General features: G+C 40.6%; 8 protein-coding genes, 2 long non-coding RNA genes, 1 other non-coding gene and 3 pseudogenes across 41 annotated transcripts; 7 read left to right on the top strand and 7 right to left on the bottom strand.

The window, feature by feature from the left end:
• The first annotated feature begins 79,611 nt into the window (after positions 1-79,611).
• Positions 79,612-249,776, top strand: TLK1 (tousled like kinase 1). 9 transcript variants are annotated; one of them, XM_019022664.4, is made up of 21 exons: positions 79,612-80,226; positions 122,560-122,678; positions 157,570-157,641; positions 179,431-179,506; positions 182,389-182,435; positions 184,011-184,106; positions 185,405-185,494; positions 186,723-186,815; positions 190,423-190,533; positions 190,648-190,784; positions 194,237-194,425; positions 212,129-212,195; positions 225,585-225,682; positions 229,118-229,199; positions 233,560-233,651; positions 233,734-233,823; positions 233,979-234,148; positions 234,338-234,473; positions 242,785-242,896; positions 243,855-243,962; positions 247,882-249,776. In XM_019022664.4, exons 1-21 carry the CDS (start codon positions 80,088-80,090, stop codon positions 248,056-248,058), a joined length of 2,301 nt encoding a protein of 766 aa, XP_018878209.1. In that variant the 5' UTR covers positions 79,612-80,087; the 3' UTR covers positions 248,059-249,776. The 9 variants fall into 9 exon arrangements, with proteins under 9 accessions (XP_018878209.1, XP_055235128.1, XP_055235130.1 ...); XM_063694980.1 differs by lacking the exon at positions 79,612-80,226 and adding an exon at positions 84,885-84,905; XM_055379153.2 differs by lacking the exon at positions 194,237-194,425.
• LOC115933903 (uncharacterized) lies at positions 93,998-94,095 on the bottom strand (annotated as a pseudogene).
• LOC129531903 (uncharacterized) lies at positions 110,596-119,852 on the top strand. Its single transcript, XM_055379169.2, has one exon. The coding sequence runs from the start codon at positions 116,442-116,444 to the stop codon at positions 116,937-116,939; it is 498 nt and encodes a 165-aa protein (XP_055235144.1). The 5' UTR covers positions 110,596-116,441; the 3' UTR covers positions 116,940-119,852.
• A 24,967-nt stretch (positions 249,777-274,743) lies between the features above and the next one.
• On the bottom strand, positions 274,744-312,848 carry GORASP2 (golgi reassembly stacking protein 2). 3 transcript variants are annotated; one of them, XM_055379163.2, is made up of 11 exons: positions 312,461-312,657; positions 305,150-305,253; positions 293,442-293,522; positions 292,136-292,339; positions 291,589-291,675; positions 290,418-290,548; positions 287,090-287,222; positions 285,319-285,442; positions 280,093-280,179; positions 278,900-279,007; positions 274,744-276,093 (listed from the first exon to the last, which is right to left on the bottom strand). In XM_055379163.2, exons 2-11 carry the CDS (start codon positions 305,246-305,248, stop codon positions 275,753-275,755), a joined length of 1,395 nt encoding a protein of 464 aa, XP_055235138.1. In that variant the 5' UTR covers positions 305,249-305,253; positions 312,461-312,657; the 3' UTR covers positions 274,744-275,752. The 3 variants fall into 3 exon arrangements, with proteins under 3 accessions (XP_055235138.1, XP_004032819.2, XP_018877923.2); XM_004032771.5 differs by lacking the exon at positions 305,150-305,253 and having other exon boundaries at positions 312,461-312,848; XM_019022378.3 differs by lacking the exons at positions 305,150-305,253; positions 312,461-312,657 and adding an exon at positions 311,923-311,941.
• Positions 312,849-380,481: 67,633 nt separating this feature from the next.
• On the bottom strand, positions 380,482-425,712 carry GAD1 (glutamate decarboxylase 1). 2 transcript variants are annotated; one of them, XM_019022482.4, is made up of 17 exons: positions 424,634-424,949; positions 423,018-423,162; positions 419,530-419,592; positions 412,028-412,186; positions 410,469-410,711; positions 404,761-404,851; positions 397,491-397,603; positions 396,022-396,137; positions 395,858-395,937; positions 395,580-395,634; positions 393,863-393,979; positions 392,308-392,372; positions 388,862-388,940; positions 387,629-387,778; positions 384,507-384,614; positions 382,739-382,828; positions 380,482-381,923 (listed from the first exon to the last, which is right to left on the bottom strand). In XM_019022482.4, the coding sequence occupies exons 2-17, from the start codon at positions 423,097-423,099 to the stop codon at positions 381,750-381,752; spliced, it is 1,785 nt and encodes a 594-aa protein (XP_018878027.1). In that variant the 5' UTR covers positions 423,100-423,162; positions 424,634-424,949; the 3' UTR covers positions 380,482-381,749. The 2 variants fall into 2 exon arrangements, with proteins under 2 accessions (XP_018878027.1, XP_055235127.1); XM_055379152.2 differs by lacking the exons at positions 380,482-381,923; positions 382,739-382,828; positions 384,507-384,614; ... (6 more) ...; positions 396,022-396,137; positions 397,491-397,603 and adding an exon at positions 397,611-399,066 and having other exon boundaries at positions 424,634-425,712.
• Positions 425,713-442,711: 16,999 nt separating this feature from the next.
• ERICH2 (glutamate rich 2) lies at positions 442,712-471,247 on the bottom strand. Of its 13 annotated transcripts, none has more exons than XM_055380269.2 (10): positions 471,178-471,247; positions 464,495-464,525; positions 464,256-464,304; positions 464,001-464,037; positions 461,789-461,884; positions 459,289-459,437; positions 456,847-457,034; positions 448,751-448,808; positions 443,567-443,638; positions 442,712-442,910 (listed from the first exon to the last, which is right to left on the bottom strand). In XM_055380269.2, the coding sequence occupies exons 3-10, from the start codon at positions 464,269-464,271 to the stop codon at positions 442,786-442,788; spliced, it is 741 nt and encodes a 246-aa protein (XP_055236244.1). In that variant the 5' UTR covers positions 464,272-464,304; positions 464,495-464,525; positions 471,178-471,247; the 3' UTR covers positions 442,712-442,785. The 13 variants fall into 13 exon arrangements, with proteins under 13 accessions (XP_055236244.1, XP_030864626.2, XP_055236240.1 ...); XM_031008766.3 differs by lacking the exon at positions 471,178-471,247 and adding an exon at positions 470,498-471,156; XM_055380265.2 differs by lacking the exons at positions 464,495-464,525; positions 471,178-471,247 and adding exons at positions 470,258-470,456; positions 470,983-471,134.
• Positions 470,895-517,069, top strand: LOC109025985 (uncharacterized). Of its 3 annotated transcripts, none has more exons than XR_010129613.1 (7): positions 470,895-471,010; positions 500,383-501,038; positions 511,645-511,946; positions 512,813-513,111; positions 513,902-514,031; positions 514,362-514,405; positions 515,604-517,069. It is a non-coding gene; the product is annotated as an uncharacterized lncRNA (long non-coding RNA). The 3 variants fall into 3 exon arrangements; XR_010129614.1 differs by having other exon boundaries at positions 470,936-471,018; positions 511,653-511,946; XR_010129612.1 differs by having other exon boundaries at positions 470,936-471,018.
• Positions 488,585-489,976, bottom strand: LOC101138541 (eukaryotic translation initiation factor 2 subunit 2-like). The gene has a single exon (XM_055380274.2). It carries the CDS (start codon positions 489,884-489,886, stop codon positions 488,885-488,887), a length of 1,002 nt encoding a protein of 333 aa, XP_055236249.1. The 5' UTR covers positions 489,887-489,976; the 3' UTR covers positions 488,585-488,884.
• Positions 517,070-521,971: 4,902 nt separating the features above from the next.
• SP5 (Sp5 transcription factor) lies at positions 521,972-526,654 on the bottom strand. 2 transcript variants are annotated; one of them, XM_031008767.3, is made up of 2 exons: positions 526,101-526,654; positions 521,972-525,405 (listed from the first exon to the last, which is right to left on the bottom strand). In XM_031008767.3, exons 1-2 carry the CDS (start codon positions 526,149-526,151, stop codon positions 524,260-524,262), a joined length of 1,197 nt encoding a protein of 398 aa, XP_030864627.2. In that variant the 5' UTR covers positions 526,152-526,654; the 3' UTR covers positions 521,972-524,259. The 2 variants fall into 2 exon arrangements, with proteins under 2 accessions (XP_030864627.2, XP_055236237.1); XM_055380262.2 differs by lacking the exon at positions 526,101-526,654 and adding an exon at positions 525,596-526,080.
• A 454-nt stretch (positions 526,655-527,108) lies between these two features.
• On the top strand, positions 527,109-529,327 carry LOC101137796 (uncharacterized; annotated as a pseudogene).
• Positions 529,328-529,650: 323 nt separating this feature from the next.
• On the top strand, positions 529,651-624,883 carry LOC134756653 (uncharacterized). Of its 5 annotated transcripts, none has more exons than XR_010129609.1 (11): positions 529,651-529,794; positions 557,141-557,304; positions 557,710-557,805; positions 590,626-590,679; positions 592,543-592,652; positions 596,669-596,895; positions 599,145-599,178; positions 599,442-599,566; positions 601,568-601,989; positions 602,120-602,243; positions 621,058-624,883. It is a non-coding gene; the product is annotated as an uncharacterized lncRNA (long non-coding RNA). The 5 variants fall into 5 exon arrangements; XR_010129610.1 differs by lacking the exon at positions 601,568-601,989 and adding an exon at positions 571,766-571,926; XR_010129607.1 differs by lacking the exon at positions 601,568-601,989.
• On the bottom strand, positions 585,421-1,031,426 carry MYO3B (myosin IIIB). Its single transcript, XM_055379151.2, has 33 exons — positions 1,031,172-1,031,426; positions 1,030,060-1,030,164; positions 1,029,715-1,029,814; positions 1,027,099-1,027,175; positions 1,008,867-1,009,012; positions 908,063-908,128; positions 874,446-874,601; positions 861,745-861,841; positions 860,667-860,783; positions 860,042-860,146; positions 857,584-857,667; positions 856,545-856,747; positions 852,235-852,333; positions 851,363-851,477; positions 843,519-843,645; positions 842,131-842,341; positions 840,821-840,968; positions 839,417-839,570; positions 838,179-838,267; positions 835,960-836,089; positions 797,350-797,429; positions 777,931-778,008; positions 774,656-774,861; positions 742,826-742,937; positions 741,721-741,883; positions 739,708-739,788; positions 726,645-726,746; positions 721,435-721,537; positions 697,871-697,931; positions 696,849-696,945; positions 588,853-588,959; positions 588,434-588,480; positions 585,421-587,604 (listed from the first exon to the last, which is right to left on the bottom strand). The coding sequence occupies exons 2-33, from the start codon at positions 1,030,090-1,030,092 to the stop codon at positions 587,466-587,468; spliced, it is 3,633 nt and encodes a 1,210-aa protein (XP_055235126.1). The 5' UTR covers positions 1,030,093-1,030,164; positions 1,031,172-1,031,426; the 3' UTR covers positions 585,421-587,465.
• On the top strand, positions 638,673-639,295 carry LOC101137063 (high mobility group protein B1-like; annotated as a pseudogene).
• A 90,615-nt stretch (positions 1,031,427-1,122,041) lies between the features above and the next one.
• On the top strand, positions 1,122,042-1,122,143 carry LOC115933816 (U6 spliceosomal RNA). The gene has a single exon (XR_004069670.1). It is a non-coding gene; the product is annotated as a U6 spliceosomal RNA (small nuclear RNA).
• Positions 1,122,144-1,153,433: the final 31,290 nt, after the last annotated feature.

The raw sequence follows: 1,153,433 nt of genomic DNA, 5'->3' as shown, positions 1-1,153,433 counted from the left end.
GAGGACCTTTTGCAAATTTTTGTCTAGGGTCAGGACAGAGGGCATAATTTAAACTGGCACAATGACTGTTCACTTTATCAATCATCTGTTACATAATACAATCAAAACAGAGCTTCTCTCTCCTCCGAGAAAGTGCCAGCTGAAGAGGATACAGACTCCTCTTGCCATTGACCTAGACTTTCACTATGGAAATCAAATAATGTTAGATTCTTTAGTCAAGTAGAGCCTAATCTGGAGCATGGGAAAATAGAGCAGAAATGGGCTACTTGTTCACTGAGGGACTGAGAAAACACTTGAATGGGGCTCATAGTCAATCTCTCTTCTTTCTCTCACCTCTTTTTTTTTTGAAATGGAGTCTTGCTCTGTCACCCAGGCTGGAGGGCAGTGGTGCAATCTTGGTTCACTGCAACCTCCACCTCCCGGGTTCAAGCAATTCTCCTGCCTCAGCCTCTCGAGTAGCTGGGACTACAGGCACTTGCCACCATGCCTGGCTAATTTTTGTATTTTTAGTAGAGATGGGGTTTCACCATGTAGGCCAGGCTGGTCTCGAACTCCTGACCTTGTGATCTGCCCACCTCAGCCTCCCAAAGTGCTGGGATTATGGGTGTGAGCCACTGCGCCTGGCCTCCTCTCTTCTCTTTTCTTCTCTTCCTTTCTCTCTCTCTCTCTTCATTTTACTCAGAAGAGATCTGCTGGTAGAGAAAAGTATCGAGAATTAGAGCACATGAATGGCTGGGCCCGGTGGCTCACGCCTGTAATCCCAGCACTTTGGGAGGCTGAGGCAGGAAGATCCTGGAGCCAAGGAGTTCAAGACCACCCTGGGCAAGATAGAGAGATCTTGTCTCTACAAAAAATAAAATTAAAAAAAATCAACTGGGTATGGTGGCATGCTCCTTTAGTCCCAGCTATTTAGGAAGCTAAGGTGGAAGGATCGCTTGAGCCCAGGAGGTCAAGGCTGCAGTGAGCCCTGATTGTCCCACTGCACTCCAGCCTGGGTGACAAGAGTGAAAACATGTTGAAAGCAAAGGAAGGAAGGAAGGCAAGCGGGCAGGCAGAGAGAGAGAAAAAGAGAGAGAAAGAGCTATCATTGGGGAACAGGCTATTATTATTCTGTTCAAAAATGAAAAAAATAGGGAAGGAAATGGTAGATGGTAAGTGGCCAAATGAAACCTCAGACTCAGATTATACAACTCCAGTAGCTGCACATTGCCCATCAATATTCTCTTCCCTGTAAAGCAGTCGTCCCCAACATTTTGACCCCAGGGACCGGTTTCATGAAAGACAATTTTTCCATGGACAGTGGGGGCGATGGTTTCAGGATGAAATTCTTCCACCTCAGATCATCAGACATTAGATCCTCATAAGGAGTGTGCAACCCTCACACGTGTAGTTCACAATAGGGTTTGTGCTCCAGTGCGAAATCAAATGCCACCATTGATCTGAGAGGAGGCAGTGCTCAGGTGGTAATGCTCACTCACCGGCAGCTCACCTCCTGCCATGTGGCCCAGTTCCTAACTGGTACCAGTCTGTGGCCTGCAGGTTGGGGAACCCTGCTGTAAAGGAGAATTGTTTTCTAAGCCCTAGCCTTACAAAGTTACCAAATGATTATGACAAATTGTACAACATTTCATGGCAAGGGATAAGATATGTAGGATATCCAACTTGAGCTTTGCTATGACAGAATCTTCTACTGGAGTTCAGTTTGTTTATGAAACAACCATGACCCTGGTCGAGTATTTTTGTTTGCTGAAAGAAATTGCTTGAGGAATAGTTATCCTGAAATAACATTTCTAAAGTTGTATGTTTCTTTGAGGTCAAGTAAAGCAGATTTTATTTTACCCCAGACTCAACACATTATGAGGTTCTCAAGACACTCCAATAATGTGCTTTTGCAAGTTCTCCATTTATTGCCTCATAGCTCCAAATTCACTCTTCATTGCCTGCTCTGCAAAAACGGAACTGGGCCCTTTAAATATTTTTCCTTTTCCAACTGGTAAATGTTAAGTTTTGTCACTGAGTCTTTGGTTAGATATTGCAAGATGAACGGGGTTTCCTTCCTGGTTCCTGTGTGTCTGTGTCTTGTAGCCGTCTCCTGCAGCGTAAGTGGCTTCTCTGACAACTGCTAATGCGTGTGGTTTCTCCATCACTGGGCTCCTGCTGTGCACAGGGGTGGTCAGCAGTACCAGAAGCCAGCAACTTCCCCTGGCACCCCTCTTGTATGGTTTTGTAGTAGTACATGTCCAGCAAGACACCTCCTCCTTAACAGCTTTCCTTGGCAGGGTGAATTTCCAGCAAGTTACACTAACCTGGCACCACACTGACTTCTCCGTTCAGGGAGTCACGTGCCCATGCCCTCCCTAACAAGGTCTGACTCTCAGACTAGAAGGGCAGGGGGACTCTTCCTCAGTGACTTTATCTCAGCCCTAGAGGTAATGGCTGCTACTTCTATCTAATATTCCTATATTATTTAGAACTTTTTTTTACTTCTTACTAGACTTCTCTAATTACTCCAGTCTTCTGTTATGGTTACTAATTCTTTATATTAAACTTCACCTGTTTGAGGCCAGGTGCAATGGCTCACACCTGTAATCCCAGCACTTTAGGAGACCAAGGCACTCGGATCACCTGAGGTCAGGAGTTTGAGACCAGCCTGGCCAACCATGGCCAACATAGTGAAACCCTGCCTCTACTAAAAACATAAAAATTAGCTGGGCGTGGTGCCAGGCACCTGTAATCCCAGCTACTCGGGAGGCTGAGGCAGGAGAACCGCCTCTGAACCCGGGAGGCAGAGGTTGCAGTGAGCCGAGATCATACCACTGCACTCTAGCCTGGGTGACAGAGTGAGATTCTGTCTCAAAAAATAAATAAATAAATAAATAAATAAACTTCACCTGTTTGCGTTACTGTGTGGTTTCTGCCTCAAGACTGACCTTGACTTAAATAATACCTGTAGTGTACAATTTAAATGTTGGCCCTCCTCAACTATGTAGTTTAAATTATTGAAATACTCTGTTTAGTGAGGACTCTTCTTGCTGCAATTAAGAGTAATCCAATACATATTAGCTTAAACAAAAAGTACTTTATTGGTTAAAAGCACAAAAGGACAGGAATGGTGGGTTCAGAGAATCAAACACTATCATATCTATGTCTCTGCCTTTCTTTTCTCTCTGCTTTCTCTGTTATTGCCTCTGTGTTTCACATCTGTTTTTTTTGTTTGTTTGTTTTTTGTTTTTTTTCTGTGTGTGGCTTCATTGTCTCAGGTCTTCTATAACTGTGCAGCTAGAATCGTGGCCACATTTGTGTCCAGGCTTTATAATTCTATGCTTGGGAGGAAAACCTCATCCCATTTCTCTAAAAAAAAAAAAAAAAGTATCATTTCCCTTCATCTCCAGTTAGAAAAGTCTTCAGAAAGACTTGACTTGAGTCATGTGCTTATCTATAGAATAATCAGCATGGCCAAAGAGGTAGGAAAAATTGGCCCATCCTGGGCTACATGCTCACCTTTATTGCCAGAGGAGTGGGTACAGTAATTAGCAGTGCCCAAAAGATTCACTTGTGTAGAATGGTGAAACTTCTGATTTTCCAAAAACATGAGGGATGCTGTTCTAGGCAAACAAAGTATAGTCTTTAAAGATGTAGGCTCAAGCTTCACGTACTGAAAAAATTAAGTTTTTCTGGTAAAGACAATGGTCATTCATAGCAGTTTGATGGTTAAATAACGATAGTAGGTCCCCCTTCTTTAACCAATTGATCAAGGTAATAATTTTTAGCATATTTCCTCAGTCCAACAGGACTTAAGTGTGGCGGATATTGTTGACCGCCTGTCAGCAGCCAGTTCTTCCCATGTTGCTTATCAACAGAATCCCGATTTGGTGTGCCCTCACCATGGCCACGTGCTCAGTGAAGGAGCCCCTCCTCAGCATCAAAGGGTGAGTCTCTGTTAGCAGAGCCTATAGTGGCAATTCCATTTTTATTGCCATTGATTTTTTTTTTTTTTTTTTTTTTTTTGAGATAGGGTCTTGCTCTGTCACCCAGGCTGGAGTACGGTGGCATGATCTCAGCTCACTGCAACCTCCGCCTCCTAAGCTCAAGCCACCCTCCCACCTCAGCCTCTCAAGTAGCTGGGACTACAGGTGCTCAACACCACACCTGGCTAATTTTTGTATTTTCAGTAGAGATGGGGTTTCACCATGTTGGCCAGGCTGGTCTCGAACTCCTGACCTGAAGTGATCCACTCGCCTCAGCCTCTCAAAGTGCTGGTATTACAGGCGTGAGCCACCGTGCCCAGCTGCCATTGATTCTTTAGAATGAGCACGTGAATTAATTCTAGAGAATGAGACTTGAAAGAAATTTTTCTGGGATAAGTAGTAGCTTCTGGAAAAAGTTTTCCTCCAATTGGGAGGGCAAACTGCCCTGTTGGGATGTTTCAACATTGCTGTATGAGAAGAAGATGCCTGGAGATGGGGCAGCCAGCCTGCAACCATGATGAGATAACCTGGGGACAAAACCCAGCACACTGCGGATAGGAGCAAGAAAACATGGCGGGAGACAGAATCCCTGATGGCGCTGTCGAGCTTGCTGGGGCTCAGAGCACGATAGCCCAAAGTATGGCAACTTGGCGTGCTGAGTACTTTCAACTGAGGGACATTGTAAAGGCCCCAGAAGCAAGGTGTCCCTGACTGTCTCCTGTCCTCCTATCTCCTGCACAGAAGCCAAATTCCTCTTTCCTAAGGTGAGTCATAGAAACTAGAACCCTTCTGCCTCAAAGCAAGCTATGAAGCCTAGAAAGGTCACTCTCTCCATTTTCCCTTGAAACCCTCATTCCAGAGGGTTCTGCCCCATGCCCGGGAGGAAAGAATACTACACAGACAGGCCGAGAAGAATCTGAACAGACAGGCTTTGCTGGGCTTCCCCTATCAGTCTGTTACCATTAGATTGTCCAGCCACATTTCTACATGTGTCTATTCTTCATGGAACCTAAGTGTAAAAACAGACAGTTTCCTCTGAGTCTTTGGGTCTTCATTTCCGAAGGTTCCTATGCCACATAAACCTTTGGTTAAACAAATTGGCTATGCTTTTTTGTTAACCAGTCTTTTGCTATCAGAGTGTCAGCTATGACCCTCACGGTGGGTGAGGAAAAATAGCTCACCTTCCTGCCCCTACAATTTCTTAAATTAACTGACCTGGAAATCACTCTGTCTCCAGAATTCCTGAGTGGAAAAATAAATTCCTTACTGTTTAACCCATTTTTAGCTGGGTTTTCTGTTATAAACAATGAAAAGAGTTAGAATTGAAATCTGGGACCTCATTTATCATCAGATTTACATCAGGAAATAGCATATTTATTTGGAAAATCAGATTTCTTTATCTGAGGAATAAATGAAGAATGGGAATATTAGCAATTCTAAAATCAGCTAGAGCACCTCTAACCTCAGAATCACCCAATATTGTTAGGTCAGCTGCCACCCATAATCTGATATCAACATAGATTTAGATCAAATACAGACAAGGCAGATGTGCATCTCTTTGTACATGGATATAGCCTTGAAAATATATTTCTACCTTTTCAAAGCAATGTCACTTGCCAGAGACAGACATAGACATTTGAAATGCATTATAGCCTTCACAGTCCATGTGGGCATCTCTCATTTGGAATGCCATCTGCTGAGCTCTTCCAAAACTGTGCTCGACAGGTAATTCTATCTGTGAGGAACACATTCAACTGACAAGCAGCTATTTGGTTTCCCTCTACGGGAATGAAGACACACACACACACACACACACACACACTCTCTCTCTCTCTCTCTCTCTCTCTCTCTCTCTCCACATTGATAGCTTCCTTTTATAGTTTTTTCATTTTGGTCCTTAAATATACTCTGATTCTTTCATTTTACCTTTTTAAAATGTCTCTTCTTGTTACAATTTTCAACGAGGTCACATGGTAGAGAAAATATGTGCTTTGAGACCTCAGAATCAGCCTAAAATCTTGGTTTTGCCACTTAATGCTTTGCAACTTTGGGCAAGTTCCTTTGCTTCTGAGCCTCAGTTTCTCATCTATAAAATGTGAATACTAAAGTGTCTTCTCACACTGCCATCACTCACTTTTATATAACATTTTAATCTATAAGTTGTCACATTTTAAAATCACACTGATCTTAAGTCACACAGGGATTTTGGCTGGAAGAGAATGTTATTCCTTGATTCTTAGTGCTAGGGTTCTCCGTGGAAAGCAGTTGGCTCTTCATTTCTTCTTCATGATCTCACAGAAGAGTAAAGAGGATTCAGGACCTTCTGATTCATCACTATGGAGGACAGAGCTGACAAAGAACCTCTTCCCAATATAAACACATACAAATGCTAGATAAAATATTACTACATCATTTTTTAAGTGGAAGAAATGAAGAAAGAAAAAGGTAAGAAAAATAAAGCAATCCATTCTAGCAATGAAGCAAAAACTCACAGCCAAAGTAGTAAGATTCAGGAGTTACCAACAGCTCAGGGGAAGACCAAACCAGGATGTCAGCCCTATGAGATGGGTGCTGAGTGGCAGCCTCCACACAGCCCTGGGACTCTACAAGAATCTCAAGTCCAGGGTCAATAAATACAGATCTACCTAGAACATCATAATGAATAATGTAACATTAAAGATAAGGGGAAAAAAATGTTAAAACAAACAAGAGAAAGGCAGATTGTCTACACTGGATCAACAGGCAACAAAATAGAAGTGAGGCACAAAAGCAATAAACATCTTAAAAGTACTAGGAAAAAATCACTGTCATCCTTCTATATGCCTAATAAGTAAACATTAAAATATAGAAAGCAAAAGCAAATGGGAACATGAGAAAATTTTAGAAATCCAGAGTCATAGTAGAAGATTTTAGTGCCTCTATCCAAAACTGATAGATTAAAGGGTCAAAAAATCAGTAAACTTCTAGAGAATTCGAACCACACAATTATCAATTTCATATATAAATAGTACCCTACCACCAATAATATAATATGCAATATTATGTTCACTTTTTAAGCATGCATGAATTTTTTAAAAAATGAATTACATACTGGGCCATAAAAGAAGAGAAATACCAAAAATTGGTATATTATCTCTGAAAAAAATGTAATATAATTAAAAATGAATTATTAAAAAGATGCTAAATAAAACCTTAATGTTTATAAAAACTAAAAAGTACACTTTTAAATAATTTACTTTTCAAATAAAATAAGATAGAAATAAAAACATGTTGAACTAAATGACAGTAAAATGACTACTTATTAAAATTTGGATACAGCTAGGAGAGTTAAAGCCTTAAATGTAGGTACATCAGCATTTAAAAGTATTAAAAATCTATAAGATCAATATTCAGCTAAAGAAGTTAGAAAAGGAGCAACAGAGTGCATTCAAAAATGGTAGCAGGAAGAAGAAAGAAAAACAAAAGTAGAAATTAATAAAATAAAAAATAAACAATAAAGATAAATCTTATGTTTTGAAAGACTAATAAAATAGAGAAGTGTCTGGTGACAAACCAAAATATACAGGAGGCACAATTAATCATATTAGGAATGAAAGAAGCTCATAGTTACAGATGAAGGGAAATTTAAACCACAGAAATTATTATGTTGAGTAACATTAAATTGCTGATATTCAACCTTTTGACTTTGCAAAACTGCAATTTGATGTTAATATGAACAATCATAGTCCTAACATTTGAAAATATAAAGTGAATAATTTTTCAGATAAATGACAAACATTTACTAAAGAGGAAATTTTAAAACTTTAATATAATTATTAAAGAAATTGAATTATAGTAAAAAAAAAGTTTCCCCAAACAGCATCACTCAATTTACAACCCAGTGTTAGCAAACCTCAAGAAATAACAGTTTATACCTACCTTATTGTCTTCCAAAGAATAGAAAGATAGAGAAAAGAAATTATTGGTTCATTTCAAAGTATCAATCTTAGAGAAATTCTCACACATGTATATAATGATAGGAAGATAACATCCAAGGATGTTCATAATCAGAAAGTTTATAATATCCAAAATCATAAATCATTAAATGTCTTTCAATAAAGAAACATATAAGTAAATTATGGGATATTCATACCATAGTCAAAATAAATAAATCAGAGGTATATGTATCAGCACAGAAAAATCTTTTTTCTTTTTTTTTTTTTTTCTTTTTTTTTGGAGTCTTGCTCTTGTTGCCCAGGCTGGAGGGCAATGGCACCATCTCGGCTCACCGCAACCTCCACCTCCCGGGTTCAAGTGATTCTCCTACCTCAGCCTCCCAAGTAGCTGGGATTACAGGTATGTACCACCATGCCCAGCTAATTTTGTATTTTCACTAGAGACAGGGTTTCTCCCTGTTGTCAGGCTGGTCTCAAACTCCTGACCTCAGGCGATCCGCCCGCCTCGGCCTCCTAAAGTGCTGGGATTACAGGCGTGAGCCACCACACCCAGCCTGAAAAATCTTTAACTATTAAAGATCAGTTAAAAAACAAGTTGCAAAAGAAAATGTACAAGGTGATATCATTTATAAAAATATTTTCATCTTATAAAGGTGGTATTTGTATAAAAATAACTACAAGTTCCTTGTGGATATAGAGGTAGTAAAAGTATGAAACATACATGACAGTGACACTGAGGATAGTTACTATATCTGGGGATGAAGGGAAGTAGATGGGAGGGGCTTAAGGAGGGAATTTCAATATCTGTCACTGTTTATTTGTGAGGGTTAAAGTAAATACTTGTAGTGGGTGGAATGGTGGTCCTCCAAAAGCTATGTCCACCAAAAGCCTGCGAATATGACCCTATTTGGAAAAAGGGTCTTTGCAGATATAATTAAGTTAAGGGTTTTGAGATGAGATCATACTGGGTTAGGGCGGGCTCTCAATGCAACGATCAGTGTCCTAGAAGAGAAGAGAGGGAGAAGGCACACTGAGGAATGCCAAGGACTGCCAGCATCACCAGAAGCTAGGAGAGAGGCACAGAACAGACTCTCCCTCTGAGCCTCCAGGAAGAACCGATCCCGGTGACATCTTGATTTTGGACTTCTGGCATCAGAACTGTGAGAGAATAAATTTCTGTTATTTTTAAGCCATCAAATTTGGGGTAATTTGCAATATTGTATTTCTTTCCTAGAGCTGCTGTAACAAAAGTTAATATATATCAAACCTGGGAGGTTTATGTGTATTTTCTGTATTTCTCTCCATATTTTAAATACCCGAGGAGGAGGTTTGCAGGTGTAAACCTTCAGTAAAATGCCCTTTAATGTCTCTCAGCTGCTTTTGGCTCCAGGTATACGAGTACACTTGATAGTGGAAAGTGAAGTCAGTTCTCTGTTCCATTTTCTCCTTTGCCTAACTCTGGCCATTTACCAAAGAGTTGCTAGTGTCTTGGCTTTTGGTGTTCTCTATAGCATGTTCAAAAGTTCTGACATCAAGCCCAGAATCAACATTTTCCAGAATGATTATGTAACTGTAGTAGGTCTGTTGCCTGATGAATGGGGCAGGTCAATACGCCAAGACACCAGGTTGCAGAAAAGAAAGCAGTTTAATTGTACAGCTGCTGAACAAGGAGACGGGAGGAAATCTCAAATCTATCTCCCTGAGGAGTCTGGGGCTAGGGTGTTTAAGGGTTTTAGAGTAGTCCAAAGTGTGGAGATTGTTGATTGGTGGAAGAGTGCAGGGTGGTGTCGGGACAGGGGGATGAAGAAACTGTATTCTCTTGCGGATTCCATTCCTCTATAGGGGCCTTCAAACTGGGTGGTGTCAGCTATTTCACTGGAATTCGGAATTTGGAAAACATCTTAAGCAAGTCTTAAAAGTCTTATGACTCTAATGTCACAGATCTTATCTTTGGGGACAGCAGGGATGCAAATGGGCAGTATCTGGAGCTACATAGCTTTTGGTTGCAAGGAAGTGGGTCAAAGTATAGTCTGACTAATGCTTAATTATAACTATATTTCTGCCCAGGGTTCTTGTTAACTCTGTGAGGATGGCTTCAATTGCAAAGTCTTTTATTATTTCTTTGTTATTTGTGCAAAGCAATGAAGTGTCATTTAATGTATTTTGTAGCAGTTAATGGATAAAAAGAGTTAGATGGTGGGCTTCTGGAAATAAGTACTAGCTTTTCAAATGAATAATTATGGAAGTAATCACTTTTTATTAGTCTTTTTTTTTTTACTGTAATTTGCATTTTCCTGGAATATAAATTTGACTTGCAATGGGAACTCCTACTAAACAGAGGTAGTACCTTACTAACATGGGTGGAACCTAAGGAAGGGCAAGAACAGCAAGGCCTTGTGCATGGTAGAACCTGGAGCTTTGTGCAAAATCAGAAATTCTTTCCTTCAGTCAGCTTCCTCTGCTAACTCGCCATGCCAATGACCCAAGATGGCACAGCATGCCTAGTGAGGTACGATTTTTAAAAATTGATTGCGAGGTGTCTGTGTTCTTAGGTGGAGACAATACCTAAGCCAGGAGGAAGGATTTGTTTTCATGAGAGGGCTCTCTTGAATGCTCCTACTTAGTTGTGCAAATGCAAAGTTTGCACCCTTTCTCTTGAGGAAAGGACTTCCTAGGACTGAAGAACAGAGATTCTATCCATTTTTCCTTAGAATTGAAGTCCAGTAGCTCATCAGGGTCAACCAAAGTGGTTCTGTCCTCTGGCAGAACAGGATACCACAGCTTCCAAAAGGGATGGCACCCAGAGGGAAGAGTGAGTTTAAGCTGGCAGCTAGAACTAAACACAAAATGGCAACAGTTGGATTCTCTGAGGCCCAGCTCTCCTGGCATTGAGTTGAATATGTGAATGCAAGTCAAAAAAGTTCTGATCTTGGAGGCCAAGCATTAGACTCTGGGCTGAGGAAGACAGGCAAATATCCATTAGCCTGCACAAGACTGGCACTGAATGTTGAGGCTGTGTGGCAGGGATCAGACTCATACTGCTGTGAGCTCATGAGATTTCCAGTTCCTTCCTTTTTGAGGTTTGATAGGGTCAATTCTTTTGCACCAAGAAAGCCCCTGAGAGCTTTGGACAATTAAGTGGGAAGGCCTCACTGGGCAGGTCCTGGAAAAGAACATGTGACGACTTGAGTAAAATATTGGAAAACAAAAGATGTAAGACCATATTGTTCCCTGAGGTGGAGAGGTGTGTCTTATAGGACACGCATATGCCCTTTCAGTTCAAGAATCTACCACTGAGTGGAAATTCCCAGGTGCATGAATCTAATTAGCTTGACCAGGTCAGATGCCCAATTCTGTTCCATGCAGCTGGGACCTCCTAAGCAGGGAGGCCAATTGGCAGAGTTGAGTAGGCAGGCATTGACAGAAAGGTTATCCTACATGCAACACAGAATTTTTGTTTTAATTACAGTTCAACCACTAGCTTAGCAAAATATATCTCCAGAGTACAAAATGCTACCTTCACAGATTCAAACAACCATTATCTAATAACATAGGCTAAAAAAGAGACAGTCAGTGTTGCTCACAACAACACAGACAACTCCAGAAAGACATGAGTCTAAATGCTGTCAACTGAACTGAATCACTTGGGAAAAATTAATCAATCGGAACCTCAACTCTCCCATCTGTAAAGTGACCACAATAATACCTACTTAATAAAAGAGTTCTAAATATTATTTATCTTTGGGTTTTTTTAGAGACAAGGTCTTACTCTGTCGTCCAAGCTGGAATGCGGTAGCACAACCATAGCTCACTGCAGCCTCGAACTCCTGGGCTCAAGCAGTCCTCCCACCTCAGCCTCCCAAGTAACTGGGGCTATAGGTGTGCACCATGCTTAGCTGATTTAAAAAATTATTTCAGAGATGAGCTCTTTCAGTGTTGCTCAGGCTGGTCTCTAATTCCTAGCCTTAGGTGATCCTCCCGCCTCAGACTCCAGAGTAGCTGGGATTACAGGCATGCCTAACAGGTTGTGAATATTAAATACAGTAACATCTACAAAATGCCTTGTCCCTGGCCTACAGCCTATTCTCAGGAAAAGGTCAATGTTCTTTTATTTGTTTGTTTATTTTTTGAGATGGAGTCTTGCTCTGTCACCCAGGCTAGAGTGCAGTGGCACAATCTCAGCTCACTGCAACCTCTGCCTCCTGGGTTCAAGTGATTCTCTTGTCTCAGCCTCCCAAGTAGCTGGGATAACAGGTGTGTGCCACCACACCTGGCTAATTTTTGTATTTTTAGTAGAGATGGGGTTTCTCCATGTTGGCCAGGTTGGTCTTGAACTCCTGACCTCAAGTGATCCACCTGCCTCAGCTTCCCAAAGTGCTGGGATTACAGGTGTGAGCCACCGCGTCTGGACTTCAGTGCTATTTTTAACTATACTAACAAGAGTTAGCAGTGTTCTTCCAAGGTGTCTAATATACTCCAGGGTATTGTTCTCTGAAATTTGTAAGCGCTTTCAGATTCTTTGGGAAAATGTACTATACTGGAAAGAAATTTTATTTGTGTTGTGTTTCTGGTTTACTGACTAAGTTGTAGAGGTAAGACAAGGGAGGGCTATAATATTTTTCTGGCTGTTCTACTGTTCTAAAATGGGGAGTGAATTAGTCAGAACTTTTACAGTTGCAAGTGAAAGAAATCCAACTGGCTTAAACAAAAAAAAAAAAAAAAAAAAAAAAGGAGATTTACTAACTCATGACTAACTCATGTAAATGAAAAAGCCCAGGGGTATGGTGACTCCCAGATTATTTGGACTCAGGTACACATAAGTCAAAACCAGAAAGCTTTTGGTCATGCTTTCTCCTGCATGGATGCATTGTTAGACAAGCTCTCCTGCAGTTGTAGCAAATATTCCAGAAGGAACTCCAGGCTCTCATTCTATTCACTGAAAAGAGATCATCTCTTTCTTAATAGTTTCAGCAAAAAACTGGAGGAAGTTTCTCATTGGCCCAAGTTGAGTCACATGCCCATCTCTGAACCAATCATGAGGTCAGGAGATAAATTAGCCAGGGCTGGGTCATGTATTTATCATTAGAGCTTGGGGCTGGGGTAAGGGTCAGCTCCACCTCAACTACATGGAGGGGTAGTAGGGAGTCTCAAAGCTTGATTGGGACACTTTTACCAATAGAAAGAGGGTGGGGATGGTATGCCAGAGAGGCATTAAACAAACAAACAGTCCCTGCAGAAGGAACTGCAGCTGTAGGAGAAAAGTTAAAACAAAATGACTATTCTCTGATTGTTTTGCTGCTACAAAATGATTTTGTATCTACCTCATGGTAGCCACTGAAATTTATTTTCTAATTCCATTTTAAAAAATTATGTAAATCTGTTTGAGAATGTATTCTAGGATGACAAAAATGAGGCCAACTACATGAAGATTAACTTATCAGAAGCTGCAAATAAATTGATTATTTTACATAAGAGTAGTTTCATTCTAGCTGGATGATTTTTGTATGCATGACCACTACCCTAACCATCCTATTATAACAAAGGAAATTGCCATCTGCCACTTTGCTTGTATGAAATATTTCTGGAGGTGGCTTGCCAACTTCAGCCAGAATTATAAAACTAATGAGTTTTTAGCTACCATATGCACAGAGTGTAATAATAGCAGGTTCTAGGCAAATGTTGTCTACTTGCTTCTGGAAGTGCTTTCCCTCCATGATAGGAGCAGATGCCCAAGCCTCTATTAAGAATTCTGTTTTCTTCATAAATCTGTACAGTGACATGGAGTCCTCATATTCTCATGAAGTGAGTTTTATGTGGAAAACATGGCCCTCATTACCCTGTTTCTTATGGGGTTTTCAGCCTCTGTTTTGTGGAGACTGGCCCTTATTATGTCAGGATTGAGTACCAGATGCCTTTTAGGAAATTTGGCCAGTTTGAAAATTCCAGTAGGTCTTCTGCTCTTTTGATGCTTTACTGATTTATGTGAAGGCAAACAAGATTTTAATTTCCTAATACTACTTGCTATTTATATTAAAATGTCTATTTGTACCACATCAGTGCTTTATGGTATAACAGTCAGAATAGGTTAGATTATGTGGTTGTAACAAAGGCCCCTGAATGTCAGTGGTTTACAATAAAGCCTTATTTCTCATTCTCACTACATGTTTCACCATTTTCCATAGATTAACATGCAATTTGTTCCCTTGGGGCTCTAGTACATGGGACTCTACCAAGGGAAATCCATTAATACTCACAGGAGAATATTAGGGGGGTGGTGAGAGAGTATTATATCAATTTATAATTTAGGGTGCTTAAAAAAAAACAAACCTAATACCAGAAAATCTAGCTCTGTCTACTGATAGTTCCTAGAAGCAACTACAGCCCATGACAATAAGCACACCTAGATGTTGGTTTCTAAATTCCATTCAGCAGTGATGAAAGAAATCAGGGCTCCTTGGAAAAATGGCTGATTCTCAGTTTAGGTCAGGGAAAGATTGTTTCAGAAAATAAAGACACATTAAGGAACTGAAAATGATGTGTGTATGCACTCAACAATTGATGGACATTTGGATTGTTTTCACTTTTTTTGCTATTATAAGTAATAATGTATGAACATCCATTCATAAATAATGTATAAACATTAGGGGTTTTTTTTGTGGACATACATTTTCAGTTCTCTTGTATGTATAGAGTGGAAAATCTGGGTCGCAGTAACTCAGTGTTTAAGTTTTTAAAGAACTACAAGACTGTTTTCCAAAGCAGTCATGCCATTGCACCTTCCTACCAGCAGTGTACAAAGGTTCCAACTTCTCCACATCCTTGCTGACACTTGCCTTTTTCCTTTTTTTTCCCCTTATAGTCATCCTGGTGGGTGGCTATCTCATTGTGGTTTTGAGTCCCTAATGACTAATGATGTTAGGCATCTTTAGTATGCTTATTGGCCATTTGTGTGTCTTCTTTGGGGAAATGTTTGTGCAGATCCTTTGCCTGTTTTTAAATTGGGTTTTCTTTACATTGTTGAATTGTAAGAGTTATTATATATTCTGCATACAAGACCCTTATTATACATATGATTTGCAAGTATTTTCTCCCAATTTGTGGGTTGCTTCTCACTTTCTCACTGATGTCCTTTGAAGCAGAAAAGTTTTTAATTGTGATGATATCCAGTGTATTTTTTTCTCATTACGTGTGCTTTTAGGGTCATATTTAGTGCCTGCCTTGAGATATTTGATTCATTTTGAGTTAATTTTTATATATGATGTGAGCTAGGGGTCTATAATAAATTCATTCCTTTATATATGAATATCCAGTTGTTCCAGAAACATTTTTTAAAGACTATTCTTTCCTCATTGAATTGTCATGAAACCCTTGTTGAAAAATCAATTAACTGTAAATGTGAGGATTTATTTCTGAATTATCAATTATATTTCATTGATATACACATGTCTATCACTAAGCCAGTATCACTGTCTTGATTGCTATAGCTTTATAGTGAGTTTTGAAATTGAGAAATGTGACTCTTCCACAGTTTTGTTCTTTAAGATTGTTTTGGCTCTTCTGGGTCTCTTGCATTTCCATATAAATTTTAGGATGAGTTTGTCAAATTTTGCAAAAATTAAAAAAGTAGCTGGGATTTTTATAGGGATTTTGTTGAATCTGTAGATCAACTTGGGGAATATTGCCACCTTAATGATATTAAAACTTCAGATCCATGAACATGGGATATCTGTCCATTTATTTAGTAGTTTAATATAATAGAAGGATAAGGTTTAAGAATTAGGACTATACAAAGCAGTCTAAACTTTCAATGCAATCCCTATCAAAATACCAGTGGCATTTTTCTTGGAGGAAAAAAAAATTCTAAAATTTAAAGACCCAGAATAATCAAAGCAACCCTGAGCAAAAAGAACAAAACTTTAGGCATCACATTACCTGACTTAAATTATACTACAAAGCTATAGTAACACAAACAGCACAGGGCTGACATAAAAACATCAACCAATGGAACAGAATAGATAACCCAGAAATAAGTCTACACATGTATTGCCAATTGATTTTTTACAACAGTGCCAAGATCATATATTGAGGAAAAGACAGTCTGTTCAAAAAATGGTGCTAGAAAAACTGGATAGCCATATGTGGAAGAATGAAACCAAGTCCCTATCTCTCATATATACAAAAATCAAATCAAAGTGGAGTAAAGACTTAAATCTAAGACCTCAAAGTATAAAACTACTAGAAAAAAATGGGGAAATGCTCCATAGCATTGGTCTGGGCAAAGACTTCTTGAGCAAGACCTCAAAAGCACAGGCAACAAAAGCAAAAATAGACAGATAGGATCACATCAAACTAAAAAGCTTTTGGACAGCAAAGAAAAAAATCAACAAAGTGAAGAGACAACACAGAATGGGAAAACATATAACTACCCATCTAACAAGCGATGAATAACCAGAATATACAAGGAGCTCAAACAACTCAATAGCAAAAAAAAAAAAAAAAAATTGATTTTAAAATGTGCACTGCTGGGAGTGGTGGCTCATGCCTGTAATCCCAGCACTTTGGGAGGCTAAGGCAAGCGGATCACCTGAGGTCAGAAGTTCAAGACCACCCTGGCCAACATGGCAAAACCCCGTCTCTACTAAAAATACAAAAATTAGCTGGGTATGGTGGTGAGCACCTATAATCCCAGCTACTCAGGAGGCTGAGGCAGGAGAATCGCTTGAACTCAGGAAGTGGAGGTTGCAGCTAGCTGAGATCTTGCCACTGCACTCCAGCCTGGACAACAGAGTAAGAGTCCTTCCAAAAAAAAAAAAAAAAGTGCAAAATATCCAAATAGACATTTATCAAAAGAAGACATAAAATGGCCAACAGGTATGTGAAAGAAAAATGCTCAGCCTCAGTAATCATCAGATAAATGCAAATCAAAACTACGATGAGATATCATCTCACCCCAGTTAAAATGGCTTTTAGCAAAAAGACAAAAAATAATGGAAGCTGGTGAGGATTAAGAGAAAGAGGAATCCTTGTACACTGTTGGTGGGAATGTAAATTAGTACAATCACTATGGCAAACAGTATGGAGGTTCCTCTAAAAACTAAAAATAGAACTACCATATGATCCAGCAATCCCACTTCTGGGTATATAGCCAAAAGAAAGTAAATCAGAATATCAAAGAGATATCTTAGGCTGGGCACAGTGGCTCATGCCTGTAATTTCAGCACTTTGGGAGGCAAAGGCGGGCAGATCATTTGAGGTCAGGAGTTCGAAATGAGCCTGGCTAATATGGTGAAACCCCGTCTCTACTAAAAATACAAAAATTAGTTGGGCATGGTGGTGTATGCCTGTAATCCCAGTTACTCAGGAGGCTGAGGCAAGAGAATCACTTGAACCTGGGAAGCGGAGGTTGCAGTGAGCCGAGATTGCACCACCGTACTCCAGCCTGGGCGACAGAGCGAGACTCCATCTCAAATAAATAAATAAATAAATAGACTATAGTTAATAATTTATATTGTATATCTCAAAATGACTAGAAGAGTAGAATTGGAATGTTTCTAACACAAAGAAATGATAAATGCTTGAGGTGATGGATATCCAATTATCTTCATTTGATCATTACACATTATATGGTTGTATCAAAATTTCACATGTCCCCCATAAATATGTAAACTATTATGTAGCCATAAAAATTTAAAAAGACCACTTTGGGAGGCAGAGGGGGGTGGATCACTTGAGCCCAGGCATTCAAGACTAGCCTCAGCAACATGGCAAAACCCTGTCTCTACAAAATACAAAAAAAAATTAGGCAGGCATGGTGATGTGCGCCTTTGGTTCCAGCTACTGGGCAGGCTGAGATGGGAGGATGGCTTGAGCCTGGGGATGTCAACGCTGCAGGGAGCTGTGATCGTCCCACTCCAGCCTAGGCAACAGAGCAAGACCCTGTCTCAAAAATAAATAAATAAAAAAGAATTAGGAAATAGTAGGTTTTGCTTAATTACAAATTTACCCTGAAATCCCAAAGACTTAACACCACAAAGGTTTCTTTCTAATTTGTGATGCATGTCTAGTGGGACTGGGGTTGTGTTCCCACATAGCCATTCACAGACCCAGGATAAGGGAGTCTACAGCATTTTATAGCTGGCTTGTAGGTTGCCATGAGAAAAGAAGGGAGAATTGAAGGATCATGCATCAGCATTTAAAAGCTTCACTCAGAAGGGACGTATGTATTTTTTGTCAACAGCTAATTGGCCAGAACCAGTCACATAATCCTGACTGACTATAAGAGGCCTGGGAAATGTTGAGGAACGCATGGGTATTTGGTGAGCAGTAAATGTGTCCTCCAAAAAATTCATATGCTGACGCCCTAACCCCCCATGTGACTGTATTTGGATATGGTGACTTTAAGGAGGTAATAATGGTTAAATAAGGCCCAATAAGGATAGGGCCCTAACCGGACAGGACTAGTGCTCTTATGAAAAGAGACAGAGACCCCAGAAATGTTTTTTTCCATGTGTACAGAGGAAAGGTCATGTGAGGACACAGTGAGAAGGTGGCCGTCTCCAAATCAGGAGGAAAGGTCCTAACAAAAACCAACCCTACTGGCACTTTGATCTTTGTTTCCAGCCCCTAGAACTGTGAGAAAATAAATGTGTGTTGTTTAAGTCACTCGTTAAGGCAGCCTGAGCTGAGAAATATGCATCAGCCACGAAGAGGAAGGGAAGACTAGAAAAATAGATCGGACCATATTGTAGAATGCTTTAAATTAATCCATGTTTAATTTTTAGGCAATGGAAAGCTTTGGATTTTTAAAAAACAGCTTATAAAGCAATGCATCATCTTCTTTCCTCCAAGGTGTTCATGAAGTTTCGGTGAGGTGCAGGGCGGTACCACAATAGGCACTCCTTTAAATGTTTGATTCATAAGGATTATTGAAATCATACGCTGAGCATCCAGCTCTGACCCCAAATCTAGTTCTTTTTCATTTTTTTGTTCCTTAAGCTGTCCTTTCAGGGTAGTTCCCCAGATGAAAAGTGGGCCACTGTTACCAGAAGAAAAGCAAATGGACAGTGTCTAAGTAATGATAACAGATATTCATTACACTTCCTGGTAAAAGAAAATAAAGGGTAACTATGACAAAACCAGAAATGTGCTCTCTGCTCCCAGAAATGGGGAATGCTGTGTGCCACTCAAGTCCATTACTTATTCCTAGAGATTATTAACATATAAGCCCCAATTTTTCTCTGTGGAAATTTGTTTCTTAAATTTTTTTGTAGAGACAGGGACTCACCATCTTGCCCAACCTGGTCTCAAACTCCTGGGCTCAAGTGATCCTCCCACCTTGGCTTCCCAAAGTGCTGGGATTACAGACGTGAGCCTGGCCTCTCTGTGGAAATTTAAAAAATATATAATTTTATTTAAATATGTGGGTAGGATGAGGAGGTTTTGTTTATTTGTTTAGGATAGGGTTTTTAGGGGGTGAGAGGGGCAATGAAGGAGGCTTGGTTTCTCCTTCTCCCACATCACTACCTGTATTACAAATCACCTTCCCAACTTAATGACTCAAAACAAAAACAAACACTATCTTCATAGTTGTATGGGTGAGAGGAAACTTGGCTGGCTAGTTGAGCAGTTCTAAGTCTGCAGTCCTCTAAAGGCTTGCTTGACGATCAAGGATCTACTTCCAAGGTGTCATACTCACATAATTGGCAAGTTGGTGCTGGTTGTTGGTGGGAGGTGATAGTCCTCCCCATGTGGGTCTCTCTGTGAGGCTGCTTGAGTGTCCCCACGTGATGGCTTACTCTCAGAGCAAGCTACCAAAGACAGCAAGGCAGAAACCGTAACATCCTTTATGACTTTGTCTGGAAATCATACACTGTCACTTCTGCCATATTATGTTTGTCACACAGACAGCTCTCATTCATTTTGGGAGCTGACTTCGAAAAGGCATGAATATCAAGAGGCAAATCACCAGGGCTCATCTTGAAGGCTGGCTGCCATGCTGCTCTCTTCATATTGTTGATGTAGTACACATCTTTGGGAGGCTGAAGAATGGTCCCTAAAAGATAGCAGGGCCTAATTCCCAGAACCTGTAAATGTTATCTTACATGGAAATGTTATCTTATATGGAAAAAGGGTCTTTGCAGATTTAACTAAATTAAGGATATTGAAATGGAAATATTATTCTGAGTTGTCCAGGTATACACTAAATGCAATCAGAGTCTTTCAAAAAGAGTACAATGGACAGAATGTTTGTGTCCTCCCAAAATTCCTATGTTGAAACCCTAACCCCCAAAGTGATAATGTTGGGAGCTAGAGACTTTGGGAAGTAATTAGGTCATGAGGTTAGAGCACTCATGAATTAAATTAGTGCCCTTAAAAAAGGACCCCAGAGGCCAGGAGTGGTGGCTCACACCTGTAATCCCAGCACTTTGGGAAGCCGAGGTGGGCAGATCACTTGAGGTCAGGAGTTTGAGAGTAGCCTGGCCAACATGGCAAAACCCTATTTCTACTAAAAATACAAAAATTAGCCAGATGTGGTGGCACGTGCCTGTAATTCCAGCTACTCAGGAGGCTGAGGCATGAGAATTTCTTGAACCCAGGAGATGGAGGTTGCAGGAAGCCAAGATGGCACCACTGCACTCCAGCCTGGGTGATAAAGCAAGACCCTGTCTCAAAAAAAAAAAAAAAAAAAAAGGTGGGGGGAGGGACCCCAGAAAGCTCTCTTCACTCTTTCTGCCATGTGAAAATACAAGACATTGGCAGTCTGCAACCCAAAAGAGGGCCCTCACCAGAATGTGACCATGCTGTCACCCTAATGCTGGACTCCCAGCCTCCAGAACTATGAGAAATACATTTCTGTGGCTTATAAGCCACCCAGCCTATGGTATTTTGTTATAGCAGCCTGAACTAAGACAGAGAGAGACAGAGGGAGACTCGATTCACACAGAAGAGAAGGCAATGTGACCACAGAGGCAGAGATTAGAGTGATGCAGCCACAAGCCATGGAATGCCAGCAGCCTCCATAATTTGAAAGAGGCAAGGAATGAACTCTCCTGGAGACTACAGAGGGAGTGCAGCCCTGCCAACACCTTGCTTTTGGCCTAGCGAAGCTGATTTCAAACTTCTGGTCTCCAGAACTGAAAGAAAACAATTTTATGGGGTTTTGTTTTGTTTTAATAATTGGAGACTGTTTATTTTACTTTTGATATGGTTAGGAGCAAGGCCTTTAGAGTCAAATCGTCCTGATTTTAATCTATTACTGTGATCTTGGGCATATTCTTGCACCTTATTTTTCTCCAAAATGGGGCTAGAAAACAATACCTACCTCAAAGGTAAAGCTTTAAAAAATTGTGGGTTTTTTGGCAAAATACACAAAATATAAAATTTACTATGTGCTATGGTTTGAATGTTTGTGTTCCCTCCAAAATTTAGGTTGAAACTTAATGTCTAATGCAAGGGTATTAAGAGGTAGGGCCTTTAGGAGGTGATTAGTTAATGAGGACTCCTCTGTCATGAATGGGATTAAGGCTCCTACAAAAGAACTTCACACAGTATTTGCCCCCTTTTTGCACTTTTGCCTCTCCACATGAGGACACTAACATGAGGGTTAGTTCCCCCCAGAGGATGCAGCAACAAGGTGCCATCTTGGAAGCGGAGAGCAGCCCTTGCCAGACATCAAACCTGCTGGCACCTTGATCTTGGACTTCCCAGCCCCCAAAACTGCGAGAAATAAATTTCCATTGTTTATAAATTACCCAGTCTCAGGTATTGTGTTATAGCAGCATAAATGAACTAAGACACCACCTTTTTAAGTGTATAGTACAGTAGTGTTAAGTACATTTTCATTGTTGTACAGCCAGTCTCTTCCAGAACTCTTTTCATCTGGCAAAACTGAAACTTTATACCCATTAAACGACATTCTATTCCCCTCCATCTCTAGCCCATGGGCAACCACCATTCTACTTTCCGTCTCTATGAATTTGACTACTCTGTTTTTTTGTTGTTGTTGTTATTTGTTGTTGTTGTTGTTTGTTTGTTTGTTATGCGATGGAGTCTCCCGCTGTCACCAGGCTGGAGTGCAGTGACGCAATCTCAGCTCACTGCAACCTCTGCCTCTGGGTTTAAGCAATTCTCCTGCCTCAACCTCCCGAGTAGCTGGAACTACAGGCGTGTGCCACCACACCTGGCTAATTTTTTTTGTATTTTTAGTATAGACAGGGTTTTACCATGTTAGCCAGGATGGTCTTGATCTCCTGACCTTGTGATTTGCCCGCCTCCGCCTCCCAAAGTGCTGGGATTACAGGCATGAACCACCATGCCCGGCCTTACTCTGTTGTTTTAATACACCAAGTTTGTAGCAATTTGTTATAGCAGCCATAGGAAACTAATATGGTATTCTTCCCCATCTTTGTCCATGTTCATACAACTTTAAATATTCATAAATGTACACAAACAATTTTAGTCACACATATATATGCAGAAATTTTTGTTATTGCTTTATAAAAATAAGACCATATTACATATACTCTTCTTTGTTCTCTCTTTTCACTCAACATGTTTATTGAATTTTGTTCAGAATAATCATTTCACTCTTTGACTTTGGGCAAACCTGTTTCAAAGTACCTTTATAAGCTTTCATTAGATGTTAATGTCTGAAGCATGTTCAGAGTGCTTTCTCTGCCATCTGACAGTGGTGTCCTCTCAATTATCCAAGCCCTCATGATCAGCTTTGGGAGTTGTGTTCCTCCCTCCTGCTGTCTGCTTTTCATACCCTTCTCCATTCATTAGCGCCTCCACCAGAGGGGGGCAAGGAAATGGAAAAGAGGTGAAATACGACTCCAAAACTGACAAAGAGATCAATGGAACAGGAGGGTCCAGAAACCAGTTCTTAAAATGGTCATTTTTCCTTATGTTAGGGATGCTGGAAGAAACTTCAGTAATAATACCTACCAAGTTATCTGTGGATTTGAGAGGGAGAATGGTATCTACTGTCTACTCTTGATTTGTAAGTTTGTTTGTCCCATTTTTATATAATCATTGCAAAAAGCAATCCCTTCATAAATGTTGGAAGAATTCATTCAATCAACAAACACTTGTTAAGCATCTATAATGTGGCAGCAATTATGCCAGGCTCTGAATGAATGAACAACTCAGGTTTTTGTTTCTTTCCCTAACAAGTGGGACTCCTGTTCTGTGGCACTGCTGTTGGAAGGTAGGAGGTAACAGTGAAAAAGTAGGGAGGATAAATGCATCAGTTTGGTATCAGTTACCTAGGGCTGCCGTAAAAAAGTGCTACACACTGAGTGGCTTAAAATAACAGAAATGTGTCACCTTATACTTCTGTGGGTTAGAAGTCTGAAATCAAGGCAGGGCCGCATTCCCTCTGAATCTTATAGGAAAATTCTTCCTTGGCTCTTCCAGCTTCTGATGGATCGCTGGCTGTCTTTGGCATGCCTTGTCTTGCAACTGCATAACTCCAATCTCTGCCTTTGTTGTTACATGACGTTTTCCCTGTGTATCTTTGTCTTTACATGGCTGTCTTTTAAGAACATCAGTTATATTGGATTGGGGGCCCACAGTACTCCAGTATAAGCTCATCTTAACTAATTACAACTGTAATGACCCTACTTCTAAATAAGGTCATGTTCTGAGGTACTAGGGGTTAGGACTCCAACATATGTTTTAGGGGGTGAGGAGGGACACAATTCAACCCATAATAGTTTCTACTTGTCAAATAGACAAGTCAAATAAGACCTTGGAATTCTGGATTTCATTAATCTAGTAAGTTGTTGTTCTCTGTTTTTTTGTTTTGTTTTGTTTTGTTTTGTTTTTGAGACGGAGTCTTGCTCTGTCGCCCAGGTGGAGTGCAGTGGCGTGATCTCGGCTCACTGCAAGCTCCACCTCCCGGGTTCATGCCATTCTCCTGCCTCAGCCTCCCGAGTAGCTGGGACTACAGGCGCCCGCCACCACACCCGACTAATTTTTTGTATTTTTAGTAGAGACAGGGTTTCACCGTATTAGCCAGGATGGTCTCAATCTCCTGACCTCGTGATCTGCCTGCCTCGGCCTCCCAAAGTGCTGGGATTACAGGCGTGAGCCACTGCACCCGGCCCTTGTTTTTTTAAGGCAACATAGTGGTTAGTGTGCAACTCTGGAGCCAGAATTAGTTTGAATACTATCTTTACCTCTTATTAACTGGTATGACCTTGGGCAAGTTAACTAATTCCTAGTGCCTCAGTTTGCTGTCTGTAAAATGGAGATAATAACAGAATTTACGGAATTGTTATAAGGATTAAGTGAATTAATGCCAGGAAAGTCCTTAGAACAACGCCTGGCACAAAGAGAATCTTGATATGTGTTAGCTAATTTTATTAAAAATGAGGAACCATGAGTTGATTATTCTTGTAATCAATTCCCACTAGAAAGGGGTGGTGGTGCGCATATTGTTAAAGGGAATAACGCGTTCCACTGCGTGCATGTACCCACTGGGGCCTCCTTCTAAGAGGAACCGGACTTCCAAGGAGTGGGCAGCTGCTCACTGCCTATGCTACTAAATTGCCTTTCTTGGCCTCTGACAGACTATAAAGTCAAGAGACTTCCAAAGCCCCCAGAGAAATATTTCTTCTTTTGGACAACCAACCTCTGAAAAACAATTGATTGAAATGTTTTCACGGAAAATATATCACTATTAGGGAAGCCTATATATATAATTTAAATTTCCTTTGGTTCCTTTTGGATTTCAACTTAAAATGACCTGTAGGCTCTATCAGAGTAAGAGCAATACATCACCGTGCCTGTCTTGGACATTCTTAAAGCAGATTTGCTCTGCCTAGTGTGACCTAACTCCAGCCACAGCAGAGCCTGAATGCAGACTTGATTCCCTCAGATCGCTGAGGAAAAAGAGCATCACAACTGACAAGACTTGGAGAAGAGCACTCTGTTCTGTATTTGTGTTGGAAACTAAACACAATAAGCCATCCTCGTTTCCTATGAAACTGAATGTTAGTGTTTTTATGTAGGTGGAGTGGAAGGTGAGGTGGAGAGGATACTGAAAGAGTTGAGAGAGAGAGTGGGCACGGCGGCTCACGCCTGTAATCCCAGCATTTTGGGAGGCTGAGGTGGGCAGATCACTTGAGCCCAGGCATTTGAGACTAGCCTGGGCAACGTAGCAAGTGCCCGCCTCTACAAAAAATACAAAAATTAGCCAGGTGTGGTGTTGCCAACCTGTAGTCCCAGCTACTCGGGAGACTAAGGTGGGAGGATTGCTTGAACCCAGGAGTTAGAGGTTACAATGGGCCACGATCATATGACTGTACACCAGCCTGGGAGACAGAGCAAGGCCCTGTCTCAAAAAAAAGGAAAAGATTTGAAAGAGAACATGATTGCAGGCGGAGTCAGGCTTCAGTTGCTGAATCAAGGCCCATTGTCTTGACTCACTTAAACATCAAAGAATTCTTTAGCTGGAAGACCTTGAGGGGTTACTAATTCAGGAGTTGAACCAAAGTATAGAAAGTAATTTGTTAGAAATAATAAAAGTGCAGCTTATGACTGATTGATTAATTACTAAATTCCAGGGGATTCTAAGTTCTTATCACACATTGGTCCTCAAAGTATGGTTCTTCCAAGACCAGCAACTTCGCATCACCTGGGAACTTAATAGAAATGCAAATTTTTCAGCCTCACTGCAAACTTAACTGAAACAGAAATTGTAGGGTGGGGCCTGGCAACCACTGATTAACAAGCCCTCAAGGCGACTCTGATGCCCACTCCAGTTTGAGAACCACTGTTAAAATTGTATCAATTTAACACACCTGGCATTCAGGTGTGCTTTATCAAGGGAGTATGAATGGGTGAAGTTGTATACAACTGGTGCCTGGGGACTGGGGCACAGAGAGCCATGCATGCGCACATGTCATTCTCAGATGTCCCATTAGGATAAAGACAGACAGTTAGTGACCTTATCTGGACCCCATTGTAGAGATTAAGAAGCTGAGGTACAGAAGGGTTATGTGACTCACCCAAGCCGCATGGATACTAAGAGGCAGAGAAGACACTAGGTCCCACCTTGCCCAGCTCAGAATTTTCTTTTGTCTTTTTTCTTGAGACAGGATCTCACTCTGTTGCCCAGGCTGGAGTGCAGTGACTTGATAAAGCTCACTGCAGCCTTGAGCTCCTGGGCTCAAGCAATCTTCCTTCCTCAGCCTCCCGAGTAGCTGAAACTACAGGCATGTGCCACCACGCCCGGCTAATTTTTTTTTTCATTAAAAATTTTCTAAAACTATTCACCAGGGTCTGAAAGAAGATGATGGCTGCTACAGGTGAGCTCCAAACTCCTCAAGAAAGATATGGCTGGAGTTTGAGACCAGCCTGGTCAACATAACAAGACCCCTTCTCTAAAAAAAAAATTTTTTTTAAATTGCTGGGCATGGTGGCACATGCCTGTAGTCCCAGCTACTTGGGAGGCTGAGGTGGGAGGATCATTTGAGCCCAGGAGTTTGAGGCTACAGTGAGCCATGATCATGCCATAGCATTCTAGCATGGGTGACAGAACTAGACCTTGTCTCTAAAAAAATATAAGCCTCAAACTCCAGGGGTCAAGTGATCCTCCCACCTCAGCCTCCCAACTAACTGCGACTACAGGTGCGTGCCATCATGCCCAGCTAATGTTTTTTACACGTTTTTGTAGAAAGTAACTCTTACTATGTTGCCCTTCCGCCTCAGCCTCCCAAAGTGTTGGGATTATAGGAATGAGCCGCTGGGCCCAACCTAAAATAATTTTTTTTTTTTAAATATATAGGCCTGGCATGGTGGCTTATAGCTGTAATCCTGGCACTTTGGGAGGTCGAGGTGAGAGGACTGCTTGAGCCCAGGAATTCAAGATCCACCTGGGCAATACCGTGAAACACTGTCTCGACAAAAAATACATAAATTAGCTGGGCACGGTGGTGCATGCCTGTAGTCCCAGCTAACTGGCAGGCTGAGGTTGGGAGGATCACCTGAGCCCAGGAGGTCGAGGCTGCAGTGAGCCATGATTGTCATGCCACTGTACTCCAGCCTGGGCAAAAGACCCTGTCTCAAAAAAAAAAAAAAAAAAGAAAAGAAAAGAAAAGGAAAGATATGGCCTGATATAGAGCCCTGTAGTCTAGCAGAGCCAGACTTGGAATTCACCCATTAGCAAAACCTTTTGGAGGTAAAAATATTTTTTCTAAAAAAAAATTTTTCTAGAAAAGGCTTTATAACTTTTCACTTTGGTAAGAAGGACAATTTTGCAAAGTAATGTCTACTCTGGCCATAATTTCATAAAGGAGATGACTTTTTTAATAGCAAAGATGTAGGCCGGGCGCGGTGGCTCACGCCTGTAATCCCAGCACTTTGGGAGGCCGAGGCGGGCGGATCACGAGGTCAGGAGATCGAGACCATCCTGGCTAACACGGTGAAACCCCGTCTCTACTAAAAATACAAAAAATTAGCCGGGCGTGGTAGTGGGCGCCTGTAGTCCCAGCTACTCGGGAGGCTGAGGCAAGAGAATGGCGTGAACCCGGGAGGTGGAGCTTGCAGTGAGCCGAGATCGCGCCACTGCACTCCAGCCTGGGCGACAAAGCAAGACTCCGTCTCAAAAAAAAAACAAAAAAAAAAACAAAGATGTAGATCAGATATGAAATTAGGATAAAACACAATTTTTTTATGTTAAATACATTTTGCTTTTTTTTTTAAAAAAAAAACAAAACGCTTTTTGCTGTTTTCCTCTTATTTCTTCATGTGCACAGAGCACTAAAACTAAAATGCTGTGTACAATCATAGGAAGCTCAAATGTCTTGCTAAAGACCCCTGATTAACAGGGGCGCTGACTGCCTGCCTTACCCCAAATGCAAGCTCTCATCACTAAGTAGGCATTTAATAAATGTCCTTTGATGATAAAAATTATGAGGACAGAGTGGGTTTATAATTTTTTTTACAGTTAAGAAATTACATGCTAGAGGTAGAGAGGACTTAAATTTCTTTTCCGAAGTCACACAACCAGTTTTAAAAGGAGCCGGTGCTGGAACTGAAGTCTTCTATCTCCTGGTTCCAAATCCTTTTCCCTTAGACTCCACTGACATTGATAAAGGACGTCTAAAATGATGTCTCTTATTTCCTTAGGGGGAACATGTTTATTTACCCAGGCAAAGGTATAATGAAATCAAACGTCAAGGACCTATTACCAGATATAAAGATAACATCAACTGAACAGATGTTGGGAAAATTGGGGGTGTCAGGTTAAAGTTGCAAAAAGGCAGCATAACAGGGAGTGAAGCTTGGGAGCGGTGGGGGAGGTGAAGGAGGGGGCGGCAAGGGGTGAGGGTGGGGGCAGGGGAGCCAGGAATGTTTCTCTATAATAAAACAACTGCTGGAGTGGCCAGGCTGAGCTTATGCAGATGTTAATTGATTTCTGGAGGTCCAGAAAGGCTTGTTAGACAAGCTTTAAAATGAGAGGAGGCCAGGCATGGTGGCTCACGCCTGTAATCCCAGCACTTTGGGAGGTAGGTGGATCACCTGAAGTCAGGAGTTTGAGACCAGCCTGGCCAAAATGGTGAAACCCTGTCTCTACCAAAATACAAAAAATTAGCTGGGCGTAGTGGTGCATGCCTGTAATTCCAGCTACTCGGGTGACTGAGGCAGGAGAATCGCTTGAACCCGGGAGGCAGCGGTTGCAGTGAGCCGAGATTGCGCCACTGCACTCCAGCCTGGGTGACAGAGTGAGACTCTGTCTTCAAAAAAAAAAAAAGAGGCCGGGCGCAGTGGCTCACGCCTGTAATCCCAGCACTTTGGGAGGCCGAAGCGGGTGGATCACGAGGTCAGGAGTTCGAGACCAGTCTGACCAACATGGTGAAACTCCATCTCTACTAAAAATACAAAAATTAGCCTGGCGTGGTGGGGTGCGCCTGTAATCCCAGCTATTCAAGGGGCTGAGGCAGGAGAACCACTTGAACCCGGGAGGCGGATGTTGCAGTGAACCAACATCGCGCCATTGCACTACAGCCTGGGCGACAGCGCAAGACTCTATCTCAAAAAAAAAGCATCCATTTAACTCAGATATCACTAGATACATTTGTGACTGAGTGTAGTCTGTGCAAAATAGCATTGAACAATTAAACTTTTGTGTGCACCTCAATGAAGTATCTTTGTATATTATATTTCTGGTGTATTAAATAAGTATAGGGTAAGCCATGCGTCTTAGGTGAGTTCAACTACACAAGAAAAGAAAGAGGAAGTGAACTTACCGTGACAAACGGTTTGATATAATTCGTGGTGAAAACCAAAAGGCTTCCTACAACCCAAACCGGTTATAGAAAGGGAGCCAGTAAAAGTAAGTAATAAAACAATGCTTGTTTAAATTTTTGTCGCACGAAAGGCTCTACAGCAATGTAAACTGTGTTACAGGCACTAACAATCTTGTAGGATTCGAGGTCTCTGAATTGTTGAGCATCTGTCTTCGGAGTGCTTTTTAGTATCTAAGAATGTAACATGGGGCAGGAAGCAGAGAAATCAACCAAAAGTAAGGTTTTCATGTGCCCAAAGGATGTCACCGCAAAGATCATAGGAGATAATGTGGACATATCTGAAGAAGTGCCTTCTGGGCTGGCTGCTTATGACTGCTGTCCCTGGCACATCCGGCTGTATATACCTGCTGGCTGAAGTTACTCTCTCAGCCTCCTGCATATATTCAGCTTCAAATGCAGCTTCCCTTCTCCCTCCTGGTAACAGTCAGAGAAGCCTAGATCCTGTTATCAGTTCCTAGATTTCTTCTCAACATTTCACGGCACTCTCTCAATGAATTAACCTTGCCCTAATTTAATTAGCCGGCAAATTCTCCCTTGTAAATTGTCCTAGTTTAGTTTAGTCTCTAGATGGTTCAGATATAAGGATGTTGCAATACAATGCAAAAAAGTCAGAGTCCGAAGTGTCCGTGAACATTAAGACTGGGTGTTTGTTTGTGTGTTTGTTTTGTTTGACTTTGTTTTTGCACAGGGCATTGTTTTTGTTTACTGTGGTGCTTAGCCCATTGGATGTATTAATTGGATATACTAGTCACAGATTTTTCTGATTACGTCTGAAATTGAAATTCTTTTCTTTCGCAAATACTTGCCTAGATGTGGTCTTGGTGGGGAGCAGCCCCAGCCAGGGCTATTACACTTAAAGGGAAGATACTGACCATGGCTGGGTGTGGTGGTATGTGCCTGTAGTCCCAGCTACTCAGGAGGATTGCTTGAGCCCAGGAGTTCATTCTCTCCTATAGCCGCATTCTAGCCTAGGCAACATAGTGAAACCCTTGTCTCCTATAAAAAAAAAAATAATAAAAAAAGACTGTGAAGGTGTGAGTGGCATTATAACCTTATTTCTCTTTCAGAGGGGCCGCTATAATACACACCTTGGTTGCCACATTCCAGTTCAGCTCTATTCATCTAAAAATAATCAGTTGCTTGGCTGATCATGGTACTATAATGACATTCAAATTCAGAACAGTAATACAACTTTTTAACATAAGGAAAATGTAAATAAACATAAATGAAGACATGACACTGTATTTTGATTTACCTAATTAGCTAATAGGAGGTACAAAACAGGCATTCCCATACACTGCCTGTGCCTACAAGCTCCTGGAAATTTTGAGAATGTGTATCAGTATTGTCATTAGTTTGCTAGGGCTGTGGTAACAAAGTTTCATGGATTGGGTAGCTGAAATGACAAAAATTTATTTTCTTTCAATTCTGGAGGCTAGAAGTCCAAGACCAAGGTGTAGGCAAGGTTAGTTTCTTTCAAGATCTCTCTTCTTGGCTTGTAGATGACCGTTTTCTCTCTGTCTTCATATGGTCTTCACTTCGTACATATCTGTGTCCAAATTTCCTCTTCTTATAAGGACTCCAGGCATATTGGATTAGGGCTCACCTAATGACCTCACTGTAACTCATTATAATTACCTCCTTAAAGATCATATCTTCAAATACAGTCACATTATGAGATATGGGAATTAGGACGTCAACAAATAGACTTACAAAAGGACACATTACTGAGTCAGATTTTGTAAACTATACTAAAGAAATAAATATAATTTCTTAGGTTATAGGAGTATATATTACTTTCTTATAACCTGCTTTTCTTACCCAATATATATTTGAACATTTCTGTGTATATTTAAACACTTACAATATAAATTTTCATCGCTATCTAGCATTCTATCACATAGATACCTAATAATTTATTTAGCAGTCCTAACTTAAACTTAATTTTTTGAATAAGAAAAACATTCATATGGTTCAAAATCAAAACAATATAAAAAGATAAATACTTCCATCCCACCCCTGTTCCATATAAGTAACCCCTTTTATTAGTTTCTTGTGTATTCTTCCAATGTTTCCTTATGCAAATAAAAGCAAATGCAAATACATGCTCTTATTTCCCCTACTTTCTTACACAAAGGGAACACACTATTTACACTGTGCTGCACCTTACTTTTTCTAAAAAGCAACATATTTCTGAAGCTTCTCCATTATCAGTACATAAAGAGCTTCCCCATTCTCTCCTATAGCCAGAAAATATACAATTGTGTAGCTGAACCATGGTTTACTTAACCAGTGTCTTCTATACAAGGTTGTCTCTAATTTTTCTTCTGTTGCAAACAGAGGGGCAAAGAATAAACTCATACATGTCATTTCCTACAAGTACAGATGTATTGCTAAGATAAATTCCTAGAAGTGGAATTCTTGAGTCAAAGTGCATTTATTATTTTGATAGACACTGCTAAAATGCTCTGCACTGGGCTTGCATCATTTTGCAGTCCCACCTGCAGGGAACAGTAACTAATTTTTCACAGCTTCCCCAAGAGAATGAGTTGTAAACTTTGGGATAGTTGTCAATATCAAATGCCTCATTTTTGAATGTTTAAGTTGCTTCTACTTTTGTTACATTTAGCAGCACTAGGATTAATATCCTTAGAGCTACACCTTTGCTCATTTTAATTATAGCCTTAAAATAAATTTCTTAAAGTCGATTATGTTGTTCTGGGAGTACATGCATTTTTAGGGCTTTTGATCTGTACTATTTTGAGGATTCTTGAAGTCTCAGGGGTCTTTAAGCACGGAGAGGAGAACTCTCCACTCTTATAATGTAATTAATGCTCTAAGTTTATATAGCTAATAAATAAAACTCAGAAAATCAGTTTCCTTGAGCATTTAAACATTGTTTCTAAACATAAATAATTAAAATCCCTTCAATGATTTAAAATTTAATTACAAATTTAATTTGAAGGATTATTTAGAATTCTTCAAATGCCTTAAACAACAGTGAGAATAAAACTTATACTTACAATTTAAAAATAGCAACACCATGAATTCAATTTATTTTATAAAAAGTCTATTCTTATACCTTCCTAAGGTTGCAGTAATACTAATTTCTATACTTTCCCAGGGTTACATTAATTTTACTAAAGCCAAAATTAAAAAAAGAAAAAGAAAAAAGAAGACTAAATCAGACTAATTTAGGTTAGAGAGCCTGGGTTGTTAATTTAGTTGAAATAGGCTTGTATCTTTGAAAGTGATTCAAACCTGGCTGGGCGCAGTGACTCACACCTGTAATCTCAGCACTTTGGGAGGCTGAGGCAGGCAGATCACTTGAGGTCAGGAGTTCGAGACCAGCCTGCCCAACATGGCGAAACTCCATCTCTACTAAAAATACAAAAAATTAGTTGGCCGTGGTGGCAGACAGCTGTAATCCCAGCTACTTGGGAGGCTGAGGTCCGAGAAGAGAATCACTTGGACCTGGGAGGTGGAGGTTGTAGTGAGCCGAGATCATGCCACTGTACTCCAGCCTGGGTGACAAAAATAAAGTGATTCAATCCTGTATCATTGACTAGTCTAGACCCCCCTCCCTTTTAAAAATAGATTTTATTTTTAGAGCCCTTTTAGGATCACAGCAAAATCAAACAGAAAGTACAAAGAGTTCCTATATCCCCCCATCTCCAAACATGCCCAACCTCCCCTACTGTCAACATCCCACACCACAGTGGTACATCTGTTACAACAGATGAGCCAACATTGATGTATCATGATCACCCAAAGTCCATTGTTTGTATTAGGGTTCCTTCTTGGTGTTGTACATTCTATGGGTTTGAACAAATTTATGGTGACATATATCCACTGTTATACTGCCCTAAAAATTCTCTGTGATCTGCTTAATCATCCCTCCTTCCCGCTAATGCACTTACTGATCTTTTAAATGTCTCCCTCGTTTTGACTTTTCCAGAATGTCGTGTAGTTGGAATCATACAGTGTGTAGCCTTTTCAGTTTGCCTTCTTTCACTTAGTAATATGTATTTTAGTTTCATCCATGTCTTTTCATGGCTTGATAACTCATTTATTTTTAGTTCTGAAGAATATTCCCTTGCAGGATGTCCCACTATTTATCCATTCATCTACTGAAGGACATCTTGGTTGCTTCCAAATTTGGGCAATTATGAATAAAGTTTCTATAAACATCCATGTGCAGGTTTTTTGTAGACATAGATTTCAATTCATTTGGGTAAATACCAAGGAGCATGATTGCTAGACTGTATGGTAAGAGTGTGTTTAATTTTATAAGAAACTGCCAAACTGTTTCAAAGTAGTTGTACCATTTTGCCTTCCCACCAGCAATGAATGAACATTCCTGTTGCTCCACATCCTTGTCAGCACTTGGTGTTGTCAGTGTCTTGAATTTTGCCCATTCTAATAGGTGTGTAGTGGTATCTCATTGTTGTTTCAGTTTGCAATTCCCTAATGACATATGATATTGAACATCTTTTCATATGCTTATTTACCATCTGTAGATCTTCTTTGGTGAGATAGGTCCCTTTTTATAGTTAGGTTTTCCTCACGTCAAGGGGACTTTTCATGTCCAGTCCACACTTTTACATAGATTTTAGTTTCTAGCAAGCTGGTCTCTTTTCCTAAAATAATGCATTCTTTTTATTTGCTTGGTCAGCATTACATAAACCAGTATCATGTCCCCATTAAATATTGACCTGGTCTTCTAGCACTGTTGGAACCCGTATATGCCTTACTAGGCCCTAGAAGTGATAGGCCCCTTAAAGGTTTCATCTCCATGCAGACAAGGGGTAGAGATTGTATTGCCCAGCCTCCCTCTTTAGAGCATTTGGCTAATCCATCACCTTTCTACCTCTCCTCTGTCATCCATCCTAAAGTTGGTAGGGTTCTTACTGTTTTTTATTATAATTTGGCTATCTCACCATTTCACAACTTTCTCTTTTCTTTCTTAATCAAATAGAGACAAACGCATACCATATTTTATTAAATGTAAGATGCTATTGATTGTCAGCTGCTTCATTATTTTATGTGCCTCTAGGAAAGAACAAAAACTAATTAAACTATGACACAATGTCTTACTGATAATCTTACATAGTTGAGGAATCAGTTAAAATAGCCTCTCATTGCTCTGAAATTTCTTTCTATGAGGGATTTGGCCATTTTTCCCATCTTCAGTTGTATTTCTTGACATGTAATAAGAATCTTTTTGCATGTATCTCAGTAACAAAATATAACATAGTTTCATTTACTGCAGTAGCTTTCTTTCTCAGGTCCCATAAAGCACTTAGTTGTTGCATTGGAAAGAAATATGGGAGATATGTTGACACTCCTCTAAAGATGAAGATTTGCTTCACTAATAGCAAATGTACATTCCACTTCTCTGTTTTATTGCCTTTCTGTGTATATAATATTTCATTTCAATCCCAAAGTTACAGAGGAAACCTTTATTTTTAGACATTTCAAATAGTGGTTTAACTCAATCTGTAAAATAACAAACAACAAAGCAGATTACTCAGCTTAAGTGAAGAGAATGGACAGCTGTTACCAAGTGTGAACATGCCGCTCTCCACCCAACAGCAATAAAAAGGCCATCTACTGTAGAACCACCTGAATTTCAGAGGTGTTAAAATATGAAAAACAGCTGTCTTGGCCTGGTGCCGTGGCTCACACCTGTAATCCCAACACTTTGGAAGGCCAAGGTGGGAGGATCGCTTGAGCCCAGGAGTTGGAGACCAGCTTGGGCAACATGGCAAAACCTCATTTGTACAAAAAAATACAAAAATTAGATGGGTGTAGTGGCATGCACCTGTAGTCCCAGCTATTCAGAAGGTTGAAGTGAGAGGATCGCTTGAGCCTGGGTAGTCAAGGCTGCAGTAAGCTCAGATTGTGCCACTGCACTCCAGCCCTGGTAACAGAGCAAGACCCTGTTGGGGGGGGAAAAGAAAAAGCTGTCTTAGAATCAATAAGTGTGTACCTTATCATTTCTATAATTTAACTGTCATATATTTAATAGACGATAGATGGAACACCTATGAATGTCAACATTCTCCTATTTTTAGAGACAGGGTCTTACTCTGTCTCCCAGGCTGGTGTGCAGTCATATGATCATGGCCCACTGTGACCTCTAACTCCTGGGCTCAAGCAATCCTCTCACCTCAGCCTCCCAAAGTGCTGGTATTACAGGCATGAGCCACCACACCTGCCTATTAAAAATACATTTAAAGAATATAGCATATTCCATTGCACTCACCCTTATTTAACATCATAATTTCCTTTTGTTTTTTATTTACTTAAAATCTTTTTTTTTTCTTTTTTTTATTGAGACGGAGTCTCACTCTATCACCCAGGCTGGGGTGCAGTGGCACACTCTGACCGCAACCTCCGAATCCCAGGTTCAAGTGATTCTCCTGCCTCAGCCTCCCGAGTAGCTGGGATTAGAGGCACCGGCCACCACGCCCAACTAATTTTTGTATTTTAGTAGAAATGGGGTTTCACCATGTTGGCCAGGCTGGTCTCAAACTCCTGACCTCAACTGATCTACCCACCTCAGCCTCCCAAAGTGTTGGGATTACAGGCGTGAACCACCATGCCCAGCCCATAATTTCCTTTTTATATAAAATACATAGATTTTTCCTTTTTGGAGTGGCTTACAGACTCACAGATTTTCAGATATATATATCATTTCAATTAGCCATAACTACCTTTTTTTTTTTTTTTGGATGCTCAAATGACACAAAATGACACAAGTTGACCAGGCCTGCCTTTAAGCTGGCTCTTTTGTCCTTTCAACATTACTCTGACATTTTAAAAACATCTTTGCTTCCTGAAAACATTAAGATATTCTAAGTCTATCTTTATTTTTCTCCCTATCATAGGACATGGCATTAGCTACTTTTAGTGGTTACTAGAATTTAAGACCAAATCTGGGCACGCACTGGGGTTCCAACTTAGATCATTCCATTTTAGTATCAGTGTAGCCAGGACGATAGCACTGCTAGGTGCCAATTTAATGGCAGAGCTGGAAAAGGCATTTCTCTTGAAAATCTTGAGTTCATGTCAATTTCTCCATGTGTAATGGAGAAATACTCTAATCGATCTCTAAATCCCTTTAAATTCTGATCTAATCACAAGTTTTAAATTTGTTTTCTATACAGAATGCTTACTTAAATGTTTAACCTTTCACTTATCCATAATTTTATCATCTTTTCTTTTTTTTTTCTGAGACAGAGTCTCGCTGTGTTACCCAGGCTGGAGTACAGTGGCGTGATCTCAGCTCACTGCAACCTCTGCCCCCCCGGTTCAAGCGATTCTCCTGCCTCAGCCTCCCAAGTAGCTGGGACTACAGGTGTGCGCCACCACACCTGGCAAATTTTTGTATTTTTTTAGTAGAGACAGGGTTTCGCCATGTTGGCCAGGCTGGTCTTGAAATCCTGACCTCAGGTGATCCACCAGCTACAGCCTCCCAAAGTGCTGAGATTACAGTCATGAGCCACTGCACACAGCCCATCTTTTCTTTTATAATTCTTATATGTCTCATTGATTACCAACCTGTAGTAACTTTAATAACACTGTCAAATTTCCTCCGATATATTTTGTATAAATTAACATTCTCAATGCTCATGCTCCTAGCAGCATTATTTACAGTAGCCAAAATGTGTGAGCCACCCAAGTGCCCATCAATGCATGAACGGATAAACAAAATGAGGTTTATACATGTAATGGAATATTATCCAGCCTTAAAAAGCAAGGAAATTTTGACGTATTCTACAATGCGGATGAATCTGAAGGACATGATACATTACATAAGCCAGTCACAAAAAGACAAATACAATGCTATTCCACTTACATAGAGTGCCTAGAGTAGTCAAATTCATACAGACAAAAAGTAGATGGTGGTTGCTAGGGGCTGGGGATAAAGGGTATGGAGAGCTGTTGTTTAATGAGTATAGAGTTTTAGTTTTACAAGATGAATTGGGAAGACTATTTACACAAAATATGAATATACTTAACACTACTGAACTGTACATTTTGTATACCATAAAAATGGCTAAGATGGTAAATTTTATATTGTGGGGTTTTTTTTAAACCACAATTAAACATTTTTTAAAAATTATGCTCTCACCAAGAGGGCATGGGGATACTTATTTCTCCTAAAATTACATTTGCAGTAGAAAAAACAACTAGCTTTATTTTTTTTTATTTTAAAGAAATTAATTGGAAGAATTAACAATACTTAACAATATATTAATATAGTGTATGTTCCCCCACCACTGAGAGAGAATCCATTGTTTACATCAAATTTCCAAAAACATATCGACCCTAAAAGATGCTAAAAACCATTCTTCTACAGAAATGGAAATTTTCAAAAAGGACTTTGGAAATTAGATCAATATTTTGTCCAATAAAACTATGAGAATGATATTTATATGTGCCAGAATTAAGATTTGAAATAACTTAAAATATTGTTAAGTAGTCCAGATCTAACAATTTAACAGATAAATATAAAGTTCTGTTTTTTTGTTTTGTTTTGTTTGAGATGGAGTCTTGCTCTGTCACTCAGGCTGGAGTGCAGTGGTGCAATCTCGGCTCACTGCAACTTCTGCCTCCCTGATTCAAGCCATTATCCTACCTCAGCCTCCCAAGTAGCTGGGACTACCGGCGCACACCACCATGCCCGGCGAATTTTTGCGTTTTTAGTAGACACAGGGTTTTGCTGTATTGGCCAGGCTGGTCTTGAACTCCTGACCTCGTGATCTGCCCGCCTCAGCCTCCCAGAGTGCTGGGATTACAGGAATGAGCCACTGCTGTGCCTGGCCAGGAAATTCCTTTTTTTTTTTTTGAGTCGGAATTTCACTCTTGTTGCCCAGGCTGGAGTGCAATGGCACGATCTCGGCTCACCGCAACCTCCACCTCCCAGGTTCAAGCAATTCTCCTGCCTCAGCCTCCCGAGTAGCTGGGATTACAGGCATGCACCACCACGCCCGGCTAATTTTGTATTTTTAATAGAGACGGGGTTTCTCCATGTTGAGGCTGATCTCGAACTGCTGACCTCAGGTGATCCTCCCTCCTTGGCCTCTGAAAGTGCTGGGATTACAGGCATGAGCCACCGCGCCTGGCCTGAGCCGGGAAATTCTTATACCCAAAAATTATTTGTTGTTTGTCTGAAATTCAAATTTAACTTGGCATCCTGTATTTCATCTGTCAACTGTGTGTTTTAGGCATAGTAAGAACTCAATAAACATTAACAAAATCCAATAACAGTCCCCAACTCCAGTTTCTACATGAGCCCCTCTTCCCTGTGCAAGGCAAATTGCCTAGATAGATAGATAGATAATAGATATGATTGATGATAGATAGATAGATAGATAGATAGATGATAGCTGATAAATGGTCTTAGGCTAAGTTCATAGTCATAGTGGTGTCTAGACCCACAGAGCTGAGGTTCTCACTGCCCTCTCCAGTTGGTCACATCGAGCTGTAGTAAAGACCTGCAGAGACCGTGCGTGAAGAGATATGACTTCAGGGTGATGGAACAGCTCCCTTTAAAGAACAGAAAACTTTAAGTGAAAGAATCCCTGAGATTTCTTCAGAGTTGTACCAGAGCATTAGATGGGAACCAGGTGGAACAGTTCCTTAGAAGCAGCTTTCAGCACAATATGAGGAAAATTCTCAATGGTTAGAGCAGTCTATAGAGCCAGTAAATGAAAACCTAAATAGTAGTGAGCTTCTTGCCAATTGAGGCTGGATGATCACCTATCAAATGTGTCATGAATGGGATTTCCTAGTTGAGTGGCTGGATACATGACCCAGCTGTCCTCAAAAATGCTCTGAAGTGAGGTCAGGCAGGGTTCATGTTGATAGTATGGCTCTTAATAAATGGCAGCTCTCTAGTAATTTCAAAGATGCTTCATAACAATTGATGACAAAATATTAAGTGTAAATCTGTAAATAATGAGATGGCATTTCAATAGTAATTAATTAACAAGCATTGATAAAATGAATTTAAAATTAATCTCAAACATACTCTATGAATGTAAAAACTTTTGTGATGAACTTAGGGTAAGGAAGACAGATAATATAAAAATGGGATTTGAGGCTGGGTGCGGTGGCTCATGTCTGTAATCCCAGCACTTTGGGAGGCCGAGGTGGGTGGATCACGAGGTCAGGAGATCGAGACCATCCTGGCTAACATGGTAAAACCCCCTCTCTACTAAAAATACAAAAAACTTAGCTGGGCATGTTGGCATGCACCTGAAGTCCCAGCTACTCAGGAGGCTGAGGCAGGAGAATGGTTTGAACCTGGGAGGTGGAGGTTGCAGTGAGCTGAGATTGCGCCACTGCACTCCAGCCTGGGCTACAGAGAGAGACTCTGTCTCAAAAAAAAAAAAAAAAAAAAAAAAAAAGAAGGGATCTGAGCCAAGTGCCTAATTTGACTTGTCAGGAGCAATTTTTAAATGATTTAGATTAACAGAAATAATACAAACTAAAATCTGATTGATTCTAATATATTTCTGATGCTAATTAAGACTTAAAAAGACCTGATATGAATCTCCCAAATAATTTGTAAAAACACAGATGGGGTCTCACTATATTGCCCAGTGTAGTGCTATTCACAAGTACTATCATGGCACACTGTAGCCTTGAACTCCTGGGCTTGATCCTCCCACATCCTTCTCATGAGCAAATGGGATTACAGGCACCACCATCCCCAGATTCCAAATAATTTTGATTTTGATCCAATTTTATTTAGCTTGCCTGAATTTTAAATTCCTAAGCTTAGGCCTACCTTAATGGATCCCAATACATTGCGGCAAGACTGTAAAATGTGGGCTGCGCAAGTCATTCTAACAGTTCAAAGAAAGGAACCATGGCTTCCAGATAGTCATATGATAAAGATAATTCCAAACCATTGTTGTTGCACAGACCAAAATTTTAAACTCCTTTAAGTAATAATATCACGCAACTGAAATTTAACAACACAGGATTGGGGGGTGGGGGTAGGAAAAACAAGCACTTGAAGGATGAAGCAAAGCACACTTTAAATAATGTAATATAACTGTGGAATGCTGACAAATAGTATCTTGATGGGAGGGGAAAGTGGAAACCCCACAATTTCTATTTCTACCGTGTTTTCCAAAGACACAATTTGCTTATGTTTATATGTAAACAGGGCTTTATTTTCTAATAGTATTGGTTATGATTTAATCAGGGGGAAAAACTCTTGCTTGGCCTCACCATCCAGTCTCTCACATTTATGCTAGAGGTTCCCTGTTTTCCAGAAAAGGGAATTCTTGAGTCATTGGCCATTATTGTAAGCCATGTCAAAGGTGTGCCCTCTGCTCAGCAGTTACTAATGATCTATTGTGGGAAAGCTTCTTTTTTTACCTTACACTTGCTCTGTTGAAAATATCAACAAAATCTGAGTTTATTTGCTCACCAGTATTCCGTATGACAAAGACATGAAAACATCAAACATCATATTCCTTGATTTCTACCTTGCAGAAACTTCTCAGTAAATTAGGCTCTGAAATTTTCAGATTCTATTTTGAATTTGTGATATGACCCTCCTCCATAATTGAAAAGTTTTTCCCCAGCAAAAGGGACCACTGGATTTACTACTTTGACTGTGCCCCATCCCAAACACACACTTATAGGAAGATCCACTGGCTGAGGGAGCCCTCGAACTTCAGACTGATTCTGGGCTTTAGGACTCAAGGCTCAGAGGCTCAGACAGACTCAGCACTTTGTGGTTTGTTTCTGATTTTTTTTTTTTTTTAACCAGGTCTCACTCTGTCACCCGGGACAGAGTGCGGTGATGTGATCACGGCTCACTGCAGCCTCCATCTCCCAGGCTTAGGTGATCCTCTTGCCTCAGCTTCCCCAAAAGTGCTGGGATTACAGGTGCATGCCACCATACCCAGCTAATTTTTAAATTATTTGTAGAGATAGGGTCTCCATATGTTTCCCAGGCTGGTCTGTAATTCCTGGGCTCAAGCAATCCTTTCACCTTGGCCTTGCAAAGTGCTGGGATTATAGGCATGAGCCACTGCACCTGATGCTTTTGGGGAGTTTTGAGTTCAGAATGACCTTGGCATGATTTTATGGGCTAGCCTAGAAAACTGATCTGGCAGATACACATGCACATTCCTAATATAACACTACTTTTAAAATAAATTACTTCCAAGCCGCAAACAACTTAGTTACAGATGGCTCTTTGGAAAACAATCCTTTCCCTTTTTTGAAAAACAAATTTTGGGTACATGGTTCTTTCATTAGAAACTTATTGGATGGACAGGACTTGAATTTTACTTTTAATAATTCATGTTATATATTAACAAAAATGTGATTCTGGTGATGTCAAAGTCATGCTTTGTTCATTTGAATCTATTAAATAAAGTACTTATACGGGAAATAAAACTTACTTTAAAATTGATCAACAGGTAAATAGATAGGAAAGGTCTTAAATAATCATCAGTAAAGAACTAAAACAAGCAAACATTTGCTTTTCTAGATTGGAGGATAAATTTATCAGAGTCAGAATTTCCTCACCATGCAGAGTTTAAAGGCCGTTTATAATTATTCCTCATCTCCATCCTTTAGTCAATCAGGCCTCTTTTCTAACACATCTTTGGATGCTTGTCTAACTTCCCACTCTCATCACTGCCAACCCAACCACCAACTCTATCTAGTCCCAGCTGCTCTTACAACCTGCTAATTGAATAGTTTTAATGGCTCTTTTATACATCTATCCAAATCCACTCCAATCCTCTACTTTGTTCCATTCATTCCTGGATTTTTTTCCTTGCAGTTTTGAATGGGCTAATATTTCTATTGAAAATTATTCTACTCATCCATAAGACGCAAATATTTTACATTATTTTTCCAATTGAGATATAGTGGCCATGTTGAACCACTGCTGTTTCTTAAATGATGCCTCTGAGCAGAAAAGCTTCATGCTATAATTAATTGAGCTGACACATTTATAGAATATTAAATGCGCTTACACATTTATATCACACATTAAATATGCATGTCAAATACATTTATAATGTATTTCCAGCTGGCCAGCCCATGTTTCTTTGCCTTTATCATTTTTTTTCTCTGTTCTTGCTTACCTCCGGTAACTATAGAACGTAGATGAATACTTTCCTTAGTAAATGCTTGGATTTAAACTATGATTAAGAGGAGAAAGACCATCTCCCCTATGCAAGTTGTTCATGTAAACATTTATTGACCATCTACTCTAGGCCAGAAACCAGGGTAGGTACTGAGGATACAAAAATGGACACATCATGTCTATCCACAAGAAACTTTGTCTGGTGCAGTTGTTTCATAATTTAGTGTTCTTATAAGAATCATATAAGGGTACTAGCCAAAAATGCAGATTCTGGAACCCCTAGTTACCCCACATTTTAATTTTAGAAGTTTGGAGTAGAGCCCAAGCATCTGCATTTTAGCAAGTCCTCCAAGTGATTCTTTATTGTCTTTTGTTTGTTTGGTTTTGTTTTTGAGACAGAGTCTCACTCTGTCACCCCAGCTGGAGTGCAGTGGTATGATCTTGGCTCCCTACAACCTCTGCCTCCCGGGTTCAAGTCATTCTCTTGCCTCGGCCTCCTGAGTAGCTGGGATTACAAACGTGCACTACCACGCCCAGCTAATTTTTGTACTTTTAGTAGATACAGGGTTTCACCATGTTGGCCAGGCTGGTCTCGAACTCCTGACCTCAAGTGATCTGCCCACCTCCGCCTCTCATAGTGCTGGGATTGCAGGCGTGAGCCACTGTGCCTGACCTGATGCTCCAAGTGATTCTGATGCAGGTAGTCCCTTGATAACACTTTGAAAACATCACATTGAATACTATTGAATGTTTTATATTTGTGCCTATAGTTCTGTACTGTTATGTTTTGGGGGGTATTTTCGGGGTTTTTTTTGTAAAAAGCTATATAAAAGAAAATATTATTTAACCAGTTTCCTTTTCCTCAAATGCTTTTTTTCTCCTTCATTTTTAAATAAGAAATCTTTTCATATTCAGAGATTATCTGTCAAGTATAAGAAAATTTAATGTATGAGCGCTTTTCTAAAAACCTAGAAGTTTATCATATATTTTCCTTATTTTTTTTAGCACCATTAGACCATAACACAAAACATAACACTGTTGCAATAATATTATTACTTTACAAAAGTTTAGATTTCAAAGTTTGCTACTGAGTATTTTTTTTCTTTGTACGTTCCCCACACTTAGGGTTCTCCTGCTTCCAGGAGGAAAGAAACATTTCGTTTTTCTAGTCCAACTAAAGGCCCAAATTATGACTTACGTGAAATGTAGCTTCTAGCTATATGCTCATTACTTTGAAAAAGACTATGAAAGTTAGTTTAAGCAAAGCAAAACATAAAATAACCTTACTAAGTTTTTAGAGCTATATTCATATAGGCATAGTTACTTTTCTAACTAATGCTTAAGTTTGATGGAATAGTCCTCCCAATCTGTCTTCAACTTTCTTTGCTAACTCACTGTGAAGTCTCTCATAGAACCAGGCTGACAATGGCCTCCAGACTGCTGCCTTCAGATACCATACCATTTTTTTGTATTTCCCTTGCAAACGGCTTAGTTTTTAGAGCCCATTGAAGGGATGCCCAAGCTCACCATTCTTCTGCACTGACTTCTCTGTAACCTCTGTCCATGTAGCTGGGAAGGGGTTGCGAGAGCGGACATAGAAAAAACATATAGATATATGGCAAACCAACTAACCATGTCAATTTTTTGAGAACATTTTTTAAAAATCCCCATGAGTTTGATGTTTTCTAATCACCAGGAGACAATTATCCACATTACACTTAAATAAAATGAAAAGATCTCACCATCTCTGGCTACAAGTCCTGGTGTGGTGGCTCACGCCTGTAATCCCAACACTTTGGGAGGCTGAGGCGGGCGGATCACCTGAGGTCAGGAGTTTGAGACCAGCCTGGCCAACCTGGTGAAACTCCATCTCTATTAAAAATACAAAACTGTGCTGGGCATGGTGGTGGGCACCTACAGTCTAAGCTACTCAGGAGGCTGAGGCAGGAGAATCACTTGAACCCGGGAGGTAGAGGTTGCAGTGAGCCGAGATCATACCACTGCACTCCAGCCTGGTAGGCAGAGTGAGACTCCATCTCAAAAAAAAAACCAAAAAACAAAAAACAAACAAACAAAAAAAACCAGCTACAATGTCCCTCCCTTCCTTCCTTCCTTCCTTTCTTCCTTCCTTCCTTCCTTCCTTCCTTTCTTCCTTCTTCTTTCTTTCTTTCTTTCTTTTTTTTTTGATACAGAGTCTCACTCTGTTACTCAGGCGGAGTGCACTGGTGCAATCTCAGCCCACTGCAGCCTCCACCTTCCAGGTTCAAGTGAGTCTCCCACCTCCCAAGTGAGTCCCAGCCTCCCAAGTAGCTGGGACTACAGGCACACACGAACATGGCAAGACGGGGTTTTGCCATGTTGGCCAGGCTGGCCTCGAACTCCTGACCTCAGGTGATCTGCCAGCCTCCACCTCCCAAAGTGTTGGGATTACAGACGTGAGCCACTGCTTCTGGCCTACAATGCCTTTTAGCTCATTGGGATCTCAACAGAAAATCTTATAAATGTAATCATTTTAGGTGTTTATCCACATGCTCCACCAAAATGAGACGTAACAAGACAATATTTTACAAAATGAACAGTGTTGATTATTTAGTAACAATATACTTAATTTCAGGAACAAAAGACAAGGACATACTTCATTATTTCCCAGTAGAAAATAATATATATTCAAATATAGAGCTTATCCATGGTGGATTATGTTTTTGTTTTTTTTTCTTGAGACAGAGTCTTGCTCTGTCACCTAGCTGGAGTGCAGTGGCGTGATCTGGGCTCACTGCAAGCTCCGCCTCCCGGGTTCACGCCATTCTCCTGCCTCAGCCTCCCGAGTAGCTGGGACTACAGGCGCCCACCACCATGCCCGGCTAATTTTTTTGTATTTTTAGTAGAAACGGGGTTTCACCGTGTTAGCCAGGATGGTCTCAATCTCCTGACCTCGTGATCCGCCCGCCTCCGCCTTCCAAATTGCTAGGATTACAGGCGTGAGCCACCGCTCCCGGCCGGATTATGTTTTATACAAGTACTGTATTCTTCTTAGTGTCTGACATCTTGTCAGGAAAAGGGTGTTTTCAGTTGTGAAGAGTGTTTCACATCTTTAAGGTTGAGGGCTTGAAGGATTTCACTAGTTGAATCTTTACTGACAGCAAGTATACGAAAATGCATATCAGAGAAATTTTGCTGCTGACTTCAACTTGCCAGCCACAGACATTCTGCATTTTGAACTGATTGAGGAAAGGGCTGTGTTAGAAAAGGAGCAGTGAATGAGCAGAGCAGTGATTCGTGTAGTGATTGCCAAGAACCTTGTGTTTCAATCCTCCCTCTTTTTTCTAATATAACCAAATGAATTTTTCTCTTAATGAAAAATAATTACAATGGCTTTTACTTTTTTTTTTTTTTTTCTGAGACGGAGTCCCGCTCTGTCGCCCAGGCTGGAGTGCAGTGGCGCGATCTGGGCTCACTGCAAGCTCCGCCTCCTGGGTTCACGCCATTCTCCCGCCTCAGCTTCCCGAGTAGCTGGGACTACAGGCGCCCACCACCATGCCCGGCTAATTTTTTGCATTTTTAGTAGAGATGGGGTTTCACCATGTTAGCCAGGAGGGTCTCGATCTCCTGACCTCGTAATCCGCCCGCCTCGGCCTCCCAAAGTGCTGGGATTACAGGCGTGAGCCACCGCGCCCAGCCCACAGTGGCTTTTACTTTTAATTTTTATTCAAATTTTATTTCAGTGAACTTTTTCTCAACCCCAAAACTTTACTTTGTTTCATAATAAATGGTGGGGAAGTTAAAGATACATAATAAATGATCAACCTTGCTCATGTATGGGAAAAAACATCACAGGATTTCCTAAGATTTCTTTACATTCCTCTCTTCTTCAGTCAATTTATTTCTGAAGGTGTGGAAGATGGAATTACAGGCCCCATTGAAGACTGTTTATAGTTATTTGGGTTGTACAGTCCACAAATGGCACAATTATATGTAGCAACCCTGATTGCTGAGGCTCATTTTTCTACACTTCCTAAGTGTTGTGTTCACAGATTAATGTGAATAAGGATTAAAGAAATATATTTCTTCAATGGCGAGCCCCAACTATGCCCTTCATGTACTGGTGTGTAAGCCATTTGCTTTTAGCCTAAAAGGGAAAAATTTTTTGAACTAGGCATGCTAAGACAAGGGCAATCCCATTATTAAAACAAAAATGACCGGGTGTGGTGGCTCACACCTGTAATCCCAGCACTTTGGGAGGCCAAGGCAGGTGATCACCTGAGGTCAGGAGTTTGAGATCAGCCTGGCCAACGTGGTGAAACCCTGTCTTTACTATAAATACAAAAATTAGCTGGGCATGAGGTGGCGGGTGCCTGTAATCCCAAGCTACTTGGGAGGCTGAGGCATGAGAATCGCTTGAACTCAGGAGGCAGAGGTTGGCAATGAGCCGTGATTGTGCCACTGCATTCCAGCCTGGGCAACAAGAGCGAAACCCTGTCTCAAAAAAAAAAAAAAAAAAAAAAAATGCCAGGCACTGTGGCTCACGCCTATAATCCCAGCATTTTGGGAGGCTGAGGCGGGCGGATCACGAGGTCAGGAGATCGAGGCCATCCTGGCTAACATGGTGAAACCCCATCTCTACTAAAGAAAAAATACAAAAAATTAGCAGGGCATGGTGGCGGGCGCCTGTAGTCCCAGCTACTCGGGAGGCTGAGGCAGGAGAATGGCGTGAACCTGGGAGGCAGAGCTTGCAGTGAGCCCAGATCGCGCCACTGCACTCCAGCCCGGGCTACAGAACGGGACTCCATCTCAAAAAAAAAAAAAACAAAAAACTAAGTGATAACAGAAAACAAACAAACAAAATTAACAGTCACTATGGAGACATATTTATGTCATCTAAGAAACAACGGCTTTGGTGAGGTTTATGAAGTCCTAGGAGGAGTGATTTTCACTCCTCCTAAAGTAGACTTTCATTCTCTCCCAGTATTGATATTTCTAAGTGTGGCTGTTGGCCTCATGTATTTGATTTATGTCAGCATATGGTTGAGCTCACAGACTGCTTTCTTTTACCAAATGTGTGGTTACCAATACTGTATAAGTCTGTACCTGAGCAGAAGGTTTTAAAGAGCTAATTTCAACAAGATTTCTTGCAGTGATTTACACCAGCTTTATTGTTAACCAAGGAAAATTAGCAGGTTTTACACCATAATCATTTAATAGATTCTGTAACTAAAAACTAAAATGTACATATGTTAAAGTATATTGATCTATTAGGCAGATAATTCCAAATCTGAGAATAATAGCATGGAAACATGATCAAGTAACAACATTTTCCAGAATAATCCTCTCTTGTGAACAGGTTCAAGACCCTTCTTATGAATGACTAGAACAGTCATCAAGATGTTGGAATTTGAAGCATGTACAGATGGCCCCAACTCTTAAACTATCTCTAACCTTTTGGCCATGACACCTTAAAGTCCATTGGTTCAGACTGATTTCTTTTGTTACCAATACTTCTTCTTTATTTTTTTTATTTTTTATTTTTTTGGATGGAGTCTCGCTCTGTCACCCAGGCTGGAGTGCAGTGGCACGATCTCAGCTCACTGCAACCTCCGCCTTCCAGGTTCAAGCCATTCTCCTGTCTCAGCCTCCCAAGTAGCTGGGACTACAGGCACGTGCCACCGTGCCCGGCTAATTTTTTTTTTATTTTTAGTGGAGATGGGGTTTCACTGTGTTAACCAGGATGGTCTTGATCTCCTGACCTCGTGATCCGCCCATCTCGGCCTCCCAAAGTGCTGGGATTACAGGCGTGAGCCACCGCGCCTGGCTCTGTTACCAATAACTTCTAAATCCAAATGCCCTTTGGAGGGTTGCCACTTGTATTATGAAAATAATAATCGTCAGTCCCGGTGGCTCACGCCAGTAATTCCACCTCTTTAGGAGGCCAAGGCCTGTGGATCACTTGAGCCCAGGAGTTCAAGACCAGCTTGGGCAACATGGCAAAACCCTGTCTGACAAAAAGTACAAAAAAATTAGCCAACATGGTGGTGTGCACCTGTAGTCTCAGTTACCCCAGTGGCTGAGGTAGGAGGATCACCTGGGCCCGGGAGGTCAAAGCTGCAGCGAGCCAAGATTGCACTACTGTACTCTAGCCTAGGCAACAGAGTGAGACTGTTTCTCCAAAATAATAAATGTGTGTTCATCTATTTAGGGCAAAAATTTTCAAAATGTATTCTGAGGTAAAAAGGATTCTGTGGTCAAATTAGATTGGGAAATGCTGAATTAAATCTGGACCTCTCGAAGCCGTGAAGATGCTACTATGCATCTTCCAGGAGATGCATAGTAGCATCTCCTCAATTTATTACATCAAAGAATCAGAGTTTTTAAGCTGATCACAGTTTACAGGACACATTTAGGAAAGTATATTGGCCTTGCTGGGTAAACCCTTTCTTATGCCTTGGTAGAAAGACTGCTAATATAGGTCAATGACAAAAAGAGGAGTTCTTAGGAAGACAGTGGGACCAGGGATTTTAGTTTTCAGTGGCAGAAGTAAGATGATTTAAAACTCAATTTCCCTTTGCTTCCTCCCAAGGCCCTCTCCTGGCTGATGTGAGATGCCTGAAAATGGCCTTCATTGAGGAAGAAAATGAATTCAGGGTGTGGTTCAGGAGAAAGGGGTGGGTATCTCTGGCCAGTTCTGATTCTGACTTGAGAGAGACTCCTGGGTGCAACCAATCCTGCTGCCCCAGTCCCTGTAGTAGCTGGGACTGTAGGCACACACTACCATGCCTGGCTAATTTTATTTTCATTTTTTTAGAGATGTGGGGGGGGGAGGGGGGCGGGTCTCACCATGTTGCCCAGGTTGGTCTTGAACTCTTGGCCTCAAGTGAAACTTCCACCTTGGCCTCTCAAAGTGTTGGGATTAAAGGCATGAGCCACCACTCCTGGCTAAGATTGCTTCTTAGTAGGGTTCTTGAGCCATAAGGGCAGATCCTGATTTTATGGGACTTGAAAGTTACCCAATTTGGAGTTAGGGGGAACTTGTTGAAAAGAAGAACATAATTTTTTTTTTTTTTTTTTTTGAGATAGAGTCTCAGTGTGTCACCCAGGCTAGAGTGCAGTGGCGTGATCTCGACTCATTGCAACCTCCACCTCCTGGGTTCAAGCGATTCTCCTGCCTCAGCCTCCCTAGTAGCTGGAATTATAGGCCCGCACCACCATGCCCAGCTAATTTTTGTATTTTAGTAGAGACGGGGTTTCACCATATTGGCCAGGCTAGTCTTGAACTCCTGACCTCAAGTGATCCACCTGCCTCTACCCCACAAAGTACTGGGATTACAGGTGTGAGCCACCACGCCCAGCCAGAAGAACACAAAATTAAGGGCAAAAGTGACTATTTAAAATAAGGAAAGAAATCACAATAAATTAGATTTTAAAAACTGATAAATACCATTAAAAATCACAAAGAAAAACAGTATAAATTTTATAAACTGCCTGACATGTTCCTAAATTTTTAAAACTATTTTTTGCTGCATGCTTTTTGTTTGCCTCTTTATAAAGATTTCACATTTTGAAAGAACATTTTACATAGAATAGAAAGATAATCCAGGCTTTCCTCTAGCAAGTTTGTTTGAAATTTGTTTTTTTTTTTTAAATTGGTAATTTGGAAAAGTTTCTTTCAGCGTCATAAGTTGGAAATGTCATGTAAAATTTTAGGATTATTGTCAAACTTTGGAAAACTTTTACCTAGATTCTCTCATGTATCTGATTTGAGAGCATTTCAGATTTTCTTGTGAGTGACTAATGCAACTCCTTCTTGAATTGAAGACACTCATTTAACAGTTTGTCAACAACGTCCTAGTGTAGTGGCTTGACAGTAAGCTTTATGTTGAGGCCTGTACCCTCACATCATGGTGCCAGGTGAGTTAGCACCATGGGCAGCAGGAGTTTTCCTGAAAATGATTCTTATACCTCCATGGTTGGCACTAACTCAACTATAAACAAAAGTGACTGTGTACCTCCTAAACAGATCCCACTGAATTTCCCCTTAGCTTCATCTCCCAAAAACCCTTGCCGCTCCAGCAACACTCACTTTATATTGTGAGGGTGGAGGAGTTTGAATGGAAAAGAAAAGTCATATTAATTATTGCAGCTAAAAGATCTCAATTGTGCAAATTTGACAAAAATATATGACCTTGTGAACATATTGCCAGGGTCTCTTCCCCATTGAATGGAGATGTCTGATAGATCTCTTTCCATGTTTTAGCTGGCACATGGCTTCTGCCCTTTTTTTTTTTCTTTTCTTTTCTTTTGAGACAGGGTCTCGCTCTGTCGCCCAGGCTGGAGTGCAGTGGCATGATCTTGGCTCACTGCTTTCTGACCTTTTGATTTTCTTCCTGCTTGGAATTCAAATACAATGCTGGAGGTGGAGCAGCCATCTTGTGACCACAAAATGACAACATGAGGGCAAAAACCATATACAAAGGGAAAGGCAGAGAAAGATGGAAGGCTCCCAGCTGATGTCACGGCCTATCTTCAGACTTCTTGGTACATGAAAAATGTCTGTCATATTTCCTGTTATTTGCTAATGAATGCAATCACAAATTGAAATGCTTCCCATGATAGTGATTTTGAATTAATGATATAGGTAACAGAATTTCTTTTGCCACCCTGTGGGACTTTGAACATTTTAACAATTGGTTGGCCTATGCAATAAAAAATGCGTGTTGTTTTCTCAAGTCTTTCCCATACTTCTTATGAACATTTTAAAATCAGGAAATATTTGAAATATTAAAATTGTACTATCATAATCCCAGCACTTTGGCAGGCCAAGGAGGGCAGATCACGAGGTCAGGAGTTCGAGACCAGCCTGGCCAACACAGTGAAACCCGTCTCTACTAAAAGTATAAAAACTTAACAGGGCATGGTGGTGGGCGCCTGTAATCCCAGCTATTCAGGAGGCTGAGGCAGGAGAATCGCTTGAATCCAGGAGGTGGAGCCTGCAGTGAGCCGAGATTGCGTCATTGCACTCTAGTCTGGGCGACAGAGCAAGACTCCATCTCAAAAAAAAAAAAAAAATTGTACTATCAATATTTGAGTTGATCTTTCAATGTTATTTAAATTCCCTCTCTATATTCTGGTTACATGGATATTTCACTTCAGATGTGATATTGATTTAAGATGATTTTCATGGTTGACTTATAATTCTTATATGTTTACTTTGTCCTTTTGTAAAATGAAAATAATTATTGGTTCTTATTAAGCACAAAGGATGTAAATGAGTCTGTTATAATGTCTTTGTATGCCATGGATAATGTATCAAACGATTCTCCTATGAGGTATTTTGCTTGAATCTTTTTTTTTTTTTTTGAGACAGAATCTTGCTTTGTTGCCTAGGCTGGAGTGCAGTGGCCTGATCTCGGCTCACTGCAAACTCCACCTCCCTGGGTTCAAGTGATTCTCCTGCCTCAGCCTCCCAAGTAGTTGGGACCATGTGCCACCACGTCCTACTAATTTTTTTTTTTTTTTTTTTTTTTGAGACAGAGTCTTGCACTGTTGCTGGGCTGGAGTGCAATGGCACAATCTTGGCTCACTGCAACCTCTGCCTCCCCAGGTTCACATGATTCTCCTGCCTCAGCCTCCCAAGTAGCTGGGAATACAGGTGCACACCACCACACCCGTCTAATTTTTTTGTATTTTTAGTAGAGACAGGGTTTCACTATGTTGGCCAGACTTGTCTTGAACTCCTGACCTTGTGATCCACCCGCCTTGGCCTCCCAAAGTGCTGGGATTACAGGCGTGAACCACCGTGCTTGGCCTAGTTTTTGTATTTTTAGTAGAGATGGGGTTTCACCATGTTGGCCAGGCTGGTCTTGAACTGCTGACCTTAGGCCATCCACCCGCCTTGGCCTCCCAAAGTGCTGGGATTACAGACATGAGCCACTGTGCCCAGCCTGCTTAGGTCTCAATGCCCATATTAGGATCCTGTAAAATAAGATTTTAAGTGTGTACAGGATTATTGCTTAAGCTAAAAGACTTTGGATTGTTTTCAGGGTACTACTTTAGAATTGGTCATATTTTTGCTAAAAGCTTACCAGGTATTCTTCACCTAGATCTGACATAAGGGATGAGTGAACTTCACTTGACCCTTGAACCATGCTCATGTGTTCCTTACAATTTAGTTATATCTATTTTTATATTTCATGTTATGCATGTGGATTCCTGCTCCTTGCCCCTCCCATGACTTTGCAATTCAGTCCAGAGTTCATAATCTGTCATACAATCTCCCTTCCCTCAACATGAAGTTTCTTTTTATTGTAGAATATACCACTCTGTTCTTTTATTGGTATATAATTAAATCTCTACTTATAGTAAGTTACTTATTCATCCATTCATTCAACAAATATTTAATGAATGCCTCTATATAACAAATAGAGTTCTAGGCAGTGGAGGTGTAGTATAAATAAGGGTAACAAAGTTCTTTTTCTCATGAAGCTGACATTCTAGCAGACGCAGGCAGACAATAAACAATATTTTAAAACTAGTAATGGATCTAGGGAATGGTGGAGAGCTGGCTTCCTAAAAAATCATGTTTGGAGGAACTCAAAAGCCAGTAGCTCAAAAACTATCTCACACTTGACTGAAGTGATTTTGTGCCCCCTTCTTAAAATTCTGTCTAACACTTCAGCTCATGGCATCTGACATTCTTCCCTTAAAGACTATAAGTGCTCATTAATAGCTAGAGTTAGAAGTAAGTTTAGGAAGGACTTGTGAAACTGTCATAGACTTTTAATGGTATTGAGTCATAGAATGTTAAAACTGGAAGGCAGATAGTTTAGAAATATTCTTTGGGAGTCACCTGAGTTATCAGGCCAAACAGTTAAGACCTTGGACCCTGAAGGAGTGAAGCATCAGGTGTATGTATTCCAGCGAGGACGTCTACTTCCTAGGATAATGCTAAATTGAGGAAGCTCCTAGGAGTGGGTGCCAAAATGCAAGGGAGACTCCTAGAGATGGGTGGATTGATGGAAGAAAGTAACGAAGATGAACTTTGCTGTTTCTACTAGAATTACTCTTACCTGGACCAACCAAAAAAAATAAAAAGAAGTGCCTGGATTTAAAGACTCTATTCTTTTCTTTTTCTTTTTCTTTTTTTTTTTTTTTTTTGAGACAGAGTCTCACCCTGTCACCCAGGCTGGAGTGCAATGGCGTGATCTCTGCTCACTGCAGCCTCCGCCTCCCAGGTTCAAACGATTCTTCTGCCTCAGCCTCCCGAGTAGCTGGGATTACAGGCACTCACCACCACGCCCAGCCAATTTTTGTATTTTTAGTAGAGACGGGGTTTCACCATGTTGGCCAGGCTGGCCTCAAACTCCTGACCTCGTGATCCACCCGTCTCGGCCTCCCAAAGTACTGAGATTACAGGGATGAGCCACCGTGCCCAGCCTAAAGAGTATTCTTTTATCATTCATCTTTCATCAATTATATAAGAGACTAATATGGAAGTTACTATGAAAAGTGATTACAAAGTGATTATTTAAGCCCACACAACTTACAAAGTATGATGAGGTGTTCTGCCCACATTCCTTTGCAGTTTCAGTTCAGAGTGACTTTTAGTGCTGGGCTTCTCCTAGCCAATGGGAAATGGATGAGAAATAAAGTCCACTTCTTAATTGAGTCACTGTGGGCATTATGGGCAGGATAATTATTGGTCAGATAGGACTGTCCCACACATTGTAGGATATTTAGCATCTCTGGCTCCTAGACATTAAATGACAAGGGCATTTACTCCCATCATTGTGACGAAAATTTCCCCAAACATCCCTCCAAGGGAGGGGACTGTCTCATCTCCCTGACTGAGAATCACTGGTAATCAGGAAGAGATTCTTAAATGTGTCGCTTCCATGTGGCATGGTGTGTGTGAGGCTAGATGTTTGTGTTCATTGCTATAGGAGCACAGAGGGAGAGGTATCTCACTGAATCTGGTGTTTCCTAAAGGCATTTCGATGAGGATTATTCCTATCAAAATAATCCAACAATGCCATTCCTACTCAAAATATTTTAAAGCCTCCCCTCTGGGTTTACTTTTAGAGCCTGAGTCATATTCTTTTGAATTTGTTCAAAGGAGGAAAGTTTCTTCCTTTGGAAGCATCCCAAAGTCACTTGTAGCCAAGCCTTGTGAGTAAGATGAGTGAACAAGCTGGACAATATTATTTTTAGTTAAAAACAGTTTCACAGAACATAAAATTATGAGCCAGCACTTAGTAGTTAGTGAATTATGAAAAGCACTTAGTTCAGGTTTTAATAAGATATACCACTTCGTTCATTATTTTTCAAACTCTTATTATCACGAGATTGTTAGCACTGTGTTAGGTACTGCAGATATAGAAATGAAAAACAATTTCTGCCATTAAGGAATTCACTATCTAGGGAGAGAGCAAGACAGAAAGATAAGTAAACAAATAAGTGCAATAAAAATGTAAAAGTGTATGCTAGAAGGGGTATATTTGTGCTGCTATGGGAGTACAAAGGAAGGACACTAGCCCAATCTAACAGCAAAGAATGTGGACAGTTTGCCGCAGGAAGTTGGTGCTTTATCTGAGTTTTGAATGTACAGTGCTAATTGGCTTGAAGGAGGAATGGAAGATATTCTAGGCAGAAGCAGCAGCATATCCAAAGATACAAAGGATTGAAAGTGTGGTGCACTCTGCAAGCTTCAAGTTCTTTTTTGTCTGGAGCAGATGGTATCTAGTAGGAGATGACACTGGTGAGATAGGCAGTGTCATATGTCAATACCCTTTTTATTTGCCATACCAAAGAATTTGGACTCTGTATTGAAGATGAAGGGTAGCCATGAAGGACTCAAAGGGTAGAAATCTGATGATACTTGCATTTTTACATCATCCTAGGAACAGAGTGGAAAATGAACTGGAGGAGGATAAAACCAGAGACAGCAGTTAAGATGCTAGGAAACATGGGAGAAATGATGAGGTCCCAAATAAAGAGGTAAGGATGGGGATTAAATGGAGAGGGATGATTCAAGACATTTAAAAACATAAAGTAACAGTGATTAAAACATAGTTATAGGCCGGGTGCAGTGGCTCACACCTGTAATCCCAGCACTTTGGGAGGCCGAGGCGGGCAGATCATGAGGTCAGGAGATCGAGACCATCCTGGCTAACATGGTGAAATTCCGTCTCTACTAAAAAATGCAAAAAATTAGCTGGGCATGGTGGCGGGCACCTGTAGTTCCAGCTTCTTGGGAGTCTGAGGCAGGAGAATGGCCTGATCCTGGGAGGCGGAGCTTGCAGTGAGCCGAGATCGTGCCACTGCACTCCAGCCTGGGTGACAGAGCAACACTCCATCTCAAAAAAACAAACAAACAAAAAAACATAATTATAAATGGTGAAAAGAGATCCTTTCTGATAAATGGATCAGGATAGAGTTCAGAAACCAACATTGAATAGGAATTATACATACAGTAAGGATGACATTTTAATTTAGTAGGAAATGAATCGAATTTTTTTTAGAGATGTTGGTTAGAAAGATATACTAGTTTTCTTTTCTTTTTTTTTTTTTTTTTGAGACGGAGTTTTGCCCTTGTTGCCCAGGCTGGAGTGCAATGGCGTGATCTCTGCTCACCGCAACCTCCGCCTCCCAGGTTCAAGTGATTCTCCTGCCTCAGCCTCCCTAGTAGCTGGGACTACAGGCATGAGCCACCACACCCAGCTAATTTTGTATTTTTAGTAGAGACGGGGTTTCTCCATGTTGGTCAGGCTGGTCTTGAACTCCCGACTTCAGGTGATCTGCCTGCCTTGGCCTCCCAAAATGCTGGGATCACAGGCGTGAGCCATCACGCCTGGCACTAGTTTTCTAATTATCAAATTATCCAAAACTTGATGGCTTAAACAATATAAATTTATTTTCTTATTGTTCAGTAGGTCAAAAACCTGACATAGGTTTTACTGGGCTAAAATCAAGGTGTCAGCAGGGCTTTCTGCTTTTTGGATTCTCTAGGTGAGAACCTAGTTCCCTGCCTTTTCTAGCTTCTAGAAGCCACCCTCGTTCCTTGGCTTTTGGCCCTTTCTTCAGTCTCCAAAGCCTGTAACATCGCACGTCTCTGACCATTCTTCTGTAGTCACATCGCCCTCTGACCACAGCTAGGAAAGTTTCTCCACTTTGAAGGACCCGTGTGATTAGATTGGACCCACCCAGACAATCTGGGATAATCTTCTCATCTCTACAATCCTAACCATATCTGGAAAATCTCTTATGCTATGTAAGGTAACATATCCACAGGTCTTTGGTTTATGGCATGGACAACTCTGTGGAGCCATTAGTCTGCCTACTACAGGTGAAAAAAATGTTAATTTAGAGTCCTACTTCATGACATAAATGAAGAATAAATTACTGATGGATTAAAGATCTAAACATCAAAACTAACAAAGTATGAAAAAATGTAGTAGGATATCTTTAAATAAGGAAGACTTTCCTGGATAGGATAAGAAACCCAATGGTCATCAATTAAACTATTGACAGACTTGGCCCAATATTTAAATTATTTAAAGCATCCATACAATGAAAGACAAGCAAAAAGTTACAAAGTTAACAGGCAAGCACCAGACTAGAAGACAATATTTGCAACATATATGTATATAATAGACAAAGATAATATCCATAGTATATAAAGAGTATCAAAAAATCAATGAAGAATAAAACCAACCAGATAGGAAAGTAGACAAAGGATAAAACAGATGATTTAGAAAAGAAAAAATAAAAGTAACTAATAAACAGAGAGTAAGAAAGCTAAACCTCTTTCACTATCAGGGAGTATTAGGAATTTCTACATATGTGGTAAATCTTTAAAGAAAAGCAAGGAAATGATAAGATATATTCAGGATATATCTTATCCAGTTTAGAGTTATCTGTGGGTGGAGAGGAACACACTGGGAGCTTTAACATTATTGACAAATTTTCTGTTTCTCAAACTTAGTAGTAAATTCATAGATGTTCATTTTTATTTTTAAATGTCATTAATGTACCTATATTACACTTATTCTTTTTTGTATATGTAATGTATCATGATTTTTAATATGTAAAAATAGGTTTTTAAACTTCATTTTCAGACAACTTATTTGAAACAACTTCAAACTTGCAGAAAAATTGTAAGAATTGTACAAATAACCCCCATAAACTGTTTGTCCTGAGACCCTATTCAAATTTGTCCAGTGTCACAATAATGTTCTTTCTTTCTTTCTTTCTTTCTTTTTTTTTTTTTTTTGAGACAGGGTTTTGACCTGTCACCCAGGCTGGAGTACAGTGGCATAATCATAGCTCTCTGCATCCTTGACCTCCTGGGCTCGAGCAAACCTTCCTGACTCAACCTCTGGATGAGCTGGGACTACAGGGATGTCCCCACCATACCTGGCTAATTTTTTAATTTTTTGTTGTGATAGGGTCTCACTATGTTGTCCAGGCTAGTCTCATACTCCTGGGCTCAAGCAATCTTCCCACCTCAGCCCCTCAAAGTGTTGGGATTACTGGTGTGAGCTACTGTGCCTGGCCTCAGTATATTCTTTTTGCTATAAAGCAAAAGGATACATTCCATGTTTTGTACCCAGTTATCATGTCTCTCTAGTCTCCCACCTTGAAATAGTTCTTCAGTATTTCCTTGTTTTCCATGGCCTTGTAGAATGTCTCTCAGTTTAGACTTATCTGAAGTGTCCTTTTGATTTGACTTAGATCCTGCTGGAACATCATAGAAGTGAAGCTAATTTCTTACTGCATTCTAATAAGTAGCCCACAATGTCAGTATGTCCCATTTCTGGTGGTATTAATTTGATCAGTTGATTAAGATGGTATATGCCAGGTTTCTGAGAAATTATTCTTCTATTCCTTTGTAATTAATAAGAATTTGGGGGAAAGTACTTTGAGACCGTGTAAAATTCTCTTCCTCATTCTACTTTCACCCACTAAATTAGCATCCATTGAGGCTTTTTCTGAATTTTTATTATGCTGATTGCCAAAAAGTGATTTTCTAATTCCATCTACATTTGTTAGCACAGACAGTGTGATTTCCATATGGCCCTATTCCCAGAGATAGTCATCACTAGCTTTCCTTTTTGATAGTCTGATGGGGATTTTTCTCTACATGCTCAGGTATAGGAGTGAAAAGCCAGTGGTTGGATCGACCCAGAGTAGGTTCAGTAAGTGATCTTTCAAAGGAGTAAACAAGTTAATTGTCTTGGCAAGAGTAGGGTCGAAGAGATGGATTGTGGGGCGTAGCTGGATAAGGAAGGAAGTAAAGCCAGAGGCAGCTGACAGATTAGGAGGAGATGGAGAGAGACGAGGACTGCCATAGTTTGAATGCTCTACCCCTTCGAATCTCACATTGAAATTTGATCCCTAATGTTGGAGGTGGGGCCTAGTGGGAGGTGTTTGGGTCATGAGAGTGGATCCCTCATGAAGAGATTAATGTTTAGAGAGGAATAGGTTATTGCTCTATTAGGTCCCTTAAGAGCTGGCTATTAAAAAGAGCCAGGTGCCTCTCCCTCTCCTTGCTTCCTTTCTTGCCACGTGATCTCTGCACACAACAGTTCCCTTTCGCTTTCCACCACGAGTGGAAGCAGCCTGAGGCCCTCATCAGAAGCAGATGCTGACACCATGCTTCTTGTATGGACTGCAGAACCAGGAGCCAAATAAACCTCTTTTCTTTATAAATTACCCACCCTCAGGCATTCCTTTAGAGCAACACAAAATGGACTGAGATGAGGACGTAGAAACTCTTTGATGCTAATATGTTAGAAGAGAAGCTTTAGGATGTACAAAAAAATTAGATCACTTAGGTCCTGGCTTGGTTTTTTACTTTGGATTTCTCAGATGCTTCAGAGTCTTTATATGGACACCTCATTGATGAAGCACATGGAATGATTCATACCAATTGAAGTTAAGAAACAAGTTTCACTGTTTCACTTGTGAGTGTGACAATTTTGGGGTTTTGGTGATGGTGTTTTACAACTACCAACTTTGAAGTTTTGTTTCAAGATCATTAAAGAAACATTGAATTTTGTTTCAGCTACTGTTTCTCTCAATGAGACATTAATTCTTCCACCTTCTGTTGAAAGATCAGAACAAATGGCAAACCTTTATTGTTTTTGTTCATTATACAAACAAACTTTCTTGTGCTCAAAGCTTTTTACAGAATGAATCTGTTCTAACTTTAACTCCTCAACCATTATTATCAGAGTTAATCATGTTTTAAAGCCCCAAGTCTCTGAACTTTTTAACATTTGCATTAGACCTATAGTTTTACTTCTCATGAAGAGTCATCTTCTCCAGCTTTGAACATTATGCTAAAGTAAAAAAAAAAAAAAAAAAAGCATCCTCCTTAAATGCTAAAAATCTTAACATTATTTGTATGCCCATATAGTCCTAACATGTCAAGTGACTCATTTGCAGAATTTACATGACTGAAAATGTAGTCTCAAATCAGTGTCTCAGTAACAGTCACTCATTTTAAAGCCAATGCAGAAAAACCTCCTGGACTACTGAAACTTTGTAACACCAGCACAAAGCTTCAAACAGAGCAAATACAAACTACTTCAGAACTCTGGAAAGAGTCATTCTGACCTATGGCACTGAATTATCCAATGCAATAAAAAGTATATATAAAATTTAATAGTCATCAGTGTAAAAGGCCATAATACTCGAAGTAGTTAAAATATGTTGTAGTCTTCTCGGTTCTGACAGTTCCTCTTTTGTTTCCAGGAATCATAAGGAGAAAACAATTGGTCTCCTTACTTTGTAGCACTCCCATGTTGCTAATCTGTGATTTCAATTATCCATACTCAAGAAGAGAGATATCAATATGGGTAAAACAACTGATAATATGCTAAGTCTTCCCTTCCTATCAGCTTAGGACCTGAATTTTGATGACAAATACTGCCTATTGAGACACAGGGACCTAGGGGGCAATTTTTTTTTTTTAGACAAAGTCTCGCTCTCGCTCTGTCATCCAGGCCAGAGCCAGAGTGCAGTGGCCCTGAGTAGCTGGGATTATAGACGTCCACCCCCATGCCTGGCTAATTTTTTTTTTTTTTTTTTGAGACAGAGTCTCACTCTATCACCCAGGCTGGAGTGCAGTCGTGAGATCTCAGCTCACTGCAACCTCTGGCTCCCAGGTTCCAGTGATTCTCCTGCTTCAGCCTCCAGAGTAGCTGGGATTACAGCCACTCGCCACCACACCCAGCTAGTTTTTTTTATTTTTAGTAGAAATGGGGTTTCACCATGTTGGCCAGGCTTGTCTTGAACTCCTGACCTCAGGTGATCCACCAGCCTCGGCCTCTCAAAGTGTTGGGACTGCAGGTGTGAGCCACCATGCCTGGCCTAATTTTTGTGTTTTTAGTAGAGACGGGGTTTTATCATGTTGGCCAGGCTGGTCTTGAACCCCTGACCTCAAGTGATCACCCGGCCTTGGCCTCCCAAAGTGCTGGGATTACAGGTATGAGCCACTGCACCCGGCTGCTCCTGCTCCTTAATGTCTCCTTTACTTACTCCTTATTTGTGAATAATGAAATTGATAAATAGAACAAATACTGTCTGCTTGATTGTCAGACCAAAAACTACTTCCTTTTTCTCTTCTTCGCTTACTCCTTCTCTTCTCATAAAAGGAATAGAAGGAGCTAACTGCTTAAGTGTCAGACTCATAGCAATAAAGAGCCTATCATGTTTCAAAACCTCTGAAAGCTCTCTAGAGGACAAATAGGGGGCACTGGGGAATCCACACCTTCTCTTAACTTTTTTCTTCTCTTAGCCAAGATTCCAATTCATGTCTGTCTGATTCTCTTAACTGCTAGATTATGAAAAATTAGGTCTTTGAAATGAGAATGAGAAAGAAAAAAATGTCATCATGTATATTTATTTCATTTGGGAATAAAAGGGTGCCCTGTAATTTAGAATAAGAGACAGGGATGACTCATTACAACTATGAGGATTATTAAGGAAATGAATAAATCAATCACACCACTCCAACTGTACTTGTCATCACAGTAGCATTGCCAATTTCCCTATACAGTTGGTAATTGTTATTCCATATCTTCTTACATGGAATATAAGGTCCATTCTGGTGTAACAAGAAATATTAGAATAGTCTTCAAACCCATCATTAGATGAGGCTATAAAAAGCACTAACTAGAGCAGGTGCAAGCTACCTCAGAACCCTGGAAAGAGTCATTCAAAATTATAGCACCAAAAATGCACTGAATTATCCAATGTAATAAAAAGTATATATAAAATTTAATAGTCATCTGTGTAAGAGGCCATATACTTGAAAATTAAGACTGTTTTGATAATGTTAAGTTAAATTGATATCCCAAACCAGGAAAATGGTAGAATGCCTAAACTAACATTTAAATTTCTTCTGTTTAATAAGTCTATAACTGCTTAACAAAAAGAATAAGAGCAATATATATTACAGCAGCTTTGTTTGACTCTATTTAGACAAGTAAAATCTTAAGCTTCCCTGTAGTTTTCCTTATAAAGCTGACTGATTCTCAGTTCATTTCAGCTAATGTTTTGCTTGATATGTCTTCGTTGCTTTGGTTGTCAGGCTTGGAGTTACTTTTCCACTGCTGTTTTTGCCTGCTCTCTAGCTGAGGTTACCATTGTTGTTACGAGGTGTCTTCACCCCAGCCTATCTGTCTTATACTGAGTCAATGAAGAGAGAAGATGGAGGAGAAGAAAGGGTGAGAAGCCAAAGAGCTTCCCTTAAGCTCCTGTCTGTAACTGAAAGTTTCATGACATTCCATCCAGAAATCAAGAAGCATATCTGTGGAAACTGAAAGGAATAAAGGCCTATGCAGAACAGTTGAGAGCACAGACTTGGCCTCAAGCAGACCTGGGTTCCAATCCTGGTTTCTTCCCTTAATATCTGCATGACCTTGGACAAGCTCCCTAATCCCTCTAAACCTGAGTTTTACTGCTTAAAAAAATGAGAAGAACAATATTATCTATCTTATAGAGTTTACTGACAGGAGCATATTAGATAATGCATTTAAACACTCTGTATAGAACCTAGCATATAGTAAGCATTCAAAAATGCAAGGCTGGGTGCAGTGGCTCATGCCTGTAATCCCAGCACTTTGGGAGGCCAAGGCGGGTGGATCACCTGAGGTCGGGAGATCTCAGGGGAGCAGCCTGGCCAACATGGAGAAACCCCGTCTCTACTAAAAAATACAAAATTAGCCAGGTGTGGTGGTGCATGCCTGTAATCCCAGCTACCTGGGAGGCTGAGGTAGGAGAATCGCTTAAACCCGGGAGGCAGAGGTTGCGGTGAGCCAAGATCACGCCATTTCACTCCAGCCTGGGCAACAAGAGCGAAACTCCATCTCAAAAGAAAAAAAAATGCTAGTTAGTAAAATATGGATGCTATTAATATAAAAGCTTTTTGTTCAAAAATGCACTATAGTCTTGGTAGGACATGCTCCCATATCCTTTTGGGGGCCTTATTCAGTAAGGACCTTGAGTCTAAAAATTGCTGTACTTCTATCACTTTGTTAGTTGAAAAGAGACAGGTTCTAAACAAAATGGTAAAGTATATCTTTGATGACCAGTTCTGTTCCTAATTTGGTTTCTCTTTCCAATAACCATGCCCTTCCCTCCTCTCAAGACACTTAGGATTCTGTATGCCGAGGTCTCTCACAAGGGCTTTCTGTCTTAAGGTAGCAGTACTTGTTCTGTTTGAGGAACAGCTTTAAGAAGCCCAATGAGGTGGCTAAGGCCTGTAATCCCAGCACTTTGGGAGGCTGAAGCAGGTGGATCCCTTGAGCCTAGGAGTTTGAGACCAGCCTGGCCAATGTGGCAAAAAAAACCATCTCTACAAAAAATTTAAAAATTAGCCAGGCATGGTGGTGTGTGCCTGTAGTACCAGCTACTCTGGAGACTGATATGGGAGGATCCTTTGAGCCTAGGAGGTCAAGGCTGCAGTGAGCTGTGATCGGGCCATGGCACTCCAGCCTGGGTGACAGATTGAGACCCTGTCTCAAAAAAGAAAAGAAAAAAGAAAAGAGGAGTCAGGCATACTGGCTCATGCCTGTAATCCCAGCACTTTGGGAGGCAGAGGCAGACACATCGCTTGAGGTCAGGAGTTCAAGACCAGCCTGGCCAACATGGCAAAACCCCATCTCTACCAAAAATGCAAAAATTAACTGGGCATGGTGGCAGGCACCTGTAATCCCAGCCACTCAGGAGGGTGAGGCAGGAAAATTGCTTGAACCCGGGAGGTGGAAGTTGCAGTGAGCCGAGATTGTGCCACTGCACTCCAGCCTGGGTGACAGAGGGAGACTGTTTAAAAAAAAAAAATTAAAAAAAAAATAGGCCGATGAGGTGAAGCAGAGAGTGAGCAAGGCAGAGAATGCTCAGAGAGGAGGCTGAAGATCTAGAACAGAGGCCAAGTCATTGTGGACGCTGAGGGCAATGTAGGGCAGGAATGCAGGAGTGGAAGCAGGGAGACTATGAAGTTATTGTTTTAGCTCAGTAAGAGATGATGGTAGCCTAGACTAGAGTGGTAGCCATGAAGAAAAGGAGAAATGGTAATATTAGAATATGCTTTTAATGCGTAGCAGATCAGAACTTAATTATGTGGATGTGGGAAGTGTGGAATCAGACAATTCCTAGGATTTCAGCCTCAGCAACTACTAACTAATGGGGCCATTTACAGAGATGGGAAAACTGGGGAAAGAACAGGTTTGGGGGCAAAAATCAAGAGTTCCGTTTTGGATATGTGAGTTATTAGACAGCCCAAGAGAAGCTGTGCTAGCCGAGGTTGGAGCTCAGAGAGTGGTCAGGGCTGGAGACATGTATTCTGAACTAATCTGCATAGAGATGGTTTTTAAACTCACACAGTGTGCTGCTCAACACTGGTCCCAATTAGAATCACCTGGACTGCTTTAAAACCCTTGATATCCCGGCCGGGCACAGTGGCTCACACCTGTGATCCCAACACTTTGGGAGGCTGAGGTGGCCGGATCACCTGAGGTTGTGAGTTCAAGACCAGCCTGACCAACATGGAGAAACCCTGTGTCTACTAAAAATACAAAAAAAATTAGCAGGGCATGGTGACCCATGCTTGTAATCCCAGCTACTCAGGAGGCTGAGGCAGGAGAATCTCTTGAACCCAGGAGGTGGAGGTTGCAGTGAGCAGAGGTTGCGCCATTGCACTCTAGCCTGGGCAACAAGAGTGAACCTCCGTCTCAAAAACAAAAACAAAAAGACCCCTGATATCCTGACTCCAGCCCCAAAGATTCTGATACAAAAGGGGCCTGGATTTGGTATTTCTTTTTAAAAAGTTTCTCAGGTGATTCTAATGTGCAGTCAAGGTTGAGAACCAGGGTCCATGGGAGGTAGTTGTGGCCATCAAGGTGGGAGGATAGTGTCCCAGAGGTCAAATAAAGACAGAGGTTTAAGAAGAAGGGAGCAATCAGCTGAATCAAATACTCCTAGGAGGGCTAGTTAGATAAAGACTGAGAGGTAACTGTTAATTAGGAATGATGAAGTGTGTTACAGATAGAATGGGAGATAACAAATGGTGCTCCAGTTTTTCTTCATTGTGTATGTACAGTTGTCCCTTGGTATCCCTAGGGGATTGGTTTAAGGACCACCTTCCCATACCAAAATTCATGGATACTCAAGTCCCTTCTATAAAATGATGTCATATTTACACACTTAAAAACTTTAAATCATCTCTAGATTACTTATGATACCTAGTACAATGTAAATGCTCTGTAAATAGTTGCTATACAGTATTGTTTAGGGAATAATGACAAAAAAGAAAAGTTTGTACGTGTTCAGTATAGAATGCAACCACTACTATTTCTTTTTTTTCAAATGTTTTTAATCTTTAGTTGATTAAATCCATGGATATAGATACCATGAATACGGAGGGCTGAGTGTACTTTTTTTGAAACAATCTCACTCTGTAGTTCAGGCTGGAGTGCAGTGGCACAATCATAGCTCACTGCAGCCTTAACCTCCTGGGCTCAAGCAATCCTCTCACATCAGCCTCCCAAGTAGATGGGACTACAGGCTTGCACCACCGCACCTGGGGCTGATTTTATCCATTTTGTACAGAGACGGGGCCTTGCCGTGTTGCCCAGGCTGGTCTCAAACTCCTAGCCTCAAGCAATCCTCCCAACATGTTGGGATTATAGGCATGAGCTACTTCACCCAGCCTTGATTGTACTTACTGAGTGAAGTTGGGAGTCATGAGGCATTTTATAAATAAAAATCATTTAAAATGTTAAGGGTAATATTACTAAAAGTTATATTCTAAATCTTCTCCTTTAAAAAAAAAAAGATGGTGAATCTAAATAATAAGTAGCTACAGAAAATTTGGGGAATTGAGAAAAGGAAAAAAATGTTACCCAAAAGACTATTGTGTGAACACAATCACCATTACTTAGTCATTGACTAGCTTTCATTTAGTGAATTCCTACTTTGCAGCAGGCTCTGTGCTAAGGATATAGAAATGAATATGACAAAAGTATTTGCCCTCAAGGAACTCAGGGCCTAGTGGAGGAGGAGGACATGCAAAAAATAATTACAAAACAAAGTGATAAGTGATATAATAAAGATTATACTAGTATGCCATGGGAGCAAGGAGATAGAGAGCTTAATATTGCATGTTAAATAATAATTATGAAGAGTACCTTGGCAAATTAAAAAATTGCTCCGTTTTAATGTTAGTGATAAAAACAAGAAGGAGAATTAGTGTACCCCATGATTACAATCATATAACAATGTGATTCCCCAAAGGTTCTCTAGCCAAGGAGAGGCTTGAGCTGCGTCTTGAATGGTGAGTCAAGCAAATAAGATTAGGAAAAGGGTGGGGGAAAGAATAGGTAGGAGAAGGAAATTCCAAGCTGGAGGAAGGCAAAGGAAGTGAAACAGAGTGTATAACCTGTTTGGTCACTGTAATAACTTTGGTGTGGCTGCAGTGTGGGATTCCCATGAGAGAGTAACCAGATCTAAAACTGGGAAAACAGGCAGGTGACAACAAGATTAAAAAGATGAAAAAGAATCACATAGTGCTAGAAAGACTAGTTGGAAAGCTTTTGGAATAATCCAGGAGGAAAAATAATAAAAGTTTGAACTAAGGCAATGGAAGAAGGACGGATGGATGGACAGATGAATGAATGGGAGGAGATGGATTCAACTGGCTGTTTAAGAGACACTGTAGTCTTAGGGAGTGGCAAGCGATGGAGGTATGGGAAATGGGGAGCTGGGGGTGACAAGAATGACTCTCAGTTCTCTTGTTTGGATAACTAACTGGGTTCTTGTCTTGGTTCTTATTCCTGGTCATTTCTACCCAAGATAGTGAATATAGGATGAAGACATTTGAGAAAACTGTGGAACATCCAAGGGGAGATGCATAGGGTCAATTCTGAACCTCCTGGAGCTCAGGAGAAAGATGTGGGCTGAAGAAACAAATTAAAGAGTCATCATTGGGCCAGATGTGATGGCTCACACCTATAATACCAGGCTTTGGGAAGCCTAGCGGGGAGGATGCCTTGAGTCCAGGAGTTTGAGAACAGCCTGGGCAACATAGTGAGACCCTGCCTCTGCCAAAAAAAGAAAAAAAAATTAGCTGGGCATGCTGGTGCACACCTGTAGTCCTAGCTACTCTGGAAGCTGAGGTGGGAGGATCCCTGGAGCCCAGGAGTTTCGGGCTGCAGTCAGATGTGATGAAACCACTGCACTACAGCCTGGGCAACAGGAGTTTGGGGCTGCACTGAGATGTGATGACACCACTGCACTACAGCCTGGGCAACAGAGTGAGATCCTGTCTAGCTCTGTACATATGTGATCCGTATGAGTCACAAGAGTAGATGAGATTGGGCAAGAAAGTTGCATATATATCATTTGTGTGTTGTCCTTTTTAGTTATGTTATTCTAACTGGTATATTTCCTTAGTTATAATAATAGTGAGCATACAAGTTTCTGTTTCCTTTTTCACCCTACATCATACCAAAAGCTTTTGTCATGTTGCACCAGAGTTTTCAAAGTAGTCACAACTGGCTGAATAAAACTATACTAACAGGATATGCTATAGTTATAATTGACTTTGACTCTGTGATAAACATTTTTATTCATAGTATTTCTCCATATTTTGGATTTTTTTCTTAGGAAAGATTCTCAGAAATAGGAATATATGTATGTTATACAGTTAAAGTGGACTATACATATATCCAAATCACTTTCCAAAATGTTTGTACCAGTTTATCAACAAGGTATGAGAATACTAGAGTATTAGTCTGTTTTCTCACTGCTATAAAGAAATACCTGAGACTGGGTAATTTATACAGAAAAGAGGTTTAATTGGCCCACAGTTCTGCAGGCTGTACAGGAAGCATGATGCTGACATCTGCGTGGCTTCTGGGGACGCCTCAGGTAACTTTTAGTTATGGTGGAAGGCGAAGGGGAAGTAGGCACATCTTACATGGCCAGAATAAGAGCAAGAGAGAGAAATGGGGAAGGTGGCACTTTTAAACAACCAGGTCTCATGAGAACCCACTCACTATCACAAGAACAGCACGGAGGAGGAAATTCACCCCCATGATCCAATCACCTCCCACCAGGCCCTACCTCCAATACTGAGGATTACAATCCTACATGAGATTTGGGTGGGGACACAGATTCAAACCATATCAACTAGTTTAACTAGATACTTCCCATAATTTTCTATTGTGTGTGTGGTGTGTCTATATTTTTATTGTATATGTTAAACATTTTATTGAAGTATAACATACATGTACCAAAGTGTACAAATCTAAATGTATATAGCTTGATGAATTTCCACAAAGTAAACGTACTGTGTAACCTGAACCTAAACTAAGAAACAGAACATTACCAGTCACTCAGAAGCCTCCCTCCTATCCTCTCAAGGGTAACCACTGTCCTGATTTTTAACCTACAGAATGATTTGCCTGTTTTTAAACTTTATATAAATGGAATCACATAGTATGTAATCTTTCATGTCTATCTTCCTTTGCCCAACATTATTTTTGTACAGTTCATCTACATCATTGTGTTTAGTTGTGATTTGTTAATTCTCATTTCTGCATAGTATTGTATTATGTGAATATTCCACAATTTATTTATTCTAATGAGTACTTAGATAGTTTCTAGGTTGGGGCTATTACAAACAGTGCTGCTTTATGAACATTCTTGTACATGTGCTTTTGATGAATATATGTAACGCATTTTTGTTGGGTATATACCTAGGAATGAAATTGATGGATCACAGATATGGACATTTCAGGTTTAGTGGTTACTGCTACCAGGTACCAATATCCACTTCCACCAGTGTGTGGGAGTTCCCAGTGTTGCACATATTTACTGACATTTCATATTTTTCATTTTAGCCTGTCTGTTGAGTGGTATCTCATTTGCCTTAATTGCTTTGCTGTTGTTGACTAAAGATATTTAGCATTTTTTTTTGCATTTGGTTATTCTCTTTTGTGAAGCAACTGTTCAAGTTTTTGTTTGTTTCTACTATATTATCTATCTTTTCCTTAAAGGTTTTATTTTGCTTTTTACATATTCTGAATACAAGTCCTTTGTCAAATATATGTATTGCAACTATCTTTTTCCACTCTGTGTTTGCCTTCACTGTCTTTTTTTTTTTTTTTTTTTGGAGATGAGGGCAGTGTAAGAGTCTCCTATTTTGCCCAGACTGATCTTGAACTTTCAATCTTCCTGCCTCAGCCTCCTCAGTAGCTAGGACTACCTACAGGTGCATACCACTGCACCCAGCATCCTTTCACTGTCTTTTCTTTTTTTTTTCCAGACAGGGTCTCGCTGTGTCATCCAGGCTGAAGTGCAGTGGCGTGATCTCAGTTCACTGTAGCTTTGACCTCCCCCCACCTGCCTTGGCCTCCCAAAGTGCTGGGATTACAGGCATGAGCCACTGCACCCGGTCTCTTCACTGTCTTAAAACAAGTTTTTTGATGATCAGAAGTTCTTTATCTTAATATTGTTTAACCTATCAAAAATATCCCATATGGTTAGCACATTTCATGTCCTGTATAAGAAACCTTTGCCTAACTTAAGATCATAAAAATATTTTTATATTTTTAAGAGCTTTGTTTTAATTTTCATATTTACAGCTACAATTCATTTGGAATATATTTTTGTGTTTGGTGTGAGGTAAGGGTCAAAGTATGTATTTTCCCCTCTGGATATCCATTTGACCCAGCCTCATTTATTGAAAAGATTATTCTTTACCCCACTTCACTGAGTATTAATATTCTAAGTTTTTCTTTTTAGTTTAATTGATGAAAAGTAGTACTTCATTGTTTAATTTAAATTTCTTGACTATTTGGGTGGTTTGACATTTGTCCATTGTGTTAATCAAGACAGGATAGGCTATGCTGTAATAGCAAATAAAGCACCAAACAACGTAGGTTTATTTCTCTACATGCAAAGTCTGGTGCCAACTTATGGGGCAGCTACGCTCCCTGCAGTGATTGGAAGATCCAGGGCACTTTCGCCTTGTGACTTCGCATCATTATCTGGTCTCTATAGTACCTACCAGAGGAGAAGACAGAGTGTGATGGTGGCGCAATGACTCTTAAGTCTTTTGTCTGGAAGAGACACACCAGATGTCTGCTTACATTCCACTGTCTATACCCAATAACGTGGCCCCATCTCACTGAAAGGGGACTTGAAGGTATACTTTACCCATGTGCCCAGGAAGAAGAGGAAAACTGATACAGTGAGGTAGTGGTTCTGCAACACTCCCATAGTTAGCTAATTTATTTTCAATTTGGTGAATTGTTGTATCTATTGACATTTATCTTTTTGTGTATCTCATGTTTATATTAAATCAAAATAACCTTTAAGCTTTGAATTCTATTTTAATCTAATAATGCTTTTTCTAATTTATTACAAGCTTGCTTACTACATATTTACCTATCCTTTTCTTTGTAGTCTTTTTGTCTTATTTTATTTAGAAGTATTTTTTTATAAGCAGTAAAGTATTGGATTTTAATTTTTAACACAATCTGGGAGGCTTTTTCCATTAATAGGGAATCTACATTTAATAACTAAACTTATCATGGTTAGTCTCACTGCTGCCATGTTTTTATGCCTTTCTTTTCATGTGTGCATGCTGTTTCTTTTCAGTTTTGTCATTTGCTCTGCAGACTTAGTTTTGTTTGCTCTTATTTTCTACTGCGATTTTCAAAGATGGCCATTCCTCTGATTCTGCTAGTGGGTTCCTGAAAGCTTTCCACAAATACTTTTAAAATCTACCTTTGCTTAATTGAATCAATAAAAAGCCAAACAATAGCTTTTAACTATCTGTGGAAAAGAAGGCACCAAACGTTTTGTTTTTCTTCTAGCCCCTGTTAATCCTTCTTTTTCTTGGTCTCCATTAATTTAATCTGGGGTAATAAACTCAGTCATTTGAAAAAATACAGCGTTTTTTTTCCCATAAAGTACTTGCTATTCCTATAAAACGTTTGGAAAATATTGAAAAGTACAAAGGCCAACAACAAAAATCTGCCATTATTTTACCACAGAAAGACAACCACTCTTAATACTTTGGTATATTTTCAACTAGGCCTGGTGGTGCATGCCTGTAATTCCAATTATGTGGAAGAATCCTTGACCCAGGAGTTCAAGGCCAGCCTGGGAAAGATAGTGAGAACCGGTAATAAAAATATTTTGATATATTTCCTTTCATTCTTTTTGTTATACACATTTTATATGATTGAGACTATATTGTATATATATATTTTATGCTGCTTTATTCACTGAGATGCTCTTATAAGCAAACTATTGCTTTTGGTTATTATAAAATCTTCACAAACATTTTAATGGCCTTATGATATTCTATAAGATAGATGAGCCATAATTTATTACCATATGCTTAATATTGTACATTTAGGTTATTTTCAATTTTATTGTTACTATAAATAATGTTGAATAGAATTATCTTTGTGTACAAAGTGAAAAAGCACAGACACATTTTTTCTAATTTAAGATTGTTTCTTCCAGATAGATTCCCAGAATGAAATTAGTGGATCAAAAAACAAATTTTTTTTTTTTTTTTTGAGAAAGGGTCTCACTCTGTTGCCCAGGCTGGAGTGCAGTGGCGAGATCTCGGCTCACTGCAACCTCTGCCTCCCAGGTTCGAGCGATTCTCCTGCCTCAGCCTCCCAAGTAGCTGGGATTACAGGCACGCGCCACCACACCCGGCTTTTTGTATTTGTTGCAGAGATGAGGTTTCACCATGTTGGCCAGGCTGGTCTCAAACTCCTTACCTCAAGTGATCCACCTGCCTCTGCTTCCCAAAGTGCTAGGATTACAGGCATGAGCCACTGCGCCTTGAGCACACACTTCCAGAATAACTCTCATCATTATAAATAACATCTCAATGTAACTATATTGTTGTGATAGTTCTATTAACATTTTAGACTTAGCATCATCTTATCTCCCATTATTGGTGTTTATATTATCTTTTATCTATAGCTAAAGTCTGTTTTAGACACCAGTTCTTTCCAACCCCTATCTTCCAAACTATGAATTCTTTTTATGATTCAGTGATTCATGGTTCATTGAATTATGTCAAATCCATGGGAGAATGTTCCTGATTTGCCCCCCAAAGTCCTGGGATTACAGGCATGAGCCACAGCGCCCTGAATACACACTTCTAATCAGCACCTGGATCATGGAACAAAAAAATCACTTGCAGCTCAGAATCCCCGCTCTTACTTCATGGTGGCATTTTGACTGTTTATTTTTTTATTTTTTTTATTTTTTTTGGAAGAGGAGGAAGAAATTCTCATCAATATTTTACATTCCCATATTGTTTCAAAGTTTCTAAATACATATGAGGTTATATATGTCTCCTTTGCCATGTATCGAATTAAGAAAGATTTGGCATTTAGTTTTTATTTTCTGGGAATGCATTAAGTAATTCTGAAAATCTTTAAACTATGGAGTGGGAAAGATATTGTCAAAGATCAAAGACATTTGATATTTTTTACGAAAAGAAACTTCCATTTCTTTTGCCTACAAAAAAATTTATGCTGCAGAAACAATGTCCAGGGTAAGATTTTGGGCATTTTTGTTTTTCCCTCTAATGTGATAAATTTATATTTTGGTTTAATCCGTAAAATTTAGGATGAGTAAAGTGTAACACTAGATTATAATTATAAATTATAATTTATATATTTTTAAATTACTTTTCAAAGTTGCCTGCTTTGTTAAGAGGTACACTGTTGATTCAAAATTTGTAATATGAGCACTGCTTGTTGTACTTTGTTTTTGTAAACATTTCATAATACCATGTCCTTGGAGGATAGCTTCTAGTGCACTTTGGGGGAGGGGATATTATTGTTCTGAAGTTGGTTACAATTATTTAACCTCAGGTGAAATAAATCTAGTAATTCCAGTTTTTGTTTGAGAATCTAGTAATTCCAGTTTTTGTTGTGTATGGACCAAGGGTTTTCTTTTTTTTCAAATGGATTGACAAATCTGAGAGAGAACATTTCCATCACTGGAGGGAGCAGAGGAAGTGTAATCTAGCCTATTATATACAAAAGCTTGGAACTATCTCTTCAGGATTTGGAAACCAAAACTTTCAAGCAGTGGTTTTGTGAATTGTGCAATGAAGATAGAACCAACTTAATGAAATGAGAATTCTTCATAATCTAATGTAATGGAGCCATTTGTCTAAGCAACTAATCAAAAAAACTATTGAGGGGGCGTGTTGAGATTGCAGGGTAGGCATCTTAAGAGCTCTGATCTATATTCATACCTTTGGACAAAGAAGGAAACAAAAATTTGGAGGTGAGTCCAGGCAGAGGAGGCCTTGTTGACATTTCAATTCACTCTGATAAGAAGGAAGAAGGCCCAATACTCCTAATTTCAACATTTGTAATGTAATAATTCATACATGTAAGAGTAGATCTAATATATACATGTAGTTTAAAGAGAAAGAATAAGACAAACATACCTCCGTACTCCCACCCAGCTTAACAAGTGGTGCTTTTAGCAGTGTTTTTGAAGTCCCTCTGAGTTCCCATGATCACATGTGCCCTTTTCCTTGAAGGAGGTAACCACTCTGATCTTAGCTTCTCATTTCCATTTTTTTCCTTGTAGTTTAATATATTCCTGAACAATATATGATTTAGTTTTGAATGATTTTGAATATTTGAGAAGGAATCAAACTGACTTTGTTCTTCTGTAACTTGCTCTTTTTAATGAGTATTATATTTGTGAGCATTTTAATTGTTGTGTAGTATCCCACTGTACAAATATACATATCTCTAATTTATCCATTCTCTTGTTGACAGACATTTAGGTAATTTCCAGGTTTTGACTACTACAAACAGTAGTGCCGCGGACATTCTTGTTCTTATCTCCTGGTGCATAGCAGCAAGAATTCCTCTAGGATACATTCTTTGGAATGGAACTGCCAGGTCACAGAATCTTCGTCTTTCACAGATACTACCTTACGAAATATCTTTTTGCTTACTTCAAAAGGGCTTGGGTTGCCAGATTTAGCAAATTAAAATGCAGGATGCTCAGATAATTTCAATTTCAAATCAATAAAAAACATTTCAGGATAAATATGGCCTACACAATATTCATAGTTTAATCTGAAAACCCTAACAAGGTCAGTGAACTTTATCAAACCACAAACATTGGGCAATGAAGGATGAGTGTGAAGGGGTGGTGGGGCATTTGGCCTATTCTTCCCCTGCTAGATGGCCAGCCCAGATGTTTATGACCAGGTTAGCTCAGGGGACTCCAGTGCTTATTAACCAGCTGTGTAGGTAGTTGGTTGGCTCCACAACTGTATGCCAGGCAGGTGCTAGATGTTGGGTATTAACACAACTGTAACCATTACAGAGAAGGGTCCTTGCTCTCTCTAGGCTTTCAGCCAAGAGGGGGAAATAGAGAACAGAGAACAGTACAGCAATGACAAATGTACGATGGGAGCAGTGGTGTGCTGGTGAATGCTTAATAACTGGCTCTGATGGGGAGAAGCAGCTCTAACTTGTAGCTTTTGCTGACCTAGGAGTTATAACTACTCTCACCATGGCTGACTTCAGGCTACAATTGTAACATGTAACATTACTGAATGTGGAGTTGGGAAGCCATGTACATAATCTTCTCCCAGGACATTATGAACAGGCTCCAGTATCCCACTGTATGGGAGTACTCAGAAAGTATACCTCATCCAGTCTCCGGACTCATTTCTTTTTTTTGAGATGGGGTCTCCCTCTGTTGCCCAGGCTGGAGTGCAGTGGTGCAATCTCGGCTCACTGCAACCTCCGCCTCCTGGGTTCAAGCAATTCTCCTGCCTCAGCCTCCTGAGTAGCTGGGATTACAGGCGTGCGCCACCATGCCCGGCTAATTTTTGTATTTTTAGTAGAGACGGGGCTTCACCGTGTTGGTCAGGCTGGTCTCGAACTCCTGACCTTGTGATCCACCCGCCTCGGCCTCCCAAAATGCTGGGATTACAGGTGTGAGCCACAGCGCCCAGCCTCTGGGCTAATTTCTTGTTGGTTTGGGGGAAAGGGGCTTAGGTGGCTCAGACATTAATTTTTTTCCTTGAATTTAGAAGTAATCAAATGTTGAGTATAAAATGCATTTTAGTATGTCTATAATATTGGATGCTTTGTAAATATTTTTACTATGGTATGGAAATAGAAGAGTCTATTAAACATAGTTATAAATTATGATCATCCTATAGATCGGGGCTCAGACCTTCACCTTTTGCATCTGACCTTCCATCAGGAGACCCTTGAAGACTTCTCCTGCATTGCCCTATGACCTGAAACCCAGCTCATTGATCGTCATCATTCATTAATTCCACAACATTGACAGAGCCCGTGGTCTGTGCTAGAGGCTTAAGGCCCTGTCCTCATGGAGCACTCAGAACGTTCTCTCTAGTCTCTTCCTGATTCTTTCTAGGCAGGTTTACTACCTTTTACTTGCTCAGTTCATTTCTGTGTTCTCAAGCTGGCTTTCCCTCTGGGAATATTCCTCCATGGAAGATTGCCAGAAAGCTTCCAATGATCTCTTCTTGCTCTTGAGATTTCTTCTTCCCTACAGAGTGGCAGATGTCTCTTTCTGTCTGAATCTGAACTCTTCTGACTTTTCTATATTTTTTCCTATTGTGTAATCTATCACTCTAGCCATCTAATCTTTTTCTTTTTTTTAAATAGGGATGGGGTCTCACTCTGTTGCCCAGGCTAGTCTATAACTCCTAGGCTCAAGTGATCCTCCTGCCTTAACCTCCCAAAGTGCTGGGATTACAGGCGTGAGGCACCGTGCCCAGTCTTGATCTATTTTTTTATCGGACATTTTTTGAATGCCCACATACTAGCAAATTTCAAGGTGTGGAGGAGCTTCTCCTTGCCATTTAAAAGTTTTCATTTATTTGACATAATCATTTTATAAAATTATGTATTTGCACAACTTATGTCCAGAGGACTTCTTTATGCTTCAATTACTTCAATTACTTAAAACATATTTATTGAACTTTTTCTGAATATAAAAAGAAATACATGATTTGTTTTACAAAATTTGGAAAAGCATACATAAAGAAATAATAACTATGTAATCTCACAGCCCAAGGCTAGTTATTATTAACTTTTTGGGGCACATCCTTCCAGTTTTTTTTTTTTTTTTTAAGAGATGGGGTCTCATCATGTCGCCCAGGCTAGTCTTGAACTCTTGTGTTCAAGTGATCCTCCCACCTTGGCCTCCTGAGTACTTCCAGTGTTTTTGATGCATACTTAGGAATAAATCCAGATCATATCCATTTTTTCACTTACTATAGTGTGAAAATGTTATCTTCTTTGGTATTCTTTGAAGACATGATTTTAAATAATGGCATGACATTCCATTTTCAGGCTAAGCTGCAGTTTGTTTAAATAACTCCCCATTGCCAGTAAAAGCCTTTTTTTTTTAAGGTTGGTGAGTGCTGTCTTATCAAAAACCACATGAAGACAGGAATCAAACATTTAATTGTCCTTCTAAGGAAGTATCCACAACAAAAATATAACTAAAGTAACTTGATCATGTATATGCTGTAATCCTCTAGTTATCATTAAAAATAAACATAGCCAATCTGCATTAAATATAACATGAGTTAGGCCAGACGTGGTGGCTCATGCCTGTAACCCTAGCACTTTAAGAGGCCAAGGCAGGTGTACTGCCTGAGCTCAGGAGTTTGAGAGCACCCTGGGCAACATGGTGAAACCCCATCTCTACTAAAATACAAAAAATTAGCCGGGCATTGTGATAGGCATCTGCAGTCCCACCTACTCAGGAGGCTGAGGCATGAGACTTGCTTGAATCTGGGAAGCAGAGGCTGCAGTGAGCCAAGATTGCACCACTGCACTCCAGCCTGGGTGACAATTAAAAAAAAAAAAGTGCTATGAATTGGTATAAGGGTAACTTAAAAACTTGAAGCTCTGGAGAAGGTTGGGAGAAAGATAACCTACCATCATCAAACCTTTTTGGTTGGGCTTTGTTTACCATTTTTGAGAGGAACTGAGCTCTGTATAGTCTCAGAATTGGTAGGAGCTTTAAAAATCACTCAGTGACTCTAACCTCTTTCTCACAGATGAGGAAATTGAATCAAGTTACCTGCTGAGACTAATACTCAGGTCTCTTAACTTCCTTCCTGTCCCATGTTCTTTTCACCGCAATCTGCTGACTAAGCTTACTCTTAAAAATACAGAAAGAGCATACATTTATCAACATGTCATTACAGAAACTCTGTTCCTCTTATAGTGCATGTATTTAGGTATAAAAATCGAATGGCAAGATCCTGGGTATGTATCCAAGGGAAAGGAAAGCCTACGTCCACAGAAAGACTTGTACATGAATGTTCTTAGCAGCATTATTCGTAACAGCCAAAAAGTGAAAACAATGCAAATGTCCATCAATAGTTTAATGGATAAACAAGTGTGCTACACTCATTCAGTGTAATACTACTTAAAAATAAAAACAAACTATTGATAATGCAACAATGTGGACGAATCTCTCAAAATAATAATGTTGAGTGAAAGAAGCCAGACAAGGCCTGGCACGGTGGCTCAGGCCTGTAATCCCAGCACTTTGGGAGGCCAAGGTGGGCGGATCACCCGAGGTCAGGAGATCGAGACCAGCCTGGCCAACATGGTGAAATCCCATCTCTACTAAAAATACAAAGTTAGCTGGATGTAGTGGCACGTGCCTGTAATTCCAGCTACTCAGGAGGTTGAGGCAGGAGAATCATTTGAACCCGGGACGCGGAGGCTGCAGTGAGCCGAGATGGCACTCCAGCCTGGGCAAAACAGAGCAAGACTCTGTCTCAAAAAAAAACAAAAAACAAAGCCAGACAGGAGTACAAATTGACTGTATGGCCTGCATTTATCTAAAATTCTATGAAATGGAAAGCTACCCATATGACAGAAAGATCTGTGGTTGGAGAGAATGGAAGTAGAGTGGAGGAGGAACCACAAAAGGATAGAGGAAACTTTGGAGGGTGATAGATACATTCACCATCTTCCTTGTAGAAGTGGTTTCAGGGATGTATACACATCAAAACTTATCAAATTGTACACTTTATTTTTATCTTTTTGAGACAGAGTCTAGGAGTCTCGCTCTGTCGCCCAGGCTGGAGTGCAATGTTGCGATCTCGGCTTACCGCAACTTCTGCCTCCCGGGTTCAAGCGATTCTCCTGCCTCAGCCTCCCGAGTAGCTGGGACTCCAGGCGCGTGCCGCTACACCCGGCTAATTTTTGTATTTTAAGTAGAGACGGGGTTTCACCATGTTGGCCAGGCTGGTCTCAAACTCCTGACCTCGTGCTCCGCCCACCTTGGCCTCCCAAAGTGCTGGGGTTACAGGCGTGAGCCACCGCACCTGGCCAATAATTGTACACTTTAAATATGTGCAGTTTATTTTGTCAATTATACCTCAATAAAGTTGTTTGTGAGATGTCCCTCAAGTTTGAAAAGCAGACAAGACTAAAAACTCACTGAAGTATCTAAAGCACAAGGCAACTACAATTACTTCTGGAGATAACTGACAATCAAGGTTCTTTTCTAGTATGATAGTTTATCTGAACAAAACATTACTATGAGAAATGCGAAGTCATAAAAAATAGAAACGACATTTTTGTCCCCCTGGTAATCATGCCATTTCCTCTTGTCTGTGCAGTAGCGCTATATCATAATCTTTTTAGTGCTCTATTCAATTTGGTTTTCTAAAGAGAGAAATAACCTTGTTGTACTTTTCCTGAACTAGACTGCTCTTTTATGTACAAGAAGCCCAATCCCTGGTGTGAGTGTACTTGTGTGGGTCTGTAGAAAGCTACACTCTATCTATAAATTTTAGCAAATGCTGTTATTTATTTTGGGATTTTTGTAGTCGGGACTCAGCGGAGACACTAGAAACAAATTAGAAGTTTCTAGAAACCATACCTTCTGCAAGATGAACGCTGTATAGTTTTCCTAAATATGTGAGGTCAGTAATCACATTTTTCATTTAGATTTTCCACTTACTGTTTTAAAACAAAGAATTGCTATACCATACAGTCTACAAAACTGGTAATTTTCAATTTCCTTATTAAAGATTCTTCACTGTTTTTTAGAAAACACGAGAAAGTTTTATTTCCCAACTCTCCCACTACCCATGTTTATTTTCATAGCTCTTTTATTCGGTCATTATTCCCATTCTGCAGACGGGGAGGCGCACAGACGTTTTTCTGCACAGTACAGAGGGGCAAGAAGGAAGGAACTCTCAACTTTTCAGTTCCATTTTGAGAAACGATCACATTGAACTCCCGAGAAGCGGCAGCTGAGCGAGAGCAGCAGCATTTCTCCCCGGGTTGGGTGTGGGTCAGGAGCCAGGCGCGCTTCCGCGGGAGACAGGGGGAGTCAGGTGGCAGCGGCGCTGGAGCCTGAGCGGCGCGGCGGGGGCGCGCCTCCCTCCGGCCGGCGCGGGGACGCTGCCCCCGCGCACGCGAGTCCGGCAACCCCGGGCTCCCGCGCCGCGCGGCGATCCGCGGGTGCGGCACGGGCGCCCCGGCGCTCTAGTCTCTTCCCTCGCGCGCTCGCTCCTTCCCCATGCCCCCACCCCCCAGCCCCTGGCAGGTCCCTCCCCCAAGCCTGCTCCCGCGGCCGCCGCTGCCGCCGCCGCCGCCGCTACCGGAGGCGCAGGAGCCTCGCGATAGTGTTTGCACAGGCGGCGCGTGACGCCGCCGCCGCCTGTAACTGATGCAGAGGTTACCCCACCGCCTCAGCCGCCACCCACAGCCCGCCGCCGCCGCCTCCCGGGCGACGCCGGGGGCCGACGCACTGCAGAGGTGCCGGCAGGTTCCGCCCGCGGAAGTGTCCTCGGCCGGCGCAGCCCGCGCTCCGCCCGCGCTCCGACCCCGGCACCGGCGGGCACCCCCTCGACGCCTCCGCCGCCGCGCTCCTTTCCTCCTCCTCTTCTCTGGCGCGCCCGCCCGCTCCCTCGCTTCTCCCCCTTTCCCTCCTCCCTGTCCCCTCTCCTTCCCTCACCTCTTTCCTCCCCACCTCCCCTCTTCTCGGTTTCCTTCCCCCATCCCCTTGAATCTCCCCTCCCAGCCCTCGCTCTCTCGCTCGCCCTCAGCGCGGCCCCCGCCATGACGGAGGCGGGTGCCGGTGCCGTTGCCGCCGCTGCCGTCGCAGGGGGGGAGTCGGGTTCCCAGAAAGTAGCTTGATGAGTGTCCAAAGTAGCAGTGGAAGTTTGGAGGGGCCGCCATCTTGGTCCCAGCTCTCCACGTCTCCAACCCCGGGCTCGGCGGCGGCGGCCAGGTCCCTGCTGAATCACACGCCGCCATCCGGGAGGCCCAGGGAAGGTAAGCACCGCCGCGCCCGCTCCCGCTCGCGGGCCTCCTCTCCCACGCCGCGGACCCCCGCGCCCCCCGCCCCCCGGGGCTCCTCCGCCAGACCCTGGGGTGGGGGATGGTGGCGAGGTGGACGCGAGGCCGCCCCGCTCCCCGGCTCTGGGGAGGTAGTGCCCTGGCTGTGGGTGGTGGTTCGCGGGTGGCGGAGGAGACGGACGAGGGGGTGCGCGCTGGTGGGGACGGGGCGAGGCGCACAGACTCGCCTGGGGTTCCTGGGAGCCAGTCCTGCGACGGTGGGAAGCCTCCCCCCAGACGCGAGCCCCTTTCTGCTCCATTTGCCAGTACACTCAGTACTCTTAACCTCCTGGCCTCCGGTCTCTGGTGGGTTTTCCCTCCCGCTGGAGCCTTCGTCCTCGAGCCCCCTCCCCTTCTCCCGCGCACTCCTCCCATAGAGGCGGTCCCCACTCTGCGAGCTTTGCTGCCCGGGACCTGGAGGATGCCCCTCGCTTGCTGGGTTTCTCCTTTGGGGAGAGACGCTGAAATTATCTGGGCAGACTTTGATCCCCTGTGTGGCCCCCTAGAGCAATTTAAACGACAGACTGACTCGTGGGCAGGCTTTTAAAACCGCCCCTCCAGATGGTTGCAACTTTCTCTCCTTCGCCGTTGCTTCCTGCGTGTTTGTGCGTTATATTCTCTGCTGCAAGTAGGCTACTGTTCTTCTGTGACAGGGTCGTGGGTTTTGTGGGAAATATCTGCGTAAAGGTTACTGCAAACACGCACCAAATCGGTTACAATTGTTTTCTAAGTTTTCTGGCTTCTTGCAAGCAAGTGGGCTGCCACCAGATGTAGCAGTTACACAGCTTGTAAGGCACCGGCGTGCTTTTGACTAAAATTTCAACTTGCTGTATTTAAGTATACAACATAAAATGAAATTTGGGAGAAAACACATTTATGGGGAATGAATAAATGTGCATGGAATGTCTTTTAACGCTCTTTTGTCTGGAAAAAGCTTAGCGGTATTCATTCGCAATTGGTAGACGGGCTGTTCACTCCTAGTTGTCGCACACGAGGAGATTCTAGGCACATTTTCAAATGTCTGGAAGTTCAGCAGTCTAGTGAATGTTTTAAAGAAATCAAGAGCTTCGATTTATGTAGGAATCGGTGCGAGTACTTTATTTTGAAAATATCTGTCGATATTTGCTAGTCAGAGCCTTGACAATTGTTAATCAAGTGTTTTGTGCCCTGAATCCAGTGGTTCAGGCATAGCATTCTTTGTCATTTTGTTCCTGTGAGCATGTGTGAAAGTGACAATAGGCTTAAAGATTGGCATGAATATGCTCTAGAAAATTCACGGAAAGCTTTGATTTATGGGATCCATTAAACATGCGGAATACATTGACAGACGTTTCCCCCTTTCATCTTATCCCAACGCTGAGCTTTCATTATTAGAATATAGAAGTTTATTTATTAAATGACTAGAAATTTAGTATATCTGGTGATTCTTTTGCACTTGAAAATTTCTAAATGAACGGTTTAAAATGTATTTCATAAATAGAGAAGTTGATGCTTGCTTTTAGCATGCTTTTACTTTTGTTTGTAGTTTCATTAAGATGTTTAATGTTAGTGTTATGAGTTTAAAAAGACCACTTTATTGTTTCTTGTTTAAGGCTATATCATCATTCATTCATTCATTCATTCGTTTCTCGAATATTTATTGAGCCATTACTGTGAGCCAGGCCGTGAACTAGATACTGAGGACATAGTGTTGAATTATTTGTTGACATCTGTTATCAGTATTGGGAATTTGGGAGACAAAACATCTAGATTGTGAGTTTCTGAGGTTACTTCAACTTAAAAACATTCTGCACTTTTCCTGATGTTTGAAAATTTGGAGGGGTTGGAATCATTTAGCTTGAACTTCCAAATAACCATAATTTTTTCCGGCAGTTTAGATTACAGTGGGTTTTTATGTAACCTAAAGTAGTGAGTTTCTGTTAATTCATGAAATCATAGGACAGGCTTTTGTGAAAGTTACACTTCACACCGAGTACCTGTATAGCTACAGGGGGATATTTCTTTTTGACCAACCAGCATGCAAGTTAAAACTATTAATCCTCTCTAGGGTTATATTCATTTTGAAGCTTGGCGATGTGTTCTCAGATTTCACTAACGGTAACAGGAATATGAAGCCCTGAGTGTCAAAATGGAGATGATTTCTATTGAGCGAAATCTCAGTTTTTATTTTAAGTGTTTAGCACCTTTTCCAGGTATACATGTTAGTACATTATATAAATTGATGAAGTTTTAGAAAGCTTTTTAACTGCTAGTTATAAGAACCGTTAATATTAATGGAACTTGAATGTATTGTATGTATCACGGTGAAAACTAACTTTGTTTCTTGAAAAATTGAGTCAGTTTAACATATGGTAATAGAATAATTGAAACTTAAAAGAGATACACATGTATGTGAACTTACATAAATATTTTATGTGATGAACTCCTTTTAGGCAAACTTAACTTTGAAAATGGGTTATTTTTAAAGATATGCCGTAAGCATCTGTAAAAGTTACTTATTTTGAAGTTTTGACATTTGAAACCAAAAACCTGATTATGATCTGATTATTTTTGATGCTGTATGTTGTGGTTTTGTTTCTTTTTACCTTATTACCATTATCATATTCACATAGTTTTATCACAAATAAAATACAGCTCTATAAGATTTGGGAATCTATTAGAATTTAGGAAATTATATGATAAATATAGTATAGATTTCTTTCCCTTGGGTCCCAAAGCTTTTCGCTTGTCAATCTTGTGGTTCTGTTAGAGGAGTTCAGCGATGTAGCTCTAGATTTTCTGTTGAATCTTTTAAACCTATAATCTCCATCCCATTTTGTCTTCTATAATCCTGTGATTAAGGGAGTGAGGAGTTAAAAAGGTTTTCAAGTAAAGGCCAGTTTTGCTTTGTTGAAGTCTAGGAACCTAGTGTCATATTGGCTAGATAAGTAGTTGGGTTTTTTTGCATATCAGTGCATGGGTACTTTTGAATGGGTTATTGCTGAGAATCAAATGATTGATTATACAGAACACTTGCATTTTCTTTCCTGCTCCAACCTGCCAGTTATAAATAATTTGCTTTACTTTTTTGTAAATAGTGAAAGCTTGGTCAAAAAGAGTGTATGGGCCAGGAGTGGTGGCTCAAGCCTGTAATCCCAGCACTTTGGGAGGCCTAGGCGGGTGGATTGCTTGAGCTCAGGAGTTCAAGACCAGCCTGGACAACATGGTGAAACCCTGTCTCTACAAAAAATAGAAAAATTAGCTGGGCATGGTTCAGGAGACTGAGTTGGGAGGATTGCTTGAGCCTGGGAGGTGGAGGCTGCGGTAAGCCTAGATAGCTTCATTGCATTCCAGCCTGGGTGACAGGGTGAGATACTTTCTCAAAAAAAAGATGGCATGATAGTTCGATTAAACTGTAAACTTCTGTTTCCATATTTAAAGACTGCATTCCTTAGAAGAATTAAAGTATTTGACTTCAGATGATTTAGTAATGAGATGTTAAAAACGAAGGTGTACCAGATGGCCCTGTAGGCCTTTAATTTTTTGAAATCACTAGCTGGAGGAGGACAGGGTTATGTGTTTAAGGATTCTAGCTCATGAATAGATATGTGACAGATGTCTCCTTTACAATGGCACATTTACATATTAGAGGAGAGAGAAAAGAGAGAAACCAGAATGGAGGTTTGAAAATCTTATGAGAAATAGACTATGCTTTAGCCTTTTGGCCTCAGGGCCTCTTTACTCTCTTAACAATTATTGAGGACCCCAAGAGATTTAGGTTTATGTAGATTATATCTGCTAATATTTGCTCTTTTAGAAATTAAATGACAATTTCAAATATATTTATTAATTTAAACTGTGTTGTAAATAGAATTTTTTATGAAGAATAAATATGTCCTAAAACCAAAGAAACTAGACCAGTGGCATTGTTTTATATTTTTGCAAATCACCTTGATTTCTGGCTTACTTGGAGAAGACAGCTGGATTTTTTGTCTGCCTTCAGTCTGTTGTGATGTTTTAGTTGAGATATGTGAAGAGAATCCAGCTTCATGTAGATATATGGTTGGAAAAGGAAAGAGTGAGTATTATTCTTTGGTATTACATCAAAATTCAACAAGTGGCAGTTTTTTGTTTTTTGTTTTTTAAGTTACTGACAATGTGAAAGCATATTGTATTCCAAAAATGTCTCTAGGACCTACAGGAAGTCTATGGAAGATACATTTAAAGGAGAGACTAACGGGTGGGAGACGTGATAGCTGTCTCCAGGTATTTAAGAAACTTGGATTTCAGTAAATAGGATTTAAAAACCTGTTAATTTTAATAAATAGGAGGGAGAATAGATCCATTCTCCTGCTTTAGAAGGCAGACCAACAGGTGAAAATTAGGAAGACATTGAGGTCAGTCTAATTTTTTTACCAGAATGTAAGAACTGTATGACAACTAGACTTGGAACAGTGGAACAGTGGAGCAACAATGGAACTCGCAACAACTAACAACAATGGAAAGAAGTAGTTAGTTTTGAGAATTTAAAGTGGACTACAGGGACATATTTTTTGGGGAGGTGGAGATAAATTCTGTAGATTCTTACGATGAGTGCTGTTGGATTAGTGACTTAAGGCTTCATCCAATTTAAAAATGTAAACATTCTGTGATTCTTTAAAAATCCCTATAAACTATACTTATATATATTCATTAACGTTTTTGAATGTTCTTGCAAGTCAGTAGTATGAAACTACTGTTGTTGTTGACTTTATTACTATTTTGCATTTTTATTGTGCTTTTCCTCTGAGGATTTTTCTGTCTTTTCTTGTGTCAGCAAGATCAGTCTTCATGAAATCTTGCTAAATTCCCTGTGAAATATAATAAGCTTAAGACATTTTAGAGAACCAAATGCTGTTTATGATACAGTTTAGTAGAGTTGTAATATATTTCAGCACAGAATTTTAGAATACTATGGGGGCTGATTTTCAATTTTGTAAGAGAAATTTTGAGCATAGTTTATATTGTCTTTTATTTGTAATTGTTTACGTGATTTCAGAAGTAATACGCTTAAGTTATTCTAATGTTTTTAAAGCTAGAGAGTCTGAAAAGAGGGAAGAAGAAAGAAAAGTGTTTAAATTGATCTCTTTTGAATTTAAAATGCATATTAAATATAACTGGAACATAAAGTGAAGAATTTAAATTCTCATCTTATTCCTAGAATTATACCTATAATATGTATCATTACTTATAACAGTTCATACTTTAATTTTGCATGGCACATAATCTCTTCTGTGAGTTGGATTTTTAGGTGGTGGGAATTTAAGCGTAAATTCTCATAACTTTCTTGGGGTCAATTTAATATTAATAAGTGTAGTAAGTAATAATACCCAGCTTGAGACCTCATGTACTTGTTGCATTTGGATTTAAAGCTCATTTCCTATAGAAGAGCTGTAGAAATCAGTCATTTAGTTTCATAAACTCCGTCATGCTTGTTAATAATTTTCAAGAATCTTAAATTACAGGAATATTGTTATGAAGTAGTAGAAGCAGTATGGTATAGGTGAGAAAGTGATTGTAGTTGGGATCTGAGGATAGTCTTTACTTTGCTATTAACTAGCTGTGTGACCTTGGGCAAGTTGCTTATCTCTGCTTCAGTTCCATAAACTAAGAATTACAGAGCTGAACCGGATCTTGGAAGCAATCTAGTACAAACCTCTCATTTTACAGATGAGGAAGCAGATAATTTGCACAGGCTTTCACTGTAAGACAGTAGGGCCCAAAATTCAGTTTTCTGACTCTCAGGTTGGTTTTTTTTTTCCATTATACTTTACAGCCTCTTTTCATCTGTAAAATGAGAGCATTGGATTAGAGGCTCTCAAAGGTCTCTTCCAGCTCAAAAATATTGTCATTCCTGTGACATTAGTCATAATATAATTTATTAGGGGAAAGTTTGTAGCTTTTATTTATTGGTGAAAGAAATGTTTCTTGAAGAGGCAGTATAACCTTTGCAAGGTTATATTTTGTTTTTTTAAGAGAATATCATCAGGCGAGGTGCTGTGTCTCAGGCCTGTAATCCCAGCTTTGGGAGACCAAGGCGAGAGGATTGCTTGAGTCCAGGAGTTTGAGACTAGCCTGATCCTGTCTCAAAAAAAAAAAAAAAAAAAAGTTAGCTGGGTATGGTGGCATATGTCTGTAGTCCTAGCTACTGGGGAGGCTGAGGTGGGAGGATCCCACCTTGATCCCAGCAGTTCAAGACTGCAGTTGATGCAGTGAGCTATGATCATGCCACTGCACTCCAGCCTGGGCAACACAGTGACACCCTGTCTCAAAAAAGAAAAAAGAAAATATCTTCATTAATACCAAAGGGTATTTAAGTTTATGAGCATGGTAAGTAGTGTGATAGGTAGTCTTGTTTTTTGTAAAACACTTATTAATATATTAACAATATAAATTGCATAAATAACAGTGTGATACCCGGAAGTGAAGTAAGTAGGTGATTGTTCCTCAGAAAATATTGCTGGAGTTTATTTTATCTGGGACCCCTGTGTTTGCGCCTAGTTAAGTGCCTGTGTTGTTTAGTGTCTCACAGGATTGTCTGTTTCCGTAGCATCTGCATCATGCTACTTTTATTATAGTTTTATTTATATTGTCTACTAGACAGAAAGGTCTTGAATTCAGAGACTATATTTTGTTCATTTTCGTATTTTCAGTGCACAGGAGGACATCCTCTACAGAGTTGGCACTCAACTAAAAGTTTTGTCAAAGGACTGTTTCACATACATCATCTCTCTATATATCATGGTATGCACATATTTCAGACCCAGGAAGATGCTTATTTTAGTAATTATTAAGTGAACTATATTTTAGAGGGTGATATGGATAACAGTAACAGTAATAGCTAAAGTTTATTGTGTTCGCACATGTTAATTCTTGTATCTCATAACTCTTGAGTTACATACAGTTGTTATTCCCATCTTCAGATGAGAAAACTGAAGCACAGAGAAGTAAAGTGACTTACCAGTGTGACCTAGAGTAGTACATGATGGGGATTTGAACCAAGTTGGTGTATTTTAATCACTAGGATATATTGCCTAAAATATGAAAATTTGGTTTTTAGTATTTTAGTAGTTTTTCCTAAGCAAATTTTAACTTACTAATCAGACTTCCAGGCTTATTCAGTTTACTTCTAAACTTTTGTTAACTTTTTTTTGCATGAGTTTTTATACACGTGTGAAGATAAGATTAAAAAAAAATACAAAAACCCCAACCAAACAACCCAATTTAGAAAGCTGTACCAGCTGTGCAAATCCTACACTTCATTTTTTTAAGATAAGTTTTGTCCATTCATGGAAAATGTTAGAGATACATCAATGAAAAATTTTATTTCCATGTTAGATAATCTAATTTCTAATTCCATGTATCTTGATAGTTTGGCCTCGTAAACCCACTGGAGCCATAACAAGTAAATACTAGAATTTGAACAAAAAACTTACCACTGTCAGTATCGGAGCAGTCTATTTATTGTGGAGGCTTTATAACCGGATGGACAAGGCTTTAAACTAAATTATAGTGGTTTAGTGGCAGATCTTTGACTCTGTTAATAGTATTCAATATGGGCAAGGGGAAGAGGATGTGCAGTCTAGCTAATCTGTAAAAAAGTATTTTAAAAAAATAGTTTTAATTCTTTTATTGCTAACAACAACAACAACAATAACAAAACGTTTGGTAGCATGTATTATATAGCAAACCTAATTGAGAGGCAGGATTTGAATGGATTGATAGGAATTTATCAGTCATGGAGTGGAAAGATATGCAGAGCAGAGCAGATCCAGGTGGTAGGTTGTCAAACTTGAATTAAATTTTTCCAATGTGGCTTCATCATTAGGTCTCAAATTTAATGAATTTCAAGAAGGCAATTTAACCTGTATTTAAATAAAAGTGATTATATTCTACATAGATTCATTAGCCAAATATAAGTGTTTTGGGGGGATGACTTAAAATATTTTTTCCTCTTCATCTATATGGATTGTTAAGAATTGGTTATACTCATAAATTTGTGCTTTTCCTTGAAAACTAATTAGCTGGAGGAAATAAACTACTAGGTTTAAATTCTTGCTGTTAATATGATACGTTGTGTGACTTCATGATTCCCCACTGGACACTTAGGTAAGTGCTTCCTATCTGAGGATGAATGTAGTTCCTCTGGGGAAGGTCAGAGGGGTTTGTGTGAGGCTAATCATACTCATCCTGTCTCCTGAGACCAGAGACATGTTTTAGTTTTTTCCTTTTTTGATACTGTATATTTGCCTCATAAAAAATATAAAATTTCCCTTTTCCTTGCCGATTTCTTTTAAACATCTGTGTAAATATATAGTTTAACTCAACTTTGTATACTACTCTGTTACTTATTTCATTTACTTAAAGATACACATGGCTGGGCTGGTGGCTCACGCCTGTAATCCCAGCACTTTGGGAGGCCGAGGCGGGCGGATCACGAGGTCAGGAGATCGAGACCATCCTGGCTAACACGGTGAAACCCCGTCTCTACTAAAAATACAAAAAAATTAGCTGGGCGTGGTGGTGGGCGCCTGTAGTCCCAGCTACTCAGGAGGCTGAGGCGGGAGAATGGCATGAACCCGGGAGGCAGAGCTTGCAGTGAGCTGAGATGGCGCCACTGCACTCCAGCCTGGGTGACAGAGCAAGACTCCGTCTCAAAAAAAAAAAAAAAAAAAAGATACACATATTTATTAATGCTGGACACTATTCCCGGCATTTGTAAATAGTAATTCATTTGCTTCTCCTAACAATCACATGAAGTCCTATTATTATCCCTACTTTATAGATGAGGAAATCGAGGCATAGAGAAGTTAAGTAATGTATCCAAGGGCCAGGCACAGTGGCTCATGCCTGTAATCCCAGCATTTAGGGAGGCTGAGGTGGGCAGATGGCTTGAGCGCAGGAGTTCGAGACCAGCCTGGACAACATGGTGAAACCCTGTCTCTACAAAAATATACAAAAATTAGCCGGGCGTTGTGGTGCACGCCTGTAGTTGCAGCTAGTTGGGAGGCTGAGGTGGATTGCCTGAGCCCAGGAGGTTGAGGCTGCAGTGAGCCGTGATTACGCCACTACACTCCAGCCAGGGCAACAGAGCGAGGTCTTGTCTAAAAAAAAAAAAAAAAAAAAAAAAAAAGGAATGTACCCAGGCACACATAGAGAATATTTAGCAGAGCCAGGATTCAGACTGGGCTGAGTACATGCTCTTAACAGTTACACTATTCTGTCAATGTTATTTCCTTGAATGGATGCACTATAATTGGTTAACTACTCTTCTTTAGGTAGAATGTTAGTCTTGAATCCTTTGGTTACACGTAATAACAACACGACTTTGTTAAGTTAAAAAATGAGTGTATTGGTTCACATACTGGGTATTGTATGTGGAGGGTGATGGAACGGCTTTGGAAACAGCCAGATCCAAGGTTGCAAGTAATGTCATTGGGTTTCTTTGTCTGCTTTCTGGGTTTTTCTAGCCTCTTGCTTCTGGAGCCCCAGACATATACCTTTAGCTTAGCAACCACACTTGAAAGACAGCTTCTCTTTCCTGATGTCCACATGTCAGTTCTGTTGTTGGTAATCAGTTCTGATTGTCAGTTCCTTAACCAATCATTGGAACCTGGGAGATGAGCTACAGCAAGGGCAGCCACTGTGGTGGCTGTGGTTAGGGTGAGTTGGGGAACCCACAGAAAGCCATGATTGACAGTCCCCTTGAGATGACATGAATTGGATGAGGTGTAGTTTTCCTGAGGAAGGGATGATGATGAGCAAAAAACAACTATAGCAAATCATTTAGGTTATGTCTTTTTAATTTTAACTTTATAACTGTCATAGATAATGATACAGTAACTGAGTAAAAGCCTCTTTTTTTTTAAATACTAGATTTTCAGTCATGGAATTACCAGAGCAGAGTATAAAACAATTTTAGGGCTTTCGATAAATGTTGCCAGATTATTTTTTTGAAGGATACATGTACTTAGCTCATATACCAACAGCATGCATGAGGTGAGCATTTACTTTTGAACCAGGTAGGGTTCAACTCATCTTAGAAATACTGTACTGGGCTTAAATATTAACACATGCCTTGCACTTAATCACAGGGTTGCAGACTTGACACTGAGCAAATATCTAATGCAGTTTATCAAATGTTTCATTATATTTTATCTGGCTATTTTTTATTTTCATTTAAAAATTTTTATTATACAGTCTTTCTTTCGTTCGTTCGTTCTTTCTTTCTTTCTTTTTCTTTTTCCTTTTTCTTGAAACAAGGTCTCACTTTGTCACCCAGGCTGGAGCACAGTGACATGATCACGGCTCACTGCAGCCTCCAACTCCTGGGCTCAAGCACACTTCTTCATCTCAGCCTCCCAAGTAGCTGGGACTACAGGTGCACGCCACCATATCCTGCTGATTTTTTAACTTTTTGTAGAGACATGGTCTCCCTATGTTGCCCAGGCTGGTCTTGAACCCCTGGGCTCAACCAGTCCTCCTGCCTCTGCCTCCCAGAGTGTTGGGATTACAGGCTTGAGCCATTGTGCCCAGTCTATTGTATAGTTTTAAACCACAAAACCAAAAGGCTAATAAATGGCACCCCTTTGCAAGCTCTTCCGCCTCCTTTCTTTTTCCTCCCAGTGTCTCCTACTTCTCTGACCTAGTTGACAGCATTATACTTTTGGATGTTGGTAGCATGTATAAAGTACATTATTACATAACAAGTTAATATAACATAATAGTTTCAAGGGTTTTGCCACTTAATTATACTAAGTTACTTAACCTCTCAATGCCTTATCTGTAGATTTTGTTTTTGATAGAGTGGGATAGTAATAGTAACTACAAGGTTTCACAAGGTTGTGAAATTGAATGAGAAATACATGGCACTTTAACAAGTCACTATGGATTTTTTCATTTCTTCTTCTGCTGCTGCTTCTCCCTGCCCGCCCCTACCCTTTTTTTTAGAGACAGGGTCTTGCTCTGTTGTCCAGGCTAGAGAGAAATATAATTTATTTACTCCCAGTAAGGAAAATCTTAGAAATTTAAAAAAAAAAAAAAAGTAATTCAAAGGATGAAAAATGACTATTTGCATAATATTTACCACAGTATTATATAGTGAGAAGAAATGAGACCAACAACTAGATTAAGTTTTGGTATACATATCAACGAAATCAACTAAATCAACGTGATATATGTATCATGATATATATATATCGCACACACACACACACACACACACGTATATATATTTTAAGACAGAGTCTCACCCTGTTACCCAGGCTGGAGTGTAGTGGCACGATCTCGGCTCACTGCATCCTCTGCCTCCAGGGTTCAAATGATTCTCACATCTCAGCCTCCTGAGTAGCTGGGACTACTATGCATCACCACGCCCGGCTAATTTTTGTATTTTTGGTAGAGAGGGGGTGTCACCATGTTGGCTAGGCTGGTCTCGAACGCCTGACCTCAGGTGATCTGCCCTTCTGGGCCTCCTAAAGTGCTGGGATTCCAGGTGTGAGCCACTGTGCCCAGCCTTGTATACATTCACTTAAAAAATAATTAGGAAAACTGTGCAATATGGAAACATGTACAAATGATGGAACATTGCCTAAAAGTTACTTTGCAATGACTCCATAATATTAGCTTGTTTTTTGTCTCGCCTTTCTCTCAAAAGAAAAAATACACCACCAAGAACAACAATGACAAACAACATGCCCAAAGTCACGCAGATGAGAAGTGATTGAAAAAAGGATGCCAACCCAAGTCCACACTTCTAATCCCTATACCACACTGCCTATGTTCCCACTAATAGTAATACACACATTATTAGGCACCTAGTGCACATAAAGCACTCTTTCTCCTTGGTACTAATAAGAACACACAAAAAAAACACAATATAGGCCCCTTTCAAAATTTGCAATATAGTGCTTTAAAGTATGCAGCTGCTGCTGGGTGTGGTGGCTCATGCCTGTAATAGCAGCACTTTGGGAGTCCGAGGTGGGCGGATCATGAGGTCAGGAGATCAAGACCATCCAGGCTAACACGGTGAAACCCCATCTCAAATAAAAATACAAAAAATTAGCCGGGCATGGTGGCACACGCCTGAAATCCCAGCTACTCGGGAGGCTGAGGCAGGAGAATCGCTTGAACCTGGGAGGCGGATGTTGCAGTGAGCCGAGATTGCACCATTGCACTCCAGCCTGGGAGACAGAGTGAGACTCTGTCTCAAAAAAAAAAAAGGAATGACTGCATACCAATACAAAGTATAAACACTGCTAATCCAAATCTAGTGCTTGATGCTTAAATGGTATAACCGTGTCTCATACATGTGATCAATTCTAAAGCCACAGAAAATTACAGGCACTAAGATGATGAAAGCAGCAATTTAGGATATCATTCGAAATCTACATCTGTGAGCTACAGTTCTTCAACAGGCTGGAGAAACAGACCATCTAAGTCAAGCATGCTGTGGCTATAAGGAACATTTATTCAGATAGTATTTGGTCCCTATTCTTTGCCACATAAACAGAGAGGAAAACATTTAAATTCTAAAGTATCATTATATCCACACATAATAGTGATAGTTAAAACATAAGCCAGGTGCAGTGGAGCATGCCTGTAGTCCCAGCTACTTGGGAGGCTGAGGCAGGAGGATCATTTGAGCCCAGAAGTTGAAAGGCTGTACTGTGCTATGATCACAACTGTGAATTACTTTTTGTTTTTTACGTTTCAAAGATTTGGCTTACTGGGCAAAGGGGGCGAGTATTTTTATGTCGTTTAATCTCTGTTGTCACTGTTGTTTTCTTAGTGGGATAACTGGGATTTTAGTCTATTGTTCTCTGAGATGAATCAGTTGTCAGAGCTATAGAGTTTTATAGAAAACTTATTGGCATAGTTTGTTCATTCAGCAAGTATTTTTGGACCTGAAGCCTAGTAATGAGGAAACAAAGATAAATACGATGAAGTTAGTCCTTGCTTTCTAGGAGCTTGGTCACAGTCTAGTGAGGAAGGATAATTTCTAACATTTAACTTATACTTTTGAAGAACACCTTGTGGGTTAGATAAAACAACCCGAATTGCCAGTTTTCAGCTTCTGAGATAAGCTATATCAAGGTGTTATATTCATTGGCCATTTGGTTGCTAGAAATTAACTTAAGCAAAACAGATTTATTAGTAGTAGAAGGTTATAGAGCTGGGTATCCCTTAGACCCCAGTTAGGCCTTAAGGAGGCCTACTGAAGTAGAAACTGGAAATTCAGGAATCACAGTAGCATTGTTCTCTTGTGGATCATTGAGCAACTGTTTCCAGTGCTGTGAAATAAAGTTTTCTAAAAAGGAGAAGTGGGAAGGAAGGAAATTGTATTTCTGCCACAGAGGTTGTGAACAAAGTACTCCCTACAGAAGGGAGTTACAGAGTTTTCCTCCAGTTTAACTGCTGTTAAAATGGTATCTTGTTTCAGTTGGTATGTCTTGATTGGTAGTGAGATTGAACTTAATATTTTTATCAAGAGCCCAAAGCCAATTTTTCTTGACGTCTGTATCTTAGACATGAGAATATATGGTAGTGATGTTAATTCTTGTTACATTTGATGAAACTATTTCCACCATCATATTTTTTCTTTTATATATTTGAATATTTTCCATTGTATAAAGTTTTATGCTTTTATTGAATTCAATACCAGTTGTTCTTTATATTTTATTTATTTTCTTGTCGTATGGGTCACATGCCGATGTCATAACAAGGTTTGAGAGAGGCACCTCTTGTGTGTGAGCACCCAGTCATCACACTTAAGAACTACAAAAGAATCACATTCTTACAGAGTCTCACTCTGTCGTCCCGGCTGGAGTATAGTGGCGCAATCATAGCTCACTGCAGCCTGGAACTCCTGGGCTTAAGTGATCTTCCCACCTCTGCCTCCTAAATGGCTAGGACTACAGGCACACTTCAGCATGACTGGCTCTTTATGATACTTTAATGAGTATAAGTCTTTAAAAGTTACTGCTTTCTGAAGTTCAAGTACTCTAATTTTAGTGTGATTCAACTGATTTTATTTCTAAATTTTATATTTTATCTTTCATATTGAAGCATAACACATACAGAAAAGGCACACAAAGTAGTGCTCAGTAAGTTATTATAAACTCTGACCTGTGTAACGACCACTGAGACAAGAAATAGAATATTGCCAGCACTTCAAACACTCTCCTTCCCCATCAGTCACTACCTTCTCCATGCTCCCCAAAGTAACCATTATTCTGATTTAGTTATGCCTGTTTTTGAGTTTTATATAAATGGAGCCACGCAGTATATATTTTGTATCTAGATATTTTTGCCCCACGTATTATTTGTAAGATTCATCCACATTATTTTCTGAAACTGTAATTTTAATTGCACTGTAATATTACTTTGTGTGAATGTACTACATTTTATATTTTGTTGATTGACATTTGGATTGTTTCCACTTGACAAAATATTAATAATGGTATTATGAACATGTTTATACCTGTCTCTTCATACATTATATTTGTTTTTTTTTTTTTTTTTTTTGAGACAGAGTCTCACCCTGTTGCCCAGTCTGGAGTGCTATGGCACAATCTCGGCTCACTGCAGCCTCCGCTTCCCGGGTTCAAATGATTCTCCTGCCTCAGCCTCCCGAGTAGCCGGGATTACAGGTGCCCGCCATCATGCCCAGCTAATTTTTGTATTTTTAGTAGAGACAGGGTTTCACCATGTTGACCAGGCTGGCCTCGAACTCCTGACCTTGTGATCCACCCGCCTTGGCCTCCCAAAGTGCTGGGATTACAGGTGTGAACCACTGTGCCCGGCCTTTTTTTGTTTGTTTGTTTGTAGTCTGTGTCTTGCTCTGTCGCAGTGGTGCAATCTCGGCTCACTGCAACCTCTGCCTCTTGGATTCAAACGATTCTCCTGCCTCAGCCTTTCCAGTAGCTAGGACTACATGCGTGCATCTCCACGCCTGGCTAATTTTTGTGTTTTTGTTAGAGACGGGTTTCACCATGTTGGCCAGGCTGGTCTCGAACTCCTGGCCTCAAGTGATCTGCCCATCTTGGCTTCCTAAAGTGCTGGGATTATAGGTGTGAGCCACCATGCCTGGCTGTAAGGTGGTATCTGTGTGGTTTTAATTTTTCATTTCCCTGATGACTAAGGATGTTTACCACTTTTTCATAAAGTTTTTTGGCCTTTTCGTTATCCTTTGTGAAGTGCTTGTTCAAATCTTTTGTTCATTTGTCTTTTGTGTTTGTCTTTTAAAAAATCATACTTGAAGGCATTCTTTTTGTATTTTGGATGAGAAGTCTTATTTTTTATGAAAACTTTCCCCCCCCTATTCTGTGGCCTGCTTTTGTCTTCTCTTTATGGTATTTAAGAAGCCTTTTCTTATCTCAAGTTCATAAAAATGTTTTCCCATATTTTCTGTTTTTAATATAGGCATTATAGCTGTAAATTTCCCTCTAAGCACTGATTTAGTTCATTCCATAAGTTTTGGTATGTTGCCTTTTTGTTTTTATTCATCTCAAGTATTTTCTAATTTTTCTTTTTATTTCATTTGACCCATTATTTATTTAGGAATATGTTAATTTCTGTATATTTGTGAATTTCTCGATTTTTTTTCTGTTACTGAGTTCTAATTTAATTCTATTGTGATCAGAGAATGTACTTTGTATCCTTTTTATCCTTTTCAGTTTGTTGATGCTGGTTTTATGGTCTAGCATAGATCATCTATCCTGGAGAATGTTCCATGTGTGCTTTTTTAGAAAAATGTGTATTGTGTTGTTGGGCAGAACATTCTCTAGCTGTCTTTTCCATCTAGTTGATTATAGTGTTTGTTTTCTGTTTCCTTATTGATCTTCTGCCTGGTTCTATTCATTATTGAAAGTGGGCCATTTAATTCTTCCAACTATTGTTCTTGGCTTGTCTATTTCTCCCTTTAATTCTGTCAGTTTTGCTTCATGTAATTTGGGGCTCTGTCATAAAGTGCAAGTGATTAGAATTGTTATATCTTCCTAATAAATTGACCCTTAATTGTTTTAAAATGTTTCTCTTGACGTCTCAAAACACCAGTTTTTAAAAGTTTGTCTGATACTAGTATATTCATGCCAGCTCTTTTGCATGGTATGTTTTTTCCCATCCATTTACTCTTATCCTGTCCCGTTTGTATTTTTGAATCTAAAATATGTCTTAAGTAGACAGCGTTTAATTGGATCTTATTCTTTTAAAACCCAATCTGGTAATCTCTGCCTCTTGAGTGTATTATTTAATCCATTCACATTTAGTGTTACTGATAGGGTTAAATTTGTCTGCCACTTTGTTTTGTTTTCTATAGGTCTCATTTCTCTTTTGTCCTCTTTCCCTCCTCTACTGCTGTCTTTTGCATTACATGAGTATTTCCCAGTGTAACATTTTAATTTCTTTAATCATTTTAAAATTATATTTGAATTACTAGTGATTACTGTAGGGTTTACATTTATATATCTTAGCTTATCAGAGTCTACTTCATAGCTACATTAATTCTTGCAATATATAGAAACTTTAGTCCTGTATAGCTCTACTATTCCACCTCCCCAACCTTTTTTTTTTTTTTTTTTTTTTTTTGGAGATAGAGTCCCACTCTTCTGCCCAGTCTGGAGTGCAGTGGTGTGATCTTGGCTCACTGCAACCTCTGCCTCCTGGGTTCAAACAATTCTCATGCCTCAGCCTCCCGAGTAGGTGGGATTACAGGCATGTGCCACCACACCCAGCTAACTTTTTGTATTTTAGTAGAGATGGGGTTTCACTGTGTTGACTGGGCTGGTCTTGAATTCCTGACCTCCAGTGATCCTCCCACCTTGGCCTCCCAAATATATCTTTTGATGAAACTGAGATAAGGAAAATACATTTTATAGTTTTTGTACTAACCTTACTTGTCTATTCATTTACCATTTGATATCATTTCCTTACTTTGAGTAAAGTTTGTTACTACTGACCCCTTTGTCCATTCGTGCATTCATTCATTCATTCCTTCATTCATTCATTTATTTAGAGACGGAGTCTCGATTTGTCGCCCAGGCTGGAGTAGTGGCATGATCTTGGCTCAATGCAACTTCTGTCTCTGAGTTCAAGTGATTCTGGGTTCAAGTGAATCCCTCCCGAGTAGCTGGGATTACAGGTGTGAGCCACCATGCTCAGCCCTGATTTCTGATTTGACTCCATTCTAGTAAGATTTAAATCCCTAAGACTTAAGTTCTTGGAAATTTGAGACTTGCTTTATGGTTCAACATATGGTCTTTTTGGGTAAACATTCCTTGTGTACAACAACAAAATATTTATAGACTACAGTTGTTAGATGTGGTGTAATATGTTCTATCAAGTTTGTTTCTGTTTCAGATTTTTACTGCTTTTGCATTTGTTTGCTCCTATTCAGACAAAGGTTTGTTAAAATATCCCCAAATGATTATAACATTTGTCTCTCTGTTTAATTTGTCAGTTTTTGTTTTATATATTTTGATTATGTTAAAGTGCTGACAAGTCAAGGTTTTTTTAAATCTACCTGGTGAATCAAACTTTTTATTATTGTGACGTGTCCCTCTTTATCTCAGTATTGCATTTTACCTTGTAGTGTTCTTAATCTAGTGTTAAGGCAGATACACTAACTTTCATTTGGTGTTTGCATGCTACAGCTTTTTCCATTCTTTCAGCTTTCGCGTTTTAGCCATATCTTTTAAGTTGCATATATTAGTTTAAAAAAACTAGTTTGACCATGTTTGTTCTTTAATTGGAACATGTAGTACATTTACATTTAATATACTTGCTGATATGTTTAAATTGATATTCCTAATAAATGATTTCTGTTTATCCTGTTTGAACTTTCTCTTATTCTCCTTTTCTGCTGCTTTTGGGATTATTATTATTTTTTGTTCCAAATACCCCCCACCCCCCAACTTGGCTTAATAGTTAGACCATCTTTTTTTAAATTTGTTTTTAATATTTATCCTAGAGATTACAATATGCCTCCTTTCTGTGTTAAAGTGTGATATAAGTTAGCACTTTTTTCTCTTTCTGGTCAGTGCAGCAACGTTAGAAAACATTAATTGTACATTTCCCTCTCCAGAATTACATACTATTGCCAGATAGTTTAGTTCTCTGATATTTTAAATCCCCACAAGATATTACCATTAGTGTTTTATTCAGTAATTATACATTTAAATTTGTTTATATACTCAGTTTTTTTCTTCAATCTTTAGTGCATTTCCAGGCTTCTAGCTGGGTTGATTTTCTCTCTGAAAATACTCTTTTTTTTTCTCTATTTGGGCCTATCTGTTGAGGAATTCTTTTTTACTTATCTGATAATGCCTTTTTTTCATTTTTATTCTTGAAGGGATTTTTTTGGGGGGAGGGAGCTGGATAGAGAAATCTTGGTTGGCAGTTTTTTTCATTTGTCATGTTGCAGCTATGCGCAGTGCCCTTGAGACCTGGTTTCCAGAGTTTCTGTTGAGAAGTCAACTTCAGTCTTACTGTTGCTCCTTTGACTGTAATCTAGCTTGTAGATCTCTGGTCACTTTTTGTTTTTGTTGGAGTGGGGGTGTTTATATTTTGTTTTCAGCAGTTTTACTGTGATATGTCTAGGTGTGATCTTTTATTTGTTCAGCTTGGTGTTTATAGGACTTCTTATATCTGTGACGTAGGACTGCACTGCCCAGTGCCAGCCACTAGCTGCATGTAACTATTGATACCAATTAACATTTAAAAACTTAAAAATTCAATTCCTCACATTTTAAGTTCTCACTAGCCAAATGTTTCTATTAGTTACTGTATTGGCAGATGGAGAACATTTCCATCATTCTATCAATAGAATAGAAAGTTCTGTTGCACAGGACTGATGAGCTCGTTCGTCAGTTTTGGAAAATTCTCAGACTATATCACTTCAGATAGTGCTTCTGTCTTGTCATCTTCTTTCCTCCTGGTACTCCAGTTATACATGTATTAAACATTCTTAAATTTGCCCTATGTTTCTTACATCCTTTTTTGTATGTTTTATCTTTTTATTCCTGTGTGCTTTTTTAAAGATATATTTTTCTGACCAATCTTCCATTTCATTAATTCTCTTAGGCTGTGTCTAATATGCCATCAGACTCATACACTGAGTTCTTTAATTTAGTTTATTTGACTTTTTGGTTCTAGAATTTCAATTTTATTCTCTTTAGTTTCAGGTTTTCTGCTAAAGTTCTCAGTGTTAACTACTCGGCATACTTATTCGAGAGTCTGTGTCTGATAACTTAATTATCTAGATCCCTTTCGGTCTTGTTCCATGTTTCATTTGCATTTTATTTGCGTTATTTTCTTGGATTTCTGGTTAATTTTTATTGTGTATGAGACATTTGATGTGAAAAACTGTAGAAATAATTTGAGGCCTAGAATAATGGTAGTCTTCCATGACATAAAATTTACATTTAATTTTGACAGAAACATAGGGGCCCTATAAATCTGCTTTTCTTAATTCACTTTTAAGGATTGAGATTATTTGAAGCTGGGCTTTAATTGTAATTCTTTTCCTCTGAGGTTGAGATCCCAACCCAGAGTTTGGGGGAGGCTCAGGGTCTCATTTTTGTCTGGCTAACCCAGTGAAGCTTTCAGATGTTTTGCTTAGCTTTCCAGCCTCACAGTCACTACTTAAATCAGCAGATGCCTGTAGGGGAGAAGAAACCTGGTATACCAGACTCACTTCTGGGAACTTAGTGAATTCTGGCCCCATTTCTTTACTGCCTGATCTCTAGAAGTAGAGTTTTCTTTTTTTAAACTTAGTTCAACTTTTCAAGTTTCTTCAGCCAGAAGATTGGTTTGATGACCTGATCACCATTACTGGAAGGAGAAAGTCCTTGTTTGCTTTTATTTTTAATTCTTTAATTGGCTTTGAAATTTTGGGTGAATCTGAATCTTTTTCTCCTCTTAACCACGCTCTTCTTCTCTCACTCTCTTTATCTTCCTTTTGTTTAAATGTTCAATTGGTTATATCGGGTCCACAACACCAGGGCTGCATACCTGTACTGGTCGCTGGCCTGTGAGGAATGAGCCACACAGCGGGAGGTGAGCAGCAGGCCAGTGAGCATTCCCGCCTGAGCTCCACCTCCTGTGAGATCATCCGTGGCATTAGATTCTCAGAGGAGCGTGGACCCTGTTGTGAACTGCACATGCGAGGGATCTAGGTCGCTTGCTCCTTATGAGAATCTAACTAATGCCTGATGATTTGAGGTGTAACAGTTTCATCTGAAATCATCTCCACTCCACCCCACCCCACCCCACCCCACCCCACCCCACCCCTGGTCCATGGAAAAATTGTCTTCCATGAAACTGGCCACTGGTGCCAAAAAGGTTGGGGACCACTGGGTTATATACAGAGTTTGAATAGGACCAACTTGTGGAGCAGTTAGCCATCTGGAATTGTAGGTTTAATTGGAAGCAGAACTATTTTTGCCTTTGATGCCTTGAAGATAACCGATTTTGTTGTTATTGTTGTTGTTTGTTTGTTTGTTTTTGAGACAGAGTCTCACTCTGTTGCCCAGGCTGGAGTGCAGTGGTGGGATCTTGGTTCACTGCAACCTCTGCCTCCCAGATTCAAGCGATTCTCCTGCCTCAGCCTCCCGAGTTAGCTGGGACTCGTGTGCCACCATGCCCAGCTAATTTTTGAATCTTTAGTAAAGACAGGGTTTCGCCTTGTTGTCCAGGCTGGTCTCAAACCCCTGACCTCTGGAGATCTGCCCGTCCCTGCCTCCCAAAGTGCTGGGATTACAGGCGTGAGCCACCATGCCCAGCCAGATTACTGTTATTTTAAAAGTTTTTTTGGCAACGGTCTAGTACCAATGTAAGTTAAGTTTGGATTCAAATAAAATCTTCAGAGCATTACAATATATTTTTAAAAGACAGCTCTTCGCGAAATAACATTATATATAATATGTGTGTGTGTATATATATATCCTATTCCTTTAATGCTGGGTATTTTCTCAGCTCTGTACTCAATTCTTTGTCCTGTAAGTAAAAATGTGATACACGTCTTAGTCACTTTGCTTCTTTTAAATTATAACCCTTTGAGCAGTAGTTTAATATAAAAAATGTTTTAGCTTTCGAAACAGACTTTTAGAGTTGCTCATACAGTATAACACCCTTTATGCCTTTGGAAAATTTCATCTTATGTATTGTAGTTACTGTTTCAATTTATTGATTATTTAGTCAAAAAATATGAATGTCTTTATGGATGTTACTGTATTGTACGAGTTGTAACTTTAGAGTGCCACTAGCAACATACGTATGAACCAGTTTAATGGAAACATTACTGCTCTCAGAGTATTTTTAGGAAGTGTTTGGCTTGTTAAGTAGGGGTGGTATTACATGTTATTTTACTTACTACATATATTTGATTACCAAGAGATTAAGCAGTTTTCCACGTGTTTATTAGTGTTTCTATTTGTGACTTGTTTTAAAAATTAAAACAGTCTTAAATCTCATCTTGGACTTGTTACTCCTGCTCATTACTGCCAAGGCTTACTATAGTATTTACAAACTACAAGGAGTGTGATAGTTTTTATGTTAAGATTACTTAAATTTCTTTGGACTAATTTTCTTCTCTAGCTTGAGAAAAAAATGATTGGGATTTTTAAGAGGGATTACGTTATTTCATACTGTCCTCCAAATGCTGCCATCTGAAATTTGAAGGTTTGCAGTATTTTTTAGATAAGTATACCTTGGTATGGGAGCCTCTTTGTTAGGACCAATTTATAGTAGTTCTCTACTCTCTATTTGCTATTATAAAGCCAAAATAAATATATTAAATATGTCGTTTTAAGTATATTAGTATTTAGCAAATTCTATTCTTCTTTAAATTTTATGTTAATAAGTTAACTGGCTAAAACAAATGTGTACATGGCCAGTTAGAACACTGTCTAAAACTTCTTGATATAAGCAAACATTTTAGTTATCTTTGAAAGCTCACACGATAAATTACAACCCCTATCTCTACCCCCTTGAGCTTGGTTTTAAGAAAGTGATAAAAGTGATGCAAACTTTTTATCATTAGTTCTCAATAATTTTATTGTATAATTTAACTTTTGTAGGATGCCTTTTCTAAATTTGTATGAAGTAAAAATAACTTTCAGTCCAGTTATTTGAGAAGACAAAGCTGTATAACTGAATAGTTATATAAATCCTGTTTATTAAGAGTGCTCAAAGAGCTTAATAACTAATGAAAGTTTTTTTTTTTTTTTTTTTTTTTTTTTGAGACAGAGTCTCACTCTGTCACCCGGGCTGTAGTGCAGTGGCGCGATCTCAGCTCACTGCAACCTTCACCTCCTGGGTTCAAGCATTTCTCCTGCCTCAGCCTCCCGAGTAGCTGGGACTACAGGCACACGCTGCCACACCTGGCTAATTTTTTGTATTTTAGTAGAGACGGGGTTTCACCACGTTGCCCAGGTTGGTCGCGAACTCCTGAGCTCAGGCAATCCGCCCGCGTTAGCCTCCCAAAGTGTTAGGATTACAGACGTGAGCCACTGCGCCTGGCTGAAAGTTTATCTTAAAACTGAGGCTTATTCCGGATACTAAAGATATTAAACAAGGCATATGTGCATGTGCCTGGGTGTATATGTAGATGGCTTGGGGGTAGAAATAAAATAAAAAGCCACAGAAAAGGCTATGGCTTTTTATTTTTTAAAAAATCACTTCATTGAATCAACATTTTAATTTGTTGATATTCTTTTTTGAATTTACTTCGTTTTATTTCTGCTCTGCATCTAATTCCTTATTTTGGGATAAGATATAGAGCATGAGTCAGCAAACTTTTTTTTTTTTGAGACAGGGTCTCACTCTGTCACCCAGCCTGGAGTACAGTGGCATGATCTCAGCTCACTGCAGCCTTGACCTCCAAGCCTCGAGCAATCCTCTCACCTTGCCTGGCTAATTTTTATATTTTTTGTAGAGATGGGTTTCACCATGTTACTCAGACTGTTTTTGAATTCCTGAGCTCAAGCAATCCACCAGTCTTGGCTTCCCAAAGTGCTGGGATTACAAGTGTGAGCCACCACACCTGGCCTAAACTGTTTTAAAAGAGTTGTCACAACTACGACAGGTGCTTGTGTTTGTGTGGTAAAGTGCAGCCATAGACAATATGCTAACAAGTGGGGTGACTGTGTTCATGAAAACCTTACTATGGACACTGATATTTGAATTTCATATTGATTTTACTAATCTCATATTGATTTTACTAATCACAAAGTAGTCTTGATTTTTTTACCTTATAATATTTAACAGGGTAGTCACTGCTGCCCGTCCTTGTATAGAGTAACTTTCCTTGAGGAAGTTCAACCCTTCTAGTTACCCAGCTATCCAGGTAGTTTTTGAAAGTTTTAAGTTAAAGAGCAGATGTTTCTCTGACTTTTCATAGATCAAGAAAAGTCAGGGACCAAAATTGTTAGCTCTGTACATATGCAAACATTTTAACCATTTTTTTTTTCAAAATTGTAATTGTGGTTAAAAAACACACGACATAAAATGTACCATCTTAGCCTTTTCTTTTCCTTTCCTGTCCTGTCTTGTCCTGTCTTTTTTGAGACAGCGTCTCACTCTGTCACCCAGGCTGGAGTGCAGTGGTGCAACCTCCGCCTCCCAGGTTCACTTGCCTCAGCCTCTGGAGGCTGCCACCCTGCCTGGCTACCTCTTAGCCATTTCTAAGTCGGTAGTGTTAAGTGTATTCCTGTTGTTGTGCAGCTAATCTCCAGAATGTTTTCATTTTGTCAAACTGTAACTTTACACCCATTAAACAACTTTCTAATTCCCCTCTGCCCCTAGGCCCCAGCAACCACTATTCTACTTTCTGTCTCTGTAAGTTTCACTACTCTAGATACCTCACAGAACTGGAATCATATAGTATTTGTCATTTTGTGTCTGACTTATTTCCCTCAACATAACGTCTTCAAGGTTCATCCATATTGTGTCATGTTTCAGTGTTTCCTTCCTTTTTAAGGCTGAATAATATTCCATAGTACGTGTGTACCACATTTTGTTTATCCATTCATCTTTTGATTGGACACGGGTTGCTTCCACTTCTTGGGTATCGTGAGTAGTGCTGCTATGAACATGGGTGTGCAGCAATGTCTTTGAGATCCTGCTTTCTATTTTCTATCTAGCTGTACCATTTTACATTCCTACTGACAGTACACAAGGGTTCCCATTTTTCCACAATCCTTGACAACACTTTTTTTCAGTGTTTTTGATGGTAGCCATTCTAATAGGTGTGAGGTGATATCTTATTGTATTTTTTTATTTACATTTTGCTAATAATTAGTGGTGTTGAGCATCTTTTTCTTTTTTTCTTGTCGCCCACGTTGGAGTGCAGTGGCGCGACCTCAGCTCACTGCAGCCTCTGCCTCCCGGGTTCAAGCGATTCTCCTGCCTCAACCTCTGGAGTAGCTGGGATTACAGGTGCCCACCACCACTCCCGGCTAATTTTTTACATTTTTAGTAGAGATGGGGTTTTACCATGTTGGCCAGGATGGTCTCGAACTCCTGACCTCAGGTGATCCACCCTCCTCGGCCTCCCAAAGTGCTGGGATTATAGGCATGAACGACCGTGCCTGGCCATCTTTTTCTTTTTTAAGAGATAGGATCTTGTTACATTGCCCAGGCTGGCCCCAAACTCCTGAGCTCAAATGATCCTCCCACCTCAGCCTCCAGACACTATGCCTAGCTCAATTAATATTTTTAATTGGCAAATCATAATTGTATACATTTATGGGGTACAGTGTCATGTTTTGATACATATATATACACACACACATAATGTGGAATGATTAAACCAAGCTAATTAACATCGGTCACCTCCTTTAATTTTTCCAGCAAGACATTTGAAATTTATTCTTTTAGCTATTTTGAAATACATGTCATATATCATTATTAACTATAGTCACCCTGCTGTGCGATGGATCTCAAAAACTTATTTTTTCTGTCTAACTCAAACTTTGTGTCCTTTGACCAACATTTCCTCATTTCTCCCAGCCCCTGGTAACCACTATTCTTTCTGCTTTTGTGAGTTCAAATTTTTTAGATTCCACATGTAAGTGAGATTATGTGGTATTTGTCTTTCTGTGCCTGGCTTATTTTACTTTGTCCTCTAAGTTCATCCATGTTGTTTCAAATGACAGGATTTCCTTCTTTTTTAAGGCTGAATAGGTCCGGCTCAGTGGCACATGCCTGTAATCCTAGCACTTTGGGAGGCTTAGGTGGAAGGATTGCTTGAGCTCCACCTCAAGCACCCCTTGAGGTGTGAGCTGTGATGGCACTACTGCTCGCCAGCCTGGGCGACAGAGCAAGACCCTGTCTCAAAAAAAAAAAAAAAAAAGGCCAAATAGTATTACATTGTATATATACCACATTTTTTTTTTTTCCTATTCATCTGTTGATGGACATTTAGGTTGATTCTGTGTCTTGGCTATTGTGAATAGTGCTGCAGTGAACATGGGAGTGCAGATATCTCCTTAACATAATGATTTCAGTTTCTTTGGATATATAGAAATGGGATTGCTGGATGTGAGCATCTTTTCATTTGTTGGCCATTTATATATCATCTCTGGAGAAATGTCTGTTCAGATTCTTTGCCCAATCGTTAGTCAAGTTGTTAACCAACTATATTTTAATAATACTTTCTTTTCTCTCTTGCAGTGTGTCACAAGTACAATTAAATAAGAAATTAACATAATTTAATCCTTACTTACAAAGGTAATATATTGCAAGAATGAGGGGAACAGTAAGGGGAATTTCTGATTTGCTAAATGCCAGTCTAATAGAGAAGCTGACCATTCCATAATTGTTTTTAAAGTACATGAACAGCAATCTGAGAGGATGAAATATATATATAATGTGACTAAAAAAGATATGGGATTGATTTTTATGTGTCATATAGAATTAATCATACCTTGCCTGTATATTATAATCAAATTGTCTGTTAAGCAGATAAATTTAGAGAACTGTTATGCTGCATGGCATTTAGGTTTACATGCTGAGGAAGAAAAAAACTTGAAATGATTTTGGCTGGGCACATAACAATGAATTTTATGGATAAAAAAAATCAGCCAGGTATGGTGGCACATCTCTGTAGTCCTCAGCTACTTGGGAGAAGGTGGGAGGATTGCTTGAGCCGGAGATTGAGGCTGCAGTTAGCTGCGATCATGCCACTGCACTCCAGCCTGGGCAACACCCTGACACCATCACAATGTATATGAAACATAAATAAATGTTATGTTTAGACTTGGGTCCCATCCCCCAGATACCTCATTATGTACACGCAAATATTAAAAAAAAAAAAATCAGAAGTCTGAAACATGTTGCTCCTGGGCATTTTGGATAAGAGGTACTCAACCTGTATTCATCATTGTTCATAGTTAGACACTATGAACTATCAGTGTCTAAAGCCAGAAAGAAACCATTCCCTTTTCTTTTTTTAAAAAAGCTTATTTTATATTATTTTAGACAGGGTCTCACTCTGTCTCCCAGGCTGAAGTGCCGTGGTACAGTTTCAGCTCACTGCAGCCTCTGCCTCCTAGATTCAGGTGGTTCTCGTGCCTCAGCCTTCCGAATAGCTGGGATTACAGGCACCTGCCACCACGCCTGGCTAATATTTTTGTATTTTTAGTAGAGACAGGGTTTCCCCATGTTGGCCAGGCTGGTCTGGAACTCCTGACCTCAAGTGATCCACCCTCCTCAGCCTTCCAAAGTGCTGGGATTACAGACATGAGCCTGCGCCTGAATTCAGTCTGTCACCAAATCTTGTTGTTTTTTGTCTCTTAGATACTTTTCTTATCTGTCACTGTTCTAGTTAGACTCCTATTTTCTCTTAACCTGGATGGCTGCCTAACATGTCTCCATGTTTCCCCTCTGGAATCTACTGTTAGGCAAAAAGGCAGAAGCTATAGTACTTGACAGGTAACAATGTTTAATTTTCAACTTGACTAAAGTAGCTCAGCTTGTGTCCCTTTTATTTTTATTATTATATAGTTTTACATATTGAGCTCCAAGAAGTTATAGTTCCTTGGTTTTTAAATAAGATCTGTAAGAGGAGTTTAATCCATATTTAGTGTTGTGTTTATCTTCAAGCCAGTAAGTTAGACATTTATTCTCATTTTACAAATAAAGAAATCATTGCTGAGAGTTAACTGTGTGGTGGTTGAGATTTAGATATAGTGTTTTGTTATGTTTTTTGAGACAGTGTCTCACTTTGTTCCCTAGGCTGGAATGCAGTGGCGTGTTCATAACTCACTGCAGCCTTGATCTCTGGGGTCAAGGGATTCTCCCACCTCAATCTCTTGAGTAGTTGGGATCACCACACCCAGCTAATTTTTTGATGTTTTGTTGAGATGAGGTCTTACTATGTGGCCCAAGCTGATCTTGAACTCGGAAGCCGTAGCACCTGGCTAACAGCCATCAGTATTAAACACAGAAGTTTAAGTGTCCCTTTTAGGCTTTTAATTATCTTAGAAAACAGCTATTTGTAAAGAAATTTTAAAAACTTTTACTAAAATACCGCTACGCTGTATTATTAGAGTACTAACATTAATATGCAGTGAACTTATACAAATACATAAGTTTATAATTTATCTGAAACTCGTGTTGGGGGGGTAAGTGTAACTTTATGAGTTTCTGGATATATGACTACTGTTGATATGGTTTAGCTGTGTCCCCATCCAAATCTCATCTTGAATTGTAGTTCCCATAATCTCCATGTGTCCTGGAAGGGACTCGGTGGGAAGTGACTGGATCATGGGGGCACTTTCCCACATGCTGGGTCTCCTCCCGATAGTGAGTTCTCACAAGATGTAATGGTTTTGTAAGTGTGTGGCATTTCTCCTGCTTGCACTCATTCTCTCTTCTGCTGCTCTGTGAAGAGGTGCCTTTGGCCATGATTGTAAGTTTCCTGAGGCTTCCTCAGCCATGAAGAACTGTGAGTCAATTAAACCTCTTTTCTTCATAATTACCCAGTCTCAGGTATTTCTTCATAGCAGTGTGAGAACGGACTAATACAATGGTAAAGAAAAACAAACCCAAACTGAGAATTGGATGGATGGAGATTTTATGTAAGATCTTTCATTTAGCAATACGTCAGCTAGTGATAAATATATCATGTGATGAACTTTCAGGATTTTGTACACATTTTCATAATTGTAAAAGCATCTTTGAATGCCAGGGGCTACCACTGTATAAAATGTAATCTCAGTTGTTGGAAAAAAAAAAAGTATGTGGAAAAAAAGACTGGAAGAAAATAAGCCATTGTTGACATTGGTTATCTTTGGGTGGTAGGACTATGAGTGGGATTTTTTTGGCTCTAATTTTTTGCATTTTTCCATTTTCCTTTACCATGCGTTCATGACTACGGGTAAAAAGGGAAAGAAGTGAAATTGCTTCTTTGCTGACAGTTTTTTAGGAAAATATCCTTTTGTTCATAAGGCAAATAAATTGTCTTGGGGAAGAAATATGAAGAAATATGAAGTCAAATATAATAATTGAAAGAAGTCTTGGTATAAGTCAGTATTTTTAAGTGACTGTTTGCTGGAAAACTATGGTGTTAATCTGAGGCCAACCAGGCATATGACTATAGAACTTTGCATCTGCCACTCTGTTTTGGCAGCTTTTAGAGTAATACAAAAAAGGTACGAGAATGATGTGACCCACAATTTATTTGAATCACTAAATACTGTCCAAAAATGGCAGTTACAGTAATTTGTGAGGACACTAGGGGATCTGATTATATCATAGGCCATTTTGGTCATTGAGTATTAGGTTGAACCATATGAACCTATTTTATAGATTAAAAATGGTTGAGTGTCTGTAACTTCCTGTGATTTAACCTGTTAAAAATAGTACTTTTTCATCCTTCATTCAAATTTGATTTGCATAGCTTGTATTATATACATATCTCTGTATCTATATATCTCTGTATCTCTCTCTATATATAGATATATAGATCTCTGCATCTATCTATGTATATAGATACAAAGATATATAGGTATCTATCTAAGTTTACAGGTTGGTGTGTCCGTTAAGGTTGCAGATAAAAAAAATTATTATTAGAATCTTAAAATTTTGTTTTTGGGGTGATTTGGTCATTGGAAATACGTCTTTCTAGAGGACCATTATGACCTTAATGTGGATTATGTGCTAATTTATGTATCTGGATCCCAAAGTTGGCATTCCCTGGAGTCTTGATAGCATGTTAGAGTTGGAAGTGATGGCTAAAGATTGTTTTAGTTTTCATCAAGCAGGATAACTCAACATGTCTACGTGGACATGTAGAGCAGGTAGGAGCCCTATCCTACGTAGGCTAGCCTGTTTTATTGGAAATCTGGTGGATAAAATTTATTTATTTTTGTTCCTTATTTGAAGGTTTAGGCTAGGTGAGTAGAAAGTAAGTGAGTAGATTGGAATGCTAATAGGTTCCTTCTGTTGCTTTCTCTTCTCACGTGATTTACTTTGCATGTATTTTTGGGCAAGTTGCTTATTTTTCTGGGACTTAGTAAGTAAACATCATTTAGGCTATATGGTCCAGGAACCTGCCAAAACCTTACATGTATTATCTCATTTAACTCACCTTATGAATTAACGCTGTGTCCTGCCTGTGAACAACCCTGTGATGGCATAGTCATTACCAAGATTTTTTTTTTTCCCTGAGATAGAGTTGCTATGTTGCCCAGGCTAGAGTGCAGTGGTGCGATCTTGGCTCACCGCAGCCTCCGCCTCCTGGGTTCAAGCAATTCTCCTGCCTCAGCCTCCTGAGTAGCTGAGACTACAGGAACGTGCCACCACGCCCAGCTAATTTTTGTATTTCTAGTAGAGATGGGGTTTCACCATGTTGGCCAGGCTGGTCTTGAACCCCTGACCTTGTGATCTGCCCGCCTCAGCCTCCCAAAGTGCTGGGATTACAGGCATGATCCACTGTACCCAGCCGTTATTACCAAGATTTTATAATAATCGGGTCACTACGTGGCAAAGCTGGGATTTGAACTCAGGCAGTCTGGCCACAGAGCCCATGTTCTTAACCTTACAGCTGGCTGTATTGTTAAAGTAAATGTCCACAGAAGTCCATTTTAGGAATCTTACCAGGATATGGTAAAGATGATGTTGATGAAATAATAGGTTGAAATCACTGTATGAATATTTAGAATATTTAGAATTTTACCCATATTATGTTATGTTATGTTGTGTTATGTTATGTTATGTTGTTATGTTATGTTATGTTATGTTATGTTATGTTATGTTATGTTATGTTATGTTATTTAGTAACCTATCTATAGCCCAGGCTGGAGTGCGGTGGCAGCATCTCACAGCTTACCACGGCCTCTACTTCCTGGGCTCAAGTGATCTTCCCACCTCAGCCTGAGACTATAGGTGCGGACTACCATGCCTGGATAATTTTTTAAGTTTTTTTGTAGAGATGGGGTCTCTTCAGGTTGCCCAGGCTGGTCTCGAACTCCTGGGCACAAAGGACCTGCCTGCCTTGGCCTTCAAAGTGCTGGGATTACAGATGTGAGACACCACTCCTGGCCCCTTGTTGATTTTCATTCATTGTTTTCAGTTGTGCTTTAGTATGTAGCTCGTATTCAACTTGGACTTACAAAAAGTACTTGCAGCCTCGTTTTTGGTCAGGGATTTACTTACCTGCTGTAAAGGGACTTTAAGAAAGAAAAACTGTTCTGTGGCCCTTCTTTCACCCTGTATTATTGGGATAGAAGAAGAGGCCAAGAAGGAGTACTGTGGAGCAGTAAATCATCACTGTCGTTTTTAAGGTTCATAACAATTGGTTACCTCTCAGGAGTGGGATTTTAGGAGACAAGGAAGTATTGGGACTTTTTACTTTTATATTTTTGTATTTATTTCAAGAAGCACCTATTACTTAGTAATGGGGGAAAGGGATGAAACCAAAAAAGAGTCTTGAGTACTTAGGTTAGAGACAAGATACCAGTCTACTTTCTGGTAGTGAGGAGAGGGTAATTACCAGCTCAAGTTTTACCAGATTCCTGTTTTGGAGTTTTCTTAGAGAACATTCCTTCTTACTGCAGGATCAAGTACATGCTCTGTTTTTCTCTGTGTCTTTGTCTGTCTCTGACATGGACACGTGCACACACACATACACACACGCACATACTCTTCCTCTGGACCCTTCTTTTGGGACAGAGATGCTTAGTTGAGTGGATATAAACTGTAACAAAAGGCAGTATAACTTAACCTGTCAGTGTCTCAATTTCTCTATTTTTAAAATCAGGACTATATGTTAATACAGAAATGCAGTCTAGTATAAAATACATCTATATGTGAGTATGTGTATATACATTTGTATGTATGTGTATATATATATATATACATGTACATGTATATACACAATGTGAGAGATTGATTTTAAAAATAGCAGATTGTCACAAGTTTGAGGCTAGAGGAAGAGGAACTTGGTTAGTTGTGTTACTACTATATTAGCATAAAGAAATTAGGCATGGAAGTATATGTAATCTTATTATACTTAGCAGGAACTTCGTACCCCAGGAAGAAAGCTAGAAGGGGGCTTATTACATTATATATGCTAATATTTATTGAGCACTTATATTTTAGCATACATATATGTTCACATTTATTGAATGCTTTCTAAGTGACAGATTTAGTTCAAAACTATTCGTATAAACTTATTTTACTTTAACAACTCTATAAGGTATGTACTTTTATTATCTCCATTTTCTATATAAGGAAGCTAAAATAGAGATTAAAGAACTTGACCAAACTTTACACAACTTATCGACCTATGTATGTTTTTGATGAAAGAAAAATTAGTTGTCAGATTTTTTTATTAGTAAGAATAAAATTGAAATTTAAATTATTTTCATTTTTTAAGGTCATGGCAGTAGAGAGAAGCAGAAACCCTATGCTTTAGTAACTCTGATGCAAGCCATATCTCCTTACATGAATTATTTGGTCTCAGAGTATTTGAATTCTTTGCTGTAAGGGTTGCAACAAAAGTGTTTAAAAAGACCAATTATATTAAAAAAGATTAGGTGAAGCATTACTCTGACTTGGAATGATTCTAGATTAGACCTGTCTTCTCTACCACAGGCTTATATAATTGAACATGTATACCTAGATTCAGGGACCTGACTTTCTATACTTACTGTTGTCAGACATTTGGGTGAAATCTTCGGGAAGTGTGTGTCTGTGTTTATGTGTGTATGTGCAGTACATATATATCTATATGTGTAGATAGATGGATAGATAATATGACTCAGACAGATAAATAGTTTAGTGAAACTATTTAGTGAATAAAGTACAAAACAGACCGATGTTTATGGAATGTGATAACCAGAGAGGTATTTTAAATTAGTGGGAAACGTTTGAATTAGTGAGAAATTGGGACATTTTCCTTTGGAAAAAATTAGATATATTATATATCTATATATAATTCTAAATGGATTAATGTTCTAAATATTAATATTTCAAATCATTAGAAAAAAATGTAGGAAATGGGTTTATTGAATTCATGTGAGGGAAGGGTTAGAAAAAGAAATTGGGCTGGTTTTGTGATAGCTCATTTAACTAACGTGTTCATTTAACTGCCAAAAAATTATACTATTTGGTTTTAAAGTAGGGAATCAAACTGTGGAATAAATAATGCAACATAGTATAGCCAACAAAAGTTATAGCTAAATATGATACAAAATATTGTCAATGAAAATAGTTATGTTCTATTTATTAACCATGTTAAAATGGATGTTTCAAGACAAGATTCAGAAGTAATTCCAGTGTTATACAATATAGACTTCTTGAATTTTTTCTTTTTTTTTTTTTTGAGATGGGAGTCTCACTCTGTTGGCCAGGCTGGAGTGCAGTGACATGATCTCAGCTCACTGCAGCCTCCACCTCCCGGGTTCAAGTGATTCTCGTGCCTCAGCCTCCTGAGTAGCTGGGATCACAGGTGTGCACCACCATGCCTGGCTAATTTTTGTATTTTTTAGTAGAATTGGGGTTTCACCATGTTGACCAGGCTGGTCTTGATCTCCTGACCTCAGGTGATCCACTCACCTCAGCCTCCCAAAGTGCTGGGATTACAGGCGTGAGCCACTGTGCCCAGCCCAGACTTTTGAATTCTTTTGCTTTCGATACTTTCGAGTGCATTAAAAAAACTAATGAAAAGGAATTATTTAAGTGGAATATTTTATCTTGGAGAAATAATTTCGTTGTCATAATGTTTATTTTTAATAAAAGGAACCTCTGCCTTATCTAGTATAATATGGAAAGTATTAATAGAAGAAAAGCTTTAACTGTTCTGTATAAATCAGCTTATCAAATGTAATATGAAAAGTAGCAGGTAAAATCGCGAGTGAATTAAAATTTTTAGACTTCAGGAAGTTTTAAATTTAAAACTAAGGTCATGGCTCAGCAGCAGTTGAATCTACTGTTAGAAAGCTCTTAGTGAAAAAACTCTTTTTCACCTTTTTGGTAACTGGTATTAACCTTTTAAAAACCTGCATTCTAGGCATTTGATTTTATTATGACTGTCGTCAAGGAAGATTAAGACTTAAGGTAACTAAAAAATTATATAATGAAAAAATGATTCCTTGTCATAAATACAGGTGATATAACTATCATATAAAGTGATGTTGACTAACCAGAACTAGTAATATGTTCTAATATATCACCCTTGGATCCTTGGGAGCCCATACTTCTACAGTAATCAACATTTATTGAGTTTATGAGTGTGTGTATTTAAAGACACAGGGAGAGAGAGAAAACATGTTTATTAAAATGAAACATGACAAACTAATAGGTCAGATTGTGTTCTTTATGTTCCCTAAAATTTTTCTTCATCATATTGAATGTGATTGATCTCTTAATTTGGGTAGTGACATTCCTTGTTATATGTTTTATGTGATGTTTTGGATTTACATTTGTAAATTTTGGGAAACAGGATAGTAAGAAGAGTAGCATAATTAAAAGACAGGTGGTTGTGCTTTGAAATGGGCTATTCTTTAAGAATGGTATGATCTTTATAGTGGCTTTTGTAATTTCTTCTTTTTCAAAGTTATAAACATTTATTGTAATAAAGAATTTGATGGATTATAGTGAATTTACTTTTTTTCCAGAAAATTTCCCTCTTGAGGACAGAATTTTTTGTTAAGGGTCAAAAATGACAGTTTGAGTCCATAAAAGATTGAAATCTTTGAAGTGTGTTTTCTAGAACAGGAGTAAACAAACTTACCTATTTTTACATGGCTAAAAACATCAAAAAAGAATAATTCTTTCAGGTGATGGGTGCACCAAAATCTCAGAAATCACCACTAAAGAACTTATTCATGTAACCAATCACTACCTGTTCCCCCAAAACCTGTTGAAATAAAAACTAAATAATTCTTTGTGACATGTGAAATTTGAATTTCATTTTCTATTTATAAATAAAGTCTTATTGGAACACAGCTGCTTTTGCTTTATAATGGCAGAGCTGAGGAGTTTTGACAGAAACTGTATATGGCATTCTCATTACTTCAAGTTACTGTTTGGTGTACCACAAATTTCAGTGCTGCCATTATTGCTTGACAGTGTTTTGAGTGCCACATCTGTGACCAGATTGCAATTTTTTATTTTATTTATTTATTTATTACCACTGTGTATCCATCATGTCAAAAAAAGGAAAGAAGAGAAAAATATAGACGTGCTTTTAAGGCACATTGGAGTGTGGGTTATTTTGTTATTGAATTTAATAGCAAAACATTGCTCTTATTATGAAGTGACACTAGAGCTGCAATAGAGGAATACAGTATACATGAAAGTAACTAGACTAATCATATACTACACTATGTCCAACTCTCAGGAAAGCAATAGAAAAATTACAAAACTTAAAAATGGAATATCTCATCACAGCATAATTTCTTCATAAAAATGAAAATGAGGCTGCCACCAAAATAAGTTTCCAGGTGGCTTATTTGTTTGCCAAGCAAGGAAAGCCATTTGCTGATGTTGAGTTAATTAAATTGTATTTTATTGAAGCAGTCAAAAAAATTATGTCCAGAGAAAATAAACTTGTTTTAGGCTATTAGCTTTTTGGCAAGCACAGTTGATTTAAGAGTTGAGGACATTTGAAGCAACATCACTAGTCAATTAAAAAACAAGGCAAATGATTTGGTGTGGTTTTTCTCGGCTCTTGATGAGCCGGCAGATGTTATTGATACAGTTCAGTTGTTCTTTATTCAAGGAGTCAATTCCAGGTTTGAAGTGGCAGAAAAGTTGGCCTCTGAATAGTCTGTGCAGAACAACTACAGGCAAGAATATTTTCAAAGCTGAGAAAACACTAAGTACAATCTGAAGTGGAATCTGCTAGGATGTGCTGCAAGCGGTGGTGATAGAATACAAACGGAGCAGAAAAAGGCTTAGTTGGACTAATTTACAAAGCTTGTAAAACTGAGGAGTTCATAGTTTATGGTTATTCGTTGTTATTCATTGGCACATACCTTGCAGAAAATATTTCCATCTATCCATGTGTGTTACTGAATCAGTACTGTCAACTGTGAAGTCAGTTTGCTCTTTTGGACTTAACTAGCATCAGCTGCATTAATTTTTGTTAGAAACAGAGGACAAATATCCTGACTGGCTTAGAAGTGGTAAAGTATATTTTCGCAATTGTTTGAGCTAAAGGCTGAGATTGAAATTTTTTTAACAAAGAGAACTGCCCTCAACTGCTATTAAATACTAATTAGCTTTGGAAATTAGCTTTTTGTGAAGATTGAGTAATGTTTTTAAAATGAATTTAACCTAAGATTTCAAGGCAAAATAGTGCCTATATTTGAAAGAATGTGGTAAAGTCATTTCAGTGGCAACTGATATTCAAATCCCAAATAATTTCAGGCTGCTTTATATATTTCTCAAGCTGTCAAAGAAGTTAGATCGTCATTCCCACATAAATATGAGTGGACGTATTTTCTAGTCTCAAACTATAGTTCCCACAGCATTTTTCAGAAGTTGACACACATGCACAGGAAGTTCCATATTTCAAAAATTTGTTTAATTTTGCAGTGGAGAAACTTTCTACCTAACCTTGAATTGGAAGTAATTAATCTGCACTGTGATGACATACTGAAAGGCAAATATCAAATGAAGAACCAATGGATAACTGCCTTCCCAGTAATGAATATGCTCAATTAAAATCATGCTTGTGGGTTAATATCAATATTCGGCAATATCTGTTTCTGTTAAAAGACATTTTCAAAGACAAATACATACAGTCTCATTACAGATCAGTGTTTTTTTGTTTGTTTGTTTTTAAGCAAAAGTGCTCTCATTCTGCGCCCAGGCTGGAGTACAGTGGCACAATCATGACTCACTGCAAGCCTGTATCTGCTGGGCCCAAGCGCTTCTCCTACCTCAGCCTCCTGAGTAGCTGGGACCATAGGTGCATACCACCACACCTTAGGTTTTATTTTTTTAATTTTTGTAGAGACAGGGTCTCCCTATGTTGCCCAGGCTGGTCTCGGACTCTTGGGCTCAAACAATCCACCTGTCTTGGCCTCCCAAAGTGTTGTGATTACAGACGTGAGCCACTGCGTTTAGCCCGCAGATCAGTATTAACAGATGAGGCCAGGCGTGGTGGCTCATGCCTGTAATCCCAGCACTTTAGGAGGCACAGGTGGGCTGATCACTTGAGATCAGGAGTTCAAAAACAGCTTGGCCAACATGGTGAAACCCTGTTTCTACTAAAAAAAAAATTATAAAATTAGCCAGGCATGGTGGCATGTGCCTGTAATCCCGGCTACTTGGGAGGCTGAGGTGGGAGAATCTCTTGAACCTGGGCGGTGGAGGTTGTAGTGAGCCGAGATCGTGCCACTGCACTCTAGGCTGGGCAACAGAGCAAGACTCCATCTCAAAACAAAATTTAACAGATGAGTATTTGTAATAGATTTTGATGATAGGAAACCCCAATTAAGTGAGGTGCTATCTTCTCAAAAAGAATTTCATTCTTTTCATTAGCAAACTTTTATTAAAAAAAGAAGTGTGTGTGTGCGTGTGTGTGTGTATTTATTTATTTATTTTATCATATAGGGTCTTCTCTTGTCACCCAGGCTGGAGTGAAGTGGTGTGATCTCGGCTCACTGCAACCTCTGCCTCCTGGGTTCAAGTGATTCTTGTGCCTCAGCGTCATAAGTAGCTGCGATTACAGGCATCTGCCACCACGCCTGGCTAATTTTTGTATTTTTAGTAGAGATGGGGTTTCACCATGTTGGCCAGGCTGGTCTTGAACTCCTGACCTCAAGTGATCCACCCTCCTCAGTCTCCCAACGTGCTGGGATTATAGATGTGAGCCACTGCACCTGGCCTATTATAAAATATTATACTCATTATTGTATCTTGGATTTTGTCAATAAAAAGTTTTTGGAAATTGTTTCTGTATCCAGCCTGGGCGACAGAGTGTCTCCAAAAAAAAAAAAAAAAATTGTTTCTGGCTTGTTATGTAAGTATCTATATGATTTTGCCTATTGGCCAGCAAAGACTAAAATATTTGTGACTGGGCCCTTTACAGAAAAAATTACAGATCCGTGTTCTACAGAAGTACTTCTGAAACATGAATGTATATAGTAATTACTGGGGATCTTGTTAAGATGCATATTCTGGTGTGGTCGGTTTGTGGAGGAACCCATGATTTTGCATTTCTTATAAGCATCTTGGTGATACAGTTGCTGCTGGGCTCATGCACTGTAGTTTAAGTAGCAAGGCTCTACTGTTTAGGATTAACATTTGCTAAGCACCTATTATGTGCCAGGAATTACACCAGGGGCTCTTGAGTATATTGCCTCTTTAAAATATCTTATTAGGGCCGGGTGCGGTGGCTCACGCCTGTAATCCCAGCACTTTGGGAGGCTGAGGTGTGTAATTCACGAGGTCAAGAGATCGAGACCATCCTGGCCAACATGGTGCATCCTGGCCAACATGGTGAAACCCCGTCTTTACTAAAAATACAAAAATTAGCTGGGTGTGGTGGTGAGCACCTGTAGTCCCAGCCACTTAGGAGTCTGAGGCAGGAGAATCGCTTGAACCCAGGAGGTGGAGGTTGCAGTGAGCCAAGATTGCATCACTACACTCCAGCCTGGTGACAGAGTGAGACTCCGTCTCAAAAAACAAACAAACAAAACAAAAAGTAATTAGAAGGTGTTAAGAATTAAGGAGAGATTGTGCTTTTAAGAGTTTTTGGTTAGAAACCCATTTGTTCTTGGGTGCCTAATTTCCTGTAAGACCTCATGAAGAGAGTTGAGGTCCTAGAGGAAGCTATATATCTGGGAAAAACAATAGGAAACAAAATATATTATTATTTTCTGATCTAGGTCAAAGGAGGGCCCCATGCCCTCATCTTCCATGGTAAATTTCAGTGTGCCATCAACCAGTTATCAAGTCAAAGAGTAGGCATAGTATATAGCACATATATGCTTTATAAATGTTTTCTTCCAATCTGTTGTTTACCTTTTCATTTTGTAACCATGTTCTTTTGAACTAGCACCATTTTAAATTTTTGATGAAGTCCAATTTATTGAATTAAGAACTTGTAAGTATTATTTGAGACAGGTTCTCGCTGTGTCACCCAGCCTGGAGTGCAGTGGTGCAATCTTGGCTCACTGCAGCCTCGACTTCCTGGGCTCAAGCAGTCCTCCCACCTCAGCTCCTTAGTAGCTGGAACTACAGATGCTCACTGCCACACCCAGCTAATTTTTGTATTTTTTGTAGAGACAGGGTTTTGCCATGGTGCTCAGGCTGATCTTGAACTCCTGGACTCAAGTGATTCTCTTTGCCTTGGGCTCCCAAAGTGCTGGTATTATAGGCAGGCGCCATGACACCTAATGATTTTTTTTTTAAATTGTGGCAAAATATAAAATTTACCATGTTAACTATTTTTAAATGTAAAGTTCAGTGGTATTAAGTACGTTCATACTGTGCTACCATCACCACTATTCATCTGTAGAAATTTTCCGTCTTCCTCAGCTGAAACTCTGTACCCATTAAATACTAACTTCCCATTCCACCACACCCCCAGCCCCTGGCAACCACCTTTTGTGACTGGCTTATTTTACTTTGCATATCTTCAGAGATCTCCCTGTTGTAGCATGCACCCATATTTTCTTCATTTTTCAGGCTGAATAATATTCCATTGTGTGTAGATACCACATTTTGTTTATCCATTCATCTGTTGATGGCCACTTGGATTGCTTCTACCTTTAGGCTAATGTGAATAATGCTGCTGTAAATGTGTTTGTACAAATACCTGTTTGAGCCATTGCTTTCGCTTGTATTGGTTATATACTCAGAAGTGAAATTGCTGGATCATATGGTAATTCAGTGTTTCATTTTTTGAGGAGCCGCTATACTGTTTTGCACAGTGGCCGCACCATTTTATGTTCCCACCAGCGATGCACAAGGATTCCAATTTCTCCACATCCTCACTAGCACTTGTATATTTGGGGTTTTAGTTTTTGATAACAGCCATCCTAATGGGTATGAAGTGGTATCTCACCGTGATTTTGATTTGCATTTCCCTCATGATTAATGTTGAGCATCTTTTCATGTGCTTATTGATCATTTGCATATCTTCTTTGGAATAATTTGTATTCCAGTCTTTTGCCCATTTTTTTATATGGGTTTTTTTTTTGTTATTGAGTTGTAGAAGTTCTTTATATATTCTGGATATCAATCCTTTATCAGATATATAATTTTCAGATATTTTTTCCATTCTGTGGGTTGCCGTCTCACTCTGTTGATTGTGTCCTTTTAGGCACAAAAGTTTTTAATTTTGATGAAGTCCAACTTACCTATTTTCCTTCCTTCCTTTTTTTTTTTTTTTTTTTTTTTTTCTGACGGAGTCCCACTCTGTCGCCCAGGCTGGAGTGCAGTGGTACGACCTCGGTTCACTGCAGCCTTTGCCTCCTGGGTTCAGGTGATTCTCTTGCCTCAGCCTCCTGAGTAGCTGAGATTACAGGCACACACCACCATGCTTGGCTAATTTTTTTGTATTTTTAGTAGAGATGTTGGCCAGGCTAGTCTCGAACTGCTGACCTCAAGTGATCTGCTGGCCTTGGCCTCCCAAAGTGCTGGGATTTCAGGCATGAGCCACTGCACCTGGCCCTATTTTTTCTTTAGTTGCCTGTGCTTTTGGTGTTAGATCAAAGAAACCATTGCTAAATTCAGTGCCACGAAGCTTTATCCATATGTTTTCTTCTAAGAGTTAGAAAGTTTTAGGTCTTATATTCAGGCATTTGATCCATTTTGAGTTAAATTTTTTTATATGGTTAAAGTAAGGATCCAACTCAATTTATTTGCATGTGGATATCCAGTTTTCCCTGCACCATTTGTTGAAAAGACTGATCTTTCTCCACTGAATGGTGTTGGTGTTCTTACTGAAAATCATTTCACGTGAGGGTTTATTTTCTGGTCTCCCTGTTTTATCCCATTGCTCTATATATATGTCTGTCTTTATGCCAGTACCATATTCTTATTTTAAAAATGTGATTTAATGTTTTCAAAATAGTCCTGTGCCAGGGAAGGATTGATAGTTTTTTATAAAGCAAAACTTCAGTAGATTGTAAGTTTCAGTGCCAAGCTTAAGACTTGGCAGACCTGGCATATAATAGGTGTGTGATTTGAGAATCGTGTTTGAAGCCAAAGGAGATCTGAAAAGAAAACAGAAGGCCATGGGGAATATTAGCAGTTAAGAGAGAACAAGAAGGTGGTGGGGGGAACAGGTGTGGCTGAATTATGAAAACTAGAACTGTTTATGTTTTTGCTTTGGTTTTTCCTCTCAATAAAGGAATAATATACAGTTTCTGATGTAATAGGAAGAGAAAAAAATGGAAGCATTGATGATACTAAGGATGATATGGTTATAAACCAGTTTAAGGGAAGAATTAAATGGTAGTACAGTAAAATTGAGGCCAAGGTAGACTTCTAAAAAGACATAAGTGAGGGCAGAAGGAGACAAGTAGTGAGTAGATGCCAGAGAGGTAGGGTACTTGTGAATACAAGATTTCTTGGATGTCAAGAAGGAGTGAGGTCAAAAGCAAGTGTTAAAGGCTTTAGCTTTTTAGAGGGATTTACCTCTTTTTTTGAGCTAGAAGAAGTAGACAGAGGAAGGTGTATTTTCAGGTACAGGGATCCAAATAAGCGTGAAAGAGTGGCCACCATCCATCTAGTCCTCTGTCCAGGTGAGGATAAAAAGTAAGAAAGGGAATTTCAGAAGATAAGATCTATAGGAGTAGTTGTTAACCTTTAGGAGAGGAATGTCAGGATGTGTGGAAGGGGCTAGTATAGTTCAAAAATGTTCCCCAAGTCATTCTGGATTCTGGTAATATCCTTACCTGCTCCCTTTGAGAGCCATTCATTTATGTCACTTCTGGGGTTTTTGTTAGAAGAGAATTAGCAGACATAGATAAAGTAATTTTTAAGAATTTGTTTGAACTTCATCTAGAATTTGGAGTGCTTTAGTCTGCATAATAACAATAACATCAGGGTGTTAAATTTTTCCCCTTAATTTTCAAGGTGGTTTAATAATAGTAAGTGTTACTTCAGTCATCTGTGTGTGTGGTAAACGTGTTTGTGTTTCATTTACCTGAAGGAAACTTAAAACTATGAACCGTACAAAAGATCTTAAGGATTGTGACAATAATAAAACATTTCTTTATAGTTTAAAATGTAGTTAGTTATATAAGATATACATAAACAAAATAATTAAGTGGTAATGTCGCATAGTTACAATTCTGGGTATGCTTAGAATAGGGAGATTACATTAGGAGAGTAGTATTTTTTAAACTATGGACCCATGGTCCATTGTTGGTTTATGAAATCAATTTAATTGCTATTTACTAGTGTCACCTCACTCTTTTTTAAGTGGACTAGGATAGGCTAGAAAATAGATGTTGTACAGGACTCTTACTACTGCATTGCAGTAAGATTTGGTATTCTGTGAAACTTTTAAATATATGAATGTTTGTAACTGTGTACTAAATTAGATGGAAAATATATTTCTTCTGTGAGTTGCAGCCAAAAGTGTTGGAAATCCATTGTAGGATGTTTTGATAAGTTGATGTGTACATTTAAAAATAAAGTCTCTCAATTTCGTCTGCTTGTAGCATTCATTCCTAAATTTTTAACGTCTTAACTAATCACATATATATATTTGTGTGTGTAAGTATAAAGTATACACACATACATGTATATGTGTACATATATATTTTTTTTTCTTAATAGGTGCAATGGATGAGCTTCATAGTCTGGATCCAAGAAGGCAAGAGTTATTGGAAGCTAGATTTACTGGAGTTGCAAGTGGGAGCACTGGAAGTACGGGCAGTTGCAGTGTTGGAGCTAAAGTGAGCAAAATTCTCATCTTTATTTGACAGTCTTTCTTTCTATTAAATGATCTAAAATAGTATGTAAAGGATTCCTACATACGTGCTTAACAGCAAATGTAACTTTTATAACGTGTAGAATAAGATCAGTGTTCATAAACGCGTTTTTAATGTAGTATACCGTATTTCAGGGGCATTATAATACAGCGTAATATGTTTCAGGGATAAAAAGGAGTTTGGTAGATTGTACTGCCTGTCTCCCACTATGTACTTTCTTATCCTTCCTGCCCTTATTATCCATGGTCCTATCTGTACATCTAATCCACGGTTTCTAACTGCTGCATAAAACTTTAATAGTGTATATCTTTTAGGCCAGGAGTCCTCAACCCCTGGGCCAAGGACCAGTACCAGTCCTGTTAGTAACCGGCCACACAGCAGGAGGTGAGCGGCAGGAGAGTGAGCATTACTGCCTGAGCTCCACCTGTTAGATTTGGCAGCGTTAGATTCTCATAGGAGCATGAACTCTATTGTGAACTGTGCACATGCGAGGGATCCAGGTTGTGCACTCCTTATGAGAATCTAATGCCTGATATGAGGTAGAACAGTTTCATCTCTAAACTATTCCCCACCCAACCTCCACCTTCCCTCTTTTTTCATGGAAAAATTGTCTTCCATGAAACTGATCCTGGGTGCCAAAAAGGTTAGGTATTGCTGTGTTCAGCCTTTCAGTGATAGACCCAGATTGTCTACCTCAAACTGTGATGAGTTTTCATGTACTTGGGCTCTTACGGACCTTTGTGACCATTTATTTAGGATGTTTTCCCAAGAGCACAATTGCTAGATCATAGGGTATGTATAGACTGAAATTGGATAAATACAAGGTTGCTATTCAGAACAGTTGTACTAATCTGCATTTTCAGTGGAGTGCATGAGTATTTCTGTATTTCCATATCGCAGAAACACTTGACACCATCCACATTCCTCATTTAAGTATAAAATATCTTCTTGTTTTACTTGTACCATCAATTATTTTGAGCATTTCTTCTTTTTTTTTTTTTTGAGGGAGTTTCACTTTGTCGCCCAGGCTGGAGTGCAGTGGCATGATCTTGGCTCACTGCAACCTCTGCCTCCCAGGTTCAAGCGATTCTCCTGCCTCAGCCTCCCAAGTAGCTGGGATTACAGGTGCTCACCACCACGCCTGGCTAATTTTTGTATTTTTAGTAGAGACGGGGTTTCACCATGCTGGCCAGGCTGGTCTCAAACTCCTGACCTTAGGTGATCCACCCACCTCGGCCTCCCAAAGTGCTGGGATTACAGGCATGAGCCACCATGCTCGGCATATTTTGAGCATTTCTTTGTATGCTTGTTAGGTTGTTGGGAGTCTTAGAAATTATTTTAATTCTTTGTTTTTATATTAGTATTACTTTCTTTTTTGAACTGATTTTCTCATGTTCTGTGTATATTCTACATGTTGATTTCTTGTTGACTTCATACATCGTAAGTAACTTCTCCCACTTTGTCATACATCTCTTACTTTGTTCATGGTCTCTATTGAACTGGAGTTGTGTGAATTCATAGCACATTGAACTCTCTAAATTTGTTGTAATCAGTCTCACCAATTTTTTGCCTTACGGTTTGTATCTCCAAAGTTTTGACTAACTCTTGGTATTTAACAGAAATAAGCATCACCATTAACCATTTGGGTCAAATAGACCTTTTTGTATTTTTATATTTATAAGTTATTTTACTACTAATTTATAGACACAGGAATAAAAGTATTATGAAAAACAATTTTATTAGATATTTTAATAAGAATTACCTTGTACATCTCTTTGTATCAGGTAAATTTTGGCTCACAAACATAAAAGATGAAAGAGTACTGTGATGTGTCCTTTGAGCATAATGAGGTGGTCCAGAATATGGTTGCAGAATATTATATGATGCAGTCCTTACTGTTTTCTTTTTTTCCTTAGAAATATATTGTTCAATTCATTGATTCTTGAATTTGAGAAAATTCATCTAGCATTATGTTACCTGATTATGTGAGATTTTACAAATAGTCAATATCACCACCATCAGCTTCAGAGTCTAGACATGCTACTGTTGGTGTTTATATTTTCTGATTCATCTAATAATTGTAAGATGTATTCCTCTGTCATTTTCTTCTCTTGGCCATCGTGGGTGGAAAATGAAAATTTTTGAATTCTTAGGTGGAGTCAGTGAAAGCTAACATTAGACTACAAAGATGGTATTCTAGTCTTTCAAAAATATTCTTAAAAGGCCGGGCGCGGTTGCTCACGCCTGTAATCCCAGCACTTTGGGAGGCTGAGGTGGGCGGGTCACCTGAGGTCAGGAGTTCAAGACCAGCCTCAACATGGAGAAACCCCGTCTCTACTAAAAATACAAAAAAAAATTAGCCAGGCATGGTGGTGCATGCCTGTAATCCTAGCTACTCGGGAGGCTGAGGCAGGAGAATTGCTTGAACCTGGGAGACGGAGGTTGCAGTGAGCCGAGATCGCGCCATTGCACTCCAGCCTGGGCAACAAGAGCGAAACTCAGTCTCAAAAAAAAAAAAAAAAAAAAAATCTTAAAAGATGAAGCAAGATGAAAGATGATGCAGTACTTGAAAGATAATGGAAGGCAAGAAGAAAACTGAAAGATGATTTATTTTACTATTGCACCATCCTTTTAGGTTATTAAATCTGTATTTTTCTATTGTTTCCATAACTAAGTAAACTTAGGAGTTTAAGACAACACAAATTTATTATAGTTTTGTAGGTTAGAAGTCTGTTACTAGTTTTATGGGCTAAAATCAAGGTGTTTATAGGACTGTAATCCTTTTTGGAGGCTCAAGGGGAGGATCAGTTTCCTTGCCTTTTTTGGTTTCTTCTTTTCTTTTCCCTCTGAGACAGGATCTCACTCTGGCACTCAGGCTGGAGTGCAGTGGCATGATCTCGGCTCACTGCACCTTCTGTCTCCTGGGGTCAGGTGATGCTCCCACCTTAGCCTCCCCAGTAGCTGGCAGTACAGGTGCGTGCCACCGTGCCCGGCTAATTTTTGTATTTTTAGTAGTGAAGAGGTTTCACCTTGTTGCCCAGGCTGGTCTTGAACACCTGGGCTCAGGTGATTTGCCCACCTCAGCCTCCCAAAGTGTTGGAATACAGGTGTGAGCCACTCCACCAGGCCACCTTTTTTAGTTTCTAGAGGCTGCTATGTTCTTTGGCTTGGCTATTCCTCCAGTTTCAAAGCCAGCAACAGCCCATCTCCTTGACCATTCTTCCAAAGTCACGTCTCCCTCTGACAACAGTCTGGAAAGGTTGGGCCTCTACTTTTATGTACTCACGTGATTAGATTAGACCAACCCAAATAATCTGGGATAATCTCCCCAATTCAAAAGCCTTACCCTTAATCACTTCTGCAAAGTCCTTTTTTTGGCCATGTAAGGTAACATAGTCACAGGCTCTGGAGTCTAGGGCGTGTGTATCATTGGGGAAATTATTCTGCCTACCATACACCATCATTCTTCATTTTTTTCTTTGATTTTTTATTTTGTTTTTTAGTATAGTTGGGAATAATTGATGAAAATAATAAGTAATGATGAAGTAATTGCTAGTATGTGATAAATTCAAAATATAGGAAAAATAAGATATGTAAGATTCCATAATATATTTTAGATTTATGAAAGGGTCCATTTGACATCTGGTAATTGCAAGATGGAATGAGTTTTATTCTATTAACAATAAATATAATTTTTGTTTTTTTGGATGATCCCTAAGAAAGAATAAAAGTCCTCAAATATCAGTCTTTACAAATAGTTAGAATGGCTCAAACAAGAAATTCAAAAACTAGAATTTGATCTCATAGACCTTGATGGTATTCTAATTAAGTACTGCTTCTGCATCCCTGGACCATAAAGATATTCTATAGTTTCTGTTATTAATTTTATAGGTTTACTATCATACTTGCTCTTTAATCCATCTAGGGTCCATCTTTTATATAATATTGGTAGTGATCCAGTTTTATTTTTCTCCATCTAGTGAACAAGTTTTCTCCACAGTGCTTCTTAAATCATCTTTTTAAAAATTGATTTGTGATGCCATCTTTATCATACATATGACTTACATAATTAACACATATATGATTTACATATATATATGATAAGTATATGTGGGCCGGGTGTGGTGGCTCACGCTTGTAATCCCAGCACTTTGGGAGGCCGAGGCTGGTGGATCACTTGAGATCAGGAGTTCAAGACTAGCCTGGTGAACATGGTGGAACCCCATCTCTACTAAAAAATATAAAAAATTAGCTGGGCATGGTGGCGGGTGCCTGTAATCCCAGCTACTTGGGAGGCTGAGGCAGGAGAATTGCTTGAACCCAGGAGATGGAGGTTGCAGTGAGCGGAGATTGTGCCATTGCACTCCAGCCTGGGTGACAAGAGTGAGACACTGTCTCAAAAAAGAAAAAAAAAAAAAAGGATATGTATGTGGTTGCCATGTATGTATAGTATGTAGGTTTGTCTCTGAAATGTCTCTGATGTTTCAGTGATCTGTGTTCTTGTGCTCCAGTATCGCATTAAAAATACTATCATATTTTGGTATGTCTTTTTTATATGGTAGAGTAAAATCTCTTGTTTACTCTTTTTCTAGGGTTGACTTTGTTCTTTATGGATCTTTAGTCCTTCATAAAATTTAAGCATCTCTATATTCTTGATAGCATTTGGGAATTCTTCTATTATAGCTTTTTTTGTGTCTTTTTCCTTAAAATATTCAAATGTAATTTTAATTTTGAATGCATTCAATTTGTAGATTAGGGACTACTAGCATCTTTGTAAGGTTAGGTTATCCTATTTAAGTACATGAAATGTCTCCCTGTTTATTCAGTTCTCCCCATGGACTTCTTAGGAATTTTCGGCTGTTAGATCCTTTAAAGTTTCTTGTTAATCTTTTTTTAATTATATTTTCTAGTTGATTTTTGCTGGCTTAGGTTGCTTTTAATTTTTATAGTTTGGTCTTGTATCTGGCAGTCTTGCTGTTCTCTTTTATTGGTTGTAATGGTTTGTTGGTTCTGTAGATTTATTTAAGGGAAATAATTATCTTCCAAAAATGATAGTTTAATCTCTTATACCTTAAATACATATTTTTTCCTTATCTTGGTCATGACCTTGAATGCTGTGTCTTGTTCTTGCTCTAAAAGAGGAATTGTCTAAAGTTTCTTCATTAAGTGTAATGTTTGCTCTAGGTTTCAAGTATATAACTGCCCAAATTAAAGAAGAGCCTTTCTATTCCTGGTTAGTTAAGGAGATTTTGTTTGTTTTAAAAATTATAAATAGTTTTGAACTTATGAAAGTCTTTTTTCAGTGTTGATTAAAAGACTCAGATTTTTCTCCTTTGGATTATTAATACAATAATTTAATAGATTCTTAAAATGTTGAACCTTGTTTGTATTTCTGGGATAAACCATACTTGATATGATATACTATTTAAAAAACATTTATCAGGCCAGGCGTGGTGGCTCACACCTGTAATCCCAGCACTTTGGGAGGCCAAAGTGGGCGGATCACGAGGTAAGGAGTTTGAGACCAGCCTGGCCAATATGGTGAAACCCTGTCTCTAGTAAAAATACAACAGTTAGCTGGGCATGGTGGTGTTTGCCTGTAGTCCCAGCTACTTGGGAGGCTGAGGCAGGAGAATTGCTTGAACTCGGCAGGCAGAGGTTGCAGTGCGCCAAGGTCATGCCACTGCACTCCAGCCTGGGCCACAGAGCAAGACTCTCTCAAAAAAACCAAAAACAAACAAACAAACAAAAAACCCTACCATTTATTGGATTTAATACATGATTAATTATTTAGGATTTTTACATATATGCTTTAAGAGAAATGAATGTGCCAACTGGAAGAATGTAGTTCAGTGAGTTTTGACAAATGTATATACACTGATGTAATCTACATTCCTCTTAAGATACAGAACATTTTCATTACCCTACCATATCTGTTTTATAATTCACTATCACATTAGCCTCACAAAATGAACTGGGCCCCTTTCACTATTTTTAGTTTTTTCAGCATCCTGTATATGATAGGAAATGTTCATGAGAATATGAGTAGACATGTAAAACTGTCTTGGCCTGGCCTGGAGCTTGTTTAGAATAGTGGCTTTTTTTTTTTTTTTTTTGAATACAGGGTCTCACTTTGTCGCCCAGGCTGGAGTGCAGGGGTGTGATCTCGGCTCACTGCAACCTATGCCTCCCAGGCTCAAGCAGTCCCTCTATCTCAGCCTCCCAAGTAGCTGGGACTATAGGCGCTTGCACCATGACATTCGGCTAGTTTTTTGTTGTTGCTGGACTTTTTTTGTGGAGACCAGGTTTTACCATGTACCCAGACTGGTCTCAAACTCTTGACTCAAGTGATCCACCTGTCTTGGCCTCCCAAAGTGCTGGAATTACAGGTGTGAGCCACTGTGCTCAGCCGGGGAGATCTTTTACTGTGATTTTAATTTAATATTTAGTTCATTAGTTCATTTCATGTAAGCTTTTAAACTTATTAGTATATAGTTATAATACTTTAAAAACCTCGTTTGTTATTTTCTTTTTTCATATTCTCCTTTTCTGTTCATTCTTGCCAGAGCTTTGTTTAATGAATATTTCAAATAAACAAATTTTTGTTTTAATTTTTTTCACTGTTTTTTTCTTCTCCCTTTTCTGCAGTGATTTCTGCCTTCATAATTTACTTGTTATTTTGGATTTGCTTCTGTGGCTTTTCTTCCAGCTATCGAGTTGAATGTTTAGTTTATTTACTTGTATATAGAAATAATTAACGCACAGTAAAATGCGTAGCTGTTATGTGTTCGGTTATGGGACTTTCTCCCCATGGTTTTTATTAAGGTATAATTATCAATTAGTAAAATTACCCTTTTTTACTATATAGTTCTGTTGTAAGATTTGAGAGATGTATATAATTGTGTAACCACCATCACAATTAAGGTATTAAATAGTTTATTTTGCCGAAATATTTTCCCATACCCCTTTGTAGTCAACTCCTCTAGGTTGCCTCTGGCAACCACTGATCTGTTTTCTGTTCTTTTAGTTTAGGTTTTTAAGAAATGCTATATAAATGGATACATATTGCAATATGTACCTTTTTGAGTCTGGCTTCTTTTAACTTATCATAATGCATTCATTTGAGATTGATCCATGTTGTTGGATGTTTGACCCTTTTGAATGCTAAATAGTATTCTGCTCTATGAAGATAACCACTTCTTTTTAGACCATTTTGTGTTTATTTATTTTTTTGAGACAGTCTTGCTCTGTCGCCCAGCTGGAGTGCAGTGGCACAACCTTGGCTCACTGTAACCTCCACTTCCTAGGTTCAAGCGATTCTTCTGCCTCAGCCTCCCGAGTAGCTGGGATTACAGGCATGTGCCACCATGCCCAGCTAATTTTTGTATTTTTAGTAGTGAAGGGGTTTCACCCTGTTGGTCAGGCTGGTCTGAACTCCTGACTTCAAGTAATCCACCTGCCTTGGCTTCCCAAAGTGCTGACATTACAGGCATGAGCCACCACACCTGGCCTTTTTAGTCCATTTTCTAGATGAGGAACATTTGTGTTGTTTCCAGTGTTTTGATAATTAGGAATAAAGGTATTATAACCATTCACGTATTCCCCCCTCTTAGATTTGGAAATTGTTCAGTGTAAATACCACACAAAACAAAATATAGAACACTTCCATCCCTCCAGAGAGTTCTCTTCTGCCCCTTTCCAGTCAGTTCCCTCTTGTCAAACACTTTCCCCCAACCCTTATCTAATTTCTGTCACTACAGATTAGTTCTGCCTGTACTTGGATTCCATATACAGTAAATGAAAGTATGCAGTATATTCTTTTGTATCTGGCATCCTTTATTTAACGTAGTGTTTTTGAGATTTATCCAGGTTGTTGCTGTTTTAGTAGTTAATTCTTTTTGTTGCTGAATAGAATTCCACTGTATGGATATACCACAGTTATGCATTTAGTAGAGTGGTATTTGGATGTTTTCATTTTGCCTGTTAGGAGTAAGGTTACAATAAACATTTTGGTACAAATGTTTTGGTAACATGTTTTAATTTCTCTTGGGAAGACACTTAGCTGGATAGGTGTTTATTTTACTTGATAAGAAACTGCCAGATTTCCAAAGTGTTTGTACCTGTATAAGAACTTTGATTGTTCTGCATCCCCCCTGACATTTTGTTGTGATTCTTTTTCATTTTAGTGTAGTGGGTGTGAAGTAATATCAGCTCGTTTATTTTAACTTTTCTTGTTTCTTGATTAATGCTGTCCCTCCAAGAACTGCTGTAACTGTTCCATAAGTTTTGATGGGTGCTGTTTTAATTAATGTTCAGATCTGTATATTTCATAATTACCTTTGTTTCCTTTTTAACACAAGGGTTATTAATATAGGATATTTTGAGCTATCTTTTTGTTGTGGATTTTCAATCTGTTGCATTACAGTTGGAAAGTAGTTTGTATGACATCAGTCCCTGACATCAGTCCCTGAATGTGCCTTATTTTAGAAACATTTCATATCTAATAGCTGTTAATTGTATTTGTTCAGATCTTAGATATCTCCTTGCATTGTCAACTTGGTGTATCTTTTTCTGAGAGAGATGTATTAAAATATTTAACTGATGATTTATGTATTTCTACTTGCTGTTCATTTGTTTTTGCTTGATATATTTTGAGGCAGTATTTTTACATGTGTATCTCTTGTTCTATTCTTTTTGTGACTGTATACTACTTACTGTTAATTTTAGCTTTCTTTTGGTTTATGTTTGTTTTAGGTATATGGTTTTCTATTTTATTTTTGCTCTTTTTAAATGTGTTTCTTGGGGCTGGGAGTAGTGGCTCATGCCTGTAATCCCAGCACTTTGGGAGGCCGGGGCAGGTGGATCACTTGAGCCCAGGAGTTCGAGACCAGCCTGGGCAACATGATGAAACCCTATCTGTACAAAACATTAGCTGGGCGTGGTGGTACCCACCTGTGGTCCCAGCTTCTTGGGAGGCTGAGTTGGGAGGATTACTTGAGCTCAGGAGGTTGAGGCTGCAGTGAGCTGAGATCATGCTACTTCACTCCAGCCTGGACGACAGAGTGAGACCCTGTCTCATTTAAAAAAAAAAAAAATTAAATGCATTTCTTGTAGACAGCATATGTTTTTTGATACAATAGGAGCATTCGACTCTCTTAAATGGTGAGTTTTGTTTATTACATTTTTTGTAATTATTGTTATTTTCTGACTCGGTTCTGCCATCTATTGCTTAATGTCTTCTTGTACTTTACGTGTTTTCCATTGGACAAATGAATTTTTTTCCTGATGTTTTAAAGTTACATATTCTATTGTTGTGTTATAATGACAGTATACTCAGTGTAGTGTATAGTATATGAGTATAGAGTGTCATTATAACAGTAAAAATGCTCTCTCAAACTGCATTCCTGTGGGTTTGTTCCCCTTAAAATTTTCATTACTTTTTACTTTGAAAATAATCTATACCTATAGATAAGTTGGAAATGTAGTATAAAGAATGCCATCATATTCTTCATCTAGATTTAAAAGGTGTAAACAGTTTTGCTTAATTTGTGTTCATGTACATCTTTACCATGTCTCTCTGGTATTGCTGTGGTCTCCTGGCTCCTATTTTTTTTTTTTGTTGTTGTTGTTTTGAGAGAGGGGTCTCACTCGTCACCCAGGCTGGAGTGCGGTGACGCAATCTCGGCTCACTGCAGCCTCTGCCTCCTAGGCTCAAGTGATCCTCATGCGTAAGCCTCCTGAGTAGCTTAGATAGGCAAGTGCCACCATGCCTGGCTAAGTTTTTTGTATTTTTTTTAGAGATGAGTCTCACCATGTTGCCCAGGCTGGCATTTAACTCCTGGGCTCAAGCAGTTCGCCCACGTCGGCCTCCCAGAATGGTGGAATTACAGGCCTGAGCCACTGCGCCTGGCCAGCTCCTTTTTTTATTCCGTGGTTATAATTCATTATTGTCTTTGAAATTCAAATTGTCCCAAATTTGGCCAGTGGAAACTCCTTCGCATGGTCACTTTAGAGATCTTTTATCAGTCTTTGGTTTTCAGACACAAGACATTTCTGGCTTACCTTGTCCTTTTCTTCATTGAATATGAGCAGACATTCTCCAAGGATTCCTGGTTCATTTTAATGAAGAATGGTACTTAGGAACCAACATCTAGGTGCTAGTTATGCTTGTTGTTATAATACATAATAGTCTCTTAGAAGAATGCCAGCTAATGTAGAATCAGAACACTCGCCATTTGACATCCCCAATATAATTATTGATTAAGGCAAGGATCATATGTTTTCCATTGGACATTTACATTTAGTAAAATGTTTTCAAGAGCAGTATACTTACAGAGTCCTAATGTTTTACCCCATAGATTAGTTATTACAAAAGAGAAATGTGTTTAAAATGGACACCATTTCTCACCACCATAATAAGCAAGATCAGACTTTTCATTGGAATATTATCTCAGAGAATCTGACATTGTATGTGCCTCCTAAGGTGGTGCAGTAGGAGTTACACAAATCACCTCTGTTTTTAATGCTGGAAATATTTGATTTGAATTTAGTCATGAGACAATACTCCTGGGACACTGCTAGACAACTGGCCTGGACTCATCAAAGTATTCAGTGTCTTGAAGAACAAAGAGAGGTAAATGGAATTGTTGTAGATTGGATGAGGCTAAAGAGACAAGACATAGCAATCAGATGTAGTGTGTGAATTTGAATCCTGATTTGCACCTGGACTGGAGGAAAACAGTTATAAAGGACATTTTTGTGACAATAGGGAAAATTCAAGTATAGGTATATGTTGGATGAAGATACTGAATTAATGTTGGTTTTACTCTTTTGTCTTTTAAGTTGTGATTTTAAAAATTCATTTAAGAACAAATATAGGTGAAGCTACAGAATGTATGACAGTTGTGACCAATGACTCCTGTAATGTTTAGAGTGATGATGATAATGTGCTTGTGAGATGCAGTATTAATAGGTAGGCAAATTTTAATGATAGTAGCATCAAGAGTTTGTAATTTGGAAGTAAAAACATTCTAAGGATCAAATTGCTGGTAGCAACGGTGCTCTAGCAGAGAGGATCGGGGAGAAAGGTAAATACATTATCTAGGAGTATTGATTTATTTCTAGAGAAAAATAGAGCAGTATATTTGCCAGCAGCAGGGAAGTAAGCACAAGCAACAGATACTGTACATACAACCTTCATTTTTTGTTTTTCTGCTTTTATTGTTTTTAATTGATAGAGTAATTGTACATATTTATGGAGTACAGTGTGATATTACATGTAGAGACAATGCATAATGATCAGATCAGGGTAACTAGCATATTTGTCACCTCAAACATTTATCATTTCTTTGTGATAGGAACATTTGAAATCTGCTCTTCCGGCTATTTGAAGATATACAATAAATTGTTGTTAATTATAGTCTTCCTATAGTGCTATAGAACACTAGGACTTACTCTTCCTATGCAGCTGTACTTCTATATTCATTAATCAACTGTTGGCTGTCCCCTCCCGCCTACTCTTCCCTGCCTCTATTCTGCTCTCTACTTACAAGATCAGCCTTTTTGGTTTCTGCATATGAGTGAGAACATGCAGTATTTATCTTTCTGTGCCTGGCTAATTTCACTTAACAATGTCCTCCAAGCTCATCAGTGTTGCTGTGAATGAGAGAAATTTTTTTAATGGTGAAATAGTATTCCATTGTGTATGTATACCACATTTTCTTTATCCATTTGTCTGTTGATGGACACTTAGATTGATTCCATACTTCAGCTATTATGAATCATGTTACAGTAAACATGGGAATGCAGATATCTCTTCAGCATACTGATTTTCTTTCCTTTGTGTATACCCAGTAGTAGGATTGCTGGATCATATGGTAGTTCTATCTGTTTTTTTAAGGAGCCTCCATATTTTTTTCCGTAATGGCTATACTAATTCGCATTTCCACCAACAGTGTAGGAGGGTTTCCCTTTCTCTGCATCCTTGCTAGTATTTGTTATTTTTTGTCTTTTTTTTTTTTTTTTTTGAGACGGAGTCTCGCTCTGTCACCAGGCTGGAGTGCAGTGGCGCAGTCTTGGGGCTCACTGCAACCTCTGCCTCCTGGTTTCAAGCGATTCTCCTGCCTCAGCCTCCTGAGTAGCTGGGACTACAGGCGCACGCCACCATACTCATCTCATTTTTGTATTTTTAGTAGAGATGGCGTTTCACCATGTTGGCCAGGCTGGTCTCAAACTCCTGACCTCAAGTGATCTGCCCGCCTCAGCCTCCCAAAGTGCTGGGATTACAGGCGTGAGCCACTGCGCCCAGCCAAGCATTTTTTAAATATACCTGTTAAAATTTGTATGGTTTTTGTATGGTTACTTCTTTCAAGAGATGTCTTTGCCCATTTTTAGATTGGATTATTTATTGTTTTGCTGTTGAGTTGTTTGAGTTCCTTGTAAATTCTGGATATTAATCCCTTCTCAGATGAATAGTTTACAAATCACTTTCTTGCATTCTGCAGGTTGTATCTTCACTGTATGATTGTTTCCTTTGCTGTGAAGAAGCTTTTTAGTTTGAGAAAATAGTTTGTCTATTTTTGCTTTTATTGCCTGTGCTTTTGAGATCTTCTTCATAAAATCTTAACCTAGACCAATGCCCTGAAGTGTTTCCTCTAAGGTTTTTTCTAGTAGTTTCATAGTTTGGGATCTTACATTTAAATCTTTAACCCATTTTGAGTTGATTTTTGTATACAGTGAGAGATAGGGGCTAGTTTCATTTTTCTGCGTATGGATATCCAGTTTTTAATGTTCCCAGTGCCTTTGTCGAAGATTAGTTGGCCATAAATGCATAGATTTATTTCTGAGTTCTATTCTGTTCCATTGATCTGTGTCTGTTACACAAAATCAACATACAAAAAGTAGTAGTATTTCTATACACCAACAATGAACTAGCAGAAAAAGAAATCAAGAAAGCAATCCCTGGCTGGGAGCAGTGGCTTATGTCTGTAATCCCAGCACTTTGGGAGGATCACTTGAGGCCGGGAGTTTGAGACCAGCCTGGCCAACATGGTGAACACTGTAGTATATTTTGAAGTCCAGTATTGTGATGCCTCCAGTTTTATTCTTTTAGCTCTGTATTGCTTTGGCTATTCAGAGCCTTCTGTGGTTTCATATGAATTTTAGGATGTTTTTTCTCTTTCTGTGAGGAATGTCATTGGTATTTTGACAGGAATTGCGTTGACTCTGTAGATCACTTTTGGTAGTATGTCATTTTCACAGTATTCTTCCAATTCATGAACATGGGGTGTCTTTCTATTTTTTTATGTCCTCTTTAATTTTTTTCTTCAGTGTTTTATAATTTTCCTTGTGGAAATCCTTCACCTCATTGGTTACGTTTATTTCTACTTTTGTTTGTTTGTTCTTAGTTCTTGTAAATGGAATTTTTTTTTTTTTTTTTGAGACAGAATCTCAACTCTGTTGCCCAGGCTGGAGTGCAGTGGTGCAATCTCGGCTCACTGCAACCTCTGCCTCCCAGGTTCAAGCAATTCTCATGCCTCAGCCTCCCAAGTAGCTGGGATTACAGGCGCCCACCACCATGCCCAACTAATTTTTGTATTTTTAGTAGAGACGGCATTTCACCATGTTGGCCAGGCTGGTCTCAAACTCCTGGCCTCAAGTGATCCTCCCAAAGTGTTGGGATTACAGGCGTGAGCCACTGCTCCCAGCCAGAGATTGCTTTCTTGATTTCTTTTTCTGCTAGTTCATTGTTGGTGTATAGAAATGCTACTAATTTTTGTGTGTTGATTTTGTATTCTGCACCTTTACTGAATTTATCAGTTCTAACAGCTTTTTGGTGAAGCTTTTAGGGTTTTCTATATATGAATTTGTGTCATCTGCTATACATAGAACTTTTAAATTACTGGAATAGAATGTAGAAGGAGGAATATAAAGAAATGTAATTCAACAAAAGAGAAGGAGAAAGAGAAAAAAAGAAAATATTTCATTTTTATCTGCTGTTATATAAGATGGAAGCAATAAAGCCAGGCATGTATTAACACAGTAAATGAGACTCCATCTACAGGCTGTTAACAAGAAACATTCCTTAAAAAATGATGAACATTGGAAATATGTGGAAAGAAAGTATCTCAGATAATCACGAAGAAAAATGAAGTGCAATTAAATATAAATTTGAGGCCAAGAGTGGTGGCTCATGCCTGTAATCCCACCACTTTGGGAGGCTGAGGCAGGCGGATCACTTGAGGCCAGGAGTTCAACCCCATCTCAAAAAATTAGCTGGACATGGTGGGACGTGCCTGTAATCCCATCTACTCAGGAATCCGAGGCAGGAGAATTGCTTGAACCCAGGAGGCGGCGGAAATTGCAGTGAGCCAGGATTGCACCACTGCACTCCAGCCTCAGTGACAGCGTGACTTATGTCTCAAAAAAAAATTATATATATATATATAAATAAATTTGAGATCAATTTTTTTCTTAACTCAGAACCTTCCCCAAACTTCCCATTGCATTTCAAATAAAATTCAGTGTCTTCACTGTGCCCCACACAGATCAGAAGGCCTTCCTCTAAATCAGAAGGCCTTTTGATCTAGCGTTAGGCTAACAACTGCCCCACCACGGCAGTTATTATTTGCTGTCTTATTTGCCACTTGCCTCAAACACACTTCATTCTGACTTCATTCAAATTTCCCCTCTTCAAAGAGGCCTTATCTCACCGCTGTATGTAAGGTAATACCTTTGTCACTGCCCCTTAGTTTCTCCACTTCTTTTTTTTAATACTACAACTTATTGATTCTGTAGGTAATACTAAAATTTATGTGTTTGTTTATATTCTCTTTCCCTTCTCGTAATGGAAACTCCATGAGCACTGGACTTGAGTCTGTTTTTTTCACTGCTGTATCCCTAGCATCTACAACAGAACCAAGGCCCTCAATGAATATTTTTGAATGCATGAATGAATAGCAAATAAAGCATTCTTCAAAGGCAAAAACTTTGAATGGTATAATGATAGACGTTTTTTAAGGACTAAGTCTCCACAAAGAAGATAAGGCAGTTAAAATTTTTATATATCAAACCGTTTTAGAAATAACGTAGTGAATTTATTAAAACACAGTTAGAATGAGGGATTTTAAATAATTCTTTTAGATTTTGACTATTGTTTTACCCTAAGCCTGTTTCACCTGTTTATTTGCTTGCCAGACCCTGATAGCATATGAATTTGTGACTCTCAGATAGAAAGAAGGGTAAATGTTATAAACTGTAATTATGTAAACTTATTGTGTAGTTGTCATGTTGGGAGAAGTTAAGGATATATTTTCTTATTTTACATAATGAGGAGTCATTACACACAGTTTGAACTTAAAGAAAATATTATATTTAAGGTAAGGCAACCATTTGAAGAATTAAAAATAAAAATATAACTAAATGTGTCAGAAAGAAGGAGAAACTGTGATGCTAGATAAATTCTTCATCTTCCATGGCAGGGTCAATTGAGGATTTACTAGAATCTGATACGTACTCACCTGTTTGAAAGAAACGAAGTAAAGAAAAAAAGGAATGAAGAAGCTATCTGTGTTTTGATTTGGAAATGTCTCCAAGATACATTAAGAGAAAAATATGCAATGCAGTCTGTATAATGTTATCTTTGAGTGAGAAGGGAGGAACCAAAGAATATATATTTAATTTGCTTGTATAGAAATAGAGACTCTAGGAAGACAGTAAGAAAGAAACCAAAGTAGCCTGTTTACATTGCCTATTCAAAAATTAATTAAAAACATTTTTTAAATAAGTCATTGCCTCTCAATAGTGGGACTGATGTGGGAAGGAGAAATTATCTTTCTGTAATGATTGAAATTCCTCTTATGTGCCTGTGTTGCTTTTATATTTTTTAAAACAATGTCTCATGGGTGTTTTTTAAAAAAACCTATTCTTTTGAAGGCTTCATGTCTGTGTATGTGTGCTTGCAGTGGAACATACTATATGAGTGTTTGCATGAATGATTATATACTGTATTTTGTTGAGCTTTTTTCCTTCTGATTTCCCTCCACTAATGTGAACTTTTAGAACCACTTTTATTGAGATATAATTAACATACCATCAAAATGACTCATTTAACATATTCAATGGTTTTTAGTGTATTCACTTTTTTATGCAACCATTACCACTGTCGAACTCAAACATTTTTATTACCCCAAAACTGAAACACACAAACATTAGCAGCAACTTTCCTTCTTCCCTAGCCTACACTGCATTGCCTGGCAACCACCAGTCTACTTTCTGTATCTCTGGATTTGCTTGTTCTGGACATTTTATATCAATGGAGTGATACAATATGAGCTATTTTGTGCCTGGCTTTTTTTTTTTTTGAGACGGAGTTTCGCTCTTGTTGTCCAGGCTGGAGTGCAATGGCGCTATCTTGGCTCACTGCAACCTCCACCTCCTGGGTTCAAGTGATTCTCCTGCCTCAGCCTCCTCAGTAGCTGGGATTACAGGCACGTACCACCACTTCTGGCTAATTTTTGTATTTTTAGTAGAGATGAGGTCTCACCATGTTGGTCAGGCTGGTCTCAAACTCCTGATCTCGTGATCCACCCTCCTTGGCCTCCCAAAGTGCTGGGATTACAGGTGTGAGCCACTGCGCCTGGCCTGTGCCTGGCTTTTAAAACCTAGCATAATGTTTTCATGTTCACAGATGTTATAGTATGTATTGTACTCATTCCATTATATGACAGACTGTTCTATTATATGGATGTGCCACATTTTGTTTGTTCTTTTTGTGAGTTGTTGGACATTGGGTGGTTGTTTCCGTTTTTTGATGCAAATGTTATGAACTGTTAGGGACACTCTTAGAAATTTTTTGTAGACATATGTTTTAGTTCTTTTAGGTATATAGATAGGAGTGAAAATGCTGATTCTATGTTAACTCTGTGTTTAATGTTTTGAGGAACTGCCAAACTCCTTTTCAAAATAGCCACACCATTTTATATTCCTACCAGCAATGCATGAGAGTTCCACTTTCTCCACATCCCTGTCAACACTTATTATTGTCTTTTTAAATTATAGCCTGTATTCATCTGCTTGTGTTACCATAACAGAATGCCAGAGACTGGGCAGTTTATAAAGAAAGAGGTTTCTTTAGCTCTTGGCTCTGCAGGCTGAGAGGTTCAAGGACATGGCCTTGGCTTCTGGTGAGGAGTTTTATACTTCCTCATGTTACAGAAGGTCAAAGGGGAAGTGGATATGTGTGAAGAGGGACTGGGGAGGGGGAACCTTGCTTTATAACAACGTGCTCTTGCTGGAACTAAATCCAGTCTTGCCAGAGTAAGAACTCACTCATTACTGCAAGAGTCGCACCAGGCCATTCATGAGGGAGATATAACACAAGCACCTTTCACTAGACCTTACTTCCCACACCGCCACACTTTGGACCAAATTTCAGCATGAGTTTTGGTGGAGATGAACAGACCATATTCAATCCATAGCATAACCATTCTGGGTGATGTGTGAAGTGGGATCTCATTGTGTTTTTGGTATGTATTTCCCTAATGACTGATGAGCATCTTTTCATGTGCTTATTTTCCATTCATGTATCTTCTCTGGTGAAGTGTTTGTTAAAATCCTTTTCCCATTTTAAAATTGGGATATTTCTTAAATCTTGAGTTATAAGAATTCTTTATACTTACTGGGTACTAGACTCTTATCAGATACACGATTTACAGATTTTTGTCTCGTTCTGTAGGTGTCATATCTAAGAAATCATTGCTTAATCCAGAATCACATATTTATATACCTATGCTTTCTTCTAGGGAGTTTATAATTATAAATAATTCTTACATTGAGGTCTTTGATCCATTTTGAGTTAATTTGCATATATGGTATGAGGTAGGGAATCCAAAATAATTTTTTTGCGTTGGACTATTCAGTTGTCTCAGCAACATTTGTTGAAAAGACTATTCTTTCTCCCATTGAATTGTCCTGGAACCTTTGTCAAAAGTTAATTGATTGTAAATATATGGGTTTATTTCTGAACTCTTAATTCTGTTCTGCTGATCTGTATGTCTGTCTTTTCGCCATACCACACTGTGTTGGTTAATATAGCTTTGTAGTAGGTTTTGAAACTGGCAGTGTGTATCCTCCAACTCTGTTCTTTTTTCAAGATTATTTTGGCTGTTCTGGGTCCCTTGCATTTCAATATGACTTTTATGATCAATTTGTCAATTTCAACAAAAGGCCAACTGGGATTTTGTTAGGAATTTCGGTGAATGTCTAGGTTGATTTGGGAAGTATTGCCATCCTAATAACATTAAGTCTTCTAGCACATGAACACAACTGTCGGTATATTCATTTAGGTCTTCTTTATTTTCTTTCAATGATGTTTTTTAGTTTATATTGTGTAAGTCTTGCATTTGTTTTGTTAAATTTATTCCTAAGTATTTTATTTTTTTGATAGTATTGTAAATGAAGTTTTCTTAATTTGTTTTTCACATTGCTCATTGCTGTTGTATAGATATACATTTGGTTTTTGTGTGTTAGTCTTGTGTCTTGCAACTTTTCTGAACTTATTAGCTTTAATAGTTTTGCTGTTATTACTGTATTTACCTTTAGTATTTACCTTTTATTTTTTTTCTTGCCTAATTTTCATTGACTAGAACATCCAATACAATGTTGAACTGAAGTGGTGAGAGCACATGTATTGTCATCTTAGGAAAGCTGTGAGTGCTTCATAAATGTCCTTTCTCAGGTTGAGGAAGTTTCCTTTTATTTCTAGATTGCTGAGTGGCTCTTTTTTGTTCCTTTTAAATCAGAAACAGGGTGTTGGGTTTTGGCAGATATTTTTTCTATGTCTGTTGATGATTAGTGGTTTTTATTTTTTGTTCTGTTAATATAGCTGGTGTATGTTGAACTAACCTTGCATTCCTGGAATGAATACTGTTTGCTCAAAGTGTATAATCCTTTTTATATGTTGCTGGATTTGGTTTGCTAGTATTTTGTTGAGGATTTTTGCATCCATAGTTGTAAGGGATATTGATCTATAATTTTCTTGTGATGTTTTTATCTGGTTTCACTATCAGGTAATATTGTTTTTCCAGAATGATTTGGTAAGTGTTCCCTCCCTTCTGTTCTTTGGAAGAGTTTGTGAAGAGTTAGCATTAGTTCTGCTTTACATATTTGGTGGAGTTTACCAGTGAAACCATCCAGGCCTGGGCTTTTCTTCGAGGGTAGATATTTATTCGTTTTCTTGTTTTAATTATACTGCTACTATTTCTTTACTTGTAAGGACTATTCAGATTATTTATTTCTACCTTTCTACCCCAGCTTTATTGAGGTATGATTGACAATAGAAATTATATATATGTGAGGTGTATATGTGATGTTTTGATATACATATATATTGTGACATGATTAACACTATTAAGATAATTAACATGTTCATCACCTCATGTAGTTTTTTTTGTGTGGAAAACATGTAAGATCTATTCTCTTAGCAAATTTCAAGTGTACAGTACTATATTATTAACTGTAATCACCATACTGTACATTAGAGCTTCAGAACTTATTCAGTGTAGCTGAACCTTTGTACCCTTTTACCAAAATCTCCCCATTTCCCCTACCCCCTAGTTCCTGGCAACCATCGTTGTACTCTCTGCTTCATTGCTTCATGAGATTCCACATGTGAGATCATGCAGTATTTAACTGGCTTATTTTTCTTTCTCTTTCTTTCTCTCTCTTTCTCTCTCTCTCTCTCTGTCTCTCTCCCCACCCCACCCCTTTCCCCTTTCCCTTTCTTTCCTTTCCTAGTGGAGTCTTGCTCTGTCACCCAAGCTGAAATGCAGTAACGCGATCTTGGCTCACTGCAGCCTCCGCCTCCCAGGTTTAAGCGATTCTCCTGCCTGAGCCTCCCGAGTAGCAGGGATTACGGGCACCCGCCGTCAACACCCAGCTAATTTTGTTATTTTTAGTAGAGATGTCATTTCACCATGTTGGCCAGGCTGGTCTCAATTCCTGACCTCATATGATCCGCCTGCCTCAGCCTCCCAAAGTACTGGGATTACAGATGTGAGCCACCACACCCGGCCGCCTATTCTTAAATTAGGTTGTTTTCTTGCTCTTGAGTTACAATATTTTGGATATTAAGCTCTTATCAGATAACATGGTTTGCAAATATTTTGTCCCATTATGTAGATTGTCTCTTTACTGTGTTGATTGGTTCTTCTCCTGTGCATAAGCTTTTTAGTTTGATGTAATATCATTTGTTTATTTATGCTTATGTTGCCTATATTTTTGGGATCATTTTCAAAAATCATTGCCCAGACCAATGTCAACAAGCCTTTTTTCCTGTGTTTTCTTCTAATATTTTAAAAATTTCATATCTTATGTCTTTAATTCATTTTGAGTTGATTTTTGTATATAGTATGAGATAAGGGTCCAGTTTCCAACTTCTGGATGTGAATTACCAGTTTTCCCAAGGCCGTTTATTGAAGAAACTATCCTTTCCCCATTGTGTGTTCTCGGCACTTTTGCCAAAGATCAGTTCACCCTACATGTGTGGATTCGTTTCTGGGCTCTCTATTGTGTTCCATTGGTTTATATGTCTATTTTTATGCCAGTACTGTACTGTTTTGATTATTATTACTTTGTAGTATATTTTGAAATCAGGTACTGTGATGCCTCCAGCTTTGTGCTTACTCAGTTTTGCTTTGGCTCTTTGGGTTCTTTTGAGGTTACACGTAAATTTAGGGTTGTTTTTTCTATTGCTGTGAAAAATGCCATTGGAGTTTTATTAGGATTACACTGAATCTGTAGATCACTTTGGGTGGCATGGACAGTTAAACAATATTAATTCTTTCAATTCATGAAAACAGGATATCTTTCCATTTGTATTGTCTTCAATTTCTTTTGACAGTTTTATAGTTTTTATTTTATAGATCTTTCACCTCCTTGGTTAATTTTTTTTTTTTTTTTTTTTTTTTTTGAGACAGGGTCTTGCTCTGTCACCCAGGCTGGAGTGCAGTGGTGCCATCTTGGTTCACTGCATCCTCTGCCTCTTGAGTTCAAGTGATTCTCCTGCTTCAGTCTCCTGAGTAGCTGGGACTATAGGCGCCTGCCACCATGCCTGGCTAATTTTTGTATTTTTTGGTAGAGATGGAGTTTCACTGTGTTGGCCAGGCTGATCTCGAACTCCTGGCCTCAAATGATCCACCTGCCTTGGCCTCCCAATGTGCTGGGATTACAGGCATCAGCTACTGTGCCTGGGCTGATTAAATTTATTCTTAAAAATTTTTTTATGGTATTGTAAATGGAAGTGTTTTATTAATTTCTTTTTCAGATCATTAGTATATAGAAATGCAACTGATTTTTTGTGTGGGATTTTAAAAAAAGTTTATTTTATTTTTTATAGAGATGGCGTCTCGCTATGTTGATCAGGCTGGTCTTGAACTCCTGGCTTGAAGCATTCCTCCCATCTTGGCCTCCCAAAATGCTGGAATTACAGGCATGAGCCACCATGCCCTTCCACAACTGATTTTTATATGTTGATTTTGTTATCTTGCAACTTTACTGAATTAGTTTAACTGACTCTAATATTTTCTTGGTGGAATCTTCAGGGTTATCCATATATACAATTATGTCATCTGCAAATAGAGATAATTTTATTTATTCTTTTCTGACATGGATGGCTTGTATTCTTTTTTTTTTTTTTTCCTTTAGCCTGATTGCTCTGGGTAGGATTTCCGGTACTATATTGAATAGCAGTGGTGAGAATGGGCTTACTTGTCTTGTTCCTGATCTTAGAGGAAAAGCTGCCAGCTTTTCATCCTAGAGTATGAAATTAGCTGTGGGCTTATCATTTATTGCCTTTATTATGTTGGGTACATTTCTTCTATACCTAGTTTATTGAGAGTTTAATCACAAAAGGATGTTGAAAGTTTTTTTTTTTAATCATGAAAGGATGTTGAATTTTGTCAGATGCATTTTCTGTATCTATTGAGATGATCATAAGATTTTTATTCTTCATTCTATTAATGTCGTGTATCATATTTATTGACTATGTATGTTGAACCACCCTTGCATTTCAGGAATAAGTTTCAGTTGATCTTGGTGTATGATGATCCTGTTAATGTGGTGTTGAATTTGGTTTGCTAGTGTTTTGTTGAGGATATTTATGTCTTCTAGAATCATTTTTGGTAGCTTGTGTCTTTCTAGGAATTTGTCCATATCATCTTGGTTATCTGATTTGTTGGCATAAAACTTTTCATTATATTTTCTTGTAATTCTTAGTTCTGTAAGTCAGTAATAATGAGCTCTTTCATTTCTGATTGTAGTAATTTGAGCCTTCCTTCTTTTGGTCTTGGTAGGACTTGCTAAAGATTTGTCAATTTTGTTTTCAAGGATCCAACTTTTGGTTTCATTGATTTTTTTTTTTCTATTGTTTTTCTATTCTCTATTTCATTTGTTTCTGCTGTGATATATATTTTTTCCCCCTGCTTGCTTTGGTTTTAGTTTGCTTTTCTTTTTTCTAGTGTTTTTTGGGTGGACGGTTGGGTTATGATTCAAGATCTCTTTTTAAATGTAAACATTTACAGTTACAGTTTTCCCTGTAAGCACTGCTTTAACTTTATCTCATATGTTTTGATATGCAGTGTTTTTGTTTTCATTCATCTCAAAGTTTTTTTCTAATTTCCTTTGAGATTTATCCTTTGACCTATTGGTTATTTAGGAGTGTGTTGTTTAATTTCTACATGTTTGTGATTTATAACAAATCTTTATGGCAGTCATACATAAACCTGTATCTGCTACCCTCTTCTCCCCCTTTAGAAAATTTAGTTTGAGGCCAGGCACAGTGGCTCACACCTGTAATCCCAGCATTTTGGGAGGCTGAGGTGGGCAGATCACCTGAGGTCAGGAGTTCGAGACCAGCCTGACCAACATGGTGAAACCCTGTCTCTACTAAAAATACAAAATTAGCCAGGCATGGTGGCGCATGCCTGTAATCGCAGCTACTCGGGAGGCTGAGGCAGGAGAATTGCTTGAACCCGGGAGGTGGAGGTTGCAGTGAGCCGAGATCGCGCCATTGCACTCCAGCCTGGGCAACAAGAGCAAAACTCTGTCTCGAAAAAAAAGAAAATTTAGTTTGAGGGTATTGCTTGCCCTTACAGTGTTGATCTTTTAAGCATTCTTGAATACATGCTGCCATGTTTTGAGTTTGCGTGTCTGAAAATGTCTTTCTTTTGCTTTCTCATAGTATCTCAGTAGTTTATAGATACTATTTTTGATGTCTTCTAGTTTTTAATTTTTCTTCAGCTCAGGGAAGTTTTCTTTTTAATATTTGATTTTTTTTCTTAATTTATTTCCTCCCTTCTGAAAACCAGTTATTTTCATAGTAGATCCCCTAGATATGTCCTTTGTATCTGTTGTTTTAACTCATGATTTTAATTTCTTCATACTTTGATGTTAACGGGATGATTATACTTCATTTTCTAGACTACTAATTTCATTTCTAGCAGTGTTTCTGCCCCTACTCTTTACTGAATTTAGATTTTTGCAATTGTGTTTCACTGTCAACTCTTTCATTTCTAAGTATATTTACTTTAAAATTCAAATAATATACTTGTAAAAGACCTATTTCTGCTCTGACCTTAATTTCTCCTCCAGTTGAGCCACCTATTCTGTGTTTGACTAGGGCTCTCCCTTGCAAGCTAATTAGGCTCCTTAAATTACCTGTAAGATTTTCTTGCCACAGCATCCATTCTGGTTAGGCTGGTGATCTTCTGAGTAGTGATAGATTGGTTGGTGGTGAGGTTTACAGGTATTCCCTTCTCTTACTCCTGGTGTTGGCTACAATCAGGTGGCGTCTAGAGCAGCATGGGACAGGTGGGTAAGGGGAGTCTTCTCATTATGCAGAAGTGATCAACTTAAGTCTCTGTCAGATCTACCTTTATGTAGCCCTGCGGACATTCTTCACCGTAGATTTGACCAGAAAAGCAGGCCTGATCTTACTTACCTATTCTAAATTATTGATTCTCCTAGCTTTCTTAACAGTGGCATTAAGAAGGTGTTGCTTGGAATTTTTTTTTTTTAATGGTTTCACATAGTTTTTAAGTTGAAGTTCAAATTACCTGACATTTTTCGGATTCCTGCCTTACCACTGTAGCCCAGTTTCATGCCCCACTTTCCATCTTTTCTTCACATTGTACTTTGCTCATAACAGCCTATTTGTGGTTCCCTAAATGGATATGGTTTTTCACATCTTTCCTTTGAACATACAGTTCACTTTGTTTCAGATGCCCATATGCCCTTTCTTTTCATCAGATGCATCAGTCTTTGAATGTCAAGGTCAGATCAGGTATCACTTTAAGGATGTTTCTCTGATTACCTCATTCCATCTAATTGCCCAAATCCAAATCTGGTGGACCTCCTGTGTCCCTCTTCAACACCTGTGTGTACCTAGACAAAATTTTTCCCATCACATTTTAATTATTTGTTTCTTACTAGACTACTAAGTGCTTGAGGACAAAGGACTGTGTGGCATATTTTAATGGTCTCAGCACTTAGCTCAGTGTCTACTCTTTAGTTATGTCCTCAATTTGGGGGGAATGAAATCCTTTTATTATAAGAAATCAAAACAGTGTATCCTGATTCAGAAACTTTGGAGACTTAGGCAGTAGGAGGCTAATTTTGAGACTGGCATATATTTTTAAGAGTACTGGGGGAAAATTTTGAATTGCATTTGGAGTTTACATGGAGTCATGTGGTCCTTCCGGACTTGCTTTAATATTATGTTCTTAGCACTGCCCAGTATCAGCAAGCTCTTTGGAACTGAAAATAAGGCCAGTGTCTGTTTATTTTACTAATTTTCCTAACTTCTAACCTGTTAACATCACATAAAAAAAAAGTACCCATCTAGTTGCTTCATTTCCTCAGCATATACTTTAAAGTACTCATGTGTAAGGTTCCATTTAGTGTCCTTGGTTTGTAGACAGAGGACAAAATCCTTGCCCTCAGATGCTTTTAGTCTGTTCTAGTAGTAACCACAGCAGAGCAAGCATAGTTTGGTAACTTCCAGGTGGACATATTCATCATTTTGTCCATGGGGGTAGGAGGGTCGTCTTAACAGTTTGCAGGTTGAACCCACATTTCAAAAAACATGTTAAAATATGAAGCGTTCTAATTAAATCTATTGGCACAGTAAATAGATAGTTTGGGATATTAGTGAACTAAAGAGATATTTGGGGAGATGGCAGCTACAAGCTAAAAGCTAAACACTTTGATTAATATTTAGAATTAATTGACAACTACAGAGAGCCAGTAGTGGTGGTGCTGATAAGAATGTGGATGGTAACCAAAACTTAGTCTGTTTTACAGTTTTGCCTACAGCTGGTCATAGTGAAAATATGTAGTGTGAAAGTGAATGTCATTGATGGACAAGTCTTCTTTAAGACATTTGACTTCGTTTTCTACTTTTGTCCACTCCAGATTTTTTGCCAAAACAATATGGATTTTTTTTCTTTAGCAGAAATAAACCCCAGCTCTCTAGCTACCTTGAGCAAAGAAGGGAAGTTATTGATCGAATATCAGTCAATTCACAGAATGATTTGGAAGCCTGGAAGACCAGAGTTGCACAGGAACCAGGGCAACCTTGGGTGACGAAGCAACAGAAACTGCTCATCCTTTTGATTGTGGGATCTCCAGTGGATTAAAAAAAAAAAGACGGCCGGGCGCAGTGGCTCACGCCTGTAATCCCAGCACTTTGGGAGGCTGAGGCTGGCGGATCACGAGGTCAGGAGATTGAGACCATGGTGAAACCCCGTCTCTACTAAAAATACAAAAAATTAGCTGGGCGCGGTGGCAGGAGCCTGTAGTCCCAGCTACTCGGGAGGCTGAGATAGGAGAATGGCGTGAACCCAGGAGGCGGAGCTTGCAGTTAGCCGGGATCATGCCACTGTACTCCAGCCTGGGAGACAGAGTGAGACTCCGTCTAAAAAAAAACCAACAACAACAACAAAAAAAAGACAGCCCCCCGCCATCCCATGCTTATTATATCATTCCTTTGAGATTCAAACTTCTGGGGAAGAGAGTTGATTAATTTTCCCCTTTGTTTCTCGATTATAGGTATGGGTAAAGATTATGTATGGGAGAAGGACCCTCCTTAGAATTTCTATAATTGCTGGGCAGGGTGATTTCCAGTCCTACCAAAAATACAAGGACAGGATGGTTTTCTAAAAAGAAACTATGTTGCTGTCATGAAATTGGAATGGAGGTTGAATACCTAAAATGGGAAATGTTTACTGTGTTCTGAATCATAAGACTTGACTTTCAAACCCCAAATTTAAGACAGTTAATGCTTTTTAGGGATGCAAGGAATGTTTATACTAGATTATGTCTGGTTAGATGGGGGCATCTATTGTTGAAATATAATATTCCCTCTTAACCCATTTAGCTCCTCTCGAGCATTGAACTCAAGCACTGATTTTTGTGATTTTCGTATGTCTGTAGCAGAGGTCGGCAAACTTTTTCGGTAAAGTGCCAGGTAACTAAATATCTGTAGGTCATGTGGTCTCTATCAAAACTACTCAACTGTGCCATTTTAGTACTAAAGCAGACATATACCATATGTAATCAAATGAGTATGGCTTTGTTCCAGTAAAACTTTATATAAAAACCAGGCAGAGGGCCATAGTTTGCTGATCCCCTATCTTATAGCAACTCTGTCCAATAGAGTTTCTGATATGATGGCCATCTTTTGTATCTGTATGGCCTAATAGTAGCCACTGGCCACATGTGGCTACTGAGGATTTAAAATGTGGCTAGTGCGACTGAGGAAATTAATTTTCAATTTAATTTTAATAGTTTCTTAGTAAAAAACTATTGTGTCTGCTAGTTTAAATATTGTTCTTTTTACTAAACTTTTGGCAACATTACCAATAAAAAGCCTTATAAAGTGGAGTTATAGTGGAGCTAGGAAAGATATTTTTATTGATAGAGAATGAATTCTGGTATAAAAAGCGTTAAGAATAAATGAGTGCTTATCTGTGGGGAAATATTACCAGCTTTAGTCTCCAAAGAATTAATACTGGAATTTAACCTTTTTAAATACATGATTTTAGAAAGTGAATACCTAGGAAAATCCCAAGGATTTGATGACTTTGTAGCAAAAAACCATTCAAATAAATAGCATAGGCGGTAAGTAGTTCTCTTCCTCACTACATTTAGAATAATGCACAAATCATAAGTACACTCAATGAATGTTCACAAACTGAACACAGTGATGTAAGCAGCACTCATATCAAGAAATAAAGATTATCCCCATAACATGATTATGACCTAGGGAAAAATCACAAGGAATCTACAAATAATTAAAACTAATAAGTAAATTAGTTAAGGTCATTGATTATAAATCATATATTAAAACCAGTTATATTTTCTGCACATCAACAACAAATAAGTAGAAAGTAGAAAATGAAGTTTTAGAAAGGTACCATATACAGTATTAAAAATTGTTAATATAAATATGTTATTAAATCTTTATAATAAAAATATAAGTTGAAATAAATCTGACAAAAGACACTCAGGACATCTTCACTGAAAACTGTAAAACAGTGAAATCAAAAAAGGCCTTAATAAATGAGATGCAATATTCAAATATTGGAAGACTCAATGTTATAAAGCTATCAGTTCTTACTAAATCGATTTGTAGCTTCAGTGCAATACCAATTAAAATCCCAGCAGGATTTTGGGGAGGGTGGAAAGTAACAAGCTGATTCCAAAATTATATAAAAATGTAAAGACCAAGAATGGTCCAGGCAGCCTTAAAGGACAATAACAGAGCTGGGAGAATTATACTACTAGATATCAAGAATATTTTTTGGTATTATTGATAAAATTAAACCAGGCACGGTGGCTCGTGCCCGTAATCCCAGCTACTTAAGAGGCTGAACGGGAGGATCACGTGAGCCCCAGGAGTTCGAGGGTGCAGTGAGCTATGATCATGCCACTGCACTGCACTCCAGCCTGAGTGACAGAGCAAGACCTGGTCTCTTAAAAAATAAAGAGAAAGTTAGGTATTAAGTCAGTCTGATATTGACATGGATAGAAAAATAGACCAATGAAAGAGAATAAAGTCCAGCAGTAGACCCATCTGTAAATAGTAACTTGATCTATGACAAAGGTGATATTGCAGTGCAGTGGGAAAGAGTTGATCGTTAAAATAGATGTGCTGTATCAATTGGATATCTATAAGGGAAAATAAATAACTCTTCACTTTGAACTCTTATCATGATAGAAAAATCAGTTTCAAGTAAATTGTAGATTTAAATGGGAAAGGTAAAGCAATAAAACTTTAATAAAACGAATAGACTATCTTCATTACTTTAGATTGGCAGAGATTTCATAAATAGGTTCCAAAAGGCAGTAGCCAAGAAGAAAAACATTTGATAAATGTAACTACGTTGAAATGACACAGTAAGATGTGAAAAGGCAAACCATAGATTCATGTCCTGAATATGGAAAGAATTCCTACAAATCGAAAAGGAAAAGACACACAATTCATGTTCATAATTTCAAAGCCAGGCCAAATGTGGTGTCTTACTTCTGTAATCCCAGCACTTTGGGAGGCTAGGAGTTCGAGATCAGCCTGGCCAACATGGCGAAACCTTGTGTCTACCAAAAATACAAAAAGTAGCCGGGCATGGTGGCACATGTCTGTAATCCCAGCTACTCAGAAGGCTGAGGCAGAATCACTTGAGCCCGGAGAGTGGAGTTTGCAGTGAGCCAAGATCATCATAGGATCAGGGAGACTTTTGTGTCTGTCCTGTGTTTGAGCTATTTCATGTATCCCATATCTTCTCTTTCTTGCTTTATTTCTTTGTTTTTGGTGGAGCAGATTCTCTGGTTGCTTCTTGAGGAAAGATATATGGGTAGTGAAATTTTTGAGACCTTGCATATTTTCCTCCTCCCACTTTGTTTTTAATGTATCTGACGGGTAGAATTCTAGGTTGGAAATCATTTTCTCAGAATTTTGAAGGCATTGTTCCATTGTCTTCTAGCTTCCAGTGTTACTGTTGCACACTCCAATGCCATTCTGATTCCTGATTCTTTGTAAATACTCTTTGTTCTTCCCTCGAAGCTTTTATTTAGGAGCTTGTGTTTGTCTCTAGAATTTGAAATTATTTATTCTGGTGTATCTTGGTTTGGTTTTCTTTAAGCCATTGTGCTTGATTTTTTAAAAATGTGTCTTTCCAATCCAGAAACATGCTTTCCAGTTGTGGAAGAATTTTTTGAGTGATATTGGACTTTGTTCATATCTATGCATTAGGCACTTAAACACTTACTGGAAACTGTGTAACTGGGCAGGGTTTACTGACTGATGGATGGGTTTTGTTTTTTGGTGTGTTTTTGATACACGGTCTCAGTCACCCAGGGTGGAGCGCAGTGGCACTATCACAGCTCACTGCAGCCTCTATCTCCTGGGCTCAAGTGATCCTCCTACCTTAGCCTCCTGAGTAGCTGGGACTGCTGGTACATGCTACCACATCTGGCTAATTTTTTTTTCCTCTGTAGGGACAGGGTTTCACCATGTTGCCCAGGCTGGTCTCAAACTCCTGGGCTCAAGCCATCCGTCTACTTCAGCCCCCCAAAGTGCTGGGATTATAGGTGTGAGCCACCATACCCAGCCATGGATGGGTTTTGCAGTAGGATGATCTAGTTAAGTCATTTCTCTGAGGGACTTATAGAATCTCCCAGAGAGAGATTTTTATCATCTCATACCTGTGGAGTAAAAGCTTGGCTGCTAACTTTTTAGAATTGAGAACAAGAAAGGGCCTAAGGGTCTCTTTAGTGTAGACTTTCTACTTAACCTTCTCTGTTTTCTCAGCTGTGCCTTATGCATCTTAGTACAGAGTTCTCCTAGCTCACTGTTTCCAGAGAGTGAAGTTGGCCTCCAGCATTTATGATGACAAGTCAGCAGTTACTTTTATCCTTTTTTGTTCTCATGTGTACTTTCTCCAGCTGCTTTCAAGATTGTTTTCTTTATCTTTGGTTTTTCAGCAGTTTGACTATGATGTGCGTAGGTGTGGTTTTCTTTGTACTTATCCTGCTTGGGAGATTGAGTGAGCTTCAATCTGTAAATTAATGTCTTTGCCAAATTTTGGGATTTTTCTGGCTGTCATTTTTTCAAATATTTTTTTCTGCGTATTTTTCTCATTTTATGACCCCAGTTACATGTATCTTAGACTGCTTCATGGTGTCCAACAGACACTATTTTTCAATATTTTTTTCTCTGTTCTTTAGTTTGAGTAATTTCTCTTGACCTATCTTCAGTACTGTCTTTTTCCATTCTTCTGTTAAGCCCATTCAGTAAGTTTTCTATTTTAGAGAGTGAAATTTTCAGTTGTAGAATTTACGTTCAGCTCTTTTTACGGTTTTTATTTGTCTGCTGAAATTTCCAATCTTGTCGTTTGAGCTACTTATATTAGCTGCTTTATGTTATTTATTTGCTGATTCCAAATCTGTGTTACTTCATGATTAGTATCTATTGATTGTCTTTCCTCTTGAGTATGGGTCACTTTTTCTTATTTCTTCATATGATTACAAATTTTTATTGTATCCTGCACACTGTGAATGACACATTACAGTGACTTTGGAGACTGTTTTTTGTTTGTTTTTCTTTGTTTTAGGAGGCAGTTAACTTGGCTAGACTGAAATTTAAGCTGTCTTCCTGCAGAGGGCAGCACTGACATCCCTGCTAGTTGTTTTAGTCTTATCTAGGCTGCTTATCGTCTGCTCCGTTTTTGCATAGATCACTGACCAGCCAAAGAAGTAGGCAGAGTTAATATGCAGAATTTGGGACTCTCCCTTTGTGGATCTTTATTTTCCAGCATATCCCTCCTTACTTTGCAGCCTCTTTGGAAGCTTGAAACTCTTGTTTTTCAAGCCAGTAAGACTAAAGATTTTGATCTAGGTTTCAACTGCTGTTTGTGCAGCTCTGATCTCCGGGACCTTCCCCTCAGCAAAAGCTGTAAAAACAGGAAACCTACCCAGATCTATTCCCTTCTTCTCCTCTTCCTCTTCTTTTTTTTTTTTTTTTTTTTTTTTGAGACGGAGTCTTGCTCTGTTGCCCAGGCTGGCATATAGTGGTGAGATCTCCGCTCACTGCAACATCTGTCTCCCAGATTCAAGCAATTCTCCTGCCTCAGACTCTCTAGTAGCTGGGATTACAGGCATGCGCCATGACGCCTGGCTATTTTTTGTATTTTTAGTAGAGACGGGGTTTCACTATGTTGGCCAGGCTGGTTTTGAACTTGTGACCTCAAGAAGTCTGCCCGTCTAGGCCTCCCAAAGTGCTGGGATTACAGGCGCGAGCCACTGCACCCAGCCTCTGTTCTCTTCTTCTAAGTGTTGTCTTGTACTTAGATTCTGCCTACTTTTGGTTCAGGTAGTGGCTTTTTAAAATCTTTTTTTTTCCAGAATTTATATATAGTTATCTGTAGAAAATAAGGTATTCTGTTTTTACTGGTGGTGGAATCTTATTCATCTACCTACCTACTTATATTTTTATTGTTTGTTTTAAAAGATAAAAATATTTCATGAATTTTTATTGATATTTCCAATTCAAACTCAGGATTATAAGGTTTTTTTCATATGCATCTTTATACTGTGAATTATGAAATTTGAAGATACGAAGCAGAGGATAGAATTGGATATCCCTTAATTATTTTACTTTATTCTGTATTTCACACACATAGCTGTCTCAAAATAACATTAGCACAGTGAACAAAGTGGGTACTGAAAACAATTATTTTGTATATGCTTTCCATCCCCTAGATTTAAAAATACTGTACTATTAACTTTGCATGCATTTAGTCATTAAATATTATATCCTCTCCCTTGTCATTATCATTTAATCTTGATCAACAATAAGTCATATTATTGCTTGCCTTCAGTTCTTAGACTGGTAAACTATTCATTTTGGTTGTCTTAAGCTTGTTCTGTAGTAGATTCTTTAGGAAGGGCTCATGGGAGCAGGGTTCCCTAATTGCTTGCATTTTTGGTAACCGTTTATGTTTTCCATGTGTTTAAAATGGATTTTACTGAATATAAAACACTTTGCTTTTATTTTCTTTCCTTGAATAGCTTATGTCACTCCATTTTTGTCTGGCATAAAGTGTTTGCCTTTGATGTTCGCTTTCTGGGTTGTTATTCTTACGTGTGCATGGTGCTCTGTCAGTAATTTCAATTTTTTTAATTGAACATTTAAAAAACAACAACTGACAACAAGAGACTGACAATTGAAAATGTCAGAGACATTTTTTTTTCTTTTTTTTTTTTGAGATGGAGTTTTGTTCTTGTTGCCCAGGCTGGAGTGCAATGGTGTGATCTTGGCTCGCTGCAACCTCTGCCTCCCAGATTCAAGTGATTCTCCTGCCTCAGCCTCCCAAGTAGCTGGGAATTACAGGTGTGCACCATCACGCCTGGCTAATTTTGTATTTTTAGTAGAGACAGGGTTTCCCCATGTTGGTCAGGCTGGTCTCGAACTCCTGACCTCAGGTGATCTGCCCGCCTCCGCCTCCCAAAGTGCTGGGATTACAGGCATGAGCCACTGTGCCCAGCCATCAGAGACATTTTCTTGAATTACAGTTTTTACTATTTTCTGGCTTTAGTAGTTTTTAGGGTCTTCTGTTATCTGTATATTGATCTTTGTTGCTTCATCAGCTGTTGCTTACTCTCAAATCCTTTTCATCTCTTCATTTCTTTTGATTTCAAAAATGTTCCTGTTTTTTGCCTTCTAGTTATCTTAAAGCATTATCTACTGTATATATTTGCTCTTGGGTTCATTCAGATATACTTTTTATTTCTGAAACTTTTTCTTTTATTTTTAATGCTTTCTTGAGTTCTGTTACCTTATTTCCGAGTTTTTTGAAATCTGATTTATATAGTTGTTTCATGTCTTGAGTCCTTTTTGTAATATCTTTTAGTTCATTTTAAAATAGTAGGTTACAATTTTTACCTATTTTGTGGATGTGTGTTCCTGGTATGCTTTTATTATCTGGATGTTATTCTGTATCTTACTTTATTTTTTCTTATACCTTTATGACCTGCATAATTTTCTTTTGCCTACTTTCATGTGAAATTGGATTTCCTGAACACTTAAATAGTTGGTGTGGTTCAGGATGGCTTTTCTTACACGGCTTTCTCTACTGCTGTTTTTAGGCATGCTTCAAAACTGTGGCATTTGCTTTCTGAGATTGCTAGGCTGCGTTCCCTCCCTGCTTTATCTGAATATTCTCTTTCCATTATTGTAATTGTACCTATATAGTACTCAATTTTCATTCCACACCCAGTAATTTGTACTCATTGTACCACCCTGTTATGTAAAGATCCGTTTCAAGGATTCGTAGAGGCTAGACTGCTCTCACTTCTTAGATGTAACCGTGGACTCCTCCCACTTAGTCACTAATTGAAAGTGCAAAACCCTTCTGTTCTTAAGTTAACCTAGCTTCTGTACCTAACTTGTTGGCTGTTTTAGGTGTCTTTTGTTCTCGGTTATCAGACATCTGTTTCTTTCTGTTTCCTCCCATATTGATAATGATACCATACATTATCTATGGTTGTTGTTGGCTTGTTTCCATCTGATGTTTTGAGGGGGATTCATGGAGATTCTTGTCACCTAGTTTTGTTGTAAATATTGTCTGTGGGTTTTTGGTTTACTATTTAGTTTTATACATTTTTTTGGTGGGTATTTACAGATGCTCAAACACTTTGCCACTGCCCTTATTGTCCCAGAATCTTTCTAATGTATTACTTCTTAATTGCTGCTGTTTCACGTTTGATAATCTTGCCATAATTAGATTATAACTTATTCCAAGTACTACTTGAATTGTAATTAGTTCAAGTGCTATCCTTTGTTGACAGCAGCTTTTACAGTGTCCAGCATAGTACTGGGCATGTATGCAATGGCTCAGAGTTGTCACTTTGGAAATTAATCTAATTTCAATTATATAATTATAGTCTAACTTGCAACCTGTTAATAGTAGGATTAGCAGCCACTCCTGTTACAAGTGAGGTGAGACATGAGGATATCAATTGGCTTGCCTGTATGTAATGTTAATTCTTGCATCATCTTTGACATATATGCCATAATCTGTCAGCCACCTGGTCTAAGCATTTCTGGAAGACTTTGATCTGATGTACTGATGGTACAAAAAAGTGCACAAGATAATAAGTATCATAGAAGCGTACTGGAAACAAAGCAGACATCATTCTACAGAATGTTAGCTCTTTTTTCTTTGTTACAGTTCAAAAATATTGTCAAGGAAATGGAGAAATTCTTGAGCAAAGCAATTAATTAAAATGGTCAAGATGGTCAAAGATGTTTTTGAAGAGATCGAGTTAAAACAAATTTTAAAAAAAAGAAAAACCGGACAGTTTGTTAATACAGAGAAAGGCAAAGAGGTGTGTTTCAGACATGATGGAATTTGATAATTGTGAAGGGACCTGAAGAGCCCAAATAATACTTTCAGCCAAAGGTAGCATTAGTTTTTAATACATTGAGTAATAATTTTAGGGATCTTGTCATCCTAACAATGGCCCAGTTCCTTTGCTTTTGAACTGGGATTTAAAAAACAGCTAATAGAAGTCAGTTCCTAAAACACAGCAGAACTTTATTGACTTGATAAAACTTTTCAAAGTATATAGTGTTAAGAATTTAGTATTTCTTATTTTTACCTCATTTGGCTTCCTTGTTTTAAGGAATTATACTTTATTTATTTATGAAGATAATCTACTTTGTAATATGTTTGTTTAAACTTATTCCCACTGCTTTAAAAAAATTACCCCTAATTTTTACCTTTTAAAAAATCTTTAACAGGCCTCAACAAATAACGAAAGCTCTAATCACAGTTTTGGAAGCTTGGGATCTTTAAGTGACAAAGAATCAGAGGTAAGTAATTTCATTTTAAATATGGTGCTATTAAAGTAAAAGCTGGAATCACTGTTTTAATTAGTATTTTGTTTCTTCATCAGTTCTTTTGCTAAAGGTTAATGCTTTTAAAGTTTCTTATAGGAATGTTTTGTTCTGCCTTATGAAGCACAACATTCAGATTGAAGACTGCATTTGGCATTAGAAAGAAAATATAGTTTCTTTGGTTATGTAGCTGAACTTGTAAATGAATGATATGTATATATTCTTACTGGAGACAGTTATTAGCCATTCATAGTTCTGTGAGAGGAAGGAGGTTCTTAAGTATGTTGAGTTTCCCAGTTTTCTATTATTTCTCTTTATTCTTTCCTTTTAGTTTGATCCTTAGTAAGAGTTTGTGTGCTTTCTGAGATATAGATACACATTTTTTCCCTCTTTTTAGAATTTCTTATGGAATCATGCTGCTGGTTTTCATTTTTCGTATTTTAAAAAATCTGAAGAATTCCCTCCCCTCTTAATCCCTCCCCCTTTTACCCACTTACTGATCCCACCAAGAAGATATCTGGGATTTTACAAGCAGGCATTTGGATCCATGGTATAATTTACTCTGAGCATGATATACTTGATGACATCTTTTAAAAATGGGTAGACAGGAAGTTCCGTGGGTTTTAGCATTCATTTGTTGATGTTACAGCTTGACTCTTGTGGGTATAGCCTTTTCTCTCCTTGGATGATACAGGTCTGTCACTTGTGTGTGTGTGTGTGTGTATTTTTCCCATCAATCTTATTTCTACTTGATCCATTTTTGTCTTTTTTCTACTTGGTTAGTATAGACCTATCAACTTGATAATACCAGTAGTTCATTAGCACTCAGAAACTCTTAGGCATTTTGTTTCACTGTTCAGAGGAAAGGGAACTTCAAAGGTGGCATCTTTTTAGCTCTGTGTTATTGAAAGCATCTAGAAATCTCTAGGTAGACAGCTTCGTGCAGTTCTGTGCAGGCACCCTGACACTGCAAAGGAGTATGGCATAGGGCTCTCACTCATCAGGCTTTCCCTTCCACAGAAACAACTGGCAGGCAGCTGAAAGGACTGTGCAAGTGACGGGACTTTATCTGCAGTAGGTTCCCTTGAGGTAAGCGTTAGTAGCCCCTGTAGCATCAGATTATCAGTTTAGTTTTTTAAAAATTAACATACTTATACTAAGCCTTTGAAAATTGTAGGTTTAGCTCTAGTCAAAGTTTTTTAAAAAGTGTATCAAGAATGTTCTCACTTTATATTTCCTGGACTTTGGAACATTTCTTGATATTTTCCCAGAATTGGGAATATTTAGTAATTTCACCTGCCTCCTGTTTCATAGACATTTGTGTTATGAAGAGCAATAAAATAATTTTAGATATTTCTCTTTTCTGTTCACTAAATGTGATATTTTTGATAGATTTTTTTAAAAAGCAAAACATGGTGAAAGTTAATCACTTATCACAGTTATACGTTCTTTATAGGTACCCATATTCCAAATATAAGTTATAGATTTAGTATTTGGATTTTTTCAGAGGAATTAGTCTATAAGAGAATTCAGCTTCCCTTTAAAGATCCCAAGGATCACTTTTGGCTATATTTTTAGTTAAAACATGTTTTTGTTTCTTAAAAGACCATACTGGCATTTGCAATGAAACACAATTTGGTTAATCATTAGATATACTTAGCTTTATCTGTATTGAAGTTTTGACATTTGGGGCAGCGGTAGAAAATCTTGAAAAATCTTTTGGGCCATGTACGGGGGCTCACGCTTGTAATCCCAGCATGTTGGGAGGCCTAGGCAGGATTGCTTGAGACCAGGAGTTCGAGACCAGCCTGGGCAACATGGCAAAGCCCCATTTCTACAAGAAACACAAAAAATTAGCCGGGTATGGTGCCACGTGGCTGTAGTCCCATCTACTCGAGAGGCTCAGGTGGGACAATAACTTGAGCCAAGGAAGTCGAAGCCGCAATGAGCCATGGCTCATTGTGCCACTGCACTCCAGCCTGGGCAACAGAGTGAGACCCTGTCTTAAGAAAAAAAAAAAAAGAAAAATCTTTTGACTTTTGCTGTTCTGCGTACTCTGTCTTGGAGTTTTACAAATTAATGGTTAAGTCTAGTGGCACAGAAATGACTACGGGTTATACATTGTCCTTAAGATTCAAAGAAATAATTACTATTACCATTATTATTATTATTATTATTATTATTATTTTAGTGTATCTTTCCATTTAAGGAGTTGCTTATCTGGAAAATGATTCCCAGGTTTTATCTGTATAGTTGATACCTTAATTAATGAATTCCTTTGGGGTGAAATTTTATATATATCAAAATACAGATATTTATAGATCATTAAGTAAACATGAGAAGAAACAGTTGCAGGATAGAAGTACTTTTGTTTTTCCTAGTACTCCTAGTAGTAAAATTTATGAAGTATTTCATTGTCTTCTGATGTCACTATTCTTTTGGTAATCTATTCTCCGATTTACTACAGTTGTTAAAATAGTAGTTTTTGGTTTTGGGAGCAAATAGTACTGGAAGGTTTATTACTTTTTTTTTTTTTTTTTTTTTTTGAGATGGAGTCTCACTCTTTTGCCCGGGCTGGAGTGTAGTGGTGCGATCTCGTCTCAGTGCAAACTCCGCCTCCCAGGTTCAAGCAATTTTCCTGCCTCAACCTCCTGAGTAGCTGGGATTATAGGCGTAAGCCACTGTGTCCAGCCAGTTTATTACCTTTTGTTTAAAAAAATTGCTTTCTCCTACCACCCTTACCCCACCCTGGATTCCTGAAATTTATATCCATATTTTAATATAATTAATATGCATACCCTATTGTAGTTCACCAGTTGGACATTTTCTGTTGAATCCCTCTTAGGATTTGTGATGGTTTTAACTCACCACAATCCCTTTTCTGTACTTTGTTTTCTCCTACCCAGTACTCTTTTTCAGACATCCAGAATCCTCTTGTTTTCTTCTACCCTTACTATTAAAACTGGAAAGCATCCAATTGTCATTGTTAAGTTGATTAATCTACTTCAAGTGAAATTTTTATTTCAGTTTGTATGCGGTTTATTTTATATATGAATCTGACTTTTTTTCTAAATGTGAAATTAAATAGAATGAAAAAGTTTTTCCTCTTGTAAATAAAAGAAGATGGTAGGTAAGAAGGTACTGTTTTGATTTTGTTTTATTTTACATCACTCCTGGTCCATTCAGCAGGCTCCAAAAAATTCAGGATATTTTCAGTAAACATGTATTGCATATCTATTAACTTTTAGTCTCTGCCCAATCACAGAGAATACAAAGATGAATAGGATACAATCCCTGCCTTCAAATGAAATCAGTGTTTAGTAGAACAAACATTTAGACAGTCTGCCTCATGACAGTGTAGGCTGTGCTGTAACAGATAGAAGCACAAGATACTATGGAAGCAAAGTGCAAGAAACCACCAATTCCATTTGCCTGTAGGGGAAAGGAAGCAAAGAGGTTCTTCCTTCAAACAAGAGATGATAGTCGAGTTTTTAAGAGAGGCTGTGAATTCATCCCATAAGACAGAGCAAAGTATGAAAAGAAGGTATACAGAGGGACTAGGATATGTGTTTGCTTTTATGTGGGAGTATGACAAGTAGTTTGGTTTAAGAGAGGACAGTGATTCTCAGCCACTACTGCTCTTTAGATCTCCGGAAAAGCTTTAAAAAATACCCAGCTGCTTCAGTGATTCCACTGGTTTTCAAACTTCTGGTAGAGGGACTATATGCAGGAATGGTGAAAGGTAGGCAGGGGTCAGGTTTTGAAGACCCTTGTATTTCATAGTAAAGAATTTGGACTTCAGGTAGAGAGCCATTGAAACGGGAAACAAAAGACAAAGTAGAGGTGAAAGGCTCCCACAGATGGAATGTAGAGGATTGCGTTGGAGGGACATGAAACCCAAGTTAGGAAGATCACTTAGTTAAGGAATACAGCCTTCTTTATAAAACTAAAACCTTGAAGGTTTAATATTAGGAGGAAAAACTTGAGATAAGAGGACTTCTAACTAGTATTTTCAAGTTTGCTGTTTGGGCTCTGCCTTCTTCGGATTCTCTAACTTTGGTTACTGAGACTGTCACCACCCAAGGCTGTGGTTCTCAAACTGTTCTGTGCGAATGAATCACTTAATGTTTATGACGGTAGGTCTGGGGTAGAATTTTGCATTTCCAACAAGCTTCTAGATTTCATTAGATTTTTTTTTTTCTTTTTGAGATGGAGTCTCGCCTGCTGCCCAGGCTGGAGTGCAGTGGCGTGATCTCAGCTCACCACAACCTCCACCTCCCAGGTTCAAGCGATTCTCCTGCCTCAGCCTCCCAAGTAGCTGAGACTACAGGTGTGCGCCACCATGCCCAGCTAATTTTTGTATTTTTAGTAGAGATGGGGTTTCACTATGTTGACCAGGCTGGTCTCAAACTCCTGACCTCATGATCTGCCTGCCTTGGCCTTCGAAAGTGCTGGTATTACAGGTGTGAGCCACCAAGCCCAGCAGATTTCATTAGATTTTTAAAAAGTAGAATCAGTAGGGTTTGATGACTTGGAATTAGCATAAAGAAGGAAAGGGAGGAGCCTAAGATGATTTAAAGGGATCTAGCTAGAGTGCCTTTGATTGAGATGGGCATCACAGAAGGAAGATAACAAGTGTAGATGGCACAGTAGAAGATATCTGGAATTCAGGAAAGAGGTCAGGCTAGATAAGAAGACCTAGGGGTCTTTGGCATAGGTGTTAATTAAAAAGGCTTTGTTGTAGATAAGCAGATCTCAGAGTATGGTTTGAGGATTCCTAGGGGTCCCCTGCGATTCTTCCAAGGAGTCCACAAAGTCAAGTGTTTTTTATAAAAGCGCTAACACATTATTTGACTTAACTTTCATTAGGTCATGAATTCACAATGAAAATTTCCAGAAGCTGTATAACATGTGATATCATCACTCTGATTTATTCATTTTTATTCTTTTACACTTGTATATTCTATTGTTATAATGTTTTTGTTTAAAATCCTAAAATAGTAAATATCGATAGTTATACACATGTAAATAAAAGCTCTTTGGGGTCCTTAACAATTTTTTAAAAGTTATAGAGGGATCCTGAGACCCAAAAGTGATAGTAAGTGGAATTAAATGTCATAGAAGTCAGTTAAGATAGGGACTGTAAAAAGTGACTAAGAATTTGACACTTAGACTTAATTTTAGTAGATTAATGGGAACAAAATGCCAGATTGTAGTTAATTGAGGAGAAATTAGAAAGCGAGGAAATAGCGACAGCAAATATTGACTGCTTTTGGCAGAACCTTGACTATGAAGGAAAGGCGACAGTATCTAGAGTCAGACAGGCTTGACATATCATGTGCTAAGGAAAGAGTCATAGCAGAGCTGTGATGGAGACAAAGTGCTGAAGAGAGAGGGAAAAGAGAAACAAAACCACACATCTTTCCCTGGAGGAGGAATGAATGGGTGAAATCCAGACCCTGGTTGGGCAGGGTTATTCATAGACAGGACTAGGAACATCTTTCCCCTGAATTGGGGTAGATGAACTTGCGTATCTGATAACCTTTTCTCTTACTTCACAGTGAAAATAGGTTATCAGCTGAAAGGAAAGAAGCGTGAGTGGGTTGTGGATTTGAGGACTGATAAAAATTTTATGGGAGGACCAGAGAAGAGAGTTTACCAGGGCCACTCATCCTTTATTTAAATTTTTTAGAATACCTGAAGGAGTTAGAAATATGGTCATGTACCTGACCTGCTGGCTAACAGCCCACATTATTTTATGAAGATAAGAGCCCATGTTTCTTGAGTACCAGTGTTTCTTTTTTCTTTCTTTGTTTCTTTTTTTTTTTTTTTTTTTTTTTTGAGACAGAGTCTCGCTCGTTGCCCAGGCTGGAGTGCAGTGGCGCCATCTTGGCTCACTGCAAGCTCTGCCTTCCGGGTTCACGCCATTCTCCTGCCTCAGCCTCCTGAGTAGCTGGGACCACAGGCGCCCGCCACCACGCCTGGCTAATTTTTTTGTATTTTTTTTTTTTTTTTTTTTTAGTAGAGATGGAGTTTCACCTTGTTAGTCAGGATGCTCTTGATCTCCTGACCTTATGATCCGCCCGCCTCGGCCTCCCAAAGTGCTGAGGTTACAGGTGTGAGCCACCACGTCCTGCTCAGTGTTTTCTAAGTTTAAAAACCTGCCTTGATCCACCCATTTGCAGTTCTTCTTGTAGCACTTTCACTATCTAAACACAATGATCTTGTGTCTCAGTTCATTTTCTGCTGCTCTAACAGAATATCACAGACTGGGCAATTTATAATGAACAGAAGTTTAGTTGGCTCTTGGGTCCAGAGGCTAGGAAGTCCAAGAGCATGGTGTCAAGCATCAGATGAGGATCATCACCCCGTGGTAGAAGATGGAAGGCAGAAGTGAGCGTGTGAGACAGAGAGGGAGAATTGGACTCAACTCATCCTTTTAATCAGGAACCCACTCTGTCAGTAACGAACCCATCCCCACAATAATGGCATTAATCCATTCATGAGGCCCCTACCTCTTTTTCTCCCCCCCGCCCCCGAGATGGAGTTTTGCTCTGTTGCTCAGGCTGGAGTGCAGTGGCATGATCTTGGCTCACCGCAACTTCCCCCTCCTGGGTTCAAGTGAGTCTCCTCCTTCAGCCTCCTGAGTAGCTGGGATTACAGGCACCCGCCACCATGGCTGGCTAAGTTTTATATTTTTAGTGGAGACAGGGTTTCACCATGTTAGCCAGGCTGGTCTTGAACTCCTGACCTCAAATGACCCGCCCACTTCATCCTCCCAAAGTGCTGGGATTACAGGCAAGAGCCACCACACCTGCCTCCCTCCCACCTCTTAATATTCTTACTACAGGGAGTAAATTTCTACATGAACTTCAGGGCACATAGTCAAACCATAGCACCTTCAGATTCTGTACAGTTGCTGTCTATACCTAAGCCCAAGATGCTAAGTTAGATTATGTATCTTCTAGCTCATTTGGAATTCTTAATGATTATTAAAAGCATAACCATTTTTCCTCTTCTCGTTTTGGATGCCCTAGGATACATTTATCTGCTTTATTTATTTCTTACTGAAGTTGGGATATTTGTGACTGAACATATCATTTAATTACATCATTTTTAATAGTTAATGTTGGAGAAGCACAGTTATGTCTGTTTATACGTGTGCTTATATACAATATACTCCATAATATTCATGTTTATAAAGCAGACATATATCAAATTATTCTGTTTTTCTCAATTTAATCCTTAATATTCATCTTTCAGAAAACTTTTGTATAATCTCAATCAGATTTGAACAAGTTAAAATATATACTATCTCTATAACCAAAGTAGTTTTCCACCGTTTTTCCTGGGTAACTACCAAGTCTTAAGCCTTTATCCACTGACCTTAAATTACAGTGTATTTTTCATCAAAGTATATTTTGGGATTTTCGAGTTATGAATTTTAAATTATATGGATATGTGGAAGCTGGGACAGTTGTTGCATCTAGAGCATTTCCTGATTTAACCTTGTTTTATATACATACCCACCTCTACTTTCTCATACCTTCTTTTTTGCCCTCTTAATAATGCTTAGTGCTTAGCTAGTGATTAGTGTAGTCTACGCACTAGTGCTTAGTGTAGTCTACGCACTAGTGCTTAGTGTAGTCTACGCACTAGTGCTTAGTGTAGTCTACGCACTAGTGCTTAGTGTAGTCTACGCACTAGTGCTTAGCTATGATTCTATTTGAAAACAGAGGTAATACTGGCCTTAAGTTTTGTTAACATTTTCATTAAATTTTAATTTATCTATATTTATTTGCTGTGACCTGGAGAAATCTTTTTTTTTTTAATGCCTTACTCTGAGTACCTAGTAAGAAAGAAGAGAGACTTTAAAAATCGATTTACTGTTGAATGGGATAAGTATCACTGAAAGTTACATTTTTAGGCCTTTTACTCCTGAATAAATTACCTTGCTTTTGACTTACTCTCTTTAAATCTGTTCTCCTCCTTAAGATGTTAGGCACCTATCATCAATTTTAAGACATATTCTATCTTGCTGCCTAAATTATTTTCTAAAATATGTTAGTGTGATAAATGATGTTTGTGGTGTTCTACTTGTTGACCTCCTCTGTCTTTTATTTATCTTCCTGCTAGTATGTTCTCACTTTGTTCTTACCAGAAATCTTACTATTTTTATGTCATTGGTTTTTTCTTCTTTCTTTCTTTCTTCTTTTTTTTTTTTTTTTTGAGGCAGAGTCTCGCTATGTCACCCAGGCTGGAGTGCAATGGCACGATCTCTGCTCCCTGCAACCACTGCCTTCTGGGCTCAGCAATTCTCTGGCCTCAGCCTCCCAAGTAGCTGGGATTGTAGGCACCCACCAGCTTGCCTGGTTAGTTTTTGTATTTTCAATAGAGACAAGGTTTCACCACGTTGGCCAGGCTGATTTCAAACTCCTGACCTCAAGTGATCTGTCTGCGTCGGCCTCCCAAAGTGCTGGGATTACAGGCATGAGCCACTACACCTCCACCTCCGGCCTATGTCATTGTTTTTACTGAGGCATGATATGCAACAATGTTGCTATATACAATGAACAATATGTACAGTAATGATGTCTTGAAAGCAAGTACTCTTTGTATGCATGGAAAATGGTATTAGTTTGTAACATAAAAAATGGGGAATGTGGCCGGGAGGGGCGGCTCATGCCTGTAATCCCAGCAGTTTGGAAGACTGGGGCAAGCAGATCACTTGAGGTCAGGAGTTCGAGACCAGCCTGGCCAACAGGGTGGAACCCCATCTCTACTAAAAATACAAAAGTTAGCTGGTCGTGGTGGCACATGCCTGTAATACCAGCTACTCAGGAGGCTGAGACAGAATCGCTTGAACCTAGGAGGCCAAGGTTGCAGTGAGCCGAGATTGCACCACTGCACTCCAGCCTGGGTGACACAGCAAGACTCCATCTCAAAAAAAAGAAAGAAAAAAAAAGGAGTGGGGGGGAATGTTAAATTTATTCTCTTCTCTGTTATTAAGACAAATAATCATGAATTATTAGACTTAAAAGTTCCTGTGAAACACCTGAAATTACTTTGTAACTTTTTTTTTTTTTTAAAGAGAAAACAGTATTTAATTCACCACTATATATTGAAGGACGCAGTCTTTTGGAGACCTATATTCAGGCAGAAATTAGAGTATCTGACACTAAAATATATTGTATTAACCGGGTTCGTAGCAAAGGAAGTGAGTCCTGCTTGAATATGTTCATGTTTATTAGTCTCTTGGAAGGAAAAGTGAACTGGAAACCAAATGTGAGTCTCATCCTGGCTGTATACATCTGTTTCCATAAAGGTAGAAGAATGTGTATATCAGAATTCTTCAGGAAGCTTTTTTTAATGTTTAAGTAGCCAGGCTCCCTGCTTGGAAATTCTGATATATTCTGTCTAGTTGAGTTCTTGTAGGTCATGAAATCATGAAATGGTTCTGTAAGCTATTTAGCAAGCAAACAAACAGCTGTTAAATGTTACCCTTTAAAAAAGTATATTCGATGTGGTTCAGTGGTTGTTTGTTACAGCAAGAAATTTCTAAGGGAACGCAACAAGAGTGCCCACCTTCACCACTTATTCAGTATAGAATGGGAAGTCCTCACTAGAGCAGTCAGACAAGAGAAAGAAGTAAAGGGCATCCAAATTGGAAAGGAAGAAGTCAAGTTATCCTTGTTTGCAGATGATAAAATCTTATATTTGGAAAAACCTAAAGACTGTACCAAAAAATTATTAGAACTGATAGAGTCAGTAAAGTTGCAGGATACAAAATCAATATTAAAAAAGTAGCATTTCTATATGCTAACAGTGAACAATCTGAAAAAGAAACCAAGAAAGTAATCTCATTTACAATAGCTATAAATACTATGAAATATGTAGACAGTAATCTTTTTTTTTTTTTTTTTTCGAGACAGAGTCTTGCTCTGTTGCCCAGGCTGGAGTACAGTGGCACAATCTCAGCTCACTGCAGCCACCACCTCCCCGGTTCAAGCAATTCTCCTGCCTCAGCCTTCTGAGTAGCTGGGATTACAGGAGCAAACCACTGCACCCAACATTTTTTTTTCTTTGAGATGGAGTTTTTGTTCTGTTGCCCAGGCTGGAGTGTAATGGAGTCATCTCAGCTCACTGCACCCTCCGCCTCCTGAGCTCAAGTGATTCTCCTGCCTCAGCCTCCCCAGTAGCTGGGATTACAGGCGCCCACCACCACGCTTGGCTAATATTTTTTTTTTAATGTATTTTTAGTAGAAATGGGGTTTCACCATGTTGGCCAGGCTGGCCTCAAACTCTTGACCTCAGGTGATCCACCAGCCTTGGCCTCCCAAAGTGCTAGAATTACAGGTGTGAGCCACTGCACCCGGCCTACCCAGCTAATTTTTTTGTACTTTTAGTAGAGATGGGGTTTCACCATGTTGGCCAGGCTGGTCGAACTTCTGACCTCAAGTGATCTGCCCCCCTGGGCCTCTCAAAGTGCTGAGATTATGGGCGTGAGCCACCGCACCCGGCTTTTAGACATTACTCAAAGTAGTAAAATATCTCTACAATAAAAACTATAAAACATTGATGCAAGAAATTGAAGAGTATGCAAAAAAATGGAAGGAATGGAAGCATCAATACTGTTAAAATGTCCATTGTACCCAGAGCAATCTATAGGTTTAATGTAATCCCTGTCAAAATACCAATGGCATTCTTCACAGAAATGGAAAAAATAATTCTAAAATTTGTATAGAACCACAAAAGACCCAGAATAACCAGAGCTATCCTGAGCAAAGAACAAAACCAGACGAATCACATTACCTGACTTCAAATTATACTACAAAGCTATAGTAATCAAAACAGCATTGTACTGGCATAAAAACAGACACATAGATCAGTGAAATACATAGACCAGTGGAACAGAACAGTGAACCCAGATAGAAATCTGTATATCTACAGTGAAGTTGTTTTTGACAAAGGTGCCAAGAACAAACATTGGGGAAAGGACAGTCTGTTCAATAAATGGTTCAGGGAAAACTGGATATTCATATGCAGAAGAATGAAACTAGATCCCCTATCTCTCACCATATACAAAAATCAAATCAAAATGGGTTGAAGACTGAAATCTAAAAAGACCTCAAACTATGAAACTACCATAAGAAAACACTGGGGAAACTCTCCAGGACATTGATCTGGGCAAAGATTTCTTAAGTAATACCCAACAAGCACAGGCAACCAAAGCTAAAAATGGACAAATGGGGCCAGGCGTGGTGGCTCACACCTGTAATCCCAGCACTGTGGGAGGCAGAGGCAGGCAGATCACTATGTCAGGAGATCGAGACCATCCTGGCTAACACAGTGAAACCCCGTCTCTACTAAAAATACAAAAAATTAGCTGGACATGGTGGCAGGTGCCTGTAGTCCCAGCTACTCGGGAGGCTGAGGCGGGAGAATGGCGTGAACCTGGGAGGCAGAGCTTGCAGTGAGCTGAGATCACGCCACTGCACTCCAGCCTGGGCGACAGAGCGAGACTCCATGTCAAAAAAAAAAAAAAGGACAAATGGGATCACATCAAATTAAAAAGCTTCTGCACAGCAAAGAAAACAATCAACAAAGCGAGGAGATAACCCACAGAGTGGGAGAAAATATTTGCAAACTATCCATCTGACAAGGAATAAATAACTAGAATATATGAGGAGCTCAAACAACTCTGTAGGAAAACATGATAATCCAATCTAAAAATGGGCAAAAGATTTGAAGAGACATTTCTCAAAAGACATACAAGTGTCAAACAACTTGATGAAAAGGTGCCCAATATTATTGTTTATCAGAGACATGCAAATCAAAACTACAATGAGATATCATCTCACCCCAGTTAAAATGGCTTTTATCCAGAAGGCAGGCAATGACAAATGCTGACAAGGATGTGGAGAAAAGGGAAACCTCATACACTGTTGGTAGAAGTGAAGATTAGTACAACCACTATGGAGAACAGTTCGGAGGTTCCTCAAAAGGCTGAAAATAGAGCTACCGTGCGATCCAGCAATTCCACTGCTGGATATATACCCAAAATAAAAGAAATTGATATATCAAAGAGATACCTGCACTCCCATTTTGCAGCACTATTCACAATAGCCAAGATTTGTAAGCAACCCAAGTATCCATCAACAGATGAATGGATAAAGAAAATGTGGTACATACACACAGTGGAGTACTATTCAGCCATAAGAAAGAATGCGATCTGTCATTTGCAACAACATGGATGGAACTGGAGGTCATATTGTTAAGTGAAATAAGCCAGGCACAGAAAGACAAACTTCACATGTTCTCACTTATTTGTGGGAGCTAAAAATTAAGACAATGCAACTTATGGGGATAGAGGGTAGAAAGATGGTTACTAGAGTCTGCGAAGAGTGGTGGTGGTGGGGAGGGGGAATGGTTAATGGGTACAAAAATAGAAAGACTTAGTAAGACCTAGTATTTGCTAGCACAACAGAGTGTGTATAGTCAAAAATAATTTAATCGTATATTTTTAAAAAAACTATAAGTATAAGTGGATTGTTTGTAACACCTTTGTGTTACAGTTGTTTGTAACAACTGTATCAAAATATGTACCCCATAAGTATATACACCTACTGTGTACCCACAATGATTAAAAAAAAAAAAATTAAAAAGGAACCTTCTAAGCTGAACCTTCCAATCTTGGAAACAAGATTGGAAGAGAAAAATGGCCTATTACTGTAAGAGAGTGAAGACATTTTTTTTAAAGTGGAACCCAGTATAGTTCTTTACCATAATAGGTGCTCAGTAAATAGCTGTTGTCTACCCACCTCGTTAATAGGCTACTACTTATTCTGTAGCATACTCATCTCACTTGCTAGCATTTCCTAGTATATGATCAGGATGAGTGTATCTACAAAAGCAGTTTTCAAATTTTGGGTCTCAGGGACTGCTCTTTAACTTTAAAAATTGAAGGACCCTAAAGAGCTTTTGTTTATGTTGGTTACAACTATTTAGTATTTACCATTTTAGGATTTCAAACAAAATGTTGTAACCCTAGAATTCACGAATACATAATCCATAAATCATCCAGTGAGATGTCATCACATGTCATATAGCCTCTGGTAATTTTCACTGTAAACTCAGAATGAAAGTAAAAAAGCACACCGTACAGTTAGTTTTATGTACCAACTACAAATGATTCTTAATGTATTCATCAAAGCAAGGTTTCTCACCCTTAACGTTATTGACATTTTGCACTGGATAAATTTTGAGGGGTGGGGTTCCTGTCCTATGCAATGTAGGATGTTTAGCAGCATCTCTGCCTCTGTACATTAGATATCTACAGCCTTGTTACCCCCATCCTCAGTGTGTCAACCAAAAATGCCTCTAGGTATTGCCAAATACCATCTCTCCTGGTTGAGAACCAACTCATTACTGGAAGGAGAAAAAAGAAAGTTTTTAGCATGTTACCAATGGAGCTAGATTGCGACTTCTTAAGTTTTACATGTCTAAATTTAGAAACCGGTGCTCAGAGTAAATAATTTGTCCATAGTCACACAGATACAAGGAAACCGGTGCTCAGAGTAAATAATTTGTCCATAGTCACACAGATACAAGTTAACAGAGTCAGAATTTGAATCCCAAAGTATGCCTTATTTCAAAGTGATGCTCTCAACTACTGTGCTATTATAATCTTGCCATATAACTAAGATAGTATATAACTTGTTATATAAATTACCCTGGTAAGTCTTGGACAAAAATGGTACTCTTTGGAAATATTTAGATTTCAGATAACTTACAGTAATTATCAAATTTGCCAATCTAAGATATACCTGAGCTAACAGCACTTCACAAATGTTTAATCTGATAAATGTTGCTTTTAGACTGGATTTTTAAAGCATTGAGCACAAGTTGACATTACTGACAAATTTTGTTTCAGAATTTTATTCTTTAGTTTAAAAAATATTAGAAAGATGTATTTTTATGTCAGTAGAACACAGTGAATTTTCTTTAACGTTCTCATTTTTCTAAAATAACCGAGTAACCATGACAACCCATTTGACTTTCTATAACCTAGTTTTCTGCTATATGTAATAATTTTGATCTTTAATATGGAAGACTTTAAGGAATAACATTCTTAATTTTAGAGATACTGTAAGGTGGAGTATGTGGGAACTATACAACTTACTATTTTATATATAAACCTAGATAGACAGACTGTTCCTAATCCTGATGATACATAACATCACTTCTGGACCTTTTTAAAATTAATGATTCCTTTGGTCTTTTTCCAGAGATGGTTAAATTTGGACTGGAGATTCCAGCATAAGCTTTAAATAAAAGCTTTATAAATGATTGATGTATAGTCAGCATTGAGAATCAATGCTAATAAAGATATGATAGAGCAATTTAAAAGAAGAACAAAGAAGCTGGGTATGGTCACATGTCCGTAGTCCCAGGTACTTGGGAGCCTGAGGCAGGAGGATCACTTGAACCTAGGAGTTACAGTCCAGCCTGGACAATGAAGCGAGACCCCATCTTTCTTTTTTTTGTTTGTTTTTGTTTTTGAGGCGGAGTTTTGCTCTTGTTGCCCAGGCTGGAGTGCAGTGGCGCGATCTTGGCTCACTGCAACCTCTGCCTCCCAGATAAAAGCGATTTTCCCGCCTCAACCTCCCGAGTAGTTGGGACTACAGGCGATCACCACCAGATCCAGCTAATTTTTTTGTGTTTTTAGTAGAGGTGGGGTTTTGCCATGTTGGCCAGGCTGGTCTCGAACTGCTGACCTCAGGTGACCCACCCACCTTGGCCTCCCAAAGTGCTGGAATTACGGGCTTGAGCCACCATGCCTGGCTGATCCCATCTCTTGGAAAAAAAAGATCACTTTTTTTCTGATTAAAAGTGTTGTATTGGCACCATGGAATACTATGCAGCCATAAAAAAGGATGGGTTCATGTCCTTTGCAGGGACGTGGATGAAGCTGGAAACCATCATTCTCAGCAAACTAACACAAGAACAGAAAAGCAAACACCATATGTTCTTACTCTTAAGTGGGAGTTGAACAGTGAGAACACATGGACACGGGGCGGGGCGGTTGGGGGGACTTCACATAACAGGGCCTGTTTTGAGGTGGGGGCTGAGGGAGGGATAGCATTAGGAGAAATACCTAATGTAGATGACAGGTTGATGGTTATAGCAAACCACCTTGGCACGTGTATACCTATGTAACAAACCTGTACGTTCTGCACATGTACCTCAGAACTTAAAGTATAATAATAAAAAAAAATGTTGTATTGGTATAGAGAAAAATAGTAACACTTTTTTACCCATCAGATCTCAAAGGATTGGTGAGTAGTCTTATACAGTGTTAATGTAAACATATCAATTGATACTGGCTTTGAATGTGCAATTTGGCATTATCTTTAAAAATGTAAGTGTGTGGCCGGGCGTGGTGGCTCATGCCTGTAATCCCAGCACTTTGGGAGGCCGAGGCAGGTGGATCACAAGGTCAAGAGATCGAGACCATCCTGGCCAACATGGAGAAACCCCATCTCTACCAAAAATACAAAAAAAACAAGCCGGGTGTGGTGGCGGGTGCCTGTAGTCCCAGCTACTCGGGAGGCTGAGGCAGGAGAATGGCATGAACCCAGGAGACAGAGCTTGCAGTAAGCCGAGATCGTGTCACTGCACTCCAGCCTGGGTGACAGTGTGAGACTCTGTCTCAAAAAAAAAACAAAACTAAGTGTACATATTCTGTGATACAGCATATACATTTAAAAGTATGTATACCAGAGAAATAATTGTACAGACCTAGGGATTCATGTTCAAAGGAATGTTTGTAGGGGTATGATACAGGAGTATGTTACTCCATTGTGAGTGTCACAATGGGTCAAAAGTTGTGAGACCACATTTCTGAATTTGACTATTACAAGCACTTTCAAAATGCCAACATTTCCAGAATAAATTATCTGAAAATGTTACTTCCCAACCCCCACCCTTCAGCAGTTGTTCTAAATGGCTGTTTTATTCTTGTATGATTTGAAAACTACTGGCAAGGTAATTTGAGTAGGGGAGAAAGTTCAACTTTATTCTAATTTTATAGTATACACTGTTTAACAAATAAAGCCTTAAAGGGATAGCCAGAGAAGGGAAAATGCCAGGAAATAAACTACGTAAGTGATAAGAAAATAACAGACAAAATCATTTTCATCAATATTAAAAACTTAGTGTACTCCTTTAAACATGTGTGAATGCAGTGGGTCCAAGTGATAGGCGTTTAAGAAGTCACAATGTGAGGATGTCAAATTAGGTAGTTGTTAAAAATTGAGCATAAAATAATTGTTTTAATATTACATTTCTTTGGAGTACTGATACGGTTGTGAATGCTGTGCATGTGTGAATAGAGAGAGTCCTTCAGCCTTTACAGAAATATATGAGGTGGCATACTTTAAGTATACCTGTAAGACAGCACATATTTTAGTTGGGTGGTTACCCAATTTCTTCTTACTGGTGTTCTACCATCTTTTATATTACACGTTATTAAACAATAAAGGCAGTACAGCAGAAAATATACTACACTCCAAATTGCTAATATGATGATTTTGATTTACTTAGAACTGCAAGGAAATACTTTTGTTTGATGATAGCATTCCAAAATTTTACATACAGAAATTTTTTATACTAAATATTAAAATCAGCATTATAATAGAGATCTTCTTTTAGAGGTCAAAGGTTCAAGTAAATATTTACAGATAATAGTTATCAATATTAAAGTTTTAACTCTTGGGCAGAGACAGACTATGTGAATTTCAGGTCATACCAGCTCAAAATCATCCTTGAATTCGGATGTGCATATTTCATGGTAACGTTTAAATGTAAATAGGATACAAAGCAGCAAACATTTTCCTGTCTCACATCTAGTTCAACAAGTTTTGCCTAGAAATGTGGATAAAAATTGAACATTGTTTTACCAGCTGCCAGCAAAAAGGTTTGTCATGCCATTTGTTCAAATTATAGTACCCTTGAATTTGGTACCCAAGTATGAATCATTAGAATAGCCAGTGAGGGCTGGGCACGGTGGCTCACGCCTGTAATCCCAGCACTTTGGGAGGCCGAGGCAGGTGGATCACTAGGTCAGGAGATCGAGACCATCCTGCCTAACATGGTGAAACCCCCTCTCTACTAAAAATACAAAAAAATTAGCCGGGCTTAGTGGCGGGCGCCGTGGCAGGCGCCTGTAGTCCCAGCTACTTGGGAGGCTGAGGCAGGAGAATGGTGTGAACCCAGGAGGCAGAGCTTGCAGTGAGCTGAGATCGCGCCGCTGCCCTCCAGCCTGGGCGACAGAGCGAGACTCCGTCTCAAAAAAAAAAAAAAAAAAAAAAAAGAAAGAAAGAATAGCCAGTGAGTTGCAGTTTTGAAACCAGTCTTTGGCTGAATGGATCTATCAGAAAAAAATTCATTCTGTCAGGTTTGAAGATTGAATATTTTGTAAGGTTACTATTTAATATTAGAGTAACTTTTGTTTCTGTTTTAAAGTATTTTCTTGTTTAACAAAAAGAAATGAAACATTCTATGTCTATTAACTATAGTGATTTTATTAGAGATGATGGTACCTGATTTTTGTTGTCTATTCAGTCAGGCCCAATGAAGAACAAACCTTAATATCCACTCCCTCTTTTTTTGTTGCTATTAAAATATTTTTTTGTATACTGTAAAATTTTCTGTAATGCATTTATTTCCATAATTTTAAATCTCTCTCTAGTTTGAGGCTTATACAGGTGGTTATCTGTTTTCATAGAATAATTCATGTTGATTTCTGTCCCTCATACTGTAACAGCATTGAGATTCATGTGTTCTTATGTTTGGTCTTATTTACATTGAGGAAAGACTCCTTTATATTTTATTATAAGATAAAACCAGCAGGCTACATGATTAGATATAAAAACCTTGATTAATAATCACTGACCTAAGTTCCAAGTAAAATTGGAGGATTAGTTAAATTATATCACTACACTTCTTGAGTCCTTTAAATTGTCTTTGTGTTTTTTCAACAAACTTTTCAACTGGTAAAAAATACTGTGTAAATTCACACTAATATCTTGGAATCTCTAAATGCCAGAGTAGTCATTCAGGTTTTGGTATGATTACAAATCTAACATTTACACAGCTAACTTGGTTTAAAGTGTACTAGTCTCTCCTTTCTTCATTTTCTCCTAATGACTGTTTCACTGTATATTGGAGCTCTTTGGCCTTTTCTAATTACTGAATACTTTTCATCTTTACTTCAAAGCCAAATCCTATTATTTTGCCTTCCATATTAATCTTTTCTTTAGTGGTCTATTTATAGTAGGATAGTTAAGAAAAAATAGAGAATAAAATAAAGAAATGACAGTATTATTAGCAAGAGCAGTCTTGAAAATGTTCTATATAAAATGTTTAATACGTGCACGTTGTATACCTTAGCAAATACATAGGTGGCCTGGTTGATGTCCTTTGGATTTCCTCAAGGAAATCATTGGTCATGATCAGTAGTTTTTTTTAAAAGCTGCGGAATTATTTTTTCAAAGGAAATCTCATCTGGAATCTCAGTATTAAAATAGGAGATGCTGTGTTTGCAGATTCAGGGTAGAGGTAACATAGGATATGTCTCTGGTAGGCTAGAGCCTTAACTCAGCCACACACTTCCTTCCCTTCTCCTTCCCCTTTAATAACTTCTGGGGCACAACAGTCTTAAAATTAATTTTAGTCCTGTTACCCTTTTTCTTCTCCATCTGTAAATTCTTCTCTGGTTTAAAGGAGATAAACTTGTTGCCTTCTTTACTATAATTATAATGCATTCGTTTGCTTTTTGGTTGGTTTAATGAAAAGACATTTTTGCCAATGGACTGTCCCATACCTCCACACTGGGAAATTCTGCCTCAGAGGAAAAAGCCTTCACGAAGTAATCTATATGTTAAACAACAAAACTAAGTAATCTATATGTTAAACAACAAAACAACCTTAAATATCCTGAAGTGCATATCCAGTGAAGTATTTAACGAATGTTGTCTCAAATAAGTTTTGAAAATTTATTGTATCTTCCCACCTCATCCCTCTTTTGGAGATAGCCAGTGCATGTTAGCATTTTGATGGTTCTGAGAAGCCTTGCAGTAAAGAAATCTAATTTTGTTTACCCCATTTGAACTCACCCCTTTTCACCCTCATTAACATAGTCTTCTCAACCTACCATTGAACACTAGTTCCTTAGGATATACTTTAGAAAATGGTACAGAACCATTTTGAACTTTACATTTTATTTTGTTTTCTAGCTAGAAAATGCTGTTTCCAATACAACTGTTTCAGAATTATAACATTTTGTATGGGTTTTTCCCCGCTATTTTTGCCTGTTCAAGAGTACCTAGTCAGGATTTAAGATGGAATTTGAATAGGATCCTGCCATGCTTAAAAAATTAGTATAACATTAAAGGATTCTGAAAAATTATGTTTTCTTCACTTTTTTATATATAAATTAAGTTAGGAAGGATATGAATAAATTATTATTTGGGGATCTTTTATTTTAACGTAGACTTGGGGTTCTTTTGTTTTTGAGATGGAGTCTCGCTGTGTCACCCAAACTGGAGTGCAGTGGTGTGATCTTGGCTCACTGCAACCCCTACCTCCTGTGTTCAAGCGATTCTTGTGCTTCAGCCTCCCGAGTAGCTGGCACTACAGACACGCACCACCATGCCCGGCTAATTTTTATATTTTTAGTAGAGTCAGGGTTTCACCATTTTGGCCAGGCTGGTCTAGAACTCCTGACCTCATATGATCTGCCCGCCTCGGCCTCCCAAAGTGCTGAGATTGCAGGCATGAGTCACTGCACCCGGCCGATTTAGGGTTCTTTAATAAATGTTAAAAGAATTTTTAATGTAGTTATATTTTTATTTCTAGGAAAACAGAAGATTGATTATTGTTTGAGTTTGGTAATTTTGACAATGAAACAAAAGTAGTAAACTACCTACCCAAAATTGCTGGTACATCAGTCTACCTCCTGAGTAGATGGCCAGTTAGGGTGGATTTCTTTAAGACTTCTGGTTTGTGAAATGAAAACATACTGGCATTTCATGGGACATATTGAGTTTTATTTATAAACACTAAAATTCTGAAATATTTTTGTATAGTAGATTCATTTAGTTAGTTCTTGATGTAGGATATCATAGAAAAAATAAAGAGCATTTAGGTCTTAGAATTATACAGAACTGAATTTAATTTGAATTCTGGCTCTGCCACACTGGTAGTGTTACCTTGAGTAGGTTACTTAATATTCATTCATGTATTTAGCAAGTAATAACTGTATGCTAGGGGTGGGGTAAGAGGGTGAGATAGGGAGAAGATGTAACATCTGTTTTTAAAGAATTCAGATGCTATGAACATTTGGTCCAATTTCTCTGCATCTGTTATCTTGTTGGCAAAATGGAGGTGGGAGAACTTTAAATACTCAAGATGGTACTTAGAGGAACAATATGTGTTCAATAAGAATTAGGCTATGTATTGTTATTCATATATTTAATTGTAGGCCCACTCAGAGACATAAAAATACGGATTAAATCCGTTCCTTGTTGGGGGACCATGATGCTTTTAAGAGATTTATTTTAAGTTGTTTAGTAAGATTCATTCATTCATTCAGTCAAATATTAATGGAGCTCTTGTGAAGTTCAGGAATTTTTCTGGCACCAGAGGTGCTTACCACGTTTCTAGAATTTGAGGGCCTGGTGCCATTGCCTGTGCTTTTGCTCTTGGTTTTAATTTTTGACTAAGCAGGAAAGTTTGTCAAACTCCAGAAAAATTACTTGTATTAGTCTAATGAAGATACTTTCTATCTGTTATAGGAACACACATGTCATTTGGAACCAGAGCCACCATCTAGAGCAGGGATCTGTTAACTTTTTTTGTAAAAGGCCAGATGTTTGCGACTTTATGGGCCATTCCAACTCTGTTGCAGCTACTCAGCTCTGCCATTGTAATGTAAAAGCAGCTATGGACAATACCTAAATGAAAGAGTGTGGCTGTGTTCCAATAAAATTTTATTACGAATACTGAAACTTGAATTTCTTGTAATTCTCACACCACAAAATATTCTTTTTGTTTTGAATTTTTAAAATTTCAAACATTTAAAAGTGTGAAAGCTATGGTTCGATCATACAGAACAGGTGACCAAACTGATTAGGCCCATAGGCCGTAGTTTACTGATCCGTTATCTGGGGCATAATCTGTGAATTAGCTATAATTGTTGGATAATAATTGCCAGGCATTTACGTGAATGGTCCTTTTTAGTAGGGATTGTGTATATCAGGGTTTGTGTTCTGCCCCTTTTTTCTCATCCAAGTTTACTTTTATACACTAAGTATGTTTGAGGAGTAGGAAACTAAGGAAAAACTTAATAGGAAAAAACTCATGGGAAACACTAAGGTGATTTTTTCCCCGTCATCCAGTTAAGCATTTGAAGGTCATCTTTTAAAGGCTAATTACTCTTAGGATTTTTCATCCACTTCATGTCAAATTCTGTAACTGAATATCAGATAATATGTACAAGATCTTCTCTACTTGGAATTTTAAAATGTATACAATAGGAAATTTTATCTTTTAAATAAATTGTGTGTAAATAACAGTATATTAACATCTCTTGAGCACTACTGAATGCTATTTTTTTGGTCTCGAAACATGGTTTTATGTTGACTGTGATAATTTTGTATATTAAAACTGTCATTTAAAAATCTGTTATCTTGTTTTCTGTAGACACCGGAGAAGAAACAATCGGAATCATCCAGGGGAAGAAAGAGAAAAGCAGAAAACCAGAATGAAAGTAGTCAGGGTAAGCACATAACATCTTCCTTCAGAGCCTAGTGGACACTTAAAATTAATTGTTTTAATTTTTAAGCAATTAATATTTTAATTGTAAAATAATATGAAGTTGTAAATTTTGGTGTGTGCACAGGTAGTTAGTGTATAATGATTGCTTTTAGGCTTTTCAATGTTGCCCTTATTGTTTTCATTTGGGTCCTAGAAAGACAAGTATCATGTCCAAATCTGGCAAGCATTAACTTACGACTTTTCATTTTTCATTCTTTATATGTATTGTATTGAAATGGCTTGTTTTTGAATTAAAAACTTCAATCTCACTTTAACGGAACTACTCAAACTTTTCCCATTTATTTAAAAAAAAGGCTATCAAAATAATTATGAGAGACTCAAAGTATTATCTGTTTTTCTTTCCATCCTTTCTTGCATACCTACTTTTTGTGATATGAACTAAGAAAATTATTTTCATTTAACTAAATATCTTATAATGAATAGAAAAATAGTGTTGTCATTTAATTTGAGCACTCAAAATTAAATATAATAAATTGGGCTCTTAAATCGTGTATAATGATGACTTTATACATAATGTTACATGTGTTGGAGCCAATCTTTAGCCATAAGATCTATGGCTGTGAACCCATGACTTACTGGTGTATATAGGGCACTGGAAGCAAGGAATATATTTGCAGCAACTGTCTTTATGGAAGGAAGGGTAAGTCATTTTAGTGCCTTTTCTGAGGTGTATTGTATTTTGTATCTCAGTTTACACTGAGCTCCTTTTTGGTCTTAGTGTAGCCTCCCCCAAGTTGTAGTTAGTGGACTTGGAGCTTTATTTATTGTAAAGATATAAACTCAAAAACAAGCTCCCAAATAAGATGAGCCTTCTGGATTGGTTGAACCATGTTTTTTTCCTTTGTGGTCTGCCATCTACAGAATTGTCTGATAATCTTTGTTTTTAGGATGGTTGCCTAAATTGTTTTTTCTTGTTTCACCTTCCTCGCTTATATTGCTTTAATCTGGCTTTCAGTGTTTTTTCCCCCCTTCCTTTGGAGTAAACCTGACTTCAAGTCCAAAGCAGACCTCTCCTCTCATCTTCTGCAGGGTTCCCCAACCTCCCAGTCTTCCAGTCCTTGGCCTATTGGGAACTGGGTCGTACAGCAGGAGGTGAGCAGCGGGCCAGTGAGCATTACCGCCTGAGCTCTGCTTCCTGTCAGATCAGCGGCAGCGTTAGATTCTCATAGGAGTGTGAACCCTATTGTGAACTGCACATGCAAGGGATCCAGGTTATGCACTCCCTTATGAGAATCTAATGCCTGATGATCTGAGGTGGAACAGTTTCATCCCAAAACCATCTTCCCTACTCCCCGCAGTCTGTGGATAAATTGTCTTCCACAAAACTGGTCCCTGGTGCCAAAAAGGTGGGGAACTACTGATCTTATGGACTAGATTGGTCGTATGTCCATTCCAAAACTAGTTATGACCAACAGAGGTACTATTGCCTTAAAAAAAATCAGGCCATCTGTAGGTGGATAGTGTCAGAAACTTAAAAAAAGAAAAAAATCAGGGCCATCTTTGAACCTGGAAGTGGAGTTAAGTTCTTAAACATACAGCCTGTATGGAGAAGGGATGATACTTGAACAAAATTGGATTTCTAATAAGAAGGTGAGAAGGGGACCTGGAAGTGGAAATTGTATAGGAGTCAGCTTCCTCTGAAGTTACATGTGCCCATGTAGGGTGAAGGGTGTTAACAGAACAAAATTTCCATTCAGTTAAGGAAAGAGAATTGGGGAAATAGCTTCTGGAGTAGGCAACCAAAACCATCTGTCTTCATTAAAATATAGTACCTCTTTAGAATCTACAGAGAAATTATTATGGACAGAAGGGAAGTCCCTTTAGTATAAGACCTTTACAGTCATCTCTGACCTCTAAATAAATCTGTGCAGAACTAATGTTCAAAATTTCTAGGTAGCATTGGTAGTCCTGAATACTTGTTTAGTTTTTAAAAATTCCCCCCACCTTGTTCCAAGAAGGAATTTAAAGTTGTTAAACTTTTAAGAATACTGTTTTTCATCTTAATAATGCCTGGCACATAGTAACCACTTAAGAAATATTTGTTAAATAAAATAAATGAATCATGAAATAAGTCAGCATTGAATTAATAAATATATATATGTTTATATTAAGCAAAGCTTTTGACTTTGTGATATCACTAGTTGTAACTTGAAGAAGTCATGTATTCTGTATAGTTCCAGTGAAGGATGGTTACTTCTCCCCCAAGAAAGCATCTCTAAACATTGTATTTCTTAGCAAGTTCTTAATTTAAAACTTATAGGACTGATGAAGAATCCATTTTAGAGCAAAATATTTAAAAAATAGCGTGATCTCTAATGAGCTGGTTCAAGTACTTTGTCAGTGTGGTCATATATGAGCAATATTTACAATCTAGTTTTTAAAAAACATTGTATTTAATTTGGGAATGCTTTTTAGAAAATCAAAATACATTTTACAAAATAACATTCCTATTGAAGTGTGTTACTGTCAGTTTGACAGGAATCATGTTATGGTTTGTATAACTAAAGCTGTTTTATTATTATTTACAAGTAAAGGTTAGTTTGTCAGTGATGCAGTCGCTACTTTTTTATTTACTGATTTGCTTTTCTGAAATTAGTAGTTATTAAGCAGTATTAATAATGTAGTTTTAAAACAGGACATCACTTACATCATTTATTTGTATGATTCTCCAATAACTGGAACTTTTAAAAATTGGCATGTCTCTATTGAAATGTCATTTGATTTTCATATTTGTGAAATTGATAGCTGATGTCCTGCGGACTCTTAATATTTTTTTGATGCCCATCACTACCCTACTAACATCATGCGCTTCTTATATTTTAGGAAAAAGTATTGGGGGACGTGGCCACAAAATTAGCGACTATTTTGAAGTAAGTTCATTGAGGATTGTCTCCAGTTCCTAATTCAGTACTATTCTGCTGTGAGCTAGAAATAATTTCTTAGAAGCACAAGGTCAGCTTTTGATTACTTACTTGATTAGAGCAGAGCTTTATTACTATGTAATATCTTTCTAGGAAAATTAGATTTACATTTACATTGGGATGCCATATCATTTTTTTCTAAATACTTTCTCACATAGTTGTTTATAATAACCTGTAAGATAGGCAAAATATATATTAGTGTTTCAGTTTACAGATGATGAAACTGAAGACTAGAAATGTAAAGTAGCCTACACTGTAATTTTTTGAATTTTTGCAGTCAGACCGTGGCAGCAGTGACCTTGAGCAATAATAGAACACTAGGCATAAATGGGTTAACCCATTTAAGGCAAAGTCTGAATTGAAGAGTAAAGAATAGAAGTTAAAGTTCACTGGCTCTCTAGTTCAGAATTCTTTCTACTATCAAGTGTAATTATTAAAACAACAAACATGGTCTACTCAATTGAAAAATATTTATGTTTACTTGAGAGAGCAGAATTGGCTGATTAAGGGAAGCGCTGATTTTTTTTTCCACCACTGCTTTCTTTCTTGGGTTCGTAAAATCTAAAGTCAAGCAGTTGCTGACCATGAGATACCTGATGCTCTTTGGTTGAGGTCAGTCACTTACTGATATCATTAATTAAGAACCTTTGCCAAAGGTACGATGAATTCAAATCAACAAATGTCTCTTGAATGCCTACTATGTGCTAAATTTTATGCTAGGCTCTATCGATAAAATAAATAAGGCAAAATCCCTAGGTTGCAGGAAGTTGTTTAATGAACATGCTAGGAAGTTCCTATCTGTGCTGTTCATGTAAGTAAAGTAATTAAACAAGAAATGATGAAATGGACAATAATCTACACCCCCAGAGGAACTTTGCTGCAGCAAGTTATTTTCCCATCCTTCGTATGTAAACTTGAAATAGGAGAAAAGATAGCTATGGAATAGATCAGTTGGCTTCTCTTCATATGCAGCTAAGTCATGCACTTTGTACAGAAGAATTGATTTTTTAAAGATTTTGTGCTGTTAGAGGGAAGGGACCTATTATAATTCTTTTTATATAGTGCCATGAACACCTGGGTATCTTGAGAATGATATTCTGTTTAAAATAGTTGATTATGTTCACTAAGGTCTATGGGTAAACATTTTGAAATTTCTTGGGATTAGGGACTATATGGCTCAATAAACATTTGTAGGGGACCTGTGCTAAGATTTGGGGGGAAAACAAAATATGTTTATTGCTTTGGAGGAATTTATTTGTCTTTGAGTTGACCAAAATAACAGATTATAGTCAGAATATAGAGTAATAAGGATCTTTATAAAACAGTCTCGTCATGTTCTTGTGATCAGTAGTCTCTCAGTCTTTTAGGACTTGGCTGACCTTGTGTTTTTTTTGTTCTGGACTCATTTAAATGACTACTTATTTTAAAATTAGGTATATTTAGATTAATTCTTAATGTCATATCTGAAATAACTGTCTGAGCCTGCTTTAGTAAATAATAATGCTTCCTTTTTCTTTTACTCAGTACCAGGGTGGAAATGGCTCAAGTCCAGTAAGAGGCATACCTCCTGCAATCCGTTCTCCTCAAAATTCACATTCACATTCCACTCCTTCCTCATCTGTAAGTCATCTTTCAAGTTTTTCATGCGTAGTCTTTGGGAGGGTTATGTACACTGAATAAGTTTTATAATTCATTGTTTTTTATTGAGAACTTCTATATAAATAAGTTAGCATTTATCTTTTAATACATTATTTCTGTGACATGAATTAAATCCTTTTAAATTATCTGGTGCTATTGGAATTTTATTTCTGGAAGTGAGCCTCTTAAAGATTTTCTGAATTAATTATATCCAAGAAGCATTGTTTATGTTAAAAGAATGCCTGTTGAGTCTGTGGGACTAACATGAGTACTCTTGTATCAGTCTGTATTCAGTTGTTGATTCCTAATTTATAACTTTCTTAACAATTGAATTTCTTAACCACTAAAGTGATAGCATAATTCCTTTCTGGGAATCCTTAAGAAAAAGGCAGGGTATGTAGTTCAGTATAGGAAAAGAATCATGGACTTAAAATTATCTTAAACTTTTTGGTTTTTTCATAACATTTTAGATATAGTTCTTTTATATGCGTTGTTTTGCATATTGGATTTCATTTTTAAATTTACTTTCATTGTGTGAAAGTTCAATATCTAATTAGAAAAACAATATTGGTTTTCAGTAATTTAAAGAAGAATTAAAGATTTTTAAAAATCAGAGTTTCACTTATTTATTCAAACACATTGTTTTTATTTCTTGTGTCCCCTTCTTGTCCTTTGTCTTTAGACATACTTGGTTTTGTTTTACTCATTTTGTACCTTTCAGAATATCACATTGCCGTGTATAAAGTAAGGCATAAGATTCAATAGTAACTAAGAGTTGTAGTGATAGCGTTGATACAATGTTATAATCTGCTTTCAGTGAGTGTCTTTTTGATCTAGTGACCAGATAAACTATGAAATTCATTAATAAATTGATATTAAACTACATATGGGCATATATTATTGTCCCTAGTAAGTTTGTTTTTTCAACTATTATAATCATTGTTTAATATTTTTCAGAATAATTTATTTGGCCTTATTTTTTTTTTAACTGTATGAAAGCATTAAGATTTCTTTTATGGCACTAGAATGTAAGCTCTATGAGGGCAGGGAATATATTGTTGTATTTCTCACTGGGTCTTATGTAGGAGGTACTTAATGAATGCTTGTTGAATAATGGTAATTAAAGGTTTTAAAAGTCAATTATGTTTCAATTTAGGTATTATTCTGATAGAAACTTCTTCAGAAATGTTAAGTAATTGTTGCTAATTAGAAACCTGTTTTGTTTTGTGGTTTTTTTTTTTTTTTTTTTGCTAATATAAAAATTTTAATAATTTCTTTAGGTTCGACCAAATAGCCCTTCTCCTACTGCATTAGCATTTGGGGACCACCCTATTGTACAACCAAAGCAGTTATGCTTTAAAATTATTCAGGTAAATGATAATTAAAATGTTTTTTTCTATGGCTTCTAAGAAACCATTGACTAACTTACTAACAACTAAGATGTCTGTTTGTTTTATATGTAGTCATAAAGCAGAATTACACATCAAGAAAGATAACTTACTAAACAAAAACAACAGAATTTGTAGGAAGGAGTGAGAAACTGAAACACACAATTTACTATCAGCTTTTTAAACAACCGTAACATGTCAGTTCTGTTTACTGATTCTTTCTGAACTTAATTTCCAAGTATACGTAATTGATATTTTGTGAAACTGCTGTATTTTTTATAAGTGGACATTAAAGCCTCTCATTTGACTGTATTTATTAAATACATATATGTGACAAATTATAAACATTATTTGAATTATTTGTATATTTTCTATACTTACTTAGTTTCATGAATTTTGAGCACTAAGTTTTTCATTTTAATTTTTTACATGTGACAGTTTCTGAGTGGTACTTTCTCAGACTGGGGTTTGGGAGAGTAGATCTTACTCTTCAACCTCAGCTTGACAGTTTATTTCTATTAGACTTTATTTGTGAGGTCATATCCAAACTGTTGTGCATGTATCAAAACCTCTTTCTTTGGATGATCCTGAGGCTAGGATTACAAGTACATTCCTTTCAGCCACTGAGTAGATCATGAAAGGTTTTGCTGCATGAGATGTTGGTCAAAGGACATAAAATTTTAGTTGGAAAGTAAGTTCAAGGGAACTATTATACATCATAGGGGCTACAGTTAAAAACAATATTTTGTGTATATGAAAATTGCTAAGAGAGTAGATTTTATTCACACCAAAAAAAAAGATATGTGTTAAATAACTTGATTTTGCCATTCCACAATGTATATACATATATCAAAACATCGTGTTGTGTACTGTAAATAGATAGGTTTTTACTTATCAATTTAAAAAAGGTCTTGCAAAATTCAAAAAAAATCAACTAGAGGAACGTATAGCACAAAGCAGCGGATATATTGAATGATAATGAGGAACATAGTATTCTAAGTAATTGGCCTTTCTAGATGTTTCTTGGTAAGTCTGTAGTATTTATACACTTGAAGTTATTAAAACTGCACTAAAACTTTTTGAGATTCACTTTACATATACACATAAATATATTTTTCTTTACCTTTTGAATTTGGAGTAAAACCTAGTTTTATGTTTGCTTGAAACAACATATATAGTGGAGATAATAAAATAACTTTTTTTCATTTAGACTGATCTCACAATGCTGAAATTAGCAGCATTAGAAAGTAATAAAATCCAGGACCTGGAAAAGAAGGAGGGACGTATAGATGATTTGCTCAGGGTAAGTAATGAGTCATAGAGGGGAAAAAAATTGAATAAATTATTTGGCAACAGTCAAACTGTTCAGAAAATACTTAGCATTGTAAAAAAATCTGTAGCTAGGCCAGGCGCAGTGGCTCATGCCTGTAATCCCAGCACTTTGGGAGGTCGAGGTGGGCGGATGACAAGGTCGAGAGATCAAGAGCATCCTGGCCAACATGGTGAAACCCCGTTTCTACTAAAAATACAAAAATTGGCTGGGCATGGTGGTGTGTGCCTGTAGTCCCAGCTACTTGGGAGGCTGAGGCAGCAGAAATGCTTGAACCCGGGAGGCGGAGATTGCAGTGAGCTGAGATCGTGCCACTGTACTCCAGCCTGGCGACAGAGTGAGACTCTGTCTCAGAAAAAAAAAAAATTTTGTAGCTAGAACTCAATAAGCTTTTTCTGTTAGTTTAAGTACATGATTGAAAATACCAATTTTATAGTGAAATATTTTATTAGATCTTCAATAAATTGGGAATTGAGAAACTGTTGGAGAACTGGAAGTTAATAACATTTATATGACCAACTACAATAACACAAATAGCCATTTCATGTTAAAGTTTATTGATTTTGTTATATGCCTGACATCTGATACCTATACGATGAAGTAACTGCTGCAGTTCTGTAGGATTTTTAATGGAAGCTTTATTTAAAAATACATCTAGAAGTACACTTAAGAATGTAAGGGTTTAAAGCAGCAGTTCTTACCCCTTGATGCTCCTTAGACTCACCAGTTGGGAAGGGTGAAAGTACTAATGCCTGAACTCTACCCTGAGGGGTTCTGATCAAGCTGATGACGATGTAGGTCTTGGACATTGGTAGTTTTAAAGGCTCTCCCAGATAATTCTAATTTAAGACAGCATTGAGAACTACTGGTATAGAAACTCGATAAAACCAACACCTGTGATCCTACTGTATTTGACAGTGTCTTTAAAACATCCAGTGTGTCTTTTTCCTGATCCTGTCATATTTACTTTCTCACACCCATTTACCATTTAACCACTATTTTAAATTTTGTATTTGTGATGCCTTGGTGTTTCTTTATGGTTGTATTAAATATGTGCTTACATTCTTAACAACATATTATTTCAGTTGGTTTTTGAACGTTAAGTGAAATTTTCCAGTATGGACCCTTTTGCCCAGCTTGTTTTCAATGAATGTTATATATCAGAGAGTCATCCACTTTGATGAGTATAACTGTAGTTTGTTCATTTCATTGCAATATTGTAAGGTGTTACAAGTATACCATAATTTCTTTATTTTTTCTGCTTTTAGTTGACATTTTATTTCTACTTTTTCTAGTATAAACAGTTCTAAGAACATTCTTTGTACATGTCTTCAGGGCAAATATGAAAGAATTTTTCTGTGGTATATGTTTAGGAAAGACATAGCCAGAGTACAGGGCATACACATTTTCCATTTTACTGTATAATACCAGTTATTTCTCAAGGTTTTTTGGTCTGGTCTTTTTTTTTCCCCCGCTAAGTGACAGGGTCTCACTCTGTCGCCCGGGCTAGAGCACAATGGGGGATCATAGCTCACTGTAGCCTCAAACTCCCGGGTTTAAGCAATATTTCTACCTCAGGCTCCCAAGTAGCTAGGACTACAGGCTCATGCCATCACTCCGGGCTGATTTTTTTTTATTTTTTGTAGAGCTGGGAGTCTACAGGCTGGTATTGAACTCCTGGCCTCAAGTGATCCTCCCACCTTGGTCTCCCAAAGTGCTGGGGCTATAGGCATGAGCCACCATGCCCAGCTGATCTTTCAATATAAATTATTAGTCTTACTGAAATTGGTTTTGGGTATGGCATGATGTAGGGTTTCATTTCAATTTCTTTCTATATGGATAACCAGTTGTTCATCCCCATTTAATTAAAAGCTCATTCTTATACTGCCAGCTCTATCATCATAAAATCTTGTTTCCAGTATACAAGTGGATCTGTTTCTGTGTTCTGTATCATGTTTCCTTGTTCTGTTTGTATCTCTACACAAGTACTGCAGCATCTTTTTATCATTGTTGATAAAACAATTTTTATCAGTTGTTTTTGGCTGTTAGTAACAGTGAACATAAATAACAGTACTTCAGATGAGATAGAAACTTATTTTTCAAGAGAAGAACAGAAGTGGGCAGCTCAGATATTATTACTCCTCAGTATCATAAGGGACTTTATTAATAACAATTGTCATTGTTAGTTCATGGCTTATATCTCAAAGGTCACATCAAGGTTCAGTATATCTATTAGGGTCACAATTATATCTGCGTTCTAAGCAGATAACAGGAGGGAGGATGGGAGCAGAGAACACAAAGCACAATTCTGTGTGCAGCCTTCTTGGATATCTCATTGAACAACTTCTGCTTGCATCTCATTAACCATCCTTTGCTGCAAGGGAAGCTGGGAACTGTAGTCATTTGGCTAGGCAGATAGCAATCCAGGATAAAACATTGAATTTCCCTTATTAAGAAAGGAGGAGGCTTGGGTGATCATAGTTATGTAGCTTTATGTTAAGTCATGATACATGGTTAAACAGATGTCCTCTTCTTCATTTTGGCTATTTTTGGCCCTTCACAGTCTTAGAGAAATTTTAGAATCAGGTTTCAAGTTGCATATGCATCATACACACACAGTGTTGAGATTTTCTTTGAATTGCTGAGGGTCTATTGGTGCTAAATTCTGTTTCCTCTTCCTTGAAAAACAATTGTGTTGGGTATCTAATTTTAGGTTGGCAATTGTTTTCTCTCAGCACTTTTAAGATATTGTGCGCTTGTCTTGTGGATTCCACCATGGTTGGCCTAGACTTTTGATTCTCAAAAGTGTGATCTTCAGACCAGGAGCATCAGTATTACTGGAGAACTTATTAGAAACGGAAATTTTCAGGTCCTTCCTGAGACCTGATTCAGAAGCTCTGGGAATGGTTCCCAGTAATCTGTTGTAACAAGCCCTATAGGTTATTCTCTTGCCACTGTACTAATCAGACTCATCTTTTGATGTTAGAGGGAAGCCTCTTCTCTGAGCATATGGCCACCTACAAAGTGAACAGAATTAGTATCCTATTGCTAAGGAAGAATGGTGAGGACAATTGTTGGGTAGGCAACTTGTGTATGTCATTTATAAGTTCAGTGGAGAAAATATTTTGTTAGTTATAAGAGATAGAGGAAAACCAACATTTAATTAGTTAATTATAAGAGATAGAGGAAAAAAACTCATATTTATTTTTAAGTGATAGACACTTTATATACCATATTTTAGTTATTTTTAACAAAGTGAGGTAGATTGTGTTGCTTCTATTTAGAAATAAGAAAGCTGAACTAACGTTCTTATAACTTAGCCAAAGTTAACCTTAGAGTATGGATTTGAATGTATGGATATGGATACAAATTTCCCTGTATGTACTTTCCACTACACACTTAAGTAACATTTAACAGTATTATCTCATGGTTAAGTAGGCTTTTTTTTTTCTCGTATCATACTCAGATATTTAATATTATTAGTCCTATCTGTATATAATTTATTTAGAACATTAAAACTGTTTCTAAGCTTTTCATATTCCCCAGTCTAGACCTCTTGCATTTTCTACTTATGTCATAGGCTAACTGTGATCTCAGACGGCAAATAGATGAACAACAAAAATTACTTGAAAAATACAAAGAACGATTAAATAAGTGCATATCAATGAGCAAGAAACTTCTTATTGAAAAGGTAGGCTAAAAGTTGAGTAAATTTTCGCTTTCCCTTCATTAGCCCCTTTTGCTTTGTATGCTTTTATAAATTAATGAATAAAATTGAGTGATGATTTTTTTTTCTCCTTTTCAGAGTACACAAGAAAAACTGTCAAGCAGAGAGAAGAGTATGCAAGATCGATTACGCCTCGGGCACTTTACAACAGTTAGACATGGCGCTTCATTTACTGAACAATGGACAGATGGTTTTGCATTTCAGAATCTTGTGAAGTTAGTCATTCTTAACATTTAAAAGTTTTTAGTATTCGTTTGGGTTTTCATTACTTTAAAAGATTATAGATTTGTAATTATGCTCTCCAGTTCCTCACTACTCTGAAATCATAGAATTTAGTACATTTGAAAGGGATATGAAACCAAGAGTATTACAGTTTTAGCTTAGTAATTTCTTGATTAATTAGCAGTCATCTATAGAATGTAATATATTATTCTAATTCTGACTTTCCGAAATATTAATTGAACCTTTAGCTTTACAGATGATGTTTTGAGAGGGAAATTGTTGAAAATTTAATTTTCACTGGAAGATTTGTGTGTGTGTTTATTTCCTAGGATTTTCCTACTTAGTTTTTTCCCATTCCCCAATCCTTACATGTTAATATTCAGCACTTGCCTGCTCTCTATTCCTAAGGAAAAAAACTTCTCTTTTGCCCCAGATATAATAACTGATTTATCAGTTAAACTGAACATGTGGCTTTAGCGTTTCTGAGGTAAACTCTATTTATTATTTTTTTATTTTAATTTCAACTTTTATTTTAGTTTCAGGGAATATATGTGCAGGTTGTTACAGGGGTATATTGCATGATACTGAGGTTCAGGGTACAATTGAACCCACCACTCAGGTAGTGAGCATAGTACCCAGTAGTTTTTCAATCCTTGCCACTGTCTCTGCCTCCTTCATCTTTGTAGCCCCCAGTTTCTATCATTCTCATCTTTATGTCCATGTGTCTCCAATGTTTAGCTCCCACTTATACATGAGAACATGCGATGTTTGGTTTTCTGTTACTTTTCAGATCAAACTTTTAAACAGAAATTATAGTTACCATATTTTCTTGAGTTCAGATGGTGGTAGATAAGGATTTATTGGCTGTTTATGTGTTAAGGAGTGCTAAATATGCTACTCCGTTTTTGGTGGAAAATTTTTTTAAACCTGAAAATGGGGAGTAATGCCAGCATGAACATCAGCTTTTCCAGAGTATCCAGTTATTTGAAATAGAGGCGGAACTTTCTTTCACGTGGTATCACACCAACATTGCTGTTCAAACACTGCCTCCTAGGACTTGCCACAGAATGGCCTTCTCTCTCAGCAGATTTATTCAACTTTTCTTCAACATATCTGTGCTAGTTATACCACAGTGAAACAAAGGATAATGTCCTTGTGATATTAGAGAGTTTGGGTTTCAATTCTGCAGATAATGGGACTTGTTAAAGGTTTACATAGAGTGTACATGATCGGAATGATATCTACAGTGATAGTTGTAGAATAATAACTGATGGTAATGTGAAAATATTATTAGAAAGAGGATGAATGTTATTGGTAGTTAAGATGGAGGGGTATCCAGATGAAAGGTGATTAAAGCATGAACTAACATATCAACAGTAAAGTGGAAAGCAGGAGAAGATAATTTTTTAGTGTTTATGAGCAAGAGGCTCTGCTACTAAACCCACACCGGCAATTGTCCTGCAATGAATAAAAGAGACAGTTATATAATTAATATGAATGTTCTAAAATATAAATTCTACTAGTAGTTCCAATTTCTCCACTTAACTGTCAAAAAAGAGGCCACAGGTGCAGTGGCTCACGCCTGTAATCCCAGCACTTTGGGAGGCCGAGTTGGGAGGATCACCTGAGGTTGAGAGTTTGATACCAGCCTGGCCAGCAGGGTGAAACCCTGTCTCTACTGAAAATACAAAAATTAGCCAGGCGTGGTGGTGGGCGCCTGTAATCCCAGCTACTCGGGAGGCTGAGGCACGAGAATTGCTTGAACCTGGGAGGTGGAGGCTGCAGTGAGCCGAGATCATGCCACTGCACTCCAGCCTGGGCGACAGAGTGAGACTCTGTCTCAAAAAATAACGTCAAAAAAGAAAATAATTACTTGTATGTCCTGACTTTCACTAATAAGCATTTATTGAGGACCTACTGTGTGTATATCAAGCCGTTTATAATCGGTGATATAACCCAGAGTGGTTAGAAGATGAGAAGAGAAATAAATAAAAGTAATAATATTAATCTCTAAACTGTATAGTCATCCCTGAGTAATCAGCTATTAATATCTATTCCAGTAATTCTTTACTTTCCATTAATATTTTAATCATTAGGATTATTATTGCTTGTTTGCATTTATACCATCTTGATTGTGCCCTAAAATAGCCTTAAGATTTACTTATTAAAAATTGAAATTTATTCCTGCTTCTAAATGAAAACCGGATTAAAGTCTTGTTCTCACTTTGCTATTCTTGAGATTTTTCTCTACCCTTTCAATCTTCTACCTAGGTTCTTCTTGATTTTTTTCACTCCTATCATATTCTGCTACTTTATCACTAAAACCATAGGGAAGGGGATGTGTGCAAGGTCAATTCTGCATTAGCAAAGTAGGAGCCCTTTAGTTGATGTCAGTGGTTGGGGAGAGGAGGGCATGAAATATTTGACTTGCTCTAAGTATTGTAACCATGTAGGATTTGAAAATTTTTTATTGGCATAGTGAGGTGACCTGAAAGAGAACATGGTTACTGTTAGAATAAGCTTAAGGTGTTGTATGATAAGTTGGTTTTAAAAAGCTTCACTGTTAACTACTTTATGCTCTGCTCAAACTGCTAAAATATCTAATCTACATTTTAATAATAGACATGGTATCTATTAGTTTTTAGAATTAGGGAGCTATTTGCAAAATTGTTTCAGTTTCTTGAATGGGAAGCATTGATTTTATTTTTGTTACTTTCCCATTTTTCAGAGCCATGCTCATTTTTCTTGCTATTTTCTTGTCTTTTTCCCCTTAAATTATCAAAAAAATTTTTTCATAAATTTCTTATATTAAGGTTAATTTGTTTCATTTCAAAACACCAACTTCCCATTACCAATTTTTTTTAACAAAAGTAGATTTAGAAAATAACTCTCTTCATATTAAATTCATATTTGCCTTTTGTAAATTTGTTTGCAAATACTGTGGTGAGATGCATGTGTAACATATACCCCATACTTTAATAGTTTGGGGTCTTGTTTTATCTCATTTCATTCAAGAAACATTTACTGAGCAAAGGTAAGTGATGATCACTACACTAGGTACTAGGGATACAACAGTATAAATACTGTATAAATAGACACCATCTCTGTTCTTAGGGAGTGATGTCATCTAACCGGACACTTTCTGATAAAGTATCTATAGGAATGATATTTATTAGAAAGAGTGAGGTGGGGAGATAGAAGATCCCATGAAATTATATATGGCAACACATCTTTCCCTAATCTAGGGGTTTAGAGAACACCTCACTTAAAAAAATTCTTTCAAATGAGACCTGAAGGATAAGTACAAGTTGGTTCACAAGAGTGGAACCAAAAGTTTACGAATGTATATTATATGGTTTTTCATGTTTTTTGTGCATTTTTTCCAAGTTTAGCCTTGAAAAGTAATGGAAGGTTAATATGGTTTTATTTGTTTATTTTTACACAGGCAACAAGAATGGGTGAATCAGCAAAGGGAAGATATTGAAAGGCAAAGGAAACTTCTAGCCAAACGCAAACCTCCCACAGCTAATAATTCTCAGGCACCCTCTACCAATTCTGAACCAAAACAAAGGAAAAACAAAGCAGTCAATGGAGCAGAGAATGATCCCTTTGTTAGACCAAATTTACCACAACTGTAAGCCTCCATTTAAAATTTTGCTTTTTTAAAATTGTTGCCAGTGAGCGTGAATGTTACTAATGGATGTTATTTATAATTAATACTTAGATAGCAAAAATGATTAAGACCAGGAAGGAAAGCAGTATTGAAAATTTAGCTCTAAATTAATAGCCCCAAATATCTGAATTCTACCTTTTTAAGCAGAGATTTAACAATTCTCTTTTAAAACAGAGACTTAGGTAGCTAAGAGGTTACCAGAATTCACCCTTTCTTCTGTGTCTGAATCAGGAATCAATTAAAAGTTTTGGATTATTCTAATTCAACGTTTCCATTCACATTTGAGAGAATGAAGTAATGTAACTACCATTTACATGTTTTCTCAACCTGTGAAAGCCGTTCATTAGTGGGTTATAGGTATTGTTTTTCCCTTTCTGCTTTTCTTTGTTTTCTGGATTTTCTTTGTTAATGAATTATTCTTTATAATTTAAAGGACAAAGACATTTTTTAAAAGAAAATTTGGAAAATAGGACAAGAATAATAAAATAATATAGACCATGATCCCATTTCACAGAGAACACCATTGTTAAAATTTCAATATACAGATGTATCCAAACTTATATAAATTTTCTGTTCTAGAAGAACTTACGTAAACTCACGTGAGTAGAAAATACATAGACCGGGCACAGTGGCTCATGCCTGTAATCCCAGCACTTTGGGAGGCCCAAGTGGGTGGATCACGTGAGGTCAGGAATTCGAGACCAGCCTGGCCGACGTGGTGAAACCCCATCTCTACTGAAAATACAAAAATTAGCCAGGCATGGTGTCAGGCACTTGTAATTCCGGCTACGCAGGAGGCTGAGGCAGGAGAATTGCTTGAACTTGAGAGGCGGAGGTTGCAGTGAGCCAAGATCGTGCCATTGCACTTTAGCCTGGGGGACAAGAGTGAGACTGTCTCAAAAAAAAAAGAGAAAATACGTGTACCCTCTAATGTCTTGTATGTCATGTATTCTTTTCTCCTCTATTGAAAGATTGTCTGTCATCCGTGCTTTGAATCCCATCCACAACTGTATCAGGAACCTCTTCTGTTGATACCTCCTTTGTGCTCTGCTTGTTACTTCCCTTCCAAAAACATGTAAGCAAAACCATTAAAAAACTCTCCCTCAATTACAAATCCCTTTAGTCTCTATATTCTGTATGTCCTCTTCATAACTAGGCTTCTTCAAAGAGTTGCCTGTCCTTGTAGTCTCTTCTGCCTTGTCTTCCAGTCACCCTTTCTTAACTGAAAATTTTCTTAAGATTATCTTCCTGATGCTAAATGCTGTAACATTTGGGTCTTTAACTTACGTGACAGCGCTGAATATTGTTGACTTATTTTTTTCCAAAAAGACTCTTTTAGTTTTGAAGATACTGAAGTTTCCATTTTAACTCATCCGGCTGCATCTTCTCAGTCTCTTTCTATGGGCATCATTTACTTACCAGTCTGTAAAATGTAGATGACTTTCAGGGATATGTCCTAGGCCATCACATTTCTCACTCTGCGTATTCTCCTTGAGTAGTATCTACTCTTAGGGTTTCGGTTACCATAGACATCCTGCTGACATCAAAATTACCATCTCCAGCCCACTTTTCTCTTGAGTATCGGATACTTCTGTCTCAATCTTGAATATCACATCCTGCTTAGTTGCTATCAGTACTTAAATGTCTCACAGGAACTTCTAATGCAGCCTGTTCAAAACTATATTTACTAAAAACAAAACCTTGTATATACTGTTATCTTTCCCATTCAGTCTGTCTTTACACACACATACCTTGCCCCTTTTCTGTGTTCTCTTAGTGAGTGGCACTACCATCCTCTCACATGTGAGAATTCTAGTTGTCACCTTTAACATTTTAAGTACAGATTTTATTTATTTTTATTTTTTATTGTTTTGAAGAGATGGAGTCTCCCCATGTTGTCCAGGCTTGTCTTGAACTCCTGGGCTCAAGCTGTTCTCTTTGCCTTGGTTTCCCAAAGTGCTGGGATCACAGGCATGAGCCACTGCACCTGGCCAGATTTTGTGGATTTTTTCTTAATCCATTAGTGATTAGATGGTGATAGTATTAATCTTTCAAAGTCCATCTCAAAATGTACTTTCTTCTTAAAGCCTTTCTTAATTTTCTTGAGCTGTTGTAAGTTACAATTAAAACATTTTGACTATATTAATTTTTTTAAAAGAACTGTAGTTTTTGTAAGTTAGTAAATTTGTTTAAGAAAAAACCAAAACCCAGGTGAATGACTGGCTTCGTGGGTGATTGTATTAAAAGAAAGTGTGGGCTGGGTGGATGTCTCACACTATAATCCCAGTGCTTTGGAAGGCTGCGGTGGGAGGATCACTTGAGTCCAGGAGTTTGAGACCAGCCTGGCCAACATAGTGAGATCTTGTCTCTATTTCTTTAAAAGAAAAAAAAAAAAAGCAAAGTATGTGTTAGCTTTAACTCTACCCTGTAGATACCCAGTCCTGCTAGATACCAGATATGTCCACTCATCCTTTATGCAAGTTCCCACTAACACCATTCATTCTAACTCAAGTTAATGCTGTCTTTTACTTGGGTGATGTTCATAATCTCTCCCTCTTCCCGCTTCAATTTTGGTCTCTTCCTGCAGTCTATTTTCATGTCGTAGAGTCATTTTTCTGAAATAAAAATGTGATCCTTTCATTCTCTTCCCTATAACCCTAACAAAGCTCTCCAGTACTTGAATGATCTAACCCAAAAGTCCTAATATGGCTTATAAAGCACTTTTGATCTGGCTCCTTCTTCGTTATCTAGCCTCATCGTTGCCACCACTCAGTACTTCTACTTCACTGCCAACATTCAGACTCTCACCCATTGTCTTAATTTCTGTTAATCTTTTAAGTCCCACAGTAGTTATCGCTTCCTCCTGGAAGCTTTTCTTTAATATATGAAAGATGGGAGTTATTTATTACTTTGAGGTATCACCGTAGTAAGTACCCTCTATCTCTTCAGTCACAGCATCAGTGTTCACTCAGGTAATGACACTAGGAATCTGCCTGTCATCTTAATGTTTCCCTTTCCCTCATTCTCTGGGTCTGTTTCCATAACATTTTCATGTTTGCTCCATTCTTCATTTTCACGGTCACTGTCTTAGTGTAGGACCTTGGTTTTTTTTTAACCTAGTACTATTTTTCATGTCTCACCATGTTTAACCTCTGTCAGTGGCTTTCTAGATAAAATTCACCCACATGAAGACCCTTTATGTAAACCTTATTTCTCACTTTATCCTCATTCTCCAGCATTTGCCCTACGTATATCTTAAGTTAAACTTTTTCAATTCTCTAAATGGACTGTGCTTTCTTGCTTCTGTGACTTTATCTTGTTCCTTACCTTTCTTCATTTGTCTCATTTCCTGTTTATCCTTTAAGACTTGGCTTAAATGCTATCTTCAAAAGGAAGCTCTCTCTAACCTTTTTTTTTTAACCAGTTTCTCCTATTGCCTCTCACACTAGGTGCCATGATATTTTGTGCATACTTGTATGTATTGTAGCATTTATTTCACTGTTTTATCTCTGTAGTCCCAATGCCTAGCACAGTGTTTGGTGTATGGAAAGTGGTCAATACTAAATTACAATACACAAGCATTTAGGCTGGGTGCAGTGACTCATGCCTGTAATCCACTGTTTTGGAAGGCCAAGGTGGAAAGATCACTGAGGTCAGGAATTTGAAACTAGCCTGGGCAACAGAGCAAGACCCTATCCCTACAAAAATAAAAAAAAAATTAGCCAAGTGTGGTGGCATGTCCCTGTAGTCCCACCTACTCAGGAGGCTGAGGCAGGAGGATCTCTTGAGCCCAGGAGTTTGATTACAGTGAGCTATGATCAGTCCACTGCACTCCAGCCTGGGTGACAGTGAGACCCGGCCTCAAAGGGAAAAAAATTAAAAAAACACATTTGATCGAATTTCATTTTCTTTTTGATAGATCATCTTTCTGGTTTGTCACAGGTATTTTGTTTACTAGTTGTTTTCCAAGATGCTAACAGCTTTAATTATAGTCTAATAGTCATAGTCTTCTCTCGTTTCTATCCCATTTTATTCCATATGTTGACCTAAAACTAACTCTGTGGCAAATGAAGTGATGGGTACTACATGGCAATTTCATTGCATTCTTAAACAAATTATGGGTTTAAATAGGGCAAAAGGCCACAGAAGCACTTTGATTCATATATACTGCAGTTTGAATAATGCTTCTTTAACACAAAATGTCACATCTCTACTTGGCAAACTATCTCTTAAAACTTCTTTTGAATCATTGTTTAATGAAAATGGCTTTGGCTTGTGTGCAGAATATCTAGTATAATTAGGGGACAAGTTGTGAATCTAGTTATCAATTGTCTATCAAGAAATTAACATAGAAAAAGAAGTTACTATCATGTAGTACAGTAGTCCCCAACCTTTTGGCACCAGGGACCAGCTTTGAGGAAGACAGTGTTTTCATGGACTGGGGTGGGGCTGGGGGATGGCTTTGGGATGAAACTGTTCCACCTCAGATAATCAGGCATTGGATTTTCATAAGGAGCACACAACCTAGATCCCTTGCGTGCGCAGTTCACAATAGGGTTTGTGCTCTGTGAGAATCTAATGCCACTGCTGGTCTGACAGGAGGTGGATGGAGTTCAGGTGGTAATGCCTGCTGGCCCGCTGCTCACCACCTGTTGTGCAGCCTAACAGGCCATGGACGGTACAGGTCTGTGGCCCAGGGGTGGGGAATCCAGATGTGGTGGGTAGGACTTTAGGTTCTGTAGTCAGACAGATGTGGATTCCAAACTTAACTCTCCCAGATTATTTTTAGTAAGTTATTTTACTTCTTTGAATTTCCATTTTCTTGTGAAAGTATCTACATTATACTGTTGAAAAGATGGTAGGAGGTAATGCATGTACTTGGCGTGGTTTTTAGTTCATAATTTATTTTTAACTATTAGCAAGAGTCAGTTTTTTAGGTAATAACTTGTAATTTTAGTTACAAAGACTTTTTATTCAGAGTAAATAGTTTGGGTAGTTAATACTATCTCTAAAGTCTGAGGACACTTACATTGATTTTCCTTTACTAATACATTTTAACCAAGATTTTTACTTAAAATATATTTCAAATTAAGCTTTGGTTGTATCTATTAGACTTACATGTTGCATGTTTCACAGAGGGTGACTGCAAAGTTAAGAGTAAGTAATATTTTACCTCATATATTATTGAAGTTTGACAGGTCATTGCTTTTCCATTATAGCTTTAATTTTAAATTAAGAATGTATTTTAGGCTGGGCATGGTGGCTCAGGCCTGTAATCCCAGCACTTTGGGAGGCTGAGACGGGAGGATCACTTGAGCCAAGGAGTTTGAGACAAGCCTGGGCAACATAGCAGGACCCCATGTTTACCAAAAAATAAAAAATTAGCCAGACATGGTGGTATGTACCTATAGTCCCAGCTTCTCAGGAGGCTGAGGTGGGAGAATTGCTTGAGCTGGGGAGGTCAAGGCTGCAGTGAGCTGTGATTGCATTACTGCACTCCACTCCAGCCTCAGCAACAGAGGAAGACCCTGTCTCAAAAAAAAAAAAAAAAGGAATATATTTTGTATAACATTATTAGTAGACTACTTATCTCTTTTTAAAATTAATGAACTTATTTTTTAGAGGAGGAGGAGGAGGAGGGCAGTAGTACAGCAGAATTGAGCAGAAAGTACAGAGTTCCTATATACCTAACTCCTGTCCCCACACGGATACATTCTCTTCTACTGTCAACATCCCACACCACAGTGGCACATATGTTACCTGCATAGACACATTGTTATCATCCAAAGTTACATTAGAGTTCACTGTTGATGTTGTACATTCTATGGGTTTTGACAAATGTATAACTGATTTTTCTAAAATCCTGTCTGAAAAATCTTCCTTTCATTGGAGAATTTAATCTGTTTTTCAATTCATGCAATTACTTATTGAGGCTTAAATTTGGTCTTTCTTTATGCTTCTGTTTATCCTACCTAGTCTCCCCCTTTTTCTTTTTTTTTCTCACCTTTTATTGCATTGACCAGTTTTTGTTTATTTTATTCTTTTTCTCTATTACAGTATGAGCATGCTTCTATACACAGACTCACATATATACACACGTCTACCTATAGGACATCATTATTGTCTTGCATAGTCAGTGTTCATATGGACTTTATCCACATATTTATTTATTTTTTGCTCTTTACTTATTTCTACACCTCTCACAAGATTTTTCTGCCAAGAATACCCTTTACAAATTTTCCTTTGTAAAGGAAAATTACAAAAGGGTCTGTTGGTAGTGATCAGTTTTTGTTTGTCTGAAAATTATTTTGCCTTCATTCTTTGGATATCTTTACTGGTTTTAGAATTTTGGGTTGGTAGTTACTTGAAGAGATGATTTTTATTGTCTTCTGATTTACATTATTACTATTGACAAGGTAGCTGATAGCCTTTAGAGAAACAATCCTGAATGCAGCATAAGCAGTATTTGGAGATGAGATAACTAAGAGTGTTTCAAAAACAGATGAACAAGATCAGTCTACAGGTTCATGAAGGCCAGCAAATTCCAGGGGATATGAATAAAAAGAAACACTCATTGAGGTTGGGTGCGGTGGCTCACACCTGTAATCCTGCCACTTTAGGAGGCCGAGGTGGGTGGATCGCTTGAGCTCAGGAGTTGAAGACCAGCCTTGACAACATGGCAAAAACCCATCTCTACTAAAAATGCAAAAATTAGCCAGGCATGGGCTTGTACTCCCAGCTACTTGAGGGGCTGAGGTGGGAGGATCGCTTGAGCCTGGGAGGCCAAGGCTGCAGTGAGCCATGTGCGTGCCATTGCACTCCAGCCTGGGTGACAGAGCGAGATCTCTGTCTCAAAAAACAAAACAACAAAACAAAACAAAGCTCATCTATACACATCATAGTGAAATTTCAGAAAATTAAGGCAAAGAGAAAAAAATTCTTAAGCAGCCAGAGGGGAAAAAAGGCATATTGAAATAACAGTTTAGAAAAGACAGGCAAACACCACCCAAAAGAAAGCTATATTAAATCAGACACAGTAAAATTTAAGACAAAAAAAATTATTAGAAATGAAGTGGTTGTTATAAAAGTTTGAAATCACTAGGAAGCTATAATAATTCTAAATTTATATAAATATGATAACATGGTGTCAAGATAAATAAAAAACTAATAATAATAGGCAGATCCACAAATCATAGTGGGAGATTTAAACACATTTCTTAGAAATAGAACATGTAGATAAAAATAAAGCATTACAAAACAAAACACACATTGCATGCAAAATTAATGGAATTGGCAAACTTGAACCAATAGACATATATAGAATACCTCCCAACATCTGCAGAATACATGTTCTTTTAAAAATATTGACTATAAAAAAATTGGTTATAAAGCAAGCCTCGGCAAATTTCACAGGATTGAAAGTTTATGTAAGAGTGGTATTCTTTCTCCCTTAGTCATTGGTAGAACTCCAGGATGAAAATGATTGAAATCATTATATATGTTCCCTGACCACAATGCAATTAGCTAGAAATCTGTAACTAAAAGGTAGTGGAAAAGTGCCAATGGAAATGAGAGAAAATTCTGAAATGAAAGATTTCAAAATATTTTGAAATGAATGTTAGTGAAAGTGCTACATAACAAAATTGGTAAAATGTATCTGAAAGAGTATCTAGAGAGAAAATTATAGCTTTAGTTATGTATGTAAGAAAAGAAGAAAAACTAAAACTTTAGAAACTAAGCATCTATTTCAATAAGTTAGAAAGAAAATGAGCAAGAGAATTAACCAAAGAAGGAAGAGGGAAAAGATAGCAGAAATTAATATAGGAAACACACATACAATACAGAGAATAAATTAGTTTTTTAAAAATAGCGTTAAAATTTTTGTAGGGGAAAAAACCTGATACAATTGATATGACTGATTTTTAAAAACCACAGCCATCCCCAGGAATGAAAAAAGGAATATTACTACTGTGTCTAGATATTTAAAGGAAACAACAGATTATAAATTGCTTAAATTTGAAATCTTTGTGAAATTGACAAATTTAAAGAAAAATACAGTGGAACCAAAACTGACAGTAGAAGAAGCAAAATCCACATAGTTCTGTAACTATTAAATAAAGTGAATCTGTAATTTAAACATTTATTCAGAGAAAAACTGCAGGTCCAAATAACCGCATCTAAGAATTCTATCAGCCATTTAAGGATGAAATAGTGCCAGTCTTTTACAAACTTTTTTGAAGAACAGAAAAGGTAGATATGCTTCCCACTTACTTTCTGAGGCCAACATAATCTTGATGTCAAAACTCAACAAAGATTGTACAAGAATGACAGTTACAGGCAAATCTCACTTGTGAAAATAAATGCACAAATCTTAAATAAAATAGGAACACAAACACAACATGTAATATATAAAAATGCTAATTTATGAAGACCAAGTTGGGTTTATGTTGGATGTGCAAGGTTGGTTATAGATCAGAAAAATATATATAACTTTTCACATAAATAGAAAAATCATATGACTATCTTAATAGATACGAAAAATTTTAAAAAATTAGATAAAATTCAACATTGATCTGTGACTAAAACTCTTAGCAAACAAGCAGAAGATACTTCCTTAATCTGCAGTTTGCATTCCTTTTTACTTTTGCTTGAATATCTCCATGCTGTACTCTTGGGTCATCATGCCTCTGTTTTTTTTTTTTTTTTTTTTTGAGACGGAGTTTCACTCTTGTTGCCCAGGCTGGAGTACAATGGCATGACCTTGGCTCACTGCAACCTCCGCCTCCTGGGTTCAAGTGATTCTCCTGCCTCAGCCTCCCGAGTAGCTGGGACTACAGCCATGCGCCACTATGCCTGGCTAATTTTGTATTTTTAGTAGAGATGGGGTTTCTCCATGTTGTTCAGGCTGGTCTTGAACTCCCGACCTCAGGTGATCCGCCCACCTCAGCCTCCCAAAGTGCTTGGATTACAAGCGTGAGCCAACGTGCCAGGCCCATCATGCCTCTTTAATACCCCATTTCTTCTTCCTGGCCTCCTGCTGTTGCTTCTTTTTAATTTAGTTCAGATATTACCTTTTCTGTGACTTTTACTAGTTTCCTGCAGATAGAATGTATTTTTTTCTTTGCTCCGTGTATTCATAGCTGTATTATAAAAATTAATTATCTTAAAATCAGCCGATGAGCAACCTTGATCCCATTTAAATCTAGCCTTTTTTAAAGACTAGGATATGGCATTTTGGGAAAACCATTATTCTGTTTACTGACCCCCAAAGATTCACATCCTTTCCACATGCAGAGTACATTCACCCTATCTCAACATCCCCATTACAGTGTCAGCACAAAGTCTAACATCACATCTAAATCCCATAAGCTCAAAGTTCCAATTCTCATCAAATAAATGAGATATGAGTGAGACTTGGGGTACAATCCACCCTGAGACACAGTTTTTCTTCATCTGTGAAACTGAAACTCGAGAAGCAAGTTACCTCCTCCCACAGTACGATGGAGGAACAGGTATCTGATGACAGTTTAGAGACATTTCTGTTCAAAACAAAAAGCAGTGGAAGGAAATTCCTGCAGAATTTCAAAATCCATTCAAACTCCATTTGGATTCAAGGTCTGGGAATAATCTTTTATGATGATCTTCTGTGCTTCTGCCTTTTGGGCACAGGGTTCTGTTCTCAAAAAGAAAGGTTATCCTTTCTTTTTGATGAAGTTTAGCCTGCTAACAATCTGTTTAAACTTTTTAGAAATTATGCTTTTTTTGTGGGGGGGAGACAGAGTCTCGCTCTGGGTTCAAGTGATTCTCCTGCCTCAGCCTCCCAAATAGCTGGGGTTTACAGGCGCCCACCACCATGCCAGGCTAATTTTTGTATTTTTTAATAGAAACAGGGTTTCACCATGCTGGTCAGGCTGGTCTCGAACTCCTGACCTCAAGCAGTTCACCCGCCTTGGCCTCCCAAAGTGCTGGGATTACAGGCGTGAGCCACTGCGTCCAGCCTTTAGAAATTATGCTTCTTAAAATTCTAGCCTCTGTACCCTGCCCAGTTCCAAAGCCACTTCCGTGTTTTTAGGTATTTATTAAAGGCGCATTCTACTTCCAGGTAAGAAGATCTGCAGTAATTTCTTAGGCTGCTGTAACAAATCACACAAACCTAGCTTTAACCAACACAAATATTACCTTGCCGTTTTAGCGATCACAGACCTGAAATGGGTTTCATTTGGGCTAAAATCAAATTGTTAACAGGGCTATGTTACTTCTAGAGACTCTAGAAGAGAATCCATTTCCTTGCCTTTTCCAGCTTCTAGAAGTTGCCCACATTTTTTGGTTTATGATCCCCTTCCATCTTCATAGCCAGCAGCGGCCAGTCAAGTGTCTCACCTGTCACATTACTCTGATTCTGACACTGCCTCCCCTTCCCTCTGGGCACACATGGGTAATGCAGAATAACTCCCTGTTTTACTGTCAGCTGATAAGCAACCTTAATTTTACCTCCTACCCTTAATTTTCCTTTTCTTTATAACCTAACATATTGACGTGTCTCAAGGATTAGGATATGGAAGTCTTTGGCCATTATTTTGCATATCACAGTAGTACTTGGTATGTAAGTCATTGTATTAGTTCGCTTTCACGCTGCTGATAAAGACATACCCGAGACTGGGCAAGTTACAAAAGAAAGAGGTTTAATGGGCTTAACAGTTCCGCGTGGTTGGGGAGGCCTCACAATCATTGCAGAAGGTGAAAGGCACGTCTCACATGGTGGCAGACAAGAGAAGAGTGCTTGTGTAGGGGAACTCCCCCAACCCCCCCTTTTATTTTTTTGAGACGGAGTTTTGCTCTTGTGCCCAGGCTGGAGTACAGTGTCAAGATCTCGGCTCACCGCAACCTCCGCCTCCTGGGTTCAAGCAGTTCTCCTGCCAGCCTCCTGAGTAGCTGGGATTACAGGTGCCTGCCACCACGCCTGGCTAATTTTTTGTATTTTTAGTAGAGACGAGGTTTCACCATGTTGGGCAGGTTGGTCTGGAACTCCTGACCTCAGGTGATCCGCCCTCCTCGGCTTCTCAAAGTGCTGGGATTACGGGCATGAGCCACCAAGCCCAGCTGGAAACTCCCCTTTTTAAAGCCATCAGATCTTTTGAGACTTACTCACTATCATGAGAACAGCATGGGAAAGACCTGCCCCCATGATTTAGTTACCTCCCACCAGGTCCCTCCCACAACACGTGGGAATTCAAGATGAGTTTTGGGTGGGGACACAGCCAAACCATATCAGCCATTATACTTATACTAAGTATAAGTAATTGCACTTCAATTTCTATTACATTGTGAACATTTGGACTCTTCAAAGGAAGACTAGTTTCATCCCTCCCACAATCACCTATTTTTTTTTCCTAGTGATAACATTTTTTAATTGAGGTTAAATTCATGTAACATACGAATAACCATTTAAAGATGTACAGTTCAGTGGCTTTTAGTCCATTCACAGTGTTATGTACCATCACTTCTCTCTGGTTTCAAAACTGTTTCCTTAACCCAGAGGAACACTGTGCACATTAAGTAATCACTCCCTAGCCCTTTCTCTTCTCACCTCCAGTAGCAAATAATCTGTTTTCTTTCTCTGTGTATTTGCTTCTTCTGAATATTGTATATAAAATGACTCATACCTTATATGACCTTTTGTGTCTGGCTTTTACTTAGTATAAGTTTTCAAGATATATTCATGTTGTAGCATGTATCAGTACTTCATTCTTTTTATGGCTGAACAATATTTCATTGTGTGATTATGCACAATTTGTTCATTCATTCATTGATGGACATTTAGGTTGTTTCCACCCTTTGGTTATTATAAATAGTTCTGCTATAAACACCTGTCTACAAGTTTCTGTGTGGGCTTGTTTTGTTTTCTTTATCTGTTTAGTACTGAGTATTATGGTAATTCTGTGTCTTAACTTGTTCAAGAACTGCTTATTTTCCAGTCTGCACCGTTTTACATTCCCACCAGCATGACAATTATCCCTATTTTTCTACATCCTTGACAATACTTTTTACTTTCCCATTTTAAAAATCATAACCATCCTAGTGGGTGTAAAGTGATATCTCACGGTAATTTTGATTTGCATTTCCCTAATGACTTAATGTTGTTGAACAGCTTTTAATGTGTTTGCTGGTCTTTATATATCTTGTTTGGAGAAATGTCTATTCAAGTCTTTTGCTCATTTTTTCACCAGACTATTTGTTGTTTTGTTGTTGTGGGAGGTTTTTTTTTTTTTTAATGTATTCTGGATACTAAACCCTTAACATATATGATTTGCAGATATTTTCTGCTATTCTGTAAGTTATCTTTTACTTTTTGATAATATCCTTTGATGTACAGAAGTTTTTTATTTTTATGGGTACATAGTATTAGGTTGGTGCAAAAGTAATTGTGTTTGCCTACTTTCAATGGCAAAAACTGCAATTACTTTTGCACCAACCAATGTACGGGGTACATGATATATTATGATACAGGCATACAATGTGTAATAATCACATCAGGGTAAATAGGGTATCCATGACCTCAAGCATTTATCATTTCTTTGTTATAAACATTCCAATTATACTCTTGGTTATTTTAAATGTACAATATATTTTTGTTGACTGTTGTCATCCTCTTGTGTTACCAAATACTAGATCTTATTCATTCTATGTTTTTGCACCCATTAACCAACCCCACCTTTTGCCCCCTTCCCCACTGTCCTTCCCAGCCTCTAGTAACCATCATCCTACTCTCTATCTCCATGAATTCAATTGTTTTAATTTTTAATGTTTTTAATTTTTATGAAATGTATTTTGTTGATTTTTGTTACTGTTGTTGTTTATGCTTTTGGTGACAAATCTAAGAATTTATTGCCAAATTTATAGTCATGAAGATTTACCCCTGTGTTATCTTCCCTTTGTTTTGTTTTGTTTTGAGACAGGGTCTCGCTCTGTCACCCAGGCTGAAGTGCAGTGGTGCGATCTCAGCTCACTGCAACCTCTGCCTCCCAGGTTTAAGCGATTCTCCCGTCTCAACCTCCCTAGTATCTGGGATTGCAGGTGCCCATCACCACGCCTGGCTAATTTTTGTATTTTTAGTAGACAGAGTTTCACCATGTTGCCCAGGCTGGTTTTGAACTCCTGGCCTCAAGTGATCCACCTGCCTCAGCTTCCGAAAGTGCTGGCATTACAGGCATGAGTCACCGTACCCAGCCTCCTGTATTGTCTTCTAATAGTTTTAGTTCCTATATTTAGGTCATTCATTCATTTTTAGTTAATTTTTGTACATAGAGTGAGGTAGGGGTCCTACTTCATTATTTTGCATGTGGTTCCCTAGTTGTCCCAGCATCATTTGTTGAAGAGATTATTCTTTCCTCATTGAGTGGTCTTGGTACTCTTGTCAAAAATCAACTGGCCATAGATTTTTGGGTTTATTTCTGAATTCAGATCTATTTCATAGGTATATATGTGTATTCTTATGGCAGTACCATACTTTTTTTGAAAGTCTCCAATCTGTGGACATAGGATATCTTTTCATTTAATTAACTCTTTTTGAACTCCTTAGCAATGTTTTGTAGTTTTTAGTAGGCAAGTCTTTCACCTCCTGGGTTAAATTTATTCCTAGGTATTATATTCTTTTGGATGCTATTGTAAATGTAATAGCTTCCTTAATATCCTTTTCAGGTTGTTCATTGCTGGTGTATAGAAGTAACTGATTTTTGTGCATTGCTCTCATACCCTGCAGCTTTGCCAAATTTATTTATTGTTCTAGTGATTTTTTTCTTGTGCATTTTTTGGGGGTTTTCTAAATATAGAGGCATGTCATCTGCAAATATAGATAGTTTTATTTCTTAGCTTACAATTTAGATGCATTTTATTTCTTTTCCTTACCTGACTGCTCTGGTAGGACTTCCAGTGCAATACTGATTAGCACTCATGAAAGTAGACGTCCTTGTCTTTTTCCTGATATTAGGAGAAAATCTTTCCATTTTCACCATTAACTATGATGTTAGTTTGCCTGGGTGGTGGTGGTGGTTGTTGTTGTTGTTGTTGTTGTTGTTCTTTTCTTTTCTTGCTCTGTTGCCCAGGCTGGAGTGCAGTGGCACAGTCTCAGCTCACTGCAACCTCTGCCTCCCAGGTTGAAGTGATTCTCATGCCTCGGCCTCCTGAGTAGCTGGGACTACAGGCGTGCACCACCACATCTGGCTAATTTTTGTTTAAGTGCCTCTAACAGTCTATTTACCATAGCTTGTGTTCTTTAAGCCTTCATGTTAATTCTCTGCTTAAAGAGAATGTCTTTAAGACATTGAATACCAAATTTGTTTAAAATGAATATTCCCTGTTTTTGTTATTTCTACTAACTTTTTAAAATACTGTCACCCCATATTTCTGTTAAACTATTTTAGAACGCTTTTAAAATTAAAATTTTCATTTACTCAGACTTAGTGTGGAAGATTATCAGGAGTCAAGTCTTATGTTTGGGGTTTAAATTTGTTAACTTTTTAAATATTATGTGTGCATAATAAAAATAATACATTGTTATGTGTGCATAATAAAATATTTTTATGTTTGTGTAATAAAAATATTAATTTAGCTATCATCAGATATGAGTCTATGGGAAGAGATGGATTATATCTTTGCCTTATCTATGAATAAAAGATTTGCTAAGTAATTTAACCGACTGAATTGTTTGAGAGGGCAGGTTCTTTTAAAAGCATCTTACACACATAAAAGTATTGATAATTAAAAGCCACTGATGTGAACATTATCCTAGCTTAGCTCTTTTCATTCTGTGTCTAAAATCCTGTTTCTCTAAAGAAGATTGTTCCCAATTTCTTTTATCTAAATACATAGATTTCTTAAAAACGTTTTTGATTAATACAAATGGACAACAGAGGTTATTGAAGAAGCTACCATGTGTCAGGTATTAATAATCCCTAATACTTCCTAGTAGGAAGATGGAGAGAAAATGTAAGAAATGGCTCTTTTGTCATTTGGGGGTTTGCATTCTAATCGGCAAGACAAGACCCAGGCAGAGGAACTCTTACTGAGATTTGTGAATCCCAAAATTATATATATGTAAAATTTTCTGGGGAGAGTATTTATAACTTCCTTCAGATTTTTTTTTTTTTATGATTGTAAAATGGTAAGAATCACTGCCCTGAAAAGTGAGTAGCCTAACAACACACAACAACAAAATAGCCTTTCTCCTAAATTGCACAGTCTAGCCGTGTGCATGTGTAGGAGCTTTGCAGTTATACATGATAGCCAAACCTCTTGGTAGGACAAAAATTTCAAGTAACTCAAGTCATGTACTAATTTTGGCTTAAGATATGCCAAATTTTAGCTGTTTTGTAATTCAGTAAAAATCAAAGTACAGAATTTCTATATAGAAACAAAACAAATTTAAATATCTTTTAAAAATTAGTTATGAGCCCATCCTATGGCCTACTGGTGGACCTTAAACCATACTTTAAGAATATGAATTTATGATACTGTTATATAATAACAGTATCATAGGCAAACTTCCACCAGTGGCATAAACCTGTACCCATATCCAGAAGCTTTTTGCTAACATTCCTACATCTTTTCTTTTCTAGATTAGTTGAGATATTATACATTTTAGTTTTCAAATCTCATTTTGTTTAGTATCACATTCCTCCTCCTCCCTCTCTCACTTCATCTACATTCACACTCCAACATTTAATTCTCTAAATTTACTATAAGCAACTGCTACAGCTATCAACTATTGCTATATTCAGTGTAATAAAATCCAGTAGTTGTGTCACCCTAAGACTGGGTAGAGAGGTTTAATTTAAAATGTTAATTTTTTTGGCTCTTAAGATGTTGCAGGTGGAATACTAACTGAATTTCTTGTTTTTGTTTATTTCCTTTGAATACTCCTTTTTTAGAATTAGTTAATTTAATTAGCATCTAGCTAAAGGGAAATGGCATTTATACTAAATGTTGCTGAGGGACTGAAACCAAACAGATCACACCTGAGTTAGGAGCTTAATGAAATAACCTCAGAACACATAAGTAAATTAACAAACAAGGGCTTGAATATGATAGATAAGAGCTATTCTTTTAAAGTTGGGGTATGGGCCGGTTGTGGTGGCTCACACTTGTAATCCCAGCACTTTGGGAGGCTGAGGTCGGTGGATCACTTGAAGCCAGGCATTCAAGACCAGCCTGGCCAACATGGCAAAACTCCGTCTCTACTAAAAATGCAAAACTTAGCTAGGCATGGTGGCATATGCCTGAGTCGCAGCTACTCTGGAGGCTGAGGTAGGAGAATCACTTGAATTTGGGAGGTGGAGGTGCAGTGAGCTGAGATCGTGGCCACTGCACTCCAGCCTGGGCAACAGAGCGAGACCCTAATAAGTCTTGTTATAGTTCTGCATATATTAAACTGATTATTTTTCAAAGTCAGGTAATAATATTTGAAATAATAAGATAACCATGAAGCACTTTCAAGACTTAAAGTCCTGTATCTATTTTTATTAAGATTTTGAAGTAGCTAGGCATGGTGGCGTACACCTGTACTCCCAGCTACTTGGAACACTGAGGCAGGAGAGTCACCTGAGCCCAGGAGTTCAAATTCCACCTGGACACTAAAGCAAGACCCTATGTCTATATTTGGAGTATAAGAATTTAGTGCTTTTTTGGGGGTGAGGGAGATTGAGACGGGGTTTTGCTATGTTGCCCAGGCTGGTCTGGAATTCCTGGGCTCCAGTGATCCACCTGCCTCAGCCTCCCAGAGTGCTGGGATTATAGGCGTGAGCCACTGTACCTGGCCAGAATTTAGTACTTTGACTAAAGTTTTAGCATTTTTTTATCTTGCTTATTTACTCCCAACACACTGAAGCAGGGAAAGGAAAAATGTCTTTGTTTTTTTCCTCTTTTTAAAAACTGCCCAAACTGGACTGACTCCCTTTGCAGTGATTTCCCATTACTCTTAGAGTAAAACTGAAATTCTTTACTTTGCCTGCAAATCTATACATAGTATGTCTCCCCAGCTTGCTTCTCCTACTACTCACAACCCTTTTGACTACATCTGATTTACTCCCATTTTTTTCTCTTCTATTTATATGCCAAGACTATTTTCATCTTAGAGTTTTGAACTTTCTATAACTCATGTCTAGAATATACTCCCCAGAGTCCTCTCATGGTTGTCTTTTTGTTATTTAGATGAAGGTCACCTCTCTAACACCCAGTCCAAATTAACATAATGCAATTAGTCATTACCATACCATCCTTTTTTGCCTTCTTTATGACACTTACTGTTACTTAAACTTATTTATTTCATCACGTGGTTTTTTTTATGCTTGCTTACTTCCACTATAGAGTGTACGCTCAAACTAATATGTAAGGAGAAATTGTCTTCTTTTTCACTGCATCCTTAGAATATAAATTCTAGAACATCACTTGATAAATGGTACTCATTAAAGCATCGTAGAATTAGTTAACTGTTTCATCTAAAAGTATTAAATATATTCTGAAGAATATCTCAAAGGATTTTTGGCTCATACATTTTGGGCTTAAAGTTGTCCACATTTTAGTATTGCCACTTGATTTTTATATTTTGCTAGTTGTTAATAAACTAAGTATTAATCTCAATATGTAGAATTAAAATTTCATTTTTGACAGGTTGACTTTGGCAGAATATCATGAACAGGAAGAAATTTTCAAACTTAGACTAGGACATCTCAAAAAGGTATGTGAAACATATGCTGCATTTTTAGTTCAATTTGCTACCAGAATTTGTGGGAAGTTGTGTTATAAGTCACTTATTTTAAAAGCCAAAATTTAAGAGAGTAAGATTTCAAATTAAAAATTTCAGATTAAAAAGAGATGCATTAAAGTTACTTTATTTTATTTATTATTATTTTTATTTTTTGAAACAGTCTCGTCACTCAGGCTGGAGTGCAGCAGCACAATCTAAGCTCAGTGCAACCTCCACCTCCCTGGTTCAAGCAATTTTCGTGCTTCAGCCTCCTGAGTAGCTGGGATTACAGGCATGCGCCACCACACCTGGCTAATTTTTGTATTTTTAGTAGAGTGAGGGTTTCGCCATGTTCGCCAGGCTGGTCTCAAACTCCTGGCTTCGTGTGATCCACCCGCCTTGGCCTCCCAAAGTGCTGGGATTACAGGCATGAGCTGTCGCGCCCGGCCAAAATTACATTTTTATGTTGAGTATATTAAAATAACATTCCTTTATCTTATGTCAACTTAAAAATCTTGAGATGGTGATACACCATGTCCCTATAGTGGAGGAATGATTCTTGGACAGACTTCCAAGGTCTTTAGATGATTCTATTTAAGTACTACCTTTTGGTAAAAAATACTTCATTTTAAAGATGAAATCTAAAATTCCATATTGTTTATGTTCATTTCATAATAGCAATTGTAAATAAATAGCAAACTTATTTGGCTTATCTTTTAATTTGTTGCATGTGTGATGTTTCGATTAGAAGATGTACATAGGAAAAAGCACTTAGTGATAGTATAAAGGGATAAAACTGAGAAAAAATGTTGCTATGTGTTATTGTCGTAAACTTTTAAATAATGTGTATCTTTCTACTTGTTTGTAAACTCTGAAATTGTAACCAGTTTATTGTTTTTACAGGTCATAATTTTAGTTCAAATGATTCCAGAGAAGTAGTAATAATAGAGTAGGTTTTTTTCCCTCAAAATTAAGTTACTGACAGACATAAAATTCTTTTCCTTTGACCCAATTTTTTGTGCTTTCTGCTTGTCAGGTTCTTTAAATTTTTTAAATAGGCTGAATTATAGGTAAAATTGAAGGAATGAACTAATTGGAGATAGTATCTGTGAAGTTGTCTCCATGGGATAGGGTGAGGTAGGATGGAGAAACCCATTCTGGTAGCAGCTACTATTACACTGCATACTAATTTGTTTTGGAAATGTTATTAATATGCTGGGGATTCCTACCATTTATAGGGAATAGAAAATTATTATATATAATTTGCATTAGTATCCTTTAATATGCTATATCTGTCTATGCCAACTGCCCAGAAAGCTTCAACCTAAACTACTTGAACAGTGAATTAAAAAATGATTTATTTTGGTTTTGTTATTTAAGTAGTTCTATTCTGTTCTATTGTAATTATTGACTACTTTTCCTGCGCTTTGAGACTTAGTTGACAACTTCAGTCTATTCTCTCTAATAGATGGAGCTATATAACTATCATAATAGTTCTATAATAATGATAGAACCATATAAAGGAACTATGGAAGCGAAAAGGGAATTTTTACTACAGGATGATTCATAAGTACCTGTGTGCCCACTTAAACTGTTTTGATAATGAGTTCATAAGGGCCTATGCTTTATGTCTCATATAGAGATTTACCAGTTATTTTCTAACCAGCCTGTGGTGATAAAGGAATACTTATTTACTTAGTTATAGTGATTCCAAGGTGTACTTGAGAGTTTTACTGAAGGGTTATTATTTTCACGTGTAATACCAAATTTCAGATTACTCTTTCTAAATGATGACATTTTACATATGCACCTTATTTTATGAAAATCTGTTATAAAATCTGAAATTGTAGAGCAGTTAAATTAGGAATTGGCTATTTGTATTACAAAAAGTACACTTTGAAAAGGCTTCAAAGGAGGGTTTGTTTTTGTTTTTGGTTGGTTGGTTTTAAAGCTTTCCTGGTACTTTGAAAATACTGGTTTCTGTGAAAAACACTTTTATAAAGTAAGGTATACTTAGTGTCCAAATATTATATAGACATTTGTAAAATGTTGTAGAACACTAAACCTTCTAACCTTCGTATTTTCCTCTTTCCCAGTGTTTGACTTCTATATTTTTCGTATTTACTTACTCTTTCCAATAATTATCCCTTCCATAATCTTTTTCCTGCTTTTTTTTCTAGCTTTTATCAAATTTACTGAGCAGTCTTAGATTTCTAACTTTATCTTTTTTTTAACTAATTTACAACATAACTTTTCTTTTCTTTGACCTTCATCATGGAATATTTTGGGGAAATGGATTAACAATAATGCTGAAACATACTCTCATGTCATGAATGCCCGTATTTTCTTCTGAGAGACTATTTTGGGTGAGAAGAATGAGTGTATTATAAAGAAAGTGGCCAGTAGTACATACAGGGAACAAAATTAAGCAAGTAATGTCACCTTAGAGCATAAATAGCAGTTGCCTGCTTAGAACCGAGTATTAATTTTTGAGTTATACAGTTAAAAAATAATAAGCAATAAGTTACATGTGTAAAAATAAGTTATTTGGCATTCTGAAGCACAGTTGGAAAATAGGTCATTCTGTTTTCTAAAAAAGATTAAACAGACTTTTAAAACACAGGACAGGCTTGAGTCAAAAGAAAAGATGTTATCACTTCTGTCTTATCAGCTCCCTATGCTCCTGGGTTTATTAAGCAGACATGAACCCCAACTTGTAAATATACAGCTTCTACCATAGGCTGGATCGGAGTATTTGACGCCCCTTGTATCCTGCACAGGAAATATAACCAGTCAGTTTACGGTTTAGATTTGGAGCCTGGCATACTCTCTCATTAGCATGGGTGACTCTCTTGCCCTTTCTCCCTTCAATAAATTCTTAACATTAAGCAGAACTAATTATTAGACTAACTTTCTTAGCACTGAAGGACCAAAGTTCATCGAGGAAGCCCATGGCATATGGACATAGGAGAATAGAAAGACCTGTTTACTTTTTCTTGAAGTGGATAATTTATGACATGCTTTGTGTTTCATAATGATAATCACTATAATTGAAAAGCTAAACTAAAATATGAAAAAGTATATTTACCTTTGAATAAATCATGAAGTTTAGTTCATATTTTATGCTGTTCTTCAGGGTTAGAAAAATAATAAATCCAAAGATAGCCTTACTCTATTATCCAATGTGTGATAGAGTAAGGAATGACAGTCAGGCAGAAACCTCCAAAAGTAAATACATGGCTAAAATAAATAGGTGTTTCTAGTTACTACCAAAAAGTAAATGTAAACTTACTTATGGACTTACTAGTTTTCTCTTCTGAGATAAGGAAAATCACAGCAGAGCGTCACTTTTTTTCCCCTCAACTGTATCAAGAATTCTTTTATCTAATATTTATTGTTATAGTTGTTCCCAAGTTTAAGCAGTCATTGCTCACCCATTTATTAAGTGACTTATTGCCATACTCTGCCTGACACAGGCATAATTCAAATTCCCATTTTAACAGAATTACATAATATTACTTTTTATAGACTTTGAAGCTTTCACCATTTTTGAGTGAACATTAATTACACCTTTTTGAATGCCCAGATCTATATATACTTCCTCTGGAGTAATAGCACCAGTAAGTGACAAAGCCAAAACTTGAACCATTCCCACTCCTGTTTCAATGACTGTACCCATGTAGTTAATTCCTAGAATTATTTTGTTGTAGATTAATAGTAAGTTGATTCTTTGTATTCAGAAAAATTAATTCATTTGTGGCTTTCCTTGCATCTCTATTAAGTACTGGACTGTTTGCTTTTCCTTAAGTTTTCTTTTGGTGTGTGGCGGGATGAACGTGCTATTTCATTTTCATTACAGATAAAGGAGAACAGTTTTAAGTTAATTATTTTTCATACACATTCTTTTTCATTCTCTTTCACATACTTTCTTCCTTGGGCATTATGTTAGTGACTGTTGAATCAACTACAATATTTCTTTATTATTAACTAATATATTGATTTTCACTCGATTTATTTTTAAAGGTCAACGAAGACCTTTTTAAAAAGCACATTTTTAAATAAAAACTCAAATAATTTTAAAATAAATCTTAAGGAATTCTTAGAATAGAACTATATAATAAAATATATGGAGACTATACAAATTATTCCTGAAACTATTTCAAAAGGAACAAGTAACTTTTTTGGTTATCATTAATTATATACAAACTTCCCCAGTTATTACTTAATAAAAGCTTGTAGTTGCAAAGAGATTAATTTCCTATCTTTAAAAAGTTGTTAATTTGAGGCAAAGCTTCTAAATGATCCTATTTTATCTACCTGTGCCCATGTGGAATCGTGGGTTCAAGGAAACCAACCAAAAACCACTTTGCTCTTATAGTTGATCAGGTTTTGATACCTGTCTCTGATAAGTTCTAATTATGGGAAAACAATTTATCTTTGTGATTCAGAAGCTCTGCTAGGTTGATTATATAGTCAGATCTTTATTCTGGAGTTGAAGAAGATGGTGTGGATTTGCTTTCAAGGATTGTCACTAAATTAACACATAAAACTAAAAACACAATCCCTGCAAAATCAACTTCCTTGAAATGTCTATATTTTTAAAAAGATATAAGTTATTAGTCATAATACCCCAAACTGATGAGTAAATGAGAATTTTGAAAGTTATTAGGTCCAGTAACTATGTCTTGAGACTGCTGTTACTCAAGTTTGTGATATGAACAGCATGTGGGTATGTTACTCTTTATTTTCTTGTCTTCAAATTTTTTTGTCTTCTTGATTTAAAATATTTGATTAGTTGGAGAGAATGTGTTTAGAAAGTGTGACATCTCAGTATGGAGTATTAAATAGTGTAGTAGGGATTGGCTTTAATGTGTGTGTTTTGGGGTGTGTGTGTGTGTGTGCGTGTGAGTGCATTTGACTTATGAGCCCTGAATATAAGTGCCAGAAGTTTTATTTGAAAAACATAACCAATTTGTAATTGAAACAGGATTAGTCAAGAATCATCAGCACCAACACAAATGTATCTTTGCAGACCGAAGGAATCAGCTAAACAATTTACAGTCATCTCAGTCTCTACTAAAACAAAAATCACATCCAACATGCCACCTGACACCATTTCTTTCTCTCTCTCTCCTTTGCTCCTTGCGATGTGGCATTCATCTCTCCTTGTGCCTCCGTTCTGAAGAGATAACAGTATAGCAACAACTCTGCCACTGAAATCCTGTTCTCTGACCGATATTGGCACCTGCAAAGAGAAACAACCAGTAACAGGCAGCAGCAGCATCAGTATTAATCTTCCATGATGAAATCTTTACAGGTCAAGAACAAGTACACAGCTCTTTTCTCACTCCTTCACAGTGGACCATGCAACTAGTTGAAATGGAAGACAATGGATTGTCTACAAGCCTTTTGAACAGTGGAGAATGCAGGGCGTTGGCTTTAGGTGAATTGACCCCCAAATATTCTTGAAGTTTGATGTCCCCTTTGGTCTTTTTTTCTGGAACACCATTGTCATCTGACTTATCAAACCCTTAGTATGACCACAAAGAATAAGTTTGCATATGTGACATTTTTTGTCACTTTAGGTTTGAATGAAAATATGAAAATAATGAGCATTATAATGCTAGAGGGCTTAATCTTTAAACCTGTTGTTCATCTTTATATTTATAGCCATGACTGGAAGAAATCTTCTAGGAATTCTCTCAATTAAAGCCAACTACATTGTACATGACGTTTCTGTAGAACCCAACACAAGATGCTGCTTGTGTAGGCAGTAGTTTTCAGTGGAATTCTGGGAAAAGTACACTATACTGGAAAAAGTCGTGATTAAGCCCATGAAGAATGTTAAAAGATTCCTGATTTCTTGGAGGGTGTGTGTGTGTGTGTGTGTGTGTGCAAGAAAGGTGCCAAGAAGAGTGCTGGAATTGTAACTTTACAATTTGTGCTTACTACGATTTTCCATTTAAAAATGAGTAGTTGTCCCAAAAAGATGACTGTGGTGAGAGAACATGGAACTAGCTGTAGATGGGAAAACTCAGTGTTCACGTTCTTATCTCTTACTCACATATGGACCTGCAAACTATCCTGGCTCTATTTTTCCATATTTATAATCACACAACCTTAACTTGGTAGTAGATAATGTTCAGCTACCAAAATGAAAATGTAGAGGTAAAAGGTGTTTTACTTCGTGTGTGTGTGTGTGTGTGTGTGTGTGTGTAATGTTCAGCTACCAAAATGAAAATGTAGAGGTAAAAGGTGTTTTACTTCGTGTTTGTGTGTGTGTGTGTGTGTGTGTGTGTTTGTTTTCGCACAGGCTGGAGTGTGGTGGCATGATCCCGGCTCACTGCAGCCTCCGCTTCCCAGGTTCAATCGATTCTCCTGCCTCAGCCTCCTGAGTAGCTGGGATTACAGGCGTGTGCCACCATGCCTGGCTAATTTTTAGTAGAAACGGGGTTTCACCATGTTGGTCAGGCTGGTGTCGAACTCCTGACCTTGTGATCCACCCACCTCAGCCTCCCAAAGTGCTGGAATTACAGGCGTGAGCCACCATGCTTGATCCACAGTGTTTAATATTAATCCTGTTGTTATACAGGCAATGGAATTTAAAACATTTTGGGAAGAATCTTAGAAGTCATGTTAGCCATCAGCAGGGTTTGTAACTAATTCAGATTTGTAAATTCAGTTCAGAGATAACTTTCACAAAAAAGAGAAAACAGTTGCTTGGCTACCAGCCCTTCCCAATCATAACTGTAAATCCATGCCATATGCATAATGAGCATGTAGAAGACTAGGTTTAAAAGGAAGCAGAGGCCAGGCATGGTGACTCATGCCTGTAATCCCAGCACTTTGGGAGGCAGAGGCCAGAGGATCGCTTCAGCCCAGGAGTTGGAAATCTTGTCTCTACCAAAAAAAAAAAAAAAAAAAAAAAAGTCGGGGCGGGAAAGCAGGAAAGAAAACTGGGAGAAGGACTGCAGTACACTACACGAAGGCATCGCACCTGTGTGTGATCAGGCTTGGTGTCAGCCCCTTGGTTAGTGTTGAACGTTAATTTCACTCCTATAATACAGCAGCTGTAAATATTTTTAAGACAAGTGTGCCAGATATTTAAATTTTGCCAATCAGTTGAGTTCTTAAACATTTATTTGATGCTGGGGAGGTAGTTTTTGTTTTGTTTTGTTATAATAAAGTAGAGGAACTGACAGAATTAAAACCTGCCTGTTTTAACAGTCATTCCAAATTACAGGTATTAATGTATGTATTTATGCATTTGAAGGGAGAATAAACCATTACCCCTCCACACACCCCCAGAAAAACAGGAAATGAAGTGTGTAGAGAGCAAAACATTGAGTAAAGGTACTAAGTTAATTATCTAAGCTAGTTGAACACACCTGAGGTGATACAGTATGCTCTCATCAGTAATAAGCCACTTTAGTAATTGGGGATAGGGGTGGAAGGAACATTTATATAATTAGGAAAGAAAGCCCCCAATATTTAATGATTTTTATCTTTTCTCCTTCTCCTACCCTTCTCCCCAATCTACACAATTATTCTCAAGCAAAAATATGATTATGGTGCAATCGTTTCAAAAGTCAGACCTGCTTTGTCTAGGTTGTAATTTTGGTTGGTTGGTTGGTTGGTTGGTTGGTTGGTTGGCTGGCTTTTATTTTGGTTGGTTCATATCTCACATATTCCTATTTAGGATATGGGAAAGCATATAATATGGTGACATAATAAGGATAAATTCGAAATAAATTAGTAATTTTCTCCTTAATTGTTTTTTTGCACTGCCCTTCCTTTTAATTAGCTTTTTTTTTCTTTTTTTCTTTTTTTTTTTTTTAGACAGTCGCGCTGTATCACCAAGGCTGGAGTGCAGTGGCGCAATCTGGGCTCACTGCAACCTCTGACTCCTGGGTTCAAGCGATTCACCTGCCTCAGCCTCTCAAGTAGCTGGGACTACAGGCTCCTGCCACCATGCCCGGCTAATTTATATATTTTTAGTAGAGACGGGGTTTCACTATGTTGGCCAGGCTGGTCTCAAACTCCTGACCTCATGATCCGCCCACCTCAGCCTCCCGAAGTGCTGGGATTATAGGCATGAGCCACCGCACCTGGCCCTTAATTAGATTTTAATAGTGCCTTTTGTTAATTTCACCTTTCCCTTCCTTGGTGGTAAACTTTCAGAATGGCATTATAAATCGTTTGTGAAATTAAAATTTAATTTTTTTAGGACTTAGAGATGTTAACTTTTAAGGGATTGATATTATTCACATTACTAAAGTGAATTTGGTGTTAAATTTTTTTTTTTTTCTGAGACGGAGTCTCACTCTGTCACCCAGGCTGGCTAGAGTGCAGGGGTGTGATCTTGGCTCGCTGCAACCTCAGTTTCCTGGGTTCAAGTGATTCTCGTGCCTCATCCTCCCGAGTAGCTGGGGTTATAGGCGAGCACCACCACGTCTGGTTTATCTTTGTATTTTTAGTAGATAAAGGATTTTGCCATGTTGGCCAGCCTGGTCTCGAACTCCTGACCTCAGGTGATCCACCGGCCTTGGCTTCCCAAAGTGCTGGGATTATAAGTGTGAGCCACCTTACCTGGCTGGTGTTAAAACCTCATTCTGAACCGGTTTTCTTAATCAAGTAGTGTTGTTACGGTGAATAGACTGTTCCAAGCTATATTCTTCTACCAACTCCCATAGGTTATAGGCACGCTGAGAATAATACATCAAAATACTTCCTGTTTTATCTTGCCTTTATGCGAAGGCAGTTCTTAGAAATTGAGTTTTTTGATAGAGAGAATATGTAACATATATTCAGGATTTGCTAAATAACTTTAAACTAGCAAGTTTAATTTTTTCAGGAAATGTATTGGTTTTACATATAAAAATGTATTTTATAACTTTTTAAGCCTTATAGTTTTAATGCCTACCATATTTCACCTTTTAATAATTGCCTTTTGAAAAAAATGCCATTATGAGAAATGCTCCAAAATACTCCAGATTCACCTACCATTTTCTTTTCTTTTTAAAAAACATCTCCTTCACATGGGAACCACCTATCATTTTTAACCTGGAATTTTACAGAAATTCTACATTGCTACAGCCTACATTTGGCTTATAGACTTGAGCCAAAGGAATATTATGTTGCCATAAGAGACTTTGATTACAAATAGAAAGCATTTCTATGCTGAAGATCTGGTGAGGGACAAAGTCTTTTAGTGAAGTTGCTGTGGGAGTTATCCATACACATTTTTTTTTTTAATTTTAACTGTTAGAAGGTAGTGTTTTTTCCAAGTTACTTAAACAATGAGACAGTGTTGAGATCTGTTGTATACCTGTCTGACTTGGCTTTTTATGTGAGTATTAGATTTTATTTTAAAATACTGTTAAAATAGCTATAGTGTGTATTGTTAAATTTTCCATTGTAGTTTTTGTTGGAACAGAAAAGAGCCATGTCCTTTTATTGTGTATTTAATTGCCAAACTTACCTCTCTCTTTAATACAGTCTGTTCTTATTTATGTCTCTTCTTCATTGTAATAGCCTACAGAGACCAGTTCATTTCTGGAGATGCTATTTGTCTCTTTGTTTCTTCTAGATTTTCTCTGCTTTCATTAACTGCTCAGCTAGTGTATGAATTCAGGACTGAAACTTGGTCTTACTAAGCACAACTTAGCTGATTGGATTGTCTCCTTTCAGTGTACTCGTCTGGCCTAGTTTTGCTATGAGTTTGAGGATTCTATTCTGTGATGAATTCAGATCAATTGTGAGCCTAGTTAATCCTGTCTTCTCCTGAACCCTTGGAAAAAGATTAATTCTGAGGATGGCCCACAGGTTAATGTCAGTCTCAGGCAAGGAGAATGTAGCCTACTGGATAGATCTTTGGAAATGATCTGTAGCAAAGATAAGTTGTTCAAACTATTGTACCCTGGGCCAAACCAAAACTGGGCCTTGCCCCATTCTCTGAGGACAAGGTGCTAGACAGTATTGCCCTAGCATTTATCTACAAGTGTGTGTGTGTTGGCCGTAACAAAATATCAGACTGGGCACCTAAACAACAGAAATTTATTCTAGAAGTCCATGACAAGATCAGGCAGAGTTTAATTTTGGGTAAGGGCTCTCTTGCTGGCTTGCAGATAGCCACCCTCTCACTTTGTCCTAACATGGCCTTTTCTCTGTGCTCCTTGGAGGGAGGGGTGGGGGAACCTTTCTTCTCATAAGGCCACTAATCCCATCATAAAGGCTCCATAACCTAATCCAACCCTAAGTACCTCCCAAAGGCCTCATCTTCAAATGCTGCCATATTAGGGAATAAGGGCTTCAATATATGAATTTTGAGGGAACACAGACATTCAGCCCATCACAATATATGTACTTTTTCTTAGCGGAATTTTTAGAGTAGCAGAGTTACCTTTCCCCCAGAAGTGTGTCAATTTGCTTGAAGTCCAAGATACTGTGAAATACTAACTTACAAGATGAAAGACAAATATATTTCACTGAGTATGGTGGGTTTATATCTATCTATTTAAGACATAGTTTCTTCCCTTGACATTTCCTTCTAAATACCCAGAATCCATCTTTTTTTCTCTAGTGCTACTGACATTTTGTTTTTCTTCCAGTAAACTTAACAATTCAAATGGAATGAAACTTGCTTATGCTTTTATTTTGTAAGATTTTTATGGGACATATTTGTCATGTTTTTAGAGGCAAAATAAAAAAAGCTTGCTTTAATTTGCTGATACATATTTTACTTTCTTTAACAAGTATTTATTTTGTAATATTGATTACTACCATTGTATAGACATCTGAAGATTATAAAACAAATGTAATTATGTTCATCAACAACCTATTTGAATCTTATATATTTATGACTCAGTAAAAATTAGCTTTTATAAATTCACTGTTGAAATAGTCTCCCCATGCCACAATTTCAAATAAAAGTTAAAACAAGTATTTATTCTAATAGGCTTTTCACAATTTTATCAGATTATTTAAACTTTCACCAGCCTACCAAATGTTGAGTAGCTTCCTACACGTGTGACAGTCAAATTAAGTTTTTAAGCAGCAAACATTAGTAACATGAAGGGAAAGAGTCATTGCTTTCTAGATTCTAGTCTAGATTAGAATTGAATCTAGATTCTACATTTCTAGTGTAAATTAATCTAAATTCTTTCATACTCCTGGGTAAACCTGTATGGCAAGTTTCTTATCTGTTTTACATGGCTAACTATGATAACTAAGCTATGTTTTGAGTTTTTTGCCTCAAAGCTTTAAAATTTACTTCCTGTTTTTATAATGAAACTTTGATTATTGAATCTCCTAGGATATCACTTTACTTTTTAAAATTAAAATTAAAAATATATGTGACCGAAGCTGTTAATGAGGAAATTTCAGTTAAATTAAGAGAATCTATGTAGTGTACCTATTGTAGAAAATCTCCCAATACTTGTAGATAGATTTATCTTCATTTGAATTTATTTTGAAATTTTCTATTTGCCATGTAATATCAAATCTGCATTAAATATCTCTGCAACAAGTCGTGGTTGAATTTCATTTTAAAATAATAACCTTAGGAGTAATGTGAAGTACAAACAACATAATCTTTAGAGATATAATTTGTTTTTTCTCATAATGCTTAAAATATTCCTCTGAATTTCTGTCTTAGGTACTGGTGTAATAAGCTTTATACCTCTGTTTTCTGTCTTTGAATGAAATGATAATATTTATATTTTCAAAGTAAATTTCAGAGTTATATTTTTAGGTAAATAATTTTTTATATCAAAAGATAAGTTACTAAAAAGAAGCAAAGGAGCTGATGAAATATTTAAATGCATTATTCAGAAAAAACTTCTGTTCTATGTGGTCTAGATTTATAATTCTAGTGGGTACACATTAGGCCAAGGTGATCTGTATTTCTTTCCTTCAAAATTATGTACTAAAAATATTCTAAGCCAGGCATGGTGGCTCACACCTATAATCCTAACACTTTGAGAGGCTGAAGCAGGAGGATCCCTTGAGCTCAGGAGTTCAGGACTAGCCTGGGCAACACAGTGAGACCCCATCTCTACAAAAAAATAGCCAGGTGTGGTGGCACATGCCTGTAGTCCTAGCTACTGGGAAGGCTGAGGCAGGAGGATTGCTTGAGCTTGGGGGGTCGAGGCTGCAGTGAACTGTGATCATGCCACTGCGCTCCAGCCTGAGTGACAGAGTGAAAAAAGAAATTGGGCTAGAAATTTTCACTGAAACCTGGCACAGGCTTATCCTTTTTTTTTTATTGACGGCGGGTGGTAGTGGGCTGGAGAGTGGGGATGGAGTTTCCCTCTTGTTGCCCAGGCTGAAGTGCAGTGGCACGATCTCAGCTCGCTGCAACTTCTACTTCCCAGGTTCAGGCAATTCTCCTGCCTCAGCCTCCCAAGTAGCTGGGATTACAGGCATGCGCCACCACGCCTGGCTAATTTTGTATTTTTAGTAGAGACGGGGTTTCTCCATGTTGGTCAGGCTGGTCTCGAACTCCCGACCTCAGGTGATCCGCCCGCCACAGCCTCCCAAAGTCCAAAGTGCTGGGATTACAGGTGTGAGCCACTGCACCCAGCCCTAGTCTTATCCATTTTTTAAGTAGTAGTCAAATTTGTATTGTCAAAAAAGGGGTGTGGGGGTGTGTGTGTGTGTGTATGTGTATGTGTGTGTATGAATGAATGACATGAATGACATGAGTGATATGTGTACTTACTTGTTTTGGTGGCTAGCCTAAAAGTTGTATATTCTAAGACAAAAATGTATTTATATTGATTATTACATTTCTTTAAGATTTATTTACATCTGCTCTGATACCTTAGAGTCTGCTACAGCAATCTATAAATTTTTTGTTGTACTGTATCTTTAGGATTGCAAGTGAGTGGTCAGTTTGTGTGTGTGTGTGTGTTTGTACTCCAAATGCTGTAAGGCGTAGGAAGAATCATTCTGCTTTTTTCTTTCTTCCTCTTTTAACTATTATAAAATATTTTCATTTTATTTGTTTTCTACTAGTAAATTATTCCTTCTTAAATTAAAATTTGCATGGACTAGAAATAGCTCATTTTATGTTATGTCAGTTTTCAACTACCTTTCAGTATATACATTATAAAAATAGACTCCTTGTAGTACAGAATAAAACCCAGCATCTCATTAGGTATAGATTTTCATGTGGAGGATGGTTTCTTGAAATAGGTTTTTGCCTTATCTCTTTCCATCTTTTGGGCATTGAAAAGAGCACTTTGATCTTTTAACTCAGTGGTACTTTATAATATACTATTCTTCCCATCACTGTAAAAAATTGATGCATGGGTAAAAGTATCTTTTTTATATCGCAAATAAATTGAGCTTGTTATAGTCCCCTCTCTTCATTTTCAGGAAGAGGCAGAAATCCAGGCAGAACTTGAACGTTTGGAAAGAGTCAGAAATCTTCACATACGTGAGCTGAAAAGAATAAACAATGAAGATAATTCACAGTAAGTCATTATTTGCATTTCACAGTTTCATATTATTAAAACTACCCCCACCCCCCATAGAGCATAAACACAATATTTCCTTCTTGGGTTGTCTCATCGTACTTAGAAAAGATCCAAAGTCCTTCCCATGGCTTGGAAGGCCTTTTATGATCTGGTCCCTGGCCACCTCACGGTCCTCACTTCTCTTAAACATGTCAAGAGCGTTCCTATCTCAGTGGGCTTTTGTGCTTACCATTTCCTCTGCCTGGATGTTCCTCCTCTAAACACCTAATTGGCTTAATTACTTATCTCACTCCAAATGTTCTTTAGAAAGGCCATTCTTAGATCATCCTATTTAAAATAGTAGTCCCTAGCCAGGCCCAGTGGTGCTCACCTGTAGTTCCAGCTACTCAAGAGGGTAAGGTAGGAGGATTGCTTTGGCCAGGAGTTCAAAACCAGCCTTGTCAACATAGTGAGACCCCCATTTCTTTAAAAAAAAAAAAAAAAAAAAAGTCTCTGCTTCTTCCTCTTTTAATATCGTTACCTTGCTTTATATTTTCTGGATGTTCATCACTATCTGGAATTATAAATTTATTTTTTAGTTATTATTTGTCTCCTCCCTCTAGAATGTAAGCTTCATGAGTGCAAGGACTTGGTTTTGTTCTTGCTGTATCCGTAAAGCCTAGACCAGTGCCTGACATATGGCAGGCACTTAATAAATATTTGAATACCAAAGTTAATGTTGTAGTAGTGAAGGAGAAATTATTTCAACCAAAAGTATTTCAGTAAGCCATGTATCCCACATTATGCAAGAATTGGGAGAGAAATGGAAAAGTACAGCTTACAGTCTGTGTTCTTAATCAGTTGTCAGAATGAGTGCCATAGATAGTATATGTTGAAGCAATTGAAAGAAAAGAAAATATCTGTGGGCTTGTGGGAGCTTCATGAAAAAGATAGAAATTGAGCAAGACATAGAAGTAGAAATTAAGCAAGGTACTACTTGGATTTAGTTGATGTAAAAGAGAGGAAAGGTTTCTGTTTACACTTCATCTTTGGTCATGTAGTTTAAAGCTTCATGAGTTAATGTAAGTATCAGAATAGGAAGTGGCCAATTTCTGTGTGAAATATGAAAATCTTGCTTAGAAAGGCCTTCTTGTGATGTCTATGTATGTATAATTCATAAATACACAGATCATTCCATTATGTGAAGAGAAAGAAATAATATAGTTATGGAATAACCTAAATTATGTCAGATTAAAATTCTAGTGAAAGCCAGGTGTGCTGGCTTATGCCTGTAATCCTTGCACTTTGGGAGGCCAGTGCAAGCAAATCAGTTGAGCCCAGGAGTCAAAAACGAGCCTCAGCAAGGTGGAAAAACCCTGTCTCTACAAAAAATACAAAACTTAGCAGGGAATGGTGGCATGCACCTGTAGTTGCAGCTACTTGGGGGACTGAGGAGGGAGGATCGCCTGAGCCTGGGATGTTGAGCCTGCAGTGAGCCTAGGTCGCACTCCAGCCTGATTGACAAAGTGAGACTTTGTCTCCAAAAAAAAAAAAAAAGTGAGGGGCCAGGTGTGGTGGCTCATGCCTGTAATCCCAGCACTTTGGGAGGCTGAGGTGGGCGGATCACTTGAGGTTAGGAGTTCGAGACCAACCTGGCCAACATGGTGAAACCCCATCTCTACTAAAAATAAAAACACTAGCCCAGCGTTGTGGTGGGCGCCTGTAATCCCAGCTACTTGGGAGGCTGAGGCAGGAGAATCACTTGAACCCGGGAGGCGGAGGTTGCACCACTGCACTCCAGCCTGGGCAACAGAGCAAGACTGTCTTAAAAAAAAAGCGAGACTCTGTCTCCAAAAAAAAAAAAATCTAATAGAGCATATGGTACAAAACTAATTTAAGACTAACTGTTCCGAAAATTACATTTCAAATTTTGTGGATCTGACTTACATTGATGAAAATAAAATCAACTGTTACAGCTTTACAGTGTGGCTTGAAACTAAGCAGAAATTTCTTATATCTACAAGTTTCTCAAGAAAAAGCTTAAATTACTAAATCTAGAGTCAACTGATCTTGAAAAAAATAATAAAATACAATGTATTTTGGCCAGGCGTTGTGGCTCACACCTGAAATCGCAGTACTTTGGGAGGCCGAGGCAGGTGGATCACAAGGCCAGGAGTTCGAGACCAGCCTGGCCAATAAGGTGAAACCAGCCTGGCCAATATGGTGAAACCCCGTCTTTATTAAAAATACAAAAATTAGCTGGGCGTGGTGGCACGTGCCTGTAGTCTTAGCTAATCGGGAGACTGAGGCAGAAGAATTGCTTTAACCCGGTAGGAAGAGGCTGCAGTGAGCCAAGATCGTGCCACTGCACTCCAGCCAGAGTGAGACTCTGTCTCCAAAAAATAAAATAAAAAAATAAAAATACAGTGTATTAGCATTGCAAAGCTGACTTTTTTTTTTTTTTTTGAAAGTGTACATTTTGGAACCACATTTTTCTGCTAAGTCCTGCCTTTTATTAGCTGTTAAGCAAGTTACTTTTCTGTGCATCAGTACCTTCATTTATGAAACAGACATAGTTACAGGACCTACCTGATAGGGTGGGTTGAAAACTAAATGAGTTAATACAGGTAAGAGCATAAAACGCACAAGTTGAACATCATAATGTTGGAAATCTGAAATGTAAACTGCTCTAAAATCTGAAAATTTTTGAGCACTGACATGACATTCAAAGGTCATGCACAAAGGAAATGCTCATTGGAGCATTTCAGATTTTGGATTTTCAGATTAGGGATGCTCAGTCGGCAATATTCTAAAAAACAAACAAACAAAAAAAAACCTCCCAAATCAGAAACACTTCTGGTTTCAGGTATTTCAATAAGGGATACTCAGCCTATATATGGCAAGTACGGTAAATTCTAAGTAGTAATAGTAGTAGTAGTACCTATGAGTGATTTTTTTTTTTAATTTTAAAAAATCTTTTTAAAATTGGTGGTTAATTTATTTTACAAAAGTCCAAAGACAGTAAAATTTAATGATGAAGTCCAGTTTATAATTATGTTTAATCATATGTCAATACTGTAAAAGCTTGATTATAACTCCCAATATAAAAGTCTGTTTTTTCCAGAGAAGTGATTCTTGCTGAGTACATAAAGGATTTTATGAAGCTCTTGGCAATGCAGTAATTATTAGGTCTTTGTGAGAGTGCTGTAATTGGTCATTGCTCCTGAATATTGAGCTATAAAAGTTTTGTGAGCGCCAAAGCCTTAAGATGGGTGGTAGTCATGCAGATAGACTGGTAGAGAATGAAAAGAAATATTGAATGAAATTTGAAATTAGCAGTGGAGTAACTGAGAAATAAATAGCTAGGAATAGAATAAGAGAGTAGAACTTCAGTGTAGAAGGAATTTGTGTGTGTGTGTTTTAATATGTCTGTTTTTTGCCCCCACCTCTAAGGTTCAAAGATCACCCAACATTAAATGAAAGATATTTATTACTTCATCTGCTTGGTAGAGGTGGCTTTAGTGAAGTATATAAGGTAATGTATGTTTTATTCTGTTTTTTTACACTAATGTAGCAAGGATATAGGAGTATGTGGTTAAGAAGTACTTACGTTGTCTGGGCATGGTGGCTCACACATGTAACCCCAGGGCTTTGGGAGATGGGAGGGTGCCTGAGGCCAGGAGTTTGAGACCAACCTGGGCAACATAGTGAGACCTTGTCTCTACTTAAAAAAAAGTCAGCCAGGTGTGGTGGCGCACACACGTAGCCCCAGCTACTCAGGAGGCTGAGGTGGGAGTATTGCAGAGTCCAGGAATTCATGGTTGTAATAAGCTGTGATTGCACCACTGCACTCTAGTCTGGGTGACAGAGCAAGACCCTGTCTCAAAAACAAAAAAAAGAAGTACTTGTCTTTTGTTTATTGATTATATGTCCTCATTATAAAAAAGGGTTTGTTGTGGCTTCTGTTGTCTTATTTCCAGAATCCAAAGACTGTCCTTGCCACCTGCACAGTCCCTGTGATATTTGATACCTAGTCACCATTAACCAGTCCAATACAAAGAGTAACAGCTATTTAAATCAAGATAGGCAGGTAGCCATTTAATACAGTACACTTATAGAAAGATTGTACCCCTTAATTTAAAAATGTCTGAAGTATTAACATGTCCTGAATTTATCCAAATTTCTACCTATGTCAAGTCTGTTTCTCAAATGCATATGTATAAATGTAGTATTTTTACTCCCCGTGTTCACTATTTTATGCCTTTCTTTTTTTTTTTTTTTTTTTTGTACTTTATGTTGTATCTTTTAGCCTAACCTTTAAATATTGGATTCCTAAGGTCCCTTTTATCATTCTGTATTCTCCCTTAAGAAGGTTTTTATCCTCTCTCATTCACTGGGTTATCTATTTGGTGTCACCCCTGGGTAATATCTAGCTCACACTTTCTTTCTGAGTTCAGTACCTCAAAGTGTGTTTGTATACATGATTTACCTCATGTGGGTGCTTCATAGGTACTGGAAACTCACATTTGAAATAGAAGTTATCTTCCTCTCCTCTAAAATGCCTTTTAACACTGCTTCTGACTTCCCTGACCTCAGTATATAACATTGCCATTCATCTGCCTGGTCCCTCAAGTGAAAAAACACAAAAACCATCATATGCTCTTCCTTTCCCTTTGTTCCCCTCCCCTCACATATTATAAGCCCCTAGTTCCTGCTATTATTAATGCCATTAAGTTCTCCTAAATTCAGCCATGACCCTTCCCTTCTGTCTCTTAGCTCAAGGCTTCTTCCGGAACCTCATAGCTGATTGTCTTCTTTTGGGCATTGCTTTTCTCAAGTCATTTTGTACACTGCAACTAGAGTGAACTTTTTATAAAAGGCAACCTGATCATCTGTCCTACTTGAAAGCCACAGTAGCTTACCATTTGCTCTTGGGATGAAGTCCTAGTGAAGGGTTATATGCTCATCTTTAGTTCCTCTAAACAGCTTCCCTGACCCTCTGCATCTTCTCTGGTAGATTTGGTGTGCCTTTTTATAAGCTCCTTTGTGCTTCATTACGTACTGGCATAGTTGGTTAAAAGCTTTGGTTCTGAAGCCAGACAGCTAGGTTTAAATCCTGACTGCTATTTACTAATTTTATTAATTTGGGCTTCTTATTTAAATCTCTGTCTGACTCATTGGCTCCTTCTGAGAATAATAACAATACCTACATTATAGGGTTGTTGCAGTGATTAACTGAGTTATCACATGTAAATCATATAGAACATAGGTGCTGAGATAAGCTGATAAGATTATTAGAAATCCTGCTTGTTGGCCATGGCTCACACCTGTAATCCTCGCACTTGGTGGGGCCAAGGCAGGCAGATTGCCTGAACTCAGGAGTTCAAGACCAGTCTGGGCAACATGGCGAACCCGTTTCTACTAAAAATACAAAAAAAAAATTAGCTAGGCATGATGGCACATGCCTGTAGTTCCAGCTACTCGGAGGCTGAGGCATGATAATCGCTTGAACCTTGGAGGTGGGAGGTTGCAGTGAGCCAAGATTGTGCTACTGCACTCCACCCTGGGGGACAGAGGGAGACACTTTCTCTCAAAAAAAAAAAAAAAAAAAAAAAAAGAAAGAAAGAAAGAAATCCTGACTGTTGCACGGGACAAAGACTACGCCCTTCTCGTTTCTGCTTCTGACTTGGAAAAATTATGGGATTTGAGTTAAGAGAACTTCAGTTCTGGTATCAGTTTAACCATGCACTATTTTTTGTTAACTTAGATAAGCATTACACGTCAGGGTCCTCACCTTCCTCATTCATCAAAAGTGATCTTTGGGCTCTCTTCCAATTCCTGTTTCTCTCATTCTAATAATAGTTTATCCTTAAGCACTTAATGGGTGAAGTAGGCTTACCATAAGGTAGAAAAGATTATCATGATAGTTTAGCTGGGATCTAAAAGTCACTAAAAGTGCAGTTAGCATTAGCGTGGCCTAAAAGTTGTTGAGCTTATGAACTTACCATGAGCCTTCATAACAACCCTCTGCTACTGCCTGGTTGTATTTTAAATAACTATTTTAGCCTCATAGGTAGGACTTTTGTAGAAGAGGCTTACATAGAGATTAGAAAGTGCAGATTGGGGCCCAGTGACTTGAACTTTCTATACTGACCTAAATACTAGTGACATCATTCTCTAAGCCCTTTAAAGCCCTTTCATGATTGCCAGGTCTGTTGGGAAGCAACTAGACAAAAAGCAGATTGTAAGTCAAGAAGTAAAGAGTTGTATTTTATACCAGGATGGGAGATGTTGAGTCAGTTGCTGAGTGATTGCCATATTAACCTTATGGAAAGGTATACTTCTACTCACTTGAAATTTTGGGAGGAAGATGTGTTATATATATAATTTATATAATAAATTATATAAATTTATTATATATAATCAGTTATATATAATCAGTATACTCTGATAATAACTTTTTATTGCTTGCTTAGTTTTTTCTTCAATTATCCTTTACTATGATTGCCTTGAATTCTTTATAGATTTGTTCCGCCTTGTCCCTTACATAAACTTACTTTATTTTTATTCTTCTCAGTTTCTTTACACTTAACCCTTAATAATAATATGTAATTAGCTAATGTTTCTTGGCTGTACCATGTATTATTCTAAACACCTCGTATGTTTTACCCCCATTTAATCCTCTCAATAACCCTAACTTTTGGGGCTCAGAGAGGGTATTAGCACAGAGTCACTCAGCTAATAGGCTAATCTGATTGCAAAGAGAATATTCTTAACAACTGTGTGCTATATTGTATGTGATCTCATACTTTTATAGTTTTGTACCAAAGTAGTCACTTTACTGCTTATCCCCTCCTTCTTATTTTTAGGTTAAATTGATGGGAGGAAATGGGGACCTTCTTTCTAATAAATACGTAAGCTTTTAAGTGAAAGGGGCACCTTTGTGTGTAAATCACAATGGAACCAAAATTATTAAATGTCTCTTTAATAGTATTCATTGTTTTTTAAAAAAACATAAGTCATGTAAAGCTGTTAAAACACTGATCATTCTGTGTTTTTAATTTAAGAAATAGGCTGGTGATTTGAACAAATCAAGTATAAATTCTTTTTGAGACAACCAGGGAAAATTGAAGACAGGTTAGGTATTAGATGAGATGAAGGAATTATTACTGATGTAGTTAGGTGTGATAATGGTATGTGGTTATTTTTATTTAAATACTGATGTGTTTACTGGGAGAAATAATGTATTTCTTTTAATAATACTCTGGTTGGGAAGGGTGGGATGCAAGGGTACTAGGGAATAGATGAAACAAGAATGGCAACATATTGGTAATTTTTGAAACTGGATGGTAGGGGCATAAGGGCACATTATAGTAGTCTACTTGTGTATATGTTTGAACAGTTTTATAATAACGAATTTTTTTCAACAGTTGGAAAAATAACTGTTAGGAACTTTTTAATTTTTCTAAAAAGTGAGAAAGAAATAGGGGGTTGCTAGGAAAAGATAGATTTAAAAGGTTTTATCCAACCTACAAAAAAAGTGGTACAGTCATCTGTTTTTCTGGCTGCTTACTACTACTAGTATAGAGGAATAAGTCCATATTAAAAACAAATAATAGCTTTATTGTTTTATTTTTATTCAGTATATTGGCATTTATAAAATTTAATGTGAAAATTCACGTTAAGGTTTTATCTGATTTATTACCATGGAATTTCTGTCTTCTGATAATAAAAGTGTCATTGAACTATATATAGTCTTAGCAGAGAAGATCATTAATAATTGTAGGGTTTGTCCTAATTCCATATTATTGCAAAAATTATCACCAAAGTAAAAAACATCTCTTCAGCTATTCAATTGGTCTTTCATCTTAATTGTTTTTGACTTGAAATCCTAGGCTTTTGACCTTTATGAACAAAGATATGCTGCTGTGAAGATACATCAGCTTAATAAAAGCTGGAGAGATGAGAAGAAAGAAAACTACCACAAGTAAATACTAATACTTTATGGTTTTTTAAAATTGAATATTTTTTGAATGATCATGGAGAATTAATACACTGTCTTCTCATAGACATGCCTGCAGAGAGTATAGAATACACAAAGAACTGGATCACCCCAGAATAGTTAAACTCTATGATTATTTCTCCTTGGATACAGATACGTAAGTGAATATTAAGGTTCAATTTTTAAGGAAAGATATGCTTGCTTTCTCTTTCCCCATCCTGTGTGATGATATAAATACTCTCCATTTCCCCATTGTGATTCTGAATTCTTGGATATTACTTATGTCTAATTTTTTTCTCTTCTCTGTTGTAGGTTTTGTACAGTGTTAGAATACTGTGAAGGCAATGACTTGGATTTCTATCTGAAGCAACACAAGTTAATGTCAGAGAAAGAAGCTCGGTCTATTGTAATGCAGATTGTAAATGCACTAAGATATCTCAATGAGATCAAACCTCCTATTATACATTATGATCTTAAGCCAGGTAATTATGAAATTTGTCTAATATTTTTTAAACAAGTATAGTTTTTAAAAGTCATTCATTAAGTTATCTGAAAACAAGTTTTTTGGTTTCGCTTGTAAGACATCAGTAAAATACTAGTAAAATTAAAAGTTATTAAAGTTATGTTTTTCATGTATGTATCATTAAAAGAATCTTATATTTTATTCTTAGGAAACATCCTACTGGTAGATGGAACAGCATGTGGTGAAATCAAAATCACTGATTTTGGTCTGTCCAAGATTATGGATGATGATAGCTATGGTGTAGATGGAATGGATCTAACTTCCCAGGGGGCAGGCACTTACTGGTAAGTGTATTACTAAAAACATCAGAATGTCTAGATTAGTGCCCAGTGCTTTTATAATAATTTAGTGTTTTTTTATTTCCATGTAGCCATTAAGATTACTGTGGTAAAGGTGCTGATATTAAGCTCTCAGTTGAGAGGGAGACTTCTGTGGTCATTCCTCTTTTCTCATCTGTTCTTAACTGCAAATAACAGCATACTGGAGAGAGAGTGACCTGGCATTAACAAGTGACTTCAGTACCTGCCAGTCAGAAACTCCTAACAGGAAGAATTCATTCATGGGTTTTCTTCTACAATGTTAGGGTGATGTTTATCATAAATGTAAATAGTTATGTTAATATAATATTTTAACTATTGCAAGCAAAAACTGCAACCATCAAGCCCTCTCTGTGGAGGTTATATGGTTGCAGGGATTTTCGTTTTATTTTGAGACTGGGTCTTGCCCTGTGCAGTGGTGTAATCTTAGTTCACTGCAGCCTCAAACTCCTAGGCTCAAGCGATCTGCCCACTTACTCTTGAGTAACTGAGACCACAGGTACGCACCACTATGCCCAGCTAATCTAAATTTTTTGTAGAGACCAGGTCTTAATTTGTTGCCCAGGCTGGTCTTGAACTCCTGGTATCAAGTGATCTGCCTCTCCCAAAGTGCTTGGATTACAGGCATGAGCCACTGCACCTGGCTGGTGGTTTTTGTGGAAGATGGATGTTTTGTTGGTTGTGAATGGGAGATAAATTTGGCATATTCTTTGGACTTGACTTTCAGAAATCCCTTTTAAAGACTTGATATGTATAGATTTAAATTTAGATATAATCACAGATTCATAGATATAAATCTAAATGACTGTCATCCCCTCAGTATACCTATGTGTTCACAAAAACTACTTCATTGTGAATTTTCGAACTTGTTAAATTCACCAAAGTGGAGAACATAAACTATAACATTTCAAAACAAACTTAGTTCTCAGAGAAAATTAGTTTAGCATAAAGAGTGACATTTTAATGGAAGAAAGATAACTGTGTTCAACTTCATTGAAACAGGATTGTGACTACAAACATAAATGTGACTTCAGGTTTTCCAGAACAGTGTTCACACAACCTGAGCACATCATAACCAGTTACACACGATGCCACTTCTGTATAGATTTCACTTTTAATGAGCAGGGATTAGTCATATTCGTGTATTCTTTTAAAGCCACTTTAAAATTTTAAATTTGGCTTGTGGCATTTCCTAGGAAGATGGATAAGATAATAATGTCATGAATTTTTTCTTCATATTTTAAGAAAACTATTCAAACTGGTAACCCCCTGAAAGTCAATATTCTTAAAGTCTTTGGACTTTTTTCTTTTAGCAACAAGGCTCATTTTTTTTTTAACAACAAAATCTTATTCTAATAAAACCAACAAAAACAAAGCATCTTGGTAGAATCTTAGATTCCATGGAAGATAGCTTGAAAACCATGTTCTAAACAATAAATTATTCTTCCTCTGCAGGACATTCTCATTATTTATTTCTCTCTCACTCTGGCTTCACTAGTATAGGGAAGGACAAGGAAATTTCCCTTTTACAGATGGTCGAGGGACAAAGAGCTTATGTTTCAGGGGCTGTACTGGAAGGAGATACAATAATGGCATTGTTCTATAGGAACATGGAATGTATTTCTCATGGAAATCTGTGGTCCAAAAATTGGTTTATGTCTACAGTCATATTAGTTGTTTAGCTATGTACAGCTGACCTTGAATAATATGGGTTTGAAATGCATGGGTCCACTTTTATGTGGCTTTTTTTTTTTCCGATAAATACATTGGAAAATTTTTTGGAGATTTGCAACGATTTGAAAAATCTCACTGATGAACCATGTAGCCTAGAAATATTGAAAAAATTGGCTGGACGCGGTGGCTCATGCCTGTAATCCAAGCATTCTGGGAGGCTGAGGCGGGCGGATCACTTGAGGTCAGGAGTTCGAGACCAGCCTGGCCAACATGGTGAAACCTCGTCTCTACTAAAAATACTAAAAGTACAAAAAGTTAGCTGGGCATGGTGGCCATGCCTGGAATCCCAGCTACTTGGGAGGCTGAGGCAGGAGAATTGTTTGAATCCAGGAGGCAGAGGTTGCGGTGAGCTGAGGTCACGCCACTGCACTCCTGTCTGGGCGACAGAGCAAGACTCCGTCTTGAAAAAAAAAAAAAACAAAAAATTAAGAAAAAGGTATGTCACGAAGACATGAAATATATGTAGATACTCGTCTGTTTTACCATTTACTGCCATAAAATGTACACAGATCTATTATAAGAAGTTAAAATTTATCAAAACATGTATACAAACACAGACTGTACCTGGTGCTATTTGCAGTTGAGAGAAATGTAAACAAATGTAAAGATGCCGAATTAAATAATAACTTCATAAAATTAACTGTACCACATACTGTGTACTGTAATAATTTTGTAGCTACATCTTGTTGCTATTGTAAGGAGCTCAACTGTTTTGAGTATCTGTTTAAAACACTGTGATGCTAATCTCCTCCACGTGAGCCATTAATCTCTACAGTAAAAGGCCTATCGCAGTAAAAAGTAATCTCTCGTGATTCTCAAATATTTTTCATCATGTTTAGTGCAATATTGTCAACCTTGAATAACATCAGTAATGATGGAAGTGCTCTCAAGGAGCAGAGAAAAATCATGACATTACAAGAAAAAGTTGAATTGCTTGATATGTAGCATAGATTGAGGTCTGCAGCTGCAATTGCCCACCATTCCAAGATAAATGAATTCAACAAAAAGATCATTGCTAAAAAAAAAGAAATTTGTAAAGCTGTCACTGCAGCTATGTCAGCAGGCACAGAAACCTTGTACTTTTTTTTTTTTTTTTTTTTTTTTTTGAGACAGAGTCTTGCTGTGTCGCCCAGGCTGGAGTGCAGTGGTGCGATCTCGGCTCACTGCAAGCTCCGCCTCCTGGGTCCACACCCTTTTCCTGCCTCAGCCTCCTGAGCAGCCGGGACCACAGGTACCCGCCACCACACCTGGCCAATTTTTTGTATTTTTAGTAGAGACGGGGTTTCACCGTGTTAGCCAGGATGGTCTTGATCTCCTGACCTCATGATCCACCCACCTCGGCCTCCCAAAGTGCTGGGATTACAGGCATGAGCCACCGCGCCCGGCAAAACCTTGTACTTTTTGCAAAATACCCTTTTATCTCTAATTGAAAATGGAAGCTGTGCATCGTGGCTCATGCCTGTAATCCCAGCACTTTTGGGAGGCTGAGGCAGGCAGATCAGATCACTTGAGCCTGAGAGATGAAGATCAGCCTGAGCAACATGGCAAAACCCCATCTCTGCATAAAAATACAAAAATTAGCCAAATGTGGTGGCACACACCTGTAGTCCCAGCTACACAGGAGGCTGAGACAAGAGGATCATCGCTTGAGCCTGGGATGTGGAGATTGCAGTAAGCCCAGATTGCACCACAGCACTTCAGCCTGGGTAACAGAGTGAGAACATGTCTCAAAAGAAAAGGACAAAGAAAATGCAGCTTTCTAGGTGCATGATACCCACAGACTGTAATGTGATTTTAGAAAAAGCAGGCCGGGCGCGGTGGCTCACACCTGTAATCCCAGCACTTTGGGAGGCCGAGGCAGATGGATCACGAGGTCAAGAGATTGAGACCATCCTGGCTAACACGGTGAAACCCCGTCTCTACTAAAAATACAAAAAATTAGCCGGGCATGGTGGCAGGTGCCTGTAGTCCCAGCTGCTCGTAGTCCTAGCTACTTGGGAGGCTGAGGCAGGAGAATGGCATGAACCCGGGAGGCGGAGCTTGCAGTGAGCCGAGATTGTGCCACTGCACTCCAGCCTGGGTGACAGAGCCAGACTCTGTCTCAAAAGTAAAAAAAAAAGAAAAGAAAAAGATGATATGACCATTTTAAAGCAAAAGGAAGGTGAAGGATCTAAAGCTGGAGAATTTCATGCCAGTAAAGGATGGTTTAATAATTTCAGAAAAAGGGTTGGCTTTTAAAATGTTGAGATAACAGGAGAAGCAGCTCCCACGAACCAAGAGTTCCCAGATGCTATTAAGAAAATAATTGAGGCCAGGCGTGGTGGCTCATGCCTGTAATCTCAGCACTTTGTGAGGCCGAGGCGGGCGGATCATGAGGTCAAGAGATCGAGACCATCCTGGCCAACGGTGAAACCCCATCTCTATCAAAAATACAAAAATTAGCTGGGTGTGGTGGTGCATGCCTGTAGTCTCAGCTACTAGGGAGGCTGAGGCAGGAGAATTGCTTGAACCCAGTAGGCAGAGGTTGCAGTGAGCGAGATCACACCACTGCACTCCAGCCTGGGCAACAGCAAGATTCGGTCTCATTCATGAATGAATGAATGAATGAATGAATGAATGAAAAAGAAAAAATAATTGAGGAGAAAGGATAGCTGCCTGAACAGATAATTTAATGCAGACAGAAGTGCCCTATTCTGGAAAATAAAAATGCCATGGAGGACATTTATTTGTAAGGAAGAGAAGTGAGCACCAGGATTTGATGTAGGAAGGGACAGGGTAACTCTACTGTTTTATGCAAATGCAATTGGGTTTATGATCAGGACTGCCCTTAGCTATAAAGCTGCTAACTCTGGAGCCTCAAACAGAGAAGATAAATACCAGCTTCCAGTCTTTTGCCTGTACAACAAGGAGGCGTGGACAATTAGAACCCTTTTTTTGGATTGGTTCCATCAGTGCTTTATCCCTGAAGTCAGGAAGTACCTTGCCAATAAGGGATCACCTTTTAAGGTTCTTTTGATACTGGACAATGCCTCTGGCCACCTAGGAGCCCATGAGTCCCCAAACACAACAATATCTGTAATTCAGCCTCTAGATCAAGAGGTCTTAAGGAACTTTAAGGCTCATTACACATGATACTCTATGGAAAGGATTGTCAGTGCTGTTAAAGAGGACACCAGTAGACAGAACATCATGAAAGTCTGGAAGGATTACACCACTGAAGATGTCATCATTGTTTTAGAAAAAGCCATGAAAGCCATCAAACCTGAAAGAGTACATTCCTGCAAGAGAAAACCATGTCCAGATGTTGCATATGACTTCGCAGGATTTATGACAGAGGCAGTCAAGGAAATCATGAAAGAGACTGTGGATATGGCAAAGAAGGTGGGGTGAAGGGTTTCAAGATATGGATCTTGGAGAAATTCAAGAGCTAAAAGACACCCCTCCAGAGGAATTAAGGTGACTTGATGGAGATGAGTGTTTCCAAACTGGTGCCAGATGAGAAAGTAGTAGTAGAAGAGGCACTGCCAGAAAACAGGTTGACATTAGACAGCCTGGCAGAAGGGTTTCTATTAGTCAAGACATTGCTTTTGGCTTTTATGACATGGACCCTTCTATAATACAGGCACTGAAACTAAAGCAAGTGGTGGCAGAAAGATTGATACTATATGAAAAAGCAAAACAAATTATGTCTGTAAAGTTGCCCTGAGTGTGTCTGCCTCCCCTTTCATCTCTTCCCCTGTCACCCCTGAGACAGCAAAACTAACCCCTCCTCAGTCTACTCAACCTAAAGATGACAAGGATGAAAACTTTTGTCATAATCCACTTTCACTTAATGAATAGTGATTTTCCCTTACGATTTTTCTTAATAGCAATTTTTTTCTTCTAGCTTACTATAAGAATTTAGTATATAATATAGCATATAAAATATGTATTAATTAACTGTTCATGTTATCAGTAAGTCAACTTCCAGTCAACAGTGGGCTATTAGCAGTTAACTTTTTTTTTTTTTTTTGACAGAGTTTCGCTCTGTCACCCAGGCTGCAGTGCAATGGCACGGTCTTGGTTCACTGCAACCTCTGCCTCCCAGGTTCAAGCGATTTCTTCTGCCTCAGCCTCCCAAGTAGTTGGGATTACAGGTGCCCGCCACCATGCCTGGCTAATTTTTTTGTATTTTTAGTAGAGACAGGGTTTCACCATTTTGGCCAGGCAGGTCTCGAACTGCTGACCTCGTGTTCTACCCGTCTCGGCCTCCCAAAGTGCTGGGATTACAGGCATGAGCCACCATGCTCAGCCTAGTAGTTAACTTTTTAACTTTTTAGGGAGAGTCAAAAGTTAGACGTGTGGCCAGGCACGGGGGCTCAGTCATGCCTCTGATCTCAGCAGGAAGACCACTTGAGCCCAGGAGTTGAAGACCAACCTGGGCAACATAGCAAGACCCTGTCTGTATAGATTTTTTTTAAAAATTAGCCAGGCATGGTGGTGTGTGCCTGTGGTCCCAGCTAATTGGGAGGCTAAAGTGGGAGAATCGCTTGAGGCTTGGAGATCGAGGCTGCAGTGAGCTGTGATCGCACCACTGCACTCCAGCCTGGGCAACACAGTGAGACCCGGTCTCAAAATAAATAAATAAATAAAAATCATACATGGATTCTCAACTGCATGGGTCAGTGCCTCCAACCCCTATATTGTTCAAGGGTCAACTGTATTTGATATCTTTGGATAGCACTATAAATACTCGTATATTTTAGAATACACATATAATATTGCTCTTATAGATTACCTTTCATCCTCAGAAACTTAAAATATTTAGTTTTTTCTCTCTGGTCTCAAATTCACTAAATCCTGATGGATATCTTTTCCCAAGTTACTTTGACGTCAATTTCTGTGGTTGCTCTCCTTGCATACGTACACCTTGTGCCTGGAGAGAGTATAGCTTAATCTTTACAAGCCATTCCTGTTTCAGTTACACACATAGACACCTGCGTAAAATACACACTTTTATTGATAAATCCAGCTTTTTACTGCATTACAAATGAGTTATTGGTTATCTTTGGTGGTTTTACTTCACGGAAGTTTCATGTGTTTTTTAAGAGATCTGTCAACATCCTGCTGAAATCTTAATGATTTTAGCATAGTGAATACAAAACTGCATTTTTTTTAAAAGAAAGAGTAAATTCCCATTTAGCAGCATTATTCGTTTTGATAATTTTATCTAAATTTTTGAGGTGTGAGATGCTTGCATCCTTGTGATGGATCTTTTACTTATAACTGGAGATGACAAATTGATTTTTACCCTTCATCTATTAAAAATTATGAACTGGCTTAGTGTGGTGGCTCATGCCTGTAATCCTAGCACTTTGCGAGGCCAAGGTGGGAGGATCACGTAAGGCCAGTAGAGACCAGCTTGGTCAACAGCGCAAGACTATCACTACAAAGAAGAAAGTATTAGCTGGGTGTGCTGATGCACCTCTGTAGTCCCATCTATTTGGGAGGCTAAGGTGCGAGGGTCACATGAGCCCAGGAGTGTGAGGCTGCAGTTAGCTGTGATCGTACCACTGTACTCCAGCCTGGGTGACAGAGTTGGACCCTGTATCCAAAAAAATTATGAACTTATAAATAGGACTTACATATTTTTAAAATAGTAATTTTGAATACCCATTGTGTTTCAGACACTGCTAGTGCTTGAAACTGCACAGTGAATAAGAGTTCCTTGAGCTGCTCACGGTCTGGTGTGATTGTAGTTTAATGCCATAATAGAGGCATTGCACCATTCTGCAGTAACACAGAGAAAAGCAGAGCCACTGGGGAGAAGCAAAAGATGGCTTATGGGGGTTGGGTGGGTCTTGAAGAAGAAAAGATGCTAAGTAATTGGAGTGATTAGGGAAGGCAGTAGTGATTGTCATATTCAAGAGCTCAGAGGATAAAGGAGAGCCGAGTGGAGATGCAAGTGAATTGGTTTTGACTAGCCAATTTGGCGGGTTAGGGTGGGGGAAAACAGTGTGTGCAGATTTTGAAAATGTATGTTGTTGCCAGATTAGCATGGGTCTTGTGTTACAAGCAAGAGATACAAGGTCTTGTTGGCAGTAAGTGCTGTCGAAGTTGTTTGAACAAAAGAACCATGTGATCAGGTGTATATTTTAGGGAGAGAAGTGCCTACAGTTTGAACAGTGGTTAAAGAGGATGGGAGAGGGTTTCTTCTACTATTATTAGATACTGCAAATAAGACCATTGTAATCTCTTTAAGTTTTTGTTTCGGTAGGTAGGTGGTAGGTAGGTAGGTAGGTAGGTAGGTAGGTAGGTAGGTAGATAGATAGACAGACAGATTAGATAGATAGAGATGAACTTTATCACAATGTTGTGTATGTTGGCTCTAGAGTTAAATGATAAAAGAATGTAAATGCTCCAGAAGTTCAGTTGATGATTTTCACTGATGGGAGTCCTAGAGTTTATATATGAATAAAATTCGTGTTCTAAGATTTTACACTTAGAAGATTTTAAGTTACAGATTGTCAGTAGTAACCTTTTTTCTCTCCCACAAAACTTACAGGTATTTACCTCCTGAGTGTTTTGTAGTTGGAAAAGAGCCACCAAAGATTTCCAACAAGGTTGATGTATGGTCGGTTGGAGTCATCTTCTTTCAGTGTCTTTATGGTAGAAAGGTAAATTGAATTCTACCAGCCTTCAGCTATACAGAGATAAATTAAGTTGAATTTTTCCTTCTTAAAAGCAAAATTTCACTAACTTAAAGTCAATTTAGATCCTTCTAAAGAAAGCCAGGCTTCTCCTCTATTTCTTCCTAAAATTTCCATGGATCAGAATTATTTTAATGTCACACCAGTTTACTTGACCTACTTTTTGCTTTCTTTCCTTTTTTTAAGAAAAGAAGTAACTATCTGTTAACATGCTAATATTTGGGATTGGGAATACTGGAGTCAATACTTTTCATTATCCACCATTCACTTGACCTCCTCTTACACCCCCCACCCCACCCACACACACAGTTTGGCCTGGGTGGGCAGTTTCCCCCTGTTGCTCATCAGGGAAATACCATCAAACTTAGTCTTATTTCCCAACTTCTTTTTATATTGAAGTTGGAAGTGCAGGTTACCATAGATATTATCTAGCCCACATCCCACCCCATCCCTTCATCAATAGGGGAAGGAGAGGTTAAGGGATTTGTGTGGGATCTCCTCACTCCAAATCCAGAGCTCCTTCATTTAAATTCGCCTGTGATGCACACAGTATTTTATTCTTTGGAAATTGTCATAGACATTTTCATTACTACTTCATCTCTTCTCTAACTGAACTTCATTGTTTATTCAGAATAAAGTTTTAAATGTATTTTTATGTTTTTATCTTATGTTGCAGCAGCATTATTTTCTTCTTCTTACAGTGTTTAATCTATGTTGAAGATCTGTTAGGTAGGCTCTCTTGGCCTGCTATCAATTATAGCTTGTTTGTATGAGAATTCATCTCAGGTTTCGAATAACTAAGGAAGATTTTAGAACACAAGATATTTGGATTTTGGGTTTTGGGAATTCGCTTAAACAGAAATGATATCTGTGTTTAAATATTTTGTGAGAAAAGTATCTCAACATTTAATTTTTTTTTTTTAAGCCATTTGGTCACAATCAATCTCAACAAGACATTCTTCAAGAAAATACAATATTAAAAGCCACAGAAGTCCAGTTCCCTGTAAAACCGGTTGTAAGCAGTGAAGCCAAGGTATTAAATTTTTATAAATGAGTTTTGTGAAGTAACTTTTCTTTCATCAGTTGTGCTGACAACAAGGTAAGTACTTTCCAGTAAGTAAAGTCACAAGACTCGCTGCTGCAGGGGATCTGTCCAGCAGGGGCTGGTGATTTACTTTCAGAGAAGGAGTTGCATCAGCCTCTGGTTGCTATAGTTTTTATCTTTTAAGCTATGGTCTCTGATTGTTTATGTTCATCAGCTGCTACTTTGAAAATTAGGGAAAAATCACAAGATCTGGGCTCATCATTACCTTTTATGTATTATTTTATCTGCTTATGTTAATACTGAGATATATAAGTATATAAGAAATATTAAAAGTAATAATAAGGCTGGGCATGGTGGCTCACACCTGTAATCCCAGCACTTTGGGAGGCCAAGGCGGGCAGATCATCTGAGGTCAGGAGTTTGAGGCCAGCCTGACCAACGTGGTGAAACTCCGTCTCTACTAAAAATACAAAAATTAGCCAGGCGTGGTGGCACAGGCCTGTAATCCCAGCTACTTGGGAGGCTGAGGCAGGAGGATCACTTGAACCTGGGAGGTGAGGGTTGCAGTGAGCCGAGATCACGCCATTGCACTCCAGCCTGGGTGACAGAGCAAGACTCGGTCTCAAAAAAAAAATAAATAAATATAAATAAATAAATAAATAAATAAATAAATACCATTTATTTAGTGCTTTTATATACATTATCTTGTAACAGCCTTATGAGGTATAGGTACTTTTGTTATTCCCATTTTATAAAAGAGAACAGCCATGCCATGGCAAAAGGACCTGTTCAGGATCATACCAGCTAGTAGGCAGCAGAGCTGCGGCTCACAAATATCTACTCCTCCAGGCTCCAAAGTCCATAGCCTTGACCTCTATGCTGGTCTGTATTAGCTCTTGAGAGCTAATCCAGTATAATCCATATGTCTGTATAATAAAATTACAGGAAATAGCTGTTTCTAATTAGTAGCAAAACTTTTTTGGTGTTCAATATCTTCCTGCCTTCATTCTATCGGCCTTTTCTGTTTGTGTTTGTATTACTCCTCTGTCACACTTACCACAAGGCTCTTTTCTCTGTGGCTTGCTGTTGTAGTCTTCTCTTTTTTAAACCTGGTCAAATTCATAAGACACATGAAGCTCCTATTTTTTTCCGGTGTGAATAGTTCAGGCCATAAGAATAATTCATAAACAGACACTGTATAGTTTCTATATTCTGTTATTCTTAGTGCAGATAAATACTGCGAGATGTTTGGGGTCATAGTAACCTACCTAATTGAAAATATGCTGGGTTTTGTGTAATCTCACTGATTGTGTTTATTAGAACTGTCCAGCATTCCATTTTGTCTCTTATATCTTTATTGGTTTTTTGTAAATTATATGAATGGTGGTTAAAACATTTTGACAATTAAAAAGATAAATATAGGCCAGGCATGGTGGCTTACATTTGTAATCCCAGCACTTTGGGAGGCCAAGGCAAGATGATCACTTGAGGCCAAGAGTTCAGGAACAGCCTGGGCTGTAACACAATGAGACCCCATCTCTTAAAAAAAAAAAAAAAAAAAAAAAAAGAGGCTAGGCTTAATAGCTTATGCATATAATCTCAACACTTTGCAGGGCAGAGGTGGTTGCTTGAGCCTTGGGGTTCAAGACCAGCCTGACCAATATGGCAAAACCTGGTCTCTACCAAAAATACAAAAATTAGCCAGGCATTGTGGCACACATCTCGAGTCTCAGCTGCTTGGGAGTCTGAGGTGGGAGGATCACCTGAGCTCAGGGAGGTCAAGGCTGCAGTGAGCCATGACGATACCGCTGCACTCAAACCTGGGGGACAGAGTGAGACCCTGTCTCAAAAAAACCAAATAGGCCATGCGCGGTGGCTCACACCTGTAATCTAGCAATTTGGGAGGCCCAGGCAGGCAGATTGCCTGAGCCCAGGAGTTCGAGACCAGCCTGGGCAACATGGTGAAACCCCATCTCTACTAAAAATACAAAAATTAGCCCGGTTTAGGGGCCCGTGCCTTTAGTTTCAGCTTCTCAGGATGCTGAGCTGGGAGGATCGCTTGAGACCAAGAGGTAGAGGTTGCAGTGAGGTGAGATCGCACCACTGCACTCCTGCATGGGCGACATAGCAAGCAAGACCCGTTCTCAAAAAAACAAAAGAGATAAATATTCTTATTCGAAAGCAAAATGAATTATTTTTGTAAGATAAATATGACTCCTTTAAAAATATTTTAACTGTGCTAACATCTAAATCTTGTCTTATTTTCTGTCTATAGCCTCATTGAGAACAGAAATTAAATGAATTTAGTTGACGCATGATCTGTTTTTTTAATACTGACTGAAAAGACCAGGAGGAGTGGAGTTGCCAAAGGCAAAGTCTCATTTAGCCATTCCTGGTTCTCTCCTTAGGCTCTTAATAGGCGCCACAGTCACCTTTTTGAGATCTGGAATCCAGGAAGGGTTAAGGGGTTGTTGGGGGGATATAATATTAATATGATACAATTATATGATATAATTTTAATATTTTAATGTAATATATAATATCTCTATATTCTGTATCCCTACAGAAGATACCTTTGCCAAGTACTTTCCCTGACTTGGTGTGGGCATCTTTAAGTACATTATTTGTTGCAGACTTAACCTTAACCTTGCTATCGATAGCCTTTCCACTCCTCAAACTCTAACATATCAGTCTTGATGTTTTTTTCCCTGTTAATCATTTTTCAAAGTGATCTCTGAAACTTTGTTAAAGATAAAAAAGATCAGTCCTCTAAGGGATCAGATCGACTTCCAATAAACAGTAAGCTATGGTAAAATGAGAATAGCTAGGTATATTTTTAGAGAAAAATATACTTCTAATGAATTTCAAAGCAAAGAAAGTACAAAATAGTTACCTTTTAATGTGATTATACTTCTGTTTAATGGTATATATTAATTTCTAGTGTCAGCAATAAGAAAGGGAAACAATTACCAGTTACCTCCTGAGAATATTTTATCTGTTCCCTCCCCCCAAAAAAAAGGATGAACCTCAAAATTTAATATTGGGTGAAAGAGGCCTGGCAAAGGAGAACATAATTTATAATTCTATTTATATAAAATTCAAACAATCAAAACTCAACTATGGTTTTAGAAGTCAAGATAAAGGTGACCCAGGTTCGACTGGGGACAGAGCCAGTGCCTGGAACTGGGCATGAGGGGGATTCAGAGGTTCTTTTTCTTGATCTGGTTGCCAGTTACATAGATGTATTTACTTTGTGCTATGCACTTAACGATTTGTGTGCATTTCTAAAAATGTGTTACACTTCAGGAAAGGTTTTTTTTTTTTTTTTTTGTAAGAGGCTATTCTCAAAGAAAAACTAAGTAAAATTGGTTTGAGAAGAAAAAAAATAGTGATTATATTCTGTTTATTTAGCTTTTCCAGGAGTGTAATGATGCATAGAGTTAACCTGGGAAACAATGTCCCTAATGAAAGTGTCACTTCAGTGATCTCTTCATCTAAAGAAAGTCTTTATGTCAGTAGGAAAAAAAAATAATGGTTGAAAATAGCATCTTACCCTTTGCTAAACTGAAGTGATAACAAAATGGGATGAGGGTGGGAGGACTGTTTAGCAGAAGAAAAATGCTAGAAAAAAGTCTTCAGAATTTCGTAAGCAGAAACAACTTTCCAGTATAAGTTCAAATGGTTGCAATAGTAATTTAGACTGTAAAGTGAACCACTGCAGGGGCTTCAAGCAGTGAGTTGCATTTGGAGTGAGAATTTTCTAGCCACATAATTTTTTTTAAGGTTTGAACTTCCAATAAAATGAGATCTACTTATGTCTTAAATGTGTCCATCCTTCTGTTGATTCAGTTGATTGATATTTAGAAGGGAAAAAGATCATTAATTGCTGACATTTTCTCTTTTTGAGGCATTTATAAGACGCTGTTTGGCATATCGAAAAGAAGATCGATTTGATGTGCACCAGCTGGCAAATGACCCATACCTTCTCCCACACATGAGAAGATCAAATTCTTCAGGAAACCTACACATGGCTGGGCTGACAGCATCCCCTACACCCCCTTCTTCAAGCATAATTACTTACTGACTTTCCTCCAAGATTGGCATGATATCTTTGAATTGCTTCCAGATGCACACTTAAGTTTGAGAGCATTTGAGTGTTTTTTTGTTTTTTGTTTTTTGTTTTTTTTACACAAGACGTGGTTAAGAACTGTTTGTGAACTGAAGTTCCTCATAGTGTCATTTGTATGAGAGTGGATCATGGACAATGAATAAATGCACACTTCTGACTGTAATTTTGAGCAGTGAAGGATGACTGCCTGTTACACAGAAACAGTTACACAGAAACAGGAATACCATGTTAAGATAGAAGAAAAAAATTTTGTTTATTTCGGGGAACACTGTAAATAACGTTTATAATACTTAAATACATTTGGTTGTTACTAGAGAGTTCTAATATGAAGGGTAGTTTTTCATTATTTAAAAACACATGGAAAAATATGAGACATATTTCTAACATACGAACTATAGTGCCTGGATACATTCTTCAGCATTTGGCAGTTAATCTGCTGAAACCAAAGTAAGAACTGAATGACAGTGACAGTTGTGTTTTATAGTAATAGAATGTGAGAGTTAGAATCTTTGGACAAAGTTAGGCTTTGTCATTTGCCTATTCAGACTTTTACCAAGTTGTACCTCGAGATCACATGTCCGTTTTCTTTCACTGGTTATATTAAAGGGAGAGCTATTATTTCTGAATACTTTACACCTTTGACAAAATGAGCTGCTTGTTTTGAAATCAGCTGAATTCACTAAATTATAATATTGCCAGTGTTTTCAACATGTTAGAATTGATAACAGGTATTTTTCTTTTGTTACCAGGCCTTGTTCATCAACAGGTGACAGTGTGTAACCAAATGCAGACCAGTTCTATGCAGGATAATGATAAATTCCCTTCTAGCTCTATTGTAAATTGTTGTACAGATGTCATATTTCAATTACTAAGTTTCAGCAGCTTATTCTTGTACAAATGTTTAAAATATGGCTTTTCTAATTGGATATTGTATTTTTTTTTAAGTCTTCTTGAAGGCACTCTAATTGCTGCTAAATGATGTTGCTTCTTTGCTAAAAAATTAAATGACCTAGAAGGTGCAAGTTGACTGTACATCATAGATATTAAAAAGCAGACAGTCATTAACAATCAAGATGTAAAAGTGATCCATGTTGGACATAATTGAGTTTTTTAAATCAGTTTATTGGGTTCTAGGGCTGTAGAACACATAGATACTAGATTTTTAATTTGTTCATGGTTATTCTACATTTCTAGAAAGTTCTTATCAGCAAGATGGTCCCATAAGCAAATTTCTTGTGGTTTGTACAGATTTGTTAAAATGTGAACGTTTTCTAACTGCCTCGTAGGGTAGAAACCAATATTTTTCAGGATGCTGTATTTCACTCCTGTAAGGACTTTTTCTTTATTGTCACATTCATAATGCTGATACTTACATGTAAGTTGTTCATGTTGCAGGAAAAGGTTATACGTACCACGGATTCTCTTTAATATTGTACAGTTAAACTGTATTTCTGATGTTGCAAGCCATTTTGTTTTTTCATTGTACATAGACACATTGTCTCTTTAAAATGCTGCTGAAATTGTAGAGAATATAGCCAAAACAGTAATAAACAATGACAGTTAAAATGTAAAGACTATGAAAATTACATTGGAAGGGAGCTTTCAAGATGGTAGGGTATTGACTAACTGAGCTCCTTCACTTAAAAATCAGCTGAATAAATTCCGTAAGTATACTTCAAGACAAGTGTAAATTGTTTCAAGCTGTTAAAGTTAAACCTAATAACCATTATCAAGGCAACTCCTGGGTAAGTAACGCTTAGAACCATCAAGAGTGGTTTAAGGGGCTGGCTATACCCATTCCTCTGTAGAGCAGAGAGAAATCCTATTAAAAAAAAATACTACATGGTAATGAAATCTTAGCATTGATTGAGTGCTTTACGTGCCGCCTGCAAGTTTTCAGTTTTGTTGTTAGAGTTTTTGTCTTTATGAATGATAAAGTACTATGTTCATAAAGTAACATTTAAATTCCTGAACTAAAAGGAAATGCCCATTGTGCTTAAAATTTTGGGGAGATACGAAGTGAATGTGTAAATCTAACTTTGAGGTTCAGTAAGTTAAGTAGTATAGACCTAGAGATCACTGCTTTACCATTTTACTTTCAAATGAATGAGAGCGACTGCTAGTGGCAAAACGCAGAAAAGGGGAAAAACAAGCCATGAAATGAAGTTACTTTCTTGACCTGGGTTTAGGTCATCATTTTAAAATCAAAGATGTGTAGGAGATGAATCAACTTATAGACCCATATTTTCCTTCTAAAAGTTTCCCAAAGAAATGTTATAGATTTTGAATAACATGCCAGTGACCCAGCAGGTCCAAGATGGCTAACCAAGATGGCTAATTTAGCCACATTGAATAACTTACTTTTACCCTCACATGGAAAGTTGGTATCTATTGCTAAATGATTTCAAGGTCACTCTGACAGTCTTTGACACTGTTTTTTTTAGGGTTTTATTGTTTTCTGGTCTCCTGGTGTCTGTCCTCAGAATTAAAGCATGTCCTGCATCCCTAAGATGATAGCCAAGGCCTCTCTTTTATTAAGAGTCAGCACTGATGTAGGGTAAAATCAGCAGTTTTTGCATATGATTTTAAAATCTTTCTTTGATTTGAATTTGCTTTAGTATGTGCATGTTGAGAGGAAGTAAGTGTAGAAACCACCCTAATTTGTAAGTTGGGAGTTGGAGATACTTGGTGGTTTTTCAAAAATAAAGACTCAATCTTTTTTTTTTTTAAACACTCACTACCATCTCCTTCTAAAACAACTCTGTCAGTTTAAATGGCATACAAAATGTTAACAAACACCTCATTACGTGAAGAAGTCAAAATGGTGAAGAGCTTCAGTGAAACATTTTTTAAAGAGTATATTGTGTGTTGTTTTGCTGTTCATCATTACTTATTAAATGCAGTAATGTTGATTGCCCTCATGCTGTTAGCTGTGTTTTAGTTGTATAGTACAGTTCACCTAGATTAATTTACTCTTAAAATTTAATTACATTGCTGTTTGATTTTTGTGTGAATGTTATAACCTTACTTACACATTTAGAAGCCCATTGACAGGTCTTTCTTTAATTCTGCCTTAAGTTTTGACCTGTTAACTGATGATTTTTCTTCTACATATACTAAATTTCAATGTTCTGAAGATTTAATCTAATTCAAAAAGTGATTTTAGGCTGGCAGTGATGGCTCATACCTGTAATCCCAGCTCTTTGGGAGGCCAAGGCAGGTAAATCATTTGAGGTCAGGAGTTGGAGACCACCAGCCTGACCAACATGGTGAAACCCCATCTCTACTAAAAGTACAAAAAAATTAGCTGGGCATGGTGGTGCATACCTGTAATCTCAGCTACTCAGGAGGCTGAGGAAGGATAGTCACTTGAACCCCAGAGGCACAGGTTGCAGTGAGCTGAGATCATACCACTGCACTCCAGCCTGGAAGACAGGGTGAGACTCCATCTCAGAAATAAATAAATAAATAAGTGCTTTTAGCAGCTAGTTTTAGAATTAAATTGGAATTCTAGTTCCTGTGTTTCAGTTCATTCTTCGGCAGTTTTAGAATTTATATAACTTGTTTTTCAATTTAAATTAGATGTATTTCCTACAACATAAACATCTCCATTTACCTTCCCCTACTTTCCCTTCATTTCTCTTTTTTGAGGATTCCTCCCCCCCCCCCCCCCCCCCGCCCCGGGAATTCTATAATTTTTGAAAAGGAAAGATTTGAGTAAATGTGTTTAAATCAACTTTTAAAGTTATTTGCGGAGAGCCAGAGAATGGGGTAGAAGAGTTATTCATAGTTAGGACAAAAATGCATGGCTTTCACCTGGAAATCTTCATTTGTCTAAAGTAATAGAGATGTGGATTATCTACACACATATGACTGGTTTTGTTTTTGTTTGAGACGGGGTTTCACTCTGTCACCCAGGCTGGAGTGCAGTGGTGTGATCTCAGCTCACTGCAACCTCTGCCTCCCGGGCTCAAGCTGGGACTACAGGCGTATGCCACCACTCCCATCTACTTTTGTACTTTTTGTAGAGACGGGGTTTCACCATGTTGCACAGGCTGATCTCGAACTCCTGGGCTCAGGCGACCTACCTGCCTGGGCCTCCTAAAGTGCTGGGATTACAGGTGTGAGCCACAGTGCCTGGCCTATATGACTGTTTTAAGAAGGGCAATAAAATAGGTTAAGATCTCAATTTTTTTGAACCAGAGTTTTTGGATTAAAATGTTGACTAACATTTACTACCTGTGTTTCTGGTTCCTCATCTGAAAATTAGGGTGACAACTACCCATCATGCAGAGTGGCTGCAAGGAATGAATAAGTGAATTCACATATGTAACGCACTCAACCTTTACTTATATGCCCAGCTCATAAGTAGGTACTGTATATAATAAGCTGCTATTGTCATCATCCCTTTTTAAAACTCAAAAGATTATTCTATTAGCCCTATTTATAAAATTCAGTCTGCTTTGCTTCCTGTGGTAATTTTAATTATTTTAAGAAACACTTTCACAGTGCTTGCCTCAGGTTTCAAACAAGTGATGATTAGATTGTCTGGAAATGGAAGGTGAGGAAATGTAGCAATTTGAAACAAAAAGTAGTAGCTGTGTGTGTGAACTAATTGCCAAAAGGATCATGCCCTATTGATGCTGTTTCATCACAGATATCTGTCATATTTTCCAGAGTTTCCTTGCTAGTAACAACTGATTGAGGTAGGACAGATGACAGTATCCGTGTTCTACAAAGGAGGAAACAGATTTGGAGGGGGGAATAACTTGGTAAAGCCACAGAACTGGTAAGCACAGCTTTTGGAGTCGTGGAGCAAGGTTCTTAACTATGTTAACATCTTGGTATATAGTAAACATGGCTTAGTGAGTTAAATCTCATCATGACTCTTCAAAGGTGACAGCCAAATAGCTACAAACATGATTGTCATCTTTTTAAAAGAGCAAATCTAAAGATTTTTTTTTTTTTTTTTTGGAAACAGGGTCTCTCTGTCACTCAGGCTGGAGTGCAGTGGTGCAGCCTCAGCTCACTGCAGCCTTGACCTCCCGTGCTCAAGCAATCCTCCCACCTCAGCCTCTCAAGTAGCTGGGGCTACAGGTGCATGCCACCATACCCGGCTACTTTTTTTGTATTTTTTGCAGGGGCTCACCATGTTGTCCAGGCTGGTCTCGAACTCCTGGGCCAAGTGATCCACCCACTTCAGTCTCCCAAAGTGCTAGAATTACAGATGTGACCCACACCACGCCTGACCTAAGAATTTTTCAAGTGTTAGATGAAGAATGCCATCCGAGCTGAGTCTTGTTGGCTGTGAGTCACTAGAGAGCAGAGCCCTGCCACAGACCCATTCTAGGTAAGATGGAGAGTGGGCTGCGCCTTTTTCTGTTCTTACATCTTTTTCCGTTGCCTTTTTAAGTCAAAGATCAGGTCCATCGATGAGCCACCCCATTCTACCTGTCTTACAGAAAGCACCTCATAGAGGTCTTCCTCTGCCCACTGTCACAGGCACAGAAAGTACTCCTGGTTCCTCTCCCTGCAGTGGTACCAGTTGGTCTTTTTTTTTTTTTTTTTTTTTTTAAAAGGCTGGGCGCAGTGGCTCATGCCTGTAATCCCAGCACTTTGGGAGGCTGAGGCGGGTGGATCACCAGAGGTCGGGAGTTTCAGACCAGCCTGACCAGCATGCAGAAACCCTGTCTCTACTAAAAATACAAAATTAGCCGGGTGTGGTGGCGCATGCCTGTAGTCCCAGCTACTCAGGAGGCTGAGGCAGGAGAAACGCTTGAACCCAGGAGGCAGAGGTTACAGTGAGCCGAGATTGTGGCATTGCACTCCAGCCTGGGCAACAAGAGCAAAACTCCATCCCTCCCCCCACCCCCCCAAAAAAAGTTTAAAACTGACTCTAGTAAGTCAGTAACTCCTCTAAAGGAAGCCCTGGAACTTTGGAGAGATTTCACTAATTACCAATTCACCAATATATGGCCCCTGAACATTGTATCTCGAAGTCTTCTAAATCTGATAAATTACCTATGTGTGGTGTTCTACCACCAAGATCACAAATGGGTACTTCTGATTGCATCAAGTGACTCTACTGGGGTTTAAAATTGCTGTATGTAATTATGTTTAAGATTCTCTGCGTGATCCATTTTCACCTGAAGGACCTCAGATTGTTCCCAAAACTATATGCCTTGGGCCAAACAGTATATGTGCATGACCAGCATCCTACCTGTTCTTGATTGGGTGTGTGGTATGTCACAGGGATACTAAGGTCTTATTTCCATTATATGACAGACATCAAACTCAGATACTAAAATTACCTGATCCAAAGAATGAGCATGGCTGATTTGTTACTAATATTAGCCATGTTTTTGGTGTTTCAAATGATCTTACGTCATACTGCATCCTAAGAGCATCTCTTTATGTCCGCTACTTGCCAAATTCATGGCTTCCTTTTAAGGAGATATTTAGAAGGATGAAAGTGGAAGAAGGCGTGGGTTTGGAAGTCTGACCTGGCTTTGCCTCCCAGCTTTGCTACTTAATAGCATATGACCTTACAGAAATCACTAACCTTTCTGGGGTCTTATTTTCCTTGTCTGTAAACTATTTCTAATAGCACCTGCCTCATGGGAACCTAGCATCAAGAGTGGGGTTCAGAAGTTTTCCCAACTGATAATGGCATGGGCTGCGACAAAATGGAACAAATGCCACAAATGCAGAAGACAGATGATTCAAGAGGCCCCTATCAGAGGGTCATTATGTGTTTTGTATTTTTTGGGGGGGTGTGCCTGAGAATGGTTGGGAGATGTGAGGAGGAGTTGCTCAGGAGACCTGGCAGCAGTCTCCTACCTACTGGCTTGGAAGTTTTCTGTATTTAACCCATATCTGTGCATAACTGCTTAGTCTGAGCCCTGCATGCCTTCTTGACGGTGGCACGCTCTTTACTACCTCCTTTTCCCACTCCAGTACACACAGCTATTGTGGAAGTGTGTGCGTCCACCGAGGGGGAACAGGACTGCTGCAGGTTGGAGTACCAACTGGTCTGTGTTTTCATCATTTTTGGGATGCTGTTTAGATCTCAAGAGTGTTTATGTTGAAACCACTGTGAACATTAACACTATTGTGGTTTCTGAACTAATGTAACAAAATTTATTGATATTTCACTTTGACAATGAATTTTAACTTCATTAGTAGGAATGAATGAATATATATATATATATATATATATATATATATATATATATATATATATTTTAAGATGGAGTTTTGCTGGAGTGCAGTGCCATGATCTCAGCTCACTGCAACCTTCGCCTCCTGGGTTCAAGTGATTCTTCTGCCTCAGCCTCCCAAGTAGCTGGATTACAGATGTGCGCCACCACACCCAGCTAATTTTTGTATTTTTAGTAGAGATTGGGGTTTCACCATCTTGGCCAGGCTGGTCTTGAACTTCTGACCTCGTGATCCACCCACCTCGGCCTCCCAAAGTGCTGGAATTACAGGCGTGAGCCACTGCATCCGGCCATAGTAGAAATATTTTTAAAGTTTAATTTCTGTGAGCTTCCTTCCCAGAAGTAAAGACTACGTGTGTATATAGCTTTTAGTGAAAAAGCTTTAAAAGAAATTCAGCTTGAAAGAATGAGATCATGCATTATTCTAGATGCAGAATTAGCCATATAGCAACAAAGTTTGTGTAAGATGAGAAACTTTAAGTACACTTAAGCAACATGAGTAGGGTTATTTGTCGTATGTCGATAGCATTTTAGTATTCAAACATACCCTTACATTTGACTAAAAGATTATGTGCTTTGTAGTTTGGGGGAACGAAATAACCTTTAGGGGACTGAAGCTATGCTAAAGTGCAGTTTAAGATGTTTCTTTGCTGATTTTTAAAAAATTACACAATAAGGAAAGTAGTAACCCTTAATTGTAAATTGGCATATCTGTGACCAAGACTTAGAAAAAGTGATAGACTTTCCAGTGGCAGATATGGAAGATATTCATTCCACTAATGACCATGGAAATTGCTTAAGCCAAGTTTCATGTTCTGCAGCAAGGGTCCCCAAACCCCAAGCCACAGACTGGTACTGGTCTGTGGCTTGTTAGCAAACTGGCTGCACAGCAAGAGGTGATGGGCTGTTGAGTAAGCATTACTGCCTGAGCTTCATCGCCTGTCAGATCAGAGGCGGCATTACGTTCTCAGGAGCACAAACCCTACTGTGAACTGCTCATTCAAGGGATCTAAGGCTGGGCGCTCCTTTTAAGAATCTAATGCCTGATGATCTGAGGTGGAACAGTTTCATCCTGAAACCATGCCCTCAACTCCCATCCGAGGAAAAATTGTCTTCCACAAATTGTCTTCCATGAAACCAGTCCCTGGTGCCACAAAGGTTGGGGACCGCTGTTCCACCGCCCAAATTCATTGTATAAAGTTTACTCCTCCCCACATCTCTGTAAAAAACTATATTCAGAGATAAAATTTGGAAAAGCAGAGTTCTCACTGCCACGTTAGTTAGAAGGAACAACATTCCCCCATTTATTGGCCTGGCACTGCAAAATAAAAGTGGCAAAGTGACTTATTTTGAACTTGTAATATAAACACTTCAGAAAGCTCTTTCCTCTCACAAATCAACCATCTTGGCACTAGAACTGTTTCCTTCACTGGGTCACTGAGCTGAATAAGATCATGTTGGAAACATTGACAGCTGTAGTAGTTTGCCATTACCACACAATTTAAAATTAAAGCCTGATCCTGGTCTCTACAAGAAATACACGTAGGTTACAATTACTCTTCTGGCCTGGGCAAGGTGGCTCACGTGCCTGCAATCCCAGCACTTTGGAAGGCTGGTGGGAGGATCACTTGAGCCCAGGAGTTTAACACAGCCTGGGCAATACAGGGAGACTGTGTCTCTACAAAAAATGACTATTCTGTGTCCGTTTACCCTTTTCTGATAGACTAATATTGTACCATATACAAGTTATTTAATAAATTTTAGTAAATACTGTTTAATTGACAAAAAGCCAAACATGGGAGCTTTCTCTCCATGTACCTTTGTCAGCTACTTCCCTAGAGTGCATCATGAACGTGTTGTTAGGTGTTCTTGTTTGTTTTTTCCAAAACTATGAAATCTTCATGGTCCCCGCCCCCCACACCCCACATCTTAGTGTGAAATGAAAACAGGATAAGCTATAGTAACAAATTAACCCCCCCAAAGGTTTGTTTCTCAATTATGCAAAATCCACACTGAGCTTGGTAACTCCTAGGCAACTTTACAAGACAGCTCTTCTCCAGGTGGTGGCTGGGGCATCCAGGCTGCTTGCATCTTATGGTTCTATTCACATCAATCTGTAGTTACAGGAGAGGAAGGCAGGAAAGGAGGGGACATCCTAGTTCTTAAATGCCTTGGACCAGAAGTATTGTCTTTCCTTGCTAGAATTGAGTCGTGGCCTCAAATCAGCTGCACAGGAGGTACTATAGCTCTGTCACCATCAAGAATTTGCATGACAATCCAGGTTTACATGTAACCTGCTTGTACCTTTTAAAGGGAATCTCCACTTCAAATACATACATAGTTAGTCTGTGATTCATGACTTTTGCCAGATTTTGGGAGCTGTGTGGAGCAGGAACCTGAAGAGCTTAGCTGAAAACCTCTCATCAGTAGGAATCCACTCAGGTAGTTACAGATGCCTGAGGCTCAGATGGGAAGCCCTGGAGGACCATACCCAAGAATAGGAGCAAACCAGCTCAACGCCATGCCCTCTGCCTGGTGGTTCATTGTGATTGGTTTATTGTGTAGATGAAGAAAAAGAGAATATTTTAGGTTGACATTTTTAAGCCAAAAAAAAAAAAAAAAGATTCTAGAAAAAAGCCAGGATTATTTTAGACCCAGTTAATTATTTGAGATTCTCTTCCAACAACTCTACCATATACTTTGACTTGGAATTACAAAGATGGAGAAAATAAACATTTCACTTGAGCAGGGGTTTGTGTTTAAGGAAAGAGTAACAAGGACAATTTGTCGAGCACTTATGGTATACCAGTCACTGTAACCTACATTTCCTAGAATCCCCAAAAACAGCCATATGATTATGCCATTTTGTAGGTGGAAGAGGGGAGGGGTGCATTGGAGACAGATTAAGTTGTTTGCTCAAATAGTGAAGTAGCAGGGATGGGATTTAACTCGAGACTGGCTGACTCCAAAACTCAACTGGATTAGACATCACTAATTCTATAATCCATCAACATCTTTTAAAAAATAAAAGTAACAAAGTGAGGCTTAATAAGTTTTAAATGTCAAATTTTCTTACAATGTTCTTGTGTTTTGAGAGTGAAATCCCCAACCCACTATTCAGAAACTGTCAGGCCTCTGAGTCCAAGCTATGCCATCATATCCCCTGTGACCTGCACGTACACATCCAGGTGGCTGGTACCTGCCTTAACTGATGACATTCCACCACAAAAGAAGTGAAAATGGCCTGTTCCTGCCTTTACTGATGACATTGTCTTGTGAAATTCCTTCTCCTTGCTCATCCTGGCTCAAAAGCTCCCCCACTGAGTACCTTGTGACCCCCCACTCCTGCCCGCCCGAGAGCAACCCCCATTTTTCCTTTACCTACCCAAATCCTATAAAACGGCCCCACCCCTATCTATCTCCCTTTGCTGACTCTTTTCGGACTCAGCCCACCTGCACCCAGGTGATTAAAAGCTTTATTGCTCACACAAAGCCTGTTTGGTGGTCTCTTCACACGGACACGAATGAAATTTGGTGCCATGACTCGGATCAGGGTACCTCCCTTGGGAGATCAATCCCCTGTCCTCCAGCAATTTGCTCCGTGAGAAAGATCCACCTACAACCTCAGGTCCTCAGACCGACCAGCCCAAGAAACACCTCACCAGTTTCAAATCCGGTAAGCAGCCTCTTTTTACTCTCTTCTCCAACCTCTCTAACTATCCCTCAACCTCTTTCTCCTTTCAATCTTGGCGCCACACTTCAATCTCTCCCTTCTCTTAATTTCAATTCCTTTCATTTTCTGGTAGAGACAAAGGAGACACGTTTTATCCATGAACCCAAACTCCAGCGCCGGTCACGGACTGGGAAGGCAGGCTTTCCTTGGTGTTTAATCATTGCAGGGACACCTGTCTGATTATTCACCCACGTTTCAGAGGTGTCAGACCATGCAAGGATGCCTGCCTTGGTCCTTCGCCCTTAGCAGCAAGTCCCACTTTTCTGGGGGAGGAGCAAGTACCCCAACCCCTTCTCTCCGTGTCTCTACCCCTTCTCTGCTTTTCTAGGGGAGAGGCAAGAACCCCTCAATCCCTTCTCCTTCACCCTTAGCGGCAAGTCCCACTTTTCTAAGGGGCAAGAACCCCCAATCCCTTATTTCCATGCCCCGACCTCTTATCTCTGTGTCCCAATCCCTTATTTCTGCACCCCGACCTCTTATTTCTGTGCCCCATCCCTTATTTCCGCACCCCGACCTCTTATCTCTGCACCCCAACCCCTTATTTCCATGCCCTGACCCCTTTCACGCTTTTCTGGAAGGTAAGAACCCCTGAACCCCTTTCCTCCGTGTCTCTACTCTCTCTTTTCTCTAGGCTTGCCTCCTTCACTATGGGCAACATTCCACCCTCCATTCCTCTGTCTCCCTTAGCCTGTGCTCTCAAGAACTTCAAACCTCTTCAACTCACGCTGGACCTAAAACCTAAATGTCTTATTTTCTTCTGCAATGCTGCTTGACCGCAATATAAACTTGACAGTAGTTCCAAATAGCCAGAAAACGGCACTTTCAATTTTTCCATCCTGCAAGATCTAAATAATTCTTGTCGTAAAATAGGCAAACGGTCTGAGGTGCCTGATATCCAGGCATTCTTTTACACATCAGTCCCTCCCTAGTCTGTGCCCAATGCAACTCGTCCCAAATCTTCCTTCTTTCCCTCCCGCCTGTCCCCTCAGTCCCAACCCCAAGTGTCGCTGAGTCTTTCTAATCTTCCTTTTCTACAGACCCATTTGACCTCTCCCCTCCTCCCCAGGCTGCTCCTCACCAGGCCGAGCTAGGTCCCAATTCTTCCTCAGCTTCTGCTCCTCCACCCTATAATCCTTTTATCACCTCCCCTCCTCACACCGGGTCTGGCTTACAGTTTCATTCCATGACTAACCCTCCCCCACCTGCCCAGCAATTTACTCTTAAAAAGGTGGCTGGAGCTAAAGGCATAGTCAAGGTTAATGCTCCTTTTTCTTTATCCCAAGTCAGATAGCATTTAGGCTCTTTTTCATCAAATATAAAAATCCAGCCCAGTTCATGGCTCATTTGGCAGCAACCCTGAGACGCTTTACAGCCCTAGACCCTAAAAAGTCAAAAGGCCGTCTTATTCTCAATATGCATTTTATTACCCAATCTGCTCCTGACATTAAATAAAAATCCAAAAATTAAATTCCGGCCCTCAAACCCCACAATAGGACTTAATTAACCTCGCCTTCAAGGTGTACAATAATAGAGGCAGCCAAATAGCAACATATTTCTGAGTTGCAATTCCTTGCCTCCACTGTGAGACAAACCCCAGCCACATCTCCAGCACACAAGAACTTCCCAACGCCTAAACCGCAGTGGCCAGGCATTCCTCCAGGCCCGCCTCCCCCAGAAGCTTGCTACAAATGCCAGAAATCTGGCCACCAGGCCAAGGAATGCCCACAGCCCAGAATTCCTCCTAAGCCATGTCCCATCTGTGCAGGACCCCACTGGAAATCAGACTGTTCAACTCACCTGGCAGCCACTCCCAGAGCCCCTGGAACTCTGGCCGAAGGCTCTCTGACTCCTTCCCAGATCTTCTTGGCTTAGCGGCTGAAGACTGACACTGCCCGATCGCCTCGGAAGCCCCGTAGACCATCACGGACGCCGAACTTTAAGTAACTTTCACAGTGGAGGCTAAGTCCGTCCCCTTCTTAATCAATACGGAGGCTACCCACTCCACATTGCCTTCTTTTCAAGGGCCTGTTTCCCTTGTCTCCATAACTGTTGGAGGTACTGACAACCAGGCTTCTAAACCTCTTAAAACTCCCCAACTCTGATACCAACTTAGACAATACTCTTTTAAGCACTCCTTTTAGTTATCCCCACCTGCCCAGTTCCCTTATTAGGCTGAGACACTTTAAATTATCTGCTTCCCTGACTATTCCTGGATTACAGCTACATCTCATAGCCGCCCTTCTTCCCAATCCAAAGCCTCCTTTGTGTCCTCCTCTTGTATTCCCCCACCTTAACCCACAAATATAAGATCTCTACTCCCTCCTTGGTGACTGATCATGCACCCCTTACCATCTCATTAAAACCTAATCACCCTTACCCCGCTCAGTGCCAATATCCCATCCCACAGCATGCTTTGAAAAGATTAAAGCCTGTTATCACTCGCCTGCTACAGCATGGCTTTTTAAAGCCTATAAACTCTCCTTACAATTCCCCCATTTTACCTGTCCTAAAACCAGACAAGCCTTACAAGTTAGTTCAGGATCTATGCCTTATCAACCCAATTGTTTTGCCTATCCACCCCATGGTGCCAAACCCGTATACTCTCCTATCCTCAATACCTCCCTCCACAATCCATTATTCTGTTCTGGATCTCAAACATGCTTTCTTTACTATTCCTTTGCACCCGTCATCCCAGCCTCTCTTCGCTTTCACTTGGCCTGACCCTGACACCCATCAGGCTCAGTAAATTACCTGGGCTGTACTGCCGCAAAGCTTCACAGACAGCCCCCATTACTTCAGTCAAGCCCAAATTTCTTCCTTATCTGTTACCTATCTCAGCATAATTCTCATAAAAACACACATGCTCTCCCTGCCGATCGTGTCCGACTAATCTCTCACACCCCAACCCCTTCTACAAAACAACAACTCCTTTCCTTCCTAGGCATGGTTAGATACTTTCGCCTTTAGATACCTGGTTTTGCCATCCTAACAAAACCATTATATAAACTCACAAAAGGAAACCTAGCTGACCCCATAGATCCTAACTCCTTTCCCCACTCCTCTTTTCATTCCTTGAAGACAGCTTTAGAGACTGCCCCTACTCTAGCTCTCCCTGACTCATCCCAATCCTTTTCATTACACACAGCTGAAGTGCAGGGTTGTGCAGTCAGAATTCTTACACAAGGACCAGGATCACGTCCTGTAGCCTTTTTGTGCAAACAACTTGACATTACTGTTTTAGGCTGGCCATTATGTTTCCGTGCAGTGGCTGCTGCCACCCTAATACTTTTAGAGGCCCTTAAAATCACAAACTACGCTCAACTCACTCTCTACGGCTCTCATAATTTCCAAAATCTATTTTCTTCCTCACACCTGACATATATACTTTCTGCTCCCCGGCTCCTTCAGCTGTACTCACTCTTTGTTGAGTCTCCCACAATTACCATTGTTCCTGGCCCGGACTTCAATCCGGCCTCCCACATTATTCCTGATACCACACCTGACCCTCATGACTGCATCTCTCTGATCCACCTGACGTTCACCCCATTTCCCCACATTTCCTTCTTCCGTGTTTCTCACCCTGATCACACTTAGTTTATTGATGGCAGTTCCACCAGGCCTAATGACAACACACCAGCAAAGGCAGGCTATGCTATAGTACAAGCCACTGGCCTGCCTCTTAGAACCTCTCATTTCCTTTCCATCGTAGAAATCTATCCCCAAGGAAATAACTTCTCAGTGTTCCATCTGCTATTCTACTACTCCTGAAGGATTATTCAGGCCCCCTCCCTTCCCTACACATCAAGCTCAAGGATTTGCCCCCGCCCAGGACTGGCAAATTAGCTTTACTCAACATGCCCCAAGTCACAAAAACTAAAATACCTCTTAGTCGAAGTAGACACTTTCACTAGATAGGTAGAGGCCTTTCCTACAGGGTCTGAGAAGGCCACTACAGTCATTTCTTCCCTTCTGTCAGACATAATTCCTCAGTTTAGCCTTCCCACCTCTATACAGTCTGATAACAGACCAGCCTTTATTAGTCAAATCAGCCAAGCAGTTTTTCAAGCTCTTAGTTTTCAGTGAAACCTTTATATCCCTTACAGTCCTCAGTCTTCAGGAAAAGTAGAACAGACTAAAGGTTTTTTAAAAACACACCTCACCAAGCTCAGCCACCAACTTAAAAAGGAATAGACAATACTTTTACCACTTTCCCTTCTCAGAATTCAGACCTGTCCTCAGAATGCTACAAAGTACAGCCCATTTAAGCTCCCGTATAGATGCTCCTTTTTATTAGGCCCCAGTCTCATTCCAGACACCAGACCCACTTGGACTGTGCCCCAAAAAACTTGTCATCCCTACTACTGTCTTCTGTCTGGTCATACTCCTATTCACCGTTCTCAACTACTCATACATGCCCTGCTCTTGTTTACACTGCCAGTTTACACTGTTTCTCCAAGCCATCACAGCTGATATCTCCTGGTGCTATCCCCAAACCGCCACTCTTAACTCTTAAAGTAAATAAATAATCTTTGCTGGCAGGGCTATGCTGAACCTCCTTGGGCACTCTCTAATTAGATGTCCTGGGTCCTCCCAATTCTTAGTCCTTTAATACCTGTTTTTCTCTTTCTCTTATTCCATTTAGTTTTTCAATTCATACAAAACCGTATCCAGGCCATCACCAATAATTCTACACGACAAATGTTTCTTCTAACAACCCCACAATATCACCCCTTACCACAAAATCTTCCTTCAGCTTAAGCTCTCCCACTCTAGATTCCCACGCCGGCCCTAATCCCGCTTGAAGCAGCCCTGAGATACATTGCCCATTATCTCTCCATACCATCCCCCAAAAACTGTCGCCGTCCCAACACTTTACCACTATTTTATTTTATTTTTCTTATTAATATAAGAAGACAGGAATGTCAGGCCTCTGAGCCCAAGCTAAGCCATCATATCCCCTGTGACCTGCATGTACACATCCAGATGGCTGGTTCCTGCCTTAACTGATGACATTCCACCACAAAAGAACTGAAAATGGCCTGTTCCTGCCTAACTGATGACATTGTCTTGTGAAATTCCTTCTCCTGGCTCATCCTGGCTCAAAAGCTGCCCCACTGAGTACCTTGTGACCCCCACTCCTGCCTGCCAGAGAACAACTCCCTTTACCTACCCAAATCCTATAAAACGGCCCCACCCCTATCTCCCTTCACTGACTCTCTTTTCGGACTCAGCCCACCTGCACCCAGGTGATTAAAAGCTTTATTGCTCACATAAAGCCTGTTTGGTGGTCTCTTCACACGGATGTGCATAAAAGAAACCTTTGAAGTGATCAAAGTAATGCCAGGGGAGAGTATTCGGTCAATTCATGGTGCAGTATCTTTTTTTTTTTTTTTTTTTTTTTTTGAGACGGAGTCTCACTCTGTGTTTCCCAGGCTGGAGTGCAGTGACACCATCTCAGCTCACTGCAACCTCCACCTCCCAGATTCAAGTGATCCTCCTGCCTCAGCTTCCCAAGTAGCTGGGATCACAGGTCGGCACCACCACGCCTGGCCAATTTTTTTGTATTTTTAGTAGAGATGAGGTTTCGCCATGTTGGTTGGCCTGGCCCATGGTGCAATGTCTAATAAATTACATTTAACTTCCATGGATCATGTTTGATACAGCTTTTTGAGATTTTAAAGTTATTTAATGAGATATTTAATTTTCTTAACAGAAAAACAATTGTATTGGGGAATTTTGAAAAGTTTTTTGCTTAAACACTGGATCCAAGACCCACCTGGGGAAAAACATAAATAGTGTTCTCTAGTTCTGAGTGAAGTCTGTAAATGTAGTCAGGGTGCAAGACAGCTCTGTTCTTCCCCACACCCGCATTTTTTTTGTTTTTTGTTTTTTGGAGATAGAGTTTCACTCTTGTTGCCCAGATTGGAGTGCAGTGGCGTGATCTCGGCTCACTGCAACGTCTGCCTCCCGGGTTCAAGAGATTCTCCTGTCTCAGCCTCCCGAGTTGCTGGGATTACAGGCGCATGCCACCACGCCCGGCTAATTTTTGTATTTTTAGTAGAGACGGGGTTTCATCATATTGGTCAGGCTGGTCTTGAACTCCTGACCTCAGGTGATCCACCCGCCTCGGCCTCCCAAAGTGCTGGGATTACAGGCGTGAGCCACCGCGTCTGGCCGACAGCTCTGTTCTTTAAGGATCAAATGATATATGTGTGTGTATATATGTATGTATATATATTTTTTCTTTTTCTTTTTTGAGACAGGGTCTCACTCTGTCACCCAGGCTGGAGTTCAGTGGTGCAAGCACAGCTCACTGCAGCCTCAACTTCCTGGGCTCAAGCAATCCTCCCAGCTCAGCCTTCTAAGTACTACAGGCTCAAACCGCCACATTCAGCTGATTTTGTTCATTTTTTGTAGAGACAGAGATCTCACTATGTTGCTCAGGCTGGTCTCCAACCCCTGGGCTCAAGTGATCCTCCCAAAATGCTGTGATTACAGGCATAAGCCACCACACCCAGCCTAAATTTGTATCTTTTAAACAACTTCGTGGGTTTTTTTAAACAACTTTGTGGTTTTGGATGGCAAATTCAAGAATACAAAACCTCGGACCTGGGTGTTAGAGGCCGAGTAGCCCTTGCCTTTCGGTCACACTGACCCATGCACAGCATACCTCCAGAGATAGCCCATGCCCCCCAGGGGGCGGTGGGAAATGGTTTGAAACGTCTTCCCCTCCCCACCCTGCTCCATTCTGTAACTTCCTCCCAGGAAGGCAGGCCCCTCCCCACTCAAATCCCTGTCCAGGGTCCAGGGTCCAGAGAAGGGAGTGGCCCAGGCAGAGAACCCCAGTGAGTGCCCACCACACTCACTGCCAGGCACTGCCACCCCTTCGACTCTAACCTAGCACCCAGCACATGGAGCTACACTCATCGCCTGTGCCTTCATGCGGCATATGGTGAGTGCCTGCTGGGAGCTAGGTGCTGGAGAGAACTTTAAGTCAGACTTTGTCCCCAACACCAAGGCTTGAAGACAGGTATAACCCCTGAGGCCACCTCCCCTCCTCACAGGTCGCATTGTAGCACTTTCTCACCCTAGTCGTCCACTTTGCCTCTGCTGCTCTGCCAGTCTGCAGGGGCAGAAGGATGCCCGTGCCCAGGAAGAATGCTGAAGCCAGGTGCGTGGCCCCTGCAGTGGTGGAAGCTCCCCCAGTAGCGGGCGGCCATTTGACTAGGCTGAATCGAGTTGACTTCACAACTGAGGTCTGATCACTGACTACACCATCTCCTTGTTGGGAAAAACAAACAAACCAACCCACAAACCACTGTTATTTTAAATTGTGATCAAAATGAAGATACTAAAAGCCCTGGGGGCTGGTTCTGAGAATCCCCCACGAGTCCCCCGAGGACCTTGCACCCAGGTCCTCCATGCAGCCCTGCAGTTGCAGCCTGGTCTGTTTCTGCTCCACCGGCCCCGCCCCACACCTGCCCGGGTCTCAGCCTTGCTGAGAGAATCCCTGGATCCGATTTCCACCTGGGTACTAGGTATAGACCCAGCTCTACCACCCCCTAGCCGTATGCTTGTCGGAGAGACATTTAACCTTTCTGGATTTCACTGTTTTCATCTATAAAATGAAGGAATTGAGAGGGAGGATCTCCACAATGCTGTCCCTGATCCATAGGCATCAGTGTTTTTCAAAGCCACCAGGGTTGAGAAGTGCTGGTCCATGGTTGCTTTTCCGAGCTCAGGATTGAAAGAGTCCTTTGGCTAAAGAGCTGAAGAAGAAAGAGGATGCTCTCACCCTATCCAGATTTTGGTTCTTCCCAGTCTGCTACAAGACCAGGGAAAATGTGAGTTACTCCTCCAGCCACAACTACAGCAGGCAGGTGGAGGGTGGGGGATGAGGTGTGGCATAGCACTTTGCTGGACTTTAGTTTTTGGGGATAATGGACTCCTGAGATTTCTCCCACGCCATCCGGCTGGGATGACTTTCTCAGGGATGCCCCGCCTTTCCCTCCTGCTCACAGGGAAACTGCCGGCAGCTCCACATTGGCCTGGCTTTTGAATCTATGTTCCATATGATTTTTTTTTCTTTCACGAAAGGCCCCTGCTTGCTAAAAAGGTTTTTCAGACCACTGTCCTATGTAAGGGGCAAGCTCCCTGGGTACTTCACTGCCAAGAACAAAAAACACCCCCCTTATAAACTCCCCAGGGCAGTGCAGTCTAAGCCCCTGAGCATGGCATTCAAGGCCTTTGGCGATCTGGCCCCGCTCCCCCTTCTGTGGCAACTGCTACCACTCCGTACTTGACTTTTCACATTCCAGCAACCAGAGCTGTTTGTAGTTCCGGGACACACCACGTGCCACATTCCTGTGTGTCCTTGCAGACGCTGTTCCCTCTGCCTAAGAGAACCTCTTCCTTCCACTTTGACCACCTAAGAGAACCTCTATGCATTCTTCAAAGCCCTAATAGTAGCTGCCCACGAACGCCTTCCTTAATCCCGCACATGTTAGTTACCCGGCCTCTGGGCTATTCTGTCCCCTCTGCTCATCACTAGATCCGAAATCGCTAATTTACAGGCAGCGCAGTGGGATGCTTTTGGATTCGGGACACCTGGGCCCAGACCCAGCCGCCCCACCCCGGCGCCCCGGGCTTGTGCACAGCAGGAGCCTCCGACCCGCGGGTGTGGGTTGGACGAGGCCAAGGGCAGCAGCCGGCCAGGGGCCAGGCCAGAGTCCAGCACTGCCCTCGGAGGAAGCCGGGTGGGGGCGGCGCTCCTGAAGGCTCCAGCCCCGGGTAGGGAAGCCGGCCCCGCACCTCCCGCACTGGGCGCTCAGACCACTGGTGCTTCCACGGCGTCTGAGGGTTTCTCAGCCACCGAAGGGTGTCTCCGCCGCACCCAACGGGTCCCCCGGTGGAGAGATTTGCCTTCACATCAGATTAAAGGGGGTTCCGTTTGGTGAAGGCGCCCAGGCTCATCCCCCACGCTTCCGCACTGGGTCTGAGATGGAAAGAAAGCGGAGGACCAGAGTCCTTCTTCCAAAGAACGGAAAGCGCCCCACCGCGACGCCCCGGCCCCGCCCAGGGGCCCTGCGAGGGCGTCCCGGAGACCCCGCGGCCGCTGGCGGGGCGCGGCTTTCCCAGGCTCCCGGCGCCACCTGGTGGCCCGTGGCGCGCACTGCGGTCCCCGCTCGGGAGGCCCCCTTGGCTCGGATCCCACTCCACGTGGGCGGCGGTAAGACCGGAGTTCCTGAATAAAGGTGAATGTCGTTCCAGGAACCTGCCGCGTGGGGACAGAACTGAGGCGTGGGACCGGGCAGACCTACGTGGATTCAGCTCCTACCCCAAAGCCCGCCCGCCTGTGAAGCAGGGGCCTCGGTTTGAGCTCTCCAGGCGCACCTGCTTCCCCTGAGGGAATTAACTCCAGAACTCACCCAGCACTTCTCTTTAAAACCATTCCCTTTTTTCACTGAAGTTAATTTGTAAAATTAGCCATATCCAATGCAACTATTATTTTTTCCCCAATACGTGCTAAAATAAAATATATAGGTATTAAAGGAGGAAAGACAGTTTTCTTCACTCTGGGTAACACCAGTCCAGGGGATCAAGTTCAGAACCTGAGCCTGGCCTGAGGCCTGCCCGTTGGCTCGTCCCTGCTTCTTCTGTCTCCTTCCGATTCAGCCACACTGAACCCTCACCTGTCCCCTCCTGGAATATGGCAGCGTCACGGTGCCAAAGATCCCAGAGGGTTGTCCTCTTCTCTCAGGTTGTACTGCTTACCTAAGAGAGATCTGAATTTGGGGAAATGAATTAGTCTCTCAAGTTTCATGCCCTTTAAAAACAAAACCTTGACAGAGACCAAGGCAAGTAACTGTTTATTGAAATCGGAATGAGCTTTGAGCTCCTGGACTCATACAACAGGCATCTGTTTCTTCTTGATTTTATGAGGCTCCTCTAGCAGTTCTGTTCCTCACCACCGGGAAGCACACAGGTTGTTTAGCCACTGATCTCGAGTGAACGTGTTGGAACCATGCATACTTCATTACCTGACGCTAACACTGTTTCCAGAGCTCTAGAGGCCAAAGCAGCGCCTGGGTACAACATGGATTCTTGCCATTGAGTTTCTGGGCTCTTTCAGCATAGCTGTCTGAGCTACACGGTTCTGGCCAAACTGATTTACAAACACAACACAGCATTGCAAATCAGTCACAGTGCAAGTCTATTCAGGGAAATTTCATGGATAATTCTAATCTAGGGACAGTGTTGGGGGTTGTTAGCAGAGAGCTCCCTTAGTCTGACCAGTCATGACGCTGCTTGGGGAAAACGCTTCCCCGGCCCTGCAGCAGCGGCCGTCCTGGACAGACTGAAATGAAACGCTTCAGAAGAGATGGAACAAGGCTTTTTTTTTTTTGATACAGAGACTTGCTCTGTCGCCAGGCTGGAGTACGGTGGCATGATGTCGGCTCACTGCAACCTCCACCTCCCAGGTTCAAGCCATTCTCCTGCCTCAGCCTCCCAAGTAGCTGGGACTACAGGCACCTGCCACCGCGCCCAATTTTTGTATTGTTAGTAGACGGGGTTTCACCGTGTTGACCAGGATGGTCTCGATTTCCCGACCTCGTGATCCGCCTGCCTCGGCCTCCCAAAGTGCTGGGACTACAGGCGTGAGCCACCGCGCCTGGCCCGGAACAGGTCTTTTTCTGGCTCTGTAAGTCTCCCATTCATCCACACCCCCTAGATCAAAATAACCCTATTGTTTTTAGTGATTAAAAAGTAATTCAGGCCAGGTGCGGTGGCTCACGCCTGTAATCCCAGCACTTTGGCAGGCCAAAGCGGATGGATCACGAGGTCAGGAGATCGGGACCATCCTGGCTAACACGATGAAACCCCCGTCTCTACTAAAAATACAAAAAATTAGACGGGCGTGGTGGCGGGCGCCTGTAGTCCCAGCTACTTGGGAGGCTGAGGCAGCAGAATGGCATCAACCCAGCAGGCAGCACTTGCAGTGAGCAGAGATAGTGCCACTGTACTCCAGCCTGGGCGACAGAGCAAGACTCCGTCTGAAAAAAAAAAAAAAAAGAAAAGAAAAGGCAATTCGAAGCCTGGCGCGGTGGCTCACGCCTGTAATGCCAGCACTTTGGGAGGCCGAGGCAGGTGAATCACCTGAGGTCAGGGGTTCAAGACCAGCTTGACCAACATGGTGAAACCCCATCTCTACTAAAAATACAAAAATTAGCCGGGCGTGGTGGCACGTGCCTGTAAGCCCAGCTACTCAGGAGGCTGAGACAGGAGAATTGCTTGAACCTGGGAGGTTGCAGTGAGCCGAGATTGCGCCACTGCACTCCAGCGTGGGTGACAGAGCAAGACTCCATCTCAAAAAAAAAAAAAAAGTAAAATAAAATAATAAAAAGTAGTTGTGGTTTTTAAAATTCTGGCAATATGCAAGTTTATGAGAAGAAATGAGAAGTTCCTGTAACCCCACCCCCAGCCACCATAATGCAAGTGCTTCTGGAAGAGGCTTGCCCTGAACCTCAGGCAGACTTCTTAGTATGGGTCTCAAACCAGGCCAGCCTGGGCAGAGCTGGGCAAACAGGCCCCTCCCTAGGAAGCAAGGCCATGGAGAGTGGACGGCAAGAAAGCCAGTCAGGGATTCATGAACTCTTATTCACAACCCTTGGTCTCTGGAAAAGAGAACTGATGATCAATTCCAATAGAGTTGGTTGTTAAGGTAAATGATCAATGGGTTGGGGACCCAGAATATGGCTTTAGGAAAAGAGACTAGTGAAACTCAAATTGCTGTTACCGTCCCAGTCATTGTCCAGGGACATTTTCTCCCTCAGGTTTACAGTCTAAGCAACTACTTCAAATTTTGCTAACCTTAGTGCCCATTCCACACGATTCATTGGATCCTAAATAATGAAATCCGTGAAGGACCTTGTTTCCTAATCCTGGGTCCCCACGGGTTCTGGCCCCGCTGACTGTAAGGAAACCTCGGTTTCCCAGCTATCCCTCCCTTCTCCCCAGACTCAGCTGTGTTACTACCAGGATAACACAGGGGTCTGCAAACTCAGACACCTGCGGGTGGTGGGAGGGGGGCTGGAGCACGCAGGTGGGGCTGTGGGAATTGGACACTGGAGGACAGAGACTCCAAAGGGCATTCATTTCCCTGTAGGACTGATCTGTTGCCAGATCTTGTGACTTTGAGAAACCAGAAATCTGGATTTATGTGAAACCTTCTGATTTTTAAATGTTGGCAATTAATTCACATTTTAATATATACAGGGGAGTTCAAAGGAAACATGCCTAGGGGGAACCTGTTTGCTTCTCTTGTCTGCTGGGCAGAGCACTGTCTTATCTCATTATTCACCCCATGTACAGGAAACACTTAATACATGCTGGCTACTGTTATCATCCCAAACCCCAGCGGCCTTCATGGAGCATGGGCTTGTATCTATTTCTTGCCAGGAAATACAGTGTAACCTCAACTCTGGTAACACTGAAAGTCCGAGGCCCACCTCCATCAATGGCTGCAGTGTGGCGTTTTCTCTAAACTGTCAGTGACCAGAGTACCCACGTTTGTGTAACTCCCTGGAGAGGCAGTGGGGCGGCATCTGCACCTGTCTGCACTCCTTACTCCTCTGCTCTTTTGCTGCGCATTCTCACTCTCCTCACCCCTCCCCATCCCCCTCACCTGCAGCCCCCAGCTGGGAGTGGGGCCCACTTGCCCTTCCACGTCTTCTTGTTCTAGTGCTTGAATAACTGGCTATGGCATTAATTCCCCATTTTATCAATTGGCTCGATATGCAAAAGGCCTATAAAGGAACACTTTGGTTAGCCAAGTCGGAAATTGTTCTTCCTAGATCTAATGCAAAAAAAAAAAAAAAAAAAAAAAAAAAAAAAAAATATATATATATATATATATATATTAGTGACAAAAGGATCCCTCCTCTAACCTGTGCACTTTGCTTAGTGGTAAAAGTAAACACCTAGCAAGAACGATGACATTCCTATGCCCCTGTTACCTCCCACAGTTACAGGTCCACCCTCCCTGGGGAAGTTTTTAAAAACTCCAAGAGCCCAGGAATTAATATTCTAATTGAGGCGATTCTAATCTGAAGACAGGGTTGAAACCTTGCTGGGTAGTCAGATAATTAAAGAAGACCTTCATCTTCAGGGTCACAGGGAGAAGACCCAACCTTCCTTCACAAGTTACTGATAAAAAAAAAATCGGGCCACTCTCTGGAAGAAAAAACTTTTCACAAATAAATCCTTTAAATAAGATGTATTTAATTTTCTAATAAAATGCACCTGTAGCCAACTGCTGCTGGAGGCTTTAACACCCATGGCTTTCCTACTGTGAGCTCCCTTAGGGCTCCTGCTTGGATTTTTTAACTCCTTCTACACCTGCTAAAATGTAGGTCTGGCTAAGCCTTCTTCAGGTGCCAGAGATGTTCCCTTCACCCAGACTCTCCAGGTCTCTGTTCAGCTCCCTTCACCCAGACTCTCCAGGTTTCTGCTCAGCTGAGACTCTTCACTTGCTGCAGTTTGCATGAAGTTGCCTCATGTTCCCGCCTAAACCATAGGTTCCTTAAAGGTGGGATCAGGGCTTCCATGTCACTACCGTAGCTCCAGCAGCTCACCGGTCTCATCTTCACTATAGTCAAAAGCAGAAATGTTTGGACATCCAAGGCAGAGCCATCTTTGAGCTTTAGTAGGTGCCTTTCAGGTGAGGAAGAGGCCACAAGGCCATTTCTAGGTCTCCAGAATTTTCAGAAAATGAGCTAAGTTAAGCTGCTCCCAGGTAAGCACAATTAGTAATGGACTAAAAATAAAACAGGAACAAAAATCAGAGGGGAAAAGGTAAAGTCACTGATATAGTTTGGCTGTGTCCCACCCAAATCTCTTCTTGTAGTTCCCATAATCCCCACGTGTGGAGGAAGGGATCCGGTGGGAAGTGATTGGAGTATGGAGGTGGTTTCCCCACTGCTGTTCTCGTGAGAGTGAGTTCTCACGAGATCTGATGGTTTCGTAAGCCTCTGGCATTTCCCCTGCTTGCGCTTCTCTTCTGCTGCCATGATTGTAAGTTTCCTGAGGCCTGCCCAGCCACGTGAAACTGTCAATTAAACCTCTTTCCTTTATAAAATTACCCAGTCTTGGGTATTTCTTTCTAGCAGTGTCAGAACAGAGTAACACAGTCGTCATCCTAGACTCAAAGTAGAGTCTTAGGAAAGGGGGTTCAGGTAAGCGTCCCTCCTGAAGCTGGTCCCCCACTGCGCTGCCCCTCCAGCCTTCATGACTGCCGTATTTAAGCCAAAGCTCAAACTCCCTAGTCCAGCACACAGGCCCCAGCCCCATGCACACAAACACTCAAGACTTTTCCTAACCTTGCATGGTTTCCTCACAGTTCACTGCAGCCTTGACTTCCTGCGCTCAAGGGATCCTCCCACCTCAGCCTCCTGAGTAGCTGGGACTCCAGGCACGTGCCACCACGCCCAGCTAATTTTTAAATTTTTTGTAGAGACAGGGTCTATGTTGCCCAGGCTGGTCTTGAACTCCTGGGCTCAGGCTCAAGCAATCCTTCTGCCTTGGCCCTAAGGACTGACTCCCTGGTCTGTCTCCCTACAAGGCCACGGAGAGTGGCCCACTGTCAGGGAAACTATCTCTTACATTGTGTTTCTGAAACCTGGTACCAAATCTACCACTGTTAAAGACTGAAACTGGCTTTTCTGAAGACAGCAGAAAATAATGAAGTATTTTCCACCTCAGGGAAGATCCAACGAGCCAATCTAGCCTGAGTCTGTGTCCATTCGTCGAGTGAGTGTCGAGTCCCTCACTGTCATGGTGGCACACACCTGTGGTCCCAGCTACGCGGAATGCTGAGGTGGGGGTATCGCTTGAGCCCAGGAGGCCAAGGCTGCAGTGAGCCAAGATCAAGCCACTGCACTCCAGCCAGGGTGACAGAACGAGACCCTGTCTCAAAAAAAAAAAAAAAAAAAAAGGGTCCCTCAATCTCCCTAGAGATTAGTGTTTCATTTATGTTACAGATACCTGCCCAGGAAGAGAGCCCAGCCTGTCGTCATTCCCAAATGAGAGCTGTGACTGCACCAGCGTTTACAAGCATTGCCTTGGAAGAACTGTTTTAAAAAAAAAAAATCATTTTGTAAAACTTAAAAATTACTTACTTGCTTTCCACTAAGGGATCTCCTCAATATGTGTTTTTTAACGTAAAAACAACAAATATTAAGGAGATCTTAATATTTAAGAAATCTTTTAGAAAGTAGTAACTTTCTCAACTTTTCCTATCCTGGAAAGTCAAAAATCATAACATTTAAATGTGCTTGTGAATACTTTCCTCACCTGTTATAAGCTTCTTTTAAAAAAATGGGATTAACTGAAATATTCTAGAAACATTTACACAGTGTAAACAGAAGCAGCTATGATTAGGGCTGGAGCCTTCTTTCATCATTCAGTTTTAAGTACAAACCTGGCCCCAGAAACAGATCTACTCCCAAAACTGGCTGGTACTGGGCCTCCTGGGAGGGTGCTGGGCTGGCGTTGACCTCGAGTGTCCAGCAGGGCGGCCAGGGGTGAGTGACATGAGGGTGATGTGAGGGTGCTGCCACCTCAGCCACGTCCTCCCTGCAGGGGATGAGCATCTTCAGACTCACACCAGGGCAATAACTGAGGAACCACTTTTGTCTTATTTCAAAAACAGGGATATCTGCATTTAATTTCATTCAGTAAATCAATTCCAGTTAACTTACCATCTCTTAAAAACGGGAGAAAGCAAACATAGGACGTGAAAAGTTAAAGATGCGTGACATACTGGAGAGTAATAAGACATACTGGAGAGTAGTAAGTGCACACGTGGCAATTAAGGGTTGTAATTTAGATGTAACACAAGAAAAAAAGTAAAATTACTGTACTTTATTGCTGTATCTATGCTTTCCCAGTATAGCTATAATACTACAAGCAGCCACAGAGTGCCACCTTCTGGTTTAAAACTGTGGCACCTTCTTTATTTCTTTTGAAATGTCACTTTATAAGGTGTACGTAGAAAGCAACAGCAGCAGTTACAAAATGTTGTCTGAGTGATTCTGAGAGCTCAAAACAAGGATCCGTGTATAGGCTGAAGAAAAAGACGTTCAGTTAACAGTGCGCGCTGTAGAACTTTAACACAAGTCTTCAGGTGGAATTCCTGTGTAAACCTTAGTAGAGATGCGACTCACGGAGACCGAAAGTAAAAATCTCTTTACCGTTTACAGTTTAGTGAGGTGGTCTGCATTCTCGCAAACGACTTACAAAGTACAAGAAATGTTGCGTGTGAGTATTAGGCATAGAATATTTCATTTTCTTACGGAAGGAGCAGCAGGGGACAGGAAACCTAGTGGACGCCCCGCTACCACCTTTCCCGAAGATGCACACCCCCAGGAACAGCAGTGCAAGCCTGGCAGCAAGCCACCCTTACAATTCTTTTTGGTTGTTTAAAATACAAGCGCTTTCTGACATCTCACCCTAGCGTGTGAGCCCCACTCAACCTGGCAGGATACAACCCACGTCCTCGTTTAGTTTTCCCCCTGGAATTATTTACAGGATGCCTACAGATACGGTACAAACTAGTATGAAATTAATGATAGTTTGCGTTTCCAGACACGCTCCCGTGGTTAAATATACCATGCCAATTCCAAAGAATGGTTCAAAGTTAAGGTGACTCAGAAGCATTGGCATCCACAGCCGCAGAAACAGGCTTCTCGCTGACTGGAGTGGAGTCGCCGACTCTGTCCTCAACGGTGGTGGGGGCCTTGGCAGTGGGGGGCGTCACATCCACAGTGAGTGAGGAGGCAGCGTCTGCCTTTGCAGTAGTTGTGGCAGGGTTGGAGGGTGCGTTGCTGGTGGGCGGGAGGGAAGACAGCAGCTCTCCTGAGCTTGCTGCAGAAGAGCTCTCTGGAACCAAGGGGAATGACGGGAGGAACTCGGATGGCAGGGGGAGAGGTGCAATGCCAGGTAAGTTTCGGGGAGGCATGGAAGGAAGAGGTGGCAGACCTAGGACAAAAACGGCATAGATCATACATCCTCCCAGCACTGAAAGGACAGCAGGCATTGTCAAAGGGCTATTTTTATTTACATTTCATTAAGGAAACTGAAGTTGAGGAGGTAACACAAATCACAACCTTGGCTGATTTCCAGATAGAGGCCCTGGCAGGGTTAACTATTCCCTACAATCGCAGCTGCCTGGAGGAATAGGTTCTCAACTTCTAGGCTCCATGTGACCTGGCCCAGCACTGGGGAAAACTGGCTCAGGGAAGAAAGATAGGATCCTTCCAGTCAGAAGAGATAGCAGCCCACCAGCTACACTGGATGTCAGACAGGGGGACTCATGCTCACCCATGCCAGCTTCAAGCTGAGTTACAGCTGCATTCTTGACAGACAACAGGGAGAGGTAGGCCGCAATCCTCCTGCGAAGGCAGCAGAAGGGAGGGGCCTGGATTCTCGCCCTTTCCACTGTCCTCACCAGGAGTACTCAGCATTTGCTTAAAACCTGTGATTGATAACTATTTATATTACACTCAGTGGGCTCATTATGATGATTTTAAAATGCAAGGCCAGGCGTGGTGGCTCACGCCTGTAACCCCAGCACTTTGGGAGGCCAAGGTGGGAGGATCGCTTGAGCCCAGGAGTTGGAGACCAGCCTGGGCAACATGGCAAAACCTCGTCTCTACTAAAAAAAATTACAAAAATTAGCCGGGCGTGGTGGCACACACCTGTGGTCCCAGCTACTAGAGACTACAAGGCCACTGAGGTGGGAGGACTGCTTGAACCCAGGAGGCAGAGGTTGCAGTGAGATGAGATTACACCACTGCACTCCAGCCTGAATGACAAAGTGAGACTCTGTCTCAAAAAAAAAAAAAAAAGAGAAAAAAATTAAAATGCATAATGAAGGAAAGGAGAATTATTTCAAGAAACAAAGGAAAGGCAGGGTGTAAAGCACAGGTTCAGGGCAACCACCAGCTGGTGAAATCCTCACTACTTAGAGCCTGTCAAATTTAGGGAAAGGGCAGAGGAGGAGCCAAGAATACAGGGCACAAAAGGTGGGGTGAGCGCTGCGACAGTAAATGGTAGTTTGACTACTACTAGTACTTCATTTTTATTTTTTTTTGAGACTGAGTCTCATTCTGTCACCCAGGCTGGAGTGCAGCGGTGCGACCTCAGCTCACTAAAACCTCCGCCTCCCAGGTTCAAGCGATTCTCCTGCCTCACCTTCCCGAGTAGCTGGGATTACAGGCACCTGCCACCATGCCCAGCTACTTTTTCTATTTTTAATAGAGACAGGGTTTCACCATGTTGGTCAGGCTGGTCTCAAACTTCTGACCTCAGGTGATCCACCCACCTTGGCTTCCCAAAGTGCTGGCATTATAGGCGTGAGCCACTGTGCCTGGCCTAGTACTTCATTTTTAAACCTTTGGCCTGAAAACTAAGTAGGTTAAGGAATATACACAGATGGTGAGTGTTACAAGAGGGACAATTATCATCTAGACAGAAACAAGATGGTGACGATGCACACCATGGTGCTGTAAGATCATTCACTGACATCACTGACGGGCCTATTAAACTACTGAGATGACCTATTAAAAGTCAGCCCTCCCAAAGGTTAAGGTATGCTGATCATTAACTGTATGGACTTGTAGGACGCTGCTGCTTCATTTTCAGACAGAAAATCTGAGTGCAGACACTTGGAATATCTGCTACCTTAGACATCTCCAGCTAAAATTTCCCATAGTTTTGAGTATAAAAGCATTTGTAAATAATGGAGAATATTCACGTTTGTTTTTTTATATATTTTTTTTTACAAAAGAATAATACTAGCTGGGTGAGATGGCTCATGCCTGTAATCCCAGCACACTGGGAGGCCAAAGCAGGAAGATTGCTTGAGCCCAGGAGTTCAAGACCAGCCTGGGCAACATGGTGAAACCCCTTCTCTACAAAAAATACAAAAAAATTAGCCAGGTGTGGTGGTATGTGCATGTAGTCCCAGCTACCTGGGAGGATGAGGTGAGAGGATGGCTTGATCCTGGGAGGTAGAGATTGCAGTGAGCCAAGATCGGTGCCACTGCACTCCAGCCTGGGTGATAAAGCAAGACTCTGTCTCAAAAAAACTAAACAAAACAAAAAATACAAGCCCAGCCAGCTGAGCAGGGGTGATGAGAATGGTGGGGAATTCATTCGCCTCCACTAGGCAGCCTGTACACTTTCATTAAAGTCAGTGCAGCAGGGCCACTCCACTGTGCTTTACTGCTACTCTGGTGGGGGGCGGGGGGGGGGGGAGGGGAGGAGGGGGAGGGGCAGCGGCAGCAGCAGCAGCAGCAGCAGCAGCGACTGAGAGACATTCTTCTTTCCTCTTAAGCTTTTTTTTTTTTTCTTTTGAGATGAAGTCTTGCTCTGTCGCCCAGGCTGGAGTGCAGTAGTGTGATCTCAGCTCATTGCAACCTCCACCTCCTGGGTTCAAGCGATTCTTCTGTCTCAGCCTCCTGCGTAGCTGGGACTACAGGCACCTGCCACCATGCCTGGCTAATGTTTATATTTTTTCAGTGGAGATGGGGTTTTGCCATGTTGGCCAGGCTGGTCTTGAACTCCTAACCTCAGGTGATCCACCCACTTCGGCCTCCCAAAGTGCTGGGATTACAGGCGTGATCCTCTTAAGCTTTTTAAACAAAAAAGATGAATATTTATTTGAAGTAGCTGAAATCTGTTAAACTGATTTGCTCTCTCCAGAAAAAACTGAAGAGGATGGGCATTCCTGAATAAAACTTTTATTAGAGAGAGTCCTAGGAGGGTGAGATCTGCAACATACCTGGGTTTACAAGTTCTGGTAAGCCAACCCCTGGCATGATGTGTGGTGCTGGGAGGTTGAGGTTGAGGTTGGGGAGGTTGGGCAGTCCTGCTGGTAAAGGCATCAGACCTGAAGAGAAGGCAGAAAAGAAAAAAAGAGAAATCACTTGACCTGGGGAAGAAATAAATCCTCGTGTATTAAAAACAATCCCAGCCGCTTCTAAGTGACAGTACCAGAAGTCCACCTAATGTGTGGCAGTTGTGTATCATAACAATATTAATAACAAAATTTCACTTAATTGAAATATATTTATCTACCTAAGTGATTAGATAGATTAGGTGGCTAACTGGGTGAAGATGAAAATAAATAACTAATAGTCTTAACACTCTGGAATAAGAATGATGATGGCCCGAGTGCCTTGGAGAAAAGGCTGATTTGTTTTAGTAGATATGGCAGATAATGAAACTGAATTTTTCTTTGATGGTTGAGGTTTACAGTCTCTATGACTTTTAAAATTTCTTATTCTGAAAAATAATTGCAGACTTACAGTTGCAAAAGTAGTAAAAAGAATCCACCTTTCACCCAAATTCCCAAATGTCCACATATCAGCACACTTGCTTCATCATTCTGTGTGTGCACACATTTGGTTCATGGCTTAATATGCTTGGATAATGACATTTTTAGCCATACATTAAAAGCCCTCACAATGAAAGTATATTTGATCACTAAAATAGTATTTGATTATTATTGGCTGGATAAAGGGACTTGGTCTTCACTGGGAATATGAAGAGAAAAACACAAAAATTTAATTTAATGTTAGAGCTACTGAAGACTAAATAAGAAGCCTTCTCTTCAGGCTCACACAAATGACTGTCAGGAAGTCCTCACTAAGGAGACAGTGGAGAATGGACTTCTGCAGATTCCTTATTCCTGGCCGATGCTGCACTGTAGAGCTGCAGGGGCAGTAGGTGGCCGCTGGCTGGGGGTAAGGAGCACTAGGCTCGGCAGCTAACTAGCTGGTAAATGACATCTCTGGTTCCTTGTTTACTAAGGAGAGTTGCCCTAGCTCTCATTTATCACAAACTTATTGCAGAGATAAACTGAGATTAAAAGACATAAAAAGTTCCACATGGGTATAATATTTTTCATTGTTTTTAAGATGCAAATATTAGTAATGCTGTTATTATTAGCCACATCTCTAGTCCCCTGGTTACCTGGTAATGTAGTAGCTGGATTCATTGGTGGCACAGAAGTGAGGGACTGGTTTACTTGTGGTGGCAATAACGGTACTGTTGGTACACCTAAAAAGAAAGCACAATCTTTTCATTTCTAACAAATTTAGTCGACAAGAAATGAACAGAACACATTAGGACAATCTGCAGTCCCTCCTTGCCCCGTGGTCAGGTCTTCATTTGGTCCCGATTTCCAGCTGCAACTGACTGTCCATCACCCTTTACGGCAGATTCACTAACTCTGCCCACAGCTCTCAACAAAGGCTGTTACCAGAGCCTGTGACAAGAGGGCAGGAGGCCATGCAGTCCCACCCCAGCCCAGCTCACTGGACAAGAGGTTTACACCTGACCCAAGCAGGGCTAGATTAGAAAACTGTCTTAGAAATTTGTATATGGGACACAAGGATTCTAGTCAATCTCAACTGGGCTCCTAAACTAAGATGCCACGTAAGCCAGGGGTTGCAGGGGGACCATGTGCCCTGTGAAACAGTGAATGCTAGTCTGTGAAAGAAAAGAATGACATAGATGGCCTGAAAGAGACAAAAGAGCAGATGAACCTCTAGGATGGAGAGAATGACTTGGCTTCCTGAATGTCCATTTCCTTTTGACCTTAGGTTCTGTGACAGTCCTTTGAAGTCTAACACAAATGTGTACTAACATTAGCTTGAGGAGGTTACGTTCCTCATGTACAAGTAAGCCTCAGGATACCACCTAATCACGTTTACCACCTACCCCAGTGGGACGTTTTGCTCATGTCCAAACAATAAATGAAAGCACACCTTTCACTTATTTAGCACTCATTTTCATTTATCTAGCATACAGATTCCAGATTTTGTCTTACAGATCTGCTTACATATGGTAGCGGGAATAAATTGTGCCTAAAAGTATGAACCAACCATGCAGGCAGTCTATTATTTATTCATTTATCTACTTTTCTGAGGAATTCAGAGGCAAGCAAAAATAAGAAAAGTCTAACTGAAGCACTGGCAAATGCTCTACTGGATCCCAGACTGCATAATTTCACTGAAATAAAAGAAGCTGTTCTCTACTCTGTACCAAAATGTTAGTGAGTGTGTGCTTTGTTAATGGTCACACACAATAGCAATGCTATATTTTTTTTATATTTGTTTTGAAATCTCGGTTTTAAGAAAACAAAAGCAGCTTGGATTGGTTAAGCCAATTTCTTCTCTTTCCCAATAAAGTCTTTCACATAAGTTTCTTTTCATTCTTAAAGGATAGATACATTCACAAGTTTCAAAAATAACTGACTAAATCTAACCCAGGAAGACTCAATCTAAGCCAGGAATTCTAAATCTAGGGCCCACAAGTGGGCTTCAGGGGGTCTGTGAAGCTCCTAAAATTGCATACAACAATTTTTGGAAGGCAGGTTCTTTGCTTTCATCAGATTCTCAATGGAGTTGAATGGACAGTTGAGTGTGGTCATTCATTCAAGTTTTTTGGGGGGCACCTACTGTATGTTACACATTGTTCTAGGCACTGAGGCACTTTACAACATGAAGAAATCAGAACCTTTAGGAAATGTACGTTCTAATGAGGGGCAGGAAAAAGGAGAAAGATCAAATAAGTAAAATACATAGCATGTAAAATGGTGATACACTTGGGCCAGGCACGGTGGCTCATGCCTGTAATCCCAGCACTTTGGGAAGCTGAGGCAGGTGGATCACCTGAGGTCAGGGGTTCAAGACCAGCTTGGAAAACATGGTGAAACCCTGTCTCTACTAAAAATACAAAATTAACTGGGCATGGTGGTGAGCACCTATAATCCCAGCTACTTAGGAGGCTGAGGCAGGAGAATCACTTGAACCCAGGAGGTGGAGGTTACAGTGAGCCAGGATCACACCACTGCACTCCAGCCTGAGCGACAGAGCAAGACTCCGTCTCAAAAAAAAAAAAAAAAAAAAAAAAAAAGAAAAAGGTGATACACTGCAGAAAAATCAAGCAGGTCACAATGATCGATGCCACTTCAAAATCTTTTCTAAAAATTTTATAATCCAAAAATCTTCAAATCCACAAAAAAGCTTAAAAATATATATACTTTTATTTCTCTACAGTTACTTTTATGTCTCTACAGTTACATTATATAGGCTACTATATTACACTGTTACAATGTATAGGCTACTTTGCAAGCAATATAATGAAAAGTGAAGACTGAAAAATGCCCATCAAAAAGTTGTTTCTCACGTGTTGTGATGCTAGAACATTTTAGTCTTTTTAAATTTATTTACTCAAAGGTAATGATGTCAATTTCTTTCAGTCTCTTTTGAGCAATTAGTGCTTTATTTACATTTGTCTTTAACAGTCAAGAAGCCATTTCTCTGCAGTGCCATAAGCCAGGGAGCTCCTTGCATGTGTTTATCAGACAATACAAGTATAACTACAACGTAATGAGGAAAGATTTAAAATGTCGAAGAGAAACTGGGGCTTGAAGAGACATGTCAACTATCGCCTAAAATCAGAAGTGCATCTGGGGCCGGGCACGATGGCTCATGCCTGTAATCCCAGCACTTTGGGAGGCTGAGGCGGGTGAATCACCTGAGGTCAGGAGTTTGAGACCAGCCTGGCCAACATGGTGAAACCCCATCTCTACTAAAAATACAAACAATTAGCCGGGCATGGTGGCGTGTGCCTGTAGTCCCAGCTACTCGGGAGGCTGGGGCAGGAAAATCGCTTGAACCCAGGAGGCGGAGGTTGCAGTGAGCTGAGATCGCGCCACTGCACTCCAGCCTGGGCAACAAGAGCGAAACTCTGCCTCAAAAAAAAGGGCCGGGCACAGCGGCTCACGCCTGTAATCCCAGCACTTGGGGCGGCAGAGGCGGGCGGGTCACTTGAGTTCAGGAGTTTGAGACCAGCCTGGCCAACGTGGCAAAACCCCATCTCTGCTAAAAATACAAAAATTAGCTGGGTGTGGTGGCATGTGCCTGTAATCAATCACAGCTACTTGGTTAGGCTGAGGCAGGAGAACTGCTTGAACCCGGGAGCCAGAGGTTGCAGTGGGCAGAGATAGTGCCACTGTACTCTAGCCTTCCTGGGCAACAGAGTGAGACTCTGTTTTTTTTTTTTTTTTTTTTTAAAAAAAAAAAAAAAAAAAGAAGACCATCTGGAAACACGCTTACTCTAAAACAAATATGAACAATTCAGACTCAAATGGGCTGCTGCCTTGGGAAGTACACTACCCTACCCTTACTAAGTCTATTCAGGAATAAACTAGAGAATTATGTGATGAGATGTAGGCAAAAAATCGTAATATCATAAAAAGGACTCATACCGCTTGAATGAAATAAACTTTAAGTTCCCTTCCAACTCTATGATTAGAGACTGATGACATTAATACTTAATTTCATCTAGGAAGCATTCTAAAACTGGATTGTGGTGATGACTGCACAATTCTATGAATCTACTAAAAATCATTTAGTTGTTTACTTATTGTGAGTTAATTTATGGTAGGCAAATTATTTATCGATAAAGCTGGAAAAAAAGAAAACCAGCAAAGAAGGCAAATGGAAATATATCCCAATATTGATAATTGATAAAGTTGGGTGATGGGGTTCATTATACAATTCCAGCTCTTTTGTGTATGTTTGAAATTTTAAATTTCATCTAGAGAAATAAAACCAGGACTAAAGAGCTGGGATGAGAACCTAGGAGACCAATTCTAGACACCAAACTGTCAACCTTACTACTGCATCTTGGTAGGCTGTTTTAAGTCCATTACAGAACAAAGTGGGATATAAACAAATTGTGAATATAAATATTTAAGACAGCCCAGAAATAAAAGGTATTAATGAGGCTAGGAGCCATGACTCGCACCTGTAATCCCAACAATTTGGGAGGCCAAGGCACGATGATCACTTGAGGCCAGGAGTTAGGGACCAGCCTGGGCAACAGAGAGACCCCAGACCTACAAAAACATAAAAACTAAAACTTCAGAAAAACTGATAATGGGTACAGGGTTTCTTTTGGTGTGATAAAATATTCTGAAATTGGTTGAGGTTATTGGTTGTACAACCCTACAAATACACTTAAAAAACACTGGATTGTATACTTTAAGCAGGTGAATTGTATGGTAATATGCATTTTATCTTGAGAAAGCTTTAAAATAAATAAATAAAACCCAAAACAAACAAAAAGGACTATATCAGGTAGAACAAGGGATGAAGAAAAGGAAGGAGGCTGGGTGCAGTGGCTCACGCCTATAATCCCAGCACTTTGGAAGGCCGAGGAGGGCAGATCACCTGAGGTCAGGAGTTCAAGACCAGCCTGGCCAACATGGCGAAACCCTGTCTCTACTAAAAATACAAAAATTGGCTGCCATACGGTGGCACGTGCCTGTAATCCCTGCCACTTGGGAGGCTGAGGCATGAGAATCACTTGAACCCGGGAGGCAGAGGTTGCAGTGAGCCAAGACCATGCCATTGTACTCCGGCCTGGGCAAAAAGAGTGAAACTCTGTTTCAAAAAAAAAAAAAAGAAAAGGAAGGAGACAGGCACATGTCCCCTAAGCAAGACTGAGCTCCTCAGAAAGGAGTTCCTACTCACTTTTGCATCCTCAGTGCCTACTACTTCAGAAACACGCAAACATGTTGAGTAACCAGAGCAGTTAAACAGAATTTCAACTCAGAGTCCTGGCTTTACAAGTTGTAGAATCTAAGGAAAGCTCAGGGTCTAAAATATGCAGGGAAGAAGTTTAAACCCCGTGTGTATCCACATGGTGATTTAGAACAAGCTTTCGCAGCCAGGATCTGTCAACACAGAGTACATATGCAGTTTTCAAGGTACACTGGCATTAATTTTTTAAATTCTTTTTAAAAAATTTTTTTAAATAATTTTTTAAAATTCTTTAAATTTTTCACTCTGTCGACCAGGCTGGAATGCAGTGGCACAATCACGGCTCACTGCTGCCACAACCTCCAAGGCTCAAGCAATCCTCCCATCTCAGGCTCTCGAGGAGCTGGGACTACAGGTGCACACCACCACACCTGGCTAATTAAAAAAATTTTTTTTTTTTAGAGACGTGGTTCCACTATATTGCCCATGCTGGTCTAGAACTCCTGAGCTCAAGCAATCCTGCCTTGGCCTCCCAAAGTGCTGGGATTACAGGTGTTAGCCACTGTGTCTGGTCAATTTTTAAAATTCTATGCAATAATATTACATAAAATAGACTGAAAACAGAATATATTTTTCTGCACACCTGTACTGAGAACACTACTGACAGCTGGTGGAGTTGAGCTAATAGAAAGTCCAGCCAGACTCTGTTCAATTCCTGTAGTTCCTGATGGTGACAAAGACGGGGGATTAACTGAGGACAGCTGGACCTTCCAAAAAAAGAAAAAAAAAACACAAAGATTACTTAAGTTTATTTAAAAGAAAATATAAATACTGGCTCTTACTTGCCCTGCAGATACATATTTGGTTCACACATGAGCTGTCTGTCACAAGCTTCATCTGGCACGTCTGCCTCCAGACACTCCCTCCTAATTTTGGTACATGTCACGGACCATGCACTGTAAGCATCTCTCTGTCCTGTCACTTCTAGTCTTGAGACACATGGCTTCTACCCCAAGTTGCACATGCTGTTCTTCATACTTCCACACTAGAAGAGATTCTACTCTCTCCTCTTTCCTCACCACCTGGAAATCATTTTATTCAACCTTTAAACCACCACTGCTTTCCTGAATTCCCAGCTGGTTTATTTGTTTTAACTTTCATTGCTCAGGAAAGAAATCAGCTGGAAGTCTTAATACATGATAGACTTCTCAAGATTTCCAACCTCATGAGTGCATTTAATATTTTCTCATCAGTGAATAAATGTGGCAGCCAGATCTCCACTTTTCAGGAGAAGAAAAAAAGGAGTCTATATGGACTCTACAGATGGGTGGTTTCATTTCTGAATAACCCACCTTCTGCAGCTCCAGTGCCCTTCAGTACATTCCGAGACAACCTGTATTCTGGCCCTTTGCCTAGCTGCTAGTCACTGTCATCTTCTCAGACTACCCAAAGAGGTTCAACTGGGAAAGCCCTGATTAGGGCCAGTGGATATGGTGGTTGGGGTCTGAACATGTAACTATATTGGCTCTGGCCATGAGCCAATGTTGGAGGCGAAACTTCCCAGCAGCTCTTCTTTCCTTCCTCTAGAACTGAAGATGGCCAAACTGTGTAGACAAAACCACAGTGGCAGCACCCTTGTCTCTACAACAGCAGCATTTTCTTTTTGGGTATTTGGTTTTTATTTAGTTGTGCAGACAAGAGTTAACTGCCCTGAGATACCTCCTTAAGAAACATTCAAAAGCCCTATAAGCCTGCTCAAATATCTCTTATTCCTTAAAAAGTCTTACTTTGATCCTGTAATAGCCCCTTCACTCCCCTCATGACCCCCACACACATAGCTCTCCTTGTTTTCTCAATCATTTCTTGAAACAATAAGCAACAGCTAGCAGCACCTTTTCACCTATTCACTCTGCTGACCTGCAATTTGTGTTTGTCCCCTGGCAAGTCTCTGAAATTGCTCTCGCCCAGGACATGGTTTTTTTCACTCCTTTCACCTGACTTCTCTGCACTACCTGACATGGCTGACTGTGTTCGATTTCTTGAAGCTTGGTTTTCCCTCTGGCCCCCTGCTGAGCTTCCTTTGCTAGATCTCTGCCCATCCAGATTTTCAAGATGGCGACCCACCCAGACCCAATCCCTAGCAGTACAGGTTTCCTAACAACCATTGGGTTACATTACCCTCTCTTTGCTGATGATTCCCAAATCTGCATCTCTAGCCCTGTCCTTTTTCCTAAAATCCAGACTCACATATCTAACCTCTATCTAGGTATTTTACAGGAACCTCAAATGTAACACAATCAATACTTAACTCATCGTCTACCCTATTTTCATAGTGCTACTGCCATATACACTGAAACACGTGACTTGTTTTGGTAAAAACTTTATGATATACTTAGGTAGGAACATCATCTTACCTCTGTAAACCCATCTTTAAGAGGTGTAATAGGTGTACCAGCCATTTGTCCTGGAAGAGAAATTTTCTTTCCTTCCTCAAATGGGCGTGTAGGTATTCGATGCAAATAACCATATCCAATGCCACATCCTAGGCTATAAAAACATTTTTTTCTTAACATTGTTATCTATCACAGCTTGTATTTCTTTGAGGTGTTTTTTTTTGGGGGCGGGGGGTAACCCAAGAGCATAGATTCAAGTTGCCCTGAACATGCACTCCCTTCTTTGAGATTTTAAAAGATAAAAACAAACAAATTTCTATTCTTTTAGATAATGTCATCTAAGCAGAGGTCTCCCAGACCACCCCACAGAAAACAGCACCCTGCCCTCCACTGTGGATATCACCCTTACTCCTTTATTTTTCAAGCATTCATCACCATCCAACGCACTGCATATTTATTTACTATCTATCTCCCCCAACAAAATGTTAAGGTCCTGAAGGGCAGAGACCTTGTCTGTTTACTGCCTTCATAGCTGCCGGCACATGGCAGACATTTGATGATTATTTGCTAAACAAATGACATCGATACAGCCTTTCCACTGAAGCGCTCTAAGCACATCTGTATAATGACATCATTTACACATTCCATAGTTCTCTTTCAGAACCTGACACAAATCAGTCATGTATGTTCAACCCAGATCTCTTCTATTTCATCCTCCCACTGCCACCAGAGGCATTTTTCTAGTAAGATGTGATCACATTGCTTCTTTCTAGTCTGATGTCTTCTCAACATTCCTTTCTCTTTCCTCCCTTTGGGGAATTACTTCTCTGCTGTTGTGTGCAGTGCTGGTAGGACTGTCAATCAGAGTGTCTGCCCTGCTCAAACCAAGGGCATGGCTCATGGTCAAAGCCAGGCCAATTTCTCTTGCCCATGGCTGCAAACCTTGGGAGTCAGAGAAAAAACAAAAATGGGTTTAGTAGAATGAATGCTGATGACATTGCCAAATACTTCTTCCTATCTAAATCCCTAGAGGTTTTCTGAGTCCTGTCCTTTCTACATCTGGTTCTTCAGCTGTTTCCTTGATTATATGAGCTAATCCATATCATTAAGTATGTTATCTGCTTATGATGGTGACAGCTAGTTTTTACCATTTGAACCCAAAACCCCTTACTGATACAATTATCACAGCCTCAACTGCTCAAAATATATCAGAAGTCCTGACCGTGGTATTTAAGGCTCTCCATAATCAGGTTCCAACTTATGTTTCCATCATGATGTCTTTTATTTCCCAAACAACTTGACAATTTCAGAGTAGGCCATGCATGAATACCTCTGTGCCTTTCTCCTGCCACATCATCTATTATCTCCACTGCCACCAAAAGCTGGGTAAGCAGGCAGTGGCCAACTTCAGCCTTTTAAATTTTATTTATTTATTTATTAAGACAATTTATTATTCTGTTGCCCAGGCTGTAGTGCAGTGGCATGATCTTGGCTCACTGCGACCTCTGCCTCCTGGGCTCAAGCAATCCTCCCGCCTAAGCCTCCTGAGTAGCTGGGACTATAGGTGCATACCACCACATCCGGCTAATTTTTGTATTTTTTGTAGAGACAACGGTTCTTCAGGTTGCCCAGGCTGGTACTGAACTCCTGAGTTCAAGTGATCCACCCGCCTCAGCCTCCCAAAGCGGTAGTACTACAGGCGTGAGCCACCATGCCAGGCCTAGCTCCTCCTTTACCAGTCTGATATGCACAATGATGCTTCATCTCACAATTATTTGTTCCTTCTTCCCTTCTTCCCTTCTTCCCTCACAATCAAAACTGCAATTCAGCCAGGCATGGAAGATCACACCTATAATCTCAGGACTTTGGGAGGCCAAGGTGGGAAGATTGTTTGAAGCAAAGAGTTCAAGACTAGCCTGGGAAACAAAGCAAGGCCCCATCTCTAAAAAAGAGTTTCTAAATTAGCCGAGTACAGTGTGTACACCTGTAGTCCCAGGTACTCAGGAAGCTGAGGCGGGAGGACAGCTTGAGCCCAGGAGTTAAAGGCTGCAGTGAACTATGATTGTGCTCCAGCCCAGAGAGCAAGACGCTGTCTCCAAACAAACAAACAAAACCCTGCAATTCTCACTGGACTGGGATTTAGAGAAATAAAGATTAAATAATTTATATTGATCAATTATGGCCTTTCAGAGGTAGCTACATTTGAAAACAAGGTGCTTATTGATCAAAGTAATTAAGTGGTAATAGACAATGCACTTGAGGCAACAGCAAGACCCTGGGCAAACTTAAAGACAGCCTAAGAATGAAATTAAGAGAAATAAGATTTAATAAATGAAATGTGGTCAGCCTCTGAGGAAGGAATAAAAACAGAAGCACAAAAAGACCAAATGCATGGTCAGAGGCAGACTGAGGAAAATGTTCTGTATGGGCCTAGCTAATGCAATGGCCAACTGACAGTATTAAACACATCAAAAGAAAAAATGTCTTCCAAAGAATGTAGCCAAATTTAGTTAACATAATTAAAAATGAAAGAATATGTGATGTTCTTTGCTGTTGGTCTTCACTGTCCACAGAATCTCTTCCCCCAGTTTGATTCCATGCTCAGCAGGCACTCTTGTGGTACTAATCTGACCTGAGTATTCTTCTAACTAGAGAGGGGGTATTTTTCTATTGCAAACTGAAAATTTGTCATTCAAATAAATATAGCAGCTTCTCTGCAAACGTAGTTTATATGAGGAAGTCCCTCTTGTAATGAATAAATTTTGAATGCCTCGAATAGATCCTATTTCTGGGCATTTACAAACCTGGGCAATGGACAATGATAATTTGATCAAGTTATTGCCCCAGATAGGCCAGACTCTTGGATGACACATCTATCTTACTTTTCTCAAACTGCAACAAGTTAGAATACTTGTGGCGAAACATTCAGCTGGAGAATCTCAGGTAGTGTGGGTAAAGATACTGTGAGCAAAGGGAGGCTTTTCCTGCCTGCAGCAACTAAGTTATCCTTTTCCCAGCATGGGATTAGAACTTTTGAAAACATGTGGAAAGTTTCCAAATTCTAGGCTTTTCTATAATTATGGCTTATGCGCAATAATTTCTCAAATTAAAAAGAAATGCTGTTAGCTCTTAGGTTAGTAAAGAAAAGGACTATAGTATATATACTATGTTCCCTAGACATGTACTTTAAAAAAATTGGTTTCAATATTCTAGACTAGCTCTTCCCTTTTTTAAGAGGAGTCTTATAATAAACCAGTAACTTCTTTCAAAATAAAAACAATCAATGTCTGCAACATATCTGACTGGTATGCTTAAGCAGTCATAACTTAAGTCTAAAAAATGACCTTACCTGCCTTCTCCACCCCATGCAGAATTTGGTGTAATAATCACTTCTCGACAGTTATCAGTGTCTGTGTTGTACACATACAGTTTCAATGGTTTTGCTTCATGTGTTTCGATAAGGCTGAATAGATCTTCAGACTGCAAAAGTGTCACAGGAGAAAATGTTTCACGTTACCATACTTTGGAACAGTGTGTCTCAAACCTGGCTACTATCAGAATCACCTGAGAAATCTAAGAAAAAAATACAGATTCTGGGCCCTGCCCCAGACATAAAAATCACAAGCAGGTTTAATTCAATATATTAATTCAAGCAAAGCCTACTTACTACATACAAGGCTTTATGACCAGTTCCTTAAGATCTAGTTGGCACTCTTAGTACAATTCTTTTACACCCGAGTTCTACATATTCTGCTTTTACTTCCCATTATTAAGACCTGGTTGTCTGGGCACCTCATTTCTCACTCTTTTTCTTTTCTTCTTTTTTTGAGACAGGGTCTCTCTAACTGTTGCCTGGGCTAGAGTGCAGTGGCATGATTTTGCCTCACTGCAGCCTCAACCTCTCAGGCTCAAGTGATCCTGCCACCTCAGCCTCCCAGGTAGCTGGGACTATAGGCATGCACCACCATGCCTGGCTAATTTTTGTATTTGTTGTAGAGACAAGGTCTCACTATGCTGCCCAGACTGGTCTCGAACTCCTGAGCTCAAGCAATTCTCCCATCTCGGCCTCCCAAAGTGCTGAGATTATGGGCATGAGCCACTGTGCCCAGCCTTTTCTCTCATTTTTGATTTAGCAATGTATACTTCCGCTAGCTAAGAGACAAGGAAAAGGATGTAATATAGCTGAGCTAATGCTGTCACTGAACAAAAAGGGGAAGAGAAAATGAAATCAATGAACAATTGAAAATGAGAATTTGATTTAGACTTGAGGTATGCAAAGATTTCTGTATATTACATACAAAATCTGTGCAATTGCCGCACAGTATGTGTTTTTCCTCACAGCTATACCTAATAAGACACCTACCAGATGTTCCATTTAACACCCTGAGGCATAAGTTATTCTTGATCAGCAAAGACTGAAATTTTAACTCTAAATGCAAAGCATGCAAATATCTTTCTCAACTCAAACCTCAATGAGAAAATTTTATATAGTTCTCACTATGAATAAACACACGAATTACCTCATTCATGACTGTATCTGCTCCAATTATATAATCACTGTGTGGTCTAAGACCTGCCAGTGCTGCAGGAGAATTTGATTCCACCTCCTAGAATGACATAAACACACACCCTAAAATTAATATATATAAAATAATCTTCCAAGGTTTATAGTCCAATTTTTAATTATGTTGATTTTTAAAATCTGTATACTTCTGTCTTGCTAGAGATGTGTCAGATGTCGGAAACTACAGAATATATTTTAAACTTCTGAGCATAAAAATTACATAATATTTAACAAATATTTAAAATATTTTTGTAGCTATCTACTCTAACACATCTTATAATGAATAAATCATTAGAAAAAGTTCTTAAACTTGTACATTTGCTTCTCTTCCTCAACTTAAAAAAAACTGATCCATATTTAAAAAGCAATGAATGCTGATTTTTGGCAAAAATTGCCTATTAATAATATCCTTACAATCTTATTAAGCCAGAAACAACCATTGTTAAAACATCTTTCCACACTGCTTCATGAACCTCCAGTAACAGTTCACAGTTGATACGTACCAGCACATGCCAAACATTTTCATTTGCCCCATCAAAGCTGCAGAAACGAATGCTCACTCCCAATAAGCCCTGGCCGCCCCACAGGTTACTTGGTGTGACTGAGGTCTCTCGCAGTTCCAATGTTTTGCTGCTATAGATAAGCATCTTTACAGGCTTTTCAACGTTTGCTTTCAGCAGATCCTTAAGAGTGTCATTGTCTTTATTCTGTGAACACATAGAAATCACATTCCTTAGTAAATAAAAATTTAATGTTAGCTTAAGCATCCTATGGCCCTATAAGAGTAATATTAATAATCAACATAAATAAAACATTCAACAAAGGTTTCACCAACATTTAAATTTTCTTCTATGTAAAAGAATGTCAAGAAATTAAGAACAACTCTTACGTTAGCAACAACTTGAAACTGACTTTTTTCTAATAGCTCATTATGGATTATGGAATTTGCAACCTAACATTATTTAGAATGATCTAGGGCTTCAATGTGTAAAAACAAATATGCCATAAGAAGTCACATTACTAACGAAGTTGTGATGACTTTGATTATAAAAATCTAAAACATTTACTGGGGTTAACGTTTAATTTTGGACTCTATTTCTAAATACGTGCTTTATTAAGAGTTGGATAGAAAAGAAAGTAGAAACAGCATATTAAATATTTCATTTCATAAACAAATAAAGGCCAGATATTGGCCTTTATTTATATGTCAGAGACGTTGTAAGTAATGAACAAAAACTTAAGACTGTTACGAAAAATTAAACCAAGTGGCTACTGTCCTAAGAATTTGCTGAGATCATATAATTTCTTTATCTTAGAACTTTATTATGGGTAAACTCTAAACAAGGTATAAAAAGTGGTTTTAATTTGGTACTTTGGAGCACATCTCCCTGTCTGGTTCTAGTAACATTATTCATATATTGTGAAACTTAGCACCAAGAAAACTGACAAGTTTGAGAGAATGAGATGAGAGAATGAATCTTTCTAGTAATCCATTTGTCAACAACCAACAGAAGTCTGACATCTTTAAAAAGCAATCTTTTACATCTTAATTATTTCTGCTTATAAAAATTAAATATTTAACATATAAAAGACTCCACTGATTCTAGAGACTTCCCTAAGATAATCAGTGGAGCATAAGGTATAATATTCTAGATATTTCAATGTTTATTAATACATGATTATTTCTATAAATTGGCATACTACACATAATGATTGTAACTAATAAATACCCATCTCAGGTCATCTGAAAAATTCCATTTTTGAGAGATTACAAATACTATAGACAAAACTACAAAAAGTTGAACTTACTAATCTTGAACCATTAATAGAAACAATAAAATCAAAGAAAGGCTCCAAACCAGCTCTGTGTCCTGGGGAATTTTCTTGTACCTGCGGAAACAAAAACGACAAAAATAAAAAATGTAAAGCTTAGGTGAAAATTGTAAGCCGAATCTCTCTTTTCAGTAAAAATAGACCAATTTCACTGATAATGAAATACAGTACACGCTAGTTCTCTCATTTCTCTTCATCTCTCCCAGATAATGCCCGTCCAGCTCCCTAAACTCTACCCATTCTTTAAGTTAATCTTCTATTTATATTTTTATTTTATTTCTTTGAGACAGACTCCACCTCTGTTGCCCAGGCTGGAATGCAGTGGCACAATCTCGGTTCACTGCAACCTCTGCCTCCCTGATTCAAGCGATTCTTGCGCCTCAGCCTCCTGAGTACCTGGGAGGACTATAGGTGCGTACCACCATGTCCGACTAATTTTTGTATTTTTTGTAGAGACAGGGTTTTGCCTTGTTGCCCAGGCTGGTCCTGAACTCCTGGGCTCAAGGGATCCACCCACCTCAACCTCCCAAAGTGCTGGGATTACAGGTGTGAGCCACTGCACCGGGCCTAGTTCATCTTCTATATGAGGTTTTCCCTCTGTGGTTCTATTTCCGCACCACTTTCTCCTTTTTTGGGAGAAAGGGGCTAATCCTCTCAGCAATTAGCAGGGGACACAGCAGACAGTTAGTCACTACAATTAAGTGACAAATTCAAGCAATTATTCCTTGACTACTACTAGCAAGGCACCACTCAGTTACAAAGCAAATACAGGCACATAGTCACCTATGTCAAGACATTTATAATCTGTTGAGGAACAGGTGAGAAGAGGAAGGGGCAATGGATACACAGCCCTCTAATCACTATAATGTAAAACCAAACAGGCTAAAGGCTATTTGGTATAAGGTTCTAAGGGAAAGATTAATTCTGACTGAAGAAGCTTCAGACATAAAAAGTGATAAGGAATTGTGGTTTAAAAAGAGGGTAGAACATTCAAAGGTAAAGATGGTCAAGGGGGTAGGAAGGACATCTGAAAATGGACAAAACAGTATGAGTAAACACCCGAAGCAGGAGTCTGAAGAATGAGGATCACAGCATGTGTAGCTAGACAACAGAGTAGTGTGGACAGAAATAGAGAATTACAGACTTTGAAAACTAGGATTAACCCAGAAATCCTCTAATCCACGGATCTTAAATTGAGGTCTGTGGATGGCTTCAGAGAATACTACAGCTCCTGAAATTACACACTATCTTTTATATGAATAGGCAGTTTTCAGGGTGTAAATATTGGTGGCTTTCATCAGATTCTCAAAGGGTTTCTCCATAACTCCAAGAAGGTTTAAAAACCAGGGATTTTGTGCAATTCTTTCATTTGATAGGTTAAAAAAAATTACCGTGTCTTGCTTATGATTCCATAGCTGCCTAATGGTGGAAGTTAAACTCAAACATTCATCTTTTTTATTTTTATTTTTTGAGACAAGAGTCTTGCTCTGTTGCCTAGGCTGGAGTGCAGTGACACAATCTCGGCTTACTGCAACCTCCACCTCCCGGGTTCAAGCGATTCTTGTGCCTCAGCCTCCCAAGTAGCTGGGATTACAGGTGTGCACCACCACCACACCGCCTAATTTTTTTTTTTTTTTTGTAGAGGCATGGTTTCACCATGTTGGCCAGGCTGGTCTCAAACTCCTGGCCTCAAATGATCTGCCCGCCTCGGCCTCCCAATGTGTTGGGATTACAGGTGTGAGCCACTGCATCCGGCCAAAAGTCCATCTTGAAACTATTAGTCTAACAAAAGGCTGGAAAGAAGGGGTAGAGCTACATTTACTGGCCTTTAAATGAAAGAATGAGATTACTTTTAATATAATTCATAGGTTCATAGAATAAAAAAGATTACTTAGCTTCTCAACAACTCAAATGTTTATCATCCCATATTTGATAATGGACTGTCAAATTTTCAAAATTTACAGTAGTAAAATGTTAGTAGCTAGTAACAGAAATATGACAAAAAAGTAAAAAATATAATCCACTCCACATTTTTTTTCCAAAATATTTTCCTAAGGAATTTTTATTCTGCTTGATATTATTAAGTGCTGTCAAAACTATTCCATGGCCAGGTGCAGTGGCTCATGCCTGTAATCCCAGAACTTTAGGAGGACAAGGCAGGAGGATTGGAGTCCAGGAGTTTGAGACCAGCCTGGGCAATATAGGGAGACCCCTGTTTCTACAAAAAAATTAGCCAGGTATGGGGGGTATGCTTCTGTAGTCCCAGCTACTTGGAAGGCTGAGCTGGAAGGATCACTTGCACCCAGGAGATTGAGGCTGCAATGAGTCCAGGTCGCACCACTGCACTCCGGCATAGGCGACAGGGCGAGACCCTGTCTCAAAATAAAACAAAACAAAAAAAATCTATTCCACAAGGACAAAAGTTTGCAATGATATTTATAGGTTGACTTTCTATAATAGTCCAAATAGTTCTATAGTCAGTTTTGCAAATAACAGCAGCAAATGACAGATACACTTTCAACCATATACAAAGCTACAACTATTTATACAGTAACAAGTCATTTTAATACTTTCAAAATGGAACCCAGATTGTTCCTAAAATACATCCCTCTAATACCAGTGTCAATCAGAATTGTTCATTACCTCTTAATGTTACCTTTTATTTAAGCCAAATTATAGTATTGTCTCAGAAGAAGTAAAACTTGATATTCTTCTTTTGATACAGTAAAGAATAGTTGCCCTATATAGACGGTTCAATGTCTAACTCCCTAAAACTGTTTGATCATGTTTTTTATGTTTCCCTGCAAATTTGGGACCAAATCATTTTGTAAATTAAATAAGTTAAATATCAAAGGGATCTATTAAAGGTGTTCAGTTTCTTCTTCTTCTTTTTTTTTTTTTTTGAGACAAGGTCCCACTCTGTCACTCAGGCTGTAGTGTAGTGGGGTGCATTCATAGCTTACTCCTGGCCTCCCAAGCAGCTGGGACTACATGTGTGCACCACCATGCCCAGCTAATTTTTAAATTTTTTCTAGCGCACCGCCACGCGCAGCTAATTTTTAAATTTTTTCTAGTGCACCACCATGCTCAGCTAATTTTTAAATTTTTTATAGAGATGGGGGTCTTGCTATGTTGCCAATGCAGGTCTCGAACTCCTAGTCTCAAGTGATCCTCCCATCTCAGCCTCCCAAAGCACTAGGATTACAGGGGCACGTCACCATACCCAGCTTTTAGTTTCTGTATACTCAGTTTTCTATGGGGGTTATTTCATATTCTGTATGTTATCAAATAAAATGTCTAGGACTCAAAATAGCATATTTATTCTCAAATGACAACTCTGAAAGGTAAAGTAGTGGCTGCCTGGAGTCACAAGAAAAGTGAGGTCAAGTCACAGCTATTGGGGACAAAGTCAGATCAACTAGATGTGAAATGCCTATTAGGTGGTTATCAATTAGATGTGAAAGGCCTCAGGCGTGAAAGGGAATGAACAGCACAGATCCTTAGGCGCCTCCTCAGAGTGGAGTTTCTCATCTAATAAAGCCCACATCTAATCATCTAATTCTCTGCATCTGAATGTTTCTAAAAAACTATTAATAGCATTTTATCTGGAACTCAACTAGGTCACTGATCAATTTCAGACTTTGCCACTGAGACTGCCAGAAGTTTACCTTTTAGTTAAAAACGGCTAAAGACAGCACTTTTATAAGGTAATCACTCATGCAGAAAGCTGACCCTGCATACTGATTCGTACTAGGCCACCCTTATAAAGTTTAAAGTATAAACTTTAGAGTATAAAGTTTAAACTATAAACTTTAGAGTATAAAGTTTAAACTATTTGTCTGAAATGGAAGTTTTCCAATATCAGAAGTATTTTTCCTATAATTCAAAAATGATTCAATAGCTAAATTTGAATTCTAAAATAAACTTGATCCTTTCCCTAGCTCTATTTTTCTATTTCATTTGTTACTAACATCGATTTCCTCTCTGTTTCTAATGGCCCTTGAAATTAACTTCTTTCCTAAATTTATTTACATCATTAGTATCTGCACAATTACATAGGTAGGTATCTTAATTACTGCTAGGAAGTCAGCAGAGAGTGCCCTAGAAAAATCCTCTCTTTGACCCTCATATACCTAAAGGAAATTTCCTATATTTTGTAGCATGGAAAATATGATCTACAACATAGCAAACCAAACAATGACACAGGTAAGTTTCTCTTGCAATGTTATCCACTGACAAGAATCTCCTGGCACGTAATCTCTCAAGCATCAGATTACCACTTCAATACTTTCTATCCCCTATGAGATCTCCTGATTATTAATTTATCTTCGCTTTCTTCAAGTCATCTTAACTAAAAGTCTATATATACTTGGCTCCACAGACCATTTAACATTTATTACTGGGCCAAATATCAAAGCAATTTACAATGAACAGGTTAAATCTGTAAATTTAATAATTAAGGCCAGGCACGGTGGCTCACACTTGTTATCCCAGCACTTTGGGAGGCAGAGGTGAGAGGATCTCCTGAGGCTAGGAGTTCAAGACCAGCTTGGGCAACAAAGTGAGACTCCATCTCTACAAAATTTTTTTAAAAAATTAGCCAGGCATAGTGGCAAGTGCCTGTAGTCCCAGCAACTCAGGAAGCTAAGGTGGGAGGATTGCTCGAGCCCAGGAGGTCGAGACTACAGAGAGTCAGGATCACGCCACTGCACTTCAGCCTGGGCGACAGAGCAAGGCTCCATCTCACAAATAAATAAATAAATAAGATTTTAAAAGATTATATACAGTGAAAAAATAATAGACTTTTAGAGCCAGACTGAGTTGGTTTTAAGCCATGATTTTGTCCAGTTATTAGCTGTGTGAGCTTGGTAAAGTTTATTTACCACGCTGGGCCTCAATTTTCTCATTTGCAAGTAAGGGATAACGCCATCTTCTTCACAAGAATGTTGTAAAGATTCGATGAGTTAAGTTTATGAAATGCCTAGCTAAGTCTCAAGCCTATGATAGAAGGCCAAGAAATCTTAAGCTCATCCTCCTAACTCTGCAATCACCATCTGAGGGTAAATCTTTATAGCTAACCAATTCCTGGACACAACATTATTTTTACAACCATATTAAATACCTTTTACTCTTAAAAAGAAAAAATAAAACTTGTAAAGTGTTAGCAGGAAAGAGAGACAAACCATTTTTTCAAATGTTGCCTCCCACAAATCAATTCCAGATGGATGGTAGCTCTAAAAGGTCAAGGGTAAAACAATAAACGCTGTAGAGAAAAACATAAGAGAATATCTTTGAGACCTTCAAGTTTGCAAAGGCTTCCTAATAAACTGGACACAAAATGCACTAACCATAAACTAAAATAAATTGATAAAGTGAACTACACTAAGAACTTCTGCTCATCAAAAGGTATAATTAAGAAAGTAAAAAGATATAATACATATCCAACAAAGGATCTGTATCCAGAAGAAATCTTGAACTACTGTAAAGCGTTCAGAAAGACAGACAATAAAACCGCAAGATACTATTTCTTGTCCACTGGAATGACCATAATTAAAAAGAGAGTAACAAGCATTGGCAAGGATGTGGAGAAAATGGAACACTCATACATTTGCTGGTGGGAATGTAAAATGGTGTAGCCGCTGTGGAAAACAGTTTGGCAGATCCTCAAAATGTTACACACAAAGTTATCACATGATCCAGCAATTCCACTCCAGGTATACAAATAACCAAGGAAAATGAAAATATATCTCCATGCAAAAACCTGTACACAAATTTCATAGCAGCATTATTCATAATATTCCTAATGTAGAAACAGCCCAAATGTCCCCCAACTGATAAATAGATAAACAAAATGTGGTATACCCATAAGAAAGGATGAAGTACCAATGCACGCTACGACATGGATAAATCTTGAAAACATTATGCTAAGTGAAAGAAGCTAGTCACAGAAGACCATTCAATTAATATGAAATGTCCACAATAGACAAATCCATAGAGACAGAAAGCAGATTAGTTGTTATGAGGGGTTGTGGGTGGAAGAATGGGGGAATGGCTACTAATACATATGGGTTTCTTTCTGGAGTAATAAACAGATTCTGGAATTAGGCAGTGGTGATGGTTGCAGAACTCTATGAATATACTAAAAACCCACCAAACTGTATACTTTAGAAGTCTGAACTTTCTGGTATGTAACTTTTATCACAATAAAGTTGCTTAAAACAGAAAAAAAGACAACCCAATAGAGAAATGGAGAAAAGATTCTAGCAGACACTAAACAAAACAGGATACTGAAGTGATCTATAAATATGAAAATGTGCTCAACTTCAATGGTCATCAAGGAAATGCAAATTAAAACCACAATGCAACACTACTACACATCTATCAGAATGAATGAAATTAAAAAGATGAAAAATATTAAGTGTTAGTGAGGACGTAGGACATTTAGAAACCTCAATTACTGCTGGTTAGAATGCAAACTAGTAAATGACTTGGCGATATCTATTAATATTGAAAATATGCACACCTTTTGACCGTATATTCCAACCTTGGGTATATACCCAACAGAAATGGGTATACACATGTTCTCTAAAAGAAATACACTATAATGTTCATAGTAGCACTATTTATAAAAGCCCCAAACTGAAAACTACAAAAATCCCCATCAACAGGTTAATAAATATTGGCATATTCTCTCAATGGCACCAAATACATTAATGACATGAAAGGTCTACAATAATATACATGAATAAATCTCACAAGCAATATCTGAGCAAAAGAAGCCAGATACAAATGAGTACCTAGCACATGGTTCCCCTTATACAAAGTACAAGAACAGGCCAAACTAATCTATGCTGTTAGAAATCAGGATATTCATCCTGCGGAGGTGGGAGTTGTGCAGGATGTCACTGGAAAGGGATAAGAGGCTGGTTACATTAAGTGTGTTGCTTGTGAAAATTCACCAAGCTATACACTTGTGTGCACTCTTTTAATATAAAGCCTTAAAAGATGCTCCCTGTATCAAAACAAGTATACTGAGGTTACACTTTTTCCAATGCCTTTTTTTCCAATTCTTCTTAGGGCCACACGATTTACTTTGACAATTAAGAAACATAATAAAGCAGCTGAAAATACTAAAGAGCAATTATGCTTACAAAATAATAATTATAAAAAGATATATTACCAAAACATGGACAGGTAGAAGAAATTATGAACACACTAACTGGCAGTTGTAAGGTTCAAACTATACATCTGAGGTTAGCTTACAAAATAAAAACTACAGCAGCGTGAAAGAAATGCTTCTCTCCTAACATTCTAGAAAAAACGGCTGCAATAAACAAGATGATATTTGCTAGACAGTTTTTACCCCTCAACAAGCAAAAATGAGAAGCTTATGATGAAACTGCACAGTAAAGGGGCATCTCTATTACATAAAAAGAAATTTGCATCAATGATTAGAAGCTGGATTTTTTAATCACCAACTTTATAGAAATAATCCCTAAAGTGGTGTCATTCAACTACAGTGGATGATTTCAGTAGGTTCTGAAATCAATTTAGTGTGTCACAAAAGACAAGTATCAAAACACAATATCACAATAGAAAATCTGTCAAAAATGCATGATATAATAAAGGCCTATATTCTTCATGAAATGTAGTATGTACTGGTTGCAATGGAAAATACATTTTTTGGTTTGAGCTACAATAAAAATAAAGTTAGGAAAAGCTGTCCTACAAGATACCGTTAACACTTTTGCTCCATCAAGTTCCTGGTTAAAAAAAAAAAAAAGCAATTCACTTCTTGACTTTTCCCTCCACTTCTGATCCAGTATCATTAAAAGTTTTACCAGATTTAGCCTAAACTTTTCTTTTCTTTTAACACACAGACCTAACTATTGCTTTCCAGTGAAGCATACATCTCTTCTTCCAGGATTAAGAATGTTCAACTACTACTACTTATGCTAGGTTTGGGTCATTTCACATTACCTCTTTCTCTCTTTAATTCTTCACTTGGGGGAGGGAGGAATGGCAGAGTAAGAGGGAAGAAGTGTTTGGGTGGAGTTGGGTGTCAGGGGGCATTCTCCCAACTGCACTGGTCTACTGACTTACATACCTTCAGTTGAGGTATACAGACCTTCTACCTTAAAGTAACAAAGAAAGTAAACCACAAGGCAACTTGCAGCACACAGGATATCACCAGACTACATACTGCACTAGGTGATACACAAAGACACACTTATCCATGTTTCTGGCTGATATGTAAATTATCTTCCTTAAGTTTTCTAACAACGAAAATTTTACTATAAAATTGGCTTACTAGAATGTATAACTGTCTCCTTTTTATTACTACACCATATATTCCTTTTCCACACATAAAATGCAGAAAAGCCCCATTGAATGACTATCTACACTATCATCTCTTCTAACACTCTCCCTCTTGTACTGCTTTTAAAAACAGTGGAGATGTTAAACAAGACTAGAAAATAAATACAATCCAAGCAATACCTAAATGATGACCCACCTCAACTATAAACATAAATCCTCATGCACTATATGTGTGCGTAGGTGATCAAAATGATGGGAAAAGATCTGGGAATGTGATATAATAAAAAGAAATCCTAAATCCTCCGTGGTTATAATAGGCATTTTTTTAGTGAGGAGGGTGAGGGAGCTATAGTAGTCCCCGTTATCTGCAGGGGATATGTTCCAAGACCTCCCATGGATGCTTGAAACTGCAGAGTACCAAACCCTACATATACTGTACGATATTTTTTCCCATATGCAAACACTTATAAAGCTTAATTTATATGCTAGGCACAGTAAGAGATTAACAACAATAACTAATAATACAAAACAGAACAATCTACCACTTATGAACTGTTTATTTCTGGAATTTTCCATCTGATATTTTTGGACCTCAGTTGACCAAAGGTAACTGAAGCCACAGAAAGTCAAACTGTGGATAAGGAGAGACTACTATATTCTATGTCTGCAAATGGGTAAGTTTCCTTATTTGGGTCTTGACACAAATGTGTGGTAAATAATTTTGCAGTAGACTAGAAGAGTTCAAGCCTCACCTGCTAAAACATTGTCTTCACATGTTCTTCCAAAACAAAGCAAAGTGCATGTTCTCCTGACACTAACCCTGACATAATTTTTAACATTCAAGCAATTTAAAATAAAATTGTAATGGCAACTAAAAGGAAATAAAAACCCATTATTGCATAATAGTTTTCCAGAAAAGATCTGTACATTAGAAAAACAACATCGAAAGAAATTGAAGTTTGCTCTAAAAGAAGCAAAAACTCTGACAACTTCTTAACGCATTTAATATTCTTCAAATAACTTAGGGATTTGTTTCTTAGGGAAAGAAAACTTGCTCTGTGACCTTGGGCAAATCAGATTAACTTCTCTGTGCTTTTTTTCTTTTTTTTGAGATGGAGTTTCCCTCTTGTTCCCAGGTTGGAGTACAGTGATGCAATCTCAGCTCACAGCAACCTCCGCCTCCTGGGTTTAAGTAATCCTCCTGCCTCAGCCTCCCAAGTAGCTGGGATTACAGGCGCCCACCGCCATGCCTGGCTAAGTTTCTGTATTTTTTAGCAGAGACAAGGTTTCACCATGTTGGCCAGGCTAGTCTCAAACTCCTGACCTCAGGTGATCACCGCCTCGGCCTCCCAAAGTGCTGGGATTACAGGCCTGTGCTTCTTTTCTTTAGCTGCAAAAATGAGGAGGCTAACTATGTAATCTGTAAGCCTGAATGACCCACCATGAAATAAGTCTAACTGTTGCTAAGCTATCTATAGATTCTACAATGAAGAAAATCAAATACAGCAAGATCATTTTAATTGCACAGACTCTTTCAGCCATTTTAATTAATGTGTGTAGTAACACTGTAGCAATGCAGTGAAAAGGATACTGGCACTCCCCGTTTAAAATTAAAAAACAATTTCCTTAAAAATGAGGATCGGAGGAAATTAACAGGCACCATTTATGTGTGTGCCTAGATGACTAAAATTAATGGGTCAGATCTGACCTCAAACTTACGTTTTAAACAGCAGTAAAGTACAGGTTAGGTACACAGACAAAAAGTAACTGTTGCTTAATCAAATAAAAATACTAAAAATGTTTACAACTACAGTAGTATATTTTAGCTAGTATTGCCACGATACTGGTTCTACACAATAATGCAAATGCTAGTAATAAAGGCATCAGCTAACATTTGAATCCTTATTATATTCCACATTCTAAGTTAAGTGCTTTACATGGAATATCTCATTTAATCCACAGGATGATCAAGGAGGTAGATAGTGTTGTTTTAAGAAAGAGATTTAATAATGCTCAATTGTTTTCATTATTTTCATACACAGTATCTAATGTGTTTTTTAGTGGAAAAGGTAAAAGTGGCTCTGCTATTATCTGCACTTTTCAGATAAAAAGACTGAAGCTTTTCAAAGCAGTTCAAAGGATTGCTCAAGGAAATAGAATGAAGTGATAGAGCTGGCACTAGAATCCAGTTCCCAAAGGTGGTCTCTGGTGGTTGACTATGATAGTTTCTCAATGTACTCATATCCACAAAGATAACAAGATTCTTTCCTTCTGTCTTTATTTTTTTTAGAGACAGGGTCTCACTTTACTGTCTAGGCTGGTCTCAAACTCCTGGCTTCAAGTAATACTCTGCCTCGGCCTCCCAAAGTGTTAGGATTACAGGTGACAGTCACTGTACCAGGTGCTTCCTCCTTTGTTTCCCTTCCCTCCCTCCTTCCCTCTCTCTTTCTTTTTCTTTCTCAAGCTCTCAATATCTTGCCACGGCTACTCTTGAACTCCTGGGCTCAAGCAATCCTTCCACCTCAGCCTCCTGAGTAGCTGGGACTACAGGCACATGCCACAAAGCCTGGATTTTACTTTTATTTAATTAATTAGGGCAGGGATGTGGCTCACAGCTATAGTCCCAGCACGTTGGGAGGCTAAAGCAGGAGGATCACTTGAGCCCAGGAGTTTGAGACCAGCCTGGGCAATGTGGCGAGACCTTGTCCCTTCAAAAAATCAGCCAGCTGTGGTGGTACGCACCTGTAGTCCCAACTACTCGGAAGGCTAGGGAGGGAGAATTGCTGGAGCCCATGAAGTCGAGGCTGCGGTGAGCTGGGACTGTGACACTGCACTCCAGCCTGGGCAACAGAGCAAAACCGGGTCTCTAAAATTTTTTTTTTTTTTTTGTGATGGAGTCTCACTCTGTCACCCAGGCTGGAGTACAGTGGCACCATCTCGGCTCACTGCAACCTCCACCTCCAGGGTTCAAGCATTCTCCTGCCAGCCTCCTGAGTAGCTGGGATTACAGGCATGCGCCATCACGCTGGTCTAATTTTTGTATTTTTTGTAGAGAGGGGGTTTCACCATGTTGGCCAGACTGGTCTTGAACTCCTGACCTCGGTGATCCACCCGCCTCAGCCTCCCAAAGTGCTGGGATTACAGGCGTGAGCCACCGCACCTAGCCTTAAAATTTTTTTAAAAAAATTAATGAATTAATTAATTAATTTTAGAGACGCTGCTGTTACCCAGGCTGGAGTGCAGTGGTGTGAGGATAGCTCACTGCAGCCTCAAAGTCCTTGGTCAAGTGACAATTTTGCTTTTATTGAGACCGGATCTCATTATGTTGCCCAGCATGGTCTTAAACTCTTGGGCCCCCACCTCACCTCAGTCTCCTGATTGGAGTAGCTGGGATTACAGGTGCACATCATTATGCCCGGCTTAAGCTTCCTTATTTCTGACAATGTGCTTGAGCCTTCTCTCATTGATGCTTAAAAAAGAGAGAGAACAAAAAACCCCAGAATAATTATCTTCATGCTACAGTAAATTTATTTGCAATGCCAACAGGGAAATGTACAGTCTCTCAAAGTAACTACTTAGGACTAGGTGTGGTGGCTCATAAGTGTAATCCCAACACTTTGGGAAGCCAAGACGAGAGGATCGCTTGAGCCCAGGAGTTCAAGACCAGCCTGGGCAACATAGAAAGATCTCTCTACAAAAAAATTTTAAAATTGGCTAGATGTGGCAGCATATGCCTGTAAGCTACTCAGGAGGCTGAGATGAAAGGATTAATTGAGCCCAGGAGTTCAAGGCTGCAGTGGGCCATGACCACACCACAACACTCCAGCCATAGTGACAGAGTGAGACCCTGCTTCAAAAAAAAAAAAAAAAAGTCAGTTTCAAAAGCACATATCAAACTTTATATTTCCTAGTTTACATTAGTATTTTATAGTGAATCAATCAATATATATAATCCTTTCACTAGAATATTAAAGTAAGCAAAATGAACACACTGATGTTAACGGTTATTCTAAGCTCAATTTTTATAAAATTTGCAGAGGAATTATTAAAAAGCCCTGTTAGTATCTGACCCAGAAGGCAGAAGAATCAGTGTTGTACACTCTACTACTTACTGAAACCATAATTAACCACTAACAGCAGATCTCCCCCAGTGAGAATCCTGAGGATGATAGTGCAGGCATTAAAACACACCTCATCACATAAGTACGAAAGCATATACAGGCCGGGCGCAGTGGCTCACGCCTGTAACCCCAGCACTTTGTGAGGCTGAGGTGGGTGGACTGCTTGAACTCAGGAGTTCAAGGGCAGCCTGGGCAACATGGCAAAAACCCATCTCTACTGAAAATACAAAAAATTAGCTGGGCATGGTGGTGTGTGCCTGTAGTCCCAGCTACTGGGGAGGCTGAGAGGGGGGAGGATCACTTGAGCCTGGGAGTTGGAGGCTGCAGTGAGTGGAGACTGTGCTACTGCATTCCAGCCTAGAGTGAGACCCTGTGTCAAAAAAAGAAAAAAAAAAAAAAAAAAGAGGTGGGGGGTTGGGGGTGCTGGGTGCAGTGGCTCCCACCTGAAATCCCTACACTTTGGGAGGCTGAGGTGGGCAGATGACTTGAGGTCTGACGTTCTAGACCAACCTGGCCAATAGGGTGAAACCCCGTCTCTACTAAAAATACAAAAATTAGTTGGGTGTGGTGGTGGGTGCCTGTAATCCCAGCCACTTGGGAGGCTGAGGCAGGAGAATCACTTGAACTGGAGTGACGGAGGTTGCAGTGAGCTGAGATCGTGCCACTGCACTCCAGCCTGGGTGATAGAGCAAGACTCCATCTCAAAGAAAAAAAAAAAGTGTATATAATCAACATGAAACTACTAATTTGTTCAAGGCCTATTAATATTAGAAAAAGTTTATGTTCAATGATATAATTCCTAAAAGTATCCCAAGATTTATATACATTGTATTCCATGGCTTTAATAAACTGAGACACCCTGATTCCTACATTTGAAAGCAATTTAAAAGAATGTTTATTAAACAACTTCTGGGCCTTTTATTAGAAAAGATCAATTTTGGGCCAGGCACAGTGGCTCATGCCTGTAATTCCAGCACTTTGGGAGGCCGAGGCCTGTGGATCAGCTGAGGTCAGCAGTTCGAGACCAGCTTGACCAATAGGGTGAAAGCCCATCTCTACTAAAAATACAAAAATTAGCCGGGCACGGTGGCAGGCACCCGTAATCCCAGTCACTCTGGAGGCTGAGGCAGGAGAATTGCTTGGACTTGGGAGGCGGAGGTTGCAGTGAGCCGAGATTGCACAACTGCACTCCAGCCGTGGCAAAAGAGCGAGACTCCATCTCACAAACAAACAAACAAACAAACAAAAAAGAAGAAAAAGGAGAGATCAATTCTGGGGGCAGGGTCAGACTCTTCAGGTTTCACAATTATAACTTTATATATAGAAAACAATACCAAATAACCCTTCTGTTTTCTTTTTACGCATTGTTTCCAGAATGAGTGAGAACGGAGCCAGAGTGAGATTTCTGTGTTAGGGGATGAGGTAGGGCGTGGTGGCTCACACCTGTAATCCCAGCACTTGTCGGAGGTGGAGGCGGGTGGATCACTTGAGGTCAGGAGTTCGAGAACAGCCTGGCCAACATGGTGAAACCCCACCTCTACTAAAAATACAAAAATTAGCTGGGCGTGAATGACAGGTGCCTGTAATCCCAGCTACTTGGGAGGCCGAGGCAGGAGAACCCAGGAGGTTGCAGTGAGCCGAGACGCACCATTGTACTCTAGCCTGGGCAACAAAAGCGAAACTCCATCTCAAACAACAACAACAACAACAACAACAACAACAACAAAAACAGGGTATGAGTTTCAAAAGTTTGAGAAAGACAGTGTTAGAAGAATAAAGAAAACAACGACTATTGAATATCAGAAATTAATTTTTTCAAAATAAGTACTAAATTGAAATCCCATCGCAACAGGATTGCAGGTAGGTTAGTTAGGCACCATTTAAAAAGAGCAGTACCTTTGGGAGACCTCATCTCTGACAAAACAGAAAAAAATATATAAAAAGAGCAGTTCCATATGATAGTAGATATGGTGTAGGCATTGCATTTTCTATAGAAGTAATTCCACTTGCAGTCACTTGCTTCTCTGAGAACACCTAAATGCTACCCAGTCTGCAGCAAATAGCTCAGAAGATAAAAACCTGTTATTACACTGGTGACACACTTCATGTCAATGACCCTTCCTTCAAAATATCCATCACCTCAAAATCTCTCCCAGAAGAAAGCAAGAGAAAGAATGAAAATGCGATTTTTCATGTCTCCACACTGCTGTGAATACTTGCTCCAGAAAGTATGCCCTCAGCTATTCCCCATCTCTTGTAAGTGTGGAACAGAATATGAATATTTTAATTTAAAAGCAGATCCTATAATAGGCATCTGTGAGGTCACTCCAAAAATTTAATTTTGTGAACTATGTCACTAACAATTTTTTAGACAACCTTGTTTATTACCTTTCAGCTTTATTTTCCTGAGCACTCAAATGTACCTGCACATACACAGGGTGTTTGAAACACAATTTTGAGCAAATGTGTAGCATTCTATCTGTGGTTAGGCCCTCATTTGTTTAACAATTTCTCACCTGTTGGATATTTTGGTTTAATTTAATTTTGAAAATGGTCTTGTTGGGTTCACTGGATAATTAATGGAAAATGTAGGCAAAAATTTGATATTAAACATAGTTCACATGTAGGGGGTAACTTTAACTTCAAAAACTGAGAAGCCCTAACATTTTTCCTGCCTTACATTAGGATTGGAGGACCAAAATAAAAGTGCCATTCATAGTGAGCACAAATCTGACCCACTATATAAGGAAATCTGAAATGCTATTTTTTAAAAAAAGACTTCTACACAAATTTTTAAATCTTCCACTAGGAGTCCACTTCTTTTTTAAAAGTAATTTTGCATATCTACACTTTGGGTGACTATACAAGCATTTAATGATCACTTCAGAAATCCTAGAAAATATATTAAAGTTAAAAAAAAAAAAAGTCACCATCCACTAATAATTTTTTAGACAACTTTGTTTATTACCTTTCAGCTTTATTTTCCTAAGCACTCAAATGTACCTGCACATACACAGGGTGTCTGAAACACAATTTTGAGTGAATGTATAGCATTCTATCTGTGGTTAGGCCCCGATTTGTTTAACAATTTCTCAGCTGTTGGATATTTTGGTTGTAATGTTAACCTCTTAAGATAACTTTTGGCCATATAGTCCTTGAATACATCATATAATTCAAAATCTTTGTGAAACATGGCTAAGGGGCGATGTTAGACCCAGGAAAAAAAGGAGACTAAGAGAAATACTTCAACAGTATTTGCCTTTAGATGGTGGGATTACAGGTAATTCAGGTTCTTTGCTGTACTTTTTTACCACATCCAAATGTTCTCTAATGGACACACGTTGATGATCAGAAAACAATGTAGTTATTTACTAAAATAAAGATCAACATTTATACAGACAGCTACCATTAGAATTCAATACAGTAATCTGGGAAAAGGATGTATGCTATGGGAAAACAAAAAGTAGGATTTAAGGTTGTAAATATGTACTTATAATAACAGAAGACTAGATAACCAAATGTTCAACACCAGGAGGTACTCCTTAACCAATCTATGGTACAACAGACTACTGTGAGCTAACTGAAAGCATGAAGCAGATGGCCACTTGCTACTACAAAAAGACTGCCAAGATAGGTCAACAACTGAGAAGACTGAGGTGTGCAACAGCACGGATCATGATTACAAGGTAACAAAAAGAAAGAGAGAAGGGTGGAAGAAGAGACTCTTTTTTTTTTTTTTGAAACGAAGTCTCACTCTTTTTGCCTAGGCTAGAGTGCAATGGCACAATCTCAGCTCACTGCAACCTCCGCCTCCCAGGTTCAAGTGATTCTCCTGCCTCAGCCTCCCAAGTAGCTGGGATTACAGGTGTGCACTACCATGCCCGGCTAATTTTTTATATTTTTAATAGAGATGGGGTTTCACCATGTTGGTCAGGCTGGTCTCGAACTCCTGACCTCGGGTGATCTGCCCACCTCGGCCTCCCAAAGTGGGGATTACAGGTGTGAGCCACTGTGCGCGGCCAAAGAGACTTTTTTATAAGCATAAAATATATCTGAAAGGCTATGTAAGAAACTGTCCACAGTGGTTACTCTGGAGTGGGGATAAGAAGTTGGGTACACAATATGATCACAATCTGAAAATATGCACTCATACATACAGAATACATAAAAAGGAACTACACTGCTCATAGCAGAACTTCTGAATCCATTTAAAGGCTGTCCCCCAAAGATTTTTAGATGGATATTGAAAAATAATGAAAAAAATGGAAAGTTCAATCTATCTGAATTATAGGGACTCATGAAATCAAAAGACAGCAGTGGATATAAATGTTATTATAATTGGTATTTCAAAACCCAGTCAATCATATTAAGTTTTTACTACAACAAGATTGGCCAGGGAATTGGTTATTCAAGAAAACTAACTTCTAATTAAATCGTTCTAGAATTTGTTGAATATGGCTGATTTTATTCAAAATTTTCCTGCCACAGTTACTCCAGTTTACAAGCTTGGTAATCTAACAATGAAATATATCGCTGTCCATTTAGGCAGTAACAAATGAAGACATTTTTACATGTTAAGATTTAACACAGCACTTTTCCCTCTAAAAACAAAGATAAGAAAACCAATTACAGAATCAGGGGCAGAGGGTCTTAGGAACGCAGATACAAAATTCTCCTAAACTAGATCATTACTATTTTAAAGCTCTCTTTAGTAAAAGTCTAACTAAACAAGAATTATTTCATCATGTGCAACATTAATGCTCCAGATGCAGATTGGTAACTAAGGTTGTCCCTAGTTTTTCTAAAAATCAGATTTATAGATTAATAACACATCTGCACTACTGAATATGTATGAATGCTGTTTCACTTGACTGCACTTACATAAAGAAAATACAAACTCATTTTATGTCGGAATGCAGTCACTAAGTTGGAATCCTGTTGATGTGTATGGCTTTCTTTCAAACACGCGACTTTTTTTTTTTTTGCTTATTAACACTAATGTGTTTTACTGAGTTTCCCTGAGTGCATGTATTATAAAAATATCACGAATCCCCAAGGATTCATGACCACAATCGGTCACTGCGAGAAACAGCTGGTAATACTGGGTAACATCCCAGGGTAGAGAACTCAAAATCAGACCAGATAATAGAAAGAAAAGCACAGCTTTCACCTCACATTTGGGAACTGACAATTCTCCTTCCATTTCCTCTCTCAGTGCGGCTCTTGGGTGTTTGGTTAGCAGAAGGGGACAGGAAGATAATACGGTTTATTTATAGGCTCCCTTTTCCTTTCGGGGAAAAAGAAAATCACCCTTTCCTACTAAGAGTATGGCAGAGGAGGGATTTTTAGTGTAATGGAAAGGCAATAGACACGATAATCCGGAAGATCAGAAAGATGATCTGTCTCAGCCCTATCACCTAGACAGCTGGGCAATTTAAGAATGTGTCTCACCTAAAACATGGGACCCAGGGCAGGAAATGAAGGTAGCACCAGGAAGTGCACTCTCTTACTTTCAGTGAAAACGTTCTTGCCTGTGAAGAGCTAATATTGAGTGACACTCTATTACACCCCTAAATGGCGCTACACGCTGCGGCCACTCTGTTGACAGTTCATGTTAACACTCACACAGGTGTCACAGCAAACAACCATCAATGCTACTTCTAAAGTCGCCCGGTTCCATGAGGAAAAGACCACATGCTTTGTACCACCCAGGCCGAGGCCGTTCATAGGTAGGGGCTTAGCTGACGCCTTTTGAGATACTATGTTTCTCTGCGTCCTGGAAGTTAAGCTAGGGTTGTTTTCCTTTATATACTCCGATTTTTAAAAAAAATTTCTCTGCACTACCTCTTTACCACTGTGGATCTAAACCTTAATCTAAACCACACCCTCAGCAATCGGAACAGAACGGAAGTTCCCACTCCAGGAAATCTTGAGAAGGAGGTTTGGGAGGGTCAGGAGTGGCACGGGAAAGGAAAAGTCTGGTCAAAATCAAGTCTGTTTAAGTCCGTCGAACCTACTTCCAGGCCATTTCGTTTTCCGTCTCCTGCCCTGCTGGTCTTTCAGGCCACTCGGCCGGCGCCGAGGTGATTTAACACCTGCCGCCGCAGGCCCCGCCTCCGGACTGCGGGTCGGGATCCCTCTCCCAGGAAAGCGCAAAGGCTGCCTTCACAGTCACCACTTTGGAGACGTTGCCTCCGCGCCCTTCCTAACTTTGGAAGCTAAAAATGAGGGGGGGTGGAGGAGAGAGAAGGCCGTGCGGAAAAAGAGCAAGGCTGTCCCCCCTTCCCAGGGCCGCCCCCCGGCCGAGTCGCCGGCAGCCGCCTCCAGCTCCAGCCCGTCCTCCTACAGCCGCGGACCCCGTGCCCAGGGCGCTCCGCGGAGGCGGGATGCGAACGGCCTCCGGAACCAGCCTCGACCAAGGCAGCGCCCGCGACCCCCGCTCCTTCGCGGGATCGGGCCTGGCTGCCCCGTGAAGGAGCCCATGGGGGCCTCCGCCTCCCCGCGGCCGGCCCCGCCTCCAGCCCGCAGCTCCCCGGCCGCCGTCGGAGCCCTTACCCGCAGAACGTGGTAGCCCTCGGTGCCCCCGCCTGGGATCTCGACGCTTTGCGAGGAGCCCATGGCGGCGGGCGATCGGTGTGGCCGAGCCGGGCTCCGCGCTGCTCCCGCCCCCAGCGCACCGCCTGCTCTGCTCCTCCGCGTAGCACTTGGGACGTGGCACTCGCTGCCGCCGGAGAGCCGGGCCGCACAGCCCGCCGGGAGATCTTCTCTGCTGCAGCCCGGGCCGCTGCGACGCCGCAGACAGCGCCACCTGCCGCGAGCCACTGGAAGGGGCCCGAGCGCGCGCGGGCCGGGAGGGCGGAGAGGGAGGGCTGGAGGAGGACTGGGAGGCACCGCGTCGTGCTCGCGAGAGAACAGAAATGCGCTTCCCCCAGCTTTGGCGCCTTGCTACGGGGCCCTGGATTGGACTAGATTTATGCAGACGCGTTCCCGCTCGCCTGAAAGAACACATACTTGGTTGCAGGTCCCCCTGGTGGCCAGAGGCGGGGAAAGGGCTGCTGATGAACAGGAGCGAACTCAACACACACCAAGCTCTCTGTTCTCCGGGTGTGTAGGTATTTTCCCAAACTGTACAGCTGAGGGAAATAGTGGCCTCCTGTGGGCTGCCTACTGCATCTGCTCAGCTAAATTTTATAAAAGGAAACGCTCCCTTTATAAAACAGTAGTCTCACAGAGTCACCTACCAACTTCTTTTTTGGTTTGGGTTTTTTTTTTTTTTCTTCCTCCCTAATTGTGAGAATAAGATTAGAGGATTGGTCATAATCAGAGCGATGCCAGCGTGGGAAGCACGGTTGGATTTCCCTGGCATTCCACCACCTGCTGCTGCTCGGTTCCCCGTCCTACCTCCTTCAGGTAGCCAGGTCGTATTCATGCTTATTCCGTTGTCGTATTCCGTTGCTGCTTTTGCCCCTTACATGTACTCCCTCTGAAACCCCTAGTTGCTTTGTGGTCAGTTGGACTGATGGTGCGTCAACCAGGTATTATGTGGATTCCTATGTGATGCAATGTAAAGTACGTGCTATCGCCCATGAAGTATTCTAGCCCAAGGTGGTTAACTTGCCTCTATGGCATCTTGAGTTTGATGTTTACAGGAAGTAAGGGGAATTGAGGAGCAAGTAAAATGACACCACAGGGAACCAGGCAAATACAGGAAGTGGGCCTTCCTTCAGGACAGCTGGCCAGTTCTCTTTGTCGAGTCAGAGTCCTATGAAAGGGCCTATGACAGATTAAAAGGAACCCGAAGAATATAACCAAGAGACAGGCTGCAAGGGCTTGAATTGGGGGCCAACTTGGAGAAATAAGCGTAAAGGACATTTTTGGTTCATTTGGAGAAATTTGAATATGTACTGAGTATTAGAAGAGTAGTTATTCACATGGAAACGTGGAAATTATTGTCTTTTTTTAAAAGCTGGTTACAAGACGGGATGTGTCTGTAGACAATATGGAAAACATGTCCTCAAAATACGGATTAATATGTATGTATGCATATGAAGATGTGGGAGGAGAATATGAACCAAGGGTTACAGTGGTGATCTCTGGGTGGTGACAGAGATATTTTATTTTTTGTTTTGGCTGGTTCCATATTCTATGATGCTCATGAAGTGCTTTTGTAATAAGAAAATATTATTTAAAATTTAAAAATAATTTTATTTGCTATCGGTAAGTGAATAGCAGGTTTTTAGAAGGCCTAATAAATCCATAAATCCATAAATGAAATCTCCAGTTATTAGGCTCCTCAAGGACAGGGTCTGCAGTGGAGTTGGCTCTATGTTCTTGATATTTACCAGAATGCCTAGCAGCTAATTCAACAAATTAATACATTTAATGCAAGAGAATAAATGTAAGAACTAGATCTAATTATAATGTTCTCATTCTGCTTGGCAATTATAACCCTCTTTATGATGGAAGCTGCTGCCATGTTCAGTGGTCAAAATTTTTGGACCAGTTGTCTCCCATATGTCTGATGGCAGCCGCGGCCTGTAGAACCCAGGCTGTGGATCGTTGGTGGTCCATGGGCAAGTCCAGCCCTTCCTTAGAGCTGTAGTGTATGTTTCAGCCTCATGAGTGGCTGCTTGTTATTCTCCACACAAGCCATTTACTTTCTTACCTTCTTGATTTTATTCATGCTGTTCTCTACTTCTGGAATGCCCTTCCTTACATTTTCCACTTACAAAAATCCTAACTTTGAAAAAATCCTAATCCTTTAAGTCCCATCTCAAATGTTACTTATTTATCCTTAAGGTCAGCGTGACTCTCTCCTTGCCATGAAACAGTTCCTTCATTTCTATGACATCATCGTCATCATCACAGGCCTGTCTTCGACCATTCGTGGTCCATTCATTCAGAGCAAGGATCATATTTTTTTTTCCTTCCTTCCTTCCTTCTTTCCTTCCTTCCTTTCTCTCTCTTTCTTTTCTTCTTTCTTTCTTTCTCTTTCTTTCTTTCTTTCTCTTTCTCTTTCTCTTTCCCTCATTCCCTCGCTCCCTCCCTTCCTTCCTTCTTTTTTTTCCTTTCTTTCTTGTGAAATGGGTCTCACTCTGTCTCCCAGGCTGCAGTGCAGGGGTGTGATCACAGCTCACTGCAGCCTCCACCTCATGGGCTCAAAATCATCCCTACCTCAGCGTCCCGAGTAGCTAAGACTACAGGCACGCACTACCCACACCCAGCTAATTTTTTTTATTTTTTGCAGAGACGAAGTCTCATTATGCTGCCAGGCTTGTTTCGAACTCCTGGCTCACATGATTCTCACACCTCAGTCTCCCAAAGTGCCAGGATTATAGGTGTGAGCCACCACGCCCAGCCGATCATGTGTTTTCATCTTTAGATCCCCAGTTCCTGGTTGAGTATTGGGAACATGGTAGTAGTGTTTATTGATTTGAATTGAATGTGTGTAATGAATAGCTTCAAAGCCTTTTTTTCAGAATCAGTTAATAAGTGACCTCTGTGGCTACTATTTGTGTCTCATCAAAATCTGTGGGTTTTTTTTCTTTTTTTTCCTAATTCCCAGGGTGATGGTAAAAACCCATGTTATTTCCTTAGCAGCAGTTGGTGGGGGGTGTGAGGGTGAGGTACAGGGCCCACCTGGTTTGGGACTGAAAAAATGTGAGAATGATTGCCCCATTTTTCCTGGTGCCAGTTGTTTCCTCTTTTAGTTGGAGAATACGCTCCAACAGAAGGCAAAGAATAAAATCTCAAGGATATTGCCAAAGCTAATATAAATAATACAACATGATGGAGGGAACACGTGGTAGATTATTGTCAAGTCAGCTTCAATTGGAGTAAGAATCTGCTGCAGGCAGGTTGGTATTTTGAAACATCAGAGGCAGCAGAAAAGTGAAGTCCAACAGAAGCAAATGTCTACGGGCTAAAAAACCGGAAGTAATCTATTCTTCTGGAAGAAGTATCTGGTACTCAATTTTGTGTGTGTTCAGAGTTCCATTAACATTAATTCTGAGTTCTTCCTTCCCCTCCCCTCCCTTCCCCTCCTCTCCCCTCCCCTCCAGTCTTTCCTTCCAATAGAGTCTCTCTCTGTTGCCCAGGCTGGAGTGCAGTGGCACAATTTCAACTTGCTGCAACCTCCACCTCCCAGGTTCAAGCAATTCTTGTGTCTCAGCCTCCCAAGAAGCTGGGATTACAGGCATGCGCCACCATGCCCAGATAATTGTCATATATTTAGTAGAGATGGGGTTTTGCGGTGTTGGCCAGGCTGGTCTCAAACTCCTGGCCTCAAGCAATCTGCCCACCTCAGCTTCCCAAAGTGTGAGCCACCACACCTGGCCAATTCTGAGTTCTTGTAAATAAGTTGTTCATGATGGAGGGACCATTTTTATCATACACATTGAATATCCCTTATCTGAAATGCTTGAGACCAGAAGTGTTTTGGATTTTGGATTTTGGAACATTACTGGTTGAGAATCTCTAATCCAAAAATCCAAAATCCAAAGTGCTCCAATGAGCATTTCCTTTGAGTGTTATATCAGTACTCAAAAAGTTTCCAATTGGAGCATTTTGGATTTTCAGATTAGTAATACTCAGCTTGGTATTGGTTAGTGCAGCCTTATCTTTTTGCCTTCAGACTACCCTGAGAAAGTTTGGTTCCTACCATATTTGAATAAGAACAACATTGGATAGGGCAGACGAGGATCTCCTAACCTAGCCTGTTTTGCTGAGGGAGCTAACCACATGAGACCACATGAGAGACCATGTTATGTGTCATGCACTCTCAGTCACAGCTGACTGGACTAGAGGGGAACCCTGATATACAGGCAGCTAACACCCATACTGAATGAGGTGGCCTTTAGAAAAAGTTCTCCCCCCACAAGTGGATGGTAGTGACCAGCTACACCAATCAGGTTTTCTCTCTGGGGACTTGGAACTGGGAAATACAAGGAGAGACTCCATCAGTGTATATTTATTTGCATATTAGAATGTAAGCTCCATTAGGGCATGGACTTTGCCTGAGTGTTTACTACTGTGCTCTTAGTACTGACAAAGAATTGGCACATAATAGTTAATAAATGGCTGTTGAACGTATGAATGGTCGTGTTTGTAGTCATGTTGATGGCAGTGGCGATCCGTATGGAGTGGCCATTGCAAGGACACCAGCTGTAGCGGGGGAAGTGTGTCCAGGGCTGTGTACTCGTTGGCCCGTGGGGGCCAGGAACAGTTGATCCCAGTGGGAGCCCCCATGCCCTACCGAGTTGGTGGGGTGGGAGCCCACCAACTCCTGGGTGCAGCTGCAGCTGCCCAGCTATGGCTCCAGACCCAGGCATCCCTATGCTCTCAGGGGCTCAGGAAGCCTCCTTCCCCCACAAGCTCAGAAGTGCCTGCTCCCACTCCCTGGCCTCTCCATATCCCTAGCACCCACTCTGGTGTGGAACACAGTTGTGGCCGAGCCCAGGTATTGGTGCAACCCAGCCAGGTGTGTGTATGCTTGGGGCTGTACTGAGGCACCAGCCCTCTGCTACTTCGGCCCCTTCAGACTTTGGGCACTAATGAGCATGGGAGGAAGGCTGGGGTGCTGAGGGCAGCTTGACATGGGCCTGCAGACAGCCTGGGCACTGCAAATGGCCTGTTGATGGTGGCAGGAGGCAGACAGGTTCCTAGGTGGGAAGAAGCAGGTCCCTGGTGAAACCCCATCTTCAGGCCAGGCCTAAAACCTAGGGGCCTGGCTCCCAGTTCCAGGTGGAGTTCATGACCCAGAGTGAGAACTTCCTTGATGCCTTTTGGCCAGTTGGATGGTGCCTTTTCCATGAACCAATCAGCATGTACTTCCTCCCTTCTGAGCTCATAAAAACCCCAGACTCAGCCAGACTCAGAGACTCATCAGGATTACCTGCTTGTGGATAGGAGCTACCCACTTTGGGTCTCCTCTATACTCGTTGGGAATACCTGCCTATGAATAGGAGCTACCCAGTTTGGGTCTCCTGTCTGCTGAGAGCTGTTTGGTTGCCCAATAAAGCTCTTCTCTGCCTTGATCACCCTCCAGTTGCCCATGCAACCTCATTCTTCCTGGATATGGGACAAGAACTTGGGACCCACCAAATGGCAGGAGCAAAAGGAGCTGTAACACTTCCCTGGCTGGTTCCCTGAGCTATGGTGGGAGCTAAAGGGCTGCAACACTATAGCTCTCCCACCCTCTGCTGGCACCAGACAGCTGCCCCATGTGATGGGAAGCAGCAGCGGGGCTGGGCTAGCCCAGGAGCTGTGGCCCAGAACGTGGCGGCAGGACTGAAAGAGCTGTAACACAAATGGGCTGAAACATTCCCCCCAAAACACACCCGCCCCCTCACCATGCTGCGGGCAATGAGAAGGAGAGAAGAGCTGTGGCCCTTCTGGATGCCCAGACCTTGGGGCTCCCTGAGCAAGGGCTGTGACACACTGTACACCTTCTTTGGGACTCTGCAGTTCCTGGCATCTCTGAGCTTTTAGGTGCCACTGGACTCCCCTTGTCTAGATGCTGGTGCCCACAGTGGAAGCCGCTTGTGGTATATCGGGTCCAGCTGCAGCGTCACATGGAGCCAGCGCCTGTGCCAGTGCCTGGAGGTGCCCACCCTGCCACAGCAGCCAGTGTGCCTGGCTGTGCAAAGAGGCAAGAACCTGTGCTCACTTGTTCACATACCCCTCACTGCTCCACACCTGCCTCACCCTTGTCAGGTGTGGGATCCAGGCCGGCAGCAAAGCAAGTGCAGCCTGCCAGGCCAAGTGGGCAGGACAAGCCCAGCAGGCGCAAGCAAAACTCAAGCAGAGGTGCTGCTGATCACAGAGGTTTCCAGCTGGCAAAGCAACACCCTAAGGATCCTGTGACAATGTCAACAGAAAAGCACTAGAACAGTGATTCTCAAGCTGGGGTATGTATCAGGTTCACCAGGGAACCTGGTAAAAATACAGAAGTCCCAGTGCTAGTCTACTTTGATGACCCTGGTCCCAGTATTTGTCATTAGTTTCCAGGTGATTCTGATACACACGTTTGAGAACTTCCCCATTAGAGCAATGTTTAATAAACTTCTGCTTTTTTGTGGGTAATCGGATAATGAATAAGAATCTCTAGAGCTGGGAGGAATCCTCTTAGCAATCAGACTTGGCCACAAAGACCCAAATTGTGCTCAGTTTCTTACATATCTTTGTTGTTTCCATCACCTTTATTGTCAAATTTTTCTTTGTCTTTATTTTCTAGACAAAATTTTGATTTTGGAATAATTTTAAATTAAAAAAAAATTTGGGTAGAGACAGGGATCTTGCTAGTTTGCCCAGGCTGGTCTTGAACTCCTGGCCTCAAGTGATCCTCCTGCTTTGGCCTCCCTAAGTGCTGGGATTACAGGCATGAGCCACCACCCCCAGCCTGGAATAATTTTAGATTTAAGGAAAAGTCGCAGCCAGTACAGAGAGTTCCCATAGGTCCCCTTTACCCAGTTTCTCCTATTGTTAACATCTTACATCAACCACAGTATATTTGTTAAAACCAAGAAACCAACATTTGTACATTATTAGCTAAACTCTAAACTTTATTCAAATTTCACAAGTGTTTCTACTAGTGTTCTTTTTCTGTTGCAGGGTTCAATCCAGGCCTACATCACAATTAGTTGTCATGTCTCCTTTGTCTTCTCTGGTTTGGGACTGTGTCTCAATCTTTCCTGTTTTTCATGGCCTTGAGAGTTTCAAAGAGCACTCTTCAGGTTTTGTTTCTTTGTTTGTTTATTTTTGAGAGGGAGTGTCTCTCTGTCACCCAGGCTGGAGTGCAGTGGCTCAATCTCTCGGCTCACTACAACCTCCACCTCCCGAGTTCAAGTGATTCTCCTTCCTCAGCCTCTGAGTAGGTGGGACTACAGGCATGCGCCACCATGCCCAGCTAATTTTTTTATTTTTAGTAGAGACGGGGTTTCACCATGTTGGTCAGGCTGGGCTCAAACTCCTGACCTCAAGTGATCCACCTGCCTTGGCCTCCCAAAGTACAGAGACTACAAACGTGAGCCATCGCGCCCGGCCCTGCTCAGGTATTTTAAAGAATATACCTCCTGTTGGGTATGCCTGTTGTCATGATTAGACTGAGGTTATGGATTTTGGGGAGGAATACCACAGAGGTGAAATGCCCATGCTTATCAGGTCATATCAGGAGTATGTGCTATTAACGTGACTTATTAATGGTGATTTTAACCTTGATCATTAAGATGCTGTCCATTTTAATAGTAAAGTTACTATGTTCCCCTTTTTCCTATGGAAGCAAGTCACCGTGTCTAGGCATCCTAGAGGGTGTGTGTGTGCATTGGGGGAGGGGAATTAAGCTGCACCTCCTGAAGGGGGTTATCTATGCAAATAATTTGGGGTGGGGTGTGGTGACTCACACCTGTAATCCCAGCACTTTGGGAGACTGAGGAGAGAGGATCACTTGAGGCCAGGACTTTGAAACCAGCCTGGGCAACATAGGAAGACCCTGTCTCTATAAAAAATTTAAAAATTAGCCCAGCATGGTGGCGCACACCTGTAGTCCCAGCTACTCAGGAGGCTGAGGTGGGAGGATCACTTGAGCCTGGAAGACTGAGGCTGCAGTGAGCCGTGACCAGTGCCATTGCATTCCAAACTGCAACAGAGTAAGACCCAATCTCCAAAAAAAAAAAAAAAAAAACCCAACTTTGGGAGGCTGAGGCGTGCAGATCTCAAGGTCTGAAGTTCAAATCCAGCCTGGCCAACATAGTGAAACCCCATCTCTACTAAAAAATACAAAAAAAAATTAGCTGGGCATGGTGGTGCACACCTGTAGTCCCAGCTACTTGGGAGGCTGAGGCAGAAGAATCACTTGAACCTGGGAGTTGGAGGTTGCAGTGAGCCGAGATCGCGCCACTGCACCCCAGCCTGGGCAGCACAGTGAGACTCTGTCTCAAAACAACAACAACAACAAAACAAACAAAACACAGCAATGACAAAAATAATTTGGAATTTTGTAAGGATTTTTGCCTCGTCTCTCCCGTTTATTAATTAATTAAATCACTTATTTGTATATCAATACGGGTTCATGTATATGTATTTTGTCCTTTGTTGGTTTTTTGTTGTTGTTGTTTGAGACAGATTCTCTCATTGCTGGTGGTAATGCAATATTTTGTAGCTAAATGGTACTGGCTTTGACCTGGGAAGCACTTTTCAGGTTGGCTTCTGTGTCCCTTTGACAGACCACCATTCTTTTTTTTTTTAAAAAAAATTGTGGTAAAATATACATGCATAATATTTAATAGCTTAATCATTTCTACATGTACAGTTAAGTGGTATTAAATACATTCACATTGTTGTGCAATTATCCTTTTGTATTTTGAGCACGCCTGTACTTTCTGGCACTATAGGATGCTCAGGTTCATCTTGTATTTTTTCTTGCTCTAGCCCTAGAGTTAGCCATTTCTTTAAGACACCCTGAATTCCTTAGAATGGAGAATGGTATTTAGAAACCAAGATTTGGCTTATTTTTTCATTCTCTTAGTGTAAATCACAGGGCAAAAGCTTTAAATTTTGATGAAGTCCAACTTATCAATATTTTCCATGGACTGTGCTTTTGGTTTTATATCTGAAAACTTATCACCAAACCAAAGGCCATGCAGATTTTCTTCTAAGTTTTCTTCTAGAAGTTTTACAGTTTTACATTTTATTTATAGGCCTATGATCCAAGTTGACTTAATTTTTGTAGAGATGTGAGATATATGTTTAGGTGGATTACTTTCACAGATGGATATCCAGTTTTCCCAGCACCATGTGCTGAAAAGACAATCCTTCCTCCATTGAATTGTCTTTGTCCCCCTGTCAAAGAGAATCTCTGGAGCTGGATACAATCTTCCCAGCAAGCAAACTCAATAAAAGGCCCAAATTTTACTGATATTCTTGTATTTCTTTGACATTTCCATCATCTTCATTAACATATATATATAATAATTATTATTATTTTGAGACAGAGTCTCACTCTGTTGCCCAGGCTGGAGTGCAGTTGCACAATCTTGGCTCACCGCAACCTCCGCCTCCCGGGTTCAAGCGATTCTCCTGCCTCAGCCTCCCAAGTAGCTGGGACTGCAGGCGTGCGCCACCATGCCTGGCTAATTTTTTGTGTTTTTAGTAGAGACGGGGTTTCACCATGTTAGCCAGGATGGTCTTGATCTCCTGACCTTGTGATCCGCCCACCTTGGCCTTCCAAAGTGCTGAGATTACAGATGTGAGCCACTGTGCCTGGCCACACATATATATTTTTAACTAAAACCTCTATTACTCAAGGTAGGCTGCCCATCTGTTTTTTTGTTTTTTTGTTTTTTTTTTCAGATAAAATAATCTTCTTAACACAGCCTTCCTGGACCTGCCTCAAACTGTCTCCTTGCAGTTGAGTCCTTCTAGCAACTTTGCAGGTGCCTAATTTTAGGGAATAATTGCTTGGGTTAATTGTTACCTGTGGGTCCTGTGAAGATGAAAGATATTGGTAGGGTCAGTAATTACTGCAGTAAGAACACTATTCACCTTTTGATGCCTGCCTGACTTGTTTGATACTTCTTTAATTCCCCTTGATATTATGAAGAGATAGAGAATGTAAACCAAAAATAAAATTTGAACGCCTGCAACCATCTGAATGGACTTCCTCCTCAGCCAGGGGACTCTAAAATTTCACCTGAAAGACTGGTTCAGGCCACGACTGGAAGTGGGGGTTGGACATGCCTCATTATTCCCCTCCAGCATTAACATCAACACAGACCTTCAGTCTGATAAGAAACATTTACAGTCTTCTCTCTAAAGCCTGCTACTTGGAGACTTCATCTGCTTGATAAAACCTAGGTCTCTACAACATCTTCCTAATCCAGATATTTCCTTCCTGTTGAAAATAACTATTTCAAGCAATTGCCAGTCAGAATATGTTTAAATTTACCTGTGACCTGGAAGCCCCACCCTTGGAGTTGTCCTGTTCTTCCACATCAAACCAATGTAAATCTTCCATATATTGATTGATGTGTTATGTCTCTTTAAAATGTATAAAAGCAAGCTGTAACCCAACAACCATGAGCACATGTCCTCAGGACCTCTTGAGGCTGTGTCATGGTCATATCCTTAACCTTGGCAAAATCCACTTTCTAAATTGATTGAGACTTGTCTCCGATACTTTTTGGTTTACAAAACCCATGAGCTGCACCAAATTACTTCCTCAGAATATGGAAGAAGTTGGTGTAGTTCCATATGGTTCTGGGCAATAGAGAGGAGCCTATCTTGCCATTTCAGGCAATTTATTTCTCCTTGCCCCCTCTGCTGTATCATGGGACAGTGTCAATCATGTTGTTAAAGCATGATACATACAGTGATGTGATGTTAAGAGGTGATTGCTAAAGGTCTCTTGTCTAAAGGTCACATATTTCAAGAGGCTTTCCAGGCCTACAAAAGGCTTGGTAACACATTATTCCTTACTTCTCCTGGAAATTGCCCCAAGGGGAGAGCTCTGTTTCATGTTAAGATAAATTCTTTCCCCTTCCATGATACTGTTAACAGATGGTTTTCACTTGGAAGACACACACATCTGGGGCATATCTAGGATTATGCAAAACTCTCAGTTTGATAGCTGTGATTCAAGTCCTTTCTTAAGAAAGCGATAGCAGCAGGAGGCAGACAAATCCTAGGCAGACGGGGGGGCCCCCAGTGAGACCAAAGATAGTTTAAAGCCTGAAAGCCAAGCTACGAGTCTTGGATAAATCCACGGACTGGTGAGAATGCCTCTTCCTGCCTGGCATGCTTTCCTCTGATTGATCCCCCTGCTTTACCTATTTTACATATACCTACCCTTCTCTAATTGTTTTTTTACACTGTCATGCCCGTCTTTGAGTGGTGCCTTTGTTTTAGCCTTTTTTGAAACTCACAAACCAATCAGCACACACTCCCTATTCTGAGCTTGTAAAAGCCCTGGACCCAGCCAGCCACACTGAGGGAGAAACCATCTGACTTTGGGTAAGGGGCCACCTTCACATCCGCTCTCTGCTGAGAGTTGTTTTGTCACTCAATAAACTTCTCTGCCCTCCTCACCCTTCGATTGTCAGCCTATCCTCATTCTTCTTTGACATGGGACAAGAGCTCAGGACCCACAGAACATAGGTACAAAGAAACCTGTAACACTGTGACCCTCTGCCCTCTGCCAGCAGAAGGCAGCCGCCCCACGTGATAGGAAGCAGCGGTAGGGCGGAGCCAGCCCCAGAGCCATGGGCTGGAGCAGGGCAACAGAACTGACAGAGCTGTTAACATGCCGCCACCTGTTGGGCTGTGGATGGTGAGACTGAAAGGGCTATTAGCATGCTGTAACACCCCCTCTAGGGCTTTGGGGTTGCAGGCATCCCTGCCTGGGTGTCACTGACTTCCTTTCATCTGGATACTGGAGTCCACCGTGGAGGTGGCTTGCAACATGCCTAGTCCAGCCTCAAGCCCTGCATGGAGCCCGCTCCTGTGCTGGCACTTGGAATGGCTGGCTGGATCCTGTACTTGCTTGCTCACACACCCTCTCCCACCAGGGGCTGAGCCCGCAGTTGTGGCAGCCATGGAATTTGCGCTGGAATGCAAGCCAGGTGTGGCCCAGGTGGCTGAGTAAACGGAGCATCTCCTGTGGCAGACCAAGGCCCAAGCAAGGCCTGGGCAGGGGTGTCACCGGCTGGTGGTCTCTGGCTAGCAAAGCGACTGAGAAAAATCCTGCATCAAAAATGTATTGTAATGTAACTGGATGATAATACTATTATTACAGGAAAACTTTGAACCTGCTTTAGTGTGGAGAAAATGTCATTTGCAAATGATGCTTTATTAAGTAGTAATATATTACTGATGTCACTGTAACTGTAATAGATCCATTGCCTTATGTGCATTGCTGTAGGGACCAGCCCCACAGGGTCAGTGGGTTTCTCCCCATGTGTGGAGACGAAAGAGTGTAGAAGACACAAGACAAAGAGATAAAAGAAAAGGCAGCTGGGCCCAGGGGACCACTACCACCAAGATGTGGAGACTGGAAGTGGCCCCGAATGCCAGACTGCACTGATATTTATTGGATACAAGACAAAGGGGCAGAATAAGGAGAGTGAGCCATCTCCAATGATAGGTAAGGCCACGTGGGTCACGTGTCCACTGGACAGGGGGCCCTTCCCTGCCTGGCAGCCGAGGCAGAGAGAGAGAGGAGACAGAGAGAGAGACAGCTTACGCCATTATTTCTGCTTATTAGAGACTTTTAGTACTTTCACTAATTTTGCTACTGCTATCTAAAAGGCAGAGCCAGGTGTACAGGATGGAACATGAAGGCAGACTAGGAGCATGACCACTGAAGCACAGCATCACAGGGAGATGGTTAGGCCTCCAGATAACTGTGGGCGAGCCTGACTAATGTCAGGCCCTCCACAAGAGGTGGAGGAGCAGAGTCTTCTCCAAACTCCCCGGGGGAAAGGGAGACTCCCTTTCCCGGTCTGCTAAGTAGTGGGTGTTTTTCCTAGACACACTACCGCTAGACCACGGTCCGCTTGGCCACGGGCGTCTTCCCAGATGCTGGCGTTACCGCTAGACCAAGGAGCCCTCTGGTGGCCCTGTCTGGGCATAACAGAAGGCTCACACTCTTGTCTTCTGGTCACTCCTCACTATGTCCCCTCAGCTCCTATCTCTGTATGGCCTGGTTTTTCCTAGGTTATGATTATAGAGCGAGGATTATTATAGTATTGGAATAAAGAGTAATTGCTACAAACTAATGATTAATGATATTCATATATAATCATGTCTATGATCTAGATCTAGTATAACTATCCTTATTTTATATTTTATTATACTGGAACAGCTCATGCCCTTGGTCTCTTGCCTTGGCACCTGGGTGGCTTGCTGCCCACACATTGCAAATCTGTAAGCTGAGATATGGGTTGCAACAGAGAAAGAGGTTTAATCATAGTGAGAAGTGACAACGGGCTAACAGCCCTTGCTCGCTTTGGGCGCTTCCTCGGCCTCAGCGTCCACTCTGGCCACGCTTGAGAACCCCTTCAGCCCACCGCTGCACTGTGGGAGACCCTCTCTGGGCTGGTCAAGGCCGGAGTCAGCTCCCTCTGCTTGCGGGGAGGTGTGGAGGGAGAGGCGTGGGCAGGAATGGGGCTGCACGCAGTTCCAGGTGGGCACAGGCTCTGCAGGCCCCACACTTGGAGCGGCCCAACCCTGGGCAGTGAGGGGCTTAGTACCCGGGCCAGCAGCTGCGGAGAGTGTGCCGGGTCCCCCCCACCCCCGCACTACCGGCTTGCCTGCCCCATGCTTGAATTCTTGCTGAGCCTTAGCTGCCTCCCCGCGGGGCAGGGCTCATGACCTGCAGCCCACCATGCCCAATTACCCATCCTCCACTGCCCATGGTGGCCTCTGGCACCGCCTGAGCCTCCCCGATGGGCACCGCCCCCTGATCTGCAGCGCCCAGTCCCATCGACCACCCAAGGGCTGAGGAGTGTGCTTGGGCTGAGGAGTGCCGCTCCCAGTGCAGGACTGGCAGGCAGCACCGCCCATGGTGCTGGCTTGGCGTGGGATCCACTAGGTGAAGCCAGCGGGGCTCCTGAGTCGGGTGGGGACTCTAGAGAACTTTTATGTCTAGCTAAGGGTTTGTAAATGCACCAATCAGCACTTTGTTTCTAGCTCAAGGTTTGTAAATGCACCAATCAGCATCCTGTGTCTAGCTCAAGGTTTGTAAATGCACCAATCATCACCCTGTCAAAACGGACCAATCAGCTGTCTGTAAAATGGGCCAATCAGCTCTCTGTAAAATGGACCAATCAGCAGGATGTGGGTGGGGTCAGATAAGGGAATAAAAGCAGGCTGCCCAGGCCGGCTGGGCAACCTGCTGGCATCCCATTGAATGCTGTAGAGGGTTTCTTTTTTTTGCTCTTTGCACTTGCTGTTGCTCACTCTTTGGGTCCATGCTGCGTTTATGAGCTGTAACACTCAGCCTCGCTCCTGAAGCCAGTGAGACCACCAACCCACCAACCCACTGGGAGAAATGAATAACTCCAGACGAGCTGCCTTTAAGAGCTTTAACACTCACCGCGAAGGTCTGCAGCTTCACTCCTGAAGTCAGCGAGACTGCGCACCCACCAGAAGGAAGAAACTCCGGACCTATCTGAACATCTGAAGGAATAAACTCCTGACACACCATCTTTAAAAACTGTAACACTCACCACGTGGGTCTGTGGCTTCATTCTTGAAGTCAAGGAGACCAAGAACCCACCAATTGCGGACACGGTAGGACTGCCAAATAAGGAGACTGGAGGAAACCTCGAATTCATCTTCTCAAGGAATTTTGGGGCTAGGATTTTGGAGTGGGCTGGAGTGTGGAGATCATTGATTGATCAAAAAGTGCAGGGTGAAGTCATGGGACAGGGAGATGAAGAACCTGTATTCTCATCCTGATTTGGTTCCTCTGTGGGGATCTTTAAACTTGGTGTCAGCTGGTCACTGGAATTCAGAATCTGAAGTACATCTTAAGTAATTCTTAAACAAGAGCCTCATGATTCTAACATCAGGAATCCTGTCTCTAGGACCAATGGGGATGCAAATGATCAGTATCTAGTGTTATTTAGGTTTTTAAAAAGTGGGTCAAAGTGCAGTCTCTGATTAACAATTAAAAGTACATTTCTGTTCAGGATTCTTGCTAATCTTGTGAGAATGGCTTCATAACCAGGAGTCACAAACTCATACGTCCACGGAGGGAAATAAGTTGGGCTGAGTATGTGGGAGTGGTGGGGGCCATGGGAAATAGGAAATCTGAAGCCCCTCCTAAAAGGGCTAGCTACTGCTAATCTCTACCTGATTGAGGACGTTAAGGAATTGGAGTCTAGTGTTGTCAAATTTGATTTTTCAAGAGATCTAGAAACTTACAGTACTCTTATGAAATCAACCAATTTAAAAAATATCAGTAATCATGGCCAGGTGTGGTGGCTCATGCCTGTAATCCCAGCACTTTGGGAGGCAGAGGAGAGCAGATCACTGTATAGGCCAGGAGTTTGAGACCAGCCTGGCCAACATGGTGAAGCTCCATCTGTACTAAAAATACGAAAAAAAAAAAAATTAGCTGGGTATGGTGGTGCCACTGCACTCCAGCTTGGGTGGCAGGAGACCATGTCTCAAAAAATAAAATTAAATTAAAAAGCTGACAATACTAAGCACTAGCAAGGATGCAGAGCACCTAGAATGCGCAAACATTGCTGGTGGAAATGCAAAATGGTACAGCCACATTGGAGGACAGTTTGGCAGTTTGTTACGAAGTTAAACAAGCACTTAACATATGATCCAGTGATCTCACTCCTAGATATTTACAGAAAATAAATGTCCATCCAAAATGTTCGTACAAAAACGTATATATGATTGTTTATAGCAGCTTTATTGTATGTTTAGTGTTAATCTATCTGGAAGTAAACTAAACTCCACAGTGAGGTTTTCCCATTGGGTGGGTATCCTGGGGAAAAGAAGCCTATGGAGTCTTTTCATGCCATCATTGCATGCAAGGGATCGCTTGACCATCCATGGTACAAATGTTCACAGTGCAGCCACATAGCACCTAGGGGAAAATGAGGGCAATGTTGGGGATAGAGTGAATGAGAAAGGGAGAAAAAGAATGAATTAAGGAAGGGAAAATTATTTAGCTGGTGGTAAAGAATGGAATTGACCTGATCATCTCAGGCCCTACATCCTTGAGGCTGATCAGGACACAGTAGGGCACACTGGTACCATGTCAGTGGAACTGTGCCTAGGACTTCTCTTTGAGCATTTAAGATAATGTCTACAGAGATGTTGTCAGGCTGGACATCAACGTGTTTGGGGAAGGGTGACCTTAGTGCCTTTCTTTCAGCTATGGCATGAAGTTACCAAAGTGATTAGATGGAAAGAAATGTTTTTTCCAGGCTGGGTGCGGTGGCTCACACCTGTAATCCCAGCACTTTGGGAGGCCGAGGTGGGCGGATCACAAGGTCAGGAGTTCGAGACCAGCCTGGCCAATATGGTGAAACCCCGTCTCTACTAAAAATACAAAAATTAGCCGGGCATGGTGGCGGGTGCCTGTAGTCCCAGCTTTTCAGGAGGCTGAGGCAGGAGAATTGCTTGAACCCAGGAGGCAGAGGTTGCAGTGAGCCGAGATTGCACCATTGCACTTTAGCCTGGGAGACAGAGATACTCCATCTAAAAAAAAAAAAAAGAAATATTTTTTTTCCCTACAAATCATGCTGGAACAATTGGATAGCCAAATGCAAAATATAAACCTAAACTCTTCCCACACCATATAAAAATTAACTTGAAATGGGTCCTAGACCATTTTCTTACCCAAGTGTAAAAACAAACATTACAAAACTGCAAGAAAAAAAATAGAAGAAAATCTTAGCAATTTGGATTTGGCACAGATTTATAAATAGGTTTCAAAAACACAGTAAATTGGACTTACCAAAATTTAATGCTTTTGCTCTTCAAAAGACAATTGTTAAAAATGGAAAGTCACAGAATGGGAGGAAATATTCTCAATACATATATGAAACCCACAGATGACAAAACAATAAATGACTTGAAGAAGAAAGACTGGGAAGGCAAATTAATAAGGAAAAGATGCCATCTCAAGAGGCAGTAGGGCAAATAATTCAAACAAGTAATTATAGAAGATGAAATCAGATAGCCAATAGAAATATGAAAAAACCCAAGTATCTCCAGAAAAAATTTTTTAAAGTCAATTAAAATAGGTTCTACCTATAGTGAAAACTATAAAATATTGCTGAAGGAAATTAAAGGAGACCTAATTAAATGAAAAAAATACCATGTTCATAGCTTGGAAGACAATATTGTTAAGATAGCGACACTACTCAAAGCAATCTAAAGATTCACTGCAATACCTATCAAAATTCCAACAACCTTTTATTGCAGAAATGGAAAAGCTGATATTCAATTCATATGCATTGCATATCCCACCTCCCACAATAGCCAAATAATTCTTGAGAAAAAATGCTGGGAGCAATGGTTTATGCCTATAATCCCAGTACTTTGGGAGGCTGAGGTAGACGATTGTGTAAACCTGGGAGTTCAAGACCAGCCTGGGCAACATAATGAGACCTCATCTCTACAAAAAAAATTAAAAAATTAGCCAGGCATGGTGGCACATGCCTATAGTCTCAGCTATTTGAGAGGGTCAAAGCTTCAGTGAGCCATGATTGCATCATTGCACTCCAGCCTAGGTGACAGAGTGAGACCTTGTCTCAAAAACAGAGACGGAGAGAGAACAAAATCAGAGGACTCATACTTCTTGATTTCAAAACTTACTACAAAAATACATTAATCAAACAATGTGATACTAACATAAGGATAGACATATAAACCAATGGAATATAATTGAGACTCCCTAAAAAAACCCATACATCTATAGCCAGTTGATTTTTGATAAGGATGCCAAGTTCATTCAATGGCAAAGGAATAGTCTTCAACAAATTGTGCTGGGACAACTGGATAACCACATGCAAAAGAACGAAGTTGGATTCTTACCACACTCTATATATGAAAATTAACTCAAAATAGATTAATAACCTAAGTGTAAGAGTTAAAACCATAAAGCTCTTAGAAAAAAACATATGGGGAAACCTTCATGACTTTGGATTTGGAAATAGATTCTTAGATATGACACCAAAAGCACAGGCAACAAAAAAATAAATTGCACTTTGTCAAAATGAAAAACTTTTGCACCTCAAAGAACGTTATAAAAAAGGTGAAAAAACCTATAAAGTAGGAGAAAATGGGCTGTGCTCAGTGGCTTATGTCTGTAATCCCAACACCTTGGGTGGCTGAGATGGGAGGATCACTTGAGGCCAGGAGTTCAAGACCAGCCTGGGCAACATAGCAAGATCCCTACAAAAGATTTAAAAATTAGCCAATCATGGTGTGTGCACCTGTAGTCCTAGCTACTTAGGAGGCTGAGGCAGAAAGATCCCTTGAGCCCAAGAGTTATAGTGAGCCCAAGGTCATCATGAGCTATGATTGTACCACTGCACTCCAGGCTGGGTGACAGAGCAAGACTCTGTCTTTAAAGAAAAGAAAAAGAATAAGAGAAAACAAAATAATATATCTGATAAAAGTTTAACATCCAGAATATATAGCGAACTCCTGCAACTCAATCACAAAAAGACAAACAACCCAATAAAAAATAGACGAAGAATTTAAACAGACAGTTCTCTAAAGAAGGTAAACAAATGGCCAAAATGCATGTGAAAAGGTGTTCCGCATCATTAGTCATTAGGGAAATGCTAATCAAACCCCAGTAAGATACCACTTCACACCCAGTTAGGGGGGGGTATTATTTAAAATACCCCAAAACCAAAAGCCAAAAAGAAAAGAAAGAAAGATAAATAGCAAATATTCTTGAAGATATGGAGAAACTAGAACTCTCATGAGTTGCTGATGGGAATGTAGAATGATGTAGCCACTGTGGAACACAGTGTAGTGGTTCCTCAAAAAGTTAAGCATAGAATTACCATATAACCCTGCGGCTGGGCGCAGTGGCTCATGCCTATAATCCCAACACTTTGGGAGGCCAAAGCGGGTGTATCACCTGAGGTCAGGAGTTCAAGACCAGCCTGGCCAACATGGCGAAACCCCATCTCTACTAAAAATACAAAAATCAGTCAGGCATGGTGGTGCACGCACACTCCTCAGCAAAGGCAACTCCCCAGCTACTCAAAAGGCTGAGGCAAGAGAATTGCTTGAACCTGGGAGGCAGAGGTGGCAGTGAGCCGAGATAGTACCACTGCACTCCAGCCTGGGCAGCAGAGTGAGACTCTGTCTCAAAAAAAAGAATTATCATATAACCTAGCACCTTTACTCCTGAGTATATATCCAAGGGATTTGAAAACAGGGACTCAAACAGATGCTTGTACATGAATGTTCATAGCAGCATTATTCACAATAGCCAAAAGGTGGAAACAACCCAATTGATCATAACAGATGAATGGATACATATGGATGAGCCTTGAAAACATTATGCTAAGTGAAATAAACCAGACACACCAAAAAAAATTGGGTGATTTCACTCATATCAACAATCTAGAATAGACAAATTTATAGAGACAAAGTAAATGAGAGGTTTGGGAGAGGGGAGAATTGAGAGTTATTGCTTAATGAGATAAAAGCTTTGGAAATAGTGATAGGGTTGCACAATGTTGTGAATGTAATTAATCCCACAAAATTGTATCCTTAAAACTATTTAAGTGGTAAATTTACGTATATATAAAATAGAAAAAGATATACATTTATTTCATAGATATATATCACAATAAAATTTTAAAAATAGATACTACCCTTTTTTGGCTTACCTTTTTTTTTTGATGGAATCTCACTCTGTCACCCAGGCTGGAGTGCAGTGGCACGATTTCAGCTCACTGCGACCTCTGCCTCCCGGGTTCAAGCAATTCTCTCCCTCAGCCTCCTGAGTAGCTGGGATTACAGGCGCTTGCCACCACTCCCGCCTAATTTTGTTAAAATATTTTTAGTACAGATGGGGTTTCACCAACTTGGCCAGGCTAGTCTTGAACTCCTGACCTCAGGATCCACCCACCTCGGCCTCCCAAAGTGCTGGGATTACAGGCATGAGCCACCGTGCCCGGCTTTGGCTTACCATTTTAGTGATAAACCCAGCGTTAGCAAAATTATGTGCACTACTGCTGGAGAGAGTTTAAACTGTTGCAAAATTTCTAGAGTTAGGTCTACCCCAATTTGCAGAACAATAAACTAGATACACAGTGGTAACAATAGGGATCAGTGAGGGATGCAGTTGTCATTCATGGGTCATATTTCCAAAAAAAAATTTTTTTTTTTTTGAGACAGGGTCCCACTATGTCACCCAGGTTGGAGTGCAGTGGTGAGATCACAGCTCACTGTAGCGTCGACCCCAGGCTCAGGTGATCCTTCTTCCTCAGCCTTCCAATTAGCTGGGACTACAGCCACCCACTACCATTCCCCGCCAATATTTGTATTTTTTGTAGAGATGGGGTTTCGCCATGTTGGCCAGGCTGGTCTCGAACTCCTGGCCTCAAGTGATCCACCTGCCTCAGCCTCCCAAAGTGCTGGGATTACAGGTGTCAGCCACCGTGCCCGGCTTCAAAAATCTTGTTCTGTTGAAAAATATGATAGTAAATATAAACACAGCTTCTTTACTGTTTATATTACCATTTTCTTTACAGAGTTTTTTTTTTTTTTTTACTTTTTAAAAAGTATAAGTTCCAGGGTACATGTGCAGGATGTGCAGGTTTGTTACATAGGTAAACATATGCCATGGTGGTTGGCTGCACCTATCAACCCATCACCTAGGTATTAAGCCTTGCATGATTTAGCTATCTTTCCTGATGCTCTCCCTCCCTGCTCTTCCCCCACTCCAGACAGGCCCCAATGTGTGTTGTTCCCCTCCCTGTGTCCATGTGTTCTCATTGTTTAGCTCCCACTTATAAGTGAGAACATGCAGTGTTTGGTTTTGTGTTCCTGCGTTAATTTGCTGAGGATAATGGCTTCCAGCTCCATCCATGTCCCTGCAAAGGACATGATCTTGTTCCTCTTTATGACTGCATAGTATTTCCATGGTATATATTTACCACATTTTCTTTATCCAGTCTATCATTGATGGGCATTTGGGTTGATTCCGTTTCTTTACTATTGTGAATAGTGCTTCAGAGAACATACATGTGCACATATCTTTATAACAGAATGATTTATATTCCTTTGGATATATACCCAGTAATGGGATTGCTGGTTCAAATGGTATTTCTGGTTCTAGGTCTTTGAGAAATTACCACACTGACTTCCACAATGGTTGAACTCATTTACATTCCCACCAACAGTGTAAAAGCGTTCCTATGTCTCCGCAGCCTCGCCAGCATCAGTTGTTTCTTGACTTTTTAATAATCGCCATTCTGACTGGTGTGATGTGGTATCTCATTGTGGTTTTGATTTGCATTTCTCTAATGATCAGTGATGTTGAGCTTTTTTTCATATGTTTGTTGGCTGCATAAATGTCTTATTTTGAGAAGCGTCTGTTCATGTCCTTTGCCCATTTTGGCACCACATGGCGCTTACTCTAAAATTGATCACATAATTGAAAGTAAAACACTTCTCAGCAAATGCAAAAGAACTGAAATCATAACAGTCTCTCAGACCACAGCGCAATTAAATTAGAACTCAAGATTAAGAAACTCACTCAAAACCACACAACTACATGGAAATTGAACAACCAGCTCCAGTGTTTTGTTTTTAAAGACAAAGATAATTGAATGGTAATGAATGCTGATCTATTTTTCTTAGACAATGACACCTAGTGATGGTATAGCTGTTTAACAAAGAGCCAATAATTTAATAACAAGTTATCCAAATTTTAGGCCAAATATTTATGGAGGCAATGCCCTAATAATTCTTTTTTTTTTCAACCTAAAGATTTCTCTGTACACTAACAATTCCAAGTACTATTTTAACAAACCTTCTGGTCAGGTGACAGTAGTATTTCATTCCAAGAAAAAAGATTTCTAGCAAATAGTTGAGCTCCGACCTTCCATAAGATTATCATTACCTTATTTGAAATCTGAAATTATTTTGTTACTCAGAAAAAAAATCCTTTTTATGGTCAAGGCTAGGTATGGGGTAGGAAATAATAAGTGTGTTCTAGAGATAAATTACCTAAGGTGTATTGTTAAGAGTAATAGACTGAATTGAAAAGAAAAAACATTAGTAATGGATAAATGAGATATTTTTGTTTCAAACAATACCAATCTCAAAGGGTCCTCCTTGAAGCTAGTAATCACATTTCATTTCTTTGGGGGAAATGATTTACAAGAGATTGAAGGAAGCTCTTGTCATGGTACTAATTTGTTCTAAATTTTCCATCCATAGCATTTGATTCCGTGTGTCAGGGTCTTTGCATTACCACATTGCTTTTGAGGACAGCCTCTATTTCCCCCTGGCCTCATCTGTTCACAAGGGTCTCAAATTGAAGGAGTTCTCCTGTCATCTCTCCCTAGCCCTCATTCATGATGCTTGATGGGTGGTATGGGCCTGGCATTCATTGGTTCATGCTTCTCAAGTCAGCAGAGGAAATGAATTAAAATCTAAAAACACTGCAAGGAGTCTTGCCCCACTGGGACAACTCAAAATAGATTAATAACCTAAGTATAAGAGTTAAAACCATAAAGCTCTTAGAAAAAAACATATGGGGAAAACTTCATGACTTTGGATTTGGAAATAGATTCTTAGATATGACACCAAAAGCACAGGCAACAAAAAAAAATAGATAAATTGCACTTTGTCAAAATGAAAAAGTTTTGCACATCAAAGGACGTTATAAAAAAAGTGAAAAGTGTGTTGTTTGACTATGGGCTTAAATGTTACGCCCAACTGGTCATGTGAGAACGTAAAGCTGGAGAGTATTAGGACAAACACTTATTTGTCCTCCTCAAGCTTCTACAGGGAGGTGATTTCCACACGCTTGCCACAAAAAATAAGTTAGGGAGTATCCCTTCAGCTTCTCTGTCTAGGGAGAGGAGTGGCGGATCTCACTGAAGTGTCTGGGGAAGGAACGGAGCATGCTCAGTTCCAGTCCTCTTGGCTCTGCCTGCTGGGTGAGATCAGCAGAGATCAGGCTTTCAGGTTTGTTGTTCACTCTGTGGTAAACATCCCGTGCTGGCTCTGCAGTGTCCAGCTCTCCTCCTATGACTGAGTGGAAAAGTAAATGCTGGGATGAAGAAGGATTAGGAAGCACACTGTGGCTGCACATTTAAACCATGTACTTCAATTGCTTTCTCCATCATAATGGCATGACAAAAGTCACCATCTGCCTAAACCCTATGTCTTATCCTTCAAAGGACAGAGTTGGTTCTGAACTCTATGAGGATGAAAGGGGTGTGTCTACAGCCTCTAAAGTCCCAACAGGGTGCTGAATTTGTTAGCTACTCTTTGGTTAGAACCACCTTATAAACCCAGAGATACCAGAATTTAGTAATGAGGGACACATATACCATATTTGCTTGAGTTGTCCTCAGCTTTTTGTGATTTCCTGAAAACTTTATCTAGTCTCATGCCTTTGCTCTTACTGTTTTCTGCAGAGAACACCCTTCTTACTGGTTCTTTATTCAGTGAACTCCAGGAAGCCGTCTTTGACTACCTCCCACCTGATTAAAAATTCTTTTTACTTTATTCGATTTATTTATTTATTTATTTGAGACAAGCTCTCACTCTATCACCCAGGCTGGAGTGCAGTGGTGCGATCTCAGCTCACTACAATCTCCACCTCTAAGGCTCAAGCAATCCTCGTGCCTCAGTCTCCCGAGTAGCTAGGGCTACAGGCGTGCACCACCATGCCCAGCTAATTTTTGTTATTTTCAGTACAGACAGCGTTTTGCCATGTTGGTCAGGCTGGTCTCGAACTCCTGACCTCAAGTGATCTGGTTGCCTTGGCCTCCCAAAGTGCTGAGATTACAGGCATGAGCTACCGCATCTGGTCTATTAGATTTTTAGATTATAAAAGGATACAGACCATTTTTAAATAATAGAAAGGCAAATAATACAAATGATTATTATAATGTACAATTAAAATGATAAAAAATTCAAAATTCCCATACTCAAATTCTACTCTTCAGAAATAACCAATATTAAGAGTGTGGTGTATATAGTTTCACTTCTTTGGCTAAATATAAATGGATACACACCTATGCACACACCGGTTTTCTTTTTGCCCAAGCCCCCACCCCCCACACAAAAACAGGGTCATATTATATACAGGACTCTGTGATGTGCTTCCCTTCCTTTCATTTAATAATATATCATGAACATTCTTCTATTTTGATAGCAATATTATAGTACATAATTTGATACTTGTTAAAATGCCTAATTTTTATTTCCTTTAAAAAATTTTGCTGTATTATCTGACTTCCAAACCAAGACAATTACAAGTATTATCTTACTCTTGACTTAAATGGAAATATATTTAATAATACTTTTTTTTTTTTTTGACAGGATCTTGTTCTGTTGCTCAGGCTGGAGTGCAGCAGCAGCTGAATTACAGTTCACTGCAGTCTCAACCTCCCAAGTTGACGCGATCCTCTCATCTCAGCCTCTCACGTAGTTGGGACTACAGGCATGCACCACCACACCCAGCTAATTTTTTTTTTTTCAGTAGAGACAGGGTCTCATAATGTTGAGAGACAGGGTCTCATAATGTTGCCCAGGCTGGTCTCAAACTCCTGGGCTCAAGCAATCCTCCCACCTTAGCCTTCCAAAGTGTTGGGATTACAGGCATGAGCCACTGCTCCTGGCCATTAATTCATTATTTAATATGATGTTTGCTCTTGGTTTTGTTTTTTGTTTGTTTGTTTTTTGCTAACTAGTCTTTTTCATGTTAAGATGGTTTCCTGCTAACCCTGTTTTACTTCAAGTTTTTATTAGGAAAAGCTGCTGAAATTTTTCAAGTGACTTTTTGACATATTCCCCCTTAATTCGTGACTTTTCTCATTTAACCTGTGGTATTTATAAGTTTTAAAAAATATTGAACCATTTGCATTCTTGAAATAAGCCTTTTTTGGTCATATTATTTTTCACTATACTGCTGGATTCCATTTGTAAAACATTTTATGTATTTAGAAAATTTTAAGTTTAAAGAGACTCTGTAGTCTCTTTTTTTCTATCAAGTTCTGTGCCTTCATAGTATCCTAGTCATGCTTCTATCATAGTACTTGTGACCTTGACGAAACTGGAGAGCAGGGACCAGATTGTATTCTATATTCTGTCCTTTGTGTCAAGCACAATGCTTAGGACATGGTAGAAGCTCAATGAATCTATTATATGTTGAATGAAAGAAGAGATGGCTTATTTATTTATTTCTCTATTTATTTATTTTTACTCAACATGCCTAAGGTAAAAAAGGAACAGCTTTTAGGAACATTTTCCTTTAATCCAGTTTTACCTATTTTTTGTGGTTTGCCATCTAGTAACTTTAATACCTCTTTTGTTCCAATGCCAGTGCTTCAGTGTTTCTCTCTTCACTAGTTCCCTTGAAGAAATATCATTATTGAATACAATATTGCAGTTAAAATGGAAAAACTAGACCACATGTATCAACATGAATAGATCTCAAAGGTATAAAGTTTAAAAAGCAAGGATATGTACGGCATACAATCTACGTAAAGTTTTAAAAATGCAAATAAGGCTGGGTGAGTTGGCTCATGCCTGTAATCTCAGCACTTTGGGAGGCCAAGGTGGATGGATCACTTGAGGTCAGGAGTTCCAGACCAGCTTGGGCAACATGGTGAAACCCCATCTCTGCTAAAAATACAAAAATTAGCTGGACGTGGTGGCTGCGCCTGTAATCCTAGCTACTCGGGAGGCTGAGGCAGGAGAATCGCTTGAACCTGGGAGGCAGAGGTTGCAGTGAGCCGAGATCGTGCCACTGCACTCCAGCCTGGGTAACAAACCAAGATTCCATCTCAAAAAAAAAAAAAAAAGAAAAAAAAAAAGCAAACAAGGCCAAGTGAGCTCACACCTGTAATCCCAGCACTTTGAGAGGCCGAGGCAGGAGGATTGCTTGAGGCCAGGATCTCGAGACCAGCCTGGGCAACATTGTGAGACCCCATCTCTACAAAAAACAATTTAAAAAAAATTAGCCAGGCATTGTAACATATGCCTGTAGTCCCAGCTTCTCACAAGACTGAAGTGGGAGGATTGCTTGAGTCCAGGAGGTTTAGGCTGCACTGAGCCATGATTGCACCACTGCACTCCAGCCTGGACAGCAGAATGAGTCCCTGTCTCAAAAAAAAAAAAAATGCAAACAGTACTAGGCACTTGTACTGGTTATGTGCTTCCACTCTTGTATTGCAAGAGGCTAAAAACCTGTGAGCTACATACCTGTTGCAGGCTTCCTTGCTAGTTGGATTCTGATTAGGTTTTGCCAATGCAAGGCAGTAGCAGGAGATTAGAAAACAGAAGAAAGGGTGATGCCATTTTTCTTTCTGTTCCTGGCAGTGCTCCTAGCAATGGCAGCAGCAGCAATAGTAGGTGACTGAAGAGGAGCATTTCAGTAGTATCGATGGCTATTTTGGCAGTGGCAGTGCCAACCTGTAGCAACCCAACAGGGAAGAAGCCAAGTGAACAGGTACTCTGATCTCCTTCTCTTCCTCTTCACCTTTTACCAGTGCTTCCCATTGGCCAAAGCCAACCAGAAGCCAGAGATAAAGGGAGTCCAGTGAGGCAGTCTGCACCACCCACTTTTCTGAGCACAAAAAAGGTAGAGAATTGATCTGGCGGATAAATGGGTGAAATTGAACATAACCCCTTATTCCACTTGCATATTCAGCCCTTCCTTTCTATACCTTTATAACCAATTATCAGTATTAAATCTCCTTTCTGTGAAATGCATAGAGTGGTTTCCATTTTCCTGATTGGACAGTGGTTGATTGAATATAGTTTATGGATACAAACATGTAGCAAAGGAATAAAAACTTCCACGGGAATAATAAACCCCATGTTCAAGATACTGGTTATTGCTAGTTGGAAGAGAGAGAATGAAATTGGGAATAAGTACACAGGGGCATCTTCTGTATCTGAAATATTTATTTCTTAAGCTGGAAGGTGAATTTATGGATATTTTCCATATTATTGTCTATGTTTGTTATATTAGACCCTGTTTTCAGTTGCCAGAAGCATTTATTTATTCTCAAAACTCAGTGTGCATAAATATATGAAAAAATTAATGAATGAACAAATGAATGAAACTTGACTCTGAATTCTGACCCTCTCATTTAATTGTTGTTTGAACTGAGATGAGTTAAACTACTTAAAGTTCTCTTATTTTGTGTCTTCCTCCACAGGATAAGGTTAATAGTAGCCACCTTACAGCACTATTGTGATGATAAGTAGCATGATATATACAAAAGGTTCTAGCCCCCAACAAATCAGTCTCCTTCCTTCCTGAACTTTTAGAAAGAATAAGAGCTTGATTTTTATAAACGTTTAATTTTTGTAAGCTTTGAATTTAGAGACTGGATTTTTATATACTCTGTATGACTTAAGGCATACCATTGTGCTACGCATCAAGAAGGTTGCTTGCTTGTTTTTTTTGTTGTTGTTTTGGGACAAGGTCTCATTCTGTCACTCAGGCTGGAGTGCAGTGACACAATCATGGCTCACTGCAGCCTTGAGCTCCCCAGGCTCAGGTGATCCTCTCACCTCAGCCTCCTGAGTAGCTGGGACTACAGGTGCGCACTACCAGCTAATTTTTGTAGTTTTTGTAGAGACCCCCGTCTCTTCACCATGTTGTCCAGGTGGTCTCGAACTTCTCGGCCCAAGCGATCTGCCCTCCTCAGCCTCCCAAATTGCTGGGATTACAGGCGTGAGTCACTGTGCCCAGCCCACTTTCTTTTCTTTTAAAAATCATGTAATGGGCAGGGCGCCGGGGCTCACGCCTGTAATCCGAGCACTTTGGGAGGCCAAGGCGGGCGGAGCACGAGGTCAGGAGATCGAGACCATCTTGGCTGACAGAATTAAACCCCGTCTCTACTAAAAATACAAAAAATTAGCCGGGCATGGTGGCGGGCGCCTGTAGTCCCAGCTACTCGGGAGGCTGAGGCAGGAGAATGGCGTGAACCCGGGAGGCGGAGCTTGCAGTGAGCCGAGATCGCGCCACTGCACTCCAGGCTGGGCGACAGAGCAAGACTCCGTCTCAAAAAAAAAAAAAAAAAAAAAGTAATGTTCCTTTAAAAGATTAAAAAGGGGTAGTTAAAAGAGGGGTAGTTGTTCAATGCAGAAAATTTGAAAAACACAGAAAAATAAATGAAAATAAAATTTACTGTAACTCTACCACTCATAACTGTTATAAACATATACAAATATTGAAAATTAGGCTGGGCACAGTGTGGTGTGCCTATAGTCTTGCCTATTAAGATGGCTGAGGCAGGAGGATTACTTGAGCCCATGACTTTGAAGCCAGCCTGGGCAATATAGCAAGACCCCTGTCTCTAAAATAATTTTTAAAAAAGACATAAAATTAGAATAATATTATATATAGTTTTGCAATATGGTTCTTTGATTTCATTTTATAGAGTATATGTGTTCCTGTGTCAAATATTATATGATATCACTTCCACTGGTTATATTATATTCCGATGGATGTACTTGAATTTATTTAACAAATTGGCTTATTCGGGATGTTTAGGTTTTACTAATGTTTCAGTACTGTAATTAATGTTGTAATGAATATCTTTGTTGATAAGTGTTTGTCTGCATTTCTTATAATTTCCTTGGACAAAATACTTGTGGAAATTTTGATCAAATGATATGTATATTTTATGGCATCTGAAACTTACAGCTATCTTGCTTTCAAGAAAGATTGTACCAAAAAAAAGCAGAAGGAGAAATTTACAAAGAAAGATTATACTAATTAATACTGCCTCTAGCAGTGTTGGAGGATACTACTTTTCCATATCAGGAAGTTACTTTCAAAAAGATAAATTGGAACAAGCATGGACTTAGTAATGAAATCTACAACAGATTATAACTGGTTTGATGTTTAAAGAATACCAGCAACATGCCACATCTTCACAGAGTGAGGACTGCCATGAGCCATTAAATATAATTTTAACAGGTTGCCATGCAGAGGGATTCTAGCAAAGCTTACAAGTGTCACCTTCTATCTGGAATTAACTAAACATAAACATCAGCTGGAGGTGATCTGGAAACCAACTGATCTGTGGGTTTTCTAAATCCAGACGCAATAGTGATTTAGTTGGGAGAATGATGGAACAGGAGCCAGGGAAATTCTCTGCTCTTGTCTGGGGCCTGACACTTGGATTTCTTGTGTCTTGGACACTTAGCTCTTACCTTTCCTCTGCTTTCAGTTTGAAGAGTCTTAGACCCACTCTGAACTGATTAAATGGCAGGAAAAAAATGATGGCAAAAAGTATCAGCTCAGCCAGGCGAAGTGGCTCACACCTGTAATCCTAGCACTTTGGGAGTTCAAGACCAGCCTGGGCAACAGTGAGACTTCGTCTCTAAAAAAACATTACCTGAGTGTGGTGGCACACAGCTGTAGTTCCAACTACTAGAGAGACTGAGGTGGATTGCTTGAGCCTGGGAGGTCAAGGCTGCAGTGAGCTGAGATTACGCCACTGCACTCCAGCCTAGGTGACAGAGTGAGACCGTGTCTCAAAAAAAAAAAAAAGTGTCAGCTAATAAGAGCTTCCACTTATTTGTTAATTAATATCTGTAGCTATGAACCTCTGGCACCTACTAGCTTCATTTTGAACCAGTGAATTTCAAAAATAATTAAAGTTAATGAGCTGCTCTTTGTGATAGGACCCTGACAACTTAACAGCCATTTGATGAGTGGGAAGTGCAAAGTGGGGAAAGTGTCACTTGCTGATGAACAGGATTTCCTCATCTTCAAGATACAAGAAACCAGCCCATAGGTGAAAGTGATGCACTATTGAGTCAAAGAAGACATAGGATGGGGTTTACAAATTTAATTGAAGGACAAGTACCAACCTTAAAAATGATTTCTCTAGGCTAAAATCAGACCTTCTTCCAAAGTTCTAAAATTATTGTGTCAAAATGTTGGTAAGAATTCATGGCAAAGTCTTCCATGAAGTCTGGGAACCCAAGAGAGTCAGTCATCACAGCCTAAGTAGGACACCAAAGTTTCTATCCCTTAGTAACAAAAATCAGAGTTGGGAATTATGGGTATGGAGGACTAGAACACTAAGTTGGCAGGAGGTGTCTATGAATTCAGTTTGTGGAGGGTTTTTCAGTGGGAATTTCTTGAAGCAAATGCAAATCGAGTCTGGAAATGTCAGGTTGGGAGCTGCCTCAGTGGCTGGGAGGAAAAGATAAATCTGAGGAGGTAGAACATCATCAAAATGTATTTCCCGAAGGGATGCTTTGCATGTCTGTATTCTACTGTAAGACAATTTTATGTGGTAAATGGTCAAACTTTTTTGTTCGTCTTAATGGGAATAGATTTATTTTAATTCTTTTTTTTTTTTTTTTTTTTGAGACAGAGTTTCACTCTTGTTGGCCAAGGTGGAGTGCAATGGCGTAATCTCAGCTCACTGTAACCTCCGCCTCCCGGATTCAAGCAATTCTCCTGCCTCCCTGATTCAAGCAATTCTCCTGCCTCAGCCTCCCGAGTAGCTGGGATTACAGGTGCACGCCACCATGCCTGGCTAATTTTTTGTATTTTTAGTAGAAACGGGGTTTCACCGTGTTAGCTAGGCTGGTGTTGAACTCCTGATCTCAGGTGATCTGCCCGCCTCTGCCTCCCAAAGTGCTGGGATTATAGGCATGAGCTACCATGCCCAGCTTTAATTCATATTTAAATAATTCAACTAGCTCATCAAAACCTTAATTTTACATTTACAAGAATAATATACTTTTTTGCCAAAAGAAATGTGCTTAGGTTTAAACAATGAGATAAGTTTTATTTTATTAAAAAAAAAACCATTTTTTTTGAGACAGAGTTTGCTCTTGTCACCTAGGCTAGAGTGCAATGGCCCGATCTTGGCTCACTGCAACTTCTGCCTTCTGAGTTCAAGCGATTCTCCTGTCTCAGCCTCCTGAGTAGCTGGGATTACGGGCACTCACCATCACGCCTGGGTAATTTTTGTATTTTTAGTAGAGACAGGGTTTCACCAATTTGGCCAGGCTGGTCTCGAACTCCTGACCTCAGATGATCCACCCACCCTGGCCTCCCAAAGTGCTGGGATTACAGATGTGAGCCACTGCACCCAGCCAAGTTTTAAAATTAATTAAATATGGCCGGGCGCAGTGGCTCACGCCTGTAATCCCAACAGTTTAGGACGCTGAGGCGGACGGATCACCTGAGGTCAGGAGTTCGAGACCAGCCTGACCAACATGGAGAAACCCCATCTCTACTAAAAACACACACACAAAAATGTAGCCGGGCATGGTGGCACATGCCTGTAATCCCAGCTTGACTGAGGCAGAAGAATCGCTTGAACCTGGGAGGCAGAGGTTGCGGTGAGCCGAGATCGCCCCATTGCACGACAGCCTGGGTGACAAGAGTGAAACTCTGTCTCAAAAAAAAAATTAATTAAATATTATTTGTGCTGGTGGAACTTAGCTCTGCCACAAGTTGAAAATTTGGAATGTTGGGGAAAATTTCAAGGTACCTATTTTAGGCTCTCCAGATTGTTGCTAGCACTCTAAAATGTATCATATTTCATCAAATCTAAAAAGCTTTTAATTGTAAAATGAATCGTTATTTTACATACCATGAAGAAACAAGAAAATGCTGCCAACTAAACTATGATGCAGTGCTTTCTTAGCACTTAGAATTTTGTTTTATGTTTAATGAAAGCACTCTTTTAGGCTGACTGGGCATTATTTCTTAAATCATATATTGCACTGCTCTGTTTCTGTGCTTTTCTGTATGTGTGATAACTTTTCGTTTCAATCTCAATCTGAAAGACATTTTAACATCGATAAATCTCAAATCCTGTGCTACGAACAATGCACATCACTCAACTGCGGGGACAGATGAGCAGCTATAAGCATGTTTGTGCACACGTAGGCAATGGCAATACTTTCTTGCTGCATCCAATTTCAGAGGAGGAAAAAAGTGAAAAAAATATGCACCTTACAATCACTGGTATACAGTAACACCTTCCTCAGGGTTCTCTTTAAAAGAAGACTGAATAGTTTTCTTTCTTGTGTCCTGAGCTTTTTCCAGAAGCACAGACTACAGACAATGGTGAGGTAATTTAGAAAGGTTTAAAGGAAATAATGAGTTGGAGCACAGTCAGAGCACTGTGACGCTTCATATTATCTGGTGATACATGAGGACCTGACTCAGTCACAGCCAGGCTGCTACAATGGGGTGACTTCTGCATGCAGCAACTCATCAGATGATTGTGATGTGTGTGCAAAATCCCCAAGCAACCAGAAAGTAGAGCTTATGTAGGAGTCACCCTTGTGGCTCCATCACCCACCATTACCCATGAACCGGGTAATAGATGAATGGTAGTTGACATGACAATTAGTTGTAGATAATTTACAGTTTCACCCCTTGATGAAATAATGATCTTTCAGTAGTGACATCCTCTAATAAATGCTCATGATGAGGGCTTACTATGAGCCCAGGCCCCATTCTAACTGCTTTCCATTTGTTAACTTATTTACTACTTAACACCAAGGTAGACACTCTTATTATCCTCATTTTACATATGAAGGATCTGAGGCACAGAGCTATTAATTAATTTCCCCAAGATCACATAGCTGCTAAATGTCAGTGCTAGATTTGAAGACAGGCAACTGACTTAACAGTCACTCTCTTAACCTTTATACTGTATTGCCTCCACCATATAGTACTGAAGAGCTGTAATCAAATAATAAAAATGCATACGATTGTCTAAATCCACAGCTACTAAGTAAATGTAGAAAGTAAACCATGCTCTCTGGATTTTCAATAAAATCTTGTTTATTGATTGTTCAAAAAATGAGGCAGAGGGAAGTACCCCACAGTTTGTTAAAATGAACAATAACGAAACCCATGCTGTCAGCCAGTCTGGGATTGGGAGACGGATGGGAGACTGATTTTAGGGCTTTGACCATGAAGTGGGGGCAAAATGTCAAACTAAGGGCAAGAAGTTTCAGGCTGTCCAAAATCACCTTTGATGGTCTCAGAACTCAGGCGTCCTCTTGTGTGTGAGCTAAGGGTTAAGTCCATACCTGATTTTGACCATACAGCCCTCAGATGATACTTGGAATTTAGTGAGCTGCAAGCAATGAATTACCTCAAACTGAAATCAAGTATTAGGAAGTCTCAAATGACTGTCTGAATTCTGGCAGGCTGTGGTAAATACTGTGTTAAGGAAGTTAATTAAATCAAGAAATTGAATTTTTCTTTTTTAAAGAAATGGCCATTGGGTGTTAATCAGCTGTAAAGAAGAAAGCAGAAAGCCAAGGGAATCCAAAAAAGAGCTTTGCCCTGTAAGCACAGTTGCCTCACCTATGACCTCCATAACTGAGAAAGAATTTGGCTCCAGCAATATTCTCTGTGAAGTTGGTGGCTTGAATCACTGCCATGAGCAAATGAGTTTTCTCTACGGAGAATGAATTCTCCTGAGCTGCTGAAACAAAGGTCTGTGTTCCTGAATGGCTATTATTTATTTGGAAGATTGCTATAGACACCCCCCACCCTGTGCTGGAAGCTGCAAGCTGTGGCATTTAGCCTCTGGTCCCCTGGAACAAAGCTCACAGAAAGGAAAACTGGCTGGGCAAGTAGTATGCCCAGGGCGAAATGTGAAAACTACCCCACAAATCTGAGCAGGCAATAAAGGATGGTCTTATTTATTGTATTGCCTTATACCTTTGAGATAATGCACATGACTGAACTATTGATTTTTTATTGCACCAGACAGTGCTATTTGGGAGCAGGTAAGGAAGAGGAGCTGAACTCTACTGATTTTGAAATCCTCTCTGAGTCAGCTGTAGTGAATTACTGAACAGCTGCCACAGCGTTATATTCAGAAGTTTCCATTTTTTATGTCAATAGTCTGAAGATTTTTGCACTAAAATATTTTAACTTACATCACTGTAAAAACTGTTAGATGTTCTACTACCACTGCTAATAGTGCTACCACCATCACTACTGAATACAAACTCTTGATAGCTTTGCCTTTTGTGAAAACATATCCCACGTGGTGAGTTGGCTGGGACTGGGTTGTATCAATTCCCCAGGTCCCAAAGAAACAATTTAGAGCATTTCTGCAATTCTACATGTCATCTCCAGGTCCTGTCTAATCTCACGGTTCAATGGAAACAACATATCATTTGGAGAAGTATTCCATTTCATCTACTCAGATCCTATTCCATTGAGGATCTGAGGATCCTACACCTCTTAAATATTTCAAATGAAATAGTCTTCTGAATGTTGAACACCGAAAATAGAATCCTTTTGCAGAAACAAAATGCAAATAGGTATAAAGTAACAATTTACCATATTATTTATTTTGGAGATCCCAGTTCCTGGCTCATAGTAAATAATAAATATTTATCAAATAACCAAAAACATGAATATGTAGTGAGTGCTAGTAGTGCAGCTGGATATTGCCCTCTACTAGTCACTTTTTCTAAATGACAGCTGGTGAGCTGCTCTGGCTCTCCCAGTGCCCTGGCTTGCTACTGCAGCCAAGGTTCAGGTAGTCACCTGGAGGGCTGCGTTAGCTTTCCCCACATCTTTAGGGGTGCAACTTCTGTGTCTCTTTCCTCTGTTCTCTGGAGTGGGTTGCTGGTTATGAAAGAACGCAACATTAAAAGTAACAGACTATATCTATCAGAAAGATAAAAAGTAAAAGGAATGAGAGAGAGGATGGGGAAATGCATTTGTATGCATTGCTGGGGGAATGTAAATTCATGCACCTCACTGGAGGACAATTTGGAATATTTATAAAGTCTTTAAAAAGAAGATCCTGTTGGCTGGGCGCAGTGGCTCATGCCCCTAATCCCAGCACTTTGGGAAGCCGAGGCAGATGGATCGCTTGAGCCCAGGAGTTCAAGACCAGCCTGGGCAACATGGCAAACCCCATCTCCACTAAAAATACAAAAAAGTAGCCAGGCATGGTGGTGCGTGCCTGTAGTCCCAGCTACTCTGGAGGCTGAGGTGAGAGGATCACTTGAGCCCAGGAGGTCGAGGCTGCAGTGAGCCAAGATCACACCACTGCACGCTAGTCCGGGCAACAAAAGAGAGACTCTGTCTTAAAAAAAAAAAAAAAAAAAAGGAGGATATTATTAAATCCAGGGATTTTGCTTCTAGGAATTTTTCATAAGGAAACAAAGAAATTAGACAAGGTATATATACCTGAATGTTTAATACAGCAGTATTTATAATAGCAAAATGCCTAGAAGTTTTGTAAAATTTTGGTATATTTTCACAATAGAATACTATGATCATTAAACGTGTGTGTGTATATGTATATATGACATAAAAAATAGCAAAATAATATATATGACAGAATAATAGCAAAAAGCCTAGGAGTTTTATTAAATTTTGGTATATTTTTACAATAAAATACTATGATCATTAAACACGTATATATATATATGTCACATATGACATAGAAAATTTTTTTCTTTTTTATTTATTATTATTATTTTTTATAGAGACAAGATCTGACTACGTTGCCTGGGTGGTCTCGAATTCCTGAGTTCAAGTGATCCTCCCACCTTGGCCTTCCAAAGTGCTAGGATTACAGTTGTGAACCACCACACCTGGCCAGAAAAATGTTTTGAATATTGTGTTCAGTGAAAAATGACAGAACAGTTTATAGGATGTGATTTTTTTGTAAAAAGATTTTTAGCATGTTTATGATTGGATAAAAGTCTGGAAGGATATACACAAAACATTAACAGTGGTGAGATTATGGAATGTTTACATTTTCATCTTTCTGTGAATATGTATTTGTACTTTTGGCAAATAATGTGGGCTATTTGAGTAATACAAATTTGCTATAGTCAATAATATTGAATTGTATACTTGAAATTTGCCGAGAGTAGGTTCTAACTGTTCTCACCACATACACACACACAAAGTTGACTATGTGAGGTGACGGATGCGTTAACTAACTTGATTGTGGTAATTGTTTCAGTATATATGTAAAGCAAATCATCATGTGGTGTACTTTAAATATATACAGTTTTGTTAGTCAATTATGCCTCAATAAAGCTGGAAAAAATAATTGGCCACATGCAACAAAAATATAGATAAGTTTTCATTTTTCTTTTCCAAATAAGAGAACTCACAAAATTCTAGTATTTTAAAGCTGAAAGCGTTTAAAAAGGACATTTAAACTCATTATTTTACAAATAAATGTACTGAAGCCCGGGGAGGTTAGCTGACGTGCCTGGGGGTGTCACCCCAGGCCGTGTCTTAATTGGACGAGTCAGCATTTGAACCCAGATCAGCAGTTTATTGCTTGTTCTAAAGCAACGTGGCACCTCTGAAGAACTAAAAGGGGCCTAACCACGGAAGTGTTGCCAGCAGTTCTATGTGGCTTATGCAGCCTGGTGTGTGGGCACAGCCATTCACTGGCTCTCAGTAGATCTTGAAAATAGCCCAGGCCATAGCCCACTGAACAGCTGAAAGAAAACGCTCAGAGCATGAAGAATGCCTTGCCCAGCTGCCTGACAAGCTGTATTTTCCCATTTGGCAAGTGACGTCCTCTCCAGAAAATGGTATGTTATAAAGAACTTCCTTTTCCAGGGGGTCAATGACGTCTTTCATGAGGAAGACTCTAAGGCAATAAACTAGATACCAAGTTTAATTAAGCAGGCCCCACAGCCAGGAGGAGACAAATTGGACCAGCCTCCATTCAGAGCAGGTTGGATTAAATTAATAGATCAGCTGAAATGAATAAAAGGGCAAAGTAACTAGAGATTCTTCCTCATATGTGCTGCCCTTGCCATGAGGTTAGTTCGGGGTGACATCGGAGCAGCCTCACTAGTTCAGCTTTGGGGTCTGGGTGACATGCTGCATGGATTCCTGTATCTTTACACCTGCATAGGAGACTGTTAGCCCGAGTGCAGGTGAAGCCCTCAGGCTGCCCCTCCTCCTTCCCTCCACCCAGCTTCCACCTTTATTATTACTCCTAGCTGCCCTTATGCTTCCTCCAGTGACTTGGACCAAAACCCAATTAAAAGTTAAAATTATTTTTTTTCTGGTCTGGCAAAAGGCCATCTTACCATCTTTGGGCTGGTTAGAGGAATATTTTCAGTTCCTTAACAATATACCCTCAGTTATTGAGCTAATCTGATAGCTGTAGTATTTTCCTAAACTGTTTTTATTTTATTTTATTTTTTTACTTTTCCTTCAATTGATCTCTTCTCCTTGCTTTCAACGGGGCCCTGGGCTAGGAGTGCCCAAGTGGATTATACGTTCGGGGAATTTACCCAAATGGTGAATTCTAGTTGCATTCATTTGGATTAGGTTAGCCACATGTAACAGAAGAATGCATAATATCTGTCTTAAATTGAGAACAATTTCTCATCTGGAAGTAGACCTTCTAGGTGTGGTGTTAGAGCAGTTTTTCTGTGTCAACAAAATCTTAGCCTGCTATACTTTTAATCTGCTATCTTCAGCAAAGTGGCTTCTCTTCTCAAGGTCATCTCATGATCCAAGATAGCTGGGAGAGCTCCAGCCATCTCAACACATTCCTGGCAGCAGGAAGGAGGAAGAGCAGAAATTACATTAAAACAGATTGTAATGGAGAGTTTCTAGCCTAGGAGGCATCCTGTCTTCTTCAAGTGACTTTGACCCTACCTACTCTAATCCAGAATGTATTTCTCTTGCATTTTAACCTTTGAAAAGTCGACATTTCCTTCACTTCCCATTCTTGGTAGAGCATCTTATTGTGTGGCCCCTAAGTAATTGTAATTGGGTCTATCTCAGAATCCCACCTGCCTTTCTCTGGGTATCAGGCCAGAATTCCTGCAACTCATCCTAAAGCATCTCGAACAGCTCAGAACTGCCAGTGCAAAACAAAAAATTCCTGAAGAAGTAGAATGTTATTCTTTCTCTCTCTTCTTAAAGCCCTGACTACTGATAGAGACTCTTACAGAGGGAGAGGCAACTTTCCCTGTCCCCATACTTAACATTATAAAGAACTTCCCTCTATGTAATCTAAATTTCTGAGATATAACTCAAATCCATTTTATGCTTTATCATCATTGGAAATTGAGACCAATTAGCCATCTTATACTTATTTCTCAGAAGAAAAGATAGTACTTTGGTTAACAGGTAGGTAGGTTGGATATATTTAGATTTTTCTTTTTAAGGAGAGAGTTGCAAGGAATTTCAGTGTTTTAAAATATTGCTTAACAAGCAAGAGAACATGTTGAAGATACAGTGGTCTGTAAGCATTGTATTTCCATAGCTCAAAAGCTCTTGCAACCATTTGTGAAAGTCAGGGTCTGATCTTATAGTTGTGACATTTAGACAGGGATAGATTGCCTGCTTCAAGGTTATGCCCAATACAGCTTATCTGGGAATCTGAGACAGATGTTCTATGACCAATCTTGTCTGTGATGAGAATTCAAATTCCCCTATATCTGCAGCAATGCTTTGTACACCTAAGATTTTGATTTTTTAAAAAATCCTTAGGAACAAATTTAAAAAAATAACACAGGATGCACCATGCTGCAGTGAAAGGATATAATCTTTTTTTTTTTTTCTTTTCAGGATACCAGAAGCAAAAAAAAAAAACAAAAAACGGTATGATCTTTAGAGCAAAGAGACCTGGATTCAAATCCTAGTTCTGTCACTTCCTGGCTGTATGGATTTAAGTAAGTCACTTAATTTTCCTGAGTTTCAGTTTCTCCATCTGCAAAATGGTGTCAGTCATACCTCCCCTTTTGAAAATAATCTGGGAGGAATATTGCATTAACATGGTGGATGATATAAACTGCTGACTCCACTGACTATAAATATCTGAGAATGGTGTTTGGGTTTTGAACTCTAAAACTGGGGACAGGATAGGTTGCATGAGGAATGTAAACTGTGTTTCAAGGGACAAGCTGGTCAAATCTAGAAGACGTCAAAGTATCCTGAGGGGGAAAGAGAAAAATGCCGAAATAAAACTATAAAACTAGTTTCTCTGAAAGGCATCAGGAACTTGTTTTGTTTTTACTTTTTTGGGGGAATGCGGGACAGAGTCTCGCTCTGTTGTCCAGGTTGGAGTGCAGTGGCACAGTCTTGGCTCACTGCAACCTCTGCCTCCTATGTTCAAGTGATTCTCCTGCCTCAGCCTCCCGAGTAGTTAGGATTACAAGTGCACGCCACCATGCCCAGCTAATTTTTGTATTTTTAGCAGAGACGGGGTTTCACCATGTTGCCCAGGCTAGTCTCAAACTCCTGACCTCAAGCGATCCACCTGCTTCGGCCTCCCAATTTACTTTCTTTTTCAAATTTTTTTTTTAATTTTTACCTTTTTTTTCCTCATTTTGAACTTCTTTGTCAAGGAGAATTCCCTTTAGACAGGGAAGAAAAGATGAGGCAGGAGAGAATTGGAGCTCAAATAGGAGAGAAAGGTGTATTGAGCACACCTGGAATAGTGGTTCTTCATCCTGCTGCACCTGAGTATCATCTGGGAGCTTAGAACTATCAAGGCTTCAGCCTCAGCCACAGAGATTCTAAGTCTGTGGGCTCTGGATATTAGATTTTTTAAAACCATACACACAAACCCTCTGTGAATGGCTTCTCACCTTGGTGGACATTAGAATTATCTGAGGTGCTTAAAACGTGAATATGCTGCTGGGGCTTCACCCCAGAGAAGTTGATTTAATTGTCCTGTTGACAGGTCCAGGCCCTGGTGGTTTTAAATTTGTCTCAGGTGATTCTAATGTGTGGCCGGGGTTGCAGTCCACTGACCTACGTGCTCTAAATCAGCTTGAGTGATCTGACCTGGATGAATTCCAGAGTATTGAAAATACATGCAAATGAAATTACTGAACTCCTTTGATTGTCTTTAAGGAATTGTGAGGAATGTGTTGGAGGAGTATAAGGGGTGATTTTAGAAAGAGTTGAGATGGGCAAATCTCCAAAAAAAAATCTCACTTTTCAAAAAGTCAAAAGAAGAAGGTCCTCTAATCTGTACTTCTGGCAGTAAGCCCAGCCAATATTTCCTTTTATTAAAATTATGGTTTATCAGTAGTGATCAATATGAACTTGCACATGTTCAGCACGAAAAGACACATCAAACTGACTACATTGGCTATTTCAACAGGGTTGCCTGACATTTAGATAAGGGGCATGTGTGTGTAAGTTCATTACATTTTAGAAGGCATAGAGACAGAGAGAGAGGAATGAAAACCAAGAAAACCAGCGCATCTGAATTTTACTGTGCAGTGAATCCCCTGGGCATCTTGTTAAAATACAGATTCTTATTCTGTAGGTTTGGGATGGGGCCTGTGAGTTTATTTTAACAAACTGCCAGGTGCTGCCAATTATGCTGATTCACAGGCCACACTTTGAGTGGCAAGAGTGTAGACTGTACAGTAGTACAATGAGGGGGGTTAGTAAGCAACTAAACAGTGATAGCAAATGAATACTGGTTAATGGGTCAGTGTTATTCTGGAAGAAGATTTCCTTTTCTTTTTCTTTTTCTTTGGAGTTGGGGTCTTGCTCTGTCATCCAAGCTGGAGTGCAGTGGTGTGGTCATAGCTCAATGCAGCCTCCAACTTCTGGGCTCAAGTGATCCTCTCATCTCAACCTCCCAAGTAGCTAGGACTGCAAGTGAGCACCACTGTGCCTGGCTAATTTTTTTTAAGAGATGTGGGTCTCACTATGCTACCCAGGCTGGTCTTGAACTCCTGGCTTCAAGCCATCCTCCCACCTCAGCCTTTCAAAGTGTTTATAGTGTGAACCACCACTCCCAGCCCTGGGGGAAAGATTTCGATGCTTGGGATTTAGTTTTGTTTTGTCTAAGAATATTAGTAGTGGCTTTGACATTCACGGTATCCTTATCAATTTTCAGATGACATAGAACTGGAAGAGAATTAATGACAGAATCAGCATCCAAATACCTTTTTTCTGTGAGCCAGCAGGAATAAATGATCCATGTCACATTCTTTTAGAATCTCCTTTCTAACTGGCCATATAACTTAATAGCTGAGTGGTTGGTCATAGGCAAATCAGTCAACCTCTTGGACTCCCAGCCCCCTCATCTTTACAATGAATGGGATTATTAGTTAGAATTCTGTTAGTTGCATGTAACAGAACACTTGAATAGTTTAAGGGAAAAAAAGGAATTTATTGGCTCCTTTGGGCATAGTTGGATCCAGTAGAGAAAACTTATTATAAAAGTTATATTATAAAATGATTTAGCTTTCTCTCTCTCTTTCTTTCTCCAACTCTCTGTTCTGCAGGACTTCCCTTGTCTTCAGGCTGCCTCAGGCTTTCTCATGTCATGAGGAAGAGGGCATTTGGCAACCTCAGCTTGCTAGCTTAACAAGGCATATCTATCATAGAAAACACTCAAGTCTTGCAGGGATCACATATCCTCTCTGCACCATCACTGAAGCCAGAGGGATAGTGTACTGTAATTGGTTCAGCCTGGATCATTTGCCAACCACTGAGGATGGAAGGGACAGAACACCATCACAGACACTCCACTCCACCACATTGAGTAGGGAAAAGATAGTTCCCCTGAGAAAACAGTGGTGAACGACTCAACGTGTCAAGCAAATATCCAGCAAATAACTCACACCCAAACATTACAAAATGATTAGGGCATGTTCTTCTTCTTCTTCTTCTTCTTCTTTTTTTTTTTTTTTTTTCAATTTTAGACTCAGAAGGTACATGTGCAGATTTGTTGCATGGATATGTTGCATGATGTTGGGGTCTGGGCTTTGAATGAATATCACCCAAATAGTGACCATAGTACCCAACCCAATGGGTAGCTTTTTAACCCATTCTCCTCCCCCATCCTCCCTCCTCACTTTTGGAGTCCCCAGTGTCTATTGTTGCCATTCTAATGTCCATGTGTATGCAGTGTTTAGCTCTCACTTATAAATGAGAATATGCAGTATTTGGTTTTCTGTTTCTATGTTAATTCACTTAGGATAATGGCCTCCAGCTACATCCACGTTGCTGCAAAGAGCATGATTTTGTTCTTTTTTGTGGCTGCATAGTATTTCATGGTGTATAGGTACTTTTTTTTTTTAAATCCAATCCACTGTTGATGGGCACCTGGGTTGATTCCATGTCTTTGCAATTGTGAACAGTTCTGCAATGAACATGCGAGTGCTGGTGTCTTTTTAGTAGAATGATTTATTTTCCTTTGGGTACATACCCAGTAATAAGGTTGCTGGGTTGAATGGTAATTCTACTCTAAGTTCTTTGAGAAATCTCCAAACTGCTTTCCACAGGGGCTGAACTAATTTACAATTCCACTAACAGCATATAAGTGTTCCCTTTTCTCTGAAACTTGGCAACATCTGTTATTTTTTGACTTTTAAATAATAGCCATCCTGACTGGTGTGAGATGGTATCTCATTGTGGTTTTGATTTGCATTTCTCTGATGATTAGTGATGCTGAGCATTTTTTCACATTACTTGGCCAGTTGTCTGTCTTCTTTTGAGAATAGGGCACATTCTTTACAATGCAATGCTGCAGGCAGTCAGAGTTGGCATGAGATGAGTCAGGTTTGCTCTTCCTGGACTAGATGGTCTCTAATGTACTGTTTTGTAAGACTCCCAAGCTGTGCTTGTGTGTAACATATCATCCAGTAGCAAGACTTTTCCAGAGACAATTTTTTGAACTTTGAGATTCGATAGAGTAGATATTTAGGTGGTTGGGTTACCCTCAGATCACACCTAACCTCCTAGGAGAGAGGTAGGTCTTAGTAGAGGAGTGGCATTTCATCAGGAGGACTTCCCACCTTGCACCCTTCTGGAAGAGTTCCTGCCCGTTCTGCTGAGGACCCCATTCCCAGCCCCTAAATCCCTAGGCCACTGGCCAGGGACCTCCATGCAGAGGTGAGCCAGTGCCTCTGATTGGCATTGGTTGGCCTAAAAAGATGACCCGAACTTCTCAGAAGCTGTTTTGAGAATTAGAAATAAAAGACACAGAGAAACTCCGGTGATCTGTGGGTACTGTGATGTATGGGCCTGCAGAAATGGAGCATAGGGTGGGCTTTGTTTAAGTAAAAAAGGAAGCTGCTGAGAGTGAAAAAAGAATGTGGTGGGTGCACGGAGAGAAACAGACACAGAATGAGACCAGTGGAGTTAGGAAGGAGAGAGAAAGAGAGAGAGCTGTGGCTACTGTATGTACCTCAGCCACATAAGCCAAGGGCTGTGCCTATGAACCGGCTACTCCTGGAGCTTATCTGTGTCATTCGCAGGCTTGGGCCCTGCTAGCTGGGAGGAAATGTCACCTTCCCTGTGGGTGATCCGAGGGATGGGGGTCCCCGAGGCTGAAGCTCTCCTAAGAGGTACATGACAGACTTGAGGTAGGAGCGGGGTGGGGGTAGCACTGTTGGTGCCAGGCAGCCTGAGAATGCAGTAGAGCTTGGGGACTTCAGGAATGAAGGAGCTGTGGAAGGCTGGGCAGGGTGGAGTCAGGATGAGAGGGAAGGGGAAGAGCTCTTCTGAGTCATAGAAGAGGAGAGTAGGAGAGTGAAGAGCTTCTAGCACTGGCAGAAAGTAAATTGGGACCTCTACACCAGATGCAGTGATAATGAGATCTTCCTAATGTTCTGGATTAAGGTAAATGCTGCCATTCTAAAATGGGCTGAAAAACACGTTATGTGGAATCTGTGGGTGGACAGAGAGTGGTGGAATGGCCTGGGAGAGCTGGTGCTTGTGATTCTTGGCCACTGGGGGGACGGCTCATCCACAGTCCTTTCACTGTTTGGCCTCTGACAGCCTCACCACCTGGGCTCAGGTGGCTTCTTCATTAGTTGAGCATCTACCTGTCCTACAGATTTCCTTGAAGAACTGATAATACCCCAGAAGAGCATTCAGCTTACTGTAAGTGAGAAAATAGAATCTAGGTTTCCTGGCCCAGTGTTTATGTGTTGGGCCATTATTTAGGAGTCTGGTCGTAACTAATGGAAACTACTTTATGTACAATATGTATTGAGAGTCTTCTATGTACCTGGCCCTGAACTTAGAATGGAAAGACAGATATAAACAAGAAAACCGCTAACCAAAGAAATGTGTAATTATAAGTTATAGTAAAATCTGTGAAGAATAAGAACAAGATGCTGTGAGGGAATAGAGGGGTTGTGGTGGAAGGACAGGCTTTAGAGTGGGCTTTAGAGGTAAGACATCTCTGAAGCATTGGCATTTAAGCTGAGAGCTAAAAGATGAGAAAGTGCTGTTTGGGGGAAGAGGATTTCCAGTCATAAGGATGCCTCTGTGAGGCTGTAAGGGGGAAGGCACATGGTCAGAACATAGTGAGCAGAGAGTGTGGGGGACCAGAAATGATGACTGAAAGGGTGCCCAAGGACCATGTGGGGTCTTGAAGGCTGCTGCATAACAAATTGTCCCAAAACTTAGTGGCTTAAAACAATAAACAGGCTGGGTGTGGTGGCTCATGCCTGTAATCCCAGTACTTTAGGAGGCTGAGGCGGGTGGATCACCTGAGGTTGGGAGATCGAGACCAGCCTGGCCAACATGGCAAAATCCCATCTCTGCTAAAAATACAAAAATTAGCTGAGTGTGGTGGTGGGTGCCTGTAATCCCAGCTACTTGGGAGGCTGAAGCAGGAGAATTGCTTGAGCCCTGGAGGCAGCGGTTGCAGTGAGCTGAGATCGCGCCATTGTACTCCAGCCTGGGCGACAGAGCGAGACTCTGTCTCAAACAACAACATCAACAAAACAAAACAAACCCAATAAACAATTATTATCCTTGCAGTTTCTATGGGCCAGGAATCTGGGGGAGCTTAGCTGGATGGTGCTGCTTGGAATCTCATGAGGGTTTAGTCTCAATGTTGACCATGGCTGCAGTCATTGAGAGGTATGATGGGGCTGGAGGACCCACTTCCCAGCTCACACCATGGCTGGGAAGAACAGCTGGTAGATGTGCAGGGTCTCCTTGCCTCTCGACTTGGGCCTCTCCACGGGCTGCTTGACTGTCCTCAAGACATGGCTGCTGGACTGCCCCAGAGTAAGTGATGTGCAGTGGAACAAGGTGGAGTTGGCAGTGCCTTTTATGATTTGACCTTGGAAGTCACACATGGTCAGTTCCACCCCAGTGTAGTTCTTAGAAGTGAGTCACTAAGTCTAGCCCACATTCAAAGGGAGAGAAATTAGCCTTCATCATTGTAAGGGAGGAGTGTCAAAGAATGTGTGGATACATTTTAAAGACGTCACGTGGGCCATGAGAAGAGGCCAGTTTTAGCAGAACTGAGGGCTTTGTCATAAGGCTACAGGGGGTGCTCATGGAATCTGATGGCAGCGCAAAGTGAAGCTGAGCTTCAGCAAGGGCTGGACCCAGGGACTGGGATATGGTCAGAACACTGCACCTTAAAGACATAGGAGTGATACAATGGACTGTGGGGCCTCGGCGGGGAAAGAATCAGAAGGGGTAGAGGGATAAAAGGCTACAAATTTGGCTCAGTGTACGCTGCTCAGGTGATGGGTGCACCAAAATCTCACAAATCACCACTAAAGAACACACTCATGTAACCAAACACCCCTGTTCCCCCAAAACCTATGGAAATAAATAAATAAATAAAGGCCAAAAAAAAAAAAAAAACCCAAAAAACCAATGCTGCACTGTTGATCTCTTGTGCCCTCTACCTGTTGCCTTCATTCTCCTTTCTCTTCAGATTGGCTTTCTTGCTTCTCCTCCCCACCTGGCAGCATGTGGCATCCAGCCCTCACCCCCATCCCTTGCTCCTAAGCTTGCAAAACATATACAGGCCAACTGACTTCTCAGTCCCAATTCCAAATTCCTGGGACAAAGAATTGGATTGGCCCAACTTTGATTAGATGGTCCCCTCAGGTCCAGTTGGCTGTGGCCAGGGCAGTGGAGATGTGTAGTATAAACATAGCTGCCGATGGCCCTCCTCTGTGGAACTGGGTAAGGAGGGAAGTTTCCTGAGGAGGGAGAACTGAGCAGCACCCAAATGTGTCTACTTCAGACTTTCTGTCAGTCTTGTCACTTTGTCATTTCATCCCACATAGGCAACAGATTTTCTTTCTTTCCTTTTCTCTTTCTCTTCTTCCTTCCCTCCTTCCTTGCTCCCTTTCTCCCTTCCTCCTTCCCCTCCCCTCCCTTCCCCTCCCTTCCCCTCCCTTCCCCTTCCCTTCCCTCCCCTTTCCCTTCCCCTTCCTTTCCCTTCCCTTCCCCTTCCCCTTCCCTTCCCTTCCCTTCCCTTTCCTTCCCCTTCCCTTCCCTTTCCTTCCTTCCTTCTTTCCTTCCTTCCTCCGTTCCTTCTTTCTTTCCTTTCTTCTCTTTCTTTTCTTTTCTTTCTTCCTTTCTTTGACAGGGTCTTGCTCTGTCATCTGGAGTGCAGTGGAACAATCATGGTTCACTGTAGCCTCAACCTCCTGGGCTCAAGCAATCTTCCTGCCTCAGCTTCCCAAGTAGCTGGGACTCAGCTACTCGGCGCATACCACCACACCCAGCTAATTTCTTTTTTGTAGAAATGGGGTCTCACTGTGTTGCCCAGGCTGATCTTGAACTCTTGGCTTCAAGCAATCCTCCCACTTTGAGCCCCCAAAGTGCTGAGATTACGGGTGCGAGCCACCATACCCGGCTGGTGATAGATTTTCTGTAGGTTGTATTGCCATCAGTTGGAGTTTTCTAGAAGTAAAAGAGATTCTGAGTATGGGAATTTCCAAAATGTAGTAGGTCTTGCTCATTAAAATGGGCCCAAGAAAGCACTCATGAAGCATTTTATGGGGTGCTTTTGGAGACTACTAAATAAAATGGTTTAGTTATAAAACAGCTGGAGTTGATCCATTGAACAAAAATATAAGAGGGCTATTTCGCTGAGCTGGCTAGTGTAAATCTTACTAAAATTAGAAACTGGAGCCCAATACTAGTAGTGAGACAGAGCTTACACAAAGATCTTAATAAACATATTACAGTGGTTTCTGGGGGAACTTACCAGTGAAAGGCAGGAGCTTTTATTTTGGAGTCACTGCTGCAGAAAATGAGGGCATCAAAGACTAAGTCCCATTGCTGTCATTGTGGTTGTTTTCAGACAGGGACGTCCATTTTTCTAGCAGGGAAATCTAGATGATGGGCCGTTTCACCAGCCATACCCATAGTTAAGGAAGATAACTTGACAAGGTACAGCCTGGGACACAGATTTCAGAAGCTACTTGGCCCTCCCCAAATGCCTTCCCCCACCCACTGGCTGAGGTGCTTTAAGATGGGATGAAAATCTTATTCACTGCCTAGTGGTAATTTTACAGAGCAGGGATCACTGGGAAAGGTAACACATGGGTGGGCATGAGGCACTGTCATAAAAGCAGGCTTTGCTCAGACATGGACTGCACATCTAAAGGTGACTGTAGGAAGAGGGACGTGGGGAAAAAGAAAGGAGGTTAGTGGGATGGAAAGCAAATCGCGAATGCCTAACACTTCAGCTTGGGGTCTGTTCTGGAGGAAAAAAATATTTTTGTGCACCAAAAAATGTCTGAAGACACTTTACTATGGCTTAGCTTAAAAGGGAAAAATAAAGAGGGGAAATATTGCTTTCAAGTACTTAAATGTAAGAAAGATTTTAATGGGCTCTATCTATAGAAAATAAAGATTTTCTGAGAAGCAAGCTGTAGTAATAAATTCTAGTTCAGGGTCAGGTTACTGAAGGGAAGTGGAAGTGGGTTTGGGCACTATATTCAAGAAGTCTGGAAGGGAGGATAGAGTTAGATTTGTTTTGAATAAGGTGAGCCTGACTTAGTTTGAGTCGTGTTTGCAGCCTACTGCACTTTTATATACTAAACAAAATCTCAGAAATCTTCCCTTTATTTTCACCTGTTCTAATACCATTCACGGGCCAAGGCAATCCATCTAATTAAGTATGCTTGCATAGGCAGGTGTTCCCACTAGAGAAATAAAAATCAATGGAAGATTGTGGTAATTTTCACAGCCAACAGTGTTGGCCCACATTATTGGACCGTTATATACTTGGTTTGCTGTCTGTTTATCTGTTGGTTACTTTTTTTTAAAAAAAATAATATCATCAAGTAATCTTCAGGGCATAAAAAGGAGCTTCATTCAACTCCTTAGTAATAACAGTCATTACTGTACTCTCTAAAAACAATTGGCTAGTTACGTGCAGCTTCTAAAGAGTTCCCTAATCCAGAAAACTGCAAATTACATAGTAATGATTATTGAGGTACTGTGGTAACTCCAGTCATCATTTCAATGTAATTGATAGAGCATGAATAACTATAAATTATGTCATATATACAACCTTTTTACAGGGAACTCACACAGTTATTTGTGGTATGCATAATAAAGCAAAATCTAAATTGAATGTTAATTTTAATAAAAATCACTTTTATACCTCATTTCCATCTGAATGGATACCATCTGTTTTAAGGTGCTAGCAGGGAGCAAAGTAAAATTGAACTCCAAAAATACAAACATTTGTTGTTTTCCAGCTTTTCCAATTTAATGCTGAAAGCCATGAAAGAAACAAGAGACTTTGATATAGTATTGTTTTTCCAGGGCAAGGGGTTATCAAAGACATTAACAAACGTTAATTAAGAATATTAGGATTTTTTTCCATGCTGAGCTAAGAAAACTCTCGGCTCCCAGTTTTAGTTTGCAGATTTTTTGTTATTGTCCAAATTTAGGATCATCCAGTATCAAACCCACAGACTACAGTTTGATCAAAAGTAGTTCATGTAGGAGCTGAGCCCAGGAAGCACTAATGGGGCAGAGGGAAAGTGAGACCAGGAGGGGAAGGAAGTGAATGAAGTGTGTATTTCCACCATGGGCAACAGAAGCTTGATGCCGCTGGGGAATCTGGAGACCATGAGAAACACCTCGGAGTAATCTTCACCTCATCCACCCATGGCTGGGATGTTTTGGGGCTCTAATTTTCTTTCTTTTTCTTTTGTTTTTCTTTCTTTCTTTCTTTTTTTTTTTTTTTTTTTGAGACAGGGTCTCGCTCTGTTACCCAAGCTGGAGTGCAGTGGCGCAATCTCGGCTCACTGGAACCTCCACTTCCTGGGTTCAAGTGATTCTCCTACCTCAGCCTCTCCAGTAGCTGGGACAGGTGCCCGCCACCATGCCCTGCTAATTTTTGTAGTTTTAGTAAAGATGGGGTTTTGCCATGTTTGCCAGGCTGGTCTCGGACTCCTGACCTCAGGTGATCCACCCACCTCGGCCTCCCAAAGTGCTGGGATTACAGGCGTGAGTCGCCACGACCAGCCTCTTTTTCTTTTTTTTGAGACAGTCTCGCTCCGTTGTCCAGCCTGGAGTTCAGTGGCGCGATTGCGGCTCACTGCAACCTCCGCCTCCCAGGATCAAGCATTCTCCTGCCTCAGCCTCCTGAGTAGCTGGAGTACAGGTGCACACTATCATGCCCAGTTAAACTTTAAAAAAAAATTTTGTAGAGACAGGGTCTTATTATGTTGCCTAGGCTGGTCTCAAACCCCTGGGCTCAAGCAATCTTCCCACCTCATCCTCCCAAGGTGCTGAGATTACAGGTGTAAGAGAACATTTAAATTGACTATTAAACATTGCTTTTCTTAAAGGTCCTTGCCATCCTTCCCTGGGGGATTTATCCCAGCCATCCTTCTCCTCATTTGTTATGGGGTTGAGTCTCCCCCGAAAAAGACATGTTGGAGTCCTAACTCCAGGTACCTCGGAATGGGAACTTATTTGGAGATAAGGTGTTTTTAGAGACAGCCAAGTTAAAATGAAGTCGTTAGGGTGGGCCCTAATCCAATATGACTGGTATTCTTACAAGAAGGGGACATTTTGGCTGGGCGTGGTGGCTCATGCCTGTAATTTCTGCACTTTGGGAGGCCGAGGCGGGTGGATCACCTGAGGTCAGGAGTTCAAGACCAGCCTGGCCAACATGATGAAACCCTGTCTCTACTAAAAATACAAAAAATTAACTGGGCATGGTGACGGGTGCCTGTAATTCCAGCTACTCAGGAGGCTGAGGCAGGAAAATCGCTTGAACCCGGGAGGCGGAGGTTGCAATGAGCTGAGGTTGTGCCACTGCACTCCAGCCTGGGCAACAAGAGCAAAACTCCATCTCAAAATTAAAAAAAAAGAATGGGGCATTTGGACACAGAGACAGACACGAATAGAGGGATTATAATAAGAAGCGACAGAGGGACAAGATAGCCATCCGTAAGTCTATAGTCCTGGAACAGATTATTCCCTCAGTGGGAACTAACTCTGCCAACACCTTGATCTTGGACTTCTAGCCTCTAGAAATGTGAGACAATACCTTTCTGTTATTTAAGCCACTTTGTGATACTTTGTTACATAGCCGTAGCAAATGAATACATACCATTGTACCCAGATGCCCCTCCACCAAGAGCTTTCTCTTTCACTTTCTCTCCTGTACTTCCACAACCTTGGTCTCCTGCACAGTAGAGAAAGATTCAAATTTTCTGTGATTTTATTGTGAAAAGCAATGGAACTCTTATTAATTAACTCTTTCCCATCTAGGTTAATTCCTAAGGAGCCTAGTTGTTCATAACCAATCCATCCACTAGACTGTTTTTCTAAAACAAAAGAGCAGGTTTCCCTCTACTAGTGAACTTCCTTAAACTTCAGCCAGTTCTTATAATAACTGTCCCCACCTCCTGTTATATGTGGTTTTGTCATTAAATAATTACAGCATTTTGGTCATGCTTAAATATTCCTTGTGTTTATTTTGGATATGATGTAAGCTGGTTACATGTAGAAGTCTTTTATTCCTCCTGGAATGATCTCCAGGTGACTCAGAACTTCTCTGACTCTTCAGAACAGAACACTATCTGGATTCCACATCTTGAAGAGGTAATAGAAACATGTTAGCTCTCTTGGGAGAAACAACAGCTCTATTCCTGGGATGCTTAGGAAACTTGGCTACTATGAGGTTTCTAAAGAGATGGGGCAAGTTTTCCCTGGGCATTGATTGATAAGCTGCTGTTTAAGAAAGTCCAGCTGGGCATGGTGGCTCACACACATAACCCCAGCACTTTGGGAGGCCGAGGCAGGCGGATCGCTTGAGCTCAGGAGTTGGAGACCAGCCTGGGTAATGTAGCGCAACCCTGTCTCTACAAAAAATACCAAAATTACCTGGGTATGGTGGTGCATGCCTGTAGTCCCAGCTACTCAGGAGGCTGAGGAAGGAGGATTGCTTGAACCCTGGAGGTTGCAGTGAGCTGAGATCACCACTGCACTACAGCCTGGGTGACAGAGGAAAAAAAATCCAGGAACTAATGTTTGGTACAGATATAGGTCATCATAGACTTGGTTTCCGAAAAGACTCTGGAGTGCTACTGTTATGAAATGTTTAGCTGGTACTTACAACAAACTCAGTCAGCACTGCAAAGGTGAAAGGCATGCATGTACTTTATTTCCTTCATGGATTCTGAAAGTTTGGGATAAATAAAAGAGTTATCAGTCATGTTTTCAATACACAAGAGAAGCTGGTTTTTGAAGGATTTTATCTATGAATACTATTATTCACAGGGGCCTGGCCCATACTAAGTGAACATATATTTGCCAAATGAAAGAGGGAATACTTTTAAATGAAAAATTATTTTCATGGAAAACAATCACATTTAGTTTCTTATAGCATTTGGAAAGACTTCAGAGAACTCTTAGTCAAACCTCCAACCCAGTGCAGAAAATCCTGTAATCCTTGCATGCTTGGGGTGAAGGAGAGCATCCCACTCCATGGAATGGTAGTGTAGGGCGGCAGGTGAACTGTGGGTTCTGGAGCTGGACTGCCTGGGTTTGCATCAACCCTGACACTCAAGAACTTGTAACCTTGGACAAGTTACTTATCTTGATGCCACTCAGTCTCCTCATCCATAAAATGAGGACAATAGTACCTGCCTTATAGGTTGCTGTGAAGATGTCATGAGTTCATACAAGTCGAGTGCTAGACTCACAGTGAGCACTCAGTGATAACTATTAGTATCATTAGAAAAGTTTGATGTTTCTTCTTGTATTGAGTTGCAGTCTTCCTCTCTGTAACTTATATGTTCATTTGCTTTAGCTTTACTCTCTGGAACTACTAACACCCTTCAAAGAGCAATCGTTTCCTCTCCCTGTCCTCAAGTCATATCCAAATGAAAAATCCCCAGTGTGTTCAAATATTCCCATGGGGCATCTTATAAGCACCTTCTCATCAGTTGCTTTTTGTTCAGCTCTGTCAATATTGTTTGACCACCTGCTCTTTCCCAGGTGGTTCCCAGAATTGCACATTGTCCTCCAGATATGGCCCAAGCAGAGTGAGAGCAATGAGGCTATTATCATTCTGTGCTGGACTATACACTCTGAGGTGTCTGGTCACAGATTTCATTAAGTGCTTTGGCGGCCAAGTCACATTGCGAGCTCATCCACTAAAATCTCCTAACCTTTCCTTTTATTTTTCTTTTTACCTGAACTTTAAGCCTTATCATGCTTATCCTGTGTTGTATAGTTGATGTATTTCAATGTTTGTACACATCTACATACCTGTCTTGTGAATCTATTAACATTATATGTCATTAGGCAAAAAAAGAAGAAATCTTTTGCATTTGTGTTGAGACAGTTTTCATTTCTTTTACTTTTTTTTTTTTTTTTTTTTGAGACAGGGTCTCACTGTGTTGCCCATGCTGGAGTGCAGTGGCATAATCATAGCTCACTGAAATCTTGAACTCCTAGGCTCAAGGGATCCTCCGCCTCAGCCTCCCAAATGCTGGAATTACAGTCATGAGCCCAACCATTTCTTACTTTTGAAACAGGATGTTCAGTGAGAAGTGTTTCTGGAGCCCAGGAATTGCTGACTGGGGTTCAAAGATGAGGACAAAGGTTTACGTACCTCATGTTCTAAAGAGAGCCACCAACCGTTGGGTTAGGCGCCTCCCTTGGGAGTATTAAGCTGTGCCTTAACTGGCTTTCCTACTTGCATCCATCATTCAAGCCCTCATCCCTGTGAGCCGTGCAATGATTTTTGCAAGGAACATTGCTTTAGTGAAGGGGAGGGAATGCCCGTCCCCCTCCAAGCTAAATAATGGGAGACGACTTCTAAGCAATTTACTCATAGATAGTGGGGAAGCTTGAAAAGGGGGGATTTAGATATTTTATTCTCTTGTTGTCTTTCTGGTTAGGGAGTAGACATGTGAATTTGTTCTGTGCCTTTCTAAGCAGGGGAAATGAAAATGAAAGAACAATGGCAGGGTCAAACGAGGAGGATGAACGTGGAGCAGGATTCAATCCCACTGGCTGGTGTGGCAGGGATGTATGATATTCGCGTTGGTCAAACGGACCCTGAGGAGGGTAAAGGAGGTTGGGCCAAGAAGGCTGGCAGGAGCCAAGGGGGATTGAGAGAGGCTGGGCCAGAGCTGGAACTCTTACATGGGCAATAGTGCAGTAGGGAGACTCCCTGCTAAGAGCCCTCTGAAGACCTCATGCACCCAAGAGAGCCAGAGATGCAGGACAGCCACGGGACAAGGCCACAACACCGCCCAGTGAAGTAGGAGACACCTGTCCCTTTCTCTCTTCTTCCTCCCCCGACTCAACCTCCCAGAGGAGCTAGAGCCCACAGGAGCCTGTGTGCTGTGGAGATGGTATCTCAAGGGCAGACTGTGCCGCAGCCACCCCATCCAGAAGAGATGGGGGAAGAAGGGTAAAAGAGTCATTCATGTCACACCCTCCACTCAGTTCCCTGCAGTTACAAGCTCTCAGGTGATGAGGGGAGGGAATGCTTTCAATCAGATATGATGCTGGAACCTTAAATTAAATAGACTTTTCATAACTAAGAGTGACCAGGAAGTTGAAGAAACACCCAAGATATTATTAGAGGACCTGTTATCCAGTAGGCAGTAAGATGTATCTTCATATAGTCCAAGGCAGTGGTTAGAGAAAAATAGAACCATTTCAAATTTGTTTGAGTTGAGAATGTTTAAATAAACAAATAAATAAATATAATTTTCCCAAAACACGGTCTTGATCTGTCACCCAGGCTGGATTGCAGTGGTGCAATAGCTCACTGCAGCCTTCACCTCCCAGACTCAAGTGATCCTACCACCTCAGCCTCTCAAGTAGCTGGCATTACAGGCACATGCTACCAGGCCCAGCTAATTTTTTAAAAAAAGTTTTGTAGCGATAGATTATCACTATGTTGCCCAGGCTGGTCTTGAAATCACGGGCTCAAGTGAACCTCCCACCTCAGCCTCCCAACTGCTGTGGAGAGTGTTTGCCCAAGTGGCTATGCCATGTAACTTTTGAGTCACCGTCCATTCCAGCTAACTCAGTTAGGGTTGGTCTTAGTTTTCCATTGCTGTTTAACAGACTATCATAAATTGGGAAATTTACAGCACATCCATTTATTCTCTCACAGTTCAGTGGGTCAGAAATCTGGGCTGGCTTGGCTGGACTCACTGCCTAGATGCGCACGCTCCCGAGGTCAGCTGGGCTGGGCTCCCATTGCCAGGCTTCGCTGGGAGACGTACCTCCAAGCTCATTCAGGTTGCTGGCCGAATCCAGTTCCTCGCAGCTGTAGGTCTGAAGTCCTTGCTTCCTTGCTGACTTTCGGTCTGGCATTGTCCCAGCTCCTTGAGGCCACTAGTATTCCTTTTTTTTTTTTTTTTTTTTTGAGACAGAGTCTCGCTCTGTCGCCCAGGCTGGAGTGCAGTGGCGCGATCTGGGCTCACTGCAAGCTCCGCCTCCCGGGTTCACACCATTCTCCTGCCTCAGCCTCCCGAGTAGCTGGTACTACAAGCACCTGCCACCACGCCCGGCTAATTTTTTGTATTTTTAGTAGAGACGGGGTTTCATGTGTTAGCCAGAATGGTCAAAATCTCCTGACCTCGTGATCCACCCGCCTTGGCCTCCCAAAGTGCTGGGATTACAGGCGTGAGCCACCACGCCCAGCCACCAATATTCCTTTTTACGTGGTCCCCTTCATCTGCAAAACAGCAGCCGTGCACTGACTTCTCATTCTGCCATGCCTGAGTCCTTCTGCCTTTAAGGACTCAAGTGATGACCCTGGGCCTGCCTGCATGATCCAGGCTAACCTCCCTATCTGAAGGTCAACTGATTGGTAAACTTATGTTCAATATTCCTTATATCCAGACTTTCTCAGGCCCCAGAAGTCTTCTCCAGGCCCACAAAGGCACACACAGTAGTATAAAATATAGCATGGATCAGAGGAGTGCTATTTCCTGCCTAGAATGAACCTCACCACTGCATGTCTGCAGGCTGGTGCTACTGTCTTGAATAGTGATGACCTTCTAAGCATTAGACCTCTGTTTTGAGGACCACTGAGTTCCAACTCGCCTCACCAGATACCCTAGATTCCAGATCCTTGGTGTTGCTGGAACCCTGGCCAGTCCTTGGCCTCTCTAGTTCCTGACTCCTGGCTGGCATGCGGCAGCCAGGACTCCCCTTGGCTCTGTCCCACCTCTTGGGGCTCCCTGGTTCTCCCGAGCCACCTTCCGTCAGTCCTGATCAGCTGCTGCTTCTACCCCAAAAGTGATGGGCAACCTTCGAGGAGCTAAAGCGCTGTCTACACTCCTGCACTGGGCAGGTGAAGTAAGGGCGACGTGAAATGTCAACCCTGGCTGACCCCAGCTGCCGGCTGAGTGTCAGCTGGTTGTTTGCCCACTAGGTGGCGTCTGTGGAGCCTGAGGAGACAATGAGGGCTTTCCTGTTAAAAACGCACAAAGGAAGCGTTCTTTTGCTTTTCTTTTTCCTGTTTATTCCACTCACCAGCATCACGGCCCCCACTACTCTAAAAGTAACACTAAAACAAGGCGCCTTTCTAAGTCTCCCTCCCAAGGGGATTGCAGCTTCTTTCAGACCCCCCTGACTAGAGTAAGACAAGAAGTCTGTGCTTTCCCCAGTTTGCCATTAGGTTGTAATTGGAGTCCACTGAGCACCAGTTAACTCTCACCTCCTCCCACCCCTTTCTTTCAGCTGATTTTCTCCAAGGCCCACAAGTAAGAAGCTAAGCCATAGATTTCCTTTTCTTTTCTTTCCTTCTTCTTTCTCCCTTTGTCTGTCTCTCCCTCTTTTTTTCTTTCAAGTTTGCTCCATTTTAAATTTACTTTGGAAGGAGGAGCAGTAGGAGAAGAAAATCTCTACTATCAATTAAGCAGGATTTAACACAGGGCCTATGCAGTGCACGAGTGTCTACGCAGGCGGAGGGCATGGTGTGGCCTAAGAAGTGAGAGGTTACAAGGATTTGCTCCATGAAATAAAAACTAAAGCTAATGCCTATCAAATACATTGCCATTTCCAGGGAATGCAAAGCAGTTTGTACTTTAAAAGTGAGTTTTATTTTATTTATTTGTAGAGACAGGGTCTCTCTATATTGCCCAGGCTGGTCTCGAACTCTTGGCTTCAAGCGATCCTCCTGCCCCAGTTTCCCAAAGTGCTGAGACTACAGGTGTGAGCCACAACACACAGAAAAAAGTGAGTTTTTAGATCAGCTTGAAGGGAGGAAAGATTGGAGTTTTGCCTCCGGTCTCCTTTTTCCCATCTTTCCCCAGGCCACATCTGCATGGAAGGAAAAATAGGGTTACAACATTAGTGGTAAAAACCTATTTATTCAGGCTACCCCGTATGCATTATCTGAGGAAACTCCAGGTCTGCTTTTCTGGTGATCTATTACATGGCATGGTGACTGACTATAGTTAATAATAATGTATCACATATTTCTAAATAGCTAAAAGAATGAATTTTAAATGTTTTACCACAAAGAAACAAAAAGTATTTGAAGTGATGGATAAGTTAATCAGCCTGATTTGATCATTCCACAATGTACACATGTATCAAAACATCACATTATACCCCATAAATATATATAATTATTATTTGTCAATTAAGAAGAAAATAAAACTTAAAAAAACCAAAGGCCCAGGTGGAGATGCCATGCCCTCAGGCACCACGAGAAATTCACCATTTCTTCCAGCCCTGCCGGGAGGCATGCTCCAGCTCTTGCTGTGATGTGCCAAAGGTCCCCCGGGCTGCACAGTGGCCCAACATGGGAGATGCTCTTCTAGGTCTGCAGGCCATGCTCCACTGTCCACTTCACTAACACCATGCCCTGGCATCATGGAGCCATTGCCTTGATTGGACCCCACGGCCTGTCCTTTCACTCCTTCCTTTCAGTGTGTAAGAACATAGAAATCTAGTCAAAGTTCTTTGTCCTTCTCTGCTCATAAAATGGTTGAGTCTACTTTGGGCCCTTTTCTTTGTTTTTGTTCTCTGAAGTTATCTGGGGAAAAATATTAACAATCAAGCTTGTTTTTCCCTAATAGGAAAGAGTAAGGCAGCTTGACTACTATCAGGAGAAAATAAAATCCTTGGTACTGGCCCAGCACGGCGGCCCATGCCTATAATTCCTGCACTTTGGGAGGCCAAGGTGAGAGGGTCGCTTGAGCTCAGGGGTTTGGAATCAGCCAGGGCAACACAGCGAAATCCTGTCTCTACAAACAATACAAAAAATTAGCCGGGTGTGGTGGTGTGTGCCTGTAGTCTCAGCTACTTGGGAGGCTGAGCAGGGAGGATCACTTGAGCCCAGGAGGTCAAGGCTGCAATGAACCATAATTGCACCACTGTACTCCAGCCTGTGCAACAGAGTGAGGCCCTGCCTAAAAAAAAAAAAAAAAAAAAAAAAATACGGCCAGGTGTGGTGGCTCATGTCTGTAATCCCAGCAGTTTGGGAGGCCAAGGCGGGTGGATCACCTGAGGTCAGGAGCTCAAGCAGCCTGGCCAACATAGTGAAACCCTGTCTCTACTAAAAATACAAAAATTAGTCTCCACTAAAAATACAAAAATTAGTCAAAAATTAGCGTGGTGGCATGTGCCTGTAATCCCTGCTACTCAGGAGGCTGAGGCAGGAGAATTGCTTGAACCTGGGAGGTGGAAGTTGCAGTGAGCCGAGATTGAGCCACTGCACTCCAGCCTGGGCAACAGAGCAAGACTCCGTGCCCCTCCACCCCCAAAAAAGAAGATCCCTGGTGCTTATTCTGCCATTATTGTAAATTAGTTGTAAACATTTTTGTACAATCCTAACTGGGTGGGGTAAAACATGAACTGGTTTTATTTGTCTTTGTCTCCTTTCCCAATTATTATCTCTTTCTCATTAGGTAGTGGACCCCTTAGCACCACCACCAGCTTAGATTCCATAACTTCATGAACACCCTTGATTATTAAAGATGTTCCAGCTTCTCAAAGCTGTCTATTTTCCCGTCTTGTCAGGCTTATGGCTCAAAGGAACTGCAGTGGTCGGGACAGGGCCGTGAACTGCTCTGGTCCTCTCCCACCCTCTCCACCTTCCCTCAGAGTGGAAGGGCTGTATCACCTCTGGGATGCTGCCTCCTCTTCAGCCTCCAGGCTCTAGCTGCAATGGGGTGTTGGGCCCCAACTCACAACCCTAGCAAATCTCTTCTCTCCTCTCTGAGAAGGTGGTGGGGTTGTGGGGCTGGTTCGAGGCTATGGCTGGTGTTAGAAGGGCCAGCTCGGCCAGACATGGTGGCTCACACCTGCAATCCCAGCACTTTGGGAGACCGAGGCAGGAGGATCACCTGAGGTCAGGAGTTCGAGACCAGCCTGACCAACATGGTGAAATCCCGTCTCTACTAAAAATACAAAAATCAGCTGGGCGTGGTGGCATGCGCCTGCAGTCCCAGCTACTCAGGAGGCTGAGGCAGGAGAATCGCTTGAACCCGGGAGGCAGAGATTGCAGTGAGCCGAGATCGCACCACTGTACTCCAGCCTGGGCAACAGAGTGAGACTCCATCTCAAAAAACAAAAAGAAGGGCCAGCTCAACGCCCACCCCACCCCACCCCACCCGACCCAGTAAGCTGTGAGCGTGGTGAGCATCCCAATGGTCAGCCGCTTTCTTTAGAATGTGGGGTACTTACTGCCTTTTTGTCTCCAGCATTGGATCCTAAGCACCAATTTTGGGGCAAACAGAAAATCCCACTCATTAACCTGCAACAAAGTAGAATGCCATTCCTCATGCCCTCTTCTTTCCCCCCACTGTGTTAGGCCACCAGACCCCACCTCCATCATTGGGGATTACATTTCAACGTGAGATTTGCAGGGAACAAACATCCAAACCATATCATCCACACACAGTTTCTTTGAGGGCTCCCCAGAGGAATACCTGAGACTGCATAATTTATAAAGAAAAGAGGTTTAACTGGCTCACAGTTCTGCAGGCTATACAAGCATGATGCCAGTATCTGCTCTGCTTCTGGTGAGGCCTCAGGAAGCTTGTACAGCCTGCAGTACTGGTCTGGGGCTTCATGATCTCACCTCAGGAATCTCATCAGCCTGTCTAGGGTCAGGTGTCCATCCGTTTTGCCCAGAGGATTAGAATGCCTTGATTGACCACACTTGAGTTGGGTGACTACCTCTGGAATCAGAAGGTGAGCTCATCCCTTTACTTTCATTGGGAAAGAATGGAGAAAGGATATTTTCTCAAAGAAAAATGAAGGCGATATGACCAGAAGAAGAAACAATAGATGCCTGGCAGGCATAAAACACAAATGTCCATTATGGAGAACGAGGGAACCGGGAATAGGAATTTTGAAGTGGTTTTATTGGAATATTAAAGCAACCTTGCATACATTTATTTTAAAGAATTCCACTTTTCAGCCCAAAATATAGTGAGATTTTCTTTATAAATTTGCTTTATATCATTTGCTCAGATTAAAGGATTTAAGATTCTGGCAGGTACATTTTGATGCATGTATCTGGTATCCTTTATGTGTAAGAGATAACAGAGGCCTCATAATGCCTAGAGGCAGAGCCCTGGGGTGTGACTGGAACATTTCCTGTTTAACAAAGTCTGTTTTATCTAAGAGTTACTGTTGCCATCCTCAAGGCAGCAAATCACCTGGATCATTGTGCTTTCAAGCCAGCCTCAGAAATGATGCCCACGAAGCAGACAAAGTTACAGAGCTCCTTCTAGAGAGGGGCTATTAATAGGCTTCAATAAGGAAAAGTTCAAACACATGCAGATCAGGAAAAAAGAAAATGACCCAAATGAAAGGTCTGAGATGTAAGAGGGAATCATGCACAAACGCAGTGGTAAATATGTGGGCACATCAAGCAAAAATCAACCAAACAAAATTATTAATAATGTACAAATTGTGGGGTTAAAAGAAGAGAGACTTAAAATACTAGATAGCATTGGCATGCATATTGGGAAGAGGATCAGAGTAAAATTATTCTTGGATTCTTAAATGACTCATGAGGAGAATAAAATTATTAACTTTTGAAATGGTAAAATATTTATGCTGTTGTATCTAGGGTAACCAACGAAAAACAGACATAGAGAGTATAACTTATAAGCAGAGGGGGAAAATCAGAAAAACAAAAGAAACAAAAAGCAAACCTCAATGAATCCAAATTTTTTGACAAGCAGAGAAAAAAGAAGAACAGAAAAAGTGGAACAAACAGCACAAAATGAGATGACAGAATTAAATCAAAATATATCAATAATCACAATAAATGAAGTGAATGACTTCTTTCAGTTAAAAGACAAAGAGGGTCAGAAAAAGGCCCAGGCATGGTGGCTCACATCTGTAATCCCAGCACTTTGGGAGGCTGAGGTGGGTGGATTGCTTGAGTTCAGGAGTTTGGAACCCCATCTCTACAAAAAACACAAAAATTAGCTGGGTGTGGTGGTGCATGCTTGTGGTCCCAATTACTCGGGAGGCTGAGGCAGGAGGATCGCTTGAGCCCAGGATCTGGAGGCTGCAGTGAGCCATGAGAATGGCATTGCACTCCAGCATGTGACAGAGTGAGACCCTGTCTCAAAAGAAACAAAAAAAAAAAAAGAAAGAAAGAAAAAAGAAAATGATAAAATCTAGCTCTAGGCCATTTATACAACACAAACCTAAATCATAAGGATACAGAAATATCCTTAAAAGGAGGAAATGTATATCAAGCAGAGACTAATCTAAAGAAATGTGGTATAGCTATATTAATATAAGACAAAATAGACTATTAGACAAAAAGGCAAAAAACCCCCACACCCAACACTGGTCACTACATAGTGATAAAAGCTTAAATCACCAGAAAAATATGAAAATGATAAACTTGTTTATACCTAATAATAGAGCAAAAATTATCCAACTACAAGAGAAAATTGATAAATTCACTGTATTTAGAATCAAATGATAACAAAATAATATGTGGAAACCTTGTAGTATATGGTTAAAGGGATGCTTGTAGGGGAATATTTATTCTTAATGCTATCATTAGAAAAGAAGAAAAGCTCAAAATTAATGATCCATGTATACAACCTGAGAAGTTAGAAATAGGAACAGCAGGCCTGGCGCGGGGGCTCACGCCTGTAATCCCAGCACTTTGGGAGGCTGAGGCGGGCGGATCACAGGGTCAGGAGATTGAGACCATCCTGGCTAACACGGTGAAACCGCATCTCTACTAAAAATGCAAAAAAAAAAAAAAAAAAAAAAAAAAAATTAGTCGGGCCTGGTGGCAGGCGCCTGTAGTCCCAGCTACTCGGGAGGCTGAAGCAGGAGAATGGCGTGAACCCAGGAGGCGGAGGTTGCAGTGAGCCGAGATCGCGCCACTGCACTCCAGCCTGGGAGACAGAGCAAGACTCCGTCTCAGAAAAAAGAAAAGAAAAGAAAGAAATAGGAACAGCCGAAGGAACTAAAAAAAAAAAAAAAAAATTTAAGTAGAGGAAAGGAAATAATACATATAGAAAGATAAATTAATGAAGTAAAAAACAACCATATAATTGAGAATATTGACAAAGACAAACATTTTCTGAAAAGTTTAATGAAACTGACAAACATCTGCTAAGATAAAGCAATAATGAAAGAAGACAGAAATTAACACTATTAAGAAAAAATGGGGAATGTAACTACAGATAGAAACAAATTTTAAAAATAAGAGAATATTATAGACAACTTTATGCCAATAAATCTGAAAACTTAAAGTGTGTGTAAATTCCTGGAAAAATACAACTTGCAAAAACTGACTCAAGACATGGAAAATTTAGTTTATGAATAATGCCACATTAACACATGAAGAAGAAAGATGATCATCTCAACAAATGCAGAAAAAGTTGATGAAATTAAACATTTATTTACTATAGAAACTAAAAATTAAAAGAAATGTTATTAACCCATTAAAGGGGATCTACAAAAAAACTAAAGGAAATGTGAAACCAAGTGGTGACTGGTGAAAGCATTCCCTCTAATATCAGGAATCAGGTAAGGGTGCCTGCTACTAACACTTCTTTTGCATGCTGTACTGGATATCCTGGACTGTTTAGTATATCAAGGAAAAGCAAAATAAAAGACATAAGAATCAGAAATGAATAAGCAAAGTTGCCATTATTTATAGATGGTACATTTGTCTGTTTAGAAAGCATTAAAGAAACAAATTATTTGCGTTTTAGCAAGCTTTCTGGATATAAAATCATCAACCAAAAGGCAATTACATTTCTTTTTTGTTGTTCTTTTTAATTGCTTTCCTTCTTTTTTTAAAAAATCCTTCATTAGAAGGCAATTATGTTTCTATACATGAGCAACAGTTAGAAAATGTAATTTTTAAGAGATGCCATTAAAAATAACAACAATATAAAGCACCTAGGAATAAATCTATCAAAAGTTTTGCGTGGATGGGGTGCGGTGGCACATGCCCGTAATCTCAGCACTTTGGGAGGCTGAGGCAGGCAGATTTCTTGAGCTCAGGAGTTCGAGACTAGCCTGGGTGACATAGCGAAACACCATCTCCACCAAAATACAAAAAATTAGCTGGGCGTGGTGGCGTGTGCCTGTGGTCCCAGCTACTTGGGAGGCTGTGGTGGGATGATCACTTGAGCCCAGGAGGTCGAGGCTGCATTGAGCCGAGATCATGCCACTGCACTCCAGCCTGGGTGACAGAGTGAGACCCCATCTCAAAGAGAAAAAAAAAAAGTTGTCTATGACTGTTGTGGAACTACTGAAATACATTAAAGATGACCTAGTTAAGTGGAAATACATACTATACTTATGGCTACTATATTCAATATTAAAAAGATGTTAGTGTTCTTCAGTTGATCCACTGATTCAATGAAATTTCAACAAAAATGCCAATAGGAATTTTTTAGAAACTTGATGAATTGGTTCTAAATTTATATGGAAGATTAAGGGGCTATTAATCGCCCTTTCAGTCTCAAAAAAGAACCAAACACAAAAATCAATTCAAGATGGATTAAAGGCTTAAATGTGAAAGGCATAAAACCTTAAAACTTAAAAGCCAATATATGGGAACGTCTTTATGACTTTGGGATAGGGAAGAATTTCTTAAAGAAGACATACAAGAAAAGCAGAAACAATGAAAATAATTGAAAAATTTACATTAAATTTAAGAACTTATGTTTTCAGAAAAGACCATTAACTGAGTAAAAAGGGTGGCCCTAAATTAGAAGAAGACATTTGCCAAACATAATTTAAAAGAATTAGGATTTGTAATATATAAAGAATACCTAAAGAATCAAAAGAAAAAGACAAACAATTGAAAATCTGACAAAAGGCATGATTTAGGCATTTCACAGAAGACGGAACATAAATGGTTCATAATAATGTGAAAAGACGCTCAACCTCATTTGTAATCAGGGAGAGACAAATTAAATTTACAATTAGATACTATTTCATACTTGCCAGACTGGCAAAAATCTTAGGCCAACTGATGGTGAAGTTATAGAACAATGTGCACGGCTGCTTGAAATGCAACTTGGTATGACTGCTCTACTCAGTAAAGTTCCATAAATACATTGTGACCCAGCAATTTCACTTCTAGGTATAAACCTTAGAAAAACTTTTGTACATGTACCCCAGAAAACAAGTACTAGAATGCTCATAGCAATGTTATCTCTAAAGGCAAAACTGGAAAAACTCATATATTCACCCCCAATAGAATGGATAAACCTTCTGAAGTATATTCATACACTGTAATAGCATTGCAGCCATAAAAATGAATGAATTACAGCTGCAGCCATTGTCAAAGGTGACTCTCAAAACCATGAGGCTTCTACATGAGACCGTGTTTGGAGGGTGTGCCAATAGGTTGAGTAGGCGCTGAAGTCTATTCCAGCTCTACTGGCACAGGGATGCTTAGCTATCAAGACAGGGGTACCTTTTTTATTTTAAACTGCACAAAGTCTCCCTAGCGGTTAGCTCTGGACAAACAAAATCATAATGTTGACTAGAAAAGTCACAGAAGTATAAAAATTCTGTATTATTCTGTTTACATAAAGTACAAAATCAGGTAAGACTAAACAATAAGGATGCATGAGTATGTGGTAAAACTATATAGAAAAATAAGAGAGTGAGTAACACAAAATTCAGAATAGTGATCACTTCTTAGAGAGTGGGGAGCATCCAATCAGGGAAGGTTCATGACGGGGTTGGAGAGTGCTAAGGTCATGATAATAATAATGTTCTATATCTTAGGCTAAGTAATGGGTACTCAAGTATAATGTCATCACCCTTTGTCCTATACATGTATGTCTAATAAAGCCCTTCTTGGTCAGGCACAGTGGCTTATGCCTGTAATTCTAGCAGTTTGGGAGGCCGAGGTGAAAGGATCAGTTGAGTTCAGGAGTTTGAGACTAGTCTGGGCAACAGAATGAGACTCCATCTCTACAAAAAAATAAAAAATTAGCTGGGCATGGTGGCATGCACCTGCAGTCCCAGTTACTTGGGAGGCTGAGGTGGGAGGATTGCTTAAGCCCAGGAGTTCGAGGTTGCAGTGAGCTGTGATCATGCCACAATACTCTAGCCTGGGTGACAAAGTGGGATCCTGTCTCAAAAAAAAAAAAAAATCAGTTATTGTGGATTATCTAAGGAGGGTTTTGTTTTTGTTTCTGTTTTTTTTTTTTTTTTTTTGAGATGGTGTCTCACTCTGTTGCTCAGGCTGGAATGCAGTGGCATGATCACGGCTCACTGCAGCCTTGACCTCTCGGGCTCCAGTGATCTTCCCACCTCAGCCTTCTGAGTAGCTGGCACCACAGGGGCTCACCACCACACTCCCAGCTATTTTTTTTATTTTTTGTAGAGATGGGATCTCCCAATGTTGCCCAGGCTGGCCTTGAACTCCTGGGCTCAAGCAGTCCTTCCAGTTGGGCCTTCCAAAGTGCTGGGATCACAGACGTGAGCCACTGCACCTGGCCAGTAACTGATGTTAAATAAAAGGCATCCCGGCCAAATGTACTACTTGGAGAAGAAAGGATCCCAACTACAAGGTCTGGACAGTGTAGACTGCCAGGGGCCCAGGCCTGAGGGTCTGAGTCCTAAGTGGTTGCAGGAGGATAAACCTTTACTGCCTCCTGTGCAATGAGCTGGGAGGACCCCAGAGGGATCCTTCAAAAGTGCTTCATGAAAAAGCAAATTAGAACCACAAGATAACACTTTTAGAATGGTCAGCATGGGGGGAAAATGACAGTACCAAGTGTCAGCAAGAATATGGAGCAACTGGAATATTTGTGCATTGCTGGTGAGAATGCAAAATGGTACAGCCACTTTGGAAAATAGTTTAGCAGTTTCTAATAAAATTAAACATATTATTAATGTTATCTTGCAACCCTACACATAGGTATTTACCCAAGTTAAATGAAATCTATGTTCACAGAAAAATCTGCACACTAATGTTTCCAGTAGCTTTATTCTAATCGCCAAAAACACTGGAAACGACAGAAATTTCCCTCTACTAAGGGATGGATAAACAGAGTATGGTACATTTATGCAAATGGAATACTATGCGGTAGTGAAAAGGAATGAACACTGATATAGAGATAACATGGATGGATTTCAAGTGCACTACATTAAGCAAAAGAAACCAGACTAAAAAAAGACTAAATATTATATGATTCCATTTATATGGTGGGAAAGGCAAAAGTCTAGGGACAGAAAACAAAGCAGAGGTTGCCAAGGGCTGAGTAGGAGAGGTGTTCAGTACAAAGGGGGATGGGAAATTCATTGGGGTGATAGACCTGTTGTAGACCTTGATCATGATGATAGTTATTAATACATGACTGAATGGGTTTGTCAAAATCCACAGAAAACTATACACAGTACACTACAAAAAGTTTTATTGTATCTAAATTTTACCTTAATTCAAAAAATCCTCATTCACTCCAGAAAATTTCTCAAAAAAAAAAAAACCCCAAAAAACAAAAACTCATGTTCCAGGGAACTTGATGCCCAATGACAATTTAATAGCCATGTAAAATTTTACCTTTGTCGCTTTATCCCTTTCTCCCGCTAGGCCTGACCCTGAATGAGGAAGCACAGGAGCTAGGGAGATAAGCTGAAAGATGAAGAAAAAAGGTGACCTCACCCACCATCAGCCTTGCTCTCCCTGCCACTGTAGGCTTGCAGCTGAAGCAGTGCCAGATCAGGGGGAGGGGGGAGAAACTCTATATCGTATAAAAATTGAAACTTTGCTTATTATATCAACCTGGACCCTCAGTTGCAAAAATGAGACTGTTCATGTACCCGAGAGGACAGAAAAGCTATGGGATTGGCCTAAATTCAAATGGGGGCATAGAAAAAATCAGCCCCCAGAGGGGTTTTAAAGAAACAGTGAGAGAAAGAATAAGTGGCTTTATGATCACTCCCTATAGAGTCGTTTAATACAATGGTTACATGCAATCAGTGTGCTAATTACAAAGGACTCTTCTGTATTCCCTACCTGTGCTAAATAGGGAGCTTCTTGTATTCCAAATGAGTGAGATTGTATTAATATAGCTGAATAAAATATTGTAGAAAATGGGCTGGGCGCAGTGGCTCATGCCTGTAATCCCAGCACTTTGGGAGGCCGAGGTGGGCAGATCACGAGGTCAAGAGATTGAGACCATCCTGGCCAACATGGGGAAACCCTGGCTCTACTAAAATACAAAAACTAGCTGGGTGTGGTGGTGCATGCCTGTAATCCCAGCTACTCAGGAGACTGAGGCAGGAGAATTGCTTGAACCGGGGAGACAGAGGTTGCAGTGAGCGGAGATGGCGCCACTGCACTCCAGCCTGGTGACAGAGTGAGACTCTCTTTCTCTCTCTCTCTCTCTCTCACACACACACACACACACACACAAAGAATATTGTAGAAAATGAGTCCCATATCCTAATGATCCAGCACCAACATATATTTCCCTAGGAAGTGAATGGGGACCACTCTACAAGCATAAAGCAGCAGGAAGTTATGCTTCTGTGATCTTAGAGGCACTCAGTTAGCAGAGACACCAAGTGATGTAAGATGCCCACTAGAAGGAATACTTATCTTTTGTTGAATGACTGAATGAATGTAACTCCAAGATGCAAGTAGGAAAAGGAGAAACAGGGATGGCTTTTCTTTCTCAAGGCTTGAACTGCACATTTAATTAATTATAATCATAATGATTTTATTGATTGATTGAGACAAGGTCTCACTCTGTCACCCAGGCTGGAGTGCAGTGGCACGATTTCAGCTCACTGCAGCCTCGATCTCCTGGGCTCAGGTGATCCTTGCACCTCAGGTTCCCAAATAGTTGGGACCACAGGTGCGCATCACCACAGCTGGCTAATTTTTATATTTCTTGCAGAGACAGGGTTTCGCCCTGTTGCGCAGACTGGTCTCGAACTCCTGAGCTCAAGTGATCTGCCTGCCTCAGCCTCCCAAAGTGCTAGGATTACAGGCATGCACCACCATGCCCAGCCCATAATGATTTTATAGACGAGGAGCTTCAGAGCCTGTGACAGTGGATCGAGTCTCCTTCAGCTTAATCAGGGTACTGAGCATCACCTAAAGTCAGCCAATAGAAAGCAAATGGGCTATGGGCAACCCAAGGAACTCTAATTAGAAACATCTCTGTATGAAACACAAACTAGAATAAAATTTTGTTCAAATTCTCCATGGAGAATATTTTTATTATTTATTTATGTTCTTCTTGCATACTCTAAAACGCACAGTGTGAATTTCCCTTCTTCAAAAACAGTTGTGAGCCTGGTCACTTTATCTGAGATCTTCAGAAGGTCTTCGGAAATGTTGCCTTAGGTTTCAGCTAAGCGAGTCACAGAGATTGGTCATCAACTACTATAAAATTACAGGAGATCTAGTTATTATCCAACAGTTGCTAGAAAAGCATTGAGAACACCAGACGTACAGCCAGACAGAGAGGGTAAGAGAAGAGCAGATGCTATGTAAGTAACAGGATTTCCATATATATGACTCTATGTACAATCTTAGAATTCTCTTACAGACAGTAAAATGCTTAAATCATTATTTTAAGGGCACTCTAATATAAATACAAGTCTCACTAATTTTAATCTTTTCTCTTTGGCTCACAAATGCACGAAAATACCATAAACAGTTTTCAGAACTTCATATATAAATAAGATACATTACAAATGGGAAGAAAATACAAGACGCCTCTTTAACATGGTACATCTCTGAATATAAATAAGCAAATATTTCATTGACCTACAATTAAACAATCATTGAAATCATGACACATAGTCTCCCCCTCCCACCACCAAGGTCAGACAACAGGAATTTACACAATCTACACAAATTAATCTCTAAAAATACAGCCATAGTACACCTGTAACAATGACTCTGCTACTATTTTCCCCTAACAGGATACTAATGGGGAGGGTGTGACTTGTCATTTGGTGGTGTTTTATCTCATCCATCATCACTTCAGGTGGAGAAACGCTGACAGTGAGGTCGATTCTCACCAACAGCATTTCCCTTGGCCCCTAGGACATGGCGTTTTGAAAAACAGCTTTCCTGGAGTTGTTGGACAAGCTGGTTGGCAGCATGTTTAGCTCCTCGGTAACTGCTGAAGGTAAAGTGAATTCTCTTGGAGCGGGAAACATGCTGTGATCTATTACTAAGCCACACTCACTATACATGTATATATAGAGAGAGGTATGTATAACTGTACATATATACTCTGTTCCTAATGTGCAACTTTTTAAAAAGAACACTATTTCCTGCTAACTATAACAAACAAGCTTTAAGTAAGGTTTTAACAATATTCTTCAAGACATTATGTTTTCCCTCAATGAAATGGCCTATGTGTTTCAGCAACATATAGAGGTTTGTTCTGGATTGCCAGAGGGAAAAGGCATTCCCATAAACTCATGTTCTGCGAAGGATGATTACAGATCCTGGCCCAGTCTTTCTATCTCCTCAATGAGGAAGTCAATGTCAGACTGGGTAGCGGCTGGGTTGGAGATGACCATCCGGAAGAAGTTGGCCTTGTCCCCTTGGGGCTGGTAGCCAACCATGGTCGTACCTGACTCCATCATCAGGGCTTTGATTTTTGGAGCCACCTTGTGATGGAAAACACAAAACAAAACTCAAGATTGATACGAACACCCTCTCTTTTTAACAATTCAACCCAACTTGCATTTTACTATTTGTGTTTACATTGACATAAAAGCAAAGAAATATTTTATATCCAGGAATCTTCAGGGGCTAATATCAAATGACTACCTGGTCACAAGTTCCCTCAGAAAGTACTGTGCAACCGAATTTTGAAAGTTACTCATGGAACAATGATAGTAAAATAAAAAATGAAGACAAAACCAAAAAACTCTTATAGACAACACCACAAATTCAGAGTTTTGCATAACCCAGAGCCCAGGATACTGCCTGGCACACAGACTGTGTTTAACAAATATTTGTTGAATGGTTGGATGAATGAAATGTTATATAAATTAAATATAATCTTAAGAACCCTGGATAAGATATAAACTGGATATAGAAAACAGCTAGAATGAATCAGCATTACAGTGGGCCTGAACTTAAAATGTTATTTTAACAGACACAGTTTAATCTAGAATGTCCCTAGGAATATGCACATTATTCCCTTACCCTGCATAGGGCTCCTTCAATGAAGAACATCAACCAAGGACAAGGAGACAAGATGCATCCTTTAGAAGTTCCCGTGGTAACCACAGTAAGGGGGCAATGCAGGCTCAAGAGGGATATAACAAGATGGCTCCCCACCACCCCATTACTAGAAACCCACCCCAAGGCTTTATTTTTTATATTTCCCCCACTAGAAAGGCACATTGGAATGAGTATGTCCTGACCAGCCAGAGAAATTGCAGAGGATTAGATGAGACAAAAAGCGAGTCCATACCTTGTGTAGCTTTTCCCGTCGTTGAGGGCTGTCTGGCACACCCCTGAGGCTTTGTGGAATATACCAAAAACAGACGTTTGTGTGCTCAGGCTGCAGAGATTTTAAAAGACAAACAAAGAAAATTAGGATAACTTGAGAGAAAGCTGTTCCCAAACCAATATGCATCCTTGGTGGAAGTCTCTTAGACCAAAGAAAGAGGTTGAATGTTCATCTCAAAGGCAATGTTACTTCCACACCAGGGAGAACAATGCCTCATTTATCCAATCATATTTGGCAAGAGAGCTGTTCCCTACAACCAATTTTCTAGGTAACTAAAGTTACCGACTTTAAACATTGAAATGTTACAAATAATTACATTTGGGCAATTTTTTAAAAAAGGTATCCGTCAGTCCATGTTGTCATTTTGTAGTGCCTCACATATAGAAGATGATTGAAACATAGTTTGTGGATGCTGATGAATATTTTATTGAGTTTATTATATTGATATTGAATCTTTTCTTGATGACTCAGGACTATCATAATAAACATTAAGACTGGATATATCAATTAATAGGGTTGCTCTTAAAAAAAACCAAAAGACTGTTTCTACAGCATAAGGCAAGGCCTGCTGAGATGCCTCAAACTGTTTAGTGTCCCTCCTCTAAAGATTCCTGTGCTTTTTGAGTTCTTCCCTATTCTTGCTATAAAGTTTTCTCGCTGGTTGCTGTTTGCCATTACTGTGCCTGCCTCTAATTGGTTTGAGATATCACATTTGTTGTTTTTAATCTGCTATTAAGAGTGTTTAAAGTAGTGTGTAAATGATCAGAGCAGTGTCATTGATTTTAAACTGCCCAGGGCTCTTTTTTGTTCATTTGGTGATTCACATGTGTTCCTAGTAGTTTAGGTTGCCTGATAAATAGAATAATGTTGACTGTAAGCAGTGTTATATTATACTGGCTTATAAGTGGATTTTCTTTTATTCAACACTGGCTCCTATTCTATCTTTCTTTATTCAAGTGTAAGCTCCATTGGGTCAGAGAATGTATCTGTTTTGTTCAATACTCCAGAATCTAGGTCCTAGCAGGAGGCCTGGCACACAGTGGGTACTCAGTAAACACTGACAAATACTTTGCTGTGTGCAGTATGCACATGAACTGAGGGCACAGACAATTTTATCTTGCTCTCTTCCTTATGGGTCTATGTTAAGTAGAACCTTATTTTAGAACAAGTCTTGGGAGGTAAGAATATACCCATCCTATAAGCTTCCTGGAAATGAAAACCACTTTATCATTTTGTAAGATTTATTTTCATAAATTATATATATTTTTTCTTATAGAGACAGGGTCTTGCTATGTTGCCCAGGCTGGTCTTGAGCTCCTGGACTCAAGCAATCTTCCTGCCTTGGACTCCCGAAATGCTGGGATTACAGGTGTGAGCCACCATGCCCAGCCTGAAAAACACTTTATCATAAAGGTTCAACACAAAACAAACCCAAGAATGACGAAGGATTCAGACCTGTCAAGGAAAGACATCTTGTCTGCCAAAAGCTGGCCAAGAGCAACACAGTTTTAAAAGATGTAAAGGAAAAAGTCATCCCAGTGCTACCAGAAGAAAAGTTCATAGACATGGAAGGAATTAAAGAGAGGAATTAAGAGTATATAAGAATAAAAATTTTGAAGCAGTTTCTGGCAACATGGGATTGATTTTCCCATGTTGCCAGAAGCTTCAGGAGCTTCCCTCAGCAGTTTTTCTGGAAATACTGTGTACCTGGTCCATGATGATTACCTACCTCGCCATTGAAAACCATCTCAAATTCTTCTCTGTTTTTAATCTTGGCATAGAGGTATTCAGCCAGTTCCAGGCATTTGTTGATCTGGTTTTCAAATCCCACTGTGCCCTGTTTTAAAGAGAAAAGTCATGTTTGTGGTTGCATTTCCCTGTGATGAGCATTTGGGAAGGCTATGCTGTCCCTGTCTATGGGAAATAAACAAAAAAAGTATTTTTGGAGATGGTTAGGAAGAACAATCTAATCAAATATGTCAGCTTTTTCACAGATGTGCATGCAATAAATGATGTGTGCCTGCTTCCTCTTTCAAAGGCACTCCAGTCTCTGGGTATTATTTTCAACTGGACCTATGCCTGATTCTGGTTTGCTTTAGGATGGTGCTACTCAAAGTGTCATCTATGAACTGAGGCCACTCCACAACTGTAACTGGTCTACAATCAAATGAGTGTAGAAATTGAGATTAAGCATAGGAAACTTTAATGGCAATTGGACAAAGGGATTTTGTCTGTTGACTCTAATAAAAAACAGTGGCTTGTTCTTTGTATGTTTTTAAATTTCATTTTTCTAACAATTAATCTTTAGGGTATTGGTCCATGATAGGTGAAAAACAACAACAACAACAACAAATAACTGGTTCTTCATCAGAAAAACTTCGAAAGATACTGCTGTAGAACTCATCTTCCCCAGCAATAAGTCCTTGTGAAACATGTCCCATGCCCTCTCAGGCAGGCAACCTTCCACATAACAGTGTTATGCCTTTTAGGTGACAGGCAGGCAGGTAGATGGGGAAGCCGCTGGTCTCAGTATATGCCCTGATATTGCAATAGTTCCAACTATTGACAAACTGGTTGAGCATGAGTTTCAAAAGCCAGCATGGCTGATTAATAACAGCAGTATGAGGGTTGTTGAGTGGGTCGGTGTTAACAAGGAGAGCAGATGCACAAGGCTGGCTGTGGATTGCTAATGGGCCTGAGCAAAGTCCAGCACTGAGAAAGCATCAGCCTCCCCAGGTAGTGTCACTGCTGACTGTATACCCTAGTCAGTCCACTTAGGAATGAAGCCTGTACCAGGGTCCCATTTCAGCAACCAATCACTATGGTCAAAACCTGCAGCAGATGGTTCAAGAGGTTATTGTTAGAAATGAAAAAGAAGACACAAATTACTGAAACAGGTTGTGTGGTCATTATATTTCAAAATGACACGACTCCTTTTTTGTTGTTGCCGTTTATGGCTTTTTTTTTTTTTTTTTTGAGATGGAGTCTCACTCTGTTGCCCAGGCTGGAGTGCAGTGGCATGATCTCGGCTTACTGCAACCTCCCCCTCCTGGGCTCAAGTGATCCTCCCACCTCAGCCTCCTAAGTAGCTGGGACCACAGGCATGCGCCATCACACCTGACTAACTTGTATTTTTTGTAGAGATGGGGTCTCACTTTGTTGCCCAGATGGGTCTTGAACTCCTGAGCTCAAATGATCCGCCTGCCTTGGCCTCCTAAAGTGCTGGGATTACATGCGTGAGCCACCGTGCCCAGCCTATGGCTATTTATATATTTAAAATTCCTATGATTACTTTGTAATAGAAATCAAATTCAGACTATTTCTATATTAAGTCAAAACAGAGCTGGGTGCGGTGGCTCACGCCTGTAATCCCAGCACTTTGGGAGGCCAAGGTGGGTGGATCACTTGGGGTCAGGAGTTCAAGTCTAGCCTGGCCAATATGGTGAAGCCCTGCCTGTAGTAAAAATATAAAATTAGATGGGCATGGTGGCGCATGCCTGTAATCTCAGCTACTTGGAAGGCTGAGGCAGGAGAATTGCTTGAATCTGGGAGACGGAGGTTGCAGGGAGCAGAGATCGCGCCTCTGAACTCCAGCCTGGGCAACAAGAATGAAACTCTGTCTCAAAAAAAAAAAAAAAAAAAAAAAAAAAAAAAAAAAAAAAAGACAAAATGACTTACTGAGGAAAAAACTAATAATCTACCAAATTTTTCCTATGGAAGAAATATTTGACTAGAAATTTTGCCAGAAAATCTTGTTGTTTGAGTGTTAGTTAGACAGTTAGACTCAATCTTAAACATAGAAATTATTAAAATTAATTTATAACAAAAACAAGGTATGTAATATAAAACTATGAAATCAAAATTTCTTTTCCTTGATTGCATACAAATATTTTTGAAACAAATAGTCAAATGGTAATCCTCTCCCTCACTCATATTTTGGGGGAAATTCCAATAGTTAGCTTTTTTCCTTAGGTACAGAAATGAAACCCAAAAGGTTGATGAATGCAGACACAGCATGCTACCATCTAAAAGTAGGATTTTTCACAATAAAGTATACATTTTCCAGAATGGTGTATTAACTACAAACAATGGGAAAGGCATTATCGAAGTTGAAGTTAAAACTGTCATACATAGCCCATGTTGAGAAGCCTCATAAAAGAATTCAAAGGGCTGGGCGCGGTGGCTCACGCCTGTAATCCCAACACTTTGGGAGGCCGAGGTGGGCGGATCATAAGGTCAGGAGACTGACACCATCCTGGCTAACGCGGTGAAACCCCATCTCTACCAAAAATATTTTTTAAAAAATTAGCCGGGCGTAGTGGCGGGCCCCTGTAGTCGCAGCTACTCTGGAGGCTGAGGCAGGAGAATGGCGTGAACCTGGGAGGCGGAGCTTGCAGTGAGCCGAGATCGCGCCACTGCACTCCAGCCTGGGCTACAGAGGAAGACTCCATCTCAAAAAAAAAAAAAAAAAAAAAAAAGAATTCAAGGTTCTACTCAGAATAATGCAGTAATTTTACTTTTTTATCTTTCTCTATGCCTGCACTAAATAATTCCAGCATCCCCAAGGATTGCTGTAGAAATCCTTATCTTGGCATAATTTTTAGTTGTTATAAGAGAACGTTATAAGAAGACTTCATAATAGTTCAAATTGAGGAGACTGAACAAAAGGAGAGAGAATTTGACATAAGGAATAAAGTAATTTCATTCACAAAGAAAACACAGTTAATTCAATTATCTAGATATTGATTCCACATATAGTGAATTATCTGTGATATATCTTTGCCCCTCTTTTGCCAGCCAGTCTGTGCAAATTACGTTTCTGCTCTATTTCCTGAATTATTCCCTTCATACCTTTGCTTTCCACATCAGCCAGAACTTGAAGATATCCACGTGGCGGCCACACTGAATTGCCTTGTCCCCGGTGTCGTAGGAGACATCATACTGCTTGTCTGGCTGGAAGAGGTATCCTGCACACATCTGGTTGCATCCTTGGAGTATACCCTATCATGGAAATTAAGATGGGTGCATCTGCATTTACACATCAGAGATGTGGGTGGCTTTAAAACTGGGCTGGCTTGGAAGGAGGGGCTTGGGGTCATATGCAATCTTTCTTCTGATGTCTTTATGAGGCCTTACACTTGTTCTGATAACCTTTTCTAAAATCACTCTTGGAAAAACTGCCATCCCTTTGTCTCTGACTCTCTGATTAGAAAATGATCTTTCCGTCTCAGATGCCATCCCTCTAAGGGGAAATGTGTATGGGTGTCTGGGATTGTTTCAAGATTGGGAAGTGCTACGGCATTCAGTGGGCCAGGGTTAGAGATGGAAAATTCCTCAGTGGGTGGGATAGTTTCATGCTGTGAAGAATTTTTCTCTCCAAAAGCGCTCTGGCAAAAGTCTTCCAACCTTTCCAGGACCTCCTATGACATTAACATGGATTCCACATATGAGTGGACTAAAGACGCTGTGCAGATTATGGCTCCTACAGGCTGGAGACAGACTTTTTGGAATGCTTCTGTGAGCAGAAGTTTTACTGGAGCAACAAAGCCTTGGAGGGCAGGGTCCTAACATTAGGCATGTGAAGAAGGGAATATGAGGCTCAACCATTTACAGCAGCTTTTGGGGCAATATTCCTTGTGGCCCTAAGTTGATATTTGTAGTTGTTGTTCTGTCTCATTTATTTCAGTTCTTGGGACCACACGTTTATACTAAGAACTCCAAGTATGCTCCAGTGAGTGCTTTTTGTCCTCACTGAGGACAAAACTGATTGGATGCCTCACCTACTTGCTCTCACTTTTTTTGGGCAAACATGAAGGAATACTCAATTAAATAATTTCCTTAAAGGTTCAGTTGCTGACAGACCCTGAGTACTGATCAAAGAAGAAGCACAGTAGCCAGCAAGAGCCAAGAGAAGAAACCAGGTTAGCTGCAAGGGCAGGAAAGGACAGCAGCAGCAGTCTCTCAGTGGGGCTGCCAATCTCGTGAGTCAGCCAACAAGTACTGCAAAGAGACCCCACGTGTGTCTCTTTTTGTGCTTTCTAAAGAATGTACGGGCCCCAGTGTAGCTTTGGAGGGAGTACAGACCTTTTCCTTGACGAGAATGGCAGAGCACTGCAACAGCACGCCCATCATCTTGTGAGGGTTCCAGGTGACTGAGTTGGCCCTGAAAGAAGCACATGAGACTTCGAGAAGGTGCAGGAGTCGGAAAGAGGCAACTGTTCTCTTGAGGAAAACACCACCCATTCCAACTCAAGTCAGTAAATATTATTCATGCCTATTCTCCTGAATTGACTAATCAAGTAGCAAACAAATGTTTTGCAGGCAGTCTCGGAGTATTACATTACGGACTATATCTTAGAAGTAACTGCTATTAACAATAGCTAACATTTATGAATAACTTATTATATGTCTTCTTGTTTTGAGAGCTTTCAGGTATTATATCAATATGGTATGGTTAAGAATTCAGGCTTTGGAGCCAAACTGTCTAAGTCTGAGTCCTAGCTCTGACATTTGTTAGCTTGGGCACATTATATAACTCTTATGTGCCTCAATTTCTTTTAAATGGGGAGTGTGTGCCTCACAGAATTGAATAAAGGACAAAATAACTTAATATAAAATGCTTATAAGAGTGCCTGGCACACATAATTCTCACCACAACCCTATAAGGTAGGTACTATTATTACCTCTATTTTAGATGGGGAAACTAACATGCCAAAAGGTTAAATATATTACCCAAAGTCACAGAGTTGGGAAGTGTTGGAGCCTGGATTCAAGTCCAAGGCCTCTAAGTGCACAGCCCTTGTTCGTAACCACTCCACTAGACTGCTTCTCTCTAGGAGACACAGTGGCTTCTTTCTGCCTTTCTCTTCTCATTTATAGGCTGGTGATACTGACCTACCCACTTATGGGGCAGTATCAAGAGTGGCACCTAAAGGCAAGGCTCGACTGGACTACTCTAGACTCTGACTACCTAGCAGCATTATTTAAATGCTAAATTAGAGTGATTTTGCCAGTTTGGGCTGCAATGATAGCTTAACAAGCATGGTCTCCTAGCAACTGCATCATTCTGTCAGACACAATTAGATGATTAAGGAGCACACTAGCTAGGGCATTACAGAAACAACTAAGTCTAATGTATGATGATTAAAACATGGGTAACTTGCTTCATTGGTTTGCAGACTCCTTCCCAAAGGCCTGGCCCATAGCTAGGTGCTGCATTTTAATACCTGTGAAGGATCTTTTCCCCTAGATAGAGCAATTGGCTCAGAATCATCCTGCCTCTGCTCTCCGTAGAGCTAAACCCTTGTTGTGAACTTTCAACCTCTTCATCGTGCTTAGGTCCTTTAGTTAAAGGACCTAACAAAATAATTTAGTGCACTGTGTTTCAAGGAGAAGAGAGGAAGGTCTGAAGAACTTTTCCCTTCAGTGTATAATAAAACCTTTGTGAAAGAGACCTGTGAAAAATTCCAAGGAAAGTTAACTAAGTGCTTAGCTCACTAAAAAGCATCGGTGTCAGGTCATATTTAAATGGTAGTGAATTTAATCAAATTTCTCATTGCTATCATTTACCAAGTCATTAAAAAATTATATTTAGGTCTCATAAAATGTCTTAAATGGTTTTCTGCATATCCTAAAGGTCTGAAGTAAATGATTCTTTGCTGCTACAAAAGGAAAGTAATAAGACATAATATGAATTCAATTTCCTTTAGAAGACTTATGTGATTTAAAATGTTAGAAAAGAAAAAGTCTAGTGTGAAATGTTTTAAGTTTTCCTAGACTCAAAGACAGAAAATTAAAATTGTCTGAGAAATCTAAAGTTAAATTGGGCTGGCTCATCCAGAGTTCTTTTTTTTTCTTTTTTTTTAAGACAGAGTCTCGCTCTGTTGCTCAGGCGGGAGTGCAGCGGCGTGATCTCGGTTCACTGAAACCTCTGCCTCCCAGATTCTAGTGATTCTCCAGCCTCAGCCTCCTGCGTAGCTAGAATTACAGGTGTGCACCACCATGCCAGCTAATTTTTGTATTTTTAGTAGAGACGGGGTTTCACCATGTTGGCCAGGCTGGTCCCGAACTCCTGAGCTCAAGTGATCTGCTCTCCTTGGCCTACCAAAGTGCTGGGATTACAGGCCACAACACCCTGCCCAGATTTTTTACATTATCCTCCGAGTTACGGGGTTGTCCACTTCACAGAGCCGGTCTCACCTACGTTGACACTGGTCTTTCAAAACTGAGACAAAAGTTTGGGGAGGCACAGTAGAGGTAACAAAAGCCAGAGTCCTGGCTGTGGGAGAAGCCCTGGGCGGGCTCTCCCTGCCTGCTCCATGTTTGCCTCTCCCTCCTTAGTCTGCTTCTACCTCTCTCACCTTGCTCCAGCCCCAATGGCCTCTTTGATCCTCCTCCCACTTGCCAAGAACAGTCCTGCCTCAGGGCCTTTGCACTTGCCACTCGCACTGCCTAGAATACTGTTCCTCATATCCTTGCTTCCTGTCTCCCTTTATCGCAGTATCTGCTGATATGTTACCTCCTCAGGAAGGCCTCTGACTACCCTGTCTGAAACAGCATGCCTTGTCACTCACTGCTACCTAACCCTGTTTTATTTTTCTTTACTATGAGACAGATTAAATATTTGTTATGAACATCTAGCCCACTGGAATGTAAACTTCAGGAGGACAAATCTCTTAGTTGATAACACCTTTCATATACTGCCTTATTTTTTCTGCATTTATCAGATATGCATTTTTATTAGAAAAGCACCATAGGTGGCTGGATGGAAGACACGTAAGTGAATATTCACATCCACTCCTACCTGGCTCATGATAGGTGCTCAGTAAATACGTGCTGAATGAATCAATGAATCATTGTGACTTTGTTATGGATCAACACTTAGGAGTCAGGTCAAAATCACATTTGGCCTAGAACATCCACTGAATTTGAACAGTGAAAAAGAAAATAAGTTAGGAGCTGAGTGTCCTGCCCTTTCTGGAAGTAAGCTTAATGAGGAAGAAGAGGAAAGTGAACCAGTGGCCCTTCCTGTGCCCTTGGCAAACTCTGATGGCCTCCAATTCCCCTCACTGGTTAGTCTCTCTTATCTCCTACCTGGGTACCTGCAATTGTCTCCTGTTACACTTATCACATTGTGTTCTAACTACTTGTTTATTGTCTTTCTCATTGATTGATTGATTGATTGATTGATTGATAGTTATTAGAGACAGGGTCTCACTGTGTTGCCCAGGCTGGTCTCGAACTCTTGGGCTCAAACGATCCTCTCACCTCGGCCTCCTAAATTGTTGGGATTACAGGCGTGAGCCACCACACCTGGCCTGTCTTTCTTTCTAAATTGTGAACTCCTTCAGGACTCATTTGACTGGGAAATCAGTCATCCAATAAATGCTCAACAAATGCCTGCTGAACTGAAGCAAACTTAGACCGAAATATGATGCTGGGGATCAGGGCAGGGCGGTGCAGGCTGACATCAGAGCATGGTCTGTTTGATGTGCTGGGTGGAAGGAGGCCTGGCGAGTTCTGGCCGTTACCTTTCTATGCCATTGAGTTTATGGCGGTGCTTCCTGGACATGAGCAGCCCACCTCCCCAGGCAGCCTGTGGGGACAGAGAAAGGAGAGGAAGAGGGGAGCAGTGACATTTAAGAATCTAAAACTAGTCACTCCTCACTTCTACTAAAACATGAGCAAGAAAGTACAAGGTGAAAAACATAAGTTTCTCAGAAAAGTTCAGCCCACACTGATTGTTCAATCAGTTGTGATTCTTCATTGCTTGTCATTTCTTTTTCAAAGTTCCTCTGGACTTTAGCTGCACAAGTGATACAGCTAGGCCAGGTCTGAGCCTGAGGTGCCTGTTCTGCCAACACCCAAAGGTCCAATGGCCCATTAGCCCAATGTGTTGTGGAAAGCCAACACAGTGAGTCCCCCTCCGGGTGGCTCTGGAAGCTGCCCAAAAAACTGAGGCCTGCTGTCTGGTTCTTCCCAGAGTAGAATTCTAACAGCTCCTGAAAAACTCAAAAAGCAGCAGTTCCTGCTGGGTTTGGAGGTCTCACAACTTATATAACAACAAGACATTTTTGTGGGTACCATGATGCATGTTTACTGAATAGTTGGGATGCCACGTGACACAGCCTTTGTTAGTCATTAGTTCAGTAGCAAGGCAGATTATCCTATTGGCCAATTGTGAGAAGTTAAATCCCTAAGAAAATGGGCAGAGAGAAAGAAAAAAAAAAATATACCCAGTCACACATGTGAAAATGCATCTTTTGTGTTCCTGGGAAAATTTGGGATTAAGTCTCTTAGTTGATAATGCCTTCCATATACTGCCTTATTTTTCCTAAATGTAGCAGATATTCTTTTTCTTTTTTCTTTTTTTTTTTTTTTGAGACAGAGTTTTGCTCTTTTGCCCAGGCTGGAGTGATGTGGCGTGATCCCGGCTCACTGCAACCTCCATCCCCAGGTTCAAGTGATTCTCCTGTCTCAGCCTCCAGAGTAGCTGGGATTATAGGCACATGCCACCACACCCGGCTAATTTTTGTATTTTTAGTAGAGACGGGGTTTCACCATGTTGGCCAGGCTGGTCTCAAACTCCTGACCTCAGGTGATCCACCTGCCTCGGCCTCCCAAAGTGCTGGCATTACAAGCGTGAGCCACCACGCCCAGCCAGATATATCCTTTTTAAGAGACGTGTCATAGATGGCTGGACTGAAGGCAGGTAGCTAAGGGTTCACATTCATGGCCACTTTCTGTATGTTGTGTCTTCTATTTTTTCCCTCTGAAATCAGTTATATTTTATTCTGTAGCCATTTGTCCCAACAAAGCTACCTGGGAAGGCAATGAGACCATATTCTAGGATGAACCACAGAAGACAGAAATCGACTAGTAAGGAACTGGATGAGTCCCAGAGGATGTTCCAGGTCTGTGGTGTGTACCAGTTGTGAATGGCTGGCTAGGGTCCAGACAAGAACTGGAACTAATGTGGTGTGGAGAGAGGGCTGGCTGGGGCGTGGGGAGAAGCTTGAGGCAAGTCATAAAAAAGAGGTGCCTCCACCCCCCCACATGGACTGGCCTGAGTTATATAGCACTTACGTCGACATGCAGCCAAAGGTTATATTTCTCACATATATCTGCAATCTCTTGTATCGGATCAAAAGCTCCATAAACAGTCGTGCCAGCAGTTGCATTGACATAAAAGGGAACATATCCCTACAAGATAAGACAGATATAGGCTGATGAGTATTTTTAACCTTTCTCATTTGCTGATTTTCATAGGAAGAAGAATTGTGTAACATTTATTTCTAACAGTAAATGGCAAAACTTATGTGTTACCAGATACTACGTCTAGTAGTGTTTTGTTGGCTCATTCACTCATTCATTCATTTATTCAACAAATATTTTTTGATTGCCTTTTATGTGCCAGGCCCTGCCATAGATGCTAGGGACTCAGCAGTGAGCACAACAGATAAAGAATTCTGTCATTGCGGAGTTTACATTTTAGTGGCAGGTGACAGATAATAAGCTAAATTAAATAAGCAAAATATACAGTATGTTTAATAGCAATAATTTCTATGGCAAAAAATAAAGCAGGAAAGAGCAATAATAAGTGTTTGGAATGATGGTCAGATAGTTCTGAATATCACCTGTGCATCATTCTTTTAAGAGGCTGTGTTGTTTTAAGTGTATTGATATAATAATTATACTGAAACATTGTGGGGTTCAATTATTTAAAAAAGGTCTATACACTGTGAAAGCTAACAGTGGATGTGGTGAAATGTTGACATAAACAAAAAATAAATGAAGGAGTAGAGTAATAGATCTAAGACAAGTTTGGGGAAATCTGTGAATCTTAAGCTTTTCTTTTTTTCTGAGACAGGTTCGTGCTCTGTCACCTAGGCTGGAGTGCATTGGCACAATCATGGCTCACTTCAGCCTCTACCCCTCCAACTCAAGCAATCCTCCCACCTCACCTGAGTGGCTGGGACTATAGGCGTGCACCACCACACCTGTCTATTTTTAAAAATTTTTTACAGAGATGTGGGTTACCCTATGTTGCCCAGGCTGGTCTTGAATTCCTGGGCTCAAGGGATCCTCCTGCCTCAGCCTCCCAAAGTCCTGGGATTACAGGTGCGAGCCCCTATGCCCTGCCTCTTAGGCTTTTGTGAAGCTCAGCTCCACCTCTGCTCCTTGCTCAGTCTTTACAACACTTAGATCCACTTCCTGTGCCAAGACCCTAGCAAATAACTACAATTAGAGAAGGAGGTATAAGAATGTAACTGAAACAACCATGTGTTGGTAAGTGGCCTGACAGCTACCTGGCACTGACTTGTGGATACATCTGTTCTGTGAGTTTTTTTGTTTAATAGAGTTTGTTGAGGCTGGATGTGCCAAGTACCATGGGCCATCTGCCAGGGCATGGAAGCACTTTGCTAAACAGAATCCTAAGCTAAAATGGCATCTGTTAAAATGAGATAATACCCAACAAGTAGTAAGTAAAAAGTTCAATTAGGCTATATCTTCATGATGCTCAGGGATTTGATTTATTGAAGAACATCAAACCAATCACTTGGCACAATGAAGATAGGACAAATAGTTTAATGACCAAATTTTTCATTTTTTAAAAAAACCCTGATATTGTGTAGACACAGCTTTAAAACCAAATTATTTTACTAGTTGGAAATAAGCAAATTCGAAGAATAGAATTTTAGAAGCACAAGAAAATTGTCTCATATTATCAAGGACTGTTTTTGTCTAGGACAGAAAGAAGGTACTTTAAAACTGGAGTTTAGATGCACCACGGAGTACATACCTTCTGTTTGGCTTCAAGAATTTTTGCCTCAAAATCAGCTGGAATTATTTTCCCCCTGTAATTATTGGAAAAGGAGGGAAAATAAAATGAAGAATCAATGAGATTGCACATGAAAAAAACTTTAGCAGCAGCAAAAAGCAATTTAATCGGATATTTTCAACAGACCATTAGCAGCTTGGCACAATGTACTGAGCCAGTCCTTAAGCACAATAAAACAAATTTAACAGATGAACACGTTTAATACATCAAGAACCTAATATTCACCCTCCCCTGCCTACCTTTCATTGCACTTTATCAAAATCACATTGTCAGTTCCAAAGCCAAGTGCAGCCCCAGCTTTCTTTATGGAATAGTGACTCTGCAACAAACAGAGGCTCGAGGTTAGAAGTTGGAAAGTCCCCTAAAAAACACCACTATCCATGAGAAAGCATCCCCGACTCACCTGTTCTGAGGTGAAGAGGACCAGTTTGGGCACAGCTGCCATGCCCTTTGTCTTAACTTCCGGGAAGTACTTGTAGCGAGCAGCCATGATGCTGTACATGTTGGATATGGCGCCCCCTGTCAGCAAGCGGACATATTGGGAGGTGTTGGGGCTCTTTGATTATTGTTTCTAAAAACGAACGCTGAGCTGGTGTCTCAAGAGACAAGGGAGGTCAGGAAGCGAAAGGATAATATCCTGATAGGTTTTGCTGGCTTCCCTATTGCTGGGGCTTCCCACTGGACCCTTTACCCTGGGAATACAAGTAGTCACACTTATTACCAAAGCTATCTAGGCAATTTGGCTGGAGGTGATTCGTGTACTTCAGTGCCCTTTCCACCTGAAGTCTAGACAGAAATATAAGAGGTAGCTGCATCAGTGGCTGCAAAGGGGTAGGTGAGTTATATCCTTCCTGCTTTACTTTCTGCTCAATCTATTTACTGAACAAAGATGAATCTGTTCCCTGAGTTCAGAAAGACAGAGAAAGAAAGAGTAATGGAGCCTACAGAAAGAAACAATGACATTTCTTGGTTACCTGCCTAGGTGCTCTCTTCAGCCCAACTGAGTTACTGAGTCATTTAGGAGAACTCTAAGTTTATTAAAATAAGGACAAACTCATGTTTACCTAAATAAAGACACAAGGAGAACTGACATAACTATGTATGTTTGGCCAACACAAACTAGTTAATTTTACATTAATTATCTGACAATTAAACTTAGGCAAATTTGTGGTCTGCTTGAATTACCTAGATAACTGCAATTCTTATTTCTTCTTTTCCCCTTGTACACAATCACACTGTCTCTGACACCATCAGAATACCTATTCTTGTTTTAAAAATTCTTATTTTATCTACTTCAAACTAGAGATTCAAAGTAGATATACTATTTTGGCTGAAATCAATCAATTAATTAATAATCTTGATTCACTGATCCCCAGCATAATCAAACTGCTGTTGACAGAATGGAGTTGTTTAATAGTGAGACCTTGTTTCTACAAAAGAAATTTTAAAACGGCTGGGCATGGTGGCACATGCCTATAGTCCCAGCTACTTGAGAAGCTGAAGCAGGAGGATTGCTTGAGCCCAGGAGTTCGAGGCTGCAGTGAGCTAGGATCACACCACTGCACTCTAGCCTGGATGACAGAGTGAGACCCTGTCTCAAAAAAAAAAAAAAAAAAAAAAGAAAAGAAAGAAAAAATGGGGTTCTTTAGCATTATCTAGACACAGCCTTTGTCAGTTTTTACAGATTTAGGCATAGCCTTTGTTAGTTAATTCATATAGAATGTAGCATTTTTGTTAGCCTTCATCTTGAAAAAATAGGAAGTCAGAGTATCCAAAAAAAATTTTAAGGTGTTATTCTTCCATAAACCTAGTTCATATTTTGTATTCTTAAGAATCCCAAACCTTGAGAAGAGGAAGAGAAGAGAAACCTACCCGGAGAAAATATCCCATCACCATCTTTACTTGACCATCCAACTATCTCTCTCATCTTCTTAAGTGTTATTTGTTCCATGAGGACAAACACTGGTGCAATTTCATATGTAAACCTGGAAAGGTGGTAAGAAGAAGGATGAAAGAAAATAAAGAAGTCAAACCACTTATTTTAGGAACACAGAGGATTGGTTTAGTATTTGGGTTCTAAAAAAAAGCTGTTCCAAACCACTAACATGATTCATTTCCTGGAAATGCATTAAGTCGCCGATCATAAAATGTCAGAAACCAGCCTGGGTTACTGAGAGAGGTGGTGGAAGTGCCAGCCCTGTGATACTTCACCAACAAAATAGATTCTTATCTGAATGGAATGTCTTAGGCATGGTCCACCCAGAGGAATAGAAGGAAAGAAAATGACTTTTCTGAGTCCCTTTTACCTCTAAGATTATAGGACAATGCAAATGTTAATTGAAAAAAGCATTCCAAGTTCTACGTAAAATTGGTTTACAATTTGTTTTTTTAAAAAAAGCTGACTGCCAGTTTCACACTTGTACAATATATAAAAGCCAGAGCCAAAGTCTATCTTTTAAAAATAATGTAAACATCTGAAGGCTAACTGTGAAGATAATTGGAAATATTGACCCAGGTTTTAAAGATCTCAATATAATTATCTACATGGTTTTTCTGTAATAATCCTCAAGGACAGCTATGTTTCTATAATTCTCTGAAGTCAATATCTGTCAAGAATAATTCTAAGTGATGATTTTCTAATTACAAATTATAAATAACAAGAAGACGGTCAACTGGCATAAACAACTAGCTGTGGGCATCAGATATCTTGGAAGGTTACATTTGTCTTCTAAGAAACTGATTTAAAAGTAGCAAGCCATGCTCTTTTCAAAGCAATTCAACACAGAGGCATAGTCTGGTAGACTAGTCATTGAAACAAGATCGTGAGACCAAACGTGGGGCCTAAGAAAAATCAAGGAAGGTCTGTCCACAGAAAATTAAGCCAGAAAACAAAAAGATATTTACTAAGCTCTGAGGCTTTTTGTCTTTCTTGTTTTTGCTTGGCATTCTTTAGCATTAGAGTCTGTAGGCTGGGCTCAGATCATCCTCACCGAAAAGAGATGCCTGGACTGACTCAGCTAAGTGACATGGGGAAGCTTTATCACTGGTTAGGGTGTTTGAGCCAAGTGCTAATGTTGAAGACTAATGGGAATTCTTGCTTGCTTAATGTAAGGCAAAGCTATTTGTAAGGATGAGATAACTATTGTTTTACATAAGACACAGGTGAAGCTACTAAGTTTTAATTGTGGATGAAAAAAGCAGTCAAATTAATCACATGGAGGTAAAAGAAGACAAAAAGATCCTGAAGGATCCTCAGATATGTTGGTAGAAGTATTTTATTTCCAAAAAGAATATGTCCATTTTCCTTGGGAGGCCCCTGGAAATTTAGGAGGAAGACCCTTGGAAACCATGTGTGCAGTTACCATCACCTCTGGAGGTCACAATCATGCTTTGGTTCTGCTCTGAGCCCCATCACCGTAGCAACCAACACTCCCTCATGTCTGATGGCCTGATAAAGGAAGAAGAAGAGAAGGATTCCTGGTTTAGCCTGTGCTGCCAAGTGTACCAAGAGGCAAACTCATGATGGGCTTTTAACCATTCTTGAACAAATGTGTTATTAATGGTTCCACTGGTTTTTGGAAATGTTGACATGACAAAAATGTTTCCTCGCATGGTGAGGAAATACTGGTGGCAGTGTCTGTGCTAGAATCTCCCAGTACTATATAAGAAAGCTCTCTGGGGTAAGGCAAGGAACAAATGAAATCACATACCATAATATCAGAACCATATCAAAGACTGGATGAAAGTTGGCTTAGGATCAAGTCAGTGTTGGCCAGGCAGGAACCACATGGACAAGGGAGAGGGAATGGGACTGAATATCAGGCATAGGTCCCACTCCATGCTTCAGATTTAAAACCAATTAGGCCCAAGGTTTGCATGAATTAGCCTCCCCAAGGACCAGGAACATGGCCATTACTCTCAGGATTAGGAGGAAGAGTCTAGAGAGTTTATCATGAGATTAACTGATCTAATCTATTTCAGGTTCCTTATCTATGCCAGGTACCTGATTCCTAAACTTTCTTTCAGTTCTATTCAACAAATACTTACTGAGTGGCTATTCTCTGCCAGGTGACATCCTATGTACTAAGGAAACTAAGATGTTAGAAGACACCATTCTCAACCTTGAGGAGGAAACATACTAGGATGATTCTAGCATCTGGTTCTTGGCCTTAGCTGTATCCTGTTTGATAGTCCCTGCCTGAGTCTAAAGGACCAATTTTCCACTCTTTTCCTGGCTTATTAGCTTAGGCCTGACACTCTCTCCTGAAAGCTAGTATATCAGTCCATGGCTGCTGATCCACAGCCAGGCCTGACAAATGGGCTGACATGGTGTTCTTCATTCCTGACACTTCTTCTGACCCTGCTGCCCCATCCTGGGCCATGTTTACAATCTGTGCAGCTGCACCCTTAAAGAAGGTCTTGTAATTCACCAAAACAGTTTTTTTAAATTTTTTATTTTCAATTTTATTTTATTTTATTTTGTGTAGAGATGGAGGTCTCACTATATTGCCCAGGCTGGTCTTCAATTCTTGGCCTCAAGCGATCCTCCCGCCTTTGCCTCCCAAAGTTCTGAGATTACAGTTGTGAGCCCCCATGCCCAGTGGTTCTTCACCTAATTGGGATTACAGATCCCTTTGGGAATCCTAGGAAACCTGTAGTCCTTCTCTCCAAGTAAAAAATGAAGATAGGCACATCATTTTGTATAGAACTATAGGAGATTCTTCTCTTGAAACCTGGATTCCAGGTTGGGTACCCTTTTCCTAAATGACTGAGGAAAGCAAATGAAGTCAAGAGATCAAAGGTCAAATATGAATTCAGAAGAAGCTGGTTAGATGCTAAAGTCAAAGTACAAGATTACATTTCAGAGTCAGAACCAGAAACTAAACCTGCCAGAAGCTCTGGGTTGAAGCATAAGAACATGGGATTGGAAGTAAAGATTTAAAACAGTAGGATGGTGGCATTCATGGAGTGACACTAGAGGAGCATTTTGAGCATGTCTATATTCCGAGTAGGGAAGTGAGTCAGCCCTTTTGCAGTGGTTCAACTCACCTTCCCAGAGGGGTTCACTCAGAGCAAAGGCAAATTGACTGTCAACAAGCTGTAGTTCTTGTGTGGCAGAGTCTGCTTGTTGCTACCCATATCAATTTTCCCTTACTTTGTTAAATTTTATTTAGGGTTGCTGTTCACTCTGATCAAAGACTATATTTTCTACCCTTTTTTGGTGTGGTCTTGGACTAAGTTCTGGCTAAAGAGGCTTTATGGAAATGTGTGAGACCTCTGAGAAGGTTTTTTTTTTTTTTTTTTTTTTAATCAAAGAGGAGTATGTCTCTTTTGCCCTTCCCTCCCTCCCTCCCTCCCTCCCTCCCTTCCCTCCCTCCCTCCCTTCCTCCCTTCCTCCCTCCCTCCCTTCCTTTCTGAGTTCTGGAACACCGGAGTGATGGCTGGAGCTCCAGCAGCCAGGCTGCACCATGATGCAACTTTGAGGATGGGAGCCATGTGCTACAATAGGGATTAGAAAGGCACACAAAATCTGGATCCCTGGTGACTGTCAAACTGGGAACTTCTTTAATGAGAGAAATAATCTTCCATGCTGACTCTATCCTGATACTCCTCTTGACTTCTCCTTACAGATGTGGCAGGTAGTACATTTTCACCTTAAAAGGTAACATAGCTGAGGGGAGCTTAGGGAAACACTCTACTGTCCAGATGATGAGAGACAGAAATAAAAGAGTCAGGAAGGTCTCGAATAGCAACAGTGACTGTGCGGTGGTTGTCTTTCCTAGGTGCACACACTGTACCTTGTATACGCTAGGCACTTAGGACTGGAGCCATTTTTAGTCTTCAGAACCACTCTGTAGGATGGATACTATTATCCTCCATTTTCCTGATGAGAAAACTGAGGTTCAGAGAAATTCAGTGGTTTGTTTTAAGATCTCCGAGTTAGTGTGTTTAAGCAGAATTCCAAGTCTATGTCACAGCTGCTTTTCCATGACAAACGAGAACTGCTTACTGCAGGCTCCTATCTAGTGACCTGCCCGGTGGTGTAAAATGATGAATAACTCCCATAGAGAATTTCTCCTGGATATTTTCTATGAAAATAAAGTGCTAGATACTTGAAATCATAACCTCATAGCAAAGGGTTATGATAGATCTTGCCATTAAGATTACGTATTGCCATTAGATGTTTGAGGGCAGGCTGTTGTTTACACTCGGGCCCTACTCAACCTGCGCAATTGTGCTTGGTGGCCCTGTTCTGGAAGAAAAGAGCTGTATGTGCCTTGGATAACCACATACTTGTGAAGTTTTGTTTGGATCTTCACTGGTTCGTTGCTTAGAAGAAGAATATACTGCACAGCTATGTGCAGAAGCAGGTGTAAAGGCATGGACATAGAATTTTTTTTTTTTTTTTTTTTGAGATGGAGTCTCGTTCTGTCGCCCGGGCTGGAGTGCAGTGGCATAGTCTCAGCTCACTGCAACCTCTACCTCCCAGGCTCAAGCGATTCTCCTGCTTCAGCCTCCTGAGTAGCTGGGATTACAGGCACCCGCCACCACACTCGGCTCATTTTTGTGTTTTTAGTAGACATGGAGTTTCACCATGTTGGCCAGGCTGGCCTCGAACTCCTATTTTAGGTGACCCATCCACCTTGGCCTCCCAAAGTGCTGGGATTACAGGCGTGAGCCACCACGCCCAACCTACCATCTTTCTATTCTAATAGTCAGACACCTTGCACTTTGCACCTGTGTCAGGTTATTGGATCGTTCTTTTAAAGAGGCTATGACTGAGGAATATAGTTCTTATTTTCTATGTCAGGTGCCACCTAAACTCAATGAGAGTACAGGACCAAAAACCAGGCATTATCACTAAATAAATCCTGCACTGCCATAGAAAGATCCTTTTGCCATTCTTTCCCAGACTTATTTTGAACACTGTTCCCAATTGGAGAAGGAATTGTCACAAGGGAGCAAATTTTGCCTCAGCTCCTGACAGTGCTGCCACATTTCATGATCTTCCAGGGGAACTGGCTTAGAACAATTTCTAGATAATAGTTATTGCTTCTTCAGACAATGCCTTGTCTCCAGAACTGACAGAAACTATTTTGCTATTTTAAATAACCTTCTCTATCGATCTGTTGGAATCGGTCATATTTTATAAATATCTCCCATTCAAGTACAGCTGCAATTACTACATGTCATTTAGTTGGGTTGGCCTTGACCTCAGATGGCTGGGACACATTTTAGTGTTTTGCAGCTGAGCTAAGAGAAGAGTAAGGGACTTTGGTTTTATGAACACATGCCAAAAAAGGAGAATTTGTGGGATTTTTCTGGTTTAGCAATATCTGGTCATAAGTGGTTGAAAGGGGAGAGGTCCGTTATTTACCTTGAGATTGGAGACATATATATACATGGAAAAAGCAGCTGAGTGCCCTGCAGAACACACACTTAAAGGTGCTGAGTAAATTCAGTGCCTGTATTAATATGGGTACTTGGACTTTAATAGATATGTATCTTTTACTCTGTTTTCCTCACTTATTTTCCAAATGGTTGAGTTAAAAACAACAACTATATTTCCTAATTTAAATTGTTCCTTAGTGCTAGATACTACAATTAAACATTAGTGTCTTTTCTCAAGTTATAATTAACTCTACTATGATGTCTGTGCTGGCTGGTATATTTTTATCTCAAAAATCACAGTACAGTAAAGATTGCTAAATGGAGCTTTTTGTTCAAATTCCAAGCAACTGTATCTTTGACCTGTGTTCCTCTTGGCCCTTCCAAATCTCAGTGACCCAACATGGACAGTCTGTGAAGCTAACCATGACCTGCAAGCAGGGAGCATGAACATCATTTTAGTTTTTCAATCAGTTTAATCTTTTATGCTTTTTTACCACCAGAGGCTTCACTTGTCACATTTGCTCTTTAAAATTTGTCACTGTTGTTTTAAATTAGCCAAGAAAACAGGAATCCTTAATTAATAGAAACTTTTCTGAATATAGTTAAGTATTCTGAGTCACAGCATTAAACAGCTTTAGAATACATATGGGTCACTATATAATTTTAAATGCCCTTCAGGTTTTCTGGCTGAGAGCAGTTTAAGAAAAACAGACTACCTTAAACTTCAATAATTCACGTTCTATCTTGATATCAAATGGATTTTCTCATTTTAAGCAATACTACCCTTTTACCTAAATTCATTTTTTGGAATCTACTTTTCTATGAACTTAAAAAGTGAGTGGCTATTTTCTGAATATTTCCACAGTGATGGACACCCATGTAATTCTTATATAGTTGTTTTTAAATTATTATAAGATATTTGTTTTGTTATTTTCCTTTGGATACTTTAATAGGATGTAGTGCCATTGTCTGGATGTATAGATACTGGTAAAACATTGTCATTAGTGTTGAGAGCAAAGGCAGTACTCTGATGGCCCTCCATCGATTAGTAATCTGACATTTTCTTAAAAGAGGGCACATGCATGTAGAGGAAAATCTGGGATGATTGCTATAAGACTACCCAGGTAGTACTTGTACCCCATACCCTACAGGACCTCAGAGTCAGTTTTGTGTAAATTTTCAAGAACTTAGAAACAAAGGAAGGCTTTGCCTACACAAACAAGTATGAAAAAATGTCACATTTAGAAAAACAATCACTTATTTTGAAAAGAATATATACTGTATCAGTATCGGCTGAATTTTGTTTTAGAATTTTTAGTTAAGCAATAGGTTGATCAAATTGGTTTGTGGGTTTATGGCTGCTTTAATTATGGAAGAAACATGACCTAAATGATAAGGACCAATGTGCTTGGGTGGAAAAAGGTAAAACCAAGATCATACCTCAAAACATAACCTCTTTAGATACACCATTAACAGAAATGGGTCTTTTAACATGAAATTTCAACACTACATCTTGGAAGTTAGAGTTATTATTTCTCATGACCATGCTTTCCTTAAATTCCATTATTAAATTCAACAATAGTTTATCAAGTATTTACCATTAAATCAGAACTGTGATAAACCTAAAGATTTTAAGAGAAAAAATGACCAGGGAAACTTTAATAAAATGGAACCACTGGGACTGAACTTTTAAAGCAACAAGCCATAGTCATACATCAGGGTTGCTTATATGAAAACATATGAGACTTACATGTTGGTATTGGCCGTTGATGTCAGCCATTCTCCAGCTAGGCCAATAATATCCAATCCGGTGGAGAGCTGGTTGAAAAATCGAGGATGACCTAGATAGGAAACAGAAAAGCATCAAGGCAAATGCAGATTTCTCAACCTATCTTGAAGGCAAACGGCCTGCCCCACTGGGTCACACTGATGGGGCTTCCATCCCAGTGATATGTGGAATAAGGCTGCTCAAGGATATTGAAAAAGGAAGGGCAGGTTGACCCACCCTATACCAACCATTAACATTCATAATGTCCCTCAAACTTCTATGTTTCTAAAGCATCGTGCTTTTAAAGAATAATATCCAGTATCATGAAACAAATCATGCTTTCCAGTGTTTTGTGTTTTGATGTGTTTTGCCAATATATATACAGTAAAATGACCTTCGAATTAAATTTATGGCTGAGATAACTTAGCTCTCCTCTGTGAAATGGGCAGCCTATTTCACTCATTCAGTTGTTGGTGAAATAATTGCTTTTGCTACATAACTCTAAATCCCTGTGCAACCCACAGTATGCTTTAACAGGCTTTGCTCTCAGCAAATTCAGGATTGTTGCCAAGTTTTTGCCAACTTAGCATTCAACGGAAAACTCAACTCCACATCAGCAGGCTTGGCTCAGCTGTCAGGAAGGAGTCAACGCAATAGATTATCTAGGGACGTGTGGCTGGGAACTGGTGTTAGAAAGATATGCTGACTGCTGTGTTTCCAGTGGAAATTGCCTTTGCTTCTGAAAAAAAAAACAAGAAAAACAACCAAACACGGTCAGAGAGCTAGTGTTAGAATGTTCCTGGTCTAACTCTCCTCTCTGAGAATCTCTGTTCTTCCCTAGATGTGATTCAGAACATCTGGACTATGACTTCTTATATCAGAAGATACCAGTCTCTGCATCTTAAGAGCCCTCACAAAATAATCCTGGTTTTTAGAAAAAACTAAAAGAAGCATAACTAGTAAACTTAGTTTAAGTATGGGGCCATATTCTAGATATTCATGTGGACTATCCTAGATAGTTAAATGATTCCATGTTACTCTACTTTGCTCATTGCCAACAGAATCTGAGGTCTTTTGAAACAACACATTGTATTGAAAGCCATTAAAATATATATGCAATATCCATTTAAAAACTTTTAACAATAACACTTCATTTTAAGACAAGACTGAATGGTAAATAAATGCAATCACACTATTTGATAATGTATCAAAACCATACAGCTTGGCAGAAACAAAAGATGGACAAAGACAGAGAGATTAACACAAAGTGAAATAGTATCTCTTTGTCCATTAAAATATAAAGGACACAAAGTCCTTCAAAATCTTATTTTTAGCTTATGGTTACAACCTTGTGCCCCCAAATCTTATATCTACCAGAATTTCTATTAAGTAACAAAATAGTTTCAATTTGAATTTCAATTCTCTATATTGGATGAAAGTAGCAGATGATAGGTATGGTGCTGGGCCGCTCATGGCCTAAATTCAGGTAGGGGGAGAAGGAAAGAATTATTTTTTAAAGTAAAGTTTTCCTACAAATAAACTACAAGAAAAAAAAGAAGAGTTGGAGGGGGAGCTCTCTTGATTAGGAGACATGGCAAACAACTGCATGTAAGAAACTTATTTGGATCCTGATTCAAATGAGTTTAACTAAATTAAAGCATTTATGACGTTCATGATACAATTGGAAATTTGAAAACTGACTAAATATTTCATTAAGGAGCTATAAATTTTTCTTTTCAGGTATGACAATGACATTGTGGATTTTTTTAAAAAAAGTTCTTAAGAATGAATATTGGGCCAGGCACGGTGGCTCATGCCTGCAATCCCAGCACTTTGGGAGGCCAAGGTGGGTGGGTCATCTGAAGCCAGGGGTTCGAGACCAGCCTGGCCAACATGGTGAAACCCCGTCTCTACTAAAAAAGTACAAAAATTAGCCAGGCATGGTGGCGTGCACCTATAATCCCAGCTTCTCAGGAGGCTGAGGCAGGGGAATCGCTTGAACCCAAGAGGGGAGGTTGCAGTGAGCCGAGATCACGCCACTGCACTCCACTCCAGCTTGGGCAACAAGATTGAAACTCCATCTCAAAAAAAAAAAAAAAAGAATGAATATTTATGGATACAATAATACTATGTTGGGGATTTGCTTTCATGTAATGTAGGTGATGGGGAATGGATGGCGGTACAGGTAAAAGCTGATAATAAAGCAGGGCATTAGGTATATAGGGTTCATTATAGGATTCTACTTTTGTATAAGTTTAAAATTTTCCATAAGAAAAAGTTTTAAAAAGAACAACGAAGGGAGTCCAGCTTATCTACAATCACTTAAGTAGCTACTGTGGCTGAAGGCTGACTGGTGCCTGTTAGTTCATGGGAAATCTCTATAGGCTGGTTCATTTTTTAAAAGAAGTCTTTTATTAATTTATAGAGAAATTTCTAAATGCCATCATCATCTCTTCACAGACTATACCCGGATCAGTATGTTTTCACTATTAAAACCCAATTCATTATTTTGGCTGAGCCTATTAATGCATTAATATCCTTGAAAAAATACTTTCTACTGTGTGTAGCTACCTGTGGGGTTTACCCTATTGCTCCTTATCTATGCTTAAATTCCACATCAGCAACCAGGAGCTGTTTTGACATGGCAGCAACAGCATGCTTTTATCAGGGCCAAAATCCTGAGAGGTTTCACATTGCTTGGAAGACTGTGAACTCCGTAAAGACAAATATCTGCCCCAAGAAGCAACTCTGAGGAACAAAAATGAATGTTTGCAGGCTAAGTACCTAAGTGGGTTCATACACTGGACTAATGAAAGTTAATGCTTTCTCTCTCTTTTTTTTTTTTTTGAAACAGGGTCCTGCTGTCACCCAGGCTGGAGTGGTGCAGTGGCACGATCTCAGCTCACTGCAACCTCCGCCTCCCGGGCTCAAGTGATCCTCCCACTGCAGCCTCCAGAGTAGCTGGGATCACAGGTGCACACTACCACGCTCAGCTGATTTTTGTATTTTTGGTAGAGATGGGGTTTTGCCCAGGTTAGTCTTGAACTCCTGAGCTCGCGTGATCCACCTGCCAGCCTGCCAGCGTGATGGGATCACGAGTGTGAGCCACCAGGCCAGGCCCGTCAGTGCTTTCTCTGACCGCAAGATGCTTTTGTTTTGTAGATAATATTAGATGATATTATGACAAAATCATGTATTGTTATTTGAGGGACAACGCCATTTCTGGGCTTTCATAATAAAATGATGTAGTTCTCATCTCTCTGAGAAAGCGCATGTAAATATCACACCAAAGCAAGTCAAGCTAAACATACATGGGGAATTCTGACTCTTTTTAAAATGCAGCCAAATAACACTATTTGTTTTCCATCAGGAATATATTAGCCATCTGACCAAGATGAGAAGTAACTAAATGTAAATTGATAGAGTGCTTTTCTTTAAAAATCAAACAACATAAATTTTGTACATATAACTGAGTCTTGTGTATCCAGCAGTCATTTAATGAAGCTGTACTTATTCCAGTGGTGTTGGCAGACCTCAGCAGCTCTCTGGGATTCCTCATTTTAAAAAGCGTCTTTGGCCAGCATCATTATTTCATTATAACACTTTGTTTTTGACATCCAATAGTCTTACTCAGCTCTATCACCACCAGCCTCCTAGTCTCAGTCTTAAATCTATCTTCAAATGATGAGGAAGAATGAGAGGGAAAATAAAGAAGGAGAGACAAAGAAGAAGAAAGAACACAGGATTGCCAGTTGTGGCCTTGGGGCTTCCCCTGTGGTGGCAACTAAGCTAGGGACTGTCAATTATTCTAGATCTGTCTGCCTGAGAGCTCAGGAAAGCCAGACTGTAGTGTGGAGAGAGTTATAGGGAGAAGAAACCACCGCGTCACTCCTGGGCTTAGTCCACAGTCTGAGCTGTTTCTAAGCATCTCAGACAGAGGCCCCAAAGTCCTTGAACTTGAGGCAATTGGAAAGCAACTGCTTTGATGAGGATTGCTGATTAGAGAGAGCTCCTGGAACATGAAAAGGAGGCAAGAGGACATCCTCAAGGACTCCCATTGGAAATAGAATTTGGTGACTCAGAGTGTCCTAAGTTCCAGAAGTTGCAGTAGAATGAGAAGGCATGTGTATGTGTGTGTGTGTGCGCGCGCGCGTGCGCGCGCATGTGTGCCTGTGTCTTTTTGGCCTGTGTGTGCATGTGTCTTTTTGGCCTAGCCGGTAAAAGGTGTCCTGGGTTGAATTGTGTTCCTCAAAAAGATGTGTTCAAGTCCTAATCCCTGGTTCCTGTGAATGTGACCTTATTTGGAAATCGGGTCTTTGCGGATGTAATCATGTTAAGATGAGGTCATGCTGGATTGGGGTAGGCCTTAATCCAACGACTGGCATTCTTATGAGGAGAGGGAAATTTGGACACACACACAGGATGAAGGCCATGTGAAGTGAAGGCAGAGGTTGGAGCGATGCATCTACAAGCCAACAAATGCCAAGGAATATCCACAACACCTGGAAGCTGGTAAAGGCAAGGGTGGATCCTCTCCAAGAGCCATCAGAGAGAGCATAGCCAGCACCTTGATTTTAAACTCCTAGCCTCCAGAATTGTGAGAGAACAAATTTCGATTGTTTTGAGCCACCCAATTTGTGGTCATTTATAATGGCATTCCTAGGAAACTAATACAGAAAGGGAGAGGAAATAGCCCAATTCTCCCCAGTGTCAGGGACAGGCAAGGGCAGGATTTATCAGAATGAAATAGACCTGAAAATGGAGGCAAGAAAAGAAGCAGAGGATGGGTCATTCTGCTCTCTTTAGGTTGTGAATAGCCTAAATCCAAGAATGAAAATTCTTTTTTTTGAGATAGGGTCCCGATCTGTTGCCCAGGCTGGAGTGCAGTGGCACGATCTTGGCTCACTGCAGCCTCTGCCTCTTGGCCTCAGCCTCCTGAGTAGCTGGGACTACAGGTGCACGCCACCATGCCCAGCTCATTTTCATATATATATAAATATTATATAATTTATATTTATATATATAATTATATAATTTATATTTATATAAATATATATTATATTTAATATATAATATAATATAATATAATTATATTATATATAAATTTATATATAAATATTTATATATTATTTATATATTTATTATAATTTTTATTATTTTTAAATTTTATTATTTATAATTATTTATTATATTAAATATTTATATATTTATATATAAATTTATATATATAAATATTTATATATAAAAATAGGCATATATATATATATATATATATATACATATGTATATATGGAGAGACAAGGTTTCGCCATGTTGCCCAGGCTGGTCTCGAACTCCTGAGCTCAAGTGTTCTGCCCACCTTGGCCTCCCAAAATGCTGGGATTATAGGCATGAGCCATTGTGCTTGGCCAGAATGAAAACTCTTTATACAGAACTTGACCTAGCACCAAGCATTTGTATCTTTTTTATCTACTTTTACCATGATATATGCTGATGAACTTTTGCCTGGGTCGGGTCACTCCACCAACTGTTACTGCCCAAGCTTGTTCTTGCGGTCACTGGGTACTTTGCCGCCTTCTCTCACCAGGGCTGTGTTTTTCTTCCAACACAAGTTTGATATCCTCACAACTGGCAAGGGTGAGATGGAGGGCAAAGTTGCCACTACCTGTCTATCCAACTCTCCTCCTTACCTGTGCGAACCCCATACTTCAAGGTGTCTCTGCAGTCAACCAGGATCTGCTCCAGGGACTCGGGGTGGTCAGAGAGCTCCAAGTTGAAGCCCTCCATGCCTTCCAGCAACTGGTGTGGGTGATGGAAGTCCAGCACCTTGGTGGAGCGATCAAATGTCTTGCGGACATAGTTGAGGAGTATGTCCACCACTTCCAGGAGGAATTGCACAGTTTGCTCCTCCCCGTTCTTAGCCGGAAGCAGATCTGAATTGAGGAGAGCAATGAATGGTTATCACCTGACTCATATCTAGATTTCTTCAGCCCAGAGACCCCTAATATTAACCATGCTATCTGTATAGGCCTGATTTCATTCTGGCATATGTATGTGCACTGAGAATCGGATATACCACATCCCCAGAAAAATGCATATACACAGAAGTTTTGCACATGCTTCCTGGGGGTTCACAGCCTTTCTGACAGGCTGCTCAGACATGGAAGGAAGTGCTCTGAGACGCCGTGAACAACCTGCAACTGCGGTTGTCATCTGCAGGTTGAATGGGCACCTGTGAGGAGTGTGATGGAGGGGGCATCTGTCGTGCTCCCCTGGGACCAGGTGTGTCCCTGTCCATCTGGTTTGGTGTTGTGATGTGCTTGGTCTGTTGGCATCAGAGGGTAAGGCCTCTGTGGGTAGAGGCTGGGGTCCCCCCTGAAGAGGGTGGTCCTTGGCGGTGTTCTTCGACAGGAAACTGGAGCTGGAAGATGGGGCTCAAGAAGGTAGGACAGGGAACCCCTGCCTCTTTCTTGACCCCACGCTTTTGGGCCTGGACTTTGAGATATCCAGAGGTGACTTTGGGTGACAGGCTCTGCAGTAGTCAGGCTAGAGGTTAGGCAGGGAAAAAAGCTGTAGGGGCCCAATTCTGTAGCTCACAGGCAGGCTGTGCAGTTGTGCACGATACTCTCTGTGACTCCCTGGGTTAGCTCCAGGGTTTTAGTGACATATTGTTTAATACTCTGGTCTGCCTTCTGTGGCCCTGTGGGAAGTTCATGGAAGGGGATGGCAGTGGATCTATCTGTGAGCTGTTTGGGAGAGACTGGTAAAGCACCTCCTGAGACGAGAGTTGTGGGGCAGCAGGGGTTAGTAAAACATCTCTGAAAGGAAAACAAGTTCCAGGACACTCGTTGGTTATGAGGCTCAGCATGCAACTTCCCATAGTGTGATTTTGTGTGTATGTGTGTGGCCAATCTTCCAGGATAAACATTATTAAGGAAATCATTAGATTTTCTTATATGCAAGGTTCCTTTGACTCTGAGAGTCTATGAGTCCATATTTCTTCCCTCGAGTGTCTTTAGAGTTGACTTTTATTGACTGCCTTCATCCAGTTTCCAAAATGATGGAGACCTGGGCAGCAGGGAGGGAGGGAGTCAATTATATTCCCCCAAAGTCACAAAAGCAGTTTCATGTGGGTTCAGAGAGAATAATGACATTTCTTGATAAAAGAAGTAAAATTGCAGGAAAAAGTCAAGAAACTCAAATAAGAAATCTACTGGCTAGCATGGGGCGGGAGTGGGGCAGGAGCTACCTCTAGCAAACAGATTGGAGAAGTCAGTCTCTGTGCGCCGGAAGCGGGCATCCCGGTCGCTGTTTTCACAGGAAAGCAGGTTCTTGGAGGATTGCCTCTCCTTGAAGGCACTCACAAGGCGACTCTTCTCTTCCAGGCTGTTGGTCCTTTGCAAGAAGCCTATGGCACAAGAAGCTGGTCAGAGAGAGTGCTACAAACTGCCCAGCCCCTGAAGGTCAGCTGCGGAGCGAATCAACTCTCCAAGCAGGGCTCTTGTTTCTCCTGAGAAAAGAAGTGAGTGTCTGTGTTTTAAATACAGTGGCTCTGGCACTGCTCGCCTTCAGGCAGGGAGGGGGGCGGTGCCAAATGTCATCAGTGGCAGAGGCCCAGTCATGCAAGAGAGAAAAACAGTAAGTGAAGCCCGTTCTCCTCTCTGAATGTGACAGTGAACTCACAATTAAGTAAGTTGGACAGCTTCCACTCCAGTGACCAGCCCCAGGATAGGGCTTTAAAGGGGGAGACACAATCAGAGAAGATGCTGCCAGCACTGTTTATGGGCTGTATAAGCAGAAGGAGGAGGGGAGAGAATAGCAGAGGGAGGAGGAGAGGTGAGGACAGCTGAGGGAGGAGGATGAGGATAGCAGAGGGAGGAGAGGTGAGGACAGCAGAGAGATGAGGAGGGGTGAGGACAGCAGAGGAAGGAGAGTGAGGACCACAGAGGGAGGAGAGCAAGGACCGCAGAGGGAGGAAGGTGAGGACAGCAGAGGGAGGAGAGGTGAGGACAGCAGAGGGAAGAGGAGGGGTGAGGACAGCAGAGGAAGGAGGGTGAGGACAGCAGAGGTAGGAGGGCGAGGACAGCAGAGGGAGGAGGGTGAGGACAGCAGAGGGAGAAGGGTGTGGACAACAGAGGAGGAGGGTGAGGACAACAGAGGAGGAGGGTGAGGACAGCAGAGGTAGGAGGGTGAGGACAGCAGAGGGAGGAGGGCAAGGACAACAGAGGGAAGAGGAGGGGTGAGGACAGCAGAGGAGGACGGTGAGGACAGCAGAGGTAGGAGGGTGAGGACAGCAGAGGGAGGAGATCAAGGACAGCAGAGGGAGGACAGCGAGGACCGCAGAGGGAAGAGGAGGGGTGAGGACAGCAGAGGGAGGAGGGTGGGGACAGCAGAGGGAGGAGGGTGAGGACAGCAGAGGGAAGGGGATGAGGACAGCAGAGGGAGGAAGATGAGGACAGCAGAGGGAAGAGGGTGAGGACAGCAGAGGGAGGAGGGTGAGGACAGCAGAGGGAGGAGGGTGAGGACAGCAGAGAGAGGAGGGTGAGGACAGCAGAGGGAGGAGAGGTGAGGACGGCAGAGGGAAGGGGAGGGGTGAGGACAGCAGAGAGAGGAGGGGTGAGGACAGCAGAAAGAGGAGGGGTGAGGATAGCAGAGAGAGGAGGGGTGAGGACAGCAGAGGGGTGAGGATAGCAGAGAGAGGAGGGGTGAGGACAGCAGAGAGAGGAGGGCGAGGACAGCAGAGGGAGGAGGGCGAGGACAGCAGAGGGAGGAGGGTGAGGATAGCAGAGGGAGGACAGCAGAAGGAGGAGGGGTGAGGATGGCAGAAGGAGAAGGAGTGAGGTCCAACACAGAGGATTCGGGCAGACACTTTCCTCCAGCACCGGGTAATGCTCACAGGGTTGAACATAAGTGGTATTTTTCTGAATGCAAACCTGAATGCAGCTTTTCTTGCACCACCCCCTCTCCTTGAATGAAGGTACTGCGAGACAAAAAAAAGCTTCAATCTTCTGTGTTGCCATTTAATTCTATGAGTACTTATTGAGCACCTGTTGTACAAAAACTTTGCTAAGCATCTAGGATTGGGGACTGATAAAGCTAGTGGGACAGATCCCCTGCCCTCCAGGAGCCCACAAGCCTGGCAGATGGTGACCAATGCTGGAATAAAACTAGTCATCCAAGAATTCCACAGAGATGACAGGAGGGATCTGAGCCCAGGGCGGGATTCTCAGTGCCTCACCTCTGCCCCTCGGAGTGAGTGGAAAGTTCTCCTGCCCAAGGTGAGCAGGACAAACTCTGGCAACAAACGGGGAAAGAGGGTTGAGCCAAAAGGGCAGGAGAACCTGCCAGTGTGGAGCACACTCCCTCCACATCTCCACCATCCCCTGTGGGGCTCCTGGCCTGCACGTCTGCTCTTTCCCTTGGCTTCTCCTCCTTCAATTCAGCCTCAGTCTTAGCCCAAAATGCAGCACACTGAAAAGAGGAAAAAGGTTCTAAGCTTCTTGGTGACCCCAAAGCTGTCTCTGTAAATACCAAGAAACTTGCGGAGTCACACGTGTCACAAGGCAGACTTGGAAGAAAGTCCCAAGAGGTGCAAAAAGGCAAGTTAATCTGGAGAATTCAGCTTTGCTTCCCAGGACTACAATTCAACCGTGATGGGCGGGAGAAGGAGGGATGCGTGGGAAGGCTGCGGTGATTAGAATCCTCCCACACAAGGGAGCCAGGGGTTATTTCTGGAGGGAAGAAGGGGAAAGCAGAGCCACCAAGCTTTTTGTTGCTCCCAGCACCTTTTACATTTATCACTAAAGCCCAAAGGACATGACAAGGGGGGAAATACACTATAATAGAGCTCCACACTTGGGTATAAAGATGGGATTGCATCCTTTTCCATATCTCTTTGCCTACTTCCTGAATTCCTCCTCCAAATCCTCGAAGTCCAGAACCAGGAGCCAGCACTCATTTGCCAGAGGGATGCAGGATCAGATGGCACCTGAACTCTGAGACTGCTCCTCTCATCCCAGAACATGAAGCTGTGGAATTTGCCAGACTTGAAAGACCAAACCCATGTGGCCTCATGTAGTGAGGTCCTGCCCAGCTGAACCTCCACTCTGTTGTCCCCGACGTCTGGTTAGGCTTCTGACTCACTCCCTGAGTCTCCCCACCTTGAAGCCCCTTCCCTCTGGGCAGCTGCAGGAAGCAGAAACTCGGCTTGAGGTTTTGACACAGACTCTCCCAGAGATGTGCTCATGAGGCTGAGAAACAATCATTATGCCACAGTTTTTTTTTTTTTTTTTTTTTTTTTTTGAGACGGAGTCTTGCTCTGTCACCCAGGCTGGAGTGCAGTGGCATGATCTTGGCTCACCACAACCTCCATCTCCCAAGTTCAAGTGATTCTCCTGCCTCAGCCTCCCAAGTAGTTGGGATTACAGGTGCCTACCAGCACGTCCAGCTAATTTTTGTATTTTTAGTAGAGATGGGGGTTTCGCCATGTTGGTCAGGCTGGTCTCAAACTCCTGACCTCAGGTGATCCACCTGTCTTGGCCTCCCAAAGTGCTGGGATTACAGGTGCGAGCCACTGCCTTGGCCCTACGACACGGCTTTAAACCTGCATCCCATTCCTTGGGCTGCACTTCCAGTAATGTACTAGGAATCAGAATCCTCTCTAAATCCTGTAATTATTTTATGAATAGCACACTTACACTGCGTTATAATTTATGTTAAAACAATTAATTTGCTAATATAAACATATAATATATATTGTCATGTCTTTCACTTTGTTTAGGAAGGTGTTTGTTCTCTAAAATACTGGGATCCTCAGAAAGGTAGGTGATCCAGGCCTCCCTCGGCTCTGAGAGGCCCTGGAAGGAACTGCTTCTCCAAGGATGAAGAGGTGGTGGATGACATGGAGGTCAGTGCCTTGACAATTTCCCTGGCTAGCAAGGGGTCCTGTAAGAAGGGGTCCCAGAGAATGAAGCCGAGTGTACTCCGTCTTGCTCTACACCCCAGCTTCGAGGACCTAGTTTAAGCCTGTGGGTAACTGGTCACAGAGCTCTACATTCTTAGAGGCAAAGAGGAAAGCAGAGGAGAGGCAAAGCTGCAGTTGTGTTTGGTTGGGTGCTAGCATACTGGCCAGCCGCAAGGGGAGAAAAGTCATGACTCCACCTCTGAGCTGAGGGGAGCTCCTGCTGCAGGTTCCTCACCCCTGCTGCCAAACTCAAAGGCTTATGGGGCCCAATGAGAGAGTGTGTATGTGTATGTGTGCGTGCATGTGCGCACAGGTATGTGTAGCTAGAAAGCACCTGGCTCCAGCCAGTTGTTGCCAAGTGGGGCTTTGAGCTGTGTATGGCATAAACACCTATGGCCAACAGGGCACGTGGGAGCTGAAGCCCAGCACTTTCTCTGTTCACCAAGCTATGGCATGGAATTGCATATGCATAGATGGAGGGGCTCTTTTTCATTTGTTTGTTTGTTTGTTTTTGAGACAGGGTCATACTGTATTGCTGTTGTCCAGACTGGAGTGTAGTGGTGCCATCATAGCTCATTGTAATCTCAAACTCCTGGGCTCAAGCGATCCTCCTGCCTCATCCTCCTGAGTAGCTAGGACTGCAGCTATGTGGCCACCACACCTGGCTAATTTTTTGAAAGTTTTTGTAGAGATGGGGTCTCCCTATGCTGCTCAGGCTAGTCTCAAACTCCTGGCCTCAAATGATCCTACCACCTTGGCCTCCCAAAGTGTTGGAATTACAGATGTGAGCCACCATGACTTCTTTTTCTGATTTTCTTGGGCTAACAGCACCTGCCATGTTTCCCTCCCCATTGCCCACCCCCAAGTTTTTTCAAGAGAAACCAGAAAAAGAGAGCACTTGAAATCTATTTTTAAGGTTTGGCACTTGATACAAAATTACACACACATACATATACATACACACACACACACACACACACACACACACACACGAGTGTAGGCTAAATAAAACAGCTCAGGGGCTGTAGTTGGCAGCAAGAGATAAGTGATGGAAGCCCAAGGACACCCTGGGAAGTTAGCAGAGCCTGGAGCCAGAACTTAGGGATCCCTGCAACTCATCATATTTAGGTCATGCCACCATGCCTGCAGCACTCTCCAGCTCTTGGCAAGACCATGGGTTTCTTCTAGCTGATTACTCTCCCTGGGGGATTCTGCCTCCAGAGCTAATCCTGCCTTCAGGGCTACCACTAGTGGGGCCCAGGGCCTTCCTTGCAGCTTCATTCTGTGGCTTTTGGGGAAGGGCAGGGGGAGAGTGGGTGGGGGTTGAATTTTGGCAAGGCACTGAGGGTGCTTCTGAGAGTCATCCAGGGCAGTGGGTTTGGAAGTGGGAAGAGGACCATGAGTTCCTCTGCTCTCTTAATGTGAAAGGGTAAACCAACCTGGATGGTGTCAAGTCAAGAAGGGACCCTCTAGGTCCATCCCTCCAGGGATGAAGCGAGGGGTGTGTGTGTGTGTGTGTGTGTGTGTGTGTGTGTGTGTGTGTGTGTGTGTGTGTGTGTAGGCAGGCAGGGAGCTGTGGACCCAGGGCCAACACAAAAGACTGCACTCTGCCTCCACTAGATTAAAATGGAAAGCCAAAGTTGTCTCAAGGTGTGGAAAATAAATCTTGGTGTTTTGTTTTCTTTCACAATCAAACCTAATGGGAAGCCTCCTAACCTGTGGCCCCAAAAGCAGGGCATTTTAGCCCAAGGCAATTTCTCCTCAACAGACTACCATGGGTTGTGGGGAGCAGACACAGGGAGGAAACTCTCTGAGGACTGTAGCCCCCAGGAGCTCTCCCTCCTAGCTTCGGCTGACAGTGGGGGAGGGGGAGTTGAGGCCAACTCCGGGTTCCCTATTTCCGGACCCAGCGAAGCCCCACTCTTTCCCGCCTCTTTACCCTTTCTGAACTGGTCGGGTATGTCCCCATAAGAAGCACTTAGACCTTTTATTCCCGCGGAAGTGGAGCGCCTGCAGCCAGAGGAGCAGGGGACAGCAGGGGGCAGGATGGGAGTGAATGAGGGCTGCCCCCCACCCTCAACAGGCCAGGCGCCGCGGGTAAGGAGCCGTCACCCAGAGCCTGCCCCTACCCCGTCCTCGGCTGCCCAGGGCTCGCTCAGTTCTGCCTGCCCGGCTGGCTGCATGACAATGACGGCTGCAGAAGCCGAGCGCTGCGGCCGCCGAAGGGACCTGGCGCGAAACGGGCCATTAAGCCCAGAATGGCGGCAGGGTGGGGGTGGAGGTGGGGGTGGGAGTGGGACGGGGCTATTTATAGAACAAAGATCCGCGGCCGCCGGCTGCCCCAGCACAGGGATGCAGCCCTGGCCTCGCCCCACGGGCGTCCTGCGCTGGGGAGAAGGCCAAACCCCCAGGCCGCCCGGCGGCAGGGCTAGGCTTTCGGTGGAAAATGGCTGGGTCTAGGAATCCAGCGCCTGTTCCTCCCTAAACGCCGAGTCCCAGGGTCTAGAGGACAGAGCCCCAGAAACGCAGGGAGGGTGCAGCGCGGCCAAGCAGGGAAGGGAGTAGTTCCCCAAAGCGGCCACTCTGCTCTGACTGCAAACTGCCACCGCCCTCGCCCCGGGACTCAGGGAGGCTGGGAAGATCAGGTGCAGAGAGCACCCAGGCAGCGGGCGGCTCTGGGCGCTCCGGGGCTAGGGCGGGCGGGCGTGTCCCGTGCCTGCTCTGCCGCTATCTCCCGCGCGCAGCAGCTGACGGATGGCTCTTTAATAAGCCGCTCGTTAATCTTCCCCCGCCTCTCCAACCTCTGCCCGGGGACATCCGTATTTTCTGGTCTGATAAGGCTAGAGAATTTTAGTCGGTGAAATGTAGCCAGGAAAGCGAGTCCTCATTGTTCAGCCAGAGTCACTCAGCTGTGTCCCTTCGAACAAATCTCCCTTTTTCCTTTAAAAAAATTACATCCTTTGGGCGTTTTCATTTCAGACCCTCCTGTCTCCAGAGAGCAGTTCTTTCTCCTCTCCAGCTCCCTGATCTATTTTCTTCCTTCCCGATTCTTTCGCCGCCTGCGGCTCCTCGCCCCTGCTCGTCCCCTTTCCCTTCCCTCCTCGCCTTCAAGGATGCGCCAGGCAAACCCTTGTGCCTCCCTCAGGCAGGCCATGGAGGGCTCCAGGCAATCCTTTTCTTTAGCCTCCGAGGCCCCAAAGAAAGAAACATGAATCCGTTATGATATCTCAGGGCAAAACCCCTCAAGGTGGAGAGACCACTTTCAATGCGACCCGACTGCGCGGGTGGAGGTGCGAGTGAGGGGTAGGCGATGATGTAGGGGATGGGGGAGACGTGTCAGCTACAGCTTTAGGCAGATACACCGCCTTTGGTCTGCTCTCCAGCAAGCCAGATCAGTTCACCTTTTCTACGCGACCTTTGGGACGCGCGGGCAGAGTGCGCGGCACCGGGTGGGAGCTGCTTGCGCGCGGGGCTAGGAAAGCGGGGTTGCCGCGCGGGGGCGCTTTCCTCCCGCTTCTGCGCCCAGGCAGGGCACCCGGCGTTCGCTCCACGGGGTGTTGGGGATTGGGGACTCCAGAGGAAAAGACCCCTGGGGATCAGGTCTGGGGCGGGCAGAGGAGGGTCAGGGCCTGTAGGGGAGCGTGGTCGCTGGCTGTCCTGGCTGTAATTACATTAGAAAATCAGACCCATGAGCCCGGATCCCCCTCCGCTTGCGTCCCAGTCTCCCAAGCCCCAAAGGTCCGCCCGCCGCGCCACCCAGCCGGGCGCCAGTGGGTCCTGTCACTTACCGCAGATCTTGAGCCCCAGTTTTCTGGTGCATCCATGGGCCACGCCGCACCAGGTATCGTACGCTAGGACGAGAGAGAGGGAGAGAGGTTCGGTCAGGGAGGTTCCGACCGCGGGGAAATGGGTGGAGGACAATGGTTTTCTTGGGGGAGGATGAGGACTTTGCCAGAGCTCTTCATTAAAAGCTACTTCCTGAAAGGAGCTAGGAGCCAAATCTGTGAGCCGACAGGCATATCCTCTAAGCCCCCATCATACTCCCTTCCTGCTCCTGGCTTCAAATATAGAACGGTGTCTCTGAGAGGCGGGGCACCCGGCGCCCCTCCGGGCCCGCAAGCGACCCCCGCCCGGCAGCTCCGGAGGTGGGGTCGGAGTTGGGTGAAGGCTGACCCACACGCAAAGGGCCAGGCTCCGATCGAGCTGCCCAACACCCACTGGCCAGGCCCCGCAGACTCAAAGGGCGACCACAGCAGCCCAGAAAGGGAACACAGGCATCTGGGACCGAAACGTCTCATAATTTCTTGGCGGGTCTCCAGCCTAGTGGCAGCTTAAAATAAACTGGCATGAAATGGGGTCGCGGAAGAGTTCAAGAATTAATTGGGTGAAAAATAGTATTTGACTAGATGATCGGGCTCGCATGGCTGCTCTTCAGTCAGACCGGGGAGTGGGGAAGACAATAGTGCGCCTCAGGTCCTCATCCCTGGCCCCTCTTCCCAACCTGCCCCTCATTAACCCTTCCCTCTGACATCTTGGGTCTTCAGCAGACAAAGGTAAATGGAATCAAGCACCTTTCCTCTGAGTCACAACTGAGGGTGGAGGTGCTGCTGGATTTTCCTTCTTTTCCAGGCTGTTCTCAAACCCCTCAAGGTCTACCTGCTGCCTTCGGGGTTCAACTTCCAGCAAGAAGCGTGGAAAGCAGCCCCATCCCCACTAAGCCCCCAAGCGGACTGGTGTGGTGAGCCCAGCACGAAATCCCCTTCCAATCTCTCAAAGCAAACCTCTCCAAGCACTCGCTTACCCTACCCTGACTGGTGCCTCCAGCTTCGCACAAGTGTTGGAGGCGATAAGGAGAGTGATATCCATTAAACCTGAGGCACAACAGAGCCCCAGCGGGGAGAAGAAACAGCCTGACGTCGGTAAGACATGTCACAGATGGAGTTCCAGTGACAGACAGGAAATCAGTGCAAAAGCGAAACCCTAATAATACCTGGCGGATAAAGAGCTATTTGGACCTGATAAAGTGCTTTCACTTTCAACATCATCTCATCTAATTCTCGTAACAGTCCTATGAAACTGGCAGGAGTGTTGATCTAAGAGTCATTTGACAAAGAAAAAACATCGAGGCTCAGAGAGGTTACATGAGTTTTCCAAGGTCACTCAGCAGGGAAGTTAGAGTTCAGACACATTGCACTGCCTTTCAAAATTGGGGGTTGCAATGAAAGAAAGGGAAAGGGAGACGGGGAGAGCAAGCGAGAGAGCCCCTTTGATGTAGCAAGGGTCGGGAACACCTAGTGGTTGGGGACAAGGAGGGCTCCAAGCCCCACCCAAGGGTTTCTGGAACAAGAGAGTGCCTTAGGTTGCCTGCACTAACGCCACCTCCCAGGAGACTCTAAAGGGGCAAAGAAGTGGAGCTAGCTGGGCGAGCAAAGGTATTGTCTGCAAGGGAGGGTGAGAGTGGATAGAGCGCCCAGCGCGCCTTTGAAGCCTGGGGTGCGGATGCCATAGCTAGGCTAAGGGCCCGCAACAGTGTGCCTGGGACACGTGCTGCTTGCTGTTTTACAGCAGGGTCCCGGGCTCTCTTGCCTTCGCTTTGGTAGCTTCCAGGCGAACCAGGCCACGTGCGGATTCAGGTCATCGCCTCTGTTGGGTCTCCTACTGGTGACTTGGCATTTGCGCCGGAGACTGGCGGCCACCGGGAAGTAAGGGCGCCGGGAGTGGAGGGTAAATTAACACAACTGCCTGCTAACCCCCCACCCCCACCCCCAGGCGGCAAAAGGGGGAGGGAAATGTGGAAAGCGTCAGAAAAGAAATCCATCAAGGCGAAAGCACCACACAAAGGCGCTCATGCCTCGCGTTCCTCCCGCCCTGCCCTGGCCAGCTCCAACGCCGGTGCCTGGTTCATATGCTACCAGGGCTGGCGACTCTCCCGAGGTCTCCCGGGCCCTCTTTGTTGTGTGGGTAATTGTATCCCTCCTGGGTGGCGGGAAGAGGGAGCTGCAAAGGCAATTGGAATGAGACCTGAGGACTTAACACAAGACCTCCTGCCCGGGAGCCAATGCCAGCGTCTAAAGGGGCTTTCCGGTAATAATCCCCACTTCATTGATGAGGATACTTATTTTCTCAAATATAAAGTGCCATAAAAGCGCATCAATAAGCACTCCCTGTAACCACACTATCCTTCTTAAGCCCTTTCTGTATACAAATTCTGGAAATTCATACAATTAATTACATCTCAGAAACAAAATAAATAAATGGGGGAGCGGGAACCCTTACAGTCTGAAGCTGATAAGTTTTTTTTAGGGGGGTGGGGTCAGGAGACACTTCTTCACTCCAACAAGGAAAAAGAAAAACAATTTTCTCATCTCAAGCCTTTACAGAGGTAGGAAATAAAATTAAAGATAGATTCTAGAAATGGGTTGAGGAGCCTGTCGCACTTAAGACAGGGAAGCATAAATCCTCCCCCCTCTTTTATCTGGTGTCTCTTTTCTTTCTCTCTTTTCGGGACATGTCACCTCCTGACAGATCTCTTGCCTGGGATAAGGAGAGAGGTGCTCTCTCCTCTCTATGATAAATCTTCTTGCCCCCTCCCAGTTCGCCATCTCTTGCCACTCAGGATGCCGCCCGCTCCCCTATTTGTTTATTTATTTATTTATGTCTCTGAGATGTAATTAATTGTATGAAATGTCAAGGCTCAGTCTCAGTTTTATGCACCTTTCCCGCCCCTGACTTCTCCCTAACTCGTCAATAGCTTGATGCAAATTTGGAGCAATTAGGGACCTTGAGTTTTCTAAAAGCTGCAATTAACGTCGAAATTTCCGCTGATTATAGACTTAGAACACAGCGCAGGGGGAAAGGAGGAGGTCAGATCTTGGCTCAACGAAAGCCGGGGACTGAAAACTCTTATTCCTGCTGGGGCTCCTAGCTCTTCATTCCGCCCCCTGCGCTGACCCCTGTCGTCCCACGGAGCAAAGAAACCACACACAACAGAATAAAAACAACATCCTGGCTGCGCGCCCCTCCGCCGCCGCGAAGCCCTCAACGATCGCCGCTGCTCGGACCTTCCGTGGTCCTCGCTCTCCGGTGCCCTGGGAGTCACCTAGCGTCCCTGACAGCCGAATGACCTCTGGCAGGGACGGGGTCAGAGCCCCATTTATTTCCCAGCCTCCATTATCTCCGCGCTCCCCCTTCCCTTTCCGCCAGCTCAGCCTCCCGACGTCCCAGCGCCCCCATCTTCCCTGCAGTTCATTTGATAGAAAATTGGGGCGGGACCTACTTGTGGGGCGCAGGTTAGTGGTATTGGGGTCCGCTCCCGCGTTCGAGGAGGTTGCGGAAGAAGATGGGGTCGAAGACGCCATCAGCTCGGTCGTCCCGGGGCCTCTACTGTCCGGAGTCCTCGATTGGTCCGGCGCAGAAACAGGCTGCAAAGAGAAGCGAGAGCTGTGCGGGGAGGACTTCCGGGGTCCTGCACACCGGAGGGACTGAGCAGCCGGGGGCACGGAGGCTCCCCTTGAAGATCCGGCTCTGGAGAGACAAGAGGGAGGAAAGGCAGCGAGCCTGCCTGGTAGGGGTGCGCAGGGGTGGGGGCAGCGGAGGAGACGTGCGCGCTAGCTCCGGTACTGGGGCGCAGGGAGCGTAGCCCTGGGCCGCTCTCGAGTCTGGCAGTGCATCGGCGCGACCTGGAGTGAAGCGCCGAGACGAGGCGGGGTCGGGGTCGGGGTGGGGGTCCAAGGCCTGTACAAGACGCAAGGGTGTGGGGGACTGGGCTAGGAGCACAGGGGAGCGCTCAGTGAGCGATTTTCCAGCCGAGCCACTACAAGCCCCATTGGGCACTCAGCAGCCGGCGTGTGGGCCAGCGGGGGGAGGGCGCACGGGGCGGGCATGTCTGGTTCGGTGTCTGGTTCCCGTTGTTGTGTCTGGCTAATTCCCTGGAAAGAAAGAGGCTAACTGCTCCGGGGACTAGGGACTTTGGTGAGACAAGGTGAGAGGGGGAAAAAGGCCCATATCTTTACGTTCTCCCTCGGACTTGGCCAGGGAAGAACCACAGTCACCTTGCACTCCAGACAGCCAGAAAGCAGCGAGTCGGAACCTTGCTTGCCTCCCTCTTATCCCAGCCGGTTTTTAGCCATCGCTAAGCCTAGGGCGAGGTTTCGGTCCGGTTTCAGCGTTTCTCCTCTACCTAGCCCCCTGAGGACCCCAGATTTCTCGCGGTACAGATCCAGAGAGGGTGGGGTAAGTAAGCATGGGGAACGTCACCGGGGAAACGAACTTGCGCGCAGCGCGCAGGAGTCGGCGGACAAAGATCTTGCGCGGCGCCCCTGCTCGACTCTCGGCGCTGGCGCGATGGCGCCCGAAGGCCCCGGGACAGAGAGATTGCGGGCTAATCTGGGTAGATCGAGGACCCCACAGAGAAGGGCCCACCGGCCATCGCCTCCACACGCCCCCTCCGACCTCACTCCTAGCCCCGCGCGCGCACTCGCACAGCAACTCGGGCAGCGGGTCGACTACGGCCGCTGGGAAAGTAACAGGTTACCGTTCCTAGTAGCGCCTTCGGCTGCTGCTGCCCAGGCGCCCTTTGGAGGGACAGGCGCTCGCAGCATGGAAGCTCAAGGGAAAATCGCTCTTGCCCCACTTCAACTAGAGCCTCAGCCTCCGTGCTTGCCCGGGGCGTGAATCCGGAGGGCAGGGATAAGAAGAGTGACGAGGGCGGGGGGGTCCCTGCGCAGCGCACCCGTGGAGAGCAGGGACTAGGGCGGGCAGGAAGCACTCATTTCGGGAGGTTGGGTGGCCGGCGCTGGGATGGGGTTGGTTGAGAAGCCGCAGGAGGAGAGGACCTGGCTGAAAAGCCACGGTTGGGCGCTGGGAAGTCCAGGTGGTCGCTAGCTTACCCACCTCGGCTCGGCGACAGCGAGCCGGGCACTCCCGCCTTTCCTCTGCACAGCGCCCAGCGATCCGCTCGGCTCGGCCCTGACAGGCGTAATCTGCCCGGCGTCACCTCCAGCTGCTTCCTCGTTCTCGCTAGTTCCCTCTCGCACGCGAGCGCCAGGAGAAGAGAGAGATTCGGAGAGGCGGCTGCACGGCTTCGGGGTAGGCGGGGGCAGAGTGGGGAGGCGGGGACCGGATCGGCGGGGAAATCACGAGGCCGTTGCTCGCGGGGGCAGCTAGTCGGCGGAGCGGCGGGGCTCCTCTGCAGGTGCCTGACCGCCTCTGGAGCTTTATAGGGCGATTATAAATCCAGCTCACGGTTTTGCGCCCGGAAGGAAAAAAAAAAGGTCTTATGAGTAATCCAGAACGTACTCAACACACTTTTTTTTTTCCCTTTGGAAATAGGCAGGCTGTCGGGTGAGAGGAGGGAAAAGATAATTCCTACGAAGAATTCTGCCTTTCTGAGCGTTTCTTCTTCCCTCCCCTCCTTTCCCCTCTCCCATTTCCCCTCCCCCTCCCATATGTTGTAGGAGACGAGCGGCGGCTTTGCCTCAGTCCTTTTCCCCGGGGTTCCCCCAGATCTGTGACCCTGCGACGCTTCCTTGAGCGAAAGCGCGCTTTGGGTCGTGTCCTCGTTGGCTCTCTACGGAGCTGGGATTGTTGTAACCGCAAAGGAGGCAGAAATGAGGGAAGACCTCTTAGACCATGGAGGAATTACAGTTTCCTCATCCAGCCCTGGGCCCCATCAAAGTACCACACCTGGCCACAGCTACCCAGTGCCACCGGCAGAGAAAAGGACCCCGCGTCCCTTTTGCTATGCGCTCGCTCCTCGCTTTGGCCCCCTTGGTGATGGGAAAAGAAGGCCTCCTGATCAATCACGTCTGAAGGCTGATGACACGCACGAGCGCCGCTGCACGCGCATGGGGAACCCGAGCACAGAGGTGCCCCGGGAGGGGCGGACCAGCCCCCCTTGCCCTGGCCCGCTCCCCCTTCGATTTCACGCGCTTTAAGGATTCTCCCTTTGCAATATTTAGGCGTAGTTAAAAGAACCGCTGCGTTGGGAAAAGCCCCTCGCCGTAAAAATGCGTTGAAAGAGAAATTCCCACCAGAGGGCGCCAAGAGCCCAGAGACCGAGAGGCCCTGCGCTCCCGGGTCTCTCCGCCAGCGCCCGAGTGCAGCCCACACCTGGAGCTGCTGGCCAGAAGGTTACGCGCCGGCTTGCCTTTTCATGCCTTCCCTCACCGCCCTGTCACTAGTTTAAGTTCTCCCCTTTCTTCTCCCCCAGTTTTTTTCTTTAGGGCAAAAATGTTGATGTCTGTGCGTGTCTGGGTGACACAGTGTAGGCAGTGATTCCTTTACTGGTATTTACCGTGGTCCTCCCCCTCTCCCCAGGTGGTGCAGCACGCAGGGGTTATTTATGCGCACGTCTGGGGCCTCACTGGTTCAGCCGAGGCCCGTCCGTTTTCTTTGAATGCCTTATCGCCTTTCACCACAACACGATGGAAACACACACAAAAATATTATAAATTACCGAGAGTTCCATAAGGGAGATCGAAGGGTCCGCCCTGGGCAGACATGGCCTGATCAGCAAGAGGGATCTCGCTGTGGGGTTTGAAATAATCGCTTTGCCTTTGGTACTAAAGAAACTACTGTTTTGTCGCCTTGTCTCCACCTGACGATAAAATCCCGGGCACTTTTTAAGGACACAAAAAAACATCCTAAACGGCGGGGCGCGCGGTGACTGCAGCCCCGGGCACTGAGGCTTGGGGCTGGACAGGCTGGGGGTGCCTGCTCCACGTAGGAAACGTCCCCACAAACCACTCAACCGGCAGCTGCTCTGCGCCGCTTGAAGTGGGCGGCATACAACCAGGTGAAGCTCGGAATTCCATCCACCGGCCCTCCTAGAGCCTTCCCTAAACGAGACGGTCGCACCAATCAGGGAGCCAGGTGCCAGTGCTAAATCATTCAAGACGCATGGGGCAGGAGACAGGAAGGAGGAGGCAACACATCTCCCGGTGCCCCTCGTTCTTCATTGTCCAGCATAGACGCCCGCTCGCCTCAACCTTTTCCCAAAACCCGTGATTCCCTGGAAAGGAAGATTCGTTTACTTCACCTGTGGCACGAGATTGAGACATTTCCAACCACTTCCTCCTTTGACCCCAGAGTTCAAAACACCCCTAACGTTTTAGCCAATGAAATAATCTCGTTGGAGAAGGAATCTCCTGCAAGGCTAGGTAACGCAAGCTGAAGCTGAGTCCGTCCAGCTTCGAGGACATCCCTCTCTTTCTCCTTTATGGTGAGTAGGGGAGGAATGAAGCCTCTTGCCCGTCCTTGTTTAGAATGTTTAATTGAATATTAGCAATAATTGATTAAACGAATATTTATTAATCCCCTACTATGTGCCAAGCACTTATTTTTTGGAGCTTGCATTGTCCCTGCGGTTTATATTATCCTGCACGCCGGGAATGGATATTCCGGTGAGGCAGGGAGAGGAGCGCACTTAGAAACTTCATAAATTTGATTTAATTTTCAATGATCTCCTCCTCCAACTCGGACTCTTGGGCACAGCAGGAATGGTAAGGAATTGAAGGCCTGGAATTCCACCCCATCCAGATTACTGAGTTTTGAGGTAGGGCATAGATCTTTCAGCACGAAGGACAGCGCCCGCCCTTCTGGTCCCCATGCCTCTGTTTCGTTTGCTTCCGCCAATAGCTATGGGCCAACCCACCAGACTCGCCCCAGCCCTCCTCCCTCCTGGCAGTAACTGCTGTTTGTTTTGCCTAGTTGGGGGGTGAGGTATTTCGCCCACTGCTCTTCTCTCCGGTAGGAATTTGAACTAAGAGTGGCCGTGGTTGTCATTCGGCTCTAAACAACATTTGAAACCTATATTTTTGTTTATGTCTTTCACTCTTCCTTTAATCTTTTATCATTCCTGGGGGAGGATTCTTGGGATAATGGGGGTGGAAAAAAGATATCCTCTCCGGGGACTCGAACCGGTGATGAAGTGTGGCCCGGAAGGGAGTGGTGTCCGCCCAGCTGTTTCAATTGTATTTGAACCGCTTTGAAGAAATGGGAACGCGGCGCTCAAAGGCAGAAGAAGGAGGGGGCGATGTGCGACCTCTCCAGTCTCTCTCGGGCATTAGGGATTTGCGAGCTTGCAGCCCCGGCTACTCCACCCTGTCTGCCGAGGATAACGTTTCCTTAGGTCAACCACCGCTGGGACTTGGGAACACGACCCTCCGCCCACAATGCCCTTTATTCCTTTCCCCGTCGTGGGTGGGTGGGGGATTGTTTAAAGATATTCCAACCGGATTTGGGGCCAAGCCTTTTCTGCAAAGGGAAAAACGGGTGAGTAGGAGGAGCGTGAGGCGTTGAAGGAGCGCCCAAACGGGCTGCGGGGAGATCTTCATGCCTAAAACGTGGTCAGTCAAGGTGAGTAGACAGGACACGTCAATTTTTTTTGACACAATTAGAATTTTTAGCCTCCAGGAAACGTAATTTAGAGCCATGGTATTGGTTCGTTTCAGCTGGCTCCTTAAAATCTATTTTAAGTGTCTAATTTATGACCAAAAAGGAAAAAAAAAATGGCAGTGCTCACCGGTTAAACGTCTGTCTCCCGAGACGAGAACTGGGGGAAGCGTAACTTAACCTTTCATTCTGCTTAAGTCGGAGCTAAGGTCCATTTGCTGTTTTTGTACTTTGAAGATTGTTCCCTGAATTATTCTGGACTTTTTTGAAGGATCATAGCTAAATCCACACCCCCATCCCAACAGACCACACAACACTCACAGCTGGGAGGCAGGAAAATGTTAAAAGGGTGAGAGGGGGTGGGAGGGGTGACAGCAGAATGCTGGAAGGCTGGAGAGGACTCTAGGAATTACAGCCACTTTTTCTAAAGAAGAGAGCTGGATTCTTCGGATAACTGGCAAATGGTCCTTCCCCCTTGATAGTCAGAAGATGGAAATATTCTAATACAAAGAAATGAATCAAGGAGGACAGGGTGATTTGTGTTCGGGCAAATCTCCTTGTGCAAGTCTTGAAACGTCCAATTCTTGCTATTCTAAACACGAACACAGAATGACCACCAGGTGGCAATAGATTACAATTTCTGAGAAGAAACAACAGGCCTCCCAAGGGAGCAGTTCTCAAGGAAGAATGCAGGCTCATACTCATCCCTGCCATATTTCACAAAGCAGGGCCTTTTCAAATGGTCAGAAGTGCTCCGGAAGTGACCTGAAACACCTAGGGTAGTGCGTCCCTTTGGTGAAAGACTAGGGGGTGCATGGCATCTGTATTTTTCCCACCTAGCTGTGTCTCAAATGTAGTGAACCTGTGAATATTAGGCAAGAAACTGATTCACTGCAAAACTGGAAACCAAGGAAATACAGTTCTGGATTGTAATTCTGATGGGGAGCTTTAAAGGTATATCTGTGTCTTCTGATCTCAACAAAAACCAAGGCAAAATCAGTCCTTCCCCAAAAGGGTGGGATGCAAAAAGGAGGATTTCCCACCTGAGATGCTTTAGTGAAATACAGAATTCATGGGAGACTGAGGAGAGTAATATTTTATTCATTTCTTTTAGTGTAAAAGCTCTTGGACTATTTAAAATAACAGATATTTAGTCCCCATTTTCAAACATAGGTATCTGGGGCTGTTGTTTGTGAAAAGGTTCTGGAAAGTTCTGACTTAGTTGTGGAGAATCTAATAACTTAAACTTCTATTCCAGGCCAGGTTTCTTCCCCTAATCCTGGCCAGTTACTCAGGGGAGGAAACTGGAACTTTAACAGAAGGGGTGCATGATTGATTGCCGTTCCCATTAGGCCCCACCTTCAACATTGGGGGTCACATTTCAGCACGAGATTTAGAGAGGACAAACATCCAAACTATATCAAATATTGTGACAATAGCTGACGAATACACTCTCCTATACCAAGAAGGGCAAGGGGGGACTGTGTGCGGTGGTTCACGCCTGTAATCCCTGCACTTTAGGAGGCCGAGGCAGGCAGAACTCTTGAGGCCAGGAGTTCGAGACTAGCCTGGGCAACATGGAGAAACCCAATCTCTATTAAACATACAAAAATTAGCCAGTTATGGTGCTGCACGACCTGGAATCCCAGCTACTTGGGAGGCTGAGGCACGAGAATCGTGTGAAGTCGGGAGGCAGAGGTTGCAGGGAGCCAAGATCATGCCACTACACTCCAGCCTGAGCAACAGAGTGAGACTCTTGTCTCAAAAAAAAAAAAAAAAAAAAAAAAAAAAAAAAAAAAGCCAAGGCAGGCGCAAGGTGGAACTCAGGGTAAAGTCTGACATAGGCTGCCCAGAATTGCTTACTGTGGGCCCAGTCTGGCCAACAGTGGTGGTGCTGGGGTCTTTGGGGGCATTAGAGAACTCTCTCTCTATATCTCGGTCTCTCTCTCTTTAGCAACATGACTAATAATTATCCTCATAGAGGAAGGAAATAAGTCTCAGGGAAATTGTGTGGTGTGTTTATTGTATGAATTCTCAGTTAATTATCACCTGAGGTCTTCTGTTTTCTTGATGAGGAAACTTGAGTCCAGAGAGGCTACAGGACTTCCCAGAGCACATGCTTAGTGCGCAGGGGGCTGGAAATGCTTTCTTCTTCCCTCAGTCCCAGCGCCTTATGCTTGTTCAGTGAAGCCTTCTGGCTCTGTCACATAATAATCATTTGACCTTGGAAAAATCACAGAATCTCTCCAGACGCCCATAATGGGAGGGTTAGGGTACAAGATAAGACCAGATGAGGTTTCATTCATCTGAAACAATTTATTATTACCGGTATTTTGTGATTCTTCTCACTGGCAACTCTTCTCATGTTGTAAATACCATGGACTCAAGAACCTCTTGAGGCCCTCAAGGCAGCTTTTACTAGGAGAAAAGCAAGAACGTTGAAGTCAGTCTGACTTGAGTTTACATCTAGATTCTACTTATCGGCTATTGTTTGACTGCTCCAAGTTTACTTCTAAGTAAAATGGGGGTTAATATCAGCCTTGTGGGCTATCTTATTTGATGCTCATAGAACCCATTTTAGGCCGGGCGTGGTGGCTCACGCCTGTAATTCCCAGCACTTTGGGAGGCTGAGGCAGGCAAATCACCTGAGGTCAGGAGTTCGAGATCAGCCTGGCCAACGTGGTGAAACCTCCGTCTCTACTAAAAATAAAAAAATTAGCCAGGCATGGTTGCGCATGCCTGTAATCCCAGCTACTCAGGAGGCTGAGGCAGAATTGCTTGAACCTGGGAGGCAGAGGTTGCAGTGAGCTGAGATTGCCCACTGCACTCCAGCCTGGGCAACAGAGCAAGACTCAGTCTCAAAAAAAAGAGAACCCATTTTAGCAAGCTCAAGTGTGCCTAGTTAATGGTGTTCAGTACATGTTTAATAGCTGCTTCTGCTCCTTCCCCTTAGTTCAACAGTGATTTTGAACAATTTAAATTTGTTCTCCTTGGATGTATAAGCTAAGCATAATATTTGTATTATTTTGCCAATTTCTTATAGTAGAGCTACTGATCATTCCCGGACATAGGACTCAAAGCCCTCCTCTTTAGTGCCTTAGAGGTTTTTATTAGTCCACAAAGATAGTTTGATTTGTAGAGAAAGTTTTCTGATGGAGTATTCAGACTGTCTTAGGAAAGGGAGAGAGGGAGCCAGTTTTGTGATGAGGTGACATTTACACATAATTATGGATTTCTGCTGGGACTCAATCTTTTGATCATTTCAATTTTCCTACCTTCATTCTCTCCCTCTGTAATCTCATCCAATCTGGCAGTTTTAAATATCTTAATTTTTATTTCAATTAAAATTAAAACATTTAGATGTTATTGACTCCCAAATTTATATCTTTACCCTGAACCTCTGTCCAGCATTCCAGGTTGATATGTCCAGTTGAATTTTCCACTTGGATTTTTTTTTTCTTTTTTCTTTTTTTTCTTTTGAGATGGAGTCTCGCTCTGTCGCCCAGGTTGGAGTGCAGTGGCGTGATCTCGGCTCACTGCAACCTCTGCCCCCTGGGTTCAAGCAATTCTCCTTCCTCAGCCTCTCTTGTAGCTGGGATTACAGGCATGTGCTACCACGCCCGGCTAATTTTTGTATTTTTAGTAGAGACAGGGTTTTGCCATGTTGGCCAGGCTGGTCTTGAACCCCTGACCTGAGGTGATCCACCTGCCTTGGCTGCCCAAAGTGCTGGGATTACAAGCATGAGCCACCACACCTGGCCATCCACTTGGATTTCTAATAGGCATCTGAAACTTAAGGTGTCCCAAATTGAACTCCTGATACTTTTTTCCAAACCTGCTCCTATTACAGTTTTCTCCGTCTCTGTAAATAACTAGAGGCAACTCCACCTTCCAGTTGGTCTTGTCCAAAACCTTGGAGTTATCACTGACTTCTTCCTTACAATCTGTCAGTAAATTCTGGTGGAGCTACTTTCAAACTTTAACAACTTCACTCTCTATTTCTGCTCTTACTATCCCTCGTTTCCTTCCCTAACACACACAATGTAAAATACGAGGTCATACTCATATCATGGCTTTCCTCTACTCAAAACCCTCTAATGATTCTGCATCTCAGAGGAAAAGACAAAGTCTTTATAATACTGACAAAGCCCTACACGGTCTGAACTTGTTACCTGTTTGAGTTCTTATACTGCTCTGCCCCATCCTCACTCCACCCTAGGGACAATGGCCTCCTTGCTGTTTCATAAACATGAAGTAGAATGGGCCAGGGACTTTGTAATTACTAACCCTGTGCTTGGAAAGCTCTTCCTTCAGGCATTTGTAGGGTTTGTTCCTTCTCATTCTGTCTTTACTCAAATGTTCAAGTGTTCTTTTCCCAGTGAGGTTTTCTTTTATCGTTATATTTAAAATTGCAGGCTGGGCAGTGTGGCTCATGCCTAGAATCCCAGCACTTTGGGAGGCCAAAGGTCTCACTCTGTCACTCAGGCTAGAGTGCAGTGAGGCAATCGGGCCTTACTGCAGCCTCGACATTCCCAGCTCACATGATCCTCCCACCTCAGCCCCACCCCTGAGTAGCTGGGACTATAGTCTCCCATCATTACACCTGGCTAATTTTTTGGTTTTGTTTTTTTATATTTTATGGAGACAGGGTCTCATTATGTTGCCCAGGCTGGTCTTCAACTCCTGGGCTCAAGTGATCCTCCCACCTTGGCTTCCCAAGGTGCTGGGATTACAGGTGTGAGCTACTGTGCCCAGTCTGCTTTAACAGGTTTTCAAAAAAAGATCAATTTAGCAAGTTTTCATTTGAGATAAGTTTCTTGAAGTATTCCCTTAATTTTGTTTAGTGACATATGATTTTTAGTATTTTTTCTCTTATTTTCTTTCATTGGCAGTTGTGAGCTAAGAGAAGGTGGCTTTCGATGAGGATGTTGTCTGCTGATTTAAATACTCTGTCCCCCCACTGGGTGCCATGGCTCACACCTGTAATCCCAGCACTTTGGGAGGACGAGATGAGTGGATCATCTGAGGTCAGGTGTTTGAGACCAGTCTGACCGAATGGTGAAACCCCACCTCTACTAAAAATACAAAAATTAGCCAGGCATGGTGGCACGCACTTGTAATCCCAGCTACTTGGGAGGCTGAGGCAGGAGACTCGCTTGAACCTGGGAGGCGGAGGTTGTAGTGAGCTGAGATCGCTCCATTGCACTTCACCCTGGGCAACACAGTGAGACTCCGTCTCAAAAAAAAAAAACAAAACACTCTGCTCCCAACTTTATTTGGGTTCTTCTGATGCCAGTTGGAAGAAACTGAATTTGATGCATGTTTTGATGGGAAAGAGATTTTCCTCTTAACATATTATCCAGTGGTAGGCATGGAACTGTGAAATCTATCATCTTAAAGAATAGTCACTTTCAAGCAAGTCTTTTTACGGAAAAACATTTAGAACTTTATTAGAGATGAAGATACATTAGGGACCTGAGAGCGTGGGACACCAAAAGCCTTGTTACAAAATAGCTGAAGTATTAAAAAGCGGGGAGAGGAGTTTATGAAAATTCAGTATTAAAATATATGTTGTTGTGCAGCAACAGGAACTACATAATAAATCCTAAGAAAACAGGGACTTTGGGGGCTATTTGTGATGGATTGCAATTAACCCTGCTTAAATATCCAATTAGGCATCAGGGTAAGCAATTTGTAAATGTACTAACTGGTTAATATTTTATGAAAATCAGCAAATTTCTATCTCAGGTGACTTTTTTTTTTCCTGTACTTAATGAACTCTTTATTGGCTTATTTATTAGTATTTATCCTCATTAAAAGCTTCCATCACACCAGAAAGAATACTAAGGCCTGCTAAAACACCTCACATAATTGGCACTCCATGAATGTTGATTTCCTTCCTTATGTTAACTTTTCTGATTCTAAGGTCAATTTTACCTTAATTCTCTTTTGAAGTTTTTTTCTTTTGAAAAAATGTACATCTTTTTTCTTTTAACGTTATATATGATTGCTAAAGAAAGCTTATGACTTTAGAATGATGAAAAAGGAAATAACCTCATCACACAAACACAACCATGGTTAGCATTTTCAGTAACGGCCCCCAACCCCATATTTTCCCCTACCCCATGTATAGGCTTAATTTAAAAGGTTTTAGCCTCCAACAGATATTTGTACACCTGTGTTCATAGCAGCATTATTCACCATAGCCAAAAGGTGAAAGCCACCCAAATGTCCATCAGTGGATGAATAGATGAACAAAATGTGGCATATGCATACAGTGGAATATTATTTAGCAGTAAAAAGAATAAAGTATTGACATATGCTATGACATACATGAACCTTGGAGACATTATGCTAAGTGAAATAAGCCAGTCACAAAATGACATATATGATTCCTTTTATACGCAGTACCTAGAGTAGTCAAATTCATCGAAGCAAAAAGTAGAATGGTGGCTAGTGGGAGTGGGAAATGAGGAGTTATTGTTTAATGAGGACAGAGTTTCAGTTGGGAAGATGAAGCAGTTTCTGAGATGGGTGCTGGTGATGGTTACACAGCAATGTAAATGTGCGTAATACCACTGAAGTATACGCTTGAAAATGCTTAAAATGATAAATTGCATGCTGTGTATGGTTTACAATAAAAAAGCTTTTAGTTATAAAAGTGATACATGCCCATGATTTTAAAATTTTAAGGGAATAAATAAAAGGTGTAAAATGAAAAGTACAAATTTTCTTACTTACCTCCCCTCAGTTGCACAACCCAGAGATAACCATCGTAACAAGTTTCATGTTTCTGCTTTTCCTGACTGACAGAAGGACCCACCAATTCCTCTTCCTTGGCTTTGAGTGGCCATGAACCCTTGGGGAACTGAGGGTAACCTAAGCATCCAGTTTGACTTACACACTCTTAGGAGACGTTATTGGCATTATCATGCTTATTGCACTGTGGCAGATACATTGGATATACTCTCAGCTACTAGTGATAGAAAATCTGAAGCAAAATGGTTTAAATAGCAAGAAAATGTACTGTCTTACATAGTAAGAAAATGTCTTCAAGGACTGGGTTCCTTTTTCGCTCTGCTCTGCTGTCCTTAGCCTTGGCTTCAGCATAAGGCCTACTCCTGGTTCTAAGATGGCTGCCAGCAGCCGTGAGGGCTCCATTCCTTCTTGTTAATATCCAACTCCTGCTGATGTTTTATCAGCTGAAATTGGTGTAGTTCTGCCCGTGCCTAGCAATAACTAGTAGCAAAGGGGATAGGATTACCATGATTAGATTTATCATCTGGGGTGGAATGGACATAGGGGGAACCAACCACGATATGTGTCATAAGTTGTCTCTTTGTTCAGAAGGGTACATTTTGAACAGGCTATGCAAGCCAATCTCTTCCCCCAGTGCTTTACTTCCCAAGCTCCTCCAAGCTCTGTATGCTCCCCCTGCTCCATTATAACTCATTTCTTATGAGGACTGGGGGGCTTATTAGGAGAGACAGTCAGAAAGACCGTTGTACTCCTTAGTCTGGCCTTGGAGGCCTTATCTTACCTGCCTCTTGTGAACTCTCAAGACCTCATGGCATAGGACTTTTGCCCCAAACCCCACAGCGTTTCCAATGGCCCTAGGCTTGACTTCACATCTGGTACCATGAGCTCTGTTCACGTGCTCCCCCATGACCAACATCAATATTTCAGGCAAATACCAAAATTACAACTATCTTACATGTCCACCAGGATCAAGCTAAAGGGAAATAAACATTGTAATTAAAGTAAATGCAGGCTGGGCATGGTGACTCACACCTATACTCCTAACACTTTGGGAGGCTGAGGTGGGAGGAATCCCTTGAGGCCAGGAATTGAAGACCAGCCTGGGACCATAGCAAGACCCAGTCTCTACAAAATATTAAAAAATTAGCCAGGGGTGGTGGTGTGCGCCTGTAGTCCCAGCTACTTGGGAGGCTGAGGCGGGAAGATCACTTGAGCCCAGGAGTTTGAGGCTGCAGTGAGCCATGTTTATGCCACTGCACACCAGCCTAGGCAACAGAGTGAGACCTTGTCTCAATAAATGAATAAAGGCAGGTTATCACCTTTTTTAGTATATAATGTAGGGTAATTGAAGGCTATGAAAGGACCAATACTGGAGAAGAGGAGACAGCTCTGATTCCACACTTGGACTGCCGGGGCAGTGGTTCAACTAAACACTGCCATGTATTAAGGTTCTCTTACATGGATCTTCTAAAATATTAGATAAATGCCTTGTAAGTTATCCCTTTTTCCAATCTGTTCCTCTCTACTGGCCTCTTAGGGAGGAAGCCACAGTGTGAAGGGCAGGGTATTAGAATAAAATGACCTGGACTTGAATCTGCCATTTCCCAAGTATGTGATCTTTAGAAAGTTACTTTCAACATCTCTACACCTAGCTTTCTTTGTATGTAAATTGGGAATAATAATGTCTATCCCATACAGGTGTTATGAGGATTAAAAACATTAACATATGAATGCTTAGTATAGTGCCTAACACATAACAGGCTATCAGTAGCTGTTATTATCATCCATCCTATTAAACAGGCTCAGGCTCATCTATTTTTTTTTTTTTTAGACAGTCTCCCAGGCTGGAGTGCAGTGGCGCAATCAGATCATGGCTCACTGCGGCCTCAAACTCCCAGGCTCAGGCGATCCTCCTGCCTCAGCTTCCCAGGTAGCTGAGACTACAGGCGTGTGTCACCACTGTCAGCTAATTTTTATATGTTTTATAGAGAGGTTTTTTGCCCTGTTGGCCAGGCCGGTAAACATGCTCATCTTAAATGTTTTACAAATAATACTCCACTTACCTTATGTCTTCTAATGATACTTCATCTTTTTTCTTTTCCTTGTTTTCCTTTTCCTCACCTCCAATGCACTCAAATTCACTGAAATACGGCATCCCCAATTCACACTCAGCTGACACAGCTTTTCCTAATATCACCAACCACCTCTTTGTTGCTATCCAATTACCCTTTTAGTTCTTATCTTACTTGTCTTCTCTGCAACTTTTGGCAAAGCAGGTTTTTGCAGGCTCCTTGAAACTCTTTTTCTGGGTTTCTGTGGTGCTGCTCAATATCAGTTAGGAGGCTTTTGGCAGCAGGTAAAAGAAACCTTGATCCAACTGGCTTGAACAATAAGAAAGTTTATCTCATAACATAAACTCAGAGTGGTGGCTCCCAGGCCCGTCGACTCAGCAGCTGAGCATTAGCAGGGACCTAGGTTCTTTTTGTTCTTCCATCCACAGCATCAGCTTCTTCCTAAGATTAGCTTCTCTCGTGATCATGAGATGACTGCCAGCAGAAACTAGGGCAGCATGCTTCCTGGTTCTTAACCAGAAGAATGGAGGAACATCTCCTCCCAATCATGAAATAAAGTCCTCGATCTTTTTAGAAGAAGTAGGTCACATGTCCATCTCTGGAACAATAACAGTCACCAGAGAAATGCCAGGGACTGGTTGGCTGAGTCTCGTGGCTATGTATGTGGGGAGTGAATATCTGAACAGAATCGGGACTGTCTTTGCTCTTTGCAAAGAAAGGGAAAAGGATAGTTGCTGAGTAGGAAACCAACAGTGCCCACTGCATTTGCTTTCCCAATTTTCCTCTTGGTTGTTCCTTCTCAGTCTATTATGTGCATTTCTCTTTCATGGACTACCACTTAAATGTTGGTGATCATTATAATTCTATCCCTGGTCCTCTCCTGTTTGGACTACACTCTCTCCATGGGTCCTTCATTCTGTTTATTTGACTACTATCTCTAATTGATGACTACTAATAAAGGTATATTTCCCGCCCAAGTGTCTTTTTTAAGCTTCATACCATGAAAACTAGTTAACACTTACCCAATACTTCCAGAGTTAGGCAGAATAATGCACCCCTCTTCTCCCAAGATGTCTACATCTTAATACCCAGAAACTGCAAATATGTTAGATTACATAGCAATGGGGCATTGAGATTGCTGACGGAGTTAACCTTGCTGATTAGCTGACTTTAAGATAGGGAGACTATCTTGGATTATCCAGATGGACCCAAGGTAATCACAAGCATCTTTAAAAGCAGAAGAAAAAGTCAGGAGAGAGAACAGAGAGATGGCAGCATGACAAGGGCTTGGCCAGACATTCCTGGCTTTGAAGGTGTAAAGATGGGGCCAAGGAATATGCGTGGGGTCTGGAAGCTGGAAAAGGCAAGGAAATGGATTATCTCCTAGAGCCTCCAGAAGGAATGCAGCCTTGCTGACACCTTGCTTTTGGCCCAGTGAGACCCATTTTGGACTTAGAACCTCCAGAACTATAAGATCATAAAGTTGTGTTGTTTTAAGCCACAAAGTTTGTGGTAACTTTTTATAGCAGCAATAGGAAACTAATACATTTCCCACAGTCAACTTGTGCAAGTGAACCTCCATCTTCTTCAACAAAGCTGCTTTCCTGTGTTCCTGTCTTTAGGGGCTGGCATCACCATATACCTTGTCCTCCCACTAAGAGTCATTCTTGACCTCTACCTCTTTACCACATTTACTTTATCCCCAATTCCTGCCAATTCTTTCTACCTCTAGAGTAACCCCTCCATTCCATTACATCTCCCTGCTACTGTCTCTTTTCAGGTTACAATTTTGAACGGCTAGAGTCTGTATTCAACTCTAGTCTGTTCTCTAAGCTTTCAAATTTTATTTTTCATTGAGATCCACAGGAAGAAATACATCTCACTTCAAGGTCTAGGGAATACACACTCCTGAAACAAAAGTTTCATAAAACAATGCTTGCCATACTCTTTTGCAGTATATGCTGATATTTTCTATTCTATGTATTTAACTTTGTAAAACCCCAAGTATTTGTGATTTACTGCAATGATTTCATAACTGACCAATGGATCGTAATGTGTAGTTTAAGAAGACATCTTTTTTACCTACCAGAATGCTCTTTCTAAAATACAACTATTTTCCTTAAAAGCATTCAATGCCTCCATTACTCTAAGGATAAAGTTCAAACTCTAACATGGCTTCTAAGACCCCCCATCACCCAGTTCCTTTATCACTGTAGCTTCGTCTTTCTCCACTCTAGCTGGTTCATTTTATAATCCAACCTTACCTGCTTAACTTTCTGAAATCAGATTGTGTCTCTGGCGCCTTTGCAAGTTGTGTTACTCTGCTCAGACTGTCTTCTAGACACCCTTTTCTTACAGCTAATTCCCACTTCCTCTACCTTCTTAGCTTAGACTTCACCTCTCTCTAAATGCTTTTCCTGGATGCCTAGACTGTCTCTCCTGCCCTCCCACATTCTCCCTTAGTGCCCAGGACCCACACAATGGCAGTGTTTATCTCCCTGTATTTAACAACAATGCTGTTGAAGAGCAGAGACTGGGTTTTGTTCCCTCCAGAATACCTAGAAGGCCTTCAGCAAATACTTATTGAGGCCGGGTGCGGTGGCTCATGCCTATAATCCCAGCACTTTGGGAGGCCAAGACGAGCAAATCACCTGAAGTCAGGAGTTTGAGACCAGCCTGGTCAACATGGCGAAACCCCTGTCTCTACTAAAAATACAAAAATTAGCCGGGTGTGGTGGCGGGCACTTGTAGTCCCAGCTACTTGGGAGGCTGAGACAGGAGAATCGTTTGAACTCGGGAGGTGGAGGTTGCAGTGAGCCAAGATTGCGCCATTGCACTCCAGCCTGGGCAACAAGAGTGAAACTCCGTCTCAAAACAAACAAACAAAAACAAACAAACAAACCTTATTGAATACATGAAACTTTTTCAGTGGGTTCCCCTCTGAAGTCTATTGAGTAGGCATTCTTATATATTCTCATATTGTTGGATATTTGGGTTCATTAACATCATTACAATGTGTTGTAAAGTTATTGAAGAAGGCACAGGTCTGGAAATGAACTGTCTACACAGATATAACTCATTGGCAGACTTATTAAATAGTTCCTAGATGCTAGCTCTGTGTGAGGTAACAAAGAACATTGGGTTTAAGGTTCACAAAATCTCTCATACTGGGACATAACCAAGCATCTCTAAGTTTCAGTTTCCTCATCTGAATTCCAACATCCTAGCCAATATTTAACCTTAGATTCCTCAATTATGTCAAATTCAGTTTGTGTGATTGATGGGGATAATAGCACGCTCTTCAGATGACTGTGAGAAGCAAGTAGGTTAAATAATGTAAACAATAATTTGCAGATTTTTAAAGCTATTATTACTACATACCTATTATACACACATGCCTATTGTCAGGTCATGCCAACACCTTACCATTTCATTCATTAGTGAGGGCTAGTAGGATGAAGAGTATGGACAGGGGGTACTGATGATCCTGAATGAACAAGCCTCATAAATTCTTAGATTTAGCTATAACATAGCCTGTGATATCACGGGTATTCGGACAGTTTCTTCCTCAAAGCTTCCCTGTTCCTTTAAAAGACAACTAAAATCTCATTATAACTTATTTAGTCTTCAATGTCAGCCTTAGGGTATACTATGAACTTCTTATGGAGGGTTCTCCTTAATCAGGTAAGCATCATCAGATTGAGATATGGTGGTTTTCCCATGGTGGAATGAATATTAAACCCAAATGAAAATGAAAAGAACAGGTAATTCCTGAGATCTGTCAGCCAAACCTCTGATGCTATTTGGTTATTTATGCATGAAGCCCTGAGAGTTTACTGCAGATTTAGAAAGGGTAACAAGAGGATTACACATATCCATCTTCATTTCTTATGGTCATCCCTATGAATTGGTGCTGCAGATTTTCTTCCTCTGAATGTTAACAGGCCACAATGCCTAAAGAATAAGGAATGCTGCAAACATTTTGGATATGTTGTGACACTGTACTGACATAAGATAAAAATTCAAAATGCTTCCCCTCAAATCAGATTGGCACATTTGTAAACAAATTACAATTTGTTTACAAATTAGGAATATTTTTCTTTTACCTCAGTTACTGCTTTGGTCTATATGTGGTTTGCCCCCTTCAAAACTCATGTTGGGCTGGGTGCAGTGGCTCACACTTATAATCTCAGGATTTGGGGAAGCTGAGGTGGAAGAATCACTTGGGGCCAGAAATTTGAGACCACTGTGGGCAACATAGCAAGATCCTGTCTCTACAAAAATTGTTTTAAAAAATATTAGCTAGATGTGGTGGCACGTGACTGTATTCCTAGCTACTCAGGAGTCTGAGGCAGAAGGATCACTTGAGCCCAGGAGTTCAAAGTTGCAGTGAGCCATGATCACACCACTACACTCCAGCCTGGGTGATGGAGCAAGACCCTGTCTGAACAACAACATAAAAACAAAACAAAACAAAATTCATGCTGAAATTTGATCCCCAGTATGTCGTGGAGTTGGGAGGTGGGAGGTGTTTGGGTCAGGCGGGTGAGTTGAATCCCTCATGAGTAGATTAATTTGGGGGCCGGGGGTGAGTGAGGTCTTGCTCTCATAGGAACGGATTAGTTCCCATGAGAGTGGGTTGTTAAAAGAGTCTGGCTTCCTTGGTTTCTCTTGCTTCCTCTCTTGCTGTGTGATCTCTTTGCACATGCCTGTTCCCCTTCTACTTTCTGCCATGAGTGGAAACAGCATGAGTCCCTCACCAGATTCAACTGCCCAATCTTCAACTTCCCAGCCTGCAGAACCGTAAGCTAAATAAACCTCTTTTCTTTATAAATTACCAAACCTCAGGTATTTTCTTATAGTCACAAAAAACAGACTAAGACAGTTACCTTACAACCTAATTTGAAAGTGGCAGAAATCCAGCAAGAACTACAGAATCAGCACAATAAAATAGATTGGTACATAAGAAGTATAAGTCTTGTAAATGTTTTATGAAAGAATGTAAATATTTCCACTAACTTTCACTTCATTTGTTCATTAATTTGGTATATGTGTTCTATTATTTGCCAGGTACTTGTCCAGTTGCTGGGATATTATGAGGAAAATGATACAGTTCTGCTTCATGGGTGTTGCATTCTCTGGCAGGTAGGGAGAAGATGAAATGAACAATTAAACAAGCATTTCAGACACTGATACATGCTGTAAAGAACACATAATGAATGGGCTGGACACAGTGGCTCACGCCTGTAATCCCAGAACTTTGGGAGGCCAAGATGGGGGGATCACTTGAGGCCAGGAGTTTGAGACCAGCCTGGTTGATGTGGCAAGATCCCATTATCTAGACAAACAAACAAATGATGAATGATATATAAGTGCCTGAAATGGTGGTAATTTATAGGGAACTAAACATATGAATTCTGGGGCAATAATGTCCATGCACAAATCCAGGCTCTACAAACAAATAGGTGTATGATACTGGACAAATTATTCACCCTGTCTGTGCCTCAGTTTTCTCATCTGTAGAATGGCATAATAATAGTACTTAATGGGGTTGTTGAATTATACAGTGTGTGTAGAGCAGTTTGAACAGTACCTGGCACACAGTGCTATGTAAGTGTTTTCAACTATTTTCCTCTCTGAGTAACTCATATATTGAGCTAAGGCCTAAATATTAGGAAGAGTCTTAAGCTAAGAATATAGATAACTTAAAAGAAACTGTACCAAATTAGGAAGAATTAGACTAAAATGTCACTCTCATCTTTATATTTGCATGGTATACATTAATGAAAATACATGAAGCTTTAAGTATTGCAGCAACACTCATGATCCATCTTCACCTTCGTCAGAGCTCTCGTCACTCAGCTCCTCATGGCTTTCTCCTTTACTCTCACCACTGCTGTCTTCATCACTGTCTTCACCGTCTTGCTCATGATTCTGAGTTTTCTCTGCCACAGAAAGTAAGAGGATTGCTTAAGGTGTTTCTTAATATTTCACTCTGAAAAATAATTCTCCTTGCCCCTCCCTCTACCAAGAAATACATATATTTGTAACATAAGAACTGAGTTGGACTTGGCTAACTGCACTAGGGTCAAACGGTAGTACAAAGAAGAAATGTATTTTTACCGGCATACAGGTGTTTTTGATAATTTAAAACATAAGTCTATAAAAATAATTTTACTATTGTCAATGAAATTCTATTTAACAATTTCATAGAATTCTTTCTATCATAGAATTTTATTGACAATAGTAAAATTGTCCATTGAAAGGAAGTGAGACAGGGTAATTGAGAGGGTTTGGCTTCCCCTGGAATTGTGGGTAATTCCTTTAACACGCAGCCATGTTAGCATGTTCTGCTTGTCAATACCTGATGCCTGGTGCCCAGGGAGCCTGCTCTGCTCTGGCAGTTCTATCCCACAGAGAGAAGGGGGTCATTGTGACCATCACAGAGGACAAGCTGTTTCACTAAACCATTTAAGACAGCCATTTAGCCTTTTCTTAACCACTTCCTAAAGATGTATCGACAATCTCCCGGGATAACGGGTTTTTAAAGTGACTGCTTATAGTTCTATGAGAAACAAGGAATTTCAATTTTTAAAATTACCCATCAGCAACATTTCTTCAATAAGTGTGAAAAACTCCTTGGCCTCAGGATTTTCTGGTTCATAGATTAGGACTGAAAATGAAAATGGACAACAGAATGTGTGTTATTAACGTTCAGTGTTTCAGCAAACAGGCTCCTTAGAATGAAATTGAACTGTCAGTCAGAGCAGGTGAAAGGCACAATGCAATAAACACTAACAATTATACCACAGGTATATCTGAGTACAAATAGAGAAAATTCTGCACTTATATTTTGTGCTTTGGAAGATAAATGATCCTTACTATATTTTCTTTCTTTCTTTTTTTTTTTTTTTCCCTGAGACAGCATGTCACTCTGTTACCCAGACTGGAGTGCAGTGGCATGATCTTGGCTCACTGCAGCCTCTGCCTCCCGGGTTCAAGTGATTCTCGTGCCTCAGTTTCCTGAGTAGCTACAGGTGTGTGCCATCACGCCTGGCTAAGTTTTGTATTTTTGGTAGAGACAGGGTTTCACCGTGTTGCCCAGGCTGGTCTCAAACTCCTGACCTCAGTTGATCCACCCACCTCGGCCTCCCAAAGTGCTGGGATTACAGGCATGAGCCACTGCACCCAGCCCTCATTATATTTTCTACCTCCTATCCATAGAAAGCAATCTCTATCACCTCAATATAGCTTCCCTCATAGGCCAGTAGCCAGAGTGTTTCATGAACATAATCATTTCCCAAAGAAGGTACAAATTCTGCAAAATATGGAGACTTTGCTAATGAGAAGACCGTGTGCCTAGAGGTCTGTTAATCCTTCATCTCATGTCATCCACCCATCTACATGACATCCTTTACTAAAGGTCTCATCGGAACACAGAGGAAGTTTTTGTTTGTTTGTTTTTAATGCAACCTCTTCCATGCTAGAGATGCCATTTTGTTACATCTTTCCAATAGGGGAAACTGATGTTACTTCTTTCTCTTCATCTTGACAACTTTTACTGTAGTCTACACGTTGGTCATTGCCTGCTTAACAACATTCTCCACCTTCATTGGACCCATTGTTTTCAGTACTATTTATTCCTTTCTGCTGATCCTTTATGTCACTGTGTCACCTTTCTTTTGGACCACAACAATAGACTTTTTAGGCTTGTTAGTATGTTACCGAAATCCTAGAGGCCAGAAAGATTTATACCCTTAGTTTCAGAGTTGTCTAGATGATTTTATTCACTTTTTTAGATCTTGCTCCACAGATCTCTGTCTACTTCTTCCTACCAGCCTTGAGGAGTATTCATAATTTTGCATCATCCGTTTAATATTGTGACTCCTGCTCAATATCTTGGTGGCCTCCAAGGGGGGCACTGAAACATCAAGTGTGCTCTTCATCTGGCTAAAAGTAAGACATAATTGTGAGGCTGGGCATGGTGGCTCACACTTGTAATCCCAGCACTTTGGGAGGCTGAGGCAGGTGGATCATTTGAGCTCAGGAGTTCAAGACCAGCCTTCGCAACCTGGTGAAACCCTGTCTCTACAAAAAAAATACAAAAATTAGCTGGGCGTGGTAACACATGCTTGTAGTCCCAGCTCCTTCGGAGGCTGAGGCAGGAGGAAGACATGAACCCAGGAGATGGAGGTTGCAGTGGGTTGAGATCGTGCCACTGCATCCCAGCCTAAGTGACTGAGGGAGACGCTATCTCAAAAAAAAAAAAAAAAAAAAAAAACAAAGAGAGAGAGAGATAACCATTGTGGATTGTTCAATTAGACCCCATTGGCTCATAGGATCCCACCCATGGCTTTCATCTTGATAGACACAAAAAAGGGACTTTATTTCCTAATCTACTAACATAACTAACAATTTGTCATCAGTCTGGGTTAGCATGACTGCGTGCCTGCTTAGAAGCTGCTTTTAAGGATCCTGTAAGTATTTTATGTATCATTATACATACCCGTAAGGTTTCTGAGCAAAGTAATTTTTTGCACATTTTACGTTGGACTAAAATATGCTTATCATTAATAGTCTAAATCTCTGAGGCTAAGCTTCTTTCCAGAAGAGGGTTTCTCCAGCTTGCTTCTTTAGATACGAGTTTCTTTAAAAGTATACTGTAGGCTAATAGGAAAGAGTGAGTTATTTTATTCAAAAATAAATAGAAGGTTTTGTAGGAACTATATTTTTGGAAGATACAGTATATCTGTATTTGCATTAGACATATAATGGAATGAAGTATTTTGGTTTTTGAGCCATTATTCTTTAACATTTACAACTGATGATTTATTAAATAAATCTTCCAGGACCTCCATGTATTATGCAGAGGATCTCAGGCTGCCTGGGAGCAGAAGTGTGGTACCCTAAAGAGACTGAGCTGCAGGCTTTTGACTTACAGGTGAAGTGACCAAAAAATAGGAAGATTGATTGGCACCAAATCTCATAGTCACTCATGAGATGAATGGAGAAATGTAAAGTACTTTGGACTCTTGACTTTCAGTTCCATTTAAAAACCACTTTTGGACAGGTGCAGTGGCTGATGCCTGTAATCCCAACACTTCGGGAGGCTGAGGTGGAAGGTTTGCTTGAGCCCAGGAGTTTGAGACCAACCTGGGCAATGTGGTGAAACCCCGCCTCTACAAAAAATACAAAAATTACCTGGGCATGGTGTTACGTGTCCACAGTCCCAGCTACTTGAGAGGCCGAGGTGGTAGGATCCCTTGAGCATGGGAGTTCAAGGCTGAAGTGAGCTGTGATCACACCACTGCACTCCAGCCTGGGTGACAGAGTGAGACCGTGCCTCAAAAATAGTAATAATAATACTTCAGTGTTTTTATAAAAATAGAGAATTGAACATGATTCTATCAGGATTCCTTCTAATTTGAAATTCTGGCTGGATGCAGTGACTCTCATCTGTAATCCCATTGCTTTGGGAGGCCATGGCAGACAGATCACTTGAGCCTAGCAGTTCGAGACCAGCCTGGAGAATATGGCAAAACCCGTCTCTACAAAAAATACAAAAATTAGTGGGTGTGGTGGTACACACCTGTAGTCCCAGCTACTAGGGAGGCTGAGGTGGGAGGATTGCCTGAGCTGGGAGATTGAGACTGCAGTGGCTGACATTGTGCCACTGCACTCCAGCCTGGGTGACAAAGCAAGACCCTGTCTCAAAAAAAATTCTATATTTGTGGGTCACCAAAAATAATTTTGACTAAAATATTTTATTCAATGGCTCTAAAGGTCAAAAGTGCTTGAAAGGATTATTTACCTCAGATACAAGATAGGAAGTGTTGAAGTATTCAAGAAACCAATTTGTAAAATGAGCCAATGATCTAGAAGTACTCTATCCACAGTTGGGACTCTTGTGAGGCAAGCCAGGGCAGACCGTCACTCAATCCTTGTGCTACATTTTCACTTAAGGACTTTACTGTAAGAATGAATTTAAGTTTAACACTGCTTAATATTTTGAGTCTTGCTGTCAACAAGTTTAATTGTAGAGTTGCTATTTTCTCTTTTTTAACGTATTATCACTAATATGTTAGAAGAAAAAGATGCATAAAATAGTTGAAAAGATGATAGAGTTCAACAAAGAACCGGAATCTTTCCAGATCATTAAATGGAAATTCTAAAATTGGAAGAGACAACCTTGGACTCACTAAATAGTTTTAACAGCATACTGGATACAGCAGAAGATAGAATAAAGAAACCAAAAACAGGTAGATAGAAAATATTAAAACTGACACATAGAAATAAAAGAAAGAGAGCCAGGTGCCATGGCTCACCCTGTAATCCCAGCACTTTGGGAGGCTGAGGCAGGAGAATCACTTGAGGCCAAGAGTTCGAGACCAGCCTGGCCAACATGGTAAAACCCCCATCTCTATACTAAAAATACAAAAATTAGCCAGGCATGGTGGCACAAGCCTGTAATCCCAGCTGCTTGTGAGGCTGAAGCATAAGAATCGCTTGAACTCAGGAGGCAGAGGTTGCAGTGAGTGGAGATTGCACCACTGTACTCTAGCCTCGGTGACAGAGCGAGAACCTGTCAAAAATAAAAGAAAGAAAGGAAGGAGAAGGAAGGAAGGAAGGAAAGAAAGAAAGAAAGAAAGGAAGGAAAACAAAACACACTAGAGCTGAGTATAAGATACACATGGGACATCATGAAAAAAAAGTCTAATTTATGTGTAATTGGAGACCCAGGAAGAGAAGAGAAAGAATAGACTAGAAGTGGTATTTGAAAAGGTAATGGCCAAGAAATTTTCAAAGCTGATAGAAACATCAACCCACAGAGTTAAGAAACTCAGCAAATGCCCTGAACAGTACAACTGCAACAAAAAAACCCACAACTATTTTGAACATCAAGTCAAACCATTAAAAACCAAAGATAAAAAGAAAAATAAGGTAGATCATATCATTGCTCTACTCAAAAGCCTCCAGTGGTTTTCCCACCTCAGGGAAAGAACAGAGCCTATGCAATCTGACAACCCCTTGCCTATGACGCCTCTGACTTCATTTCCTATCACACTTCTCCATGCTCATTCTGCTCGTTACACTGTCCTCCTCACTATTCCTTTCAGGCACACTCCTGTCATAGCACATTTGCCATTCATCCTCCCTGGCACACTCTTCCTCCAGATATTCATGTGGCTATTCCTCAAGTCTTTCAGTGAGGCCTTCCTGGGCCATCCTATTTAAAACTGCTTTGCCTTCCTCCAGTACCTTCTATTCCTTCTTCCCTACTTTATTTCTCACCATGGCACCTATCATTCATGACACACTATCTGTTTATTGTCTTTCTAACACTAGACACAAATGTGGGATTGTCATCTGTCTGACTGACTATTGTATTTCCAGTGCCTGGAACAGTGGCTGGCATGTGTAGGCACTCAATGTTTGTGGGATAAATGCATGCTCAGTTAAGGTTTGACTGCTGTGTCACGTGACACTTCTTTGAAACTAAAGGTATAAAGTTACTAACCCATCATCATGAGGGTAAAATTTTTGACTTATTTTCTAGTGATGGTAATTAGCCGATGCTAGTTTACGTTAATTTATTCCACTAAAATGTACTCTAGAGATCTAAATTAGTCCTTATACCAATCAACCTAATTTATTATCAAGGAATCACTGAGACACTATCAGGGAATTCACTAGACCTATGATAATCAAGCCATTTTATATATTATGGAATTCATTTTTGAAAACAAAGAGAAGATTAGAAAATATGAAAGTATTTTGTACTTACTCATCTGACATAATTTTTTTGCCAGCTGGTACTCTCGGGCCATTTCTGCTCTCAGGAACTGGAAAACATTAAATTCTTCAGATAAGTGAATTTAAATGTTGTCAACTCTAAAGTCCCTAGAAAATCTTCCATTAATCATTAGTTATTTTGCTTTTAACACTTCCACATGTTTTTCCAGGAGTCAGTCTATAATGAATAGTGAATCAATTAATCAAGGAAATTGAAGTACCTCTGATGGCAGAGCCACATGGGGTAAGGATGATACCTCTGCTTTCCTGCAGCCATACTGTGTATGTACTACTGAACAATTTGAGAATATGTAGGTTGATTCAACTGGCACAGATAGTGAAGACATTAATCACTTTATTTTAATATTCCTTTGGTTCAGATACAGGTTTCATTTGTAACTTAGTCCATAATTATACGACAGTTGAAAAAAATGCAGACTTACAAAATGTACATTTGATATTTTCCAGCATTGCTCTTATATCATCCAGTTTTGTTTTTATTATTTTTATTATACTTTTCTTGTTACAAAATAATACATCTTTTTTTTATGTAGGAAATTTAAAAGCTAAATACACACATTCTGTCCCCAATTAAGAAGCACTTAATTTCTACCATCTATGAAAAATAAACACATTTATTTTTAACATCTTCATGTATATTCTTTCAAGTATTATTTTCCATAAATTAACACATATGCATTTACAACATTTAAGATTATTTAGTAACTTAAAAAAAATAAACCATGGATTGTGATCATTTTCTCCTCATGGCATGAAATATTCTTACGTATTTTTTACTTACTTAGGCTACAATTTACTAAACTAATCTTCTATTATAGCTATTTAGACTGCCTCCATTAAAAAAATGCACAAAAAAATCCCCTATACTTTGATGATTGTTCTTGCTTGTGTGTGACACATTCTGAACCACATGCAGGTATATGAGTTTTATTCTGTAAGAGACAGAGGCATATAGTAATACAAAAGAGACCCTTCTCATATACTTCCAGATATTTGATAAATACCCAGACACTGTTTTCAGAAGTAGTTCTCTACCAGTTTTCTCAATTTCTCCCATGGGTTAAAAAAAATTTTATTTCTAATGTAAATATAACTCTTCCAGAGATTTTTCTATAAGTCATTAATTTCATCAAAATTCTCATTCACATACTAATTATTTATTTTATTTTATTTTTATTTTATTTTATTTATTTACTTTTTTTTGAGACGGAGTCTCGCTCTGTCGCCCAGGCTGGAGCGCAGTGGCGTGATCTCGGCTCACTGCAAGCTCTGCCTCCCGGGTTCACGCCATTCTCCTGCCTCAGCCTCTGGAGTAGCTGGGACTACAGGCGCCCGCCACCGTGCCCGGCTAATTTTTTTTTTTTTTTTTTTTAGTAGAGACGGGGTTTCACCATGTTAGCCAGGATGGTCCCGATCTCCTGACCTCGTGATCCGCCCGCCTCGGCCTCACATACTAATTAATATGGATAAATGCATGCTCAGTTAAGGTTTGACTGCTGTACCACCTGACACTTCTCTGAAATTAAAGGTATAAAGTTACTAACCCATCATCATGAGGGTAAAATTTTGACATTATCTTAACCCCCTGCCCATGGTATGTTAAACCTAAACATGGTAGGTTCAACTCATGCAATAGAATTCTTATATTTTCAAAATCTATTCTTGTCTAGGTTAAACATGGTATGGTCTTAAACATGGTAGGTTCAACTCATGCAATAGAATTCTTATATTTTTAAAATCTATTCTTGTCTAGGTTAAGACATTTTCATTTTCTTTCCTATTTGTGGTTTTCTTCCATTTTAATTATGATGTTTAGTGGTTTATATCTAAGTCATCCTTTTTTCAAATATCCAACTCTTGATACATTAATTTGGTTTTTAGTTTGAATTAAAGTTTAATTATTTTTCTTGTTTTATGTTTATTTTATTTTTCTAGTTTCTGGCATTAATATTTAGTTCATTTATTGTCATTCTTCCTTGAATCATCATCATTATCATCAAAGCTTTGAAATTTTAAGCTTATTTCAAAATTTTAATAATTAGTGTTGTGGTGATTACTATTTTCCAAATAGTTTTTAAGTTTTTTTTTTTTTTTTTGAGATGGAGTCTTGGTCTGTTGCCCAGGCTGGAGTGCAGTGGTGCAATCTCGGCTCACTGCAACCTCTGCCTCCTGGGTTCAAGTGATTCTCCTGCCTCAGCCTCCTGAGAAGCTGGGATTACAGGCATGCACCACCACACCTGGCTAATTGTTTGTATTTTTATTTTTATTTTTTGGAGGCAGAGTCTTGCTCTATCCCCCAGGCTGGAGTGCAGTGGCGCCATCTCGGCTCACTGCAATCTCCGCCTCCCAGGTTCAAGAGATTCTCCTGCCTCAGCCTCCTGAGTAGCTGGGATTATAGGCGCCTGCCACCATGCCTGGCTAATTTTTGTAGTTTTAGTAGAGACAGGGTTTCACCATGTTGTTCAGGCTGGTCTTGAACTCCTGACCTCAGGTGATCCGCCTGCCTTGGCCTCCCAAAGTGCTGGGATTACAGGCGTGAGGCACCGTGCCTGGCTGTTTGTATTTTTAGTAGAGATGAGATTTCATCATGTTGGCCAGGCTGGTCTTGAACTCCTGACGTCAAGTGATTCTCCTGCCTAGCCTCCCAAAGTGCTGGGATTACAGGCATGAGCCACCGCACCCAGCTGAAGTTTATTTTTTATTTTTCTTTTACATTCATGCCATTTAGAAAAATATTTTTTAGTTTTAAGTGGTTTTAATTTGTTATTGTTATTTTTGTTGTTAATGCCTAGTTTAATTGAGCATGGACAGAGAATGTGATCAGTAAAATATGCAGCTATTTTTATATTTTTAAAATCTATTGTGAAAAATTTAAATATACACAAAAGTAGAGAGAATAGTAAAAGAAATCCAATTTCCCAATTCTCAGCTTCAAAATTCGGGTTCCACCGGTATCACCACACACTCTTTCCCCACCTCTGTCTGGATTATTTTAAAGCACTTTACAGATATCATCTCATTTTCATTACTATAAAACCCAATCAAAATATTATTATCATACCTAAACATTTAGGAATTTCTTAATATTATCTAATATGTAGTCTATTTAATGAAGCATTATATTAATACTAGCCTCAGAAAAAGAAAAGAAGTATGGAATCAATTTCAGACTCCCTTGTATTGACCTATTTGTTGTTTTTGTTAGCATAAAATATATTTCCTTTAATAGTTCAAAAGGCAGTAAAATTAAGAAATTCTTGCAATGGATGTTTTGCAGAAGCCCTTGATGAGAATTATCTAACACTCCAAAATTAAGCTGAAGACAGGTTTAAAAAATTATTTGTGATATTCGAAATAAAGAGATGCTTAACAACTAAACAAAAAGCATAAACACTGATGATATCTGACTGGAAAAAAATCCAGCTAGAAGCTACAAAAGCCATTTTAAAGATAAATTCAGAAATCTAAATTTGGTGGAATATTATATATTACAGAATTATTACTAATTTTCTTAGTTGTGATAAGGATATAGTGTTACACTGAAGAATGAACTTTGGAGACCCATGCTTGAGTATTTACGGGTGAAGTTTCATGATGTCTACAACTAATTTCAAGTATTTCAGTCAGAAGTGTATATCTAGGATGGGCACAGTGGCTCATGCCTGTAATCCCAACACTTTGGGAGGCCGAGGTGGGTGGATCACCTGAGGCCAGGAGTTCGAGACCAGCCTGGCCAACATGGTGAAACCCGATCTCTACTTAAAAAAAAAAAAAAATTAGCCAGGCATGGTGGTGCATACCTGTAATCTCAGCTACTCAGGAGGCTGAGGCACGAGAATCACTTCAACTCAGAGGCAGAGGCTGCAGTGAGGTGAGATTGTGCCACTGCACTCCAGCCTGGGCGACAGAGCAAGACTCTGTCTCAAAAAATTTAAAAAAAATAAAGAAAGAAAGAAGAAGAAGAAGTATATGGCTAGGCTATATCTATGCCTCTCCTATCAAAAGAGAAAGATAAAGCAAATGAGGCACAATGTTAATGAGTAGTGAATCTAGGTAAAGAGTATTCAGGTGTTCATTGTTCTACTCTTTCCATTTTTCTATAGGTTTTAAAATTTACAAAATTGGTCAGATGTGGTTGCTCACACCTGTAATCCCAGCACTTTGGGAGGCCAAGGTAGGTGAATCACAAGGTCAGGAGATTGAGACCATCCTGGCCAACATGGTGAAACCCCGTCTCTACTAAAAACACACACACACAAAATTAGCTGGGCGTGGTGGCGTGCACCTGTAGTCCCAGGTACTCGGGAGACTGAGGCAGGAGAATCGCTTGAACCCGAGAGGCAGAGGCTGCAGTGAACTGAGATCACGCCACTGAACTCAGCCTGGGCGACAGAGCAAGACTCCGTCTCGAAAATAAAATAAAATAAAAATTAAAAATTGGGACAACTAAAAAGGGACGCATTGTGAAAACAAAAAATCTTATGCACAGTACAAAACAAGATATGAAAGGAAGCAATCTCATATTATCTGAATTTTTACATGAAAATGAATTAATGGATAACTTTTATAATTAAATGTTGAAAAAGAAAAAAACAAAACAACTCCAGAGAGTCTAGTTATGGTAGATAGGGTCATTGAATGCTCTACAATTCATGAATGATTTAGGTGTCTAGTCAAAAGAAGACTAAGTGAAGTCTTTCTAATATTTGGCATCAATTTTTCTTCTTCTTTCTTAAAAGCACCTTATAATATTAAGGAGGTTTCAAAATTTCCTATATATGCTTTATTCTAGGAAGGAAATATAGTAAATATAATATGACTGATTTCTTTATATTATTCCATGGCTAGCAATTAAATTATCTAAGAAGAGAAGTACATAAGCATTTTTTATTTTGTGCTAAAAATCTAATTGAGGCTTTCGGCCCTGATGGAGTAATAGAGAGCAGACTTACTGTCCTTCCTTAAACAACCATAAAATTAGACATAAATATATGAAACAACAGTTTTCAGACACTGGACAACAGATACCACAGGACAGTGATATTTCTTAGAGTAGGGAAACAAAGTGGGTCCTATGATTGCCTTAGCTTACCACTTGTAGGCTGTTTCCAGGGGCCAGCATGAGGAAGAAAAATCTAAACAGAAACCAGTGATTTCTCTGGGTTGAAATAACATAGTTTGGACTGCAGAGATTATAGCCAAGGTGGCTATAATTTTCAAAAGAGGAGGGAGTTTCACAAAGACAGAGGGCTCCAGCAATCTGCAGAGGTGTTTCTTTGAGTCTTTGGCTGGTAATGATCTGCATGTGAGTGTGAAGAAACTATCTGAATCTGGAGAAAGAATCACTAGAATGAGCAGGTGGAATAATCACTGGCTATCAGACAGGGTTGAGAGCAGCTCATGTTCTTACCAGCCAGAGTGGAAGGTCCTCCTAACACGCAGCACACTGGGGAGAATTCCCATAAGGGCACTGCCTTAGTACTGTCCTTATGCTACATAAAGGCTGCCCTGGATGCTCCCTAACAAAGCTTAAAAGCAAGGGTCAAAGAGATACCTGCTTCCAAGCACCTTAGCTGTGCACCAGAACAAATATTTACTGAAGTCCAACAATATTTACAGAAAAACAAAAAAAGTTTGTACCCCAAAACATAAGATTTACAATGTTTGGGATTCAGTAAATAATTGCCAGGTACCAGGTGTGGTGGTGTGCACCTGTAGTCCCCAGCTATTCAGGAGGCTGAGGCAGGATTGCTTGAGCCCAGGAGTTTAAGGGTGTAGTGTAACATGATCATGCCTGTGAGTAGTCACTGCACTCCAGCCTGGCAAAGCAAGACCCCATCTGTTAAAACAAACAAACAAACAAACAAAATACAGGCATGCAAAGGAGGAGGAAAATAAGACCCATAAGCAGGAGAAAACAATCAGTAGAAACTGACCTAGAATTAACAAAGATGATAGAATAGCAGGCAGGCATGTTAAAACAGCTATTATATGCCATATGCTCAAAAACAGAGGTAAATATGAACATGATGATGACAGAAATAATAGGTATAAAAAATCTTAATAGAACTTCTAGAGATGATAACTATAGTATCTGAAATGCAAAAAAATATAATGCAGGATGGGATTAACAGCAGATTATAACTGCAAAGAAAAGATTATAAACCTGAAGAGATAGCAATAGATATTATCTAAAAAAAAATGAAAAAAACTGAAAAAAATTTAAGTGGTGTATCAGTGACCTCTGGGACAATACTGAGTGGTTCAGCATTTTAGCAATTGCACCTTAGATGAAAAGAGGAAGAGCAGAGGTCAGAAAAAATATTTGAAGAATAACTGAACATTTCCCAAACTTGATGAAGACTATAAACTCACAGATCCAAGAATCTTAAGGAGCAGAAGAAATATGAGGAAAACCACACCTAGGCACATCATAATTAAATTGTGAAATAAAATAATATGGAAGAAAAAAATTTTATAAGACATATTATATACAGATGAATAAAGATAAGAACAGCAGATATCTCTTCTGAAACTATGCAAGCTATGAGACAATAAAGCAACCGTTCAAAGCCCTAAAAAAAAAATCTTGGCAATCTAGAATTCTCTAGCTAAAAATTTGTTTTAAATGAAAGTGAAATTAAGACCTTTTAAGACAAAACAAGGCTGAGAGAATTTATTGCCAGTAGAACTGCATTATAAGAAATACTAAAGGAAGTTTTTTGGGTAAAGGAAAAGTGATATCAGGTAGAAATTGGGATCTACAGAAAGCTATGATCCAGAAATTGCACATATGTGGGTAAATATAAAGGACATTTGAAAAGAGATTTTAAAATCTCTTTAAAAGAGAATTAACCATTAAAAAAAAATAATGTATTGAAGGGCTTACAACATATGCATGGATAGAAGTAAAATGCATGGGAAATAATACAAAGGATGGGAAAGGGAAATGAGTGTCCTATTATACAACATACATGAGGTTGTATAATAATAATTAAAGGCAGACTGTGATATCACAACAAGCAAGGTAAAATTGTTTTGTTCTCCATAGAATTATCAGTAAATGCTTATGTATAATTTTTGAGTCTGTTGTTTCAGGCTTCAATGCCTTCATATATGCCTTTTCTGATGCCAGTAATGCCTTCTCTTGTTTTAACAGATGAATTCTATACTTGCCTCTTCCTTCAGGTTTCCAAGATTCTATTTGTGTCTCTTCCTCTAAAAATCCTCCTCTTATTCTTTGATCCTCCTGCTTCTTTTTTCAGTTAGTCCCTTAGTCCTCCCTGTTCCCAGAAAACTTAATAAATAACTTTTGTTACTAGCATACATTTCATCTTATTGTAATTATTTATATATGCGCATGTTATCAAGGGCAAAGACATGTCTCTCTTATTTATTTCTATATCCCCAGCAACTAGCATGGTGCCCAGTGTATAGAAAGCTTTCCTTAAAGCAGTCCTTGAAGAGTTTTATACCAAAACTTCTCTTACTCCTGCCTCAGTCTTACCAAAATACTGCATGTCCCTTCCAGAATCTTCTTTCACCTCTAACCTGGTGAAAGTAGTAAGGGAGATGAGTAGCCAGGTAAGCATCTGTGTGTGGACAAGGATCTTTTTATTAATTTTTAAAAATGTTTATTTTTTATCGATATATAATATTGTATACATTTTGGGGGTACATGTTTGATACTTGTATACAATGTGTAACGATCAAATCAAGGCAATTGGATTATCCATCATCTTAAACACTTATCTTTTCTTTGTGCTGGGAATATTACAATTTTTCTCTTCTGGTTAAAGTATACAATAAACTACTGTTAACTATAATTTCCCTACTGTACTACTGAATACTGGAATTTATTCCTTCCATCTAACTGTATTTTTGTGCCCCTTAATGGACTTCTCTTTATCTCCCTTCTTCCCGTCCAGCTTCTGGTAACCACCATTCTATGTTCTGCCTCCATGAGATCTACTTTTTTAGTTCTCACAGTAGTGATTTTAAATCTTCAATCTTTAGTTATTTCAATATTTTAAAGTTTCTTCAATTATATGCACAAGTAAAACTTACTTCTGCCATTAACTCTAGTGGGGCCTGAGTATTCTTTTTAGGGTTACTATCTTCATCATCATCTTCATCATTGGTATCATCTTCACCATCATCCTCTGCTGATTCTGACAATTTATCATCAATATCCTGAAGACAATATTCATTATTTTTCTCCTGCTTTACAATGACTGCATCTTTGCTCACTTCACCTAAAAGAGAATATACCTAATTTAATCAAAAGAGATCGAAAAGTTCGCAAATTAAATTTTGCCAGATCCTATTACTATTCATTAAACTGATATATTAATAAAAGTAACATAATTATCATAACAAACTTATATTCAAAACACTACATATTTTAACTCATTTAAATCTCTCAACATCAAGGCAGTATGTACTATTTTTATTCCCATTTATAGGTGAGGAAACTGAGGGACACAGAGGTTAAATATACTGGCCAACTTCACACAGCTAATTAAGTGGTAGATCTGTGAGTCGGTCTGGCCCTAGAGTCCATATTCTTAACTATATCTTGTACTATTTTTACTAATACACAATAAAATAAATATACTTCTATTAAAGTAAGTTTAAATCATCTCCTGGGGAAATACTACTGAGTGAGCCTGCTGGCTCCTTCAGCTTTGTGGAAGTCTTTCACAGTTTGAAATTGAACTTGTGTTACATCCACCCTGTCTTGTATGATTTTGAGTGCCTGGGAAGTCTCTGAGATGCCTTCTTTGATGGGAAGGTAGCCATGAGCTACTCTAAATAGTGTATATACATTGTGTTAGAAAGAAGAAAATGAGGAAATCTAGGAGAGCTTCATAGAAGACAATGTTAAGAAAACACAGAACCAAAAAAAAAAAAAAAAAAAGGTAAAACTAATGACTCTAAAACAAACTCCTGACTCTAAACCCAAAATGCTACCCTGAAAAGGAATATCAAGTTCTTCCAAGAGTATGACGGTTGTGTTATTCAGGCCATCTGTCTACCTGTTTCTGGTTCATTTACAGTCTCCATCAGCTCACAACCACCCTGATCGTCCAGTGTGCACCTAGCCTGTAGACTGACTCAATGCACTGATGTCACCAAGGGAGGTCATAATGAGGAATTAGGGACATTTTGTGATGTCACAGGAACTGTCTCATTCACTTCACAAACAGTTAGCAGCATGAGAGAAGTTTCCTGATCCCTAGATCTAAAGCAGTCCTCTCTCCAGGAGCTGTTTATTTACATTATAGCACCTACCACAACCTGCAATTACCTTACTTATGTGTTTGTGTTTTTATTTTTATTTATTTATTTTTTTGGAGACAGGGTCTCACTGTCGCCCAGGCTGGAGTTCAGTGATGTGATCTTGGCTCACTGCATCCTCTGCTTCCCAGGTTCAAGAGAGTCTTGTGCCTTAGCCTCCTGAGTAGCTGGACTACAGACGCACGCCACCACACCCAGCTAATTTTTATATTTTTAGTAGAGATGGGGTTTTGCCATGTTGGCTAGGCTGGTCTTGAACTCCTGGCCTCAAGTGATCCACCCACCTAAAAGTGCTAAGTTTACAGTGTTTGTGTTTTTAATTGTTTTTTCTTTTAGACTAGTCAAGTGCAGTAGTGAGAGGGGTAGAAAGAGTAAAACAAGGAGTTAATTCTGTAGCTATGAACAATCAATTTGGATAACTATCTTTGCATCAGCCTATTTTTTTATTTTTTATTTTTATTTTATTTTTATTTTTAATTTTCAAAATTTTTTAAACTTCTTTTTGAGACAGGGTCTTGCTCTGTCACCCATCCAGTGCAGGAACATGATCATAGTTCACTGTAGCCTTTAACTCCTGGGTTCAAGCAATCCTCCTGCTTCAGCCTTCCTAGTAGCTAGGACTACAAGTACATACTAGCGTGCCTGGCAATTTTTCTTTTTTAATTTTAATTTTTTTCAAAGATCGGGTCTTGCTATATTGCCCAGTCTGGTCTCAAACTCTAGGGCTTGACCTGGGCTGATCCTCTTGCCTTGGTCTCCCAAAGTGCTGAGAGTTACAGGCATGAGCCACTATACCTGGCCTGTTTTTTATTTTCAATAGTCAGCTGTCTGTCTTCTACTAGAATGTAAACTTTATAAGGACAAGGGCTTTCCCTATTTTGCCAACTTCTGTATCCATAGCCTCTAAACCAGTGCCTGGCACTCTGGCTTTCACTCTGGTTATTAAATGAATGGAACGTGTTAATGCTTTCATAGGTATTTTAATTCATTCCAGGACTTAAGACTCTGTAATTACCATCTTATGTAATGCATATCCATGGATCTCATACCTGGCTGAATATAAGAATCACCTAGAACATGACTTTGAAGAACTACTGATTCTCATGACCCGCCCCAGATCTACAGAGTTGTCAGTTCCCAAAGGTCGCAGAAAAGGAGGGTTCAATTAGAAGCCATAGTTAGTTAATTCAATGAAACAAATGTTATTACCTGTGCTTTCTTTTAAGCAGGAAGATGACAATAGGTCAGACTGTAGATTTGTTAAGATATCTTTACTTTCGATACTCCTTGAAGATACTCTATTTTCAGTAGTCTTTAAAGAGACTTTATTTTCAATATTCTTAGAAGGGACTTCCTTCCTATATGTTAGACAGTGAAAAAATATTTTCTTAGGTCATAATTCTGTTTAATGCTTTAAACACAGACACCACATCTAATATAAACATACAATATAATATGTCAACAATAAACTAAATAGCTAAAATGTAGTATCTTCTTTGTGGAAAAGCATTACAAATTATTTTACAATGATTAAAATTCTATTGCTGACTGGCATTTGTTATCGTATAACAATTCTTAGACTCTTTTCAGAGTTCTTTAACACAGAGCATTTAAGTAATCAGTTATATAAATGTCTCTGGTACATCATAGTGATACGATGGAATAAAACTAAGAAAATTAGCCTTGAGTTTTTAAGTTTATAAATCGATTTTTGCCATTGCTAAATGCTATGCTTATGCAGAGTCCAACACTAATATTAGCCCTTGGTCATAATATAAAATAGCCTTTTTCATTAAGTAGCTTAATTAAAAATGGGTTAACTCTCCCTTTTAATCTTTAAACTTGAAGCTTCATGTTAGTAAATAACACACTGAAACAAGGAATTCTTAATGAGGTGCCCTCTGTTCACAAAGACAGCACCCTATGCTTGTGGGAAAAAAAACCAGGTCTTTTTTTTTTTTTTTTTAGACCAAGTCTCGCTCTATCACCCAGGCTGGAGTGCTGTGACGCGATCTCGGCTCACTGCAACCTCTGCCTCCCAGGTTCAAGCAATTCTCTGCCTCAGCCTCTCTAGTAGCTGGGATTACAGGTGCCTGCCACCATGCCCAGCTAATTTTTGTATTTTTAGTAGAAACGGGGTTTCACCATCTTGGCCAGGTTGGTCTTGAACTCCTGACCTTGTGATCCACCCACCTCGGCCTTCCAAAGTGCTGGGATTACAGGCATGAGCCACTGTGCCCAGCCCCCCAGGTCTCTTTTTCTGAGGTCTTGCGAATCTTTCAATTTGTCTCCTTCATAAAGTTTTAAAAATTCACCTTCTAGTTTGCATGGAAATATATAAAAAGATGTAAAGTATTATTTGTTCCCCAAAGTTACAATGGCTCTGTTTTTTTCCCTCATGGAAATGTGAATCCAGAACATTAGTAGTTAAGTTAGTGGTCCTATGCACTAATTTAGCAAATAGGTTGACCAGGTTGTTACATCCTTAATACTATGGGAGGGAATGGAATCTTTACTTCCCTAGTATATATGGCTAAAGCAAAACCCTTCTCTGGAAATGAAAAATGCACAGTAAAGATGATTTACATTTGTTCTGCCTCTGCCCTGTTTGATCTTCTAATTGTGACAGAAAGCATCCAAGAAGAAACTCTACATATGAAAAGTTGTAGAATCACTGAAATATTCAGTTTCCAGGATTGTGAGACTCCTGTTATGTAAAAGGTCACCACACTAGTGATTACTAAAATTTATATGCTCTCATAGCTGATCTACATAAAAGGGCTTTGATGTCTTTTTTCTTCCCTGAATTAAAGTATTTCATTGAATCTAAGATACAATCTGTTTATTATAAGACATACCATTGTTTTATGTACACTAAAAAAGAAAAATATATTGCCAAATATAAGTGTAAGATGACATTGATTGTAAAAGGTGTTAAAATATGAAAAAAATGTGTGCTTTAGAATAAAATATGGCACATATATTCACTGAGTTACATCCCTTAAAACAGGAATTTAGCTAGTATAGTTCTGGGTATTTGAATAACTGGAAATGCCTATAATAATTTTAATGAAACACACATGGAGGCAGCCAACATACTCAATGACCTGAAGTAAATGGAATATTACTATTTGGAAGCAGTGAACATGCCAGAAAAATACCTATATGAGAGCTGATCAAATCCTGATTTTAACAGTAAGACATAAATGGCTTTTCTGTTCACTTTCTATGGTCTTTCTTGCACAGTTTCAAAGAATCGGAGGCCCAAAGGTCAATTTCCTCTTCACCTAAAATCTATTGACTTCTATTTGAGAAAGTGATGTTATTTATGGTAATAAAGCCCCTAACTAAGAAAAACAGGTAACCAGTATACTCTAACAGATCTGTTTTTGTTAACTACAATTACAACTGAGGAAAGATTTAAAATTTTACTTTATGCAATAATATTCTTTGGAAATGCAAAAGTCTTTAATTTAGTACTTAATAAAATTACAGAGTTAATCAGGTTAGACATTCCATTGGAACATATTTATGCTAGAGGGCAGATAACCTAAGTTTTAGAATTTTTTCCTCAGCGTGTTGGGTATATTTAGTGTCCCAAAACTTCTACTGAAATAATTTTTTCAGGAGATTTCTATTTTAAACTTTGTCATAAAATGATTTATACTTGTCAAACATGGGCCTAAAAACAAAATTAATTAAAACTTACTTTTCTGAGAATGTTTTAGCTACATTTACAGAGACCTGTGCTGGTGAGGTATTAAGTTTGCTTGTCAATCTTGGTCTGCGTCCAAAGAGGCATTTACTTGATGTATAAAAATGGGAATAAAAAATAGCTCATTATTCATTTTAGAAAAGGTGATAAAACATGTGATTATGTAAGAAAAGTCCTAGAGATACAATTTTTTTTCAAGCTCAGTCAGCGCTGAGTGCTGTGGATTTGCTTCAGCCATTTTCCCCTCAATCTTTATGCCTGAAAGCTTGACCAAAAAATCCAGTAAGGTCCAAAATCTAGAAAACTTTATCCAGCATTAAATACATATTTTATTTCTGCTGCTGAAAATAGTTTGTTAACTGAAAGTAATTTGCTGGGTAGACAAAATCTTTCCCACATAGGATTTCTAAGGAAAAAGAAAATGTTAAATGTGGCATTTGTGTGCCCAGAAGTTTGAAACTTGTGGTTTATAGAGTCCACATACTTCTTGTGGCTGGGACTGGAGTGAAAAATACAAAAACTAAAGCAAAGAAAAAACTTTTAGTTTTCCCTAACCCAACCTAAATGAAATCTTTTGGCAAATCTCACTTGCCAGTCAGACTATGAAGCCAGCAGCAGGGTGGAGAGTGGAATGGAAGCTATGCTGAAAAAATTCATCAACTTTGCAGGTCAGTCACACTCTTCCCATGCAAAGATCTCCCCACTCCAATGTTTTTTCCTACTTGATCATTTTTCTCTAGGACTAACCCTGTTTACCTTCAACTCTGGGTGAAGTACCTGAGGTGACAAAACTACACACCTGTGAAGCTTATTGGCTACACTATCCACCCTTGTCCTTCTCTGAAAGCAAATTAAAGGGAAATGATCATTTTGACCTTGCAAGAAGCAGTTTGAGAGGCAGATGCAATTATGACTGAGATCAAGAGAACAAGTAGCCACTCTGCTTTTCTATTTTGGCCTAGACTGCATCTGATTTATCCCCGGGGTTTATCTACCTCAGGAGGTGGAACACCCCTTGCTCCAGTTCCAACACTGCTTATCACTCAAAGAACATTGGGGCTCATTGATATAACAGTAATTTCTTTTCATCTATGATCTAGTAACTTCTATTACTATTATTGCAAGTTATATTTCAAATATCCCTCAAAGACAACTAAACATTTTTTAGATTTTATTAAATGTTTTCAACCATGTAATAGGATACATATAAAATTACATGTAGATTACTATATGTAACAAGGCTCTTTTTTTCTGGTTGATTGTAACTTTAAATGAAAATAAATAAGGTCCTCTGTCACTGATTTGCTATACATTACTTTCTCTTTAATATAAAAACATGTATTATATAATATGTAATATACATATAATTTACAACAAAAGCCAAGGTGGACATTTTTCGTTTTGACAATATGAAAATTTAAATATATGTTGCCTAGGGTAGAATTTTTCCCAGTCAATATTTAGAATAAACAAAAACAATATGAATTTGAATAGAAGAATCCCACCAGAATAGTACCTACTAATTTGTCAGTAATCCCCACAATTGTGTTTATGATCAACTTTCAAGCTGTAATTTTTCATAGAATAAATAGAGATTTTTTTTTTCAGAAAGTAGGAGATGACTACAGGAAGGGCTTTAATAGAGTATCAGAATCAGAGCCTTGAACAGAGCAGATATTTAAAATTTAGCTACTAAATTGATATTGTACTGTGATTTTTTTACACTTGATCTTAGCCAAAAGGCTGGAAACAATACAATTTTTTTAACACCAGTTTCTTCAACTAGTTGAGGTGATTATTTTCTTTATTGAGTAGTAACAATTCATGTTATAGTAAATAATCTGTTTAATTTTAAAGTACATATTCACTTGAAGAAATATTGTGAAAGAAATAAGTATCAAAGGGAAATAGGAATGAGCAATGAAAATTATGATACAAGTAAAATACAGAATACAGGGTGTTTAAGCATTAAAAAGTAGAAGTGAATATTATCTATACTTCTACATTTTCATCAAAATTCATTTTTCATTTTAACTGTCCTTCTATCTAAGTAACAATTGCTTTGACTGCAGCAAAAGCTGAAGTGCTAATCCATGCATTTCTGGCCTTTCAAATTTAATTGGGTGACAAATGGCTGCATTATCTAGTTCTAATTGCTTAAAAGGCATGGGAGAGATCAGCTGCACAATCAAAGACATCTTCTTACTCTGACATTGCTTCGTTTGATTCAATCATCACTTTTTCTGAAAGAGAAAAAAATACCCTCAGTATTTTATTAACACTGATGTCCCTAACATACATTTCTAAATGGCAAATATTTAGGATTTTTAAAAGGATAGGCAACATAATAAAGGATTTAATTACTAAGTCATTCAATGACACTCAAGATTCCAATAGTCTTCTTACTATTTAGGACAAGATAGTGGCTAAACATATTCTTTCAAAGTAATAAATCATTTACCGTTTGGATCAAACATTAGCAATCTGCCATTCTGTTTGTTCTTTGCTGTCTAAAATAGAAGCAGAAATAAAAACTAGATTAGTTTGAGATATTTGAAATAATTTACTAATAGCCTTTATGTAAACATTTCTACTAACTAGAATAAGATATAATTTTATACTAAAGCTGGTTATTTAAGAACTGTATAAATTGATGCTAAAATAGACTCAAAACATCCTAAAAAAATTATATACTCTCACCTTTACAGTATCTGTCTTGTCTACAGAAGTCCTGCAAAAACCAAAATATTTACTTCATAAGTCTCTAAACACTTATATAGATTTAAAATACAAATAGAACACAGAACACAGTCTGTCAGTTGGGTATTAAGTATGTATTTTGTTTTTGTATTTAGTAGCATTATTTCCATTCTAACTGTAAAACCTCATTCTTCTGGATTATGAAATTTAGTTTTAAAAAAATCTGGAGAAATTAAGCCTTCTCGGGGAGGGGGTGGGGAGGGAGAGAAGCACAAACGATAACTAAGGGGTACTGAGCTTAATACCTGGGTGATGAAATAATATGTAAAACAAACCCTCATGACACGTTTACCTATGTAACCAACCTTCACACGTACCCCCAAACCTAAAATGAAAGTTAAAAATAAAAACAAATTCTCTGTTATCTTTTTGGTTTTACATAACTTATCTGCCACATTCCAGTTTATTGGTGTCACAAAAATAAAAAACAGCTTTTAAGGCCGGGCGCGGTGGCTCAAGCCTGTAATCTTAGCACTTTGGGAAGCCAAGGCAGGGGGATCACCTGAGGTCAGGAGTTCGAGACCAACCTGACCAAGATGGCGAAACCCCGTCTCTACCAAAAATACAAAAATTAGCCGGGCATGGTGGCAGGTGCCTGTGATTCCAGCTACTCGGGAGGCTGAGATATGAGAATAGCTCGAACCCGGGAGGCAGAAGTTGCAGTGAGCCGAGATCGCGCCACTGCACTCCAGCCTGGGCAACAGAGTGAGACTCTGTCTCAAAAAACAACAACTACAACAACAAAACACCTTTTAGAGTACATGTGACCAGAACAAGAAGAAATTCTTCCACAGTATCTCAAGCTATGGTATTTTTAATAAAGTATTATTTAAACAAATACATATAGAAATTACTTTTGATTCTAAAATATAATTCTTACCTCATAAGTTCTCATGTGTTTATTAATATAAAGGTACAATGTTTTCTCTATGAATTTTTACCTAAGTTACCTGATCATAGGACTGATTTTCGTATAATGTAGCCTTTTAGATATCTGAATAAATTTCATTCTCATAGTTAAGAGAAAAATAAACTCTTACTTTTTTTTCAAGTATGAGAGCGGCCACACTTAAAATTTTCCTAAGTAACAATCCACTTCCTCACCCCTCTAACACTTGTTCCCACACCCAAACCAGACTTTAAAAATTATCATCATTATTACCTACTGAGGGATTTCTGGAATATAAAATTGAGGGCCAAGACTGTGGACATTAAAAGCAAAGCGTCATTATTTCGTATTAAGTTTTTATTTTTTTTAAATCCAACTCCTTTATATTGACTTATGCTCCTGAATAAAGCAGCTGTATATAAACTTCTGCCTCAGGCTTTGCTTTCTGGGGAACCCTGACCAAGCCAACATTACATACGTTAATTCGATTAGCTCTCCAAGAGGCTCACAGAGAACTAAAGTCTATCAGAACAGCACGGCATCTTTTGGGGAAACACAGTTGTGGAAGACCAAACTCTAGGATAAATGAAAGATTTTCCTCTGGTTATCTAGGGCAGCAAAGCTCCAAAGAGGAAACAAAGCAATAATGAACTAAATAAGGCCTTAACAAAAGAAATCTAACATCATCTCCCCTGAGAGACACTTTCACTTCATAGAGTTCCACAATCCCCTGGGTACCTGTATACAAATGTGATGTACAGCATCACATTTATATTTATTAATAATATTATTATTATTGTGAGACAGAGTCTCGCTCTGTCACCCAGGCTGGAGTGTGATGGTATGATCATGACTCACTGCAGCCTTGATCACCTGGGCTCAAGCAATCCTCCCACCTCAGCCTCCTGAGTATCTGAGACCACAGGCGTGCACCACCACATCTGGCTATTTTTTTCTTTATTTTTGAAGAGACAGGGTCTCACTTTGTTGCCCAAGCTGGTCTTGAACTCCTGGCTCTTAAGTGATCCTCCTGCCTGGGCCTCCCAAAGTGCTGGGATTGCAGGCGTGAGCCACCTTGCTGGCCCACCTTTATATTTAGAGCAGTCCTCTCCTTTCTAGCTCTAGGATCTTCAGGAATTGCAACATTCAGCTCTTCACCTAGATGAAACATTCGTGCACATAATTCTCCTCCCATTTTCACCTGGTGAAAACGTAGGATGGACAGATCCCAGCCCTTGATGGAGACCCATGCTCTGCTAGGTCTGGCTTTATCATTAGCTAGGAAATGTCCATTTCGTCTCCTTTCATTACATTGAATTCCTTGGGAGGCAGTAAAGAATACTCAAAAGATGGGGCTCTTGGGCTGGGCGTGGTGGCTCGTGCCTGTAATCCCAGCACTTTGGGAGGCTGAGGCAGGTGGATCCCGAGGTCAGGAGATCGAGACCATCCTGGCTAACATGATGAAACCCTGTCTCTACTAAAAATATCAAAAAAAATTTAGCCGGGTGTGGTGGTGTGAGCCTGTAGTCCCAGCTACTCGGGAGGCTGAGGCAGGAGAATTGCTTGAACCCGGGAGGTGAAGGTGAAGGTTGCAGTGAGCCGAGATCGTGCCACTGCATTCCAGCCTGGGTGACAGAGTGAGACTTCATCTCAAAAAAAAAAAAAAAAAAAAAAAAAAGAAGATGGGGCTCTTGAGTGAAAGAGACTAGATTTACATCCCAGTTCCTGTCACTTCCCAGGTGAGCCTGAAGAAGTCACTTAACTTCTTTAAGATTCCATTCTTCCATCTGAAAAATGGGGATCACCATGGTGCCACCTTTGGTGGATTATTATAAGGATCAAATGGGATAATCTGGGTAAAGTGTTCAGCAGAGCCTGGCATATAGGAAGGACACTGTTGAAACAATTCAATGTTTTATCTAAAAGAAAAGTTTGGAAAGATGTCCTATGGGGATGATTAAAATTGCTTAGGGAAGCAAAAATGGGCCTTTACTGTGATTGAGACAAGCAGATTATCTCTGAGGGCTTTTAATTCATTTTAAAAACTACCTAAAGTACTGATACTTGTTTAGAAAGACCACTGACTCCAGGGAAAAAGCAGACTAATTTAGAACACAGATAAAGTTGTTATCTTTTAACAGTGCTTGTGGCAATGGGAACAGCACAGTTTACGATAGTTCCAAATTTTCATGCACTATTCAATGTCTATTTAAAACAGGTATTTGGGTCAGGTGTCGTGGCTCACACCTGTAATCCCAACACTTTGGGAGGTCGAGGCCAGAGGATAGCTTGAGGATGGGAGGTCGACACCAGCCTGGGGAACACAGCAAAACTCTGCCTCTATAAAAAATTAATTAGCCAGGCATGGTGGTGTATGCCTGTAGTCTCAGCTACTCAAGAGGCTGAGGTAGGAGGATGGCTTGAGCCCAGGAGCTTGAAGTTACAATGAGCTATGATTGTGCCACTGTACTCCAGCCTGGGCAAGAGAGTGGGACTCTGTCTCTAAAAAAAAAGACAATAATAATACAATACCAGACATTTGATGAGCACCTACTACATGTCACATATAACTATGCTAAACTCTGGGGACACAAAGATGAAGATACTCTACTTTGAGAAGTTCAGAATCTTATATGTGAAACGGGTACTAACTTCTTATATGTATGTCACAGAGCAAGCTTCAAAATACTATAACAAATGCTTCCCTTTAAGGGGCTACAATGTAATTTCCCATACTGCCCAAACTGAGGAATAGTGATTACCAGGACCAATCAAATTCTTTCTTTTGGGCTCAAGGACTGGAGATACCTAAGGAAGTCAGCAGGCAGTGGAGGCAGAACTGGAAGGACAGAGGTGAAATTGCCTTTGCAAAGATTATAACAGTGAGAAAATTATGACAGTGACACAGATCTGACTTAACTGATGCCATCTAGCTTCTAACCTCCTAGCTGCCCTTGTTCTTTCCTAGGTATAGGCTAAACTAACTTTGGGAAGAAATCAGTTTACAGTTAACACTGAAACAAAGATGATAACCACCCTTTCCCAAAGCAAACCCTCTTCTTGCCTGGGGACCAGACTGCCTTTGCAGGATTAACAAATTAGCCACGAAATTCAGAAATTGTAGTTTAGGAGTCATGCAACCAGAGGCCACAAGATTCTGAACCTCCCCAATTGGTATTATTTGGACTCCACACTCCACAGACTTCAGGAAAAACAAAACAAAAAAACAAAAACACCTTTTATAAAATGAATTACCAACATTTAAAATTCAGATTTCAAAAAATTTTTATTTTAGATTTCTCTTGTAATATTGGAAGACATTATATGTTTTTCTTCATCCCACTTATGCAATTGTTTTACTGTTTTGTGCTACTGGTTTTTATAAGCTACCTTGTAGTCTAATAGGCAAAGACAGAATGAATAAATAGCTAGCTAGCTACACACTCAGGCCCTGCAACTCTGGTGAGAAGGAGAGACAGAGCTGATTAAGCACTATCCTCTATCCTCAGGGAGCTTGGTGGGGGAAACATTACATGATGCAGGAACTATATTTCATGGCATAGCTTCAAATGTGTATACAAATGGTGTCAAGGATCATCCATCACTTACATTCATTTTTTAAACTGACTAAATATAAATTTTATATATTTCCTTTACAGTGTAATACAGTGCTAGGATTCCAGACTCTGGAGTCAGGTTGTCTATGTTTAAATCCCAGTAAATTGTGTGACCTTGAGCAAATTCCTTAACCTCTCTGTGATTCAGTTCCTCAACTGTAAAGTGTGGATAAAAACACCACCTACCTTATAGAGTTAAATTGCAAAGGTTAAAATAATTAGCTACCAATAAATAATAATAGTAGCACTCATCTCCTGCCAGAACTGCAATTACTATAACTCCTCCTCCTATACTATTGTTAATATTTACAGCTCAGGGAGGCCAGTCCTGAAGGTGAATTGTCACAAATGAAACCAGTTCTAAACGCCGAAACTGGATGGGGCAAAGAAGGGAGAAAACACTGAGGATGTGGCTCAACCGGTGAGCGTAGGTAGAAAGCTCTGGAATTCTGGAGTGGGTGCAGTGAAATACCTAGAGATGCTGGAATTTCAGCTCTGGAAAACTCTTAACACTTAAAGAGAAATGCTATTGTTATTATTGTTCTCCAGAGGTTACAGAAACCAAAACTATTTCAATTCACAAAAAACAAAATAAAAATTAAAAAATAAGTTGGATTTGGGGATCATTGTATTTGGTTTTTAGAAAAATGAAACATATTAAAAGACATTTCCAGTGTCCTTTTCAGATTTTTAAAAAGCGACTTCCAGGGGTTCTCCTAGGGTAAAAATAAGATTCCGCCAAGACACCTATGCCAAACAATAAATTGATCATTATACCATGTGTTACTTTAAATGCCACAGGGGCTCAGTGTAGAGTAGTTTGAGTAGTCAAAAGAACAATATCAACATTTTGGAAGTTTCAAGTCAATTTCATCATCTCATAAGATGAGAATAAGGCCCGGGAATATAAATGATTTGTCCAAATTCCATCGAAATTTGTATGGCTAGCAAGTTATATCTAGCTAGTAGTGATGTCTTAACTAATTTTCCAAAAATAAGTAAAAGAATTCCGGGCAAGGGCAAGGACTGAGGGAAGGGGGTCGGGAAGCCCTGGGATGGGCTGGGCCATGTTCGTTATTTGCGGGGAAGGAGTTGGTGCGTGTGCACCGGCAGGTCAAAGAATGGTAGTGTAGACAAGCCTGTCAGAATCGCCCAGTTATCTCCACACCCGTGTAGACACGAACGGCGCTTCCTCACCTCTTCCGACCACTGCGGGAGGAGGGTGCCGCGAGCCAGGCGCACCCCAGTGGCGCGCATCCTCCCTTCCCGGCGGCTCCTGGCAGCCACGGGGCCCGGGGCCCAGAGCCGGAACCAGGTGCGGTAGAGCGGTCCGCAGGCTCGGGCGCCCGGTCTGGAGGTGGTCTGCTGTGGGGGCTGGGTCAGACTGCACACCGGGCTAGGGAGAGGGAGACCGGTCGTTGCCTCGGAGTGTCTTACCAGCTGGCGGCCCTCTTCAGCCGACCATTCGAAGGGCACACACCGAGAGCCAGCCCGGCTAGCTGCTCGCGCGGAGCTGGGGGCTCCGAGTCGGGAACGCAGCGTCGCCGTGGAGACTGCACGGCGCGTGGAGGAAGCTCGGGCAGCAGCCGAGGGTGGGGGCTGGGGGAATTGGGCGACGGCGGGGGAGGTGGCGGGGGCGGGGGCGGGGGCGGGGGCAGCCCAGGGAGCCACGGAGAGGCAGGGTGGAGGCGGGCCCAGGCCGTAGGGCGGTGGAGGGCGCGGGACGGAGCGGGCGGGGCGAGGAGGGCCCGGGGCGGGGCTGGGAGGCGGGTCCGGGGGGCGGGGCTGGGAGGCGGGTCCGGGGGGGGCGGGGCGGGGCGGGCGGCCGCGCTGAGGGACAGCCCCGTGGTTGTGGGTGTCCCCCGGCGCCGGAAACTGGGCGCACACACCCTCGGATTGACGTGCGCACGCGCACCGGTTACCTTCAGGAGCGCCGAAGAAGGAAAGAAGGTTGGAATGTCAGTGTCCATACCTGATTCTAAACGAGGGAGAGGGAAGGGGGCGGGGTGGCCTCAGAGTTTTAAACTTGGGGAGTAAAAAGAAGTCTTGAGTTGGGAGAGATGGGTGTCCCTGGTAGTGGATGAACAAGTGTCCCCTGCAGGACTTAGTCCCCCAACCTGAGGTCGCCCCAAGAAGATTATGGGTCTCCGGGGGGAGTCCCTGGACGCCAGTTTTCCCAGAAGTCAGATTCAAGTGATTAGAACCAGAGACCCGGCTGTCCCCCAGCTAGAGCAGCCCAGGTTCCCTCTAGCGCCAGAGCTGCTGTTCTGCCACGCCGGCCAATGGGAGGTATTAGTGTTTAAGTAACTGCTTGGGTCACAGTAGGGGGTGGGGAGGTTTTCTGTTACAGAATTCTAAAGGTCCCTCAAGCTTGGCTTCTAGGAAGGAATTGGTTATTTTTCTCCACTTGGGATGCCGGAAGTAACTTGAATCAATTTGTTGCTAGGCAACGTGTTTTGAAGGACGCGTGTTTGTTGGACTCAAATCTGGATTCGACTTTCACATGGTAGACACATAATATCAGGTGTACTCCCTATTTAATTTCTGGAGTTGGTACCCGCTGAGGATATGTACCTTGGTAGATGGTTGTGAAGCTAAAATGACATAAAAATGTATAAAGCTCTGACATGTAGAAGATGCTTAATAAATAGCAAATTTTATTATTATTATAATAAAAATAGAACCAGCTGGACCATTTCCGGAACCAAGAGAATACAGAGACGTGGCCATTTTTTAATTCTCTTAGTCATCTGTTCACATTCATTCTTTAAATCTCCTGTGAGCCCTTGATGATAGGTAGGAGGCAAAGGAAAAATGCCAGAATGGAAGTTTTTGAAAAGAACTCAGTGGAGTCATTGACAAATACATCCCTAGTTTGATAAGGACATAGCAGGCCACTGCCTCCTCTTATTACAGGAACACCCTTACATAGAAGATGTCTTGTTTGATTGAGGACTTTTCATTTAAACAAGGCCAAGGGTACGTCTTGATCAACACATTTGAAAACATTAGTTTTGCTGAATTTGCTTAGTACTGATGAATGGATAATGGCTGACTGGTTATTCCCATTGATCCACTGCAAGGAAGTGTAAGAAAACCTCAAATTTGATTAAACTTTCTTTCTCTACCTATTCTTCCCCCTGACAGAAAAGCTCAAGTTCATTTGTAGAATGCAGTGTTTAGTTTACTTACTGCTCCTGAAGGGAGCAAAAATGGATTAATGGGCTGGGCACGGTGGCTCACACTTGTAATCCCAGCACTTTTTTTTTTGAGACGGAGTCTCCCTCTGTCGCCCAGGCTGGAGTGCAGTGGCGCGATCACGGCTCACTGCAAGTTCCGCCTCCCGGGTTCACGCCATTGTCCTGCCTCAGCCTCCCGAGTAGCTGGAACTACAGGCGCCCGCCACCATGCCTGGCTAATTTTTTTGTATTTTTAGTAGAGACGAGGTTTCACCGTGTTAGCCAGGATGGTTTCGATCTCCTGACCTCGTGATCCGCCCGCCTCAGACTCCCAAAGTGCTGGGATTACAGGCGTGAGCCACCGCACCTGGCAATCCCAGCACTTCGGGAGGCCGAGGTGTGTGGATCGCTTGAGCTCAGGTGTTTCAGACCAGCTTGGGCAACATGGCGAAACGCTGTCTCCACAAAAAATATAAAAAATTAACTGGGCATAGTGGCACGGGTGGGGTTGGGTAAGGGGGGGTCGAAGCTGTAGTGAGCCTTGATTGTGCCACTGCATTCTAGCCTGGGCGACAAAGTGAGACCCTGTATTAAAAAAAAAAAGATTCATGACCTTGGAGAATAAAAGTATTTTCTCCACATCGAGGAGTGGTTAGAGTGATCTGGCTTCCACCTTGGGCCTCAAGGTCTTCAAGTGCCAAGTGGAAATACATGCACTACCTGCCCCTGTAGCTCAGAACATGGAATGAGAGAAAATAAAGCCCCTGACACAGAGCCTCACACATGACAATTCGTCAACAACTGAGATATTATTACTTCTACCATAATATTCTGTATATAAATAAAAGTACTTTCAGGATAGCCGTAAGAATTAAAGATCATTAGGTAAAGTGCCTGGTCCAGTGCCTATTTGAACCCCTGATGATTATTTTGCTTCTCTCTGATGAAAAAGCACTACATTTCATCTTTATTTGTATAACTTGAGAAATAAGTCACCTAACTTTTCTGCAGAAGTTATTATTAGTGTTATACTCAAAAATAAAGCACAGTTTAGCCCTGGCCTGTGCATTTACACCACTGAATAAATTACCAAAAGTGCCTGTCTAGCAAGAGTTCGTTCTAACAAAGTGGAGAGGAAGAGCCAGTCTTATACAAATATTGAATCATCCCACAACTACATTTCATTAAACTCCCTGATTTTTTTTTAAAAGAGACTCTTGCTCTGTAGCCCAGGCTGCAAAGCTGGAGTGCAGTGGCCTGACCTCTCAGCTCACTGCAACCTCTGTATCCCCTCAGCCTCCTGAGTAGCTAGGACTACAGGCACAGGCCACTGCCCCCCACTAATTTTTTTTTTCTTTTTTTATATAGACAAGGTCTCACTATGTTGCGTAGGCTGGTCTCAAACTCCTGGGCGCAAGCAATTCACCCACTTTGGCCTTCCAAGGTGCTGGGATTACATGGCGTGAGCTACCATGCCTGGCTAACTCCCTGATTTTTTAATGGACTCATTTTTATTACAGATCTGAATGTTAGCAGTGCCTTATGTTAAAAATGTTTAAATCACTTTTAGTGTTTTTCTAATTATAAAACAAATGCAGAGAAACACAAAAGAAGAAATTAAAACCATCCAGAATTCTACCACTCAGTAATAACCTCAGTCAATAATTCTATTTTTCCTTCTATCCTCTTTGTGCTCACATATATATATATATTTTACAACATTTGCATTAGATGTGTACACGGTGCTAGCATCCTTTTTGCTTAACTTTCCCTCTTAAACATTTCCCAAATGTATTTAAGTCTCAAAACATTTTTAATGGCTGTATAATATTTATCCATAATTTATTCAAACAGTCCCCAATTTGAAAATTTTCAACTTTTCTTATGTAATTCATTGTTTCAAAAATATTTGTTGAGGGCTGGACACGGTGGCTCACGCCTGTAATCCCAGCACTTTTGGAGGCCTAGGCGGGCGGATCACGAGGTCAGGAGATCGAGACCATCCCGGCTAACACGGTGAAACCTCGTCTCTACTAAAAATACAAAAAATTAGCCAAGCGTGGTGGCAGGCGCCTGTAGTCCCAGCTACTCGGGAGGCTGAGGTAGGAGAATGGCGTGAACCCGGGAGGCGGAGCTTGCAGTGAGCCGAGATCGCGCCACTGCACTCCAGTCCAGGCGACAGAGTGAGACTACGTCTTAAAAAAAAAAAAAAAAAAAAAAATTGTTGAGTACTTAGTATATACCAGGCATTATGCCAGACATAAGATTTAATTGGTGAACAGTAAACTATAAAAATAAGGTTTTGATGAACATCTTTGTAAACAAATCTTTGGTGGCATCTTTCATTTTTAGACTCAATTCCTAGGACTATGAAAACAACTTCAAAAGGCATTCTTCGAGCTTCAAAGGCAAATTTAAGAAACCAAATTTCTGAACTGTAAAATATTAACTTTTTGGAAAACTACCAACCACGGAATTAATATTTATTTCATGTGAAGTGTCAACTTACCCAGAAGATGCTTTCTTGTTAGTTACTGTGAAGTACCCAGGGTATTTGAAGTGTATTGACTTTGGCTTTTACCTCTAATTCTTTCCAGGATTTGCTGGTTTTCTCAACAGTGTGAGATTGTTTGAAGTCTATGCAAATTGCCCTACTTCCTTCTCTCAGTTAAAATGTTAACTATTTTATTTCCAGCTTTCCTCTTGTAAGCATGTGGCTTTGCTGCATTTCTTTCATTTACCTTTTCATGTGAAACATTTTGTATTTTCACATTTATTAATCTGAAGGCCGATTTTTTTTCTTCTAAACCCAAATTATAATACATATATTCCTATAAGACATGGACTTTACATATCCTGTAGTTAATATTTGTCAAGAAACATCATATAAATTAACCAATGCATTTAGGGAATTTAATAATAGATATTATTTATTAAAAGCAACCATCTTTCCTGCAACACACCACATACACACACACACACACACACACACACAAACACACACATACCCTACTATTCTTTGACAATTAAACATTCATATATTAGGTCAAACCATATGAAATTACCATTCGTGGATAAAAAATGGTCAAATAATGGCAACTTCATATGGCTTTATTTATATTAATATTTTATTAAGTAGTTTATATTTTTTCAACTTTCTTCAAATACTGAACTTCCTGATTATCATACTAAGGATATCCTTTATTACTGCATGAGATTGTGTTTGTTTTGACTTTCATAGTCAGGAGGGTTTTGTTTGTTTATTATTTCAAAGACAGTAGAGGGAGCCTGGAGCCAAAACATTGTTATTGTAGGCTTCATGGAAATGATTATTATCCTCCAATTCTTGATGTGTGGATAAATGTAAATACTAGTATATATGTGAAATACCAATTTTTTAAATATTTATTTTAAAAAAGGTTGGTCGGGTTGGGCATAGTGGCTGACGCCTATAATCCCAGCACTTTGGGAGGCTGAGGCAGGTGGATCACTTGAGGCCAGGAGTTCGAGACCAGCCTGGGTGATATGGTGAAACCCCCGTATCTATTAAAAATACAACAATTAGCTGGGCATGGTGGGCCACTCCTGTAATTCCAGCTACTTGGGAGGCTGAGGCAGGAGGACCGTTTGAGCCTAGGAGGTGGAGGCTGCAGTGAGCCGAGATTGAGTCACTACTGCACTCTGTCCTGGGCAACAGAGCAAGACTCTGTCTCAAAAAAAAAAAAAAAGTTAGTTGTGCTTAAATGACTTTCATAAGATGTGAAAGAGAAAGTTAGCAGCTGAACCTCATCTGGGCTCACACTGGGGCCAATCAGAATTTCATTGTTCTCTCTCTTCTCTGAGTATTGCTAGAGACAGCACACTGCCACATGAACACATCTGTGCTCTACAATTTCCCCCTTTTCAAACCATAGTGTTGATCGCCCTTTCATTTCCATGGGTATTAATATCATGATTCTTTATTTCAACAGAACTTCAAAATATGTTACCATTCCCAATTTTGTATCTTATAGTCATTGTAGTTTAGTTGATGGCTTCCTCCAGACATATAAGGAGGCACTTGGATCCTGTCACCAACTCATATCCTAGGAAAGTGTTTAATAACTTAACAATCCTTTCACGGACTGGGAATTTTGTTACCCTTAGTTAAAGATGTCTCTTGCTGAGCTCTCCTCAATCATCTTTGCCCTTAGCCCAAAATTTTGTTAAGTACCCACTGACCCTGGTGTTACAAAGGGGTTCCTAAGGTAATAACTGGTGGTATCATCACCATTCTTTACTATAAATAGTCTAGGGAGGGCTCCAAGTCCCTGAGGTAACAGGAATCCCTAAATCTAGAGATAAAATGGAGAAGAATCTCTCTATTGTAAAACCCAAAAGGAATCCGTAGGTAGAATCAATCGGCTACAGCAGGGTTTCCTAAACTGGTGATAAGGGAAAATTCTTCTGGTATGTTATTAACATGCAGAGAAAAAAGCATTCCCCCTGGAGGAAATTAGTTTGTTTGTTAAACTGTTAAAGTTTTTTGTTTAATGTAGAATGTCTCAGAGGCTTTAGTATGCTAATATACTTTGTCAGTTTCTCAGAGGGAGTTTTTTTTAATGTGTAGGCTTTCTCAAATTTACTTGACCAGGGAATTTTGCTTTTTTTTCTTAGTGCTGTTTAGGAACTCTTGAAGTACAAGATACTTCCTCTGACTGTGACTTGAAGATAGCTGTGAGAAAAAGGCCCCGCCCCACCCCCACTCAATTGAGAATCAACTAATCTAAAAGCAAATAAACCTGGGAATTGTACCCAATTATATATTGACATGAAAGGTGATGTTGTTAAAACTAAACACAAGTTAAAGGGCTTTTCATAAAAGCTGGGGAAAGCAAATGTTGGAAAAACATTCCACTGGGGTGTTTCCCCTCAATTAATAAACAAATTTAAGTCAGTCTCAAAACAAAATGAAACAGAAAACAAAGCACATGGCCCTCAAAAGTGCCCTTTTTTCCCCTGTCCTGAGCACCAAGAGTCTCTACATGTGGGCATCCATATTCTAATTTTCATCATTGCTCAGCTTGCCCTTGCTGGCTTTGCACCGCACTGCTGAAACTGCTCTGGCCAATAGTGTCAGATTCAGAGCGGTATGTGAGAGGGGACCTTCTGCTTCTTGCCTTAGGAGATTTTTGTACTGCATTTGACATAATTACTTCTCATTCCTTTTTTTTTTTTTTGAGACGGAGTCTCGCTCTGTCGCCCAGGCTGCAGTGCAGTGGCTCGATCTCGGCTCACTGCAAGCTCCGCCTCCTGGGTTCACGCCATTCTCCTGCCTCAGCCTCCCGAGTAGCTGGGACTACAGGCGCACGCCACTATGCCCGGCTAATTTTTTGTATTTTTAGTAGAGACGGGGTTTCACCGTGTTAGGCAGGATGGTCTCGATCTCCTGACCTCGTGATCCGCCTGCCTCGGCCTCCCAAAGTGCTGGGATTACAGGCGTAAGCCACCGCGCCTGGCCTCTTTTTTTTTTTTTTTTTTTTTTTTTTTTTTTTTTTTTTTTTAGATGGTGAGGTAGGAGGCAGGACTCGACTCGAGAGGCAGGGCTTGGACACTGGACCAGATTGAGAACTAGCTAAAACAGGGCCAGGACAAAATCAGCTTTCAATCAGATATACCCACTGTGTGCCATGTCAATTTACTATTGCCATAGCAACACTTGGTAGTTACCACCCCTTTCCGTGGAAATGGCCCAATGGTTACTACCCCTTCCCTAGAAATTTCTGCATAAACCATCCCTTAATCTGCATGCAAGTAAAAATGAGTGTAACTATGACTGCAAAATGCCCTGAGCTGCTACTCTCTGCCTAATGCTCCTGCTTTGCAGGAGCAGTCACAGAGCTGTAACACTGCCTCTTCAATAAAGCTGTTTTCTTCCACCCTTGGCTTGCCCTTAAATTCTTTCCTGGGCAAAACCGAGAACCCAGTGAGCTAAGGTCCACTTTGGCACTCACTTACCCTGCATCAACAGGGTCTTGCTCTGTGGCCCAGGCTGGAGTGCAGTGGCGCCGTCACAACTCACTGCAGTTTCCACCTCCCAGTCTTAAGCTATCCTCCCTCCTCAGCCACCGGAATAGCTGGGACTATAGTGTGTGCCACCATGCCTGGGTAATTTTTTTATTTATATTTTTGTAGAGATGAGGCCTTCCTGTGTTGCCCTGGCTGGTCTTGAACTCCTGGGCTCAAATGATCCTCCTACCTTGGCCTCCCAAAGTGTTGGGATTACAGGCATGAGCCAGCATGCCTGGTCTTTCTCGTTTCTTTCTGAAACACTTTTCTCTTGTCTTTCATGAACCTCATTCTCCCAGTTCTCCTCTTCATGAGCTTCTTTGTGTGTTTTCTACCTGTGCTCACACTATAAAACCTTGCTGTGTGCTAAGATCCCCTCCCACCCGTCGACATGGTCTCCCTGGTGATCTCATTTACACTGACGGTTTTATCGACCACCTTTATGCTGACTGGCCCTAAACTGAGCTTCAGGTCACATATTATCTAACTACATGCTGGACAAATATACTTAAATATCCCATAGACATCTCAAACTCTATTTGTGCAAAGCGGAGCTTATAAGTTTTCCCTCTGCCCCAGTTGTCACTGTGTTACCACAACCTTCATGTCATTAAATTCAAAAGTAACTTTTCATCTCATTTTATTTGACCTTTCGGCTATATTTGACACATTGTATTCCTTTATTCTGAAAACATTTTGCTTTGTTTCTGTGGGTCTGTATCTTGTATCTGTGACATTGTACCTTTCTGATTTTCTTACTGTTTCTGACTACCTCTTTTTTTTTTTTTTTTTTGGCCAATTTACATTTCTCTACTGAATATTTAAATATTGGAGTTTCTCAAGACTCCTCGGCTACTGCATCAGTGGTCTATCACTGCATAACAACCAATCTTGAAACTTAGTGGCTAAATGTAATCCCAGCACTTTGGGAGGCCAAGGCGGGCGAATCACCTGAGGTCAGGAGTTCGAGACCAGCCTGGCCAACATGGTGAAAAGCTGTCTCTACTAAAAAATACAAAAATTAGCCAGGTGTGGTGGTGTGCACCTGTAGTCCCAGCTACCTGGGAGGCTGAGACAGGAGAATTGCTTGAACCCCGGAGGCGGAAGTTGCAGTGAGCCAAGATTGTGCCGCTGCACTCCAGCCTGGGTGACAGAGCGAGACTCTGTCTAAAAACAAAAGAGAAAAAAAAGAGAAACTTAGAGGCTAAAAAAATGGCAAATATTTTATTTGATCATGATTCTGTGGGGTAGCAAGTTGAGGTTGGCTTGGCTGAGGGCTTCTGCTGCTCATATGTGTGGTCACTCATGTACTTGTCTGGTGGCTGACTGGGGCCCCGGTAATCTATGACTTTATTCTCATGTATGGGTGTTGGTGGTGGCTGTTGGCTGAGCCTTTGTCTCATTGTCGTTTACCTTCTCAAAGGGTTAATCTAGGCTTCTTAACATGGTGGTCTCAAGGGCAAGAGCAGAAGCTGCCAGTCCTCTTGACTTCTAGGCTCAGATTCCCCCTCATCACTTTCACCATATTCTATTGGTCAGAACAAGACACAAGGCCAGTTCAGACTCCAGGGGTGGAGAAATAAACTCCTCCTTTTAGTGGGAGACAAAAATCACATTGCAGAGTCATGCAAATTTGGCAAGAGGCATATGTGGCTGTTTTTTTTCAGTATACTACAACCCTTTCCTCTTCTTATTCATAATCATTTTCTAAGAGATTTCATCTATTCAGCTTGGCTCATTGTCCATCAATAACTCCCTAATACACGTCTTCTCAGACCTCACCTCTGAATTCACATAGCATGAGCCTCCTTGACTTCTTCTTTTGGATGTATCAATGATACAAGCTCGATAGCTCTAAAACTATATTAATGTTTTTTCTACCAGAAATCTCGTCCTCTTTCAGTCCCTATCTTAGTGACTATAACCACTGGCAAGTAAGAAGCCTGGGCAAACGTCTTTTTTTTTTTTTCTTTCCCCATATCCAATTCATAACCCAGTCATGTCAATTTTATATTCTGAATAACTCTCCACACCATGCACTTTTCTCTGTTTCCACTTCTACCACTTTAGGCCAAGCTACCAGCATCCTTTACTTGGATTACTGCAACTGTCTCCTAATGTCACTTCATTCACTCTTATCCCCTCTATCAAATCTCCATTCAAGAGCCAGAGTAGTCGTTTAAAATGCAATTTGATAACTTTTTGTTCAAGGTTACAAACTAAGCAGCTATGCTTGTCATCTCTTCCTCCCAACACCTTTATTAAAATAATATAAAATTTTGAAAAGCCTACATCCATAACAAAGAGAATTGAGGCAGGGCTGACCATCATTAAGTTCAACATTTTTAGAGGGAAGAAAGCAATGGAGAAATAGTGACTGATGAATCAAGATAGAGGCAGTCTAAGCCTCTATGTTGCATGGAAAATAGATCCAAAAAGAGATTCTTCTGGAAAAGTCTAGATATTTTGGACTAGATGGCTGCAGATATGAAAGACGGACATGTGACATGGAACAGAAAAAAGAGAGGTTAAGTTATGGCCTGCAATGAACACCATCCTCCTCATTCCTTCTAGGACAGAACAGTTAGTAGCCAAGTATTCCCTACCTTACCTTAGGCCAAAGAAGGAGGAGGAGGTGAAGGTGTACCTCCAAAAATATTAAATGAACTCTCTTTTTTTTTTTAAAAAAGATCTTCTGTTCTTCCTCTCATTCCTAAGCCATTACTGATCTGCCTTTTACCACCATAGGTCTTTGTATTTTCTACAATTTTATATCAATGGAATTATACAGTATATACTTTTTTATCTGGCCTCTTTTTTTTTTTTTTTTTTTGAGATGGAGTCTTGCTCTGTCGCCCAGGCTGGAGTGCAGTGGCGTGATCTCGGCTCACTGCAACCTCTGCCTCCCGGGTTCACGCCGTTCTCCTGCCTCAGCCTCCCGAGTAGCTGGGACTACAGGTGCCCACAACCATGCCCGACTAACTTTTTATATTTTTAGTAGAAACGGGGTTTCACTGTGTTAGCCAGGATGGTCTCGATCTCCAGACCTCATGATCCGCCCGCCTCGGCCTCCCAAAGTGCTGGGATTACAGGCATGAGCCACCGAGCCCGGCCTTGTCTAGCTTCTTTAACTCAGCATCATAATTTCAGATTTAATCATGTTGCAAAATCAATAGTTCATTCCTTTTTATTGCCAGGCAATAGTCCATTGCATGGATATACCACAATTTATCTGTTCACTTGTTGATGGACATTTGGGTTGTTTTCAGTTTCTGGCTGTTACAAATGGAGCTGTTATTAACATTCACATGTACGACTTTAGGCTGGGTGCAGTGACTCATGCCTGTAATTTTAATGCTTTGGGAGGCTAAGGCAGGAGGATCACTTGAGGTCAGGTGTTTGAGATCAGCCTGGGTAACATAGTGAGACTCTGTCTCTACAAAAAATACAAAAATAAAAAAAATTAACTGGGTGTGGTGGCATGTGCCTGTAGTCCTAACTACTCAAGAGGCTGAGGTGGGAGGATCACTTGAGCCCAGAAGTTTGAGACCAGCCTGGGCAACAGAGTGAGACCCTGTCTCTAATAAAATAAATTAAAATAAAATAAAATAAAAATAAATTAAAAAAACAAAAAGACGTTCTATGGACATATACTTTCGTTTTCTTGGGTAAACACATAGGAGTGTTTTGGTATATGTATGTTTCACTTAGGGTACACATAGGGTAAACACATAGGAGTAACACATAGGGTAAACACATAGGGTAAACACATAGGAGCCATTTGGTATATGTATGTTTCACTTTTTAAGACACTGGCAATGTGATTGTATGTTTTATGTTCTTACCAGCAGCATATGAAAATTCCAGTTCGTCTACTTCCTCACTTAGTCTAGGTATAGGCAGTCTTTTGTTTTGTTTTGTTTTGAGATGGAGTTTCGCTCTTGTTGCTCAGGCTGGAATGCAATGGCGCGATCTCGGCTCACGGCAACCTCCGCCTCCCAGGTTCAAGCGATTCTCCATGAGCAGTCTTTTAAATTTTAGCCATTTTATTAGGTCTGTTGCATTATCTCATTGTAGTTTTAATGTTAATTTCCCCAATGATTAATGATTTTGAGTGCTTTTTTCATTTGCTGTCCATATATTTTGTTTGGTGAAGTCTTTGTTCAAATATTGGGACTGTTTAAAAATTTCCTTTCTAATTATTTAGATGGGAGGGTTTATATACAGTCTTATATTGCTTAATGGTGGGGATACTTTCTGAGAAATGTGTCATTTTGTGATTTCATCCTTGTGGGAACATCCTAGAGTGAACTTACATGAACCTAGATGGCATAGCCTACTATACACTTAGGCTGCATGGTATGGCCTGTTGCTCCTAGGCTACCAACCTCAATAGCATGTTACTGTACTGAATACCATAGGCAATTATAACACAATGATACATATTTGTGTATCTAAACATATCTAGGCCAGGCTCGGTGGCTCAGATCTGCAATCCCAGCACTTTGGGAGGCTAAGGCAGATAAATCACTTGAGGCCAGAAGTTCAAGACAAGCCTGGCCAACATGATGAAACCCTGTCTCTAGCTGGGCGTGGTGGTGCATGCCTGTAATCCCAGCTACTCGAGAGGCTGTGGCATGAGAATCGCTTGAATCTGGGAGGCAGAGGTTGCAGTGAGCCAAGATCATGCCACTGCACTCCAGCCTGGGTGACATAGCGAGACTTTGTTTCAAAAATAAATAAACATATCTAAACATAGAAAAGGTACAGTAAAAATATGATATAATCTTATGAGACCACTGACTGTCTGCAATCTGTCCTTGACTTAAATGTTATGTAGCATAGGACTATATATAAAATATATATACACACACATATATAGTATAAATATGTATATACTAATAAATAAATCCATATATATTGCCTTTTCATTCTCTTAAAGTGTCTTTCAAAAGCAGGAGCTTTTAATTTTGATGAAGTCTAGATCAAATTTTTGCTTTTATAAATCACTATTGTGTGTTTTATATCTTTTTTTTTTTTTTTTTTAGACAGAGTTTTGTTCTTGTCACTCAGGCTGGAGTGCAAAGGCGTGATCTCGGCTCACTGCAACCTCCACCTCCCGGGTTCAAGTGATTCTCCTGCCTCAGCCTCCCAGATAGTTGGGATTACAGGTGCCCGCCACCATGCCTGGCTAATTTTTTTTGTATTTTTAGTAGAGATGGGATTTCTCCATGTTGGCCAGGCTGGTCTCAAACTCCTGACCTCAGGGATCCACCTGCCTCAGCCTCCCAAAGTGCTGGGATTACAGGTGTGAGCTACCACACCTGACCTGTGTGTTTTATATGTAAGAAATTTTTGCCCAATCCTAGACCAAAAAGATTTTCTCTTTTATTTTCTTCCAGAAGTTTCATATGTTTAGGTTTTACATTTTTGTCTGCTATCCATCTTCCTTAATTTTTCTATATGGTACAAGGTATGAATTGAAGTCTATTTTTAGTTTGTTTATTTATTTATTTATTTGAGACGAAGTCTGGCTCTGTCACCCAGGCTTGGACTGCAGTTGTGTGATCACGGCTCACTGCAACCTCCACCTCCCGGGTTCAAGCAATTCCCCTGCCTCAGCCTCCCGAGTAGCTGGGATTACAGGCACCCACCACCATGCCTGGCTAATTTTTTGTATTTTTAGTAGAGATGGGATTTCACCATCTTGGCCAGGCTGGTCTTGAACTCTTGACCTCGTGATCCACCTGCCTTGGCCTCCCGAAGTGCTGGGATTATAGTCATGAGCCACCTTGCCTGGCCTGAAGTCTATTTTTAAAAACGTATGGTTTTCCAATTACTCGAGCACTATTTTGTTTTTTTTTTTGAGATGGAATTTCCCTCTTGTTGCCCAGGCTGGAGTGCAATGGTGCGATCTCAGCTCACTGCAACCTCTGCCTCCCAGGTTCAAGTGATTCTCTTGCCTCAGCCTCCCAAGTAGCTGGGATTGATTATAGGCGCCCGCCACCACACCCAGCTAATTTTTTTGTATTTTTAGTAGAGACAGGGTTTCACCATGTTGGCCAGGCTGGTCTTGAAATCCTGACCTTGCTGGGTGTGGTGGATCACGCCTGTAAAATCCCAGCACTTTGGGAGGCCGAGGCGGGCAGATCACAAGGTCAGGAGATCGAGACCATCCTGCCTAACACGGTGAAACCCCATCTCTACTAAAAGTACAAAAAATTAGCTGGGCGTCATGGCGGGCGCCTATAGTCCCAGCTACTCTGGAGGCTGAGGCAGGAGAATGGCGTGAACCCGGGAGGCGGAGCTTGCAGTGAGCCGAGACTGTGCCACTGCACTCCAGCCTGGGTGACAGAGCGAGACTCTGTCTCAAAAAAAAAGAAAGAATCCTGACCTCAGATGATCTGCCTGCCTCGGCCCTGCAAAGTGTTGGGATTACAGGCATGAGCCACTGTGCCCAGCCAGCACTATTTGTTAAAAAATGTTTTTTCTACTCTGAATTGCCTTTGTACCTTTGCCAAAAATCAACTGACCAAATAAATCAGTATATTTCTGGGCTCTATCATGTTACATTAATCTATTTTATTCATCAATCTTAATGTCAATTTCAAAATATCTTGATTACTGTAGATTTATAATAACTCTTGAATTCAAGTAATGTATGTCTTCTAACTTGGTTCTTCTCTGTCAGTTGTTGGTTGGGCATGGTGGCTCAGGCTTGTAATTTCAGTGCTTTGGGAGGCCAAGGTGCCAGGATTTCTTGAGCCCAGGAGTTTGAGACCACCCTTGGCAACACAAAGAGACCCACCTCTGCAAAAAATGAAAAAAATTAGCCTGGTGTGGTGGCATGCACCTGTAGTCCCAGCTGCTCAGGAGGCTGAGGCAGGAAAATCCCTTGAGCCCAGGAATTTGAAGCTGCAATGAGGTATGATTGTGCCACTATGCTCCAGCCTGGGTGACAGAATGAGACTCTGTCAAAAAAAAAAGAGTTGTTTGGGCTAGTCTAGGTTTTTGGGTGCTTTTTATTGTTTTTTTTGTCTTGCATTTCCATATAAATGTTAAAATCAGCTTGTCAAATTCTACAGAAAAGCCTGCTGAACTTTTGATTGCAATTACATTGAATTTGGGAGAGATTTGACATTTTGTCAATATTGAGCTTTCTCACCCATGAAGATTATATATCTCTTCATTTATTTAGATCTCCCTTAATAATTTATCTTGCAGTGTTTTGTAGTGTCTTTTCTTTTTCTTTTTTCTTCTTTTTTTTTTTTTTTTGTGATGGAGTCTCGCTCTGTCGCCCATGCTGGAGTGCAGTGGCATGATCTTGGCTCACTGCAACCTCCGCCTCCTGGGTTCAAGCGATTCTCCTGCCTCAGCCTCCCGAGTAGCTGGGATTACAGGCATATGCCACCACGCCTGGCTCATTTTGTATTTTTTTAGTAGAGATGGGGTTTCACCATGTTGATCAGGCTGGTCTTGAACTCCTGACCTTGTGATCCACCCCCCCCCCCCCCCCCCGGCCTCCCAAAGTGCTGGGATTACAGGCGTGAGCCACCGCGTCCGGGCTTTTTTTCTTCTTTTTTGAGACAGGGTCTTGCTGTGTCACCCAGGCTGGAGCACATGGCCCACTGCAGACTCGACCTCCTGGGCTCAAGTGATCCCCCTGCCTCAGCCTCCCAAGTAGCTGAGACTACAGGGGCCTGTGAACATGCGTGGCTAACTTTTAATTTTTTTTTTTTTTTGAAATGGAGTTTTGCTTTTGTTGCCCAGGCTGGAGTGCAATGGCATGGTCTTGGCTCACCGCAACCTCCGCCTCCCGGGTTCAGGTGATTCTCCTGCCTCAGCCTCCTGAGTAGCTGGGATTACAGGCATGTGCCACCACGCCTGGCTAAAGTTGTATTTTTTTTTTAGTAGAGACGGGGTTTCTCCATGTTAGTCAGGCTGGTCTCAAACTCCTGACCTCAGGTGATCCGCCCACCTCAGCCTCCCAAAGTGCTGGGATTACAGATGTGAGCTACTGCGCCCGGCCATTTTTTGTATTTTTTTTGTAGAGATATGGTTTTGCCATTTTGCCCAGGCTGGTCTCAAACTAGGCTCAAGCAATCTGCCCACTTCGGCCTCTCAAAGTGCTGCGATTACAGGCTTGAGCCACGGCGCCCAGCCATGTTTTGCAGTTTCTAGTGTACAGGTCTTGAACATCTTTTGTCAGACTTATTCCTAAAGTATTTCATATTTTTTGATGCTACTGTAAAGAGTGCTTAAATTTCAATTTCTGATTATTTGCCATTAGTGTACAGAAGTACAACTAATTTTTTTTTTTTTTTTTTGAGATGGAGTCTCGCTCTGTCACCCAGGCTGGAGTGCAGTGGCCTGATCTCGGTTCACTGCAGCCTCCGCCTCCTGGGTTCAAGCAATTCTCTGCCTCAGCCTCCCGAGTAGCTGGGATTACAGGCGTCTGCCATCACACCCGGCTAACTTTTTTATTTTTAGTAGAGACGGGGTTTCACCATCTTGGCCAGGCTGGTCTTGAACTCCTGACCTCGTGACCCACCTGCTTCGGCCTCCCAAAGTGTTGGGATTACAGGCGTGAGCCACTGTGCCCGGCCAATTGGGGTCTCCCTCTTTCACCCAGACTGGACGGGATTTCGCCATGTTGCCCAGGCTGGTCTTGAACTCATGGGCTCAAGCAATCTACCTGCCTTGGCCCCCTAAAGTACTGAGATTACAGGTGTGAGACACTGAGCCCAGCCAAATACAAGTAATTTTCGTATTTTGATTTGGTATCCTGAAACTTTGCTAAATTTGCTTATTTCCGGTAGCTGTTCTGTGAATTCCACTGAATTTTATACATAGAAGAGCATGTCATCTGTGAATAAAGACAGTTTATCATTTTCTTTCATTCTAGGAGCCTATTATTTCTTTTTTTTTTTTGGTCTTATTGCACTGGTTAGAGCCTCCAGCATAATGCTGTATAGAAGTGGTGAGAGTAGACATCTTTGCTTTATTTTTTATCAGAGATGGGGAAAGCAGTCTTTCAACATTAAGTATAATGCTTTTGGTAGATTTTTTAATGAATACCCTTTATAAGATTTTAAGTTTCCTTCTATTCCTGAGAATTTTTGTTAGGAATAAACATTCAATTTTGCCAAATGCTTTTTCTGTACCTACTGAGATGATCACATGGTTTTTCTTTTAAGTTTACTGTTATGTTGAATTGCATTGATTTTTATACTAGTAAACCGAACAAATTCTTGGGATAAACTAACTTAGCCATGATATATTATCTTTTAAAAATATTGCCAGATTCAATCTGCTAAAATTTTATTAAGAATTTTTACATGTACATTCATAATAACATTAGTCATTGCTTTTCTTTCTTTGTAGTCTTTTTCTAGTTTTGGTATCAGAGTAATACTGACCTTCTAGAATGAGTTGGAAAGTATTCTTTCTCTTCAATTTTCTGGGAGAATTTGTATAGAGTTTCTCTCTTCAATGTTTGGTAGAATTCCCAAGTGAAGCCACCTAGACGTGGAGTTTCTTTGTTGGAAAGTTTTTAAAACTTTCTTTCTGGTAAATAGCTATTCTGGTTACCTATTTTTTCTTAAGTGAGCTTTGGCAGTTTATGTCTTCCAAGGAATTTGTCCATTTTGTATAAGTTGAATTATTGGCATAAAGATGTTCATAGTAGTCCTTATTGTCCTTTTATTACCTATAAAATATGTATTGATGCCACTCTTCTCATTCCTGATACTGATAATTTGGGTCTTCTCTCTTTTTTCCTTATCAGTATAATTAGAGGTTTCGTAATTGTATTTGTTTTCTCAAACCAACTTTTGGTTTCATCGATCTGCTGTATTGTTTTCTGTTTTCTGTCACTGCTATCTACTCTGACTTTATTATTATTATTATTATTTTGAGACAGGGTCTCACTGTGTTACCCAGGCTGGAGTGCAGTGGCACAATCATAGCTCATTGCAACTTTGAGCTCCTGGGCGCAAGTGCTCTTCCTGTCTCAGCCTCCTGAATAGCTAGGATGATGGGCATGCACCACCATGTCTGGCTTACTTTGATTTTTGATATTTCCTTTCTTTTACTTACTTTAGGTTTCATTTGGCCTTCCTTTTCAAGTTTCTTCTTAAGATGAGAGCTCTCACGTCAATGATTGAAGGCTTTTTTTTTCAAATATGAATGTTCAGCGCTATGAATTTCTTCCTAAGTTCAACTTTAGTTGCATTCCGCAAATTTTGAATATTGTGTCTCTCATGTTCATTTAGTTCTAAATACTTCCTAAGTTCCCTTTTTTTCACTGTTATAATAACTTTAATTTATCTTGCATTTTACAGAAGTCTATGAACGATTTTAAAAAAGCACCTCCTTACCCCATATCACGTTTCTCTGACAGGTGTTAAAGTAGGCAATGAGTATGTCAACAGCTTGAGCATCAGCGTCTTGCAAGGACTTCAGACCAACCAACCACTCGCCAAAAATCTTGGCAGCTTTTTTATCTTGTTTTTAATACAACGGTATATCCACTTTGATGGCAAACCTGTCCAGCCACATCTCCACAACAAGCTTTGCAAAATCAGTGATTAGCAAATTAGTTAGCTTTGGCACGGAGCTGTGCTCGCTTGCCCATGACAGCCTGGAAGCCGGTTTTGATAATGGCAACAGAACATCTAGAATGACAAGTTTCGCACTGTAGGAAATAAAGTCGTGTGTCCTTCTGCAGGATTGTGTCCGGTGATCGGCATGTGTGACAAGTGACATATTCCTTGATATATCTTCTCAAGACATTTTCTATCTGTTTCTGTTGGAATCTTCCTTTGATTACAAGTTGGTTATTACCATCTATAGAACCACTTGTACCCAATTCAGCCAATAAAAATGCAAGGAGATGTTTGGGCTGACGATGTAATAGTTTACAGATATCTGTAAAGTTGACAAAAGAAGTTTTCTTGGTTCCTACTCGGACGACTTGTGGAGGTTTCATGACAAATTTCCTTTTCTCCCCAGCAACCATATCTGGATTCTTTTCCCTCATGATGTTGAACACTCGATTCAGCAGCTCCTCGTATGTGTAGGCTCTTTCTGAGCCTGCCCAAGCAGGGCCTGTCTGATTACTGAATGAGATACCGTCATCTTTTTTGTTGTCTTCATCTTCTAGAGCTTCATCTTTCTCTAGTATTTCATCCTCATCTGGGAACTTAACATTCTTCTTTTTCTTCTTTTTATTGTCAAGCATAATGTCAAGGTCATCCTCTGGTTCAGTTGGTTCTTGAACATCACTTTCAATCTTAAGATCCTTTACACCTTCTTCAGCTTCATCAATATCAAATATCTTTTTAGTTTTTTTCTTCTTTTTCTTTTGATTAAAGAAGTTCAAGTCATCTAGATCATCAGAAGCATCTTTTTTCCTAGTGTCCTCTTTATCAGCTTCCAAATCTTTGTCCTCAGTTGGCTCTGGCTCCACTTCTTTTGTTTCTGAAGGCTGGGTTTCCTCTGTTTGGGTATCCCCTTCCTCATCCAACATAAAAGGCTTCTTCTTCTTCTTTTTCTTCTTGCTCATAGTAGGATCAAAAATCATCTCGTCCCCAGACATGGCTGCGGCTCCAGTGGGCTCGGCACCGACGGGAAGTCAGACGGGTCAGCCCCAGGCCCCGGCGGCAGCGCTGCCCCTGCCGATACCTCTCCCACCCCTAAGTTCCCTTTTCATTTATTCTTTGACACATGAGGTATTTAGAAGTGTATGGCTTAGTTTTCAAATAATTGGGGATTTTGCAGAGATCTTTCTGTTGTTGCTTTCTAATTCAATTCCATTGTGATCAGAGAATATACTTTGTATGACTTGAATTCTATTAAACATATTTGTACTTTTTAGTGCCCAGACTATGGTCTATCCTGGTAAATGTTTTATATGCACATGTAAAGAATATGTATTCAGTTGTTGTTACATGGGGAGTTCTATAAATGTCAATTAGGTCAAGTTGGTTGATAGTTTTGTTCAAATCTTCTATATCTTACCGATTTTAGGTCCACTTATCCTACCAATTATTGAGAGAAGGGTGTCAAAATCTCCAACTATAATTGTATACTTGTTTATTTCTCTTTGCAATTTTATCAGCTTCTCTACATGTGTTTGCAAGTTCTGTTAGTAGGGACATAAACATTTAGGATTGTTATAGCCTCTTGATAAACTGATCATTTTATCAAAATTAAATGACCCTTTTTATCCCTGGTAATATTCTTTGCTCTGTAATCTACTTTGTCTGATACTAATATAGCCCCCAGACTTTTTTTGATTTGTGTTACCATGATAGATCTATCTTTTATCCTATTACTTTTTACCTATTTGTGTCCTTATATATAAAGCTGGTCTCTAGTAGTTAGAATAGATTTGCATCTTGCCTTTTTAACCAGTCTCACATCTTCGCCTTTTAATTGAAGTGTTTAGACCATTTTAATTTAATATTATGTTGATATGGTTGGGATTATATATTATTTGTTTTCTATTCATCCTATCTGTTCTTTATTCCCTTTTTCCTATTTTTCTTCATTGTCTTGGATTAAATTATTTTTATAATTAAATTATATCTCCTTTGTTTATTAGTATAACTCTTTGCTGTATTATTTCAGTGATTGCTAAGGCATAGAGTTGACATCTTTAACTTATCACAGTCTATCTTTGAGTAATATACCACTACATGTAGAATATAAGAAATGTAAAACATGCTTCCTTTTCTCCCCTCTTGTCCTTTGTGCTTTTGTCCTATATTTCTATATGTGTTATATTTACATTTAGTTTCCAAATAGATAATACATTGTCTTATTTTTTGCTTTAAAGAGTTGGTTATCTTTTAAAGAGATTTAAATAATAAGAAAAAACTTTATATTTACCCACATAGTTACCATCTCCACTATACTTCATTCCTTTATGTAGATGCAGATTTATATCTGGTACCATTTTCCTTCTGCTTGAAGGATTACTGTTAGCATTTCTTGCAGTGCTGGTCTGGTGATGATAAATTCTTTTGGCTTTTGTATGTCTAAAAAGGGTCCTTGTTTTGCCTTCCATTTTTTGACAGAGATTTTGGCTGGGTAAAGGATTTTGTGTTGCCAGTGATTCCCTCTCCTTCTCTCCCTTCAGGACATTAAAAAATGTTGCTCCATTGTCTTGCACCTTCATTTGCCATGCTACACTTGCATTGTTTCTAAAATGAAATCTGTCATACTGTTCTTTGTTTTTCTGCATGTGATGTTGTTTTGCCTCTATCTGCTTTTATGATTCTCTCTTTATTACTATTTTTAAGCAATTTTATTACTCTGAGCCTTGATGTAGTTTCTTCCAAGTTTCTTATGCTTGAGGTTTGGTGAGTGATATGGTTTGGTTCTGTGTCCCCACCCAAAATTTCATCTTGAATTGTAATCCCCATAATCCTCACGTGTCAAGAGTGGGACCAGGTGGAATAATCAGATCATGGGGTGGTTTCCCCCATCCTGTTCTCCTGATAGGGAATGAGTCTCATGAGATCTGATGGTTTTATAAGTATCTGGCATTTCCCCTGCTTGTACTCCCTCCGTCCTGCTGCCCTGTGAAGAAAGTGCCGGCTTCTCCTTTGCCTTCCGCCATGATCGTAAGTTTCCTGAAGCCTCCTCAGCAGTGTGAAACTGTGAGTCAATTAAACCTCTTTACTTCTAAATTACCCAGTCTGGGGCAGTTTATAGCAGCTTGAGAATGGACTAATACAGTGAGCATTGTGAATTTGTTGGTTTATTATTTTATCAAATTTGGAAAATTTCATCCATTATTACTTGACATACGATTCTCTCTTCCCTCATTTTTCTTCTGTGGGAACTTTAGTTACACATGTATTAGGCCCCTTGTCCCACAGCTTACTGATATTCTGTTCATTTTATTTTTTAAAATTTTTTTCTCTGTGTGTTTCATTTTGGATAGTTTCTATGAAAATGTCTTCAAATTCACTAATCATTTCTTCTGCAGTGTGCAATCTGACATTAATCCCATCCTGTTTGTTTTTCATATTAGACGTTTTAGTTTTCGTCTCTAAAAGTTTGATATGGATCTTTTTTATAACTTCCATGTCTTCAATTACATGCTCAACCTTTTCTCTAGCTTCTTGATGATAATTATAATAATGGCTGCATTAATACCCTTGTCCACGAATTCTATCATTTGTATCAAATCTAGGTTAGTTTCGAATTACTAATCTTACAAACACCCCTCCCCCTTTTTTTTGTTTCTTTTATAAGAGACAGGGTCTTGCTCTGTTGCCCACACTTCAGTGCAGCAATGTGATCATAGCTCACTGCAGCCTTGAATGTGGCTAGGTAAAAATGAGATGTACCCAAGTGTAAAATATACACTGAATTTTGAAGATGTAGTTTCAAAAAGTAAAGAATATGAAATATCTAATGAATTTTTTATATTGATTACATATTATAATGATAGTACTTTGCATATATTTGTTAAGTAAAATGTTATCAAAAGAAATTTCACCTGTTTCATTTTACTTTTTTAAATGTGGCTGGTAGAATATTTTAAATTACATATGTTACTCACTTTATATTTCTATTAGCAGTCCCTAGATTTTATTATCAATCACAGAAAATCCTCCTTAATTTCCATTTTAATCACCCTGTTCGCTGAACATTATTTTCTCAGCTCACTTCCTATGGGACTCCACGTCTAGTAACTTTTCTTTCCCACCAAACTTTTAATTCACTGATGCTATTACGTTTTCACTGAACCTTCTCCCCTCCCCTAGGGTCCTCACAGCCTTTCTTACCTAGCTAAAATGCCATGTCCAATCATTAAAAAAAAATTTCTTTTGAGACAAGGTCTCACTCTGTCACCCAGGCTCAAGTGCAGTGGCACCATCACAGCTCATACAGCCTCAAACTCCAGGGCTCATGTGATCTTCCCACCTCAGCCACCTAAGTAGTGGGGACTACAGGTGCATGTCACCACATCCGGCTTTTTTTTCTTTTTATCTTTTTTTTTTTTTTTTGGATGGGGTCTCATTATGTTGCCCTGGCTGGTCTCAAACTCTTGGGCTCAAGCAATCTGCCTGCTTTGGCCTCCCAAAGTACTGGGATTATAGGTGTGAGCCACCAACTCTGGCCACAATCATTTTAATCACTCCCTGGCATATACCTTTAAATCCCTTATGCTTCTGCATGGGTAATGGACTTATCAGGAACATGACTGGCTGATCTTAGAGAGCATGATGAGTCAGGAGCTAAAGTTTATACAGACATGTTGCTGCACAATCTAGTGGTGTACTGTGATTACGTTTCTTTTCTTGTATGGTCTTTTTTTTTCTTCTTCCCTATTGTTCATTGTTGGCCTGTATCACATCTTTAAATTCTCAAAACTACTTGCTTGGTTAAATCTACAACCCTGGTTAAATCCAGATCTCTGACTCCTTCATGCCTGTATCAGCACAGCAGACTGCGGCTGATGGAAACACATGACCAGTTTCACTTCAGATTCTTCCTGGTTAATCTCAGGAGACCCTCAGTGCAGCCCTCCCTCATACCACATGTGCTCAGTCTGTCTGCTCTCCTTCTCTCCTGTACCAGTGGTTTTTCAAACTGCGATGGCTTTCCAAGGAGAAAAGAGTTGAAGGGAATTAGCTGCCAGATCCTCAACATCTACATGGGGTTTCCTAAAATTCACATCACAAAGTTTCTTCTCTCACTGTGCAAAACAAAGGCAATCTCTCACCCCCTCCAATCTCAGGGTGGCCCTGAGGATCTCAATACCTCCTGGGCTAAGCCACAGGGCAGTTCCCTGTCACCTCTGATCAAGACACAGAAACATTTAACATTTCTCTGTTCTGAGTATATTTCCATTCAAGGGAAGTCAGCATTTGACCCACATTGAAGTGTTTTCAGTTCCTATACATTGTAGAGTAGGGTGGTAGATCACTGACAATTTTCGTTGAAAGACCCAGACTTTTTTTTGTCAAGAATGCATCACTCTTGGGGGAGAGTCCAGGAGAACAAAGAGATGATTAGTGAGAAATATTGGTGAGGATATTGATTGGTAAATTATTGACTATTAATGAGAAAAAAATTATTTTTTTAGAGTTAATTAAAAAAAAATTGAGACCGGGTCTCACTACTTTGCCCAGGCCGGTCTCAAACTCTTAGGCTTAAGAGATCCTCCCTCGTTAGTCTCCCAAAGTGCTAGGATTACAGGCATAAGCCACTACGCCTGGCCAAAAAAAAAAAATGACTTTTTAAATGTATTTAAACATTAGAGAAACTTTTTCTCTATTCTAATCCTTAGGGCTATGTTATTAGCTAGGAAGAAAAAACCTTTTTGAATAGCAAATCAGTGTAAGTTAATAACAACAATTCTTCCACTGTAACTGGAATGATTTCTGAGACTACCAGTTTTAAAAAGATATATTAAATAAAAGCTATAGATAAAACTTTTATGTGATTTCTTTCAGATTGGGTGTACTGTATTAAATAATATGGTTAGTACCTATTTTATAAAATTATATCATGAAATATTTCACTTACAGTCAACTCTCATAAAGTGTTAAATATTATCTACCTCCTATTAAAAAATGGTTGCTAGTGGCCGGCTGCAGTGGCTCACGCCTGTAATCCCAGCACTTTGGGAGGCCGAGGTGGGTGGATCACTTGAGCTCAGGAGTTCAAGACCAGCCTGGCCAACATGGTGAAACCCCATCTCTACTAAACATACAAAAAATTAGCTGGGTGTGGTGGCCCATGCCTGCAGTCCCAGATACTCAGGAGGCTGAGGCATGAGAGTTGCTTGAACCTGGGAGGCAGAGGTTGCAGTGAGATGAGATCATGCCACTGAACTCCAGCCTGGGTGACAGAGCGAGACCCTGTCTCAAAAAAAAAGAATTTTTTTTTAGTCAGCTATAAAGTTTTATTTCATTAAATAAACAGAAAAATGTAATTATGATATATAATGCAATTAATGGAGTTACTTCTGATTTTTACCTAAAAGCTTTACTAAATTATTCTCGAAAGTAGACTATCAGAGGTCTTATATGCACACAAACATAAATTTAAATTAACTATTTAAATTACTTAAAAATTTGTAAATAAACAATGGGACTAATAAATAATGCAATTAGAAGTAATTAACAATAGGACTAACTAAACACGTGTGAGCAAAATATGACAATATTTTAATAACTTTCTTCTTGTCCTTTGATACAGCAATTTGTTTTATCTTTTTTTAACTCTATATTAGGTATTTAAATTTTGCAGGTTCTATGATTATATATTCTTAAGAAAATATACGTATTTTAAAAGAACATAAATAGTATTATTAACCAGATATTACCTATATTTAATAAAAAATTGCAATGACATGTTTCCTTCTGTCCTGTGATATGGTAGGTTTTTTTTTTTATCTTCTGTTGCCTTTTTCTTGTTTATTTTATTATTTTTTTATTTTTCGAGATAGAGTTTCTCTTTTGTTGCTCAGGCTGGAGTGCAATGGCATGATCATTCAAGCAATTCTCCTGCTTCAGCCTCCTGAGTAGCTGGGATTACAGGCGTGCACCACCATGCCTGGCTAATTTTGTATTTTTAGTAGAGACGGGATTTCACCATGTTAGTCAGGCTGGTCTTGAACTCCTGACCTAAGGTGATCTGCCCGCCTTGGCCGCCCAAAGTGCTAGGATTACAGGCGTGAGCCACTGTGCCTGGCCACCTTTTTCAATAATATTTCTCTGAACTGCCTGAAGCTTTTAGGACATCCTTCCTTCCTTTTATGCAGTGGTAAAACTGAATACAGTCAAATGTAAATTCATTTTGACTTGCAGCTCTGCTATTATCAAGTCCATATTATAGAAGTTTATAAACAGAATGGAATTTCCCAGGATTTTCCTAGCAGCACTTTCTGCTGAATATGCAGATAGATGAGGAAAGTCTAGTTTTTTCTGAACAAAATATCAACAATTTTTTGTTTTGTGCTTTCTGTAGTTTCACTAAAATGTTCATAGAAATAAGGCAATTGTTTGAAACTCCATTTTTCAAATTAAAGTAACTAAGAGCAGGAGAACATTATGTTGTTGCTATAATTCGACTCATTTCTTAATATGTTATAGGAGGCATGATCATAGGTACAGCCTGATGAGATGAGTTCCAAAGGGCTGTACTATGTTGAACAGTGTCACCCCCAACATTAAAATTCATGTCCACCTGCAACCTGTGAATGTGACCTTATTTGGAAATAAGGGTCTTTGTAGATGTGATCAAGTTAAGATGAAGTCATACTGGATTAGGGTGGGCCATAAATCCAATATAACTGCTGTCCTTAAGAGGGAAATTCAGACAGACAGACAGACAGACAGACAGACACACACACGGAAGACGTGTGATTCCAGGTGAGGCTGGAAGGAGAAATTGGAGTACTGTAGTTTCAGGCGAAGGCATGCCAAGGACTGCCAGGATTACCCAAAGCTAGGATGGAGGCATGCAACAGGTTCCTTCCTAGAACCTCGGAGGGAGCACAGTCCTGCTGACGCCTTGATTGCAGAGTTTCCGCCTCCAGAACTATGAGAGGATAAATTTGTTGTGTCAAGCCACCTGTTCTGTGGTACTTGGTTATGGCAGCCCTAGCAACCTATTACAGGGGCCAACATGTCAGTTCTCAAATTTCCCCCTTTTGTTTGCCCACAGGACATTATAGCTTCAGCCTGCGAATCAGGAAATGTAACTTCACTCACTTCCATAGTGCCATCAACAGAATGATAAAATACTGTGTGTTCATGTGGTATGCCCATACCAATTCAGTGGTCACTGTTTTTAACTGAACATAGGTGTCTTTGGGAGACCAAAAAAAAAACCTCTTCTGATTTAGAAATTCTTCCTTGTCTAATTCCAGAATTGTGAAATCCAGCGTCCACATGTGTTTTCGCAATCACCTTTTCCGCAACGCCCAGGCCAAAGCTGTTTTCTGCATATTGTGCAATGTGCGCCATCTTCGCGAGTTACCTCCCTAATCCAGTCGTATGTGTCCTTCCTTCTGTCCTTAAAAGAACACAGTCATTTAGTGTTCCTTTTCAGCGAGATCTGGGTCATGCTGGTGATATTGCAGTTGTTCTATTTTTCACGATCTGAACTTTTAGAAAATATTGCCACAATATTCACAATGTTAAAAATTAAACTAGCACTCTCTCTGGAATAAGGAGTCTGGTTCCACTCTTTGGCGTTTGACTAGCAACAGCATTGAGCCCCACCTCTCTTGTCTCTCCGTCTGCCCCACACCTGGGCAAGCTGATAAGAAAGGCTGGGTGTTCTCTCTGTGCTGTGGAGAGACTCAAACTACATAAGCTCCTCCCAACGGGGGAGCCCTCACTCCGCCCCCCACCCCCTAACTGCAATAAAACTCAGAGCCAGTCTCTGTTCCCTGCTCTCTCAAGCTATTCTGGATTTACAGAGAGGCCTGCTCTGCTTTCCCCAGAGACCTCAAGTATGTAAGTAATCAACCTTTCCATTATCTCTTGAGGTGTACTTGGCATTGTGAGTCTTAACATCTGAACTGAACTTTGGGTGGGGCTTATCCTAGTTCTCCAGAGTGGTCACAGTAATCTTCAGACATTGGGTGGGGCGCAATGGCTCACGCCTGCAATCCCAGGTAGGAGGATCACTTGAGCCCAGGAGTTTGAGATCAGCCTGGGCAACACAGGGAGACCCTGTCTCTGCAAAAAATAAAAAATTAGCTGGGTGTGGTGGCACGTGCCTGTGGTCCCAGCTACTCAGGAGGCTAAGGTGGGAGGATCGCTTGAGCCTGGGAAGTTAAGGCTGCAGTGAGCCATGATTGTGCCAATGCCCTCCAATCTGAGTGACAGAGCAAGATCCTGTCTCAAAAAAAAAAAAAAGCACAACGGTTAATCTATAGGTGAGGTCAAACAGACTATTAATACCCACAATTGCAACTGAAGTTGTATACTTAATTCCTGTTATTTGAAGTGATGCCACAATGGGTGATCCATTATGTTAACCACAAACCACTGTTGCCAACCTCAGTGGTCAGGAAAAATCAGTGATAGTGACTCCCAAAGGCAGAGAGTCTATGCTGTATCCATTTAACACTATAAATAGCATGGCTTTCAGTCTCTGGTTTTCAGGGCCACTGTATAGGTTTTGTATTTTCTCTCCAACTTCTGCCCCCGTTACTGACAACCAGAACGTTTCATATGCTTGGGAGGGATTTGCCAGGACACAGGGCTTTCAGAGCTAAAACTGGGGCAGTTTCAGTGAGAGACTTCGAGCAATAACTGCTCAGCTGAATCCTATCCAAATTCCTGACCTACAGAAACCATGAGTGATGACAGTAAATTGCTGTTTTGAGCAACTAAGTTTTTGGGGTGATTGGTTATGCAGTACAGACAATTAAAACAGCAACAAGGCCAGGCGCAGTGGCTCTCACCTGTAATCCCAGCACTTTGGGAGGACGAGGTGCGCGGATCATGAGGTCAGGAGTTCAAGACCAGCCTGGCCAACATGGTGAAACCCCGTCTCTACTAAAAATACAAAAATTAGCCTGGCGCAGTGGCGAGTCCCTGTAATCCCAGCTACTCAGGAGGCTGAGACAGGAGAATTGCTTGAACCCAGGAGGCGGAGGTTGCAGTGAGCTGAGATCGCACCATTGCACTCCAGCCTGGGCAACAGAGCGAGACTCTGTCTCAAACAAAACAAAACAAAACATAAAACAGCAACTCAAACTGGCTACAGCAGAGCCTGTATCTTTTCTTTTAAACTCTAGTCTCCCTACAGTCTTCTCCGTCTCCTTATGTGACGACTCTGCTCTTCCAGGCACTCAGGTAAAAACCCTGGAGTCATCTTGACTGCATTTTCTCCCACATCCAATCATTCACCAATCATATTGGCTCTACCTTCAAAATAGACCAAGATTCTGACCTCTTCTCATCTCCTTCACTGCCGTCACCCTACTTCAGGCCACCATCATCCTTTGCTTAGATTGTTTCGAGTCTCCCAACTACTTTTCCTGCTTCCTCCCCACCCCCTTCAGTCTCTTCTTATCACAGTATCCAGAGTGGGTCATGTTCACGTGTACGTTGGATCCTGTCCATCCACTGCTCAAACCCTCTCAAGGTTATCTGCCTCTGCTATAGTAAAAGCCAAAGTCCTTGCTTTGACTTCTAAGGCCCTCCATGATCTGCTCCCCATGACTTCTCTGTCTTTATTCCCCTCTACTATCCCCCTTGGTCAATCTTCTCTAGCCACATGAGCTTCCTTGCTGTTGCTTGAATACAGTAAGCGCACTCCTGTCTTAGGGCCATTGTACTTGCTGTTCCCTTTGCCTGGAATGCTGTTCCAGCAGATGGCTGCTTGTCTTGATCTCTGACTTCCTTAAGTTACCTTCTCAGAGCAGCCTTCCCTGCCCAGCCTACCTAAAATTTCAGCTCCTTTGATCGACTCTTATTCTTCTTCCTTGTCTTATTCTCCTCTTAGTACTTTCCACTACCCAGCATGCTCTATAGTTTACATATCTGTTTTTTGCTTGTCTCCCCATTGAAATGAAAGCTCTGTGAAGGCAAGGATTTCTGTCCATTTTGTTCCCTGTTCTATCCCTAGAGCCTAGAGAACTGTGCCCAAAACATAGCAAACTCTTAAACATTCGCTGTTCAATGGATAGTCATCATAGTGATTGACACTGCATATTGATTTTCAAATTTAGAATCAGCACTTAGGAAAATAACAGAAGATAATTATGATTACAGAACAGTATGTAAATGCTTTCAACCTTAAGGATGGGACAGTATGATGACAGAGGTTTGGAGGTGATCAGGGAAGGAGAGGTGAAAAGAAGGGAAAGGACACCAATGTCTTCATCTTGCAAAGTATCAGAAACAAGAGACTGGCTCTGATGGTTGGAAAATGAAGTAAACTTATAAGCACAAAATTGAAAGTTGTAACTTATGGTTGTAAGCATAACTGATAGAACTAGAAACAATGAGTTAACATGGGAGAGAGATGGAAGTGATGATATAAATCATAACTTTGAGTTCATCAATAATATTGGCAATGTCTGCCTTTGTCTGATTTCCCTAGAACACAGAGCCCGAGGCAAAGCTTAAGTGCTTACGCTTTTTTCGGGAGGTACAGACCCAGCTCTGCGAGAGCCAGGGGAAAAGGAAGAGAGGCAGGGAAAGAATGGCAGCAAGTACAAGGTGATGAATGACTGCACTGGCCATTGCTTCATGAAGAGCCATGAAAAAACAGAGCCAGTTTCTCAGCAGGTGGCTGGCTGCTCAGTCACAAAGGACCTCTTTGGACAGGCTTTATGGAAATACTGTGCCTAGGACAGTCGCTCAAAGGCAGGAGGGAGAGAAAATGCATCTGCAAGCTCACTTTGTCTTCTTTCTTCTGCTGGTCCAAATTTGCTGGCTGGGGCAGTTAACGCCCTCACAAATCCAAGTTGTGTCACCTGGCCCCTTTGGTAGCCACTGGGGAAGCCAGATCTAGGCATGTGGCCTGATGGCTCCTGCGGTGGAACCACATGCTCACACTCAGTCAGTCACCACTGGGATGGCCTGGGCAGGGCAGGCTGAGTGGCTGGGAGATAGCTGAGCCTAAGATATCTAAGCAAGCACCTGTGATGTATGCACTGCAGTGTCCAAATGTGAAAAAGCAAGAAAGGGAGATAGAAGCATATTTTTTTCTGGAGAGAAGGAGGAAACCACCAGGATAATACAAACAGAAAAAAGGTAAGGTGGTTGTCTCTGGAGGTGGGAAAGAGGTTGGAGAGCAGAATGTTTCATCTTATTATTATTAGCATTCCTGCACAATTTTTTAAATGCATGGATACATTGATAGAAATCACTTTTTAAAAACTCAAAAACTAGGTTTTATCACTCCCCTTTCCCAAATTCTTCAATGGTGTCCCATTGCTTTTAGGATAATTAAAACAGATTGAACAACACTATTTTTCTGTGGGAATATTAGCTCTTAGACACTGCAAGTTAATATTGTTGTTATTTATATAGCCTAAGTTTGTTCTATTAAAAATTTACTATTCAGGCTGGGTGCAGTGGCTCTTGCCTGTAATCCTAGCACTTTGGGAGGCCAGGGTGCGTGGATCACTTGAGCCCAGGAGTTCCAGAATGGGCCTGGTCAACATGGCAAGATCCCATCTCTACAAAATTTTTTTTTTTTAATTAGCTGGGCATTGTGGCAGGTGCCTGCAGTCCCTGCTACTTGGGAGGCTGAGGTGGGAGGATCGCTTGTGCTTAGGAGGTCGAGATTGCAATGAGCTGTGATTGCACTATTGCACTCCAACCTGGGCAACAGAGCAGGACTGTGTCTCAAAAAAAAAAAAAAATCACTATTGAAATACTCAGTGAAGTATCAGTGATTTTGTAGTAAGCTTCCACAGTACAATATTTAAGGGAAAAAAAGTGCAGCTGCTCATTTTGATTTTAGGGGGTTTCAGTTCTGAACTAAAGTCCCTGAATATCAAGGTCCTGCTGGCCTCTCCTGGCTCACAGTGAGTGACTTCCTCTTTCTTTCTGCTCAAACCATATTGGCTCCTTTTCTGCTTGTTGGACCCCTGAGTCTTCCACTTCAGGCTTTTGCACCAGGAGCTCCCTTTATGCCCATGACTCCTCTCCTCAACCCATCCTTCAACACGCCTAGTCCAGTATTTACCAAGCTTCAGGTTTACACCTAACACCTTCATGTTTGCCCTTTCTGTGTAATGCGTACTCTATTATTTTTCTTACGATCTTTCTTTACATTGACAGCTTTTAAAACTTAAATACATTTATTTTACAAGGAAATTTTATATGCCAACGTAAATGGAAAGCCAATTTCACTGGCCACAAATAATGCAAAACCGTAAAATACAGAATAATGACAATAATATATCTGTGTACCACTAGTTTCTGTAACATACTTTGCAACACCCTAGTTTAATTACTTTTTACTCATTGTTGAGTTATTTATTAGCTTAAATATTGCTTTGCTTTAAGGAAGTCTCTAACTGCTTGGACTAGACCAAGCTCCTATGCAGCACATTCCTGGACCATGACTGCATAACATTTGTGAGCTACGCAGCACTAATAGTTACATATTTGTGTGATTATTTTAGAGTGTTTGCCTTGCCAACTGGACTTAAGCTTCATGAGAACAGGATCTGTATTAATTTTGCTCCCCTCACATCTGTGCTGACCACAGTGTGAGCCTATTGTTAATGCCTAAAAAATACCTACAGAATGAATAAATGAATACCTGTATGAAATTATCACCTGAGAGCAACCAACTTCCTTTGTTTTGCTTCCATGCCCACCAATCCATCTTCTAACTACAATGAAGTTTCCTCAAATTCTTCTTCTTTTTTTTAGAGACAGGGTCTTTCAGTCTGTCACCCAGGCTGGAGTGCAGTGGCTCAATCATAGCTCACTGTAACCTCCAGTTCCTGGGTTCCAGTGATCCTTCTGCCTCAGCCTCCTAAGTAGCTAGAACTACAGGCACATATCACCATGCATCACTAATTTCTTGAAAAATTTTTGTAGCCCAGGAGTTCCAGACCAGCGTGGTCAACATGAAGATCCCATCTCTACACTATATTGCCCAGGCTGGTCTCAAACTCCTGGGCTCAAGCAATCCTCCTGCCTCAGCCTCCTGCATAGCTGGGACTACACATTTGCATCACTGTACTCAGCTCTGAAATTATTTTTGAAAGAAAGCAGGGTAAATATAAGTAATGTACGAATAAATGAATAGATGGATTTCAGGAAGAGGGTGGCCTGGAGTGGCAAATCATAGTTACCAAAATGACTGCAACAGTCTCTCCCATTCCACGTGTTCTGCAGAGGGGCTTCGTCATTCCCACATCAAGAGACAGAATCTGAGTGGGCACGGTGGCTCATGCCTGTAATTCCAGCACTTTGGGAGGCTGAAGCAGGCAGATCACTTGAGGTCAGGAGTTCGGGACCAGCCTGGCCAACATGGTGAAACCCCATCTCTACCAAAAATACAAAAATTAGCTGGGCATGGTGGCACATGCCTGTAAGCCCAGCTACTCAAGAGGCTGAGGCACAAGAATCGCTTGAACCCGGGAAGCGGAGGTTGCAGTGAGCTGAGATTGTGCCACTGCACTCCAGCCTGGGTGATGGAGTGAGACTCTGTCTCAAAACTAAATAAATTAAAAAAGAAAAAAAGACGCAGAATCTAATTCCCTCCTTTTGAATATATATTAGTCTAAGTGACTCACTTGAACCAACAAATGTGACTTCCAAAGCTAATCAGAAAGGTCAGTCAGCTTCCACCTTTCTCTTAAAACATTCATGGCCTGGCTGTGCCTCTCAGGACACTCCCTCACAGGGCCCAGCCACCATGCTTGTGAAGAGCCAAGCCACATGGGAAAGCCATGTGGCAGGTTTTCTGGTTGCCAGCTCCAGCTGAGCCCAGTCTTCAAGCCACCCCAGCCCAGGCAACAGACATGTGAGTGGGGCAGCCACCAGGTGATTCCTGCCCCTAGTCATTCCAGTTTTCCCAACTGACACCCTAGATATTGTGGGGCAAAAATAGACCATCCTTGTTGTACTGTATCTGAATTCCTGACCCACAGAATCTGTGAGCACAGTAAGATAACTATTGTCTACACCACTAAGTTTTGGGGATGGTTTGTGGTGGAGTAATAGATAACCAGAACAGAATTTGGTACCTGGAAGTGGGATTCTCCCATAACAAAAACCCAAAACATAAGCGAAAGCAATCAGCTTTTGACTAGTCAGCAGAAAGAAGCTTGTGGAAATAAAGGAAGATCAACCAAATGAGAATAACCAAAGGCTATTTATTTAGAGCTTGCTGTAGCAAGGGAGCCAGCTGCCATTACTTGCATTTCGGAAGACACTCAAAGGCAGGTGGGAGTGGGAAAGCTTTTAGTGGAAAAAAAGGAAGGCTTTGGGTATGCCCTACTGGAGGCTGCTGGCATTGGGAAGCTTTAGTTAGGCTAACTAGAAGTGGGGCATCCTCTTTGACTGGTTAGACTGCACATTTGGCTTTCCCTGGTTGGCCGTAAGTTGGAAGTGGGGACAAAAATAAAAAAAATTAGGGAAGCTGTCAGTTATTAATCAAGTCTTGGTCATTTGGGGCCAGTTGTTACAGAGGCTATTGTTTGGTTTCCTGGATTGTTGCTAGAGATAGCAGTCTGATTTCTAGTAGGCTTGCTTCTTCAGCTGGTTTCTCTAAATCATGGGCTGGTTTTCTAGGTTGGTTGCTGCAGATTGTGGGTCAGAGTTCTATTTTTACATATTTTCTGGCCATTGTCTGTATGTATATTCAGTCTTTCAGGCTTAAATGGCCTTGAGAAGTTTGTTGGTGAAAGCTGGACTGACCTTGAGAAGACTATCAGTGAAGGCTGGAAAGATGGGGAGGAAGTTATGACTGGAGGGTGGAAGAAAAGTGACCTTGTTAAATGTAGCAAAAGGTTTAGCAACATTGTCACCTACAGTAACACTGAAAATAGAAAATATACCTAATGAACCAGTGGGTTTGGCCAAGGATATTTCCTGGCAGACAATTTAAAGTGTCAATTTGTTTCTACTTATGATGAAATATGGCTGGAGAAAGAGGAACTGTCAGTTTTCCAGCACACTTTAGAGGAAGTATGGAGGGCTCAAATCAGTCTTTCCAGTTAGCAAAGCATTCTGAAGGTCCTCAGTGCAATGGCTGAATTGGGGACACATTCTGAGACTAAATTCAGTCTCAATAGCAGCTCACATCCCTCCCACATAGAAAATGTACTCTCCCTTTCCTGAAGGTCTACAGAGTCTTATCCTATTACTGCATCAGTTCAAAGTTCAAGATTTTGCCATCAAATCAGGTGCCAGTGCTGATGAGGTTTCTCAGGTACAGCCCCTTTAGTATGGTTTCTCGAAATCTGGAAGACCTGAGGGCCAAAGACACAAGTGGTGTTTTAAGATCCTTGAAAGGCCTACTTCTGTCTGAAAGTGTTCATGAGGTACCATCAGAAATCTTTCTGAGGTCTTGTAACAGTATTTAGAGTCACATCGGTGGCTGCATCTTTTCTACGTGGAAGGGATGTGAGCTGCTATTGCCGGCATGTGGACTGTGACAGATTGCACTTTTCCAAAGATGATGGCGTTGATGAAAAGAGTGAAACTCTGTAAAATAGTAAAAGAGGTTTATTCTGAGCCAAATATGAGTGACCAAGGCCCGAGACGCTGTCTCAAGAGGTCCTGAGAACATGTGCCCAATGTGGCTGGGTTACAGCTTGATTTTATATATTTTAGGGGGACAGAAGTTACAGGCAGACATCAATCAATACATGTGAGGTGTACATTGGTTTGATCCAGAAAGGTGAGACAACTCAAAGCAGGGGCTTCCAGGTCACAGATGGATTCAACAACTTTCTGACTGGCAATTGCTAGAGAGAGCTAAGTTATTATCTAAAGACTTGGAGTTGGCTGGGTGCAGTGGCTCACGCCTGTAATCCCAGCACTTTGGGAGGCTGAGGAGGGCAGATCACTTGAGGTCAGGGGTTTGAGACTAGCATGCCAAACATGGTAAAAGCCTGTCTACTAAAAATACAAAAATTAGCTGGGCATGGTGGCACATGCCTGTAACCCCAGCTACTCGGGAGACTGAGGCAGGAGAATCAGTTGAACCCGGGAGGCAGAGGTTGCAGTGAGCTGAGATCATGCCGTTGCACTCCAGCCTGGGTGACACAGCGAGACTCTGTCTCAAAAAAAAAAAAAAAAAAAAAAAAGAAGACTTGGAATCAATAGAAAGGAATGACTGGGTTAAAATAAGGGGTTGTGGACATCAAAGTTTTTCTTATGTAGATGAAGCCTCCAGCTAGCAGGATTCAGAGAGAATAGATGGTAAATGTCTCTTATCAGACCCTAAAGGATACCGGACTCAGTTTAATCTCTCCTGGATCAGGAAAAGACCTGTAAAGAGAAGGGGATTTTCTACAGAATGGAGATTTTTCTCCAACAGAGATAGTTTTTCAGGGTCATTGCAAAATACATCAAAGAAACATATTTAGGGGTAAAATACTTTGATTACTTTCAGGGCCTGCTATTTGTCATGTGATGCTATACTACAGTCAGCCTGGAATTTGGTATCTTATTGTTACAAACAGTCTCTTTTGTCCATATATATATATATATATATATATATATATATATATTTTTTTTTTTTTTTAAGACAGGGTCTCTCTCTGTCACCCAGGCTGGAGTGCAGTGGCGCAGTCTCAGCTCACTGCAACTTCCGCCACCCAAGTTGAAGTGATTCTCCTGCCTCAGCCTCCCTAGTAGCTGGGATTACAAGTGTGCACCACCACACCTGGCTAATTTTTGTATTTTTAGTAAAGAGAGGGTTTTACTATGTTGGCCAGGCTGGTCTTGAACTCCTGACCTCGGGTGATCCACCCGCCTTGGCCTCCCAAAGTGCTGGGATTACAAGCGTGAGCCACCACGCCAGCTCTTTTGTCAGTCTTCAGATCTCTGTTTCAATACTAATGCTGGTCAGTTGTGCCTGAATTTCAAGGGAGGAGGGCACAGTGAGGCATGTCTAACCCTCTCCGTCATGGCTTGAACTAGTTTTTCAGGTTTACTTTGGAATGCCCTTGGCCAAGAGGAGGAGTCCATTCAGTTGGCTGGGGGGCTTAGAATTTTATTTTTGGTTTATAATGGAAGATGGATCCTTTGCAATGTGAATTGGCCACTCCCCCTTCAAGTTCTGGAGTCTACTCCAGAACTAGATTCCCTTGAATCTAGGCTAGCCTTAGTGATTTGCTTATAACCAATAAATTGTGACGGAATTATCATTAAAAAGACATTCCCTCTTGGAACCCAGCTGCCATGTTGTGTGAAACACAAGCCATGTGTGGAGGCCACAAATAGGTGCTCTGGTTGACAAACTCAACTGAGCTCAGACTTCAATTCATGCTAGCTCAGGTACCAGGCATGTCAGCAAAGCAGTCTCCAGATGATTCTAGCTCCCAGGCATTCAAGTCACCCCCAATGGAGTCATTCCTAAAGGAGGCTCCAGCCACTGTAGGACACAGCCCACTCTCACTGTGCCCTTTGTGAATTCCTGTCCTGCAGAGTACCTGAGCGTAGTACAATAGTTACTATTTTATGCCATTAAGTATTGGGGTAGTCCTACTTAGCAATAGGTAAGCCAGAACACCTGGTTAGATACACAAGCATTCATAAGAATCATGTCACTTTCAAGCAGGAAAAGACCTCAAGAGATCATCCAGTCCTCCTCCCTCAGTTTTCAGATAAGGAATCAGAGTTACATGACTTGTCTGAAGTCATGCAATTAGCTGGCAGACCAAGAGTCTGAAGTCCTTTCCCATTACAATACAGACATGCTCATCATGCCCTGCAAACTCCTATGAACTGGAACTACAGCAGCTGTTCTGCCAGGGACAGGTTCTTCTCTAAAGTTCCAGCTCTCTGGAGGGAGAAAGCCCTGACTTTGGGTAAGCCTTTAAACTGAAGCTCCCTGTGGGGTCTATCTAAAGAGTCATCCCTTACTTTACTAGGCTGGCCAACTTGGTTCTTCCTTTTCTCAATCTTCCTTGGTCTTTCTCCCTCTCTTCCTTGTGGCTTCTGCCACTCCACTATTTTCTTCTCTTTCCCTTTTTCAACACTGGGTATTGAAATACTGTGTATCAATCAATGGCCTTGAGGGGCACAGAGTATGCTTGAAATTATGGGGTAAGACTCATAACAGAAGTGAAAGGGATCATCCAGCTGTTGGCAGTTATCAGAGGAGCTCAAGATTTGAAGAGACAGAAGTAGAACACCCCATCTACAAGGAGACTCCTGACACATCTCATCAGTCACCAGGGTCCTAAGGAATTACATTTGGAAATTCTTTAATCTCTCTTCCATTTATATGATCTCAGAGAAGTGAAATGATTTTCCTAGATCATACATAGTCTTTGTGCCTCTTTGGAAATCCCAAAGCATCAAAATGGGTAGTTGCATTTTTCTCCTTTAAAGATTTTATTTGTGGCCTTTTAATATTTAAATCACTGATATTCAAAGGTACATTTTCAACATCAAAAATTTAGACTTTATAGATAGCAGCATTAAGTTCTAGCATTGGGAACACATTAAAAGGATGCTTTTCAAGTGTTTAATGGAACATATGTATCTTCTCAAGAGTGGTGCTTTAGCATGACTATAAAGAGGGGAAATTCTAAAACAAGGCCATATTCTTCAGAGGAAAAAAGTAAGCCTTATGAAGAAAGAAAACAGAAAATCAGATTTTTAAAGCCTGGTCTGGGAAGATATTTAGGGGTTGTTTAACTAAACTCAAGTATATCTAAGAGGTTGACAATTCATTCTGTCCCACTGAAGAGCTGGAAATATAAAGGAATCATTAAGTTTAAACCTAGTAAAATTGTTGGTTTGGGTTCTATGTTCCTGTTTTTATCTAGAAAGCTTTCACATTTCCAGAAAAGAAAGAGAAATGATTTTTATATATTTAGTTTTAACACAAGGTCTTGCTCTGTCACCGAGGCTGGAGGGCAGTGGTGCCATCTCTGCTTACTGCAACCTCTGCCTGCTGGATTCAAGCAATCCTCCCACCTCAGCCTCCCGAGTAGCTGGGACTACAGGCATGTGCCACCATCCCCTGCTAAACTTGTTTGTTTGTTTGTTTGTATTTATAGTAGAGACAGGTTTTGCCATGTTGCCCAGGCTGATCTCGAACTCCTGAGCTTGAGCGATCTTTCCACCTTGGCCTCCCAAAGTGCTGGGATTACAGGCGTGAACCACCATGCCCAGTCCAGAAAGATGAATGATTTAACTAAACACACAGATGGAGAGACTGGTGCACAAAAAAGTAAACATAGTTGATCAAGGTCAAGGATTGGTCCATTTAAATCACAGTTCTTTACTGCTTTTGGATTATGAATTCTTTCAGGATTCAACTAAAGTTCGGATCCACTCTCCAGAAAAATTTGGACATTAAAAAATTTGCATATGTCTTAGTCAGTTCTGGCTACTATGACAGAGTTCCATAAACCTGGTAGCCTATAAACAACAGAAATTTATTTTTCATAGTTCTGGAGGCTGGGAGCCCAAGATAAGAGTAACAACATGGTTGGGTTCTGGTGAGGGCCCTCTTCAGGTTTCAGACAGCCAACTTCTCATTGCATCCTTACATGGCAGAAACAGGACTAGGGAGCTCCTTGGGGTCTCTTTTATAAGGGCAGCAACCCCATTTATGAGGGCTCCACCCTCATGACCTAATGACCTTCCAAAAGCTCCACCTCCTAATACCATCACATGGTGGGTTAGGATTTCAACATATGAATTTTGAGGAGACAGAAACATTCCATCTATAACAGCATACAATGCCCATTCACGAATTCCACATCTGTGAATCTCTGGGCTAAATATAGGATAAATCCAGACAATGGATAAAGTGGTTAAAATGATGAACTCCATCTTCTATGTTTTGAAGTAGAAATTGAGCCCTATTACTGAAAGGGTTTAAGGAGTAGACCATAGAATAGGACCATATAAGTAGTATAATACTGTTTTTATTAAATATTTATATTGTGCATATACAGAAAAACAATTTTATTGAGTACTTGTTATGTACCATTTTTCTAAGTTATTTAATCTATATATTTTATTTTTTAATGAATGAATTTTTTTCTTTTTAAAATTTCAATAATTTGGGGGAAACAGGTGGTGTTTGGTTGCATGGAAATGTTCTTTAGTGGTGATTTCTGAGATTTTGGTGCACCCATCTCCCAAGCAGTGTACACTGTACCCAATGTGTAGTCTTTTATCACTCACTCCACTCCTACCCTTCCCCTTGAGTCCCTAAAGTCCATTATATCATTCTTATGTCTTTGCATCCCCATAGCTTAGCTCCCAGTTATAAGAGAGAACACACAATGTTTGGTTTTTCATTCTTGAGTTATTTAATTCACTTAGTTATCTATTCACTTAGAATAATAGTCTCCAACTCTATCCAGGTTGCTGCAAACACCATTATTTCATTCCCTTGTATTCCATGTTAACCTATACAACCTAATCCCCACAGCAACCCTATAAGTTAGACACTATTGTTATAACCATTTTGCAAATGAGGAAATCTCACACACACACACACACACACACACACACACACACACACATACACACTCAAACTGGAAGCCACATGAGGTTAGGAATCATATCCAGCATCTGGGACACGGCAAGGCACACTGAAGGTGATACATAAGGTTGTGTTGATTTAATGAATGAGCCAAATGTTAACAGTTTTTTTTTTTTTTTCAACAGAGGTAGAGGATAAGGCAACCCTTTTATTGTCTACTTGTGTTTTGTACTTAATTTTTTTTCTTTTTTTAGACGGAGTTGAGCTCTGTCGCCCAGGCTGGAGTGCAGTGGCACCATCTCAGCTGACAGTGACCTCTGCCTCCTGGGTTCAAGTGATTCTCCTGCATCAGCCTCCCCAGTAGCTGGGACTACAGGTGCACACCACCATGCCCGGCTAATTTTTGTATTTTTAGTAGAGACGGGGTTTTGCCATGATGGCCAGGTTTGGTCTCAAACTCCTAACCTCAAGTGATCCACCCTCCTCAGCCTCCCAAAGTGCTGGGATTACAGGCGTGAGCCACTGCGCCCAGCCTACTTGAATTTTTTTTTCTTTTTTTTTTTTTTTTGAGACAGAGTTTTGCTCCTGTTGCCCAGGCTGGAGTGCAACGGCGTGATCCCGACTCACTGCAACCTCTGCCTCCTGGGTTCAAGTGATTCTCCTGCCTCAGCCTCCCAAGTAGCTGGGATTACAGGTGCCCACCACCGTGCCTGGCTGATTGTATTTTTAGTAGAGATGGGGTTTCGTCATGTTGGTCAGGCTGGTCTTGAACTCCAGACCTCAGGTGATCGGACTGCCTCGGCCTCCCAACGTGCTGGGATTACAGGCATGACCCACTGTGCCTGCACCTGCTTGAATTTTTATGATGAGCATGTTGGCAGATCACGGTTAGTGTTCAACAAATATCCATGTGCTTCTCTATGTATCCCATTCTCTGTGCTTCTAGGTGTGTTCGTGGGACTAATTCTCACCAATGGAATGTGTGTGGAAATAATGCGTCTCCTTCAGGCTGAGGCAGTTAAGAGACAAGGACTATTGGGGGCCATCTCTGAGGCTGGCTATCACAGAGACCATAAGATATTCAGCAACGTGATAGACTCAGTTTGCCTGTGTAATTTATAGAGGACGTGAAGACAAATTTCAGGTTGCTGTTTTGTTGTATAATTCCCTGAAATTATCTTGTTTATTGGGTCTTTCCTGCCTTACTAGAATATCAGCTTCCTGAGAGTGTAAAGCTCGTGTCTGTTCTGTTGTCTGCTGTTTCCCTGGTGCCTGACACAGTGACTGCCACATGAGAAGAGCCCCTAAAATAGTGAAATAAATGAAGAATCACATGAGTGAAATCCTCTTGGTACCTGAGTATGGGCAAAGCTGGAAAACAGTGATGGAGTTTTCCATAGCAGCATCCTAAGAAGACACCCTTAAGTGGGTGAGAACGCATTTTGAGGACATCAGCAAACACAGCCTAAGAGGGGCTTAAATGGTGATATCACCTGGGCTTGCTTTCTCAGGTACTCTTTTAAAAGGATGTAATTCACAGCTATCCCAAGAAGACTCACCAGGAACACCATTAATAACTGCCTTAGAAGCATTTTGTGATCTATCATTTAGGATATTTGTTTAGTTGCTGTAACAGGTACCAAGTAACAATGGCTTAAACAAGATGGTCTGTCTTTCAAATAAAAGTCCAGCTGGTAGGCAGCCCAGGAAAGGTGGGCTGCTCTGCTTCATGTGATGGTCTGAGGACCCTTATGCCTTCTGTTTTGTTGCTTTGCCATCCTCTCGGGTGTTGTCCTATCCACATGATTGAGTTAAATGCCCACCATTATGTCCGCATTCCAGCCTCAAGAAAGAGGAAAGAAGAAAGGGAGAGCATGCAACTTTCTTTTAAGGATGTGACCTAGAAGTGACATACATCACTTAGGCTCACATGCCATTGGTGGGAACTTAGTCATATGGCCACACCTAGTTGCAAGTGAGGCTGGGATATGTCATCTCTAGATGGACAATCATGCACCTCCCAAAAACTTGGGGATTACTATTACCAAAAGGAAGAAAGAAAATATGAATGGGTGGGATTGGCAGTCTCTCATCTGTAGGAAAGCATCATGACTGATGCTGAGAAACTCTTTGCCCAAGTCTTTATGGCCTATATATGTAACTCCATATTACTGACAGTGTGCATCACAGGGTGTGGTAGGTGGCTTCTAAAATGGCCTCAAATGATTCCTGTCTCCTGGTACTCATGCCCTTGTGTAATCCCTTTTTCTTGAATGACTTCCTTCAAGTTAATAGACTGTTGATAGGCTGCCACTTCTATGATTAGATTATTAAAGATGTACCTTCATTTTCCTAGCAGACTTTATTGCCTTTGCAGCTTGCAAGCTTTGATGAAGCAGCCATGTTGGGGAGGCCCATATGGCAAGAAACCAAAGTCAGTCTCCAGGCAATAGCCAACAAAGAACTGAGGTCCTCAGTCCAATAGCCCACAAAGAACTGAATCCTACCAATAACCACTTGAGTTTGGAAATGGATCCCTTACCAATTGAGCCTTCAGATTAGACCCCAGCCTTGGTTGACACCTTCACTGTAGCCTTTTATGTAAGATCCTGAAGCAGATGATGCAACTAAACTGTGCCTGGACTTCTGATGCACAGAACCCGTGAGATAATAAATGTATGTTGTTTGAAGCCTCTAAGTTGGTGGTAATTTGTTGCAACAAAAAAAAACTAATACATAGGGGTCTTTGTTAAGACTGCTGCTCTGGGTCTAACTGTTTTAGGAGCACCATACCTGTTCCTTCTGAGGCATGGCCCTTCCATACCTCCAGATCCATCAGTCCTCCACACAACACACACCCACACCACTACCACCTCTTCTCCATCTGAGACACTCTCCTTCTCTCTTCAGCTGTGGCTTCTTCCACCTCCTGCCTTGTGGTTTTTGCTTTTTTTTTTTCCCTTTGAATGGTCACTCAACATACTCTTCTAAGTTAGTTTAGATTATGATAATAGCCAGGAAGGTAGTGGTACAGGAATGTCTTTAAAAGCTGGAGAAATGAGACTTGGGGAATGCAAAGGAATGACTGTTAGACATTGGGAAGTTGAGATTGCCTCAGAGAAGCCATCAGACCCAGGATTCTGGAAGAGATAGACAGAGACAGTTAGCATCTTCCTAGAACCACCACCGTATCCCCACTCAAACAGCTCAAGGAAGAAAGGGATTCTGGTCTTTAATCTGAACCCACCTCTTATAGATGCCAATGGGAAGAGACACTACCAGTTAAAACTATGGCATATTTACTATACTGACCATACTTGTAGTACCTTATATTCACAACAAAATACTTATTGAGTATATAGTATGTGCCAGGCATTATATTAGGCTCCAGTATGTGGTAGTGAATAGCCTCTGCTCTCCTGATGTCCCTAAATATTTCCTGTCAACGTTCTGTATTTCTTACTAGACTGCCAGCTCCATGACAGCAAGAACCTTGTATGACTTTTTCATGATGGATGTTCATCTGTGCCATCTGTAAATATTTAATAAATATTTGTGGAATACATGAATCCAAAAGTGAATGGAATGATAAAGAGGTAAGATATCAGGTGAGGGAGTAAGCTTTTACAGTACAGTGACTTTACTAGAATGCAAACTCTACGAGGGCTGGACCTTGATGAGTATTGATTGCTTTATCTGTACAATAAAGAGGCTTGATTTGGTGAACTCTGAAATCATTTTGGTTATAAACCTCAATGACTCTGATTCTGAACTGTCACAGAAAGATATGAGCCCAGAATAAAATATCTAGAACATATATATTTAACTCAATTTTTGTGACTTCAGTTCAGAATTTAATTAATTTTAGTTGGGAATTTAGCAAACCCAAGTGATCATTTAGTGTCTTTATTCTTATATTTTGACAGGGAAAGGATCATGACATCTACTACAGCATTTGGCACAGACCCAGGTAAATAAGATAAAACTTCTAAGTCATTTCTCCTCTTCGAAATCATGGAATATATTGTGTCAGACCTCAGCAATCAGCTGTGGACTTTTTAAAAAGGAAAATCAGATATGGATTTATTACCTGAGCATTTGCCATTGTCAAAATGTGTAGATGTTACCCCATTCATTAGGTTTTCTCTTGTAAGGAAGCATTTCTCTAATGGTGATCTTCCAACCACCTGTCTTAGAGTCACTGGGGTGATGTTTATAATGAAACTAGCTTCCTCACCACTAGACCAAATGAATTAGCAGTTCTAGGGATGTAGCTCAGGATCTTCCATTTAAATAAGCATCCCAGGTAATTTTCATGCATGTAAAAAGCTGAGAGCCACCATTCTTAGTACTTTGGCAACTTCAGACCAAAGCTTCTCTCCATACTTCTTCCGAGTCTTCTCTCAGTCTCTATGCTCCTCAACCATCTCTCCCTTTGCTAGGCTGCTGGATTCCTATTGAATGCGCTTACTTGTGTAATGCACATGGATAATGATGTTTTCATTGGATCTGGCATGCTGTTTTCTCCTCTGTTAAATGAGAGAATCAGAATTGCTGATTTTTTTTTTTTTTTTTTTTTTTTTAAAGACAGAATCTCCCTCTGTCACCCAGTCTGGAGTGCAGTGGCACGATCTCGGCTCACTGCAACCTCTGCCTCCCCAGTTCAAGTGATTCTCCTGCCTCCTGAGTAGCTGGGATTATAGGTGCCTGCAACCACGCCCAGCTAATTTTTGTATTTTTAGTAGAGATGGAGTTTCACCATGTTGGCCATGGTTGGCCAGGCTGGTCTTGAACTCCTGACCTCAGGTGATCCACCCGCCTCAGCCTTCCAAAGTGCTAGGATTACAGGCTTGAGCCACCGTGCCCAGCCTCAGAGTCAGTGATTTTTAAGTCTCCAACCCCAACATGCTAAATTCTGTAAGTTGTGGCTGGGAAGATTTATCTTGTCTTAGAGAGCTCCCTTGATCTCTCAGGGATTGGGGCCTCCTTGGGAATATGCTACAGTCAGCATCATCCTAGCTTCTTGTTATTGTTCACTAGGGAGGCCTCCTAAAGGACCCCAAACAATGATGATTAGATAGTTTAGACTTGGGGGCAGAGTGAGGGGCCCATTCTCTGAAAAAAAAAAAAATCATAGAATCATAGAGGTATTTTCATTTATGTTACAGGTTTCCCTGGTACTGGTAATTCCCAGCAGCTTTCTACAATTCCAAAGGTCAGAAATAAACTGCCAAAAAAATTTTACTAAATCATGTTCTGGTCTGGGATACAGCCCTGAAATGCACTTTGAGCAAGAAAGACTTTGTAGAGGAGAAAAAAGGTGGACCAGTGAGGATTGGGCTAGAACCAGAGGAAAGTGAACATTCTTGGTTTAGATAAATATCCACAATCTTCTAAGGTTTTCATGTGTACTACAGAGAAGCTCCAGGCTCCTACATTTCCCTGTGGGTAGTTTTAAAAAGCTGTAGCAAAACAGAGGCTGGTGGTGACTATGCTTATCTTTTAGAAGAGCCATCATTGCATTTCTGCAGCACAGAATATATACGTGTTTTTTACTCTTAGTGGTGGAGTTTATATGTGATTCATGATGTTTAGTTGTTAATCATCCAGTGACACTAAATACTGCTTAGTTAGCTCAGTATGCCCTTTAGGAAACCAGATATTGCTAAAGTCACTGTTCGACTTAATGGGGAAAATTCCACTAACATCTAAAATATGTGATTTATAATTCAAAAATGTAAATCCTGTATTGGTATTACATACTATAAAAGGACAATTGTCTACATAATTACATAACATGCATGTAAGGATCAATATTTAATTAAGACTATTGGTGTATTCTCATTGGGAGTTAGAGCCCAATATTCTCAATTGGGTGAGAATTTCAGCCAAATGGTCTATCCATTTTCTTTTCTTTCTTTTTTTTTTTTTTTCTTGAGACAGATCTTGCTTTGCTGCCCAGGCTGGAGTGCAATGGTGTGATTTTGGCTCACTGCAACTTCCGCCTCCTGGGTTCAAGCGATTCTCCTGTCTCAGACTCCCGAATAGCTGGGATTACAGGTGCGCACCACCATGCCTGGCTAATTTTTGTATTTTTAGTAGAGATGGGGTTTCACCATGTTGGTCAGGCTGGTGTCAAACTCCTGACCTCAGGTGATCTGCCTGCCTCGGCCTCCCAAAGTGGTGGGATTACAGGCGTGAGCCACTGTGCCTGGCCAGTCTATCCATTTTCTATTTCCCCAAAGTAACTTGTGAGAAATGTCTTAGGCTAGAATTTGCTTATATATTTTCCATCTTGCACATGGTTAAAACGTGCAGTTTCCTAAACTGGTGGTTCTTGAACATCAGTGTGCATTAGAATCACCTGGAGGGCTGGTTAAAACACAGATTGCCAGGCCGTTCTCAGGGTTTCTGATTTAGTTAAGTCTGGCGGTTGGACCCGAGAATCTGCATTTCTAACCAGTGATCCCAAGTGATGCTGATGCTGCAGGTCTGGGGACCAATGTCTTGAACTAACAGCTCTGAATAAAGATCTAATTGGATTCTGAATGCCACAGATGCAGTTTGGAGATTGTTTTTCAAAGCAGAATATCCATTTGTGGAATAAAACAGTTTATCATTGTTATTACCTGAAGTAATTTCTCTTTCCTTTGTGTTTTTAGAGGAGTTTTGTTGGTCGCTTTTATCAGGCATTAGGCCTTGTATTACATTCATTTGTGCCTATGCTTTATGTCCTTTGTGACTGTGAGCTCTTTGAAGGACTGTGTTCATCTTTAAATCCTCATTGTACCTTACATCTTGTAGACTTCAAATCATTGTTTGGTAAATTGAATTTAGTGATGTATACATGTCTTGTGCCTGCTTTCCTACATGTAATAATTATAAACAACAAATATCAAGTTAAGTATGCAGCTCACATATTCTTTTTTTTTTTTTTTTGAGACAGAATCTCACTCTGCCACCCAGGCTGGAGTGCAGTGGCGTGGTCTCCGCTCACTGCAACCTCTGCCTCCTGGGTTCAAGCAATTCTCCTGCCTCAGCCTCCCAAGTAGCTGGGATTATAGGCATGGCATGCACCACTGTGCCCAGCTATAATAAGATTCATTCAGAGTTTTTGGCTTACAGATGTTAGACTTGAGGCATTTCAGCTTTGGAAGAGACCATAAGGATAATTCAAGTCCAAAGGTCCTTAAAGTCCACCACATCTCCTCTACAGCCTACTCATACTCACCTTTAGTTAAAAAAACACAAAACATAAAACACAAAATTCCAAAAACCTGGGGTGAGGGAGGCACCTTCCTTCCTGGGGTCCATTCCAAATTTGAGAAGGTGCTCAAACCTTGCCTTTCTACTTCTACCTAATGACCCTATTTCAACCCCTTTTGATATCCTGTTTAGATAGGATATTCCCCACGTCTGTTATTCCCCATTTGTTTCCCCTTTCCTTACTCCTAGATCTCCCTGCTCCAGAAGCAAGGGGGTAGCCACAGGCCCACAGCCTCTAGCTGCTGGCTGCTCAGGGCACGCAGGCTTGCTATTGACAAGTCTGAATCATGACTGATGAAGGGAGTGCTCTCTCCCTAGAAAACAACTTGGCAACTTCAAACCTAGGCTCACTACAGAATTTCTTACCACAGTGACTTTCTTGGCAGTTGTCTGCAGTACTATCAAGAGATGACATGGACTTCAAGGATCAAACAGGGGAGAAAAAGGCTTAAAAGAAAAATAAGTCTCCATCAGAGGTAATAACCACAATGAGAACTATACATAGCTATGTGCTTATAGGTGTTAGTTCACATTCCCCTCATTAAAATTATAGCTCAAGAAATAAAGGGCTGTTTAATGACTTGGGTATATAAATATACTTCATTTGTATATTTTTTACTTGCTAAAATCTATCCAAATTGGTATTACCTCAAACCATAATCTTCTACTGTATTTTATAATTTTACTTTCAATTGCCATGTATTTTTCCCACTGATGTTCACAAATTCACAGGAAACATCAGCCATGTACTAAATAAAATATGAATTGAATCGACAAATAGAACTATAAATTTAATTCATGCACATGTAAAATTTAGACCAAAGAATAAAAATGTCTATTAAAAATACAGCCAAGCATGGTGGCTCACACCTGTAATCCCAGCACTTTGGGAGGCTGAGGTGGGTGAATCATCTGAGGTCAGGAGTTTGAGACCAGCCTGGCCATTGTGGTGAAACCCCATCTCTACTAAAATACAAAAATTAGCTGGGTGTGATGGTGGGCACCTGTAATCCCACTACTTGGGAGGCTGAAGCAGGAGAATCGCTTGAACCCAGGAGGCGGAGGTTGCAGTGAGCCGAGATCCTGTCACTGCACTCTAGCCTGGGCGACAGAGATACTCTGTTTCAAAACAAAAAAAACCACAATCGATTTAAAATACTACAGTTTAGAATCCTGTTGAGTTCCGCATTATTGGGAGCAAAATCAAATCATGGACATAAATACGCTGAGAAAAGCAAGAGAGACACATGACACAAAATGAAAGTTTCCATGCTAGAAATGGACATGGATATATAGAAGATGTGTGACATCCACAAGTCAGAATGGAAAAGAAAGCAAGACACAGAATTCATAAGAATAAAACTCACATAGAGATAAGAGAAATGAGCTTTCATGGTATCTGATGTAGGCTTTTGGGAAATTGCCACCAAATATTTTTAAAATTAGGACACATTTTCCCAACCATAAGCATAAATGAGTTAGCCTTGATATTTGCTTCATGAATTGGGTAAAATTAAGCTGAGGGCCAGATGTTTTCCATCTGTGTTTTAGATTATGCTAAACATAAAATGATTAGAAAGCACCCATATATGACTGGTTTAACTATACATGAAAAAATCAGATAACATTTAGACACTGCCTTAGACTTTAGAAAATTTTAGTGTATTTTGATGTCAGAATTTTGACAAGTAATGAAAATATTAGATGAATAGTTTTACTGTAAAACAAACTTCCATTTCATAATAGGCATAATGAATCTTCATAATGCTGAAACAACTTTTTGAAAAGTGAAAGCTGCAGATTTTCCAAGTGGTATCAAACTAAGAGTTGGGTTTATTTACCCTGAATTACATTTTGGTATGAGGTAGACAACCAAAATGTATTAGTTAATGTGGGTTATTATGTGTTGTGCAGATACTACTATAGTTCATATGCATAGGCTGATTTATGAATTAAGTCTCAAATATCCAATAGAGGATTATACTTTAGATAATTGCTAAAGACACGGAAAGAAAAGTGCATAAAGTCTAGAAAGGGAAGTCATCAAAATGTCAGCATGAAACTATATCAATCATCATGTACAAATCTTCAATTGGTAATAAGCTGTAATAGTAAAACAGTTGTGAAACTATCAATCCATAGCTGTTTGATTACATCTTTGTTGAACAAATATCACTTGTTAATTATAGTCAGGAACATCAAGTTATTCTGTAATGTCCATAAATTAATCTGAAACATTGCTGTCTCTGGCAACATAGTAGATTCCTTAAAAATAATCAAGGAAGGAGCAACTGACATCAAGATCTTTATACAAAAATGTGTTGAGTCTGAACATCAGAGAAAAATTTACTGTCTATATTAAATAAATCACATGCCACACTAATCAGGTTACCATTATAGTGGCCCAATAATGAAACATGTTCTTTTGTTGTATTAATCTAAACATATATCTCATTACTAACATACATCTATCTAGATATTTTCCTTATTTTTTCCTACTCTATTGAACTATGTTGGTGCATGACATTTCAAAACTGCCCTGGGTCTCATACTCCTTTAAAGTTCTCTCTATCATGCAAACCAGAAGGTCATGATATTTAATAGAAAATTAATATCGCTTGTTTTGAGTGGCCCTCAATTTGGGACATTAGCAAACTATAATTACACTTACTATAACACAAAGCTTAAAGTTTGAATCTGATTCTATAACACAGACTATTTCCCAGTGAGAATGGTCAACTTACCTTGACTAGTCATTATTTAATGTGATGAGCTAATGCAAGTAAAAGTGGCTTGCAATTTTAGAGCCCTAAACAACTTACTAGATGTTTACATGAATTTGAAGTCATAGCTACAGCTATAACATTCTATGAAACAGTCATAGCAGAAATGAAATAAATAGAAAACACTGAAGATGTTGCTTTCAACTAATACTTAAAACCCCACAATATTAGAATAAAAAATAGTACAGCTTGGGGTAAAAAAACTGACTTTTCTACAAATGTCATTGTTTCAAATAGGTTTCTGCAAGAGGCATGCTTGGCAAGATTAATTTTTTAATTGGCATGTCTTGTTTGATTAAAGTAAAATAATTTAAAAGAATATACAATATACGGCCGGGCGCGGTGGCTCACGCCTGTAATCCCAGCACTTTGGGAGGCCAAGGTGGGCGGATCATGAGGTCAAGAGATTGAGACCATCCTGGCCAACATGGTAAAACTCTGTCTCTACTAAAAATACAAAAATTAGCCAGGCATGGTGGCACGCACCTGTAGTCCCAGCTACTCAGGAGGCTGAGGCAGGAAAACTGCTTGAACCCGGGAGGCAGAGGTTGCAGTGAGCCGAGATGGTGCCACTGCACTGCAGCCTGGCGACAGAGTGAGACTCCGTCTCAAAAAAAAAAAAAAACAAAAAAAACCAAAAATATAGTCATAAGATTTAAACACTAGTTGAAACTAGAAAATAACATGGAGATTACAGTTGTATTTTCTTTAACGTAATTTAATTTCATTCATTACCAGAACTATTTAAAACTAGTGATCAGTTAAGAGTATATTTGCACAATTTTTTCTTGAGAAAAGCAGGTAACTACAGTGTTAATAAATTCAGAAACACGTGCTTCTAAATTAACTAATTTACTGATATTTCAATTTCTCCATGTTTCCAAGTTCTTGCTCAGAATGGTTCAAAAATTGTTAAAATTAAAATAATATCACGAATTTTAGTATTTTAAAAGAATACTGTACATTACATTTGCATGCTAATAAAACAGTTGCTTTAAAATCTACAATGCCTACTGACATTTGAGGCAATCATTAACATATTTTCTTCAATAAGTTTTTTAAACTTAATTGAATTGTGTGCTGGGATCTTTAAGTGAAACCTTGAATAAAGTTGGTGGATTAAACTTACTTTTTTAATGCTGCCTACTTTTTTAATGTTGTCAGATTTGCAGTGGTACAATCCTATCAGATTTGCAGTGGTACAATGAGCAAGCCTTTCAGCTGTACCAAGTTAAAGACCATACTTTTTCAATTTGCAGGTGCAATTAAGTAAAACCATAATAAAGTTATTTTGTCATAAGACTTTATTCTACTTTAAAAAATTATATATATTTATTTTGTTTTTCTCTAATAACCACAAAGTTATCTATCTCCAATATCTCATTTCTTTAGATATTAAATTCCATATATTTAACAACCAAAAAATTATAAGAAAACTTTATCTTCAACACATCTTCTGTTTGGATACTAAATAAATGATTGGCTCTGTCAATAATAGCTAGTAGACTCATTTTTAAATTGCCATTTTTCTTTCTCTACCAAGGTCATTCTTTCAGATGAAAGAATCATTTCAAATTTTGAGTCCAAAGCCCTTGGTCTTTTCACTCTCTAACAAGGATTCCTCTTTCTCACCACTTTCCAAAAATCCTTTTCTGAATCTATAGTTGATCCCAGGGCATGGTTCAGATGGGAGTTTCTGTAACTTTTTAGAGAAAGGTGAGAGTTTCTATAACTTTTCACATTGCTTTAGACATCAAAATGTGTAGTCTTGATCTAATGACTTAGATCTAATGATTTTGATTAAGATTACATATTTAAGTGTATATTAATATTACTGCCTAGCAACTTTATCACTATTGCTTGCAAAACTGCCACACCCTTGAAAATGTAACCCAAACTCCTCTTCCCAGGTGAAGAACCATGAAGACTCACATTCTAATTAGTCATTAAATAGTTCCAATATCTCTTATTCTAAGGTATATTGCCACTATGAATCTAATATTCATTTACTACCTTGTCCCAAGTTACAGAATAAAAATGCCATTTTTTAGGAGTATAAAAGTAATTTTCATCTGAATTATGTTGATATTTGTGTTTTACTTCGTATAAGAATTCAAGAACAACCCTCAAAGCTTTTAAGAACTGATCCTTCAGTTTGACTTCAAACAAAAGGCAAGGTAAAAGCAGTTTGTAAACTGTGAAATCCTATCAATTTGTACACACTTCAACTATCATGAAAAGATTATTCGGCTCTATTAAAATTTGGCATTAATGATGCTAGCTTAACATGTTAATAAAATTTAGAACATTTTCTGTTCTTTGCTAATCTTAAATCAAGATTTAACTGCTGATAAAAGTTTCAGTTACAGGTTTAAAAACTCAAATATTAGAAAATATCAAGGAGTTAAGACACTTGATAAAACATTTGTAAACTTCAAAACTTCAACTTTTAGAGAAAGGCGAGGCACCTAGACAAAAACTACCCTATTTCCACATTTCCAAACCATGAGTATTCCTGGCTCTTCCCTGAGAAAATCTTAGACTACTTCAATGATTAAAAACATCATAAAATTCAGATACAAAATGGAACTAAACGTCCTGGCCTAGCCAGAAATTCCTGGGTGGTTACTGTGAAATAAGACTTGTTAAGACGTCCATCGCAAGATTAAAAAGAAAACAAGCAAGACAACGCTGGGTATCGTGACGGGACTGAAATACAGGAGTGGCGTCTGGGAAACTATCTTCTTGGTTCTTTCCCAGGCAAAGACCAACCTGAACAAGGGTCCCGTTTCTCTGTATCTCTCCACAAAGTCTCACCTGTGAACAGATCCTGGCGCCTCTAATACCTCTCTTAACACCAGCATAGTTGTGACCTGTCCCGAGAGTACCAACAAATAGAAAGCCACAGGGAATTCGTCAGGTAAAAACAAACTTGGAAGAGAAACAGTCTCGGGTGAATCCTAAGGCTGCAAGAGAAACTCAAATTGTGATTGGAAAATCTTGCCCTACCTCTTTACCACAAAACGGAATTGCCTGCCTTTGTCCATTCCTGAACCCAACACATTTGCCCAGATCCTTCCAAACCAAAGAAGCCTCCGACACAGGCAGACTATAGGAACCATCAAATTCCCGGGGAAACCCGACCGCTTAGCACAGCCACCCAGAAGAAGAAAAGATCAAATGAGACCGGCTCAGCGGGGTCTTCCTGTAGTGACCCCTGAGTTAAAGTATTTATTTTCACGCTGCAACTGCTGATCACTTTACAGAGACATATCATGCTGTAGCTCTGCATGGAGCTGAAGACAAAAGCAACATTTTTATTAATGTTATAATTATTATAATTATCTTTAACAAAGCTATTAAATAACCTGTACAAAGCCCAAACCGGTCCTAGCGAAAACCCGAGCACTGTTTCAAATCTCCCAAGTTCCTTTCGCTTCAATTCAGCAGCATTTCCTATATACAAGGCCAGCCCAGGGTGGTCCCCCAAAACTGTAGGTCTCCCTGACGGTGGGAACGGTTTAGAGTTTGGAACCGCCCTGGCGTAAGGCAGAGCTCCCAATTATAATCCAAATGCCCCAGCCCCAACCCTACCTCCCCGCTCCTGGGAACTGGGTCCCTATGTCCGAGGGCAGAGGAAGTTGGGAGCCTGGCTCCATTTTGGGAGGCAGGCAACGGAGAGGGTCCGTCTGCTGAGTCTCCCCTCCGCCAGCTGCCCACAGGTCCCCGGATCTCCCGCAGAGGTGCTGGGAAGCGGGTCCACCTCCGGGAGGGCTCACAGGTCCCGCGCGTCCTCCCGCTTAACCCCGGCCTCAGCGACTTTGAGCTTCTTATTCTGATGAGTCTTGACGTGCTTCGCGAGGTGGTCGCTGCGCATGAAGCGCTTGCCGCACTCGGGACAGGAGAAGCGCTTCTCGCCCGTGTGAGTCCGCAGGTGCCGCTGCAGCTCGTCCGAGCGCGTGAAGCTCTTCCCGCAGAAGAGCCAGTTGCACACGAAAGGTCGCTCGCCCGTGTGCCAGCGCAGGTGCGCCTTCAGGTGCGACGTCTTCCCGTACACCTTGCCGCAGCCCGGCACGTGGCACACGTGCTGCTTCTTCTTCCCCGGCTCCGCCTCGGGGGCGCCGCCCGCCGCCTGGCAGTTGGGACAGCGGCAGCGGCGGCACCTCCTGGCCGTGGCCGCCAGGGGGGCCTTGGTCTGCAGCAGCGCGGCGATCTGGCTCTGGTACTGCGCAAAGTCCGACGGGCCCAACACCAGGCCTCTTTGTAGGGCGGCGGCGGCCGCAGCAGCAGCGGCCGCAGAGGCGGGGAAGCGGGGCGCGTGGGGGGCCCCGGCACAGGCGCCGGAGAGGCCGCTTCCCGGAACCCCGGAGGCCCCCGGCCCGGCGCCCGCCTGCGGGATGCTCCACCACGGGAGGTCGTCGGGGGCCGGGTTGGGTGACAACTGGCGGCAGGTGGGCGGCGGGGGCGGTGGCGGCGGCGGAGGCAGCAGGTTGGAGTAGCCTGGCGGGAGCGCGGCCTGCGCCGCGTAGGGCACGTAGGTGGGCGCGCAGCTGGCGGGCAGAGCCGCCATGCTCGAGGGCAGCATCTTGACCGGCGAGAACTCGTAGGGGTAAGAGGGGTCGGCGGGGGGTGTGAGGGGAAGCTCGTGCGCAGCCCCGAAGGACGGCTGCAGGTGCGTCTTCTGCGGCGTCAGCCCCAAGCTGGGGTGCGGGGGCGGCAGTGCGCCTGGCGAGTGCGCCGGCATGTCGGCGGTCCACGGGTGGAAGAGCCTGGAGGGTGAGCCCAGCGCGGGGTCGTAGGGCACCTGCAGGAAGTCCGGGGGCGCCGCCGCGCCCGGCTGGCCGATGCGGCTACAGGTGGCGGCCAGCAATGCCAGGGGCGAGTGCTTGCCCAGGTCCGGGGAGGCGCTGGGGGTGCGGTCCTGCATAGGCGGCAAGGGAGGGCGGAGAAGAGACAAAAGGTTAGCTCCAAGCGCGGACTCCGGGCCAGCCCGCCGCCCCCACGCCCGCTATTATACCGCCGCCCCTCCTCCGTCCCGGCCGTCCCTCCCCCGCCACCGCACCCCACGCACGCACCCACCGGCCGAGGGAAACTTTTGGTGCCTGCGCTACCTGAACGTGGGGCCCGCGAGCGCTTCTTGCTAAACTACTTGGTGCACTGAGACGCCATCCAGCCTTAGAGGAAGCAGGCGCGAAGTGGGAGGGGGAGGCATCCGACGGGCCGCTCCCGGCTCCGTGGTCAGTAAGAGTCGGGAAACACCCACAACCCCGCCGCCCAGCCGCTCTCCCTCCCATCTTTTAAGCTCTCTTGTCCTCACTGCCTTCGCGCTCCTCCCTGGCCCGCCTCAGGCTGAAATCAGCAGGAGGGCCCAGCAGAGTGAGCTCCGGTCCTGTTCTCGGCCAGCCGGGCACCTCCGAACAATTCCGGATCCACGCGTCCCTCCAGCAAAGGCCACACCGGATTAGGTGTGAAGTTGGCGTGGGCACCCCTAGGCCTGGCTCCAGCTGCACCCATCGGCGGGGTTCCCTTTGAGGTTCAGGGTGCACGGAGTACCAGGAGAGATCCGGACAAGGCCCTTTCCACCTTTCTCCCGCCCCCTCCGGGCTTGGCCCTGACCTGGAGAAAGGCCTGCAGCGAGTCGTTCCGGAGGACGGCCACCGCGGCCATGGCTACGGCTTGCAGGCCCCTGGCTGCGGAGCGGGACGCCGCCGCCGAGGCATGGACACCCGAAGGCGAGGACGAAGGGCCGCCCAGCCTGCCTCCCTGGCGCCTGCTCTGAGCGCCGGGGCCCTCCCCGCCCTCGCCCCTCGCCGCGCCCCGCTCGCTCGCCCCGCGCGCGGTCTGAGCGCTTCAGGATCACCTCCAAGAATTTGATAAGGACTTTGCTGGGCCGCCAGCCAGTCAGAGGGAAGATTTATGGCTTTGAAGTTTGCCGCTACCCAATCATCAAAGAATAGCGGCTCTTTCAGAAGCGAAAGCAAATCCTTTGAATCCACAAAGCTCCTATGGTGTGTTTGTTGGTCTGGATAAAAGAACTGATTATTAGGGGGGATGGGAAGGGAGGAGATAAAGGCGGGACAATTAATGAAGTAATCACTATGTGGGAAATGTATATACACAAATAATTGGATTTTCCTGATCAAAGGGGGCCTTGCCGCCTGGAGACCTGCGCTTGGGTTGCTCGAGACACTTCCCGCCCCCCCCCAACATACACACACACACACACACACACACACACACACTTGCAATTAAAGATTTGCACCGACGCAGCGCCCAAAGTGACAAAGTGTCTTTGTTATCTCTGGAAAAATCTGCCTTCGGCTTCCAGGCGCCGGACTTTGAGACGGCAAAGAGTGTAACTCTCCCCTGTATTTATTTGCACACCCTGCACCCTCGCCGCACACGCACCCGCCCGCGCACACAGCGGACCCAAGCGAGATCCCCGGTGGGGCGTGGGACCGACAGCGCCCGGCCCGCCGCGTGTCCCCCGCCCGCCGCGGTGGGGCCGAGGGCAGGGCTGTGACCTGGGGCGGGGCCGGGCGGCCGCCCAGCGCGGCGTTGGGTGGTGCGCACGCTCCAGGGCCGCCCGCCTGACGAGCGACCGGGGCTCTCCTGTGACGTTCCCGCTGGCGACCTGGCAGTTTTCCTCAGGCCACAACTTTCGCAGAGTGGACCTGGGAAAAACACCTGCGCCGCGCATACCCTCAAAGCTGAGCTTGGCAGGACACCCAAGGCGACCCGTCATGCCCACCCGAGGGGAAGAAGCTGTGCTGTCCCGCCCCCTTCTCCCCAGGCCACCCTGGACGCCCAGGAGGCCCGGGCTGGGCTGTGGGGGGCCGAAAGCCCCAGCGCTGCTGGTGATTTCTCGCCCGGAGCCCCGCCAAGCCAGCGCGCCCTCTCGCAAGCCTGGCAGACCAGGAACTACTGGAAAAAAGGCGCGGTCGAGGAAGCCTGGTTGTGGTGGTCCCACAAACCACAAATCATACGAGAGAGGATCCCGAAGGCGGGAGAAAAGTCAGTACAGACTTGTTCCTGTCACCTTTGGAAAGAAAAAGTTCCTCACCAGGCGCGGGGCGTGCTTTGCCCTGGGCAGGGTCGCGCTTGCAGGGGCTTGGGTGACCCCCATCCCTCCCTGGCGGCTCACCTCCTGCCGAGGAGGGCCACCTGCCTCCTCCTGGCGCAGGGCGCAGGGCGCGTCCTGCCCCGGCACTGCGGACCCCGGGATCGCCTCTCCCGGGCGCGCGGGCGGGGAACCGCGGGGTGCTCACCGCCCTGGGGCATTAGGGGCGCGGAACCGCGTTGGAGGCCTCGCGGCCCCGGCTCGCGAGAGCGCACTGCGGAGTGGCCGCCGGAGCTCGGCCTACTCCTCTCCCCCACCCACCTCCCGTCGGACACAGTCTCCACTCTCCAGGCCGCCGGCCGTGGGGGAGTCCCTAATCAGTTCGCGTCCAGCCTCTCTGCCCGTCTTCCTCACGGGAACCGCACTGCGACCGGGACGGACGGGGTGACCTATCTCCCGATGCAGCGTCAGAGGTTAGCCTAACTACAACGGACTCGGAATCTGGACTGTATAAGGATGCCCTCCGCACTTCCATCAGGGGTCGGGGATGCGATGCCTCCGGGCCCACCTTCTCCCACGCCCAGGGCGCGCCTGCGGAATGAGAATATCGTACTCAAGACGGGTGGGCTGCTTGCGACCCAAATACAATGGGTCCCTCGCACATCCTGCACTCGCACGCCCCCTTCTCCCCCAACGAGTTGTCCCCTCTAAAACGCGAGCGGCGACCACACAACTTGGCCGACCGGATCTGGCTTCTGAAGATGAGGTCGGCTGCTCTGGGAGCGGAGAAGGGGAGAGAGCTTAGTGGTTTCATCCGAGGCCTGGCCAACCTGCTCCTTCCCACGCTCCCGTCCAGGATTTGAGTCTTGGAGAAGCGTGAGACTCGAGGGAGCTCTTTCCTGGATGCAAGTCGGAGGCCAGGGAGCCCCTTGGCACACACTCGCGCCTGCACATGCTCGCACCCTCGAAGCGATCTGGTTCCTTAGCGCTGGTTTCCTTTCCAGCTTCTTTGAGATCTTCGAAGTCCCCTTTCCCAGGGAGGCGGGCAGGGCCGGGCTAAGCAGGATGGAAGGCAGCCCTTTTTATTGAATCTGATAGCTACTTTCCCAAAAAGGCCAGAAAAGCCATTTCACATCTCCATAGTTATGGGAATTAGCTTTTTCTCCAAGACGCCCCCATTAGCCAGTTAAACCATCAGTGGGCCAACAGGGTCAAAGTTAGTGGCTTGGTGGTTGAAAGCTCGGAGTCCGAACTCTCTGAAGACATTTTTCCCGCCTTGCCACTTTCTAGTTGGTGACCTTGGCAAGCAAGGTACTCAGCCGCTGTGTACCTCAGTTTTGCGGTTTGTAAAATGGGAGTTACAATAGTGCACCCCTTGTAGAGTGGCTATAGGTTTAAGAGTTAATATACGCAAGGTCTTTAGGACTGTGCTGAGCGTACAGAAGGCCCTCTCTTGAGTGGTCGCAGTTGGCTGCTCTCGGCCTCATCTCCGTTTGTGAAAACCCGCCCAGATTCCGGTCCTCCCAGGCCCCAGCTGAAGTTTGGAGAGAGGCTTTGCTGAATAGCTGTTTAGTCTCCCCCAACCCCCTTGGCCCTCGGAGCTCCTGGAAAAAGTTCTTAATGAAGTAATGTTGAGAGCGTCCATTAAAAATGCAATGCTGGGAGATCAAAGTACAATATTTATTTTAGAAATTTGTTGTAATCACCAAGAGATACAGGTATCAAGGCCAAATGTCAGTTCCATTACACAAAGCCCCGCGCCCGGGAAGAGCGTGTGGCTGCTCTGCCATAATGTAAAGAGACATCAAAGACCGAGCGCGCTGCAAAAGTGCGCAGCTGTCGGGGAGAGAGTAAGCCCGGGAGGGCCAGGCGCGCCCCAGACAGCGCGGGGGCTGCGGGGGCGGGGGTCAGTTCAAAGAGGTATCCGTTGGGGCGCGAGTTCACAGGAGGGAAGATTTAATGGGCTTTCTTTTGTTGGTGGGTGTGTTTGCGCACGGTGGACCCAGGAACTCCTATGTGGTCCTCCTGCCTCGGGGCGGAGATGGGGGTGGGGTGGGAGCTGCGAATGTGGAGCAAACTTTAACCGTGGCGGGGGGCGGGGAGGTTGAATACCAGTCTCCAGGCGGCGGCTGGCACAGCGGAGCTGCTCTCCAAGCAGCGGGGTTCCCAGGCTGGGAAGTTTGCATTGCCGTTTCTTTGCGGGCGGGCGGCGAGCGCCGACTGCATGCCACCTGCGAGAGGAAGAGGCCGGTAGGTGAACCCGCAGTGACACTTGCGCAGGGGACGGACCAGCTCTGCGCGCTCTGGGATTAACTCAGGGGTTGCTACTTCCAGCCCAAGCTTGGTACCTCGCCTCGGGCATTTTCTTGTAGCAAGAAGGGACGCATGCCTCTGGCATAAATCCAACCAGAGAGTCACCCCTCTCAAGCTGATTTTTTAAAAATCTAGATATTATTTAGATCATTTCAGCAAATTCTTAATGCTTTGGCCTTTCACAGTAAGATGTTGCTTAATCGGCTGGATCTCCCCCCTCCTTGCCAAGGAGACTCAACTTTGCAATTGCCCATATCTGCCTAGTTAAATCGTTGCTATACTAAAGGTTCTGGGAGGGTGGGGACAGAATTTCCCCGGTGCTAATGCGGCACTGAATCGCAGGAGGCTGCCCATGCATTTCTTCAGTCATCTACAACCAAGAATTCTCAGAGCAGTCCCTCGGCAGCCTTTTGAAGCTGTGCTAGAGCAGAAAGCTGCTATTGTTCTCATCTCTCAACAAGGAAAGGATCAAACTTTGCCTCTTCAATTTGAAAGATTTTTTTTTTATGGTGGTGGGGGGAGGGATTGCAATCTGATACTCAAAGTTAACTTTGAGGATTTGGAGTGGTCTCCCAGTTTAAGCTGCAGATCAAATCACAGATGCCCTAACGCCTGCATCTCAAGTCGGGGGCACTTCATCATTAATACGGTGGAGTAGTCAGTCACAAGCAGTTACAACGCGGGTAACCTAGCCTGGTGACCGAGCTAGTTTACTTTCCAAGGAAGTGGGACCATTTCCTCAACTGGAATCCTTGAATTAATTTTAAACTTAAACTTCCAAATTGGATCAGTATACAATACTGGTTGTAGAACTAGGAGGAATTTTTAAAAATCTCGTCTAATTCTCCCTCATTTGGTGGGAGGAGGGAACAGCATTTGTATGATATGTATCCTGCCTGCACAACGCTGTGAGCTTCAGTAGATGCTCAATAAATGCTCATTGATGTTGGGTGGTAGAGTGGAATTGTGTGTACCAATGTCATCTGCGTAATGACTGGTGCCACAGAGCACACAAATGTAGTAGGAAGTCAGAGAGGATTGGTGAGGACTGGGGTGGTCAAGGGAGGCTTTATCAGGGAGCTGGGGTTTGGAGGACTTTAAGGACCTACAGAATTTTAACTTTAGTTAATTTTAGTGCAAAGAAAGGAAGAAGGTGAAGGGGAAAGGGACAGCAGAAGAAAGAAAATTCCACTTCAGTGAAAAGTTGAACAACGATGAAGTTTGGGGTCTTTGATCTGTTGGTGTGGACATGGTGGGGCCAGATTAGAGAAGTCAGAACACGGAGTTTGCCCCCATGCTGTATACATTATAGTAGGAACTCCTCCTGAGCAGGTAAATAATGTGAGTTCAATTCCATTTCTGAAAGCTTCTTCCCTAGAAGGATTGGCTTGCAGAGTCTGGAAGGATAGATGCAAATGCAGTTACCTAGGTGTGGGATGGTGAAAGTTTTGATTGGGAACTGGTGGTAGTAGTGAAAGGCTGACTCAGCATTTTAAAGGCGAAAAAGAGCAAAAGTTGGTGACAGGTTGGAATAAGACATTAAATAAAGGGGACACTCAAAAGGACTTCTCTTTTGAGCAAATGGTGCTGGGACAACTGCATATCTACATGTAAAACAATGAAATTGGACCCTTTCCTTACAACACACACACACAAATTAACTCTAATCATAGATTTAAATGTAAGAGTTAAACTCTAACGCTCTTAGAAGAAAACAAAGGAGGCTGGGTGTGGTGGCTCACACCTGTAATCCCAGCACTTTGGGAGGCCGAATCACAAGGTCAGGTGTTCGAGACCAGCCTGGCCAACATGGTGAAACTCTGTCTCTACTAAAAATACAACAAATTAGCTGGGCATAGTGGCGGATGCCTGTAATCCCAGCTACTCAGGAGGCTGAGGCAGGAGAATAGCTTGAACCTGGGAGGCGGAGGTTGCTGTAAGCCAAGATCATGCCACTGCACTACAGCCCGGGTGACAGAGTGAGACTCCATCTCAAAAAAAAAAAAAAAAAAAGGAGTAAATCCTCATGACCTTAATTAGGCAAAACCTTCTTAGATGTGACACCAAAAGCACAAATGACAAAAGAAAAAATGTTAAATTGAACTTCACCACATTTAAAACTTTTGTGCTTTAATGAACACTGTCAAGAAAGTGAAGACAACTCACAGAATTGGAGAAATCATTTGCAAATTATATATCTAATAAAGGAGCCCTTGCAACTCAACAGTAAAAAGACAACCCAATTTAAAACCGGATAAAGGATTTGGATAAACATTTTCCCAAGGAAGATATACAAATGGCCAATAAACACATGAAAGAAACCCAACATCATTATAGCCATCACTGAAAAGCAAATTAAAACCACAATGAGAGGAACCCCTTCACACCTACTAGGATGACTAGATCATAGAAAAGATAGTAAGTGTTGGTAAGGATGTGGAGAACTGGAACCCTTATACATTGCTAATAGGAATGTAAAATGGTACAGAAAACAATTGAAAAACAATGTGGCAATTCCTCGAAATGTTGAAGATGGAATTATAATTCTACTGCTAGGTAGATACAAAGAGAATGGAAAATACACATCCACATAAAGACTTGTACATGAATGTTCATAGCAGCATTATTCATAATAGCCAAAAGTTGGAAACCTAGATGTCCATCTCCTGATAAATGGATCATATGTGATACATCTATGTAAAGGAATATTATTCAGCTATAAAAAGGGATGAAGTACCGATACATGTTACAATATGGATGAACCTTGAAAACATGCTAAAGGAAGCCAGTCACAAAAGTCACCTATTGTATGTTTCCATGTATATGAAATGTCTAGAATAGAAAAATCCAGAGATGGAAAGCACATTAGTGGCTGCCAGGGACTTGGGGGTGGGGGAAGAGGGAATGACTGCCAATGGGTAAGGCTTTTTGGTGGGGGTAAAAATATCTTCAAATCGATTGTGGTGATGGTTATACAACTCTGTGAATATACTAAAAAAATTGTATAGTTTAAATGGATGAATTATATGATACAATATGGTATGTAATTCTATCTCAATAAAGCTGTTTAAAAATAACATCAAAAGGACCCCAAGGTTTTAGCCTGTGCGGCAGGAGGAATAGCTCAGTTGCTGACAAAAGCAGGAGAACAAGGAAAAGAGACAGTTGGGAGTTAAGCAGAAGGACTGAATTCAGGGTGGGCTGTTGAATCTAAGATTTTGGCTGGCTGCTCGTGAAGAAACGCCTGCAGAAAGCTGTAAATGCCGGCAGTGGCAGTGAGTGTGATGGACAAGGCTAAAGAGAAGACTCATGAACTTTCGGTAAGTAGGGAGGGCTGAAAAAGTGAGCTCATAAGAGTGAGTGGAGATCAAACAGGTAGAGAAAAGCTACAACAGGATTTGGAGGGAATGCACAAATATAAGATGAACAGAGGAAAAGAAGCCATCAAAGCAGCCCAAGAAAAAAAGGGTGAGAGAGGCAGGAGAAAACACAGAGAGTAGGGGTGGGAGGATGAGCAAGACCAATGTGCTTGCCCAGGCTGGGGAAGGCGGTGGAGAGGGCTGCGTGGTGAGCAACAGGAAGAGTCTATTTGCTGGAGAGGAAGCCTTGAGGGTCCATTCGCAGAGCCGAGGTGGGGAAGAAGGCAGAAGATTCGAGTTTAAGAAGCAGTGAGAACAGATAGCAGGGCAAGAAAAAAGTTGTGTTTGTGTTTTAGGACCTGGTAAAAAGGGGGAAGTGGTAGGTAGGGAGCCTAGAAACTGGCCGTTTGCAGTGGAGTGTGGGTGTTTCCATTAATGAGGAGAGGAACTTCTTTTTCCCAGCCTGGGGTGAAGCAAGTATAGCCCCAGCACATAACTTCTGACCTGGGGGGAGTGAAACAAACTCAAGGAGAAGCTGCTTCTTTATTGATTTGAAAGGACAAGGGCACAGTCGTTGCTGGGAGTGAAAGGGGTGGTCGCACATTCAAAAGGCAGTAGGAAACTGTGGCAGGTCAGCCGCATACACTTGCTTGTGCTGAGTCTTGTCCTGTGTTTTACTTGATCACATTCAAGCCTTACACGTTTAAATCCCACCTTCTCTTCCACTCTGCTGCCATTTGTATTCCCTCAGATAAGAAGGTAAGGAGAAAGGGCTGGGTGCAGTGGCTCATGCTTGTAATCCCAGCACTTTGGGAGGTGGAGGTGGACAGATCACTTGAGGTCAGGAGTTCGAGACTAGCCTGGCCTACATGGTGAAATCCCATCTCTACCAAAAATACAAAAAAATTAGCCAGATGTGGTGGTGGGTGCCTATAATCCCAGCTACTTGGGAGGCTCAGGCAGGTGAAGTTTGAATCCAGGAGGCGGTGGTTGCAGTGAGCCGAGATCATGCCACTGCACTCCAGCCTGGGCAACAGAACGAGACTCCATCTCAAAAAAAGGAAAAAAAAAGGTAAGGAGAGTGGGTGCCGTGACTTGGAGCAAAGGGAGGAGTCCTGGGTGACATCTGCCTCCCATGGCAGGGAGGTCCTCCGGTAAACCTGCTTAGACACGCACAGTTGCTTTCAACAGTACTGCCATGGACACGAATGATCTTTAGGTACAGACAAGGCCTCCTTACAAGAGACATATGTTAGGAAAAGGTAGTGCCAAAATTCCTTTATTAAGTGTATATTTTCCTATTTAGTCATTAATATTCATGTTTCAAAATGACCCTGTAGCAAGTACCACCTGATGTGAGAAGGAATCAAGGCAGGTTCATGGATAAGGCATGAACTCAAGGTCATGGCAGGTGCCTGCAGAAGCTCACAGTACTGTGGCTTTGTACTCTGTGGCTCTGTCATCTATCTTTCTTTCTAGGCACAAGAAACCAAATCTTTACTGAGTGTGGTGGAAGAATGCCCAGGTGAGCACAGGCACAGTGCCAGCTGCTGCAGAGGACCTGAGACAAACAGTCACTGCGCGCTCAGAGAGTTTAGAATCCAGCACTGAGGAAAAGAGAGGTCATGGGGAGCACAGGTGGGTCCCACAATCGTGGGAAGAATACTGTTGGCTGCAAGGGCCTGGCAACTATCTATGACTCATGAAGAAACAGGCCCAGTGAAGTAACGTGGCTCCTTGAGATCACAGAGTGAAAGAACTGAGTCTCACATACATTATTTGAGACAGGTTCTCTCTCTGTCACCCAGGTTGGGGTGCAGTGGTACAATCTTGGCTCACTGCAACTTCTACCTTTTGGGCTCAAGCAATCCTCCCACCTCAGCCTCCCTAGTAGCTAGGACCACAGGCATGTGCCAGCATATCTGGCTAACTTGTTTTTTATTTTCTTGTGGAGACAGGGTCTCCCTATGTTGCTCAAGCTGGTCTCAACCTCCTGGGCTCAAGTGATTCTCCCGCCTTGGCCTCCCAAAATGTTGGGATTATGGATGTGAGCCACCACACCCAGCTTCATCATTTTTCCAGTGAACATTTTTCTAGGGAACATGAGTATTGAAAGAAAAGATTCTCCATGTACTGTTACCCATCTGTGGTGGCATTTATTTCCTAAAAAGAAATGAATGTGATAAATCTTTCTTTTAGGCCGAGCAATAATGTTTCACATATATAAAATCTTGAAATTTGATCTGGATTATAGCAATAAAATAAAACATGCATCAATATATAGGAGAATTACTTTGGATACAAACCCAACAAAGATTTAATGAAAAACATTGTCATATATCAAGAAATGCAAATAAAGTCTGAACCCCCCATTTCCACCCCTCTAAGTCTAGCACCCCTAGATGGAGGCGGGGGTTGGCTAACTTAGGCCGGAGAGACGCATGCTGGTGAGGTCATGGGTTTGCTCTGGTTTGTTGGTAGTGGTATTTTGGGGGCCACAGCCTGCGTGCTGTCTCCCACCCAGTGTGCTTGTTTGACCATGTGGCTGGATGACCATGCTGCTTCTACCAATCACAACATGGAGTCTCATGGAATCCTCTCAATGACTCTATTTTATAGATGGGTAATTTGCCCAAGATCCCACATCTTGTTCTTGGAATTGAGTGCAGGTAATGTTACTCCAGAGGGCAACCTTTTAACCGTCAGATTAGAGTGCCTCCTTGGGTGAGTGCAAATCTCTTTCTATTATTGGAAAAACAATTAAACACGTATGTCGGTCTGTGGTGGAATTATTAAATATGAAGTCTGGGATATTTACTGGTCACATTACAGGTTGTTTATTATTTGCCTCATGGTGAAAATGTCGGTCCCACATGAGATGTTTGTTATCTGGTTTTACCCAAGAGAAATATGGGTCTTGACCTCAAGGATTATAGTTCAGATCCATGATGACTTTTTCTTTCACTTCTAGAGTACTCTTTTCTTCCCCCCACCCCTTGCCCCAAGCCACCAGGGGGCACACAGAATTGGCCATTTACCTTGGAAAATTTAAGGCACCAATTTTAAGGATATAGATAAATATCAGTCCAGTATCTTTAGAGGTACAGCTGGGAATAGACTAACACTAATATTAGGTGTCTGTCCCCATTTCCATTGAAAAGATCATCTCTTTAAAATCCTTTAGGACTGACAAGTGTCTCACCTGTGGGCCTTTTGGTCTTCAGGAGGCAATGCCCTTTTTATTTGTGTTTCAGTGTCATGGTGTAGTTTCAAGTTGGATCTGTCCTCTTTCCTCTGCACCTTTCCCTGCAGAATCACAGAGATATAGATCCTCCCTTCCAGGGCACCAGCACCAATCCCCCTTTGCCTTTGTTCTCTTCTCCTTCTCTAGGCTTTATTCATGGCTGCTCCCTGATGCCCTTCTCATTTGTTATTTTTTAAAGGTTCTCCTAGGTAACTGCTACAAGAGGCTCTAAACCTGCACCAGAATCTCTGCTTGTCTCTTGTTTACTATGTCATTAGGGCTCATTTACAGTGAACAGAACCCATTCTACCTGGTTTAAGCAGAAAGGGACTTATAAGATATTTAATGTCTAGGCCAGGCGCAGTGGCTCATGCCTGTAATCCTAGCACTTTGGGAGGCCAAGGTAAGTGGATCACCTGAGGTCAGGAGTTTGAGACCAGCCTGGCCAACATAGTGAAACCCCGTCTCTACTAAAAATACAAAAATTAACTGAGCATGGTGGTGCACACCTATAGTCCCAGCTATTTGGGAAGCTGAAGCAGGAGAATCACTTGAACTCGGGAGGCAGAGGTTGCAGTGAGCCAAGATTGCACCACTGCACTCCAGCCTGGGTGACAGTGAGACTCTGTCTCAAAAAAAAAAAAATAAAATAAAATAAAATAAAATTAATGTCTTACAGAATGACTGGAGGGCAGAAGAAACAGAATTGCTACTGAGCTTTCAGGCATGACTCCCAGTGCCACATCACAGACTTAGGTTGACAAGGGAGCTGCTGGTCCCGCCAGGATCAGGAGATTGTGGAATCAGAAAGCTGCCTGCCTCCTGGGAAGCCATAGTGACAGCTGCCCAGCTTCAGACTCGTGCCACCTCTACTGTTATCAAACTGAACTTGGGTCTGCCCACCTAGCGCAGCAAAGCCAAACATTGACACTGGGATTGCAGCAAGAGAAGTGAGGCATTTATTACAGGATGCCAAGCAAAAAGGACTGGACAGCTAAAGCTTATGACCTGAACTCCCAGATGGTTTGCAGTTAAGGGTTTTTAAAGGCAGGGAGGAAGATGTTATAGGCTGCTATGGTTTGGCTTTGTGTCCCCACCCAAATCTCATGTCGAACTGTAATTCCCATTGTTGGGGGAGGGACTTGGTGGGAGGTGATTGGATCATGGGGGTGGACTTCCCCCTTGCTATTCTCATGGTAATGAGTTCTCACAAGATCTGGTTGTTTAAATATGTGTAGCACTTCCCCCTTTGCTTTCTCTCGCCTGCTCTACCATGGTAAGGCATGCTTGCTTCCCCTTTGCCTTCTGCCATGATTGTAAGTTTCTTGAGACCTTCCAGCCATACTTCCTATCTAGCCCACAGAACTGTGAATCAATTAAACTTCTTTTCTTCATAAATTACCTAGTCTCAGATGTCTTGCTCTGTCACCCAGGCTGGAGTGCAATGGCGCGATCTTGGCTCACTGCAACATCCACCTCCCTGGTTCAAGCGATTTAACTGTCTCAGCCTCCTGAGTAGCTGAGATTACATGCATGTGCCACCATGCCTGGCTAATTTTTGTATTTTTAGTAGAGACCGGTTTTCACCATGTTGGTCAGGCTGGTCTCGAACTCCTGACTGCGTGATCCATCCGCCTCGGCCTCCCAAAGTGCTGGGATTACAGGCGTGAGCCACCATGCCCAGCCCGTTCAGGTACTTCTTTATAGCAGTGTGAGAATAGACTAATGCACAGGCAAAGTTATAAATCAATTCTCACACTGCTATAAAGAACTACCTGAGACTGGGTAATTTATGAAGAAAAGAGGTTTAATTGATTCACAGTTCTGCCAAGAAGTGAGTTTGAACTTGAACCAATTTAAAAACACCAATCAGAAATCGTGGGAAGACAAATTGGTTTGGAAAGTGGGAAGAGGGGAGGTGTTTCCTGGGCATGTATTTATTTTGAAGCTCTAGTGGGACGTTCCTGAGGAGATATCAGGGAGGTAGTTAGTAATTCAGAGCTGGAACTCTAGAGAAAAGTGAAGCTGGAGACAGATTTGGGAGTCATGTGAGAGAGAGGTAGTCAAGGGAGTGCACATTGTAGGAACTCAATAAATGTTGGTCGAGTGACATAACCCCATCACAGCTGGGACCAGACTGGCTAAACCATAATTAGTGTTTGCAGTGAGCAGAAAGAGCACATTGGTTTTTGGCCGTAAAGGAGAAGTGAGGGTCTAGGCATGGAGACTAGGAATTAACATGAAGCAACTGCATAATTAGCAAATGTAGCAGATATTTGGATTGGTTCATTTCAGCTATTCCAATCTCTTTCTGAGATAGAAAACAAAAAAACTGTATTTTCCAGATTCCCTTGCAGCTAGGGTTCCATATATAATATTTAGATCATACCCATCAGATGCAGCGTACCAAATTTGGAAAGCAGAAGTAAACAGTTGTAAGGCAAGAACTGTGCTTTGGCTGTTCCTACTAGTAAGCACAGTGGTGGTACCTTTGGGTTTTCTATGACAGATGTAACAGGTCCTAAGTCCCAGCCCTATATTCATAGTTGTCAAGAGATAAGACACATATCATGGTATTGAGATGGAGTAGGGACCCCCCCAGCATGGAAATAAAGGAAAACCTTGAGTTCCTTTAAGGGTAAATCCAGGCACCTGGCTAGAGCTCAGAAGTAAATGAGCAATTGGATAAGCGAGAATGTAATTGTCGCTTAAAATAACAGCCAAGGAAGTTAGAGTCATAAGAATGTTTGGTTCCCTGTAGAAACCAAAAATAACCTTTTTTTTTTTTTTTTTAGATGGAGTCTTGCTCTGTCCCCCAGGCTGAAGTGCAATGGTGCTATCTCGGTTCACTGCAATTTCTGCCTCTTGGGTTCAAGCAATTCTCCTGCCTCAGCCTCCTGAGTAGCTGGGATTAACAGGCACCTGTCAACATGCCCGGCCAATTTTTGCATTTTTAGTAGAGACGGGGTTTCACCATGTTGGCCAGGCTGGTCTTGAACTCCTGACCTCGTGATCCTTCTGCCTCAGCCTCCCAAAGTGTTGGGATTACAGGCGTGAGCCACCGCACCTGGCAAAAATCACCTCTTAATATATGTCCTTGAGTTGATTTTAGAAACCTGGAACCCCACAAAATGGATCCCCTGGCATGCAGACCTCAGTCAGATAAGGGGGAACTGAGGACTGAACTCTGACCACTGTTCCTTTTTTCAGATTTCTTCCTAAGGGGCCTCGAGGAGGTCACACCCACAAGCCAGAGCTAACATTCTTACTACTGATTCCAAATTTTTAGATGAAGCTTCGCCTCCTTAACCAATTGCAAATCAGAAAATCTTTGAATTTACCTATGACCTGTGGGCCCCCTTTGAGATGTCCCACCTTTTAAGGTCAAACCAATGTATAGCCCAGGAGCCAACATGTGAGGGAAGAAGCCTTCAGGTGATCCAGCCTCCAGCTGTTGGAGCCACCATAGCTGAGATGCCAGATATCATGGAGCAGAGATGAGCCATCCTCTCTGTGCACAGTCCAAATTCTTGACCCGGAAAATCTATGAGCACAATGAAATGGCTGTTGTTTTACTCCACTAAGTATAGGGTGGTTTGCTATATAGCAATAAGGAATCAAAACACCCCTCACATTCATGTTGCTTACTATCTGATGGTTATCTTTCACTGATACCAAGCAGCTCATATTTTTATCTTGCTCAAAAAACCTTAAATGGTTCCCCCATTGAATATGGAATTAATTATATGTTCTTTAGGCTTGCATTCAAGATCCTGCTCAGTTTTCAATCTTACTACCTTATCTTTCACTTTAACCCGCTACTCACTTTCAATCCACTTGTACCATATATCAGATCTTCACTGGGCCATGACTGATGCTTTCCTATCCCTGTGCCCTTTTCACCAGCACTGGCCTTTTGCTTGGAATTGTCGTTTTCTATATTTACCAAATTCCTAGCTATCATTCCTTCAAGCTCAGTGCAAATCTCACATCCTGTAAGACTTTGTTGCCCAATGTGGTGGCCAGTAGCCACATGTGGCTATTTACATTTAAAATAGCACTGATTAAAATCTAAAGTTTAGTTCCTCAGTCTCACTGGCCACTTTCAGTGCTCAGGAGCCACATCCCACTGAACAGCACTGTCTTTTTAGCTTTTCCTTTCTCAACTAATCTCTCCTTCTCCCATATCACCTTAAAACTGCATTTTTAGCAATTTTGACCTGAATATTTTTGAGGGTTGTGTAATCCAAATCCATAAAATTACAGATACACCTTGGTTTTCTACCATTCTAGTGCACTGCTCTGTAAATGGGAGGTGGCTCAAATATTGAGTTGGGAGGAAGCAGTGGTTAATCTCTATACTATACTAATGGGTCTGGGCGAAATGACCTCTTATGATCTTTTCCAGTAAAATATTCAACAAACAACATAAGTCTGTTATCTTCAACAATATATAATCTATCAGGATAGCTATTTTTAAAATCACAGATGATTTGGGAGGAAGGTCTCTTGAGAGGAGCATTCTGCCATTCTGGTGTAGCTGTTTCTGTTCTCTCCAGCAGCTATTTTAGGTATTTAATTATTTTAGAGTGTGTGCTTGCATGTGTTTTGTCTCAATGTATGCCAATTTTTTGCCTAGTCCTCCTGACATCTTAATGTATCTGCCAACGCTACATGCCATCAAGCCAAGGAAGAATTTCCTTCTCACTGTTGCTTCTCTGACCAAGGAAGACATAAGCACAACCAATCACCAGACTGATGAAATTCCTTCCAGTTTCAGAAAAGAATATCACCAATCCCTACATTATAAAATTCATACTAATAAAGCACAAAAATTGAATTCTAACATTATATGCTATGTGACAAGACTACTTAATTGTGTGTATGTGTAATTATTTTCAAGTTAACCATCTAAATTTTACCTGTACAAGAAAGCAGTTATTAGGCATGTGATAGATGCACTGTGTTGATTAACATGGCCTTTCACAAGCCCTGTAGAGATAGCCCATGATGGTGTTCATATATCACATGATGTCTTCATGTTAACAGTGTTGACTGTTTTCATTTCCCTTCACTCACAGCCCGAGAGTGAGCTTCTCTTAAACCTGAGACATTTTTGAGGTTGAGGTTAATATTTATTTAATCTAAACATTCTATTTTATTATTTTATCATTAGTTTTTGAGACAGAGTCTTGCTCTGTCACCCAGGCTGGAGTACAGTGGTGCAATCTTGGCTCACTGCAACCTCCACCTCCTGGGCTCAAGCAATTCTCATGCCTCAGCCTCCTGAGTAGCTGGGAGTACAGATGCCGGCCACCATGCCCGGCTAATTTTGTATTTTTAGTAGAGACAAGGTTTCACCATGTTGGCCAGGCTGGTCTCAAACTCCTGGCCTCAAGTGATCCACCCACCTCGGCCTTCTCCCAAAGTGCTGGGATTACAGGCGTGACCTACCGCACCTGGCTTAAACGTTCTGTTTTAAATATAAAAACCTGGCCTCTGTAACAGAAGCCCCTTTTCAGTTACTCAATAACCTTACTTTTATCTAACAGTAATAAATGGGAATTTATCTGGAATAGATGCCGAAAATCAGGGCACTGCTCTTTGGTTTTGGATTTCATGACTTTTGGATACCTTTGGGCCTCTCTCCTAACTTAGCTGTCACTTTAGAGTAATTTCTTTTTTGAGATGGAGTCTCTCTCTCTCGCCCAGGCTGGAGTGCAATGGCGCGATCTCGGCTCACTGCAACCTCTGCCTCCAGTCCACTCTCCTCGGCCTCCCAAAGTGCTGGGATTACAGGCGTGAGCCACTCCACCTGGCCGAGAATGATTATTATTTCAGCCACAATGACAATATTTTGTGCTTATTTTGTTAGCATGTGTTTTTAAGATGCAGAAAGCAAGCCAGGCGCAGTGGCTCACGCCTGTAATCCTGGTACTTTGGGAGGCTGAGGCGGGTGGATCACCTGAGGTCAGGAGTTTGAGACCAGCCTGGCAAACATGGTGAAACCCCGTCTCTACGAAAAATACAAACTTAAATAAATAAACATAAATAAATAAATAAGTGCCTTTGGGGCTGAGGCAAAGCAGAACTAGGCTAGAGATAGACATGGAAATGCAATTTGAGGGCCAGAGAAGTTACTCATAGAAAGCCACCCCACAGGTTAGTATAGTGTAGATGCCTCGGTCAGAAGCCAGGGTCTCAGAGCAAGTACTTTTTCTGCCACAGCAGGAGATGAGGGGCTGCACTACAGGTAATCCAAAAAGAAAGATTACAGGGTTTAAAATAGCATTAGAGAGAAGGGAAAATAGCCTTGGTTGTGCAGGACAACACAATGTGCACCTGGGGATGTGGGGCAGCGAGCCAGGGGAGGGGTTAGAATATAAGGAGGGGATGGGGGTAGAGGAAAGACTGATATGGGGAAGGGAGAAGTTAAAGGGAGAGAAAATCAGGAGAGGAGGGAAGGATGGGAACTTAGCGACGGTGGAAGACCCAGGCTTTATAAAGGTGCTAGTGACCTGGCTCTGTGGCTCACGCCTATAATCCTAGCACTTTGGGAGGCCCAGGCAGGGGGATCACTTGAAATCAGGAGCTTGAGAACAGCTTGGGCAATGTAATAAAACTCTGTCTCAACAAAAATTTAAAAAGTTAGCTGGGTGTGGTGGCACATGCCTGTAGTCCCAGCTACTACGGAGGGCTGAGATGGGAGGATCCCTTGAGCCCAGGAGTTGGAGAGCACGGTGAGCTATAATCATGCCCCCTGCATTTCAGCCTAGGGGACAGAGCAACCTTATCTCCAAAAACTAAAAAAAATCTTTTTAAGTGCTAGTGAATAAAAATTACTCTTGCCCTATAGCAGCTAAATCCTATTTACTTCAGGCCCACCTCCTTCAATAAGCTAAGTTTAGTGAAAAAGCATGGAATTCTCTAGTGTCCCCCACTCCTACCTGTCCACTGATGCTTGAAATACCTGAAAGTAGGACAGTGGCTTTCAGGCAGTGGAGAGAAGTCTTAAATTACACATGCCTTGCTGAGGTAACAGATTGATTGGCACTCTGGCCCTTTAGAGTATAATCAACCAACCTTCAACAAGTGTAAGTGATTTTATCAGAAACTTCTGGGAAGGAGAGTGAGCGGAACAGGTGGGTTGCTGGATTGCTAAAAAGGGAGCTACTGTATTCATGCAGGAGGGAACCACGGGGGAAGCCAAATCAAAGACACCTGCACTGTGGCTTGATCTCAGCCTCATTTGTCTGCAGTGGTGGTAGGCCTGGGTGGCAGACCTGCTGTGGCCAGACAATATGAATGTGAATCCATAGATTAGATTTGCATGATTTATGATGATTTTATTTTCTTAACCCAGTTAGTTTCTTTAACAAGGAAGCTTTGTCTCAGATGATTCGTGAATAGCAGTATCAGGCAACACATAATATGTGTGTTTTATAGACACCCAGAATGTACTCACACACACCCATGGAAACCTTAATTTGGATGTTCATTTATTTTGAGAGACTTCGTTTTCTGAGAACTAATTCTTCAGAGACTTGCAGAAGAGAGCAGAAGCCACCTTTATGATGGACACAATTTTCTTTCTCTCCTCTGTTCAGCTCCTGGCTGCCTATGAACTTATCAGGCTCATTTCCATATCAAAGAGGAGGCAGGAAAATACTCCCCTGACCGACATAAAAAGACACATTACTGCAGATTGTCTAAGAACTTGTTTTTTTTTTTGGCCAAAATTAGCAAGTTATTCACAGTAATAGGTGTGTCAGATGACAATAGTGTTTAAGAGAACAAAGCCACTCATCAGGACCCTGACCCCAAGCCTGCCCCAAGGCAGGTCCCCAGCTGCCAGAACATCTCTGCACACTGGCAGCCAAGAGGCTATAAAAAAGAGAAAGAGGCGGCCAGGAAGTCTGCCACTCACCCAGATGCAGCGACCAGAACATTCATTCCAGGGCTGCTCTGCAGCTGCCCAGGCAGCTCCGTGGGTGGCCACTCTGCTAACGTGGGAGCACACGTGGCTTCCATCTGATGAGCAGTCTCAGGGAAGCTGGAGGCTTCAGACACCCAATGTCTATTTCCCTCCTTGATTTGAGACTCTTTTGGAGTTCTTGGAGACTTCCAGCAGAAACCTGAGCTGCCGGCTGCCAAGAATCAGCGGTGGATTTTTTGACCTGCTCTTAATACCAATTGAATAACCCCTTTGAAAACGTTCACATACATGGGGTACAAGGTGGTACCTTTGTGCATGAGACTGTTCTGGAGACGGCTTATCACCCAGCAAATCAGTGTTGGCCATCTGGGACTCAGCGACCCTTTCTACGAGGCTATGGTAAGAGAGTAAATAGAAAAGGCCCTGAAACTGGACCTGGTGACTAGGGCTTCCAGGAGGGGGAGAAAGGTCCTTTTTTTTTTTTTTTTTTTTTTTTTTTTGAGACGGAGTTTTGCTCTTGTTGCCCAGGCTGGAGTGCAATGGTGCCATCTCAGCTCACCGCAACCTCCACCTCATGGGGTTCAAGCGACTCTCCTGCCTCAGCCTCCTGAGTAGCTGGGATTACAGGCATGCGCCACCACGCCCGGCTAATTTTGTATTTTTAGTAGAGATGGGGTTTTTCCATGTTGGTCAGGCTGGTCTCCAACTCCCAACCTCAAGTGATCAGCCCGCCTTGGTCTCCCAAAGTGTTGGGATTACAGGCATGAACCATCACATCCAGCGGGAAAAAGGTCTTAATGCAGGAGCTGGGATCCCTCTGTGGGCATCTGGGCTCTGACTTCCGCAGGCAACACCAGCAAGGAGCACGGCCAAACCAGTGCTGCTTGACGCTGATTGACGCTGCTGATTGCTGATCACACCTCCTGCTGTAGGACACCCCCCACGGTCCCCAACCCCCGTAAGTAATGTGGATATGTCTGGGGTCCCGGCCTCTCAGTGGTCTGTCCTCTGCCAGGTGACAGCTAGGAACCTCATAAACGGCCTCGTGCATTCTATCAGAGGCTTTTGAAGACAACATCTCAACTCAAAAGAGTGTCTCCATCTTTAGGGATTCCCACAGGGGTGCTTAACTCTGGCTGTAGGTGAGAATTATTTGGGGAGCTTTTCAAACCTAATGCCACCCAGGCCCCACCCACACTAATTAAATCAGAATCTGTGAGGCTCAGGCATGGGCTTTTTAAAATATACTTTTATTTTGAAATAATTACAGATTTGTAGGAAGTTGCAAAAATAGAGATGTCCCACGTATCCTTCATTCAGGCTCCCCCAGTGATTACATCTGACGTATCTATAGTACGATATTAAAACCAGGACGTCGCTGGGTGCAGTGGCTCATGCCTATAATCCCAGCACTTTGGGAGGCTGAGGTGGACAGATCGCTTGAGGTCAGGAATTCGAGACCAGCTTGGCCAACACTGCAAAACCCTGTCTCTATTAAAAACACAAAAATTAGCCAGGTGTGGTGGCGGGTGCCTGTAATCCCAGCTACTCAGGAGGCTGAGGCAGGACAATCGCTTGAACCTGGGAGGCAGAGGTTGTGGTGAGCCAAGATCGCACCACGGCACTCCAGCCTGGGAGACAGAGCAAGACTCTGTCTCAAAAAAAAAAAAAACAAACCAAAAAATACAACATCGGCGTTTGTGCACTGTGTATAGTTCCTGCCATTTTATGACACATGCAATTTTGTTGTTTTGTTGTGTTGTGTAACCACCACTGCGGTCAGGATCCAGACTATTCCATCTTTGCAAGACTCCTTCCTGCTGCCCCTTTACCCTCTATAGTCGTACCCACTCTCCATGTTCCACCATCCCTAACCCCTGGCAATGCTAATCTGTTCTTCATCTCTCTAATTTTATCATTTTGAGGATGTCATACAAACGGATTTTCCAGCATGTGACCTTCTGAGACAGGCTCTTTTCACTGAATATAATTCCCTGCAAGCTGTTCAAAGTTGTGTGCATCTGTCCTTTGGGCCTTGTTATTGCTGCACAGTGTTCCATTGTACAGAGCTGCTACAGTTTACCCATTAACCTACTGATGGGCATATTGGGACAACCTTGGTCTAGGTGGAGAAGTGAAAATGTAGATATTCGAATACCAAATGTCCCCATGTTTCCAGCTTGGGGCTATTACAAATAAAGCTGTTATAAACATTCATGCACATTTTCTTTCTTTCTTTCTTTCTTTCTTTCTTTCTTTCTTTCTTTCTTTCTTTCTTTCTTTCTTTCTTTTTCTTTCTTTCTTTCTTTCTCTCTCTCTCTTTCTTTCTTTCTCTCTCTCTCTCTCCTCTCTCTTTTTCTTTCTTTTCTTTGTCTCTCTCTCTCTCTCTTTCTTTCTTTCTCTCTCTCTCTTTCTTTTTTTTTTTTTTGATGGTGTCTTGCTCTGTTGCCCAGGCTGGAGTGCAGTGGCTCCATCTTGGCTCACTGCAACCTCCGCCTCCCGGGTTCAAGCGATTCTCCCCCTTCAGCCTCCTGACTAGCTGGGACTACAGGCACCCGCCACCATGCCCGGCTAATTTTTTGTATTTTTAGTAGAGACGGAGTTTCACCATGTTAGCCAGGATGGTCTCGATCTCCTGACCTCGTGATCCGCCTGCCTTGGCCTCCCAAAGTGCTGGAATTACAGGTGTGAGCCACCACACCTGTTTCATTTTTTTTGAAAGCTTCTCCGGTGATTCCAATGAGAAGCAGGGCTAAGAACCCTTGGACTAGGTGGGGAAGTGAAAACATAGATATTTGAATACCAAATGTCCCAAACATTTTTTAAATCCCTTGTGTGAGCTTGTGCTGTGTGGCAGGGAGTGTATCAGAGTAAATAAGAGCCTGCGTGCTGCCACTCATCTATAAAGTGGGCAGCAACACCAACCTCATTGTATTGGTTTTTTTTTTTTTTTGAGATGGAGTCTCGCTCTGTCCCCCAGGCTGGAGTGCAATGGTGTGATCTCGGCACACTGCAACCTCCACCTCTTGGGTTCAAGCACTTCTCCTGCCTCAGCCTCCCAAGTAGCTGGGATTACAGGCACCCACCATCATGCCTGGCTAATTTTTTTGTGTGTTTTTGTAGAGATGGGGTTTCACCATGTTGGCCAGGCTGCTCTTGACCTCCTGATCTCAGGTGATCTGCCCACCTCGTCCTCCCAAAGTGCTGGGATTACAGGCGTGAGCCACCGCGCCTGGCAGCTCATTGTATTGTTGTGAGCATGCAGTGAATATAACGCACATAGATACTTAGAACACAGCTCAGTAAGTGCTAGTGCTTATTATTATTGTGTTGGAAACTGAACTTATGTCTTGTTGATTCCTGGCCTAAAACTCCTCAGTGGCTATTGCAATAATCACCTGGGGTTCTACGTGCAAGCTTTCATTAACTCGTATATCATGAAACTTTGAGGGGGCTGAAGTCTGAGGGTGGGCGCCACTTCCTCCTGAGAAACTTCTGTTGGTTTTAGCCCCTTTGCTGTGCTCCACAACACCCTAGTGTGGCTGTTCCTTTTATGACACTTCCTCCTGGATATTGAAGTTGCCTCTTTTTGTGTCTGTCTCCATCTATATGTGCACTGTGTGCTCCTTGGGGGCAGGGATGTGTGTCTTGCTCATATTTTATCTGGTACTTAGCATAGTGCTTGATAGTAGGTCCTCATTAAACAGATGATGAATGGATGAACAAATGAATGACCCCAGGGTCCCGTTAGTGTGTGTGGCGGGAGAGGATTTCACTCCCAGTGAGTTCCCTGAGAAAGTCCTGGTTTGCTCCTTACTCAGGGCAGTGGAGGCTAAGGAAGCCTGAGTAGAAGGCAGAGCCTTGAGTGGTCACTGACTTCTCCCTGCTAGGGGCTTCCAGCTGTCAGGTTGACAGCGAGCACTCGGAGGGAAACACTATACAGCCTGGGAGGACGTGCACAAGGTTACCACCACAGGCCTCACTAAGGTGGTAGGAGCTGAGCAAGTCTGGGCTTCAGTTGGCAGAGGCAAGGTCAAGCGGTGTGAGTGCCATAACCTCTCTGCACCTAGCTTTAGTGATATGCAAAATGTGGACAGTTGGTGTTATACCTTAGGCACAGGTTCTGGAGGCAGACTCCCTGGGGGTGAATCCCAGCCTCTGCACTTCCTACTTTGTGACTTTGGACACTTAACCTCTCTCTCTGTGCCTTATTTTCTCATCTACAAAATAGGCATAATCACAATATCTACCCTATAGGGTTATGAGGATTAAAACAGTTCCTAAATGTAAAGGACTTAGAGCAATGCACAAAATTAATGTCAATTACATTTTTAAAACGCACAAAAAATACAATGAGCATAAAGGAATGCTGTGGGAATCAAATAGAAGGAAAGCAGAGTCATGTTGCCTATGATTCTGGCAAGGCTCGCTGAAGATTTTGCTTGCTATTTTAGTCTGGATTTAAAATTCCACAGCCAGATAAATATCCAGAAAATAGTGACGCTGTAGCAGGGAGCTATTGGACACTGTGTAACTGATCTGTTCAGGCGGGACCAGAAGTCGTCACCATCTGATGTCTGTCTTGTGGCTACATGAAAGGAAGTTGGGGGTATGAGTCCAGTTCCTAGTGGACAGGTGTTTGAAACTCAGTGACATCCTTAGAATTGGCACCCTTGGTGAGGCCTCCACAGACAGGAGAGTATTAAGTCGAGAGGAGACCAAATTGCTCTTCCACCTGGAGCTGGTGGCCTCAGCAGGACAGGGCTGAGGCTCAGTGACAGAGAGTGGGCGCCTAGAGTTAAAACCTTCACTTTTGCTTATGCTCTGTTTTGCAGAGAAATCTCAAGTTCTGGTCCCCAGAGCAGTCAATCCAACAACTTGCATAGCTGCTGTCATATTCACACAGTACTTCCATCTGGCCACAACTGTTTCAAAGAATCAGATGCATCGCTTGTATTATCAAAAGAATAATGTAATTAATGCAAAGTTTTAGGCCCTGAATTCTGCTGTCAGAAATGAAATAAATCAGTGCCATGGACATTACCTTTTCTTTAGAAGTTTTTATTTTAATCAAAGAGTGCTGGTAAAGAAAGGATTTATTTTTATCTTTTTTTTTTTTTTTTTGAGATGCAGTTTTGCTCCTGTTGCTCAGGTTGGCGTGCAGTGGCGTGATCTTGGCTTACTGCAACCTCTGCCCCCTGGGTTTAAATGATTCTCCAGCCTCAGCTTTCCAAATAGCTGGGATTACAGGTGCCCGCCACCATGCCCGGCTAATTTTTGTATTTTTAGTAGAGATGAGATTTTGCCATGTTGGCCAGGCTGGTCTCAAACTCCTGACCTGAGGTGACCTGCCTGCCTTGGCCTCCCAAAGTGCTAGGAGTACAGGCATGAGACACCACGCCCAGCCAAGAAAGGATTTTTAAATTATCTTCTTCTTGTTTTCTATGAGGAGTTCAGATTTAAAGTGTTGATTTTTATTAATATATAGAGATTTTCAGACCCTAAGTAGAGTGTATCTCCAAAATTAGGAGCATAAGAAGGAAATATCTCTCTCTGAATTGGAAATAACATAAGTATGGATGAAGTTTTGCATGTATGAATGTTGCATCTTCGGAAATCTCTCCAACTATTCTCATAAATGATTGGCAAATGTGACTGATGGGACTGATGTTTCTCCCAACTCTCAGCTAAACAGGTGACTCATTCGGGATTAGCAGTATTTTAATTATTGGTGTTTCCTGTGCTCTGAAACAATGTTGTAAGGTCAGATGATCATGGTGATGAAGGTAAAATATCAGAAACAATCTTGAATGAAGAAGCATTTGTCAGTCATGAGAAAATGGTGCTCAGCTGGCCTGAGACAACCTGTCCTGCCTTGTAGGAGACTAGGTGATGGAGCTGATACATGAGGACTTTGTCAGTCCACACCCTCTCCCTTGCAACAGCCCCCTCCTTGGAGAGTGTGTCTCCATGCAGACTCCCAGGCCCTACCTTGGAGACTCATACCCCCAACTTCCTTTCATGTAGCCACAAGGCACTTGACTTGGCTTGTGTGGTTGTCATGCAGGGGTTCTCACCCAGCACTTTGAGAAATGTGCCTACAGCTCCTCTATTGACCTCATCCTCCCCAGTCATCTTTTTTTTTTTTTTTTTTTTTTTTTTTTGAGATGGAGTTTCGCTCTTGTTGTCCAGGCTGAAGTACAATAATGAGATCTCTGCTCACCGCAACTTCCGCCTCCTGGGTTCAAGCGATTCTCCTGCCTCACCCTCCCGAGTAGCTGGGATTACAGACATGTGTCACCACGCCCGGCTAATTTTGTATTTTTAGTAGCGACCGGGTTTCTCCATGTTGGTCAGGCTGGTCTCGAACTCCCGGCCTCAGGTGATCCACCTGCCTCAGCCTCCCAAAGTGCTGGGATTACAGGTGTGAGCCACCACGCCCGGCGACCTCCCCAGTCATCTTAGCTTGATCTTCTCAGAGTTTGCTTAGATTTTCCTACTGACAATAAACTGCTATTCTGTTTTATAAATCTGTCTTCTGGAAGATTATGTGGAGGTTTTAACTTGCTTAAAGGCTTAGGGTTCAGCAGAGGTGCCTCGGGGTATTGGGGGTGAGGGAGCCTGAAGGAGAGGATCTTGGGCCGGCCCTGCCTTCTCTGAAACTAGAACCGCTTGTTCTGTGCTTTTTTTTTTTTTTTTTTTTTTTTTAAAGACAGAGTTTCACTCTGTCACCTTTTTCTTTTTAAGACAGAGTCTCACTCTGTCACCCAGGCTGGAGTGCAGTCGCATGATCTCGGCTCACTGCAACTTCTGCCTCCCGGGTTCAAGCGATTCTTCCGCCTCAGCCTCCTGAGTAGCTGGGACTGCTGGTGTGTGCCACCATGCCCAGCTAATTTTTCTACTTTTGGCAGAGACGGGGTTTTACCATGTTGGCCAGGATGGTCTCGTCGATCTCTCGACCTTGTGATCCGCCTGCCTTGGCCTCCCAAAGTGCTGGGATTACAGGCGTCAGCCACCGCACCCGGCCACAACAACTATTAAATGTTCAATGCACAAAGACAAACATTGCCAACTTTCTAGTATAACTCTCTAATATTTTCATGGCTACTTAGGCTTAATTGAAAAATAAAAATAGTGTCGTTTTGTATTTTTTTTAATAGCCAGGCTTCTTTTTCTACCTTTTTGAGCCATTTTAAGGACATTATTCCGGCTGGGCACGGTGGCTCACGCCTGTAATCCCAGCACTTTGGGAGGCCGAGGTGGGCGGATCACGAGGTCAGGAAATCGAGACCATCCTGGCTAACACAATGAAACCCCATCTGTACTAAAAATACAAAAAAAAAAAAAAAAAAAAAAATTAGCCAGGCATGATGGCGGACACCTGTAGTCCCAGCTTCTCGGGAGGCTGAGGCAGGAGAATGGCGTGAACCCGGGAGGCGGAGCTTGCAGTGAGCCGAGATGGCGCCAGAGCACTCCAGCCTGGGCGACAGAGCGAGACTCTATCTCAAAAAAAAAAAAAAAAGAAAAAAGAAAAAGACTATTATACCATTGAATGGTGGCAACATAGTTACCTAATTAATGCCCTACCTTTGAATATTTAAATTGTTTCCAGTGTTTTTTTTTTGGGGGGGTATTATATACAGTGCTGCAAAGAACATTTTGTATGTATCTCAGACCATTCTCCCAGGACGCCTTCCTATTAGGGAATAGCTGGGCAAGAAGTAAGCATGGTTTTCAGGTTTCTGATGTATTCACTCTGGGTGCAGGCCAGGAACTTCATGCCGATTCATGAACTTCAGCTGACTTGGGTAGTACCCATTTCCCGGTATCCTCACCAACACTGAGCACTTTAAGGAAAAAACTGCTATTCTGAAAGTAAAATGGTATTTTGTTTGTAATTTCTATTTTACTACTAGTGAGGTTGAACACTTTTTCTTTTTTTTTTATTTTTTGAGATGGAGTCTGGCTCTGTTGCCCAGGCTGGAGGTAGTGGTGCAATCTCGGCTCACTGCAACCTCTGCCTCCCAGGTTCAAGCGATTCTTCTGCCTCAGCCTCCCAAGGAGCTGGGACTACAGGCGCCCGCCACCACACCTGGCTAATTTTTGTATTTTTAGTGGAGACAGGGTTTCACCATATTGGCCAGGCTGGTCTCAAACTCCTGACCTCGTGATTCACTCGCTTTGGCCTCCCAAAGTGCTGGGATTACAGGCGTGAGCCACCGTGCCTGGCTCTTTTTTTTTGAGACAGGGTTTTACTCCTGTTGCCCAGGCGGGAGTGCAGTGGTGCCATCTCGGCTCAGTGCAACCACCATCTCCCGGGCTGGAACGATTCTCCTGCCTCACTCAGCCCCCCTCACTCAGCTGGGATTACAGGTGTGAGCCACTGTGCCTGGCCTGAACACTTTTTCATATGTATCCATTTGTATTATTTTGTGAACTACCTGTGTATGCCTCTCTTCTTTATTTATTTATTTTTGAGACGGAGTCTCGCTCTGTCGCCCAGGCTGGAGTGCAGTGGCGCGATCTCGGCTCACTGCAAGCTCCGCCTCCCGGGTTCACGCCATTCTCCTGCCTCAGCCTCCCGCGTAGCTGGGACTACAGGCGCCCGCCACCACGCCCAGCTAATTTTTTGTATTTTTTAGTAGAGACGGGGTTTCACTGTGTTAGCCAGGATGGTCTCGATCTCCTGACCTCGTGATCCGCCCGCCTCGGCCTCCCAAAGTGCTGGGATTACAGGCGTGAGCCACCGCGCCCGGCCTCTTTATTTTTTTATTGGGATGTTTTTCTTGTTCTTAATAGCTTGTAGAAGCTCATTATTGTCCTTGAAGGCAAGACCATGATGTCTTGATTTCCATCATATTCCTAATGCATCATAGCAGTCAATACATATTCGTTGAATAAAGAAATAGTAGGGCTATTAGTCTTTATCCTATATGCAACAAATTTTCTTTCCAGCTTATTGGTGCAATTTAATATTTTACAACATTTTTATTGTAAAATATATATAGCATTTATCATTTTAAACATTTTTAAGTGTACAATTCAGTGACATTAAATATATTAACATTGTTGGGAAATCATCACTGATACCCATTTCCAAAACTTTTTCATCTTTCCAAACTGAAACTCAGTACACATTAAACAATAACTCCATTCCCTCAGTGCAATTTATTTTATGGTGTCTTTGACATGAGCAGGTTTTAAATTTTTATGTAGTAAAATACATTATGATTTTTTCCTTTAAGTTGTCTTTGATGTTATGCTTAGAAAGGTCTCCCTGCCTGAGAAGCATGGATACGTTCATATATATTTTCTCCTAGTTTTTCTATTGCCTTGCCCCGCCCCGCCTCGCCTCAACTTGCCTTCCCTCCTCTCTCCTTCCCCCCCCTCCCCTCCTTCTTTCCTCCCCTCCTTCTTTCCTCCCCTCCTTCTTTCCTCCCCTCCCTCTTTCCTCCCCTCCCCTCCCCTCCCCTCCCCTCCCCTCCCCTCTCCTCTCCTCTCCTCTCCTCTCCTCTCCTCTCCTCTCCTCTCTCTTTTCTTTCTCAGGGTTTCACTATGTTGCCCAGGCTAGTCTTGAATTCCTGGACTCTAGCAATCCTCCTGTCTCAGCCTCCTAAATAGCTGGGATTACAGGCCCATGCACCCTGTTCTTCTTATATTCAACTCTTTCTTTAATCTATCTAGAATTCTTTTAAAATAAAGCACTAGTTAATGGCCATTGCGGGGGGACAATTCTCCATGTCTCTGGTGTTGCTGCATGTTTTCTGAGCAAAGGCACTGCTTCGACCTCAACTATCTTTTCAGAGTGTGTATAGTGAACAGCCTTGGAAAACAGAGATGGTTTCCTCTTAGGAGCAGAGAGCAGGTTGGTGGCTTATGCATGTAATAAAGATCAGTGGCAAAGATCAAGCAGGCATACTGCCCATTACAAAAGAGCATAGCTCCTTCAGCTTGGGATTCCTGTCCTGTAATCCACCCCACTGCCTGCAGGCAGCATCTGGCCCTCTTCACATCACCCTGTGGGAAATGGGGGCTCAGGGAGCCAGTGTAAACGTTGACCTCCAGGCTGCTGCTACTGCCATTTTGTCTCTGACCCAAAAGTCTTGTACCTTCTGCCAATATCTGTGAAACTACAGCAGGCTAACTTGGTAGTTTGCAAGTAGGTAAAAAGCCCGAGGCCCTCACAGTTTTTGACAAGGACTCAACTGTATTTTTTTTGAAAGTTTAATTTTTTTCAATGCCATGTATTGAATTATTCTGGACTGATTTGAAATTTCACTTGTATCGTAAGAAATATGAAGATATACTTGTGTTTATTTCATATCTTTGCTGTTCTATCTCTCTGTCTATTCTGGTGCCAGCAAAATGCTCTTATTTTTGTAATTTTATAGTGTGTTTTAACATTGAGCAGTAAATATCCTCTTTCTTTCTTGATTTTCCCCCCTCCTTTTTTCTTTTTTTCCTTCCCTGTCATTTTTGGTATTTTTCTGGGGCTCTTTGTACCAGATAAATGGTACCTGGCACATAGCAAATATTCAATAAATGTGTTTTGAACAATGTTAGTGAAATTAAGAGTTATTTTGTCAAGTACTCAATCCCTTTTGAATTTTTATAATTATAGCAATGAAACTGGAAACAATTTAATTTTCACATGTACTACTAATTTATTAAACCGTTCCTTTAAATGTTAAGAATTCAACTGTTAACTGATTATATAATTTAAGCAAAGAATTTAACCTATTACAAAATGCCTAATATAAATATAAAGGGTTCTTGCACTGTTTTCTAAATTGCAGTTTCCTGGATATTTAGAGAGTTCTGAAATTAACGATATTTTTCAACAATCCTAAGGAAATTTATAGGCCAATATTTATTTACCATCTTTTAATGGGCTTTATTATTTCATCATTCCTGCTTTCCATTAGAGTAAAATATTGCTTTTGTCTTTGCTAGGAATGTTATAGTTTACCATCTCAGAAGAGACTTTTTAGTAAAAAAAAAAAAAAAAAAATTGATGTCAAATATAGCATTTATTTATGCGAGACATTAGGGACAGGGTAAATATGTGAACTTAGTCTGTTATCAGATTGCTACTTAGGTGTCACTGAGATTATTCTTAGGGATTGCTGCTTTTCTTTTCTTTTTCTATCTCTTTTTTTTTTTTTTATTTTTTTGAAACAGAGTTTTGATCTTGTTGCCCAGCCTGGAGTGCAATGGCGTGGTCTCGACTCACCGCAACCTTCGCCTTCTCCTCCAGGGTTCAAGCTATTCTCCTGCCTCAGCCTCTTGAATAGTTGGGATTACGGGCATTTGCCACCACATCCAGCTAATTTTGTATTTTTAATAGAGACGGGGTTTCCCCATGTTGGCCAGGCTGGTCTTGAACTCCTGACCTCAGGTGATCCGCCTGCCTCTGCCTCCCAAAGTGCTGGGATTACAGACATGAGCCACGGTGCCCGGCCAGGGGTTGCTGCCTTTCTATGGGCTACTCTACTAGTTGCTGCTTGGGCCGTGACCACTGCTGGTGACCTGCCTGGCACTGTGAAGGTGACATGGCCAGCCACAGCAGACAGTGTCCTGTACATAGGTATCTAAGACCTTGGCCAAGGCAGCAATTTCTAGAGCACTTGCCTTGCAGACAGACAGGGATCCTAACTTTGTTGACCTGAAAACATTAAAGCTGGCAACTAGTCCTGAATCCCATGTTCACTAAGCCCAGATGACCTGTTGATTGATGATACTGAAAGAAAAATAAAAGGTTAATACCCTACAGGGAAACAGATAAATTTTCCAGCACAGGTTTAGTTGACTTCACATGAATTTCCTCATTTTTCTCTTGTGTTCAGGGCAAACTCTATTTCCACATTCTGGAAAATCTGGTAGAATTGCTGTCAGTATTTATTTATTTATTTTATTTTATATATATATATATATATATATATATATATATATTTTAGATGGAGTTTCACTCTGTCGCCCAGGCTGGAGTGCAGTGGCGGGATCTCAGCTCACTGCAACCTCCACCTGCCAGGTTCAAGTGATTCTCCTGCCTCAGCCTCCCAAGTAGCTGGGATTACAGGTGTGCACCATTATGCCTGGCTAATTTTTGTATTTTTAGTAGAGATGGGGTTTTACCATTTTGCCCAGGCTGGTCTTGAACTCCTGACCTCAAGTGATCTGCCCACCTTGACCTCCCAAAGTGTTGGGATTATAGACATGAGCCACCACACCTGGCCATGCTGTCAGTCTTTTTTTTTTTTTTTTTTTTTTTTTTCTGAGACAGAGTCTTGCTCTGTCGCCCAGGCTGGAGTGTAGTGGCACGATCTCGGCTCACTGCAAGCTCCGCTTCCCAGGTTCACGCCACTCTCCTGCTTCAGCCTCCCGAGTAGCTGGGACTACAGGTGCCTGCCACCACGCCTGGCTAATTTTTTGTATTTTTAGTAGAGACAGGGTTTCACCGTGTTAGGCAGGATGGTCTTGATCTCCTGACCTCGTGATCTGCCCGCCTTGGCCTCCCAAAGTGCCAGGATTACAGGTGTGAGCCACCGCGCCCGGCCACTGTGCTGTCAGTCTTTAAATGACTTTGGTACCCGCAGTGGTTCATATAAAGGTGTTGAAGTTTTGGAGGTAGGGACTAGAAATAGTTGCAAGTATCTGCCTTCTAGCCACAAGATCAACCTGGCTTTTACTCAGTGTTAATGTTTCTATTTCTTTCTTTCTTTCTTTCTTCTTTTTTTTTTTTAGGTGAAGTCTCACTCTGTTGCCCAGGCTGGAGTGCAGTGGCACGATCTCGGCTCACTGCAACCTCCACCTCCCAGGTTCAAGCGATCCTTCTGTTTCAGCCTCCCCAGTGGCTGGTATTACAGGAACACACCACCATGCCTGGCTAATGCTTCTATTTCTATAAAGTAAGGCTCAATTTCTTTATTTTTCCCCCTTGAAACTATTCCCAAAATTTAGTAAAGCACTTTGCAATATGTAAGGAAATGCATACAATTTCTAGATTTATGTAATTTCTAGATGATCATACTTTCTAGTGAGAGGCTTGTGACGTCTGTTTGAAACCAGTGACTGGAAAACAAAAATGTTACAATAAAAAAGCCAGGTGCTTTGCTAAGCGTTGCTAAGATGAACTTGCAATCTCTTCCATTGCTCCTCCTGAAGTGAGGGCAAGTCCCCTTCCCCCACATTTAGTTGTCAAACTCATCTGTGTCATTTAGATAGTTTTGAAGTTGCATAGATCGATCCTAAACATTCTGCTGTGAAGGGCTTTATGTTTATGGCCTTTCTCTTTTCTCTCATTCCTTATCCAGTGAAGACGTGAGGCCGTGTAAGCTCCAAGAGAGCAGGGATCTTGTTTGTCTTGATCACCGTGATATTTCAGCTGCTGACCCAGTGCTTGAAGCATAGTTAAGTGCTCAGTAAGAACGTGTTGCATGAATGGTAGCTGGTGTTACAGACTAGAGAAAGTGTTCCTGGCCGGGCCTGGTGGCTCATGCCTGTAATCTCAGCACTTTGGGAGGCCGAGGCAGGTGGATCACCTGAGGTCGGGAGTTCAAGACCAGCCTGACCAACATGGAGAAACCCCGTCTTTACTAAAAATGCAAAAAATTAGCCGGGGTGGTGGCGCATGCCTGTTATCCCAGCTACTCAGGAGGCTGAGGCAGGAGAATTGCTTGAACCCGGGAGACGGAGGTTGCGGTGAGCCGAGATCACGCCATTGCACTCCAGCCTGGGCAACAAGAGTGAAACTCCGTCTCAAAAAAAAAAAAAAAAGAAAAAGTGTTCCTGAAAGAAGAACTGCAATTTGTCATGGCAGTCGGGGAATTAGAAATGGCATTCTATGAATTCTGGTAACTAGCTTGATGACTGTATAGCTTATTCCAGGTAGGATTACTCATTATGCTTTCTTCAACCAGCTACACTTTACTAATTGTTTCAGAAGCAAACATCACTAGCAGTCCAGAAAGAAAGCAAGCTGGAATCTAAGTAAAAGAGATTTGCTACACATAATGAAAGCTGCAAATGGCTGAGGTGTCTGAAAAGGTGTCTGAATCTCTCCTAAAAAGAGTTTGCATTTTACTGTTGCAATTTACTTGGGACAATATAGATCTGGTATCCATAATAGGCCTGTGGGCCAAACAAAGCTTTGTCACATGGAAGTAGCTGTTGCTCAGCCAGGAATCATGAACATTTGCAAAAAGAGGAGTTGTGTTTGTAGCCATTGGAGAGAATCTTTGTAAGTAAACTCTTTCTCTCATAATTGAGAGTTGCCATTTTATTGGTGGGGAAAAAAATGCCCAATTTTACAAAATTGCAAAATCTCTTAGATCCTGTTCTGAAAATAAGTTGACATGAGCATTTTCCACATTCCCTGAGGTCTGGCCTGGATTCTGTAATTTACGTGACATGATTAGGAGGGTTCTATGCCATTTTAGACTAATTATGTAAATTGGAGGGAATTCACCCCTTCATTATGAATAAGTATTTATCTTATGAGTACTAACTTGTAATAAATGTTTAGTTTGCTTCTTTTTGTGCTGCTGTGGATAGTTGCCTTAAAGTGCTGTTAATTTGCCAATAAGCCTTAAACAGGATAACCAGGCATCTCTTTTTAAAAGACCAAAATTTAAAACCCAGATTAGAAGATTGATACAAAATGCATTTGGCCGGTATTTAGTCATCTTATTTGGCAGATTTGTTTTTATTGCTGCTCTCTTAAAAAATATAATGACAACTGTATAGTCTGTTAGATTTTTTTTTTTTTTTTTTTTTTTTGCCTTTAACTTTTCAAAATGTTTCCAGGCTTTACTACTTGGCAAAGACAATTTAGGACAGATTTCTTTATTTTCTCCTCTGGCCTAAAACGAAAAACCCCCACTTTCCAAACTGTTACCACCGAAGAGTTTATTAAATGGCTGAAAAAGACAGCTGGTCCCACCATCTGTTAAAATTTTTCAGGGGCCAAATAAAACAGGTTACACCTTTAGCCATGCCAAGTCTTGCAATACCCCCTTCCTCTCACAGCCTGGGGAGGGCTAATCTGAATTTCACGCTCTGATTTTGCTATTGCTAATGTCTGATCTTCTTATGTGAGCTTCTCCACATTGCTGGTATTACTTCTGTTTTTCAGTTACAAAGCTATTCTCACATTTCAACCAAACTCATTTGCAACCTATTACCTTCCACCTCTATAGTCTCTATAGTTACACCCAGTAACTAGAAGGAAACCCACAGATACCTAGCTAATTTCTGACTTTTCAAGCAAAGGGGGAGAATCAAAAGTACATTTCTGTTGTTTTGCAACCATTTTTCTATAAATGCTAATGGAGGTAATTCAGATTTTGGAACAAAGGCTTAGCTCACCACACACTGCAGGTGTGAAAGGGTTGAAACAAAAGAGATGCTAACCCTAATGGTATTTCTTGTCATTAACAATTCTTTGATGTTCACACTGGAGCCTCCCTTTTATCTTTTAGTTTTTCAGCCATCTTTGTTAACATGCAGCTCAATTGAATCTTTTTTTTTTCACCTCCCTCTGGCCTTTAAAGACATCTGCAAAATGTTTATGCTAAGTTAGTTTCCACTGCATCTTTTAGTAGCAAGGCAAAGTAAAATGAGATAAAGCTTGTGAGGTTATTATTAAAACATCAGTAAGTTTCTATCATTAAGCTGAAGGGAAAGATCAATAAAAAAGGAGCACTTAATGTTACTTTAATAAGGATGCGTTTCCTGTAACAGGACTTGGGATTAACTTCAGTATCACTGAAGTGGGCTTTACAATAAGGAAGTTGCTGTGATCAGAAGAGTTTGACTTGCCCTTACCCAATTAAGCAGTTTGCAAATACTTTGAATGTACTTGATCTATTACTTCCTGTTTTATTGAAAGCTTTCATGATACATATATTTAAATAATATTTTACTATAGCTTTTTCCCTCCTTGTATCAGTCCCTGGCAGGCTGCCAAAGACTTTCTAAGGCAGGTTTGCCTGTCCTGTCCGTTTGGGATTGGGGGAAGGGAGAGGTGAGATGACAGGGAGGTGAACTGCAGCTTCAGAAAAGTTTGTTTAACTCACTTTGATGACAGCAAAATGTCCGGAACAGTCAACACTGCATAATATACCGCCCTGAGCTACTCAGCAGCAGGATCTGCAACTGTACCGTGGGTGCAAAGTGGAATCCCATGTTTCACACCAAAATGGTCTGGCTGAGCTCACTATTCATGAGTATATTTTGTGTTTTCTTGACGTAGAAATGTTTATTAATAGTCTCTGGATTAACAGACCTTTCCCTTTAACTGTGGGTGTGTCGGAGGGGGGCAAATTGTTTGCTTAACTAGTTAACACTTTAACCAGTATAAGTGGCGATCTCTGGACAGTTGATTTGTTTCTGCTTGAAACTTGTTTTTTGGCAAGTATTAATTTGCAGCTAGTTGAAATCCTGAGTGCAGCTGTAGTAGACATTGTAACTTCCTCAGCCTTTATATATAGTCCAGCCCTAAATGTCAAATGCTAGGGAGAAGATAATCAGATAAAATACAAATTAATGTTAACAATGTAGCTATTTTATGATTTCCCCCTCATATTATCTAATAATTCTTAGTATTTATATGATGCTTTTCATCTTCAAAGCACTTTACAAATGTTAGCTAATTAACCAAGAGGTAATGAGGCCTGGATGATAATGCTGTAGTAAATTTTCTGTAGCTCAGATTATAAAGTAAAAATGAAGATGTATGTATTCATACATTTTTAAAAATAACATTAGGCGGTCTTAGAGAATCTGTGATTCAGAGGCTCAGGCAATTCATCTTCTATGTATAACTTATGTCTCTCTCTAAAAAATCTTGGGCAATTCAGATGCTCATGATCTGTAAGGATTTTCCCATCTGGCAGGTGGTTGGCAAACTTCTTTCATCGTAGCCTTGTCTGTTCTTACTCCTTGATATTTTTCACCTTGATCTCTCTGTCCAAGAACACAGAAAGGTCCAAAGGCAAGGACGTTTACTGTTAGGAATTAGGGATAGACACCCATTTCATTTTTTTCTCAGGTTTTCCTATAGACAAAAGCTGGGTGAAATACATCCTAACGCACTTGTGTTATTTTACATAGCTTTGCATAATGATAATAGTGCAGTTCAATTTCATTACTTGAGAATGAGTGTGTGTGCTGTGGATGGGTAGTCTGACTTTGTGGAAGGCCTAAATGATACAATTTTTAAAAAAGAAAAGGATATTTTATTCAATATAAAATATTATCATCTGATATAAAATGGACTATTGTAAGAAAAATTAATTCACTAATAAAAACGTTGTAGTTTAGGAGTGGTGGCTCACACCTGAAATGCCAGCACTTTGGGAGGCCTAGGCAAAGCAGATCACTTGAGCCCAGGAGTTTGAGACCAGCCTGGGCAACATGGCGAAACTCCATCTGTACTGAAAATAAAAAAATTAGCTGGGCGTGGTGGCATGTGCCCGTAATCCCAACTACTCGGGAGGCTGGGTAGGAGGATCACCTGAGCCCAGGAGGTCGAGGCTGCAGTGAGCTGTGATGGCACCACTACACTCCAACCTGGACAACAGAGTGAGACCCTATCTCAAAAACAAAAACAAAAAACACTATAGTTTATAGACTTACATTACAAACTAATAAACACATCGCTTTATGAGACTGAGTTGCTAGACTCAGCCTCTGAGGGCAGGTCTTATTTTCCTGAATACATACTTTGGAAAAGCTACTAAAGCTAATCAGACTCTTATTCATGAATAAGATCCTCACAATTCAGAGGGAATTCAATTTAAACCACTGAAAGTCTTATATATGCTGTGTAATTAGCTCTAACTTAACAAGGATTTATCCTATTTGCTAAAGGCTTTCCCCTCTTCTTTCTGAGTTATGGTATTAAGCTATGTCTACATACCCTAAACTCAGGACTGACAAGTGATGGTTTCAGCCTGGGTGTTTCATCCTCCAGAGACTTGGGAACATGCTGATACTATTTGGAAAAGGCCAGATAATGCTTGGTGCATGGTAGGCCATAAGGTCCAGATTCTAGATTGAATCTTTTTACTTTTCATTCTGATATTTTTGAAGTCCTGAACACCCAGTATCAGTCCATATGCCTTCACAATAATAATAAATCACCAAAGGAAGATTCAATTACTAAGATGTACTGAATCTGGTTCTATAAATGTCTTGGTGATATGGTCTTTTTATTAACTCAGTGCCTGCTGACAGATTTTACATAAAGTGTACCATTATTATAAGACTAGTTTCGCCCAAAGAAATAAATTACACACTTAACTTGCCAGGACATTAACTTGATCAAGTGGAGCTTACAATATGCTGGTCATGGAGAAGTGTTTCTATTATAAATCATGACCTTGTACCCACCCAGCCTTTTATCCTTACGGATATCCTTAGCTTAATGTGACATCATGATGGCCCCACTCTTCAGATGGGGTGGGGGAGGGGTCAGGAAGGAGGAGAAACAAAAAGTCATCCATAATGTCAATGACACCCACCCTCTTCCCTGTTTGCAGGGGAAAGAAAGAAGGGAACCCCAGTGAAGAAAAGAAATGAATCCAATGCATTCATGGTGTTAGTGAAATCTCTCAAATATTTCTTTGCTGATTTCACTGCTAGTGAGATGATCAAATTCTTCAACTTCTGCATGGAGAGATACTGTTATTCTTAAAGCATTCTTTGTGGTCATCGTCAATATCTCTGTATTTTTTTTTTGGAGACGGAATCTCACTCTGTCGCCCAGGCTAGAGTGCAGTGGCACGATCCCCGCTTACTGCAAGCTCCGCTTCCCAGGTTCACGCCATTCTCCTGCCTCAGTCTCCCATGTAGCTGGGACTACAGGCAACCACCACCATGCCTGGCTAATTTTTTGTATTTTTAGTAGAGACGGGGTTTCACCATGTTAGCCAGGATGATCTCGATCTCCTGACCTGGTTATCCACCCACCTCAGCCTCCCAAAGTGCTGGGATTACAGGCATGAGCCCCTGCACCTGGCCTGTTTAGTTTTTTTTGTTTTTTGTTTTGAGATGGAGTCTTGCTCTGTTGCCCAGGCTGGAGTGCAGTGGTGCGATCTTGGCTCACTGCAACCTCCGCCTCCCGGGTTCAAGTGATTCTCCTGCCTCAGCCTCCTGAATAGCTGAGATTACAGTGTGTGCCACCACTACCGGCTAATTTTTTTGTATTTTTAGTAGAGATGGGGTTTCACCATGTTGGTCATGCTGTTCTTGAACTCCTGACCTCGTGATCTGCCCGCCTCGGCCTCCTAAAGTGTTGGGATTATAGGTGTGAGCCATCGCGCCTGGCCTATCTCTGCATGTTTTTTGTTTTTGTTTTTGTTTTTGAGACAGAGTCTTGCTCTGTCGCCCAGGCTGGAGTGCAGTGGCACAATCTTGGCTCCCTGCAACCTCCGTCTCCCAGGTTCAAGGGATTCTCCTGCCTCAGCCTCCCGAGTAGCTGGAACTACAGGTGCCCACCACCACACCCAGCTAATTTTTGTATTTTTAGTAGAGATGGGGTTTCACCATGTTGCCAGGCTGGTCTCAAACTCCTGACCTTGTGATCCACCCACCTCAGCCTCCCAAAGTGCTGGCATTACAGGCGTGAGCCACTGCGCCTGGCCTATCTCTGTATGTTTTACAGAAACTTGCTGTAGCCTGCAAGATGCATTGAGTCTTAGCATAAACTCCATTACCAAGAAAAGTTTAAGCCTTCTCTTCCTCCTCCCCATCCTTTCCCCCAGAATGCCCCACTCCCTTCTTTTACTAGAGCATATTTGATTTAGATAGAGAGGTAATAAATTTTTTTAAATCATTTTATTTTATTTTAAAATAAAATTGTATATATTTAAGATGTAGAATGTGATGTTTTCATAACAAGTTGTTGCTTTTAAAACTGCCATATGGTATGCAATATGATACAACTTATGTTTTAAAGTCTTGTATATGCCTGAAAAAGAAACTGTTTTTTTTTTTTTTTCCTAGATGGAGTCTCACTGTTTTGCCCAGCCTGGAATGCAGTGGTGCAATCTTGGCTCAGTGCAACCTCCACCCCGCAGGTTCAAGCGATTCTCCTGTTTCAGCCCCCCAAGTAGCTGGGACTGCAGGTGCGTGCCACCACGCCCAGCTAATTTTTTTTGTATTTTTAGCATAGACGGGGTTTCACCATTTTAGCCAGGATGGTCTCCATCTCCTGACCTTGTGATCCGCCTGCGTCGGCCTCCCAAAGTGCAAAAGAAACTGTTTAACAGTAGAATTAAGTAGGGAAGAAAGAGAGGTAACTTTTTACACTTTGGTATTATTTCAATGTTTTATAATAAGGATGTAGACTTTTAAAGTCATATTCTTCTGGCCAATTCTCTCATCTCCTTCAAATCTTAGCTCAAATGTCTCTTGCTCTGATCAGACCCACCTGGACCACCCTGTTAAAATTGCAATCCACCCTCTGTTCTCCCTTCTTTCCATGATCCTTATTAACTTCAAACATACTTAGAGTGACTATACAATTTATTAATCAAATATGACCTTCTGAGAGTGAAAGGGGTCATCAACCTGGGATGAGAGGAGCCAGGGCAATGTCTACAGTCTGAGGCTATCTGAAGCAAACTAGGATGTCTGGCAACTTTAGACACACCATGTAGTTGATTTTTTCATTATGCTTACCGGTCATCCCCCCAGCCTAAATTGAAGCTCCACAGGAGTCAGAAGGCAGAGCTTTTTATCTGTTTGTTTACTGATGTAGTCCAAGGGCCAGAGCAGTGCTTGGAACATAATAGGTCAGAGATTCATTGAATGAATGAGTATATGAATGAATGAATGATAAAAAAAATTCATTTTGGAAAAGATGTTATGTAAATGTGAAGGGATGTTCTAAACTATCCCATATGGTGCCAAGTCTTTGCCACACTCCAGACATTGTGTTGAGTGTTCTGCACATAAAAAGAGCACGCTAAATATTTCCTTGTTAATTGGTTTGAGATCTGATGAATTCTCAGAACAGAACCCCATCCCTGTTAAAACGAGTGACTCAAATATATTAAAAGTCTAATAGTAATGCTATTTTTGGTTGGCCACCCTGGACTGATGTGCTGCTATTTTCCTTCATTAGGATGGGTAAGTTAGGATTGATTTATTGTATAGTAACATAACATGTTTAAGTGTTCTTTATCCACTTGGAGAGCTATTTTCACCTTTTTTTTTTTTTTTAAGAGACAGAGTCTTGCTCTGTTGCCCAGGCTAGAGTGCAGTGGTGCAATCATAACTTACTGCAGCCTTGAACTCCTGGGCTCAAAGGATCCTTCTGCCTCAGCCTCCTTTAGTAGCTGGAACTACAGGCATGTACCAACATGCCCAGCTTATTTTAAAATTTTTTGTAGACATGGGGGTCTCACTATGTTGCCCAGGCTGGTCTCCAACTCCTGGCCACGGGCAATCCCTCTACCTTGGTCTCCCAAAGTGTTGGGATTACAGGTGTGAGCCACCATACCTCACCCTATTTTCACTTTTAAGGAGAAATTCTCTGCATTTTAACATTTTCTCATATAGTTTTGTTTTTGGCATGAATTAAAATATTAATGTACAGACAGCCTTCCCACATGGTGTGATTTCATATTCTTCCTAGTGTTTTTTCCCCATTTGGTATTAACCAACAACTCTTGATGAATTAGTTCCTGCATAGTCTTCACTTAATTTTCTCACTTTGCCGTCTGTCTGTCTATCTATCTATCTATCTATCTATCTATCTATCTATCTATCTATCTATCTATCTATCTGTACGTATCTGTCTTGACACCAATATGTATTTTTCAGTATAATCAGGAGGGAAATAGGAAAGACTGTGCTTCAACTGTTGTTTTTTTTTTGTTTGTTTGTTTGTTTAGACAGGGTCTTGCCCTGTCACCCAGGCTGGAGTGCAGTGTTAGGATCATGGCTCACTGCAGTCTTGAGCTCCTGGAGCTCCTACCTCCACCTCGTGAGTAGCTAGGACTGTGGACATGCACAACCACACCCGGCTTAAACATGTATTTTTATACTGCTCTTTCATTCATTGCTCCCCATTATTTTGGTGCAATTTAAAAGCTGTTTTGGTTATTCCATAAAATAAAACAACTATTGAAGTCAACTATTTTCTTTCTTGAAAGCCCAGGTGGTACTTGTACTTACCTTAAAAAATGATTTAAGATTTTAAAATGACTTCATCATCAAATGCCTTTTGTTTAACATAGCAAAGGAAGTATTTCTCATTAGCAAAATGTTTTCAGTGATGTGTGGGAAAGATAGTGTTTAGAGAAAATCAAAGGGCATAGGAGAAAAGTTGCAAACTTAAAAGGGTGAGCAGAAAGAGGAGCAAGAGAAGAAGCTGAGGAGTGGCCAGGAAGAGCTGTGTTGAATTGAACATCTGATTTGGGTTTAGTTGATCGCTGTCTCATGTAGATGGCATGAGACTGGAGGGCAAGGATATTTATTTCATCTTTCTGTCTAAAACATCACAGAATACGTAGGAGTGTGGGGACAAAGTTCAGTTAAGAAGACGGAGAGAGAAGCTGCCCAAGGATAGAAGAGTGGTCAGTGGAGCAAAAGGCTTCTGAGAGCAGCAGGATGAGGAAGAAAGGGACCCCTGGGTGTCAGTCTGTTTAGGCAACACAAGAACAGGATAGAGAGATTGAGGAAAACTACTTCTTGCAATAGGGATAATCGCATATGTCATCTGTAATCATTATTAAGAAGTTTAGCTTCAGAAATAATTTGGAAGGAGATTCCTATTTCAGGGATAAATTCGCCAGTCTTGTTAATCTTTACAGATCGAATGTGATATATACATATATCACATGTGAGATATATATATATATGTATATATGGAAATGTCTACAACAGAAATGTAAATGTTTTGCCTTCTCTGCTTTTTTCAGTGACCTTTCTTAGCCATGAGCTAATGCCTAGTCCTGCCCTGCATCTGGCCTTTAGTCTTTGTTGTTGCTGCTGCTGCTGCTGCTGCTTTTATTGCTTGGTTTTTAGTCCTACAGCCCTTCCCATATGATGAAAGGGAGAGAGGGGTGGGAAAAGACAGGGAAGCTAGAGAGAAGAGGGTGGGAAGAAAGACCCACTCCAAGGTAATTTTCTGTCACTCATCATGGTGCTTTAAGGGCTTGAGTTTTAATAAACTCCATTATAATATTAGCCACACTTGTTTAAATCAATGTTTTAGTTAATTTAAAGTTAAAGGCCTGTACATTAATTCATAAATATTTCAACAGGGGTTCTCATACTTTTTTGTGCATGGAAATCACTTTGGCGTATAGACTTTCCCTCACCCCACTCCAGAGGCCCTGATTCTCCAGGTCTGGGTGGGCCCAGGGAAAGGTCTACTGTACCGAGCACTGCAGGCAGCTCTGATATACTGAGCTGGGAGGCTCTTGGAAAATCATTGGCTTAGCAGTCACTATTTTTACCCCTTCTGCCCTGGATCAGGTCCCAAGAACCTCCTCTCATCTCTCCTATTTCTGAAGAAGAAAAGGTGGCTTCTGCCCCCAATACTTCTCTCTGCCCTCCAAAGCTGAGAGGGACGATCAGGTTTCTGTGACCAGCCCCCCGCCCCATCTCCCCCATCCCTTTCTTGAATTCTTATGGCTTTCTCATACATATCCTGGAGCTAAAAGTGGCAGGCTCCTTTTTAGCTATAAATGGGATGGAAAAAGTGGACACTATCACTGAGGGAACCGTATTGGTTAAATATGATGGGACATTTTGACCCCCTGGAGCCAAAGCCATCAAGAAAAAGTGGGTATTGCCTCTGATGTCCTTGCAGGAAGTGCTTCTTCCCTGTGATTTTTGTGTGAAAATATCATCAAGTGGACAGCTCAATATTTATCAGAAAAATCAGGGAAAACTTGTGTAGTGTGGCTTATTTGAGCAAGAATGTGGGATAAAATGAAACACAAAATCATGTAAGGATTATAGTTGTAGACATAATAAGTTTAACCCAATTCCTGGCATAAAGTAGGTATTCAGCATATATTTGTGGAATAAATGAATATATATATATATTTATTTATTTATTTATTGAGACGGAGTCCTGCTCTGTTGCACAGGCTGGAGTACAGTGGTGCGATCTCGGCTCGCTGCAAGCTCTGCCTCCCGGGTTCATACCATTCTCCTGCCTCAGCCTCCTGAGTAGCTGGGACTACAGGCGCCCGCCACCATACCTGGCTAATTTTTTTTTTTTTTTTTTGGTATTTTTGGTAGAGACAGGGTTTCACCGTGTTAGCCAGGATGGTCTCGATCTCCTGACCTTGTGATCCGCCCGCCTTGGCCTCCCAAAGTGCTGGGATTACAGGCATGAGCCGCCGCTCCTGGCCTGAATATATTTTTAATAGGCCCAAGCCCTATTCCTAGCTGTATAATATAGACAAATGAGACGCACAGATAATTTCTATTTACACCTCTTCAGAGAGCTGTGACAGTTTTTAAAATCTCAATTAAGCTGCTCTTTGGTCACAAGATTACCTACCATGATTGTCAGGAACCTACAGCTACCCAGTCACATGGACAGTTATCAGTCACTCCTAGCCTGACTCAAAATGTGTAGGTTAGTCGGCAGTTAGTCATTAATAAGATAATGCTGAGGCCTCAGAGAAGTTTTGAATCCTGTAGTGTTCGGCTGAGAATGGTGTCTTGTGATAGCTGGCTTGCATGTATTAATATTGGGGAAAAGATGTGAATTTGCTAATAATTAGAAGTTGTTAAGTCATTCAGACATATTATACATATGGAAACTAAAGATGTTGGAATAGTAATAGGTAACCAGAGAATCCCAGTGTACTGAATAGATGCTTCAGTGGTTTGATGATTACTGATGGTATAATTCAAGAAGACATCCACATCCAGGAGTGAATGTAGGATGCTGGATTTCAGGACATAAAATCTTGGGATTTTTGTGGTGATTCACAAAAAGCCAGTGAAGTTAATCCTAGGCCGCAGGGAGAAGCCCAGTGCCCTTATTCAATAGATGAGGAAACCACAGCTTTGAAAACGTGCTTTCCCTCTGGGCTCTTTCACTCATTTTTTCTCCTCTTGCATGGTGAGCTGTGAAGCGTTCCACACTGTCTTCCCTCTTCCCACAGTTATTGCTTGATACAGGGGTCAGTAGTTAGGATAACCTCACTGGCTCATATTCTATAGTCCCATTTATATAATATTAATCCTATAACTTAAAAAAAAGGCAACAGAATCATATTATCAGGCTTCTAGTCTAAGAGTCTTTTTTTTTTTTCGGTTTCCAAATGGTTATTTTATCAGATTGTTTGAACATTTAATGTATCCTGTTTGCAATCCAAAATAGTTACCTCAAGTTTGCTGTTTTGTGTGTGTGTGTGTTTACTTTTATTGTATATTTATTTTTCTAAACTCTTTGGCACAATTTTCTGGGGGGCGGTCCAAGAGTCTTTTTTTACTAAGCCCAATTTATATGGCGTTCCCCCCAAAATTGTTAGAAAGTTGTTAGAAAAAAGTTTTTCCTCCATTTCTCTCATTAATAATCTAGACTAGGGGTTGGCAAACTTTTTCTGTAAAGGGCCAATAGTAAATATTTTAGGCTTTGTAGGCCATAAGGTTTTTGTCATAACTACTCAACGCTACTGTTGTAGTGTGAAAGCAGCTGTGGACAATATGTAAATGAATGGGTGTGACTGTGTGCCAATAAAACTTTATCTATAAAAAGACACTTTGGAGTTGGGGTACAGAGGCAATCCATATGGTCCCAGCTACCTGGGGGGGCAGAGGCAGGAGGATAGCTTGAACCTAGGAGTTTGAGGCCAGCCTGGGCAACATAGTGAGACCCTCATCTCTAGTAAAAAACAAAAACAAAAACAAAAAAAAACAATAAAACCATGCCGGGAGTGATGGCTCACGCCTGTAATCTCAGTACTTTGGGAGGCTGAGGTGGGCGGATCACCTGAGGTCAGGAGTTCGAGACCAGCCTGACCAACGTGGAGAAACCCCGTCTCTACTAAAAATACAAAATTAGCCGGGCATGGTGGTGCATGCCTGTAGTCCAAGCTACTTGGGAGGCTGAGGCAGGAGAATGGCTTGAACCCAGGAGGTGGCGGTTGCGGTAAGCCCGGATCACGCCATTGCACTCCTGCCTGGGCAACAAGAGTGAAACTCCATCACCAAAAACAAAACAAAACAAAACAATACAAAACCAAAAACACTGTGGGTCTGGAGCTTTGGCCCACACAGGTGGTAGTTTGTCAACACATAACATTGAGAGATGCCACTTCCCTGCATGGCCAAGATGAAGAACAAATTTTGCATGTAAGTAATTAAGAAAGTTGAGGGGCCGGGCGTGGTGGCTCATGCCTATAATCCCAGCACTTTGGGAGGCTGAGGCAGGCGTATCACCTGAGGTCAGGAGTTCAACACCAGCCTGACCAACATAGAGAAACCCTGTCTCTACTAAAAATACAAAATTAGCCAGGTGTGGTGGCACATGCCTGTAATCCCAGCTATTCGGGAGGCTGAGGCAGGAGAATCGCTTGAACCTGGGAGGCAGAGGTTGCGGCGAGCCGAGATCGCACCATTGCGCTCCAGCCTGGGCAACAAGAGCGAAACTCCGTTTCAAAAAAAAAAAAAGAAAGTTGATAATATTTATTTTATTCCCTGGATAGATTTACTATTGGGTTGCTGGGGAGAAGCCCAATGAGTTATATGCTTGAATTTTTGGTCTGAATTGTCTTTGAATGAAAGCAGAAATGATCACTAACCAAAAATAAAGACACTGTTAATTTAGTTATACTGCACAATAGTTGGGTAACTGGCTGAGTTTTTCAGTTTAGTTTCTGAATGTCAGAACTACAGCCAGAACTAACAGAGAAATTGTCTTCCGTTTTTCCTGCTTTCCTTTATCCCTGCAGGTTTTCTTTGCTTGTTAGCATTCTTCCTGCTTTGTGTCTCCATCTGCCTTTGCAGTACATGCCCCAGACTTCTTATTGCCCACAGATCCCCAACAAACTTGCTTATCCCGGTTCATTGGTTCATTGTCTCAGGACCAGCTCTCAAAAGATAACTCATCTGAGGAACTAATTACAACTGAAGCATAGATTGTAAGAATAATTTTAGGGATTCTTCTTTGGGAAAAAAGATGGCTCTGAGTGGTCTCCAAAGAGAAGACTCACATCATTTCCCCCATTGCCTTGTTAATTGTCACCAAGAGATCAGGAATTTCTCCGCAAGGCTCTGTAAAGGCTAGTCCATGCTGCCTCAAGACCTTTGATAATTGTGTAAACTACTAATAATAGTTGTCTAAAAGATTCAGACTTCTTTCTACCTCTGCCTCCATTGCACCTTTAGCAATCTGGAGTCTCCACAACTTTCTTCATGGAACCACCAGGCCCCTTCTGTAGGCTTCTTATGGAGGCTGAAGGTGTCTACCTGGCAGCATAAAGTAGTAATTAAGGACTCTGGAGTCACTGCCCAGGCTCAAATCCCTGCTGCAAATTGCGAGGTCTTTGGTGAGTCACTAAATTGCTCTACACCTCAGTTTCTTGTAAAAATGTTACTAACAATGATGAAAACATTTGTCTAATAGGTTACTTGTGAAGATTAAATGAAGCAATAGGGTAAAGCCAGGGCTTGGTACACAAGTACTCAATACATGTCAGTTATTGTTATTCTCAGATAGAAATGAGATAAAAGCATCAGCATTTTCTTTTCTTTTCTTTTTTTTTTTTTTTTTTGAGATGGAGTCTCACTTTGTCACCTAGGGTGGAATGCAATGGCGCGATCTTGGCTCACTGTAACTTCTGCCTCCCGGGTTCAAGCGATTCTCCTGCCTCAGCCTCCCAAGTAGCTGGGATTACAGGCACACACCAGCATGCCTGGCTAATTTTGTATTTTTAGTAGAGACAGGGTTTCACCATGTTGGTCAGGCTGGTCTTGAACTCCTGACCTTAGGTGATCCACCCGCCTCGGTCTTCCAAAGTGCTGGGATTACAGGCGTGAGCCACCATGCCTGGCTCAGTATCAGCATAATTTATATTGAGCTATATTTTGGTTGCTCTGGCTACGGGCAGATTGCCATTTAACCATTAGCATTCCTTAAAGACACTGAAATACAGGCTCCCTGGCTCCTGAAAGGAGCATGGTTTAGGAATCTGACCCACTTGGATTTGCACATTGCTCCTGCCTACTAGCTCTTTGACCATGGTCAGGTAACATTGCTTTACTGAGTTTACCATTTATAATTTTTACCTATGTACAGCTGTATGGACAGTACATCATGGGAGAATGCCAGTGAAATGGCCAGTTCTTGTTAAATATTTTTATTTTAATAATGGTCTTAGATGTCCTCCGTTTATATCTAAATATCTGTGGAGTTCTTGCAAGGCATTAGGCCAGGTATCAATATCTTACAAATTGGGAGAATTAGTTAAGGAAATATTTTTGGAGAGAAGAACATCTTTCTTTCTTTCTTTTCTTTTTCTTTCTTTCTTTCTTTCTTTCTCCCTCTCTCTTTCTTTCTTTCTCTTTCTTTCTTTTTTTTTTTTTTTTTAATGAAGTCTCGCTCTTGTTCCCCAGGCTGGAGTGCAATGGCACGATCTCAGCTCACTGCAACCTCCGCCGCCCAGGTTCAAGAGATTCTTCTGCCTCAGCCTCCCGAGTAGCTGGGATTACAGGCGCCTGCCAGCACGCCCAGCTAATTTTTGTATTTTTAGTAGAGACGGGGTTTCACCATGTTGGCCAGGCTGGTCTTGAACTCCTGACCTCAGAGGATCCACCCACCTCGGCCTCCCAAAGTGCTGGGATTACAGGCGTGAGCCACTGTGCCCAACAGAACATCTTTCTAAGCAAGCTGTCTGTTCTGTGTGCAGACAAGGCTGGTCTTGGATAATATATCATTGGCAGTTTGGTCCAACGAGCTCAGAATGCAGAAAAAATCAACCTAAATTCTTGACTCTGTTAGTGACTCACTGGATCTCTGTCTTGTCCTGTAAGGAGTGGATTGGCCTATGTATATTCTAAGGATTCTTATTGTTCTAAAACATAGCCTTTGTGTGTATAGGGCAGTGATATGGCATTACTTATGTCTCTACACTGATCTGGCAAGAGGCATCCAACCGTCTAGTGTTGTCACGGAAATGTTAGTTGGTCGGAATAGTTTCTTTGCTTTTAACATTGCAGGGTGAGTAGCAACAAGGGTTTTGTCTTTGTGGTTTTATTTTTGTTCCCCTCCTTTTGTTTTGAATGATATGTGGCCCAGTAATATATTAACAGTATAGAAATGAAGAAAACATTCTGCGTGACTCAAAAGCTAGCATTTTTTGCTGTCATCAACCAAGGAGCTGGTTTGGAGAACAGTAAATACCAGAGGTTCACGGAAGTGGGAAGCACTACCCAATTAAATAAGTATAGTGTCCGCCCCAACCACCTGCTATATTCACAGGTTGTCGATGGCTCGTGTGCGTCATGTGTAAATGCACAAAATCCTTCTCTACTTTTAACAGGAATATAATGAAAACCTGATTTGGCTGGACGCTTCAGTAAAAGCAGTCAGACTGGTTTTTACACATAGACACAATCTGAACTGATGACCCGTTCAGTCATTTAACCAATTAACTTGATCAATAACCAGTTAGTGACTTTATTAGAGGTCCTCCATGGATCAAATAATTCAAAGCACCACATATAATTAAATATGAGATTATGAGTTAGTTATGGATACAAACAAAAAAACATTTAAGTGAAAATATCTCAGTATCTCTTTAAAATGTCCATTTCACACAAATTTGATTTAGGATGAAAATTAATGTAATTCTGTCAAAGCTACATAGAAAAGCGGCTCCGTATGCAATTAAAAAAAAGCAATACCCAAACATTTACTTTAGGGATAGTCTCTGAACTTTGAAATATCTATAAAATGGTGTATGTGATATAACTGGCTCTTTCTGTTGGAGGTGACGTTAACTGTCACCAAGGAACTGGTAATAAATACATTATGAAATCCCATAAATCAACATTAGCAAACACAGCCCTCAGCAAACTATCTTTCGATGACTACTATAATGATTAATAAGAATGTGAAGTCCAATTAATATACTGATTTTTCACTCTTGAACTTCATCTAGTTCATTAACATAGAAAATATTTAATCCCTCCCATCTTCAATCTAAATCTTAATCCTAATCCTTCTCTTCAGTCTCTGATCGTTTCCATCCTAAAAATCTGGCCAATCCCACAACCCCGTTTAATTACCTTTCCATTTCTTTCCTTCCTTCTGCCACCAAGTTTCTGGAGTTGTCTGAGGCCGCAGGAAACTAAAGTGACTGTCCTAATCGCGCAGTTAAAAAACTGTGGAGCCACATCTCAACCCATTTCTTCTGCGTGGCATCGTCTTTAATGTGTCCTTCCTCCACCCCTTCCTTCTGTAGCCCACGCCCTCCGGTATGTAAAGTGATGTCTTTGCACGATGTGTTGGTCTCAAGTCCCTCTCTATTCTCCTATCATTACTCTAGCTTACTAATTGATCTGTAATTGATCTTCTAATTGATCTCCTTGTCTCTTGCTTCTCCCCTTTACACAACAGCCAACAAGCCCTCTTCAAATTTCAGCTCTGTTTATGGCATTCCTCTGAACAAAATCCCCCGTGGCTTCTTATTGTTTACTAAATAGAGTCCAAACTACTTACTGTAGCATTCAAAGTCCCCCACAGTCTACTTCTTCAGTTTTACCTTTTATTTTTAGTTTGACTATGCTCTATTCAAAACAACAACAGGGAGTGGGCGTGGTGGCTCACGCCTGTAATCCTACCACTTTGGGAGGCCAAGGCAGGTGGATCACCTGAGGTCAAGAGTTCGAGACCAGCCTGGCCAACATGGTGAAACCCCGTCTCTAATAAAAATAAAAAATTAGCTGCGCGTGGTGGCAGACGCCTGTAATCCGAGCTACTCAGGAGGCTGAGGCAGGAGAATCTCTTGAACCCGGGAGGAGGAGTTTGCAGTGAGCTGATATTGCACCACTACACTCCAGCCTGGTTGACAGAGTGAGACTCCATCTCAAAAACAAACAAAAAACAACAACAAAAAACACCAAACGACAATAGGGCCTGAAGTTTCCTATTTCCTCAGTCTAATTGGGCTTTTCCAGGGCACTTAGTTGTTCCGGTTACACAAGGCTGCTTAGAATGTGGGAGCAGGAAGGCTTTCTCTAAACCTCACCAACGGCTAGCCCAGCAGTCTTGGTGACCTACTTGATGGAGTGCCAGTTTGTCCTACTTCTGGCCATTTCTGCTGTACTGACCATTCAAGATTCAACTTAAATACTAATTCCTTCATGAAACATTCCTTTATGCAGCCTCCTCTCATCTTACTTGCTTTGCCATTTCTTATTGTAAATGTCTGTGCATGTGTCACATCTCCCCTTCTATGCTGTAAGCTCCTGGAGCAGCTCCACAACAGTGTCTTAAAACAATAGTATCCGGTTGGGCACAGTGGCTCATGCCTGTAATCCCAGTACTTTGGGAGGCCAAGGCGGCCGGATCATTTGAGCTCAGGAGTTCAAGACCAGCCTGGGCAACATGGTGAAACCCCATCTCTACAAAAACATACAAAAATTATCTGGGCATGGTGGTGGGCGCCTGTAGTCCCAGCTACTAGGGAGGCTGAGGTGGAGGATCATTTGAGCCCAGGAGGTGGAGGTTGCAGTGAGCCGAGATTGCACCACTGCACTCCAGCCTGGGTGACAGAGTGAGGCCCTGTCTCAAAAACAAACAAACAAACAAACACAAACAGAAACCCACAGTAGAATCTGAAGAATTGTCATGAGGCATGGCACAAATAATTTATTCTTTATAACAGTTCCAAGTACAATGGCTTTACTGTAAGAGGGGGAATTACATGGTATGTGAATAATATTTCAAAACAGTTGTTATAAAAATAATAGTTCAAATCCTAATATTTAGTTATTTATCTGTTTTTTTGAGACAGGGTCTCATTCTGTCTCCCAGGCTGAAGTGCAGTGGTGTATTCATGGCTCACTGCTGCCTTGGCCGCCTGGGCTCAAGCAATCCTTCCACCTCAGTCTCCTGAGCAGCTGGGATTACAGGCACGTGCCACCATAACGGATAATTTTTAAATTTTTGTAAAGACAATCCCACTATGTTGCCTAGGATGGTCTTGAACCCCTGGGCTCAAGAGATCCTTTTGCCTCAGCCTCCCAAAGTGCTGGGATTACAGGCATAAGCCACCATACCCAGACTGAATCCTAATATTAACAAATGATTTTAAGTTACTTAAAAATAATTTTAGGCTGGGCGCGGTGGCTCATGCCTGTAATCCCAGCACTTCGGGAGGCCGAGGCGGGTGGATCACGAGGTCAGGAGATTGAAACCATCCTGGCTAACACGGTGAAACCCCGTCTCTACCAAAAATACAAAAAATTAGGCGGGCGCGGTGGCGGGTGCCTGTAGCCCCAGCTACTTGGGAGGCTGAGACAGGAGAATGGCGTGAACCCGGGAGGCGGAGCTTGCAGTGAGCCGAGATCTCGCCAGGGCACTCCAGCCTGGGCGGTAGAGCGAGACTCCGTCTTAATAATAATAATAATAATAATAATAATAATAATTTTAAGCAGGACCTGGTACAACATGGCAGATATAGCATGCACGCGTTTATCTCCTCAATTTCTCCGGAATTTTCTCCTCAGTTTCATCTTTAATCCCAATACTTTGGGAGGCTGAGGCAGGAGAATCGCTTGAGCCCAGAGGTTTGAGACCAGCTTGGGCAACATAGTGGGATTCTGTCTCTACCAAAATTTAAAAATTGGCTGCTGTGGTGGTACATGCCTGTAATTTTAATCATAATAAATAAGAACTAAAGAGAATAAGCTCAAAATAGTGATAAGACTGGAAGAGGAACTGATCAAGAGAAGGCAGATTTCAACGTATTTCTGGAAGATGGCAAATGGATAGAAGAAGATACTTGCATTTAGTAATAAAGAAATAGGTGATTCAAATTGGCCTCCTCTTGAAAATTAGGACAAAATTAAAAATATACCTTATTGTAGGCATTGGAGAGGTAGCAAGACAGTAGGGAAATATTGAACCCCAAGGTCTAGTAGAAGACAAAATTCTTTTTTTCTTTTTTCTGAGATGGAGTCTTGCTCTGTTGCCCAGGCTGGAGTGCAGTGGTACGATCTTGGCTCACTGCAACTTCCACCTCCCGGGTTCGAGCAATTCTCCTGCCTCAGCCTCTCGAGTAGCTGGAATTACAGGTGCACGCCACCATGCCCGGCTAATTTTTGTATTTTTAGTAGAGATGGGGTTTCACCATGTTTGCCAGGCTGGTCTCCAACTCCTGACCTCGTGATCTGCCCGCCTCTGCCTCTCAAAGTGCTGGGATTACATGCGAGAGCCACCGCACCTGGCCAGAAGACAGATTCTAAGAGGAGAGTTCTGGGAGGCATTTGCCCGTTCCAGAAGAGGTAACTAAGAAGCTGTGAGGCTGAGCAGTGTGGGGCCAACAGGACAAAAGTTGAAGTCTTAAATATCTACCCCTCAACACACTTGCACTTTGACTTAGGATCACAAAGAGCTGCACTGTAGGAGATAGTGAACCAGAGAGTGAACTGCTCTTAGAGGAACTGCAGGCCAGTTTCAAATCATTACAGCTCTGAAGTTGGATTAAAGTGATCCTGACTTACTCATGCCCCCAGCAAATATAACTATATTACTATTTTATGGAGGAATGGAATATTATCCTGGGCCTCCAATTATCTTTACAAATAATTTTGCAAATGCAGTTTCCAGCATGCAATAAACAAATAACCAAGAAAGTAAGAAAACATGAATAAGAACCACATTATAGTAAAAATGCTAAAAACCAAAGGAAGAGAAAACCTTAAAAGCAGTCAGGGAAAAAGACTGATTATCTTCAAAGGAACAACAACTTGACTCATAGCTGACCTTTCAGCAGAAACGAGAACTAGAAGATAATGAAGTACAATCTTTAAGGTGATAACAGAAAATAACCACCAATATAGAATTCTGTACCCATCAAACACATCTTTCAAGAATGACAGTGAAATAAAGACATTTTCTGTTAAACAAAAACTTACAGCAGCAGAATCACACTAAAGGAAACACTAAAGAATGTTCTGTAGGTAGAAGAAAATCTATCCTAGAATAGTAGGTCAGAGATGTGAGAAGAAATGAAGAGTAATGTAAACAATAATAATAATGTCTTATGTGACTTGCAATAGCTACAAAATTAAATATACCACAACAGTGGCAAAATAAGAAGGAATATATATATATGTGTGTGTATATATATATATATATGAACACACATATATATGTGAACACACACATAGAAATATAGATAGTGTTTTGAGGTCCTTCAATTCTGGAATTGTCTAGGTAGAGAGTAAAAATACAAATAATATTAGATGACTATTATTGGATTACTATTATTGGATAAATTAAGGATGCATACTGTAATTTCTTGGGTAGCCACAGGAGAATGATGATAAAAGTGTTTGTATGCACCTAATAATGTATTATAGTTTTAAAATGTTCTAAAATTTTACAAAAATTGGCTGGGCACTGTGGCTTATCCCTGTAAACCCATGTAATCCCAGCACTTTGAGAGAATGAGAGGGGAAGGATTATTTGAGCCCAGGAGTTCAAGACCAGCCTGGGCAACAAAGTGAGAGTCCCGTCTCTACACACACACACACACACACACACACACACACACACACACACACACACACACACACACTTAGCTGGGTGCAGTGGCGTGTGCCTATAGTCCCACCTACTTAGAAGGCTGAGGCAGGAGGATCTCTGAGCCCAAGAGTTTGAGGCTGCAGTGAGGTATGATTGCACCACTGCACTCCAGCTATAAAGTCTCAACAAATTTCAGACTTGAAATCATTACTGAATTGTTCTCTGTTCGTAATACGAGTAAGCTAGAACTTAATAACAAAAAATAAGTGACAATCAGGATCACAAATGATAAAGAGGATCTTACAGTAGGTTGTACAATATTAAAAATATCTAGCCCTGTGATTTGGTCTGATTAAAAGAATGTGGTGGAATTGTCAATGTAGCACTTCTGAGAATAAAGAGACCTCTTTCTCTCCCCTCCCTTCTTGGAGACTCTGCCACTGCCACTGGGAATAATAGCAACTTGGAGCTTGAGGCCATGTAGAACAGAATTAAGTTAGCCCAGCTGTCTCTGCTGTGGCCCCAAGTATGTGAGAAACCCAGCCAAAATCAACAAAGCTGCTTAGCTGACTTGTAGCTAATTGCAGATGCACGAGTGAACCCTGGCAAGACTAGCTCAAATCAGTAGAAACACTCAGCCAACCCCTAGACTTGTGAGAAATATGTAGTTGCTTTGGGTAATGTAGTAATAGCTAAATGATACAGGCAGTAAGTCAAGAAAAAACAAGGTATAAAGATTGAAAAGAAAAAAAAATCTGTAGTTATTTGCAGATGGTCAAATTATGTATACAGAAAATCCAAAGGTATCCATAGATAGCCTATTGGAATTAATGAGTAAATTTAGCAAAGTTGTGGAACTCAAATGCTAAAAATCAACCGCATTTCCATATAACAGAAACAAATAGAAAATAACTAAAAAAACCTTTCAAATAACATCAAATCATATGTGGCACATAGAAATAAACTAACAAAATCTGTGCCAAAATTCTCATGTAGAATTATAAATCATTGGCCGGATGTGGTGGCTCATGTCTGTAATCCCAGCACTTTGGGAGGCCGAGGCGGGTGAATTGCTTGAGTTCAGCAGTTTGAGACCAGCCTGGGCAATATGGCAAAACCCTGTCTCTACTAAAAACACAAAAAATTAGCCAGGCCTGGTGGCATGTGCTTGTAATCCCAGTTACTCAGGAGGCTGAGGCAGGAGAACAGCTTGAACCCAGAAGGGAGAGGTTGCAGTGAGCTGAGATCACGCCACTGCATTCCAGCCTAGGTGACAGAGTGAGACTGTGTCTCAAAAAAAAAAAAAAAGTATAAATCATTATTTAGAGACAAAAAGGAATAAATAACTAAATAAATGGAAGGATATGCCATATTTATGGATCGAAAAAGTCAATATTGTAAACATGATGATTCCTTTCAAATTCACTTATAAATTCAAGATAATTCCAAAGAAATCCCAATAGTTTTAACATTATTAGTATTATTTAGAGACACAGTCTCATTCTGTCACTCAGGCTCGAGTGCAGTGTACAGTCCAGAGCTCACTGCAGACTTGACTTCCTGGCTTCAAATGATCCCCCCACCTCAGCCTCCCAAGTAGCTGGGACTACAAGTGCACACTACCATGCCTGGTTAATTAAAAACTTTTTTTTGGCTGGGCATGGTGGCTCACACCTGTGATCCCAGCACTTTGGGAGGCCGAGGTGGGAGGATCACAAGGTCAGGAGTTCAAGACCAGCCTGGCCAACATGGTGAAACCCCATCTCTACTAAAAATACAAAAATTAGCTGGGTGTGGTGGCGGGTACCTGTAATCCCAGCTACTCGGGAGGCTAAAGCAGGAGAATTGCTTGAACCTGGGAGGTGGAGGTTGCAGTAAGCCGAGATTGCGCCACTGTACTCCAGCCTGGGTGACAGAGCGAGACTCCGTCTCAAAAACAAACAAAAAACTTTTTATTGTAGAGATGGGGTCTCACTATGTTGCCCATGGTGGTCTCCAACTCCTGGCCTGAAAGGATCCATGCTAGTATGCCTGGCTAATTAAAAAAAATTATTTTTGTAGAGATGGGGTCTCACTATGTTGCCCAGGGTAGTCTCCAACTCCTGGCCTGAAGAGATCCTCCTGCCTTGGCCTCCCAAAGTGCTGAGATTACAGGCATGAGCCACCATGCCTGGCCCTCCAACAGCTTTTGTTTTTCAGATGTTAACTGATTCCATAATATACATAGGGCCCAGACTAATGGGAAGTTTCTCTTGGAGAAGAAAAACAATGTTGGAGGCCTTTTGTTGCCATATACTAAAGCCTATTATAAAGGTATAGTATTTAGGACAAGGAAAAACAAATAAATCAATGAACAGAATAGAGAATCTGGAAACAGACCCATGAACACTTGACTTACATAAATGGTAGTATTTTACAGCAGTAAGAAAATAATGGCCTTTTTATTAAATGGGGCTGAGACAATTGAATAACCCTATAGAAAACATGAAAATTGACCCTCATTGCACACCATTCACAAAATCAATTTTGGGGAGTTGAGGAGCTAAATGTGAAAGGCAAAACAATGATGCTCCCAGGAGATTCTAAAAGCAAGTATTTCTGTGGCCCTGGGGTAGGAAAAGTTTTTTGTTGTTGTTTGTTTGTTTGTTTTGAGACAGGGTCTTACTCTGTCACCCAGGCTGGAGTGCAGTGCTGCAATCACAGTTCACTGCAGCCTTGACCTCCTGGAGCTCAAGCAATCCTCCCACCTCAGCCTCCCAAGTAGCTGGGACTACAGGTGCATGCCACCACACCCAGCTAATTTTTGTAGTTTTGGTGGAGACTGGGTTTTGCTCAGTCTGGTCTCGAACTCCAGAGCTCAAGCAATCTGCCCACCTTGGCCTCTTGAAGTGCTGGGATTATAGGTGTGAGCCACCAGATTTCTTTTTTTTTTTTTTTTTTTTGAGACGGAGTCTTGCTTTGTCGCCCAGGCTGGAGTGCAGTGGCGTGATCTCGGCTCACTGCAAGGTCCACCTCCCGGGTTCACGCCATTCTCCTGCCTCAGCCTCCCGAGTAGCTGGGACTACAGGCGCCCACTACCACGCCCGGCTAATTTTTTGTATTTTTAGTAGAGACGGGGTTTCACCGTGTTAGCCAGGATGGTCTCGATCTCCTGACCTCGTGATCCGCCCGCCTCGGCCTCCCAAAGTGCTGGGATTACAGGCGTGAGCCACCGCGCCCGGCCCAGATTTCTTAACAGACCATAAAAACATACTAATCAAAAAGGAAAAGCTGGGTGACAAAATAATCTGTACAACAAGCCCCCATGACATGAGTTTACCTATGTTACAAACCTGCTCATGTATCCCAGAACGTAAAATAGAAGTTAAAAAAAGGAAAAGATTGATAAATTATACCACATTAAAACTACATACTTTTTTCTCATCAAAGGCACTTTAAAAGAATGAAAGCGTAAGCTGCCTAGTGGAGAAAATATTTGCAACACATATAACTGACATATAATGTGTTTCTTCACATTAAAAGAAAAACATGGTTAATTCGAAATGGTCATGTTATAAAAGTTATCTAAGTTGGGCACAAAATACATAAAATGTGCCCAGTATCATTATTAATAAGGGATATATAAGCTATAATCACAGTGAGATTCTGGGATTCAGCACCCCATCAGAGTCCCCAGATGACAGGCGAAGAGTTGGCAAGAGTTGGTGAGAATGCAGAATGGGAGCTCTTTTATACCACTAACAGGATTGTAAATTGGTATGACTACTTTGGAAAACAGTTTGGCATTCTGTACTGAAGTAAAGATATGTATACCTTATGACTCTGCAACTCTCATCTTAGGTATATAGCCAACAGAAAACCATGCAAAAATAGACACCAAGAGATAGGTACAATAATGTTCATAGCAGCAAGTTCTAAAATAGCCCCAAATTGGAAAAAATTCATATTCATCCATTAAAAGTAGAATGACTGGCCAGGTGCGGTGGCTTATGCCTGTAATTCCAGCACTTTGGGAGGCTGAGGCTGGCGGCTCACCTGAGGTCGGGAGTTCGAGACCAGCCTGGCCAACATGGTGAAACCCCGTCTCTACTAAAAATACAAAACTTAGCTGGGCATGGTGGCAGGTGACTGTAATCCCAGTTACTTGGGAGGCTGAGGAGGCAGGAGAATTTCTTGAATCTGGGAGGCGGAGGTTGCAGTCAGCCGAGATCACACCACTGCACTCTAGCCAGGGTGACAGAGTGAGACTCAGTCTCAAAAAAAAAAAAAAAAGTAGAATGACTACATCAATTATGTCATATTCTTCTACTAGAATACTACACAGACATGAAAATGAGCAAACTACATTTACATTCCATGACATAGATGAAGCTTGCAAATGCAACATGGAATGAAACAAGACCTAAAAAATTATTTACTGTAGGATTCCGTTTATATAAAGTTCTCCAAACCTAATTATGAGGCAAAACCTAACTATAGTGTTTAGGAATGCATGTAAGTATAAAACTATAAAGACAATCAAGGAAGTGTTTACCAATAAAGTCATGAGAATGTTTATCTTTGGGGAGGCACAGACAGGAGTGGTAATTGGCAAGAGCCTCGAGAGAGGCTTCTAGGTGCTAACAATGATCTGTTCTAGACGGGAGGATGGTTACATGGGCGTTGATTTTCTGATAATTTATTGAGCTCAGTCTTCTGATTTGTGCCCTTTTCTGGATATGTATTATATTTGAAAAGAAAGTTTGGGCCGGGTGCAGTGGCTCACACCTGTAATCCCAACACTTTGGGAAGCTAAGGCAGGTGGACTGCTTGAGGCCAGGAGTTTGAGACCAGCCTGGGCAACATGGCAAAAACCCATCTCTACTAAAAATAGAAAAATTAGCTGGGTGTGGTGGTATATGGCTGTAATCCCAGCTACTCAGGAGGCTGAGGCACAAGAATTGCTTGAACCAGGGAGGCAGAGGTTGCAGTGAGCTGTGATTGCGCCACTACACTGCAGCTGGAGTGACAGAGCAAGACTCTGTCTCAAAAAAAAAAAAAAGAAAAAGTTTAAAAAAAGTAGATGAAGGCATAGCTGCAAATGACCAAAATGGAAGAAGCAGCAGATCAAAATATGAACACTAAATATCTGCAGCGGAACTTTTAAAAAATGTTCTACTCCCAGAATCATTTCTGTTTGACTTGACATTGTTCAGTCTGCTGGTTTTCTTATTTTACTTATTTTTATTTTTTTTTGAGATAGAGTCTCGCTCTGTTGCCCAGGCTGGAGTACAGTGGCGCGATCTTGGCTCGCTGCAACCTCCACCTCCCAGGTTCAAGCGATTCTCCTGCCTCAGCCTCCCTAGTAGCTGGCATTACAGGCATGTGCCACCATGCCTGGCTAATTTTGTATTTTTAGTAGAGACGGGGTTTCTCCATGTTGGCCGGGCTGGTCTTGAACTCCCGACCTCGGGCAATCCACCTGCCTCGGCCTCCCAAAGTGCTGGGATTACAGGCATGAGCCACCGTGCCAGGCCAAATCTACATTTTTCATTAGGGGGAGATTAAATATTGTCTAAAATGACAAATCAAGAAGATAGAAGCAAATTATTCAGAGGCATGCTAGCAGCCATTAGAAGAATTAGAAATAATTTTAAACAATGATTGCTTCCTGGAGAGAGGCACATGGAGAAGGACTGCTCTCCACTATAAACCCTCTGGACTATTTGATTTTTGTCACGTGCATATTACTTTGATACATCTAGTAAAAGTTACAAGATTCCAGGTTGCATCATTCTCATCTGCTTGGTTTAAGAATTGCTTTTTGAGGCCGGGCACAGTGGCTCACGCCTGTGATCTCAGCACTTTGGGAGGCCAAGTCGGGCGGATTACCTGAGGTCAGGAGTTTGAGACCAGCCTGATCAACATGGAGAAACCCCCGTCTCTACTAAAAATGCAAAATTAGCTGGGCGTGGTGGCATATGCCTGTAGTCCCAGCTATTAGGGAGGCTGAGGCAGGAGAATCTCTTGAACCCGGGAGGTGGAGGTTGCAGTGAGCCGAGATCACGCCATTGCACTCCAGCCTGGGAAACAAGAGTGAAACTCCATCTCAAAAAAAAAAAAAAAAAAAAAAAAAAAGAATTGCTTTTTGAGTTTTGGTACTGTGACTAGCCCAAGAATAATGTCTACAGTCTGTCTTCTCTATACTGTGACTGAAAGTGAACATCATTTCTAAAGTACTCTTAGGAGTACAGCTGTATTAATGACTTAACTATGCAGAGCTTCTGGATTATGATTCCACAATTACTTCTGTTTACTTTTTAAGTTTATTTATAGATATATTTAAATGAGAAACAAGCCAGGTTTAGAATTACATTGTGCACGGACAAGCAGGGAGTTATGAACATTTCCATTCAACAATTTGAAAAGCAGCTAATATTATCAAACCAAAAGTAGACAATCAATGACAAGTGAAACTTCCAAAAGCATTCATATATTAATAGTAACATGAAAAATTTATATATTCTACACATTATTTTTTAAACAATAAAATAAACTTTATCTGCATTTTTTCTGCTGTACTTAAAACATTACCTTTTGGGTGAAGTTCAGCTATTGAAAAATTGGCTATATTTATTTTACTTGTAAAATTACAATTTCTGAGATCTTTAAATACCTCATTTCATTATTTATCTTCATAAAAGGCCTATTAATGTGCTCCCTTTCAAAACTCTGATAACAAGATTTTCTTCAAGGTTATTTCTCTCAAAATTTAGGTATCTTCTTGCATACTATCTTTTTTTTTTTTTTTTTTTTTTTGAGACAGAGTCTTGCCCTGTCGCTCAGGCTGGAGTGCAGTGGTGTGCTCTCAGCTGACTGCAACCTTTGCTTCCCGGGTTCAAGTGATTCTCCTGCGTCAGCCTCCTGAGTAGCTGGGATTACAGGTATGCGCCACCATGCTGGGCTAATTTTTGTCTTTTTTTTTTTTTTTTTTTTTTAGTAGAGACGGGGTTTCACCATGTTGGTCAGGCTGGTCTCGAACTCCTGACCTCATGATCCGCCCATCTTGGCCTCCCAAAGCGCTGGGATTACAGGCCTGAGCCACCGCACCCGGCTTTTCTTGCATACTGTCTACCACATATTTTAGAGTAAGAAAAATATTAAGAACATCTGTTCTAGAGAAATGGTCTTATAGGGCTTCTTTGTTTTTGATTACATCACACAGCAATTTGTCATGTTTTATATAAAGTAGGTGCTCAAAAAAGTTTGTCATACTGAATCATGTTGAGTATTATCTAACATCATTACAATATAATTAGCCCAAACTTGAGTGAAAAATCAGAGGTTATAGTGTATGAAAAGTGACTAATCATATGTAACATACAATTGAAAGTAACAATCCTGTCAGATATGCTTGTGTAACTTAGTTAAGTTTCTCCATGTATTCTCCATTCACTAGCTATCCCCTCTACCAAGCCCTGTGCTAGGCTCTGTGCACACAAAGATGGACAAGATCAGGTCCTTCCACTGTAGCCACTGATAGCCTCATGGAGTTATTTGACCAGTGAATGGAGAGTTACAGAATAAAGTGACCTGGACTTTCCCTGTCACCAAAGTGACAGGTCCAAACTTTCCCTCTCATTCCTTTCTTTTCATCACTGAAGTAGTGTGGGTGTCTTGGCAAGGTGAAATAAAGAGACAGAGGCTTTCTCAGCATCATAATTAACAAGAGAGGGGTTATTTGCCTTGTAGAAAGAATCTGAAAGATTTAGGCCTATCTGCCTAAACACAGGCAATTATCCTGTTCTAGGAGATCTTGGGGCCAATCCTCCAGGATGGGGCACTCAGCAATGGAGCCCTGACTCTGGGGGAGGTGGGAGTGATAGAAAAGCCCAGCAAAGGTGGGAGGGTGGAGAAGAGTGCAGGAAAGGAACTCCTGGGTCTCCACTGGGGCAGATTCTGAATGGATTGAAAAGTAACTACTTGATAGGAAAAATCAAGCAATATTATCAGTGTCCATGATTAGACTGGGGTGAGACTCTTCGTTATCTTCCTAGACACTGGGGGCATGAATGGCTGTTTAAACTAATGTAAAGTTGTTCTCAGTGTCCCACAGGGCCCCATGGGATGAGGAAGGAAGGCAGCGCCCAGCTCAGGCTGCACAACACATGTGGGAGACTGGTAGAGGTAGGATAAGATGTTTTGGAATCTGCAAGTGGTTCAGTAAGGTTCAGGCATGGACCATATGTCCAAAGAAGCTGACCCCGTATCAGTGCTTTCTTATGCAATGACAGACAGTCGATTACCATGAATGTTCCTACTCTGGACAGATTTAGGGTTAGGAAGCACAATTTAATGTTGAGCAAAAGAGTCTCCTTTTGAGGATGAAGAAAAAAAGGAAGGGTGGGCTGAGTTGTTCTCCTCAGGGATACAGTCCACTGGTGACAGAGATTTGTAATATTCATCTTCCCCATCAAGTACTTTGATTTGGCTGCAACAAAGAAAACAACAGGATTTTCAACAAAAAAGAAAACAAATGTTACAATCATCACTGGGGCAGCTAAAGTCATGTGAGTAGCTGGAACAGGGTTGGGGTCCAACACTGGAGGGGAGGGACAGCTCCTAGGTAGTTCAGGGTCTCCCAGTACAGAGGTACCAGGGTCTGATCTACAAAGCCCTTCACCTTTGGGTCATGCACTGATAGTGGGTCCAGTTTTGTGGAGTCTGGAAGTTGTGGTCATATTGCAACTTGCTTTATGGGATTGAACTCTCTGTCTCCATCTGGTTCCCTCTAGATGAGAAAGTTTTCCTCCTGACCTCCCCCAATTCTCTAATTATTACCATTATGTACTTCATTGCTATTCTCAATTGAGATGCTAACTATCAAATGAATGACAAATTCCTTACTACCCTCTATCTAACCAGTTGGGCATGTTTCTCCTTGTCCATGTTTTTAAGGCCCGGGGTAGGATAATGTGGAGGAAGTGGCCTATTTGTACTTCGTAGAGTGCTCTTATTTGTGGAAGGAGAGTTTTATATAACCCACTACATGTGTCTAATTATGAAGAAAGTACAATTCCCTGGAATAATTATGAGAAATAACATTTGCCCTTAGGTGACAATTTCAACCTTTTTGGACAGAATAGATTCAAGTTTTGTATACTTGCTACTGTGAAAAGTAATTTCCAATGTCAATAAGAGTGGCAATATCTGGATTGCATATTTTTAGAAGCCTCTCTGGAAAGTTTTGCATTTTCTGTAATATCACAAAGGACCCCTTCTGTTTACAGTTGCTTAGAACTAAGAAGACAGATATTTACCCAAGTTTTCTTGGCTTCCTCTTGCTCCCTTGATATTCTAGAGTTCCCTGTGGAGAGGGCCAAGAACACACAGTCAAAGCAAAGCAGCAAGTCGTTAATTTTTAATTCAAAGTGATTTTGTGTTGAATGCAAGCAGATGCTGATAATATCAGAAGTCACAGCATAATTTTTTTGATCAAAGGGCTCAAGTGAGCCTGATGAAGCATGCATCTTGCTCGTCTTTGATAAACCACATCAATTATTCACCGTGAAGGCAGACATCCTGACATGAAAGCAACAGATAAAGAGCCTAAGCACATGTTCAAGACGAGAGCATGAGGGTGGGGGTGGGGCTGCAGGGGCTGGAACAGGTAGTAATAACAGAATTATTAACTGGAAACAAAACCAGTGAAACAGCTTTATGGCCACTTTGAACTCACATTTAACTGGTTATAGTACATGGTGTCCTCAGGGCTACTCAGCATTTTGGGCTGCTGACATCGTCGGCGAGGTGTTCGATGCTTCTGTGCAAGACCATTTTCTGAACCTGAAAAAAGAGCAAAACTTTGCTGTAAACTGTCCGAGGTGTTGGGAAAATTAAGTGAAAAATGGCTCTTCACATAAATGCACTTAGTAGAAACTGTGTCCTATTTTAATGGGTATATTAAAAGCTTTACTAATATTAGGAGAAATGCCATCCTAAAAAATACACACAGATTGCTAAGTGTAAACAAGGGCCATTGTCTGTAACTTTGCATTCAGCTTTCTGATCTGAATCAGCAGTCCAGGGTGACACAAAGCAAGTTGTTGTTTCCACATTGGTGAAGTATAAGTTGGTGGTCAGCATTTACAGAGTAGGGTGCCCTTAGTGGGATGACTATGTCAGGACAACCAAAGTAATCTGGGATTGTTTGCACCACATCCTGCAATGAGAGTTCAAAAACATCTGGAGCACACATACTCTTGGGGAGATGAGAAGGAAACCTTTTGGTGGGATACATTTTGTCGGGGGGGGAAATGGCTTGAGCTAAAATTTACTGAAATGCTTTGAACAATACCACTGATGCATGCAGTCTTTGGAGGTAGTGTAAAAGAGAAGGAGAAAGGATGATTGCACGATTACATGAAGCAGTCTCTCCCTGTTTGTCCTGATTTCAGAACCCTGGACCAAGAGTGCCCTGGAGATTAAGAAACCACGAGTCAGAAGAAGTTATAATTAATGGCTGGGCACAGTGGCTCACGTCTGTAATCCCAGCACTTTGGGAGGCTGAGGCGGGTGGATCATGAGGTCAGGAGTTCGAGACCAGCCTAGCCAACATGGTGAAATCCCGTCTCTACTAAAAATACAAAAATTAGCTGGGTGTGGAGGTGCACACCTGTGATCCCAGCTACTCGGGAGGCTGAGACAGGAGAATAGCTTGAACCCGGGAGGTGGAAATTGCAGTGAGCCAAGATCGTGCCACTGCACTCCAGCCTGGGCAACAGGGCAAGACTCCATCTCAAAAAAAAAAAAAAAAAAATAAAAAGTCATAATTCATTTCCCTTCCAAGCAAATGATTTTTTGGATCTACTGTCCTTTTGGCTCTATATCTGAATCAGGATTCAGCAGTTCTAGTTTCTTGGCAACACACACACAGACACACACACCTCTGTCATAGAATATTGTCCATGAATGTTGTTGTTTAGAGAAAAGCTATCACTATCCTGGAGGACAGAGTGTTTATTATAAACTATTCATTAAAAAGAGTTGGAGATTTTACTTGGTATCATATTTTAACTTCACCAGAGATTTCCACGATTTAAAAAAATTCTGGGGGAATTTTTAAAGTAGAGAGTGACTTAGCGCAAGGTCCATTATTAATAGCAAAATATTTGTTCCCTAAGTATAAAGTTTTGTATCTTGATTTTTCTTGAATTGGGACAAATCTATATTTGGACAAGACTATCAGAACCCAGCCTGGCCAACATGGTGAAACCCCATCTCTACTAAAAATACAAAAATTAGCTGGGCGTGGTGGCGGGCGCCTGTAGTCCCAGCTGCTTGAGAGGCTGAGGCAGGAGAATCACTTGAACCCGGGAGGCAGAGGTTGCAGTGAGCTGAGATTGCGCCACTGCACTCCAGCCTGGGTGACAGAGTGAGACTCTGTCTCAAAAAAAAAAAAAAAAAAAAGACTATCACATCCATCCATTCTAAATACCCATTTTTTTTTCAGAAGAGAAACTGAGGCCCATAAAATTGAATGGCTCATCTCAGATCAAGTGGCCAGGTGGGTACCCAACCCTAGATTTCTTACTTCTTGTTCCAATAGGTGTTTTTTGTTTTTTTTTTACACTATAGCATATGGTCCTTTTTTTTTTTGAGATAGTCTCACTGTTGCCCAGGCTGGAGTGCAGTGGTGTGATCTTGGCTCACTGCAATTTCTGCCTCCCAGGTTCAAGCTATTCTCCTGCCTCAGCCTCCCAAGTAGCTGGGATTACAGGTGTGCACCACCACACCCAGCAAATTTTTGTATTTTTTGTAGAGATGGGGTTTCATCACGTTGGCCAGGTTGGTCTCGAACTCCTAGCCTCAAGTGATCTGCCCTCCTCGGCCTCCTAAAATGCTGGGATTACAGGCATGAGCCACCGTGCCCAGCTTATAAGATATTGCCTTTCTTAAGAAGAAACATTTTTTAAAGTCAAAGGTTTAAGTAAAAGTAAGTTCGATGAAAAAATATATATATTATATATTATATTATATATATTCTATATTATATATTATATTATATATTATATTTTATATGTAATATATATATTTTATATGTAATATATATTATATATTATATTTTATATATTATATATTTTATATTTTTATATAATATATATTTTATATTTTATATATAATATATGCTATATATTATTTTATATATAATATATGCTATATATTATATATATAATATACGCTATATATTATTTTATGTATAATATACGCTATATATTATTTTATGTATAATATACGCTATATATTATTTTATGTATAATATACGCTATATATTATTTTATGTATAATATACGCTATATATTATTTTATGTATAATATACGCTATATATTATTTTATGTATAATATACGCTATATATTATTTTATGTATAATATACGCTATATATTATTTTATGTATAATATACGCTATATATTATTTTATGTATAATATACGCTATATATTTTATATATAATATACGCTATATATTATTTTATATATAATATACGCTATATATTATTTTATATATAATATACGCTATATATTATTTTATATATAATATGCGCTATATATTATTTTATATATAATATACGCTATATATTATTTTATATATAATATATATATTTTATATACTATTTCATATATAATATATAGAATATTATAAATATATAGAATATATTCTATATATAATATAGAATATATTATAATATTCTATATTATATAATATATATTATATAGAATATATTATAGAATACATAGAATATATTATATTCTATATATTATATTCTATATAATATATATCTTATATAATATAGAATATAATATATATACATATTTTTTGAGACAGAGTCTCATTCTGTCACCCAGGCTAGAGTGCAGTGGCACGATCTCAGCTTACTGTAGCCTCCGTCTCAAGCGATGCTCCTGCCTTAGCCTCCCAGGTAGCTAAGATTACAGGCAGATACCACTACACCCAGCTAATTTTTTGTATTTTTAATAGAGATGGAGTTTCGTCATGTTGCCCAGCCTGGTCTTGAACTCCTGACCTCAAGTCATCTGCCCAGCTCAGCCTCCCAAAGTGCTGAGATTACAGGCATGAGCCACCATGTCTGGCCTCAATGAAAACATATTAATTAGCATAGCAAAACAATGTTGCTTGTAGAAGGTCCAACAGCCTTAACAGACATTCTCATCCACCTCTTCATGATCACTGTGCAGAGCACAGGAACCTAGCCTGTTGTGCTGGCAAAGTCCTCAGAACACAACACAGCGGTTCTTTCTGATGGTTCCAACATACCTCCTCCTTGTTTGCTTTGTGAAGTCCATGCTCTGCAATATGGTAGAATGTGAAGCTGTGAGTCCCTTTTGTGTCATCTCCTTTCTGATTTATAGATCAATGAAGAGAAATGTCCTTAGGTCAGGCTGCTGGTGTGAAGTATGCTCTGGAGGTCTGACATCCACTCTCCCTTAGACTTTCTAATACGGCAGGAATTCCATCCATGGTAACTCAAAAGACTGATCTTAAGAAGTTTTTGGGTTCAACTAGAGTTCAGCCTAGTTCAGCTGGACTTCATATTTATATAGTGTTTACATTTTATCAGAGGTTTTTATTTATGTTGTCTCAACTGGTAATGCTTTATATACGATATGATTTTCAACTTTTGTTCTTGACGAACTTGCTGTTTCATTGGCTTTTATTTTTTTCCCGATTCTTATAAGGAATTAAGTTATTGGATAGAATGTTCTTAATTTTAATATTTCTCCCATTACTTAAAAACAACTGTTGGTGTCTAATCTTATGGTTTCTACACTATACTAGAATCTGGTATAAGCTAGTTATCTGATTTAGCATCAAATTTTAATTTTTATTATTTTAAGTTTAATTTTTCCACATTTCACAATGTTCTGCAAAGAATGCTGTAACTTCCAGGTGCTTTGCCATTGGAAGAAATCTGAGTGTCACTGATACAATGATCCATTGTAAGCAACCGAATAAATAATTGGGAAGTAGACCATTATTTAATAAATGCTATTGGAACAATTTAATGGCAATATGCAAAAATATAACTTAAATACAGACATATTAACATTTATCCTATATACAGTGTACTTTGCTGGATTTTGTGGAAAATACGAAGAGAAATAAGACAAAGTCCCTGTTTTCAATCTAGTAGAGGACACTGTCTTAAGATGTTAAGTGACTTCTTTAAAGCCGTTTAAGCTAGTGCTGTTGGGCTCAAATTGTTTAGTTTTTAAAATTCTAAATCCTTTACTCTTCTCAATACATTTCTTGATTCTCACAGGCCACAATAAATTTGAGATGAGTTATATAGTTGAGAATTTTAAACATTCTCCAGAAAACTTTAGAAAGAAATGGAGTATCTCAGCTGTATAAGACGACGTTAGTGACATGCATGCATTTAATTATATTAAAGTAAAACGTTCCATATGATGGACAGTAACAAAACTAAGACGAAAGGAAGTACAACAGAAAGATAAAAACAATTAAAAGATATATACCCATAAAAGTTACATCCATAATGTGGAAAGGCTGAGGCGAGAGACAGAGAAATATAGTTAGAAAACGAGATAAATGCTGAACTATCCTGACGAACAGCTTCAATTTAACAATTATTACTGCTTCTCTATTAATTCATACACCACAAGGTTAAAAGATAATGTGGGAAAGGCCCCAGAGAAACAGGAGAATCCACAGGTTCCCTGCCTCCTGAAGTGCAACTTGGCAATAAACGGAGCTGGCCGGGCACGGTGGCTCACGCCTGTAATCCCAACACTTTGGGAGGCCTAGTCGGGCAGATTGCTTGAGCTCAGGAGTTCGAGAGCAGCCCAGGCAACATGGCGAAGCTCCATCTCTACAAAAAATACAAAAAATTAGCCAGGCATGTTGGCATGCACCTATGGTCCCAACTACTCCGGAGGCTGAGAAAGGAGGATCCCTTGAGTTCAGGAGGCAGGGGTTGCAGTGAGCCGAGATTGCACCTCTGTACTCCAGCCTGGGTAATAGAGTGACACTTGGTCTCCAAAAAAAGAAAAAAACCCAGAAAAAACCCCAGAACTAAGCAACTTGTTCCAAGGAATACGTTGCAATGAAGTAAACCAAAAGAAAAAAAACCCAATTTGTATGAAGACAGACAGACATAACACTTTTTTTTTTTTTTTTTTTGAGACAGAGTTTTGCTCTTCTTGCCCAGGCTGGAGTGCAATGGCGTGATCTCGGCTCACCGCAACCTCCGCCTCCCAGGTTCAAGCGATTCTCCTTCCTCAGCCTCCCTAGTAGCTGGGATTACAGGCATGTGCCACCACGCCCGGCTAATTTTGTATTTTTAGTAGAGATGGGGTTTCTCCATGTTGGTCAGGCTGGTCTCGAACTTCCAACCTCAGGTGATCCACCTGCCTCAGCCTCCCTAAGTGCTGGGATTACAGGCATGAGCCACCGTGCCCGGCCATAACACTTTTATAGCAGTAAAAAAGCTAGAAACGTGATACATATTTAATAATCGAGAAGAAATTAACTCAGATATAAAAATTGTTTCATATCTTGAGTCACTGACAAAGCAGCGATAAATGTGTATGATGTTGACAGAAGAAAATTCAAAACTTGGAAAAAGAAGTAAAATACAAAATAACATACAGCACATTGACTAAATCTATGCATGTACATGCATTAAGAAGTTTATCATGATTTTTCCCTTGAAAATTTAAATACTAAAAAATCAATAAGGCACATAGTACTAAAATTGTTAGTTCTTTGCATATATGAAGAAAGTATAACCAGAAAAGGCTAAATTTGTAAGCAGCAGAGTGAAAACTTGAACGCTGTCTTTTGGATTTTGGGCCAGTCAGTTTGCATTAAGATATAAAACAGTATGGTTATCAGATAGTTACCTAGTTCGTTTGATTAGTTTATGTAGAGAAACTGGGCAACTCAAGTTTGAACATTCACTTTTTTTTTTTTTTTTTTTTGAGACGGAGTCTTGTTCTGTCACCCAGGCTGGAGTGCAGTGGCGCGATCTCGGTTCACTGCAACCTCCACCACCGGGGTTCAAGCGATTCTCCTCCCTCAGTCTCTTGAGTAGCTGGGATTACAGGCACCCACCACTGTGCCTGGCTAATTTTTTGTATTTTTAGTAGAGATGGGATTTCACCATGTTGGCCAGGCTGGTCTCGAACTCCTGACCTCAAGCAATCCACCTGCCTTGGCTTCCTAAAGTGTTGGGATTACAGGCGTGAGCCACTGCCCCCGGCCTGAATATTCACATTAGAATGTGAGTTTTTACTTTGAGGACCATAATGCTCATATTCTCAAAGTGGCTTATTTCTACCTCGCATAGATGCCCATGAGACAAACCAAACTCCCCACTTTGTCGTACATTGGCAACTACCTCCTTACTGGGCTTTTAAAGGTATATTATGTTATGAATACCAGTTTGCATTTAACATAGGTCTCTTTCCTTTTCAAGAATCTTTGCACCTCCCCCAAACCCCCTGCCCTGCACCTTCTGATTTCATATTTGAGAACTTTAACACATCTTTCTCTTCTGAATTGTTATAGAACTTTATAATAAACTGGAGCTAAATCTGTCAGAAAATGGAAGAAATCTGGATAGCATTTCAGGAGCACTGGCAAATGCATACTCCTTACTTCCTAATCCCAAACTGTCACACTGTGGCTGCACATGTGCCCAAGCCCTTGGTGAGAGACAAATAGCTGAATTCAGTCAATCTGTCACATAAATTCAAACAACTGGTTTGTAAATTTAATTTTTCTTTTCTCTTTATTGAACATGCCGGTATACTCAAGCTAGAGTTGCCAGATGAAATGGAGGACACGGCTGGGTGCGGTGGCTCAGCTGGGCGCAGTGGCTCACGCCTGTAATCCCAGCACTTTGGGAGGCCGAGGTGGGCTGATGGCCTGAGGTCAGGAGTTCGAAACCAGCCTGGCCAACATGGTGAAACCCTGTCTTTACTTAAAATACAAAAATTAGCTGTGTGTGGTGGTGTGCACCTGTAATTCCAGCTACTGGGGAGGCTGAAGCAGGAGAATCACTTGAACCTGGGAGGCGAAGGTTGCAGTGAGCTGAGATTGCATCATTGCACTCCAGCCTGGGTGACAGGAGTGAGACTTTGTCTCAAAAAAAAAAAAAAAAAAAAAAAAAAAGACACACAGTTAGATAGATTTGAATTTCAGATAAACAACCAATAATTCTTTACTACATCCATGAAATATTTAAGACATATTAAAAAATGATTGGTTATTTGAGATTCAAATCTAGCTGAGTGTACTGCATTTCTATTTGTTAAATCTGGCAACCTAATTCATGCACAGTCGTAAGTCACAAATGAGGCTTTTGTCGTCTTCCAAGGTTTCAGAGATGAAGAAGAAAATGTCTTCTTCTACTCCATTTGACTTGCTGAGTTGCAGCTATTTTGGCTACACATGCCCCCTCCTACACTGTCCTCTAAAACTTAATGTTTCCATTTTCATCACCTGCTACAGATGTGCCAGTTCTGTAAATTTCCTAGCAAGCTTGAAGGAAGTGAAGGACAACTGCAAGGAAGGGCAGGATGGAGCATGCAGCCCACGTATTCCCCAGCTTGGTGGGGCAGAATGGGTTCTTGGCTCCTGAGGAATGGGCAGGCAACGCACAGGGGTCCTGGGAAGAAAGGGAGAGAATATCCTGGGAGAGCCATAGTCCCTGGCACCCTCCTGTGGTCCTTCATCAGGTATGGATACTTTCTGAGCTGTGTGATTGCTGATCTGATTGCCATTTTGTGGATGAGGCGTTCTCAGGTTCATTTGCCAAATGAAACATCCCCTTTAAGCAAACAGAGTGTTCAGTGTTCTAGATTTACAGATGGCAAATCCTATATGAGGTTATAAGCTATACCCCTGGGGCATTTAAATAGGATTAGAGTTGTGCAATTAATTTACAGAGCTCTGCCAACTCTGTGCATAAAGAAAGGTGCGTCACTCCTCTGACCAAGGTTCTCAGGGCATTTGCAGGTGACAGTAACCCAGCTGTCAGCTAGACAATCTTTCTTCTCAATGAGGGTTGACCATGCGCATGGTACTCCGGTGGATACTCCCATGAAATAGCTTCTGAAGACAGGACCTGTCTTTTCTGGCTGTCTCTTCCCCTAACCATTTCATTTTTATATAGCAACTCTTGTTTTGCAAAGTACTTTTTGTTTACTTCATCTCATTTTAGCAAGGCCAAATAACCCTAAAGAGATAACAGAGGCATAGTGAGACTAAGAGATTATACAGTTAGAGGCAAAGCCCAAATGAGAATTCAGGTTTTTGAAGTCCAACTGAGAGTATTTTTTAACATGATACCAGTTGTTCAACTTTTAAAATACTAATGCCCGGGTCAAAGCCTGGACATGGATTTTTTTTTTTTTTTTTCAAATCTCTTTAGGTGGTTCTACTGTGTAGTCAAGGTTAAGAACCATTGTGCTTGACCATATTAAATCTTTCCTTCCCAATAAGAACCATATCAGCAGAAAGTCTACCAATAATCTACATCACCTTAAAAATGAAGAAATGTATTGTAATTCCCTTGTCCCTAATATGCCTTGAGGCATGGACTATTTCAGGAATGCTCAGAGCCTAACAGATCCTCAGGTTATTGGAGACAGGGAAGTATGCCCTGGTAGCTCAGATTTCCAAATTTAAGTCATGTCATGGAGGAAAATTCTCTGTGGTCTGGCTCCTTGCTTTTATATCTGAGAGGTCTGAGGCTCAAGGAGCTTAGGTCCCTAAGCTATAACTCAAGATTCTTGATTCAAAATCCCAGGGCCTAGGTCATGGCCTCTATTATGATGCTTGTACTTTTGCTGAGACATTTTCATAAGTTTTCACTTCACCAAGTCTAACTTCAGGAGGAACTAAGGAATTCAGTGGGCTTTTGTAAAACACATACACACACAACCAGAAAGAGAGATTTTCTCCTGGGGTGCATGTAATTCAGATCCTGCTTTTTAAGATGAAAGGAAAGCTACAAATTTTCCCACTTGCCATGTTATGTCATGAACAATCTTCTTCAAAATTGCAAAACTGCTACAAAGAAAACATCCCTGAGTTAAATTAGTGCCTGTGGAAGATGCTAGAGTTATAAATTGTCTATGGAATTTTCTACTTATTAGTTAAGGAGGTGGCAATAACTTCCCCTGAAACCAATAGCTCAGAGCCTGGCACACTCTCAACAAATGACGAATGAATGAAGAATGAATGAATGAATGAATGAATGAATGAGTGAATGAGTGAATACTGACTATTCACCATTCTCTTTAAGATCTCTTCCATCTATGTGGCCTATTCTTTGGTTCTCAGACTGTTAATTGGGATGTTTTTGTCCAGGCTTCCAATAGGAAGAGGGTCTTTCCTATCCTGGGATACCTCTGGGGAAACTGTCCAGAGGCGTTTCAAAGAGGTAGATGAAATCAGTCTCTAAAAACAAAGTTCCTTAGTATTTTTTATTACTGTCCTTTCAATATCTTTATAGGAATATGTATTCTTTTTTTAACTAAAAAATTCATTCATTCATTTAATTTGGGTTATGGCTCCCCGCCCCCCCCACTTAACAATAAAGTCATAAATATTTCCATTCTATTAGGCAACTTTTAAAATAGTATGTTTCTTTTAGAGTTACTTTTTGAAAAGGTAATAAATGAACCTAATGTTCAAATAAGTTAAGCAGTGAAAAGTTTGTCTTTTTTCCACACCCAGTCTCATTCCCACAATAGTAGTAACTGCTGAGACAAGTTTCCAGAGATATCTGTCTTCCAGAGATAGTTTAAATGGTATCACTTCTAATGCTTGCATGGTATTTCATTTTATGGATGAATCATGATTAATTTATACAATTTCCTATTTTGGGCATAGAAGTTGTTTCCAATGTTTTTCTATAGTAACAGTGCTTTGAGGAACATACTCATAGTTTGGTGTTTGACAAATGTTCCTTATTCCTTAGGATAAATTTCTAAAAGAAGAATTACTGGCCAAAGGTATGCATATTTTAAAAACTTATGATTTGTTTTTTTCAATCGCCATCCAGAAATTGTGCAGCAAAATACACTTCTGCCACCTATACCTATATTACCCATTTAAGCAGGCCCTCACCAGCGTGAGATGGTTCTTAAGAAAAAGTCTGACAATTTAATAGGTGCAAAAATAACACCTCATTTGTGTTTCTATTTGCATGTCATTGATTATTTGAAAAGGCTGAATGTTCCCTACCCTCCCAGTTTATTAACCATTTGTGTTTCAGGATTCCTCTTCAGTTGGAAACAGCAGCAAAGTTCATAGGTCGTGGGTGGATGTAAAGTGGATGGAACAGGTTGTTGCCAGTCTATTGGAGTAGGATGGTAGATGAGCAGTCCCCTTGGCTAACAGGTGTGGGTATGCCTTTTTTAAAAATTAGCATGTTGTAGGGGAATATTTCTGAAACTTTTGTCACGTATCTACCTCTTAGGCATTTTTTACTTTATTCACCTATACTACTATTTAATATTTTAAAAATTCAACTGATTTTTTTTTTTTTTGCTTAAATACATGTCTTTAAAACTGGAACTTTATTCGCCACTGTAAATGGAAAACCAGTGTCATTTGCCATATATAGAAGTGAACTATATAGTAAATACAGTGAAAGTGAAATGGTATCATCACACTTGTGCTAGATTCCCTTTCCTGTAGAAGGTTCTGGGTTTCTTAAAAGGCTTGTTAAAAAGAGAGATAAGTAAATGTGAGAGGAATTTAAGACATACTAGCACCACTAAGACTTTCTCCTTAAAGTAATCTGGAGGATTTAAATTGAGAATTGAAAAAAGTAACTTTATTTTACATAAGAAATTATGTAAAAGAATTATGTTATTTAATGCCACATCCATACGTCATCAAAAGTCAACTTGGTGACCACTAGTGGCCCATGTCCCACACTTTGAGAAACGTGTGTTGGGGTGGGAATCTGAAGTCAGAAAAACTGGAGTATGATAACCACCTCAGCACTTATTAGAGGCCTTCACTTGGGAATGATGACCCTTCCTTGTAGGGTTGTAGTGAGAATGACAGATAATATATGAAAAGATCAAACATGGTGCCAGACGCATTAGCAGGTGCTGCGAAGGGGCTGTTGTATTTCTTGTTATACTGGAGTGGTTCTCCACCCTGGATGCATATTAGAATCATCTGAAGGGCTTTTTAAAAATACAGATATCATGACCTCATCCCTGGAGATCCTAATTTAATTGGTCAGGGGTAGGGTTCTGGCATTGTTACTTGTTTAAAACAAAGTTCCTCCTCCTTCCCAGTGATTTTAATTTGTAGCTAGTGTTGGAAAAACCATGGACTTAACCCTTTCCTAAGAGCTTAGATCAATTCTGCAGATTGGCTATCTGCCATTTTGAAAAGGTGGCATAGGCTCAGGGAAGTATTCACTGGACAAAAGGAATTCTGGATGGGGGAAGCTCTAGGCACCATCAGGCATTTGCTTTGTGCTGGAAGCTGCATCAAATGGCTTGAGCCCAAAGTAGACATAAGGGCTCCTTATTTCCCTGGACACTGGGAAAATCATTTCTCTTATTCCAAGAGAACAATTTTGCTGACCATGGAAATACCATCTCTGGTTTCCAGAGGTACAGTGCTGTTCAGTGCTCTTCTGGAGGTTGTAGTATGAAGAAATGACAAAGCCAAAAAGGCATTCTGACCTAGGGAGATTCTCTTTAAAGCAAAATATAAATGTAGGGCAAAAACTCTGCGGTCTCAGGAGGATTGGATCCAGGGGAAAATGTTTAAAAGGCAAACATTTAGAATCAGTTATACAGCTTCAGCAATGGTTTGCTGTTGCCTTGCTGTCTTTTTGTTTTGCTTTGTGTAGTGCTCAGAATATCTGCATCATGTAGCATCTTTCTATTTTTAGGAGTCTTTAAACTCCTTTATTCTGAGGCCCCAGAATATTCTCATCCACCACGTACTTTCACGTGGAGATGACTGACTTCATCTTTGACAATGGCAGTTCCCTAACCTTGATCCAGCACGGGAGCAGGAATTAAGGTGAAAATGGCCACCCAAACTGCACCCAGTGGGAAAACAGCATTAACTCAGCTTTTAAAAAAGTGTCAACTTGGAAAATCCAAGACCTAGATCTGATGCTTAGTGGACCCACAATGCCAGGCAGCAGTCTGGGAGATGTCACTTCTGGAGCTTCTAATGAGATGCAAATCACCTAGTGAACTACTGGGGAGCTGGGAAACAATGTCCTGGGTAAAAGCAGATAAAAACGGAATGAAAGAATTTCTTTGAAGATTGGAACGACATTTTAAGTGCTTGCGGATATGGGACACCAGATAGTGCTGGTTTTACTAAGCTAATTGTGACGGGGTCTTTGATTCCCTGCAGCAGGGGACCCTGGGGCACTCGTCTCCAGCTCTGTCTCACTCTTTGAGGAGCTAGTTCCAGTTCTACTGTGAGTGTGCAAGGGGCTGGTCAGCTGTAGCAAAACCAGCACTGGACATGGGGGATCAGAAGACCCAGGCACACATAGTTCAAGTTCTGACACATATTGGTATGTGACCTTAAGTGAATCCCTTACCCCTCTGCTGCCATGTTTTATGTGTAAAATGATAAAGAGAGGGGTGGACTGAGGTAGTAATTTTTAATGGAGGACATTGGTGTGGCAAATTACACATGTTCTGGCCTGAAGATTCTGAGCTGCTCTCCTTGGAGTCACATTCTTTCCCAGTGTGTGAACATCTGTGTGCAGTGAGAGACATGCCTGATGGGGATCTGTTGCCTGAAGCCAGTGTGAAGGCAGGAAAAGGGTAAGAACCATTAGCCCAGAGGCACTTTAAAGTCCCTTCCAACTTTAAGATGCTATAACTCCAGAGTAATCGCCAGTTAACCTCTTGGAGCCTCATCTGTGAAACTGACATAAATGCTTTTGCTTTTCAGCTTGTTGGAATTTAAATACGACCAATCAAAATGCGTTTAGGCTTCAAAGGAAAAAGTTCTCCATAAATACACCAGAATTTCATTCTAACATGATTCATTCATTCAAAGAGCAAAGCTGCACAAGGTAGGTTCCTCTGAACCACTTTCTGGGTCATTTGGTTACTGATGGGCTAAAGGACATCGTTAAAACCTCACCTCAGCCTTTGCCCAGCTGTTAGCAAAACCTGCAGTGTATAGATTAATATTGCACAGCTGTACAAATACCCACCCAGGTCCATAGATTATAAAATATTTTTACACATAGAGAGGGCAGTCATTAGTATGAATGACATGATTTGGGGAGGTTATATCTACAAATGTCTGGCAGGTGTGTGTGTGTGTGTGTGTGAGAGAGAGAGAGAGGGAGAGAGAGAGAGATTGAGTGGAAATAGAAAAGAATGTCAGTAGTAGACCAAAATAAAATCACAAATATAATTTTTATCTTGCATTTAATTAATAAGATGTAAAAATGAAATCAATGAAGTGTTAGTGGTGAGAAATGCAGTTGTGATCTTTCAGTCTTAATCTTCAAAAAAGCCAAGAAAATAGTAAGTATCTGAGAGAAGCAAAGATTAAATAGAAAGGTATGGTTTGGTTATTTTCCTAATTTGTGCCGAATTTTGGAAGACATTTCTTAAGTACATTATAAAATCAATTTGGTCCAACTATCCAGTAAACATTAAGACATTTGTACAAGTAGGGCAGCACAAAGCTTTCAGTTCTCTGCTCTAATCAAGAATTTAAATTTCAGTTCTTCAGGGTCACAGAGAACTACCAAATTTCTTTGCCTTGTTTTACAATCCAATATGAGATTAGTAAAAATCCATTACGGAAATAATGCATAAAATGATGACTTCTCATGCCCTCCCTGACCTGAGGAGGTTGCAAGAGATCTGAATTTCTCCACTGGACTCAAGATTTCTCAACAAATTAGCATCAGCAGCTTCCTGCCCCCACCCCTTTTAAATATCCCTATACTCAGGCGGGGCGTGGTGGCTCACACCTGTAATCCCAGCACTTTGGGAGGCCGAGGTGGGTGGATCACTTGAGGCCAGGAGTTTAAGACCAGCCTGTCCAACATAGCAAAACCCTGTCTCTACTAAAAATACAAAAAATTAGCCGGGCCTGGTGGCGTATGCCTGTAATCCCAGCTACTCAGGAGGGTGAGGCAGGAGAATCGCTTGAACCCGGGAGGCAGAGGTTGCAGTGAGCCAAGATCAGGCCACTGCACTCCAGCCTGGATGGCAGAGTGATACTCCAACTAAAAAAAAAAAAAAACCCTACACTCTGAGTGACCTACCTGATCAGTATAGCTATAAGCACCTTCCTATATGTCATAAAAAACAAACCAAGCTTAACCAAAGTAAATGGTTACAGTTGTTGCTAATAAAGCTGAGAAATGGGTATCTCCTGTGTTATACAAGTGATATTTCAGCCTTGACAAGGAAATTATTGCCTACACACACACACAAACACACACACACACAAACATGCACAAAAGCAAATGCTTTGGCCATGAAGTTCGACCAAACTAAAAGATAGTTCCAGTGCAATGTAATTTTAAGTTTCCAAATGAACATATTCCAGGAGGCTCATATCAGTGGTCCTCAGCTCTTGACCCCTGAAGGAAACATTCTTTCAGGGACTTGGTTGTCTTGGTTTAGTCAAATAAAATATTAACAATCAGAAACCTGGCAGCATTTATCTGACAATATAGAGAAAATCATATTAACATGAGCTCTTCACTGGAATGATCTTGGACATCCATGATGGCACCGGGAAACGCGCCACCAGCTCTGGAAGGGTGGGAGGCTCTGGCTGACTTGGCACCTTCCCACTTCCAGCTCTCGTGGCCGCTCATCCTGCATGAGATGGGGACCCAGCAGAGAGGGGTTAAATGGGTTGAGAAGCCAGTCCAGCCAGGGGTCATTAGCAATCAAGGACCAGCATTAAAAGGCAGCAGGAGACTAAGGGTCTCTGACAGGCTTGGCTCCAGGCACCATCTGGAAGGAAAGAGGCTGTCAAAGTTGGCTTAAAAAAAAAAAAAAATTCATGGAGATCTTTTCTTTTCAATAACATAACACAAACAGTTATGTTATTATTTCCAGCGTGGTTCCTTCCTTGGAAGTTAGGTTATTTTCAAAGTGCTCTGTTTTTGAGAGTAGGGCCAGGCAGTCACATTTCTAGGCCTGTTTCTGGCCATGATGAACCAGTTATTGGCACCTGGGTTGGGACCAGCCCAAGACCAAGTGTATGGCCAACAAACTCTTATACTTTGATAGTGGCGAGAGATCGTAACACACATGCTTCGTAATAAGGTAACTGGAATATGTCAGATCTAAAGCATGGGGCACAGCTCATATCCAATAATGCATTAATTGTATTCCACACACTACAATACGATCTGCGACTAAAAAGAAAAAACCAGTCAGCTTTGCTTAACCTGTGTTCAAGCTGATCATCTAAGTTGTGATTTTTGACACAACTTAAAGAATTCTAAAACAAGCCTGGGTTCACTTTCTAAGGTAATTTGTACAAGGAAATGGCAGTCAGGGGTGTTGCATATTACATACATGTGGTTACCAACTTGGTTTACATTATTGATTAAATTCATTTTCTCTTTCTCTTTTTTAGACCTTTGGATATCTCCTCCTCCTTCCCCTTATCTATAAATATGTAAGAAAGAAAACATGTTTAAAATACAGTATTTTATTTCTTTTGATCACAGATTAGACTTAGAGAACAGAGATGCCCTATAATGTGATCTTTAAGAGATATTACAAAGCTTCCAATCTCACTGTGAGGATCGTTTATATATATATATATATATATATATATATATATATATATATATATATTTTATTGTACTTTAAAAGTTCTAGGGTACATGTACACAATGTGCAGGTTTCTTACATATGTATACATGTGTTGTGTTGGTTTGCTGCACCCATTAACTTGTCATTTACATTAGGTATATCTCCTAATGCTATCCCTCACCCCTCCCCCCACCCCACAACAGGCCCCAGTGTGTGATGTTCCTCTTACTGTGTCTGAGTGTACTCATTGTTCAATTCCCACCTATGAGTGAGAACACGCGGTGTTTGGTTTTCTGTCCTTGAGATAGTTTGCTCAGAATGATGGTTTCCAGCTTCATCCATGTCACTGCAAAGGACATGAACCCATTATTTTTTATGGCTGCATAGTCCATGGTGTATATGTGCCACATTTTCTTAATCCAGTCTATCATTGTTGGACATTTGGGTTGGTTGCAAGTCTTTGCTATTGTGAATAATGCCACAATAAACATACATGTGCATGTGTCTTTATAGTAGCATGATTTATAATCCTTTTGGTATATACCCAGTAATGGGATCCCTGGGTCAAATGGTATTTCTAGTTCTAGATCCTTGAGGAATCGCCACACTGTCTTCCACAATGGTTGAACTAGTTTGCACTCCCACCAACAGTGTAAAAGTGTTCCTATTTCTCCACATCCTCTCCAGCACCTGTTGTTTCCTGACTTTTTAATGATTGCCATTCTAACTGGTGTGAGATGGTATCTCATTGTGGTTTTGATTTGCATTTCTCTGATGACCAGTGATGATGAGCATTTTTTCATGTGTCTGTTGGCTGCATAAATGTCTTCTTTTGAAAAGTGTCTGTTCATATCCTTTGCCTACTTTTTGATTGGGTTGTTTGATTTTTTCTCGTAAATTTGTTTGAGTTCTTTGTAGATTCTGGATTTCAGCCCTTTGTCAGATGGGTAGATTGCAAAAATTTCCTCCCATTCTGTAGGTTGCCTGTTCACTCTGATGGTAGTTTCTTTTGATGTGCAGAAGCTCTTTAGTTTAATTAGATCCCATTTTCTATTTTGGCTTTTGTTGCCATTGGTTTTGGTGTTTTAGTCATGAAGTCCTTGCCCATGCCTATGTCCTGAATGGTATTGCCTAGGTTTTCTTCTAGAGTTTTTATGGTTTTAGGTCTAACATGTAAGTCTTTAATCCATCTTGAATTAATTTTTGTATAAGGTGTAAGGAAGGGATCCAGTTTCAGCTTTCTACATATGGCTAGCCAGTTTTCCCAGCACCATTTATTAAATAGGGAATCCTTTCCCCATTGCTTGTTTTTTGTTAGGTTTGTCAAAGATCAGATGGTTGTAGATGTGTGGTGTTATTTCTGAGGCCTCTGTTCTGTTCCATTGGTCTATATCTCTGTTTTGGTACCAGTACCATGCTGTTTTGGTTACTGTAGCCTTGTAGTATTGTTTGAAGTCAGGTAGCGTGATTCTTCCAGCTTTGTTCTTTTGGCTTAGGATTGTCTTGGCAATGTGGGCTCTTTTTTGTTTCCATATGAACTTTAAAGTAGTTTTTTTCCAATTCTGTGAAGAAAGTCATTGGTAGCTTGATGGGGATGGCATTGAATCTATAAATTACCTAGGGCAGTATGGCCATTTTTACAATATTGATTCTTCCTATCCATGAGCATGGAATGTTCTTCCATTTGTTTGTATCCTCTTTTATTTCATTGAGCAGTGGTTTGTAGTTCTCCTTGAAGAGGTCCTTCACATCCCTTGTAAGTTGCATTCCTAGGTATTTTATTCTCTTTGTAGGAATTGTGAGTGGGAGTTCACTCATGATTTGGCTCTCTGTTTGTCTGTTATTGGTGTATAAGACTGCTTGTGATTTTTGCACATTGATTTTGTATCTTGAGACTTTGCTGAAGTTGCTTATTAGCTTAAGGAGATTTTGGGCTGAGACGATGGGGTTTTCTAAGTATACAATCATCTGCAAACAGGGACAATTTGACTTCCTTTTTTCCTAATTGAATACTGTTTCTTTCTTTCTCTTGCCTGATTGCCCTGGCCAGAACTTCCAACACTATGTTGGATAGGAGTGGTGAGAGAGGGCATCCCTGTCTTGTGCCAGTTTTCAAAGGGAATGATTCCAGTTTTTGCCCATTCAGTATGATACTGGCTGTGGGTTTATCATAAATAGCTCTTATTATTTTGAGATATGTTCCTTGAATACCTAGTTTATTGAGAGTTTTTAGCATGAAGGGCTGTTGAATTATATCCAAGGCCTTTTATGCATCTGTTGAGATAATCATGTGGTTTTTTTCTTTAGTTCTGTTTATATGATGGATTAAGTTTATTGATTTGCATATGTTGAACCAGCCTTGCATCCAGGGATGAATCCAAATTGATTTTGGTGGATAAGCTTTTTGATGTGCTGCTGGATTTGGTTTGCCAGTATTTTACTGAGGATTTCTGCATCGATGTTCATCAGGGATATTGGTCTAAAATTCTCTTTTTTTGTTGTGTCTCTGCCAGGTTTTGATATCAGGATGATGCTGGCCTCATAAAATGAGTTAGGGAGGATTCCCTCTTTTTCTATTGATTGGAATAGTTTCAAAAGGAATGGTACCAGCTCCTCCTTGTACCTCTGATAGAATTCGGCTGTGAATCTGTCTGACCCTGGACTTTTTTTGGTTGGTAGGCTATTAGTTATTGCCTCAATTTCAGAGCCTGTTATTGGTCTATTCAGCAATTCAACTTTTCCTGGATTAGTCTTGGGAGGATATATGTGTCGAGGAATTTATCCATTTCTTCTAGATTTTCTAGTTTATTTGCGTAGAGGTGTTTATAGTATTCTCTGATGGTAGTTTGTATCTCTGTGGGATCAGTGGTGATATGCCCTTTATCATTTTTTATTATGTCTATTTGATTCTTCTCTCTTTTCTTCTTTATTAGTCTTGCTAGCAGTCTATCAATCAATCTTATTGATCTTTTCAAAAAACCAGCTCCTGGATTCATTGGTTTTTTTGAAGGGTTTTTTGTGTCTCTATCTCCTTCAGTTCTCCTCTGATCTTAGTTATTTCTTGGCTTCCGCTAGCTTTTGAATGTGTTTGCTCTTGCCTCGCTAGTTCTTTTAATTGTGATGTTAGGGTGTCAATTTTAGATCTTTCCTGCTTTCTCTTGTGGGCATTTAGTGCTATAAGTTTCCCTCTATACACTGCTTTAAATGTGTCGCAGAGATTCTGGTATGTTGTGTCTTCGTTCTCATTGGTTTCAAAGAACATCTTTATTTCTGCCTTCATTTTGTTATTTACCCGGTAGTCATTCAGGAGCAGGTTGTTCAGTTTCCATGTAGTTGAGCAGTTTTGAGTGAGTTTCTTAATCCTGAGTTCTAATTTGACTGTGGTCTGAGAGACAGTTTGTTATGATTTCTGTTGTTTTACATTTGCTGAGGAGTGCTTTACTTCCAACTATGTGGTCAATTTTGGAACAAGTGCAATGTGGTGCTGAAAAGAATGTATATTCTGTTGATTTGGGGTGGAGAGTTCTGTAGATGTCTATTAGGTCTGCTTGGTGCAGAGCTGAGTTCAAGTCCTGGATGTCCGTGTTAATCTTCTGTCTCGTTGATCTGTCTAATATTGACAGTGGGGTGTTAAAGTCTCCCACTATTATTGTGTGGGAGTCTAAGTCTCCTTGTGAGTCTCTCAGACTTGCTTTATGAATCTGGGTGCTCCTGTATATATTTAGGATAGTTAGCTCTTCTTGTTGGAATCATCACTTTACCATTATGTAATGGTCTTCCTTGTCTCTTTTGATCTTTGTTGGTTTAAACTCTGTTTTGTCAGAGAGTAGCATTGCAACCCCTGCCTTTTTTTGTTTTCCATTTGCTTGGTAGATCTTCCTCCATCCCTTTATTTTGAGCCTATGTGTGTCTCTGCACGTTGAATGTTGAGTATGGGCCCCCACTCTCTTCTGGCTTGTAGAGTTTCTGCTGAGAGATCTGCTGTTAGTCTGATGGGCTTCCCTTTGTGGGTAACCCGACCTTTCTCTCTGGCTGCCCTTAACATTTTTTCCTTCATTTCAACTTTGGTGTATCTGACAATTATGTGTCTTGGAGTTGCTCTTCTCGAGGAGTATCTATCTTTGTGGTGTTCTCTGTATTTCCTGAATTTGAATGTTGGCCTGCCTTGCTAGGTTGGGGAAGTTCTCCTGGGTAATATCCTGAAGAGGGTTTTCCAGCTTGGTTCCATTCTCCCCATCACTTTCAGGTACACCAATCAGATGTAGATTTGGTCTTTTCACATAGTCCCCTATTTCTTGGAGGCTTTGCTCATTTCTTTTTATTCTTTTTTCTCTAAACTTCTCACTTCATTTCATTCATTTGATCTTCCATCACTGATACTCTTTCTTCCAGTTGATAGAATCGGCTACTGAAGCTTGTGCATTCATCACGTAGTTCTCTTGCCATGGTTTTCAGCTCCATCAGGTCCTTTAAGGACTTCTCTGCATTGGTTTTTCTAGTTAGCCATTCATCTAATCTGTTTTCAAGGTTTTTAACTTCTTTGCGATGGGTTTGAACTTCCTCCTTTAGCTCGGAGAAGTTTGGTCGTCTGAAGCCTTCTTCTCTCAACTCATCAAAGTCATTCTCCGTCCAGCTTTGTTCTGTTGCTGGCGAGGAGCTGCGTTCCTTTGGAGGAGAAGGGGCACTCTGGTTTTTAGAATTTTCAGCTTTTCTACTCTGGTATCTTCCCATCTTTGTGGTTTTATCTACCTTTGGTCTTTGATGATGGTGACCTACATATGGGGTTTTGGTGTGGATGTCCTTTTCGTTGATGTTGATGCTATTCCTCTGTGTTTGTTAGTTTTCCTTCTAACAGTCAGGTCCCTCAGTTGCAGGTCTGTTGGAGTTTGTTGGAGGTCCACTCCAGACCCTGTTTGCCTGGATATAAGCAGCGGAGGCTGCAGAACAGCAAATAAATATTGCAGAACAGCAAATATTGCTGCCTGATCCTTCCTCTGAAGCTTCGTCTCAGAGGGGCACCCAGCTGTATGAGGTGTCAGTCGGTCTCTACTGGGAGATGTCTCCCAGTTAGGCTACACAGGGGTCAGGGACCCACTTGAGGAGGCAGGCTGTCTGTTCTCAGAGCTCAAACACTGTGCTGGGAGAACCACTGCTCTCTTCAGAGCTGTCACACAGGGACGTTTAAATCTGCAGAAATTTCTGTGCCTTTTGTTCAGCTATGCCCTGCCTTCAGAGGTGGAGTCTACAGAGGCAGGCAGGCCTTGTTGAGCTGTGGTGGGCTCCACTCAGTTCGAGCTTCCTGGCAGCTTTGTTTACCTACTCAAGCCTCAGCAATAGTGGACACCCCTCCCCCAGCCAGGCTTGCCGCCTTGCAATTTGATCTCGGACTAACAATGAGCAAGGATCCATGGGGGTGGGACCCACTAAGCCAAGTGCAGGATATAATCTCCTGGTGTGCCACGTTTAGGTGGCAGTGTCCCGATTTTCCTGGTACAGTCTGTCACGGCTTCCTTGGCTAGGAAAGGGAAATCCCCCGATCCCTTGTGCTTCTCAGGTGAGGCAATGCCCTGCCCTGCTTCAGCTCGCCCTCCATGGGCTGCAACCACTTTCTGACCAGTCTCAATGAGATGAACCAGGTACCTCAGTTGGAAATGCAGAAATCACCCATCTTCTGTGTTGATCATGCTGGGAGGTGTAGAATGGAGCTGTTCCTATTCGGCCGTCTTGGAATGGAAATCAGATCATTAATATTATAGCTGAGTTCATTAGAGGAATTACATTCTAGTTCATTATTGTGTGGGTTTTGTTTGTTTGTTTTTAGATAGAGTCTCGCTCTGTTGCGCAGGCTGGAGTGCAGTGGCACAATCTTGGCTAACTGCAATCTCTGCCTCCCAGGTTCAAGCGATTCTCCTGTCTCAGCCTCCTGAGTAGCTGGGATTATAGGCGTGTGCCACCATGCCCAGCTAATTTTTTGTATTTTAGTAGAGACGGAGTTTCACCATGTTGCCCAGGCTGGTCTTGAACTCCTAAGCTCAGGCAATCCACCTGCCTTGGCCTCCCAAAGTGTTAGGATTACAGGTGTGAGCCACCGCACCCAGCCTGTTGTGTGGCTTTTAACATTAGTCTTCAGTATACCCTTATGTTCTGATATAAAAAAGGTAGTACAAGAAAAAGGATTTAGGGTATATTTGTTTTTAGATGGTGATGGTACTTTTATGATAATTTTACCCTCTGCTAAAATTACCCTCATGAAGCTTTTGGCCAGTTTATAGATGCCTGGGATGGGGGAAAAATAACAGGGAAGATCTAAGACTCTGTAGCCTCAGATACAGCCTCACCAGAGGGTGAGTCAGGTGATACTGGCTGCTAATCCAGGAAGTGGGCATCATTTGGAGGGGTAATCAAAGTGGCTGGCAGTCCAGCAGAAGTCCAGCAGAAATGCAAGATTCTGGGGATTGAATCTGGATCATTTTAAATCATCCAATCCTAAACTTTTGACAGTTTATGTCCATACTGGCCAGCCTGTCTGAGACAGTGTATTAATTGGAGGTCCAATTACACAGAACAGAGTTTGTTTAAAAACAGACAAGCAAGTCCCAGAGACAGAACACTGTGGGTATGGATGAATCCTGTCCTTAACGTTCTTCGGTTGGGCTCACTCTGATTTTGACTTTTCTCACTGTTCTCATGGAGACTTTTGGTTTTCGTAGGATGTAAGTGTGCCTACATAAACATGACACTTGAGTCATGAAAACCCAGACCTGATCAGAGTTATAGGGTTCCTGGGAAAGACTATGGGAAGATTCTTTTAAAAAAAATTGTTTGGTAAAAATATCCAAACTTGAAGCCTACTGTCCAATCCTATACTAAAGCTTCACAAAAGATGCTGTCTGGACCATTGTTGGTAAAGTGAACTTCTAGGGGGGCTTTGATGCCTTCAGTGGCTGTAGGTTTTGTAATATCAGAGTTTGATATATAAGAGGGCAGTTCCAAGATGGCCGAATAGGAACAGCTCCAGTCTACAGCTCCCAGCGTGAACGATGCAGAAGACAGGTGATTTCTGCATTTCCAACTGAGGTACCGGGTTCATCTCACAGGGGCTTGTCGGACAGTGGGTGCAGAACAGTGGGTGCAGTGCACTGAGCATGAGCAGAAGCAGGGCAAGGCATTGACTCATCCAGGAAGCACAAGGGGTCAGGGAATTCCCTTTCACAGCCAAGCAAAGCTGTGACAGATGGCACCTGGAAAATCAGGTCACTCCCACCCTAATACTGCGCTTTTCCAACGGTCTTAGCAAACAGCACACCAGGAGATTATATCCTGCGCATGGCTCGGAGGGTCCCATGCCCATGGAGCCTCACTCATTGCTAGCGCAGCAGTCTGAGATCGAACTGCAAGGCAGCAGTGAGGCTGGGGGAGGGGCGCCTGCCATTGCTGAGGCTTGAGTAGGTAAACAAAGCAGCCAGGAAGCTCGAACTGGGTGGAGCCCACTGCAGCTCAAGGAGGCCTGCCTGCCTCTGTAGACTCCATCTCTGGGGGGCAGGTCATAGCCAAACAAAAGGCAGCAGAAACCTCTGAAGACTTAAATGTCCCTGTCTGACAGCTTTGAAGAGAGCTTTGAAGACAGCTTTGAAGAAGAGAGTAGTGGTTCTCCCAGCATGGAGTTTGAGATCTGAGAACAGACAGACTGCCTCAAGTGGGTCCCTGACCCCCGAGTAGCCCCCCAGTAGGGGCAGACTGACATGTCACATGGCGAGGTACCCCTCTGAGGCGAAACCTCCAGAAAAACGATCAGACAGCAATATTTGCTGTTCAGCAATATTTGCTGTTCTACACCCTCCGCTGGTGATACCCAGGCAAACAGGGTCTGGAGTGGACCTCCAACAAACTCCAACAGACCTGCAGCTGAAGGTCCTGACTGTTAGAAGGAAAACTAACAAACAGAAAGGACATCCACACCGAAACCCCAACTGTACATCACCATCATCAAAGACCAAAGGTAGATAAACCACAAAGATGGGGGAAAAACAGAACAGAAAAACAGAAAATTCTAAAAATCAGAGCGCCTCTCCTCTTCCAAAGGAACGCAGCTCCTCACCAGCAATGGAACAAAGCTGGACGGAGAATGACTTTGACGAATTGAGAGAAGAAGGTTTCAGATGACCAAACTTCTCCGAGCTAAAGGAGGAAGTTCAAACCCATCGCAAAGAAGTTAAAAACCTTGAAAACAGATTAGATGAATGGCTAACTAGAATAACCAATGCAGAGAAGTCCTTAAAGGACCTGATGGAGCTGAAAACCATGGCAAGAGAACTACGTGATGAATGCACAAGCTTCAGTAGCCGATTCTATCAACTGGAAGAAAGAGTATCAGTGATGGAAGATCAAATGAATGAAATGAAGTGAGAAGAGAAGTTTAGAGAAAAAAAGAATAAAAAGAAACGAGCAAAGCCTCCAAGAAATAGGGGACTATGTGAAAAGACCAAATCTACATTTGATTGGTGTACCTGAAAGTGATGGGGAGAATGGAACCAAGCTGGAAAACCCTCTTCAGGATATTACCCAGGAGAACTTCCCCAACCTAGCAAGGCAGGCCAACATTCAAATTCAGGAAATACAGAGAACACCACAAAGATAGATACTCCTCGAGAAGAGCAACTCCAAGACACATAATTGTCAGATACACCAAAGTTGAAATGAAGGAAAAAATGTTAAGGGCAGCCAGAGAGAAAGGTCGGGTTACCCACAAAGGGAAGCCCATCAGACTAACAGCAGATCTCTCAGCAGAAACTCTACAAGCCAGAAGAGAGTGGGGGCCCATATTCAACGTTCCTAAAGAAATGAATTTTCAACCCAGAATTTCATATCCAGCCAAACTAAGCTTCATAAGTGAAGGAGAAATAAAATCCTTTACAGACAAGCAAATGCTGAGAGATTCTGTCACCACCAGGCCTGCCCTACAAGAGCTCCTGAAGGAAGCAGTAAACATGGAAAGGAACAACTGGTACCAGCCACTGCAAAAACTTGCCAAATCGTAAAGACCATCGATCCTAGGAAGAAACTGCATCAACTAATGAGCAAAATAGCCAGCTAACATCATAATGACAGGATCAAATTCACACATAACAATATTAACCTTAAATGTAAATGGGCTGAATGCTCCAATTGACACAGACTGGCAAATTGGATGAAAAGTCAAGACACATCAGTGTGCTGTATTCAGGAAACCCATCTCACGTGCAGAGACACACATAAGCTCAAAATAAATGGATGGAGACAGATCTACCAAGCAAATGGAATACAAAAAAAGGCAGGGGTTGCAATCCTAGTCTCTGACAAAACAGACTTTAAACCAACAAAGATCAAAAGAGACAAAGAAGGCCATTACATAATGGTAAAGGGATCAATTCAACAAGAAGAGCTAACTATCCTAAATATATATGCACCCAGTACAGGAGCACCCAGATTCATAAAGCAAGTCCTTAGAGACCTACAAAGAGACTTAGACTCCCACACAATAATAATGGGAGACTTCAACACCCCACTGTCAATATTAGACAGATCAACGAGACAGAAATTTAACAAGGATATCCAGGAATTGAATTTAGCTCTGCACCAAGCAGACCTAATAGACATCTACAGAACTCTCCACCCCAAATCAACAGAATATACATTCTTCTCAGCACCACACCACACCTATTCCAAAATTGACCACATAGTTGGAAGTAAAGCACTCCTCAGCAGAGGTTAAAGAACAGAAATTATAACAAACTGTCTCTCAGACCACAGTGCCATCAAACTAGAACTCAGGATTAAGAAACTCACTCAAAACTGCTCAACTACATGGGAACTGAACAACCTGCTCCTGAATGACTACTGGGTACATAACAAAATGAAGGCAGAAATAAAGATGTTCTTTGAAACCAACGAGAACAAAGACACAACATACCAGAATCTCTGGGACACATTTAAAGCAGTGTGTAGAGGGAAACTTATAGCACTAAATGCCCACAAGAGAAAGCAGGAAAGATCTAAAATTGACACCCTAACATCACAATTAAAAGAACTAGCGAGGCAAGAGCAAACACATTCAAAAGCTAGCAGAAGGCAAGAAATAACTAAGATCAGAGCAGAACTGAAGGAGATAGAGACACAAAAAACCCTTCGAAAAATCAGTGAATCCAGGAGCTGGTTTTTTGAAAAGATCAACAAAATTGATAGACTGCTAGCAAGACTAATGAAGAAAAGAGAGAAGAATCAAATAGACGCGATAAAGGGCATATCACCACTGATCCCACAGAAATACAAACTACCATCAGAGAATACTATAAACACCTCTACGCAAATAAACTAGAAAATCTAGAAGAAATGGATAAATTCCTCAACACATATACCCTCCCAAGACTAAACCAGGAAGAAGCTGAATCTCTGAATAGACCAATAACAGGCTCTGAAATTGAGGCAATAATTAACTGCTTACCAACCAAAAAAAGTCCAGGACCAGACGGACTCACAGCCAAATTCTACCAGAGGTACAAGGAGGAGCTGGTACCGTTCCTTCTGAAACTATTCCAATCAATGGAAAAAGAGGAAATCCTCCCTAACTCATTTTATGAGGCCAGCATCATCCTGACATGAAGCCTGGCAGAGACACAACAAAAAAAGAGAATTTTAGACCAATATCCCTGACGAACATCGATGCAAAAATCCTCAATAAAATACTGGCAAACTGAATCCAGCAGCACATCAAAAAGCTTATCCACCATGATCAAGTGGGCTTCATTCCTGGGATGCAAGGCTGGTTCAACATATGAAAATCAATAAACGTAATCCATCATATAAACAGAACCAAAGACAAAAACCACATCATTATCTCAATAGATGCAGAAAAGGCCTTTGACAAAATTCAACAGCCTTTTATGCTAAAAACTCTCAATAAATTAGGTATTGATGTTATGCTAAAAACTCTCAATAAATTAGGTATTGATGAGATGTATCTCAAAATAATAAGAGCTATTTATGACAAACCCACAGCCAATATCATACTGAATGGGCAAAAACTGGAAGCATTCCCTTTGAAAACTGGCACAAGACAAGGATGCCCTCTCTCACCACTCCTATCCAACATAGTGTTGGAAGTTCTGGCCAGGGCAATCAGGCAGGAGAAAGGAATAAAGGGTACTCAATTAGGAAAAGAGGAAGTCAAATCGTCCCTGTTTGCAGATGACATGATTGTATATCTAGAAAGCCCCATCATCTCAGCCCAAAATCTCCTTAAGCTGATAAGCAACCTCAGCAAAGTCTTAGGATACAAAATCAATGTGCAAAAATCACCAGCAGTCTTATACACCAATAACAGACAGAGAGCCAAATCATGAGTGAACTCCCATTCACAATTGCTTCAAAGAGAATAAAATACCTAGGAATGCAACTTACAAGGGATGTGAAGGACGTCTTCAAGGAGAACTACAAACCACTGATCAACGAAATAAAAGAAGACACAAACAAATGGAAGAACATTCCATGCTCATGGATAGGAAGAATCAATATTGTGAAAATGACCATACTTCCCTAGGTAATTTATAGATTCAATGCCATCCCCATCAAGCTACCAATGACTTTCTTCACAGAATTGGAAAAAACTACTTTAAAGTTCATATGGAACCAAAAAAGAGCCCACATTGCCAAGTCAATCCTAAGCCAAAAGAACAAAGCTGGAGGCATCACACTACCTGACTTCAAACTATACTACAAGGCTACAGTAACCAAAACAGCATGGTGTACTGGTACCAAAACAGAAATATAGACCAATGGAACAGAACAGAGCCCTCAGAAATAATACCACACATCTACACTACCTGATCTTTGACAAACCTGACAAAAACAAGAAATGGGAAAAGGATTCCCTATTTAACAAACGGTGCTGGGAAAACTGGCTAGCCATATGTAGAAAGATGAAACTGGATCCCTTTGTTACACATTATACAAAAATTAATTCAAGATGGACTAAAAACTTAAATGTTAGACCTAAAACCATAAAAACTCTAGAAGAAAACCTAGGCAATACCATTCAGGACAGAGGCATGGGCAAAGACTTCATGTCTAAAACACCAAAAGCAATGGCAACAAAAGCCAAAATTGACAAATGGGATCTAATTAAACTAAAGAGCTTCTGCACATCAAAAGAAACTACCATCAGAGTGAACAGGCAACCTACAGAATAGGAGAAAATTTTTGCAGTCTACCCATCTGACAAAGGGCTAAAATCCAGAATCTACAAAGAACTCAAACAAATTTACAAGAAAAAATCAAACAACCCCATCAAAAAGTGGGCGAAGGATATGAACAGACACTTTTCAAAAGAAGACATTTATGCAGCCAACAAACATATGAAAAAATGCTCATCATCACTGGCCATCAGAGAAATGCAAATCAAAACCACAATGAGATACCATCTCACACCAGTTAGAATGGCAATCATTAAAAAGTCAGGAAACAACAGGTGCTGGAGAGGATGTGGAGAAATAGGAACAGTTTTACACTGTTGGTGGGACTGTACACTAGTTCAACCATTGTGGAAGATAGTGTGGCGATTCCTCAGGGATCTAGAACTAGAAATACCATTTGACCCAGGGATCCCATTACTGGGTATACACCCAAAGGAATATAAATCATACTGCTATAAAGACACATGCACACGTATGTTTACTGCGGCACTACTCACAATAGCAAAGACTTGGGACCAACCCAAATGTCCAACAATGACAGACTGGATTAAGAAAATGTGGCACATATACACCATGGAATACTATGCAGCCATAAAAAATGATGAGTTCATGTCCTTTGTAGTGACATGGATGAAGCTGGAAACCATCATTCTGAGCAAACTATCACAAGGACAAAAAACCAAACACCGCATGTTCTCACTCATAGGTGGGAACTGAACACTGAGAACACCAGGACACAGGAAGGGGAACATCACACACTGGGGCCTGTTGTGGGGTGGGGGGAGGGGTGAGGGATAGCATTAGGAGATATACCTAATGTAAATGACGAGTTAATGGGTGCAGTATACCAACATGGCACATGTATACATATGTAACAAACCTGCATGTTGTGCACATGTACCCTAGAACTTAAAGTATAATAATAATAAAAAATGTATATATAAAAGAATGTAAGAATGTGCATATTTATTTCCTTGCATATTAATGGCATAAGAAACTGTTAACAGGGACTTGGGGTAAGGCTTGTGGGAGGAAGGTAGTTTTCACTGTATTCCTTTTGTATTGTTTTAAGTTTTTACTTGCTTTTTAAGCAAGCATGTATCACTTTATATGATAATTAAAAGTTGCTCTTCTCAGGACAGAAAATCATTTTGATTCATTTCTAATTCAAATAAGCATTAATTGAGGATATTTTAAAATATCCTCACATTGTGAAAGCATTAAGGCACAATTTCTAGCTTCAAAACTATACAGTAGGCTAGGGTTAGGAACCTTAACAATTAGCCACACTGCAACACTGGAAATTACTGATTTTCTGAACATTAAGTAGTTCAGGCTTTCTTACATGAAAGTTGAAACTTGAGCATTTTTCTTTTTAGAACTATATAAGTAAAGGATGTAAGATTTAGATTCTCAGTATTTATTTAGAAGGGTGGAGCCAATTTAAAGGTAGAAATAGTTGGCTTTTGGCTTTTGAAATGAAGGTCGAGAACAACCGCCAAGTTGCAAGATTACTTCCTGAGGGTCAGTTGTATGCAAAGCAAATACAAGGGTAAGATCAGCTCCTACATTCAAAGGGTTTAAAATATAGGGGACAGGTGGGAAAAATAGGTAAATTGTAATACATGGCAGAATGTGACATGTGCTCCAAAACAGGTACACATTTCAGATTATAAAGGTCATTTCTAGCCGGGCATGGTGGCTAATGCCTGGTGGCTCACGGTGGCCCCAGTACTTTGGGAGGCCGAGGCGGGTGGATCATTTGAGGTCAGGAGTTTGAGACCGGCCTGACCAACATGACGAAATAACATCTCTACTAAAAATACAAAAAAATTAGCTGGGCCTGGTGGCGCACATCTGTAGTCCCAACTACCCTGGAGGCTGAGGCAGAAGAATCACTTGAACCTGGGAGGCGGAGGTTGCACTGAGCCAAGATCACGCCACTGCACTCCAGCCTGGGCACAGAGTGAGACTCTGTCTCAAAAAAAAACAAAAAAAACAAAAAAACATTTCCAGTTGGTAGTAAGAAAAGGCTTCATATAAGTTGTAATATTTAATATGGAGCTTAAAATATGTGTGAAAGGTGGGAAGGAAGAGCATCTTGTAAGTTGCCTGAAGAAAGGTGTTATATTAGAAGGGGTGTCATAATAATTTATTGAGCCCTTACTATGTACCAGATACTCCATATGAACTAACTCATTGAATAAAACATAAAATAAACCTATGAAGTAACCTCCTGGGGAGCAGTTCTCCAAGTGTTTCTATACATATGTGACAACTGTTGTCCTGGACTATCTTTTCAAAAATATTTCTATGGTTGGCCGGGTGCGGTGGCTCATGCCTGTAATCCCAGCACTTTGGGAGGCTGAGGCGGGTGGATTGCTTGAGGTCAGGAGTTCGAGACCAGCCTGGCCGAGATGGTGAAACCCTGTCTCTGCTAAAAATACAAAAATTAGCCAGGCACGGTGGCGGGTGCCTGTAATCCCAGCTACTCGGGAAGCTGAGGCAGGAGAAGCACTTGAACCCGGGAGGCGGAGGCTGCAGTGAGCCGAGATCCCGCCACTGCACTCTAACCTGGGTGACAGAGCAAGACTCCATCTAAAAAAAAGAAAAAAAAATTTGTATGGCAAACACCCTGAGAGGCTAGAGATCATGTCTTTCTCCAGTGCAGAGGACAGAGTCGCTTCCTGACTAGGATAATAAAGAAAATGTCTCCCTCTAGGCCAAAGGGTGGGCAGGCTTGCTGCAGCCTGTTATGAGACTGAAAGGTTCCTAAGCTCAGGGTTCTTCAACAGTGACACAAATCCACTGTGTGCACAGATCTACCTGGGCCATTTTCCATCTACCCCATGGGATTTGGGGACAAGGGTAACCAATGGGAACATGAAGCTCATGCTGCCTACTGTCTTGTGAATAATCAAGTCTTTTGTCTTTGACATGGGAATCTCATGCCTTCTGCTAGTTTCTGTGAAGATGGGGCAGGCTAACTTGTTAGCCTACAAGCAGGGTAAAATCTCAGACCCTTTACAGTTCTTGACAAAAGTACAATTATTGTCACTATCTACAGAGAAAGAAGCAGAGAGATTTGATGACTTGCCTAATATAGTTAATAAATGGAAGAGGAGCTGACATTCCAGCTCAGGCACTCTGTCTCTAGAATTGAACTCTTAACCACTACAGTAAACTCTTATTAATTGGCCTCAGCCTGTTATGTGTCATGGAAGTACAGTCTGTAAAAGCAAAGTGGAGTTTTGCCTTGAATGTTAGACTGAGGTATTTGTATGAAATTCTTAAGGAAGAAGTGTTTTTTTTGGTTTGGAAAAAGCAAAGAAATCATGTTATTTCTTTGCTTGAAACCCTCCAAAGATTTATCATCTCACTTGGAGTAAAAGCCAAAGTCCTTATAAGCCTTACCTCATATTATGGTGGACAGCCTCTAAGGTGGTCCTTTAATGATCCCCACTTCTTGGTATTCACATTCTGTTTAATTCCCTCTCTTTGGGCTTAGTGACTTGCTTCTAATAAACAGAATATGGCAGCAAGCTAGCCTGGCCAACATGGTGAAACCCCGTCTCTATTAAAAATACAAAAATTAGCCAGGCATGGTGGCGCATGCCTGTAATCCCAGCTACTCAGGAGGCTGAGGCAGGAGAATTGCTTGAACCTGGGAGGCAGAGGTTGCAGTGAGCTGAGATCACCCCACTGCACTCTAGCTTGGGCAACAGAACGAGACTCTGTCTCACAAAAAAAAAAAAAAAAAATAGAATATGGCAGCAGTGATGGGCCATCACTTCAGAGATGAGGTTTGAAAAAGACTGTGGTTTCTATCTTGTGTGCTTTCTCTCACTCTCTCCAGGGGAAGACAGCTGCCACGTGGTAACGCAGTCCTGTGAAGAGTCCCATGTGGTGAGAGACGTGGTTGGGAGTGAGCTTGGAAGTGGATCCCCAACCCTCGTCCCCAAACTGAGACTTCACATGAGACTGCAGCTCTGGCCAACAGCTTCACTGTAACCTCACAACAGACCTTGAGCCATAAGCACCCAGCTAAGCTGCAGGGAGACCCCCTGAAACTATTGCTATGGAATAAAAGATGAAATGCTCCTGATTATTGTAAATACAAAGTTGCATGCAGGATTGTGTAAAGACAATGCCAGGTTGGACTGCCAGAATGAGCCAACTGCACGTGATGTGCTTCCCCCTGCAGAGAGCCTATGAATGGACGTGCAGTCAGGGAGGTTTCACATCACCAAGATTCCTATCCTAGAAAGGCAGATGTTCATAGCTTTGGGAATGGAATGCGATCCTTGGAGAGCCTATAAATGGATGCTTGGCAGGGGCGCCTGTCCGTATGGATAAGATAGGGCTATAAACGCCCTCATCTTGCCATGGCTCTTCTAGGTCTCTTTAGGGTTAAGGCATACTCCCTTCTGAGAATTTCTGGTCTAACTGGTTGTCTAGCTTCACATCCTGTTTCCATGGATTGTTTGTAACCAGCTTTTGTTGCAATTGTTACTGCTGATTAATATCTTGCTAATCATAGGTTATGGAAAGATTGTGTTTCTGTTTTAAGGCTCAGTTGGAAATTACTGACACACACACTATATTGTAAATTCTTATCTCTCTATACTGTACTTCTACATACAAATGTACTGTACTTCTACATACAAATGTTATGTGAATTACTTCATCCCCATGTGACCATCTCACCTCATAATCAAATGACCCTAAATCCCTCACTAACCTACCCCCACCCTCACTAAACTTAATAATAAATGCTGGTATATCCAGTGCATTGTTGGCACCACGGGACCAGAAGGCGGTGAGCCCCCTGGACCCAGCTTTCACTATCTTGTGTGTGTCTGTTATTTCTCAACCTGCCGATCCGCCTGGGAACAAAGAGAGAGCCCCATTGCATTGTGGGCTGCTGGCCAGATCCTGAAGATGCATGCAACAATGAGACAGAGAAATGTGCTGAAAAAGCACCACAGCAGGAAACAACTAACACATCCAATCATCAAAAAGAAGAAAAGATCACTCTAACCCCTTTACAACAGACAATCCAGACAGCCATCCTGAACAACTTGTCTCCAGCAATCCAGGTCTGGCTCAACCTCTGCCTCCTCCTGATGACACTGATCCTTCTACCCTCTGTCACCCCACAGACTGTTAAAAACTATACATATTGGGCCTATATTCCTTTTCCTCCTCTTATTCGAGCCGTGACATGGATGGATGCTCCTATCGAGGTCTATGTTAATGATAGTATTTGGATGCCTGGTTCTGTAGATGATCATTGTCCTGCACAACCTTCAGAAGAAGGAACCCCTTTCAATATCACTTTAGGTTTTAGGTATCCACCTTTCTGCCTGGGACCCACTAATGTATGTCTCTCATTAGATATTCAAACTTGGGCTGTCACACTACTGTCTGGTCACTCTGTCCCTCCTTTAGGACACTTGGTATCAGGGCTCTCATTAAAACCTCTAAGGCAGATCAAAACAGTAATCACTGATTATATTCACACATCCCAATATAAGCCTTTAGACCTGTGTGTCCTCTCAACTTGTCTTCAAATGCTGACAAAATTAATATGGAAAGACTGTGTTAGCTCAGAAGGAACCATGTTATTTAATTCTTCTCACTACACCATTGTTGATTGGGCTCCTAAAGGTCATATTACTAATGATTGCTCTCAAGGTCACAGAGATTGTCAACATTTTCTCTATAATATTACTTATCAAAAAGGTAGTGACAACCCTCCCCTATTATATCACAGATTTAACTCCTTTTTTCCTCTTAAGTGGAAAGGGGCAGGGGTTGCACCTCCAAAGCCAAGGCTCATTGTTCCCCACTTAGGACCTGAACATTCTGAATTATGCAGATTAACAATAGCTATGACTGGTATGAGAGTTTGGGCTGGAGAAAGTGTTATAAGTAAATCCACCTTGTCACCTCAAAATATATACAATCTATCTATATGGAGTCCAACAAAACTATACCACTTAAAAGTTGTTAAACCACCATATATGTTATTAGTAGGAAAGTTGCACATTAGTTCAAAAACCAACATAATTACGTGTGTTAATTGTTACTTGTATACTTGTATTGACTCATCCTTTAATCAATATCATAGTATTTTAATAGTCAGAGCCAGAGAAGGTATTTGGCTCCCTGTAGCCTTACATAGGCCTTGGGAATCTTCCCCCTTTATCCATGTTATTAATAATATTCTATAGAAAATTCTTAAAAGGAGTAAACAATTTATTTTTACATTAATTGCAATAATAATGGGCTTGATTGCTGTTACTGTGATTGCTGCTACTGCTGGAGTTGCATTACATCAATCTATTCAAACTGTTCATTTTGTGGATAAATGGCAAAAAAATTCTGCTCGGATGTGGAATTCTCAGGTATTGATCAAAATTGGCTAATCAAATTAATGATCTAAGACAAACTGTTATATGGATGGGAGATAGAATTATGAGTTTAGAACATAGATTACAAATGCAATGTGATTGGAATACTTCTGATTTTTGTATAACTCCATTTCAATATAATGAGTCTGTTCACAATTGGGAATCAGTAAAATGCCATTTACAAGGAAGTGAAGATAATTTAAAGCTTTAGACATAAGCAAACTAAAAGAACAGATTTTTGAGGCCTCTCAAGCACACTTAACTGCTTTACCCGGTGCTGAAGTTTTAAACGGTATCTCTGAGGGATTATGTAATCTCAACCCCATTCAATAGGTAAAATCTTTGGGAGGATCCACTATCGTTAATTTTGTTCTGTGTATAATTTGTACTATTGGTTTATTGTTCATGTGTAAAATTGGAAAAAATATTCTTCAATCCAATTGTGATCAGTGCCAAGCTATGATTGCTATGGTTCATTTAAATCAGAGAGAAGGGGGAGATGTAAGGAGACCCGCTGAAGCTGTTGCTATGGAATAAAAGATGAAATGCTCCTGATTATTGTAAATACAAAGTTGCATGCAGGATTGTGTAAAGACAACGCCAGGTTGGACTGCCAGAATGAGCCAACAGCGCGTGATGTGCTTCCCCCTGCAGAGAGCCTATGAATGGACGTGCAGTCAGGGAGGTTTCACATCACCAAGATTCCTATCCTAGAAAAGCAGATGTTCATAGCTCTAGGAATAGAATGTGACCCTTGTGGAGAGCCTATAAACGGATGCATGGGGAGGTGGCTGTCCATATGGATAAGATAGGGCTATAAATGCCCTCATCTTGCCACAGCTCTTCTAGACCTCTTTAGGGTTAAGGCATACTCCCTTCTGAGAATTTCTGGTCTAACTGGTTGTCTAGCTTCACGTCCTGTTTCCATGGATTGTTTGTAACCAGCTTTTGTTGCAATTGTTACTGCTGATTAATATCTTGCTAATCATAGGTTATGGAAAGATTGTGTTTCTGTTTTAAGGCTCTGTTAGAAATTACTGACACACACACTATATTGTAAATTCTTATCTCTCTATACTGTACTTCTACATACAAATGTACTGTACTTCTACATACAAATGTTATGTGAAAGAATTACTTCATCCCCATGTGACCATCTCACCTCATAATCAAATGACCCTAAATCCCTCACTAACCTACCCCCACCCTCACTAAACTTAATAATAAATGCTGGTATATCCAGTGCATTGTTGGCACCACGGGACCGGAAGGCGGTGACCCCCCTGGACCCAGCTTTCACTATCTTGTGTGTGTCTGTTATTTCTCAACCTGCCGATCCACCTGGGAACAAAGAGAGAGCCTTACTGCATTGTGGGCTGCTGGCCAGATCCCGTCCATGTCCAGATTCCTGACCCACAGAAACTGTGATATAACAAATGTTTGCCGTTTTAAGCCACTAAGTTTTGGTGTAATTTGTAAGAAGCAATAAATAATGAATACATTCCTCCTCCTCCCCTCACTCACTTCCCTCTGTCTACACTGACTTCCTTGCTGTTTCTGGAACACACCAGCTTTTCTCCCACTTCAGGACCTTGGCACTGGCCATTCCCTCTTTAGAAAGCTCTTTTCTCAGACAGCTTTGTGCCTCTAGCACGCCCTATCCCTCCGTCCTGACTTGTAGGTGCCACCTTCTATACAAGTGATTTTCTTTCTTGTCTGACTTTCCCATTGTCAGCTCCATGAGGCCAGGGATTTTTGCCTGTTTTGTTTACAGCTTTTCCTTCAGTGCCTAGAAGTGGGTTTGGTACATGGTAGGTACTGAGTAAACATCTGTGGTGAAGTGAGGGAGGAAGATACGTCTAGAGCTAGATATGTTGGGTTTTAGGTACCTGTGGGATTTTCAAGTGTAGTCACATGTGAAGGCAGGATCAGAGAGCAGGGGGCAAAACAGAGGAAAGTGTGACACCGAAACACAAAGGGAAGGACTCCACAGTAGTGAATGCTACAGAGAGGCAGGGAGGTCATTTAATGTAAGAAACAGAAAGTAACTGTGACATTAAATAACATCAGTTTCAAGACTGTGTTGGAGGCAAAAGCTAGTTTAGTGAGAAAGAGAGGGAGGGGGAGGTGAAGAAGGGCCAGTAGTAAGAGTTACCTTCCAAGGAATGAGGCTGTGAAGAGTGGAGAAGAGAGCAATGGGTGGAGGGCTCATGCTGGGAGGGAACTTTCTAAAGACAGAAGAGATAGGGCCTGTGAATTCTCTGAGTCAGGACTGAGGGGAGTTGTGGCCTTGGTGCAGCAGGACAGAATGTGATAGAAAGCCTTATGCTACAGATGCTGGGCTTTGGACCAGCAGCATCAACATCACCTGGGAAATTGTCAGAAATATGGGATCTCAGTCTGTTCCAGACCTACTGAATCAGAATCTGATATTAAGGTTCCAGATGATCTGTGAGTGCATTAAGTTTGAGAAACTCTGGTTAAGGGCACAGCAAAGAGGAGTAAGTCCGGTGAGAGAAGGAAGAGCAACTTGTTTGTGGAAATGGCAGGGTCAGCTCATGATGGGTGTAGCTGGATTTAACATTTGGAAATCCCAGTAGGAAGTAAAGGGAGTTCTACCTTGCAGCCTCTCTCTACTCCAAAGAGAGCCCGGGAATCCAGATAGTCTGCTGACAATGATGATCCCCATCATAACAGCTACTATGTGTTGAGTAGTGTGCTTTGTGTCAGGTGGCATTCTGGATGCCTTATATAAATTATCTCACTTAATACTCTAGCAACCTTACAAGGTGAGAATTATTATCCTCATTTTGCAGAAAAAAATAAATCACTTAGGTTTATCCAACTAAGAAGCAGAGAGTAGAGCCAGGATTCATTTGGCACCAAAGTCCATGCCCCCTTTGTTATGCCCCATTGCTTCTACTACACCCTAGTGGTAGGGGAGGTGGGAGAGAGAGCACGAGGATTGAAGAGGGGGATGAAATCTTGAAATAGAATGCAGAAGGGGATGGGAGTGGGAGCTTGTTCGGGACTTGTATTAATCAGGGTTCTCTAGAGGGACAGAACTAATAGGATATACATATTAAGAGGAGTTTATTAAGTATTAACTTACATGATCACAAGGTCCCACAATAGGCCATCTACAGGCTAAGGAGCAAGGAGAGTCAGTTGAGTCCCAAAACTGAGGAACTTGGAGTCCCATGTTCAAGGACAGGAAGCATCCAGCATGGGTGAAAGATGTGGGCTGGGAGGCTCGTCTTGTCTCGTCTCTTCCTTTCACATTTTTCTGCCTGCTTTATATTCTAGCCACACTGGCAGCTGATTAGATGGTGCCCATCCACATTAAGGGTGGGTCTGCCTTTCCCAGCCCACTGACTCAAATGTTTATCTCCTTTGGCAACACCCTCACAGACATACCCAGGATCAATACTTTGTATCCTTCAATCCGGTCAAGTTGACACTCAGTATTAACCATCACAGGACTCGGACTTGGGAGAGTGTTATAGGCCCAGCTAGGACTGGAGATGATGATTTTGTGAGTGGCATCAATCTGCATTAATATGCTTTTTAGCATATTTAGGTGTGGTAGTAGAGAAGGAAGGATTAATGTGGAGCTTGGATGCTCTGGGTAGAGGATGGAAGGACTGAGGTGTGTGTCAGAGTTCAACATAGACTTAAGATATCAAATGGAACAACCTCTTCTGTGAAGTCCCATCAGTGCCAGTGTGAACTTGGATTGCAGGTAGGGGTGGGAACTAAGAGCTGGCAGGCTGAATTGTGTTCAGCACTCCAAACCAGAAGTTGATGGGAGGTTGTTTTCATGCTTCTGAAAAGTCATTGCTGAGAGTGAGTGAGATTAATAGAGATGATCTGGTGTTGGTACACAGAATAGTTTGTGAAAGCTGGAGGGTAGCTGGGAAGTTCCTGCAGAGCTCCAGGTGGGTGGTGAGAGAGACTGGAGTATGGCCCTGCTTTCCGCATTACCAGAGTCACCTGCTCGGGATGGCCGGTCCACACCCTAAGCTGAGTGTTGCCCCTGGTCCCAGTGCTCAGCATGGGCCTCCCCACTTACCAGGGACAGATCGCTGATGCACCCAATCTGTGAGAGCTTATAGTCCTCAAAAAGACAGTGCTTGAGTCTTTCTAAAGCGAAAAAGGAGACATCTTCCGTGGGTCATGCTCTGCTAAGAAAGCTGCACAGTAAGGTTGCTTGTCCTGAAGTATTAGGGAATTTAACAAAGCCTCTCTCTAGTTCACAAGCATGGTCTCTTCCTCCATGCAATACCTGCACTAGGCTAGGTGAGGTAAAATGAGCGCAAATATCAATTGCCATGTTGCACCCAGAATCCTTACTCCCTCTAACTCCTACTTCCACTGTTACGTGTGGGTCAGCGTGTCAGACTCCTTTTCTCCCTGATGGTGAAATCTGTTTCTTGTTGCTCATTTGATTTTATTCAGTGCTTATTCTGTGCCTGGCTTTGTTCTACACACTGGGGATGTGGTAGTGAACAAAGATCTCTGCCCTTATGGAGTTTAGCAGTTAATGAGGGGCAGACACAATAAACGATAGGGGTAATAAATAAGTGTGGCATATAGAATGTTAGAAAGTGATAGAGGTTATTTACACAAAAAAAGGAATCGTAGGTCAGGGCACAATGACTAGCCCTGCTGTCCATAAGGCCCTGAGCACTGGCGCTGCCAAGCTTCCTTTCCCAAGATCTGATGACACCTCACATAAACCCCTTAATGCAGACACACACTAGGAATGGCCCTTGCACCACCAGGGTTGGCCTGCCCTGTCATGCTCTTTCCTGTAAAATGTTTGGGTTCATGGGAGCTGGACCAAAGAGTGGAACAGGTGACAGACAAGACAATGCATTAGTTTATGCTAACTGGTGGGAGTGCAGATTTTTAGGGAGGGGGTGGCTGAGTCCAGGCTCTCCTATCGTGCCCAGGTATCAAGGGAAGGTGTGGCCAGGCAGTCCACTGTTGTTCTATGAATAGGACTCAGTGTCCCTGAGAACTGGCCTGGAGATCCATTAGGATGCTACAGACAACATAATTTTTCTATTTTTTGAGAAGCATTTTTGGGCCAAGGAGGAAATGGGATTCAAAAATTGATCTGTGAAGTTCCTACATTTGGATGTAGGTCCACACAGGAGGAAAAACCCTGCTTCAGTCTATTCACTTGTAACAGAGCAAAATAAAGCCATAAACTCCTCATTGAAGCTATAGGGAGGGAGAAACTGACAAGTTCCCTATGAAAAAGAGATGGTGTATAGAAATTAATTGTGCTATACCCATGGTTGCTATTTTCAAAGATTTATGAAATGTTATTGCTAGTCTCTTTAACATGCTGTCTTCTTTTTATTTTATTGAATGCAGTAGTAGGAGGCTTTTGAATTCTCCTGCCTGGTCCTCTCCCATCCCCAGGAATATAACTTTCAAGGAGAAAACACTGAACTACTCCCGATTTCATTTCCAATCTGTAGAATTCCCACTGTCCCCACTGTCCTCAACACCTGCATTTTGTGCAAATTGTTTTTCACACACATTTTACAAATTTTACGTGAAGCTTTGCTGCAATAAGTGTTATTCCAGGGACTTGTCTTTGGGGATTCTATTTTGCCAAAATGACTCTGGCCCTTGCCCTTTAAAAAAACAAACAAACAAAAAAGCCCAATCATTGTTGATAGAATATTTACTTAAGAACATTACCCCAATCATGGGTTAAACATACTGCTTCTACATGATGGATGTTATGTAAGTAATTTTGAGGCAGAGTGTTTTTAATCTGCCAAATCTCCGCTTCATAAGGATCTAGGTGGTGCCCCTCCAGTTGCTGAGGGGGCTGACCTGCTAATCCCATCCATCTCAGAACATGGTTTGTTTGTAGTCCTTATGAATTTGCCATGCCTTTCACTGGGGTAAATCTGAATCCTACATGGAGGTTAATAAAGCACCAGCCATGCTTATCTTGCTTCCCGAAAAGAACAGACTCAACGGCTCCTCTGGTCTCATGGATCTGCAACTACTTGGTTCAGAGACTATTCTCTTTTCCATGATAGTATAGCTTTGGAGAATATTAATATATTTCCAGCTCTGTGTCCATGTATTGAGAATTATATAAACTAGCTTCACAATATATAAATTGCTCAATAATTAGAACAAGCATCTCACATCAAAATAAGCAATTCAAATTTCATCTACTACCCAAATGCGAAATCCTCAAGAGTGCTGAGTTATGAAATTATGCAAACACAGAAATTAGCATTTTAAAAGTTCTCAACTGATAAAAAGTACTGTACTCTGTTCGTTTTTCCTGGGTATGCTTTAGTAATAGTAAGTAATAAGATAATTAGCACAGATACATTCCATCAAGCAGGATGTAGTGGGAAGTAGGAAGTTATTTAAATTCATTTGAGAAAGCTACCATAACTGGGAAAAGAAACATATGTAGGTATCTCATGTCAGCTTTTAAATGCCTATAGTGAGTTTTTGTTTAGAACTTGATAGAAAATTACTTGACTGCCTGATAGAGGGTAATCAATTTTGTTAACAGAGCTTGGACTTGCTATGTAAACATACGGATCTCTATCTTGGCCTCTTCTGTAAATCAGCTCATTCAGCAATTGAACATGATGAATACACTGGAAATAAAATCTTTTTTTTTTTTTTTTTTGAGACAAAGTCGTGCTCTGTCACCCAGGCTGGAGTACAGCAGCATGATCTCGGCTCACTGCAAGCTCCACCTCCCGGGTTCACGCCATTCTCCTGCCTCAGCCTCCCAAGTAGCTGGGACAACAGGTGCCCGCCACCATGCCCGTCTAATTTTGTTTTTGTATTTTTAGTAGAGATGGGATTTCACTGTGTTAGCCAGGATGGTCTTGATCTCCTGACCTCGTAAACCACCCGCCTTGGCCTCCTAAAGTGCTGGGATTACAGGCGTGAGCCACTGTGCCTGGCCTTGGAAATAAAATTCTTGAGGTGGGCATTGGTTGTTTGACCTGTCTAACATCTCTACCCCTCTGCTGTGGTGAGAGTCTCCTCTTTCCTTTGCAGGCATTTGGATGTGGCTGATCTCCCCAGTCTGCCTCTTTCCAAATCAATTTGAACACATGGCCAGGGCCTGGCCCCCCTTTCCCCACCCAGAGTGATTAATATTAGTTCAAGAGTGGGCACAGGATCCAGGCAGGGCTGAAGTTCCTCTAGGAGATCTGAGATATGGACACTGGAAGAGGAACAGCCCTTTGTCTTTTGGGATCTTGAGTTCTACTTCATGGATATAGGCTCAGGGCTGGCAGTGGCCACCTTACCAGCACTGATAATGTCACCTGCTGAGAATAAGCAGCATTGAACCATAGGGAGAAAGAAACAGCAGCCTAATGACATCATTGGACCCCAATAAATTGTCTTTTGGTCTACGCTAGTTTGAGATAGATTTTTTTCTGGTTCTTGTATTTAAATGAGTCCTTACAAATAAGTAACTTACATAGTTGTCTCTCTTCCTGCTAATCATCAGCAATTTCACTCCACACCTGCACACAGTGAAGGGCACATAGGGATTGTTAGGAACAGAGGTCTGAGGTATGAACATCTTGGATGGGTCTAGTACATCATGTATTAGGCCATTAGGTCCTTTTGAGCCACTAAAAATGTATGGAGATTCCTGAAGGAATACCTGCTTGTATGACATGTGCGTGTGTGTGTGGTATGTATATGTGTGAGTGTGTATATTTGTGTATAGTTTTATAGTTTTCCATTATGTTAATGTTAGCTAGAGGTGAAACAAGTTAAGTATGCCAGTATAATGTGTGAGGCATCCATTTCTCATTAATGAAGTAAACAGTGGCATTTGTGAAGGAACATGGGCAAGGAACTCAGCAAGCACGTGGGTGATTTCCCACCTACATCAGAAGAAACATGAAAGAGCAACTCTTAATTACAACCAAATATTAGCTTTGGCCCCTGGGAACTCATCATCCCATCTCAAGGTCTGTATTTATGAAAATTTAAGCAATGTCTTAAAACATGTTAATTTGTTCTTTGTTTATTTCTTTCCCTGACAGATTAATTTATTCCAAGGGACTTTGGTTCTCAAGCGCTAATATATCGATTGGGCCTATGTACGACATAGCTAACAGCCTGGGGAGGAGATTTTGATGGAAAACAAAAGTCTTTCTTGTAGTTTTCCTTAGGTAATTAACTTTATATTGTGAGCCCTGGACTGCTTCCAGTTTTCTCTGGATTTGCATCTCTCAGTTTTAGATCAATGGTTAATTTCATGAGAGGCTGGAAGTGCTGAAACACACACACACATACTCTCTCTCTGTCTGTCTGTCTGTCTCTCTCTCTCTCTTTGGACTTGAATAAGCCAGCTGAAGCACACTGGGACCATGAGCAAAGTTATATGTTTTTTTTTTTTTCCTATTGGGTGATGTCGTTCTGAGCACATCTATGCAAAGGACATGTAAACGGTAACAAGAATCTGAAGTACCACCTCTGGAGAAGCAAAGGAGGGGATAAGAGAAATGCTGTTTATCATTAATGGGAACTTCTCTTGGTTGCCTTTTGGATCCTTCAATCTTGTATAATCCCACTGGGAAGTCAAAGTAATGCTTACAAAGTACCATCCTTTTAATGTCTATTAATTGATTATCAGTTCTTTTGTTGCCCATGCACCGTACTCAGAAGTCTGTGGCACTTACATATAAATATCTGTATCTTGTAGAAAGAGAAGGTACATAGCAAGTAAGTAACAAAATTACCCCAGAACCCATATGCTCCCAAACCATTCTGATGTCTGTAACTACTCTTTTTTTTTTGAGACGGAGTCTCACGCTGTCACCTAGGCTATAGTGCAGTGGCCCAATCTCGGCTCACTGCAACCTCCGCCTCGCCTGTAACTATTCTTTACATCATGGAATTAACTTAGAATAGGAAACCTCCAGAAGTGTACCTGTCCCCAAATTTCAGGCAACTTCATAAGCATTTCTGGATTTTGTCTATAGGTATCCTTAAAAGTGTACAAACTTAAAACAGAACATCGAAAGTCAGTGACCCCTAATTATATTACTTCTCCTTCACAGAACATATCTTTCAAATCAACAAGCAAAGCAGAGGGATTTCTATTATACTTTAGAATTCCTGATTTCTACAAGCTTTGTTCCTTTACCTAGAGCGTCTACTAAATAAAAGAAACCTACATTATTATAAAATGCTAAACACAGGTCAGAACACTAATGTAGGTATTTTTACCACATAATACTGCACTTATGAATAGGCTAAATGGCATAAGCCTAGTCCTATTTACTGCTAGGATATATATTAATAACTAAAATGTAGCTAGCTATTACCAGGTGAAAACAGTAGCTGCTCAGGCTAACTGTGATAGACTGTATTACTTTTATACTAAATATTTGTGTTCCTATCCCTGAAGTGCCTCTCCCAGTAGAAAGATTCACTTCTCTACCCTGCTGAATTCAGGAATGGTCATGAAACTTCCTTTGGCCAGTGAAATGTGGGCCAAAAGGGTATGTGTCTTTGTAGACAGAAACTAGAGTGTGGTTTGCCAAGTCTCTGCCATAACCCTCAGGATGATCTAGATGAAAACTGCTATATCAGCCTGGGGTCTGGAGTGAAGAGGACACAGAGCAGAGCCGCAGCTGACCCATGTAGTATACAGCACAAATGCGAAAGAAACCTTTGTGGCTGTAAGCCACGAAGTTGCGGGGATTGTTTATTTCTGCATCATAATCTAATCTATCCCAACTGATACTATAGCTTAAACTAAATATGTACACTTTATTAGTTTGTACCTTTTGAAATTGTTGTTCGGTAGTAACAAACTATCTAATAGCAACAACCTCATACAATTTGACTTATTATAACTGAGAAAAATAGGAATATAAATTTCTACTCATGAATGCTTTTCCTCCCAGATGATAATTACTTATTAAGAGAAGAGCATATTTATTACTTGTATTTTATTTTATTTTGTTTTATTTTATTTTTTGAGATGGAGTTTCGCTTTTTTTGCCCAGGCTGGAGTGCCATGGCGCTATCTGGGCTCACAGCAACCTCTGCCTCCTGGGTTCAAGCGATTCTCCTCCCTCAGCCTCCCCAGTAGCTGGGATTACAGGCATGTGCCACCACGCCTGGCTAATTTTGTATTTTCTGTCAAGACAGGGTTTCTCCATGTTGATCAGGCTAGTCTTGAACTCCCAACCTCAGGTGATCTGCCCTCCTCGGCCTCCTAAAGTGCTGGGATTACAGGTGTGAGCCACTGCGCCCGGCCTGTATTTTATTTTTATAAGGAACATCATAGCAGAGTTAGAGAAAATGTTGCAAATATTTACGCATTCCTAAATCCACAGCAATGCTCATCATTGATTGAATGTCCTCCATGTGTCACTTTCTAGGAATGTATTAGGTGGGCAAGACAGACATGACTCATACCTTCATGGAGATTTCATTCACTCTAGTGATGGAGTTCAACTATAAACAATAATTGCAGGCTAGGAAATGAATAGATTAAGCCAAAATTACAGAGGAAAAGGAACTCATGGATATGGTGGTGGGTGATGGCCTCTCTGAAGAGTTGATGGTTGAGGCCTGAAGAATGAGAAAAGTGTTCTAGGCTGAGGGGACAGCATAATGCAAATGCCATCTCCATGTCCCAGAGGCAGATCAGATCTGCCCAGTGTAGCTAGAATGTAGTGAGGAAGGGGATCATGATGTGAGGTAAAGCTGAAGAAATGGAGTATGGACATGTCATACAGAGCTTTGATGGCCAGGGAGGCAGTTTGAATTTTTTTTTTAAGTCAATGGGAAGCTATGGAAGGAAAATGTGAAGAAAAAGACATGAAGCAGTTTATTTCTTCAACGCTGATCACTGTCTCTGCTGGGAGTCCCATATACGTACTGACACAAAGGGGAAGTGAGGGGACCAGTGATGAGGCTACTACAGGTCAGAGGCGATGGTTATCTGGAGCAGGTTGTGGCAGTGAAGAGGATGAGAAATGGACAAAATCAAGATGTATTCAGAAGGTCAAAACAGAACTTGTTGATGCTCTGGATGTGGAAAATGAGGGAAAGGAGACCAGCAAGAATGGCTTCCAGACTTCTGGCTTGGATCCTTGGGTGGACGTTGGTGCCACTTCTTTTTTTTTTAGATGGAGTCTCACTCTGTCCCCCAGGCTAGAGTGCAGTAGCATGATCTCAGCTCACTACAACCTCTGCCTCCTGGGTTCAAGCAATTCTCTTGCCTCAACCTCCCGAGTAGCTGGGATTACAGGCGCCCGCCACCAAGCCTGGCTAATTTTTTTTGTATTTTTAGTAGAGATAGGGTTTTACCATGTTGTCCAGGTTGGTTTTGAACTCCTGACCTCAGGTGATCCACCCCCACTCGCCTCCCAAAGTCCTGGGATTGCAGGCGTGAGCCACCGTGCCCGGCCAAACATGATGCCACTTATTAAAACAGGAAATACCAAGGGAGGACTAAGGTTTTCAAGACATGAGGGGATCAAGAGTTCAGTTCTGGACATGCTAAGCATAGGATACCCTGGAAACATCTGAGTGGAGATATCAAGTAGGAAGCTCTGTGTGTGTCTGAAATCCAGAGAAACAATCTGGGCTGGACATATGAACTGGGGCATCATCAACACATCAGTGGAATTTCAGGCTTGGAGAATAAATGTAAAGGGAGAAGAAAAAAGGTTCTCTGATGCCTGAGGAACCCCTGGCATTTAGAGGTTTGGGAGGAAACAAAGAGCAGCCATGAGGCTGGGGGAAAGCCAGAAGGGTGAGTCTTCACAGAAGCTGAGAAGAGAGTGGTTTAAGAAAACCATGGGTCAGCCTTGTCAAATGCTGCTGAGAGGCGGATGAGAAAAGGACAGAGAAGACGCCCTGGATCTGGCAACCTGGAGGTCTTTGGCAACCCTGATAATGTGTTTCAGGAGAGCGGTAGGACCCAAAGGGGTTCTCTAGCGGGAAATACAGATAACAGGTACAGTAAAAAATGTTTTAAAATTTGGCTAAGAAGGGGATAAGAGGAGAAGGGTGAGGGAGGAGAAGCCTAAATTAACCGAGTGTTTATGTTAAAGAGAGACTGTGAAAAATCCTGGAAGTGACTGAGTTTACCTGGAAGCTACCAGATTGTTTTCTACCATCAGCAAAAATGGAGACTTGAGAACTAGCTAACTTGCTATACATGTGCACAACTGCATTGTGTGGCCTCTTTCTGAAATACCATGTTCCTTAAGGGTCACCTTCTCTTCTTTCTTTTCCCACATTTCTGGAAGGAAATTGTTTGGGTTGCTTTAATTATTATAGCTTTTCTATCCCTACTTTGTCTTTTTTTGTTGCTTAAGTTCTGAATGATATGCAGTCACTGAAGAATGTTCTTTTGTTTCAGAAAGAATTATTGTTCCTCTCTAACTCAAAAGTGCTGACCTATTTGGCTTCTGTATCTGTTGATATAGTTCACCTCCCTCTTAGCTTAAGGGTCATTAAATGAGGGTAAAATTTCATTATAAATTTTATTTTTAAAATGTTTAATTAAGTTTTAATTGAAAAAATTCACACACTTTAGGTAAAGAAAAAAAGTTAAATAGCACAAAAGATTATAGAATAAATAAGTCCTCCCCAGAACCCTAGCCCTTGCTCCAGAGGAAACTGTTGCCCTTACTACCTTGTGTGAACTATTCTATATACATACAATTCTAAGGCTACATCTCCTGCCTGTAAAACAAAGATAAAAATAAAAACAAAACCCTCAAATGTGAGCATATTTACACACTCTGTGCTTTGCTTTTTTCATATTTCAATATAACATGGAAGCTTTTGCATAAAGTCAAGCATCGCTTAACAATGAGGATATGTTCTGAGAAATATGCCATTAGACAATTTTGTCTTCATTGGAATAACCTATAGTGTACTTACACAAACATAGATGGTATAGTCTATCAGACACCTAAGCTATATGGTATAATCTGTTGTTTTTAGGCTACAAACCTGTATAGCATGTTCCTGTACAAAATACTGTAGGCAATTATAACACAGTGGTAAAAAATTGTGTATCTAAACATACGTAAACTTAGAAAAGGTTCAGCAAAAATATGGTATGATAATCTTACGGGACCACCATCCTATATGTGGTTCATTGTTGATCACAACATTGTTATGTGGTCCATGATGATATAGCTATGTCATTCTTATTCATGGTTCCATAGTATTCCATTTTATGGATGTGCCATTATGTTAACAAGTTTCTACTGATGAATATTTATGTTTTTCTAAGCATTTTAAAACCAAACCAAAAATTTTCTTGAATGATTACACAAAACCTTTGCCTAAAAACACACAAAACCTTTACCCAATATGAAGTAGACAACTGTCATCCTAAATCCCAAAGATTGTTGGATTGGGAATAACTACTGTTTTCCTGTTTTGTAGTAAAAAAAAAAGGTGGCTGATGTTTGTGTGACTCTTTCATCTATGAAATCTGGGGATATCAGTGACACTAATCTATGCCATAGGAATAATGAGAAGAGAAAAAAATATGAAAGTTTTAAGACGTTTAGAAAAACAATCTTTTAGAATAAATATTTTATGGGCTATCAAATAGCTTATATAGCAAATGCATAGTATTTTGTATTTTCTTAGATAGCAATAGTCCTCACCTCAGTTGGACTATTATAATGTCCTTTTTGATTCTCTTCTTTCCCTCTCTCCTCTAAATTATTCTGCATGCCACTGCCAATTACTATATGTCATCCTGCTGATCAGAAGCTCCAGCGTCTCCCCAGAGCCCATGGGATAAAAGACAAAATCTTTAAGAATGACTTCTGCCAGGCGCAGTGACTCACACCTGTAGTCCCAGCACTTTGGGAGGCCAAGGCAGGTAGATCACCTGAGGTCGGGAGTTTGAGACCTCAGGTTTTTTCAAAATAGCAATGTTTCCTAAAGATGCTTTCTTTCACATTTATATGGACAATTAATATTTTCCATTTCAGACAATACTAAGACTTCTATGGGGTGGAGGGGGCGTGGATTTCATGGACCTAAGCAACGTATTCTGAGGGTGCTTAAAGTGCCCACAGGCCTTCCCCTAGTATCACCACTGATTTCAGGGGCAGGAAAGTGGAGATTTTAGGAAAATAAAGTTTATGAAGGTTTGGAAGTTTTTTTTTTGTTTTTTGTTTTTCTTTTTTGTGAGACAGAGTTTCGCTCTTGTTGCCCAGGCTGGAGTGCAATAGTGCGATCTTGGCTTACCGCAACCTCTGCCTCCCGGGTTCAAGTGATTCTCCTGCCTAAGCCTCCTGAGTAGCTGGGACTACACGCACATGCACCACCATGCCTGGCTAATCTTATATTTTCAGTAGAGACAGGGTTTCTCCATGTTGATCAGGCTGGTCTCAAACTCCCGACCTCAGGTGATCTACCTGCCTTGGCCTCCCAAAGTGCTGGGACTACAGGTGTGAGTCACTGCGCCTGGCAGAAGTCATTCTTAAAGATATTGTCTTTTATCCCATGGGCTCTGGGGAGACGCTGGAGCTTCTGATCAGCAGGATGACATATAGTAATTGGCAGTGGCATGCAGAATAATTTAGAGGAGAGAGGGAAAGAAGAGAATCAAAAAGGACATTATAATAGTCCAACTGAGGTGAGGAAAGCCTTGGCTGGAATGGGAACAGCAGAAGCAAAAAGTAAAAAGGACCTAAGAGTGAATTTAACTTTTTTTCCTGCCCTAGCACACTTGAGAAGACAAATCCTATTAACAGTGATTCACTCTGTATTCAAAACTTTGTTATAAGTGCAGCAGAAAACCCAAATTAAAAGGCTAAGCTATTACAGTATATTGCTACAAATCATTAAACTATATAAAAACAAGGAAGGTTAATGTTACAGAGTGGAGAGGGTGAGGAGGCTGTGCCTGGCTCCCATTCTCACAGCCACTGCAGTACATTGAGCTCCACAGAGACAGTGCCGGGGCAAGTGAGAGCCGCACGGGCACTGGGTGACTCTGTGCCTCGCTGAGGAAAAAGAACTCAACATGGGCAAAGGAGACCCTAAGAAGCCGAGAGGCAAAATGTCATCATATGCATTTTTTGTGCAAACTTGTTGGGAGGAATGTAAGAAGAAGCACCCAGATGCCTCAGTCAACTTCTCAGAGTTTTCTAAGAAGTGCTCAGAGAGGTGGAAGGCCATGTCTGCTAAAGATAAAGGAAAATTTGAAGATATGCAAAGGTGGACAAGGCCCGTTATGAAAGAGAAATGAAAACCTATATCCCTCCTAAAGGGGCGACAAAAAAGAAGTTTGAGGATTCCAATGCACCCAAGAGGCCTCCTTCGGCCTTTTTGCTGTTCTGCTCTGAGTATTGCCCAAAAATCAAAGGAGAGCATCCTGGCCTTCCTATTAGTGATGTTGCAAAGAAACTGGTAGAGATGTGGAATAACACTTTTGCAGATGACAAGCAGCTTTGTGAAAAGAAGGCTGCAAAGCTGAAGGAAAAATACAAAAAGGATACAGCTACATATCGAGCTAAAGGAAAGCCTGATGCAGCAAAAAAGGGAGTTGTCAAGGCTGAAAAAAGCAAGAAAAAGAAGGAAGAGGAGGAAGATAAGGAAAATGAAGAGGATGATGAGGAGGAAGATGAAGAAGATGATGATGAATAAGTTGGTTCTAGCCTAGTTTTTTTCCTTGTCTATAAAGCATTTAACCCCCCTGTACACAACTCACTCCTTTTAAATAAAAAAATTAAAATGTAAGGCTGTGTAAGATTTGTTTTTACACTGTACAGTGTCTTTTTTTGTACAGTTAACACACTACCAAATGTGTCTTTAGATAGCCCTGTCCTGGTGGTATTTTCAATAGCCACTAACCTTGCCTGGTACAGTATGGGGGTTATAAACTGGCATGGAAATTTAAAGCAGGTTCTTGTTGGTGCACAGCACAAATTAGTTATATATGGGGATGGTAGTTTTTCATCTTTAGTTGTCTCTGATGCAGCTTATATGAAATAATTGTTGTTCTGTTAACTGAATACCACTCTGTAATCACAAAATAAAAAGTTGCAGCTGTTTTGTTGACATTCTGAATGCTTCTAAGTAAATACAATTTTTTTTATTAGTATTGTTGTCGTTTTCATAGGTCTGAAATTTTTCTTCTTGAGGGGAAGTTTTTGCCCATTTTGAATCACATGAATTATTACAGTGTTTATCCTTTCATATAGTTAGCTAATAAAAAGCTTTTGTCTATGCACCCTGCATATCATAATGGGGGTAAAGTTAAGTTGGGACAGTTTTCATCTGTAACTGAAAATCCAAAATCTTGATCAGTTAAGAAATTTCACATAGCCCACTTATATTTACAAACTGATAAGTAATCAATCTACTCACAGCATGGGATTATTAGAAGCAAACATTTTGAAAGTCTGTCCTTAAAGGACTAATAGAAAAGTATGCTTTATCCTTTACATGAGGACTCTATTCTTTAACTCCCATTACCATGTAATGGCAGTGATATTTTGCAGTTCCCACATTAAAGAAGACCTGAGAATGTATCCCCAAAAGCATGAGCTTAGAATATAAGACTGCCAAATTAAATTTTTTGTTGACATTAGTCTCAGTGAAGACTATGAAAATGCTGGCTATAGATGTCTTTTCCCATTTATCTAAATATGGACTGCTCAGGAAATGAGACTTTCCATTAAAAGTATTTTTAATTAATTGGGCCAGCTTTTAAAATAGGGTATATTTTCCCATATTATGGTTTGCCCCTTTATAAATCCAAGTAGATAAGAGGAAGGAAGACACTTAAACTTTGCATTTCAGTATGAATTATTCAATTTATTTGAATGATTTTTCTTTACAAAACCCAAACTCATTCATTAGTCATGTTTATCTGCTTAGCAGTTTAGGGAACAATTTGGCAATTTTGTGGTTTTCAAGATTATCGTTTTCTTGAAGTGCCAGTATTCTAAAATAGCGTTCTTATAATTTTACGTGCTATTGTGATGGAGTGTTGTTTTGTTATACAATTTTGACTTGGATTACTTCCATTTGGATTTGTTTATGTAATTTCAGGAGGAATACTGAACATCTGAGTCCTAGAAGATACTAATAAACTAATAATTGCAGAGTTAAAAAAAAACAACAACAAGGAAGGGCTTATCTTCAGAGTTCTCTATTGTTTACATCCAGTGGACCATTTTTGCATTCCTTCATTAGTGCCTTCCCAGAGCCATCACTGCCATAAGAAGCAAGGCAAGATCTCCAGGAAGGGAAAATAATGAACAATTATGGCTGACTTATGAATTTAATAATTTTTGCTAGATAAATCCTAGATAAAGATAAACATTTTAAGGATATTTGTATTAAATCTAAATATTAAAAAATTTGAAAAATGATAAAAGCAAATATGGGTGAATATTTAATCACAAGGTGGGAAAGATTTTTCTAAGCCTGAGACTAAGGGCAAGCACTCTAAAATATTGAGCTGAATACATCAAAAAGAACTTTTTTTGTTGTTTTTCTGAGACGGAGTTTCACTCTGTCACCCAGGCTGGAGTGCAGTTTCACAATCTCGGCTCACTACAACCTCCACCTCCCAGGTTCAAGCAATTCTGCTGCCTCAGCCTCCCAAGTAGCTGGGATTACAGGCGCCCGCCACCATGCCTGGCTAAGTCTTTGTATTTTTAGTAGAGATGGGGTTTCACCATGTTGGCCAGGCTAGTCACTAACTCCTGACCTCAAATGATCCGCCTGCCTTGGCCTCCCAAATTGCCGGGATTACAGGCAAAAAAACCCTTTTAACAGTAAAAACAACCAAGTGATAAATAGAAAGAAAATACTTGTAACAGCTATATTTGACAACAGATTACTGTGCCTAATATGTAAAGAGCTACTACAAATCTTGGGGAGTAATAGATTTTCTACCCAGAGCTCTCTTTGGAAAATAAAACAGATTGTATACACCTTCTGAAATGCCTCTCCTTTGATGTAACTGCCTGGAGTATTGTCAAATGGGTGCTACCAGTATGAACAGTATTCTATGCTTTAGCTTGATGTAGTCCTTACTACTGGGTGGTACAGAGATAGAGAATGACTAGGAACACAGTGAGGAGTGAGGGAGAATGTCCTGCAGGGTGAAATGAAGACAGGATGGGTGGAAACACTGAAGAAAATGAACAGAGAAACACAAAAGCTATTTTTCAAGCCATACAGCACTCTGAGAAGTATGTATCTAACACACTGGGCCTGACCTGCAGTAGGCACTTCATTAAATGTGCATTGAATTTAAACAGAGGCATGAAAGGACTTGAGGCAAAGAGGCAGGACCTATTTCTAATAATAATTGTAATTATAATTACAATAATGGTTAACTATAGTTTTATAGCTTACGAGGTACTAGATTCTTAGCTTAGCTCTGGACATGGGTAATTTCATTTAATTCCTGTAACAACTCTGAAAGATTTGTACTGTCATTACCATTTTATAGATTCTGAAACTGAAGCCCAGGACCCCCTAACCCAAGTTCACATAACTAGGAAATGGCTTGTTCATACAAATTTGGGCCATGTAAGTCCAGAGCCCACATCCTTACAACTACACTCTGTGTCCTTACTGCCATCCCTCACCAGCAGGTAGACCACATGTGGTCTCAATGGACTCGGGTCTGTGGCCTGTAGCCATAGCGTGGTTCTTAGTATAAAGGCTGCAGTTCTGAATTTCCACACAGGATAGCTGGATTCCCCAAGGGCCATGAAGTGTCAGACTAAGCTGGAAGGCTGAGAGATTCAAAAAGGAAAAGTTGCCACAAAATATATGATCTTTTCGGCCTTCTAATCATTCTAATCGTAGTTTCCAGTGACCAAACTGCACTCTGTTTATTCAGATGGAGGCAGGCCATGGTGCCAAGCACTGTGCATTGCAGGGGAATTCATTCGTGAGGCCCTTTGATGTCTCATGAATCCCAGGAACAGTCGGCTGAAGCAGGCAGAACTGCTTTGTGTTTATGCCTCTAAACAGAACCATTTGAATACACAGACCAAAAGACCTGGTCCAGGAGCACTGCGTTTTCTCCAATAGAGTGATTCATTGCTAATGTCTTCATTTTGGACACTGCAGTTGAATGTGAAACCATATGCTTTAAATTAAAAGCACACTAAGCAAATCACAAGTTTCTCAAGATGGTGCTTAAAGTCTGTTTTGGGATCTGTTCGCTGCCAAAAGACCCATATGATCCTGTAATTAAACAACAGATATTTTCTGGAAAATCAATCATTTTAGCTGTCCCCAAATGCTATAATTATGATGTTTAGGTGCTATGTTGAGAAATAGGTTGCACAACTAGACCCTTTGACCCTTTTAGAATTGTTTGTTCCCTACTCTGATATTGTCCTGATCTTTCTCTAGCCATCTTATTCTAATTCATTGTATTAGAATGTGAAGCTTTTTAGTTAAATGAGCAATAAACAGCAGAATACAGAGCCAGAAATGTTGGCAACAGAGGCACTAATAATAGATATTATTATATCTACTTGTCCAGAAGATTCATTCACCTTGAGGATAATACCACAATCATTTAGGGTTCATGATTGTAGTCATCAGAAACTGAGACCATCTTTTCTTTTTTTTTTCCCTAACCACTACACAGGGTGGGAACAATTGAGACCATCTTATGCAAAAAGGAAATTCACTGGAAGGAAGTCAGGGACTCATAGAATTGATGGGAGGGTTGAGAACCCAGCATGGACAATAGGCAGGATCCAGAGGTACTCTGGAGGGCCAGGCAATACAAACAGGCCTTGCTGCTGTTGTTCTCCAACCTCCACAGCTCCTTGCTTGGTTGGCTGAAGAGTCTGGGAGGAGCACCAGCTCGGCAGGGCTTTTTTTTTTTTTCTTTTGAGATGGAGTCTCCCTTTGTTGCCCAAGCTGGAGTGCAGTGGCGCAATCTCAGCTCACTGCAACTGCCTCCTGGGCTCAAGCGATTCTCCTGCTTCAGCCTCCTGGGTAGCTGGGATTACAGGTGTGCCACCATGCCCGGCTAATTTTGTTTGTATTTTAGTAGAGCCGAGGTTTCACCACGTTGGCCAGGCTGCTCTCGAGGCAGGGCCTCTTTCAAGGGTTTGTTCCATGGTGGCTCTGTAGTGGGAGAGAGACAACATGGAGCCTACTTCCCACCTAGACAGTGAGATTTCCCAAAGAAGACAGGGATGCTGAGAGTAGGGCAAGGTAAATGTTGGACAGCTCAGAATTCCGGCACTACATTCCTGAAATGGAGATTCCCCACCCCAGCCATATTTTCCTGCCTAAGCAGAAAAATGTGTAGACAGAAAACCAACTTCATGAGGGTCAAGAAGAGGTGAAGATAGTACGCCTAGTTAGAAGGGGCTAGGCTGCTCAAAGAGACTCCTTTTCTGAAGGAATCTAAGCCTATTTTACAGGCCTGTGGCTGGTGACCATGTGTGTTAAGAACAATGGCTTCTTTCACCTAATTCAGCTTGGAGGTTGCTTTCTACAAAATGCACCATTTCTTATCCCCTTAAAGGGCCTTCTCTAGGCCCTGGGGGACAGCGGGAGGTTTCTGGGGTAGTGGTGGTTTGGGGGCAGAGGGTGGAAAAAGAACAGAGGAAGAGATGCCTATTTAAATGAGTTGTTCTTCCCCCTATAAACCTTATGGGTGGGAGAAAACATGTAGTCAGAATTAAGGAATTTCATGGCCAAATCAAGTCCAATTATGAATGTGTGGTAATGTGTAGGTATGTGGAACAGTTAGAAACATCGTTCTGCACAGTTTACGTTGTACTCTGAGGCCCAGATAAACTCAGGTAAAAGCCAGCTCTGGTGAGGAGAAAGCAGAGGGGCTGGAAATGGTAACAGTCAAACAGGGACCACCTACCAGGTAAGGGACTCACAGACCAGTCCTCTCCAGGGCCTCTACTTGAAGCGACAGCTTTTGGGTGAGTTCAGGTAGGGGTGCCCCTCAGAAAGGTTGTGATGGGACTTGAATTATTTGCAGTATTACAACAAACCCAGCCAGAATCACAAACAGGCTAATTAGTACTCCAAATTTTTTTTCCTTTTGGCCAGAAATTAACTTACTCTGTGTGGTAACATTGACTGTATCATGCTCTTGGGTTAAGCCCTAATGGCAACCATTCCTATAATTAATGAAGTGGGAAAGTTAATTTTATTAAACAAATCCTACCCTTGGGAGAAGACATCCATTTCAAAATATAGCATCAACAAGAGAGAGAATAATAAAAGGTGTAATAGATGGTGAAAATGTTGGAAACACCTGGATTCAGGTATTTCGACTGTAAAAGGTCCTCACTAAGATGCAACTACATTTGGGAGGGTGGATTCCTTAGCAACCACAACCACAGAAGCCTCATTCATTAATTAGGCTGGCTGAGCAAGGAGAAAGGTTGGTTGGAATAACAGTGAGAAGGGAAGCCTGCGAAGGCACAGATGGCATGCTCTTTGGAGCTGGAGGACCTTGGATAGCTGGGAATACCCTTAAAGCACTCAGAAGCCAGGCATGGTGGCTCACACCTATAATCCCAGCACCTTGGGAGGCCAAGGCAGGAGGACTGCTTGAGCCCAGGAGTTCAAGACTAGCCTGGGCAACGTGACGAGACCCCGTCTCTACAAAAAATACAAAAATTAGCCAGTCGTGGTGGTGCGTGTGCCTGGTCCCAGCTACTCAGGAGGCTGAAGTGGGAGGATTGCTTGAATCTGGGGGTTCAAGGCTGCAGTGAGCCATGTTCATGCCACTGCACTCCAGCCTGAGTAACAGAGTGAGACTCTGTCTCATAAAACAAAAACAAAAACAAGCACTTAGAGAATAACAGTAAACAAGGAGAAGAGGGGCAAAATGAAGATGCAGCAGAGACATAAGGCTAATAATGGCTTCTACCTCGTAATTCAGTCTTCCTCATCTAAGGCTGCACCAGACAACTCGTCTCCAGTGCCCACAAGATCCCCATCAATCATCGGGCCGTCTTTAGTTAAGGCAGTAGTGCAAGAACTATCATTTTTGGAACACCCCCTACCTGGTGTGATTGGCATGTACTACCTTTACTCCTCACCACAACCCTGCAAAATGGTGGTTACTGATCCTATTTTACAGAAATCAAAACTTAGGTTTGGAGGGGGTAAGTAACTTATTTGCCTGAGATCCCATGGCTCAATGTCAGAGCCAGATGTGATCATCGGGCTCCAGAGCCCATGTCTATGTCCCTCTCCTGCACAGGTTCTTTCTCAGAAGCCTGGGGCACAACACTGTCCTTAGATCCTCTTTACACCACAAATTCAGCTGGGTCAAGAGTAGCCAATGAGGATTTAATGATTACCTTCTGTACCTGGTAGTTGCCGCTTTCAGGAAAGTAGAGAGGAAAGTGATAGCAACAAGGGTGTGTGTGTGCTGGGAAAGAGTGCATACTCATTGGGCAGATTGGAACAACCAGAGAAAAGCAAGGTAGGAAAGGCTGCAAGGAGGAGGTGGTGACTGGAATATAGATGGGATTGGGATTTGCACACGAAGGGTAAGTTTTAGCTTGAAGCACAGTTTACCTCAACACATCTGCTACTGGGTGGGATGTTCAGGCCCTGCCAGCCTCAGGCAATGAATTCGCAGCACAAAGTTAGCCATCATGTTCCTCTCTCCCTTGAAACCTGTGGTAAAATTCCTATTTGCTATTAGAAAATTTGTTAGATGTCTGTTAGTTGCAAATGACAGAAACCACTGCAAATGTGTTTACCCAACATAGGAAACATTGGCTTACTAGAAGAGCTGGCTTCAGGTATTCCAGGGACTAAAATCATGTAACCTGTATCTTCTGTCTCCTGCTGTCCCCTGCAAGCCTAGGGTCTCTCCTCTCCTCATCTCTCATCTCCGCTCTCTTCTCCCTAGCTTCGCCATGCACTGACGATATTTTTTTTAACTTCATACAGCCTTCCTCTACTTGGCCAAGGCGGTGGTGGTAGAAATGATAGGGCAGGAGGATGGGATTTGGAGGTCAAGAGGTAGCCATATATAAAATCTTAGAGAGGCCTAACCTGAGGCATTTGTCCTACTCTGGACCAATTACAGTGATCAGGGAGATAGTTGATTCAGATAGATGAGCTTGGGTCACATACCCGAAGTTCTGGCCAGGGTTTAGTGTAATATGCCTGACGGCTCCATCAGAACCATAAACAGTGTGTATATTAGGGTATAATTTTCCAAAGGAAGGAAGGTAACATGATCAAAGTGGATGAAAAGGAATGCTGGGCTGACACCACTAACAGTTGGTGACAGTATCTTTATGAATATCAGAATGTACAATATCAGCGAGCCCCAAGAAATAACATAGATTCTCTAGGAAAAATGTTTGGATGTTTCATGATATAGAAAAATCTTGCAGTTGCTCCTGACTAATGACTACTAAGGTGCACATCAGAGAGAGCTGGAAACAAAACAGTGGAAGGCCAAGGCTGCATTCATGTTCAAGTGTATAGAGCTCATTTATTTTAAGATGTGCAGTTCTCTTTTAATTACTTATGATGTCTCACAGCATACTATAAGTAGATCCCAGTATGTACTGTGATAATAACAACATCTTAGGACTAACAGACCTCACTTGGGTCTTTGTTCTCCAGCTCTTGCTAAGAGGCAGGAGAGAGCCAGTGTTAGCTGATATTCAGATCTGTTTATCAGCTTGGTGATGTAGCTTTTCTGTGCTGATGTATACAAGGGGCTATGCACCTTGCAATCAACTGACTTAGGTAAACTCTATGAACCTGGGTAAGTTGTTTTGGGTCACTGCACCTTGGTTTTCTTATTTATAAAACGGAGATGGGGCCAGGCATGGTGGCTCATGCCTGCAATCCCAGCACTTTGGAAAGCCAAGGTGGGAGGATCGTGTGAGCCCAGGAGTTCAAGACCAGCCTGGGCAACATAGCGAGACCTTGTCCCTACAAAAAATAATTTTAAAAAATTAGCCAAGTGTGGTGGCAAGCTCAGGTAGTCCCAGTCACTTGGGATGCTGACGTGGGGGGATCGCTTGAGTTCAGGAATTTGAGGTTGCAGTGATCTATGATCGTGCCACTACACTCCACCCTGGGAAACAGAGCAAGGCTGGCTCACTCTCTCTCTCTCTTTCTAGAAATCTATCTCCTCCTCTCACTATAGACAGACAGATCTATGTATAGAAAGAGATGTAAATAGATTTATCTAGAGATCTATGTATCTATGTATCCATCTATCTATCTACCTATTTAGGTATATAATCTCTATCTATAGATATATATCTATATATAGATCTAGATATCTAGATATCTATATATATCTCATAAAACAGATATAGATATATCTGTCTATATATCTATATGTATCTATATCTATCTATATGGATAGACAGAGAGAAAGAGATGTAAGAGATGGTAAGACTCCCTAGAGTTGGTGAGTGATTCATTCATTAATGTATTCCAACAGTCAGAAATATTTATTGAGCATCTACTATGGCCATGTGATGGGCACCAAGGATACTTCACTAAAGAGAATGTACATGATCCCTGCCCTGCCCTCATGAACCTTATGGTCAGTGAAGGAGACAGATGAAAGGAAAGGAAATTCAAACAGCACCCAGGGACAGGGCCTGGTACACAGTAAGTGCTCAATAAATGTGAATTGCCTTATCTTCTCTTTGCCTGTCAATTCATTCACTCATTTTGTTTTAACCTAGAAATGGTGGCAAGGCTCTTAATTTCTCTAAGCTGTGGTTTTCTCATGGGTTTATTGAGGTGTTGGGGAGGCTTTCTAATCTTTCTTCTTGCCCCAAAATTCTGCAAATCTGTGGTTCTCTTTCCTCTTCACCCAGGGTGTAGGGAATGGTCTTATTAAAGAGAAACTTTCACTTGAATCCTATGTCTTTGAAGAACAGCCTTATTAGTATTGCCAGGTTGGCCCTTTACCACCAACTTCACAATAATATAAAGCTTTTTAGGGATATTTCTACCCTGCCACGCCTGAAACATCCTCAAAAAGCACCTCTATCAACAGAATGGCACATACGAGAACAATTTTAGTGATATGGTTATGGTGAGGGCTTTGGCTCAGGTAGATCTGGTTGGAATCCCAGCACTGGGTATGGGATTTTGGGCAAATGATTTAACCTCTTCATACCTCACTTTCCACATTGTAGGTGGGAATTAAAAATCAACTTCAACAGAATTATTGTGGGAATTGAATAAGATAGTGTGTATAAGATAATGCTTGGTATGGAGTACGTGTTTAATAATGGAATACACTGCCTTGAGTTGAGAAGCAACTGCATGTTTATTGCAAAATGGTTGAACTTCTGGAAGTAAACATTTGCAGCTGGTTCTAGATTTCTACGACCAAGCTTAATGTGTTTTTAAGTTCAATACGTAATGCTGGTGCATTCTGTATATACATTATTCTTTTGGCAGAAGTATGGGGGAAGAGACATTAAGAAAGTTAACCAGGAAAGGTAGTGGCCTTGGGCCAATCACATGCCCTGGGCTTTAGTTCCTAACCCCTGAAACAAGAGGGTTGGAATAGATAATCACTAAAATCCTTTTTAATTCTAAAGTTCTATGATTGCAGGGCTGAAAATCTGTGGGAGAATTTTCCACAAAAGAAAAAAAAAGTCTCTGTCCTGCTCTGCTGCACCCTCCCTTTCCACACTAGACCTGCCAACTGATGACTGTGTTAGCCACCCTTCACTGTCACTAACCTCTTTGTCATTAACCTCACATTTTAACAGAAAATCTCTTTTGTCCATTGAATGTGAAAAGGTGTGGTTTACAACCCTGACATCTCTTTGATTTTTAATTTTTGATCTCAGAGAAAGTAGTTTGAACTCATTTAGCATGATCATGAGAAATACTAGAGGGTCTATGAACCTTTAATACAGACACCCAAGAGTTTTAGGCCTCCTGGAAATGAGATGAGCCTTTGTGAAGGTCTGAAATTGCAGACACATATTGATACTGTACAATCTCTTAAGTCCACAGGAATCCGCTGATGCTCAAAGGAGAGCAATCAAAAACCTAAATTAATAATTATGTCAATAGATTTTCCTAAAGAAAAAATTACCTACACCTGAGGCAATTGGGAAAAATAAAGCTCCAAGTTGGGAGAGAGAAGTAATCAAGCATCCAAAGGCCCACTTTGATAATGTTCACTTTTAAACATTGAGAGCAAATCTGTTATTATGTCCTTTTTCTTCTCCAGCCCATTTCAGCAGGAGTCTGTGGCCTCTGAATATTGAGACATATTCTCTCAAGGTAATTGACTCTAAGATCCCACTGCAAAGCCAAAATCTGAGAGACTGTGAGTGCAGAGTATCGCGGCCAAATGTTTCTCCCTGCAGCACCCTAGAGAGCCTGAGGGAGAGAAGCCACTGTGAATACTACGACCCATGGTCCAGGCAATTCTAAATCTGGTGTCCAAGTGTAGCACCCCACCACCGACTCTCCCCTTTTGGGTTTCTCTGCAGCAGACCACTTTTTCTTCTCCAAATTCAGCCAGATTTTTCTTAGCTCAGTTCCATGCAGGAAAATACAAAAAGGAAGATCTTTCAGGTAACTGAATTTTGTAGATTCAGAGAGTTTTGAGGCCAAAAAAAAAAAAAAAAAATCAATCAATCATATATAGTATACTACTTCTGGTAATGGGCAAGGAAATGTTTGAAGAAAGTAGCCTCAGCTGGTGTGAGGAGAGGTACATTTGGTGGGTTCTGGCTCCCTCATTACAGGTAACTTAAAAAAATATGTTAATGTAGGGGTGTGAGGGTGGGGTGGGGATATAATGAGAAATTTTGCTGGATGTAAAACCAAAATATGAAGGAGTATTTCCATTTCTTCCAACCACCTTAGGTGTCTACTCTTGTACTATAAGGAGAAAAGTTAAGATAGAACTTTTGAGAAAGAAACCCCTCATATAAAAAAATCTTTGTCCTTTTACCCATAGAAAACATTTACTCTCCTATCCCTTTTGGTTCTGTTTAGAGAAAGTAACTGTAACAAGAATTTTGTCCTGGAAAGTAACTTCCCATATCATGTATATACAGGCATATATCACTTCATGATGGGGATAATGTTCTGAGAAATGTGTTGTTAGGTGAATTTGTTATTGTGTAAACTTCATAGAGTACTTACACAAACCTAGAGAGTATAGCCTACTACATACCTAGGTTAATACAGTACAGCCTTTGCTCCTAGGCTACAAACCTGTACATCATATTACAATAGGCAATTACAATACGATGGTATTTGTGTATCTAAACATAGAAAAGGTGCAGTAAAAATAGATATGAAAGATAAAAAATGGTACATCCGTATAGGGCACTTGACATAAATGATGCTTACAGGACTGGAAGTTGCACTGGGTGAGTCAGCGAGTGAGTGGTGAGTGAATGCGAAGGACATTACTGTACATTGCCAGAGTTTATAAACACTGTACACTTAGACTACACTAAATTTATTTAAAAATTTTTCTTCAATAATAAATTAACCTTAGCTTACTGTAACTTTTTAACCTTATAAACGTAAATTTTCTAAATGTTTTGACTCATAATAACACTTAGCTCAAAACATAAACACTTTGTGCAGCTGTACAAAAACATTTTCTTTATATCTTTATTCTATAAGCTTTTTTCTATTTAAAATTTTTTTTTTACTTTTAAAACTTTTTTTTTGTTAAAAACTAAGCCAAAAACATATACATTAACCTAGGCCTACACAAGATCAGGATCATCAATATCACTGTCTTCTACCTCCATATCTTGTCCCACTGGAAGGTCTTCAGAGGCAAGAATATGCACGGATCTGTCATCTCCTACGACAACAATGCCTTCTGAAACACCTCCTAAAGGACCTGCCTGAGGCTCTTCTTGAGGAGGTGGTGTCACTCTTTTCAGAAATAATGTCCATAGTAGTTTGCTTGGTTCTTTTCTTTTTTTCATTATAGGTTTTCTTGTAAGCAGATAATACACCATGAACATCCTCTGTATTACTGAAAACCTTTCAGTGTTGGGGTCCATGATATCAAACTTTTTAAGGAGCTTCTTGAGGTCTGCAAAACTTCTGCTAAACCCTGAATTTTCTTGGGGGTTCTTCTTTTTTTCATCTTCTCCTGTAGTTTCCTTTTCTCTTGCCTCTTCTTCAGCTACATGTTCTTGTTCCAGTTCCAATAACTAATTATTAGTTAATTCCTCAGGAATCACTTCTGGAAGCTCCCAATCTCATTCTTATTCACACCCAGGTTAAAGTTGTTGGCCGTCTCAACCACAGCCTTGCTGATTTTTGCAACGTTGGCAAATTCTTTAAAATCATGGATGAATCTCTTGAGTGTCATCTTCCAGATGACATTCATAGATTCTTTGGTGACATTACCCCATCCCCAAACAAGGTTCCTGATGCAGTCATAGATGTTATAATCCTTCCAGAATTGCATCAGTGTTTTCTCAGTGTCTTCCTCAGCTGCAGCAATAGCTTGAACAAAGGTCCTCTTCAGGCTGTAGACCTTAAAAGCGGCTATAACTCCTTGATCCATTGGTTGGGTCAGAGGTGATATTTGGAAGGAGAAATGCCACTTTGATGTTGGGATAAAGATCGTCAATAAAAGAAGACTGTGTGGGAGCATTATCAACAATATGCAAAATCTTGGAAGGTATTCTCCAAACGGTACTTCATTTCAGCAATTCAGGAGGGCATCCTGGAAGAGGAGTTGAGTCAACCATGACTTCTTTTTGCTCCTGTAGTACACTGGCACTGTGTGCCCTCTCCCTGTTTTTGAGCCAGGGTCTTGCTCTATCACCCAGGCTGGAATGCAATGGCAAGATCATTGCTTACTACAACCTCAAAATCCTGGGCTTAAGAAATCCTCCTGCCTCAGCCTCCTGAGTAGCTAGGACTACAGGTATGTGCCACCACACTCGGCTAATTTTTTTTTTCCTATTTTTGTATAGAGATGAAGTCTCATTATGTTGCCCAGGCTGTCTTGAAGTTCTTAGCCTGAAGGGATCCACCCTCCTCGGCCTCCCAAAGGGCTAGGATTACAGAAGTGAGTCACCAAGCCTGGCTTGTGTGTGTTTATTGATATGCTTGAAGGCCCTGGGGTTCTCATAGTGCCAGATCACAAAGGGTTTTAATTTGTAGCCTTCCACACTCCCCCCAACCAAGACTGTTATCCTATTCTTAAAAGCCTTGAAACCTGACATTGACTTGGCCTCCATATGTATAAGTCCATGTAGAAATCTATTTCTAGAATAGGGAGGTTTCATCCATACTGAAAATTTGCTCTGACAAGTAATTTTCCTCCATAATCAGCTTATCTAGAGTTTCCAAAAATTCTTCAGCTGTTTTCATATCAGCACTCACAGATTCAGTGCTCACTTTTGCATTATGTAGTGAATAACAAGTCTTGAATAGTTTAAATCATCCAGAGCTAACAGTAAATTCAACACTGTAGTCAGATCTGGCCTTTCTTTTACACTGCAAACAAACCTTCTGCCTGGGCTGTGATCATTATGGTACTGAGAAGAATGTGCTTCTGTGATTGGCCATCAGTCCAGGTCATTAAAAGTTTCTCTATATGTGATACAGACCCTTCTTGCATTTTTGTGAGTCTCATTATTTTCAATAAAGCCGATCCCTTAACAACTTCCATCACTTTGCTCTTGTTCTTCAAGATCATAGCTATGGTGGAATAGGACGTACCTGACTGGTGAGCAATAACCATCACTGACTTTCTACCTTTGCGATTAAGTGGTTCTTAATCACTTTTATTTCGAGGTCAGTCACTCAATGTGGCCTCTTACTGGCAACATTAGCCATGAGTTTTGTACACTTAGCGGCCATAATGAACAAAACAACATGAGATTAAATCAAGCACAAGAGAAAATGATGCAATCAAGAGATGTGGTAAACACAAGATGTATGAGGCTGCTGCTGGCATAACATGACATACTGTTTTACAGCACACATTGTTTTATAAGTAGAAGGCATAATAATAAAAACTACAGTATAGTAAATACATAAGTCAGTATTATCATTATCTAAAATTACGTAATATACATAAGTGTATGTGCTACACTTTTACACAACTGGTAGCACAGATGTTTATGTAATTTTTCTCTTATCACAAAGTGACCCTTCAGCAAAAATGCTGAAATTCTTGCTTTGTTGGCATTGGGTAGACTTGGCAAGAGAGAAAACCAACATATTCATTCATTAAAAGGAGAAAATCCATACGAATTGAGTTCCAAAGCTTTTAGTTGAGTGTTGTTTATACAAACTCTTAAATATTTGGATAATCAATTGTCAAAGTAGAAGTTCTGGAAGAATTATGTTCTAAAAGGCTGCCAAGATATCTGATTTTGACATCAAAATTAATTTCACAAAATTTTAGACTTAGTTCAAATCAAATTTAGATTTGGCTCCCAGCCATCAGTAATTAAAATTTATGAGTACGCAGCAGTATCTCTGGTGCCTGGCAAAGGCTTCAGGACCACTAAAACGAAAATTTCTACCATGTGACCTTTATTCCAGGGGCAGATCCACTTTTAAATTAAGAACTTTTCATCTCACAGAAAATGAAAAATAATGAGCCATTTCTTTGGGTCATGTATCTCTGTTGCCAGAAAAATAAAAGACATCAAAATTTTTAGTAACATACATAACAGGCACCATTTTTGCTTTTATGTAAAGTATCAACTCCACATGTAATTGCTAAATATTTTCTAAATTAAGAGCCCATGTGGTGAGCGGGTGCACACAAAAAGATAATCAGAAAAATCTCAGCATTAAAGTATATTCTCCAAGTAAAAACACATAAATCATGTTGGTGAGGTCCAGGCTGCTGTGAAAATTACTGCTCTGAGCCTTATGTTTCTGTTGAGTCCAGTGCAGAGGAACTGCAAAATGATTGGACCTGTGAACTTTAGGTCACAGGGTAAAGGCAACCAAAATAAATGGCTACATCCCACAAAGTCAAAGACCAAACACAAAGCAATCTAGAGATATACTTTTGGATTATAATATAGTGTTTACTAGAAAAAGATCTGCATTCTAGTTTCCAGTTTTCACTCCACTGCTTAGTAAATTCACTCCGCCAAAGGTGCTGCTTCCTAACTGAGGACAATAAAACCTTCTTTCCCTGAACAAACACTTGTGTGATTTTTGTTTGTTTGTTTGTTTTTTGTTTTGTTTTGAGACAAAGTCTCCTGTGTGGCCCAGGCTGGAATGCAACCTCCCCCTCGCCTGCCTCAGCCTCCCAAGTAGCTGGGACTACAGGCACGCGCCACCATGCCCGGCAAACTTTTATCTTAATATTTTTAGTAGAGACAGGGTTTCGCCATGTTAGCCAGGTCAGTCTTGAACTCCTGGCCTCAAGTGATCCACCCGCCTCAGCCTCCCAAAGTGCTGGGATTACAGGCGTGAGCCACCACGCCTGGCCACTGTGTGATTTCTTGAAGTGATTTCCAACTCCAAGAACTGTGACTCGATTTCCTTACTTATTGCTTGTTCAGAGCCTGTTGCTGGTAAGGCCAGAGCTATAGGTGTCCTGATCACTTGGACTGTTGTACTGCCCACAAACGGTACCCCTAATGCTAGTTGATCATCTCACAAATCTCACAAGGGGGCCAGGCCAAGAGAGTACCTGTGCCTAGTGTGTCCACTCCTGAAAAACCACAAAAAGGTGTGAAAAATTGAGGATGGTTCTGCAAGAGCTCAAGGCTCTACAATGCAGGCGGGAGGTGGAGGTGAGCAGGTAGCACATCCATGTTGCTTTTTTTTTCTGTCTGAAGCTTTCAGAGGGGAGTTGGGTATAAGAGCTGATACTTTTTTGTGTCCTCCCCAACTGCATAAAATGAAGACATGCTCAAGTGACTCCTGAAACTCTTCTTGGCTCAGGACACAAAGAATTACTATGAGTACTACATTACTCATCTGGGATGCATTATTTAGGCTAGTAGAAACCTGAGGACATGCTGGAATTTATATGTAAGACTTATTTATCAGGTTTCCTTTTTGTGCATGCCCCTAGAGCACTAATTTTCAACCTTGGCTGCACATTAGAGTTATCTGGGGAACTTTAAAATAATCCCAATGGCCAGGCCACACCCCAGAACAATTACATCAGAATCTCTGGAGGTGGGACTCCAGCAGATCAATATTCTTTAAAGCTCCTCTGGTGATTTCAATGTGTAGCCAAGGTTGAGAACTGCTGCATGAGAGGAATAACAGTCAGTAGCATGAACCTGCTTTTCACGAGCTGATAACACAAAGGTGGAAAGGTTCTCAGTTCAGCTGACCTCTTAAAAGCATCCCAGATTTCTAGAGTAACTACCTACTGTCTACTGAAAACTTATTTCAATTTTTCTCCTATGGGTTAGAATCAAAGGCAGACAGCCTAAAAATAACTCATTAGCAGCTTGTGTGGCTGATGGCAATGTTGGAAATTCTAAGTTGCCTTTTAACTTAAGCTTATTGCCTTCTCCCTTTGAAATAATGTAACCATTAAGAATCAAGTTACAGATCAATAAAAGGTCTTATTAATCACGTTAACAAGTGCGAAAGGTCCAATCCAACACCTAATCCCTATGAGTATTCTCTGGCACTTATGCAATTCTTTACCTAAAATCCAAGAAATACTTAACGGGGGAAAAAACATGAACAGCAAAGATAGTTGAAGAGAACTATATTTTCTTAAAGGAATGACAAGCAATACATTTTCCACATTAATTTATATCTGCCCTTCATCTCCACAGGCTCAATTAATAAAAGTTATGCATAACTCATGTGAGAGATCATTAAATCAACCAGTTGATAGTGTGGACTAATTGGTAAATAAATACTTTATAAAAATGGTGATGGGTGTACAGACCCTGTTTTACTCTTAAAAAGAAAAAAATTTAAAAACTTTATCCATAGCTTTGATATAAATACCCACACCTCACCCTCTTCAATTTCATAACTTTTTCCAAGTTTGGTGGAGGGAGATACACCACAGAATTAGAGCCCCATAGGGGGACCACAATCCTGGATGAAAAGTTTAAAATCAAATAAAAAATTCAGATTCATTTAATTAGCCAAAAGCCTGGTGGCATGCACATAAGACATTCTCTACATCCGGGTGTCACTATATTTTTGTTTTGATCCACTAGTTTGGCATTGTGTAAATGTAACTATAGACAGAAGAAAAGAAAACAAGACAGGGACAGGAGAGGAGAAATATACAGCTCTTTGCCAGGTTATCTTGAAAACAAAAAAGGTCTTTTGTAAGTTAGCTTGCTTTCTGAGGTTTAATTTTTTTTAAGTTTACTGTTACATATGGAAAATCACATCTTCAAGATGGAAAATATTTTTTCCTTACCATGAGACCTGAGTCTGAAGTCACAATGTACTATTTGCCAGCTGTGTGACCTTGGGCAAGGAGCTAAACTTCTCTCAAACTGCTCATCAAGGAAGAGTACCTTTTAGATACTAGATATTTTAGATAGTAGCCTACTTAAAAAGATATTGTCAGGATTAAATACAATATTGTGTGAAAAACACTTAACCCAGTTCCATGCACAGAATAAAGTGCTCAAGAAATATTTGTTGTTGTTATTTACTATGCATAGACAATCCTCGTATCCATCTTAATTTTTCCACAGAGAAATGCAATTATTATAGAAGTGGAGCCCTAAGAGCAAAGACTTGGGTTTATATATGAATACAGACCAGTGGCCCTAAGTAAAATAAAAATTCAAAAAAAACCAAGCTCCTAGCCTTGACCTGTCATTCCCGTTTCTTCTAGAGATTTTGATGTGGCCAAGGGAATGGTGGAGGCAAATTTAGAAATGATGCCATGTTCTTCGAGGCCTGCAGGCAAGGCTCAGCGAGAAAGGACTGAACCACTGAGAGCCTCTGCCTCATGTCAGCAGGTGAGGCAGGCTGAGATCTCTCCCTGAGCACTTTCTCTGTGATCAACCCTAGGTAGGGATCAGATGTGGATTATATTGAGCTAGACTTTATCCCTGCTCTAAAAAATCTATCAGTCTGGTAAGGGAGACAAGGGGTAGTTACACACATAAATACACTCAAATAATCATCAGAGCTCAGTCAAGGGGGAGGGGGTGGAGGGGATGCAGTGGGGGGTGTGCGGGGTGTCAGGCGGTGTGGTGGGTAGACTCTGCAGTGTGGCAGCACTCCAGGGCAGGGGGAGATGTCAGGAGCAGCCAGAGAGTCCAAGGCTGGTTTTTGTGGCAAAGGGGTTGTGTCTCCTAGCCAAGCTACTGCTTTTATATCCTTTGAAGTGAGCTGTGGCTGAAAAGGATCTGTTGACCTCCAGAGAATAAGCTCAGGAGGGAATTCTGTGGAAGAGGGAAAGAGAAAATCCCATTGTTTCTCTCCCCTGGGCCTCAAGAAAGAAAAACCACAATGACAATTTTTTTCTTAACAAAAGGCCCGAATATTTAATGCCTGTTGCTGAGTACTTATTTCGCTTTTCCAGGGGAACTAGGAGCAACAACTCCTGCTGGGATTTTTCTTTCTTTTTTTATTAAAAAGTTGAGAGAGGAAGAAAGAAGTAGAGGAAGGGTAGGGTGGCAAAGTGGGAGAAAGGAAGGTGGAAGAAAAAGCAAGCCACTGAAGGAAACGGGATTTCTTCCTGCTTTGGAGAACAAGGCCTTGCTGAGCACCTGTAGATCAGTGCTGCCCATTGGAGGGGCCATCTTGGCAGCCATTTAGAGCACCCCTCACCAGGGATGTATGGTTGGATTCAGCTCACCCAAAAATGATACCAGAACTGAAGAGGAGGGCAGTGAGGTCATCTTCCCTGCAAACAGTGCTGCTCCCCTAAGGCTTGACTCCACCCCACACACATTTGCCACAAAGCCTTTATTGTCCTGTTTTCTTTCCAGAATAGAAGTAGGGAAGCAACACTTGTTACACTAACTTCATTTGCTTCTCTGAATGACATCAAACCCCAGAAGCTCCTATCCCTTTGCTTCCTGGGAATTCTACAGACCTACTGGTAGTGAGTCTGTAGCCATCATGAACTTTAATCTGATTACGGTCCTAAAACTACTTCTTCACGAAGTTATGTTGCATGAAAGAATCTTTGCCCTTGCAGATATTTATTTTTTTCTTCCCCAAAAGTGGATAGAAGGTAATTTATAAATCAATAGGCTGCCTTACAACTGCCTTACAACTGTTGGCCTGTCCAATCTTGGTGTATATCCCACATTACATTAAGGTGATCCTCAACTTTTGGGGGTGTTTTTACCTGTTAATAATGACACACATCTTTTGTCTCCTTTCCATTGCACATTTTTTACAGCTTTGGTAAACTTGCCATAAAAAAATCTTGCCTGAGAAGATAGCTTATTAACATATACCATCATCATCAAAAGCATGATGTTATTATTGTATATACAGTAAATATTAGCTTTTATAATAAATCAGAGGTTAGGTTGTTTAGCTAAAATTGTGAGGGTTGAGCAAGATCTAATAGGGGAAGGATGCACTATTCAATAAATGGAGCTGGACCTATTAGTTATCCATATAGAAAAAAAGAAAATTAAGTTCATCCCATACATCATATATAAAAATAAATTTGAGGTGGAGTGATTACCTATGTGTGAAAAAAAAGATTAAAACTTTAAAAAGATATAAGGCTTAATATCTTTATAAGTTTGTGGAGGAAAGACTTCTTAAGGCACATAAGCCATTAAAAAAAGAAACTAATAAAACTTAAAATTAAAATCATCTGTTCAATAAAGAATGCTACACATACATACAGAAGGCAAGGCACAGGCTAGGAGAATATATTTGCAATGCATATAATCTGCAAATAATTAATAGCCACAATATAGAAATAATTCTTACAAAAAAATGAAAAATAGACAAAGGACATGAATACGTAGTTCACCAAAAAGTAACACATGAGAAAGTGACTATCTTTATTATTAATCAGAGACGAGCAAAGAAAGCGATATGTCATTTGTGTTTCTGACTCCGAAATTTATTTTTTTAATCTGGAAATTCAAAGAGTTGGTGAGAATATGGAGAAAAGGAAGGTTCATCAGTCTGTTGGTATGAGTGCAAATTTGTACTACATGTTTGGAGAGCAACTTGGCAATATTCTGAATGGTAGATGTGCATCCTGTGTGGCTCAGCAATTCCTTCCTAGGGAGATATATACCCCAGAAATTTTCTTGTGCTTCTACATGAAGAGATATATACAAGAACATCCATCACAGCGTCATTTATAATAGCGAGAAATCATGAACAACCAAAATGACAATAAAAAAGAGAATATTGTGTTGTAGTCATGAAATTAATGAGAGTTCTATATGTATCAACGTGATAAATATTGGAAACATTTCAAGGAAAAATAAAACCCTGCAGAGTGATAAATATATTCTGCATTTATACAAAGATTAAAAACATATACTATTTATGCTTTCATACACACACACACACACACACACACACACACACATATAAGGTTTTGTGGGACCTGAAGCTTATACAATTTGAGGAGTGGTTTTTTATATTTTGTTTTCTTTTGTTTTTGTTTTTGAGACGGATCTCGCTCTGTCACCCTGGCTGGAGTGCAGTGGTGCGATCTCAGCTCACTGCAACCTCCGCCTCCCAGGTTCAAGCAATTCTCCTGCCTCAGCCTCCCGAGTAGCTGGGATTACAGGCATGTGCCACCACACCCAGCTGATTTTTGTATTTTTAGTAGAGACGGGGTTTTGCCATGTTGGCCAGGCTGGTCTTGAACTCCTGACCTTGGGCAATCTGCCCACTTCGGCCTCCTAAAGCGTTGGGATTACAGGCGTGAGCCACTGTGCCTGGCCTGAGCACTTGCTTTTAAGAAAAGGAATATAAAATTATAAATATAAAATTAGGTACAAAATTGAATATCCAGTTTGTATAAGAAAAAATCACACTGTTATAAATTTGCAAAAGCTGGCAAATACCCTAAATAATAAAGTCCAGAAAAACAATGTGATATTATTAACTATTAGACATGCCTTTATGATTACTATTAGACATACCTTGATAATATTGTTTTTCTTATATTTATTAGCTGCATTCTTTTTAACTCTAATACAGTAATAAATTTTTCTGTAAAGAGTAAAAAGGTAATGCCATTTTTTTCTCTAGCACGGTTGATCAACAAATTTAAGGAAGAAAAATAGCACTTTAGAAAAGAGTCTTTAAGCATCACAACTCTGTAACTTCTGTTCTTAGATAGCAGAGTAGCTGTTTGACCTCTCTGGGCAGGGTTCCCAGAGCAGCCTGGGCTGTGGCCCCTGAACAAGGAGCAGAACCTTCACACAGGATAATGTACGGTCATCAGTTCACACAGGATAATGTATGGTCATCAGAGGCACTGGGGGATCCATCAAGAGCAGGTTTTCCTTGGGAGCTGGGAAGCTCTGGAGGTAGTGCCAATGGCTCCAAGACCACCCACTGAAGACCTGGCACTGCCTCCCAGGCTGTGGTGGTGCTCCAGGTTTCTAGCCTGTGGCCGTGGCTGCTTCCCTGACGATGGCCCTGACAACTTCTGGGCCTTGGAGGAAGTGGTAGGAGTGACTGGCCCAGAGGCCCAGTATTCCTTTGCTTCAGGATAAATTGGCTTCTGCCTACACATTTAGTAAAAATATAAAAATCTGGTAGGGAATAAAATGAAAATTCAGGATAGTGATTACTATGGAGATAAGAGAAGAAGGATAGAACTGGGACAGAGGAATGGTGGGGGTTGCAACAGAATTTCAATTTAACAAGACTTGAAGCAAATACGGTAAAATGTTAAAACCTATTATGTGGGTGGTTTTTGGTATTTTCCTTCTCTTCTGGGTGTTTGAAATATAATTATATTTTATTTATAATATACTAATTATATCTCGTTTATAATATACTTCATAATTATATTTTTAAAAATCAAAGGACTGAGTATTGGGTTGTAACTAGTAGTGCCCCACTGTGCTCAAATTGCTTGAAATGGTCTCATGCAAACAAAGCATATTGTTTACAGAATGCAAATCTTTACATTTGATGATGCTGATTCTGCAGTTCTTTGCTAGTCATAGTTTTTCCACATAACTAGTTACACAACCAAGAATTACACTTCTATTGCTTTATATGAATAGTTGTTTCTATGGCGATGTGCCCTGCAAACATACTGAGTAATTATATTCAATCCATCACTTTGAGTTTACCCAGGATTTACAGACTAATTAGAATGTGAACTTCCTGAGTACAATAACTTGCTGCTCCCCAGACTATACAAAATTTCAGTACCAAGTCATTCTTCTAAGAAAATGCTAAGCGCTTTGGAGCTACTGCTAAAGAGCCAAGCCTTGGGTAGGTTTCAAGGCCCTCTGCGTAATGCCACAACAGGCTGAGGACAGCACAATTCCTCGCGGCGGGGCAGCGGAGGTCCGTTCACTTAGACCACAATATCTACCTGTTAAAGCAAGTTTCACAAGTGAACATCGGAAATATTTTTTTAGCAGTTAGTTTAGAGAAATGAGTACCAACTGTGGATAATGCAGTGAATACATTAACACACTAGGATGTTGAATAAATTTTTAACAACGCACAGATTACGTAAAATGTAAATTTTAGTAGTAATTAAAATTAGTAGTAATTAACAGCCTTCACCTGTTTACCTTCGATGCTTTCGAAATACTTCAACAGAAAATGTACACTAAGTTTCCAACACCCACTCACTGGGAACTACTTTTGATATGGTTTGTTTAAAACAAAGTACTTCACAGAAACTCAGGAGGGAGTGAAACTTCAAATGCAAAACATCTGTTCTGTTTTAAAAGTCCAGGCCATCCCTTACACTGTGCTTCAGTGAGATAGATACAATCCAAATTAATCTGAGTGGTCACCCTTTTGGCCCCGCCTTCCTCCTCCCCACAAACAATGTCCCTCAGGTCTCCAGACATCACGACCCCAAGAGCCGCAGGCTGCCACCTTGTCTGTGAGAACCCACTTGTTCTCAGGCTAACAGCTTGTCTGGGTTGTGGGGAGAGCATACGCCCCTTCTACCTCTTCCTAATGAACCCTTGACGTTAACATTGGGGACCAGCCAAACATAAGCAGGTATGTTTGTTTATGCAAGCTTGTTTAGAGAGGGTTTGGGCCTAATATTAAATCCATTTCCAAAATATTAAACAGGTAAAACATACCTGTGTGTGCATGTAAACGTGCACACACACATACAGTACACCCATATTCTCACATACCCTCCAGTTCTAGAACACTTTGCAGTTTGAGCAAAATCTTTCCTCTTCACATTTAATATTTGGAAATGCTTGAGGTTTAAGGAAAACATTTTTATTAAGTGTTTGATGTTGTGAAGGAGCTCCGGGCAGTGGAAGACTGCTTTGGTTCACATTTCAGAAGTTCCTCAGGACTTGGGAAGAAGAGCTAATGAAATGCTTCTCTGCTTCAAGTCACTCACAGGAAAATGAATCTTCTAAAATTTAAGATATTTCATTTTAAAGTGCCCAGTAATATTAACACTACCCAAAGCTACGATTCTCTGACGGGGAGTGGAGACCCACTGTCTCCCCTGAGGAATTCATATTCTTGTAATCAACAACCTAATACTGATCAACGGAATTGCTGAGTCACAAGTTACTAGAGTTTATTCGTAAGTCCAGAGATGGAAGAAACAGCTTTCACGTGCAAGGTAGCAAAGGAAAATTTAAAATTGTTAGTCTTCTAATTTTAACCAAGGAGTCAATATAAGCTGGTTTATAGCTACCTATCAACCTACACATTCAACCAGGGTTTATTGAGTGCCTGCCGGGTAACAGATGTATAATAAGGCCTACTGGATATGTGAACATGAACCAGCTACAGATTTTGTCCTCAAGGAGATTAATGTCAAAGGTAAAAATATATTTTCAGGGAAATGATAAATCAGAGCTAATCGGTCCACTCTGGATTTTAAAAATTACTTTTAAAATAATTAAAATAGTTTTACATAGAATTTTTTGCTCTTTCTCCTCACAACTTTGAGTTCTACTGGTTCAAAGATCTTGGTACTTAAGAAGGGAATGCTTCTACCAAGGCATGCAACAATGGTTCCACTGAATTAGAAGCTGACACTGCCACTTGGCATTTGGCTTCCTTATGCAACTGAACCAATAGGCAAAGAAATTACTCTGTTGGATGTATTGATCCTGATTAGCTAGGACTGGGGCTATACAATGGGGGCAAAAAGGACTATGTCTGGAGCCCAGGATATTCTCTGAGTACTTCTTAGTACTTGCATGTCTAATAGTAAAGGTTTACAGAAAACTACAGCAAGCAGAAATCTGCAGAACCGCTGGTGATTCAGATCCTTCAGGAATGAGGCTAGGCTCACCTTGCCAGGCAAAGAATCTCAACAAGCTGAGGTCCCTGCTAAGAGATCGTAGAGTAAGGAATAAGGAAATTATAAGCATCAACTATTGCTTTGTGACCATTTCACTTATAGTAACAAGGACTATGGCAGTTATATACATTTTCTTCTTGCTTGTTTTAATGCGCAAGTATGTACACACAAGAACATTAATTTCTTTTCTCTTTCTTTCTCGTCCTAACAATATCACTCATAGCCTCATGCTCTGTGTGACGGTGGAATGGGACTCCACAAATCATACTTCTTTGCCATATGACTCTCCATTAGACTCCCAACAGGGGATGCTAGAGGAAAACTACAAGGCACGAGGGAGAAGAGGGACTTGCTTCTTCCAGTTTGTTTCTTGTTCCTACCACGGTCACCACAGCAACAGATCTTCATTCTGGCAGCAATGCTTGATTTCAGCTGTAGCAGTAGTTCCAGTTTGCAGGATCCCCATACTCCCAGAACTAGCCTCAGCAATCCCTTCAGAGACCAGCATCAGCCGGACAGTAACCCTACAGAGGTCTGAGTTTCAACTATATAAGGCCCCTCATCCAAGTCTAAGTTCCAACAATCACATCTTCTCTCTGTTCCTCAGGCTTTAGGAGTGGTAGCTGCTTCCTAAAATTATTATCTCTGGGATACTGCTGCATCCCCTTTCTGTCTTTTTCAGTTCTCTAATATAGGTTAACAACTAAAAAAAATGTTGAATTTTTAAATTCTTTAAAGAAAGAGCACTGCATAGGGAGTCTGGGGACTTTGGCTAGCTGGGACTCTGCCACTAATTGCCTCATGATCTTGGGTAAGCTGTTTAAGTTTTTGGAGTCTTCATTTCTTTTGTAAAATAAGGGAATAGACTGTTCATAAATCTCTAAAGAATCCTTTCAGCTATGAGAGTCTAGGAGGCAATAAGAATGGGAGAAAGGGGTTTTCTATTCAAAACCTGTCCCTGCCAGTTACGATTTGTTAAGCTTGGACACACTTTTTCTTTTAAAAAATGCTTTTTCCTTGTATTTTTAAAGTATAGACTATGTATTAGAGGAAATATTAGAAGTATAGGTAAGTATTAAGGAAGAAAGTAAGGACTGCCTATAATCTTGTTACCCAGAGGTAACTGACTATTTTAGGGTATGTTTGTCCATAATATCAATTGGGTTGATATGACCATTGGCCCATATCTGTTTAGGGATAGCCCATGAGCTAAGGATGGTTTGTACATTTTTAAATGGTTAGAAAGAAAGCCCAAAACACTAATAATATTTTGTGGGACATAAAAATTATATGAAGTTCAAATTTCAGTGCACAGAAATAAAGTTTTACTGGAACCACATTCATGTTTATTTATGTACTGTCTATGCTTTTTTTACCCTACAATGGCAGAGCTGAATAACTGCAACAGAGACCTTAAGACCCAAAAAGCCTGAACTATTGACTCTCTGGTTTCTTTCATGAAATATTTGCTGACCCCTGATAGACAGAAAAAAAATATAAACATATGGGAATATATAAATACATATATGAAATTTATATTATATACTTTATTTTCGACTTCTTTCCTAACATTTAAATACAAACACTTGCTGGTAAACTGTAAGTATTCTTTGTAAACATGATTTTAATAGTGCCCTAAGATTATATCATCTAAGATACAATATAACCCAAATATTCTTTTGCTGGACACTTGGTTTATTAAAATTTTTCACTTAGAAGTGCCACAAACATCCCTAGGCATAAATATTTCACTACGTCTCTAAGTTATAGGTACTCTCAAAACCAGTTTACACACCCTTATTCCCAGTGAATGAGAGTGCTCATCTCCCTGCACTCTTCTAATTATTATTAAAGGGAGTGGGGAGGGTAAGTGAAAGGGGAAAGAGAAGAGGGAGAGGGAGAAGGAGATCAAGACTGAGACTGATTTATTAGGTCCAAGTTCATTTGCCTCTATGAGCATATTTCCTCTTCAGTGAAACAGGGGTAAGAGTTCTAGGAACTAAAAGGTTTTCTTTGAGGATCAAAAAAGATGTGAAAGCACTTTGTTAACTGTTAAGGCACAATCACTGTGCTCATAATTATTACCCTGATTCTAAGAAAGCTGTATATATGAACCAGCCAGTTTTCACCCTGAGGGGGGAAAAACAACTCACCATAACTGTCCTTTTTACAAGAGAATCGTGTTTTAACTTTACAAAGAGTATTTCATCCTTGCGTTACATTCTTAAAATTAGATCCATGTGTTTCTTTTAATTAGTATTTGATACAGTATTAATATTCTTATTTATCTTCTGCATGCCATATGGATTAAATTCTCATTACCTTTGATCTTAATACTTTTAAAATATGTAAATCAGCAGACACCCTCTTTAAAGTAGTGTTTTCATCCCTGTCTATTATTACCTTGGGCAAAAGGAAAATATCTGCATTGCAAAAAAATCCCCAAATTGTGTTGAAATCCTAAAAACCATATATTACATTAGTCGATCTCAATAAATCAAATAACGGCCAACTGAAAATAAAGCCAATTAGAATTAAGTATACTTAAATCTGACAAAGGTTAATGAGAACCTACCGTGCATGCATATCATCAAGATGGTCACATTTCAGGGCTAAACTAGTAAAGGCTTTGTGATTTACTTATCTTTGGTAAATAGAACACAATAAAGTGTTTCTGATTAATGAATATATGCACATTCTATTAAGTGCTTCAGGGTTCTGAAGCAGTGTGGGGTGGGAGCCTTCTTTGTTTCCTTTGAGCTGCTGCAAGTCATTTTGCTTTCTTGGCCCTCAGTTTCCTGTATTATAAAAGAGGGTGTTTTCTAATGGTGAATTCTAAGGCATATTCCAACTCTAAGCACTAGTAAGAAATAATAACAAGGCAGTCACTGAACACAATTTAAAGGAACTTCCAACTTAACTGAGATTCTAGTTAATAATTAACTTGAGAATGACTAGGGAGGGAAAAGGGCAACTATGGTTGATTGATAGAAATTCATCTTAAGCAGGATCACTTATATGTCCTATTTATGATCACGTCTAGTCTTTTAACAAGTCTCTTTTTTCTTAAAAAAATAAAATATATATTAGCATTATCTTTTCACTTCTTACCTTGAAATATTCTTCCAGTTTGTGCTGGGAAAGTCATTCCCTCCCCTTAGAGCTTATTTAATAATGGTACAAAATATTTTTAGGAGAATTTTATATCAATGAAAGGCCAACTAAAGTGGCATTTGTATGCCACTAAATAGCACAAATTATTCCTGATTATTTATAAGGTTAATTGCCTTTTGCCAGCTGTTCATTTTACTTTGGAAAATAAACAGTAACCTAGACTTATAATGGAATTGACAGCCCCTTTGAACCATAGGAGAGTTATGTTCTTAGGCCTATATGCAGCTGTTTTTGGAAGAATTAATTTTTAATTAATCACACAGGTATCCACTCTATAGTCTTCTTGTACTTTGATTCACAAGCATGCTACATCCTACTAGTTATTAGATAATTCAGTTTGATTCTAAATTCAGTTAAACTTTGCTAGTACAACATAGCATACATATATATATATATATATACACAGTATACATATATGTTTATTACATATGTTTACTACATATATATGTATACTAGGTGTATATATATATTATATATATGTATATATATAGTATCCCCTAGAAGCAGTCCAATTTCTAGAGTAACAGAATTCTTCTAGAGACTCTCTCTAGAAGAGAGAGTGGTTCTGCCTTAGAGATTTATACTGTACCTCTAAAGAATATATACCTTTTATCAGAGTCCTATCTCTGATCACTAAAACACAAAGACCAACTAAAAGGCAAAGCCAAAATACTAAGCATGGGAGATTAGAGTTTATACAATGAATTACTGAAGGGATAAGAGACTAAGGAATAACTAGGGAAAAAACAGTCATTAATTATTTCTCATAATATTTTGGTCTGGAATAAGTGAGAAACCAGGTAGAGATTCACGACATATATTACATTGTGCATTTGATTCTTAAACTAAGCAAACCATATTTGTAGATATTTATGTTTGTTAAAATTATTTCAAAAAGAGGATTATCCAGTGGAATATCTGCCATGTTGTACAAGGGGTGCATCACATCAAAAGGTGCTAACTTTGGCTTTGAGCATAGGGCATATGCTGTTGGTGGGAGAAGGAGGAGGTCCTTACCTTTTTTTTTGATATAGGGTCATTGCCCAGGCTGGAGTGCAGTGGTGCAATCATGGCTCACTGCAGCCTCAAGCTCCTGTTCTCAAGTAATCCTCCCATCTCAGTTCCACAAGTAGCTGGGACTTCAGGAGCACACCACCACACTCAGCTAATTTTTGTATTTTTTGTAGAGACGGTTTTTTTTTTTTTTTTTTTTTTGAGACGGAGTCTTGCTCTGTCACCCAGGCTGGCGTGCAGTGGCGCAATCTCAGCTCACTGCAACCTCCGCCTCCCAGGTTCAAGCAATTCTCCTGCCTCAGCCTCCTGAGTAGCTGGGATTATAGGCACCCGCCACCACACCTAGCTAATTTTTGTATTTTTAGTAGAGACGGGGCTTCACCATGTTGGTCAGGCTGATCTCGAACCCCTGACCTCGTGATCCACCCGCCTCGGCCTCCTAAAGTGCTGGGATTACAGGCGTGAGCCACCATGCCCGGCCAGAGAAAGGGTTTTGTCATGTTGCCCAAGCTGGTCTTGAACTCCTGAGCTCAAGCAATCTACCTGCCTCAGCCTCCCAAAGTGCTGGGATTACAGGAGTGAGCCACTGCTCCTGGTTGAGGTGTTAACCTTTGAATGCTTCCTCCACCTCCCTATCATCTGACCACTGATGTTTCAATGGTATACTGAAAGACTGACCCTTGTTTACATGCTTATTTCTCTAGCATCATTTCATCATCATGTTAGCAGCTGTCATTGAGATTTACTGCCTTAAAAAGTTGTTGAAAAGGCATCACTTTTCTGCAGTGTGTTCAGAGAGAACACAAATCAGAAACATTCCAGATTCCTCATCTTTCCAGATTCCTCCCTCTATTACTCCCCACCATATATCAGTCATCAAGCCCTATATACTCCACTTTTATCCTCCCTACATGAATCATCCCATCTATCTCACTGCTTTGACTCGGGCTCTCATCAGTTCTTGCTTGGACCACAGTGACAGCCTCTCTGCTAATCTCATCTCTAGTTTTGTACTATCCTATCTATTCTCCACATGGTAGACAGTATAATCTTCTAAATGAACATGTCATGCCTCTGCTTACTATCTTTAGTGGTTCTCCACAACATTCAGAACAAAAATGGCACTCTTCAGCACACAAAGCCCTTCCTAATCTGACACCTACTTACCTCTCTCCAGCTCAGCTCCTGCCATTCCTCAGAACTCAGCCTACACTCTAACAAAACAAACTACTAGCCTTGGTAGCCCCATAAGAAACACCTCAGGCTCATCTTCTCCTGGAAGCCTTCCCTGACTTCTAGGTCCATGTTAAATGCGCTTCCACAGGGCTCCCATTTCATCCTGTACATAACAACATAATAATATTACCCACCTGAGGGCAGGTACAGAATCATTCATATTTCTATTTCTGTGGCATGGATCATACCAAATAACAAAGGAATGTATATTCAGGAATGAATAAATCCTTTAGTTGCTCTTGCTCAAAAACCTCCACTAACATCTCCTATTCCTTTGGAAATTACTCATTGCTTGGTGAAAGCCAGCTAGTCTGACAAATTAAATCTATATACATGTTACCTGTCTTAAGAAACATAAGGTTACATTAAAAATATGTTTTTTGGAAGTAATCCTACTTCAGCAAAAGAGATGTTATTGGTGATCCTTTTAGGATGATGGGATAGCCTCATTCATTTCACAGAGCTTGAGTTCCATCTACATTCCTAGCACCACACAGAGAGCAATGAGAGCAAGAGGCTCAAAGAGGGTTGCTGGGATAATGCTAGTTTGTAGAGCATTTTGATATTTGTGCAACAATTGAGAACTGCCTGGAAATTTGAAAAACCACTAAAAAAAAAAAATCAAATAAAGAATCCAAAAACAAGGCCAGAATAACGTGCAGATGACTGTTTCTTCAAGGACAAATAATCAAAATGGTCATTTGCTAAATAAAATCAGCCCTGCTGGCCTTACAATAATGATCAAGGAAAACCGCCAAAAAGCACAGTTACGTGTCTTACAACACTGAGTAGAGTAATTTGCTGTGGAAGACATAGCAAGGTCTGCTAGAGCCCAGGCGCTGGAGTGAAAAGAGCCTGGGTTGCATCTTGGCTCCAACACTTTCTGGCTCAATGCATGTGGCCAATGCACCCAACCTTTATAAGCAGCAGTTTCCTCACCGGTGAGATGGAAATATTCTTTTATTTGGTTCACAGAGATCTAATATAAAAAAGATTAATTATGTATCTCATAATATAAGGTTTCCTAGCATAAAAGAAGAAGCTAAATAAAAAGGAAGATAGACAAACCAACTCAACTCAGTCTTCAAACTAATGTTTTACATTCAAGTCTCCTTTCCCTCTAAACATCATTTCCTTACTTACTCTTGTTACAGCAGCTGGGCAAAGTTGGTTTTCTCTCTAAGTTGGAAAACTCTTTTTCTTCAGCCAAGAACTTTCATACAAGATCTAAATCTGATTTTGCAACATTTGAAACAATAGTTCTGGCATCTCAGTATATTAATCTTGGATCTTCCTCCAGAATCACACCAGTGTCTGAGTCTTCTTAACCCTCTTCTAGTTAAATTGGGTTTAGGTAGGTGAAATATGCTCATGTTCAAATAATCCATGTTGTCTTATCTTGAGGAGCTTTTTAAAAGAGCCAGGTCCTTCAGGAAGACCTGGCAAAACAGTCTGAATTCTAGGATTTAGGGAATAGAAGAGCAAAACGTTTCCATGACTCTCAGTTTTCTTACTTTTTTTTTTTTTTTTTTTTTCGAGATAGAGCCTTGCTCTGTCGCCCAGGCTGGAGTGCTGTGGTGCAATCTCAGCTCACTGAAACCTCTGCCCCAGGGTTCAAGTGATTCTCCTGCCTCAGCCTCCCGAGTAGCTGGGATTACAGGCACGTGCCACCATGGCTGGCTAATTTTTTTATTTTTAGTAGAAATGGGGTTTCACCATGTTGGACAGGCTGGTCTTGAACTCCTGACCTCAAGTGATCTGCCCATCTCGGCCACCCAGAGTGCTGGGATTACAGGTGTGAGCCACCTCACCCAGCCAACTCTCGGTTTCCTATGGATCACAATTCAAAAAGTAAAGCTTAAAAAAAAAAAAAAAAACTCAGCCCAGTTTTATAGATTCTGTCTCTCCCTCTCACAAGATTCCAGGAAGGAAATGGCTCTTCTGCTTATGAATTAGCATACAATTCAAGTTCAGGTCCACAGATTCCAGAAGAACAGCTTTTAGAGGCTGTTACTGACTAAGTGGGTATCTTACTATACAGTCATTATTGTGAAGGGAAGAACATATATTTGAGTATTGCTGGAAGTAGACTTTTTTTTGCCTAGCTCTGGGGGGATGCAAAAGTGAGACTCTGACTTTAGCCAACTTTTGGAAGAATGGGTGCAAGAAAGCTAAATACAGAGGGGAGGAAACAAAGTAGGCACTCTCTTGTTCCCTGGAGTAGTACTGAGGTCCTTGGTAATAGGAAAGCGTAGTCATGATGGTTAATAAACAAAAGAAAAACGTTCACAATTTTATAAATTTCTTGTATTTTAAGGTATTATTTCTATGTGTTTGCTTGTTTTTCTCTCCTCCTACCCACCGGCACTAACAAGGTTAGAAGCAAAAACATGGCAGACTAGATGTCTAAAAATATCTTTAGATACAAAACAGAAACTTATCTAATAGGACACACATGTCACCAAGTTCATTTTTTGTAGACCTTTTCCCTAAACATCTTTTAAGAAGACTGTCCAACAGTCTTCTTTACTTTTTAAAGAAACAGTGAGTTGACTTTGTCAGCCCTAGTGTCAGGGCCAGATTGCTGCTACAGTCACTGCACTCTGGAATCTAAATATCTAAACATCTAAACCCACGGTTCATGCAATTTTCATGGTCTCCTTTTATGTCTTAATCCTTATATTTCAAGAGCCAATTGAAATCATTGCTGAAAGTCACTGTATTCTCATTGATATGCAAAGGTATCTTTGTGGACAAAATGGGACAAGAGCCTCTGCAGAATGTGGTGGGGCAAACTGCAGAATACAAACCTGGTAGCTTGAGTTTCAAAGAGCTATGGTTCTCATCTCTTATTTGGGCAAAAGAAGACCCAAACAAAGTCACACAATAGCTAAACCAATGCCATCTGTGTGGAAACAATATTTTAAACACAAACAAAATCAAACGCTCCATATGCCCTCACTCCTGAACATTTGCTAGAAAATTTCTGAATATTTATTGTTAGAGAGTCAGTGCAGTCAGGCAGAAGAAGCAGAAAAGCCCAGACGGGAAGTCCCTGGCCTTCCTTCACTGGCCTTCTTCCATACTCTGCCCCTGTTATTACCAAATGCATTGTGCATAGTATCTGGGGATATATACTACACTCTTTCTGCCTCTGTTTATTTAGATATAAGATAACTTTACATACCCCTTCTTATTGGAATTCAGGGGTTTTGCAAAGTATGTCTGCAAAGCAGAGTTTTTCAGGCTTTGCCATGTCATGGCACACATAGAAAACGATAATATTTGTACGGTCTGGTCTGGTAAACAGAGATCAAGTAGACAGAGGTGCCTCCAGTTGCCCAGTACTGCCTGGCTGCTTTGAAAGCTGAGGGTATCAATATCTTGGCACAACCATAACATATCCATGACCCATCAATGCACCTTGGCACCTTGCTTGAAGTTCCATTATAAAATGTATTCATTTTCTATGTGATGTTATACTACTACTTCTTTAAAAAGTTGTTAGATGGAATATAAAGGTTTACTTAAAAGCACATACAAATGTGCATGGCTTTTCACCATCCCATGTCTAAATTTCATCAAACTTTTCAGAATTTGGGTCTGTGTCAAGACTACTTAAGATGCTACTCTCCAAACACCTGGAGTCATGTCGGCTTTTCTCACAGTGATACTCAGTTTGTCACTCTTGCTGTGTTGTACTTTTTGCACTGGACTTTCTGCCTGGAGGCCTCTCAGCATTACCATAAGAGCTGCTCAGAAGGTCATTCCCCTTCCAACTTCAGCCAAAGACTGAAACAAAGCATTTTCTGCTGACAGAAGCAAAGCGCAATGATTTGTTCTTTGCTGCTCTGATTGGAGTTTTGTGTCCTGTTAACTTTCATAAACATTTCATTATGTGATTAAAAACAATAAAAACAAAGGAATGTCATACTTTCAGGTCCAAAGAGGGCTTCAAACATTTCTATTAGTCCTTCGCTTTGGATGTCCCCTACCCTTCACTAGCATCAACTAAAATCAGTGGTTACGGGAAAAAATTTACATGGTTAGCTGAGAATCTTAAAGAAATTCACAAAAATCTTATTGAAATCCTTATTCATTTCATTAATACTCATCTAGCCATGATTTTGGTATCAGAATGACAATTTCAGTAGAATACATTATTAAAATTGGTATTTTAAGTTTAGAACTAAATCAGCTCCTCTTCTTCCTCTACTGCCTTATTTAATTTTTGCTCTTAGGAAATAGGCTCTGGAAAGACAAGAAGACATCCTCTTCATAACAGTGTATGCAATAAATACAGCTCAAATTGTTGTTTCAACAGAAGGTTGCCTGCAAAGATTCTACCACCTCTTTTTCATATGCCACTTGGCTAAGTGTCTCATTTTAAAATACGACAGTATTAAAGATTGGATGGTTGAAAAACAGCCATGTTAAAGTCTGAGTCTGTGACTCAGGCATAGAATGATGTGGTTCTTCATCAGGGTTACTGCCCTGCTTTCAAACCTGGACTCAATCATGACAAGATATAAAGGATTCATGCACTCTACTAATCTAATTGCTTTCCAGGAGGTACCAGTAAGACAGCAGGGCTCTAATCAGAACCATTTGAACTCCAGATTTATACAGAGAAGATTTATTTACTGAGAATGAGAACCTCTTCAAAATCCTAAATCCATTCACACTTGGTGCACAACTTTTTAAAATTTGAGCTTTCTTCTACCTGTGTGATCTAGTAACTCCAGAGATTTCAATATTTTAATAAACTTAGTGGGGATATCAGTAATAAATTGATCAGTGAAAAATGTTATTGAAGAAATTAGAATTTTCTCACTGGCTACTCATAACTCCCTCTGTAAGATCAGTAATATTTAGTTACCTGGGTAAGCAGAACCCAGAAAAATCCAGGTGACAGAATTCTAGCTATAATGCATATTCAAAAAGAGACTAAACTTTAAACTATTTTAACATTATTGCCTACATGGTTCACATGGTAAAAACACTCAAGCATTACAATCAACAAAATGATTATGCAATGCCATATTTTAGAACTCATAATTTTTATTTGTCACCATGTACTTACACTGCACTTTCAACCCGAAATAATCATTCTAACTAGCAGCATTACCTCATCCTTTTGTAACATAAACAGTTAAGAATAAATTCCTTAATCTCCTATTTTAGATGCTTTCTTACATTAAATGATTTGAGTACAATCTGTTGGGAATTACTGAGAAAATAATGAAACTTGCAGAAGTTTCTAATTCAGCATGTTTTCATCTTTAAAATCCAAGTATATTTTAATGTACTATAACCTACTGATATGAAGACTAATATTTCAAGTTGCCTTCACTGATTATTATAGTCAGACTCTTGCAACAAAGGTTTGGGGATTTTTGAGGTGTGTTATGGGAAAAGTATTTGAGCAGAGGAGGAGAAAAGACTTTAAAGCAAGCTACACCCTCCTCTCTCAGTAGGGCCTGAGACCATCTCCATAGACTATGCAAATTTATCTAAAATGATTATGCTTATCAATCAGATAACCCAGTTAATTTTTCTCTCATCGAAAGTATTGTATACAGTTACATAAATCACAAGAGTAACCTCACTTGGTCTACCTTGCCCCCTGCAGACTTTTTAAGGCCCACTACTAATCTCTTTCTCTACTGTTACTTGGAGACTTCATTTTCACAATGAATTTGACTATATGAAAAAAGACAAACAGAAATGTCATTCCTTATAGTCCCCCACTGTTCTAGACAGACAGCTGTGTCCATCTCCTGAGCTCCAGTCCTATGGCTACAACTGTTGACAAGAAATATCTACAAAGTGTGACTAAAATGCAAGATGCAAGATGCCGTTTGAAACAAAACCAGTTTCTCCCTTAGAGACTACCCATCTGAATGAATTCATCATTCGGCAAACACTTATTAGGCACTTACTGTGTGCTAGGTACCACGTTGAGCAGTTTCCTGTTCCTCTGTTCATCTACCACCATTCTCAGGATGACCCAAAATGAACATCATTCAGTTTTTGTTTCAGTACAACCTTCACAAAAATATTATGCATAGCTTAATCCAATCATGTACAAAGGATAAGTTTATAAAACAGGTATTGCTGGGTCAAATAATATATTGGCAGATTGCTCTACAAAAAGGCTGTTTCCTGCCACAAACAATACTACGAATGCTCGTTTCCTTGTATTCTTGACAGCCCATGTACTATCTTTTTTGTTCAATCCTAGCCTGTTTGATATGCAAAAAAAATTTTATTTCTCATTAAATTTCGAGGTTGAACATTTTTGCATAGAGTCATGGGTCACTTGCACTTTCTCCTTTTATGAACTGCCCTTTAAAATTCTTTGTCAATTTCTTTCTAAAGGAGTTTTTCCCCCTGCAGTTTGAGTTGCGACAGGCAGCAAAAGAATAGAGAATATAAATTTTACTAATTAGTGGGATGGAAAATCAAGCAATTTTAATTGGATATTAAAAGAGAGACCTTACAGAATTAGAGAATACTCCAGGCAAAACTGCAGCAGAACCTTAGGTTATTATGATAATAAAAAAGTCTTCCACACATTAAATACTTTGTAAATGTAATTTTTAACAGTTACATATTATTCTACAGTGTGGCTGTAGAATTTATTTACTTGTTCTCTTAACTTTTTCTGAACTTAAAAAAAAAAGATTCTGAGCGAATTGTTGGAATAAAGCGTCCAAACATTTTTTCAATGCTCTCAATACATATTGCAAATATTTTTGTATAAAAATTGTATCCTTTATACTTCTATCAGCATGCTAACAAAGTGTGTCTTTTCCATTTCTCTTATTTCTGGAATACCAGAAATAACTTCATTTTATTTGCACAAACTGTTTCCACAAGACACACTTAAATATTTGCCTTAGAATGAATTTATTTATTTATTTTTTGAGATGGAGGCTCATTCCATTGCCCAGGCTGGAGTGCAGTGGTGCGATCTCAGCCCACTGCCACCTCCATCTCCTGGGTTCAAGTGCTTCTCCTGCCTCAGCCTCTCAAGTAGCTGGGATTACAGGCATGCACCATCACACCTGGCTAATTTTTGTATTTTTAGTAGAGATGGGGTTTCACCATGTTGGCCAGGCTGGTCTTGAACTCCAGACCTTAAGTGATCCACCAACCTTGGCCTCCCAAAGTGCTGGCATTACAGACGTGAGCCACCACACCTGGCTGCCTTAGAATTTTATAGCCATTTCATCTAAGTGGTCCTTCTCTTGCCTGCAGGTCTTGATATCTCATGAAGAAGGACCCAAGGTGAAATCTGATCACTCACATGATTTGAAAATTCTCAAGTTCAGAAATGAGCATGAAACAATGCCCTGGGCACATGTGCCTCAGATGATTAAATTCTATCTTGGGTAGATGCTACTCCTTGTCTACTGAACATCCATTCTTCACTGCTTCCTTCGTAACAGAACCCTTAAATCATATGCCACAGCAATGTAATCAACTGAACTATGCTTCCCAGCTTCTTCTGTAGATAAAGGAGGTCCATTAGATATAAATAGATCATTGTATAGAACTTCTAGGAAAATCCTTTTTATAGCCATGATGGCTGGAGCTCCAGCAGTAGCCATCTTTCATGTTCTTGGGACTATGAAGAAAAAGTGAAGAGAATTGCAGAGACTTGGCCTGGTTTGTCATTCTTGATCTTCTGAACCAACACCAGAAATTGCCTACCCCTGGACTTCTGGTGATATGAGGAAAATAGTTGTCTGTTGAAGTCACCCTATTTCAGTATGTGTTTCTGAAAGCACAGACTAATTCCTAACTGAAGCACAATTTTACTGACCTGTATAGACTAGTCTGGCTTCTCAGTGGTTTGGCCAATAGAGAGCCCTATCAGGAAATCAGATGGAAGAAAGGGACAAAGAAGATTCTCTTTTATTCCCCAGCTCCCTTCCTATGGGGTTGTCTTGTGTTGACTGTGTCCTTAACTGAAGGTCATCTCTCTTCTCATGACTCCTATATCCATATGACTCTCTCCTTTTGCATTCCAGATGCCATGCTCTCTTCTTGCTCCTTTACATGTATGTGGTAATGGCTTTACTCTCATTGGTCCTTGGAGAACTACACTATCCTTTATGGTTTCCCTATATCTTGCCCCAACCTTCAAAAATAATCCCTTTATTAAACAATACTCCAATTATGCTAATTTGACTGTGCAATCTGTTTCCTGCTGAGATTCTGTTTGATTCTTGGGGTGTGTGTGTATATGTGTGTGTGTGTGTGTGTGTGTGTGTGTATGTGTGAGAGAGAGAGAGAGAAAGAGTGTATGTGTTGTAGTGTGTGTGTCTAGAGTATGTGTGTGTGTGTGTGTGCATGTTTTACAACTTTGTAGTGTTCAGTCAATTTCTGTTTATCTGCATGGGGAAGTAGGGAAGCTAAAATTATTAGAAGGATTTGAGGAAAGGCCATAGGCCCACACCAGCAAGCATCTCACATAGTTTCCCTTTAAAAGTGAAGAGTTGACTGTGACATGACAGACAGGAAAACACTTTTAGCGGGTAGACTCAAAGCACCACTTCATGGCTATAGAAATTGCTGAAGTAACTATATAAAGGAAGGATGTAAATTGTTAAAACAGGCATCACAATCCATGTTTGAAAAATACGTTCTTAAATGGAGAAACTGCAATCATTTTACAGGAGGCAGAAAGGATGACTCAAATATCTGTCAATGCACAGAGCCTCATTACTGATCTTTAATATCTTCACATTACAGAATCATGTGACTTTAGGAAATTCATGCATGACTTGACTCAACTTACTCATCTTTAGTGAGGGCTAATTGACTGCCTGGAACCAAGTATAAATACATTATCTCTAGATTTTCAGTTAAGCTTTGGTTGTTATTGTTATTTTTGGGTTTTGTCGGCTTTTGGGGTTATTCTCCTATATCATAATTCTTCTCTAAATTCTACCAAATTTCAGCCTTTGATGAAAGAAAAATTAAAGACAATGTAAAAACTCCAAAACAAAATATCTGAGATCTCTGGAACTATCATTACTCTTTTAAAATCAGTGGTCTAAAATGTCAAAATAGGGTTAACATCTAAGTTTATACTGATATGAATGAGAACCAGAAAAAAACTGCTTTCAAGGAGAGCAATAACACTAATTTATGTTGTGCATAAATTATCTGAGCATGTAACAGTGGCTCAGAAAACATTACCACCACTTTGCAGAGAGCTAAAAGTAAAATGTGAAATATTATCCCAATCTTTATGTTCTAACTTTAGAATTCCACTAATAATTCTCCTTCTGTTTCTATTAAATATGAAAAATTGAGCAATGGCCAAGTAATTTTTTAAATCAAAAACAAATTAAGATGATGGAGCAATGAACACAGGATTCAATGTTTTTATTTTTTTCAAGAACTCTGAGGGTTTTTTTTTAAGGAATCAACTTTTTTGTTGTTGTCCTTTAATGAAGAAGAAAAAGACTATAGCAACCTGCCTTGGCATTTTTGAGAAACCACAGGTCTATTCTTTTTATGTATTGCATGTACATCTTCTAGCCCAAAGACTTTAATCATAGCACAAAATTTTCTTAAATAACTTTTGAGGGTCATCTGATGATTTATAGAGACATATCCCCCAAAGAGACATCTAACCAAAAAAGAGCAATCTACAAATACTTGAAGAACTACCACATGGGAAGAAAAATCCTTCGATCAAGCTTCCCAAACATAAAATTGATAGTCTTTACAATTAGTCAATTCCTCTCATTATACAAGAATTCTTAACCTGGGATACAGACCCTGATGGGAACATGAATGTATTAAGGATTGTATGTGCAAAATGTTGCAGGTGTACATTTGTGCATTTTTCTAGAGTTAGGGTGCATGGATTCCATTAGCCTCCCACAGGGGCTTGCGATGTAAAAAGATCTGCAAAAGAATGTGGGAAATCAGCATGGATGACCATTTGTCAGACTGCTGAAGAAAAGATCGTCACTCTAAGGGCAATGTTTAGAATCCTCTGGGTACAGAAAACTAGTAAGTAAAACCTTTATGCAGTATATGTTCAATCCTCTAATCATTCAGTGGTTATTCACAGGTTGTCCCTTCTGGTCATATGGGTTAATTTGCTCAGGGTGGTAGATTAGAGGGAGGCATCCATTCTAACTCTTCTTTTAAGGGGAGAGACAACATAATGGACTGTTTCCCAGTGCCCTCCCAGTGTTAAATAGAAACTGCTACATGACATGAATGGGGGTTCCATTAATGGACTGAATATGAGAATGTGGGTCTAGGGCAAAGAATAAGCAGCACACAAGAGAAGGGAGGTACCTTGCTTTCTTAATGGCAACCCAAGTTGAAAATCAGAAGGCAGAGTACAAGTGTGTTGTGAGCTGACTGCTCTGGACATGGGTAAATACAGCAGTGAAGGACAAAAAAGGAATGAACACTTTGTAATCTGACCCTCGGAGATTTAGAATGGATCCTTGGATGTTCTGTCCCCCTTCGGTACCCCCAGCATTCACCCAGGCTAATGAGTTAGCATGGAAACTGTGCTTTGGAGGACAAATCAGTTAAGAGCAGAAACAAATCTAGAGCTCTTTCCATTTATCTGATTTCTGCACAAATGCAGAGTTTGCCATTTAAAGTGGGTGTGTATCCATTGGGAGAACCCAGCCATTGTGTCCTGGCATAAAAACGGCTCCTTTGAAATTAGGATAGTGTGTAAACTCATCCCCTAAGAGCTTTGTAGATCTCTTGCAACTGTTTCTTGGACCCTGTTTGAATTTGCTCTTTTAAATGGGCTGCTTAGGGAAAATACTGGCACCAATTTAACAAAAAGGGATATCATTAATTTCTTCCTCTAAAAAGGAAGAATCGCTTTGGGAACACTGAGTCTTCACGTATATTAGGTCAGACAAACCAGCCTGGTGTCTGGGTAGACTGGCTGTTCTAATTGCTCACTGCTAAGCAGCCAAACAGACCTTTCTGGATGGTGACTTGGGGATCTGAGTCTGTGGGAGCTATAAATATTCCTGAAACCATTTAGGTGGATTAATGAAACAACTCCCTCCCATTACACAAACTGCCAGACACAGAAAATACCAACAAATTGGTCCCACTCAAATGCAGTAAAGATTCAAGGTGATATACTCTTGAGACTTGTGGTAGTATCGAGGGAAAACAAGTGTAGTTTTTTAGAAATTGTAGCGCACTCCAGAAGACTTGATAATTTGAATAGAAAGAAGAAAGGAGTTGCTAAACTTGGAAATTAGGTACTTTCAAAAGTGATTCGCATTGGAAGAGTAAGAAATAGCAGTAGCAGCAGCTAAACTTTATTAGATGCTTACTATGTACCAGGCATTATTCTACATGTAGTAAGCTAATAATCTGGAGTCTTATTTTTGGATAAGTCCTGACCCAGAATCCCCTCAAAGCTTCCAGAGCATCACACACACACACACAGATAAACACACACACATTCTTAGGAACCCAGGAACACAGATCACAGAACAGGGAATTTTAGTGTAATAAAAACCTTAAATATCAGCAAAACACTGGTAAGAGGGGACAATGTGGGACCGGAGGAGTGAGTGTAGGGGTGATGGTGGTGGGCAGTGCTCAGGCAAAGCTCTAGTCTAGGACAGAGTGCAGGATTTGAAAGTGGGAGGTCAGGAAGTCATTGTGAATTGTTCTTGGTAGGGAGAAAAATTACAGACTCATTTAATATCCAGTTTATGTTGAATTTCTCCCTCCCGTCATTATCCAAACTATATTTATAGTTTGTTTAATAAGAGATATATCTGTTCTTTCTAAAAAATTGCAAGTATTTTTAATCCAAATTCAACAGCAGTCCAAACTAAACAAAACACCTCTACCTAATGCCAATAATCCCCCAGGCATGGCTTTATGTGCCTTATTTTGCTCTCTGATCTTTGGGCCTAATTAGGATAGAGCCCTTGAAACCCTAAATTCTGACCAATGAATAAATAATCAAACAACTTGGATATAATGTAATAGACTTTACAGTCTACAGCCAAATATAGAGCTAACTGGTCAACCCCTTAAGGCTTCTATTTTCCCATTTATTTAAAGAACAAAGAGGAGAATACATTTAAGAAGCTAAAATGGCCATCCAATGAGCCATTAAGAATAGCCTATGCCAGAATGCTGATCCAGAGGTACTACTGACTCTATGTCTCCCTAAAGCCCAGCTCTGGGTTGGGTTCTAGCTCTGGGTTGGCCAACTAATATGCAGTTTTTTCATCTATAAAACGAGAGTTGAACAAAAGACCTCGAAAGCTTCTACAATCTTAAATCTGGATAGGTTAGGCCATATTAACTCTGCAGAAAACTTCCTCAAATAAAAATGAAATATTCCTATGAGTAACAAGAATAACTCCATGCAGCACCAAATTTTTGTTGAATGCTTACTACATGCGAAGTAGTATGTTAAGCACTTTACATCTGTTTTGACGTAGGTACTGTTACTATTCCTATTTTGGAGATGAGGAAAGAGGGATATAGGGAGATTAAGTTAACTTGACCAAAGTCACAAAGCTATTAGAGTGGCATAGCTGGGATGTAAATTTAAGTTTGACTGACTCCAAAGCCAGCTTTGCCACCCTGCCAAGGGTATGGGACCATCATCCATGAACATCTCTTCTTTGTAATGGTTCCAAACTAGAAACAACCCAGATGCCCATCAACAGAAACATGAATTCATAAAGTGCGCTCTCATCCTAAAATGGGATACTATACAGTAACGAAAATATACAAGTGAATCTTTAAAATATAATGTTAAGGGAAAAAAGAGAAAAAGCTAGAAGTCAAAGAATATATGCTATGTGGTTCCAGCTGTGCAAAGTTTAAAAACAGGCAAAATTAAGCTATAATATTTAGAGATGCATACTTAGGTGGTTACCTGTAGGATGCAGGAAGTGAGTCATAATCCTGAAAGGGCATGCTGATGGCTTCTGTGGCACTGGCAAGGTCTGTTTTGTGATCTCGGTTGTGCTCACATGGTGCTTGCATTATAATAATTTATTACACTGTCCATTTTCGTTTTAAGCATTTTGGTTTTTTTTTTGAGACAGAGTCTCACTCTGTCACCCAGGCTGGAGTACAGTGGCACGATCTCAGCTCACCGCAAGCTCCGCCTCCCGGGTTCACGCCATTCTCCTGCCTCAGCCTCCTGATCAGCTGGGACTACAGGCGCCCGCCACCATGCCTGGCTAATTTTTTGTATTTGTAGGAGAGATGGGGTTCCACCGTGTTAGCCAGGATGGTCTTGATCTCCTGACCTTGTGATCCGCCCTCCTTGGTCTCCCAAAGTGCTGGGATTACAGGCATGAGCCACGGTGCCTGGCCTCCGTTTTAAGAATTTTTTTTTCTGTAAACATGTTACATTTCAGAATTTTTTTAAAAGGCAAAACCAAAAATAACCAAGGATGGGGGCTGGGGGTGCAAAACAAAAATAAACAACCACCTTGATCTTGTATCTCTCACATGTGAGCTTCTCCCAGTGTGGAAAAAGAACGGGCAGATGGCTGGAAACATCTTTTCTGACTCTTCGCTGCAGGTCTGAGTTTTCGAGTAAGCTTGTCTGAACCTTTCCTGGAGACCACATATCACCGTTGTAGCTCCCATAGCTCCTGTGCTCACCCCTATCAACACCCTAGTCAAAGGAGACTTGTTTTCAAATTTATTTGTCCATCTCTCTCAGAATATAAATTTCACAAGAGCAAGCCTGGATCTTGCTCCCTGTATTATATCAAACATGGTGTCTGCCATTTAGTGGGTGCTCAAGTAACATCTGCTGGACAAATATCCTAAAGAATGAGGAATAAAGGTATATTTTATTATCTCCCAGCCCTCTCTGAAATTTAAACCAACAAACTGATCTCTTGCTAAACACTGTTTTAGCAGACAACCTGAGTTTTTCTAGTTTTTCCAGGAGTTTTAGTTACTTAGCAAACATAAATAGCACTTTGGGAGGCAGAGGCGGGCGGATCACCAGGTCAGGAGATCGAGACCATCCTGGCTAACACAGTGAAACCCCATCTCTACTAAAAATACAAAAAATTAGCTGGGCATGGTGGCGGGCGCCTGTAGTCCCAGCAACTCCGGAAGCTGAGGCAGGAGAACGGCGTGAACCCGGGAGGCGGAGCTTGCAGTGAGCCGAGATCGTGCCACTGCACTCCAGCCTGGGCGACAGAGCAAGACTCCGTCTCAAAAAAAAATAAAAATAAATAAAAATAAAAATAAAAAACCCTGCAGACATACCCTTTGAACCTAAAATAAAAGTTGGAAAGAAAAACAAAAAAAAAACCACATATCTAACGTAGGACTATATCCAAAATATACAAAGAACTCTTAAAACTCAAGAATAGGAAAACAAACAATGCAATTTTAAAATGGTCAAAAAATCTGAATAGATACCTCACCAAATAAGATACACAGATGTCAAATAAGCATGTGAAAGAAATAAGCTGTGAAAAGATGCTTAATATCATGTTATCAGTGAATTGCAAATTAAAATAATGAGATGTGACTACACAACTATTAAAATGTCAAAATCTGTCCAGGTGCAGTGGCTCACGCCTGTAATCCCAGCACTTTGGGAGGCCAAGGAAGGTGGAGCACCTGAGGTTAGGAGTTCAAGACCAGCCTGGCTAACATGGTGAAACCCCATTTCTACTGAAATACAAAAAATTAGCCAGACATGGTGGCACATGCCTGTAATCCCAGCTACTTGGGAAGCTGAGGCAGGAGAATCACTTGAGTCCAGGAGGCAGAGGTTGCAGTGAGCCAAGATCGTGCCATTGCACTCCAGCTTGGGCAACAAGAGCTAAACTCTGTCTCAAAAAAAAAAAAAAAAGTAAAAATCCAAGATACTGACGACCCCAAAAGCTGACAAGGATGCAGAGCAACAGGAACTCTCACTCATTGATGAAGGAAATGCAAAATGGTACAGCCAGTTTGGAAGACAGTTTGGCAGTTTCTTGCAAAGCTAAACATACTCTTACCACACAATCCAGTAATCATGCTCCTAGGTATTAACTCAAATGAATTAAAAAGTTACATCCACACCAAAACCTGAACACAAATGTTTATGGTAGGTTCACTCATAATTGTCCAAACTTGGAAGCAACCAAGATATTAAGCTATCAAGCCATGACAAGACATGAAGGAATCTTTTTTTTTTTTTTTTTCTAGACAGAGTCTCGGTTTGTCACCCAGGCTGGAGTGCAATGGCGTGATCTCGGCTCACTGCAACCTCTGCCTCCCAGGTTCAAGTGATTCTCCTGCCTCAGCCTCCTGAGTAGCTGGGATTACAGGCGTGTGCTATCACGCCCAGCTAATTTTTGTACTTTTAGTAGAGACAGTGTTTCGTCATGTTTGTCAGGCTGGTCTAGAACTCCTGACCTCAAGTGATCCACCTGTCTTGGCCTCCCAAAGTGCTGGGATTACAAGCGTGAGCCACCACACCCAGCCGACATGGAGGAATCTTAAATGCATATTATTATTATTATTTTAGAGATAGGATCTTGCTCTACTGCCTAGGCTGGAGTGCAGTGGCACCATCATAGCTCACTGCACCCTCGACCTCCCGGGCTCAAGTGATCTTTCTACCTCAGCCTTCCATGTAGCTAGGAATATAGACATGCACCAAAACACTTGGCTAATATTTAAATTTTTTGTAGAGACAGGCTGTTGCTGTGTTGTCCAGGCTGGTCTTAAACTCTTGGCCTCAGGCAATCCTCCCACCTCAGCCTCCCAAAGTGCTGGGATTACAGGTGTAAACCACCACACCTGGCCTCTTAAGTACGTATTGCTAAAGTGAAAGAAGTCAATCAGAAATGGCTATATACTGTATGATTCCAACTATATGACATTCTGAAAAAGGCAAAGCTACGGAGGCACTAAAATAAACAAGTAAATAAATAAAAAAACAAATAGTGGTTGCCAGGGGCTTGTGGGGAGGGAGGAACAAGGAGGTAGAGATGGGATTTTTAGGTCAGTGAAATTACTCTGTATGATACTGTCATGATGAATACAGGTCATTATGCATTTGTCAAAGCTCACAGAACGTACAGCACAAAGAGTGAACTCTAATGTAATAATAATAATAGTGTATCAATATGGGCTCATCAATTGTAATAAATGAACCATGCTAATACAAGATGTTAATTATAGAGGAAACAGGGAGAAAAGGAGAGGAGAAAGGGTATGTAAGAATTTTGTACTTTAAGCTCAATATTTCTGTAAGACAAAAATTACTCAAATAAGTAAACTCTATTAATTTTTTAAAACTCAAAAAAATTTATTATTCTCAATCTTAGAAAACAAACAAACACAAAAAGAAGAAAAATCACTACACCCCTACCATTAAACAATTGTATGTTTGATTTTAAAGTTGAAAGAATCCTTTAAAATGAAATAAACTAGGCAGCTGTGGTTAACAGGGCAGTCTTGAGAGTATGTGTTGTTTCAATTATATCAAATAAGAAAAGAATTTAAAAATAAATTTTCTGTAGGCACATTTTACAGCCATGCCATCAACATCCAATCTTGGAAGCCAAATACCCTAACTTGACTCACACACCACCCGCCTTGTGTTGTTTGGCATCTGCACTCCTGATGTCCTGGGCCAACGCCAAAACCTAACTTGGCATTGTCAAAAAGTGCATCATGACCTAACGAACTCAGGAAAGCACCGGAAAAGTTTAGCAAGAACTTTTCACAGCTATGTTTGCAGCAACAATCTAAGAAGAAATGATGTCAAAAACTGTTCAATTCTGTAATGTGCTTTAATGAGTCGCAGGAATGAGAACAGGCTGTGAAAGGTTTTTCCTGAGGTATGTGGCCTCAGGAATGGTGGCCTGGCATGTGACCTCTGCGGCTTGTATCTGCCACTCTCACATCTGTGGCCACTTTCCCCTCCAGCCTCCTCTAGACTCCTTTAGCCTCAGCTCCTCCAATAGAGTCAGAATCTTGCTATTGATTCAGCTGGCTGAGGGTGGAGAAAAGCACTGACCTTTGTGGAGTACATCCCTTGTTCTTCCTTTTCATCCTGATTCTTTCAAGGGAAATGGGGCAGTATGATCAATCTTGGTAGGTATCCACAGAGTTCCTTCAGAGAGCACCAGTTTTGAACAGAGCCCTCAGTTGAGGTAAACTACTAGGACTATGACTGATGTCCAAAGTACCCTGTTCCTATTCTTCAAAATTACAAAACAAAGCAAAACAAAAACAAAGAAACCAAAAACCCAGATCTAGTAAAAATGAGAAAAGGCTGTATTTGTCCATTCTCACATTGCTATAAAGAACTACCCAAGACTCGGTAGTTTATAAAGAAAAGAGGTGAAATTGACTCACAGTTCCATAATCTGTACAGGAGGCATGATTGGGGAGGCCTCAGAAAACTTACAGTTCTGGCAGAAGGTAAAGGGAAAGCAAGCACGTTTTCACACGTCAGCAGGACAGAGGGAAGGGGGAAGTGCTGCTTACTTTTAAACAATCAGATCTTGTGAGAACTCACTCACTATCATGAGAACAGCAAGGGGGAAATCCGCCCCCATAATCCAATCACCTCCCACCAGGTCTCTCTCCCAACACTGGGGATTACAATTCAACATGAGATTTGGGTGGTGATGCAGAGCTAAACCGTATTATTCCACCCCAACCTCTCCCAAATCTCATGTCCTTCTCACATTTCAAAACCAATCATGCCTTCCCAAGAGTCCCCCAAAGTCTTAACTCATTCCAGCATTAACCCTAAAGTCCAAGTCCAAAGTCTTATCTGAGGCAAGGCAAGTCCCTTCCACTTATAAACCTGTCAAACTAAAAACGGGTTAGTTACTTCTAAGATACAATGGGGGTACAGGCATTGGGTAAATGCTCCCATTCCAAAAGGAAGAAATTGGACAAAAGAAAGCGGCTATAGGCCCCATGCAAATCTGAAACCCAGCAGGGTAGTCATTAAATCTTAAAGGTTCAAAATAATATCCTTTGACTCCATGTCTCATATCCAGGCCACACTGATGCAAGAGGTGGGCTCCCAAGGCTTTGGGCAGCTCAGTGTTTTGGTTCTGCAAGTTTGGCTGCTTTCACAGGCTGGCATTGAGTGCCTGCAGCTTTTCTAGGCACATAGTGCAAGGTATTGGTAGATCTACCATTCGGGGTCTGGAGGACAGTAACCCTCTTCTCAAAGCTCCACTAGGCAGTACTCCAGTGGGGACTCTGTGTGGGGGCTCCAACCCCACATTTCTCCTCTGCACTGCCCTATTAGAGGTTCTCCATGAGGCTCTGCAATTGCAGCAGACTTCTGCTTGGACATCCAGGTGTTTCCATACATCCTCTGAAATCTAGGCAGAGGCTTCTAAGTCTCAACTCTTGTTTTTGTGCACCCACAGGCGTGGAAGCCACCAAGGCTTGGGGCTTGAAGCAATGGCTTGAGCAGTACCTTGGCCCCTTTTAGCCACAGCTGAAGCTAGATCGGCTGGGATGCAGGACACCATGTCCTGAGGCTGCACAGAGCAGTGGGACCCTGGGCCCAGCCCAGGAAACCATTTTTCCCTCCTAAGCCTGCAGGCCTTTGATGGGAGGGGCTGCCACGAAGGTCTCTGAAATGCCCTGGAGGCGTTTTTTTCCATTGTTTTGGCTATTAACATTCAGGTCCTCTTTACTCATACAAATTTCTGCAGCCTTGAATTCTTCCACAGAAAATGTGTTTTTCTTTACAACCACATGATTGGGCTGCAAATTTTCCAAACTTTTATGCTCTGCTTCCCTTTTAAATAAACGTTCTAGTTTCAGGTCATTTCTTTGTTTATGTAAATGAGTGTAGACTTTTGGAAGCAGCCAGGACCCCTCTTAAATGCTTTGCTGCTTAAAAATTTCTTCTACCAGATATCATAAATCATCTCTCTCAAGTTCAAAGTTCCACAGATCTCTAGAGACACAATGCCACCAGTCTCTTTGATAAGCATAGCGAGAGTGACCTTTACTGCAGCTCCCAATAAGTTTCTCATCTCCATCTGAAGCCACCTCAGCCTGGACTTCACTGTCCATATCACTATCAGCACTTTGGTCACAATCCTTCAACAAGTCTCTAGGAAGTTCCAAACTTTCCCTCACCTTCCTGTCTTCTGATCCCTCCAAACTGTTCCTACCTCTGCCCATTACCCAGTTCCAAAGTTCCTTCTACATTTTCAGTTATCTTTATGGTAATACCTTTATAGCAATACCCCACTCCTGGTACCAATTTTCTGTATTAGTCCATTCTCATGCTGCTATAAAAAACTACCTGAGACTGTAAGACTGGGTAACTTATAAAGAAAAGAGGTTTAATTGGCTCACAGTTCCACAGGGTGTACAGGAGGCATGACTGGAGAGGCTTCAGGAAGCTTTAAAATCATGGCAGAAGGGGGAAGGGGAAGAAAGCACATCTTCACATGGCAGCAGGAGAGAGAGAAGGGGGAAGTGCTACACACTTTTAAACAACCAGATCTCACAAGAACTCACTCACAATCATGAGAACAGCAAGGGGGAAATCCCCACCTCAATGATCCAATCACCTCCCACCAGGTCCCTCCCCCAACACTGAGGATTACAATTCAACATGAGATTTGGGTGGGGACGCAGAGCTAAACCATATCAGTCTCTTAAGCAAAACAGAAAAAGTGTATGATTAATATAAATTAAGCTAAATTAGAAATTGGATTGGGGATTAAGACAACTATAATCTGTCTTCTTTCTTCTTCCATCCCTTTGTCCTCATGCCCACAAGCCTCAAACTGTACACTTCCTTATGTTGGCCTTGCCTAGATTTTTTTTTTTTTTTTTTTTTTGGCAAAAAGTCAGGAAACAAACATTATGGCAATGACATATGTATTAGAAATATGTAAGAATGAATCACATGAACCGAGGAGGTGGAGGCTGCAGTGAGCTGAGACCACACCACTGCACTCCAGCCTGTGTGGCAGAGTAAGACTCCATCTAAAAATAAATAAATAAATAAATAAATAAATTAATTAATTAATTAAATATATATGAAAACATTCAGATCTGGTGGGGCTTAGAGTAATTTTGCCATGTGGGAGAATATACTACAGGCAGGTTAGCAGAAGTAGCATAGTTTATAATCTGGAAATAACCTTTAAAAGCAATAATCTCTGGCTGGGTGTGGTGGCTCATGCCTGTAATCCCAGCATTCTGGGAGGCTGAGGCAGGTGGATGACTTGAGTCCAGGAATTCAAGACCAGGCTGGGCAGCATAGTGAAATCCTGTCTCTACAAAAAAATACAAAAAAAAGCCAGGTGTGGTGGCTCAGGCCTGTAATCCCAGTTACTTAGGAGGCTGAGGCATGAGAAAAGCTTGAATCCAGGAGGCAGAGGTTGCAGTGAGGTGAGATCATGCCACCGCACTGCAGCCTGGGTGACAGAGCAAGACTCTGTCTCACAAAAACAAACAAACAATAAAAGCAGTCCTTCCTAATAATTTTAGAAAATGATATACTTTATAGACTATTTAGAAGTCTGGAACACTCCCACCCTCTTCCTGCACAGCAAAGCTAAAAGTAAATGTAACTTTGTTCTTGACAACTTCCCGAGAATTTAATGAGATCACTTGAGATACAGGAGGACACTCAACATGTCACCAGACTAGCTTTGGAAAACAACAGCTGCAAAGACCAAGATATTATAATCGTATTAGTCTCTTAAGTGTCTTATTACATTTCTTGGCCCTGTGGTTGAAGTATAGTAGGTGCTCAATAAATGTTTGTTGAATGAATGAGGAGAAAGCCACATATATAAAGCCCACTTTCTCTGATTCAATGTTGTGTCACAGAGATAGGGAATGTCCAGAGCAGTGATTTTCAAAGGGAAGTCCCCAGACCAGCAGCATCTTATCCTCTGGAAACTTGATAACAATACGAATCCCCGCCTCCATCCCACACAGAATTGAAAACTATGCAGTGGGTTCAGCAGTCTGTCTTAACTAGCATTCTAGGTGATTCTGGAGAGCACAGTGAAGTTTGAGAGCCATTTGTCTAAAAAGATCCCTTCATATGAGGTGTTTTTCTAACCTCATATGCTAGCAATAACAATTCTATACCTGTAATTCCTTTGTCATTTTACTGAGAAAAGTCCTCACATAAGACTTTACCAAGTTTTACTGGTGAGGGTTTAAGGTGAATTCAATGGCATCCAGACAAGAAGAAAAGATGTTTTCAGCCTGAGGGAGCCAAAAAGAGCAGGGATTCAGAACCTCAGAGACTACCCATAAATGAATACAGTCTTGTGTGTGACATTCAGTCATGAATTTGGGTATGAGACAGAGAGGCCCAGTAGCCTTGCCTTTGTTTAGCGTCTGATTTCCATGTGCCTTCCTGAGGGAGATTATGCGGCCTTTGAGACTGTTGTAGGAACATGCTTTTCCTATCAAATGGGAGACATCTTAGCCCTTTATGATCATAGCATTGCTGTCTGGCAAGCTGCTTGCACTCCCTTCCAAACACAGGCGGCCAGTGTGAAGTGATTCTGTTGCATGGATCTGAGGCATAGTCTTGCCCGATATAGTGATCTTGCCTAAATCAAACTCAATTTCCTGTATTATTACAGGGTGACCGACTCATCTGTTTGCCTGGGACTGTCCTGGTGTAAGCACTGAAAATCCCACATTTTGGAAAACATTTCTGTCACAGGGAAGTTGAGATATTTGGTCACCTTAAGAATCAAAGTTTCCAAGAATAAAATACAGCCTGAGTTTGCTTTCTGATAGCTGAATTGCTGCCAAAAACTATAAAATTTATAAAATTTAGTAATGAGAGCAACTGGAAAGGTAAAGGAAAATAATGAAGTAGATGGCATTAAAGAAGCTGCTAAGTGAAAGAAAGTGGTGTGATTTGCTCAGGAGCTGTGGCTAGACAGGCCATGAAAGACCCGAAATCAATCACTAATGCCCGATGCCAGGTTCCACACGCTCTCTTGTGGCTCTACCACATCCCAACAGTGTGCTTTGCCAACTGTGACCCCCTCAGGAGGCCAGTAGAATACTGCTTGCTACTTTTGACCTTCAAAAAGAAACGTGATTAAGGTATACTCCCTGTAGACAGGAAGAAAACCCAGAACAGAGGTACCTCTTAGGTGAGGTATAAAAGAAAACCCAAGGGCAGGTAGTGAGGGTTCTTTAACAGGCACAGGTCACAAGGTTAAACTAAAGCTTGTGTACTTTACATTAAGAAAATGTAAGTAAAGGGCCTGGCATGGTACCTAATATAGGTACTACATACATGAGAGTTCCTGTTCTTTTATTCATAGGGGATTTTCTCAGATCTCCCTCTCAAACCCACTTCTTTTACTGCCTAAAAAAAATGCTTAAAACCTGTTTTTTAGACCATAGCAAAGATGAAAAAGGAAGAAGGAGAAGAAAAGTATGTCACAAAAAGTCAGCTCATTAACAACAGCAAGAAACATCAGCTTTGTGTTGAGAGAGGAAAAATTAAACAGAGAATCTGGCACATTAACTAAAAATCATAATGGTCAAGGGTCATTTACTGCAAGGGTAGGTGGCCCCATTTCATATTGGTCTCTGAGGATTGCTCTGCATTACAGCCCAATGTGATAACTGCTGTTAATAATCATGCCCCTAGATACAAAGAATAAGGAGAATTGTGTTTGTGCACTCAATATGAAAGGTAATTTTAGGTTTGAGAGAGTTTCAGCTGTATAGAAAATGTACTTACACAGACTATCTCATTTCTTGATGATGTCTAGTTGGTTCTCAACTCCAAAACTGGAGTTATTGTTAAAATCATAACCCAGATCATGCCACTCTCCCACTCACTGGCTTCCCATTTCACTGAGACTAAACCCTCACTACTCATAAAGTGAACCTCAGACCGACAATATCAGAGCCACCCGCAAGCTCATTAGTGCTGCAGAATCTCAGAGCCACTCAGACCTGCTGAATGAGAATCTTCATTGTATCTAGATTCCTAGGATGTTTGTTAGGACATTAAGCAGTACAAACCTGCACTATCTGGCTCCTCATTTCCTATGACTCTACTTTTTGCTCTCTTAGCTCCAATACAGGGACTTCTACTCTTCATATAGTCCATTCACATTCTCTCCTCCAGGCCTTTATCACGGTCTTCTGCCAGGAATGCTCTTCTCTTAGATATTTACATGGTGAACTGGCTCACCACCCTCAAGCCTTTACTCAAACCTCACATTCTTTATTTTTATTTTTTATTTTTTTGAGGCGGAGTCTTGCTCTCTTTCCCAGGCTGGAGTGCAGTGGCGCGATCTTGGCTCACTGCAAGCACCGCCTCCCGGGTTCCCACCATTCTCCTGCCTCAGTCTTCCCAGTAGCTGGGACTACAGGCGCCTGCCACCACGCCCGGCTACAAACCTCACATTCTTAATGAAGCCACCCTGTTTAAAAATACAACCACCCAAACTCACCCTCTACGCCTGGGCCACCCCTTATCACCCTTGCTGCTGTATTTTCTCCCCGTAACTCTTCACCCTTCTAACATCCCACATAATTGACTTACTTGTCTGCTTATTGTTTATTGTCTATCTCCCTCTGCTAGAGTGTAGCATCATGTGGACAGGGTTTTGATATTGACACAACATCCAAGTCATGATTATTCTATTAGTAATTCATTTTTATTGTATTCCACAAAAGTATCAGACTGTGGTGAAATGGAAAACAACCAAACAAAAACTGGCCTTTTATAAAAGTTTTGAGAAATACTGGTCAGTTCCTGGCACATAGAGTTAATAATTATTTTTTGAATAAATAAATAAATAAATAGAAGAACAAATGCCTAAAGTATAACCATTTACATTAGTAAAACCAGATGAGGTCTGTATACATTGCTGTCAGTCCTATTAAATAATTTCACTGCTTGGATTAGTGACCAAGTGACTAGAATTATGCACTTCCCGGGTATATTGTGCTTTTCTCTTAATGTGAGCAATAAGCCGGCCCACATGGGCCAGTTAGGGACACTTCTTTTTTTTTTTTTTTGAGACAGAGTCTTGCTGCGTCGCCCAGGCTGGAGTGCAGTGGCGCGATCTCGGCTCACTGCAAGCTCTGCCTCCCAGGTTCACGCCATTCTCCCGCCTCAGCCTCCCCAGTAGCTGGGATTACAGGTGCCTGCCACCATGCCTGGCTAATTTTTTTTTTTTTTTTTTTTTGTATTTTTAGTAGAGACGGGGTTTCACTGTGTTAGCCAGGATGGTCTCCTTCTCCTGACCTCGTGATCTGCCCGCCTCGGCCTCCCAAAGTGCTGGGATTACAGGCGTGAGCCACCACGCCGGGCCAGGGACACTTCTTATACTCTGAAGACAGCCTTGCTTAAGCCCCATATTTAGAGACTTATTTGAGTGGCTGCTCTAAGCTGAGCTTGAGATGGAGTAACTTTAGATTTATTCCGTGCCTCTCACTCTCACCTCACCACACCCCTTCATAGAATAACGAAGTTAGGCCTCACTGCAAGTTAGAAGGCAAACCTTCTGGATGTTAGTGTTTTTTTAAACTGAAAAGGTCACAATGTTCTCATTCAGCCTTCCACAAAAACATGGGTTAAAATAATGGGTCATTTAAAGCACAGAATGAAACACAAAGGTATAATTTGCTAAAAATGTTGCTTAAATAATATATTCTTGTTTCTACAACTGATAATATAAGCGAAACGGAAAAACTAATTTGTTCTTCATCTTTGCCGTTTTCTAAGATCAAGGGGAATTCGATTTACATATAATGTTTTCCCACGTCTTCATGTCTAAACTTCCTTTGCTTCTCCTGCCCAAAACAGCAATAGCAACAAAATGAAATAGCTTGGATTATTTTAATTTCTTCCACTAGTACACTGTATGTATTTGGAGGTTGCCTCAGAAACATTTACTTTGTTCTAGGATTGTTAGAAATACATTTTAAAACTTTTGTCTGATTGCTTACTCAGGTAGAGTTTCATTTCATTCTTGCTTCCATTATATTTCGTCACCACTTTGGATGTTCAAGAATTCAATTCGAGACCTAGGCTAGGTTGTGAGGAGAGAACTCATAAATGGGAAGACATGATTCTAGAGAGTTTTAAATCTAGTAGATGCATTAAAGTAACTATAACACAAAGCAGGATGTGATAAGTATTATAAGAAAGAGTAAAAGAGTAGGGAGCCATTGTGGACCTTGAAGAATGGAGAGGATTTTGAAAAGTAAACGAGGAAGAAGGACATGTGGAGCAGAAGAGGCAGCATGAACAGTCACAGAGGAGGGAAAGAACACACAAGGCATGTTCAGAGAATAGAGAATAGTTTGGAGATTCTGAAGCACAGAATGAAAAAGAGAGAGCAGTGGAAGTTAGAGCTAGAAAAGAAGATTAGGACCAGAACAGAGAAAGCCTTGAAGGTCATGCTGGGATACTAGGGAATCACTGAAGAGTATGGAGGGAGAGAAGGTCATGATTAGGATTTTGCTTTAGAAATCTTAGGTTTCTGTTGGCATAAGAGAAGCTAAAGCAGAAGAATGGAGGCAGGAAAAATACTTAGGATGCTGTTTATAAGAGTGTAAGGGGAAGTAATGGTGATGGTGGCAGACCCAATAGAAAATCATTTAGACTGGAAGGAAGAGACAACTCTAGAAAGAAAGTGCATATGAGCCATTTATAGCAAATCAGATGTGTAACTTATTAATAAATTTGACTTTTTAAGATACTTTCCTAAAGAATGGGAAAGATTATTGTAATCCAACAAGTCTCTTTTCTTTTTAATAAATATTAATTCAAAATGCAATGTATTTTTACTTCCCCTGAACTATCACACCAAAACCTAATGCCTTACAAAAAGAACTTTATTTCTCTACCTAGTATTCATGTTCATAGATTACCTTTGTATTTATATAATGTCAATAACAATAATTACCGTAACAGCAATTGACATTTACTAAACACTTACTATGAGCCAGACACTATGCTATGCCCTTTACTTATACTAGCTCATTTAATCCTAAGTAAAACCACCACTCAGATATGCATTACTATTTCCCTCACTTTACATGTGTAGGTACTAAGGTAAGGAGTTGCTATGTAACTTGATTAACACAGGAGAGCAGAGATTTGAATCCAGGCAGGTCTGATGCCAGAACCTGTCAGTACGGCTTAGCTATTCAACCGTACTTCAAAGTTTTGTTTTTAGGAATTACATCTATTTAAAAATAGAATACCAAGAGAGAACAAAAACTAGATAGGACAAATAGAAAATAAATAGCAAGACGATAGATTTAAACCAAAACATATCAATAATCACATTAAATATAAATGATCTAAACACTCCAATTAAAATACAGAGACTGTCTGTTTGGATAGAGAAAAGTACCAACCAAACTCTCGCATAATGAATTTCACTCCATTATACTGTTTTTCCCCTAAATTCTCTCCTCTTTTTTTGTACTACTTTTACCCCCACTTCATTGTGGCCTTATTCCTGAATACTGTCTGCCTATGAGGAAAATATTTCCTTTGTCGGGTTTATCATTTACTACATGTCCATTTAAAAGGTTCTGCTATAATGGACCCATCCTCTTGTCTCTCTCCAAGAGTTTAAGATCCATATAGACTGAAGTCATGACACATTTATTATGCATTTCCCACTTCATACTGTGCTACTTTGTCACCAAAAAACAGGCTAAGAAGAAAATTGAAGAGATCTGAGAAATTACTTTATATTTCAGAAAAATAGATGAGGTTGACATTAAGTGTAACATCAGGAGCATTTCTTTTCTTGGAATGGTTCATGTAGTCCTTAGTATCTTCTAGCTTGTAAATATTTCTTACAATTATGTTTCTATTTTATCTTCCAGAAACACTGGTTTTAGCTGCACGCAAACCTGAAACTGACTTTTACTATATTCTGTAGCAAGACATTTAGAAAACAAGCCAGAAAGAGTTGTGTCCAAAAGGCATTTCTGCCTTCTTGCTCAAAGAATGGCCATGTTGCCAAAAGGGCAGAACTACTTTCTAAATCCATATTCTTTATCAACTCCTAGATTTCGACCCTGCGTGATCTGCTCCACTAAAAGCTGGTCAGCTGTTTATCTTCCCTTTAATAAAATGAAATTTTAGAATGGTTTCCTAGTTTAAGGTTAAGTAAATGGAAAAGCATGGACTGTGATATTCATTGTCTTAAATGACATGGGTACATGGTAAACTGCTACCTTTAATGCAAGTTTTACATCCAGCATGTATGGCTTCCCAAAACTTTTTGCCAACATTTGGTCATATTACTATCTAATTGAGTCCTGCCCAAACAACACACTAAAAAGTACACAAACATGCAAATGGTAGAAGCCGCATGCAATTCAAAACGTTCTTCTTACCAGGCTTTTGAGGGGCTCCCCAGAGACTCAATCCTTGCTGATCTGGAGCAGGATGGCATATCCGAGAAGACAGCAAATCAGTCCCAGAAACCGAGTGCTTCAGAAAAACCCAGTAAGAGAAATATTATTCTTATCCTCTGATGAAACAGCCTTAAGGACATGGCTTCTATTTAATGAAGGGGCACTTAACCCTGACTAAAAGCAAGAGGCTAAGTATACTGGAGTCATTTGTAAGTTGCTCCCATCTTACATAGAATTGAATGGAGGTCCTCTCCTTGGGGCAATTAGAAGCCAAGTCTTAACATCTTTTGCTTCATTCATTTCTTCCTCAGAACGAGTCAACCTAGCTTCCTGTTAAATTAATTATAGTCCAGAGTATAAAACAGCTATGTGCTGATTTTCACCTATACTTATTTTTTATCTCTAAGAAAGAAAAAAGAAAACCTATAGGAAGGTATTAATCTGCTTAACATTTCTAAGTACATCATCCAAAGGATTTTGTTTTTTTAATCTTACATATGCTCAGCAGAGTTACTGGCAAAAACTGTACATTTTCTTCATTTCATCCTTTCAACATCAAATAGTAGGCAGCAAAAATTGGATCAGACTTCAAAGCCTGCTGTGGGCTCCAAGTCACAGAGAGACGCCTCCATTTCACATATTGAATTCGAGCAGGATATCAAAGTGCTACCAAAGAACCTCGGGTCCTTACTCAAAAAGAGGCTCTAACATCTGTAGAGAGTGGAGTGCACAGACAAATCACCTCAGGGAGCAGCTAACATTTATTCTCAGCAGCAAATTTCCAGGCTTTTGATTCTCTCTCCACTGTACCTCCCTGTCTCTCTACTGAACCAAAGTTCTTCAGCAAGCTGGGCTTTTGTCTCAAAGACTTCAAAATATCACTAACAGTTTCAAGTTTGGATGGTCCAACCACGCAGCCGCAGACAAGCTTCATGCCTATGAACTTGGATGAGTCTGAAGGAGTGATACACATTTACTTTGGAATCAAGATATCCAGCTACCTTGTTTGCATGTCCTGCGAAGATATCGCACCCTTTTGGAGAACTCTGGGCTTGTGAATGCCTGAAAAGATAACAATAATAATAATTTTAAAAGACATGAAAATAATAATAGAAAAACTTAGAGAGGACTGTTTTTCTTCAAAGATATATCAAAACATACTTTTTATGCTTCCATGGTTTCCCATTTCAGTCCTTGGTTAAAAGGACATGGTCACCTTAAGAAAATGAGTCCTACTAGGTGTTGCTCCTACGTGTTACAGCACATCCACAGTCTGCCTGAATTCCTAAGACCCAAGAAGCTGCTCCTTTTAAAGTTGTGTGATTGGCTTTGGTTTAGTGAGCTCTATTGGGCTTCCACAACCTTTACCAAGAAGCCAACTAAATGGATGCTAAGGCTACACTTCCTGCACAGCACATGCATGAATCACATTCACAGTTACAGAATTTAAAATGGATTCCGTAATCAAGTAAGTTTGAGGAATGTTAGGTTGGGCGTAGTTTGAAAGGTTTCCTTACTGCAGGAATAATCTTTTAAAATTACAATATACATTTATGGATCTCTATAGTAAAGATCCAGGTCCAACAGTAATTTGACCAAGAAGCTTAAAGTGATAACCTATTAACATCTAATAAAATCCTAATGCTTCATGGAACAAAGTTTGGAAAAATCAATTGGTCTGGGTCCCCAATTTTTGATAATCAGAACACATTGTATAAGAGTGTGCTTATAACACACAGATAAAATAGGAGCCAGTCATAATGCCTTTCAGATGGAACCAGCAGAGTGGAAAGCACTGAGTAAAGAAGGGAAATCTGTGTTCTGACCCCTGCCTCACACACACGCACACATGTGACACACATGACACAACAAACATGTGACTTTGGGTAAGTTTCTATAGTATTCGGGGTCCTAGTTTTCCTCATCTATAAAATGAGGAGATTGAGATAAATTATTCCTAAGGTCTCTTCCAGTTCTATGTTAATAATCTTATTCTTTACTTAAGCTGACAAATTCATTTCCATATATTTATTTGTGGATATTACCTTCAAAATATATATTATAAGCAATATGCCCATTTAAAAATTACCACATCAGTACCTGGAAGGAGGGGACTATAATTCTATATTTATTTGTGTGTATATTTGCTTATCATATGTCTCCCACAATGGAATGTAAGCTACATTAAGTCAGGGACTGGATCTGCTCTATTTCACGCTCTGTGTAAGCACCTACCCAGTGCCTGGTACATAGAAAATGCTCAATAAATATTGACCATTTGAATAAATAAAACAATGATTAGTCAATCCACAAAATGTGGGGCCATGTAGATCAGTAAGAATACTCTTACTATTAAAATTAAATTAACTATCATTTATATACTACTTCATTTAAAAAAATGCTTTTAAATATTTAAGAAGGCTTCACAACCATTTGGTCTAAGTACTTTAATTGTATCTATTATATAGATGAACAAAGAGGTTCAGAGAGGTTAAGAGATTTTCCCAGGTATCATGGTAAATACCTGGTAGAGCTAAGGCATTCACCCATGTTTGTCTGACTCCAAATCCTCTGCTCTTCCTCTGAACCATAATATATTCTATACCCTTCAGTATCTAAGCATTGGCCCAAAGGACTCACTCCTGTCTGGCCTAGGCAAGTCCCAGTAGCTGTGACACACCTATAGGATGGGTGGATTCTAAGATCCTCTAGGAGAAAGTCTAAGACAGAGAGTTTAGCTGTTGAATTACTGCCAGACCCCCAATTTATGCCTTTCCTGACCCCTCAAAAAATGAACCTCTTGACAACTCCTCTAGCTTGTGTGGCTCTTCAGAATCCAAAGCCAATGGCAGACACCTCCCAACTCTCCACAGGGAGTCAGCTTATCTGTTTGATTCCCTCTTCATTCAAGCCTTTGGAAGAATCGAAGGCAGCTCAATGTAATGTTTGTGTGTGTTTAAGAAAAGTCAGCGGCAGAGGTCAGGGAGTAGTGTCTACAGGCAAATAAATTAGAAAATACTAGATTAGCCTACAAGCCAGGTTTCTGTCCTGAGAGGCTTTCCGGCAACTTTAATTTAATAATATGTTCAATGAGACTCCAAGAAAGGAAAAGAATTGGAAACATTTTCTAGACATTATTTTAACAATGGATCCTTCTCCTCTGTAGCATGTTGAGGCACTACTGATTCTTAGAACACACCTTGCTTTTAAGAAGATGGTACAAGTCAGTTTTCTTAAAAAATCTAACTTCCTCAACTCCTTTATAGAGTTGTTGTTGTTGTTGTTGCTGTGTTTTTTTGTTTGTTTGTTTGTTTGTTTGTTTTTTGCCTCAGGGACATGGGACTGGATAATGCTCTGCAATCCATCACTACCAAAATAAGGAAAAGCACAATAATAACAAAAAGCCATGGCTCAAGCTTACAATCCCAGCTACTGGGGAGGTGGAGGTGGGAGAACTGCTTGAGCCCAGGAGTTCAAGATTAGCTTGGGCAATATAGCAAGACCCTGTCTCTATTTAATTGAATTTTTAACATATTTTTTAAAAAGAAAGAAAAAAAAGCCAATGCTTATTGCATGGATACATACCACCAGGCACCAGGCAAAGCATGTTACATACTGCTGACAGCCATGTGGATTGGTTCTTTTTTTTTTTTTTTTTTTGAGATAGAATCGCACTCTGTTGCCCAGGCTAGAGTGCAGTGACGTGATCATGGCTCACTGCAGCCTTGAACTCCTGGGCTCAAGTGATCCTCCCGCTGCAGACTCCGAAGTAGGTGGGACTACAGGCATGTGCTACCACCACACCTGGCTAATTTTTTATTATTTGGAGAGATGAAGTCTCACTATATTGCACAGGCTGGTCTCGAACTCCTGGCCTCAAGCGATCCTCCTGCCTCTGCTTCCTAAAATAACCTATTTTTACAGATAAAGGAATTAAGCATCAAGAAGCCAGTGATTTGCTTCAAACCATAGCTGGTAAGCAGTACACCATAAGACTATGGTATATTGACTATGGAAAAGGTGATGCCAGAGGGAAATTATCAGGCCAAAATTATCAATTGTTGCTGCGTATGATGGCTCACACCTGGTATCCTAGCACTTTGGGAGGTTGAGGCAGGTGGAATGTTTGAGTTCAGGAGTTGGAGACTAGCCTGGGCAACATGGTGAAACCCTGTCTCTATTAAAAATACAAAAAACTAGCCTGGCCACAGTGATGTGCACCCGTAGTCCCAGCTACTCAGGAGGCTGAGGTGGGAGCATTACCTGAGCCCTGGAGGTCGAGGCTACACTAAGCCAAGATCGCACCACTGCACTCCAGCCTGGACAGCCGGAGCGAGACCCTATCTCAAAAAAATAAATAAATAAATAAAAAGAATTATTAATTGCTGATAAAATCATAGACAAACTGTTAATAGGGAACAGGACATTCATATGGAGCCGAAGTACCACCATACAGGTGGCTTACCTCCTTCTTTCATTTCACAAGAGAGGCAATGTACACTGGAGAAATCAGAAGGTCAGTATTTTAATCCAGTGCTCAATTTTAACACCGCTAACACCACGACAACATTGTCTTGTAATGTGAGGCAACATGAAGTATGTAATATCACCCAGGATGTATTTTTTCCTTTTGGTCAAAAACATTTAACTTAAATCGGATTAAGTCTTTAGATCTAACTTACAGTCTACGCAAAGCACAGGGCATACAGGGACAAGCTGGATAAGACCACAGGAAGCAAGCAGCTAAATACAGAAGGTGAGCTATTTTATGAGATAATCCTATTTTATGGCTCGATCCTCTGAAAAAGTCAGTATTCTGAAAAAAGTGACTATTCTGTGTCAAAAGAGATTTAGATGAAATAACAACTTGATGCACTGTAACATTCTAGATTGGATCCTGGCCTGGATAAACATGTGCAAAGGACATTCTTAGAATAATTGGGAAATTTTGACTATGAATTGGTATGGGACGATATTAAGGAATTAATTCATTTATGAAGTGTGATATTGTTTTCTGAATCCACAGGAATTTTTTTTTAACAAATAACACTGTCCTCGGCCTCTGTTGGAAATCGTAAGCTAAATGGGCAGAAGCAGTGTATATGGCTATCAAAACAAGGTGAATAGAAAGTAGTTGTCCCTCTTTGCATAATTCATCACATATTTCTAGGGCTCCATTGGCGTCTTGGAAGCATAACTAAAGTCTCAAACAGATTGCCTCCAGGGCTCGACCGCTTCGCTGAAGTCAGTTCATTGAACTGTGGGTTCTAGGGGAGACGGAAACTCTCAGTCACCGTTGAGAACCCTTCTGCTGGGCATCTGTCCTGAAAAAGCCCCCAGACAAAACTCACATCTAATTCCTTCTTCTTAAACCTGGATCCCAGTGTGACTGGATGAGGGGCAAGGTGAAGGCTGGCTCCTGAGTAGCTGGCTGCTGAGAATACCCAGCATCTCCCTTCTTCTGCAGCAGAGATCCATGAGGCCAGCTGGCTCTGTCACGCTGCGCCGGTGGCACTAGGTGAAGTCACCGTGGTCCAGGGACTGGGCCTCAGCTTCACAGGCTCCAAAATTCAATTTGTCAGTTCATTGAGGGATGATGATTTTGGGGAGAGCTGAGTTGCAATAACCAATCTCAAAAGAATCATATTTGAAATGTACAATGTGAGTGTGATTTTACAATGAATGATATGATCTGGACTATACTTTTCCCCTCTCTAGTTGGTTGATACACTCTGGAGACTAAATTACATATTAGAATTAAAGCAAAAGAAGCAGGGTGCTCTTTGAGGATGTATCTGATCAGTCAAGCTTGTCTAGTAACTGGCTTTTTCTATTTTAGGGTTAGAATCAGTACCTTTTTGCTTGGATAGGCGTTGAGACACACTGGCTCCCCTCAGATTCTCCATTTTCTAAACTTAGTTTCTTTGTGTACTTTTTATTAATTTTGATAAAGTTTTCAAGATTATCTTTTATCAATTATAAGTTAGAATGGCTTGGAGACAAACTGAGATATCCATTTATTCGTTCACGCTTGAAAGCATACTCTAATTTCAAAATAGCTAATTCAATGTTGGTTGATTTTTGTTAGCTTTCCATTGTCTCTAAATCTGGGAGTATTTCTCCTAGTAAATTTGTGTCTCATTTGGTAGCCCCAAAAGAAAGGCAATCAGCATAGCCAAGTAATTTGTTTCCACTTCTTTGATAACTTTGAACAAAAACCAAAGAGCTCTTGGCTGAGCGTGGTGGCTCAAGCCTGTAATCCCAACACTTTGGGAGGTTGAGGTGGGAAGATTCCTTGAATCTAGGAGTTAGAGATTAGCCTGGGGAACATGGGGAAACCCTGTCTCTACAAAAAATACAAAAACTAGCCAGACAGGGTGGCATGCCCTTGTAGTCCCAGCTACTCAGGAAGCTGGGGTGGGAGGATCATCTGGGCCCAGGGAGGTCGAGGCTGCAGTGAGCTATGACTGTGCCACTGCACTCCAGCTTCCCCACCAGAAAAAAAAAAAAAAAAAAAAAAAAAAAATCAAAGAGCTCTTAATAAAAGAAGGTCAATTTCTTGTTCCCAAGAAGCAGCAGTAAAACCACTCTGCAGACGATATGATCAGACCAGAATTATTATTTTTGAGACAGGGTCTAACTCTGTCACCCAGGATGGAGTACAGTGGTGAGATCATGGCTCACTGCAGCCTCAACCTCTCAGGCTCAGGTGATCCTCTTATCTCAGCCTCCTGAGACCAGGATACTTTTTTTTTTTTTTTTTTTTTTTTGAGACGGAGTCTCGCACTGTCACCCGGGCTGGAGCGCAGTGGCACGATCTCGGCTCACTGCAACATCCACCCTCCAGGTTCAAGCGATTCTCCTGCCTCAGCCTCCCAAGTAACTGGGATTACAAGCGCCCACCACCATGCCCGGCTAATTTTTTGTATTTTTAGTAGAGATGGGGTTTCACTATGTTGGCGAGGCTGGTCTTGAATGCCTGACCTCGTGATTCACCCGCCTCAGACTCCCAAAGTGCTGGGATTATAGGTGTGAGCCACCACGCCCAGCCGAGACCAGCATACTTTTAAATAGTAGGGGCCCCAAGAATCTTAAGGGAGGCAAGTTTCAGATAAACAAGTCATATAACTTTCATTATGGAAGTTATTACCATAAGAGATAATAGAAAACATACACATCTTCAGAAACGGTGTCAGTAAATTCAAATTACAAAGGTAAATTAAGACATTTAAGGAATGACATCTGAGAAGAGATACTTTGCTTATCTCTTTGCAAAGTATGCCTCACTATTATTTTAATTTGTACTTCTTGATTTCTAAAGAGGAAAAACGTTATTCCTGGGCTTTAATGTGTGATATGAAAGAAATACAAAGAGCATAGGAAAGGAGAAACAATAACAGTACACAATAAGATCACCATTATTGCAGGAAAATAAGGGAAACAAGAAGGAATAAACTTCACGCCTTTTGTATTACTTTTTCTCATCAGGTTTGGATACCCAGTAACTTTTGGAACAATTCTGAATGCATGCACTGCATCCCACCCTAATCATTACTGAATGAGTTGAATATGCAAGTTACATCTAAATATATGGATATTTGTTTGCTCTAAAGCACACAATTATTTTAAGTTTTAGAACATGGCTCAAGGATAAATTCATCAGAAGGGCTCAAAAAGGCTGATGACTGTCTCATAATGCCATTGCTCTAAGTTAGCAGTAGTTAGATTTATGCACTTATGCTAATTTCTCAAATCCCACTGAGCCCTTTAAATGTGATCATATTTGTTTGCCTCATTGCTTTTCCCCAACCGTGAGCCCATACAGTCTTAATTTGCCAGTCCTTGCATTCTCATTTATTTTCTTTTCCCTCCTTCACTCCTTTACTGCAGGCAGCTGTCACTGCGTAAAAGTCTACGGTAGGAGCAGAAGGCTTTTCTTCATTCTGCTGAGAATGCTTGCTTAATTGGAAAAAAGGACACTCAACTGACAGCTGCCCATAAAGCTTATTTCAGTTATTTGTCAGCAACCGAGGGAGCTGAGAGAAAGTTCAGGGATAAAACAAAAGACGCAGTAGTGGAGAAGGGTACTGTGATCTGAAGGGATACAGAGCCGTGGGCTGAGGGCCACAGCATGGCTAGAACAGCTGAGCTTTATGCGAGCTCAGGTGGAATTTGTGGTGTGGCCTGGGTAACGGTGATGGAAGCAGCTTCCTTTCCATCAGGCACTGTGCTGGGGACTTGGCTAGACTATCCATTTCATCCCATGCCAGTGCTAGCAGCAGAGGTCCCCCAGTGTTCCCAATTCACAGACCAGGAAACCCAAGGTTGGGCTATTTGAGTAACATAGGTCATAACCAGATACAAATCCTGATCTGGTTGACCCAGAGCCCATGCTCTCAGCCTCAGCACAATTTTGTTCCTGGACTCTTCCAGATAATCACACCATTCTATTAAGGATCTTAATGAATGATACCTGGGGCTACTAACATTCAGTTCTAGAAAATTTGCTAGGAGGCAGATTAAATGAAGCCCAATGATATCTGGAGGTATAACCCCTAGCCTGACCTTCTATTTATCTTGTGTCTATGGACTATTACTAAGATTATACACACTCGTACCACACTGAAGGCTCTAATCTGGTGCAAGTCTCCTTGAGATTCTGTGTAAGAACAATGTGTATGACACGTGCAATATAAGGTCTTCTACAGGCTCCCAGACATCAGTCATTCGGCTCCCAAGTCTTTACCGAGCACCTTTAAATTTGTCTCCTACTATTGTAAGTACTGGGGATACAGCAGAGGAGATCCAATAGTCCTCTGCTCATGAACCTACATTCAAGTGGCAGACACAAATTGAAACAGAAAAGTAACTATGTAGCATATTAAATACAAGTAAGTGCCAAAGAGGAAAGTTAAAGCAGGGAAGGGGGATAGAAAGTATTGGAGGCAGGGTCTGCAATTTTAGATTGAGTGGCTACAGAAAGTGACATTTGAATAAAGACCTTAATAAATAAGTAGGAATTGATATCCCTGAATATGGTTTCAAAAGTCCTTAAAGGGCAAAAAACACTATGTGTTATGGCACGTAGAGGTCAGAGGAATGCTATAAACACTTGGTAGATTTAGCAATATATTTCATGAAATACAGTCAGGCTATATGCGTACATATTCATCATATATTAGTTCTAAAACACTTGAACTAGAGTTGTTAGATAAAATACAGGACACTGAGGCTGGGTGTGGTGGCTCATGCCTGTACTCCTAGCACTTCGGGAGGCCAAGATGAGAGGACTGCTTAAGCTCAAAAGTTCAAGACCAGCCTGGGCAACACAGTGAGACCTTGTTTCTACAAAAAAATTTAGTCAGGCGTGGTGGCGCACATCTGTAGTCCCAGCTACTTAGGTGGCTAAAATGGGAGGATCACTTAAGCCCAGAAGGCTGAGGTTACAGTAAGCCAAGATCATTCCACTGCACTCCAGCCTGGGTGACAGAGTGAGGCCCTGTCTCAACAAACAAACAAACAAAAAAACAGGACACCCAGTTGAATTTGAACTCCAGACTAACAACAAACATATCTCAGAGATACTGTGGGTTTTGTTCTAGACTTCCTCAATAAAGCAAATATCGCAATAAAGTGAGTCACACACATTTTTTGGCTTCCCAGTGCATATAATTTTTACACTATTATCTATTAAGTGTGCAATAGCCTTATGTCTAAAAAATGCACATACCTTAATTTCAAAATACGGCTAAAAAATTCTGACATAGAGACATGAAGTAAGCACATGCTGTTAGAGAAATGGCAAAAATAGACTTGCTCAACACAGGGTGGCACAAACCTTCAGTTCGTAAAAAACACAATATCTGTGAAGTGTAATGAAGCAAAAGGGAATCAAACAAGGTATGTTTGTAATTAGTAAAAGTATTTTCAAATATTTAACGGGACACACTTAAGCAAAAAAGACTATTTGTTGTTTATAGAAAATTCAAATCTAAGTGGGTATCTTGCATTTTTATTTGCCAAATATGGCAACTCTAACTTGGGCAAATCACCTCTCCCCTTCTTCATCAGCAAAATATAAATAAAAACTCTTGTCTGAGCTAAGGAAAAAATGATTACATTTGTTCTCCTGGGCAGAACAAAATAAACACACAAGATTTTAAAATAATTAAATTAAAGATGCACATATAGTAGAAGTTAGAAATAAAACACATACTTAACAATGTGGTTACTTATTGTTTATGATTTTGCACATCTGAAAGACAAATCCGTAAACATGGAAACTTCAAGGGAGAATAGTAATGATGAGGTATCTGTGTGGCTGCCTTTCTAGAATCTGTGCTTTTCCTTCGGGTGGAGTCTTAAGGTAACTTGTGGGTTGAGCTACTTTTGAGTTACAGTTCTAGCACTTTAAGACTGAATTAGGCCAAAGCATAGACTTGTGGAGAAAAAGGAAACTTCAGAGACCATTTATTAAACCCTTTTCATGCTGTAACTGGAGGATGTTCTTTTCACCACTGCACACCCCCCCCCCCCCACCCCCACAAAAGATAATATTTAACCCAGTTTGCCTCTTTTAATTCTGAAAGTAGTACTTAGTCCAGGGAAGGAGAAGTAAGAAGTGCTGAAATGAAGTGCATGACACACATGGCACTAAATGATGGGGCCCAAGGACAGGTGAGGGAGGGGGTGTGAGAGGAGAGAAGGACATTTTTAGAAACTTTTACAAACGAAAAGCCTAAACAAGATTGTGTGCAGTGGGTGGTGACTAGTCAGCAATGTCACAGCCGAGAAGCTTGAGGACCATCACTGAGCACGGCAATGATGACGTGGAATAGACTTTTAGGTGTGAATGGAGAAGGATCAGGAGTCTAAAGAGAAAGTGGCTGATGAACTGCCCTGTCTAAAGGGCAAGAAGTGGCACTGACTTGTTTATTGCAACTTTTTATTCTGATTTAGTCATATTAATAGAAAAGATGCAAGAATAGTATAAGGAATCCTATATATTCCTCAGCAGACTTACATATTTGCTTTGTCCTCTCTCTCTCTCTGTATTGATATATACACACACAAACATGCATAATTTTTTTCTGAACCATTTGAGAGTCAGTTACAAACCTGATACTCTTTTTTTTTTTTTTTTTTGAGACAGAGTTTCACTCTTGTTGCCCAGACTGGAGTGCAATGGCTCAATCTTGGCTCACCGCAACCTCCATCTCCCAGGTTCAAGTGATTCTCCTGCCTCAGCCTCCCGAGTAGCTGGGATTACAGGCATCTGCCACCATGCCCAACTAATTTTTTTTGTAGTTTTAGTAGAGATGGGGTTTCACCATGTTGGTCAGGCTAGTCTCGAACTCCTGACCCCAGGTGATCCGCCCACCTTGGCCTCCCAAAGTGCTAGGATTACAGGCATGAGCCACTGCGCCCAGCCTACCTGATACTCTTTTATCCCTAAATACTTCAGTGTGTGTATTTTCAAAAAGGAAGGGCATTTTCTTATATGACCAGAATACAATGATCAAAATCAGAATTTAATATGACACTATTTTCCAATCTACAGATTGTATTCAGATTTTTCCAAATGTCTCAATGGTGTCTTCTATAGCAAAATAAATTCCTAGATCATCTATTGCATTCAGAGGTAACGTTCTTTTAGTTCCCTTTCATCTGGAATAGTTTCTCAGTCTTCTGTCATGTTTCATTTTGGAGCCTACAGGCCGGTCATTTTGTAAAGGCTCCCTCTATTTGGACTTGTCTGCTGTTTCCTCATGATTAAATTCAGGTTATGCACATTTGGCAAGAAATCCACAAAAGTGATGTTGTCTTCTTCTCAATGCATCATAACAGGAGGCACATGCTGTCAGTTTGTTCAATTACTGGTGATGCTAACTTTCATCACTTGGGTTAAGGTGGTTTCTACCAGGTTTCTTCACTGTCCTTTTGTAATTAATAAGTTTCTTATGGGGACTTACTCTGAGACTATGCAAATAGTTTATTACTCCTCAAACTTTCACATAGTAGTGTTAGCATCCATTCATAATTATTGCCTGAAACAATTATTTTTGCGGTTGCCAAATGATGATTTTCTGTTTTCTTAATTTCATCTACCTTTATTATTTCACATTTTATTGTAAGTAAGAGCTCAGCCTCTTCTCTTCCTTCCTTCCTTCCTTCCATCCATCCATCCACATGGACTCACGATATCTTATTTTATTCAATGGATTATACTCTTTTGTCATCATTTACTTTGACACTCATAGTTTGGCACTGGATGATTTTAAAGGGTTGGGAGTAACAGACTTCAAAATGAGTACAAAATGCATAATACTAAGGATGTCTTAAAGTGGATGCCTCAGAGATAACAACAACTCCTCTAATCACTACGATTTGTGAGTGCTTTTTATGCATCAAATGAGATGCTACATACTTTGTATATGTTACCTCATTTAACTTTCATGTCTTGGTGAGGTAGATATTGTGCTATTTGATCTTCCACTTAAAGATGAGGAAACTGAAGCCTTGAGAAAATAAGTGTGTTTATGAAGTTCTTACCCTGTAGTAGCAGGTCTACTGGACTCTAGGGCCCTTGTTGTCAACCACAAGACAATCTCACAAGTAGGTGTAGAAAACCCCCAGGAAAGAATAAGGCTTTAAAAGCTGGGTTACACTATTCCTGAGGGTAGCTAGACACTTTTTCCAGGACCTACAGAGAAATCTGAACTTTTTGCATTTTTACAAATGGGGCATTTGGAAACTGTCTACATGTCTGTCATCACTCCAGGTACTTCCCTAACCTGCTTTGTGGAAACCATCCTACCTGCCTGAAATCCTGTAAGGAAAGCATAAAGAAAGAGATCATCTTTGTCAATGTCAGCAGACACAGATCCAGAAAGGCATGACTTGGTTGTGTCACCCAGGGAAACATTCCTATGGGTGAAGATAAGACAAGTGAAAGCCATGTTGGGGTGGAGGAGAGGGAGGGGGAGAGGACTAAGGGAACAGTAGAGCAGAGAAATTCACTATCTATCCAATTCTTTAGATCCCAGGTGAAGACAAGGCTGTGGCTTCCACTGTTTGCCCTCCCTGCAGGCTAATATACTAAATCTTTCTTCTGGCAACAATGCCCCTTCCACCTTCACCACACCACCACTTTTAATATGAAGTTTCAGATTCTGAGAATGAGCTTAGGTGAAAGGATGCTTCATGCTAGTAAAAATAATTTAAACAACTGCCCTCCCTTGGAGAAAAAAGCACAGTTGGATCTGAGAATAACATCCTTGCTCTCCCAGGAGGAACAAACTAAAAATAAAAGTCAACAAGGTGCTTCCTGCCAGTCAGTAAATCCAATAAGCAAAGATGATGCCTCAACCTGGCGCTGGGTAGTTAACAGCTAGCCTGACTCCCTGCACCCGAGAGCGGCCATGTGGTTCTCAGAGCTAACAGCTGCCAAGCAGAACCCCTCAGATTAACCCATAGGTGGTGTTGAACCACTTCCCATTAAGATATTTGCAAAGCAAACAAAAATGATAGCCCCACTCTGAGTCCTGGGAGCTGGCCAGGAGCACTGGCTGTTCTTGTTGACACAAAGAGCTCTCCCGGGAGGGTCTGGATCAGAGCGAGCAAGGCCACTCCCACCTGCGTCTCCAGACTGTGTTGATCTTAGGCCATTAGAATTTTTGTATCAGGGACTGTTTATTTTCTAATTTCCCAAGCACAGCAGTCACGAGAGCTCTGTTTCACGAGAGCTCTCTATTGCTCTCTGTCTTCCCCACCTACACCATTCAGATAAAAAGAACAAATTCACCCCTCCTCCTGTTTTGTCTATTCATCAAGGAGACAAGTCTGAGAAGTTACTAAGATGCACACGGAGATGTTGTGGCATTACTACTGTTAACAGCTTTTAATGGCAAATACTCCAGTTTCTTCTTAATTTAAGGTGACCACGGCGATGCTAGTGGAAAATATATTGGCATATTTGTTTTTTATAGTGAGGAACAAGCTGCTATTTAATTCACAAAATATACTTGGAACTGAAACACCATTATGTTTTCCTTATAACTCAGTGAGGAAAGTGAAGTTAATAAAATTGTGAAAATGTACAAAGTTAATCTTCTTTCAACATGTAGGATTATAATCTAGGTTTCATTATGTGTTGATAATGAAGCACTCTTATATAAAGTTCATTTTTACAAAATTCTGTTTTCTGTAATATTTTCCACTTGAGTCCATTTTCCTTTCTCAAACTTTTCAAAATAGGCTCAATATGTAAAGGTCTTTTGGGCAGAAACTCATTCTGAGCCGGAATATAATAAAGATCTTGATGAGGACACAATGTAGGTACCAGCAATGTGCTGAATTTCTATGGGTAATGCAGGAAGGGAACGAGGGACGGAGAAATGGTTAGAGATCAGATTTTCTTATTATTTGAAATTGTCTTTTGGATCAGAAACCAGAACTTTAGAGATGTAGATATAAATAGTATAAGGAGAGAGACAAAGAAGAAAGAAAAAAAAGGAAGAAGGAAGGGAGGGAGGGAGAGAAGGAGGACAGAAGGGAAGGAAGGAAAGGAGACGTCTAAGGGAGATTGAAATTTTTTTTTTTTTAACTTTTATTTTAGGTCCAGGAGTACATGCTCCGGTTTGTTATATAGGTAAACTTGTGTCATGGGGGTTTGTTGTACAGATGATTCCATCACCCAGGTACTAAGCTTAATACCCAATAATCATTTTCTCTGCTCCTCCCCCTCCTCCCGACCTCTACCCTCAAGTAGGTTCCAGTGTCTGTTGTTCTCCTCTTTGCGTCCATGTGTGAGAGACTGAGAGTTCTTTAAAAAGTAGAGGCACTATCATGCTAAAAATATCATACTAAAAAATTGACTTTTTATAAGAAAGAAGAGAGCTATCAGGCGAAATTAAACAGCAATTTTTTGGAATCTTGAGTACATGATTCAGTTTTAGATGAAGTTTATTCAAACGAAGTTAAAATGGGTTTGAAAATGTTCAAGTTTTCCAGAGAGCACGTGAGCCTAACCTTGCTAGTCAACTTTGTAGAGCAACATTGTTGACAGCAAGTATGTTTAGGGATAGATTAATGTAAACATAAAAGTTCATGTCCACAGGTGATCACATTGAAGGCCTTGATGGGGATGATGATGTGACTTCAGCTATATAGAAGAAATGTTAAAAAACTGAAAATTGGTTCCCATGCCAAACCATCCATTGTCATCTGATGCATCGGGCGCAAAAATATTTGCCTTGAGGCCGGGCACAGTGGCTCATGCACGCAATCCCAGCACTTTGGGAAGCTGAGGCAGGTGGATCACTTGAGGTCAAGAGATTGAGACCATCCTGGCCAACATGGTGAAACTCCGTCTCTACTAAAAACACAAAAATTAGCTGGTCATGGTAGTGCACAGCTATAGTCCCAGCTAGTCAGGAGTCTGAGGCAGGAGAATCGGTTAAACCCGGGAGGCAGAGGTTGCAGTGAGCTGAGATTGTGCCACTGCACTCCGGTCTGGCGATAGAGCGAAACTCCATCTCAAAAAAAAAATAAAATAAAATTTTGCCTTGAAGTGTGGATCACATGGCAGGCATGGGATATAAGAAAACCCAAGTCAAACATGCATTCTAACATCATATCTGCTGAAGTCCACCACATCCTAGTTCCTAGCAACTGACCCTCAATTTGAGATATTAACCATAGACAGCTACCAGCCAATAAGTGAGCTTCCTAAAGAAAACACAGAAACATCTTCCCAAACTTGGAGCTTATTTTTGAGTTAGGAAGGTAGATGCATCACAGAAAAATGACACGGTGTTAATAGAATCTCCCTTCACTTGTTTAATTAGGATTTTTGACTTTTTGAGAAAGCTAGCTCCTTTATCAACTAACTAGGATGCTCAAATCAAACTCAAGGTAAATAGGAAGCATTTCTAGAGAACAAAGTAATTAAATTTAGCTTTGGACCTCACAGAAATAAAAACTCAAGGAGCACATATTCATTTGTCCATTCATCAATTACTTCATTTTATGCCAGTTATGGCCAAAGATTCTAAATTCTGGATTCTGTGAGTGCTACAGAAATGAGTGACAGTTTCAGCCCTAAAGTTTATTATCTCATGTGGGATACAGTAGTAAGAGCTAACATTTTTGTCCACTTAACTACATACTAGGTAGTCATCTAAACGTTTCCTATGGTTTATTCTCACAATGGCCACATGAGGTAAGTACCATTATTAGAAACACACTTGCCCAAGGTCATTGAGGTAGTTGGACACAAACCTGGGCCAGAACAGATGCAGTTTGGCTCCAGGGTCTGTAGCTGAATTGTTTCCCCTACATAGATGGTGCCCTGCACACAGCGGGCGAGAATCAAACTCAGATGCTGGCAGGCCAAGCCATGAATTAGGCAGGCGGTTAAGTAGGGATCTGTGAAAGACAGCTCCTGCTCACTTCCAGCAGTTTGCTGCCAGATACTCAGGTTTTTTAAGAGCTATCAGAAGTCTGAATGACATGAAATCTATTTTTATGTGTTAGAATCTAATTTTAAAAATTTAAAAACATTCAGGCCAAACAAAACATGTCTGTAGACTATATTCTACCCAAACACTATGGGTTTACATCTTTTGACCTATAGAACAACAAAACATTTTGTGTACTTTTGAAGACCTCCCATATCTTGGTGCCTTATTCCCTGTAATAGTTCTTCCTGCCTCATACCACCCCCATCCTACCCTCTGCCTTCTTCTCACTGGACCTCTCACGTTCCAAGAACGGCTCTGCATATCCTGCCTCTGGCTATGGCCCACTCTTGTTTCTCCTGCCTGGGATGCTCTTCTCTTGCCCTTGTGTGTATGTCACACGAATGAGACCTTGAAGGATGAGTAAAACATCAGCAGGTAAAGACAGGACTGGCAAGGGAATTCTATTCAGACGGAATAGCGTGAACAGATATACAGAATATGAAAACAAAAGACATGTTGAAAACCACCAAAGAGTTCCAACTATTTTAAAAGAGGCCTCTGGTCCTTGGAATCTGTTCTTAGAAAGAGACTGTTGGCATTCTTGACATACAGAAATCTTCTAAAAGGACTCTTTGCATAAGGATCACTGATGATTTAGGGTTTGTTGAAATAGTTCAGATAAATATTTACGTAAGGCCATAAGCAAGTCCCCAAGGAAAAATATAACTCAAAACAGATTTTTCCTTGAAATTTCTTTCAGCTGGTGATAAGGTTTCTGCCTTCAAAAAGGTTTTGAAAATACACGTGACCAATTAATATTTTAAAAATCTAGAAAGTCTAAGAAAGCTCTAGCAATCAACTAAGCTCTGAATGTTATTATTTGAGGGTATGATAATGTCATGCTGGCAATGTTGGTAAGGGTGACTCCTGAACCCAAAGTCAATCTCAGATTCATTCCTGAGATAGGAGCCAGGAATACAAGAAAATAAAATTTGTCTCTAAAGTTAAAGCAGAGAGTGAGCATTGTTCAAAGTTTCTAAGGTGATGGAAACCTCAATGCTTATTTTAGTCTACAATTCTAGAGCTAAGTCAAAGTCTTGATCCTTCATATGAGTTTAACTTCACAGAAAACTTTTCCATACTAATATTACTACTATTATTGCTACTACTTCTATCACCATGACCCACAACAGCTTGCCATAATCCCTTATTGAGTATTCATTACATGTCTAGAACTGTGCTAGTTCCTTTGCTTTGATTATCTCCAGTCCACCCAATTATTCCCTTTTTGCAGTCTAGGATACTGAGGTTCAGAGAGAGGAAGGAACTTGTCCAATGTCTCATAGCTCGTAAGTAATTGAACTAGGATTCAAACCCAGGTCTGTCACCAAAGCTCATCATTTTTCTACCCAAATGAGACAATACATACAGTGTTTACCGCATCTTAAGCACTTGATCAGAGAAGGCTACTATTCCTACCACCACTCCCACATCATGCTGCCATTTTCCCTCTGGTTTCATATGGGGTCCTCTAACGTGTTACTTCGCTAACTTGACCACACTGGTAGGAAATTTGCTGGAGGATTTGTTCTGTTCAACAGTCTTAGAACTGCCATGTATTTCTGCCGTGACTCCTCACACACAATGTTCGTCAAGATATGTGACAATCTGTACTTCACAGCCCACATGAAAATCTGGCCCACAGTCGGCCCTGCTGACTGGGAGGCTGTTTCTCTGGCTCATCAATTCTGAGGTCAGCCCAATTGGCTCCAAGCCCCAGAGCTGCAAGGATGACACACAGGAGAAATATGCACTCGTTTTCCCCTTGTGAGGTGCCAGTTCTCCTTGAGCTGCCTGAGTCACGGAGGTTCCCATCACTCTGAATCTGAATCCTCATTGAAGGGCCCATAACGAAGCAGCTTCACGGGGGGTGTGTTACAAGCAGTCTTGTGAAAACATTTGCACCAGCATTATCAATCTCCTGCCTCTTCATATGAGTTCCTTTTACACAACAACAGGCTAGCTGTGCTAAAGAATGTCACATAAAAGCCTTGTGAGAGCTTTGCCATATGCAGGCCAAATTAAATTAAGGGGCATAATCCTCACCATTGTATTTATCAGCATTAAAATGGGGGATTACCATCATGGGAACAAAGCCCCACAACATAAAAGACTATTTCCATTTTGGCATTCACTGTACACAGTTACAGGCTCACATAGGAAGTGAAGCAGAGAAGCATCACCCCAACCACTCACTTTTACTTTCAACTTGAGGTTTCCTTCTCTCCAGCCAAGTTAACTCTGTCCCATCATGCACAGATGGGAGCACCTTTCCCATGAGGCTTTAGGCTTTCTCCCAAGAACTGGGTGCTGGAATTTTCTTCATCAATCACAGGGTGACAGTTATAACAAATAGGGTGTATTTCTCAGTGGGTGGTGATTTAAGATTTAAACAATGACAGGTATAGAGACAACATGGGTAGAGAGAAAAAGCCTTGGACTAATTATCTGAAGCCTGGAGCCTTGAGAGGCAGAGGTAGAATGTACCAGTTAAAAAATGAGTGCTGTGGTCAGAAGGCCCATGTTCAAATCCTGATTCTGTCACTTTACTGATTAAGTAACATTGGCAAGTTACTTGTGATCTCTCAATGTCAGAGATTGTAAAATCTGTACCTTTCCCATAAGGTTGAACAGGATAACGCATGTAAAACCCTCAGCACAGGCCAGGCACGGTGGCTCATGCCTATAATCCCAGCACTTTGGGAGGCTGAGGGCGACGAATCGCTAGAACGTCAGGAGTTCGAGATCAGCCTGACCAACATGGTAAAACCCCATCTCCACTAAAAACACAAAAATTAGCCAGGTGTTGTGGCACGCACTTGTAATCCCAGCTACTCGGGAGGCTGAGGCAGGAGAATCACTTGAACCCAGAGGGTGGAGGTTGCAGTGAGCTGAGATCATGCTATTGCACTCCAGCCTGGGCAACAGAGTGAAACTCCATCTCAAAAAACAAAAACAAAACCACTTAGCACAGTGCCCAGGAAGTTGCTAATGAACCAGATGCTAGCAGTTGTTATTATTGTTGGAGACAGAAGATCTGAATTCAAAGCCCAGACCCACCATTTATTCTGTGTGACCCTGCATAACCCAGTGATTCCTCGACTAGCTGATGGGGGGCAGGTGTAGGTAGATCTGAAACCAGTCCAGCACTGGTCTCTGAGATAATGTTTATGAGCTATTTGCCTTAGCTTTCCCCAGGTTCAGTTTATCTGTAACACAGAGTGAGTAACACCAACCCAGAAGGCTGGTGTGAGAATTACATGAGATAAAATGTGGCGGAAAAAAAAAAACTGGCATAGCAATAAATGCTAACAATCAATCTGAATGATCTCAACATTTCCCTTCAGTTCTTATTTGCAGCAATATTTCTTGACATATATGGATCGTCCTTATGAACTCTTCCCTCTGATTTTGCCTTCCGTTCATCTTTTCCTGGTACCTATCTTCTCCCATCACTGTCTCTCCAGGACTCTTGAGGCAGACCTTGTTGGTTGCTTCCCTCTTCCTTTCTTCTTTGCCTAATCTCTCAACCTCCTTTGCAGCTCTCCTGCAGAACCACCACTGCAAATTCTGGCCAGTCATATGCAAGAAAAGTCTCCTGGGTGACTTCTGGGAAAGAATTCCCTCCTAGCAAATGGAGAGAGACTCCCGAGAAGAACCCCGTTTCCATCCGCTTCTGTCTTCCTGCTCCAGACATTGGCATGTAAGGAAGTGATGCTTAGTGTTGCTTCGGCCACCTCGTGGCCATAAGTGGGGGCATGACTGACATGCTGAGAGCAAAGCAAAGAGATGCAAGGGGCCTGTGTCTTTGCTGATATTCCTGAATGGCTGACCCAGCCCTGGAACTTCTGTCTTTGGACCTTTTGTCTCGAGGGATCCTTGAATCTATGGGTTGAATGTTTGTTACTTCCAATGAGAACATCACCAGTGACACAATCCAGCTCTCTTCTTACTCTGCCCACCCCAAACCCCTCCCTACTCCCACCCCACCCTCTGCCCAAAAACTCCTTCCTATCAGCCCTTGTTGATTCACAGAACACTGAGTTGACAAACATAAGGGGGACAACAGAATCCCAGTCCCTGGATCAGGGATACCCTGGCCCACTGTTTGGTAAGTTATTCGGGATCCTCTTATTGTTGCCACTACCCAAAGACTGACAGGAAAAACACTTCCCTCATAAAAATCTGAGTACTGAGAAGTGGCTTTGAAAGTTAGCTCAATAAACTTATTAGTAGCTATTGTGTATATCGGATACAAGAAAGAGTAAGACTCAGTCCTCACTGTTGAGAAGCTAACTTGCTGGCACAAGGTCAACCATAACAACAGGCAAAATATGAAGAGCACTAGAGAGATTGAAACACCAAAGTGTGCTGTGAGGACCCAGTCTGTGAACTGTTACTACTCACAATGACATAAGGGGCTACTGCCAGAATATAAATCAATTCATCACCAAGTACATTGTTTAGTTCAGCTGATTTTTTTTTTTAGTAACAAGAGTTTCTTAATGAAGAAAGCAGTGAGTTGATTTACATTTGGGCACAAATTCATTATCCTGTTGTGAAAAAGCACTTTGAGTAGTACTGTTACAAAAGGGCTACAGCTCAAGGAGTATTAAAAAGAATTAGGTCTTCATGGAGGAAAGGGATATGACAATGTGTCTTGACCAAAAGGTAAGAGCTGAACAGAAAGGAATGGGCAGAGAGAAGAGAGGAAGGTGCGCCGGTAGAACAATAAGAAGTCTGATTCTGGTTAGCCATAAGGTGTATTAGGGACAAGGTGGAGGTAAGCCTGGAGGACAAACTGAAGTGAGCTAGAGAGAGGCGTGGAACAGCAGCCTGAGAAGTCGGAACCTCTTTTGGTCTAAAATAGGAAGCCATTAAAGTTCTTTGAACAAGTCAGAATATGTTGTAAGTCAATTGATCAGGTGTGAGAAATGAAAGCTGGTCTGTAAAGACAGAAGGAGAAAGAAAAAGAGATAATGGCAGCCCTGGACCAGGAAAGGGTACTTGGAAAATGATTGGAAGTGAGATTAAGTGAGAGGTAGGGGTCAAGAGTGACTGTGCCAGGTTTGAAGGCCAGGTCACAAGACAGTGTTTATGTCAATCATAGAAGTGGGAAGGGTGAGTGGAGGAGGTGCTTTAGGAGGGGATTTTCTGTTGAAGTCTTGGTGTGTGAATCAGGAATATATGTCCACTGTGAGCTGGGTGTAGGAGTGTGGAGCTCAGAACAGAGACTTGCGACTCGTGCTCACCTAGCTGAGACTTGATACCAGAACACACTGGTGAGAGATGGTATCATCCAGGGTGAGAAGGAGAGAAAGGAGAGAATCTAAGACTTGGAGAATTGCCTTTATTTTAATGGTAAGCGGAAGAGAAGAAGAATGGAACCAGAGAAAACAAAGACTGAGAATACCTCTGAGCAAGCACCTGAAGAAGGCAATACTACAGATACCCTTGGAAGAGGGCTCTTCAAGGAAAGCACGCATGGCCCATGGAACTAAATGCTGCAGAGTCTGATGAACATAAAGCTCTAGCAACTGGGAGCTGTGCTTCCCAAGAATAGTTTTAGGGACATTGTAGGGACACAAATCAGATTTCAGGATTACGGTTTAGTGAGGAAATGAGGCAGTGGACCTGGACAGCAGTTGGAGGAAGTCAGGTGGTAAAAGTAAAAAGAAGGAAGGACAGGCCAAGGGCAGGCTTTTTTTTAGTATGGGGGGAGGTATAAGCAAAATGGAAAGTGATAGCAGAGTGTAAAAGATGGGAAAGCAGGGGAGGTGCCACCTGATAGTGGTAGGGCCTGGATGGCAGGAACACAGCACAAGGAAGAGGATCTGGGGTCTGTGAGATGGGAGCAAAGGAAGGAAGGACAGCTGAAGATAAGGAGAGATTCTAAGGTGAAGAGAAGGGCAGTGGAAGAGCTCAGAGCACTGTCCTGATGTTCTCAGTAAAGTCAGACATCAGTTGAGGTTGAAGAAGTCAGACTGGGGCTGAAATCATTTTCCAAACTGGTTCACTGACTTGCCCAAGGTCAAACAGTTGGAAAATGTTAGCTAGGATCAGAAACCAAGTCTTCCAACCAAGCTCAGTGATCTTTCTACCACATTAGAAATTGTAAACTTTGTTATTCTAATATGAGATATTAGGTCTTTTCCTAAAGTGCCCTTAAATGAGCTATTCTGACTTTTTAGGCAAGTAGTCTAAAGTACTTTACTTTAAAAGCAGCCCAATGACAATTTGAGACCACTGGGGGAGTATTGAGAATTTAATTTATCAAGTCTCAAAAATCTTAAGAGATCTCACAAAATAAAATAATAAAAAATAATTAAAATTATTGTTTAAAATTGTAAATTAAGACTTTCTCTTTTCCAGGTGAAAAGATACAAAGAACTCTCTAATGACCTGCTTCTTTCTTGAAATCTTTGACTAAAACTTTTAAGGAAGTTCCCCATAATCAATGTGGAAGAAAATAAGAAAGGTGAGTTTCATTCTATTAGGCCTTCCCTTTGCCATGGTCCACTCCTTCCTGTAGCTGTGTCCTTCTCCTGGTGACATATGTGATGGGTTCTGGAAACCTTATCTGAGAGAAGGCACATTATAAAGGCTTCCGTGAAGAACAGGCCTAGGAGTTGTTTGTGTCTTTAGCTCTTGGTGTCATGCCTGGCCTGGCTGGACTTAAAGTGTCTTGAGCCTACATTTAGCCAGGGTATCGGGCCCTGCAGCTTGAGCAGCTCAGAGGTCACTGAAAGGCAAGCTCTGCTATACTCCTTTTGAATTATATTTAACTCAAACCTGTGGCTAAACAGGAAATGATACTCCCTTTTTGCTTTAGCTTAAATCTAGGGTTTTTCTAGAAGCTCATCATTTTTCTACTCAAATGAGATAATATATATATCTCCCCCAAATGAGATTATATATATATGTGTGTGTATATATATATGTGTGTATATATATATGTGTATATATATATGTGTATATATATGTGTATATATATGTGTATATATATATGTGTATATATATGTGTGTATATATGTATATATATGTGTATATATATGTGTATATATATGTGTGTGTATATATATGTATATATATATGTGTGTGTATATATATGTATATATATATGTGTGTGTATATATATATGTGTATATATATATTTTAATATAGAGACAGGGTCTAACTATATTTCCTAGGCTGGACTCAAATTCCTGGGCTGAAGTGATATTCCCACCTCAGCCTCCCAATTACCTGGGTCTCCAGGCACACACCACCATGCCTGGCTGTAGGTTTCTCAACTGTGGGACTACTGACATCTGAGGCTGGACAATTCTTTGCTGCGGGGAGGCTTTGTGGTACATTGCAGGAGGTTTAGCAGCGTCACAGGCTTCTGCCCATTAGATGCCAACTGCACAACTCTTCCCTCCAAAGTTGTGACAACCAAAAATGTCTCCAGACATTGCTAAATATCCAGGGGGAGGTTGTTTAACCTGATGAGGCTAAGTATAGATTTAACCATGAAGAGAACCCGAAAAGTAGGGTTGTGTTCACGTTGCTCTGTAGAATAAAGACTTTTGGGAGAATCTGATGGAAACACTTTTTTTTTTTTTTTTTTTTTGAGACAGAGTCTTGCTGTGTTGCCCAGGCTGAAGTGCAGTGGCACATTCTTGGCTCACTGCAACCTCCGCCTCCATGGTTCAAGTGATTCTCCTGCCTCAGCCTCCTGAGTAGCTGGGATTACAGGCACATGCCACCATGGCGGCTCATTTTTGTATTTTTAGTAGAGGCGGGGTTTTGCCATGTGGGCCAGGCTAGTCTCAAACTCCTGACCTCAGGTGACCCACCCACCTCAGCCCCCACAAAGTGCTGGGATTACAGGCTTGAGCCACCACGCCCAGCCCTGGAAACGCTTTTTGGCTCCACTCTCTCCAGTTCACCAAAATACCATAGTGGTAGAAATAGTTGTTGCATTATCCATTACCATTTCATTATCCATTAGAATGGAGCACCTGAGTTTACAACAGGGAACTCTTACAGATAATGCTCACCCATTTTTCTCTGTGACAGCAGGAGAGTTGCTTGAAGTCTGTGTATGGCCATTGTTGGATTCTGCTTGTGAATGGCTTCTATGATGTACAGAGCCCCTGAGAACTGAGAGAAAAGAAAGGAGGGCTAAGCATATGTTCAGAAGTAGGTAGGGTTAGCTTTTGGTGCCCATCTACACTCTCTGCAGCCCTTCTCTCCCTGCTCTCATACCACTCCGTGACTTTCTATAGGTTTTTTTTTCTAGGATATGTCATTAAAATTGAGCTGTTCTCGATTCCAGGTCTTGTTCCATGCTTGGTCTCAGTCAGCAAACTGTTTTCATGCTTATAGGAAAACAAGCTACCTCTCTCTGGCAATAGATATAAAGAGTACACAGATTAGAGGCCCCAAGTGATTTGGGTCCCGGTAGAAGCAGTATACAACAGCTGGAACAACACTGTGCTAGACAGAGACAGCAGATCAGCTTCTAGTTCTGGCTAGGCTGCTTGCTGATGTGGACAGGGCAAGGAGCAAAATGTGATGATGTGGCTAGGATTAACTGTAAACGGAATAATCCCAGGAGTAACCTATTTCCACATTTTGATTGAGGACAGTTTATTGATGAGTTTCTCAAGAATGAGGGTAACAAATACAATTCTTTCTTCCAGTGACCATGGCTAATCAATCACGGCCTTCTTTTCCACTGAACTTTAATTCAACCTCAAGTTCCTTCTTAACACTTCACATCAGTGGTTGTCAAAGTGTGGCCCAACAAGTAGCATCAACATCACCTGGAAACTTATTAGAAATGAACATTCTTGGGCCCAACTTCAGACTCAGTGAATCAGAGACTCTACAGGTAGGGTCTGGCAATCTGTGTTTTTATCAAGCTCTCCAGGTGACCTTGATCCATGTTAAATTTTGAGAGACACTGCTTCCAGATCAGTGAGTCTTACTCCTGGCTGTACATTAGAAACGCCCAGGAAGATTTTAAACATGCCTAGGACCAGCCCCTAGACATTCTGACGTTGATCTGGGATGGGAACTGCCATCAATTATTAAAAGCTCCCTAGACAATTTTAATATGTGCCCAGGGCTGAGAACCACTGTTCCAAGTAGTCACTACCCATCAGTTAGGGTTGGAAGGAGACTGCACACCTATTTGCCATCCTTATTTTAGATAACCTAGAACCATCCAAACTGAAAAGTAACCAACAAAGATAATCTACAAATTTGGGAATTGTGACTTACTGTGGAAGATGCATAAATGGTTGACATTATGATTACAGAATACATGATAGAAATGTAGAAAAATAAATAAAAAGTATAGAAATCAGTTTTTTTGTGTTGTCTGTTCTGGAAAGAACATGTGCTGATTTTAAATTGTTAGTTTGGTTCCTTAGGATAAATACTTCTTGTGTGGAATAAATGCAATTCTTTGAGCTAAGGTAATGGATAGAAAGATTTGTTGTTGTTGTTATTATTATTGCTACAAACACCAAAGGAGAAAAATTTAAGTGAGACATTAGTACATTTTTATTATTACACACACACACACACACACACACACACACACACACACACACACACAAACATTATGGCCAAACAGTGAAACAACAATATTGAAAGAAGGAAAAAATAGAAATAAAGAAAAATAGCCACCACCAGTTAGAATTTCATTAATTGGCTGGGCGCGGTGGCTCACGCCTGTAATCCCAGCACTTTGGGAGGCCGAGGCGGGCGGATCACGAGGTCAGGAGATCGAGACCATCCTGGCTAACACGGTGAAACCCGGTCTCTACTAAAAATACAAAAAATTAGCCGGGCGTGGTAGTGGGCGCCTGTAGTCCCAGCTACTCGGGAGGCTGAGGCAGGAGAATGGCGTGAACCCGGGAGGTGGAGCTTGCAGTGAGCCGAGATCGCGCCACTGCACTCCAGCCTGGGCGACAAAGCAAGACTCCGTCTCAAAAAAAAAAAAAAAAAAAAAAAAAAAAGAATTTCATTAATTAATTCCCTTCCCTTCCCCCATTGCCTTTTCTCCGTTGATAAAATCCTCTAGTTAGAGCACCAGGCAGGTTTTCCCCCCTCTTGGAGATTCTAAACCACTGTTTGGCCCACACTCACTTGCAATGCTGTGATAAGCAACATAAAAGCAAGAACTGACATAAAAACAAAAAAGGGGAACCCACTTCAGGGATACAAGCATCTTTCTGTTTCCCTGTTAAGAAGGAAAAATCACCACAAATAATTTTTAATCTTGTTCTCTGGCCCAAATCAGCAGCACTAAGGGCTACCACTGATCAAAGGCCAAATGATATTGCCCTTGTGGAAAGCTAAGATTGCAAGCTTTTGTCTGTACCTATTTGGAGATCCTCAGTTAAAAAACTAATAATAATAAGGAGCAATAGCCATCCAAAGAAGAAAATAGCACAAAGAGATCTAGAAAAAAAAACCGTAAAATCTCTTTTGGTTTGGGACTCTCCTTATGAAGGTGCCATGTCCAAGACCAGAAGGAGAGGAAGCAACATCTTTACCTGGTTCAGCAAATGCCCCCAGCTACTTTGCTGGGGTTTCCATAGAATTTCTGTTCATGTAATTGAAGGGAAAACTTATTCCATGTTTCTTATTAATTTACACTTCAGTCATCAAAATATTGATTTTTAAGAGTTATTTGAAGTATAAAACCAGAAACTTACAGAATATTCTGAATAAAGCTTAGAAGGAATCTGCTCCTCCATCCCCCAGCTTTGCTGAAGAACAGGGAGAAGGATTTGGGTCAAACTAAAGAGATAAATAAGATTATCAAACCATTGAATTCAAGGCAGCATCTGAAATTGTCAAACAGTTTTCAGTATGAGCTGGTGACAGTTGGAACCACCTGGCTTCTCTCTGGCAAATGAATTGCTGAACAAGGACATTGGAGAAACGGAGATATGAAGGAAAAAAAAGAGAGAGAAGGTGACTCATTTTAAGTGTATGAATAGGTTGAGTTAAAAAAAAATTAGACCAGTGACATGGCTGAAAAATAAAATTATGAACTTAAATAGTAGAAATATTCATAAAATGCCGAACTTGGGGAATGTACAGGTGTGACAATAGAAGCTTCTCTAGAGGTGGGCCACCTTTCATGAGGGAGGGTTCCTATGTGTTTCTGGTTTAATGAAGTAAAGCAATACTTGGAGTGGAGTTCTAGAGGAACTAAATCCTTCCAAAATCTGGTTGAGCTCTATAAGCCATTCACATTTTTTTTTTTTTTGAGACGGAGTCTCACTCTGTTGCCCAGGCTGTAGTTCAGTGGCATGATCTCGGCTCACTGCAAGCTCCGCCTCATGGGTTCACACCATTCTCCTGCCTCAGCCTCCCAAGCAGCTGGGACTACAGGTGCCTGCCACCATGCCCGGCTAATTTTTTGTATTTTTAGTAGAGATGGGGTTTCATTGTGTGTTAGCCAGGGTGGTCTGTATCTCCTGACCTCGTGATCTGCCCATCTCGGCCTCCCAAAGTGCTGGGATTAGAGGCTTGAGGCACCACACCCCGCCGAGCCATTCATATTCTTCAAGGAGAAAAACTAGTCAAGTCTTTATCAGACTTTTTTTTTTTTTTTTTTTTTGAGATGGAGTTTCACTCTTGTCGCCCAGACTGGAGTACAATGGCACGATCTCGGCTCACTGCAACCTCCGCCTCCCAGGTTCAAGCAATTCTCCTGCCTCAGCCTCCCAAGTAGCTGGGATTACAGGCATGCGCCACCATGCCCAGCTAATTTTTTCTATTTTTAGTAGAGACAGGGTTTCTCCATGTTGGTCAGGCTGGTCTCGAACTCCCAGCCTCAGGTGATCCGCCCACCTCAGCCTCCCAAAGTGTTGGGATTACAGGCGTGAGCCACCGTGCCCATCTCTATCAGACTATTTTGAAGTAAGATGGAAAAGCATCTGCCTGTCAGAAAAAACAACAACAACAAAAAACACCAAGAACACCATTAGGAGGTGTTGCAAATGCCTTTGGGGCCACGTAGGAAGAAATATAAATGTGTGAAGTATCAGGCAAAGAGGATGGGGAATCGTGGGATTTATGATGAACCAGAGAATTCACACCCCACTTAAAGACATTTAGGTTCAAAGTTTTTTAACAAGCACTGTGTGTGGCCAAGCATAACACATCTTTGGAGGATCTCCTATTTGTGACTTCCTATACTGGAGGATCTCCTATTTGTGACTTCTAGGGGGAAACAGTGATCTGCACTCTCAGTCAGTAATAGCCAGACACCCTTCTTTTGAAAATGAAAACTTTCTCATTGTCTCCATCCCCAAGTCTCCTCAAGTTCAAGAAACACTGATGTTCTCCTGGATCCTGCTACTTCTCTTTTTCTCCTACTTCCTAACCTCCTTGCCCCAAGGTAAAGTTCCAGTTCAGTATTTCCTTGAAACAGACTGAGTGAGAGATACTAAAGGAGTCTGAGGTACCCAGAGCCTCTCTGCCTACACACTGGGCAGTGGCGCTGGGGCTGGCAGATAAACTGTAACTGTAAATTCTACCACAAAATCTTCACTTGCCAACAAATGCAGGTGCTGGCATTAAAGACCATACTTCAAAAATCATAGCCTCTCAAGCAGAAGTCCAGGGACCTTCAAAATTCAAAAGGGTGAGACTGCAATATTTTAAAAATGTTTGAAAACCATGATTTAGTCCAACTGTCTCATGTTACCATGACTGGAGCTTAGGGATATTAACTGGTGGAGGACTGAGAACCAGAAACCCACGTTTCCACTTCTTGTCCACAGTACCCCTTCCTTCCATGAATGTTCTCAATCAGTCTGAGATCTATATACCAGGTTCTGGATCATAGAAGGATCTTCCCAAGACACTAAACTTTCCTCAGTCTTAAGGTAAATCTGATACAAACATGTCAGAGTCTGCCTCAAGAGGACAGGTTAAGGCGAAGCCATTGGTAAGGAGAGCTGCAACTAGACCAGTGTTCCAGGGAACATGGAAGGAGGTGGAGAGGCAGCTGTGAGGAATGGAGCTTATCCCCGTCTATTCTATTCCCTTCTATGAAATCACCTTTCAGAGTCCTCTGCAAGGTTGGCCTTAAATTTAATTGGCTGTCACCTATAGAAAAAAGAAGGAGTGGTGGACAGAAGGTTCTTATATAAGAGGTGATCACTTCCAGCTTTGGAACCTTCTCCGGAATGCCCCTGAATTTAGAACACTCATTCTAAACCTCGAAAGACTCTACCTTTATGGTCACCAGGCTCGCCGCAGTCTTGAACCTCGGCACTTCCCCTCGTACCCGCTGCGACGGGGGAATGTGGCCCACTGCTTTGGTTTGAAGTGTCCCCTGTGGAACGAAACAAAAAGACTTTCTCAAGGTTATGCTCCCACACCTAGATGAATTACCAAACGGGGTGATAGAAGTTGGCCAGGAAAATCCACACTTTTCTTACGGTTCAAGGCACCAAGGTGACTAATCTCACTTATGGACTTGGTGCTTATTTTTAAGATTTAATACAGTGTAGTTGAGAAAGGGCACAATAGTAGGAAACAGCAGAATTAATAATTGTTCTGGCCAGATTCTCTACTAGCTGGATGACATTGGGTAATTTGGGGAAACTGTGTCACTGATCACATGAGTCAAATAGGGAAACTCAGTGACAAACACAGGTCATGAGTACACCAGGCTAGGATTCTTGGTTTGGCCACTGGATAGCTTTCCTGCTGTCTTTCAGTTGCCACTACCAGGGAAGTAAACAGAAGGGTGAGCTCTCTCCCAGGAAACTGCTCCTTTTTCTCCTCCACATCTCTGCCTCTTGGAAGTGCCCCTCCCTTCCTGTGATCTTGCAGCCCTGATCATAGATTTTTATTATGCTGTCAGGGAGAAGATGGACTACATACTATATTCACTTGAGGAATATCACATTGCAGCTTCTCATTGTCCAGTCAGCTTACTTCCTTTTGGATTCCACAACATAATGGCTCTACCAGGGATTTTCCCAGCTGTCACATCTCTTCTTCCATTCTCCATGACCTCAAGGTCACGAGCGGCTGAAGATGTTCCAACATCTTTTACCTCAGATATCTGGAGAAGGCAGGTTCTTTCCATTGGATCTCCTGACTTTAGACAGAAACTACACTAGCAGCAGGACTGCCCCTCCTCATGGAGGAGATTTTTTCTGGTCCTGCCCCGAGGCAATAACCCTGTCCCCATCTCCTTTTTTCCTGGCCTCTTACCTAGGCCTTGTTCTCACTTCCTGCACCTTCCTTCTGGTTTTGGCTATTTCTATTTCTGGCAGCAGTGCTTCCAAATATACCACATTAGAATATTTGGTATCCCTGACCTTTCTCCTTTATTATTTGTTCAGATGTGATTTTTAAAAATCCTATCTTTCTCCCTCCTTCTGGTCGACTCCTCCATCTCAGGCATCACCTTTCCACACCCAACTTGGTGTCACCCTTGTCTCTCCATTCCTTTCAAGTGGCCAAATAAACATTTCTAGCTGCCTCAAAGTAAATTAAAGAGACACAGGCCCTTCCTCCAAGGAGCTCACATTCGAATACAGAAAGTAAGAATAAAAAGAGATTAAAGATATGAAAGCACCTGAAACTTTTAAGGGGGTGTGTCAGTTTGACTAGTGATATCCCAAAATTCATGTCCATTCAGAACCTCAGAATGTGACTTTAGTTGGAAACAGGGTTTTTGCAGATGTAGTTAATTAAAAATGAGGTCATACTGGATGAAGGTGGGTCCTGAAGCCAATGACTGGTGTCCTCATAAACAGGCCATGTGAAGACACAGAGAGACTCAGTGAGAACGCATATGACAATGGAAACTGAGAGTGGAGTGATGGGTCTACACTGGCCAAGGATTGCCAGGAACCAACAGGAGACTGGAGAGAGACTTGGAACAGACTCTCCCTCAGAACCTCCAGTAGAAACCAATGTTGCTGGCACCTTGATGGACTTCTAGCCTCTAGAACTGTGACAGAATAAGTTTCTGTTGTTTTCAGCTACATAGTTTGTGGTAATTTGTTATGGCAGCCCTAGGAATCTAATTTTGGGGTTGGGGAGTGGCATGACAGATGTTAAGTACTGAAATTAGAAGAAAGAGAAGGAAAAGATCAAGCTGAACGGTAGGTACTTTCAGCTTGATTTGGCTGGGGGGTGCGGGGAAAAATTGGGTGGGAAGAAAAGCTCCACTATTTTTATTTAACAAACATTATCATACATATGGATTATTATGTTCCATGCATTGTTCTCAGCCCTTTGCAAACATTAACTCATTTAATGCTCACAGTAACCCTAAAAGAGAGCGACTACATTATTCCCATTTTACAGCTGAGGAAATTGAGACAAGGGGAGGTTAAATGACTTGCCCAAAGTCACACAGCTGTAGACTGGCAGAGCCAGGATTTGAACCCAAGCACAAAATTTTTTCCTAAAGTCTGAACTCCTAATATTACATGATGCAGGTCATTTATTTAAACATTTAAAAACAATAATCCCTATTCTCCTTTTTTTCCCCCTTTATAAATGAAAGTAAAAAAGTCAGACCTTTGTTACATTCTTTCATGTGCTTGGGCCTCTAATGGTCCCATAGACTAGCTGCTGCAGAAAGAGGCTCTGGCCTGGCCTGGCATTTAGTGACCCACCCAAAGGACAGATCAGGCATTGTTTCAGCAGAGACACTGTCCTGGTAGGTTTCCTGGTTGGTGATCTAGGCTGGGTAAACGTTCCTGCCCTCATAATGGGCCTGGCAAAGGGCACCCACTGTATCTGGCAGAGAAGGCGCATACGGATGAGGCACAAAAGCCCAGGCTTCCCCTCCTAACTGCTGCTGGCAGATTTTACAAGGAGCCAGTGTGGTTTCTGGCTTGGACTGACAGCTGGTCATCAGCCATCTTATCAGAATATAAAGGATAAAGAGGCCAACTTGTGGGAGGTCTGACAGGCAAATGCCACCAAAAGCAGCACCAAGAAAGTTGGATTCTTAAAGAATAGAATCTCATGGACACATTTTTTTTTTCTACAGCCCTATAAGAAATCCTGGCCTCCATCTCTACCACACAAAACAAGTCTAGTAATTTCAGGCCTCTGAAAGCATTTTCCACTTTGATTATCCAGTACTTAATTCCAGTCATTATCCCAGTTAAACTTTGACTGAGTTCAAAGAAAATCTTCCCTGGTAAGTGTTTTCCCCAACCTGGAAGCCAAGGAGGGAAGTTTTCCATTATCCTACAAATCAGTTTCTTGCTTGTCCTGGAACAGCATTGTCTGGGGAATTCCCCTTCCTTCTGATCATCTAGGGACCGTCAATCCATTATTTTCTGACTCCCACCAGCTTCAGGATTTCTTTCTTAAAATTTATGTCCTGCCTGCTTCCGGTAGCTTCATAGACTGTTTCTTGTGGCTGTGTTAAGTGGCCCAGTTTTGTATTCCTTTCAAGCCTGGGCCAGAGTGGTCAGTTTGATTCCATGTAAGACTGCTCCGTCTTGATGGGAAAAAATATTTTGTGGGTACCCCAAAAGAATCTAGCAGACTGTTCTGCACAGACAGGATGTTGAGAAAATGTTTAGAAGGAACGACAGCAAATAAGGATTAGGAAGTCTGGATTATAGGAGATTTCCTAGCTTCTATCTGTAAAATGAAGCAAGATTCCTAGCCCGCTTCTCAGGGTTACTATAATGATAATTACGGGAAGTAAGGTGTATGAAAGTGCTTTGAATAGACTATAAATTGCTATGCAAAAGTATAAAATAACTATACCTGTCAGCTAATCAAAAAGAAAACAACTTCCACCTCTAGGATCATTCCTGCTCCTACAGTTCTGGTTTCCTGTGAAGCAAAGTTATTTACTTTACTATACATTTTACTCAAAAGGAAAATGCTCTAAGGCTGGGCGCGGTGGCTCACGCCTGTAATCCTAGCACTTTGGGAGGCCGAGGCAGGCGGATCATGAGGTCAGGAGATCGAGACCATCCTAGCTAACATGGTGAAACCCCGTCCCTACTAAAATTACAAAAAAAAAAAAAAATTAGCTGGGCGTGGTGGTGGGCGCCTGTAGTCCCAGCTACTTGGGAGTCTGAGGCAGGAGAATGGCATGAACCTGGGAGGCGGAGTTTGCAGTGAGCTGAGATCGCACCACTGCACTCCAGCCTAGGCGACAGAGTGAGACTCCGTCTCAAAAAAAAAAAAAAAAAAAAGGAAAATGCTCTAAATGTTTATAGCAGCTTTATTCATAATCACCAAGAACTGGAAACAATCCAATTGTCCTTCAGCTGGTAAATGAATAAAATTGTGGTACATCCATACACTGAAATTCTGCTCAGCAATGAAAATAAATGAACTACTAAAAAACGCAACACGCAGATGAATCTCAGAAGCATTATGCTAAGTGAAAAAAGCCAGACTGAAAAGTTTCACGCTGTATGACTCCATTTACAGTGTCAAGACTATAAGGACAAGACTCTGGAAGAGGTAAGACTATAGGACAGAAAACCCATTAGTGGTTATCAGGGGCTGAGGGTGAGGGGGGGTGGATGTCAAGAAGGGCATAAGGGAACTTTTTGGAGTTCTTCTTTGTGTCTTCACATGGCATGTTTATAAGGACACCAGTCATTGGCTTCAGGACCCACCTTCATCCAGTATGACCTCATTTTTAATTAAGCACATCTGCAAAAACCCTGTTTCCAACTAAGGTCACATTCTGAGGTTCTGAATGGACATGAATTTTGGGATATCACTAGTCAAACTGACACACTCCCTTAAAAGTTTCAGGTGTTTTCATATCTTTAATCTCTTTTTATTCTTACTTTCTGTATTAGAATGCAAGCTCCTTGGAGGAAGGACCTGTGTCTCCTTGTTCTTTTTCTTGATTATGGAGGGGATCTAGTGTTCTCAAACTGAATTTTACTGTATGTAAATTATACTTAATAGACTTTTAAGAATTTACTAGAATTTTAAAAAATAAGGCCTCCTTTTCTTCAAACTGGATCTATTCCTAGAAAGCAGGATCCAATTTGCTTCTAATCCATCAGAGGAAAGAGTCTGATGGGGAGAGTCTTGCTGCTGATGAGGGACTTTTCACAACCATTTGCATCATTGACCATAGCTGGTTTTGACACTAAGCACTTGGCTCAAAGTCTATGAAATTAGCAGGCTCTAGTTACTTGTACATCTCAACCGTCACAACTTTATTGACGAGAATGGCTACCAGCTGTCACCCTTGCCTCTGCTTCTGTATTTGGTGATTCAGACTTCACGGCCACAGCAAATCAAACCGTGATCCTGCTATGGCTCATCGTGTTGAGGTTTGAACTCCTGGCCAAACGGCTGTCGTTCAGCTGTTAGGCTGCCCATCACCCGTCACTGTGGGTTAAACATGATAGGTACACCAAGATCTTCCAACTCTTCAGACATCTGAAAGGCAACTTGCTTTCCACACCAGAAGGCAACAAATCTGGGTGATATTTAGCTCCTAGATTTTAGAATTTCTGGCTTTACAGAAGCAGGGTGACAGTGGAACTTGCTATCTTTCAGAACAAGGTGCAAAAGGGCCTCAAACTAGTGAGGGGGACAAATGATGTCAGGAGCACACCTAAGTCTTAACAATTTTGAGGTTCCTGAAAATTTTATATACACAAATGAATCAAGGTTTCAGCATGAATGGAGCACAGCTCTTCACAAAAAACAAAAACAAAACCACTTGAAATCTCTTACATGTTATTGTTGTATTCTATTTCTTCCCTGTCAAATAAACAAGACGTAAGTTAAGACTTGGAAAATTCTTTTTATGAAGATTTTACTGTAATCGAATTTGAGATTTGACAGGTACTATTTTTCTCCAGAAATGAAAGAAATTGTTTCATCTTTTTGAAGTTACAGCATTTTGTTTTTGTTTTTTTGAGACAGGGTCTCACTGTGTCACCCAGATTGGAGTGCAGTGGTGCGATCTTGGCTCACTGCAACCTCTGCCTCCTGGGTTCATGCAATCCTCCCTGCTCAGCCTCCCAAGTACCTGGGATTACAGGCATGCGCCACCATGTCCAGCTAATTTTTGTGTTTTTAGTAGAGACAGGATTTTGCCATGTTGGCCAGGCTGGTCTCAAACTCCTGACCTCAAGTGATCCACCCGCCTCGGCCTCCCAAAGTGCTGGGATTATATGCTTGAGCCACTATGCCCGGCCTGAAGTTACAGCATTATTATGTCCTCCATAGAAGAGTATTTCACAGACTTTTTTTCCCCCCCCAGTGAAGTTCACATTTAGGAAGGGAGTACAGAGAGGGAAGTAACATTTCATTTAGTGAATACGTACCATGAGCCAGGTACTGTGCAGGATGCTTTGCATATATTACCTGCTATCATTTTCATAGCAGTCCTGAGGATTAGGCCTTAATGAGTCGCATTTTACAGCTGAGGAAACTAAGGCTCAGAAGTTAAGTAATTTTCCCCAAACTACATGGCAAATGGCAGCATAGCCATCATTTAACATTCATTGTTTGACTCTAAACTCCACATGCCTAGGACAGTATTTCAACTCTTTCCAAAGCTTTGACTGGTACCTTATTTCCAATATGTCATATTCAAGATGGAAACCAATGGTAGGGCATGGTCTACTGAAAAGAGCACTGAGTGAAGGCTCTGAAGAGGGCTCTGAAACCAGTGTTTAAACTTGCAGAACACATAAGGGAGACACAACTTATTTAACTCTCTGTGCTCCTGCTTCCTCTGTTAAGAGGTAAAACAAAGCCTGCCTTTCTATTTCCAAGAGTCTTTTGAAGAAAAATAGCATGATCATTCTTGCCACAGCCCAGTTAGCTTTCCCCTAAATGTTTCTTTACCATTGTGTAGTTACCGTCTAAACAACTAATAAAAGTTATAAAATGTGATAACATATTTTACGATTCTACATGAAATTGTTTTAAAGACATAGAGTAAAGGCAACTCAAGTGTGTAATTGATCATAATAATGTTGTTTCATTCTGTGTTGAGGTGGCAAAGATACCTTTTCAGGCACCACTTCTTTGCAGCTAGAGTCTGGAACACTAAACAAGGTTCATAATGGAGAAAACTGATTCCAGATTGTAGGCTCTAACCACTGGCGTCCTCTGAAGTTATAATATCGAGTCCTAGGGGTACCTACTGTTGCACAAAAGTTTCATCTTAAGCATACTTGTGCCATGCCGGTATGATATTGGGCACAAGTGGACCTCCAGCCCACAATGACTTTGCAGCTTCCTCTCTGTGCATTAGGTAAACAGTATTCTGCCCTCTGGCTTATTTAATCCTAGCATGGGCAATAATTTTATTCCATAGCAAAGGAGATTCCTGTGCATTCCAAGCTATGCCATGACAAAAATTCTATCGTTTGTGCCAAAGAGAGATTTGGCAGAGCTCATTTCTTGTCAGAAACCTCGAAACCACAGGCCATCCTGTCTCTGTACTACACCACTTGCTCTAAGCCTTGTCACAGACAAGGTATGTTTTCCTCAAGTAAACCACAATGCTTTCCACCTAGACATTTCCCCCTACAAGATATGTTAAGCCTGCAGCTGTCAGAAATCAGCCCCAGGCCAGGCACAGTAGCTCACGCCTGTAATCCCAGCACTTTGGGAGGCTGAGGCGTGCGGATCACTTGAGGTCAGGAGTTCGAGACCAGCCTGACCAACGTGGTGAAACCCCATCTCTACTAATAAAAGAGCTGGGTGTGGTGGTGCATGTCTGTAATCCTAGCTACTTGGGAGTCTGAGGCAGGAGAATCCCTTGAACTCAGGAAGGGGAGATTGCAGTGAGCCAAGAACGCACCATTGCACCCCAGCCTGGGTGACAGAGCGAGACTCCATCTCAAAAAAAAGAAAAAGAAAAAGAAAGAGAGCAAGCCCCACTTTCTCAAGTATGGGAGAGCTAGGGAAACCAAGATAGCATGAGAGTGAAGTGAGCAGGACCCCTCGCCTAGGACTGAAGAGCATCCTGTCTTGTGTTAAACAAAGGTTTAGAAGATGGGGGGGCAGGAGGATGGGGAGGGCTAGTTTGCAGTTCACAGTGCATCTCAAGCTCAGGCGCACCAGGTAAATTATTTCCCCCAAATGTTTCATTGCTATTCTGTGGATATGTGGATATGGAAAACACCAGGAAAAGAGAAGCAGCGGCCTCCTGCCCTATGGCCAAGAAGAGTTTGGATCTTGTCTTCTCTCACACCTCTGCTCCCTCTGATAAAGATTATCAGTTTGAAGAATTTAGCTTTTGTGTGAAATGACCAGGGATCTAAGAAACAGAAATGAAATGAGTGAAGAAAAAGTGAAATAGAGGTAGAACTACAAATAGAGACACAGAAAGGAGTGACAGAGGGCATGCTTGTTTTCCTTCTGTTTGTTCAAAATGGACCTTTTCTCTCAATGGTGCATTTACTTACAGTCCCCCTCTTGTTTGGCTTGGGATCAACAATCTACTTATGTACAGCTTTAGCAGGATGAAAAATATCTACTACAGTCATTTTTACCTTCAAGAAGCATGGGTCATTTCAATGCATACCCTTGGCTGTGTTTTATAATAATTTGTACTCTTTGTATTGTTTTAGATTTTACAGAGCTCCTTTCCAAAGAGCGTTGGCAAAATACAGAGTACTTGATTTATTCAAACAGCACCCCTTTGAGGGAAAGCATATTTTAGAGCGCTCTGTATTGGAGCTGGAGAATTTGAAGCCCCAAATTAAATCTCACTGTTTACCATGGGAGCCCCAGCATAAAGTAGGTGCTTAACAAATAGTAGTTAAGTAAGTGAATGAAAGAAATATCCCAGTTTAAATATAGTTGTCCTGCACACGTAGGGAAATATCGGGAAATTTAGTTCTAGGAAATTACAACCACCTAATCATTGCCAACCCACTGACGATGCTAAAGGAAACAGCCTTTTAAACAGCCTTTTGAAAAGGCTAGGAGAAAACCTTGCACTGAAAGAGTTTAAAAGTTCAGGCAGTTTTATACACCAAAAACTTGGTTCTGTTACAAAGTAGGGTCAGGCTGTCTGGATACGATGTTTACTTTCTCTTCTGGTAGCAGCATTTAAAGCAACTCTGCTCTGCACGCATCACATGATGTGCCCAGTGGTTCCCAGCTGCAGTGGCTTAAAATGCCTGTTCACAGGCTCAAGGAAGGCACCCTGCCAGCCTCGTCAGAGTCCCTGCTGATGCTGGGAAAAGCACTCTCCCCAAAGAGCATCAGAGGAGAAATGGCCGTCACTGTCAGAGCTATTGTTATCTTCTGATAACATCTGTGTTTTTGGCAGGGCCAAGGAGGGGAGTATGTAGGAAGCTGATCCAACAACAGAGAGAAAGAGAAAATAACAATTTCCACAGCACTGAAGCAATTAGATGAAAATGTCCTGTAAACTAGTGGCTCTTCCGACTCCTGTGTGTGTGTGTGTGTGGGGAGAAGCAGTGAGGTGCTGGAAGACCACTCCTCCTGGGAGAAGGTTCCAGCCCCTAGGGCTCCACTGTCACCTATTCAAAGGGCATTTCTCCTTTGAGAGAGGGAGGCCCACAACTTTGCTCTCATCTAAAACACATATCCTGAATTAGAGGGGCAGTTTTAAAGCCAGTGCTTTAGAAAAATTAATGAATGAGATATTACATGTAGGTCTTTAATAAAGTTCCCTGCAGTTAGTTTGTTTTGATAATTTTCACTGAGGAACGTAAGCTTTTTTTGGTTGAATAAATGTAGTTAGGTCCAATTTCTGAAAAGTAAGGTAATTTAAAAACATAACAGATTAGTAATGGAATCAAGGTCACTGTTAGTTTTTACTTAGAATACACCATCTATTTGAACACTAATATGTATAATTTTTTTCGGATTTTAACAAAGTACGTATTTTAATTATTTGGCATTTAAAGGAATGTGTTTTCCTGTGGCAAGAACCCATTGTCAGAATTAACCAATACAAAAAACAATGAAACATGCCACTTCTTTGCCAAGGTGATATGCAGAGTTGCTTCCCACCTCCCTCAGCCCCCCAGAAAAGAAACTGATGGACAATACCTTTGCTCAGGCTCCTTTACTTTCTCTTCCTCTCCCCTCTCCCCTCTCCCCCCTACACCTCATAAAGGCCCTTTATTGACTGTGCAGTGTTATACACATAGGAAATGTATCCTTGTGTACCCAGGGTATTTTTTTTCCGTTTGTTTTCTCTTCCAGCATTTGATTACTGGCTGGTGAACTGTTTGGGCCCACAGAGATCTCTAGACCACCAGCTCATGTATTTGAAAGGCATCTGTTTATTTTGAAAATGCAAATGTGGCCTACCTCAAAGACTGACAGGCAAGAAACAACCCACTGAGTTGGGGGAGAGGTTTCCATTCCGGAGCCCTGTCCCTCCCTCGATCACACCAAGATCACTGGCTGTCAGAACCACTGAAACCTGCTCCTGGAATCTGAATGAAGGGCCCACAATTAAAAACAAGCAATAATTAGCCAGGCAGATTATTCCTCACCCAGTTGAAAGTAATGATGAGGACATTTACCAAGGACTCTGAGCCTTTGAAATGGTGGCTCCTAGACCGAGGGCTGCCTGGAGGAGGGCCCGTTAACAAGGACACAGAGTTCCTAATGGTGGCCGCCCAGTCCTTATGATGAGAAAGCCTGGGAAGGTTAATACCCTGACTTTGATCTCTGTCAAGGCATACCAGCAAGAATTAATTTACATTTCAGATGAAAAAGGTTGACAGCATGAAAAGGCATCTTGTTTCTGGTATGTGAATGTGCCGTAATAGATCGGGAATTCTGAAAGGAAGTTCTGAGGAAGCTAAAGGGATAAGCCGCACGGCTGCTTTTATTGGGAAGGAGATGAAAGGAAAACAAATTTCAATATGCGCTGCTCTGTAGCAACATGTAGGCCAAATGCTTCCTAAATTTCAAGGGCCGCTCTTTTAAAAATATATAACATATCTTAGCAACACCACTTAAGAAAATACTATGGGCCAGAACTAGAAATACAAATTCATTCCACAGAATCTAAATTTCAAATGAAATGATTTGTTGAAAAAATAATAAATTAGAGAATAACCTTAGAAAACAACCGGAAATGGTTGTGCTATGACAATATCCCTAAGCCACTTTCTGCAGGCTCCTAAAACAGGGAGCCGCTGTATCTGGGTCTGGTTCTACTCGGAAATGTCCTAGCGGGACGAAGAGAGGCTTGTAATGAGATTATGTTTGGGGAAGATCACAACCCCAAACAGAAAAGTCGGAATGAGTTGCTTTGCTTCTTAGATAAACGCAATTATGCCTTCAAATCTAAAGATAAGGAAAATATTCCCAAGTAAAAGTAAACTGCCCATAAAATTGCAAAGATTGCTACCCTATTCACGCATCTTTACCACCAACACAAAACCAGCGCACCAATTCCTGTCCATGGTGTTGGCTAAAGGGCAGATGCTGTCTGCCTTTGCTCTGGCTGCCACACTACTTCTAAGAGGGCAGAGGTGGTGTTGGTGCCACCTTCATGCCCATCTAAGCCCCTGCAGACTCAGTTAATGGAAGTTCCCAACATCACTTGATAGGCAAGAACACTTTGGCTGCAAGGCTAAGAAAGGGGAGGTGCTTGCAAGGCTTAAAAAAAGGAAGGCACCCTTAAAGAAATGTGTTTTCTAAAGTCCTGCTGGGTGCTTGCAAGGCTAAAAAAAAAAAAAAAAAAAAAAAAAAAGGGAGACACCCTTAAAGAAACATGCTTTTTAAAGTTCCGCTGAGCAACATTATCCTTCCATGATAGCTACCCCATAGGTGCTCCACTGAAAAGATACAATTATTACTATCCTGATAGCATGATGATGAAGCAGACCCATTTCTGTTTTACAGCAGTATTCACTTGGCATTAACAGAGTGCAAAACAGGGAGCACTCAAAAGATGACTTTCACTTAGGGAAAATTGGATTTATGATTCCTATATACTGAACTCAGTGGATCAACAATAAATAAGCTCAAGCAAGTTTAAATTTTAAAACACATGTTGGGCTTTGTACCAAACTGCAAGATCAGAAATCAGTTTGGTACCCTCTTTTAATGAGAGATTGTGTGTGTGTGTGTGTGTGTGTGTGTGTTGGGAGGCAGGCAAGTAGGGAACAAATGATGCACTTTGAGTTCTCTCTTAAGCTGTAACAAGAATTGCATCCCTCTTCCTGGGGCTTTGAAGTTGTAGAGCTTAGAATTCCTAGGGGATGGTGTTAAAAGTTAACATTTGCATTTTAATAGCACCCTTTCCTCCCAACTATTTTAGTTTTGAATGAAGACATCAGGCTTCTACAGTGGTCTAAGAGTTCTGAGAAGTTTACTTGGAGCCAGGTTCTGAGCAGGGACTTCTTTGAAGAGGTTGCAGCTGTTTTATTTAAGAGTTTACTTCAAGCTCAGCTGTATGTGAAATCCTATCTCTCTCTCTGCTGCTGAGTCTACCAGCCTGGCTATTTCTCTCATTCTGTCTCTAATTTCTTGTGGCTCCTGGAGCTCAGGGGCCTGTTTCTTCCAGAGCCTCGAGTAGGAATATGCAGTTTCAAATGAGGAAAGGAGCCCAGGCTGCACCCACAGTGGACACTGCCATTTGCAGAAGAGCAGAGTGACTGAAGAGCCAGAGAGGGGACGGATGAGTCAGAAACCAGAGCTTACACCTCTCAGGCTGCCAATAGCAAGCCGAGCCATAAAAGCCACCATGTGCTCATGCCATGGGGCCCAGAGGACCATGATAGCCACATATAAGCCTGGATTTGGGAAACTCAGTTTGCTGGGAAACTCCCTGAGTGATTCCTCCTCTGTGATGCTAAGAAACAGGTCTTGCATATAATTAGAGAATTCCAAAATGGGAAGGCACCTTCTGGACCTTTTTAACCAGCACTCTCATTTAACAGATGAGGGACACGTGACTCCGAGAGGGAAAGGGTTTTGTTCAGGTGGCAGTATGCGATGCTGACTCTATCCAAACGGCCTGTGTTCAAATGCTGGCTCTGCAACTGATGAACTGTGTGATGGTGGACAAGTCCCTTCACTTCTCAGTGCCACAATTTCCTCCTCTATAATATCAGGTATACAAGAGAACCCAGTCAGAGCATCCTTAGCCAAATGTGGCAAACAGCAAATGCTCATGCTCACTGTTAGCATCATAGTTATCACACAGGGAGGGTCAGAACACTAGGACTCCTGTCTCCCAGAACTCTTGACTCATTCCAGTGCTCCTGAATTATTAACCTTTCAGCTTTTCTACATTCACAGGAAGTTAGTCACAGAATATTTTCAAGTGGACACTGTGAAAATGATGTTTTAATTACCTGCTTGATTATGAGCAGCAGACTCATTCCTTCTGTTGCTTATTTTCTTAAATTTCCTCCGAGCATCATATCCTCTCCAGGCTAAAAATATAAAACCATGTGCTAGGAATGACATTAATTTAAGAACGTGCCAGAGAATTGATATAAGCTGTTTTCCCCTCCAGTCTATTGCCCGTCTCATCCTCCCTCCTGCTTTCTCACTGAACAAAATAAGCAGAGGTACGTGATCTACGGCGAGAAGAGAGGCCTCTCTGTTCTCACAGCTTGGCTTTGAAGATGCTTCTAAGGGGTTGCTTTTGTTCAGGCAGTGATTTCCAGAACACTCTGGGTTCCACTGATGAATCACGTGGGACCCCTACTCCAGGTGAGATGGTTTCCTGTCGTTCTAATCCCTGGAGAAAGCCCTGTCTTCAAGACTTGGGGATATGATACAGGTGGAGGGGTGTGGCAGGGATGGTAGAAAGGAACTGGAATAGCCTGACCCTTTCAAAATCTGTTATTTGGGAGAAAAATATAAACAGGAAAGTTGAAGAAGAGAAAGAGCGGAGTCAAGGGAAATAATAAGTAGCACAACACTGTCATTTGCTGTGAGTGAATTCTGTGCCGAGAGGTATGCTGAGGGAGAGGAAAGATGTGCAGTGGGAAGGGAAAAGGCAGGGAAGAAAGGTGAAGAAAAAGAGAGAAAAGAGGAAGGGACTCTCTGGGGCAAAGGTGGTAAGCCCTTTAGATACAAAACTGGGGCATTAAGCCACCCACGAGGAGCACAATGTCTCTCTTTGTTCCTCCCGTCTCAGCATCACAACTCTCGAAGTTGCTGGGTGAGCTCATGAAGTCCAAAATAGACTGAGCCACATGAGGATTCTGGGTTATGAGAGCATAAGGGAAATCATCCACTTTGTTCAAGATCTGGTGCTTTCATAATCATTTGTCTATTGCACAGGAACTTAAATGTTGTGTGTAACACTAATAACACATATACGTAAACAAAGAGGCACTGACTAGGCAGGGCACATGAAAGAGATTAGCAACCTCTTCCCTTGGTTTATAAGTTCCATCTGGACTAGAAAAGCCTTCTGGAAATGGCATTAATAACTCTGGTACTGAACACCTGACCACAGACCTGAAGTGTATATTATCTCAGTCATTCTGGGAGATGCGGCACATATCTGTGTGACTGGGGCTTTACATCACTGGTCCGTTTATACTGCCACTATCTATCCTGTCACTCATGTTGTAAAGGCTTGTTTGCTTACCTGCAAGTCAGGGACCATGGCAGTTGTTGGGGCTCAGATAATAATTCTCCAAAATATGCTGCTTTGACTTCAAACTTAGAGCACCTGGGTAGCAGCAAATGCAGGAAAGGGCTTTCTCTGAACTCTCCCCATCTATTAAAGGCAAGCTCCTCCAGAAGACATTCAACTGTGTGAATCCCTTCCCCAGATATCTCCTCAACCAGGAGAAACTGATGCATACCCCAGGAAGGAAGACTGGAGTAAATATCACCCAGAGGTCAGATGAACTTTGTCCCAGGCTATTGCCTGTTCTTCAGGCCCATTCATTTCCCTCGTAAACCTTTGAATCTTCCCTTAAAATTTTCTACATCCTCCACTTCCCTCTCCCCTATGAAGAGGGTATTTAAGCTTCAACCATCTGGCCTTTGATTTTCACACTTTTTATGACTTGCATGTTAATAAATTTGTATGTCTTTTCTCCTGTTAATCTGTCTTTCTCAGTTTGTTTTATAGACTCAAATTATCAAACCTTCAGGACACGGAAAGAAAGTTTCTTTCACCCCTACACAGTCTTGCTCATGGCTGTGATTTCAGCACCTGGCACAGAACCTGTGTAGTAGGCACTTGATACATATTTGATACACATTTGCTAAAGCAAGGAAGGAAAGAAGGAAGGAAGGGAGGGAGGGAAACCACTTAGAAGAGAAAGAGTTGAGTATTCCCCAGTACTTAATGACATGCCAATACCCAGGGCAGTATTTATGAGAACAGGACCATTTACCTGACTGGATGGCAATGGCTCCCTTCTCTCTCTTCTCTCTGACCCTTTTGTATCTCCTGGCTCCAAGCCACCCCTTGGTATATGCCTGCAGCACAACCACTCTGCCTATGACTTCTCGAAGCAGCAAATTTAATTGCTCAACATGGTAATATTTGAGAAAAACCTGAAACGAGACAGTAGTTTTAGCATTACATACGGGTTCCTCAACAGAAATTCACTCTACTACAGCATATTCTAAATGAAAATATTAAAACAATGATATAAATAAAGTTTATAGTGATGTGACTTATGCTCACATTACTGACTTCATGGAGGTAGATACAATTCTCTTTCTAAGATTGAGCCAATCCTTGATAATTGATGTAAACAGATGATGAGGTCAACAGGGTTTAAGCGATTCCAAATGCTCTCCAGGCCTGTCTCATGTCAGTCAGGAGTTCATTTTCTCAGTTTGAGCTCTATCTACTCTCTTTCCCCATAGCCTCTGATAAAGGTACTAACCAAGAGGACTGACCCAGCCAACAGTGGAAGTTCAGAGGGCGAGGTACCTAGATGATCCACAGTGATCTAATTTCTGCTGAGGAGGAGCAGTGTTGCCATCGACACTCAGGCAGAGGCTGGTTTTATAAGGCAATCAGGATGGACCACAAAAACCTGGGATCCTATGGGGACGTGACATTCTCCCAAATGAAAAGCTACAGATGCTGAGACTAATAATCAGGCTATGCAGCAAATAACATGAGTCCAGTGAAAAAATGGACAAAACTCTACTAGAAACTCATCACTGCCATTAATATGATTTGTGTATTTACATGTGATACTGGAATAAGCAGCATTGAGAAAAGAAACATTTTTAAATGAGCTCAAAGATCTCATTCTAAAAATGCTAAATGGCTCTCAAATTACATATAGAACAGGAGGCAAACCCTCCTCCTCTACTCCCTAATGTCCCCAACCTCTTGACTTAAGACCAGCAAAGACCATTGTTAGGTTGGAGTCTTGTTTGCTAAGCTACACAACTTATAGAGCCATTCATGCCAGTGACATCACTGACAAGAGACAAAGAAATCATACGGGACAATTTGAACAATAAAGAACGAAATACCTTTGTTTCTCCCAGCACCCAGTGATCTAATCTGGACTTTTCCAAGATAGCCACACAGCTCTCTTTGCTAGCAAGAGGTGTTTGATGTGCTGTGAATGCCAAGTAATAATACCTGCAAAACAAAAGTTAACTCTTTTCAGCATTTTCAGTTACGATTTGACTCAGCATAGTAGAATTACTCGGGACCATTGACACACCTTGTTTTTTAATAGTAAATATTTGTCGAGCATCAATAATAGCATAGTAGGTAGTAAAAGATACAAAATTTATACTTATGAACTTGGCTCTTCCCTACTTTCATATGTTCTGCAATGTGTATTTACTTCCCTTTTAATGTTGCTTTGTAATTCATATTCAGTGCATGCTTGGTGTCCAGTGCATTCAAAATCAAAATAATCTTTTTAGAAAGCTGAAATTTAGATAACTCTCCTAGTGAAAGTAATACTCCTAAATATTAGTATTACTGTTATAAAAAATAAATTCCATTGTATATATTTTGACTCTGCTTTGCAAAGTCCCGTCTAAAGCAATTTGTAGATAGCAGAAGTGATCACAGGCTAATACTACTGATTCTGCTGAGCTATTCATCTTACTCAGCGTATAGAGGAGGTGTATTTTCTTGATACAATCACGAAAACCACATTTGTTTTCTTAAATTACTTCATTTTAGTGAACTTCTAAACTTTCAGATTAAAGAGTTTCAAAAAAGAACATTGTAGTGAAGGAAAAGTATCTTTTTTTTTTTTTTCTGAGGCAGAATTTCGCTCTTGTTGCCCAGGCTAGAGTCCAGTGGCGCCAGCTTGGCTCACTGCAAACTCTGCCTCCTGGATTCAAGCGATTCTCCTGCCTCAGCCTCCCGAGTAGCTAGGATTACAGGCATACGCCACCACATCCAGCTAATTTTGTATTTTTTGTAGAGATGGGGTTTCACCATGTTGGTCGGGCTGATCTTGAACTCCCGACCTAAGGTGATCCACCTGCCTTAGTGTCCCAAAATGCTGGGATTACAGGCGTGAGCCACCTTGCCCAGCCAGGAAAAATATCTTTTCCTCACCCATCCAAGTTCACAGCTGAGGCCCCTAGAACAAGAGACAGATAAACACGAGAAATGCATACCAATTCATTTAACGTAAGTTTTAAGTGACACAAGAGCCTTCATGAGGAAATGAAAACCTGAAGAAACAATTAGACTTGTGTATTTCTTTTTTTTTTGAGACGGAGTCTCACTGTGTTGCCCAGGCTGGAGTGCAGTGGCGCGATCTCAGCTCACTGCAACCTCTGCCTTCCGGGTTTGCGCCATTCTCCTGCCTCTCAGCGTCCCGAGTAGCTGGGACTACAGGCGCCCGCCACCGTACCCGGCTACTTTTTTGTATTTTTAGTACAGACAGGGTTTCACCGTGTTAGCCAGGATGGTCTCGATCTCCTGACCTCGTGATCCACCCGCCTTGACCTCCCAAAGTGCTGGGATTACAGGCGTGAGCCACCGCCCCTGGCCTGGACTTGTGTATTTCTATGCCAACTTTGAGGAAGAAGTGGATAATTGTGGAGAAACAGAATCGAAAAAAGAGTTTATTACACTAATGGTAATTAACTGAGGAAATTTAGCAAGACCTGTTTGTTCAGATTCTTCTCTGTGTCTCTGTGTCTTCAGAGATACAAATGTTCCTTTTCTCTGGGTATAGGAAGAGTACCTTTCACGTGTGGGTCTTATGACCTGCTTCAGGGCAGAAGGGCAGGAGAAGGTGAGAGTGACCTTCCTACCTCTGCTATTTTCTCAAACGCTACCGTGCCATATTTTGGGGTAGTGTGTCCTGAACTCCATCGTTACCAAAAGGGTTTTTTCCTCCCCTTTCCTTTCTTCTCCTTTATTCTCCCTGTTTTTAAAAAATATAACTTGTTGAGGCACCAGGCATAGTGGCTCATTCCTATAATCCCAGTACTTTGAGAGGCCAAAGTGGGAGGATCACTTAAGCCCAGGAGTTCGAGACCAGCCTGGGCAACATGGCCAAATCCCGTCTCTGCAAAAAATTTAAAAAATTAGCCAGGCATGGTGACATGTGCCTGTAGTCCCAGCTACTTGGGAGGCTTGAGCCCAGAGTTTGGGGCTGCAGTGAGCCATGATCACACCACTGCACTCTAGCCTGCGTGACACAAGGAGATCTTGTCTCAAAATTTAAAAATATACATATATATATAAATATGTATTATATATATTATATTATACATATATATAATATGTATTATATATATTATATTATACATATATATAAATATGTATTATATATATTATATTATACATATATATAAATATGTATTATATATATTATATTATACACATATATTATATATAACTTTTTGAATATATTATCCTTTTAGAAAATCTCACCTTAGTTTTTCTTTAGAAAACTTGCAAGGAATTTTTTTCTCTGCTCTTTGCTGCCATCTATAATTAAGTTCAACCCCTTGAAAACTTTGAAATAAACTTAATTTCTTTGTCAAAGGATTTTCCTGCCATTCCTCAAACAAGACTAATCTGATATTTTGAAATTACTTTTAAATATAGAGCTGTTTTTACTTTTTAAAATGTGAAAGATATCCCTCCCCCCTGCCAAATATATCCATATCTTCCTGTTTATGGAAGAATAAGTGTACCTAATTAGTACTTGACTCATTCAACTTTATCTTCCTGCTACAGAATTATTTTGCAAGTTAGGATATAATGCTGAATTTGCTGAAAACATTTGCATTCAGAAATCCTGGGGCTGTTTCCAAGGCTCTGAATCTGTTTCCACCTTTGGGGAGGAGGGGCAGTGCTCTCTGAACCTGAACAGTAGCCAAGACCAGATGATGCTAGATCATTTGGCAGAACCCAGGAACCTGCTCATAGCAGATACCTTCCGGAGCTAAGTGGGAGGAGGGAAAGCCAGGAGTCAAGCTTAGACCTTTCTCTGGACAGTTCATGGCATCAGCACAGATTCTTCAGCCCCAGGTTCTCCAGGACTGTAGTTTTGGTTATGATTTCTCTGACTTGGCTTTGACCACAGCAAAAAGATTGTGTCATGGAGCACATAGGGATGGTGGGAATGGCTGGCAAATCTACTGCGGTGAGAAAAGCCAATGGTAAAATCAGGATTTCCTATACTTTTAGGACCAGCCATTTACAACATGGGCTCCACTGGCTTTAAGTAGCCCAGGCTTGCTTATGGTGAATGCTCAGTGTTACCGGTGATGAAGTATTTAAAGAATCTGATGAATGACCAGCATCTTGAAAGATAAAAGAGGAGTGTAAGATATGTTCCAGTTCACCAATCAAAGATTTATACTTATTTTTCGGACATCAGTGGGTGTTTTTTTTAGCAACTGTTAGTTTCTAAATAGGCAGAATGTATTCTGAACATTAATATTAGAACTTTGATTTTCAGTCCATCAACCAAAACATCTTAATTTATTATGATAATAATATTCATATCTAGCTTAGTTCAGAAAGACATGGGTAACAGTACTATATGTAAACAGGTAGTTTTCAAAATATAGTGAAGAAAAATGTAAGTGACATATCTACAGTAATCAAGTAAGAAAAGCATAATATGTTTCCTTCACGGAATAATTTTGGATTCTAGCAGGCACCATGGTGATAAATCACTTTGAGCTCCTGTGTACTTCAATGTAAAGGCTAAGCTGAAAGGAACCAAGCCAAGAGGTCCATCAGGAAGGGAGAGTTTTCTGGAAAGATCCATTTTACCCCTTTCCTGAAGCAGCATGATGAGTTAAGCAAAAGATATGCAACAGCAAAATAATAAATGTAAAAGTCTGTCTTGAGAATCTGCACACTTTAGGGCATTGCAAAAACCAGACTTCCCTGAGCTGCCTCTTCTAAGTAGAATTGATTTTATATATTGGAGTCTGAGCACTGAGTTCAGAGTCAGAAGATCTCTGTCTCTAACTGTGGGTGAGTCACTCACCTCTCTGTACCTAACTTTCCACAGGTGGGAAAAGGAACCAGATAAGTGGTTCTTAACTATTATCTTGGGTAGGGAGAAGGACATGGGGCTCAAGGCTCTGTGAAAGTCTGGTAAAAGCTATACAAATTCTATCTTGGAAAATGCTCTTAACACAACACATTGCATACAATGTCAAGAAATCCACGTAACTTCTTTTTCTTTTTTCTTTTTTTTTTTCTTCTTCTTCTTCTTCTTCTTCTTCTTTTTTTTTTGAGACACAGTTTAACTCTGTTGCCCAGGCTGGAGTACAGCGGTGTGATCTGGGGTCTCTGCAACCTCTGCCTCCCAGGTTCAAGTAATTCTCGTGCCTCAGCCTCCTGAGTAGCTGGGATTACAGGCATGTACCACCACACCTGGCTAACCTTTGTATTTTTAGTGGAGACGGGGTTTCACCATATTGGCCAGGCAGATCTTGAATTCCTGACCTCAAGTGATCTGCCCGCCTCAGCCTCCCAAAGTGCTGAGATTACAGGCATGAGCCAACGCATCTGGCCCCACATAACTTCTGATGGCCCTCAAGGACCAAAGAGCACTTCCTGCTGCAGAACTTTCTGAAGACATAAATTTCCCAAGGCTTCATTTTATTAAAACATACAAGCTATCACAATAGTATATATCCAGTTGAAAAATATCTCTATTCAAAAAATGTCATTTCATTTTCTGTCTAAAATGTTTTGTTGCATGGAATGCAGGCTGTTCAAGGAAGAGTTTTTAAATGTAACAGGCAAAGCAGTTTGTTAGCAAAAGCAACAGGCAACTAGAGATACATCCTCCTGCATTTAAATTATGGAATCATAAACTGGAAGGATCTGCAAGATTCCAGGATATGTTTGTTTTATATTGCTGTATAACAAATTACTTCAAAATTTAATGCCTTAAAAACAGATATTTATCATCACACACTTTCTGAGGGTCAGGAATTCAGGAGCAGCTTATTTCTGGCCCAGGGTCTCTCATGAGATTACAGTCAAGATGTCAGCCATGGCTGCAGTCATCTTAAAGCCTGACTGGCACTGGAGGATCCATTTCCAAGATGACTCACTCACATGGCTGTTGGTGGCAAGATTCCGTTCCTCACTGGCTGTTGGCAGGAAGCCTCAGCTCCTTGCCACATGGGCCTCTCCAGGGGACTGCCTGAGTCCCTTCATTATATAGAAGATGGCTTCCCTCAGAACAAAGCGTCTTGGGGTTGGGGTTGGGGTTGGGGGCAGAGAGGGAGAGAAAGAGAAGAATTTGCAATGTGTTTTATGACCTAGGCTTAGAAGTGACATACGCTCATTTCTTCTATATTCTTTGATTCCTTAGAAGTGAGTCACTAAGTCCAGATCACATTCAATGGGAGAGGAATGAAGGGAGGAATATCAAATAATTTGTAGACGTATGTTAAAGCCACCACAAAAGATCTCTCAAGCTCATCAAGTCTTCTATCTAGTAATGATAACAAAAACCACTCTTAATGATATAAGATGACTTATCCAAGATGACAGATTAAATGACAGAGGCTAAAATTATTATCCAAGGTCACCGATGTCCAGGTCATTAATATTTTTAAACAACTGACAAGACTCCAGCTAATGAAGTTTAATTCTTGATGCAAGGCGAAAAAAAAAACAAGAAAGAGTAAAGTTAAATGCTACTTCTTGCCAGAAAGGAAAAGACTGATAAACTTGCCTACACAAAAATAAAATTTCCCTACCCGAAAAAAAATTGGAGATTTGGGAAGAATTGATCTCTTTTCGTTCTTTAGCTTTTGTTTGTTTAGATATAATAGGTTTTCCATGTTACACTTTATTATGCTCTTTATAGAGAGGTCCCAACAAAATGCTATTGTTTGGAATGTAGGCACATCCCTCATCAAATCAACGGTGGTTAACTTCTTGGCCGATTTAACTGATTTAACTTGAAGAGTATTACCTTTGAGGGTGGAAGAGAGCTTTCACTTCCCTTCATTCTCCTTTCTTATGTTCTTTAGTGCAAATGAAGGAAAATCTTTGGTAAGACAGAGTAGAGAAACAGAGACTTTGTTAAATGCACCACAGTTGTCCTATGAGACCTGGTCCATGTCAGCAAAAACAAGGTTTGTGGTCTTTGCTCTGGCTCTACTCAGAAGATTGTGAAGGACATAAGTCAGAAATTGTAATGACCAAACATTGCTTTTCCAGGATAGAGCCAGAAACAAAGTCTATCAGGTCTCCAAGAACTTCCAGGCTTTCCCCCAGAGGAAGCAGGACCTTAAAGAGAAGACAGGTAGGAGAGACTGAGGGCACCATGGAGAAGGAGTAAAGAGGGAATGTGGCCCTGGACTTTATTCAACATGAGCTCTGTATTTCTGAAAGACAACTTAATTATGGAGGAAAAGAAGTGTTTAGAAATTTTGGAATCTTTATGTGTTCCTGATCAGCCGTCAGATTATTTCTTAGGTTATTTTCGTTCATGTAAAGAACTAGTACCTGACCTCTTTCAACACAACATGGGCAAAACTGAACTGAACTTAACTGATCAGACTTCAGACTCTACTACTGCATGTCGAGAGCTACCACCAAGGCAGCTAGAATTTATAGGACAGAAAACTAGGAGAGAGCTAAAGATAAAGAGAACCCTGGAGATCTGTGGAGGGTATCCTCAAGCATTCAGCAGAGTACTAACTGGCATATTCATACGAGGAAACTATCCAAGGCTGGAAAGAACCATCTGAGAGGATTAGAGGGAACAGTGCCCAGTGCTTACAAAGGGCTGGCAATACCAGCTGCTTATGCCAGCCCGACCAGTTGACCTCATAATTCACAGGACAATAGAGTACCCAGAAGGATCTCACTTCATAGTGAGGAAATATTAGTCATTAACACAGCTCTGGTTCTACCTAACAAATCACAAATCTTTTTTTTTTTTTTTTTTTTGGAGACGGAGTCTCATCTCCGTCACCCAGGCTGAAGTACAATGGTGAGATCCAGCTCACTGCAGCCTCTGCCTCCCAGGTTCAAGTGATTCTCCTGCCTCAGCTTCCTGAGTAGCTGGGATTGCAGGCATGCGCCACCACACGTGGTTAATTTTTGTATTTTTAGTAGAGACAGGGTTTTGCCACGTTGACCAGGCTGGTCTTGAACTCCTGATTTCAAGTGATCTGCCACCCTGGCCTTCCAAAGTGCTGACATGTGTACATGACACATTTACCATGATATACCATATTCTGTTTCACAAAACATGACTTAATAAATTAAAAAATACATGGCCAGGCACAGTGGCTCATGCCTGTAATCCCAGCACTTTGGGAGGCCAAGGCGGGCAGATCACGAGGTCAGGAGATTGAGACCGTCCTGGCTAATGGGATGAAACTCCGTCTCCACTAAAAATACAAAAAATTAGCCGGGCATGGTGGCGGGCACCTATAGTCCCAGCTACTCGGGAGGCTGAGGCAGGAGAATGGCGTGAACGTGGGAGGCGGAGCTTGCAGTGAGCAGAGATCACGCCACTGCACTCCAGCCTGTCGACAGAGTGAGACCCCGTCTAAAAAAAAAATTAATTAATTAATTAATTAAAAAATACTGAAGTCACACAAGTATATTCTCTGGCCACAGTGGAATTAAATTAGAAATCAACAACAGAAAGGTATCTGGAAAATTTCCAAATATTTATGAAGAGACTTCTAAATTTACCAGAGGCCAGAGAAAAAATCAAAAAGAAAATTGGAAAGTACTTTAAGTAAAAATGAAAATACAATGTATCAAGATTTGATTGCTAAAGCAGTATTTAGAAATGTATAGTGTTAAAAACTTATCAGAAAAGAATGGTCTCAAATACATGACCTCACCTCCACCATAAGAAACAGAAAAAGAAGAGCAAATTAAACCCAGAGTAAGCAGAATAAAGGAAATAATAAAGATCAAAGTAGAAGTCAATGAAATAGAAAATAGGAAAGCAACTGATGAAACCAAAAGCTGGTTTTCTGAGAAAGTTAATAAAATTGGTAAGCCTCCATCCATACAGATCAGAAAAAAGAAAGGAAAAGAAGAAACAAATTACCAATATCAGGTATAAGATTGGTGATATCCTATAGTTTCTACAAATATTTAAAGAATAATCAGGGAAATATTGTGAATGACTTTATGCCATACCAATAAGCTAAAGAGAAAAAGCATATGATCCTAATAAATGAAAAAAGCATTTGACAAAATCCAACATCTAATTCTTATTAAAAATTAAAAAAATTAATTCAACAACCTCAAACTAGGAGACAACTTTCTGAATCTTGACTTTTAAAAAATATCTATGAAAAACTTAAAGCTAACACCATATTTAATGGTGAAAAGCTGAATGCTATCCTCCTAAGATTAGGAACAAATCAAGATGTCCACTGTCATCACTCCTATTCAACATTGTACCAGACGTCCTATCCAGCACAATAAGACAAAAAAAAAAAAAATAACATCCATGTTTGAAGGGCATAAGTAGAATTGTCTTAATTTGAAGATGACACAATTATTTGAATAGAAAATCCAATGTAATCTACGAAAAAGCTACCATAACTAGTAAGTGAATTTAGCAAGGCTTTAGGATAAAGATCAATATACAAAAAGCATTGTACTTCTATATATTAGCAACAAACAATTAGAAACTGAAAATGAGGCCGGGTGCAGTGGCTCATGCCTGTAATCCCAGCACTTTGGGAGGCCGAGGAGGGCGGATCACGAGGTCAGGAAATCGAGACCATCTGGCTAACATGGTGAAACCCCATCTCTACTAAAAGTACAAAAAATTAGCTGGGCGTGGTAGCAGATGCCTGTAGTCCCAGCTACTCGGGAGGCTGAGGCAGGAGAATGGCTTGAACCCGGGAGGTGGAGGTTGCAGTGAGCCGAGATCACGCCACTGCACTCCAGCCTGGGCAACAGTGCAAGACTCCATCTCAAAAAAAAAAAAAAAAGAAACTGAAAATGAAAAAATATAATTTGTAATAGCATTTTAATGTAAAATAAATAGGGATAAATCTGACAATGTATAAAACCTGTACACTGAAAACTACAAAACATTGGCTAAAAAAAGTTAAAGAAGACCTAAATAAATGGAGAGAGATATCATGTTTATAGGTCAGAAGAATTAATATTGTTATTATTTAAGTAAAGCAGATTACCCTCTATAACGTGGGTGGACCTCATAAAATTAGTTGAAGGCCTTAAAAGATTGAAGTCTCGTGACGAGGAAGAAAGGGATTCTGTCTCTAGACTGTACTGAGTCTACACACCACACACACTTACCCACACTTACACACACACACACACACACACACACCCTACTGGTTTTGTTTCTCTGGAGAACCGTGATTGCTCTCATGTAGGTAAACTGCGGAGACAGAGCAAACCTTGGTGATAAACTTACAATATTGCTAAAGGTAAAGGTAAGTTCTGTGCAAAACCATAAATGGTAGAAGGTTGTTTTTAGTAACTTCCTTCCCTATCATTTCTCTTCTCTTTGTTCACTGACTACCCAAGTTCCCCACAGATTTGGGGGCTTCTGCACCGCACACTGGGGATCTAGGACACCCCAATCCCATTGTTCCTCCTCACACTCACAAAAAGATCTTCCCTGCCACGCGTCAAAACTCTATGCCTGGGCATTCCCACAGGGCTGTCTCTGCAAGGGACTGGCTGGCTCCTTTAGTAAACATTAGATCCTGAGGGGGAGCTTAAAATCATTGATAAAAAAACTCTTTCTTTGTACAGAGGAGAAAGCCAGAGAGAAGGCAATTGGCCCAAGGTGAGAAATTTAGTAAGTAGAAGATCTGAGGCTTACCAGGTCTTCTAATTCAGGCTTCTTTACACTTATCAAACCTTCCTAGCTCTTCCTGTGTGCACCTGGTATCTTTGACTCTCTAGCAGGCACTTTTGATGCTCCAGCTCCTTTCACCTCATTGGAACTCATGAGTGTTTACAGGTATCTGGAATATCAGGCTTTTGACTTAAAGTGTTGATTTCTTCTATCTGAGTACCAGCAGTCTGGCTCTCCTTGACATATGTGTGAGGGATCCAAAGAATATTCTATTTGGATTAGTGTATCAGGAAGGTGCTTCTGTTTCAGTAGAAAGCTATATACATTGTCTTTAAAATACCTTTCTGGGTTATCAGATTATTAGAGTCCTGTTATCCCCTTTGAGCCATTTTGCAACTCTTTCTAAATTCCAACTGATAAATAGATATGTAAATTCTGTCCAGCCTGACAATGATTCTAATTGACTTCCTCCCCACTGCAGAAAACCAGTTTTATTTCCATTTGCAATTCATCCCAACATTCTTTTGTTTCATATAAGCTATGCTACTTTGACTCTTCCTTTGAACTGATTATAACATCTGCCTAGTTCCCTCATAACATATGAATAAAATAAATTCTTTTTAACACATTCATCTTTATTTCTGTATGCCAGTCATGATTTTATCTTCTTCTGAACATTTTTTTTTTAACAAGGGAAAGAAAGAAGTACCAAAATCTACGCTATAGATCCAGGTTTGACACAAAGGCACACACACAAATGGGCAAATTTTGAGGTAGGTAGTCTTCATACCTGGGTAGACCCAATGCTACCAAGCAATCCTAAAAGGCCTACCTAGTAGGCTAAAAAACATAAATGAATAAAATAAATGAATAAAACCACTGCTACTTTTCTACTTATAATCTTTGAAGTGGAAAATATTCGTGGAATATGTTCATGTTGGACTTTATCAAGAAAGTCAAACTATTTCCCAAAGAGATTACACCAATTTATATCCTTACCACTAGAATATGAGAGTCCCATTGCTCTCTAACTATGACACTCTATGGAATTAACAGACTTATTGGTTACTGCCAAAATAGGTACAACATGGTGTTGAATTGTGGTTTTAATTTGAATTTCCTTGATTAAAGAGGCTGGACTTTTCCTTTTGTTTTCAATGATGTTCTCTCACAACGAACAATGAATTTTATTTCTCTATTTTTTTCCCCTTGGTTACTCTTACTCCTGGAAGGGAGAGGAGAAAGAAGAATCACCATTTTAGATAAAAATTGTATTAGCGTGGGAGAAGGCTTACATTTTTTATTTGCACCTCTCATTTTGGTCATTCTGCTCCTGCATTTTTACACTGGGGAAGGATTTGTATGTTTTAAAGATGGCTTTGAAATCCTAACCTAGAATGAATGAGCTCTGCTTTGATTCATCCCTCCAATTGAGTTTTGCACTCAAAGGCATATAAAACATCTGCACCCGGCTTGGAGATTTGCACAGCGCTAAGTCAATGTGAAAATTTATCTCAAGGCTAATTATACAGACTGAAACATTTTTTTATTTATAAAGACTTTAAACAAATTCCTTCTTTCAGAATGGATCATTCACTCTGTAGAGTTTTAGGGCTTTGGTATAACCATGTTGTCACCATTCACCACTTCGTAAATCAAATTGGTTTTTCATCTCCATTAAATAAAACTTGACGTAGGATCTACTGATGTATCAGGCATGGGCAGAAGAGCTGAATGACATGAATAAGCAAAGCACACAATTTCCCTGCCCTCATGAAGCTTTATATTCTAGTAGGGAAGACAAACATAAACAGAAATATGAAGGACATCATTTTGGATAAGGATAAGAATAAAAAATTAGTGTGGGAAGGTCAATGAGTATACTTTAGGGGTATATTTTGGCAGGCAGCCTTAAGCAACCAAGATAGTGATGAAACTCAAGCCATGTCATATGAGAAACTGATGAAGAGGCTGGGAACGTGGAGCTTAAAAACAAAAAGACTTAGCAGGGTCTCTGAAACAGTCATGTGCAGACCACCTGCATCAGAATCACCTGGAGATACAATGAAAGATGTGGATTCCTGGGCCACACTCCAGACATAGAATCAGAATCTCTGGGGCTGGACCTTGGGAGTCTATATTTTAATAAACTCCTACAGTGATATTGAGTACTAAAGTCTGAGAACCACTGACTTAGGGGAACATGATAATTGACTGCCATCAAGTGGAGAAGGGAGATGATTTGTTCAGTAAAGCCTTGAGGGTAGAACTGGGGTAGATGCTTAGAAGCTTCTGAAGGATGGTTTCCTATGGTCAGGGTTATGAAGGACATGATGGTGATCAGACATCTCGACACAGGGAATGGGCTACTTCAGGAGCTGGGGAGTGAATTCATAAACACTGAATCTATTCAATGGGATGCTAGTTGATGAGGTCAAGAATGCTACTGATGAAAGCCTAGCCAGGTAGTTGGACTGGACGACCCTTCAAGATTCCTTCTAACAAAGATTCTAGGTTGACTTCTCTCTTGGTTAAAAAGAATGGATTCTAAGCCAGGCACAATGGCTCACGCCTGTAATCCCAGCACTCTGAGAGGCCGAGGCAGGCGGATCACCTGAGGTCAGGAGTTCGAGACCAGCCTCAACATGGAGAAACCCCGTCTCTACTAAAAATACAAAATTAGCCAGGCGTGGTGGTGTATGCCTGTAATCCCAGCTACTTGGGAGGGTGAGGCAAGAGAATTGCTTGAACCTGGGAGGTGGAGGTTGTGGTGAGCCAAGATCGCGCCATTGCACTCCAGCCTGGGCAACAAGAGCAAAACTACATCTCAAAAAAAAAAAAAAAAAAGAATGGATTCTGTGATTTTTAAAATAGATGTTTATCATTGATCCAATACTGTTACTGTTATAAATCTTGAGTTATTGTCTTATGTTTGGATAATAAGTTGGAAGCCTCCTAAAATATCCCTAGATAATCTATTAGGGGCTTTAAAACCTCAACTATGATCTCTTCCACAGGATAGTCTCCCCAACATACACCTAGAACAATGGCTGTCAGTGTAGTGTCCTCATCAGCAGCTGCAGCATGACCTGGAAACTTATTAGAAATGCAAATTCTCTCTTCTCTCTCTCTCTCTCCCTCTTTCTTTCTCACTGAATCAGAAACTCTGGGGGTGAGGCCCACCAATCTGCATTTTAGCTAGCCTTCCAGGAGTTTCTGTTGTGTGAGAAGGTTGGAGAATCAGTGACTTACAGAAATAGAATCCCAGGGAAATTAAGTGACTTGTTTCCAGTGACAGAGTTTATATAAGCAAAGAAACTGGCTCCCAAGTCTCTCCATCATTTTTTCTCTTTGTTAGGCCCAAATGACTTACGGAGTCTCTGGAGCACATCATTTTCTCTTGGAAAAGGTCAACTGCTCAGAATCTCCCCTAAAGAAATCCTCACACACGTTTAATATTTAGGATTGTTTATTGAGCACTGCTAGCAAACAACTGGAAACAATCTTAGTATCCACCAGTAGAGGAATGGCTAAATAAATATCATGAATGTCAATGAGGGGGTTGAAAGGAATTTTGTTAGAGCTATGGAACAACATGGTTTTATCTCTAACATGTATTAAGTAGAAAAGCAGTTGGCAAATGGTATAAAAAGTGTGGTTCACAAGCTAAAGTCCAAATTCCTCTTCCTCTAACTCTCTCTCTCTCTCTGTGTGTGTGTGTGTGTGTGTGTTCTGAAAGGATAAAACTACTAAAGCTACTTTAGAGAGGGGACATCATTGGGCAGATGCTGGGAAATGGAATTAGGGATATGGAAAAGAAATTTTAGCTTTATATGTGATACTTAAAAATTTTAGAGGAAAGGGTGCTCATACATTATTTTTACAATTAAAAATTGACTTCAAACATTGGGTAAAAATTGTTATGGTTTTATTGTAATGGGCCCAAATCCTGGTCAAAGAATCGTGACTATACAAATTTGATCAATATTACTTGCATCTAAGTAGAAACACCCCCAGTCATATGGCAAAGAAATAAACACTTTTCCCATTTTAAAATATTCCTTGAAGGACCCTCAATGTATATCAATGACCACCCAGACTGTCTACTCAGAAACCCAAAATACTAGACAATTATCTGAACAATTCAATCCATATAAATAATTTTCTCTAATGTAGATAATGGAGGTAGCAGAACTATTTTGGCTTGGATAATCTGATAATTACCCCCAATTGCCCATTTCCCTTTGTGTGTATAAAAATTCAGATTTAGATTAAGTTCTATCTTATATTTACCATAATCCCTGTTACTTTAATTTTTCCCCTTCATGTTTGGCCTTGAGTAAAGAGAGAGAACAGCTGGCCACCATCTGCTGCCTAAAAAAAAGCCATATATTCATTATATCCTTAGACTCCTAAATTTGGGCCTTGGGTTAAGAAATTGCACTAATCTGTGCTATTAGAAAGAAAAAGTCCTGAAATTATAGATTCCTTCTAATGCAGTATTACTCACTATAGATAGCACTTAGCATACAACAGGTGCTTAACAAATGTTTCTGATACTGCTGCTGCTGCCTCCTCATAAACTTTAAATGAGAGGCCCCTAAAGAGGAAAAATCACAATGACACTGGGAATTGGAAATTGAGGCTGGATTTACTCAAATTAATTTGTAATAAAAGCTTAAGTTTAAACTGATTATTTACAATTAGAAAATTTATTAATGCATTTTTTTCTGATTGAACTCTACAGATTGATTTCACAATGAATATTCAGATGTGTTCAACCACCTCAATTTATTTATTTTGAGGATGGGCATTTCACATCCTGACTCCATCATCCACATACTCTCTGTGTAATTTTGAGCTAGTTTCCTCATTTGTAAAACCAGAATAAATACCATCTATCTGGGGGACTACTACCAGTGTTAAGTGAGATGATGTATGTAAAACCCTAGCATGAAGCCCACCATAAGTAGGTTCTCAATAAATGTCCATCTCTTTCTTCTTCCCTTTAAGAAAAATCTATTTTTCTCTTCTCCTACCCAAACATGTGAAGAAACATAGTTAGCAATCTCTTCTGTAAGTCATCCCTAAACCATCGTGCTCAGGGGTAGGCAGATATTTACTGTAAGCAACTAGAGCATGCTGTACCAGTAACGGCTAAGAGGACAACTGCTCAGCTGATGGACTGGGTAGTGTTCTCCTAGAGCACCACGTTGGGAGGGATTCCAAGGCCACATCGAGGCTGTGAAGAAAACATGCCTTGACTCAAGAGCCAGGTCTGCAGCTAGGGTTGAAGAGTGAAGCTGTGCTCATACCCATGTATTTGCCATCCCCATGCCAGGAGGTTTCCTCACATTCTCTTTCCTCTTTTTCTCCATTTTGTTATTTTCTTCATTGCTTTTTCTTTTTGCTGCTTCACTGTTATTATCTAACATAAGTTAGCCCCACTGATATTTGTTTTAAAGAATCCCCAAGCAAGGAGTTTTAATTCAGCCACTGATTTCCAGAGTAAGCTGGGCAAGCAAATCCAAATGTCCAGATATTATTTAATGACTTCATAATGTCTTTTCTCTTGTTTTCCTTTATTATTTCTTCTTTCCTACAACTGAACTAATTCATGAGGTTGCTTATAACACAGAACATTTGGAAAATCAGAAAAGATAGCCTGGGCTTATTATTCTGCCACCATTCAGTGTTTTGGAGAAGAGTGAAATGAATATTAATTCTTGCATCCACTTTTTCAAACCACCACTACAAATTCCTGGCTAAATCTACAGAGCTATCAACTACAGAAATGATTTTTCTAATTGACTATGTGAAAAGCTGCTGCCAGCAGCATGGGCTCCATGAAAACGGCAGGGCTTAAAAGAATTAGTTTTGGGATTTTGTCCCAATTGCCTTAGGCAACTAAGAAAGGGTCCTCAGCCCACAATGCCAATTTGAACCCATCCTGCCCCATAAGAATAAGTAGAGGTGGTCACAGAAGTTCTCTTTAGCCTATAACATTCTGGAAAGATTGATATTGCCTATTCCTAGAGATACCTTGGGGAAGTGATTTTACCTCTATTGCCTCAGACTCTGTAAATAAGATCTGTAAATACAGATCTGTAAATGAGAAAGTTGGATCAAGCCATCTCTTAGAGTCTTTCAGTGATATTGTAAAAGGCATTTTAAGAAAGTTTTTTGTTTACTGCACTAACCAAGTGTATTAGTTTGTTTTCACATTGCTGATAAAGACATACCTGAGACTGGGCAATTTACAAAAGAAAGAGGTTTAATTGAACTTACAGTTCCACATGGCTGGGGAGGCCTCACAATCATGGCAGAAGGCAAGGAGGAGCAAGTCACATTTTACGTGGATGGCGGCAGGCAAAGAGAGAGCTTGGGCCGGGCACTGTGGCTCATGCCTGTAATCCCAGCACTCTGGGAGGCCAAGGCAGGCAGATCACCTGAAGTCAGGAGTTCAAGACCATCCTGGCCAACATGGTGAAACCCCGTCTCTACTAAAAACACAAAAATTAGTTGGGCATGGTGGTGCGCACCTGTAATCCCAGCTACTCGGGAGGCTGAGGCAGGAGAATCACTTGAATCTAGAGGGAGAGGTTGCAGTGAGCAGAGATTGCTCCACTGCACTCCAGCCTGGGTGACAGAGTGAGACCCTGTCTCAAAAAAAAAAAAAAGAGAGAGAGAACTTGTGCAGGAAAACTCCCCTTTTTAAAACCATCGGATCTCCTGAGACTTATTCACTATCATGACAACAACAAGGGAAAGATGTGCCCCCGTGATTCAATTACCTCCCACTGCATTCCTCCCACAACACATGGGAATTCAAGATGAGACTTGGGTGAGGACACAGCCAAACCATATCACCAAGGTTATAACATTCGTAATGTAAGGATTAAGAGAGAAAAGAAGTCATTCAAAGTTTCACCTCCCTAATACTCTAATACATAAACCACCTAAAAGGCACCAACACACACAGCTGGGAAGCAGGTAGCAACTCACCCTCTCAACTAAACAAAGAAAAGCTGATGGAAATGATAGTATGCAAGGAGAGCAATGTTAAAGACCCTCGCAGAGAAGCCACCATGCCACTCCTGCCCCTAGAAGGTAGATGTGGAGACTTCATACAAGCATGAAATATATTTTACTCACAATGTTGAAGCTGTCATCCTCCCTAATTATGTCTTAACAGGTTCCTTACACCATGTAAGTTAATTTTCATGGAATATTCTTCTTTACTTTTTAAAAATTTTTAAATTTTTTTTTTTGAAACATCTCACTCTGTCGCCCAGGCTGGAGTGCAGTGGCACAATCACAGCTCACTGCAGCCTTGACCTCTGAGGCTCAAGCGATCCTCTCATCTCAGCCACCAAGTAGCTAGGACCACAGGCATGTGCCAGACCACACTCTGCTCATTTTTGTATTTTAGGGTTTTGCCAAGTTGCCAAGACAGGTCTCGAACTACTGGGCTCAAGTGATCCACCCACCTTGGCCTCCTGGGGTTACAGGCGCGAGCCACTGCACCCAGCAATTTCCAGGGTATTGAGGATGCTGTTCACTTTGCTGCAGATGTACTAGCTTACCTGGATGACACATTAAGATCTGTTTATATCAGACTCTCATCTATGTAGTTACAGGTGAAAAGAAAAGAAGTCTAATGATGTCCTGGAGGATTTGTGTTTTCTTATTCCTTATTCACTGTTGTCTACCCAGAGAAAAAAGCAGAAACTTTTACTCATTGAAAATTGAAGTTTGGCATTCAGTCTTTCTCGAGATGTCTGGGTTCTTCTGTGCTGCTGATTTCTCTAAACACTATCCTGTGAGCAGGCACTAACCTTAGGGCTTAATAAGGGAATATGGTGGACCATGTCCTCATAGGTGAACTTTTCACAATGTTAACTGATGATATTCAGTTCACTTTGCGAGAGTTAAAGGATGTGTTGTAGGCTTAAAACCGCAAACACACTGTTGTGGGAAAAACTCTCAAATGATGTTTTTCCTCTGCTCTCACACCACTACAACAATCATCAACACTAAGACTTCTATGACCAAATGTGTGTGAGTTTTTCCCCACCACAAGCAAGCAGTTAATTCTGCAGCAGATACCAACTGGGCATCCTTCAAATCAATTTGGACGTTGTCCACCTGGAGATAGTGTCAGATCCCACTGGTTGAGGGCTCAGTCCCCAAGACTAACCACTCCCCACCCCGCAATGCCAGTCACAAGTCTGGGCCTTTGAAACTTCTCACTGACCAGCTTCAAGTTGGGGTTCCCATGACACCCTCTTTGAGTTCAATTAATTTGCTGGAGCAGCTCTTAGAACTTAGGGAAACACTTACTTTTACCACTTTATTATAAAGGATATTGCAAAGGATACAGATGAAGAGATGAGTAGGGCAAGTTACGGAGGAAAGGGTGCAGAACTTCCATGCCTTGCTTGGGTGTGCCACCCTCCAGGAACCTCCATGTGTTCAACTATCCAGAATCCAAACCTCTTGGGTTATCACTGAAGCTTCATGACTTCAGCATTCCTCCCCCTATGATATATGATGGGACCCTCTCTGGGGAGGGTCTTATGACCCACAATCAGAAAGGGGAAGATTAAAGTCTTGCCTTGGGGCCCGTGAAAGGAGGGCAGAAGGATTCTGTTTCCTGAGGCCTGACACACCAAACATTATAAACAAAAGACTGTAATAAGGGTTATGGGAGTTATGAGCCAGGAACCATGCTGAAAACCTCTCTGTCTATAAATAAACAAATATATGTGTGTGGTGTTATTTTATATATATATATACACACACATATATATAGGTTTAATATATATACATACACACATATATACACTTATACATATATACACATATATGGTTTTTAGGTTTAATATATATACACACATATTAAACCTATAAAATATATGTCAAACCTATAAATATGTGTGCATATATATACACACATATACACCTATATATGCGTATATACGTATATATTAAACCTATATATGTGTATATGTATACTAATATATTTAGTTCTTATTACAAAGTTAACATTCAGTTACATGTATGTGTGTATATATATTAATATACATATACACATATATGTGGGTATATATATTAAACATATATATAATAGGTGTTATATATGTGTATATATAATACCTATATGTTTATATATGTAGTGTATATGTAACATCTGTTATATATGTATGTATAAAACCTATATATTTATATATATAATAGATATAAAATACACCTCTATTATATAGATGTATATATAAAACATACATTTATATAAAATATATATAAAATACACCTCTATTATATAGATGTATATATATAAAACATATATTTATATATAGGTTTTTAAAATATATGTGTATATATATAAAATCTATATTTTATATATTTTAAATACATATACACACATCTATATAATAGATATATAATATAATTATATTCTATATATTATTTTTATATAGAAATATATAGTTTTTATATACATACACACATACATATAATATTTATATTTTAATTTTTTATTTATTTTTTATTTTTTTGAGACAGAGTCTCACTCTGTTGCCCAGGCTGGAGTGCAGTGGCATGATCTTGGCTCACTGCAACCTCCGCCTCCCGGGTTCAAGCAATTCTCCTGCCTCAGCCTCCTGAGTAGCTGAGATTACAGGCATGTGCCACCATGCCCAGCTAATTTTCGTAGTTTTAGTAGAGACGGGGTTTTACCATGTTGGCCAGGCTAGTCTTGAACTCCTGACCTCAGGTGATCCACCCGCCTCGGCCTCCCAAAGTGTTGGGATTACAGGAATGAGCCACCATGCTCAGCCATAATATATATTTGTATATAGGTTTTTAAAATATATATACATATATAATAACACCTATTATATATATATAGGTTTAATATGTGTGTGTGTGTGTGTGTGTATATATATATATATATGTAAAACCTATATATGGGCCGGGCATGGTGGCTCACATCTGTAATCTCAACATTTTGGGAGGCCAAGACCTCCGAGATCACCTGACGTCAGGAGTTTGAGATCAGCCTGGCCAACATGGTGAAACCCCGTCTCTACTAAAAATACAAAAAATTAGCTGGGTGTAGTGGTGCTTGGCTGTCGTCCCAGCTACTTACGGAGGCTGAGGCAGGAGAATCACTTGAACCCGGGAGGCGGAGGTTGTAGTGAGCTGAGATCGCATTACTGTACTCCAGCCTGGGTGACAGAGTGAGACTCCATCTCAAAAAAAAAAATAAAAAATAAAAAACCTGTGTGTGCGTGTGTGTGTGTGTGTACAATAACACCCCACACACCTTCTCCATGGCCATGGAATTAGAAAATTCCCAGGATCTCACCTGCTTCTAGTCAGGCACGTCTGCACTTTCTGACTATTAAATGAGGTAGCAAGGAGTAAGAAATGAATGGATTGTAAGGAACTCGAAATATTTATTTAATATTCATTCAGCCCGTATTCTTTAAATCACTCCCTCATTCAATTAATAAACATTAGATTTCTTCTCTGAGAGAAACATGACTAACCGCCTCCCCCATTTCCAAACTCACTTCTCCCTGGCTAAATGAACACCAGTTTTTTACTGGGTGACAATGTGCCCCAGTCCTGTTCTCCACTTTCTAAGCCTCTCCCTGAAGCTAGGAATGGTCATGGGACCCAGGTCAGGTCAATGAGGTATATGTAAAATGGCTTCTGAAAAAATTTTTTCTTTCCTGATAAAAAATGGTAGAGACGTGGCTGCCTTAGCCATTCATCCTGCTCCTTTTTTCCTGCCTTAAATGCAGACACGATAGTTGAAGGGGCAGTAGCCATCTTGTGACTGTGACACTATAAGCCAACCCACACACTAAAGATGGCCAAAAGGGATGAAAGAAGGTCAGAAGGTGTCCAGGTCTCTGATGACATCGCTGAACAGCTGAACTAATGCTAGAAACAGCTTACCTCTCAACTTCTTTTTTATGTGAGAAGAAATAAACAAACCTATTCGCCAGTGGTTCTCATCTTGGGTAATTCCCCCCCTCCCCCTCAGGAGACATTTGACAACATCTAGAGATACTTTTGACTGTCACAACTGCTGAGGGTGGAGGTGTTGGAATCTAGTAAGTAGAATCTAGAAAGAAGCTACTAAACATCTTACAAGGCACAGGACAGCTCGCAACAAAGAATTATCTGGTCCAAAATGTCAATAACACAGAGGTTGAGAAACTCTGGCTTAAGCCACTAAGAATGTTTATTTGCTATTCACAGTCAAATGTATTCCTGATTAATAGAGTCCTTCATTCAGGAAGCACTGGACACACACCATGAGCCAGATACCATAACATGTGAAGTGCTAGGGATAAAAAAATGAGTAAGTTCCACTCCATCCCTGTAAAAGTTCACAGTCTTGTGGGGCAGACAGACATGTTAGGATAAAAATAAGACTTTAGGTTCTAATACAGAGATATCAACATCCAGTTGTGGGAGCACAGAGGATGGAGCAACAACTAGCTTGGCAGAGTCCAGGCAGGCTTCATAGAGAAGGTGCCTGGACTAGGGATTGAAAGATGAAGAGAAAACTACCAGATGAAGAGGCTTTCCATCAGTGAAGAGAATGCACAAAGGCTGACCATCACACGTGGGGCTGGATGGCCCAAGGTCAGGCTGACAGCAGTCTAGGCTATGTGAGGGAGAATGGTGGGGAAAAATGAGAATGGTCAGTCGAGACCAGTTATGGAAAGCTTTGTGTTCTGCAGTAGGCAGGCCTAGGCAAACCTACCCCCAAAAGTCTAAGGAAGCTGAGAGGCCAAAGAAAGAGGCTGACATATCCAGTTCCTTAGAAAGAAAGAAACATTTAATAGAGATTTATGAACAAAAGCCACGTCTGTGTCTAGGATGGCAGTGGGACAAGATGGAGGATCCCTGGGCCATTAACCCCCTAACCCAGTGCTTATATACCATAGGAAAGTGATATGACCAGGAGACAGGGAAATACTCGGTAGAAGAGGATGGTTCCCCGGCAATGGTCCCACCCTCAAGTCTGAATACCCATGGCCCTAAATAAGGACAGGTATTCCTGTTTTTGCACCCAAAAAAATTGCCTTTGGGCCCACCACATCCCCTATTTTGCACCCATACAAACCACGAACCCCAGGCTCCAGAGCAGATGAGGAGACAAGCAGAGCATGGCACAACAGCATGGCAGAGCAAGAGAGAATAGGAGTATCTGAAGGCTGGGAGGAGTTCTGCTAGGGGCAGTTGGAGAGGAGTCTGGCCACTGGACAGCCAAACTCCAGAGGAAGATCATCTTCCCATTCCATCCCCATTCCAGCTCTCCATCCATCCCACTGAGAGCCACTTCCACCACTCAATAAAACCCCTGCATTCATCCTTCAAGCCCACGTATGACCTGATTCTTCTGGGACGCAAGACAAGAGCTTGGGATACAGAAAGCTATCACACTGGCCCACTACCCTTGGGAAAAGGCAGAGGGTCCACTGAGCTGGATAACACTTAAGCCATCTGCGGACAGCAAAGCTGAAAGAGTGCACTGTAACATGCCCAATTGGGCTTTGGGAGTTGCAGACACCCCACCCCTAGACACTACTTGGAGAGTGGGGCTGGAACCCAAAGCGCTTGTCCCAGCTCCTGCACATGTCCATCCACGTGCTCCCCTTCCCGCAGGTGGTTTCAGCAGTGGTGGTGACCAAACAGGCGAGCCACACCCTTGTCGCATGTCCTGTGAGGGGGGACAGGGAACACTCCCATTTCAAAAGGAAAGGAATGTGTAGGATAATCAAAGTCAACCTCCCAGGGAAAAGCAAGAATGCTGTGTAAATCTGCCTAAGGGCAGGATTTATGGTCAAGGTTGTTCTGACCTAAGGGCAGGATTTATGGTAAGTAGATGCTCTTGCAGAATAAACAGTAAATAAAATAAAAATCTTAGACGCATTGCTGGAACTGGGGTTAAGCAGAAGTTAACATGGCAAGTTAATGTCCAAGATGGAATTGCTTTGGCCTCCTCACTTTGCTGAGCTAAAGGCTTTAGACCTCGTCCTATAGCCAACGAAGAAGAGGCACAGAAGTTTATTCCTGAGAGTGACATGATCATCTTGATATTTTTATAAACGTAATTCTGGTGGCAGTATAAAGGATCATGTAAGGTAAACAGAGACTAGAGTTAGCAAGGCACAAAGTGTAAGCAAAAATTCAGCTGAAAGATTGATTAGTATTCTGAAAGTATGGCAGGAAATACTCAAAAGGAGAGAATAAGCTGGACGTGGTGGCTCACACCTGTAATCCCAGCACTTTGGGGGGCCAAGGTGGGAGGACAGATAGCTTGAGCCCAGGAGTCTGAGACCAGCTTAGGCAACATAATGAGATCTTGTCTCTACAAAAAATTAAAAAATTAGCCAGGCATGGTGGTTCGCACATGAAGTCTTCGGTTGCTTGTAGGCTGAGGCAGGAGAATTGCTTGAGCTCAGGAGTTCAAAGCTGCAGTGAACCATGATCATGCCACTGCACTGCAGCCTAGGCAGCAGAGCAGGGCCCTATCTCAACAAACAAAACACAAATAGAGGCTAAGAGAAGAGACCCTGCGAAAGGGAAGTGACATAGTGACATGCAGCACTTCTATGCTGGGTCCTAGGTGGGACAAGAACATCATGGGTGAGAGAGTCAGAGAACTGTGTCAAATGCAAGAAGATAAATTCAAACTGGGCCAGAATAGACTGAGTTTTCTCTAATCCCTTAGTGAAGTGGAGCTGGAAACTATTTTCAATAACCCACCGTATGCTATGTGAAGTCGTGTTTAAACAAAACAAGATGACCATTCTTTAGTGAAAACGATAGTAACTATATATATTTAGTTCTTATTCCAAACTTAACATTCAGTTATTGTCAACAAAATTTTTGTTCCTATGAAATTCTAAATTAAAGGGCTCCTATAGGTAGATATCTGGGCTAAGGTGAACCTTTCTGAACTGTTGTCATTTATTCTAGGACACAGAATAGTCAAAACTAAGGGTAATGGATGCCTATCTTTTTTTTTTTTTTTTTTTGAGACGGAGTTTCGCTCTTGTTGCCCAGGCTGGAGTGCAATGGGGTGATCTTGGCTCACCGCAACCTCCACCTCCCAGGTTCAAGTGATTCTCCTGCCTCAACCTCCCAAGTAGCTGGGATTACAGGCATGTGCCACCACGCCTGGCTTATTTTTTATTTTTATTTTTTTAAGTAGAGACAGGGTTTCTCCATGTTGGTCAGGCTGGTCTTGAACTCCCGACCTCAGGTGATCCACCCACCTTGGCCTCCCAAAGTGCTGGGATTACAGGCGTCAGCCACCATGTCCGGCCATGGATGCCTATCATTTTAGCCTATCCATCCCTCTCCTTCCTTTAAGGAGTCCATTAGGCCATGGTTCAAGTGGGGTTGACTCCATCCCTGACAGTTGACCCAAGACCCTGCCAATCATACCCCTGGGAACAGTAATTGGCTCAAGGGTGGGCATGTGATCCAGGCTCAGACAGTCAGAGAGTTCCTTGCATAAGAACTCTCAGAAACTCTCTTGCTGCTAATGTTGCTAAGCCTATAGAATGCTTTCTATAGGAGCATCCAGGGACCATCTTTGCCAACACGTAAGGAGAGCTAACCTGGCTCCTTATCAGAAACTCAAAAAAGGGAAAAAGAAACCTGATACAAGGAAAAAGACACTGGCTTGGTAAAACTGTTTGATTGCCTGGATCCAGACATGTCTTTGGATTTCCTAATTTCCTAAGCCAATACGTCATCCCCTTTTAATTGTTGCTTCAACTAGTTTGAGTTTCAGTTACTTGTTATTGAGAGGTTCCTAACTAACATACCAAGTAAGCAGCCTTCTTTCACAGAATGGTGCTTTCATAAAATGTACGTATGCTGTGTTTTAGGAAGCTCCAAGTGGTTTCTCTTTTTCTGGAGTATGAGCTGAGAGATGGGGAGATGAGAGAGAAGAAGCTGGAAAACGAGAGAGTCTTCCTTGTCCTATTAAGCTTATCTCTTTGGATTTCGAAAAAAAAATCATTTTTGTTATAGAGAGAAGGGAGGCAAATTTGTTTAAAGTTAGCCTTTCAATGTATTAACTTCTAATAATAGCATTATCAAACTGGGTTAGAGCCTTATTTTAAATCAACTTATTTAGGTTTCTTACCTTTTATTGATAAAGAGCTACTATGACTTACCTGAAATCTTACATTCTCTCAATCTAGGTTGTACATTACAGTACAAGTAAAACTTAACTTCAACAAAGCCAGTTCTAGATATCTGTCATATATTTCAAAGAGCAAGGATCAAAGTGTGAGTCAAGGGATGGTAAAAGAAAATAGTGATAAAACGGCTGGGCGCAGTGGCTCACGCCTGTAATCCCAGTACTTTGGGAGGCCAAGGCAGGCAGATCACGAGGTCAGGAGATCGAGACCATCCTGGCTAACATGGTGAAACCCCGTCTCTACTAAAAAAAAATACAAAAAAATTAGCTGGGCATGGTGGCAGGTGCCTGTAGTCCCAGCTACTCGGGAGGCTGAGGCAGGAGACTGGCATGAATCCAGGAGGCGAAGCTTGCAGTAAGCCGAGATCACCCCACTACGCTCCAGCCTAGGTGACAGAGTGAGACTACATCTCAAAAAAAAAAAAAGAAAAGAAAAGAAAAGAAAAGAAAAGAAAAAGAAAATAGTGATGAAAAAGAAGAGGTAAGAGTTTGATTCAACTCAACAAATATTTATTAAACACTGAATTTGTGCCAGGCACTGCATTGGACAATACAGACATAAAGTGAGCTAAAGTTCAGGCATGGTGGCTCACACCTATAATCCCAGCAGTTTGCAAGGCCGAGGCAGACAGATTGCTTGAGCTCAGGAGTTCAAAACCAGCCTGGGCAACATGGTGAGACCTCATCGCTACTAAAAATACAAAAATAAGCCAGGCATGGTGGTGCACGCCTGTGGCCCAGCTACTTGAGAGGCTAAGGTGGGAGGATCACTTGAACCCAGGGGGTAGAGGTTGCAGTGAGCCAACATTGTGCCACTGCATTCCAGCCTGGGTGACAGAGTGAGACCCTGTCTCAAAATAAATAAATAAATAAATAAATAAATAAATAAAAAGTGAGCTGAAAAATATCCCTGCCCCCCAGGCAGTTAAGGTTCAGATGAGAGGTAGATAATCGCTCTACAATGTAGTAAGTGCTACCAAAGAAGCTCATCAAAAGAGATCCTAACTCAGCCTGGGGAAGTCAAGGAGGGTATCACAGAAAAGTTAATGCCTGGTCAAAGACCTAAGGAATGAGCAGGAGTTAGCTTGGCTAAGACAGCAGACTGAGGGCTTGGAGAAGGCAGATTTAGTCGACATAGCCTGAGCAAAGCACAAAAGAATAGAACAGCCTGGGATGGTTAGGGAACACCAAGTAATTCAATTTTGGCTGGAGTGTGATCTGAGACGTGGGAAATGAGAGAAGAGACTAGGAAAGTAAGCAGGGGCCAAATCAGGTGGACTCCCTTACACCAGGCCAGAGCACTGCAGCTCACCCCATGGGGGCCTGGATGGTCATTTTAATCAAGGAAACAATATGCTCAGATAGGAATTTTAACAAATTCTATTCTGCTGTCTCTTTGGAGAATGAAATAGGCAGGAAGTCCACTTAGAAAACTGGCAAGAGGGTGAGCAAAAAAAGTTTTAAAAGGCCCAGAAAAGATATAGAGAAAAGAATAGAGAGTCCAGAAATAAACCCTTAAATTTATGGTCAAGTGAGTTTTTTTTTTTTTTTTTTTTTTTTTTTTGAGACAGAGTTTCACTCTTGTTGCCCAGGCTGGAGTGCAATGGCACAATCTCGGCTCACCACAACCTCTGCCTTCTGGGTTCAAGCAATTCTCCTGCCTCCGCCTCCCAAGTAGTTGGGATTACAGGCATGTGCCACCATGCCCAGCTAATTTTGTATTTTTAGTAGAGATGGGGTTTCTCCACGTTAATCAGGCTGGTCTCGAACTCCTAACCTCAGGTGACCCACCCGCCTCGGCTTCCCAAAGTGCTGGGATTACAGGTGTGAGCCACTGTGCCCCGGCCTGGTCAAATGATTTTTAACAAGAATCCAAGGACAATTCAATGGAAGGAAATAACAGCATTTTCAACAAAATGGTGTTGAAACTGCTGGATATCCACATACAAAAGAATGAAGTTAGACTTCTACCTCACACCATACAAAAAATTAAATCCAAATGGACCATAGATCTAAAATATAAGAGCTAAAACTACAAAACTCCCAGAATAATGATAGGAGTAAATCTTTGTCACATTGGATTAAATGATAGCTTCTTAGGTAGAATACCAAAAGTACGAGCAACAAAAGAAAACATACATAAATTGAACTTCATCAAAATTAAAAAATTTTGTGCTTCAAAGGACACCATCAAGAAGACAACCCAAGCCAGGCACAGTGGGTCACTCCTGTAATCCTAGCACTTTGGGAGGCTGAGGTGGGCAGATGACATGAGGTCAGGAGTTCGAGACCACCCTGACCAACATGGTGAAACCCCATCTCTATTAAAAATACAAAAATTAGCAGGGCATGGTGGCAGATGCCTGTAATCCCAGCTACTCCAGAGGCTGAGGCATGAGATTGCTTGAACCTGGGAGGCAGAGGTTGCGGTGAGCCGAGACTGTGCCAGGGCACTCCAGCCTGGGTGACAGAATGAGACTCCATCTCAAAGAAAAAAAAAAAAAGAGAAAACAACCCATAGAGTGAGAAAATATCAAAGTGACCAGTAGCTCATTTAAAAAAAAGAGAGAGAGAGAGAAAATATTTGCAAATTATCTATCTGATAAGAGACTAATATTTGGAATACATAAACATCAACAATATAAAGTGGGCAAAGGATTTGAATAAACATTTCTCCAAAGAAGGTATACACATAACCAAGAAACACAGAAAAGCTGCTCAACATCATTAGTCATTAGAGAAACACAAATCAAAACTACAATGAGATGCCACTTCACATCAACTAGAATGACTAAAATAAAAAAGACAAACAATAATAAATGTTGGAGACGATGTGGAAAAATTGGGACTCTCATAACACTGGTGATGGTAATTTAAATTGTTCAGCCACTTGGAACAGAGGGTTACCATATGACCAAGAAATTCTACTCATAAGTATATACCCAAAAGAAGTGAAAACATATGTCCACATTAAAAGTTGTACATGAATATTCATAGCAGCATTATTCATAACAGCCAAAAAGTGGAAACAATGCAAAAGTTCATCCCCTGAAAAATGAGCAAGCAAAACATGATATATTCATACAATGGGATATTATTCATCTACAAAAAAATAAAATACTGGTACATAGTACCAGTATTTATTTTATCCAACACTGAAAAGAAGTGAAAGAAGCCAGACACAAAAGGCCATGTTGTATGATTCCATTTACATGAAATGTCAAAAATAGGCAAATCCATACAGACAGAAGTTAGATTATTGGTTGTCTAAGTTTGGTGGGATTGAGGAGAAAGGGGAGAATGGCTAATGAGTTTGGAGTTTCTTTTTAGGTAATGAAATGTTCTATGATTAGATGGTGGTGATGTTTATACAACTCTGTGACTAATTAAAAACCTTTGAATTGTATACTTCCCTTCTTTTTTTTTTTTTTTGAGACGGAGTTTCGCTCTTGTTGCCCAGGCTGGAGGGCAATGGCACGATCTTGGCTCACCACAACCTTCACCTCCCAGGTTCAAGTGATTCTCCTGCCTCAGCCTGCCAAGTAGCTGGGATTACAGGCATGCACCAACACACCCAGCTAATTTTGTATTTTTAGTAGAGACGAGGTTTCTCCATGTTGGTCAGGCTGGTCTCGAACTCCCGACCTCAGGTGATCCACCCACCTCGGCCTCCCAAAGTGCTGGGATTACAGGTGTGAGCCACCATGCCCGGCTGAATTGTATACTTTCAAAAGATGACTTTTATCATATGTGAATTATATCTAAATTGAGCTGTTAATAATAACAAAAGGGCTGGACTAAAGCTATGGGAGAAGGGATGAGAGATTCCCAAGGGAACATTTTTTAGAAACTTTAGCAGGTAGTGAGCTGGACCTGGTGATGGATTATTTAAAGGAAGTGAGGAGAAGTCAAAGGTGACTCCTAGTTTCTGGAAGAGAGAGAGTGAAGGTTTCAGAAAGGAGAATGAGATGAAAGAGATACCAAGACACCATGGTTCTCCACGCCATCATGAGAAGAAATGGAAGATGCCAATGAAAGAGAAGAGGGAAGAGTTTCATTTTGTTCAATGGTTAACAACTGTTATGCATCACAGCCTGGAAGATGCAGGTCTCTCATCCAGTGAGCTCGACTGGGAAGGCAAAAATCCCTAGAAGACTTAGAAACTAAGTAAGCCCCAGGCATCTGCAAGTAATCCTTGAAAATCTTTAGGATGTGGGCTTTGTATATTCCTGCCTTCTTGTCATGCAGGTGAGGAAACATCTTTTACAGAATATTGGGTTACTTTCCAGATGTTATATACCAAAGGAGACTAGAATTCAGGTCTCCTTACTAAACTGCATTATTTACTACAATAGCTTCATAAACAAACAATTAGACTCAGCCCTATTCTTTATTTTTTTGAGAGGAAGTCTCACTCCGTCACCCTGGCTGGAGTGCAGTGGCACGATCTTGGCTCACTGCAACCTCCGCCTCCTGGGTTCAAGTGATTCTCCTGTCTCAGCCTCCCAAGTAGCCACCACACCCAGCTAATTTTTGTATTTTTAGTAAAGACAGGATTTCACCATGTTGGCCAGGCTGGTCTCTAACTCCTAACCTCAGGTGATCTGCCTGCCTCCCAAAGTGCTAGGATTACAGGTGTGAGCCATCACGCCCAGCCTGACTCAGCCCTATTTTTTAGACATTTGCCAGAACACATCCCAATACATGCAGTTATGTGTTTGCCCTCTGTAGACATTCTGAGAGACTATGCATCAGAATCCATTGACCATAAAAACAATAAATGCTTAGATTGCTTTTCTATGACGTCCCTCAACAGTGTGGCGCCAGCATTTCCAGGTGGCCTCTTTCATGCCTAGTCGAGAACATAAAGACTTCCAATTCACCTGGCCCTATTGATGAGAGGATGTTGGGGACACCCTCTTCCTCAAAGGCTCCATGAGTAGAGGATAAGGAAGGGCACTTCCAAGTCATTTTGCCAGAAAGCTCAAAGATAATAGGGGCAAGAAAGTATTTTAGGTTTGGCCAAGCCTGCAGACTTGGGTAATTTGGGAACTGGGGAAGTCTTTCCCCTTTCTGGAACCCAACAACATGATCCCAAGAACACCACCAGGTGTATACTCAGGGTTTCAGTCCTGAATGCCAGAAAATACAAAAATGTAGAGTCACATTAAATGAGTTTTTATCTTTTATTTACCTCCATTTAATAAACCTTGAATGGCTCTGTTTCCTGTCTTTGATTGTCCTGTCTGCATATTTCCTGCTAAGAGTTTACAAAACAGCACTCTTGAACAGGAAGATAAGAAGTGTACCTATTTGTTGAATAACATCAAGGGAGAAAACTGCTAACTCATCCATTTTGTTAAGTGGTTCAAAAGGATCAAAATACCAATTAACTTGCTGGCTCAGAAATCTTTGATATCCTCAGATTTACTGGCATTTTGAAACTCCTGTTCATACTTGCCTAATGGCTTTCTGATTATGAACAAAGAAGTGCCAATCTGTTCAGCATTTGACCTGTTTTCTTAAATATTTTTATGTATTCAAACATTGTTACAAAAAATACTTGACTAGTCAAATTCATGTGCCAAATTTTTTTTCTTGTTCCACTTCCAAATTTAAGAGGAAAAAAGAAGCTCAAAGACACTTAAAAAAAAAAAAGCCATTTCATTCTTATTTTTAATTTAAAAGCTCTCATTGCAAGGAACTTTTTTTTTTTTTTTTTTTGCCTTATCTTTTCCATGGAATTTAGCAGAGTTTGGGAGACTTGATAAAGCAAGCTACCATATTTATGACCCATCCTCTCCTGAGAAAATTTTGGAAAAAATGACTTTGGGCACATGTTTCAGAGTGGAAGTAAAAAGACACTAAGGATGGCTTAAGGAGTGAGGCAGATTCTACAATGTATTTTTTTTTTCTTGATTGCCTTGTCTTCGTCAGGCATACAATGGATTTCAATATTCCTCTCCAGGCATCCTCAGACAGCAGTGCTTCTCAGAGGTGTTTTTTTTTGTTATTGTTTTCCTTATTTCTTCACAGAAAATTCTACTTGTAATCACATTCATACATAATCTCTATGGCAGTTGTTCAGAAAAGAGCGGCATTTCATTCTTAGGCAAAGGCACTTTCTGGGTTAAGAAAGTGCCATGCAATTTATTTCAATAAACATTGATTGAATGCACTGAATTGAAGAGATTAAAAGCATGCATGCTGAAACCAGACTGCCTGGGTTCAAATCCTGGTTCTACATTCACCAGCATGAGACCATGGGAAAATCACTTACTTTCTTTTCATACCCAAGTTTTCTCACCTTTACGTTTTGTAAAATGGGGATGACAATAGAGTCTAGCTTATAGGGTTGTTCTATGGATCAAATGAGATAATACATTTTAGAATAGTGCCCTAAAATGTCCTGTACTCTTAGGATGCTTCAGGTGTTATGTAAGTGTTAATTATCGTATTATATCATGCCAGAACCTGGAAGAAGAACTGGTGCTTGGGTGCATTCAAATCCGGCCCACTTATGGAGGGATACTTTCATCATAACAACAAAATACCTGGAGAACTTGAGACCTAAGGATTTATAACATATAAACGTATATGGACATTTAAAATAATGTGATCAGAAGGAAGCTTAACCTGGCTGCTGGATCACTGCAGTTTAGTTGAAGCACAATAAAAATGCAACATTCAAGCAAGTAAATGGTAGCTGGCAACTAGCCAATTACATGTTTGGAGGAGAGCACGCGAGGAACAATCTTAGGACACAGCGATGGCCAGAGTAGAGCTACATTTATAAGAATGCATTCCCGTAGATGACGGTCTGACCTTTTCACAAATTCTTCAAAAAGGATGCGGTGGGAATAGCCCTGGCGGCGGATGCTGACTGTCTCCAGAATCCCTGTGGAGCGGAGCTGGGCCAGCACCCTCTCTCGAGAGAACTGCAGGGCCTCTCGGTCATCATTGGGTTTAATGCAGCGCACAAAGTGGGGCTGTCCAACCACCATTTTGGAGAGCAAGTCCATCAGAGAATACTACCAGGGAGAAAAATGCACAAGGAACAAGGTTACCATCAACACAATGGATAATTACAACATAGGCCTGCAGAAGCCTCTGGAGCAGTTTGAGGCTCACAGACCTTCTTGAGGAAGAACATGAAATCAGCAATAGGAGATAACAATGTAAGTTGCACTTATAGCCATCTGCAGATTCAAAAACATTCTTTAAACATCACCTAGTGCCAAGCAATATCCCATATGGCAGAAACTTAGCTAAGAACATGCTCTAGGTTATCCTGTAATTCCACTGCCAGAACTAGAATGCTTGTCGCTGGTATTCCAAGGTGATGTTCCACAATCTGTATCTGTAATTTAAAATGTCCAGCTTTTGAGGAAGGGGCTAATTGCTTCTTCAGCCTAAGAACCACCAGATAGTCTAAGCAAATCCTACAGATACGATTGGTAATAAGGTAGTGGGACAGAAAAGAAAAATACAAAAACAAGGCAAAGAAAATGAGAGAAGTACGCAAAAAGAAGACTGTGGTGACTATCAACTAACATACACCAAGCAGCTGGTACAGGGCTCTCATAGCAAGAGGGGAGCAGGGACACGGAAAACCAGGGGGGTGCTTGTGAGGGAGGGCCTCAGTTGTTCCTCAGGGGCATCCACTGCTGGAGCTCTTCTGGGCACACCTTCAGGAGCTATTATAAGCCAAAGGAACTCAGTTCCATTATTTCATAGTCACTGCTCCTACAGATCAAAATTGGTGTTACCTAGTTTCCAAGGTAACTTATTTTTCAGGTTTAGCATTCGTGAACGGTTATTTTGAGAACACCAAACTGGTTGTTATGGGTATATTTCTGAAAAACCACAAGCCAGAGGCTTTTCTGCTGATAGGGGGGCCCTAAGATCTTGAGGATCACTTCACAGAGTAAATAGAGCTACTAAATCCAGTGGGAAAACACATACAGACACCAAGGGTTACCAGGAGGATGATATGGTTTGGATGTGTGTTTCCTCCAAATCTCATGTTGAAATGTGACCTCTAATGTTGGAAATGGGCCCAGTGGGAGGTGTTTGGGTCATGGGGCAGATTCCTCATGAATGGCTTGGTGCTGTCCTCATGGCAATGAGTGAGTTCTTACTCTATTAGTTCATGCAAAATCGGGTTGTTTAAAAGAGTCTGAGATCTCCCCTCTGTCTTGTTCTCTCTCCATTCCTCCCTCTCTTGCCATGTAACATGCCTGCTCTATGAGTAAAAGCTCCCCCAGGCCTCACCGGAAGCCAAGTAGATGCTGGTGCCAGGCTTGTAGAGCCTGCAGAACCATGAGCCAAATAAACCTCTTTTCTTCATAAATTATCCAGTCTTGGCTGGGCGCAGTGGCTCATGCCTGTAACCCTAGCACTTTGGGAGGCCGAGGTGGGTGGATTACCTAAGGTCAGGAGTTCGAGACCGGACTGGCCAACATGCTGAAGCCTCATCTCTAGTGAAAATACAAAAAAAAAAAAAAAATTGCCAGGCATGGTGGCACGTACCTGTAGTCCCAGCTACGTGGGAGGCTGACGCAGGAGAATCGCTTGAACCCAGGAGGCGGAGGTTGCAGTGAACCTAGATGGCACCACTGAACTCCAGCCTGGGTGACAGAGCCAGACTCTGTCTTAAAAGAAAAAAAAAAAAAAATTATCCGGTCTCAAGTATTCCTTCATAGCAATATAAAATGGACTAACAGACTAACAGATGAGGATAGAGCCACTGAAGGGGATAGGACCAGGTGTGTCTCAATATAAGAAATATGTAGCAATTATAAATAACCAAACATCAGAATGATGAGGCAGGGGCCCACCTTCCACAGATGCTATAGCACGACTCACTGCATGGATGGAATACTGGATTTGAAGGTCTGGGGCCCCTGCATTTCATACCGAGCCCAATTCTAGCCTGCCTCTGAAGCACAATTGGCTAGGCTGGACTTCTGCATTTTAGATCCCTGCACCTGCTAGCTTTCCACGGAGCCTTCTATCCAGAGTGCTGGCTCCCAAGTCCTGCCCTTCAGCCTTCCTGGCTCTTCCAGCTTCCCACCCACCTGACCTCTCATCCCTGCCAAGCCCTTTCTTGTGCCAACCCTATCTTACTAACTCATTCTGCTATCCCTGAGATCAGTTCTAAATTTGATCTAACAGCATTTTTTTTTTTTTTTTTTTTTTGAGACGGAGTCTCACTTTGTCACCCAGGCCTGCAATGGCGCAATCTCAGCTCACTGCAAACTCCACCTCCCAAGTTCAGGTGATTCTCCTGCCTCAGCCTCCCAAGTAGCTGGGATTACAGGCACCTGCCACCACACCTAATTTTTGCATTTTTACTAGAGAAGGGGTTTCACCATGTTGGCCAGGCTGGTCTCTTAACTCTTGACCTCAGGTGATGCGCCTGCCTCAGCCTCCCAAAATGCTGGGACTATAGGTGTGAGCCAATGTGCTCGGCCTAACAGTATTTCTATTGTGAAACTATCTGGACCTTAGCTCCCAGTCTCTAAGGGCCTTCCAACTCTAACGCTTTCTAATTTGAAGACAAACAAATCTGTGCAAGAGTGTATATGTCTTATCTTTGCTATATAATGTGCATTTAACAGAGCCCTTCTAGAGACCATGTTTTTACCCAAAGGAGGCATTTAACTAGATGAAGTATCAGAAATAGGGATGGCAGAAATGGGAAATAATAGGGCTCAGACAAGTGGGTTTTACAAGGGGTCAATTCAATCTAGGAAAATAAAGTCAATGCTAAGACAGATTCTCTCAGTATCTGAACTTATAAGCCACCTTCTGGAACTTTATTAACTACTTTACTATTCAGTATGCTAGAAAAGTGGCCGCCTCTAGTAGCTTTAAGACCAAGAAGCAGCTCATATGCTAACAGAATCAGTCACTTAATGGGCAGGGTTTTGTGCCCAATGTTCTCTTCCTTCCTTGCTTCCACCACTTCCCCAACCCAATCTTTCTTGACTCTGTGCTTTGCCCTTGTTTCACTGACTCCATCTGGGCATCTCATAAGAAGGCTTGGACAGTCTTTTTTGGAAGCAGGCAGAATAGAGATCAAGAAGACTCCATACCCGGAAGTAAGAAGCCACAGTTTGCCTCTTCATGTTGGTGGTTTCTTCCGGATGCCGTATCACCTCCAGAGTGTCCACCTGGAAGCATAGGTGGAGGCAAGTGGTTTGAGGATCTAGGCACTTACCTCATGCTCCATGTCTTCCAAAATCCGAAAGCCTGTTTGGCCAAATATCTGAGGGGCCATGGTATTTAGGACACAATAGTGTATACTGTGGGGAGAATTTTTCAAAACATAGAAACAAAAGAATATGCATTGTTCTACTCATTTGACAATACCTCACTCTATAAAATACCATATGGTTTCAGTGTAAACCCCTCTTATTTCTATACTTCTACATCTTCTAATGAACCCCTGTTAAATTCTCTAGTAAGGTCATATGAGACCAAACTATTGCTTAAAAGGAAACTTGGCAAAGGGCCATGAGGCGAAATGATTATAAAGACGTGATGGCCCCAAAGCCCAGGTTGTACCACAGGGAATTAGGCCAGCACCAGTTGCCTTCCATGTTGTCAGACTCTGATGCTGCAACACTCCTCCTACCACCCACAGTTCCCATGTGCTCATTGCAGATAGGAGCTCAGGCACCAAATCACTCGGAAACCCAATGGAATGCACCTGTTCTCAATATCTATCCCAACTACCTGGGCTGACTGGAAGGAATTTATTGATGAAAACAATTGTAGGGGCCGACTGCAAGCAGCCTGTGTTCCATTATTATAATGCAAGAACAAAAACCCTGCTTTGGTTTGCAGAGTGCATGAGTGGCATTTAGCACTGGCCTTGCCGTGGCAGCTTCCCATCTGCTCTGAACAGGTGGCAAGGGTATAAAGCAGAAATGTTTGAAATGGAAGACACTGCTGTCAGCATGTGGGTTAGGCTGGGTGGACTGCCGTCCAGGCAGCCACCTTCCCATGGGGTGAGGATGTCTGCAGCCTTGTTCAATGAAAGCGAAAAACTGGTGCTAAAAGGGGTGGGAGTTAGGAGGGGTGAATAAAGAGGCTTGCCTAAAGGAGTATGTGGGAGACTGTGTGCAAAATGGAAGGAAATGCTTCAATTGGGATGGGTAAAGAAAACAGGTTTATTTAAGAAGGGGAGAAAACATGGAGCTAAGTTTTCAAAACCTAGAAAAACAGCCTATCAGTGAGCAGCTCTATGACCCGAGTGAAGACAGCAGAGACAGTGCAGCTTTATTTTAATGAGCTGCACGGCAGATGCCATCAGTCCATTCACATGCAGCTGAAACAATGATACAACTGCCTGTAGGTTTGACATTTTAATTTTTTCTAATGGGAAAGGAGGAAAGGAAAGATCCTGGGTTTAGAAAGAAGAGGGAATAAAGAGAAAACACAACACACCAGCACCACCTGCAGAGCGTGTTATACTCTCTCCGCTGTCACCAGATGGGTCCACTCTGGAGGTTTCTTTCCCTTTCTCACCCCCATTTGAGTACAGAACTCAGAGCTGGTGAGGTTTGGGGCAAATTAATCAGGTCTGAAGAAAAGGTCTTGGCTAGGGCCAGCCTTTGGCTAAATTGTAAATTCTGGATTTTCCTCAACTTTTTTCTCCTTATTTTCTTCTTCTACCCCGGCCCCCCCTGACCTCCATACATATACATACACACAACTTTGGGAATTTCTCCACCACTTCTTCTTTTTTTTTTTTTTTTTAAACGGAGTTTCACTCTTGTTGCCCAGGCTGGGGTGCAATGGCGCGATCTCAGCTCACTACAACCACCACCTGCCGGATTCAAGCAATTCTCCTGCCTCAGCCTCCTGAGTAGCTGGGATTACAGGCACCTGCCACCACACCCAGCTAATTTTTGTATTTTTGGTAGAGACGAGGTTTTACCATGTTGGCCAGGCTGGTCTCGAATTCCTGACCTCAAGTGATCTGCCTGCCTCGGCCTCCCAAAGTGCTAGGATTACAGACTTGAGCCAGCGTGCTCGGCCCAGCCCTTTTTTTTTTTTTTTTTTTTTTTTGAGACTGAGTTTTGCTCCCAGGCTGGAGTGCAATGGTGCGATCTCGGCTCACTGCAGCCTCCACCTCCGGGGATGAAGTGTTTTCCTGCCTCAGCCTCCTGAGTAGCTGGGATTATAGGTGCCCGCCACCATGCCCAGCTAATTTTGTGTCTTTAGTAGAGACAGGGCTTCTCCATGTTGGTCAGGCTGGTCTCAAACTCCTGACCTCAGATGATCCACCCGCCTTGGCCTCCCAAAGTGCTGGGATTACAGGAGTGAGTCACCTCGCCCGGCCTCAGCACTTCTTTTTGTTAAGAGATCCTCCCTGAAGAAGCACCTCTTGCTTTGAACCTGGCTTTTCCTCCTTCATTTCCCTCCCTTTTTATTCAAATTAACTAGTGAGCACCAGCCCCCCAGGCAGCTGAAAAGCTCATTTATAATTTTCTGTTGGTAGATGTTTATGAATTGACCTATTACCCTCCCTCAGAACTTATAACAGACACTTAGCATTTGAGAATTTAAGTTTAGTGACCAAAAAATCCTTGATGTGTATTAATTCAGCTGAAACACAATTTAAAAGGAATACTCTTATAAGAAAATTTCACATGTACCCCATAAATCTGCACAAATAAAATATAAATAAATAAAAGGAATAATCTGTATTGTTTTCAAGATCAGCACCAGTTCCCTACAGCAAATTGGAAAAATGCAGAGTTAAGCACCAATTTGCACTCTAAAAGTTATAAGGCTATGTGGTCAGGAGGTAGCTCCCAGCTAGTGACGGGCCCTGTCTAACTGCACAGCATCTGTGTTTCAACAGGACTTTAAATTCTGTCCTTGCAATCACATACAGAGTGATGTTTGGAAATAAAGTAAAAACCTATTCTTTGACATATACAACCTGGAAATGCTAATGCTTATCTGTAATTCACCACCTACATACTTAGTACTGTGTTTGACAGAATAGGTCATATGTCTTTTTTTTTTTTTTTTTTTTTGAGATAGAGTCTCACGCTGTCACCTAGGCTGGAGTGCAATGGCGCAACCTCAGTTCACTGCAACCTCTGCCTCCTGGGTTCAAGCGATTCTCCTGCCTCAGCCTCCTGAGTAGCTGGGATTACAGGTGCACACCACCATGCCTGGCTAATTTTGGTATTTTTAGTAGAGACAGGGTTTCACCATGCTGGTCAGGCTGGTCTTGAACCCCTGACCTTGAGATCCGCCCACCTCGGCCTCCCAAAGTGCTGGGTTTACAGGCGTGAGCCACCACACCCGGCCTAGAATAGGTGATATTGAGAGGCGACAACATGCTAGCAGCCCGTGCTAGCAGCCCTCGCTTACTCTTGGCGACTCCTCTGTCTCAGCATCCACTCTGGCCACGCTTGAGGAGCCCTTCAGCCTGCCGCTGCACTGTGGGAGCCCCTCTCTGGGCTGGCCGAGGCCGGAGCTGGCTCCTTCTGCTTGCGGGGAGGTAAGGAGGGAGAGGTATGGGCTGGGAACCAGGGCTGCGCGTCCCTTGAGAGCCAGCATGAGTTTCGGGTGGGCGCAGGCTCGGTGGGCCCTGCACTGGAAGCGGCTGGCCAGTGCCGCTGGCCACGGGCAGTGAGGGGCTTAGCATCTGGGCCAGCACCTGCGGAAGGTGCGCCAGGTCCCCCACCTGCCCACACCACCCTCAAATTCTTGCCGGGCCTCAGCAACCTCCCCGTGGGGCAGGGCTCAGGACCCGCAGCCCACCATGCCCAAGCCCCCCCATCCCCAGTGGGTTCTCATGCGGCCCGAGCCTTGAGCCTCCTCGACGGGCACCACCCCCTGCTCCATGGCGCCCGGTCCCATGACTGCCCAAGGGCTGAGGAGTGCAGGAGTGTGGCGCGGGGACTGGCAGGCAGCTCCACCTGCAGCAGGATCCAGTAGGCGAAGCCAGCTGGGCTCCTGAGTGGGGGTGGGGACTTGGAGAACTTTTATGTCTAGTTAAAGGTTTGTAAATGCACCAATCAGCACCTTGTGTCTAGCTAAAGGTTTGTAAATGCACCTATCAGTGCTCTGTGTCTAGCTAATCTAGTGGGGACTTGGAGAACTTTTGTGTTTGGCTAAAGGATTGTAAGTGCACCAATCAGCACTCTGTGTCTAGCTCAAGGTTTGTAAACCCACCAATCAGCACCCTGTCAAAACAGACCAATCAGCTCTCTGTAAAATGGGTCAATAAGCTCTCTGTAAAATGGACCAATCCGCAGGATGTGGGTAGGGTCAGATTAGGGAATAAAAGCAGGCTGCCAGAGCCAGCAGTGGCAACCCGCTGGGGTCCCTTTCCACGCCATGGAAGCTTTGTTCTTTCACTCTTCGCAATGACTCTTGCTGCTGCTCACTCTTTGGGTCCACGCTGCCTTTATGAGGTGTAACACTCACTGCAAAGGTCTGCAGCTTCACTCCTGAAGCCAGCAAGACCACGAACCCACCGGGAGGGACGAAAAACTCCGGACAGGAGGAACAAACAAACTCTGGACACACCATCTTTAAGAACTGTAACACTCACCGCAAGGCTCCGTGGCTTCATTCTTGAAGTCAGCGAGACCAAGAACCCACCAATTCACAATATGTTATTGGAGTATTTTCTAATTTAAGAATTTAAAAAGGTCTTCGGTTGGCGAGGGATCTCTTGTATATTTGCATATTCATAAGGTTCTCCTGAACTTGGAATGGATCTAAAAGAATTTCCGACAAGGAACAAACCAGAAATTGCTTCTCTCAGCCTTTTAAACTAGACCTCTCTCTGTATCAGGCCTTCCACGGAGCTCCAAAGCCAGCCCCAAAACTCCAAACCAAAAGGGCTGAGAAGGCTGTTGTGTAGCCTAAGAGTTTGTCTGCCTGAGCTAATTTCATTAATATAATAGTAGTAGCATCATTTAATTTTTTAACCAAAAATGCTTTTAGAAACAACCTGGAAAGTGGGTTCTATTAGGGCATCATCTAGCAAATAATTCTTCCCAAAAGTGGGGATTTGACAAAGAGAAAATCCTCTCCAACGTATATGTTTTTTACCTTAGGATAAAAAAAGAGACCAGAAAAGCTTTCCTAGGCTGAGTGATTGCTATTGACAAACCTGGTTGAAATTCTTGCTAGCTGTGTGGCCATGCACCTGTTACACTCATGTGCCATAGAAGTAGGACATTTCAGTCAATGGTAAACTGTATATACTACAGTAGTCCCATAGATTATAATGGAGCTGAAAAAATCCCATTGCCTAGTAATGTTGTAGACATAATGTCATAGTGCACTTCATTACTCATGTGTTTGTGGTGATTTGGTGTAAACAAACCTGTGCTGCCAATTATATCGAAGCAGAGCATGTACAATAATGTACAGTATATAATACTGGATAATGATAGTAAATAACTATGTTACTGGTTTACGTATTTACAATACTTGTAATCATTATTTTAGCCAGGTGCGATAGCTCATGCCTGTAATCCCAGCACTTTGGGAGGCCAAGGTGCGTGGACCACTTGAGGTCAGGAGTTCGAGACCAGCCTGGCCAACAAAGTGAAACCCTGTCTCTACTTAAATATAAAACTTAGCCAGGCGTAGTGGTGGGCACCTGTAGTCCCAACTGCTCAGGAGGCTGAGGGAGGATAATTGCTTGAACCCAGGAGGCAGAGGTTATAGTGAGCCACGATCATGGCACTGCACTCCAGCCTGGACAACACAGCGAAACTCTGTCTCAAAGAAACAAAAAAATAATTATTTTAGGGTGTACTCCTTCTACTTACATTAAAAACAAAACAAAAAACATTAACCGTGGAACAGCCTCAGGCAGGTCCTTTAGGAGGTATTCCAAAAGAAGGCATTGTTATCATAGGAGATGATGACACCATGTGTGTTAGACCTTCTAGTTGGACAAGATGTGGCATTAGTAGAAGACAGTGATATTGATGATCCTGAGCCTGTGTAGGCCTAGGCTAATGTATGTGTTGGTGTCTTTGTTTTTCACAAAAAATTTTAAAAGTAAAAGTAAAAAATTTTTAAATAGAAGTTTATAGAATAAAGATATAAAGAAAGAAGATTTTTGTACAGTTGTACAATGTGTTTGTGTTTTAAGCTAAGTGTTATTACAAAAAAAAAGTGAAAAAGTCTTTTAGACAGACTTGTCCCAAACCATTCTTTGTTTTACAGGCCTTTTTAAGTTCATTAAAAAAAAGTTAAAGTAAACTAAGGTTATTAATTTATTACTGAATAAAATGCATTTTAAAATAAATTCAGTATAGCCTAAGTGTACATTATTTATAAAGTCTACAGGAGTGTACACTAATGTCTCAGGCCTTCATATTCACTTGCCACACACTCACTGACTCACCCAGAGTGACTTCCAGTCCTGTAAGCTCCATTTCATGGTAAGTGCACTATGCAGGTGTGCCATTTTTAATCTTTTGTACCACATTTTTACTGTATCTTTTCTATGTTTAGATACAAAAATACCACTGTGTTACACTGCCTACAGTATTCAGTACAGTAACATGCTATACCGGTTTGTAGTCTCACAGCAAAAGGCGATAGCTTATAGCCTAGGTGTATAGTAAGCTATACCATCTAGGTTTGTGTAAGCACACTCTATGAATGAATGACGACAAAAATCACCCAATGACGGAGTCCTCAGAATATATCACTTTATTAAGTGACTGATAACTGTATTTAACTTTTAAAAGCCTCTGTTTTCCTCATTAATAAAATTGGTCAGTCAAAACTGCTGCCTTGCGCACATATAACAAATAACATTAGTTCTCCTTCCATCATTACTGTGGTTGATTTAGTTTTAGCGTAGTTTTAAATACCAAGGATGCAAAGTGCGTTCAGTGGCAGAAGGAGAGTTCTGCTACCATGCAACTCAGCAAGGAGATCTTTATATTTATTGGTAAGAAAAATAGTTCTAATGAAACTGTTGGGGTACAGAAACATATACCCCATGTTGAACTGGGTTCATATACCCCAGGTTGACATGTTGAACTGAAGAAGAATCAAGGTCTCTCTGATACCCCCAACCCCCATCTCTTAATCCTCTGTCTCTCCCATAGCCCAGGATGAAGCTGTTCTCTGAAATTCATTTATCTGCCTAAAGCCTAGACCCACCAAAGAAAACAATTACCTGTGATCCCTTTCCTGAGTTTTTCATTAACTAAACTCCTATCACAGGAAGAAGGGCTGCAGTCTGTCAACGCAACTGGACAGACTTGTCCCAAACCATTGTTTGTTTTGCAGACCTAACAGACTTTGTCCCAGGCCATTGTATGTTCTTCAAGGCCATTAAATTCCCCTAAAATCATTTACCGCCCCCCCCCCCCCACCAAAATATCCACACTTCTCCATCTCCCTCTCCCTTAAGAAGGTTATATAACCATCTGTGTACCATTTGTCTGGTGGGTAATCACTCTGTGATTCTCCCCTATTCCCGTTAATACATCTGTATGCATTTTCTCATATTAATCTGCCTCTTGTCAGTTTATTTTCAGCAAACTTTCAGAGAGTGAGGAAGTCTTCCCTTGGCCCCTATAAGACCAATATCAAAATGATCAATAGAAGCCATATTCTGGACAAAACCATTGTCTGTCTAACCCAGTATACTTTCCTCCTACAACACGGACTTACAAAACAATGTAAGTCAGTTGGAGCTGAGGAAGCGTGCTTTCTGCCCACATGATAAACATCCTGTTTGGTTCCTTGTGAATGGTTAGCCTTCAGAGTAGTCACGAGTAAGTTTTACAAATTGTGTTACAGTCCCTACACCACAGCAGTTGAGCAAGCTTCTATATACATATGGGCTCCACACATGGAATTTTAAATAGTTATCAAAACTTGAGTAATACAGTATATATTGAGTGTTTCCTATCTGAAATCACTGTACTAAACACTTCCTATGTTATGTCACTAAATTCTCAAAATAACCTATGAGGTAAATAATATTATTCTTCCCATACCACATATGAGGAAGTTAAGACTAACATATTTTAGGTAGAATTCCCAGAGTCCTACAGCCAGTAGACGGCCATGCCTATATCTGAACCCACTTTGATTCCTAAACCATATTTCTTAAACATTATACACTGCCACTGAAACCACCTTTGCAAAAATTATAACTGAGACAATTATTACAGTGAAAAGAGATCTGATGACTCCATCTTGCTTCTAACCTCCAGCCTGTCCTTGTTCATTCCTGGGTGTAGGCCGAACTAACTTTAGGAGGAACTTATAGTTTCACTTTGAAACAAAGACAATAACAGCCCTTTCCCAAAACAAACCCCCTTCCTGCCTGGGGACTAGACTGCCTTTGCAGGACTAACAAATTAGCCACAAGACTAGAAATCACAGTTTAGGAGTCATGCAGCTGGAGACTGCAAGATTCTAAATTTTTCCAAATTGCTCCTGGGGATAACATCAGTATTGTAAGACCTAAGATCAATGCTTGAGGTATTTTACAGACCCTGCACTCGATGGATCAGCTAGCACCACCCAGCTCAATAAACTGGCTCATCTGGTCTTGTGGCCTCAACCCAGGAATTGACTCAGTGCAAGAGGACAGTTTCAGCTCCCTATGATTTCATCTCTGACCTGACCAATCAGAACTCCTAATGCACTGTCCCCCCTACCCACAGAATTATGCTTAAAAATTCGGATCCCCAAATTCTCTGATTTTAGTAATAAAAAAAACTCTGGTCTCCCACACAGCTGGCTCTATGTGAATTACTCTTTCTCTAGTGCAATTCGCCTGTCTTGATCAATCGGCTCTGTCTAGGCAGTGGGCAAAGTGAGCCCGTTAGGTGGTTACAAATTTGGGGGCTGGTCTGGGATTGCCTTTGTAGCTACCTGCCTGTGGTTCGGTAGCCCCTCTCCTTTGATGGATCCAGAGGCCAGCCCAAGCAGCCACCTAGTTCTCTTGGATTAGGGGCTGACTCGGGCACTGTCTCTACTGGTAGGTCACTGCCAGCCCAATGTGCATGAATTTAATTGCAATAGAGAAACAGTCCTGCGGAGACATTTCATAACTGTAGCCCCATGGTAGGATGTCTGTCTGTAGCTCCACCACAGGGTGTCTGTAACTGGAGCCGTATCGCAGGGTGTGTCTCTGTCTATAGCCCAATCTTGGAGTGTCTGTAGCTGTAGCCCCATTATCGGTGTCTGATTTGGTGAGTATTCTAAGAGCTGCCAACACCTCCTCCCTTCTCCTGATAGGTTTGGTTCCTTCAAGGTCTCAGCTGGCCCTCCCTAATGAGTAAGAAGAGTCTTGGTTCCGGAGATTTCTCCTCAATCAGGAAGATTTTGGGGAGATTTCTCAGATGGAGAATAGGAGGTTAGTTTGGAAGGAATACTCTTGGAATTCTTGGCAAGGGATCTTGATTTGGAAGGCCTTCTGTCCATCTTGTCTTTGTTGTGTGTGTGTGTTTGTATGCGTGGAATGGATCTCTGAAGAAACTGCTAACCAAAGTCCAGCAGGCCTAACTTGAAGAACCCTCTGTAAGTGTAATCGCATTCGGTTAGCCCTGATGAAAGCTCAACAGGCCTGACTCTGTGATTCTCCACTCTTCGTCTTGCCCAGAGACCACTCATTGAATTCCTGGTTGGAGGTCATCCCTCCTCACCTTAAGTGGATCAAAGATGACAGAGACCAATGGGAGAAAGTTTGAGCCTTGTTAGGTCAATATTGGGTGTGGAATGAGGTGACTAGTGTCTGTTTTGTTATGCGTATTTTGCTTAGACTGGGATGGAAAATGTTAATTCGGTTCCTCATGCAGACTATGGGGCGGCATCTTGCAAAACTAGAAAGCTTTTGCCTATGGTTCCATAAAACAGAAAGTGATCATTTTCTTTTGTAATGGGGCTTCGTCCCCACAGCTATGGTGTGGTGAGCAGGGTCACCAAAAGCTGCTCTGTTCTTCCGAAAGTTGCAGAGAAAGGGAGCCCAGAAACCTGGTACCTGGTATGCTGGCAAAAAGGGTAAGAATTTCTTACCAGCCAGGTTTCTGGTCAGTTGGTCGCTCTCTCTCTCTCTCGTGTGTGTGTGTGTGTGTGTGTGTGTGTGTGTGTGTGTGTGTGTGTGTGTGTAAATGGTAAACATCACTGTTTGTCTCTTCTGCAAAGGTTTGATTAATAGAAAAAAAGGATTTGTGAGACTCGTCTTATTAGGCTGCAGCAAATCTGGTGTACTTTGTGCAAAGAATTTGTCTTTCTGTAATGGAGAGGCAGTGCCACAGGGTAGAACGTGGGCTGTGGACCCCTAAACCCCTACTTTTCAAGCCAGCCTGGCAGGCTTGTCAGTTACAAACTTTGCTGCAGGCCCCTGAAACCAATACTGGATGAAGTTTCTCCTGTTGTTTTATGTCCTTAAAATCTTAACCATGTGACCATGTGGGGATACTTTATTTTAGTCTCTGCCATCCAGAGGACAAGGATTTTGTGGTTCATGTCATAGCTAGCCCTAAAAATTATCTTAAGCACTTTAAAGCCTTTGCAAGCTCAAAATTGGCTACTCTAGGCCTCTTCTGGGAAGAACAATAAGAACTGCTTAATGTTGTAGCTCCATAGCTAAGGCTTTGTTTTTTTGACAATGGCAGCCTAGGTTCAATTCTTCGCTTAGGAAATCAGTCCTTTCTGGTTTGTTATTTGTGTAACTTTTTGCCATTTATTGATTATTTTCCCCTATGGATGGCTTCTGATTTCCTGTCTTAATTTTTTATTTCTCTCAATTATCTTTGGGTAGATTCTAAATCTTGTAAATAAAGAAACTGTTTACTGTCTCTTTGAGACACTTTATGCATCCATGGTTAAGTTATAACCTTAGTTAAAACTTATTAATTTCACTGGGAGGTTACCTGTGGTAGAATTCAAAAGCCAAAAATATTGGCTTTCCTGGCTGGAGTCTGGAATAAGAGATTTTAAGTTTTTTAAAAAAACAAAAGAGCTCTACTGTTAAAATCAGCTTAATTAAAATGGATATCCAAGCTATACATACTTAAAAGGCCTTTATCTTTTTCCTCTTCTTGAATCATATTTTTCTGAAAAAGGCTTTTCTTCTCAGTTGACGGAATTATTTTTCTCCATTTTGTCTTTTTGCTGCTCTTGATGCCCACATGAGAGAACCTAAGAATTTCAAAAGCCTGGACTCCTGGGGAAAAACAGAGGTGGCACCACAGACCCCATTCTGGAAAAAACCTGTTTTCCTCATGGAACCCCAGGAATTGAAAGTGGATAGATCGCTCTCAAAATCTAAGGCTTTGTTTGGTTTTACGTTATGTTACCTGAACCTTTTTTTTTTCACTTTTGGGGGTATCAGAAATTACTTTGCATTATGGGAAAGCCTTTAGCCTTGGTGTATAGCAACTTTAAGGGATATTGGCTGTTATGGAGGGATACTTGGCTCTTTGCATGCTTGGATTAGAGAAGCATGCTTGGCCATCTGGAAGGTGTGCAAACATCCCCACCTTCCACTGAGAGATGAGACTCCCATGTAGATGGGCTGATTACAAAATGGGCCGATTGGCTTTGGGTTGCCTTGCAATAAAATGCACAGTAAAAGCATTGCACTGTCTTCTTCCATAGTGTTTTCCTCTTTTTGGGGATCCAGGATGTGATATAAAAATGGGACCCTTAATTTTGGGGATCTGTTTTTGCCTTCCAGCTGTGCCTGCTTATTAGGCCCTGAAAACTGCAAGCTTTCCTCACCCTATTCCTCCAAGGGCTCCACCCTGAAGCCAGTAATCCAATTATTGACAAATGAAAATCTTGACAACTACTGGATCTTCTTTTCTGTGTATATTTATGTCTGTTTGTGTGATGTTTATATATGAAAGTGCTCTGAACAATTGGGGGTAAAAATGAGGGCTTAAATCAAATATTTTGTCAGAAAAATAGAAACTTTAAGTTTTTGTTCATGTGACTTTAGTAATCTTTTGGAAATAAAGACACTTTTAAAGATTATTGGTAAAATAAAAATGTCTTCAAAATTTAGACATTTGGTCAAAACATTTGGTCTAAATTAGGTCAGATATTAGGTTTGTTAAATGCTTTAAGGTAATAAACTGCTTCTCTGACTTTTGAAAACTGTTTGACTTACCTACTTTGGAGCCATTAGGTTCTAGATAAGGTCTGGGGACATGTGGCGTAAGCCATGCCGCCTACCTGTACTAGGAAGAATCAAACCTTATTTGTACTTCTGTCTGGTGTCCTAGGCTCCACAGCTAGTATATATTAAAATCATTTACTTATCAGGCTTTTCACCAAAAATGAAAGATGCAAAAAGTTAATAGTGTAACATGTACTTGAGTCCACTGGAAAAAGAGTTTTACATGCAAGGTTGCAAGGTATAGAAGGAAAGTAGAATGTGGTTTTGGTGGGAAATTATAAGAAGGCATGGGAATATGGTTTTTGTTAAAGGGAATGTAATTTTGTCTAGTTCAGAGGGTTTTAAAGAATGTCTTAAACTAAAAGAGTAAAGGGACAAAACTGAAGGTTTAAGCAAGTTGGAAAGGTTTGTGAAGGGTTGATCTGATAAAGGAAGTTCTGTGAGAAGCAGCAAGTTGGCTAAGAGTTGAAGGGAATTGTTTAGTATTTTTCTATAGCTCAAACATTAAAATAAAAGCACATTGATGTGGAGCCAGAATCTGGGCCCATGTGTCTGAATAACAGGGTTTTCTTTTAAAAAAATTGATCTGTTTAACAGAAAATTGTAAAGAGTTATAAGAAGTTTATGAAAATCTTACCTTATGGTCAAACTAATTAAAACTGCATAAATTTATAAAATTTTATTAAAAACTAGCTTTAGCATTAAAGATGCCCTAAAGCAAACATGAAACTTAGTTTTCTCTTTTGAAAAAGATTTTTATGTAATATTAAGAGACAATTAAAACAAATCTTGTTTGCCTTTTGAGTAAACTACAAAAAAAAAGGGAGGGGAGAGAGAAGGGACAGATTCAGCTGGCCTCATGCTGTCTTCATAGGATCTTGTTGTCTAGAAAGCTGAGTCTCCTCTCTATCAGAGTACAGGTCTTTTCCTTTTTAAAATTTCTGGGTTATCATTTTGGCTAAATGAACGACTTACGGTGACCTGGGATTCTATTTAGTGATATCCAGTGTTGTAAACCTTTGATATGTGACAAAGTTTCCAAAATTTAATTATAAAGTATGTCTTTTTCTGACCTAATTAATCTTTTAGATATCAGGTCCCCTAAAGTGCAAAAATGATGTATTTGCTTATTTTATATAAAAATCACACAGGAAACATTGTCAAATATGAAATGATGTTTGGCTTTCTTTGGACTGTATTTTTATAAATACGTTATTTGTATGTGTTCCAAAATTATAGGAAGCTTCTATAATTCTGATATAATTTAATGTATATTAAGCCTTTTAATTATTATGTAAAATTGTTGTATGCCACAGAAGTAACCAAAATTCCTAGTCAATTGTAGCTTTAATAGTGGCTGTCCTAAGACTTTTGTCATCCACAGACAGTTGTCTTGTTTTGACCTTTTTCAGAAGGCAGTTTATAATCAGATATAGGGCTCTGATGGGTTCTCTTGAATGCAGGTCTCTGATAATGTAGAAATTGTGTTATTGGAATAGAGGAAACAAAACAAACTTCTAGGACTCATGGAGAGCTGATGTGATAAACACTGCTAATCCTTTTGTTTTTCAGAGTCAAGAAAACTTCTTTTTCTTTTTTTTTTTTTTTTTTTTGAGACAGAGTTCTGCTCTTGTCACCCAGGCTGGAGTGCAACGGTGCGATCTCAGCTCACCGCAGCCACTGCCTCCCGGGTTCAAGCAATTCTCCTGCCTCAGCCTCCCAAGTAGCTAGGATTACAGGCATGTACCACCACGCCCAGCTAATTTTGTATTTTTAGTAGAGATGGGGTTTCTTCATGTTGGTCAGGCTGGTCTCAAGCTCCTGACCTCAGGTGATCCGCCCACCTCAGCCTCCCAAAGTGCTGGGATTACAGGCATGAGCCACTGCGTTCAGCCAAGAAAACTTTTTTTTTGAGTTATTTAGAACATTTAGCAATTGAGTAAAGTATACTCCCATGAATGAAATTTGGAGCATATTGCTTTCTCTCTACCTGATTCCTCCAGAATTTAGAAACTATTTGTGAGTATTCTCAACTTATGGCAGTCTAGTTTTTTGCATAACTGCAATAAAAATCTCATTTCTTTTGTAACAGGGCACAATTGGAGAAACTGGTTATTTTACCAAGGCTTTGACTGGAATGGTATGCTTTCTTTAAATAATCAAAGTTGACTTATAGAGCTAATAAAGGGAAAGCTGGCCTCATACCTTGTCTACACAGTCCATGTACTGGGTTCCTGATCTGTAGTAAATAAAGAATGTCACTTTCTGACAGGCCCAGGAGCACCAAGTTACCTTAGGACCTTCAGAGGAGGAAAATTCACTCAACTCATAAAGGTGTTTGCAGGCATACATAAATCTGTGACTGGGCTTCAAGGCTTTAAAAGTACAATCTGAGATTCCTTGTAGAACAAAGTTTCAGCAAAGCCAATTTTAAAAGATCCTATATGGCAAATAATTATTCCTACTGGACTTTATGCAAATAATCAAGCCAAGCATAATAGGGCTAAAATTTATTTTGCAAGTAAATTTGACCTACTATGATTTATCTTTAGTAAAATTGGGGACTAGTGAGAGAAAAATTATACTTCAAAAAAAAAAAAAAACAAACTATCGCACACCTGTTGTTAGTTGTTCTTGAGTTTTTATTATTTTCTGCAATTTGGATTAAATTCTAAATTATCTGTGAGCTACAATTCCCCAAACTAATGCTTTCAAATCTTTACTTTTAAAACTTAGAATTGCACTGCTTATCCCAGAATGCATTATTTACCGTATAGTATGCTGTTCTATAAATGCATTAAAACTATAGATGAGAATACTAACACCCTTGTCATGTAAGCCTTGAAACCCCAACCAGGCACCTATGAGTACATGCAGACAGCTGCAAAGCAGTTCTACTCCTCTTACCTAGGGGTCAATACCTAACCCCACTATGCCCCCTGTTCAGCAGGAAGATGTTAGAGTGGTGTTCATCCTTTTTCCATCTTCATAGCCCAAATCTGAAGAATAAGGTGTTACAAAACCCAAAGAAAGGGACTGAAAGTACCTTTGCAAAAATTGTAACTGAGACAGTTATTACAGTGAAAGAGATCTAACATAACTGACTCCATCTTGCTTCTAACCTCCAAGCTGTCCTTGTTCATTCCTGGGTGTAGGCCGAACTAACTTCAGGAGGAACTTAGTTTATAGCTTAGCTTTGAAACAAAGACAATAACAGCCCTTTCCCAAAACAAATCCCCTTCCTGCCTGGGGACTAGACTGCCTTTGCAAGACTAACAAATTAGCCACAAGATTAGAAATTATGGTATAGGAGTCAAGCAGCTGGAGGCTGCAAGACTCTAAACCTCCCCAAATTGCTCCTGGGGATAACATCAATATTGTAAGATCTAAGATCAGTGCTTGAGATATTTTACAGACCCTGGACTCGATGGATCAGCTGGCACCACTCAGATCAATAAACTGACTCATCTGGTCTTATAGCCCCAACCCAGAAACTGACTCAGCGCCAGAGGACAGCTTCAACTCCCTATTATTTCATCTCTGGCCTCACCAATCAGAACTCCTGATTGACTTGCCCCCTACCTACCAAAGTATCCTTCAAAACTCCAATCCTTGACTACTCGAGGAGACTGATTTGAGTAATAATAAAACTCTGGTCTCCTGCGCAGCCAGCATTGTGTGAATTACTCTTTCTCTATTGCAATTCCCATCTTGATCAATTGGCTCTGTCTAGGCAGTGGCCAAGATGAACCCACTGGGTGGTTACACCACCCGATGTGGTTTATATAACTTATAAAATAAAAGTCTGAAAGCACGGTATCAGTAAAAAGATTTGCCTCATTTGTCAACTAAGTTTACTCTTGGATAAAGATATAGACTCCAAAGAATCCCATAAACCATCTAGATTTTGGCAATAAATGAAAACTGAAGAATTTCCTCCTGTTCTTAGTTAGCGCTCACTATTTGCATCCTGAAGCCTCAAAAGTGTTCATATTTATTATCTTCTTGACAAAGCCTCTTTAGAAGAATTTTTATTGCTATCAAGTGATACATCTATCCCTTAAGAAGAAGAAAAAAACCCTACAGCACCACTGGTCTCAAACATCGTTAGAGTACTGAATAGAAAGCAAGACACATTGAAAACTGACTGTGCAGTGCTGCTCCATGTGTTGGAGCTGACAGAGTAAAGGACATGCTATCCCCAAACATGGGACTTAGGCATTTAAACAGCAGAAGCAGGAAGGCCACTCTCACCTTCCCACAGCTCTTCTCTGAAGCAGGCCAGAATACCTAGGAAGGTCACTCTCTGCCATTCTCCCTCCCTTCTCCCCTGAAGACCCTCATGTGACAGATGTCCTGACCTGAGGTAAGGAGTACCCAGAGGTAAGGAATGTCATATAGGGACACCAAGAAGAATCTGAGCAAACAGTCCTTGCTAAGAAAGCCCGAGTTTAATACCACTAAATCATACCCTTTTGTTTTTCAGTCATAATTCTGTACAACTGACCACAAAAATACACAGATTTCCCTGTTTTTTTTGGGTCTTCATATCTGATGGCTGTCATGTCATCTAAAACTTATATTAAATAAATTTGTAGGCTTTTCTCTTGTTAATCTGTTTTTTGTTATAGAGGTCTCAGCCATAAACATTTTGATGGGTGAGGAAACAATATTACTTTTCCCCCACACTTATAGAGCCCAGCTTTATCCAGGGCCACTTCTGTAATTTTACCTTGGATAAGTCAGATAGTAACTGGAGTTGGTTTTGTTTCATTTTTTATTGCTATTACTGCACTTCATATTTTTGATGCCTTAATTATTAGGATTTTCAACTCATTTTCTAAGTGAAAACAAATCTTTAGTCATTTTCATCAGACCCATACACATTATCATTAATAACGTAAATATATGCCACACACTAGAAGGCACACTTTTCATGTGGGCAGGGTCTGAGCCATGGTAGATAGTACAGGGAGGGAGGCAACACTTTGCTGGTGCTATGGGTGTGGAAGGCAGGGGATATGCCTTAGGCCAGTAGTCAAAAATCAGACAGAGGAAAGGAGAGGAATGTGGGTTGACAGGAAATATGACATGGAGTTCTTTAATGTTTCTGTGTCATAATCCCTTTTAGAACTGGTGGAAGCCAGTGACTCCAAAAAACCACATAGACAATCCATCTTCATTATCTGAGGATTTGCCTACTTGCTAAAATTTATTTGTAACCCAAAGTCAATATCTGCAATGCTTTCATGGTCATTCACAGAAATGCTCAGTCCCCTGACGCACACATTTCCAGCTGATGTCAAAGAGGATGATTCTCTGCCTTCTTATTTCAGCTCTCATAAACAAGTGTCCTTTTTGAGGTCTGTTTAAGTACCACTTTTTTTTTTTTTTTTGCATTTTTGTGATTTTCCATTGGTAATTTTGCTGTTTAAAATGCTGCCCCCCACCCCTGCCCAACCCAGGGTGGGTGTGGTGGCTCACACCTGCAAACCCAGCACTTTGGGAGGCCAAGGCAGAAGGATCACTTTAGGCCAGGAGTTCGAGACCAGCATGAACAACATAGCAAGACCTCATCTCTACAAAAAAAATTTTTTTTTAGTTAGCCAGGTATGGTGGTGCCCACCTATAGTCCTAGCTATTCTGGAGGCTGAGGTGGAAGGATCCTTGAAGCCAGAAATTCAAGGTTACAGTGAGATATGATCATGCCACTACACTCCAGCCTGGACCATAACAGTGAGAACTTGTCTAAAAAAAAAAGGGGGCCAGGTGTGGTGGCGAGCGCCTGTAATCCAGCACTTGGGGAGGCCCAGGTGGGCGGATCACCTGAGGTCAGGAGTTGGAGACCAGACTGACCAACATGGAGAAACCCCGTCTCTACTAAAAATACAAAATTAGCTGGGCGAGGTGGTGCATGCCTGTAATCCCAGCTACGCAGGAGGCTGAGGCAGGAGAATCATTTGAATGCAGGAGGCAGAGGTTGTGGTGAGCCAAGATCACGCCATTGCACTCCAGCCTGGGCAACAAGAGTGAAACTCTGTCTCAAAAATATTAAAAAAAAATGTATCCCCGCAAGTGTGGTGCTGTCTAGTGTTTCTAAGCACAAGAAGGTTGTGATATGCCTCATGGAGAAAATACTTATTGTTCAGGCATGTGTTACAGTGCTATTGATTGTGAGTTCAATGACACAAATGCTGCAATTGACATACTGTTTTATATTTTAAAATACTGACTATAATTATTTAGAATAAACATATATTAAATAGGGTGTCTTTTAACAGAAACGTGTAAAATGAGGTTATGCATTGATCACTTCACAGAAATATTGTGGCCCAAGTATTGACCCCGTATTTCCTCCTGGAAGCAATGGTTCAGTATTTGCTGATTCAGAGTTTGCAGCAACTCTAGAGAGCACAACTTTTACAAATAATGAGAACCAACTGTATTAAATACAGATAAAATTTTACATGCGCTATCAAGAGGCCATCAGAACCACTGAAACTCCTGTGTAAATCTCTTCTAGAGGCCCAGATAGTACTAATGTTTTGCCGTGAAGTAGCAAGGTTGAAATGTAGGGTATTACAATGAATTATAATAGCAATATTGGTATAAAAATTATTTTTAACAAAAAATGATTTGAGTTCCTACTCTGCAAATAAGTCTTTTATTCTCAAGCAAAGTAAACATAAATATGTATATCTGTATCAATTTTGGAATACTATTCAACAGTATTAACATGTGGCCAAATTGTTTATTCTTTATCAAATAAATTTTCAGCGTAAACCAAAAGATAAGAAAATCCAGAAACGTGACCAGCCTTTACTCCAACACCTTCAAGATAACTGTGTTTCTCTGTTAGCACTTACAATGAATATTAACCAAGCAGTCCTTAAGACTCTTGTTAAACTTTAGCTGGAAGGATAGAACAGTTAAAGACATATTTTACAGCTGGATATTTTTTTAACCCTTCTAATAACTCCTTTGCACAGTTGAGTGTACAACTCATTTTTCAGAGGGCAAAGGAGAGCAATAGGAAACACTGTAGTTTCTTTCCTCCCTGATTCCATTTGGTCCACTAGCTTGCTGGTAGTGTCAGAGAAATGCTTTATCTTTTCTTAGACTTTATTTTTTCAGGTAGCATTGTTCTTAAGTGCTCTTTCTGAGAATCAGGATTGTAAGGATTCCATGATGTTTCCAATTTCCTAACTCGTGATTTCCTAAATGCCTTTAATCTCTCTACTAGACTGCCTAGGCAGAGGGCTGCTTGAAGGGAACTAATGCTGCCCACTCTAAGATTATCCCTGGGTCAAGAGTACCTGCCAGTCCATGCCATATTTGGTGCAAATCTGTTACTCACCTTGGCTTTCCCAGCACTGAAATGTGGAGGCAAAGATCTTGAGGCCACTGTTATCCTAGCTCTTGTATGGGCCAAATTACCTGAGAAAGAGACCACAAAGAACGTAAATTAAAGGAAAAGTTAAGGAATAGGATCATGAGTAATTTTTCCCTTTGGGTCCTTGTATTTTTCTGAATTTTCAAAATACTCTGCTCTGAATTTTTAAAATTTGGAAAATTTTGACACTTTGATGATATAAATTATAATAATTATTTATAAGTTTAAAATAATTTGTAAGTAACTTATAAATTGAATTTATATTCATTTTATAAGCAAAAAGAAAGAACATAAAATTATTAAATTCACTGAACAAATTAGAAATAAAAGGAAATTCACCTTATACAAAAATTAATTCAAGATGGATTAAAGATTTAAATGTTAGACCTATAACCATAAAAACCCTAGAAGAAAACCTAAGCAATACCATTCAGGCCATAGGCATGGGCAAGGACTTCATGACTAAAACACCAAAAGCAATGGCAACAAAAGCCAAAATTGACAAATGGGATCTAATTAAACTAAAGAGATTCTGCACAGCAAAAGAAACTACCATCAGAGTGAACAGGCAACCTAGAGAATGGGAGGAAATTTTTACAATCTACCCATCTAACAAAGGGCTACTATCCAGAATCTATAAAGAACTTAAATTTACAGGAAAAAATCAAACAACCCCATCAAAAAGTGGGCAAAGGATATGAACAGACACTTCTCAAAAGAAGACATTTATGCAGCCAACAGACACATGAAAAAATGCTCATCCATCACGGGCCATCAGAGAAATGCAAATCAAAACCACAATGAGATACCATCTCACGCCAGTTAGAATGGCGATCATTAAAAAGTCAGGAAACAACAGGTGCTGGAGAGGATGTGGAGAAATAGGAACACTTTTACACTATTGGTGGGACTGTAAACTAGTTCAACCATTGTGGAAGACAGTGTGGCGATTCCTCAGGGATCTAGAACTAGAAATACCATTTGACCCAGCTATCCCATTACTGGGCATATACCCAAAGGATTATAAATCATGCTGCTATAAAGACACATGCACACGTATGTTTATTGCGGCACTATTCACAATAGCAAAGACTTGGAAGCAACCCAAACATCCATCAATGAAAGACTGGATTAAGAAAATGTGGCACAATACACCATGGAATACTATGCAGCCATAAAAAAGGATGAGTTCATGTCCTTTGTAGGGACATGGATGAAGCTGGAAACCATCATTCTGAGCAAACTATCTCAAGGACAGAAAACCAAATACCGCATGTTCTCACTCATAGGTGGGAATTCAACAATGAGAACACTTGGACGCAGGGTGGGGAACATCACACACCAGGGCCTGTCGGGGAGTGGGGGGAGTGGGGAGGGATAGCATTAGGAGATATACCTAATGTAAATGATGAGTTAATGGGTGCAGCACACCAACATAGCACATGTATACTATGTAACAAACCTGCACGTTGTGCACATGTACCCTAAAACTTCAAGTATAATAAAAAAAAAAAAAAAAGAAGAAGAAGAACACCTCCTACTAAATAACAAGAAGAGGGACAATCAATTAATAAATGGGCAATATATTTGAACAGAAACTTCACTGAAGAAGATACTCAAAGGGCAAATAAGCACATGATATAACTTTAACTTAATTAGTCATTAGGGAAGTAGAAATAAAAACCATAATGATACAGCTCTACATACCTGCTATTATGGCTAAAATAAAAAAGGCAGACAATAACACGTGTTTGCAAGTATTAGGAACAACTGGAAACTTCATTGCTGATAGGAATACAAAATATTAGAGCTACTGTTGAAATCAGGTGGAAAATTTATTATAAAGTAAGCATAAATTCATATAGCTCAGCAATAACACTTCCAGATATTTACCAAAGAGAAATAAAAATATATGTCCACAAAAAAAAAGAAATAAAAGGAAATTACCACAATATATTAATGGCCATTTACGAAAATCCCACAGTGAAATGTCAGAGGCATTTGAACCACAGCAACTTCATCTTGAATAGGGGCTGGGTAAAAATAAGGCTGAGACCTACTGGGCTGCATTCCCAGGAAGTTAGGCATTCTTAGTCAGAGGATGAGATAAGAAGTTGGCACAAAATACAGATCATAAACACCTTGCTGATAAAACAGGTTGCAGTTAAAAAAAGAAAAGCCTGGTCAAATCTCACCAAAACCAAGATGGCAATGAAAGTGACCTCTGGTCATCCTCATTGTTCATTATATGCTAATTATAATGCATTAGCATGCTAAAAGACACTCCCACCGTCTCCATGACAACAAATGCATGGCAACATCAGGAAGTTACCCTATATGGTCTAAAAGGGGGAGGACCCCTCAGTTCCGGGAATTGACCACCCTTTTCCCAGAAAACTCATGACAAATCTACCCCTTATTAAGCATATAATCAAGAAATAACCATAAAAATGGGCAACCAGCAGCCCTTGGGGCTGCTCTGCCTATGGAGCAGCCATTCTTTTATTCCTTTACTTTCCTAATGAACTTGCTTTCACTTTACTCTATGAACTCATCCCAAATTCTTTCTTGTGCAAGATCCAGGAACCCTCTCTTGGGATCTGGATCGGGATCCCTTTCCAGTAACATTAACATCATACCAAATAGTGAAAATTTGAAAGCTTTTTCCACACGATCAAAAACAAGACAAGGATTCACACACTCACCACTTCCATTCAAAATATTATAGTACTGGAAGTCTTAGCTGGGGCAATTAGATAAGAAAAAGAAATAAAAGGCATCCACATCAGAAAGGAAGAAGTAAAATTAATCTCCATTCACAATCTTATATGTAGAAAACCCTAAAGATTCCACATTAAAAGAAGTGTTAGAACAAACAAATGTTAGAACTAACTTTAGCAAAATTGCTGATACAAAACCAACACCCAGGCTGGACGCGGTGGCTCATGCCTGTAATCCCAGCACTTTGGGAGGCCGAGGCGGGTGGATCACGAGGTCAGGAGTTCGAGACCAGCTGGGCCAACATGGTGAAACCCCGTCTCTACTAAAAATACAAAAATTAGCCGGGCGTGGTGGCACGCACCTGTAATCCCAGCTACTCTGGAGGCTGAGGCAGGAGAATCACTTGAACCCAGGAGGCGGAGGTTGCAGTGAACTGAGATCATGCCACTGCACTCCAGCCTGGGACAGAGCGAGACTCCGTCTCAAAAAAAAAACAACAAAACAAAAAAAAACCAACACCCAAAAATCAGTTTGTTGTTGTTGTTGCTGTTGTTTTTTCAGACAAAGTCTCACTCTGTTGCCCTGGCTGAAGTGCAGTGGTGTGATCTCAGCTCACTGCAACCTCCACCTCCCAGATTCAAGTGATTCTCATGCCTCAGCCTCCTGAGTAGCTGGGATTAGAGGCACGCGCCACCAATCCCAGCTAATTCAGTTGCATTTTTATACACTAAAAATGAACTATTCAAAAAAGAAATTAAGGAAATAATTCCATCTAAAATAGCATCAAAATACAATAGGAATAAATTTAATCAAGGAGGCAAAAGACTTTTACACCAAAAACTACAAAACATTGCTGGGAGAAATTAAAGAAGACACAAATAAACTGATGGACATCACTGTTCATGGGTTGGAAGACTTAACATTGTTAAAATGTTCATACTATCCCAAGCATTCTACAGATTCAGTGTAATCCCTATTAAGTCCCAATGGCATCTTTTGCAGATAGAAAAAATATCCTAAAATTCATATAGAACCACAAAGGACCCAGAATAGCCAAAACAACAGTGAGAAAAAAAATAAAGCTGGTGGACTCACATTTCCTGAATTCAAAACAGAGTGCCCAGAAATAAACACACAACAGATGCATGATCAAATGATCTTTGATAAAATCACCAAGAGTATACAATGGGGTAAAATAATCTCTTCAACAAACAGTGTTAGGAAAAGTGAATATCCACATACAAAAGAATAAAATTTAACTGTTACCTTACACCATACACAAAAATCATATCAAAATGGCTTGAAGATTAAAATGCAAGAACTGAAACTATAGCCAGGCATGGTGGCTCACGCCTGTAATCCCAGCACTTTGGGAAGCTGAGGCAGGCGGATCACAAGGTCAGGAGATTGAGACCATCCTGGCCAACATGGTGAAACCCCATCTCTACTAAAAACACAAAAAATTAGCCAGGCGTGGTGGTGGGCACCTGTGGTCTCAGCTACTCGGGAGGCTGAGGCAGGAGAATGGCGTGAACCTGGGAGGTGGAGCTTGCAGTGAATAGGGATAGCACCACTGCATTCCAGCCTGGGCGACAGAGCGAGACTCTGTCTCAAAAAAAGAACTGAAACTATAAAACTCCTAGAAGAAAACATAGGAGAAAAGCTTCATAACATTAGTCTTGGCAACAATTTTTTTGGATACGAAACCAAAACATGGGCTATAAAAGCAAATATAGACAATGGGACTACATAAAACTAGAACTTCTACTCAACCAAGGAAACAATCAACGAATTGTAGAGATAAGCTATGGAATAGGAGAAACTATTTTCAAACTATATAGCTAATAAAGGATTAACGTGCAAAATATATAAGGAACTCCTACAACTCAATAGTAAAAAAGCCAAATAACAAAAAAAATTATTATTATTATTATTATTATTTTTGAGATGGAGTCTCTCTTTGTCACCCAGGCTGGAGTGCAGTGGCACAATCTTGGCTCACTGCAAGCTCTACTTCCTGGGTTCATGCCATTCTCCTGCCTCAGCCTCCTGAGTAGCTGGGACTACGGGCGCCCGCCAGCATGCCCGTCTAATTTTTTGTATTTTTAGTAGAGACGGGGTTTCATCGTGTTAGCCAGGCTGGACTCAATCTCCTGACCTCATGATCCGCCTGCCTCAGCCTCCCAAAGTTCTGGGATTACAGGTGTGAGCCATCATGCCTGGCCCAAAAAAAAAAAAACAATTTAAATATGGACTTGACTACACATATCGCCAAAGAAGGCATACAAATGGCTAACCGGTATATGAAGAGATACTCAGTATCACTAAACATTAGGGAAAGGAAAATCAAAACTATAATGAGATGAAATATTACCTCATCCTTGGCCGGGCGCGGTGGCTCACACCTGTAATCCCAGCACTTTGGGAGGCCGAAGCTGGTGGATCACAAATCAGGAGTTTGAGACCAGCCTGACCAATATGGTGAAACCCTGTCTCTACTAAAAATACAAAAGTTAGCCAGACATAGTGGTGGGCGCCTGTGGTCCCAGCTACTCAGGAGGCTGAGGCAGGAGAAGCACTTGAACTTGGGAGGGGGAGGCTGCAGTGAGCCAAAATCGTGCCACTGCACTCCAGCTTGGGCTACAGAGCAAGACTCCGTCTCAAAAAAAAAAAAAAAAAAAAAAGAAAGAAATATTACCTCATCCCAATTAAGATGGTCATCATCAAAGAAACAGAAACAAGTGCTGAAGAGGATGTAGAGAAATTAGAACTCTCTGCACTATTGGGGGGAATATAAAATGGTGCAGCTGCTATGGAAAATGTAGCATAAAGGTTCCTCAAAAAATTAAAAATAGATCTACCATATGATACAGCAATCCCTCTTCTGAGTATTTACCTAAAAGAATTGAAAACAAGATCTCCAAGAGATATTTGCACTCCTGTGTTCATTGCACCATTATTCACAAGGGCCAAGAAGTGTAAACAAACTAAATGCCTATCAACAGGTAAATGGATAAAGAACATTTGATATATACATACAATTGAATACCCAGCCTTAAAAAAAACCAAGGAAATCCTGCCATACGCTACAACATGGATGAACCTGGAGGACGTTAGGCTAAGTGAAATAAGCCAGTCACAGCAACACAGTACTGCGCAATTCCACTTACATGAGATATCAAAAGTAGTCAAACTCACAAAAGCAGAGAGTAGAATGGTAGCTGTCAGTGGCTGGGGGCACGAGGAAGTGGGAGTGGCTATTCAGTGGGTATTGAGTTTTAGTCACATAATATGAAAAAATTCTAGAGATCTGCTGTGCAAAACTGTGCACATATTTGATACTGTATTGTATACTTAAAAAGAGAGATTTCATGTTATATATATTTTTTACTGCAACAACAAGAAAAAGTCTCCAACTGGGACACTGCTAATCATTGAAAAAGATGAATATGGAAGAAAAAAGGTGCTGAAGGAAGTTTTCCCGAGAAAGAAGTTAGACAATAGAGCGCACCATTGTGAGGGTTGAGGACACAGACACTGATTAGTAGACTGGGCATTAAGGATCCTTCAGGGGAGGAAAAATATCTTTTTCTCTACCCATCCTAGGTTCATGGTTGAGGCACTTATAACAAAGGACAGATTACTAAGTGAAAAGCATAAAAATTAACGTAAGTTTTAGTTGACACTAGAGCCTTTATAAGGAAACAAAAAGGAGAGTAGTAAAGAAATATGATAGGAAAAAGTATCATCTAATGGTAAAAAACTAATGAAACTTAGCAAGGCCTATTTGTTCAGATTCTTCTCTGTGTCCTTGTGTCCGCAGAGATAAAGACGCTTCTTTTCTGTGGGTATAGGAAGAGCAGCTCCTACATGACAGTCTTACAGCCTACTTTAGGAGAAGGTCAGAAAAAACCTTCCTAGATTTTATGACCTGCTTCAAGGGAGAAGGGGGTGGGGGCTAAGAGTGACATTCCTGCGTCTGTCATTTTCTCAAATTCCTTCAGCTTAAAATATTCAATAGGTCAAGGGGCCATATTTTGGCACAGTGAGCCCTAAACCCCATCAATCTCTCTGCACATAAGGAGAAACCTGGCCACCCCCCAGTGAATCAGTGGGGTAGGGAGTGTGAGACAGCAGCTTCTGAGTCCTGGGGGCCAGTGAAGTTTTGCAGGGCTTTGCATTTGTCAGGAGCGTGACTTTGAACAAGTTGACTTCTCAAAGCCTCAGTTTCCTAGTCCATAATAAGAAAACAGTACCACCTGTTTTCCTCCCATAAGAGTTATTATGGGGATTCAACAAGACAACTCACAAAAAGCACTGTCAACACAGGACTAGAGCAAGGCAACTACTCATTTCACATTAGGTAGTATTTTATTATTATTTGCTGTGAACTGTTCACAAAGGTCTCAAAGGAGAGAGCAAGAAAAGACCAGGAAGTCGCACCAAATCTCTGTGTGATCACTGGCTAGTCAAAAAAACTATGAAAGGTGAGAAAAAATGATAGGGCAACTCTTGGCTACTCAGATTCCTCCCACTTTTTACCTTTGAAGAGTCTGAATGGCCTGCTTACTACCCCACACACCCTTCACCACTTCTCTGATTGTTCTTCCCCCAAACCAAGTGTGTGAAGAGATTTGTTTGCATTTTTACCTACAGTGTCATTTGATTCTGTAGCAAAATAAAAAGTTGTTAATGAAAGGAAGTGCTGCAATTTGTGCATATGCAAGATGCTCAAGATTTCAAAGTTTCAGCAAGTCTAGCACAAAGATGTCCAAATGTTTTCTCTGGCGATATCTTCAGAGGCTAAACTGTGATTAATAGCCCAGAAAGAACCCTTTGAAGCAGGATTGGTGACATCAAAGTCGTAATCCAGGGGTGGCAGGAGCTTTATAATGAGTGGGAAGCATTTTAACACATTTCAAAGGATTTACAGCATGAATAAACAATAGACCTCAGCAGATGCGCACACACACCTTTCAGAAACATAACCATACAAAGTTTCCATTTTAATTTAAATGTAAATAGTGTTCACACTTCTTTCAAATGTTAAGCATCCTCAGTGCTTCACCCCCTAGACAGCCTCTTCCCAGCTAAGCGTCGCTCATTGCCCCAGAACACCCTTCTGTGCTTCTCAAAACTGCAACTACCAACATGTGTCCTGTGTTGGAAGGAGAAAACGGAAGTCAGAGGCATCTAATGGAATTTATAGCCTATGTGGGAACTGTGTTAAGAGAGAATCTGAATTGGAGATTACAAAGATCTCACACAATTTCCCTGCTTCCAACTTAAAAGAAAAGACACAAGTGGTCTGAAGACAGAGCTGGAACTTTTAAAAGATGGCAATTTTCCGCCTACTTCAGAGGATTTTCTTTGCTTGGAAAGTACCCAGAACCCAGGGTGTCACTTGTAGTCATCTTTTACTAACTGCCCCAAAGGACAGGTTGTTGTTTTAAATAATCAAACATAGAATTCAGTCTCCCTCTGCTGCACCCTCTGGGTTTATAGGACTTGTAGCTGGGTTCCAGTGCTGATTGTTGGTGGGCATTTGTTTGAGAAATTTTCCGATTTTAATTTTCTCTCCAAACACAAGAAATAGGCTAATAAACTAAGAAATGATTGCAAAGCAATGCTGAAATGTAAAAAGCTGTTTGTGTCAAATAGCTACAAATATAAGGAGCAGTAAATAAAAATCAGATGCTTCAGTTCATCTGTTACAAGATTAAGTTATATCGCAGTAGACCTGAGAACTGAAACCACGTAGCCCACATTCAGCTTAGACACTGAGAACGGAAACCACATCTTACTGTCTACAATACGATGACTTTGTGTAATTCCTGTCTCCATTAGTATGACTTTCTTTTTTCAGGAGTCTCCAAGCCCAGGCAAATGGTTAGATTGCTCATTACAGAAACTTCCTGAAAGACTCATCAGCTCTTCCATGGAAAGGATCAACCTGACAGTTCATTCCCTATGATTCCTATAATCTCTCCTTTCAAAGTCCTCCCCTTGCTGTTTCCACCAGCCGTGGACTGCTGCACTATGATCCTTACCCAATCCTAATCAAAGGCCCTCACTTTGAAAGACCCTCCTAAAAATAAACGATTTCTCAACAAACTCTGACCTTGACTTCCCTTCTCCAAGACATTGCCAAAGCTTTGAGAGGTGGTGGGAAGCAATAACCTCCACTTTATCTTATCAGTGAGTTGTGCTGGTAATGTTTGGGAGCAAGCTTGAGACAGACCTACGCTAGTGCAATACTTGCAGTAATTAACATGTTCCAATTTCAGTTTATAACACTGTAGCTAACAAAAATGCAAGGAGTTAAATTCAGTACATAGTTGTATACAAACATACTATAAAAAATACTATAGTAGCCAAGTACAGTGGCTCTTACCTGTAATCCCAGAATTTGGGGAGTCCAAGTGGAAGGATCACCTAAGCCCAGGAATTTGAGACCAGCCTGGGCAACATAGTGAGACCCCATTTCTACAAAATTTTTAAAAATTAACTGGGTGTGGTGCCACACCTGTGGTCCCAGCTACTCAGGAGGCTGAAGTGGTAGGATCAGTTTGTTAGATATGAGTTCTAAATTTCTTTTCAAAGAATATGTCAGTATGTTCAATTCTTTGCCTTCTAAACTTAACTTCCTCGTAAAGCAACCTTTTTCGATTACCTACTCCACCCTGACTCATTCTGATCACCTGCTCCACCCTAACTCATTCCAATTACCTGCTACCTTCTCTGCCCTGACTCCCACTAAAGCACTCACCCGTCATTCTCTTTACATTAGCCAATCGGAATTAGTTTAGCCTGTGTGGTCTAACCCTAGCCAATAGGGGAATGACACAGCAGCAGGGGCCACGTGCGTCAGGAATAAGAACCCCTTCCCCTCGCTTGTCCAAGTGTGCGCTCACCATTGTTCCATCTGTAAGGGTGAACCCTTCTATACAGAAGTACCTTGCCTTGCCGAGAATCAAAAAGAAAATTTTATATTCGAGTGCTATTCCTTTTGCAGCACCAAAACTTTATATATAACGAGTTGAGCCCGGGAGGTTGAGGCTGCAGTGAGCCATGATCACACCACTGTACTCTAGCCTGGGCAACAGAGCAAGACCCATTCTCAAAAAAACACAAAACTATAGTATTTTGTATACTAAAAAAACTTAGTTCATCTTCAGATAACCATCTCTCCTAAATTTATAAGAAGGATTTATTTTAGATTTGATAAATTGAAGTAACTGAAGATAGCCACAAAATATGACACAGCTGTAGGAAGCCAAGAAAAGGAGATCATGTGTGATGTTAAATTTTGTTCTGCAGTTTTTACTTTCTCCCTTAGCATTTATCTACAGCTTTCATGTTAATATCAATAAATGGGCAGAGCAGGATGGAAGAGTTCCCAGCCCACTTGGACATGACCTAATGTCTTATGAAAAGAACATGGATAATTTATATACAGTCACGTGCTGTGCTGCTTAATGACAGGGATATATTCTAAGAAAAGAGTCATAAGGAATTTTGTCATTATGTGAACAGCATAGAGCGTACTTACAAAAACCTAGATGGTATAGCCTCTGCACACTGTGAAAGTTACAGATACAGGATGAAATCACTTTTGTCAGACCCAGACAAGATAGGGCTGGGAAGGCCCGAAAAAGAGGAGGCTCATGCTTACATGTCTGAAATAAGAACTGCTTCCAAGGACTTTCTAAAAACCCCACAAAAAACCCTTTTGCATCCCTCATACATCTCCCACTTTGATAAGGTTTATTACTAGGCATTCTATAGGACTGAAGTAATTCAGTTAAGATATTCTCAGAAGAACACTTGCCCAGCAACAGTATCTCCACCAGAAAACTGACAACTCTGGCTTTGAACTTCTGGAACCAATGAACTCTATTTCTAAGCAGCTTATATAAATCTCTTTTTGCTAATAAAACCTCCCCTTACCCTTCCCTCACTGAATGCACTGGTGGCTTGCCATTTTATACCATTCCAGATTATAATCTTATTTTTATTCCTAAGTAAACCCAGCATATTTATGGATAATTTTCTCTGTTTTTTTTTTTTTGTTTTGTCTTGGTTGACACACCTGGGCTATGGTATAGCCTATTTCTTCTAGGCTAAAAACCCATATAGCATGTTGCTGTATGGAATACTATAGGCAATTATAACACAATGGAAAGTATTTGTGTATCTAAACATAGAAAAGGTACAGTAAAAATATGGTATAAAATGTAAAAAAACAGTACACCTATATAGGGCACATAACATGAATGAGACTTGCAGACACTGGAAGTTGCTCTGGGTGAGTCAGTGAGTGAGTGAGTGATGTGTGAATGTGAAGGCCTAGGATATTACATTCACTGTACATTAGTACATTAGTGTACATTACTGTACACTAATGTAGACTTTATAAATACTGCACACTTAGGCTACACTAAATTTATACAAAATATTTCTTTTTTGGCCGGGCTCGGTGGCTCACGCCTGTAATCCCACCACTTTAGGAGGCTGAGGCAGGCGGATCACAAGGTCAGGAGATCGAGACCATCCTGGCTAACACAGTGAAACCCCGTCTCTACTAAAAATACAAAAATTAGCCGGGCGTGGTGGCAGGCGCCTGTAGTCCCAGCTACTTGGGAGCCTGACGCAGGAGAATGGTGTGAACCCGGGAGGCAGAGCTTGCAGTGAGCCGAGATCGCGCCACTGCACTCCAGCCTGGGCAACAGAGCAAGACTCTGCCTCAAAAAAAAAATTTTTTTTCTTTTTTTTAAATAATAAATTAACCACTTACCATAACTTTTTTACCTCACAAGCTTTAAAAATATTAAAAATTTTTGACTCTTTTGAAATAACACTTAGCTTAAAACACACATTGTAAGATGTACAAAAATATTTTCTTTATATCTTAATTCTATAAGCCTTTTTAAATTTTTAAGATTTTTTTATTTTTTAATTTTTTAATTAAAAACAAAGACACTAACACCCATACTAGCTGAAGCCTACAAAGTTTCAGGATAATCAATATCACTGTCTTCTACCTCCACGCATCTTATCCCACTGTAAGGTCTATGGGGCAATAACACACAGGGAGTTGCCATCTCCTATAATCACAATGGTTTCTTCTAGAATACCTCCTAAAGAACCTGCCTGAGGCAGTTTTATAGCTAACTTAAAAAAAATAAGTAGGAGTACATGCTAAAATAATAACTTAAAAGCCTACTATAGCATATACTTAAACCAGTAATATAGTTATTATCATTATTCAGTGCTATGTACTGCACACAACTGTATCTGTTATATTTTATACAACTGGCAAAGCAGTAGGCTTGTTATATCAGCATCACCACAAACACCTGAGTAATGCATTGCAAAGGCTAGGACATCACTAGGCAATAGGAATTTTTCAGCTCCATTGTAATCTTATGGGACCACAGCTGTATATGTGGTCTGTCATTGACTGAAATGTCATTACGTGATGCATAACTGTATATAGAAGGGATTGTAGTTTTGTGGAGGGAAGGAATCAAGAGTAAGTAAGAGACCAGACTATCCTCCCATCGGTTTTATTGAAGAAAGGTATGCACAGATAACAAATTCACTCTCTTTTCTGAATCTGCAACTTTATCTTGCATGTGGCAAATTCAAAGCCCCAAAGAAATCCCTTCCCTATTACTGTATTGACTTTTAATTGGTAATTGTCTGGCATTTTAAGGAATTTCTGCATAATTAACACCTTTACACTATTTGCTTAAAGAAAGCCAAACCAATGTTTTCACTGACTTTTTTCTTTAGAATGTAAACTACAGCTTTAAAGATTTGTGACCCAGAGATCTCAAATTGTAGAGCTAGGGAAAAAATAGTAACTCCTTCCTCTCTCCTTAAGCTTTAAAACTCATAAACAGGATGTCAGTCCAGCAAACAACTATACTGAATCCCAGACTGTTTCAAGGAGCTAACAAGGCTTCTCTTTCCTAACACAGTCAATAGTGGAGTTGTTCTGTTTTCTGCATTTTATTGTCATGTCGGCAGAAGGTCAGTCTCTTTTAACAAGAATTTCCTTTTAGAGCCAGATGAAGAAAGCTCTTCCCATTATTTTCTTGGTGGAGTTTGCTTGAAAATAACATGGCTGTCACATGGCCTGATGTGTGTTCACAAAAGTACAAGAGCCTATACTACTGACATCTACCCAATATCTACCCAAGAAGACCTGACCCATTTAAAAATACAATAAAATAAAAGCCACATACACATGTCTGTCAGCACCCATGTCATGAGGTGTGAGAATGGCTTATTCCAATCTCAGAGCAATCAGGAATAGTCCTGGGCAAAATCATAATTTAGGCAAAGGATGTATTCAAATTCCCCACATCCCTTTTCACCTCTCTATTTCCACTTCTGAAGGTGTAACATGGCTTTAATGCTGTCTCCATCCTATCCCAATATCCAATTCCCCCTACTTCATCGTTCCACCCTTGAACTTTTCCACGCAGTACACACCTCCTCCATATTCTCATCAAATCTCCTTTTGTTTTTGTTCCATACCTTCAGGTTACTATTCTTCTGATACTTAATCCAGGTGTAATTTGTTAATGGACAAAGAAATTTATTAATTCACTCAGGTGAGATGTTTATATGGTATAAGAAGCTATCTAGGCGAGGCGTGGTGGCTCATGCTTGTAATCCCAGCACTTTGGGAGGCCGAGGCAGGCAGATCATGAGGTTAAGAGTTCAAGACCAGCCTGGATAACACAGTAAAACCCCATCTGTACTAAAAATACAAAAATAAGCTGGGCATGGTGGCATGCGCCTGTAATACCAGTCACTCAGGAGGCTGAGGTAGGAGAATCCCTTGAACCCAGGAGGCGGAGATTGCAGTAAGCTGGGATCATGCCACTGCACTCCAGCCTGGGTGACAGAGCTAGACTCCGTCTCAAAAAAAAAAAAAAAAAAAGCTATCCAGAAAAAAAAAATTTTTATGGAATGATTCTATTGATGGGAATGTTGAAAACCTGTAGATGATCTAGTGTCCAGGTAAGGGGGACAGTTTTGAAATAGGGGACCTTTTGTTTAATGATGCTCATGTTATTCATACTTTGAAATAATACAGTAAAGGCCTTCTATGGGTCTTATAAAGATGAATAGAATGCAATTAGTATATATGAGGGATTCATTCTAGTACCCCCTAGTATACCAAAACCTACGCACTCAGCCCTGAAGAACCCACATATATGAAAAGTTGGCCCTCCATATATGCAGTTTTGCATCCAACCAATATTGTATTTTTTATCTGCATTTGTTTGAAAAAAAAAAAAACCTGTGTATAAGTGGACCTGCACAGTTCAAACCAACATTGTTCAAGAGCCAACTATACAGTTCTTTGTTTTAAGGAGAAGACAGCCCAGAGAAGCTCTTGGGGGGAAGGGGAAAGGCTGACATATAAACAATTCATTGCGATTGCAACTGGTGAGTGTTAGAGTAAATCTCTGAATAAAGTGACACAAGGGGACAGAATACTAAGTTTTCATGAGAGAATGAGGAAAACAAAAACTGAAGAGTAGTCAATGAATGAGCTAGATTGTGAAATCTTAACATGAGTTTGACAGGAAATGGAAGGTATTCTATCTGAAAGACATGTGCAAGACAGATACAGAATGTAAACCTGAGGGTTCCAGAGAGTTCCAGAGAGCTTGTAAGGCAAATTTCTAGGAGGCTTCTTATTTTAAAATTAGACATTTAATAACAGCATTAAAACATTTATTATTTTACCCTTGCAAACATAAAAACAAGTTACTCACCACTCCCTTCCAGTGAAAATACTACCTATGGGGACAGTTTTAGGGGGAAGAAAATATGGGGAAGAAAGCTTTGCTAAGGTATCATAAGTCACTGGTGGGACTGGGAACAAAAGCTTGTTCTGCTCTTCAGGTGGCCTTCAGGTAGAGTGCCCATTCATCTGTGTGGCCAAAGGTGGATGGTTTGGATACGAGCTACTAGGGGACTCATTCCAGTTAAAATAGTGCTGATATGGCCAAAGTCTTAAGTAAAATCTCATATGGGTCAGGTAGTTTCATACAGAGAAGTTACATTCCACAGTCTAAGAATAGAATCCTAAATAAAATGCTCAGGCAGGAGCAAATCAACTGATCACTGCAAATTAAAAAATCCCTCCCTAGAAGATTTGCACAACATACCTTATCTATTGGTGGTAGGTCAGTCATATAATTTCCTGCAACACCTATGCTTCCTTGTGTTTTTAAGCCTGAGAAAGTTACACAGGGCTTCAGCAAACAAGACGCTGTTAGCTTCCCATCGTGCAGGATTATGATTCAGTGCTTGGAACTATAACTGCTTTTTTGAGTTTCCCTCTTTAGCATGGAAGCAATGAAAAGGACACTGGAAAGTGAGAAACTTGGATTCCTATCCCATACCTGCCACTGACTTAAGGAGATCATGTCTACTCTTTATGACTCATTTGTATTATATGTCAAATGAGGAGTTTGAGAAGATCAGTGGTTCTGCACTTGTGTGTCATGGCATTCCGTCATGGTGTCCATAATGAACACCCTTTGTGGCTACGTAGCTTCACCTAGATCAATGCCAGGCATGTGGTGTAGATGGGGGTGGACTGTTCTCTGAAAGGGAACTACAACGAACAGTGTGTAATGTCAACCTGGTGCCAAAATAAAATATAGTGTGATATCTGTGGCCAGGACATGTGTGAGCTTTACCTAAGCTATAAATCAGAGAGCTAATCAAGGAAGCAAACAGTATTGTCCAAAAATCAACAACACGCTGAACAACAAGGAAACACGTAAGTGCAATAACCAGATGCAAGTTGGAGTAAAAAAAGTTAAGTAGTGTTAGGCTTCCATCCAGCTCTGAAATTTTATCTATAGTTGTGAAATATCTCCTAAAAGACCCCTGAAGTGGGGGAAATAAGAAAGAACAAAATAAAGACAATAAAACTAAAATCTGCAAAATGTATTATTTCTTAGCAGTTCAGTAGGCAACAGAAGAAGTGGGTGGTGATGATAGCCTCGCTTAGATAAATGGAGGAAGCTTAGATAGTGGTTTTACAGAGGCCTGGATATTTAATTTGCCAATGTTCTCTTCACAGCTAACACAGGCAACCAGCAATGGCTCTGTTGCTATGATCTCTTCAGTTATCCCTCCTTCTTTACTTTGCTATTGTGGCTAAGGCGAGCTTATTCAGTTCTCTAATTTTTTAATATCATTCTTGTTTCTTAGCACGTGAGAGGAGACAGAGGTATAGTTTTTTGCTCCCTTTCTGCAATGTTTCTAAGATTAATGAATTCAAGGTGTTCATTTTTCAACATCTTTATAACATTTATTCTCCTAGTAAAACATTATGCTTCTGTTTGCATATTGGCAAATACCAGCCATTTTGAAAAACTGGGTGCTAATGTGAAGGCAATAATCACTTATATGAGCTTTTTTTTCCTATTGGGTCTCTGAAAGTACTCAAGGGTAGCTTTTGATATATAGGTATACAACTCTAATTTTCACATTTACCAGTTATTTTTGTTATATTTTAAAGAATGACTATTCCATGTCACTAGCTCTTTTATAAAAGGACCTAGTATAAACATCCATGTATATGTATATATCCTTGGGAAAAACTATAGCAACTTGAGAATCCAGAAAATAAGGAGAGGCATACTGAAATAGGTAGTATTCCACAGGAAACCAAACTTGCAATGTGCCCAATTGGCCAGCATTACTCATATCTAAGCTACGTTGTTATAATGTTTCTGAACACCCACGCACACACATTTCTTATAGATATACGTATAACCCGTTCATAAAACGCCAGTGCCCAGGAACACTTCTTCCATTGAAATTTACATGTTTCATGGTGTTGAAGAATGAAGTTAATGTAACTTACATTCTTAAGCACAGGCATTGATTTTTGGAGACCTTGGCTTTATGGAACTGTAATGCTGTATTATCCAAACTAACTGATTTCAAAAAGACTTTCTAAATTAAAGTATTATCTGACAGACTTGTGATGCAATTACTGATTTTTTTTTTGAAAGAGTGAAACCTATTGAGAATAAAGGCCAACAAAGATTATTTATCTGATGAAGGAACTCTACAAGCATCACAACTCTACACTAATTCTAGAGGTTGCAGGTAGTCAGCACAATTGTGTCTGAGTCCTTTAAACTCAATGCAGATATGCTATCTTATATTAGTATTAATCTTTAGAAATGATTTGGCTCCTTATAGATGTTACAACCTCTTTGAAAACCTCTTTGAAGCCAGGTACTAAGTATCTATTTCTTTTCTTTTTTTTTTTTTTTTGAGACTGAGTCTTGCACTATCACCCGGGCTAGAGTGCAATGACGCAATCTAGGCTGACTGCATCCTCCGCCTCCCGGTTCAAGCAATTCTCCTGCTTCAGTCTCCCAAGTAGCTGGGATTACAGGCGCATGCCACCACGCCTGGCTAATTTTTTGTATTTTTAGTAGAGACGGGGTTTCACTATGTTGGCCAGGCTGGTCTCGAACTCCTGACCTCATGATCCGCCTGCCTTGGTTTCCCAAAGTGCTGGGATTACAGGTGTGAGCTGCCACGCCTGGCCCTAAGTATCTATTTCTACTCCCATTCATTAATTCAAAAAATATTTCTTCAGCTACTGCTGTAAGACTTGCCAAGTGCCCTTTGCCTATCCTTCACATAGACAATAAAGAAAAGAAAAAGTTACAATGAACTAGAAGAACATTTTAGAATGTTTCTACCCTTGCCGCCTAGAGACAGATTATATTTACTATCTCTTGGCAAACATCAGCATCACAGGTTCTTCTTTCAATCATCCAAGAACACTTACGGCTCATTATACTGAGGAGGTAAGCAATTGACTGTGAACCATTTTGCAGGGCTAGTGTATCACCATGGATGAATGATAAAACTGAATGAAGGCCGGGTGCAGTGGCTCATGCCTGTAATCCCAGCACTTTGGGAAGCCAAGGCAGGCCGATCACCTGAGGTCAGGAGTTTGAGACCAGCCTGACCAACATGGAGAAACCCCATCTCTACTAAAAATATAAAAAAATTAGCTGGGTGTGGTGGCACATGCCTGTAATCCCAGCTACTTGGGAGGCTGAGGTAGGAGAATCGCTTGAACCTGGGAGGCAGAGGTTGCAGTGAGCCGAGATCACACCATTGCACTCCAGCCTGGGCAACAAGAGCAAAACTCCGTCTCAAAAAAAAAACAAAAACATCTTAATGAAATAGATTTATGGTTTAAATATTTCTAGAGAATGTCTCATCAAAGGCAAAGATGTTAATTAATGTTGCAACACTGAAAGCTATCCATGAATCTAACATTATCTGTGATTCCCCATTCTAAGCTGCATGAGGGCAAATACTAAGTCTATTCTACTTAGCGCCTCACGCTTAGGGCTTAGTACAACATACCTAGCATATAGTAGGCATTCAATAATTATTTGCGAATGAATGAGTGAATGAATGAATTGTGTGGCACTGAATATTTTCTTAAATTTTTAAATTTAACATAACATCCAAAGCCCTCTAAAAGCAGACACCAGCTTACCCCACTTCCCTCCACATACCATGAACTCTTTGCTGGTCTCTGGCCATGCCAAGATCCTTTCATATTTCAGACTCTTTGCTCAAGCTATTTGATGCCTGGATGGCAGAGGTGCAGTCAGTGGTTAAGAATGCCTGTATCGGCCGGGCACGGTGGCTCATGCCTGTAATGCCAGAACTTTGGGAGGCCGAGGTGGGTGGATCACAAGGTTAGGATTTTGAGACCAGCCTGGCCAACACAGTGAAACCCTGTCCCTACTAAAAATACAAAAATTAGCTGAGCATGGTGGCGCACACCTGTAATCCCAGCTACTCAGGAGGCTGAGGCAGGAGAATCGCTTGAATCCGGGAGGCGAAGTTTGCAGTGAGCTGAGATCGCGCCATTGCACTCCAGCCTGGGCAACAGAGTGAGACTCCAACTCCACAAAAATAAAAAAAGAAAAAAAAAGAATGCCTGTATCAAAATATCTTATGTACCCTATAAATATATACACCTACTATGTACCTACAAAAATTAAAAATAAGAATTAAAAAAAATTAAAAGAAAAAAGGATGTATGTTCTGGGGTCAAACCACCCGGGATTTGTCTCAGCTCTGCCACATACTTGTTAGGAGGGCTTGGGTGACTTTACTTGCCTTCTTAGTACCTGGGTTTCATCTACCACAGAGGGCTGGATGAATGTTTACTGAGCGTGAGGAATAAAGTGTTCCTGTTAAATTTATAGTTAACAGAGTTTAGGCCAGACGCGGTGTAACCCATGTAATCCCAGCACTTTGGGAGGCTGAGGAGGGCAGATCATGAGGTCAGGAGTTCGAGACCAGCCTGGCCAACATAGTGAAACCCCATCTCTACTAAAAATACAAAAATTAGCCAGGTGTGGTGGCACGCACCTGTAGTCCTAGCTACCCAGGAGGCTGAGGCAGGAGAATCACTTGAACGTGGGAGGTGGAGGTTGGGGTGAGCCGAGATCGAGCCACTGCACTCCAGCCTGGGCAACAGAGCGAGACTCCATCTCAAAAACAAAATAAAAAATTTATAGTTAACAGAGTTTCCAATGGCAAGTGGAGATGCAGATGTTGATGGTGCAGAAAATTTGATTGGAGCCATGCGGAACTTTCAGAGGTGTTAGTTAGCCAAGCAATTTTAGTTCAAGCTAAATCAGTTGGCTCAGCTAAGTAATGATCTATTCAGCATATATATGTATGTATTTTAAATTTATTTTTGTTTATAATTGACACAATAATTATACATATTTATGGAGTTCAACATATATTTTGAAATTTATAAAACTGCTATTAATTAGGAGTTTTGGTTAATCAGAGTTTTACAGATGATCCAATTTTCTATTGCCTAAATCCTCCTTAAATGTTGAATTGGATGACTAGGAAAAAAGTAAATAAATTGAATACTATAAGGTTTGGGGGTTTATTTTATTCTTTCATGTATATCTTCTTTCTAAGAGATGAGGTCGGCTGGACGCAGTGGCTCACGTCTGTAATCCCAGCACTTTGGGAGGCTGAGGTGGGCAGATCACGAAGTCAGGAGATCCAGACCATCCTGGCTAACATGGTGAAACCCTGTGTCTACTAAAAATACAAAAAAATCATCCAGGCATGGTGGTGGGTGCCTGTAGTCCCAGCTACTCAGGAGGCTGAGGCAGTAGAATGGCGTGAACCCAGGAGGCAGAGCTTGCAGTGAGCTGAGATCGCGCCACTGCACTCGAGCCTGGGTGACAGAGCAAGACTCCATCTCAAAAAAAAAAAAAAAAAAAAAAGAGATGAGGTCTTGCTCTGTCACCCAGGCTAGAGTGCAGTGGCACAATCGTGGCTCACTGCAGTCTCGAACTCCTGGGCTCAAGCAATCCTCTCGCCTCAGCCTCCTGAGTAGCTGTGATTACAGGCATGAGCCCCAGCACCCCCTGTTTATCTTCTTAAGGTAAACACCGAAATCTCAAACTCTCAACAAAAGACAGAGAAAGAGGAAAAAGAGAATAAACAAATGTTATCTACTGCTTTATTGTAAAAAAAAAAAAATCAGAGATTAAGAAAATAAATGTGGAAATCTGCTTACTTTTGTCTCATATTTATCACTCTGCTCCAGATCAAAAAATATTTAACAATACTTAAATACTAACATTTTTTGAGGGTTTACAATGTCGTACACAGCATGCTAAATGTTTTAAAATGAATTACTTAACACAACAACCCTGTGAGCCATGTCACCAGTCCACAAAGAAATAAAACTGAGGCTGAGTATTCAAGACTCTTGCTCAAGGTCATAGCACTAAGTAGTAATGCTCAGAGAACCTATCAAGATGCTCCAATTACACTGTAATCATTTCAGGGATTTTGATCTTATGCAAGGAACACTACTGAGTAGCTGATGGGATTGCTGCCTGGCCAAACTAATTGGGCCCAGTTGATTTTAGAGGATGTCTGCATTTTTTTTGGCTGTTTACACACCAAACTAGGTCAACTGAACAGTGATTCCCATTGATTACCTGGCAATCACTATTGTTATGGAGAAGCCAAAAAACCTAATCATCTGGACAACAGTTGATTTGATTTTTGTATAACTTGAAGTCCCTTGCGAAATGCAAAGATGGAACCACTCTACTGAATTCAAACTTTAATAAAATCTTAGCAGTCTTCCCTTACAACCTCCAGCTCTCAAGTTCAGTTAAGCAACATTTAATTTAGTTTACTGATGACTCACATGTGCAAGCCAGTAAAGTTCACAATTGTTACTCCACACAGCTGTGGTTTACAGCTTCTCTTTGCACACAACACGTTGGCACCAAAGCAAAATGATTAACTTTATATGCTTCTAACATATGGACCAGACTGTTAGAAGGCAGTCTTGTGTTCTAAAAAGAAAAATACAGTTTCTATTAACATGACCTAAATTCCTGGGGAAAAATGTTAAGTTTTATTCCATCTTTAAGTAGAGAGATGATAATTAGAATGGCTTTGTTTCTAATGTATTTGATTTAAAGTGCCAGGAGGTATCTGTTACTAAGGGAGGGAAATGACCTGAAAGCCTCATTATAAAAAGATTTTACAGTGGGATGACTTAATAAAGTATAAATGGCTTTGAGACCTTTTCTCCAATATGAGCTATTGAAATATGAAATAAATATGGAAAAAGTAAAGAATCTTTCATCTCAAATGGGAACATTTTTCTTTTCTATGAATGAGAAGGATGCTGGCAGAGAGAAGCAGAATTTCTTTTTCTTGTATTCTGACCATTCAAAAAATCAAAGCTGCTATGTGTTCTATACTTAGCAGGATCATTAAAGAAATAAAACAAAATGGCTCTAAACTGAACTTCCACTTAAAATATACATTCACTGTCTTATTCAGGACCTATAAGAGAACTATTAAAATGTGTTAGGGGAAGATGGTGAATCTGATTCACAATAGACACTAATTTTACCAAGGTTAGAGTCATTATCATAACTCATTATTAAAGTTTATTTTAGTCTTTCTTTTTCTCTTTTTTTTTTTTTTGAGACGGAGTCTTCCTCTTTTGCCCAGGCTGGAGTGCAATCTTGGTTCACTGCAACCTCCACCTCCCGGGTTCAAGCGATTCTCCTGCCTCAGCCTCCCGAGTGGCCAGGACCACAGGCACGCACCAACATGCCCAGCTAATTTTTGTATTCTTGGTAGAGACGGGGTTTCACCACGTTGGCCAGGCTGGTCTCGAAATCTTGACCTTGTGATCCACGCACCTCAGCCTCCCAAAGTGCTGGGATTATAGGCGTGAGCCACTGTGCCTGGCCTAGTTTTTCTTTTTCAAAGACACAGTAGCAACAGGGCCTCAGAGCCAGGAAGGCAAGAGGAACTTTTGGAAATGGATTTAAGATCCACACTGGAAGGATGTCCTGGAAAAGGAACTCAGGAAGATCATCCGATCAGCATTGCCTTAGCAGGTCCCACATGATTCTTGACCCTCAAGGTGCTTCTCACAAAAAGGATCTCACTGATTTTGGATGTCTGGTACATGGGAGCCATCTCTTGGTATTTCTGCAGTAAAGATACCTATTGGATATTCATAATCAATGTTCCTTCCCCACACTTTTTGGTCATGGAAATCTTATTCAGCTCACACCTCTTAACACCACACAAATTTGGTGTTTCAAGAAAAACACTTTGGAAAACATTGCTCAGTACTGATAATATGGAACACTTCTATCTCTCCAAAAAGAACAAAGGAAACTGCTAAAAAGCTTTTGCTATGGGCTGGGCACGGTGGCTCATGCCTATGATCCAGTACTTTGGGAGGCCGAGGCAGGCGGATCACGAAGTAAAGAGACCAAGACCATCCTCGCCAACATGGTGAAACCCCGTCTTTACTAAAAATACAAAAATTAGCTGGGTGTGGTGGTGCACACCTGTAGTCCCAGCTACTCAGGAGGCTGAGGCAGGAGAATCACTTGAATCCAGGAGGCGGAGGTTGCAGTGAGCTGAAATCGCACCACTGCACTCTGGCCTGGCGACAGAGTGAATTCTGTCTCAAAAAAAAAAAAAAAAAAAAAAAAAAAGCTTTTGCTGAAACTCTGCAAATCCAGGAACAATAATGTCTCTTACACACTGGGGGATAATCTGAAGTCAAGTCTGTACACAAGAAAATAAATATTTTATGAAGAAGCCAATCTGCAGAATGATTCTGTGCTACCCCACCTCACTTTATTTTCTTTGGGAGGATCAACAAGAAGGGCTCCTTGGCATTTCTGCATTTCTCTTTGAGAGCAGGAATGAGGCACTTCTGTGGCAGATGCGTGATTCTCTGCAGTCATGCTACTCTATATGGTGGCTACTGCACATATGAAATGTGGCTGGATGAGGCCGGGCGTGGTGGCTCACGCCTATAATCCCAGCGCTTTGGGAGGCCAAGGTGGGTGGATCACCTGAGGTCTGGAGTTCAAGACCAGACTGGCCAACATGGTGAAACCCCATCTCTACTAAAAACACAAAAAATTAGCCGGGTGTGGTGGTGGGCACCTGTAATCTCAGCTACTTGGGAGGCTGAGACAGGAGAATCACTTGAACCTGGGGGGCGGAGGTTGCAGTGAGCTGAGATCACGCCATTGCACTCCAGCCTTGGCAACAGGAGTGAAACTCTGTCTCAAAAAAAAAAAAAAGAAAGAAAGAAAGAAAGAAATATGGTTGGTCTAAATAGAAATGTGCCATAGATATAAAATGCACATCAGATTTTGAAGACTTAGTACAAAAAAATGTAAACTATTTCAATAACTTTTATATTGGTTACATGTTGAATAATACTTTTGATATGTGAATTGAAGATCTATTATTGAAATTAATTTCAGTGACTTGTTATTTATTACTTTTAAAATGTGGCTAATTAAAAAAATGTGGCTGCTGGGTGTGGTGGCTCATACCTATAATCCCAGCACTTTGGGAGGCCAAGGCGGGTGGATCACCTGAGGTCAGTTTGAGACCAGCCTGGCCAACATGGTGAAACCCCACCTCTACTAATAATACAAAAATCAGCTGGGCATGGTGGTGCACGCCTGTAATCCTGGCCACTTGGGAGGCTGAGGCAGGAGAATCACTTGAACCTGGGAGGCAGAGGCTGCAGTGAGCCGAGATCGAGCCACTGCACTCCAGCCTGGGCAACAGAAAGAGACTCCATCTCAAAAAACAAAAAAGCGGCTAATAGAACATTTTACATTTCATTGTATAGCATTGTCCCATAAGGTTTTCTAAAGAGAGCCAAGTAAACACTTCCAAACCAGAGTAAATCAGGCAGGTGCAGTGGCTCATGCCTGTGATCTCAACTACTTGGGGGGCTGAGGCAGGGGGATTGCTTGAGCCCAGGAGTTCCAGGCTGCAGTGAGCTATGATGATACCACTGTACCCCAGCCTTGGCAACAGAGTGAGACCCCATTTCCTTAAACAACAACAACAACAACAACAAAGCAACTCAAGACTGAACATCTGGTCTAGAGATATTAGGGGTTGTTCTGTTCAATTTTAAGGTCCCATCTAATCTGGAGGCTCTTCTTAATGCACACCCCTCACTTTGCAGATGTGGAAGCTGCTCAGAACTTTAAATCAAATCTGCCAGATGCAAAGTACCAGTTCAGGTAGCTCTTAGCTTATCTCCTGACTTACAGTTCAGAGTTCTTCATTCCACCATAGCTGAGAGGGTAGGAGAAACTGCATGGAGAATTTTAAAAATGAAAGAAACACTTAAGCCACCTATACTTAAACAAAAAACAAAACAGCACTTGCAGAGTACAAATTAAAACCTAAAAACATTCAGGGATGGGGGAAAAAGGCAACAAGAGTTTCAAGGGATGCTCTTTTCACCCCACAGCCACATCATACACGTATTTTACCCTCGATAAGCTTTACAAAGAAAATCAGATTCTTCTAAACAAGGGCTGAAAACCATTAACAGGGGAAGAGCCAGGAAGGTGTGAAGTTCCTCCTGGGGCTGTCCAGATCAGGCCAGGACCAGGGCAGAAGAGGGCACAGCCCTCACAACATCTCACAGATAAAGCTTCTGGTCCTCCCAGCAGGCTGTGGCAGTAAGGTGGGACTCACCCTCACATGCCGTCCAGTCAGGGTGGCTGGAGAGGGCTGGGTGGAACCCCGGGGCAGCCACGTTCCAAGAGGGAAGTTGTAATGTGAAGGGAGTACGTGGTTCTCGTGTTTAAAAGATCTGTACTTTAGCCACAAGTGTACTGTTTGCTTCTGGGAAAGCCCCACCCCGCCCAATCCAAGAAGGGGGCCAGCAATTGATTTCAGATGCCAGAAGTAACTGCAATTACATCTGCACTCCTCTGGTGCAAGAGTCCTAATAAGGGCTTCATACTCATCTCTCTACATTCAGAATATGAAGTTCTGAATGGAGCGCCTTCTGAATTTCACAACTTGTTAAAATAGATCTGATTCTGGTGGGCTTCCTGCCAGCACCATAAATCACAGGATGACCCACATTTATGATGTGCTTTCAAAGTGTTCCCAGCACTACCAGGAAACCGTCCACAAATCGCACTCTCTATCTGGACAGAAAGACTCTCTGAGCACCTCCTGTCACACTCCTCTCTAGACGATGGAAAGAGGTGCCAACAAATGGACAAAAATCCCTGTCCTAATGGAATTTACATTCTAGTGGTACCAGGAATCTTACCCAACCCAGACTAGAAACTCCCTGGAAGAGGTGATGCTAGGACTGAGTTTTGAACACAAAAATGTTGGGGAGGCAGAGGAAGGGCAGGGTTGGGAGGTGTGGTGATGAGGGGTGTCGGTGGGGAGCAGAAGTAATTCTAAAAAGCAGAATTAGCATGGGGCTGTGAAGTAATGTGACCAGTACTGACTACATGTTTGGTATATAAATGAAACAGGAGACCCAGTTTCTGGTCTCATGGCACTTATGATCTTGTCAGTCAGACAAGATGGTCACATGAGACAGGACTGTGCAGCTGGCTAGACCAATGTGCTGAATTGCACAGCTCCAGCTGCAGACTGATGAAGATGAGGAGCCCATGTAATTAACATTTGCTAGTTCCATTATTCATAAGGGACTCTCTGTATCATTGCCCTTTCCCTGAGACAAGAGTCTGTCACCCACTCCAGGCTGGTGCTGGAAGAAATCCCCAGCTAGTGACAGAACCTGCCAGCCTACCAGGATCAGGTCTGCAAAAGCTCTGTGGTTCTCTGCTTGTGCCTTAGGCATGAAATCAGCATACTGAGACATCTCAGTTCTCTGTGGGTAATCCAGAAACAATTTCACTTTTCCCTTCTAACTTCCCTCACCCATGTGGACTCAGCTTTCTATGAAGATGGCAGCTCCTTAACTGTAGCATGGTCCCATTTCATAGATTTTTCAGTTATTAAATATTATTATGGTTTTGATAATTCATTCTTGTTTTGTTTGTTTGTTTCTGTTTTTGTTTTTTTTTTTTTTTTTGAGACAGTCTCCCTCTTGTAGCCCAGGCTGGAATGCAGTGGTGCGATCTTGGCTCACTGCCACCTCCACCTCCCGGGTCCAGTTCAAACAATTCTCCTACCTCAGCCTGGCGAGTAGCTGGGACTACAGGCAAGCATCACCACGCCCAGTTAATTTTGTATTTTTAGTAGAGACGGGGTTTCACCATGTTGGCCAGAATGGTCTTGAACTCCTGACCTCGTGATCCACCTGTCTCAGCCTCCCAAAGTGCTGGGATGACAGGCGTGAGCCACCACACCCGGCCTCATTCTTGTTTGTTTTTAACCTTTAACGTTACATCAATTCGCAGCTTTTCCCCCACTTTCCTTCTGCCCCCAGGCTGGATGTATGGCTTTCAAGGGCTTGGAGGTTTCTGCTCTCCGCTCACCTTCTCTAGGCTAGCTCCCTAGGTGTGGCGGAGGGAGTGGGGATGAGAGGGGCAGAGCTCTCCTTCTCTGACTGGGGATGCTGCAGAGCCGCTCTAGGTGGCCACAGTAGTCCTTGGGCTTTATAAGGAAAGGTGGTAGTCCCCACATGCCCCACAATTAAGGAGCTCACACTTAACAGCTACCCAAGCTCTTAGTGATCTGTTACCAGCTGAGTTGTTTCTTCTCCATAATTCCCATGTTGGAGCCCTAATAACCCCCACTACTTCAGAATGTGACTGTATTTGGAGATAGGGTTTTTAAAGAGGTGACAGTAAATTAAGATGTGGCTGTAAGAGTGGGTCCTAATCCATTATGACTGGTGTCCTTATTAGTAAGCCATGGAGAGAGGCCTCACAAGAAACCAAACCTGCTGACAACTTGATCTCCAACTTCTATCCTCCAGAACTGTGAGAAGCAAATGCCTATTGTTTAAACCGCTCAGTCTGTGTTAATTTGTTCTGGCAGCCCTAGATAAAATAAAGAGTTTCCTAGACCTCTTTATTTGTGAAAAGTACGTCCTGATCCTCGGAGGCTGACAGGTTCTAGCACTAGCTGGGGATTTGCTCCAGCACCATATCAAACTAATATATGATCCCTTGCCAGACTGGCTACATCTTTTAACTGACCTTGAGCTCAATTCTCACAGTACATTCATCTAATGTGTGCATCTTTTTGCCTTGTGCTATCTGATTCCCAATGAGACAGTAGCACTTGATTTCTTCTATGTCCTCAGACAATGGTGGGGCTGTAGGCTCACAAAGGATCCCTCCATTTTTGTGAAGAACTGAAAACTCAAAATGGGACAGTTCCCCACTATGACATCTCTTGCTCTCTAGTTACCTTTTCCCCTACAAAGGGAAAGGTTATATATTTTGCTAGCTAAGCAAGTATCCAATTAGGGGATGAAATTGTAAGCATCTTTTTTTTTTTTTAAAGTAATTGCCTCCAAATTTCATGAGTGATTCTTTTGAGAACTGCCTCCTTCCCCCAGTTTGGGGGAGGAAAAGCATACTCTCCCTTTGCCCCCAGGTGGCCCAGGGCCAGGGGATGGAGGTAACAACTCTTAGACCTTTCCTGAACTTAGAATGTGAGGTGCAGGGACTTCTGTTCTCATCATGGGCCTTATTTCCAGGAGAACAGGTCTGGACCGAGCACCGCACTCCACCCTGTTGTAAACATTGGCTGTTATTAAGAGCTCCTGTATTTTTCAGTTAGGTGCTAGAGCTTTTATGAAGACCTAGGGATGCACTTTTCACAAAGAGGTCTACAAACCCTTTTCCAGGGAAATCACACTTCTCCAGATTCCAGCTTAAAATTCTAGTTTTGCAAAGAGAAAATTTAGTAGTGATATTAATACAATAATGCCTCTGCTAATAAAAAGATGCATTTTAACTTAGCTTAGTTATGTAAAAGACAAACCAACAATGCTTTATTGTCAGACTCAGAAATAACACAGGAGGGCAAGGGGAGTATGGAGAGCATGGGCCCTCCTCTGCCCTGCAAGCCAGACACACAGGCCCCTCAGCCATGGAAACCAGGGCTCCCTAGCTCTTTTGGCCCAAATGAGAGCAATCTCAACTCACTAGGGACAATATGCTGGCAATGACATGAAGGTCAAACTAGGACGTGACCTCACTGAAACCTCCTGCACACCCACTGGACTGGGTGATTTAAACTCAGGAATCTGGTCCCATCCTTACCCAGGCCTAGGGCTTGGCAGCCCCACTCCCTCCTCCTTGGTGATGCCTCAGTACCTTAAGCTCTCCCAATCCCCCATTCCCTCCCACTCAGAAAGAGCCTATTATACATTGAATTGTGTCCCTAAAAAATTCATATGTTGGAGTCCTAGCCCTTAAGTACCTCAGAATGTGACCTTATTTGGATATAGGGCCTTCATAGATTTAATAAGTTTAGATGAGGTCATACTGGAGTAGGGTGGATCCTTAATCCATTTTGATGATGTCCTTATAAAAAGGGGAAACTTAAACACAGACGTGGAGGGAGAACACCTTGTGAAGGTGAAGGCAGACAGAGGATTGGTGCAGAAACAAGGAACACCAACGATTGCCAGAAAACCACTGGGAGCCAGGAGAGAGGCCTGGAACAAATGCTCCCTCAGAGCCTCCAGAAGGAACCAACCCTGACTTCACCTGAATCTTGAACTTGTAGCCTCCAGAACAAGGACAATACGTTTCTGTTGTTTGTGGTGTTCTGACATGGTAGCCCTATTATACTAATACAGAGCCTTAGATTGGGAGTCCAGACTTGGACTTCAACTTTAGTTTCTATCTTGCAGTAGTTAACTGAGTTATTTAACAAATATTTATTGAATACTTTCTATGCACTGGGCACTGCTCTGGGTCAAGGATATACAGTAGCAAACAGGACCAATAAGGGCTCTATCTTCAAGTTGTTTACAGGCTAGCATGGAGTGGGGGCAGGGATAGAGATAGATGTATGTTGGCTCTTGAAGGAGACAGTTAAACAGATGATGTGATAGAATGAGTGGGGAAGAGAGGGACTACTTTCCATTGGGTAGACAGAGAAGACCTCTCTTTGGGGGTGACATTTGAGCTTAAATTCTGGGTCAGAAGAAAGAGATGGACCCATAAAGATCTGGAAAAGCCTATAATCCCAACACTTTGGGAGGCCGAGGCAGGCAGATCACGAGGTCAGGAGATTGAGATCCTGGCTAACGCGGTGAAACCCCGTCTCTACTAAAAATACAAAAAAATTAGCCGGGTGTGGTGGCACATGTCTGCAGACCCAGCTATTCGGGAGGCTGAGGCAGGAGAATTGCTTGAACCCAGGAGGCAGAGGTTGCAGTGAGCTGAGATCACGGCACTGCACTCTCCAGCCCGGGCAACAGAGCGAGACTCCGTCTCAAAAAAAAAAAAAAAAAAAAAAAAAACGGAGAAAAAGATCTGGGGAAAGAGTGTTCCAGGCAGAGTGAGCAGCTGGAGCAGAGTCAGGAAAAGGCTTGGAATACCTAAGGAACAAAACGAAAACAGAGTAAATGAAAGACTTCAAGGAAGTGAGGACAGAGATACAGGCAGGGACAGATCACATAGGATTTTGTGCATACAAAAAAAAAAAAAAGGAGTTTGGATTTTATTCTAGGTGTGATGAGGATCCAGTGGAAACTTTAAACAGAGGAATGACATGATCTAGTTGGTATCTTTTTTTTTTTTTTTTTTTTTTTGAGACGGAGTCTTGCTCTGTTGCCCAGGCTGGAGTGCAACGGCATAATCTTAGCTCACTGCAACCTCCGCCTCCCAGGTTCAAGTGATTCTCCTACCTCAGCCTCCCGAGTAGCTGGGATTGCAGGCATGCACCACCACGCCTGGCTAATTTTTTGTATTTTTAGTAGAGATGGGGTTTCACCATGTTGGCCAGGCTGGTCTTGAACTCCTGACCTCAAGTGATCCACCTGCCTCGGCCTCCCAAAGTGCTGGGATTACAGGTGTGAGCCACTGCATCCGGGCTAGTTTGTATCTTTTAAGATGGCTGTTGGGCTATATGAGGAAGGTGGAGAAGCAGAGTTGAGTTAGCAGGTTCGGGTGAGCGATGCTGCAGATGCATCGCCATGAACTCTGCTTTCATCCTCACAGGGTGTTCTCCTGGTGCGTGTCTCTGTGTTCAGATTTCCCCTTTTTATAAGAACATCATTTATATTGGATTAGGAGCTCACCCTAAGGACATGATTTTAAGTTGACTATCTCTGCAAATACCCTAATTCCAAATAGGGTCACATTCTGAGGTACTGGGGCTTAGGATTTCAATGTATCTTTTTTTGGAGGGAACACAATTCAACCCATAAGAAATAATTGAAAAGATGAAAGAGACTATGTTGATAAGAACAACCACATCAAAAGGAATAAACAGATATGCAGAAGACATGAGAAATACCTACAGGATCAAAATCTTTGTGGAGGTAAGAGAGGAAGGGATGCTGCGTACAAGTAGAGAGCATCTTACCTGTAAGAAGAGCAGGGATGGTTCAGAAGCCCTTAGACCAGAAGGAAGATAGATACATTGGTCATGTGGTATCTTTGTGAAAAAAATATATAGAAGGAAGATAGAGCAAACAGGAACAATGTGGGTGGATGCGTCAATTTGGCTCATCTATCTATTCATTTATTGAGCAACAATATATTGAATGCTTACTATATGCCAGATATATTTTAAGGCTTTGAGGACACAGTAATGGACAAATGAGATAAAAATTCCCTACCCTCTTGGAGCTTATATTATAGTGAAGAAAGACAGACAATAAACATGATACATAAGTAAAATGTATGTAGTATGTAAGGTAATAGTAAGTGCTAAGAAGAAAAATAAAACAGGAATGTGGATATAAAATGTTGAATAGGTTGAAATTTTAGATAGGATAGCCAGAAAAGGTAGGTTTAGAGAAAAAATCTGAATGAAGAGAAGTTAGCCATGTGTATGTCTTAGGAAGGAAAAAAAAGTTCCAGATATAGGGAACAGTGAGTGCAAAGGCACCTACATAAAACCCACAGCTAACATCATACTTAATGTTTAAAGACAGAAGGTTTTCACCTCAGGATCAGGAACAAAGCAATATGTCTCCTCTCACCACTTTTATCCAATATCATACTGGAAGTCCTAGCCAGTATAATAAGGCAAGAAAAAGAAATAAAAAGCATTAAGATTGGAAAGGAAGAAACAAAAGAGTTCTCATTCACAGACAACATGATTATCTATACAGAAAATCCCAAGGAATCTACAAAAACAAAAACAAGAAGACTTCTAGGACTAATAAGTTTAGCAAGGTTGTGAGTGACAAAGTCAGTACACAAAAGTCATCTGTATTTCTACATATTAGCAATGAATAACTAAAATCAAAATAAAAAACCCATTTATACTGGTTCTATAAACTGAAATACTTCATTATGCATCTAATAAAACATGTACAGGATCTGCATGCTGAAAACAACAAAATATTGATTAAATAAATCAAAGAAGATCCAAATAAATAGACATATCATGTTCATGGAATGGAATATTCAACATAGCAAGGTTGCTAATTCTTCCTAAATTCATCTGTAGATTTAATGCAATTCTAGTCAAAATCCCAGCAGGACTTTTTATAGATATAGACAAGCTGCATTTAAAATTTATATGGAAAGACAAAGGAGCTAGAACAGCCAAAACCATTTTGAAAAAGGAGAATAAAGTTGAAGGAATCATCCTACCTCATTTTAAGATTTACTATAGCCGGGCGTTGTGGCTCATGCCTATAATCCCCACACTTTGGGAGGCCAATGTGGGTGGATCACGAGGTCAGGAGTTCGAGACCAGCCTGGCCAACACAGTGAAATCCCATCTCTACTAAAAATGCAAAAAATTAGCCAGGCGTGGTAGTGGGGGCCTGTAATTCCAGCTACTCAAGAGGCTGAGGCAGGAGAATTGCTTGAACTTGGGAGATGGATGTTTCAGTGAGCTGAGATCGCGCCATTGCACTCCAGCCTGGGTGACAAGAGTGAAACTCCATCTCAAAAAAAAAAAAAAAAAAAAAGACTTACTATGAATCTGCAATAGTGTGGTATTGGTGAAGAGGGAGATAGTTTGATCAATGAAACAGAACCACATAAATAATAACCAATTGATTTTTGACAATGGTGCAAAAGCAATTCAATGGAGAAAGGATAGTTATTTAATTTATTTATTTTTTTGAGATGGAGTCTCACTCTGTCACCCAGGCTCGAGTGTAGTGGCGTGATCTCGGCTCACTGCAACCTCCGCCTCCCAGGTTCATGCGATTCTCCTGCCTCAGCCTCCCAAGGAGCTGGGACTACAGGCGCCCACCACCACACCTGGCTAATTTTTTTGTATTTTTAGTAGAGTCAGGGTTTCACTATGTTAGCTAGGATGGTCTTGATCTCCTGACCTCGTGATCCACCCGCCGCGGCCTCCCAAAGTGCTGGGATTACAGGCATGAGCCACCGCACCCAGCCTAAGGATAGTTATTTCAACAAATGGTTTTGGAACAACTAGGCATAGTTACGAAGAAAAAACCAAAACATCTTAACCTTACATTTTATACAAAAATTTACTCAAACTGGATCCTAAATCTAAATCTAGAATGTAAAAGTATTAACTGAGCACCTATTCATACACAGATATACACACAACACCGTGGGTGCACCCTGGCTCTCACTAGTCAGTCTTTAACACCCTTGTTCAAGTTTTCCTTTCTCACCCTAAAGCTGTGCTCTTCAAGAGTACAGCCCCACACCACTCACGGCAGTTCAGATCAGCATCATGAGCCATCCTCTGCTCAGCAGCCTGCCATCATTTCTTCCTCCTCACAACCTCCCTCTGCCCAAAGAGGTCTTTCCTCCTTGTCCTATTCATTTAATCATCTAACTTCCACTCCCTTCTCCTTTCCAGTGCTGTAGGCCCTGGCTTAGAATGCCTCATTACTCCCAGACTGTCCAATTTTCTCTAGTCTATATTAAAAACAAACAAACACCACTCCAATAAGCCTTTCTTAGTTAAAAGAAGTCTTTCCTCATGTTTACCCATGACATTTCCCTGACTTTTCCTTCTATTTTTATTTGTATGGATATAGTTGTTATATTGCTTCACTTATGGATTTGCATGCCTGTTCAGAATGTAGATTTTTTGTTCATCTTTTATACATTTTGGGATTTGGCACTATTGATCTCTGGCCATTCTAGCTGGGACTTTGTTGTGTTACTTCTAGAAATAACCTATATATAGCACCATATCTAGACAGATTCTCAATACATAATTATCTATTGACTGAGATACACTTCCCAAATTAAATAGAAAGAAGTGGGTCTCTTTGTAAGGAGGAACTCACTCCCCAGGCCTCCCGGATGGGGCTGGCTCATCAGAGCCTCCATTTCAGGAAGAGCCAGCACTATCCATGTCTGTGGCCCTGAAATTTTGTCAATTAGATTCAGCTCATCTGCTAGACCCTTTTGCTAAACTATCAGGATAAACCAACAGCCATAAGTGGAAAATGGAAACTGAGAGATGGATACCAAAAGGCGCTCTCTTAAGAGCTTAATTCATTTTGGGCATTACAGAATCAGGGCTCAGAAAATTGACTGCAAGGATTTCAGCAGCGAAGGTGTTATAGTGCTTTACAGATATGACAATGTGGGGGCTCATCTTGTCTCCCCCATCCAAAAAAAGAGGAGCAAATAGAAGTCAAGAAACAGATACTTTATTGTTGATTTTCACTGCAAATCAAATCCCATGGAAGAGACCTGAGTCTTCAGACAGAAGAAGGCAATGAGGGTAAAACTCAGTTCTAGGTTCTGAAGCAAAAATCAAACTTTGAGGTTCAGAGAATGTTCCCTCTGGTGCTATTCTTATTTTTCCTAGTTTCTCCCAAGTTCGTAACTTCTTTAACACCCCAAACTACTATTTGGAAGTCAGAATTCATGATTCAAAGACAAAAATGAATTTTCAAGTTCTTTTTGAAACCCTCTTTCTTTCTTCCCCTGAGCCTTTTAAGCTTTTCTCTCAGTTTACTAGTTGCAAGTGGAACATTCCCCAAACAGGAAAATATGCCTTGAAACCATGTTATAACATCCTTCCTTTTAATGTTTTTCTATCTAGATCATTCAGTTTGAAAAGTCCCAGCCGAAGGGTTAGAAAGCAGTGTTGCTGCTACTTCAAATTTTCACACCTAAAATCTTCAGAGGATTTCCTATCAATAGGAAGTATTACAAAGAACATTTCATCATGTCTGAAGTGGCCCATCTGCGGGCAAAAGGCTGGCTGCATAAGCATGAGAAGAGAACAGAGAGAATTCATATTGACTGTGGCTGCCTCCTTTTACCACAAGGTCACTGAGAACCTTGCAGTGAGAGTGTGCCTCTCAGGCACAGGCAGCTCCACAGCCAGATGCAGCCAGGTGTAAGCAGAAGGGGGCTGCAGAAACCTGGGAGGAGCCCTGTCTCCTGGTGACCTTGGGCCTCCTTATTCTACTCCTCATGCTTTTGAATCTCTTCAATAGTCTGGAAAGTGGGAGCTGGAAACAAGAAAATGCCAACTGGATTACTCTCTATGATTTTATATTATGGTTGCACATATACACACAGAGGTTGATCCTCTCAACCTTGATAAGAAATTAAATCAAGCCCCAGTAGTGTCATGCGCCATGTACATTTTGGTCAACAATGGACTGCGTATAAACTGGTGGTCCCGTAACATTATCATACCATAGTTGTACTGTACCTTTTCTATGTTTAGATATGTTTAGATACACAAATACTTGGCATTTTCTTACAATTAACTACAACATTCAGTATAGTAACATACTGTACAGGTTTACAGCCCAAGAACAGTAGACTACAACATATAGCCTAGATGTATAGTAGACTATATCATTTAGGTTTGTGTAAGAACTCTATGATGTTTGTACAACGATGAAATCAACTAACGATGCATTTCTCAGAATGCATCCCCATCATTAAGCTATGCATGACTATACTTTTTTTTGATATATACTAATGAAGAGAATGTTACCTGCCCAGCAGCCCAGACAAGAGGTAACTTGAAAGAACAGGGAAGCGATCCTGGGGCTCTTTTGAAAGCAAAGGACAGTGGCGATCTAGCTACCAGAAAACCTCAAGTTAACTGTCAGGAATCCTTTGATAAAGAAATTAAAGTTTTTCTTTGCATTTAAACAATTTTAATTCTAATTTTTTTTCAGAGATGGGGGTGTCACTGTGTTGCCCAGACTGGCCTTGAACTCCTGGGCTCAAGTGATTCTCCTGCCTCAGCCTCCTGAGTAGCTGGGACTCTAGCCATGCGCTACCACATCAAGCTTTTTTTTTCTCTTTGCATTTTAAGGGGTCTTCTCTATCTTTTGGAGAAAAAAACCCAACATTACTATGACACAGAATGCACACACAAAAAAGTATGCAAAACATAAATGTACAGCATAATAAATATAATGCAAGCATACATGTAACCACCACCAAGATCAGGAGCCAGATCACTGCCAACATCTCTCAGGGGTCTTCCTAACAAACGTCTTCTCCTCTTTCAAAATTGAGGAGTCCAGCACTGGACCTCCTTTTATGCTTTCAGCTAATTGCCTCTAAGGTTTCCCAAGTTGTTTTTTGTTGTTGTTGTTGTTGAGACGGAGTCTTGCACTGTTCCCAGGCTGGAGTGCAATGGCATGGTCTTGGCTCACCGCAACCTCCACCTCCTGGGTTCAAGCAATTCTCCTGCTTCAGCCTCCCTAGTAGCTGGGATTACAGGTGCCCGCCACCACACCGGGCTAATTTTTTGTATTTTTAGTAGAGATGGGGTTTCACTATGTTGGCCAGGCTGGTCTCGAACTCCTGACCTCGTGATCCACCCACTTTGTGATCCGCCTGCCTCGGCCTCCCAAAGTGCTGGGATTACAGGCGTGAGCCACCGCGCCTGGCCTCAACTTTGATCTTTTTCCTTCCTCCCTGTAGTTCATTCCTCAAAAGAGGTTTGTAAAGTAATTGATCATAATATATATGCTTACTGAACTAGTGCTCCATTTAATTTTGATAAAACAATTAAAGCAAGGAAAAACAAAAGTGACAAGAAAATGGTTTCTTATGCATTGAAAATATTAGCATATCCTTTTCCAAAGTGCCAGGATAGTGTGGGATCTTGCTTCCAGTGGGAATGTCAAGATGTATAGGCACCTTCCCCTTCACGAGAGGGACATGCCTGAAACAAGCATTGGCAATGAACAGCATAACTTATTTCTGTCCAGTGAGGTTTCCCATCTTCAAAGGCTGTAACATAATAACCCCCAAAAATATAGACTATGAACGTTTTAAAATTTAGAAAAGTAATATTCTGACATTCAACACAGGATGCACAATCACGTTAGAATTGAGGTTTGAGGGCAACTATTGTCATAAGGAGATAAATTAGTGCCCAATTCTGTATAGAAAATTCTATATAGAAAATGAAGTTAAAAGAAAGTTCTAGTTGGTGTACGGCAAAGCCGTATTACCTTTACTCCTCTATTTCCCTCGTTGCCTAAAAAGTACCTTATTACTAGAAGCTGTTCTTTAAATGTTTGTTGATTGAATTCATTCCTACATAAATAATTCCAGAAAAAGAAAACACAATCATGCTTATAAGTTTTGATGTTTGTGGCTTCTTAACTATAGTCAAAATGTGGAGAATCCTAAGCTATACTCAAGCTTAGGATCTCAAAGGAAATTACTGTGCATAATATATAGCTCAGGAATACTGGGAAGCCTATTGGTACATCACGTTTGTGTCTAGTCTTATTTTTCACTTTTGTTTCTATCAAGTGGTGTGGAGTGTAGTTTCAAAACAAGATTCAGAAACAAGAGGAAAGCTCTTTGGGAGAGGGTAAAAAAGACGCAGCGGCGGAGGTTATCTCTTTGTTCCTGTTCCTCCCACAGTTGGGTGAATCAAGGGAGAACAGAGACTGGCTGCAGGGCCTTACTTTCTGCATAGCGCCACCTAGTGGTCCAGGCTGTTAAATGGTTTTTATTTTGCCAAAGGTTGAAAAATCGGAAATTCCGAAGTTGTGAACAGATTTGACAAGTCGTTATTAATATTTGTGGGAGGATGTAAATGCCAGCTGAAGAGTTATTTGGATAGATTTTTTTCCCAGAGAGCATGTCCCCTATCAATAATGGCTGTCTCTTCACCTCTGTGCTGAAGTCGCCTGATGAGGAGTCTACATCCGTGGGTCTCTGGTAAGGAAACACCAGATAGCCCTTTCCACATCTGCCCCGAGCTCCCGGGATTCCATATTGAATTAAATCCCGGCTGCTCCAAGGAAGGTCTGGAATGGAAGCTGGAGGGCAGCCTTCTGATGGGCACTGCTACTAGTTCTGTTTACAGGAGCATGTCTGAAAAAAGAGCCGGATTTCAACTTTCCTTCCAAGTTAAGATGAAGCAAAGCCTGTAGACTGTGGCTTTTTTTTTTTTTTCTTAGCCAGGCTTTTCATTCCTCTGCAAGCTGCTAAAAATCAGACCTGGCAGCCAGTTAAGAGGGATGTGGGAAGAAAAGAAGAGGAAATAGTGAACAATGAACAGTGATAAAGAGGTTTCTCTTCCTTTTTTTCTTAAAAGCATGCCCACTGCTATTTCCAGACCTAGCCTAAAAAACACAAAGCCCTTGAGAGTAGAGCTGTGAGAAGGCTGAGTTGGCCGCCCAGCTAAAAGCAGCAGAATCCCAGGTACATTCTAAAAGGTTGACTCAATTAGAGTCCATTTGGAAAAACAGTTAAGACCTGGAAGTTCTGTTCTTTGGCCCTAGTTTCCTGCTTTTTTGGCATGAGGACTGACAGCAATTAAACAGAAGGTAACTGTAAGTAGGCAAAGGCCACATACATAGGTGATGGACCTGTTCCAAATTGGTTAGGAGAGAGGTGGGGTGGGGTCATAACTGGGTAGAAATTGGACCAAGGTGATCTTTGAGGATCCCCTGAACTCTGATTCAACACACTCCTTTAACCTGGAATGACACACAAATAGAAATAATCTTCCTGATAAGTTTTGGTAAACTGAGACTATCCTAGAGTGCTTAGCATGAATTAACGATATCGTATGGCTTTATAAAGGGAAGAATGAAAAGAAGGACAAGAAAGTCTAAGAGTTGATGTTATGGATACTGTATGTATGTTTATGTGTGCAGGTACAAGTGTCTGTGTACACACTGATGCTGCACAATTAAATTACAAAAGAAACAAACATTTTCCTTTTCTTGAATTTAGACCCTTACTCCTGCTTAAAGAAGTTCAATGTTAGTGGTGCAGCCCTGGCAGTATTCAGACACTAACCGGAAAATTTCACCTGGTCTTGCAAAAGCTTTAAGAGCAGGGCTATCAGAGGGTTCCCAAGTACCTGTTTTGGTCAGAGGGATTGAGAAGAGCTGCTGAAGAAGCTTGTTTTCTGACGTTCTCAGGACCACAACCACATCGGCAGGGAGAGTGTCTCTATTTTTCTCAAGAACCCCAGAAGCATCATATAATACCTGTAACATGAATAGCAAACGGCAAATTAGCCAAGTCAACTGTCCATCATTGGTGACACCGGCAACTTGCCTAACCAGTTGTTAATCAACCTCTATATAGAACTCATCTTTACATAGCCATGCTTTCATATCCAGAGCACCAGATAAAGGGAATAATTATGATTTTGACAGACCAGTTTATCTTAACTTATTGTCTAGTTGCTTTAGTTTTTGTTTTTTATGGGTTTTTTTTGTTGTTGTTTTGTTTTTTTCTTTCTTGAGATGGAGTCTTACTCTGTCACCCAGGCTGGAGTGCAGTGGCATGATCTTGGCTCACTGCAACCTCCGCCTCCCGGGTTCAAGTGATTCTCTTGCCTCAGCCTCCCGAGTAGCTGGGACCACAGGTACATGTCACCAAGCCCAGATAATTTTTTGTATTTTTAGCAGAGATGGGGTTTCACTGTGTTAGCCAGGATGGTCTTGATCTCCTGACCTCGTGATCCACCTGCATCGGCCTCCCAAAGTGCTGGGATTACAGGTGTTAGCCACCGCACCTGGCCTGTCTAGTTGCTTTTTGAAGACTCCTATCAAAGATAAATCACATCAGAATAATTATTAAAATATATTAGATACCACGTGCAAAGCATCCATCCTATGAGGTAAACACTATTATTATCTCCATTTTACTGGTAGGCAGGCAGAGACTTAGGAAGAGGCTGAGTAATGTGCCCACGGTCACACATTTCACAAGTGGTAGGTAGGTATCAAAACTCAGGCAGTTTGACTCTGTGCTCACAACTACTTTAAGTACTCTCACTGCCTCCCTAGGTCCTCATGAGATCTGAGTGATCACTCAAGGATGCTGAGTAGTTCTTGGTTCTCAGAACAGAGGGGATCCAGTTCAGATAAATTTTAAGGAACACCCTCAGAGAATTCCTTCTCTACAAATAAGCTTTGAATGGCAAATGGATGCAGCAAAGGACACAGAGCCCAGAAAAAATAAAAATAAAAAAAGTTTTTCCCCTAAAATCAAGAAAGGAAAATAGTAAGAAAGAGTCAAGAAGACGGGTGGGTAGGACATAGTTATAAAAGGACAGAGAGGTGAGAAGAGGAGGACAGGAATGGGAGGCAGAAAAGAGGAATGGGGAGGGGAATCAGGGTAGATGCTAGTATTTCAGACTCTGAGGAGGACCTTAATATGCTAAGGCAAATAAAATATTTAAGGGCAAAAACTGAATTGCAATGTCTAACAAAGATCCAAAATAGATACCGTAAAGTACTATGCGGAGAGAAAAATAATCCCCTTCCCTTGTACTAGAATTTCCCAACATCCAGTTAGGAAAATCAGTTCCAATGCCATGATGTGAATATGAATGACAATTTCAATACATCTTAAATCAATAAAATAATGAAAAATGCCTTTTATTGAACTCCTACCAATTTTCTGGACCTACAGCCTCAGCAGAGCCCAGAGGAACCAATTAGCCATAATTCAAATGGCTCCTTTGGGAGTAACATAAGCAAGAAACTTGTGGTTATGGGATAGGGAATTTCCTGAATCAGTCACTAATCTGCTTCAGGAACTTGAAATTGAGACTGAGGCATAATGTATGAAAAGTGGACATTTCAGTTAAGTTGTAAAAGCTTAACATCTGGATAATAATGTGAAATTTTTTTTCTTTTCATCTGGACATTTTGGGGCCCTTAGACATATGATTAAAGTACTAAAAATTGAGTCCCACTGTGATATTAACCTTCCTGCATTACCTACATGTCTCCAAATGACTTTAGAATGTGAACATTTACTGCTAAACACCACAAAAAGCTGTAATATGTTTTCTCTCTGGAGAGCTGTCAGTTCTAGGCCAAACCTCAGGTGAGAAGCAGATGGCAACACTGTGGGCCACCCCAGTGAGAAATTGCTTCTATGCCAGGGGCAACTTTCTGTGAGTGGCACCACTGAGAAACTTTAAGAATTATGATTAGGTATTCAGGAAGAATTAAAATGGGAAAGAAATCTGTAAGCAATTTCATGAGCAGCACAGACAGGGTAATACAGACACTTACCCTTTGTCAAATTCAGGTCTAATAACTGTCACACTGGCCTCACCTTTCCAGCATAATGCTGAATGCCAAAGCACAGTTCCACTCCCTTGGGCCTCCAGAAGTATTTGCATCGTAGATTATCTTCAAATTTATCTGTGTGGATTTTTATGTTGGAGAGTTACAATGTGAATTATTTCCTCTTTCAAACAAAAACTTGTTCCTTAAGCCATGAATGACTCAGAATAAGGGCTTTCAGAATAAGGCCTTGATATTAACAAGGGTGGAGAAAGATCACCGATATGATGGGCATTTATCATTATATCCTTGCTTAGTTGTGTAGCATTGTCTTAATGTCAGGCTGTGCTCTAAGATCGTATATTCTCCTGCTGTTTCTAAGAACTCCTAGCATGGACACTGATGACACCAGAGGCCCTGCCAGTTAGTTTTAGAACCTGGTTTAAACTCATCTGGACAACTTGTGACAATGTTTTATATATAAAAGAAAACCACTGAGGGTTATAATTTCAACTCATAAAAGTGAATCTCTTCCACAAATCAATTTTCCAGCTGGGGAAAAGGCTTGAAACTTTTTGTTCCTCCTTTAACACACGATCTTTGCTATTGTGGTTGAAAGCTTACTAAGTGTGAGAAACTGCTAAGCACTAAAGGCACATAAAGACTGAGGCTTCATTGCCCCAAGCACCTCACAATCTAAGTGAGGAACAAAGGTTGTGAAAAACACTGAAGATTCAAGAAGAATAGGGTACAGAATAGAGGGCCTTTGATGTCAGGACGAGGTGCCCTATATTCATCCTGTAGATAATAGTAACCTAATGAGAAGGTGGCTTTAGAAAGACTAAACTAGCTGGGATGTCCAGGGTAGATGGGGCAGGTAGGAGCCTGGAAGTCAGGAGACTGGAAAGGGCTTCTGCATGAAATCAGATTAGAGGTGGATGGGGGTACAGGGGAAGACATGAGATGGGGGCACACAAAGGAGGAGAAGCAAACATTGCCTATAGGAAAGAAGAGAGAGGAAGGTGTAAAAATGAAATCAACATGGGGGTAATGCTAATCATGTTGGCAAGAATAGGAAAGTGGGAAGGGGTTAGGAATAGTGATGGGTTTGCTTTAACATTCAAATTCTACCACAACACTTCAATTCAATTAAAAATAAGGCCTATATTCTTACAACCCACCATATAAACAAAATATGTAAGGTAAATTCATTAAAGTACACTCAATTGATGACACGAGCCAAGTTTTGTTCTAAATGTATATGCCTGTTTCTCAGAAGTTACCTACCAACCAGGGTCTGGTCAGTTGCTTGGGGAAACCGACTTTCCTCATCCAAAAGTGCAAGCAGTCCCAGGGGTTTCTGGAGGAACATGTCCAAGAGCGGGCGGTTGTCCTCATATTCCACGGGTATAGCATCAATGCCTTCATTCTGATATTCCATCTGGAGGGAAATGGATTGTGATTCTCTCCAGCCCAAAACTAGCCTTGGTACCACAAGGATACTTTGACATGGACTTTCTGGGTCTAGCAACATTGAATGCATGTGGAAAGCAGGATATGTTTTATGTGTAAAATAAAGGAATCTTCTGCATATAACACCATTAAAGCTGTGCATTTCAATCTGACTTACAAGTGGCCTATGGCAGCAGCTAAACCAGTACAAGCTCTCTCTCAAACGTGGACTTGGTAACTTATCATTTACAAACTAATGTACAAGGAAGTGAAGCTGAAAAAAAAATTTATTTTGGTGAGAAATATTGTTTAAACCAAGAAAACAGACTTCTCTTCTGCAAGGAGTTCGACAAAGGAATCATCTAGGGTTGGAAAACTAGAAAAACTCCAGATTACCGGGAAATAAATGGAAGGAACCTGGACTGAAACAAGAGTGGATGGGAGAGGAGTGCTATACAGATTTATCCAGCTCCAGAGATGAAAGCAATGCTGGTATTTTCACTAAATGTCTTTGTGTCTATCTAATCGAAGTTGAGTTTGTGCGTCCTCATGCCTGCATTAAAACAATTATCCCTGCATCGAAGAGGCTTAGCCAGAATGTTTCATTATTGCAACTACTTCATACAGAAGAGAGTCTTAAGGTTTAAGTCAAGGTTGGGGTTGAGCAGACTGCTATATAGGCTGCTGCCACAGGAAAAGAGCCCCATCCCTTGGGTCCACTAGTTTCTTACTCTGTCTTATTTATTATTAAACTCATAGAGGGATGATTTCCATTTCTAGAAAACCAAGAACACATCTTACTCCGCCCTGGAGATACCTCTCCAGTGACTGTGGCATCTGGTATATAGCAGACAGGGGATAGGGAGGGCTAGCGTAGCAGTTGAGAACCTATGTCCCGAATTCAAGGTCATCTGTGTCATTTTGAATGCAATCATAAATATTTTTAGTTAAATAAAGTAGAAGAGATACAGCATTTTGAGCAATATGCACGAAAGAGTTTTGACACAAAATTTAAATGAGTGACTTGTCACCAGCTCCACTCAAGTGAGGAAATGTACCTTTCCACAGAAATCAAGACCTTTTCCAGACAAATTTAGACTATTTAGCCAGGACTGCCTTACCCTATTTTCTCTCTAGGGTCTTTTAGTTGTTAGTCTACAGGGTTTCTGCTAAAAATTGTGGGCAGCTTGGAGACACCTTTTCCCCATCAAGTTTAGTTACCTCAGAGTTCACTATTACCTGCTCAAGAGCAAAAACATGCTGATTGAAATAGTACTGGATTTGCTCATTGGCGATGTTTATGCAGAGCTGCTCAAATGAATTTCTCTGAAAATTCTCAAATCCAAAGATATCCAAGATCCCCACATTCATTCCACCTCCTGCACTACTGCATGAGAGAGAAGAACAAAACTCTTTAGGGGAGGAAACACCCACCTCAAGAGGATGAGAATATATGTGCCCAAGTGCTTATCAACTCAAGTACCCAATTCACCCACTCATGGAAAGCAGCATCCTGCCACCCCTAAGAAAAGAAGCAGTTTATGTCTCAAACTATTTGTTCTTTTGGCCTTTCAATAGTATTTTCAACTTCTTTTTTTTTTTTCAAGCAGTAGAATCCTTTAAAATCTTACTCAGAAACTCCATGTATAAAATAAAATTTTAAAAGTCCTTTTGTTTGAAGGGGTTGCAGCTGTTGCTTATTTATTCTCCCACCTATCTACCCACAAGGATAACCGCAAGAGTACTCTTCAGAATTTGATGTGGTGAATTCCTCCACAATATAGGAAACCACTACGCCTAGGAAAGAGCAAGGAAAAGTAGTCGAAGAAGTAGGAATAGTAATGTAAGATAGTGTGCTTTAAATTTTTTCATAAAATGTCTCTTTGATTCTAAAAACAAAACCATGAAGAGGATATTATTATCCTCATTTTACAGGTGAGAAAACTGACTTAGAACATGCAGCTGATTAAAACCCATTTATGCCTGGTGTTCCATTATTGGAACACAAAGCATATGGGAGTTAGTTATTCACATCCTACTGCTCAAGGTCATCGCCAAGGTCTGATTGAAAAAATTCAAAAAATTGCAACCTCAGGCATAAATGGGTTAAGCTGTAGAGTTTGGGTGCCAAGCCAGTTTGTCCAGCTCCCAGCCAAGACTATTCTCTCAAAACTACACTTAGTGGCTCCTTCAGTCATTTGCCTCTCGGGTACAAATGCTTCAACTGTCCTGGATCTCACTGTGTCTTCTAAAAGAGAATGCCTAAACTAGCCGGGCGTGGTGGCACGTGCCTGTAATCCCAGCTACTCAAGAGGCGGAGGCAGTTGAATCACTTGAACCCTGGAGGTGGAGGTTGCAGTGAGCGGAGATCGTGCCACTGCACTCCGGCCTGGGCAACAGCGTGAGACTCTGACTCCACAAAAAAAAAAAAGAAAAAAAAAAAAAAAAGAAAATCCCAGAGAGGACCAAATGCTTCCTTTTGCAAACTCTAAGAGATAGCGGGGTCAATGACAGCTCTCCTGAGACCCTCTGCTCTCCGAGGAACTTGCCATATGTTTTTGTCTGGCTGCAGGAGTGTATTAATGCGATTCACAATCCAGCTGAAGAGCCTCCCATACAGGGCTTTGGACATGGCGTCCCGAACGTCCGCAGCCCTGTCTACAGTGTTGGCACGGATGATGGTCTCGCCCCGGGTGACCACACAGCGGGAGGTGAGGGCCTCCTGGAGCTCTTCAGGGCTAATGCACAGAACAGAGGCAGCTGAAACAAAGAGTAAGGATAACACAGAATGTAGCCAGACCTTCATTCAGTCAGTCTGTCAGCATTTATTCAACATCTACTATGTGCCAGACTCCATTTGGGTACTTTTGACTCAAAGATAAACAGGCTAGATCCCTAACCCCAAGAAGCTTCCAGACTGACACAGTATCTCCCAAACTGTTCTGAAAGCTCTTACTTCATAGATGCTTGATGAAAAAAAAAGGAAGAGGAGGTGGTCTTTTGCCAAACAAATTGGGGAAATAGCTGCAGACTGTATTCTACCCTTAGTCACAAAATACATTCGTATATTAAAGGCCCTAAAATGTCCTACAGTTTTAACACAAAAAGGTTTTTACTTCATTTAAATCAGTTTGTTTGTTTGTTGTTCATAATTGAGGATTCTCACTCTTTGTGCCACCATAATTACCCGTGGAACTTTAAAAACAAATAGGTGCCTGCTTTCTCTCCTGTATATGCTGATTTAGTGGATTCAGAATGGGCCCAACCTCCTGTATTTTTTTCAGTTTGTAGATGATTTTTTTAAAACAGCCAAGGTTAAAAACCACTGCCCGCAGTGAGCCGAGATAGCGCCATTGCACTCCAGCCTGGGAGATAGAGCGAGACTCCGCCTCGAAAAAAACAAAAACAAAAAAAAAAAACACTGCTCAAAATTACCTGCCATAGAATTCTTTTCTGCAGAATACCTGCAGCTTATGGAAGGAACACTGGTGTTCCACAGGACATCCTTGGGGAAATACTAGTTCATGAAAACATCCAGAGCCATTAGAAAGACCAGCAGGCTGGGCGAATCCCAACACTTTGGGAGGCTGAGTGGGGGGGGGGGGGGGGTGGATCATGAGGTCAGGAGTTCAAGACCAGCCTGGCCAAGATGGTGAAACCCCGTCTCTACTAAAAATACAAAAATTAGCCAGGCGTGGTGGCAGGCGCCTGTAATCCAAGCTACTCTGGAGGCTGAGGCAAAGAACTGCTTGAACCCGGGAGGCAGAGGTTGCAGTGAGCGGAGATCGCACCACTGGACTCCAGCCTGGATGACACTGCGAGACGCCATCTCGATTAAAAAAAAAAAAAGAACCAGCAAATGCTGCATTATATTTTACAGAGCCTAAAGAAGCATGTGCTTTGGCAACAACACAGTCCACAAATATCAAATAATTACCATTTTGCAAAGCTTCAGCATTGGGCACCTCACTTTTATCAGTCTGATGTTGAGAGGAAATAGCTGCAAACTCAATGTTCCCAATATTCAAAATCCCAGCCAAAATTCTGTACACTGAGTGCACCTCCTGAAAAGGACATCAAGAACCATATATGAAGGTCGTTGCCAGTCAAACTAATGAACCATTAGACCTGTAGTGGAAACTACTAGTTGTCTACCAAAGTCCATTCTCCCTCTTTTCCTGGACACACAGCAAAATTTCCCAAACTTCTTTGCAGTTACAGGTCGTCATATAACTACATTTTAACAATGAAGCGAGCAGAATGACGTGGGTCACTTCTGGGCCCAGGCCTTACCGGCATGAGCATGCCTCCTCCTCACTTTCCTTCTCATTATTGCCGGCTGGAACTCCCAGCAACACAGCCTTAACCATGCCACTGATGAGGATGCCTTAGACCAACAATTGCATAAACAGAGTTGCTCTGCAACCTGAACCTCTTATCTGGAAATGGTTATTAAGAGATAACTAATGTTCTTTGTTCTTTAAGCCACTTTTAGCCTTTTACCCTAACTAATACCAGCTCCCAAATTCAGGTATGATCTTTTGTTCAAAGCAAGAGAGGAGCCGTTTCCTTAACCTCTTTTGAATATCGCTTTTATGAAGTAGTTGGGAAGACATTCATTCATGGCTCCTAGAACGTTTTAAAGTTAAATGATGGAATATATAGTTATGAAGTCAGGAAATATTTTGAAAGACTCACTAGAAATTATCTGTGATAATTGTATATTAAATTATATTTTTATATAACAAGAAATATATATAATTAACCTTTTTTTTTTTGAGATAGAGTCTTGCTCTGTCACCCTGGCTGGAGTACAGTGGCACAATCTCAGCTCACTGCAACCTCTGCCTCCCGGGTTCAAGCAATTCTCCTGCCTCAGCCTTCCAAGTAGCTGGGATTACGGACATGCACCACCACACCTAGCTCTTTTTGGTATTTTTTAGTAGAGACGGAGTTTTGCCCTGTTGGCCAGACTGGTCTCTTTTTTTTTTTGAGACGGAGTTTTGCTCTTGTTGCCCAGGCTGGAGTGCAATGGCGCGATCTCGGCTCACCGCAACCTCCGCCTCCCAGGTTCAAGCAATTCTCCTGCCTCAGCCTCCCGATTAGCTGAGATTACAGACATGCACTACCACGCCCGGCCAATTTTGTATTTTTAGTAGAGATGGGGTTTCTCCATGTTGAGGCTGGTCTCAAACTCCTGACCTCAGGTGATCTGCCCGCCTCAGCCTTCCAAAGTGCTGGGATTCCAGGCGTGAGCCACCACTCCTGACCAACAATTGACTTTTAAACAACACAGGTTGGAACTGCACGTGTCCTCCTATACATAGGTATTTTTCAACCAAACACGGATCAAAAATACAGTATTCACAAGATGTGAAACCCACATATACAGAGGGCTGACTTTGCATGTCCTGACTGCAGGACTCGAGTATGCTTGGATTTTGGTATATGAATTGAGGGTTCCCGGAACGAATCCCTCACATATACGGAGGGACTATTGTATTTGTTCTTTGCTCCCAGTTCCTGGCACAAAAGCATCTAAAACCCTTGAAAGTGAGTGATAGGAATGCTAGGAGTCTTTCGTTATTTACAACAAGCCCCTTTCAATCATACCTGAGTTTATACTAAGCAAGTGACTCTTGGTGGACCTCTAGATAGCTTTAGGATGGAGAGCTGGTTGCCAGAGGAACCAATCATGTGATTAGAGAGTTCGAACTTTTGGGTCCTCCTCAACCCAATCTCTGGGGAGCAGAGAGGGATTAGACATTGAGTTAATCACCAATGGCCAACGATTAACCAATCGTGAATATAATGGAACCTCCGTAAAAACCCCTAAATGATGAGATTCGGAGAGTTTTCAGGTTGGTGAACACATGGGTGCCGGGAGAGTGGTGTGCTCAGAGGGAATGGAAGCTCTATGTTACTTTCCACATACTTTGCCATATGCATTTTTTCCATTTGACTATTCTTGAGTTGTATCCTTTTTTTTTTTTTTTTTCCTTTTGAGACAGAGTTTTGCTCTTGTTGCCCAGGCTGGAGTGCAATGGCGTGATCATGGCTCACTAAAACCTCCACCACCCAGGTTCAAGTGATTCTCCTGCCTCAGCCTCCTGAGTAGCTAGGATTACAAGCGCCTGCCACCATGCCCAGCTAAATTTTTGTATTTTTAGTAGAGATGTCATTTCACCATGTTGGTCAGGCTGGTCTTGAACTCCTGACCTCAGGTGATCCACCCGCCTCGGACTCCCAAAGTGCTGGGATTACAGCCATGAGCCACCACGCCCAGCAGAGTTGTATCCTATATAATAAAACAGTAATGGTAAGTAAAGTGTTTTCCTGAGTTCTAGAAACTATTCTAGCAAATTATCCAACCTGAGGAGGGAGTTGTGGGGACTCTCAATTTATAGCCAGTCAGTCAGAAGTATAGGAGACAGAAGTATAGGTATCTGGAGTCAGGGTAGTCTTGTGGGACTGAGCCCTTAGCTTGTGGGATCTGATGCTAACTCCAGGTGGAGAGGGTCAGAATTGAGTGAATTGTAGGACACCCAGCTGGTGCCAGATAATTTGCAGGTATGGGGGAGAAAAACCCACATATTTGGTATCAGAAATGTGAGTAAAAATGGTTCCGATTATCTAAGCTCTATTTTTATATTGAAAGTTGAATACATATGTATCATTAATGGTAAAAAGAAATTAAGGTGTATTGACTTATTTAAAAACTTACATTTTCTATATGTGAAACAACGAAATATATAGCCAGGAAAATTTTGCATTTTATGCTTATAGACAGAGAAAAGTACTTTCACAAAGATACTCAGGCAGGTAACTTGATTTGGTACTCTACACAGCAACAAAGGAATAGGAACGGTCACCAGACCATTGATAAAGCATTGCTTCACAGATTACAACTTCCTATAAACATTACTCAGTAAAGCCAAAAAAAGGAACACAGACTATAATAGTGACATCTGCTGGATACCTGATAATGCTACAAAGACAAATGAAGATTTTAAACCAGGCTTCTACAATGGATAAATGTTATTCTTCCAACTTCTAAATCAAAGGCAATATGTCATTTTTTTTTACTTTAAGAATCATTGTTTAATCACCCAACTTAAGAGTGGCTAAGGAGAACACCTACTAAGTAGGTTTTCTGGGACTTGCTCGGATTTAACATGACAGCACCTCGTTACTTTGATCAATACAGTGTGAGGCTTGCTCACTACACTGAGCAACTCCCACAGAGGCAGATCCCAGGGGGTAAAACAGAGACTCTTGCAGTGAGTTCTACATCAGCTGTTTCTATATCCAGTTATCTCAAGAGGTCATCTGAAACTCTCAGTACTCTTAGAAAAAAATAAATGTATTTCCTGTAATTAAAACACACATCACACAAAGACTCTCTCTCTCTCTCTTTCTTCATGTATTACAGTACAAGCTCTGAAACCTCCCAAAATAAGACTTCCAGCATTTCACCGCTGGGATAATCACCATAGAAAATGACTGTCAAAGACTATACCCTTGAAACCAGCATCTTGCCCTGTTGCTTCTCTGGCACTACCCTCTTCAGCATAGTGCCTAGACAACCATTTAAAGTGAAAAACTATCTATGACCCTGAGAAAAACTTTTAGGTTCAAACACTGTGTGAATCACTGAAATTAATGGCCGATTGGGTCTCCTTCCTTGATTTAGTGAGAACTAACAGCGGGGTAACCAATGCTCACCTTATTAAGGAGTTTATATTTCTGGGCTATTCCATCCACTTGACTCCATCAGTCCTAACCTTGGGTTAATTAGTTCTCCCTTTCTGATCTAGGAGCCTCTGCGTTCAGGTTAAAACATCAGTTACACTCATGGCAAAATTCAATTAGTTATATGTCCACCTGAGGGATTACTCTTCCTGCCTTAAAACTTTTCAATCACATTTTTCTTATTGTCTCCCCACAGACAGCCAGGGAAGGTTTTTTCACCTTCTTTACCTTGTCCACTTTCTCTTGCTTCATCTCCAGCTACAGAGCCTTTCCTGGCATCTCTGCCTTTTCTGCAGAATCTTGCTATGCTGCTATCTCTTTTTATTTCTACCAGTTTTCAACTTTCTATATTATAAAGTGGAAGAGCTTTACTCAAGAAGACCAAGTCCTCCAACTGGGTTTCTCAATTTATTGTTGATGAGTATAAACTGTTTCACTGCCAATCAACAAAAGTGGGGAAGAAAGAGCATTTCTCCATCAAAGCCCCACTGCAGGATGTCTGATATTTTCTTCTCTTTTCTCATAAGACACTTCTTTTGATGTAGTATTCTCTTGATAGAGTTGAGGCTAATTGAAAAGTTGAGAGAAAACTTAGTTTTCTCTGTTAGCCTGGTGCTACTCTAAGAAAATCCCCCTTGGCCTGGCTCATAGGCATCTCCGGTAGTTGTTTCTCTGGTATATCCCTAGGAATTTACTTCCGTTCCCAGTCTCTCCTTCCTTTCTTTCTTTTTTGTAAATCTCTTCAGTTTTTCATCAGTTCTTCCCTAAGCACTGCATTAGGACCAGCTGAAGGACCTCCCTACAGGCTCTATTCCATCACTTCTCGGTCTCCTTTGCAGAGGCTCACAACTTTTGTCATCTTAAAAGGCAATGGTATCCTATTGTCTGTCATCAAGACATTAGAAATCCTCAAGACTCCCAAGTCATATTTTCACATATAATCCTTCAATCTCTCTTCAGAGCAGTACTCTCTCAATTCATAATCTATTTTGAAGAAAGGGAAGAAATTTTGCGCCGATCTCAAAGGCTTCTCCCTAACCTCTCCAACGGGGATCTACAATTTTGACCAATTTTGACCATCACGTAGATCATCTGCCCAAAAAGTTTTCATGTAGCATTAAATAGAAACATATCTAAAACCCAATTTATGTAATATGTTAATTCCTACCAGGAAGACAAATATAATTTTAAACAAAAATAGTATGGTTTGGCTCCAGAAATAAGAGTTGAAAAGCACAATCTTCACAATAAGGTCTTAGGTATAATCCCCCAGCCCTCCACAAGGAGTCATCATCATTATTAGTGTAAGACTCCTCCACCAGGGAAATTTCTTTACAATAAACTCAGGGTCAAGTGTTCTTTCAGATACTTTGGCTGTTGTCCCAGAATTAAAATTCATGCTCCTGACTCCACACTAAAGTCTGCTACTCATAATTTTGCTGTAAGGGTTTGAGAAAAACTAAAGGGATTCCTGCAGGGAACTAGTGACATTATAAGAAAGGAGAAGAACCATAATTTTGATTGACTTGACCAGTTCATTTAAGCTTTATCTAGAAATGTCTGCCAGAAAAACTTAAGAGAAAGTTCTGTTACATCAGCATTTGGCATCTGTTTTCTGACTACCTTCAACTGGATCTTTCTGAATTTAGTCACACTACTTTTTGAGTTTATAAACATAAAGTGAACTGAGTTAACTCAGCAAAACAGGTTGTCTGCAGAGATAGAACCACAGAATTCAGAGTTGGAGAGATAAGATCCTGCTTCTTCCTTTCACTTCTAAGGTTGCAGCTTATATAAATTGGTTTATTTCCTGTATTAATGTGGGACATGGTGAAAATATACACACATAACACCATTACATTCTGGTTATTCATTTAACAGTACAGACCAGGCACAAATTAAAAATGTTCACCATCTTTTACATTTTTTTCTTTTCATGTTTATTCATACAGCCATTCATTTATTTCTATTGTACCTTTTTTCCCAGAGGGGCTAGGGATGGCTTACTTCAGGGACATATACTTAACATACTTAATTCTTCTGTTTTTAATGCTTTAGTGTTGTTGTACTAAAACAGATTTTAACAGTTTTCAATGTTGTTTATCCTGAAACAGATAGCATCTGTTTTATTATTATTAGCAGTACATTGCTATTATTAGAATGGCATCCTTATATACTTTCTTTTAACCCACCTAAGCCTGAGGTTGCAATTTTTTGAATTTTTGCAATCAGACCTTGGTGATGACCTTGAGCAGTAGGGTATAAATAACTCCCACATGTTTAGCATTCCAATAATGGAACACTAGGCATAAATGGGTTCAGCTAGGATCAGTCTCTTCACAGCATTCTATAACTATATTTGTACTCAAAGAAAACAAAATATTAACTCTATTAATGATTATTAACCTTGACTTCTCTATGGCTCCTGTACCCTTTTAAGGACATGTGCCCCTGCGTACTTTGGCATGACACAAGTGACTTTAAATTGCTCCACTGCCATTCCTACCATGCTTTAACTCTTCTGGGGATGCATCTTTGACTTAAAAAAACTGTTCTATAAGTTAATAACCACAAAGGTCCTTTAACAATGCTAGAACCTGTTTAATTGCTCCCCTCTAAGAAGCCAAGGAAAATATATTTATATTTTTATCTGACCTTTGGGATTTTCCATTGTCTGTCAGTTTAAAGTCTGCGGGAGGCTGACAGAGAAAATTAACAGCTGGCTAGACAGAAAAAAAAGAAAGGTACTATTATGATTAAAAGCAACCATGCAGGGGAGGGAAGGGCTAGCCAATCATACTGCATTACACAGAAGTAATCCTTTATCTGGAGTGGCCATCCCAGGGTAACTGGAGTGTCTTGTAATCTAATCCCTTAAGATTTAACACTCTCACCTACCTCTTAATAATTCACCCCCTTTGTTGGAAAAGCAAAAGAATCTATATATTTTGCAAAATTGATGGCATGAAGCCCAGAAACTATGACATAATGTATCACAGAATAATATTTGAGCCTAGGGTTATAAATATTGTCTGTCACCCCTAGCATATATTTAATACAGACAGCCTGTATCTAGGATGATAAGGGTAGTAGAGTATTGGCCGGGCATGGTGGCTTATGCCTGTAATCCTAGCACTTTGAGAGGCTGAGGCAGGTGGATCACTTGAGGTCAGGAGTTCAAGACCAGCTTGGCCAACATGGTGAAACCCCGTCTCTACTAAAAATACAAAAATTAGTCAGGCATGGTGGCACACACCTGTAATCCCAGCTACTCGGGAGGCTGAAGCAGGAGAATCACTTGAAGCTGGGAGACAGAGGTTGCAGTGAGCTGAGATCCCGCCACTGCACTCCAGCCTGGGTGACAGAGTAAGATTCTGTCTCAAAAAAAAAAAAAAAAGAAGTAGTACAGTACTTAGAGCTATAGTTAATAATGTTATAGTTAATAATGTGCAACTGTGTACCCTGGAGAAGGAAATAACTGCAAGAAAGTTGAAAGGGTTTTAGTTAATTTGTCTTGTTACCTAAGGAGCTACTTGCATAAATATATTTCTGTGACTTCGGTGTCATCTACATATTCCTGTACTCCTACCCCCCGTTCACTTTAATGGTTGAAAGAACCCTCAATCGGAAAACAAAACAAAACAAAACAAAACAAAAAAACCCCATAGTATTGTTTTGGTATTTGTTATTACACGTGTAATGAATTGATGACAATGATAACAATTTATCAGCACATGGTCCTTAAAACAGTGCTCCCCTAGTTTGATGTTCACCTGGACTTCTCGTTAAAATGATTATATTCTGATGCAGTCATTCTTGGATAAACCTCAGGGTCTGCATTTCTAATAAGTTCTCAGGTGATAACAACGTTTCTGGTCCTGGGACCACACTTTGAGTATCAAGACCTTATAACATGACCAACATGGCATTTGAAAGCAAGTATCTTATCCCAAGTGAGAAATACCACATCTTTACTCACATTCATATAAGAATATTGTCACTTGAGTTTCTCTCTTGATCATCACTTACTTTGTCCGTGAACCCTATAATCCTGAAGCAATGCTGAATTGCTTCGAATTGTCTTCTGTAAGACTCCTTGGAAGTTATGTCGTGCATCACCCTTCCAGTTTCATCAGCTATGTACCTAAATGAAGTGGAGCATGACCAAACAGAATGAGCACTGACTTGGAAAGTGGTACAGGCATTTCCATTTTTTGTTTGTTGTTTGTTTAAAGATGGGACCTCACTCTGTTGCCCAGCCTGAAGTGCAGTGGTGTGATCATAGCTCACTGCAGCCTTGAACTCCTGGGCTCTAGTGATCCTCCTGCCTCAGCCTCCTGAGTGGCTTGGACTACAGGTGTATGCCACCACACCCAGCTAATTTTTTTTTTTTTTTGAGACAGGGTCTTGCTCTGTCACCCAGGCTGGAGCGCAGTGGCATGAACTTGGCTCACTGCAGCCTCGACCTCCCAGGCTCAAGCAGTCTTCCCACCTCAGCCTCCCGAGTAGCTAATTTAAAAAAAATTGTAGAGACAGAGTCTCACTATGCTGCCCTGGCTGGTCTCAAACTCCAGGCTTCAAGTAATCCTCCCACTTCAGCTTGCCAAAGCACTGGGATTACAGGAATGAGCCGCCACACCCAGCCCATTTCCTTTATAGTCTAATACTGTGGTAGAATAATGATGCAAATGGCTGAAAAAAAAAATAAACCATGTGCAGTTGAGTTTTTGAACTTTCTAGACAATGAAAATGGTGGATACTTCCTGCCACCTCATCCTGGGCAATTTAGTTAAATAGACTGTGAGTTTCCAGTTAGGAAAACAGCTCCATTTACTTCCAAGTTTGTCAACTGCTAATTGTACATTCATCAAAAATTAACAACCAACCCCCCTGACACTTACCTAGGAGGTTTTTCCTCAGGAAGTCTGAAGTCAGAAAGCTTCTTTTGGTGATGAAGACCAGCATAAATATAGTAAAATATGTGAAAATTTTTCTCTCCCCTGAAAAAAAAAGAGACTTTAGTAATAATATATTCTGGCTTCCCCATCCCAAGTGTTTTACACCATTTCCTTTCTGTACAAAAGATGATTCCATGGCAAATTTGTATTTTCAGGCAATTAAATATTATAAATCCCACTTACCGAATAGTGATAGGATTAGTATAGTAATTGTCATAATGTTGCATTATTAAACACACTTTACTACAAGCAAAAGGTTTCAGAGAATGGGACATTTACAGGAAACAGCTCAAGTTACATATGTTGAGCTCTTTCTATTGCAGCCCAAATGCCTACTGCCTTCTGCTTGTACCACATGTTGCTTCAGAGACAGTGAGGTGCAGCTTAGAGACATCAGCCAAATCCTCTACTTTACTGGAGCCCTAGACAGGAAGTGGCCTGCAAGTCTCACAGCAGGTTAGGGAGCAGAATTGGTCCAGAACTGAGGTCTTCACTCTCCCAAGCTGGTATTCTTAAAAGTACTACTCAAAATGTCATTCATTAGTCTGGTCTCCTGCCATCCACCTCTTTTAGGCTACCCTGGCCAGGGTCCTTTCAGATAGGTGCTACTCTGAGCATAGCCTGTGGACTGCTGTCAGTTTATAACAAGAGAAGGAACTGGTAAGTGCATGCCTAGACATTTTATAGCAAGTGACATTGCCATGACATCCAAGAGCATGATAATTTTTCTGATAATTAATTTGCATTGCATTTTACAAAGGTATTAGTTCAAAATGGGTTGGAGATTTTTTTTAAAAACTGGTCCTTTAGCACAGAGTTTGAAAAGCACTGCTCCACATCCCCTTCTTTCCTCTGGAGGAGGACAGTCTCTTCTGTAGATACCCTTGGATTTTGGCAAATCTTTTCTTTGGTCAACCTAGCTCCATGAAAAGAAATCATGTCTTTCTTCTCCCCTTATCTGCCTTTGTGGCATGGCCCCCATTCTGTTCAGCCTCTCCTGGGTCTCCTCATCTTCCTTTGGTTGTTTATCCTGTCAAAGCCCTTCCGTGACATTCTTTATCCCTGCCCTGTATTCTAGATGCCTCTACTTGCCATTTCTCACTCACTTGTTCACTTAACTAATAAATCTAGTTAAGAGACAGGGTCTCACTCTGTTGTCCAGGCTGGAGTGCAGTGGTGAGGTCATAGCTCACTGCAGCCTCAAATTCCTGGGTTCAAGCAATTCTTGCACCTCAGCCTCCAAAGTAGCCATGACTATAGGCACACACCCCCATCCCCCGCTAAGGTTTTTGTGTTTGTAGAGACAGAGTCTCACTATGTTGCCCAGACTGGTCTCAAACAAGCTATCTTCCTGCCTTGGCCTCCCAAAGTGCTGGGATTACAGGCGTGAGCCACTGTGCCCAGCCCTTATTTTTATTTTTTAAAAATAAATTTTATTGTGTATATTTAAGATATACAACATGTTATAGGATATATATAAATAGAAAAATGTGACTATTCAATGAATAAACATATTAATTGCCAGTCATGGTAGGCACTATACCAGGTGCCAGGGATACAGGACTAAAGGGATTCATGTTCTCTGAGTGTCATTATAAGAAGCCAAAATGGCTACAGGGAAACCAGTGAGGGGGTCCAGGTGAGAAACCATAATAGCTTGGATAGGGTAATGGTAGTGGTGATGGGGAATAACAGTAAGCTTAAATATTATATATATTCTGGAGAAACAACCAAAAGAACATCCTAATAGACTGAATGAGGATGGTGATGGAAAGAAACCTAGAGTCTGCCTCCTAGATTTCTAGCTTGAGCATCTAGTGATGGTGGCATCCATCACTGAGACAGGAACTGAAAGGCCTGAGATGAATGTCACTTGTTCTTTAACCTCTGTTACATGTGCAGGCTTTGGCTGGCCCATCTTAGTCTTACATTCCTTTAGCTTTTCTACAGATCCATCTAGTTCTCAATTCTTCCAAGCTTTTCCTGCCAATATCCATCCCTAGCATCACTTCAGTTTCATTTTCATCCCTTTATCTGTCAAGATTGGCTAGGCTTTGTTATGATAATAAACACCCCCAGATCTTAGTAGCTTAACTCAACAAAGGTTTAGTTCTTGCTCAGAGTACATGTCCATGGCAGGTCAGCAGTGGGGCTGTGCTCACTGCAGTCACTGACGGGCTGTGGCTGGCAAAGCAGCCCCCATCTTACACTGTGCCAGACTCTGGAGGGTTGCCATTACATGCCCACTTGCCAGAACCAGTTATATGACCACACCCAGCCACACAGGAACCCTACAGTGTGCCCAGAAGTGGGTGAACCCCAACAGTTAGATGAACAGGACTGGGACAGGCCCCATCTTCTCTTCATCTCATTTAATTCTCATAACAGCCTTGTGAGGTTGACATTATTATGCCCATGTTGCATATGAGGAAAGTAAGGTATATGAATATTTACATTAATAAGCAACATATCACATTAAGTGACCTAGAACTCTCCTCACATTATCTTTGTAAAAGACCACTTTACATTTGAACACAGAACACTATGCTTTCCATTCTGTCAGAGGTAGCTCCCTAAATTTTAAAACCACCCTAAGCTGGGGAGACAGAAGCAGGGGACCTCATAAAAATTAATCAAAAAGCCACAGGGAAGCGTAAATGACTCTGACTCTATCTTTCATTTGTTTAATGTTCATGCCAGTCCCTACTGCGTGAGGAAACTGCAAGTACATGATAGAGGAAGATGCTTGGGTTTTCAACCCAGAACAATTCCTGTAAATTCTACTTGCACAGTATCTCTCAGACTCCTCATCTTCTCTCCATCTCCACTGCCACCGCCTTAGTCTAGGCCAGCATTCTCTCTCACATGAATTTGGCAACAGCCTCCTAATCATGTCAACACAATCCTTGCATCTCCCCCAGTCCATTCTCCATTGAAGCTAGCGTGATCATCTCAAAATGCAAGTTGGGTATGGTGACTCCCCTGCTTGAAAACGTTCAGTGGCTTCCTGTTGCCCTTAGAAAAAAGTTTGAGATCCTTATCCTGGTTCCAAAGCCCTGCATGATTTGGTCTCAGTCTTATCTTTGCCACTTTTCCTCCTTACTCTGGTCCCCACCTCGTTGCCTAACTCCTGGTGATCCTGTGATCTCATATACAGGGAGCCCCTCTTTCTCCCTAGACTAGGTTATGTGTCGTTCCGTTCTCTCGTTTCACCTTAATAGCACCTACTTTGCTTTCTGGTGCTTATTACAATTGTTCTACATTTAAGTTTACTTGTTTAATGCCTGTGATCCTCCCCTACTGCTTCCTCATATACCGCATACTCTAAGCCCCGTGAATACAAGAATCTTTTTTATTTAGTTTACTCTTACAAGCCAACACAAAGCACAGCACTGGCAAACAGCAGGGATTCAATAATGCATTAATATGGAAGTGCGGAGCCATGCTCTTGATAAACTCTGGTGTCCTACAATAATAATAATAGCTACTATTATTAATAATTATAATAATAGCTATTATTATTATATGAAGAGTTATTATTATAATAGGAAGAGTAGCTAACACTCTGATAGTATGTACCACACTAGTGGTTATATTATTATAATAGGAAGAGTAGCTAACACTGATAGGGTGTACCACACTAGGCATTCTTTTAAGTAATTTTATATAAATGAACATGTTAATCCTCACAACAAACCCATGAGGTCAGCACTAGTAGCATTTCCATTCCACAGATGAGGCACAGAGAAGGTTAGTGAAATGCCCAGTGTTACACAGTGAGTATCAGAACTGCATTTGAACCCAGATCAAAGTCTGTGCTATTGATTTCTATTACCAAATGCTTTCCCTAAAAACAGAATAATTGTTTTCTCTATCTGTCTCAATCTAAGGAAAAAATTAACATGTGAAATATTCTTGGTGTCTTTTTCTTTTTTAACAAACAAGTTCAATTTTAAGGGGCCTCAGGGTTTTAAAAAATGTCTGCAATGCTGCTAAATTCTACCTGACACAACCAACTCAGGAGAAACAAGCATACCCATCCCTAAAGCACACCCACCCCAGCCCTTTGTACTCTTTCCATTAATTTCTTTTAGGTCAAAAACTACCACTGATCCTTTGCTTAAATAATTCTTTGCCCTTGGGGAGAGTAGGGGAATGTTAAGAACAAGAATGAAAACTGAACCATTAAAATTTCCAAAGTCTCCCAGTTTTTACTGCAGGGCAAAAACACAGTGATAAAGTAGTGCACCTACGCTGCCTGTTTTATAACTCTGGATTTTTCAAGGAGATATTCAGAGATTCTTGCCCCCATCACAACTCCAGTTGGTGTAAACATCATTTCCAGATATTTTCCAAAACGGCTCGAGTTGTCATTGATGGCAGTGCATGAGTTCCCAAAGGCTTCCACCAGGGAGTTGACTTGTAGAATTTTCTCTCTCAAGGTCTGATTATTGGCCTGTGCCAAACAGAGAACAGTCAAGAAGAGACTCCAGAAACATTACACCAGCAAAGTTGCCAGGCACCCATCCCTTGCCCACCAAAATCCACATTGTCTTTTTACAAAGAGCCCCATTTGGGGGACGTTAGCATCAACCACCAGCATCATTTTCTCATATGAGCAACTCCCCCGATCTGCATATGAATCGGATTTGGCTAGATTAGGACAGCAGTTTTAAAAATCCAGCCATATTTCATTTAAAATCCTTGACAGATAAAACACCTAACCAGTTTAGAAAGATTTTAAAATAGATCCCGTAACTTTTCTGGCATTTATCATAATAGTCTATAAAACTTATCTAAAAAATTCCATACATTCTTTCTTAGTCACCTAGTACACTAATTCAGAGTGTAAGTAACTAGTAGACTATTTTTGAATTCATTCTTTCAATATTGATTTCACCAAGCAGAAAATTTTCATTTCCCTCAACTTTTGCTCAAAGGCTTCTATTTTACATCCTTTTAATCACTATAGTGGCTTTCCCTGATCCTGTTCCTAGTGCTTAACCATTTTTACTACTTAATGGCTGAATGTTTCTATTACATTGAAAACATGAAAATTAATTGCCGATAATCTAGTAAATTTGTGCTGGAATTATTCTCCTCCCTACGTGAAAGAAGGATAGCATGCTGACATCTTAAGAGGCCTCGCTATCAGGAGGCAAACATAGCAAAGATGGAATGTCTTTATGTAAGCCCTAATTAAAAAAAACCCAGCACTTCCATCATTTATCAAATATGCAGTTACTCTGTAGGAACTTCTCGCCACAATACGTAAAGCAGATTAGTCAATACCTTTCCCAAGAAAGTCAAATGCTGAACAATCAGGTGGGCGCTTTCTGTCTTCCCAGAGCCACTCTCTCCGCTGATGACAATGCACTGGCACAGAAAACGGAGCGTCAAGTGAAGAATTTATAGCACAGAAGCAACTTGCATGCTTCATATAACATCCACTACTGTACACCTTAATTTTTCACTGAGAAATAGATCTTAGGCATCTTCCTATTTCAGTACATAGAGACCTTCTTCAACCTTTTGTACAGCTACTTGTTGTTCCATTGTACAGATTTACCATAATCTGTTTAATCAGTCCAATATTGGGATATTTGAGTTTTTGCCTTGTAACTATAAACAACATTGCAATGAATAACCTTATACTTAAGTCATTATATTTTTATGCAGGTTCATCTGCAGGAGAAATTCCTAGAAATGGAGATGTTGGATCAAAAGGTAAATACATTTGTAAATTTGACACACATTACCAAATTGCTTTCCTAGAGACTATACCAATATGTGAAAGTGCCTGCTATCCTGTAGCCTCAACAACAGAATGTTAGATTGTTGACAATCTAATAGGTTAAAAAAATGGTATCTCAGTGCAGCCTTATTCTGCATTTTAAAAATTATGAATGAGGCCTCCTTCCATATGCTTAAGAGGCTTTTCTTTTACGTGATCTGTTCATATTGTTTGCCCATTTTTTATTGTATTGTTGATATTTTTATCATTCATTTCTAGGAGCTCTTTACGTATAAAGGAAATTAGTGGATGTGGTATAATAAAGATTATATATTGGGTCTTTGTCCCTGGTTCCTGGCACTGAGCTCCTAAAACCTTTGGAATTTCCAAGAGTGGTAGGAGTATCTTTTGTTATTCACAAGGAGCCCCTTTCAACCATACCTCATTTTATTCCTAAGAAGGTGGTTCAAGGTGAGCCCCCTAGACAGCTTCAGACTGGTCATTAGAAAGACCAAACATGTGATTAGAGTGTGGGAACTTTCAGCCCTACCTCCCAACTTCTAGAAAGAAGAGGGGATTTAAAGATTAAGTTATACAAATTCTTGAACAATGAGATTCAGAGAGCTTCTGAGTTGGTGAACACATTGGGGTGCTGGGAGGGGGATGTGTCCAGAAAAGGCATGGAAGCTCTGTGTGCCATGCCCCCTTCCTCCCCCCATACACCCTGCCCCATGTGTCTCTTCTATTTGGCTGTTCCTGAGTTACATCCTTCATAATAAACTGGTAAATATAAGTAAAGTGCTTTCCTCAGTTCCTTGAGTCATTCCTAGTGAATTATCAAACCTAAAGAGAGTCACAAGAACCCCTGGACTGGTATTCGGCTGGGCAGATGTGTGAGAAGCCTAGGTACTCCATTTGCAGCTGGCATCTAAAGTGGGAACAGTCTTGTGGCACTAATCGCTTAATCTGTGGAGTCTGTGCTAACTCCAGGTAGTGTCAGAATTGAACTGAATTGTTGGGCACCCAGTTGGTGTTGGAGAATTGGTTCGTGCTGGAAAAAATACAACATTTGGTGTCAGAAGTGGTGTCAAAAAAGACAACACAGTGAGGCAACTTCTTAACTTAAAAACAATATATATTTCTCTCCATTTACTTCCTCCCTATGAAATCTATGGACATTTTACAAGTATCTGGGAAAGGTAAGAATTTGGAAGAGCTAAGTTTCTAAGCTACAGTGAATCCGTGTATTCCATTTTATAATCTACATTGTTATAATGTCATCTATTACTCAACAAACCCCAAAACTGGGACCTTCCCAGATCTTAGGAAATCCACACAGTGATACCCTCAGAAAATTTGCTTGCCAAATTAGACTACTTCTATTTCAAACAGAATAAAGAAACAAAGAAAAATATACCTATTGAAAGTAAAGGAGGGATGAAAGATTAGATATATGAGCAATGTGAATTAGAAGGCTAGAAAGGTAAAATGGATGAGCCTGTGTTTAGTATTGAGTTTAAGGTTTGTTCATTCTCTACCCAATCTATCACAATTTTTCAGCAGCTAAATGGTGTGGTGCATGGTCACTGTCAACCTCTGTGCAATATTTCATACAAAAAAGACTGAATCATGAAAATTCTAAGACCTTAATAGGAAAGAATTTCACTTATGCCATTCTATATGCTATTTTTATTACAATCACTGCCATGTAATCAGGTTGTGTTTGCACTGTTCTCATCATATTCATATTAGAGACATTTTTATTATATCTTATCAGAGAAAATGAGTGCTCCTCATGTGAATGTTTTATGTTTCTTGAAAAGCATTTTCACATTCTCGCGATGCTATGGCTTTACCTATGCTCAAGTTCCACAGAGCTGCCACTTCATCTCCTGTCTTTTTGGGTCAGCACCAGCAACCAGAATGGAAAGGTTTCAGGAAGACTTAGGAGTTGACGAGGAAGACAGAACATGTCTTAACTGGGTGACTCCGTAGGAAAGGAAGGTGAGTTCTTACCTGGTCTTTGCTGAGAGTAACCATGCACTGGTAAGCAGCATCTGCTGTTGCAAATATGTGAGGGGGATTGGAGGCGCGTTTCACCCCATGATAAAGTCTGGAAAACTGAAGGAAAAATAATTAAAGGAAACTCTCCCCTGGACCATCTAATACTCCACTACCTATTGCCCATGAAACCAAGAATCTGTCACTTATTAGGGTACTTGTTGCATTAGGAAGACTGTAGGGTACAGGTTCTGGAGCCTGCAGGCCTGAGTTCAAATTTCACTTCTGTACTTACTGGCTTCATGAGCTAGTAAGAGGGAGTTCACTCTATGCTAAGTCTCCCTGTCTGCCAACTAGGTTTAACAATAGCACCTGTCCCACAGGGTGTGAAAAAGTGAGATAACCCAGTGTCTAACATGCAGTAAGCACGCAATAAATGTTAACTATTATTGCTATAGTTTGCTTTAAAAAGGTATCCTCAAGATGTAAAAATTCCATCTGTATTACATTACTATCTGCAGTTTGGAGTATATACATCTAGGGTAGCCTAATTTTATTCTTACTTTTTCTTTCTCTTCATTTGCCCTTGTGAGTTTTAATTTCCTATTAAGGAGCAGTATGCTCTTAAAACATCCCTTACCTGTGGAGAGTATATGCTTAGATTCTGGAAGGGGTTTAAGGCAATTAAGATGTCTCCAACATATGTGTAAATTAGCAAGTCTGCATAACGTTTCTGCAACTGATGGATAATTGTATCCTAAGAAGAGGATAAACGGTATTGAGAGTAAATATTATTTCCAGTCAAGGGATAGATTCTAAAAATGACAACAAATTTATTCTTCCAAGAACATCTTTCTCTAAACGATGAAAGTAGTCTATTTAAATCATACAATGACCCTAATGATCCTAATTCATTAAAACAATGCCAATATTTGCCTTGAAAGAAAAAATAGGAATACACTGAAAGAATTAGGCCCACTTAGGACTTGCTAAAAGACACTGAGATATCCAACAAAGATTTTACTTGTTATTGTGAAAAAAACTCATCTCAACCAGTCAAAATGTTGTATTTAAAATTTTATTTAATAGGCTGTTCCTACTGATAGAGCACCGACAGAATGGTAAGTTAATTTCTCAAAGCACTGCACTTAAAACCTAGGTGGCATAAATACAGAATTAACCACTTTTTATTACACTTGAGTGATTTAGACATTGAAAGTAACAATCCCCAGAGTTAGACTCAGCATAAACAGGTCCAGTGCAATTAACAGCTCTATTAAATATGCATATTTTAAATGGGGATTATCACAGACTTCAAATTTAGAATTCAAGCTATATTAACTTCACTATTTCCCTAAATGAAGCTCTTTCTTATGAAGAACAAACAACTTCTTAAGGGTTAATTGAAATATTTTATCAAATTTTATCAAACAGAAAATATTTTCAGCTGATATAATCCATCATTAAGGCTACAATATAAAGAGCTTTATTGCAAAAATCCAAATCCTTTTCTCTTCATCATTCTAGGGGCTATCTAAATAAACACAGCACAGGATCATAGTCACAGCAACTGAATGCTCCCTGAACTTCATCCCATAGCTACACAAACAATTAAATTTTCAAATGACCTTAGGAGGACATGGTCTACAACAGAAAGTTCAGACCATTCACATGAAACAAATGTCTTCAATGAGAATTGTCTACTAAATATTTAGTACCTCATCCAGAACCTCTAGGTTGACCAAATCATCCTCAAGGCAGTATTTTTCAGCATCTTCCACATGATAAGGTCTTCTGGTATGCATCCTCTCATGCCTAGAAATTTATCAAGAGAGTTTAAGCATTAAGACAGCAAATAATGTAGCAGAAAGCAGGCAGCAAGCATGGCTCATTCACAATCTTATCACATGATATGTTCAGAGACTTCAGAGACAGGGACAGGAAGTCCAGTCCAGGTCCCCAAGCTTTTCCTGCCACTGTAGAACTATTGGGATAAAGTGATCTCCATAGTTCAAGTCTACTTCCTGCCAGAGTGAGGAGTGTTACCAAATTGGCCCACCTAATACACATACTTGCTTTTCTTAAACGCCAAAGACAGCACTTCCAGAATAAACACCTCTGACTTCTGCTCAGTGTCAGGCACATAGTTCTCACTGGGGTATAGCCATAAGTGCCTTACTTCCCTTGAGGTCCCCTTGCTCTATCTACCAGCACCCCCCCTCCAACTTTTGTGGTAGTTTGTAACCTACAAAACACTTTCAGAGATTAATATAGTAAATACCAAATAATTGATCATTGTTTATGTTTTTTCTTATTTATGTGAAATCCCTTTGTGACCCTTGTCCCATCCCACTCCTCTCTCCTGAGGTGACCACTATTTGATGGGTTTCCTTCCAGTCTATTTTTAAATATTGGTCATATACATATAGATACCCATGAGCAATATACAGGTTCTGTATGTTTAGTTATAAAAATGATATCATACTTAGGTTTTATACTGTAAGCTTACTTTTTTCATTAAACATCATGATTTTTAAACTCTATTTATCCATCTATCTACCTGTCTACCTTACCCACTTACCTACCTACCTAGTTCAGTCACTTTAATCACTGGGTAGTATTATACTTTATGAATATGTACCTATTTATTTACTCAGTCCGATGGGGGAGGTTGTTGTTTTTAAAATTTTATTTATTTAGTAATTTTTAGAGATGGGGTCTTGCTCTGTCACCAGGCTGAAATGCAGTGGCATAGTCATAGCTCACTGCAGCCTCAAACTCCTGGGCTCAAGCAACCCTCCCCGCTCAGCCTCTCAACTAGCTGGTACTAGAAGTATGCACTACTGTGCCTGGCTAATTTTTTAAAATTATTTTTTGTAGAGATGGAGTTTTGCTTTGTTGTCCAGGCTAATCTCGAACTTCTGGCTTCAAGTGATCCTGCCACCTTGGCCTCTCAAAGTGCTGGGATTACAGGCATATGCCACTGCACCCGGCCTACTCAGTCCTATGTTGATCAACATTTAGGCTGATTCCAATTTTTTTGCTACTAGTAATAATGCAACACTTAAAGCTTTATACACATCTTTTTGTGTATATATGTGAGTTTTTCTCCTGGAGGGCACTGTTCACTAGGGATTTAAAAATCTTGTTTGATAATCAGTAATATTCCCCTCTGGTATACTAAAATATAGCTCTTTAAGGTTTAAAATTAATTCAAGGTCAAAGTAGGCCGTCCCGTAATTCCTTTCATAAACTCATCACTCCTCAATGCAGTTTAGGAGGAAAGCATTGGCTAGAAGAGCTCTGGACCCTAGTTTCAGAGTTGCGAGCAATGTGGTATGAGACACTCAGCAAATCCCTTAACAGCCAGTATATCAGTTTTCTTCATCTACAAATAGAATTACTCATAACTGATCTGTCTATCTCCCAGGTAGCTGTGAAAGCACATATAGTCATGGATATAAAAATGCAATAAAGTTGAAAACATGTACTAATTATTATTCTTACATCCTTGTTAAAATTTGGAATCAACAATTTGCATAACTACACACATTACTCTGAATATCATTGACTAAACAAAATCATACATAAACTGTCCTACATACTGTAAATTCACTAGCCCAGAAGCATAACTTCTTGATTCTTCTCTGTCACTTTTATGCCCATCAACATCACAGCTTATGAGGATATCACCCACCAATATAATTCTATCTAGCTAGATCCTAGAAGCTGGTGTTGACTGAAAGTTTTATGGTAAGTACCAGCTTGAAGTCATGGAATCTTGATGTACACCCCACCCTTTGGTATGCATTTCACAAAAGTAGGTAAAAAGGAAGAAGCAAACTTATCAGCTCTGCATATTGAGTCTTGAGTTTATAATACAATATAAATGGCCAAATAAAACGGATTTCTCTCTTTCTAGCCTATTAAGTTAAATCTTACCTTTCAATCTCCATCACTGATAAATTTGAAAAGGGATATTTGAAGCATGCTATTAGTCATCTCCTGTCCTAGAACCAGTTTTGCTGCTAATTCATATAAAGGTCCAAAGTAGAATGAAGCTTAATTTTTATTTAATCAAATCAAATTTATAACCTAAGCAGTTTAAAATTATTAAACAGAATTATTTATCTGTGACTTTACATATTGGTGATGGCAAAGAAAAATCAAATTGGTTTGTAATACAGATTTTTACTAAAACTCAGAGCTGCTGCCTGCCTCTAGCTAGCCATTTTGTTAAATAAAACAGCAGGAGGATACATATTTCTGATCAAAATCCCCTTCACATAAAACCTAAGAATAATTTTGCTTGAAGTTAATCAAAAAACAAAATACTGGCTGGGTACAGTGGTTCATGCCTGTAATCCCAGCACTTTGGGAGGCCAAGGCGGGTGGATCACAAGGTCAAGAGATTAAGACCATCCTGGCCAACATGGTGAAACCCCGCCTCTACCAAAAATACAAAAATTAACTAGGCGTGGTGGTGCACGCCTGTAGCCCCAGCTACTCAGGAGGCTGAGGCAGGAGAATTTCTTGAACCCGGGAGGCGGAGGTTGCAGTGAGCTGAGATCAAGCCACTGCATTCCAACCTGGCAACAAAGCAAGACTGCGTCTCAAAAAAAAAAAAATTGTACCATATTTTCATGAAATAATTAAATTACCATATTAAATTCAGCTAGTTTGTCTCCTTCCTACATTTATATCTTATAATTGCATATTCTGCACATCATTTGACAAAGAAAATCAATAATTAAAAAATTACCTCAGATCTGGTTCTGGTCAAGATGGAGTAAGCCCTCTCCACTCCTCACTGAAGACAACTAAATACCCTTGTCAGAATGCATGGAGCAGCTATCTTAAGACTCTGAGAAGTAAATTGTAACAGGCAGACTGGGGAAGGAAGTCAGAACTCAAAATACCACTGAACCAATGGTGAGTTTTCCAGGGTTTTTTTTCCTTCAGTAACTCCTGACCTGGATTTAATGGCAGCCTGAGCTGCATACAGGAATGCCAAGCTTCACATTGGATGACGTTTTTATAGCCAACTAAAAATGGAAGCACGGACCAAACCTTACTTGCAATCTCACAAATAGATGCAGTCTAGTAGAAAGTTTTAATTTTCAGTGTGAATATACACAATGCAATATCACTAGGATCAACATTGGTATCTTCTGAGCCTGAAGCAGATTGTATGCTATGCCAATCTGTCTCACAGATATAACTTCCAAGAATCATGCAGATGTTGTCTGAAAATCTGAGCTTGATTCTTATAAAAAATCTTCCCCAATAATATTGTATTAACAAAAAATAACTTTTTAAAAATTTTAACTGCTATTAGTAGCAATGTGTGGCCCCTTTCCTTGCTTACAGGCAATCAAATTCTTTAGAAATATTTGCTCCTAAAAGTGAAGTAGGCAATCTAGAAGTGGATGTAGATGCAAGACTTCTCTACTCTGATAAAGACCACTTCGTTTTCTCAACCAGAAAAAAAATATATATGTGTAGCACTATTTCTGCCTTCCACAACTAGTGTTCTTTGGAAACTGCTGCCCGCTTAACTTTCCTCCTCTGGCTATGGGGTTTGGAGGGTCTATCGTAGAGAAAAAGCATTATTTATTTAAATTTTTATCTTCTTTAAAAACATTATCCTAGACTTTGCATAAGCTTATAAAAAGTGTTACGTTGTTTTATATTTCTCTATTTTTAGTTGAAATTAATAAAAATAAACTTGGTTTAATTTTTTTCAATTTTATTGAGTTAAGTGATTTGTGTCAGTAGTAACTATAGATCTTAATTTCCTTTAAATTCACATGCTCCATCTAGTGCCCTACTTGAGAATAGGACCTATTATCAATTTTTGCTGAAGAATTCCTCATTTAATGTGAAAATTACAGATCTCCAACTAAAAGCTACTTGGATTGAGTATTCCAAAGCTCAGAGGAATGGAGACATAGATAAATGAATGGATAAATAGCAAAAAACATTCTACTAAATCAAAAGTATGTGGTAAGGCACTGTAGTTTTAATGGCTCAGAAGACGTTTTCAAATTCCAGTAAAGTTTATATTGCTTTTCTTAGATTTCCTACTTGTTTTTATGAGTTTGTAAGTATGTTGGCTGCTAAGGCTGGCTTCTCAGACAAACAGAGTTTGCGAGTTGGAGCTTAGAGGGAAAGTCTTGGCTTGGACTGGTTCCTGGAGTTTGCTTTTTGTGTGGCAGTGGAGCGGGAGAGTGTGGAGAGCAGGACGGGCCTTAGGTTTCAGGGATCAGGTAAAGGGGAAACTGGTGCCTGAATCCATGGATCAAGTAGGGTGGGAATGAGAGCAAGCCTGTACCATCAAGTCCAAGGAAATGGGTGCAGCGTAAGAATAGAATCTGAAGAACGGGAAAGACAGAGCCAGAGGTAGAGGCTGGGAGTTCCCCTAAGACAACAGTGGGCATAGATGAGGTAGAGGATGGGGGTCTTTGTTCAAATCTTTGGCCCAGCCAATGAGTGGGAAAGGAGCTTTAGAGGGCACCAAACTGGTTCAAATACTAGAAGAATTATTCTCATGAAATAAACTCCTAAAGTGTTGCAGCTTTCACTCTAGTTTAATCTCTATATCTGCATTATGGTTAAAACCATTTCTGTGTCATTGTTCTCTAATATCTCATCACTGGGCCTGCTAGCTTCTTTGTTTGAGCTGCTAGTCCTATGAACTATATTGACAAACATATTTTGCCCAAAAGCGACTCATTAATCAATTAGCCTCTTTCTGTCTGCCAGTTATGCCTATGGAAGTGGAGTCTTCCATGTAGGTAGGTACAAACAGAGCTGCAAGAACTTCACGTAGGTGAGACAGGATACGCTCTTCCTTTCACTCCCCAACTATGATGAAGAACAAGTAATAGAAAAAGGTGCTCTAAATCATAACTCAAACATGAGAAGGAAACAAATTCTTCTAGCTTATCAATTCAGCCTAATGATAATAACAACAAGCAATATACTCCTAAGAAGTTAATCTCTGCACTGAGAAATGCCTGCTGGCTTCTTAGAGAGTCACCCTGTGTCAGCACCATTGTGAAGGTCACCTCTGCCTCTGCTCCTCCACACCCAGGATAAGAACCCTCTCCTCTGTCCAAGAGTGGAACTGCAAAAAGTGGAGAATGACTATCACTGTTACCAGATTCCAGATGGAAAAGGAAGTAAAATTTGTTGCGGATAGAGGCAAAAAAAAAAAAAAAAAAAAAAAGAGAGAGAGGGAATAAGGAAAAAGGTGCAGGCTCAAAAATGTCAGTCCTCAAGAATCTAGGACAAAAGCCTCCATGGCCATAGAGAGAACTCAGGGATCACTCCCTTATCACTACATTCAATGGATTCCATACAAGAAAGAAAACATTACTCAAAACTGAGAATAGACTACTGTTACTACACCAAGGTCAGTGATGTTGAATATTTCTTCTAAATCTTTATTTCCATTCAATATACCCTTTGATAACAGAGCCAATGAAAGAGGGACTTTTATTTTACCGTAACTATGTAATAATGGACCTCAAACGAGAAAAACAATAGCAGACCATTGAGGAATGACATTATTCTACTGAGAGTCAAATATGGACAGAGATAGCAGCTGGATACCTTTAACTACATGAGCTGTATCTTGACCCTGAACTTAAGGCTATGTCTTTCAAACAATACAATGCATAAATTTTAAAATAGGAGAATTGTTTGGGTGGAAATTATTATAGTATCTGCCCATTTTTCATCTAAGCACAGTTTTGGCCAGAATCCCAATAAATCAGCATCTTATCATTAATCATATTAAACAGTATTTGATATACCCAACTTCTCTAAGCGGCAAGAATCAGTAACACCAGCATAAAATTAATATTAACTAACTTACTCATTTGTAGATAGACAGATATAGGTATAGATAGATAGCAGATACTAATTATAGCAAGGTGTAGATTTATTTCTTCTGTTAGGAAGATAAAAGGATATTTAACCTCCTGTGTGTTAAGCTTCTTCAGCACTTTATGAAGTAACCTTTCTGGAGTTACTCATTTACATAAGAACCCAATAACCCATTAGTGTATATAATATGGGGTGCTCTGTGTGTGTGTGTGTGTGCATGCATGCACATATTTGAAGGTAGAAGAGAGAGAGAGTGAGCAAGGATTACTGGGGAAAACTAGCAGTTAAATAGTGAGAAATCTGTTTTTAAAGGTCATTGTTGCAGGTTGAAAAGAAATCAAAAGCTGAAGTCATTGTTTTAATCAGCCTCAGGCAAATTGCAAGGGCAACATTACAACCCATTAAACAGAGCAGAAAAAAAAAACCCAGCAACTTAATTCTTCTACCAAGTAATACTTAGAACAGACCCTTGGCATTTAGGGTTTAACATCTGTGGTTTCAGCTAGTACCAAGCCACCTGCAGGGGCATGGCATGCTGGATCTTGTAATTTTACTGAGGTTCACGGTTGAGTTCATGGTCGTGGCAGAGACAATCGAGTCCTTTCCCTGCCTCCACTCACATTTCAGAGAGTGGTTTCACTCTTCTCCCAATAACCCTTGTAAAATGATAAAAAGCACGTTTTCAATCTACTTCTCTGAACTTTAACAGTGAGATGACATACCAGATGATACTAATGAATTCAGGGATTTGCAAAACTGGTTTGGGGAAGAAGTCATCTTTTTGCAGATCAAGGAAATAGGTGCTGATATAAAGGAAATGACCAAATAGTTTAAAAACACCTCCAACAGATGAAGTAACAATGTACCTTCAGCCCATTGTTCACATAGTTTTAGGGCTTCTTTAGCCCTTTAGGGCTTACTCCTTTAAAAGAGTAAGACTTGGATTAATAACTGCTCTATTGTACCTGAATCAAATACATGCATTGGCACAATTATAATTTACTGGAAAAACTTAAATTCCAATGGTGTCATACATACACTATAATCAGCATCAGGTAATGGTATCTATCAAATCTCAAATAGTACAATATCACTTCTCCACAGGTGCCTCTGCTGTCCTGTATCTATATCTGTAGTGTGTGTGTGTGTCTGTGTGTGTGTGTATGTATGCATAGATAGATAGATAGATAGATAGATAGATAGATAGATAGATAGATAGATAGATAGTGAAATAGGGATGAATCACATCCTGGCTTTCCAAAAAGCACTCAGAAAAGCCTGAATGGTTAGACCCAGGAGAGGTGAGACAGGGGACTAACAAACTCAAGCCCTCCACGCACAGTACAGCTTCTGCTCTATGTGAACAAGCCCTCCATGATTCTTAGCCTTGCTTTTGAATACTCTTGAATATGTGCCATAACTGAGATGGATCTTATCTAAGAGTTCCTCAACCTGTCAACACTTAAAAAACATTTCTTTCTATTCCACTGAAGTTGCCCACAAGCTGAGCTATCCTTAGTTCCTAATTATCTATCAAAAGTTCCTAGGATCTCAGTTCTACAATCCCTTTTTTCATCATCCCTTCACTGAATCTGCTCTTCATCTTTGTTGTAATAGCCAGTCCCGGGACTAGATCAGCCTCAAAGTCAATAAGCCAGTCTGGTGCCACTTTCTTCCCTACCCACAAAGATCCCAAGGCCACTCTTCTACTAACCTCGATTCCCTTGCTTCCTTGCCCACTCATCATGTCCACTGAAGTCAGTCTCTAGCCTGAAGAAGACCATAATGTCTGCTTTCTCTACTCCTAACTCCTTGCTGCTAAGAGTTAATTGAGATGACAGATGAGAAAGGCGGCAGTGGTGATGGTGCATTTTCTGAGAGTTTCTAGTGCCAAGTGTTGTCCTGAATGCTCTACATGCATTATCTTAGACACTGATTAACTTCACTACAATAGGATGCTATTCAGTTGCATTCTACCTGGGTTTTCTATGCTATTAAGCAATCACGATGTCGATCTTTAATTGACCCTTTATCATATTCCTCATAGTGAATATCTCAAAGATTTAACGCTTCCCTGGAGTCCACAATCCACTCCCAACTCTGAAATCTTGCTAAGTTGTTTTTTTTTTTTTTAAAGGCCATTCGACATGAATTTCATCACAATGCCTCCTCTCCTAAGTTTTCTGAGTACTTTTATCTAACCTTTCTGTGTCTTTCCCAACTTAGAGTTTCTCTCTTTCTAAAGTCAACCTTCCTTTTAGGCCCCTGACCCACTCCCTCTTGCTTCCTCCATTGCTTCCTCTCTCTTCTGTCTTTGTTGTCTCCCTCTCTCTATATATCCTTCCTCTTTACCTGTCCAAGTGTTCCCCCATCCTTTAAGAACTTGCATTCTTCCCTGCATCCTGCTCAAACTACCAACTTCTCTCTCCCCTGGGAAAAGTACTAAAGTGGACTGAACATTCCTTACCTTTGCAGGAATGGTAAGAAAGTTTTCCCTGTAGATTATAGGTTTCATTACTCTGTATCAGCTCTCACATCCAAAAAGAGTTGCTACAGCTGGAGGGCCCAGGACTGCCTAGACCATTGAAGAACTCTCTTTTGGGCAGAAAGCTGGAAGCTTTGTGTAATATCTGGAAGTACTTGGCATTGCATTTGATAGACTATGAAGACGTGTCTTGCAATTTCTACATGATTGCATTGTGAACCAGGCCAGGGAGGCAGCCCAGTTTGGGTAGGCCCCAACACACTTCTCTGTTTCCCTAATCTCCCTCAATCAATCCATCACTAAGTCCTGACAATATCATTATTTTAATATCTTCTGCCATTTGTAATTACTATGATCTGCTCACTAGTTCCCTGGCTGCAGCCTTGCCCTGCTTCATTCTCCATACTGCAATCAGAACAACTTTCTGGAACTCTTCAATGGCTCCCTAGCACCTAAGAAACAAATTCAAGCTCCTTAGGCCCATTATGACGTGGCTCCTGTCTACCTTGTCTCTCCCTCCCACCTACCCCATGCCAAGCTCCAGTCATGTCAACTAATTGTTCACCAGATTCCCCAAGCTCTCTCTAGCCCTTGTGCCTTGCCCTTTGCTCATTGCTCTTTCTTTCCCCTCTACCCCGAATAACCCCCTTTCCTTGACTATCTTTGATTTGTTCTTCAGGGCAGTTCAAGGATCATCTACCCAGCAGCTCCAGGACATCTTCCCCTACCATCCCAACCCCAGACTGACTTAGGTGTCTTTACCAGGTGCTCTGGGAGGTATCCCAGGCATTCCTTTATCTAGGTACTTTTCATTTTGAGCTGTTCTCACCTGATTCTTGTCTCTATCACACACCAGACTATTAGCTCTTTATCAGGAACTGCATCTGATTTGCCTTTGTAGTCCGTCTGTTCAGCATAGGGCCTGACACATACACAAGTATAAATGCCTCTTGAATGAATAAATTAGATATTGAATAAGAGATAAAATGGGATATTTTAAACATTCAGTACCTCAGTAGTGTTTATTTTCATGATCTTGTACAGTAAGTAAAAAGATGAATTTGCACAGATTATGGGCAAGAGGTAGTGTTAAAAAGAAATGAAAGACTCAGAATTAAATAGACCTTGTACACTACTTCTACTACTAACATTTATGGAGGTTGCACTATTCTAAACATTTTACATGTATTGACTCACTTAACCCTCAAAATAACCCCCATTTTATAGAAGAAACTTTGGAAGAGAAATATTAAAAACTTATCCAGTTAGTGGCTGGCCTGAGATCCAAACCTGGCAGAGCAATAGATTTTTTTCTTTGTTTTTTTTTTTTTTTTTTGAGACAGGGTCTCACTCTGTTGCCCAGGCTGGAGTGCAGTGGTGCAATCACAGTTTGCTGCAGCCTCAAACTCCTGGGCTCAAGTGATCCTGCCATGTCAGCCTCCAGGGACTACAGGCATGTGCCACCATGCACGGCTAATTTTTCTTTTATTTTTTATTATTTATTTAATTTTTTTAGTAGAGATGAGGTCTTGCTATAGTGACCAGCCTGGTCTCAAACTCCTGGGCTCAAGTGATCCTCCTATCTCAGCCTCCCAGTGTGCTGGGATTACACGTGTGAGCCACCACACCCTGCCAAGCCAGTGGTTTTAATCACCACATTGCACTGCTTGCCGGGTGGCCATAACTGTGCAGAAAAATGATGAGGTAATTAGGCCTCAATCATCTATATACTCACCTCAATTTTTCTGTTTTTTTTTTCTGCTTTAACTTGAAAAACCACAGCTTTAAATATATTGATTTATCAGCATGGAATGATATTTGAGAGTTTTTCCTGGTGGGCTGAAAAACATCTATGTAGCCAGCTCCTTGCCAGTTGCTAAGAGGAAGTAATAGTACAAGAGAGGTGGCAGGTTAAGTGTCAATTACGTGCACTGTGTTTCCTTTGGAATTAATTTTCCCACATCCTAAGGAAGTGTCCGTTTAAAGTGTTGATACCTATTTGTGAGGTTGTATTTTTTTTTAATGATAGTTCAAAGAAACACAAACCACTGAGTGAAACAAGATTACAAAGACCCTGTGAGAAGCCTTTGCCACCACATGAGGCTTCTGACATCAAAGGAGTTAACAAAGATAAAGAGAAATTAGAGAAAGGGGATGAGAGAGGCTGGTGTTACAATTTTCTATGGTAAAAGAAGAAAGGTTTTGGGATTTTTTTTTTTTTTTCTAGACAGTGTCTTGCTCTGTCGCCCAGGCTGGAGTGCAGTGGCGCGATCTCAGCTCACTGCAACCTCCGCCTCCCAGGTTTAAGCAATTCTCCTGCCTCAGCCTCCCGAGCAGCTGGGATTACAGGCGCCTGCCACTATGCCCAGCTAATTTTCTGTATTTTTAGTAGAGACAGGGTGTCACCATGTTGGCCAGGCTGTTCTCAAACTTCTGACCTTGTGATTCGTCCACCTCGGCCTCCCAAAGTGCTGGGATTACAGGCATGAGCCACCGCACCTGGCCTGTTCTTTTTCTTTTTGAAAAAAAGAGAGAAAGAGAGAGAGCATAGATCTGGACAGGCAAAGTCAGGCAAATATGAAAATCCAGATAGCTTGGCAAATGAAGTCTTAGAAATCATTCCATGGCAAATCCTAGAACAGGGAGACAAGGAGGAGATGCTGGATTTGACTCATACCCTTTAGATGTTGGGTTTGTTTTTTGCTTGGTTTGTATTTTCTTTTACTTCGTCTTCATTTTTGGTGGTGGTGGTGCTGTATGTGTGTGTGTGTGTGTGTGTAGGTGGGTGGTAGGGGTGGTGGCTGGTGTATAGGAACCAAAACAAGGAAGAAAAGAGATTTCAGCTCCCTGGGGCTTAAATGCAAGTTCCTACTGCTTCAAAAAGACCCCAAGTCACAAGAATTTTTCTGCATTTCTCTACTCTGTAGGGAGGCCATAGAAGCAGAAAAGGCAGTGGAAAAAGGAAACAAGTAGGAAAAAAAATCCACTCTGAGCTATCCAAAAGGGAACCTGGTGGAGAAAAATCAGCAAAATATAGTCACCTTGATACTACGCCTCCAGCTCCAAGAGTTTTGATGCCAATGTTTGGCTTTTTGATTAGTAAACAGTTTTCTGCAGAATACATGAATATTTCCAGAACTTGTAACTTATGATATTTTATTTTCTTCACCTCCAGTACTTCCAATGTTCTTTTAATAATAATGGACTGGAGCTTATCTACATCCTGGATGGTTTCATAAAACCAAATAATTGCTGAGCATAGGAAGCAGGTTTATTTGCATTTAATTTTTTTTAAAGAGAAATTCTGCCACCCTCTGGACAGAAATCGAAGATCTATTTCTCAGAGATTTACCAGGGAATACTGTTTAAAGCACTTGCCCCTGAAAATAAACATTTGTATAAAAATCTACCTTCTAAAAAAAAAGAGGATGAGGTAGGGTAGGAATCACAGTTGCTTTAGATAGCATAAGCAATACCTGAAAAATGTTACTTAAAAATACTAAATCGACTCTAAAGAGTTTGAAACTAAAGAGAAAATGGTCTCAGAGCACATTAGAGAAACAGCCTTCAGTGTTTAGCTCATAATCTTTCCAAAATCACTTTACAGCCTGCATTACTGCTCTTCAGTCTGCAATGGCCAAGTAAAGGTGTTTCACACAATGTCAGCCATGGTTGCTTTCATACGGTTACCTTTATTGGTAAAAAAAAAAAAAAAAAAAAAAAAAAAAAAAAATCCAAATTTCTGTTAAATGTAAATATATATATTTGTTGATTTTTTAACTAAAGCTAACTGAACACCAGGGCAGAGTAAGATTTCAGCCACTTGAGAGAAATTGGCCATAAGAGCACAAATGGGCAGTTTGTTTCTGAAGTTCTCCTGCTCTCATCCACTGGGCATGGAGTACTTAATGTCATGTAAATAAAACTCTTAAAAATGCAGGAATGTAATAACTACCAGTAATAATGCTGGGCAAATCAAAACACATGACATGACATTTTTATAAACAACCACAGGGAGAAAGAAGAAAGAGAGTACAGTACCTGGTTTTAGCAACAGGATTTTGATGCTTCTGGTCTTGGAGAACCTTGGCCAGCTGTTTTTGCAGAAACAGAACTTTTCCATGTACTCCTTTAATAAATGGGTGGTCAAGGAGATGTGTGACGGAAGGTCGCCTTTCAAAATCCTTAATAAGACACCTGTTTGCAAAAACCAACAAGCAATCCAAAGTACAATCTTAGACACCCTGTTCCCCTATGAATATGGGAGAGGGAGAGAAGGTAAAAGCTCATTTATAAAACCTGATCATTGGTTAATGATACACAGCTCTCTCTTTATTAATATGTACCAGAAAATAGAAAAATAGTAATTCTCTATTAGTTGAATTAATTAAAACATCAGAAATCTGTCTTGGTTTGTTTTAAGCAAAGTTGAAAACACAATTTGTACCATCAACTTGAAGTACTCAAAACACTAAAAATATAGACTGCTCAATTTTCTATCCGCATTTTCATTACAGAAAAATATTTTCAGTGGAGTCAAGTTGATTTGTATATATACTTTCTTTTAGAAATATGTAGAATTAAATACTCAATTTATTCCTAACTCAATTAAATCCTAACATATGAAATGCCCCTTGTTTACCGGTAGGGAAAAGGCATCTAGGTGTTAAAAGGAAAAAAACTAATCATAAAGAAACCTTCACAGAAACGCTGGCGCTTGATTTCTAATGTCTTCTGAAGAACCAGAAAAACCACAGAACAGGAAGTGACTACAATATAATTCAGATGAATTGGAATAGAATTATACAAACAGGGAACAAAAAGTCCATTCGAAATGGTAAAAATTGGGTTGCATTTAAACTCTTCTGTGGTTAATTGGTTAAAATCATACCGGCATAACTACTTTCTGTTTTAGATTCAAAATCCTTTTCAAAGCAAACAATGATTTAGTACATTTTGCTGCACCTTCTGTGTTATTCAAGATGATTTTGATACAGGGAAATTTCTAGTGAAATTGAATCTGATGAATATCCCTCCAACTGCCATCACATTTCTATTCTGCGTAGCTGCCCTTGGCGAGAGGAAGAAATTTTAACATCTACCCTTTTAAGCCATTTGTCTTTAGCCCACATTGGAGGCTTAGGATAAGTGGATGCCATTCTGCCCAATCCATGAAATAAACGTCTTTAGTTTTCTCAACAGTGGAATGCCAGCAACATCTAACATACAACATATTTTTAATGAAATTCACTGACAAATGGTAAAAAACTTCAGCCTCACCTTGAACATCTTTTCAAAACGTTTAAGCAGAGTTCTTGAAACAATCCTCAAAAGTTAAATTTACAAAAAAGCTTTAGTTTCTGCAGTTTTCAGTTCAAAACACTTTCATATCCCTTACCTTCTAGTCCTGAAAAGATATTCGGTAAATTTCCCAGTTAGTCCATTTTATAATTGATTCAGGGGATTCCCTATCTATTGGAACTGGAGCTTTCAGCCAGAAAAGCCAACAGAACCTAAATTGTCTCCATTCAGCTGCTTGCAGGACTATAAATACCACCTCTGCCTTGCCATGGGAAGAAATACATCATTTGACTTTTATAGGTTCAGGGCTTTTTGTATAATCTATTATTTTTCTGTGAAAAATAAAAAATCAGTGCATATGCTTTAAGAAGACTGTGTTCATGTCTTTACATCAGCAATCTTCCCTTGCTTCCTTGTATATTCATCTCTATATGTAACTATCAAAGTTAATATGCTTAGATATTATGCAAAAATGCTAATAACCATGTTTCCTGAAAAAAGAGGGAACCCAAGAGGTAGTTATACTGTCAGTAACATAGGTGTATGGCCCAGTCCTCCTAGCATTAGGAATAGTGTATAAAAACTCCTAAGATAAACATAGCCCCTATGTCCTCTGAGAGTTCCTACTGAAGACGCACCGGGTAGTTTTGCACACCCCCAGGAACCTCAGAGGGAACGGGTAGGATAGGAGTCCAGGAACTGCTGGATCTGAAGCTAAGCCTGCTTACTGATTTTTTAATAAGTCACATTATGTCTGTTTCTCAACACCAAATAGGCATATCAGTATTGAAGTATTTCCCAAACATGGGGAGAGGAATTTCTTGTTTCCTCACATAATATTCATCCCACCCATCCGTCACCCTCCCCACATTTTTGTTTTGGCTTTCTTCCTGTGTTAATTGTTGAAGCGTCATCTGACTACCAGGAAATGCTCATTGAAAAGAAAGAATGAACAAAAGGACCAGGGGTCCCTCAATAGCCTGTTGACTAGTGGCAACACTTCAAATTAGTAAACACAGGGGCAGAGACTGAAGGTGGAAGGAGGCAATTCACAAAAAATTCATAGCATGTGAAGGGGAAAGTGAGCTGGAGCTGCCTCTACCTTCCTCCTTAAGATAGGTACCTCAGGGCAGTGTTCCAGGTGAGGCCTGAAAACAAGGTCCTTTGGGTACTTCAGTAAGTAAAGCTCCTTGAACAGGGATTGAGAAAGACTAGGAAACCCATACTCCATCCAGCCTTATGAAAAGATGCCTCCACTGGAGTCTAGGGACCGCAATTAAAGGTGGTATAGCTTGTTTCACAATGTTAGCATCCACTGGAGAAGCAAGGCTTCCAACAAGGTCGCAAGATCATTTGATATGTTAGAGAGGGTCCCTCTCTAGATTATGGAGGAATAAAAGAAATGAATGAATAATGAAGTCAGAGAATTAGACAAAGAAGAAACTAACGAGTAAATCTGTTATTTCTTGAAGATCCAAAAAATGAAGATAGTAGGCATTCTACTTTCTGGAAGCAATGATCAAGAGGATCTGTTGGCCAGGCGTGGTGGCTCATGCCCATAATCCCAACACTTTGGGAGCCCAGATAGGAGGATTGCTTGAGCCCAGGAGTTCAAGACAAGCCTGAGCAACATAGTGAGACCTCATCTCTACTAAAAATAATTTAAAAATTAGCGGAGCACACCTGTAGTCCCAGCTACTCGGGAGGCTGAGGCAGGAGGATCACTTGAGTCCAGGAGTTTGAGATTGCAGTGAGCTATGATCCCACCACTACACTCCAGTCTGGCAACAGAGTGAGACCCTGTCTCAAAAAAACAAAAACAAAAAACAAACAAAAAAAAGTGCTTTGTTAGTTCTCCAAGTAAGAAAGAAAGACTGAAGTGGGTTGAATGTCTGCGTGATAAACCCCTGTTAACTTCAGTAGGGATGGCACCAAGTTCAAGAGGCTGAAGGAGAGACCCAGAGCCAACAAATGAGATACAGGGTTTTATTAGGAGAAACTTACATACAGGGATGATGCAGTAGCCATGTGCTGGACAGAAGAACCACCACTGCATGCAAAAAGCATGCAGTTTATATAGCATTTTCACTTCACTCCCTCCTCCTAACAACCTCCACCTGGCAACCTTCATTTAACCCAAAACAAAGAGCCTCACTCCCCTGTATGCTGATGTTCCACAGGAAGGGCCCAGAGCTCAGATATTCCTCACAGACAAGGAATTTATCTCTGGGTTGGGCATGCTCTGAACTCCAAACACATATTCAGGTGCAACTGCCATACAGGGTCATCCTCAGGGTATGCTCAAGTTAAATTATTGCTGTCGGGTGTGTCTACCATATACCATCATACCACAGGATCAGCACAACTGAACCTGAGTGTAAAGAGGAAGAAGGCTAAGCAGAGTTGTGACTCTCCAACTGCATTGGAGGATTTTTAGGGAAAGGGCATGAGGAACTTGAAGGTATAGCTTTATTCTAAAATACTCCTCTATATATTTTTTTCTCATGGGGAGCAAAGAGCCAGTCTGAAATGGAACTATTATTTTACAGATAAACAGAGGAAAGTTATGCCTTAAGAGCAGATAGAAAGTCCTGCGTTACTAGATATGAGGGCATAGCATCATATCGTTTACTCAGCAAACATTTATTACACAGCACTAGGACTAGCCACAATATATAAATTAATTAAAAACTATGACCCTTTTCCTCAAGGATCTACAATCTAATTGGAAAGACAGAAGGACAAGAGAAGCACAAGAAACAGCAAAAACCATATGTTTGCTTCTATCTTTAGGGTAAGAAATAATAGCACAAAAGCATAGGGTTTCAGAGCCACAGGGACTGAGATTTTCGATTCTAGCCCCTCTTTTAAGAGGTGAGGAAATGGGATCAGGTCCTGGCAACGATGAGGTCAATTCCTCAACTCCCACAGGAGGACCCTTCCTGCTTTGTTCCGTGTTGTTAAAAATGGCAAAGGTACAACGTACGAAACAACACTTCGGGGCCAGAGGGAAGAACTGTAGTCAGGGAAGACTTCCTGGAGCTGGTAAGAATTGAGCTAGGTAAGTCTTGGGGGAAGTTTTGGAACTAAATTGAACTAAACTGGGGGAGTAAAGGCAGAAGTCATACTGGGGAGCCAGACCGGCAATGCAAGAAGCAGACTAGACAAGCTGCAAAGCCAGTAAGTCAGGAGGCCACCAGAACACTGACCTTCACCTCCTAAGCTGCTTCTTTTGAATGCCTAACAACAGTTGTTGCCTTTAGTCCCTTTACCAACTTTAACTAAGGTATAATTGTTGTTGCTTAAGACTTTGTAGTTTGGTGCCCAAAATTCTTACTGTTTAAGTTTGTCGGCTTGTCATTTCTATCCCTGGTCAGCAGAGATTTAGTGGATGAAGATGAAACTGACAGCTGGGATTCCTAAAACTCCTGATAGCCTCCATGTCCTTTTATAAAGCAAGATAAAATCCTTTAACCTGATTTGGAGAACAAACAAGTAGAACTAAAGGAGTTCTAATAAACTTATTCATTTCAGGTATTGCTTATTAAACCAGGAATTGCAAATTCCAAATGAAGACTATCTTCCCCCAGCCAGGGACTGAGCAGTTTTTACAAAAGGATGCATAAAATGTTAAGCTCTGTATGGGACTGGGGCCAGCCAACATGAGGTGACTTAAGGGAAGCACTAGACACATAAAGCATTCCATCAAAAAAAGAAGCTAGTTTCATAGTCAAAAGAGTTTGGAAAACATTGGTGATTCTCTAAACCAAGTAAGTTTGGAGTTTCGTAATGCACACAAGCCTATTAAAGGTTCTTACAAGAGCTAGGGTAAAAAAAAGTTTAATTCTATTTGAGCCCATGTTTCCAAACTTACTTAGCCACAGAGACCTTTTTGTTTGTTTGTTTGGGCCCCACAAATGATATCCTTGGAAGTTCTGTTGTAAGCAATTAGTCGCATGATTTTAGAATGGACACCAGAGTCCTCAACTCAGTGGACTGAGGGGACACTGTAAGAACTCTTAATAATTGCCACATCTCAGACACTCTGGAGGGCTATTGTTTCTGCAAAAGACAGTGTTTCAACCTGGGGAGATATTTTCCTGAGCTCAGTTCTTTCCAGAGTCCTTTATTCTAGAAAACAAGTAGCAAGGACTAGATTTAGATAAACTACTTTTCCCCAAATCGTAAGTAATTCTTTCTTTCATTCATTCCTGGATTTTTAAATCTTTTTTAAAAAATTAGGATTTAGATATTCTTTCTCTGTGCTAACAGACAAAACAACAGCATAACAATTTATTTATACCATGAGATATATGCAAGAGACTCTGGAAATAAGGCCATGATGGGTGGTTTTGAATATGATAGAAAAGTCCACCAGAAGATAAAGGAAGCAAATTTCAGCCTTGAAGGAAATCAATCCACTATCTAATTTGAAATTCTAGTACCTTCCATCATGCTTTCTTGGCTGAAGATTAATTCTCAGAATCTATTAGTGTCACCACATTAAACACAGGTTGTTGCAGCCATTTGCAGCAATCTCCCAGTCTGGCTTCTGCCAAAAACAGGCAAAAACGGGACATTTCTTAGCAAGAAGTAAGGTCGGGCTCTCAAGCTGGTGGTGTCTGTGCACTCTCTGCTCCAAGACAATAATGCTGTCGTGACACAGCTACTCTGTGCCTGTAAACTGCCATTTCATAACCAAAAAACCGGATGCCTGCAAGGGGGAGCTATTTGTCAAGAGCCTCTGACTGTTGTTTACCAATGAATAAAACACTTGATATAGAGCAGCTGAAAAGGCAAAAACTAAAAATACTAGTAAACTGGGTAAGAAAAGCATGAGGGTGAGCAATGTATTCCATACATTGGGGCAAAACTAGATCAAAACTCAGGATTTATGACTCTTCTCATTTCTTTATAAATATTCTGTCTTTTATACTTCCTGCTATTTTCTTGCAGGCCTGCCAGTTGAATTGTTATGTGTTCCCATTGCTACAGAAGATCTAAACATTTTGGATCTGAGCAAGCATTTCCCTGCCGTGTGATTCACTGTGCTGCCCTGTGGTTGATATCATCGTCAAACAGAAGGCTGACTGACAAAGAGGCCTCTAAATCAAGGGGAGAAAATCCTCCAGAGGATACACTAATTATAGGTTAAATATCAGAGCACACAGTATTCTGCCTTGGAAGAAAATTTCCATTCTGCAAGACATGACTATGACAAACAGGCATTTTCTCAAAATGACTAATGCCTCAAAAGAAGGCAGAATGAGAAACTTGATGTTGTGTATAGTATTTCTGTGAAACATCACCCCCCTGTTTGGTGGAATATTTAACTGCATTTCAGTTTTCCTGAAGTCTGAATATCACATTTGATGCTGTTGTAAAGTCTCACTGGTGAGAACTGAAATTGCATGCTAACTTCACATTTGGGGTGGGGAAGTGGGGTCCTCCCCTGAAACAGGTAAATGAGAACTGGGAGTGCATTACTCAGGTAGGCAGGTCTATGGTTATCAATCAGAGGAGAATAGTCAGTATTTGCTAAAAGACAAAAATCCCCAAGAAGGTAGGATGGAGAGCTTTTGAACAGGAAGCTGAGTCTCCCTTTGAAATGAGTAACGGGAATAGAGTCTGTGTAAAAAGCAAGAGACCACACGGCTACCGGACGACAGGGCAGCTGCCATCTTGCCAGAGATCCTGGGGCAAGGTTTGAAAGATAAGCAAGTGAGCCTGATCTTTAGACAAAGCTGTCAGCACCAAAGGTCCACAGTGAGCTCAAGTGAATGTAGAACGGAAATGGAAAGGGAAGAAAATTGCATTTCCTGAAGCCTGACACTGGGCAGGAAACTTGGGGATAAAGAACATCTACTTTTCTCACCCAGAGAAGACTGAAAGAAAGTAAAGAAGGTGACAAAAGAAAACATATAGGGTGGTGGTTTGAAGCCAAAATATCACATCTCTGAGCAAATGGGACAGAATCTACCTCTAGAGTTAAGACGTGTGCACCAGCGTGGCTGGAGAAAGTCCCTATGCAAAAACAAGGCCCAGGATCAGAGACCCCCAATAAGGCAGAGAGCTGCAATATGTAACCCTGTAATGCCCCAGGGTTGCAGCCTCAGTGAAACCTGTCAACCAGGAACCTCTTTACCCTCTATCTCTAATCCCTCGGTCAATATGAAATAGTTTGAAAAGCCCAGACTAACTGACTATGTTCTTAGGGAAGGAGATGTGGTAACAAAAATTCTAGATCCTCAAGCCCTGCTTATCTGGGGACAAGTGGAGAGCCACAGTGAGGAGGAACAGAGGAAAGGAGACTATACTATAGACAAAAGGCAGAATCAGTCTGGGAGGAGGAAAAAGAGAGAGATGTAAAAGTGCTAAACAAATGAGATGAAGTTAGAAGGGCCAAGTGAACCAGGCCAGAGCCAAGTAGCAGGTCAAGATGGGGCACAGATTCAAGGTAAAGAGAGGTATCTCCAAGAAAAAGTCACTGAAGGCATACTGACGGAGTTGGCTGTTTTATTCTTGTTCTTGGCACCTCCTTCTTATGTTTCAGCTACGCTTTCAAACTGTCCTAAGGCATTTGACAAAGAATGGGGATAAGGTTGCCCTCTGCTGGACACAGTGGCAGCCAAGAAGATGTCAATTTTGTGTCCGAGAATTAAGGCAGTCTTAAGGATTGTTAACTGGTGGCCCCAAGTCATCACCTTCTCCCTCCTCCTGGCTTTCTTTTTTCTTTGGTTGAGTTTTTATAAAAAGCACCTTGCAATTAACCAGATATTTCTCCAGGCAACTCCACCCATGTGACACAGTCAGGGCACAGATAAACACAGCCCCAGCAACTAGCTTATCAGATTGTTAGTCTATGTTCAAATGCCACCCTTTAGTTCAAAGGGCTGGAGAAGGTGTGGTCCCTGGGAGATCACACCTAAAATGGTTAGAAAGGTTATTGTGGGGAATAAATGAGTTAATTCATGTCTAGTATTTGGTATATAGCGAACACTTGATAAATGCCAGCTCCCTGGGCCAGACACTGTACTAGTTGCTGGGTATACAGTCAGTCAGTCCATTGGAGGAAGATAGCTGTGGTACACCTATTGATAATTAGCAGTATGAGTGCTACATAAGTGTCTTACTCCATTTTGCACTGCTCTATCATATGACCTAAGACTGGGTAATTTATAAAGAACAGAAATGTACTTTCTCACAGTTCTGACGGGTGAGAATTCCAAGATCAAGCCTCCAGCAGGTTCGGCTGTCTGGTGAGGGCTGCTCTCTACTTCCAAGATGGCTCCTTCAGAGGAGAGGAATGCTGTGTCTTCACACAGTGGAAGGCCAAAAGGCAAGAAGAGACTAACTGCCTCCCCTTCAAGTCTGTTTATCCAGTACTTAATCCTTAATCCCATTCACCACAGAGAGGCTCTCATGACCTAACGACCTCTTAAAGAACCCACCTCTTAATACTATCACAAAGCCAGCACCTGAATTTTGGAGGAGACGCATTCAAACCACAGCAACAAGGAAATGTTAACGTGCAATGGCTCCTTGAGTTAGATTTTAATAATACTGTGCTCATTAGCTAGCTACTTTCTCTCAGTGTGATTCCTACCATTGAGGACAAATTTCTGTTTGATAGTAGATGCCCTGATGAGAACTTTCAAAGTTCTGAGGGGAAGGGAATTTCTGGGGTCTGGCAATTCAGCAAAAGCAAAGAACTTTCGCATTTTCAAGTTCATGCCTTTGGGTAATTTTTTTAATGTCTGGCTCATTTCTTTGATTCGAAAATCAATTTCCATTTTGACAAACAGTCATGGTCTGCTTCTTAGTCCAGGCTTAAATGCCCAGGGACACGTGAATTGTATTTCTTCCCGTGATCCTACTTGCCACCCTTCCCTGAATTAAATCCACAATTCTCATTTGTATGCATTCTTCTCCCTACAAGGAGAAGGAATAGATAGTACCCAGCCATCCTCTAACAGAAATGAACAATCTGTTCCACAGTGCGTGATCATTACATGCTCAGGACTATACCAGAACTGGGGTTGGGGCTAAGAGAGTGCAAATCAAACAAAAGACATTATATTCATCCACAAGAAACTTATCAGCTTCTGGGGTAATACCAAACTTACACATATGAAAGATTTAGAGAATCAGATGAGATTGATTTCATTGACTCATTCAAAAACTTACTAGGTATTTACTGTGAATGGTGCTACAGCAAATGCCTAGGGAAAACAATGCCTGGAATGAGACATTTGCTTTCATGGGATTTAGAAAGAAGTAGTAGAATAGACATGGACATAAATAATAATAATTTAAGGCTGAAAAGTATAAGCACTAGAATAGCGCAGACGAAGTAAATAATTCTAACTAGGAGCAAGAGTTTCACATGAGAGATGATCCTTGGGTCTTAAAGAACAAAAGGGGTATTGACAGAAAATGCAGGCAAGAGGCATTCCAAGCGGAGGGTACAGTAGCCTTTTGAGGAAGTTCATTGGTATAAAATGCAAGGCTCATCTAGGGATATGAGTAGAACAGAACAATGCAGTTATAATAGAGATGGGGTGAGAGTCTGGCTGGAACATCTTTTCAGAACCCAGAAGGTCTTGCTGGTAAGTTTGGGCTTTCTTAGCCACATTAAACTGAGGTTCATGAACAAGGATATAATACAATTAGATATTTGCTTTAGAAAATAAAGTGGCACCACATTAGAGAGTAGATTAGAGGGAAGGAGTGAATTCATTTAGGAAGAATACAGTCCGAATTAATGAAATAGAAAGGGAAAGATGATGATTTTAGCCCTGGAACTTGAAGATAAGTCAAGAGTATTGAAAGAAAAGAGAAGAGGTCACCAATGGAATCTTAGGCAAACTTAAATTTAATAGATGGGCCTGTAGCTAAATGTTTGTGAACATAAAAATCTTTTATCTTCACTACCCAACTAAAATCTCTCTCAAAGGACCCTAAAGGCCTTTAAGTTGCCGATTCTGTGTTCCCTTTTTAGTTCTCATTGTATTCAACCTCTCTGTTCAAGAGGTCACTAATGACCACTATTACCCTGGTTTCTTGAAACATTCTGTTTCATTGCCTGTAGTGATGCTACATCTCTTAGTTATTCTTTTACTTTTCTGACTACTCTCGCTCATTTATTTTCATTACCAGGTGGAATAAGATGACAAGGGCAGAGGAGATAGGGTATGCAAAGACAAGGAGAAGTGAAAATAGAACTGATAGCTTTTATGTGCACAGGCTTAGAACTTGCTCCTGAACAACTACTGCCTTTGCCTAGTAGCTCAAATTTATAAATTAAGTAATATAGAGGGAATTTGCATACTACGGAGAAGGCCGTCCCTATTCTTGGAGACCCACAATCCCAAACAAGTCTGTAGATTCTGCTCAAAATGAGTGGGTGCAACTATAATGCGCATAGCTGGCATTAAGCAAAAATTTTAAATGTAAGAAAATCAGCAAAAACTACTCAATAAAATTTACAACTGATTATTGCTAACAATTCTTATAATAGTTTTAATGAGATATAGTTCACATACTATACAGTTCATCCATTAAAAATGTACAATTCAATGATTTTTAATATATTCACACGGTTGTGCAACCATTACCACAATCAATTTCAGAACATTTTCATCACCCCAAAAAGAAACCCTGTATCCATTAGCATTCACACCCTATACTCCCTCAACCTCCTCAGTCCCAGGCAACCACTAATCTACTTTCTGTCTCTGTAGATTTGTCTAATCTGGACATTTCATATAATATGTATGGTCTTTTGTGACTAGCTTCTTTCATTTTCCATGTTTTCAAGGTTCATTCATATCACAGCATATATTAATATTTCATTCATTTTTATTGTTAAATAATGTTTCATTATACAGACATACCACATTTTGTTGATCCATCTATCAGTTGATAGACACTTAGGTTGTTTCTACTTTTTTTTTTTTTTTTTTTTTTTTGAGAAGGAGTTTCACTCTCGTTGCCCAGGCTGGAGTGCAATGGTGCAATCTCGGCTCACCGCAACCTCTGCCTCCCAAGTTCAAGTGATTCTCGTGCCTCAGCCTCCGGAGTAGCTGGGATTACAGGCGCTCCCCACCACACCCGGCTACTTTTGTATTTTTAGTAGAGACGGAGTTTCTCCATGTTGGTCAGGCTGGTCTCGAACTCCCAACCTCAGGTGATCCACCCACCTTGGCCTCCCAAAACGCTGAGATTACAGGCGTGAGCCACTGTGCCCAGCCGGTTGTTTCTACTTTTAAGCTATTATGAATTATTGCTACTACGAACATTTCTGTACAAGCTTTTATGTGGACACATGTTTTCATTTCCCCTGGATTGCTGGTTATGGTAACTTTATGTTTGTCTTCTTGAGGAACTACCAGACTGTTTTCCAAAATCATAGCATCATTTTATATTCCTACCAACGTATGCAAATTTTAAAATATTCCATCTTGTTCCAGAAATAACTTAAGACATCTTAAAACAATAGGTGCTTAAATAAATAAAGGCATATGTGATAAGGAAAGATAAAAAACAATTATATTTATTTTTTTTTTTTGAGACAGAGTCTCTCTCTGTTGCCCAGGCTGGAGTGCAAGGCGCGATCTTGGCTCACTGCAACCTCCGCCTCCCAGGTTCAAGGGATTCTCCTGCCTCAGCTTCCTGAGTAGCTGGGATTACAGGTGCCCGCCACAATGCCTAGCTAATTTTTGTATTTTTAGTAGAGACAGGAATTCTGTTCTATATTTCTTAAAATCCATGATATAAAAACAGACTAGGCCAGGCACAGTGTCTCACACCTGTCTGTGATCCCAGCACTTTGGGAGGCTGAGCCAGGAATATTGCTTGAGCCCAGGAGTTAGAGACAAGCCTGAACAACACAGGGAGACCCTGTCTCTACCAAAAATATTGTTTTTAAATCAGGGGGGCGTGGTGGTGCATACCTATGGTCCCAGCCACTTGGGAGGCTGAGGTGGGAGGACTGCTTGAGCCCAGGAGGTTGAGGCTGCAGTGAGCCACGATTGTACCACTGCACTCCAGCCTGGGCCACAGGGTGAGACCTTGTCTTAAAACATTTCTTTAAAAATAAAAATAAATAAATAAAACAGACCAGCAATTTGGAGAACTGTGATGTAATGACAGGTAACAAGACTAAAGATATAGTTTTCCAGGGTTTTCATAGAAATGGCTCCATGCAGCCAGGTGCGGTGGCTCACACTTGTATTCCCAGCACTTTGGGAGGCTGAGGTGGGTGGATCACCTGAGGTCAGGAGTTCGAGACCAGCCTGGCCAACATGGTGAAACCCCATCTCTACTAAAAATACAAAATTAGCCAGGTGTGGTGATGGATGCCTGTAATCCCAGCTACTCAGGAGGCTGAGGCAGGAGAATTGCTTGAACCCAGGAGGCAGAGGTTACAGGGAGCCAAGATCATGCCGTTGTACTCCAGGCTGGGCAAAAAGAGGGAAAATCTGTCTCAAAAAGAAAAGAAATGGCTCCATGCTATGTAATGAATATTATCACTCTCTAGTAAATGCAGCTATGGGTTTAATAGTGCTGTTTCTTATGACACTCTTCAATGAAGCCTGTTGGCCAGGTGCGGTGGCTCATGCCTGTAATCCCAGCACTTTGGGAGGCTGAGGCGGGCGGATCACGAGGTCAGGAGATTGAGACCATCCTGGCCAACACGGTGAAACCCCGTCTCCGGTAAAAATACAAAAAAGTCAGCTGGGTGTGGTGGCGGGCACCTGTAGTCCCAGCTACTTGGGAGGCTGAGGCAGGAGAATGGCGTGAACCCAGGAGGTAGAGCTTGCAGTGAGCCGAGATCACGCCACTGCACTCCACCTGGGTGACACAGCGAGACTCCATCTCAAAAAATAAAATAAAATAAAAATAAATAAATAATAAATAAATAAATAAACTGATGCCTTACATCATCTAGTAAAAAAAATTCTCCCTGGGTGGCCAACACAAAGAGACAAGAGCCATCTGTCTTAATCCATTGCTAAATCTATCAGCAATTTGGTGAATTTTTATAGGGTCAGGCCCCTTGATTCCTGACACGTTGAATGTCTGGATGCTGGCATTGATTAAGGAAATAAAAGGTGGATGCCAAGCTACCATGTGCTATTCATTGCAAAGAATGAAAAGAAGATTGCTGAAAATGTTGAGCCCATGAATCAAAAGTAACTCAAAGGAGGGAGCGATTCAATCCCAACAATGTGAGTTGGGGAAGGGCAGGAATAAGACTGGAGCATCACACAAGTGGGAGTTGGCAACAAAAGGACAGCTGACTTGCTCCCTAAATGATGACAATAATTACTCCAGCTAAAATGTCAGGCCATAATACACAGTGGGGCTAGGAGATTAGATAAAGAGGCAGGATAATGACCTAGAGCTGCAATAATCATACTGGCATTGTGTCTACCCACATTTTGTACCCTTCCCTTAATGTGTGTTCTTTTGGTAAAGACTAAAATTGACTAAACACTTCTCTGGCTGACTGCCAATTATGTGAACATCAAATTGGAGAAAATGAACTAAGCCAGATTTTCATAACAACTTAACCACACTAAAAAGTCTGGAAAAAAATCTTGTCAGATAATATGTAGGTGCACACATTTTATGCAAGGTAGGATTTTGCAGTTATTGGCTGTCTTGGTTCATGTTCCTGAGGACACAAACCACTACCATGCCTGTCACCTGCCATCTCTCCTGCCCAACTTCTTAGCAAAAAAGCTTCGAAGGACAATTAACCACAAGGCCCAAATTACTGCTCCTGCTGCTTTTTTGGAGAGATGGTTTTTGCAGAAGAAGTGGCCACCCAAGGAAGCCAGGAAATGCTGCTTCTGTGTGATTTTAGACAAGAAATGAACACTTCACCCTCCACCCCTCACCCCACCCCCAGGATGTCAATCCAGTGCCTTGTTCAAGCACTAAATTTTTGCAAGATAAAATATTTTTCTTCTTTAGGAAAGGGAATGAATAAAGACACTGACTGCCAAATAGACTCTGGGGAGTCCTTAAAACTCCTCCATTAACAAGATGGAGCAGAACAGCTCCATCTATTACATCAAAGCCTCATCAGAGACCCTAATCCTTTCTGAAAGGAACTCAGGAAACCAAGCCTTTAATTTGCTGAATAATAGGCCATCTAATTAACCCTTGCAAAGTAAAGCACAGACGTTGCAGGCAACCAACACATGTTCCCAAGAGGTTGGGAAAGAAGGGGGAGGGGGAGACAGTTTGGAATAGTTTTGACTCCTATTGTTAGGGAACTAACTCTATGCATAGGTTTCTGAATGGTTATCTTTCTGTTTTCCTTTCTAATTTTCTCCATTCTGTCTCCCCAGGGGACCTGCTGTTTCCCCGCCCTGGTATTATGGTGTGTCCTGAGCTTGAAGCCACTGTTAATTCACTGACATGCATAGATAGGTGATACAGAATGACTGTCACAAAATATACTCATAGCAGCAAATCAGTGACATCGAAGGCTCTTTTAGGACCACTTACCCACCCATCTCTGCTCTAGACAGGCCACTGTGCTCTGGGGAAAGAAAAACAAAACAGAACAAAAAAAAAGGAACCAGAACTGATGACAAGGAGAAAGGGAAGAGAAGAGAAAAGAAGAGAGGGAGTAACACTAGCTCAGGCACTTCTTGGATCTTTTCTAATTCAACAGGCAATGCCTAGCATTAAACAGGGTTGTCTGATTCTTTCTGTGGGATCCTATTACTGGAAGTAGACAACTGTACATACTATGTTGCCAAGGACAGGTAACAGGTTAGATGGATCGTGAATTTCATACTAGTATGCATTAATAATAAATCATAGACATATTACCCTTCCTGCTAGTTATATCAGATAATGTGATGAATGATTGAATGTGTGACACAGTGGTCAATTATCATGTGGATGATATAAATTCTATTGTGCTGAGGACATTTATCTCTTTATTGATCTGGCTTTGCTAGCAAGGATCATAAATTACTAGCCTTCCATAACCATATGATGAATACTCCAATAACAGAATGCCACCAAGTCCTGTTTTCATAATAAATTCCCTTATGATTTCAGTTAGAAAAGTAGCATGCAGAGAATTTGTTTTATTTTATTAAAGACTTTATTTTTACAACAGTTTTAGGTTCACAGCAAAATTGAGAGAAAGGTACAGAGATTTCCCATATACCCCGGCCCCCCTACACGCACAGCCTCCCCACTGTCAACATCCCCCACCTGTACATTTGTTACAATTGAGGAACTCATACTGACACATCGTAATTACCCAGAGTCCATGGTTTACATTAAAGTTCACTCTCAGCGTTGTACATTCTATGGGTTTGGGCAAATTTATAATGACATGTAATCCATTCTTAGAGTATTATACAGAGTATTTTCACTGCCCGAAAAATCCTGTGGGTTCCACCTGTTCTTCCCCTCCCTCCTTGCCCACAACTCCTGACAACTACTGATCTCCATACTGTCTCCATGGTTTTGCCTTTTCCAGAATGTCACGTAATTGGAATCCTACAGTATATAGACTCTTCAGATTGGTTTCTTTCACATGGTAACATGAATTTAAGATTCCTCCATGTCTTTTCATGGCTTGATAGCTGATTTCTTTTTAGCAGTGAATAATGTTCCATTGTCTGGATATACCACAGTTTACTCATCCATTCACCTACTGAAGGACATCTTGGTGATTTCCAAGTTTTGGCACTTGTAAATAAAACTGTTATAAACATTCATGTGCAGATTTTTATGTGTATATAAGTTTTCAATTCCTTTAGGTAAATATTAAAAAGGGTGATTGCTAGACCCTACGGTAAGCATATGTTTACTTTTGTAAGAAATTAGCAAACTGTCTTCCAAAGTGGCTATACCATTTGCATTCCCACCAAAAATGAAGGAGAGTTCCTTTTGCTCCACATCCTTGGCAGCATTTGGTATTGTCAGTGTTCCAGATTTTGGTCATTCCAATAGGTATGTAGTGGTATCTCATTGTTGAATCTTTTTATTTTATTGTCAAAAGTTATATGCAGTATGAAGACTATGAGGAAATCCTGTCTATCCCAAACGAGTAAACAATAGTATCCTAGAACCAGCATGCATAAGCTTACTAGACATTACTGTTACATTTTCAGGAATTCTGTGAGCTGGTTGATATCAGATTGATAGCTTGAAATTGGCTATGGTGGGAATATTTACACCATGAAAACGAGTAAACACTGAAAATCAGCCCCACTCCCACCCCTATCCACAACCAGCCAGTTTAAACATTTACCAGCACACCACTGCTTATGTACTGGAAATCTTGGGAAAAACTGACTGCCTGATAATTCAAAAGCATGGTCATATAGATAGAAATCTCTTTTTACCAACCTTTTCCTCCAATGCTTTTTTTCCTCATTTCCTGTCTTCTGTTAGATTGATTAAATTTTCTGTAGACCCTTTCTTCTTTTGGTTTAGAAACTAGACATTGTTTTTCTATAGTTTTAACATATTTGCTTAACTACAAATTAGTTTAACATGTTTGCTTAACTGTAAATTTTCCTGTAGTTCTATCCCCTTTCTGAGTACAAAAACCTATGTGTGCCTAGGCCGGGCACGGTGGCTCACACCTGTAATCTCAGCATTTTGGGAGACCAAGGAGGGTGGGTCACCTGAGGTCAGGAGTTCGAGACCAGCCTGGCCAACATGGTGAAACCCCGTCTCTACTAAAAATACAAAAATCAGCCAGGTGTTGTGGCACGCACCTGCAACCCCGGCTACTCAGGAGGCTGAGGCAAGAGGATCGCTTGAACCTGGGAGGCGGAGGTTGCAGTGAGCCAAGATCATGCCACTGCACTCTAGCCTGGGCGATGGAGCGAGACTCCATCTCAAAAACAACAACAAAAAAAAAAAACAAAGAAAAACAACCTATGCATGCCTAAATCACACACTGGATGCTGTCCCTGCCCCAACTGTATGATTAGAGTTAGTTTTTACGTATTTTATCCCAAATTGTTTTCCTTCTTACAGTTAGTAGTTATCTACATTAATCCTTCAGACTATTCCATGAATTTAGTTTCATTTCAAACGAATTTATGCTTCATTCGTTGTTTTGGTGGGTTGTCTTCCTCAGCTTTAGATTTATTCAGGTGTTTTGAAATTTCAGTTGGCAGGCTCACTGAAAGGGTGAGGAGGAAGAGGATTTTGTTTTCTCTCTCCCTCTCACTTCCCCTGTGCCCACCCTCCTATTCTAGTAATGTTATGGTTATGTCTGCTTGGCTCTCTGGGTCTCTAGCCCAGAGCCAGGTTTTAGAATGGCATTTTGTGCTGCTGTCCCACGGTCTTATTGGGCATATGGAAGAGCCTATGACTGTGGCAGCCACAGGCCTGGCTGCTTATATATCCTTCTACCATCCTCAGCCAGAAGGTGGCTAAAAGTCATAGTCCTGGGTGATGGTCAGCATCACCCCAGACGATGGAGAATATGTGGAAGAAATTGCTACAGTTAGAGCACAGGATCACATAACCTCTCCCCTACCCCATTCTTTTTCCCAGACACTTTTTATCAGCCTAAATGAACCATCTCATTTACTGGCTTCAAGTAGGAGTCTCAACTCTGAATCCTATCTTGTTTGGAGCCCTGTTAGTCTTTTTACTCACAGGAGTCACCACTGCTCTTGATACCTGCAGACCTGTGACTTCAGCCCAGCTAAGCACTTCATGAGCATTCCATTCTCATCCATCACAATGAACATTCTGAATTTAACTTCCTTCCTTCCTTCCTTCCTTCCTCCCTCCCTCCCTGCCTTCCCTTCCTTCCTGCCTTCCTTCTTCCTTCCTCCCTTTTTTCTTTTCTCCCTTCCTTCCTTCTTAATATGTTTTTGGCCTTTTCTTTATATATGTGGCCTAGCAATATCCTGTGTTTGGAAAACTATAAACCTAAGGCATCACCTTTACAGAAAATATCTTCCACGGAAACATCTAAAGGCAAAAATCCTTCAAATTCAAATTTATCCAATCATTTCTTCTGCTTACTACCATCCTAAATCATTTTTCTTTAGTAAGATCTATTAGTATGAAGCTATTAAGCTATTAATGTATGTATCATATTAATGTATTAAGATATTAAGGTACGTGGCCAAAATTAACATCTGTGAGATGTGCCCCTAATCTTTTTTCCCCCTGCCAACACCTTGATTTTAACCTAATTTTATTTTACAGTGAGGAAGTAAAGTTGCATTCACAGGCCTTGAACTTTTCCACATCTCGATTTTTACCCATCATCTCTGCATAGTTCCCTAAGGTAGCCTTCAAAAGGTGATGTTTCTTATAATCCAGAGTTCAGAAGTGGCTTCTCTTCAATCTTTCTGTGGAATTCTAAACCACGTGATAAAGGAGCTGGTGGTGAGACATAAGGGAAGGCAGAGATGAAAAGGAATGGGCAGAAGCTTTTGGAAAGGAATAACCACTGAGATTGCCATGAAAGATTCATTCTGACATTCTTTTCATGTATTTAATGCAATCAAAAAAGAATCCACAGCTAACCACGTAGCTATCAATTTAACAATCCTATCATGTTTCTTCTTACAGTTAAAATTTCGGTTTTTGGGAGGTCGAGGCGGGCGGATCACTTGAGCCCACAAGTTGGAGACCAGACTGGGCAACATGGCAAAACCCAGTCTCTACTAAAAATACAGAAAATTAGCTGGGTGTGCACGTGCCTGTAATCCTAGCTACTTGGGAGGCTGAGGGAAGAGGATTGCTTCACCCTGGGAGGTTGAGATTGCAATTAGCCGAGATCGCACCACTGCACTCCAGCCTGGGCAACAGAGCAAGACACTATCTCAAAGGAAAAAAAAATGTTCAGTTGTGTTCTGGGATATTGTGTGTATATTGGGAGAGGAAGGTGTATCTGACCACTTTTGCCACCCCTTATTCTCTTCCTTAGCATTATGTTTGTTGTTTGGAGAGATTGTCCAAAGATCATGAGTTCTAACATCCAACTTCTAACTAGGTCCATTATATGAGGTGCATACTTTTTTTCTTTCTTTCTTTTTTTGAGACAGGGTCTCATTCCATCGCTCAGGCTGGAGTGCAGTGGTGCAATCTCAGCTCACTGCAACATCCACCTCCCAGATTCCAGTGATCTCCTGCCTCAGCCTCCCAAGTAGCTGGGATTACAGGTGCCCACTACCATGCCTGGCTAATTTTTGCATTTTTAGTAAAGACAGGGTTTCACCATGTTGGCCAGGCTGGTCTTAAACTCCTGACCTCAAGTGATCCACCCACCTCGGCCTCCCAAAGGGCTGAGATTATAGGCATGAGCCACCACACCCGGCCATGAGGTGCATAATTTTAAGAGTATCACTTCCTCTAAAGAATTTGTGGTTCTTCAAAAGGAATGGATATTTACTGAGTTCCTGCCATGTTCTAGGAACTGTGCTAGGTATTGGGTATATGAAGCAGTAAAGATACATTCTCTGCTCTCAAGGAATTTACAGTTTGAGTGGGGAGACAGACTTAGAAACAAATAATTCCAGGATGGCTTGACATGCTCCCTCTCTCCTCATTATGATAAAGTTCTGTAAAAGGCACAACGCTGACATAAAAGCATGAAGGAAGGGGCCTCTGAGTCCTCCTGGGGAAGTCAGGGGAAGCATCACTTGTTCAATTTTTCTAGAATGTGCAGGGAGTTTGGAGGAGAGAATGGTATTACATAGAAAGGGGCAGATCCTTCATGACCTTGTGTGTTACAGAGTTTTAGTGCACCCTGTAAGCACTGGGAAGACACAGAATAATTATGAGTAGGGCATGACTTGATCAGTTTAGGGATTCAGAAAGATCACACTGACTGTTTTGTGCAGGATAATTTGTGATGAGATCCAGGGAGAGTATTATGAAAGCTGCTGCTCTAGTTGGAGCGGAGATCTGAATCGTCACCCAGAAACACTTGGCCCCTATAAGATGGAATGTTCTGGGTAGCCAGAAAAAGCCAGATAACAAAACTACTACCCCAAATTAGAAGTGGATTAGGGAAAGCACATATACTAAGCTATAGCCAGCTCTCCTACATCTAGAGCCTGTGGGCGCTTTGGCCTCATGCATCAGGAGGGCAGAAGACCATGTCCAAACACTCCATATCCAGGGAGAGGGAGAGCACCTGATATTTTAGCAGTGTGGTCATCCATGTCACCATGTGGAGAATGACATGGGGAAATGGAGGAGGTGTCTGAGTAGCCAGACTTGAGTTTTCTTCATATTTCCAGGTGAAAGAGGTACATAGGATGTTGATATTCTGCCTCAAAATATACACAATATGGGCTGGGCGTAGTGGCTCACACCTGTAATCCCAGCGCTTTGGGAGGCCGAGGTAGGAGGATCACCTGAGGTCAGCAGTTCGAGACCAGCCTGGCCAACATGATGAAATCTCATCTCTACTAAAAATACAAAAAATAGCCAGGTGTAGTAGCAGGCACCTGTAATCCCAGCTACTCCGGAGGCTGAGGCAGGAGAATTGCTTGAACCCGCGAGGCAGAGGTTGCAGTGAGCCGAGATTGTGCCACTGCACTCCAGCCTGGGTGGCAGAGTGAGACTCCAACTCAAAACAACAACAACAACAACAACAACAACAACAACAACAACAACACAATATTATGTAGCCATAAAGAGGAATGAAATACTGATACATGGTACTGATACATGGATGAACTTTAAAAACATTATATTTTGCTTTAATTTTTTCACAGAAATAATGTCTTGCTATGTTGCCCAGGCTGGTCTCAAACTCTGGGGCTCAAATGATCCACCCATCTTGGCCTCCCAAAGTGCTACGTGTGAACCACTGCACCTGGCCAAAAATATTTTACTAAGAAAAAGGAGTCACCTATTGTATGAGTCCATTTATATGAAATATCCAAAATAGGTAAATCTAGCAGATTGCTGTTTGTCAGGGGCTGGAGGGGAGAAGCAAATGAGGAGTAGCTGTTTAATGGATGTGGGGTTTGTTTGTGGCGTGATGAAAACATTCTGGAAGTAGATCAAAGTGGTGGTTGCACACACTGAATGTACTAAATACCACTGAATTGTTCACTTTAAGACGGTTAATATTTTATGTGAATTTTACCTCAAACACACATATTCACGTATGCACACTCTAGCATCATGAGCGTCAGAGCAGACATTGAAATATGTCACAGACCTGGTGTTAAATGATAGCTCTGCCAGCTGTGAGGCCTAAAGTCCATCACTTGATTTATTTTCTTTTTATTTTTTTTCGAGACAGTCTCACTCCATCACCCAGGCAGGAATGCAGTGGTGGATCTTGGCTCACTGGAACCTCAACCTCCCAGGTTCAAGCGATTCTCATGCCTCAGCCTCCCAAGTAGCTAGAATTGCAGGCACATGCCACCACACCTGGCTAAGTTTTGTATTTTCAGTAGAGATGGGGTTTCACTGTGTTGGCCAGGCTGGTCTTGAACTCCTGACCTCAAGTGATCTGTCCGCCTCAGCCTCCCAAAGTGCTGGGATTACAGGTGTGAGCCACCACACCTGGCCCCCCATCACTTGATTTATAAGAAACTCAGCTTCCCATCTGAGTAGTGACCTACTTCATATGGCAGCAGTGAAGATTCATTGAAATCATGCAAGTAAAGTACACTTCACCATGTCAGATGCACAACATCTGACAGTAAGCTTTAAATAAATCTTACTGTTAATATTATTATCTGTACTCCTCACACAGACAACTCCAAATTTATTCAACTACTTTTATTTTAGCTCTCAGGTATTTTTAGGCTACAGCTGATTTAGTTGAACATATGCCAATTTGCTTTCTTTGGCTAAATGAATTTTGCCATGAATAAAGATTTTCACATAACAAAGAACTTGGTCATAATTAAAAAGAAATGTAAACTGCAGGTCCACAAAAGTATGAGCTACAATTACTCCAGTTCAGACCCATAGTAAATGTCACTAAGCAATCATGATGCTCTATCCTACATGCAGTGTCAGAATCCTCCTTAACACAGCATTGCAGGGAGGTGATCAGTTGATCAGTGCTGGGATGCAAGATGACACTAATTGGCCATCTCATTCTATAATTTGTTCCTCATGGAGAGATACTTGTCACCAAGAAATCTTAATGTACAGTATATATTTAGTTCCTGAAGTCCTCTATAAAGGCCAGCAAATCATTGATGATTACAGAAATTCCCCACTTTTACTACTGTGCAGTTGGTTCAGGAGGAGGAATTTAACATAAACCCTTATGATACATATTTAAACAAAAAATAAAATGAAAGAGAGAAAAAGGAAGGTAGGGAGGGAAGAAAATACAGTATGGTTTTATGGTTTCATATTAATACTTGACATTGTAGTGATGCTCTACAATAGGGGTGTCCAATCTTTTGCCTTCCCTGGACCAACTGGAAGAATTGTCTTCGACCACACATAAAATACACTAACACTAACAATAGCCGATGAGCTTTAAAAAAAAATCACGAAACAAAATCTCATAGTGTTTTAAGAAAGTTTACAAATTTGTGTTGGACCACATTCAAAGCTGTCCTGGGTGGCATGAGAACCATGGGCTGAGGATTGGACAAGCTTGCTCTGCAATATTCAAAGGTACACTTGATCCTCACTGGTAGATGGGTGAATATTACTATCCCACAGCTTAGGAAACAAAGTCTTGGAAGATCAAATGCCTTAAGGTCCTGTAACTACCCAGTCATGGAGTGTATTAATTTCCTAGGGCTGCTATAATAAAGTATCACAAACCAAGTGACTTAAACAACAGACATTTGTTGTCTCCAGTCTAAGGGACAGACTTCCAAGATCAAGATGTCGGCAGTGCTATTCTCCCTCTGGAAGTACTAGGGAAGGATCTGTTCCAGGTCTCTCTCCTAGCTGCTGGTAGTTCTTGGCCTAAGACAGCATAACTCCAGTCTTCACATGATCTTATCTGTTTGTCTGTGTACACATTGCCCCATTTTAAAATACACCAGTCATACTAGATTGGGGCCCATCCTACTCCAGTATGACCTCATCTTAACTAATTACATCTGTAATGGCCCCGTTTGAGATATTGAGGATGAGAACATCAACATATGAATTTTGAGGGGACACAATTCGACCCATGACATGGGGGATTGAAGCCAGGGTTTCTGCATGTGTGTGTGAAGCACTGCTTGAGCCTGAAGGTTCAAGCTTTGGGCCTCTTTTAAAGGCAAAAATTCTCATTATTCACTAAAATGTGGGCTTTTAAATAAAACTATTATTTCAAAAAATCATTAAATAGCCCTTCATACTAAAAATAAATTATGAGATTTCCCCCTCCATTCACTAACCTGGTATGACAGCTAAATATTATGCATTTGATGACCCTAGAAAGTTCTGAATTAAAATACTAAGAAGGCAATGGAAGCCGCACATATGCCCAAAAGCACATAAGACCAACAGAATCTATGATGACTTATTATATCTAAATTTTCTGTTATAAATTTTTAATTCACTAAAACACAACCACACATATACCCCTTTCTTCATTAGTACCAAAGGGCTATGTCTGTTATTTTTATCCCTGCCAGAAATCATCCCTGGGCTGAAAGAATGTAGTACTGGTGACATGAGCCTGCATTTCCATTTTTAATTAAAATTCTAACTGACCCAGAGCCAGATTTCCTTCTGCACCAGAGCCTGTGGAAGCGCCACAGTGGAAGCAGCAGAGACTGGAAGAGCAGGCAAGAAGCTGGGAGCTTTGCACTGAACCAGGAAGACACCACAGCTCTTAGGCAAAGACCCGGAAAGGTGTCAACATGGCCACACTACTGCTCCCACCTTGTCCTTACTTTCCTCATCTCACCCCACAGGCCACAGATCAGCCCTGGGGTTCAGAGGGATCCTGACGGCTAGTCCTCAAGATCCTCTCTGTTGTGATTCATCCCCCCCGGGCCCTACAGTTTCTCCTTCCTGACTCTTACATTTCTTTGGATGGCATCATTATTGTGAGTTATAGTATTCATCACTGTCATTTGATACTACTTATTTGATAATATTATTCTTATCACTAGTATTTGCTGAGCTTTCATTCTGTATCTCACTTAATTCTCTCAGTCACCCTATAAAGTAGCATGATGCAGACTGCTTCCTGTCCATACACTCTCCCCTTTACTTAGGGATAGAGCCCCAGTAGTCCACTGCTGCCCAGTCAGAGGACTGTATTTCTTAGCTTCCTTTGCAGCTAGGTGTGGCCATGTGATAAAGTTGTAGCTAATGATACGTTATGTGAAACCGCCAGAGAGCCTTCCCGCCCCGCCCCCCCGCCCCCCCACCGAGACGGAGTCTTTCTCTGCCACCCAGGCTGGAGTGCAGTGATGTGATCTCGGCTCACTGCAACCCCTGCATCCTGGATTCAAGCAATTCTCCTGCCTCACCCTCCCAAGTAGCTGGGATTACAGGTACCCACCACCACACCAGGCTAATTTTTGTATTCTTAGTAGAGACGGGGTTTCACCATGTTGGCCAGGCTGGTCTTGAACCCTGGACCTTGTGATCCACCCGCCTCGGCCTCCAAAAGTGCTAGGATTACAGGCATGAGCCACCGTGCCCGGCCCAGAGAGTCTTAAAGTAAGGAGACTTGCATTTTTTTCTCTTTCTCTCTAACTAAAATAAGTATGTGAATGTCAGAGCTCCAGCAGTCATCTTGGCCCATGAGGTTCCACGGAATGGAAATCGTATTTAGTGGGGCAGCCTGAGGGCAGGAGCCCAGGTGGCTGCCATGTGGCCCTGCCACACCAGCAGTACATATGTGGCCTAACTCCCAGCTGATTTCACATGAGAGAAAAATAAAAGCCTAACTCTTTAAAGCCACTGTTTTTGGGGTTTTCTATTACATACAGACTTGATCTTAATCCCAACTAGTTATTATTATAGAAGCATTATTATTCTCATTTTGCAGATGAGGAAATTGAGGCTCAGAAAAGTTAAGTGACTTGTTCAAGGCCAAAAATCTAATTAGCAGTGCTAGAATACAATTTGACTTTAGATCCTACGCTCTTAATCTCTCCAATATATATTTTCAAAAAAGCCCTGTTTCCATGCTGAAAACACTGGAGTCATGTTTAACTCTTCTCTCTCTGTAGTACCTGTCTCCTCCCATAGTTAGGTGCCAAGCACTGTGGATTCTGCCTCTCAGTGTCCAGACACCCATTTTCCTTCCCACTGTTCCTTCCCCATGGAGAAGCCTGTGGCTGGCTGACAGCAGAGAGAGATGCTCAACTTGGAGAAGGTGTTACCTGGGCCAGGTGGGGAAGGTTTGTTTGCAGAGCAAAGAAGTGAAGGTGAACCTGAGTCGATTTTTTTTTTTTTAACAAGGTCTCTCTTCATCATTCAGGCTAGAGTGCAATGGCACAATTAGCTCACTATAACCTCAAACTCCTGCGCTCAGGGGATCCTCCTGCTTCAGCCTCCTTGGTAGCTGGGACTATATAGGCACACACCACCATGCCTGGCTAATTTTTAAATTTTTTGTAGAGACATGCTCACTTTGTTGCCCAGGCTCAAACTCCTGGTCTCAAGTGATCCTCCCACCTCAGCCCCTCAAAGTGCTAGGATTACAGTCGTAAGCCTACCACATCTGGTTTGACTCTGTCTTGACTCCTGTTGCAGCCAATTCTTTCAGGTGGAGGGAGCTGTTGCCATTGAGAAGGGGTGGAGAGGGGTGTGTGTGTGTGTGTGTGTGTGTGTGTGTGCGTGTGTGTGTGTGTGTTAGAGGCCCGAACTGTGGAAGTCAGTGAGCTGAAGTCTAAATAAAGAGACAGTGGACAACAGATTGAAACAGCACATTGGTGTCAAAGAAGAGAAAGTCATTGCCACTTTCAAAACACAGTTTCAGAATAGCAGCACAGACCAAATGCAAAGGGTAATAAAAATAACCTCTACTGCTGGTTGAGCGTGAACTCTGGAACAAGTTTTCTGGGGTTCAAATCCCAGCTCCACCACTTACTAGCTGTGGTCTTGGGACTCTTGGCCTCTTTTTACCTCAATTTCTATAAAATAATATTAGAACTACTTCATAGAATTATGAGGATTAAGTAAATTATACAACATGTAGAGAACAGTGCCTAGCATAAGAGTTATATATGTTAATTATTATTATTATTTGTCAAGTGCTACATATACATTATGTAATTTAATCCTCACAGCGATACTACTCTAGCCCCAATTTGACAACTGAGGACTGGCAGTCAGACAGGTTAAATATCTTTTCCAAGATTACACAGCCAGTAAGTGACACAGCTGGATACACACACTATAGCACAGCTCTTCCACAGCTGCCTCTTCCTGGTGATGATCCAGGCGGGACTCTGGGGAGAGGAGAATGTGTGAGCCACCACCTCCAGGCACAAGTACACACAGGCAATGCAGCACTCACCCTCACTTTCTATTATTTCAATTACAGAGTCTTTTTGATTCACAGTATGAAAATCAAGTGTAATTTTTTTAAAAGAAGAAAGAAAAGCCAGTATGGAGAAAATGGTACAGACATAATTTAATGAATCCACAGCAGCTACAAAAGTCAGCTAATATAATGTGCCACAAGCACTAACATAAAATCTATGACATATGCCACAGATCTGGTTTCTCACAAGATCTAAACCCAGCATCTGTCAGGAAATAAACAGGATATGCTGACAACAGTCTAGATTACCCACGTTACTATGCCTTTTTCTTATTTCGTATCAGGCTAAACCTTCATTTCTCTCACATTACCATGGTTCCTAAGAAGACAGGATATATTCCTAGTATATTCCAGGTATATGTGGGTACCATGTTTTAAACTTCAAGTCACACTCAGCTGCTTCCTGGTTTACACTATGAGAAAATCAGATTTTATCAGGTGACTTTATAAGTAGGGTATAAGTGAGATCAAATCAGGCCCTTGGTGTGTTTAGATGATCTATGAGGTAATCTAAATTAGACACTCTTCAGGGAGATATAATCTTGAAATTCACACACAGCTTTATTTGTTCTTCTCATGAAAAACAAAATCCCAATATTTCAAAATAAGAAAGGATTTGAGTTGCATTTATAAGTATATTGATCAATATATGTTAAGTGAGGAGTGGATAATTCGGGGGGGGTTAACTTATTTTTTGTGTTAATTTTGAGCTTCTCCATGAGTTTTTTTTGATTCACTAATTCCCTGTAGCTCAAGAGATGCTAATTAATTCAAGAAATCATAATAGCTAATCATTGGCTAAATAAATCTAAAATGGAGAGAGTCTGTCACTAGAGATACCACTGCTCATTTTAATTAAAATTATGAATTTGTGAAGTAATGTAAATAAAGGTTATTGTATCCTTCTACTCTAGGAAGTATTAACCCTTTGCATGGCCTCCTGAGAATCCGACAAGACGTAAATAGCCAAGAATATCTGTGGAACTTAATCACTGAGTTACAATATTTATCACTGCAAGTGTGTTGTTCATTGACACTATAAAGCCATGTGGAATTAAGCAGCCTTGAAACACAAAATGGAGAAAGGCTAAGAGCTGAGAACTCTTGCCTTCAGGGAAATACAATCAATGTCAAGCAAACAACCACCCCAAAATGGTTAGCTTTATCAGCATTCAGGCCTACAGTGAAAGCAAATGTTCCAGATCTGAGTTTCAATTTTTAAAGAATAAACATATGCAAATGACCATTAGTCTTAGTAGTTTTAGGGCTCAGAATGATCTTATCTTGTTAACTTTCAGGGCAACTGCTTATACCCATTTGAATGTCATTTAGAGGGCTAGGAAAGGCTGCTTCAACATTTGATGACTAAATGGCAGGGCTCAGCCACAATGCTCACTCTGAGAAATGAGAAATAGACACACCAGTATGCTAGATGCTGATGCAGTTCAGGAAATGCTACCCCAAAATATGGCCCCTCAGTATACTGAGTATTTTAAGCAGAAGACAATTAAGAAAACCACAAAAACAGAAAGGTCCCTCTGACCTTCTCCCACCCTCTCTCTCTTGAAGATCCTCATGTGACAGGTGACCTGCCGTATAATCAGAAGGAAGAAATGTTACACAGAGAGGCTGAGAAGAATCTGAGGACTTGCTAAGTTTCCCCCAGTTTATTACCATTAGATCATATGCCTTTTTTGTTCAATCATACTTCTATACAACTGTCCATCATTCGTTAAACCTAACCACAAAAGTAGTTTTCACTCGGTTTTTGAGTGAAGGCTCCTGTGTCACATAAAACTTACATTAAATAAATTTGTTCCACTTTTCTCTTGTTAATCTGTCTTTTGTTGTAAGAATGTCAGCCATTAACCTCACAATAGGTGATGAAAAGATATTACTTTTTCTCCCCTATACTACCCAAGCCAGCCACCTCAAGAAAGAACAGTTCATGTGCAGGTGACCATGTAGTTCAAGTCATCATTAAATCCAAAGCTGAGCAGCCATGATGCTATTGGTGGAATTGCCCTTGACCAAGAGAAATCCATCTTGATTGTCTCAATAATCGGCTCAAGGGCCATTGATGATGAGGTCCTAAATTTAATTCCTAATAAAACCCGTAAAGTTTTAGAGGCAAAATGAGAAAGCATAGCTCACAGATACCTTGTGACCAATGACTTGGTAAGTATTTTTGTAGTTGATTCCAAAGACCTGAAATTAGCTTGAACTTAAAAAGAAAAGTGACATCCATTAGGACCAAGGTGAAGTTGACAAAATGAAAATTATTTTTATCTTATCAAAAGGCTACTTCTGAATGGAGCCTCCTGACAAAGCAGAAGTCTGGCTGGTACTTGAACCAGATAAACTTGTTATGCAAATAGCTTTAGTCATAGGGGAAAGGGCTGATAATGAAATCTCTACAAAGCCAACCACACATTACAGAGGTGACAAAACACATCAAGCAGGGTCCTAGCATATGGATTAAAAGCAGTGCAGAATTTATGTGAGCACTGCATTTAATTTATCATAACTAAGCTGTCAGGAATCATGCTTTGGCAAACGCATAACTAATGAATATAAATGAATCAATTATCACTAACAACCAAAGCTTCAGAACCAAACAGGCTGATGCTTCTTTTAAAACCCCCAAACAGGTTTACTAATAGTATTTTAGACTTTTAGATGTTTTAAAAAACCTCTCTTACTATCTCCAAATTAAGGAGGCTGGAAATAAATCTGAAACACACTAAGCCACATCCCCAGTGCTCCTGCTTTCCTGCCTTCCTGGCCCTCCTACACGCGTATGCACATGCACACACACACACCCCTGTGCCCTGTCTACATAGCTATAATCACTAGGCTGCAGCCAGACCAGCTTGTTCAGATCCCTGCAGCAGTCAATACGAAATCTTTTGGTGGGCAGTGACCAGCATGGACTAAAAAAGACCTAGAGTATTGAATTGACTCTGTTACGGCTCAGTAGTCACATGAGGACAAAGTATTAAAGGTCTTAAAGCTGTTAAGGAACTTTTAGTCCTATTTATTCGTTAAAGAGAAACAGTTAGATTTACTATGTCTTGGTCTACAAAGGGAACTGAAGCAATTATCTGTATAATTCAGGTTAAAAGAAACTTTTCCTAAAATTACCAGATAATCATCTTCTCCAGCCCAGTCCCTCCAATAATGAAAAGCTTATAATCTGAAGGTCTTAATCCTCCATCTTTCTTTCCCTTGACTCCTAATAAGAGCAAGATAAGTATAAAAACAAACTAAGGCTCTCTCTTTAAATAGACATTTCAAACCCAGTGAATATCATTGTTTATACTGAATTAGAGATTTGAATAAATATAATGCACAGCATTTGGTCAAACTGCATTTGATAGGCTGAGTAATGGCAGCCTAGTGTCAGCAGTCTCCTCTACAGAATGAAAGGATATTATTTGGGGCTGGGCTCAGTGGCTCACACCTGTAATCCCAGCACTTTGGGAGGCTGAGGTGGGCAGATCACTTGAGGTCAGGAGTTCGAGACCAACCCGGCCAACATGGCGAAACCCCATCTCTGCTAAAAATATAAAAACTAGCTGGTCCTGGTGGCACACACCTGTAATTCCAGCTACTTGGGAGGCTGAGGCACAAGAATCATTTGATCCCAGGAAGCCAAGGTTGCAGTGAGCCAAGATCATGCCACTGTACTCCAACCTGGGCAACACAGTGAGACTCTGTCTCAAAACAAACAAACAAAAAAAAGAAAGTATATTATTTGGGAATGGTGGGCAGGCTTCAATTTAAAGATATATAATATAATAATCAGTTCCCAATTTTGAGAAATATTCCCAAAAATATTGCAGAAGAATTTATGGTTGAAGAACCTAAGATGTTATGGGAAAACAGGATTGGAGGGCTGAGGTCAAGAAGGAATCTATAAACACCTATTATATAAAATTTTTCACTAATAAAAAACTGTAAAGACAACTCATTAAACAAAAAGAAGACTGATGACATATTTCCATCTTAAACTAGTAATAAACCACATAATCACTTAATTTCTAACTGCCTTCCTGATTCATTATAAACTTTCCAGACTCTCCCTCCCTTGCAATTTCAACAGGATGCTTTTTGCTTTGCTCCTGACAGTATGCATACTCAAAGGCATTGTTTTCTGTGTTTAGCCCTCCATTCTAGTATTCAAGACCTTTTGCAACTCAGAATGAGTGCATCTGAAATTCTCAGAATTGGGAAAAACATAGCAGATTTGAATTGGCATATAATAGGATTTGCCATAAGGAACTATCAGTGTTATGGAGGAATTTCTGCATAGTTGACCCTTGAACAACATGGATTTTAACTGCACGGATGCACTTATACATGGATTTTCTTTCACCTCTGCTAACCCTGAGACAGCGGAACCAACCCCTCCTCTTCTTCCTCCCCCTCAGCCTATTCAACGTGAAAAAGATGAGGATGAAGACCTTTATTATGATCCACTTCCAGTAATGAACAGTAAGCACGTTTCTCTTCCTTATGACTTTCCTAATAACATTTTCTTTTCTCTAGCTTACTTTATTGTAAGAATACAGCATATAATACATATAACACATAAAATACATATTAATCAACAGTTTATGTTATCAGCAAGGCTTCCAGTCAACAGTAAGCTATCAGTAGTTAAGGTTTTGGAGAGTCAAAAGTTATAGGCAATTTTTGACTTCACAAGGTGGGGGCTAGTCAGCACCCCAACCGCTGCATTGTTTAAGAGTCAACTGCATTGTGTACAGTCCAATCTCTGTCATCAATTATGTACCTTTATTCTCAAATCCATCCAAGGAATACTGTGCTTAGTTTATGATTACGAACATACTCTTGAAAAAGTATACAGAAGCCAAAGTTTTGTGAGTCAAATCACATTTTTAGAGGCATCAGGAGAGTTTGGTATGGGAAGGCATATTAGTGAATATGTAATGGATTTTTCTAGGACAACAGCTTAGACAAGGTCAATCAAGGGTATCTGTGTGCAGCAATGAAATGAAAAGGAAAAATCTTTGGATCCAGCCTTTACCAGCAAAATCACTGGAACCTTAGCTCCCAGATTTGTTTCCTTGGGGTGGTCTGAAATGTGGTCCCAAGCTACCAGCATGTCTTCAGCCCTTTAGTTCCCTCCACCTACTCTTTTGGGTCCCAAACCTCTGGAAGTGGCTCTTCCACTGCTCTTATGTGAGCATCATCCCTCCTACAAGTATCTGTTTTTCCTCTCAACATGGCCTGACACCATCACCTTTGACTGGCGGCTGCTCCTAGTGCATTCTGCAGCCAGGACAAAAATGTCAACGTGGGGCTAAAGGGACAACGAGATACCCTCCACCCCTGACCTTCAACTTCATGGTCATGTTCCAACACAGTCTTTCTTAGTAGGGGTCTTTGAGTTCTTTTCCACTCCCCTTTCCTGAGGAACATGGCAAAAGTCCAGGAGGGATAGGACAAGCAAACAAATTCAGGGACCCTGAACTATACTATATTTGAAATGAAAATGAAACTGAAATATAGGTTCATAGCTGTTTACACAAACCCCCTGGAGCCAAATGTATTTTGGAATTCAGAATTTTATCGAATTTTACAAAGGTAAACTGGTACATTTACTGTATATTATGTAACAGCCCCAGCAGGATCTGGGGCAGCACACTATAATCAAACAAATATATCTGCTGCCAAACACATGAATATTCACATCAAGTAAGATGAATAACAACTATAAATAGCCTCACAGTTAAGGTCATATGTTACCATCAAATCAGTTCACATAAGGTTAGGTTTTGCTGCTAAATGACTCAACTACAAAAGAACTTTTATCTTTCGGAGCTCTTTGGATTTTGGAAATACGGATAAGAGATTGTTGATCTGTACTGTGATTTATTAAGGAAGATGATCAAAAGACCCACTTTGCTTTATTGCCTGGCTTCTTTGTGAAAGCTAAGTTTGCACAGAGGCATAAATTAGAAAAATTTGTGTTGACCCTTCCCCACTTCTTATTTATCAGCTATTTTGGTCACTTCTTTTCTCCTCCCACGACCTCTGAACACCTTGTTTCATATACTAGATCCCACAGTACTTCTTCCAAGCTCCTGTGCCTTGGTATGGTTGGTAATGCCTGGTCTAGATTCCTGTCCCCTCAATTCACCAGGCCCCCAGCTTGGGGCCCTGTAACCTCCTCCAGTAGTCTGAGTATCTTTCTCAGACTTAGGACCAGTGTGGTCCAAAAGCCCATGACCCCAGCACTGAGCCACTGTTGGTTTCACTGTTGATTCTGCTCCTGTCTGAGTCCCAGCAATACTTGCCTAGTGACATAGCTCCTACCAGGTATGTCACACCATCATCTTGGCCTTCATTTTGTTCCTCATACCTTGAGCCTTGGCTGGGATACCTTACCTTGGTACCCCAAGCCTGAGATTCTACTTTGTCCCTCAATCATCTTGGAAACTGGACCCTTGTTCCCATGCCACAGATCCTAGAGCAAGCCCAACTTTCACACTGCAAAAACTCTGTTGGAGGCTGCTACCTTCTGTCTTCTCTTTGGTCCTAATGTGGGCATCAGATTTTTAGATGTTTCATCTCTCCCCATTAAACATGACAAGTTGTCAATATTTGCCCTAAGACAAAGTAGGTTCTCAGATAAATGTGACCCATATGATAAGAAGGACTTATTATAATTGAGAGTCAAATGGAATGCCTTACTTTTCACATCTTGCAAAGGCATCTTCTATCATTTACTAGAACAAACCCTGAGTCATAACGTGCTAACAGGCATAACAACCTCTAGTGTCAAGTAAATTCGACATCCTGGATTTCTCCAATCACTGCTCAAGGCCTTGCTAGATGGGCAATTTTTAGTGGAAGAAATACTCACTGTGAAATAAAGTGGTTGAATTCTTCACACCATTTTTCTGGATGAAGTAAAGTAGGTGGAGGATTTCTGAAAAAATAACAGCAATTTTTTCTTAAAAAAGAAGAGTTTCATTAAAGGCAAAATATCAACTTGTTTTTATTGATATCATTCTAAATAGCTCTAATAAAATCTGTTTGTTCTCATATGAGAGTCATTTTTTAGTGGTAGATTATAAAGTGCCAACCCTTATTCCTGTAGTCATTCATTTTCATTGACTGAAGACCTACTATGTCCCTGGCCTTCTCAGGACCTGTGAAAGTTACAAAGATCAGGAACATTCTTCAAGAAGCAGATACCCTAATGAGGGGTGAGGCAAGCACACAAACTACTATAACAGAGCTGAGGATTATTAGTGCTATAAGAAAGCTATAAACATAGTGCTAGGGGCTTTAGTGAAATAGACGTTTAATTGTACAGGATTTTCAGATCATTATGGTACCATTTGAATTTATTATGTGATGCAATTAAAGTATACTCATAAATTCATAGTCACATTTTTAACTATTTCCTATGTATCAACGTCTGCAATAAGCACTGGAGAAAGTCAGACAGTCAAAACAATGTCCCAGACTCCGTGAAGTTCCTGGGTAGAGAAGGAGACAGACATATACCATACCTAATAATTGGATGTCCGAGAGAATGAGAGAATGGCAGAAAGAACTTTAGGTAAGCAGACCACCTCCTGGTGAGAGGGCAAAAAAAAAGAGGGGTGGGGATGGGGTAAGAGCCCTGATTTGGTTGAATACCACGAAGAGATCTGATTTCAAAACAGAAGTGACTATATTACCTTTAATTGATGAGACTTTTTTCTAGCAATACATGGAAATAAGGGCTTGTTGGCAACTCAAGTTCAGAAAATGAAGAAAGTGACAGTTCTGCACACATGAATTATGGCTGTAAATTTTAAAGCCATCATATGTGATCCTTGATTTTACCTTGATTCTAACTGCTTCCTAAAGCCATGGACTGCTCAGATTCAATAGGCAGAGGAATGGGAAGCAGCAAGAATTACCAGAAATAAATATACATCAGATAATGTGATCGCAATTTGCCCCTCGATATCCATTATCTTCTCATTTCTTATAGTACAATTTTTATTTCAGCATACTGCTGCTGTAATAAAGATTACAATTTCTTGAGTTCCTTACGGCTAGATGTGGTTCTGTGACCAAGTTCTAGTCAATGATATATAAATAGAAGTATTATATGGTATTTCCAGAAAGTCTCCTTAAAAGAGGGGAGACATACCATTCTTCTCCTTCCCCTTTCTTTCTTTTTAGAGCATGGGATGATGGCTAGAGCTTGAGCAGCCATTGTGGACATCAGATGAACTTGAAAGTGAAAACTATGAGCTGAATATGACAAAGCAAACAGATAGAAAACTGGATTCATTATGACATTGCAAAGCTGCCAGACCAGCTCTAGTCTGCTTCCGCCTAATCTTCCTTACTAAGAGAGAGAAATAAACTTCCATCTTCTTCAAGCCACTGGTACATGCAGCTGAGTCTAATCCTCAGTCAGATAACCCTTCCGAGTATTTTCCTACCATATGATTAGAACATAATATGATAAGTGATATACTAGAAGCACAAGCACCATATGTGGGTAGAATAATTAAGATGCTGCTTACTCAATCTAGGCAGTCTCAAAAGACTTTATAAAGAAGATAAACTTGAGCTGGCTCCTGAAAATTAGATTGGATTTTTCAAGATAGAGAAGGAGAGTGAAGCCATTTTAGGCTCAGAAAACAATACGTACCAAGACACAAGGATGTAAAAAAGCATAGTAAGTCCAAAAAACCTAATTTGTTGAGGCTAGACTATATATGATCTTTTGGATCTGAAGAGAGAGCAGGGGGGAAGGATAAGATGAGAAGGAAGAATGATTAGAGGAAGGAGATGATTTATCTGTTCTGCATATGAATTTAGTTACCCTTCATATCTTATAATTCAAAAACCTGTAAATTATCTGTGTATTACCCAGAAAGAATAGCAGTTAAATTTTTTTCCCCCTTCTGCTGGATCAGAGACAAAGGACGAGGCTGCCTCTTTATTATTCACTCCATTCAACAACATATGCCTTCATCTTTCCCTAGTACCACCATCACATAACTTCAGCTTCAATCCTAGTTTGACTGAGCAGTTCTTACTGCCTGTGGCTATCTGAGGTTTTACAAGCCCTGCCAGCTCACCTCTGTGGGCAGCTTTGGTGCTATATCTTTCAGTGAGTCCGTTATCCTAGATCATCTCTACAGCCCTATCCAGGATTTACACTTTCCTTGATCTTCTCAGGTTTCCTGATCATTCTGTTCTAAGATCAGTCCCACAGAGAAGAGCTGCTTAAGCAATCTACTGTCTAATAGACTTAATTCACCCCCAAAGCAGCTCACCATGACTAAGTCATTTGTAGAGAGACTGAGTAGATTTGACTGAAATGACACTAGTAGGCTCAACACTGGTCAGCCCAGCAGGGAAGGGGCATCTCTCTTCTATAAGTAGAGAGTGACCTGGCAAGGGTCCAATAAGAAATGGATGGTGAATATCCACTTTAGTATAGAGAACAATGTACCCTCCTGTTTTCAGTCTCTTTCTCAGCAGGAAATATGCACAAGGGGTATTGTTTAGTTGTTGGCCTGAGGAGAATGGCAGCAAACCACCATTCACCCAGGTCACCACCAACCCTCTATGGCTTCACATAAACACCACACAAGGAAACACCTTCTCTGAAGCCCAGCATCATAGCAAGTTGGTTAAGAGAACCTCATTTGATCCTGTAAATGTCCTGCCTTTCCTGGAGTTCATCCTACTTTGGTTCAGTAAAGCAAGATCTTGTGAAAGATTATTATCTGATATAATGAAAACCAAATGAATTTGAAGACTTTGCAATACTTTGTTTGGACTGGCAATATAAATTCTAATTCTCTCACAACCCAGAAAGAACACCAGTGAAGGGAAACCATGTAGGTTATTCTTTTGTTTCATTTGTGAGTGCTCCTGTCTCTGTTGCAGCTAAAACATTATTGATCCCAGAATCCTGTTTTTCTCCCTATTCTCTTCCCATTCCATGCATTCACTGAGGGCTTACTGTATGTTGACAGCTTCCTAACATGCCTTGATTTCTTGTCTGCCTTTTAGCTGGTGCATCTGACTACTTACTAGATGGTTGCATTTTGATTTCCCAGAGACATGTTAAGGTCAACATGTTCAAAACCAAACATCTTCCTTTCTTAAGGCTGCATCCCACCCGGTTGTTGAAGTCAGAAACCTGGATTCTACATTCTCCCTTAACCCCATATCCAATTAAAGCAGGCAGAATAATGGCTCCCTCGAAGATGTCCACATTCTAATCCTCAGAACCTATTAATATGCTACTTCATATGGCAAAGGGACTTTATTTATGTAATTAAGGTAAAGGTCCTAGAGACGGGGAGGTTGTCTTGGATTACCTGGATGGACCCAACTTAATCACATGAGTCTTTTAAAGTGGAAGAGGGAGGCAGAAAGAAAAAAGAAGAGGCAGGAGAGATTCAACGTATGAAAGGGACTTAACCCGTCATTGCTGCCTTTGAAAATGGAGGAAGTGGCCATGAGCCAAGGAATGCAGGCAGCATCTGGAAGATGGAAATGGGCCTCAGCTGATATCTAGCAAAGAAATGAGATCCTCAATTCTACAGATGCAAGGAAATGAATTCTGCTAATAACCTGAATGACCCAGAAAATAAATTTCCCCTCAGCCTTAAGAAAGGAGTACAGCCCTACTGACACCTTGATTTTAGCCCACTGAGACCCATGGCAGACTTCTAACTTAAAGAACCATAAGATAACAAATTTGTGTTGTTTTCAGCCTCTAAGTTTGTGGTGATTTGTTATGACAGTAATAGAAAACTAATACACCAATCAAATATCAAGTCTTCTCAGTTCTACTTCCTAAATCCCTTACTCATAACCTGTCCCCTCTTTCACATCCTAGTCCAGTTACTCATCAACTCATACCCATACTACTCCAATGTCCTTCTTGTTTTTCTCCTTCCCTCTACCTTATACCCCTCTAATCCCTCTTGTACTTGGTAGCTGGAATTTCTTTATAACATAAAAATATGACCTCATTGTTTCCTTCCTCAAAATTCTTCAGCAGATGCACACTGCCAGAATGATAAAATGTTAACTCCTTTGCATGATATATACAAATGGTCTTGCCTGCCACCTACCTGTCTACTTGATTTCATCTTAAATCACTTGCTCACCAGATGCTGTAGCACTGTGCTGCACAGTACTTGTAGCTCCAAAACAGGTCCTATTCTTTCATGCCTCAGGGCCTTTGCACATGATGTACCTCCAGTTTAGAATACTCTCCCTAATTTGTCCACCTGGCAGGCTCCTACTCATGTTTCATGTGTATCTATAGTGCCCAGCACAGAAATACTCGGTAAATTTTTTGAATGAATGCACACAAACATATACATGTTGCAGGTAGGCCAAGAAATGGTGATATGACAAAATGTGACTTGGTCTTCAAAGTAGCATAAAATTAGACAAATATGGAACAGCTCTTTTGGAAATCAGCAAATTCCAACTAAATTATTCACAGCAAGCAGGTTTGAAGAATAAAGGAGTATTGACTTGATTTGGATTTGAAAATATAAGCCTCATTCCTCTACTTTTGAAGCCCAAATGTCGCCAGGTCCCTGAATATATATAACCAAAATGAGCAAATAAATCATGATTTAAACCTCATTGTAGACATTAGCTGATGTCACAACCATTATACACACATACATGGTGGGTCAGAGACAGAAGGAGATGAATACCAATAACCATCATATGTTGAGTGCTTACTACCACAAAGCTTCATGCCAAGTGCTTCACATGTAGGTCAACTAAACATTGCAATAATCCTATTAAATAGGAATTATTCCAGTTTCACAAGTGAAGAAAATGCAACTTAAAAGAAGAAATTTTCTAAAAAACATTCAGCAAAAATTGGAAGAACCAGGTTTTAAATTCAGGTATTTCTGTCTCCAACGCCCATATACCTCACTCTTCTGTATTTTATCTTGTGAAGAGTCCATTACTTTGGAAGATGAATTAAGAGAACATATATGCAAAAAAAAATGACAGAAAACCAATTAGCAAACAATGCCTCAAGAAGGTGCAAAATGAAGCCCTCAAACATTAAAGCACACTCACCAAGGAGATGCTGAGTAAAAAATTTCTCAGTGAGGCACAGTTAATTAAGAAGGGCTTCTTGAAAGTTGTGAATTTTAAAGCAGGACCTCTGTTGACAGAGGGGACATAAATCAGCTAACTAGGGGAGGAGGGTGTTAGGGGAGAAGGGGAATAACAGAGGAAGATAGAAAGAATGAAGTATAATAACTAAGAAACAATTGTTAACATCCAGTTAAACACTTAGGAATGTGTTAAAAAAAACATTCTATTTACTTACTCATAAAAGCAAGAAAGCAAGACATTTGAGTGTAATTAACTGTTCTGATAGTATTAACTACAGCAACAGAGCTGCCATTCTGATTACAATTGGTAGATCCCATTAATAAAGTTGAATAGTTAGTCGTGTGTCTGTGTCTGTGTCTCTCTGTCTTGCCCCAGCTGTTCCTAAATTTGCTTTTCTCCCTAAGTCACATCTTACCTGTTCAAAATTAATTATTTTTAAAAGTTTACATTTAATTGTAATACATGATTCATCTCAGTGTAAGAAACATTCCCTGGCTGGGCATGGTGGCTCACCCCTGTAATTCCAGCACTTTGGGAGGCCAAGGCAGGCAGATCACTTGAGGTCAGGAGTTCGAGACCAGCCTGGCCAACATGGTGAAACCCCATCCATACTAAAAAAAAAAAAAAAAAAATTAGCCAGGTGTGGTGGCCTGCACCTGTAATCCCAGCTACTCGGGAAGCTGAGGCAGAAGAATCGCTGGAACCTGTGAGGTGGAGGTTGCAGTGAGCCAAGATGGCACCACTCCACTCCAGCCTGGCGACAGAGAAAAAAAAAATCCCCAATAGTGGAATGTAGAGAATAAAAAGCAAAATTCCTCCTCATTATACAGTCTCCTCCCCATTATCAGTATGGGTTGTATTCTTTTAGACCTTTTATTACATGAATTTGTAGTATCTGCTATAAATATTTTATATACATATATATATACACACACACACACACACTGTTTTTCTGTGTTGTAAGTAAATGTCACAATATAAATTGGACAATATATTATTATTATTATTATTATTATTTTTTTTTTTTTTTTTTTTTTTTTGAGACAGAGTCTCGCTCAGTCACCCAGGCTGGAGTGCAATGGAGCGATCTTGGCTCACTGCAACCTCTGCCTCTCAGGTTCAAGTGATTCTCCTGTCTCAGCTTCCCAAGTAGCTGGGATTACAGACACCTGCCATCATGCCTGGCTAAATTTTGTAGAGACAGTGTTTCACCATGTGGGCCAGGCTGGTCTTGAAATCCTAACCTCAGGTGATCTGCCTTGGCCTCCCAAAGTGCTGGGATTACAGGCATGAGCCACCGCACCCGGCCTTAATTTTTATAATTTTTATAATATAGTTGAGTGTATAATCCCAACAGAAATGGGAATATACACCACAAAAATGTCCTGGTACTTATTTTTTCCATTCAGTAATACAGCTTAAAGTTCATCCATATCACTTTCATACCTAAATGGCATTCCACAAAGTGGGTAACTATAGTTTATTTAGCCATTCATGTATTGGTGAACATTTAGGTTGTTTCTGTTTTTGTTACTACTAGAAAGAAGGCTGAAATGGCTTACATATGCCACATGTCATATGGGATTTCAAACTTTTAAAATATTTCTTAGGTGGCAAAAGCACTGACAAATGAACACTTAGTATCCTTCCAAGAAACTTGAATGCAAAGAGAGAATATACTGCCGCATCTTCTGGGGGTGGCTCAGTGAGCAATTTCAGAGCAGTGGGGGCAACAGAGCTACAGCCAAGGAGGAAGCAATCAGCAAATGGTCCCACAGGATTATGAATAGTGCTCTGTGGGCCAAAACTCCTTCAGTGGTTCGATTCCAGCAGCTACAAACACTGAACCTTATTGCTGGGTTCCACTTGCAAGAATCTGCTACCTCGTTCCAGTGGTGGGTATCCCTGGGTAATAACCTCAGCATACGTGAGACAGATGAAGATATATTCAAAATACGCATATGTGGCCAGTGTGGTGGTTCATGCCTGTAATCCTAGCACTTTGAGAGGCTGAGGCGGGCAGATCACTTCAGCTCAAGAGTTCAAGATCAGCCTGGGCAACACAACAAAACCCTGTCTCTACTAAAAATACAACACTTAGCCAGGCATGGTGGCAGGTGCCTGTAGTATCAGCTACTTGGGAGGCTGAGGCAGGAGGATCGTCTGAACCTGGGAGGTCGGGGCTGCAGTGAGCCGAGATGGAGCCACTGTACTCCAGCCTGGGTGACAAAGTGAGACTGTCTTTCAAATATATATATTTATACATTATATATATACTATATATAGTATATATATATGCTAATAATTCCACTAGAGAAAACATTTGAAAAAATTACAGAAATAGTTGGAGGCATTTATAATTAGAAAATAGATGATATGAAAATGAAACAGAAATCAGTATCACAATGCTACATACTATACCATCATTAAATGTGAAAGATTCGTCCAGGTTAGAAAAGATATCCGTGCTAAGTGCTAAATCCACCACAAAGGCACCTCCCAATCAGGGTCAATCCCTTAAAGTAGGGAAAAGGAAGAGAAGGAGAGGTGTGTAAGGAGAACATTAGATGGGGAAATGTCTGGAAGAAAGCAAAGGCAAAATGCTCCTAGATCACATCTCAGCCTTAGATTACCACTGTCTAAGAAAGTGAAGCTTCTATGATTAATAACTATGATACTTTACAGTAACTGAAGGAATTACCAAAGGTAGTAAGGAGAAAAGCAAAAGCTTGTAGTTAAATTTCAAGCTTGTTGATTCTTCTTTGTTGTTGTTGAGAAGGAGTCTTGCTCTGTCACCCAGGCTGGAGTGCAGTGGCGTGATCTCAGCTCACTTCAATCTCCATCTCCTGGGTTCAAGCGATTCTCCTGCCTCAGCCTCCCGAGTAGTTGGGAATACAGGCATGTGCCATCACACCCAGCTAATTTTTGTATTTTTAGTAGAGACAGGGTTTTACCATGTGGGCCAGGATGGTCTCGATCTCCTGACCTTGTGATCTGCCCGCCTTGGCCTCCCAAAGTGCTGGGATTACAGGCGTGAGCCACCACACCCAGCCTTGTTGATTCTTTTGATTCTGATTCTTAATGACCTGTTTGGTCCTATACCTTAAATAATGCCATTTGCAATGTTAGGCTATAATCACTAAAATGTAAAGTTACTACATTGAATCACACAGTTCATAATAAACCATTCCTAACCACTATAGTCAGTAAGTGACAGGTGTTCACGTCCTCTGGCTTTCCAGCCCAGCACCAATCTGCTTCAAAGGTCATCCCAGAATATGAAGATTACATGTTTCCCATATCAGGTATTATTACCCCAGGCCTGTGGGAATGACTTGCAGAGGTTTGGGGGTGTCACCAAGCCCTATTAATCCTTGACCACTACCTCAAAATGTAAGTGTTCACAAAAGGCATGAATCACATTTTCTCATTATCTCTAAAGCACATTGGGGTATCTTTCCCTCTACTGTACTCTCCTTACACAAACACAGGACACATAAGCAATTCAGCCATGCATGAAGAGTGCAGGAGAAAGTCAAGGACAATAGAAGGTGCCATGTCAATAGAGATGATGGAGGGGACAAGTGGGTGTGTGGCTTGTTGTCTGAGCCAATGTGGTCATTTACTGACATCCATTCTTTAATTTCCTCCTTCAGTAAGAACTCGGCAATATCATCAGTTCCAACTGTTAACGTCCAGTGTGTCAGGGAAGTAGACCTTGCCCCAGGGCTGGCTAACGACCCTTTTCCTAGGTGGTCCTTCACATATAGAGTGGAAACCACAACCCTGTTCTTTTTCACACACATTTGTAAATGCATAATTTTTTTAAAAAAATTATGATTTTAAAGAGATGTGTTTCAAATAGATCATGTTGTTCTCTAAATGCTTTTCCATCATCAAATTCTGGACTGTTTACATGGGTTCTTTGGAAGTGTGTTCTTTGAAGGTGATCATTACAGTGTGTCTAATGAGAGATGTAGAATCACTCCTCAATTAGATTAGTATTTTAAGAAAAAAAAAAGCTTTATATGTGTGGTGGGATAAAAACCACAGTGGTATGGGGGAGGGCCGGGGTATAGTTAAAGCCAAAGGTTAAACATGCCGTGCTTATCAATCACTTTTTCTGGTGGCAAGTTATTTTAAGAGTTGTTTTATACGAAAATTGTTGGGGAAAGGGGAGTGGCAATAAAAACAGGACTTCTCCCTACCTGGATTCTGAACACGATGAACACAGTCAGCAGATAAGGTCCAAAATAATACCTTTATTATAGATAGAACTGATCTTGGAGAATGTAGCTTTCATCTGCAGGGAGTGGGCTTTCTCAAACTGAAAGGCAGAGGTAGAGATAGACTTATCTGGCCAGTCTTGGAACTGGGCTGGACCACCACAGGTACCTCACTCAGGAACACAGCCTTTGCCCCTGAGCTTAACTATGCTGAGAGCAATCAAGCAGGCAGGCTAACTTCCAGGAGAAAGCAGAAGGGAAAGAGCAGGACCATGCACGACCAGTTCCTCCCCAAACTCACCATCTGCATACATCACTTCTCATCCTCTAGCATCTATCACTTTGGGTCCAATCAAAAGACAGAAACCACACCAGAAATTTGAACAAAGAAAATTTAATATAAAGAATGTTTAACTTAGGCCAGGCGTAGTGGCTCACGCCTGTAATCGCAGCACTTTGTGAGGCTGAGGCGGGTGGATCACCTGAGGTCAGGGGTTCAAGACCAGCCTGGCCAACATGGTGAAACCCCATCTCTACTAAAAATACAAAAATTAGCCGGACATGGTGGTGGGTGCCTGTAATCCCAGCTACTTGGGAGGCTGAAGCAGGAGAATTGCTTGAACCTGGGAGGCGGAGGTTGCAGTGAGCCAAGATTGTACCAGTGCACTCCAGCCTGGGCAACAAAGCGAGACTCCATCTCAAAAAAAAAACCAAACCAAACCAAACAAAAAAGAATGTTTAACTTGTAACAGCGGATTAGATACTAAGGAGTAAAGAGAATTCTAAAGAATACAGATATAGCAGGTATTGGAAGCAGCTGCTACCTCTACTGAGATGGAGTACCCAAGAAGAAACAAATTTGGAAGAGCCCCTGCCCCCAAACCCAAGCCTGAGGTTCAGGCCTCAGTGGAAAGGCTATCACTATGGGCCTCGGTGGTGAAGTTCTCTGAGGTGAGACAAGCCAGGGCTGGCAAGCATAAGACCACCTGCTGGGGTGCCTTTGAAATTCATTAAGAAGCCACCAGATTAGGTGCCAGAAGAATTCGCTGGAGGGTGAGCACCACAGGGTGTCCCAAATGCCACTGAGAGCCAAAGGCCACAGAAGCAATTAGGAAAAAGCACACTGAAACCTGCAAGAGCGTTCTTTCCTCCTGCAGTGGCCTTCTAGTGCCCTCTGCTGACAAAGCTTAATATCTGCCACATGGCAAAGAAGAAATGTTCACCAAGTCCACTCCAGCATCACAAAGCAGAGCAAAGGGTAGATTCAGCGCTGAAAGGTGCAGGAACGAAGTGAATTAGAAAACAGAGAGAGGCCAGGAATGTTACAACGCTCTTTAAAAAAAGACGAAAAACCAGCTTCTAAGGAATTTCAATTTGGGGCTTGCAATAGGCAACTTCAAGCTATCGTCAACTGGCTGAGTCCAGTCTCCTCCGACATTAGGAGCACTTGCATATATTTGAGAGATAATGAAGAGATTATAGAAACCCTCTTCCCCTACTTAAAAAGACATGTCTTGTGATTGGCATGAAATTTTCTCATTAAGACTCATAGTTTTTCAATCCAGAAGTTCCTTATTTGAAATGGGAATGTTCTGTGAGGCATCCTTTTGTAAACCTTTATTGACCAAAACTTCCTTGGGATAAATGACAGTCAAGAATAAAAATGTAGAAAAAGGGATCCAGCAAAGGGGCCAGTGACGGGAAAGGACCACAAATACAGACTTAATCTCTTTATGGGTTTCCATTCCTATGATTCCAATGTTGTATGAGCTGAAAAAGTGAGGAGTCAGGTGGCATGGCACCTTTCTGACTCTTTCCTGTCGCTCTGCCTCTAGGATTTTGCCCAACATAGAAAGGTAAAGGAACCAGTGAAAGTCCATGTGATTCGAAGCTCTTTTGCCAGGATCATGGCCATAAAAGGAGAACTCCTTTTTCTTCTGGGCCCCAATTTCTCACCAACTCAGTCATGAGTGCTAAGTCAAAGACAGGGAGTCAGCCAAAGGGAGCTGATTCATGGGTCTCCCCCTGGCTCTTTTAGGTACAGTCAGGAACCCAAGACTTTCCTATAAGCTGGACCATTTTTCTGCAAAGTCTAATATTTCTGAAGCCTGAGTCATTCATGATAATAATAACAACAGCTAACACTTCTTGAGTACTTACTATGTGAAAGCACTGTGCTAATAATGTGCTGATTTAATCCTCACATAAACCCTATGAGGAAGATAAACAAGTCTGTTTTAGAGATAAGAAAACAGAGGCTTAGAGAAGTTCAGAAGCTGGTAATGGTGCGGCTGAGCTTCAAATGCAGGCAGCCCAATTCCAAAGTCCACAATTACAACCATCTTGTTTCTGCATTTGGGATTTATTCTTGGTTAATGAGACACCACTTCTTTAGATTCCGCTAGAGCATTTTATATCATATTAATGGAGAATCCAGGCCTGATATGATAAGCCAGTTGCCCTTCTGACATCCTATCAACTTAAGCATCAACTCAAGCATATTATTCTTCAGTTCATCCTATCAACTTAAGCATTAGCATTCTTCAGATTATAAGACACTAGGAAGCAAATCCAAAGAACATTTTGTTTGAGATGCTGAATGATCAGCGATAGAGTATGAGCTGAGAATGTTTTCATCTGTTGAGTTTTACGTGTTTTCTGTCATTTAGCTCCCTCCAAAGTCACAGCTGGTAAAACCAAATGGGTCATTTTACCACAATAAAACCAACGTCACAGTTCAACAAGCACCATTTGTCCTCTAAGGCAAAGCCATGCACCTAATTACGACACACTGTTAATAAATTTGTAATAGACAAAAAGAAATTGACTACTATGGATTTTTTTTTCCTCAACAAAGCAAAACCATTTAAAGGGCAGATTGTGCATCTATTTCTTCTTTTATTGTTTCCATAAAGTTAGCATTATATTCTAGACAGAAAAAATCAGGGCAGACCTCAGATGAACAGATTGTACCATCAGATCCTACCACATTGTCTCTAATGGGGGAAATTAGCAGCTGAACATCAACACCTGTCACCATGAGCAGACCCTGGCACACACACCAGGTAGGAAGGCTGTACAGTTCCTTAGAGCAATCTGAGCCTGGGTCACCAGAGACAGTGTGCATGCCATTGCCCACAGAAGCATAGGCTGACAGGCTCCATTTAAAGTCAGGTGGATATATGAAATGCCAGAGGAGATGTAGTAGCAGTTCCCGAGGAAGACTGGTTATCAACAACAGTGAGCGCTACAAAGGCTTTCTAGAGATTGTACTAACTGCAAGAATAGAATCACACACACGGGCAGAGAGGCCCCAGCAGTAACTACCAAACATTCGTCCTCTTTCAAGGGCAAAAGACACCACAGCAGCATCCCCTCTCACACGTGGATGGCTTGGGTCATATCTCCACTGAGCCAGAATATGGCCAATTGTTTTCACCAACCTCAAGATCAATTGCAGTAATTGCTCCTGAATGGATTATGCTGCGGGTCCTGGCAGTTTGTAAGGGGGCCTAACTGAGCAAGCACACATTTATTTTTATGACATTGTAAGCATGTCTTCTCTTTAAAAGGGCTTTGGACATTTTTTCCTACCTGGTTGCCTAGCAACCTTTTGAGGGGACAGAAATAGGAAGGAGGATACTGGAGACTAATAGATAAGTGTTTATTTCATAGATTTCTTTTTCAAAAATCAATCTGTTGTCACTTCCTGGGGTGGGAGTGGGGTGAAGGTGGAGGAGCTGTGCTATATTATAGTGCTGCTACTTTTTTTTTTTTTTGAGACGGAGTCTCGCTCTTTCACCAGGCTGGAGCACAGTGGCGTGATCTTGGCTCACTGCAACCTCCACCTGCCGGGTTCAAGCAATTCTCCTGCCTCAGCCTCCTGAGTACCTGGGATTACAGGCACGTGCCACCACGCCCAGCTAATTTTGGTATTTTTAGTAGATACGGGGTTTCACCGTGTTGGCCAGGATGGTCTCAATCTCCTGACCTCAAAATCCACCCGCCTCGGCCTCCCAGTGTGCTGGGATTACAGGTATGAGCCACTGCACCCGGCCTACTCTTCTAGCAGGAACACACAGTGCCAGCAAGTGTATTTACACAAGAATTTTCAGAAACTGGGGAAGTGTATCACTGATACTGCATCTTAATTAAGATGAAAAATAAATACATCAACATTAAGTCATCAGAAACACATTGAGTATTCAGGCATGTCCCAGACATGCCTGAGAAGAAACTGTAATCTCTCTCACTTTACCCTAGTTGTGAATGACTAGTGAATAATGCTGCATTCTTGTCTGTCTGGTCTCCTTCTTTTCACTAAATTATATTTTCCTAGAAAAAGGACCCTTTCATTAAGGTGTTCAAGTTCATTCGCAAGGAACTAAGATAAGTAGTTCTTTTAACTTCCTCTGTATCTGTAGTTACTTCCCTCTTTTTATTTTTTGTATATTTAAACTTTCTATCTTTTTTCTTGATTAGGTTAGTTAATAAATGATCTATTTTATTATTTTTGTCCCGAAAAAGCTCATGATTTATATATTGGTTCTACTACGTTTCTACATTCTGCTTCAGTAATTTCTACTTCTATTTTATTAAATCCTTTCTTATGTTTTATTTAGATTTTTAAAATTGTAATTTCTTGGGTGGAAAGCTTAATTCATTTGCTTTCATTCTTTCTGGATCATTAATATAGGTATTCAGGGCTATGAATTTGCCTCTAATCCCTGCTTTAACTATTTTCCATTAATTCTGACATGGAGTTTTCTTGTTTGTTTCTTGATTTTTTTAGCAGATGGGGTATCATTATGTTGCCCGGGCTGGACTACAGTGGCTATTCAAAGGCATGATCATAGGGCACTACAGCCTTGAAATGCTGGACCCAAGTGATCTTACTGCCTCAGCATCCCAAGTAGTTGGGACTACAGGTGCATGACACTGCACCCAGCTTGGTTATACAGTACTTTGAAAATTATTATTTTCTATGTATTCTTCAATTTCCATTTTGATTTTTTTCACCTGACCTGTTAAAGATGGTTTTGTTTTTTCATACCCAGGTGGTAAGGACTTTTTGTTTTCTATGTTTGTTTGTTTATTTCTAGTTGTAATGCATTGTGGTCAGAGAATGTTGTCTGTACTACTTACATTTTTGAAATTTGAGAATGTCTCTGTAGACTTCATAGCAGGTATAAGCACATATATATATAAATAATATTTACATACGACATACATAACATATATCATAAATATATAATTATATTTAAAACTAAGTGTATACAGATCGATATCTCAAACCCTGTCCTTGAAATTAGAGGATGCATCTCTTTTCAAGTGCCCATGAAACATTCACAAAAACATACACTGTTGCTTATTTTTAAATCTATCTTAATTTTTAAATCTATTTCTCATAAAATGAGATAGGTTCATTAAATAACTTTTGCAACCAATGTGCATCTCCTTGTATTTTTCATAGCTTCTGCTTTATGAACGTGATGCCATAAATAAATATACTTCTTATATTTTCATTATAAAATAGCATCTGGTCAGACACGGTGTTTCACACCTGTAATCCCAACATTTTGGAAGAACTGGGGTGGGAAGATCGCTTGAGCCCAAGAGTTCAAGATCAGCTTGGGCAACACAGTGAGACCTTGTCTCCACAAAAAATAAACTAAATATAAATTATCCGGGCATTGTGGTGCATGCTTGTAGTCCCAGCTACTTGGGGCGGGGAAGGGCTGAGAAAATGAGAAAAACATATTTAAAGAATCTTTCATATTAACCCACATCTATGCCATTTCCTGTGCTCTTTATTTCTTACTGTGGACTTCAGTTACCATTTCTATTCAACCTGAAGGACAACCTTTAGTATTTCTTGTAAGGCGGGTTGGCTAGCAACAAGTTCTCTCCTTTATTTTAACTTCATTTTTTTTGAAGGATAATTTTGCTACATAAAAAATTCCTGGTTGACAACTTTTTCAGCACTTTGAATATGTCATCCCACTGCCTTCTGACTTCTATTTTTCAGATGAAAAGTTAGCCATTAATCATACTGACCTTCCCTTGCACATGATCAATTGATTTTTCCCTTGCTGATTTCAAGATTTTCTCTTCATCTTTCAACAGTTTAACTAGGATGTGTACAGGTCTCAATCTCTTTGTATTTATCCTACTTTGGGTTTGTTGAGATTTTCAGTTGTGTAGACTAATGTTTTCATCAAATTTGGAATGTTTGGACCTCTTATTTTTTAAAAAAAATGTTGAACATTTATCTCACCTCCTTCTGGAAGTTCCTTTACATATATCTTGTAATGCATTATGGTGTCTTATGGGTCTTTGTAGCTCTGTTAATTTTTCTTCAATGTCTTTTTTCCCTCTGTGTTCTTCAGGTTGGTTAATTTCTATAGATCTCTTTTCAGATTCACTAATTCTTTCTTTTACCATCTCAAATCTGATGAGATCCATAATTAACTTTTTTCATTTCAACAATTATACTTTTCACCATCATTGGGGTGGGATGGAGGCAGCCTAAAATGGTGAAAAAGAACATAGCTCTGGAGCCAAGCTTTATGAATTCAAGTCTGCACACCACCATTTATTAGCTGTGTGAACTAAAACAATTTACTTGGCTTCTCTCTACATCAAATTTATAACCTAGAAAATGCAAATACTAAAAGTGCCTAACTCATAGTGCAGTTTGAGAATTGAGCTGCTACATAAAGTGTTTAGAGTAAAGTCTGTCATAAAATAAGCATCCCAATAATCTTTTGCTATTATTACTGCTGATGTAGGAGTTTGGTCATCCTAGCAGACATGATCTGAAATTAGTTTTGTACCCTAAACCTGAGATCTGGGGTAAGAAAGATTAGCCCCACATATGTGACCTCTTCAGCCTTTCCTATTCTTTCTTCTCAAGTTCCACTATGCTTGTTCCATAGGTATATTTGGGTTTCCCTATTGTTTTGCTAAATTACATTATGGTCACACCACTAGGGCTAATACTAAGCTCACTTGGTGAGATTTCGACACATGACACAGATTTTTTTGGCCTCATCTCCAGAAGGTCTGGACCTTGATTCTCATACCTTTGGGTGTTAGTTGTCATCAAGCTCCAAGCCACACTAACAACTCAGAATTACAGCACCACAGCTACTGAATTTATATACGTCTTCTCTGCATAGAGGTACCTCCTGCTCTGCTCTTGCCACCCACTGTACTGGATGTCTTACATATGACTCTTACTTATTTGACCCCAAGTTTGGCCAAAATCTTCGAGACAAGGAAATTTCGCTTGAGACCACTCATATCATGGGGTACAGCCCAATAACCACATCAGCATCCCAGGTTCCAGTTCTTCCCAGTCCTAGCCCTCCCCATCCTATTGGCTCATAGCCCTGAACATCTCCTTCACCATGTGCTACCAATTCCTAGTCCTGGATCTGCATTGACTACAAGGTATTAAGGACTATAATATTTAGTCAAATCAGTGTGTCAGTGGAATAATTTAGAAAGTAGTAAAAGAGAATCTCTAGTTAACCATTAACATGGTATTAAGACAAACCCTGGTGAAGTAAACAGACCAAATTTTTCAGTCCCATTTGGTCAATCTAAGGAAAGTCTAAGCAAAGATGAATATAAACTGTCCAGTGCTCTCTCTCTACTCTCCAAACTTGTATGCAACTAGTTAGTTTCCCAATGACAACTAATGACGCTTTATATTTTACAAAGCACTGTCACAAATGTATTTCATTCAATCCTCAAAATGACCCTATGACCTAGGTAAGGTGGCATGATTACTCTTATTTCACAGATGAGAAAACAAACTTGAGGAAAATAAAGTACATATCCAAGGTCACTCTATTATTTGGGTGAAAAGTAGCAGTTATAAACTAATTTTTCTTGCTTCCAACTCACTGAGTTTTTCAATGCGTCCCATGAATCAGTAGTCCCATGAGAAATCCTGTGACCAAAAATTTAGAAAATGGTGAGGATTTTATCACGATAAAAACTCTAGGAAATCCTGCAGTAAAGCATCTGGTTACCTTTGTTTTCCACAATGTTTCTCACACTTCTCTCATCATGGAACCTCCTTCTTAAGAATAAATTCCCACAGAATTTTGAAAAACACTACCCTATACTAAGCTGCCTCATGGGAAGCACAGGGAATGCCAGCTTGAGTAAGGTTAGGGCTCCTTGGAGAAATACTCTCCTCTTAGCAACCTCCGGCCTCTCACCAAACATTTCCTCCTATCTGCAAATAGAAGAGGACTCTGGTGATGGGGCAAACTAGAGTATTAGGATGAGGATAAGGGACAAATCAAAATACACAGATACACTTACTATCAGATCTGAAATCTTCCCAAAATGGCCCTAACTCCATGTTTTTCAAAACAGAGTTTACAGCCCTTTGCATAGAATCATCCAGGAAATTTGGTGAACACAAAGAGTCCCAGACTATCACAGACCTAATGAAACAGAACCTCTGGGAACAGGGCCCAGGAATCTGCATTTTAACAAGTTCGCTAGGCGACTGTGACATAACTAGAATTTGGGAAACAGAGTCTTACGTAGTCAACAACAGATGTGAGATACTTTTCCAATTAAATCAAAGTCACAAACCAAAATGCAAATCGCCCAAGATGCATCCAGTGGGGGACTATTTGGTTTCTCAGTAATAACCACATGTCAATGAGACCAGCCTTCCTGGGGAAGGCTATTCCATGGTCTATCAGATCTTTTCATTAGGGAAACTTCCCTGCTATTCCATCTAAGTAGTTTTTCTTAATTTGATCCTATTACTTCCATGCTTTATACAAAGATGAGTATAGCAGTTATCCTCAATAAACAAAAATGCAATACAAATGACACTCCAGGCTCATGTTTCCATCCAATGGCCACATCTCTTTACAAAGTGAGAGTCAACGCAGGTGTCTGCGGCCAGCTTCTATAGGTCCCAAATTTTGATTTAGATGAGCAGTGCCATCTTCAGTGTCAAATGTGTAGCCATCAGTGGCACCATTCTTGCAAACAGATGGTATGCTCACAGCACCTCAGCTACATTACAACAATTGGGACTCAGAGGACTGTTCAAGACGGAGGCACTTAAGGAATTAGAATGTGACCATAACTATCGACTGAGTTATAGATACTGTGATTTCCTGGCCTTAGGAAAAGGACCATGAATAAGATAACATTAGTCTCATGACCATCAAATGGAATAAGCCAAGGCAGCAGAAGACATTTTGTTCACACATCAGGAAGTACCTGCTGACTAGCTAGATTATTAGGAAAGGCAGTAAACTGCCAAAATAGGTGGCATGGCATCCTCCATAGGTCATTAAAAACGGTAATATGATCTTCTAAGATTTCCTGCCCAGGCATAAGTGGGTAGATAAGATGACCTTTTCAGATTTTAGAATGAAGATTTTATGAGTATTCAGAAGACGCAGTGAGGGAAAATTGCTCTTAGGAACAAAAACAAATTCTTTGGAAGAGGAAATGATTCATTTAAAGACCATTTTAAGAACTTCAGCTGATTTTCCTAGAAATACCTTGGTTTCAGAGTAATTTGGAAATAATTCAGTAAATTGTTATATCTAAAATAATTAATTAGCTTTTAAAGTCAGATACTTCATTAATACACACACATATGTACATATACTTCATTAATACACACACATATATATGTGTCCATATGCATATGCATGTATGGCTGAAGTTTTGAAGATCATAACACTGTGAGATATGGGAATATGGAATACTAGGCCAATTATTTCATCTAAGAACACAATAACAATCAATAGTAATCATGCCAGTAAAAAATAATCCACTAAATCAGCTTTGGAATCATCTCTGAAATAGCCCAGACATGTGTCATTTTGAGATCACATTTGCATTGATCTGCCTAGATCCTAGGAGACAAAGAATGTGATTTTTTCCAGGTATCTGTCAGGATCAGGGTTCCAGTCACAGAGATAAGCTAAGGCTAGGAGAGCCTGCAGAGTGTGGGCTCTGAGGTCAGATTGCCTGGGTTCAAATTCCAGTTCTAGTGCTTACTATCTTCATCAGTCTGGGCAATTTCCTAACTCCTCTAAGCCTCAGTTGTATCATATGTAAAATGCGATAGCAATGGTACATATATTACAGAAATCAAATGAGTGTTAAATAAAATGATTCATGTAAAACATTTAACACTGTAAAACATGAAGTAAATATTCAATAAGCAACAGTTAAAATTACCCCTATTATTAAGAATTATAAGGCCGGGCACGATGGCTCACACCTGTAATCCCAGCACTTTGGGAGGCTGAGACAGGCGGGTCACCTGAGGTCAGAAGTTCAAGACCAGCCTGGCCAACTTGGTGAAAACCCACCTCTACTAAAAACACAAAAAATAGCTAGGTGTGGTGGTGCATGCCTGTGATCCCAGCTACTCAGGAGGCTGAGGCAGGAGAATCACTTGAACCTGGAGGCGGAGGTTGCAGTGAGCCGAGATTGTGCCACTGCACTCCATCCTGGGCGACAGAGCGAGACCGTCTCAAAAAAAAAAAAGAATTATAAGTAAATTGTATGTCTCTTCACTGTCACTAATTCTCCAGATTATCTCTGACATGGTATGACACATTTCTGAGAAATCAGTCAATCAGTCTGCAAAATAATGCAGACTCTCAGGAATCATAAGTTAAATGCTGCTTCTAATTCCTTTTCAGAAGTGAAAGAAATAGGGAATTGTGTGCTGATTTGTGAGAATCATAAACCAACAGAATAAAACATTAAGAACAACAGGATGCCTGTAACTTGAAGTAAAACTTGATAGTCCTAAAAATGTCAATTGGGTCTGTAATCACCCAGTACAAAGTCCATACACTTAATGAGCTCCTGCAAAGAATGACTGTTGCCAAATGAAATACATGGATACTGATGGACCAGTCTTGAGTAGCATAGTGGGCACAAAACTGAGTAATGCTGAGTGAGAAATACAACGTTGAGTAATACAGCCGTAGTGTAGTCTTCTATGTATTCTAATTCTAGAGATTCACTCCCAGCACCAGCACAAGATGCTTTTCTTCCAACACTTCCCATTCTAGAAGGACTTTCCATCTCTGCCAACTAACCCAAACCTTATTGTTTCATTAGGATTTGCCTCTCCCCATAGCCATCACAAAACATTTAGTTTAAAATACATAGTTCTTTATTTGATCATTCATTCATTCAATACAGTTTAATTGAATTTCCCACCAATAATATAAAAAACTGCTGAAAGCTGATTAGATGTATTTTTGTATATACTCCCCCTTTCTTAGTGATGTTTTCTGTCCACAACAAGTTAAAGATCTAATGAAAGGTGATAAGATGAGAGCACAACCAAGGGAATTCAGAGGAGGGACAGAATGCTTTCAGTGGGATGAGCCAGCACATGGTACCCTAGTATGGCTGCAAGAGATGTTACTAGGCAGGGGTTACAGTGGGTAGCAAAGCACACACACTTCATTGAGATGAATGCAGCTTGGACATTTCCTACAGAATCTAGCTCTTTTCTGTGAATTCATGCAAACTGTTGGTTGAACATATACATGAATTAATGAAACGGAGCCTATTTTGCCCTCATACAGGAAAATAGGCAAATAAGGACCTGGCTCAAGGTGATTGAGGCCTTCTGGAGAGAGGTGCTTGGCAGAATTTGGCCACAGTATCAATTCTAAACTGCACACTAAACAAACATAATAAAAGATGTGCGCCAGGAATAGAAGGCCAGCAGGATGTTACTTTTCTGAAAATGGCATTGGCAGGGGGACTGTAGGGAGGGAGCACAGTCCCCTTCTTTCCCCCTCTTACTTGTCAGCCTTGTGGTTCACGAAAACCCAATTGGACCCTTGTTTTCTTTCCTGGGCCAGTAATGAATGGCAGTAATTATCCATGCAAGGCTGTGTGTGAGTCATGAGGTAGCTCTGGCTCCCTTCTCCTTGCAATTTTGAGCTCTGTGTGTGTCTGTGTGTGTGTTTCACCCGCTACTATTGAGGGGTGGAAAATAGATTACAATTACATTCCGGCTGGCTTTTGAAGACTTGATGGACAGCTGGAGAGAAATCTTGCCTGCAGCTGCTGGGATGAGAGGGTGGCCAAGAGGTGGGCGTGGAAAGAGGAAGAGAGGCCCTGTCAGAAGAGGGGGAAACAATACTAAATGAATTCAGGATATTCTCAAAGGAGCATTTTGAAGAGATCATGCTTGCTGACATTAAAACTGATTCTAGGGTCCAGGTGGCTGGCTGCATATCTGAATAATGTAGGTCCCTTTCAGGAACATTTTGAGTGTTCAAGTGCAGAGATGCTATCACTGGATCAGAGAGCAGCAAGATTAGACATAGACCAAGGCTGGCCCTGAAGATGGGCTCAGCTGTAGGTTTTTCCCTCTCTTCATCTGGAATCATTTTTCTAAGGTTAACCCCAACCCCTAACCTTTATTTATTTTTTTTTAGTATGTATATGGGGAGCTTTCATGTACTTACTGAGCACTATGTTTGGCACTTGGCCATACATGTTATCTACATGCCTCACATAATCCATATTACTCCCCTTCAAGGGAAAGGTCATAACCCTTATTTTACAGAGGGGGAAAACGAAGTTGAGAAAGGTGAAATAACTATCTCAAGGATGTTAAGTATTAAGGTGAACAACCCAGGCAGGCCAACTTCAAAGTGCCAAACAGTGCAATATTTTATTTCTTATTACAGTCATAAAAATCACAAATTAAGAAAGCAGGAATACCAATTACTGGGAGTAGAAGAAAGGGCAATGCTAATGTATTTATTGCATTTGTCTAAAACAGATACCCAGTTGTCTAGGTCCTTCAATTTCATAATGGTTAAGAAAATAAAACACCATGATTATATCACAAATGAAATATAAATAGTTCCTCTATGTGTAACTTAGAAACATTTGCAGGTATGTAGGTGAAAATCAGCACTCCATAGAAGGCACCAAGAAACTCATCAGCTTTAAGTGTAACCAGAATTCGAACAATAATTGTAGAAAAACATGCCCCCAAAATTGTACGTAGGTGTGATTTCCCTGGATACCAAATGGAAGTGATTTCAACTGGCCTCTAACCCTCAGTGAATGTGGTTAGAACAGTGGTCTGCAGAGCTACCAAGCAAAATAATCAGAAAAGTCTCCCTTATCCTAAGCTAATTGCAAAATAAACATTTCTATTCCTTCCCACCAGCCTTCCATGCAGGATTCACTTTGATGGCATTTGCCTCTTGGTTCAGATCAAACTTAGATCACAATTTAAGAACTGGTTTATTAACACTACCAGCAAGTCCTCTGTCAATGGGGTCAGAACACTTGCCTAGGCATGACATGACATCTACTCACATTTAGTCACGGATTTCTTTGTTCAGCAATACACTAAATAGGCACAGTAATCCCCTACCAAAAGCCAGGAGCTGTACTAAATATTAGGGGAGCCATTCTCACACTCAGTTTGCTCATAGATAAGTAAATGGACCATTAAGTAAACGCTGTCTGGATGAGTCAGAGAAGAATGCTCATGTCACATTTCAGCTCCCTTCTATCAATTTACCCTGTCCCAGACCAGTCTTAAAGTAGTCATATCATGAAATCACAACAAACCTGAACTGTAGTCTAGACACATTTGTGACTGTGAGAAAAGATGAAACCTTGAAGAAATGTGCATCTTAGGACACTTGGTTCTGTGAGTGGTAGAAGAGGGTGTGCAAAGAAATAAGACATAGTCAGGAGCAAATAAAAAGTTACCCCGTGCAAAAAGCAATATTGAAAACTAAGAAAAGAGTACTCACACTTTCTTATTTCAACACTTACTACAAAGCAACAGCAATCAAAGTAGTGTGATTACCGGCATAAGAAGCAACGTACAGATCAATGGGATAGAATGGAGGGTCCAGAAATAAACCCATATATTTGATTGATTTTCAACAATGTTGCCAAGACCATTCAATGGAGGAAGAATAGTCTCTTTAACAAACGGTGCTGGGAAAACTGCATATACAGACACAAAAGATGAAGTTGGACCCACACATTACAACAAATGTAAAATTAACTCAAAATGGATCAACAACCTAAATATAAGAACTAAAACCATAAAACTCTCAGAAGAACGCATAGAGGTAAATCTTCATGACCTTGGACTTGGCAATGGATTCTTAGGTATGACACACCAAAAGCACACCAAGCAACAAAAGAAAAGAAAATTGGATGTCATCACAATTTAAAGCTTTTATGTTTCAAAGGACATCACCAAGAAAGTAAAAAGACAACCCACAAAACAGGAAAAAATATTTGTAAATCATATATCTGAAAAGGATCTAGTATCCAGAATATATTAGAAAAAATCTTAAAACTCAGCAACACAGTTAAATTTTTAAGTGGTCAAAAAACATGAATAGACATTCTTCAAAGTAGGTATACAAATAGCCAAGAAGCACATGAAAACATGTTAAAACACCATTAGTCATCAGAGAAATGCAAATCAAAACCACCAGGAGTATCACTTTACACCCACTAGGATGGCTATAAAATGGAAAACAAAAAGTGTTGGAGCAAATGTGGAGAAATTTGAACTCCCATACATTGCTGGTAGGGATGTAAAATAGTGCAGTTACTGTAGAAAATGATTTGGTGGTGGTTCTTCAAAAGGCTAAAACACAGAATCGCCCAGCATTTCCACTCCCAGATATATAGTGAAAAGAACTGAAAACAGGTATTCAAACAAGTATACACACATGCATGTTCACAGTAACACTATTCACAATAGACAAAAGCTGGAAACAGCCCCGTAAACCAAAAATAAAATTCTAAGGCCCCGCAACCATCTGAATGGACTTCCTCCTCAGTCAGGGCTCTTTTAAAATTTAACCTGAGAGACTGTTTCAGGCCATGATGGGAAGTGGGGGGGGGTCTAACATGCATCATTATACATCTCTGGCGTTAACATTAACATAGACTTTAAGTCTGATAAATAAGAACTTGGGTCTCCGTAATCCTTTATCTTAACCCAGACATTCCTTTCTGTTAATCCCAGGTCTTTAGACAGATTCAACCAGAAAATGTTTAAATTTACCTATAGCCTGGAACCATCCCCCACCTTCAAGTTGTGCTGCCTTTCTGAACCAAACCAATGTATTTCTTTTTTTTTTTTTTTTTTTTTGAGATGGAGTCTTGCTCTTGTCGCCCAGGCTGGAGTGCAGTAGCACAATCTTGGCTCACTCCAACCTCCATCTCCAGGTTCAAGCGAGATTCTCCTGCCTCAGCCTCCCAAGTAGCTGGGATTACAGGTGCCCACCAACATGCCCAGCTAATTTTTTGTATTTTTAGTAGAGATGAGGTTTTGCCACGATGGCCAGGCTGGTCTCAAACTCCTGACCTCGGGTGATCCGCCTGCCTCGGTCTCGCAAAGTGCTGGGATCACAGGCACGAGCCACCGCGCACAGCCCAGTGTATTTCTTAAGTGTATTTGATTGATGTCTTATGCCTCCCTAAAATGTATAAAACTAAGCTGCACCCCAGTCACCTTGGGCACAGATTCTCAGGACCTCCTGAGGGCACTGTCACGGGCAATCATCACTCATGTTTGGCTCAGAATAAATCTCTTCAAATATTTTACAGAGTTTGACTCTTTTCGTCGAGAGCTCAAATGTTCATCAATGGATGAATGGATACACAAATTGTGTTTATAAATCAATGGAATATTATTCAGTCATAGCTCAGTCAGGATATAAGTACTGATGCATGCTACAATGCGCATAAGCCTTGAAAACATTATGCTAAGTGAAAAAATCCAAATACAAACGGCCATACATTGTATAATTCCGCTTATATAAGATATCCAGAATAGGTAGAGGCATAGAGACAGAATGCAAATTGATAGTTACCAGGGTCTGGGAGAAATAGGGAATGGGGAGCAACTGCTTAATGTTTCCTTTTGGGGTGATGAAAATGTTTTGGAACTAAACAGATGTGTTGGTTGCACAACATTGTGAATGTACTAAACGTCACTAAATTGTTTACTTTAAAATGGTTAATTTTATACTATGTCAATTTCACCTCAAAAAATAAAATCCAAAAACTCCAAATTAAAAAAAAAAGATGTCTACAGAAAATTCATTTATTCATTTATTCAACAATAGGGAAAGGTTCAGTGCAGAACTAGCACTATGGAGCAGGCACTGGACTGGGGATAAAATAGTGAGCACACGCATGCCAGTCCAGCAGCCAAGACAGACTTCATCAAATAATCACCCTCATGAAGTGTAAATACCACAAATCAAAGTGAGAAGGTTCTAGGCTGAGAGAATCAGGGAAGATCTCCCTGAAGATGCAGAAAATATGAGCTAAGGTAGAAAAGATAAGTTAGAGTTAATAAGAGGTTAGGGAAGGTTCAGGGTAGCGGTGGGGAGAACATTCCTTCAAGGGAAACAACATGTATAAAGATCTAGTGGCAGGATAAAAAGGAAGCTAGTACCTCCTTAGCATTTCAGTGATTTATCAGTAATAGTTTTGACTATTTGCAAGCAACCCACTGGTTTATTACACACAGTAATTTACGATTTGGTAGAGATACCAATTCAAATTGTGAGGCTGAGCGTCCCTAGCCAACTTAGTTGTACTATCATATTTTTGTTAGTACTGAAGGGTCTACTTAAAATTTTCACATACTTTGTGGCATTTTATGGGGGAAATTATATGCCATAGTGACATACATTATTTAAAGGTCTCAAGAGGATCCCTTTGAGATCATCCAGTGCTCTACAGATTCAACGGGGAGAGCTGGCCAGATTCACCCAAAAGACACATTTTGATTGGCCTCCCTGGCCTTAAAAATAAGATTCTGAATGCCTTTACAGAGGGCATAACCTCTTCAGTCTAACCCCAGGCCCCTCTACTTCCTATTGTTTAATTTTACACCTACATGTTTCCTTCATTTTCATTTTCTGCTTTGGCCTCTGACTACATTTGAATTGTGTCCCCACTTCTAAAGGAACAGGCATTTTTCCACGAGTGACTGGCTTTGATGTTGTCTTTCTTGAAGGCTGGGGAGGAAAGGGGCATGAGAGTCCAACAGGGAAAGGTGTGTAGGAATGTGAGAAGGAATGAGTAACTGTAATACAGAATAAAAGTGGTATTTCCAATATATCAAGAAAGAAAAGGATCCTGGGGAGAAAGATGAGAAATTAAATCAACATGAATATATGAAGCCAGCCCCACTGGACTTAAAGGCACAGAGACCCGGATATACCCAGAGTATGCCTCAGATAGTAAAGACTATCTAAGATCAAAAAGGAAGCAGCAATTATCCCTACATAAATGTCAAAATTGTTATGGGATCAGTGACTTTCACACATCCATTGACATAAATCCTGGGCAGGGATATTGTGATCAATATCCACTAGGTCCAGGGAGGTGCCTTTCTACAGAGAAAGAGAGAGATGCATGTGTCGCACTCAGCAACATGGCTACAAAAATAATTACAGGAAGCAATCATTTCTTTGATTTTTGCTTTCAGGCTTCTGCATGCCAGAGGCCTCCAAAGGGCACTGCCTACAGCAATTACAACATCCTTTTGCAATGTTGTTAGAACAGAACATTCACGTTTTTCTCAGAACCTGAGAGTAGTCTATTATCACAGCATGTTCTGAGACAATGGGGTTCAATAGGGCAAACAAAAGGCTGGAAATAGATCAGTACATTCAAATCATTGCCCTGGCCATTGACTCAATAAATATTTATTGAGTATTTACTATGAGCCAGAGCAGGCTAGATGTGGGGACACAAGAATGGGACTTCCCATTCTCAGTTGAGATAAATCATTCTTTACATCTGTTGCACAAAGGGTCTTGCCTTCCTATTTCTGAAGTAGGAGGCAGGGATCGACTCTGGACCAGACTGAAGACTGGCTGACATGCCCACCAAAGCCATGACAGTTCACCCATTCCCTGACAACAACCCAGAAGTTACCACCCTTTTCTAGAAATTTCTGAATAACTTGCCTCTGAATTTGCATGTAATTAAAAGCAGATATAAATGTGACTGCCTGACTGCCCTTGAGCTGCTATTCTTGCTGCACTACCTGTGGGGTGGCCCTGCTCTGCAAGAGCAATCATGAAGCTTTAATACTGCTGCCTCAATAAAGCTGTTTTCTTTCACCACCAGCTTGCCTTTGAATTTCTTCCTGGGCAAAATAAAGAAACTTCCTGGGCAGAGCCTCAATTTTGGGGCCCCCCTGTCCTGCAACACTTCAAGGCCATATGGAAGGATAGGGAATCTACACTAAAATAGAATTTCACAGTTTAAGAGGATCACATGTACCACTGATATGCAATACATTCTCTATTATATTGATAACAGCAAGAAAGGTAGCATTGAGAATAAAACTTTTGACTCACTGAACAGAGCATTTTAATTTTCTCAGGTTAAAGACACAATTCGTTACCTGTTTGAGAACCTGTTCTTTGGTGAAAGTACATGTGATTTTTTAAGCCAATAGTCAAGAGAAAAGCAAATAATATTATGAGCAACCGAAAGTAAATGATGAATCATAGACTTTTTTTTTTTTTTGAGATAAGGCCTCACTCTGTCACCTAGGCTGCAGTACAGTGACATGATCATAGTTTACTGTAACCTCAAACTCCTGGGCTCAAGTGACCTTCCTGCCTTAGCCTCCAAAGTAGTTAGGACTGCTGGTGTGCACGATCACACTCAGCTAATTTTTTCATTTTTTACCTCTGTAGAGACAAGGTTTTGCTATGTTGCCCAGGCTGGAAAACACAGAGATTTTGAAACAAAAGGAAAATTATATCACTTTTGGGTGAATGAGAAAAAAAAGTGTTAAAAAAAATGTTTTCCCCATTTCCATATGCCTGAGAACATACAAAGCTACTTGTAAAAAGAAATTAATTAAAACATAGTTTTCTACTACAGTCTCTAAATATGCAAAATACATGCAATGTGAACCTATGATTTTTATGCACTAAGATGACACCTCAGACCCAAGTGCAGAAGAACTTGGGCTTGTTTTTCCCTACAATAATTATCTGTCATGTTGCCACTTCACACCCACACATGCAATGGCAGATAGGTAAACTCAGGGCCAGAACGACAGAAGTTTTCTAGTCTGACATGGGGATGGACATGCTGGCTTCAGGCTCACAGGCTCAGTGCTCCAGACAACTGAACTCTACTTGACAAGGACATTTTGAAAACCACAAGTCAGACTAATGGTCAGTCAACAGTCACTGTGTGATAACCAATTGTTTTCAAGGATCAGGTTGTTTGAATTCTAATTTCCCCATATCATCACCCACACACACTCATATAAATCGTATATGTACATTTCTGGAGTTCATAAAACAATAAAGTCATCGCATGGTCTGACTTTAGGTTCTAAATGCTATGGAAGCATGCACAAAGTAATCATTAGAAACTGCCACATGCAAATTCTTTGACACTTTTCCCATTAAGAGGTGGGGGTCTATGCCCTCACTCCTTGAATCTGGGCAGGCTCTGTAACTGCTGTGACTAACAGTATCTTGCGGATATGTGGTGCCAGTTTGGGAATTTAGATCTTCAAAGAATGGCAGCCTCCACTTCCTATGTCTTTGAATGCCTACTCTTGGAGCCTTGAACAGATATGTGAGTCCAACTATCCCGCTGAAGAGACCACAAGCATAGGAAGCGGGATCCAGCTTAACCCAGGCTACCAGCCATTCCCACCAAAGGCACCCAGGCATATGAGTGAAACCACCATGGACCCAGTAGACTGGACTGGTTACCAGCAGATTAGCGTTGGCTGACCCCAGTTCATATCATGTAAAATAAAAGAATTACCCAGCTAAGCTCTGCCCTAATTCCTGACCCCAAAGTTATAACATGTAATAAAATGTTTATCGCTTTAACCCACTAAGGTTTGGGATACAGCCAAGAGTGGTAATGCATACCTGTAATCCCAGCTACACAGGAGGCTGAGGGAGGAAGTCACTTGAGCCCAGGAGTTTGAGATCACCCTGGGTAATATAGTAAGACCCTGTTTCGAAAAGTAATAAATAAAAATTTATTTATTATTTATTTGTTAATGGTCCCAATTGGCCCATTAACAAAAAGGTTTGGGGTAGTCTATCATGCAGCAATAAGTACTTGGGACAAAAATTTACAGGATCTCAGGGCTAAGACTACTTGGATGATGGGCACAGGGAAAAGTGTCCTGGGAAGGCATTAATTAGCAGACAGAAGGAAGGCTGTATCTCTTTCTCCCCATTATCATTCAAGACATGATAATGCTTGAAAGAAAGGCTAGAAAACTAGAACTACAAGGGTTGGACCAAGAAAACTGCCTCTGAGATTATCACTATCATATTTTAAAATGAAAAGCCTCTGGAGGAATAAGTGTGGAAAAATAGGCAGAAACATTTTGGGGGGAAAATGAGGACTTAGCCTCTCAGTTAAGAAAATATACCTTAAAATAACAAAAACAGTACAGTACTATTTTAATCACAGAACAGAATAAAAAGTAGAGAAGCATATCTATGTGTATGTAACGTTTTAGTGTAGGATAGATACTCCAAATCACTAGGAAAGGATGAACTATCCTACACCGTGACAGAGAATAGAGGATGTGTCCCCTGGTATTGAAACAACAGGTTATTCATATTTAAGAAGTCTAATTACATTCCTACTTGAATCAATCAGAAAAAGTTCCAGTGTAACTAGAAATCTAAATTTCTAAAAATCAAAATATTTATATTATCTAAATATAAAACTTCAATGATAAAATAAGGCATACTTTTAAAATCTTGAGACAGAAAAGAGATTCATAAGCATGAAATAGAATTCAAAAGCCATAAAGGGAAAAATTGACAGATTTAAATGTATTAAAATGTCAGATTCTTACAGAAAAAAAAAAAAACCTTAAACAAAATTAGAAGGCCAAAAGAAAACTGGGGGAAAAAATACCTGTGACATAACAGTCAAAGGGTTAAGAGCCATAATACATTACTAAGAAAATATAAAAGCCCCAGTAGAAAAATGGATGAAAAGGGCCGGATGCGATGGCTCATGTCCGTAATCCCTGTACTTTGGGTGGCTGAGGCGGGTGGATCACTTGAGGTCAGGAGTTTGAGACCAGTCTGGCCAACATGGTGAAACCCTATCTCTACTGAAAATACAAAAGTTAGCTGGGTGTGGTGGTGTATGCCTATATAATCCCAGCTACTCGGGAGGCTGAGGCAGGAGAATCACTTGAACCTGGGAGATGAAGGTTGCAGTGAGCTGAGGTCACGCCACTGCACTCCAGCCTGGGTGACAGAGCGAGACTCTGTCTCAAAAAGAAAAAAGAAAAGAAAAAAAAAATAAAGTGAAAAAATGAGCAACAATTCATTTAGATGAAGTGTACATGGCCTGAAATATATAGAATTATATTCAACTCCACCAACAATCAAAATAATGAAAACAAGATATAATTTTATCCATCATATTGGAAAAATTTTTGAAGATTAGTAATACCAACTGTTGATAAAAATGTAAGAAAATGGTGTTTTCATACACTGTTGAAGGAAAATATAAATCACTATGGCCATTTTTTTAGAATAACTTGGCAATATGTGTCAATATTAAAAATAAGTACTCTTGAATCATAGGTTCTGTTTTTTTACTATCCTACAGAATTTCTCACACCAAATACATAGATATACAAATATACACAGAATGATATTCACCAAATCTTTGTTTATAACAGCAACAAAAAAGGGAAAGAACCAAAATGCCCATCTATAAGGGCATAGTTAAATATATTATGAAACTTCTATATTATGGAAAACAACACAGCCATTTTAAAAGAATAAGGTGGGTCTATGTAAGTACTAATAAGGAAAGACATCTTTAATAAAATTGCTAAGTGACTAAAAGCAAAACACAAATGTATGATCATATTTTGGTAAAAAAATCAAAGTTACAAATGAGTAATTGCATATTAATATATATTAGTACATGTGTAAGAAAAACATGTATGCATAATCACATGAATAGATACATATTCCAGAAAAGAGATGTCTGGGCAAATATAAAATGAACTGTAATCAGTAGCTCCATCTAATGGAGAGATTCACAGTATTTTATATTGAACAACCTTTTTATAACAAAGATCTATCATTTTTTTTAATAATAGGAAAGCAATCAAAGAATAAAGTGACATAACTAATGGGTACTAGGCTTAATATCTAAGTGATGAAATCATCTGTACAGTAAATCCTCATGACACACATTTACCTATATAACAAACCTGCACATGTACCCCTGAACTTCAAACAAAAGTTAAGAAAAATTATAAATATAGTCAGCCTCATGCATAATTTTAAAAATGTAAATGAGAACGTGAAATACCATTTTTTCCACCCATAAGATGGATGGAGATTTTTTACATGACAATATACCATAGCCAAGGAGGCAGAGATTCACTTTCATACACTGTGGGTGTGAACACAATTTAGTAAAACTTCTTTGAGCAAGAACTGGGTAAAATCTGCCAAACTTCTAAATGCCCATCTCTTTGGACAGCAAAGATGTACATACATAGACATTTATTATAATACTTTTTTTAGTAGGAAGAAACTTAAAAAAACAGTTTTCCGTTCATAGACAACACAGTTGGAACATTTACAATAGTAGTAAACTATAAAGCCATAAAGGAAGAATGAAGTAGTTTTGTTGTAGCTCTAAGATATATTGTGACTAGAAAAAAAATCCTAAACATTATATATGGTAAGTGCCTTTTATGTAAAACAAAATGTGGCATGTTTGTTTTAGTAGACTCAAGAATGAAAAGATAACTGCTCAATAAATGTTCAAGTAGAAAACAAAAACAAAAATCAGTGACATAAAAAGGATAATAATAGATCAAGCACCATCTTCTCTTTGTAGCTGCATCATATCACCAAAACTGCCTGCATCCTTGCCTCATAGGCAATACCTCTATGTTTTAGCTCTTTCTCCTAATATATGCTTAACACCTGAGGAATTAACACATATAAAATTGTTTTTTGCAGGACTCATTCTTTAAACCAGTGATCTCAATGCAAGAAGAAGAAATATTTTAAACCACACTTTCCTCATTCCCTCCAGATATCTTTTCCCCCACCCCTGCCATGGTATAGCAAGACTTTTACTGGAACGAACTGGAATAAACTTTAATGAATATAGAAAGTCCCTCCTAACAGATGTTACAGCTTTAAGAGTTTGGAGTCAAGAAGAAGTTTGGGAACCACTGCTCTAAAGTTAGCAAGTTAGTTCCTTCAAAATCTCATGCTGAGATTGGGGCCATTGTCACTAGGTGGACAGTAATGCTTATTTAGATTTTACAGTCCCAGCCCCAGCTGGTCATTTCAATTACAGAAAACAGAGAACTCATCCATTTAAGGCAAGTACTTCCATGCAATATTGCTGGGATTTTTTCTATTTAGAAACTCTTAATAATCACATTAAGTAGATATTAATTGTGTACATTTATGTTTTAATTCTAAAAGAAAATGCCTTGTGGAGTAAGAGTTAAAGAAATACAAGACCACATACAAGAACCTTAGTCACAGAATTTCGACTTCAATTGTTATTACTCATTATGTCTGCTCTTTTTTAAAATCAGAAGTCATGCAGACCTCATTCCCTATGGCAGCATTACGGTTTTTAAGAACTTTGAGAGCTGCTAAAGGATGTATCTGGCTTGGTGGGAAGACTTGCTTATGCCTGCTCCCACATTTCAGTCTTGCTTCAGGGCTTTGGAGAAATATCCAAAACCCACAAACACCTATCTATTTAGAATTTTCCAATAAGGCTTTAATTTGCCTCCTGCTGCTGGCTCTAATTATCAAGCCAGTGCCTGAGAGGGAAAATCCAGCCTCTTAAAAAAAAAAAAAAAAAAAGCCTCCACTTTGCCTATGTGGCCGCTCTATGTCGCTCGTTTCCTGTAGGCTTTCTCACCTTGCACATACTCTTACACACAAAAAGGCCATGAAATACCGGACCACGTGTCCTCACTGCCACCCTGCACATGACTGTGTATCACACAATCAGGAAACAATTTCTCATGATCACTATTATTTGTTATTGCCCATATATTATTGAAGATTTTAGTCATTAAACACCCATCTACTCCCAGCCATTGTTTTGTTTTTTCTTGATGGAAGCTGGGATTCTGGCTAAGGGCATTCTCCTTAAAGGATTCTGCCTCTTTCACCTTCCAGCCATTTTAAACGTAAGTTTAATGTAGTAGAAGAGTGTGAATGGAGAGAAATGTTTTAGTTACATCCCACATTATTTTGATCATGTTTTGTGCCCAGAAATGTATAAAAATAGAGTGATCTAAAACTATTATTGATACAATCTGAGGTATTATAAGTGGTTGTTTCCTGATTTCAGATAAATCATTTGATGTATAAAGTAATCTAAAATGTCAACATCCCTAAATTTGACATTTGAATATATTGCTAGGACTCAGTTACTTATGTAAGTTTAGAATACCTTCATTAGTCAAGTAGGATACTTTTAACTAGGATTTCAATCACCAAAATAAAACATGGTTGAGCAGCTGGTGCAGATAACGATCCTGTGGTCATTACAGTTAAGCTGAGTGCTCACCACACACTGACAAGTAAATGGTGTAACATTCAAAGAAATTATTCTCATTGCTGCCCAGTTAGAGTCCAATTCCCTTTCCTTTTGGAGGATATATCCTGGGCTGGGATGCCTTCTCAACAGGCAAGACACAAAGATGTAGCCTGTAAAATCTGATGTGCCTACATGCTGGCACCCACCATGGTTCATCAACTAACTAACCAAACTCCCTTTGTAATTCAGCACCTCTTCCTGAGATTTTAGTCTTCATACAGAAATCTGTTTCATCTTCATACTTAGCTAATTTTGAGATGGGGGAAAATAAAAACAAACAGACAAAAAAACCCTAAATATAAGTCTTATCAAGTAAGTCACTTAAGATGTAATGTGGTAGGTTTCAAAAAGTAGAAAAATACTCTGATGTCTGTTTCTTGAGCACTTGAAGCTGGTTGCAGACTGGATGTGCCAAGGTGAAAATAGCCAGCAGGAATTCTGAATTGGATACTGTTGTTGTTTCCTATAATGCTTGATCGTCTACTTTTCAAAGCCCAAAAATGAAGAGAAAAGGAGAAATAGGTATTCTTGTATCTATAATACTAAGCTCCTTATTCTGCCACCTTTATCCAGGCACCAAATGCCCTCGTGTCTCATTACCAGCCTCCTAGGGAGACCAGTGCTATCCACATTACTCCCCAGAGGGACACGTGTTTGGGGTCAGAGATTCAGATAATATATGCACTATAATAAAGATTTAGAAAATCAGAAATATAAGAGGTATTGATATTAAAATAATGGAGTCATAGTTTGCATATAGGCCCTCCTCCATATCAGTCCTCTAAACACACAAGCGTGTTCTTGCACTATCCAGAACATAGCTCATCATTGTAGCAGGGAAAAGAGAACATGGTGAGTCACTTTTCAAAGGCTTTCACCTAGAAATGTCATGTGTTATTTCCACTCACATTTCTTTGGCCAAAGCAGCTCATATAGTCAGACCCAATTTCAAAGGTACAGGTAAGTACAATCTACCCTGTGCCCAAAGAAGAAAGCCAGAATACTGAGCATCTCTAATGTCTGCCCTATCGGCACTGAATATCTCAGAGCAGGTGTGAGGATCAAACAAAGCAAGATATGAAAGTATTTTTAAAAGCTGCAAGCTCAAAACAATAGTGAGTTATCATTAAGTGGCACACCATCGAGAATTATCCAAGGCCTTTCTTACACTGTGATGCTACAATCTCATTCCAACAATGTAAACATGAATGCTTTCTAATACTTGGAAAATGCTTTCTAGGTTTTCAGATTTTATCAAAGACCCCACATAATTATTCCTGTGATCTAGCAATGCATCTTTTTTTCTTACTGCCCTTGCCCACAGTGAAAATATCTTTACCCTAATTTCTGACATCTAAGAATTGGGTTTATTTCCATTTATATTCAGTGTCCTGAGAACAAAGGGGAAAATAATGAAAGCTAGACTGCTCGATTTCTAATTCTGGCCCTGCCATTTGCCAGTTACAAAATCTCAGCCAAGTTACTTATTCTTTCTGGACCTCAGTTTCCCTTTCTGAAAAGTGGGGATATTAATAATACTCTACCAGGGTTTTGGAAAAGATTAAAGGTACATAGTGACATATAAAGTACTCAGGCCAGTGCCTGGCTTATAGCAAGTATTCAATAAATATTGGCTCTTTTCATTTCTTCTAAGAAAAAAAAGAAATTTCATTTTTAGAAAAGAAATTTATTGTAAAATTCTATCAAGGATCATGGCAGCAGTGAAGGTGACTGATATCAGACAAGCCAGTGGCAATGTCCAGGGAGCAAGGATGGCCCTAAAAAAGAGGATGTAAGCCTGCCTCACTGGATTCATTCATTTAATCAATCAATCAGGCATTTATTTACCACTCTGTCTCTCTATTTCAGGAACTGTGCCAGGCCTATGACCTCAGAGACTATTAAGACACTATCCTTCCCTCCTTCTGTGAGCTCATATCCTAGTAGGGGAAGCAATAGATAAATGAAAAATAGTAGTGTTGTTCCAAAGCATAAGAAATATCATAATACAGTCATGCATCACTTAAAGATAGGCATACATTCTGAGAAATGCATCATTAGGCAATTCTGTCCTTGTGTGAACATCATAGAATATACTTACACAAACCTAGCCTACCACACACCTAGGCTATATCATATAGCCTATTCCTCCTAGCCTATGGACCTGTAAAGCATGTTACTCTACTGAATATTGTAGGCAATTTTAACACAATAGTATTTATGTATCTAAACATAGAAAAGGTACAGTAGAAATATGGTATTATAAGCTTAAGGGACCACTGTCATATATGTGGTCTGTCATTAACCAAAACATCATTATATGGTGTATGATTATAGATATAAATCCTAAATAGAGCCCAGTGCAGCCTCTCCAAAACTCCATCCATCCAAAACTCCCATGCCAGGGTATCTATGCTTGAAACTCTACTTTTTTTTTTTTTTTTTTTTTGAGACAGAGTCTTGTTCTGTCACCGAGGCTGGAGTGCAGAGCAGTGGCGTGATCTCGGCTCACTGCAACCTCTGCCTCCCAGGTTCAAGCAATTCTCTGCCTCAGCCTCCTGAGTAGCTGGGATTATAGGCGCCCGCCAGCACACCAGGCTAATTTTTGTATTTTTAGTAGAGACAAGGTTTCACCATCTTGGCCAGGCTCGTTGTGAACTCCTGACCTCATAATCTACCCACCTCAGCCTCCCAAAGTGTTGGGATTACAGCCATGAGCCACTGCACCCAGCCTGAAATTCAACTTTTAAAGTTCTAGTCCTTTAGTTTAAGAATTGTTCTGAGAGAAAAACCACATTATCCTCACTTCCTGCCAGCTAGAACCAATCTTATTAGGGGTGTGATCTCACTGGTCTCTAGGGAGGGCTCTCTCCTCAAACTCTCCTCCCCATTCCTGCCATGAGGCCTAAGAGTTCACCATCTGAGATGCTTTCAACTGGATCATTTTTCAGCCAGCTGGGATCTGATTGGGAAATTTAAAAAAATTAACTTGAGAATAATTCAATTCTCTAGAAGAAAATTTCCAGAGAACAGGCCCTGGAATATTTGTCATATATTTATACCACATATATAAAAATATACACATATATAAGTCTTCATCAAAATCCTGTCAACCCTCTAAATAGTATTTCTAGAATATGATTATCATCATTATTATTTCCTAGCCTAATCATTTTTCATTCATGTATTTGTCTTTGGTCTCATGATGGCACCTGTGATAGACCAGAATTCCCTAATTGCTAATGGTACATTTGCAGCTATTCCTATAGTATCGCTGCTGTTCTAATCATGAACAGCGATTAAATATACTCGAAGCAATTTTAACATTCATCAGACTGATAATGGCAAGAAACAAATTGGAGCCTTTCAGTGTTTTACTAAATGTGCTCTCTAATTCCTTATTACTCTATATATTTCTGGAAACTATTTCTATACACAAACCAAGCTGAAAAGAAAAGTGCTCTTTGCTGCAAAAATAAAAGAACGAGTTTAAGCTGCTTGCCACCCTGGGGATAATCGCAATCACATTAAAATGCAGCTCAATAGCTCATCTTTCTTCTTTCCCCTCTATCAGTCAGTAAATTAATTCCTTTATAGATATGAACATCAATATTCTATTTTTATAAAATGTGCCTTTTTTCAATTACTTCCTGGGAAAAGCAGAGTTACTATGGCAATCTCTGAATTTTGCACTCTGCAGCTTTAGACTACCACTGTTTTTTAAATGGGGAGCTATAATTTAGCTCAACTCATTTTACAAGGTATACAAATACCCACACATCCTTAACTGTCTGTGGGTGCATGTCATTGGGGGAGGGGGTGGTCATTGGGAGCGGGTATGTTTTGTTTTTCAGGCCTATAAAATATGGAAGGGGAATTGGGGGAAAAAAATCTTTTTTTAAGGTGAGCTCTTACATCCCAGCACCTAGTGGCATACCTCAGTCACAACAGATGTTAAATAAAAGTTTACTGAAGATCAAAAAATTGTACATCTTCTTGTGAATTTCTCACATGGTTCTTACCTATTCATAACCTTATTCAATATGTGAAGGAGATTGATATGGTTCGGATCTGTGTACCCACCCAAATCTCATGCTGAAATGTAATCCCCAATGTTGGAGGTGGGGCCTGGTGGGAGGCGATTGGATCATGGGTGCGGTTTGTCATGGCTTAACACCAACCTCCTTTGATGCTGTCATTGCAAGAGTAAGTTCTCATGACATGTGGTTGTTTAAAAGTGTGTAGACCTCCCCACTCTCTCTTTTGTCCCCACTCTGGCTATATAAGACATGTCTCCTTTCTGTTCACCCTCCACCATGATTGTAAGTTTTTTGAAGCCTCCTCAGAAGCAGAAGCTGCTATGCTTCCTTTACAGCCTGTGGAACTGCAAGCTAATTAAACCTCTTTTCTTTATAAATTGCCTAGTTTCAGGTATTTTTTTACAGCAATGTGAGAACAGACTAATACAGAGGTCAGCTGGTAAAAAGGTTTTGCTCTCCTTTGGGCAATAAAGAGTGGGTTATGACCCATAAAGACCCCCATACCTCCCCACTGCAGGATTCTGCTCAGTTCTGTAGCCTCTTCCTAATCTCACACAATGTTATTTTGTAGTCTCCAATGCCTGGTTAACAAGAACCTTCTATTGACTGAATTGACATGGAGACGTCTAAATAATTCCTGTTGATAAGTCTTTTTGAATACCCCTCTTGTGGTGTACCATGTGAGTGTAGCTGTACCACTAACCACCAATGGTTATACAGACAGAATAGCAACTTGTATTTCACCGCCAGCTTCTACACAGATAGCTGTTTAGCAATTTATTTCACATTGGATAAGCTTCTTGTCTCCATTACTGTCTCTTTCAGCTAAGCCTTAGGCTGGAAAGACAAAAGCAGCTCTCTCAGCCCATGATCCAGCACTCTGCTCATCAGGGTGGGAACTTTAGGGCCAAAGTTGTACATGGAAAGATGTAGGGCCTGTCTCTCACTGGGAAAGATCTTCCCTTTAGAAAGCCCTATTGAAAGCCCTATTACAAGTGTTCTTAAACTGAAGGCTAAGATGAGCGTAAGAGCATCTGTAACTCTCAAATTAGTAGGCAATATTTTACCCATTTTTCTAGGGAGAAAGTTATATGATTTTCAGTAGGCTGCTACAGGTTTAGGACCCCTGAAAAAGGTGCACTCTACTGGCTTAGCAGGTCCAGAGTGGGCTTCAGGTAGAGAAGACTTGGAGAAGATAGCCAGCACTTTATGGAATAACATATTCAACATACCAAGAGAAAATAATTCTCAACATGGAATTCTATACCCAGCTAAGTTATTTTCCAACAGTAAATATGTCTTATAATAAAGAAGAAATAAAGATATTTTTACAAAGGCAAAGACTTAGAGAGTTGATTACTCAAAGACTCTGAAAGAACTACTTAAGGTTGTACTTTGATCCTAAATGAAACAATATTATACAAAAAACTATATGGAACAAAGACAGTTGGCTCAACATGGATACATCTATTTTAAATGATAATAGTAATGACTAATTTGGGAGCAGGGGATGTTAAAAATAAGATATAAATAGAATACATGGATGAATTGAGAGATTTCTAGAGTTAAAGCTTTTTAAGTCCCATATATTCTTTAGCAAATAGGTAAAGATAGAGATTCTTTTTACCTCATTAAATCAATACAGTATATTAAAAATTTAAGGGAATCCACTAAAATAATATAAATCGAATATATATTTTCAAAATGATAGATGGAAAAAGAGAAACAATAAAGAAAATCAATACAATAGAATATACACAAAAAGGATCATAAATAGAAAATAAAATTAAATGGTATAAATGAATCCAAAAATATCAGAAATAATGAGTATAAACACAATAAACTAGCCCATTAGAAAGTCTCAGGATAATTTTTTTTTTAAATCCAAATATATGTCATTTACAAGATACACTTGAAGCATAATGGCTCATCAACATTGAAAGGAGGGAGATTTAATAAGATATAAGACAAATACTAACAAAAATTTAGTTATAGTAAAACTAAAATAAGACTGTATAATGACAAAGGTAACTATTCATCAATAATAGTTCTGTACTTTTAAAAATTGAAAGAATTACAAGGAGAAATGAATCAATTAACAATCAGCATGGTGAGAATTATGTTTAATACACTTTATTTTTTAGAGTAATTTTAGTTTTTCAGAAAAACTGAGCGGAAGGTACAGCAATTTCTCATATATCCCCTACTTTATATGTGCATAGCCTTCTCCCATTCTCAATATCTTCCACCAGAGTGGTACAACTGAACCTACACTGACACATCACTATCACTCAAAGTCCATAGTTTATCTTAAAGTTCAATCTTGGTGTTGTACATTCTATGGGTTTAGACAAATTTATAATGACATATATTTACCACTATAGTATCATACAGAGTAGTTTCACTGAGTATGAGAATTTTTAATAAGTTTAATTTGATGGTGATATGTTGAACCTTGCCACTCACAGTTAAAATATTGGAAGTTAACTTCCAAGCATACATTAATTCAAAAATTGAACATGAACTGCATCACAAATTTTTAATAAATAATATAAAATTGAATTCACACAAATCACAGTATATAACCACAGTAAAATAAAATTAGAAATCAATCTTCAAAAACATAGCAAGCTATTTGTTTGAAACTTATATTTTTGAGTCAAAGAAAACTACAAAAATAGAAACTAGGAACTAATTAGAACTAACTTAAAACGAAAATAAACATATCCAAATTAGTTTTTAGAATAAATTTTATAATCTATTATTTTATCTATATATTATGAGGGGAAAAACCAAAAATTGGGCTGTCTGCAACTCAAGATTGGTGGTAGAGAAACAGCAAGATAAGCCCAAAGAAAACAGTATATGGAGAATTTTGTTTTTAAGAACAGAAATTAAATAGAATAGAAACAAAGAAAGAATAAAGTTGATTGAGCCAAAAACTGTTTGTTTAAAAAGATCAGTAGGTTCTGTTCTAGGTAAGACAAAACAGATAAACTCTGCCTTGTCTCTCCTATTGAATGAAGCTACAAAATTTGAATAGAATGCATGGAGCAGTTATTTGAGGATTCTGAGAAGTAAATAGGAGCAGGTGAACAGGGAAAAAAAAGAACGAAATTCTAAGAACACCCAAACAGTGGTGAATTTATCATTTTTTTTCCCTCCATATCCCTTAGCCTGGTCTCAAGGCATCCTGAAACCAAGAAGTGGATATTGACATGGGCAGAGAAAAGCTCATGCAGAATACCTCTAGTTTGGGCTCTATAAGTATAAAAAAAAGGCTTCTTTGGTACAGTAGCAACTGTCAGCTAAAACTCTAAAGAAAGGGAAATTTCCTTTCAATCAGGGGAGCCATGGTCTCAAAAGGTGAGGTGAATCCCTACTGCTTCTCTTTCTCTATCCTCCAGCCACTTGGTCTCAGACACAACTGCAGTCATAAAAAGTGTGTAGCAAAGCAGACCAAATAAATCTTAGATTTTTGGCTGGAAGACTGAAAAGGGGAATTGCAGGAAGCCAGACAGTACCACGGAGATTGCAGACAGAGAAGAGGTTGAGAAAGCAATTCCATAAAAATTTATAATCTGACAGAGTATTACCACCAAAAAATATCTGTGAAAACATTGGAAGCATTCTCTTAAAGTGGGAAGTGAGACAGATGCCCATTGTCACCACTTTATTCGACATAATATAAGAAATAAGCAGTAGAACTAATTAGAATAAACATTGGAACAAGCAAAAATATCACTTATATAGTAACAAAAAATAAGTATCCAAAAATAAATCTTTTTTAATGTGCCAAACTTTTATGGAAAAAGTATAAAACTTAACTGAAAGAGTTCCAGTTTTCAAATGGCAGTGCAAAAACAATCTAGCTTCATTTCCCCCCACAGAAAACCAAAACCAAATATACAGTGCCAAGATTTTCACCAGCAACAACCCAGAAGTCAAATATGAGGATGAGATGCATCCTGGGGCCACAGAGAGGTGAAAAAACTCCAAGTCAACAGTGAAAGAATTGGACTTCCAAATCCTTGAGGCTTCTCCCTCTCATGGTGCCCTGCAACAAGTGTGTGGAAAATCTTTCCCCAACTCACAATTTCTACACTGGAAAAATGTGAGATTGAGGTGGTAAATCAGCTTTCCCACCAGCTTGGATTCCCTGGCAGGATTTCTGTACTTGCCTCTACCCACTGGAAGCATCATACTGCCTGCAAAGACAAAGGTGGGAGGCAGGACTACCATACTTATTCCTGGAAACTGTTCTGTAACTTGGCTAAAGAAGATGCCAAATCAGAGCGGCTGTTCAGCAGCATCACATTGTAGAAGGTACAATTCAGAGGTCTTTTGAACATGAACCTCTACCCAGCCTTCCCACACTGGTTGGATAATCCCTTTGGGATCTCCACATTTGAAACAGGCAGGGCTCAGATCATTTACTAGAGGGGACGCGGACCTGGGCTTAAGGTACCACCTAGAGGCAAAAAGGAAACCGCAACCTTGTGATAAAGATATACTAAGCAAATATATCTAATAAAACCCAAAACAAGCTGGACAGAGAAAACTGGAATAAACAGCTAGTCCTTCAAAGACATAGACATTTACCCATAAGAAACAACAGCAAACAGACCCATTACCTCCCCAAAAAGACAAAGCAAAAATCCAGTGACTGACCTAATGAGACAGCCATTTGTAAGCTCTCTGACCAGGAATTCAAAATTGCAGTTTTAAGGAAATGCAGTGATCTCCAAGGTAACACAGAAAAGTAATTCAGAAATTTATCAGAGAAATTTAACAAAGATATTAAAATAATTTTAGAAATCAAATAGAAACCTTGGAACTGAGAAATACATTTGCTGAAATGAACTCATTAGAGACTCTCAATAGCAGAATGGACAAAGCAGAGAAAAAAAATCAGTGAGCTTGAAGATTATTTGCAAATACACAGTCAGAGAAAAAAGAAGAGTGAAAAGGAAAGAAAACCAACTACAAGATGCAGAAAATTATCTCAAAAGACCAAATCTAAGAATTACTGAGGTACAAGAGGGAACTGAGTAGGAGCAAGGGGTAGAAAGCTTATTCAAAGAAGTAACAGAAAATTTTCCAAAATGTGAGAAAGGTATAAATATCCAGGTACAGGAAGGTCAAAGAACACCAAACAGATTCAACCCAAAAAAGACTAATCCAAAGCATATAATAATCAAAATCGTAAAGGTCAAGGACAAAGTGAAGATCCTAAATGCAGCAAGAGATAAGAAGGAAATAAGATATAAAGGATCTCCAATTTGTCTGGCAACAGGCTTTTCAATGGAAACCATACAGGCCAGGAAGGGATAAAATGGCATTTTCAAAGTGCTTTAAGAAAATAAAAAAACCTGTCATCCAAGAATACTATGCCCAGCAAAATTATCCTTCGAATATGAAATAGAGATAAAATCTTTCTCAGGCAAATAAAAGCTGAGAGAATTCACCACCACACATATTTTACAAGAGATTATAAAGGGAGTTATTCTATCTAAAAGAAGAAAAACACTACCATGCAAAAAGAAAAATCTTCAGGGTATAAAAACCACTGGTAGCTCTCCCTCTCCCTCTCCCTCTCCCCACGGTCTCCCTCTCCCTCTCTTTCCACGGTCTCCCTCTGATGCCAAGCCGAAGCTGGACGGTACTGCTGCCATCTTAGCTCACTGCAACCTCCCTGCCTGATTCTCCTGCCTCAGCCTGCCGAGTGCCTGCGATTGCAGGCGCACGCTGCCACACCTGACTGGTTTTCGTATTTTTTTGGTGGAGACGGGGTTTCACTGTGTTGGCCGGGCTGGTCTCCAGCTCCTAACTGCGAGTGATCTGCCAGCCTCGGCCTCCAGAGGTGCCGGGATTGCAGACGGAGTCTCGTTCACTCAGTGCTCAATGGTGCCCAGGCTGGAGTGCAGTGGCATGATCTCGGCTTGCTACAACCTCCACCTCCCAGCCGCCTGCCTTGGCCTCCCGAAGTGCCGAGATTGCAGCCTCTGCCCGGCCGCCACCCCGTCTGGGAAGTGAGGAGCGTCTCCGCCTGGCCGCCCATCGTCTGGGATGTGAGGAGCCCCTCTGCCTGGCTGCCCAGTCTGGAAAGTGAGGAGCGTCTCTTCCCGGCCGCCATCACATCTGGGAAGTGAGGAGCGTCTCTGCCCGGCCGCCCCGTCTGAGAAGTGAGGAGCCCCTCCGCTCGGCAGCCGCCCCGTCTGGGAAGTGAGGAGCGTCTCCGCCTGGCAGCCACCTCGTCCGGGAGGGAGGTGGGGGGGTCAGCCCCCCGCCCGGCAAGCCGCCCCGTCCGGGAGGGAGGTGGGGGGGTTAGCCCCCCGCTCGGCCAGCCGCCCCGTCGGGGAGGGAGGTGGGGGGATCAGCCCCCCGCCCGGCCAGCCGCCCTGTCCGGGAGGTGAGGGGCGCCTCTGCCTGGCCGCCCCTACTGGGAAGTGAGGAGCCCCTCTGCCCAGCCAGCCGCTCCGTCCGGGAGGGAGGTGGGGGGGTCAGCCGCCCGCCTGGCCAGCCGCCCAGTCCGGGAGGGAGGTGGGGGGGTCAGCCCCCCGCCTGGCCAGCCACCCCGTCTGGGAGGTGAGGGGCGCCTCTGCCCGGCCGCCCCTACTGGGAAGTGAGGAGCCCCTCTGCCCGGCCACCACCCCGTCTGGGAGGTTTACCCAACAGCTCATTGAGAACGGGCCATGATGACAATGGCGGTTTTGTGGAATAGAAAGGGGGGAAAGGTGGGGAAAAGATTGAGAAATCGGATGGTTGCCGTGTCTGTGTAGAAAGAGGTAGACATGGGAGACTTTTCATTTTGTTCTGTACTAAGAAAAATTCTTCTGCCTTGGGATCCTGTTGATCTGTGACCTTACCCCCAACCCTGTGCTCTCTGAAACATGTGCTGTATCCACTCAGGGTTGAATGGATTAAGGGCGGTGCAAGATGTGCTTTGTTAAACAGATGCTTGAAGGCAGCATGCTCGTTAAGAGTCATCACCACTCCCTAATCTCAAGTACCCAGGGACACAAACACTGTGGAAGGCCGCAGGGTCCTCTGCCTAGGAAAACCAGAGAACTTTGTTCACTTGTTTATCTGCTGACCTTCCCTCCACTATTGTCCTGTGACCCTGCCAAATCCCCCTCTGCGAGAAACACCCAAGAATGATCAATAAAAAATAAAAATAAAAAAAAAAATAAAAAAAAAACCCACTGGTAAAAGTAATTGCATGGACAAACCCAGAATATTCTATTACCGTAAATTTTGGTGTGCAATCCACTCATAACTCTAGTATGAAGCCAAAAAGACAAATCTATCAAAAACAATAATAGTTACAGCAACTTGTTGAGAGACAAGTAATATAAAACTATGTAAATTGAGACAACTAAAAGTCAAAATTTGGGGGGATGCAGTTAAAGCGTAGATTGTCTTGTGGTCCTTTAACTTTGGTTTTTTGTTTGTTTGTTTCTTTTTTTCAAATGGAGTCTCACTGTTGTTGGCCCAGGCTGGAGTGCAATGGTGTGATCTCGGCTCACTGCAGCTTCTGCCTCCCAGGTTCCAGCAATTCTCCTGCCTCAGCCTCCCGAGTAGCTGAGATCAGGTGCCCATCACCATGCCTGGCTAATTTTTGTATTTTTAGTAGAGATGGGGTTTCACCATGTTGGCCAGGCTGGTCTCGAACTCCTGACTCAGGTGATCCACCCGCCTCAGCCTCCCAAAGTGCTGGGATTACAGCATGAGCCACCGTACCTGGCCACCTTTGTTTGTTTCTGTTATTTTATTTGTGATCCAAGATAACTTTTCTTCTCTTTAAAGTAACCTGTTATATCTACAAGTTCTTTTTTTTTTGTAAACCTCATGGTAACCACAGCATGAATGCCTATAATAGATTCACTAAGAATAAAAAGCAAAAGAGTAAAACATACTATCAGTGAAAATAACCACAAAGGAAGACTGGAAGGAGGGAAGAGAGGAGTCTCAAAACAACCATAAAACAGGCAACAAAATGGCAATAATAAGTCTTTACTTATCAATAATAACACTGAATGTAAAAAGTCTGAATTCTCCAACTAAAAGTTAGAGAGTGGCTGAAGGGACAGAAACAAGATCCAATTATATGCTGCCTTGAAGAAACCCACTTCACATATAAAGATACACATAGACTGAAAATGAAGGGGTAGAAAAATGTATCCCATGCAGCTGGAAGCTAAAAAGAAAGCAGAAATAGCTATACTTATTTCAGATAAAATAGACTACAAATCTAAGATTGTAAAAAGAAACAAAGAAGGTAACTATATAATGATAAAAGGGTCAATTCAGCAAGAGAATATAACAATTGTAAGTATATATGCACCCAACAATGGAGCTCTCAAGTATATAAAGGAAAAATTAACAGATCTAAAGGGAGAGACAGATTGCAGTACAATAATGGTAGGGAACTTTAGCACCCCATTCTCAGTAATGTAAAGATCATCCAGAGAGAAAATCAACAAAGAAAAAGTAGAGTTAAACTCCACACTAAATCTAATAGGCCCAACTGCTGCAAAATACATATTCTTTTTATCAGCACACAGGACATTTTCCAGAATGAATCACAGTTTAGGCCACAAAACAACTCTGAATAAATTCAAAAAATATAAATTACATCAGGTATATTTTCTGATCACAATGGAATACAGCTAGAAATCAGTAACAGGAGGAACTTTGGAAAACACACAAACACATAGAAATTAAACAATGTGTTCCTGAATGACCAATGGGTCAATGAAATTAAGAAGGAAATTTTAAAATTTCTTGAAACACACAAAAATGGAAATACATCATACCCAAATCTATGGGATATGGTAACAGCAACACTAAGAGGGAAATGTATAGCAGTAAATGCCTATAATCAAAAGGAGTAGAAAGACTTCAAATAAACAACCTAATGACACCCCTCAAGGAACTAGAAAGAATGAACCAAACCCCAAATTAGTAAAAGGAAAGAAATAATAAAGATCAGAGCAAAAATAAATGAAATTGAGACTAAAAAATCACAAAAGGTCAAGGAAATGAAAAGTTTGTTTTTGAAAAGATAAAAAAATTGACAAACCTTTAGCTAGACTAAGAAAAAAGAGAGAATACCCAAATAAATAAAGTCAGAAATGAAAAAAAAAGACATTAAAACTGAGACCTCATGAATACAGAGTCATCAGAGATGGTTATGAACAACTATATGCCAACAAATTGGAAAACCTGGAAGAATGGATAAACTCCCGGAATCATAGAACCTATCAAAATTGAACCATGAAGAAATAGGAAACCTCACAAAACCAATAATTGTTAATGAGAAGAAGGCTGTAATAAAGTTTCCCATCAAAGAAAAGTCCAGCACCTGATGGCTTCACTGATAAATTCTACCAAACATTTAAAGAATAACCAGTAACAATCTTACTCAAATTCTTTGTCTTCAAAAAAATTGAAGACAAGGGAGTACTTCCCAACTATTCTACAAGGACAGCATCATCTTGATACCAAAAACAGACAAGGACACAACAAACAACAAAAATGACAGGCTGATATCACTGATGAACATATGTGCAAAAATGCTCAACAAAACACTAGCAAACCAAATTCAACAACACATTAAAAAGGTCACTCACTATGATCAAGTGGGATTCACCCCAGAAATGCAAAGATGGTTCAACATAGTCAAATTAATAAATGTAATACAACACACGAACAGAATTGAGAACAAAAACCAACTGATTGTTTCAATAGATGCTGAAAAACATTTGATAAAATTCAACATTGCTTTATATAAAAACCCTCATCAAAATGAGGATGGAAGGAACATACCTCAACATGATAAAGGCTATGTATGACAAACCCACAACTAACATTGTACTAAAAAGCTTTCAGCTTTTCCTTTAAGGAATGGAACAAGACAAGGATGCCCACTTTCACTTCTCTTATTCAGTACAACACTGGAAGTCCCTGCCAGAGCAATTAGGAAAGAATGAAAAAAAGGGCATCTAAAGCAGAAAGGAAGAAGTCAAATTAGCTTTGTTTGTAGACCACATGATTTCATATCTAGAAAAACCTAAAGATTCCACCAAAAAAACTGTTATATCTAATAAACAAATTCAGTAAAGTTGCAGGATACAAAATCAACATACAAAAATCAGCAGCATTTATATATGCCAAGAGCAAACAAAAAAATCAAGAAAGCAATCCCATTTATAATAGCTACAAAAAATATGAAATACCTAGGAATCAATCTAACTAAAGAAGTGAAAGATCTATACAATAAAAACTATAAAACTTGGATGAAAGAAATTGAAGAGGATACCAAAAAAAAAGGAAAGATACTCCCTGCTCATGGATTGGAATAATTAATATTGTCAAAATGACAACACTACTCAAAGCAATTTACAGATTCAATGAAGTCCCTATTAGAATACCAATGACATTCTTCACAGAAATAGAAAAAAAAAACCTAAAATTTATGTGAAACCACAAAAGACCCCAAAAAGACAAATCAGTCCTGAGCAAAAAGAGCGAAGCTGGAGGCACCACACTCTCTGACTTCAAAATTTACTACAAATCTATAGCAACCAAAACAGTATGGTACTGGCATAAAAATGGACACGTAGACAAATGGAACAGAATAGAGAACCCAAATATAAATCAATGTATTTACAATGAGCTCATCTTTGACAAAGGTACCAAGAACATACAATGGGGAAAGGACACTTTTCAAATGGTGCAGGGAAAACAGGATAACTATATGTAGAAGAATGAAACTAGACCCCAGTCTCTCTCCATACACAAAAGTCAAATCAAAATGGATTAAATAATTAAATCTGAGACTTGAAACAATGAAACTACTAGAAGAAAACATTCGGAAAATTGCTCTAGGACATTAATTTGGGCAAAGTTTTTTTTATGTAAGACATCATAAGCACAGGCAACCAAAGCAAAAATAAGCAAATGGGATTATATCAAGCTAAAAATCTTCTGCAAATCAAAGGAAATTGAAGAAACAACCCACATAATAGGAGAAAATATTTGTAAACTATTCATCTGAAAAAGAATTAATAACCAGAATATATAAGGAGCTCAAACAAATCAATAGCAAAAAACCAAATACCACAATTTAAAAATGGACAAAACATATGAAGAGACACTTCTCAAAATAAGACATACACATGGCCAACAAGCATATGAAAACATGCTCAACATCAGTAATCATCAGGGAAATGCAAATCAAAACCACAATGATATATCACCTCATCTCAGTTAAAATAGCTTACATGGAAAAAAAAAAAAAAAGCAATAACAGATGTAGGTGAGGATGTGAAGAAAAGAGAACCCTGATACCCTGTTGGTGGGAATGCAAATTAGTACAGCCACTATGGAGATCAGTATGGAGTTTCCTCAAAAAACTAAAAGTAGAACTACCATATGATCCAGCTATTCCACTACTGGGTATACATCCAAAGGAAAGGAAATCAGTATATAAAAGAGATACATGCACCCCCATCTTTATTGTATCACTATTCACAATAGCCAAACTATGGAATCAAGCTAAGTGCTCATCAATGGATGAATTGGTAAAGAAAATGTGGTAGACATACACAATGGAATATTACTCAGCCATAAACAGAATGAAATCCTGTCACTGGCAGCAACATGGATAGAACTGGAGGCCATTGTGTTAAATGAAATAAGCCATGCACAGAAAGACAAATACCTCATGTTTTCATTCATATGTGGGAGCTCAAAAAAGTGGATCTCATAAAGACAGAGAGTAAATTAATGGTTACCAGAGGCCAGGAAGGGTAGCAGGGAGGGAGGCATGAAGAGGAAAAAAAGAAATATAAATGTAGTTATTACCACTGAACTCTATACTTAAAAATGGTAAAGATGATACATTTTATGTTTATTCTTTACCCAATAAAAAAATAAAATGAAAAAATACAAACAAAAACAACTTAACTGGAGGACAGAAAAGAAGACCTAAGTTAAAGAAGGTCTATGCCATTTTGACACATGGGAAGACTAATATCTCAAAAAAGTTGATTCTTCCTAAATTACTCTTTATGCAATTCCAGATAACTCCCAGTAAGACGGAACTTGACGTACTGTTCCTAAATTTTATATAAAAAAATTAAAAGCCAAGATTAGTCATAATAATTTTTGAGAAGGAAGGGGAAAAGGAGAAAGAATATAGCAACCATGACTAGATATAATCCAGGAAAGCCTCTAAATAGATATAAATGGGAAACTTCCTACATCATGTGGTACAGGTACAGATGGAAACCAACTGCCCCAGTACTCCCAGCAAGCAAGACCCCAAGATCAGTGTAGAATTATTGACATATATTCATGCCCCCAGCTTTAGGTTAATCAGATGTAGAAGGCATCTTACTCTGTTAGGACTACCAAGAACTGTGAACATCAGATATAGTTCAATGAAATAAAACAGAGCAACGGAGAAACCTATCCATTTCCTTTACATTGCTTTGGCTGCTTTGGAAGTTCTGCTTACCCATCCTCAAACCTGGACCACACTTCATGATGTGGCTTATTAAAAGGGGTCAGCTTTATAATATCAAAAATTATTATCAAAGCACAATAATTCAAATTGTGTGGTATTCACACAAGGATTGTCAAACAGATCAATGGAACAAAACAAAGAGACCAGAAATAGATCCACATATAGGTGGGATCTAGATATATGGTAGACATGACATGATAAATCAGTTGGTAAAACACTAATCAGTAAATGATATTGGAACAATTGGCTTTTCATGTAAGAAAGACTTAGGTTTCTCCCTCATATTATGTATAAAAACCTAAAATTCCAGATGAATTAAAGACCTTAAGTGAGAAAAGCAAACTTTTAAAACTTGTAAAAAAAAAAAAACAACATTATGACTTTCACATAAATAATGATTTCTATAACATGAAAAGCATACCCAAAAATAAAAAGATCGAGAAATTTGACATTAAACTTAAAAGTTTTTGCACAATAATAAATACCATAAAGTCAAAAGATAGGTCACAGCTGAGCACGGTGGCTCACGCCTGTAAATTCCAGCACTTTGAGAGGACAAGGGAGGCGGATTACCTAAGGTCAGGAGTTTGAGACCAGCCTGGCCAACATATGGTGAAACACCATCTCTACTAAAAAAATACAAAAATTAGCTGGGCATAGTGGCACACGCCTGTAGTCCCAGCTACTTGGGAAGCTGAGGCAGGAGAATCACTTGAACCTGGTAGGCGGAGGTGTCGAGATTGTGCCACGCACTCCAGCCTGGGCAACAGAGCAAGACTCTGTCTCCCAAAAAAAAAAAGGTCACAGACTGACAGAAGATATTTGCAACACATAAAATATAAAATGTTAGTATCCTGAATATATAAGATGTACCTATAAATTAATAAAGACAAAAAAACCCTTTGGAATGCGAGTTGTTAATATCTGATTAAGCTGACATCAAAATTCTACTTCTGGAAATGTCCTCCAGAGAAATCTTCACCCTTGTCCACAAGAAGACAAGTAGAGTATTATTTGTATTGTAATAACAATGTAGATGCCTACCCATCAGTAAGAACATAGCTATTAATAGATAAAGTATGATATAGTCCAATAACAGAATGCTATGCAGCAGGTAAACTGAATAAACTAGATCTGCATGCATCAACATGGATAAGTTTTCAAAACATGATGTTTAGCAACTCAAAAGCAAGATGCAATTGGATATGTACAGTATGAGACAGTTTATATAACATTTTAAAACAATCAAACCATACTCTATATTATAAATATATGCATATGCAATGAAAGTTTTTTAAAATGCATAAGAAAAATACACACCAATTTTATTGTGATGGTCATCTATAGGAAAGGAGAGAGACAAGTAGGATAGATAGTGGTGTTACCCTTATTACATTTGATTTATGAAGAAAAAGGAATTTAAGCAAATGTGCAAATTCCTTTTTCTCAAAACATTATTTTGAATATGTGGGAGGTCATATTATTTTTTAAGTTTTTTGGTATGTTTTAAATATTTAAACGTAAAAACAAAATCAAATTTAACAATGTAGGCCACTCTCCTCAGGAAATACATTCTTTTATATTTTCCAAAATTTTCATTCGCTCCCTTTACTTTTCTCCCTATTTTCCCCATCATTCACCAAAATGCTTTGTAGGCCTTAACTCCTGAAAAAATTTCCAGAGTCCTCACTCTGCCTGCCTTTCCCCTCTCTGCACCCCTGCTGGATGTACACACACCTCTATTATCTTAGCTATCATACTGACATGTATTGAGCTGAACCATGAGAGATTGCTGCTTTTGGTAGGTCAAAACATTTGAATATAGGGAATGTCATACAGTTTAACTGATAAGGATATTTACATATCTGTCTTTGCTATCAGACTCTGGAACCCTTGAAAGTCCATGTTTGACTCACTGCCCTATCCAAGGATTGGTGCATATAGGGTGCTCATTTGGACATTTAAATTAAATTGGTCCCATAATGAGAGGCATTTCCTCTGCACCTGTCTTTCAGTTTCTTCCCCCCAGCTTTAAAAGGATAGACATCTGACACAAACATTTTCCAGCCTAGATCAGAAAGGAACTGTAGAGTAGTCATTGTTTTGGTATTTGTTCCATGGAGTTCTACTTACGGAAAGGACTAGAAGTAGCATATATGCGTGAAGAATTCATAAGAGCTGCTCAGCTATGGGACCAAGGGATTCTTGGAAAACTGAGAAGCCAATGTATTGTTACAATAATGCACAGTGATGTACATGTATGCATCTTTGCATTCACTCATCCACCTATTCACTCATTCAGAATCAGTATGCAACTTATCCAAATGTATCAAGAATAACCCAGGAATCCAAATACAGTGTGCTACTTTCAACCAGAAAGTGCCAATATAAACTGCCAATTTCAACCAGAGGTACTACTGCTCACCTCTAGCCTTCTGATATTTAACCCACACAATTAACTGACCAGAATCTTCCAATCTAGGAAAAGACAATTATGATTGTTATTAGTGGCTTGTAGCTTTACAGCAGCTGGTTTCAGGAATTAGCTAGTCTGTATGGGGTTTACAAAGGACCAAAAGACCAAAAAGGTATGTCCCATAACCACAGTTAAGAGCAAAAGGAGATATTCTAACAGGAAAGGGCATCATAAAATTTAAACACTATAGGGGAGAGGTTCAAGATGGCTGACCAGAGGTACAGGACACGAACTTCTGCAAAAAGAACAAAAATAGCAAGTAGATAGTCACACTTTAAATAGAACATATAAGTAAAGAAGTGACAGGAAACACCTGAGGCAATGAAGGAGAAGCAGGCAAGTGACAGCCCAGCTGGGATCCCCTGAGAGCCTTGATAGGTTCCCCAGTGTGGGAAATGGATAAGAGGGATCTCCAGCAGTCCACATTCTCACCTCAGGCTCCTATAACCCTAGCCACAGAAGAGTCCCTTGACTCTCCTTGAGACTGAAGTAGAGAGCTCCCAGAGTCTATACAATATCATTGCCCTAGAGAAGGAGCTCACACTGGGTCCCACACATTCCTAAAGTTCCAGGCAGTGGCAGCACAGCACGATTTTGAGAGCCCAGCCCCACCAAACTGCATCCTAGCCCAGGGCACAACAGCCTCTGCATCTCTGCCTCTTGGGAGCACACCACTGGCATCCCCCTGAGTCCACCCAGAGGACTGCAATGGTGAAATGCCACTTGGATTCACTGGAAAAACAGAGTCCCCAGAACTCTAGCCCACACAGTGATCTGCATGCTGGGGAAAGGGGAACCAAAGTATGTACTCCTCAGAGCCTCAAACCTGCCTGCCTGAGGTGGCTATCACCGATAGCAACCCTGACCCCTCAACAGCTCTGTGTTTGCATGCACTTTCAGAATAGGCTTTCCCCACCCACTGCACTACTACTGCACCCACTCTAGCACACTACCCAAGGCCTGGGGATTGGAAGCATTAATATTGTTTAAATGATCATGCTAATCAAAGTAATCTACAGAGTCAATGCATCCCTATTAAAATATGATGACATTTTTCACAGAATTAGAAAAACAAAACCCTAAAATTTATGTGAAACCAAAAAAGAGCCTGAAAAGCCAAAGAAATCCTAGGCAAAATGAACAAAGCTAGGGGCTTCACACTGCCTGACTTTAAAATATACTACAAGGCTATAGCAACAACGAGAGCATGGTATTGGTATAAAAACAAACATGTAGATCAATGGAACAGAATAAAGATAAACCCAAAGTAAACCCACATATTTACAGCCAATTGATGTTTGACAAAGGTGCTAAGAACATTCAGTGAGAAAGGTCACCTTTTTCAATAAGTGGTGCTGGGAAAATTGGATATCTATATGCAGAAGAACAAAACTAGAACCCTATCTCTCAACATACACAAAAATCAAATCAAAATGGATTAAAGACTTAAATTTAAGACCCCAAACTATAAAACTACTAGAAGAAAACATAGGTGAAACACTCCAGGACACTGGTCTAGGCAAAGATTTTATGGCTAAAACCCTCAAAGCACAGGCAAAATTGACAACAAAAGTAGACAAATGGGAAGATATTAACTAAAAAGCTGCATGGCAAAGGAAATAATCAGCAGAGTGAAGATACAACATGTTGAATGGGAGAAAATATTTGCAAAATATTCATCTGACAAGGGGCTAATATCCAGAATACACAAGGAACTCAAACAACAACAAAAAATTCCATTAAAAAGTGGGCATAGAGGTATTTGTAGTAGTTTCTGATGGTTATTTTTATTTCTGTGGGGTCAGTGGTAACATTCCCGTCATCATTTCTAATTGTGTTTATTTGGATCTTCTCTCTTTTCTTATTAGTCTAGCTAGTGGCCTATCTTACTAATTTTTTTAAAAAACCAACTCCTGGATTCATTGATCTTTTGAATGCTTTTTTGTGTGTCTCAATTTCCTTCAGTTCAGGTTCTGCTAGCTTTGGGGTTGACTTGTTCTTGCTTCTCTAATTATTTCAGTTGTGACATTAGGTTGTTAATATGAGGTCTTTTTAACTTTTTGACGTGGGCATTTAGTGCTATTAATTTCTCCCTTAACTGCCTTAGCTGTGTCCCAGAGACTCTGGTATGTTGCATCTTTGTTCTCAGTAGTTTCAAAAAACTTGATTTCTCCCTTAATTTCATTATTTACCCAAAAGTCATTCAGGAATATAAACATGATTTTGAGCAATTTGCTTAGTCTTGAATCCTATTTTTATTGCATTGTGGTCCAAGAGTGTGTTTGGTGTGATTTTGGTTCTTTTGCATTTGCTGAGGATTGTTTTATGTCCAATTATGTGGTCAATATTAGAGTACATGCCATTAGACAATGAGAAGAATATATATTGTTGTTTTTGGGAGGAGAATTCTGACAACAGCCAACCTGAGAGCCAAATGAGAAAAACAATCCCATTCACAATTGCCACAGAAAGAATAAAATACCTGGGAATACAGTTAACCAGGGAAGTGAAAGATCTCTACAGTGAGAATTACAAAACACTGCTCAAAGAAATCAGAGAAGACACAAATAAATGGAAAAACATCCCATGCTCATGGATAGAAAGAATCAATATGATTAAAATGGCCATACTGCTCAAAGCAATTTATATAATCAATGCTATTCCTATCAAATTACAAATGACATTCTTCACGGAACTAGGAAAAAGGATTTAAAAATTCATATGGTACTAAAAAAGAGCCCAAATAGCCAAGGCACTCCTAAGCAAAAAGAACAAAACTGGAGGCATCATATTACTAAACTTTAAACTATACTACAGGGCTACAGTAACCAAAACAGCATAGTACTGATACAAAAACAGGTACACAGACCAATGGAACAGAATGGAGAGCCCAGAAATAAGGCCGTACACCTATGACCATCTGATCTTTGACAAAGCCGACAAAACCAAGCAATGGGGAAAAGATTCCCTATTCAATAAATGGTGCTGGGATAACTGATTAGCCAAATGCAGAAGACTGAAGCTGGACCCCTTCCTTACACCATATACAAAATTCAATTCAAGATAGATTACAGACTTAAATGTAAAACCCAACTATAAAAACCCCAGAAGACAACCTAGGCAATACAATCCTGGACACAGAAACAAGCAAAAATTTCATGACAAAATTTCATGGCAAAAATTTCATGGCAAAATTGCCACAAAAGCAAAAATTGACAAGTGGGATCTAATTAAACTTAAGAGCTTCCGCACGGCAAAAGAAACTATCAGCAGAGTAAGCATACAACCTAGAGAATGGGAGAAAATATTTGCAAACTACACATTTAACCAAGGTCAATATGTAGCATCTATAAGAAATTTAAACAAATTTATAAGAGAAAAACAAACAACCCCACTAAAAAGTGGACAAAGGACATAAACAGACACTTTTCAAAATAAGACATATGTGCAGCCAATAATCATATGAAAAAAAGCTCAACATCACTGATCATTAAAAAAATGCAAATCAAAACCACAATGTGATACCATCTCTCACCAGTCAGAATGTCTATTATTAAAAAGTCAAATAACAGATGCTGGCAAGGTTGTGGAGAAAACAAAACACTTATACACTGTTGGTGGGAGTGTAAATTATTTCAATGATTGTGGAAAGCAGTATGGTTATTCCTTAAATAGCCAAAAGCAGAACTACCATTCAACCCAACAATCCGTTACTGGATATATACCCAAAGGAATATAAATCATTCTACCATAAAGACATATGCACACAAATGTTTACTGCAGCTCTATTCACAATAGCAAAGACATGGAATCAACCTAACTGTCCATCAATGGTAGACTGGATAAAGAAAACATGGTATATATACACCACGGAATACTATGCAGCCATAAAAAGTAATGAGATCATGTCTTTTGCAGGAACATGGATGGAGCTGGAGGCCATTATTCTAGCAAACTAACACAGGAACAGGAAACCAAATACTGCATGTTCTCGCTTATAAAGTGGGAACTAAATGATAAGAACTTATGAACACAAAGAATAAAACAACAGACACTGAGGCCTACCTGAGGGTGGAGGGTGGGAGGAGGGAGAGAAGCAGAAAAGATAACTATTGGGTACTGGGCTTAATACCTGGGTGATGTGATAAATCTGTACAACAAACCCCCATGACACAAGTTTACCTATGTAACAAACCTTCACATGTACCCCTGAACCTAAAAGTTTTTTTTTAAGTGGACAAAGGATAAAGACAGACATTTCTCAAAAAAAGACATACCAAGAGGTAATATGAAAAAATGCTCAACATCACTAATTATCAGGGAAATGCAAATCAAAACCACAATGAGATAGCTTCTTACCCCAATTAGAATAGCTATTATCAAAAAGACAAAAAATAACAAATGTGCTGGCAAGGACGCAGATAAAAGGGAACTTTCATACACTATTGATGGGAATGTAAATTAGAACAGCCATTAGGGAAAATAGTAAAGAGATTTCTCAGAAAATCTAAAAATAGAACTACTGTACAATCCAGCAATCCCGCTGCTGAGTATTTACCCAAAGGAAAGGGAATCAATATATAAAAGGGATACATGCACCCCCATGTTTCTATTCACAATAGCAAAGATAAAAAATCAACCTAAATGTCTGTCAACAGATGAATGAATAAAGAATATGTGATATATTTACCCAACGGAATTACACAATGGAATATTATTCCGCCATAAAAAAAGAATAAAATCCTGTCACTTGCAGTAGCAAGGATGTAACTGAAGGTCATTACATTAAGTAAAATAACCTAGAAACTGAAAGACAAATATCACATGTACTCATTCCAATGTGGGAACTAAAAAAATTGAATTCATGAAGGTAGAGAGTAGAAGAATAGTTATCAGAGGCTGGGAACAATGTGGGTATATGTGGTGGGGGTTAGGGGGATAAGGAAGAGAGGTTGGTTAATGGGTAGAAACATACAGTTAAGTAAAGGGGATAAGTTCTGATGTTTGGTAGTGGAGTAGGGTTACTAAATTTAGTGACAATGTATTGTACATTTCAAAATAGCTAGAAATGAGGACTCGAATGTTCTCAACACATAAAATTATAAGGCACATGAGGACAGATATCCTAAATACCTTGACTTGATCACTGGACATTCTATGCATAAAACATCACATGAACATCAATATATGCACAAATATTCTGTATCAGTAAAAAGAAAAAATTTATGCACTAGAATGAACTCTTTTTAGTATCTACAATATTTGGAATTATATTTAATAGCTTCAAAAACTTGCAGCTGTTGCCAAAAATAGACGTGTGCTATTAGAATTCTAAAGAGCTCTTTTATAAGGGAAATAGAATGAACTGTAGAAAGAATTCTGAATATAATCCTTTCCTACATCCTTGCTGTATATAAGACTACGACATTCTTAAAATTTCAAGCAGGGAGACCTGCTCTGGTTACCTTGGTGATAAACTGGGGATAAAAATTACACATAATTGCTACTGATGTCACTATTGCCATATTGTTTCCAAGGCTACAGATTGTCTCCAAATAATCATAATGCTTTGTGCACTGGAAGCCCACTCTGTAGCAAAAAGCTTAGTACTGCAGTTATTCTTTCTAATTCTAATAAACTATCCACAGTCTCTCAGGGATTTTGAATATTACAGCAATAAACAGGCATGGAAAATGTCTCTATCTTAACCTATTCCAGGCACACACATAATTTTTAAAAGCTGATATATAGAAAAGTTAATTTCTATCAGAAATATTCAGATATATCAGAAAATGTCCTTCTAAAATACATATCCCCTTAAATGCTACAGGGGAAAAGCGAATTGCAGAAATGCATATGTATGTATTTTGCATGGAAAATATCTGAAAGATGTGCAGCAAACTGGTGACAGTGGTACTGAGGGGTAGGATTTCAGCAGATTTCATTCTCTGTAAGACATTTATTTGTGTAGTTTTTTTTTTGGTCGGCATATATTACTTTTATAATCAGATGAAACAGTACAGGTAAAAACAAATTCCTAGTCCTCAGCAGTGCTATCCTTAAATTACCAGCCTAAAAGAAATGGTTTCCTAAATTGAATGAATAGATGAAGCCATTTATAAAGGATGCATTTCCCTCTGACCTGCTTTCATTTGTTAAAGCAGTGCCCAGTGAGTTCTTTGTGCAATCACACTCAGCAACAATACAGTTACCCTTATATAAGTCACATTATGCAGAAATCAAGACTCTCTTTGAAAACCAGTAATTGATGTATTTTGATTTAATGACTTATTGTGCCAGCCATAGATATTGACGGCTCAAGAGATTGCCACAAGACAGCTGTGGTCAGTGAAAAACACCATGACGTTTTAGTTTCTTGGGAAATCCTATTTAAAGCACAATATGCTCTAACAACACACTAGTAATTATGTGATTAACAATAACAATCACTAGTACAGATTATGTGAGCCCCCAAACCTACTGCTAAACCTGGACTTCTAGGTGCTGCTGAAGCCCTGCATTTCTGGCACTCATTTGACCAACAGCAAACAGAGCTGGGGCCTCCTTCTCAGCCTTCCCCAGGTGCTGCATGCCTGCTTCTGGATGACACCAGTTCCCAGCACTGACCTTGTCAGCATGACATTTTCCACTAGAGCAAAACAGAATTCACTGTATCTGAGCTGCCTTGCCTGCCTGACCAGCTGATTTTGAATAATAACAATTTACCTTTAGAGCCCATTTATTATATAATCCATAAAATGGCCCATATCTTGGGGAGGGGAACAATCCTTGCCTTTTAGACTATATAGAAACCAGAAATGAGAATGATGACCCACATAAATACATTATAAAGCAAAAAAAAGTTGCTTTATATTATAGGGTCCTGATTCTTTTTCTGCTGCTGAAATTTATGTTGGAAATTGCTGCTACAAAAGGAAATGGAGATCAAAGAATTAAATTTACAAGAAAGGTAACTGATTATATTAGGCAGGCATTAAATTATTTACCTGTGAAGGACCAAATACAAAATATTCCTGCTTGCCTTTTTGATGGTCATCACTTTAGGCTCTCATATCAATTTCATGATTTATTTTTGTGTTTCTAATAATTGGCCAGATGTTCCTAATTTACAATCTATTAATAATTATAGCAGCAAACTGTACAATTAAGATGGCAGGACGGTTAGGCTACAGGGTTTGTATACTATATAAAATACAGGGTTTGTATACTATATAAAATATTTCCTCATCTTACCAAAGTAGATTTTAGAAGCTCTTGGATAACCATAAGCATATGGGTTCTACAACAGAAAATTATTTAGTGCATCATGAGGCCAGAGATAATATAGCTTGGATTTTATGAATAAGTAGCCTAAAAATAACAGACGACCAATTTGTTTCACTGAAACATTCTCTAAGTGGCCATTTATTTGCCATTTCAACGGGCTATACTAGGAATAATTCACTTAGGACTTGGACCCACACCAGGTTCCACATTGCCCCCTCCTGACTTGGGTGAAAGTGGGTATAGGTGGGAAATTGATACCAGCTCTTTGCATGATTTCATTTGTCTAAAGTGACCATTGCTATTCTAGGAGTAAAATTTATAAGTAATCTACGAATGATTGCTTCCAGGAGGTGACACTGGCTGTCATGGAAAAGTACAGAAGTATTCTTCCAATGTCCTCAGCCATCGCAGACAGGAGAGCAGCTTGAATTTAGTAAAGTTTACAAAATTCTGCTTTTAAAAAACATAACTGATGGAGAATATTTAAAGGTCCACAACCACTATAACTATATGCAGAATCACTAAGAGATGCTTGTTTTTATTTTGTTTTTTTCTGTGTGAACAAAATATAAACACTATCATTTAAGGTAAAAATGTATTCCTTTACCTTCACAGAATGCCAAGTAACTGGTTTAAATCCAGGTAATTTTTTTTAATGCACAGATTTTACTGGTTTTTATGGTACAATGCATCTTCTGCAAAGCATAAAACTATTCCTTAATAAAGAAACATATCTTAGAAGTCAAAACAAAAGGCAGAAAAATCTTTCATGCTCTGACAATGAGTCTTCCTCACAAGTACTGAAGACTTATTTTTAAAGTAAGCTAGTACTCAGCATAACTATGAATAAAAAGTTCAAGAGGCCCTAGATTCATCTCTCAAAAATAAAATAAAATGAATGCAACCACAGTGTTTTTAGGACATAGTACACATGAAAAATGTCATAGTAACAGTAACAATTCCATTAGATCAAGTTCCAAAGCAAAGGTATGGGAAAGAAATAGCAACTCTGGAAACTGTGGATGAAATTTGATGTCTGACTATTCTAAGACATCGGGAAGTCTTGAAATAAAGAAACATGTTCACTTTTCTTAAACTAGAATTTCTCAAATACATTTGGGAATGCAACCTTCATAAATTGTCATTGTTATTATTGTTTTCAATTGGCGTGTTTAAATATCCTATGAAGCAATGTTTAAGTCTGAGAGGTGCCTGCTCAGGAGAGTATAATCAATATTGTTTAAAGCTTTCAAATCAAATAGTTAGTAGTTAGGCAACAACATTAAATGGGGGCCTAGCAGAAGCTGGAGCTCAGAAATATGGGCTTATTTCTTTCTGAACATAATATTTTGCTTTTATCAGTACTCAGAACTGGAAAGTAGAGAAATAGTACTTTCTATTTTGGCAACATTTTGAATAATGTCAAGCAAGTCGAAAAGCAATATCATGTTCCATAATCAACATTTCTATTATCTGGATCCTATGGTCACAGGAAAAAAGAAAAAGAATTGGGTAAAATGATGCAAAAAAAATTAAAGATTTTTAATTAGGAAATTAATGTGTTGTAGAGAAAATATTATTTTACTTTGCGTTTTTTTCTTTTTTATTGATTCTTTTTTAGGTTAAGTTTATTAAGTTAAACTTTACATACAGTAAAAGTCACCTTTTTCGATGTAGAGTTCTGTGCATTTTGATAAGCATATAGAGTCATGTAATTATCACTAGAATCAAGATATAGAACATTTCCATCACTCCAAATAGTAGCTTCATGCCTCTTTGTAGTCAGTTCCCTCTCTTTCTCACACAACCCTATGCCTTTCAGGTTTTGACTCTACAGAATAATTTTCTGGGTGCCCTGCAGCATCTTTAGTGCCTACTGTTAGTTCACTCATCCAATATTTACCGAGCCTACTAAAAGTAGCCACTTTGCTATGTGGAACTGAGAATACAGTGAGTAGAATCCTTGTGCTAATCAAAGCTTTCCCAGTTGCACTGAAAAGAAACCTGCTTCAAAAAGCTTGAGTTAAAGGAGTTTTATTTAAGGATGCAAAGGGATAAAGCATTCCAATGAATCTGAAAACCCAAAATTACATTCAGACAGGCCTCAAGTAAAAAAGCTAGGAACAGAAAAGAAAAAAGGCTGGAAATTTGGATTAATCCCTGGATATTATTGTCTCACCTACGTCTAACGTCAGCTTGGTCTCTGTCTTTCTCTCTCTCTCAGTGTCTCTCTCTCTCATTCTCTCTCCCTCCCTCTGTCTAAAGCCATCTTGGTCTCTCTCTCTCTCTCTGCTTGGTCTCTCTCTCTCTCTCTCTCTCTCTCTCTCTCTCTCTCTCTCTCTGGTAGTTTGCTCTGCCTATGCATCTGATATATGTCTAATATGGCCAGACCAGCCCAAACTCTTTCCAACTTTTCAGCTCACATGCACATCACCAATTAAATGACTGTCTGTGTCTCAGTTAAAATTTCCAAGAAAGAAATCTGGTTGGCCCAGCTCCACATCTATGGCTTCCCCAGGTGCCCCCCAACCGCCATTTAAAGTGGGGTCTCCAGGCCTCTCATTAATAGCCAGGGGCTAGGGAATTGCGATCCTTTTGAGCCTGGAAATGTCTTATTGCAGGAATAAAGCAATTGTCACAAAAAAATATGTATTAGACCAACTTTATGTGATAATTACACATGAGTCCAATCCTGCTTGATGGGTTTGAGGAAGGTTTCACCGAGGAAGGGACATATGAGCTGAGTTTTGAAGGACGGTCACCATGTAGATAGTGGCAGTTGCAAGGGGAATATGGAAGATGAAGCACGTGAGAGGAAGGCAGAAATGAGCATCCCAGGCAGATGATACAGTATGTGTTAAACATAAAGAACAATGAAAGACTATGTCTTCTTCAGAGACTTAATTTGATACGGCTGGAGAGCAGGATTCTTTAGGCAGAGTCAAGAGAAAATAAGCAGGAACTAGAGTATGAAAGACCCAGATTTGAACTTCATCCTTTGGGCAGCTGTGGGCCATCCAGGGGTGTGAGGCAAGAGGAGGATTCTAGACTTATTGGGATAATATACAGCAAGGACCCAGGGTCTCAGCATTCTGAGATCCCTAGTTTCGCCTCCAGTTCCCAAGACAGAAATGCAGATGGGTTGCTCCAGGCTAAATCACTTTCAATTATCAGTTGAGGCTTTGACCTCAAACCCCCACATGGTCACTGGGTGAGATGGGCCAGACTATAGATTGCTCAGAGCATCCTTTTGGCCTTGGCTCCAGGCTGAGTAGTCTCTGTGGAATCTTCCTGGAGATCCACTTTTGAATCTTGGCCCTCTTGATCTTAAGTCTCAAATGGCAAATACAGTTGATCCTAAGGGAAACACATATACACCACCCCACCCCAACCCATCTAAAAGAGAAAGGAGAAAGAGCAATTGACCCAATATTCCTTCCCATAATGGTTACTATCTTAGTCTGTTTTGTGCTGCTGTAACAGAATACCAGACATTGGTATCCACCAGCTAATACATTTTCTGTTCATTATACCAGAATAGTATTATGAGATGTACAAGATTGAGATGTACAAAACTGAAGGCTTAAGGATCTTGCTACATCGTCCCATGGCAAAGGGGCAAAGAAAGGGCAAAAGAAAAACAGAAGAGGGCCAAACGTGTCCTTTTATAAAGAACTCACTCTTACAATAATAGCATTTATACCATCACTCCACCCTCATGGCCCAATCACCTCTCATTATGCCCCACCTCCCAACACTATTGCACGGGGGATTAAGTTCTCAACACATGGTTTTTGGGAGACACTCTCAAACCATGGTAGTTACCACTCCCACCTCTACCTGCCCTGTCACTACTGTGGTCTACTGCATTCATTGCCTTGGTCTACTCCTTGTGGGTGAGTAAACTGAAGGAGGAAAACTTGGGCTCCCTTTAGAGTGTTGAGTATTCCACTGGTGATGAGACAAAAATCAAAGGCCAACTGATGTGGAGAATGGATTGGACAGGTTAACTCTGGAAGTAGGGAGACCAGCTGGGGACTGCTCCAATGGTCCAAACTGATGAGGGTTACACCAAGGCAGTAACAGAAGGTTGGAAAGGAGCCATCCCAGGATTCTCAAGTTTGAGTGAGCCTCAGAAGCACCCACAGGGCTTGTTAAAACACAGATCACTGGTCCCCACTCCAAGTTTCTGACTCAGTCAGTCTAGGCTAGGGCCTGTGAATTTGCATTTCTAACATGTTCCCAAGTGATGCTGATGCTATTGGTTCAGAGACCAAGCTTTGAGAATCATTGGAATAGCCCATTTCCATGCGCCAAGTTAAAAAAAAAAAAAAGTTTCCCTTCTGTCATTATTTAGAAAGAGGGACATCACTGGGTTAGAAGCAGTAAGATGAACTGTAGAAATGTAACAGTCCCTCACCAGTCAGCTGGCATCTGCAAGTTTACTAGACATAAAGAGCTATTTTCACATTATTATATACTGAAACCTGAATACAAATAGGCCACTAAAACCTACTAGTCCCCACCTCAAATTCTGAGACACATTCAGAGTAACTTAAAAACAAAAGTCATTTTGGGAACATTTCCAAAGCCCACTATAGTATCAGTCAGTGCTGGGCATAAAGCAAGAATTCAGTAAATGTGGCTTGTTTGTGGTTAAAATTCTTATTATAACAATTAGCAATTTTCAGAATTCCTTAATAAGACCAGACAAGTAGCACTGATATATGACTTCACAAGATAGCACAGTTTGAGGAGCTTCAGAGTTCATTGCATGTTAAAATCACCAGTTACAATGACTCTCAGCCATTAGGCCACGTTGTACTCTATGCACTGGGCCAGATTCCACACTTAGGCAAAGGCAGCTGATGGAGGAGGTTAAAAGCATCAAATATCAAAGTATCAACTTTGGTAGGCCACCTCCCTTCATAATTGAGACACTTCTGTTGGAGAGTTGAAAATATATTCTAGACAGACGACATGTTAACAGAATCATTTCATGGTTCACCATTCTCTCAGTGTGATTTATTTATATCTGTAGGCACCAGAGGCCCCTATTCAAGAGATGTATGAGCTACCTATAAGATTCCATTTTGTTGAAGGAAATGTGTGTATTATTTAAAAACAAAATAACATTTATTTTAAGATTATGCTGCTTTCCAGTTAAAGGCTAAATGTTCACCACTTTAACATTCCCTGTGCCCCACCCATTTCTTTACTCCATTAACAAATACTAAAATAATACCTGAAGGGAAAAGGAAGAAGTCTTTCTCATTTCTGAACTCCTGGAAACCAGGTTACAAAACCTGCATGTGACTTCCAAAGTTGCTACTCAGTAGCAATCTTTACCGGCTCCAATTTCTATATCTGGCAAATAAATATAACTGCCTTTCAAGGTCTGAGAATTAACTTAGATAATAAATGTGGATATGCTTATAAATGGTGAAGTGTTACCCAACTCCACGGTTGTGGAACTGGCTGTAGTGGTTGTTGGAATAAAATACTTTTCTTCCTTTATCTCATATTTACCATCCAAATTCAACTACAAAAGGCTTATGAAACACACAGTGAAAAGGGCCAAATGTTTAAGTTCATGCAATGGCTAGCTATCGTTTGTAGCTCCCTTGTTGAGTACTCTTCTTCCCTGGGGTCACACCTCCAACCCTCTCAAACCCTGCTACGTCCTCTCCTAAACTACCCTTCCAACAGCCTTGCCACAGTTGGAGGAAACATAGAAAATGGCTCTAGCAGTGACTGTCAGGCAATGCAGGGCTTCTATACAGGGCAGGGCAGCAAGGACAGGAGACTAAACTGTGCATGTTGGTGGATACTACTGTTTTAAACAACATGAAGTTAAAGCCAAGGACTAGAAAAATCTAATCCAAAATCTGACAGAACAGACTCCGAGAAAAGTAAACAAATACATCAGATCTAAGCCAGCTGTGTCCAGAGTCTGAGAGATGAGCAAATTCAAAGTAAAGCTTTGAATTCTATTGTTCTAAACCCTATCATTTTTTAAAATCTCTGGTTCTTGATTCAGGATACATCCTATCACGATCAGTCTTTCTCATCCAAACTCTAGTACTATTTTTCTTACAACTACTGAGCACACTTACTAGTTCTGAGGGTGGAGCAAAATGGGTTTGCACTCTTCCTGTTAGTTTTTGTAATTTCTCTTTTTAACACAAGTAATATACAAATATATCCTCAGTGTAAAATATTTAAATAATACAGTAGCATAGAAAAAGTAAAATAACTCCCCTCCTCAGAGGAAAGCACTGTTAACCATTCGATGTATATCCTTGGAGCTTCTTCCATGAGTTTATGACCATTCAAATATGCAAAGATTTATTATAACTAGGACTATATTGTGCATAATAATCTGCAACTTGATATTTTTCCTTTAACACTGTTTTGGAACAGTTGTTCTCAACATGTGGACCCCAGACCAGCAGCATCATTATCTCCTAATACTTGTTTAGAAATACAAATTATTCCTGCCCTGCTCCTCACCGAACCTACTGAATCAGAAACTCTGGGAAGCCCAGCAATCTGTGTTTTAATAAGGCTTGCAGATGATTCTGATGCACACTAAAGTTTGAGGACCTCTGGTTTTGAAATCTTTGCATGTCAGGACATACAGCTCCACCACATTCTTTTTAACAGATGCATTTTATTCCACAGAATTTATATATCCTAATTGTTTGGCCATTTCCCTACTTTTGGTTAGTTTTTCCTAATATTAAGAGAAAATGCTGCAATGAACATTCTGGTATATTACCTGAATGAACTTATGTGGCATGCCCATAGATGGATTCTTAAAAGCCAAGTGTGCCAAGTGTATTTTTATTCAAATTTTGATAGTGCCAAATTGTCCTCTAAAAGCCTCTATCAATACTTCCATTGAAAGTGCTAGTGCTTGTTTCCCCACATTCTTACCAACACTTATTATCAGTCTTTCCCAGTTTTGCTACTCTGATAGGTGGGGAAAAAAAACGGAAGCATAAAATCACATGCCATTGGGAAAGGAGGGATTTAGGTTCTGAAGTGGTAAGGTGAGAACCACATATTATATAGTCAAAATTTCCTTTGAAGATCTTTTAGAAATATGCCACTTTGGTGACCAATACACTCACTCCAAATATGGAGAACCCAGTCAGATTGTTTTCCTAGGCTACCTCTGGAGCCTAGGAAAAAATGTTTAAAATGTTTGGGGGCATTGTCATATGAAAAGTACATATCTTTAAATGCTGGGCTCACACTCTGTATGGCAGGAACCCTTTAGATTAAGAGGCAGCCTGTAAGGTGTACAACCACCTGAGCAAAAGCAGATTCACAGCTGGCATCTTACCTTCACTCGGGCAGAACTGCCCCACCTCAATCCCTACAATGAGCTGGATTCAGGAAACAGAAGTGCACCTATCATGCACTTTTGTTACCTGAATCATGCAATGTCCCATTGTTTTATCTCACATTTTCTTGATTTATGTGTATAGTGGTTTGACCAGGTTAAGTTCTTTTTCATGTTTTGAATGGCCATTTGTATTTTTCTTCTGTGGAATGCTAATTTCTATCCTTTGTCTTCTTTTCGTGTGGCCGATCTTTTTCTTATTTGAAGAAGTTATTTATATATTATGTATATTAATTTTTATCTGTTATATGTGTTGTAAATATTTTCTTTCCACCTGTGTGTTGCTGGTTTGGGACCCCTTTATTTATCACATTATTTATCAGTTTTATGTGTTTTTCCAACTAGACAACTATAGGACTAAAGGGCAGTAAATATGACTTGCATTTTAAAGTTTATTTCCTCATCCCTTCTAGCCCCCAAGTTTGTAGTAGAGGTATATGTAGGCAAAAATGTTCAATGAAGTGAATAAATGACTATCTAGAAAAGCACATAATCTTATGCACATAAAGCTATATTATTCAATATTTAATATTTTGACCAGTTTTCACTAGTATTCTTTCTTTAAATCACTCTGGCCTATAGATTTTACAATTGGATTCTCTAGGTCAAACCATTCCTTCTTTTTAGTTCATCTTTTATTCTGCCCACACTACCTTGGCCCCTTTGCTAGGTTTAATCATTCTGCCATTTTCTCACCCATTATGGCTTGTTTTCATCATAGTCAACAGGATCCTACTTTAGTGGAGTTTGCCCTTTTCTCCAGAAATCACTTCCAAATTCTCTTTTATAAATCCTTTGTCATCCAGGTGTGATGCATAAAGGCCACCTCCATTCCTTTAGTTTCTTTCTTTTACTGCAAACTCTGCCTCCCGGGTTCAAGTGATTCTCCTGCCTCAGCTTCCCAAGTAGCTGGGATTACAGGTGCCTGCCACCACACTCAGCTAATTTTTTTGTATTTTTAGTAGAGATGGGGTTTCACCACGTTCGCCAGGCTGGTCTCGAACTCCTGACCTCAGGTAATCCACCCGCCTCGGCCTCCCAAAGTGCTGGGATTACAGGCATGAGCCACCACACCTGGACTTTCTATAGTTTCTTTATCCATTTTTTCCCTCCAACATGGATTCTGTCCAACCCTAAGCTCTTTCACAACTATGTGCCCAAATGCCAGATTTTCTGAACACTAATATCTTACTCTGGGTCTCCAGGCCAATTCTTCAAATTCCATCATCTATGTCCTCGAAAATAAATATTAGCACAGATTACTATATTTGCAATTTTGTTCCTATCAGATATCAAGAGGAAGAAAGTTTCTACAAGATAAACTAACTGTTCATGACAGGAAAAGTGGAAATTGTCTTGACCAGTTGACATGAGCCTTTGGAATGAATAACCCTACAGAGCTCAAGACCAGCTAAGGGACCTTACCCCCTCATCTTGGGTGAATAATGATATTTATCTTGTCTCTATGGTAAAAACAGATACAAAACTGTATATACAGCATAATTCTATTTTTATGGAAGAATAATACGTTATGTGTGAGTAGCAGAAACCAACTAGTCTGCCAAACCAATTCTCTTTCCTTCTGCACACAAAACTAGATTATATTCTCAGCCTTATAATTAGGTATGACCATGTGACTAAGTATTGGCCAATGGAATGTGGGCATAAGGAATGGAAGCCACTCTTGTGCAGTCCTCCATATTCTTTCTACCTGTGTCTGCCAACCCAATGCTGAGCATCCAGCGGAGGACTAAGGGGCCCTACAAGATGACGGGTCTGCTTGTTAAATATGGCAGAGCCTCTGTCAGGCTGGGTTCCCCAAAGACTGTGAGGGGCAGAACCCAATTCCCACCCTACCCCCAGCTGCTGTTTGAGTTTTCTGTGAACAAAAAATAAACTTTCATCTGCTGAGCCACTGAGAACAGGAAGATGTCTAGCTAGCTTTCCTGGCTCTAATACAGAAATATATCCCTAGAAAAATGTCTGAGAAAATGTGTATCAAGATGTTAATCAGATAGTGGGGCTTGTTTCCTTCATTTGGCTTATTTATGTATTCTAATTACCTGTAAACTTTTTTAAGGTTTTCAAAACAATAAAATCTATATACCAGTTTCCCTTCTGGAAAACTGCAAGTTTGGTCATTTTCAGCTGATATTCCCTAAGAGGGGCAGAGGATGCCAAGTGTTGTCATTCCTCCATTATCCACTGTTTCACTCTATTGCCATCAGAAGAAACCTATTAGAAATGACATGTGGCTGTTTACAGCTTTTATTGACTTTTAATAAACTTTTGACCCCACAGATGAGAATCTGTCATGAAATAAGAGGTATGAACTCACTATAGACCCCTCGGTATTGTGACACTTACATAAGAACCTGGAACTTCCTTCTCTCATTTGTGTCAGAGTCCTTGTACTTCTCTGCTTGACAGAAAAAAGCATAATAAGCACATTTCTATATGCAGAGCACAGGACTCTTTGACACAAACTGTTAAGAAATAGATCAGCCATTGAAAGAATGACCTTAAGAATATTCTAAAACCAGAGTTATAATTTCTAGTAGATATCCTACAAAAATGTAATTAGCCCATAACCAGCAACCAACTACCTTGATCAGTTACCTAGAAATGCATTTGTTTAACTTAGCATACCAAGAAGTGACATACAGCTAGTTTAAAAATTAATGTTTTGTTGAGTTTAGAACTGTTTTGTTTTATGGCCAAGGTAGGCACTCAATCCATTACTCTAAAAAATCCAAAAATTAATCTTGCATTAGGCCAAGCCACCAGGGAGCTATATACATGAGGCTGCATTGTTTTATTAATTTTGACTGAATTTTTCTTTATAATCATTATGTCAATCTACACTGAAAAATTATTATTGGATTTACCATAAAAATCATAATTATGATTACCCATCCTGAGTATTCTGCTTGTGTTTAATTCTCTGAATACTGTAAATAGTGTAACTGACTATATTTTCCTTTTTGCCTTGACAGCTAGGGAGCTCAGAAGTAAGTGTGCCATCCACAAGTGAACAGAAAAGTATCGTATGCATTTTGTTTACCAGCCTCCCCTTGGCTTAATCTTTTTCCTATTTTTTTCTATTTTATTTTATGTTGTATTCATACAAAATTCCTCTGTCATGTGTTTTCATCTTGTTGCATACTCTGTGCTTTTGTAAATGGTTTTAAATACTTTTTAGAATGAGCCAAGTAATAGAGGGATGTACACATAACTAGAGAAAAGGAGAAAAATCAAAAGTACAGGACTGGAAGGTAAAAGGAGACTCTCAGTAGGACCACAAATTTTCTTCAAGCAATAAAATCTGGTATTACCTGGACTGTAATGCAACCAGGGACTAACATTCCTTTACTTCCATTATCTCTGCCTATCTTGATGCTCCTGGTTTTGATATCCCTCTGACCTGACAACAACTTTGTGTCTTGGCCCATGCCTGCCACATGCCCTGACCTAGCCTGACCTTGCCTGTGCCCTGTCTCTGTATCACTCAAATCTTGGCATGGGAATTGGGTACCTGGCAGTGTTCCTAATAACTCTGATTAGTTGATTCTTGCCCCAGCCATGCTATAATTACTCTCAAATTCACATATAATGTAGGTTTTTATCACAATTACTTTCCAAGTTATATAAAAGAGTGCTTTCTCTTAGAACCTTTCTGAAATGCATAAACTTTTTCAGAGTTTGGAACCTCCAGCTATGTAATTTATAAGCTAAGAATTCACGGTGCTCTGAAATTAAGGCCAATACTTAAAAATCTAGAGGAGCTACGTATTCTTTAAAAGTCTGTCTCCAACTAGAGGAAGACTTTGGGAGGTGAGGGCAAGACAGCCCTCTGTCAGGAGGTAAGAACAGTTTCAGTAAAGAGATGGGGTGCCATTATGAAAGCCAGCCCCAACAGCTTTCTGGCTTATAATCACAGCATTCTAAATATGAATTCTGTAAAATCTTTAAAAGGCTTTTTAAAACTCTGCCCTCAACAATTATCTCCTCTCACATATCTTCATTTTCTACCTCTCCACTTGCCCCTTTGGCTTAACCTGATTTTCCCACATGACAGCAGGATTTCCCTTTTCACTGACAAGCTGCACTCACTACCCTCAAATCCACTTACAACTTAACTTTTGCCACTAGCTTTTGCTCCTTACCTTGCTACTGCCATCCTCCAAAACTAAGCCATCACCCAAAGTCTCTCAAATGTCAAATCCAACAAATATCCTCTTTCCAATTTTCATTGTATTTATCCTTTAAGAGCATAAGACAGTAGTAATAATAGTAGCTATTATTTATTGAGCAACTACTATATTTCAGGGTATTTTGCCATACCATCTCTTTCCCTCATAGCACCCAATAACACTGATATTATGTCAGTTAGAAGAGTTCACATAACTCATCTGAAATCGCACAACCAGCACATGGCAGATTGAATGTCTGCATGGTGGATTAAGGATGACTGTAAATTCTTTGTCCCTCCTCCTTTGAAGAAGTGTAGTCCTCTCCTTAAAACTGGGCTGGCCCTGTGATTTGTCCTGACCAGTAGAATGTGGCAAAAGTGATGGGTGTAACTTCCAAGACTGAGCCTTACAAGATCTGCAGCTCTGCTTTCCTGTACTGGGAGAGGACCCTCTTGGATGATGACTGCCACGTAGGAAATCCAACTACCCTGAGACCACCATACTGTGAAAACGCCAGGTAAAGAAAGGAGGCCATGTAACAGAGCACTGGGGCATTTAAATGAATGTGGGGAAAAGAAAGAGAGATCAGACTGTTACTGTGTCTATGTAGAAAGAAGTAGACATAAGAGACTCCATTTTGTTCTGTACTAAGAAAAATTCTCTAACCCTAGCCCCAGCCCTGTGCTCACAGAGACATGTGCTGTGTTGACTCAAGGTTTCACGGATTTAGGGCTATGCAGGATGTGCTTTGTTAAACAAGTGCTTGAAGGCAGTATGCTTGTTAAAAGTCATCACCACTCTCTAATCTCAAGTACCCAGGGACACAATAGGAAGGCCACAGGGATCTCTGCCTAGGAAAGCCAGGTATTGTCCAAGGTTTCCCCCACATGTGATAGCCTGAGATATGGCCTAGTGGGAAGGGAAAGACCTGACCGTCCCCCAGCCCGATACCGGTAAAGGGTCTGTGCTAAGGAGGATTAGTAAAAGAGGAAGGCCTCTTTGCAGTTGAGATAAGAGGAAGGCCTCTTTGCAGTTGAGATAAGAGGAAGGCATCTGTCTCCTACTCGTCCCTGAGCAATGGAATGTCTCGGTGTAAAACCCGATTGTATGTTCTATTTACTGAGATAGGAGAAAATCACCTTAAGGCTGGAGGTGAGACATGCTGGCAGCAATACTGCTCTTTAATGCACTGAGATGTTTATGTATGTGCACATCAAAGCACAGCACCTTTTCTTAACCTTGTTTATGACAGAGACATTTGTTCACATGTTTTCCTGCTGACCCTCTCCCCACTATTACCCTATTGTCCTGCCACATCCCCCTCTCCGAGATGGTAGAGATAATGATCAATAAATACTGAGGGAACTCAGAGACTGGTGCCGGTGCCCGTCCCCTGGGCCCACTTTTCTTTCTCTATACTTTGCCTCTGTGTCTCTTTCTTTTCTCAGTCTCTCATCCCACCTGACGAGAAACACTCACAGGTGTGGAGGGGCAGGCCACCCCTTCAAATGAAGACTTCTAAGACCTTTCAACCCAGCCCAATTGCCTGCTGAATGTAGCAGCCAAGTTGATGACTCCAATTGACACTCACTATGTGGAGGAGAAAAACCATCTAGCCAAGCCCTGCCTGCATTTCTAACCTACCAGCTCATGATAAACCACAAATTGTTATTTAAGCTGCTAAGTGTTAGGGTTGTTTGTTACACAGCAATAAATAACCAAAGTCTGGTTCTAAGATCTCCTGCTGCTTAGCCCCTCCAATTTTTTACCATCTCCTAATTTCTACCAAACCAATTTATCCTTCAAGTCATTTAATGATGCAATGATCAAATGATCATTGGTAACATCAAAATCATGTTTTAATTTTAAATTTAAAAGCATTTTGAGTAGATTAAGTATGCTTTAAATGTGGTGCTAGGTGCTATGACAGATACAAAAATTCAGAAATTTATAGTCCTAGACCTAAGGCTCTTACATCCTGGGAGAGAGACAACCAAATACACAAATGGCCCTAAATACACAAAGGAGTGAGCAAAGATGATGCTAGAGTAGCAACCTGAACAGGGAAGAGCACAGGCCCAGGGTTCTGACTGGGACCCCCAGATTTAGAGGGTGGCTTCCACACATTGTCCATGGACGCACATCTACCCAAATGTGGACAAGGATCAGCTTTGGTTTCTTCCTGGCCCTCAGAACCTGTCACACAACCAGTCACCAACTCCACATGGCCAACTCTTACTTCATTGTCCCATCCTCTGCCCTGTGCTGATTTGCTTGTTACAAGCTTGTTACAGCCTCCTCACATTTCACTTTGCCTCCTCCCTCCTATTTTCCCCAACTCATCCTTACTGTCTCTAGATGGATCTTTCTAAAACACAAGTAAATTTCTTGTCACTGTTCTCAAAGCAGCTGATGGCTTCCAGTTCCCCAGAGTCCCACCCAATGGGTCTGCATGGCTACCAAGATGCTCAGCATTCTGTTCTCAAGGTAACCATCTAGCCCCGTCTCTCACCCCAGCAACTCCAGACCTGGACCCACTTTTGCACAGCTATTCCTTTGCTAATGCTCTCACTAACATTCTGAAGGATCACTTTGGCCCCAATCCCCATCCTTTTGAAAATTCTGCCCCTTGTAGGTTCAGCTTAAATGAGGTTACAAGGCCTCCCTGGATCTCCTTAGTCAAAATTAATCATTTTCCCCTTTACATTTCCAAAGCCCTTTCTTTATACCTTCATTCCATTCTGTCTGATGTGTACACTTAGTCACAATATGGAGTTTCAAACAGACCGTGAACTCTCAAGGGCAGAAGCTCTGCCTGACTGATCACTACATCTCCCCAGCTTTGAGTAGTCCTTCTTACATTGTAGATGCATATATATACACACACACACACATATATATACACACGTACATATCTTCTATTGATGCTATCCTATATTCTATTTCCAATCTTCCTAAACATTTATATATTTGAACTTTGATTAAGCCTGCCTAATCTATGTCATTCTTAGACATTTGTACCATCAGCCAAAAAGATGCAGATTAAATGCTGACAGGATCAAATCATCCTATATAGCATGAAACAATGCGAAACAATGCTAAACATAGCATCATGCCACAACCAGGCATTTTCCCCTAAAACTTTTTATACTGTGTACACTTCATGATGAAAGATCACATTATATGTGGCCACTTAGCACACATATCATGGGATTATGCATGTGTACTGGCAGTCTCCCTACTTAAAACACACATGTACTGATGACCATTGAAACTCACTCTGTTGCCCAGGCTAGAATGCAGTGGCAAAATCATAGCTCACTGCAGCCTCAATCTGGTGACGGGATCAATTCTCCCTCCTTAGCCTCCCAAGTAGCTAAGACAACAGGTGCTCGCCACCATGTCCAGGTTTTTTTTGTTTTTGTTTTTGTTTTTTTGGTAGAGACAGGGTCTAGCTATGCTGCCTAGGCTGGTCTTGAAAAAATGTATTCTTGGCTGGGCGTGGTAGCTCACATCTGTAATCCCAGCACCTTGGGAGGCTGAGGCGGGTGGGATCACTTGAGGCCAGGAGTTTGAGACCAGCCTGACCAACATGGAGAAACCCCATCTCTACTAAAAAATACAAAATTAGCTGGGCGTGGTGGTGCATGCCTGTAATCCCAGCTACTTGGGAGGCTGAGGCAGGAGAATTGCTTGAACCCAGAAGTCGGAGTTTGCGGTGAGCCAAGATCGTGTCATTGCACTCCAGCCTGGGCAACAAGGGTGAAACTCCATCTCAAAACAAAAACAAAAACAAAAAGAAACGAAAGAAAAGAAAAAAAATGTATTCTTTATTTTCCTCTCCAGGTAACATCCCATTTTTCTGCTTCACTTTAAAGCAAACTTCTCATAAGAGTGTCTATGCTCACTATCTCAAATGACTGTTTTTGTTTCCCCTCTCTTCTTACTATGAAATATATCACACATAACCCAACACTAGTATAATTACCCACTAGAGTCAAGAAATAGGCTATTGCCAGCACCCCAGGTCCCATTCCAATTTGGTTTTTATCCCCATAGCTCCATCAAAACAGCTCTTTTTCTCAACTGAATTCTTTTTTAGAAAATGTCAACTTTCATGTTAGATTGACAGAGTGAATGTGCAGGTTTGTTACATAAGTATAGTGTGTGATGCTTCAGTTTGGGATACAATTGGTCCCATCACCCAAGTAGTGAGCACAGTACCCAATAGGTGGTTTTTCAACCCTTCTTCTCCCCTCCCAACTCCAGTAGTCCCCAGTGTCTACTGTTCCAATCTTTATGTCTGTGTGTACCCAATGTTTAGCTGCCACTTTTAAGTGAGAACATATGGCATTTAGTTTTCTGTTTCTGCATTAATTCACTTAGGATAATAGCATCCAGCTGCATCCATGCTGCTGCAAAGAACATGATTTTATCCCTTTTTATGGCTGCATAGTATTCCATGATATATATGTACCACATTTTCTTTATCCAGTCCACCACTGATGGGCACCTATGTCTTTGCTATTGTGAATGGTGCTGCAATTAACATACATGCACATGTGTCTTTTTGGTAGAATGATTTCTTTTCCTTTGGGCATATGCCCAGTAATGGGATTGCTGGGTTGAATGGTCGTTCTACTTTTAGTTCTTTGAGAAATCTCAAAACTGCTTTCCACTGCTTAACTAATTTACATTCCCATCAATAGTGTATGAGCATTCCCTTTTCTCTGCAGCCTCACCAACATGTTATTTTTTGACTTTTTAATAATAGCCATTCTGACTAATGTGAGATATTTCATTGTTGTTTTGATTTGCATTTGTCTGATGATTAGTGGTGTTGAGCTTTTTTTTTTTTTTCATATTTGTTGGCTGCTTGTGTGTCTTCTTCTGAGATGTATCTATCTCTTCATGTCCTTTGCCCACTTTTTAATGGGATTATATGTTTTTTGCTTGTTAGATTATTTAAGTTCCTTACACATTCTGGATATTTGACCTTTGTGGATGCATAGTTGGTGAATATATTCTCCCATTCTGTAAGTTATCCATTTATTGATATTTTATTTTGCTATGCAAAAGCTTAATGTGTCCCACTTATCAATTTGTGTTTAATTATGTCCCACTTGTCAATTTGTGTTTTCATTGCAATTACTTTTGAGGACTTTGTCATAAATTCTTTGCCAAGGCCAATGTCCATAATAGCATTTTCTAGGCTTCCAGTTGGATTTTTATAGTTTTAGATCCTAAGTTTTTAATCCATCCTGAGTTAATTTTTGTATATGGTAATAGGTAGGAGTCTAGCTTCATTCTTCTGCAAAAGGATAGCCAGTTATCCAAGCACAATTTATTGAAAAGGGAGTCCTTTCCCCATTGCTTATTTGTGTTGACTTTGTTGAAGATTAGATGGTTATAGTGGCTTTATTTCTGGGTAATCTATTCTGTTCCATTGGTGTATGTGACTGTTTTTGTACCAGTACCATGCTTTTTGGCTACTGTAACCTTGCAGTATAGTTTGAAGTTGAGTGACGTGATGCCTCTGGCTGTGTTCTTTTTGCTTAGGATTGCTTCAGCTATTTGGGCTCTTTTTTTGTTCCATATAAATGTTAGAATAGTTTTTTATAATTCTATGAAAAATGACATCGGTAGTTTCATAGGAATAGTGTTGAATCTATAGATTGCTAAGGGACAGAATGGCCTTTTTAATAATATTGATTTTTCCAGTCCATGAGCATGGAATGTTTTTCCATTTGTTTGTGTCATCTATGATTTCTTTCAGCAGTGTTTCATTTTTAGTTATCCTCGTAGAGATCTTTCACCTCCTTGGTTAGATGAATTCCTAGGTTGTGTGTGTGTATTGTAAATTGGACAGTGTTCTTGATTTGGCTCTCAGTTTGAACAAGACTGGTGTATAGAAATACTACTGATTTTTGTACAATAATTTTGTATCCTGAAGCTTTACTGAAGTTGTTTATCAGTTCTAGGAGCCTTTTAGGTGGAGTCTTTAAGGTTTAAGGTTTTCTAGGTATCAAATCATATCATCAGTGAAGAGAGATAATTTGTCTTTTGTTTTTTCTATTTGGATGCCTTTTATTTCTTTTTTCTCCTCTGACTGCTCTGGCTAGAACTACTATGACATATAGAAGTAGTGAACGTGGGCATCATTGTCTTGTTCCAGTTCTTAAGGGAAATGCTTCCAGCTTTTTCCCATTCAGTATCATGTTGGCTGTGGGTTTGTCATAGATGACTCATTATTTTCAGGATGTTCCTTTGATGCCTACTTTTTTGAGGATTTTTGTCTTAACTGAATATCGGATTTTATCAGAAGCTTTTTCTATATCTATTGAGATGATCATATGATTTTTTCTTTTAATTCTGTTTATGTGGTGAATCACATTTATTCATTTGCATATGTTGAACCAACCTTGCATCTCAGGAAGAAAGCCTACCTGATTGTAATGAATTAACTTTCTGATGTTCTGCCAGATTCAGTTTGCCAGTATTTTGTTGAGGATTTTTGTATCTATGTTCATCAGGGATACTGGCCTGAAGTTTTCTTTTTTCACTGTGTCATTGCCAGATTTTGGTATCAGAATGATTCTGGCTTCATAGAATAAGTTAGGGAGGAGTCTGTTCTCCTTGACTTTTGTGGATAATTTCAGTAGGATTGGTACCAGCTCTTTGTCTGTCTGGTAGAATTCAGCTGAGAATCCATCTAGTCCATGGCTTTTTAGGTTGCCAGGTTTTTAAAATTTTTAATTAGTGATTCAATTTCAGAACTTGTTATTGATCTGTTTAGGGTTTCAATTAATTTCTGATTCAATTATGGGAGGTTGTGCATTTCCAGGAATTTATCCATTTCCTCTAGATTTTCTAGTTTGTGTGCATGAAGGTGTTCATAAGTTTCTGAAGACCTTTGGTATTTCTGTGGGATTGGTTGTAATGTTACCTCTGTCACTTCTGATTGTGTTTATTTGAGTCTTCTCTCTTTTCTTTAACTTAGTTAGTGGTCTACTGATCTTGTTTATCTTTTCAAATATCCAACTTTTGGTTTCATTGATCCTTTGTATTTTGGAGCCTCTATTTTGTTCTGTTCTGCTCTTAGTTATTTCTTATCTTCTGCTAGCTCTGGGGTTCGTTCTTGTTTTTCTAGTTCCTCTAGGTGTGATGTTAGATTGTTAATTCGAGATCTTTCTAACTTCTTGACATAGGTGTTTAGCACTATAAACTTCCCTCTTAACGCTGGTTTTGCTGCATCCCAGAAATTTTGGTATGTTGCATCTCTGTTACCATTTATTTTAAATAATGTTTTGATTTCTGCCTTAATTTTGTTATTTACCCAAAAGTCATTCAGGAGCAAGTTGTTTAGTTTCCATGCAATTGTGTGGTTTTGAGAGATCTTCTTGGTATTGATTTCAATTTTTATTCCACTGTGGTCCAAGAATATGGTTGGTATTATTTCAATTTTTTTGAATTTATCGAGACTTGTCTTATAGCTGAGAATGCAGTTGATCAGAGTATGTTCTGTATGGAGATGAGAAGAATGTATATTCTGTGATTGTGGGGTGGAATATTCTGTAGTCATCTATTAGGTGCAATTGGTCAAGTGTCAAATTTAAGTCCAGAATTTCTTAGTTTTTTGCCTTGATGATCTAACACTGTCAGTGGGGTGTTGAAGTCCCCCGCTATTATTGTGTCTAAGTCTTTTCATACATTTAGAAGTACTTGTTTTATAAATCTGGGTGCTCCAACATTGAGTGCATATATATTTAGGATAGTTAATTATTTCTGAGGAATTGAATCTTTTATCATTATGTAATGTCCTTCTTTGTCCTTTTTAACTATTCTTGGTTTAAAGTCTGTTTTATCTAATATAAGAACGATGACCCCTGCTCTTTTTTATTTTTCATTTGCACGATAGCTCTTCATTTCTTTACTTTGAGTCTATGGGTGCCATTACAGGTGAGATAGGTCTCTTGGAGTCAGCAGACAGTTGGGTCTTGTTTTATTATTCAACTTGCCACTCTGTGCCTTTTAAGTGGGGCATTTAGACCATTAACATTCAAGGTTAATATTGTTATGTGAGGTTTCGATCCTGTCATGATGTTATTAGCTGGTTGCTAATAACAACCAGCCAATATGGTTGCTTTGTAGTCTCAATTGTGTAGTTGCTTTATAGAGTCTGTGGGCTATGTCCTTAACAGTATTTTTGTGGTAGCAGGCTAGTGGAAATCAATTTCCTTCATGATTACCTACCTGGAAAAAAATTTATTTCTCCTTTGCTTATGAATCTTGATTTGGTGGGATATGAAATTCTTGGTTAGAATTTTTTTTGTTTGAAAAATGGTGAAAATATGCCCCCATTCTCTTCTGGCTTGTAAGATATCTGTTGAGAAGTCCACTGTTAGCATAATGGGGTTCCCTTTGTAAGTGATCTGATTCTTTTCTTAAGCTGCCTTTAAGATTTTTCTTTCACACTGACCTTGAAGTCTGATTACTATGCATCTTAGGGATAGCTATCTTATATAGTATCTCACAGGGGTTCTCTGAATTTTTTGAATTTGCATATTAACCTTTCTTGTGAAATTGGGGAAATTTTTGTGGACTATATCCTCAAATATGTTAGCCAAATTGCTAACTCTCTCTCCTTCTCTCACAGGAATGCCAATGAGTCATAGGTTTGGTCTCTTTAGAGAATCTATTTCTCAAAGGCTTTGTTCATTTTTTTAAGTCGTTTTTCTTTATTTTTGTCTAACTGGGTTGATTCAAACGGCTAGTCTTCAAGCTCTGAAATTCTCAGCTTGGTCTAATCTGTTGTTCAGGCTTCCACTGTATTTTGAAATTCCTGTAGTGAATTTTTCAATTCCAGAAGTTCAGTTTGATTCTTTCTTAAAGTGGCTATGTCATCTTCCAACTCTTGTATCAACAACTGGCTTTCTTGAATTGAATTTCAACTTTCTCTTGAATCTTGTTGAGCCTCCTTGCCATCCAGATTCCTAATTCTATGTCTGTCATTTCAGACATTTCAATTTGGTGAGGATCTATTGCTGGGGAGCTAGTACAATACTTTATAGGTAAGGAAACACTCTGATTTCTTGAATTGCTGGAGCTCTTTGGCTGATTGCTTCTCATCTCAGGGGCCTGGTGTTTTTCTTTTTGACTTTGCTGTTGCTTGAATGGGGTTCTGGGGTTTTTTTCCCTTAAGGGTTTGACTGCAGTGTATGCTGTATACAGTCAATTGGCTTCGTTTCTGGTGCTTTCAGAGGGCCAGTGCTCTGTATGGGTTCCTTGGTTGTAGCTAATTTCCTGTATTGAGTTTCACAGGTGTTGGGTGCTGAAAGAACTTATTTTTGTATAATTCAGGCTGCAATCCAGTAGACAGTGCTTAAGAGTAAGGGCCAGCAGATAGGCTCTTAGTTATGTACCTTTTTTGTACTTCAGTGTATGCACAGCAGTGCTCTGGGCAGGGAGGGATGGTGAGGGAAAGGGGGAGGTGCACAAGAGATGACTCCCTTACCAAGTCCACTCCTGGGTTTTGAGAGAGCCTCCTACAATCACTGACACTGCACCTGTGTTTCCTCACCCCAGTGGGGACCCTGGCGGGCTCTATTTCCACCTGTCTTAGCAGTGGCTCAAGCCAAAGATTAGGTCACAAGGAGACCCACTCATTCTCTGAAGTTGACAGAGTCAGAGCAGGTGATGGAGTATGTGTGCAGGTGTTCTGGTGATGCAATGAGTCAAGGGCGTAGGATCCCCAGGCAGAGCAGTAGTGCCATGGGTGTGCAGCTGGTGTGGCACCTGTGGCCTGGGGCTTTTATCCCAGCAGAGGACTATGGGGTCTGCCCAGCTCTCTCTTCCCAAACCAGATCTCCCTCCAGTGTCTGCCCCAGGAGCAGGCCCACTCAACTAGTTTTGTCCTAAACCTTCTGTACCCAGATTGCTGCACGATTCCAGGTGTTCAGGGATATGGGGCTCCCTCAGGTAGAAGCTGTGGCTAGCCAACAGGCTACACCCTTCCCAGACTGGTCTTGCACAGGGCGGGATACCCAGTTCCCATGCTGGCACATGAACCTGTGCCTCACTCCTCTCTGTGTTCTGAGAGTGAGGTCTCCTCTCTCACTCAAGCTCTGGCCACAGATCTCAGCTCAATATCCCTGGGTGGTGTGCTCACACCCTGGGAAGTTGGGACAAGGCCTGTGGCTTTGTCCTCTGACCCCTCTGGGTCAAGCACCAGCTGTGCTGGGGGTGGTGCTGAACTGCTCCCAGTCCACTAGCAAAACACGCAGGTAGGACAGTGGTGGCTCTGTTTTGCCCACCCTCTTGTGGGAGCAGCCAGGCAGGAGGCCTTGGGAGGGGCCAGCAGACACTGGGAGCATGCAGATCAGATGCGCCCCAGTCCCGCAGGAAAGGCAGCTCTGCTCTCTCTCAGGTTGGCAGTCAGTGAGGGCTGTGGTCATTCAGAGTAAGATGGAGAGCCTTTGCGGGTGGGCGTCTATGGTGTTTTGCTGCAGCTGCCCCACATGAGTGTAACCTTCTGGGCGCCATGCAGGTTCTAGCTCTACCTCTGTCTACTCTACAGGCAGCTCCTCCTGCCCACCTAAATGTCTATAGGGATCATGGGATCTTTTCTAGCTGGGATCCCAGAGGTTTGTGGCAGGAGTGTAGTGCCACAGAGTTCCTTCATTCACCCCTTCCTGAGAATCTTTTCAGTACTAGGAGCTGGTCCTGGTGCTCAGTGACTCCATGTGGGCTTCCCAGCTTCCTCCCTCTTCAATCTTGGTGTCTGCATCACCTCTCTTATCAACTTTCAGTGTTTTTTCTCAAAAGATCTGTTCAAAGTGTGATGATTTACTTCATATTTTGTTTTCTCTCAGTGGGAGAGGCACTTCCTGGCTACATCTAATCAGCCATCTTATCACTGCCCGCCCCCCTCCTCCCCAGAACAGCTCTTCACAGCATCACCAGTTTTCTCCGAGTTGTCATATCCAATGGTGAAATCTCAGTCTTCACTTTGCTTGACTCAGGAGCATTTGATACAGTTGATCATTTACTCTCTTAGTCCTTTCTTTCTTGGCTTCTGGAATACTACCCTTATTCATCTCTTATCTCAATGGCTACTCCTTCTCAAACTCCTTTCCTGGTTTTTCTTCATCTTTCTTATCTATAAATGTGGGAGTAGCCCTCAGGAGCTCTTGTCTTCTTTACACACACCCACTGCCCAGGTAAATTCTACTCATCCCATGACATTAAATTTCTAGACTCTGATGACTCCTGCATTTATGTCTCCAGTCTAGGTGTCTCCACTGAACTCCAGACTTGTATCAACTGCATAGTCAATGTCACCACTCAGATGATAAATTTGCATCTCAAACTTAATGTCTGAAAAGGAACTCTTGATTCGGCTGCATACTCCCACCAAGTTAGCTCCTTGCACAACCGTCTCCAACTTGGAAAATGGAAACTCCTGTTTTGCAGTTGCTCGAGCCAAAAATCTTGAGATTTTCACTAAGTCCTCTCTCCCTCTCATACCCTACATCAAATCCATAAGCAATCCTGTCAGCACCACCTCCAAATTATATCCATAATCCAACTATGTCTCACTACCTCCACCTTGGTCCAAGCTGCCATTATCCCTTACTTAAATTATGACAAGAGCCTCTTACCTTGAGTCTCTGCTTCTACTCTTACCACCTCCTTCCCTAATATTCCATTTTCCACATAGTATGCAGAAGATCCCTTTAAAACAGAAGCTAATTCATGTTACTTTTCCACTCCAAACCCTAATGGCTTCCTATCTCATTCACAGAAATATTCAAAATCACTACAATAACTCATAAGGCACTACATGATCTGTCCCCAGCTCTCTCCAGGGCATCATCATCTACCACTCTCCACTGTTCTCATGTGCTCCAGCTGCCTTGGTCTCCTTGCTATTCCTAAAATGTCCCCACCACGTTCCCACCTCATTCCCACCTCAGGACCTTTGCACTTATGTTTCCTCTAAATGTGGCTTGCTCCCTTATTACCTTGAGACATTTTTCTTCATCTTATCAGAGAAGCCTTCTCTCAGCACATTATATAACAAACCCCACCCCAACTGTCACTCTGTATTCTCTTTATCTCATTTTATTTTTCTTCATACAGGGACATATTGTCACCTAGAATATTATTTATTTTTACTTGTTTATTATTTCTTTCCCCCTCTAGAACGTAAGCTCCATGAGGACAGGGACTATTTTGTTTATTGCCATGCCTGATACAGTTCCTGACCATAGTAAATACTCAAAACATATTTAATAAATGATTGAATAAACTAGTTCCAAGCATCAACTTATAGTCCATGTGTAAGTAGGCCACTACTCATACACATGCTCTTAGAGAATTAAAATAATTTTAATTAAGTGTCTTGTATTTTGCCAAACTCATTTGGCAAACATTTTTCCCCTAAGGTCATTCTTTCCTTACTTACAATTTTGTGCCAGGTGCATTGACTTTTTAAAATCCCTTTCCAGTTGGAGAGCATATTATTACCAATCCAATGAACTATTTCCTTGTAGATATACATATTTAGTAACAGTTGGGTTTTTTTCCTTTTTAATAGACACTGAAGTGATAACATGTGAACTGTGGAAAGGAAGGAAGTGAAGGCTGGAGCCAGCAGGAGGACTGTGATCTTCAGGTAAGTGCATTATCATCAAGGCAAAGATGCAACATATTTTCCATTTGTTCCTTTGAAGTCATTGGAAGAATGGTGAACTATGCCAGATCAAGGCAGATCACCAAGCCTAATGATGAGAGAGGTAAGCCAACTTCCCCACATTTACTTCTCCTGGCCTCAAAGTTGAACTTAGGAGTCAGAATGTATGAGATCCAGCCATGGATCTAACTAACCATCTCTCTAACTAGCCATATCACCTAGGAAAACTCACTCCCAGTCTCTGGGCTTCCTCCTCTGCTTATGGTTGTACTGGATTATATCATTGGTTTTAGCTGCTTTTGGATCCTAGACCCTTTCCAGAGCAATGGACCATAGTTTCCTAGAACTGCTGTAACAAAGTACCACAAACCAGCTGGCTTAGAAAAACAGAAATTTATTGTCTTACAATTCCAGAAACTAGCAGTCCAAAGTCAAGGCTTCAGCAAGACCATTCACCTTCTAAAACCTGTAAGGGAAGGATCCTTCCTTGCCTCTTTCAGCTTCTGGTAGCCCAGGCATTCCTGGACCTCTGTGTGTCTGTCTCTGTGTCTAAATTAACTCCTTTCCATAAAGACACCAGTCATATTGAATTAGGGTCCACCCTGATGACTTCATTCAGCTTGATTACTTCTGTAAAGACCCTATTTCCAAATAAGGTCAAATTCTGAGACACTGGGGATTAGGACTTCAATGTTTCTTTTCCGAGAAACACGATTCAACCTATAAAAACCATTTTCCTAAAAATGGTGCATTTTGCAATCAATCTTGATTGAATGCAGATCCCTTCAAGCTTGCCCTCTGCCACTTATTTGTTTTTATTAACTGTGTGTCCTTGAGCCAATCACAACACTGAGTCCTGAATCCTCTGAACTCTAACATAAAGAAAAAAAAGAACCCTACCTATCAGAGTTGCAGTAAAGAATCAAAGAAACTGTATAAGACAGTAAATGTAAATCGTGAAGGGACAAACAATTGTAAAAAAGCTATGTACAGTTGACACGGACAGGAGACAGGGAAATACTGGGTAGAAGAGGGCGGTTCCCTGGCAAAGGCCCCACCCTCAAGCCCAAATACCCGTGGCCCTAAGTGAAAACAGGCATTCCTGTTTTTGTACCCCAAAAAGTTGCTTTTTGGCCCACCACACCCCCTCAACTGTACCCATATAAACCTCAAACCCCAGGCTCCAGAAGAAGCACAGACAAGCAGACGAATGGCAGAACGGCATGAGAAGATAAGGAGTCTGAACATCAGAAATTTGGCTCGGGATGGTGGGAGAGTCGGCCGCTAGACAGCCAAACTCCAGGGGAATATCATCTTCCCACTCCATCCCCGTCCAGCTCCTCATCCATCCTGCTGAGAGCCACCTCTACCACCCAATAAAACCCCGCATTCAACATTTTTCAAGTCTGTGTGTGACCCAGTTCTTCCGGGACACTGGACAAGAACTCTGGATACAGAAGGCTGTCACACTGGCCCTCTACCCTTGCAAAAAGGCAGAGGATCTACTGAGCTGGTTAACACTTAAGCCATCCATGGATGGCAAACCTAAAGGAACGCACTGTAACACACGCCCACTTGGGCTCCTGCACCTGTCCATCTGCATGCCCCCCTTCCTGTAATGGGTTTGAGCAGCAGCAGCAACCGGACAGAAAAGCCACACCCCTGTCACGTCCTGCGATGGGGGTCAGGGAATGCTCCCATTTCACAGTGGCTGAACTGGAGCCCAAAGCTACTGGTTTAAGAGAGTGGCCTCCAAACTTTTTTGACTGCACACTTCATCAGGAACAAATGTTGAGCCTATGGTCCAGTAACTATTTCCTTTCTTACCAATTGTGTACAAGTGCTACTAAATTTTAAAATGAATAAGATGAAATAAATAACATGTTTTAACAGTACCCCCAAAATATTTGAATTGTAGTGGTTTATCTTTCTGATCTGAATGCTGAATAATCTTGATGATGTCATGCTAATAACTTCATGCATAAAACACACTTATGAAGAGGGCTCATGATCAATAATAGTGGATATAAATCCATATTTCCAATAGTCTTCATGGTAATTTTGAATTTTTTAATGATTTCTTGGCAGATCTGATTAGCCTGTCATTGTTCTAAACCTCAAGTGGCTGATGAAGAGCTTGTCATAGGAGGAGAAGTGTCAGCATTTCAGCCATTTTTTTCTGTTGCTCACTTTTGCTTGTATTAGTAGAATTAGATTCAGTCTGAGGTTTCTTTACAGAAATCTTTTAAAGCCACTTGTCCATTTTGTGAAGGTTTCTTTAGTTGAAACTCAAGGACGTTTGCCATATAACCACTAATGAGGCACCTTTAAATGGAAATGCTTTCCAGAATTCTAGAACTGAACCCACAAGTGGAGCTTCTTCAGCCTTTTTGCTGTGGAGCTGCCTCATGATTCATCCTTAAACCCAACCAGACAGGACTATCCAACATTTGGACTGAACAAAGGCAGCAGTGATCATCTTTATACTTAGTAATAGGAAAGCATAATTTGTTTCTTGTTTTTCTTGTTTTTTGATTTGAAATACTTAGGAACAGAAGTTCTAATATTTTCTGTCTGCACTCCAAGGGATTGGTTCAGATGCTCCTGCATTGGAGACCACAGGAATAGTCAGTAACTCTCCCTTATTTCTCTTCTCCCTCAAGCAAATGTTGATATGAATAAGAACATCTGTTACTAAACTGCTGAGGCCAAAAGGGTTAGGTTTGGGGCAGAGGAAATGTGGAGGAAGGTGGGCAGGGTGGTGTGGGTTTGTTTTCTCTCTAGCTCCTTGGACTAATTAAAAGAATAAGGATAAAAATAGAAAGGCCCGTTTATATAGAGGGAGTTGATGTTACTCTGTTGAGAGAGGAGAGCCAAAATGGTGAGGCTCTGACCACAAGCAGAGTTGCTCAGGGATCTAAGTGGCAGAGAATGGCTCTGAGCTCAGGATAGGGGCTACCTCCCTTCCTCTGAGTGGAAACCAGTGCTTTGGCACCCAGGACTGGAGGCTTTGGGAGTTACCAGAATGAGTAGCCTGCAAAGGCCTGGATGTTCTGATGGTAGATAAGCAGACAGTAAACGTGGCCAAAGAAGAACTAGATGGAAGAGAAATAACAAGGCAGAGGCCACACAATAATGATAGCTCAAAATGGCTATGAGTACATAAGGAGCACGCTCTTGAAGGTTTCTAAAAATTCTTGGGCAATACTTTGGGAGGCATTGTAAGGAGAATAAAGATGTCCGTGTCCTAATACCCAGAACCTGTGAATATGTTAGGTTATATGGCAAGGGAGGATTAAGTTTATATGCAGGTATGGTTACCAATCAGCTGACAAAATAGGAAGATTATCCTGGATTACCTTGGTGGGTCCAGTATAATCAAAAGGGTCTTTAAATTGGGGGAGAGGGAGGTAGAAGATACAGTGTCAGAGTGGTGCAATGTGAGAAAGACTAAAGCAGCCATTGGTGGCTTTTAAGATAGAAGGGAGCCACAAGTCAAGAAATCCAGGCAACTTCTAGAAGCTGGAAAAGGCAAGAAAACAGATTCTCCCCTAGAGCCTCCAGAAAGGAACACAGCCCTACGGCACCTTGATTTTAGCCCAGGGAGACCCATTTCAGACTTCTGACTTTCAGAACTAAAGGATAATAAATCTGTGCTGTTTTATACTACTAAATGTATGGTAATTTTTTACTGCAGTTTCTTAAAACTAACACAAGAGGTCTGCAGCTCAGATCTTGCTAGTATGGGACTGAGCCTGAAGACATCAGAACCACATAAATATAAAGCAGTATTATCAGGCAGATAGGATCCCTGTGACTTGGAGGCCTAGGTTTGACTAATTTTAAACCCCTCCTCAGCCCTTCAAGTGGGAGACTTCCTATCCCTTCACTCTTTCGGAAGGAAGGAGGAAAGAAAGAGATATTTTCATCAGAGATAAGTGTGGACTGTAGGAGTAAGGGCAGCCAGGAGGGGTCTTGCCAATCAAGACTGATGAGTAATGCAGCATGAACACAAGAGCTTCCAGTCCAAACAACAGGTGGCACAGAAAGAGGGGGAGCTGGGAACCATGAATCCAGAGAGCAAGACAAATTTGCCACCAAGAATGTGAGGCCAAAGGAAGCAAAAGCTGAAGGTTCAGATGTAGAGGAAGCAAGAAGAAAGGAGGGTTCAGGAGGGGACTCCCCACACAGTGCTCCTCACCATTCTTTGTGCTATGGTCTGAATGTTTATGTCCCCTCAAAATTCATAGGTTGAAATCTAATCACCAGTGTGATTGTTGTAGGAAATGGGGTCTCTGGAGGAAATTGGGTCATGAGGACAGACTTCTCATGAATGGGATTAGTACCTTCATAAAAGAGGCCTAAGAGAGACCCCCTCATGCTTTCCCCCCATGTGAAGACACAGCAAGAAGCTACCATCTATGAACCAGAAAGTGAGCCCTCATCAGACACCAAATCTGATGACATCTTGATCTTGGACTTCCCAGCTTCCAGGACTGTGAGAAACAAGTTTCTATTGTCTGTAAGCTACCCAGTCTAAGTCAGGTATTTTGTTATAGCAGCTTGAATGAACTAAGACACCCTAAATAGGCTAGTTGCTTGGCGTGGAGATAAAGAACAAAACCTTGATGAGGCCTGGTAGAAGTCAATGCCCATTCCCCATGACCAGGATGAAGCATGATGTCAGGATGCTGCCTGCCCTCTGTGCAGGTTTTAAGCCCCTTTGAGACATAAGAAGCAGATGGTACTGCTCTTCGGATCATATTCCACAGGTGCTTGACCCTTGCCCAGATGGACACCTGAATCTTCTCGGAAATCCTAACTTCAGAGGACCTGTGCCAGATAGGCCACAACAGCTACCTCTCAATGTCCCCAAGTACTACTGTGTTCTGAGATGGAAAGATTGAACTTTAAAAGCCATGTCTTTATTCTGTACTTCATTCTGGAAGTACTGAGTCTGGGAAGAACTCAGAGAAGAAACGTAGAGCTCCCTTCTCCACCCTGAGCACTGCAGAAGAGTCTGGATAGAAAAGGAAGTTCTTGGCTCAGCTGTCTGGAGCAAGGGAGAGGAAGAAACTCTCATGTACCCACTTCCTATCTAGAAGCAGACTGAGACCTGCCAAGCATGTTATGTAAGATTGTCTTGACTTCTACAGAAATGCCACTTAGGGGTTGAAGAATGGAAGGCTGGCCAATCTAACTCCTATACCCACCCCTAGGACTCTCCTAGGAAGAATACCTCCCTCCCTGCCCGCATTGTCCCATCCCTAACCATGCCCTAGGCAGACCTCCAGGATGCTACTAGGAGCAATGGACTCCAAACTAGATAGTCACTGTACTAGTTTCCTAGGGCTGCCATAAGAAAGCACCACAAACCAGGTGGCTTTAAACAATAGAAATTTATGCTTTCACAGTTCTGGAAGCTAGAAATCCAAAATCAAGGTGTTGGTAGGGCCATGCTCCCTCTGAAGCCTCTGGGGGAGGATCCTTCCTTGCCTCTTCTAGTGTGGCCTTCTTCCTGTGTGTCTGTCTTTATATGATGTTTGTGTGTGTGTGTGTGTGTGTGTGTGTGTGTGTGTGTGGGTCCATGTCCAAATTTTCCTCTTCTTATAAGGATACCAGTCACATTGGGTTAAGGATCAACTCTGCTCCAGTATAACCTCATCTTAAGTGAGCTAATTATGTCCACATGATGCTATTTGCAAATAAAGTACTGGAGGTTAAAACTTCAACATATCTGTTTGTAGGGGGCACACCACAGTTCAACCCATAACATCACCACTGGCTATTCTGCTAGAATCCTTTTTTCTACTTTTACATTCTTCATAATGTGCAACACACTTCCACTGATATCATCTCTCATTTCTCAATTATCAACCATGGGGTGGGAATTGGGAAGGTAGGAGCAAGAATTTCCAGAGGGAGACTCTGTAGTTTTAAAATATCAACAAAAAAACAAACAAGGGTCTGATAGTTGTTTCAGGGAAGGGTTTTACTCAACCCCTTCAGAATCATCTAGGGAACTTGTAAATATAAAATAATATGCATGTTATCCCAAAATTATATTTGTAAAATTAATTGTATTTGTATATAAATGCTGAACTTGACCCAAAGCAATTAAATCGAAATTCTTGGGGAATGGTACCCAGGCACTGGTATCTTTTTATTATTTATTTATTTATTTATTTATTTATTTATTTATTTTATTATACTTTAAGTTCTAGGGTACTTGTGTGCAACGTGCAGGTTTGTTAGGTTTGTTACATATGTATACATGAGGCACTGCTATCTTTTTAAAGCTCCCAGGGGATTCTTATCTATAGCAAGGACTGAGGACTCTGTCCTGGGTGAGACTTGCTGCTGCAGTGAGTGGCCCCAGCCCTGCAGTTAATAGCTATTCTCATTCCTGTCTATTGAGAAGCCACAGAATATAGAGAGGATACTTAAGAAAACTTTACATAAGCCCTGTTATCTGAGTGCAGAACATTCTTGCTCGAGAATGGTAGCCATTTATTCCCCTCTGAAAGGTGAAATGATGGAATAGTAACAGAGCAGGAGCAGAACCAGAACCCAGGCATCTGAATCCCGGTTTGAAATGTCAGCTTCAGGTTTAGAGTTCTGCCAGGGTAAGACTCCCTTATGGCAGTTTTGGTGTGGTACTTAGAAGGAAGACATCATTCCATCTGGCTAGGACAGAGCCACTTTGGGGGATGCTGGTAGTGGGTGCTCTATCAAACCTCATGTTTCATGCAAGATGGTCTTACTGTTTGACCCCCCCATTGGGCTTACAGCTACAAATAAATTCGTTTTTCACCGTGGGCTATTAAAGTCACGGCTCTTTCAGCCTATACAGTTCACCAGGGTTTCCAAGGGTTCTATTTGCTAGTTAGAGACCCCCATTGCCTTTAACGACTAAGACATTGTGGGATTCCAAGCCTGTCATCCAGCACACCAACCACCCCTTCCTTGAGTGTGACAGAAAGGCTGCCAATGTCCTCCAATTCATTAAATATTTTTAAATGTTCAGTTGGCAGGACGGTCAGCAGAGTCCTGCCTCAGGCCCCCAGAACTTCCCGCAGTCAGTGTGTTCATACCAACACGATTATCCCCCAGCCAGTGTATTCATACTGACACAATTTTCCCCCAGCCAGTGTGTTCATATTGACACAATTATCCAGTGTCCCTCAACACAATCTTTCCCGGGTTGTGATTCCATCGCTACCACCATTCTCCAGTCTATGTTTTTCCATCTTAGCCACTAAGATATCACAACAGATTTTACTTAAGGCCAAAGATACAAATATATTATGTCTAAAATAGTCCCCATTCATACCAGTCTCACAATAACATCAAATAAGGAAATTGTCTGACATGGCTTGTTTACAATGAACCCATGCTAATTCCTAGTGATCACAGCTTTCTAAGAATTCACACACTATTCAAGGAGAAAATAAAAAAAATTTTAGTAATTATCCCAAGATGAAAGTCAAGCTCACCAGATAGTAGTCTGCAGGCTCTGCCCTCTTCCCTTATTTGAAGAATTGAAGCACATTCTCCCTTTTCCACTCCTCTAATACTGTTTCTGTTCTCCAGAATTCTAAGAGCACTGATAGTGGGGCAGCAGTCTCACTTGTATATTCCCTCAGCACCTGTAATATCACTCCTCCCCAAAGAAACCTGAACTTATCTGCAACAACCAGGTGCTCTCCTTACAATCCCCTCACCTGGCTTCAGTTTTCTGTCTCCTTTTGCCAATGTTCTGAGCCTTTCCAGGTTGGGCTGGAAAAAAAAATATTATCTGTGGTAGAGGAAATAGCAAAATGGGACTCAATTTTGAATCAATGGCCCTAAGTTTAGAATTCTTGCTATTGTCCCTTTATCTGCAGACAAAAAAATTTCTAGAACCCTGGAGAAGATTGAACCTACTAAGGGGGCTAAAAGGACCCTATAGAAGGAGGCAGCCAAGACCAGTCATACAACTCATCAACCGAGCACAAAACCACCACAAAAACTGATAGAACTGATAGCAAAGAAAAAGTACCATGGCCCTAGTTCTCTTCAGAGGATGACAGCATCACCACTCATTGTAGACATCATGGCAGTGGAGACTAAGGGCAGCCCTGCTTCCTCATCTGCAGTTCCTGTCACAGCATTCATGTATGTGTGTGAGGGTGAGGTGTATGTGACCATATCTCTTAAGAGTGTGTCTATTTACAAAGAAGTTGTGACAACGGATACTAATGGCAGAGTCCTTCACATAGATGCAATGTAAGTAGTAGGGACTTGAGAAATCAGCCTTCATTCTCTCTTAATTCCTCATACAATCATCAATCAATCAATTAGCTGAACTTTCAAATGACTGATCTCATGGGTGGCTCTTTTTGAATAGAAGCTTTCAATTCTTCAGCTACAAGGGAAAGAAAATTCCTTACAGTATAAATATGCCCTTGAGATATTTTCCTTGGTAGCATCCAGCATAAATTGAATGCTTACTATGAAATATTCTGACCACTTTACATTCTTTAACTCCCACAATAGCTCTATGAGGTCGACATTATTCATACCCTCATTTTATAAGGGAGGACACTGACACACACAGACATGAAGTAACTTGGTCAAGTTCACACTGGTGAACTTGAAAGTGATGGAGCTGCTAGTTGAACCTGTGTAGATTGACTGTAGAACACTGTAATAACTTGAGAGCAAAACTGGTCCAATTTTCTATTCCTTCCTCTATCTGTGCTTAGAACCCTGTCACCAATATGAGAACTACCTCAAGCTAGCCTGCTGGAAGATAAGAAACAACATGGACCGGAGCCAAGTCATCCTAGCCAAGGCTATCCTAGACCAACCAACACAGCCACATTCTCAGCTGATCACAGATGCATGAGCAAGCTCAGCCAAGATCTGCAGAACCACCCAGAGAATCCATAGACTCATGAAAAATCATAAATGTTTGTTGTTTAAGCAACTAAGTTTGGGGGTGGTTTGTTACATACTAGTAGTTAACTGATACAAACAACCATGCTGGACCACTATACTATATTTTCCTTCGAATGATACTGGCTTCACTTGACTCTAGGATCCTCCAGGAATGGACAGCTCCAGCTGTGAAGAACCTTCCTTTAGACTATCACCTCATTGCTCTTCATCCCTGTCTTACCCCTGCCCCTACCATTATGCCAACCCATAAAGGCAGTTATAATTATTCCTCACCTTTATTCCTTAGTTTTTTCTGGAGTAGAGAGGAAACCAGGGTGCCTCAACTCTAGCACAATTTTGAGCTCTGTTTCCTTGCCTACTTCTTTGCCCATCTCTCCATCATTTAGGAGCTGGGTTGGAATTAGCCACAGTCAGTTGTGCCAAAATAATAAACCAGGGTAATGAGAAGAAGGCACAGATAGCGCTGTGAATCAACCCCTTGCACCTTTGGCCTGTCTCTCAGGGTGAGCTTCTTACTCAGTAGTGGTGGGGACCCAAAGTCCCTGAAGGCATGCTCCTGCTTTGTCACCTGATCCCCAAATGAAACCTTGCAAAGCTAAATTCTCCCTGCCTGCCAGGACTCAGGCAGGGGGCAGCAAGCAGTACCTACATAGGACTGAATGGCCCCAGCTGCTCAACTCGAATTTAAAAATAATTTGGAAATGGGTTCCACAGAGTGAAAGCCTTCTGGGGCATTTCTGCCAGATGCCTCCAGCTACTGGGTTCCCACGGAAAGGGAGTGTCAAGTCCTGGGCCTAGAAGATATTCTGGGGATCTGGAACAGGGTACATACTGAAGGCAATCCATTAAAAATGGGATTAGAAATCTCTCAAAGAAAGAAAAAGATACATAAAACATAACTGTTTTTCTATTGGAATATTTTAAAACTTTTTTTTTGCTATTAGGCACTCAATAAATGCTAAATGATGCTAATTCTTCTAGCACTTCTTGCTTTATGAGTGAAGCTTGGATTGTGAGGATTCATTGCTCAAAAGGCCAATAGCTAAGTGACCTGGGTTGGTGAAGAGAAACCAACACTCCCCAGGGCAAATCCAGCCTCACTGTGCCATTAAACACTCACCACCCCTCACTCATTACACTTCAACAATAGTTTAGTTTTAATTTCTTTTCTTTATATTTCACAGCCCTAAAGGAAAATGTCCTGTGACAATTCTGTAATAGTGAGACAATTACTGGTGACTCAGGGCTCCCTGCTGCCTCTGCATCTCACAGCAGAGGATCAGGCAGGGACTACTGCTTCCCATATAGGAACAATTTGGTTTGTGAATTAGGAAAGTCAGGATCAAAAGGAATCTTAAAAAAAAAAAAAAATGCCTATGTAAGATAAAAATTTAGCCCAAGGATCCTATTTCAGGATGAGAGTCGATTGTAGGCACTGAGTCCCTGAGGAAGCTCTTCAAATAGACACACAAATATTTCAAGCAGTGACTTGCCCATCTGAGCCCCACTACCCACAGCATCCAGGCAGTCCACAAGGATCCAGACCCTGGGTTCCCAAAAATCTGATTTCTCCTTTTTGTTATCCAAACTCTCTCCATTTCACCTTTACCGATAAATGAGGAGGAGGCAGTAAACTGATGTGCTCCTTGACAGCAAAAACTCTGTCATCTCTGCAACTCAAGCACCCAACCCAAGCCTGAGTCTGGACGAACAAAGTTTAAGGTGTCCTAGGGTAGAGGACAAGGGCATTCCCAAGTTCCCAGTGGACTGTGCTCCAAAGCTCTTTTGTAAACTGGTAGTTTCGAACTTGGAAAGCATTTTCTTTTTCCATAAGTATAAAGCTCTAGAGGAAGCCTAAGTCCTTAGACTAGGTCATACAGCTCTATTTAGCCACAAAAATCTAATAATGCATCCAAAGTAGAAAACTTCAGCTATTCTATTGCTTCCTCCTAAATAACCATTGAAAATACTGCTTTCATGAGAAAGTGTGTTCCAACTTAGCATGCCAGAAACAGATTTCCATTTTCCTCAAGACCAAGAATGAGCTTTTCCTACTAAAAAAATAACAAATAAATAAAAGGGAAGAGAAAAAATAAGAGAAAGGCAAACGGAGAGAAGGTGTTGGTTATACTAGAAACAGCCCTGACACGGGAGATACAGCTTTGCAAGGAAGGTGAGATAAGACAGAAACTTCTGGGTGAGAATAAGATATCCTGAAGTATTTTTCTACTTTTATATAACATGTATTCCACAATTCTTTAGTTTAAAAACTTGCCTTAAGTGTTCTAAATTAGGAACTAAAAAGCAGTTGCTTTAAGGGGAGTTTGGAGAAGGGAGAGATTTCTGGTTTGCGGGTCATAAATCAATGAGCCAGAGACAGCCTATGTTCACCTAAGACAACACTCCTGATTTCTGTTCTTCCGTTTCTTGGCTGATTCACTCATGATGCTAATAATATTCTAACTTTCAGTTTGATAATGTCAGCTTAAAATTGGGAGGAGGAAAGATATTGGACTGTAAGCTTCTTAAAGGGCAGGACCACTTTCTATTCATTTCCATATACCCCAGTCCCCTCAGTGCTCAACATATAATTCATCAACACATAATATAATTTAAGGAAGGGCTTTAACTTTTCAACGTAGTAGCAAAACATGTGGGCTTTAGAGTCAAACTTTTCAGATTCAAATCATTTTTCCTCCCTGAAAAGGAGGGAAGCAAGCCTGCCTAACATCCTTGAGTTTTCTCACCTGGAAAAAATAGTGGTAACAGTACTTACTTCACAGAGTTGCTGTGGGGATTAAATGCATTTCTGTTTCTAAAACACAGAACACTGTACCTGCCCCATAGTTAGCACTTGACAGATCTTAGCAGCTATTATTTTTCCATGATCATTGAGCTAATTGTCTTGTATCGTGCCCCCAAATTAGTTTCTCAGGGAATGTGGTAAACATAAAAGTTGGTTGGTATAAAGGGTTAAATTGTGAACCCCAAAAGATATGTCTACTCAGAACCTGAGAATGTGACCTCATTTGGAATAAGAATTTTTGCAGATGTAATTAAGGCAAGGATCCCCAGATAAAATTATCCTGAATTAGGATAAGCCCTAAGTCTATGTCCTTATATGAGACCAGAAAAGAAGACCCAAAGACATGGGAAAGGCGGCCATGTGAAAACGAAGCCAGAGATTGGAATCATACTGCCACAAGCCAAGTAAAAGCTGGAGCCACCAGAAGCTGGCAGAGGCAAAGACAGATTCTTCCCTAGAGTCTCCAAAGGGAGTGTGGCCCTGCTGACCCGCTGATGTGGGGCTTCTGACCTCCAGAACTGTGAGAGAATAAATGTCTGTTGCTTTAATCCACCAAGTTTGTGGTCATTTGCTGTAGCAGCCCTAAGAAACAAATACAGCTGGGTCCAGGTGACTTTGGAACAACCTAGATTTCGTGAGGGAAACAAGCTGAAATGCAAATTGGTGATGATCATGAGCTGTCCTTTTTTTGAATTGTGTACTGCAGGGAAATTCTCTTTAGGAAGGGATAATCACCAGCTTCAGGGACTGGAATGTTCGGGCCAGCCTGTGCTGTCCACTTCCAGCCAAAGACATTTCTGCTGAGAATCCTGAAAACATTCTGCATTTTTCCACAAGGAATAAAGTGGAAATATTCAATGTGTGATGAGACAATGGACAGAGTCAGCTCCTACCTGGCCCCAAATAAATGGGCAGATGATGCAGCTGTCAGTGACTGACCAGTGAACACACCCACACTGATGCCCACAGCCTTCCTCACTCCCCTCTATGGAAGTCAAGGGGGTCATTAGCCAAAGACTCAAAGCTAAGGAAAGATACCTGCTTGTCAAGAGACCAACATAATTGTATATTTCCACTAACTCTATTGATTCTTGCAATTATATCTATGAAACGGATCTCTTTTTAAGGGAAAAATATATCCAGGTCATCTTCAAGATCCTTTTAAGCCTTTGGAATTTTAAAGAAGTCCTCAGCAAAGAGTCATGAGAGACAGTTGAATCCACTGATGTTGAGAGAAATGATTTTCACTCATTTGCTCTCTTATAACTCCTGGGGAAAAATAGCAGCAGACAGAGCAGTGACAGTCAGAGAGGGGTGACTTTTTTGGAGCAAAGGCGTTAGACGAGATGACACATGCTGACAGGTTCAGCAAATAGTGGATGCTCTGCCAATCAGCAGGTAATTTCTGTGTGTTTGCAAAGTGGGAATGATTGTGAGTCACGCAGTATTTCAAAGCAGGTCACGATGACCCTGTGTGTGATCTTCTAATGTGAAGGTCAAGAGAAAGGAGAAGGTGGATAAAGGAAGAAAAGGGAAAAGCAAGGAGACCCATGTACAGGCAAATCAACCACATCAAGGCAAGTTGCTTCCTATTTCCTGACAATACCCAGAGAACCTTCCTAATTACCTGTTTTATTGACATCTGAGGCTCACAGGTAACCAGCACTTCATTAACTCATAAATCTTTTTTTAACTTGTGAAAGTCACTTCTTCCCTGACTCCGTCAAGGTTTTATTTTCTTCCCTTACTGGGTAATTTACTCAATTTATTTCCAGTAAAGAAAGGGTTGCCGGGAAAAGGTCAGTGAGGAAAGCCAGAGGAAGAAGCCACACGCAGTATTCTGGATCCCAGCATACCCTGAAAAGGATTTCATTGTTTCACTGACAAGAATTCCAAAACACTGAAAATAGTCCCATTCAAATAGAAAAAAAAATAATTCTGAAGCCAAATGGATTCAAAGGATTTTTGTCATTATTTTTCATTTGCTTTTCTCCACTGAGGGGGCGGAGAGAGAGGGAGAGAGAAAGAGAGACAGACAGACAGACAGGCACTGAACTGAGATCGATTCCAATGAAACACACAGGTAAATAATTTGAATGCCTTTTTAAAATACATAAATGCTTAATTTCTGTACTTTTCATCAAAGAGCTTTTCTGGGGAAAGGATACATTTTTAGCACTAGAAATTAAGTAGCACTCACTCGGGATGCACACATTTGGTCAATCCATAACCCTTCAAAGAGAACTGTGCAATTCTAATTGACAGAGTAATTTTAAAGTAAATAACTTGGTGAATATAAACCCAACATATTTTTCCTTGTTTGGGGAAGAAAAAAAGCTGTACAATGTATGTAAATATGCTAAGATTTAAAATAAAATAAAACCTCTTATTCTTGTCCAAGAATGTCATGTCAGCCATTAAGGTTGTGACAATAGCAAGTGTTGAACACACATGAGCACACATAATCACACTGAGAATCTGCTGACTGATTATTGCTGACATTGCCTAGTTCAATCTGATTCATCATTTGCACAGGAACCAAGAGACATTAAAAGGGCAGGAGGTTACACTAGGGGGAGAGAAACAAAGCCTTAAACTAAGTTGGGATAAGGATCCTTTTCTAACAGTTGCCCAATTCTTGGGATCCACTCTGTCCCAAGGCAGGCAGTAGAGACTTAGTTATTCGTATTCCACATCTGGAGATCTGGAGGCTTCTCCCAAGACGGAAGAGATGAGTGGTGAGAGAATATGAGATTATTAGAAGAAGCTTGGCTGGGCACAGAAGCAAGCTAAGTGGAGTCAATAGAGTGGAAGGGTCTATTTAAACACATACAACCGCCCCCCACCCCCAAAACACACACTCTTTGCTGCCTCACATTTATCACCTTAAGAAATTTTTGAACACCTGGTCTATATACAAATACATAACAAGAAAGGAAAAAAATATAGACGATCTCTTATCAAAAGTACATATTATTTTGCTAAAGAGAAGCTACACCTTAATCCTGATATTCAGGAAATTATGTTGCCACATTAAATAAATGGTGAGGGGTAAACCATTTGTAAAAAAAATCAAAGCACACACACAAATCATTCCAGACACCATTTCCCATTTTCTGACTTATTACTATACACAATGCAGCTTTTAGCTCCTGCATTCTTATATCCTTTTGAATGCTCACCAGACTATTAATTTAAAAAGCCAGGTGCTTCGTCTGCTCCTCTAATCGCTGTGACCTGTTTTTGTGATTCGAAAAAGGCAAAAAGACTAACTCTGGCTTGGGTGGGAATCATTTTTGGAATAGTGGTTGGTGGTTGTTCACATCTGGATTAGGTATAAAATAACATTATGATGATGAACACCAGAGAGCCTCATCTGCATATAAATAGACCTAATCAGAAATGCAAATTGCAATCAGGAGAAATTTTTAAAGGCTGTGATAGCTGTGTGATTGTGCAGATAAGGAAAGGTCAACACTTGTATTGTTAAGGCAGTTAAATGGCTCCCAGCCTGCCCAGAGCCTTCCTTTGAAAGAGACATATGGAAGGTACAAATTATCTCTCAATCTGCACCCTGGTTGGGAAGGAGTCCCTGGATAGCTTCATATTCCATAACTAGAGCCGTGAGCTGGCCATACATCAGCCCGATTCCAATGAAAGGCAACCCAACCTCTTGTACAAACCACTAATGAATACACAGAATAGAAAGTATACTTGCATTTAAATGCTCTCCAAACAGACCTCTTTCCGCACAATTTTCCACTGAGATGGAAATTAAGGGATGGAGAGTAAGATATAGCGCTGATGTAACATTTTCTGATACATTTCAATGCTAGTCTGAGTGAATACAGCAATATGATATACATATGTTTTCACTGAATACTAGAGAAAGTATGTAATTAAAAAGAAAACACTAGCATTTAGACAGATTACTTAATCCACAATTCCATTCGTAGTCTTATCGTGCAAAGTACAAAAAATGAGTATCTCAGAAAAAGCTGAGTGCTAAAAATATGCAATTGTTCCAACATGGTCTTATTATTCCTTGGGGTATGTTATCTTTCAGGAACATCCTCTTCTCTATCCCCCCCAGCCCCCCTTGCTTTTTCAAAGAAAATATATTTCACAATCAGGCTTTGTCAGGTTTGGAGAGAAATTGCTTACAAACTATTTATTATCCCTCTAACTAGACGCTTTCACAAAGAACTAATGAGTCAAGAGCGCCATCTTGTGTCTTACCTTGGAATCTTAAAGAGTGTTTTCACAGGATGCATGTCAAAGAGGGGAGGGTCTCCATCCCCCAGTTCAATAGCTGTGATCCCCAAGGACCAGACGTCACAGCGAGCGTCATAGGAAGAGTCATACTGCTGCTCACAGGCAATGACCTATTAGACAAAAGCAGGACATGACACATCAACCCTACTGCCACATCAGATGTCCTAAAAAGGCCCTGGGCTGATCTTAGCCCCCTTCTCAGTTTTCTTGGCCACGATGATATTGAATTCCAGTAATAAGATGTGTGTATTCTAGGCCTTATTTGTGTGTAACCAATTTATTATCTTATACGTTCATTAGCTTTTAAAAATGTGTCAGTTTTGTTTTTAAAAAGCATGCATTGAACCGTCTAAGTAACAAGAACAGTGCAAGGGGAGGAAGCGGATGTATACCACACCATCCCAACCCTGCTATTCTTTAAGGAAAGGCTTTGTCCACATCCTTCACCTCATTACCAGCTACTGAATTCAATAACAAGCAATAATTGTTCTCCAAGATGCTTGTGTACTTTGAGATGCATGAAATCCCCAAGAGTATAACCAACTAAGCAGAGAGATGTTGGAAGACTCACATGGTTAACATAAAGTAGAAATGACCCCACTCCACCCTTCCCTTTTTCTAAGAGCATCTTTCCCCTCCTCAAACTCCAACAATGGTGTGCATCACAGAAACAACTGCCATTCCAGTTACTTGGCCTGACTAGGTACAAGAGCAGCAGAACCAGAAAATGACCCTGGGCTTGTCATTGGGTTGAGGAGTCTGTAACCCTGTGGAGGAATGTTTTTATCAACTTTTTGAGTCAGGCAAGAACATCTCCTACACTCAGACTCTGATGACTATCACAATGGTGATAGGAGAAGTCAGGAGTGAGCCAGAGGATGTGGAGGACCAGGAACTCCTATTTGACCTAAAATCTGCCACCAGGATGACCCATGGCCATGGCCAGGTGGGAGACTTCAATGTCTGATGATCCAAAACATCAGGGAGGGGGCAACACCTATAATGGTGAGCACAGGAACACCAGAGTAATAGAGCCACCCTCTTAGGCCATCATAATGTCTTTAGCTTTTTTTATTCCAAATGAGATGAGACTACTGACTGTGGTGAGCAGAGGAGTGACAGATCTAGCTTACGTTTTAGCAAGATCACTCTGGCTACTGTGCAGAGGATAGATTATGAGGAGAAGAAACAAAACCAGTTAAATATGTTACTGCAGGGATCCGGATGAGAGATTGTGAGACGGCGAGAAATAATCAGATTCTAGGTATAATTCTGAATGTACAGCCAACTGGATTTGTTGAACAGGGCTTAGAAGAAAGGAGAGCTAAGGAACACTCCAAAGTTTTTGACATGAGCAACCACCAGAATAGAATTGGTATTTACTAAGATGAGGAAGACAGTAGGAGGGGCAGGTTTGGGGTGAAGAGTGGAGCTCCATTTAGGATATATTAAGCTTCAGATGCCTGGGACACTTCTAAATGGAGAAGAGTATTTTAGCCTGGTGAGACTCATACTGGACTTCTGATCTAAAGAATCGTAAGATAACTGCTATGGTCTGAACATGTCTCCCAAAATTCATGTGTTAGAAATTTAATCCCCAATGCAACCAATGGAAGGTGGATCCTTTTGGGAGGTGGTTAGGTCATGAGAATTCTGCCCTTGTGAATGGATTAATGCTACCATGAAAAGGGCTTGCAGGACTGGGTTTGCTCCCTTCTGCCTTCTGCCATGTGAGGATGCAGTATGAAGGCCCACACCAGATGCCAGCACTTTGACCTTAGGCTTCCCAGCCTCTAGAACTGTGAGAAAATAAATTTCTGTTCTTTATAAATTACCCAGTCTCAGGTAATCTGTTATAGCAGCATGAAACAGATTAAGACTAAGAAACAGGTGTTTTAAGCCACTAAGTTTGTGGTATTGTTATGGCAGTGATAGAAAACTAGTATTCCTGCTCTCTTCCAGACACAGTGCGTTGGACTTGTAAGGCCTGGCAAAATGTGCCAACTGTGCAAAATGTGCTCTAAACTCTGTGCTCTTGTTCTCATAATTGCCCTGTACTCTTCTCTTCTGAGCTGGAGAACATTTTCTATATATCCACATCCTTGGCCTGGCCCCAGCCCCATCTTCTGAATAGAATATCCTGTCATACTTTTAACACGTTATTTTCAAATGTACATTCAAACTGAAGTTCAAACAATTCCAATTTCAGAACCAAAGGCCATTTCATTGCCCCCAAAGACCTCCCTTTCCTCACCCCAATCAGGTGAGAACCTACATTATTTTTAAAGATCCCTAGAGAAGGCTATTCAACACCTTTCCTTTCAGAAATGACACTTTCGAAAGTGTAAGACAAACATAATTTTAGACCTATCAATCAACAAATAGTTCACTGTTATTCCTGACACTGTGATAGGGCCTGTGAGGGAGAGAGAAATAAGACTCTGTCCTTCCCCAATAGGAGCTATGGCCAATCAAAATATAAGGTGAACCTATCATAATTAAATGACAAACCATGACAACTATAAATGCCCTAAGACAATGTGTACTAACACATCCAATAAAGGATATGGGCTCTAAATGCTTAAGATTTTAGAAGGAGACCACTGCTGGCTAAGCAAGACAATAAAAAGTATCTAGTACCCATAGTCTACAACTTTTGCGGAGAAATTCAAATCAGCTTCTAGCCAACTTGGATGGGACACAAAAGGCAATTCTAAGAACATATCTAAATGTGAAAATGGAGATATTCTAACATTTCTCAAGTGTTGTCCTAAAATATTCAAAACTTGTATCTGGTTTCAACTTCTCTTTACAGACAAACATTATCTTCAGCTCATTCTGATTAATAGAAAATCATATCTTGGCCTAATTCTTCTCTTCAGTGCATCATGTAACAAAGAAATTATTTAAGTTCAGCCTTCCAAGGAAGTTTATTGAAAATTATGCTAATAAAATAATTCACAAATAATTATTGAGTACTCATTAGTCTGGCATGATAGTAGGCCCTGGGAAGAGAAAGTCAAATACACACTGAACTTAATCTTCATAATAATTTGGCAAAGTAGGTGCTATTATCACTTCTGCAGGTGTGGAAACTGAGGATAGCATGGTTAAACAGCTTACCTGGCATCACATAGCTAGTAATTGTCAGGGCCAGAATTTGAACCCAGGCAGGGAGAAGGATAACTAAATGAATCATTGCCATATAAGTGCTATCTATAATAAAAGTTACAGTTGGTTAAAGTTGTTAAAATTATCAGCTTCTGCACTCATATTTTGACTACACTCAGGTGTTCTGAGGTTTTGTCATTTCAACTCCATCTTCTTCGGGGGTCTCTCATTCAGGATTGCTCCTTACCAGGAGGAAACAGCCCTTTCTGCAGGTTACACATACGATGAGAGTTAAAGAAGCACTCTTAACAGGATGCAGGGCAACAGAAGGTCAACATCCTGGAATGGCATTCCCTATCAATCCAATATCAAAGTCTGAAGCTATTTCTTTAAGAGAAAACACTACTATCATTCTCTTTAGCTCAACATTCTCCTTGTCTCTAGGTTAAATAGAGCTGAGTTAAGGATGCTTGGATGGTCGAATGGTCTATCTTCCCTTGTCCCCAGGAGAAGGTGACCTCAACGAGAACTCTCTGAATCAGTTGTTAGGATGCTCCATTAAGAAAGGAGAGTGACGATGGCAAGTAAGTGCACGTCTTTGGGACCAGGTTTTCCAGGTTCTGTAAGTCACATTAAAGGAGTGGAGAGAAATTAGACGGTGTTGACAAAGGATCCCAAATGCACACCCTTTCACATCTGAAAACAAATCACTTATATTCTCAGGACCTCTCTCTATCTATAAAGTGGTAAGGTGGAAATAAATAACCTATACCATCCCTTCTAGCTCTAATATTCTACGACTTTGCGACTTCCAAGTAAGTGATCTTCGGGTAGTATCTCAAACTGAGAGGCTAACACTGCCATACAAATTAGCTAGAGTGAACAGTACATTATTCTGAGGTGTGAACAGGATGGCTGGAACTTTGAGGGGATTTTGTTGCCAATGTTTTGTAGAAGGTCTTAAGGTCTATGAAAATATGCTGGTTGCTGTAATAATGCCTCTGTTAAGGAAGATGAGCTTCAGCGACAGAGCAATTGTTTGGAAGCTGGTTAATGGAGCATGTCCAGCTTCCTACCTTGAAATGCAAACTTACGGCTCTTCTGGTACAGTTAGACTACCCTGCTGCTTATTTTAGGAAGAAGAAAAACACTAATGCTGGATTACTAGCAATATCTATGCACTGGCAGCTTTAGTGCCCAAGGCCAATAGCTATTTTACCTAACAGTGGGCTTGAGACTCCCAAATGTTGGTCATTACCACCTTAGCTGCCAAAAACTTTTCTTTCTGGAGAAGATTGAGAACAAGAAACAAGTTTTCACTAATGGCTTAGCTTGACAGGTCTTTGGAGCAAAGGCTAGTCATTATCTGTCTTCAATTGTTGAGGCAATTCTCTTTAGCCTTCTTCAGGCTAAGGAGTTCACAGATCCAGACTCCTTAAATCTACCCCCAGTCACTCCCTCCTACCCCACAGAGGGAACACCTCCCCTCTCCTGCGGGAATCTATGGGATGAAACCACATCCACAACTGCTTTGACACATATCATCCCCTTGTCTGTCCTTGAGCAGGGTCAGCTGTGTTCTGTTGAAGATGGCTGTTCCTTTCCTTAGCCACCAGCCAGAAAATGGCAGAGAAAAACAACTGTCAGCAGCTCTTGGGTCACGAAGAGACTTTCATCTCTGACTAATGCTAGAAAATCCCAGAGCCTGGCATTTTTGTTTTGGTTTTGCCACCCTCTCACTGGGTGACTTTGACAAAATATTTTATCTCCCTGTACCTCTTCTTTGCAAGCAAACCAAGCAACCCCTTTTTCATGGGCCTCATCTGAAGCACTGCTTATGAAAATGCTGGTTATTCAGCTTTTACTATGGCACTAAAATGTTAATAGTAGATATCACTGGATCACTGACATATGGGTAATAATTATTTTATCTACTTACTTCTTTAAGATCTTTTGTGTTTTCTAAAATGTCTATAGAGAGCATGGATTATTTCTATAATAAAAAGAAGCAAATTTTATGTTTTTTTGTCTTGAAAATATAAATAAATATTGAAAAGTTTGCCTTAATTTTCAAGGGCATGTTTCTTTCTTCTGGAGTATTTGTTGACTGCTGGGATTCCTAATCAAGAAGTTGGCAGGTTAAAGGTTGTGTCTTGATTATATAACTAGGTCCCTGGCTGGATGTGGTGGCTCATGCCTGTAATCTCAGCACTTTGGGAGGCCAAGGTAGGCAGATCACGAGGTCAGGAGTTAGAGACCAGCCTGACCAACATGGTGAAACCCCGTCTCTACTAAAAAAAAAAAAAAAAAAAAACAAAACTAGGTCCCCATGAGATTAATACCAGAAGAATGAAGCATAATTATTCATGTAGTATAATCGATAAATGTTATTGAACATAATGCTTTCTAAAATAGAACTTCTCTGGAATCAGAAGTTGTAGTTACAGTATAACTATTCCAGTGGCAGATTTTTTTTAATCAGTTTTACAAATGAAATTCCCTTCCCAACTATATCCCTTTCTACTGTAAGCACAGGGCATGAGTAGAGTACTTTCACTTTCTCGGGCCATCATGATCCATGACTAGGACTTATTGATAAAGTTACCAAGATAGGAGTGAGTTCCACCCTCTCTTGCACAAAGACTTGGTGTATAAGAACCTGAGCTTACAGCTTCTCATCTCAAGATCTTCATTATCCAGAAAGATCATCTGTATTATACTATATGTGAAAGGGATAAAAACAGTCAATATATGAGCTTCTAGATTCAGAAAACCTAGTTTCTCTAACAAGATAGTTAAACCATTTATCAAATTTTATGTCAGAGAGCTGCTGGGCTGAAATTTCTTCCAATAATGTAATTTTAAGCAATGTTTTCAAGCAAATAGTATTATAGTATTTTTGCTGTCATAAGAAATAATTTATCAAACTTAAACAACAGGTATTATTCAGACTACTTTATTTTTCCACTAATATTTTTAAATGTCATTAAAAATGTAATTAGGTTTGCCTTCTATGTTCTGATTTCTCACCTTACTAGAATCATTCATGCAATCCAAAATTATAACCAAAGGTCAGGATTAAAATTTCACTCAAGTACACAGGCAAATGCTGTTATCTCAAGAGCTAAATTCAGCTAAATAAGAGGCAAGGCAAACAGACCTAAAGCTATTAATCCTTGGCTGACCTTGAGCCCAAAAATGCAGGCAATAGACTGGCAAATAAGATGGGCTGAGAGGTAGGAAGGCAAATAGGATTCTTAATTTTGCTTACACAATTCATGCAGCATAATTGATAAATGTTATTGATCATAAAGATTTCTAAGTCAGAACTTCTCTGGAATCAGAAATTGTGGTTACAGTATAAATATTCCAGTGGCAAATATTTTTATCACTTTTACAAATGAACATCTTAAAGTGTTATAAGCTGAGATACTGAATAAACAAATGAAGTTTCTTACCTAAGATGATACATAATTTCAAGAGAGGATACATTTGAGATTCGTTCTTTTTTTTTTTTTTTTTTGTAAAGGGAATATGGACTAGATGAACTGAAATTGAAGTATTTGGCAGGGGGATGGTCTTTCATAAAACTAAAACTAGGGCTAAGATTGAATCCACGTTTTGTACACTATGAAATTGTCAGAAATAATTTAAATTAGACTGTTCTTATGAACTTCAGGAAGGTCTCTAATTATAATGCGATGTTCTATGGGTCTCTTTTTTTCTTTAAGTTTCAGCTTAAGTCTACAGAGAAATAAAGCCAGGTTCAAATTAAAAACACTCAAAGCACGCTTACACTACACCAGCTTCCCACCATAGCTAGTGGAGGGTAGAAGGGGAACTCATTCTGGGTTTGAGGTCAGCCCACACACTGATTTTTGCACCTAAATTCCCTGAAGCCCTGGGAACAGATCATTTATTCTTACTTGTGTGTCAAGTCCTGTTCTCAGACTCAGGACCAATATCTACAGAACTCCTAGCATGTCCAAATTTCGTATGTGTCCTTGGTACTCAAAAAGTGAAGGAGCACATTTGCTTGGAGACCCAGTGCAATCCCACTGTCCTTGCCTGTTCCAGAGCTTCCTCATACAGAGATGGACGATGAAAGGACCTTTAAGATTCGTTCATTCAACCCCCTTCTTTTACAGAAGAGAAAACTGAGGGCCTAAGGGGAGAGTCAGTTGATTTGTCAGAAATCACACAGTTGGTTCACAACCAAAGCAGGAGCAAACTCCATGGTTACCTACCACCTTCCTGAGTGAGGCATCTCTTGGGAATCCTTATAATTATGGAGAATGCTGAGCCACTTCCAAATAGAGTCCATATTCAGAGAGCCGCAGTCACAGTAACGTCTACGCTATGAACCCATAGGCACAGCATGCAAGCATTAAGCAGATGGATTTCCTGCCGCCTCTCACTTCCCTGTCCCTTCACTCTCCCTTGCTGCCCTTTTCCTTTGCCAGTTAGTGCTCCATTTCCACCACAGTATGTTAAGGACAAGGAGAACCTCTACAATTCAGTCCATTTTATAGCTTGTCAGGTCACGTATTATTACACCAAGTCAGGAAACAGATTCAGAAAGTTAAGAGATACATGCGCTCAAGGCCACAGCTAGTAGGTGACAGAACTGAAGGATGGGCACCCAATCAGAAACTATTGAGGAAAAAAATGTTTTTCTCCTTCATGACACATCTGAAAAACAGGAAGCAAAGCAAATCAATCAGAGTATCTGAAAGTTCCCACTTGGACATACCCCTTCATCAGCAAGTATCTGTGGTTTCTGTCCTCACCCAGGCTGACAGCACCATGCAAATAAGGATGTCCTTGAGAATGTCATATGTTCCTGTTAGAGAGTGATTCTGTTTAGCTCTCTAAAATGGGAGGCCGGGCACTGTGGCTCATGCCTGTCATCTCAGCACTTTGAGAGGCCAAAACAGGTGGATCACTTGAGCCCAGGAGTTCAAGACCAGCCTGGGCAACATGATGAACCCTGTCTCTACTAAAAATACAAAAATTAGCTGGGCGTGGTGGCACTTGCCTATAATCCCAGCTACTAGAGAGGCTAAGGCACAAGAATCGCTTGAGACCTGGAGGTGGAGGTCGCAGTGAGCCAAAATCACACCACCACACTCCAGCCTGGATGACAGAGCAAGACCCTGTACCCCCAACTTCCCCTCACAAAAAACTATGAGAAATACCCGGGACATAATAGAGCACAAGAAACACTAGTCCATCTGCCTCTACTTGTTCCTATTTCATCCTACTCAAGGCTCCTCTGAGGTCCCATCCCTCATGCTGACTGCTCTCCTCCATTTGCTCTCATGGTGGCTCAGTGGCCATCAGGCAAGGAAGCAAATGTAGAGTTTGGCTTGGGTGGGAATTCTCTTTCATGGGCTGAGACTGTACCCAGAACAGGGCAGTGGAGGCACTGACTGGAGGTCAGTCATGGGTAATTTGGGACCCAGAGCTCAGGAAGAGCTGAGGCCAACTCTGACATTCCTTCAGCAAACACTTCTGTTCCTGCAGTAACAGAATCAGTTTTTCCTCTTTTCCTCTTTAGTGGATGAAGAGAAGGGGCAACAGCAGATGCTTTGACCCTTCTCACCTCCCCGGAGAGGAGTGAGGACAGCCTTAAAAATTCCAAATGCTCCTGGTAGTTGTTCCTTTGACATTTCTGGCTTAGCACTTCTCACTCAGCACTCGGAGCAGATGTGAGGCCTCCGCTCTGGGCCTCACATGCTTCTGCACATCTGGGATCTAAAGCCCTCAGATAGGGTCTTATATTTAGACCCACCAGGAAGAGGGTAATAACATATCACCACCTCCTCCAGAATCAGCCCCCCGCCTCCACACTGACATATGACACATGACTCAACCTCCCCACAGAGCTCCAGCTGAGAGGGAACTATCGCTGGAGCTGAGGTGAAAACCTGGGGCTGCATCCAGTCATTTCCACCCCTTGCACCTTGGGCCGTTTGCCTGCTGGAACACTGAGCATCTGGGTTGTGCCTCAGGGCCTTAGAAGATAGAACCACTCTGCAAATGTAGGCAGGCCAGGGCCAGCCTCAGAACCAGAGAAGGAATCTGTTTCTTTGAGCCTGACACACAATGCCTGGGGTGAACCAGGCAACAGCAAAAGGTTACGGAATCTCAGAGATGAATGTTTCTGGAGAAGGTAGGCAGGTCTTTCAGCCAATGATCTGAAGTTCTAAACCTCTCATTTAACTCTCCTGAGCTCCCAAAGCCTGCATTCCTCACAGTGATATGACCGGCAGACAGGGTCCCATGAATCTCCAGTCTTTTAACAGAGCCAGGTAAAATGGAACCTAGCAGCCATGTCACCATCATTAGTTCACTCTTACTGGGAACTTGGTGAGTTCCACCCTCATTGCTTGTGGAACATCAGAGCCATGGAATATGAGAACTGAAAGCGGGTCTTCCCTCTAAAAACAGTAAATGTTCCCTGTAAAATAGACAGGATCTTAAAAGGCAAAGACTACCTAAGCCAATTTCTTCTTTTTTACAGATAAGAACAGGCTAAGCAGAGGTAGGCATAGGGGCAACATATGCCACCACTGTTAGAAGCCCCTATTGTGTCTGGCACTGCCCTGAACAGTTGCAGTACATTATTTCATTTTATCTTTTGAGGCAGATTTTTTTCTCCCCATTTTACCTCTTTTAACTTCTCCCCATTTTACTAGTCAGAAATATTAAGTAACTTGCCTGAGGTTACTTGTTATAGGGTAGCAGGTATCTATGATTTGCTCCCAGATCTATCTGACTCTAAAATTTGTGCTTTTTTACTCAAACTGAAGCCATATTAAAATAACTGAACCACAATCATTTTTTAGAAAATGAGTGGCAGAGCCAAGAGTAAAATGTAAATCTCGTAAATTCAATTCTAAAGAACTTCATTTTATTTTTTCCATATCCTTCTCTTGGGCATTAATTACACTGGCTTTTAGCATCAGATTGAAATATTACATTTTCCTTCATATATTAGGAAGGATAATTCTCATCTAAGTTAAGAATTGGGGGAAAAAACAATTCATGACTTATCTGGTACACTGGTTGTCACAATTAAATAATTTGCTGTGGTACAGTGGTTAAAAGTAAGGACTTTGGAGACAAATATCTGGGTTCAAATTCTGGTGGCATCACCTAATAACTTGTCCAAGGACAAGAATAGTTACTTTCTGTGACTCATCTACTTCATCTAAAACATTAGACTAGCAATAGCACCCCCTTTTTGGTAGTGTTGTAAGATTTATAAATGAGTTAATACACACAACTCACTTAGCACCTAACACATAGTAAGCACTTGCTAAACGCTAGCTCTTATTTGGGAACCAAACCCATTAGCTAGAGCTTAGGGAACAAAATGGTAATAATGACAATAATAATAATTCAACTCTATAGTGTTGTATGTCTTTCTCAGCCCTTTGACACAAAATATCTCATTTGTCATCTCTAGCCCTGGCAATGCCAAAGGAAGTAGCATTATCGTATCATTTACTAGGAATGGCATAATTAACAAAGGCAAGAGTGGCTGCAAAAAGCTTGCGATATTTCTGCATTAGTGTAAGCTAGTTGTTATGGCAACCGTCCCTTGTCAACGACCCTTTGCCAGGCAGAGAGAGACCCATTTTTGGAGCCGTCACAGCACATCTGTTTCTCTGCTCAGCTGATTAGCTCTTGTTTGCAACAATGAGCAGATGGAAGTAAAGAGGGGGAAAATTTTCTAAAAAGAAGCAAATGTTTATTTTATCCACAAGTCTGTTTTCCAGTACAGAAACAGACCGTTAGCTGTTTTAGGAAGATGCTGCATATACTAGATCCTTAATGCATGGCGGAATTGCAAAGTGTAGTCAACCTATAAATTATAGGTGATAGGTCCTTCATGTGCATCTTTTAAAATGATGTCTCACACTCCAATTTCAGAGTATACTTCCACTATATCTCTGCATGTCTTTGTTATATGAGCTGTTGTCTCAGTTAGCTGGTACACATTTTCCACAATGAATATCCCATATGAACACACTGTAAAGTGAGAGTACAAGTATCCTTTCCCTGCCTTGGTTTCTTCATCTGCAAAATGGGACTTGCATTCCCATGCTCTCTGAAAAGCCAAACAGCTTCAATATTTACTAGGTATGTGAATTTGGGCTCGATTCCTCCTATAGCTCTTTAAGCCTCACTTTCCTCAGTGATTAAATGGAGAAAATAACATCCACTATTGAGAGCTGTTGTGAAAATGAAATAAAATATTTTAAAAGCCCCTATCATAGTCCCTGGTATAGAGTCAGTCCTCAGTAAGTGAAAGTTTCCTTCCCACTATGCCTCTGCTTAGCAAGTGCAATGTTCAAAATATCTGACAATCAGGTGGCATGTGGCACTGGCCATCCCTGCTTGTCAAACAGACCTTTCCCCCCATAGTTACTGGATCATCAGGTCAGAAATGTCCCAGGGTAAAAGACAGGGCACCTCTGGTGGCTGAGGAGCACTCAAGGGGCTCTGGATGGCAGCCATTTACCGTCCAGAATGAATACAGTTTAATATCTTAACAAACAGCCTGGCCACACAGTGTACATCAGCTAAATATAAGCCATTATTTTCGAAGTCTACTGGTGTCCTCAATAAAAACAATAATGACAACATTGGTTCTTTCTCTTGGGTTTCAGTCACTTACAAACACCGAGTTTAATTCTTTGCTATATGTGATGGTAGAAAAAGTTTTTTAGGTATCAACTACTCCTAACCCCCTGCCATTACCATTAATCAACATAAACTAGGCTTGTATCCCTTTTGCTATAGGCCAGGATATTACCTGGCATGTGTTTGATATAAAAATTGGTTGAGCAATATTAACAGTGGACATGGGTTGTATTGGAAATCCCTTAGTTGAATGAGTCACAAAATATGGATTCCAGTCACCATTACCCACCTACCCACTCTGTGTCTACGGACACTTGGCCTGACAGAGCCTTAGATTCTTTATCTACAACATCAATGTAATCATGCCCAAGTGGCACTCTCACAGGTAGATGACAGTGTTTTTAAAATACTATTTGTAAAAATTCTATGCAAATGTGGGATACTATTATTCATATTACTTACTATAAGAAATTGGCTGTCAGGAGACAGTGGAGGAGAAAAGAGATAATAAACATGGCTAATAGGAAGACTGTGTTGTTTTTGTGAGTTTTTTTAAGTACATAAAATACAGGCTAAAGTTATAGGTCAGGAGACCAGAGAGGCTTAATCAGGTAAAGAGAAGGTTCAAGGAAGTGACTATGAGCTGGCCAAACATCTCGGGAGATAATAATAATTTTAAAAATGCTTTGCCTGAGAGTAGGTAGGAGAGAACAAAAGTCTGGGGGTGTTGGGCGCCCACACAGGAAAGCAATTTGGTATGCTTTGTACATTCAGAAAGAACCACGTTTGCCTCAAACACCAAAGGCTGAGAGAGTGCAGACAGTCTATGCGTGTGGTGTGTGTGGAGTAGGGGAGGTGATTGTGTATGTGTGTGTAAACAGGCAAAGCTGAGCCTCTCACTATGCTAGCATCTATAACCTGCAGCCCTGCAGGTTCTAAATAGTTGACCAATTACCTTGGAAACTTGAATGATTTAATACAAAGGAAGGGTGCTAAATATTAGTATTTGGGAGCTTGTTATTGGTTGAACTGTGTCCTCCAAAAAAAAGATACATTTAAGTCCTAGCCCCCAGAATCTCAGAACGTGAACTTATTTGGAAATAGGGTCACTGTATATACAATTAGTTGAATTCAGACGAGGTCATACTGGAGTAGGGTGGGCCTCTAATCCGACAGGACTGGTGTTCTTATAAGAAGACATGGAAATGTGAAGACACACAGAGAAAATACCACAGCACTACAAAGGGAGAGACTGGAGTTACGCAGCTGCAAGCCAGGGAACACCAAAGATCACCAGCAAACCTCCAGCAGCTGGGAAGAGACAAAGCAAGATCCCTCCCCTAGAGGCTTCAGAGGAAGCCTGCTGGCATCTTGGTTTCAGATTTCTAGCCTCCAGAAGTGTGAGATAATATATTTCTGTTGTTTAAAGCTACCCAGTTTGTACTACTTGATTACAGCAGACCGGAGAAATAAATATAGGGTGGACAAGTCTTCAACCCCAAGAGAGGAGGAAAACCCACTTTAACTTCTCGCTGTTTGGTTGCACCATGAGTGCCTTCACCTGTGGCTATTGGCATGTTGGAGCCACTACTGCCCCTCAGATATTCATAGGCACTGTTGTCATAACTGCCCTAAAGTCAGTCCCAGAACAATGAAGCCATGCAGCCTGCAGCAGTCATAGCCAGGGAGATTTAAAAATCGGAAGTTTTCATGACTCTATTATTATGAGCTGCTAAATCAACAAACTCCGGAACAACCTACCTCTGATCTTATTACACGAGAAACTTAATTATCTATTGTTCGAGTTATTTTGCTCATGATAATCTGCTAAATAGTCTCCATGTGAAATTTTTCTTTCTCTCTTAAGATAATCTTTCCTGTAGTCACAGTATGCTACTCACATACAGTGTGTTTAGTTTATAAAAAATTGTTCTGATCTTAAGCCAGGCATGTTGGGGCATGCCTGTAGTCCCAGCTACTCGGGAGGCTGAAGCAGAAGGAATGCTTGAGCTTAGGAGTTGGAGACCAGCCTGGGCAACATGGTAAGACCCCATCTTTTAAAAAAAAATTCTACTGATCTTGACTTTTAGATTAACTCTTTTATTATGCCAAGCAATTTATTTCCCCAGTAGTATTGTTTCAAAGTTCTAATACACTAAGGGCATCCCACAGAACTCTTCTCCTACATTGCTGAGTTGATACTACTCTGCCAGTATCTTTCAACTTTAGTAGTGTCCAAATGATGTAGTAAGAGAAAATGAGTAGAGAGTGTTGACAATATGATAGTCATTTCATGCTGCAGCTTTGAGGTGCCCCAGTGAACTGTGTGTCTTGACTGCTCATCAACATTTGATTGTACTGTGGTCACATGCCATTAGCTACCTGGTTTGTAGAATAGCTACCTGAATTAAATATTACACTTACTCAAGCTTGTGGAATAAAAATGGAAATAAAAAAGGGAAAAAACAATTTGGTTCAATTCCTCAAAAATAAAATAGGATCAAGGATCTCTCAGCTGCATTTTAAAAATAAAGCACAAGTCATCTGCAATGCTCTTATTCCACTGGCATTGGTATTGCGTGCATTGTTGTATTTAATCTAAAGACCACTTATTCATACAAGCAGAAGTGAAAGCATATCAGGATCAATATACCACACAGGCCATCATATGAAGACAGTGTTAATTTGAACCATTACTGATTATACTTTCAAGGACTGTTCTTGACTCAAAGCATTGCTCAGATGGACAATATAAATGCTTGTTGAATTGAATTGGAAAATGGAAGGTTGTTCTTGTGGACATTCCTATGGAGGATTATGGCGCAAAAAGAGACTTTGTTGGAAAAAATGCTTCTCCATTTAGAAAATAAAAATGTGAGAATAGTGCAGGCCTGATTCCCAAGAGCTACAGCCTGGGTCCCAGAGCATACTGGACACAATCACACATCCTGAGAGAATCCTGCACTTGAACAGTCAGACATTCACTCCTGCAACGTGCTGTCAAGGTGTCCATACCTTAAACTGCTTACTTTTCAATTGATCGACTGCAACAGGCAGGATGCAGTACTGGCTTTTCCCAGCTAACAGGGGAACCACTTCCAGGGAATCTGAGCAAAAAGCTCACCATAAACTGTCCCCTACAGAAACACTCCATATATATATATATATATATATATATATATATATATATATATATATATATATTTTTTTTTTTTTTTTTTTTTTTGAGACGGAATCTGGCTCTGTCACCCAGGCTGGAGTGCAGTGGTACAATCTTGGCTCACTGCAAGCTCTGCCTCCCGGGTTCACGCCACTCTCCTGCCTCAGCCTCCCGAGTAGCTGGGACTACAGGCCCCTGCCATCCTGCCAGGCTAATTTTTGTATTTTTAGTAGAGATGGGGTTTCACCGTGTTAGCCAGGATGGTCTCGATCTCCTGACCTTGTGATTCGCCTGCCTCCGCCTTCCAAAGTGCTGGGATTACAGGCGTGAGCCACCACTCCCGGTCAACACTCCACATATTTTATTCAACCCAGTTAAAGCTGGAAAGTCAGAAACACCTCTTTTTTGATTGTTTTGTTTTGTTTTTGAGACGGAGTCTCACTCTGTCGCCCAGGCTGGAGTGCAGTGGCACAATCTCGGCTCACTGCAAGCTCCGCCTTCCGGGTTCACGCCATTCTTCTTGCTCACCCTCCTGAGTAGCTGGGACTACAGGCACCCGCCACCATGCCCAGCTAATTTTTTGTATTTTTAGTAGAGACGGGGTTTCACTGTGTTAGCCAGGATGGTCTCGATATCCTGACCTCGTGATCTGCCCACCGTGGCCTCCCAAAGTGCTGGGATTACAGGTGTGAGCCACCACACCCAGCCACAAACACCTCTTAATAAATGTACAAAGCCAAGAAAATGCTTCTCTTAATTATATTTTGTGATTTTGAAAATACCTATTTGCTCTAGATTAGAACAGGAATACCATCTTCCGTGTTATGCCACCCCAAATATTAGTTGAGCGACCTTAGTTATGCTTTCCTTTCAGAACAGATCTAAATCTACAGAGAAATTTGCTAATATCAATAGTTGTGAAGCCGTCCTCAAACTGTCCTCCAAGTGCATCTTATCCCTTTGGCTTTCTTACAGATGCATTCATTCATTCAACAGATTTTTTTTTTTTTTTTTTTTGAGAGATAGAGTCTAACTCTGTCACCCAGGCTGAAGTGCAGTGGTGGCATCTCTGCTCACTGCAACCTCTGCCTCCCGGGTTCAAACAATTCTCCTGCCTCAGCCTCCAGAGTAGCTGGAATTACAGGTGTGTACCACCACACCCAGCTAATTTTTGTATTTTTAGTAGAGACGGGGTTTTGCCATGTTGGACAGGCTGGTCTCAAACTCCTGATCTCAAATGATCTGCCTGCCTCGGCCTCCCAAAGTGCTGGAATTACAGGCATGAGCCACCGCTCCTGACCCAACAGATATTTTTTTTGAGCATGTACTCTGTATCAAGCACTATATTAAGAGCTTAGGCATCCCAAGTCCCTGCCAGACCTGAGTCCAGTTAGGAGACCTGCCTGCCAACAACTACAATGCAGTGGTGATACTGTATTAACGGAGGGGGTAAGGACGTGGTGGAAACTTAGGGAAAGAAGCCTCAATGTGGGCAAGGGATTAGGGAATGTTTCCCAGCGGAGCTAGCATTTGAGACTTGTCAATTAAGGAGGAATTTTCCAGAGGCCTGGGGGCCACTCCAGATGATATAATAGTACACCAAGAGTTTAAAGGAAAGACACATCAGTAGGGATTTGGAGAGTCACCTGTTTTTCACTACCATTGGGGCATTAAGAACAAGTAAATTGGGGGAAGTAATCTGAAATAAGGCTGGATAGATAGGGGCTGGAATATTAAGAGCTTTATTCAAAATTCAAAGAATTTTTGACTTTATCCTGCAGTGTTTCTCAAAGTGGGATTCACAAAATCCCTAGATAACTTTTTATGTTCTTGGTTTTGTTTCAGTGATAATTGTATTAATAATAATAATAATGGGAGAAGGAGGAGTAAAAACATAGTCTAGATCATCTGGATGACCATTTGTCACACAGTGTTCATATTACGTTTACTATTAAGTTGGCACCAAGCCAACACAGATGTAACAGTTGGAGATCAAAGGAGGTGCTGTTTGAACAAACAGATTATGCTAGCTGAAATGGAATAAAGTAGTAGGAGAACTGAGTAGCCACATGGTACGTGGTTGTAGGTGTGCCAGACTCAAAATAACCCATACTATTGTGTCCTGAAACATAAGCACACTGCAAAGGACAATGGAGAGTCACAAAACAGTATCATTTGTCTCATAAAAGTAAAGCTGCTTACTTGAATGTTACTGGCATTGTGTAATAGTTTTTTTCATAATACATTTTTTTCCTTTTGGTTTTATACTTCTGCAAATAAAAATGACAAAGAGTTTATATCTAGTTTTATGTTTTGTAAAACCTATTTAAGAAATATTTAAGATTTAGGTAAACACTGGAAATTGCAGCATTTTTCTTTTTCTTTAAAATGGGCCTATCCTTTACCCAGTATGAAAGAAAGAGCCACAGATGATGGGAGGAGGGGGGGCGGGGTCACTGAAGAAATTTAAGCAGAGATTAGTGTGAACCACTTACTTTGTTAGGAGCCCACTTTGGCAGTCACACAGAGGAAATACCATCATGCAGAGATGGAAAGACATCTAAGGAGGTGACCATCTGAGTCCTTGTATTAAAAGAACCCATTTGTTTAATCCAGAAAACTGCTCTCAGGCAAAGGTCAGCATACTGTGGAATTAAATGACCTGAAAAACTAAACTGCACTGGTGTTTCAGAGCATGCTTCATCTAGCTGGAAGGTTCCCCAAACTTCTACCTGCGTCATTTTCCAGAGAGTTCTGTGATGACGCCAAACCTAAATTAGGAATAAATCCCATGTTTCACTACAGAGAGCCGACAAAGTACACAAGATAAGTTGCTATGTATCTGGTAACAAAAAAACAACCAGGGCCACCGCATATAGTTCTGTAGTCCAGTTGGTGCTGAAATCTGGCTCTTCACAAAGCCATATACCTCTGGGGCTGCATCTACCCAGGGAAGTTGACTTTTTCTAATTTATACAAGGGCTGGTGAATTTGCCAAGCCATGGCCCTTGGAGGGGGCTGCATCTTCTGGAGGGACACTTTCTTCTAATTGCATGAAGGTGCCCTATGGGATAGCTATAACTTAATCTTGCTTTTCTGAGGTTACATCTCACCAGCATCGCTGACCAAACTAGTACTCTTAAAGTTCAATAAGGATAATGGACTTTCTTCTCCCTAAAAATTCTGGAAAGCATATGACTTACCCATAAAAAGGCATAGTACCAAGGCATTCAACAAGTGCAAAGAAAGAACTAGGTATTTCCAGCTTACCTCAGGGGCCATCCAGAATGGGGTACCAACAGATGTGTTTCTCCACAGACGTGTACTGGTGAGTTGAGCTGAAACACCTGTAAGGAAAGAGTATCAGAATTCAAAAGTGAGCAAAGTATGATGCTAGACCAGCGATTGGCAGACTTTTTCCACAAAGGCCAAATAAGTACTTTAGGCTTTGTGGGCCTATGGTCTTTGTCACAACTACTCAGCTCTGCTGCAATAGTACAAAAGCAGCCATAGTAAACACATAAATGAATGAATGTGGCTGCATTCCAATAAAACTTTATTTATAGATGCTGAAATTTGAATTTCATATAATTTTCACGTCACAAAATATTTTGGGTTTTTTTTTTTTCCCAATCATTTAAAAATGTAAAAACCATTCCTAGCTCATAGGCCATATGAAAATAGGAGGTAGGTCATATTTGGCCCACTAGCTGTAGTTGCCAAACTATAACTCTGGAGCATTTATCACTCTATTTAAATCATTAGGATTTTTTTTTTCCCTAATGGACATCCCTGTCTATATCCCTGCAAAAATCAAAAGAAAAATATCAACAACTAGGATCAATCCAAAATATCATCCTATTATATTTCCAAATTATTTCACATGACTTCTTTCTTAATAAGGGGCTTCATTTTATGGAGAAAGAAGATCGGCTGCACTATCTGTAACAGAGCATCAGTGTAGACATAAAAAGATTTCAGTGCCTTATCTTGTCTAGAAGCCTGGAAACCTGGCAAGAAAGCTGTGTTTGTCAAATGGAAAAAGAAAATGACTAATAACATTATCTGGGGCTCAATGTTGAGGACCTGAATTCTAATGTAACTCCAGTGTCCTTTAACCAGCTGTCTTCTTCGTATCACGAGAGCGTAAAGGTCCACAGGATTAAAAATCAATGTTTTCCATCCCAATTATGCTTTTTACTAATTATGTGATTGCTTCACCTTTGAGCCTCAGTTTTTTCATCTTTAAACTAGGGATAATCACGACAGTCACACCTAACACGGAGGGTTCTTCTTAAGACCAAATAGGAGAACAAATGTGAAAATGCTTTATAAATTGCAAAGCATTTTACACACGTAAGGTATTCTTTTACACCACACAGAAGTCTCACGTAGCCCTTAAGAGAATGACAAGGGTTGCCACTAATGTCATTGATGACAAAAACTTAGAAACTGAACACTATGTGTTCTTAGCAAAGGACACACCTTTGAAACATGAGCATAGATTTGCCAAGGATCTGTGGGTTTATTGGGGGATGACTGTTGTGTTCACTGTGGACATTCTCTTTATTAGAGAGCCAAGAAGCTCTTTAAAGTCTATTTGACCTAGATAATTTCCCATTTTACCAAGTCCTCCACCACAATTTTGGTAAAAACAACTATACCTTTCTGGTTTTAATTTCTAGACATTTCTTTTGCAGCCACTGAAAGTTCAGGAACCTTCTAATGGAAAGATTAGGAACATTTACTCTATGTCAAATCGCAAAGCTGCTGAGTGAATACATCAGTATCAATTCCCACCCCATCCTCATCCTTTCAGTCTGTTTCCCCTCACAACATATTTACAGTCCCCAGAATCACGTGCAAAAACAATTCAAATGTCATACACACAGCATATTATTGGAGTTATATCATTCCTTATAAAGAGGAGCATAAGACTTAAACAAAATGCTCCCTTAGCTATTTTTCTTTGCTTGTGTTTCAGTAAAAATAGACTAGTACATCTAAAGCAACCTCATTTATTTTTAAGTAATTTCTTCTGAGCAAGTGATAAACTGATACATGTTTACACTGAACTCTTTCTTAGCAATAAGACAATAAATATTCTTTTAAAAATCATCAATCTTGTTTACTATAATGACATTGACAACACGTTTAAAGTGTTTCGCTAAGTGTTTTCTCATTATTTGTAACAATGACTCTGAAGTACTATTGTTGAACTCATTTAGAAGACTAAACCTCCAATAAACTTAAAAAAAAAAAAAACCAAATGGTTTGTTGTTTTGTGAATATCAACATATGATATTACAAGGAGATATTTAATAGTTCTCTGGCCTTAGGTGATATTGCCCTGCATTTCCTCTCACACTTCCATTTCCCGTTAATGTTTCCAGTTCAACCAGCCTCACATGTAGCAGCAATAAACACAATTTAAAAGGATGTTAGCTCCCAGGCCCAGAGGACTATTTTACCTTCTGCTCACTGGGAATAAGTATGCCTAAGGCTAGTGAAAGTCATTTGAAAGACCAAACTGCTTTCTCTTTTCATATGCAAAAGAAGAAATGACAAAATGTAAATTATAGACAATTGCCCTGAGATGTGAAATTCTTAGCAGAAAACCAAAAAGTTTTTCCATCAAGTTCTTCTTTTGAAACACTTTTATTTTCAATCTTTATAAAATTGCTTCTAAAGCTGAAACTAGATTAGCAAACAGCATCTCCTAGGGTGATCCATCTGGAGCCCCCACCCCCTCCAGCTTGTGTTTGACTGGAAAAGTCGCTCAGCCTATGGTGTAGCAGAGAAGCCCCAGTCTTCTGAGATTGCAATAAATTGTCCCCTTTGGCTAAACTGCACACATCAAGAAAACAAACGACAAGCAGTCATTACCAAAGTCAACGAGCTTAACTCCTCCTTCTGTTGTCAGAAGAATGTTATTCCCCTTCACATCACGGTGGATGATTCGGTTGTTGTGCAAATGCTGAAGGCCCTGCATGGCATCCCACCACCACCAAACAACAGGAAAGAGAAAGGGGAAATTTACATGCTTATTTTAAAGCAATTACCCTACTATTGAAAAGTCTCATGAAAGTCTACATTTGGCTACACCTTCCTGCTGTTAATAATCCTTGCATATCATAGGGCAGTTTCCCCATTGTTAATATGCAATAAGGACCCAAGCAATGAACAAACCATCCCATTTGCTGTCATACCCCGTTTGATAGATGTTCTTACCAAGAGGGCCCCGTACAAGATGTATGAGATCATTGCTTCATCCAACCGCTGGCCACATCTGAGTAGACCTTTGACAAGCTCGGTGACTGAGCCCCCATTACACAGCTGCAAGAAGAGGTGCCAGACACAGGGAGAGCAGGAGACCACACGTAAAAAAGAAAAGAAAAAGAAATTAAGAAAAGCCGACTGATACTGATTCAATGTAGTAAATTTGCAGATTACAAAACTCCAGCTTGGAATACTCAGACTTCACATTTCCATTACCCAGTCTAATCTAATTCTTTGCGTATGTATTTTTTATTCGAGGTGATAATTTATGAGTGAAAGTGCATGTTCAAAATGCTAACTTTTTAATTGCCAAATATAAAATAAAAATAAAATATAAAGCACAATTAGAAATTTTTTACAAAGAAAATTTTTGGAAAGAAAAAGCATATAAATAATAATGGCAACTTATTGGATATTTTTCACTTTATATGAATATTGTCTATGTTTTTAATGTGCATTTTGAGGATAAGGAAAAACCGGGAGGGGCAAGATGGATGCCCTTGATACCTGAGAGAGAATAAATTTCAGTGATTTCTCCAGTGCTAGCACGTATCAGAAGCCCAACCAGCAGTTCTTCCTAGAACTGCCATTGCAGATAAAGTTTATGGAGTGAAGTTGCATCATAAGTGCATTTATTAACTTTTTAATGTTCAATTTTAGGCTCTCAGCAACTTTATGCTCTTCTCTCTTTTTTGTCTGTAATTAAAAACACTAATTTTATTTTGCATATTTGTTCTTTGTCATATATTGTATCTTACTGAAGTTTGAGTACATAAAGCAGTAATACTGAGAGAAGAGAGACAGACCCTCTCATATTGTTTTATATTGTTTTATACTCAGAAAAGAAAAGCAAAACAAAAGGCAGGTAGCCCGGTGCCTAGGAACCAGACCCGAAACCAGGCCTGGGCCTGCCTGACCTAAGCCTGGTAGTTAAAGATTGACCCCTGACCTAACCGGATATGTTATCTATAGATTCCAGATATTGTATAGAAAAGACACTGTGAAACTTCCCGGTCTGTTCTGTTTCACTCTGACCACCGGTGCATGCAGCCCCTGTCACGTACCCCCTGCTTGGTCAATCGATCACGACTCTCTCACGCGGACCCCCTTAGAGTTGTGAGCCCTTAAAAGGGACAGGAATTGCTCACTCAGAGAGCTCGGCTCTTGAGACAGGAGTCTTGCCCGATGCTCCCGGCGGAATAAACCACTTCCTTCTTTAACTCGGTGTCTGAGGAGTTTTGTCTGCGGCTCGTCCTGCTACAATACTTTTTCATCAACTTAAGGATTTCCAGAGATGACTCTTACTAATTGCAGAAGTCAATGTGCAGGTTTGGATTTGCTACAAGCCATCCTAAATCAAGGGTTCTTAACTGTTTTGAGCAGAGCACGGAAATACCCTGAAATTGTAGGCAGCATGCTGTATATGCATCTTGCAGTTTACTGAGGAGAAAATGCAGAGCTTTCACCAGATTCTAAAAGCTGCTGAGCTAGCCAAACGCCTATGCAGATAAAAAGGGGTCCCCAGAGAATCTCTGACCTGCCCCACAAGTGTTTACATCAGATGCTTTGTGCAGATTAGGCAACAATTGTGCCCTAGGCTTGTATGGGCATCCCCACAGCAGACTGGAGCCAGACACGAGCACTGGGGGGAAACGGGTGGAGCCACGGGGAATTCACGCCTTATGCAGGGAAGTAGCCTGCTCTCTTCAGCTCATGTGGTGACCTGGGAATCAATCGGTGAGGTAGAGGGCCTGTTAGCAGGACTCCATCTCACTTTGCTGAGTTCTTTCTTTTTTTCCTTTTCTCCCAATAAATTCCGCTCCTCACCCTTTTATGTGTCTACCAATCTAATCTTTCCTGCTCAAGTGACAAAAACCCCGTTTTGGTGGAACTAAGGAGAAAGTTCTGCAACATTTCTGGCATCCAGACGTAGGGCTTAAGGAAAGGTGAGTGACATGCAAACCAAAAAGTCTTTTTCCTTTGGCTTCTAAGCCTTTTTGTCCTAGGACTTCTTCTGAGGGTAGAGAAATTATGACCCCCCACATCAAAATGTCATTCCTGGGGGTCAGGAATGTCGGCTGGACGGGCAAACTGGTGGCTCCCCAGCTCCCAAGTTTGTCTCCCTGTTGGAGAAACTCACTGGCATAAAAATAAGAGATTCTTCCCCCAGACTTTTTTTTTTTTTTTTTTGAGAGGGAGTTTCACTCTTTTTGCCCAGGCTGGAGTGCAGTGGCGCCATCTCGGCTCACCGCGAACTCCGCCCCCCGGGTCCAAGCGATTCTCCTGCTTCAGCCTCCCGAGTAGCTGGGATTACAGGTATGCGCCACCACACCCAGCTAATTTTGTATTTTTAGTAGAGACAGGGTTTCTCCATGTTGGTCAGGCTGGTCTTGAACTCCCGACCTCAGGTAATCCGCCCGCCTCGGCCTCCCAAGGTGCTGGGATTGCAGACCTGAGCCACAGAACACAGCTGGCTTTTTTTTTTTTTTAAGAAAACATTTTACCAGGCCAGGACCCCAACTATCAGGGTTTATATTTTCTGTAAAGTTTTAATTATAAAAAAGGATTTGTGAGGTTGGTCTTAAGCTGTAGCCAATCTGGTGTGCTTTGCATGACTTCCTGTATGGCCAACAGCAAACTTTGCTGCAGGCCTCCATCTTGTTTTATGTGCTTGGGATTGTGACCTGTAACCATGTGGCAATGCTTTTTTTTTTTCATTTCACAATGATGCCTAGGTTCAATCCTGGCTTAGGAAATGAGTACTTTCCAGTTAATATCTGTGTGACTTCTGCCATTTGCTGATTCTCTTCCCCACCATGAACAACGTCTAGCCTTTTTCTTACATCTTCCTTTCTCTGGGTTACCTTTAAAGGTTCTAAATTTTGTAAGAATTGCTTACCCTTATCCCCTTTGAAAATACCGCATACGCTCACAGTGAAATCATAACCTTAAGTGAGGCTTGTTGGTTTCACCTGCGAGGTTAACTTTAGTAAAGTTTGAAAGCCAGAAATACCAGCTGCTTGGCATGGCTAAAATTGGCTAATAAGAGAGTTAAAAGGATTTTCTTAGAGAGTGCTCAGTTTAATTAAAAGTGGATGTCCAAGTTACGGTTTATTTAAAAGGCCTTTACGCTTTTTCCTCTTTTGGGATCTTGCTTTGCTGGAAAAAGGCTTTTCCTCAGTTGACTAAATTATTTTTCTCCATTTTGCCTTGCCACTCTCAGTGCACGCATGGCAGGCCCTAAGATAACTCCTGGGGCCATGGGACTCCTTGGGAAAAACAGACAAGGCACCACTCCGTTTTGGGAAGAAACCTGTTTTTCTCATGGAACCCCAAGAATTAAAAGTGGATAGATCCCTCTCAAACTCTGATTTTGCCTCCCAGTCATGCCTGTTTATTAGGCCTTAAAAGCTGCATGTTTTCCTAGCCCTGTCTCTTAAAGGGCTCCACCCAGAGGCCAATAATCCAAATAGGAGATGGGCAAATGAAAATCTTATGGCTGCTGGTTTTCTTCTGCCTGTCTGTGTAGTTACATATGTGTTGTGTGTGTGATGTCTATAAAAAAGCTCTAATTAATTGGTCTAATGGAAGACAAGTGCTTGGATCAAATTTTTTTTAAAGGGAAGATTAAAGCTGTGGTACATTTTAGTTCATGTGACTTTAATCTTTGAGAAATAAAAACAGTCTTAAAGATTATTGGTAAAATGCAGATGTTGTCAAATATACACAGGTGAACTAAATTATGCAGGTCAGATACTAGGTTTGCTAAATGTTTTAAGGTTATAAACTGCCTTTTTGGTTTTTAAGAACTTTTCAACTTGACAATTAGCCAGCTTGACAATTAGTAAGGCCTGGAGACATATGGAATTAACCACACCCTTAATTATGTTGGAAGGAGTCAAACCTTGCCTGAACCTAGCACATAATTAAAACAACTTACCAGGTTTTACATTAAACTTAAAATTGCTAGGGGTTACCATTGTAACATGTAATTAAAACTACTGGAAATAGATTTACATGCAAGGTATGTAGGAACAGAAAGATGTATTTTTAGTAAAAGATTACAAGAAGGCATGGAAATGTAAATTCTTGCCTAGGTTTAAAGGACTGTTTTGAATTAGATAAAATAAAGCTGACAGTTTAAACAAATGATGGAAGGACTGTAAAAATTAATATTGCAAAAATTCAGTGTGTGAACAGATTGACTAAATTCAAAAGGATATTATATAGTTTTTTTGTAAATTGAGCATTGAAATAAAAGCACAACAAGGTACTCTTAAGGCACTAATCTGCTCTTTAGCAAAATTTGTAAAGGGTCATAAAAGGTTTTTGCTTTTTTGAATTTCTGAGTCATCATTTGGCAAAATAAATAACTTATGGTAATCTGGAATTCTATTTCAGTGTGTTAAACCACTAACATATTTAACAGGCTTCCCAAAATCAAACTTCAGTTTCAAAATTGCCTTTCCTGACACCTAGCTTTTGGATGCTACAGAGGGCCCTGGAGTATCCAAAAGAGAGGTAAAAGGGATCATTTGACATGTTTAGTTACATGGAATTGCCAAAATGGTGTTCAATATTATTTAGGTTATATTTTGATGAATAATATTATGTTCCAAAATTGTATGGGATTTTTAAAATTCTAATGTCTAATGTATATGCTATCATCATAATTAAGGTTTTTATGTTATTGTAAACCAAACTTCTTTGAGAAGAAGAGAGATAACCAAACTTCTTTGTCAATTGTGTTTCTAACTGTAAATACCCTGGGCAATTTTTTTATTCCCAACAATTGTTGTCTTGTTTTGGTCCTTTTCAAAAGATAGTTTATAATAAACCAGACTCTGACAGGTGCCACAGGACTCTGACAGGTGCTCTCAAATACAGGTTTCTGATAACTTTGGAGATTGTGACATTGGAAAAAAGGAAACATGTACAGGACTCATAAAGAGCTGAAATGTTCATGAATATCAAACAAGAGTTAACTAAATGGACTGAACTCATAGAAACCTGAAGCTATCTTTTTGACTTTTTCTTGGAATATTGCTGATCCTTGTTTTGTTTTTCAGAGTCAAGGAAACTTATTTTGAACTATTTATGGCCTTTAATGATTAAGGTATACTCCTGTGAACAAAATTTGGAGCATATATGTCCCTCTCTGCCTGGCTTCCCCGAAATTTGGAAACTAGTTGTGAGTATTCTTAACTTACAGCAATGTAGTTGTTTGCATCAGTGCCATAAGAATCCATTTTCTCTTGCAGTATGATGCAATTGGAGAAACTGTTTTACCAAGGCTTTGACTGGAAGGGTATGCTTCCCTTTAAGGAGTCAAGCTCGACTTGCAGAGCTGATAAAAGCCCCTTGGGAAAACTGGCCTCATACCCTTATCTACGCAGTACCTGTACAGGGTTCCTGACCTGTGGTAAGTAAAAAATGTTACTTTATGACAGGACCAGGAGCTCTAAGTTTATCTTGGGACCTTAAAAGGAGAGGATCGCCCAACTCACACGTATTTGAGGATACAAACCCATGGCTGTGCTCAGCTTTAAAAGGTCTTATCCAAAATTCCTTGAGGAACAGAGTTCCATCAAAGCCAATCTAAAAGGCCTATGTAGAAACAGTTATTCTTGCTGCACTTTATGCAAATAATCAGGTCAAGTGTAAGACTAAAGTCTATTTTGCCAGCAACTCAGTCCTGATTTTTTTTTTAACAAAAAAATGAGGACTGGAGATAGAGAAATTATGTTTCAAAACTTACCATACATTTGTCATTAAATTCTAGACTCATTAGTTGTTTTTAAGTTTTTGCCTACACTTTAGACTAACCCTGCTTGTTCTTGTGAACCAACCAGGAATCTCCAGCTGCAGCTTAGAAAGAATAAAAGGGATAGGTGATGTAAAAACCTGGATCAAAATTCTAGTTCTGAGCAATTATCCTGCAAATCCTGCCAGGTGATGGGAATAAATAGGATATAAATAGGGTGCCCATCACCCAGAGTTTTCTTCTTGGGAAAGTAAGACCAAGGGAGCTAACCAAAGCCAAGCCCCATGCACCTGCATCTTAGCAAGCATAACTATAGCCACCAGTTATCTGGGCATGTCACAAGACATCCTTTTCTCTCCCTTGTTGGAGGAGGACTCAATTCACAGCTTCACCTTAGCATTTGGCTTATGATAAGGAGTCCATGCAACACCCCTTCTCCGAGGCACATTTTTGTCCCAAACTCAATTCCAAGCTTCAGGTCAAAGCCCTAGGAAAGAAAACTGGATTTGAGGGATCCAGAGGTAGATGATAATGGAAGTTAAAAGGCATAGCACAGGTGAGCATGACTGGTTTCCTGCCAATTAAGCCAAGCTTCCCATTTCATGGATAAAGGTCATGATACTATCCATGGCATAAATGAGGTCTAGGGAATTCAAAGGCTACTGACAGCAGAGGAGATAGGGCATACGTGGGTAAGAGTGGATACTCCCACCCCCAGACTCCCTTTTAACAAGGGTGAAAGCCGCTTTGACTCTATGGGCAGTACCCTGTCGCAGTCACTGGAACTTGGGGATATAAGGATGGAGGAAAAGAAAGAGGAATGGCTCACTTTCTCTCCCTCATGTACCCCAGGTATTTGCTAGGAAGAGAAGGGAACCAGGGATGCCTTGCTCTCCTCTTTCTAGATGAGTAGCCATCCATCTTCAGTCTGTACCCCTTTTGAGTGCATCCTGAACCCCTGGGATGCACTTTAGACTAATCCTTTGAGGAAAAAAAAAAGCCTTTTTTTTTTCTTTCTCTTCCTCTCTTCACTGATAGGTAATTGTCTCTCTGTACTATGGGACACTCCCCTCAGACACATCCTCCAAACTAGGAAGAGTTAATTTCCCAAACCTTAGACTGGTTGGCTTAGGATTGCGCTCAGGGGAAGGGAACCCAAAAGCCTGACACGATGGCAGAAGGGTAAAAGTTTTTTACCAGTTGGGCTTTTGGCCTCCCTCTTCCTGTGCAAACATAAAAGGCCTCAAGACTTTTGAGCTATCCTTACCCCCTGCCCCCATTTTGTTTTAATACATGTTTTCTAATAACCCAGTTTGTCTCTTTCTCACCTTCATGACATCAAACTCCAAATGGTCATGCAACTGGAGCCTCAGATGATGGCCCCTTTGGCCAGCAACCCTTAGATAGGCCTCTGAGGGAGATCTGACTGTTTTCCCCTAACTGGAGTTAGGGGAGCTTAAGAGGACAAGATTAGAATGAGGATGCTCCCTCTGGGAGGGGGCTGTCTGTGTAAGCGGGTAATGATAATAGAAATTTCAGTTTCTTATGATCCTCTTCCCATTTGGAAATCTAAGAGGAGACCTCTTGATAACCAGGGGTGTCTGTGTCAAGTGAAATGAAAGTATGGCATGGTGAGGTAGACCACACTTGAGATTACAATAACAGTTTTCTACAATCTGCTCACAACTTGTAAGACACTCAGAACTTCATGCTCTATTTGGGGACAGGGATAAGGTTAGAGTTTAAATAAGGACAAAGGACATGAGGACCTCATGATAGGAGGGAGTGTCAGAGACCAGGAACATCAAAGATACCAAAGGGAGAAAATACAGTTTTATTATCACAAGGACTTTGTGGTTACAATACAGTTCAGAAGCCTCTGCCCTCACTACCATGGCATTATGGAAGCATCTACTTGTACCCAGATCCAGATGCCACCCAGGGAAAAGGGAGAGGGAAGACGGAGAGAAGAGGCCCTAAAAAATTGAGTACTTACCCAGATGACTAAGCCTTGAACTGGACAGTGAAAATTGGATATAAATACTGGAATATGCCACTCCACAAAGTCACTCAACTGGACTTAAGTTTAACAAAATGGGTTAGAATCAGTTGCCTCCTTTAGTCAGGCTGGGGGCTCAAGAACGCAGTTTAGTTCAGTTATTGAGAAGAAAGGCACCTCTTTGTTATCAATAGTTTATGATTGTCTGGTTTATTACCTATTACTCAATCATGAATATGACACAATCTCTAGCCTCAAAGAGGTCACTGCCCAGTAATGGACATACAAGTAATTATAGCGTGGAATGTGGAAGCAGAGCTGTGCCTAAGGAAGTGTGGTGGCACCAAAGAAGGAAGGGTGAACTCTGCCAAGGGAGGGCAAAGAGGGGACAGTCTAGGAAAACTTCCCAGAGGATGTAACATTTACAATGAGTTTGAAGGACAAATGGGTTTTGGGCAGGTGGACATGAAGGGAAAGAAGATTCTGTGAAAAGGAACATGGGGACATCTTGTGCAAATGTAGGGGGCATGAAAGAATGAGGGGGAATGTGCATGTGAGTGTACATGTGTGTGATGAGTTCTAAATACTCTACTACTGTTGGGACAAAGGGTGCCAGAATCCTGGGGCAGGGAGATGGAGGAGGAAGGCCAATGACAGGGAACGACAGGTATGCCCTGCTAAGGAGTATGGGCTTTATTATAATATACTGTGTATACTACCCATATAATATATACCCATATACTACCCATATAATATATACCTGTATACTACCCATGTAATATTCTATGTATATTATAATACCATGATATATCACTAGATAAAAAAGGGAAAATATTAACAGATTTTAGGCAGGAGGTCTCAATGTTCAGATTGGCATTCTAGAAAAATGACTTGGTCAGCAGATGGAGGATGGACAGAAGACAACACTAGGAGCTGCAGTATCCATTAGAAGATATTGAGGTAATCAAGAGAGGCAGGGTCAAAAAGTCATGAGGATAAAAGGGAGGGAGAGATTTGGGGGACTTTTTCTGAGATAAAAATGACAGGAATTTCTGACCAGCCACATGTGAAAGGTGAAGAAGAGACAGAGTCTAGGGAAACTGTGAGAATTAGGGAAATATCAATAGTCTTTGCTCCTCTAAAGGAAAGGCAGTAATAGGGATGCAAAGCATGACAGAACCTTCATCAGGACCACTCCCCACCCTGGCTCACATCTCAGGGAGGCACAGGCTTTCTTGCATTGCAAGCATGCTATTAAAATTCTACTGAGAGAAATTTTAAATTAAATGCTGGGTGATGATCCCAGAAAATGCAACCCTGGAATTTTCCCCTGACACCTCATTTTGGTCTCTCTCCCTGCCCTACTTTAAGTGTGGCCATTTTTGCAACAAAGGCCTCTTCAGCAATATTTTATATAGGTAGCCAACTTATAAACTTTATTTGTAACTCTAGAACTTATGAAGGGATTAAGAGTAGCTATTTGTCAGCAGGATCAAAACTCAGCTATGGATTTAAAAACAACAAAGGAATCTTACCCAGCCAGTGCTTTCTGTTCACTAAATGTCAGAGTATAAGAGCTGTCTGACTTCCCAGAACTCACAGAAACATATAATTAAACTGCTCAGGACACTTTTAAAGGAAGCTGTCCTGTGAAGTTGATAAGCCCACCAGCAAGGTTTTCAAGGGCAGCCTATGGGTTATAGAAAAAAGACTGGGCACTTGGATATAAAAAAAGAAATCAGGTGTACACTAACAATTGTCTAATCAGAATAAATGTTCAGTGAAATGGGTTGAACATTTTAAAAGCATAACAAAGAATTATATTTAAATGCACCAAGTAAAATAATCCCTTTAGAATTGTAAGAAGGCAACCAAGCCTCCCACCCCAGCCCTGAGGGTTGACACATCAGCCCTTTATTCCCGCCCACTCTGCCAGCCACCAGATTCAAATACAGAAGTGTGTTTTCATTCCTGCAGTTCCTCCCTACGCCCTCAGCATTCAGGAAATGTGGTAGCTGAATCCATCTAGAATTTAATGAGCATTTTGCTCCAAACCAAGAAAAATAGAAAAATCATTTACATTCCACATCTACTTTCCAAAACGTCATTGAATATTGATTCAATCACAGTATGTGCATTTGCTAAGACAGTCATCATTTCAAGCAATAAAATGTTCCTTGCTCAATAAGCCATCAACTTTCTTCCACATTATTAAAGAATGGCCCATGCAACACAATCGCCAGACCTAGGCTCCAACGTTCAAGTAGATTCTATACTAGCATGCTGCTTTGACATAGTCAGTTTGCAGAATTAAGAGGAATTTCTTTTTGGTGCCCCTTTGTTCAGTAGACTTTGTCTTTTAAGGGTGTTGGGTTCTACAGATAACATAAAGGAAAAGTCAAAGATAGTCAAAATTACTTCAGAAAATCCCTTCGGAAGTATCATGTTAGACACTGTCCACCTCTCAGTAATTCCAGAACAGCACATTTTTTCCTCTGGTGTTGGACAAATCATGTTTATTTTAATGAAAGTCAGCTAAAGTCACTGGCTTGCCACAAGACCAGTGAAAACTATGTCACTTGAAACCCTAGAGTTTCTATCAGAGTGGAGAGATGCTCATACAATGAGAGGGAAGTGGGCCCTGAGAGTGACCTCCCATCTCATTCTTTTCCTGGGGCACATCCTTATTGAATAGAGCCAAGAGTGGGAAGAATCACTCCCAGGCCTCAGCCTCTTAACTCTCTCTCTTTTGTTGAACACATATAGTATATGTTTCTGGGATGTAATGCTGTTCCATTTCAAAGTCCTTCCCTTCTCCAGTCTCAGTTTTCTGTGCCTTCATCCTGGCTCCCAGCATTCCAATGTCTCTCACTCTAGAACCCACTGAGTCAGTGTTCAATGCTGCAGTACTTTCTAACCATTTCTGGTCAATCAAAATCCACCAGTCCCACATTTGAGTCCGTCAGAGTATGACTAAGACCCTGATTTGTTAACCTGATAAACTTAATTCATGCCACAGTATCAACAAAATGGTTTGATGTATAACACTTCCAGTGATATTCAGGTCTAGATTATACTTTCTAGGGCCTTGGATAAAAGCAAAATCTGGACAGAGGTCCATCGGTCTGTCTGTCTGTCTGTCTGTCTCTCTGTCTGTCTGCTGTCTCTCTTTCTCCTTCCCTCCCTCCCCGCCCCCCGCCCCCTTTTGCTTTGGTTCTACATATTAGATATTGAACTTATACCGAGATCTCTGAAGGGAAAAAAAAGATGTAAAACTAATTCTCATACATGGTTTAAAGGACAAAGTTGTTTGTTTGTTTTACTTTCCGGCCTCATTTACCAGTACTCCAAACCATTTCTTTTAAGTAGAACACTTGATTGATGCAGAAATTCAGTTTCTACCTGCCAAAGATTTTACACTAAAAGGAAAAACAAAATATAGTTCATGCCTTAGCTACCACATGTTAGGTATTTTTTCTGAGTATCACGTTTTTCTTAAAGGTCTAATTTATTAATATGTATATCATTTAGGTGAAAGACGGACTTATAGATTTTTAAAAATTTAATATTCACTTAAAATGCATTCACAGATTTTCCAAAACACTATTACGTATGTGTATTTTCTCTCCATATCTTTCCAATATAGTAGGTGTCTATCATGAAAGAGAGCTTTTGTTTGCTTTCTACTAACAATTAGTAATGAATTTCAGAAAATGACATTTTTATTTGCTTTGTTTTCAGAGTTGTCGTGATTTAAGGGGATTATTAATAACATTTTTCTACCCTCTAGAATTGCTCTGTGGAATAGCTTCTCACTCGTCCTTTCATCAGTCAGGCAAATAAAGAGCAAAGGCAACATAAATTTATTCTTAATATGCAAGATGAGGAGAACAGTATTAAACAGATCATAATTTTTTTGTGTGAGTCCCCTAAAGCATGCCTTAAAAAGCTGCAGAGAGAACAAAATAGGGTACTATGTGGACCGTCATTATCATCCAGCTCTGTGTGTGTGGTCAGGAAGTACTGCGATCCCAGTGAGAGACTGCACATCTGTGTTTCCATGACCCAATGGATAACATCAGAGGAGCAGCTGCACATGGTGAAAGAAAATGTGCTGAAATGTGCTTTTCCTTCCAGTTCTGCCATGCAACCAATTATGTGACCATAGGCATGTTACTCACCTCTGTGGGCCTCTGTCCCTCATCTGAAGGCTAGGGGACTGAACAGAGCGGCTTCTGCCAGTATTAGGAGTCTAGGAATTCCTGTGTTTCCCTAAGACTATTGGAGGCACTGAATGCACATGACCATCTAGCAGCCTGGTTTAGACTGCCCATCCTGGGACAGAAAAGACTGAGGACATCCAGCATCTCATATCACCCACTTTGGCATGGACCAAAACAACCAGCAAAAGTCATAAATGACAGCATATTGTATTGCAGAGGTATGAATAATTCAGTGTCTCAGGGCAGCCTCATTATCATGGTCACCCTGAAAAAGCTAGAAACAGTTGGCAAGGGAGCACCTGCGCAAGGCTCAGCTCATAGTTCTGGGCTCTTTCTCATCTTTCAAGGCCATGTGCTACTTCCTGGCTGCTTTGGCCATACCTGAGTTGCCATACCTGAGGGTCACTCCTCATCAGGAAGGATGTTCATTCACCAGGTGGCCTCAGGTATGAGCAGCCCACCTGCCTGCCTGGTTGCATGGAGGGAAGGCTCCTTTTCAGGCCCTCGAAAATTCCTGAAAGTTTCAGTTCTGTATGTCTGATGTGAGCCTTTTTTAGTCAGGAGTTAAAAATGAGCAGAAACTGAGGTTCCTTGGTCACTGTACTTCCATTACTAAGTTACAACGAGGTTTAAAACACAGAGATCTTACAGAGCTGAAGACAAATATAATCAGAGACCCCAGGAACAGTACTTTATCATTTCCAAATAGCATTGTTAAAGAGCTTCATTGGCAAGATAAAATCCTAATATTCTTGGGGTGGGGGTGGGGGAGTTAATAAAACCCCGAAGAAGTGTGTTATATGACTTAACCAGTCAACTGAAGGAACAAAGATAATTAGAAAACCAAAATCCCTTACATCTTTATATTCTGAGGAAGGCAACTGATGTGACAGAAATAAATTCAAACCAGTTTCCCTGCAGATTATCCCATTTGAATATAACAAATGAATTCCCCAAACACGGTTGCCATGGCAGCCAGTACGTATTGTCCCAGGCTCAGGCCCTCCCAGAGCCAGAAACATGTGGACAAGAGGTACCAGACAGTGAAGTGAGGGCTGGTTTCTCCCCTGGTGCTTCTCTCTTAAGGCTTCCACTTGTGTCCACACAGTGCTGGGTCACCTATGTGACCTCAGACATGGAGACATGAGCTGGTTCAGAGGGTCAGAGCCCAGAACAAAACAGTGTAGGCCTAGTGAGAATGTGGTGATAGACCTGTCCTAATATATTAATTCATATACTGTCATTATTTTCCTTGTCATTTTAGTCTCATAGGGAATTGTATTTGTTCGGAATTGACTCTTTTGCATCCAGATGCACACATTCATTCCCATTAATACTGAAAACTGACTCTGAGAATTGTGTATGGAAGGTTTGTTGGAGAAAAAAATGCAGGACTCTAGTGGATACAGTGTTGTTCCCTTCAGATTCCCTCTTCGCAGTGGATGCTGCTAGAAACAGGAACAGCTCCCAGCCCTCAGCTGCACCCCTCACCCAAGCTGGCATCCACTTCAGAGAACTGACTCCCCCAAAGTCACGCTCCTTCCCAGGGATGGCATGCAGCCAATGATTGGCTGATGTGGAGATGCAATTCAGGACAACATTCCAAAAACTTTCCAGCTCTCCATTTCCCAGAGGACCAGCTTAGGTCTCTGTTATAACCATATTGCTGTTCAGTGTCTCTGTTGCCTGATCCTGCCTTCCTCACTTTTTTCTAGGTCTATCTCTGCTAAGAACTCTCCAACAAACTTTCCATACACAATTCTCAGAGTCAGTTTTCAGGAAACCCAATCTAAAATGAGGACTAATGAACATGAGTGGGCAAATCCAAACTTGGCAAGCCAAGTAAACCTTGGGTTAACAATTTTTGAAAATGAGTTGCAATCAATTCAAACATGTTTACAATTAAATGTTAGGGAAGACAATTAATGTTTTCAATTATATTCCTATATTCACCCTGTACTAGAATAAAAGATTATTAAACCTCTGAAGCAGAGAAACAAAAATATTTTTAGCATAAGGCCTACCTGTAAGAACTGTGGAGGAGAATGTCACATCTGGTGAGGTACCTGTGACATGCAGGAGGGACCTACTCCTCAGATGTGTACCTTAAAACACCCTCTAGGTAATAAAGCATCTGTTGGCCTCTGGCACTCTGTTCAAATCACTGGTTACCCAATGGGAGCCTCTTACCTCCAGGACCAGCCACAGCTGTCCCCCTACACAGTGATCCGCTTTGTAAAACATCCCATAAAACTTTACAACATTGGGATGATTAGGAAGGAACTGCAAAATGTTGTATTCTGCCTCAATTTCTTCATCCATATCCTAAACAGAGTAGAAAAATGCAAGCTGGATTAAATCTAATGTGTAAGGAAGGGTACAGATATGACATCATGCTCAAGTACTTAGTAAAACATATTTACTACGTATTTTCAATCTCATTACCATATCTTCAAAATATCTAACAATGGACATTCAGATATCAATCTACACCTTCTAGTATTACGTTATTACATTCTATTATTACAACCTACACCTTCTATTATTACATAATTATATCAATAATGTTAATAATGTTTATGATATTCTTTTTTCTTTAATAATACTATCACAAATATCTTTTTTATTGAAAAGTGTCTGAATTTTCAAAGCAGTTATGGAGAAGTTGCTTGAAGGGAACTATCACAGGATAGGACATGTAAAACCTCACTGTGCAAAACAGCATACAGCATTATAACCTTGGTGCTCTAAAATAAGATGTCAGCCTAAGATGACTGAATATCACAAGTCTGGGTCACTTTGTAACTTACAGAAAGACCAGGTAGTAAAATATATTACTCTTTCCAAGAGAATAACTTTTGAAGATCCCAGTGGTCCCAAACCAACACAACAGTAAAATGGACAAGAAACAAAAGTCAAGGGAAGCTTTAACTCCAAGTGGAGTCCCTTCATTCAGAGAAGCTGACAAATCATGACCCATTTTGAGATTTCATACCAGGTTTCATGAAAATTAAACCTAAAATCAAGAAAAGAAGTTGAAAACTCAGTGTGCATAAAACACCAAATTCTGGTTATAATTTACAACTGTTACTTACACTGACTGGATCCAGAATTTTCACTGCAGCCAGGCTCCCATCTCTCTTGTTAGTTACCTTGTAGACTTTGCCATAGGTGCCTTTACCAATGGTCTCTATAATTTCCCAGGTGTCTGTGGGATCTGGAAGCGATTCAAGTCCAAGCATCATAGGATTATAGTGAAATAATCCATACAGATGTTTCCTGGTTGGGAGAAAAATTTGTTATGTGCAACAGATCACAGAACCGGGGGCAGTGGACTTTTGAAACAAAAAGATTTTTATTTCTTAACCAGCAACCTCATGTTACTTTTTATTTTCTTCCTCTATTGTAAATAAATTTTTTGAAAAAGAACTTGAACCCTCCTTAAGAAATGGTAATAAAAGATAGAGTGGAGGAGTAACATGGCTCTGAAACATCCTAAAAACATGATTCTAAAAATGGAAATTATGTACACACCACAGGAGAGAGTAAAACAGCCAAAGAGGATGTTCTGGTCATGATTGGACAGTTGTCTTGATAGGCTGCTGAATGGTGGCTGCTGCCAGGGAAAGTGGCTGAAAACTGTAAGTCTAACATCTTGGTCCCTAGGTTATGGTAACCTTCATGAGGGCTCCCTGATAGACACTGGGAGCTAATCCCCAACATCAGTGTACAACCAGGCATTTGACTCATATTTCTTCTTTTTTATCCTCGCTCTATGTTAGATAACTTGAGTGAAAAGAAGTAAACTTAAAGCACCCACACTCATATCGTCAGAAATTCACCTTCCCAATCTACTTCTTGCTTACTGAAATATAGTCAGTCCCACAATATGGCTGATGTCCCAGCCCAAACAGCTGTAGTTACGCAAAACTACTGAACTGCTGAATGGTAGAAGGAAAATCAATAGTCAGAAGAATACAAATGACTTTCTTCTTCTAGTCCAACTCTTGTTCCTTCCTCCTGAAGGAGGAAAACAGAAAGAATATCAACATGCAGAAACTGAGATGAACAAAACCACTCATCACTACAAAGCTCTGTGATCTTTCTCATCTTGTCCCTGAAAAGAAACTGCCCATTGGCATGAAGCTATGTCTGCCCAAGTGTAAACAGAGTCACATAAAAGAAGAGAGAAATACGCATTAACTAGCTGGGTGGACTGCCCTTAAGCAGCCAGTGAAAGGCCTGGAGGGAAAATGAAGAATAGTGTAAAGTGGGCCTTGACTTTAGCAATGAAAGGAATCAAAAATGAAATTTCACATGGTGCCCTTAAAACTGATGTGTTTAGTGAAGAAGGGAAAAAAAAAAAAACCCAAAGGAGAAAGGTGCTCCTGATAAATTTCTGATCATTCACCCATATCTTTTCAGAGGCCCTAGGAGCTTATTTCCCACGTTAGGTCAAAAGCAATAGATGGGCTCAATTCTTCAGGGTTGCAGTGAGCACTAAACATGCTCAGTCTGACGTGTGGTTGATTCTCCCATGACTTACTGCACATTCCTTGCTGCTTTGCCCATCACCTCTTAAGATTAATCAGAAATGATACTTTTTTCAAGGTGATTGTACACCATCTACCCTTCTTTCAATAACAGGTCATAAATTAGCCAAAATTACCATAAAATGTTATTTATGCATTCAGTAAATAGTTAACAAATTCCAATCCCATTCAAGCTACACTAGATTCTACAAGAAATATGAGGAGGAAGAAGAAACTGAGCTCTGCTCTGGAGGTTCCGAATTTGTTTCAAAAATTTTTATGACTTCTGGGGTGAGATGGCAAAGTGAAGTCAAGTATCTCCTTTCCCTAAAACTGAATGAATGAACAACACTAAAATGGAAACTTGAAATCCAGCAAACAAATCAAAATATACTAGCAATAATCAAACAAAAGAAGGGATATAACTTCATGCCATAATCTTTGAAGAGTAGCATTCAGTGAAAATGAGAGAAGATCCCAAGAATCACTGTTCAAGCAGTTCACTCTCTTCTCCCAGAGTGTGATGGGATTTGCCAAATGGTGAAGGAGCAAAATATTGAAAAATCTCAGCAACACTCCCTGTAACTGCCTGATGGGTTCTTCCTGCCTACTGCACAAACAAAATCAATTCATGGCATTGCAGTAAAGAAAGTTTGAAATGAGACTGGCCATACCATGTGGGAGATAGAGTTATTACTCAAATCAATCTCCTTGAAAGCTTGAAGGTTAGGGGTTTTTCAAAGGCAGTTTGAAGGAAGGGGTGGGACTGGCGAGGCACTGGGCACTTGCTGCTGATTGGTTGGGTCAGAGATAAAATCACAGGGAGTTGAAGCTGTCCTCTTGTTCTGAGTTGCTGCTGGGTGGGGCCACAGGAGGAGTTGGCCATCCAGGTGGAGCCAGGTGTCAGACATGTTTAAAAAAAAAAAAAAAAAAACCTGAAAAGATATCTCAAAAGACCAATCCTAGGTTCAAAAATAGTGATGTTATCTGCAGGAGTAATTGGGGAAGTTGCATATCTTGTGACCTCCGAAATAATGGCTAGCAATCAGGTATGTCTACACCTTAGCAGAATTCAGGCTCCTCTCCTTCTCCTAGCCTGGTGCTCTCTCATTAGCTTTGCAAAGGCAGCTGAGTTTTGGGGAAGGGCTATTATCGTTTAAACTATAAACTAAATGTCTCCTAAAGTTAACCCAGGAACAACTGAAGGCAGCTTGAAGGCTAACAGCACTAGAGGGGTTAGCTAGATCAAATCTTCCCCACTGCCATAATTTTCCCACTGATATAATTTTTGCAAAGGCAGTTTCATCTTTATTTGGAGAAAAATGGACAGAGAAGGAAAGACAGCAGCAGGAAAATGAGTCTAGGTTCATTCACTTATACATTCAATAAGAATTTATTAAGAACTTTTTATATGTATTACTCAACACTAGGCTTTTTTGAGACAGGCTCTCACTCTGTCACCCAGGCTGTAGTGCAGTGGTGTGATCACCACCCACTGTAGCCTCAACCTCCTGGGCTCAAGCAATCATATCTCAGCCTCCCAAGTATTAATAGATGGGACCACAAGCATGTGCTACCACACCCGGCTAATTTTTTTGGTGGGGTGGAGAGTAAAGACAGGGTCTTGCCGTGTTGCCCACGCTAGTCTCAAACTCCTGGGCTAAAGTGATCCTCCTGACTCAGCTTCCCAAAGTGCTGGGATTACAGACATGAGCCACCACATCTGGCTAATACTAGGCTCTTAAAAGGAAGTAGGAGAAATAATCAGGCTCTATTCTAAAATGAGGAACATTTCCAAAGCTATGCTGTAGGAGTTGCCTCCTATCAGGTGGAATGACCCTAATATGCACATTAAATGACATTTCAGAAAGAAGAGTAAAGCTCATATCCATCAATTGTGGCTGCCCCTAACACTCAGAAACCCACAAATCTGAGGGAAAAATGAACAACTCTCAGAAAAACAAATATTTCTGTTAAAATTACTGAACATCAAGGTAGAGAAACAAATTTTTAGGTATATGTGTGATGGTTAATATTGAGTGTCAACTTGCTTGGATTAAAAGATCCAAATTATTGTTCCTGGTGAAATGGCAGAGTTCCCTGACCCCTCTCATAGGACATGCTGCAGGGGTGTGGCTTGACTGTTTGGCTGTGTGTCTGCTCAAACTCCTTATGGGAGAGGGAGCACATAGACAGGCAGGTGCAAGATCTGGGGTGAGCGCCTTGGGGGCTCCAGACCCATGCTAGCATCTAGAGGTGGGTACCTAAAACTCCCAAAGCCCAAGTGGCCATGTGTTACAGTGCATTCTTTTAGATTTGCTGTCCACAGACGGCTTAAGTGTTAACAAGCTCAGTGCCCTTGGTACCTAGGTCCTTGTCCAGTGTCCAGGAAGAATCAGGTCACACAGACTTGAGGATGGTGAATGCAGGGATTTTACTGAGTGGTGGAGGTGGCTCTCAGTGGGATGGATGGAGATGGGGTGGGAAGATGATCTTCCCCTGAAGCTTGGCTGTCCAGTGGCAGATCTCTTCTCCAACCACCCCAAGCTGAATTCCTCTTGGTGTTCAGATGCTCCTTCTCTTCTCTCTGCTGTGCCGTTCTGCCGTTCTTCTGTTCTTCTCATCTTCTGTGGAGCCTGGGGTTTGAGGTTTATATGGGTACAGGATAGGATGGTGTGGCATGCCAAAAGCCAACTTTTGGGCATGAAAACAGAATGCCTCTTCCCACTGGGGCCATGGGTTTCCATGCCTGTGGGTGGGGTCTTTGCCAGGTGACTGCCCTCTTCTACCTAGTGTTTCCCTGTCTCCTGCCCATATCACTGGATGTGTCTGTGAGGGTGTTGCAAAAGGAGATTAACATTTGAGTTAGTGGACTGGGAGAGGCAGACCCACACTCAATCTAGGTGGGTCAGTTGCTAGAGCGGCTAGGATAAAGCAAGCAGAAGAACGCGGAAGGGCTAGACTTGCTGAGTCTTCTGGACTTCATCTTTCTGTTGTGCTGGATGCTTCCTGCCCTCAAACATCAGACTCCAAGTTCTTCAGCTTTTGGACTCTTGGACTTAGACCAGTGGTTTGCCAGGGACTCTCAGGCCTTTGGCCACAGACAGAAGGCTGCACTGTCAGCTTCCCTACTTTTGAGGTTTTGGGACTTGGACTGATCTACCACTGACTTCCTTGCTCCTCAACTTGCAGATGGCTTTACCTTGTCATCATGTGAGTCAATTCTCCTTAATAAGCTCCCTTTCGTATATACGTATATCCTATTAGTTCTGTCCCTCTAGAGAACCCTGACTAACACAATAGGATGCACACACACACAAAACCAAAACCAAATAAAAGCAAATAAAACAAAAGCTCAGGTTTCTCTCCAGTTAACATTCAAAACCAGAAAAATATGTAAACCATGTATATGAACAAAGCTCTTTTTTTTTTTTCTTGAGACAGGGTCTTCCTCTGTTGTCTAGGCTGGAGTGCAGTGGCACAATCATGGCTCACTGCAGCCTCAACCTCCCAGGCTCAAGCAATCCTCCCACCTCAGCCTCTGGAGTAGATGGGACCACAGGTGCACACTACCACACCTGGCTAAATATTTTTATTTTTTGTAAAGACAGGATCTTCCTAACAGCCCAGGCTGGTCTTGAACTCCTGGGCTCAAGTGATCCTCCCACCCTGGCCTCTCAAAGTGATGCGATGACAGGCATGAGCCACCATGTCCAGAATGTACAAAGTTTCAAAGGGAAAAAAAGTATGAGCAAATATTTGTATATTTAGCCAAACTGTTGTTGAAGTATAAAGACAACAGCAGACACTTTCAGACATGCAACAGCTTGAGTCCTTCCTGAAAAAGTCACATGATTCCAAAATCCAGCTAACCAAGAGATAAATGTGAAGCCCTAGTAAAAAGTCTGATAAGAAGAACTGAACCCATTTATACTTAGAAATAAAGCTAATCAACAGTGTGAAGTATGTTTACAAAAGGGAAATGTTATATATTTCAAAAATAAAAGTGAATAATCAAATTAAACAGAGAGAAAAATAAGGGTGAAATTTCCTCATTTTTCTTTATTTTTTAGATGCTAAATTAAGAAACTGAGATTTAAATATCCTCTTTAAAATTAAGGTAACCAAGCAAAAAGACAATATTAATAAGGAGAAAATATGTATGTTAATTTTCTCACTAATTTCAGTAAGTAGGCAATAGATAATTGATAAATTGCTAAATGGATGCTAAAACCACTATAAAGTTATCAAATCTCTAAAAGACCTAAAAATAGACTATAAGTCTTTGACATAACAACAAAAAAAGCACACTTACTCATATGAACACACATACAAACATCAAACAACAAAAAGACAATCTGTGGAGTAAGAGAGGATGAGCAGAGGTGGTGGTGAGGGGGACATTAAAAACAGAGGTAAATATCTGTTGTATCAATTAAGATTCTTTAATAAGGTCAAAACATAGAAAAAACAGATCTATAGATATCCACATCTAAAACAAACTGTTCAAGAGTCTATGACTCAGAAACTTTGAAAGTAAAAAAAAGAAGTCAAAGATAAACCAGGTAAATGATAACAAAACCAAAAAGAATCATAATATTAATATCAGAAAAGAGTAAAGTTAAAAACTATCAAAGAACATAAAGGGTTATTTTACATTCAACAATAGTAATTGAGCAATTACTAGGCACCAGATACTATTCTATATACTGTTAGAATGGGCAGACTTTAAATCAATAATAAGCTTATAAATGTCATAAATCCTTCAGTATCAAAAACAGTGTGTCAAAATTCATAAAAGCATAAACTTATAGAAGAAATAAACAAAACACAATAATAGTAAAAGACATTGTCAGCTATGACAGAACAAGGTGACAATAAGAAATATATGATACAATAAAAAGATTAACCCATTAGATGCACATCAATAAGTGCATATTTAACATAAAACTTATTTTCAAGCACTTATGGGATATTTTAATTTTAAAAATAAGGAATACATTAAGCCACAAAGTAAAGCCTCAATACATTCCAAGAAAATGAAATTTGAACAATCTTCCCTGACCACACTACAATAAAACTAAATATTAATAATAGAAAGAAGAAACCTAGCCACCTGAGAATATTAAAACTCTTTTAGGTCTTGATATAAAACAAAAGTTAAAACTGAAATTACAGAGTATATAAAAATAAAAATATTGAAGATACTATCAAGCAAAAAACTTAAGAAGCTGGGCTGAAAAACAAAATGTTATATAATTAAACATTTTACCAAGCAAATTATAATTAAAAAGAAATTTTTTAAATATTCTATTGAAAAAGGTAGAAATAGATAAATAAAATAAGCATAAGGAAAGTAGAAGAAAAAATAAAAGCAGAAATTGATGAGTTAGAAAACAGAAAAACAGTAGAATATATAATTAAATTAAAGATGTTGTTCTCTGGGGACAAAACAATAAAATAGATAAAATAGATTAATCAAGAAAAAGAGGAAAACACAAATAAAAATAGAAAAGAAAAAGACGCATAAGAAATTCAAAAATTATATGACTACTTTGAAAATCGCTAAATAAGTAAATTATAAATATTTTTTGTAATTATAAATAATTATAAAATGAATGCTTTCTTAGATAAATACAAATAACAAAAATTGAACCCAAAAGAAATAGAAAACTTAAGTAGACATATAATGGAAGAAATTCAGAATAATAAAAAAAAGAGCTAGCCCTCAAAAAGCCACAGGCTCAGATGGTTTTAACAATAAATTCTTCCAGACCTTCAAAGAACAGATAATTCCAATGCTATTTATGTTTTCCAGGTCATGAAGAAAAAAACTTCAAATCAGTTAGGGTAAAATAACAAAATATTCCTACAAAAACATGATAAAAGTAGCACAGAAAAATAAAACTGCAATCAACCTCACTTCAGAATACCTGTATAAAAATACTAAATTAAAAATCAGCCAATAGGAGAATCTTGAGTTAGAGGCAGAGCAATATGACCAAACAGAAGCTTCCACTGATAGTCCTCCCTATAGGAACACCAAACTGAAAAACGATCCACACAAAAAAGCACCTTCATAAGAACCTAAAATCAGATGAGTGATCACAATATCTGGTTTTAACTTCATATTACTGAAAGAGACACTGAAGAGGGTAGGACACACAATCTTGAATTGCTGATGCCACCCTTCCCCCAATCTCCCAGCCACAGCCATGTGGCACAGAGATAATCTGTGCACTTGCGGGAGGGAGAGCACAGTGATTGGGGAACTTTGCATTGGAACTCAGTACTGCCCTGTCACCGTGGAAAGTAACACCAGGCAGAACTCAGCCAGCACCCATGGAGGAAGCATTTAGAACCACCTAGCCGGGGGGAAATTGCACCTCCCAGTGATAGGAGCTTGAGTTCTGGCAAGCCTCACCACTGTGAACTAAATTGCTCTGGGGTTCTAAAGAAATCTGAAAGGTAGTCTAGGCCGCAAAGACTGCAATTCCTGGGCAAGTCCTGATGCTGTGCTGGGCTCAAAGCCAGTGGACTTGATGGGTATGCAACCTAGTAACACATCAGCCAGAGCCAAGGGAGTATTTGTGCCACCCCTCTTCCAACCCCAGGCAGTGCAGCGCACAGCTCCAGAAGAGACTCTTTCCTTCTGCTTGAGGAGAGGAGAGGGAAGAGTAAAGAGGACTTTGTCTTGCAACTTGGGTACCAGCTCAGCCACGGTAGGACAGGGTACCAGGAAGAGTCCTGAGGCCCTATCTCCTCTATGACATTTCTAGACACACCCTGGGCCAGAAGGAAACCTGCTGCCTTAAAGGGAAGGACCCAGTCCTGACAGGATTCATCACTTGCTAATAAGAGCACTTGGGCCCTGAATATTCAGCGGTGGTACCCAGGCAGTATTTGCAGCGGGCCTTGGGTAAGATTCAAAGACATGCTGGCCTCAGGTGTGACCTACCTGTGGTAGCGATGGGGAGGGACTCCTGCTTGAGAAAAGGAGAGAAAAGAGTAAAGGACACTTTGTCTTGCAGCTTAGGCAGCAGCTCAGCCACAGTAGGGTAGAGCACCAAGTGGACTCTTAGGGTCCTCAGTTCTAGGCCTTGGCTCTTGGATGGCATTTCTGGACCTGTCCTGGGCCAGGGGTTGGGGAAGCCTACTACCCTGAAGGGAGAGTCCCAGGCCTGGCAGCATTCATCATAAGCTGACTGAAGAGCATTTGGGCCTTAAATGAACATTGGCTGTAGTCAGGCAGTTCTTGCTATGGCCTGGGTGGTGGCCACAGGGAGACTCCTCTGCTATGCAAAGGGGAGGGAAGAGTGAGAAGGACTTTGTCTTGTGGCATGGGTGCCAGCTCAGCCTCAGTATAATAGAGCACCAGGTACATCCCTAAGGTTTCTGACTCAGGCCCTGGCTTCCAGACATCATCACTGAGCCCATGTAGGACCAGGGGGATCTTGCTGCCCTACAGGGGAAGGACACAAGCCTAGCTGGCTTCATCACCTGCTGACTGCAGAGCCCTAGGGCCTTGAGTAAATGTAGGCAGTAGCCAGGCAGTGGTTACTGCGGGCCTTGGACAAGAGCCAGTACTGTGCTGGCTTCAGGTCTGCCTCCACATAGTCACAATGGTGGTGGCCATAGGGGTACTTCTGTCACCCCTCTCCCAGTTCTAGGCAGCTCAGGAAAGAGAGAGAGAGAGACTCTGTTTGTTTGGGAGAAAGTAAGGAAAGAGAACAAGAATCTCTACCTGGCAATCCAGAGAATTCCTCCAGATCTTATCTAAGACCACCATGGTGGTACCTATATGAGTCTGCAAGAACCACAGTGTTACTGGGCTTGGGGTGTCCCCTGATGCAGATATTGCTGCTGTGACCAAAAACTTAGACCACAACACTCATGTCCCTTTGAATACCTGGAAAGCCTTCCCAAAAAGACAAGTACAAACAAGCCCAGACTGTGAAGAACACAATAAATACCTAACTCTTTAATGCCTAGCCACAAAGAAACGTCCACAAATGTCAAGACCATCCAGGAAAACATGACCTAACCAAACAAACTAAATAAGTTACCAGGGACCAATCCTGGGGAGACAGAAATATCTGACCTTTCAGGCAGAGAATTCAAAATAGCTGCTTTGAGGAAACTTAACAAAATTGAAGATAACACAGAGAAGGAATTCAGAATCCTATCAGATAAATTTAATAGAGATTGAAATAATTTAAAACAATCAAGCAGACATTCTGGCATGGAAAAATTCAACTGACATGCTAAAGAATGCATCAGAGTCTCAACAGCAGAATTGATTAAGCCGAAGAAAGAATTAGTGAGCTTGAAGACAGGCTATTTGAAAATATAAAGTCAGAGTAGACAAAAGAAAAACGAAAAATAAAAAAAAGAACTCACACTTATAAGATCTAGAAAGTAGCCTCAAAAGGGCAAATCTAAGAGTTAATGGCCTTAAAGAGAAGGTAGAAAGAGAGAAAGGGGTAGAATGTTTATTCAAAGGGATGATAACAGAGAACCTCCTAAACCTAGAGAAAGATATCAATATTCAAGTACAAGAAGATTATAGAACACCATGCTGATTTAACCCAAAGAAAACCACCTTAAGACATTTAGTAATCAAACTGCAAAAGGTGAAAAATAAAGAAAAGATCCTACAAGCAGCAGGAGAAATGAAACAAATTACATACAAAGAGCTCCAGTCATCTGGCAGCAGACTCCTCAGTGACATGGCATATTTAAATTGCTGAAGGAAAAAAACTTTTATCCTAGAGTAGTATATCCATCCAAAATATCCTTCAAACAGGAAGGAAAAATAAAGACTTTCCCAGACAAACAAAAGCTGAGGGATTTGATCAGCACCAGACCTGACCTCAAATAAATGCTAAAGGGAGTTCTTCAGTCTGAAAAAAAGGACGTCAAAAAGCAAGAATAAATTATTTGAAGGTACAAAACTCACTGGCAATAGTAAGCACACAGAAAAACCCAGAATATTATAACACTGATTGTGGTGTGTAAACTATACATATCTAGAAAGACTAAAAGATGAACTGATCAAAAATAATAACTACAGCAACTTTTCAAGACATAGACAGTACAATAAGATATGAAAAGCCAAAAAAGCAGGGAGATGAAGTTAAAGTGTAGCGTTCTCATTAATTTCTCTTTGCTTGTTTGCTTATGAAATCACTGTTATCATTAGTTTATTAATAAAATAATGGATTATAAGCTATTATTTGCAAGCCTCATGGTAACTGCAAATCAAAAAACATAACAGATACACAACAAATAAAAAGCAAGTAATCAAAACATACCTAGAGAAAATCACCTTCACTAAAAAGAAAAAAAGGAAAGAAAGAAGAGATAACCACAAACACAATCAGAAAATATAACAAATGACAAAATGGCAGAATTAAGTCCTTATCAATAATATTGAATATAAATGAACTAAACTCTCCAATCAAAAGACAGAATGGCTGAATAGATTTTTTAATGACCTAATGATCTGCTGCCGACAAGAAACCTACTTCACTTATCAAGGCACACACAGACTGAATATAAACTACTTTGGGCTTCTATTTGGATGGAAAAAAAATATTCTATGCAAATGGAAGCCAAAAAAGAGCAGAGGTAGCTGTACTTACATTAGACAAAATAGATTTCAAGACAAAAACTATACAAAGAGACAAAGAAGGTCATTATATAATGACAAAGGGGTTAATTCAGGAAGACAATATAACAAATGTAAATATATGCACCTAACACTGAAGCACTCTGATATGTAAATTTTAGAGCTAAAGAGAGGCTCCAATAAATTAATAGCTAGAGACTTCAACACCTCACTTTAAGCATCGAACAGATCATCCAGACATAAAATCAACAAAGAAACATTGGACTTTATCGGCATTTACAGACCAAATGGACCTATTAGATAGTTACAGAACATTTCATACAATGGCTGCAGAATACACATTTTCCCCAGCACATATATCACTCCCAAGGATAGATCATATGTTATGCCACCAAATTAGTCTTAAAAAATTCAAAAGAATTGAAATTATATCAAGTATCTTCTCCAACCATGATGGATTAAAACTAGAAATCAGTAACAATAGGAATTTTGGAAACTGTACAAACACATGGAAATTAAACAATATGTTCCTGAATGACCAGTGGGTCAATGAAGAAATTAAGAAGGAAACTTAAAAGTGTATTGTATCAAATGATAACAGAAACACTACATACCAAAACCTACGTGATACAGTGAAAGCAGTGCTAAGAGGAATGGTTATAGCTATAAGTGCCTACATCCAAAAAAGTAGAAAAACTTCAAATAAACAACTTAATGATGCATGTTAAAGAACTAGAAAAGTGGCTGGGCACAGTGGCTCACACCTGTAATCCCAGCACTTTGGGATGAAGCAGGCAGGTCACTTGAGGTCAAGAGTTTGAGACCAGCCTGGCCAACATGGTGAAACCTCGTCTCTACTAAAATACAGAAATTAGCCAGGTATGCTGGCACACAGCTGGCACACACCTGTAATCCCAGCTACTCAGGAGGCTGAGGCAGGAGAATCGCTTGAACCCAGGAGGCAGAGGTTACAGTGAGCCAAGATTGTGTCACTGCACTACAGGCTGGGAAACAGAGCAAGACTCCATCTCAAAAAAACAAAACAAAAAAAAGAACTAGAAAAGCAAGAGCAAACCAAAACCAAAATTACTAGAAGAAAAGAAATAATAAAGATCAGAGCAGAAAGAAATAAAATTGAAATGAAGAAAACAACACCAAAGTCAAGGAAACAAACAGTTTGTTTTTTGAAAAGATAAATAAAATTGACAAACCTTTAGCCAGACTTAAAAAAAAAAAAAGACAACTCAAATAAATATAATCAGAGATGAAAAGGAGACATTACAACTGATACCACAGAAATCCAAATGATCATTAGTGGCTACTATGAGTAACTATATATCAATAAATTGGAAAAATCTAGAATAAATGGGTAAGTTCCTAGACATATATAACCTACCAAGACTGAACCACGAAGAAATCCAAAACCTAAATAGACCAGTAACAAGTAATGAGATCAAAGCCATAAAAATGTCTCCCAACAAAGAAAATCCTGGAACCTGATGGCTTCACTGCTGAATTTTACTAAACATTTAAAGAAGAACTAATGCCAATCCTACTCAATCTATTCTGAAAAATAGAGGAGGAGGGAATACTTTCAAACTCATTTTATGAGGCCGGTATTAGCCTGATACCAAAACCTGACAAAGGCACATCAAAAAAAGGAAACTACAGGCTAATATTCCTGATGAACATAGAAGTAAAACTGTTCAACAAAATACTAGCAAACCAAGTTCAACAATACACTAAAAAGATTATTCATCCTGACCAAGTGGGATTTAGCCCAGGAATGCAAGAATGGTTTAACATATGCAAATCAATCAATGTGATACATCATATCAACAGAATGAAGGACAAAAATCATATGATCATTTCAGTTCATGCTGAAAAAGCATTTGATAAAACTCAACATCGCTTCATGATAAAAACCCTAAAAAAAACTGGGTATAGAAGGAACATACCTCAATACAATAAAAGTTGCATATGACAGACCCACATACTGAATGGGGAAACATTGAAAGCCTTTCCACTAATATCTGGAATATGACAAGGATGCCCACTTTCACCACTGTTACTCAACATAGTCCTGGAAGTCCTTGCTAAAGCAATCAGACAAGAGAGAGAAATAAAAGGCATCCAAATTGGAAAGGAAGAAGTCAAATTAGCCTTGTTTGTAGATGGTATGATCTTATATTTGGAAAAACCAAAACACTATTAAAAAACTACTAGAACTGATAAATTCAGTAAAGTTTCAGGATACAAAATCAACATACAAAAATCGGTAGCATTTCTATATTCCAATAGCAAACAACTGGAAAAAGAAATCAAGAAAGTAATCCCATTTGCAATAGCTACAAATAAAATACCTAGGAATTAACCCAAAAAAAGAAAGATCTCTACAACGAAAACTATAAAACACTGATGAAAGAAATTGAACGGGACACACATGAAAAGGGAAAGATATTCTATGTTCATAGTTTGAAAGAATCAATATTGTTAAAATGTCCATACTACCCAAAGCAATCTACAGATTCAATGCATTCCCTATCAAAATACCAATGTCATTCTTCACATAAATAGAAAAAACATCATAAAATGTATATGGAGCCACAAAAGACCCAGAATGCCAAAGCTATCCTGAGCAAAACAAACAAAACTAGAAGAATCACTTTACCTAACTTCAAATTATACTACAGAGCTATAGTAACCAAAACAGCATGGCACTGGCATAAAAACAGATATATAGACCAATAGGACAGAATAGGGAACACAGAAACAAATCAATGCATTCACAGTGAACTCTTATTTGACAAAGCTGCCACAAACATATATTGAGGAAAGGACAGGCTCCTCAATAAATGGTGCTGGGAAAATTGGTTATCCATATGCAAATGAATGAAATAAAATCTAAATGGATTAAAGATTTAAGTCTAAGACCTGAAACTATGAAACTACTCAAAGAAAACAATGGAGAAACTCTCCAGGATGTTGGTCTGGGCAATGATTTCTTGAGTGATACCCTGCAGGCACAGGCAGCCACAGCAAACATGGACAAATGGGATTACATCAAGTTTAAAAGCTTCTGAACAGCAAAGGAAACAATAAACAAAGTGAGGAGACAACCCACAGAATGAGAGAAAATATTTGCAAACTATCTATCTGACAAGTTATTAATAATGAGAATATATAAGGAGATCAAACAACTCTATAAGAAAAATCTAATAATCTGATTTTAAAGTGAACAAATGATCTAAATAGATATTTCTCAAAAATGGCAAATAGGTTTACGAAAAGGTGCTCAAAATCAATAATCAGAGAAATGTAAATCAAAATTACAATCAGATATCATCTCACCCCAGTTAAAATGGCTTTTAACCAAAAAAACTAAGCAATAACAAATGGCTGGTGAGAATGTGGAGAAAAGTAGACTCTTGTACACTGTTGTTGGGAATATAAATTAACACAATCACTATGGAGAACAGTATGGAGGTTCTTCAAAAAACTAAAAATAAAACTACCATATGATTCAGCAATCCCACTGCTAGGTACACCCCAAAGGAAAGGTTATCAGTGTATTGAAGAACTATCTGCACTCCCATGTTTATTGTGGCACTATTCACAATAGCCAAGATTTGCAAGCAACCTAAGTGTTCATCAACAGATAAATGGAAAAATAAAATCAGGTTTATATATACAATGGAATATTATTCAGCCATAAAAAGAATGAGATCCTGTCATTTGCAACAACATGGATGGAACTGGAGGTAATTATGTTAGGTGAAATAAGCCAGGCACAAAAAGACAAACTTTGCATGTTCTCACTTACTTGTGAAAGCTAAATATTAAAACAATTGAACTCATGGAGACAGAGTAGAAGGATAGTTACCAGAGGCTGGGAAGGGTAGTGGTGGTGGGGAGTAGGGATGGTTAATGGGTACAAAAAAATAGAATGAATATGATCTAGTATTTGAAAGCACAAAGGGATGACTACAATCAACACTAATTTATTGTACATTTAAAAATAACTAAAAGTATAATTAGATTGTTTGTAATACAAAGAAATGATAAATACTTGAGGTGATGGATACCCCATTTACCCTGATGTGATTATTATGCATTATATGCCTGTATCAAAATCTCATGTACCCCAGAAATATATACATCTATTATGTACCCACAAAAACTAAAAATTAAAAATAAACAAACATAAAACCACAGAAAAAAAATCAGCTATTAGAATTTAGCAAAGATAATGCAACATTATGGAATATATTACTATGATTTTCCCATTAATCTATCAAAGTATAAAACACCATTAAAAATGGAAATCCAAAATGAATCTGATAAGTTTTAATATCTGTTTTAATTTTTAGAACATTAGAAAAATTCAAATGGGTTAATTCCTTTCTAGCATTTAAACAACACAGAAACATATCTCTCAAACCAAAAGTCAACATCTTAGTTAATAATGGATTTCTACAACCATTGCTAATAAAAATCAAGAAAAAAGACAAGTATCTCTCACAAACACTATATAATTTTGCATTGTTTTTGAAGTATTAGCCACTGCGATTAGACAAAAAAAAAAAAATAGAAATAAACACTAGGAAGATGGTGAATATAAAATAAATAGTGGAATGATTTATTCCTGGAAAATCAAAGTTTAACAATGAAAAAAATTAAGTTGATTCATTGAGGAGCTGAGTATAAAATTAGTATATAGAAATCAAGCAATTTCAAAGTATATTTTTCTATATGTTAAAAGTAATCAGCCAGAAAGAAAATAGCATTTTAATAGGAATTAAAGAGAGTAAAATGCCCAAAGCTAAACCTAATGAGAACAGAGCAGAATGTATAAAAGTAAAATCTTAAAATCAATGGATTAAATGAAAAGAGACGAAAAAAATGCAAAACCATATACCTTATGCTTGGATAGAAAACCTTACTGTGAAGATGTCAATTCTTCCTAAATTTGGTCTGAAAGTAAATAATTTTTTTTTTTTTTTGAGACAGAGTCTCGCTCTATGGCCCAGGCTGGAGTGCAATGGCGTGATCTCAGCTCACTGCAACCTCTGCCTCCCAGGTTCAAGCAATGTTCTTGCCTGAGCCTCCCAAGTAACTGGGATTACAGGTGCATGCCACCACGCCCAGCTAATTTTTTTGTATTTTAGTAAAGACGGGGTTTCACCGTGTTGCCCAGGCTGGTCTTGAACTCCTGAGCTCAGGCAATCCACCCGCCTTGGCCTCCCAAAGTCCTAGATTACAGGCATGAGCCACAGCGCCCAGCCGCTTTGCTTTTTTTTTTTTAAGAATTTCACAAAATGATATTAAACTTCATTAGAAAATTAAACACATGAGGGCTGGTCACAGTGGCTCACACCTGTAATCCCAGCACTTTGGGAGGCCAAGGCAGACAGATCACTTGAGGTCAGGAGTTTGACCAGCCAGGCCAACATGGTGAAACCTCGTCTCTACTAAAAACAGAAAACTTAGCCGGGCGTGGTGCAGGTGCATGTAATCCCAGCTACTCAGGAGGCTGAGGCAGGAGAATAACTTAAACCTGGGAGGCGTAGGTTGCAGACAGCTGACATCACACCACTGCACTCCACCTTGGGCAATGGAGTGAAACTCAGTCTCAAAAAAAAAAAAAAAAGAAAGAAAGAAACAGAAAAAGAAAAACACATAACATGAAAATTTTAAAAAAGAATAATTAGTGAACATAATTTGACCAGACACTAAAACATGTTATACTGCTAGAGTAATTAAAACATTATGCCACAGGGGTAGAAATAAGTAGTCAGATTGTTAGACTAGAAACCAAAAGTAGACTCAAATACACAAAGAAATAGGGTTTATGATAAAAATCACATTTCAAATCAATAGGCAAAAGACGGACTAAATAATACTGTTCAATAAATTATGCTGGCTTAACTTGCTGGCTGTTCAGAAAAAAAGTTAAGCCAGATTGCTACCTCATTCCTTTCTCCAAAATAGAGTATGGTGGCTCAAAATTTTTTTAAAAATATAGCTAAATACATTATAGTCTTGGTGTAGGCAAGAAATATTTTCAAGTAGAATAGAAAACTCACAAGCCCTAAGAAAAAAATTGATAAACATAATTGCATACAAGTAAAAAAGTCTCTACAACCAAAAGAATTGTTGTAAGTACTAATATTTTTCCAAAAAATAAATAGAAAAGAAGGTTTGCATCAGGAGCTAATTTTCTATCAAGAGTATATGCAATGAAAAAGAAAAAGACTCAAAAAATTCAAATGTATAAAAGATGCTAAATCTCACTAGTAAATTTTAAACGGCAAATCAAAATAATGAGATACCATTTGTCTCCTATCATACTGTCAAGATTTTTAGAAGTTTGATAATAGTTTTAAGAGAAATAAGCACTCTGAGACAACATGAGCGAAAGCGTAAAAAATCTTTGTGAGGAATTATTAGTCAAAATCTATCAAATGCCCATACCCTTTGTCTCTGTAATTCTACTGGTAGGCATTTACTTTACATATATAATCAAAAAAAGCACACTTAGATTTATATCAACAGAACATAAAAGAAAAACCATCATCTCGATCGATGCAGAAAAAGCATTCGAAAAAAATTCAACATTTATTCAAAATTTAAAAACAACAACAAAAATCTCTCAACAGACTAGAAAGTGAAAGGAACTTCATCTGATACAGGAATCTAGGAAACACCTGAAGTTAACACCACACTTAATGGTGAAAAACCGAATGGTTTTCACCTTAAGATCAGAAGCCAGGGATGTCTGCTCTCATCATTTATATTGAATACTGTGGTGAAGCCAGAATAATAAGTCAAGAAAAAGAAAATTTAAAAATCCAGATTAGAGGGGAAGAAGTAAAATGGGCTTAATTTGAAGATTACATGATTATCTATTTAAAAAACTGATGGAATTTATAAAAACATTACTAGAACTAATTAGTGAGTTTATCAGAATTACAGGATACAAACAAGGTCAATATTTTAAATTCAATTATATGTCTACATACTAGAAAGGAAAACTTTTCAACAGTGCTAAAACAATTGTAGAACAATATGCAAAAAGAAAAAAAGAATCTTTATCCTTACACCACATATAAAAATTAACTTTAATCATTAAACAGATGTAAGAGCTAAAACTCTATTAAACTTGAAGTAGATAGACATACGAGATTGTTCACTATAGTATTATTTCCAGTAGAAAACCAGATACAACCTAGAGGCCCATCATCATGGAGAGATTATCTAATAAATCATAATAGTTACATAAAATTAAATACAATGTAGCCACAGGGAACCACCAAAAAGAAAAAACGTAAATTTTGTGCCAATTAATATGGAAAGAATGCCAAATATACAATTAAGATTTGTTTTAAAAGTGTTGAATAGTGTATAGAGAGGACAATTTTTGTGTAAATACAAAGAATATTTGCATTTCTAGTCATTTTATGTGTATATTTGTGTGTATGTATCTATGTATGTGTATATCCTTATATACATTTTTTCAGAAGGCTACACAGGAAACTCTTAAACTTTAGGGAGAGGTAGTAAAAATCAGAGAGTTTGAAAAAGAGAGAAATTTATATGCTTTTTAAAATTATTACACATTTTTAGTCATGTTTTTTGCTAGTGCATGTTATTCTATTTTTTAAAATAAATATTTTTTTAAAAAACATACAAGAGATCTCTACAGAGGAGACTATTATGACCCAGATGTGTGCTGAAGTCATAGGAGAGCAAAAACCATATGAAACAGAGGCTCATCCTGACAAGAAAAAGAAAACAGAGAAACAAGAAACTGAAAGGACCATGCTTGAGAGAGTGAGACAAAGAGGATTAGTGAGTGGGTTCACTGTGAATTCTACATCTTGGCCATCTGAGGCCTGCTAAGCTTTGCTGTCTGTCCTTGTAACCCATGAAATTTCCTACTGCATTCTTCCAAGCAGCCCCTCTTTTCATGAGCTGATTTGAGTTTCTCGTGAGCTAGTTTTAGTTCCTTAACAACCCCAAATTGGTCTAGTCTGATCCCTTGTTGAATACCCTGAATTAGTCCCTAACAGAGGTACAGCCTTACCTTGTTGAAAGTAAAGCACTCTGCAGCATGCACCCTGTGAATGTCTGCAGTTAGTCAAGCCTAGCGAGCATGATTTAAATAGAAACTTGCCCAGCAACATTTTATACTCATTAGAAAATTCATGATGAAGATTTCCATTGCTCAGTATGCTATTCAGAATATTTTTTCTAGATGTTATAGTATGGTATATATGAATCACAAATCATAGAATGCTTTCAAATCTAGAGAATAGATGTTAGAAAGAAGAAATCGGAAACCTGAACTGTGAAATGTCAGAGGAAATCTGTACAAATATTAAATATAACACCCAGAGATACACAGAATAAGGAAACACATACCATACAAGCGTGAGCAAATTAGAGAATAATTCCAAACCAATACATAAGCAAGTGCATAATAGTTGTGTTAGTCCATTTTCTGCTGCTGTAACAGAATACCACAGACTGCATCATTTATAAACAATAGAAGTTTATTTGGCTCATGGTTCTGGAGGCTGGGAAGTCCAAGATCAAGGGGCCACATCTGGTGAGGGCCTTCTTGCTGCATCATAACATGGTGGAAGGTCTCACATAGTGAGACAGGGCAAGAGAGTGAGAGCTCAAGAGAGAGAAAAAGGAGACTGAACCTATCCTTTTACTAGGAGCCGTCTCTCACAATAACAGCATTAATCCATTCATAAGGGCAGAGCCCTCATGACCTAGTCACCTCTTAAAGGTCCCATTTCTTCTCACAATGAAAATTAAATTTCAACATGATCTTTGGAGGGGACATTCAAACCATAACCATGGTAAAGACGTAAGAGTAGGAACTGGCTTCTTCGCAAACTACCTATCTGGATGCTGCTAGATAGGGCCTGTTCAAGTATAGCTCAAATGTCTTCTCTTCTAGGAGGCCTTTCCTAATTTTCCCACTAGAACTGATCTTTATGGTTCCACTGATTATGTGCTCTTTTCCTTTCTTTAAATTTTATTTTATTTTAAGTTCCAGGTTACATGTGCAGGACGTGCAGGTTTGTTACACAGATAAACATGTGCTATGGTGGGTTGGCTGCACCTATTAAGCCCCCCATGCATTAGCTATTTATCCTGATGCTCCAGGGGAGACTCAGGACTGGCATTTGACAGAGCTTGGTAGAGGAATCCAATGATCTCTAGGTTGATCTCTAAGTTCCTTCTCTAATGTTCTATGGATTTTAAACCTTGAATATACAAAATTATTGAGAGGAAGAAAAGAATCATGGCATAATGGAATTTATCTACTATTGTTTACATTGTCATGTTACCAAATTAACAAATCTGTCATGATATTGCAGTCACTAAGGAACAATATATACCCACAGCTCTTACAAATGATTAACTAAATGATCAGATTTTTCATTTCCCCACCAAAGCATGAGGAAATTTATCTTAGCTTTAGCTGCCTGAAACCTCTCTTGAGTGAAAAACATTAAAAACATCTGCAAATTACTGATGACTAATGCCCTTCAATTTGGCCTCAAGCTGAGAAATTCTGTGCAGAAATAAAGTGGTTTATAATCCCACAGGTCCATTCTATTATAAACTGCAGGTGGCAAATCAAGTGACTATGAACTATGCCATGTGTGTGTGTGTGTGGTGTGTGTCTGTGTAAAAAGCAATACTCAAGAGGGTGTTTATCCTACTCCTTCAAGAGAAATTTAACCACCCAGACAAAAGGCAGATGCTAACTGAGAGGACCCAGGAATCTGGGTGATGTCAGACAGAGGCCCAAACAGAGTGGCTGTCATCCCCCTCCACTGCCCACCAGCCAGGGCAGCTGCATCTGCCCTTTGCAGAAAAGCAATCTAAAGCAAGCACAGAAGAAAGCTGGAAGGAAAATAACTGCAACTCACATCGATGACCTATTTTCTGAATCCGGCTTATGAGAGATTGGATTCTCATTCCTCCAAAAACCAGCAGAACACTTCAGGCCCAGAAAACGGTGTCTTTGATGACTAGAATGTATGACACATCATTACCAAAGGACTTTCTTTCGATCTAGGTTCCAAGAGGTGTTAGCCTCAGATGACTATTGTGGGAGGAGCTGATAAATCCACCAAATCCTTGGTGACTTTGCTTCACTATTAGGCAAGATTAAGATGATGCTAATTGGTAGTGAGCCTGATCTATTTAGTGTCTCCTATCAGGACACAGAGCAGAATCAAAACCATTCTCACAGATCCCGTTTGCATGTCATTTAACAGTTCCAATGTGATATTCCCCCAACCTTTTAAAGTTCCTTCATTCCAGATTAAATTCCTTCATTCCAAATGCTGCACAATCAAAACTAATCATCTTTTTGTGAGCAAAGGGCATAGTCAAAGCACGTAGTCAGGGTCACGTTTCTGAACTGCAGATAAACCCAGGGGAAACACCATGAGTTTCTGATCTGAATTACCAAGAAATGAAACAGTGACTATTCAACAGTGACTATTCATTCAGTAGCATGCCCTGGGCTATATACAGAACAGTAGGTTAAGACGAGGCGGGGGGGGGGGGGGGGGTGCTGGGCATGGTGGATCACGCCTGTAATCCCAGTACTTTGGGAGGCCAAGGCTCGTGGATCACCTGAGGTCAGGAGTTCGAGACCAGCCTGGCCAACATGGGGAAACCCCCATCTCTACTAAAAATACAAAAATTAGCAGGGTATGGTGGTGTGCGCCTGTAATCCCAGCTACCGGGGATGCTGAGGCAGGAGAATTGTTTGAACCTGGGAAACGGAGGTTGCAGTGAGTAGAGATTCTGCCACTGCACTCCAGGCTGGGCAACAAAGTAAGACTCCATCTCAAAAAAAAAAAAAAAAAAAAAAGAGGAGAGAGGGGAAGTGAGAAACAGGAGGGTAGGGTCCCCAGAAAGCTTCTTTTCTGGCCAGCTAACATGACACATAGGCCCATGTGAAATAGTTGAAGACTGTGCAATAACACTGGATAAGCTATATCCATCAGTTCTGAGGAGGAGTCAGTTCAACCCAGGACCAAGACTTGAGTGGGAATGCTTCCTGGAGCAGATAAATCTAGGTACAGTTTTGAATGAAGAAGTGAAAAGGATTAGTGTAGATGAGGCAGGAGAGAAACCCAAAGCCAAGAAACAGCACACAGAGAATGCAAATGTGAAGAAGGTGATTTAAAGGACAGCGATCTTACTCCCACTAGTCAATAATGGCCTTTGTGTTTCCATTTACTGTCATAAGAATCTTAAGAATGGGGATAATGTGTTCTATCTTCCTATATTTCCTACAGTATTTGCACATAATAATTGCTCATATTATAGCTAGTGGAATCATGGATTCCTACAGTTGGACTGAACTTATCATCCCATCTGCTTGCAGAATAAATAAATTAATAAATAAATGAACAGGTTATTAAAATTAACAGGTTGTTAAAAAGATCAGCCTGGTTCCAGTAGAAGAATTATAAAAATAATCAAGAGATGAAGTTGAACTTTTATACAAGAGTCAGTTGAAGGCAGAGCTTTCAGGCAGCCTGGGGGCTGGAATTTTTCCTCAAAGGTGACAGGGTGCCACACCAGGCTTTTAAACAGTAGAGTAACATAGGAAATTTTCTTTGAGAAAGAGTGTCTTGGCAGATTTTTGCAGGAAAAGGCAAATCGGAAGGCCAGCAGGATTCCATTGCAACAAGGAGTTAAAGGCTATACAGTCTGGAAGGTGACTGACAGCCTGCCCAGGCCCAAGGGAAAAAAAATACCAGATGCCCCAGCAGAGGAGGACTGGCTAGACTGTCTTTACCAGGGATTTGCCCCAGGCCCTTTCAGCCACTGGGCCCCAGTAATTTATCCTAATTTCCTTCCCCACAGCCCCGCTTCTCCACCTTAACCCTGACAGTACTTATTAGCTCAAAATGGACCATCTGAAGGAAGGGACAACCTCTTGCGAACGAACCAAGGGCCTGGTCTGCTCCAGATAAGTGTTTCCCCTAAGAAAGAAATTATAATGCATTCCTAGTGTGAGTGCAGCAGCAATAGCCTGACAGCCATTTGCATAATTTCTCTTCTGTAACAGACTTCAAAAATAACAATAGGCAAACTAGATAGAATCTATTAATTTTAAATTTGCTTGAGCTGCTATCTTTAATGAAGCTAAAGTACCATGAAGATTTTAAATCTATTAATTATGTGGTATATTATTTGTTCTCTCCAATGAGACATTTTGGGGAATGGACATTTAATTTGTGTTACTATAGAATCACCACTTTATTCTGGGATGTCCACTTGGTTTGAACGTACTGATAAGGTTGGAAGGTAGCGTGTTTAGAAAGTTCATCCAAGAGTAGCAGAAAAATGCTAATTAATGTCAAGAATAAAATATACGCACACACATCAAGTCAGGAATGACTCAAGAACGCAGAAGTGACCAGCCTGGGCACCACAGCAAAACTCTGTCTCTACAAAAAATAAATAAATTAGCAGGGCATGTTGGCACATGCCTGTAGTCCCAGCTACTTGGGAGGCTGAGGTGGGAGGATCACTTGGGCCCTGGAGTTCAAGTCTGCAGTGAGCTATGATCACACAACTGCACTCTCGCCTGGGGGACAAAGTGAGACCCCACCTCAAAAATAAAAAATTTAAGAACCCGGAAGCAAAAGAATCTCATAGATGACTTTTGCAAGTGCTAAAACCACTACACAGCAACAGGAGGACAGGAACCACGCCTATCAGGTCCACCATTATATCTCCCATGCCTAACATAGGGCCTGGCATGTGGCTATATAATGCTGAAAGAAATGACCTACTAGATGGATGAATGAATGGGATTTCTTTACATAACAAAGGCAATTAAAATACCTAAGAAATATATGCATAAGATTTATTTTTCCAAAGAACTAAAAGAGCAATAATTTCATGATCATGTTCATTCATAAGCATACGTGCCCACATGTGTGCATGGGCAAACACGCACACCCTTCAAGTAAAAACACCTTAAGAAGGAACTACATTGAAATGAAAGGACTTTAAGTCTTAAATTATTTATTATAGCAGAAACATTTCAAACTAGCAAAGCATTTAATAACACTGTAAAATGAATTACCACAAGTAAACCTCTTAGTTTTCTTCATCCATTTATGGAGTGCCGGACACTACACTTGATGGCTGACAAATTGCAAAGAAGGAAAAAAAAAATATCTAACTTTTGAGTGTCTTCTGGATAATTTTTCCAAAGAACATCCTACTAAGTTATACTCTAAACAGGCCAGACGCAATGGCTCATGCCTGTAATCCCAGCACTTTGGGAGGCCCAGGTGAGTGAATCACCTAAGGTCAGGAGTTGGAGACCAGCCTGACCAACATGGTGAAACCCCATCTCTACTAAAAATACAAAAATTAGCTGGGCGTGGTGGCGGGTGCCTGTAAGCCCAGCTACTCAGGAGGCAGAGGCAGGAGAATCGCTTGAACCCAGAAGGTGGAGGTTGCAGTGAGCTAAGATGGTGCCACTGCACTCCAACCTAGGTGACAGAGCAGGACTCCGTCTCAAAAGAAAAAAAAAAAAAAAAAGTTTTACTCTAAACAGATGAATTTTTGGCAGAACCAAATAATCCATTTTCTGCTCCATTTTAATATCCACATTTTCATTTCATGGGTTTTATCCCTCAATTCCAAATGACATTCTAAGTCAAATAAGAACTTAACCAAAGTCATCAGCTAATACTTAAAAAAATAAATAAATCCTAATGGTAAAAGGAGAATCTCTGGGTATTAAGTCTGCCCTGAAAAACAGGGCAAACAATGTGTCCAGTTTCAGATTTTAAAAATCTGTGGATCTGGAGTTCGCCTGCTTTATCACACACACACACTGGGCACACACAGAGATCACCTGTGTGTGATCTGCTTTATCACACACACACACACACACGGTACACACACAGATCCCTGGGGATTGTTCCTGCACTTCCATACTTCTCTCTCCATAAAGCTCAATCTTCCTTCATCCTGAATACGGTGAAACTACTATGATCTTCCATAATACTTCCCTAATCATATTTTGGAAAATGTCATGTGGAAATCTTTTTGGTATTAGTATTTTCAAATCAATCCTTCCAACATACCCTGTAATCAAAGCACAGTGTGATTCATTCTGTCAACATCCAGTAGCTTTGGGAGGCCAAGGTGGGAGGATTGCTTGAGCCCAGGAGTTCAAGACCAGCCTGGGCAATATAGTGAGACCCCATCTCTACAAAAGTAAAAGATTAAAAAAATTATCCAGGCATGATGGTGTGCAACTGTAGTCCCAGCGACTTGGGAGGCTGAAGTGGAAGGATGGCTTGAGTCCAGGAGTTCGAGCATGCAGTGAGCTATGATCTTGCCACTGCACTCCAGCCTGGACAACAGAGTGAGATACTGTTTCTACAAAAAACAAACAAAAACATTCCATGGTGCCTATGGTGTGGCAGGACCTGGTGACATAAAGTAGCCTCCTTATCCCTATGGGGCTCAGAGCATGAGTGTTACAGAAGGGAAGTGCAAGGTGCTATAGGAGCTCATGACAAAGGAAATCAGGCCTCTGAGGTGATTCTCCAACTTGGTTGCACATTGGAATCACCTGAAGAGATTTACAAATATGGATTCCTGGTCCCACCTCTCCCTGGAAATTCTGGAGTATGGCTCTGAGCACCAGCAGTTTTTAAGCTTCCCAAAGAAGCAAAAAAGCTTGTGAATCATTGCTCTAGGGGGGTGGTTCTCGAACTTTTGTGTTCATCAGAATCTTCTGGAGGGCTTGGTAAAACAGACTGCTGGACTCCACATCCAGAGTTTCCGACCCTGGTGGCGGAGAAGAGCGACAGAATATGCATCTCTAACAAGTTCCCAGGTGATGCTGGACCACCCTTTGAGAAACACTGCTCCAGAAAGCCAACTGAGGAAGTGAGCTGAAGGGATAGGGGACGGGGGAATGTTTTTGGCAGAGGGAAGCACTGTGTGAAGGCCCAAAGTGGAGATAGCACCGCGGCAAGCAAATATTCCTGGAACCAAAAGATCTGAGGCATGGCCAGAGGTTAGGGAGCAAGGAGGGTCATGCAGGGTAAGGCCAGTGATAGGTGGACACAAACCCTGGTCCTGCCATCTGTGATTCTGAGTGAGAAAAAATGACTCCATGAAGCAAAAGAGGCTGCTCCTCTTCACAAGAATTGGCCGCAGCAGTATTGTCCAATCAGTAGGTTTCTTAACTCTCAGATTATGAAAAATCCAGGCTAGCTTATTATTAAAAAGTAATAACACTCTTCGCAGGGTTAACATTTTATAGCTTTCATGACACTTTTGCAAGTGTTATCTCATCCAATTCTTAAAGAAATCCTGGAATGCAAGAAGGTCTGGCGCTCCTGCCTTCATTTTGCCAGGTCTAGAACCCCATTATCAGACTTCTGGTCTGGTCATCTTCTACTATAGCTCATTACCCTCCAGCGTTTACTTCTACCCACAAATGGAAAAGTCCAGTCCTCTAGAAAATTCTTGTCCAAGTGCTGAGAAAAATACAGGAGAAACCAGCTCTCCACATAGGTGGTAACATACACACCTGCCCATAGCATTTATGCATGTGTCACCAGAGACTGTTCCAGAAGGCCCTGGCTATGTTTAGACAACTATTTGACTCTCCAGAAATTCAATCCAAAAGCCAGGCATGGTGGCTTATGCCTGTAATCCCAGTACCTTGGGAGGCCAAGAGAGGAGGATTGCTTAATGTCAGGAGTTCAAGACCAGCCTGAGCAACACAGGGAGAACTACCCTGCCAATCTCTACAAATTTAAAAATTAGCTCATGTGGTGGCATATGCTTGTAGTCCCAGATACTCAGGAGGCTAAAGCGGGAGAATCCCTTGAACCCAGAAGGCTGTAGTGAGCTATGATCTCACTACTGCACTCCAGCCTGGGTGACAGGGAGACCCTGTCTCAAAAAAAAAAAAAAAAAAAAAAAATTCAGTCAGAGTGTAAAGTTGATTTGGAAGAGAACTCAGATGTTTGTTTTCACATTCTTAGACACTAGTCCTGAAATCTGGGTAGCTGCCATGAGGGGGAAGTAATGTCTGGGTTTGGTTCTACCGTAAGCCAACAGGCTAGGCAAACTATGGATAATTTAGAGACCATACAAGTATAATAAACAATTCAGGAATTTTTTTTTCTGTCAAAATTAACACTCTTCAGAAAATACTGGCTACTATTTTAATTTTTACATTCTTTTTAAATTCAAGAATGTGTTGTGTCTTTTTCTGTGATTATAAAGTAGTACATGTTTGTAGGTGAGATGTTGGAAAATACAGGACACAAATCAAATAAAATCACCCCTAATCCTACCCAAAAACTAATCACTTTCAACATTTTGTTGTCTTTCCTTCAGACTTAAAAAAAAAAATGCATGTGGGTAGGTGCAAGAGTGTCTATGGGTGGGTGTGCATTTTTTTTTAACCAGTGTTGACTACCTATTGTTTGATATTTGGTATTTTAAAAAATATTACATCATTTTTTAGTAGGTTTTAACATCATTTAACTATAATCGTGATTCTTAAAAGGGGATATCTCCACTCTCAGGATATCAGAATCAGCAAGGAGGCATTTTAAAAATTATACCTTCCTTCCGAAGCTACAATCCTCCTCCACCCACCCTCACATTAAGATTTCTTGGTGGGCTAGGGCTTGTACAGACATATGAGAACTGCTAGTCTGCAAGAGGTATTACTGACCATTCCTCTTTCCCTTACACGGGCACACCAAATTAGTTAACTGATGCCCCATAAGCATTTTGTCGTTTCCAATTTTTCCTTATTTATGAGCTACTGCAATCAACATCTTAGCATTCATATATACATACGTAATGGTTTTAAGTTAAAGTCCTGGGTATAGACTTGCTAGACAAAAGGATTTAAATATTTTTAAGGCTTATGAATAACTTTTGGGGAAAGATGTAACATAGACTAGAGAATGATCAAAATATATAAAAACTATTGACTATATTAAGAATATTTCTTACAATGAACGAACGGTTTTCAGTCACTGGTTCTCCTAGGTAAAAGACAACCATGACTTTTCTCTTTCTTACTTAGATGTCAAACATCCAGGTTCCAGGCACATGCGGTCCCCAAGGAGACTCTCCCATCAATCTGCACTGCAGCTTCAGAGACGCTATGCTATGCCGGCTCAGGAAACCAATTAATTAGCCTTCTTAATTTTCCTAAGTACCTCTGGCACTCTCTGCCTATCCAGTCCCTTCAAGGGGAAGCCTCCAGCTTCCTTTTCTTTCTGAGACAGGATAGAAAGGCTAAACATGACGATATGCACCGTCTGCACACCCAGGCCCACACCTGTTACTTTTCAATTGGGAAAGGTTTCCTTGGCAACCATCTGCACCACTGCCCCAACAACTCCTGCTCAGTAAGCCCTGATATTAGCAGGAATAAGACTTCTTTATCAGGATCCCTGTTTTACTAATCCCCCCCGACCCCGGACTATTTCTCCATGCAGGCAGGGATGGTGGCTGTCTATTTACCATCCACTGCTGATCTCCTAGTTCTTGACAATAGTTTTCAAAACATGTTTGCTAGATGAATAGATAAGATTTAGCAACCTCCCTTTTATATGCAAGACTTGTGAAATTCATAAGCACTTTGGATATTTACAAACAAACTTGACAAAACAAAACAGTTTGCAAACAGCCATATGGTGATTTCCTCACAAGGGTTGGGTTGTTAAGAATGAAAATATCCTAGTTCCTCTGATTTCATTAGAGGAATCAACAATGCACCATTAGAAGCAATTTTAAGAACTGAATGTAGAGTAGGTGTGCTATTTCCACAAGTAGATGACAAAGCGGTGACTGAGTTGCTGAGTACAGTCAGAGAGGTTATGACTGCCCAAATTTACCCAGCCAACGACAGATGCAGAAGCTGTAATCTAGCCCATGCTCTGTTCACCAACACATGTGCCCTAGTGTGGGGCTTCATCCGCCCAGAGAAAAGAGCAATTTTTTCTAATGATCACAAAGGCACATTTGCTCACCAAGTTGTACAGCTTTTTGCAATTCACGCAATGGCACTTAAACAACTCCTCTGTGTTTTGTTTACTCATATTCCTCAACCAAATGTAGCAAAGTTTTAAAATATGCCAATACGCTCCATCAGCAAACATTAAATAGATTGAGTACATTGTTAGTTGATAATTATATTAAGACTACTATGAGGGGGAAAAGTCCCAGGATGATTTGGGAACAGATAACATTTTAGCAATGGAAGAGAATTCAGAGAACATGTCCTTAAGAAAAAGAGGCTCAAAGAGCTCATCTAGATTACCAGACTCTTAAAATAGCACTCTTAGGCCAAATCAGATATAAATTTAATTTTGCGTTTAATCTAGGCCCTAAACTGCCCCTCACACACCCTGCAGGACCTACTTTTAGGTCCCTGGCTAAGCAATTCTAATGATAAATGAGCAGCTTTGCAATTTGATTGAGACTGAATTCTGACTGGGTCGTGTTATACTGCATGGAATGATTTTCCATATCTTTTAGCATCAAGATTTTTTTCCTAAGTTTCAAAATTAAACTGATAAAAAAGAAATAAATCAACCTTTTATAAGATCTAATAGCTGTCAGAGTGTTTTTCTCTGGTAGGAATTCTAATTCTTTTTTTGAAAAAAAGATTAATCATCAAAGCAACTTATAGTATAAGATTAAAATTTATCATTTATATTATAAAATTTATATTACTTGCCACTTCTATCAACTCTAAAGCGGTAATTTTCTGTATTGAATTATTTATAATCTCTTGTAGTCAGATACCTGGTAAACTTTTAAACATTTATGTATTCACCTAATTCAAAGATGGCAAGTGAACTAATACTGAAAATGGAAAATCTGTCTGTCAGAACATAAGGCCCTGTAGAATTTATGATATGTCTATTTACCTATATACTAATGTATACCCCTACACATTTACCTTATAGCTGCATAATTATACCTATTATTAAATGAATGATGAATAAATGTAATAAATATTATAAATTAAGATGGCATGTCAGATAATGTCCACAATAGTGGAGAAAGTAGCAAATTTCCACATTATTTGGGTCTCTATGAATTTTAATGCATTGTTATTGTTATGTTTAATTATTACCATTTCTCTACAAAAGCCTTGACGACGTTGGATTTCTCTTACAGTACTAAGACTCATAATACAAGCACATTTTAATTTGGTATTGACCATAAGGATTCCTAATCAAGACACAAGTTATGAAAAGAGAGAATTAAATTTGTTTCTTTGAAATTCCAAAAGAAGATGCTTTCTGTATTAGTTAACTGCTATTCCTCTGTACTTGTTTCCTATTGCTGCTGTAAGTTAACACAAATTTCATAGCTTAAAACAACACAAATTTATTACCTTACAGTTCTGAATTGGACATCTGAAACAGGTCTTACTGTACTAAATTCAAGGTGTCAGCAGGGCTGCATTCCTTCTGGAGGATTTAGTGGAGAACCTGTTTCTTTGACTTTTCCACTTTGTAGAGGCTGCCCCTTCTCCACCTTCAAAGCCAGCAGTATAGCATCTTCAAACTTCTCCCTGACCTTGACCCCTGACTCTCCTGCTTCCCTCTTTCACTTATAAGGCCCCTTGTGATTAGCTAGAGCCTACCCAGATAATCCAGAGTAACTCCCCCAACTCAAGATCCTTAATTTAATCACATCTATAAAGTCTTTTTTGCCACGTAAGGCAACACAGATTCCAGGGATTAGGACATAGACATCTTTCAAGGCCGTTATTCTCCCAACCAATCTTCTGAAACTGGCGTTTAGCATCGTGTAGTATCCTGAAGAGGTAGCGTATGAGGGGTGGATGGAACACATTTGGGGAGTGAGGGAGACAGTGTTTGAATCCTGGCTTTGGCCACTTTCTAGCTATGTGACCTTAGCCAATAGACTCAAACCCCCTGAGCCTCAGTTTTGTCACCTCTAAAGCGGGACCAGAGTGCCTACTTCATTTTGTTGTTGTAAGGGTTAAAGGGGAGAACAAACATAAATCCACAGTAGGTGTTGAATAAATGTGAGTCAGTTTCCTTCACTTGCCCATTACATGGGTACTGTAGCATTAATGCCAACTACATACTGATTTTCACGATATTGACATGAGGTTAAACACTATTGAATTCAGTGAAAAGAGAATTTCTCCGACCCAGGATGTTCAAGACAGACAGTAGACTGGTGGCCTTTCTTTGTCAGCCAACACCATTGAACATTAGCAGGGCTGCTTCAGTAGCTTAAACGGCAACCTGATTCAAGACAACAGAAAGGATTTCTCTTTATCTCTGATTCTCAGTTACCTCTCAGGTGAGATACTTGTAGCCAGGCGCTGCCAAATCATGTCTGAAGTCTAAAGAAAATGACATGTTATGGTGGAATGCATATTAAAGGGCAATGCCAAGTTTCTAACTCCAAATAACTGTTAAATTCTTTAAAAATTTGAAGTTATAGATATGTAATATATGTTGACAAAATTGAAGAAAAAAATACAGATAATTGTTCAAATGTCATCAATTGGGATGTCATGGAAATAGCATGAGATTTGGAGTTAGATGATTATGATAGCAGGAGACCCATACCAGTCCCTGCTGTGTGACCTCAGGTGGTCACCTTTCTGGGCTTCAGCTGTAAACTTACAGAGTTACTACAGGGATTAAATAAGATTATAAATGTGAAAGCACTACATCAGTATAGGATAATATTATTTCTTCCTCATTCAACAAACATTTATTTTATCTTTACTCTGTGGTAGATGATGAAATTAAAAGAGAATAAAGAACAAATAAGACAATGTTTCTTAGCCTCAAGGAACTCTCAAGCTAATAGGGAAAGGGACAGAAACATACTGTATTTATAAAATATCTCTGTGTTATTTTTTAGTTAAAGCATACTTTACTGAGAGTGAAATGTTCAGATCTTACATATACCATTCAATTTAATTTTGCCGAATGCATATGAAGAGGCAAAATATTTTCACCACTCCAGAAAAGTCCCGTTCCCATTCCCAGGCAATTCCCACTTCCCTCAGAAGAAACCACTGATCAGAGTTCTATCACCACAGGTTAATTTTACCAGTTTCAAAATTCCATAAATGGAATTATGTGGCATGCAGGGGGTTTTTGTTTTTGTTTTAATTGAGACAAGGTCTCATTTGTGTCGCCCAGGCTGGAGTACAGTGGCGCAATCACGGCTCACTGAAGCCTGAACTTCATTCAGCATATTTTTATATGGATCCATGTTGTTATATTTAGAGTAGTTATTTTGTGGTTGTTGTTTGTTTTGCTAAGTAGTATTCCTTTTATGGATCTGTCACAGCTTATCTATTCTCCTGGTCATGGACATCTGAGTTGTTTCCACTTTGGGTCTATTATGAACAGAGCTACTATGAACAGTCTTGCACAAAGTATTTTTTTGTATGTGTGGGCAAATGTTTTCTTTCTCTTGCATATAATACCTAGGAATAGAAATGATGGGTCATAAGATCTCCTTTCATTTTAAATTTAAACTTTATGCTCTTTTCCATAAGTTTGAAATTTTATAATTTAACATAATTTCAGAATGTTTAAGTTATTTTTAAAAACTATTTTGTATTGTGAAAGCAAATTCTATTTGAGATGGAAATAACCCCAAGACCATTTTTTTCTTTTACATTGCAAGTAAAATTCCCTTTTCAAGGATAAAAATAGGTGGCAGAGTTGGGAGAAAAATCTGTAAAACAAAGCCATTTGGAGAAAGTTGTAGTGGTTCCTGGAAAACACATTGTTCACCTGACTACCATATCCAGCAGCTAACGAACTCTCCTGTTCAAAAGCGCTTTCTCAGGCTTCTTCATTCGCAGTAACGTCTCCATTATACAAGATCTCTTTTTGATATTAACCTTGTCTGTCTTGCTCCCTTTATAACCCCATTGCCTAGTAGTACAGTATCTGGCACATAAGAAGCACTCAGCAAAATTTTGATGAACAAATGAAGGAAGGAACAGTGGGTTAGGCAAAACGAGGAGCAGGAACTAAACAGTACCTGAGCTGTTTTACTCTCTTGGTTTTGCCATTAAGTAGCAATTACGGTTCAGGTCTCAAATCACATTCTCCGACATTCTGAACAGGGATAGAGATATAAACATCACCATGGTGACTCTTTTCCAGTCATCTATGCCTACCACGATGTCCCAGGCCACCCTTAGATTCCAATTATTCTCCTTAGGAGCATGCAGAGCACTAGTTGAGGATCACTGTGGCAATGAGCCCTTGTGTTTGAGGGGAGTATGTTGCGTCCCTCAAATTCAGAAGCCCTGCTCTAAACTCATCATTGTGTGGCCTGTAAAGGGAGAGTATAAGGAACACCATTGCACCAGTGTCTTTATGCACAACAATGGTTCCCACCATTTCCAGAGAAAGACTCATTTTTCAAAGCCAAAAAATGAATGCTTTTTTTTCTTACCCCACCTCTTATCATAACAGAGGCTTACTTTCACTATCTGGTATTGAAAAACACATAGCACAAGCTACTGTGAATTTAGTAGCACTTTAAAATGAACTTCTGTTTCATTCTCTATAGACACTAGAACATGGGCTATGTCTGTTTTATTTCATTCATAACTCATTGTGGAGGGATTCATGGATGTGTTTCTCGTTTGACATATTGCCATGGCTTGGGCACTGAGTTCCATGGGTGGGAAGTGCAGGAATCAATTTCTCCACTGTAAGAGAAAAGTGAAGAGGTGGACACAGGAAACTCTGAACCAGAATTCACTATGAATCACTATGACCAGAGTTCCTTATGAATCACAAAGATCATTATGAATGGAGAAATGGAGCTCTCTGATTGTCCAGGTCTAAGTCAAATCCTCCTCCTATGAGATAAGGGCAGGGGCTGCCCTGCTCAAGCCATATGGAATGGGCTCCTCATATAAAATAGGACTTCTACTCCTAGTCAAAAGGAAAGGAGATGATTTTATACAAGTAGTTCATTAAGACTTGTATCATGACCAGGTATGGTGGCTCACACCTGTCATCCCAGCACTTTGGGAGGCCAAAGCAGGTGGATCACTTGAGGTCAGGAGTTTGAGAACAGCCTGGCCAACATGGTGAAACCCCATCTCTACTAAAAATACAAAAAGTTAGCCAGGTGTGGTGGCATGCACCTGTAATCCCAGCTACTTGGGGGGCTGAGGCAGGAGGATCGCTTGAGCCCAGGAGGCAGAGGTTGCAGTAAGCCAAAGATTGCGCCACTGCACTCCAGCCTGAGCAGCAAAGCAAGACTCTGTCTCAAAAAAAAAAAAAAAAAAAAAGACTTGTAGCATGTTTGCAGAGAGAGTAAAACAATAAAACAGCATTCAGAAGCACAGAACACATTTTGAGGAGTTTGGATTTCCATACCTGATCCCCAAAGCCAGGAAAGCCCTGCTGCCACTTGCCAAGGCATATATGAACTCTGAATATCCTGAGCCTGATGTTGTGTATACCAGGCACAAAGCAAAACTAAGCAAGGATGATTTTGTTAAAACTGTAAACTTTTAAATATTGTACAGATTGCTTTAACTAGAGAAGATATCTATCACTTACGAGGAGTTAAATGTAAAAACAAAACGGGTTCAGTTAGTGCATTTAGATACAATGTACTGACCAGTGCTACCCTGGAGAGGCAAAGGGAAGAGGGGAAAGAAGCCAACAGAGCATTTTGTAGAATTTTTTTGTATTCTCACCACTGCAGGAATGAGGAGAGTTAGGAACACAAAGTGTGATCAAGTAGAACAAAGTCTCCAGGAAAGGTTAAGCTAACTAGGTGAACTCCTCTCTGTTTTCCTGGCAATAAGGCAGCACTTTATAATGATATTTTAATGAGGAAAAAATACAGAAACAAAGAAAATGATGTTTAGTATACAGACAACATCTAGCTTTCGCAATTAAAAAGTACATATATACATACACACACACATATATACATATATATACACACATATATACATATATACATATATACACACATATATATACATATATACATATATACACACATATATATACATATATACATATATACACACATATATATATACATATATACATATATAATTATTTTTTCTTTTCTAAAAATTATCTTTCCAGAGATGGCCTAACTCCTAGGCAGTGTGCCCCAAATCAGCCAAAAAGTAAATATATTTTATAACTCTTTTAAAATGTCACATCTTTCCCTTATGACCTTATTTTGGTTCCATAGCTTAAAACTTTTGTCAATCCTGCTTAGGCCTCCTCTCAAGGAGGAACTGATGAGCCCAGTGATTCTCAACCCTGACTGTACATTGGAATCACCACAGAAGCTTTCACAATCACAAGGCCTGGCTTCACCCTCAGCAATTCTTATTTAATTGGGCCAGAGTGGGGCCCAGGCACCCGTCCACAGTGGCTGTTTTTATTGATAGCAACAATAGTATTCTGATTTTACAGAAATAATTTTAGACAAGTAGTTCATTAAGACTTGCAGCATGTTTACTATTATTTACTATGCAGTTAGCAGGCCAGATGCTTAGAGCCGGGAGCTACCACTATACATGAATAGATTAGAGAAACACATTCAGCATCGTACATTTTATGCTATTAGCACAACCTGAAAGACAGCACATAATTGGTGGCACGTTAAAAATTCTGTACAATGAAGTCTGCTGCTGCCATCGAGATGCCAGGGTGGAGAATAAGGGTGATCCAGTGCAACTGATGTACTTTCATAAACAGAGGAGAATTAAGCGTCCACTGGATCTTTTCCAGGTTAAATCTATCATAGGGCAATAGGAGAGCAATGGGCTGGAAGTCAGGAGACTTGGGTTCCAGTTCTGACTACCAGCCAAGTCATCTCAAGGAAGTCACTTGAATTACTGTTAGTTTCTAAGCTCCTTCAGGGAGAGGGATGATGACTGGGTTGACTTTTGTTTTAACTGGATTAATTTTGAAGGACAAATAAAAAGCTCAAAATTAGCATAGAACATGAAGAGCATTCCGGACAGAGGAAATTCTAGGTGGCAAAAGAAAGCAGTTTAAAATGGCATGGCATGTTTGGGGAACCTTAAGTATTTTAGAATAGCTGGAGCATAAATACCAAGGAGAAGCAGAGGCAGTCGTGTAGGACAGAGACCTGACTGTGAGATCACGTGTGCCATGCTGGGAAGCTTCAGCTGTATTCAGCATAGGCAACTGGAGAGTCATCAAAGAGTTTTATCATAAAGAGCTCAATCAGGCCAGGCATGGTGGCTCATGCCTGTAATCCCAGCACTTTGGGAGGCTGAGGTGGATGGATCACTCGAGGTCGGGACTTCGAGATCAGACTGGCCAACATGGTGAAACGCCGCCTCTACTTAAAATATAAAAATTACCCAGGTGTGGTGGTAGGCACCTGTAATCCCAGCTACTGGGGAGGGCGAGGCACGAGAATCACTTGAACCTGGGAGGCGGAAGTTGCAGTGAGCCGAGATCATGTCATTGCACTCTAGCCTGGGTGACTGAGCGACTTTGCCTCAAAAGAAAAAAAAAAAAAAGAGCTCAATCAGACAACCACATACGAGGTTTAGAAAGAGCATTCTGGCATCACAGGGAAAAGGGGAGTGGTGGGCTGAAAGTGAAGGAAATGGGATAATGCCAACATGGCAGCAAAAATTCTAATTAGGAGGCTACGGCAGATGCTTCACCACTCTGTGGCTCAATGTCCTCATTATAAAATGACAAGTGTATTAGTCAGAAACTGTGTATAAGTGACAAAAACATGTCTCAAGCCAGCTTTTTTTTTTTTTCCCAAAGGTGGTTTCTTGACTCATATTTCAGACATGTCCAGGGCTATACTGACTTCAGGCATCACTCACAGGATTTCATCAGAGCTCTCTCTCTCTCTCACTCTCTCCATCTTTCTAACAGGCTCTCTCCACCTGAGAAACAAGGTGGCCACAGCAACCCAAGATTGCTAATCCATAAAGTTAGTCCCCTCCACTGGAAGAACAGCACAAAAAGAAGTGTCCCAAGGAAAACTCCAACTGATCTGGCTTTGGTCATGTGTCTAGCCCTGAATCAATCACTGCGAATTGGGAAATGGAGCTCTCTGATTGGCCAGGCCGGAGTCACTGCCTACTCCTGTGAGATGTGAGCAGTGTGTGCCCCAGTCAAGCCACAAGGACTCCCCATGGGAAATGGGACTCCTGCGCCTTCCTCTCCCAGAGGAAAGGAGAAAGGATGTTGAGTGGGCAAAAACAACATCGGTTCACTAGAGGAGATGGGGTGAAAGGGCTTTAGGATCCACATACTGTAAGCCATGTTTTCACCATAAGCTCATTCAAATTTCTCCATCAGGCAAGGCTCCAAGAGCCTCAAGCCCCAGTCCAGGAGGGGAGTTGAGATATTTCTCACTATTGGCTTAACTTATTGGCTAAAGTTTGTTCTTTTGAGCTAAGACTGTACACACGCACACACACACACACACACACACACACACAAGAATGAACAGAAGCAAATGACTTCTTTAATTCTTGTATAATTCAGCTTTACACTAAAAAGAAAGTGAAGAAGTGGGGAAGAAAGGGAAGGAGGATAAATTCCAGTGAAGCAAGTGCCCTTTTTCTAAAGAAAAAACACTAGGGCTCAGAAACTCTGTTAAATTGTTTTTATTGTGAAACTGGAAAAGGTTCCAAAGAGAGCAACCCGGATGATTAAAGTCATAAATACGTTCTGAGAAAAGCTCAAGAATCTAGGATTTTTCACTACAAAGAGAAGATTAAGAAGACTGAATAAATGACATGCAGCAGTAAGGTACTTGGTTCCTGTCTGCAATATTAGAGAGTTGTGCTAGACATAAAAAATAGCTGTACTTCTTTCCTCCTCTTTTTCCTCCTCTCCTCCCACTCTGCCTTTTGATTGAAAAGATGTGGGGGTATCTCAAAACGACAAAAACCTACTCGTGAAGGGATATTGAAAGTTAAAATAATTACTAGAGTAGGGCGAGAAAAGAAAGAGAGAAGCCAACAGATTCTCAGGATAGGTATTAGATTACTGGTTCCATACAACATGAAGGAGAACTAAATGATGCTGAGGTTTCTTGTGCTTCAGTCTAATCTTAAAATTAAATTAGGTGATAACATATATTCTTCTCACTTGACTTTTAGCCATATTTCAAAAACCACCCTCCCCATACCTTAAAATATACAAATGTAAAAAAAATTAGTCAAACAATATTCTATTTACACATCACTTAACACTTCAAGAAAACAATAAAGTGGTGTCACTCTAACATCTTTGGTTTCAAAGTACCATATAGGATAAATGCATTTCTAATTAAAGACTTCCAAACTTTCAAAATGAAACAAAAATTTGCAAAATGAAACTAAGAAACCAAGTAACACTTAATTTTGTTATATTTAGCCTCATGTCAGCTATTTTTGTTTTAAAGTGGTTTATGATTCAATTGGCAAATGTTTAGGGAACATATCTCATGTGCAAAATATTATCCTAGACACGGTGGAGAAAACAAAGAGGCAAAAGGAAAAGTCTCTACTGGCATGAAGCTTATAATTAAGTTGTGTAGACAAAGCATAAGTATTGTTACAAGTTAAATAAAAATGTATAAGAATGCATTATGGGCCAGGCACTGTGGCTCACACCTGTAATCCCAGCACTTTGGGAGGCCGAGGTGGGTGGATCACCTGAGGTCAGGAGTTGGAGACCAGCCTGACCAACATGGTGAAACCCCATCTCTACTAAAAATACAAAATTAGCTGAGCAGGCTGACGCATGCCTGTAGTCCCAGCTACTTGGGAGGCTGAGGCAGGGGAATCACTTGAACCCAGGAGGCGGAGGTTGCAGTGAACCAAGATCACATCATTGCACTCCAGCCTGGGCAACAAGAGCAAAACTCCATGTCAAAAAAAAAAAAAAAAAAAACGATATAACAAATATCATGTGGCAGGTCGCAATTAAGTATAAAATAAGTGCAAGAAACTACCAGTCTCAAGCAGGGGTCATCACTGTGGGCTGGGGAGACCGCCTGGAGGAGGAAGTCCTGAAGGGGTCCTGCAAGCTGACTAAGAGTCACAGGAGAGGGCTGCGCAGCTGAGAAGCAGGAATGTGAGGCTCACATCGAGAATCTAGAAAGCAAACAAGAGAACCAGCATAGGGACTCTCCAGGAGGCAGTGGGATCAGCCTGGGTGGATGTTTTGGCACAACCCTGGCCTTCAGTTCTTCGGGGTTTAGAAGTTTCTTAAGAGAATCTCAAATAAAATTGTCATTTTGGGACCAGGGGTCTGGTTGCAATTGGTTTATTTGTATATACTGCTTACTGTGTTCCAGATGCAGTTCCAAGTGCTTTTTAAAGATTAACTCAATTCATCCTCATGACACCCCTTTGAGGTAGTTATTAGGAAGCTAATGCACAGAGTGGCTACAGTAACTTGCCTACGGCCACACCATTAATAAGGGATGGAACCAGTATTTGCAGCCAGCAGTCAGGCTCCCAGGTCTGTCCTGCTCAGTACCATGTTATACCCTACAAAGAAGACCAGGGCAGAATGTGCCTCCTGGAAGCAGGTCAGGAGTCCCCACCCAGGGGTTGAGAACTGAGTCAGGGTGATGGTGGAAGGAGGGGAGAAGGACACTGGAGGAATAAGGAATAGGAATAGATAATATAATGACTGGTTAGATATGAGTGGGGGAGGACAGCAAGGGAGAGGGGATAGGGAGTGGGGCTAGGGGTGATAAGAAAGGAAAATTCAAAGGGACTTGGAATTTTTAATTTTTATGCTTCCCCAGGTGAGGAGCAGGTCTACTCAGGGATAATGAGTCCAAATTTTGACCCAAAAAGCATGAGCTCCTTGAAGTCAGACAAATCTCAGTTTGAATCTGGCTGTGTGGCTTTGGGAAAGTTTCACAATCTCTCTGTGCCTCTTCTCCATCTCTAATGGGAACAATTCCAATAGCTGAGGTGATGTAAATCAAGAGTCTGGCACAGTGTCTGACAGGAGAAAGCCTTCCATTCAATGTCTTTAAGCCACTGGAGGTGTGGAACCCAGAGCCTGGACATGAGTTCATGGCTAGACAATTTGGATTTGGGGATGGAGAGAAGGCAGAGCTTGAAATAATCAAGAAAACAGCAATGTGACTGCCACTGTGCTGGGCTCTTCGCATGCTTTATTTTATATAATTCTCACAACAACCCAACAAGGCCATTTAAAGATGAGAAAACTGGCTTAGGAAGGATGAGTAAGAGGCAGCTTTTCCAGCCTGGGTCTGCCTAACTCTGAAGGCCTCAATCCTCATAGCTCATTGCCTCCCCAGCTGGTGTTATGAGAGATGAGATCACCAAGAGATCGCCAGAGACTATCAGGGTTGGGGAAGATGGATGGAGACTGAATGGGAAAAGAGACCGAGAGGGATTATGGGAGTGTCTTTCCCTCCCCAGCTTCTCGTAGTCATGGATGCCGTCTGCAAACTGTGGGTATAAGCTGGCAAACAGTGGTTTTTTTTTTTAAAACACCCAAATGTCAAAAGAGGAGTTTGGCAAAGTGGCTTTGTGCATACCACCTATACCACATGGGGAATCTCCAGTGAACTCCAGATGAGGAGCTGTCTCACCTCCACCACCTAGGAAAAGCCCAGACCTGTGCCCCAGACAGCCACCTGGGGTCTGCTTTCTCTCTCTCCTGCCAATCCTATTTCCAAGGGTGGACCGGATCCCTGGTGGTCCTCTCTTTAAAGGACTTGACTCAACACAGCATTGTTCTGCACCTAAAATCTGCATCCCACCCTCCCAGAGATGTGCTCCCAGCCTGCCCCCTTCAATACGAACACAGGCCTAGAATTGGAGTAGAATTTTCCAATCCCTCTTGGTCTGGGTGTTCTGACCTGCTGGTCATTGAGCTTTTCCTAAGAAGGAGCCACCACTTCTTGCCCCAGGGTTTCCTTGCCTCCTGCAGCCCAGTAAGCCTCCATGCTTATATTCCCTGCCTATCTTGCAGGCTATTTTAATTCCTTCTGGAAAATATTCTGATGGAGTGATTAGTGGAGATCCTAGCCAAGGAAGGCAGAGTTTCAAAGAAAGAGTGGTTGATAGTATTAAAGTCTACAAGACAACCGAGGACCGTGAAAAGGCCATTTGAGTTAAGCTGGTAAAGGCTAATGGTGGCTTTCAAATATGCAAAGGAGGCAGAAGCCACATTGTAAGGGTTACAGAGGATCTGTAAACCACTTTCCCCTCAAAACTTGTCAACAACAAGAAGCGAAAAATAAGATGATGGAGAATGGGCCCCAAGTGAAAGTTTTCCTTAAGTTATTAAAAATCCAGGGGTTATTTTCCAGCAGAGGATAAAGAAATAAAATATACAACCAAAGTCTAAGGTGTAACAAAATTTCCCCCTTGTTGTTGAAATATTTATATCTATTTGTCATCATGGATTAACTTTATTTTCCAAAAGTTTTAATGAGCAAGTAAAGTATATATGAATATAGGTATCTTTTCACTTGGCTTTTGAAAATGATGCCCATAAAAGTTAATGTATGCAAATCATTTAAAAATTATAAGCCTTGTATGACTCTCTGACCTCCTTTGATTAAATTCAACTGGCATAAAAACAAGTAATTGAAGTATTAAGAATCAATTAACAGTGAGCTGGCTGATTGTCATTACACCTTTAATTAGCAGTATTGGTTTCAGTATCACAGTGCTATGGTTAGCAGCTATACATGAATGGATTGAGCAGCCACCAGCTGACATTTTGAGAACCTTGATCCATCATCACTTTTTCCTGCTACTAATTAAGATTTATATCTTCCACTGTATTAATACTGCAAAGGCCTTTGTGATGGAGGCAGGATTTTTCCACTGCCTTTGTTTCTGTGGGTCTCATCGATTACAGTGTACGTTGCCTGGGATCACAGACTTGTAAACACCATCCCAGTGACTCAGTTCAAACAGGGTCTTCTGCTGATTCATTCAACAAACACTTACTAAAGAACGACCACATGCAAATCACTGTGCTAAATGTTAGGGCAAAGGAGGAGGAAGAGAGGAATCCAATGATGAATAAGGTATTCACTCTATATTTAAGAAGCTCATAGTTTCAGGAGGAGGTACACATAGTATTTCACTGTGATACAGTAGGATGTGAATTATAATAGGATAGAAATAATGTGAATGGGAGCACAGAAGACAGAGAAGTTAGTTCCGACTTCCAACAAGTTACTTTTTTTTTGTTTATTGCCACAAAGATTCAAGGGCTCACTCTCAGTCCATACAACTGGGAAGGAGAATTTTATCAGGTCATTCCATGAGCAGTCCATGGACATTTATGAAAAAGGCGACTCACCCATCTCCAGGCCATGATTCCCACTCACTGCCGAGATGGGCACTGCCTGTCTACAGCTCAGGCTCGGCTTTCCGTTCTCTTGTCAGAGGGTCAGAGCTTGTGCCTCTCAGGGCATAATTTCTCTCTTCTTCCCAAAGCAACTCAATGCCAACAGTTAGAATGAACTCAACGCTCATTTAATTATGTGGGTTCTCCTATGATTAGATAAACATGCATAAGAATGATTTTGAAAGCATTTTTATAAGCTCCTTTCCAGGCCATGCTCTAAGAGATTTTATTTAAACTGATACTCTAGGTTATTTTGATGCTAGAGGTCTCCAGACCACATTTTGAGAACCAGCACTCTAGCTTTACAGCTAAGGAAGCTGAAACCAGACAGGTAAATTATCCTAGTACCTAGTTAGTATATAATAACAGCAAACGTTTATATAGCACTTACAATGAGCTAGGTGTGGTTCCAGACGTTTTACATATGCAGTAGGAATGCATTTAATCTTCACAACAACTCCACAAGGTAGATATGCTTATCATCTCTTTTTATAGATAAGGAAACTGATGCACAAAGAGGTGAACTAAGTTGCTCATGGTCAACAATAAGAAAATATCAGACTTGCCCCTTGAATCCAGACTGCCTGAATCAAGAGTCCACCATCACCACTATCCCAGAGAGGCAAATGTGGGTCTGAACCCAGGTGGTCGGATGTCCATACTGGGTGCTCTCTATCACACGTGCTGCTTTGAAGGCTGTGAGTCTCAAATAAAAAGCTGGAGTTCTTCTGTTGGCTACTGAGAGACCCAGTGATTTTTCTTTCCAGGAAGAGCTGGCTTGTTTCTGAGACTTTTCCGTACCACTTCTTTGCCTGCAAAATTCTGTACTTTTCTTTGCTTAGGGCATCTTGAGAACCAGAGCAGCTCAACTTCAGAACTACAGTTAAGCTAAGCTTTAACTGACACATTCTTTGAGCAATTAAACTGATGCATTCTGTTAGCAATTCCAGAGGAGGACAGGAAAGAAAAAGATACATACTCATATTTAAGTGTGTGCTGAAGATTAGAACGCCTGAAATTATACTTCCAACTTTGCCTCATTGTTAAACTTTTCTTTTTTTTTTCTGCTTGAACTGACTGAGAGATCCAACTTCTCATGGAAAAGCTTGGGAAAGTCAGAAGTTCCAGTCATTAAGAAGAAAGTGTGGAAAGTCTGGTTGACAGAAACAAGCTCAAAAGCAGAAGTACAAATTCAAGTGCACTCGTCTGCATGAGAGAATAACCTTCATGAGACATTTCTCTTTATGACTCTGCTGTTTCGAATCTCTGGCTGGCTGTAACAATAATTAAGCAAAGTTTTTTATTTCTGAGTCCCTTCATTTAAAAAAAAAAAACAATGAAAAAAACTCTCCATGGTCCCTTTAGTGAGCTCTTCCTTGCTGCTTTGTTGCTTGGTACTGATAGCTAAAGGTTCTTATTCCAGCTGGTTCTGCAGCTCTGACTCAACTGCCAACTTCCTGACTTTCAGAAATCTCATTTCCAGATCCCTGCTGTTTTTCTGCGTGATGCTGATTGCTGGCTCTGGTTCCCAGGAGGCGCCCAAGATCGGATTAACTGCCAGCTTCCTGATGCACAGCCTTGTTATCAGCGCCTATATCCTTGTTCAGCAAAGTGCTTCTCCACCAACTTAATGTTCTTTTCACCACCCCATTTCTGCACGATGTACTCACAGTAAGACACAGAGTGTGCAGTCCTGATCCCAGTGCTACACAATAAAGATCCAGAGCTCACTTTTGTTGCACTCATGTTCTCGCCAACTGCCGGTCACTAGACTATCAGGAACAATAAGCACAATTTTGGAAAGGGTGATGCCTTGGGATTTTATTGCTGCACTACACTAGGACAAGGAAAGCAATTGTACTGTGCAGTGTTGCCCAGCATTTGAGAACTCTTTGTTGTTTATGCCACATTCAAGCCTTTTTGTAGGTATCCTTTATCAGGTTTAAGAATTACAGATTACAGGCATGAGCCACAGCTAGGCACAATGGCTCATGCCTGTAATCCCAGCACTTTGGGAGGCTGAGGCAGGAAACTTGCTTGAGCCCAGGAGTGCAAGACCACCCTGGTCAACATGGCAAGGCCTCATCTCTATAAAAATTTTTTTTAAAAATTAGTTGCTGGGCATGGTGGCATACACCTATGGTTCCAGCTACTTGGGAGGTGGAGGTGAAAGGATTGGTTGAGCCCAGGAGGTCAAGACTGCAGTGAGCCATGTTTATGCCACTGCACTCTAGCCTGGGCAACAGAGCAAGACCCTGTCTCAAAAATAAGTAAATAATAATAATTTCCCTTCTATTCCTAGTTTGCTGTGAGTTTTTTTTTTCATGAGTGAATGTTGAATTTTTTAAATGCTTTCTCTGCATCAATTGATATAATCATGTGCTTTTTCTTTTGACTATTAATAGGGTGAATTGCATTGATTGATTTTCACAGACTGAACTATTTTTGCATTCTCAGGATAAACTCCACTTGGTTGTGGCGTAGTATTCTTTTTTTATATTGCTGGATTGTTGTGCTAACAATTTGTTGGGAGGTTTTGTGTCTATGGTCATGAGGATATTGACCTGCAGTTTCCTTGTCTTGTTACTGCCTTCGTCTAGTTTTGCTTTCAGTGTAATGCTAGCCTCATAAAATGAGTTGGGAAGTATTTCTCTTCTATTTCCTGAAAGAAATTGTTGAGGATTGATTTCTTTTTTAAATATTTGATAGACTTACTGAAACTCTAGTTTTTAAAGATTTTTTATTATGGATTCAATTACTTTTGATAATTATAAGATTATTCAGATTATCTATTTTGTCTTGGGTTAGTTTTGGTAACTTCTGGTTTTCTGAGGACCTAGTCTGTTTCATCTACACTGACAAATGTATGTGAATAAGAAACTTATGCTTCAGTCCTGCAGCCACAAGGAAATAAATTCTGCCAACAACCTGAGGAAGTTTGGAATCAGATTCTGCACTTCCCCCCACCATCACCCACCCCCAACCTTCTGATGAGGCCACAGCTTCATCCAAGACCCTGAGGGTTAAAACTTGGTGAGGCCCTGAAGTAAAGTAACCAACTAAGCCATACCCAGGCTTCTGACCCCTGAGATAATAAATATGTGTTGTTTTAAGCCACTACTTGTAGTAATCTGTTACACAGCATTTAAGCCACTACCTGTAGTAATCTGTAACATAGCATTTAAACCACTACTTATAGTAATCTGTTACACTGCATTTAAGCCACTACCTGTAGTAATCTGTTACTTAGCATTTAAACCACTACTTGTAGTAATCTGTTACACAGCATTTAAGCCACTACCTGTAGTAACCTGTTATATAGCATTTAAACCACTACTTGTAGTAATTGGTTACACAGCATAAAAAAAAAATTGACACAGTACAATCTTTTCCTGTCCTCTACCTGTATAACTATGATTGAAGTGAATTTCTTGTAGACAGCATATAGTTGGTGTGTTTAGACCATTTACATTTAATATAATTATTGATCAGTTTGGATTTAGTTCTACCATCTTATTTGTTTTCTGTTTGTTTCTAAGTTGGATCTTTTTTAAAAATGTATTTGACCATCTCTGCTTTTAATTAGTATTAACTGGAATTAGTTTCCTTTTCCCTGCCTTCTTTTGGGTTAATTAAACATTTTTTATTATTCTATTTAATGTATTTGTTTTCTTACTATATCTCTGTATAGTTTTTTTTCAGTGCTTGCTATAGTGATTACAACTTAAGCAATATTCCACTTGAAGCAGAAAAACACAAGCACACTATGAAACATTAAGTATGTGCTAATATTATGAAATAAAAAAAGATATAGTGGAATGAAATGGAATGACATGGAATGGAAGAAAAAGGAGCCTGTGGCCTATTGTTTCGACTCAATCCAGAAATGTCAAAGTATCAAATGCTCAAAAATAAATTTTCTCTTGTAGTACTAGACTGATAAATATTAAATTCTTTCCTAGACCATGTATCTCAAGTAATTAGACTGGTTTTATGTCATTTGGGCCAGATTTGATATAATTGAGAAATCTTTTTTTTTTTAATTTTTATTTTCCCTTCCTGTCTAGACTCCCACACCCTGCTTAGAGGTGGAGCCTGTGTTCTGTTTTAGGAAGTCACCCCAGTCCACTGCTGGGAATCCCAGCCAAGCCATCTTTCATGGTTGGTTAGGCACTGTGTCTAGCGGACTGTACACACCCACCACTGGAAGTCCCTCCAAGAGAAAGAGTCAGGTTAAGATGGCAGTTCAGACCCTCAGTCTGGTAGGTACATTGGGGCAAGCATGAACCAGCCTTGCAGCTCCACAGGGCCCTAAAGCAGATACCAGTCCATTCCCCATCATTTCTGTTCCACCAGTAGACCTCTCTACTCATCCTCTCTTCTTCACCTTTTGAGTAAGGCGGAGTGGTAGCCATGAGTGCCAGTCTTCTCTTCCCTCCCTGCATTAACTGTGTTCAACATTGTCCCAAGGATTTCCCCCTCAGCCACTGGGCCCTCAGCACTGTCCTCAATGGTAAAGTGGATTTCTTCAGATTCCAACATGGAATTTCCCCACACGGTCACCAAAACAGCAGAGGGTGGTGAGAGGTGACTGAACAGAGAGGTGCCATATGTGCAGCCAGGGAGGTAACTGCATAGTCTTCCTCCTCAGCCAGACACAGGCAGCACCTAGAGAGTGCCATTTGGAATTGCTTCAAAGTCCTGTAATGAAGATGACCTTTATAAAGTCTATTTAAGATACACCTTAAAGGCAGAAGAGAGCGCAGAGAAACATGAGCATGCTCTCTCACTGTTCTGTGAGATGATTCTGACAACTCTGAGCCTATATGCTTAGGAAGGCTGTGTTCCAGTTACTCTTATATTGTTTCCTCCTTCCCATTGACTTACATATAAGTGACAAAAGGAATGAATTAATTACCTAAGTAAAATGAAGAATGTTTAATTTTCTTCCCCCAGGCCTATAAAAGTCAAAGAGGACACATGTACAGTTGTAGTACAACATTTACAGAATCCAAGGGACACAAACAATTACTTAGTACTGCAAAGATTAAGCCTCAGATGGCAAGATGGGGTTGCATGATCCTTCACAGACAGTCCCATCTGCCTGTCAATGGTTAGGCCATACACCTGGACTGGTGTGCCTCCCTCTCTCCCTTCCTTCCTCCATAAATACTTAACAATTCACTCCATACCTGGCACTATGTTAGGTACTGGGATACTTCTGACTCTGTAAGCATTAGACAACACTAATTATCCATCTGAAGCTGTTGTTTCTTTGCATAGGAACATGCTTGTAGCATATGTGGTTAGACTGATTTCTCAGCCTCTGTTGCAGTTCCATGTGGCTATATGTCAACATTCTCCTTCATGGAAAGTGAGAAGTAATGTGTGCCATTTATGCCAAAGCTTTCAAGAAGTAGCTATGAGGGGATGGCGAAGCCCCAAGAGGGCAAGGAAGTAGGTCCCTGAATGTCTTTGTGGAAAAAAGCCAGTCACTGATCAGGAACACCTGCCTTAACTATTATACACATACATTTCTATTATGTTAGAGCCATTACACATCTTGAAGCCTTTTTAGAAAGCAAAGCAAAGAAAAAGCAGTTAAGCTATTCTAACTCTTTTTTTTTTTTTTTTTTTGGAGACAGAGTCTTGCTGTGTCACCCAGGCTGGAATGCAGTGGTGCGATCTCGGCTCAATGCAACCTCCACTTCCTGGGTTCAAGCAATTCTCCTGCCTCAGCCTCCCGAGTAGCTGGGACTAGCACTGCCACGCCCAGCTAATTGTTAGTATTTTGGTAGAGATGGGGTTTCACCGTGTTGCCCAGGCTGGTCTTGAACTCCTGAGCTCAGGCAATCCACCTGCCTCTGCCTCCCAAAGTCCTGGGATTACAGGCATGAGCCACCGCACCTGGCCTATTCTAACTCTTTAATTAAAAAATTATTATCTTGAAGTAGAAAACAACTGTTTGGAAAATGTCCATATACGAGAATTGGCTTAATGTTTTGGCACCAGAGAAAGCAAAGACTAAGATAGGGCAGGATGGGAAGCTGGAGATTCCTCTTATTCCATGGGCAAAATATTTGGTAAAATTGTCCTCTCTGTTAACTTGCATATTAACTTAATATCTACCAGGCCTGTAGCTCTTCGGGCAGGAGTCAGCAAACTATGACTCATGGTCAGTTTAGCTTGTTGTCTGTTTTTGTAAATAAAGTTTTACTGGAACACAGCCATGCCCATTCATTCACACATTGTCTATGGCTGCTTATGTACAAGAGAAGCATTGAGTAGTTGCAAGAGAAACCTTATGGCCCTCAAAGCTTAAAATATTTACTACCTAGCCCTTTAAGAAGTTTGTCAACCCCTGATGTAGGCAGTAGTGGGATCTAGGTGATGATGGAGCTAAGAAATGAAAGAAGCCACCCAGTAACCAAGACCTGTACTGTTAAAATGAACAAGAAATTAACTTCTAGAGTATTTCAGTTATTAACTACTTTGGAATTTATTTCAGCAGGTTAGCCTGCCCTACTGTGGCTGATTGATGGCAGGCATGGCCTCAAATCCTCACCCCTCCTTGGGTCTTTTTCCTATGTAACTTTGCAGTGCCTTCCCTTTGCAGAAGGGCCTTTCTGTCCCAACTCTCGACTTTAGGTTTTGCCATGTGATTTACTGTGATCACTGGAATAATAGCAAATATAACACAAGCGATGACTTGAAAAAGCACTTGCACACTCTTGCTTTTTCCCTCTTGTTCCTCTGACATTGCCATGAGAACAAGCCCAGACCAACCTGCTGGAGGATGAGACACATGGAACAGAATGCCCAGCCACCGCCCTCAGACATGTGAGAGAGCCCAACCCAGATCAGCAGAGCCATCCATTCAACCTATAAATTCATAGGGAAAAATAAGTGCTTATTGCTATAGGCCACTGAGATTTTATGGTTGTTACATGAAGCATCATTGTGGTAATAACTGTATATCTACTAACACATAATAGATATGTGTTACTCATTCTTATTTATAAGCTGAGGTGCTTATCTTATATAAAACCTTTCCAAAATCTTATGAGGTAGTTATCATATTTCCATTGTACATAGAAAGAAAAAGGTTCAAAAAGGTGAAGTGACTTGACCAAGTTGCCCCAGCTGAAAAATGTCCAAGCTGGGGCTTTAGCTTTGTCTTCACAAATCCAAAGGGTTTTGCCACAGAATTAAAGCAGTCTGTCTAATATCTTACTCAAGTATCACACATTTAAATGCACACATGAGCCAGGCAAGTTGTATCAAATGTGAAAGAGACCACTGTCATTGTCAGAGAGCTGTCAGGGAAGGGTACAGATCACCAGAACTGGAAAGGCGTGCCCCTTCTTGAGGGGCTGCCACAGTTCAACTCGGGCCAACTGCTGCCACACAGAGATGGGGCCCAGGTTGCCACATTGCTTGGTTTTTCAAGAGAAGTAAGAAATCCAAAATTTATGTAAATTGATCTATTTTTAAATCTTAGCTCTGTTTTTAAAAATACAGTGCAAACCAAGTGAAATACATGTGCAATATTTGGCCCATGACTGCCAGCATGTGGCCTCTGCCTTATATTTGCACAACACTTTACAGTTTGACAAGCAGTTTTACATCTATTATGTCCTTTCTCCCTTATAAAAGCCCTGTCAAAGCTAGGCACAGTTGCGTGCACCTGCAGTCCCAGCTACTTGGGAGGCTGAGGCATGAGGATCACTAGAGCCTAGGAGTTTGAGACTAGCCTGGGCAATATAGTGAGGCCCTGCCTCTGGGGAAAAAAAAAAAAGCCCTACAAAGACAGAAAAAATAGAGGTTATTATTAAAACTTTTAGAGATGTGGAAACTGAGGCTCATAGAAAGTAAATAACTTGCCCAAGTTCACATAGCCAATTAATAAGAGTCAAGGCTAGCATTCCCAGGCCTTAGGGTTTCTGTACTTTTTCCTTTTTCTTTTTTTTTTCTTCTTACAATATAATATAATTCAATCTTATTCCTTTTTCACATAATGGTTGAAAGTTTTTCTGTGTCTGAGGTAAGAGCAGTAGCAGGTGGCGGTGGAGGCTCCATTATTTCAGAAAGTGATGGTCTAGTCAAATCGCCAAGGCTCTGCACTGTGGGCAGATCTTTATTTAAATTAGGAAACTGATTATAGTCATTCCTCCAAATAGTTTACTTTCTCTGATTATTTTGTTTCCTCTGTAAGTGAACCATATCTACTTATTTAATTTATAAAAATCTGCCTGCCCATCAAATAGCCTTAGGCTATGAAAACAAAGAAAACTCATAATTAAAGTATTAATAGAGCTTTAAAAGCTAGCAGAAATGATAAAAAAATAGGCATTACATCTATAAATTAAGCATAAAATTACATTAAGGAATAATTTCCTCCTGGCATCCAATCAAGGTAGCTCAGCAGACTGCAAAGACAACATAACATGCAGCAAACCATCTAATAAATAAATGGCCCTCATCAAAACAAGCATGTAATTTCTGCACAGGAAGCAGTACTGTTTTTACTTAGTTAACTTCTCTTTAATCATTTAAGCAAATTTATATTTGAATGAGGAAAGCCAGAGGGCGTGTAGGAGGGAAGATGAGTAGATGTCTTTTCACAGCTCACGGCTGGCTCAGAGTGTCCACAAACGTTTTCAAAAGTCAGGGCATTCCTGGAGTCATCTGTCGCTATTCTGGGGCTCTAGTTTTTCAAATGAACTCAAGAGGCTGAAGTGAAGGAGACAGTAAGCACAGAGGGATGGTAGCAGGGACATGCAGGGTCACCCATCCATACCAGGAACGTATCTATCTTTAGGAGAAAGGCCATTCACAATGATACTTCCACTAATGCTAATGAGATGTTAGACACAACAGCTTATAGACTTACAACAGTCCATGGATTGCCCACATAGAAGAGAAAACACAATTCAGTTGATGCTGAACATAAAATGTGCTTGAGGAATTCCCTTATTGAAATTTCAGCCTTTTTTTCATATTATTTTGACATTAAAAAATATACTTTGGGGGCCTCTCTCTAAAAATATTCAGGGTTTTTTTTTTAGGACCAAAATTAATAAAGATTACTCTCTCAAAATACTGCTGTCATCCTGCCAAGTAAATAAAGTGACTACTCAACCAGAAATTGCACCTTGAGTCCTTAGTCATCACCAATCCAAATTCTGTTAGCTATTACCAATTGCTTTGCTTTTTTTTTTTTCTAAGAAAGTCACTCAGCACAAAATATTCTAGAAACATCAGAGTGATACAATATAGTCCTGAGGAGACATGGCAACTAGACAAGTGATTTTTGGGGGAAAAATACGGGTGTGGATTCTCCACCACTAAAGTCCCAGAGTGTGCTGCTTTAGAGGTGGAATTCCTGGAAAGATTCCTTTAGCAGAGTTTTAAATTCACCCATCAAAGCAATAGCTGAGATGAATGTCCTGTTGGAAGCAGCTTAGCATTTTACTAACTCGTTCAACTTTTGTAGTCTTCACACCAGACATTTATAGGTGGTTGCTTTCCGGAAGGTAGAAAGCTGCGTACAGGGCACATTGCTGAGCCTGGCGTCTGGCCCATCTGTGCCAGTTGGCTGAACACCCAGATTATGTAGAATGGGGAGACAGTAAGGTCAGGCTCCTCCTTCCACAAGTAGGTTTGGGCACCAGAGAAATCCATTAATATTTCTCCTTGAAAGAAACAGGCTTGTTAAACGCAGAGAAAATGGAGCTGCCCCCACATCCCACACTTGCTTTTATGTATATTTTTAGCAAGTGACCAAAGACCGGTATTTAGGATTCCCACAGAGGCCCGACTTTCTTGGTTAAAAAACATCTGCCAGATTTGTTTTTCATGGAGACAGCCACTTCCCAACCCCTGTAATATTCTTTGTGGTAAAAGATTACTGGGGTTAAAAATGAGAGTTTTATTAAATCCTGCCTGTGTCCAGTCAAGCCTTTTAGTTCTACACCACTATCCTTTTCACTTTATTCAAGCAGAGCGAATCTTCAATAGCAATCATTTGAAAACCAAACAGCTGCCTCCTCCAAAATTGCTTTTTCTTTTCATCATATAACCTTCCCTAATTATTAATGCCACAAATACGTATCAAAGTCCACTCTGTGAAGTGGTTCTCCCAGGCCTGAGGACATCACTGAAGAAGACACTGTCCCCACACTGTCCCCAGCTGATGTTAGTCAAGGGAGGAGACTCTTGCACAAACTGTTTTCACATTTGACTACTACCTTCATCCTATGTAGATAACTCAGCATCCTGCTTCTCATTTTTATTAAAAATGTCTGAGTATGAAAGATATAGTCACTGAAAAAATTAAAAAGTATTGACATATATGAAGGAAAAGAGTAAAGTCATGTGTAATCCTGTCATTCAGAGATATTTGTTAAAATGTTGGTGGGTTGTGGGGGAGACTCTTTCCAGAATGTTTTAAAGGTATGTATATACCCAATTATATCTACTATTTTGTAAAGTTTATAGGTGGAGACAAGTGTAAGAGAGAAAAAAGAGAGGGAGAGAAACAGAAAAAGAGGAGTGACTAAAGCAAAGAGACAGAGGCAGAGTGGGGAGAGAGACAAGGAGGAAGGGCAATGGCAAGCTGGCAGGGTCCTTAAATCAATTTAGGTCTCCTTCCTCGCCGGGATGATCAGCCAGTCGCAGGGTCACCAGCCCGCCAATTAAAAAACCTTTTATCCTACTGTCCTTTCCAAGCACACTGCATCAATAAGCTAATCCAACCCTGCAGTTACCTCCTGCCCACAAGCCCAAGGCCACTGAAAATTACAGGAGGCCAATTCATAAAAAATGCACTGCTGTTTCCTGACTAGTGGTTTAAAAACATTCTTTTTCAAATTTTTAAATAATTATTTGTTTAGCGTTACTTTATGCTTATACCTCAATATCTGATTACCTTGTCAAGTCATCTTCTGTTTTGGCAAAAAAAAAAAAAAAAAAAGCCTGTTCACAACCTGGCAAAAGATTCTGGCTGAGCCCAAGGTCACCACCATAGAGAAGCAGATTGAGAATATTCAAATCTACTAGCCCAAGTGTATTTTTGATTAAAAAGTACAACCAAGCCATGTGTCAGAGCCAAGATACCTAAATGCATGGCCTTGTCCAGGCAAAACTGTAAGTGAATTTGTTTTGGACTTCATATGTGGGGGTTTTGATGTTAAGTAGACAATAGCTATGTTCTCATTCTGGTTAGAATAAGAGAGCAAAGTCTTAGGCAATCCTTATCAAGGAGTCCCCTGCCTGCGCTGATAACCACCCGGAAAGCATTCTTCATGTTTCCATCCGAGGACTTGACCACACCAAGTATTTACTCCCAAAGCAGCCAGTGAAACCCTCAAGAGATCTGTCTGGAGATCATCTGGGGAAGTGGGGAAGAGGACAGCAAAAGCATTAGGTTCATTGTCTTCTGCTTGGGAACAGCCACTTCTGGCAAACAGCAGTGACCACTCCAGGTGATGCCCGGCAGCAATGGGAGCCAGCACCACTCCCACCTCTCACAAAGCCCATTGCCACCGAAGAAAATGTGCTCATCTCAACCTCATTTTTGCCTCCTTGTGAGAGTCTTCCAACAGCTAGCCTTTCTGCTAGGCATTAGCAAGGATGAACAGAATGAGCTCGTGATTGCGTCTGGGAACACACTACATTCTGTAGTTGTTTAAAAATCATGAAATAACTCTCAGCCACGACCAACAGTGTCTGTCAGTGGACTGTGTAAGGCACTGGGAGGGCAAGCGGTTTTCTCTAAATGCTTCCTGATGACCCATTCTCCGGATCTCCCTTATCTCCTCCCATCTGAAGACAGACTGCCAGCAAAGGCACTCCCTGGCCAGCTTCAGGGCCGGCAGAACGGCGTAAATCAGTTTTAGAGCAGTGGTTACAATGAGGGTAAGGAAAGCTACATGCATCTGTCCTCTCTCCACTATCCTAAACCTTGTCATCTTATCATCTGATAACACTGGCATGGCCTTCCAACAGCTTCCCTCTGCCCCGCAGAGGGGCGGCCTTGGAGACCGGGAAGGAGGGAGGCCTGCCCAGCCTGTGGTGGGCAGAAATGGGAATCAGACCACCCACCTACCTACCTAGTGCTTGGAACTCTGAAGCTTTCCCTCCAAAAATGTCACAGGACTGATTGCATGGTAAAAGTTTTGGACTATAGGGGAAAAAACCAGGTAGGTAAGTTCACCGAAGCCTTGAGCAAGAGCCCTTAGGGGTCTGGGTCTGAGCAATTCTGCAGCCCACCTGCTTCCAAAGATCAGCAACGATCTGTCCGTGGCTCCATCTGCATTGCGGCTCCCTCATGGTCTGGGCTACTCTGGGAGAGGAAGGTGTCACACAGCTAAGGGGAAGGGAACCAGCCCCACTCCTTGAGCTGCATGACTCCCCACGGGGAAAGCAGGTGAGGCCCATCACGGGGGCACAGCAGGCAGTTTACCGGAACGTGCAGGCGGAGGGGTACGCAGCAGTTTTCAATCATAGTTTAAGTCAAATTTACTGAAACCTTACTAATTTGAACTCTTCTGATGCCGCAGCTGACATAATCACGATCACATGACTCGCAGCTGTAATGTTCTTAAAAAGGAAGCTTCTTCTTCAGGATGATACCAATTAATGCAGGACAGAAAGAACAGCCAGGTCTAGTTCTCCAAGGGGGAATGAGTGGCTTTGGAAATTCTTCCTCTTACCTTGTTTTGTCCTCTTCGGCACCTTCGCTGCTCACATCCAATGCTGCTGCAACGACAAGCAAAAAAGCAGAATCATGACAGCCACCTGACACCCGAGGCCCTGCCGCCAGCCTGCTGGGGCCGCCTGAGGTACCAGGGTCCAGGCATTATTTTTCACTCCCTGTGCTCCTGGCAGAGGAGGAAGGGCCTTACCTGCCATTGTTCCACCTGACCGAAGATGAGACTAAACCAGGGGAAATCCTGCTCCCAAGAAAAAGGACTGGGAGAGATAAATAATTAATAATGCCCCAGAACTTGAAGCGGAACGGAAGGTAAGTGTGAGGCCTGGGGTGAATAAAAGAAACACTCAACAGGAAAGGCCACATTTTACCCCTAAGGAAGCTCAGAAAGGGGAGGTCCACGTTCATGTGCTGGGAACTGAGCCTCTCTTTCCAAATGTTAATTTTCGACTGAGAAAAACCGGGCCGTGGGTTCCAAAAAATCCCAGGGGGACACTTGCTGTTGGGGAAAATGCCCGCTTTGGAGACTGGCCACCCTGGTGCGTGCACCCGGCTTGCCATGCAAGTCGATTCTGAGGTGTCCGTGTTCCTCCCTGTCCTCTGGGTTCTATTCCTAGGAAACTTTCTTCTTCTTTTCGAAATCGTTTACTGTTGTAAGCAGGATAACTCAACTAATACCATTCACTGACTCTTATCCATGTATCCTTTTCTCCACAAATATTTGCGAAGCCTCTCTCTATGCCATCTGTGCTAAGATACTAGAACTGAGAAGAAATGTAAGACCCAGAATGTCTCCAGTCTCCCTTGGAGGCCTGTGGTGCTGAATGCCCATGTTTGTGGCCTCCGCATGGCCATCTCCAACCCAGGCCTCTCCCGTGGAGTCAAAACTCACATACCCGACAGCCCACTCATGATCTCCCTCAGACACCTCATGATGTCCAGCAGGCATCTAAATGTAACGGGTCCAAAACCAGGCCCCAAACCTGCTGTTCACAGCCTTGTCTATGGCAACTCTGTGCTTCCTGTGGCTCAGGATTTTCTTGGGATGATTGATGCTTTCTGCATTAGTCGGAGTCTGTTTGAGAACTAGAAATCACACCATTATTCTCACAGAGTTTAATATAAATAATTGTTAACCAGGTATTAGAGGTCTGAAAGGCAAAAGGGGGCCCCGAGGCAGCACAGAGGTTGTAACTGTAGGAAGCAGCCTCCGCCTGGAGGGCTGGGGGAACAGAGAGAAGAGCTGGGCTCATCAAAAGCCTGCAGTCTCGAGGAGGGACCCACAGAGTTAGACCACTGAGGAGGGCACAAGGGCCAGTGGGTGCTGGTACCTCAGAGGGGCCCAGTGAGGCCGCTCTGGGAGTGTGAGGAAAAGCTAGAATTTGGAACTAGCTCCTGTGGTAGTGTTGCTGACAGGGACAGGAAGTCAACACAGCGGAACACGTCTCTTCTCTCTCCCCAGCCTTGTATCTCCCTCTAGCTCTGCTGAACATGGAGCTGGGGCTGGGAAAAATGAAGACTGGTTTGCAGAAACATTGGGTGAGAAGCATAAACTTAAGAACCAGCACTGCCCACGTCTTTGGCTACTGAGGCTCCACACACCTTTCTAAAAACTTTTTCTCTCATGCCCCACCTCCAACCTGCCAATAAATCCTCTGAGTTCTATCTGTAACATATTTTCAGGATTCTACTTATTCTCCCCACTCTGCTGCCACCATTGTGATCTAAACAGCAGGCCTCAATTGGATCACTGCAGTGGCCTCCTCAGGGGTATCCTTGGCTTCCCTGAGAGTCAGTTCTCCATCCAGAAGCCAATAAGATTGCGTTCATTAATGAGGACTGCTGGAACAAATTACCACAAACTTGATGGATTAAAACAATGGAAATGTATTCTTTTACAGTTCTGGAGGCCGGAAGTCTGTGATTAAGGTTTTGGCAAGGTTGGTTTCCTCTAGAGGCTGTAGGGGGAAGATCTAGATGTTCCACACCTCTCTCCTAGCTGCTGGTGGGCGCTGGCGAGCCTTGGAGTCTTTGGTTCTTAGACGCATCGCTCAGGCGTCAGCCTGTGTTTTCCCGTTACCTTCTTCTCTGCAGCTGTGTTCACTCCTTATCTCCCACCAGTCCCTGGGTTTAGGGCTCACCCTGAATCTAGTATGATCTCATCTTGAGATCCCTAACTTAATTACATCTGCAAAGACCGTATTTCCAAATAAGGTCACATTCACAGGTACTAGGATATATCTAGTCTTAGACATGGACATATCTAGATTTGGACATATATTTTAGGGGTCGGTCTTCAACCCCCTGCAGTGATGCTGTTAAAACACAAATCACATCACATCACCCGTCTGCTCAAAATCTTCCAAAGAGTCCCAGCTCATCCTGAGTCCAAACTACACTGCTCCCGAATCTGTCACTTCCCCTTTCTGATTTCCCCTCCTTCTGCTCTCATGTTTCTCACACCCCTGAAACTACTCTAGTCCTCAACACTCCACACACAGGCCAGCCTCGGCCTTTGCACACACTGTCTCTCTACCTGAAACACTGTCCCACTAGTTACTCCCGTGGCCCACTGCCTTGGATTCTTCAGATCTTTTCTCAAAAGTTATCCACTCAGTGAGGCTGCCCCAGACCACGTTGTATACAACTTCCATCCTCATTTCCTACTTTTTTTCTCACCATAGCATTCAACAATATAACATACTATACATGATTTTTATTAATTTTCTTTCTCCTGTCAGTAAAATCTATGCTCAATAAGGACAAGGATTTTTTGCCAGTCTCATTCACTGCTATACCTGAAGTACTTAGAATAGTACCTGGCACCTATAGGCCCTCAAAAATTGTACTTTAAAATGCAGCATATACAATTGGAATCACACAAAGTAGAATATACTAGCATTCCTGTGTTGGTAAGGCACAATACTACAGCAGCATTAAAAACAGCAAGTGCTGCTGTAGATGAAAACATATGCTTTTACATCACAGCAAATCCTAATTTAGTGTATTTGACTCACCTTATCCTGATGACATCTGATGATACCAAAGTAGAATGCATGATTGCCACCAATGGAGTTAGTTTAAAATTTTCCTCAGATATAAATAAAACCCAATTTTGATCAACAGTGATAAAAGAAAAGCTGAATTATTTCTATTCTCTTGGTTGAAAATAATGTTACAAAACTTTTATAAAGAAAAGAAAGAGTATTCAGTAAAGATTTTAGGGAAGAAGTACTTTAAAGATGTGTCAGAAGGCTAATAAGATATGCTATTTTTCTGGATAGTTTTACTTTTGCAGCATCTGTCAGCCTTTTTTTTTTTTGAAACAGTCTCACTCTGTCACCCAGGCTGGAGTGCAGTAGCAGGATCTCGGCTCACTGCAACCTCTGCCTCCTGGGTTCAAGCAATTCTCCTGCCTCAGCCTCCCAAGTAGCTGGGACTACAGGCACAGGCTGCCAGGCCCGGCTAGTTTTTTGTATTTTAGTAGAGATGGGGCTTTCACCATGTTGCCCAGGCTGGTCTCGAACTCCTGAGCTCAGGCAATCTGCCCACCTCAGCCTCCCAAAGAGCTGGGATTACAGGCGTGAGCTACCGTGCCCTGCCCCCTGTCAGGTTTTTATGACTTTTCATTAACTACTTTGTTGAGGTATAACTGACATAGAACAAACTGCATGCATTTGGAGGGCACAATTTGATGTTTTGACATTTCTATAAACCCATGAAATTCTCACACTCATACATCATTATCAAGACAGTGAATATAGCCATCACTCTCAAAACTTTCTGTGGGACCCTTTATAACCTATTGTAACCCTTCCCCACCTGCTTCTTGATAGGCTGTGGCTTTATTTTCATTTAGTTTAAAATACTTTCTAATTTTCCTTTTGATTTCTTCTTTGACCCAGGTAGAGATATGTTCTTTAGTTTCCAAAAATTTAGAGGTTTTCCAGAAGTCTTTCTTTTGTTGTTTTCTTATTTAAATCCATTATAGTCAGAGTACATTCATTATGTGACTTGAATCTTTTAAAATTTACTGAGAACTGTTTTATGCTGCAGAATATGATTTATCTTGGTAAATGGACTGGGAAGAGAATATGTATTCTGCTGTTATTAGGTTGAGTGGTCTCTTAATGTCAGTTAGATCAAGTTAGTTGATACTATTGATCAAGTCTTCTGTATTTTTATTTTCCTATTTTTTCTACTTATCCTATTAAGTTAGGGATTTTGAAATCTCTGGCTATAATTGGAGTTTGTCTTTTTCTCCTTGCAGTTATATTGGTTTTCACTTTGCATCTTTTAAAGCATTGTTATTTAGTGCATAAACATTTAGGATTTTTATGTTCTCTCAAAGAACTCACTGGCTTCATCTTTAAGAAATGACTTTTTTGTCGGTACATAATAATTGTACATATTTATAGGGTATATATATTTTGATACATGTACACAATGTGTAATGATCAAATAAGGTAATTAAGATATACATCACCTTAAACATTTATTATTCCTTTGTGTTGGGGATATTTAAAATCTCTTGTAGCTATTTTGAAATATACAATAAATTATTGTTAACTATAGTCATCCTACCATGCTATCAAACACTAGAACTTACTCCTTCTATTTACCTGTATTTTTGTATCCATTAGCCAACCTCTCTTCATTCCCCTCCCCCTTCGCAGCCTCTGGTAACCACCATTCTTTCTCCATGAGATCAACTTTTTTAGCTCCCATATATGGGTGAGAACATGAAATATTTGTCTTTCTGTGCCTGGCTTATTTCACTTAACATAATGACCTCAAGTTCTATCCATGTTGCTGCAAATGACAATATTTCATTCTTTTTTATAGCTGAATAATATTCCATTGTATATATTATACTACACTTTCTTCATTCATACGTAGGTTGATTCCATATCTTGGCTATTGTGAATACTGCTACAATAAACATGGACATGCAGATATTTCTTCAATGTACTGATTTTCTTTTTTTAACCCAGTTGTGAGATTGCTTTCTATCTAGCCAGCAGTGGGATTGCTGGATGATGTGGTAGATGTATTTTCCGTTTTTTGAGGAACTTCAATATTGTTTTCCAAGTGGCAGTACTAATTTACATTCCCACCAGCAGGATACTAGCATTTCTCTTTCACAACATCCTCACCGGTGTCTATTATTTTTTGTCTTTTTGATAATAGCTATTTTAACTGGAGTGAGTTGATACCTCATTGTGGTTTTTATTTTCATTTCCCTGATGATTGATATTGAGCATTTTTTCATATGCCTGTTGGCCATTGATATGTCTTCTTTTGAGAAATGTATATTCAGATCATTTGTCCATTTTGAAATTGAATTGTTTTTCTGATATTGGGTTGAGTCCCTTATATTTTGTAGTTACTAACCCCTTGTTGGATGGATAGTTTGCAAATATTTTCTCCCATTCTACAGGTTGTCTCTTCAGTCTGTAGATTATTCGCTTTGCTGCATGGATGGTATTTAGCTTGACATAATACCATTTGTCTTTTTTGGCCTTTGTTGCCTATACTTTTGAGGTCTTACCCAAAAATTCTTTTCCCAGATCAATGTCCTAGATCATTTCCCCAATGTTTTCTTCTAGTAGTTTCATAGTTAAGGTCTTACATTTAAGTATTTAATCCACCTTCATTTGATTTTTGTATATGGTGAGAGATAAGAGTCTACTTTCATTTTTCAGCATATAGATATTCAATTTTCCCAGTGCCATTTATTGAAGAGGTTTTCATTTCCCTACTAAATGTTCTTGGCACCTTTGTCAAAAATCAGTTGGCTGTAAATATGTGGATTTATTTCTGGGTTCTCTAATCTGTTCATTTGGTCTATGTGCCTATTTTTATGCCAGTGCCATGTTCTTTGGATTACTATAACTTTGTAGTATATTTTGATATCAGGAAGTGTGACTCCTTCAGCCTTGTTCATTTTGCTAGGATTGCTTTGGCTATTTGAGATCTTTTGTAATTCCATATGAATTTTAAGATTGTTTTTCTATTTATGTGAAGAATGTCATTGGTATTTTGATAGGGATTACATTGAATGTGTACATCACTTTTGGTAGTATAATAATTTTTCACAATTTTAGTTTATCCAATCCATGAACGTGGGATGCTTTTCTATTTTTTTGTTACCTCTTCAATTCTTTCGTAAGTGTTTGATAGTTTTCTTTGTAGTGAGATTTTACCTCCCTGGTTGAATTTATTCCTAGGTATTTTTTTTGTAGATATTGTAAATGAGATTACTTTCTGGATTTATTTTTCCTCAGGTTCATTGTTGGTATATAGAAATGCTGCTGATTTTTGTACATTGATTTTTTTTATCCTGAAACTTTACCAAATTTGTTTATCAGTTCTAAGAGTATTTTGTGAAGCTTTTAGGGTTTTCTAGATATAAAATAATGTCATTTGCAAATAGGGATATTTTTACTCTCTCCTTTTTTATTTAGATGCCCATTATTTCTTTTCCTTGCCTAATTGCTCTGGCTAGGACTTCCAGTTCTATGTTGAATAAGAGTGGCAAGAGTGGGCATTTTTGTCTTGTTTCGATTCTTAGAGAAAAAGCTAAAAGCTTTTCACTATAATGTTACCTGTGGGTTTGTCATATATGGCCTTCATTGTGTTGAGATACACTCCTTCTATACCTGTTTATTGGGAATTTTTATTATCAAAGGATCTTGAATGTTACTTGATGCATTTTCTGCATCTATTGAAATTATCATATGGCTTTGTCCTTCATTCTGTTGATGTGATGTATCATGTTTATTGATTCACAAATGTTAAACCATCCTCACCTCCCTGGGATAAATCCCACTTGGTCATGATGAACGACCATGTTAATGTACTGCTGGATTCAGTTTGCTAGTGTTTTGTTGAGTATTTTGCATCTATGTTCATTAGGGATATTGGCCTATGATTTTCTCTTTTTTTGTTGTGTACTTTTCTGTTTTTGTATCAGTGTAGTGTTAGCCTCATAGAATGATTTTGAAAGAATTTCCTCCTCTTCAATTTTCTGGAAGAGTTTGAGAAGAATTGGTATTACTTCTGCTTTAAAAGTTTGATAGAATTCATCAATGAAACCATGAGGCCCTGGGCTTTTCTTTGATTGGAGACCTTTTATTACTAATTCAACCTTGTTTCTTGTAATTGGTCTGTTTAGGCCTTCTATTTCATCTTGGTTCAATCTCAGTAGGTTGTATGTTTCCTGGAATTCATCTATTTCTATTAGGTTTTCCAATTTTCTGGCATATAGTTGTTTGTAATACTTTCTAATGATCCTTTGTATTTCTGTGGTATCAGTTGTAAATATGTTTCTGTTTTTATTTATTTGGATCTTTTCTCTTTTTTCTTGGTTAGTCTAGCTAATGGTTTATTTCTATGTTTTTAAAAAGCATCTTTTCATTTTATTAATATTTTGTATTTTTGTCTCAATTTTTTTAAATTATACTTTAAGTTCTAGGGTACATGTGCACAATGTGCAGGTTTGTTACATGGGTATACAAGTGCCGTGGTGGTTTGCTGCATCCATCAACTCGTCATTTACATTAGGTATTTCTTCTAATACTATCCCTCCTCCTGCTCCCCCCACCACCCCCCCACGGGCCCCTGTGTGTGATGTTTCCCCGCCCTGTGTCCAGGTGTTCTCATTGTTGAATTCTCACCTATGAGTGAGAACGCGTGGGGTTTGGTTTACTGTCCTGGTGATAGTTTTCTGAGAATGGTAGTTTCCAGCTTCATCCACGTCCCTACAAAGGACATGAACTCATCCTTTCTTATGGCTGCATACTATTCCACGGTGTATATGTACCACATCTTCTTAATCCAGTCTATCATTGATGGACATTTGGGTTGGTTCCAAGTCTTTGCTATTGTGAATAGTGGCATAATAAACATACATGTGCATGTGTTTTATAAGGATTTATAATCCTTTGTGTATATACCCAGTAATGGGATTGCTGGGTCAAATGGTATTTCTAGTTCTAGATCCTTGAGGAATCGCCACACTGTCTTCCACAATGGTTGAACTAATTTATCTCCCACCAACAGTGTAAAAGCATTTCAATTTTTTAAAATTTATACTCTGATCTTTATTCTTTCTTTCCACAATGGTTGAACTAATTTATCTCCCACCAACAGTGTAAAAGCATTTCAATTTTTTAAAATTTGTACTCTGATCTTTATTCTTTCTTTCCTTCTACTTATTTAGGGTTTGGTTTGTTCTTGCTTTTCTAGTTCCTTGAGATGCATCATTAAGTTGTTTATTTGAAATTATTCTACTTTTTTGATGTAGGCATTTATTACTATAAACTTCCCTCTTCATACTGCTTTTGCTGTATCCCATAGGTTGCTATGTTGTATTTCTATTTTCATTTAAGAAATTTTTAAATTTCCTTCTTAATTTCTTCATTTACCCCTTGGTCATTCAGAAACATGTTAATTTCCATGTATTTGTACAGTTTCAAAAGTTCCTCTTGTTATTGATTTCTAATTTTATTCCATTGTGGTCAGAAAATATACTGGATATAATTTAAATTCTTTTAAATTTGCTGTCCCATAAGTCTTATAGGCTTTGTTCTCTATTTTTATTCTTATTTTGTTTTTTTGTTGTTTTTTTTTTTCTCTAGCTGGGCAATTCCAAACAATCTATCTTCAAGTTCAGGGACACTTTCTTCTGCTTGATCAAGTCTGCTGCAGAACCTCTTGATTGTATTTTTTATTTTATTTATTGAATTTTTCAGCTATAAAATTTCTGTTTTGGCTTTTGTATGTTATCTATTTCTTTGTTGAATTTCTTGTTCATAACATAAATTGTTTTCATGATTTCATTGTCTTTCCAATTGTCTATCTGTATTTTCTTGTATCCCATTTGAGTTTCCTTAAGATCATCATTTTGAAAATCGTTTCCAGCAATTTGTCAATTTTTTTTTATTGGGGTCTGTTACTAAAGATTTATTACGTTCCTTTGTAGTGTCATAATTCTTTGTTTTTTCATGTTTCTTATGTCTCTGCATTGAAGTCTGTGCATCTGGTGGAATTGCCTCTTCCAATCTATCTAGAGTGGCTTTCATAGAAAAAGACTTTCACCTACAGTTGAATTTTAGTGGGTTGGTTAGGAAGGGTGTTGAGACTCTATTTCTAGGTAAGTGCAGTAGTATAGTCTCCATGCAGCTTTTCTTCTGCAGTGTCTGATTTACCATTAATTCCCTCTAACGGACTTTTATAGAAAAGAAATGAGAGTTTTCATCTCTAGAGATTCAATTTGATTTTTTAAAATATCTTTCATGTCTCTATTTACTATTATAAACATATGTAATGCAGTCATTTAAAAAACTGTTTTTATGTCTTTACCTATCAATTCTAACATCTATATGAGTTCTGGGTCAATTTCGATTGGTTTTCTCATTATTATAAGTCATATTTTCCCTCTGCTTTGTATACCTGGTAATTTATTAGATGCCAGTCATTTTGAGTTCTTAAGATTTTTTTTCTCCTTTGGATTTGTGTGTTGTGTGTGTGTTTTTTTTAAATTATACTTTAAGTTCTGGGGTACATGTGCAGAACATGCAGTTTTGTTATGTAGGTATACATGTGCCATGGTGGTTTACTGCACCCATCAACCCATCACCTACATTAGTTATTTCTCTTAATGCTATCCCTCCCCTCTCCCCCTACACCCCCCTGACAGGCCCCAGTGTGTGATGTTCCCCTCCCTGTGTCCATGTGTTCTCATTGTTCAGCTCCCACTTATGAGTGAGAATATGCAGTGTTTGGTTTTCTGTTCTTGTGTTAGTTTATTTACTGAGAATGATGGTTTCCAGCTTCATCCATGTCCCTGTAAAGGACATGAATTCATCCTTTTTTATGGCTGCATAGTATTCCATGGTGTATATGTGCCACATTTTCTTTATCCAGTCTATCATTGATGGACATTTGGGTTGGTTCCAACTCTTTGCTATTGTGAATAGTGCTGCAATAAACATGTGTGCATGTGTCTTTATGGTGGAATGATTTATAATCCTTTGGGTATATACCCAGTAATGGGATTGCTGGGTCAAATCGTATTTCTAGTCTAGATCCTTGAGGAATCACCACACTGACTTCCACAATGGTTGAACTAGTTTACAGTCCCACCAACAGTGTAAAAGTGTTTCCATTTCTCCACATCCTCTCCAGCATCTATTGTTTCCTGACTTTTTAGTGATTGCCATTCTAACTGGTGTGAGATGGTATCTCATTGTGGTTTAATTTGCATTTCTCTAATGACGAGTGATGATGAGCTTTTTTTCATGTGCTTTTTGGCTGCATAAATGTCTTCTTTTGAGAAGTGTCTGTTCATATCCTTTGCCCACTTTTTAATGGGGTCATTTGTTTTTTTCTTGTAAATTTGTTTAATTCTTTGTAGATTCTGGATATTAGCCCTTTGTCAGATGCATAGATTGCAAAAATTTTCTCCCATTCTGTAGGTTGCCTATTCACTCTGATGATAGTTTCTTTTGCTGTGCAGAAGCTCTCTAGTTTAATTAGATCCATTTTGTCAATTTTGGCTTTTGTTGTCATTGCTTCTGGAGTTTTAGACATGAAGTCTTTGCCCATGCCTATGTCCTGAATGGAATTGCCTAGGATTTCTTCTAGGATTTCTATGGTTTTAGGTCTTATGTTTAAGTCTTTAATCCATCTTGTGTTAATTTTTGTATAAGGTGTAAGGAAGGGGTCCAGTTTCAGTTTTCTGCATATGGCTAGCCAGTTTTCCCAGCACCATTTATTAAATAGGGAATCCTTTCCCCATTTCTTGTTTTTGTCAGATTTGTCAAAGATCAGGTGATTGTAGATGTGTGGTGTTATTTCTGAGGCCTCTGTTCAGTTCCATTGGTCTATGTATCTGTTTTGGTACCAGTACCATGCTGTTTTGGTTACTGTAGCCTTGTAGTATAGTTTGAAGTCAGGTAGTGTGATGCCTCCAGCTTCGTTCTTTTTGCTTAGGATTGTCTTAGCTATACAGGCCCTTTCTTTGGTTCCATATGAAGTTTAAAGTAGTTTTTTTCCATTCTGTGAAGAAAGTCAATAGTAGCTTGATGGAGATACCATCGAAACTATAAATTACTTTGGGCAGTATGGCCATTTTCACGATAGTCTTCCTATCCATGAGCATGGAATGTTCTTCCATTTATTTGTGTCCTCTCTTATTTCATTGAGCAGTGGTTTGTAGTTCTCCTTGAAGAGGTCCTTCACATCCCGTGTAAGTTGTATTCCTAGGTATTTTATTCTCTTTGAAGCAATTGTGAATGGGAGTTCACTCATGATTTGGCTCTCTGTTTTTCTGTTATTGGTGTATAGGAATGCCTGTGATTTTTGCACATTGATTTTGTATCCTGAGACTTTACTGAAGTTGCTTATCAGCTTAAGGAGAATTTGGGCTGAGACAGTGGGGTTTTCTAAATATACAATCATGTCATCTGCAGAGACAATTTGACTTCCTCCTTTCCTAATTGAGTACCCTTTATTTCTTACTCTTGCCTGATTGCCCTGGCCAGAATTTCCAATACTATGTTGAATAGAAGTGGTGAGAGAGGGCATCCTTGTCTTGTACCAGTTTTCAAAGGGAATGCTTCCAGTTTTTGCCCATTCAGTATGATACTGCCTGTGGGTTTGTCATAAATAGTTCTTACTATTTTGAGATATGTTCCATCAATACCTAGTTTATTGAGAGTTTTTAGCATGAAGGGCTGTTGAATTTTGCAAAGGCCTTTTCTGCATCTATTGAGATAATCATGTGGTTTTTATCATTGGTTCTGTTTATGTGATGGATTATGTTTCTTGATTTGCAAATGTTGAACCAGCCTTGCATCCCAGGGATGAAGCTGACTTGATTGTGGTGGATAAGCTTCTTGATGTGCTGCTGGATTTGATTTGCCAGTATTTTATTGAGGATTTTCGCATCAGTGTTCCTCAGGAATATTGGCCTGAAAGTTTCTTTTTTTATTGTGTCTCTGCCAGGTTTTGGTATCAGGATGATGCTGGGTTCATAAAATGATGTAGGGAGGATTCCCTCTTTTTCTATTGTTTGGAATAGTTTCAGAAGGAATGGTACCATTTCCTCTTTGTACCTCTGGTAGAATTCAGCTGTGAATCTGTCTGGTCCTGGACTTTTTTTTGGTTGGTAGGCTATTAATTACTGCCTCAATTTCAGAACTTGTTATTGATCTATTCAGGGATTTGACTTCTTCCTGGTTTAGACTTGGGTGGGTGTATGTGTCCAGGAATTTATCCATTTCTTCTAGATTTTCTAGTTTATTTGCATAGAGGTATTTATAGTATTCTCTGATGGTAGTTTGTTTTTCTGTGGGCTCAGTGGTGATATCCCCTTTATCATTTTTTGTCATGTCTATCTGAGTGTTCTCTCTTTTCTTCTTTCTTAGTCTGGCTAGTGGTCTATCTATTTTGTTGATCTTTTCAAAAAACCAGCTCCTGGATTCATTGATTTTTTTTTTTTTTTGAAGGTTTTTCGTGTCTCTATCTCCTTTAGTTCTGCTCTGATCTTAGTTATTTCTTGTCCTCTGCTAGCTTTTGAATTTGTTTGCTCTTGCTTCTCTAGTTCTCTTAATTTTGATGTTAGGGTGTCAATTTTAGATCTTTCCTGCTTTCTCTTGTGGGCATTTAGTGCTATAAATTTCCCTCTAACCACTGCTTTAAATGTGTCCCAGAGATTCTGGTACATTGTGTCTTTGTTCTCATTGGCTTCAAAGAACATCTTCATTTCTGCCTTCATTTCGTTATTTACCCAGTAGTTATTCCGGAGCAGGTTTTTTCAGTTTCCATGTAGTTGTGTGGTTTTGAGTGAGTTTCTTAATCCTGAGTTCTAGTTTGATTGCACTGTGATCTGAGAGACTGCTCGTTATGATTTCCATTTTTTGCATTTGCTGAGGAGTGGCTTGCTTCCAATTATGTGGTCAATTTTAGAATAAGTGCGATGAGGTGCTGGGAAGAATGTATATTCTGTTGATTTGGGGTGGAGAGTTCTGTAGATATCTATTAGGTCCACTTGGTCCAGAGCTGAGTTCAAGTCCTGAATATTCTTGTTAATTTTCTGTCTTGTTGATCTGTCTGATATTGACAGTGGGGTGTTAAAGTCTCCCACTATTATTTTGTGGGAGTCTAAGTCTCTTTGTATGTCTCTAAGAACTTGCTTTATGAATCTCGGTTCTCCTGTATTGGGTGCATATATATTTGATAGTTAGCTCTTCTTGTTGAATTGATCCCTTTACCATTGTGTAATGGCCTTCTTTGTCTCTTTTGATCTTTGTTGGCTTAAAATCTGTTTTATCAGAAACTAGGATTGCAACCCCTGCTTTTTTTTTTTTTTTTTTTTTTTTTTTTTGGCTTTCCATTTGCTTGGTAAATTTTCCTCCATCCCTTTATTTTGAGCCTATGTGTATCTTTGCATGTGAGATGGGTCTCCTGAATACAGCACACCAATGGGTCTTCACTCTTTATCTGATTTGCCAGTCTTTGTCTTTTTATTGGGGCATTTAGCCCATTTACATTTAAGGTTAATATTGTTATGTGTGAAGTTGATCCTGTCATTATGATGCTAGCTGGTTATTTTGCCCATTAGTTGATGCAGTTTCTTCACAGTGTTGATGTTCTTTACAATTTGGCATGTTTTTGCAGTGGTTGGTACCAGTTGTTCCTTTCCATGTTTAGTGCTTCCTTCAGGAGCTTTTGTAAGGCAGGCCTGGTGGTGACAAAATCTCTCAGAATTTGCTTGTCTGTAAGGATTCTATTTCTCCTTCACTTATGAAGCTTAGTTTGACTGGATATGAAATTCTGGGTTGAAAATTCTTTTCTTTAAGAACGTTGAATACTGACCCCCACTCTCTTCTGGCTTGTAGGGTTTCTGCAGAGACATCTGCTCTTAGTCTGATGGGCTTGCCTTTGTGGGTAACCCAACCTTTCTCTCTGGCTGCCCTTAACATTTTATCCTTCATTTCAACCTTGGTGAATCTGATGATTATGTGTCTTGGGGTTGCTCTTCTCAAGGAGTATCTTTGTGGTGGTCTCTGTATTTCCTGAATTTGAATGTTGGCCTGTCTTGCTAGGTTGGGGAAGTTCTCCTGGTTAATATCCTGCAGAGTGTTTTCCAACTTGGTTCCATTCTCCCCGTCACTTTCAGGTACACCAGTTGAACGTAGATTTGGTCTTTTCACAGAGTCTCATATTTTTTGGCGGTTTTGTTTGTTCCTTTTCATTGTTTTTTCTCTAATCTTGTCTTCTCACTTTATTTTGTTAAGTTGATCTTTAATCTCTGATATCCTTCCTTCTGCTTGACCGATTCAGCTATTGATACTTGTGTATCCTTCACAAAGTTCTTGTGCTGTGTTTTTCAAGCTTCATCAGGTCATTTATGTTCTTCTCTAAACTGGTTATTCTAGTTAGCAATTCATCTAACCTTTTTTGGAGGCTCTTACCTTCCTTGAATTGGGTTAGAAGGTGCTCCTTTAGCTCAGAGGAGTTTGTTATTACCCACCTTCTGAAGCCTACTTCTGTCAATTCATCAAACTCATTCTCCATCCAGTTTTGTTTCCTTGCTGGCAAGGAGTTGTGATCCTTTGGAGGAGAAGGGGCATTCTGGTTTTTGGAATTTTCAGCCTTTTTCTGCTGGTTTCTCCCCATCTTTGTGGATTTACCTACCTTTGGTCTTTGATGTTGGTGACGTTCGGATGGGGTCTCTGAGTGGATGTCCTTTTTGTTGATGTTGATGCTAGTCCTTTCTGTTTTAGTTTTCCTTCTAACAGTTAGGTCCCTCTGCTGCAGGTCTGCTGGAGTTTGTTGGAGGTCTACTCCAGACCCTATTTTCCTGGGTATCACCAGCATAGGCTGAAGAACAGCAAAGATTGCTGCCTATTCCTGCCTCTGGAAGATTTGTCCCAGAGGGGCAGCCACCAGATGCCAGCCAGAGCTCTCCTGTAGGAGGTGTTTGTCAGCCCCTACTGGGAGGTGTCTCCCCGTCAGGATACACGGGGGTCAGGGACCCACTTGAGGAGACAGTCTGACCCTTATTAGAGCTCGAACACTGTGCTGGGAGATCCACTGATCTCTTCAGGGCCATCAGGTAGGAGCATTTAAGTCTGTTGAAGCTGCACCCACAGCCTCCCCTTTCCCCAGGTGCTCTGTCTCAGGGAGATGGGGGTTATATCTCTAAGTCCCTGACTGGTGCTGCTGCCTTTTTTTCAGAGATAGCCTGCCCAGAGAGGAGGAATCTAGAGAGGCTGTCTGGCCACAGCAGCCTTACTGAGCTGTGGTGGGCTCCACCCAGTTCAAACTTCCTGGTCACTTTGTTTACACTGTGAGGGTAAAACTGCCTACTCAGGCCTCAGCATTGGCAGATGCCCCTCTCCCCACCAAGCTCAAGCATCCCAGGTCAACCTCAGACTGCTTTGCTGGCAGCGAGAATTTCAAGCTAGTGGATCTTAGCTTGCTGGGCTCCGTGAGGGTGGGACTCGCCGAGCCAGACCACTTGGCTCCCTGGCTTCAGCCCCCTTTCCAGGGGAGTGAATGGTTCTGTCTTGCTGGCATTCCAGGCACCACTGGGTATGGGAAAACAAAAAAAAATCTCCTGCAGCTAGCTTGGTGTCTGCCCAAACAGCCACCCAATTTTGTGCTTGAAACCCAGGGCCCTGGTGGCATAGGCATCAGAGGGAATCTCCTGGTCTGCAGGTTGTGAAGACTGGGAAAAGCGCAGTATCTGGGCCGGAGTGCACCGTTCCTCATGCAGAGTCTCACAGCTTCCTTTGGGTTGGAGAGAGAATTCCCTGACCCTTTGCATTTCCTGGGTAAGGTGATGCCTCACCCTGCTTCGGCTCGCCCTCCATGGGCTGCACTCACTGTCCAACCAGTTCCAATGAGATGAATCAGGTACCTCAATTGGAAATGCAGAAATCACTCACCTTCTGCATCAGTCTCGCTGGGAGCTGCAGACCAGAGCTATTCCTACTCAGCCATCTTCCAACAATTTTTTTTTAACGTGAGGGAAGACCATGGTTTTTTCTAGAGCTTACTACTTCCCACCACAGAGACTATACATTTCTGAGTATTGTACCTAATGCTTTGAGAATTCTGATGGTTTCCAATATGGCTGGTAGAAAGAAATACTATTCTTGGCCCTGTACAAACACTAGATATCCCTTTGGGTGATTCTTTCTTTGGCCCTGTGTAGTTTTCTCATACACATGCACTGATTAGTACTCTGCCAATACACAAGGGCAGCCCTCTGCAGATCTCTGGAATTCCTTCTCTGTGGAGCTCTTTCCTCCCCAGCAGTCCATCTATGAACTCTAGCTGCTTTGGACTTCACAGACTCTCAGTTTAGTCTGTTCAATTCAAGGAGTACACCAGGTTCCATTTGGAATTTTCTTCTTTGCTCTACAGCCTGGAAATGCTCAATACAGTAAGAGTAATTATAAGATTTATTTTATTTGTTTCTTATTTCTTTGTGATCACTGTCCTTTGTAACTTGATAACCACCGTCTTGAAAAATCACTGGATTATATATTCTTTCCACTTTTTTGGATGTTGTTTTTGGCTGTTTCAGGTAAGATGTAAACGTGGTCTGTTATTCCATCTTAACCAAAAGTGGAAACCTCTATTAGCGATTTCAAATTTATAATGTGTTATGATTTCTATTCCCATTCTTAATATTCACTTTTCTACTTAATTTTCATTTGCAAATTTCATTTGCCCTTTTTCTTAAAGAGGGCCCTCAACCTTGGGTCCTTTACTCAAGCTCTTGAGCTGAACCACCTGGTTAGAATTCTGTCTCCACCACTTGGTAGCTTGTGACCATGAGGAGCCTCAGTACCTCAGTTTCTTCATCTATAAAATCAGAATGATAATAGGAATTACCTCATGGTGTTGAATGTCAAGTGAACTATTACATCTAAACTACTTAGAAAAAAACCTGGAACATAGAAACCATTCAAGAATAGTAACTGACATTTACTATTCTTGAGCATCATTAATGTATAGGTGGTACTATATCGGATCATTTACAGAGAGTGTGAAGGCTTAGGATGGAACCCCACATACATGATGAGAGCAGAGTGTAGACCACAAAGAAAATAGAGCAATGACCAGAAAGCAGGAACAAGAATAATATGGTGTCCTGGAAAACAAAGTAGGCAAACATCCAAAGGAGAGGTTAAACATCAGAATGAGGACTTAAAAATGACCCCTGAATTAGACAATAAAACAGTCATGACTGATGTGTGAAATGGGGCTATAAACAGGCTACATCACATACGTTAATGAGTATTAATTGAGATAATTCATGCTAATTCCTTAGCACAGGACTTGGGACATACAAAGTGTTAAAAATATAAGATATCTTAATTGTTATTGTTAAATATGTTTGCCTTTTGTGTCACTGGGCCCAGCCCTTGTCTTACCATAGTATATCAATATTAGAGCAGATACAGAGTCTCTTCTGGTCCCACTGTCTCTATTTGCTTTGTCTCACCACCCATACCCCAAGGTATGACACTAGAAATCCTTCTGTCAAGCAAACACGAGCACGTTCATGCATGCACACATACACACACACTGCATACTACACACATGCGACACACACATCAAAGTCTATCCTGCAGGGTCCTTTTTTTTTCCAAGGGCAGTCATTTCCCCTACCCTGACACTCCCAGTCTATCTTATTAAAATAGTATAGATGTCATGAACAACTACTACTTCCTGTGGATTCAAAAGCCAAGGCCAATCCTGGGTCACATGGCCGCATTCTTTCCAAGCTAGGAGAGATACTTGGGCCCCTCTGGCTTCTGTAGGGAGAAGTACAGCCCATCTTTCCACCAGGATTTCTTCCAAGTAACAAGGGAGATTCTTAGCAGCCAAAGACTAGTGGCTGCTGTACCCTGCAGCCACCCAGTTCCAGGGGTTTAGGATGTAATCAACCAAATCAAAAATAAAAATTTTGACAGCCTTGGAATTTAGACAAAATACCTTGAGTTATATTTCCAAATTCTCTTTTTAATTTGGGGAGGCACCAAATCCATTTGGTCACTTGTTTATAAGCCCGTATAGATTCCAGGTGAAACATTTGGTCCTTGTGGTTCTGATTCACTGCTGTGTGAATCATATTAATGCTATTTGCATTAATAGCAAGGAAGGTCTATGTTGAGCCCCAAATTACCCCTTTCAAGATGGGAAGTATAATTTGTACCAAGAGTCGACTGATTAAAACCCCAAACACACCTGTGTTCACACTGAAAACCTGCTACCCAGGCTTGTTTGAACTTCATGCTGTGAGTCATTCTAGATGACTAAGTGTCCAAGTACTTGAAAATTCAATCATGTATACACAGAACTTAAAAATTTTAGTGATTTAAGACAAAAATCTTTATAAACAAATACATTTCAACTTCCTTAAAGTGAACATAATTTTACCTCCTCTTAGAGATTTGGGGTCATCAATGAAAATATCAATAAGTGGCCCAGTGTAGATTAGGTGTAAGAGTCTAAGGGTTATTTAACCCCACACTAAATGGGCCCAGGCTGTTGGTTTTGAGTTCTGGGGACTATTTCAGTTTTTCTGTCTCCCCTCTTGTTGGCACTTGTCATTTCCTGCTGTAATCAGTTTATCTGTCTGTAGTAGCTTCTCCCACATTTAATTATTTGCTGCTTTTTATATTTAAGAGCGTAGAAAACTTATTAGAATTATGTGTAAAGTTAGTGTAAGTGGGTTCCAAATGGAGATTTTACATGTGAATAAATTAAAGTTACTCTGAGGCTTTTTCTGAAAATAGGTTGGGTATAAATAAATAAAACAAGTGAAACATTTTGTGACATCGATTTTGGCCTCTTTGGTGATTTACTGGCTTGTTTTGTCATTCCTGGCCATGTCCTACACTGGTGGGCAGTAGGAACCTCACAAGGGGACTAGGCTTCAGGTGTGCTTTACTCGCTCCAAAACGTCATGGGTATCAGCTGGGTTGGAAATGGAACCAGTCACTTGGATTAGCAATTCTTGAAATACCTCAGGGAAAGACTTGCCAATGACTGTGGCAGGAGGCAGAAGAGCCAGGGGAGGAGGGGGAGGGAGGGGCAGAAGAAGGCACACTCACAATTTCCTTACTCCTTATAGAGAATTACTAAAAGAGTGAGGTCTTCCCCATCCCTGAGGGAACTCTGCTCCATAAGTTTGGCTGTGAGTGGGGTCCCTGCCCTCCAGGAGACCTCGGGCTACTTGACACCACACTTCCATCCTGCAGAAATGGCTTCCAGGCAGGGCCTCTTCCTCTGCTGCCTCTCCCTGCAGCGCACCATCCAGTCACTGGATTTTTCTGTACCAGGAGAAACCCCCAGCCCAACATTACAGTATCATCCTGGGGCGCATTTTCAATGGGTGAGTGAGGTGCCAACCATTTAATTCCTTATACAGCAGAAATCTCAACTGTCCCCAGAAGCCTGCACACTGGCTCAGGAAGAGCCCTGCTGCTTCTGTTCCCCCAAAGTCTCCTGGTGTAAGACTGCAGAGGCACCCAACCATTCCTTGCACTGGGACATTGCTCAGGCAAATGGCCCTCCTCAGGCTGTGAGGGGCCCTCTGGGGAGACAGGTGCTCTTGTCCTGGAACACACACTCACATCCTAACCCTCTGTTCCCAGATAGGCTGGCCTGTGAGCTTCTTTCCAGCCTTTTACAGCCTCTGGGCATTTCACACTTACCTGACCTATTTTTACAAGCTCAAGACAGAGGGCATAGAAAAGTGTTGAATCACTCTGGGGTCTGTGGTGTGCTGGTTCTAAAGCTCAATGTCAAAGTGAAATTCCACCTTTTAGTGGATTCTAATGAATGTCAGCTCATGTTTCTTTATTTTTCTTTTCCTAGAGTGAAAGCAAAGGTTTTTTTCTTTCAGAAGAGTCTAGATTCTATATTTACAAAGATCTTTAGGGCTATATATTTCCTCAATGACAGGAAAAGTAAAGATTTTCCCTATTAACCCTATGAGGACAGAAGTTTTCTCTTTTATTATTGGGGCATTGTCTTCCCACTTCATCTCCAGCTCAGTGTCCTGGGTCTCTAGGCACACAGTAGCTACTAAAGAAATATTCATTGGTTGAATGAATGAAAGAACGAACGGATGGATGGATGGACAGACCGATGGACAGATGGATGGGTGGGTGGGTGGATGGATGGGTGGGTGGGTGGGTGGATGGATGGACAGATGGATAGGTGGATGGGTGGGTGGATGGATGGATGGACAGACGGATAGGTGGATGGGTGGATGGATGGATGGATGGACAGATGGACAGAATTGTTGCCTTCTAGGACACCTTCCCTACTTGGCAGAAACCCCTCATCATGCTCCTTGGTAGCTCTTCCTCAGGGACCTGCCTATCAAAGAGACATCTTTTAAGCCTATTTGGGGTTCATACAATAGAATTTAATAAAGAAGACTCCTTTATTTAATTCTTTGCTATCCTTTGCAGAAGAGCTGGATGAAAACCTGGCTGCCTGGGTCCTGGGTAGAATTTCTCAGTGAATGGTTGCATGGTTGTGTGCTTCCAGCACAGCTCAATTCTGTCAGGCCCCTTGGCATCTGCTTTGTCCTGGAATGGCTGTGCACAGTTTGGGGTCTGGACAGCAGTTCAAATGGCCCTTCTGGGGCTCTGAAGCAATTAAAGTCGGGGCCTGTTTTTCTTTGTCATGAGGCTGTTGGATTTTTTGGTCTTTTTAAAAGCCTTGGCAGCCACTGGCTTTGCTCTAAAGGGTATCGTTCCTCAGATGTTCTGGGTTACCACTGCCCACTGACAACCCTGCAGAGAAAAGTGCCCAGGCTGCTGGCCCCACAGAGTGTGGGAAGCCAGGGGCTCAGTTTCACAGAACAAGACAAAGTCTCACTAGTATGACTCAGTGACTCTAAGTCCCTGACCTCCCAGCCCTTCGAGTCTGTTTCTCCCTTTCCTGGAGCTGAGCCAGGATTCTGAAGACAGTTTCCTCCTCTTGATGGGACCCCCTCATTAACATGTCTTCTTTTCTCTTTTTCTCTGTTCCAGTTCCATCTGCAGCTTCCTAATCACAGCATTAGCAACCTCAGATCTGATCCTGCTCCTGATACAGTGCGTCCAAGAGAGGGCTTCAAGCCAAGAGAAGATGGGTTTGTGGTCGTGAGAAATGAAGGAGCCCTCCTAGGATGGGAAGAGACCACATCTGGAATGCACAGTGCTTGGCATGGGAAAGGTACGCTCACAATCGTCATGGTTAGGGCATCTGCATAATCTTAAAGTGATCCCCACATATTGTTAGTTTCTTATTAGTTGTGAGGGAGAAAAAAACCAAAATGGTAATGAGACCAAGGAGAAACCGTGTAACACTTTTTGACCAGGTGATCAAAATTAACCTCATTTCTGCAGTACAGATGACATTTTGTGGCTCTTGATGTGACATCCTGGATAGGACAGTATTCGGGTTGAAATTATGTAATCTGACCATGAGGAAACATGAGACAAACACACAATGAGGAACATGAAATTCAAACAAAAATGGTGCGTGGTGCTTGCTTTGGCAGCAGATATGTGAAAATTGAAATGACATAGAGAAGATTAGCATTGCCCTGCAGGAAGATGACACAAATTTGTGAGGAATAAAAAAGGTTATTGGTGGTGGGTAATGGTGGAGTGGGGTCAGATGGGGGAATCAACATCGTGAAAGCCAGATTAAAGGAGGCTAAAGAGAAATGACAACAAAACGCCATACCTGACCCTAGACTGAAACCTGTACTGGAGATGGGGAAATGCCATAAAGGACATTGATAAGTTAATTAATAAAAGTGACATATGGTGACACACTAGATAAAGTACTTTGCCAAGTGCCAGGTCTGACCTGCAGACCCTGGCTGAACGATGGATGAAAGAATACACTCAGACACAAGTATCCAGTGAAAGAGCGGGCTAGGAGACCTGGCCGTTTACAGACCCTGAGGACGGTGCTGTAAAGAGTCAGCAGCCGCCGCCCTGACCCACTGGTGCTGCAGGCATTTATTCAGTACAGATTCAATGACAAAGGCCTAAGTCAACACACTTGTGGGTCATCCCCCCACCCCCCAACCCCCAACTCAGAAAGAGCAGTCCTGTGTGCAGATGATTAAAGGCCAGGTTCCGAGGCCTAAGTAAACTAACTTATCTAGAGCAGTTTCTTTACATCCCCTTGTTATCTAACCTAAGCTTTCAGGCACCGGATTAGAGAATCTGGCTGCCTTCAGCCAAATCCTTTCCCAAAGCTTTTGTAAAACCTCCCAGCCTTTCAAGAAGGTTTGCATCTTTCTACAATTTTTCCCACCACCCTGACCGATCTCCTACATCTCCCCCTTTTTCTGTTTTTTGCATCAGGTTTTGTTGATTGAAGAGTACAGATTTGTGCAGGAACAGGTTTGTCAGGCGTGGTGGTCATTGCTCATATTCTGGCTTTGCATCCTAGAATTAGTAAATAACATAAGCAAACATGAGTATAATTAGCAACGTTCTTTTCCAATGAAGGAGTGGCCCCCAGGAACGGGGGTCTATCCAGGAGAGATGATCTCGCACACCCTTCCATATGGCTGTTTGTTGGGCATGTAGATCTATGGCATTTAGGGATTCTAGAATTTTAGTTTTAAGTTGCTTTATGTCTGCTGTTAAATTGTCATGAAAGGTTCTCCAGAGGTGGTTTCACCTCATCCCAACTATGTACTGATTGATTCCAAGGTAGAGAAGTGACACAGATATCCTTATGCTCCCAGTCACAGTTTAATTGCCGTCAGAATACCAGTGCATCTTGTCACTCCCCCCACATCTTCCAAGGCAGCCTCGAGGGCTTGCAGACATGCAAGAATCTTTTGATCTATACCCTGCTGTAAGAGAAGTTCATTAGACACATTTCTGCCAAATTATCTATAAAAGTAGCTGTTTGTATTGATTCAGTAATAGATGCTACAGCCACGCTAGCAGTTGCTAGGATGACTATGGCTGAGACTATAAAGGCTATAAGTGTAACTATGAATCTTTTGTGTCTGAACTGGGACAGGGCACGTTCTAAGTTGGCAAGGGTAGAGGAACTTTGCCAATCATATATTAAATTGACTGGCAGAAAAGCCTCAGATTGTCTCCTCAATACCATGACGCTGGTAATATTTAAATTAGATATATTATAATTAGAGATACAGAGGCAAACCAAGCCTGTCCCTGCACTCGGGTCACAAATGTGGAGTTTTGGAGTGTAATAGAAATATTGGTTCCCATAAGGGAAAACATATGCATGGGTAGTGCAAGTCAAGCACTGATCAGTGTGATTATGAAAAAACATCATAGTACAATTGTGACTGGAATTATGATATGTCCCATGCCAGGTGTTAAGGGGGGTGCTAAGATGTCCCAGGCGCCATAAAGTGTCTTGAGGTGGTATGGACTCTACTTGAGGTCTGGGATGTCACATCTTCCTATCAGCCCAAATTATAGGGGAACGGGAAGTGGCTTCGAAACTGTCATTGATGCCATGATAGACGTGGACATCAGTATGATCACCCTGCAAATGGCTGTGGGGGCTCCAGTCTAAGATGTTATAATTGCCTAACTAGAAGCTATGGGCTTGTCCCCCATGACAGACCTCCCAGCTAAAGTGGAATCCATTACTTTCCAGGCTTTGTTCTTTAGCACTGGGAGGAATGTTTGAGAAAGTGGCATTGATTGCGTTGCCTGGTTTAAGGCTACCTGCAGCTAAGAATGTTAAGGCATTTCCTTTGCCATGATGTAGCCATAATTGTATTTGGGGCAGGTACACAGTAAGGGTAAGGGTTAGAACTTTTGTAACTACACACAGTGGCAGGATAGTGGAGTGATATGTAGTGTTACCAGGCACCTTAGTACAATGTGTGCTATTAATGAGGGACCCCACTGGGGGTAAATCTGTCCCTCCCAGCCAAGCAGTTATGGTATTAGAGGGTGGAAAGGGGGTGTCTGCCCAGGTGACAGGGCGAGGAAAGGCAGATCTAAGATATGAGTCCAACAGAGTATAGCAGGTACAGGTTGCAGACAAAGCAAGAGCATAAAAAGGATCAATACCCTACATGAGTTGCAGTGTACAACAGAGAGCATAGCAAGGAACACATTATCTGGAGTGAATGGTGTCTGTGTCCGGAGCAGGATTCGTTCAGCCTCCTAAGTTGTCTTCTTCAGCATTCCCCAGGTAATGTCTGAGGCTTTAGTTATCCAAGGAAGCCACATCATCTGGGGCTGTGGGTCCCGTAGGGTCATTTTCTTCATTTCTGGTACCGGGTTGGGTCCTAGCCATGCCATGGTATGGTTTGATGCATTGTGCTGGAATCCAAAGAGGACCTGAGGGGGTGTGAACACAAGCATATCCTCTTCCCTACATTAACAATTCACTAGGACCACACCATACATTACTGTTTACATCTTTCCATAAAACAGCAGGTTTTATGTCTTGAGAGGTTTTAGCAAAGTGCTTCTCTACAGCTGATTGAAATTTATCATTTAAATTTTAAAAATTAAGGGTAAATAAGGCTTGTGCCAATAGTATTGCAGGGCCCTTACTCATATTCCTCCTATTTTGTTTTCTGAGCATATTTTTAAGGGTGGAGTAGGTACGTTCTATGGCCTGTATTTAGGGTTATACGGGATGCCTGTGGAATGCTGGATGTTCCGCGTGTGACAAAATTGTTGAAATTGTGAGCTGGCATAAGCCGGACCATTATCAGTTTTAATTTTTGTGGGCTGCCCCATAAATGCAAAAGTTAAAAGAAGATGTTTAATGACATAATGGGTGGACTCTCCAGGAAAGGCATAAGTGCTAATTAAGTGAGAATTGGTATCAACGGATACATGTACATATCTAAGTTTTCCAAATTCACGGATGTGTGTAACGTCTGTTTGCTGTAACTGATAAGGTTCTAGTCCTGTAGGGTTAACACCTGTGGAAGGAGGGGACGTGACTGAGCTGGCAATCTGGGCATTGCAGGATAATTTGTTGAGTCTCTGGGTAAGTTGAAATTGTTTAGATAAGTTTCTCCAGTTTTGGTGGAAAAATTGATGCAATTGGGTGGCTTGGTCAAGCAGTGATGTCATAACTGATAGGTCTGCTTGATCATTGCCATATGCCAATGGACCAGGCAGTGAGCTGTAGGCTCGAATATGTGTGATAAAAATAGGATGTGTATGTTGATCTAGCAAATGCTGAAGTTGGAGAAAGAGTGCACACAGGATGGGCTCCAATGTGGACTTAATGAGGGCTGTCTCAAGATTCTGCAATAAACAAACAGAGTAAACAGAGTCACTAACAATATTGATGGGCTGAGCGGAAAAAGTTTCCAAGGCCAGTATTAAAGCTCTAACCTCAGCTCTCTGAGTGCTAGTAAATCCAGACCAAGTGAGGGAATTATGCAGAATCCACCAAACAGCCACTTTTCCATGTTTACCAGAGCCATCAGTAAACAGTGTTAAAGTGTTAGGTATGGGGGATTGAACTATTTTAGTAGGCAAAACCACAGAAGTGTGAGATAAGAATTGAAGGAGTTTGTCAGCAGGTAGGGCATGCTCTATTTGGCCTGTGTAATCAGAGAGTGCTATTTGCATGTCCGTAGATAAAGGCAATACTGCTTTGAATTGCTTTTTACTTAAAGGAATCCTGATGATATCAGGGTCATAACCTAGCAACTGATTGCATCATCTGCAGCCTGAATAGATGACTTTACTGATGAACTGAATATAGGGAAAGAGTGTTTTAGTCCCGGTATACGAGCAAAAAACCCATTCTAGGAAGCGCAGCCCTGGGGTCATCTGTCCTATTAACCCTGTAGAGGAGTGTTTGGTGGAAACAATTGAACTGAGTATAATGGATCTATGCGATCTAGTTGCCTCTGAGAAATAGCTTGCTCTATCTCTTCAATTTCTCTTTGTGCCGCAGGAGTTAAATACCTAGGAGAGTCTAGGGCAGCATTGTGTTTTAAGATAGAAAACAGGTTCTGTAACTTATCAGTAGTTATGCCTAAGGTGGGGTGAAACCAGTTAATATCGCCTAGTAATTTCTGATAATCATTTAAGGTGTATAAGTTGCTTTTTGAGGTCTTACTGACCAAGAAGTTAGTATGTATCCAAGATATTTCCAAGGAGAAGACATCTATACTTTTTCATGTGCTATGATTAAACCTCTTAACTGTGTATTCTTTATGACAGAGGCATATAAATTTACAAGTACTGGCTCTGTTGGGGCTACTAGTAAAATATCATCCATAAAATGAATAACCTTGCAATTAGGAAATTTTTTTCTACTGGGGAGCAAAGCCTGATTTACATGATACTGACACGTAGTAGGACTGTTTAGCATCCTTTGAGGAAGCACTTTCCAATTAAATCAGCGAGTTGGCCTTTCATTATTGATAGCAGGTATTGTAAACACAAATTTTCTGTCCTGCTTTGCAAGGGGAATAGTATAAAAGCAGTCTTTTACGTCAATAACGATTATAGGCCAATCTCGAGGAATCTCCACAGGGGAGGGGAGCCCCTGCTGACGGTGCCCCATAGGTTGCAAATGAGCATTTATGGCACGTAAGTCATGCAAAAGTCTCCATTTACCAGACTTTTTGGGAATGACAAAAATGGGCGAATTCCAAGGGCTGTTTGATGGTTCTATATGGCCGGTTTTTAATTGCTCCTCAACTAATTCATAGGCTCTTTGTAATTTCTGTCCCTTTAAAGGCCACTGTTGTACCCAAATTGGATCTTGAGAGAGCCATGTCAGGGGTACCAGAGGGATAATAACAGTGGCCATTATTAGAAAAGGGACTGCAGAGTGACCCCCCGCATTGGACTAATAGATCCCATCCTCAAAGATTAACAGGGATGGGCATAATTAGAGGTTGTATAACTGCCTTTCTTCCCTCTGAATCGCAGCAGGTTAGGGGGCACATGCTCTGCTTAGCTGTGTATGCTTCCCTGATGCCGACAATTTTTTGTTTGTGACCCTATTTTTTGAGTGACCCAAGGCCAAGTTTCTGGCCAGTTTCCATCACTAATGATTGAAATGTCCACCCCTGTGTCCAATAAGCCAGTAAAATTTTTATTTCCAATTTTAAGGTAATCATGGGTCTCTGATCAGTGATGAATTGATTCCAATATTCTCCTATGGCTCCTGTACTTCCATAACTTCCCTTTCCCCTTTCCTTTCTGTGGGTGTTGGGAACCCAGTATGGTGAAAGCAGTAACTGTTCTATCTTTGATCTGGGGGAAGAATATGCAGACCTTTACATTCCATCATAAGTAATATCTGACCTTGATAATTACTATCAATTACCCCAATGAGCACATTGATTCCTTTACTGGATAGGCTCGATCGCTCTGGGACTAATCCCACTGTTCCCAGAGGCAGTGGGCCCAAGATCCCAGTTGGAACCCTTTTAGGGTCTTCTCCTTCTTTTAGCACTGATTTGTTGGGGCAGAGTAAGCCCAGTCCTGCACTTCCAGCGGTGGCTGCTCTGAGAGAGAGGACTGTGGGCTTTCCATCTGACCGAGGAAAGCCACTGGCATTGCCCCAGTTTGAAGCGGGGCCTGGGGCCAGCCCCCTCATGAAGTTTCCCCCCTGGTTACTTATAGGGTTGCCGTTTTTATCAAATTTGGACCTGCGTTGATTTGCCCATTGTTTCCCCTTTTTACATCGGGGAAATATAGAAGGGGGTTCTTTTCCTGAGTTACCTTGGTCTCTATTATTGAGGCATTCTCTCTTCATATGACCTGGCTCTCCACATAGAAAACAATTTGGGTTTCTCTCCCTTTTCACTTTAGGAGGCCTTAATACCATAGCCAATATTTTGGCTTTGTGTGTTTCAGTCCCCACCGGTTGACATGCTCATATAAATTCTCCAACTGTGGCTGCCTTTCCTCTGAGTGCCTGCATTTCTTGCAGGCAATCCACATTAGCATTTTCATAAGCCAATTGCAACAATAAGATATCAGCAGCCTGGGCATGACTAATTTGTCTCTTAATTGTCTGGGTTAACCAATTGATAAACTCAACAAATGGCTCCTGAGGCCCTTGTCAAACATTTATAAAAGATCCCTGTTGAACTCCGCTTTTGGGAATTCAGTCCCAAGCCCTGAGAGTGCACAAAAACACTTGTGCATAGACCTGGGGATCAAAAGTTAGTTGTTGTTGTACATCGGCATGGGGGCCCCACCCCTGGAGCATAGCAGCTGTTATGTCTTGCCCAGCAGCCTGGTTCTGGTTGGCTTACTGTTGACACAACTCATCATATTCTGCTCTCCAGAGGATGTATTGGCTGGGCTCCAAAGTCGTTTTAGCTAGCACTGACCAGTCCATGGGGTCATACAGAAGTTGTCTGCCATGGCTTCAATCATTCCTTTCATAAATGGGCTAGCAGCTCCATTTTATTTAATGCTTTTTCATAGCTCTTTGTAAGCGTTAAAAGAAATGGGTTCATGTACCTGATTGCCTCATCGATCTTGCATTACTGGGCAGGCTAAGAGCTTCCCTTATAATGCCGCTTGCCTAACGCAGGGTCCCATAGCTGTAGCGTATCCCTTGTCTTTTTCCCAATTTATTGGAGGACGGGGCTTAGGCAAAACCTCCGTTTCCTCTTTGTTATTTTGGCCCGGTGGTAGCAGGGCTGAGGGATAAGGAGGCAGTAAAGTAGGTGACTGTTCCTCCTCCCTTCCCTTTTTAGGCTCTTCTGTGTAAAGTGGAACCAGAGCCACCCTAATTAAAGCCTATAACATTAGAGATGTTACTGGGACCCGTTGCCCTTGCACATGATGTTGTTTAAGATTTCTCCCCACTTGTTCCCAGAGCACTATGTCTAGCATACCTTCTTCTAGGAACCATGAGTTATGGGAAACAACAGTTTGCATTAGGTCCCTTAATTGAGCCTGCAAAACCGAGGCTCCACTAGCTTTAAGCAGCTGTTTCAATACTTTTATATACTGTTGCTGTTGAGCCGATAACTGTTGTCCCGTGATGAAACTCTAGCCTGAACAATTTCCTTGAACTTGGAAATCCCAAGCAGGCACCAATGACTTACTGACTGCACAGTCTCTTCACCTTCGTTTTCAAGGGTTCCGTCATGATCTGTTGTGGTGTTCCTCACACGGGGCACCACCTGCCGGGTCCAACCCACAGACCCTGGCCAAGTGATGGATGAAAGAATGCACTCAGATACAGGTATCCAGTGAAAGAGTGGGCTAGGGGACCAGGCCATTTACAGACCCCAAGGAGGATGCTGTAAAGAGTCAGCAGCAGTGGCCCTGACCCACTGGCACTGCAGGCATTTATTCAGTACAGATTCAATGACAAAGGCCTGAGTCAACACACTTGTGGGTCATCCCCACCCCAGAGAGAGCAGTCCTGTGCACGGATGATTAAAGGCCAGGTTCCAAGGCCTAAGTAAACTAACTTATCTAGCTCAGTTTCTTTACATCCCCTTGTTATCTAACCTCAGCTTTCAGGCACCGGATAAGAGAATCTGGCTGCCTTCAGCAAAATCCTTTCCCAAAGCTTTTGTAAAACCTCCCGGCCGTCCAAAAAGGTTTGCATCTTTCTACAATTTTTCCCACCACTCTGATTGATCTCCTACAGCCAAGTATTATGGTTATGTATTAGAACATCCCTGTTCTTAGGAAATACACACTGGAATATTTAGGGGTAAAGGGCCATGAGATATGTAACTTACCTTCAAGTGACTCAGAAAATTATATATATGTATGCCAAGCAGGGGAGAAACATGCAAATAATAAAGCAAGTGGAGTACAAACATGACGAAATAGATGCTCTTTGTACTATTTTTGTTTTTGCAACTTTCTGTAATTTTGAAATTATTTTCAAATACAAATTTCAAAAATATAACTGCACTTATTCTGATCCTTACATATTCTTAGAGTCTGAACCTTCTGAACCAGGGCAAAGATGATATGAGGCCATATCTCGGTGAAACCCCTCAGATTTGCAAAGTGTCGTGAGAGGGAATGCATTTTGAACTTACCTATAATTCTGGAGCAAATGCTCCATGACAGCAGCCACTCTGCGGGCCCTGGGCTTCCACTGGAGGAAGACATGAATGGGCTAAGGAGGGCTGAAGGCAGAGTGGGGCATGAAGCTAGGCAAGTCTAACCCATGGCTCCATTTTGCCCAATGCCAGGCTCAGTGCAAGGGCTTTAGAGAGAGCAAACCCCAGCCATGACCGCCTCCCAAGTCCAATTCAGAAAATAAACAATGCCCAGCTGTTGGGACTGACAGAGGAACAAAAACTCAAATCGACTTCAAACTCTATTTTTTTGAGCAAAAATCAGAGATGCCATATAGCATAGAGATTGAATGTGGCCTGGGAGACCTGTGGATCTGGGTCTAAATTCTGACCCTGCCTCTACCAGCTGTGGCACCTGGGACAAGTTACTTTGTCTCCTGAGCCTCAGTTTCCTCCTCTGTGGAGAGATAATTTCCAAAGATTATGATGAAGGTTGGGGGAAGCAGTGTACATGAAATGCTTAGAGTGTATGAGGCTCAGGCATGGTAAGCGTTCAGCCATTGGTTGCTGTTACTATAAAGATGGTGTCTCCTGTCCCTGACTCTGTGGATGCAGACAGATGCAGTTATAAAGACTCCTGAGTCCAAGCGCAGGGCTGTCAGGGGTGTGTGGTCCTGGAAGCAGGACTTCTGAAGGCAAAGAGGGTTCTTCAGTGGGAGAAGGCCTAACAAGAGAGCCACTTAGACCAGACAGTGTTTGCTCTGGGGAGCTTCTCCAGATGACAGCCACAATCTGCTCAGGCCTTTGTCCACCATTTAATAAGACACAACACATATGCGCACAGGCTTTATTTGATACAAAGCTGGGTATATTGGGCAATTTACCATGAAAGCCAAATCTCTGCTGTAAGAATTTACCAATTCTTAAGTCAAACTTGTCCAGCCCCCAACAAATACTTTAAAAAGTAAAAAATGGGCCAGGTACGGTGGCTCACACTTGTAATCCAAGCACTTTGGGAGGCCAAGGCGGGCGAATCACGAGGTCAGGATAGAGACCATCCTGGCTAACACGGTGAAACCCATCTCTACTAAAAATACAAAAAATTAGCTGGGTGTAGTGGTGGGCGCCTGTAGTCCCAGGTACTCGGGAGACTGAGGCAGGAGAATGGCGTGAACCCGGGAGGCAGAGCTTGCAGTGAGCCGAGATCGCGCCACTGCACTCCAGCCTGGGTGACAGAGCAAGACTCTGTCTCAGAAAAAAAAAAAAAAAAGTAAAAAATTCCTTTAAATAATTAACTCTCCTCTAAGAAATCTGGAAAGTAGGAAGAAACCAGAGTCTCCCTGGAGAGAGCGCCTGTCTTTTTGCAGCATGACCATCACCTGCCTGGCTCAATCACTCACCTTTTTGGAATTGCCTGGTGACCTCTCTACTTCCAAAGACACTTAACCCGAGCCACATGAGGATTCTGGGGTGAGCCCTAAATGCTTATTGCCTGCACATCATTTGCTTATTAGGTTCTCTGTGTTCCTAATATTCTTTCTTTTCCCATCGCCCTCTACCTACTCGCAGCATCTGAATCAGGGTGGCCACTGTCAATACAGTGCACCAAGGGTGGTTCTTCATCCAGTTCTTTAATTTGTTAAAGAGAAATCTCCTCACACAATGCCTCCACTCATTCACGACACAGACATTTACTGATGCCCATTTGTGTGCCAGATACTGGTCTAGACACTAAAATGTGGGGAGGGATGAGCCATCGTCCCTCCCCAGCAGGAGCTCAGCATCCAGCGAGACACATGAACACAGACAGGAGAGGCAGGTAGAGTTGCAGCTTACAGGCCTACACCAGTGCTTCCCAGCCCACCTTCTGTGCCACAGTAACTGAGCAACTAATTTAAAACACAGCATCCAGGCCCCAAACACCAGAACTACCAAATCAGAATCTCTGGGTGTAAGACCTTGAAATCTGCATTTTAACAATGGTGTCTAAAATACTCCCAAGTTTAGTACTCACAGATCTGTCCTAGACCCCACTGAAGCTTTAGCCACATCTGTACCTTTAGTCACATCTGTACATTTTTGTGCAGTAGCACAGGCTCATTGGGGGTCTATTTCTATGTGGCTCCTAGGGGCCCATAGGACTGAAGGAGGTATCAATAATGGGGCAGAACCCATGAAAACTCTTGAAGAAAACAGAAGGGCTGTGGCTTTGGGAACTCAGGACGAAGGGACTTCACCCCACCCCAGTGTTGTGACTGCTGGGAGACCTTGGGGTGCAGCATGGGAACAGTGGCAGCAGTCATTGCCTACTGGAATGGAGGAGCAGGAGCAGAGGACATTATGTGGACAAGCTGGAGTGAATAGAGCCACACTCTGGCATTAGAGAGGAGCAGAGAGGAAGTAGCCAAGAGGTCAGTGTTTCTGATCTAGCATGGCTTTGCTGCTTCCAGGGACCTTTTGATGCATTCATGGAACTTGCAGGGGTTGGGGAGGTGGGTGAGCTATTCACACCACACCAAAGCTGCCAGTGTCTCAAGTTGTCTGCATAGAGAGAAATGTTTCTGAAGCATACAGCACCATTGCTGCTGCAGGCTTCATGTGCATGAGTTTGACTATAGCCATGTCCTCCAGGACACTGTCATGGGCCAACATGCTATGTGCATATATCCCAGAGGGGCCACTGGTCTATCAAACCTAGTGAGACAAGTCCAACTCTCAGGTGAGCGCAGGTTAGGCTCAAAAACCGGCTCTGCTACACTGGTTTCAACTTTGTTCTCATCATATGCACTTGGCTAATGGATTCTGTCCCTTGAGAGATCACACAGTTAAAACTAGACCATCCTGCAGATCTCTTGATACCCAGCCTCAAACACCCCTAACTCGATGTTGCTTTCTTCCTAAGCTCCACATTGGGTTGTGGAAATGATATTCGCTTTAACCCATTGAATCCCAGCTCTGCCACTAACTCGTTGTGTCACTTTGGGAAAGTTGTTTACCTTCTTTGAGCTTCAGTTGCCCCATCTATTAAATAATAAGGTATATTTCACAGTATTGCTTTATAAATATCAGCCCCTTTCCATTTCTCTATAGTTCAGTGTCATAAGTAATAGGCCCATGTTTTGACATTTGAAAAGACATATTTATAGTCAGCCACTTTGTTCATAACTTCATATATTAATTTTAGTTTGAACATTTCGTTAATGGAAAATACTTCAGATGTAGCAGAAAATTTTCCAGAGATATTTTTCAATGGGTGGTAGGTTTTAAAATGTCTCTGTCTTTTGGAATGGATGGCAGACAATAGCCTGCCTTTTGCCTGAGAAATCAGACTAATTACTGGTGAGGCTTGGCTAATGGGGTCCTTTGTGAACTCTCTCCCTAAATGAGAAATCTTTAACTTTTCACAAAAATGCAATCTCATTTGTGCTGCTGATTCCTAATATTTTGAAATAAGTGCATGGCCTCTGGGCTTTTGTAGTCAAATAGCCCAAATCAAACCAAGCTGCTCTGCTAGGAGAAAAGTATTTTGTGTGAATCTCCTGGAAGAAACTTTTAGAACCAGTTTGGAGTTACCGTAAGCAAAGACTGGCTGTAGCCTGCTATGGGGCAAGATTCATGGAACTTGCAGGGGTTGGGGAGGTGGGTGAGCTATTCACACCAAGTGGGCTTGGGCTTAGGGTGTGGGTTTACCCTGTTTGGGCTGAATTGGCTTGTTCAGGTGCTTCAACAATAAATTCTGGCATGTTTCAGAGCTCTGTTTATAAGAAGCTGGCAATTTTCCTGACCCCAAGTTGACAGCCACCCATAGACACAGGATCAGGGTTCTTTCTGTATCTAAGGCAGAGGAGACAAAAAGTCAGGAAAACCATTATCTGCCCTGCATCAACTTGAAATAAGGATAAAAGTCTGTGGAAGGTAAAAGGAGTTTGAGGCATGGGACATCCTAATAATGACAGGGTCATCCACCAGCAGGAGGCCATTCAAAGAGAGCTTGAAACAGACTGATACACATGAGAATGCTGATAGGAGGAGAGGAATGGGCAACCCAGGGCTTGGCAGAAATCTGGAGGAATCCAAAAACGACCCAGAGCTGAGCTGTAACCCATCAGGTCAGCTGGAGGGAGCTGCTCTGGTAGAATCTCCAGTGGCCATAAAGGGGATGTCTGAAATGTTCTACTTAATAGTCTTTCCTTCAAATTTCCTTCTTAACAAGGACTTTCACAACCACAACTCTTGAGTTATGGGGTCAAAATGGAACTTGGAGATGCTAGGTGCCTTTAGATTCCTTTTGTAATATTAAATGACATTAAATTGCTTCCTAGCTGACCCTAAGCTCTTCCCCTATTTTATTTTCACCAGCTCCACTAGTTCTTCCTGAAACTTTGAGAAGGGATGGTTGTCTGCCCCATAAAGGTTTGGGATATTCTGGGTCCCCAATCTGAACTGATGGTGGAATGGAAAGAATCCTTCATTTTTACTTAATAAAGATATCATTCAATTAAAGAAAAGATTTGGTAGAAAACTTTAGGAAGATAAGAGAGATGGTTTTAGGACATACAGATAATAAAGTTGTAAGGGGAGCTTTTGGCAAAAGTAGGAGCCCATAAACGTCTCCTCTACCTGGCCTAGAACACCTTGATCTAAAACCTCTTTTTAAATCCTTTAGCATCTCCATCTCCCATTTCATTCTTAGCATGTGTACCATCCCTGTAGAAAATAAGCTTAGGCAGAGGTCTCCATCACCACATGTAAGACTAAATAGGTCATTAAAGGCCTAAGCCTAGGCAGAGAAAGAAAGCCTTTTATTTCTCAATAACCATGATTCTCAAACTGTAGTGTGCATAAGGACCACCAGGAAAATATGTTAAAGTGTATAGAGAGTTATTCCCAGGACGTGGTTCATCCTCCTCCTCCTCCAGGATAGCACTCTGTGAGTCTTAAGTTGCTCACAACAGCTGCTGCCTCTTTTCAAAGATCACAAAGGAGCAAGATTTCCATATCCTCCCATGCAAAGCCATTTGTGTTTAATTGCCCTTCAGTTAAGAAGTTCTTCCTTAAGTATTTCATCAATTCTCTCATTGCAAGACTGATCAACTCTTGCTCTATTCTCTGTGGAGATTGAAAAACAAGAAGTTAGTGTGTAATTTCTAACCCTTCATTGAATCGCAGAGTGTAAAAGCCAAACAAAACTGCAGATATTATCTGGCACTACTCCCATATTCTACCTACATGGATGCTTGCCCAAAGATATGCATGAATTCAGTGGGTTTTAGTTTCCAGTGCCTGCAAAACATCTGAGGGAAGCATCTGAGACACAGTTGGCTAAGCTAATCTTCCTCCGGTACTGTCCATAGAATTTAAAAATTCGATGTGGCTTTAATTTGGGGGTGGAAATGGGTGCATCCTCCCTTCTCTGTTCTGGAATATTCATGTGTACTCCTTCACCATTCCTCCAAAGGGATGTGCTTTCCATTCCTGCAATCATTTTACTTTATCAAATGAAATTACCAGATACTTACTTAAATTTGAATTTCAGATAAAGAACTAATAATTTTTGCAGTATTTGAAACATACTTTTACTAAAAAAAAGTTATTTATCTGAAATTCAAATTTAACAGGGGGTCTATATTTAATCTGGCAATCCTCATTCCAAACATTCTTGAAGTTTTTCAATTAAAACACAACACAGAACTCTTCGCATCTTTGGCAATTCTTCATACTCACTAAGGGTACTCCCACCTCATGGTCTTTATACTTGAAGTTCCCTCTGCTAGAATGTTCTTCCCCAAAATACCTGCATGGCTTGATCCCTCACTTCGGGTCAGTATTCATATTTTTACTTATTAAAGATGTGTTCCTTGGCCATCTTATAGAAGCCCCACTATTACTTTTCAACTTCTTACACTGATTTATTTTTCTCTCAACACTTATTTCTACCTGGCAAAGTGTATTTTTAACTATTTGTATAGTTTATATACCTTCTCTTAAAGTAGAATAAAAACTGCATGACACAGGCACTTGGCTTTACTCATTGCTATATTTCTAGTATGTAGGCATGTAATAGGGCCATGTATTAGTTATCTAAGGCTGCATTAAAAAGTACCCCAAAATGTAGTGCTTAAACACTAGTCATTTATTATCTCTTACTGTTTCTGTGATCAGGATTTCAGGAGTTGCTTGGCTAGGTAGTTCCGGCCAAAGGTCTCTCATGAAGTTTCAGTTGGATATTGGCTGGGGTTACACACATCTGAAGACTTGTTTGGAGCTGGAGGATCCACTTCCAAGGTGGCTCATTCATATGGCTGGAAGATGTTGTTGGATGTTGGCAGAAGCATTTCTTTTTTTTTTTTCCAAGTCAGCCTCTTCACAGGGCTGCCATGACGCTTGTGTGATGTAGTCATCAAAGTCACAGAGTTGGGAGGATTGCTTGAGGCCAGGAGTTCAAGACCAGCCTGGGCAACAAAGGGAGACCCCATCTCTACAAATATACACGCGTGCACACACACACATACACACACACACACAGAAACAAAGTCACACATTGTTGCTTCCTCCATATTGTACTGATCACATAGGCCAGCACTGATTTAATGTGGAAAGGCACCCGTATTAATTTTCTACTGCTGCATAACAAATTACCACAAAGTCAGCAGCTGAAAACCATACAAGTCTGTTATCTTACTGTTCTGTAAGTAAGAAATCTGGGCAGAACTTAGTAGGTTCTTTGTTTAGGATCTCACAAGCCTGAAAACAGAAACAAATACTCGTTAACAGAAAACAAATACTAAAAATATAGACCTAAATCTAAATATATTAATAATTACATGAATGTACATAGTCTAAATACATGTTAAAAGATAGAGATTATCAGAATGATTTTTTTAAAGTTCCAACTATAATATCTTCAAAAAACTTACTTTAAATATGATGATATAGGTAAGTTTAAAGTAAAGGATGGAGAAATATATACCAGGAACACACTTTTTTTAAGCTGAGTGGCTATATTAATAACAAAGTAGACTTCAGAGCAAAGAAAATTACCAGGTATAAAGAAGGGCATGCTATAATGATACAGTGGTCATTTCACCAAGAAGACAGAACAATCTTAAATGTGTGTGTGCCTAACAACAGAGCTTCGAACATGAAGAAAAGCTAATAGAACTGAAAGGAGAAACACATAAATTACAGTTAGAGTTGGAGATTTCATACTCCTTGCTCAGTAATGAATAGAACTAGTACATAGAAAATCTGCAAGATTATGAGAACTGAACATCATCAGCCAACTGTATCTAACTGAAAATTTTGGAATATTCCACCCAACAATGGCAGAATTCTTTTCAAGTACACATAGAACATTTACCAAGATGGACCATATTCCATGTCATAAAATAAACTTCAACAAATTTGAAAGAATTGGAATTATACAATATATGTTCTCAGACCATAATGGAATTAAATCAGAAATCATCAACTGAAAGAGAACAGAAAGATATCCAAACACTAAATACTAATTTCAGAAGAAAAAAAAATGCAAACCAATAATCTAAGCTTCTTCCTAAAGAAACTAGAAAAAGAATAGTAAGACAAACTCAGAGGAAGAAGGAGGGAAATAATAAAAGCAGAAATCAATGAAATTGAAAGCAGAAAAGCAATAGGGAAAATAAATGAAATCAAAAGCTAGTTATGTGAAAATAATAAAATTGACAAATATCTTGGAAGACTGAAAAGAAAATAGAAGAAAGACATAAATTCTATCAGGAATGAAAAAGAATATTATTGGAGATTTCATATGCATTAATAGGATAATAGGATAAGGTGAATACTATGAACAATTTGATGCTTATAGACTAAAAAATTAGATAAACTGGACCAACTCCTCAAAAACCTCAAACTACTAAAACTCACTGTAAATGAAACAAATAACCTACATAGTCCTAAAATTGTAAATAAATTAAATCTGTGGTTTAAAATCTTCTGAACAAGAAATCAAGAGGCCCAAATTACTCCACTGGCAAATTCCACCTAACCTTTAAAGAAGAAATAATACTAATTCTATACAATGTCTTTCAGAAAACATCTCATTTTATGAGGCCAGCACTACCCTGATACTAAAACTTGACAAAGACAATACAAGGAAACTATAGACCAATATCCTTCATCAACATAGACGCAAAATTCCTCAATGAAATCTTAGTTAATTGAATGCATTATAAATAAATAATAATAGTATATTAACATCAACTAGGATTTATCCTAGAAATATAAGACTGGTTTCAATAATAAATGCACTATTCACAATAGCAAAGACATGGAATCAACCCAAATGCCCATCAATGATAGACTGGATAAAGAAAATGTGGTACATATATACCATGAAATACTATGCAGCCATAAAAAGGAATGAGATCATGTTCTTTGTGGGGACATAGATGGAGCCAGAAGCCATTATCCTCAGGAACAGAAAACCAAACACCACATATTCTCAGTTATAAGTGGGAGCTGAACAATGAGAACACATGGACACAGGGAGGGGAACAACACACACTGTGGCCTGTCAGGGGCTGGGGGGAGGGAAAGCATCAGGATAAATAGCTAATGCACGTGAAGCACCTAGGTGATGGGTTGATAGGTGCAGCAAACAACGATGGCAAACGTTTACCTATGTAACAAACCTGCATGTACTGCGTGTGTATCCTGGAACTTAAAATGTAAAACAACAAAAAAGCAATCCTTTTATAACTTCCATGGGGAGGGGGAGAAGTCAATAAATGTAATCTACCCTATACATGGTGTAAAGATTATACCAATTGTCACAAAAAAAGAATTTGACAAATTCAACATCTCTTCATAACTGAAACTAGCAGCAAACTAAAAAATAGAAGTAAACTTCCTTAACCTGTGAAAGGACAACTAAAAAAAAAATATGGCTAACATTATACTTAGTGGTTAAAGACTGGGTAATTTTTTCTGAAGATTAGGACCAAGGGAAGGATCTGCTGTTATCTCTCTTATCCCTGACTGCATATCCTAATCAGTGCAATAAAGCAAGAAAAAGTAATAAAAGTCATACAAATTAGAAAGGAAAAAAAACTGTTTCTATTCACAGATGACATAATTATCCACATGGAAGATCCTAAAAAAGCTACCACAAAAAAAAAAAAGAAAAAACATCTCCTAGAACTGATAAGTGAGTTTGATAAGGTCGCAACGTATCAGGCCAACACACAAAAATCACTTGATTTTTAAATACTAGCAATAAACCGTTGGAAATGAAGATTTTTTTTTAAGAAAACACTATTTATAAAATGAAATCTCAAATATAGGTCTAATATTCAACTTTAGATTTTTTTAAATTTCTATAGTACTAAGGCATTTAAAAATTCTAAACAAAAGTTCAAAAACAGACAAAACTAAGCTATGGTGTTGGAAGACAGTAATTGCCCCTGGAAAGGAAAAAGGGTGTAGCATCTGGGTGAGGTCATGGAGGGCCTCTGGCATCTCTGCTGTGTTCTATTTTTGACTTGGTGATGATATGCTTACTTTGTGATAACTCACTAAAGTAAACAATTATGAATTATGTACTTTTCTGAAAATTTGTTCCACACCAAAAAATTTAATAATAATAAACATAAAAAGAAAATAGAGTGTTATTATGTCTTGAAACATTTGTAAATTGAATTTTGAAATTGCAGTTTGCATTTGGCATTAACGAGTTGAACACTAGCAGAATGACCTGAAAAATGTGTTGATTTAACTGTATCTAATTAACAGTCATTTACAAATATCTTTAGATCTCTACAAATCTTCTTGTTTTATAAAATTTGCATCAGCTTCACCCGTATTTTATTCACCACTGTTACCTATCACTGACAGTAGCTATTGACACTATGACTACACTAGTGGTCCTTAAAAACATGGAGTATACTTTTATTTAGGGAGTGCTGGTCTTAGGGTCAGAGAGCTAGGATAATCATCCCCTATTTGCACAAGGTCTGTCTATGGTTTTGTTTTGTTTTTTTTTTTCCAGTGTCCCCAGTTCTTCTCTTCCTGTCCTCCTCTTGCCCCCAAACATAAGTTCCTAGAGAATGTTCCTGAAACTATCCTTGGATGTCGATTGTATTCTTTAAACTTATATAGAGTTTTTTAATGTGTATACATTTTAGTATACATAAATGGCTTGGGCTACAGATCTTATTCCTTTTTCTTTTTTCACCCAGCGTCATGTTTTTGAACAATTATCTCTGTTACCATGTGCACATCTGACAGCTGCAGAGTTTCCTCAGCATGTATCTACTACTCAAAAAAAAATATGTCTTTTCCTTTTGTGCTGAATAACAAAAAACACTGCAGAGAATATTCTCTCACCCATCTCCTGTGTAAAAAAGGTACCTCTGGAATATATATCTAGGATTGGGATAGCTGGGTTATAAAGTATTCATATGTATCTTTGCCAAGTACTGCCAGCAAGGAAATCCTAATGCTTTCTAGAATAGTATCTCATTATGCTTTTAGCCTGTATTTCCCTGTTAGTGAGGATGAGCATTTCTTTCATCCACATAATAATAATACAGATTTCTGGTTATGTGAATTACTTATTTATATTATTTTCTCATTTTGCTACCAGGTTTCCAGGTACTTTTAACTAATTTAAACAAGTCACCCCAAAAGGACAAACTAATAAACAATTGATAAATTTGATACCAAAACTAAACATTTCTCCTTCAGGAACAACACTATAGGCAAAATTCAAATAAAACAGATAACCCAGTGAGGAAGATATTTGCAGTAACCAACATCAAGTCGGGGAGGAGGTCCTGTTCTACCTTATTTAATCTTCCCAGTGACCCCAGAAATCAGTGCCATTATAATCCTCATTTTCTAGACAAGAAAACTGAGACCAGAGAGGCTAAATCACTTACCTAAGATCAAAGACCTACTTTGAAGATGGACAACAGATTTACTCCCAGATTTATCTGATCTAAAAGTCTATGCCCATATACACCTACTATGTACCCACAAAAATTTTCTTAAATGAGAATAAAGTTGTATGATTAAAAAAAAGTCTATGCTCATAACAATTGCCTCCATTTCCTTCTAGCAGATTGAGAACAACCATCCTCCACTTCCCACCTTCTATTGTATCTTTTGTTTCCTTTCCCCTTCATCAAAGTCTGTATTTCTCAATAATATCAATGTCTCTAATGCTGGGACATTTATAGTTTTTACTCTGCTAGCCATCTGTGGTTCATACTGTAATTGTATCATTACTTAGTTTTTTATTTTACAGGTAAATTAATGTTTCACCAACTATAATATCACCTCCTTGAGTACCCGGACTTTTGACTTCTTTGTATTGCTGGAAACAACCGACACAGGGCATTAAACATGAGGCCCTCAATAAATACACGTTGCTTTAAAACAAATAAATACATAAAACACTTCTATATCCCTCTATCCCACTTCCTGTCATCAATTTCCACAGAAAACAGAAATGCTTGATAGTTCTTTTAGGTACACTGCCTGTTTGCATTTGATCTTTGTCGTATTCGTGGCTAATTTAAACAGTTACAGCTGAAAGATCTGAAAGATTTAGCGCCATGTTGAGTCAGACCATTCACTGATTGAATCATCTGAGGCAGTTATTTCTGTTACTGTTGTAGTTTTCTTATTGGTGAAATGTAGAAGATTGTATGCCTTGGGGGTTTTTTGGACAGAATAACATAAGAACATAGAACTTAAGTAAATACAGTCTATGGGTGAGTAAATTAAAAGTTCACCTGGTTTTCTTTTTTTTTCTTTTTTTTTGAGATGGAGTTTCACTCTTGTTGCCCAGGCTGGGGTGCAGTGGCACGATCTCTGCTAACTGCAACCTCCGCCTCCCGGGTTCAACTGATTCTCCTGCCTCAGCCTCCCATTACAGACATGCACCATCACACCCGGCTAATATTGTATTTTTAGTAGAGATGGGGTTTCTCCATGTTGGTCGGGCTGGTCTCGAACTCCCAACCTCAGGTGATCCAACTGCCTGGGACTCCCAAAGTTCTGGGATTACAGGCGTGAGCCACCTCGCCAAGCCCATCTGGTCATTGTTCAGTCCCCTGACTAATGAATCTCTGACCTATAAATCTTTATGTGTGGCCATACGTAGGTACATTTTTTTTCTACTGTATATCTATCTTTCTTTCCAGATGATGACATAAGTATAGCGGTGGGGGCCAGAGTAGTAGTAGAATTGGAAGTAAGCCAGTGAAATCTAGAAACAAGCAGAACTGAAACCAAGAAAAATAAACCTTCAAGGCTGATGGTTAAACACAATTAGAGGATATTGAGAAAGGCCTCAAATATGCTGTCAACGAGCAGGTCAAAAACAAAGAGAGATGGAATGGACAGAACTACCTGTCTTTTTTTTTTTCTTTTTTAGCTTTTTATTTTGAAATAATTATAGATTTGCAGAAGTTTGCAAACAAAGACAGTACAGAGAGGTCCCAATATCCTTCACCCAATGTTTACATCATACATAATCATAGTACAATATAAAAACTAGGAAACTGACATGGGTAGTGTGAACAGTTCTATGTCATTTTATCACATGGGGTTCTGTGTAACCATTCATTACTGCAGTCAAACAAGATTCTTTCAGTCGCCACAAAGATCTCCCTCTTGCTACCATTTATAGTACAGAGTTTGCTTTTAAGGAGGATAACAGTAAGTAGAGGGCAAGTTCAAAGCCCAGTCTAGGAGCACATACAGAGAGTAGTGGGTGTGGGGAAAGTCAGTGGAGGAAGGTTGTTCCTGAACTGTCTCTAAACCAGACTCTCCAGTGTGTCAGGAACTTTGGGGATCTCTCACTGCTATATATTATAATTATATATTATTATATATAATACATATAATTATATATTATATGTTATCATAGAAAATTACAGAGAAAGTAATTTCTTTGAAGCAACTGTTCCTTTAAATAACTAAGAACATTAAGGAGAAATTGCTTGACTATAATACCCATTCCAGGCAAGCAACCAATCTGTGTAGATCTGGGTCTCCAAGATGATGGGATCATCTCTACATAATCATCCACCGTAGAACTCTCCTTTGGAAAAACTAAAGTGAGGGGCACTGATCTGAAGTATTGTAAAGGTCACTGAAAGACTCATAAACTTAAAAAACCCAAATGTCATATAAGAAAAGAGAAGCCTAGAGGTAAATTTACATAATTATGATTCTCTTAAAGTATCCATATAATATAACTAGTTTGGATAACCTAGAAAATTTAACGGCAAATGGCTGGCAAAAGAACTATAATCTATTTTTTAAAGGAAACTAGCTAGAGTATATGGGCCAATAGTAACAATGAAATAAAATCAAAAGAAAATATTTGACCTCAGACAGGAATTCTCAAATATTTTAGGCCAAAAACCTTTCATTTTATTTCATCTAAATTTTCTTATTAACCTTTGGTACTTGCTTATATATATTTTACTTACAGTTGTTATATTCCTTTGAGACAAAATATTTTACTTAACTTTGACCTTTGCTTCTTTATATCTAACTAAAGCCTGTAATCCCTGGAGTTTTTATTTTAGTGATTAGTTTTCCTTAGAACACTTTAAGAGAAGAAATACAAAGTGATTTAATATACATTTTAAAAATCATATTTATTAAAAATTTGTTGCAGAGAAAAACATTTATTTTAGTAAAAAAGTTTAATTACATAGAAAACAAAATGTGAATATATAATAAGGGAAAAGGGATTAGATAATAACAATAAACACTTCCAATTAGAAAATTAGAAAATTAGTCTGGGTGTGGTAGCTTACACCTGTAATCCCAGCACTTTGGGAGGCCGAGGTGGGCTGATCACTTGAGGCCAGGAGTTTGAGACCAGCCTGGCCAACTTGGTGAAATCCCGTCTCTACTAAAAATACAAAAATTGGCTGGGTGTGATGGTATGCACGTGTAATCCCAGCTACTCGGGAGGCTGAGGCAGGAGAATCACTTGAACCTGGGAGGTGGAGGTTGCAGTGAGCTGAGATTGTGCCACTGCACGCCAGCCTGTGTAACAGAGCAAGAGCAAGACTGTCTCAAAAAAAAAGAAAGAAAGAAAGAAAATTAAACACAGCAGTCACTGATTCATAGCAATTTTGAAATGTGGCTGGGAAGATACTCTGAAGTCCCTCTAGAGGTGGGTATGTAATATTTCTCAATTAGGTCCAGATTCTGCTCCTTGGGAAGAGCTCCTTTGTCCATTGTTCTTAGTAGCTTGTGGCTCCAGGCTCTGGGAATATATTCCCTTCTGATTATACTCTTGGTCCGCATCTGGAGTGGGCATTTGAGAATATGCCTCCTTGAGAGTTGTGCAGTTCTCTCAGCTTCTTTCCCATATATGGCTGGTAGTACAAAGTCATTTCAAGTCCCAAAGAGTCACAGACTTTTAATATCTAGATTTATGGTTTAACAACACAACCCTCCTAAAAACATACACTTTTTATATATTGGAGTCCAATCAGTTCCATGTTTCAAAAGCTACATCAACAGCTCCTTTCCAGACATTCTCCTTAGATTTGCTCTATTCATTGCTTTCTAGTTTCCATGACTCTCTTTCAACTTATTTTCCGATAAATTGAATTTATCAGGACTTCAGTGAGACAGTCACACTTTTAGTCTCTTTTCCTTAAACCATTTTGTCTAATTGAAAGGATGTACTTCTACGCACCCTTAGTTGGACCTTGATTCTGAGACAAACACTTTCACAGAAGCTTTTCAGAGGTTTTAACCATGGTGTCAAGACCATAATCTCATTTAATCTTTGCCACAAGGCTGAGTTTAATCTTTGTTGCTCAAAGCTCTCTCAGGTTTATCTGTTAGTGGTTATGGTTAAGAGCAGTTGTGTTTTCCAACTCTTAAATCCCCCAAATTTCTAGACTATATTATTTTTTATTTCTGCTACAAAATGGCCATTTACATATATATGAGTTTATCTCTTCCACGTAATACCCTGTGTAATGCAAACACTGCCAGACAACACATTCTGTTTTCCAGTTCTTTCCCTTATAGTAACAAATTCATTCGGTGTGTTATTATCTTATAATTTACTGCACACAACAGCTCAACAAATACTTTGCTCCTGGATAACATGGATCTCCCTTTCATCCTTCATTATCACCTACCATCAACTTTTAAATCATTAATACATATATTAATAACTTTTTGCTACAAAAGCATCCTGTTCCTCCTAGCAATTTCTATCAATATGCATAATCCAAGTTACGTTTCAACAACTCCAAGAATCTCATCACGTTAAAACACTGGGTTTACTTTTGCTCATGTTTATTTTGCTCATCCAGCCAGATTGGCTTGTTCTCAAACTGAGACCTAGGCTGACAACTGGAACATCGCAAATTGTCATTACAGTGGGAAAAAGAACAGAATGATCACTCACTGGCTTTGAAAAATTCCGCAGGTAGCACATATCACTTCCAGTCACATGACATTAGCCAAAGCAAGTTATGTGGCTATACACAATTTCAAGGGGTAGGGAATTATAATCCTAACATGGACCCGAAAAGGAACTAGAAATATTTGGTGGGCAACTTTAATGACCATGACATCCTCCAGTATCTTTATTGTTTTGCTTTTTGTACTTAGGGCTACCATCTAACTGGAACAGAATTTTGTATGGTGTGATGAGATCCAATATAGATTGTATCATGTATTGAAAAGCTCATCCTCTTTCCACTGCTGTGCAGTACTTCCCTTGTTATAAATCAGTGTTCATATATGCACAGCTCTCTTTCTGGGCTCTTGACTCTTTTCCTTTGGTCTGCTTATCTACCCTTGCACAAACTGCATATTATCTTCTTCGAATTTTTTTTTTTTTAGATTCAGGGGTAGATGTGCAGTTTTGTTACATGAGTATATTGCATGATGCTGAGGTAGGCTTCTAATAATCCCCTCACCCAAGTAGTGAACATATTATAGTACCTGATAGGTAGTTTTTTGTTGTTGTTGTTTTGTTTTGTTTTGTTTTGTTTTGTTTTAGACAGGGTCTTACTGTTGCCTAGGCTGGAGTGGTGCAGTGGCATGATCATGGGTCACTGCAGCCTCAAACTCCTGGGCTGAAGTGATCCTCCAACCTCAGCCTCCCGAGTAGTTGGGACTACAGACGCATGCCACTATGCCCAGCCTGATAGGTAGTTTTTCAACTTTTTCTTTTCTTAAGAGTTAGGGTCTTACTATGTTGCCCATGCTGGACTTGAACTCCTGGGCTCAAGCAAGCCTTCCGCTTCAGTTTCCCAAGTAGCGGGGACTACAGTCTCACACCACCACCCAAGTAGCTGGGACTACAGGCATGTGCCATCACACCTGGCTTGCACATTATCTTTACTGCTATTGAAAAGACTGGGTAACAGAGTGAATCTCCCCACCTTGCTCTTGCTCTTGTCCTGGCTTAACCTTGATGTCTATATATATACATATATATATATACATATATATATATATATATTTTTTTTTTTTTTCTGAGGTGGAGTCTTGCTCTATCTCCCAGGCTGGAGTGCAATGGAGTGATCTCAGCTCACTGCAACCTCTGCCTCCCAGTTTCAAGTGATTCTCCTGCCTCCTCCTCCCAAGTAGCTGGGATTACAGGCATGCACCACCATGCCTGGCTAGTTTTTGTACTGTTAGTAGAGACAGGGTTTCACCATGTTGGCCAGGCTGGTCTTAAACTCCTGACCTCGTGATCCTCCCGCCTTCGTCTCCCAAAGTGCTGAGATTACAGGCATGAGCCACAGCGCCTAGCCGATGCTACATTTCTATATAAAATTTAGATTCATCCTTGAATTTTGTATCTTTGAATTTTTACTGCATTGGCACTGATTATAGATACATTTAAGGAAGACTATCTTTACAATGAGTCTACCAATTTTTATCATGTACATGTTTAATTAGGTTCTCTTTGATTCTTATTGATATCTTATTGTTTTATCTAAAGAAGTCTTACAAATCTTTTATTGCTCAGAAATTTGATACTTGTATGCTTTTAGATAGTAACTTTTAAATTTTTTTATTTTTGATAGAAGTTACTTATCAAATTAACCCATTGACGTTAATTGGAATAGTACATCTGTAGATCTGAATTTTCTGTGTACATATATCAGGTGTACACAATCATGTCATCACTGAAAAATGAGTTTTATTTATTCCATCATTATACTTTTTATTCCTTTGCTTGTCTTATTGAACTAAATAGGACATCTTACCTTGTTCCCAATCTCAAAGGTAAGCTTTCAATCTTTCACCATTCGATATATGACCTATAGCTAGTTTTTGGGTAGCTAATTTTTATCAAAGTAATTTAAAATATAACAGTAATTGTTTTATATGTGTCTCTTGTAAACAGCCTGTGTTGGTTTTCTATTTAGTCTGACAATCTTTGTCTTTTAACTAGGAATTCAGATCATATGCAATTTAATGTAATTACTGTATGAACTTAAATACCACCCTCTTATTGTACTTTTATTTCTCTTCACTGGCTACATTTCTTTTTCAGTTATTATTTTAGATTGCTTTTTATTATTGCATTATCCACTCCCACATTAGTTTGGAAGTTTTACCCTCTTTATACTCTATCTGAAAAATTGTCAAAAAACCTACCCTAGAAATCAACTTTCCAAGGTATAATATTACTCTGCTTCTTTCATTAACATGTATGAAGCATGTCCATATATCAGGTGAAGTAAAATGCAGTGGGGCTAAGAAGGTGAGTAGCGCAGTCTCTCTTCCTGAAGAACTTAAGTCTAAGTCAACCTCTTCATTTTTCTTTTGAAGGATCTCCAGATCTCCCATGTTCAGACCACTACTTCTTTTCTTTCTGCAAATACCATATATTTACAAATAAATTCAATATTTTATGAGCTTATTGTAGAGATTGTCAGCTATTATATCAGTCTTTTTGAAATATTTTTTGGTTTGGGTTTGTCATTTCAAAGGATCCAGCTGTTCTGGATCTTTACAAGTATCTTTTTACACATTACAGCTATCCTCACCACAAGCTTCAAGTGAACTATTATCTCCATTATACAGAGGAGAAAACTGACTTCAGTGAGATTTTCCCAGGAACACACAGCCATTAAGGGGTGGACTGGATTTGAACTCAGACCTGTACCCATCTCTAATGACTATATATTTTTCCCACCTTGTCACAGAATTTGTCAAAATGTAGGCTAAATAACTGTAATATGCATTGCTACTTTGAGTGCGTATGATTGTCACTTTATTTTTTGAGGTACAATTACATACTACAAAACGTATTCTTTAAAGTGCATAACTGACTGGTGTTGATCACATTCACAACGTTGTGCAACCATGATCACTTTTTAATTCCAGAACGTTTTCAACTCACCACAAAGAAACTCCGTCCCTATTAGCAGTTATTCTATATTTCCCTTCCCCCAGCCCCCGGCAACCACGAATCTACTTTCTGTCTGTATAAAGATGCCTATCCTGGATATGTAATATAAATGGCCTTTTTTGTAGCCTTTGTGTCTGGCTTCTTTCACTCAGCATGTTTTTAAGGTCCGTCCATGTTGTAACATGTATCAGTACTTCATTCCTTTTATGGTTGAATAATATTCCACCATGCAGATATACCACCCTTTGCTTATTCATTGGTTGGCAGACATTTTTCACTATTATGAATAATGCTGTGTAATCATTTGTGTGCAAGTTTTTGTGTGAACATATTTTTTCATTCTCTTGGGTAAAGAGCCAAGAGTGGAATTGCTGGGTCATGTGGCAATTTTGTTTAACTTTTTGAGGGAACACAGCATCCTTTCACATACCTACCAGCAATGTAGGAGAGTCTAATTTCTCTACATCCTCCTCAACACTTACTGTTCATGTTTTTCATTAAAGCCATCCTAGTGGGTGTGAAGTGGTATTCCATGGTGGTTTTGATTTCCATTTCCGTCATGATGAATGATGTTGAAATCTTTTCATATGCTTATTTGCCTTCTGTATATCTTCCTTAGATCAAAGTACTCAAGTCCTTGGCCTATTGTTTAAGTGGGTTGTCCTTTTATTGTTGATAGGAGTTCTTTATTTTGGACATTAAGGCTTAGCAAATATATGATTTGAAAATATTTTCTCCCATTCTGTGGGTTTTTTTTTCATTTTCTTGATAGTGTCCTTTGAAGCACAAAAGTTTCAAATTTTGGTGAAGTCAAATTTTTCCTTTTGAAGGGTGGGGAATTGCTTGTGTTTTGTAGATTAGTGGTTCCCAAACTTTTTGGTGCCAGAGCCTGGTTTTGTGGTAAACAGTTTTTTCAGACTGGGGGGTGGGAGCGAGGGCATGGTTTCTGGATAATGCAAGCACATTACATTTATTGTGTACTTTATTTCTATTATTACATTCTAATATATCATGAAATAATTATTCAACTCACCATAATGTGGAATCAGTGGAAGCCCTGAGCTTGTTTTCCTGCAACTAGATAGCCCCATCTGAGGGTGATGGGAAACAGTGACAGATCATCAGGCATTAGATTCTCATAAGCAGCAAGCAACCTAAATCCCTCACATGCTAGTTCACAATAGGGTTCACACTCCTATGAGAATCTGCTGCCACCACTGATCTGAGAGGAAGCGGAGATCAGGCAGTAATGGGTGCCATGGGGAGTGGCTGTAAATACAGATGAAGTTTTGTTCACAGCCACTCACCTCCTGCTGTGCAGCCTGGTTCCTAACAGGCCTTGGACTGGTACGGGTCCGTGGCCCAGAGGTTAGGGACTCCCTGCTTTAGATGTTATATCTAGGAAATGATTGCCTAATCTAAGGCAACAAGGACTTAAAACTATGTCCTAAGTATAATATTAACCTTCACCATTTTCTGAGATAATGCAAGGACTTTGGAACATCTATCCCCGTCTTATTATATTTCTGTTAAACACCAACATACACACATACTGAAATCCCATATAATGCAGTATCATAATCATTTTATGCAGAAAGTGTTCATTTAGTTATACTATACATATATTCACAATTTTTATTTTCTTGCCAAAATTTCATCTTTCACCAGGGCTTATTTTCCTTCTGCCCAAAAACTCTTTTTGTGTTTTCCTTCCTTAGTGTGGTTATGCTGCTGTTACATTCTCTCCATTTTTATTTTAATGTCTTTATTTTGCTATCATTTTTGAAGAGTATTTGTTGTGTAGAGGATCTTAAGAGTTATTTTCTTTCCACATTTTGAGGATATTTTTCTATTGCTCTGTTTCCAATGTTACTATTAAGAAGACAGAAGCCTTTTGAGGTAATCCATCCTTTTTCCACTGAACAGTTTTTAAGATACTTTTTATTCATTGCAGTTTCACTATTATTCTCTAGGTATGGATTATTTTCCATTTATCCTATTTGTGATCTTTTGAACTTCCTGAATTTATGGTTCAATGTCATTCATCACTTCTGAAAAATTCTCAGCCATTATCTCTTCTAATATTGTCTCTGCCATATTCTCTCTCCTCTCCCTTCCTGAGGCTCCAATTACAACTGTGTTTGGTGTTTTCACAGGGTGCTTTATGTCTTTTACCTCTTACTCCTTTTTCATCTTTTAGTCTCTGTGCTCTATTCTATATGCCTCCTTCTAATTTAGAACCCAGTTTACCAAGTCTTTCTTTAGCTGTATTTCATCTGATAAACAGCTCCATTTAGTTATTTTTGGTTATCTTTTCAGGACTAGAATCTCAAAATTTTTTCAAATAAAAAATTACATGAGTTAAGTAATTATAACAACTGGAGTCCCTGTGATCTGTTATTATTATTTTTCTATTGATTCTGGCTTTTGTGTATTGTCTCATCATGTTTGTTTACCTGAAACACTTTCAGAAATAGTTTGAGAATTAGGATGATGTCATCAGTCTCCAGAGAGGATATTTTTTTCCAGGCACTGGAGAGTAATAGCAGTCTGTGACCAAGATTGGATTTTGTTATAGAGCTGGAGGACAATTAATACCTCCACTTCAACAGTCTAGTTGAAGTTTCCTCCAGTCTACTTGTGGTTAAATGAAGCCAATCTTTTAGTAGATTTTCACTGGAAAGACTGACATAGGCATACTTTAAACTATTTTTCTATGATCTGATACTTGAAGGACAGCATGACCTTACATAAAATCATTGGCTTACACTTTCTTTCCTTGAGGTGTTCTTGAAAATTCTGCTCAATTTTGCCTTGCTCTTGCTTGTGAAAAGTCTAATACCCAGTCTAATTCTCTCTGTAAGTCTTGGGAACTTGTCTTTATAGTTAAATAGTTTTTCTAGGGTATGTCTTGAAGTTTACTATTGATGATCAATTTTCCTGGTACTCTATGGGCTCTTTCAATATGAACTCAGGTCTTTTTATTTGAGGAAAGCTTTCTTAGGTTATTGGTCTTTTCTAAAAAAACTTCCCATTTTTAAATAAATTTTAGATATACAGAAGAGCTGCATGAATAATGCACAGAGTGCCTGTATATCCTTGACTCTGCTTCCCCTAATATAACAATTCACAGAAACATAGCACAATCATCAAAATCAGAAATTAGCTAAATACTATTAACTAAACAACAGACTTTATTTGGATTTTGTGTTTTCTCACTATGATCTATTTTTGGTGTCAGGATTTTGTCCAAGATTTCACATTGCATTTAGTTATATCTCCTCAGTCCCCTACAGTCTGTAACAATTCTTTGATTTTTCCTCTTCTTTCACTTTGACACTTTCAAAGAGTACTGGTAAGTTATTTTGTAGAATGTCCTTCAGTTGACTTTTTCCTATGTTTTTACATGATTATAATGAAGTTATGCAACATTTGCAGTTATATTGCAGTAATGATACTATATAACTTCTCAGTGAATCATATTTAGGGGTTTATTAAGTCTTTACTGGTAATAATGAACTTTAATCACTTATCAGGTTTCTCTTCTGTAAAGCTACAATCTTTCCCTTTGTAATTCATATGTACCTGGAGGGATGTACCACGAAACAATGCAAACCTGGTTCTTCAACTTTTGCCCACTCATTTGGCATTTTTTCTTCAGTAAGATGGGCCCCTAATGATCCCTCCTCCCCCCAGTATTTAGACTCTTGTGTATCCTCCTACATGGTCTCAGGGTTGGCATGTTTGGCAGAAATAATATGCCACTTCTAAGATTAGGTGATAAAAGACACCGAGGCTTTCCTTGTAGGCATGCTTTCTTATGTGTTCTGTGTCTCCCTCTCTTGGGTCACTTCTTCTGTGGAAAATCAGCTGCTGTTGTTAGCAGCACTGTGGAGAGGCCCACATGGCGAGAAACTGAAGTCTCTGGCCAACAGCCGTATAAGTGAGTTTAGAAACAGATTCTCCAACCCCGATCAAGCCTCTGATGACTGCTGCCGTGGCTAACACCTTAATTTAGTCTTGTAAAAGACTCTGGGCCAGAATCACCCAGCTAAGCTGCTCCTGGATTCCTGATCCACAGAAACTGTGATGTAATGTGTACTGTTTCATGGCATTATGTTTTATAGTAATCTGAAACACAGCAATAGACAACTAATACAGTCTGAATCACTTACTCTGCCATTACTGGAAGCAACAGTGTCTATGTTCATTTAATCACCACATTAGCTATTGTTTCCATTGCACAGATACGAAACCAAAGTGTGGCAGATATTGAATTAGCCACCAAAAAGCCACTCACAATCCTTTTTGCCTTTGGATTCCTCTAGCACAGCAGCTCGCAAGCTAAAATTCCCCACCCCCCCCCCCAGATTTCCTCGCATTTTGTAGCGGCCACCTACCATTACTGACTAATGAGATGTATGTACAAGTGCACCAGGAAAGGGCTTCTCTTGTCGAGCACAGGATAAAGGCTTAGGAAAAGGCTTTTGGCCCATTTGCTTTTATCCTGCTTGGAA

The sequence above is a fragment of the Gorilla gorilla genome, chromosome 11 (assembly GCF_029281585.2).
Source record: "Gorilla gorilla gorilla isolate KB3781 chromosome 11, NHGRI_mGorGor1-v2.1_pri, whole genome shotgun sequence".
Classification (NCBI taxonomy): domain Eukaryota; kingdom Metazoa; phylum Chordata; class Mammalia; order Primates; family Hominidae; genus Gorilla; species Gorilla gorilla.
The sequence above is the reverse complement of the archived record's forward strand: the minus strand, read 5'-3'. Positions and strand labels throughout refer to the sequence as shown.

Excerpts from the sequence above, each read along its gene's own strand:
- TLK1 (XM_019022664.4), top strand. The coding sequence starts at position 80,088 with ATGAGTGTCCAAAGTAGCAGTGGAAGTTTGGAGGGGCCGCCATCTTGG. Across the intron at positions 190,534-190,647 it reads AGAAACTTCTTATTGAAAAG|AGTACACAAGAAAAACTGTC; the intron begins GTAGGCTAAAAG and ends TCTCCTTTTCAG. Across the intron at positions 234,149-234,337 it reads ACATTATGATCTTAAGCCAG|GAAACATCCTACTGGTAGAT; the intron begins GTAATTATGAAA and ends TTTTATTCTTAG.
- LOC129531903 (XM_055379169.2), top strand. The coding sequence starts at position 116,442 with ATGGATAACTGCCTTCCCAGTAATGAATATGCTCAATTAAAATCATGC.
- GORASP2 (XM_055379163.2), bottom strand. The coding sequence starts at position 305,248 with ATGAGAGAAGGCTCAAGCACATTGTCAGAAATAAGGAAGCTTAAGCCG. Across the intron at positions 287,223-290,417 it reads GCATGGGGTGGAGAAGGCAG|CCTAGGATGTGGCATTGGAT; the intron begins GTAAGGTCATTT and ends ATGTTTTTATAG. Across the intron at positions 276,094-278,899 it reads ACCAGAACTTGTAAACCCAG|GTCTGCCACCTCTTCCTTCC; the intron begins GTATGTTGCAGA and ends TTTTTGTCCTAG.
- GAD1 (XM_019022482.4), bottom strand. The coding sequence starts at position 423,099 with ATGGCGTCTTCGACCCCATCTTCTTCCGCAACCTCCTCGAACGCGGGA. Across the intron at positions 412,187-419,529 it reads ACTGGGGCTCAAGATCTGCG|GCTTCTTGCAAAGGACCAAC; the intron begins GTAAGTGACAGG and ends CTTGTGCCATAG. Across the intron at positions 387,779-388,861 it reads CCATTCTCGTCAAGGAAAAG|GGTATACTCCAAGGATGCAA; the intron begins GTCTGTACTCCC and ends TTTCCATGATAG.
- ERICH2 (XM_031008766.3), bottom strand. The coding sequence starts at position 471,030 with ATGGACACTGACATTCCAACCTTCTTTCCTTCTTCGGCGCTCCTGAAG. Across the intron at positions 464,305-464,494 it reads ACAAGACAGATACTGTAAAG|ACAGCAAAGAACAAACAGAA; the intron begins GTGAGAGTATAT and ends CTTCTATTTTAG. Across the intron at positions 442,911-443,566 it reads TGAAGAAATGTTGCTGATGG|AGAAAACTCAGAATCATGAG; the intron begins GTAATTTTAAAA and ends TTTCTGTGGCAG.
- LOC101138541 (XM_055380274.2), bottom strand. The coding sequence starts at position 489,886 with ATGTCTGGGGACGAGATGATTTTTGATCCTACTATGAGCAAGAAGAAA.
- SP5 (XM_055380262.2), bottom strand. The coding sequence starts at position 525,778 with ATGGGAGGGAGAGCGGCTGGGCGGCGGGGTTGTGGGTGTTTCCCGACT. Across the intron at positions 525,406-525,595 it reads CTCGCGGGCCCCACGTTCAG|GACCGCACCCCCAGCGCCTC; the intron begins GTAGCGCAGGCA and ends CCGCCTATGCAG.
- MYO3B (XM_055379151.2), bottom strand. The coding sequence starts at position 1,030,092 with ATGATCTCATACATCTTGTACGGGGCCCTCTTG. Across the intron at positions 1,029,815-1,030,059 it reads TCTTGTACGGGGCCCTCTTG|GGCCTTCAGCATTTGCACAA; the intron begins GTAAGAACATCT and ends GATGCCATGCAG. Across the intron at positions 908,129-1,008,866 it reads ACACTCTTTAAGATTCCAAG|AAATCCTCCACCTACTTTAC; the intron begins GTAAGACACAAG and ends TTATTTTTTCAG.